Consider the following 1,119,313-nt stretch of genomic DNA (forward strand, 5'->3'; position numbering starts at 1 on the left):
GATGTCTTGTTTGCATGTTCTTTTCTTTCATCAGCCGATGTGACAGCCTACTTGGCGTGCACAGGTAGGATGAGGGGTTGCTAAGGGCTGTCATTTCTCTGACGGGTTTATTTAAACTAGTAATTTAAAGGGAAAATTATTTTCTGTTTTCTGATCAAGTCTTTGATTAGTACAACATCTAAAACAAACCAGCACTCAGTCATGTGTGCCACACAAAGGCAAGCTTTATTACTGCAAAGACAAAGAAAGGAGAGGGTCAATAATTCCAAAAAATAATGTTCGGAAACAAAACTGTGTACAACACAAACATAAGTCACCTCAAATGATGAATCAAAATAAATAAGACCAAGCTAGTTTACATCAAGCACATCTTTGTCAATCCACGACATGAACAAATATTAATATCATGACATTCTTTAACATGTCTTACAAAGATTACAAAACAGGATCTGTACAACTGAGGAACTACAGTACATGCTTGAAGTTTAATTGTACGCTATGATGTGCAAAGGCAGTGTAATGACTCAATGTCAGAGTGATTTATCTATGTTGAATCATCTGGGCTGCTCCGGTTACCCAGAGCCTTTTATAAAACACGTTTGCAAGTAAATCAGCAGCTACAATGTCTTGTCCCATGACATGTTTACGCACTGTCCATCAACCCCCCCGCCCCCCCCCCAAAAAAAACTGCAGTTACAAGACAATGCAAAGGAAATGGGGTTGCGGTCACAGTTGTGGAGTCTGTAAACAGCCACTGGAGCAAAGAAATCACACCGGCAGCCCACTTCCATCATTGCTGATTTGACATGACAAGAAAAATATTGATTTGTGTACAGAAACAAGATAAAATGACAAACTAGGAACAGTTGGAATTTAAAAATGGCAAAAATATATTTTATTAATCAGGGCCAGCCTGTTCCATTTTGTTCCAAAAGATGCATTTTCGTGACCTCACAGATAAACCCCTAAAGCTGTTCAATTTATTAAAAAGGTCCCGCCTGAATCCCTTCCAAGTCCATCTGTCTTTAATGCATTCACCCCCCATACGTTTATGAACAAAACACAAATGGTACTCCAGTAGTTGGTTTTATCTCCCATCCGATTGAATTTGACCCAAAGATGTTATTTAATTGCTCTATCAAAAGCTCAACAGAATCACAATATTGGCTTTTTTTGCAGCAGCGGTGATGTATTTCCACATATATACTGTACGTATGTCCACAAAGCAGTAGCACGGATTAATAGCAGGCTTTTTATTTTTACTTATTGCCACTTCACATACTTTGAATTATGAGAACCATAATTATTGCTTTGTGGTGTAAAGCAGACTTCAAATTCAGCACTCTGCACAAAAAACCATGAAGCTTAAAGTATTTTCCCGGTCGAACGTTTATATATTGGACTGTCAACAAATATTTCAGTAAGTACCGCTGCGAAGGAGGTCAATACATGAGCATCGATATAGAGATGTAAAAATTGAGGTTCTACTTTAGAATGCTACGTTAGATGTCACACGGATGCATGACAAACTAAACAAATCTGCTGGTCTGATCACACTTCAGGCGATTTGATGATAGCAAATATCAACATAGTGCTACACTATTATCATTTTCGAGAATAAAATAACATTAATCATGCCAAATTCGATCCGATCGAATCCTTGCAGAACTACACCGCTGCACAGATTCGTGGTTGCCTACACTACAGCAGCAGGAGTCGTGGAGACACATCATCACCGTAATGGTCCTCACAACCCGCCAAACGCTAGATAGTTAATGCTTCTAAAAATAGAAGCTTGTATATTTCAGTATTTCACTAGAGGGAACGATGGAAATTGACTTTGGTAGCATTATAAAGAGTCTTTTTCACAAATATTTTTGTCCCTTGTTTTAGACTATCCCACCACTCATTTTCAGATAAAGGTAGTGGCCCACAACAGCAGTCAGCTCCCAAAAACAAAAAATGACATATTACTTCCTGCACAGCAGCCAATGAAACCTAGCATGACAATGCTAAATACGAGTCAGTGTTCAATGCATCCTTCCTTCTCAACACGACCTGGGCCGCATGCACTGCTCCACAACACCTGGAGCGATTCCCTCATCTATAGTCTCTAGTGCATACTGTATTTAAAACATTTCATTTTGAATCTCACGTTAGAGAGGTCATATTTATACACTTTACGTTTACATTGTACGAAACGTTATTGGAACCTTTTTTAAACATTTGTTTTCTATTTACTAAGTTGAATCATTCCGAGCTTCAACTGGCACAATAACACTGGTGCAACAGCAAGGAGTGAAAAGATGACAGCTGATGATCGAACCTCATTTGAGAAAGCAGGATACTGAAAAAACAGGTATGCACTGTTGAAGAACTCAGGACAAGGAGGACAGCAGAGTGTCCACTTGTTCTGATTGGTGTTTCTTTGGGGGGTGAGGAAGGATCCCACACTTCGATCATGTGGCAATCGGAACCCACCCCCCTTCCCCAGACCAAAGCGCAGGGAATGGTGTAGCTTTTTGGGGGAGCCGAAATCTCCACTCACATTACGGAGCAACTCTTAGCTTTCTCCTTCTTGAAGGTGGAGGAGAGGAGCTCGGACTTGCTGGGTAGGTGGAGCAGGCGTTTGGACAGCCGGCGGGTGGGGCTGGGTTTGGCCAGCGGTTGGAGTTTGTTGATGCAGGCCAGCGCTGCTGTACGAAACACGCTGTGGATGCTTTTCTCAGAAGTGAAGGCTGAACATTCAAGATAAGCCTCTGCGCCCAATTGTTTGGCCATGGCAGAGCCCTACGATCGGAGAAGATGCAAAAACATTTTGAGTGCCTAAAATAGCTAATTAAAGTGCCGTAGGCATCGGTTGACATGAACAGAAAGTCGGTACCTGCTCATGAGTGATGGGTGTTTGTTTCTGATTGGACAGCTCCATCAGTGTGCAGACATCTGTGCGAAGGTCTGTCTTACAGCCGATGAGGAGTATACGAGTACTGGGGCAGAAATCAAGGATCTCAGTCCTCCACTGCAAACAGTCAATAGGTTCCATCGTAAAATAGAAATCATGTTAAAGCTGTAATAAAATTGCATTTTCCTGCAAAATCGTACCTGACATGATTTCAACTTACAAATCAATACAATAATCTTACCATTGTGAATCTTACCATTGTGAATCAGGGTGAAGTATGCGATGTTTCGATCAATGATTTTTTATTTGATGTACTTGCTCAATAATGGATTCATTTGTAACCAGATAAAAACATGAATTGCAGCAGTACACTATATGCAGAGCACGTTAAAGTGATAGTTCACCCAAAAATGAAAATTCTGTCATCATTTCTTGTCATTTCAAACCTGAATGACTTTCTTTCTTCCGCAGAACACAAAAGAAGATATTTCAAAGAAAGTTGTTAGCCAAACAGCACTAGCCCCCATTCACTTCTATTGTATGGACACAAAACCAATGCAAGTGAATGGGGGCCAGTTAACAACAATCTTCAAAATATCTTCCTTTGTGTTCTGCGGAAGAAATAAAGTCATACAGGTTTGAAATGACAAGAGGGTGAGTAAATGAATGAACTATCACTTTAAATCTGTAATGTAGATGAACTAAATTCAATTTAAGGATTAGGGTTGTGATTTGATTTTTAATGGTAATCTATCGTATTACCTTCTTAAGTCCACTGTCAAAGATATCTGGACGGCTGATGTCAAAACAGAGAAGCACTGCATCAGAGTCACTGTAGCACAGGGGCCTTACATTATCATAGTATGGAGATCCTGAAACAAGAGAGGAAAGTATTAATGATGGGGTTCATGTGCAATATAACCAGTTGACTGTGAACATAATCTCCTACTAATCAGAATCAGAATCAGAAAGAGCTTTATTGCCAAGTATGTTTGCACATACAAGGAATTTGTTTTGGTGACAGGAGCATCCAATACACAGAAACAGCAACAACAGTACACAGAGACCATAACACAATAGAATACAGTACACAATGATTTAAATAAGGGCCTATGGGTATAAAAAATTAAGAAATACAATACAGATAAAGATATAGAGAGTGTAAAGCTATGTATGTATGTAAATATGTACAAGTAAAAAATAAGAATAGACTATTGTAGTACAAGGTATGTGCTATATACAGCAGAATGAATGAAATATAATTTACAGAAAAAGTTGTATAAAAATCTGACATCACTATGGCATATTTGTTTGTAGGGCAATAACTGTTATTTTCTCATGCTCAAAAGTACTCAAGTATTTTCACTTTAGTCTCTTTAGGTCAGAGTTCCAGAATGTACAGTATACATCAGCACACTGTAAAAAATGACACTGCTATTTACTTAAAAAATTAAGGTAACAGTATTACACAAAATATTTTTAAGTACTTTAAAGCATATTTTTAACGCAATATTCCACGAATAAATCAAGTAAAATTACCTAAAATATTTAAGCACGTCACATGATAAACTTTAAAAAATCAAGAAGAAATACTAATTTGAGCATTGGAGATAACTTCTTGATCTTTTTTAACTTCAGGTTAACATTTATTATTGTTTATAACATATATGATGTACAAGTAAGCTGAGAGTTGACTCAGTACTGACATTAGCAGCATTACTGTTCACTGTGTGAAAAAACAAACAGCTTGAGCTCTCCCACAACCTAAGCACAAGCACCACTCTTCTGAAAGATGGTAACCACAAAACTCAGAAATACAAACAGAATATCTTAAAGACAACTGAACAATAAACACTATCAAGTCTTTCATTTTATTCTAAAGCACATAAAATAGCACTTTTCCACAAAAATGACTCTCCTAATGCTGTCGCAAGCAGAGCATGCTGGGAACTCTAAATTCACTGCTCAGTTATGGAAATTAACTTAAATAATTCATGTAGTTCCACTACAAAATAATTAAATAAAGATCCTTTATACAATTTTAAGTGGGTTGAACATGATAAAATTAAGTTGAATTCACTCAATTATTTGTGCATTTAGAATTCCAAGATATTTTTATAATTTTAACTTAAATTTTGGTTAAAAAAAACAAGAACACAATTGTATTAAGTCAAGTTTACTAAATTAATTTCATGAAATCTACTACCACACAGAATCATTTTTTACAGTGCAGTCAAAGACGAGAGGTAGACTTTCCCCGTTCCACACTTCATTTCAAGTCCGATCACCTCATATCCTCACATCCTGTTAAAACCTTCTTCCTCTCACTGCTCACCCTATTGGCATTTTAAAGGAGAAGAAAACGACAATTGAGCTCTAAATCCTCATTGATCTCTCCATCTCATGCTCTCCTTGCATTTATTCGGTAGATTATGCAACTGGAGAGATAGGGCTGGGGTAGGCAGTTCTTCCCATCTCGCTTAGAATGCTTAAGTAAGCCGCCCACCCCCCGTGCTCCCTCTACACGTATGCAATACCTCTATTCCCCCTGTTTCCACAGCAACAGCCTTGGAGTACACCATCTGCAAAGCGCCGTCCTCCTACCCTGCTATAAAGGCGTCCCTTAACTGCCTATCAATCATTTGATACAGAGAAGTACCCACCCACTTGGTTCCATAGAGCTGGGGTGCTGTAAACAGCCTTATATGCCCAAGTGAAGCCAAGTCTGGATGAATTCTGCCTCTTTCTAATGAGAACTTCACATGTAAAAGATTTCACTTAAAGCTAAAGGGGTGTTTGCATGAGTCAGTGAATCAATGCCCTATCTTAACCGGGCATTCTCAGTTGCAAAATGAATTGCTGTTGACTATTTTTATCAATTTGGCAGATTATTTTATGCAAAGCATCTCATTCAGGGTACATGTTTTATGTATTCCTATGACTGTGCCATTGGTTACAGAGTTACACAAAGTCACAAAACACAGTTAGGCCAGTGATGGGCTTGTGTTTAAAAAATAAACAAACAATATATTGACCTCCATGGTCAATATATTGTCTTTTGCCTCTTCAGTGCTTTATGCTTAATAGTGTAATGACTTAAAGGGACAGTTCACCCAAAAATTTAAATTCTGTCATCATTTACTCACCATCAGAACAACGTGAGGGTGAGTAAAGGATGACAGAATTGTAATTTTTGGGTGAACTGTCCCTTTAAATACAGTTTAAACACTGTTTTTATGTGCTTGCTAAATATTTGATTTTGAAAAAGTTACGAATTGCAGTTTAAAAAAACATTTGAAATTGTTAATGAATTGACAACACTAGTACTAGTAAACACTAACACTCTCTGTTTTCCTACACTTTTGTTTTTTGTTATTCAAAATAAAATATAAGAAAAATTTTGACTGGTAAGATTATTTTATTTTTTTATTGCAAAAGATATTGCAAATACATGTCAATAATTGGTGAAAATATTATAATATGATTTTTTTTACATTTTGTTGATTTAATGGCAAATAAAACTCAGGTTAAAAGGACAACAGGGCAGGAATCGCTCTGAAAGCCACACTGCATACCTGCACCCTGACACACAGATTATTTCCTCTATCTCCTCTCTCTCCTACCAGAATGGGAAGTCACGGACACACCGGCTTGGGCGTGAGGCTGCATTCAACTGCTACTGATCTAAATGCAGCAATCGATGAAGATGTACACCAGGGGGACTGAGAAGCAATTTCAATTATACTTGACAAATGACACATCCCAGCCTCCAGAGAAAAAGACAGCAAGGCTAATACTGAGGTCTCACCTCTAAAGACCAAACCTACCAAAGAAAACACAGTGTACTGATTATGTTATTGTATAGGCACACAGTGAAGGAGGGGTGATGACTATAGTTTTGCCAGTTGGCAGTTCTTTGCATGAATTTGATAACATCCACTGTCTTTTTGAGCCATTTTTACACTGCAAATGTAGCAAAGAACTTTAAAACAGTAATATTTTAAATATAAAAAATTATAATACAGAAATATAAAATGCACTAGGGCTGCAACAACTAATCGATAAAATCGATAATAATCGATAATGAAATTCGTTGTCAACGAATTTCATTATCGATTAGTTGGTCTGTGACGTCACTTGCGAGCTGCGCAGTTACAAATCAAGCGCGTCTTCTTCCCTTTTAACCTTTTAGATGTGTCCCTCCGTGCAGCATGAGCTGCGCAGTTTTAAATGCAGACGTGGTTCTCCGTGGATGCGTCTCTTCGTGCAGCGCGAGATGCGCAGTTTGAAAGTCACACGTGTCTCTCCGTGGATGCGTCTCTCCGTGCGGCACAAGTTGCGCAGTTTGAAAGTCAGACGTGTCTCTCGGTGCATGCGTCTCTCCTTGCAGCGCGAGGAGTACTTTTTACTGTACTTCACTACATTTGAATGACAAATATCTCACTTTTCATGGCACAAAAAAATGATTTCCTTGGCCGACCCTCCCCTCGCTCCCACGTTTGGGAGAGACTATTGTCAGTTGCTTCTAATATGACACACCTGAATCAACTCACCAGGTGTGTTAATTATGGAGACATTCACAACATTTTGGAAGAAGGCTAATGAGTTCAGTTGTGTATACTTTTCCCATATCTGATTTACTTATTATAAGCAAAAGACGTAATTACATTTTATCCGATTAATCGAGAAAAAAAATCGTCCAACTAATCAATTATCAAAATAATCGTTAGTTGCAGCCCTAAAATGCACAAAAAGAAATGTTACTGTTAAATATGAAATATTATCAAAATAGGAAATACTGTATATGCTCTGTCATGGCAATAAACAAAGTTTTTCCAAAGAAATAAAAATTCTGTAATAATTTATTCACCCTCATGTCATTGAAAATCTGTATATGACTGTAAAACACTAAAGACAATGTTTTGAGAAATGTCCCAGTTATTTTTTGTACATACAAGTCAATGGGGGCCTGTGTTGTTTGGTTACCAACATTCTTCAAAATATCTTCTTTTGTGTTCTGCAGATGTGTTCTCAATGACATGAGGGTGAGTAAATGATAAAAGAATATTTGGGTGATCTATCCCTTTAAGGGTGCTCTGCTGCTTCATATACCCTTACACAGAACCTACGCAGCATCAGTACTGCTTTGGTAGGGTCTGAGAGCAGGCATAATATAGTCTAGCTTTTAGTCTTTACACAGAATTCCAAGTCTTGAGTTAACAGACGGAAGAGTTGAGATGCATGAAATCAAAGGTGGAAAAAGAGCAGTGGACCGCTGCCACAAACACACTAAATGTTTTTTGTGTGTAGATGCCATGCCTGAAGCAAACCAGCTAGGTTGAAAAGTGGGCCAGCGTGTGCATGTGATTGATACGAGATGGTCTTTCTGTTGGGCACAGAGAGAGTCTTCTGAAAAGAACAGATGGAGGTGGAGTGGGCTGCTTTTGTGTGTCATACAGACAAAAGCCATGGTTCATTGCAGCGCATTCCATCTGCTGAAGCCCTTCAGCAAATTCATGAAGAAACCTATGGGTGTTCACCATCGAATCCAAAATATGGAACATAATGTTTTATCTGTCATGGAAGTGAGCCGATGATGTATAACTTGCATGTATGCATGTTACCAGTCACACTGGGTGCCTTAGGAGAGCAGCTAATATTTATTGCATTTGCAACATAATGCAAATCTTATCCTGCGTAAAGTTTTCAAAATGACAAATGTTTAAAAAATGCAGTCAAACTGACTGTCCCGTTTCAAGTGATCACGTACATGATAAAAAAAAAAGTTAAACCAAAAAGTACTGAAAAGATGCTAGAAAGGTGAAAATGTTTCTGCTCCACTAAAACGGTGGTTTCACATCACTACACATTCGAAGACAGTTGAGATGACTTAGGGCGGTTTCACATTAGCACTTTTGGTGCGCACCCGGGGTCGATTAATGTTGGTTCGGTTCGTTTGGATGATGTGAATGCTGTCTTCCAAACCCGGGTGCGCACCCGCAAACTGTACCCGAGTCCACTTAAAAAGGGAGGTCTGGGGTGCGGTTCATGTGAACTCCAGTACGGTTCGCTACTGATATGAATGCAATTGTACTAAATCGCAGGAAATGAACCTTAATGTGTGCTTGTGTGTGTGTTTCACTCACTTTTCGTGAGCTGAGCGTGACTGATGCGCTCCAAGCAGAGAGCTGTATATGTGATTTCTGTTCGCCTTCAGCATTCTTAAGAGCATTTGCAGTACATTCATAAGACAGACGAAAGTGCTGTTATGTACTGAAACTCTGAAAACAAAACTAGCGGTTCAAAAACATGAATGTATAAAAGTGAAGTGAGCAATGTTATGCATTTTGCATATTTTGTTCGGACCAGGCAATCGAACTAAATGTGAAACCAACCTTAGTGACAAAGGGCATTTTCCAAACGGCATTTATGCGCCCTTGAAGGGCCCTTCGCGAAGGGGACGCCATTTGTAGGGGCGTTCCAAACGAAAGTGAACACCAGAATCGCTTCGCGAAGGGCCCTGAGTTCCGTTTGTGATCCCGTGATCTTGGATTATGAGTTCTCGCGACGCATCTTGAAGCAAATATGGTACAGGATTTTGACGGTACCTGCAAATGTAAGTAGTACAATAATTTAGTTTGTATTTGTTTTACACTATTTTTGTCAGTGATAAATATGATTTAAGATGGTTAAAATATAGTATAAAGATAATTTAGTGTATAGGAAAGTTAAAAATAGCTACTTGTTTATAGGTTTCCTTTATGAATACCAAGTGGAGTGAACAAACAAGATGAAATAAGACATAATTACACAATATTTAACGAGAAGTATTAAAAATGTTGTTTTTTTTCAGAGTGCACGTGTGGCGTTGTCAAGGTAACATTTGGCCAGTCATTCCCTTTGTGAAGGGAGTTCCAAACACATACACGGGAGACAGTAGGCATTACTACACCCTTCGAAGAGTTCACTTCAAGGGCTCAGCCCTTCAAAGGGAGTAGGGCATAGGGATGCTCACTTCCGTTTGTAAAATGCCCATAGTCTGAATGTGACAGTGATAACTGGTCCTGTCAATAAAAAAATCTGCAATCTGCGTTGGGAAAAAGATCCTTAATGATCATTTAAGTGTGAATAACACAGTATCATTCAGAAAATTAGATGGTATCATCAAGTTTAGCACAGATGCAAAAAGCTGACTTGGTTAAATATCAACACCACATTCTCCTCAAATCGGTGGGAATTGCTCCACACTGCCAGGCTCGTGTAGATGCGAGCGGGGGGCTGAGAGAGGTCAACGTTCACAAAGGAGCCAGAAGAAAGTGAAAGCCCCTGTTCTTCATCCCATTAGAGATTATGGGAACAAAACCTGGAGAATTCTCCATGGCACCCCCACCCCCATTCCACTACAATCCCATAGATGCAGAGATTCCTTCCCCCTTTCATTGAGAGGCTGGCCATGACCCCTCAGGGAATACCCCCTTAAAAGGGCCCAAAGTAGAGCTGCAGTGGCATTTCCTCATTGTCGCTTGTCATCAACTGCCAATGGTCACCAGAGAGCTCATTAATCTATTGGCTGTTTTAATGTGCTAATGGAGCATTATTTCACGCGCATCACCTCACGCTCATCCCATACTGATGCAGCGGAATTTATATTTGCAGAAATGCACATCCATCAGCATAATAGCAAATGCAGCCTCATCCAAGCTAATAGCTCAATGCACATTAAACATAGCCTCCATATTAGGAATACAGCGGCCATCTTCTAAGAGCCCACGGCAGTTCCTGATGAAGTGAGAGGATTGATTTTCACCTGTAAATTCTGAGCTCTAAAGAAAGCAGTTCAGAAGCCCAATGATATGTTCATTTCAGTCAATGGGAAGAAACGAAGACTAATAAGAAGTCTATTTCAAACATGGAGCAGAGCAGAGCTACAGGGCAAAAGTAATAGGAATAAATGGAAAATTCTACAACCCACCACAGCTTTGTTTATTTTTACATTCATGCATTTGACAGGCACTTTTATCCAGCTCATTCTGTTCCCTGTGATCGAACCCATGACCTTTCTGTTGCTATCACAATAAGCTACAGGAAAACTGTTTAAATGATTTAAAACTGATGAAGTTGTCACAGTCAAAAAAAAAATATTTTAAAAGGTTCCATACTAAAGTAAAAGTCAATTATTTTTAATTAAATTAAAGTGATGGTCCACCCCAAAATGAGAATTCTGTCATTTATTCAACCTTATCTGATCCACATTTTTTGGGACTTTTTCTTCTGTGGAACACAAAAGAAGAGTATCCAAAATTAAAAATTAACGATAATTTTAAGGAAACGCAGAATTCAAATTCAACTTTTAATCTTTTAAGTCATGAATTTGGCTTTGATCATATAGAAATAACTCAACATGTACTGACAAGAATTTGAAAATTTTCCCCAAATTTTTAAATTGTAACAAAATATTAAAGGGATAGTAAAAATCTGTCATCATTTACTCACCCTTAGATTGTTCCAATTTCTTTGTTCTGCTGAACACAAAGGAGGATATTTGGAAGAATGTCGGTAACCAAACAGGTCTCATCCCCTATTGACTCTCATAGTATTACTATGGCAGTAAATGGGGATGAGATCTGTTCGGTTTCTGACATTCTTCCAAATATCTTCCTTTGTGCTTACCAGAACAAAGAAATGTATACAGGTTTGGAACAATCTAAGGGTGAGTTAATGATGACGGAATGTTCATTTCTGGGTTTACTACCCCATTTAATACTGTATCACAAGGTAACAATTCAATATAATATTGTGTTACATTTACATTTACAAATAACATTTAATTGTGCCTAAACTATAGACAAACCCAAATAAATGTATATCAAAAGCATTTGGCTTTACTAAATATTTGACTTGTTCAAATACCGACAAATTTTAAAGCAAGCAACCAGTAGGACATGAATACGGTTGAGTTTCCACAGTACCAGCAATGATTAACGGCTTAAACTGGATGAAACTGTGCATCACCCTCTCGTTCCCATACGAACCCTCACTCATCCCCTTAAACTGCACTCTGCCTCTTAGCTGGCTTGTCTCCAAGCAGAGTAATCAGATCAAAGAGCGCAAACATAGGGCTATGGCATCTTAACGATACATATTTCATTCAGCGTTTTAATATCTATAAAGAATCCCAGCCTTATTGCCTCTCCCCCACAACGTCTGTCGATCACACTTCTACAACAGACAAATAGATGATTCAGCGAGTCGCACGTTACTGGGTGCTAATTATGATCCTGACGTTGAACTGCATTTAGCACACATCCAAAAACAGATGATCATGTCTCTCATTTACTGGAGAAGCTGATGTGAGACGAGCAGACAGACACAGCATGTTGTAATCAGGTCAATAGCTACAACAGGAAACCGTGGGGAGATGTGAACTGCCTCATTGACCATGCAGTCTCATTAGAATTTACTGACTTCATAAGGAAACTAATTGAAAGACATGCATACTTCTTGAAAATCGAACTCTTGACTTTGCCATTGATTGCAAGTATCTTTCTTTAGCAGCCGAGATACAATGAAGTTATAACTTTGTGATGCTAATACAGCCTGGGTGTCTACTTGAATACAAATCTCTAATCGTATACTCCACATTAATGCAAATAGTATAATATTGAAAACAGCCACTTTTTAATTGCAATACATGAAGACTAGGGGAACAACACTCAGCATTCTCTTCACATCACACTAGCTCACTTCAAAGGGCATTTTAGTACACCAGTCCAGCACAGACTAACGTATTTTAATGTCATTTTTATATGCCGTACAGTACAGTACTTACAGTATTTAGATTTCATGTCAAGACTCACACTATTTAGGAGTCTGCTTGCATAACAAATAAATGATACTTGTGCTAAAAAAAATGTAGCCATTTGCTCTTGAATCATTTTAATCTTACCTGACGTGTCCCATAAACTCAGTTCAACGCGCTGATCGTCTAGCTCGAGACAGGCCGTGTAGTTCTCAAACACTGTGGGCACATACGTCTGTGGATGCAACATGTAAACAGTGATCAACATGTATGATGCTGCACGAAAGATGCTTACATATAACATTTTAAAATTCACATGGAAAAACAAATAATAATACTAACAAATTGCATTCACGGTTGCTTCACTAAATAATTACATAAAATGATTAAACGCGTATAACATCTGATTCTGATAACATAATGAATAACATAATTTGTTAGACATATCCCGTTACCCAGCAATGTAAGAATAAACCAAAAAGTATAACTATTGGGATAATAAAGATTTGGATGTGAAGAAACTGTCGTTAAAATTAATTCCTGGCAAATAACCTCGAAAGCACGCCTTTTGCATAAAACTGTTAAATTACGGTGGAAATCACTAACGTTACAAATCGTATTAACTCAAATGCATAGGCTATTTCTATCAATTAAAGGCTGAAATCGTCTACTGACCTCTGGATAACAATCCTTTGCCAGAACCTGTAACATCGCAGTTTTCCCGCATTGAACATCCCCAACCAGCACCAGTTTACATCTGACAACCAGTGGCTGTGCATTTCTTCGTTCTTTCATGATTTTCGATATATACTAACTAACCGAAACACACAAAAAAACGTAAAGACAAAATAAAACACGAAGATGCGCGAATGCAATGTCTACCTAACTACGCAACACTCCACAATCCGCCAACAGTGGATGTGACTGAACTGTAGACTGCGGAGTTATATTTGCCTCACAGCAGCCAATCAGCGTGCAAAAAGCTCGTGACGTCTCACATCCCACTCTCTATCCTGAAGCGTATTTCCCCGACGTCTCAACCTTTTGGGAAACTTTTGATTCATCCTGATCTAATGAAAAATGCCTTAAAATTCCAGTGGAATGATAATATTTCTCACAAAAGGGATCATTTTCCCACAAAGGGGTCATTTTCCGATGACGCAAGACTTTTTGAATAAAATTAATAATATAGCCTATGAAAACAGCTTTTTATAATATTATACTCATGTTTGTATTACCTCTCAAGCGTATGTTTATATCTAGAGGTCTACCTCGTGCAGACTAAGTTATGTTGCTTTCCAGCTATTACATATTTTGGTATCTTGTCTTCACAGTAATTATGTAAATTGTTTTAGTCATTAATATAGGCTAGCCACAGACAAGAGGACAATATTTCATTTCTATCCCTTGTCTTAACAACTTTACTTTAAGCTTTAACGATCCTTCAGTAGCAATTAACTTCACATAGAAATACTTTATTTATCAAGATAATAACAACCCCAGGTGTATCCGCATGTTTAACTTTTTTATTTTCCACACAGTCTAATATTTTACTGGAAAGTTTTCCGCATGACCTCTCATAAAAATCCCCTTGACTCAAACTGTATAACATTCGTTGTTTACACGATTTGCTGACGTGATTATTACTCTTTGATCCCTGTCTGTGTTTGTTTTGGACACACTGAAGTTTCGTTATTGATGGTTGCGAGGACACAAGTTTATTGGCCTGATGGGGCAGTCCAGCATATCTTCCCAGAGGGAGTCTCAGAAGGCTACAGTGGTCTGTAAGATCAGATACACACAGACTCTGACACCTTCAAGGTTGTCTTTGTATGTTAACCACCTCTAAGAATACAGGCTGGGAAAAATAGACCTTAAGTAAACATTTCCCACCTTCCTGCCCCACTTACAAATTCAATTATTCCTCATACAGAAGTTCTCAAGCACATTCATTTTGCCGAGCATATCTGAAGCAGGATTTATCGCAGTCATAATGGATTGCTTGTTTATATGTTCTCATGAGACACATCGATCTTAACCAGCAAATATCCCTTAGAATACAATCTGTATGGTTGAATCCTCTGTCTGGGAAGATATTTTTATCATGCTGTACGAAGCAGTTAGTGATGTTATGGATGAGGAGTCTTGTATCTGCTGCAAGGGTGGAGACCCCATGAAGTATGTATGAGAGAAGAATTCCCTTGCTGTAAGAGCAGGGCATAAAGCGCAGGGAAGCAGGTGGAGCTGAATAAACAACATCTCCAAGTGCCACCTCACAATCTGCTGCAGGAGACGGAGGAAGGAGGTGACAGGAGGTTCAGAGTACTATTCAACCTCTAAGGTTCATGGTCACAACAATATTTTACGTGTAAAACCGTGATAGATTTCATCAGTGTTTTCCTATAAATACCAATATTTATTATTACCAATATTTAAATTTTTTATGTCTATATAGATCTCATTATATACATACTGTATAGTAGTAAGTCATTTAGCATTTAATAAAATGTTTTGTAAACACTGGTCAAAATGACATGTGATATAAATTGCATTACAAGTGCATTCTTATCAGGGAGGTCTATCACATGCGTATTTATGGCTGGCTTTTTTTAAGGTTTCCTGCATATTCGGAAAAACTCTTTGTCTTCAAAGTAATCAATTCAATTATGTTCATTTAGCATCATTAGCCACAGACATGAGGACAATAGGGCTATTAACACATTCCTGTCCATCCTCCTAATGGCAATATCCTTTAATGATGTGTGAATTCCCTAATTTGCTTCTGAAAGGACCTCTAGGACATCTTGTTTGTCTCCATTTTGGCGTGTTTGGTTTACACGCGTATGTTAATTGCTGTTGCAAGTTCATTGAAAGTATCATAATAACCGATCATTACTTATTTGCAAGCCAACAAACTCTATGCTGTCTGTATACGAGTTTTATGTTCATTCTGTTGTTCTATACGTAGGATGTTCGTCATTTGGTATGTTCTTTTAAATTAATAGTTATTTGTTTGTACACGTAGGCCTACATGAGCTGTTAAAGAAGAAAACGAGCTTGTAATTTCTCTGCTTTGTGCTGTTTCATATGTGCTGATGTTCAGTGAGAGATAAACCCTCGCGTGTGACAGATGGCTGTGTCATTCGGAGATAAAAATAAAGCATTTTAGCGTCAGCCTCTCAGGAAGGAAATGGAGCATGGAGAAATGAAGAGAAGTAGCATATGGAAACAGCAAAGCCCATTTGTTCTGGGGCACGTGTGGATCTGATAAACAGCACGATGGGGTCAAGAGAATTTGTGAAAATGCTCTCTCGAATTTTACAGTTTGCTCACCAACCCATTTCTACATGCACGTCTCTCTCTCATTACTGAAATCCCCCTTTGAGCTGTGTTACAGGGTCGTTACGGTCTGATGACAGGGGATGTCGCACTATCGGGCGTATCGGGCCACACCGGTAATCATCTCCTGCTAAAACACCAGCAGAGAGAGAAAAGAGAGGTAGAGACTCCGACAACACCCCCTGACCTACAACCGCCCACTTGCACCAGACAGAAACACAGCAGGCAGCTAATTAGCAAGTGCTAATGAGATCCTGTGCCAGGGTGACCCGCACTCAGTAGTGTAGGGGAAGTGTGGAAGTATGCTTCACGGTGCTTGTAAACACAATTACAAACAGTCTTGATGCTTTGGAACTCAAAACGGCAACAACAGATGTTGTAACATGCATTCTGTGTGCTGAAGTAATGAGCATTTGTAGAAAATGATCTATCATATATTATATTTATGTACAGTTTCAAGCACAAATCCGGGTGTTTGCTTTAGTCTGACCCTTGTTTTTTTCATGTGGCATTTTGAGGAGAAACAAATTACAGTATGGTGATTTTACGGTATGGTGAAGTTCTACAGGACTGTTTGATTTCTTTTCTCTTGTTCACACATGACAGCAATATTTGAACTATGGTTTATACAAATATTACCCGGTGACACACATATTTAAGCAGTATTTTACCCCTTTTATACTGTTCCGGTTTTTGTTGCACAGTCAATGTTTGTGTTAGTAGGTTTTTAAATCAATACAGCCACATGTGTAATGTAAAATACTTAACAGATGTTTACTTTATCCCAATAACAAGCAACATAATAACAATACATTTGACTTGAGGCTTTCTTACACACGCAATGTGCTAAATATTAAACATATCATAGGCCTGTATGGTTAATATTTATCATTTGTCATTATATATATTTATCATCTGTTAAATCACATTTTTGAAAAGAGGTGCTATTCGTAAAAACATTACTAAAAAGAAAAGTCTGTAATAAGGGTGAAATACAATTTACATCATCCTTTTTTGAACACCACACAAGGGTTAGATGCCTTTGCTCTCCATTTGCCCAACAAGTGCTCATGCACTGCCACCTAGTGGACATTTGATACACTGTAAAAAATGTTTCGACAACATAAAAACTATATTACCTGGCTATTTGATAATTTTGAGTTAATTCAACTTAAAAATGTTAGTCATCAAAATTTTAAGGCAGCCAGGTAACTTATTTTTTAAAGTTGAAAGAAAAAAAATATATAGAAATTGTGATAACTTACATTAGATTGTTATCCTGCGAAGACACCTCATACCCAGAAGTTACGTGTGGATTTAGTAACATTTACATTATTTAGTAATGATTTAGCATTCTTAAAACATTACGGCCCGGTTTCATAGCCTTAGCCTAAGCCAAGACTATGCCTTAGTTCATTTTGGCTATTTAAGTCGCTTTTATTAAAATGCCTTAGAAAAAAAACATTACTGATGTGCATCTTGAAACAAAACAATGGCATATGTCAGCTCAAAATTCATTTTAGTCTGGGACTAGTCTTAAGCCTTGTCTCTGAAACTGGGGCTACAAGTATTTATTAACATTAAAAGATCGTCGTTCTAGACATTATTTCTGGTTAGAGGTGGGAAATGTCCGAGGTGTCTTAAACGCAGCATTAGCACACTCTTTGTGACTGTTCTTCAAATGTTATTATTGAATTAAACATGAATGATTTAGGAAATTACACAGAGAGAAGCAGAAAACATGTTTTTTTATTTTATTTTATTTGTTTCTCAGAAGCACAAAATATTCTGTTCAGCATCAGGTAGTACTTTTCAATTTTGTCTTTTATCAGAAATTAGTGCTGGGTCAGTGTTGTCACATTAGTACAATGTTACAAATAACTGTATTGGAAGATGGTTTACACACTTACAGTGCATTTATTGCATCGTAAATCAAACCAAACGATAAAATAGTGCAATCATATTGATTTCCCTTTATTCTGTGATAGACCTTTGTTATTGTCTTCCTCTTTCCTCCATTGTTGCATACATAACAGTAAACTGTGGTGCAGAACAACATAAATATCTAATAAAATAAACAGCAAATCAGCAATTAAAATATACTTTGAAGACCCAAAGACATTGTTCTTGACTGTACAAATCACCTGGAAGAATATCAAGCATATTTCTCATTGGGAAGAGCTTGTTTTGGTGGTCACTGTTATTGTGCTTTAAAGCTTGCATGTTGCTTTTCAAACCATATAACTTGATTTAAAAATGTGCCTTATGTAAACCAAACAGCAAAAAAGATTAAGCATGGTCCCAAATAAAAGGTTTTGTTCAATATAAGCAAATAATATTACATATGTACACATTTAATCAGCAAAACGTATTATTTGTTTGTGCTATTCTAGGCAAATGACTTTTAGTGTGCAAGATATTCAAGCAGTTTTTTGATGGGTTATATGCATCTTTGTCTGGCCATTGTATCGCTTTTATTAAGTATACAGTGCAGTGGTTTTCTACAAATGGCTGTAAAGTTTGTCATGCATAGTTATGATTTGCAATGTACAATGAGACTGCATGTGCATGTATGCCAAGAGTAAAATAAGTCATCTTTAAGATAAGAGATTGTCTTGCAAATAAGTCATTCTGTATAATGTGTGATAACTTGTTGCGGTGTTGTTTTACGGAAGCAAGAACCCAGCAGCAGACGTGTCATCAAAATCATCACTTATCATGCAAATAAGCTTCGATGCGGGAAAGATAAAAAACGATCCAATTTGTGAACGAATCATTGTCTGGATGATTTTTTCACGACATCACAACTTCCTTCAAGAAATCTCCTGAATGCACCAAAAACAGGAGATCAAATCTACTGTACAGCTTTAGAAGACTTTTAGCGCACTAGTTGAAAGGACAGCTTGACAACCTTTCTGATACTTTAATGGTTCTTTTTCTTCCTTGCATGTTTGAAAGATCCAGTACCAATTCTCTTGCATGGGAAAGAAAGACCACTACAATCTCTATTTAAATTGTAATTTTGTGTTTTCCAGAAGTTAAATGGAAAATTAAGTTAAATGAATGAAAGTAAATTACAACAGAATTTTTGTAAACTCTTGTAAAAGGGTTTTAAACATGACCACTAGAGGTCACTCAAAACAATTAGTATAAAGACTGTAATATTGTCCAATGAAGCTGATCAGTGCAACAGTGGGAAAACATTCATACTACTTTTACTCATCTTATTGAAATTATGAAGTTGGTGTGGTTGGAAATATTGATGAATGACTAGTTGACAAACGGTTTCACCAACAACTTCCAATATAAACAATGATAAAACTGGTATGCAATTGGCATTATGGTTGTTACATTAATCTTATGAGGTAATTCTCTAAAAGAGTTTTCACGCTAAAATTAAAAGTATTTTTGTTATTCTTATTATTTACTTATATTTATTTTACTTTTCATTTTTGGGTGAACTGTTCCTTTAAGCAAAGTGTATTTGACTATAGTATTCTTTTTCAGAATGAATAACTATTAAAAAAAAACTTTTAGGTGGAGGGTGAGTGAGCTGACTGGCAGTTGTGCGGGTTCATGTTAGTTTCATAGGGCACCTCTCTGTGGGAAAATGGTAAGAGATCTCTGATGTCAGTGCCAAAGAGACACCAGGGATAAAAACAGGAGATTGGCAGAACCTGCCGGACAGACGGCACCACCGAGGGGCTCCAGAACACCCGTTTATCTCGCTATGGGTTTCAGTGTGCAATACTACATATCATCTCTCCATGGTCTACCATAAATAACTCATTGACTAATCGGCTCAAGGAAGCCCTGCACATTGAGGATGCTTTCAGGTTAATCTGACCCCATTCATACGCAGTTTAAAGGGGGTGCATTCTTGCGTTCAAAAACAAGAGTCTTACGATACGCTTTTATAGGAACCTGACATGGTGAAAAAATGCAACAAAGCATGGTGCTTTCTTATTGTGTGTGGTTAGCACCGCTGCTTAGAAGGGGATACATTTTAAGATGGTTTTTCCATGAAAACTGTCTAACAGCTAAAGCACAACACGGCATCGCATCATAACCCATCTTTACTTCAGATCAGTCGAGCGTGTGTATCTGAGAAATTTTATTTGTGTGTTTGTGTCGGCTGAAGGCCTGCAGCAGAGTGGTCCTGAGAAGTTCAGGACGACACGTGTGTTAGTGCAGGGAAAGGGGACGTGACCTCACAGTGAGGCTGGTATTGGTCCAATTCCTCGCAAGCCCTCATCTTAATAACCATCCGTCCACTCCTCTTCTTTCTAATCGGTGGGCAGCTGCTTTGATCCCACATATCATTCTGGGGCAGTGAGTGGCTGGCCTTAGAGGAATATTCTGGGGGTCTTTCTGGAATGTTTTGTTTTACTCAGACCACTCTGTAAGAATCATGACGTGGAGGAAGAGATCATCATGGGTTAGGTGCCCTGTGGTGACAAGCTTAGTTTATTTTGTAAAAACATTTTTGACTGCAGAATGTCACGATTGACCAATCAGAATCAAGTATTTCGAAGCAGTATTTTATATTTTATTTAATACTCACCGTTATTCGTGGTAGTGCTCATTCAATTAGTTCCTGCGTCTCTGAGAACTAGAAGAAGATGAAGCGTTTAAGAAATCGTCATTGCAGATGTGATATGCTCACATTTATAAACTCACCTGTTGGCTAGAGTTGGCTGAGGGCGGGGTTACCACATTTTGCTCCACCACAGGGTTCATAGGGGCGGAACCTGGAAGGTGAGTGGCCCGCCAGTATATTTCCAAATATTCAGCTAAGTGTTCACAAGCGTCTTCTAACTGATTCTCATCAAGTATGACATCAAACATTTCCTAAAGACAGAAGTGGTGAGGACAAACAGTAATGATGCAGAAACTGCAGGATCAGCACTTTAGTTAAATGTGTGTACATTAATAAGAGCTATGTATGTTTACAGTCTGCAGGACTCACTGGTGGGCACTGCACTAGTTTATCTCCTGCCATCATTTGTACGTTGAGATGTTTGCTTTGAGATTTCCCTCTGGATTTAATGAGTCTTTGAAGGACCTGGTGTGGAGTGAGTGACAGTGAGAAATGAGAAGCACTTGTGGAAATTTTGCTTGAAAGACATTGATTTAGTGACCTATAAATCTATACCACAGTTACATGTTGTTTCAGGTATGTAAAACGTTTTTCAGAGCAATCACCATAAATATTTTAGTGTTACTTTCACTTTGGGCAATTTTAGACCTATATATATAAACGTTAAGAAAATCAGAGACTTTAAAGATCCCCAAAACACACACTTCTTATTACTCAATACTTTATTTAATTTGTATACTAACAATGTTCAACATGCATCTCATGAGAATTCATTTTTTTATAATAAAAATATTGAAATGTTCACTCATTGTTTAGACTGTCAGTGTCATAGTATTAAAAATGTATTAATTATAATTATATTTTTTTTTAGATAATTTTTGATGGACTTTCATTTTTAAGATTTAAACTCTTAATTTTAGGGCAAGTTTATTAAAGTTTCCTAAAACTAAAACCATTAAAACATTCCTGTTCAATTAAATCAAAGAAAAATTTGGCAAAAATATTATCTAAAAAACTTAAACTAAACAAAAATATTTTTTTTAGAAACGTTGCCTTCACAGTAAACTAAAGTTTAAGTTGAGGCACCAAAATTATCAATTGAAAATTAATAGAAACTAAATTAAACTTTAACTAAAATAAAAATAAGTTTGCTTGTAAAGCAATGCAATAAACTAAAAAAATTATAATAAAATGACAAATGGACAAAAACAAAATGGCTAAAATTAAACTAAAATTAATATGAAAAGTAAAAATATAAAAATAAAAGCTAATTTAAAATATCAATATTTAAAAACAAAACTTTAATAGTTCTGTATTAGACAAGGGTGAAAAATATACTCTCTCCTTAGTTTTTTAATAGTTTTAATAAAAATCGTCATAAACACACACAACAAAAACCATTTGTGGTGTTTTTTAATGATTTATTGACTGTATAAAAAATGCTGTACCTTTGGAGAAGACACTTTCACATAGACTATAATGGGAGCTAGTGAGGTCTTGAGAAGTTGTGCAGGGTGGTTAATTGTATCTGCATCCAGGACCACCAGCTGCAGGCTTTTAGCCAGCTCAAATATCCTCTCAATCTCACTCTGCACCTCCGCTGAGAAAATAATAAAATAACGAACATATATTTTATTACTCTTTATAATAATGCTCTGTGTAGCCTAACTCCAGTATAATGTCACTCACCCAGACTGGATCGCGTGTTAGACCTTTCCATAATAGCTTTCTTATTCAATACAGATCGCTTGGCCAGAGACAGATCTGCAGTTACCCGTGTGATAGAGATCCTGCCAGGAGACCACAAACCAACAAAACCAACAGTAGTACTTGGTACAAAAAAAGTTAGAATTTACTCCAAAAGCTTTTGCACTCACCTCCCATCAAACCTGTGCTTCAGGAAGTCAAACAACGCTTTCTGCATCATATCGGTTACCTGCACAACAGGACATTGTAAGGAAACATATGGTCTAAAATGTTACATGTGAAATTAACCAGGAGAATTTAGGTCATGAGGTATTAATAGTGTTAACGTTCAACCAGTCATTTTGTTGTCCAGGGAATGGAGGAGAAAATAAAGGAGTCCTCTGCCAGAGATTTGAAAGAGGAGTTGTATATAATGTGGTTTGGGTGGTGTGGTTTTATTTAGACACAGGAGTGAAAAATGAATGACTCCAGAAATAGATGCTGTAGAATGTACCCAGTGTTAAAGAACTGACTAGTGAACGTATCCAAAGCTCTGTGCCACAGCTATACTTAAATATTTCAGGTTCATGAATCCACTGACATGCCAAATTACAAGAAAAGCATCTTACAATGTCTGGGAATTCACATACACGGTCCAAAATTAACATTTTGCCACCTATGCCAATATAGTTCATGTGAATTTTTTCAAAATATGTGCAGCCTAATGGAATTCTGGAGAAAAAAGCCATCCTTGATACAGTAAATTGTCTAGAGGTACAGTTTTAAAGGTACAAAACTTCACATTCACCAGACTTTTCTTGTGAAATTATTACTGACAGATAGATGATTTCATTTGATTCTTAATTCGCTTGAGTCACACGAATAAGCTTCAGACTGTCATTCTTCAGTTTGATCTATTCCAGGAATTTTAAGCACAAAGTCAATTTAGCGCTTTGTGAATCTTCCTTTTTGACCCTGCATACGCGTAGTTACATCATAAAACTGTCTTGTTTCTATAAATATAACAAAAATCTAATTTAGTAGAGTTACCTCATAGCCTTTCAGTGAGGGACCAACCAGAACAACAGGTCTCATAGATGGAACAACATCATAGGGTGGAACATGTTCTGTCTGCAATACACCCACACACACACACACACAAACACAGGTCTTACATGTTCTGAATCTTAACTATCTGAAGAGACACAGAGGCTGGACACAAACTAAACAGGTCGTATCAGTTTTTGGAAAGTGAGAAGCACCCTAAACCACTAACCTGCTTTTGCTTCTGTTTGGCTTTTTGAAAACAAGAGAAAAATGTTTAAGAAAAACCTATCGAGGCCGTTAGCATGTTGAATGAGTAAATTATTTTATATTAATAATGGAATAAATCTTGCTAAAAGATGAAAGCAGATAAAATTCATTGAGACCTCAAACAAAGCTTGGAGAAATTACAGATCTGCATATGATCACCAAGCACTTAAAGGGATAATTCACCCCAAAATGAAAACTCTTTCATCATCTACTTACCCTCATGTCAGTCCTAACCTGTATGACTTTCTTTTTTCTACAGAACACAAAAGAAGATTTTTTGAAGAATGTTGGTAACTAAACTAAGCTTTCGTGTAGCTCAGTGGTTAGAGCAAGGCGCTAGCAACGCCAATGTCATAGGTTCGATCCCAGGGATTGCACATACTCGAATACAAACGTAAAGTATCATGCAATGTAAGTCGCTTTGGATAAAAGTGTCTGCCAAATGCGTAAATGTAAACAACATTAGCCCCCATTGTATGGACACAAAACACATATCTTCTTTTCTGTTCTACAGAAAAATGAGTCTTATACGGGTATATGACATATTTTGAATGACATGAGGGTGAATAAAGGATGACAGAATTTTCATTTTTTAGCGAACTATTACTAAGAATATTTATGATTACAGCTGCAATAATGTCATTACAGTATTGTGTCTGTCGTTCAAATATTGTAACAGAATTTAAATACCTCTCACCTGCAGAAGGAGGTGTAGATCTCCAGCTCCCAGATGATGCATTGCCTCCTGCTTTTCTGTTAATAACATAAACACATGAGAAAACATTGAAATAGACATGTAAATGAATTACTAAATGCTTTCTTTTTATTAAAGAAAGAATCTATTTTCTTATAAATAGCAATTATCATCCCAAATTACAATAATTGGATATAGAAGCACATACAGAACTCATCAATGCTGATTTATAGAATATTTTAAAATGACCATAATGATGAGATGTAATTGTTGGTCCAACCTCTGAGCTGCTTTCTGTTCCTGTTTGATGCGCATGGCCTCCAGTTTAACAGGACTGGGAATGAAAGCAATATCTGCTCCCTCCTTTACCAGCCTCCCAATCCACCAGTCATTATTGTACTTCTGGAGGATGGAAAACAATGTGCTCAATACACTAACCAATACAGATTTAGTTTAAATTCTGTCATCATTCACTCAAACCTAATTCCAGTTTCTAAACCAGCATGACTTTCAGTTTGGATGTCAAAATTTTGTGAATAGCATTTTTTAAATGTTTTTTGTAATTGTGTAAATTTGTTTATAACACCCTCAAAAGAAAGTCAATGTGTAGAGGAACAGCTAGGGTGTTCCTTAAAAATTCCCTTATCTCACCTCTTTTATATGTAGAAAATCTTTGGTTTCAAAGTTGATGGCGGCACCCTGAACCGGACAGTCCTCATCCAGAGCCCCACAGTAGTTGACATTGGTTCTCACTGCAAATGCCACAGGTTTGGTCTGCAAATATAAATAAATAAAAAACTCTCTGAGCAAACAGAAACGAAAGAGATGAAGTAATGAAAATCTGTATGAGTAAGTGCACCTTGGCTCTCTCGAGCTGGAGCAGGACCTGGCGCTCGGCTTCACGCCGAGACGCCTCCTTGTCCTCCTCCAGGGACAGGTCGGAATCAGATGGCCTGCTCGTGTAGGAATCAGCTGAACTCTGCAAAACGGACAAGAGTAGAATGTGACTACAACAAAGAGACAGGCTGTCACATAGAGCAAAGAGAGAGAGAGAAGGGAGAACCTGACCTTACTTTACCTAACAAAGTAAATAGAGGTTTTAAAGGTCCAGTGTGTGATTTTTTGGAGGATCTCTTGACAGAAATGCTATTTAATAAACATAACTATATTTTCAGAGGTATATAAAGACCTTACATAATGAAACGTTATGTTTTTATTACCTTAGCTATTTCTATCTACATACACCGCGGGTCCCCTTACATGGAGTTTGCCATGTTGTTTCTACAGTAGCCCTAAACGGACAAACTGCTCTCCTTCGGTAAAGAAGCGAAAACGTGCTGACATCTTAGCTGTGTGTGTCAGCCTCTGTAGTGCTTTGAACAGCATGGGGAGTGAGCCGTTGGTTGCAATTCACAACCTCACCACTGGATGCCGCCAAATGCATACACTGGACCTTTAAATATAAACATTTAATAAACACATAAATCAAAATAATGTCATCAATACATTTATTATTTTACTGTTGCACACAAACAGGCAATACAAATTATTCAGTAGAGGAAAACTTGAACTGTAATTTAAAGTCACATGATAGCGGGTGCGGAAAAGTCTATTACATATTCAACTGCTCTTTTCTCTCCCCTCCAAACCTAAAACAGTGAGGATATAATTTAAATATCAAAGCCAGCCACAGGCTGAGAGGGCATCTGCAGCTCCCACCATCCAAAGAAACAAAGCATAATTAAGCAGACAGTCTAATATAAGATTCATACAGTGTATGTGCGATTAAAATATACCTCCATTTAAATGAACATGTAATGAAAAAACAACCTGGGTAGGGGAGGGAGGATGATCACACAGGTATCCTCAACAAATCATTGGCTGATCGATGTCATGGTCATCTCTAAATTGTTTGGAATTATTTTAAAAAAATACATGAAAAGAAAGATATGTTTAACATTATCATAGTAATATTGTTACCTGAATGCTACTGAGATGGGAAGATATTTCTAAAGAATACAATGTCCACAGTGTGGAAACACACAACAGAATACAAATGTAGCCACATAACTTCTTATGCATCTTTTTTAGTTATGAAGATCCTTTCATGATTGTACGTCTAATAATAAACGTCAAGCACAATGTTAAAGTGGTTTGCTGTTCTGATTTAAAGGGATAGTTCACCCCAAAATGATGGGTCATTTCAAACCTGTATGACTTTCTTTCTTTTGCAGAACAAAAAAGAAGATATTCTGAAGAACGTTGGTAACCAAACAACACTGACCCCATTGACATCCATTTTATGGACACAAAACCCCGAGACATTTCTCAAAATTTGCTTTTGTGTTCCACAGAAGAAACAGTCATATACCGGTTTAAATGACATGAGAGTAAATAAATTATGACAGAATTTTTATTTTTGGGTGAACTATCCCTTTAACCTGGTCTTCCAGCTTGCCCAAGATGGTGTGAAGCTGGTCATCGTTTTCCAAAACCCCTCTAAAACCACCAATGTGCCTCAGAGCGCATTAAACTAAACTGCTGCGTCTCTGACAACACACATTTTGAATTCAATACACATACATTTTACATTAACTGAGTCTATTTTAGATGACCTGACAGACTAGGCAATTTTTTCGCTCAGTACCTGGATCGATAAGAGTAATGTAATCCTTGAAAAGACACAGTGCATGGCAACCTCATCCGCTAAGAGTGTTTCCACAACACCTCTTCTGATATTCCACTTACAACACACATTCTAACCATCAGCCTTTCCAAGAAACAACCGTGAACCTTATGTAAGACAAATAATGCATCAGAACCCCAACAGTCAGGAATATCAAAGTTTACTGCAAAATAGACAAGATGTAACTAATGTATGTCAAAGCATCCTGTCTTATTTTAGCAAACCTAAACATATATATTCAGTAATTACTTTACTAGTGTAAGAAAGACATTGTATGTTACGGTTTTTTAAAAGGAAGACCGAATACAGTTAAATGGGATGAATGTATAGGGAAGCAATACATTCATCATTTCTGTCCAGTTGTCTAACTGAAATTAAAGATCGGCTTTCAGCTAATTTCTTGAAATTAAATGGCGACAAAACAGAGGCCCTACTCGTTGGTACTAGATCTGTTTTGTCTAATCTAATATTTTTTTCCTGCACATTGACAATACTGCAATCCATCCTTCCTCACAGGTTAAAAGCTTGGGTGTTATCATGGATAGCACACTATCCTTTGAAACTCAAATTAATAATATCACACGGACTGCATATTTCCATCTACGTAATATTAACCGACTAGCCACCTCACGTATAGACTATTGTAATGCCCTTCTCACTGGTGTTCCCTCCAAATTTCTATATAAGCTCCAGTTGGTTCAGAATTCTGCAGCTGCAGATCTTTCTATTACACATTCTGTGCACATTTCTCCAGTTCTCCAGCAATTGCACTGGCTTCCAGTAAAATATCGAGTCGATTTTAAGATTCTGTTACTTACAAGGCACTCCATCGTGCACCCCAATATCTTACTGAACTTCTTCACGTTTACACCCTTTCACATGCTCTCAGATCTTGTGGTACCTCGGATTCGACTCCTATGGTTGCCCCCCGCCTATGGAACTCCATTCCCTTAGATATTCGAAACAGCGATGCTTGCAGACTTTTAAAGCACGTCTTAAGACGTAGGCTATCTTTTTACTCAGGCTTTTTTATAATATGCTCTACTGAGTCTTTACTCCATTTTATGTATGCTGAGTGTTTGTTGTGTTTTTTGTCTTGTGCACTGAATTGTACTTTTATTTTATTCTTTGCCTGTTTGTGAGGTGACCTTGGGCGTTTTGAAAGGCGCCATTAAATAAAATGCATTATTATTATAATTACTTGTTGTGCAGCATGCGCAGTAACAGCACACAGCCAACAGGGGTCGAAAAAACACAATGAACCTCCAGTTGTTCACAGGGCTTGTTAGATAACAGCCATTCACTATCCTAAACCTCAGAGTTTCAACTGCATCATGTTTTGATATTGTCAGAATGTATTTCACTCGTCTCTTATGTGTCTGCTGCAGTGTGAACAGCATGGAGTTGGAGGTTGGTTGCAGAGAACCTGACTGTGATGAGGCCAGAGCAGAGAGAGGTGGGTGGATCTCTCCAACAGGCAACTTTGCACCATTCAAAACCACATGTATAGACATGAGATAAAGAAATAAAGGAATGAAATGGTGCAGGTTTTTGAGAAAACTCTTCTCAATTCTTTTTCTGGATGTCACATCAGTTAAAGGGATAGTCCACGCAAAAATGAAAATTCTGTTATGAATAACTCAGCCTCAAGTTTTTGTTCTAATGAACACAAAGAAAGATATAAGGAAGAATGTTTGCAACTGACATTTCTGAGGCACCATTGACTACCATAGTAGAAAAAACTTAAATGGTAGTCAAAGGTGCCCCCGAACTGTTTGTTTTCCTACATTCTTCAAAATATATTCTTCTGTGTTCAACAGAACAAAAAAAATAGAATAATTTTTTCTACTATGGTAGTCAATGGTGCCCAGAAATCTCAGTTGCTAACATTCTTCCAAATATCTTTGTGTTTAACCAAAAATAAATGTATACAGTTTTGGAACAACTTGAGGCTGGGTGAGTAATTCATAACAGAATTTTTCTTCAAACACATATCAAAACTATTTAAAAGCCATATTCAATAAAAACAAAACAACCGAAGCCATTACAGACAGTTGAATGTTTTACTGATTACATTTACATTTACATTTAGTCATTTAGCAGATGCTTTTATCCAAAGCGGGAAAACAATAGAAGCAATTTGTACAACAAAAGAACAACAATGCATAGGTGCAGTAAAACTGGACTCAGTTAGCCTACCACAGTATACAAAGCTAGGAATTCATTTTTTTTATAGAAAAATGAGATTATAATGAGAACTGTATTGGTTTTAATGGAAACTAATGATATATGTATGTGGGTCTCTGCTGGTAATGTCTTGGTGGGATCTGGTAGATGGGAAACAATAGAACACCATTAAATCCTAATGAAATAAAGCTCAAAACACAGTACATAAAGGAATTTTGTACTGGTTTTAATGATAAACAACTGTTGGTTCATTATGGTATTTGTAAAGGAAATCATCAGAATTTCTATTTTTATTCTACAATTAATCACCTGCAACGCTGATACTGTGAAGTCTAGGTCCTGGAGCAAAACCAGTCGAGAGACACTGGTCTTGGTCAACATATCCAGTCTCAAAAAAGGAATTAGGCAATATTCACCAGATGCACAAACTAAAAACAAGCTTTCAAAGTCATACCCCTGGCTGTCACTCTGTATTTTAACACAGGAACAGGTGTGATATGCACGTCAAGACATTTAAACAACTGTAGCATATATTCATCACATTAATAAATTCAACAAATTAATAATTTGCCAAAAAGCAAAATTAAAGGAGCAGAACTGACGAAAGAGCATCAATTAAACAATCATTGCAGTTGAATGCATCTGCATGCTTGTCTAAAAGCCAGTCTTGCATCTCGACCGAGAATCATTTATTCATAAAAAGGCTTATAGGAGGTTATTAATAGACTATGGGGCAGGCGGAATGCATGCAAAATTCATTCACTCCACCAAAGCAGCAGCAGCAGCAGCACTGATTGATTACAGAATCACATGGAGGAAAAATGTAATACGGCCAGAGTGAGAGAGAGAAAGTTACAGAGATGAAGTGCACGAGAGAGAGAGCGAGGAAGGAAAGAACGAAGGCGAAGCATCCCTACCTTGCAGCTGAGCAGCGCTGCGCTTGAATCGGACGCGGACATGCCTATAGAGACCGCTCATATCCCCGCGCATCACTCTGCGAGACGCGAGGTGCTCCCCATGATCAACAGTAACGGGAAGCCTCCGCGGATGATAGCCAACTTACTGCACTCAACGCCTATACAAAATTGATGCCTTGACTGCAGCAGCTGAGTTCAGCTCGCTGAGAGCAAACACCCCCCACCCCATCCACGCGCTGCCGCTGCTGCTTTTCTTCCGCCTGCACTCACATTCAATCAGGCTCCATTTTCTCCACGCGCTGGAGATGCTGTTGCACCAGTGCAGCGGGGGAGGAGATGTTTAGTTGTTTACCTCTCACACGAGACACTGACATCTGATTCTCCTGCAGCAGGAAACACTGAGGGGGTACACAAGTGGGATGCCAACGAAACGCATCGTGTTGTGATGCCCGGTAATGCAGTGATATTATGTAAAGAAAGCTAAAAGTAAGGTATGGTAGTCCACATGTATAAAACTAGTGAACATGTCTCTTTTCGGTATTTTTATTTGGTGCAAATTTATGTTAGCTCATAAATCAGCATAACAGTTTAAAAGACAATATTTCACACAGGTTTGCAACACTTTGCTGCATGGCAGAATATGTGTGCTACACAGGTTGTGCAGAATTTCTTACTAAGCGTTTTTGTCTTGTTTTCTATCTACAAGACACATTTATTTGGCAAGGAATGTGACAAAGATATTTAGTCTTGTTTTATGAAAGAAAGTATAAGAATGCGAAGTTTGTTTAAAACAAGCAAAATAATCTGACAATGGGGTAAGAAAAATAAAGTTGAATGTTATTTGTATGAGTTTATATTTCAGATTTATATACTGTACATATTTAAGTGATAGTTCACCCAAAAAGGAAGATTCTGTCATCATTTACTCACCCTCTTGTCATTTCAAATGTTTTGTCCTTGATGACTTTCTTTCTTCCGCAGAACCTTTCTGTTTCACTAAAATGTTCTTTGCAGTAGAATAAAGTTCTTTAGATCATAAAAAAGTAGAAACAAATGGCTCTAACCGCTCTAACCTTAAAGTGAATGGTTCTTTGGGGAACTAAAAATGGTCTTTTCGATGACATCGATGTGAAGATCCATTTGTAGCACCTTTTTAAAAGGGACAGTGCACCCAAAAAGAAATTCTGTCATCATTTACCTTCGAGTTGTTCCAAATATGTATACATTTCTTTGTTCTGATGAACACAGGGAAAGACATTTTGAAGAATGCTAACACTCATTGACTACCATATATAATAGTAAAAAAATGTTTTTGTTCTGTTCAACACAAAAGAAGATATTTTGAAGAATGTAGGACAGCAAACAGTTCTGGGGCACTTTTGACTACCATTGTCATTTTTCCTATAGTCAAAGGGGTCCAAGATCTGTTTGGTTACAAGCAGTCCTCCAAATATCTTTCTCTATGTTCCACCGAACAAAGACATTTATACAGGTTTGGAACAACTAGAGAGAGATTTTCATTTTTGGGTGAACTATCCCTTTAAAAGTATGGATGCTTGTCTTTGCTTTTGAGGCAAAATATACTCTTTAAAGTGTTTAAATACTAAATACTTAAATACTATACTTTAAATGCAAAATACTTCTCTCTGCACTGTTTAAACAGTTTACAAGTTAAAGATCATGTAACACACGCAGTTTCTGCCAATCTCATATCAATCTTGAGTCATACAGTAGTATTGCATACGTCGTATCTTCAACTTTAATTTGATCACATTTATAAAAGAGAGATACAGCTGTACGATTATTTTCAGAAAAAGATGGGGGCAGGCAGGGGGACGGAACTAGAGCACGAGTACATAATAACATTGCATCATCGCATTAATCCCTTCGTGCTTTTTAAATTATGCACATACAAAAAGCCTTGCCGTGCTTTTCCGGGAGAACTGCTCAATAAAAGGAATAGGATCCCTGTTACGAAACAGGGATCCAGACTTATAAAAAACTTTCCGAAACAAGTTGGAGTGCTGGGGGAGTGTATCAAGCACAGAAATACTATGTCATATGTCCAACTCGTTTTTTAACAAGTTGACCATGTTAAGCATGAGAATGCATGAAATAGCATGTTACCCGATCTTTAATATCATAGTTCTGTCCATTTTATCCATTTGTGCCCCCCCATGCATCATTTCATGCCCACCATGTTTTGGTGACAACACCAGCAGAAGACTCTAAAAGCTAATGTAATGTTAAATCAGGACTAGATACTGAAAGCTCTCTTGTGCATGAATTAACAATGCAAACAAACACATCTGCCTGATGAGAAACAGCTGGGAAACCAATTGCATTAATGCACCGGTGCCCCGGTGCCCCATAATGTGGAACAGGGAATTAAATGCACTATATTTTCTCAAGTCTATACAATATTAAGAAAAACATACCCCTGCGTCATAACATTATATGCAAATAAATCTGTCTAACTTATTCTTATTTCCAGCAAATATCAATATTATTGATATGATTAGTAATCTCATTACATATGCAAAATCTATAACATTGTGACCAAAATTCTGGACACAAACTTTTTGAGTGTTAATCTTGTTAACCTCTTTTATCTTCTGAGGCTTGATCTCACTGAGATGAAATCTGTGTAGACGGGTGGATGCCTTCACAGCGATGCTGTCCTGACTATAGCATGGTGCAGAACGCTCCACAAATACAAGGTGAGCTGGCTTCCATATACAGCACCAATAGGGCAGCACCAAGACTTATTCAGTGGCACATGATTATTAGTCCTTTCTCTTGTACAGTACAATCAGGTTGTATTAAATCAGCATGCATGCCCCAGGCAGTGTGGAGCTCTCTTATACTGGAAGCATGCGTTCTTCGTTCAACTTTGCCCACATTAGAATAAAATCAGCTCTGCGGTGGCTTTTAGAGCCGCGTGTCCTGAGGCCATGTTACCGCTGTGCTTTCTTTCATATGTATACCCACAAGCGGGCGAACTTTGAAAACAAACACAAGGGCACATTCACACACATACAACTCTAATGGAGAACGCAGTAGTTGTGTGTCATTTTTTAAGGATCACAGATTATATTATCTCCAGTGAATATTTCTAGGGGTGGGCTCATTTTTGAAAGGCCTTTTCTGTATAGGCACATGCTTTAAAGTCTTGGGTGTACAGAAAACCTATTAAACGTTACCAACATGCCTATGAAAAAGATTATAGTAATTTATAGATACCGAGGATATAGAGACGACTTTCCTAGGTGACAACTAGCCCCGCTTTTCCCACTGTTCCTTAAATGTACTCTAAATGACATTTCAAGTTTTTTGAGAACAGGTTGTGAGGAGAAAAGAGAGCTTCTGGTGTAGAATATCTTAGGGGTGAGTGAAAGGACACGAAGTCACTACATCTCAGTATAAACGATAAAGACCGGTACAGTACATGCTTTTTTTTCACTCGTGATCTAAATTTAGCTTTTCTTCCACTCTACTTGCTTTTCATTTGCTGGGTGCATAACAGGATGCCTGGAAACCGCATGAGAAACCACAGACTAGTGAGGTAGAAGGCACAATGCAAATTTCCTCCACCAAAATCAAAGGGGACTGATGGATCTCTTTGTATCTGACTGGAAATTAAACTCAGAAAACACTCAATAATAGGTTTTAAATGCTGTATGTTTAGGTTCGATTTAGTTTTTTTAATTGAGCCATTACATGTCCAGTTCAGTATCGGTTTCAATGTGGTTGACATGATATCGATATTCTTTCATATATGGCTGACCATTTCAGATGTTTTGCTGAGCTATGGAAAACCAATCCCCAGAGAAGTCTTAAATTCTGTAACTTCTCATTTCTTTTCCAGATGAGCACAGGGTAAATCAATATCTGATATCTCATCCCATCCGGTTGCAAACATCCTGTTCTTATCGTCTCCTGTTCTCTAGCAAAGTTTAGTCTAACTGCTTTTGTCAAAATAGCAATTCACTCTTAATTATGCAATGAATTCTGCATTCCCAGGCATCTTGTTTCACCAAGGACACCGATTCCAATCAAATACGATGGATATGATAAAAATAGAACTGACATCTTACGTTACAACCGCAAGCAGTGAAAGTGGAATATGAACACCAGAATGACGTCGAGTCAGACAGCTCGACAGCAGCATGAGAATTATATTATGTACAGTAGATGTGCACTTTGCCCACACAACGCGCGGTCTAACAGTGGCATTATGGGATTGATGTCTCCTGATCAAATGAGTGACCAAATATATATCAGATTCAGGACAGAAAGCAAGGCTAGAAAGATAAGAAAAGGCAACTTGATCTACATTATTTTATACAAAGTGACTTTCAAATAAAATAAAAAAATAGCAGAAGTGATTCATTTTAGTGGAAGAAAACTAAACTCCCAAAGGTTGCTCTTTAGCTCTTTATGTTTAATTTAAATGTCAACTTTGGGTAAATTTGGTGAGAACTGTTTGAGTTCATGCTAAAATCTTCAATAATGTTGACTTTTGGAGACTACAAATCTAAGATTAGTTTATGACACTATTGAGATCCATTTGTGAGATTTCTTGGTCTTTCTTTCAGAAGAAACCTATTATATAACACTATAAAGTGCTTTAGGTTATGTCCTGACATTTCATAAACTTTTACTTTCCCATTATGCAGAAAACAAACATCATTGAGGGATATACTTAAAGAACACAAATATTAAATGTCAACACATCTAGAAACTTTGCTATTTCATCAAATGTAATCAAGGCATTGTGTCACGGTCCTACCTTCTTGTTTATGAATTTCTAGTCATGTGGCAGGATCGGGACAGAGCCCTTTGGTTATGTGTGGAGAGAAACATACAGTATTATTGTCCTTTTGACAATATGCGTTCTCTCCAGTGTCTCGTCATTGCCCTGCCCCTCTCGTTTCCTGTATTGTTTCCCGGCCGTGTCTGATTACCCTCACCTGCCCTGTGTCGTTATCCTTCGTTTGTCTCTCCTATTTAATGCCCTCTTGTTTCTTTGTCCCGTGCTGGTGTATTGTATATGGTCCTTGTACTGTGGTTCATGGTTAGGTTTATATGCGTCGTGTTTTTGTTCCCCGATTTCCTGCCTTGTCTTGCTCTGTGTGTCCCGTTCTTTAAGTGTGTGTTTTATTATCTTAGTTCTTGTTTTTGCCCCCTCGTGGGAAGTTTTTGGTTTGCATTTTGTTACAATTAGTCCTGTCTGTGTTTTCCCCCATCGTGGGTGTTTTGTTTTGTTTGGTTTTAATTAAAGTCTTGTTTAACCCCTTCACCACTGTCTGCCTGCATTTGGGTTCTTCTCTTCTTGACAGTCGTGACACATTGTGCACTGATGTTCCAGTGCGCGCACACACACAAACAAACAAACACAAAGCACTCCCCTCCTCACGGGACAGGCTTTTAGTGCTCTTGTCTCATGCAGTATTTAATTGACCTCATACAGGAAGCCCAGTGGTTCCAAATGCACCCCTTCCCCCAGCTCAAAAGAAACACCATGAACGCCTGCAAGAATGCCAACAGCTCCACAGGCATTAATCATGGGCCAAAAAAGAGAAATCTATACATATTTCATCAAAACTGCATGATAACGGTTTTGCTTCATTTCAAATAAAACAAAGTTGGAACCACAGCAGGGTCAACATAAGTGCCTCAATAAGTAACAGAACAACTCAATCCTATAAAGAATGTCAATTTTGAACATCAATCAAGTAAGATTATGTTCTGCTTTTATACATTTCATAGTCAATTGTTTTTTTTTTAGATATGGACTGTTAACCTTAGTAAAATTCATAACTTGAATATGGTGAAATATTGACTAAACATTCTGTCACTTGAAATTCTTCCATTCTGAAAAAGTCTAGAGAAGCAACTGTACTTACTCAGTTGATGTTGTGGAGAAAGTGCACAATCTCACAGCTAGCTGGTCATGGTGTGCTTCATCTCAGGGCAGAAGTGAAGTGTTCTGTAGACTCAGACTTGAGTTCCCTCTCCTATTCCCTCCCTCCCCCTGCACATTAGACAGAATCTCATATTCCCACTGTCTTATTTCTTTCCCAGCTCCCTCCTCTCTCTCCCTTGCGCACTCTCTCTCTCTCCCTTGCGTACTCTCTCTCTCTCTCCCGCTCTCTTTCTCACAGAGACTCACTCACTCCTTTATGCCTCTGTGTCTTTTCAGTTTTCTCACTTGTCTTAAAGCATCACAATGTGACTACAATACCTTTACGATGCTGATATATATCAAAAGGAGATTCATGACAGTTTTTGCTGAAATCTGGCCCCTATATTGGGGTTAAGTGCACTTTGACTGAATAAATTCACCATAAACTTATTTGTGTTACCGACTTAACAATAGTAATTGTCACAAAGCATAATGCATCTCATTTTAACCTGCTGCAATGGAACCTTGAACGTCTATAAGAACAGGAACCTAATGGGCTTCAGAAAAAAGATCAATTGAAGAAAAATGTCAAAGAATTGTTTCTATATGAAGAGAAAACCGAGTTCGAATCCCGACTCGTGGTCCTTTCCTGATCCTGCCCCCGCCTCTCTCCCACATCGCTTCCTGTCCTCTCTCCCAATGTACTATGTAAAGGGAAAAAAAACTGCAAAAAATATGCTTATTTTGCCTTTAAAGCTTCGGAAGGTCAATCCACTTTGAATTAACAACTAAGTGTTTCAGTATATTCCAATAAATTTACAGGTGAAAAGTTTGTTTTAGTGACAGTTCTGTGCTTTGGGAGAGAATGTTGAGTGCCCAGTTGTCTCTTTTTTCTGTTTTCATGTCAGATATGTGGACATCTCCCATGTGTGATTTATTCTGGAGAGACAGGGCTGTCTTACATAAAAGTTCAGTTTGAAAAAAAAAACCTGATCAGCCAACTGCTTGAAAGCATTTCAACTACACAAATACTGTACCCTCACCTTTAAAGTAAAACAACACACATATAATACACACACCTACAGTACACAACATGCATTTAGACAACGTGGTGTTATACTATACTTTAGAGTGAAACAAAATGGAATTCAATATTTTATTTACAATAGGCCTTTGGAAGACATTTAGTGAAGACCTGAAAAAAATGTTGAAAATGTTTTCGTTTTCCTTTACATGCTTTCATTATTACCCCGAGTGACTCGATATACAAACATCAAAGTAGGAAAACTGGTTTCCCCTGAGAGAGTCGCTTACAAATCAAGGTTCAGTTAAAACGCTGTGTGAGTTAAAGAAATACGTAAGCTAAAGTAAACATTGTGAATGTATCATACCAGGAAAATCATAATAATTATCAATAAAAAATTTTTTTTCTAAAATATTAGGATTGAACAGCCTGTTTTAGACAAACACTGATGCATGCATCATACTAGTAGATAAAATGTATAAAGCTATCATAGAAGTATAGCTGATAGCAGATGGTTGATATCATATAACTTTTAATTTTCGCTGTCCAGTAAGATCTGAGATCCATAATATATGAGGACATGTTGCTCAGAACAGTCAGGCATGCCAAGCAGAGGAAGGGACCCATCTATTTGAGTTCCATATGAGTGGTGCATGTGAATAAAACATGAATAGAGGCTTAAAATCCACAATGTTATCAGAGCAGAGATGGAAAAAGAGAGAGGGGGAAAGAAAGACTAAATTTCGGGCAGGATGTTGGCAGCTCTATGAGCTCATTCAGTCCTTGTGTCTGTCAGTTTGTCTCTTGGACTTGCTCACCGAGTTGAGCGGCACACCATGCATTATGTATGACACCTATATTCTCTTTTTAAATTTGGATTTTAAAACTTTATATGAGGGCTGTAAAATGTTCTTTATTTTCTTCTATCTTAATGAGGAATCATTAAGAACATAAAAAATACAATGATGTCATTGGGGGCCAATGTTGTTTGGTCACCAGTTATCTTCATTTTTTTTCGTTCTGAACTACATGCAGAACTATGCAGGTTTGTAATGACATGAAAGTGAATAAATATATGCGATGAGGTTAATTTAGAGTTTGACTAATACTTGAACAAGTATTAAACAATTGGTAGAGTGAGGTAGAAAACTTGGATGGATGGATAGAACTTTCAAGATAAAGGCTACACACGTGTAAAATTAAACCACAACATGCCTTTTGTGTCAATTTAATTGATATAAATCAAATAGTTAATTTCAGTTATTGTTTTGGTACTGGTATTTAAAGAAAACCCACCATGCAGCTTTACAGCATTTATCACATATATGAGACAGACATGCTGCTTCCGCCTGTGATGCCCAAAATGCTGTCAAGGTAGACTGATCACTCGGTTTGGAGACACAGTCATGGTAATGCATCGCTGGCATAGTGAAAGTACTCTCTTTCCGATTAGATGCCTGGGTAAACTGCATTTTTAATGTTACAGGTTTGAATCAGTGTATAGTCCTTATCATTGACAGCATACACAATAAACGGATGAAAGGAACGATTGGATTACCCTATTTCTAATAAATAATGCAGTAGCAATCTTAGAGCTGTATATCCATCATTCATGTTAATGTTGTCCTGCATTTATTTGTAAAACCAAGAGAAACAATATGTTTACATCAAAATGTGTGTCTATATGTTTTAGATTGACATATTTTAGTGAAAGTGCTTATTTTTTCCCTACCACTCTACTTATTTTAGCTTTCAGGTCTTATATATGGTTTGATTTGTTACAGTTGATATAAAAAGACAAATATTACATGTTTGTTCATTAAGTAACATGGTGCCAAGTACTTTAAACAAGAATGAAAGAAGCATTTCAAACCGCTGCAATGTTGTACATGTCATGCAAACTACCCCAAACAAAGCAAGGGATTAGTCTCTTCTTTCCATATTATTTTTGAGGTCGGGACAGAAAGAATCAGTGTCGCATAGCTGCTCTCATTTTTCACCGATGTGGCACTTTGGTAGAAAACAGGACTTGCAGTGCTGTCTGTTTTAGATTGAACTATTGACTTCTGAAGCAGGTTGTATCAATGTCAAAAAGACAAAAGACTTGTAAGCTGACACACACACACACACACACACACACACACACACACACACACACACACACACACACACACACACAGTTTTCAGTGTGTGTGTCACTATAAATAAATAATCAATTAATTATTTATGAAACTCGTGTATGAAATCATATAGTGTGTTTTTTGTTACACGACAAGGTGAAATGTAGTCATTGGTGCCCTCTGGTGAACAAACTATGCATGTGTTATTAATATCATAGTTTGAATAAATAACACATCTGTAATTAATTTGCCTATTATTGTGGGTTTTTTTCTGCACTATGGAACTTGTGAGGATTCATGAATTAATTATTCAAAGTTGTATTATAGATTACGGTGAAAGCTGTACCCATTGTCTCACTATGTATTACAATGAATTGAAGTGAATAAAGGATTGCCCAACCTCAAGATGACAACAGTACTTGTTTTTCCAGAGCAAACACTAGATGGCAGTAGCAGGCAACAAAATATTTTATGAAACTTATCTTAAAAGTCTTGTTTTTATTAATGTTACTTAATAATGTTATATAAATTATAAAGTAGAAATGAATTTTTATTTACTTACTGTAAACAATTTGCAATCATAGAGTAGCTTTGGAAAATTGTCTCCTCAGAAAATCATTTACATATTATAGATACTTTAAACGCTTTTTCCTACAATAAAGTGCTTACCACCAAAATCAATAACAGTAAAAGTATTACATAATATTATTGGATGTAAAGTGAGAGTGCCAATTTGCCACATAGTTTTTATCATCTAAACCAGATTGCAAACGCACGCACACACACACGCACGCACGCACGCACGCACACACACACACACACACACACACACACACTTATAAATAAATTACCTTTACTCATCCTACTTTTACTAACAAGAGGAAGCTATTGAACTTTGAGTTATAGTTGGACTTGACTGTGTTCTTCAAGTTTACTAGCACATAAAGTTTATTTCGTTTTAATTGTTTGTTACATCCACATTCTCATTATATAACCACCTGTGCCATATCTCCTTGCCCCACCTTTGCCTGACTCTTCCCTCAAAATAAGGGTTGCCTTCTCCAACCTTTTATCTGACCTGACTGAAGATTCTGCACTTTGGTCTGAGGAGCTTTCATTTCCTGTCTTAAACTCTGAACAACCCCAAGCAAAGAAAGAAATTAAGGGTCCGAGTCACAACTGCACTTCTCTTTCAACAGGCTCCACCCATTGCAAACCAATATCCTTGCTGGCTTCAAAACAGTCTTGTTCAAAGCTTTGAGTTTTTGTGCCTCTTTCATCCCTGCAATCCCAACATAGGCTACTGCTAGATGCCATTTAATTTGTCTGGTTTCATCTCTCCTCAAGACAATTTGTGCGGTTATTAAAGTCAATGTTTGTCTCTCACCAGTGAGTCCAGCTTTCCAAAAATGTCATAGCCTACTGTGAAGACCTCTGTCACCATCATGTTTTAAAATGGATATTAATGTTCCTTATGGAAAAATAATGAACCCAATTGGATCTAGGTGACCAAAATTCCAGACTGTCCTGACTTCTTTCTAACAATTTATATCTTTGAATTGCTTCCTCTTGTAGTAAAAAATAGAATGGTGGTTTATTTAAGTGTGTGTGTGTGTGTGCGTGTGTGTGCGTGCGTGTGTGTGTGTGTGTGTGTGCGTGCGTGCGTGTGTGTGTGTGTGCGTGCGTGCGTGCGTGCGTGCGTGCGTGTATGTGTGTGTGTGTGCGTGCGTGCGTGCGTGTGTGTGTGTGTGTGTGTGTGTGTGTGTGTGTGCGTGCGTGCGTGTGTGTGATCTCTTTATGGAAATTTGAATACTGTACAGAATGATTGTAGATGCTGATTCGGGCATATAGAGGTGTTGGTTAGATGACAAACTATGTGCCAAGTTGGCACACTATCTTCAGTGTCAGATTTTATGTTGGCCAATAATATTATGCAATATTACTGCTATTGATTTTGGTGGTAAGAACTTTACAATTACAGGAAGCAGTGTGTAAAGTTTAAAGAAATTAAATACATTTAAAGTGTCACAGTGTGGAATAACTGTGTATACATACAAACCATCGAATGGATTTTAATACTGCATTGTTGTACTGTTTTCATTTTATACATTTTAATTTACAAGTTTATCCATTGTTTAAAGGGATAGTGCACCCATAAATGAAAATTCTGTCATCATTTACTTACCCTCTTGTCATTTTAAACCTGTATGACTTTCTTCTACAGAACACAAAAGAAGATTTTTTGAAGAATGTTGGTAACCGAACAACGGCGGTGGGCCTACTTTGACTTCTATTGTACAGACACAAAACCAAGTCAATGGGTACAGCCATTGTTCGGTTACAAACATTCTTCAGAATATCTCCTGTGCTCTGTGTTTCGGTTTACTACAATGCTTTGAATTCAATTTTATAGTTTAGTTCTATCCTAAGTTTGCTTTATGATATCAAGGTCATGCAGTCGGTCCAATTCATTAGGCTATTTCATCCGGTAATACATTATTTTGAGAGCTTGTCTTAAATATACACTATTATAGTATTGTAAAACAAAAGTGGGATTTGATCAGAGAATTCAATAGGCTATACTGTACATACCCAGAACTGTAACGACAGAGGTAAAATAGACTAAAAGAGACCAAACTTCACTCAAAGGTTATGTGTTCTGTACGCAGAACAAATAAAGCTTTATTTGCATAGTGGGGGCACCAACCAGTCACACACACACATTGTTTTTATCAACTCGGAATCCTCAAGCAAGCAGAAAAGCAAAACAGGAGGAAAAACGTTGTCCAGATCCACTTCAAAAGTAAGTTCAGTCTGTTTGTAATGTACTGTCGTGTAATTGTTCTGACGAAAACCACGTGCACGCAGCACAGATCTAATAAAAGCCACTAGAGACAATGCGTGAAACATTTTCATATTCTCTGCGTGCTGTGTATTATGTGCCGCTCCAACACGCACACACGCGCACGCACGCTCCTGCACCTCTAGGGGGATCCCGACTTCAGTGAATAGTAGCAGCGCGTGAAGGGAGCATGTAGACGAACGTGACTGTTTCGCCCAGCGTGCGCGAGAATGTAACCATCGCCCAGTAGGACAACATACACTTTCACTCCGCGGATTTGTCATTGAAGCACATTGCGCTGCGGATTCATGGGGGTTTTGGTGAGTGCTGGTTGCCCTACGGATGTGCTTTTGCGTACTCTGTGTGCCTGTTTCGCAGTGTGTTAGCATCAGCATAGGAGCCTCAGTCAGTCAACATGTTATAGTCGCACGCGTCGTTTAAAAACACGCCGCCGCCGATGAGGGCGAATTGACCGTAGATTAACGTAAATGCATGAAAATGGGATTTGTAGCTGCGGTTAACAGGACGAACGTCTTTACGATTTGATGTGGTGAGCTGACATCCAGCAAGCAAAATAAAGCACTAGAAACCAGCCACATTCTTCACATTTTAGAGTGATGGTATTTACTTGTTTACCGTTTAGGACAGCATTAAGATGTCTTCAAACACACCATTGCACTAGATGGGTCTTCTAATGTAAATGAAATGAAAACAGTTTTTTCATGAGGCACAAAGTAGTACGTAAAGCGCCTTTTTTCTTTACCACTGTGAATTTATGGAGTTATTTCATGCATTTTGTGTCCCGTGTGAAGTGTCAAACTAAGGCTCTTTGGAGTTATGACCACCTGTCGTGAGGTATTGCGTCTGATTTTATTGCTTTATTGCTGTAAAGTTAAAGGTTTCAGGTTGTCATCCCTTCTCTTATATTTTCTCACCTCAGAACTGAACCAATATCTGAATCTTGCTGGCAAGTTAAATTAGAAGGAAGTGTGGGATCCACAGAGGAAAAATCAACTCAACTTTCCTGTAACTTTATTTAGATTGCTGTGTTTGATTTTGATCAGTAATCCTGTGCATGTGTTCTTGCTTTTGGTTCATGCAGTTGGTGTTGTAGGGTTGGAAAAAATAACAGGAATGTATTGCTGTCACAAACCCCTCTTTCTTCCCAAAAGGCACCATTTGCCCTTCTAAAGATCACAGGGGTGCTGAGATAGTGACGAAGTTAAACATCTTACAGCTTATTTCATTCAAAGGCAGTTCAAAAAATTGCTTGAAGTTAAATGTCCCTCCACAAGACCAAAAGTAGTGACTCATCCGAGCGTGGTTAGGAAGCATGGACAATTGAATCTGAATTACAGAGCGAGCGTTGTGATGGGACACAGGCAGTAAGCCCTTTGTTGTCACACAGCAAGCTTAAAACAGGTCTGTGTTTACATTCAGGGAAAATCTTCTCCTCTTAAAATGCACTCTTTTTGTGGTTTGCTCTTTGAACGTCAAAGTCTTGTCATTTTCACAGTTGGCTTAACCTGCGTCTTTTCAAACATTTGTACTGTTCTCTGGTGCATACGCGCATGGATTTACCACGAGATCCAACGTTATTATTTTAATGTATATGTATATACCTTCGGAAATCAAAAGTAAAAACATAAGCCTACTTTTTTAAATAAGCAAAGGGATAGTTCCCCCTTGACTTGTATATCTTCGGCAGAATGCAAAAGAAGATATTTTGAAGAATGTCGGTAACTGACCAACGAAAGAAAATATCTTCGTTTGTGTTGTGCAGAAAAATGAAAGTCATACAGGACAAGAGGATGAGTAAATAAATGATGAAAGAATTTTCATTTTTGTGTGAAGTATTCCATAAACTGTATATTGTGCATCCCTAGGAATTAGACGAAAGTCACAAAACTAGCAGAATACCAGGAAACACGTATGTTGATCAAATGTATATCTGGATTGCGCTGACCGAAGTCACTTCGGGTAGAAGCATCTGCCAAGTGCGTAAATTAATTATACTTCTTAATGTCAACAGCAGACAAGTTCAGCAATAGCAATTAGTTAAAGTTATTTGTGACATGGTGTCTGATTTCGTCGAGTCATGTGTTTATTTCATGCTCAAACAAGCTCTGTTTTTGTTGAACCAACAGACTCCGCTGGCTGAGAGATGCAGAGATCTCGGCAGTGCACGAGGAGTTTCTATTAACCCTGTGCTTTTGTGTGGCTGTCCCGGAACTCAGAGACAAACCCTTTATGTGTTCAAAAAAACACCGGTAATACACTAGAGTAAATGCAGTGCCTTGTAAATCAGAGCAGTGCCACACAAAGAGGAAGCCACACAGGTAAGCTGACCTCACTGAACCGCTCGACAACCATCACTCTGTAAATACTAGTAGTGAACAGTTTAGACACACCTGACTGAATGTTGTTTCTTAGGATGGCAGCCCCTATACCTCTGTTTGTCATTTTATAGTTTTGATAATTTTACTGTTATTTTTTATATTACTAATTGACTATATTATTAATTTATTTATTTCAGTTGATTTATTAATTATTCATTTATTATATTATTGTTTATAAATGTATTATATTATGTATTACTAATTTAGGATATTATTAATTTATTTCAATTGATTCAATAATTATTACATTACATATTATTTATTTACATTTATTATAATATGTATTAATTTATAATATAAATATAATTAATATGACTAATTTAGTATGTTATTAATTTATTTAAACTGATTTATTAATTATTTATTAATGGATTACAATGTCGTTTATGAATGTATTATTATTTATTTACTATTAATTATTTTTAAAAAAGATCAAACTTTTGACTGATAATTTAAAAAAGTTGTTTGGTGTATGTATATGCATGTATAATATATAATGTACTACTTTTGCACTTTTCATTTTCTTTCAGAATGTCTTGGGTCAACGGCTTTAAAGCTACAAGAGTGGACAACCACAAGACAGCATGGGGTGAGCGTAATGGCAGGAAGTCAAGGCGTAAGAGGGACTCGTCCCTCTGCAACCCGCGCTACATGAGCTGCCTTCGGGATCCTGAGGCCATGGACTCCCCATCACAACACTACTCCCGTGCAGCGGGGGGCGCCAGCAGCAGCAACTTCAGCACACGCTGCGTCTGGCAGGAAGACCACTATGGCAGGAAGGGTGATGTAGGCCTGAGAGCCGTCGACCTAGCTTTTGAAGATGCTGAGATGGGGCAAACAAAAGATGGGGGGGTCCAAGATGATTGTGGGGAAGAGAGGAAGGGTCCAGAGAGGTGTTTTTTGGCCTGCTTGTTGCGGTTGGCTCGTGTTTTTAAGTCCAAGAAGTTCAAGTCGGCCAAACTTGAACGATTGTATCAGCGATACTTCTTCAGGCTCAACCAGAGCTCTCTCACAATGCTGATGGGAATGCTGGTTGTGGTTTGTGGAGTCATGCTGGTTTTCCATTGCGTCCAAGGTACACCTGATGTGCCATACACCTCTGTGCTCTCTGTAGCCATGGGCCTCTTCTTAGCGTTGACGGTGGTGTGTAACAGAAATGGCTTCCATCAGGACTACATGTGGATTGTGAGTTATCTGGTGATGGTGGTGTTAATGGTGGTGCAGGTGTTTGGCGTGTGGATGGTGGCTCCCCGGAGCGCCTCTGAAGGGATCTGGTGGACGATGTTCTTCATCTACATCATCTACACGCTGCTGCCGGTGAGAATGAGAGCAGCAGTGATTACAGGGGTCGTGCTCTCCACCATTCATATTATTATGGCATGGAAACTGAACCTCAACGACGACTTTCTCTGGAAACAGGTATGTGCGTGTTCATTCCAGACATTGTTGTAACTATGTTAATGTACATGAAAATGTTCCTACACATTTATCGTATCAGTTGTATGTGGCTACAAATAAAGGCACAACATCTAATCTCTCACATATTTAAATTTTGTAACTTGCATTCGTAAAGTCGCTCACACCAAGAGCAACAACTATAAAGAAAACTATAATATGAAGTTTTAAAATGGGTTAAATAGCTAAAAACAAGGAATAGTGGACTACAACAATAATGATACAGGGAAACAATATTTTTGGGATCACTTTCAGATTGATTGTTTTCCTAGCTGATGAATTCTAAAACATAAACAGCCCTTTAAAATCTATCTAAATTTTAAGTGCTTGCACATTAAAAACTGCATGCTTAGAATAAATGGTAAAAAACAATAGGTTACTTTCGTAACCCCGGTTCTCTGAAACATCGAGTGGAGAGATCCACCTATGGGAAGGGCATCCGTACCTGACCTCTGCAGAAGCATCCAATTGCACCAAGTCTGGCTAGACAGACAGAAGCGCGCAGCCAATGCCAGGTAAGGCCCCACCCCCTTACCTGAGAGCATATAAGGTCTGCCTGCGCTGCTATTCTCCAGTAAGTATATTCGCTTCTCGTGCAGCAAGCGGGACAAAGCTGGTGGATCTCTCCACTCGATGTTTCAGAGAACCGGGGTTACGAAAGTAACCTATTGTTCTCTTTCATCAACTTGTGTTCGAGATCCACCTATGGGAGAGAAATGGGCAGCTCCCCGATTGCGCAATACACTCACAGTGAGGTTCTGAAAGCCAGAAAAAGGACAGTCACCCCCAAGGGCGGTGCTTGACATGTCCCATAATCATGCACCTGGCAACCCTGATGCACACACATAGCTGCTGTGCACATGCAGGACAGGCAACATGTATGAGGCACATAAATAACACCCAGGCAGGAATGTAAATGCATGCTTGGTGACATGAATGTACATGGCCCGCCGGCCCGTTCAACCTTTGTTACCATTACAATGTGTAAACAGAAGGTAAAGGAATATAACACAGAGGGGCTATGAAGACCCCACTCCTAAAACAGAATGTGCTACCAGGTTTTGGTGACATCCAATCGGTAGTGACGCACAAATGTATGGGGAGAAGCCCAGCTGGCAGCAGAGCAGATGTCCTGCAGTTATACTCCCCTGAACAAAGCCCAAGAGGCAGCTAAGCCCCTCGTGGAATGAGCTCTGATGATTCCTGGGGGCTGCACTCCCCTTGATTCATATGCCAAGGCTATGGCGCTCACAAGCCAATGTGAGAGGCGCTGCTTAGATATGGGACTCCCCTTGTGAGGGGGCACCCATTAAATAAAGAGCTGGTCGCTCTTCCTGAAAACACTGGTCCTGGTCATATATGTCTGTAACGCATGAACAGGACACAGAGCATTCAGCCTCTGATCTTCCGCAGAGGAAAAAGGCGGATGGTGAAAAGCGGACAGCTCCAACACCTCCGAAGTGAACGCAGGGAAGCACTTAGGCATAAAAGCCGGGTTAGGCTTAAGAAAAATCTTATCTCCACTCAGAGAGAATTTAGTGCACGAAGGATGTACTGAGAGTGCATGTAGCTCACTGACACATTTGGCTGATGCCAAGGCCAAATGCAAAGCCGTCTTGAAGGACAACAGCTTCAAGGAAATACCTCCCAGGGGCTCAAAAAGATACTGAGACAAGGCTTCCAGCACCATGGAGAGGTCCTATTCAGGGACGGTTCTCCTGATGACTGGCAAGGAGCGACGAGCACCCTTCATAAATCTGCACATTAAAGGATGCTGCCCAACTGTTGAGCCCTCAAAGCCCACATGACAGGCAGAAATAGCCGCCAGGTAGACCTTAATTGTGGAAAAAGACCTGCCTTTATCCATAAGGTCCTGTAAGAAACACAAAATATCAGGAACTGAGCACTGATATGATTTGAGACTGTGCCCATCACACCACCCCTCAAACACTTGCCACTTACAACAATATAAGGACCGCGTAGAAATAGCCCTGGCATTTTGTATAGTAGCAACCATACGCGGGTGAAGCCCAAGCACGTTTAAGTTTGTCCTCTCACGGGCCAGGCCCAGAGAGCCACCCTGTCCGGGTGTGGGTGATAAATCTCCCCGTTCGCCTGAAACAATAGGTCTGTGCGGAGGGCTAGGCGCCACGGCTGGGCATATAACAGAGGGATTATCTCTGCCAGCCATGGTGCTTTGGGCCACCTGGGAGCTATTAGAAGGAGAGACAGGCCCTTCTCTCTCACTCTGGCCAGCGTGGGAATTATCAGGCACAGAGGAGGAAAAACATACACCTTGGGCCATTGGTGGGCCAGTGCGTCCACCCCGAGGGGCGTGTCCAAGTCCTTTAGCAAGAAGAACATAGGACAATGGGAATTTTCGCGCAAGGTGAATAGATCTACGGTTGCCTGTCCGAATCTCCTCCATATCATGCCCACTATCTGAGGGTGGAGGCGTTCAGGATGCCTGGAACATGAGTCGGGCGTAACAACAGGAAAAACCACCCGCTCCACACCAAAAGCTTGTGAGCTAGAGTGTGAAGTTTCTGTAAGCGTAAACCGCCCTGGCGATTGATATATGCCACCGCTGTGATATTGTCGCAGCGTACGAGCACATGATGTCCTTGCAGGCGAGGCAGAAAATAATTCAGAGCTTTCATATGGTCGGGAGCTCTAAATAATTTATGTGTGCTGAATGTAGTCTGATCGGCCACAAACCGTTCACTATTCTGCCCACCTGGGTCGCACCCCAGCCTGTTAAGGACACATCTGTCATTACGACTTTCCGCATCACTACCGTTCCCAAACGAGTTCCCTGTGCGTAAAAGTCTGCGTCCCTCCAGTGGCGAAGAGCCGCCGTGCAAGTGCGCGGCACTGTTACAGAGCTGAAATGTAGTGACAAAACTAGGAGCGACATATGTGGATTTAAAAAGAGGTTTTCTCTCTGCAGAAAGATGTACTCTCCCTGAAACAGATTTATTACATTTGTTATTTTATTGTGTTTAGGAACACCGGGGCCGAAGCCTTTATTAGTTGGGTGAGGGGAACAATGTGTGTGCTGTGGGGTGACACTGCTTGTGCACATATCCTCACGACCGACCCCTTGAACGTGGCAGGAGAAAACACAGCGTCCACTGAACGCACGGGCTGGGCAACCTCTGAAGGGGGGTGGCCGACCCCTCCATGAGGAAACCTCCATCTTTTGGACAGGGGCTCTGGGACAGAAAGAGAGTCCGATGAGCTTGTGGCTCGCGAACGAGGACTCTGTGCCCCCAACGCTTGCGTTTCGTGTCGGTAGGGGTTGGGTTGGGGGGTTGGCGGGAGACGTTCTTCCCCAGGGTTTAGCAGAGGGTGGGTTACTCTGCCGTGGAGGGGGTTTGTTGTAAGGTCTCTCCTTCCTATGATGCTGGTTTCACCCCGTGAGGGGGGTTAGGCAAGCGCGCAGTGGGCAACTGACGCGGAGCTACTTTCCTGGGGAGGCACATACTTGAAAGCCTCGTCCTCTTTCTTTTTGTCGTCACACCGTTGCTGCATCAAAGCCAAGGTGGAACCGAAAAGTGCCTGGCCAGGCTTGACTGGAGCGCCCGCGATGCGCCTCTTCTCGCTGTCAGGGAGTCCCGACAGGTTCAGTCAAAGAACATGCTCCCCCACCACAGAAAACGCCATGGAGTGCCCGCAAGTTTGGACAGCCTGCCGAGCATTGCGGAGGACGAGGTCGTTGACCATAAGGACCTCCTTCCACAAGGTTGGCGAGGGGGATCCTTTGTCCAGCTGCTGCCCCAAGTCTTCCAAAATTTCCGCCTCGTCCCTGCTTTCCGCTTACGAAACGTTAAGGACTTATAAGCGGCCTGATGAACGGAGACAGAAAAACGGTCCATTTTGCCAGGCAAGACCGGCTTCGGGGGGGGCCAGCAGCGAATGTCAACTGGAGAATAGCAGCGCAGGCAGACCTTATATGCTCTCAGGTAAGGGGGTGGGGCCTTACCTTGCATTGGCGGCGCGCTTCTGTCTGTCTAGCCAGACTTGGTGCAATTGGATGCTTCTGCCGAGGTCAGGTACAGATGCCCTTCCCATAGGTGGATCTTGAACACGAGATGATGAAAGAGAACGTTATTATTGTCCATCGATGTGGGCGCTAATACAGTTTTTTAAAAACAGTAGTTGTATAGTTTTCATTCTTGGTGTGAACGAACTTTAACTCACTTTTGTAGGTCCCTTTGGATAAAATCCTCATCTCCTTTTTGTCCTCATCTTTGTTTTGCTATAGGGCAATTCCAGCGTTATCATGGCATTTCCAGTCAAAACTTGAAATATAAATTCTCAGAAAATGTATTTTAACCAATATATTAAATCATCTGTTTATATTTTACTAAACCTCTGATGATAGAGTCCGGACATAAAAAAATATTAGTGAATGCTTGAGTTTTCTATTTTAAAAAAGGGAAAAAATGAATTTGTTTTGGAAAAAAGGACGCACGTTTTTGAGAGACAATATACTTGTAAGATTGTTGTAAATTAAAATGTGCAAACCAGAAGCTATAATAACCAAGAAATGGAGAAGAGATGGCTTTTTAGAAAAAATAAATAGTTACTATATTTACATTATTTTGTGATTATTTATGAGGAATGTGGACTGTTATGGATGTGACAATTCCGTTATGGATGTGACAATTTATTTACCTGACTATGGTAAACTATGGTTTAAAACACAAAACTTCATTTGGGTATTTAAACCACCAAATATTAACATCTGACCTATCAGTATGGTGAAAACCTTTGGAAAAAAGATCTCAAGGCTGATGTTTGCAATTTCCCAATACTGTTAAGGTAACATGCAAATTGTATACAGTGCTTTTAAAGCGGCCGTGCAACGTTTCATGCATTCTGAGTTATTTACGATGTTAAACGTGTTGTCATCTCATGCTTGACATGGTCAACTTGTCAAAAAATGAGTTGGACGTATGGCATAGTATTTCTGTGCTCGATACACTCCCCCAGTGTTCGTACAGGTTTCGGAAAGTTTTTTTCGAACATGAAAATCTGTTTCGTAACAACTTTTCTTAGTCACTTATTGGACAATTCTCCTGGAAAAGCACATGGCATGCCCATGCTTCAACCATGGACAGCGGGAGAAGGAGCATGCGAGAGTGAGAGCACTACGTTCGCGATGTTCAGCTGTATTTGTTTGTTCACTGCATTTGGGTGATGAATGTTATATAAACGGTGGATATGACGCTTGATTTGGAGATCGTTTGAATCTGATAGATGGAACGGCGGTCCCAGCGATAAAAGATGACAGACATGAACGGCATGCGGTAAGTGAAACTGATGTCCCTCCCACACGCGTCGTATGTTTTCGGAAATAATCGTACATCTGTCTTTTATAAATGTGATCAAACTAAAGACTCTACAGATATTTGAAGGGTGTGATACTATTCTGTATGTACTCAAGATTAACATGATATATGCAGAAACTGTCTGAGATACGGCCGCTTTAAATTCTATGCAGAAGCTGAAACACATTGTCTCCAATGCAATATCTCCCCTGCCTGTCAGCCTCATGCTCAATGTGGTCTAGTCCTGACATTGTCCAGGTTAATGCTGGTTCAGTGCGCTGTTGTGTGTTTGCTTCTTAGGCGGCCGGGCTTTCGGCTCTGTACTTGGCACTCGACACGATAGTAATGGATTGGGATAATGGCTACTGATTGACTCGGGCTATACCCTGGAGCATGTTCTCGTCATAGACATTCGGGATAGGTTCCAGTCCTGTGGACAATCAATGCAGGACAAAAGTCCATTGGTTGTGTTGGTGGCTGATTAGCGCTGTTTAGAAATGCTCTCAGGTATGCTGTCCATGTTTGCTTCATGAGCCTTTTATTCTAGACCGTATCAAGAGATGGTCTCAGGTCGAGAAACTCTGAAGAAAGTCTGAGGTCATGAACTGGTTCGCTGATGAAGAGTGACTCAACAGTTGGAAAACAAAAACTAAACAGTATCCTACAGACACAGAGCGCTCAAATGGGTGGGCTGTATGACCACAGTATTATTTCATGGTTATGTTATAAATGATAACTTGTATGTTTTATAGCCATTTAATAACGTTTGGTCATGTGATTTAGCAGAATCTCTATCAGTTGATATTTCTGCTGTCTCACACCACAACGTAGTGTTCAGCCTTACTGTAATATTATAAATGCATGTGTGCTGTCAGTGTGAGCCCAAACCAGACAGTGTACAGATACATCCGTATTTGTTTGTGTGCCACAGAGAACAGCATTTTTTCACCAACATGTGGCCAAACTGCTTAATCTGATAAATGCGGCTGTACCTCAGGAACCTAATCTACTGCTGGCTCTTTCTCTTTAAAGAGATACTTCACCCAAAAATGAAAATTCTGTCATCATTTACTCACGTTCGAGTTGTTCCAAATCTGTATAAATTTCTTTGTTCTGATAAAGATATTAGGAAGAATGCTTATAACCAGACAGATTTTACCCCCCATTGAGTTCCATAGTAGGAAAAATGACTTTTTTTGTTCTGTTGAACACAATACATTTTGAAGAATGTAGGACAGCAAACAGTTCCTGGGTACTTTTGACTACCATTGTATTTTTTCCTACTATGGTAGTCAATGGGGGGCAAAATCTGTCTGGTTATAAGCATTCTTCCAAATATCTTTCTCTGTGTTCATCAGAGCAAAGAAATTTATACAGATTTGGAACAACTCATTTTTGGGTGAAGTATCCCTTTAACTCTCTTTCACTCCCCCACCATCCCTTCTCTCTCACCCCCTGCTCTTCATCTCACTGTGCTGCTTGAGTGTTCCTCTGAAATGGCCAGCAGTGCAGGGCAGGTCAGTGGGCGATCAGCAGGGGCACAATAGCTCTCTTTGTGAAGATACACACTGATGGGATGGTGCTGGGTGGAATGTGGTGACAGGAATGACCGGGGAACGACAGTATGAAATAGCACCCGAGTGACACGCAGGGCTGAAAAATGACTTTTCTGTTGCTCTCTCTCTCTCTTGTAGTCACGACAGGGTCCACAAGATAATCTGTAGTATTAAACTGGTGTGATTCCCCCTGTATGGGTGAAAAGCTGTCAAAGCGCTGTTCTTTTTAAACTAAGGCTAAGGAAGGGAGGGCGTTTATTGATTTTGCTCTGTAGACTTAGTAGTTGACATAAAATACTTGAAATATTGTTAACCAATAACCATATAGCTATGTAGCCATTGTTTTGGCAAGTCCCACAAATTTTTTTCTTCACTGAACACATTAAAGGACAGTCTGTTTACTGTCCCATGATGCAGGTTTTTATAATGTTGTTGGAAGGGTGACACACATTGCTTTCACTTGCAGTTTCTGACCGCAGGCGATGACAGCACCTGTTCTGTAGTGTTTTATCCAGCATTGTCCCATGGGGTTAAACTAGTCTTACAAAGACACCAGCAAATTAGATACAGTACATAAGTATAACACCTTTTCTGTGTTATTTTTAGCTCGAGACCTGGTTCCACAGTTGTGTATGGTAGCTAAATTAGCCAATGAACTGCCGAATACACTGTTAGTGAATATGAAAGTGAGACTTTATTGATCCTGAAATGGATTAAAGGTCCAATGTGTAATTTTTTGTAGGATCTGTTGAGAGAAATGCAGAATAATATACATATATCTTCAGAGATGTATAAAGACCTTACATAATGAAGTGTTATGTTTTTATTAACTTAGAATGTGCTAATTCTATTTACATACACTGCGGGTCCCCTTGGAATTGGCCATGTTGTTTCCAGCCACGGCTTGTCTGTATGGGTAGGTGGGGCAGTGCCCCTCCAAAATATTTGTCTACTGAAATATAGAACTGTATATAAACTGAATCAAGCAAGATTGTTAACTCAAAAATGTGTTCTGAATTATTCAACAAATATTTTCGAGGTTTCTTTGTCATTTTAAGTCGTAAAATGAGACAAATATATGCAGAAATTTAGCGCTTAGCAATGTAATGAACTTTAAGCATGGCAGAGAAACCCTCAGCCTTTCGCAAGCTCAACAGCGCTCCATGGGTTTCCAATGTAAATCTGTGGCGAGAAATGGCAGTGCAGCCTGGTCTGATAGACAGTTATATGGGCAGAATGGAGTTTGCCCCTCTGCTTTTTACGTTACGTGAATGTAGTTCCAGACAAAGCTATATCAATCCACGTTAGTAAAGGGTATGTCAATCTGCACAAGTGCAGGAGTTCAGCAAATTAATCAGATCAACACGGCGAGTGATGCAAATCTTCTTGAAGGTAATAATAAATCAAGTTTCTCCCTTAAGATAATTAACCATCGTTCTATTATAGTAAAAGTGAATTAACCCTGTTTTTGGCAGACTGATTGCCATTAATACACAGTTTAACTACACATAGCCTATCATGTTTAAGATATGCTTTCTATTGCACAATGCAGTAATCTTAAATTTGCTAACATGAAGCAGCTTCCAAATACTTGTATAAATAAATCGCCATCACATTAGTGAGAGTATATACAATCAACGTGATTGTAGAGCCTGCCAATCAACATTCGAGCAGTTAACTTTATATATCCTACGATATGATCCAGAATCTGCCCCACCTAAATGTATAGCCAGGAGCCGCTACTGGTTGTTTCTACAGTAGCCCTAAACGGACAAACTGCTCTACAGAGCGCATTTCGAAAATACGTTATCTCCCTCGGGAAAGAAGCGCAAACGTGACTACATCTTATTCTGGGTTCACACCAAACATGAACAATCGCGTTCCACGCTCTTTATTATACTGCGTTGACACCAAACGCGAACAATCGTCTTAAACACTTTATTATGCTAGGTTCACACCAAGCGCGAACAATTGCGTTCCACGCTCTTTATTACTTGCGGGAAAAGTTTGTTATCTGACAGATATTTTCAACCTTTGCGGAAGACTGGATTGACGCGCGTTCGCGAGTTTGCGTCTATGCGCGTCTTTGCATTGACTTTGTATGTAATTTACTGGCGCAAAACGCTTAATTCGCGTTTGGTGTGAACCCAGTGTTACTCGCGGGAAAAGTTCGTTATTTTCGCGTGAGTGGCGCGATATGACAAATATTTTCAACCTTCACGGAAGACGAGATTGACGCGTGTTCGAGTCAATCGCGCCAACCGTTTCGCATCGCCTGCCACGACTTTGTTTCTATACGCGTCTTTGCATTGACTTTGTATGTAATTTACTTGCGCAAATCGCTTAATTCGCTTTTGGTGTGAACCCAGAGTAATGCTCGTGATGACATGTGATCTCACAGGTGTTGTTCTGGTCTATAGGGATGTAGTTAGGGAGTGGATAAAAGATTCAAAGAAATATCAGTCTAGTAGTATATTTGTTACCATATAAAGATATATATATATATATATATATGTTTTTGCTTATAAATGAAGAATTAAGAAACAGTGTGGGAAAACAAACATTGATTTTCTAGATTGTTATTGTATTTTACTTTTCGCAAATCTTTTGACTGGTTCAAAACTCCTTTCAAGCACTTAGATAAATGTCAACCAGTACAGCTCTTTTAGCTATAATACTGAAGGCAGAGCTAACAAACATGCATTTAAAAATGGTAACACAAAGAGCTGTTTTGCTTGCTGTGCGATCAGAATTTACTTCGCCCAGAGCAATGTGACCACCACGCCTGACTGATCAGCTCAGAAGGTGACATAAATTAGGATTAATGATAAGCGGAATATTGCACTCAACGCAAGTGCTCTGATAAAGGTAATAATAGCACGGCTAATAATAACTTTTCAAGCAAAGATCACTTTAAGGCCTCTAATTGCAGACTCTGTGTGGTTTGCTAATGAATGGAGCTTTTTCCTTCAAAGCAAATACAAGATGTTGTGCTGTGCTGTGATATAGTAGGATTCTGTTAATGGTAACAAGCAGTAAATATGGTGGCACAAGAGATGTGGAGGTTTTCACTTACCGTCCCCTAGTTTATTTCTACAGTGTTCTTCATTTTTTGGAAAGGGAGAGCTAAACACATTGGCAAGAGAACATTATGTGCAGTCATAAAATTTCACCGATGGTACTGTTCTGTAGTTCACCCAAGCAGTTAATTTAAACTTTGTTATTCTCAACAGCAATAGCTCATTAGGTTTTCCATGTCAAACCTGATATGGTCCTTAAATAGAAGATTGTGTAAATTTTGTTAAGTTTCTTATAGGACTGCACGTTAAATCGAAAATAAACCACACACGATTTGTCGGTTGTCTGCGTGGTTTCTGTGTGCACCTTATCAATAAAGTAAGGTTAAATACTGCTGCATCTGAAAGCCAGAGGGCGCTCTCGTGCACAAACTCCAAATATGCCCCGCCGAAGAAGTACCATAACACACTGGTGGTGCGTTCCAAATGGGATATATCGCCCTCCGAAGGGCACTTCGGAGTGAAAAACAATCATGGCCACCATATTGAAGGGTCATTCCAAACCAAAATGCTCATAACTGGCCCCTTTAAAGGGCCCTTCAGACACTATGAGCTCCCATGATTCTTTGCGCAGATTCTTTGCGTGGTAAGGGCGCCTCCTTATGGGCAGGGGATGATGACACAGAAGGGCACTTAAAGAAACAGTTGTTTGGTCCCCTACACCCTTCAACCCTTCGAAGCTCTCACTCCGGAGGGTAAACCTTTCGAGGGGCTTAGGGCATAGGGATGAGCCCTTTGGAATGGAACACAGGGGTAGTTCTTGGAAATGCTTCTGGGCATCTTTGTATCACTGTTCTTTAAGCCTCCAAGGTATTTTCATGACAATAAAGTATATTTATATTGATGATGTTTGATGGGTGTTGCTTTTTACAAATCCACATTATAAGCAACTCAAACTCACAATGCTTTCAGATCGAGCAGCATTTCCTACCGATCACAGAGCCGTGCCTTACGGACAAACTGTGAATATAACATAATCGCAGACTTTGGGATATCATAATCGATCTAGACAGGCCTGTTTATGCGATATTTAATGTTAATCGCGGTTTATCGTGCAGCCCTAGTTTCTTACAAAAATGTTATCGCCTTCAGAAGAATTACAGTGAGTTCTTATAAGTATCAATGTTTCTTCAAAAATAAAAACAAATGAGACAGTTGTTAAAATACAAGAGTACGGTGCTGTAAAATGCATGTAGATTGTTTAGGTAGGATAATCTAGATAAAACGTGTAGAAGTTCATATTGAAATCTGTAATAATATTGACTTTGGATTGCAGACTTGGCAAATCCGAGATCTTTTTGTGATCTTTTTCACAGCAGAAATATCTGAGACTCAAGAGTTATGCAAGTTACAATTTGCTCTTCATTTAATCTTATTGATGTCTACAAGGAATAATTGAGATATTAAGGAGATCTCATCTATGATTTTTCTCTATTATGGGTTGTTGTGTCAGCTGCTTTTATGCTGTTTTTGCTTCACGTTTTTGACTTTTTTAAGCATTTCCAAATTATTTAAAGTGCCTGGAAAAGAACTACATTCTTTATATTATTTTTGTTGTCCTACACAGAGAAAGTCACACAGGTTTAAAACAACATGGGGGTAAGGTGAAATAATGATGTAATTTTCTTTGACTGAACTTTTCTTAACTCTTTGTAGTTGTTGTTCTTGTATGTTATCAGGTTCATTTTCACACTATTTCAAGATATGCAGATCTAATCATCTCTGCTTATTCAACTATTGATGTATCTTTGTATTGTTTTCTTACTGTTCTCTTGTTCATCTGAAACTATTGATCTCCACTGTTCGCCATCTCTGCCTTGTACCTTTGTACCTCCGGGTGTATTTTCTCACTCTGAGCTCAGTGTGTTTTTCTTTGATGTTCTGTGATATGTCAGGCCATCTTTTTTTGGATTCAGGCCATGTGGTGACCTGTGTGTTTTGCTGTGCATTGTACTCTTAAATGTCCACGTGGATTTACGAGCAGCATGGCATTGCATCCGATTCATTTTCTTTCATTTGAAGCTCAAATTCTGTGACCGTGGAGAGCTCACCGACCAAGCATGAGAACTTGTAATTCCCAAACTGGGATGACATCACACTTGTGTCATTTCTGTTTTGAATTATTTGTTTTCATGCAACGTGATGTTTGCTGTTCAGCTTGATTTATGTTGAGCGGTACTGGGTGTCATTTTGCCCTTTTCGTCATAATGATAAGAAATTCCTGACCGTGTGCTTTAAAATCTCTCAGGAACATGTCGGTTCCCTGTGAGAACTTTCTCTTATGTCAGTTTTTCTGTGTTTATGTAAACAATACATTATGTCCAGACCAGTGAGGAGGAGGCGGTCACGTGCATCTCTGTGCTTTACTGACCTTGTGTGCTTGTGACAGACAGGCTCTGCGTAGTCCTGGAGCACATTAGGACAGTGCCCAGAATAGAAATGAGAGGAACACGTTTATTTTATGGAAGTGGTAGAACGTTACTGATTCATCCATGCTTATCTCTTAAATGGACAGTTCATACACTAGTAAAAATTCTGACATTATTTACTCACCCTCATGTCATTCCAAACATGCATGCTGGTATTTTTTCCATGGAGCGCAAGCGTAAACTGTGAATATTTGGTACTCAGCTTTTAGTACTAAGATTTTTTAGTGACCAAGCAACACCATAAATGTCATTCATATGAATCACATGGTGTGCCAAGTCTTCTAAAAGCCATAACTTTGTAAAAAAACGACGAAATTTTAAATGTCTTTAAAGGAATAGTTCACCCCCAAAAAAATCCTAATTCAAAACTTGTTTGACTGACTTTCTTCTGTGCACAAAAGAATTGAAGTCAATGGGGGAATGTTGTTTGGTACCAATGTTCTTCAGAATATATGTTATGTTCTGCAGAAGAAAATCATAGAGGTTTTGAATGACGTGAGAAAATGATGAAATAATTTTAATTTGGGAGGTGAACTATCCCACTTCCATTGAATTATCCTCACTTCCATTGAAGCACACATATGGTGAGTTTGCTGTTTCAAATATGGGGTGTGAATGAAAATAACAATGGGTCTCGCATTTGTAGTAACTGAACGCAACTTTCCTATTCGAATTCTGGATGTGTGCCACAAACTTCAGTGGAAAAATGATTTAATGGTATTGCCCTTAAGTTATATGGACTTCTTTTATGATAATTTCAGATGGATTTTACGGAGCTAGAAAGCCTTTTATCACTATGAACTATTGTATGACTAGAGAAAAATACGGCAATAACAATGACAGATTTTTATTTTTAAGCTATTCTTTTAAATGTAACAAAACAAAAAACAACTTGAGTCCAGTCTCACGCACCGAAGTTTACTGGGTCAATGCTAATTTGTCATTTTGTTTGGATCCATAATGTTTTCCACTGGTTTTATGTTTGTAATCATTTGTATCCAGCTCTCATGTGACCTGTGCCCGAAGGTATCAAGCCTATTGTACTGTTGCTGAATGTGTCTAATTCACAGCTGTTTGTTTTGATAGTACCACAGATGGGATGCTCATTGTGCTATTAAAGGGAAATTCATCTTTCGCTCTGCTGTGGGCGTATTTTTGAACTTTAGAATCAGATGACTGACTCGCCGGCCTGTTTGTAAATGAGTTTTTTCTTCAGGCTGTCGTGGTAACTTATCAGGGGCTGGGGGTTCAAACTGTTATGAATGATAACGAAATAAACCTTCCCTTTGTAGAAAACAGGAAGATAGAGGGAGATGAAAACAGGGCTTCATGTTTCTGCCTAATTTGTGGAGCAAACCTCATAACTTTCATTTGCCCTACATCAAATGCTTTTTCAAATTTTTACGAGTGGACTTTCAGTCCTTATAAACGAAAATGTATTTGCCATAAATCATAGCTTAAAGTGCATGGTAGTGAGCAAGTTTCTAATGCTCGCTTCTGACTTTGGTCAGTGGGACGAGATCTCAGTTGATATATGACCAGTTCAAATATTTTTACAGGTTTTGTTTTACCAGAAATCATCTTTGTAAGGCAGACCGCAGACCACCCTTAAAACCTGAAAAGTTTCGGTCATGCCGAGGACAAACCAGCTTTCAACATTGCATTCAAATTAAATGTTGCGATTAAATGCTGACTATAGCCCTCAAAGGACCTTTAACTAAATCCTGTCATCTATGTGAATATGTGTATGTATAACGTTACGTTTCTGGGCTGAGCTCCAGTGCGAGTGGGGCTTCGTCCCGCTTATGTAACTGGCCTGTGAAATCAGAGCTTTTATTCAACAGTGACTTCCCAGAAACCAATTGTTTTCCCTACTTATCTATTCATTTTAAAGATCTGTCTCTGCTTTTTCATCTTTACACATTCTTTAGCATTCTTCCTGCTCTAATGTTTTCTCAGTGCAATGACTCCTGAGATCAGACAGAAGATAAAGGATTCTTTATATTGGTACAGTACAGCTGCGGTGTATGGGTCTTGTTTTGGATTTTGACCCTCTTGCCATGAAACCTTTATTAGTTCATTTGGACATTTGGATGTGGGTTCCCATTAAATAAACTGAATTTTGATACAGTTGGGTGTGTTTAGCTGTGTGAGTCGAATAATTCAAAACTAGTTCCATTTATTTTAGCCATTTTGGTTCAGTTAATGGAACGTGCATTGGTGTGAAACAGCTGATGAAATGCTTGACTGATATTTTCGGCAGCCACTAAACCTCATGCAAAACAGCCATCTACTGACCCACGTGAATGGTGACATTTCACTTGAAACGTTGCAGAGGAATTTTGAGCGCTTATATAGCAAGAAGCTGGACAAGTGCTGGCAATCAGTGTTTCTATCTCCCAGCCGTTACCCTGTTGAGGGTCATAAAAGCTTGAGGGCTTTCAGAGTGCCGTTGCTCTGAGCAATACAAGAAAACATGTCCTTCCCTTAGGGTGCTCTGTGTTATCATGCCAGGACTGAGATGCTGTTTGGGTGAGGCTTCTAGGAAACAAAAAAATGGTGTAATCTGCAAATCATTGTTTTGCAGATTACGTTCATCACAAACATGGTTGATGAACAGGGCCTTTTCTGGGAAATTTGCATCATAATTTAAAAATATTAATGCTAAATTATGTCTTTTTATCCGTTGTCTGGCTTTTGTCCAGGTCTGCTGGGCCCTTTGTGTTTGATGCCATTTCTCTCAAAGATCACTTTGTAGCTTCACTGCTCAGCTGAGACCAATTTTGGTTTGGCCTAAATCATGACTGAGTTTATTGCCAAAAAGACCAGAGTCCAACTTTTCCTTTTTTCCTTTTCTTTTTCATTTTCGGTTTCATTTAATTTTCTTTTCTTTTTCATTTCCTTTTGTTTCTTAGTTTCTTTCTTTCCTTCCTTCCTTCCTTCCTTCCTTGTCCATTTCCTTTTACTTTCTCTCCTTTCCTCTTCTCTTCTTTTCTTTTCTTTATTGCACATTTTATTCTTTTGAACAAAGTGAACTGAGAGCAAATCCAACCTGTGTCGATACGTTCTGTTTCGTTCTCTTTGTGTTCTTGTGCTTTAGTTTCCTTCTGCTCTACTTCATTGGTTCCCTCATTAGTTTCATTAGTCACTGATTATTGTCACCTGTTTGTCATTATATCACCTTGTTTATCCTCTGTGTATAGAGGGTATGCACGTGTAGTCACTTTCCCACGTGAGCACACGGGCGCGCCTGCTTGAGTGGTAAAACACTGGGCAAAATGAATGGTTACAATATCAGGAAACGCAATTCCACGCAACATTTGAGTGTCTAAGAACACCTGATTCCTTTGTAAGTCATAAGGTAAGGATCACCGTCGAGTCCAGCTGCTTGTAGCTTCAGCAAATAATTGCGTGTTTTAGTCCCGGTTTTTGTTCCTCCTATTGAATGCAGCCATTTTGACTTAGTTTTACCACTCAAGGGAGCGTGTCCCAGGAAAGTGACGTCAATGCATACCCTCTATATACACCCTTTTATTCTTTCCCTTGTCGGTTCTCGCTTCAATGTATGTACTTTTGCTTCTTCATTGTTTCTTGAGTAAAGTTGATTTAAACTTCTGCATCATGTGTCTTGGTAAAACATATGCAAACTGTCATCCTGATGTATTGACCTTCAAGCTGCCAAGACTGCAACAAATCATTTTAAATTTATCGAATTTAAAAGTTTATCAACATTACAGCATACCATAGTCATGAAACATGCAATTTATTTAAGAAAAAAAATGTCTTCATTGTTCATAAATAGCGAGACCCGCTCTTACCTTTTTTGACTACAACTAAAAAACACTCAGTAAGACTTTACCGCCTTATAAGACAATGTTTAGACTCCTGGTAAGGAAGAGTCCCTGTTAAAGAGGAATGTAAAAGTATTTCTCTGAACAAAATCTCACACTCTACACACACCAGTCGTGCGCCGTAATGTGTCATGACGTCTGATAAATTGTGGAAAAATTCTGTACTTGTGTGTACTGTATACAAATTCTGGCATACAGAAAAGTTTTCACTTGGGAGGAAGAAATGTGATTTATGCACGCTCAAATAATAAAGGGTTAGTCTGGTTTGGCTCGATTCAAACGGGAGGATTCAGTCAAGTTTGTCCGTAATATATGAGGAATGGCAGATGGATTATTGGAAGGAGTGAAATAAGCAGCTGGTCAAAAGTGATTGGCAGGGTTATGTGAATGTCCTTCTGCAAAACTGCACGTGAAACTCCGGTAAATACAATCAACAGGCTTTCAAGCAAATAAGTTAAACACAGTGGTGCTCGGTTTAGTTCATTCTCATACAGGGATTAAATACAACAGCAGTGTCTTTATACTGTGACATTTCCAAACAGACGGTCGTCTGACACTGGCAGGCGTGCACACACACACATGCTCGAAGAGCGATCTGACAGTCTCATTTAATCAGTCTTAGTTCAGCGGTAAAAGCATGTGACATTCCCTCGGTCCATTGTGCCAGCTCAAATGTCAACTGCTTTTTAAAATTTCACTGATATGATCTACTCTCATTCAGTACGGGAGGGGGTGACACATGCACTGTATAACGTATAAAGTGTGCTTCGAATGCACTTTAAGTCACCTTGGGTGAAAGTATCTGCCAAATCCCTAAATGTAATGTAAATGTAACAATGTCAACAGGCGAAATGTTTAGTGCATCCACTAAAAACAAGCATAAAAAATATTCTGGGACTTTAAGAATCAATATCAAATGATAATGAAAGATTTTGATTAATAAGAAATTACAGTTGTTTGGATCATGTGGACTTGGCAGCTGGGCACTTTTACTGCTGTTGCAAAGTTTATTTAGCCACAGATTAAGAATTAAAAGATGTTTTCAGATCGTCACTTTCTCCGTATTAATCACCTTGGTGGCCTAAACTTCATGCTTAAGTAAGATCCTTTGAATAGAAATGTTTTTGGGGGATTTGGAAAGGTTCTGCAAGTTACTTTGCGTAAATAACCCAAATCAATAATGTCATGTGTAAATGGATGCTTGGTGGGTCTGGCTTTTATTCCTGGACTCTGAAGATGTTTGGGAATTCACTCCAGGGGCTCTTGAAAAAGGGAGTGGAGCTATTTTTCTGAAGCTATGCCGTCATATTTTTGTTCCTCTTCATCAGAGATGAAAACCCTTGTTGCAGCGAATTGGACCACAACAAAGTTCTCATATCCAAATTCATCCACCCAGAAATGTTGTTTTCAGCATCAACAGAATAATTTAGACAACTACAGTTCAAATAGCAAACTTTATATACATACTGTATATATAAGAGCTGCTATTTGTAAATGATTGTAATGTGAAATGTCGTAATAAAAGCACATTTATTGTGCCTTTGGACCCCTGTGTAAATTCATCTGTCTTTCTGGTGTTTATGTCTGCCTGTATACCGTCATCATGTTATCCGCTGTGCGTGTTAAAACAACTCTAAAAAATTATTTATAGCAAGATGGCACAACTCTCTAAAGTTCTTTCAAACACACAGGTTTGGCCGCATACCATCTAAACCTGAGATACTTTCACTGACGTACAGAGAAAGGCCTTAACACACAGAGCTGATTGCTGGATGTTTTTTATTACTGGATTATGTTAACTCAACACATTTGACTGTGCTTTTTAAAGGTCCAGTGTGCCATTTTTTGGAGGATCTATTGACAGAAATGCAACATAATATACATTACATGTGTATAAAGTAGTGTTGTCCCGATACCAAACTTCGGTACCAGTCGGTACTAAATGTTACGATACTAGCATTTCCCGCTATCATTTTGAGCGCTGTTGAACAGATTATGAAAGACCTCTGATTGGCCATTGTGTTTCCAAGCTCATCAGATATGTCTTTGAATGGCTCCTTACCGAGCGCTTGCACAACCAAACCCGGAAGCGCGTGAAATGATCATTGCATCGCACTCTCTACCGAGCCCTTACACAGATACACGCGGAAGCGTTTGAAAGTCTATCAAAGTCAAAATCAAACGCTTCCGTGTGTATCTGTGTAAGCGCTCGGTAGAGAGTGCGATGCAATGATCATTTGATCAAAATGATATATCCTTCTTGAACACGTTTGAGTTTTACTAAGATAGTAAGAGCCCAATTTTTCTGTGGAAAGAATAATCATTGTTGGCTGGCAGACCATGTCATTTTTAAGTCAGACATGAGGGCATAAGTGGGCACCATTGCATTCATTGCCTTTTTGTCTCTCTCTCTGTGCAGATATGTGCCAATACAGTGATTTTCCTGTGCACCAACATCATCGGCATCTGCACACATTACCCGGCTGAGGTGTCTCAGAGACAAGCCTTCAAAGAGACTAGAGGATACATCCAAGCCAGAATACACCTTCAGAGAGAAAACCAGCAGCAGGTCAGCAAGTCCTCGAGTGCACAAACACACCCACCCACCCGTTGTTTGTTCATCTCTCATCACACTTCATAAACTCAGGCCATACATTTCATTTTTATGCATTATGTTATGAAGTCATGTTGTGTGCTTTCTTCTCCTGCCTGCTTTGTTTTAAACTTGTTTTTCCTGTTTTCCAATAACTGTGTTTTAACATTGAAAAAAATTGAGCACTTTACTTTAAAATGTACTTTTTGTCACAGGTCACAATAACTAAAAATAGACTTTTCCTCCTTCATGTCCTCCTTAAAATCTCGTGCGGGATAAAAAGTCTCCATGTTACTTGTCAGCGACGCACATGTGTACTTAAACACATGATTAATAGTGTCATCACATAAACCCCATCCAGGAGCGCCTGCTGCTCTCTGTGCTGCCAAGGCACGTTGCCATGGAGATGAAGGCAGACATCAACGTCAAGAAAGAGGATATGATGTTTCACAAGATCTACATCCAGAAGCACGACAACGTCAGGTACGCAAATGCCAAGACCGCCACATGGTGTCATGCTGTCACATTTGCCAGTTTTGTCATCACACCTCCTGAATGTAATACGACAGTGTTAGAACAGTGCTGTTTCTGTGTGATTAAAACAGACGGCATGTCTGTGTAAAGCAGAGACATATTACACACTCATGCAGCTTAAGGTTATTGTTCCCAAGACTTTGGCCATGTTGAATGCTTAAACACAGATTAGGTTGTTTGCTGTCCTTGAGTCATGACTTTACTCAATTTTTTTTGTTTCTGTCTTGCCGGATTGAGGGTCAAGTTGCTTGTTATAATATTCCTGAAAAAGAAAATGATTTCAATGCAAGTAAAACGCAAATAAAATCAAATGATTTCAAGCAAACTTGGATTTGGATGTGTAAAAATGGTAAATGTCACACTGGCGCCCCAAATTCTGTGAAATTTGCCATTTTCGGGTGTTTATGAAAGAAACTGTGCCATCTGTTGTCACATGGCAATTTGTCCAGACCGTGTGTGTCCATTGTGTCATGTCTTAAATTGTAGTTGATGACCATGTCTCCTGCTTGTAGCGGCAAGGACTTTAAGAAGACTGCCAGGTCATGGTTTTTCTAATTGAAGAATAGACTGAAGTATCAAGAGTGACCGACCTCTATTTGGAATGTGAACTGAATCGATGTTTTTCACGGTTAGCCCATCAAACCAACGGCAGTGACCCAGACAAGGGCCTTCAGTGATTATTGATCTCATTTTCTTCTGTCTGTCTTTTGTCGTCTTCTATCTGTCCTCTCAACAGTATCCTGTTCGCGGACATTGAGGGCTTCACCAGTTTGGCGTCACAATGCACAGCCCAGGAGTTGGTGATGACCCTTAATGAGCTTTTCGCACGCTTTGATAAATTAGCTTGGGTAAGTAGACAGTATGGTCATATTGATCATGTGATCTCAACATGTAGATCTCCATAAGGCGACCGCTCCCACTACCACATAGCAAAGCCATATCAACCAACCAAAAGACCCCAGAAACCACATAGAAATCCATAGCAACCAACCAAAACACCCCAAAACCCACATTGCAGTGCCTTAGCAACCAAGCAAAACATGCCATAAACCACATAGCAACCACCTATACACAATACACAATAGAAACCACATACAGTAGCAATGCCCTAGCAACCACCCAAACACCCTAAAAGCCACATAGTAGTGCCCTAGCAACCACCCAAAAGGCCCAGAAAACACTAAGCAGTTCCATAGCACCTAAAACACCATAGAAACCAAATAGCAATACCCTAGCAACCACCCAAAACACCTCCAGAGCCACATAGCAGTGCCCTAGCAACCACCCAGAAAACACTTCAGTTCCATAGCAAACACATATAGCAATACCCTAGCATCACATGGAATATCCTAACAACCTCTCAGAACTTCACAGCCAAACACAAAGCCCTGGCAACCAACCAAAACATCATAGCATCATCCTCAACTTTTGCACTGCAAAGTAACTCACACTTCCTTGAAGAAATGTTAAAATATCATTTTGAGTCCCCTACTGTTAGGGTTTTTTCCAAAGCTCTGCAGAAATGACTGTTAATATGCTTGCGGTATGTTATGTCTGTATTCTCAGGAAAACCACTGTCTGCGGATCAAGATCCTGGGGGATTGTTATTACTGTGTGTCTGGACTTCCGGAACCGAGGGCAGATCACGCTCACTGCTGTGTGGAGATGGGGGTGGACATGATTGAGGCCATCTCGTATGTTTTTCTATACCTCATTTCCCACCACATACTGTGTGTCATTTGCTCCTCAATGCGTTTTTAAATTAATGTGCATGCATGATTGCAGATTGGTGCGAGAGGTGACGGGAGTGAACGTGAACATGCGTGTGGGCATACACAGCGGCCGCGTGCACTGCGGGGTGCTCGGCCTGCGCAAATGGCAGTTTGATGTCTGGTCCAACGATGTCACGCTGGCCAACCAAATGGAAGCTGGAGGCAAAGCAGGGTAAGCTAGACCAGCACCCATGTGAAGTTTGCATAAACATGTTGTGTTAATCTGTTTTCAATTTAAATTTGGCATTAAACAAATAATGTGGGTTTGATACAACACAAGAAATGCGATTGTTAATTCTGGTAAGAGCTGAGCAGTGCAGTGTTGGCTTGCTCACCGGGAGACTGCATTTATTTATTTATTATTTATTTATTAGATATTATTTATTATAATGATCTTGCTTGGTCTATAAACACCATGCACTGTGTTTTACCTTTCTGTGTTTTTCTCATTTGCTCCTGTAAAGCTGCTTTGGAACAATGCACATTGTGAAAAGCGCTATATAAATAAAATTGAATTGACTTGATATATACGCTGAGTGTATATGTCTGCACTAAAAGTGAAAATGTAAATGCTTACAGGCGAATCCATATCACCAAAGCCACGCTACAGTATTTAAATGGGGACTATGAGGTGGAACCAGGTTTTGGAGGGGACAGAAATGCTTACCTGAAGGACAACAACATTGAGACGTTTTTTGTGCTGGGTTGCAGTCAGAAAAGGGTGAGCACTTGTATTCTCCATGATAAAAATAATTTCTCTTTAGGGATCAATAAAACTATATATATATTTGTATGTGCTGAAAAAAGTTTAATTTCCCGTTTGTGTGTGCCAATAATCTCCTGCAGAAAGAAGAAAAAGCCATGATGGCTAAAATGCAGCGCACTAGGGCCAACTCTTCAGAAGGGCTGATGCCACGGTGGGTTCCTGACAGATCTTTCTCCAGGACTAAAGATTCCAAAGTCTTCAGACAGATGGTAAGATCTCTGTCCACTTATGCTCCAACTTTCACAACTCATGTTCTCTGATCTCCTCTGCACTTCTTTATGACAACTCATAATCGAGAGCTGGCCGCTGCCTATGTGTGAATTACTTTTTCTGCTCTCCAGTCGAGGACTTTGCTGCTTTCCATCTGCATCGAAATACAATTAAATTGTGACAAAAAACTGTTGTCTAAAGTATTAGTGGAGGGGAAAGAAATACACAAAGAAGTATATAATGTATATAATGATGTAGCTTATTTTTTCAGTAAAAATGTAGAGTTTGAATGTTTGGATGTAATAAAGGGATGGGTCACAAACTCGTTCTTACAACTAATAAGCTTAAAGATTTTTTATTTTTTTCATCTTTAATTATTATTAATAATTTTTAGTATGTACAAAGTAATTGATTTTATAAATTGTAGTAAACAGCAAAAATGCATTTCCCTCATTCTTGTAGCTCAGCTGCAAGGATTGTGGGTTCGATTCCCAGGGAAAATACACGAAAAAAAAGCATAAAGCATACAGCTTGAATGCACTGCAAGTCCCTTCGATAAAAGTGTCAAATGCATATATGTAAATAAGTATTTTATAAAGATGTCTTCATTAAACCAAGATTAAATTACTTGAGAAGCATTAGAGAAAACATCTTACATTTGGATTGTTTTTCATACCCAATTAGGAAATAGTTGTTCTTGCTTTAAACATATAGGTACTACTATTCAAAAGTTTACGATCACATGACTGAAATTTATTTTGTGGTGTTAAAAATCATTTGATCGGAAGGCATTTGCTTATATATTTGAAATTATTTTGTAGACAAAATATAATTGTGAAAACATAACTTCTTTCATCAGAAAACTAAAACTACATTTTTCAAAATATCTTCTTTTGTGTTCTGCGGAAGAAAGAAAGTCATACAGGTTTGAAATGACAAAAGGCTGAGTAAATGATGACAGGATTTTCATTTTGAAGGTGAACTACTCCTTTAAGAAACCGGCTGATGAAATACCAATTCTGCACATTCAAGGCAAATGGTAGCTACTTTGAAGACTCTGAAGAAAACAAAAACAAATGTTATATTTTAGTCACAACATAATTCTCATCATCACATAATTGTTTTGATGAGGTTTCTTATTTTTCTACAGACTAGAAAATTAATAAGGAATGAATAAGTGATCCTAAACGTTTGAACGGTAGTGTAAATCTAACTAACCAGTGAGGTTTAAAACAAGAAAAAAGACAGAAATAGTGAAGATGAAAGTAATTTGTTGCAGTCTAACAGCCTATCTCTGGTGCCCATCTCTCTCTCACTCTGGGTGTAATTTGAAGTCTGTGAGTGTGAATTCAAGTTGCAGTGACTCTGTGGGGTTGGCGCTTTGGAGTCGTCTAAAATAAGACTCAGAGCGTGTTATTCCTATTCTGCCCACTGTAACTAATCTACCTGTCTGTTTTCAGGGCATAGATGAAGCCTCCAGCAAAGATAAGTGAGTTCTGGTTTTATTAGAACACAAATTCATACTCTCAGGCTCTGCAGGGATTTATGGGGAGCATTTCACTGGCTGTTTTCGTTTGTGATGTTTGCTCAGGGGGAAAAGGCGACATCAAATAAATATTCTAGATCAGATTTCAAACGTAATCACCCCCAATCCTTTTCAAATGAATACTTGTTTAAGAACATTCAATTTTGTGAATGTTCATATCACAATATAGCTTGTAAACAGAATAGACATTTTTGCTGTCATTATTGACTTTGTTTAATGTAAATTGTGATGTTTCTTCCCTTCATTTGGATATTCTCCTCCCAGCCGCTGTGCCCAAGAGGCTCTGAATCCAGAAGATGAGGTCGATGAGTTTTTAGGTCGTGCCATTGATGCCCGCAGCATTGACCAGCTACGAAAAGACCACGTGAAGAAATTCCTGCTTACATTCCAAACACCTGTCCTGGAGAAAAAGGTCCATAAACAGTTTTAATACCGTCCATCGCATGGCATGTTTACACTTGAATTCTGAGAAACATTTTGAAACAGCTAACAACAATGCCAATTTTCTTGCTTTCAGTACTCGAAAAAAGTGGATGATCGCTTTGGTGGCTATGTGGCCTGTACCCTTGTCGTATTCTGCTTCATTGCTTTTATTCAGCTTATCATCTTCCCACAGTGAGTTTCGATGTATTATACACCATTTTTTTATTAAAAGCAATGTGATCTGTGTATGCAGTGTGTTTTAAAAATGTTGTGGTTTGGTTTTGCAGTACTCCATTAATGCTGGGCATGTTCATCAGCATCTTTATTATCCTCGCCAATGTGCTCTTCATATGTGCCATTTATTCCTGCGTTAAGGTCAGTCTTTGTGTCACTTAATCCTTCCTGTTTCTTTAATGTGATATGTCCGTTTCAAAGTATTGATATTACCATGTGCAATAAATAACTCAACAAATGTAGGTTATCCATACTATCATTGGTGAAGGTGAAGTATGTCAGTTCTGCGCTGAATTTTCAAGCATTTTATGGAAGTCATCATATAGTATGTTTTTTAGATTTTTTTTCTGATTTATGCCTTTCTTCTAACTTTGTGTCTTATTTCAGCTTTTCCCAGCTGCCTTGCAGACAGTATCAAAGAGGATTGTACAATCCCGCATAAACAGCACGCTAGTCGGAGTCTTCACCATTCTGCTTCTCTTCATCTCTGCTTTTGTTAATATGGTAGGCATCCAGAGTGAATTCATTCTAAAGGATATTATACTGAGAATATTAAACAGATGTTGATGATTTTGTCCCGCAAATTTTCATATTTGTCAGTAGAGTTCTGCAGTATTAAGCTTTGGGTAGGGCAACTTCAAATGCAGTTTCTTCTGTTTTATTCTAATTAAACATCGGTGGATGACATGGCAACAGACCTCGGAATGGAAATGACAAAGAACCAAGAGATCAGCACAGCAGAAGTTGGAACAACAGGACAGAAACTACGGATATGCATTTGCGGCTGGACAAAGGTAACATCAGAGAAAGGTCTTAAAATCCATCAGGGCAGGAAGAAGCGCCTGAGAGAGCTTAGTGAGTGGCCTCTCATTGACCAATACTTCACAAGAGGTAGGGCAAATCAGTCGGGTGAAGCCCAGTGGCGGGACAAGCACCACAGCCCACAGGGTATCAGAACCCCAGACGAAGCCCAACCAGGCATAAACTTACCAGCAATCAGCAACCCGGAGACTACCCAGCCGCAGCAAGCAGTAGAAAGGAAAATGGATGGAAGAAGACCTCAGATACTTTGGCCTCAATCCTGCAACAAAGAATGGGCAACCATTGACTCGGATCTCGTCCAGCTTTTAGCAGGCCAAAAAGGAGATGTCGAAAGAAAACTGGAGAAGATGGGGGGATCATCTACACCTATGGGGTAAAGAGATTTGGAGTGAAAAGCAAGAACCTAAGGTCACAGAAGGAGATGACGGGCCGACCTAAGTCCAGGAGACAAAAAGAAATCGACAGACTTGTCAGAGAAAGGAGGAGCCTGAGGAAACAGTGGAAGAAGGCCACAGAAGAGGAAAGGAAGGGCCTAGAGGCACTACAAGGCGATATTAAAAGTCGCCTGGCCTCGTTGCGAAGAGCAGAGAGCTTGAGAAAGCAACATAAGAAGAAGGAGCGAACCAGGACCGCTTTCTACAAAGATCCTTACAAGTTCGTCAGTAGCATCTTTAGCAAGGAGAAAACTGGGACCCTTAAAGTACATATAACAGATATTGAGGAACACCTATGGAAAATGTATTCCGACAATCAGAGGCATGAGCCAATCTCCATTCCAGAGGACATTCACCAAATTCAGCTACCAGAACACCAGATGGACACAAGGCCCCCTAAATGGAGCGAAGTTGATTGTGCAGTAAAACGGGCAAGATCAGCTTCAGCTCCTGGACCCAACGGTATACCATACAGGCTCTACAAGAAAGCCTCTGGGGTGTTGAGGTACCTTTGGAGATTAATGTCTGTGGCATGGAAAAGCAGGTGATACCAAGGGTCTGGAGAAGGGCAGGAGGCATACTGATCCCCAAGGAGAAAAACTCCTCAACTATTGACCAGTTTCGCCAAATTAGCCTGTTGAATGTGGAAGGTAAGATTTTCTTCAGCGTTGTGGCCAATAGACTCTCAGGATTTCTCAAGAGAAACAACTTCATTGACACTTCAGTGCAGAAGGCAGGCATAGGGGGTTTCTCTGGATGTTTGAAATATGCTAACATCATCTGGCACCAGTTGCAAATGGCAAAAAAGGAGAAGACCTGCATGTGGTTTTTCTAGATCTTGCCCAATGCCTTTGGATCAGTGCCACATGAGCTGCTGTGGACAGCCTTTTACTTCTACCACGCTCCAGATCAGTTAACAAAGCTGATTAAGGCATATTTTCAGGATCTCCAATTTTGTATTACCACACAGGATAGTACCACCGTGTGGCAACAGCTGGAGGTTGGCATAATGGCAGGTTGCACAATTTCACCACTGGCTTTCACAATGGCAATGGAAATAATAATCCGGGCATCGCGTTGGGTGGTTGGAGGAGAGCGTTTGAAAAATGGGTAGTGCCTACCTCCAATCAGGACATACATGGATGACATGACAACCATCACAACAACCAAAGCATGTACAAAGCGGCTGCTGGATAAGCTCCAGGAGAACATTAGTTGGGCACAAATGGAGGTCAAACCAAGCAAATCCCGCAGCATTTCTATTGTCAAGGGCAGGCTTACCAATGACAGGTTCTGTATAAAGGGTGAGCCCATACCAACGGTCACGGAAAAGCCCATCAAAAGCCTTGGACGGTGGTACACCAAACAGGTGGAACAACTCAGACAAGAGACAGCCAGTGGACTCAAGAAAATCAATAATACAGCTCTTCCTGGGAAGCTGAAACTCTGGTGCTTCCAGTTTGGCTTGTTGCCACGCCTGATGTGGCCAATTTCAATGTATGAGCTCATGGAGTCTCACGCCTATAACCTGGAGAGATTGGTGAGTACACAAGTGAGAAAATGGCTTGGGCTACCAAGATGCCTTAGCAACATAGGGCTGTACGGGAATGGAGCTCTCTCTCTTCCCATTTCAAGTCTTGTGGAGGAATATAAATGCACCAAAACAAGATTAGAGATGACGCTCAAAGAATCCTGTGATCCCTGTGTAAGAGATGCTGCTCCAACAGTAGCGACAGGAAGGAAATGGAACCCAACAACAGTGGTAGGAGATGCAAAGGCAGCCCTCAGACATAAGGACATCGTGGGACAAGTGCAACATGGCAGAGGGGGACTTGGTTTGGCATCAACCACACCCACGTGGCGAAAAGCGACACCAAAGGAACAGCGTCACCTGGTAGTGGAGGAGATTCGGCATCAAGAGGAAGCAAGTAGATGCGCCAGAGTGGTCTCTCAAGCCCAGCAAGGCCATTGGATGAGGTGGGAAGGCATTGAACGGTGCAAAATCACTTGGAGTGAGCTGTGGAGTATGGAAACAAACAGGCTAAGTTTTATCATAAGAGCTACATATGATGTGCTGCCCTTACCAAAAAATCTGCATGTTTGGTGTGGACAGGATCCAGCCTGCCACCTATGTGCAGCTCCAGCAAACCTCAAACATATTCTTGTGGGTTGTAAGAAGAGCTTGACACAGGGGAGATACACATGGCGCCACAATCAAGTACTAAAGTGCTTGGCTGCAGCAGTAGAGACCAAGAGAGTGGCAGCAAATGCTATCCCCCAAACCACCAAGGCTAACTCGCTAAAAAGGCAACCCTTTATTCGGGAGGGGCAGAAACCTCGGGCCATGCCCTTAACCTCAGATTCAGGTCTGCTGAGTATAGCCAGGGATTGGGAAATGTGAGATGATTTAAACCACAGACTTACTTTCCCCTTGGAAATTGCAGCGACCAACCTGCGGCCGGACATGGTTCTGTGGTCCAGCTCCAGTAGGACAGTCCTCATAGTTGAGTTGACTGTACCTTGGGGAAAGGCCATTAACGAAGCATTTGAAAGAAAGAATCTCCGGTATGCCAACTTGGCAGCGGAGGCTGAAGATCGGGGATGGACAGCGAAAGTGTTCCCGGTGGAAGTGGGCTGCAGGGGCTTTGTTTCCAATTCCACTACAAGGCTGCTTAAGAAGTGGGGATCAGAGGACAGGCCCAACGGATGGCAGTCAATGAACTTGCCACTGTCGCTGAGAGAAGCAGCCACTGGCTGTGGTTGAAACGGAAGGATGCAATATGGGCTGCTAAGTGACCACTTAATAAAATGGTGTTGTGTGTTGTATTGTTATGCCATACGGGACCGGGGACACTGAGCTTGCATTAACGGAGCCAGTGGGGCTATAACAGCCTTAGCCAACGGGTTGGCGCGTATGGTTGCGTTTAAATATTTTGGTAATATATTTTAATGTTATGCCATACGGGACCGGGGTCACTGAGCTTGCATTAACGGAGCCAGTGGGGCTATAACAGCCTTAGCCAACGGGTTTGCGTATATGGTTGCGTTGATTTTGGTAATGTGTTGTAATGGTATGCCATACGGGACCGGGGGCACTGAGCGCGCAAATGGTTTGGGTAGTGGAGGCCTAATGGCTAGAGAGTCGGACTCGTGAGCAGAAGGTTGCCGGTTCGATTCTCAGGGCCGGCGGGTAACGACTGTGGTGCCTTTGAGCTGCAGTGATAGCTGCCCACTGCTTCTGCCAGATGACCTTGTAACAATGCGACACACACCCAGGTCTGATCAACCTGCGGTGGGCCTTCCTTGGCTGAGGGTGTCTTGTGATAAAGGGCCGAAACACCCAATGAGGCTGAGGTGCACAACTGACGATGTGTCGCATTGATGGGAACCATACAAAGGGCATTATCAGCAGCACCTCACCAAAAGGCATCTCTCACTCAGGATAATGTGATGAAATTGGGACACTCAACTCATGAGATGGCAAGGAAAGGTAAGTATGCTATGTATTTCTATAATCATTTATCCCCCAAACACAGAGGATGCCTACCCGACGAACCAGTAAAACCTCAGACCTCCTTTCCTCTATTCATATTCTTGACTGCTTCCCCCTGCATAAGGCGTGGGAAATGTCCTATTGGGCAATTCAACTGTGCTGAAATAGTGGGATTATAACAACTAGTCCTATTAAGCGAAAACATCCAGTTGCCATAAAATAGGAAAACTTTACAATAATAAAGATAACTCTGGCAGGGAAAGGGTTAAATACAACATATAATGTATGTTTCTTCAAATATGCTTTGTATATCTAAAAATTCTGCATTTCAGTTTTCCTGTAGCCGAGTGAAAGTGATAGATTGTGTTGCCGGACCACCGAATGTTTCTGCTTTAGTCACGGTGTGTCAGATGTATAATGGGACTGGAACAGCAGAGGACCCTCTAACACTGTGTTCATCATGTCCTTTACCTGAGGTCAGTGTGTTTGATCATCTGGATGCTTTGCGTACACTTTGCATGTCTTCTCCCTAGTGTATTCAATTGCTGCTTAATGTATTTTTTCCCAGTGTGGCTGAATAAAAATATTGTTTGTTTTCCCACAACTTTGTTTACTTTGAACCTTTTAGGTTTTGCTTCGGTTTGCTATTATGAGTGTTGCCGAGGTACATTATTATGGGTCAATAGACATTTCAGAGCGTTGCGATATTTTACCTTGCGGTACTGTTTCCTTTCAGTATCAGTATCTAGACTTTAACCATATGGAATTTATCACTCTTTGCCACAACAAAATTTTCTGTCTGTTATATGTTTTTCTTATTTCTATATCATTTGAAGTTTTTATCTATATCAGGTTTTTGTGCTAAAATGTTTTCTGTAAAGCTGCTTTGCAATGCACATTGTGAAAAGTGCTAAATAGTCTTTATAGAATTGAAATGCAGAAGGTTTTGACTGCTGCTGTTGTCTGTGCTCTCAGTATTTCATGTACAGTGTGCTGCTGATTCTGCTGTGCTGCTCAGTGTTCCTGCACATCAGCAGTATAGGCAAGCTGGTCCTCACGGTCTTCATCCAGATCGGCTTCCTGCTGCTTGTGGAGTGGCCTATGGTTACTCTGTTGGACAATGCTGACCTTCTGGTCACCGCCAAGTCACTGTAAGTTTTACATGAATTGAAAGAAGTTTTTTAAATGTAGTGGCTCCCAAGATATTACACTGACGTCTAAACGACATAACGTGTGATGCACATTGCAGATTATCCTGATCCAAAATCACCAGTTTAGAAAGAAATTGGGTACTCAATGTTAAGTTACACTTGCTGTTTAATTAGTTAATGTTAAATGAAATAGATTCTTCAAGAATAATAGGCAGGAGTGAAAACTTTTTTGAAGGCCATTGCTATGCATTTCATTGAATTTATGTGGGATGAGATTTTATGTATATTAAGCCAGTAATGTTGGTTACTAATGTGAGTACAGTAGGAGTGTCACAATGTACCAGTATCGACAATAGTGGTGATATTAATAACCACGATTGTTATGTTAATGCTGCATAGTGCACACATGAGAATACTGTAAAAAACTTTTTTTTTAAAGCCGTAATGGTTATAAACTCTCTGCAAACCTATACTTGTACGATTCATCATCCAAAAAAATAAACTGATAGCATTATTTTTTTTATAATATTTCAAGAGATATCGCAATAATATAATTATCATGAATTCTTCGGACCGTGATAATCATGTAAAAATAATATCTTATAATTGTGATAATTGTGAAAATCTGATATGGTTACATACCTAAATGTAAATGTTTTTTGTGCAGGTCTTTTAATGGAACAGAGAATTGGTGAGTACATGACATTCTTCATTATTACATCATAAATCATCATAAGAATTATAGAGTATAAAAACTTTAAAATACAAGGCCTTATAAATACATGGTTAAAATGTGAGCTTTATTCAACTTTATTCAATCTGTTTATATTATTTGTCATGCTTTGTAATGTAAGTTTTCTTTCACATTAATCTTTGTGTTACTGTTGTTTCCCCTACATAGCCATGAACCAGTGACTAAGGTTTATCTGAAGGTGACGATTCCAGTCATCCTCACTGTTTTTGTATTGGCTCTCTACCTGCACGCACAGCAGGTGGAGTCCACAGCACGCCTCGACTTCCTGTGGAAGCTACAGGTGTGTTTCCACTGGCCTATCTTTGGACTGTTCATGTACTAAACATTTTCTGTAAAAATGACTTCGATCCTAGGACATATGGTGAATTATGGGATTTTTAATTTGGCCTAAAGAATTGATTCTGTTACAGAACAGCAATATGCATCAGATGATGTATGAGGTCGAGAACCACAATGGCACTTTTATATGATCTCCGTGTGTCCTTATAGGCAACAGAAGAGAAAGAGGAGATGGAGGAGCTACAGGCTTACAACCGTCGTCTTCTTCACAACATCCTGCCCAAAGACGTGGCTGCCCACTTCCTTGCAATAGAGCGGAGAAACGATGAGCTTTACTATCAGTCGTGTGAATGTGTGGCTGTCATGTTTGCGTCCATCAGTAACTTCTCTGAGTTCTACACTGAACTGGAGGCCAACAATGAGGGCGTTGAATGCCTGCGACTCCTCAACGAGATCATCGCTGACTTTGATGAGGTGAGAAAGTCATGAGGGTGAGAGTGGGAGGACTTAATGTATGTTACTTATACCTGGAACCAAGATGCAGTTGTATGGTTTTTAAATTTCAGGAACTGTATGCTTAATTGTTTTTCTTTACATTTTCTTGGTCGATTTGACAGTTTTACTATAAGACAAAATTGGGTGGATGTGTGATGTCAACATTTCTGCCACCACAAGGTGGAAGCACCCTGATGTACTGTGTAAAATAACTTTTTCTAAGCCACTAATATGACTTTTATGTTGGTTATTTACATATATTGGTAACACTTTACAATTAGGTGCTATTTGTTAATAGTAGTTAATGCATGTGCTAACATTAGCTAACAATGAACAATTTCGTTTTTCAGTATTTGTTAATCCCTGTTAATGTTAGTTCATGTCAATATAGTTTTTCATGTTAATTCATGGTGCATTAACTAAAGTTAACAGTGACAACATTTGATTTTATTTATGTATTAGTAAATGCTGAAATTAACATGAACTAACATTAATAAATGCTGTATTAGTATTGTTAGTTGATTTCAGCTAATGCATTAACTAATTGTTAACAAATAGCACCTTATTGTAAAGTGTTACCCATATTTTTATGAAAAATACTAACTATGACTTTCCCCCCAATTAACTCTTAATTTGTTGCTTATTAATAGTTAGTAAGGTAGTTATTAGGTTTAGGTATTTGGTAGGATTAGGGATGTAGAGTATGGTCATGCAGAATATGTAATATAAGTAGTAATAAACAGCCAATATGCCAATAATAGGCATGCTAATAACAACTAGTTAATAGTGAGAATTGCCCCCTATACTGAAGTGTTACCTTTATTTCTTTATGTATAAAAATGGAATACATTTTTTTATCCAAATTCTAATATATAATGTAAAGATTTTTTTTTAAATATTTTTTAGATATCTTATCCAAACATACATTTGTGTTTTTTTTGTATTGTCTAATTTTCTTTTGTGTTTTTTTTTTAACGCCTTGTATTTTATGTATACACATAAACATACACTTTTTATACTGTTCCCTCAATTTTCTTTTCACAGATAATATCTGAGGAAAAATATAAGCAATTGGAGAAGATCAAAACTATCGGCAGTACGTACATGGCGGCATCTGGACTGAACGACTCAACGTATGACAAAGAAGGCCGCACCCACATTTTAGCTTTGGCCGACTACACCATGAGGCTACGAGAACAGATGAAGTACATCAACGAACATTCGTTCAACAACTTTCAGATGAAGATTGGTAAGTATGTGTATATACCATGGAAACAACTGAAGATTCCATATATCTTTAAATTGAGCAAGCAGAAGGTGCAAAAAAAATGTTTTAAGACTGAAGCCACTACTCAGTATAGGCTTACACTGACAGATGTGTTTTCTCCACAGGTTTGAACATTGGGCCTGTGGTTGCTGGTGTGATCGGGGCCAGAAAGCCTCAGTATGACATATGGGGAAACACAGTGAATGTGGCCAGTCGCATGGACAGCACAGGTGTTCCTGATCGAATCCAGGTGACCACAACAGAAAAAAACACTTTGCATGCATTTTGCTTTTATTGTGGTTAGGGAATATTAAGTTAGTTAGGCCCATAGTCTATTAGTTTACTTCAAATTGAGTGAAATCAGATTTTTATTTTATGTAGTACTGTGCAACACATTGATCATCAAAATGATCATGGACTAATACTGTTTGAATTTATAAAGATGGTGCCATCTAGCGTCATGTGACTGCAATTGCAGTTCACCAACAGCTGGCCTTTGTGACTGCCTAGCTTTACAGGGCTCTAGACTAACTTTTTGCACTGGTTGCACTGGTGCGCCTAACTTTTTTTCTTAGGTGCACCAGCACAAAAGTTAGGTGCACCCAAATTTTCGACCGCATCGCATTTAACACCGCAGTTTTACCAGTTCACTTTTTTTTAAATCGCTGTCCATATAGGCAAAATTGACTTGTAAATGATTAACTAACAATCTGGTCAACATAAAGTTCTTTATTTGAAGCACAATTCTACAAGAAAGGTAACTTACTGAAAAAGTGTTGGTGCTTAAAGTGCTTCACTGAACTGAAACTTAAAACATCTCAAGATAAATGGACCAGGGCTTGACATAACCTGGGAGGTTGATGGCTCCGTGTCAGAGCATTGCTTATGATTTTCGGACGGATCAGGCCTTAACTTAACATTATTCACGAAAAAGTTGTCAATCGTTCTTTTCATCATCTCTCATCATCCGCGCTACATACACTCTGTTTAACTGACGGGCCTGTAGGCTCCTCCCCTCTCTGTCTGACTGCAGCACAGCATTTTCACACGTACACACCAGAGGTTGCGCTAGACTTTTTTATTGTCCGTCATTTTGACTGACAGGCTCGTAAAAAATCCGTCATAATCTATTATTACCCGTCACTATGGTGCAAAGTGGCGTTAGGTGGTAATTAGTATGTTTGTGACGTCATCACGCTGTACTTGCGTCGGAACTTGTTGTATTTTAATACAACTGAATGCCCAATAAAGCCGTTGTTGTTTATATTCATCTATATATTTAATGTTTTAATGTTTATGTTCATATGTGATTCGATCTGGGAAGACCCAACACATGGTGCAAATTTATATATTACAGTTTTTGATACCATATTCAAGCCCTTTCCAAATCAGTTTTTATTTTGCTCATACCTTGTGTATGTAACAAAAGTTATGGCTGAGGTCGGCTGAAGCGCTAGGATTTTCAGGAACGGAATTTGGAGGAAAACGGGTTTAAAGTTAAGTGATGAAAATAAAAGCACAACAGTCCAGTATCACAAGTAAAAGTCACTTTACAGTGGTAAAAGACTTACTCTAATAACAATTTAGTAAAAAACATTTCCTAGTGTTGAAGTCTATAAAAATACTATACAAAACCGTTTGAATAAAACGAAAGTAAGGAAAATGGTGCGGGCACACTTAAAGAACGAGAGCTCTGACATTATCACTACACGAGGAAACTAGCAAACATTACGGATAACAACTAATAAGCAGTGAAGCAAGTTTTACCTTGTTTATCATGTGCATAGTGTCTGGACTCATGATCATCCCTTGTATGTTTTGCGATCGGATAACTCCCGGTGCTGCAGACGGGGAGCTCTGTCATCTCACGAAAACATTGTATAAAAAACTTTGCATGCCGTAGTTTACACAGCACTGGCGGGAAATGTGCATTGATATTCCTTCATTCTTCATGTTATGGGGTTTACTTTGATAGGTGTCCCAGCGCGACATCCGACGGGTTTTCCCAGATCGCATCACATATGTCTAGTCGGTAACAATGACAGGTGAAAACACGCACGTCCCTTCGCGAGCATATCACGCTCTAATGAAGGGAAACGGGGAATTACAAATTGCCCTCATTGTAATCCGTCAAAATGACGGACGGATGGACGGCCTTCAGATTTTTCCGTCACTGGTAAAAAAATCTGTCAATGACAGAGAATTTTCGTTTAACGCGACCTCTGGTACACACACGTACAGGAAAATCTGGACCTCGGCCAAGCAGAGGGGGGTCCGCCCTTCACTATCTCTGATTGGTTTAGACCACGATATGGGCCTAATGTGTGTCTGTTGTTGAATCACAGGAAGACTTTCAGAGTTGCGGAGACTTTTTCTCCCTCGAACGGCTGGTCGCACCATTGAGAAATAAGGTTGCGATTGAGAACTCTAGAGAACTCACCATTGAGAACTCTAGAGCCCCTGCTTTAAGCTGTTTAGTTTACTTAAAAGCGCGTATATTTTTATTTTTAAATGCTTTCTTCCCATTGAAAGGCTACAGACGTTTTACCTACAGACATTACTTAACACATTAGTTCCATCCTGGGAAGTTTGATTCATTCCTTTGTATTCTTACAGGTGACCACTGACTTGTACCATGTACTAGAGGGTAAGGGCTACCAGCTGGAATGCCGTGGACTGGTGAAAGTAAAGGGGAAAGGAGATATGACCACTTACTTCCTCAACAGTGGACCTGTCTGCAGTTAACACTGACCAAATGTCTCTCAATGCACTGATATGCAGGAAGGACAAAAGACTTTGAATGGCTTTTGAACTTGATCTTGAACAGATCCAAATATAACCACTCACAAGCTCTTATGTCTGAGCATCAGTGGGCATGTGTAAAATACACGCATATTGGGAATAATAAGGTACACTCTACCTGAACCATTTGATGAAGAACTGTTGCCTGGGAGACAACACTGAGGAAACCTTTATTTTGTAGTAAAGACTTCTTCCATACCAAAATTTGAATTTTATTTATTGTCAGGTTTTTAAAGCATGTAAATAAAAAAAGACATGAATGTGATTATATATGCAAGCAACAAGAAGAAACTGACCAAAGAAAAGTGTTTGATGTAGGAACACAGACACACCTGCTAATCTGTTTGAAATGTCTGTAAACAGCTGTTATAAAATAGTTTTTGTTTTGTTCTTCTCTACCACAAGGCCATATTCTACTACAAACACTAAAGCAAAAAACTCTGTTGTCAATAAAGGCCAGTGGTTTGCTTAACTTCCAGTGGCTTTTATTTGCATTTGATATGGGTTATGATTGATCAGTATGTTTTTCCCTTCTAGTATTTTTGTACGAATGAGTGAACTTAAATGAAGGAGATGGTATTAGATGTTTATTTTGTCGTGTGCGTGTGAATGTCCAAGTAAACACAGCGTGTTATTTCTAAAGGGCATAACAGCTCACTGAGATTTATAAAATGTATTTAAACTAGCCTTTTTTATCAAGTGCTATTTTAGAGTCGATTCTTTTCAGTTTTCTCTTACCAGAAGTCATTTCACTTTTCATTTGAGTTCATTAATGTATTTCACAAATTGTACATTTTTATTATTCCTCGGGCAAAAAATATGAGACCTCTACGTGGCTGTAAAATTCCAGTGTAGTCAGCTATTCTTAGGACCCTTGTTAATATGTGTTACTGTGCTGACAGAGTCCCATAGGGCTTAGTGGCTGCTGACAAAATGTGGCTAGACTTCATTGCTATATATCTGACAGTGTTCAACATAAGTCCATTTCAGCATTTCATCACGAGCGTTCTGAGTCATGCCAGTGCAACTGTCAAGATTTTTTAAGTTATGCAATTACTGGTTAAAAGCAAAGGTTAGCACTGTGTATTTTTGTTTTAAAGTTTACCATTCCATACTTTAGATCAGTGGTTCTCAAACTTTTTCGTTGTAAGGCCCCCTTTGTGTTAAGTGCATCGCTTTGCGGCCCCCCATATAAAGACGTATAATCTTAAACTTGGATTTTTTATTTAACCAAAAACATTCAGTTATACAATGCTGGAACCTCAATTCTTTTGGTTGGTGGTGTCATTTTTCTGATGTTTGATTGCATAAAATCTATGATAAATTTCTATATTTCATAAAATGCCACAAAATCTGCGGCCCCCAGTTTGAGAACCACTGCTTTAGATCCAACTTTGAGTTTATTTATAAGAAATATTTTATGTCCCCTTCCCTATTTGAATGTATTTTTATGTTTAACAGTCTTATCTTCTCATAAATACAAAAGCACATGATTTTTAGTTAATGTTTGTGGTACACCGACCACTTAAGACTGTTTCCATTGAAAAGTTGTCAAATCAATAAATGGGGTGTTTTATTAAAAAATCTTTCATCTCCATATCTTATGCATCAGCACAATTGTTCTGATTTTTGTCATTAAAGGGGTCATATGAGACGGCTAAAACAAATATTGTTGTTTGTTTTAGATGTAATTCAATGTGTTTACACGATTTAAGGTTAAAAACGCTGTATTTTCCACATACCGTGCATGTTTGTATCTCCTCTTTACCCCACCTCTCTGAACCGCTCTGAAAAGCCAGGTGTGCTATGATTGGCCAGTTAACCAGTGCGTAGTGATTGGTCAAATACTGCAAGCATGTGACGGAAATGTAACGCCTCTTACCGTATTTGGAACATCAGGTTCCAAATCAATTGTACTGACAGGTACGCCCACCTTACTTGCATATCGTCGCTGTCGGGCGGAAACCTCCTATGTCCAAATTTGGACAATTTCATATTTTTTCACAAAACGATGCTATTGGTCAGTCCCCATGTGGGTCTGTTATTTTTACAAATTATTAACCAATCTAAAGTGTTGAAAATAGCTTGAGAGCAAATCTCTTAACTCCATTGGACACTTCAACTGTCTGAGAAGTCTCTTAACTCCACCTCTTCTTCACTCCGCGGGAGCTTCTCGGCATTACGTCTCCTGATTGAAAGTTTTTTTAGACAATAACGAGTAAAAATAGATAGGTTAGATACATTTGATTAGGTCTGTTTTGTTAAAAATCGATAGCTGTAATGCTTCGGTGCAGAAGGAAGTCCGTGAGCCACAGAAGGTAAGTTTGCGAGCAGATTCGGCTAATTTCCGCCTATTAGACATCCTAGTCAGCTCATCGTTTTTTGTATTATATCACTTATAGTTCTTAAACCTTTAAAATAGAGTTTAGGAAGATGTATGTAACCACAGTCGTTAGCTTTGGTTAACAATTGAAGCCTTTTCTCTTGTCAAGAGGCTCAACGCTACCGCCGACTTTATTTGCGTGCAGATTAATTTCCGCCTATATTAGACAGCCTGTTTAACGTTTTATTTTGGTATTGCATCACTCATAGCTCTAACGTTTAAAATAGAGTTTAGGAAGATGTATGTAACCACAATCATTAGCTTTCATTAGCTCTTAAAGCCTCGTCTCTTGTCAAAAGGCTCAACGCGACCGCAGACTTTGATGAACACTGCTGGCAGCAGCGACGTCTGTGTCCGTACCATTCTTATCAATGACAGCGTAATCTCGTATCTCCCTGCTCCCAAGTTATAAACCTTGTATCTCCGATTAAACATGGTTTTGGGGAAATGTTGTGTTAATGTTGGTACACAACAGTATATGATAGCAATATAAGGTATAATACCAACTTTAGCGATACAATGTTTAATAACTCAAAAAATATGCAGTTTTTTTACTTCCTGAAAAATAATGGTTTTGGAGATACGAGGATTCCGCCCGACAGCGACGATATACAATTGGGCGGTCTTAGTCAAATCATACCACGAACTGAAGTTGATTTGTGGGGGTGTGGTTACACGAGGCATTTCAGGCAGGTCTGGGTGAGCATTTGCTTTTGGATAGAATGTATGTTTTGTTCCGACACTTCAATTTTTGCAATTTTACGTGTCATGCATGGGCAACTTATAACACACCAAAGACACACAAAAACAGTATTCGCGCCATATGACCCCTTTAAAAGACCCCTGATTAGATGCTTCCTACTACTTGTATGAGGTAGGTGGTACAACACTTAGGACAATTATAATTCTGCATAATAAAGTTTTGTGAAAACAGTCCATAAACATGTAAAAATTTTTTTCACGTGGCAAACTAAAGTTTGCACTTCATAACCTTTTCCACGTCTACTGACTGTAACAGGTCTGGCTATCAGGTAGACAGACCGGCCATTGTAGGCTGCGTGACCCTTAGTGATTGTTGTGTTAATGAGTCTCTTCTCTTTGTTCAGGCCCAGCGTGGTGTCTTTTCTTCAAGTATCCAGAGTCTGGTCTCATCGTGTCAGTCGATAGTTTGCAATCACGATTCTGTCCTACAGAAAGTAGCTACCCCATTTCCTCTTAGCTTTCCTTTCTCAAATGTCTGAATAAATCTGTATTCGGTTACACGAGCGCGACACGAGCGGCATTGAATTTAATTGCATCCCTGTTAATAATTCATATACGTTGAGGTATAGCTTGTTAACTTACTGTATCCTGTCCTTAAGGATTTAATTAAGTAATCAACGGCATCTACATTAACAAAAACATAAAAGCACAAACCACAATGAAACGTGTCTAAATGCTTGAAATGAACTTTGAATGGAAAGAGAATAAAACATGTAATTTTGGTGAAAATCTAGCGTCCCCAATGTCAAGTGACGACGTGAGCATACTGCACAAAAACACGCGTCAGGCTTTAGGACCCAGCGGACTCTCAATCACTTGAACGCAAGGCACCTGTTGCGTTCAAAGGAAAGCCGGGAGGCCAGCGAGACTGGTCGCGTGAAACCATCGCGCGCTTGGTTAATTCAATATCTCTGAAAACTCGAAGTTAAAGAGTAACGGCATTCATCTTGATACAGCTGAAACAAAACGAGGAAACGTCAATATTTATATTTTCCAACTCCTGGAAGCAGATTGACTGAGTTTGTTACAGGTAAACTTTGAAGATTTTATTAAATGAGTGTTTCATTTAACTTATTTTTAATGGTTTGCCTATTTCGCGCATCACGTCCGCGAGATCAAGCTCTTGATGATTTCCTCTCCTTGACTTGAGTATGGTTATTGTTAATGTCAGATGCTGCCCAACAACTAACGTTAGTTATTAATCTCTTTATTTTGAAAAAGAAACACACAGAGTACATCGCTTCTAAAAATGTACATTTGTAAATTACTATAAACCCGTGGTCTGCGCTCCACACACTTCTCTTTTGTATCCATTCATGTAAGTTTCGTTTGGTTGTCACGTATTTCTTTAAGGAAGTGCTTGACACAAATCATCGATTGACGAAAGCGCGTCTTACTCTTCCGTAAAAAACAACGTCATCGAGTAAATGTGGCACGATGCGTAACGTTAGCTTATTCACAACAATGGAATGACAATTCAAGCATGTCAGTGTAGAACCAGTTTGGGTTTGAGTGACTGGAAGTCTGGACATCTACGCACGAGAGCAGAAGTTGTCTTGTCTCTGTTGGCCATCGCACGTCTTGGGATGTGTGATTTAGTTGTTTTTAATAGACCGGTGCTATGGGTACTGCGGAAGTCAATGCTGTTGAAGCATCAGAGTCTGAGTCATTTAAAAACAATTGTCATATAGTTTCCATAGTCATCAGGTTTCCATAGACTAATAAAGTGTGACGTTAAAAATAAAGAGCTTGTAATACTTTGTGCTTGTTAAATGCACCTGTACTCTTTCGAAGATGAAAATGAATCTCATGCACCTTTTCCGAGTAGTGTGTGAGAAACTTATTTATTCAAAAATCACAAATGCACTTTGTCCAGTAATGACCGAAATGCATGTTTTTTATTTGATTTTATAATTTACAATGCGTTCTAGATCAGATGTGACGTGTCACAGTTGTCAAGTGTGCTAATGCAAAACGTGTCACTTCACAGTTAAACATAGTGGTAGTGTGCTTTGAGCCACCTGTGCCACGTGGAGGAAGGTGCTGGTTGTCAGGTGAGGTTTGTTTGCTCTGTTGTTATGCTGAGTGTCCACAGACTTTCGCTGCTAATTAGTAGAAGGGCACGTCATGCCCTGTTGAGAATTGTGCAAACATTTTATAGATGTGTTTTTTGAACTGCTATTGTTTTAATGTTTGCTCTTTTAAACTTGACAGGTGTTCGGTCAAAATGCGTCTGATGAGGCGACGTATCTCCCCTCTAAAGCTTGCTGTGTTGGGCGGCACGCTTTTCCTGGTGGTTCTCGTGGTTCTCCAGAGGGACGTTGGCAACGCTTCGCTTCAGGACCCCTGGCTGCGAGATCTCTCCGACAAAAAGGAGAAAGTCTTCGAGATGGTCCGTGGGGCGGTCAATAACTTCGCATTCCAGATCGGAGCGCCGCAACCCCCGCCGGTGGAAATGCAGCACACCCCTGACAAAAACTGTCCACCGGGCTTCTACACTCAGGCAGACCTCAGACCCTGGATAGAGAGACCACCCCAGGAGTCTACGGCGCCCGGTGCTGATGGCGCTGCCTTTCAGAAGGACAGTATGACTCCGGAGGAGGAGAAGGAGAAGCAGGAGGGGATGACCAGGCACTGCTTTAACCAATTTGCTAGTGACCGGATCTCCTTGCACCGCAGTCTCGGTGATGACACCCGTCCCCCCGAGTAAGAATGGGCACATTGTTTGGCATCATAAGGAGATACAATTGAAACAATTCATTCGGGCAATCCAGCATTGTAATGCTTCACTCATAGGTTAAAATGTTACAGGTAGCACCTGTGACGTGCTTTATAATGTTTGCTTGACAGGTAATTACCGTTGACATGGAAATTTTAAGGTGTGGACTGTTTGTTTGATATAAATGTTGGGACTGAGGCCATATAAATGCTGCCCAAACATTGATTGTAGATTACAGCCTTGATGTTGTGTGGTTTAAGCAAGACCTACTAATCGCACCTTCACCTGTTGCATTGGAGTTGCTTTAAAAACTAGGCGGAGACGTTACGTTTCCAGTTATCTTCACAATTGTTGTAAAACGGCCACCAGCAATTCATTTGACTCGGGGCTGTTCAACGATTAATCGCTTCCAGAATAAAAGTTTGTGTTTACATATATGTCTGTACACTGTGCATATTCATTTTATAAACGTGTACATGTACACATGTATATATTTAGGAAATATTTGCATGTGTGTGTATATATATATATATATTTATTCATTTTTCAATTTTTCTTAAATATATACATGTATGTATATGTTTATAAATACAAAATTAATATGCACAGACATATATTATTATAAACACAAACTTTTATTCTGGATACGATTAATCGCGTTTAATCGTTGAACAGCCCTAATTTGACTAAATGATGTCCGAGTAATATTGTAACGCAACTTAAAAGTACTACATGTACTAAAATTGTGTTTTCCTTTTTGCTTGCGATAATGGGTTTTGTTTTTCCAGCACATTTCTGAAGCTCAAGGTTGCTGGCTGTATAATTTCCAGGCCATTTCTTTTATTTGTCCTGCATTGTTTACAGGTGCATAGAGCAAAAGTTTCGCCGGTGTCCTTCTCTCCCCACCACCAGCGTGATCATTGTGTTTCACAATGAGGCGTGGTCGACACTTCTGCGAACCGTGTACAGCGTGCTGCACACCACGCCGGCAGCCTTCCTCAAAGAAATCATTCTGGTGGATGATGCCAGCATAGCAGGTGGGCACGGCTTTATCAGCTGCTCCTGTAAAAATGAACTACAGTGCCGTTTGAAGTGACCTGTATCCTCAGCGTATGTTATTAATAGATTTATCTCTTCAGCATAGTGTGGCGTCACAGACACATGCTCTATTTTTGGATATTTGTGGAAAACACCACAGCTCTGATAAATGTGATCGATTCATTTTAAGTTGTTAGTCAAACAAAATTTGAACTCTCAACCTTTCGGCCTCAAGACAATGTGTTTGGGTGTGGCCTGATGCCGAGACATCTAAAATCTCATGTGGAGCTGTAATGTCACTTATCAGATGAGCGATACTTTAAGTGAACGTAAAAATGTGAGGTATTGATGAGAGTTTTCTAAAGAAACATTAAATGACGTTCTAGATGTTCCATTTTAAGTGCTAATAATAATAATGCAGTGTGACTTGTGATAAGATAAAGGAAACGGGTCGGTACTCTCTCACCACAGGAAATGTTTTATTGCTGCCACGTGCTCTGAGGGTCTGTTTATTTTTAGATGCACAAATATGTCACGTTGAGGGGTTGTCAGTAAGTTATGCTCGAGTTGAGGCAGCTTTTTGACCATGACTGCTGTGTGTCTACAGTATAAACAAATTTTCCCTTGTGGGATGTTCATATTTACATTTTTTCCATACAATACAAAACTACGATCATCTTGCATGAAAGAGATTCTCTTTCCACCATCCCTCTACTGACATTTATCCTCTGCATTTTTGCAGACCACCTACACGGTAAACTGGACGAGTATGTGAAGGCACTGAAGATCGTGAAGGTTGTGCGTCAGCCGGAGAGGAAAGGTCTCATCACAGCAAGGCTCCTTGGGGCGAGCAAAGCTCAGGGAGAAACCCTCACCTTCCTGGATGCGCATTGTACGTATTCATCACACAAAAATTCATTGAATTGTCTGGCAAGATGTTCCGGTTCCTGTTTGCGCATGATCATCAACGGCTGCCAGTCTTATGTTTTTGATGGGATGGGTGAATGGGTGATTTTTCAGGAACCTGCTCTTCAGGTGCTGCTCCCATGTCATTTGCAAAGCTATGCAGTGACAATAGGGCTAGTGTGTGATGCTTATCTCGCGCACTTTGAGCCTTTGTTGGCAACGTTGAGCAATATGGGAGCTCAGTAACGTGACACCTGGCGTAAAATAGTTGCAATATTTTTGAAGGATCGAAATATGTGATGTGTCATCCTGGCTTATTTGACATTTACAAATGTTTTCGTTCCTTTTTGTCATTGAAGGTGAATGCTTCCATGGTTGGCTTGAACCGCTTCTGGCTCGTATCGTGGAGGAACCGACTGCGGTGGTGAGCCCCGAGATCACAACCATTGATTTAAACACCTTCCAGTTTCACAAACCCCTGTCGAACGCCCGTGCCCACAACAGAGGAAACTTTGACTGGAGTCTCACTTTTGGGTGGGAGGCAATTCCAGACTACGAGAATGCTAAACGCAAGGATGAGACCTATCCAGTAAAGTGAGTTCGTGTTTATTTTAGACGGCATTATTTGGTTTGTTTTAACAAGGGAAACACTGGGGTTGTGTACTTTTTGTGAAGGTTTATTTAAACATGAGAGGTAATTTAGGTGGCTTTCACACTTGAAGTTTAGTTCGGAACGGGGCACGGTTCCCATGAAAAATCGCTAATGTGAAAGCTGTCAAGCGAACACGGGTCCCTGATAGCACACATACATCTGGTTTACGTCTATTTGACGTCTGCATTTACATCTGCAAGACATCTACAATACATCGTTTGCTCATCTGCAATACGTCTCAGAGATGTCTGCTGTCAGACATCATATAGACATCTAGGAGATGTCTGTAAGATGTTTATGATTTAGAAAGAAAGAGCTGTTGTACATCCAAAGATGTTTAGCAGATGTTTTTACGCAGCAGATCTCCAGATCTTTAGCAGACGTATTACAGACGTTCAGACGTCTCCGAGACGTATTGCAGATGAGCAAACTATGTATTTAAGATGTCTTGCAGATGTAAATGCAGACGTCAAATAGACGTAAACCAGATGGATTGTGCTATCTGCGGTGCGCACCTGTCTACCGAACCCGAGACTACCTGAAGGAGGTGGTCGGAGTTCAGTTGCTCTCAAACTGTGGTGCGGTTCGCATGAATATGAAAGCAACACGGACCCGGGTGCGCACTTGATGAGGAAGTATAGTGACCTGCACATGCGTTTAAGCCGATTACGATGTATTTCCTTCAGTAAAACACAGGTAAGAGATGATCGTGTTGATGATTTACCTCAACACTGCCTGCATCGTATTTCTGCGTTGCAAGTGGAACCAGAGCAGCAGGTCAATGGTAATCCACTGTTTCCTTAAAAGCCGTCTGCATGCAACGCGCATACAGTAAACCCATATGTAATTTACTCTGCTGCGCATAATAGCACCAAATTAATAAAAACGCAATATATTGATCCGTGTTCTGTTTTCTGTCATGCGCTGTGCACATTTAAGACGAACGCAAACGCACCAGGGTTCGACAGAATCAAGTTGAGTGTGAAACCAAACCAACGCTGCAGGGGGCGCCGGGAACAATCGCACTCAAGTTCGTCACCGCAGCAATGAGCCCAATCTGAAAACGGCCTTATAGTCAGCCTAATAAATCCCAACAGGGACTGTCTTTCTTTCTGAAGGGGTTTATTTTATTTTGACTAGGTGTGATTAGTTTTGCTTATTTAGCCGGTTCCTTCTAAACAGAAATGTATAGTTTATGTAATTATAATTTTTATTGGCCAAAAGTGACGCACAGGGGGCCTATTTTTACAGTATTTGCTTTTAATGCACCCTCAGCTTAGATTAAACTATCAAAATATTAGTATGGTACGAAATGGATGAAGCACAACACTTTTAAGATGTTTATTGGACAAATTCATTTGACAAAAAGCCAGAATACAGTGCATCAGGGAATTTGTGTTTGGTTAAAATATGCAAAACATGCATAGAAAACAAAGCTCCCAGAATAGAAAGCAAACTTTTATGACGGTATCATTTATTAATATAGCGTTTTGCCTGTAATTTTTGCAGAGCCTCCTTAAATTCTGAGCTTCAGTTTACACTGCAACTACGCAACATGCATACAAAGTATTTAATACATGTTAATAATATATTTGAAAACAAAGCGAAGATGTCATTTTTTCAAAGCTGGCCAGTATTTTTTTTTTTTAAGAATTTGTAAATGTTGGAATTGTTGCATCACACAACAAAAACATGATTGGGATTGTTGCATCACACAACAAAAACATGATTGGGATTGTTGCATCACACAACAAAAACATGATTGGGATTGTTGCATCACACAACAAAAACATGATTGGGATTGTTGCATCACACAACAAAAACATGATTGGAATGTGTAGTCGAAGCCAGGTGTCAATCTGTTTTTTTATGAAGGTGATTACTTAGCTGTTCATTTGATACTCAACACAACAAGCCTTTGTTTCTGTGGTCGCTGTGACCATGTATTCAGTTACATCTGAGGTTACATCTCTTCCGGACTAATTAAAGTTGTGAATTCTATTGTGTGGTTTACTGTTTAAAACGCCTGTGCGATCATAAAATTACTGTTTTTAAAATGCAAAATGGCATTTTCATCTTGAATAGAGGGTATGCATTGATGTCACTTTCCCACGTGAACACGCCGGGACACGCCCCCCTTGAGCGCCAGGACACGTTCCCCTGAGTGGTGTCAGAGCAGAAACAAAGAAACAGGGACTAAAATACGCAATTATTTGCTGAAATTACAAGCAGCTGAACTTGACGGTGATCCTTACGACTTCCCTATGACTTACAAAGGAATCAAGTGTTCCTGGACACTGAAATGTTGCACGGAATTGCGTTTCCTGATATTGTAAGCAGTCATTTTGCTGAATGTTTTGGCTCATGTGGTAAAGTGACGACACGTCCATACCCTCTATTACTCATCTTGTGTTTCTGCTCTTCTTTTTAGAACACCAACTTTTGCTGGTGGCTTGTTTGCAATATCTAAGGCTTACTTTGAGAAAATCGGGACTTACGATGACAAAATGGAGATCTGGGGTGGTGAAAATGTTGAGATGTCCTTTAGGGTTAGTTCTACTTCTCCAAATTTGATTACTGTACTAAAACTATATTGATATCAACTGTTAATGTAAGGCATTCTGATACAAGTGTGAAGTTGTGTGTTTTATGATCTCAGGTGTGGCAGTGTGGTGGGCAGTTGGAGATAATCCCCTGCTCTGTTGTGGGTCACGTCTTCCGTACCAAGAGTCCTCACACCTTCCCCAAGGGTACAGAGGTCATAACTCGGAATCAGGTGCGTCTGGCTGAGGTGTGGATGGACGAGTACAAGCTGATTTACTATCGACGCAGCCAACACGCTGCTAAAATGGCCGAAGACGTAAGAACTGCTTTATTTTTCTTAAGATTAAATATTAGCTTGTATTTGTGGCTAGGCTAGGCAGGTGTGCAAATGCATTAACAATGACAATGCTTCCTGTGTATAGAAAGCCTACGGTGATATATCTGACCGTCTGAAACTCCGAGAAACCTTACAATGCAAGAACTTTTCTTGGTACCTCACCAATGTCTATCCAGAGGCGTTTGTCCCTGATCTTACCCCTGTCAAGTTTGGAGCAGTAAGTCCATGTTTTTAATGAATTATATATTTTCACCCAGTTGAGTGTCAAACGTTCATTTTAATTTGTGTTTATTGTTGTGTAGCTGAAGAACTCTGGATCACAGCAATGTCTGGATGTCGGAGAAAGTAACCATGGTGGAAAGCCCGTGATTATGTACACATGTCACAACATGGGTGGTAATCAGGTATAGAAACAGCATTGTGTGACTTACATGGTGAGTGTGTGGGTTTTTTTAGTTACTGATGTTGATGTGTTTCTTTTCAGTACTTTGAATATACATCACACAATGAGTTGAGACACAACATAGGAAAGCAGCTCTGCTTGCATGCATCTCATTACCCAGAGCAAGTGAAGATTGAACTCTGTACATTAAAGGGAAAAGGCAGTAGTCTGGTTCCTGAACAAGAGTGGGAGTTTACAGAAGTAAGTGTATTTACTCTTAGAACACTGTACTGACAGATTAATGTGTGAATAATTTTTTGCTTTTTCCTTCCCCTTCGTTTTCCTTTATACCTCCCCCTACTGGCTGATATTATATATTACATTATGCACAGTGCAGACAAAATAGTGAAAGGGTGGACGTTATTGTCATTGCAGTCTGGTCAGGTGCAGACATCAGTCACTTCACCTGTCACAGTTCTTTCAAATGTTGACAACATGCAAACTGAAAAAAGAGCTCTACTCTATATTGACTCTTTTGAATACTGCTGGCAGGTCTCCATAGTTTACCCAAAAATGAAAATTCTGTGATTTATTTACCTTCACGTAGTTCAAAAACTGTGTATGACTCTTTCTTTTGTGGACCATAACAGAAGATATTTTGAGAAATGTGTCCGTGGTTTTGTGACCATACAGTGGGGGTTCAATGTTGTTTGGTTACCAGCATTCTTCACAAAAAAATAGTGTTGTGCAGAAGAAAGTCATACAGGTTTGGAATAACATAAGGGAGAGTAAATGATGAAAGAATTAAAATTTTGGGGTGAACTATCCCTTTACAAGACCACCTGAATTGCTCCTTGAATTTGATAGTTCACATTCACCATATTCTGATATCATCTGTTTTACATTCTATTATTTGTTGTTTTCCTATTCATTTCAGGATAAACTATTAAAGAATCCCGCATCTGGAACGTGCCTCCACTTTAAGGGCAATCAGCTAGTAATGAGCCCTTGCAATTCAATAATCCTTCACCAGCACTGGGCTTTCAGTTGACCTCACACTCCAAACAAGGAGCAAGGACGTTCACTCCCATAAGACCCACGCGGGAGGGCCAGCAGCCACGGCTCAGGCTGAAATAAGTCTGAATATTGCAAGCCTGAGTGCATTCACTGGAAGTGTATTGGATAGATCATATCCATAAGCTACCAAAAGACATTGTGATGGTACTGGGGTCAGGATGCAAGTGCAGGTCATGCATATTAAACTCACTGGAGCGCTGAAGAGTGAACAATCTGACAGAAAGAAGTTTACTGAAGATATGTTTTATTGACTGTTTTTGTTTACTGCCGCTTTTTTAAATGGTGTAGGTTTTATTTATTTTATAAAGAAGTAATTCAATATTTTTGCAACATTGTTAGTGTTGAGGCCAGTTTGAAGGGCCATTTCTGCCAATGATGTGGTGGTTTTGTATGAAGGAAAATAATTTGCACATGCAGCAGGGGAGTGAGGGTTGTGTTTCAGATGTTGTGAATTGCAAAAGAGCAGGACTAGTTTTTTGGTCCTTTTTAGTTTCTTTGAGCTTGAACCATCAGTATGTTTAATATAACACCTGGTGACTTCCATCATGTCTTTAATGTGCTGTGGGAGAGGGCTTAAATTCTTAGAAACAGTAATAATAATTCTTGTCATTTTGTACCGTTTGTGGAAACTGGCTACCACGTCGTCTACACTTTATAAGGTATAGGGGAATGGCTATCATTTATTTTTTACCGGTAGGCTGCAGACGACCTTATGCTTTTGTTTACAAAGATTGTAAAATAAACAGAGTATAGAAGACGGTTCCTGGAATTAGTGTGGGCGAATGTGACGAAGCGTGAGAAGCAGTGTTGTTGAACCAGCATGTTTTAAACAAATTTGTGTGAGCAAATACCAGCTCAGGTGTCCAAATATTGCTTTTGCAGGGTAATATAAAGTTGCAAAAGCTACAGTAAGACCCTCGTGCCATACAAGCCAATGGAAGCTACCAAAATCTGATTGTCAGTCAGTAGCCTATTAATTATATGGACGGTTTCATCGGACGCACCTGTATTTGTTTATTAATATAACAATTCATTTTATATTTATTGTATTAAATGTAATTAAAACTACTCGACAGTTAATCCTTTATGGAGGTCCACTGGAAGTTTAATTGAGCCCCATAACTTTCGTTGCCGCTAAAACCGTCTATAAAATATATATTAATATAGTCAGTCATAAAAACTGCATGCATAATATTTATACTAGAATGATAGAAATTATGTTTAGGCAGGATCTTTAGTCTTGCTTACTGTATGAAACGAGTGTTTATTTATGGTGTGAGACAGCAGGTGCAGAGTCAGTATCCAGTGCTAACAGTGTGATTCGAGAGGAAGTTGTTTAGTTTTACTGTAAATTCTTAATAACCATCAACTTCCTCTTTTTAACGCAGTCTCTATATTCTCATACAGAATGAGATTGCTGGTTCATATCACATTTCCAGAAATAAAAGCGCATGAGTGATTCTATTATAATTTATCATCGTACTTGATGTAACTCGACATGCTTCAGTTGAACTTACTGGAATTGTTACATTATACAAGTGTGGTTGGTTATTTGTTGCGTCATTTTAAAGCAACAACGAGCCGTTTTTTTCGACCTTAAAATAATCTCTCTAAAATTATTTTAGTGGTAGGACAACTCTTAACTGGACGAATTTTACTGCCGCTGCGAGAAGGGGGAGTCTGCAGACCTGGAGCAGGCAGTTTTGCGCCCCAAGCAGTTTTGCGCCCCAGGCAGTTTTACGCCCCAAGCAGTTTTGCGCCCCAGGCAGTTTTACGTCCCAAGCAGTTTTACACCCTGTTTTTACTTATTTGTCCAGTAGGGGGCACTGTACATTAAGAACCACCAGAACAGACCTAAGAACAGATAACTTCATCGTCCATCACGAGTTATGGTAAATAAACGTTTTCAGGCAATCGTCCAACATGTATAGTTTTAAATGATTCATTGATATGATCGATATGAATTCATTTCAACATCTAAAAAGATATGTACGGTATGTGTAATTTATACTCAAAGACAATAAAATGTATACTTATTGACCAGGTCATGTTCTGTCTGGATCAACCTTAGCTAACCACGTGTATGCTTACTCGATATCTCTTACTCGTTTTCATAATTATTTTATTTTTAATTTTCTTTTGTTGTCTGTCTCTAGCCTATGTGATGGCCTTTTCTGGTAACATATTCTTCTGCCCTTACGAAAATTGACCATGGTTTTACTACAGTTAAAACCAAAAAACCATGGTTACTGTAGTAAAACAATTGTTATCACAAAATAACCATGGTTTTGAAAACCATGTTTTTGTAAAAACCATAGTAAAGTAATCAATGCACCAAAAAACCATGGTTACTACACTTGTACCACAAAAAAAACATGGTTTATTTTCGTAAGGGTGACCCTGTTTACTTGCATTAATACATAACATTACTACAGTAGGCTTATATGTAAACCATTTCAATTTAGCTGCACACATACTTAAGTTATTTATTATTTTAAGTCGTTACAACTTCCTACAAAATGGAGAGCCCCATATTCAGAACTAACAATTAATCACAGGTGAGAACATCACAGTCAACATAATAATTAGCCAGCAATCAATTTTCTTAAATGTGTATTAAGAAAACAAAAGATCAATAATCGAGCACCAACAACCACAAACATGTTCAAACTCAAATTGAAAACTTTATTCCCATATGGAATAAAAGAAATGATCATATTATGTAATGTACATATAAAATACATTTTTGTTAAAATAGCTTAATGATCCTGATTAAAATGTATGTGCACCTAATGTGGGTTTTATCATGTTTGTGATTGTTAGTGCCAATTAATCGTGTATCTTGTTTTCTTAATAGCAATTGTTGGCTGGCTAATGAGGCCTATTATGTTGTGATGTTATTGATCTCATCTGTAATAATACTTGGAAATAATAAAAATGTGTTCAAGAATGCATTTTACATATTTACTGCACTTTTAACCAATAGCTTGTCTAATAAATACATAAATGACTTACAGAGACATATGTGGCAATGTTTTAATGATGTCATCCATTTTCTTTGCACAGTCCATCATCAGTGGCCAAAAGAAATCAAAGTGGCTTGACATATTTTGCAATCCTTCTGCCAAGACCATGCTTGTGCCTGTGTACGTTGACAATCAGGACCAAACTGATGACCTATTTTCACCTCACTTCATTTCTGGACAGGACACCCACACAGACTCACGGTGACATGATCAAGTTTATTATGGATGTCCTTTTTCCAGAGGTGGGTCCTGTGTTAGCTGTGCTCCTCAGATTTATTTTGTAATTGCTTGGTTTGATTGGTTAATGTAGAAAGGACACTCAGTTTTGTTGTACAAAAGCCATCCTATAATGATCATCAATCCTGTTTTTGATAATGGTCTTAATAAATAATGTTGTTCACAAGAAACTTGTCACTTTTTTCTTAGAAGATAAAAGACCTTAGAAATTTCTTAAAGCGGTGAATTATGTTTTTCTTCATGAAATAGTATGCAAGACACTGTTCTAAATGCAGGGCAGATATTTAATTGATGTTTCATATGATTGCACTTAATGTCTTATGGGCTAAATATGGTTAATATTTGAATGTAACTTTGCCTATACATTCACAACAAACACTCAAGTCTTCTGTATATTTGTATATTACTAGGCCACAGTAGATTATATATTATTGTTGTACTGTACATCTGATCCAACTGTATTATTATTAATTTTTCAATTCACAAAAACACTAAATTGCAGTTGCAATTGCAAATCAATTGTCTCCTGTAAGCTATGTATTAAGACCGTTAGTAGATATCTACAAATATTTAAACCTGTTCTGCATATCGTTAGTTAAGCCATGGTTTCTGTAGTAAGATCAGCAATACAACAACAACAACAACAAAAACATGGTTACTACACTTTTACCATAAAGTAAGTTTAGTTTATTTATTTACTTTTAATCTTACACATACATAATTACATTTTTGTTTAACAGTTTGATTCGGTTACAAATATTTTATTTTGTGGTTCAACTCCCCCTACTGGACAAATAAGGAACAACAGGGGCGTAAAACTGCCTGCTCCAGGTCTGCAGACTCCCCATATAGGCCGCTGCTACCCAAGCAGCCCTTTATCGGCTGAAATCACACTTGTAACTTTGGTACGCGGGTAGGTTCACAAGCCCCCCATCACCTGCTTTGCGGCATACGTCACGTTTTACTCATAGCCTGGGAGAAGTAAGCCAACATCTAACAAGAAGACGAAACGATCCAGTTCAACGCAAGTCTCCAAACCATCACCATGGCAGAGCCAGCAAAAAAAAAACAGAGGAAAAGAGAGCGAGTGATCGGACACGAGCCCGAACACGAATCAATATCTGACGGACTTCCAGTCGGTGAGGCGAGCTGCAAGAGGCAACGGGTTGCAAAACGGATGGAGACCTAACATTAGCCTTCCTGCTACTGGATTTGAAAGTCTTATGTCATTTGTTTTCTTACTGTCCTGTACTTTTGAGCTTATTCGTCATTAGGCTGTGCTCAGGTTGTTTATTGGCGCACTAAGGTTACTGGTTCACAATTTATTACCGCAAGGTAGATAATGTAATGTTGCCGGGTCTCAATAGCTTACGTGGCATGATCGTGCCTCTTCATGAATTTAGTATTATGCTTGTAAACGATGACTACCAAACCACAATAAATGTTTTATGGTCAAAAGTTGCTGATTACTTAGTTCATGCACGTAGACTAATGTTATTGGTATCTATAGTTACTATGCTAGGCACTATACCCATAGCGATTTATTACACAAAGCACAACACCGGGTCGCGAGTGTGTTTCCGAAAAAATAACTACAGAAAATGATTTGCATTTGTTACTAAACACATTCACGTTCATGCGTTGTGTTGTGTTTTGGTTGACTGAATGTGTTATGTAGCTAACGTTAGCTGCTATGGAGCTAGCACGCTATGCCCTAACGGCTAACAACCAGCTGCTGTCTCAGAATCTAGTTTGAGCTATTAGTATAGCCCAGTAATACCCCGCAGGAGCCAATAGTGCTTTAGTACATGCACAGTTCATGAAGTGACATGATGTAACAGCAGTTTCTCCTTAGTCAACAAATTCATGTGTATTGCGCTGCCCACGTGGAAGCTTATACAGCGACAGTATTTACGACATTGATAACAGACAATTGCGCTTATCAACCACATGGGGGAACCATACACAAAAACGGCTCGTTGTTGCTTTAATATCTTATAAGTACAAGAGAAATATTCGTATCTTAAATTTCACTTAATTGTTTTTTTAAAGCAACTATTTACAAGTCTAAACGTGCCCATTTTATTCATTTCAATTTAGCCATTGGAAAACCTGGATTTTTTGTTTGTGAGTGATTGTGATTTTATTGTAGTAAAAGTGTAGTGTCCATTACTATTTGTATAATAAGTTGAACTACAAATAGCCTACTGCGGTAAACTTTTATAGACACAATGATTCATTTTCACAAGAGACAAATGCTGGAAGGCGAATTAGCTTTCATCTCATAAAACATCTCAAATCTAACTTGTGCAATATTCTGCTGTTGTAATGGGTTTTTTCTTCACAAAAAGAACAAAGCTTTTTAATGCCTTTACAGTTCTATGTTTATCTTATCTATGCATGTATCTAGGTGAAAGATTAACATTCTTCAGTGTTCTTCAGCATAATCTCTTGCATAACAAGTGTGGATGTTGGATCTTTCACCATGCTTAATGCTCTCCTGCACTCTTTACTTCATGAGGTACAATATTTGCCAAGTAAACTTAATGTTACCACTGATATCACAATTGTACAGTAGGATAAGTTCCTAAAACTAAAACCAAAAAAGGCTGATGCAGAAAAAACTCAAGTGTTACATGCAGTATTTTAAAAAATAGTTCACCTTCAAAATGAAAATTCAGTCATCATTTACTTACGCTGTTGTCATTTTAAACGGGTGTTATTTTCTTTCTTCTGCAAAACACATAAGAAGATATTTAGAAAAATGTTGGTAATGTTGTGGAAACTTTTCTGAGAGATGAGACTAAGATTTGTCTTTAAAAATATTTTATTATGTTTCACTCTTATCCACAGCTCCAAGGCCATGCACATCTTCCCTTAATAAAGCAAGACATTATTCATTCTACAAGACTTTTTGTTCTTTGACCTCTACCAAAACCTCATATACTGTAGGCCTCTGTTCTGCTACATTGAAAGAGATAAATCAAAACTCTGTACCAGGCACTGACAATCTTACACGTGTGTTAGTTGAAGTAAATGCATACATATTCTTACATTAGTTTGCAAAAAGCATAAAAATTTCCTACAGTAACTAAAAAACGTTGGTCCCCATTGACTTGCATGGACGCAAAACCAACACAAGTCTTTGGGGACCAACGGTTTTCTGTTACCGGCATTTTTCAAAATATCTTCTCTTGTGTTCTACAATACAGAACAAACAGGTTTGAAATGACAAGAGGGTGTGTAAGTAATGACAACAATTTTATTTTGAAGGTGAACTATCCCTTTAAGTGTGCAATATGAACTGTGCTGTGTTTAAAATGCCTGTCTCAGAAGTGATTTTGCTATCTCTCTCTTTTATCATATATCGTGACGTACGTCACATCCGTGGACAAGTGGGTATAGGTTAGATTGCGGTGCATTGATGTTTCTGAAGACATTTTAACTCAGAACACAAGAATTAATTGGTTATATGGGTGCAGCCAGATGAGCCACTGTGTGCCAAAAAGATGACCAAGAAGTGTGGAATGTTCTTTGGTTCTTGACCTACCCCTTCAGATATATGATATAACCTGTTATATTGAACCGTCTTATCGGATTCTTCAGTAATAGGAACCAGGTTGAGTCATATTCTTTATACAGTACTTGTTTGTGTAATTTAAGTCAAGATGTGATGCTAATAATTAACGAGTTTGCAGATTTAAACCCTGTCACAGGGTTATTATGAATAACATGCGGTTCTTCTTTACTCTAGCAACCTCTCTTTCTTTTATTATAACCAGAACCCTGAGAAAACTTAGTTTGGATGACAGTGTTTATGGAAGCATATTGGTTCATTAAACATATATAATCAATCGGGGAATGCATTTTCATTTTGCAATTTAAAGAGCATTAAAAATATCCATTTAAATAACATTAAAACTAGTGTAGGAACTGACAAATGTAATTGATATAATTGAATTTTTATTTTCATTTTGCACTTAATGTTGCACATATGTTATTTAAAATGCATATTTAAATACACAGTTGCATTGTCATTTTACATACTGCATTGCCATTTTGCGTATTGCATTTCAAATTGAAAATAGCTACCAATATGCTTTCATAGTCTTTACCATAGCCAATAGTGTTTCGAAAGACAAAAATGTTTATTGGGTTCTACTCCTATAGGAGTAGCTATATATACTCTATATTTATGACACTTTTCTAATACATTCTATACACTCAACCAACACATGTTTGTAATTACCCCTTCAAATAATGAGTTTTAAACCCACAGAAACCCTGTATGTTCACATTCCTGTCGATGACTACATCTTTATGAACGGCAATGGAATGAGTCTCCTCCCTTTAAGTTATCCCATACGGCCTACGTCAATCACTCTGTCCGATACAGTCATTACCATGCAAAGCACTAGCCGGAGAATGCAGTACCTCCACTGAACCTCGGCAAACCAGTGGTCGTACCTTTTACGCTCAAACAATTACTTGAACAGAATCTTGTTAAACCTCAGCAAGAGAAACAGATTAAAATATTGCACACAGTACACACACATTTTTTGCTCTGCAAAAAACATTGAAATTAACAATTCCTTGTTACGACTAGGGTTGGGTATCGTTTTTTATTTGAGCGATTCCGATACCGCTTATCGATTCTCTGTTCCGATTCCAATGTGTTTTTTTTGGGGAGAGAACCTTTTATTCTTGCCACATTTAGGCTATAACCAGTAGGCTGTAACTGTTAACTGTGACAATTCGTCAAATAATGAAATAAATAACACTTCCATTAAGGAATAATCAGAAGCAATTACAAAACAAAACTATTTAAGGTTAACACAAAAATACAACATAAAATATATAACATGCAGTTGCTAGATCGTACATTATCTAAACAATTATTTGTGAATAAAATACTGAATAAATTCATTTTAAAAAAGTGATTGAATTAATTATTCAAATTAATATAATTTAAAATAAACTAGAATATGTTGTCCTGTAGCTTCCCGAATGTATTTAATTGTGATCACTATTTAAAAAAATAAAGTAACTTAAAAAACGTCTTTTCATCTCTAACTGTTATCTGTATTTTGTACCTGAGTGTGAGACGCTGCTAATATTAGCTGCAAGCTTATCTGGTGCGTTGGAGCAGAAGACTCGAGGCTGGGAGCCTTAAACACGGTGCATTCCTTCAGATTAATTCCGTGTTTCATCAAATAAGAGGTACTTCCTCCCTTGCACGAAATATCTTTACCACATGTATTGCATTTGCAATGCTATCGTCTTTTTTCACAAAGTTTAACCAAACTTTTTAACGTTTGATGCGTTCAGTCATAGTGCGGGTAGTTAGAACTGCGCATGTGCGTAATGAGATAAGGTCCTTGTCGCAGGTCATGGCAGACAGATACAGCTGTAAAATGCTCACTGCCGTTCGCGAGTGACTGAAAAATTCAAGAATCGATAAACAGAACCGAAATACGCGCATCCTATCGAATCCCCGGTTCTTTGAAATTTGGAATCGGTTCTAAAATTGAAACGGTTGTCGATACCCAACCCTAATTACCACAGAGCTGAAACTACATTTGAATCAGGCGATCCATCACCTTCATGTTAATTTTAGGAACTGAAATATTACCCTGGCAAATGTGAAATAAGCGTGCGTGACATTTTTGCTCCTCTTTTAAATGCCGCACACATTAACATGCACAACCTCTCACCCATCACACGTTTACGTTACATATACATTAACATTTGTTCTCTCTTATAAATTAATACTTGTGTACTGTAAAGAGGTCATCCGTTGTATTAAACACGTCTCTCTTTGTACAGTAGCTCTCCGTACAGAGCTGCATGCCATTTTCAAGCTCCTGTTGAATCTTCAATGCCCCTGGCAAAGAGACGCACTAGCTGGCCATGAACTCTGTTGAATAAAGTAGGCCTGTTAATGATGTACATTTAGAAACATTCAAATGAGCAGATGCAAAGTTCTGGGTTTGAAATGTTTTCAAACTCCTACTTAATGTTAATAACTATGACTGCTTCATCGGAGCAGGATGTTAAGTACATACAATTATGTCAGTGAGATTTCCCTTAGATAAAGAGTGTTGGTAAAAGATTACCTTGAATGGAAATTCTCTTGAAAGATCTTAATCTATAGCAATTCACCAGTACAATGAATAACATTAGTTTGAATACTTCCTTAAAGAGGATTACTGCAAGCATGGGGTTTTAATTTTGGGTTTCCTGTGTGTTTCCCAAAAGGTAAAACTACAAGCTAAATAAAGGGATAAAGGATCCAGATCCTTTTTGTCTTTGGCAGATTTAAGTTTTACACAAACGTGAAGCAAGTTTACTGCTTTGTCACTGTTGCTCTATGCACAAAAATTGATCGATTGATCAAGGTCAAATAAATCTAATTTACATGAGGAGGATGACACATCCATTTAGTAAATAAATCGAGCCGATACCACAGAACTACTTAACCATCTGGATTCAGTCAGATTTGTGAGTCTGTCACTGCGTATGAGGTAGACATTTTAGTTTATGTCATTATTTTATGGAATACAAAAAAGCCTACATTGCAAAGACAAAAATGTGGACAAATGTTAAATGCATTTTTAGCATTTACTCTGGGTAGTGCTGTAACTTTTCAACACACACACCAAAATTAATACTGTGCAAAGAGTCTCAATCTATGCGGGTAATCTAATGCCCCCTTTACATTACAAGCGACATGATCCCATTAATTTCAATGAAGAGCTGGCGACTTCCGGCGACACGAGCAGTAGCAACCGTTGGCGACTGGATGGGGCATGTCTAGCGACGTGACAATGTTGAGAAATGTTTAACTTTATGCAAATGAGGAGTGAATGTACCTGCATAAGATTTCGGTATGAGGTAGAATTTCTCCATCACAGTTCCACACAGATACTGAAGGAGGTTTAGTGCAGCATGGCCCGCACACAAAGTTTCTCTTTTTCCTTCTAGGGCTTTTCACAGTTTCTCTCTCCTGTCCCGCGAGACACTGCTGCGAGGTACTTTTGCTTTGCGAGTTTGCAATATCACCGGTGTGCAGTTTGTCAGGATCTTCCAATACCCTCTCAAATGAACTCTCTATCTCTGTCTCTTCCTCATATTCCTCCTCTTCCTCTTCTCCGGGTTGCAGAAAAAACCGAACCGCCCTGACACGATGTACTTCAACGAAGGGCAGGTCGAACTAAAACGATCGATTCAACAGTCAGTCGTGAATTCAGTACCAAAAATACAAAGAACATCACAGGAATGCCTCGTGGCTTTACCTGATCTTGTGTGGTTGTGTGTCTGTGAAGGTATGTGAGGAAGCCCAGGGGGTTCGTTTCACGCACTAGGATGAGATCCACCGTCCCGTCTGCCAGGTGAGCGGAGGGCGAGAGACCTGTCGGGCTCCGGGGGCACGAGCTTGACATACAGGTGAGAGAGACACACTTGAACTTGCCTTCAATAGTCACCCACTCACCTGAGATAGAGACAAGGTAAAGATTAAAGAGATTCGAGAAGCATAGAAACTAACAAATTGTACCAGTTTTGTAACTAAAAGTCTGACTTTATAGTGCTTGTTATTTGAGTCTGTTTCTCACCCAACGTTATAGTATAGTATTAGAGACCCTTGTTAAAAATAAATTGTTACACAGTCAGAAAGAAAACCAAATTGTGACTGATGTTCCCAAAATTTGTTCTCATCATTAGCTTTTCTAATAATAGACTAAAATCTAACCTTCTGTATTATCTCCAAACAAATGTTGCATTGTCATTTAATCTCTTATTAAAAAAACAAGCTTATAATTGCTTTGGAGACCAAGTGAAGCATCCGCTCTGGAACTAACTTTTACTTTTCAACAGTCACGTGCATCGCAAAGCATATGAACCCTGTAGGGAAACACGGCACAGTGATCTTGGTAACAGGGTCTCTGATGAGATGACACAGATGGGCGCTGTGGATGAGACTGATTGGCTTACCTTCTAACCCACTGCTGTACTGGCTGAGATTAGTGCTGTAGAGAGAACTGGAGCTGTCAGAGTGTGGAAACAGCCTCTCTTTGCTCTCTGAACACACTCTGCACCTGTACACACACACACACACACACACACACACACACAAGCATGCATTTAACCAAACCACCTGTGGTACAGCATTATGATGAGGTAACTGCTAAGAACATGTTATTCCCAGAAGATATGATCATCAGAACATTATGAACCCGATGTTATTATACACTGTGCCACTTGTGTATTCATATCAACCAATACATTTCTCAATTTGGACAAAGAAACATACCAAAAATGCTAGGTTATTTGCAACAAAAAAGGTCACACCTAACCGGTGGGTTAAATGAACGCTGAATTTTATTATATTTGATCCAACAAATGGTTCATTTATAACCCAGAGGTTGGGTTATTCCCTTTTTGACCCAAAGTTGAAAATAATAATAATAATAATAATACACTACCATTCAAAAGTTTAAGGTCACTTAATTCTTTCACATTTTAGAATAGTAGTAAACTATAAAATGACAAACGTAACTATAGGAATTATGTTAAAAATAAATCAAAACTTGTTATATTTTAGCTCATTTAATGTAGTAACCATTTACCTAGAATTTGTAGACATTTCTTGGCATTTCATTAGACTACGTCTTGAGGTTGGCTGTATTTGAAGGGACAGTTCACCCAAAAATGAAAATTCTGTCTTCATTTACTCACCCTCAAGTTTTTCGAAATCTGCATAAAATTCTTTGTTCTGATGAACACAGAGAAAGATGTTTGGAAGAATGCTTGTAATAAAACAGTTCTTGGCCACAATTGACTACCGTCGTAGGGAAAAATGCTTTATAAATTTCTCGGTTCTGTTGAACAAAAAAGAAGATATTTTGAAGAATGTAGAAAAGCAAACAGTTCTGGGGCACTTTTGTCTACCATTGTAATTTTTCCTACTATGGTAGTCAATGGTGGCCAAGAACTGTTTGGTTACAAGCATTCTTCCAAATATCTTTCTCTGTGTTCATCAGAACAAAGACATTTATACAGATTTGGAACAGCTCGAGGGTGAGTAAATGATGACGGAATTTTTATTTTTGGGTGAATTGTCCCTTTAAAAAGTTCCCATCTATGGTGGGCTCTTATTGGCTACCTTTTCTTCGATATTCAATCCAATTAATCAATTTCAAAAAAAGTTTTCTAGAGCAAAATTTTAGTTTTGTGATAATATAAACTGACATGTTTGAACAATAATATTGTTGTCTACAAAACCAATTTCAGACATTTAACCATAAGTCTTTAAATGACATGGATTGTAAGATCAAGAGAAACCTAAACTGACCCTAAACATTTGAACAGAAGTATACATAAACTTTTGGATCTGCTATGATGGCCAAATTAAAAGGTTTTTTTTTTTTAAATAAAAGTACATAAAAAATATTAATTGAACATCATGATTTCAGGTAAAGAGATGAAGGCCGGTCTTTACCCCGCGAGGCAGCGAGTGTTGTCCCGTGGGCTGGAGACATGTGAATCAGCAGGGAGATATTGCACTAGTCCCGGATAGTTCCTGTTGCACAGGAATACCATACAACCTACAGACAAATAGCCATTGAAATAAGAGGCATATTCCAATTCCAGTACTAAAATAAATAAAAAATATATACAGATAAAATGTACAGTACTGCCGTCTTCACTGTTCCAAATAAATTAGGGTACATAAGCCGCAGAATACCTGAGTAATCATATCTGAGAGGACCCATCCAGCGGTGCCTCTCACTCTCTGCTAAAACATCTCCATAGAAACCATAGCCCACCATAGAGACCGAATACTTCACAAGTGTTGACTTATGATGGACAGAACACACATCCAACGGCTGAGAATCTCCTAATGAGTAAAAAATAAAATCTATTAAAATGAGTGAAAAATAAATTATATTCACTGGACTAGGCACATGGTAAGGACGAATCCCACCTTGTGTCTTGTGTACCCATGAAGAAGACGAACTTACCAATGATGATGTGCAGGGCTGATGTAACAGGGTCATTTACACCCACTGTAGCGAAACACACACAATCCGTCGAGCCTGTAAAGAAAAGTAAACACAGAAAAATAAACCAGCACTCCTCTCACTATCTCTCCACGCATCTGAATGACACACCAAGCCTATAAACAGACCACAGACGCCGCCTTATTCTCTGCAAGTGTCAGTCACATTATTATACAAACATTCACCTGCTGGAATGATGCCAATGTGAAGGTCACATGGCTGCAACATGACAGTGGGGTTGTGTTCTGAAACTCCCGCCTCCTGCTGGGTTCGTCCAATCACACCGTGCATTAGCTCGCTAAACATGCCATCTCCACCCACACAAATCACACTGCAGGAAAAAAGCCGATCAAGATGTTGCGCATTTTTACGAGCACCTGTTTGGTATTTACAAAACACTTGGGGAAAAAACAAGGGACAGATGTTGTTTGATACAATTTCTGACATTGAAACTATTGTTGAGGCACATTCATGATTGTTTTCTTATGAGGAATGACTGTTGAAGGATAACTTACCCTTCAAACCCGGTTAAATCTTTCTTTAAGATGTAGTCTCGGGCCTGATTTGCTCGTTCAGTCACTAGAAACAAAAAGAAAAAAACTTTCGTTTTTTTATCCAAACCGATATATTTTTGTAAACGGGTCATGTGGAGAGTTCACAAATGGTTTTACATAGCTTTATATCAAAAATATGTTTGAAAAAAAGGGTTGGAGATGCTTGACTGAAAGGTTTCTAATGATCTTAAAAATATTTTTTGCTTAAATGTCGAAAATTACTTTTCTACACAAAAATATAATTGTGCCAACATATCAATTATTTGATAAAAAAACATATATATATATATATATATATATTTGAAATGAACGGCCAAATAAGGAAAAAAGCAGCCATAAGAACCATGACTACAAATAGAAAGAATACAAGAAATAGAAACAGAAAAATACAAATAATAAAGAAGAAATAGAAAGATACAAATAGACTGGAAACTCCTCCATTACTTACAGTAAAAGCTTCCCAGGTTGAGAGTTTAAGAGCTAAATAATAAAATGCCAAGAGAACGATTTTGCATATTCAAGTCGAAGGGTGGCAAGTTACTTTAAAGATGCTAAATAAAACCGATTTTTTCCCACACTTTATTATTATTCTAAAAGGTAAAAAAATCTAAATAAAGCATAAATCTGTGTTTCCAAAATTTGGACTGGTACTGTACCTTGTCATATACTTTCTGCTTAATGTAGCCCTCTTCCCCAGTCCTGATAAACATCTCTCAATGTCACTTGAGAACTGTGCTACCCGACATGCCCAGCGTATCAGAGACCAAGCAGAAGGACACTCGATAACCGCTCGCTTATTGAACGGTACAGATAGCGTCTCTGTAACTTACCTACAACGTGACAACTGATGCCAGCCAGCTCAAACAGAGGAGACACTAGCGAGTGGTAGATCTGTTTTCCCCTCTTCTTTCCTCCGAAAGGATTAATGAACACCAGCAGCCTGTGTGGACGCGAGGGGCCTGATAGGGTTGATGTTAATGAGTCATTAGAGAATAATGAGGCTGTATTTATGAATATTTGTAGCTGTACGTACTGTGTGTTTTGAGCGCGGTTCTGAGTTGAGTGATCCACTGATCCCGTACATCCCGGCTAGGGCAGCAAAACTGGGTCCTGCCCAGGCTCCACAACGTGCCCCGAGTGTTACCTCTGCGGTTGCGCTTCACATAAAATACTTATGTGATTAGAAAAGGACAAAAATAGGGGTTAGTCTAACTTGGTTCCATTTGATCCCCGTGAAAGAAAGTTCTCACTTTCAGTAACTTACAAGTAAAATCAAGGTCACTATCCTCTAATTTCTTCCGGGGTTGGATCTCTTCCCGACCTTCTTTCACCCCGATCACTTCTGACACGGGCACTGAAACTGTAACAGACGACAAGTGACGTGACTGACATTAAAGCATACAGATCATCGCATGCTTCCCCACACAAGCAAACTAAAAGTATAACAAAAATTTTAGACTAAATAACATAAGGGGCTACGCTAAACTAAAACATATGGAAATGTTAAAAAACCCATGAAGTGTTGTTTGTGTCCTAAATTGGTACTTTATTTTCCTGGAGGGTGAGATTAATTGTAAAACGTTATAACGTTTGTTGTTTTGTCTTTTGTGATGTAACCATTTCTTATTTTTTGAGAAACATTGCAGCTTCCTCCTCAGGCCTTTTATGTGTCTGTGTTTATTGTCAGGCCTGGATGGTGCTGTTTAACTAGTTTTCGGGTAATTAGAAAGCTGCCAAGGATAAATTGTGTTCCTGTTGCTCAAATAATATGGATAGCCATTGCCATTCCAAGATCTGATTTTATCCCCTTTAAATGGCTATGAATAAAACTGTAGCAAAGTAATAAATGTCAATTGCCTGTATAGAAGTGCTTTCAAACATTTTTATTCATTTCTATATTATGCTAAAACAATGTAGTTCTAAACATGTTTGCACATGACCGATCAAATTAAAAGTGTCACTTTTTTCTATGTGTAGCCTATTGTTCATTGAACAAGTATAGCCACATCATTGAATTATTAAATCCTGGTTACTCATCTGTCACATTACAATGGGTGCGAATGAGTTACGTATTAACTTTTGCTGTACATACAAATGTGTCATATTTAGTCCAGTCCTTCACTAGGACCATTATATAATAGGTCAGTGATATTATCACACACCCAATTGGCACACCAATTGGCTAAATTGGGACTCTTTTGACGATCATCCCATCCCGAACTCACCCTGTTTGACCTCTTCAAAACCTTTTAGTTTTATACACACAAAAATATGTAAAATTTGGTTATCCGCCAAGCTCAAACATGGCATTTGATTTTAATACAGAACAGTTAGGATGCGTCCTAAAACTAGAAGTGAGGTGTCTACTTAGAAAGCAGCACGCGACAGTTCGTACCTGTTTTCTTCTCGCGGTTCCTCTTGTCGATCTCAGTCCAGCTGAAGTACCATTCGCTGAGGGAAGCCTTAAAGCGCTTGTTGCCGACCCACAGACTCGACTCGACTCTCACTGAATCGATCTCCATCTCTTTTCCGATCATTCACATTTATTCACTTCTGTCGAAACTCGCATCCACAGGTGGCATTTTTATCCCAAATCGAAGCTGACCGTGTTGGTAAACGCGTCTAACATGTGAAGGGAGCAAATGTAACCATTATAAAATATAGTTTAATAAATAACTGCGTTGTATGTGATTCTATAAAATAAATAAATTAAAACTCATTCTGTCTGAGTTTTCTTGTGCTGCCACTATCTATAGCATGTTAACTTTTGACTAAAGACACTTTCTTTCACCTCGAGGCTGCGCAGTGCGCACGCAGCGCACCTGTACTGCAGATTAGCATATGGCGTTTCATTGGATAATCTAATTATGAATATGCGGGATTATGCAAATAAGGAAACAGCATTTCACTGTAACTGCGCATGTGATTCCATGTAAATCATTTAAAGGTTTTGTTTCGTAAATGTAATACTTAAAACGTAATCTGCATATAAATCAAAACGTAGCTGCTGGAAATACTGCATACTGTACATATTGTTTATTTGGCCTTAGATCATATCTTTCTGAATCGTTTTGTTTTTACTGGAAACATGCAATTGATGTGGAATAACAAGAAAACATGACGGTTGAAGTGCATGAAGTAATGTCCTGTGTTTCCCAGTGCAGAATGATCATACAAAACCAACATACAAAAACACAAATTCTTAAAAACAGTAGTCAGTCCTGCTTGACTGCGTTGAACACAACTCATCTCTGCTCTGTTTTTGTTTGGCTCTCCTTTTTTATATAGCTCTGGAAACTTGACTTTCCTGATAAGTTGCTTAACCTGACTGACTGGAAAGCAATAGGGTTCCCTCAAGATCGCGCTTCTAAATTTAATTGTTCGAATAACATAGTGTTGTTTTTAGCCAGTGCATCATCATCATTTTTCTACTTAACATGCACACACAACTGTCATATTTAAAGCAGAAGTGGATGAACGATTAACACATTTGTGAAAGCATGAACTGATATATGATTAAATGTTTCCATATGAAAATAGCACAGTTTATTTACTCATTTTAGACTATACATGTAACCTCTATAAATTATACAAGCTGAATTTGAATGTTGGATATCTTTAGGAATGTAATATTTAATCTTCTGTAGAGGTTATGGGTATCTATGTTTCCTTTACTTTCTAGCACTTTTAGAATTGTAAATGAAATACATGTGACCTAAACCCCAATTTTATGATTAATTATACTTCTTAATTTCCAGTTTTTTCAGTGTTTATGTTCTGAAGCAGTAAATTCTGTAAACTGTTTTAGAACAGTGTCAGTTACTCTAACTCTCCAGCAGGTGGAGACAATGACTTAAAAACGGATGCGGCATGTGCTGCAACACTTTAAGCAGAAGCAAATCAACTTTTCACCATATTTAATAAGATGTTTATCAACATTTATTGGTATGTTGGCGCTTGATTAGTATTCAAATAATTTTTTAAGCATTAATGTTTTGTTATGATATTAAACACAGACTAGGCGACGTATATGTGTTCCTTTCAGGTTTGATTTTATTTTCTTATCAAAAAGTTTAGTAACTTGAAACAGTTACAAATAAGTACAAAAAAATTAGATTTGGTTAAATAATATCATTTTAATGTCAAATCTGACATCATCCAGTTTGTGTCAGATCATCGCTAATATCCACACATCCAGTGATGATCTCATTGGCTTTCTCTAAAATCATTCTCTTCAGTCTTGTTTTGGAGTTGTGAGAAGAGATCCAGCTGGACAGATGAAATCCAAATTAAAAGCAGCTGCGGTAGTAACTCTTTACTGGACAGAGGCATACTTTGTCCCCAAAGGATGTGGCTGGGCATGTAAACAAATCCTGTGCAGATGTCCTGTGGTATTGAATGAAGGTAATTCCGAAATGCCAAACTATTCTGAATGACATCTGAAATTAAGGGGTAATCAGTAATGTTTCTAAGGTTATATAACCTGAAACATGTATTCACACAAGCTTCAGATTTTACTTTATATGCCAGAACGCCACATTATATCATATGCTGTGTGACATGTCTAAATGCTTTATGCACCTGTTTTAGATGACATGAGTTTTAAACAATGTTAATAATGTTATTTAAGGAATAATTGACGACGGGCCGTTCAATTATTCGAAAGTTAATGCACACCCCAAGTTGGTAATGCGGCCACGACGCTAAGCGGATTGGCCGTTACACTTCGCGTGTGCATTAACTTTCGAATAATTGAACGGAACGTCATTTATTCCGCTTATACCAAGGTTACCACACCACAGAACATTGTTCAGATGTTTAATTTCAATGTTTGTCATGTTATCGTCTTTAAAATGCTGTTGATGGTAGGACTACTTTCTTGCGCATCTCGAGCGAACGGACTCGGAAGCTTGAGCCACGTTGTGTGCGTGTGTGCGTGTGTGTGTGAGAGAGAGAGATCGCGCGCACACCTGCGTGTTTGCGGTAATGTGACAGAAAAGCCAGTGATAATAAATTATTTATTCCTCGTATTGTTTCTATCTTCAGCAGTAAAATAAAATAAAATCACGCAAACTTTTGAAAGAGTAGGTCTATCAAAGTATATTTGTTATCAGTTATAGCAGCATGAAGAGGAAAACAAACCATCAGTGTTTATTAATGGATTTTGTCTTTCTATTTATTTATTTTATTTATTCGATTTCAGTATATGTTTTGAAATGCTTTGTTTATTGAAACGAAACTGCACACGTTTCCATTAACAGTAAAGTTTGACATTATAAACCTCAGATCAAGAGCAGGGTGCTGTGTGAGGTGATGTCCTGTAGGCTACACTAACTTTTCTGTTGTTTAAACTTTGCGAAGTGATATGGAACTGTAATGTGGTCAGCAGACCTGGAACACCTTCATAGGTGTGCATTTAACTGAAAGTTAATGCATACCCATAGAACGTTTTTCAACCAATCAGATTGAAGCATTCAACAGCCCAATAAGTAAGCATTAGCATTCAAGGGAGTTTGGGGCATGACCGGCTGACCTTATCTAATATTAGCTCTGCCAGAAATGTGAAAACATCTCAACTTTACAAATGTAATGTAACTGCAAGCTCACTGTATTAAAAGAGAGTTCTTTGTGGGCCAAGCCAAAATACTGCATAACCAGCTATAATCATCACTTAAATCTTCTGAAGGGTTTTTAAGAGGTTCCTGAATTTGCGCGTCATTAGATGGTTCAACAGTCACAATGAGGTATTTTATAACGGCTTAGAACTCCGCTCAGCCAATCAGAATCAAGGACCAGAACTGACCGTTTTATAAAGTGCATTTTATAACAGCTACGGCGTTTTAGGCACTCCGCTTCGCGTCGTGTCACAACGCCCTTAGCTGTTATAAAATGCACTGTAACCCACTGTTTCTTGGGGCTTATTGCTTTAATATTTCATTATACTGAAATTTCTGTGCTGAAAAGCTAAACAGGCTTCATAATCCAATGTGAACTGGATTATCTAAAATAGCCTAATGCATGCACAGTGCACACACATACTATTTTAATAATAATAATCCGAATATATTCAATTAAATACAACCTGGACATTTTTATCCAAAGGGTAAAAAATAAATAAAAATGTTGCACTGCCACAAACATGTTGCATGCCTTGCATTTACACACTGTGTCCACTATCAAACATGGACGTGGGGTGCAATTTGTTCATAAATTATCTCTCTCTGAAATTGAAATGAATACACAATACATCATACAAAGATGTTTAGTGGATATAGATATGTTTAAAAAAACGTATTATTAGCACATGCAGTAGGCATTAAGTATTTATTTAAATAAGCATGTTCTAAGTGCATTTAGAACTGTAAAAACAAATACAAAAAGCAAAAAATGTTACTTTTGTGTATTTTAATATAAACGTTTTATTTATTTAGTTGGTTATTTATTTATTTTACATGCGTACGTTTAGCCGTAAGATTTCACGAGCACCCGGAACTCCAGTCCGTGTTTTACCGCAAACAGTGATGGGCTGCGTCTCAAACCTAGCGAGCTACCTACCTATATCGCATTTTAGGCATCATATTTCTGGAAATAATAGGCACACGAGGCACATCCCGCGTCACTTGAGTAATTTTACCCACAATGTTGTCTTGGTAGGCAGTTAAACTAGGTTTGATTTGAGAACGCAACCATTGGCTACGGTTTAACATCATCGCACTTCAAGTGATCCGCTAGGGTAGCGCACCCTTAACTTTCTGCTGCCCATCTGAAAGTGGGACCAAGAGAACAAGCGGATATTTACAACTCAACCATCAGTTGCCTCTCATTTTTATGCGGATTTCTTTTTTGTTAAATGAGGTCCCACGAATCGCGGGACGTAGAAACGACGACGGCCTTGCTGTAGACGAAAGACTTCAAACTTTTCGAAATAAACTGCTCAGTGGCTTCAAGTGACGGACTTTGCTTCAAGTGACGGACTTTGCTTTTCTTCCTCTCCCAGGAGCGTGCTTTAATCGTGCTGGGTTGGCAGAAAATGGGGACTCGGATAAGTGCCCTTAAACTCTATGTTTTTATAGTCTCTTTGGCACTAGCGTCGCATCTATTTAAAGTAAGTAAACTGATTTATCCGCTTTTTTAAAGATTACATTCCGCACTGCATTCACTGTAACAGAGAGGGCATGTTTCATGCAGGTTACTGTATCAATGAAACGATACGCTGAAAATTACTTTATCAAAAGTTTTTATCCACGGTACTCGTTTTTCTGCGTGGGTGCATGTAGGAAAAGTGCAGTTATACAATGTAAAGGATTTCTTTATGTCACTTTAATCTGTTAAACACAGATTCGACTCAAGTGTTGCATGTGTGTTCATGTCTTGGTCTAATTTTATCCATAGAAACGAGCTATTCATAGTTGTTCACAGTGGTGTCTTAAATGTCTGGATACTTGATTTGGTTGTGTACTTTGCTTATGGTAGATGATTTGTGTGTGTGTGAAAAGACAACTTTTATGGTAGATTTTGCTTTTAAACACTATAGGATTACTGTACATATGTTAACAGCCTATACGTGCTATCAAGAAAATCAGCATGCTATTTGAACAACCATGCACTCATTCATTACCTCACATTAAGTAATTGCAGTTTGCATGGCATTTTATTGTTAACACAAAAGGAAATAATTGATTTGGATTTAGGATGGTATGATGTGAAAAACACATACTTGCATCTCATTTTTCTTGCTAGTGATTGAATTCAATCTGTGTTACTGTATCATTTCCATTCTGCTGGTATAGTCATTTGGACTGTACTGCTCACGGGGGTGTAGTAGAGAAACTTGAGAAATTCACTGGGATTGATCTGTGGGAAAAGTGTGACACATTTTTAACATCACAAAGTAGAAATTTTCAAACTATGCTGCACCATTTTCCATAGAGTTGAATGATTCAGACAGTTAGATAATGTTGATCATGTCAAGCATGATTTAAATGTTTGTTTTTCAGGCAGACACACAGGCTACGATCATTTACCCCGTGCTTGTTTATACCTATTTTAGTGTTGGCTGAAACGAGAGATGCCTTTGACGTTTATCTTCTCGCCAATCCCCTGGGTCACATGATAATGGAAAATCTCGTCTTGTATAACCTCAAATTCTTTAAATCCGTTTGGCCAACCATGCGTTCCTTCTGCATACCGTGTATAATCCCTTTCTTGTCTAGCTGTCTTCAAACACCAGTGAAAATGAGCCGCTCTAAACTTACCCCTCAGTGGCGGGGGATAAACACAATGGCTTTCGTAATTCGAGATGGTCTTTGTCTCAGGGACCGCTGTGTCAATTGCACTATAATTGAATTAAATGGAGGCAGTGGCATGTGTTTTCTTCCATTACAAGCTTTCCCAAGATATACCAAAGAGGACGTTCGATTCAGCCGATGAGAAGGGTCCTGTTGCCACTAGCTTCCTGCTGGGCCTGTTGGAATTTCAGGGTCATGAGTATCAATCAGCACTGACAAAACCCCAATAAAAGCAGTTTATTGCCTTTTAGTTTACTGACACAATCAAGTGCTCCCTCCCTGCTGTTAACTATCAATGGCCTGGTAATTGAGAGAAGATTCTTTGCCGTCTATTGACGCATGTAATTTTTGGGTTAAACTGGCCACTTGTGAGGTCGTTGAGGTTTTATTTCCATTTCGGTCACAAGTGGGTTTGTGGCCAGTGTTTGTCTTTTTTCCCCCTTTTATCAGTTTGTCTTAATGTGAGACTTAAGATTGTAGGGACGGGTTTAGAGCTGCAGTACACATGTAACAAAGTGTAGTTTTTTTATTTAATACATTACCTACCCCCCAAACTTTTAGTTTACTGTACACTGCAGTAACATACAGATCTAAATCATTTTACTGTGTGTAACTTTACAGGGATAGTTCACCCAAAAATGAAAATTCTGTCATCATGTACTCAACCTCTTGTCATTTTAAACCTGTATGACTTTCTTTCTTCTGCTAAACACAAAAAAATATATTTTGAAGAATGTTGGTAACAAAACTATGGCGGTACCCATTCACTTCAATTGTATGGACACAAAACCAATGCAAGTCAATGAGTACCTCTGTTGTTAGATTACCAACATTCTTCAAAATATCTTCTTTTGAGTTCTGCAGAAGAAAGAAAGTCAGGTTTGAAATGACAAGAGGGTGAGTAGACCCTATAAACTGGTTAAATACATTTTACAGTGGACCCATTACCTTTAAAGGTAGAAATGTTATTTTCAGCTCTGTTTTAAGAGATTGCTTGTCCCATGACTCCCATCCAATGTTACAACATGCTTTTTTTATTTTAAGATGTCTCTCCCAATACGGCATCGCAAGTAAACACTGACTGACATCATCTGCAAAGTACTATTAGAATTTTGAAACCGGTCTGGATTCCTGTTGATATATTCGGGGTCCTGCACCAGACAGACTTTAGTTGCGAACATACTGTATATCTGTTTTGTCTTTCACCGTCTTGGCCTCTGTTGTATGCTCACATTTACTGTATTGTATGTGATATCTAGATATAGTCCAAACATCCTGGTCATTTTAACACCTGTGGTCTTCCCAGAAAGCACTGGGGAATCTAGTGCACAGCGCTTGGATAACAGGGCCGGTGTTCAATGAGATTTTGAGGACAGGAGATTATTAATGGTCTCAGCGTGTGCTTGCCTTTAATATATCTTGTTTTGCAAGCTGCTTGTCAGCCTAATATGGGTTGCTACATGCAGCAAATTCTTGTGGATTGGGTATATAAAGTCCTTTGTAATGGCATTCATGACAGTTTGTAAATAGGTTTATTTTCATTTTTAGTTTGTTCCTTCCTTCTCGTTGATGATGGCGAAGCTTGTTTACAGACATTATTGACCCATATGGAGAACAGCCTCTGCTCTCTGCTGTTGTTTGTTCTGTTGTGAAGTGTGAGGTTTGGATTTCTCAGCCTTGGAGATCTGATTGGTTTTCTCTTCATTTAGAAAACCATCTTTATAGTTTTATGCGTGTTTCAGCTGAAGTTGACTTTTTTTCTACAAGCATGTTGTTTTTGATTCTGGATTTTCCAAATGGATTTTCTCCCACTTCTGTGATCTTTCTCGCACATTAATTTCTTCCCACCGTTAGGCATCGTTTGCAGGTGACTGCGGTACATCACTGTGGGAATTTTCATCTTTCATTTGCCAGCTGTTCGTGATGGAGTGGTGGTTGGGTGGGGGGTATACACCAAACACAGCTGCACCTCAGCTGGTATTGTAACCCATACGAGTGCTGATATGAGTCAAAATTGATGTAACGTAACCCCAGTCGGTCTTGTCAGGATGCCCACTTCAAGATCAATTATGTCTCACTTTCCCTTGTTCGCTTGTGTCTCCAATAGTTAGAATAGTGTGTCAGACCTCTGAAAGATTTTATAGATGTCTGTCTCCGGAAACGTTTGACCTTTTGTATGGGACCGTCCTGAATTTCTAGTTTTATTGCCTGGAAGCAGGGGTCCTTCATTCGTACTCTTGCAGACCCTCTGTTCTTTTGAATTTTGCTTCAACCCGAAACCCTGACTCACAAGGCAAGTCAAGTTTTAGATTATCTGTTTTATTACAGATGGTGGTGTTCTCAGCAGGACGGTGGGTCTCCAAGAGCAGCACTTCGAGCTTGGAGCGTGACTCCTATTATACATAAAATATAGGGCTGTTCAACGATTAATCGCGATTAATCACTTCCAGATGAAAAGTTTGTTTACAAAATATAAATGTCTGTGCACTGTGCACTTTATAAACACTTATACCACGGGGCTGTTGAATGCTTCATTCTGATTGGCTGACGAACGTTCGACGGGTGTGCATTATTTTTCAGTTAAACGCACACCTATGAAGTAGTTCCAGATTTGTCGACCGAATTACAGTTCCATATCACTGCGCCCAGTTTAACTTAAATGTAGCCTACTGTCCACCAGTGAATACGTATCTAACAACAGACAAAGTGACAGGCAAATTCCATTGTCTGAGAAGAAATAACTATTATTTATGGACAGCATGAACATTTGAACAACAATGGCGAGAGCACTGTACAGGACTGTTCAGACGAAAAACTAAAGCATGTATCAAAGGTAACGGCAAACTACATGACACAATCATCGGGTTAAAGAAAAAACACGAAGCACAAACATAACAAAAACAACATGTTAAATTCGTCTGTGGAATGGGTAAACGGGACTTAAAACACACAGCAGGAAGCTTTCTATGCCACTGCGAGAACCGCCGCTGGCGCAGAAACCTCCGTGTCACATTTTTTCTCTTAATACTTTTCTTATACGACAGGGGTGTTAAATACGACGAAAACAAATCAAATATAGATATTTGTCTTTTCACTCTCAGTGAAGCAAACGCGTATGCATGTGTACTGTCTGTCTTCCTCTCGCTCTCGGAAAACTGCATATGCAGCTCAAGCAACGCCTTCAGATGAGATGCGTAAGAAATTAGTTCTACCAGCAAGAGCATTCCGGGACAAATACCATACAAATGTCTTGACATAAAACATCGTAACAACGTCTTGTGGTATCGGAACAACGTCTTGTGGTGTTGTGACCGTGGTATAAGCGGAATAATTGGCTCCGGTCCTTTCAATTATCGAAAGTTAATGCACACCCGAGGTGTAACGGCCACTCCGCTTCGCGTCTTGGCCGCATTACCACCTCGGGGTGTGCATTAACTTTCGATAATTGAACGGCCCGTCGTCAATTATTCCTTACATAACACATATATGCATGTATTTAAGAAAAATATAAAAATGAATAAATGTTTGTATAAAATTTCAATTCTATATAATAAATATTAATATATAGATGCAAATATTTCCTAAATATATACATGTATGTGTGCGTGTATGTGTTTATAAATACAAAATGAATATATGCACATTGCAGTATATATTCTGGATGCGATTAATCACGATTAATCGTTGAACAGCCCTAATAAAATATCAATATTTGATTGAAACTAGTATAAAAAGATATGTTCTTGCAACATTACTGTCGAGTTATGTTTTATTTCTTCATTTTAAAAGGTGGTGACAGTACACCTATTGTCTTGTCTGTAGTAAGTACTATTAATAATGACTTGGAAAGAAATCCTTTCAATCCCACGCTCTTCGTCTGGATTTACAGCTCATCATTCTTACAAATTATATCAGCATTTCCATATCACTCAATACGTTTTGTCATAATTTGGCTTGTGTCGGTGCTTGCTGGATATTTATGGTAAGATGGTGTGAAGGTTGGCTTGTGAAAACAGCATGTGAATGGATCTCTGCAGAGACTCTTCTTTCATTAATCTATGACATGCCTCAGCTTGCCACAGTCCTTTTCCATGTCTCCTGCAACCCCATTGAGCGCAAGGCTGTTATTATACTGCTCGAGATCATGCAGAATTTAGATGCCCTTAGGTCACACTAAAAGAAAAATAAGAAGAGAAGAGGGGCTACATTTCCTTTTACTCTTATGTCATTTTGTACCCTTACCTTGTTTCAATTGACAAATAAAGCTGGTGATTTATCTTTGTGGCGTATTATGATTGGCAAGCACCAGACATAACAAAGAATTGCTTTGCTGTGTTTAACCAAAACAAAAGAGTAAAGGTGCGTCTAAGTGACTGTTAACACAAGCGATTGACCTAGTGTATGGTGGTGAGTCAGTCCAGTGCTGGCAATAATCTTTCTTTTGAAGCGGGTGCCAGGGTTTGTCACGGTTTGCTGTGCTTTGGTTGGCCTCTCTGCCTGCTTGGTTCAACAAGGAGAGGCCACGGATGAAACTATTTGAGCCACCCAGGAGACTGATGTACATTAGCATGTCAACGACTCCTTGGCTGGAGGTGGGCTGTTTTGGAACTTTGCCGTTAGCAGGCAGCCTCTCTCTTTGTCATTTACTGTAGATGTGAGAGTCAAGATGTGAGGTAACTCTACTGGGTTATGGGTGAGGGCGTGGTTAGAGAAAGATTAGATCCCACCTGGCGCTCACCTGACCAAATACTTGCCATTAATGCGTCATTGTGTGGAGTAGCGTTCATGTTGTCAAATTGGCAGACGCGATAGACGTTTGGATGAAATCCAGTGTGGAGGGTTTAGTGTCCCAGTTTCCCTCTGTTTGTGATAAGAGAGGAAATCTGTTCTGTTCTAGCAGAGGATGTCTTTATGGTAAAAGTAGTGGTGTGTTGATTTATGCTCAAATTGCTGATTCATCATCCTGCTGGGTCAAATAAATAAACTGGGGTGGGAGGGTGGATAAAGGGGTTCGTGTTTGCTTTTAAAAAAATATTTTTTACTTTTTAATTAAAATTGTTATACTAATAAAAATGTGTTTAATTACAAAAGTGCAAACTAGAAGCTATTGTGGTCCATGTTTGGATTTCTTTGAAACTGTAGGCCTAGTTCTGTTTTTTTCTCATATTCCCATAAAAGAGGACTGTTCTGACCTTCTTGTACCACTTTTGTCGATGGCGGTTCAACCTAAACAAAAATAAATAAAACATTCCATAGAATAAACTAATGCTTTACTAAGAGAGGGTCATGTGACCTATAAGGAAGGCTGAAGAGATTGCATTTGCAGCCACACGCTCGGATGAAAATCGAGGATGCTTGCTACCAAAATATGAGAACAAACATGTTGAAACTGGAAATGAAAAAATTACTGTGGAGCCACCTGCGCTTGATAGAGCTAAAACCACATCCCACAATCTAAAACTTCAGATCTCTCGTTATTATTTCCATGACCAAACATTTTAGTGCTTGGCTGCAGTGTTTTCCATGTAGGAATTTTGCAGCTGAGAGTTTCAAGCCCTGCTCTCATGCCAAAGCCCTCCAGTGGAAAAACACAATTTCATTTTGAATCCTGTTATTGGAGACCACTGTGCTTTCAGGTATAATTGGTGCGGATTCCACTGGCCTTTATCTGCTTGTTACTTGAATCCATTTCAGGTTTTTGACATGTACCTTCTATAACCATGGACTTGATATTTAGTTTTGCTATTTATACATGCCCCTTCCTATATCACTTACAACATCATAAACTCAGTTGTGTGACTGACCTGTGTTTTTTGACTTGGTCACATATGTGATGAATTCTGGCATGAACAGTAGGAAAGAAACCCGAGCTATTGTCTGATAAAGAAGGAATGTGAATCCTGTAAGCACTTTGCCAGACTATTATCACCACAATGAGTTAATTTGGCCTCAGTTGTGACCAGTAAATGCTACTTTAGACACAATTTACTTGTGTACTTAATCCTTCATATTGTCATAACTCATCATGTTATTAGTCATAGCTTATCTTATGCATTTTAAACTACAGTTCATGGTTTTATAGATAGTATTAGACAAAAGCTAACACTAACAGGTCTAGAGGAAACTGAATCATCACTTACGTTGATCAAAACTTGTCTTGGGCATGAGTTAGGTTCAGAGCAGTAGTGTATGCTCAGAGCCATTCTTGCTTTGAAAACGAATTTTTGTGGTGTTCAGACTAAACTTGGCTTGTGTAATTTTGTCTCCACCCACACTTGATTTCATGGCCTAAACTACAACTTCACCCTTTTAGTGACTGTCTTAGCCATGACTCTCTGAAAGTATTTTAAAAGGAAGAGTCTTAGTTTAAATAAGATGACCCAAATTGGTAACTTTTTTCCTCTTACAAAGGAGTAGTTTACTATCAAAATGAAAATTCTGTCATCATTTACACGCCATCTTGTCATTTCAAACCTGTACGATTTTCTTTCTTATGCAGAACACAAAAGAAGATATTTTGAAAAATGTTGGTAACAGAACAGCTCAGGCCCCCATTCACTTCAATTGTATGGACACAAAACCTACAACTTTGAGCCAGCAAAAGCAATTATCCTCTAAAGCTGGTAATTAAACAGCCCTTCCAGAGGTAATTTATGATAAACTGGAAGTCCTGCTGCTGCAGACTTCTTAGCCACCGGAAGGGGGCTGTAAAACTCGAGGCCCTGGCATTACTGCGGGACCTCTATTGTGATCTTGACATGGGGACAAAGAGTGGTGTCAGGGGCACACCGTTGTTGAGATCTGGCACAGAGGCGAGACTCGGTGAGTCAGATTCCATGGCGTGGGTACAAGACCTGCCTAAAAGGCACAAGTTTAGCAGTACTTTGTTCTTTTGTGTGGATAACCTGCAGCGTGGAGACTAGGCACAGAAGAATGGGCACAGTCTTAATATCTAACCATTGAGGTTTTTTTGACATTTTTTTATAATTTTTTGGAAGGAGGGTGAAAGAAGGGAAAATGGAAATGCCAGAATGGGGGACCTAAAGTCAACACAATATGAAATTGAATGCACGTTATTTTGAGGGTAGAATTTGTCTTTTGTAAGCCTTTATTAGGGCTGCAAGACTGAATGATTTTTTTACTTGAAGTGATGTAAACCTAAGTTTTAGGTGTATTATGCAGATAGCGGAGAGACAGTAATGCCTTTTCCCCCAGAAAAATGAATGATAATGAAAGGGGTCAAATGACAGGGCTAAAACAAATATTATGGTTTGTTTTAGATGTAATGCAATGTGTATACACGATTTAAGGTTTAAAAACGCTGTATTTTCCACATAACCGTGCATGTTTGTATCTCCTCTTTGCCCCGTCTCTCTGAAACGCACAGATTTCTTACAAAGCTCATCGCTCTGAAATTGCAAGCGTGTGACGGAAATGTAACGCCTCTTACCATATTCGGCACATCATGTTATCATGTGGTGATAAAATGCCATCGGTACTTTACTTATCAATTTGAGCCCGAATCTGATCCGGAAAATGAAGATGATCAAGCCGATACATCAACTTTGCCAGCGCGACTTGAGCAGGATGTAAAAGATTGGTAAGGTTTTTAAAAAATATATGTTAAATAGTTAAAAACTATAGCTAACAGTTTTACCTTTTATATACAATGTTATAAAGATTTGCCGTTAGTGATCAACTAGTGTTACTCCATGTCTCGTCGCGACTCATCAAAGACAATAAACCCCATTATAAACACGACATGTGTTGCCTCTAGTTGGAACATAATTACTGATTATTAGGACTTATGTTGTCTTTTTTTTATGTTGCGCGCGTACGCGTCTGCATTTGCAGATCACAAACACACGACAAACTCAACTCACGTTAGTCTGTAACAAAGTCTTTTACAATGAAAATATACGTACAGGCTGCGAATCTGAAGCGCCAGACTGTCCTTGCAAAGTTGTAATGGTTGGAATTGGCCCACTTTTTAACAAAAGCTTTTGTGCACAGCCGGCCTTGATCTCTCCCAGGTTCAATCATCTGTGAAATGCGCTGCACACACTTGAATATTTGAATTGTACTGTTCTGGAACAGTATTGTAAATAAAATGTAACTATTCGTTTTTAGTTGTCTCATCTTTTGGAAGGGCAAACAAAGAGGCTTTCTTTTCGCAACGAAACACGCAGCGTCTCCATGACGTGGCTGCGGCGGCGACGATACAATGAGATTTACAAGTATGCCCACCTTACTTCCGTGTAGACTTGGGCGGTCTTAGTCAAGTCATACCACGAAATGACGTACATTCGTGGGGGTGTGGTTACACGAGGCGTTTCAGGCAGGTCTGGGTGAGCATTCGCTTTTAGATAGAATGCATCTTTTGTTTCCGACACTTTCATTTTTGCAATTTTGCGTGTCTAATAAATGCATGGGCAACTTATAACATACCAAAGACACAGAAAAACACGTATTCATGCCATTTGACCCCTTTAAACTAAATTAGGCATTATCGTATCACATCACATACATTGCATTATTTAGAAATATTGTGCAGGTATTACTATTAGCTATTATCAAAATGCAAGAAAGTTGAAATCAAGTCCTGTTCTGTTTTTGCATGTACCGTTTTACTCCGCAATACAAATTATGGGAGCAAACTTTAAATCATTTTTATTTGTATATAATCTTAAATATGCCCACCCTCAATTTTTTGGAATAAATCATTAATCTGCATGAATCGTGCCACAGTGTACTTCAGGAGCATTCCTGCACTTCTGAATATGAATGTCCACTTTATGGGACCCTTACAGTAGTGCTGTAAATGAATGATTATTAGCCAGTCCGCTGGTGAGAGTTTCTGTGCTGGACACATCAATGTGTTGCTTACTCCGATTCTTGTCTGTCTGTCATTAGCCTGTGGGAAATGAACTGCTTGACATCTGCTTCTAATGAATGAGCAGGTACCCGGCCCCTCGCTTTCCTTTATTGTTAGATAATACTCCTGGCACACAGATGTTGAGTTGGAGATGGCTGTTGCTGTGCTTATACACACCTTATGTTTCAGAGAAGTCTGGTGTATCAACAGTAGCTATTTATTTGGCAGCTTCTGGGTCGTGTGTTCAATCTGTTTCCTGTTATACCTATAGAGATGCAGTTCTGCCTGCTAGCTCAACATCCAATTAATATGTTGCTGGTAATAACCTTATAAGTCTTTTCCTAGCTGTCTGTTTATTTAACACAACCTACTGGTTTTGTACTTTATTGTTTCCAGCTTCATTATTAAGTGGTTGTTTATGTTGGACGACTTAGGAAGGAAGGCAGAAGTTATGTTTAATTTTAGTCTGCTAGTTTTATCGGGCCGTTCATTGCATGAGATCAAACAGGCGTGGTACAGTCTAGGGGAATTCCTTCCTCATTCAGGCGGCATGGACAATGGAGCTGTTATCCTGAGGATACACTGTACTGTCACTCCTGTTAGCTCTTAAATGTGACCTTTTTTTTCAACGATTTCAGGCGGTGATATGGTTTATTGTTAAATGTTTTAAGCGATAACGGCAGTTAATTTGACATGTTAAACTTAAGAAGCCTCTTGTTCTTAAGAATCTCAGTCAGCAAATTTGCTCTCCAAAAGGATCCTTGAATCTTCTCAGTCAGCCATTAAGCAAATGCCGTAAACCAAATAAACATTCATTTAGGCGTTATTGCCAATTTTTTTATATTAGTGGAAAAAAGAACATCATTGAGGTCCTCATGGAACTGGCCAGTTAAACGAAGACATTTCCATTTATCCAAAATGATTCGGTCTGTTTTGATTCTTAAAATAAAACGTCCCCCATAGCAGCAAATGGACTCCAAAGTGAGTGAGTCCCAATTCCCAAATATATGTCAAAAAATTACTGTTAAAATTAACATTGTCCTTTTAAATGCAAACACATAAATGATTGATACAATGTATAAACATCCCACACAATATTAGCTAGTTTTATTTGGACAGCTAGTGTGACTGGGCCAGAGTTTATCTACAGCACAACAGCTTTTTCCAGCTTTCCACTGACAATCAAAACTCCCTCCAACACACATCTATTGTCTTTATAGCTGCTTTGGAATAGTCTGTGGTGTCTAACTCAAATAAAATGTATTTGTTGAAGTGACATGCTTTTATGAGTCCAGGGTTCAAAGGAGTCTTAAAGTATGTTTATTTTGCAAGTCATAATTTTACACGGCACTCATAACACAGCTGTTAGCTGCTGTTAAATACATTCTGAAGTGGTAAACACATGGTGTGATCCTCCATAATAGACAATTTTTGGACACTTGTGGGAAAGCGGTCTTTAAATGGACCATGAGAATATGACATCACAAGGACACAAGAAGGTCAATTGGTGGATTTGCCTTGTAATTTTTTCAAAGATTTTTTTGATGTTTATAGTCTTTTGTTTGGTGTTTTTTTATTGGCTGTTAAGGTTATATATTTGCTGGGTTGTATTTTTTTAGAGTGCTGCTACCCTGTCCGCTTTTTTATAGAGACTAACATATCTGAAATATTGATAAATATTTTCAGCACACTTACCTTCAGGGACAACGTAATGGGATGTTTTTGGCATGTCATTCCATAAATAAATCACTTACTGCACCTTTAAATACCATTTAGTCTTTTACAATGTCTCAGGATTCTCTTCCCAGAAGCTCACAGTTGCTACGCTCATTTAAAGACCTTCTCTGAACTCATTATGTAGACATGAGAGACATATAATCCTTGTCTTATTTACTGTTGTTGGTTCTTTTTTTGCTGTCTAAATTGCATGTTGGCCAGATAATTATAGCGAAGACTGTTTTTCTCATATAGGCATTATGCAAACATTTCGATTCAAGTTTCACCTTCATTAATGTTCACAAATGTTGTGTTGATGTAACGGTAGATGCCTCTTTAGTTTCGTCTCGTACTTGGTTGAAACATTTCTGACCTCAGGGATTCTTCAGAGTTCTCTTCTTTCTGACCCAGTGAAGATAATCCTGTAGATTCTGACTGGCCTGCCTCTTGATCATTTGTCTGTTACAGAGCCCGTCTGGTCACCCCTCGGAGAAAAAAAAACAAGACCCGCAAATCCGTGGCCACAGTTTTGTAATTCGTTCCCTCAGTTTACAAAACCGTGCTCTCGGATTAATAAACTGTACCCACGAGTTTACAATCCGTGCTCTCGGTTTTGTAAACCGTCCCCTCAGTTTTTGAAATCTGTACCCACGAATTCATAATCTGTGCCCACGCTTTCGCAATCCGTGTGCACGGTTTTGCAAACTGTAGCCTACTCGTGGAATTGAAGCCTCTGTCTGTCAACAGAACAAGCTCCTTCCTACAGGAACATTAACCAATATTGTATACTGTTTTATATATAAATTGTCCTAATGTGTTTACACACGAGCGCGTGGCGCATATAAAGCATGCGTTCATTGACGCGTTTCACTGGCATAAAGTTGGTTTGACGTTAAACTTTCGTGAATTTAGGGACCATCTCTAAAGTACACATTAAAATACATTTTTCCAACTTCAAAAGCATTTAAAGGGAATGATTTATATCCACAATACTAACTGTACAGTGTTCATGTGTGTGTCAGCTATTATGCACAACTTTTAGATTATTGAGTATTAAAATAAACCATCAAATCATATGTACATATTCCTATACTTATTGCTATTGAGCTTTAAATAATGGTATATTTGTGTATGAGACCATTATACACATAGGAATGTTTGCATGTGATTTGACGGTTTATTTTAATACATATCAATAATCTAAGAGGTGTGCATTCTATCTCACACACACATGAACACTTTACAGTTAGTCAGGGAAGTCATTCCCTTTAAATGCTATTCAGATTTAAAATTTGTATATATGTATGAGCCCGTACAGCAGTGAAACACATAAGAATATTTGCATTTGATTTAACAGTTTATTATAATAAATATAAATAATCTAAAAGGTGTGCATTATATCTGACACACACATGAACACTGTACAGTTAGTCTTGTGGGTTTAAGTCATTCCCTTTAAATGCCATTGAAGTTGGAAAAAGGTATTTTAATGTGTACTTTAGAGATGGTCCCTAAATTCACGAAGGTTTAATGTCATTCCAACTTTATGCCAGTGAAACGCGGCAATGAACGCATGCTTTATATGCGCCACGCACTCGTGTGTAAACACATTAGGACAATTTATATATAAAACAATATACAATATTGGTTAATGTTCCTGTAGGTAGGAGCTTGTTCTGTTGACAGACAGAGGCTTCAATTCCGCGAGTAGGCTACAGTTTGCAAAACCGTGCTCACGGATTGCGAAAGCTTGGGCACAGATTATGAATTCGTGGGTACAGATTTCAAAATCTGAGGGGACGGTTTACAAAACCGAGAGCACGGATTGTAAACTCGTGGGTACAGTTTATTAATCCGAGAGCACGGTTTTGTAAACTGAGGGAACGAATTACGAAACTGTGGCCACGGATTTGCGGGTCTTGTTTTTTTTTCTCCGAAGGGTGACTAGACGGGCTCCGTAGTCGGTGGTTGACAAGGGGAGACGAAACCCAAGGGTTTAAAAGCAGAATATGGAGTTGGAGTGAGCCAATCAGAGTACAGACAGATTTGTTCGAGTTGTTCCAAATCTGTATAAATGTAATTGTTCTGATGAACACAGAGAAAGATATTTGGAAGAATGTAACCAAACCAATCTTGCCCCCCATTGACTCCCAATGTAGGAAAAAATTACTTCATTTTTTTTTTGTTCTGTTGAACCTAAAAGAAGACATTTTGAAGAATTTAGGACAGCAAACAGTTCTGGGGCACTTTTGACTAATTTTTCCTACTATGGTAGTCAATGGGGGGCAAAATCTGTCTGGTTATAAGCATTCCTCCAAATATATTTCTCTGTGTTCATCAGAACAAATACATTTATACAGATTTGGAACAGCTCGATGGTGAGTAAATGATGACAGAATTTTAAATTTTTGGGTGAAGTATCCCTTTAAGGAACCTACTTTAAAGATCCAGTGTATGAATCTAGCGGTGAGGTTGTGAATTACAACCAACGGCTCACTCCACCCCTCCCTTTCAAAGCACTACGGTGGCTGACAAAGAACTAATATGTCGTCACGTTTACGCTTCTTTTCCGAAGTAGATAACGTTTTTACGAAACGAGCTCTGTAGAGCAGTTTGTCTGTTCAGGGCTACCGTAGAATCAACATGGCGAATAACATGTAAGGGGGAAATGGCTCATTCTAAGGAAAAAAAGAAAGCTTCATTATGTAAGGTACATACACCTCTGAAGACATAGTTATGTATATTTTATTGCATTTCTGTCAATAGATCCTCCAAAAAAAGTACACACGGCACCTTTAAGTATAAAATCTCTAGCAAACATTGAAAGGTTTAGAGTAAAATGTTCCAGTAAGTAAAACAGCTCATAATCAACGTGAGTATAACCAGCAGGTTAGGTAAGCGGATATTATAAGACATGTATAAATGCTCTACACCCTGTTCTGTGGAGCAGTGATTTAGAGCAGCTGAAACACTGACCTGCTTGTAAATGACACATAATCTCTGGTGGTCTTCAAAATGCTGAGCCACGAACACCTTCACCACAGAAACGCCTGTAAAGCTAGTCTTATTTGTTAACTGGCACGTGGCCACAAATAACCTACAGTGCAGGGCAGATCTGTAAATGTACAGTACTGAGCAACGATGTCTGTCAGGAAGTGAGGAAACGAAGGGTCTGAGCACAAGGTCTCACAAAAGAGGCTTTGACTACAGATGCAGTCATGAGTCCCACCTGAACAGCAAGCCTTCACTCATATAACGAAATATCTTTTGTGTTTTATTCTGTTGCGCCTGTTTCGTCTTTCCTTTCAAAGCTCGCGTTAAAACTATGCTCCAGCGGCACGCACTTCTGTGGTAATGCGAGTAGATCGCTAGAAGCGCAATGTGGCATCTTTCACGTGTCGATCAAGTGCTTTACAACTTTCAACAGCGGTCAAAGTTCAGAAATATATGAAAATATGCATATTTACTTGCAGCGCACACTCAACTCATCGGCGAGATACACACAAGTGATGCTCGCGCTGATGCTGAAGTTACAGTCTGAATATGTATATGGTTCATGTTAAAAGCAATGTTTTCAATTAAGACAATAAAACATAATAATACTTTATTATAAAATAAAAACAGTATCCGTTTGCACATATGATATTTACATGACATATGCATTTTTATTAATCAATTATTTGTTTTATGCATTGATGCAGAAATTGTTCGCATCAACATCGTGATGCATCGTAAAAATGATTATATTCAACTGCCCTAGTATAAAATATCACACAGAGAGCCACATGAACAAAATTGATGACTACATCATTTTATTGACTAGTTTTCTGTCTCTTTTAATATGTAACATTGAACAGTGATGTTGTCTTGCCTTTGCTAGTAAGGTCTCCTGAGGTATTTTGTCCCCTGCTTTATTGTAACAAAACATGAATGCAGAATGGTTGGTTTGCATGTAAAACATACATTGTGACCGCTAAGAAAAGGAGTGCTTGTCAGTAAAGATGAGAACAGGGTAAAAGGTATTTCACTTTGGAATTTACGCTCAGAAAGAATGTTGCCCTGTGGCTATTGTTATCTTCAGTGTCTAAAGTAAACTTTCACAGTTTCACTGAAATTTCCGGGTTAGAGGGCATGGTGACAAAATGCATGTAAGGAAATGTGAGGTTTAAAAATAATAAAATAAATATTAAACTTTTAAATTGAATTAATACCAACCTAACACCAGCAATATTGTACAGATGTTATTAATATTTTCCAACCGTCTTGAGCATCATTTCGGTGGCACGGGGAACTCTCACAATTTAATCACGTAGTAACAGATGACTTTCAAGTTGTGTTTATAGCATAAACATATTAACAGGCTAAAGAGGGATATTTGGGTATTTTTATCACCCAGAGATATTTCACCTCTATCCACCGACTTACACATTCTTCTGCCTGAGTGCAAACAGGGTCAGCTCAGCTGTGGTCTGGGTGTTACCTGCTGGAGCGTGTTTCATTCATACTCGATCAAGCCACCTCACCAGGGTTTATATTCCAAGTGGGGGCCTAAGCAGGTCTTTGAAGCTTGCAAGTAGCTTGCTGTGAGATCCAGAAAAATTCCCCTTTGATCAAATGATGAACTTCCTCTGTGATTCTTTTGAACATCCTTTTAAAACACAGCGCAAGTCATACGAGAGACATTAGACCACATCTAGGGTACATTTGATCAGGCTTGTTGTAATTACAGCTCATTTCTTTATCTCAGGGCGGTGTATTTCAAAGTTCACACCCTGTGATGGTATCAGCTCAACACACACTTTTAAGAAGTGCTTTTGTGTTTTAAAAATAGCTCATTCGAAAAGGAACAAAACTGGGTCAATATAACAGTCAATTCAGACAAATCTTTTTCACGTAAAGACAGTTTACAGGGCAGGAAACAAATTTCATTTTCTTTTTGTATTTCATTACATTACGTTACAGTTATGCATATGTCCAATGCTTTCATCTGAAGTGACTTAAAGTGCATTAAAGATACATTAAAGATATATTCTATTTCAGCTTAAGAAACAACTGAGCATCTGTGATTATAGAGCATTAACAGTATTTAAGATAGCATTATTATAAGATGACAGCAGGTACACTTGCTTCCTTCAAATATTTGTAGAAAATGTGTTGGATCAGAAGAAAAGCAGCAGCAAGTCTCATACTGTTTATTAATTCACCATAGACCCCGTTGTAATAAGCTTATACACAGAGTCTTGTAGCAGGTGTCTAGATTACATTCTCTATAGTACATTTGATCTTATGACATGCCCGAGCTGTTGTCATAGTTGACCATTTCAATCCCTCACAAATCCGAGTTAATTATGACTAGCTGTCTTGAATAGAACATGACTCATGACCTTGAGAAGAAACTGTAAGCAGTTATCCAACCTATCTTCCTCCACTGGCACGGTATCCTGGGAATTTTTCGAAAAATGTGTTATTTTCAGTCTCTAAGCAAAAACTTTAATTCCCATCATTTTCCCCATTGTGTTCACACAAAAATATCTTATTCGTTCAAGGAATCTTTAAAGTAAATGTACAAAGTGATTACATTGCCTGTCGGCATCCTTTAAACGACTACATGCTGCATTTAATAAAGAGGCATTTAATAAAGATTTTATTAAATTGGCTTTGACCCGACACGTCATATCACAGTGGGTCTAAAGCCAAGACAACAGGTGGTGCCAGATTAGCTCCAACCGTGATGAGAGCAGAGGAAGTTGAGTTCACTGCTGGAGTTGTGGGAAACCAGAGCTTTGGTAGAGTAAACAAATATCTGACACAACTTCTTTCGTATTACCATAGTTGCTTAACATGGTTTTATTGTTCATACCTGAAGTATGAATGTAATTTTGTTGTTTACTTTATTGTTTAGTGTTTAAAATGCACTCAGTTACAACATGGTGTTACAATGTGTTTGAGGTGGGACTATCTGTTTATACAGCCAATGGCTGATAAGGGGCATGTTCAGGACACTTTATTTGAATCTTGTGCTTTGTTGGGATTGTTCATGTCTGCCTCTCTTTTGACTCTCATCTCAATCTTCTTCACACCAGTGGACGTGCCAAAAAAGCAGGTTCATCCAGTGGTGTGAAGAACATTATTCTGTTTGATTACATCTATCCTTTGCCAGTTTTCTTGTGGTGTCACTCTTCAGTGTTCACGCACTTGAGGTCAAGGTTCTTTTAGAAAGCGAAGACTGTCACCCAGGCAAGAAAAGGAATTTTTTAAAAATGACAGCTAGCTGCGGATCAGAGGCCCGACCTGTTATAAATAAACAGCCCTTCCCTGCACGCTGCCACCGCTCTCAGCGGCTTTCTGCTCAGCTGTCGTCTGGGGGATCTAGAGCTGCTCCAGGTCTCCAAAGTGCAGGTTACCATAAAGCTCCTGTTACCGGAAACACTGCTGTATTTTTAGGATCTTAAATTGCTCTGCCATGTTTTTGTTTATTTGGAGTCAGTGGTGAAGAGGCCATGGAAGTTAGATCCCTAACTTTTCTCCCAAACTTGTTTTATTCTAACGTTTAAGCATTTCTAAGTAAAGGACTTTGAATACGTTTTTGTGCTATATGCAGTTGTCATACCTCTACTAAAAAGAGCAATCTAGACAAAACCGTACTGTCTAACTACAGACCAATATCAAATCTTCCTTTTATAGGCAAGATCAGTGAAAAGGTTGTCTTCAATCAGCTGACCAAATTCTTAAACTCAAATGGCTACCTGGAATATTATCAGTCTGGTTTCTGTCAGCATCACAGCACAGAGACAGTGCTCATAAAGATAATAAATGATATTCGATTGAATTCTGATTCTGGCAAAATATCAGTTCTGGTATTACTAGATCTCAGTGCTGCCTTTAACACGGTAGATCACACCATACTCCTACATAGGCTGGAAAACTGGGTAGGGCTTTCTGGGTTGGTACGTAAATGGTTCGGGTCATACCTTAAAGGTAGAGGTTACTATGTGAACATAGGCAACCATAAATCTGACTGGACACCCATGACTTATGGTGTTCCACAGGGCTCAATTCTTGCTCCGCTCCTCTTCAATTTGTATATGCTCCCACTTGGCCACATAATGAAAAAGTACCAAATTGCCTACCACATCTATGCATATGACACTCTGATCTTCCTAGCCCTCTCATCCAATGACCACAGGCCTATTGACTCTCTTTGCCAGTGCATTGATGAAATTAACAGCTGGATGTGTCAAAACTTCCTTCATTTAAATAAAGACAAAACTGAAGTCATTGTATTTGGTAACAAGGATGAAACTAACAAGGTAAACACATACCTTGATTTAAGAGGTCTTAAGACACAAAGTAAGGTAAAAAATCTTGGTGTCATTTTAGAGTCTGACCTTAGTTTCAGCAGTCACGTCACAGCAATAAGCAAATCAGCGTACTACCATCTCAGAAACATAGCCAGAATCAGATGTTCTGTCTTAAACCAAGATTTAGAGAAACTGGTTCATGCTTTCATCACCAGCAGGGTGGATTAGTGTAATGGAGTCCTTACAGGTCTTCCCAAAACACCACCAGACAGCTGCAGCTCATACAGAACGCTGCTGCCAAGATTATGACCTGAACCAAAAAATCTGAGCATATCACTCCAATCCTCAGGTCCTTACACTGGTTACCAGTTACTTTTAGAATCAACTTCAAAGTATTATTAATTGTCTATAAATCACTCCATGGTCTAGGACCTAAATACATTTCAGATATGCTTATTGAATATAAACCAAACAGACTTCTCAGATCATTAGGACTTCTCAAGTCAGTTAGGGTTCACTCCAAACAAGGCGAGTCAGCTTTTAGCCATTTCGCCACCCGTAGCTGGAATCTGCTTCCAGAAGACATCAGATGTTCACCAACAGTAGCTACTGTTAAATCCAGATTAAAAACACACTTGTTTAGCTGTGCATTTACAACCTGAGCATTGTGCTGGTTTACATCAACTGCACTTCTATTTCTAATTTCTTTTTCTTCTGTTCTTATTCTTTTTATATATACACTCACATTTTTAATCAATTTTATTGCTGTTTTGTTGTTTCTTTAAAATGTGCATTTTAAAGATACGTCCTATTTCTCTTTGTCAATCATTTTATGTAAAGCGCTTTGAATTGCCCTTGTGTCTGAAATGTGCTATATAAATAAACTTGCCTTGCCTATATAGTATATAGATATAGAAAATTCTACCGATCAAAATATCTCCTTATTTAGGTTTTTTTTAAGAACAAAGACGATAGTATTGTTTATTTGCATGTGCGGTCTGTGTTGTTTTAGCACCTGACTAGCCTTTTAAATTAAATACTTATGGTACAAAGCTATTTAAGCACAGAAAGCGCTTAGTTTATGGGATAATTTCATCATAAATCTATCATCATTTATTCATCCTTACATATGTCGTTCAAAACCTGTATTTGACTCTTTCTTCTGTGAAACACAAAAGACAATATTTTGAGATATGTCTTTGTGGTTTTGTCCATACAATGCAAGTCAATGGGGGCCAAATGTTGTTTGGCTACCAACATTCTTCAGAATTTCTTCTTTTGGGTTCTGCTGAAGAAAGTCAGTCAAAAAGGTTGTAAATGACATAAGGGTGAGTATATGAAGAAATAATATTCATTATGGGAGACTATCCCTTTAAGAAACATTTTGTGAATAGTACATAGCCTGTTTTGTAGGTTACTGAACTAACCTGTAACTATACCTAAAGTGGTTTTTACTGAACCCTTGTGAAATACAGACTACTCTAAGGGTTTTCAGACCTGACCCATGTTTTATGACCGCTGGCCGTATTCTATGTCGTATAACTGTAAAGGTCCATAAGCACACTTAACTTCACCTGTCAAAACTGCATACCAGACTGAATCAGTGGAGCGACTGTAACTCCTCAGGATCATTTTGAATGTGTAAATTGGTGTGTGGTGACAGTGGGGTCTGAAGCAATATTGAAACCACGGGGCTTCATACATATACAGTAGGTGGTCTGGAAGAGTAGAGATTCTCTCGCTCCCCTACCGGGGTGATAATTGAGGGGAGAGTTCTCCTTTAGGTGCCATCTGGACCCTCACAAGTGGAGAAAGCTGCTACTGCTGAAATGCACTCACACATTTGGCCCACCCATACACGCAGACTATTAAGATGGTCTCAGTCCATTTGATTAAAACCGGAGTTTAGTGGACACAATCAGACCGTCTCTGATAAGTCGGATCATTCATATTTAATAGACTGTGCCCACGCCTTTTGGTCATATAACGTCATGTTGTCATGAGTCATGCTGTCAAGCCCAGGCACCTTCTCTGATGTTGCCATTATTAGTTTTGGATACAGTCTGTCTTCTGGTTTTAGACCTAGTTTGAAGTGTGGTGCCATATCCAGGCTCCCGTTTCACGACTGGAGCACCTGACGCTGTCTGACCCGTGTGTCGCCATGCCAGAACGCATCAGCTTGGCGCCTAAAATACAGCACTTGTCATTTTGTAAAAATAGGCACAATTATGTGTCAGAAAACGTATGACTGGGCAACTCCCAAAAACTCCTTTTTCCGTCATTCAAAGATTCAGACTTTCCGTAATAGTGAATGAAATGTTGTTTTATCGGGTTCATCTTGCATGGCACTTTCCAGGGTGGTTTGCTTGGGAAATTAGGTACAGATGCACCTTGACAACATTCACAAACTCCCTCTTGAATTACTTTTCCCATAACCCTGTTTGACTTAGAAGGTTTGTATCACTAACTGAGTCAGACCGTGCTAACAGAAGTGATGAGGAAACCTCACTTAAATTGGTGACCACAAAAACCTTTACCCACAGGATTCTAGCGTTATGAGTCAGACCGCCAGATGGTGACTGCAGTAGTGTGTATTTTTTAATGCTACACTTCTTTCCTACTGTAAATGTTAGGATGAACCCTGTAGCACACGTGTCCACTTGCAGGGAGTTAGTCTTGAGAACTTGAGTTAACTGTTTGTCAACTGACTCTCTGTGGAAGCTAGGACTTGCGGTAAAGGTCGGGACAAGTTGGGAATTACCGAAATGATGCAAAAGCGACAGTTAGCAGCAAGTAGCCAAGGCTTATGAGGTTACGAAAATGTCATTGCGTGCTCATTCTGACAGCCTAGCACTGAGAAACAAGCCCGCTGTGTGTGAAGATTGGCAAGAGGTTGAGCTGGCTGACTGCTCCGGTGGAAGTGGAACAGGAGAGCACTTCTCAGGAAGGGCTGTTCATTCCACAAGCGTGGAGAAAGTGGAAGAGAGGAATAGGAGAGAAAGCAGAAATGTCTAAACAGTGGCATAACATCCCGCTCACAGCTTAGATTTCAGCTCGGGAAACAGCTGTGATGGACACATTTTGAAAGCACGTATGTCCAATCTTGCCAGTACAAATCTGAATGCCTGTGGGAGCCCTTACTCGTTCCCAAATGCATGCCACGGCTCCACTGTATGTGGGAACGCATAAATGACCTGGGGGGAGAGTTCTTGTTGCCAGAAGTATGCTGTAGGCCTTTGTCCACCCCCTTCCGACCCATGTAGAAGACCGTAACAACTTGTTGAGGAATGTGCTCATCCAGTGAGCTCATTAAGTGCGTGTGTTGTTGAGAGAGGCTGGTGTTCAATATGTCAAACCTGTAGTGGTTTGTTAAACTGAAGGATCTTTCGACACATTATTTGTCCAAAAAAGCGGCTCAAACTGAAGTTTAGTGTTAGAAGTGTCATCTTATCAGGATACGGCATCCTGGTGTGAGGGGTTAAAATCCCTGTTCTTTCAGCACCTGTATGTTTATTGTTTTAACTTACAGTACACGTACACACACAAAAGTTGCTTTATCCCTTGGTTGTCAGGTTGTTGGGTTTAGGTTTCTGTGGCCAGCTATGTGTAATACATATGGAAAAGGTGAACACAGCAACTTTCTCTCTATTCACGCTTGTTCTGTTTCAAAACCTATATTTAGTTAGGGATGCACCGAAATGACAATTCTTGGCCGAAGCCGAATCAAAATGAAACGCTTGGCCGAACACCGAACATGGCTTTTCGTATTTCTTCTATTTATTTAGCCAATTTTTTCACTATTGCATAAACTGAATGGTGAAAATGCTTTTTATATTTTGTCTTGCTTTTCAATATAATTCAATATAACTTCAAATAAAATTGAGCAAAACAAGTAGGCTAAATTAAAACAAAAAAAATGAGCCCTCTCACTTCTTGAATAAACTTCTTGAACTGACTGCTGAAAGAATGTACTGTACTCTGTACAACAAAACACTTAATTAAAAAGTGTGATTCAACATTATAAGCTAACAAGATGAATAAACGAAAACTGTTGGATTATTATTGGCTACATTGCAAAATGATTTAAAGAAAAAAAACATCCATGCAAGCAATTCTGACTGACAGCCATTTCAGTTCACGTCTCTCCTCCAAATTCGTGGCCGGGATGCACAGAACATACTTTGACAAGTTGTTAAGTACAAGGAATTGTGTGCACGCTACCACTCAAATTGTCAAATTGATTAATCGTGACTAATTCCGAAATAAATGTATATACAGTATGTGTGTATATATGTGTTTGTGTGTATATTTACAGTATATGTATAAATAAATACACTAACATACATGTGTATATTAAAGATATATGAGAAATATATATTTATATTTATACATAATGTAAATTGTATTTAAATATAAATGTAAATAGCCTATTGTATATTTATATATAAATATTTGGTATATCTATAGAATGTATGTGTATGCATAAATATATTATATAATTTGTATTATACAAGCACAAACATTTATTTTGGAATACTTACTCCACAAAATCATTTTTTCACTAAGCCTGTCACAGTGCATTCTGGGATTGCCTTATCTGTGAAAGCAACATGCAGTGCTGCCTTAGAATTGAGCTAAAACAAGGTATCTCAGATGGCAGCTTAAAAATGAGCCTATGCTTCCTTTACAGGCCGCTAGCTATGGAGCACCTGTCAACTCTTTTTAATTCACCTATGGCTTTCAGCTCTCCTCAAGGGTGTGACAAGCGCCCTATATCACAGAAGAAAGTGCATCACGTGATAGTCAAAGGCTAATGGAAGCCCTTTTGACCACATTTACAGTTTGTTTCTTTTATATGAAGGTCAGGATGTTTGCCCTTCAGTGTTTCGGTGACTGGCTGTGCTTTGGAGTTCAGGGTATAAAGTGCATATCTCAAGCTATCACCCACTTAGCGCTCTACCGTTTACATTCCATCTGTGTGTTTATAAAACCCATCGTCCACATTAACTGGAGCATTACGTAATACAGTGCGGCCAGTCCAGGTTTTTTATGCGCTGGTATTTATTGCCATATTGAAACATTTTATACCGTTTTACAATCGGTGCATTTCAGGACTTGTTTCCTGTTTGTCAAATTCTTGATTTAACACTGAGGTTGTGGGTTTACAATGAGGCAGACACAAACAAATTAGATTTCAGGACAACAAACTGATTCATAGAAATGAATTGAACCTATTGGCTTTACACCTTTTTTGATCTTGAGGTGTGAATTTAAAAATGCTGTTACGAGGATTATGAATTTTGGAAAACTTTACATCACATTTATTATTCATTTGGCACACGCTTTTATCCAAAGCAACTTTCAGTGCATTCAAGATATACATGTATGTGTACTCTCGGGGTCGAACCCACTACCTTTGCACTGCCCTCAAAATGCTCAAAACAGCACTTTAAAAGGGAAATATTAAAAAGATTGATTGCAAATTGATGCCGTAGTTTGGAGTCATGACATTACTCTAATTTCCGTTTCACAGCTGCACTCCAATATGTAGGAAACACAAACACTAAAATCCTTTTCTCACGCTGCACTCGCAAGATCTTGGATATTGGCCGTGGGTTTGAACGGAGGTTGGAAATGCCACAGAGGGGTGTGTGTGGGAGCAGCAGTGCACATCTGTCCTTTCTAGACATCATTATAGCTCTTCGGAGGCTGAGTGTGAGTCACTCATTAGCCGAGGAAACTTACAGAGATCGTCTCATTCCTCTTTTATCTGCTTTCCGTGCTCATCAATTGTCTATGGCCACTGTAACAGCGATTTCTCATCTTGTAAACAACAGCTGGGCAAACCGTAGAGCGGTCTTGAGGTTTTCCAGCAGGTCACTTGCAGAACTGTGATGTTGCTCTTTGTCTGAACTTCTTTGCAGTTTTTGCAGAACAAACAGTTGGAGAGTATGACTGAAAAGTAAACAGTGGATTCTTTTGACAGTGTAACGTTGTGTTTGTCTGTGCTATCGTTTCTACAAAGGTGGAGAATGACCTGAGAGTTTGAGCACGTTGAGTTATGCATTACATAAAGATCCAGTTGTCCTACCCAGTGACGGATATAGATATTTCACTTTTGTCACTTTTCCTTTTTCATCCACCTCTGTCTCATCTGGTGAAAGTAAAAAAGTGACACATGCACTTTCGCTGAGTCTTCTCAGTGAAAGATGGTACATTTATGGATGACAATAATGACAGAGTATGTGTTCTGGGAGGACTCGAGGGACCGGGGGAAGTAGCCGACGGTCGGACCAAAGGTTCGCTGAGCAGCTCCGCCTGAAAGAATTTTGCCAGTCAGCGCTTTCCTTTTGAAAAATTCCCTGGATTGTTGTTTTAGAGTGTTATGTCAGGGGAGAAAGGATTTGGGAGGGAGATCAAGTTATTTATATGAGAGCGCCAGTTAAATAGGGGCAGCGGCCATGATGGAGATGTAGGGAAATGGGAACTGGCGGACTATGAAGATAGAAAATGCCAACTGTGGCATCTTGCCAAACACAAAGAGAAAAAGGGATAAAAAGGGATGATTTTTGAGAAAAAGGGATAATTTTATGAAAAGACTAAGGCTCTTTGTTTGATTACCACAAAATAGCAAGGTTACGTAATTTAAAATTATGTATTTGAATTGATAACACAAGAAAAAGTGTCTTCCTGGATCAAATTCATGACCTTAAAAACAATGCAATGCTCTTCCAAATGATCTACCAATATTTATGGTAATAATGAAAAACTTTCTCAGTTAAAAATGATGAAAAGTTTTGTAGATTAAAAAAGGTGTTATTAGTAACTTCACTCGTCCAATTATTGGGAAATACTTGACTAGTGGCATAAATTCTGCAAAACAAAGTTTGTGTCCCTCTCCATCTGTGCTAAAACATCTGGAATTCAGATGCATTTATTTGTACCCGACCATGCTTAAGTTTATAGTACGAGGACTAATATTTACATTACCTAAGCAACTCCTGTAGTTTAAACCATGCTCTATCAAAGACTGAAGTCAAGGCTGTGATTTCATTACCCCTCAGGGATGTGACATATTCTTGCCATGATAAAGTATTTCCTGACTACCAGACATATGTTAAACAATAGGTTAGACTGTTACCTGAGGCATGAGGGAAAAGGGTGTTTCGTCACAGATTTTTGTACATCTAACATTCTTGTGTTAGAAATTTACCATGCTAAACTAGTAAAACTACCAACACCCCACATACAAACACATACTCGCCGATTGTTCAGGAATTCTGACCAGGGGTTGTTTTTTGTGAACTCTATGATTCTTCAGATATTTCTGTGCAAACACAGCACAAAGGCATGATATTTATCTCTCCTTCCTTCATTGGAGCCTGAGGCGTTTCTCTTTTGTTTCTGCCCTCCCTTTTGTTTGGAGATGCTGATTACAATCCCATAAATTGTGGTTTGATGTGTTTTGATTGCAGGTGGCTCACAGCTCCAAAGTGTGGGATGAAGTGCCCTTTCCAGAGGATTTAGAGGAGGAAGACAAGCGGCCGGGAGGGTACGTGGATGATGAAGAGTACTACGAAGCCTCGGGAGGTGAGCCTGTCTGAACTCTGCATGCTGAGTTTCCTTAAGATTTCATAAGATTGAGATAAGAGGTGACGATAAACAAACAAACATTCTTCTTCAGATATAAACAGTGGGGATGAGGATGGAAGCACTCCAGAACCAATCACAGTGGATTCGGGGATAACAAGTGAGAGAATAGTCTCTGTCTATCTATTTTATTGAGAGGAAGTATTACTTGATAGTGGCAAAGACTGTAGATATTGACAAGATGATGCAGTTCTGCAGATTTTGCTTTAAAACAGGGAATAGTTTAATCATCTGCAGTTCTGCATATCTGGAGCATGCGCATCACAGCACCAAAATAGTACTTCTGTTTTTAATTTGGTTCCATATGTTTTGCATAGTTTTATAGTATGCCACACTGTATACAGTTGGATTCAAAAGTCTTAGAATGCTAGTCAGAAAGAGAATCTCAAAACATGTCCACACCCAAAATGTAGCACCTTTTCTAACAGTAAGCTGAGTCCCCTTGATCTGTGTGTTTATCTTTTCCCATGTTTCATGGTCTCTTGCAGTATCTCACTCTGTTTAACATGAGTTAGCCACGCCCACTTTGAGGAAAAACAACACAAAAGACAAATCTGTTGACATTTTTATCCGTCTCAGAAGTATACATATACCTTCAAACTTCCCTGCCCTGTCCTAGCTATATCACACATATTTTGGTGTAATTCTGAAAATCCCCTAGCATTGAGACTGCTGCAAATTTCTATCTTTGGAAATATTCTTCGGAATGACTTTTGCTTCTCAGCCTGCCCTTTTGGAGTCCGTCATTGTATTGCATGACATCATGTTGGAATGATTGTTTTGGTAAGAGCTCGGCGGTCTGACACCTGAGCTGGATTCTCAAAATAGCACCGCATGGACACCTCCACACAAATATGTTGAGCCCTAATTTAGAAAGAGACGGTTCTGCTGTGGCTTCACGGTTTTCAAAAGATGGAGTGCCAGAAGAAGACAATTCCAACTGTTAGAGCTCAACTGCTATACCAGATGGAAGGTGTGTGTATCTTTGGTAATGTGAATCACCTCAGTGAAACTTCTGTGGTATAGTATTATGCACTCCTGATAACCCATGTGACTACCTCCTGGTTTTAATTTCTCAAAACAATTACATAGTTTGATGATGTTTGAGCCCAAGTTAAGCTTTAGTTATCCCACTGAGCTGGAAAAGGAGCACATGGGACATCAGATGACCCAGTGGTTATCTTTGAGGTTCAGCATGCCACATGCGGATAGTTTGAAGTCAGAATGTCTCTATTTATACAAGCAGTTTGCCAACAGTGGAATTGGCAGACTCATAAGTCAGGCATTTAAGGGCTGAAGCCTATTGTATACAGTATATAACAGTATATACATTTTTTGTCACCTTTTCATATATTAGTACCTCTTAATGCAAATATAGTATATTTTCCGGTATATTTACTTTCAATATATTAAATCATTTTATATATGTATGAATATTTATATGAATATTTATATGACACCTCATATATTGAAAAATATAAGCACTCGATTGCAATAAATGAGTAAATGTGCAAAAATGTGTCCTACATGTGTCCTAACTTAAAAAAAACCTAACAATGAAGATAAATGTCTCTTGTGCTATTTTATATTATACATGTAAGTAATATAAAATGTATATATTATTAACCGTTTGTTTTCTACATTTTTGGTACAGTTTATCTATCAACTTCCCAAATGTATTATTTAATATATTGCCTTTTATTTCTAGTAGTATATTGCCATGTGTTTTTATTTCGTAAGGGACGGCAGAGACTGACAAGTAGTAACGAGAAAGAGAAGAGGGGCATAAGATTGGGAAAGGACCTCAAGCTGGGTCTCAAACACGGGTCACCCAAAACTTCTGCCCCAAATCTCAGATCAGCTTCTTATCACCAAAATATCAAGCTGATAATTGTGCTTAGCTGTTTCCCTCAGTCTGTGCTTTTGATGATTTATGGGTCTGGAGAGGTTTACATTATGAGTCAGAGGCTCAGTCAGTGGTAATCCCCCCCATCTAAGGGGGGAAGTTTGTGCGCTAAAGCCATTTATAGATCCATGCCTGATGGCATGTGGGAAAGAACGTTAGTTTCCTGCAGTGAAGTATTTGTGGATGTCCAACCTGTGCTTCGTCTTTTCCAGAGAACTGTGTGAACACCTTTCCTTCCCTGTCAATGATGAGAGTAATGACCAAACACCCATTAGACTCCACATCCTGTTTTTGTGATGCTTTTCCTTGTTCTATACATTTACATATGGGGTGTATGTACTTGTAATAGTTAGATATGCTACCCTAAAGAGATCTTTACTCTGAATTATTACTGGAAAATGATTGTTTATTATGGTTTCTTACAAAAAAGTTTTCATTAACTCATTTGTGATAAACATCTGTGTTGGTTAGACAGTGGTTGTTGGTTTAAACCATAGAAATCGAGATTTATAAACTGGAACGTTTTTGAGGTCTTATCTTTGGAAGTCTAACCCAATGGTTGTCCTAAGCATCTGTCCCTTTATAAATTATACTGCAAGTTTCAATAAGATAAACATTTTATAAATGATCAGTAACTAGAACGACAAAATTGAACATAGAATCATCTCGGCAGAGCATTTCCCAAGCAGCCTGGAGTAATAATACCCAGCATTCTTTCCTTATCAGTCCCAAATCCCCTCAGAATATAAGAAGATTCTTTCATCTCAGCTGTGCTGTGTGTACTCCTGGCCTGTTTGTTTATTTTTAGCCCGATTAAGGCAGATAAAGTAGGAGAAGCTCCTTTGATTCAAAAGCCATTAGAAGATTCACAAGCCCTCACAGAGACCCTGAGCACAGGGTCGCACAGCCACTTCAAACTGCAAAAACAAAGGTTACCACAGCGTACACGCACGCATACTTTCAGTCGGTGGGAGATCAGTTTGGCCATGAGAATTATCTCAACACCTCCACATGGCATTCGTGTTTGCCCAAAGCATCAGTTTGTCTAGTCATTTACCCACGAATTTTATTAGAAGTGTTCAGCCAAGATGATGTCATAATTCTCAAATGCATCCTGCTCAATCTAATCCTGGCTGTTTCTCAATATGCGTTCTTCAGCGATCTTGTGTCCTCGTGTTCTCGCTTTACGTCATCATTAACAGTCAAAGTCTGATTCCAATACCCAAGAACACAAGAACAGAGAACGCATGAAAGTACCCGGATGTGTGCTTGATATCAAGGATGCATCGAATGCAGCCTTGCGCTTGAACCCCCAGAAGTCACTGCGGCGCGTCCATCCAAGTTCGTTCTTCCGATGCTGCCTCGCAAGACCGCTCTCCACGACAACACAAGTCCGTTTTTTGTGTTCTTGGAATTGAGGAATGGCCCCTAAAATTTCATTTTGCTCAACTGCCAGAGCATGGTCACTTGGCTCCTTTTGGGATACATATGATAAAGAAATGTTAAGTTTTACAAGCCTTTGAGCTCAGCAGAAGAGGCCACCCAGCTTGTTTTGTGTTGATGTAACCAAGTGATGTTGATGTAACGTTGTGTCAGGGCTGCGAAGGTGATCGTTGTACAGCCCGATTGGGAGACATGGAGGGGCAGCTGCGGTTATTTTTGTTTCAGTGCTGTTGTTGTCCAGCATTCTTAGTGACCGTATATATTCTGTAAGAAAGAGAGAGCAAAGAATTGAAGACATGTAGAGAATGTTATACGATCAGTGATGCTTAACCGCCCTGACCCCTTTCATTTATACGAACCAGTGTTTAGACTTCTGGTATTGTTTACAAAGTTGTCAATTTTTCTGTTGCGTTAATGATTTGTAGACCTATGCCGTTTAAAATAATATGAAAAAAATAAATGGTTAACATTTAGTTTAAGTTTAATAAAAACATTTACTGTGGAAATGTATTTTAGGTTTCAGCCTCAGATATTGACACTCTTTGTTATGGAGGTTACATAAGCGTTGCCTTGGAAAATCTTTCTCCATCCACCTCCGTTGGAAACTGTGCTTCTATTCTCTCACTGGACTCACAAATGTCCTTACAATATGAAACTTCAACATATTGGAAAGTCATATAGATTTAACAGACTGTTTGACGTAAACAGATTTAATGGCTATTACCAACACATCTGTAAAGATGCAAAGGTTCAACATGGTTGACACACAGTAATTCAAGTGATTTGAATGATCTCATTTGACTTCTGATGGAAACATCACTGTTTCATCACAGCTTAGCATTTTTATTATACTTATTATAGTCATTAAAGTGTGCTTAATGGAAGTAACAATACAAATTTCTGGTTTTAAAAAGCAACTCTGTTTTGGTTCAAGTGGCTAAACTAAATAAATAATATCCATTGTTCAAGTGATCAAAAGAGGTTAGTGAGTGAGCGAGACAGAGGGAGAGTGTGTTGGCTCTCATTTTATCTTTAAAGGAATAAAGAGCACCCACTTTGTATCTGTGATAGCACAGTGAGGGCTTTGTAGTGGGATATTGTCAGTAGCGATTCAATACATTAAAGGATCATTTCCACAATGTCACTGCTTTCAACTCTGCACTTTGATTCTGATGCGGGCCGGCTTTGAATCTGTGGATAGCTCATTAACAGCACTTAGTGTGGGCCGGCGTGAACAGCAATACATAATCATTGCAATTAGAAAAACTATCTCTCAAACAGCTCTTCATGGGCTCTGTCCATCTACAATCACTTCATTCATGCAAGGTTTTGTCTCCTGGGTGAATGTCATGTGGGTGGCGTGAACATAATATAAACATTGAAAATATTGCTGTTGTCTTAAAGGGGTCATATGGCACGAACACATGTTTTTCTGTGTCTTTTGTGTGTTATAAGTTGCCCATGCATGTATTAGACACGTAAAATTGCAAAAATTAAAGTGTCGGAACAAGAGATGCATTCTATCTAAAAGCGAATGCTCACCCAGACCTGCCTGAAACGCCTCGTGTAACCACACCCCCACAAATCCACGTCTGTTCGTGGTATGAGTTGACTAAGACCGCCCAAATGTATACGCAAGTAAGGTGGGCGTACCTGTCAGTACAATTGCTTTGGAACCTGATGTTCCAAATATGGTAAGACGCGTTACATTTCCATCACACGCTTGCAGTATTCGACCAATCACTACTCACTGGTTAACTGGCAAATCATAGCGCGCCTCGCTTTTCAGAGCGGGGCAAAGAGGAGATACAAACATGCACGGTATGTGGAAAATACAGCGTTTTTGAACCTTAAATCGTGTATACACATTGCATTACATCTAAAACAAACGAAAATATTCGTTTTAGCCTTGTCATATGACCCCTTTAAGTCTTCTGAAGGGCATTTAATCAGACTAGTTTCACAATCCTTTTTTGTCTCTCAACTTGCAAAATAATATGAAACATTGAAATTACAATTTTGTCTTTTTTAACGTAAAGGGAACGTTCACCCGAATGTTATTTCATTATTTATTTGCCCTCGTGTCATTTCAAACCTGTATGACTTTCTTTCATCTGCTTAACACAAAATATATTTTAATGAACGTTGATAACCAAACACCATTACCCTCATTAACTTCCCTGGTATGGACACAAAAACACTGAGACATTTCTCAGAAAAAATCATATACAAGTTTTGAATGAAATGAAAATGTATAAAATGATTTTTTGAGTAACAAATTTCACTTTTGTTGTTCAGAATATGGAAGGCTGAATCTAACGTAGTCATGGAGACTTGCATTGCAGCATCACGTATTGCAGCACTATGTAATTAATTCCCTATTGAGAACAAGAACTGTTAACCAAAATACATGCGTCAAGACCAATTTTCCTCTTTTCTTCCAATTTGCGGGAGGAAACAGGAAGTGCCCCTCCCACGAGTTTCTCTTTAGAGGAAAGAAGGGTTAAATGTGACTTTATAAGATCACCAGGACCGTGCTGTCATTTTAAACACCGCCTGGAGTTCTTCAGTGATTCTTGTCTTATAAGACAGATGTTGATCAAATGCAGCTCCTCAGGCTCAATGGTTCACTGTCAGTGCCAGAGGAATGTGCCTCTTTATGCTCACAAATCAGGATCTGTCATTCGAAATAGAAAACATGCATTAGTTAGACTGTGACTCTTCAAGCTGTGGATTTCTTTCTCAAAAAAATTACAGATAGCTGTTCATATGTAAGCTTTTTAGTTTGCACCTATTCTTTCTGTAATACAAAAAATCTATTAGATATACTTTACATTGCCTCTGTTTTTCTGTTGTTCCCACAATGTCCTTGACATATGTGTTGCTCAACTCTTCTCTTTTTCCTTTGTGTTTTTAAAACAATTATTTTCCTGTATGCCTTGACCTTTTGACCTCAATTCCCAGTTTCCCCCGCCTCTCTTGTGCTATAGCGCCCCGTGTGGGTTCTGAGCATCTGGAGTGCAGTCATGTTTTCTTCTGAAATACTGTTATGAATGCCGCATTTTTAATCTTCTGTAAAATTTGTAAAGTATGCTTAAACAAGGATATATTGTTTGGTTTTTCATTATGTATCATTTCTTACCCCCCCCAAAACACAATTCTGTCATCATTTATTCACCATTAGGTTGTTCATATCCTGAATGACTCTGTTTGAAGAACACAAAAGATGATATGCTTATGTCTCTGTGGTTTTGTGTCCATATAATAGAATGGGGGCCAATTTTATTTGGGCAATTCCAGCGTTATGGACGTGATATTTTGCGTTATGGACGTGACATAAAAATGCTCAGAGAATGTATTTGTTACGAATATATTGAACCATCTTGTTTATATTTTACAAAACCCTTGTTGAAAAATGTCAGTCTATGGAAAAAAAAATATTTCAAAAAAGGCAAATAAACATGCGTTATGGATGTGACAAAAAAGGACACAGTTTTTGGGAGATGACCAATTTTTAGGATTGCTACCATACTCACGGCTGCGAGTGTGAAATCCTGTTCAGTATCAAAACAACAACAAACGGTCCTGCCAGTTGGCTTCATGACACTATGGAATGAGTTTTTGTCTCTTTAATACACATTTGACATTTGGATCATTAGCGTCTGGCAGTAGACTGTTGTAGAAATCAGTGAATCTCTGTCCAAATGCATTCCACAGAGGCACAGAACAAGACGAGAAGACTACTTGAAGTGTTTGGTTCAGCGTGAAGGCTTCTTGGGAGGAGGAGGGTAGTGAAGGTCGAGTTGAAAGAATCTGGCTTGAAAGGCCGAGAGTGAACGTAAATGGCTCAATCAGCTCTTTGTCTCCTGCATAGGCCCTGTGTGTTCCGACCGGCGTTCGGCTCACAAAGCCGCCATAGTTCTGCTGTTCCCCTTTTAATAGCTAAAGGAGTTTATAAATTACGAATCTGAAATGCTATTTTTTCCTTCTATTATTGGTCTGTCTCTTCCCTTGTTCGAACTTGGTTTCAGTGCCCTTGGTGGTGTTTGATGGGGGATTTCCTAAACAAAAAGACTGAGTTGGCCATTGCTCTGTTGCGGAGTGAGAATGTGGCTTTCTGAAATGTAGTCTTATTAGTAAAAGCCAACGAGGGAGTGGTGGGCCGCTGCTCTCTTTACTTTGAGGTGATTCCAGATTTCTTTGCCTCTGTCTGTATTTTCTGTAATGTTACCATTGCCAGACTGTTACACTGTGGACAAAGGCACTCTGTCAAAACCTTTTGACATTCATACCGGTTTCATCTTTTTCAGACCAAAGTTTACTTTCAGCGGTAATGAGAGCTCTCGTTCGAAGCAGGGCTCCAGTCTGTGACTAAATGGTCGCATTTTATGACCAGTTTTCAAGACAGCGCGAGCATTTTTACAAGTACTTGCGCATGTGCGACCTGCAAATTTGGAATTTCTTCTAGTTGTTATTTCAGTGATTTCACTGATGTTTCCCGCTGCTGCGGACGCACAATCCAGGTCGTCATTGACAAGTTTACACACACACAACGTGAATGCATTACTACGAGTCACTGTTTGCTGTTACGCATTTCTTGAGCCAGAGGATGAACGATTTGGTGTATGAGACGTTTAAAACAAAACTTACTGCGGAGGAAACGTCATTTTTCTGTGGATTTCTTGAGACAGCGCTGGATCTTTTCAAATCCGTTCACAGCAAGAAAGAACTACAGGCGAATGCTCTTGTTAAGTTTTATTTTACGTTATATTTACATGTGTTGTGTGAACATGAGGAATAGTATCCTTAATACACAATAATATCATCGTAAGAACATAACATGAGGCCTTTCATTTTGCACTGTAAACAATTAAATATATACTTTTTGACAAGCACAGTTTCTTTTGGTTCAAATGAATTCAGATTACAGTCTCTCTATTTAGCACCAATCAATAACAAGGCTTCTCAGTAGGCTCTGCCTCTTTTTAAATAAGCAGAACCAAATCTCCTGTCATCAAGTAACTTATTTGTCGGTATCAGTGATACAGTTATTTTGGAGAAAAATGTGAATAATTGCATTGCTGGGTGATTTAAGGTGTGCCCCTAAATTTTTGGCTTGCACTCCTAAAATTTTCAGTCATGGGCTACAGTACTCCTAGTTAAAATAAGTTAGTCTGGAGCCCAGCGAAGGGTTCGAAGGTGCCATTAAAGTGGTGGGCAATGTGTATCAATGTATTGTTTAATTAGAGGAGGTTGAGCCGAGTTGTGTATTGGGCCCACTTTCTTTCTCAAATCCTGTCTGCACAAAGATGCTTATTTCCAATAAACTGTGCATGCATAGCAGATACATTTGACGGGACTTTGACAGAAAGTGTCCAGGGGATGAGAAAAACAATATCACACGTTTATCTCAGTGATGTTTTGTCAATTTGAATACTTCTTAAAAAGAGAGTAGAAGGTCAATAGAGTTTGTTCAGGATGTTTGTGTATAAGTGTGTATTTGCTCTGTGACCTATGGAGTGGGCAGTCCATTTGACAGCCTCATATTAAATGAATCTGCAGCCAAACTATGGCAAGTGGCAACTAACTGCAAAAAAGAGCACAAATATTGACTTCCTTTCCCGACTCAGTTTGACGAAGTGAAATTGAGTAAACCCACCCAGGCGAGCTGCTGGCAGGGCAGTAAAATGATTGCTTTATCAGGTGGTTGCTTATTAGACTGAGGGCGTAAGACAGCAGCTTTAGCAAAAGATTTGCTAAACCTTTCCTGAATTTGTTTTGTAATACATTACTAAGTAATGAATGATGACAGATTTATTATTTTACCTCTGTACGGTATACTCTGACCAAGCTCTTTAATATACATTTGCAATGCCTCCACCCAACAGTTAAGTTTATGAACATGTTTGATTTTGTGGTGATTATCTATACCTGTATACATCTGTGGATTAGTCATTTTCTTATTCTGCTGTAAATGTCATCCATCTAAAATAAAAAAGTGTATATATTTGTGTATATTTTAAGCGTCTAAATGTTAAATGTCTCAGAAAAAATGTTGCTGTTATACTGTATAGTGTTGATTGGCCTTGAGTAAATTCCCATTAAAATTCATGGATCCTGCTATTCCTTGCCTTGTTTTCTAGTCTACTATCGGGCACTGGTGAACTTCACAAACTCCTTCCGATATGGACCTGAACTAGATGACATCTTTTCTCCTGCTTTCCTGGAGATTTCATCTGCAGTTGTTGATACGGTATGTACATTTGATCTGGTTTGAGTTCAGGTGTATAGTTAGAATGTGATGCGCAGACACTCATTTGCTTTGGTGTTTATTTTGTCCACAGCTTGAGTCCGACTACAACACAATTCCAGGAATCCAGACGGTCAATGTGGTGCTCATTAAGTAAAGACTTTTTTCAATTTCAAAACCCCAAAATAAAGGAAATAATGTTAATGGATATTTCATTTACTTTATGTATTAAATACATAAACCATTTGCATTACCCCCACACACACTTTTGCACAACAGTTGTTTGCAGTGTGAGCAAGTGCATAAACTTGCTTTGTACCATGCTTTGCTGAGCAACTAATTAATATTCATCAGCCAGCTAGTCCATTTCATGATAGACCACCCTGACACACACACATTCAATAGTGAAACCTTTTTCACGTCATTTATTTTTCCCACCAGACTCCTCATGATCAAATGACTCTTGGTTATGAACTGCTTCTCGATATGTTGCAGGAATATTGGCAAAGATGTGTTTGTGGAGCTGGACGTTGGCTCAGATAACAACTTTAATGAAACTCAAATCAGAGGTGTTCTGTACTCTGTGGTTAAGGATGGCACCATTGCCTCATATGACACCTCAGTAGTGGGATTTCAGTTCAGACGACTTGGAGAAGGTATGTCAGTCACAGCTATTTGTGCTTTTGAGAGTTTCTTGGTGATATTGTCAGACATTTGTCACAATTATTGTTGTGTTTTAGCCCCATGTTACACTTGCATTTCTGTTTGGAAATGGTCCTAGACCATTCAAGTCATTCATTAGAACAAAGTATACATAATATATGTGTCTGGTCCATAGCTGATAATCTCTCTCCCCCAGAGCCCATCGATGTGCCAGGTTTGTTCTCAGTCAGATCTGCTGCATGAAGACTGTAGTGCCATTAGAATTCAGCCCAGTCTTGTTTATTCATGAATATCGCAAAGAGTTCTCAGCATATGTACAGTAGCGGTTCGATAAATTGTGAAACTTTCATGCATGTTTGCACATGTAAGGATGTTTTGCATGGCACGTCATTGATTGAAGTGATGCTGATTTCCAAAATGCTTGACTCAAATACTATGATCTGATTCTTTTGTTGGAAATCCAGTATGAATGAATATCGTTATGAATATACAGATAGGCTACATGTGTACTTTTACCTTTTAAACTAAATCTTTGAGAGACGATACAACATTTTGCATAAAGTTAGCTTCTTTAACTTAAATTATCTTGAGATCAAACAGTAATGTCGGTCCTTGTTAAAGATACCTTCTAAACCTTCTAAACAGCTCATCCCACCCTATTGCACGAGAATAAAAGGCAAAAGTGAATATAAAAAGCAGATTTATTTGCATTCAGGTCCAGCATGGCATTGATTTATTTGATATGTTTCACGAAGACATTGTGTTATTTCCTGGTTTACCAAATTGCAATAATTACAGTGGGTCATAGTGTTTTATACATCAATCTCTACCATTCAGTAAAGCCAAGAGAGTGTTTGCCTGATGAGTTCACCTGCCAGGATGGGGGTTGTGTCCGCCTGGAATATGTGTGTGACAACCGGCCCGACTGCAACGATTTGAGTGATGAAGTGAACTGTTGTGAGTGACATTGCATCTTTAATTGTGTGACTTTGCATCGTTGCTTTTTTGGATCTAATTGCATTTTGCAGTTTACGTAAACTACTATATCCACCAATGTTAAGTGCTGATAATATTTGTTTTAAAAGTTGCTGGTCCTAGACCTCCTACTCCTCCCACACCTCCGAGAACCAGACCCCCACCTGGACCGGGACCCTGCCGTGCGGATCAGGCCACCTGCCAGAACGGACAGTGTATCTCACGGGATTATGTCTGTGATGGCGAACAGGACTGCAATGATGGCAGCGATGAGTTAAGATGTGGTAGGACATACAGCAGCGTGCTTGTAACAAATCTTGTATGATTTGTATGTTAATAACTGAACATATTATAGTGTTTATAATAACTGTGGGATGTCTGTACTCTGTGTTTATAGTATGACATTACTTGTAATTTCACAGGAACTCCTTCTCCATGTGAGCCCAATGAGTTTAAGTGCCAGAACGGCCGCTGTGCTCTGAAACTGTGGCGGTGTGATGGAGATAATGACTGTCAGGACAACTCAGATGAGAGTGACTGCCGTAAGTTGGACCTAAGCTTCGGTCCTCAGGTTTTAAATCATATTAGTGTAAATTCCAAGGGGCAATCTTCCGGTCTCTCTCGTGAAACCAACACGGAAGTGACTAAAACTGCAATTCATCGACTGGCCGCTAGAGGCTGGCTCCAAAACAGAGCAGAATCTCATTGAGCCCCATGTTAAAATGGCCAACTTTACAGAACAAAAAAACATGTTTACAGCCTGGTACACAAATTATTTTGGTCTATATAGGTAATTTTACCCTTCATGCAATGTGAGGAGGGTGATTTTTTTTATATAACTCACCCGTTTAACTTATATTAAGCCTTAAAATTCTGCAAAATAGTTGCGTGGCCACTTGAGTGACAAGTGGTTTCAGCCAACTGGGCGCCTCAGCAACAACAACGTCCCGCCTCTTTGCCCATTTGCAATTATCAGGGAGTCACGCGCAATGCCAAGATGGCGACGACCGGCTCCGCCTACTTTAGGCTTTATTTTTTTATTCTTCACAAACCTACGGGTGACGTCACGACACTACGTCCACAGTCTATGGTTAATTCATATTTTGTATCAGTAATAAAGATAAAGTGTATTTTATGATTTTTTTGTATTTAACTTTTTTCATGTATTAAGTTAAAAGAGAGATACAGCTGTACGATTATTTCCGGAAAAAGATGAGCTGCTGGAGGCGGGCAGGGTGGCGGAACTACAGCACGAGCACACAACGCATCATCGCTTATCCCTTCGTGTTGTTTACATTATGCACGTACGCTCCGATTGCCAACAAAACACAGACATATGACTCAGTTTGATTTACCGCGTGTGGTTCATGTCCTGCATCTTTTAGCGCTGGGACCGCGCCATTTATCCATTTCAAACGATCTCCAAATCCAGCGTTATAGCCACCGTTTATATAACATTCATTACCAAACAAACAGCTAAACTTCCGTCAGCCGAATAAAGCGGCATTGATGATTGCTCTTTCTCATGCTGGCTGGTTGACGCGTGGTGTGGTCTTTCTCTCACACTAGCGCATGGGCGTGGTCTTTCGCTCGGTGGATGATGCGTGGGCCTGCTTTTTTTGTGAGACTGGCCAATAAAAGGAATAGGATCCCTATTACTCGTTTTTTAACAAGTTGACGATATTAAGCATGAGAAGCCAGCACGTTTAACAGTTTAAAGAAGTCAGAATGCATGAAATAGCATGTTAGCCCATTTTTTAAAATCACCTGTGATCATGATCTATAAACAGTCTTTTTCTTAATACTTCAGCCACTAAAGGTCCAGGGGACAGATGCGCTCCGGAGCAGTTTGCGTGTCTTTCTGACCGCACCTGCATTCCTGCCAGCTACCAGTGTGATGAAGAACCCGACTGTCCCGACCGCTCTGATGAATACGGTTGTGGTAAGACATTACAGTTCTGAAAATTTGTCATTCTCACGAAGAAGTCAACTGTATAATCATGGTCTGCAAATAAAAATGTCTATATTTTTTCTGTCTTCGTCTGTATGTGTTAGTGTTCATACATTAAAGGTCCAGCGTGTAATTTTTTAGAGGAACTTTTGACAGGAATGCAATATAATATACATAAATATGTGTTCAGAGGTGTACAAAGACCTTACATAATAATGAAGCGTTATGTTTTTATTACCTTAGAATGAGCTATTTCTATCTACATACACCACGGGTCCCCTTTCATGAAATTCCCCATGGTGTTTCTACAGTAGCCCTAAGCGGACAAACTGCTCTACAGAGAGCGTTTCGTAAATATCTCCTTATGCAAAGAAGTGAAAACGTGACGACATCTTTGTCGTGTCAGCCACGGTAGTGCTTTGAAAGGAAAGGGGTGGAGTGAGTCGCTAGTTGCAATTTGCAACCTCACCACTAGATGCCGCTAAGTTTCATACACTGGACCTTTAAACAGCTTGAACTGTCACTGGTGATGAAAATGTTGATTATATAATTCGCTCTCATTATATATAAGCACCTCCAACTGTGACCGTCCCACCGGAAGAGTCCATTACAGTGTCGCGGGGTGACACCGTGACCTTTACTTGCACTGCCATTGGCGTGCCCACCCCTATCATCACGTGGCGACTTAATTGGGGACACCTACCAGTCAATAACAGGTAGATTACTGCAGGGCTCAGTCTTAATAGTTAACTATTAAGCAGCACAGATTAAGAAGTACAAGCATGCAAGATTCTAATTGTTAATCTTTTATTTAAAGAGTAACAATGACCAGCGAGAATGGCCGCGGAACGCTCACCATCCGTGATGTGAAGGAAGGAGACCAGGGAGCGTACACCTGTGAGGCCATCAATGCGAAAGGCCTGGTGTTTGCCATTCCCGATGGAATTCTCAGTCTCTCTCAGAGACCAAATCCAGGTGCAGTGTCTCAGTCTATATGGTGCACTATTAACACGTTCGTCAAATCTTATACACTGTAGGCATTTGATATAAAATATCTCATCCTGTGACCAAAGCTTAAAGTTAATTATAAAACAAATTTAACACTTGGTTGTCCAAAGCCTCTAGATATTTATATTGTGTCCTTGCTTGCCTATTGTGTGACTAATGCTACTTTCCAAAAATTTGAACATACTGTAGATCCCTGTCATCCCTTCATTTGCATGACACAGATTGCATGTGGTGGGGCGTCTCATTGTTGATGGTGGTGGTCTTTCCGTCCTGTCTTTTGTGTTGTTGTCGTCCAGTTGTGTCATCCTCTCTGTACGTGTTAGCAGGTAATTGCCGCGACGGGCACTTTAGTTTGGGTGATCACTGCATGCCCTGCTTCTGTTTTGGCATCACAAAGAACTGTCAGAGCACCGGACGCTACCGCAGTCAGATCCCGCTGCGCTTCAGTGAGGAGGAAGACTTCAAAGGTACTCGCGCTATTAACACGTCTGCTATACATAACATGATAGTTAAGAAATATACTGTACATATATAACTGTTTTTCTTTGTTTTTCCACAGGAGTCAATGTGACATTTCCCAGTCGTCCTGGCACTCCACCACCACTCTCATCCACTCAGATGCTGATCAATCCTGAAACCGAGGAGTTTCAGCTTGTGGATCTGTCTCGCCGTTTTCTCGATCAAGACTCTTATTGGTCTCTACCGCGCCAGTTCTTGGGCAACAAGGTTTTTCTTCCTTTCTGAAGAACAAATTTACACAACATAAATTTGATGTTATGGCCTTTTTTATACGTTAAGGTTTAGCAAGCACATGTGCGATATGGTTTGTTTTTTGGTGTTAAGATTGAGTTTGTGTTTCGCAGGTGGATTCATACGGAGGTTATCTGAAATATAAGGTGAGTTACTCTCTTCAGCGGGGAGGATCAGAACCAAAGGAGAAGCCTGATGTTGTGCTGAGTGGCAATGGACATAGATTCATTTACCTAAGAGGAGACCCCACTTATCCTGATATCATCAACCATAGAGAGATCAAGTTTACAGAGGTGAGTCTACAAAGACACCATCCTCTGAAAATGATAGGCTAAATTCTTCTGCTCACTGATATTTTCAGTTAATTTTAGTTATAATGGTCAAGCTACACTGTATAACCTCATTAGCTGACTTAGTTTATAAAAAATGCGTATAGTTAAAAAAATGAAAAGTAAATTAACTTATTTGAATTAGTCTGTAATCTTTAAACATTTTAAATAGTTGAATATTAAGGGTTTTTTTTAAGTTTTAATATTAAGTTAAGCCTTAAATATTAATGTGTTGATTGGAATTTGGAAATATATTTATATACTTACATTTAATATTTACATTATTTATTAGGGCTGTCAAACGATTTATCGTGATTAATCCCATCCAGAATAAACATTTGTGTTAACTAGGGCTGTCGAGGTTAATGCGTTAATTTATGCGATACATTTTTTTTTAGATTAACGCGTTAAAATATTTAACGCAATTAACACAGCGTTTGTTTATTTTGTCATCCTTTGTCTAGTGTTACATTATATAATCACGCTCTCATTCATGTAAAGGCCTTTATACCATTTAAGTGCACCGTTGCCTTGACGTGTTCAGTGTAGATAGATGCTGCAAAAAGCACCGCGACAGTGGTCCCGTGTGGTGTATACAGTCACGGCCTAAAGGCTGCGTCACTGAATGTCTGGCAGACAGCGCACCAGTATTATGTTCTCTTTCGTGCTTGAATGAACAAAACCACACAAGATTATTCCAGAAAGCCCGTTTTGTCTAGTATTTTCCTAAGCACAGATTTCTTTCAACGTGCTAATTAAAATCCTAATTGAATGCAAAGAATTGTGAAAATGGGAAAGGACATCAGATCTGCGTAGATAGACAGTTCTTAAAGGGGCCGCATTCTTAAACCTGCTGCTGAGACTCCTTTCACTAATGTTAATCAAAGAACATAAGAAAAGAAGAAATCAATGTGTTTTGTAGCTTTAATTCTGTATTTAATTTAGAATTTAGCATTAAAGACTGTAAAGTGTTTGAGAACTTAATTCAACTTCTGTATATTTCCTACCAGTTAGACATGATTGCTCTCAATAATACTGTACTTCAATGTTGAACGGCTATAATTATTGTTAAAATAAAGAAAAAATTATCAATTTAATAGAGACATCAGTTGCAGTACTAATATCAGAAAGTTGGCTTTCATTCATAAAATGATGTTGTTAAAGAAATCTTTTGTTTCTACATTAATTTGGAGATTAAATGTTAAATTATTAGAATGTAACAGTATATGTTATGTGTGATTAATCATGAATAGAGAAAGTGTATAAACGACGCCATTTCAAACAACTATTTCAGTGGCGTAATGTGTAACATGGCACAGGAGACGCAGGTTCAAATCCAACTCTTGCTGAATACGCTCTTTTACCGTTTTCTATCACATTGCAGAGAATAAAGGCATTTGTTTTCAATAAAATTGATTTAAGACTTTAAAATTCATTTTTATTCATAAAGTTTAGGTTTAGGGTAAGTTTAGGGGTGTAGGACTTTAATATCTTAACAAGTTGCCATCATTTTAATAATCTTTATAAATATAATGATTTACACTGTTATTATTGCATAATAATAATGCCTTGGGTGGCCTATTTGTACTCTGTGTAAATAGACAGTCCATAAATGAAAATGTTTTATCAAAAATAAATATAATACATTTTCTTAATGTGTCTATTCACTAACATCCATTGAAAACATTAATAACGTTACTGTTTTGTTTTAACAACGTTACTCATACTATGCATACATGTATATATTTAAGAAAAATATAAAATGAATAAACTTTAATATATATAATTTAAATTATTGGTAAATATAAATAAATGCATTTAAATATTTTCTAAATATATATACATGTATGTGTATAAAATACACAGTACACAGACATATATTTTGTAAACACAAACTTTTATTTTGGATGCGATTAATCGAAATGAATCATTTGAGAGCCCAATTATTTATATTATACATAGGCCAGTATCGTATTATTTAAAATATGTATAAAAATAAAATATATTTAACTATATTTCATATTTTGTATGAATTATTTAAATTAAAATAATTGTTAGATATATTAATCATATAATGTTCACATTTTCCGAACATTTTATATAAACAGCACTCCATGCAGTGTTGCCAACTGTTTTTAATATATTTATTTTGTCAGCAGTTACTTTAATTCTAAATGTTAGTTTTTCATATTAAGGTTTTATTTGTTTGGTTAATGTGAATTGATTCACTTTTTTCTCTCAGGAAAACTGGCATCACACCTCAGGAGGGGCTGTGACTCGTGATGACCTCATGATGCTTCTGGCCAATCTGGAGAGCATCCAGATTCGCACCATTTATGACAATCGCATGGCCAGCATCGGATTGAGTGACATCAGTATGGACACCACCACCAAAGAGTACTCTCTGCAGGGGAACCCCAGAGACGTGGAAGAGTGCAGGTTATTACTCCTTTAAATTAACAGAGAGGATCATGGGAGTTTCTGATTTCCTTTAAAATTAACGTTAAGAGCTGTGTTCATGTGGTTAAAAAGTGAGAGTATTTGATGTGAGAGTATTTAAAGGTGAAAGTATTTAATGTGTGTAAAATCTCCTGGTTGTTTGTCCCACACAGATGTCCACCTGGGTATTCGGGACTGTCATGTGAGACCTGCTCCCCTGCTTTCGAGCGTGTACCTGGACCCTACCTGGGCACCTGTGCCGGCTGTAACTGCAATGGTCATGCCAGTGCCTGTGACCCTGCTAGTGGACACTGCCTGGTACGTAAATCGATAAAAACAATTACAGAACTATCCCAGTGCCTCAGCTGGTAGATTACTGTGTGCCAGTCTAAATTTGAAATGTCATACAACAGAGGTGTCAGCACAACACAGAAGGGCCTCAGTGTAACAAATGCAAGCTTGGCTACTTTGGTGACCCAAGTCGAGGACGGTACGATGACTGCAAACCCTGTCCTTGTCCGTACACGGAGACATCTCGTCGGTAAGAGACTAACCAGACACTTAGGCAGGTGTTTATTAAAAGTGTCTTATTGAAATCAAAACCCCCGAGAGGGTTATAAATATTTTTCAGTAAACACTCAACACTCTTATTTATAAAAAATTAAGAAACCATTCCAAATGTTTATGTAATTAGCATTTCTTGATGTATTGTGGTCATTTCAGTCCAGTGTCTGTTGAATTTCAACAAAATCAAACCTCAGGAGTGACATTAAGTCATTCAACAGCAATGTGAAAGACTAACAGCATGACAAGACTTATGAAAACTGTGATAAAAATCCAGTTCATCACATAAAAAAATAACTTTGAACTTTTTCTAAATATATGCACAAATATTACCGTTGTATTGCTTAAAAGTGAACTGTTTCTCTGGTTTCCTTTTCTGCAAATAAAAGGAAACAATATTTTTATTAGTGATTTGGTAGAAATATTGTTTGTAGTTCACAGAATGAAACAAAAGAAATCATTTAACCTGAACGCACACCTATCAATTGATGAAACTGAAAATGGTCTTTGTATTGGTCTCTTAATTGTTTCCACAGCTGAGTATATATAGTATATGCTTATTAATATTGATACACAGTTACACAACATTTCCCTTACAAATTTATTTTGAAAAATATAATTTCATTTAAATAAGTTATTCAAACACTGGCCTCTGGAATTAGTGGGGTCACCCTCATATGTTCACCTGTGAATGAACTTTTCCTTGCTTTGTGAACAAGTCAACTCCCCAAGACAAATATTAGTAAAATATTAAACTGGTCTTTTGATGTGTTAAGGTTTTCAGATACTTGCTTCCTGGACCATGACAAACAGGCAACATGTGACGCATGCAGAACTGGTTACACTGGGCGACGTTGTGAGAAGTGAGAATTGAACTCTTTAAAATATATGCAGTTCTTTTCTCATTGCATGTATTGTGCAAAAAAATATGTCACTCTATATAATTTCTTTTAATAGATGTGCCCCAGGATACGTTGGAAACCCACTTAAGCCCAACGGCAAATGCATCCCTGATTCTAGTCGTGAGCCTTTCTCTTCATTTTATATCCAAAATTATTTTTAAGCTATTATCATGATTTATATGTTTGGCTGTAAGTTCCTTATTCAGTTGGAATTTCTAGCCCATTTTAAGGTCAAGGAAATATTTAGTTAGTGAACACTGTATCCTGAAATCCCAGTTGTTTGTGAGATGGATGTTCAAAGCATTCCAGGTGTGACTGTGAGCCATGTGGTGTTTCTGTACCCCTGTTTAGCCATTTCCAAGTGCGATAACAGAGGAACTATCAATCCCATCAGCAGACCATGTTATTGCAAGGTATTCGATTTCAGTGCCGTTTTCTATGGGGAAGCGTTCCGCATCACCCGTGTTATTATTAACATAAGTGTTATTATTTATCTGCTGCAGGCCAATGTGGTCGGTGCTCTGTGTGACGAGTGCAAGAGCGGTGCCTATCATCTGTCAGCGGATAATCCTGACGGCTGCTTGCAGTGTTTCTGTATGGGAGTGACCAAACTGTGTGCCAGTTCTTCCTGGAGCAGAGATCAGGTAACACCATCCCACATCCTCGAATTCATTAAACCAAAGTGTGTGATGTCACAAACTGAGGCATGCGCCAGTGAACTGCATCAAATTATTGTAAAAATAAACTGCTGTTGATGATATAGATGTTCATCTCTCTGAATGTTTTACTCTTTGTTTATACACGTGTTTTATCTCTGTTGCTTGTCTTGAAGGTACGAGGTGGTGTCAATGGACAACTCTTCACTCTTTCGAATGCTGCCAACACCAGGACCATCTCTGAGGGCATTATTCAGAGAGCCAGCACGGAGATCGTCTACAGATCCTTCTCCAGTATTCCCAATGATATCTACTACTGGGTCCTGCCTGAGAACTTCGGAGGGGACAAGGTAAGAACATCACATGCGATGATTAGTAATAAAAACCGTGATGATCTTCTCTGTTAGCCACATGTTTCAAAAACATGTGTTTCTGTGTTAAGGTTACAGCATATGGAGGAGAGCTGCAGTACCAGCTGCGTTTTGAGCTGCAGCCACGCTCGCTGGTCATTGAGGGACAGTCAGATGTGGTTCTTCAAGGCAGCGGCATTTTTCTGGAGTATTACTCTCAGATCAAACCACTTCCTAGAGTCCCTACCACCATGACTGTGTCTTTCAGAGAGGTATTTCGCCTTGTGTATTTTTAACCTTCCCTTTTTGGGAGCGATACAGAGCATAACTTTAGTATAAATGTCAGATACAAGTTACCGATTTCTTTTTGAAGATGTAGTTAAAGGGATAGTTCACCCAAAAATGAAACTTTACTCATCATTTACTCATCGTCCCGTCAATCCAAATCTGTATAACTTTCTTCTGCAGATCACGAAAGCAGGTGTTTTAAAGAATGTTGGTGTGTTATTCTGCTGGACTCATTGCCTTTATTCCCACAGTCTGCGTGGAGACGGTCTGATGGCCTGCCTTGTACTCGAGAGCACCTGCTGATGGCCCTGGCTGATATCAGTGTGTTCATGATCAGAGCCACTTATGGAGACAACATGGCTGAGAGCAGGTACTCATGATTCCTTTTCATATTCCTTTAACTTTCACCTATTAAAGATCCATCTAGTGGTGAGGTTGCGAATTGCAACCAACGGCTCACTCCACCCCTCCCTTTCGAAGCACTATGGTGGCTGACACGGGGCTAAGATGTCATCATGTGTTCGCTTCTTTGCCGAAGGAGATAATGTGTTTTCGAAACGCGCTCCGTAGTGCAGTTTGTCCGTTTAGGTCTACTGTAGAAACAACATGGCGAATTCCATGCAAGGGGACCCGTGATGTTTGTAATTAGAAATAGCTCATTCTAAGGTAATAAAAATGTAACACGTCATTATCTAGGTCTTTATACACCTTTAAAGACATAGTTATGTGTATTATATTGCATTTCTATCAATAGATCCTGCAAAAATTACACACTGGACCTTTAAATCCTTTATAATAACCCTCCGAGTGACATCACACATTGATTTTTGTAAACAGCAAGGTCATTTTTGTTTGGTTTCTTATCTCTCTCGTTTAGTATCTCCAATATTCAGATGGACATTGCAGTGCCTCATTCAACAGGAAGTGAGACAGCGCTGGAAGTGGAGGAGTGCGCCTGTCCTCAGGGCTACACAGGACCTTCCTGCCAGGTAAAATACATTATAGCTTAGTTTAAACTGTACTTTACTGTACTGTAGTATATGTATTACGTTGTATATATCATATTAATAGTTGAAGTTCTGAACTATTACCCATTGTTCTTGGCCACATTTTTCGCCCCAGGATTCCCCATCTTTACTTTGAGTTTGTTTTAAAGCCAAAGGTTTCCGTATAAGGTTTAGTATACACACCTATGAACCCAGTCACCTCTGACTCACCCATTGTTTGCAGGACTGTGAGGTCGGCTACACCCGAACACCTGGGCTTTATCTTGGCACCTGTCAGAAGTGTGACTGCAATGGACATGCCAGCGGCTGTGACTTAGAGACTGGAGAATGTCTTGTGAGTAACTCCTTTCCATTACAGTTGCTTTGCCTCCTGTGTGATGGAAGTTTTCAAACGTTCTTACTTTTTGAAATGCGCAGCAGTGTTTGTATGCAGCCCGTTTGTTTTGTCGTAGCTGTTCCTGGAGGATTTGTTTTGGACATCTGGAGTGCTTCATTTTGTCTATGTGTTTTAGAATTGCCTACATAACACTGATGGGCGTCATTGTGAAAATTGCTGTCCTGGGTTTTATGGAAATCCCAAGAGCAGTGATGCACAGGCATGTAGACCCTGTCCTTGTCTGGGACAAGCTGATAATCAGTGAGTTTGTCTTCTTTGCTATCTATATTGAATACTTTTTTGTGTTTCAGAGGAAAACTCTTGAACACTTGATATGATTAAAGAAAGCATGCTTGGGGGAACTATGCCTTTCAGGCAATAATCCATTAATCCAAGTTTATACTGTCATTCCGCAGAAGAACTTGTTTCGTGGATACGGATGGACAGCCCACATGTGAATGTCCCACTGTGTACACTGGCAGACGCTGTGAGAGGTAAGTGTGTATCCTCGGTTAGGGTCTATCAAAGAGGGTATACCTACTGTTTGGTAGATATGCGGGGCTTGCCAAACCGGTGACGTAGGTGATCGGCAACTGCTTTTCTGCTGCCAGAAAGCATGTGTCTGTTGCATTGCATTATTTCTTCAACTGTTTGTGATTGGATGGTCTTTGTCTGGCGGTATGGGTGACGCACGTCTTCAATCAGTCCCGCCCATACCATTTTGAGAAATGTCTGTCCAAAGTGTCTCTCTTGCGGTCATTTTTTTAGTGGAAGCTGTGGTGCTTGTTACATTCATATGTGGTACTTTAAAAAGCTGTGTGACATGTAAAATGAACGTTTTACCTCTGTTGATCTACTCTGTGAGTGAGGTTTTGAAGGCTGAGAAGGATTATTGAAGTTTTTAATATTGCATATTGTAAACTTGAATTGCTTTAGTGCTTCTTTGGTACGTTTGAGCAACTTTCTTTTTCTTTGCTGTTTAAACATTTGCGGGTGTCTAGGATTGTTTATGTCTGCCATACTGAGGCATAAACAAGTTGGTGAATGACATAGATTTGCTCAGCGCACAAAGGCTTTTGGGTGTCCGGGTAAACAACAACAATAGTGAAGTATTTTCTTAATGAAATAGTACCAACAAATCATGTTTCACAATGGCTCTCAGTTTCACGGGCTGCGGAGACTTCTTCCTCGAAGATGCTTTCCTCCCTCCTACATGTGATGATGTTTTCTACCCTAACCCTGAAAAAGTGCTGAATGTAACTGACCAAGATGCTAAGGAAAACCATGAAAGCAAAGAATATGGCTTAATGGCAACCACACATTCAAGAACTACAAGATCTTTGTCGACCACCACACACGGCATGAGCCATCACATGAGTCCTGAGGCACAACAGCGTAGCTTTCAACTGCTCTTGAGGACAAACCTGAATCTATTTAACCAGCGCTTGAGTATGCTTGAGAGCAACACGCTGGATATGAAGGAGAGCCTTGAGAGCATGAAGCAACAGCACAGAACCTTCATTTCTCAGATGAAGACGAGAGTTTTATCTCCAGCTGACAGGACAGACAGAGTCAATGAGTTGGCCAAGAAATACACAAACATTGAAACAAGATTCAGTAAGCTGGAGCATAAACTTGAGATATTAATCGACGGCTTTACTGCACTGGCTCAGGAGATTGACAAAGTAAAGCGTGAACGGCGCATTTCACTACCACAGCAACATCATAAAAAAGCTTCTGGGATTGCACCCACCATGATTCCAGCCTTGACTACATCTCGGGAGAAAAACACGTCCTCCGGCAGACCTCAGCGGAGGACGGTAAGCCCCAAAACTTTTCCTGCACCTCATACTAACTCCACATTGAAAGAAGATTCCCAAAGCATCCGAAATTCAAGCAAGCAAGCAAAGTCCTCAAGTAAAAGAATCCAACCAAACCAAGAGATCAAATTGAGACGTAAAGACATTGTGGCGACTTCAAAGACAGATAATAAACAACATAACAAATCTCTCAAGAGAGCAACGATTACTAAAAACAACCATTCCATGACCTCTGACTCCTGGAATGAAAGTTTTACAACATCAAACGGTTCAAATGAAACACATCACAGTCAACAGAAAGGAAGAAAGGCATCAGCTAGAGTTCCTCTTGTGTTACAAAATAACAAAGAAATGGAAGCATCTGAAAAACAGCAGGATAGTGATGCAAAAGAACATAGTATGTCTACAGAAGCGCAGAAATCTGGAATAGCGGCAAAGAAACATCAGAGGCTACATTCAGTCACAAGGATGCAAGCGAATAAAACATCAGAAACTAAATTTCAGATTTCTCCTCCAGCTCATGCAAAGATTCCTCAAATGAAGGCATCAGTGGAATCTTCCAAACCACAAGTTCATATTCCTATAAAGAACTCATACAAGCCTAAAGGACTAGTTACAATGCCTTCCAAACACAACGCAAGTATATTGGTAACCAGGATGCCCTCTCTTAGTGTTCGAACAAAGAGGATAAACCCAAACAAGACTAGAGCCTCTGGAACCAACCTGTCAGACCTTCCTTCTCATGAAGATGGAGGAACCGCTAGAGAACCCAACCAACCCGAGAAAGAGTTTGCCTACACAACTGCTTCTAGTAAACCTGCTAACAACACTAACGTACAGTCTCCTAAACCTAAAGGAAAAATAACCACTCGACGAAAATCAGCTCAGAGAAAGAGCTTTAAATCCTTTAACATTTTAGACATCTTCATGCAAAACAACAAGGGACAAAAAAGGCCCAGAATAAAACAAGATGGATACCTTCATATTGTTGTTGGAAGGCTTGCCATTCCTGTCAAAATCCTTCCTGACTATTAGATATTATATGGATTGTAGTAGCAGTTTACGTTACATTACATTAGGCATGTTTTTCCTTTTTAAACCCCCACAGGAACGACTTAACTTTATTAAATATCACTGTCCTTGGATGGTTGGCCATTCCCGTCAAAATCACTTTGGATAACTTGATATTATATGGATTATAGTACCAGTTTACATTACATTGGACCTGTTTTGTTCCTCTGAAGCCACAGGAGAATGGTGCAAAACATATTAACTGTTGTTGTTTCGTGCAAGTAAAGATGCTTTTTTGTGCAATGTTTTTTGAATACAATACATAATGTGCTGAAATAGTATTACATGTTCTCTTTTACCTTTTGGTAGAAATGGTTATGTACACAGCAGATTCATTGATTCTATTAATTCCCATGCTTTTTTTTAGTTTGTGTGGAAAATAATAATGAGGTTGTGTCATTTTATGAATTTTGATCAAAATAATTTTGTTAACTAATAACATTTGCATTAGATATGCACTGATAAATCGGTCAATAATCGGCATCGGTCGATTAGAGCAATTTTTACACTATTGGCTATCGGCCAATAGTTTAAAAACAGCCAATGATCAGGGCCGATATCAAAAGTGGACAGAAAAATGCAATGAATTTGTGCTCAGTATAAAGAAAATGTTAAGAAACATTACAAGTTTAATGTTCAAAATTAATAGTCATTAAAAGAATTAATAACATTCAGAAAGTTATAAATAAATATTAATTTAATCTTCAGAATCGGAATCGGCAGGTATCACTCTGAATAATCGGTATTGGTGGAGAAATTTAGGATCAGGGCATCTCTAATTTACATATTCATTCTGCCATTGTTCAAGAAACAAATAGTCAGCAAACAGGTGTTTGTGCATTTAAAAATTACACACAGAATGTGTTTTTACTTTAATTTTTTATGTTAAATTTTGCTTTATTGTTTTTTGCTCACTTTTAATATTTTATATATGAAACATTGTGTCATAGATATCTGTAGGGTTTACAAGTGATGGTGCTAAAATGTCAACTTTATTTGTGCGTTAATCTTCATTTATCTCTGTTATCTGCTCCTATTGGCTTGTTAAGTTGGATTTTTTTGTTCTTTTTCTTACTCTAAATTGTGCTGTGAGTTGACCGGATAAAGTACTTAAAAAACAAAGAGTAAAGGTTACTTTTATATTGATATTCTGTCATAGCCATTCATAAGATTTAGTTTGAACTACTGTACCTTGACGCCTCCGCTTATCAGGTAAGACTTTCAACAAGTTCCTCAGCTTCCACAAGCTTGGAGATAAGGTGGTTTCACTAATTTGGGTATTATGAGGAAACATTTGGGTTGTGTTTGTTTTTTGTCTTTGTTCAATAAAAGTTCAGCAAGCAAGCTTTCTAAGAGAGGTAGACTCATCATCTTTTTGGACTGCTTGTGCATCTGTTGTCTGAGTTTAGTAAGACAATGCTATACAATTTTTTATTGTACCCTGCCAAAGTTTATACTTTATATTGAGAGCTTTTGGTATGGATGTAAAACCAAGTTTCTATAGGTAAAAAGTAATATTTGCCTCTCTAAAGAATGGTTAGACACTTTATAGATGCATTACTCATATTCTCAAGGAGCTATTGCTCACAGACAAGCTGTAATGTTTATGGCAGGCCCCGTCACGATGCCTAGTATCTGTTATTTTTTTAAAAGCCCAACATTTTGAAATTCTAAGGTGTCTGTTTTTTTAGATGTGCTACCGGATATATTGGCAATCCTCAGCTTGGACAAAGATGTACTCTGAGCAACAATAACGGGGGTGAGATTGACAACATAACCAACCAAAATAATATTCTTAAAATGAACTGAAGTTTAAATAAAAGAACAGATTACCCCACATTCCTCACCATGTTACCAATATTTTATACCTTTAATGTTTATTAAACTGAATGTTTGTAGATTGCTACCGCTGCGACCAAAGTGGTAGTGAGGGATGTAGTTCAACAGGAGTCTGTCGTTGCAAGGTAAGCGAAAACGTTTTAAAGGGAAAGTTCACCCCAGAAAAGGATTCACATATTTTTTTTGATTCGTGGTTTGTTATATTTATGGTATAATGTCTTTTTTTTTATTCTCAGATGAATGTTGAAGGGTCAACCTGTTCCATCTGCAAACAAGGGACGTTCCACCTCAGTCCTTCCAACAAAGATGGCTGTCTGTCCTGCTTCTGTATGGGCGTCACGCAGCAGTGTTCCAGCTCCAATCACTATAGAGACTTGGTCGGTTTTAGCCCTGCTCAGATTTGAATATTTTCTCTAGTCATGTTTTGTGTAAGCGTATGTTAATATTCTTTTTTGCCTCTAGGTATCCACCACGTTCACACCAGGAAGCTATCAAGGCTTCGCTCTTGTGAATCGCCAGCGCACGAACCGCATTGACAGTGGCTTCTCTGTCGAGCTTTCCACAGAGGGAACACAGCTGTCTTACACAAACTTCAACTACCTTGGACAGGAGCCTCACTACTGGCAGTTACCCAACCACTATCAGGGAGATAAGGTGGAGTTTGGCAGAGTTAAATACTTTATCTCTATAAAACCATGTGTCTGTTTGTCTACATGCTATCGTGAAGTATATCTTCCTCTCTGCTCTCAGTACTTTGCTACTCTGCTCTTTCTGCAAGTAAACCCTGCTGGGACTTTGCTCTCAGAATGTACTTGAAGTAGTCAGAACAGCTTCTCTGCAGTTTAGATATGCAATATATCTATGCCTATCTAGTTGAATCAAAATCTCCAATAAGTGTGAACTACAGTAAGTTAATATAATTGTTAGTATTAGTATTTTAGTAGTTTTACTCAAATTTCTTGACATTTTGGATGTAATGCAGTTAGGTGTTACTGAATATACTCCATTGCTTTTTTTAGAAAGCTCACTCTGCTCGGATTAGACGGGCACAGAAGGTAATGCACGGGACTGCGCGTGCCATTTCTGCTGTGAACAATCGAGCGCTTGTGTTTATGGAGACGTCTCTGTCCCGTGTATTCATTTTTAAGGAAATGGCATGAAGATGGATTGTGTTGTGTCTTTTTAGAATGTTTAGGAACATTTTTTTCATGTTTTTGTTATGTTTTTAGTTTTTGTGTAGTTTGTGTTGCGGTGCGTTGCATTTTTTGCGCACGTTTTCAACTTGGAATGCATAATGGGAATTCTCTACGAAAGAATTGTGCCTGCTGATATTGTTATGACTTTATGATAGTAACCTGCTATACGTAGTAATGCAACATTAAATTGTCATTATTTGCCATTCACGCAGATTTGACCAGATTGGAGGAATAGACTAGGGTTACGTTTTGGTCTTAAATGTAGTCATAAAAAGAGAGAGAACCAGTTCAGCTCGATGTAGTTCAGTTGTTTACAGTTTGTTTTATATCAAGATTACAAAGACTTTGCTTTATTCACAAAATTAGAGCGAGTCTTCGTGGGTAGCGGAGCAGCAAAAAAAGGACTCCGCCATTTGGCAGTTAATGAGCAATATGAGTAAAGATGCCCCAAGATCCAAAAGAGCCATTAAGGTATTACTGTAGTTTTTCTTTGAATGTTAGTTCTCACCAATGGTTTAGTAAGTCACCCTAACAATATGATACGCTTCCATTTGACATAACTAATAGATACAGTTTCCATAGAAACAAACTATACTTACTATATAGAATTCATCTCAAAGCATAACATGTCTTTCATTCTCACATTTGAATAACCTGACTGCAGAAGACATTGAGCGGCTTAAATCAGAATGATGTTTCCATCACTGGTTTATGGTACAGTAGTTAGTGCTGGTAAAGCTGAGCGTTACCATGTTGAGAATAAAACACGTCGATCAAAAAATCACCAGCATCACATGAGTGGCATCCAAAAACTTTGAAAATAGCTGAAATGGCAGCAGATCTAAGGTCAACAGACATCCTTGACACGTTCAACAGATAAATGTCTCCGTGCATTTAAACTTCATATGTTTCCTGTTTAATGGTAACACACAGCATGTAAAATCCCTTTTGAGCCGAGTGAACACCTTGTGATGAGAGCATACGCTGTATCCCGACATTTCCTGAGCTCTTCCCAGCATGCATTCATTCATTTACTTGCTGCATGTCCCATTCTTTCCTTCCATGTCTTACCAGCCCTCTTTCTTTTTCGGTCTCCGAGTCATTTTACTTCCTTTCCATCCATTGTCTCGTTCTCACTAGCACCCCGCCGATGAAGCACGCAAACTTGATGATGAAATCTGGGCCATCATCTCAAATGTCTCCAACGGCCGATCTCCTTTTTTTCCCTCTTTATCCTCTCAAACACCCGGTGCCCAGAGCGCTCGGTCTGGGTCCAGCGTGCATGCCACTTCCTTCCATTCTGGTTTAACTTCCTCTTTAACAGACTCTGGGTCCCAGTCAGCTGACACAGACCAATCCTATCAGCCTGACTCATCTGAGGTACTGTATGCTCTCATGGGTGGTCCAACCTTAGCTTAACATTAGGTGGACACTAATTGACTGATAAACTCAGGTTACACAAGCAATGCTTTCTTGTATTCACGTTGAGCTCAGCTGTTTGATTTTGGTGTGGATGTTGGTCTTCTTGACAGGTGGAAAATGGAAAAAACACAGTTGGTACACTTAGAGGTCCACGACCTGGCCCTTCTAACAAGGTAGTGACTGCAGTCCACTTGAATCATGGGAATGTGAAAGCCATTTCTGAGAAAACCAAGCTGAAGTTTAACAGAGTCATAGTCGAGGTCACGTTGAACATTTATCTCGTGGTTTAATGTTCGACTATGTGAGTAAATACTATAGATTTACATTGTCTGGTTATCAGTATGAGACTGGAAAAGTATGCAAAGCCTTTTCAAGCATAAGTGACACAGGACAGCCACAATTGGTTCACTTTAGGTGTAGTTTAGATTAAACTTATATGTTTAGATGTTATAGATGGCGTATGATATAAATAGTGAACATGAATCCATTGACATTTCAGTATTTAGTCAGTGACTGACATGAACAAATTGAATTTCTCTGTTTCGTGCTTTGCGCACTACTTTGCTTATCTTCTACTTTTCTGTCTTTTATTCATTCTGTTTCCTTCTGCCTGTGCTCCAGTATGTTTTGGTCTACAATGGTTTCAGCTTGCATCAAGATGACGTGCTCTTCTGGAAGCTCCCAGAGCAGTTCAAAGAGGATAAGGTAAACACATGGATTGGTTCAGACCCGCCCATCGAGGCTGTCTGTTCCGCATTAGTCATGAGTCATTGCTCATGCTAAAAGTGAGATGGATGGCCAAGCCGAAACATGGCTCTTTCGTCTACACTAACATGATGTGTTTATCTGTAATCACAGTGCCAAGAGCGTTAATTACAGTGAATTCCTGATGGGGGAAGTGGTACTGTGGAATTATGGGTAGGGGTTGACATCTGAGCTGTTCATTATGTTTAATCATAATTGCATCTTCTTGATTCTTTTTAAGGTTGGTGCATATGGTGGAAAGCTGAAGTATACAATCTCCTATGTGCCAGGACCCCGAGGTTCTCCAATAGAGGATGCAGATGTTCAGATTATTGTAAGCATAACATTAGACCTAAACTAAGGTTTCGCACTATAAAAGAAAGATCTGGAGCACTTTTATAATTCTCTGATTCAATAGGGTAATGACATCACGCTGGTGGCACGGCAACCGTGGAGAAGAAGTCTGGGTGCCCGAGAGTCCAAACATTTTGAGATTATTTTCAGAGAGGTTAGAGCCTATTTTTGTTGAATTCAGAATGATGTCTTGCATAAATGATGTATTATAAAATGTCTTAATGTTTTCTGCTCTGTAGGAACACTGGCAGCGTCCAGATGGCATGCCTGCTACCAGAGAACACCTGATGATGGTGCTGGCCGACCTGGATGACATCTTGATCCGGGCTTCTTATCACACAGAGATGCGCTCATCCAGCATCTCTGGGGTTCGCATGGATATTGCCGTGCCAAATTACACAGGCCTTGCGCAGGCTTTGGAGGTGGAGCAGTGCCAGTGTCCTCCGGGTTACCGCGGTCTGTCGTGCCAGGTGCGGTCAGTTGCCTGCTTTTATGATGCGGTGTTGATGAATGTGTCTCACTTAAAGATATGTTGCTTTGGTCTTGCGTGTTCTTTAGGACTGTGCAGCCGGATACACTCGCACAGGAGGGGGCTTGTATCTGGGCCACTGCGAGCCGTGCGAATGTAATGGCCACTCTGACTCCTGTCAGCCGGAAAGTGGTATCTGCACGGTATGAGGATCTCTCATCATGCAGTCTGTTTTACTTCATATGGTGCACCACTGGATATTATTTTTTTGGGTTGTTTTTGATTATAGAACTGCCAACATAACACCAAAGGTGAGCTTTGTGAACAGTGTGCTGATGGCTTCTTTGGAGACCCCACTGCTGGAACCCCAGAAGACTGCCAACCCTGTGCCTGCCCTGGCACGGACCCTGACAATCAGTTAGTCTTGATACACACACATACACACTTTGGGTTTCCATTAAGGATGTAACAATATCAAAATCTCACTGTACGATAATACCTTGGTATAATATGATATTTATATATGATATTTATTACAATATTTAAATGACTAATGATGACTTGGAAACCTGCCATAAGCATCCACTTTTCTTTATCCTCTAATCATAACCGTTGCTTAGAGGTATGAGTTATAATAAAATAAAATCATTGCACCAGATGGACCTTGCCAAAGGTAACATCATCTATTATTTTTTCTAACATTCTCTATGTTAGGCCCGGACGACCTATCGTTTCATACAGTCATGTGACCACGATAATATTTGGACAATTTTACTATTGCGATAACACGATATCGATAATATTGTTGCATCCCTGGTTTCCATGTTTTATGGAGACTTTCCATAGACATAACAATATTTTTATACTGTACAAACTGTATGTTCTAAACCCTACCCGTAAAGCTAAACCTCCATATGAACCTTTCAGTATTATTACATTTTAAAATAAACATCATTTAGTGCGATTTATTAGCTGTTTTCCTCATGGGGGCCAAAAGATTGTCCCCGCAAGGTCAAAATATTACTGGTGAGACTATCTTTGTCAAATCACCTACAATTGCCAGATTGCAAATATATCTTTGGGGGGGAAAGGAATCTTCAAATAAAAAAATTGCTGCTAATTTCTTTATAGGTCTTCACTTACAAGAGGGCTGCTGTATGCACCTTAATGATGCTTGTTAATAAAGTGATGTTTATGTTCAGGTTCTCCCGCACCTGTGAGAGTCTTGGTAACGGCGGCTATCAGTGTACTGCCTGTCAGCCTGGTTACACTGGCCAGTACTGTGAACGGTACGCTTGCACTTCCTGAAAATCATAAATTAGATTTGATTATATTCTGTTGGGACCACAATTGTTTATGTGCCTGTTCTCTTTTCGAAGCTGTGCGCCTGGTTATGTCGGAAATCCACAAGCAAGAGTCCCATGCCGCAGTGGTAACTATTCATTCTAGGGCTGTTAAACGATTAATCGCATCCAGAATAAAAGTTTGTGTGAACATAATGTATGTCTGTGTACTGTGCATATTTATTTTGTATTTATAAACACACACGTAAACATACATGTATATATTTAGAAAATATATGAATGTTATATTTATATACAATTTAAAGGATATATAAACATTTATTGATTGTTATTTTTTTTCTTAAATATATACACATACTGTATTTACACATATGTTTTTATAAATACAAAATGTATATGCACAATGCACAACATAGATTGTGTAAACACAGACTTTTATTCTGGATCGCGATTAATCGAATTCATTCTTTATTTTTTAAGTAACCATGCAATCAAACTTTGTGGCTTTTAGTCCATGTGTATTAGCTGAACTTGGCAAACTGTGGACACGACATGTGTGATTACATCAATTCTATTGGACCGATTGTAATACAGTGTGTATTGGCTCGACTGTGTGTCATCAGCGGCTGCGTCTCTGGTGGTAAAGGTTTACCCTGAAAGGGTGCAGGTGGCTCAGGGAAACCCAGTGACTCTCAGGTGTCAAGTATCTGGATATCCACCACACCATTTCTACTGGTCGCTTGAGGATGGCCGTCCCATCTCCAGCACAGCAGAGAAACGCAGACAAGGTACTTCCCAGTCTCTCTAAAGCCCTATTCGCACGGGATTAGTATTATCTGGGGACCTCGTGTGATTTGGAAATTACCCCCCCACATCTGTATTTCATGTGGCGCATTCGCATTGGATAAGTGAAGCCTGTGATTTTACTCAAATTTACTGAATTATTTCCCGGATGTGATGGCAAGGCTTTGCGTATAGTTTGTATAGCCTATAGTTGTATGGTGTTTAATGATATATGACCGTACCTGTAAGCATTTGAGACCCGTGATGCCAGGACCACCATGATCGCGGGTCTCAAATGTTACAAGAGTTTCCATGATAAATAAACAAACGGGAGACTCCCGGCCAAAACGACAGTGTTGGCAGGTATGAATATGACCCAGCACCCGAAATAATATCAAAACACTTCAAAACAGCCTCCATTATTCGCAAACGGTGGATAAACCTTGAACAATGATATATGAGCCCGCCAAAACACAGAGATGCCGATTCGCACGGGGCTAATATTATCACAGGACCTCGGTGTTCGTCAAAATATGGTAGGTCATTTGTTTGGGAATTTTTGCTTTACAAATTACAGACATGGCCGATTTGCACGGGATTAAGATCACAGACAACCTCTGCAATTATTACAAATAACTAGAGGTCCCCAGGTAATACTAATCCCGTGCGAATAGGGCTTAAAACAACAGGTTGATCCCCTTGAGAACAAAAGTGAGGTGTAATGACTGTTCAGGTTTGCCTGTTGCAACGTGTTGTAGCCAATGAATGGGTTTTTGTAATGGCACATATGACAATGCGCGTTTTAATGATGGGAAACCTTTCCATCTAACCCCACAGGAGAGGAACTGCATTTCCCCAGCGTGCACCCTGGTGATGCTGGTGTTTACATCTGCACCTGCCGAGACCAGCACAGCACCAACAGGAGCAAAGCCGAGATCGTTGTTACAAGTAAGATCAGATTAAAACGCCTCTATTCATGTTGCATTTCTTGATCTTTATGCATCATTTCCCCACGTTACCCTTCAGCTTTGCCATCCAAGCCAATCGAGGTCTTTATCGAGGAACCGAAAACACAGAGCGTGACCGTGGGAGCCACAGTAAGCTTCATCTGCACAGCCAAAAGCAAGGTATAAACACGGCTGTCTGCTCACAGACATGATCTTATCCTCTCTGTTCTCCGTGTGGATATCAATATTAACCTTCAAGTGTAAATGGCTGTGAGTGGAAATATTCATGAGCGCGTTCTTCTCTCACAGCTGCCAGCGTACACCCTGGTTTGGACCCGCAGAGGCAACGGAAAGCTGCCTAACCGTGCCATGGATTTCAATGGAATCCTGACCATTCAGAATGTGCAGCCTGAGGACGCAGGCATCTATGTCTGCACAGGCTCCAATATGTTAGGCATGGACGAGGGCTCTGCCCTCCTGTATGTCCCAGGTTTGTGATTGGCTCCAGATACCTCTCAGCCCCACTGTCAGCCTTTAGTTTTTCAACCTGTCGCATACTGCACGACCTTTGCTTTCATGTTTCTTTTTTTTTTTTTTCTTGTCCGTTGTGGTATTTGTGCAAAATTCCTCTTATAGACGTTAGCATGGCTAACTCTTTCTTGTGTTAAATTTTTTGCGTTAATCACAAAAATTGTGCTTGCTAAGTTTCCTGCTTTGGGTTTTTCCTCTTACTCAAACAAACCTCAACATCTTCTCGCATTGCCGGTGTAAAACCTTTACACAAATGATACAGCTTGTGAATGGTCAATAAGAAAAGTGAAACTTAGATTTGTGAAATTTTAGTTTAATGTGCTCCAAGATTTTTTGGATCAAGTCTAATCCAGCACCTGAAATTTTTTTCCTCATAAAGAAAAACTATGATTAGATCTTTTTTTCATGCTCAAAGAGTGTTGTTAGCTGAAACCTAGAGCGATAATACAACTTTCAATCATTTTTGCATTAAAGGAAAATTGTTCTTCAGTGCTGATGGGTTAATAAATAAGACTCGCTGTGATGTTTAGTTTGTTATGTGACTCGCATATCAAAACTGTGGAGCTGTTGTTTACAAAGCAGACTTCTATAATGAAAACTAAGTGCGGTTATATTTAAAGGAATAGTTCACCCAAAAATGAAAATTCTGTTGTCATCACTTTTTTTCAACGGAACACAAAGATATTCTAAAGAAAGTTGGTAACCGAACAGGTCCGGCACCTATTCACTTCTATTGTTATGGACACAAAATCAATGCAAGTGAATGGGTGCCGTTTACCAACATTCTTCAAAATATCTTTTGTGTTCTGCAGAAAAAAGTCAAACAGGTTTGAAATGACAAGAGGATTACTAAATTATGACAAAAATTTCATTTTTGGGTGAACTATCCCTTTAAACGTTTGATATGTATGAACGTTTTCCTCAGAAGGTTATTTTACACCCACAATATTGCAAAATGCTGTAGCACTTACTAGATTCAGTCACCGTCTGTGTAAATAATTCCAAACAATTTTAAGATAAATTGTTTAATTTATGATGATTTATACAGACATATTCCTGTTTTGTTGAATATCATCTGATCAGTTTACTAACCTCCAGTCTCGTATGTTGTCTCAGTCATTGGTAGTAGTGAGTAAAGTTAGCTGGGTGTTATTATGGTGGCGGTTCTGTGGCTTTACTGTCGGTCTCTGGTGGCGTTATTTGTGTCTTGGTTCCGGGGCTTGTAGACTGTCATTCCTCTCCTGTGAGGTGGTCTTACGGGGATAGCGGTTGATGAGGTAGAGGGGTGTCATAAATACTGTGATTCGTCAGCCAAAAGGACTGCAGGCTCATCTCTTTCCTGACCCCAATATATGATTTTCACCTGTTTTATAATGGATTTTTTTAAATGGTGCTATCAACAGAGGAGTTTTTTCACTAATGTAAAATTGTTATTTTATCTAAAAGTATGAAACTGTAGGTGGTGTGAGATGTTATATAAAATATATGACATGTTTCAGCATTTCATTTGCAACCAGTGCATAACAAAGGCTTAAAATGCCTCAGTTACAGTATATTTAGTATAGATTTTCACATTTTTTGTATGGGTTTATTCCTGGATAGGCTTGTTAGAAATACATATTGTTTGTATTTGAAACATTTCAAAGACTGCATGATGTTGACAGTGATATGGAAGTAAGTTATGAGCAATAACTACATATTTATTTTGACAGTCTTTACAATTGCTGTAAAAGAATCTTTGGTTTACTTGTAGAACTACAAAGAGAATGATTTGTCTAAAATACATTGTACGGTTCACTTTAAGGCTGCATGTGTATGATCTAACAAACATTGGTTTCATATTTTTGTGTTTATGAAATTATTTTGTTCCTATCCAAACTAGGTTTTACTCTAGTTGTTCGATACGGTGCTTGTTTCTTTATAATCAAGTTTGTAGGTGTATTCAGTTATTTCATGAATTGAACCAATATTTAATTTTGTAAATGTTTGGTGCTGTATCTTAAGAAAGATTTTTTTATGTAATGATTTCGTTGTGTTTTATTCACCTAAACTGTGAACTGTATGTACAAATTATTCCTCAAATGATGAACGTATTAAAATGAGTAATAGTTCATCATTATTGCTCTATGGAATTATAACTGAATCTGAAATGTACCATTGAATGGAGTAAAATCTGGAGACTTAACAATCACAAGCTGTATTCAAAGAAAATGCAATATGTATGTTTATGCCAAAGTAAAGCTTTTACATGTGTGTTTTGATACTAACCTGCATGCCTGGATTCATCTGCGTGTGCTGTTCTTCCACACTTTTTAGTTTTATAAAGACTGGCTCACTCACAATGTTTTTAAATGTGCATTGATGTGTTTTTTTAATCCTCAATGTGGGAAGCTGTTGCTTGGCAGCAAAGCATCAGTTTATCCATCATTGACTATAATCTTACATGACGAGAAATGCAAATCTATGTCCTGGTGAATAATTGTAAGACTTGTTCGAGAAGTTACAATAGTGGCACAAATAAGCTTTATATTCTCTTAAGCTGTATATTTGAGTCATAAGTCCAGTAGTAGCAGGTAAACGGTTTTATAGCTTAATAAATAACTTCGTAAATAATTTAAAAGTCATTTAAGTACTTTCCTGTAATTTAATATGAATTTAGATTTAGATTTAGATTTTAGATTTATGAATGACATCATCCTCAGGCATTCTGAGAGACATTTTTAAAGCTGCCTGTTAAAACCCAAATTATCTCTTTAGTAACACTATATAAGCTTGTTGAAGCACGATTTAGTCTCGGTCCATAAATAATTTAGTCTCCACCTATGAAAGTAATCCAAAGTGCAGCATATTTTGGCAGAAGCACATACACATTAAAGGGATAGTTCACCCAAAAATGAAAATCTTCCATCGTTTACTTACCCTCTTGTCGTTTCAAACCTATATGGCTTTCTTTCTTCTGCGGAACACAAAAGAGGACATTTTAAAGAATGTTGGTAACCGAAAAACAGCGGTACCCATTGACTTCTATTGTACAGACACAAAACCAATGCAGGTCAACTGGTACCGCTGTTGTTTGGTTACCAACATTCTTCAAAATATCTTCTGTTGTGTTCTGCAGAAGAAAGGCATGCAGGTTTGAAATGACAAAAAGGTGACAGAGTAAATGATGACAGAATTTTCATTTGTGGGTGAACTATCCCTTTAAATGTTGTTGCACACCCGTTCTGGAGCTCCGAAGTCACGCTGACATATTTGAGGTCACCTGCTTTCAAAGAACCTTCTGGAGACTCATTTGACAGTATCTGCCTGTCCATCATCCACAGAGGCATCTCAGTCACAGATGTTTTACACAGCCTATGAGATGTTTGAAGGACATAGAAAGCGTAAGTCCGCATGGCTCTCTCTCTCTCAAGCATGCAACCATCATGCCCTGCATGCTTTTACCATCTCAAGTAATGCCCAGGTACCAAACTACAAGCACGATCACCTCAAGGGTACTATCACAAAAATGATGTTAAATCAACATTTGATTTTTTTAAACCATTCACATGTATCGAGATGTACAAATGAGCATTACTTGATCTGTTTGAGCTTTCATGGCCTATGGGTTCAAACACATAAGCCGCATGTTTGCACGTGTGGGGATTTCTCTTTGTTGCGTTTTGCAATGTATTTTGTATGATTTTTATTTTAGATTTTTGAAATATTACGATTTTTGGGGGGATTCAGACCAGTTCACTCAATCAGATTGTTAAAGAAATTGCTCTTTGTATATTGTCCTTTAAGACAATGTAGTTGTATTATACTTAGTCAGACGTAATGCCCAACAGACAGAAATCCCTTTATCAACTCAGCATTTTGCTTTTGATATAAAAGATTATGCAGAAGTACTGTATATCAGATTAAAAAAAAAACAACCACTGTACTTCAAACATCATACTATACTGTATATTGGTCATCAGTCATAAGTTTAATACCACATTACTGAGCTTAGCTTTCTCAACGTTTTGTGACATTGCATATCCAATGTAAGAACTATTTTATAAACTCTATTTGAATGTAGTTAAGAATTTAAACGATTGAAGAAAGAAAGAAATTCCACATGACACAGTGGCATCTCGTATACCAGGGCAGCTAACCGAAGACTCTTGAGTCATTAAGACACAAATCCAGCTTGCACAGGCCTGTAGCCGCCCTAGTTGCTGAAAGAAAGCTTTCTTCTGCTCCGTTGCTCTGGAATCCCTGCAAATAGAGGGCTCTATTTCCAGTCCAAGTTGGCACAGAGCTCAGTGAGGGCCTCACCCCGTCTGCCATTTCTCATCTGTGTCTTCTCTGCTCGGGCTGGCTGCCAACGGACATGACTTGAGTCATCGACAGCTTTGGCAGCCAGACACATGCTGTACACTGTCATGCCATTCACTTCATGAACATTCTCATCAACTGAACTTACAGCTATTTTTTTAGAATTAAGCTATTCTTTCCTTAGTAAGTTTGAGTTCATAAGACTGTAAATACCACAGACATACTGTGGAGAACACTTGAGAGAAGTCCGTGAATGAGAGATTCAATTCATTCAATCTGTTCTTGGCCTCTTTTGTGATCAAGAGAGGATGGGGACTATTCTGCTGCGAATAGGTCCTATTTGTGATAAGTGGCATTCCAGTTTGAAGTGCTCTTTTTTCTGGGATTAATGAGTTTTTACGTCACTGTAGCTGCTGAGGGGGTCCAGCCGGTGGCTTCGATCAATCCACCTGTGCTGACGGTTCATCAGGGTCAGCGGGCGGAGTTCCGCTGCACAGGAACTGGCAACCCCACCCCTGCTGTTGAATGGACAGGTGAGGCTGTAGACTTTACCTTGCAAATGTACCCTTGACAACGTAAATGTTTATTTTTATTTGTGGTTACCATGCCATGTCCTGGAACACTTTTTGTTGTTGTTTTTTATGCAACATTATAGAATATTATTAGAACACTTGATTCACCCCAAAATTAAAATCCATGCAAATAAAAAAATAGCCCTTTACTCGCCCTCTTGTCATTTCAAACCTGTATGCCTTTTTTTCTTCTGCAGAACACAAAATAATATACTTTGAAGAATGTTGGTAAACAAAAACCGTTGCTCCCCATTGACTTGACACTAATGGTTTTTGTTTACCTACATTCTTCAAAATATCTTCTTTTGTGTTCTGCAGAGGAAAGAAAGTCAAACTCAAAAATCGAACCTTTTCCAATCCTTAAAATCTGAATGTTATTATGACCAACAAGGATCTTGGACTGTGGTAAGATTGTGTTGCAAGGTCACATCTGACCAATCAGAATCAAATATTCTCGAGAATTTTGTTGATGAAGATGCGTTAAAGAGTATTCAAGCTGTTCCAACTATTCCATCAAATAACTTTTTAAATGATGTTTTATAATACACGATTTTCCCAGGAGGTCCAGGAAAGCGTATCAGCCCCAGAGCCGTCATTCGCAATGGACTTCTGACCATCCCATCTGTGGAGCGCTCTGATGAAGGAGAGTACATCTGCAAGGCTCTGAACACACATGGCGAACATACAGCTCGAGGAGTTCTTCATGTTCAAAGTACATGCCCGATCCAGAATTATTTCTTGATTAACAGTTACACGTTCCAGAAGCAGTGAGTGAGAGGTGTCTGCTTTAACTGCGTTTGATGTTTCAGGTACAAATCAAGCTAATGGTCTTCCACACGTGCAAGTGAGCCCCCCGAGTGTGGAAATTCATGAGGGGGAGACTTTAAGGTTGTACTGCAGGGCCGTTGGAATCCCCACACCTGGCCTCAAATGGAAGAAGAGAGGTGGTTCACTACCACCACAGGTGAGAAACTCAGTTCTATTGCTTTTTTATTTATCCTGTCACATTCAACACAATTACATTCTCAGTGGAGATTCATAATTATTTTACACTTTACACTCTTAAAGAAAGGTGCTACAAATACAGCGACGCCACAGAACACATTTTAGTTCCTCTAAGAACCATTTCTTTATTCATTTTATAGTCTAAAGCAGGGGTCTTCAACCGGGGGTCCGTGGTGGAACTGTAAGGGGTCCGCTAATTACTGTTTACTCACAGGCAACTTTTTGTTAAAAATTTAAAGCATGGGTACAGAAATATTACAACCAATGTTCTTTTTAAGCTACGCACGTGCGCGGCCGCGCGGATTAATTGAAGCTCCCGCGTATTGCAATTTTATCCTGTGTGCGTGCAGACAAAAACATCCATTCAGGCAGCGGAAGCAAGCAATGGAAGAAACGTTACATCTGCATCATAAAAACCGGTAGGGTTAGAATCGGTGCATTCTCTGTCTCCCTTCCGATAAAAGTACACATGAAAGGAGTTGCGTGCAAGTAAAGTGCATTCTCATACAGTATGTTTCTGTTCAAATTTGTTAAAGCTGTAAAGCGCTAATTTGACAGCCAAATAGGGGTAGGGGCAGTTGTGGCTTAATGGTTAGAGAGTCGGACTCATGACCAGAAGGTTGCCGGTTCGATTCCCAGGGCCGGCGGCTAACAACTGAGATGCCCTTGAGCAAGGCACCTTACCCCTACTTGCTCCCCGGGCGCTGCAGTGATAGCTGCCCACTGCTCCCGGTGTACGTGTGTTCACTACTCTCTGGATGGGTTAAATGCAGAGGTCACATTTCGTTGCCTTGTACTTGTACATGTGCAATGACAATAAATTGAATCTAAATCTAAATCTAATCTAAAAATGACACCACACCGCTTCTGCATTGTAAACTCTGACAGAACTATCATACGCGTTTAATATCAATGAAACGCGCACCGTGTAGTACTGATGGTGCACGTTAAGTTGCCCTGAAAATAACGCAGACTCGTTGCATCATGTTGCTCTCCAGTCCTTAGTCTGATATGATGCTCTGCAGAAAAAAACTCGTGTTCATTTTCGTGTAACAGCCGCGACAATGCTGATCCACGAGAAAGACAATGGAGCTCAGAATAATAAAATAGCGGTGTGTTCTACAACACACAGAGAAGCGGAAAAAAAAGAATGACACTTAATATAACGGCCTGATTTTACAACAGAATGCATAAAATCTGCACTAATTTCTTTCGCATCCAGAGACAAGCCCTACCTCCACTACAATAGCCTTTGTGGCATTAACCAGGGTCAGTCATCTCATTGAAGCCTTAATAAAAACTAAAGTTCAAATAAATGTGTAATTGTCCATCTCACAGTAAAATGAAAATGTTTGATGCTGCAAATCCCTTAAAATAATCAAGCAATCTATATTAAAAACAAAAATAATACACAGAAAAGTATTTAGCCTATGTGCAGCAATAATATAATAGTGCTAATGTAATGTCTTAACATAATATTGCTGTGACAATAGGGTTGTTTCTATTTAAATAGCTCCGTTTACACATTTAGTATACCTGTAAGGGGGTCCCTGCTCCATGCATCTCTCATCTAAGGCGCCCTTGCCCCGAAAAACCTTGAAGACCCCTGGTCTAAAGAACCTTTTACCACAACCAAGAATCTTTTTGTGAAACTAAAAGGTTCTTCAGCTGTTAAACGTTCTTTATGAAACCATTCAGACATAAATGGTTCTTCTATGGCATCATAAAGCACTTAAATCTCACTTAAATCTCACTTAAATCGCCATCTCAAGTATACATCTTTAAATCTTATTCGTATCAATTTGTTACAGTTGACCATACACACGATCTGCTATTTCACCCCAGTGATGGTTGAGTTAGGAGGCAGATGTTCATGTTTGCTTACGTTTTTGTACAATTCATCCAAATTCATACAAAATTGACCTCGGAAACTAGTTATGTTTCCTGTGAGAATAGGGTGACATTGCAAAAATGATGTTTGTTTTCTTAATCTTCTATTTCATCTTGTTTTTAGTACACTTAAACCAAGACATACTACCTGAAAACAAACTTTAATGCGTTATGCAAATGTGAACCACTTTTTAAGAGTGCTCAGTATTTTGCTAAAAAATTACCTAACAATGATTAAGAAAATTAATCAGGATTTTTTGCAGTGTACTGAAAGTGTTTTAAGAGTTATGCCACTTATATTTTTGCGTTGTTTTGAAACACTCATCTTGTCCCTCTTTTGAGTGATTTTTCTGTTTCATCCTGTGTCTTAATGTTTGTTCAGGCAATTTCCTCACATGGTTTCCATCAGTTTAAAAGCAACAGTCTCGATGTGTTACAGAGACGTATTGCGGAGCTACAGGTCTGTCCATTTGTCCGATGTCTGTCACGCGTCCCATCCCACCTGTCTTGCTTCACTCACCCTCGCCAAAATCAATGTGAACTAAGTGCATGCATTCATTTACTCGTTCATGTCACATCCATTAGATGATCAAACTCGATGATCATTAGATTATCAAATGTACAGTAATATTAGGTTTACAGTAGTTTACGTGATTTTAAATAAAATGACAGTGGATATATACGTTGCAAAGTTTGAAGAGTGACAGCCGCATTAAAATACTGAGGAAAATATAACAACAACTCTGTCTGTACAGCACGATTTTGAGCATTTTAGGAGGTGACCACTGCTCATAGTGTACATGTTTTTGCACCGTTGGATTTGGGTTATTTGAGATATGAGAAATGGGCGACCTGTCCCATGCCACTTTCGATCTCTTGCATACCGCGTGTCTTTGTGGCCTGGTTCGCATCTCTGCATTTTGTCAGCTTTTCCCAGGGTGTGCTCTGGCCATGCAGAAAAACTGTGTGATCTAGATAACGGTCGGCTTTGAAAATTTGTGAATGGTTGCAGACACTCATTCAACTAGGCACAGCTCTACTGCAGCCACGCTTCGCTAGATCCGAGTTAAGCGGCTTTGCCTCTGGATAAAAACATTTGTGTTGCTAACACAATTCCAATTGAGCTACATGTACATCATCATTATGGTCCTTATAAAAGGTGTAAAGCAAAGTTAGGTTTTAAAGGGTTAAATTGCATTTCAGGATGTCTCTTGATTTAGGGCTTATATGTATGTAGTGTAGTCGCTGTAGCTGTTTTAACCGTCCACTGTCATTGTCATTATTATGTGAATTAATCACCTTCACCAATGCAATTAATAAACTACAGGTAATTACTGCTAATATAGACCTGTAGCACCATAACTGTAACACCATCAATAACAATCAACTATGGGGCATCAAAGTCAGCCTCATAACAGAGATACCATAAAGGGAAGTGTGTAATTTATATCACTGTGTAGTTTTTGTGATTGGTCAGATGAACAGATAGTCATTATTAAAAAGCAAGCAGAAATTACACGCTTCACCTTGAATAAGTAACTAAAATGCTAAACAATAATTTTTAACACTTCTTTCACAGGTATTAAATCAATGTATATAAACTGTATTAGTTTAGTACACTGTAAGGTAAGTAATAGGTACTGTACACTGTACGCCCTAATGTTGTTTGTACTGCAAAGCAAGTAATCAAACAATGACTAAAATATTGAAAAAAATCTTAATTCATGTTACTTATAAAATCTATAAAAATGTGCAATGAAAACAAATTAGCAGTTCATAATACAATGAGGATTACCTAGACCACTTTGGAAGGATGTAAACAATGCTGGTCCAGAAGATCTTCCGGTTTTAGTTTTTACCATTACAAAAATGTTCAAACCTAATGCAACCTACAGAACATGTATAACCGAATCCAAATATTAAATTAAGATTGAACTAAAAATGATTTAAAACTACTAATAATAAAATAAAAAGATGAAACCGGAAGTGCTTTTGGACTATTGTTTAAATTTTGCTAAGTGGCCTGTAGGTCCTTGCATCTGAATGTTTTGATGATCTATGTTTGGTCAAAGAATGAGAACTAATGGGGCATTTATATCGTTGTTTATGTAAGGGCATAGATGCTTTTAACTCATTTTAGCATTCTTAATGTTGTTTTCAGTAAAAAGACTAAGGTCACAGTTCAGGTGATTTGTGTTTGCTTTGGTAAACATGGACCCTCAATACATTCTATTTCTTTCCACAGTACTGAAGCATTTTCAAGTGTAACTCTGTGGAGAACAAATTCGGTCATGAATTCCTTTAATACTTAATATGCTTAATATCTTTAAGTTCATAGTTTACTCAGTCAACTAAGTACAGTCAACTTTCTAGGGTTTTCAGTGTATAAAACATGTCCCTGTTGTTTATTTTGGTATGTATGTTAACTGTTTCTATGGTTTTAACTGTTTTAAACCATCTGTGTGTATATTCTCCTCAGGCCCTCGAGGAGCGCACTGATACTGGCACTCTGCTCATACCAAATATTAGATCCTCTGATGCGGGCACATATCTCTGTGTTGGAACCAATACTGTTGGATCCTCAGAGGCTTACATTGAGGTCTTTGTCAAAAGAGGTGAGTCATTATCCCCGGAGAACATCAAAAGCAATATACTGTAGAAGAAAAATCCTGAAGTTTATCTTATAGGGTCGTATAGGGTTGTGTAGTTCGCAGGATTCTTTGGATTATCATATATTATAAGAAATCTTGACTAGAGAACATTTATGATCTTTATACATTTTCATCGTGTTTTTTTCTCTCACCATGAACAGGTGAAATCATTCCCTCTGGAGTCACCATCCAGCCCTCCATTGCCTCCGTAGCAGAGGGAGAGACTCTAGATCTCAACTGCATTGTCCCTGGAACATCTCCAGCCTCTGTAAAATGGAGTCGGGCAGGTGGACTGCTGTCATCCAATCATCAGGTATTATCTCTATTTACAAGAGCCTCTAAAATCCTTCCTTATGTGAACCATATGTTTTTGCATGTGTATTTGACTGAAGGTGTTCGGGACTCGGTTGCGTATTCTGCAAGCCTCTTCAGATGATTCTGGAGAATATATCTGCCATGTAGAGAACGGCCCATCATCTTATCAGGCATCTGTATCTGTGTCTGTGACGTCCAGCGCCTCACGTAAGTTTTGTTAAACTATTTAAAAGGGTCAAATTGTTGGTTTAATTTAGTGCAGATCATTAAGCAAACAGTGTAGCCTGTAGGCCGATGTCGTTTCTTAATGTTGTATATGATAGTATGATTTCATATTGAAAGTTGTTTCATTCCATTTATACAAGACGACTTTGTTTCCAGGTTTAAGGCCATTGCACATTGAGTCTGAAATTTGCGAAATTTCCGCACGTTCAGAAATAAATACGACCTCACGTTGTGTCAATCACATTTACACACTGCCTCCGATATTTTTGTTCGTCATTCGGAAAAAAATCAGATTTTTCCGTCAGAAAAATTCAAATACGAAAAAACGCCTACGGAAATGACTTGCTGTATGTGCAAGGACCTTTACTGATAAAACTGAAGTCAACCAATCAGAGTTTTCAGTATTTTTGTGTTGTACAGTATCAGTCACCGAGTGTAGTTTGCTCATTGTGTGTTGTGGTGTGATTTTGGACTAGGTCTTCAAAGCCCCATTATCTCCATCGAGCCACACACTGCCGCAGTAAAGCAGGGCGACTCAGCCAGCTTCAGATGCAGGGTACACAGCGGGGAACCACCAGTGCGCCTTGAGTGGAAACCCACCAACAACCAGCCTCTGCCAGGTACAGCACAGTACACACCTGATTGTTACTTTGAAGTGTCTTTATGGAGTGAGATTCAATTGTGTGATGCCTAAATATAAATGTTTTGCCTCTGTTTTACCTTTTTTTGTGTTGTAGATAATGTGAAGACAAGCCCTGATAATTCAGTAATAACTTTTTCCAATGCACAAGCAAAGAACCAGGGCACCTATCGCTGCGTGGCCAGTAACCTGTTTGGAATTACTCACAGCATTGTGTCACTCATCGTGAAAGGTAAAGAAAGATATTTGGAAGAATTGGCAACTGACAGTTCTGAGGCACTGTTTTTGTTCTCATGAACAAAAAAGAGGATATTTTGAAGATTTTAGGAAAGCAAACACTTCTGGGGCACCTTTGGCTACCAGTAGTCAATGATGTCAGTTGAAATGTCAGTTGCTAACATTCTTCCAAATATCTTTATACAGATTTATAATTTATACAGGTTTGGAACAACTTGGCGGGGGGGAGTAATTTGTGACAGAAAAAAGTGAACGTCTCAGAGATGGGAACGTTAGTTCTGAGAAAAGCATAATTTGTTTGGAGATGCCATTTGGCTTGATATTTTGTTATCTATGTTTTGAAATTGAACTTACAGTGAGTGTCCAAACACTTGACTGTAAACAACAGACAATAATGTTTATTTTTATGTATTTATTGTTTTATCAAAGAATCTCCCAAGGCTGTAGTGACACCTACAGGGCCAGTGCGAGTCAGAGTCGGTGATCCCATCAATCTTGAGTGCCAGGCCGCTGGAGAGCCTAGACCTTCTGTCAGATGGCACAGACTGGACAATAATCGCAGAACAATCTTGAGTAGCCCTGTGCCTGCTGATTCCAACGCTGTTATGCAGGTAATAAACACTTGTCATAAATTTGAGCTTTTACATGACCCCCATTTACAGTACACTACAGTGTATAAAACTAAGTTGCATTTTAAGCCTGGCACCTTCTATCTATCCACCAAGGGGTCCTTCTCTTGGAAAAGTTCAAAGACACATTGCAGTACAAATGTCATCTGTATGTACTTCAAACAGACTGTGTGTATTTAGATTTTAGTTGCACGCCCAGAAGACACTGGCACATATGTGTGCACAGCACAGAACAACCGGGGCACAACAGAGACTCGAATAGATGTGCTTGTAGAAGGAGGAGCTCAGATACCCACCGTTCCCCGAGCCAGTGTGCGTGAGCCTATGATCTTTGTGGTGGAGGGATCGACCGCCACACTTCACTGTGATGCTCACGGTAAGTGCAACTTAAGATGTTATGACGGTTGACGGTTGATGCACGATAGATATGACACAAGCCAATATTTGTGTTACTGATACAACAATAATGCATCTCTTACCTAAAGGATTCCCTAAGCCCACCATCACATGGTCTAAAGAACGGTCTTCTCTGCCTTGGAGACACAAGATAGTTGACAACAGCCTGATCTTACCTAATGTGGGCCGCCAGGATTCCGGTCAATATGTCTGCAATGCCACTAATCACATGGGCATCAGTGAAGTCACCGTCATGCTGGAAGTAGACAGTAAGCTTAACTTATTTTACTTTATTTGATTTCATTTTTGAAATTATTTTTTTTTGTGTTGTGTTGTGGTGTTTTGTTTGTTTTTTTCCGTGCAATGACAGTCTATTTTGTGACAATAGTGTAGAGTTGGACTATAGTGTAGAACAGGGGTGTTCTCAACCTTTTTGACTCCAAGCCCCCACATTGTATTCAACAATATTCAAAGGCCCCCCCCAACAAAAACTCAAAATTCCTACCCAATTAAATATTTTAGAGCTTGACATTAACTGGAAAAACATTTATTCATCAGAAAAATGGCCAAATAATAAGAAATATCTTGTTTTTTAGTTTTTGTAAATGTATTTCAATACTTATTTTGTCTAATTTAAAAATATAAGTCATCTTGAGGCCCCCTTGAATGTCAGCTGGGGCCCCGTTGTGGGCCACGGTCCCCCTGTTGAGAACCACTGGTGTAGAAGTCACTTTGTATGATGCTTTATGGTGCTTTGACCCTTTTTGGAGCATCCCCATCAACTTTCATTGTATCTTCAAAACCTCTCCTTTTGTGTTCCTTAGTATGTGATAGCAATTTAAAAACTGCATAAATTTTCCTTTTTGTGTGAACTGTTCCTTTTAGCATATTTTCCTTCTTTGTAAACATCAGCCAACTGTAATTATGCGACATCCTCTAACTGACATTTCTCCGGTCCGAGCAGCTCCACCCTATGCCACTTCCTTGCCCGACGACGTGTCCGTGCGAGTGGGTGAAGTAATCCGACTGCAGTGCATGGCCCATGGCACCCCACCCCTGCGCTTTGAGTGGAGTAAGGTCAATGGCAGCTTGCCTTCTACCGCACAGGTTCAAGGTGGAGACCTCCAGATCAACCTGGCCACAGAAAACGATGCAGGGTCGTATAAATGTGTCTCCAGCAACAATGTTGGCAGGAGTGAGGCATTTGCCAAAGTCTCTGTCCGATGTGAGTATTGTGTGTCTCTGTGATTCTGTCGGTCTCACAAATGAAGTCATTTAGCTTGACCTTTGACCTGTGTGCGCAGCACCCCTTTCGGTGAAGGTGTCCCCTCAGGTGGAAGTGAAGGCTCCGGGGAGCGCTGTGGAGTTTACATGTGCTGCTAAAGGAGGCCATCAGATTGAGATTGAGTGGCTGAGGGAGGGCGGAATTCTCCCACCAAATCATCACATTTATAATGGAGTCCTCAGGTGAGTGACATCATCTGAAGTGGGGTGTTAAATGCCCCCCCCAAATAAATATTAAATTGAATACTACTTAAAACAGGTCTTAATTATATATAATGAACTTATATAATAACTTTCTATATATAAAAAATGGTACATGGTGCCCCTGGTGGAATTTAATAACAAATTGCGTAAGAAAAAAGAACACTTCAATTTATTTCATGTGATTTTATCAGATTTTCTTTTCATTCTTCATGATCTTTATTCAAACATGAGCAGAATCGAGAACCTCGAGCAAAGCAATGAGGGAATATACACCTGCAGAGCCAGCAGTCTGTTCGGACAGGCCCAGGACAGTGCCAAACTCAGCATTCAAGGTCCCTAAACATATCCAGGATCCAATTAGATTCATAGTCTTTGGTTATTAATCTGTAAAATAAGTTCTTCAGTTCTGACCTTATGCTCTCCCTCTTCACAGCTCTCCCAAAAGTGATGATCAATGTGCGCACATCGGTGCAGACGGTGATGGTGGGGAACTCGGTGGAGTTTGAATGCCATGCTGTCGGTGACCCTGAGCCCTCGGTGAGGTGGAGTAAGGTGGGAGGCTCTCTTCCCGATCATGTGGTGGTGAAGGGGCACATTCTGAGGATTGAGCAAGTGACTGAGGCAGACGCAGGACAGTACCGATGTACAGCAACCAATAATGTGGGATCGGTGCAATCCCAGGTGGCCCTCAATATCCAATGTGAGGACATAGTTTAGTATTATACCCAAATTTATAATGTTTTTTTTTTGGAGTTTGGTATGCTGATGTTCAGTACGAAAACTCTGATTCATCATAACGAGGAGATCTGTGTATTTTGTAGCCCTGCCCCAGATTGCTGCACAGCCCGAGACAAAAGAAGTGACAGTTGGCTCGGATGCCATCTTTCCCTGCATAGCATCTGGATATCCTGTCCCAACCATCACATGGTCAAAGGTCAATATTTTGGAAAATTTAGGCTGAAAAGGCTAAACTATACTAAAACCATATCTTTCTTCAAAACTTACAAAATAAGATCCTGTTCAGAGGGATAAATACAGTTTTGTTTATGCACATTTAAAGAAAATAAAAGTAAGAAAAATAATAGATTAGGGCTCTTTAATATCTCAATTATGTTTCCTTAACATCCATGGCTGTGAAGCTAGAAACGTAATTTAAGTTCATTCAAAAGTTTTTTTAAGAGACTGGTGACACGAACAGAAAATCCTGTGCGGCAAATTGGTTACATTACGATTGTGTAAGAGTAGCAAGTTACGGAGAGCGATGAAACGCATCGGAAAACTTCCGACGCATCACAGAGGATGTGTAACAGGTGCGTAGAGAGACTAGCGCGCATTGAACGCAAAATGCAGGCAAGTTAAAAAAAGCGCTTGTCCTGAAAGTTTAACAGCACCGTGAGAACCCAATCGCACAATGTACATCTGAGGAATGGATTATGTACCCAGAGAGAGAAAGTGGATATGGAGGGTAAATCGGATGCACATCAGTGATTAAAGAGTACATAACTAGGGATTTTGGAGTGTCCAACAACAAGTTTATTTACATAGAAGGTGTAAAAACACAATTATTTCGTAATAATAGGCAGTTATTCTTACCTTACTTCTTGACTGACTTTCAGATGATGCGTTCCGCGATTCATCTGATGTGATTGGTCAGATGGTCTAGTCTGCTGTGATTGGTCTACCGCGAATGAGGCTCACGAGCTACAGTGTTTGGGGGAGAAGAGTGAAGTTTTCGTGGGCAGTCCTAGCAAAACGTAGGCGGGGACTATATGTAGTGACGTAATCCGCGGCGGTTCGCGAATCGGACTAGGGACGACTCATTTGCGTGATTCAGAGTCGACTCCCTTTTTTCCAAGCCAATAACTTTATTCATTCACCTTCGGATTTACAACTTGGCAGACAGCTTACTTTCAAACACGGCAACATTACACGCTGCATGAAATGTGATTTTCATGATCTCATGTTATGTACTCTTTAATCAACCCGAGACGCTGCTGGTTATCAACCTAATCAGATTTTATTATGAATTTGAGATTAACTATTGTTACTGAAATGGCAGACTACTGTTACAACTTCAATTAAGCTTCGATCATCTGTTGGAAAGATGCTCTAATCAAATGTGAAATTGAATGGAAATGAACATGCTGCAAACCAGTGAAAATTGTAACAAGTTTATTGAAGACTCAAAGTAAAGCATTCTGAGTTGATCCTTGTGTCCGTGGTTGACTAAACTCTTTATGAGTGAGAGGCAAGATTGATGTGTGGAATCCAGAATTAACTCGACAATGGCATTAAATGAAAATTCTATGCAAACTTTTGCTTAAACCTTCTCCTAAAAAGATCTAGAAATCTCACAAAAATTTCAGTAGAGATCTCGACAATGTGGGCTCAGAATTGCCAAGTCTTCAATGAAAATTCCAAAGAGGTTTTAATATGAACTAAAAACTAAATTCATCAAGTCTGCCTAAATTTTACCTATACAACTATTTTACAGCTTCATACTTTTCATGTATTTTAAAAATACTCTCATTTTAGGAGAAACATCTGAAACTAAATTGATACTTTGATAAAACACAACTGAGAACACCATCAAATCTACTGAGCTTTTAAAACGCAACATCTAAGCAAAAAACGTCCTTTGGCCATACAGACTTTATTCTATATATTATTCAGTACATAAATCTCTTTCAGGAAGAGAACGAGTTGCCGCCCAAGTGCCGACAGGATGGACATGTACTGACAGTTCCTGCGGTCACACACTCAGACGCTGGGACGTACGTGTGCACAGCTGCCAATAAGCAGGGCAAAGTCGAGGCCTTCACCAGACTCAATGTTCATGGTGAGTTTTCAAAGACATGTTACGCAATATTACGTCTTTCATCTGTCAGTTGTATCTGTAATCACATAGTTTCTCTGCTGTAGATCTGTAGTTACAGGACTGCTTGTCTGTAATTGTGATGGCAGCTCCATTTTTATCTGTGTCATTGTATAATGGCTTTGGTTTTTAAAAACATATTCTATATATTACAGTTCTGCTTAAACTTAACCGCTGTAGCTGCACTCCTGGTTACTGTAAGTGCTGCTTAGCAAACTGGAGTCATCCTAAAACAGTTTGAGTTCAAGTGTTGCTCAATAGGGCACAACAGGGCATAGAATCTTTTCACGGATGTTATGGGTAGCCCCTATCTGGATTGAAACCTTTGTGCTGCTTTTCTTAGTCCTTAACTATTATTCCATCTTCTACAGTTGCACAAGATATGATCATAGTTTTCTTGAGCTCTGCATTATTATTTCTCCTTCTGAAAGCAGATTGTCATTTCTGTGAGGGATGTTGCACAGCTGTATCTCTACCCCTACCTGTGTAAATGTGTTTTTATGGTTTTACAGAGAGAGTGATGCCCTATTTTACCCAGGAGCCTCTTTCTTACCTCACACTGCCCACCATCAAAAACTCCTACAATGCATTTAGCATCAAAATTACCTTCAGGCCGGACAATGTTGACGGTAGGATACTCAGAATCTCAGTATGCATGCACACTTGCATAATTGAAAGGTTGTGGTATGTCTGTTAAAGAAAGAGTTCAACCAATATGACACGTGCCATTCCAAACCTGTATGACTTTGAGGAGAATGTTCAAGCTGCCTTTTTCCCCAATACAATTCAAGTCATTTATGGTCACCCTTCATTTTTGTTATACTGGAAAAAAAGAGCAGCTTGGATATTATGCAGGATAGCATCATTTATAGCCTATTTTGTGGTATGTGCAAATAAATTCATATATGTTTGGAATGATAAAGATCAGTAAAAGACTCACCATTTTTTGGTTCCTGTTCCTTTAAATATAATGACCACTATTACATCTGGTGTATAAGACCAATTTTTAAAATCAATTTGTAATCTACGTTTAGATTCATTGAAATGTTTGTTTCCTGTGTGTAAACTCTTCTCTCCTTTTGTTCTTCACCCTTGTTCATCTCTCTTTGGTATGAAGGGCTCATTTTATATGCCGGTGAGTCTGGTTGCTTGACTTAGAATGTGGGTGCACCTGCTTCAGGATTTAATAATCTTGTGGCATGAGGCGCCCACTCTTCCTCACAAAAGCTGTTACTCGATCAGAAAGTGGCACTTATGAACATATGCAGGCATGACCGTATAATGTTCGTTAAGGCTTTTCTGCTTGCCATTGGGTTTGTAGCATGATATATGAATATTATCATGAACCCACTGATGCGTTTACACATTGTGCTGCTCTATAAAATGGTTTCCAGTATGTGTTTGTCAGTATACGTTTTAAGATTTGTAATAATTACGTCTAGAACTATATTCTGCAGAGAAAGTCAAATTATATTTGATCTTTTTGCTAAATGATGTTCATACACAGGCAGATCTGGGAAGTAACGGATTACATGTAATCTGGATTACGTAATCAGATTCCAAAAATCAAGTACTTGTAATTAGAGTAAACTACATTTTAAAATACTCGTAATTAGACTACAGTTTCTTTTTATGGATTACATGATTACATATTATTCACAGAAGGGCAGTAATTTGTTTACAGTTCAGTGATTTTCCCTACTTTTTTTCATTTTTTATAATAAACATACCTACCACTTATATATGTTTGTGATTCTTCAAGCTTTTTCCGGCAGGGAGGGGAGGGGTTTGGAATCGCACAGAGACGCAAAATGGAGCGGCATTTAGCATTTGATGGCTGGATGTATAGACACTAGGGGTGTGACACTTATAAGACACTTATCCCAAGAGATGAGACGAGACACAAGATTGGGTTCACGAGAACAAGACAAGATTTTTACACCTTTTTTTTTTTTTAGTAATCCTCAATGATGAAATATATGAAAAAATGGTCTTTTATTCAACTGAAAATCACAAAATGCAAAATAGGTGCATTTTGTGAATTTGCTTAAATGAATGTAATTTTACGTCTATTTTTATTCATTATAATATGATTTGAAAGTGGCAGGGCATCTTCAATACTAATTTCACCATCAAACTCCATCATGGTGATATCACGAGACCTTGACAAGAAATCTTGTCACATTTTAATATTGCGAGATATTGTGGCACGAGATCTTGTCACACCCCTAATTGTCACCCTTTCATTTTTAAGGAAACTCATGGGAAAACTATTCAGTGTTACTAGTAAACACTAACAACAAGTTATATGAGTGTTAGTATTTTTTCCGTACTGTACTTTAAAAAGATGTTGAGGCTCTTGTCGGTGATAAAGAATGGAATATTTTTCCTCGATGTATCAGTCAAAATAGTACAAAATTATCCTGCTTCAATATATGTAACATCAAATAAGATTGAGGTCAAAAGTAATCTAAACGTAATCCAAAAGTAGTCCGATTACATTACCAAAGATTTGTAATCTAAGAGATTACGTTACTAACTACAATTTTTCTCATGTAATCTGTAATCAGTAACTGATTACTATTCATAAGTGATCTACCCAGCTCTGTACATAAGTCATGGTATGTCTTTAAGCTTTTGCTAAATGAATCAGATGCAAATAAGACTTTTAAATAAACTTTCAGATAGCTTGTAAGTAACTCATTTTGAATGACGGTTTGTGACTAATAACCCAGAAGCATGGTCAGTACCAGTGGTTCTTAACTGGTTTTGCTTCGGAACCAATATTTTACAAGATGTATTAGGAGTCGAACCCAATCCGCAATGCCCTACCAGCTGACCTACAATCCACTGGGGCTGTGACCCACCAATTGAGAACCACTGGTTTGTTCTGCCCCAACATTTCATACTCGATATACCCATGTGATGGAGGCAGGGCAGAGTCATGGCATGTGCCCAAGCATGTGGCTTGTGTTGGCATCGATTTGGCAATATGAGATGCTAAATGTGGTCGTACTTGCCAGCAGCTTCATTCCCAGCATGCTACTTTACCTCAAGCTTACAAAGACAGAAAACGCTGAGGCTTTATCATTGTGTGCATTGAGATGCTCTGTGGTTCAAACCTTTTCATTTTTATGTGCAGGTATGATCATATATAATGGACAGAAGAAGACCTCTGGCGCAGATTTTATATCTTTTGGGCTGGTGGGTGGCCGTCCTGAGTTCAGGTGTGTTTTAATATTTATTGACTATAAATCTTAAGAATAACAGACTGTTAGCATGGTGCTAAAGTTTCTGAAACCTGATGAAAACCTTTTCTCTCCTGTGGCATTCTAAATGTTTCTTTACATTGCATAGGTTTGATGTTGGTTCAGGGATGGCTACCATTCGATACCCCACTGCTATTAAACTGGGTGAGTTCCACACAGTTGAACTCTATAGGAACCTGACACACGGCTCTCTTGTTGTGGATGGAGAAGCTCCTGTTAATGGAACCTCACAGGTACATTTTACCCAGTGCTGTTTTGTTACGATCTCATATTACTAATTGTAAGAAAAATTTCAATAAAGCTCATGTGAAACACATGCTGTGTCCATGCAGGGAAAATTCAAGGGCTTGGATCTGAATGAGGAGTTGTTTGTGGGTGGTTATCCAAATTACACTATGCTCGCCAAAACCGCAGGCCTTAAGACGGGATTTGTCGGTAAGAATCGTCTTATATTTTTATTCCATGTGTATTTTGAGCAGTAAGGAAAGAATCAGGTTCATCATTGTTTTCTTTACTAATGTTTGGTTTTGATGACTCAAGGTTGTATGAAGCAGCTGACAATTCAAGGCGATGAAGTCATTTTCAAGGATCTCGACAAAAGTTCCACTGGAGTTTCAAACTGTCCCACATGCAAGGACAGTCCCTGTCAGGTTAACCCCCTACGAATCAAATTATTCCTTAAATCAAAAGAAATTTCAGACGAATGGTACTAGACCCTTTTCTGTGGTTTGAAAATAGAAAGTGAAAAGAAAGTGTGTTTTATGTATTACAAATAAATGCTTTTTAAATTTATATTTCTTGCAATGCACAGTCTACAATGCAATTTTATTTCTTTTTAAAATATGAATGAAGTGTCGAAAGATTGTTGATGTTGGTTTTAGCATGGTGCCGTTTGTGAAGATTCAGTAGCCAGTCTCTACAAATGCAAATGTCAGAGAGGATACACGGGCAGCAACTGTCAGCATCACTCCTCCCTGCACTGCCACACAGGTTAGTATGCATACTTAAACCATGTTTCATTGACCGACTTCACACACGTTATTCATATTTCTTCCCTTAAACACAACAGAGGCGTGTGGACCAGATGCCACCTGCATTAACCGGCCTAATGGTTCGGGCTACGACTGCCGCTGTCACCTGGGGAAGTCTGGAGACAAATGCATGGCTGGTAAAGCTCAATATATGATGATCAACTGAGAAGTCCTCTACAAGGTTTGTTTGTGTACTTATTGTCATCTTTATCTCTATCCCAGGTACTCTGGTAACGACACCATTGTTTGATGGAGAAGACTCTTATATTGCCTATCCTCCTCTCACTAATATTCATAATGACCTCCGCATTGAGATGGTGTTTAAGCCTTTGGATCCAGATGGTTTGATGTTCTTCTCTGGTGGCAAGAAGATGAAAGTGGAGGACTTTGTGGCGGTGTCCATGGTGAATGGACACGTTGAGTTCCGTTATGAGCTTGGAACAGGTGAGAGGTGATCAGATGAATCTTGATACAGAAAGGGTTAAATTAATGTTATCTCTTGGTTGACACAATTTTAAAGAATGGTACATTTGTAAGACATCTAATAGGTCTCACAACAAAAACAAGGGATTTGTGTTGCAAATGCTTTAAGAAGTCACCAAACTGACCATGTCATATATTGTCCCAGGATCTCCTACAGTAGCTGTGCAGGCTGAACACCCGGTTCCTCTCCATGTTTTCAGGTCAGGCTATTTTGCGCAGTCAAGAGCCCTTGTCTCTGCGTCAATGGCATCGTGTGGTGGCGGAGAGGCTCGATAAGGATGGATCCTTAAAGGTTGACAATGCCCGGGAGATCACACGATCCTCTCCTGGAAAAGCCCAAGGTCTTAACATTCACACACCCATGTATCTGGGAGGAGTGCCCAGCATGGACATCTTGCCCAAACCTGCAAATGTTAGCATGCTGTTTGCTGGATGCATAGGCGAGGTTAGTCTTTCAAGACAATCTAATGAAATTATTTTGATGTACTTGACTTAGTGTACTTTTTCAACCTAAGGTCAATTCGAGATCAGCTTATCCCCCTCACCCTGTTCTCTTTATAGGTCTTCATAAATGGAAAGAAGATGGATCTTTCATACAGCTTTATTGTGAGCAGAGCCATCAGTCAGTGTAAAGTTGACAGCCCGTGTGACCACAGGCCTTGTATGCATGGAGGCACTTGTATGGCCAGTTTTGAGTATGAGTATCAGTGTCTCTGTCCAGAGGGATATGAGGGTGAGTCATTATTTAAGGTTTATGATCAGCATGCAATAAGTACATTGCAGAGAGACATTCCAGAGAGCATTTTCTTCAGACTAAATGAATTAGTAGATCTCAGCCCTTTTAACTCCAGGGCCCTCACAACAATATATGATGACATTTGAGGCATTTGTAGATTTTCTATCTTATGGAACAGTATCTGACAGTGACATTGTCAGCCATCAGGATGTGTTCCCCCTATTATGATGAACTGATTTTGAGACTAAATATGTATGAAAATTCCAACCAAAAGAGGCTCAGTGACCTAGTGCTTAGCATTGTTAGCTTGTGCTTGACATGACATTGGTTGGAGTTCTGCCCAATACGTTTTTTCTCTTATTAAACATAAGGGAACCTTATCCGACAGTAACATTATTCGTTTTCAGGATACGTTGCCCCTGCTATGATGGAAAGCAGGCTAAAAATCACAGAACCTTCTTGTTGGGGGGTAAATGGTCAACAGTGTAAACTTGAGACACATGTGAATTTTGTGTCTTAGGGAACACATGGGGAACAGTATCTGACAGTGACATTCTCAGCCATCAGGATGCGTTCCCCCTGCTATCATCGACACATTTTGGGAGAGAAGCCAATAAATATAAATGTGCTGACGATGGAAGGACAGTGGCATGTTTAGCACTACCTGCTTGTGGTTGTCAGGTCTCTAGTTTGACTCCTGACATTTTTTTTATCTCTTAATAAACACAGGGGGAACCTTTTTTAACAATTCTGACAATTGTCAGTTCCCTCTTTTATGAAGGACAAATTTAGAGATTATAAACGTTTATAGACGTGACCTAAATTTTGGATTAACTGGAAACATTTGCAGCTTCAGGAAAGCAGATGTTTTTTATTTTTCTATTTCTCGTTGTTGTTGTATTTCAGGTGAGAGATGTGAAACAGTAAAGGATGCCTGTCGGGTGTCGTCTCAGTGTCAGAACGGTGGCAGCTGTGTTAATAATCACTGCGTGTGTCCTGCTGGCTACACAGGCCGATACTGTGAAAAAGGTTGGTGCACAACAGCTAGATGTTTGTTATTTCTCTGTATGCTTTAGGCCTTTTTCACACCGCATGCATAAGCAGCTGTCAGGAGTCGGTCATTGAGAATTTTTACAAATCTGATGGTCTAGAATTTATAAGGTTACATTAACAAAGAAATGGTAAATAATCTACACCGAACAGAATCCAAATTTACTGCCTAAACCGTCTGGATTTGGTCAGATTTAATAATCAGAAAGTCTTATATTAAAGTACTTGCATTTACATTTAAAGATTAAAGGTACTTTTAAACAGTTGAAAAGTTTGCTCCAGTATTTCAATTCTCCGTGATCTTATGCTGCTTATGTGTGGGGTGTGAACCTTTTTGTTTAACACTTTTTACTTGTGAAGAACATTTTTTATTTCTATTCCTCAATGACATTTTATTTAATTATCAGCTACTTTTATCCAAAGTGACATCATCATTTATGACATTCAGATAAGCTCTACCATATAAAGCGTATTCTTGAGACATACAGCTCCTTGTTTTTTAGACACAGTTTTCCCTATTTGTCATTTTATAATCCTTGTCTCTCTCAGTGGAAATAAAGGCAATTCCTCATAGCTCTATTACATTAAAACTGAACCCCAGCTGTAAGTGATTCACCGTACAGCGCCAGAGGGAAATTATTCTCCATAACTTGTCATGGCAACATCAGTCAAACTGCCTAACGTCATCCAGCAGTGGCGTATCGGCCATGTGTGAATGTATCTCACCCCTGAACTCTCATGGCTATATCCCACAAACACAGGGCAGGAGTCCAGCTTCTCCGAGCAGCTAAGGAATTTGGAGGGTAGTGGGGGAAATGGTACAGTATGACTACAGTCTGCCTGTCACGCTCGTCACTAACCAGGGGAAAGTGTCCTCCTCAGGGCCCTCAGCCCGTCTAACACCACCGATAAACAACAACAAACCGTTGCAATGGAGAAATGAAGGAAAATGTGAAATGAAGCACTCTATTTTGGGAGTCTTGTTACATGGCGATAAAAGAACTGCTCATTTAAAGGGACAGTTCACCCCAAAATTTAAATGATGTCATTGTTGACTCACCCCTTTGTCATTTCAAATCTGTATGACTTTCTTTCTTCTGCAGAAAACAAAAGAAGATATTTTGAAGAAAGTTGGTAACTGAACAGCGCCAGAACCCATTCACATCTGTTGTATGGACACAAAACCAATGCAAGTGAATGGGGGCCCGTTAACAACGTTCTTCAAAATATCTTCTTTTGTGTTCTGGGTAAGAAAGAAAGTCAAACAGGTCTGAAATGAAATGAGTGTGAGTAAATGATTACAGAATTAATTTTTTTGGGTGAACTATCACTTTAATAGCACCATCAGAGGCAAAGTCAAGCAAATGTTTGAGTATTTTTATTCATGCATGGTATTTTTGTCTGGTGAAGTTTATGGGATTTTGGAACTTATTTTCAGAGAATATATTTTCAATTGGGTTTATTTGTTGTTTAGTGCATAAAAGAACATTTTGTTAGATTAAGAAGAATATGTTTGCCAGTGTGATGAGAAAAATATTTTTGTTGGCTTATCAAGTCAATGCATCTTTTTTAGATTTTTGATGTACTTATTTATTGTTTACAAAACGAAAGCATCTTTTTTGCACTGTCTGTGAATAAAGATTTAATGTAGAAATATCTTATAGGTAGGCTACTTGACATTGTCTCTGGAAGTGTTTGTATATGATAAGTAAAACCAGCGCCTTGTAAATGTCTTCCTGAAATAATGTGTTTCCTAAATCGATGTTCTCATCTGCACTCTGTGTGTCCTCTGTGAAGTCTATAAATGTGAAATAAAGGGGATTCTAAATTAAAAAGGGGAATTCTATGTCTTAAATAAAAGGTGATAGTTGTGACAGATACATAGAATTCCTCTATTCAGCATCTCCTGAGGTGTTATGTCTGGTCGGTCACTCCACCTCTCACTACAGTCTATCTTTGTTTCTCATTTAAACTCTCTCTCTCTATTGTGCAAACAACAACAAACATCTTTTCCACTTCCACTCTCGTCTCCAACGTAAAAGCCTATAAAATGTCCTCACACTCTGAACAAACAGATGTTATTAGTTACTAACCAGTGAATGTTTGCACTTGAGGTGGCCAAACAGGTGAGTTTGAGGCGGGAAACAATGAATAAAGAAAGCATGAGGTACATATGGGTGAGCACCGAACTGCCTGAAGGTTCTGCAGTTATCACACGGACCAAAGTGAATGGTTTTTTGTGGAATGTGTAATGTTGTTTCCAACTGTGAATGTCACTTCAACATGAATGTTTCTTCTGTGTATTTGCATTAATTTGCATTTATTGTAATATACTATTGTAATATATCTCTTATATACTGGATGTAATTGTATATAAGTCTTATATGTAATCTTGTTAGAGTTTTAAAGCTTAATAATTTCAAAATTTGCCAGTAAACAAATAGTATTTTAACAAATGAGAGTTGAATTGTGTTCTTTGATTGTGGTGTCTTTGTCCTGTAGTTTGCTGAAGCTCCACAGGGTGTCAATACAATACTCACAACAGTCACTTTTGGTTCTTTTGCAGATTCTCCCATCCAACATTCCGCATATTTTCATGATAATGGGTATCTTGCCCTTCCAAAACCCATGTTTCCACGAAGGTGAGACCACTGTCTAATATTAGAAATAGTTTTAAAAATCTGTGTTCAATGTTTCTTTGGCTTGAACGGAACTGGCTTTAATATTCATTTAAACTAATGTGTCTTATTCAAGTTATTCCACAAAAGTATATTTATTTGTTAAATTCTTCAGAGATGCATTTTCAATGAATGTCTATGGGGAAAGGCGTTATTATATATAATATATAATTATAATAAATCACAAGTATAGCACCACAAGAAAAACGTGTTAACATGAGACTAGTGTACTAAAACTTTTTCTTTTTGGGGTGAACTGTCCCTTTAAGGATATCTTTCTGTTTTGTTTAAGTGACCCTGATTCTCCAGAAACCATTGAGTTCGAGATCAACACGGTCTCTAGGGACGGCCTCATCCTGTGGCAGGGAGTGGTATGCTGCACAATTGCACCTCTTACTGGATCTCATGAAACACATACACTCACATTACAATTGGTAACTTATATGCCAGATGTAATATAATACAGTAATAATACAGTTTCATTTCCTGAAAATGAATGAAGTGCTTGGAATATGCTGTTGTGACTACACTGCATGTTTTTAATGGCTGCACTGCATGTTTGCCTGGCTAACTCACCTTCATCCTTCTCAGGAGACCGCAGGCGCTTTAAGCGTCTATAAGAATCATGCTAGTAGAAAGGTATCCACTCCACACAAGTCAGACACACGTATGACTGCATTACAGTTTTATGGATGAAGCATTGTATTAGAATAAATGAGCACGCTGTAATGCAATACAACCTTTGAGCAAGTGTTTTAACCTTTCAGCACTTTGATTACAAATTTATAATAAATCTTTGATGGATCCCAGTGTATTTTATTTTATACTGAAACTGGGTGATTCATTGGCTGCCATGTATTTTACTTTAGTTTAGTACATAACATAACATGCTCAGAATCATGTTCTTGAGATTTCACTTTATCTTTTAGTATTTGCATGTGTCACCTGCTTTTCCATCTGGGTGACTGCAACAGTTTAGCACATTTAAGTTAATTATTAATTCAGACCTTTCGAGTTTCTTACACTGTGAAGGAAGATGAAAGTGTTTTTATCAATGCTTTTTTTCACACAATACTAATAAAATGACTATTTTACTATTTAAAAATAGTAAAGTTCGAGGGAGGGCAGGATTTTTGTCTGATTGAATAACACAGGCTATTTTTTATTTATGTATACATTGTGTGACCCACATTTGGCCTGCAGTTAACATTTGTGTTCCATCCCAATGACGCATATGAGAGACTGACTTCATTTTTCCATTGAAAACACTTTCAGGAACTAGGAGACCAAGGAAAGGGCAAAGACTTTATAAGTCTTGGTTTACAAAACGGACGTGTTGTGTTTAGGTGGGTAAGCACTTCCACTACTGTGAATTTGCCTTCTAACTTAACTACAGTAACCTAAATATTATAAATAGGTGTTTGATTCTGGTAAAAATGGTTAGTCATACACGATTTTAGGATTATTTTTAGTTGTTTGGTTTAGGAGACTGTTGCCAGGTCATTCTTCAGACGGTTTCAGCGGCAACAACATACTCAAACGTTATGGAGCTAAACTTAACTTTTGGTAGACCTTTGCAAAGAATCAATAACTGTTGATTAGTTTCAATTTAATACAATTAATATACAATCAAATATTGAAATGATATATAAAATAAATTGTTACACTACTAGCCAGACCGATAACCAAACACAACACCGGAAGTTAACTTCGGGTCAGGTGTGTGCATCCGATGAAACTGTCTATAATTGCAGGTATAGCTAAATTTGCCATTTGAAAATATTTAAAAAAGTTTAAATGAAATGTGAAGATTTATTTTTCAAATACAAACAGGCCCTTACATAAAACCCTTAAATACTTAACATTTTTATTCTGTTAGCCAGTCTCAAGGTTTTTTTACCATTACCTATAATATTTTTAACTTTACTGGGTAACATAGTGGAGAGTAACTTAGTTGACATTATTTAAACAGTTAAAAAACTTCATGGCCTAGAACTGCTGAGCACATGGTATGTTAGAAATACATTTTCATAAACATAACATAACTTCTTTTAAAAGTTTGCAACCATAATATTAGTGTAACATTGTTGACTTTCAGTAAATTCACTCTTGACACAGGTTAGCTATTTTAACCAATATTTTGGAAAAGACAGAGGACATACCTTCTAGTCTTTTATCTATGTGCTTCTATGACATCACATTATACCAATTATGTGATATAGGGTCAAAACATTTCTTTTGAGGTTTTTTGCTAGTGAGATAACGTTTTTTTTTGGACACACAGAAAATAAGGTATATCACAATAAAAAGTATTTTTGAAGAACACACCCAAATTTCTTTATTATTTAATCAAAATGAAGGTGAAAGTATTTAATAAATTTATATTCAAGGTTGTTTTTATGCTTAAATAAAAAGTAGAATGAGTGAATTTACAAAACCAGGCAGCTGTAAACCAGATATTTATGTGATATAAACCCTTGTGAGGGTGTGATTTTCTTGGAAAAATAAGCATTAATGCTTTACATTGATGCTAATATATAAAAATATGTCCCATGGACATGAGATACAACGACCAGCCAAAACATAACATGGTCTTTTTTCCCACCTAAAGTTATCAGCTGGGCAGCGGAGAAGCTCGAATTGAGTCCAGAGTGCCTGTCAATGATGGACATTGGCACAAGATCTCTGCTGTCAGGTAAGACCCCTGAACTCTTCCAATCAACATTAAAAACATAGTAGAGACGTCACACACATGATGAAATCTTTATTTCTGTATGCCATGTGATGTTCATGATGAAGCCTTGTATTTGGTTTGTATGATAAACAGAACAAATAAACATGGCTACATCCAGATCGATGGAGGATTTTTCCAGCGTGGGCAATCACAAGGCAATAGCGTCATGGTCAACACTAAAGGCATTATATACCTGGGTGTGTGTCATATTGTATTTTTTCCTTTACTGATCAAAGAACTACGGTCCAATTTGATCCGACATGAGAATGTTTGTTCTTGACCTGTAGGTGGCGCTCCAGACATGAAGTCATTGACTGGTGGGAAGTTCTCGTCAGGCATCACCGGCTGCGTGAGGAACCTCTCGCTGACAAACGCAGGACCAGGAGAACAGCCAGCGCGACCCATCGACCTGCAGGTCCACGCGGAGGAGGGCATTAACGTGGAGCGCTGCTCAACATAGACGCACTATACTAAAACACTATAGAAGAGACTGCAGGAAATAATCCCTCATTCACACACACACTGGGAAAGATCTCAGATGCTTACAGGACTGTTTTTTACTCACACTTAAAGAGACACACACTCATACTTGTTCTCGGTGCTTCACCGCAACCAAAAAGCTACAGAAAAGGATTCTTCGCTCTGTGCCGCATCACACCAAAAAAACAAGAAATAATTAACGATATTATTAACAAGTCTTCACGTTTTCAGTGTTCTATGCTCAATGAAGGACTGTTTAACACAGATGCTCCAGTACGGTGTACAAACTTCGAACAGCAGCTTTTTAGCCACGAGTATGTCGAGAAAAACAAAACATGATGAGCCTTCTTCGATGGGTCAAATCCTATGGAATTAGCAATGTTTTTACAGCACTGAATTTTTATTTATGAGCATATTAATCTATATATATTATATTTGTGGGGGGATGCAAACTAACAATAACCTGCTCATCTGTTTCCTAGAGATTTTAGGCTCTAATATTGAGTGTCTGAGGCTTTAGCGCCCTGATCTGTGTTAATACTTGAAGACTCTGCGGCCTTCTTTTTTTTTTTGGAGGGCCAGTGGGGGCGAGCATGCTAGGGGTCTCTATGAGGTCACAGCACAGAAGACATTAAGACGCATCTCAGGTGAAGTTATTTGGGAGATCACATCTAAATATACATGGCGTAGACTGTGTGTATTTGAAAGTACACAACTAACATGCTTAACATTGTTGTGTCTGGTAAATGTGGCTAGTAAACAAACAAACAAACCGATGGTGCTATGTTCAGACATGACTAACTACAAGCACATGATCACATTTTCCATATTCTGTTATTTTCTATGGATTTATTGTTTGTTTTAAGTAACAAAAGTCTTGTACGACAATAAAGTGCTGTTTACCGATTGCCAACCCTAAAATCAAAGTCTTGAGATTTTTGTAGTAAGTTTTGATAAGTTTTCGAAATATCGAAATGTTGAAGAATGATAACAAGTTGAATTCATGAAAAGAAGAACAGAAGAAGTTCTTACAATTTTCTTTATCCCAAATGTTACTTTACATTAGTGTTACTTGTGAATGTTGTTTGTACAGTCTTTGTTTTTTTTCTTGTGTAATTCTATTAACATCCACACCGACTGATCTACTTTGCATGAATTTCTATGATTTTTTTGTCATCGCATTCAAATTTGAGTCTTACTTATGCCATTTTAAGATGGGAAGAAAATTGTGTGCTTCTATGTTTTGTTCCATAGTGTGTCTGCTGTGTGTGTATGATGATGCATGTACAATAATCTTGCAGATCCTCAGAAGGGTTAACAGAGAACTGCCTTCTCTACGGCTTCATGTTCAGATTTATTGGGTCAAGCAGGCACTCCAGAATATTTAGCGGCTCGCATTATGAGCAAAACTGAAGTGAAACTGAGACCAGACGGGAGACACGATAGAATGTCTACATTTAAATGAAGGGTGGGGATCACACTCTTCCATTATTGTGTATTAGTCAATAGCCTCTTTTACTCTTGCTGTGACTTGAAGCTCATATGAGCATGCTCGCCCACATAGGCCAGAACGGGGTCAAAGTTTGCTTTGGTTCCTATGCGCCTTTTCACCTTGTTTGTTAATTTTCTTTCAAAAGAAACATTACTGCTTAAATTAAAGTTGCTTTTATTTGAGTTTCTTTTTGATGCTGTCTTGTCACTGATTTGCAGCCTAAATAGCTTTACAGCACACCACACAGCTGATTTGTTTCGTGTGATATGCACACTGCACCTCCTTTTTTCGTTTATCAATTTTGTTCTTCAAGACTGCAAAGATATCCAGTTGTTCTTAAATTAGGATATGTGTAAACCTCCCCAGATCTTACATGAATTCGTAAAGTTGGCGCTGGTCAGACTGGAACGAATCTTTAAAAAGGGGCTGATCAGTAAAAGATTCTAATGTAAATCATCGATTTCCCCTGATTTATTTATCTGTTGTCTTTTATTGTTATAACAAGGTTAGGATGTTGCGTGAGGACCTCATAAAATAGGCCTAATAGGTTTTTTTTATTACAATATTCGGTAAGACCTTCTTGCCGGGGCAGGAAGGACATTTATGTAAACATGAAGCTGTTAAACATCTTTTACAGGAATAAAAACGCCCGTAAAAACAATTTACACCCTGAGGTCAAGCATGACTGGAACCCGTTTATGAATCAGAAATTTGTTGTAGATCCTTAATTTGATTATTATTTTTACAGGCGTTTTTATTCCTGTAAAAGATCTTTAACAGTTTCATGTTTACATAAATGTCCTTGATGCACCGACAAGAAGGCCTACGTATAAACCAAACAAAACAATAATTCAACGAAGCAGTATACTGTTATTACGGAATATTGTTATTAAGGAATGTATGAACATTTATATTATGTAATATTATTTTTTAACCAAATGATAAGTGTTTATCACTAACATAGGCTGAGGGTAATGACACAGTATGAGAGAGACAGACAGGGAGAGTGATTAGGATTCTGTTCATAAATTTAAGAAATGACAGTCTAGATTTAGCCATTAACTGCAATAATCCAGTAAGATACATGTATTATACATAATACATTTATTTTATATAGCGTGTGACAAGCGGAGCAACGACACGTACACGAGGGTGTTATTTGTATAACCCCGGAGGGTAGGTTTATTGATAGTCCCCGGTAGTGATTGGAAGTTCGAGTCATTTTTCGGATTTTGAATCTCGTTCAGCAAAATTAACGAATCTTTTTTTGAGTCATTTCGTTCATCTGAGCAGAGTTAAATTAATGTTGCATGTTAATAGCCAAATTACCCCATAACGTTTATTTATGCTAGTTTTGATCAGATATATAATAAGAAATAACTTATATTGTAGTTAGGGACAAGTTATGAGAAACAGTTATTTAATTATTTCCTGACAGCATTTCTGTAAAGTTATGTATTTATAATTCATTAACAATTTTGGGTCACTCAGGTATGCAATAAGGTTTACAGGTTGTTGTTTTTTACTAAAACGTCTCATGCAGTTTGCAAAGTATATAATAATAGGCTATTGAAATTATTTAAATGTGCAATTATTTAATAAGAGATCACTTGTGTAATATAGGCCTATGCATTAGACATAAACACTGACTTTACTAGTGTTGCTTATGTTTATATTTTGCCAGCACAGTTCTTAAGTAAAATAGTTAGTTATTAAGATAAATTAAAAACACATGCAGAAATCCACAAGAAACATTTATGAATATACTGACAGAAAAAAGAACAGAACGGTACGTTTTAGAGAAGATGTTTATTGCACATATCTTTTGATCATTTTATATTTCTTCCTATAATACAACATATAACACGTACATCATGCATTTGACTGATGATCCGGGAAGTGGTCACGTAACGTTAAAGACTCGGACTCGAAGACTCCGGTACAGGCTGCAGGTTTGCCTGCGGAGCTACCATTTGACAAAAGAACAAAAGGGCTCGGACCCTATGACTCTAGAGACGAACTAATCTTTCTCTTTCCGGTATAAGGACTCGGACCCGATGACTCGAGAGACGAACTGTGGCTACCCGATCCGTCCCGGAAACACGATTTGTTCCGCGCATGCGCGAAACTGACGTCACTTCCTGTCTGAAATAAATCGCAACACTTCACGGCAGTTTCGGGTATGTAGGCTATACACTGACTGCTGTTGTTTTACACTCGGAGTTTAATATATATCTTTTTTATACATTTTGTATTACATTTATTAATAAATGTATTTATTATATCTGTACAAGTTTCTTTTTTTATTTGTTTCTTACAATGCTTTGAGATATTTCCTGGCTTGTTAAATTGTTGCTGAATTATAATGCATGTTTGTTTTAAGGTGGTCATAAAAATAACTACCCGATCCATTTCGGTTAAAATTTGGTTAATATGTGGCACAAATTAACTTCATTGAATTAAATAAATGGTCAAATTAAACTGAATTGTTTAAATTTGCTAGACACAATTTGGAAAATACAGATGTTCATTCAGATGTGTTTTCTTTCTATTCATTTTCTAAAGATAGGTTCTACATAACTGTTCTAGATATTTAACTGCATTTAAGAAACACACAGAATACAGTTATATATACAGTATATTCTTTCAATTTATTTATACATTTGTTCCATTCCTCACTCACTCACTCACGCGCACACTCTCACTCACACAAAACACTCTCTCTCGCACGCACACTCACTCACTCACACACGCACACTCTCTCTCTCGCACGCACACTCACTCACTCACACACGCGCACACACACACTCACACACTACATTTCTCTTTGTAGAACATAGCATTGACCTTTAGGCCTTGGTCATCAACACGGTACGACAAAAATGTTTCCATGTCTTCTTGGTAATTAAATATAAACAAAAAGGCATCATTCGCCTCAGAGAATTGACCCCCTAAGAGGTTCTTGATGGCATTTTGTTGATCACCCCTGTGCATCTGCAAAAAGGCAGGCTCTGTCACCTCCCCACGGAATAAGTGTCTGTGATTCTGTACCCAGTACCACGCTGTATTTAGGTCTTGGACAATGGTTGGCTGCTGCACCTATTGAAGTAAATGAAGTTTATGCTTCATTCTAATTGGTTGACTAATTAAATGGCCTATAGTCATTTATTCCTTACATAGTAAAATGGCACAACAGTTATACTATTTATTCAGCAATCATGCAAATGCTTCATGTATAACCACTACTGTATAATCATTAACCTTATCAATGTCCTTGTCATCCACAACTCTTCTGCTGGGTGACAGTTTGGTGGTGGTGAATTTCGACAACCTAAACACAGGCTCAACGATCCCCTGAAGGAGTTGGGATGCTTCTTCGGTCCAGTATGCAAACCTCTGTCCATGCCTTTGAAAATATATGTAAATGTATATGAACTCTATGTAATAGCTTTAGCTAACTTAATACAGCCAAGATACTGAAATTATATCTGTAGAATTTTTAACATATCGTTATTGGCATCAGCCATTAAAAAAAACATTGACCACTAATAAATATAACTTGTCAATCAAAAAGGTATACAAAAACCAGAGATGGCAAAAGTTCTTAGCTATAGATACTTGTACAGAAAAAAACAGGAACAATTAGAAAAGTAAAGTACCACCTCTGTAGTATATTACCCATTCTTTCACATTATGGATTAATGTAGACCAGTAGTAACCAGCAACAACCCTGTTTTGAGTGCCTCTGATGCCACAGTGATTGCCAGTTCCAGGGTTATCATGGCACTCCGCAAGAACAGACCTCTTCTCTTCCTCGGACAGGACAACTAGCCGCATGTACTGTTTAATTGGGCCGGTGTAGAAGAGTCTGTCGCCTGTTTGAAGAAGAAAAAAAGCATGAAAAAGTTGCAGTTAAAAGAAATATCATATTATCTGCCTCCAAACTCCATAAAGGTCAATAAAAACATCACATAAATTTAACCAATTTTATATATAAATTGATTTTATAATTATAAATGTAATTATTGCAATGGAAACTGTATTGGTTGTAATGGAAACTATAATGGTCTCTGTGGGTCTTTACTGTGTGTTGGGATCTGCTGGTGTAATGTCATCTTGCAGATGGTAACCAATAACACAATTCAATCCTACAGGAATAATGCCCAAATCACACTACAAAGAAAGAAATTTGTAATGGTTTTAATGGTAAAAGCTAATGGTTCATAGTAGTATTTTAATGTAAACCATTAGCATCTCTGTGAAGGTTTCTATCGTTTTCTTATTCTATACGGGAATTTAACAAGTACAGTTAATGTAGCTCGATATTTTAAACATAACTTTGTAAATTAAGCACATGACCCAGGTTGTAACAGATTGTCAGTTCTCCTTTTAATTATAAAATAGCTTAACGCAATTTAATTACCTTTGATGATAAAATTCGAAGACGCTCGGTTCACCTTCCGACGCTCTGTAGGACAGTCAGGAATTTCTCCGTTTAAGAGAAATTTTTGAAGTCTTTCATAAAATGCAAAGGAATCCATACCGCTGTCACACACATTGAAAGGGGTTTGGCTGAAACACGTAACCGAGCTGGTCCCAGGTCGAGAAGACTGTCGTAAAACGTCGGCGATAACAGAAAGTGACGTCAGTTTTGCGCATGCGCGGAACAATCATTTATCTTTCCGGTGGCTCTGATTTCCTCCGTCTCCATGGCGACGCTGATTGCGCAAGAGGTGACTCGTCACAAGCGCCATTAAAAGTTGCTTTCTCGAAGCACTTCACAGCAGATATCACATTAGGTAAAACAACACGTAGTAAATCTAATTATATGAATTAGCTATCAGTAACACATAGCTAGCTATGTGTTATTTATTTGATCAAATATTGAGTGTAGCCTATTGTCTTTTGGTCTTTTTTTAGGTCCTGGCAAACTGCCTTCTCACAGATTTGAATAATTTGTAAACTGGTAAAGTTGTCGATCTGGTGCTAGTGATAAGGAAGAATGAACTTATTTGGGGATTTCTCGTAATCACTTCATTATAAGATCAACACTGATTGATGTGCAATTATGCAAGCATGCGCAAAAAAAAGCGTTTTGAATTTCTGTCCAATGCTCCAGTGGTTCAAACTTCATTTTATGAAGCAACAAGAACACTTTTTGTGTGCATTTATGGGTAATTCATGACAGAATGTTCATTATTTTGCGGATTATCCCGTTAAGCACTTAAATATAAGTGTGATTTGTCGTTTTTAAGGGCTTGGCCAAACATACCTCCTCATTACAGATTTTAATTACTTGTAAACTGGTATAGTTGCTTTGGTGCCTATAAGGAAGAAGGAACTTGATTTAGAATTTTTTTGTAGTCATTTCATTATACACTGCGTTCCAAATTATTATGCAAATGATATCTTTCTCTGGTTTTCCTAATTTGTCGATGCAAATGACAGTCAGTATAATTTTCAAGTAATCAACAGTTAGGGTACATTTGGAATTTTATTGAACAAACCTCCCACTGACAACAGTATTTATTTAAAAAATGAAAAACTCAAAATGCACTGTTCCAAATTATTATGCACAACAGAGTTTGAAAACATTTCATAGGTTGTAAAAAACTGAAAATGGTCATTTGTTGAATTTGCAGCATTAGGAGGTCATATTTACTGAAATCAAAAGCTATTTAAATCAAAAACATCCTAACAGGGCAAGTTACATGTTAACATAGGACCCCTTCTTTGATATCACCTTCACAATTCTTGCATCCATTGAACTTGTGAGTTTTTGGATAGTTTCTGATTGAATTTCTTTGCAGGATGTCAGAATAGCCTCCCAGAGCTGCTGTTTTGATGCTAACTGCCTCCCACCATCATAGATCTTTCGCTTGAGGATGCTCCAAAGGTTCTCAATAGGGTTGAGGTCAGGGGAGGATGGTGGCCACACCATGAGTTTCTCTCCTTTTATGCCCATAGCAGCCAATGACACAGAGGTATTCTTTGCAGCATGAGATGGTGCATTGTCATGCATGAAGATGATTTTGCTACGGAAGGCATGGTTCTTCTTTTTGTACCATGGAAGAAAGTGCTCAGTCAGAAACTCTACATACCTTGCAGAGTTCATTTTCACACCTTCAGGGACCCTAAAGGGGCCCACCAGCTGTCTCCCCATGATTCCAGCCCAAAACATGACTCCGCCACCTCCTTGCTGACGTCGCAGCCTTGTTGGGACATGGTGGCCATCCACCAACCATCCACTACTCCATCCATCTGGACCATCCAGGGTTGCACGGCACTCATCAGTAAACAAGACTGTTTGAAAATTAGTCTTCATGTATGTGTGGGCCCACTGCAACCGTTTCTGCTTGTGAGCATTGGTTAGGGGTGGCCGAATAGTAGGTTTATGCACAACTGCAAGCATCTGGAGGATCCTACACCTTGAGGTTTTCGGGACTCCCGAGGCACCAGCAGCTTCAAATACCTGTTTGCTGCTTTGCAATGGCATTTTTGCAGCTGCTCTCTTAATCCGATGAATTTGTCTGGAAGAAACCTTCCTCATTCTGCCTTTATCTGCACGAACCCTTCTGTGCTCTGAATCAGCCACAAATCTCTTCACAGTACGATGATCTCGCTTAAGTTTTCGTGAAATATCTAATGTTTTCATACCTTGTCCAAGACATTGCACTATTTGACGCTTTTCGGCAGCAGACAGATCCTTTTTCTTTCCCATATTGCTTGAAACCTGTGGCCTGCTTAATAATGTGGAACGTCCTTCTTAAGTAGTTTTCCTTTAATTGGGCTCACCTGGCAAACTACTTATCACAGGTGTCTGAGATTGATTTCAGTGATCCAAAGAGCACTGAGACACAATACCATCCATAAGTTTAATTGAACAATATAAAATTAAATGTTTACGACACTTAAATCCAATTTGCATAATAATTTGGAACGCAGTGTAACTCTAGAGACGAACTAATCTTTCTCTTTCCGGTATAAGGACTCGGACCCGATGACTCGAGAGACGAACTGTGGCTACCCGATCCGTCCCGGAAACACGATTTGTTCCGCGCATGCGCGAAACTGACGTCACTTCCTGTCTGAAATAAATCGCAACACTTCACGGCAGTTTCGGGTATGTAGGCTATACACTGACTGCTGTTGTTTTACACTCGGAGTTTAATATATATCTTTTTTATACATTTTGTATTACATTTATTAATAAATGTATTTATTATATCTGTACAAGTTTCTTTTTTTATTTGTTTCTTACAATGCTTTGAGATATTTCCTGGCTTGTTAAATTGTTGCTGAATTATAATGCATGTTTGTTTTAAGGTGGTCATAAAAATAACTACCCGATCCATTTCGGTTAAAATTTGGTTAATATGTGGCACAAATTAACTTCATTGAATTAAATAAATGGTCAAATTAAACTGAATTGTTTAAATTTGCTAGACACAATTTGGAAAATACAGATGTTCATTCAGATGTGTTTTCTTTCTATTCATTTTCTAAAGATAGGTTCTACATAACTGTTCTAGATATTTAACTGCATTTAAGAAACACACAGAATACAGTTATATATACAGTATATTCTTTCAATTTATTTATACATTTGTTCCATTCCTCACTCACTCACTCACGCGCACACTCTCACTCACACAAAACACTCTCTCTCGCACGCACACTCACTCACTCACACACGCACACTCTCTCTCTCGCACGCACACTCACTCACTCACACACGCGCACACACACACTCACACACTACATTTCTCTTTGTAGAACATAGCATTGACCTTTAGGCCTTGGTCATCAACACGGTACGACAAAAATGTTTCCATGTCTTCTTGGTAATTAAATATAAACAAAAAGGCATCATTCGCCTCAGAGAATTGACCCCCTAAGAGGTTCTTGATGGCATTTTGTTGATCACCCCTGTGCATCTGCAAAAAGGCAGGCTCTGTCACCTCCCCACGGAATAAGTGTCTGTGATTCTGTACCCAGTACCACGCTGTATTTAGGTCTTGGACAATGGTTGGCTGCTGCACCTATTGAAGTAAATGAAGTTTATGCTTCATTCTAATTGGTTGACTAATTAAATGGCCTATAGTCATTTATTCCTTACATAGTAAAATGGCACAACAGTTATACTATTTATTCAGCAATCATGCAAATGCTTCATGTATAACCACTACTGTATAATCATTAACCTTATCAATGTCCTTGTCATCCACAACTCTTCTGCTGGGTGACAGTTTGGTGGTGGTGAATTTCGACACCCTAAACACAGGCTCAACGATCCCCTGAAGGAGTTGGGATGCTTCTTCGGTCCAGTATGCAAACCTCTGTCCATGCCTTTGAAAATATATGTAAATGTATATGAACTCTATGTAATAGCTTTAGCTAACTTAATACAGCCAAGATACTGAAATTATATCTGTAGAATTTTTAACATATCGTTATTGGCATCAGCCATTAAAAAAAACATTGACAACTAATAAATATAACTTGTCAATCAAAAAGGTATACAAAAACCAGAGATGGCAAAAGTTCTTAGCAATAGATACTTGTACAGAAAAAAACAGGAAAAATTAGAAAAGTAAAGTACCACCTCTGTAGTATATTACCCATTCTTTCACATCATGGATTAATGTAGACCAGTAGTAACCAGCAACAACCCTGTTTTGAGTGCCTCTGATGCCACAGTGATTGCCAGTTCCAGGGTTATCATAGCACTCCGCAAAAACAGACCTCTTCTCTTCCTCGGACAGGACAACTAGCCGCATGTACTGTTTAATTGGGCCGGTGTAGAAGAGTCTGTCACCTGTTTGAAGAAGAAAAAAAGCATGAAAAAGTTGCAGTTAAAAGAAATATCATATTATCTGATATCTGACTAAAATTAAACTCCATAAAGGTCAATAAAAACATCACATAAATTTAACCAATTTTATATATAAATTGATTTTATAATTATAAATGTAATGATTGCAATGGAAATTGTATTGGTTGTAATGGAAACTATAATGGTCTCTGTGGGTCTTTACTGTGTGTTGGGATCTGCTGGTGTAATGTCATCTTGCAGATGGTAACTAATAACACAATTCAATCCTACAGGAATAATGCCCAAATCACACTACAAAGAAAGAAATTTGTAATGGTTTTAATGGTAAAAGCTAATGGTTCATAGTAGTATTTTAATGTAAACCATAAGCATCTCTGTGAAGGTTTCTATCGTTTTCTTATTCTATACGGGAATTTAACAAGTACAGTTAATGTAGCTCGATATTTTAAACATAACTTTGTAAATTAAGCACATGACCCAGGTTGTAACAGATTGTCAGTTCTCCTTTTAATTATAAAATCGCTTAACGCAACTTAATTACCTTTGATGATAAAATTCGAAGACGCCCGGTTCACCTTCCGACGCTCTGTAGGACAGTCAGGAATTTCTCCTTTTAAGAGAAATTTTTGAAGTCTTTCATAAAATGCAAAGAAATCCATACCGCTGTCACACACATTGAAAGGGGTTTGGCTGCACGACGTAACTGAGCTGGTCCCAGGTCGAGAAGACTGTCGTAAAACGTCGGAGATAACAGGAAGAGACATCAGTTTCGCGCATGCGCGGAACAATCATTTATTTTCCGGTGGCTCTGATTTCCTCCGTCTCCATGGCGACGCTGATTGCGCAAGAGGTGACTCGTCACAAGCGCATTAAAGTTGCTTTCTCGAAGCACTTCACAGCAGAAAGAAAAGAGTGAGACACATAGATGTCAGTAACACTGTCATGTGTTTAGATCCACCTACAGATTTGCATTGACAGAAGTGATTCTTATTAAAATGATGTTTCGATTTACCTTTACGTCTAATATGACAGTAGAATCGGTGATTGAAAAGAACGTGTTGACAATTCTTGATCATACTAAGGATCCAAAAATTAAAGTTTACTGAAGACCAGAGAAATAACTTCATTCCAAACAGACTAGATGTTTACCACACCAAACACGCAACAAAGCACTTTTGTGTACGCTGTCCAGGCGATGTATGATCCGTGTGGAAAGAAACTGATTATTGTGATTGATAAAGCTCATCGTAAGATCTTCGTTCTTCTTTTGCTTACAAAAAAAGACACTTAATCAAATTGTATGTTTTCGGAAACTGATATAACTATGTTCAAAATACAAGTCAGATTTTAGAGTCCTCAATGAACGCCAATTTTGTTAATACACTGCGTTCCAAATTATTATGCAAATGATATCTTTCTCTGGTTTTCCTAATTTGTCGATGCAAATGACAGTCAGTATAATTTTCAAGTAATCAACAGTTAGGGTACATTTGGAATTTTATTGAACAAACCTCCCACTGACAACAGTATTTATTTAAAAAATGAAAAACTCAAAATGCACTGTTCCAAATTATTATGCACAACAGAGTTTGAAAACATTTCATAGGTTGTAAAAAACTGAAAATGGTCATTTGTTGAATTTGCAGCATTAGGAGGTCATATTTACTGAAATCAAAAGCTATTTCAATCAAAAACATCCTAACAGGGCAAGTTACATGTTAACATAGGACCCCTTCTTTGATATCACCTTCACAATTCTTGCATCCATTGAACTTGTGAGTTTTTGGATAGTTTCTGATTGAATTTCTTTGCAGGATGTCAGAATAGCCTCCCAGAGCTGCTGTTTTGATGCTAACTGCCTCCCACCATCATAGATCTTTCGCTTGAGGATGCTCCAAAGGTTCTCAATAGGGTTGAGGTCAGGGGAGGATGGTGGCCACACCATGAGTTTCTCTCCTTTTATGCCCATAGCAGCCAATGACACAGAGGTATTCTTTGCAGCATGAGATGGTGCATTGTCATGCATGAAGATGATTTTGCTACGGAAGGCATGGTTCTTCTTTTTGTACCATGGAAGAAAGTGCTCAGTCAGAAACTCTACATACCTTGCAGAGTTCATTTTCACACCTTCAGGGACCCTAAAGGGGCCCACCAGCTGTCTCCCCATGATTCCAGCCCAAAACATGACTCCGCCACCTCCTTGCTGACGTCGCAGCCTTGTTGGGACATGGTGGCCATCCACCAACCATCCACTACTCCATCCATCTGGACCATCCAGGGTTGCACGGCACTCATCAGTAAACAAGACTGTTTGAAAATTAGTCTTCATGTATGTGTGGGCCCACTGCAACCGTTTCTGCTTGTGAGCATTGGTTAGGGGTGGCCGAATAGTAGGTTTATGCACAACTGCAAGCATCTGGAGGATCCTACACCTTGAGGTTTTCGGGACTCCCGAGGCACCAGCAGCTTCAAATACCTGTTTGCTGCTTTGCAATGGCATTTTTGCAGCTGCTCTCTTAATCCGATGAATTTGTCTGGAAGAAACCTTCCTCATTCTGCCTTTATCTGCACGAACCCTTCTGTGCTCTGAATCAGCCACAAATCTCTTCACAGTACGATGATCTCGCTTAAGTTTTCGTGAAATATCTAATGTTTTCATACCTTGTCCAAGACATTGCACTATTTGACGCTTTTCGGCAGCAGACAGATCCTTTTTCTTTCCCATATTGCTTGAAACCTGTGGCCTGCTTAATAATGTGGAACGTCCTTCTTAAGTAGTTTTCCTTTAATTGGGCTCACCTGGCAAACTACTTATCACAGGTGTCTGAGATTGATTTCAGTGATCCAAAGAGCACTGAGACACAATACCATCCATAAGTTTAATTGAACAATATAAAATTAAATGTTTACGACACTTAAATCCAATTTGCATAATAATTTGGAACGCAGTGTAAATAAGATCTGCACTTGGGTTTAGCAGCTCACCTTGCTTGTTACTTGCATAACATAGAGGTAAGTTAATTAAAGCTTTTTGCCTGAATAGATTTCAACCAAGATAAACATTAACGTTTGAAAAACTATGATATAACAAACTATATGCATTTTTATTAATGCATGTTTTATTTTTAAAGGTGGAGTAAAATGTCTGCATTACTACTCTCATTGAATTAAGTTGCAAAAATAATTACTCAAAAAGGTTTACTGTCATATTTCTTATTTTTAGCAGCTTAACACGGTTAAAAAGAGCAAAATGATCATCAAAGTATTTGCAGCCTGTGTGGTGCTTGTAAGTGGTCTTCTGGGTGTCACCTGTTTAAGTAAGTCTGAAATGTTAGTTTATATTAATGTAGAGCAACTCTTTGCTGATATATGCTTCGTATCATCCTCTGCATAATATTCCAGAATGTACCACCCATTGGTTTGATCGTNTTGACGGAAATGCAATATAATATACAAAACTATTTCTTCAGAGGTGTATAAAGACCTTACGTAATGAACCATTATGTTTGTAATACCTTAGAATAAGCTATTTATATCTACATACAGAGCGGGCCTACACGCATTGAATTAGACACCATGTTTTGTACAGCAGCTCTAAACGGACAAACAACTCTACAACGCGCGTTTCCTCTTCCTCTCCCCTGCGGTATAGTGGTGAAACGGATCGTGGGATGATCCGTGATCCGTACGGATCGTGCTCTCCGGTGCGGAACGCATGTGACCAGCAGATTAACTGAAAGTTTATTCATCATTGAGTAAAAGAGTAATACGCGCTCTCGCTCTCTCTCTCTCGCAACGTTATTTGGACGAGTACAATATTAAAGCGGTTCCAGATAATCAATGACGCTCAAAACTGCTCCGTCACACAGCTAATATTACAACAACAACATATCTTGGTATGTTAGTATGTTACTCACATACTGATCCGAATCAAAGCATCCTCCTTGGGGGTGATTTTTAGACTTTCTCTCCAACGTCTCTCTGCTGGAAAGTATATATGCTAAAAGCCATGGGTCCTAACGCTTAAAAGTCTTTATAATATTATCGCAGGTCCTAGCTCCTGCCTGACGTGTATCCTTCTTTTTAAACTTAAAATCCACAAAGCTTTTATTTTATGATGACCCCAGTGGGAAAGGAGACTATGAGAATTTGTCTGATCTTCTCAAAGAGTATCCTGGGTTAATATGTCCTAATCCAACTGGAATTGAGGTTCAGACCGTCTCCGGCCAACCAGCCTCCCAAACTGGAGACATCTTCCAAGTGTAAGTAAAACAATTGCAATACAAGATTTTACAGGGCACAAGCTACGGTAACATTTCAAGTAAGTCCATGAACTTGAACATTTTATTTTATTTGGAAATGGTTTATTTACTTGAATTGTATTTGTTTATATGAAGAAATGATGCCACTGGTGGGTTTGCATGTGTAAATGCAGACCAAAATGGAAAGCAGTGTGCTGACTATAGAGTGCGCTTCACTTGCCCAGAGATGTTTTGCTCAGGTAAGTGATATATGAATAATACAAACAGGAAAAAAAGATGTTTACAATATCAATCAGTTGTTGATGAGTAGAATTGTTTTAGAAATTAAGATATGTACCCAAAGTATGTCAGTATTAATTTCACAACTGAACGTTGCCATGCTTAATTTTTTTATGTTTTAATAACATGATTTCTTAATATATTATAATGGTATGTTAGATATATACTGTATGTCAAGTTTACACATCTGGTCATCCTTTACATCAGTTTGCAGGACATCTTGGTTGGATCGAGATGACCCCTCAGGCAGAGGAGACGATGAGACACTGTCGGATATTCATGTGACATATCCAGGGAAAGTTTGCTCTCAGCCCATTGCTATTGAGGTTACAACCATTAGTGGGACCCCAGCACTGCAGACCGGAAACATTTTTCATGTGTATGGTTACCAATTTTTTTATTTTATTGGTTCAAATTAATAACGATATAGATGCATTAAGTATGATTGATATGATGTCAAACAGACATAATGTACTACAAAAAACCCACTATATTTACTTACAAAACAAGGAAGATTCTAGATCTTTAATAACCTTTCTTTAACACATGATTTTAAATTATTTGTGTAAATGTTGTTAACAGACATTTGCTGTTTTTCTGCAGGTACGATCCGTTACAAGGCTTTGCCTGTGTGAATGAGCAACAGACAGGCAGTTCCTGTCAGGACTACATGGTCCGCTTCACATGTCCTCAGATATTTTGCAAGTAATGGGCTTCCATCCCCTACATAATAAATGGAAAAAGTTCAGATTTTTTCCATTTATTTTTTCTGCATGATTATTCTTTTCATACTATAATCTGTTTTGTGAAACAACAACAAAAAAAGATGAGGCATTAGTCGGAGTCTGAAATATAAGGAAGTATATCTAGACAATGGATGTACAGTAATGCAGCAACTTGTTATCTGTTAGTTACCCTCAGTTTATAGAAACTGTTAAACTGACCAATCAAATCTCGTTTCTTGCCTAGTAAGAGTGGAGGTATGATCATGACATGATCAAAATCATACAGTGTTATTTTTGCCCATGCATCTATCCTATATAAACTGTTTTGATCTTTTGTCTGGTTGGGATGTTTTGTCTGAGTTTTTCCTGTTTTGAGAACATCTCAAACATATTTGAGTTAATAAAGCATTTTGAAAGGCATTGACTGGTCTAGTTCTTGCTGCCACTGAGGTTATTAGGGCTCTATTATTAGGACGGATTTGGTTGGACCACCTAAAGTTATTGGGGAAACCTGGACATCCAACATCAGGGATGTCCGGTAGCTTGTTGGGAATATTTAGACCGCTGTATAGTAATCTTTAAATCAAGAAACATACATTTAAATGACAACATTTATATTTTCAGTTTTATGTATATAGTATGATCTGAAAGTAATCGAAAAGTATAGCTAAACATTTTTTGTAGCTTTATTAAATTTTACAATACCAGGCAATAGGATTTATACAGGGTGAGAGGGGACCAGAAATCAGGAAAGAACCAGAAGCCAGGACTCAAACTCAAGTCGCCTGACCTAAAGCACTATTCCACAATAAGTAACAGTGTACTGCTAGGATTTTTAACTGCTAGGATTTTTAACATGTTCTATTTACTAACAAAATGTGTCTTACTTTCATAAACTAATAAGCACAAGAGTTAAGCAGTTGTTCAAAAACAATATTTAAACACTGAAGAATCACTCAGGATAATATGCAAGCAATGCATTTTTGAATATAATAGTGTTTATCCCATCATTGTGCAGACTTGTACAGTCGTGGCCAAAAGTTTTGAGAAGGTAAAAATTAATATTTGTGTCAAAGTCTACTACTTCAGTGATTTTTATGTTTTTGTCAGATGTTACTATGGTATACCGAAGTATAATTACAAGCATTTCATAAGTGTCAAAGGCTTTTATTTACAATTACATTCAGTATACGCAAATACTCAATATTTGCAGTGTTGACCCTTTTTCCAAGACCTCTGCAATTCGCCCGGGCATGCCGTCAATCAACTTCTGGGCCACATCCTCACTGATGGCAGCCTATTCTTGCATAATCAATGCTTGGAGTTTGCCAGAATTTGGAGGTTTTTGTTTTGCTTGAGGATTGACCACAAGTTCTTAATGGAATTAAGGTCTGGGGAGTTTCCATAGACCCAAAATGTTGATGTTTTGGTCCCCGAGCCACTTAGTTATTACTTTTGCCTTATGGCAAGGTGCTCCATTATGCTGGAATAGGCATTGTTCATCACCAAACTCTTCTTGGATGGTTGGGAGAAGTTGCTCTCTGAGGATGTTTTTGTACCATTCTTTGTTTATGGCTGTGTTCTTAGGCAAATTGTGAGTGAGCCCACTCCCTTGGCTGAGAAGCAACCCCACACATGAATGGTCTCAGGATGCTCTACTGTTGGCATGACACGGGACTGATTGTAGCGCTCACCTTTTCTTCTCCCGACAATCTTTTTTTCCGGATGCCCCAAAAAATCGGAATGGGGATTCATCAGAGAAAATGACTTTACCCCAGTCCTCAGCAGTCCAATCCCTGTACCTTTTGCAGAATATCAGTCTGTCCTTGATGTTTTTCCTAGAGAGAAGTGGCTTCTTTGCTGCCCTTCTTGACACCAGGCCATCCTCTTGGCCTCACCGTGCGTGCAGATGCACTCACACCTGCCTGCTGCCATGAGCAAGCTCTGCACTGCTGGTGCCCGATCTCGCTGAATCAACTGTAGAAGACCATCCTGGCGCTTGCTGGACTTTTTTGGGCGCCCTGAAGCCTTCATCACAACAATTGAACCTCTCTCCTTGAAGTTTCTGATGATCCAATAAATGGTTGATGTATGTGCAATCTTACTAGCAGCAATAGCCTTACCTGTGAATCCCTTTTTGTGCAAAGCAATGGCTGCACTTGTTTCCTTGCAGGTAACCATGGTTAACAGAGGAAGAACAATGATTTCCAGCACCACCCTCCTTTTAAAGCTTCCAGTCTGTTATTCTAATTCAATCAGAGTGATCTCCAGCCTTGTCCTCGTCAACACTCTCACCTGTGTTAACCAGAGAATCACTGACATGTCAGCTGGTCTTTTTGTGGCAGGGTTGAAATGGAATGTACATGTTTTTTGGACCAAGTTCATTTTCATGGCAAAGCGGTACTTCACAATAAAATTCAATTCATCTGATCACTCTTAATAACATTCTGGAGTATATGCAATTCACCATCATAAAAACTGAGGCAGCAGACTTTGTGAAAATTAATATTTGTGTCATTCTCAAAACTTTGGGCCACGACTGTACAATCAAAGTATTACTATGATACCTACAAATATCAAATCATACAATGTCTCTAATCTAATTCATTTATGGCCTACGAACATTTTAAAGAAAAATGAGCCTTAATAGAATTATGTTCCTGTTTTTTACAAAAAAAATGAGTTAAAATAACATAAAAATCTTGGGAATAAAACCTCTAATTTTGGTTGTTAAGATCTTAATTATTTTGATTGAGTAATTTTAATTGAAAAAACAATTAAGTAAATCCAACTCAATTTTATTATGTTAAACCCATTTAAATTGGTCAAATTAAGTTTACTTGTTTATTTCGTGTTGAGACTACATAAATCATTTTTGTAGATATAACTACCTTGGCATTTGATCGGTCGTTCCCAGCATGCTTTGCATCTGACTGCATAAGGTGATTCATTTTCAAGATTAACTGTCATTTTGTAACGCTTTGAGATCGGACAGATGAGGAGACCACCGAGTTCCAGTAAAGAGGTTTTTAATCCAGAATAGCGAAAACGCCACCAGAGTTAGAAAACAAAAACAAGGCAAAAATCCAGGAATCAACAGGCAAACAACAGATACTCATATACCAAGAATTCAGGCTAGCAAAACGAGAACAACAACTGAAACACAATAATCGACAAAGTGATGGTAAAATAAAGGAGTATATACTGTATAGTCCTTGGGGAATAGGGTGCAGGTGACGGTGTAATCAGAACTCAGGTGATTGTGATCGGGGAATCTGTGCTCTGATGATGGGGCGTGGTCACACATTTTAAGTATTTTTCAGTAAAAAGAAAGACTTATTTGTGTTTTGTGTTGATTTATCTTTGAGAGTTTGGGTATTATTTTGAAGTTTGGGTTTTTTAAGTTGTTACTGTTGTTCAGAAGAGAGGTGCTTGTGCCTATTGGTTGAGGGAGGCATGACACACTTATTGTGCAGTAACTGTGCTAATGCCAGTACAGAGACCCCCAATCTCTTCTTACTTGACCATCTATGTTGTAAAAAAATAGTATAATTCAATATGAAAGTAAGTGATCCGTGAGGTTTGAGTTAGACATGATTTTGTTCAGTGTGATTTTTGTGTTTACTTTAAATAACATTTACTTGATATTTTAACAAAAACTAAATGTATTTAATAAGTAGAATTTACTTTATTGTGGTTACTAAGTTGTTCTTGAATTATAGCAGCAAATTTTACTTAAAAAATGTTCTTGCAAATTGTTACAAGGATATGATTGAGTAAATTCTACAAGTATTTTTTTTCAGTGTACAATGAGTGAGCATAACATGCGAGAAGTGGGCTAGATGGGTGGAGTGTACATTTACTGGCAGCAGAGTTGAGAAAGTGGGTCAAACCTACAATATAAGCACCCCATGAGGCTTTAAAACGCTTGTGTCTGTCGTACATCCACACACAGGTGACATTGCAGGTATGTTGTTCAAGCATCTAGAAGATGCTACCACTGTTCTTATTTTCTTATGGAGTCTTAGTTTTTTTTTGTCTCTCTATAATCCCAGACTTGATGAGGAATACCTTTTCTAATACTTACATTAAATACTCAGTTCATTTCTAGTGACTCAACAGCATTGAGAAGACTGAATAATGATCACCAAGGTATGTCACTGCTTTCGCATCTTTTTCATACACATTTTATTTGACTATTTATTCATTTTATATTTACATACTATTTTATTTTATTTTATTTACTGTTTAAGGAATATTCTGCAATGGCATTCAGTGTGATCAATAAAATAAACATTTTTATACGTTCTGTTCAAGATATTTGCAAGCTGGTTCTTTCTTGCTTCAAGTAAGTTTGAAAAGAAGTTTAAAATATGTATAAAATATGTTTTATGTGACTTCAAACTTCCCAAAAAAAATTACTGTCTCTATCTGTTATTACTGTACACACAGGTGCCTTTATACCAGTGTCCACTGAGAGTAAGTGTGATATTTGTTCCATCAAAAAAGAATTAATGTATGCTTTGTCATTAAGTAATCTTAAAATTAATAATAATTTGCATAATGGTGAAACACAATAATATTTTTTATTGTATTTTAATCATCAGAATGTACGACCCGGTGGTTCGACCGTGATAATCCAGGTGGAATGGGAGACTATGAGCTTTTGTCTGACCTGCTCATTTCATACCCCGGGTTTATATGTCCTAATCCAATCGGCATTGAGGCTCAGACCGTTTCTGGCGCTTCAGTATCAAACGTATTTCAAGTGTAAGTGCAGTAAATGTATTGTTAGCCTAATGTTATTATATAGTCATTTTGTGTGAGTCAAGAACAGAAGTCTTGATGTGGATTGTACATACTTTTGTATTCTCAATTTATTGTTTGTCTTTTGAAGATATTCCGCCACCCAGGGGTTTGCTTGTGTAAATGCAGCACAAGCTGGAGGGGTTTGTGCTGACTATAAAGTGCGCTTTATCTGCCCAGAAGCGTTTTGCTCAAGTGAGTGACAATTGCACAGACTTTTATTTGCGACAGTCACATAGATAACTTTGACCTCCTTGTGTAATGTGTTAAACCTTCTTACCATTTTGCATGCAACAATTTATCAAACTAGACAATTATCAACAAAACCATAAAAAAGGCTGTTTTGTACAATATAAATAAACGTGTCTTAAAGTGAGATTACGAAGTTGGTCGTACTCTGCATCAGGTTGTAGGACACCCTGGATAGATCGAGATAACCCTGGAGGCGTTGGAGACTTCGAGACCCTCAATCATATTCAGATGGAATACCCGCTACTGGTCTGCCCTCAACCCATTGCAATTGAGGTCACAACCCTTAGTGGGACCCAAGTACAGCAGACTGCAAGCATTTTTGAAGTGTATGTTTAACCATATTATGAAAATGATATCAGTTATTATTAATAATGATAAGCACATAACACAATGTCAAATACTGTGATTATCCCACAAATATGCATTGCTTTGAACATTATTGAAATTTCTTTATCTTCAGAAGTTTTATAAAGGCCATTTCATACATTTGTGTTTTGTTTCTGCAGATTTGACCCACTACAGGGCTTTGCCTGTGTTAACGGGAATCTGTCATGTCTGGACTACAGGGTCCGTTTTACATGTCCACGGAATTTTTGCCTCCCAAGTTAGTATCTTCAAATATAATTCATTAGGTCCATTTTGGTCTGTTTGTGTTTTACATTTTTATTTATCTGAATATTTATCAGAGTGTATAACTCAGTGGTTTGATCGTGATGACCCCAGTGGGAAAGGAGACTACGAGTACTTGTCTGATCTTCTCAATGAGTATCCTGGGTTAATATGTCCTAATCCAATCGGAATAGAGGTTCAGACCATCTCTGGCCAACCAGCCTTCCAAACAGGAAATATTTTTCAAGCGTGAGTGTAAAAAAGTTTAACAAGGCATATGCTCCTGGTGACTATTAAAAAGTATCTTGAATGAAGGCTTATTTTTAATTGTTGTTTTTCATCAGTTTCATTGTGTTGAAAAGTCATTGTGTGTGTGTCTTCTGAAGGTATAACCCTACCTCTGGGTTTGCTTGTGTAAATGCAGCACAAGCTGGAGGGGTTTGTGCTGACTATAAAGTGCGCTTTATCTGCCCAGAAGCGTTTTGCTCAAGTGAGTGACAATTGCACAGACTTTTATTTGCGACAGTCACATAGATAACTTTGACCTCCTTGTGTAATGTGTTAAACCTTCTTACCATTTTGCATGCAACAATTTATCAAACTAGACAATTATCAACAAAACCATAAAAAAGGCTGTTTTGTACAATATAAATAAACGTGTCTTAAAGTGAGATTACGAAGTTGGTCGTACTCTGCATCAGGTTGTAGGACACCCTGGATAGATCGAGATAACCCTGGAGGCGTTGGAGACTTCGAGACCCTCAATCATATTCAGATGGAATACCCGCTACTGGTCTGCCCTCAACCCATTGCAATTGAGGTCACAACCCTTAGTGGGACCCAAGTACAGCAGACTGCAAGCATTTTTGAAGTGTATGTTTAACCATATTATGAAAATGATATCAGTTATTATTAATAATGATAAGCACATAACACAATGTCAAATACTGTGATTATCCCACAAATATGCATTGCTTTGAACATTATTGAAATTTCTTTATCTTCAGAAGTTTTATAAAGGCCATTTCATACATTTGTGTTTTGTTTCTGCAGATTTGACCCACTACAGGGCTTTGCCTGTGTTAACGGGAATCTGTCATGTCTGGACTACAGGGTCCGTTTTACATGTCCACAGAATTTTTGCCTCCCAAGTTAGTATCTTCAAATATAATTCATTAGGTCCATTTTGGTCTGTTTGTGTTTTACATTTTTATTTATCTGAATATTTATCAGAGTGTATAACTCAGTGGTTTGATCGTGATGACCCCAGTGGGGAAGGAGACTACGAGTACTTGTCTGATCTTCTCAATGAGTATCCTGGGTTAATATGTCCTAATCCAATCGGAATAGAGGTTCAGAACATCTCTGGCCAACCAGCCTTCCAAACAGGAAATATTTTTCAAGCGTGAGTGTAAAAAAGTTTAACAAGGCATATGCTCCTGGTGACTATTAAAAAGTATCTTGAATGAAGGCTTATTTTTAATTGTTATTTTTCATCAGTTTCATTGTGTTCAAAAGTCATTGTGTGTGTGTGTGTGTGTGTGTCTTCTGAAGGTATAACCCTACCTCTGGGTTTGCTTGTGTAAATGCAAACCAAGGAGGAGGGCAGTGTGCCGATTATAGGGTGCGCTTTCTCTGCCCAGATACGTTTTGCTCAAGTAGGTGACATGATCATTGCACGTTTATTTGGACATGTATCTCAGTAATACCATAATATGCTTTAAGCTAGCGTCTCTAAAGATATCGCTAAATTCTTTCACAAAACATAATTGTGACATTGAGCTAATATTTCATCTTATGTGAGAAAACTGACTCTGCATTAGCTTGTAGGAAACCCTGGATAGATCGAGATAACCCTGGAGGTGTTGGAGACTATGAGACCCTGGCACACATTCTGGTGGAAACCCCACAACTGGCCTGTCCTCAGCCCATTGCAATTGAGGTTGCAACCATTATCGGGACCCCGACACTGCCAACTGAAAACAATTTTGAAATGTATGGTTACCATATTTTATTGGAAAATAAATAGCAATACAAGTCTTCTCTTAATACGATGTCATGCAGACATGATGCATTCATACCCCAAAATGCACAATATGCCTAGAACAATAATGTTATGCAAAAGAATAAGGACAATTTTGTAAATTAACAAGAACCTGCTCTTATTCTCCAGATATGACCCATTACAAGGCTTTGGCTGCAGGAACACACAGCAGACTGGAGGCGACTGTCAGGACTACAAGGTCCGTTTCACATGTCCAGTGAGTTTCTGCTAGAGCATCAAGTCCTCGAGTCACAAGCATCTCAAATATTTTGCCACATTGAAAAAAAATGATTGAAACCTCTTGTTTTTTATTACTATGACTAAATGTTTTTAAATAAACATTTATTTGCAATGCAATGCGTTTCCTAGACTCAGATCATGTTGTGGTACAAGTTGTGTTGTAAAATGGAAATGGAAAAAAAACATTACTTATCACATACCCGTAGTTCTTCAGAGACCTGTTTCAACTCATTCAGCTCATTAGGAGAGAATGGGTGTCAGATAAGAACATACAAAACTCACATTTTTTTAATATATTAATATAGCACATTTTACAATGTACAATGTCTCAAAGCAACTTTACAAGAAAATATTAAAAAACACACACACACAAATAAGGCAGCGGCTATTTGCACTGAGTGTAGTAGGAGCATTTCTTAGCGATATGCTATATACACTAACCGAAAATAGCTGTATTTTCTTTGGAAAAGTAGTTAGATGCTATTGGTGGCAGATAATGTTACTATTTACACCTCAGTATTGTTGTGCATTAAACTTTATGCAATAATAACAGCACGTTAATCATTATATTGATAATAAAATATTAAAATGGTGGCAACTTATTGAGATATTATTACACGGCTCATTGGAATGCTTGATTCTGATTGGCCAATCGCGACATTTGCAGGTTTGTTATTCCCAGATAAAAACCTCTCAAAACTAAGAACACACGGTAACTCTGATGTAGCAAATCATTTTGACAGGCTTTTTTGACAATTTAATATTTTAATAACATACTGTATATGACATTATATTTACAAACGATTAAACCAAATTGCTTGTTCGCGATGTTTGAACATGGTTTACCTTAAAACCGAAAGTAAACGGCTTTTCCTTGAGGAAGGTCAGCATTCGGTTAAAATGAGCTAATAAAATATTTCCAGTTATGTCCAGTTTTTTCTCATATGGCAAGTAGCCGTGTAATAAGCGGGATAATGTACAAGCAGCCGGCTGTTATCGCAAAATAAGCCCCTTCAGTGTGATACAAGAAAATGCCTTTATGATCTGTGTGTGATAGAAAAAGGTAAAAGAACGTTTTCAGAGAGAGGTGGATTAGAACCCGCGGTTCTAATCCCCTCCAGTGCCAAAGCAATACAGACCTTTCACTTTATGCCACTGGAATCGCTGCGTGACATAGCGTCGTTCTTACACTTTCTCTAATCCAACCACTTATTGGTGGGCGGAGCTAGTGCAAATAAAGTTTGGGAATCTACATCATTGTGCATTGCATTCTGGGCAGTTGCCGCCATGTTTGGGTACACGCTCAGCAGCGTACAATGACAGTAAATAAAATTTTTACTTTAAAAACGAGTTAAAGTTTAAAAAACGAGTTTAAAAAAGAGTTAAAAACGACTGTATTTCCATTAAAAACTTTAAGACCTGCTTGCACTTGCTTAGGGCTAAATGGACTAATATTTGAATCCCTTGTTCATTCAAAGGTGCGCTCCCTTATGGACAAGGAGTGATTGCAAAGAGCTGTATCACAAAATAAATTTCTAAACATATTTTGCACATTTCTCATGGTGTGAGCACGTTTTCAAGCGGATCAGAAATGAATAATCTGTAATAATAAATACAAATACACATTTTACCAAGTTATTTATTTCCATTAAGTTGCACTTCCACGGTAAGTGGAAAATTGCGCTTCTTTTCAGATCTCTGATCCTATGGTCATGAGAGCAGATATGGCATTTCATAACACAGCAAGCGTTCTACATTCTAGACATTTTTAACTGTATAATATTAATTTAAACATCTAACGTTACCTCCACTATTTCCAATCTCTACTGCATTAGTCTCGCGTAGCCAGGTGGCACTTATCTCGCCGCTTTTTTTTGGCCAAGGCCCGCCCAAGTGGCCCTATGACTGACAGGTAAAGTAACCAATCACGTTTCGTTTGGTGTTGCGTCATGTTTAGAGGCATGAAAATGTCCCCACTGTAACCAAGTACACCAGGGGCACGTTCAAGCTCAAACCGGTGCGCAATGTTTTGCTACGGTTTCCGGGTTGAACGACAGTTTCCTAGAAACGATTGTTTCCTAGATATTTTTTCCTAGATGTTGTTTCCTGTATACAGTTTCCTAGAAACGATTTGCAACAGGGTTTGAAATACGTTTTCTCTTGTTTGGTGGGTGTGTCAAGAATGTCGGCCCAATCAGCAGCAACATGTATATAACCCACGCGGTATTAAAGAGACAGCTCGCACAATGGGTCCAAGCATAGTTGCCAAGTCCGCTTATAATACGCGACCTTGGGCTTCTTTTTCTGTCAAGTCGCGTTAAAAAATCACTTGTCGCGGGTTGCGGGTTTTGGGGCATATTTAAAAAAATATGGTTGCTTGTTCTGAACCTGACAAGCAACTTTGTTTCTTTACATCTATGGTCGCTGTTTTGTTCAATCCATTAACACTGTGTGCTCGAAGGTAGGCTTTTTGTACTACATGCGGCAGAGCATAACATCACAGCACCGCGAGAGCTATTTGAAAGCATACAGAGAGACGTCTACTGTCGATCACTCTCGCGGTACTATGATGTCACGCGCCGATTGGTCTGCGCGGCGCCGCAGGAGGTCACACAACATGTCTAAGCACGTAACACAACGTACAGAAGCCAAGAATGTTACAGTGGTCTCTTCACGTAATCATCGTCGCTCTTTGTGTAATCGGAGGTAAATATACTAAACAGATGAAATATTCACTTAAAGATAAAAGCATTTTATAACCGGGCTACATCATTAAACATGTTAAAAGTGTAGATCTGCGCGTTTGGCTACACAGCGTTATTCAAGCCTAAGCACGTGTGAATAGCGTAATTTGTCCTCAAACACACCGCCTCCTTTCCCCTACCAACTAAACTAAATGTATTACATCTGTCACGATTAGGATGAAATGTGAAAATGAACGAAACGGTCAGATCTGATCACGGTGCAGCAAAGGGGTAGGGAGGGATGACCCTATTTATTAGGCTATAAGGTAAACATCAAACATTTTTATTGTATTAAATAAATGTATTGATCATTGCAGAATATAATTTAAAAAGTATACATCAAATGCATATAGTTCAGTTGAAGATAGACAGCTTCTAAACTGGGACGCGGCAAAACGCAACGCGAGGTCCAGTCTGGTGTAAACGGTCATGGGCTGAAGGCTGCGTCGGTGAGTCTCTGTCAGACAGCGCATCCGTGTTAAGTTCTCTTTCGTGCTTGAATGGATAAAACCATACAAGATTATGTCAGAAAGCCCGCTTTGTCTAGAATTTTCTTAAGCACAGACTTCAAAGTGTAAAATAAAATCTTAAATGAATGCAAAGAGTTGTGAAAATGGGAGTGCGGTGACGGTCAGATCTGCGTACTGAGACAGCTCTTAAAGGGGCCACGTTCTTAAACGTGCTGCTGTGACTCCTGTCACCGACGTTAATCAAAGAACAAAATAAAATTAGAAATCAATGTGATTTTGTAGCTTTAATGAGAATTCTTCTGCATTTAATTGATAATTTAGCATTAAAGACTGTAAAGTGTTTGAGAACTTCCTTCAATTTCTGTATATTTCATGATAGCTCTCAAATATATTGTTGAATGGCTATAATTAATGTTAAAATAATCAATTTAATAGAGACATCAGTTACAGTACTAATATCAAAATGTTTTCTTTCATTCATAAAATGACGCTGTTAAAGAAATATGTTGTTTCTACATCAATTTGAAGATTAAATGTGAAAGTATATTTTAAAATATTATTGTTATGTGTGATTAATCGTGATTAATCACAGAAAATGTGTGATTAATCTGATTAATTTTTTTAATCGATTGACAACACTAATGAAAACATAAAGTTAGTATTACCAAAGGGTTTAATTATACTAACAGCACAGATATTAACAATTGGTAGTTCAAATATCCACGTGAGGTCTCTCCTCGAGATTTGAAAGCATTTGTTTTAATTTTAGTGCATGATTTTTCCAGTCAGATAAGTGCCAATTTCAGGATCGTCACATAAGGGTACATATTCCTTGTAAATGGACAACTGAAAATTAAATTATTTTATGTTCCATGAAGAGGCTTTCCTTCTCCATTTGTTATCTATTATTGCTCCTGGTTTGTGCGTTTTATTTAAAATCCTACAAAGTATGTCTCCCAAAAATCGTGTCCTTTTTTGTTACATCCATAACCATATATACATATATTATATACAACAGTGAATCCATACTAATACCTGGTAACATGGTGTCAAACACTTTGAGTTTGATGATTGTGTTTGGAAAACGTTTCATTCACATGTAAGAGGAATTCACTTACCATTTTTTACATCGTCACATTTTTGTCAATTATGAACTATAAATCACCATGTCAATGAATAGGTTATTGTTTATTTACAATTTATCTGCATGTTATTTATGTATATGTTTTTAGGTTACACATGTAAATAAAATAATATGTAAATAAAAGTTGAGTGTTTTTAGCAAGAGTGTCAAGTCTTCAGGTGTTATTAAATTATGAATTTCCTAGATATTCAATTCAATTTTATTTATATAGCGCTTTTCACAATGTGCATTGTTCCAAAGCAGCTTTACAGGAGAAAATAAGAAAAACTGAAAAACACAAAAAATGTAAAGCACAGCACAGTGCATGGTGTTTATAGAACAAGCAAGATTATTCTAGTAAATAATATCTAATAAATGCAGGCGCCCGGTGGTTTATTTAGAATATTATACATTAAATGAATGCTTTGCTGAAAAGATGTGTCTTTAATCTGGATTTAAATTGGGAGAGTGTGTCTGACCCTCGAATAGTATCGGGAAGGCTATTCCAGAGTTTAGGTGCTACGAATGAGAAAGCTCTACCCCCTTTGGTGGATTTAGTTATTCTAGGTGTTATCAAAAGTCTGGCGTTTTGAGATCTAAAGAGCGTGATGGGTTGTAGTGTGGTAGAAGCGCTGTTATGTAGTTAGGGGCTAAACCGTTAAAGGCTTTATAAGTAATTCAAAGAACTTTAAACTCAATATGATGCTTAAAAGGGTCATTTTACGCGGCTAAAACGAATATTATTGTTTGCTTTAGATGTATTACAATGTGTATACACGATTTAAGGTTAAAAACGCTGTATTTTCCACATACCGTGCATGTTTGTATCTCCTCTTAGCCCCGCCTCTCTGAAACGCGAGGATATTTTACAAAGCTCATCGCTCTGAAAAGCGAGGTGTGCTATGATTGGCCAGTTCACTACTGCGTAGTGATTGGTGGAATACTGCAATTGTGAGACGGAAATGTAACGCCTCTTACCATATTCGGAAAATCAGGTTTCAAAGCTAATGACAGGTGGTAAAATGGTATCGATACTTGCCAGCGCGACTCGAGCAGGATGTTAAGAATTGTTAAGTTTTTATTAAAAAACTACTTTAAATAGTTTAAAACTATAGCTAACTGTTTTACCTTTTATATACGACGTTATAAAGATGTGCCGTTAGTGATCAACCAGTGTTACGCCATGTCTCGTCGCGACTCAACAAAGACAATAAACCCCATTATAAACACGACATGTGTTGCCTCTAGTTGGGACATTATTACTGATTATTAGGACTTATGTTGTCTTTTTCACGTTGCGCGCGTGTCTTTATTTGCATATCACAAACACACGACAAACTCAACTCGCGTTAGTCCGTAACAAAGTCTTTTAAATGAAAATATACTTACAGGCTGTGAATCTGAAGCGTCAGACTGTCCTCGCGGAGTTTTAACCGATGGAATTGCCCCACTTTTTAACAGAAGTTGCCGTGCATGGCCGCTCTTGATCGCTCCCAGATTAGTGAAGCAAGCAAATGCTCTGCACAAACTAGCACTTTTTCATTGTACTTCTCTGGAACAGTGTTGAAAATAAAATGTAACCATTCGTTTTTTGTTGACTCATCTTTTGGCAGAGAAAACAAAGAGGCTTTCTTTTGGCAACGGAACACACAGCGTCTCCACGACATGGCTGCTCCGGCGGCGGTACAATGAGATTTACAAGACTGCCCACATTACTTGCGTGTAGATTTGGGCGGTTTTAGTCAAATCACTCCACGAGCTGACGTCAAGTCGTGGGGGTGTGGTTACACGAGGCGTTTCAGGCAGGTCTGGGTGAGCATTCGCTTCTAGATAAAATACATCTTTTGTTCCGACACTTAAATTTTTGCAATTTCATGTGTCTAATACATGCATGGGCAACTTATAACACACAAAAGACAAAGAAAAACACGTACTTCCGGCGAATGACTCCTTTAATGGGTAGCCAGTGAAGGGATGATAACATTGGAGTTATGTGATATTGGGGGTATTTTCTGGACCTGGTTAGAACTCTGGCACCTGCATTCTGAACTAACTGTAGTTTGTTTATTGATGATGCAGGACAACCACTAAGTAGTGCATTACAGTAGTCAAGTCTTGAGGTCACAAATGCATGAATAAGCTTCTCTGCGTCAGCAACACATAAAATATTTTGTAATTTGGCAACATTTTTTAGGTGGAAGAAGGCTGTTTTTGTGACATTTGAGATGTGATTTTTAAATGACAGGTTGCTGTCTAATATAACGCAGAGGTCTTTAACTGTATTTGTTGGAGTAACAGTGCAGCCTTCAATTTGCAGGTTATAATCCGAAATATTCTGCTCACGTGTCTTTGGTCCTATAAGTAATATTTCTGTTTTATTAAAATTTAAAAGAAGGAAATTACAAGTCATCCAATGTTTTATATCTTCGATGCACTAGCTGGAAGGAATCATCTGGTCTTGATGAGATATACAGTATAGCTGAGTATCATCTGCATAACAGTGGAAGCTAATTCCATGTTTTCTAATAATGATTCCAAGGGGCAGCATGTATATGGAGAATGTTTCTCTGTTCAAAGAGGAACAGCGGAAATGAATTTAAAAGTCACATTTTCTTCTTCTTATCTTCTTGTTTTATGGCAAGTGGCATCCAACGTTAAGTTGCATTACCGCCACCAACTGTGTGGATCAGAATATCAACGTTGTTACTTTGCCACTAACCAATGAAAAGGCCTGTGGGTGGAGCAACACAGGTAGCCCCTTCCTAGGGGTAGCCACGCCTCTATCTGCAGACAGGCCCTGCGTTCCAATTCGCTTAGACTATGCCTAATAGTAGGTACTGCTTTTTTGTTGGAATAGTAGGTACTTTTGAGTGCATGGCAAAAGAGATTGCACAAACTGGGTCATACTAACAGGAAGCGGAAGTGGCCGTTGTTGCCTAGACCAGGGGTTCCCAAACTTTTCCGCCCGCGGCCCCCAAAATAACAGTGCCAGTGACTCGAGACCCCCACTATCCTCAGAGGTGGTTAAAGTATGCAAACGTTCTGCGCAAATGTGCACATGCACCTATTCAACCCAAACGCGCATAATGACAACACAAAAGAGCACAGTCTAACTAGGGTGACTGACCACCACCCAACAAACCAAATGTGGGACAGGTAATCCGCTTGTGTGGGACAATATGGGACACCATTGAAAGGTAGCGCGAAACTGTGATATAATAACGGAATGAAAACATTTTTATATCAATTTTATCATTTAAAAATAATTTGTTATTTAATCCATTCCAACTTCAACATAATTAAGGCGTAGATCAAATGTTATATAACATAAAAAATGTAATGGCGATTTCAATTTAAGGTTCACTGTCTAAATTTTGAGCACAGAACAGACGTGGAGTTACTATTTTGTAAACTTTGAAGATCTTCTCAAAAAGAGAATACTAAAGGAATAAAGAACAAACAAATAATGAAAAAGAGTTTCTCTTTTAAAATGTATAATTTTTAATTATGCATTTAATGATTTTCAAATAATTTTATTTTAATACGCTAACCATAGGCTAAACACAGTTTCAAAGCCACACAGTTTACGATGTTTTAGTGAGTTTTTATTCAGCAAGTTGACATGGGAGGATCGCCACCCGATCTACTGACAGACGTCGCAGCCTCTTGATGACTGAAATCACTGCCTGCTTCTCATACATTGAGTAGAAGTCAGGCTTTAAAAATAGTTTGATTGAGTGTGGTGTGCACTGGAGTGGGTTGCTGCTTTTGACACAGCGCTAAATAGTTAAATAAACAATGGCGCAAACAAGCGTCTCATGTGCGTTTCGGGTTAAAGAACGTGTTTCTTAACGTGACAACTAAAAACAACAGATTGATGAAAATGCAGGAGATTTTCTCAATATGCGACGTGCGAGACAAGGGGTGAAAATGCTGTGCGGTGTAATGCAAAGCGGGACGGGTGGTCAGCCTAATTCTAACATAATATTATTTTATAGTCATTTACTCATTACTTATTGTTATGATACATAAAATATGAACTATTACTACAGATGGTCGAATTTCATCAAACTGATTAGAGTGCTGGATGTGCCTCTTTTCGTAGGCTACCTGAGGACAATGGCCCCTCGCTTCTCCGCCCTCCTCCTCTGGCCTCCCTGCTTTGTCTTTGCTCTATATTAATCAACGTTTCATTTCGACAAATAAGAATATCCTAAATTTAAGCCTGAAAAATAATCTACGTGCACACGAGACTGTTTAACGTGGCGCTGTTAAAAAGGACTCCCTGCGCCTAACCTAATTTTTTTTAAACGAGCTTTTTATTCATGCACAAAATACTTCACATCTAAAAAAATGACGATTGTAAATACAATAAAAGCATGCAGGACATACTTGTTTTAAATTATAATAAATATTGCGTTGCAACTCAATCCTGCTTCTACTCCACTTTTTTTTTATTGCTCAAAAACATGCTAAGAGTCTACATCAATAATCACAAAAAGTACAATTGTAATTATCAGTGGAAGAAAAAATAAAAATAAAGAGAAAAATATTAATGATTAAAAAAAATAACTATGCGTTTGCTAATATTGTTAATGTAATCACAGGCTTCATATCAAGGGGGAGGAGGACATTCCTAAACTGATGGCTTTTTATTTGCCTGGTTTTATTTTTAACTTAACTAATATTTTTATATTTTGTTACACTTATTGATTACATGCGCTATTCCAAAAAAAAAAGATTTCTGGAAATCATCTTGCGACCCCGCCTTCGTGGCCTTGCGACCCCCCACTTTGGGAACCCCTTTTGTGGCCATAACTGTCACACACATCAAAATACAGTTCTTTCCATTAGGTATTCCGTATGTAATGTTTACTGTATACTTACATTTGTTAATTTAGTGATGCATCCGTTATATAATTTATTGACGCAGTGGAGCACAAACTCCGCCTATTCGCGGTGAGTTGTGGATTATATCAACCGTTAGATATGCATCATTCTGCACTTCGAATTTCTACCGGAAGTAGTAGACCATCCGGGAATCTTTGGAATACTATTTTCAACATACTACGATTTGGGACATGCTAATTCTACTTTCGAATACTATTAGGACGGATAGTAGGCTGATTGGAACGCAGGGTGAGTAGAGGCTTCTCGCAGTAACAGTGTACATTCACGAACGTGTCAAAAGTTAACAGCAACAAAATTATTATAAGTTTATGCCGCGAACCTCGCATCATTTTAAGAATTAAGCGTTTAGTCGATCGTGATGAATTTTTATAGCAACCGTTGTAAACATGACAGTTTATTTCTTAGATCAGACGGCTTCGTGTTGTTACCAGGCGGTACCGTTAAAGAACGTGACCACACGTCTCCCGGAAATCCTGTGAAATTTAAATGACGACTTCGAACGTGCTAAAGTGTTTCCAGAAAAGTGTGCCTATGCATCAGACGTTTAGCCAACGGTCCGTGGGCGTGGCGTGCACGTCTGAGGCCGAGACTACTACTGCAGTGTCGGTGTCCCCAAGTCACAGGATGCATTAAGCTGCTGACGTCACGTTCCTGCCAACAAGTCGGGTTATTTGTAAATAGACACGCCGGAAAAGGCAATAATACATACATATGAAAAAGAATGCATTGCATTATTGCACATTTTACTGACTCTGCTGTCCTGGTCAACGAAGCCATAAACGGGTTTGCAGCAAATAACAGTTTTGCTATTTAGACTTTTTGCACTCTCATATGCAAAAACTCTGCTCTGCAAAAACAGACGCAATTTTTCAAGGACAGAGGTTGCACAATAGGCATTACGACGTACGGACGGTTGACTTTCTCAGTTTCTGTCCACATCATGAGATGCGCTGGAGTGAACCAGAGCCGTTGAAAAACAGAGTCACGACACTCTATCTCTCCGCCTTGTGGTCATGTGGTTCACGGAGCGCACGATAGTTACAAACAAATCCGTGCTGTCAACATATTTGAATGGATTTTAGCGGGACAGACAACAGCAACTGTATCTGCATAAATGTTGTTAAATATATTAGCACATTGTGTACACTGAATACTACGTTGACTACATTTATAGCAGCATTTTGTCTGGGGAGTAATATGAATATATAGATCTATGAATATAGGACATGTCCGCCAACTCGTTAAAATGTTTAAACATGCAGTTATTTCACCAGCTTTACAGCAAATGCGTTTGACATTGAAATGAATGGGCTTCAGTGCAGTGTTTGGAACTATTGGTCACTCCTTGACACGAGTTACTTCCGCATTCCATTCTTCAAACGGACGTCTATGCGAGTGTCGTAACTCTGTTTTTCAACGGCTCTGGAAAGAACTAGAACTATGTTGGCGTCATTTCCGATGGAATATTACAGCGAACCCTGCTATGCACAAAGAGTATAGAATACCAAGAGGCGAAACTCAATTGAACGTTCCGTTTGCAACACTCGCGCCCAGCAGCAGCCCTGTGCTTCCGCAATTTTGGGGTGAAAATGACTCGGCAGTCCAATAGGTATTTGCTGCAGCTTTGGCAATGTCAGCTGCTTTGTTTAAAAAAAATTACAATTAAGATGAAATTCAACCTGAATGATGACAACACATAATAAAGCACTAGACTAGTAGGCCTAGTCATCAATTCCTTTTAACAGTTTATTTGACAGACTTTGTGTCCAGAAGCCATGTCAGTTTCGGTTGAAATTCGGTTAAGTCAAGTATTAGCATGATAAACCCTGAATTAATACCAACATATGAAATTAAATTAAGGACATATGCATCCGAAAAATTGGGAATTTTGGACAATAAATAATTATACTAAGAATATAATTCTACATATAAATAACAGGAACATAACAGCTTGACTGTTGAACTGTTTTGGCAGTATTATATCAATGTCCCCTAAGAAACTGTAAATAAAACATCTTTAATGTAAAAAACAGCCACTGTATAGACAAAATTATTTAATTGTTCAATTACGACAGACAGCAAAATCATGTTAGGATCATTATCATCATCCTGTTTGTAGTGTTCCAAGGGATTAAACGTACAATTTATATTTAAGACCTTGTGTAGTTCCACAACGGATGACATAAATCATAAGACGGCACAACATTTACTGTAGGTGTCATAACATTTACTGATGACTTAATTTGAGACAGGGGAGTTCAATAATTTCATTAAGTATGACAGATAAGAATTAAGTGATATGAGGTCATCTAAATTCATAAAAACGTTAGCGTTTCTCAGGAGGTACGCGTTACACACAAAAATAAATCATCATTTAAATGAATTCAATAAATAAATTTAATAAGTTCATTCTAAAGTAGTGTCATATTCATACAAATCATTATGGTTTCTATGGCTAGGACCTGCAGTTCTCAAAAGGAATTAAGTTTGCTACTAGAGGAAAAAAACAAGTTAGCAGGTGCATAAGATAGGCATACAAAACACACTACTTTTACACTTTTGTAATAATTACATGCCAGGGTCTTTGGGAAAACGATGAAATGCAAGACTTGTACTGTCTCATTGATAGTTTTTGCAGTAAATTGCCGAACATTGCTTTCTTTTATTCCACTTTGACATCTCTTTCGGTTGCATTCCGTCTGTATCTGTGTTGTCCAATTAGCATTTTCACCCCAAGATGGCGGCGGCGCTACCGAAGCGCCACCTAGTGGCTTCTTTTGAAATAGCACCAGAATTTCGCCTCTTGGTCTTCTATACACTTTGCTATGCCTTTAAAAAGAGCCGCGCTGAAAATGGTCAACGCATTGTGTTTGACAGACAGTGGCGTTGTGTAGGATATAGTGTCATTCTTCTATTAAAGGTTATTGTTTTGGCAAATGTTTAAAATATTGTGTCGGTGAAGTTAACTCCATCAAAAGGTGTGTCCACGTTAATTTTGAGTCGAAGAGCTTGTTGTTTAAAAGGAGGTAAGTTTCTTAACATAAGTAGAATCGTGGTTTAGATATGCTTTTGAAATAATCGTTTTATAATTGAATAAATGTAAATATAATTAACTGTTACTTCTTACAAACATAAATGCATACTAATATGGTTGTATGCGCATGTGCTCGGTTAAAGAGCTTTATATTTTAACTGCTTAAGAAAAACTATTAGACATCTTGTGCGATATAATGAAGAGAAAGTCTTTTTCATTTAAATCCTTATTCGATACAGTGTGCCTATAATAACGCGAGTAAAGCATTCAAACGCGTATTGTTCATGCATAAAGGTAAGTGCGTAGGGAAATGAGAACCTTTCAAGCCAATTCCTATTTTTGCTTGTGGGTCTTAACGCGAAGGTTATTTGCAGAGACGACTGGATTTGCTGCTTATATGCTTTTTTCACTGTAGAATAAATGCTTAAGAAAGTAGTCATACGACTACTTTTGAATTGTGGGTTATCTTAACGCATACATTATGCGTGGCTACTATAGGTTGTACATCACTCGTGAGACTTTGAATATCGTCAGAACGAAATGCGTTGAGAATAACAGGTGCGTCTCTCTGTGGTTTACGTAACAAACGTGTCGTCCTCAGTTGTGGATAGAAGGGATACAGCTACGGCCGGTGTTCTGCCAATTTATGCTACCCTCGTGTTGTGATTGGGTTGGGGGAGGGGTTATTTAGGTGTAAGGGTTGGTTTGGGGGGTTTAGTGGGTTGTGGGGAGGTGAGGGCCAGTCCTGTTTTGTAGCGATGGGAAGTTCGAGTCATTTTTGCGATTCGGATGTTTGAATCTCGTTCAGCAAAATGAACGAATCTTTTTTTGAGTCATTTCGTTCATTTCGTTCATCTGAGCAGAGTTAAATTAATGTTGCATGTTAATAGCCAAATTGCCCCATAACGTTTATTTATGCTAGTTTTGATCACATATATAATAAGAAATAGCTTATATTGTAGTTAGGGACAAGTTATGAGAAACAGTTATTTAATTATTTCCTGACAGCATTTCTGTAAAGTTATGTATTTATAATTCATTAACAATTTTGGGTCACTCAGGTATGCAATAAGGTTTACAGGTTGTTGTTTTTTACTAAAAAGTCTCATGCAGTTTGCAAAGTATATAATAATAGGCTATTGAAATCATTTAAATGTGCAATTATTTAATAAGAGATCACTTGTGTAATATATGCATCAGACATAAACACTGACTTTACTAGAGTTGCTTATGTTTATATTTTGCCAGCACAGTTCTTATGCAAAATAGTTAGTTATTAAGATAAATTAAAAACACATGCAGAAATCCACAAAAAACATTTATGAATATACTGACGGAAAAAAGAACAGAACGGTACGTTTTAGAGAAGATGTTTATTGCACATATCTTTTGATCATTTTATATTTCTTTCTATAATACAACATATAACACGTACATCATGCATTTGACTGATGATCCGGGAAGTGGTCACGTAACGTTAAAGACTCGGACTCGAAGACTCCGGTACAGGCTGCAGGTTTGCCTGCGGAGCTACCATTTGACAAAAGAACAAAAGGGCTCGGACCCGATGACTCGAGAGACGAACTAATCATTTCTCTTTCCGGTATAAGGACTCGGACCCGATGACTCGAGAGACGAACTAATCGTTTCTCTTTCCGGTATAAGGACTCGGACCCGATGACTCGAGAGACGAACTTCATTACTGTTTCTGGTACAATGTTGCACATGCGCGGTCAACACAAAATGAACGAATCACTCACTGAGACACTCGTTACTCCCGAGTCATTTTAAAGATTCGTTCAAAAAGAACGAATCGTTCATGAACGACCCATCACTAGTTGGGGGGGTTAGTCAGGGTTGGGGGAGGTGAGGGGTTAGTCCTGTTTTGTATGGAGGTAGCAAAATTTGACGAGGTAGCAAAATTTGACAGGGTAGCATAAATTGGCAGAACACCGGAAGTGATGCAAAATCTCGCCATAAAATTACAATAAATTACATTAGCTAACGCCTACACCTACCCAACCCTAAACCTAACCTTACAATAAAAAATAGTAATTAACTGTTGTCAGCGTGACAAAAATGATGCGGTATTGAAGTGCGCGTGCCCAGTTGAGGTAGCTGTTTCCCTTCTAGCCACAACGTCCGTGGTCCTGAGGCAGTAGTCAACGTGCACTTTAGTGGGTGTGTTCACGAATTATTAGCTGTGCTTTAAATGTGATTGTTTAAAATCGTGACAAGTCGCTATAATATTATTACGGAGTGTCTATTTAACTTACACTGAGTACAAATAGCCTGCCTTGTTGGCAGAGACTATTTGCACCAATTCCGCCCACCAGAATGTGGTTGGAATAGAGAAAGTCCAAGAACGACGCTATTTCAAACAGTGAGTCCAGTGGTGTTAGGTTTAAAATCTGTACAGTTTTGGCACTGGCGATTGGGGTTCTAATCCACCTCTAATCCTGAAAACGCTCTTTTACCTTTTTCTCTCACATTACAGATCATAAAGGCCTTTTGTTTTCAATAAAATTGATTTAAGATTTAAAGTTCATTTTTATTCATTAGGTTTAGGGTAAGGTTAGGGGTGTAGGGCTTTAATATCTCAATAAGTTGCCATCATTTTAATAATTTTATAAATATAATGATTTACACTTATTTACACTAGGCCTATATTATTATTGCATAATGTTTAATGCACAGCAATACTGAGATGCAAATAGTAACGTTATCTGCCACTATTTATAAGTACCAGTAGCATCTACAGTAACTACTATTTCTACAAAGAAAGTAAGCCTACAGGTATTTTCGGTCAGTGTAAATAGCACATCGCTATAAGAAATGCTGCTATTTTCACTTAGTGTAAACAGAACCTATTTAAACTAAGCGCAAATAGCCACTGCCATATTATGTAAGGAATAATTGACGACTGGCCGTTCAATTATCGAAAGTCGTGGCCGTTACACCTCGGGTGTGCATTAACTTTCGATAATTGAAAGGATTGGAGTCAATTATTCTGCTTATACCACGGTCACAACACCACAAGATGTTGTTCCGATACCACAAGACGTTGTTACGATGTTTTATCTCAAGACATTTGTATGGTATTTGTCCCGGAATGCACTTGCTGGTAGGACTAATTTCTTACGCATCTCATCTGAAGGCGTTGCTTGAGCCTGCATCATGCATATGCAGTTTTCCGAGAGCGAGAGGAACACAGACAGTGCACATGCACACGCGTTTGCTTCACTGAGAGTGAAAAGACAAGTATCTGTATTTAATTTGTTTTCGTCGTATTTAACACCCCTGTCGTATAAGAAAAGTATTAAGAGAAAAAAGTGACACGGAGGTTTCTGCGCCAGCGGCGGTTCTCGCAGTGGCATAGAAAGCTTCATGCTGTGTGTTTTAAGTCCCGTTTACCCATTCCACAGACGAATTTAAGATGTCGTTTTTGTTATTTTTGTGCTTCGTGTTTTATCTTTAACCCGTTGATTGTGTCATGTAGTTTGCCGTTACCTTTGATATATGCTTTAGTTTTTCGTCGGAACAGTCCTGTACAGTGCTCTCGCCATTGTTGTTTAAATGTTCATGCTGTCCATAAACATTAATAGTTATTTCTTCTCAGAAAATGGAATTTGCCTGTCACTTTGTCTGTTGTTAGATACGTATTCACTGGTGGACAGTAGGCTACATTTAAGTTAAACTGGGCTCAGTGATATGGAACTGTAATTCGGTCGACAAATCTGGAACTACTTCATAGGTGTGTGTTTAACTGAAAAATAATGCACACCCGGCGAACGTTCGTCAGCCTGTCAGAATGAAGCATTCAACAGCCCCGTGGTATAATAAAGCAATAAGCCCCAAGAAGCAGTGGGTTACAGTGCATTTTATAACAGCTAAGGGCGTTGTGGCACGACGCGAAGCGGAGTAAATAAAAATAAAATAAATAAAATGATATTTAGGCTATGTGGTGCGGTCAGCCGTTATATATTGAGGTATTTTATAACGGCTTAGAACTCCGCTCAGCCAATCAGAATCAAGGACCAGAACTGACCGTTTATAATATGTAATAATCATAATAAATGACTTATACAGACATACAGTAACAGAGTACACTATTAGAATGTGTCACGGTCCTACCTTCTTGTTTATGAATTTCTAGTCATGTGGCAGGATCGGGACAGAGCCCTTAGGTTTTATGTGGACAGAATCATATTATTGTCTATCTTAACATAATATGCGTTCTCTCCAGTGTCTTGTCATTGGCCCCGCCCCGCCCCTCTCATCTCATGTATTGCTTTCCTGCCATGTCTAATGTTCCCCACCTGCCCTCGTTAATTATGCTTCGTTTGTTTACCCTTTAAGTAGCCCTCATGTTTCATTGTCTTGTTGCTCGTGGATACGTATGTTCCTTGTACTTGTGATGTTGTGTTGTATTTCAAACCTGTCCAAATCGATGTTCCTTTTTCCCACCGTGAGTCATTGTTGGTCTTGTTTATGTCAGTTTAAGTCAAGTGTTTTATAGTCTAGTTAATAGTCCTTGGTTCTTGTGTTTTCCTGTTATCATTTATTCCCATTGTCTTTGTCAGTGTTTTTCCCCATCGAGGGAGTTTTGTTTTGTTATTTGTTTATTAATAAAACACCCCTGTTAACCCCTTACCTGCCGTTGCCTGCACGTGGGTTCTTCCACGTATATCGTGACAGAATGTGATATTACTCATTACAACTAAAAAAGATAGATCCTTCAACAATGATTTTATTTTAGTAAAGTTATGGTAACCATGTTTTTGTCTGACTGAGTATAACAATAGTATTTAATTTTTCTGATGGCCCATTGTAAATCTTTTTTTTTGCATTGGTTTAGTTGCTGTGCTGTTTTGCTTGAAGACATTCGGAAACCAGCATGATCTTCCTAACTCCAACATCTGGTATGTAGATTAAAAATCGAACTACTATTAAAGAGCCATATTCTGCTGTTTCTTCTCATACTTTAGTTGGTTTTCATGTTTCAGTAAGAAGTGTGCAAATTGTCGTCTTGTGGTTAGTTATGAAGCAATGTGTGTTTGTCATCAGACTGCAATTTTTGTGAAGTTGTTAAAAGGGTTTTGACTTTCTGAATTGTAGTTGTTTATAGTAAACTGTATAGTTGCCCAGTGGCTGTCTTGCACTGTAGATGTTAAGAAACCATTAACCACTTCACTGTATAAATGGTGCTATATAGCACTAAAAGTGGTTCTTGGCTCGTAATCATAGGAGAACCACTTTAAGTGCTGTATTCAACCATATCTTGGTGCTTTAGTGGTTCTTCAGAGGTTCTTTGGGATGACTGAGGTGCTAAACCGCTGAAGAACCATACACCGCTTCCGTATAAAGAACCTGTTAAGCCCCTGGATGGTTCTTCAGCGGATCTATATAGCACCTCAGTCATCCCAAAGAACCGCTAAAGAACCACTGAAGCACCAAGATATGGTTCTATATACGAGCCAAGTACCACTTTAAGTGCTATATAGCACCATTTTATTAATATATGTTCCATACAGAAGTTGCTTTGGCTAGCATCTGTAATTCCAATGTACGTTATTAAACCATGTTCCAGAAACACATTTTCATTCTGGGATTCTGTCATGTGAAATGGAGGAACCAGACAAAAATACTATTGTCATAGACAGTTTTTTACAATCACCATATATCATACAATACAGAAAACTATCTGTCGATACTTGAACACTCCCACAGAAAAGTACAGTAGCCTAGGTGTTTTCAAAGTTCACCTGACTTCAGTCACTTAGTTCTGTTACGCTTTTGAACTCTAATACTAAAGTCCATTAACAGGTAGTTTGTTATGTTCATATGTTCACATCCAAAAAGTCTTCACACCTACCTCAACAGAAATATATTTAAAACTGCAAAAAAAGTTTTGTGTACCAAAGTTTGTTTTTTTGGACTACTTTAGTTCTCTTAGTCCGGTGCTGATGTATTTTGTGTGAGGCATTTTATCTTGTGTGTCTGTTATATACACATAATGCACCATCCTGACTTCTACCACCAAATCCACTGTATATAGTGATTACTTTACTTTTAAAACAAACTTACCTTCCATTGCAGTGCATTTCCTTGCTTTTATTTGAAATACTTTAGTAATAGTACTTGCTGGAAATAGAAATACATATCTCACATGCTTTGATAACCTGACAATCTTTATAAAAAACTATTTAATTACACAATGGAGAGGTCTAACTGCCTCTGAATTAAAGTAAAAACAAACCTATGGTAAATTCTGTGTGTTGGCATGTGCTGTGTCTCATTGACTGTTTTCTTTCAGATGAAGAATCGCTTGAAATCGACTGGCTTTGGAGTCACATCAAGTTCAGGGTACAAAACGCAATAGTAGGAACCCCAACTTTGACAACTTTCTTGATGACTTTGTAAATGCTCGGCAATATTTGAAGTAATGTAGCAGTGAGCTTAATATACTTAAATGACAATTCACGAGTTCGCCAATGCAGATAATAATGCAGGTTAAAAGGTATGCGTATATGGCGTGCTGTCCAGGGAGAGGGCTGCGAGCCTGGCAGTTTCTTACAAACTCTGAGTACTCTCCCCCTGTCCGGTGAGAGGGCTCCGAGCCCGGTGTTAGCCCGAACCCAGAGAGCTCCCCCCATTGTCCTGCGGGAGAAAACGGGCTCGTGGTAAGGAGCCGGGGTGGTGGAGGGATGCTTGAAGACTGTAGAGAGAATGCAGGTAAGACAGCTTTGTCTATTTGTAGTAGTTCTCTCTTGAGCTGAAAGGGCGGATGCTGTGATTGCTGATAGCAAACCATCCGGGTGGGTTATCTGCTCGTGCTCCTCCCTAACTTTAATTAAACATCACACATTGTGCATGTCTTCTTGCATAAACGTACGCTTATTTCACAATGCACAATGAAATCTGGACGTACAAGAACAAACGCTGGGTCTGTCATGCACACAAATATCAAAGTGTCCTTTGTAAATCCGATTTTGCAACATCTGCAAGCATGGAATTTACGCCTTTGCCCTAATACAGCCGACTGAGTTTATTGCATAATGAATATAACATAAATTACACTTTGTGAACGTCATTAGAGAGATGCTCACTGATTTACTCCATTACAAAGACGTCTTTGTCTGACTTCATTGAAAATCTCTGCAGCGTTTCAGAAGCAACAGTCTCAAGCACTTGAATTTTAACAAGACCTCCTAGCTTTGTGTTTTGATAACATTTAATGTAAATTGTCTCTCTCTTTGGAATGAGACGAACAAGATAGTCCTATTTCTATACTACTGAAGAAATTTAGCTCTAGAGTTTCAGTTTAGTTAGAGTTTAGCTCTGTTTGTTGTCTCATGTGCCAAGGAGCAGAGGGCAAATATCCAGCTCTCTGCATTCACTTGTTGGAACTTTTATCAGAGTGTCATTTGGCAACATGCTGATTCCTGTCTCATTGCTATTGCATCCAATTTAGATACAGTAAGTATGCTAATAAATGTCAGCCATGCTTATGTGCGCAAATAAGAGTGTGCATCCTGAAGATCCGATTTGATAAACAAATCGGAATTGTCTGTAGTGTGAACATGTTTTCCTGGTGACCCGGTTGTCAGTTTAGAGATCTACTGTAATAGTTGTAGATCAATGTGACGTGTGCTTTGTGAATGAAAAACTGCGCTTAACCTAAAACCTCTGTCTGTGATCTGTTTTGAAAACCATGTTGGTATTTTCTAATGAATTGAGGGCTTACAAACAGGGACAGAGTCCCTGTAGATTATTTCTGATAAAAAGCAAAAAGAAGTAAATTACAAACTAGCAAGTTAAAATGTCTAGCAAGTGTGATTTTGGGTTACTAGTATAAGAACCAGGGACTGATCGTCCATCTGGAGCACCGGGAGTTTTCTCGGTGGGACGGCGCTCATGTTGGCAGCCTCAGGAAGGCGATTGCGAACAGACCGGGGGGACAGGAACACAATCGTAAATGGACAGAGGGGTACGCCCCTAAAACGCGATCACCAAAAGACCAGACGCAGGGGAACCGAAGCGCTATTGCGAACGGTCGGCTGCTCTTGGCGAAAAAGTCCTGGGCCACTTTTTAGTCCTAGTCCGCCCTGAGAAGAACCTTTACTTGGCTAAACTTAAATGTGACAAACTTACATGTCCCATTCAACAAACACCGAAAGTTAACTTTGGACCAGGCGTGTGCGTCCGATGAAGACGTCTTCAAATCAAAGAGTAGTTATTTGCTATTATATTGAATTGTTTTGATCATAGAAATTTAATGGTGAGTATTGTATCCTTTTGGTAAGAGCAAATTATGTTCCTAAGCATTCTAAAAAGCTTTGAAATTGCGTTTTGAATATCATACCGTCTAGTTAAAAGGTTTTTTTTATCACCCATTAAAATATTTATTGAAGGTATTTTTACTGTAAATGTTTTACTTTTGCTATTAATTGAATGGTTTATATACTACAGAAAAATGTTTTGTCTGTGGTGAGTGGGGTTTATGGAAAAGTTATATTTATAAAACATAATATAATTAAACCTTACAATTGTAAAATTATTGCAAACTTATCTGATGTCGGCATAGTTTTTGTTTGTTTTAGTTCATTTTTAGGGGAGCTCGTACTTTTGGTGAGGTTACATTGTGTATTTTATGACTTTATAGTTTCTCATGCTATTATGCCGGTGTTATATTTTTGTGATGGGGCAAGCCCATTTGAGGTTATTCAAATGAAAACATTACCAAATAAATGTTTTAGAGAGGATAAGTAAATCATTACAAAAATGGCATATTTACAACATGTACTTTAGCATGTTAAATGAGACTCTGTAAATAAAGTGTAACTGGTTGCTATATTTTCTAATCCAGCTGGTTATCATTTTCTGAATAAAAGTTATGTCATATTTCTTTAATATACTGTCACAAAGCCAAAACTCTCCAGGCAGTGTACTGACACAATAGAAGCTGCTGATGTGTAACTGCTGATGTTTCTTCTTGGTCTCAGCCTTTTTCCAGGATGCTAACAAACTGCTCCTGAACGAAAAACCTAACTGGGTGCATCTAAAGGAGTTTGCCCGTAGAAATGCTGCTAATGCTCTCTCTGTTGCCAACCTGGTCATGGGAATGGCCTCAATTCTCTGCAGTCTCAACGGGTAGGCATTTATGCATCTGACTGTTGTTTTTTCATAACCTCATTTGAAAAACGTATAACTGTCTGTATATGACCGAATGTAATATAAATAATGTGTAGAAAAAGCAAAAAAAGTGTAAGATTTTTTCAGCTTACATGTGGTTTTGTACTTTATGGTCTCACCAATGTTGTTATCTGCAGGCATCATCATGCTGCATGCTGGCTGGTCCTGATCGGTTACCTACTGGATTTGGCAGATGGAGCTGTTGCTAGGCAACTTAACGCCTGTTCTGCACTGGGTGAGTAGGACTGGGTGTCCTCAAGATTAAGTGGAACTAAATGGGGACAGAAGTGAGTCTTGACCACAGTTTAAAAAAACAGAAAATGCTTTCACATTTGTCCTAAGTTTTTTGTTTTTTGATTGTTAAGCATCATCAAAAAAAGTGTTTTTCAGATATACTTAAAGGTCCAGTCAATGAAATCTAGTGGCAAGGTTGCGAATAGAAACCAACCGCTCTCTCCACCCCTCCCCCTCCCTTTCGAAACACTACGGCAGACAGAAAATGGCGAATTAAATGCAAGGGGACCCGCGGTGTACGTAGATAGAAATAGCTCATACTTTGGCAATTAAAACATAACGCTTCATTGTGTAAGCTCTTTATACACCTCTGAAGACAGTTATGTATATTATATTGCATTTCTTTCAGTAGATCATCCCAAAAATGACACACTGGACCTTTAAGCTGTATTCTTACTGCTATGTTAAAACTGTGCTTAAAGGGATAATTCACTCAGAAATGAAAATTATTTTATCATTTAGTCACACTCGTGTCGTTCCAAAGCTTTATGACTTTTTTTCTGCGCAACACAAAAGAAGATATTTTGAAGAATGTTGTTAACCAAACAACATTGTGGTTTTGTGTCCATTCAAGGGAAGTCAATGGAGGCCAGAGACATTTCTCAAAATATCTTTGTAGCGAGGAAGGCGGGACGAGAGCTGTGGGGCAGGAAGGCGGGGCCGGTGGCGTGAGTGATAATGAGTATCAGCTGTACGCGCCCCGGTCCCGCAGGTTCCCGCCTCCTTCCTTCCCGTTTTATTGAGCTTTGTTACAATCTTCTTTTCTATTTTGCAGTCACATACCGAGTTTAAATGACATGAGGGTGAATAAATGCTTCCAGGCCCTGTTGTGTCAACTGAACAGTCATTTTGTGATGAAGTGGCCTAATGCAGGGGATTATGCACTGATTGTCTGTTTGATCCGGATGCTTTGGACCCCCTGCATATCTGACATTCTTATCATTTTTCACCATGCTGTTGACATTCCAGGCCACTTGTTATAACCCACAGTCAAACGGCCACAATCTGATGAAAACATGCCCCCCCACCTCACTGGGGATAATCTAACGTGTTTGTTTATTGTGTATCACAGGTGCAAATTTGGATGATTTCGCTGATTTTACAACATTTGGTATTGCGACATCATTACTTTTAAGGACACCCAATCTGCTGGATAATATTCTGTGCATGTTTTACGCACTGTCGGTCTTTGTTCGTCTCTGCTTCTTTTCTAGTGGTGAGGAACTATAATTTACAATGCATGCATATCACACAAAAATCAGAACCACTGTAGTTGCATAATTGTATCACTTGCATACTCTTGAAAGTTCATCAGAATTATTTTAATAAAATAAATAAATTGTCACATACCATCATTTTAAATATATACAATATTGAATAGTTTGGCAGAATTTATCTAAAGGTTTTTTCTGTTTTTTGCAGGAATTCCCTTCATGTACCGTGGCCTACCATGCATCTACTCATCTGCCATTCTAGCTTGTGTTTCTCTACTAACTGGAGGAAATATGGTGGTGCTGAGAATCATAGCGGTGGCTATGATTCCTTTCATGGTGAGCCAGACGTTTTACCCACATGACCGAGTACTTGAGTCTCAGGCCTGGAAGAAGGTGGTCTACATTGGAGGTAAAGATACTCAAGAGAATTGTTTAATTGTGAGGCAGGATTCAAGATTTGTAAGGCAACAAAATGAGTTTACATTTATGCATTTATGCATTTGACAGATTTGTTTATTTAAAGTAGGACCAATTTTACAATATTTGAAAAGTTGCGACAGCATGCAGTATCTGGTTGTGTCAGTTCTTACTATGTTTAGGAATCTTTGGCCAGGGCAAAAAGATATCTTTGGGTGCCTAAAACCAGATATTTATTAGCATGGTTTCTGATTTATAATCAGATATTTAATCGCATGAATTACCTTAGATTTTTGGTGGCAAAACAAATAAATGAAGTCAAATTTGTTCTCTTTCACTATAGGAATTGCCATGGTGTTTTGCTTCTCATTCCCTCCAGCATGTGTTTACTACTTGTTATGGTCCGTTTCCTACATACTGTTTCCAACAGCCCTGTGGAGCTCCAAAGTGTAACATGGCCAGAGAAGCCGCTTCCTAAAGCCTCCTTACAGCTGAGGAAGGACTGTGCTGCTTTTTTTGGAACCCACAGTGCTTCGTGCAAAGGAAAATCAAACCGACTGAGAAACATATTTTTATTTCAATCATTTTAGCTGTGGGGTTGTATACCTCATGCCCTGACAAACTTTTAGTGAGAGTTATGGACGCCTTCATTAGCTGCTGTTGTTTTTTCAATAAGGAAAATAAATGGGAAATGACTTCCGCCGTACACATATTGACATCTGTTTGAATAATCAGAATGTTATTTTTCTCTCATGAAACGGAGGTTGCAGGGTGCTATGTATGTTGTCTGTACTAAATCAAAACCGAGGCGGCATGAAGCAGGACACATATTCAAGATTCAACATTTGCTGTGGAATTTATATTTGTAGAACTGCTGCTTTTTGGTTGTTGTTCAAGTAGATCAGAACAAGTTTTAGGTTTTTTCATTGTGTATATTTAAGATTTTTATTTTGTGTACTGGATTACTGATAAAAAGGAAAGGAATAACATTTAGGTAGAGAATGATCAGTGTGAGAGTATCCACAAGTCAAAGCTAAAATATAACCAAACCATCTGCTTTCTTCTAATCACGTTGCATTTAAATGAACTGTGATAATTAGAATTTTCAAAAATAATACGAAAGATTTACTGAAAATGGATTTGTATCCTTCTGACTTGCATGTGAAACACTACATGTGTGAATCATACATATGATTAAGGCAGCGGTTAACATCATTTTTGTTTTTTTGGTGCCTGGTTAATGTGTGCTTGAAAATACTGTATGTCCTGTATTGTATTTAGTAGGCAATCATGAATCAATGTCAAGAACTTGGCAGTTTGTGTAATTTGACAAACAAATTTAGCATCCCAAAGTATTCTTCTGGGTTATTTTTGGCCTCTTTTGATAGATCTAACTGTGACTAGGCCAAAAAATTTAGATCCCACAGATCCAAGATTTAGATCCAGTTCATTAGTTTGTACACTATGCATGGTGTATGATGTCTCTTCACCAGGACAATTACTTTGTTACTCAAAGGTAGTCAACTCTATTGTGAATTAAACATAACACAGAGACAGAGATGGAGGGGGACAACGTTAGACAGGAGAATCAACTGAAAATGATTTGTTGAGAAATTTTAGTTGCCTTTTGATTCAACCCTTTACGGTTTACATGTTCACTGGGAATATGGAGCCTAGCAATTTAAAATTAAGGCATTGTTTTGTTTTCATGTGCACCATATGTGGTTAATTTTTATTAAAATGTAGTGGTATTCAGTCTTGTCTCTTGTTTTATTTTATTTTTTTAATTTCCCAGTATAGCCCTTTATGAAATGTGGGCAATTCGAATTTTGATGCAGTACAACGAAAACAAAATATGAAGTGTATCTAATTATAAGATCAACAGCAATTTAAGTTGAATTTTGATCATTAATTTCACTTTGACATGTCCTTACTCAGTCAGTGTTACATATATCAAGATATTTAGGCTACACATAATGTTCTTACATTATGTGCTGAATTTATGTAAATCACAAAAAAATACTAGCTTGGTTTTTACAGACAGCGTCAGATTGAGAATGTTGAGAGATATTGTTCTCCCTGTCTTCAACAATTAAGCTCAAACGCGTCTCAGATTCGTACTTCTGAGTTGTTTTCCTACAACAGGTAAGTGTGATATTCAGCCTGCCATCCCCGCCTATGTCATTGCATAACCTTCTCAGCTGTCGGGATGCTCTTTCCCAGGGGCGTCGCACCCGTGGGGGGAGACCCACACTTTTCCCGGTGAGAGGGTTCAACACCCGCACTTTTTCTGCAGTTTTTCCGCAGTTTTGCACAAACGCCTTACAGCAGTCGCTCCTCCGTTTCTCTGGTCTGCGCTCGCTGCGGCTGCCTCCTCTCCCCTCCCTCTCGAACATGACACCGGCTTTGAGTGTGACCGGCTGATGATTGGCTGTTCTGCCTTAAGTCCCGCCTCTCTTGGTGTGTTAGATTTATCGGTCAGCTCGTGCTGAGGAGGCGGGAACTTATGGTTATTTACATCTCCCTTTTCCAGGTACTTCGAATGAGCGTTTATGCTTTCGAGGTTTTTAAATAAGCTTGATATGTGTTTGGGAAGGTGTTCTGTTTATGTTTTGTTGACATGTCGAGTGTTTTCTGTATTATATTTCGTTTTTAGACTAATGCTAATTGCTAATTGGGATATTGTTCAGCAGCTAGCTAAATTCGGTTATGTATGTGGCATGCAATGTGTAAAGTAACTGTGATGAAGAAGGCAGGGAATTTAAGAGGAGGAGGGACAAATTGTCATTGTTCTGAAGCATTGTATTTACGGGTTTATTGCCAGTGCAATTGATTTTGATATTTTGAGCTTTGTTTGTTGATTAGCTGAATACTTTTGTGGATACTTACCTGTTGTGTTTGATTGTACCTGTTGAGGAGAAAAAAGTGAGAAATGATGTCATTGTTTTCATACCTGTTGAAGAACTATGAAAGAAAAGTGTATATTATTTTAATGTTTAAAAACAGTAAATTGTTACATTATTTATACCACCAGAGAAAAAGCTTTGTGTGGGCGTTTTTTATATCTCCCCTTTTCAAGGCGCAAGTAAGCAAAATTTAGCAGTCTCAGTCACAGTCCTGTCAGACCCATGTCACTATCAAGCTTACCACCGAGTGTGTTTTTATACTTTTCTAGTATCACTCATTTAAATGGGAAGCTTTTTATATCTTGTATGTTATACCTTTTGTACCCTTCTGTCATTGTATTCATCGTTTTTATTGTTAACAAACAAACCACGTCCATCCCCCGCACTTTTGAAAAGCTTGCTACGCCCATGTTTCCATGCTATTTATAATAAAGGTGTATTTTAAACAAAGAATAAAAAACTCTGTTGATGAATTAATCTACAACTTCTTTTGAACTTTTTATTTCGCTCACTTTTAGGGAAAATAGTCAAATTATGTATTTTTTTAAGTATGCCTATTGATTGTGTCATGGCATATGTAACAGTTGTAGCTACCTTTACACTTAGTAGTAGTCATCGACTTCGGGTACTAAACAATTAGAGCAAAGCTAAAATACATTTGGGAAAATAATAATGAAGAATTCCTTAACTTTGTCATAAACGTTCACCACTAGAGACTGCTGTGTTGCATTACTGATCATTACCTTCCTTAATAGTTTCAAGGAAAGTGGCGACATCTAGCGGTGTTGTGAAAAATTAGAAAAAATATTTGTGATTTTGTTGCTTCAATTTAAAAAAACCTGGTAACTTATATTTTTTAAGTTGAACCAACAAAAACAACAACTATTTTTTTACAGTGTGGAATGTCAGTGAAGATTATTTCATTATTTACTCACCCTCATGTCATTCACAACCTGTAATATTTTCTTTCTTCTGCAGAACACAAAAGAAGATATTTTGAAGAATGTTAATAACCAAACAACATTGACCCTCATTGACTTATGAACACAAAATCACTGAGACATTTCTCAAAATATCGTCTTTTGTGTTCTACAGAAAAAGCTACATACAAGTTTTAAATGACATGAGGGACAGAATTTTTGGATTAAATATCTTCATGAAAGCATTTTCATGCACTGTTGGTCTTTGAATGTCACACTCATGACAGGCCTGCTTTTCTCTTGTATTCACATATGTCTATTGGCTGTTCAGAGCAAAGAGCTTTTGTGTCTGTGAGGTGGATGTAGGAGTCCAGAAGTCTCATAATGCCAGAGTACACAGGCCGGTCCTTGAAGTTCCACATGCAGCAATACTTAATGAGGTCATATCTGCAAGAAATTATCATATTATATTTGTTACTTTGGTATGCTGGAAATTAAGTGCTGACAAAAAAGACAGAATGCTTACAACGGAGCTCCACAGTTGTCTGGTCTTTTTATTCTGTAATGAGCTAAATTGTGGGGAAGAACTTCAGACGGTTCCAGATCAGGATAGGGAGGAGAACCTTTCAAAAAAAGTCACGTGATAAAATATAACCACTGAATGCACTGCTTCAATAAGTCTTTGATAACTAACACTTGTTTAATGTCACAAATACAGTATTACCCTGTGAAGAACATGTTTAATAAACAATTTAATAATATTACCAAGGGTTGTCAACTCATAAAGCAGGATTCCAAATGACCACCTGAAATAATAACATTAATATATCACAAACATTTTCAGCACTTTTTTCAAATATTTTTTCATAGTAAACATTTAACATTTTGGCAGATTTACACATCACTCCTGTCTGTTACGGGAAGCCTCATTATCCGCTCCGGGGATTGCCATTTTACTGGCACGTTAGCTTGCAGTTCCTTATCTGCCGTCTTTGTCTGTCGGCTCTTAAAAGCCAAGTTCAAACCAGAGACTTTAACAGAAAACCCTGAGCCAATTAACATATTCCTGGCTGCGACATCCCCATGAAGAATCCTGTGATAGGAGTGCAGATAGTCCTAAGAGAAAGAAAACAATCTGTAAATTCTGTATGATTCAAGCGTAACAAAGAGTTCTTTCAGTTACTTTATACAGTATATATAATATGTCCACAAGGTAAATTTACTCACCAGACCTGCTGCTACCTGTTTAGCTACCGTATAAACAGATCTCTCTGAAAAAGCCTGCAAGTTATCAGGTCTGCCCTGTATAGTAGAGTCAGATTTAGAGGTAAATCAGTGATCATGAGGCATGTGCAAACTCTCTAAATATTCTTACCTCTCGCAGACTCCAGAGGAAATGCAAAAGGTTTCCTGGAATGCTCGCCTCCAAAATGAGATACATGGGCGTCCGTTGTGTCTGGCAGTATAACATTTTCACTATGTTCTCATGTTTACTTATAGCAGCATGGAATAGGACCATATCCACAAACTCCTTAGCATCGTGTTGATTTGTTCTGTCTGAAACGTGAATACAACATAGGCAGTCATTCAGTGTGACCATTAGCCACAATTCTTATGTTCTCAATTGAAAATGCTTTTCGCTTTTACTATGAAAGAAAGCCAAAACCCACATAAAGCCCACACAATTAATAAATTGTATCACTATAGTATTATATAGTACAGTATATTTTACTATAGTAGTATCTGTATTATTGACTAAATTGTTTGAAAAAAGTAAATTGATAAATTTAGTCAATTCTATAGTATACTTTAATATTCACTTTAGATTTGAAATAAAAAAAACAATAGTATATAGGAATTTTAGTACAGTTTATAATTGTAAATACTATAGTACACTACAATATTACAGCATGGGAGCGGGCATAGAAAACAATGAAAAAGTAAATTGAAGTCATTGTTTAATTAAATCCTTAGTGGAAACATTTTAGAATGATTTATTTGTTTATGCTTTTCAGAGACCAAACAGTGGAATGTCGTTTGTCTAAAAAACGTTGTTGTCTAGAGCTTTCTCTGTACCTTTTAGAGTTTTAATCACTACAGCAGTGGATTGGTTTTCTTGTTTTAGCTGACCCTTGCAGATTGGTCCATAGCGGCCCATTTGAAAGACCTCGACCCCCTCCAGGACGCACTGAGCAGGAATCTCCCATGGACCCAGTGAATCCTGAACAGGCCACGGAGTCCCAGATTCTGTGTTCAAGGTTACAGGTTCCCCTTGTGAGAGATTATACAGCAGACTTTTTAACAACAAAGGCAATAAGAACTTCACAAACAGTTGTGTTTAAGAGAATAAAAAACTTGACTATTTTAAATGCAGGTTTCTTAAAATATTGATGACGGTAGATTTTTCCTCATACCATTTTCATTTGTAGGGTCTGAGCTGGTCTGAGATGATAATCTTTTGCTAACAAAGCTCCATATTATTTGAGACACAACTATCAGTGTGCTCAGAGCCAGCAAGCTTGGAATAATGATGAGTGCAAACGGACCTGATCCTTCCTCATCTGTCCGTTCATGCGAACACAAAATAAAGACAACACGCCGACTATATCATTTCATGTTCTGACAAATGTGAAAATGTATTTGAAGCATGTTACGCTCAATTGCTTTGTCTTGAGAGCATCCAATTTAGATTAAAAATGTTTAAACGCTATACTTTTTACTTTAGCACTGAGAGGAAAGCAGACTTATACGTACAACAAAATGGGTCAGAGGAGCTGTTGCATTGAACCTGCACAGCCATGTGTCACTTTACCATTTCCCACAACTGACAAAAGACAATAGCTTAATCAGACGAATAAAAAGTGCAAATGCATCATGTGATTTTGCATATTAGAGCATTATGGCCCATAATGTCTTAAACTTTGTTGTGCTAACATACTACATCATAAAAAAATTAGATAACATTTACATTGATTTTGTGAGCCTTGTTTTTCTCCCTAGTTGTCTATAAAAGCTACTTTTAAACTTTGCATTGTAAAACACACTATACAATTAAATATGCATTTATCTAATCAACTCAGCCTTGTATATTCTGTGAGAAGGCACCAGCAAGTACAGAGCATCCTTACCTTTCTTGCCTTGCTAGGATCAAGGTGGCAAAATTAATCCTTTAAAGACCTCTCTGGCTGCTTTTGGGAGACCACACCATCTTATGCTCCACTTCTATGTTAAAGCTTAGCTGGATTTGTTTTGACTTTCAGAGCAATGACCGTGATGGTGACTGCACACCTCGGTTAATGATCGACTTAAACACTGTACACAATTCTTTAAACTGTTGCCATGAGCTTTGTGTTTGAAATGTTTTAACTATTGAGAGTAGGTGCTGGTTTAAGTGTGTGTGGTGGGTATGTTCATATTGCATAAATGAATAGGCCCATTGTTAAACATTTCACGTATATAAATTGTCATGTTATATACGCTTCTCTTTTTAGCCAATGAATCACACTTAAAATATGAGTTGAGACAGAGAGAGAATTTGTAACCACTGTGGCACTTAAAGCAAAACTTCAAACGCGCTAAATTGTTTACAATATGTAAAAATAACACAGATAATCGTGGATTTTAATATTACACTGATTGTCAATACCGGTATATTGTGATTCTTAGTAACAGGTGATGTAAATAGGTACAGTACAAGGAGGCACAGATGTCTGAATATTTGTTGTGTGCGCAAGTTTAGACTACAACAGCAGGTGGCACTATCATACTACATCAAGCCATTTTTAAATCCGGAAATGTATGTTGTTTAATTTTGTTGCGCTTGATCATACTTTAAAAAGCTCAACTTTATGCACTTCAGAGAATGTGCTACATCACTAAATCGCATAAACTGATATTGTAAAACACTACACTTATGCAAATGTTAATGTTCTGCAAACATTTGCGTAACAGGTGGTGTAAATAAAAAGGTACATGAGCTGTTTGACACGTGAATTACACACCTGTGTTTTTGACAAGATTAATAAACAAGTTTGTTTTCATTAACACAGGCTGCTACCATAATCTTCAGTTATAGTTTTACGAAAGTGTTCGTAGGCCATTATTATTTATTTATTCATGTCTTTACTTATTGTTAATGAAGTCAAACCGTTTATTCGAGAGCTGAGAAGTATGGTAGAGCGACATTACGTCGGGCATGGTGAGAAAGTACGAACTCCCGCCCCATCGCTCTCATTGGCTGTCCTGCATTCGTTCACTCTATGCATCGGCGTCAACGTGCGCCACCGATAGTCAATGCCCTCGTTTGGTAGCGAGGTGGTGAATGCTAAAACGACTGCAAAGTTGTAAAGCTGTGCGTAATATCATCACTGAAGGGACATCGGGCACTGACAGCTCTGCGTAGACAACAAGAGGACATTTCCCAGAGAACTCAAAGGTCGCTGGATAGTGGACCGTCATATAGTTAGTCGGGTATTCCCGAACCAGGTATAATGTTTTTCCTCGTTTCCCGTGAACGCGCCGGTTGCTGATGTCATTAAAACAGGTGCGCAAACCCAAGTTAACAATAGGGTCGCCCTAGAACTACATACGGATGTCATTTGTGTCTGATGCATTTCATTCATCACCGGTATTACGCAGCGATTTAAGATTGTGTTATTTTTACATGGCGGGATAGAGTAGGCTGTCCTGCCTCGGATGGTAGCGTATTTCCTCGTTTTTCTTTCCTAGAAAGCGTTTGTTTGGAACATTTGACGCCCGACATCTGTCGCTACTCCTTGGTGAGCAGCAGCATAGTTAGGATTTTAAGGCAACGAGGATTGTTTGGTCGTGTCCTTCTACATTCGCGTGAGCTGAATTTATGCGATATCACGAGCGATGTCACCTCTGAAGTTTTGAATACGTTTTACCTATTCGACCAAGAGATGGGAATCGGACCGATCTGCATTACTGCGCTCTAAACGGGAAAATTTAAGGAAATAACTTGTTTTGTTTAAAACACTCAAGGATTAACCATGTCCAAGACCCTGAAAAAGAAGAAACATTGGTCCGGTAAAGTCCAGGAATGTGCTGTATCGTGGGGTAACGCCGGGGAGCTCAGCGCCGTGCTGGAGATATGCGGCGGAGCCGAACACGGAGAGTTCCCGCACCTGGGACAGGTGTTGTCGGACGCGGTCGTGTGCCATGTCGGCAGGTTGCCTTGTCCGGGAGACGTGCTGCTAGAGGTGAACGGCACGCCTGTCAGCGGATTGACGAACAGAGACACCCTCGCCGTCATCCGCCACTTTCGCGAGCCCCTCCGTCTGAAGTCTGTAAAGCCAGGTTAGTTTGTGTTGATGTTTTTATAGTGGTCTCGAAAGGCTGCTTTTGATAAGCCTCAGCCTTATACAACTTTACGTTTTGTTTTGCTTAAAGTTAGAATCTGTCTTTGATTAAATGAAACTCTCAAGTGGATTTAAGTGAATCCATTTATCATAGTTACCACAAAGAAGAGGAAATTGAGCCTATCCATCATGGGGAGGTTTTGGTACCACTAGTGAGGGGAGATAAATGCTTTCTGTTCGTGGATTACCACAGTCATTTTATGAATTCTCTCTTTTATAGTTGCATTTAATCTGTTAAAATGTATTTTCTGCACAAGATAAGTCTGTAGGGGTGTAAATCCCGTGTTGTTGGAGACATGTAGACGATTTACAAAAGGCACGAGACCTGAGCTTTCAGGACAGGTGTAGGGATCAGGTGTGGCAATACCTACGAATAAACAGTTAAGAGTGAGAATGAGCACTATCTTGTTCTGAGGGTGTAACCTCTCTGGTTCCCTTGTAGAAGAGAAGAAGAGCAACAACAACATCAACAATAGAAACCTTCACAGAAATTCTAATGGTTTTAATGTTTATGTCTTTAACAGAAGCTATAATGGTCTCTACTGGTAATGAGATTTCATGTGGCGAATGGGAAACAATAGAACAATTAATTCTTACTGGAAAAACACAAAACAAACAAATTTTATAATCTTTTTTTGGTTAAACATCTTATGGGTTTCTTGGTATTCTGGTGTCACTACCTATAGCTCATCCCAGTCCAGAGCATCATGATGCTATAGGTATCTAAGCAATTCAGCTAGAAATTTTGTAAACTCTTTAAACATTTAGTGCCATCTGTAATCCTCTTTGCCTGCAGCGCAGATGTCGTCTGACTTCTTGGCCCCCCTTTCTGCCCACTGTCCACCTCATTTAACATGTTAGCCTGCCTGAAGCATCACCGATTGGCTTCTTTATGCCATTGCAATGCTGTTTTTAATATGTTTGTAATTGACGTGTGTAGTTGTTACGAGTGCTGTTTACATCTGTCGAGAGTGGATTATAATTATTAATATGAAAATGAAGCAGTTCTCTCATTTCATAATGGCTGTGAATTGGCATTAGTCCATGAGTTAGTATTGGATGTCTCCGGCTGATTATTTTGAGGTAGTATGAGTTTGTTAAATCTGCCAAAGCCTGCCGCTTTGAACAGAATCCAAGTCTAATTGATTCAATTATTGTGTTGGGTGCCGTCTGGCTCCTGACTCGAGAAGAGTGGACACCTGAAATCGTGTCTTCTCTGAAAGTCCTAATGCAAACAAAATCCCAGTCGAGTGATAAAAAAAACTTCAAACATGGTTTTGGTGAACTTGCCCTGTCTGGTGGTATTGTTGTTCAGACAAACAGGTGGTCCTGCCCCAAACTCATGCCTTTGGTTGAGCCAAGGTTGCTATGTCAGGAATACATTGTGTCACAGTGTTTGCTTCTTCAAATGGCTTGACTGTAGTTATCAGTATTTTTTCTTATAGTTGAACCACGAGTAGGAAAATTTATCAGCATGATCAGGCTGTAATTTTCTATCTCTTTTTTTATAACAACGTTTTCTATCAACTTTTTAAAATAAAAGTCTGGTTTCCAGAAAGTCTTTGCTTCTGATGCCGATGTGTGTGTATGCACACGTGTGTGTGTGTGCGTGGGTGGGTATTTTCTTACAGTCCCTCAGTTTATGTTTAATTCATACCATCTCTCAATCATTGATGAGTCCACTACGCTTCATTGAAGAGGCCTCTGGGGATCATGTGTTACCAGGAGACTGCTTAAGCTTAAATTTGAGCCCTTAGTAACACTGCCACAGTGCTCCACACAACTGATATGAAGCCTAAGAATCTGTATTCAAAGGGTTTCTTCATGGCTCCCATCTGAGTCTAGTGGTCAGACAGCTGCAAACACGTCAGTGGATGTGTTCCTGGCATCTTCTCTGTGAGAAATCAGAAAGCAAAGGAGCATAGTTTTAAGTTACAGTCAAGTGGTGCTTAAGACGGTTAGAAAACAACAGATGGAAGTAGTAGAAGGAAACCGAGCATTACCAGGAGACGGATGGCTTAATTCCTGAGCCGTATGCCTCTCGGTCTTTTATTTTGCATTGTTTGGCTGTAAGAAACACCTTCAAAGTTCATAAAATAAAATTTGTTCTATTGTGGGTGGGGGAAATTTTGCAAACTATGCAAATGAAAACTAAGAATTGTAAAAGCCTTTTAAACATGTTTTTTGAGAACTTGCCCTGTCTGGTATTGTTCAAACAAACAGGTGGTCCTGCCCCAAACTCTAGCTAAGGTTGCTATATGTGACCCTGGATCACAAAACCAGTTTTAAGTAGCACGGGAACATTTTTAGTAAAAGACAAAAATACATTGTGTGGGTCAAAATTATTGATTTTTCTTTTATGCCAAAAATCATTAGGATATTAAGGAAAGATCATGTTCCATGAAGATATTTTGTAAATTTCCTACCTTAAATATATAAAAACTTTATTTTTGTGAGTGGATGGTCTGCCACAGTGCCCCTGATTAACAACTTCAAAGGCAATTTTCTCAATATTTTGATTTTTTTGCACTCTCAGATTCCAGAGTTTTAAACGGTTGTATCTCAGCCAGATATTGTTGTATTCTAACAACTCATACATCAATAGGAAGCTTATTCATTCAGCTTTCAGATTACAAAATCTCAATTTCGAAAAATTGACCCATAAGACTGGTTTTGTTGTCCAGGGTCACATATTAGGAATTCATTGTGTCATGTGTACACCTGCATATTTAATGTGTATGTTCAACGTCTAATGTATATCTTGTGTATCTTGTGTATATCTTGTGTATACTTAGGGCTGTCACAATTATTAAATAATCGTCGCAATTATTTGACATAATGGCAATAATTTCAGATAACCGCAATGATTGTAAATCCTTAGAAAACAAGGGTGATCTGCACTCAACGTTACGTTCCAATGAAATTTCTTCATCATTTGAGTTGTATCAGATTTGTACTTTTTGTATTTATGAGTTTTTTTTTTAAGTGATTCCAGATTTGCTGCACTACACAGCAAGATGACATCATCCTCATTACTGTTTTTTTCTGTTAAGAAAGTCTTTTCTGTTAAGGTCACTCTATAGGGAATGTTACTAGTTATTTACAGGATTTTCACATTTCTTAATGTATCAATATTTTATTCATTAAATAAATGAATTGTAATGAATCGTTATAATTGTGATCGTATATATATTATAATCGTATATAACACGTGGTGATATGACAATAAAAGTGAGTTGAGTTAAGTTGTTTATGCTTTTTCAAAGGGTGTGGCTTTAGCTTCTTAAATATTTTTTCTTGTAGTTGGACCATTAATAGGAGAATTGATCAAAAATAAAAAAAATGTTTGAATTCAATTTATCCTTAACGTAAGTGTATAATGATTTTGTTAGACGATGTGGCAATTCGTGGAAGTGACTGACATGCAATTTTAATGAGTCTTGTTAAATTACTATTTTATACTTGTTTTAATGTCCGACAACACAAACAGAAAATATGTCAATGAGAATGGCTTTATGGTGTACTTAGTTGCATTAAAATACAGTATGTGACAGTTCAGAGGCTATAGGCAAAAGTGACAACACTCTTGATCACAAATTCAACGTGATGACATCACAAATATGCTAATTAGCATTCTGAATTGAATCATGACCCTAAGAATCGATTCTGAACCGACCGGTGAGAGACCAGACGACTCCCACCCTTATTTTCTATCATTCCCCACAAATGCAAGATTAAGATCAGTTAAACTTCACAGCCACTGTTTACTGCAAACAGATGCATTTTGTTTACTCCTTGAGTGCTAAACATGACTTTATAGGGGAAATTACAGTTAGCTTTTCCAATTATTAGGAAGCACTTGACACACGCTCAGGGTCTCCATTTATGGACCCTTTGGTCTAAATTAAGCTTTATTTTTGCAACTACTTTCATCTTCCTGTGTGTGAATCTAATGCATTTGTTGCACATGCTCAGGGTCATGGTAGGTAAGAGAAGTGTTGTTTTAAATGTATAAAAGCATAGTTTGTGGTTTGTATGTGGCAGTTTTATGATTACTAACCGAAATGCAATTTGATATGCCCAGGCCAAGATAAAATCTGCAGACGTTATTGTGTTTTTGGTGCTGATTTGATGGGGAGAGCGATGGATTTTAGCATGGTGCAGTGTCCTAAATGGAGTTCAACACTTCTTTTAGTCTCTGAAAGCGTCATTCTAGCTAAAATATTTAGGAATCAAAGTTTTCTGCAACCTTTTCCATTGCAGTTATGAAAGGAACATGTTCCTTTGTTATTACTGCTGTAGACTTTATAGGTTTTTAAAAGAGCCAAGAGTAGTTTTCTGTGCTGATGAGAGAAAATTTACGCTGTACTGTGAGCTCTCCCTATCAGCTCCTCTTCTGCCCAGTGGACTTGCTGTTCATAGTCATCACTTCTTTTCCAGTGTCATCTGTCTCGTGGTGTGAAGCTTCTTGGCCTCCTACATATTCTCTTGGACCTGTCATCTCCTCCTCCGTTTTCCTGCTCTTCACCCCCACACCTTCTCTGTCAGCTGTGGTGCTCACACATATTTTGTGTATTAATGGTTGGCAACGAGATCTATGAAAACTGTAAACACAAAAAAATCTGTGCTTAAAGTGATAGTTCAGCCAAAATTTTTATTCTTTCATTATTTACTCATCCTCGTGTCATTTCAAACTTGTATGACTTTCATTTTCTGCAGAACACAAAAGAAGATATTTTGAATATCGCTGATAACCAAACAACATTGGGCCCCATTGACTTCCATTGCATGAACACAAAACCACTGAGATATTTTTCAAAATGTCTTTTTTGTGTTCCACAGAAAAAAATGTAGTTTACCATTTGAATCTAAAGTAGTATCAACTACGCAGTACGCAACCATAATTAAGCTTTTATAGTGCTTTTTGTTTTGTCTTTGTAGCCTGACCACCTGCGGTCATCATTCACTTTCATTGTTTGGAAAAGTATTGAAAACTTGAAAAACTGTTCTTTCACATTTTGAGGGTGAGCAAACGATGACAGAATTTAAAGGCGCAGTTCTTGAAAATCAGCGGCCACTAGCTTTGTATTATAGTTTTGCAACGAATCTCTGAGTCATTTGCCCACCCCTCCCTTTCGAATTACGACGGTGGCCGCAGATGTCGTCTACTGAGACAGCGGATAGTAGTGATACAAGCAGGTAAGGCAATATATTAACGTAATTAATCATTTAACATGTATTCTATTGCGAAAGTTACTGTTACAATTCTATAATTGGATATATTTCTTGCGTGCTATCTAGTACACGCTGAGAGTAGTGAAGTAACTAAAGTTAGCTAATCGTAAATAGCAACGCTGTTCAAAGCGTTTGATCTGACAGTCACATAGGCAGTTAGGTGTAAGTTAGTAGACGTTTGTCTCCCCCTTTGTAAAGTCAGGAACAACCGGAGTACATACCGCAGGGACGGAAAAACATTATTATTCGGAGGTTATGGCCATTTGTATAAAATGCTAACGTTACCGTTTCAACAAAACAGGTGTTTGGTAAACATTGAAAATGTGGAAACATAGAAAATGTTGAATTATCTTACCAGTCTAGCAGAAAACAGGCAACTTCGGCGTCGCCTTGAAAACATTTGTCTTTCAACAGTGCCTTCCATCTGGTAATAGATACACCGATGTTTATCCTGGATTTCTGCCGCCGTTTGTCTCTAATTCGTCTGGCAGCATCACGTTTGTGCTTCTTTGACGACGGAGATTCACGCTCTGTCGGCTCTTGTGCACAATACGCATGGTCCTCCATTTTATCAAAACTTCTAAGACAGAACAATCAATTGCTTCAGCTAGACGACGACTACTCCTCCTCCTCTCCGTACTACGACTTACTACTTTGTGCTTCTTCAACTCAGTGATGACGCAAGCTGCGTCTAAAAACACACACGAAGACCAACATATACGAAACGCGCTCTGTAGAGCCGTTTGTCCGTTAGAGCTTACTGTACAAAACATGGCTGCGCAACATAACAAATTCCATGTAGATAGGCCCGCTCCCTATGTAGATACAACTGGTTTATTCTAAGGTAATAAAAACATAACTTTTCATTACGTAAGGTTTTTATACACATCTAAAGACAGTTTTGTATGTTATATTGCATTTCTGTTAATAGATCATACAAAACATCCCGCACTGTACCTTTAAACCTTTGTGTGAACTACATCTTTAAACTGTAAAATGTCCTGTACAGTCATCAGCTTTTCAATTCTGCTATGAATATCATAACCGTGGCTTTGCATTAGAATCAAGCAACACTGATGTCACACATCCTGACCAGATGAACGATTGTGGTCCTACATCTGTGAAATTACACCTGAAGGCATTGTCTGAGTGCGGCCTTGATTAACCGCAACGGTGCAATTTCCACACATTGTGTTATTGTGCGGAGGAAGAGTGAGAGAGGGTATCATTATACTGAGTCACAGACTGACTTACATTAGTCCTTCTGTCATGATGCTGTGTGGCATGATCAAGCACCAAATGTTTTGATGGTTGTTATGTCATGTCGTTGGATTGTCATTGTGTCAAAACTTTTCTTGTGTTGATCATATTCTCTCTTTTTTTAGCAGTTACATGACCACTTTTATTTGTTAGAACACACTTTAATAAACAGTAAAACTCTATTGTTGAATTCAGTTGTGTGGCTTATTGTTAATATAAGACGGTGAGTTTACAGCTTTGCTTCCCATGTCACTCTTGTTTGAGTTACTTTGGGTGAAGTCCTGCTGGTTGGTATATGGAGTACACAGGGTTTGTATCAGAGAACGTGGTCTGTTAAAGTGCGCACGGTTTAAAATAAGTCTGTCACAACCAGCTGCTGTGGCCATTTAACTTAGACATTGTTTCTCACATATACCTATAAAATCATAGCACAGCTGTTTTAACAGTCTGTTGAAGTCTGTGTTTCTCACTGTGGGCTTTAATGCTGATTGTTTAGTCACCAAAAAATATTTACATACACCCTTACATTCATATTCTTAAAGTTACATAAAGCATACTAGTCAAATAGGTTTTTCTTTTTTTGTGGTTAAAAACCTGCTGTGGGTGTTGCATGGATCTGAGTCTGACTATCGCAGAAAGTATCTTTTTGCTTTTTATTGTAAGGGGTTAGATTAATTTATAGTGTATTGTTCACACGTTTAAACCTACTTCAGTCTCTTTTTGTGAGTAATACTCGTTTTATGTAGAGTTTTCACAATTTCAGGACAAGCTTTCCAGTTTTGTGCTGATCTTTTAAGGGCTAAGAAGTTTAATGGTATTTGTCATAAAACAGTGCATTACAAAGGCAACCATCAACTGCGGTAGCTACTTTCATTCTGTCAACCTGTAGATGGACCAGGCTGCCAAGTAATTGGCTGTGACATTTATGGGCAGTAACATAATTTGTAAAATTAGCATTTTACCTGAACACGCTTTCTAAATTCAGCCTGCACTTACTGAATCTGTCATTTCTTCTGTTTCATTCCATTCGGCGTAAATGACAACGCTTTCCTTTTGCACTTCTTGTGTGGAATAATTCTAGAATCTAGTCACACGCACCCAGCCGCCCATCCATGGGGGATGTGCGCGCCAATATCCAAGATAGGAGCATCTGCTCGGAATATTAAAGCATATCTCCAACCTCTCCCGGCAGAAACCGTCTCGCGCTCTCCTCTTATCAGGCTTCCTGTCAGGTGAGCTGAAGTAGGCAGAAGACTTCTGTTGTTGCACTTGTCTCTGCTTGTGATGTGGTGGAACATTCCACCATTCCGGCACTGTTTGTCTGTCAGAGTCTTAATGACGAGTGATGACATGGAAATGGGAAAACGCCTGCGGGAATGAATCACAGCCACTGTTTATCTTTTCGTTGCATTGACATGGTTAAGATCACAGGGTTATTGGAAATGGCATTGAGTGATTTCTAGGGATTGGTCATGATGGTTGACTATTTGTCCAACAATCAAATGGCCACATTTAAAAACGAACATACGGTGTGGTCTCTTTTGTAATGCTCTGTTCACTTATATAGATATATAGATTGTGTTACCTGTGAATTGAACCCGCCACCTTGGTGTTACGAGCACAACTTTGAGCAACCATGCTAATTGAGTTACTCTTTCTGTGTTTTCATGGGTCTTTATTATGCCCATGCTGGCATGTAGCGCACACCACCAAGGAATGAAAAGTGATGGCCTTTTGAAATCTTAATGCCCACAAATAACTTGCCCTTCTCTTGAGCGGTCCGTGTGTGCGTAAACATGCTTTTGCATGAAAATGAGAAATTAGGACAGGAATATGGATCGTTCCTCTCTAGTGACCTTTCGAGATGAAAAGTAATTACACTGATAGGATTTGTGTGGTCCTGAGGGTTGTGTAGACTGTGGCTATTTGTATGCTCACTTTGAGCATTCCGATGTCCACAGATGTTTCCTGCCGCTTGGTGTACCGTTTGCACAGGTGCTTTATTTGACTTTTTTATAGAAGGCTTTCTTGCCATGTCTCTGGCTTATTTCAAATGATTGTGTTAGGTTCACAGCTGATATCATCTCTCACCTGCATAAACATCCCCCCCTTTCACCCCCCGTGTTTGTTGGTCTGCAGTGGAGGAGAAGCATGGGAATCTAAATATATGTTATCACCGCTAATCTCAACACGTCTTAAACTGCTGCTGCGCTCGATTTAAAACTGCAACGTTAAGGTAGACGATGTCTGTATCTGGTGGGGGATAAAGAAGGTATTTTAAATACATCTCCCTATATAGTGTCACTAGAGCATCTGCTTATGAGGTCTACACTTGGAACAAATTCTAGAGGTTATTCTGATGACTACATCATAGCTTTTTTCCAGAGCCCCAACGGCACAGCATCCTTTATGTGTGTTACTGTTGAGGGAGAGCTGCTGCAAACAGTTGTTATTATTATTTGTTGTTGTTGTTATTAGTATTAACACATAATAATAATAATTATATAAATAAAGTAATACAAATGATGATGATTATTATTATTATTATTATTATTAGACATTTTCATTTTACATCTTGTATGGAAGTGCAGCTGTGATCTGAAAATTTTCAGTTAAAAAATGACTTATTGAGCAGATACGTAAATAAGTGTCAATAACTGTCTCCTTATCGCGACGCCCAGTGAAAAGCTTATAATAATGATTTATATCTTGAGCTGAGAAATGTCAGTTTAGCGTCATTTGACTTTCACGCGCATAAAGAAGTACGTAAAGTAACCTGCAATTTTACGTATCAAACAGTAATGGCCATATCGAGGAAAAAGTTACAAATCACAACTTGAAATGTCACATCTCAGACTGCATTACAGCGGTAGCGGTTTTTGAGTTATCAGTACTCAATCTAAATCTGAAATGGATGTCCCAGGGACAATCTCTAGATGATGCTAACTGGTATGTTTTTTCTAGCCTTGCCAACATAGAATAAACGCTCCACTTTTATCTTATTCCGGCAGCTCATCTCTTTCGCTCAACGCCCTGCCCGCATGAGATTAGTGCACCACGTCCTCATCAGAATGCACGGACGGCTTGATCTCTGCACAGGCTATTCGGATAGCTGAGATGGTTTGGTCTGTTAACAGCTTATTGATCTGGCTAGCCTTGTCCTCAGGCGTCAGCCTTCAAACCCTGGCTTTGAAGTCCAACTAAGGGTCGGGTGAAAAACGACCAGGGCCTATTGTATTCCATACTGAATGTTCTTAAAGATGAGTGCAAATGGCTTTTTCACATGAAGCTACAGAGAACATGTGTTAGCGGCCCACTTCAATGTCATTTATTAGCATTAATATCATCAAAGTAAATGGCTCGCTTCTAAACTGAGAATGCTCACTGCAGCCTTTGATGTTGTGAACAATCGCTGAAAGTTCAATGAGATTGTGTCTTTCTTTTCAGCGTTTCTTTTGTAGCCTTGTGGATGTGTTTGCACTAAGATAATGAACTCTTTACTTTGTCTTTTTTGGTCTTTACTTGATGACCTGTTGAGTCATGAATCACTGCTTAGTTTGTTAGTTTTGTGTTGAAAGGCGGTGTTATGTAGAATCTCGTCATGTTCCCATGGGCTGTCCAGACATCTTGTGGAACACATTGTGCTGTATCTCTCAAGACTCATTCTCTATTGATATTGTGATAGTATTCAAGAGAGTTTCCAGTTGGGCAGAAACTATAGTTCAAAAGATCTAATTTTTCACGTCCACAGACGAAAGAGTCATAATATACAAGTTTTGAGTGACATGATGATGAGGGTGAATAAATGATGCCAGAATTTTTATTTTGCGGTCAAATATCCCTTTAAATCTGGCATGACATAAATAATGGATTCTTTCAATTTTGTGTATATTTTTAATAGTCCCAATAATGTAGTGGTTATGTTATCTTATTTTATTTGACTGTCAAATCCTTATAATAACATCAACAGAAATCTGAGCTTAAATTGTGCATCCTCAGACCAGCTTGCCAACATTTCAAACAAAAGATCTCGCGGTGCACTAAAATAAGCTTTCATTGATGTAGTGTCATTCTGTCTGGGTTTAAATCGCAGGTTTTTGTGGCCTTTCCTCGCTCGGCGTGCCTCTGCTCTTGACAAGGCCCCGTTCACCTCCCTGGGCCCCCGTCCTCTTTAAAACAGATAGGAGAATCTCTTGACTGAGACTGCTTTAAATGCTTGAATAGCACGGGTCCAGATTTTCCTGTCTTTCAGGTCTCTGATCAGAATAGGCTTTCTGGTTTGACATCTCTGGTATGCGGTACGCAATAATAAAAAATGTTCAGTTCTTAAATCAAGGCCTCAGATGCATGTATGTTTCTCTGGTATTAAAGACTCACTGAAGTGCCTCGAAATGTGCATCTTTGTTCAGTGCATTGATGTACATTTTTCTGAATCATAAAATGATGGTGGGTCATACTGTAATTGAGTGGCTACTACACTTTTAAATTAGCCATTAGTGGCGACCGATGGTTGATTCTCTGGATTTTAGAGAGCTTTTGATTGGTCAGAAAATTTGATGAGAAGCCGAAGTGCCGAATGATGTCATAAAAATTGTTGATCTTTTTTGATTATTAAAAAAATTGTTGATGTTGAAGTGAGAGAGTGTAAGTTTTGTATGCATTGCCTCTTCTAAATGTGAATTTTGGCAAATTTGGATCACACGACTACTTCACACTAGTTTATATCCTTAAGTATAACATAAAAACTAAAAACCAAAAACTTCTGATTTGATTGTGGCTTTTGTAGGAATTTGCAGCATCTTGCAGGAATTTGTACAAATACTGTATATAAGAAGCTGCCTCATAAAATAGTTACAAGGTGAATCGTACAAAAATGTATGATGTGTTAGAAATAAATGTTTAAGAAAAAAACACAAAAGTTGAACACAAAAAAGGTGAACTCAAAAGTAGATATTTTGAAGAATGTAGGAAAGCAAACAGTTGCGGGGCACTTTTGACTACCATTGTAATATTTCCTACTATGGTATAATGGTGGCCAAGAACTGTTTGGTTACAAACATTCTTCCAAATATCTTTCTCTGTGTTCATCAGAACAAAGAAATTGATACAGATTTGGAACAACTCGAGGGTGAGTAAATGATGACAGAATTTTTGGGTGAACTGTCCCTTTACATGTGGTTATGTCTTTACAATATCCATGAGTGGTTTAGATGTGTATCCAGTGTGTTTTCATCTAAAGAGTACATTGTAATGTTTCAAATGTGTTGTTGTTGTGGAGATTACAAGCAGTGGTCAAGAATTGACAGAGTGGCTCCTGTTGTGAAAAGCATTATTTATAGGAATGCACATAGTGAAGTCTGTATGACATAAACCAATGACAGCACAACGAGTGACACTACGAATATTAAATGGTTCAAATTAAGAATGACTTGTGCATTGAGAGACCTTCAGATTTATTCTGTGTAACACACTGATGTCAGCATCTATCTGCATATAACTAATGTTTGTGTGAATGGAGAATTCAAAATAACAAAGGAATGTAAAGAATGTCTGTGTATACACTGTTCCGGGGGGGGGGGGATGAGCTCACAATGGTGTATTGTTAACAGGTGCTTGCGCTGGATGTGTCATACAGCACTGCATTCCTCCGTGTGGATTCAGACCCTGTTATGAAGCTACTACTTGTTCATTGTTTCCATTGTAAGTTGCAAGCAGACTTGCTTTGGTTTAGTCAGGTTAACTCGAGGCTGAAAATTCCCTTTTAGCTTGCCGTAGTGACGTGGGGGTGTTTCAAAACATTAACAGAATGTGGTCAAACTGCAAGTGCGGTTACATCACGCAGGAATGTTGACCTTTCGCAGGAGGGGACGTGAATTTGTGCTCGCTCCCTTTGTTTATAGTCACGATACAAAGGAGCCGTTTGTTAACTAAAACATTCTTGCTTTGACCTCACAGCCGTAGCTGAATTCTAAAAACATGCGCAAACCCGCACGGGAGGGTAAAAAAAGCATTTCGTCTTTCTTCGATGGAAATGTTTTCGATTAGCTGTTTTAAGCACCGGCTCATGAGCTGCCATCGCTCCCTGGCTGCAAACATTAAGGGAAAATGGCCAACGTCAAGAAGACTGCAAATGAGCTCCTTGGGGGAGGGTCACGAAATTAGGCCTCTCACCGAATGAACACTTTTTTTAATTCGAGCGCTATAGATTTGCGAGCACCTCCTAGATGATGGATAAAGTTGAGATAGTTGTTGACATCCACCCCCTCCTCAAGAACTACAACCCGCCTGACCCAGATCCAAGGGTGTAATGAGAGGGGTTTTGGACATCTGGCACTTTGGAGGAATGCTGGGTACTGCTTGAATATTGACGAATTCAGTTATGTCCATTAGGAATGATCTGAAAAGAACTGTGTTTGTAAAATAAATTGTGGCTTTAGTCATAGTACTGTCTAATGCTTATGTGCTTGTTCATTTGAAGTGTTTAAATGTAGAGTCTTTTTGTGTAAAAAAAAAGTTTCTTGAAATTTTACATGACTACTTTTCAGTCTCGTTTCCCTTCTGTGAACACAAATCTTCTGAATGAATCATGATATTGAATAAGCGGTAGGGTTGTGTGAATCCAGGCTCTGTGTGGTCGGATCGGTGTGAATGGCCCACTGTGAATCTGACTCCAGCTGCCTCTTTTTTTTCCTCTAGCAGATGCACGGCAGCTTGGGTCTCGCTGGGAGAGAGTTTTTGGGCAGCTGGAGCAGACCTTGGCCGGCTCTGTTCCTTTCCTTTAACGTAAGACCAAACTGCCAATTTAGAAACGACTGTGGCTGACAGCACCAGACTCCTCTTTGGGAAAAGGGTGGTCGATAAGACATTATGGACAAATTTAGCAGTGGCTACTTTGATACGCAGCCGAGAACGGATTTATTTTGCTTATGATCATATTTTTATTTTATTTTGATAATTTTTCCATTCATTTATTTTATTTTATAATTTTTATTTATTTAATTTGATCATATATTTATTTGTCTAACTTTATCATTTTTTATTAAATGCATATTTATTTATTTTTAAGTATAGCTATAGAAAAAGGGAAGATAACAACGATATAAACCTGTTGCCGTGAGCTCCTCATGCCGTTTGCATCCCCACAACTCTCCAGCATACATAATGAGAAATGTGCTTATGATTTAGTACGCAACAAAGCGTGCTGCTTGTCTGCTGGCTAATTATACTCAAGGTTTTATCCTAACAACATCGCAACAACAAAGCAATCACTGTCGTCAATGGAAACTCCTTTTACCAAATTTATGAAGTGCCACCGCTATCATGTAGACCTGCTGGCTTGCTTACCGCTTTTGCCTCATTACACTTAACACTGTTTGGATTAGCTTGAAAAGACTGGAGACGCACCTTAACCCACAGTACCTGCGGCCCTCTTTCTCCGTATCGGTGTGTCGGGCCCTCCGTTTGTTTATCCAGATTTATGGAGGCGTTTTATCGCCGGTTCCACAGCCAGCTCTGTGATATGCAAATACAGTATATGCCCAGCTTTAGTGTCTCAACTCACCGCTGTTAGCAGAGGTTTATATTCAGAATTGGTGATTGATCGCGGGATGTAAACATTGCTCGTGCTTATTTTAAACGCGACTGTTTGTTTTGTTCAGAGACTTTTTTTCACGACAGTCATTTGGAGTTATAGTTTGGTTTACCACACTTTTTAAGAATGTGTAATTCATTTATAGTTGCTGTTTTATCCTTTTCCCCTCTGTCGTCTTGGCTCTTGATCCCAGTAAATGAGTCCAGGGCGGGCCAGCCCAGGGGTCAAGGCCCTGACCTTACCCCTTTACATGGTTCTCACTGTCACCAGTCCACGGTGATCATCTCAAGCGCTCTGGTCAGTTGTATTATTGGGAAGCTCCTCCATCCATTCATCAACCTGCGGCTTGTGATGTGAAGCGGCAGGGCACATAGCATCACCAGCTCCTGCTTTTCCTCTCCCTCTTTACGCTTTCTCTCTTTTGTCTTCCCTTTGTTCTTCCTCTCTTTCTCACTTATCTTCTCTGACCTCATCTCTCACCCATCATTTATTTCTTTGTCTTCTTTTTAGCTCTCTTGCGCTCACTCTCTCTCTCTCTCTCTCTTTAATTTCACTATTGTTTATTGTCGTGTGATGTGGGAAAGACAGGAAGCTGAATAAATTGGGCTTTTGTTTCAGGAGTTGAAGGGGGCTGTTAATATGGAGGATGATTGTATGGTGATGGAGAGAGGGAGATTGTCACACAGGAGACAGTCTCCCTCCCATTAATGATTTTGAATACTGAAATTAAAGGAATAGTTCACATTCAAAATGAAAAATGTGTTTATCATTTACTCACTCTGTTGTTATTTTAAACCTGTGTGATTTTCCTTTCTTCTGCAGAACACAAAAGACGATATTTAGAAAAATGTTGGTAACCAAAATCTGTTTTTGACTTCAAAACCGCATTGACTTCTATTGTATGGACACAAAACCAATGCAAGTCAATGGGGACCAACAGTTTTCTGTTACCGACATTCTTCAAAATATCTTCTTTTGTTTTCCGCAGGAGAAAGAATACAGTCACAAAAATCACAAAAAAATGACTTGCTGGGTTGACCCAGACAGGGTCACTTTTTCCCATAAAAGTGGAAATATTTGGGTGACTTAATGTCAAATTCTGTGTTCAGCATAAAAGCTATATTAAAGCATGTTCGGCATGACCTACCAGTAGAAATAAAATGACTGGGTATAATACATTTGTATCAGAGGCAGCCCGGCTGCTTTTTATTCTGTGGAAATGAAGTGTCACATGAGAGCGACCTTAAACGTTGTCGTTTTGTAACAGTGCGTGTCTTGTTTTCAGTGGTTGCACGCAAGAATGATCAACATACTTTTTGAAGATATTTTGAAGTATGTTGGTAACCGAACAACGGCGGTACCAGGTCACTTGCATTGGTTTCGTGTCTATACAATAAAAGTGAATGGGTACCGCCGTTGTTTAGTCACAAACATTCTTCAGAACATCTTAATTTGTGTTTAGCGGGAGAAAGTCAGGTTCAGGTTTGAAATGACAAGAGGGTGAGAAAATGATACAGGAATTTAAATTTTAATTATCCCTTTAAAGCCGAATTATGTGTAGTGTATTTTGATGTTACAGAAGGGTGAATGTGTGAAGGTTTTGGGGTCGTTTTTGGTTCATAGCCGTGTTGTCTACAATGATCCTTCCTGTTTCGACTGATGGATGAGAAATGGCAGAGGCTGAAAACTAGCTGCTCCAGTTTGTGGGTTTCGGGGAGTAACTGTAAAGTATTGTGTTTCTGCACAAAGCCTGTATTACCAGATCGCTCCATGATCTCTAACAAAGCAACATCATTCCTTTTACACTTGATAGAAAGGGAGATAATTGTGTTTGCAGACTTTGCACAGAGTTGCTTTACCCATTTTAAAGGAATTAAATACATTCCTTATCTTTTTGAGGAAAATGACTACGCAAACTAACCAATTACTGCAACCTGTTACATTCCATTATAGTTTCATGTTAAACCACAGTTTAACCTCTGCAAATCCTTTCAATCAGCGGCTATGTTGCTTGCACTCCGGGCGACTGTTTTCTGTGTAGGAAATAGGCGGTTTAATTACAATTTTAATACGGTAAATATTGCCAGTTGTATTTACAACTTCAATCAGTGTAAATACATAATTTTTTTAATATCCCAGTTGGTTACAGATGGAATGAGTGCAGACGTTTCACAGTTTGGAGTAAAACGTAGACCATTTCACAAGAACCACATTATCAATATAGTTTGACACATCTGTAGAGCTCATAGTCTGTGTATATGGGTGTTTGAGCCATATGTGACTTCGTTCAAAGAGATGTGAACAGGTGAAGAGCTTTGAAGAGAAGCCAATTAGCATCCTTTGTGATCTTCTCTTGTATAATTGTGTTACTTACTCACTTTTGAAACCACCCTGACTAGAGGCAGCTGCCCAACAAATCCTGCATGGACCCTGGACTTCCTTTGAAGACCATTAATGCTGTAAAGCAGCTAACCTTGTAACGTCAGTTGACTCTGCAAATTGTGACTTCTGGCTATTGGTTTAATAGACCAGTTCACATACTCGCAGATCAAGGCTCTGTGTTGTCACTGGAATGTTTAAAAGTCTTTTTGGTTAATTACTACCTGAAGTATTTGATGTTTTAATTATTAACTAGTGGTCACAGCATGAATATATTTAGCCACAGCTTTAGTTGTGTATCTGTAGTCCTCACAGAGTTCATTTATGACAATTACTTGTGTTCGCTGTTTGAATCGGATCAATTCTCCCTCTTCGTTTATTATGCCTGTTGCATTTCATTTATAGTTAATGCATCTCGCCATGCCAAGCAGCCGCATGGTTTTTAGCCCACAATGACTCATTTTACTACCTACCCGCTGCTGCAGTTTGGGCTTGTGAAAAATGACTTGTGAATGGCCGCCGCCGTTTATTGCGCTGTTGTTTCGTCCGCAGGGAACACAATGAAGTGAGCTATCTCTTTGTCAACGATGTGCAGTGGACAAAGCACTCACCGACAGCTGCCATGGCTATATTTACCTTTTCTAAAAGACAATGTGTAGATGTTTACAACATGTGCCATATGCCATTTACATGCAGATTGTGGTTTTGGAGTATGGCATTCGTGGGGGCATGTGTGGGGTGTTTCTTGTGCCTTAGATTTAGTTTGCTAGTTATTCATTATAGGAACGGAGACGTGTTTTGGTTCCACATGTGACAGTGCTTGGTATATAGTCACAATTTTCCAGAAGAGTCAGTGTTGTGATGTTTAACTTTGACGTAATGAAGCTAAATTGGATTTTGATGGAGCTGTTTGACTCTTTTTAGTCAGTGTAATTGATGGTACAAACATTGAAAATGACTTTCATTTCAAGTCTTTACTCATCATCACTAAAGGTCTGTGTAGTATGGAGTAAACAAATGGGTGGCCGTTAGATAGTAAATAGATGCTTTATGTGAATGGATTACACTTAAAGCTTCTGAGATTTATTTTGTTTTCAAAAAACACAATTTTGTACTATAAAATGGCCATCATTGAGCTGGTTTTGTCTAGTTGTAGCATGAACTGACTTTGTGCCAAACAGAAGTAATTGCAAACCAAAGCCGCCTTGTAAAATCCAACAGGTGTGCTGCAGACAGAGGTATTGATGAATGGTTGGAATGCACTTGTGTTTATTTCTGTAAAAAACATTAAGGCTTCCTTACATTCCTGCCAAGTTTTTTTTTTTTTTGTGGATACCCCATTATTTATAAGCCATGCTAATCCAGTCGATGTTTGAACGTGGTTCTCCATCGCTTTGGGTTCCCCACGGCCGTCTTTAGAGACCTCTTCCGGAGCCGGTTTTCAATGTGTTGGACATGGTTGTTTGTCTGGGCAGGCCTTACCTAAATCTCATTCTTCCAGTCTGTCCTTCAATTGGGCATGTGTTTACAGATAAGACAAGATCCTATTATGCTGCTCGGGGCTTCCAAAAGTGCAGTCACAGTTTAGTCAGAAGTGTTAAATTGGCAAACAGAGCGATAGGTATGACGACTGTCTGAAATTGTGGGTGGCTCCTGTGGCGTTCAACAATATTTGTAAAATACTCAACTCTTTTGTGTGGATTAGAAATGGTATGTCAAAAATCAGTTTGCAGGCAATATATATTATAGCATTGTGAATATCTCTCATATATTGATTTATTAGTGTATTTAAATTATTAAATGTATTTGGTAAGTTTTGCATTATTATTATTTGTAAAAAATAACTAATGTGTGTACTATGTAAATTTACTGTATATTTATATGTATATATTAATACCCAAACATGCATGTATATAATTAAGGTACGTGTTTAGTATTTATATTAGAGATGCACAGATATATATCGGCCAATAATCGGTATTGGTCAATAAAAGCAATTTTCACATTATCGGCTATTCGATAGTTTAAAAACAGAAGATGATCAGGGCCGATATATCCTGTCAATCAAAAGAGGACAGGAAAATGCAATGAATTTGTGCTCTGTAAATAGAAAATATTAAGAAATCATTAGTTTGATGTTCAATATTAACAGTCATTATTTGAATTAATAACATTCGGAATGTTAAGAAATATGAATTTAATCTTCAGAATCGTAACGGCATTGGCAGATATCACTCTGAATAATCGCTATCGATGGACAAATTTAGATTTGGTGCATCTCTAATAAATATTAAAATATATTTAAATATACATTTATATAGATGTAAATCTTTTTTATATATACACACGTATGTGTGCATTTATTTATACATATAAGTATACACAACACACACATATATTACATTAACACAAACATTTATTTTGGAATCGATTAATGACGATTAATCGATTTGACTGCACTCATTTATTTCTGTCCCAGGCCTAGAATAGATGCATATAAAGGTGATGCGTTGCACCTGCAGCTCTATTGATTCCTGGCCTCATTCATTCCTGTGTTTATGCCGGTCTGCAGTTCGGTGGCCTGCTCTCGGTCAATACTGCAATAAAGTTTTAACTCTTGACTCCCAAGTGGTGCACTTGTGTTGAAGGACATGCCCTTATGGTAATTATAGCCCATTGGTTACCTGCTGGTCTGGTTAAAGTGTTCTGAGAGAGAGAAAGAGACGCCCCGCCAGGCAGAACACAGCACTTGATGTTGTTGTGTTTGTGTTATTGCTGACAAAAGATTGTGGAATTTTGATTGAGGGTTTGAATATGGGTCAAGGGGCACTTAGGCAATCATTCTGTGATTAAGTAGCGTGAGATAGCATGTGTGTAAGAGCCTCCTGTATGTTTCATGGCGCTGTTTGGTTTACCTGGGGGTTAATGATTGATGAGGCAGATTTTAATTGGCTAGCAGGTCAGGATGATCAATACTTGTTTGGTTGTTAGATATCACTAAATCCTTCACTAAAAAGACAAGTGCATTCATCAAAACAATAGATGTTTTGTGCGTATTTGTGTCGTTTTATTCTCATCTAACAGGAAAGCGGGGCAGTGAGCTGGGAATGCTGCTGCAATTAGCACGAGGCATCATGCCCCCCTTTGTTGAGCTCCAGTTGGGTTTGTTTACCTTCAAGCATCACAGCTTTGGATTGTTCCGCACACATAGGACGTAAGACTAACACGGCGGACCTCACTAGATGCGCAGCTAATATCGCACACTTGTTTTGTACATTGTGCACTTTTTATTTTTTGTACAAGGTCGTCGTAATAGAGCGCTAGATTTGACTGTAATCGCACGGCTTCGGGTCACGCGCCAACCGGTCACCTGGAAAATCTGCAGGTTTATCCTGAAAAGAAGACCTGAAGCCATTAGTGCGCTGATTTGGAAAATTGTATGCAAATAGATTTACAGGAGCACTCTAGCATATTGTGCCGGACCAATGAACCATCATGTCATTTTTCTAATGGGCAAAAATGGCGACCTGTTTAATTTAGTGAAATTGAGGTGTGTAGAGTACCAAATTGTCCTCTGGATATAGTGGCCATTAGCGATCAATATCACGGTTTCATTTATGATGGGATTCATTATGGGAAAATAAAGGGGTCTTTAGAAAGCTAGTACTTGGAGAGAAGGTACAAGCTCATTATTGATTTTAGTGGATGGCTTTGTGTTAGTCCTTATGTGAGCCGTGGCTGTTCTTATGTTTGCTCCAATTTCATGTTCCCAGAGCTGTTCCCAGAAAGCCAATTTAGGGTTGCAGTTCATTATTATTGTATGTGCATCACCAATGGTATTTATCTATGTGTGAGGACTACACCTGCTCACGTTTTGCCTTTCTCTGTGTGACTACACTGGCAGAGAACCTACATGTGCTGTTGCCCTGACCTCGGGGGACAATTCAGTACCCCTGTACTTCTATAGGGTACATACATAATAATCATTGGTGAGATATTGATTGTGTTCTTAATTGGCTTCTTTCCAAGCTGCAGGTCTGGGCACAAACTGTCAAGGGAAGGAAACAAGTCGATAAATGAATCTTTCAGGTTTGCAGCTAGTAAGCAGTAACCAATAAGCAATTTAGAAACTAAAGATAACCTCCACCTGCTCATACTTCACACTTGCTTAACCTTTAAGATTCTTTCATTTAATTAGGTTTGGTGCTGGGTAACCACTGGAGCTGCTACAGCCTTAAAAAATGTAAGCCTGAGCTGGTTTGCTGGTCTTAGCTGGGTTGAGCTAGTCTCCTGTTTTGTCAGCTATGCACTGTAATAATATTCATAATTTTAATAGAAACAATGTAAAAATGTTACAATAAAAAGTAAAAACATGTAATTGGTTAACTGTCAAATAACATTCATAAACGGTGTACAGTGAAAACATTACATTTCATATTTTGCGTAATAAATGTAAAATATACTGTAGGCTACAGTTTAAAATGTATACATTAGTATATTTTAGTGTGTTTTTTTTTTTAAATAATATGCAGCAAGATTGTACATTTACTTTTGCCGTAAATATACATTTTTTTAAGGTAAACATTTTTAGTCAGCCTAAAATTACGAAAGTGGACAAGCCTTTTTGATGGCTGATGACTATTAAACATGGATGTGATGAATATGGAGTAATGATGATTTGGTTTAAAGGTAGGCTTGATGGATTGAGAGATCGAGATCCATTTTAGACAAAGGCTAACAAAAAAACTAAAAGGTGAAAGCAGAGAAACAACAGGTGCAGGTTGCCACAGCAACAGCATCACTTAAAGGCATCTGTGGCTTTAGCGGGTGTCTGACTGCACGGTCGCAGCAGGATTTGACTGTTTTACAACTGGTCCAGCTGGGCCTGGCCTAACGTTATCCTTATCTCAGAGGAGAAGCAGCAGCCAGCAATGCAGTCAAACCTACTGCTCACTCAGCAGATCTCAAACACTTCATGTGGAGAAACGCTCGGGTCTTGCTCCCAGTCCACTGAAGCAGCCAATATCTGTGTTCTTAATCCCCCAGCGCACCATCCGTTGTCCCCTGCTGAGTATTGAGGCCACCTCCGTGGAGAAATGTGCTGGTCTCACCTCAATGGCTGGTTGATTGGCCTTAGATCTCCCACCTGACGTTTCTATCATTAGGTCTATTGATCTTGGATGAGTGCCGACTAGTCTCAGGTGGATAGACAACCTAGGCATTTATTTCTATACTAGTAGCAGCTCCGTAGACGTAATTGCATCTTTCTCAAATGTAGCTTATTGTAGAGGGAAATGCCAAATATCCCATAATAAGGTAATTGGGTGGTAGAAACAGGCAGAACTGAATTTAATAGTCCTGGCTTCTATAATCTTTGCTAACAGCCTAATAAATGTATACTAATGGCTTTTAAGCACTTGCACATAATAGGAGATGCATTACACAATTTTTACGCTTTTTAAAAATATTTTCTGTATCTAATCTAAATCTAAGGTTTCTCCCCCCGTTTGCTCTTTAGACACAATGCATATGTTCTGATCTGTTTGGATAAGAAGCTTTGGAGTCTTGGGCTAATTGGCTCAGATGAATGGAAGCAGGACACACGCCAATATGCTACTTTGTTAAAGGGAGTTTTGCCTTGTTGCCACATTAAAGGATTAACAATGAGTGGCTGACGTTTATTTTTTGTGTCCCTGTGCCCTCTGATAATTAAAAGCATCATGAACTATTAAAAATGAGTATTGTTCAGGCAAAAAGTCATACTTTACTCTTTCCTGTTTTATTTTATATATACTGTTAGATGCAGAAAAGCGTAAACTTCTTGCTCCGTCGCCTCAAACCTTCAGCACCATGGTGAAGTTTTCAGTTTTCCGTTTCTCTTTCTGTCGCTTGGCATCGGGCTGACGCTAACATAATTACTATACCAACGGTTGTAGATGCATGGGACGCAGATCCGAAAATGACAAGTCAATTGTGAAGATTGATTCGTTCACACTGCACACAAATCCAGTTTGGTTGTCAAATTCGCAGTGCATTAGGAAAAATGTATTTTGCTTTGTCAGCCACTCTGTTGTGTTTGGCGTAATTCATAGATGGTCTGATTTAGGCCCGAGATGGACAATGCAGGCTTGCACAATGCACATTGATGAAAACATTTGGCATGTTAGCTGTGCATCGATTTTCCCCGGGAGTTTTTTAATAAAAATCTAAAATATGGGAGCAAAGCCAATTTTCAACTGGATTACATTAATCCTACTGGACACGTTTTTAGGTCAGGCAAAATCTGAAAGCTCCAATCTGGCAGGGACGTTTGGTTCAGGGAGTTCTCAGTATGCACAGGTTTCATCCGGTCAGATCATTTTAAAATATTTTTAAGACCACAGGGTTTTGTAATCAACCACCAGCAGGTAAGATTTGTGGGTTGAATAACTTTCCCGCTGTCACCACCTGTTTATAGAGATCATAATCATGATGTGTTTTTGGCTCATCATCACAGGAAAGATTCGCTTAAGGAGCTTACTCGTATCTAACTCCATGGCCTTCAGTAATGGTAATACCGAAATTATTGCATGTTGTAACCAAATGCTTAGACTAATTAGGGTGAACTGTCTCTTTAAATTAAGCTTGGCATTAGCGTTTATACTATAAATTAAATGAATATCTGTATTTTTTGCATATTCTTTCAAGGTAAATTTAGGTCAACAATCATATTCTTCAAAAATGCTGGGATGAGAAATACCCGAACTTTTTTTTTCATATCCTTTACAGATCAATGATGTAATCTTCACTCCCAACAGCTTCTACCACCCTATTCGCCCTGCATTAAAAATGCCATTGTGGCCTATTATGTGTCAGGTTGAGGCTCACAATTGCTTCCCTTGACGGCACGTGCAAACCGGATTATATATTAAGGCTGTGAATTGACCTGTCATTGCTTAAGTCAGTCATTAGGTTATTGATTGATGACACTTCTAACAGAACCTGATTAGCTGTTCATTGTCAATGTTATAATTGAGCCCACCTCTGCCACCCTCAAACAAGCGCTACCAAGGTAACAGACTGTCTGTCTTTGTGGTGATGAAATGTGATAGGAACTTTACTGGGTTAAATTACATGTTTGTGAGATGCGGTATTGAGCCTGTTGGATTAGAGAGAACATGATGGTTCACTTTTTCCCACAATTGATTTAGTTATTTAGCTGTTTTTTAATGACTCCTACAAATATGTGTGGTCTGGTCCTTTAAGCGTAAAAAACTTAAAGGGACAGGTCACTTAATAATAAAAATTCTGTCTTCATTTACTCACCCTCCAAATCTGTATATATTTCGTTGTTCTGATGAACGCAGAGAAAGATATTTTTTGTCACCATTGACTACTATAGTGGGAAAAATGACAGTCAAAAGTGCCCCAGAACTGTTCACTTTCCTACATTCTTCAAAGTGTCTTCTTTCGTGTTCAACAGAACAAAGAAATGTATAAAGCAATTTTTCCTACTATGTTGGTCAATAGTGGACAAGAACCATTTGGTTACAAGCATTCTTCCAAGCAATTGATACAGATTTGAAACAACTTGTGGGTGAGTAAATGATGACAGAATTTTCATTTTTGGGCGAATTTTTGTTTTTTGTCAGAGCGTCCGTCTCAGTGACGGGCCCCTGCAGACCCAATCAGGCCGTCCCATACACCAGCAGAAGAAGAGGTTGGGAAAGGTAATGGTACTGTTGCCCTGACCTCCCACTTCCCTATCTCTTCCCTCCTGTTTGTAACTCATCACTGTCCCCAGGCATTCATCTTTCTCTAAGTTCAACTGCCAACCTCTGAATTGTATTCTCCAGCCGTTTCTGGGAGCTCAAACTCGTTCAACACCTCTGCCTTTCATCGCTGGTGGAAAAGATAAAGGTCCTCGTTGTTTTTTTCCTGATTTGTTCTGCAGGATGACTTTGTTTATAAGGAGCACTAGTGTAAATGTCAGCGGATGAGTTAATTGTCTCATTATCCAGCTCATTTCTATATGACCCTCATTAATTTAAGTGCTGATGAGATTGTTCTGACTTAAATGTGTGGGCTTATGTTGATGATGGAGTGAGAGCATGTTTCTGGTGTAATTTTGCGATTGGCTGGACTGTGTTTCTAGTGGTTACTGCATCGTTTAGAAAAACGCTTGGTAATGAATACTTGAGAGACCGCTGGCTTGGTAATATGGGACAGAGGTGGAAGCTTGGAGAAATTTGTTACAAAGCTGTGCCAAATACCATTGTGCTTAGTTTCTTGTTGAACATAAAACATGCGACTAACTTGCCAGAAGACAGAATCTTTTTATGTGCAGTTTTTGTTTTTTCTTATTGATCTTTGTTGAGGAACGTAGTCGCATCATATTCCATGTTTTTTCATTGGCCTGATGACATGAAGCTCAATGCCATTGTTTTCCTTAGGGGGTAGCTGGGAGTGCCTCCTGTTGTTGAGGAACCTTTCCTTCCGGGTTTTGTTTGCTTTCTGAGGAAATCTGCTGAAGAATATGCCCGTCTCTGGAGTCATTCACTGCTTCAGTTTCTTTTTTGGTCTATAGAGTCCCTGAGTTCTTGTGTTTTCTTTGTGTTGATGCACGGTGTGAATGAAATTTAGTAAACCAGTTTGCTTTTATCTTCACTTTGGAAATCTCTCATGTTGAAATATTAATAAGTCAGTGTATTTCAAGTGCTTTATTATACAGTTCAGCGTGGGAGCCAAATGTGTTCAAGTTGATAGTGCATCAAAGAGATTTCAGAAAACCAAGCTTCAGATCTTTTTTAGTTTGCATAGTTGAAGCAGGCAAAAAGCTTACATCAAGAAAATTTGTGGAATCAAATGCATTACTTATTATTATTTATTTATTTTTATTTATTTTGAAGTGCGGCAACTTAAAGGGAATGTTCACCCAACAATGACGATTCTTTCATTTACCCATCCTCTTGTCATTTTTAACCTGTATGACTTTCTTACTTCTGCAGAATGCAAAAGGATATTTTTTGAAAGATGTTGGTAACCATTGACTTCTCCTGTACGGACCCAAAACTAATGAAAGCTCAATGGGTACCATTTGTTACCACCATTTTCAAAAATCTTCTTTTGTGTTCTTCAGAAGAAAGTCATACTGGTTTAAAATGACAAGAGGATGAAATTATGACAATCACTTTAATGAGTCTCTATCTTTCTTAAGAGGTTTCTGTGAATTACCAACTGTGCAAGCTCAGGAGATTCATCATCATCACTGCTTTAAAAAATCTAGTAGTTTTATATCTTTAAGCTATTTGTGGTATCATTAATACCTCAGTTAATTCTTATATTTATAATTTAGGAATTTCTGTGTCTTTAAAAATATTTGGTGTTGCCAAGTATTTGTAAAACATGCCTTGTTTTTTTTATTACATAACTGTCTCTGTGGCTTTTATGTTTGCTCTGACATTAAAAGCAAACCAAAAAAATATACAAATGTCTTTTTAAAACCCTGTCGACCTGAGCAATCAGTGTTTTCAGGTGAGGTTACGAATTTCAACCAAAGGCTCACTCCACCCTTCCCCAAACGCGCTCTATATAACGCTTCATTATGTAAGGTCTTTATACACCTCTGAAGACATTGTTATGTATATTATATTTTTGTCATATTCATTTCTGTCAAAAGATCCTCCTTAATCTACCACACTGCACCTTTAAATGATTGGTAGCCTATATTGTGCCATATATTTCACAGCTTTGTGTGGGACATCATCTATAAGCTGTCCTTTTATGTAAAAGAACGGTGTGTAGTTTCTTTTGCATTCCAGGAAAATAACTGCATAGAAATGGGAATGTGCAATAGTGAGTGGATAAAATACAGAAGATTTATGGTGAACTGTTCTTACTTTCATAACGGATAAATATTTCCCATCAACATGCACAAAATATTACCATCTATACCATAATGCAGGTTGTCCCTCTGGATTTGGCTTCTGTGACGTCACTTCCTCTCCCACAGCTATAATTAATGACACGCGATGCTTTCCTGTCACTCATCTCTTATTGAAGGTCATTCCTTGCTTTGCTTTTAAGTGTATTGTGAATTTCCCATGCCCTGCAATTTCTCCCCCCCCTTCAGGTGACAGAAATGTGTGGAAGCTATCCAGCATTATAGCCTCACCAGTTCCTTATGATGCACTTTGCACCCACATTCTTGCTGAATATACAAAGCACACTTTTTTTTCCTTAACCTTGATGTCCACAGAGCCCATTCGCTTTTGCACATCAACCGTCTACTGCGGTCTTTGTTCCACTCATCTCCATTTAACACACAGGCGGCTTGCTTAGGATTAGCTCCATAAACCTGCCATGGCTTCTGTCTCTCATGATGTTGAATGGTTTACAACAGAGGACAAATGGTGACTCTTACATAAATGCAGTGACTTGCGTCATACGGGTAGTTTGCACGTGCGGATCCGTACCGCATTGTAAGCATCAGGGCAAAATGTCTGACATCTGCAGAAATCACAGAAATGCACTATGTGCGTCTGAAATGCACATCTGAGTGATTTACTTTATTGATCAATGGTGGGAAAGCTACTTTAATTTTTGTTCTAATAGTACAAGCTACTCGTAATTTAAAAGTGAAATATTTAAGTGTAATTTCTCATGTTCTCTTCCATGTTTTGCAGCATTTTTGCGCATTCCGTTGCATTTGTAACCTTGAATGGCTGCGTGGGAAACGTGTCTGTGAACAAACCTACTTTCACAGCGTTTTTTTGTAGAGTCAGAGTCATGCACATGCAGCTGTTCAGAATGACGTGGTACTTTGACCTGCATCATTATTGCGATCCAGAACACAGGGCTCTGCTCAGCGGGTTCTTCCTGTCTGAGAGCCAGATGTGGGGGGTTAATGTGACTTAATGGCCAGCGCGAGAAGCGTGATTAGAACACACCGTTTGAATCAGTCACACTGATGAATTATGGCGCGGAGGAGAAAGAGAATTGCCTGGGTTTACCTTTGACTTCAAGGCGTCAACCCTGCCTCTGCCTTCTGACCCCTTAAGGGAATCCATCCAGAAATAAAAATTCCGTCATTTATGCACCCTCATGTTGTTTAAAACCTGTATATGACTCAAATGGAACACAATAGAAGATATTTGGAGAAATGTTTCTGTGGTTTTGTGTCCATACAGTGGAAGTCAATGGGAGCCTATATTGTTTGATTACCAACGTTCTTCAAAATATCTTCTTTTGTGTTCTGTAGTAGAAAGAAAGTCATACAGGATTGGAATGACATGAGGGCAAGAAAATCCTTTAAAGGTATACTTTCCCAAAAATGAACATTTTCACCTACTCACGCATGTATTGTCCTAAACTTGTGATCCTGAGCTTGTTTCAAGTTTGGATTAAAGTTGTCAGGGTTTTTAATAAATGTACTGTAACAAAGAACATGCAGGGCTGGGAAAGATAGCGCTTAGTTCAGGGTAATTGGATGGCAAGGCGACTGGATGAAGCAGCCGTGTGACATTTCCTTTTCAATCTCCTTTCAATTTGTTTGTTAATTTACAACAAAGCTAACAGCAAAACACAAACTATGAATGAATGAGATTGAACCTTCTTACGTTAAGCACTGTTAAGCATAACATTTCTACTCGCAGTTTACAGTGATGACCAAATGACCTTCGCTTACACCTTGACTAATCCTGCACCCATAGCTAGCGAGGATTCTTTTATTATATCCGGATTATTCATGCTCCAAATTACTCCGCATTGATTGAAGCGTTTTTTGTATGTTAATCTCACTGAAGACTGTTCAGGTGGTCTACCAGATTGTTTGAGCCTCGTTTATATTGTACGGTTAGAGCGGCGGTTGTAAGCCTTTTCATTTTTTTATGAAAAAAAAAGTTTATATTGGTTGTTTAGTACATGCGACTGCCATTTTTGCGCTTTGTAGTCCCAGTTAAATTCAAAATTACAATTACAATTTGTTCACGAATATTCCAGCATTTATTGTAAACGGCTCTTTTTTGTGCCCTCATAATCTTCAATTAAAATCTGAAAACTCACTTCCACCCTCTAGTGACTGTCCATCTTAAATGACGCATGTTAGATGCTTGGGCGGAGCATCTGTTAACTCCTCCCCTTCAACTGTCAGTCTGCTGCCAGTTCCATTTCAAAATGCAACGGCTGTTTTATACATCCAATCAATTCACAATGAAAAATGCAAGCCACAGCCACTATTTTTCTCATTCAAAATTCCGTTTCACTAGTAAATGCGTAAAAATATTTTGTTCCCTTCTCTTCTAAATTTTCTTGTGTTTTACTCATTTGTTTAGCTCACAATTGAAGGTGTTTTTGTCTTCCTTTTCTAACAATAGCATTCATTTTTTCTCATTAGATTTTTCAACATGGATTTATGTTTAGTTTAGATTATAGTATAAATGATTTTTTTGTTGACGGTCCTTTTAAATTGAACGCTGCAGTGCGAGAGATTTACTGTAAATCCACCCATGTCTTAACTACACAACACAAAGGAAGTCTTGTCATGGGCCTCCTTTTGTTTGCCCGGTGCTTTTGTAACACCCTGTACCTGGAATTTGAGTTATGTTCAGCCAGAGGCTAAAGGAGAGGAAGCCGTCTGGCCCTTGTTTACACATGCGCTTGTGTTTATTCTGCCATTTGTTTGCAGAAACATGCAGAACACATTCTATTATTACACTTTTTTTGGACAATGTACTAGAAGTGACCTTGATCTTTCCTCCATATCTGCTCCTCCTCCTCCTCACCCTGATCTTTAATGTTGTATTTTCCCCCGGGATGGGAATTATTCATTCTGTCACCAGGTTTGAGACACTAGTAGACTGTAATGTTCTCTATGATTAATCGGAGCGAACAGTGATGGAATTGAAAGAATGTGCGACTGATTCAACGCGTGAAATACTCCGACGGTTAATGGAAAATTGCCACAGCACAGCAATTACAAAGATGCAATGCAGAAAGATTGTGGCGTGATTTACCCAGCACCAGAGAAGAAAGACAATGAGAATATCTGCCTCTGAGAGGGAGTTTGTTATTTAAGTATGTGAAAGTGGAATGTGGAGGTTTGTTTCATTTGAATACGGTCCATCTGGAGCGCATCAAGGGTGTGTGAGCAGGCAAAGCAAATTTCCCACAAGCGCCAAGTAATGAGGCTTTTTGTGTGACACGGAGCGGGCTTTAGATATTTAGTTCAGCTGTGCGGGTCATTTTAATCTAACTCCGTTAAGGAATGTTGGATTGTAAGGCTGCTATCTCAAATGTTTTATTCAGGCAAGAAACTTGAATGCACTCCTGTACAAGTTTAAGATGAATATTAAAACAAATGGTTCACGTGAAAGTTAAAACTCAACCTCATGTATAACTTTCAGTCTTATAACGCAAGGAGAATTGGATGCCACTCTTTTCTATGTAATTCAAGAATGTCTTCTACTCACTCTCGTGTCATTCCAAACCTGTATGAATTTCTTTTGCAAAACAAAAAGATATTTTGTCCCCATAGACTTCCACTGAATAGACAAAATCGCTGAGACATTTCTCAAAATATCTTCTTTTGTGTTCCACAGAAGAAAGAGTAACATACAGGTTTTGAGTGACATGAGGTTGAAATAACAGAATTTTATTTTTGGGTGAACCTATGCCTTTAAAGAATAATAAAAGTCATCTATATGACTGCATTACATTCAAAGTCGTCTTAAATGTCATTTGCTAGATTTTTTTAATAAACAAACAGAAAATTGAGACTGGATGCATACACGATAGAACATTATACAGGATTAGAATCACAGTAGGGTGAGTTAAACACAAAATGTTTATTTTGGGGGGAATCATTCTTTAGTTAAAGGTCCAGTGTATGAAATTTAGAGGCATCTAGCGGTGAGGTTACCAATTGCAACCAACGGTTCACTCTGCCCCTCCCCTTTCGAAGAACTAAGGTGGCTGACACCGAGCTAAGATGTCTTTCAATTTTCGCTTCTTTGCCGAAGGAGATAACGTATTTAAGAAACGTGCTCTGTAGCAGAGCATGTGAGCGGAGCTGAGCGGTGAGAATTTCCGCTCCCCGCTCACGTGGGTGTTCGCTCCAGTCGCACCAGACCGCTCACCTACAATTTCATCCCGCTCCGGTAAAATCGCTCCACGCTCGCTCAAATTTAAAATTCCTCTGCATGCCTAACACCTGCCGTTTTCAACCGAAGCCTTACCCCTCGTTAACACCGCACGCATCTGCGGCACGTTACGGCTCTGACGTGGCTACCGGAACTGATCATTCTAGTCTATGCTTGTGTTTAAACCAGACATCTCTCCTTCACAACGAACGATTTTTGAAGTGTAGGCTGACAGTTTTGTTAATTGTTGAAGGCACAGGTGAATTCTGGGTGGCTTTGTGCATGCCCTAGACTTGTGGTGTGAGCAGTATCGGAGCGGAATCAGAGCGAGACAAAGCGATCGCTCCGGCCTTTGGATAAAAACCCGCTCCGCGCTCCGACTATATTTCGCATGCTCCGCTCACATGCTCTGCTCTGTAGTCTGTAGAGCAGTTTGTCTGTTAAGGGCTACCGTAGAAACAACATGGCGCATTCCATGTAAGGGGACCCGTGGCGTATGTAGGTAAAAATAGCTCATTCTAATGTAATAAAAACATTATGTAAGGTCTTTATACACCTCTGAAGACATAGTTATGTAAATTACATTGCATTTCTGTCAATAGATCCTCCAAAAATTACTTATTGGACCTTTAAACATGGTTTTAAACATAATATGGTGTTACGTTGCATTAATAATATCGCTTAATAATTTTCTTACCTCGTTTTAGTTAATAACTCAATGAAAATTAATCAGTCATGTTCTGTGCTGTCAAGTTTCAGGCTCTACACCCATCATCTCAGGAAACAGCAATCCCTTTAAAGTTATCGCTCTGAGGATGTTCCTCATTCACAGCTATTAGATCTGCCTGGATTTCATTACTACGTGAGGCCACGTCGCAGAGGCGTAATTGACCCGCACTCTCTCGGGTTACATAAGTCTCACCATGTCTCAACGCTGCTTTTGCCGCATGGCTTATATCTCTGCAGGTTTCAGTCCTTCTTTACAGGTATCTTTTTTTCCATTAAAGGGCTTTCAAAGCAGACCTATCGCTGCAGACGCAAGTTAATTAAGTGTATCGTTTCTCTGGCAGGCCTCTGGAGTTCTGCTGGCCCGAGCCTTGATTTATGTCCAGCCTTGTGGACTGGCTTTATACACTGCAGCATGGCTCAGCCTCTACAGCTCTGTTCTTAATGTCCCGCCTGGAGATCTGACGTAGTGACAGAAACTGACGAGATGTAAAGTGTCCAGTATTGCTGTGTTTTAACATTTAAAATGCAGTTTTCACAAGAGGCTTGTTAGCACAGTTCCGCAGAGCTGAAATTGTNGTAGGCTGACAGTTTTGTTAATTGTTGAAGGCACAGGTGAATTCTGGGTGGCTTTGTGCATGCCCTAGACTTGTGGTGTGAGCAGTATCGGAGCGGAATCAGAGCGAGACAAAGCGATCGCTCCAGCCTTTGGATAAAAACCCGCTCCGCGCTCCGACTATATTTCGCACGCTCCGCTCACATGCTCTGCTCTGTAGTCTGTAGAGCAGTTTGTCTGTTAAGGGCTACCGTAGAAACAACATGGCGCATTCCATGTAAGGGGACCCGCGGCGTATGTAGGTAAAAATAGCTCATTCTAATGTAATAAAAACAGGTCTTTATACACCTCTGAAGACATAGTTATGTAAATTACATTGCATTTCTGTCAATAGATCCTCCAAAAAATTACTTATTGGACCTTTAAACATGGTTTTAAACATAATATGGTGTTACGTTGCATTAATAATATCGCTTAATAATTTTCTTACCTCGTTTTAGTTAATAACTCAATGAAAATTAATCAGTCATGTTCTGTGCTGTCAAGTTTCAGGCTCTACACCCATCATCTCAGGAAACAGCAATCCCTTTAAAGTTATCGCTCTGAGGATGTTCCTCATTCACAGCTATTAGATCTGCCTGGATTTCATTACTACGTGAGGCCACGTCGCAGAGGCGTAATTGACCCGCACTCTCTCGGGTTACATAAGTCTCACCATGTCTCAACGCTGCTTTTGCCGCATGGCTTATATCTCTGCAGGTTTCAGTCCTTCTTTACAGGTATCTTTTTTTCCATTAAAGGGCTTTCAAAGCAGACCTATCGCTGCAGACGCAAGTTAATTAAGTGTATCGTTTCTCTGGCAGGCCTCTGGAGTTCTGCTGGCCCGAGCCTTGATTTATGCCCAGCCTTGTGGACTGGCTTTATACACTGCAGCATGGCTCAGCCTCTACAGCTCTGTTCTTAATGTCCCGCCTGGAGATCTGACGTAGTGACAGAAACTGACGAGATGTAAAGTGTCCAGTATTGCTGTGTTTTAACATTTAAAATGCAGTTTTCACAAGAGGCTTGTTAGCACAGTTCCGCAGAGCTGAAATTGTTGTATCGTTGTTTGAGTGTGCGAAGAAAACAAATGCAGCTGAAAGTGCATTTATGCTCACTGCAAACTTGTGCAGTGTAAATGCAGATTTTTGTTTATATATGTTGCTTCAGATTTAGGTAGATGCATTTGTTTTGTGCATATTCGTCTCTTTTGTAACGAGAAATGTATTTTACATTTTTAAATGTTTTAGGTTTTTAATTACTTTAAGGCGTGGAAAGTCTATAGACGGTTTCATTGAACGCACACGCCTGGCCTGAAGTTTACTTCCGGTCTGTGTTTGTTTATCAGTGGCTAGTGGCTAGTAATATAACTATTAATATTTTAATCAGTTTATTTTAATATTCATTAATATTCATATTTTATCGTATAATTTTTATTGTATAATGTTTTAAATAAACAGTTTGTTGAATGAGTCGTGTAACTTTGTCGCATTTATGTTTAGCTAAGTAACGGTTCTTCTACTGCTTACCCAAAATAATACTGGCTAGACATACTTTTAACTTGCTAGCTAATGTAATTTACTTATTTCTTTTTCTTGTTTTCAGAAATAATCTGCAGGGACTTCTTTGCGGAAGTGTATCGGAAGTTATGTTTGGGCCACAAGCGTGAATGTGCAGTAACATTTGTTTACGTTGTTGCTTTGAAACCGTCTATATCATCTCTAGCTAATGTAAAGATCAATTATACTTTCATGGAAGAGCAATGGTTTTAAATCTGTTAATTCTACAGATTGGTACTTGAAATAGGTGCAGGAATTATGGTTGAACAATATATAAAAATTTTCAAAATACTGCAAAAATGCATATATGCGTATCGCAGTGGTCAGATTTGTTTTATGTAGGCCTACTGCAACAGTGAAATCTTAGCTGTTGTCTTTTAGAAGTTGTGGTTGTATGTGTTTTGTTTTGTTTTTAAGTATATTGATTTGACAAATTTATCTCAGAAACTTACTGCACCTTAAAAGCATTATCATACCCCCCATTGCGTTATTTAGCAAGTTATTATTACATTTTTCTTCAATATTGTGTAAGCCTAGCAGGAATCAGTGGTTATTTTCATAGTTGAATAAGATTTTCATGAAAAGAAAGTTAAATATTTTCTCAAATGAACAATGTCTTCAAAAAATCACTCTCACGTACCTTCTCTGGATCCGTTCCACATTTGTGGAATGATCTGCCCGCTCCTACAAGATCAGCAGATTCTGTAGCCATCTTTAAGAATTGGCTGAAAACACATCTCTTCCGTCAGCATCTGACTGATCAGTTCTGACTTCTATCTCTTTTCTACTCTTTCTACCCTTAAAAAAAAACTTAGCTTTGTATACTGTGCTAGGTTACTGTATATGAGACCAGTTTTTACTGCACTTATGCTTTTTGTTGTCCTTATGTTGTTCCAATTGCTTCCATTGTTTACCTCATTTGTAAGTCGCTTTGGATAAAAGCGTAAATGTAAATGGTAGTTTTAACTGTTTTAGTTGTTGGCCAGTTAGATCCTTGGGGTCTTGATGCAGCCCTTTACCTCCCCAGTTTCCTCTCACTCATTAGACAGCTTGTTGGTGTTGAACAGCCCACTCTGAGATCCTTGTAAACATGCCCCCAGATGCCCTGCCACACAAAGGGCATCAGCTCCGCATTGTGCTTCCTGCTGTGGGATCTTTTATTCCCTCCTGTGTGACATCATGACCTGAAAGCAGAGGTCAGAGAATCACATCCCCCCTGAGTGAAGTCTTGTTAAATCACATTGTATTTCCCATCATCATCATCGGGAATGCAGGCTCTCAGAAATCCAGAATGTTTTAGAGGAAGTGGTTGCAGTGCTGGGAACTCAAAACATAACTTCAAAGTGGAACCAGAGATGCAATTTAGAGCAGGTCATTAAAATGATGGGATTGTGTGGATCAGACGTTTATGAGAAAGTGAATGAGCGAGTGACCTTATGAGGTATCATTTTGGATCAATTTCTGTTTTTTAAAACTGAGCTAATGAAGTTTGGCAGTGCGTGAAGGCGACGGCTCGTGGTTCGGTAAACCATGCAGTGTTTCCCCTAGGTTTACGGCTTGGGGGGGGGGTGGTCTCTATATTTTTTTGCGGCGGAACGCGGAGGTCCGGACTAGGGCTCCACGATCATTTACCGCGATACCAATAAATCCTATTGGAATCAAACTGGCTGCGATATGCAATGTGTCGATATTTTTTAATGCGTAGCTTGTCCGTAAAGCACGGCTCTGGGATCAGTAGGAAATGCTGCGCGATCTAAAAGCAGTACGAGTTTGAGTCGCTTATAATGTGCATTTGAAAAAGCAACACCCGTCAAACATGATCATTATAAATATACTTTATTATCATAAAATACCTGATGAGGCTTTCCTAGATTCTAGATCGTGTTATGGTCTTCTTCTGCAGTGCGTATTTGGAGTTTCCGCACGAGAGCGCCCTCTGGCTTTCGGTTGCAGCAGCATTTTCCCGTACTTCACTCAAAAGCTGTGCGTAAATCACGTGATATTTATCGTTGGTTTATCGCGACAGCCCTCCGGACAATGCTTTTTTAAATAAATAATATTTAATCAATCAATCTAATGTTTTATCAGTCCATTTATTTTATATTCTGATAGCCACAGTAAGGCCTGGTAACTGATCAAATGTGTTGTAGGCTCTGGTGCTGAAGCGAAGTCCTAGTAGTCTATTTGAATATTTAAAAATCTATTGACAACAAATGTAACAACTGAAATGAATTTATCATGAGAAGTACTTACAAAGTTACTAACAAGTAGCCTTTCCATGCCATTCATACTACTGGTTCTAAGTAATCTTTCTGATTAAAACATGATTCATTATGAAATGCTCTTAACATGCTGATTTTTACTCCTTTTAATATCATTAATGCTAAATGTAGATACAAGACGTTATGGTTTATAATCTGTCACAAACAGTAAACTGACTGACAGCTAAAAACATTTTTGTTTACTTAAGCGTTACAGTAAAAGTGTCCATTTATTTACCTGCTGTTGGTGTCTGCAGGTCTTTATATGCGACGCGTCTTTGGCGGGAGAAGCAGCGCTCACGGAGCGGAAAGGGTTCAAATGAAGCTAAATAAAGATCGGCAAAATAATCAACATAACTTTCCCTGAGTGCGCGTGTTGTGTGCAGCTCAGTTATGTAAACATGCTGCTCAATTTAGACTACAGAATAGTCTAATGTTTTTAATGGTTTATTATGTCTCGCGGTCCGGATGGAACGAAGGATAAGCTGGGTGAAAACCTGTCATCCGGTGGTAACTGGACTGTTGCATGTCAGGGGCAGGGCATGCGTCTTACCTCTGTACAGTGGTTGACACGACAATGATGACATATTTTCCCACACGCGCTCTCTGTCCGCTGTTGGGAGTGTGCTTACCTGTAGATGTGCGCGCACGTGTCTTTGTGTGCAAGAACTTGGGGGCGGAACTCGTTACGGAGAGCAGAGGGGAACTGTAAAGGTGCGACCATGTAGAAACAGAAATGATATGCCTATGCCGCCATGTAAATAAGATAAATAACATAATGCTATTTAGCTTGTTTAATACGAGAACAAGGTATAGACATGTTATAAAGGAAAGGTAACCTTAAATGACTTCTCTTGTGATCTGGCGCTATATAAAAATTCAACTAACTTGACCTTCAAGGGGGCGGGAGGGGCGGGGCGCCCTCCTAAAGCTGGTAGGGGAAACACTGCCATGTCCATTAGATAATTTCATGTTCTATAAAATGCCCGCTGTGGATTTATATCTGAAATATACCTTCATGCTTCCAAGGCAAACCAAGTTGTTAGCCCTCAGTAAACAATTTACATTTAGCTTATTCGAAAATATGACTGAAATAGATGGATATTGTATGGATATTATGCAAGTAAAAGTTTTCATTTGATTCTGAAGTCTTGCACAAGGCATTCTTGGTGTTGCGTTTTTTCCAGTGTAAGCGGATCAGTCAGCATAGTAAAAAGGCTTACTTAAAATCTCTGTTTACGCTATCCCAGCGGTTTGTTATTAACAGTCCGCAGAGGCCAGAGTCGGATCTGAAACTGAGCTGCAAGGTCTCACATGGAGAAAGCCGGGCTTCCACACTAGCAGGGCCCTCGCAGCACACAGTTCACGGCCCCAGAGGCACGCTACTGTTCTATTGTTTGTGTTATTTTTTAGCTAGGCCTCAAAGAGCTGAACTTTGGGAGCTGGTTAGTGCTCATCAGAGCACGAGGAACATAAAAGATAGACCCGGTCCTCTACGCTTATGAGGACACTCACACTATTTTGACATTTAAAGGGGCCATGTCCACAATTTTTTAAAAACTTTTTATAATATAGTTATTGTAGTTTTGTTTTCAGTTTTATTGTAGTTTTGCTTATATTTTAAATTAACTTTTATTTTTATATTATTAGGTGTTTTATTATCAATTTTTGTTGTAATTTTTAGCATTTAACAAAAAAATATCGTTGCTGTCCTTCTTGTATCTCCATATTTCGTGATTTTTATTTTTTGTCATAAATCATTGTTATTAGTCACACTTTATGTTTGCAAATATCTAACCAATAAAAAGTATTAAAAAGTGCCTGTCAACTTTTACAGCACGGTATTTAATCATTTTTCCATTTCCTGAAAAACATCTTATTTCGACCTCTGGGGATTCAGAAGAACAGCAGAAATATGCTTTTGACATGCATTTATTTATTTGTAATATGTTAATTATACATTTTTATTTATTTACTTTTTTAATACATTTTTGTTACTATAAATGTTTTGATTTCTGTTTTAATTTGACTTCCATTCATACGCATGCAAATGCGACAGACTGGAAACGCAAACCTGTCTGAACATATATTCCGCATTTCGCTGCGTAGCATTGTTCAAGTTTGGTAAACTCTGAAGCTCAAATAGAAGATCAAAACATCACAACGTGACCTCTCTGTACAAAAAGTGTAAAAAATGGAGGAATCGCGCCCATTTTTGCAGCACCGTCCGAACGAATTTCGCAATCTCAAAGTTTAGTGTGACCATGGCATAATACACAATCTGACTCACAGTATGTGCTATGATACGATGCAGATATTTTGAGTGATTGGTTTTAAATGAAGAAACCGTTCACTATTAATACTTTGGGCAGTCAATAAAAGTTTAGCAATGCTCACATACGGTACACATTCTTAAAACTTTGTAGCAGTCAATGGTTCATTGTATACAGGCATCACTTAAATGTGAGGTATATCCCGAGTAGTGCTTTTGTTGTACTGAACCATTTCCATAGACTGTACCCGCTCCACCCTGTGTGTGCAGGATAGTGTTTCAACCTATTCAGCCCCGGTTTGAAAAAGTCAACCTATTTCCATACGCTTGCTTTATTTCGGCCGAGAGAGACACAGAGACAGGCTGATCTTTTATTTGTATGCGGGTGCTCCGGTCCTCTGATTACTTTTCCCCAGGCGTCGATGGAGTTATATGAAATTTGTCTCGGCAGGTGAGCGACTAGAGACAAACATTCAATAAGGCTTTGTCACTCACATTGTGAGTCCCGGTGGAACGAGAGCATCTATGGCCACATGAGAAATCGAGGAATACAAAGACTATGCAAAAAAGCTTTCTTTAAGAATGAAAGGCATTGTTCTGGCACCCTGTGACACAGATAATGTAGAGGCCTGGATGCTTATTTGATTACATATAAACAACAGAGCACTTTTCAGGGTATATGAGGCTTTTCAAACAAAACTGTATTTCGCTACCCTGCTGCTTTTGTCATCTTGCGTTCTTTGAGGAGACCAATTCAGTTAGCATGTAAACACAATAAGTGGGACGGGAATAGTGTGATGAGGGACACAGTGGATAGGAGTAGCACATATGATAACTTTATTTCAGCGTATGGTTATGATCACCTGCAGGGGTGGAAGGGGTGGCCATCTTGGCTCAGAATGAAAATGGGATGCACTGGGAGAATGGCTATTGAGGACCACTGAGAGAGTGACTTCTTCTGTTTTGTAATGTCACATCAAACAATAACATTTCAACATCCACAGTTAACTTCTCGCAGCTAGTGGCCACACACGTTTCCATTTCGCCGACCTGCGCTGGCTGTGGCGAAGATGTTGTAATGTCTTAAATAATTTAGTGCAGCCTGTAGCTGAATTGACACAAATGAGTTCCAGAATTTGAAGCCGAAGATGCCCAGCTTCTCCCAGAATGACTTGTTAGATAATTAGCTAAAGTAATTAATGACTGTACGTATGGATGATGCTCCTGCGGGGTGGAGGGGGGATTAACGGTTCTTAAATTCCCAGCCCAACTGTCCTACTATTGCACAGGACAAACTGAGCGTGGGTGGATACATATATTTCACAATTGTAATTAATGGTCGTATTTAAATGGATATTTCACCCCAAAATAAAATTTTGTCATTTATTCACCCTTACGTGGTTCAAAACCTGTACATGACTCTTTCTTCTGAGTGACACAAAAGAAGATATTTTGAGAAATGTCTCAGTGGTTTTGAGTCCATACAATGGAAGCCAATGAGGGTCAATGTTGTTACTAACATTCAAAATATCTTTTGTGTTCTGCAGAAGAAAGAAAGTCCTATAGGTTTGGAATGACATGATGGCGAATAAACGTCGCATTTATAGACCTGCACCAAACTGAGGCTGAATGTTGGTGTTTTCAGAATGTGGCTCAATGTTTTGCTCTTTTGGAAATTCATCTCTGTTTAGCTCAGAAAACTTTTCCGCCCCATGAAATTTTCTTTTGAATGAAAATTTTTTTTGAGCTGTACCTGAACGCATTTGAAATTCACACAGCTATTCATGTGAAGCTTTAGGCACAAGATCTGCTCTGTCTTCTAGCTCAAGCTACAACAGTGAGAGACGTTTTCATGTGATTATGACGTTTCAGGATTTCACAGTAACGTGTGTAGTTTTCTTTCTTTGCTCTTATGGCGTTCACTCTATGAGACAGATGATGTGTGTTTAATGGCCATCGTCCATCATGGTCTAGTTAATATCACACTCACCTAACAAGCTAATGTTGCTTGGAGAGCTCTGGTCATTTTTGTCTCCTAGGCATCACAGCAGATACAAGTGAATTGTTACACATGACAAAAAATACAGATAACATTAGATCTTATCAGTCATGATGTATTGATAATCTTTCTCCTGACATCCGTGTTTTGAACTGTGTGTAATCGATGTCACGCATGGTCGACTGTTAAAGGTTTGAATCTCTGTGTATTCTGACTCTTTCAGATTTTTTTCTATTAAATGACAAATAAAAGTCAGTAACACTGAAGCATTTTCATCAATTTCAGTTTAATATGAAGAGTCACCTATGAAAAAGCGATTCATGGGTCGATTTTCCTAACACTGTGACTCTGTGGCATTATTAAAACATTGCATAAGACATTTGTTTTACATTTGCTTTCCCATCAGGAAAAGTCACAGTGGATTTCAAGCTATTGAAAACGGCAATGTGATGCAATTAGGAAGCAAATTGATTCAGACTGTGCATTAGCATAGTCTCCTTAAAGGGATATTTCACTACCAAATCAAAATTTCCAAATCTTTTACTCACCCTCAAGATATCCTAACTGAATATGGTTTTCTTTTGGAAGAATAATTCAATCAAGAGTTATAATACCACGTATCATTTTGCTTCCAAGTGTTAGAATGGGAGTGAACGGGTGTTGATTTTTTGAAGCTCCAAAAAGTGCATCCATCGATCAAAGAACTGCTCGACGCGGCGCCGTGGTCTTAACAAAGGTCTTCTGAAGCGAATCGATGTGTTTGTTTAAGAGAATATCCATATTTACAGTGCTATTAACGTTGATGTCTAGCTTCCGTTATCTCTCAAATGCGCGTGAACCAGAGGCTTGTTCTTCCGGAAAATGACGGTGACGAAATCTCACGCCAGACTAGAGGCTAACCTATTGGCTGAAAACGAAAATCCAGCGTTTGTCACAGGAAAGCAGTGCTGTGCCGTCAATATTGGATCTGATAGGAATGGCGCAACAATCTTATGTGAGTAAAACATATTTGTTCTATGTGTCACTATTGCTTTGTTAGAGATCGCTTGATATGCCCTGATAGTATTACCTGGGGACCTCTAGTCATTTGTAATAATTGTAATCGGCATCTCTGTGATTTGGCTGGCTCATATTTCATTTTTCAAGGTTTTATCCACTGTTTGCAAATAATGGAGGCTGTTTTGAAGTGTTTTGATATTATTTCTGGTGCTGGGTCATTTTGGCTGGGAGTCTACCGTTTGTTTATTTATCATGAAAACTATAACATTTGAGACCCGCGATCGCGGTGATCTTCTGTCCGGTTCGCGGGTCTTAAATGCTGACATCTACGGTCATATATCACTAAACACCATACAACTATAGGCTATACAAACTATACGCAAAGCCTTGCCATCACATCCGGGAAATAAGTCCGTAAATTTGAGTAAAATCAAGTTACGTAACGTTACATGTCTAACCAAATTCACAGAAGGCTCCAACTAAGTCAACTACGCAAGCTGCTATCCAATCATAGCGGTGGGCGTTTACGTCCGAGTCTTCTATGCGGCCCGCCCTTAAAAACCGAGCGTTTCTCCAGCCGGCCTCAAAACCAGGGTAATAAATAGCCTATTACTTATTGATTTTGATGTTTTCGAATGTAAAAACCAATGCGAACGTCATAAGTAGACATCAGACAATAGTATAAAACAATAAAAACGGCCAGTTCAGTGCACCTTTAAACAAACGCATCGATTCGCTTCAGAAGACCTTTGTTAAGACCACGGCGCCGCGTCTAGCAGTTCTTTGATCGTTGGATGCACTTTTTGGAGCTTCAAAAAATCAACACCCGTTCACTCCCATTCTACCGCTTGGAAGCAAAATGATACGTGGTATTATAACTCTGACTGGATTATTCTTCCAAAAGAAAACCATATTCAGTTAGGATACCATGAGGGTGAGTAAAACATGGGGAAATTTTGATTTGGTAGTGAAATATCCCTTTAACCCAAATACAGCACTAGTTAAAAATAATAGTTGTCGAATTAAGTCTACAGTTTCTCCTCTGCCAATAGCCAAGCTCTTGTGGGAAATAAATGACGTTCATACTTGATGTATCACGTTTCAAGTGGAACAGCGATTGTAAACGCTAATGAGGGTTTGTGGATGTCTGTTTTCACTTGTCGAGCAGTTGAGTCACTGTTTGTTTAATTAATCATCCTATTTCATCTTTTGCCGAATCAGCTAAACTCATATAAACAAGTGCAGATAGATTCAATATTTTATAATAGTTTACAGAGCATGAGGCGTAACCGCACTACAAAAACAAGAGATCAAACCGCAGTGCTTATGTATTTGGTTTCATTGAAGTTAGTATCGCTTCTTTTTTTGATATTAGTCAAGGATTCTTTTTGATGTTTGACAGTTCTTTGGTCTTAACTTACGGCATGATCTGATTCTTGCTCCCTAATAGCACATTTCTCCATCTTTGCAGATGGTTGACATTAGTTCATCGTGATTTGGGGTAGTGATTTAATCCCCGTAGTTCATTTGTGCACTCTCATGTCAGTAAAAACCTGTGTATGACCTTTTCTATGGAACATGAAGATATTTTGAGGAATGTTTTGTGTTCATACAATGGATGTCAATGGGGGTCAGTGTTGTTTGGTTATCAATGTTCAAAATATCTTCTTTTGTGTTCTGCAGAAGAAAGAAAGTCATACAGGTTTGAAATGACAAGAGGGTGAGTATATCATCACAGAATTATCATTTTTGGGTGAACTATCACTTTAAGACACAATACAGCATCTCTAATAGGGTATGTTTCACATTTAATGATGCAGTTGGCATGCTCTACTCATTTCTACTAGTTTTTGATGACATTCTGTCAATCACTAACCAAGTCCCTTCTTATGTATTGACAGCTTTGATAGACGTTTTGAGAGAAGCTTCAGATTGACTCGGGTAATGATGGTACAAGAGGTTCTTGAAGAGCGTCTGAGACAAGTCCAGGTCCATCCTGGCACGTCTCGCAAACATAGTGGACGCCCACTATCCCTGGCTCTGCTTTCGTCTAACAGGGCTTTATCGATGAAGAGGACAGCACTGCGTGATTGACAGAGAAAGACGTTGCAATGGCAGGCTCATTGAGGAATCTGAATAAACAGCGAGGCAGCTGTTTGCTACGTCTAAAGAGACACTTTCCAAAGTGGATGCTCGGCCCACCAGGACTTGAAATCACAGATGTGTGATTTGCAATAGTTAATCCAAATAAATAGACTGACAATGTGCTTGGTTAGTGTCCTTCTTGTCTTTTGTAGAAACAAAGCAGCAGATCTTTTGTGTTTAATCTTCCTGTTACAGATTATCTATCCTCCTGATGCCACACAAGCCAGTCGGCCTCCCAAAACACATGTTAATATGTGCGGCGGTAGGGTGTAATTTCTCAGTGTTCAGGAGTGGTAATGAGTTGTTCAGGTCGTGTTATCTGTCCTTGCTCTGTGATTGCAGCTGCTGGCCGTCGAGCAGAAGGCCTTCCATCTCCCTCCAGAGTAATTAGTGCTTGCTAAATGTTGCACGGCTGCCTGAATTACCACCTTATACAGCTGGTAAAAGTCATTTCAGTTGTGCTTATTTTTCTACCTTTGCAATGAACATTTAAGTGTAATAATGAAATTTTATTATTGCTTTTTTTATCTGAGCTTATCGTTTTAAGCTAATGGCAGTTAAAATTAGAGATGCATAATGTATTTAAACTGCCGGTGGGTACTGAACAAGAGCACCAGACGTTTCTAAAGCACATGACCTATAATTTTATGTTGTGTAATATAAATCTTCAACTGTGGAAAGAAGAGCGTTTTAATCAGCATTTTTTAGATGTATTGTAGCCATTCCAGTCCAGTGTCTGTTGAATTTCAACAAAATCAAACCTCAGGAGTGACAGAGTCATCCAACAGCAATGCGAAATACTGACAGCATGACAAGACACATGACAACATGTGATAAAAATCTAGTTTATCACATAAAAATAGTTTTTTACTTTTCCTAAATACATGTAAAAATATTACTGTTGTATTGCTTAAATGTGAATGTGAACTTGTTTTCTTTGCAGTATTTGAGGTCTGAAAAAATACAGAGCATCTTTTCTGTTATATTGACCTGTTTCTCCAGTTTTCATTTTCTGCAAATAAATGCAAATAGAACAACAATTATTAGAAATTTGGGAGAAATATTGTTAGTAGTTTACAGAGTAAACAAAAATGATCATTATACCTAAACACATACCTATAAATAGTACATTTTAAAATCAGAAAAGCTGATTGAATTTTTTCCGCGACTGTGTATCTCAAACCTGTATGACCTAGATATTTTGAAGATATTTTGAAGAATGTTGGTAACCAGACAACACAATGGACATAACTGTGACATTTCTCTAAATATCGTAATTTGAAGAGTCTTATATAGGTTTTAAATGCCATTAGGGTGAATAGACAGAATTGTTATTTTTAGGTGACCTGTCACTTTAAGATTTTTCTAATGATTCTTTTTATGAGAATCTCTCATGCACCTCAACTGAGAGCTAGCAAAACCAAAAATGTGTGTTCATTCCCAGGAATAGAGATACTGACAAAACATAACCTAAAGGCAATGTAAGTCGCTCTAGATAAATGTGTCCATTAAATGCGTAAAATATTTCTGACTGTGTGTTCAGACGGAAAAAAAAGTGCAGCACCGGCAGCATTTGAACCGCAAAGGTCACTTTGAATGGCATATAAACTCACTCCATTCCATAATGTGAGTTTTATATGCTTTGCATGAAGGACCTTTGTTTCCTCTATGGGACTCGACTCAATTTCTGCACCGCCATCATTGACTGTTTCAAGTGTGCTGCCAGAATAGACAAATAGTGATATCTAAACTGAATTACATTCTTGCTGTGTCTCATGTTTACGCCCTGAGGAGGCTGAGACGGCGATAAGGAAATAAGTGACCTCAATGTTATTCTGCTGTTAATGAATGGGCCGTGTATACATCTTAGAGCTACAAAACCATTTTCTCCTATGGTTTTGCAATTTGTTGCAGCACTAGACATGTTTGGACAGGCTGTGTTGTGGTTGTTGATGGCATGAGTTTTTTTTTTTTGGAGAAAACATCAGATGAGTCTTTGTACCGTATATGTATTCATAATATATGTCTGTTTACTATGCTCATTCATTTTAAATTTATAAACACTTACCCCTAAACATACATTTTACATAATGTAAGGTCAATGTCTTTTTTCGGTATTAGAACCATGCCTTGTGACATTTCCGTTTCTTTGTGTATACAGTCCTTTTTTATAGTGTTAACAATGACACAAAGTCCTAGGCCGATAACTAAACAGTAAGGATGCTGAGCTGGAAAAAGTTGCTTGTAATCTGCTCTCAAAGCCAGACAATTTTGGTAAATATGAGCCTTTGATCTGTCTCGGGTGCTTATTTAGAAAACCTAATTCAAAGAACCTCAGAATTGTGCTTGCTTCAATAGTTTTCTCTTGTCTTTTTTGTGTTCTTCCCCGAATATGCCAGTATGAATTGCTGAATATCTTACAAACAAACAGATTAATGCCATTTAAATGAATTGAATGTAGTACAATTTTAATGGAGGATCTTAGTATTTTATGACTAAGGATCTAATGGTGGCTTTTTTCCTTTCTCTTTCATGCACACATGCGGATCTCCGATGCCCATCATTGCAGGTAATTGGATTTGGTTTATTCACAATGTCTGCATCAGGCACTCTTTCCTTACGTATGCTGTATGTAAATAGCTATACGACCAAGAACTGAAGCTATTTATCTTGTGAATTGGAAAATGGCTAATGTAACGGCGTCTGAATGACAGATTTTACTCCTTGCGAGAGCTATTGACTAACTGTGAGGGAATAATTGAAGTCTCGAGTCTTTGGTCATAAAGAATTGAACACACACGGTTTATAGTCGCAGACAGCCTTAGATTTACAAGTAGCAGCCTTTTAAAATTCTTTTTACTCTTATTGAATCTTACGATTTGTCAGAATACAACTACAACTCTAATGGTTAGTTTGACTCTCGAGAAACAGCAGTCTGTGTTTGGGCGTAATTTCTTCAGTGAGAAACTGAATTTTTCTACAGTTCATTACTCTCTCTAATATCATAAGTGTTTGTTTCTGTTTTGTTGACATCTATATGCATGCAAAAAATGTACCTAAATGCCATTTTTAAGTGAGAGTTTGCCCAAGATTGACTTTTTTACTAATCAATCATATACTGTAGATGATGAAAAAGATTTTTTTGGGGTAATGTACATGTCGATATCTCCTGTGGACGTTATTTCCATCTGTCATCCACATTCCTAAGAAACAGTTCACGTCACCCTCTTTAGTCTTTTTTTACCCACGTCTCTAGTGAGGAACATCGGTTTGTGAATTCTGCTCTCCAGAGCCTGTAGAAGCGCTGGTGTCAGACAAACCTACACATAAGCTCAGAGATCCTCTACGGTCCGAGCTCCCCGTGACACAATCTCCCCTGAGATCAGGTCTGCAGCCAGCCATCTCAGACAGACACAGTGCAGGAGAGGAGCAGGGGGAGATGAAGGTTTCCTCAGCATCTATAGAGCGTCTCCATATGCCTGTTGTGCACACATAGTCTCGAATCATTTACATTATGTTCCTTTTACAAGGTTATTACTAAAGTGAGGGAATCGGATCTTCACGTTTGTTGTTGGTGTATCTTTTACTGACCTGATATGCATGATAGAAAACCCCGACGTGAGATGCCTGAAAATAAGTTAGAAGGCTCGTTTTCAGACTTTAAAGGTTGAACTTTCTTTTGATCTTTAAGCTTGTATAGATCACACTCTTAAGAATGAAGGCGTTTAAAAGGTTCTTCACAGCTATGCCATGGAAGAAACCGTTTTGGTTCCACAATGAACCATTCAGTCAAAGGTTCTTTAAAGAACCATCTCTTTCTTACCTTTTTATAATCTGAAGAATGTTTTTTCTCCACAAAGAGCCTTTTATGAAACTGAAATCCCTTTTGTCTAATGGTTCTGTGAAGAACCTTTCTATGGCATCGAGAAGCACACTAGTAAACACCGGTCCAGCAGCACTTCTGGTTTTATTTGTTTTATTGTATTTTTTATTTTACATATATAATAAAATCTAAGAGATATTTGTTTAACATTTTGATTTGGTTATAAATGTTCTGTTGGTTGCATTTTGTTCAAGTGTTCTTGCAAAGCGGAAGTTCTTCAGGACCAGAGTTGGGCCAGTGTTGTTTACATCTTCCAAGCTGGTCTATATACTACACTCTTTAAAAAAAGGTGCTTCAAAAGGTTCTTCGATGCCATTGAAGAACCTTTTGGTTCCATAAATACCCTTTAACATCAGAATCTTTCTGTTTCACAAAAGTTTCTTTTGTGGTGAAAAAAGGTTCTTTAAATGATTAAAAAGTAAGAAAGAGATAGTTCTTTAGTAAGAGAGTAAGAACCAGCTGATTCAGTTTGTTAGTTGTCATTATAAGCTTTCAAAACGAAACGTTTTGTGAGTCATTTCGGGCAATTCATTAAAAACGACTCATTTTGTTCATTCGGATGAACTTCGCTTGCTCTTTGTTTGTGATCACGTAGCACAGCAAAAAGTCATGTTGTGACATTTATTGATGTCGTATTATTTTGTCAAACTTTGACATCTCTCTCTCTCAACTCAATGCAGACATCAAACATACAGATCGGCGAGGACTCGGCTGTAGATTCAGTAGCAGAAAGAAAGTTGTGCCGTTGATGTTGGCCTACGCTCCTTTATTAAACAGCCTCTATAGAGGCAGCAGTCACAGACAAACTTCAGCAGTCTCCCTCACACACATCGGATTGATTTTCCTCACCCCTTTGATTGCTTTTCTACCTCTTCATCTGTTCTTAACTCTTATCGTTCCACCAGAATCCTTATGGGAGCTGAATTTATCCAGTGAAAACAATAGTGAAGGAGGCATTCACATGCTAATCTGACTCTGTTGGAGTCTTTTCTCTTTGACAGGTTTGGAGTGTATCATTTCTCAATTATACAGACGTACAACTCTTTTAGCTGAAGACCTTCCACAGTTTTCCCTGATTTCTTCTGTTGTGGGGCCAGACATGTCACGTAACAACAGGATACATGTTCATTAGCACGAACCGAATGTAATCATAATTTTTATGTTTTATAATTCATATTAAAACAAAGCTGGTTTTTAAAGCCTGTGAGATGTTGAAGCATTAGTCTCTCTAGACTGAATAGCATTGTGTACACTAGACTTCAGGTTTATAAAGACCCTGAGGATTTGAAAGATTACGTTTCCGCCACTATTTTTTTTAATATTTATTCCTTTGTTGAAGGTTAATCTAGCGCAGAAAATCCCTGCCAGGACCCACGCTCGACTACAAAGTGTTTCAATTGCAAATGCAATTACTGTTTCTTTGCAGAAACTATAAGAAAGTGTTATTGTTCACTTCAGCGTTCCCATTCAGGGCAGCAGATGATTACACCTGAAGTATCAAAGCAAGGTGAATACGGTCTGCGCCAATCGATTTATTATTTTCCTTGCAAACAGTAAGAAATTTAACAATCTGGAGACATAAAGACTATCTTAAAGGAATTGAGCCCTTGTATCACCCACAGGAACTGAACTGCTAATGCAGAAGCTCCTATACTTAAATAAGTATCCCACCTCAACAGGATAGTTTAACAGCTTGAGTAACAAGTTTCTTTAAGAATTAAAGAAGAAGCTGATGATGCATATAAACTAATATTGGCTCTCGGGTACTGCTAAAGTCGCTGGGAATGGTCAGTACGGCCTACAGAATAGCTCAAAGGCTACTATCATTAAAGGAATAGTTCAATCCAATATCAAATGAGTATTTTGTTAAGTGTTTATTCATTCACATGTCGAACCCATATGCTGTTATTATTTCTGTGCAACACAAAGGCAAATCATTATGCAGCCAACGGGTCCTATAACAACAGTGACCAAGTTTTAAAAATGCACAAACCATGAAAGTGTTAATTTAATGTGTACAGTTAATATAAATATATAAAAAATATTAATAAAGGTCTGTTTTTGGAATCATTTTTTGATGATTTGATCAGGATATGTATTACAAATAGTGACCAGGAATTAAGAAAAACAGTAACCTTGACTTAAAATAAAAAATAACAGCATACAGTTCAACATATGGAATGACACCAGGGGAGTAAACCGTTACAGAATTTTCATTGAATTCAGTTAATGGTGGCCAAGAACTGTTTGGCTAAAAGCATTCTTCCAAATATCTTTCTCTGTGTTCATCAGAACAAAAACAATTATACAGGTTTGGAGCAACTTGAGTGTGAGTAAATGATGACAGAATATTTGGGTGAACTGTCCCTTTAAGTGACTGAGAACCTGTTTGCTTTGGTTAGAGAACGCAAAGCCTTTGTTTTGCTTTCTATAGCGGTTGAAATATTACAAGAATGCACCATGCAGTGTCCTGAGCTTGTTTCACCACAGCTGGTTTAGTTTGCAATGTCATGCGTCCTACCTTTATCTCTCCCTTACAGTAATGATGTCACATGAGAGTTTGTTATATGTAGGTTCATGCAAGCTTTGAACATTTATTAATAGCAGTAAATGTAGGTAAAATTCAGGGTTATTATCAACATCAAGAGCTGCTGATTGTTTAGTCATTTCCCTCGGATCTGCACAGAGGATACGAAAGCATTTAGTTTGCTCGTGCCGTGTGAACACACTGCAGAGCAAAAAAGCACACAGAAAATTTGGCTTTCAAATATAGAGCTGGCAGGCTGATATTTGCTACAAGACCCAGAATCTAGTTTGGCAATCGCTTTGAAAGCTTTGCTCCTACGGGTCATAATATAATACTTTTTAAAAACTACGGTATATTTCAGAACTCAAAACTTGAGCGGGTCAGCGATGAATATATTACAAATGTTATTTGTACACCTACTGTATGCATTGTTGTTCTTTTGTTGCACAAATTGCTTCTATTGTTTTCCCCACTTTGTAAGTCACTTTGGATAAAAGCGTCTGCTAATTGACTAAATGTCAATGTATCAAAAAACGGATATAAAGTAAATTAAAACAATTTATTATATCACTGTGACCTTCTGAAACCTTCTCTGAAATCTCCATATTTTGTGATTTGTATTCATCATTATTAATCACCCTTTATGTTTGTTACTTGCAAATATCTAACCAATAAAAAGTTCTTGTCAACACAGTAGTTAATGATTCAAAGAGTACAGTTTTGCAATTTGCTGTTTTTCAGGAAATGGAAAAAAATCTGAGGTTTTAGAAGGAAAGCGACGATATTATAACTCTTATTTTATATGACATGACCCCTTGTAACCACTGTTGTCCAAGCCTTTAACCAAACTTTGAATTATCATAGAGTAACACATGGGTAGGGTTGGCTAAAAATGTGCAAATTCCTCTTGATGTGCCTCCTGTTGCCACTCTCCCACTGCGCCTATTAGGAATATTGGCTGTAAGTGTTTGTCTTCCTGATCTAAATAGCTCTCAAGGTCTTCCATCCACCCTGTCTATGCGCTCGCCTGCCTGTTCGTCTCCATGGTGATTAATCTGGATGAGAGAGGGGGAGCTCTCGCTTACCTCTGTGATTTTGGCAGAAAGGTTCAAGATGGGCCTGGAGGGTGCCTGTGGCCCTGCTGATTTGTAGTTTTCTCCTTGTCCTCTTGTCTGGGCCCTGAGACGAGCGGCCTGATAGACGAGACAGTGATAAACTGCATGTGCTTTGCAGCCAGAACAGGTAAAACTAAACTTCAAAGGGGCTTTTGGATGTATTAAAGGCAAATTCAATAGAAAGGCATTTGTTTTAGGCCGGTACGAGATACAAGCAACATTTGCGAAACACTATTTCAGCTTTTCTCCATCCAGGTAGATAGGAGCCGTACTTGAAATATCTGCCTGAGGGTTGTCTTAGCAGGGCTGACCTGCTTTTGAGAGGATCTGGAACTAGCTTTGCCAGATTTATGCTGGACATTATTCACAAATCACATTCATTCTGCCGAAGCATCACTCACGACTGACATTTCAAGTGCAAAATGGCACGAAACGAAAGTAGTAGCGCAAGAACGTGGGCTAATTTCAAGGGCATTAGGAGACCACTGCAGGTCAAGACACATTAGCTCAGATCTGTGAATGTGTGAGACTTCACAGGTCTTTTAAAAACCTGTGATCATATCTGATCGTTTCATTCTCTCTGATGTTAGGAACAGAAGTAATGGTGTTGCTGGGGATAGTCATGTCTGCAGCTTATGGGAATTGGTCTTCACATTCTCCTCGTACTATATATTCCACCTGTTTTGTTATTACTGAGACTTATCTCTTATTAGATTTTTGTCTGGCCAGCATTTTCATCTTGGATGGATTGGAAAACCACAGGGAAATAATCGTAAATTATTTAGCACCCGTTAATGGGACAGTTCACCCAAAAGTGAAAATTCTGTGATGATTTACTCACCCTCTTGTTATTTCAAACCTGTATGACTTTCTTTCTTCAGCAGGACACAAAAGAAGATATTTTGAAGAATGTGGTAACCGAACAATGGCGCGGTACCCATTCACTTGCCTTGGTTTTGTGTATACAACAAATATTTCATATATTAGAATATACAGCCGTGTAAAAAATGAAGAGACCATTCCAAATGTTTATTAAATCAGCATTTCTACATGTATTGTGGTCATTCCAGTCCAGCGTCTGTTGAATTTGCAACAAAATCAAACCTCAGAGTGACATAAAGTCATCCAACAGCAATAATACAAATGACAAATAATTGATGATAAAAATCAAGATTATCACATGAAAAAAAATTGTACTTATGTACAAATATTACTATTATATTGCTTAAAAGTGAAGCTGAATATTAAATGAAAATGGTCTGAAAAAATACAGAGCGTCTTTTCTGTTATTTTGACCTGTTTCTCCTGTTTTCATTTTCTGCAAATAAAATGCAAATAGAAACAATATTTTTATTTGAAATCTGAGAAATATTGTTGGTAATTCACAGAATGATTCAAAAATTATGATTTTCCCGAAACGCATACCTATAAATAGTAAATTCAGTGAAACTGAAAATAATTTTGAAATGGTCTCTTGATTTTTCCTGTGGCTGTATATATTTTATATACAGTGTATTGTGTCTTACAAAAGAACTGCTCACTATACTTTATTTAAAAAGCCTAGTAGCATATGTAGAATGTTCTAAACATCTCTAAATGAATACACAGTCAAACCACAGCTTACGATCCGCAGATGGCTTTATGCACCCTCATAACTCTCAAATTGGAAACACCACCTGTATGTTGCCAAAGCACATTGTTTCCCGGCACTTACAACGATTCTCAGCACCTGTGACTGCAGCTAACAGCCGGTCGCAATAATATTTTGAATGCTGTTTCGCACATGCTGATTCTTGCTGCCGCATTTCATCCCCATGCCGTGTTTCAGCTTGATAATATTTAAGAGCTGGAAGGCAACATCAAACCCGCATGAGCTTGAAGTTTGGTGGCATGATTTACTGCATCAGCAGTAATTTCTGCTCCGCTCCGGTCTCTGTGATGCTCATTAATGCCTTTGAGGGCGTTGACCTCTTTCTCAGACTGCTGCCTGTTGTCTTATATGGGAAGCGAGAGAGAGAAAGACCTTGCTGTTGTGGCCTCTATAAATTCTCAGCAAACAGTGTATGGTGGGGTGGCTGAAAAAGTGAGATATAGTGGGTATTCTTCTGAGGACATCTGTTCATGCCACTATAAATCTGAGACATTGGAGGGCATCCAGAAGGTCCGGCAAGGCCTTTCAGGGCGAGGTTATCTTCTTCTGCCAGAGATAATATAGAACTTAGTTCTATAGTTTAGTATGGAGCTGCTCTTTGCAAGATTACATTTTCACCTTTAAACCCCACAACAAAATTCAGCTCTGGACTGATTTGTTGAGCGAGGTTGTGTGGCATTCTCAATTGGATTGAGAATGCTTTTCACATTTCTGTTTAGTTGTTTTTGAATCGAGGTGGCACATAGGATGCAGAATTGAAATTCATTATTATTATTATGTAAATTTCAGTTTACAGTACTGAACATATAAATAAATCTTGTTTGAGGAAACAAAATAAATAGCAGGAAATACATTAGGGCATAATTAGTCCTGTTATTTTTTTGTCATAAAACTAATATAAAACTGGAATTGCAATTTAGCATCCTGTAGTGTTTGGCCAGTTCAGTTCACTTCATCATGAGTTAAAATTGATCTTATTAATTCATTTTTATTTATTAATTTGTATTTATTTTGGTGTAATTTTTTGTATTTATTTATTTTTGTATTTGTTTATTTAGATTCGCTTAATAGGACTAGTTGTTATAATCCCACTATTTCAGCACAGCTGAATTGCCCAATAGGACATTTCCCACGCCTTATGCAGGGGGAAGCAGTCAAGAATATGAATAGAGGAAAGGAGGTCTGAGGTTTTACTGGTTCGTCGGGTAGGCATCCTCTGTGTTTGGGGGATAAATGATTATAGAAATACATAGCATACTTACCTTTCCTAGCCATTATCAGAGAGACATCTCATGAGTTGAGTGTCCCGATTTCATCACATTATCCTGAGTGAGAGATGCCTTTTGGTGAGGTGCTGCTGAATGCCCTTTGTATGGTTCCCATCAATGCGACACATCATCAGTTGTGCACCTATATATTTATTTACATTCTTTTGTTTATTTTTTATTTATGGTTGTTTGTTTGTTTATTTATTTATGGTTATTTTGTTTATTTTTGTTTTTATTTTTGCCCAGCCCTTTTGTTTAAAGCCAATGTCTTCTTTATTTCTCATTCATTTTCTGTCTCTCTTTATGTCTCTCGCTTTCATGTGAATTGGAAACATCTAGAGCAAATAAAATACAGTAGTAGAGTTCAGTTGTTTTTTGCACCAGACATTTGCCGACAAACATAAACATATACAATGGAAATGTAATGGAAAGTTTTGACTGTATAGAAATACTTTACATTTACATTTAGTCAGTTAGCAGACGCTTTTATCCAAAGCGACTTACAGAGAGTTCAGGGAGCAATAAGCGATATGTCATACAGGAGCAATAATACAATAGGTGCTAATACAAAGTTACTAGTTTCAGCAAAAGCTAGACCAATACCCGTTGAGAGAAAGGCCTGTTTTTTTGTCATTTGTCTGTCAAGTATTCACAGAAGAGATGGGTTTTAAGTCGTTTTTTGAATGTTGTGAGAGATGTGGTTGACCGGACTGAGTTAGGAGGAATGTTCCACCAGGAACACACCTCACCAAAAGGAAGGAGTTGTGAAGCAGAATGAGCGGGAAAGCGATTTACTGCCCCTATGGGAAGGCAATATAAGACACTGGTTTGCTGAACGCAGGGTTCTTGATGGGGTGTAGGAGGGTGTGAAAGTAAGCCGGTGCAGATCCAGTGATAGTCCTGTAGGCAAGCATTAGTGACTTGAATCTGATATGGGCTTCAACCGGTAGCCAGTGGAGAGAGATGAAAAGGGGCGTCACATGAGCCCCTTTGGGCTGTCGGAAGACGAGGCGGGCTGCTGCGTTCTGAACCAGCTGGAGTGGTTTGATAGCCTTTGCAGGAAGACCAGCAAGGAGAGCATTGCAGTAGTCCAACCTTGAGATTACCAGGGCCTGGACAAGGAGTTGTGCCGCATGCTCAGTGAGATAGGAACTAACCTTTCTAATGTTGAATAAGGCATTTGAATGCATTCTTCACCCTGTACCCTAAATACCGTCCCCTTGGTTACAAAATTCAGAGGAGAAGGATGGAGGCACGTGAGGGAAAAATGTCTGTTACTTTCTCCATCTCTTTCCCTGTCTTCCATCTTAGACCTTTCCCACAGTTAATCCTGTTTGGTAATATTTTCAAGGAGAGAGGATTATGTTGTAGTGAGCTATGAATTTCGGCACAGTTCACTCACAGTTAATTAAATTCATCATTGTCTCCTAAAGGCTTGCATTTTTCTCCCTGGGACATCTTCTTAAATAAAATCCAGGGTGCTGTAATTTAAGCCTAATGGGTTCTCCTCACCTGGGAGCTTTTATTGTCCCATTCAGAATTTTACTGATGAAACGTGATTTGTTTCAGAGGCTCTCTCGGATTGTGTTATCTTAACTAAAGTATAAAGAAAACATAACCTGCATTCTGTATAGAGACTGATACACAGCCTGCTGTTTCCTCAGCTAGACAACCTAATAAAACACGTGCGTCTTTGTTTTTGAGTGAGTAGTGATCTTATTTTTGGCTCACGGATCCATAGTGGACTCGAGTGGACTCCGTGTTCTCTTTGCAGACAGGCAATCCGTGAGAATCGATAAACCAGAACTATTAGAACGCAGGTGCATAGAAACATCCCCGCATTTATATGGGCGGGGGACCCTGTGTCATGAGAGCTCTGATATCACGGTGTAATAGGAAGATGAAAGTATGGTGTCATTTTTAGTCTCATTGGTTAAATTGCACCCATGCAGCTTCTGTGATTGAAGTTGTTCCTGGCGTTTGTGTGGTGCTTATTTCCTCCAATCATGAACCTTATATGTGTTTGTGTCAGACCGTGTTAGAGAGTGTCAGAGAATAATTGGAACATACGGATAATGGAACATCTCAAAGCAATATCTGTGACTGAGTACATGTGGCATGAAAACGGATCTTTATCAAATACTTCTTGTGATTTGCTTTTAAAATGTTTTAAAATTGGCTTTGCGAAATAATCCGTGTTTTAAGAACGTTGAACAGCATGTGGAGAAAACCAAGAAGAATCTTGCAAATCGGTCTATGTGGATGTGAGCTAAATGAAATGTTCCCCCCCAGTGGGTATAAAGATTACCTCATTAATATTCATGAGGCAAGCTGATAAGGTTTATAATGTGTTCCCCTACACACAGTTTCTATACCCCTGCTATATTCAATGCTACAAATGTGGAATCTGTAATTAGAAACAGTTTTATGGAAATAATATAACAGTTATTTTTTCTCTTTTCTGGGTGGGAAAAGATGACTTGAAAATTGAATATGTTTATTGGCTGAGAAAGGTGTCAGAGAGAGACTTGCACCTTTTTAGAAATGTACACTCCAGGCCTGGTAATGATTTGATGTTTGCCACTGATCGATCCGACTATTTACTAGCTCACCTTTCATTTTCCAGAGGTCTGATTCGATTCAGTCTTTTCCAGTATTATTAACATACAGTTCTGATCACCTGCTTTTGTCAATATGTGACTTTGCCCTGCATTCATTAGTTTGCAGAATAATGCCATGTGTTAAGAGTGAAATAGGATATAGCAAGAGATATGTTTGTATAGATTCGATTATATTAACATTTAACTGGAATTCATTGGATTATGACACGTGGGCTTTACATACCAAAATGCATCCACATTGTTGGCAGAGTTTGGGAAAAAGAGAGTTTGGTGATGTCAGCCAAAAGAGAACATTTGTTTTAGATGTGGTCTGTTTATTATATTTTGATGAAAGATTGTGAAAGCAAACTTCTTTGGAACTGTATCCACTGATGAAAGTCAGTGATGAAAATATTTTTTCATCATTTTTCTCACCCTCATGTCATTGCAAACCTGCATGACTTTCTTTCTCTCTTCTGCAGAACACAAAAGGTAATCAAACAACACTGGCCCCCATTGACTTCCATTGTATGGACATTGAACCACTGAGACATTTCTCGAAGTATCTTCTTTTGTGTTCCACAGGTGAAAGAGTCATATACAGGGTTTGAACGACATGGAGGAATAAATGATTTTTTTAGGTGAACTATCCCTTTAAGGATTTCCCTAGCTATAAGGTTTCACAATTTTGATTTCACGGGATCTTTTACATTTACAGAAGCACAGAGGATAGTTTTTTCTCTAGTATTGGCCTGGAGACAGGATTCTTGTCTGAACTCTTTCATTTACTCTGGTGTTAGGGAACCACCCCCCAACGGCCTCTGAACTTCTGTGCTTCCCAGGAGCACAAGACTGATGTGAGCTGGACATCGAGCGCCATTGCTTAGTCGCCCTGATCGCTTCACAGCAGCCAACTGGTGCGTTTCTCTTGTGTGCAGTTACGGTGCCAGAGAGGTGATGGATGGCTTTAATGAATCTGAGTAGCCCCTCAGAGAACTGCCTCATCCCAGCCGAGGTGAAGAGGGAGATTTGCGACTGCGAGATTCAGTCAGTCTGACAGTGGAAAACATTCCTCTTCCTCATCGAGTCGTGCTGGAGAGCAATGTGGCACGTTGCCACAAAGAAAAGACACTGTGTGGTTTTGCGATAAATACTGTGGTTGTGTGTACTCGGTGAGCTCAAATATAAGCACGGATACGCTCAGATGCACGTGAGCATAATGCAACTTTTATTCACTTGCATTGTAATGTGTGTAGCTGATGCAAGGGCTCGTGAATCCATAGATCTACTTATGCAAATTTGTGTGGTAAAGACTCTCAGAGAGACACTTGAGACTGCCCACAGGCATTCGGAGCGTATTCAGAACAGACGGAGAGAGGAAAGACAGTCTAACCGCACAAGTATTGCATTAAAACAGGCCAAGAGGACAGCTGAGTCATGGATTCACACGCAACAGTTTGTGGCTGGTATGAAACTGGTTCAATTGATTAGGAATATTATTAAAGAATATTTTCTCAAAGATAATATTTTTGAACCTATACAAAGTCTGAGACCTCATTGAAAATCTTTAAACCTACTACAAATAGTGTTTTTGGATAAAAAAAATGTTTATAGGTGAAAATATACATGGGTAGTTAACAAATGAATTTGTCCTATGGTGTGACATGGCAAAAATGTAGATAATAATATATTATTTTCTATTATTTATATTTACTGTATAATATAACATAGCATAAGAGATATTTATCTTCATTGTTTTTTCTAAATTTTTGCTGTCACCACCATAGGACACATGTACGGTATATTTGTCATCTAGCCATGTAAAACATAAAGAAGAACGTGTATAGTATGACATTGAATATTCAACATTATTTCTAATGAAAGTTTAAGGGCCAAATGGGGACGTTCCAAATTTCTTACAAATTCTAAATTCTTTAAAAAAAACACTTAACTTATGCTAATACCATCATTTTTAATGAAAATGTTAATAAAAATAAATTACTAAAATGCCAAGGAGAAATTTCCACTTGTGATCTCACTGTACTATATATATTTTACAATAATCGTTGCATAGAAAAAAACAGTGAATAAATGATTGATATTCCTATCTTCTGACTTCAAGTGTATTTGAGAGCCACCGCTGTCTGTCTTGAGAGAGAGATACCCAGCCTTCTACATCATGAAATGATAATTCTCTCCCCGTTTCATTTTACATTCACATTTTTATGCATTTGGCAGACGCTTTTATCCAAAGCGACTTACATTGCAATGTATTATACATTTGTGTCTGACTATGTGCTATCCCCTGGGATCGAACCCATGACCTTGGCATTGCTAGTGCCATGCTCTAACCAAAAATCAAAATAATCAAGAAGCATGTTAAAAAAGAATTTCCTAACCGCAGCAGGAGCTCTCGTATAAAGACATCTTCAAACAGGGCAAACCCAGCTTTGATTCTCCTTCACCTACTGTATCTATGTCACACAAAACCTTTAAAAGCTCCTGGATGTTCTGCTATCACAGAGCTGATGGGAAAGAAGTTCTGGATGCTGCTGTGCACTACAAAGCTGGAGAGAGGAGGCAGCCTACCGGCTTGAGATCTTTCTGTTCCTCATGTCTCCTTATGTGGTGGTTGTCTCTTTCATCTGTGGCTTTCTGTAACACCAGGGGCAGGGTCATGAATATCAGGAGTGCAGTTATGAGTGTTATGAAACTTGAGGTAGGAGAAAAGTGGTTCAGGATGCTGGATAAGGGAGAAGGTGGAAATAAAATGAAAAAGTGTGTCTGATAGCTTGGTGCTCAGTTGGTGAGTGACTATAAAGGCAGTGCTTTGTGTTTTTTTTAATGTGCTTTCAATGCAAACTGGTTTAAGACAGGGTTCAAATGCACCATATTGTCATGTTTATTGATCTTACCCGAATTCAGCAAACTACAGAAATAACCATTCGGTGCAAAATACTGAAATATAAAGGATTGTGGAATACCATAGGCATTGAAGAATACAATTGGGCTACCTACAAAATCTGACCAGATGAATTTATCTTAGTCAACAGGGTGTTGGGCATTACGATGTGCCTTTTTGTCTTTAGACCTCAATATATTGCTTTGCAAGCAGCATTTTTCAGTTTTGGTAACAGACTGTGACTATTTGAGTCCTCTCTCTCTGTTGTTCACCATTTGGTCAGTGTTTGTTGTGCTGGCACTAGGATGGCATGATCACTGCTGGCTCATCGGCACGCTGGCATTTCACTCTGATACTGTGGCCTGAGGGTGCTGTTGTTTTTAGTGTCTGTGTGGGAATTATGGGCTTTTAGGACACAGACTGGTAGTGAAACACTGGCACCTGTGATGCAGACCTGTTTCATCTCAAGGTTGATGTCTGTGCTGTTGTGGAAAATGTTGAAGCTTTAGTTGCCATCAAAAAGCAAGTCTAATAAATCCTATCGTTTTACAATGTCTGTAGTTGTAGATTTTCTGTGTAATAAAAATACACTATGGATAATACATTTTATAGGAGTGTCCAGTATGTCCAGTAATACAGTAGTCTGGATTCAATTTACTTAACATTTAAGCCCCCCAAAATTCATTAATGAAATGTAATATGTGTACCTGGAATAAATATTTTCTACACATTTTACCAAAAGTTATTTGTTAGACTTACTTCAGTATGCTTTTTTCATTATAAAGTACACCTTTTGGATGCTTTCTGGTGATCAAACTAAGTGGAACATGCCCATTGTTAATGCTGAAATCTGTAACTTTATTGATTTATTTTTGTTAAAGATGACAATTATTTAGCAAGTACATGAAGTTTTAAAAACTGTCTCCATACCTAACCACGATTCACGTAATCTTAAAATAATTTGTTTTACAAAAATTAACCGTGATTTTTATAGTAAAAGTGTAGTAACAGTGTGTTTTTTGGGGGTGTTTTGATTACAATTAGCAAAACCATGGTTTTACTACAGTATCCATGTATTTGTTTTAAGTGTAGTAAAACCATGGTTCATTTCCGTAAGGGTAATTTGTAAGTTGAGCTGTCAGGTCGAATTAAGGATTGTCAGTTGTTTTTAAACACACCTAAAGATGAAGATAAAGTAACCTGCAATTTTATGTTACAAAGATGGAGACAGAGGCAACATCTGCAGAATGCAGCTCTGATATGATAAACTTTGGTTAATGTGCCAAAGTTGGACACGTGTGAACATAAATCCGACTTAAGATATTAACAAAACAAAAAAAACCCACCTTGGGCCGGTTTGGTTTTCTCACGAAAAGGACAGAAACCTCTCTTTTTTATTAAATCTGAAATTCCCAACCAAAATTTTAAGTCTGCTAGTGCACACTTTAGCTCTTATAAGCTAACAAGCAGAGGCAGCAGGACTCAAGCTGCCAAGCGGCTCTTTCTGGCTGTTAATTAGCTCTCCACTGGGCTTCCCGTGAATCTCCGCTGCACCGCTGTCACAACACGGCCTTGTTAGTTCCCGGTGATGGTTTATCTGTGGCATTTATATGGCCTGTCCACTAATTGAAAAAGTTTCTGTGTGTGGATTTTTTACAGTGGTGTTTTCTGTGCTGTAACTGCACATTGTCTGTTTGACCCACAGGTGGGATGCCGACTATGTAGATGTATTCTAATTGACAGTCATGTGAGAGCTGCACTTTATTTGTATTTCTTTTGTTTAATATTGTCAAATATTAGAGGAGCTGTGCCTGAAGGTGTGCTTGGAGGTGCTGTGGAACGTGCAATGTGTTGTAGATAGGGTGCTTTCAGTTTGCTGTTCCCTACATACACCAAATATAGGCACATGGGCGGCACGCTGGTGCATGACGTTCCGGTGAGTTGTTTCAGTCTACAGTCTTTGTTTGCTGTAGGTTCACATGTCTTTGCATGCAGTTGTTGTAGTATGTAGACATCTTGCATGATTGTTTAAGATGCCCGAATATTAAAAATATAGTCAACTAAATTGTGTTTAATGCTGCATTATGTGGTTAAGCTTTCATTTATATGTTCTTTTCCAATCCAAATATTCTGTGCTTTATATAAATGTCTGGTAATAGTGCTGACACTTTCTAAGTGTTTTATTTGTGACTGTTCAAAATCTATTGACAGAAATGCAATATAATATACATAACTATATCTTCAGAGGTGTGTAAAGACCTTACATAATAAAGCGTTATGTTTTTATTACCTTAGAATGAGCTATTTCTACATCTACTGTACATACACCGCGGGTCCCATTGCATGGAATTCGCCAAGTTGTTACTACAGTAGCCCTAAACGGAACTACTCTACAGAGCGCATTTTATAAATATGTTATCTTCTTTAGCAAAGAATTGAAAATGTGACAACATCTTAGTTCTGTGCGTCCACCGTAGTGCTTCGAAAGGGAGGGGGGTTGAAGTGAGCCGTTGGTTGCCATTCGCAACCTCACCACTAGATGCCGCTAAATTTAATAAACTGGACCTAACGTAAATTAACAGCCATCTGTCAACTGTCAATTTTCCAGTTGACAAAATATGTTTGAAAAGTTGTGAATATAATTGTTCACACAAAAAAGTTACAACTTTTCTCAAGAACTTTTGTGAACATGCCAAAAGTAGAGACTTTCAGGTAAAAATGACCAAAAAAACATAATATTCATTTCTATTTCTTTAAGACACTTAACTTGCATCCCTCACAACCTCATTTTCAAACACTTCAAATTGAGTATACCGTCCAACCTGACTGAGGTCTATAGACCATGATCAAACACACTCCCGCTCTGACATTATAGCTTGAGAGATATTACCTTTCCCTAATTTAGCCAAGAGGAGGAGACCAGAGCTTTTGTGAGGCGGATAAAGAGAGTTAGTCAAGGGCTTTTAAAGGGAAAGCAACCCAAAGAAGCAGATGTGTAGTTAAAATCAAGGACATCTCGCCAGATCTTGTACCGGTAACCGTGAGCAAGAGGTTAAATAAAGAAGCAAAGAGCTCGTTTTAGTTCCTCTGAGACTAGTGCTGTCGTATTTTTTGTGTCCACCCATCATTTCCATGGCTGACCTCTTTCACCTTGATCGAAATGGCTGTAATGCCTTGATGATGAGGCACAAAAGGAGCTATTGTGTCCCATGAGTCCCATGGGCAGCCTGGCGGTACAGTAAATGGGACTTGGTGCAGCCTAGCGGGAGACATAGAGGGTGACACCCCAGAGATATGACACAGCCCACTAATGCTACCTGACAGCGTAGCAACAGAGAGCGCCCTGTTCTGTAAACAAAGAGCGAGGAGGACTGTGTGTGGGGGTTTGGGTGTGTATGTGTGTGAGAATATTTGTAAATAATATATAAATGATTTGGCTTGATTCGAAACTCATTGAAAATAAGAACTGCAGTCATTTAAAAATGTTTTCGTGAGTGCTCCTTGGCATACTCCATATATCCAGGGCTCTAGACTGCGACCAAAATGCTGGCAAATGCGACCGGTTTTTAATAACGTGCGAGGTAAAATTTCACAGGGTCGCATTGGTGCGAGTGCGTAAAACGAATTTTTGCCCCGCCAAAGATTTATTTTTACATTTAATGTGATTTACGAGTGGTGAATGACGCGCTTGTGATTAGTGCAGGAAAGAGCGAGCAGAGAGCTCGTGTCTCCAAACTAATGCTGGGGCCACACCAAAAGATTTTTTAAAATCTTATAAGAGTTTTAAACGGTGAGAGACCACAAACATGAGGCGAAAAAATCCAATATTTAATCATTTTGCTCCTATAATGTGTGGTGCGCCGTGATGTGACAAAGAATAGCACACCACACACCAACAGATTTTCAAACAGAGTCCTGACTGTGAACACAGGAAATCTCGCAAATTCTCTCGAGATTTCAGAATAAGTTATTTATTATTTCACTGTAAGCTTTGTTTATTATATATGCGTTCAATATAAACAAATGTATACATATAACCTTTATGTAATTTTAAAAATATTATTCATCGTTGAGAAATTGTTCAAGCAGTGTCGTCTAAAGCATTTAAGGTGGCATAGCACTAGATATAATTTTATTGCAACTCAAATATTGTTGTATTTATGTCTTCACAGTAATTAAAAAAGAATTAATATTAATGAAATGAAATATTAATACAGTTTTGTAAAAAATAGCTGCTGACATTATCACCCGATAGAGTCTCCACTGGACCTATTTTTTCTGTTCCACCTTAAAGCATACGGACACTCGGGCTCCAACCACTACCATCACTTGCACATAGCCTGGTTTTTATTGAAATTATTCGTAATTGCGATGATAGTGTTTGTAATGCTTTTGACAGAAAATTGATAGAATAAAGAAAAGGGTTTGTTGAAGTGATAACTACGGTTGTTATACTTCTGTCAGCTGGCTTTCTAATAGGGTATTGTTTTGTTCCACGTGACAATCAACAGAGTTCTTTTGCGTTTGTACTCGGGGTTTCCCCCACACATCAGGATGGCTCCGATGTTCTTCCGATCAGGTTCATTCACTCTTAACACACATCACACCATATGGAAATCTGATAAAATAATCTTTAGAGCCGGGACTTTACCTAGGACTGTCGGATGACTAGAAATCGGCCCGATTATCTTTTGGTGTGGCCCCAGCATAAAGTGTGTGTTTGACTTCATTCGGTGTTGCGCAGACCGAACAGCATAAAAGCATCGCTGGACAGAGCGCACCATATGCTTTTAAAACGCTCTCACGCAACATTGTCATATTCCGATCATCCTATGCAGCACTTAATGAAGTCGAACACGTTGGTTTCTGAACTGTCTCTCTCCCTCACATTTTAATCAAAAGCAAGGTCGGAAGTCAGAATCAATGTTTCACGTGGCGCATTCGGAGAATATGTTTTACCTGAATTACAGCTGAGTGTTAATGTGCTCAAAAACATGTTGCCTTTTCTTCCTTGACAAGTGTTCCGCACATGCAGCTGACATAAAGGAAAAATCCTATCCAATGAAGTGTTAACTAATATCTTTTGCGAAGTCCTAACAGCGCGTCAGTATCCGCTAATGTCCGATTCGCGACGTGATGACTCATTTGAACCGATTCATTTTGTTGAAACAACTCGTATATCAAACACTGAACTCACGAGACTCACTGTCTGAACCCATCAAGTCTGTCGCTCAAAACACCTCAGAACACTATTAGACTATTTAACAAGAGTGGTTAGTAAGAATTAGTATTTAAAGTTTATTTATGACATTGTGTAGTAAAGTACATAATAATTTAGTTCCGAGTTACTTTTGAGCTAGCTAATTTGATTTAATTTTATGTGGTAAAAACAAAGAAGGCAGTGGCAAAATTACAGCTTTTTGTGAAGAGGGTAATAAATGAGGATTGTGAAGAGTGAAAGGTTATATTTGTGTCAGATCATTTCATAGCCAATATATAACTAAACCAAATACAAAACTAAATCATAACAACTGTGTAAAATAACAAATACAACGTTTCTTTGCATTTATTTTGGATTTATTGGGCTCGCAAGTGTTAAAGCTCAAATAAGAAGTGGTCTATGGCCGACTATTTTAAAAGACAGAGTGACAAATTAACAGAACGATTCATCAACTGAGGTCATTATGCAAGGTCTTTATCAGAATCAGAAGCAGAAAGAGCTGTATGGCCAAGTGTGCTTGCTTGGACACACAAGGAATTCGTCTTAGTGACAGAAGCTTCCAGTGCAAATACAGGTTAAAAAAGTGACCAGGCACAGGTAACAAAACATAAAAAAAATATGTGAGAGGCAATACACATTTCATAAAAAGAACAATATTAGACAAAAGGACAATAGGCAGTATATTGTATGTACAGATGTGCTATATACAAATTATACTGTGTTATATACAAGTTATGCAGGGGAATGTGGATGGCTGAATATTATATAAATTACTATGTAATTACTATAAAAAAGGGTGCGACCAAATTGTAAGTTGGTGCGACGAACTGAGAAAGTGGGAAAAAGTAGTCTAGAGCCCTGAATTAACAGCTAGTTCATAGAAAAATGCGTTTGGCACAAAGAGGAGAGCAGAGTCGGGTTTTTATGAATTGCAAGCATGCAGAATTTTGCTAGGGAACACGGACTACATTCCTGAGTGCTACAACGTTTCGATGAACGATGAAGCAAGGCCATTGTGGCCTGACCTAAATTCTTCCCATTTATTCTGCTTTTACAGCGTCCAAAGAATTACACAATGTAGCTCTTGGACCTTGTCAAGGCTCTTGACTAAAACTTGATTCGAAAACCATTCCTAGCTTCGAGAAAGACACAATGCATAAACAGCCTTTTGTTTCTCATACAAGTTCGCATTTACGATTAAAAACAATATGAACTTTACATTTGCATAACAAGCTTGAAGCTTATACAAGAAATAGCTTTAAGCTGCTGTAGACAATTGTTTTATTTTTCTCCTGAATAGCATTATGACTTCTCATGTGCGACTAGCATAAATATATTTAAAATATATCAATATTAGCGTTGTGTTTATTGAATTGTTGTATGAAAGCAGAGTAGTGCTGTAAGGACTCACTGAAGTGGAATGCGTAGCTCGATGCATTGATGTCATTTAACTGAAACAGGAAGTCAGGGTGGGACATATTGAGTGACTCCTCCCCTTTTCAAATAGCCAGTAGCGTTTGGCTTACCTCACAACCTAGAATCTGATGAAAAGCTAAAGTACAGAATGAGGTCACAAAAACTTTGCGCAAGACTCATTCGTATAAAGACATCCATACGGCTAACATTTATACTTAAGTCCCCGTGAAATGAAAATGGACGATTTGGGCTTAAAGCAGCTAATGATTTCCAGGTGTTGGTGGCCAAAGGCAGTGATATCAGCGTTCAAGGAGTCCGGGGGGCTTCTAGACACTTTTAAGGTCACACAGTATGAGGCACAGAGAGCAGCTAGTGGTTCCAGCTGGACTCAACAGCACTGGTCCAACAAGCTGAACCAAGACTCTCACTATAAATCAGGTTTTACACTATTAGAAATGAGGAGTGTGTGTTGTTGAGTGCAAAATGAAAAGCTGTAATGTCTTACTAAACAGCCATGGAGGTGGAATTAATACCAGAACTCTAAATGAGAATTATGGGCCTCTTGAGCGCATTTAGATTGGAGCAAATTAGCATGCGTTGAGTCGACCAATGGCAAGAGGCTGATCTGCAATCACAGTGGGCCTGTCGTTTCGCTCCCCGTGAGAGAGAGAATCGCTCGGGGAGAGACTTGTTGTGATTACATTGCATTCTAAATTAGCAGGAGATATCACAACATGTTTGTGTTTATTCCGTCTTAAGACACAAATGGCATAGTCACCACCTCGATGCTAAGGGAAGAGAAACCTTATTGGCTCATTTTAAACACACGGTGTCACACAGTTTGTGAAAGGGATCGTTCAACAAAAAAAGAAAATTCGGTCACACTTTATTTGATTTAACACTGGCCCCCATTGACTTCCATTGTATGAACACAACCACTTGACATTTCTCAAAATATCTTCTTTTGTGCTCCACAGATTTGAAAAATAATTCTTTTTATTATAGTATGTTTTTGACAGAACTGCACATGCCGATTCCTATTGCCTGTATTGTATCAACCGCATTTTTAAAGTATGAGGGGTTTCATGTATAATTATAAAGGCGTGCCAGCATGTGTGTGTCGGGAGCCGCGCTCTGATTATACGGGTCTATGAAGCTCGGCAGCTGCAGGGCCAAAACAATGCTTATTGATGCAGCAGGCATGTGACTGGCACCGTTTCAAAGCACATCCTCCCCACCCAGAGGAGGGAGCGTGGCGCAACATCACGAGCTCCGCGATACCAACAGCTGGATACCGGCGCTGCTCGGATAGGTGGTGCCCCTCCCTCCCGTGTGCTAGTCGCCCGGGGGAAACTGCTCCTGCTTTCTCATTTGGGAAGGTTTCTCATCCCCTCCTTTCCTCAGGACGACTTGCGCCGCCTACTCCCTTGCCTGAACTCCGCCTGAACTCCTGGCTCTTCGAAACAGTAGAACCTGCATTGTTTTTTTATGCTCGTCGTGCATTCATACATCTGGATTCTTGTCGAAGGAAGCCAGTAATTATGTTTTTGGGGTGTTAAAACAGCTGGACCTCCAGCCGAGATCTTGTCTGCTGCAACATCACAGGGTTGTCATTTATTTTGTAGGAAGAGCGGGACGGTTTTCCCTAGTTTGGCATGATTTAGTCATATTCACCTCATTTTAAATTGACAGCGTGTTTTGTGTGGCACCCACACGCTGTCTCTAATGAGCACGCTTAAACAGAATCTGAGCTCGCGGAACTTTGCGGGAAGTTTCCGCACAGTTGGAAACGCCCGTCATTCTTAAAATTCCCCTGCTACGAGTGTGTTTGTTTATTTTTTAGCTTATAGAAGTATGCTTTAAAGCACTCATAAAGAGTACTCTCAGCTCTCTTTAACACGTTGTACTATGTTTAAATCTGGTTTTTCCCTCACAACAGAGATTTTCCCTCACAACAGTACTGAACAAATTTGCATATTCCATCCGGGTTTTCTAATGAGCGTAATTGATCCTGGTTACATTCTTAAAGGAAGAGTTCACCCAAAATTAAAAAATCTGCCTTCATTTATTTATTTACCCTCGTGTTGTTCAAAACCTGTATGTGACTCTTTCTTCTGTGGGATACAAAAGAAGATATTTTGAGTTTTGTGTCCATACAATGGAAGTCAATGGGGTCCCAATTGTTTGCTTCCCAATATTCTTCAAAATTATGTTATTTTTGTTTTCTACATAAGAATGAAAGTCATACAGAATTTTCTTTTTGTGTGAACTGTCCCTTTAGAACAGGTTGTGGGTCATTATGATTGATCTCTCATTGCATATTATATTTTTTTATGAGAAACGTCAAGGTCTGTTATCAAGATGAACATTTAAATGACATCTGCCAGACGCTTTCTTCCAATCTTGCAGTGCATTACAAGTATTCATTTTATCAGTGTGTTTCCTGGGATTGAACCCATGACACTTTGGTCTACCAGTTGAGCTGTCACTCAGAAACACATTACAGTACAGAAGTAAAATGTGTTGTGTTGTAGCTTTTTGTGAATAGTTTACCTTTATCTACTATAAGAACTCTTCTCAAAGTACCTAAATTGACCTAAATGACTTTTGTCTTTGCAGGTAAGGTGTTGAACACGGATCTGCGTCACTACCTCAGCCTGCAGTTCCAGAAAGGCTCCTTGGACCACAAGCTTCAGCAAGTGATCAGAGATAACCTCTACCTGCGCACAATTCCCTGTGAGTCTCACACACTCTCTGATGCTGCTACTGTCTCTCCATAACTCCTTACAGGTGTTTGTGCAGGTCATATTGAGAAGATTCCATCATAACACCAGCTGATGCATGTCGGTGACTTGCATTTCGTCCTGCATTTCAATGGGTGCTCGGATGAGTATCGTAAATGCTGATCGTGTTAATGTCAGCACTGTATTTTCCATAGTCACATACAGTAAATACTTCATGCTTCAGCGCCGTTCTGTCTTCATCCGGGCTCACCTGTGAGTTCTAGTGCATTGCATAAAGTAGTTTTTAGTTGTTCTTTATTTCCTGTGGTACATTGAAGGAGATGTTGGATGTTTTGGACTGATTCCCTATTCACTTACATTGTACGGAAAAGGATGCTGTATGCAAATGGTGACTGGCTCTGTAAGTCTTTAACATTCCTTTTATTTAGTGCGGAAAGGATGAAACGGCATAAGGGTAATTTTTTTTACTCTGATGTTTTTAGTCTTCAAACTTGTCTTTATGAGCTGTTAAGATGATATGCTCTTTTCTAGGTACGCATTAAGTATGCAATTCACCCAAAAATGAAAAATCGGTCTTTTCTTTCAACTCACTCTCGTGTTTGTTTTTTCTTCTTCTGTGGGACACAAAAAGCTTTTCACTCTTTTTCATAAAATCAAAAATCACCTTTTTCCTTTAGCCTATATGAAAAAGAGTGTCCAGGATATTCTTCCAAAAATTGTTCAGCTGTGTACAATAATGGAGTATACAGTATTTAGACTGTAGGTCTGACAGTCAGAATCAAAGGAGTAGTTCACTCCAAAATAACATATTTCATTATTTACTCACCCTTGTGTCATTCCAAACCTTTTTTGTGCAGAACACAACAGAAGATATTTTGCAGAACGTTTGTCACCAAGCAGCATTGGCCCCCGTTGACTTCCATTGTATAGACAAAAAACCACTGAAACGTTTCTCAAAATGTCTTCTTTTGTGTTCCACACAATCCACATTTTTTGGGGGGGTTTTGGAAGAACTATTACTTTTAAGGTTGTTAAATCTCAAAGTGTAAATGTAGCCCTGCTAATACCACATAATTATTTTACAATGACTTGCCAGTAATGTTCAGTTAGAAATTGTAGGCTACTTTTTCTCATAAACTCACTGGAACAAAACGGCAACCATCTTTGACTTTTTGGCATCATTGCCAACACACAACTACATAATCACCAAATGTGCTTTTCTTTTGTCACTGAATTTGTGGTTTGGCCTTTAACCAGTGAATTAGTGAAACACATGCCTTCATTACTCAAACATCTTTAATTACAGCTTTTCCTCTTTGTAATCTTTTAATTTTATTCGGTCTGTCCCAGGTGGTTTGGAGAATGTTGGTGTGGTTAGCACAGTTTTTATTAACCAGTCCTGCACCTGGCATGAGATTGGGGATTTTAATGAAGACCAGACTCGGGCAGATGTTTCAGTCTCTCTGTGGATCAGCATTGCATAAGACACAAGCTCAGTGTGTGGGCTGACCTGTAATCTCTCCTGTCATTAACATCAGCTGTCCTTGTGACGGGCCATCCGAACTCATGACTCACTATTCTTCATTCATGCTTTTTCACTTCAGCGTAACCATTCACAATAGGCAGAAAGCTAGATGATGGACAGATCTAATTATATTTACGTAATAGTGCCGGTAGTAGCAGGTTTGTCAGAGCGAACTGTCGGAGTTCATCTTCCAGACTTCAGTCTTGTAAAATAATCGAATTATGTTTTAAATGCGAGTTATTAATCACAATAACGCTGAAGGACAGCGAGGGCCGTCGTGTCTTTTTCTGCAGGCAGTGTTTAGTACGTTGCTGGACTGTAAAGGCAGTGTGACTTTCAAATTTCCCAGAATTCTTAAGTCTCGGATTCTTTTAATGCACAGCTGCAAATCTGTTTAGAATAACAATAAAGATGAAGTTTGTGATTTTTATCGATATAAAAATATTCATCCCTGCTAACAATTTTTGGTTCCCAGAACGTTCCCAGGATGTTAATTTTGGTTCCCAGAATGTTAGTATTTAAGTTTTCTTACAGAGCGGGAAATAGAGCGTTAGTTTTTAATTACAAAAATCAAACCTGAAATGAACGTTCTTGGAACGTTATTTTTTGGTTCCCATAAAAAATAACCAAAAGGAAACTAAAAACTAAAGTTAGGGGAACGTTCTGTGTTTCTGGGATTCTTGTCTAATATGTAGAGACAGCTCCAAAATACTGACACTCTAACATTGGCTTAACTAGTAGTGCGAGTATGATTGTCTTTCATAGATTCATTTTGCAATGCTAGTTGCATGGACAACACATTTCACCTTTAAAGGGATGGTTCACCCATAAAAAAATTCTTTCATCATTTACTCACCCTCTTGTCATTTCAAAACTGTATAACGTTCTTTCTTCCGCAGAACACAAATTAAGATATTTTGAAGAATGTTGTTCACCGGCACCTATTCACTTACATTTGTTTTGTGTCCATACAATAGAAGTGAATAGGTGCCGGTGCTGTTCAGTGACCAACTTTCTTCAAAATATCTTCTTTTGTGTTCTGCAGAAAAAGGAAAGTCATACAGGTTTGAAATGACAAGAGGGTGAGTAAATGATGGCAGAATTTGTATTTTTGGGTGAACTATCCCTTTAATAAAATTCTAGGCCTTTATGAGTTGCTGACTACTCTAGCCGTCCCAGCCTTTGCTTAAATGAACTCTTATGGAACGGAAGCATCACATTTGTCCCTCTGAACACAAGGACAGAAAAGTCATAAAAGCCGCATCGTTGGAAATAAAGGGAAAAGGAGAGCGCCCGGAGTCCAAATTGCCACATAATCCTTGAAGCTCGGCTCCCTCCCTTCCTTCTGCTGCTGGCATTAATATCCGTTATAGCCTGACGGTAACCCCTCTTCACCTCATCCACAGATAAAACAAGGGAAAAAAGTGCTTCAGGTCATTGATCTTAAAGGATTGATCGGTGCACCTGAAAAGATTTACAACTTTGCTTTTAGACATCTCCTAAACATGTAAGAAATCTCAACGCTCACCATCAGTTCAATAAAGTACGAGGATAATTTATTACACCCTAAATGCCAGAAAATAAATACTTTTTTAAGTAAGACTGAGTGCGGGGATGTGCTTCCCCTTATTATAAAAGCTGTAGTTTTTTGTCACCTCACTATGTATGAGTTCACATTACAGTATACACAGTACAGTTTGGTGTCATAATATACAGTTTTAATGCGGAAAATGTCAAAGTACACCTTTAAGCCTATCTTTTAACCTACAATTGTTAATTTTTGCCTTTAAATTCAGAAAATATGATTATTAATATGGTTAATTATTTATTAATATGCTCATATTCAGGATAAGATACCTTTAGTTTATGAAAACACAAATCATTTACAGCAAAATAATACTTGCAATGGGAATGTGCATTAGTAAATTATGTAAACCCCAATAATAAACAAATTATTCATGATGTTCTGCAGCGCTGCGTGTTGAAGTGTGCCAGGCTGTATGCCATTGTAAGGGCTGTTGGTAATGTACTTGGGCAGCTGGCAGTGTTTCATGTGGTTATGTGCAGAACTCTATAGCTAATTGTTTTTTTATCCTCCTCCAGCAGAGAAACTGGCGTCTGTGTTTGTGTTCCACAGGAAGCGGTGTGTGACTGTCAGTCAGGTTTGACTTTATTGATGGAGCCAGCAAAGTGTAAAATGCGTTTATGATTGGGAAAGGAGACTTTCACAAGAGCACTGAATATTTGCTTTGGAGATTTGGGAATCATTCCGGCATTGTTTGGTTGTGTGCCTTCATTGTTTTGCGTTTTAAAGGTGCACACAGTGGACAATAGAGGTTAACCTGGGTCAGTCATGCTGCTTGGTTGTTCAAAGAGAGAGTTTCTGTGTGCACTTCCTCCTGCGAGAGAGAATGAAGAGTATGTTTATATGACAACGATGGAGTAGAACACGGAAAAAGTTTCACGTACATACACGACACCGTTGTCAAAACGATCTGCATTAACACAGATCCGAGAAAACGGATAAAAATGCTGCATTGCGCATGCCAGAGGCCAGTGGATGGTGATGTCACTTTGTAAAGTGCTTTTAATATCCTTTGTCGGCGTGTATGTGTATTTAAAGGTTGGTGTATGTAAATAATGTGTATCCGTTGGTTGTAGTGGTGCAATACATCTACTTTTTGCTGGAGAAACGTTAGTACATATGCTGTGTAGCACAAGACACACAAGACCGCCATTATTGTTTTGGGAATACTCGCACATGCCTTCCAAATGAAATGATCATAAAGTTCCGGCCTCGCAGTTTACACTGAGATGATTTTTTGTAATAAGTTTCAGCAAACACAACCTTTTACTTCCACAAACCTCTATGCTGTCCTCATGAGTTCCACAGTAAAATATTGTCATTGTGAAGTGACACTCATAAAGGTCAAATGCATGCTTACCACAATAAAATGTTATGAATGTAATAGTTCACCCAGAAATGTCATTTACCCCAATATCGTATTCTTTTATGTTCCATATAAAACATGAAAGCAATTTACAGGTTGCTCTTTTTCTCACTGTTACATTGAATGGGAACTGGAGGTTGATGCAAAAACACCATAAAAGATTCATTTCAGTGATTCGTATGCGACTCGTGCACAATGTGACTTCTCATGCCGTTTGCTTAGCATGGTGAATAGCATGTCTTTTTTAGGGTAAAGAGAATTCATTATTCATTCAACTCTTTTTTTTACACGCACTCTGTACGCAGAAGAAGCATTTTCACCTACCATTTTGTGACTCTTTGTCATGTTTGTTTCGGTAGGTACCACAAGGCAACCTCGGGATGGGGAGGTTCCAGGAGTGGACTATAATTTCATCAGCGTGGGGGAGTTTCGTGTGTTGGAGGAGAGCGGGCTGCTGCTGGAGAGTGGAACCTATGATGGTACGGAAAAGTGTGTAGGAATAGAGAGTCAAGGTTCATTTCTGTGGGCATGATGTTATACTGAAAGAACATAGCTTAACTAACTTCATTTTTAGAAGGAAAGCACTTGCGTGCACAGCAGCTAAAGGATTTGTAAAGGAAGTGTTGAAGTTTTATGTCGGCTTTAGGTTTTGGTTTTGCATTATTGAAATGTACGTCAGTTGCAACTGCAATCTGCACAATATACTAAAAAAAGAGAAGATCAATCACAGTTCAGTATGTAAATAAATGCACGAAGGATTATAATGACATTATCACCCGTAGTTAGATTTAGAATGGCATTCTAAATGAAAGTCAGTAGGAGATTTTCAAGCTTTAGCCTTGAATTTTGTATGAGGTTTTGATGAAGCAACCTGAGAAGAACGAGAAAGAGAAGGCGGCGAATGAGAAAGAAAGGATAGAAAGAGATGAAAGAGGAGGAATAACAAAGTACCGCCTTACCAGCACTATAACTAGGTCATCTCAGTTGATGTTAGAACATTGCTTTCTTTTATTCTTAATGTATTGCTCTTTAATTCGATGCATTAGCATAGCAGACGTTCATGTGGGTTACATTACCGTGTAGCCACAGCAATCAGTTACTGATTCACAACATGTTTATATGTTAATGAAGAGAGACAAGCGTGCTGATCGGTGCTATTGGGCGTTTGTTTTTTTTCGCAAACAGCTCCCACTGACTTTCAATAGCAGATGGTGTTCAAATCCCGCGATTTACATCGCTCTCATCCTAGCTGCGAGCTTTTTCGCTGATCAACGCAGTAGTATAAGTGTGCGGTGAAGTGTCAGCCTTTGGGCGCGTGGGAAGGTGGCTGGCTGGTTTGGTTAATGATCCCTGGGTGAGTCACCGGGTGGCCTTGTTTAATGGTTGGTTCAGTTGTAGTTCCCAGGGTAAAATTAAATCTGGTCAATGTAAATGTCACGGGGAATGACTTTTACTGGGCCAAATGTTTCATGTACCATTCCTTGTACATGAAACATTTGGCTTGTTTCTTTGACTCGTAGGGTTTCAGTTCGAAGGATCGCTTTACACTCGTCAGTTCTGGTCAGTTATTTCTTGTCCCCCCGTGAGTAAAGTTTCACAAGAATATGATGCTTGAAACAAGTCATGATTTATAGAGCATGTAAATGTGTTTAGGCTATTGTGCTTGTATACAGGCTTGTTCAGAGAATGTCAAGGTACCTGTTGAGCAAATAAGTGTTATTAAAGGAGTAGTTCACTTCAAAATTTGCCCCCATTTACTTTTCATAGTCATTTTTATTCCTACTATAGAAAGTCAATGGGGGCAAATTTTGAAGTGAACTACTCCTTGTTAGGTGATATTGCGTATTTGGATATCGCGGCTGTCCTTTTGAAACCTTGCAAATATTTAACCAATAAAAAGTATTTATGAGTGCTAGTTAACATCAACAAAAGTGTTTTTTTCCATTTGCTGAAGAACAGCAAATTTGAACATCCGAGATTTTGGAAGGTAAAGAGCAATTATCTTTTTCAAGGTACAGTGACCCCCGAAATGCATGTAGATGAGCTTCATGCATTAGAAAACAACATGCGTATCTGACAAAATAGCATTTATTAAAAAGAACCACACTTTAAAAGCAAAACCTTTTATCAAAATATATAAAAAATAAAATTACAAAACCGTATATATCTTGTTGTCAGTCTTAGTGGAACATGTGATGAACTACACATGTGCGAACCAGGGACTTGTAACCATTTTGCAACTAAAGAACCTTTATACTGTATGTGCCCTATACTGTATGTGCTTTATACTGTATGTTATACTGTTTTTTTTTCAATGAGCGAAACACCTTTGTTTCAGCCTTTCCTGTCCTTACTAAACTCAGTGGGGAAACAACAAGGATGTTTTATACCATCTCTTGGTTTATTTTATGCGTGTGAAGCAGGAAGTTCATCCTCAGTCTTTTTGATCTCTCCCCATCAAGAACCTTGCGTTCAGCAAACCAGCGGCATCTTGTATTGTCTTCTCAAAAGGGCATTAAATCACTTTCCCGCTTCACAACTCCTTCCTGGTGGAACATTCTTCCTCTCAGTCAAAACTACTTAAAACCCATGTGAATACTTCACAGAAAAAAAAAAAACACCAACCCTCTCTCTTTCCCTCAGTAGGGATCAGAGTGTCGGAATACTTAAATTTGGGATATTACGCACTCATACCCCTACATCAGGAAAGCACGGTAAAGTCATTTTTTCAGGCTTTGACTTAATTACACCGGTGCATGCCACGCAGTAGAAAAGAGCGATCAAATCATGACCACAATCATGCCATGTCACAGCCGTCAGGGTCCCCTCTCAAACAGCAGCCACAGCATGATGGATCGCTCACAAACAGCGCAATGCACCATCCTTGATTAATGAGCATAAAAACACGCGCGCGCAGCGGAGGGGACGGTCGTCCGCCGAGATCCGTGATATTTGCTAGCATTAATCTGTGCGTGATGGCTGGCCGCTGTCGGAGGGAGAGGGATGATTTGAAACCACCTTCCTTTCACACTGAATAGCACACAGGAGAAATGAGAGAGACGGGCTGATAGCAGGTAGTTATTTAAAATGTGAGTGTTTCGTGTCAAATAAATAACATCGTGTCGGCTCCGCCGTCCCAGATGAACTGACGTAGGACGACGATTCACCCGTGACGATCAACTAGCACTACAAATACAGACCTGTCACTGAAATTTTCCCTGGATGATGTTTCCTCTCTCTGTACACAACACACACGCAATCTTAAACTTGCATTAAATGTGATTTGACTCATCTCTGACCTTTACCCACTTGGAGCAACTCCTAGTATAATTTAAAAAAAATCATTGCACTAGAAACACAGAACGTGCTGTTCAGACACAGTTACTGTAAGCTGAATATGAGCCTTGCAATTTCTGCTAAAGAGCATCTTATAACATCTTCCTTTGGCCGTAACTGGTTTATGGGATGATTATTAATGTACTTGAGTGAGAGGGGTCAAGTCAGGCCATCTTGGTGTGTGAACCTCTACTGGAGGTGTTAGAAGGAACTTTCATTTGATGGAAAATGGGCAGCAATTGCTCACAATTAAGAATACTATTTACGGTAATACTAATTTGCCCTAACTAACTACAAGTCAGTGAGACTGGTTGTTAAGACACAGTCTTATAGTGACTATATGCTTATGTAACTGGCCCCTGATATCAGACATGATGAAGATGACAAGATGAGTTTTCTGGTACATTATAGACAGAAATAAAGAGAAGGTCTGATTGGCGGAACTGTTTTCATTGCTCAATTCTCATTGTGGTTGGCAGTTGATTCTGTTTCTTATCTTGGGTCACTCTGAGAAGCCTCAAATAATGATTTAACTCCTTAGAGGTTAAAGAAACTTGTGGGAAATTTGCTTATTTAAGTCACTATGGTCCAAAAAATAAACATGGCCTAACATTGGAGCATGACACTGAAAGTTTACACCTTAAAACTTCAGTGATGTCAGCATAGCAGTGAGCAAACCAGTTACTGAATATTACATCATGCTCACCGGTCAATTATTTCCCTAGCAAAACTTTACTCTGGGGGATAACACAAAACACTGTCCAGCTCAGAGTTGTTGCTTGACCATGACCTTGAATTTTGAAGGTAAATGGCAGGGGAGCAACTGCACATTTTCTGAGGGGTATGCGAGATCAGTATTGGCGCCCTCCCATCGGCCACCCCAATATAGAAAACACACACCAAATAAAAAATCCGCAGACAAGTTGTATATTACCTTTGGAGTCATTCTAGTTATATTTTACATAATGTGAAGGTGACAATCAGATTTGCATCTATAACAGAAGCATAAAGGTTTCCTTTTACAGAAAACTTGTCATATAAACGATATGTCATACAGATGCAATAATACAATAGGTGCTAATACAAAGTTACTAGTTTCAACAAAAGCTAGACCAATACCTGTTGATTTTTAGTGTTCTAATTGATGTAAAATAGCAGATTAGGCCTGTGATTTTGTTGCTTGTTAGAAAACATTATAAAATGATTTACACTTTGGGATGACTTCACTATAATGTAGTATATGAATCTGTCAATTTATGAGTAATTTGGTAGGGTATTTATAGAGCTGTGGAAAGTAGAAAATCATTTTTACGATGCATCGGGATGGAGATAATGTGAAAGATTACTGCATCGATCCATAAAAACAAATAATCGATTTTTATAAAAAAAATAATGTTATTAAACATGACACACATGTTAGCAGTTATAATATGTGGCAACATATTTTCTTATTTGAAAATGTTGTTTGCGACGTAAGTTATATAAAATACGTCTTACCATCTGTTATTTCAAAATCAGCGCGAGTGAATCAGCGTTTGCACGTCTCTCACTCTCTCGATGTGTTTAAATAAAGTGCATTATTGTATACTTCTGAACTTGAATCGCAGTTTAAAGCTGTTGAAACACAGTAAAATCGACCTGTGTTAAAAAAGGTCAAATTAACACTCACGGTGTATATATAATCCACACTCTCAAAGTGTGGATATAAACACTGTGAGAGTTAATTTGACCCTTTTTAACACTGGCGATCAAACACTATTTTTTTAACACTATCAACAAATACAGCTGTGAGTGAATTATTAATGCAATAAAAAATTTATTTAAATAAAGCATTTCTGTTAGGAATACATTAAAGGCAAATCCTCATGGTGAGATTTTGCAAAATTTACTAAATAAAATATTTGACCTGAAACAAAATGAATGATTCAACATGTTCTTTATTGTGTCGGCGCTCGGTGGTGTCTTTGTGAGGGTGGTTGGCTAAACATTTTTCAGATGGGAATTGTGCTGTGTTTAAAGCAATAACCTTTTCTTATTTCAAGTCCACTTATTCCATGTCCCTGAATGTCTATAATGTGACGACATTGGAGTAGATTGAGTAGATTGGGAAATCAGTGTATTTGACAGCGTAATGTTAGTACATGTACAGCTCTCCAGATCCCGAAGCTGTCGAGAACAGCAAATGAATCAATAATTCTCGGAGCTCTCGCTGTTCCCGTCCTTCTTTCTCATTCGGTCGGGTAGCCTGTGTTATTGTGAATTGTTGAGAAAGTAGGTCAGCAGCTTCCACTAGAGAACGACATAAAATGGTACATTGGTTTAGATTCACATGTGGTCTGGTGATACCTTTCTTACATCAGGCACATCCAGGGCTCAGGACAATATAACTTATGAGACAGACCTCTCTGCCACATGGCTAGTTAGGGTATGTTCAAATCGCTTGATAGCACCCTGTGAAGACTTACGTACAATGGTAGTGTATTTATTTGTATGTTTGTGTGCAATATGTATAGTGATTTTTTTTCTGTTCTGTGAACTCTTACAGATATTTCCTGCTCCGTGTGTATGGAGCACTGAAAACTACATACAGCAGAGACTGTGAATTAGATCACAGCTTTAATCTCCAGTGAGGGACCGTTTCCAATAAATAAGAGTAAAATAGCAGAGCACTGCGTTGGTCCAGTGGAGCACCGCAGGGTGCCGAGCTGCAGTGTTGACGAATAACAAACAAGACTTATGAGCCTCCCTGAACAGTGTGAGGCCGCAGGATATACTGCAAGTTCAGTGGCATTACAATGCTGTTCTGCACGTTCAGCGACCAGCGAGTCTGAAAGACAAAGTGCTTTAGGAAGATTTTTCAGTGTGACTGAGGTTTGGGTTTGGTTATTTGTACACAACACACTGCATATAACACATCTATAAATCATGTCTGGGAAAAATCAGAATTACCTCAAGCCTTCCTTGGGTGAACAGTCAGAGCAAGTGCTGCGGCACGTTCAGGTGTGTGGCCATGCAGATGATTCGAGTTTGAGTTGTCGTTTTTTAGTTTTTCACACCATCATTTTTGTGTCATTATTAAAACTATCATCATTAATATTACTAGTACTATTATATTGTTACTTATTATTATTATCATCAAAATATAAAGTGTCTAAAGAGCCAAAAAATAAAACTTTAATGTATGTAATTCTTTCACTTCTAACCACACTGTAAAAATATATATATATTATATTTAAAATATTGTAGTATTTTGTGCCTTATTTTTATTGACTTTTTTACAGTGCACATCAGTGTAGAATCACCTGTATAGGTTCACAACATGTAATCCAGAGTTCTTATAGTTTTTTCTAGTTTTATAGCTTTATTAATACTTTGAATTAGCTTTTATTTTATAGTTCTAGTTTTTATGTAAATTTTAGTTTAATTCTTAGCAATTTTGTTGTTTGCGTTTGTCATTTTATTTTTTATATGCTGTACAAGTTGAATTTGTTTTTATTTCAGTTTTAATTCATTTGTTTTTCCAATTTATTGCTGAGGCAACATTTCTAATTTACATTACGTTTTTAAAAATAGTATTTAGTCTGATATTTTATATGATTTCAACCTTGCTATAATCTTTTTTTCTGCAGGAAATTATTATGGCACCCCAAAGCCACCAGCAGAACCCAGTCCAGTGCAGCCAGACCTTGTGGACCAGGTCCTGTTTGATGAGGAGTTTGACACCGAGGTCCAACGCAAGCGCACCACATCTGTCAGTAAAATGGATAGGAAGGACAGCGCAGCTCCGGAGGAAGAGGACGAGGAAGAGAGACCGCCTATAGTAAACGGCCTGACAGGTGAGACGGTGAAACCAGCCATCAAGTACATTAACTCAATAAGTTTTGAACATAATGTATGTAGTTTCAGTATTGTGCAGTATAAATTATCCAGAAGGGAATAAAAAATCAATACTGTATAAATGGGTACAGATGTGACTCAGCACAGCTGAACGATTTGTAACTTTGCAAAGCCACGGTTGGTAAGGGATTTTTTTGCAACAGTCTATAAAACCAGGTTTTCCAATGTGTAATTTTCAAGTTTTATGGTAATACATTTAATGATATGATTGGTGCTATGATTTTCCCTGAATTTTTGCAAGTTGAACAATTGTATAATGCTGGTAAATGACCCGAAGACAGATTTTGTCAATATAGTGTATAACTAGTGCATAAGATTCTATGATGTTCACTGTGGGGAACGTATGAAGAACATCACTGTGGGTTTCATGGATGTGCAGTCAGTTGAAGAGGGCCGAGCACACAGCTTTGTGGTTCTTCAGCTTTCCACACATGCTGTTTTCCTATCTCACTGTTTTCCTATCTGACTCAGGAAGTCAATAATCTTCTGGTGGATTGGGTCAGGACAGGTGGCTAGGAAGGCTTGCCTTAAACAGCTATGGCGTACTAATGTTAAATGAAGGGAGGGAATGTCCACACAGGAGTTTAATATTGGTGACCCAATAAGCAAATGCCTGTGGCTGTAGGTGGAGGTCTGTAATGGGTTTGAGGTCAGCACTAGTCCTTCAGGTCATCATCATAACTTATGAAGGCAGGTATGAAAGCAATCTGGGCTAAATTTGGTAAACTGGGATTGAACTTGGATTTTGACCAAGCAATTGAAGTAAGATAAGGCAAGGCCCTTAAAGGTCCAGTTTGTTCGCTTAGGGCTACTGTAGAAACAACATGGCGAATTCCATGCAAGGGGACCCGTGGAATATGTAGATAGAAATAGCTCATTCTAAGGTAATAAAAACATAACACTTCATTATGTCTTTATACGGCTCTGAAGACAGTTATGTATATTATATTGCTTTTCTGTCAGTAGATCCTCCAAAAAATTACACACTGGACCATTAAAGGGACAGTTCACCCAAAAATGTTCAAACCATGGAACACAAAAGGAGATGTTGGCTTCAGTCACCATACCTTTCATTGTATGAAAAAAGAGAACAGCGTCAACAGTCTTTCTCACCAAAGAAAGTATTTTTTATTTACCTATAATGGGTTTGAAACATCATTAGGGTGAGTAAGTAATGACAAATTTTGAATGAACTGCTTTAAAGTAGACCGCATGCCTTGTCTACCTGAGTTACCGCAGCGATAAACCAGAGGAATAAAACCCATGTTGAATGAATGAGCGTACGCCTGGTATCACTTCAAGTAATGAGCATGTTGAAGAGGGCGTTGTTTACTGTGAGGCATAAAAGTGTTTTTGACACAAAAAAGTGTTTTAGACATCAACCCCTGCACTCTTCTACCTTCTCATTAAAAAGCTTTCTCGGGCTTATTATTTGTCTTTAACAGTCATTTTTTCTGTATTAATGATTGACATTTTGGATAGATTTTGCAACAGATACTCTAGTGTGCACTCCTGCCACCCACATGCTATAAGGCTGGTGAAATTGATATATTAATGTAAATGTAAAGTTTGTCTCCGTGTTTGTTGTCAGCTCTCTGTTGATACACAAAGTCTATGGTTATATAGTTCATATCTGTTTTGAAAAGTGTTTTTAATTTTACAATTGTAAATGTAAAGATTCAAGATGGCGTCATAGCATGTGTTTTGAGAACCTCACAAACAAATTGTACATTATTAACTCTGACTGAAAATGCTCAATAATGCCTGTGAAGCTTCTATTAAAAGTGAATAAAGATTAAACAATTTCAATTTTATAAAAGCCTTTATAGATGTAGATTACATTACAATTCTTCAAAGCATAACCCACATATAATAGTATCCTGTCAGTCTGCCACGTTTGGGTCTGTGGGGAGAGGAGTTTGGTTTGGGTTTCCTGGATCATGCAGCGGGTTGAATTTGCTGATGCACCCTGCAAATGCAGAGAAGGTTTCTCTCATCTCATAAATCTATCAGATACAGAGAGGTGAACATCTTCGGATTATTCATTAGGCAGCAGGGAAAGGCAAACAAGGAATTAGTTAGTGGCATAGATCCTTTTTAGGGGCTTCAAATGGGCTTTTTATCTTAAATGATCTCAAGTTATTCTACTGAATTTTTCCATTACTAGTCTTTTAGAAATGGCTATAGCATAGGCAACGTTGGGCAACAGTGCTCTGTATTTCATCTGGATGCTCTCTGTTCCATTGAATTCACAAAATAAAACACAACCACAGTTGCTGATGTACATTTGTTGACAGACAGAAGCATTTTGATTTATTTTATAATGTTGTCAACTGAGCAAGATTTACACTTGTGACTTCTTTGCACATCAGCTCATGTTCAGGTAAGACTGAAATCTTAGTAGCAGGCCTGTGTGTTATTGTGATTGATCACCATGGGAACTGCTTCAGTATCCCGTAATATGTGGCTTCCTTTATTTTTGGCACTCTTAATGTAACAAGTTTTCTCTAGCTTTACTTTTGTACAGAATTAATGAGTGTATTTTATAGTTTTACGACAAGTCCACAGGCAAAATCTCAAATTGTAACTTTAGTTAAGCCGTCATGAAAACGAAACAAAAAATAAAATAAACCTGTGTCATCATAATTGTAAAGAACTTTGTCTGGTATTTAAGCTTCTAGTTTTTCTCGTATGTCAACTATTACATTCATGCCAACAAAACTCTAATCCTTATGTAACTGAAAGTTCTGGAAAACCAAAATAATCTTCCAGTTTTTCAGGGTCAACAGCGAAAAATCACTTCACCACTACGGCCAAAATAAGTTTCTGGTAGAGCTGAGAGAGGTTTTGTTGGCTGTGTACGTCTCCGTGATTCCATTTGGACCAGATGCATCACAGCTGTTCTCCATTACGATTGTATAGTTTTAAAAACCCTCTGGCACAACCAATTCCCAAGGACGAGAAGCAAATGGCAACAGTATCTACATTTTGCCAAGTGCAAATTTCGCAACCCGTACTTTGCATCGGGTCCACATCCAGAGGCATTTTCAGTTTTGGGCCGTTTTGTGTTTTTACAGAATGAAACTTGCTAACCTAAAAGTCTTGTCGATACAGAAGCAACCTTTTCTGCATCAAATCCAATGAATTGTATTTTGTTGTTATGTTTGTATATATACATGTTCATGGCCAGATAGGATAGATACGGCCTCCAACAACTTTACATGAATGTGCACTCGTATCGCCTCAGGCTATAAAGACTGTGGGAAGCCGACAATTGTAGGACTTGAATACATGTTTTTTCCATAGTCTCTTTTGGAAGCAAACCTTAACCGTTAGCATAGCATACAAGACCACTTTTAACACCACATCACATTGTGTTCGTCTGCCTTTTACGCAATTTTTTTTAGCAAACACACAAGCAAGCAGAGTTCCTTTTTATCTCCTCCGCTGCCCTCTTTTCTGTGTTTTTCATTGATCTCTGCATCTTTCTCCACTCACCCTCTCAAGCACAAAAGGCCTCATACGGTACTTGCTTTCGTGCGCACATTTTAATGCGAGCGCTTGTGTTACCGCTTGTGTCATAAATGATGCCGCCATGGTTACGGCACAGAAACAACAAGTGCTGATTCATCTGGCATGCGTCGCCGACTGGGAATCATTCAGATGAGCGGGCTTCGATCATGAATGTGTCAGCAAAATATTATCAGACTTGTTATTCTGATATGTGCGTTTTCCCCCTACATGCTGCAAATGTGTAACTAGTATATCTACAATGTGACGAACCAAATGTAATAATTTAAAGGGATAGTTCACCCAAAAATGAAAATTCTGTCAACATTTACGCACCCTCAGATTGTCCCAAACGGGTAAAAAATGATTTGCTGCCAAACACAAGGAAAGATATTCGAAAGAATGTCATTAACCAAACCGATCTCATCCCCGATTGACTCCCATAGTATTTATTTTCACTACCATGGCAGTAAATGGGGGATGAGATCGGTTTGGTTACTGACATTCCCTTCAAAATATTTTCCTTTGTGTTCATCAGAACAAAGACATTTATACAGGTTTGGAACAACCTGGTGTTGACTAAATGATGACAGAATTTTCATTTTTGGGTGAACTATCCCTTTAATATTAGGGCTGTGTATTGGCAAGTGCCTCCCGATAGGATACATATCATGATAGATGGTAGGGATGTAACGATTCACCGTGAGCCGGTTGAAAATCGGTTATAATGAGCGACGATTCAAATCGGTTGAGGTGTGAACTGAATCGCAATACATTTTTTGAACAGCAGGGGCCGCTATTTTCACTGCAAATCTAAACGTGGACATGCTGATATTTCTTAAATGCAAAAAAATCCAAGAAAAGCTCAGACAGTATTAGTTTGTTTATATTAAAGAGACTTTTTCTATTATTAATTTGTTATAAAATTGCAGTTTAGTTTTGTTATTTGAAATAAAACATTATTTTATTATACAAAGAAATGTGAAGCATTTAAAGAGTACATTCCTCGAGATCATAAAAAATACATTTCATGAAGTGTTTAATTTTGCCGTGTTTGAATGTAAGCAATCTGCCAAGTTGTAAGTCCGAAGGTGAATAACTAATAACAAAGTTATTAGCTTATAAAAAAGGTAATCGACTCTGAATCACGCGAGCAAGTCATGACCTGTCCGAATCTTTAACCACAATGTATCTACGTCACTAGAAATAATCCCCCCCTAGGACTGACTGCGAAAACTTAACTCTCTCCTCCCCAGACACTGTACTAGCTCGTTCGTGACGTGTGCATCATGTCTAAGAGAAGCTGTGTTCTATGTAGTGAAACTAAGTCAGTCTTATTCTGACGAAGAACTTCTGAGGAAAAAATGGTTACTATTTATTTTTCAAACGACACCAAAGGAGTATAAACCGAACGTTTTACTTTGCGCGCGTCATTTTACCGAAGATTGCTTCATCAATCTTGGCGCCTTTACTGCAGGATACATTAAACGTCTTTCCTTAAAAGATGTTGCAATACCAACTTTATTTGGACCTGTAAGCTCCACCGAATCACAACCTGTAAGTGTGACTCTTTATTTTTGTCTTTACTTAAAATTTAATTTGTGTGACGTTATCTCATGTCTGTGTTTAGCTAACGTTACCGTTATTTTTGGGGTTGTTACTGTTTGTTTACCTAACGTTAGCTATAAACTCGTTGCGCTAATGTAAGTGTTCAACCATATTAACTCTCAAAGTCTTTATTTCAAGAACTGCGTGGTGTACTATAGTTATAATAACATCTGAAGATACGAACACCGTACACTGTATGCCGTGATAACTAACTGTTACAAGAGAAGTGTCTAAAACAGTCCTTTTTCTTACTGGCATCTGTATAAGGATTAAAGAATGATTCGTCAGACTCGGGCTCGAACTGGTAAGGTAAAATCGACGCCATCTCTCTCTATACACTGTTAATATCCAACCACCTGCAAACCGTAATACAGCAGTAATGATAGGCGGTCCATTTGCGACACATGCTGAACGCGTTTGACCAATCACAGCAGACTAGACCATTTGACCAATCACAGCAGACTAGACCATTTGACCAATCACAGCAGACTAGACCATCTGACCAATCACAGCAGACTACACTATCTGACCAATCAGATCAGACTACGCTGGCGGAAAGGTGGAGATTACACAGATGAATCGCGGAACGAATCATTTGAGAGTCAGTCAAGTAGTAAGGTAATAAAAACTGCTTATTATTACGAAATAATAGTATTTTTACATCATGTATGTACATAAACTTGTTGTCGGACACTCCATAAACCAAAATAAGCCCTTAAAAATATTGAGGAATGTACTCTTTAAGAAATAATGCAAGGGAAGTTGTTCATTTCTAATTTGTTTCAACTCATTTTGTAAAAATAAATTGTGAGTAAATCGTGAATAATCGCATCGTGAGATCAGAATCGTGAATCTCATCGCATCATGAACTGAGTGAATCGTTACATCCCTAATAGATGGGTCACGATACAATATATTGCTATGCGTTTTGATACAATATACATTTGTGATATATTGTAATTCTTTAAATAGAAAATGTAAAAAGTAGAGCTAGAAATACAACATACACCACTGTACCGCTGTGCACCACCGGGGGTCAGAGGTTTGGGTTCTCAAACTGTGGATTGCGCCCCTCAAGTGGGTAGCACAGGGGAATAAGGTGGCTCACGCAAGTCACTTGGCTGTTGTGGTGCATTACAGTTAAAACAATGAACATGGGCAGTATAACACCCCTGCTTCATCCGTGCTGTAAATGTGCTGGTGTCACATCCGTGAGAGCACAATAAATGTCATTGTTACTTTTCTTAATAAACTTTTTGTCTAATGCACTGCAGTAGCCAAGTGACTTGTGTCATGACTTGCAAAGCCTACAAACAGCATTATTTTATATAACTCATCACTCCATGACTTATTTTGAAAACCAAAGCACACCCACACATCAGCTCTGAGAGCTCCAAGCGTTCTTATGTTTTTCGCCATGCTCGCTTCCATTTACTTTTGGCCGTATGTATATGACATGATTAAAAAAAATATATCGATAGTAGGAGGTATCACTATCGATACACTATCTAAATATTTTTTATTGCGATAGTTACATGTATCGATATTTTTGCACAGCCCTATTTAATATACATATAGAATTACTGTATGAATGTAATAATTTGTGTCGTTCTGTGTACCGTACTGAAACCCCTGGTTATTTGTTTTTCTGTGTTGAGATGTATAATAAAATAAAATCTATAGCTTAAGTCCAACAAAAGGCTGTATTTCAGTCTGGTTTGGTTAAAATGCACGTGGGTTCTAGAGCAAACACACTATGAAAGAGGTGACTTCCTGAGTGATCCAATTTCTCCCATTCGTCCATTCTCCTCCCCTTTATTTCAGCCCTGCCTCTTTAACATACAGTATGCATGTCACACACACACACGCACACACACAAACACACTCACAAAGACAAACAGAGACACACTTTCGTCTCAGATATCAGCTTCACGGAAGCATTGGTCAGCTTTGGCCCTTCAGCTCGCCTAACATGCAAATCCTGTGGCTCATGTTGTCTGATTCCGTCTCTCACAAGAAAGTTGGAAACCTTGTTCTGCTGGACAGAATTGCTGTATTACTCATGTATGTTCTCTCCACCTCTTTCTCTCTCACTCTGTCCCGCTCACTCGTTTGTTTTCTTTCCACTCACAGAACACAAGGAGGGACCCGAGTGGAGGAGGGCTGTGCCCAGCTACACACAGTCCAGCAGCGGTATGGACTTTCGCACCTGGAACAGCCTGCCACGTGATGAGAGCCAGGAGCCTTTGCCGAAGAGCTGGGAGATGGCCTACACGGAGACGGGGATGGTCTACTTTATTGAGTGAGTGTCTTTCTTGTTTATAGAAAGTACAATCTTTTTGACTGCATTCTGCCAAGTTTCTCATTCGTAGTTATGAATCATACTGAAGTTAACAGGGGTACCACCAATGGTTATTTTTCAAACAGCGAAACAAAGAAATATTCTGGTCCCATATTTTTATTTTGTCCTGTGATTTATTGTAACTGGACCAACAGTTGGAAATCGAAGCGGCTCTTTTCTAGCCCACTGACACTGAGGAAGCTATGCTAGCTCGTGTTTTTCCCAGTGTCCATTACCTGTGTCTGTGGTCACAGCCGAGCATCTCTGCTGTCCGCACAAAAGAAGAGAGAGCCAGCAGATCAATAGTTTATTCTCAGAGCGCCACAAACAATCGGCTAAGTGAAGCCCTCTCAGCAGGCCTTGCTTCCATGAGCGTGTCTGTCTGCATGAGTCTCAGAGGACGACCTGCACCTTGTCATTAATATTTCAGGTTTTCGTTTTAAAGTAGACTCTCCACCCCTCCCGAGAACAGACAACTTGAAGTGGTTTTTGAAAAGGACTCGATAATGTTTTAATGTGATGGGTGGCATTTTCGTCTTAAAAAAAAAAATGCATCTTTCCACTGAGGAGAAACTGACTGTTTGTAAACGGTCACTGAGCAGCATATATATTACAGTAACAAAAATAGGAGACCCTTGAGAAAATTAACCATGGTTTTATTATAGTAACAGTAGTAACTGTGATTTTGTTCTTTAGCAGATGTATTAGGATAGTTTTAGTACAAATATATGCTTAAACTAGATTTTAATATTTGACAATTGATCTTTTACAGTTTGAATCAAAAACCATGTTTTATTGTGTAAGGGGTTTTGTTAAGTAATCCATATCGTCGCTGTTCTTCCGAAACCTCGGATGTCCACATTCGCTGTTTTTCAGGAAATGAAAATGGTACTTTTTAAATACTATGTTGTCAAAGTTGACAAGCGCTTTTTATTGGTTAGATATTTGCAAAAACCAGTGACAAACAAAAAGTAAATTTCTGTATCATGAAATATGGAGATACAAGGTTTCAGAAGGACAGCAGCGATATGAGTTGTGTGATAGGTGTGTGATAGGATATTGAAGGTTTGTGGGATTTAGAAATGCCACATTATTGACTGCAAAATGGACCGCCGTGTCTAATCATTTATTTTTTAATCATGTAAGTGAATTAGAGGCTGTGAATTCATTTTACAATAATTTCACAGTGTTTGTTTTTTTCTTTTGGAGCTTGACAGCTGGTTTCTCAAAACAAATTCTAAGCGTTAGATTTTGATTAATCGGCTCCTTTAGATTGGTTTAATGTAATAAAAGAGCACGCTTACTATGCCTTCCAGGTGTTTGTTTTACTAATGCTTTTCCCCCCTTCTGTGTAGTCACAATTCCAAGACCACGACCTGGCTCGATCCACGACTGGCAAAGAAAGCCAAGCCTCCAGAAAAATGCGAGGAAGGAGGTAAGACAGCCTTCCATTATGAATCAAACATAAAAGTAAACAGGCTGAGGCGCTAGACATTAGCCTCTATCTGTCCCGCCTTCCTAATGGACACATACTTAAAGCCTATCAGTGTGTCATGTCATGATCCACACACCTCTACCATCGCAGGAAAACATTACAGTCATTTCTCTCTTCTGATGTCTTCCAAAAAAGCATGTCAAAATCCAGGCAGACGTCTTTACTTACCTGATGTTTGGCATCTCATAAATTTACTGTCAGAAAATCAAACCCCCTAGAGTTTAGCATTTGTGTGATTTGCATCTGTTTTAGCCGCCTCTGATGTGCCTGACTGCTTCTCTGTAGAGCTTCCATATGGTTGGGAGAAGATTGAAGACCCGCAGTATGGGACTTATTACGTGGAGTGAGTATGCTTATATTATTTATGACCTTGTAAGAATGATGGATGGCAGATTTCTGTCCACAACATCTTGGTTGACTTACTAATGTTTTTTGTTGCTAGTTTACATCTGTCTTTTTGTTTTCTTTGCATAACGAAAAGAAAATGCTGCTATTCATTTCATTTGGTAGTAGTTGTATATCATACAGTAGTTTGTATGTAACTGTCAGAAACGTAAATCAATTTGGTATAAAATTGTAAGGTTCTGAAACGCCAGACCGATCAATATCACCTCTCGATCATCATATTAGCCCGGTTTGCTTATTTTCTGCTTTCAAAGCATCGTGGGATATAAAATTTTATGAAGTTAGCTGGCAAGACAGCCGAGAAGTGTCAGAGCAAAGGAAGCCAATACAACGTTCGATTGTAATGCCATTTCGTGTAAGGTCATCACCGACACTCCACAATGTTTTCGCAAGAAGGTCAATAAACATTGCTTCATGTTGTTGTCAAGTGAATATGGCACGACAACGCCTCATTATGCATTTCTCAAACGATCAAAAGCGCGAACTTTAGCAATCCACTCGCTCTCTGTGGATTGGGTGGATAAATCTCAGCATGAGTCATACACAGCGAAAACGCAAACGGCACCTTTCTTCTGCAGATTCGTATGCTGTATGCCGACTAATTTAGCGAAGTATCCGCGGCTGTTAAAAGCTTTCCTGAGGCTCACACGAGAACAGCAGGTACAACAGATTAAGCAAAACCACATAATACAGACAGAGTTCAGTCCTCACTTTACATTCAGCCCTGGGGGGAGGGAGGGAGGGGCCGACTCTTAGGATAAAACAACATGGTACAGCACAAACCTCTGCAGGAAGCGAAAGTGTGTGAAGCTTGTGTCTTTGGAAATTCTTGCCAAGGTAATATTGATGCATTTTAGCAGCTTATAAACAAGAAAGCAAATGTGGCGTTGTAGAGGAGATTGAATGTGCACAGCATTATAGAGGAGATGTAAAGTGTGGCTTTGTGTGGTACGTTTTATGATTTATTAAGAGATTTGTTAAATATTCTGTATCTTTCTAAAGTGTAGAACATATTTATAAAAGATAAACGAGATCATTTTATACTAAAAAGACAAACTTGCCTTAGATGATATAAAGTCTGTTTTTAGAGAAGATTAAGTCATTTATTTTTCTAATTTTGAGCATAAACTGAACAAAAAACGAGTAAATCTAACAAGGAATTTTTTGAAACCCTTGAATATATGCATGACTAATGGTATTTTAGTATCTCTAAAGGGATAGTTCACCCAAAATGAACATGTTGTCATCATTTACTCACCCTCTACAAACCTGTATGGCTTTCTTTCTTCTGAACATAAAAAATATATATTTTGAGAAATGTTGGTAGATAAATAAAGGCGTTACCCATTCACTTCTATTGTATGTACACAAAACCAATGTCAAAGTCAATGGGTACCGCCATTGTTCAGTCACCAACATTCTTCAAAATATCTTCTTTTGTGTTCTGCAGAAAGAAAAAAAGAAAGTCATACAGGTTTGAAACGACAAGAGTAAATTATGACAAAATTTTCAGTTTTGGGTGAACTATCTCTTTAAGATTAAAGTGTTGAAGGTTCACCGAATGTTGACCATTTTAACGTCACTTTTTCCATCTCAGTATGTTTATGTTTACTGTTCATTCACCAATTTTTTGTGGTGAAGGAAAAAGTGACTGTTTGGTTAGCGAATGTTTTGTAGACCACAAACAGGAAGACGCACGCGCACATCGCTTCACCTTCTGGCTCCGATACGGTTTTGTTTTTCATTCACCCTGACTGTTTGCATAAACAGATAGGCATCGCTAATGTTCCTTCCTCAGTGTGTGTTTGTGTAAGCGAGTGTGTCATTGTATCTGCTGTGTTGAGTTCTTTACACTGACTCTCACTGTTTCCTTCAGCCACATCAATCAGAAGACTCAGTTTGAGAATCCGGTGCAGGAGGCCAAGAAGAAAATCGTCCCGGAGTCTCCATCCAGTCAGCCAACAGCAGCAGCTGCAGAACCAACGCCCTTAAGTAAAAACAGAACCTAACTTTCTTCTTCATTATCCTTTCAAGCTGCCATTTTCTACCAACTTTGTAAACTTTACAGTCTGCTTGAAACCAGCCTAGACTGGTTTAAACAAATTTTTTCAGTTGGGGTGACAGAAAACAAGAGGACAACGAGGCAAGAGGAGATCAGGAAATGATAAGCAGAGTTTAGACCACATTATGGCATTTCTTCTTAAAAAATCTGTTGTACCCCGCGAAGCTTAATGAAATGGGTTGTGGGTACTTGGAATAGGCTGATTCACTCTTTGTTTCCCGTGTGGTAATGGCATAGAAAGATTAAGAGCATGAATGGTAATAACAAAAGTTGATATTAAAAAGGCACAAATATTGACGTTACATTTCTGGTGAATGACAACTTAAAGAGAGAGTTCACCCAAAAATGAATATGATGCAACCATTGACTCTTTTAAATCATTGACCCTCCTAAATCTGTATGACTTTATTCTGCAGAACACAAAAGAACATTATTTGAAGAATGTTGGTTACTGAACCACGGTAGTGCCCCTTCACATGCATTGGTTTTGTGTCCCTACAATAGAAGTGAATGGGTGCCAGCGCTGTTCGGTCACCAAATTTCTTCAAAATATCTTCTTTTGTGTTCTGCGGAAGAAAGAAAGTCATACAGGTTTGAAATGACAAGAGGTTGAGTAAATGATCACAGAATTTTTATTTTTGGGTGAACTGTCACTTTAAGGACTCTTTATTAGACAGTATGTGTAAGACTTGTTAGTCTGCTGCACATATTTCAGTTAGCAAGCAAAAGGGTTTTCATTCCAGCCTAATATATTATTTATTCAATAAACCAAAGGGAATTTGACATCCAGTGATCACTTTGCAGTTTTGTTTTTCTGCAAAGAGTGGCTTTAATATTTTGATAACCACTCTTGTCCTCGACAAAACAAAATGTACGAGTTTCAAGTGGCTGTGTCAATTATGACAGAATTTTCAATTTAAAATAATTGATCTGTGAATGGTACGACTTGATTGTACCCACTAAATTTAGACAAGTGCACTCTGACAAATATAATAATTTAATGGAATAATTTAAACCAGTGTTTGGGTTTGTCCATATTTTCCCCAACAATGGATTGTAATAACCCAGCATTTTGATTTCAGAGTGTGATTTCGTCCACAGAATTTTAAATAAACACCTTTTTTATCAACTAAAACGTAACGATTTTTTATCCAGTATACAGTGTGAAGTGGATTCATGTAGTGAAGCATTTGCATCAGAGGAACATAAGCAACATCTGTGCTTGATATGATCTCGACTAATCCCAGAGGCCCAGAGATTCTTTTCTCACATCCAGCAGTGCTGTCATCTGCCGCGTGCGCGTGTGTGTTTACGTGTGATCGTGTGCTTGTTCAGTTCCACTCACCTGCTCCATGTTTGTACGTTTCCGCTCACGTCGATGGTGTTGTGCTGTTGATTTAACATTGAACATCCTTGATCTGTCTTCTCATGTGACATTTCGAAATTAAGTGTCTTTGCATTTGCTCATATCAGGATTTGAAGCACAAATCCTCTCTTTAATATACGCACCACACGTGTGACGTGAGAATAAGCGTGTGCCAAATCAATGGAAATGATTCTATATTTTGAGTGCACATTGCGTATTGGACTGCAGGCAGCCATAGAGACACAAAGATTAGATGAGCTTAAAGGGGATTCTGTTCTCATCTATTTAAACCACAACAGCAAGCCATTAGAAAGATGGAAAGGCAGTTCTGCCCTGTCATTTGTTTTCTTCCACCCTGCCATCATTTCCAGACTGACCTGAACGATTGCATTGGCCTCCGTCGGTCTGCCATACACATGACTGAGTTCAGATTTAGGTTGTTCAAGGGTAAAGCGGTGAGAAGCAGAACTCGCCTGTTTGTTTTCTGGACTCCCCGTGTCTCCTGTGTCCTCCGAACACTGATTTTGTCCTATTCCCTCTGGAGCGATGGCGGTGGATGTCTGTTCTGTCTCATTAGTTGTAGCACACGCTGCCCCGCTATGCTATGCTATGCTCTGTTAGCTGGCCAGGACAGTTTAATGAGAAAAGGGGCAGGAATGACGGCACTGTTTTGCTTTACAGATTTGATCAGCTCGCTTTAGGCATGGGAGTTTGAGCTGCGCGGAAGAAGCCAAAATCTAATAGAGAGAATAATAATAAGATATTGTAAAACGATGTTATTTTAGCCACAATAATGATGCTAAAAATATATGAATCATGCATTTTGTTCACAGACATTTCATACGACACCTTTATTATATTCCGACATCGGTCTGCTCCAGGAAAGATAATGATGCATGGCATGCATAATAAAGTGAACATAAACATCAAGCCAACCCTCCCACCCCTTTCCACAATTGCTTTATCAATCAATTGTGAAAACAGAGCAACAGGCGGGAGAGAGAGATCTAGTATGCAAGGATGGCTGCATGCCTACCATCATGGCACAACAAACCGTGACGCTCACATGCGCACTGTGCTATACGGTTCAAATATGTGTCACAGTTAATATAATCCACATAATCCCTTTTCCCTGGGCTAGTCCAACTCATCAATGTGGTTATTATGCAAATCCAATTCCCACGACACATGGTGAGATATCCATTCCTGCTCTCCTAATGAGATTGATGTGGTCTCATCTGATGCTGTTGGCACTCTCAAATGAGCCAAAAATAAATCATACCGCTGCGTTATTTGAGTTATAAATGGCTGTAATTAGCCTACGAGATGCCATTTACGGCTGATCCAGAATCAGCGTGTTGTACATCTTCATCTTAAGAAAACAATTACAGCAAAAGTTCAGGACTGATCTAATGCTAACAGAATTATGTTGTTTGGACTCTTAAAAGGTGTGTAAAAATCAGATAACAAAAGGAAATGTACTTAAGAGTAAAGAGACACTGAAAGAGGAATAGTTCAGCCAAAAAATGTATTTTATCTGTAATTTACCCCTCATGTCGTCCCAGGTATAAATTACTTTCTTTTGCTGGACACAATCTGAGTAATTAAAAAAATATCTCTCTTCTTCCTACTTTAAAAAAAAAGTGCATATGTCCATCGTAAACGTAATCCACGTGACTCCAAAGTATTCATATGTGTCTTCTGAAGTGAAACGATACATGTTTTGAGCGTATTTAGCCAAGATAGGTCACGTTAGATTTTGATCATGTATAAATAATAAAACCACATGCGTAATGACGGCACGCCGGCTCCACGAATCTCAACATTGAATCTCATTGGTTCTCACCTGTCTCATTTTTGGGTGAACTATTACTTTAAGTTAGTTTTGTTGTTGTTTGTGTGTGTGTGTGCGTGTGTGTGCTTATATACTCATAGACGATTTCATCAGGCGCATGTGCCTGGCCCGAAGTTAACTTCAGGTCTGTGTTTGGCTATAATATAATTTTTTTTTTAAATGTGTATTCATTTATGTTCATATTTTATTGTATACTAATTGTATCACATTAAATTAAAACTACTCAGCAGTTATAAATTATTTGCGGAGGTCTACCGAAAGTTAAGTTTTGGCCAGAGCCATTAAGAGAGAGAGTCGCGACAATGGAAGTTCAGAATTTTCGGGTGTCACGTGATTCGTGGAGCCTTCAGATAATTCCAGGAAGTTATGTTTTCTCTTTATATGCTTTATTTTTTTTCATTTTTTTATTCATTAAATGACTTGCTGCAGCTGCATGCGTTACTAGTAATTTCCCGGAAACTATTGAGAGGATCCATGAACCGCCATTGCTGTGAAAAAACTGTTCCATCGGAGTCAACGGAGTTGACGCAACTCTCTCTCTCTCTCTCTCAATGGCTCTGGTTTTGGCAACATAATGTTTGTTTATGCTGTTGCCGCTGAAACAGTCTATACTGACAAAATTGTATCTGATGTAACTGTTGAGTGCTGTTGGATTCTAGCCAACCTGTTAAAGGGGTCATATGGCGCGAACACATGTTTTTCTTTGTCTTTGGTGTAAGTTGCCCATGCATGTATTAGACACGTAAAATTGCAAAAATGTAAGTGTCGGAACAAAAGAGGCATTCTATCAAATCCACGTCAGTTCGTGGTATGAGTTGACTAAGACCGCCCAAATGTATACGCAAGTCAGTACTGTCAGTACAATTGCTTTGGAACCTGATGTTCCAAATACACTGCGTTCCAAATTATTATGCAAATTGGATTTAAGTGTCGTAAACATTTAATTTTATATTGTTCAATTAAACTTATGGATGGTATTGTGTCTCAGTGCTCTTTGGATCACTGAAATCAATCTCAGACACCTGTGATAAGTAGTTTGCCAGGTGAGCCCAATTAAAGGAAAACTACTTAAGAAGGACGTTCCACATTATTAAGCAGGCCACAGGTTTCAAGCAATATGGGAAAGAAAAAGGATCTGTCTGCTGCCGAAAAGCGTCAAATAGTGCAATGTCTTGGACAAGGTATGAAAACATTAGATATTTCACGAAAACTTAAGCGAGATCATCGTACTGTGAAGAGATTTGTGGCTGATTCAGAGCACAGAAGGGTTCGTGCAGATAAAGGCAGAATGAGGAAGGTTTCTTCCAGACAAATTCATCGGATTAAGAGAGCAGCTGCAAAAATGCCATTGCAAAGCAGCAAACAGGTATTTGAAGCTGCTGGTGCCTCGGGAGTCCCGAAAACCTCAAGGTGTAGGATCCTCCAGATGCTTGCAGTTGTGCATAAACCTACTATTCGGCCACCCCTAACCAATGCTCACAAGCAGAAACGGTTGCAGTGGGCCCACACATACATGAAGACTAATTTTCAAACAGTCTTGTTTACTGATGAGTGCCGTGCAACCCTGGATGGTCCAGATGGATGGAGTAGTGGATGGTTGGTGGATGGCCACCATGTCCCAACAAGGCTGCGACGTCAGCAAGGAGGTGGCGGAGTCATGTTTTGGGCTGGAATCATGGGGAGACAGCTGGTGGGCCCCTTTAGGGTCCCTGAAGGTGTGAAAATGAACTCTGCAAGGTATGTAGAGTTTCTGACTGAGCACTTTCTTCCATGGTACAAAAAGAAGAACCATGCCTTCCGTAGCAAAATCATCTTCATGCATGACAATGCACCATCTCATGCTGCAAAGAATACCTCTGTGTCATTGGCTGCTATGGGCATAAAAGGAGAGAAACTCATGGTGTGGCCACCATCCTCCCCTGACCTCAACCCTATTGAGAACCTTTGGAGCATCCTCAAGCGAAAGATCTATGATGGTGGGAGGCAGTTAGCATCAAAACAGCAGCTCTGGGAGGCTATTCTGACATCCTGCAAAGAAATTCAATCAGAAACTATCCAAAAACTCACAAGTTCAATGGATGCAAGAATTGTGAAGGTGATATCAAAGAAGGGGTCCTATGTTAACATGTAACTTGCCCTGTTAGGATGTTTTTGATTGAAATAGCTTTTGATTTCAGTAAATATGACCTCCTAATGCTGCAAATTCAACAAATGACCATTTTCAGTTTTTTACAACCTATGAAATGTTTTCAAACTCTGTTGTGCATAATAATTTGGAACAGTGCATTTTGAGTTTTTCATTTTTTAAATAAATACTGTTGTCAGTGGGAGGTTTGTTCAATAAAATTCCAAATGTACCCTAACTGTTGATTACTTGAAAATTATACTGACTGTCATTTGCATCGACAAATTAGGAAAACCAGAGAAAGATATCATTTGCATAATAATTTGGAACGCAGTGTATGGTAATAGGCGTTACATTTCCGTCACACGCTTGCAGTATTCGACCAATCACTACGCACTGGTTAACTGGCCAATCATAGCACACCTCGCTTTTCAGAGCAATGAGCTTTGTTAAAAATCTGCGCGTTTCAGAGAGGCGGGGCAAAGAGGAGATACAAACAAGTACGATATGTGGAAAATACAGCATTTTTTAACCTTAAATCGTGTAAACACATTGCATTACATCTAAAAAAAAAAACCTGATAATATTAGTTTTAGCTGTGTCATGTGACTCATTTAATAAAACAATATGTGTTCTTTATTTCATGGGTATTTTCTACATTTCCACTGTTCACCAGGGTTTTTGTAATATCCAGTAAGTCTACCACAGATTTGCAATATTCCCCTTAGGAAATAGAAAGAGTCATCAGTGAATGGAGCATAATACCAGTGCATTGTTTCAATAATTTTGTTATGTATTTTATTAAAGTTTAAAGAACAGGTGAAAAAACACACATTCAAACCTCCATATTAATTTCCTGTGATGCCAGACATCAGTACAGTGTAATTGCAGATCTCATTTAAAATGTAAAAATGTCAATCCTTCCAACAGGTGCAAAAATATGCATCATAGCCCCAGTGGCGTAACTTTGTTTTGAAAAGTGGTGGGGACAGAGATGACAAAAATAATACTTTAATAAATTGTTCCTGTAATAACTCGTTGAGAATATTTATCATATATAGTGGGCGGTCCGTCCATTGGCTACTCCACTTTTCGACTCCAGCTCTCACAGAAAGTGATTCCCAAACTGTAATTTGGGGAAGGTCACTTGGTTATTGCAGTGCATTACACTCAAAAACTGTTTATTCCTATGACTAAAAATGTCACTTGTTCATTGGTTTACGCGTTTTTGTGCTTGGACACTGGATGTATTAGCAAGTGCCGCGAGTCCAGATAATGCGCGCATTGTAATACTGGCCGCGTTTCTGAAGTTGCAGCTCTCCGCAAATATAACTGACGAGTGTGAACAACGGGAGATGGTGAAAAAGCGGCGCATCCTGCGTTTTCCACGAGTTTTAGATGTTAATGGCCCCTAAACAATACACACCTTCCGCAAGCATTTCTTAATTTCTTCCAAAAAGTGGTGGGGACATGTCCACCCGCAAATTACGTCTATGCATAGCCCACAAATGCATCATCAATGTGGCTAAAATCCAAAATTCATGTTTAGTTCAGGTTTACTTAATAGACGTTCAATGTGAAGGGGTCACCATGGCAACATTATTTCTGCAGTTTGCAAATTTGCATGCTTTCACTAAACCTCACAAATTTGGCTTTAGAAACAAATCGGATGATTATTGGCTCATCAGAGGATGTTTCATCAGATGAAAACACTGTTGCTGAATGCTGCTAGAGCCTTTGAGTTGTATTTCTTGAGCTGTTATTAATTAATAGAGTTCTTAAGCAGAACAATCCTGTTAATATGTTTGTGGTTGTAAATGGCGAGCAGCAATTTAGAAAGCGAGTAATAAATTAACTATAATGATAAATGGTGTTGTATGTGGATATAATTCACTCCGTGTATAATATTCTCTTTCTCACGCTCTTGCTCTGTCTTCCTTTCTCTTTGTTTAATTATTAAAGATGAATGACTAATAGAGTTCAGGCCCCCTCTGAGCCTCTCAAGTCTTTTGAGTGCTTTTTGAGTCTGTCATTTTATCAACTTTTGTCTCATTTAAAATATATATATATACGTAACCTCACTCTTCCTAGATGTTACAGTAGCAAAAGGGAGTCAACCCTAAACGCATGATTTTTAAATGAAACGCATATGGATGTTGTTTTTGATGTCCACATACTTTTGGCCTCAACATTCTTTATTCTCTCTCTTAGATGAATCCGGTTTGAGAGGATTTACACGAGATCCGTCTCAGTTGCAAGGGGCTATTCTGTGCACGACGCTGAAGAAAAGTCCTCTGGGCTTCGGCTTCACCATCATCGGTGGAGATCGGCCGGACGAATTCCTGCAAGTGAAGAACGTCTTGAGAGATGGACCGGCTGCGCAAGATAACAAAATCGCTTCTGGTAATTCCTCTCGGCTCCTATTCATTTAGTTCAGAGGCAGCTTGTGCTTATTTTATGAATATTGATAAGCCATCCTTCAAGCAGGCAGCTCATTAATTGGATCTAAGTACCTCTAACCACATCGACACCCCGGCTCATTCATGTCTGTCCCTGCAATCTTAAATTGTAGACGTGTGGTGCATCGTGGGATACTATTTGGCCAGACTCCATTGCTTGGAGCATTGCCGGGTTGCCAGATCCCCTGTAATTAATCCTGCGAAACGCAGCGTGATTGCATGGATAGTGGTAGAATAAATCAGAATCTGGGGGTGAGCATCAGGGGAACTGGTGGTCCTGCCGCGTCGCATCTTGTGATAATTGCAGAGCTTAGACTAACACTATTACAATGTGAGGTAACAACTGCCTCTGTGCTCGAGCTCCCTGGAGTCTTCAGTCTTGCATAGAATTGGGAAGTCATTTAACCAAGATATATACGTGTTGGAATCTACACATGCTTCAGCCAACTCTGAGGCACACTTAGGAGTAAATTCATCAGCATCTAATTTCCTTATGCAAATTTATACATTTTGTCAACAAGCCATTAAGCCATATATGGTTGGTTATCAGATTTGCCCTCTGTTTGACATTATAACGCTACATTTTCTATAAGTTTATTGAAGGAATTTTAAAAGTAGGCCTATGTACAGTTAACTCGTATGTAAATTTAGTTTATAAAACTCGCTACTAAGTGCTTCGAACTAATTTTCTTTATCTTCACTCTTTTTTTTAGATCTTATGTCACTGACCTTGTAAAAATGAACTGATTATAGTTCTTAAATATGGTGATTGCATTAAAGGTCCAATGTGTCATTTTTTTTGGAGGATCTATTGACAGAAATGCAATAAAATATACATAACTATGTCTTCAGAGGTATATAAAGACCTTACATTATGAAGCGTTATGTTTGTGTTACCTTAGAATGAGCTATTTCTATCTACATACACGGGCCCCCTTACTGGAATTCGCCATGTTGTTTCTACAGTAGCCCTAAATGGACAAACTGCACTACAGATCGTGTTTCGAAATTGTTATCTCCTTTGCAAAGAAGCGAAAATGTGACGACATCTTAGTTCTGTGTCAGACACCGTAGTGCTTCGAAGGGCGGAAGGGTGGAGTGAGCCGTTGGTTGCAATTTGCAACCTCACCACTAGATGTCGCTAAATTATTATTTTAACCTGTATGCTTTCCAAAACAGATTTTTGTGCGTATCTGATTGGAATCGAATCATATTTTGCAAGTGTAAATGGCAAAAAAATCACAATCAGATTTTTGCAAATCCGTTTCAAACTACATTCATATGTGGGTTAAAATTCTGTGCAACTTACATTTCTGGAAATTACTTTTTAGTTTGTCTGCTCGGATAGGATTTTGCATAGCTTTTTATGTAAATACGTCAGAAATTGTTGATGAAACAAGGTTGTTGTCGGTGTGCCGATGAAGTAGTTCAGCTCTGCGGCTACACGTTGTCATATTGTAAGACCATATTGCAAACCCCTCCATGTTGTTTTTGGTGTAGACCAATGTCATTGTCGTGAAAAATCATATTCCAATTGGATAAACCGATCAGATTTTGACTGGCAGTGTGAACGAAGTTGTTGTTGGGTAAATCCAGCCAGTCAGATCCGGGGTTGATGATTTCATGCCATTTTTTAACTTAACAAAAAAAAACATCTGTGGGTGGTCAGTCAGTGTGCTGAAACAGCTGTTTTCTGTTGTTGTTTCTATGCATGACACCTCTGCTGCGCCACTGACAGGATTTACCCAAAATGGCAATATAATGAATAGCAGGAAAACACAGATAGAACTATTCCTTGTTTAAAAGAAAACGGGTTCTGTGTTGGAAAGAAATTAGATGCAGTTCACAGATGGAGCGGTACTGTACCTGCAGCCCTGCTCTGCATTGATCATATTGCTTGCTGAGCTAACAATCCATGCGGCGAGGCAAGCCTGGAAGGATGCCATTGATTGGTTCGGGGTAGAAAAGGATGCAGGAATCCCTTAACGCCCTCAGCATAGATCAATAGACACACTTACCATTAGATAGACTGAACCAACAGGCCGGATCATTGACTTCACCTCAACTAATGGTTATGTGGGCACTGACTCTTTATCACTGCATTTCATACTAATAAACACTTCTCTGTAAGACATAGGAGCCAGGACAACACTCTTGCTTATTGGTGGGATAACAATAAACAGTTTAAAATTATTGATTCAGTGGGTTGAAAACCCGCTGTGAGCTTTCTATTGTCTGAAGGGATATGCTGAGGCACTGTTTATAATGACAGTGACATCTGGAGGGATTTTCTGTTTGTTTGTTTGTTTTTTGCAACTATTGCATTGGCTAGAAATTATTTTCCTAAATTGCATAATTTTGCTATTTAGAAACCGCAACATCCCTAGCATGTTTATGAAAAATGTATATCATTTGTCTTCCTCCCTTGTTCCTTCCTTGTTCCTTCCTCCCTAGGTGACGTCATTGTGGACATAAATGACACATGCGTGCTGGGCAAGACCCACGCAGATGTGGTGCAGATGTTCCAGTCCATTCCCGTGAATCAGTATGTTGACATGGTGCTGTGCCGTGGATACCCGCTGCCAGAGGACACCAACTCCAGCGAAGAGGGCACTGGGGACATGATGCCCGGCGTGCCAGGGATGAACGGTCTGCCCGTGCATTCAGATGGCACCCCGTCCCCCCAGGACCCTCATTACATAAAAACTGATGGAAGACACCCAGCGATGCCCAACGGCCGCAACCCGGAGGCGGGGGAGACCACCCTGCTGCAGCCCGAGCTGGTCAGCGTCCCTCTGGTGAAGGGCCCGAGCGGATTTGGCTTCGCGATTGCGGATTGTCCTCTGGGACAGAAGGTGAAGATGATTCTGGATGCCCAGTGGTGTCGAGGTCTGCTGAAAGGGGACGTGATAAAGGAAATCAACAGGCAGTATGTGCAGACCCTCAGCCACGCGCAAGTAGTGGACATCCTGAAAGATTTGCCAGTGGGCAGCGAGGTCAACCTGCTGGTGCTCAGAGGAGGTGAGTGTGGAAAACGTGACGAAAAACAGGCTTGTGAAACAGTGTAACATCATTGATTTGCATGGTCAGCGAACTTACAGTAATGTATGATACAGTATGTGCTGATTAATATAATGGCTTCTTTGAGGTTAATTACTTTTCTTGTGAAAGCTTTTAGAGCAAAGTTCTATAGCAGAATTGCTTCCTTCTCATTGACACGTTGTCGAGTGTTTATTGATTGCTCAAACTTTTAAATCTCCGGAGCTAATAACCAATTGTGGCTGTAGACTCCCAGATCAGACACTTTCTAAATGACAAATCTTGAAAGATGAACCGAAAATGTCAATACAGAAAAGTAATCATGATAGGGTGAGTGTAGCAAAATAATTTCAATGAGAGGTTTTACTTCATACTCAATACTAGACATGTGTCAGTATTCAATAATAATGTTTATCATATTTTGCTCAATATTATTACATAATAATAATTCTAGATGCATATAAGCATAGATGTTTATATTTCTCAGAAATCACAGTAGCTTACACGGAGTAGGTAGAATATTTGCATGTTCGGTTGTCTATAAATCATTATATAATTAAATGTAAATTTTAACACAATGTAACACATTTTCACAAAGTTGTGTTTAGCTGTAATTCTTACTGTTTCTTTATAAAGTTTAACATGCTGAATACGAAAATCATAAAAAAAAATTACCATCGACGGTAATCACAAAAAACTAAAAAATATTTTCACACATTTCTGTATTATTAGTCATACGCAGAAATTACAAGGTACTGGCATAACAAATGGCATCATCCAAAACTTCAGAGGTGTACATTTGATCGTTTTTGTCTTACATATACGGTCCTCACGAAGTTCCAGATGTAGTCACTCTTCATCGCTTCATCCCACCTTCCCTGGGCTACAGAAATTTCTAGAGTTTTTTTGACAGCGACAATTCGAAAATGTGAAATGTCGTTTTATATTGTAATTAATATTGGAAGCTCAACATGTACTTGAGCTAAACGTACACTAAAACATTGATGCTACATGAAAATAAATATTACCACAATAATTAAACACTATAAAGAACTATAAAAAAGTTTAAACAAAAATTCGTTACACTGTAATTTATTTGTGGATTATTTAAATGCTCTTAAAAGCAATGTTCACCCTAAAATTTTAAATTATTTTATAATTTACACACGCATATGTCATTCCAAACCTGACTTTCTTTCGTCAGCAGAAAACGGAAGAAAATATTTTAAACAATATTGGTGTCCAAACAGCATTGACCCCCATTGACTTCCTTTGTATGAACACAAAACCACTGAGACATTTCTCAAAATATCTTCTTTGTGTTCACAGAAAAATGAAAGTCAGGTTTTGAACGACATTTCTTATGCTAAGACTCTCGCTTGAACTTTAGTTTGTGCTGACCAAACTTATCAATAGTTTATATAAAACCTCTGATCCCATGCTGTTCACCACAAAATAGTAATGAACCTCTAAAGAAACCCCCAACAGTGTTTTAAGTGAACTGGAGGTTATATTAGCATGCACAGCAGTGGGCACACACAGACTGTACACATCGACCTGTATTACGTCTGGTCTGTGGTGTGTCTGGAGCCCAGGTGAAATATCAGCTTAAAGTTTCAGCTGTCACAGCGGCCCCGCCAGACTGTGCTTACAAAGGTCAAACATGTTTGTAAACCACGCATCGTCTCGGACTTGCGCAAACGATGTTATAAATACCTAAAGAAGAGGTAGATGTTCTTCAAAGATGGTGTTGCACAAATAAAGGTAGATTTACGTGTGTTTGGTGGGCTTCATGTTTGTTGAGGGTTTGATAGTTGCACATACAATACGCACACATTACTCCAGTTTTTACCACATATTGTATATCCTATGTCTAAACGCAATGTGGATTATACTGCCACTTAGTGGCCACTGTTGATTATAGTTTTTGTTTCACAGTATTCAAAACAAAAACAAAAAAGGGATTATTGGCTCCGAAAATGAACAAAAACACCACAAAAGTGCTGATTTTTATCTCTTGGAGATTGACAGCTCCTGGTCCTGGTCACTATACAGTATACTGCCATGATATCTTAAAGGCTGGGTAACCGATTTCCGAATTACGCTTTAGACAACCGAGTCGGGCCGAGTACCAAAACAACCTTGTAGCCAATCAGCAGTAAGGTGAACAGTGCACAGGACGGACATTATCTGATCCGAGCGCTGACGAAAGCGAAAGATGGGGGTAGGGGTGTGTTTGTTTTTGTGATTTGAACATCAACAACGGCTAAGAGAAATCGGACACCCCGCCTTTAAGGTTTTAAAGGTTTACACATTTTTACATTTTGGTTTAACTGCTTCATCATTTCCATAAAGAACTCTGGAATTGAAATGACTAATACTTGCAAACCTTTAATATTGCCATTAAAGATTATAAATGTAATATCCAAGTATTTAATTTCCAACTTACTTTGTACATTCTCATCTCTTTATTACCTCACCTCTTTCTATTTCTGTTCTCTCCTGCAGGTCAAACATCTCCCGTGAAGTCTCTGAAACCTGTGAGTTCAGCTAAATGTCTTTTAATTACTCAATCTCTGGGATTAAATTCAGACACGCACATTAGGGAATTGTGATTTAATGAAGCCGCGCGAAACGAAGATGAAACGGGGGAATTATTTATCGGCCTCGCTGGCTTTCCTTCTCGGTTCCTCGCAGTCGTACATTATTCACGAAGCCAGTGCCAAACGCTGTAATGTTGTTTTAAGAGCTTGATGTGGTGAATAACCTCAAGGCAGACATGAGCATCTGAACATCTCTGCTGTCAACAGGCCTTTCGGGAGCTTCTCTCATCACAAGTGTTTCTCGTGTTGATCTTCATACAGGCACTAATGCACAGTCCTCCGTTACATCATATTACATTTAGCTTGACCACACGCATGCTTAAAGACGCGAGTCATTAAGACATGCTTTCATCTTTATTAAATTGCTCTGTGTTACCAAAGGACGTGAGCGCAGGCGGAATAATGAAGATGTTTGCATGATGGGTACACATGAACCGTGAGATGCTTGCCATAGTATGGGCATAGTAGTGGGCATTTGACATTGCTTGAATATATTTCACCTTTTTAATTGCTTTAAATGATGGTCATCTTTTACGATCGTTTTCTCCCCAAAAAATGTTATAATAAAAATATTGATTCCCAATGTGAGAATACGGTACAGTGATGTAAAATATTGATATTTCCCCCCTCGTATTCAGGCTGTGTGTTTCCTTCTTTTTGGTTCAGATAACTTCTGCTATCCCCATAACCCACAAGCAGGACATTCCCTCAATTCAGAAGCCAGACATTCCCCCAACCCACAAGCAGGACATTCCCACCAGCTCCATCAGCACCGAATCTCCCAGTCCGGCCGAGCCCGCCCCACAGTCCCTCCCCTTCCCACCTCATGCCGTCCGCTCCAGCTCACCCAAACTGGACCCGTCTGAGCTCTACCTCAAGTCTAAAGCCCTGCTGGACAGCAAGCGTGAGTTTAGCTCCCACTTGTGCATTTCAGATGTTAGCGTACAAATGAAGAAATTAATATTTCGCTGTGATCTTCAGCTCTCAACACTAAAGACCTGGACGTGTTTATCAAGAGGAACCAGGAGACTGGATTTGGCTTCCGAGTGCTGGGTGGAGAAGGGCCGGATCAGCCGGTGAGTCTTTACGTGCCCTGGAATGCTATTCAAGGTGTCCTTCTGAAACCTTGTATCTCCATATTTCGTGATTTAAATGTTTTGCCATAAATCATTATTATTAGTCACCATCTACGTATGTTTGTCACTGGGTTTTGCAAATATTTAACCAATGAAAAGGTATTTTAAAAAGTGCTCTGACAAGGTATTTAATCATTTAAAAAGTACAGTGTTTTTTCTATTTCCTAAAAAACAGTGAATTGGGACATGCGAGGTTTTGGAAAGACAGTGACAATATACTGTATAAAATTACATGAATAAGTATTTTTGCTAGAAAGAATAATAGGGATAGGCGTAATTTCATGTGCAGCATGCATGGCTGTAAATCACATGACCTGTATTTATGTTTTTAGGTCTACATCGGTGCCATCGTACCTCTGGGTGCTGCGGAGAAAGACGGCCGGCTGAGGGCCGGCGATGAGCTCATCTGTATCGACGGCGTTCCAGTCAAAGGCAAATCTCACAAACAAGTCCTGGAGCTCATGACCAACGCCGCCCGCAACGGGCAGGTGATGCTGACGGTGCGCAGAAAGCTCACGTATCCAGGTTTGTACGGCTGTGGATGTGAATGTGTATTGCTTTACACAAAGTTGTACGTCCTCCGGGGTTTCATTCATATTCATGACTGATGTCTGGATAACGTTTCGCGCCATTAATTCTGAGGGAAAGGGCTAGTTGAGCTATAAAATAAGAACCACAAAATCAAAATTTAATGGCTGGTGGTTTCAAAGCACAAGACTATTTATGTGTTAGCAAAACAGTGATTCAGGAGCACAGAGAAACCACAAAAGAATTGATTTAGGAAGCCATTAGGATGTTTAACTTCATCTTTTAAAGCAAAATTTAACTCTTGTTTTGTTTCAATTGGATTTAGTTTGCTTTCTTTACCAAGTTATTGGCATTTTTTGTGCTCGCTTTGATGGTGGTCCTAAGGGGATCTGATATGTAAACATGTGTTAAACTAAACTAGGAATGTTAATTAAATGCCACAACAACAAAAGAGTTTGGTATATATATCAGCATAAATCTATTCTCATTTGAGTCTTTCACTTTGCCATGTTCCAGCAGAAAGAGACGAAGAAAACATGGCACAACCTCAAGCTCCACACGCTCCTGTGCTGGTGAATGGCTCGCCCAAGCCGCCCCACATCGAGGTGCCCGGCCACGCCCACCCTCAACCCTACGATGTCACCCTGCAGCGCAGAGACAATGAAGGCTTCGGATTCGTCATCCTCACATCTAAAAACAAGCCTCCACTGGGAGGTCAGACGTTCTTTTCAAAGCTTTCCCCCATAGCTTCCTTCATCTGTTTCTCTTCTCTCTCTTCTTTGAGTTCTGCTGCTTTGCCGTCAGCTCCAGACAGTGCACCTTGTTCTGCCTTGTATTTGACGCTAACTGCAGACACGCAATGACGTTTAACATGGTTAGGAATGTGGCTGAGATCTACATTGTGCCTTTCATTCAGTTGCTCAAAGGCGTGTGAAATACTGGACAATGAAAAAACCGAATAATTCCATAAAGGCTAACTTTGCTGTGAAGTATTACAATAATAATCACAGAGCTATTAAAAAACGATATTGTAGAACATCGATGCTTGAGGCTGTTACCATTAGATTTGAATTAGTAAAAAGGATGTGGACGTTTGGAAGAATTATTGTGGAAATGATGGCATAAAAGTAACAATAGAAAAGTCTAGATAACATAATAGATGTGCAAGAACCCGGAGGTCATGGTCAATTCCTGCTTGAAGATTTACTGTGTAATATGCAAAGGGCTTGTTTTGTAATAATGACCTGCTGACCTTACATAACCTGTTTTTTATAAAACAGTTAGTTTTGGTAGTATTCTTTTATTAGTTGTTTTAGTTTGTTGGCTAATAAATGCCAACATTTGTAGTCTTAAACAAGTTTTTGACAGATTTCAAAAATATTTTTGTTTTCTCTTTATTATGACATGTGGTCTAATAAATTTAAGCCCTGTATATTCAAGATGATGTTAATGAAATGTTTATTGATCTCTTTTTCTCTTCAGTTATCCCCCATAAGATCGGTCGCATCATAGACGGCAGTCCTACCGACCGCTGTGGTCGGCTCAAAGTGGGCGACCGCATCTCCGCCGTTAACGGCCAGTCAATTATTGAGCTGTCACACAACGACATCGTGCAGCTTATCAAAGATGCCGGAAACGCCGTCACGCTCACGGTGGTCCCCGAGGAGGGTGAGTTTCTGGGAATTTTCATTATTTTTGTGCACAGTTTAGCTGGTGTAAGGAAGCAGTAAATTGGGTATTTCTTTTTCGCTCTGACAGAAACGCTGTTCAAGCATTTCGCAAGGATTTAAGTTCTGGATGGAGTTAAAAAAAATTGTACGTTGGACGTGTGTCCACCACGCTGATAATCCTATTTATTTTTCAGAACACAGCGGCCCTCCGTCAGGCACCAGTTCGGCGAAGCAGAGCCCAGCCGCTCAGCACAGAGCTGTGGGACAGCAGCCTGTCAGCCGAGATGACAGGTACAAGATCCATCCCAGCAGTTGTAACACACACACACACACACACAAAATGCCGCACTATATTCTCCATAGGTTGGAAAAAAAGAGGTTGAATGTCTCTGGTTTTACCGGTAACACTTAACAATAAGGTTGTGTTTGTAAACATGGGTAAATGCATTAACTAACATCACACCATTCTTTTGAGAGTATTTTTGTCGTAAACTCTCGTCACAGTCACAATTTTTTGCTCTCACTTAAGTCAAACATAAGAATTTAATAAAAGGCAGAACACAAAAGAAGATATTTTGAAGAATGTTGGTAACCAAACAACATTGGCTCCCATTGACTTCCATTGTATGTAAACAAAACCACTAATTTCTCAAAATATCTTCATTTGTGCTCCACAGAAAAAGAGTCCTATACATGATGTTTTGAATGACATGAGCGTGAATACAAGATGGCCGAATTTTTGGTGCACTATTCCTTTAATAGCCTGAATTGCACGTTCTTATGAGCAAAAACGCTCTTCTGTGACGCTTTCGAGTCGGGTTTGTTCCCTAAAGCAGCGTTTAATCATTTGCTGATGTAGGAACGGAATGGAGACAGAGGACAGGAAGGACACGGCAGCCCGAGCCGAGTACAAATCCCCGCCTCAGGGTGAGATGGGACCTGTCATCACCTCAGGGCCGAAGCAGGTGAGATTTACAGGAGACAGGAGTTGTTCGACAAGCAATGATTCGTGTTAAGCTCGCAGTAATAGAGTTCACTGATTATTATGCGACTCTGGCGAGCGGCTGATTTTTATGCAGCACGCGTGCGGCGGAGGTTAAATTCAATTCTAAAAATTTCAGATGGAACATTTGGCACCTTTAGATTCCATACTATGCATTTATGAGTTATTGAAGATGCTTAATGCAGAATAAGCCGAATATAGTGGTAATGACAGAGCTGAGATATGCAAATCAAGTGTCGTTTCTCATTAGCGCGGATAGGTGCGGTAGAATAGTTTGCATTTTCACGCATATTAGAATGTTATGTAACATTTCGGGGGTTTAGGCGAAAGCAAGAAGGTGTTGATGAATTGCATAGTTTAGCGACTGATTTACGTAATGCACACACTTACGTAATGTGAACTGTTGGAAGGATAAAAAACGTATCCAATCTCTGTTTCTCTCTTGGTCAGGGCTGTTTTCCGGTGGAGTTGGAGAGAGGGCAGAGAGGTTTTGGCTTCAGTCTGCGGGGAGGGAAGGAATATAATATGGGTCTCTTTATCCTCAGATTGGCTGAAGACGGTCCTGCTCTGAAAGATGGCAGGATACATGTGAGTTCTCCCACAAACTTATTTGTACTGCTAAGTGTGTCTGAGCCCACTCAAATTCTGAGAGTGCATAAAACATTTAGTTGTTTTTTCTTAAAGTGAAAAATAAATCTCTGTTCATGTCCTCATAGGTGGGAGATCAGATCGTCGAGATCAACGGTGAACCCACGCAGGGCATCACGCACACACGGGCTATTGAGCTGATCCAGGCTGGAGGAAATAAAGTGTTGCTGCTTCTGAGGCCTGGACTGGGCCTGGTGCCTGATCACAGTAAGTGTATATATTACCCGACTGCAGATTCTGCTCTTAACAACAGCATTACAGTCAAAAAAAGAGCTCTCGACCCACTCTTCAAGTTTGTGTAGATGTGCTGAAAACACTCATTTGAATTCTGTCCGCTTCATAAAGCGAGAAAAATCAGTTCCCTGAAGCCTGCAGATTCTCTTTTGAAAGACGAATCAATTTTTTGAGACTAGTTGGATTAAAAAACAGCTGTTTCAAAAGCCATTTGAATTTTTGGTGGCAGCAACATTTTTCTTCACATAAGACACTCCAATAGCCATTGATGCTGCGTTAATACCATTGTTCAGAAATTCGGTTGACGTCACCTCTGCCACAAAGAAATTAAACGTTATTAAAAAACGCTTAGCTTTATAAAAACATTGCCATGCATATTGATCACTAACAACAAAAGTAGATGAAAGAAATTTGGAAATGACGTCGATTTTGGAGCTGCAGTGGCAGCAAAAAAATATAGAGAGAATTTAAAATAGCGTATAGATCACAAATGTATTAATGTCGCAATAGATAACACAATAATAAACCATGGTGGTACTACAAACAAATTAAATAAATCATTTTTCTCAGAAAGTGATGTCATTTTTTAATGGATGAATTACATCAATCAATTTGAACCAAATTTTGAGATGTTTCGAAAAAGGAACCTTGGTTTGATTTTTTACATGAAGCAGAGATATTTTATATACAGCCATGGAGAAATTAAGAGACCATTCCTAATTTTAATTTAATCAGGATTTATAGATGTATTGTGGCCATTTCAGTCCAGTGTCTGTTGAAATTCAACAAAATCAAAACTTAAGGAGTGACAAAGTCACACATGAAAACTGTGATAAAAATCAAGGTCATCACATAAAAATGTTTTTTGAACTTTTCCTAAATACATGCCAAAATATTACTGTTGTACTGCTTAAAAGTGAATATGAATTTGAGGTCTGAAAAAATACAGACTATCTTTCCTGTTATTTTGACCTGTTTCTCCGGTTTTCATTTTCTGGAAATTTTTATTTAAAATTTGGGAGAAATTTTGCTAATAGTTTAGATAAAATGATCATTTCTTTTTAATTTTGCAAACACATAATTATAAATAGTGAATTCAGAAAAACTGAAAATAATTTTTCCACGGCTGTACTGTATGTTTCGGTGTGATCAAGTACTTTTTGTGGTCAGTGAATTTGGGGGGTGTGTGCTAAAACAGATTTTCCTCTTTTGATGCATTGCCTCTCTCAAACGCTGTCACTCATGCTTTCCGTCTGGTCACTGGTCTATGTACCTCTTTCTCTCTCTTCCTCATTCAGGTCTGAACTCTTCCTCCTCCACACTGTGCTTCCACATGAAACCAGAACATCACTAAAGGCTTCTCTGCCTTTCTTGGTGTGTCCCAAATCACTTTGGTAAACTTTGCATTCCTCCTTTACGCTTTTCTGTTTATGTGCAGTTCTACCTTTATTTCTACATGTATTTCTTGTACTAGAACGATGCATCCGGGTAAAGAGAGTTACCTACTGTGGGCGAATGGAACTAAATATGATCTTGTCACAAGACAACAGTACACTTCAGTGATAGTGTCATCTTACACCTAAACTAAAAAACTACCTCAGAGAATTTGAAGCCCATATCAGGAGCTGCTGTCATTGTTTCATTCTTTGGTTTCAATTTCTCTCAATTGCCATTGAGAGAAAATTGAAACTTCACTCTTTGTCCAACTCTCTTTCATAGCTGGTTCAACTGCTGATGTGTGTCACAGTATCAGGAGGACAAAAGCCACCGAAGGTTGAAGACTTTGAAAAGTGTGACAGTTTAATTGAGAACGTCTCTGTTGGGATGCATTTCAGAAGACAGTTTAATTGCGTTCAGCCTGGCTGTTTACAAAATCACATACGCATTGTTTATAGTAAATTGTTTATGATGTTAACTTTCCTCTAAATATGTTTTGTTTCAGATGTTCAGAAGGATATGATGACAGGTCCATCTCCAAACTCTTCGAGATATTCTGCATCCAATGAGCCGTCAGCACCAGCATCTCCGCCATCCTCCACCTCTCGTTCGACTGAAATCAACCCCTATACATCCGAGAACCTCCTCGACCCGGCAGCTGCTTCTCATGGGCTTCAACAACTTAACAGAGACACCAAACACCAAGCTAGAAAGAGTGACTCAAGCATGCCTCGTGACAACAATGACAATTTTGCCACCTCCCAAACGCTGGATAGATCACGCTCGGATGTGAAGGAACGTTCACGCAGTCCGAAAAAGAATGTGGAGAACAAGAATGGTCTACAGAATCTTGATGTTAAAAAGGAAAGAAACCCTTACGGGCACATGGAGAGAGGAGATCGATCCCCTAGCCCGAGGAAAAGGAAAGGGGAAATTGGGATCAGACAGGAAGTGACTCAAAAGGGCGTTAGTGGACAGAAGTCTAGCTCTGGAACGAACAAAGATAGGAGGTACAAGGAAGAAGACCCGCAAAGACAGGACAGAGAAACGGGAGAGACCAAGCCTGACGTTACACGAGGAAGCAGTGATAGATATCAGAGGGACCAGATAGCAGAGCCTCAGAGATCTCAGAGCGGTACCCTCAACCGAAAGGACCAGAGAGAGAGCAGGCCTAAAGGATCGACACAAGAGGCCCTTCGAGAGTCTACAACCAAGAAAGCCCCTATAACCCCAGGACCCTGGAAGGTGCCCAGCTCGGCCAGGGTTCAGCCTCCCGTGCATGGGGTCTAATGCATTCTGGAGATGTTGGCGGTAAAGATGAAAGTTTGAGGAGAATCAGGAATGTGGTGGTTAAAAACAGTTGTTTCTTGTGAATCACTGTGTAACTTTTGATTTTTTTTGTATGATTCCTATCAAATAGTATCTACACTGTTAACATGCATTGTTTAATCAGTGTTCTGAAAAGACTGCTTCCACTAACAAAATAAGAGCCATCGGTTTTGTTTTGTGCCAATCGGACTGCAGCTATGTCTCTCTGTTCCTGTGAATCCCTGTTGGGTTGCTTTGAAATGTCTGGAAAACAATGAAGGATGTTTATTTTCTGAGAAGGTTTAAAATGTGGTGTACAGTCTAGTACTCTGTATTAATTCTCCAACCTTTGTTTTGCCGCATGTCCTTATGATTTTTTATGATACTTCAAGATCCATTCCAGGATTATGTTCACTTTGTGTGTAGGCTTTGCAAGTGTTGCACTGATTCATTTTCTTTTACGATCGACACATATCTATCTTTAAAAGACCAGACACTTGTGGTTAAGTATATTGTTTACTATCTGTGTGTTTATGAAGACGCATATGTAATTTATTGAAATTAATATTACGATATAAACATATACGTGTATATAGATATTGATATTTGTATCCATTCTGAGCCAGGCCACTTATTAGTGTTCCAGCTTGCTGATAATACTTTAGGCTTCCTAACAAGTATAGATATGTATTTTTTTTTAGTGCTGTAGCTTTTACAGTTATTCTCAGTAGACCGTTTAGCAAGGTGTGTACATTTGGGGTGAATTCAAGTGTTGGGTCATATCATTAAAACATTAAGCAAAAGCGGGAGAAAATATATCTTTATATTTTTGCATATGATCCAATCTAACATATTATTTTCCTATTCTCTTAAGCACATTTCACTTTCTGATCAAATATATTGACATTGTTCTATCAATAAGGGGAATTTTTATTTGAAGTGTCTTCTCACATCTGTACCTTACTGATCATCAAGATGTCTTACACCCAAAGGAAATGTAGCTTGGTCTTGTCTATATAACTGTTCCAATTTTGTTATGAAATGTCTCAAACATGGTAGATTTTATTCATGGGGCTCACAAATATTGTCACAGGTTCAAACTCAAGATACAACAGAAATTGTGTCGACTGATCTGGTGTCTGATATCTGTTTTTTCCATGAACAGTATTTTTACCTACATCAAACAGTGAGTATCTTACAGTCATAAATGCAGAACAGACATCAGTCAAACATTACATACGCTATAACAGTCGAGTGAATCGATAGTGACCATAAAAAATGTGAATACTTTCTAAACGGAGTTTGCTTCTCGATCATTAATCTCTGCGGTTTTTGTAGCTCGTTTCTCTTGTGCATCTCATGAGGTTGTATGAATGATATTGTGGCCTTGCATTGCTTTATCTCACACAAAAAGCCTTGTGGTCTCTACATTGTGGTAGTTGTAAATGTTTATAAAACAATGTACAGCACCTGTATAAAAACTTGCCTTTGTGAGGGGGAAAAAGAAATAAAAAATATAAATCGCTCCATTATTTTTTTAAGTAATCGAGAGTATGAAATTATATAGAGAGTGGAAATGAATATGGTCATGACGGTCTGTTCATGCACTGATAAATAAAGATTTACTGATTTAAAAAAACAGTGTTTCCTTTGCTTCTTTTTGGTGCTCATCACATAACCCCAATGTTATCATCCCTTCACTGGCTACCCATTAAGTATCACTGACTTTAACGTTCTTTTAATTACTTATAAAGCCTTAAACGGTTTAGCCCCTACCTACATAACAGAGCTTCTATCACATTACAACCCATCACGCTCTCCGCGTCCTAACCAGACGCGACGCAACGCTGTGACACGCGATAAAAGGTATCTTTTCCATGTTAACCAGAGGTTTTGTCCTAACCAGCCGCGACAGCGCTGCGCGAAGAGCAACGGCCGTTTCTATAGAGGGTATGCATTGACGTCACTTCCCACGTGAACACGCCGGGACACGCTCCCTTGAGTGGTAAAACTAAGTCAAAATGGCTGCATTCAATAGGAGGAATAAAAACCCAGACTAAAACACGCAATTATTTGCTGAAACAAGCAGCTGGACTCGACGGTGATCCTTACCTTATGACTTACAAAGGAATCAGGTGTTCTTAGACACTCAAATGTTGCGCGGAATTGCGTTTCCTGACATTGTAACCATTCATTTTGCCCAGTGTTTTACCACTCAAGTAGGCGCGTTCCGGCGTGTTCACGTGGGTAAGTGACGACACGTGCATACCCTCTATTTTAGAAACGGTTTCTATTTCTGCGACGTCGCGGCTGACAGCTCCGCCCACACAACGGTCTCATTCGATGCAAGTTCTCCACCTCATGAATATTAATCGCCAAACATGGTGAGGACAGGCTATATTCGTTTGATTACATACGTTTAGATTCTAAAATTGTAGCATAGCGTCCGGTGAGGCATCACTGAAGTCATGAGAACAGGACGAATCTCTCTGTGCACTCTTCAGCTGCAGCGTGCGAGGCTGCGTGGACAGTTAAAAACTGTTCTGATTGGCTGTGTTTTGTGATTGATTGTCGCGTCCCGCCCCCTTTTCGCGTTCGGTATGGACAAACAAATTGCTTATCGCAGGAATCTCATCGCGTCGCGTTTGGTTAGGATGCGGTGTAAGATCTCAAAACTCCGGACTTTTGATAACACCTAGAATAACTAAATCCACCAAAGGGGGTAGAGCTTTCTCATACGTAGCACCTAAACTCTGGAATAGCCTTCCCGATACTATTCGAGGGTCAGACACACTCTCCCAATTTAAATCTAGATTAAAGACACATCTTTTCAGCCAAGCATTCACTCAATGCATAATATGCTAAATAAACCACCGGGAGACTGCATTTATTAGATATTATTTACTAGAATAATCTTGCTTGTTCTATAAACACCACGCACTGTGCTGTGTTTTACCTTTTTTGTGTTTTTCTTATTTTCTCCTGTAAAGCGGCTTTGGAACAATGCACATTGTGAATAGTGCTATAGAAATAAAATTGAGTTTAATTTAATTTAATCATGTGTTATGGGGGTCCCCAGGTCTTCACCATGCGATTTTTGTCAGGCCAAACAATGTCATATGAGAGCGAAAAGTAACTTTTCTTTATTTAAATGGCTTACAATAGAATTTGATATAAAGGGTGACTATAAAGACCCACAAAAATAATTATAAAAAAATTAAAATACATTTATCTCAGATAGAAAATCCATGCCAGTTCTAATGCCACAAGTCAGTTAAAAACTGCAATAATTATATAGTGTTAAAAATTAGTAAGGCTAAATGTGTCCAGTTTATTTAAGGAATAAATTCTAGTCTATTTTACCTCTTATGGGGGTCCCTAATGCCTTTAGGGGTCCCGGATCCCCTCAATTCGAGTTGAGCCCTGCTCCTTTTGCCCATTAAACTGTCCTTTATAAAAATAAACCATTATTCCACTACATGACGATAGTTTGCTGTGATATTTGTAGTAAAACCATAGTAACCACAAATGTCACATTCACTATAGTACGTTACCATAAAATCTGTAGTAAACTATAGAAATACAAATTATTAAATCGGCCAAAAACATAGTACACCACACTCTATAATAAAACCATTCTTGATTTTCCCATGGATTTCTATATTTTCAGATTTTCCCTCCATTAAAAAAATGAGTGCGCTGTTTACTTTAAACCACTGACGCGCTTTAAAATGACGGAAGTCAACGAAACCCAGCGTTCTGGAGACACGTTTTAAACGTTTAAAAGCCGTACGTCTGACGCATTCGACAATTAAAACTTAGCACACCGTAAAGCTGTTATATTAACAATGAAACTACGCGACGCTTCCTCCTCAATTTCTAGCTCGTTCTGTTGGTAACCGAGCAGCAGAAATATCCCACCCTACGCCTGAAGCTGGCTCCGGCATTACGTCAGCTACTGGACAAGGTGCGTGCAGTCGCGCACGCATCCCTTGAAGCCCGACGTAAACATCACAACCCACGAACAAAGCGATTGTGCGCATGTGCGCTCTGACCATGAGAACTACAAACGAGTGAGCGCTGATTGGCTACAGTGCGTAAAACTACAGATCCCAGTATACATGCGCAAAAAGTCCCTCTTAAAGCCTTTTAAATTTACGTGCAAAATGGCTGCACAGGTCGATTTGCTGCGCGTCAAAGTAGAGGAGAAGAGCAGGGAGAGCTTTGACAAAGCTATCAAAGACAAGAAAAAGAAGAAAAAGCGGGAATGTTCGCCGTCCGACGACAAGCGAGAGAGATCGGAGAAGGAAGTGAAGAAAATAAAGCTCCATCACCATCAACACAACCACCAACATGCCCAACAACGCGTACATCCACCGCACCAACATCAGAACAGTCAAGCGCGCAACTTAAGCAGCAAAGAGCCAGCACCTGTGCAACATCGCCAAAACCACAATCCCCCCCACCACGGCTCCAAGAAGGAATTGCCCGCCGGCTGGGCTCCGCGGAAAGTGACGCCAGCAGCGCACGTCCCGCAGAAGACATCGGTGGCCGCGGTGCTGCCGCCTTCCCCGCTGTTCACTTTCACGCCGCTCAAAGTAGCGAAGGCCAAGGACCCCAATAACAAACCTAAACGCATCGATAAGGACGCGAAACTCAAACCCAAGAAGGAAAACGCCGAAGCGAACGTGAAAGTGGGGGAATGCAAGAAGAAGAAAGGTAAATTTGACACCGTTTGCACGTAACACAGTTTTTAAATCCTGGCTGAGTTCCAGCTCAAGTCAGCAGAGAAAAGTCTCGTTAGCCTCCGCTGCTAACCCGTGCCCGAGCATGCTAGCGTGAACGCCCCCCATTCACACGAGCACAGTTACATGTACTTACTTGCTGTAAACATTATTCCTTTATTATTAGAGCACTGTGCAATTATGTGTGTTATGACGCGCACAATTATTAGCTGAGAATGTTTAAACTGATAGCATTGTATCTGTAAAAAGAGTAAGACTTTTTTATTAATATATGAACTCTTCTATATTAATATTAGAGAATTTCTCGTAGAAGTGCAATGGTGTTCTTGATGTTTGTAATGTCTACCAAAATGATTGTTGTTATTATAGTAATCTAACACACAAAATACTATATTCTTTGCACTACAGTGTAAATGCTACTTAAATATAGTAATCGTTCAGTTTTGTTTAGTTTTTCTCCACTATAATCTTATACAACCACTGTCTCATAGAGTTGGTGTTAATGCTGCTTTATTTAAAAGAGTACACAAATGACAAAAAGTCTCAACCAATTTATTGTGTTAGCTACATTTTATTGTACATTTAGCAAACGTCCACAGCCTCTCTGAATATTTTCCAGTTTCCATGTAGTTTAAGTCTGTCAGGTGCCGACCAAAATGAAAACATTACTGACAATCTTTTGATCTTTTCAGAACCTCATAGTGAAAATGGCAAAAGCCAGATGCTGGAGAAATACCTCCTTAAGAAAAAGAAGAAGAAGAAGCGTAATCGTGAAGACGAGCGTGGCAAGAAGTTACGCACGCACAGTAAAGAGGTTCAGACGGTGTGTGTGGGACTTACAGGTGATCCTCCAACTTCTGAAGACCCTGTTGGGCTTAAGTACCTCAAAGACGAAAATCAATGTCACCCTGGCTTAGGTGAGTACCACACTCCCAAAGGTGTCAAGAAGCCCTTCCTCACGCATCATGACCACTTCATCCGCAACTCGTGTCTTCAGACCAACTCCTGTTTTAGTAGACTCATACATGAGGAGAAACAGCCCAACGGAGGGGCTTTGGTACTGCACGCTTACGTCGATGAACTGTCTAAACTGGATCCTGGGGACACTGAAAGGTTTGCCCAGGAGTTTCTGGGTCTCGCTTTTGCTGAAAATCCCAAAGGAGCAGCTCGGTATGCTCTCGCTGTGGTGCACGGATCAGCTGCCTATCTGCCTGATTTCTTGGACTACTTTGCTTTCAATTTTCCCAACACGCCGGTCAAAATGGAGATCCTTGGCAAGAAGGACATCGAGACCACCACTATCGCTAACTTCCACTCCCAGGTAGGCTGGTTCTGTGTGTTCTTTATTGAAGTATATGCAGTGTTTTATTGGATGGGATCTTCAGGCGTTGGTTGAGTTGAACTTTAATCCAAGATACATAATGGCCCGGTTTCACAGACGAGGCTTATCTTAACACAGCACTATGCCTTAATTACATATTACATATTTAATTTGCTTTTATTAAAATACCATTGATCAAAACATTACTGGTGTGCATCTTGAGGCAAAACAATGGCAATGACATATTTTAAGATATGTCAGATCAATTTATTTTCAGTTAAGACAGCTCAAACTTTCATATTAGTCTGGGACTCGTCTTAAGCCTTGTCTGTGAAACCGGGCAAATATTTGTAATACTGAGCACATGTTTGCAGAGGATTGGCAACACATTTATCAAATACATTTGCCATTTTGACTGTTTGCCAATTATATTCATTACTCAGGTCAGGTGCTACAGAAAGTTACAGTTCAAAGTACATTACCGGTCTTAAAGAAACAGTTCACCCAAAAAATTAAACTTATAATTTCTTTAGTTGAACACAAAGCAATCGTTTATTATTAAAGTGCTGTCATGTTATCTTATATGGTCTTTTAAATAAAAAGGCTCAAAAAAGCCCATACTCCATTTATTCCACCATTAAAGTGCACTCTAAAAACTGTTGTGTTGTGTTGAACACGTTTTGTGTTCCTTTTAACTGAAGATTTTATTTAACATGAAATTAACAAAAAATGACTGTGTTAAAAAAGGAATGTGCTAAAAAAAACGTGGCCGGTTTCACAGACAAGGCTTCAGGCTAGTCTTGGACTAAAATGAATGTTTGAGCTGTCTTGAGCTAAAAATAACTCCCCCTGACATATCTTAAAATACGATGGTGCAATTGCTTTGTCTCGAGATGCACATCACTAAGTTTTTTATAAATGCGATGTAAATATCCCAATTTAGCTAATAAAAATTCTGTCATCATTTACACACCTTCTTGTCATTTCAAACCTGTATGACTTTTATTGTTCTGCATAACACAAAAGAACATATTTTAAAGATTGTAGTTAACCGGCACCCCTTCACTTGCATTGACTTAGTGTCCATAAAATAGAAGTGAACGGGTGCCGGCACGGTTCGGTTACCAACATTCTTCAAAATATCTTCTTTTGTGTTCTACGGAAGAAAGAAAGTCATACCGGTGTGAAATGACAAGAGGGTGAGTAAATGATGACAGAATTTTCATTTTTAGGGAAACTATCACTTTAAGTCTGTGAAACCTGAACCTGAAACCTATTATTTAACACATCCTTTTTGACTTCATGGGTTAATAAATGTCTTCTGAAACGCTACAACGTGTTTGTGAGAGAAAAGTATTAATATTTTGAGTGCTAAATTTATATATGCCGGCACGTTTGTAACATTAAATCTTATTGGTTCTTTCATGTCTCATGACTAGTTGTCATGTTTCATAATGAGACAATCAAGGTTCAATGATATTTAAATTTTGCACTCAGGTCTGTTCTGCTCAAAATATTAATGGTTTGGTCTCACAAACATAGTTTCCGATGACATTTATTTAACCCATGAATGTAGTAGTTCATGAAGTTGCTTAAATGATGGAATGAATGGTTACAACAAGATAACATGTCTGCAGTGCAGTTTAATATAAAATTCATTGTTTGTGTTCAACTGAGAAAAACCTAAACATCTGGAATTGCATGAGGGTGAGTAAATGTGTACATTTTTGGGTGAACTGTCCCTATTAATGATACATGCCAAATCTGCTTGTGTTATTCAAATCTGAACTGTAAGACTTATCGTTGTAATCTCACAAACTAAACAATTTGACATTATTAAATACATTTTAATCAAAGGCATAAGTTTAGCATACTTTCTAAAGACAATATAATTTTTAAAAAGTTGTTTCAGACATTTTTCAGGCATCTTTCAACACAAAATGTAACCGTAAATCTGTGTATTTATTTACTAAATACTCCCGACTCATATCCTTTCATTTGACTTTAAATGAATGACGGCTTTTGGTCTGCTTATTTACACATTTCAAGTGTATCTAATACACTGTAAAAGGTGTAAGTGAGGATGTTTTAATCTTGCAGGTGAGCCGGACTTACTGCTCTGGCACATACAGAGCGGGTCCCATGAGGCAGATCAGTCTGGTCGGTGCAGTAGACGAGGAGGTGGGCGATTATTTCCCAGAGTTCTTGGACATGCTCGAGGAGTCTCCATTTCTAAAGGTTAGAAAATGTTCTCTCACAGAAGAGTGAGTGTAAAAGGCCATGCACCAACAGCGTTTCACAGTGCAAATGCCGCTGTGTCATGTCATGATTTGCCAAAGGAGTTTCTAACATTTTGGTTTCATGTAAATGATATTAGGATTTGGTTGCATTTCACTTTTTTCTCTAACTTTTTTGGTTTATAGTTCATGTCTGTTAGCTTTAAGGTTCATGCCTATTATCTAAATGGGTGATTCTCATGAAACCACTGAAACATCATGGCAGTAAAGATTTGAATTATAAAACATACAATAATAATAATAACAATAATAAAGATAATTGTCTTCTCTACTTTTGACAAAACATAATTTTGACAAATAATGATATATTTTATTGCATTTTCTGCTGAAATTCTTATAACCGATTTGTCTGAGTGCTTTATATGTTGTTATTTAAACAGAGTACAATTAAAATATTGAGAAAAAAACAGTTGGATGTTCGACTAGATTTTCTTAAATTACAAAAAAATGATTGACAGAATATTCATGTATAATAAAAATAGTGGAAGAAAGAAGTGCCCAGGACTGATATTCTCAATAACGTTTTTTAAAGACTGTTTAAACACACAAAGATATTTACATTAAGTTTGATTTTATGTGAAGAAACGCATCTGCTTGTATGCTTTTAAAGTTAACAAATTACTTTATAATTTTCTAGTTAAAAATGTAATATTCTCTTGTCACGCTGTGTACACGACTTTTCCCCTTCTCATTACCGATACAGGTAGTTTTCCACATTACATTTTTTTTTACATGTTTAATATTCTATTAAAATATAATTCATTAATGTCTTATTTATGATTAATAAAAACTTGCTTAGGCATCATGGCTTCGCTTGTTTTTAGCAAAACATGCTATGAGATTGACAGTTTTAAATGGTATGAGAATTTTTAAGGCCTTTCTTGTAAAAAAAAAATATTTTCATATATTGTGTTAAACTGTCAGTATAAGTTTTTAAATGAATGCCTTTAAACATGTCATGCCTTGTTTTAAATTAATATAACAGAAATTTGTTGATACAAGTGTTATTATGAAAATCATGTTTGACATCTTAAAACCAAGATTGTGTGAGAATCACCCAAATAACTTGTCTTGTTCACAAATAGTTAACCTTTTTGTGTGTGTGTGTGCTTGACTTCATTTTGTTTGTGTGTGCAGATGACTTTGCCATGGGGAACTCTATCCAGTCTAAAGCTTGACTGCAGGTCCCAGAGTGATGACGGTCCCATAATGTGGGTGAGACCTGGAGAGCAAATGGTTCCTACGGCTGACATGCCCAAATCTCCATTCAAAAGGCGAAGGTATGCTCTCATAAAACTGCGCTTTCTCCAGACATTCAGCTATTTTTGTACCAGCTGAGCTCACAAAATGCTCTTCTTTTTGGTTGTAGATCTATGAATGAGATCAAGAACTTGCATTACTTACCGAGAGCCAACGAACCACGTGAGGTTCTGTTCGAGGATCGTACGAGAGCCCATGCTGATCACGTTGGCCAGGGCTTCGACTGGCAGAGTACAGCAGCTGTGGGTGTCCTGAAAGCCGTGCATTTTGGGGAATGGTGAGTAGGTGTAACCATCTGCTCTGCATATGTGCGCAGAAAGCCACGTCTGTGTAACAAAAGATCAAATGACCTTTGATATGGCTCTTTGTTTCTCTAGGAGTGACCAGCCACGAATAACCAAAGATGTGGTCTGTTTTCACGCTGAGGACTTTAATGATGTCGTTCAGAGGCTTCAGCTTGATCTGTATGAACCACCTGTGTCGCAGGTAAGAGTTCTTTTCCTAAAATCTTAATATTAATTGTGAAGTTATAAAGAATATTTTATTAATATGCTGTTAGTTGTTTAGCAATAATGTGTAATTGATCCTAATATCAGGAATTTTCAAGTTGCGCTCAGGCCTGGGAGAGTCAAACTGCAATAGCAGTTTCTATTTTTTTATTTTATACAACACAAAATTCAATTTTCTGGTCAAAGTCTCTGGGGAACCTTTATCTGAGAGTAGGCAGGTTTACTATAGGTCCGCAATCCCATAATGAACTCTCTCTACAGTGTGTTCAGTGGGTGGACGATGCCAAACTCAACCAGTTGCGACGGGAAGGTATCCGCTACGCTCGCTTGCAGCTCTGCGATGACGACATCTACTTCATCCCCCGTAATGTCATACACCAGTTCAAAACTGTCTCGGCCGTGTGCAGCCTCGCGTGGCATATTCGCCTAAAGCAGTACCACACCGAGGAGGCGGAGTCTAAAAAGGATAAGACCACGGACCTGTGCTCTACATCCTGCCCTTCCCCATCTTCCTCCCCCGGTCACCCTGACGCCAAAGTCACCTCGTGTGCTCGGCTACAAACGGACTCCGCTCAAGGTGGGGTTGCCAAAATGGACAAGCTGGTATTCCAGCGTCCCGCAACGCCGCCCAGAGAGTTGCAGCCCGGACCTCCGCAGTCGGCTAAATCCGCCCACTCTCCCCGTTCAGAGGTCGGCGCCGGTCCTGTGCTCCGCCCCCTTTCCCCCCCAACACCAGAGCCAATGCTTCCGCGGGTTCCCGCCGAGCCTGCTCCCGATTCCTCACTCAGCATCAGCAACACCCAGTGCCGGTCCAGATTTCCCTAACTGACTTCCCAATCGTTTCTTGCGATGAGGGATGTGAATTTCTTTTGCCTCACGGACTTGACTGACATTCCACAGTGTAAAAAAGGAATATCTGGACTTTGCCTAAAGTGATGAAGACTGTATATTTTTCTTGTTTAGATTTTGGTGAAGAAATGACCCCGCAAGGTCTTTTTAGGTTTTTCTCAGCCAAAGTATTTAATTTGAGATATATTTTTGCTGATTACTCAGTATTGTTTTATATTTGTTTATATATAATATAAGTGAGATGAATTATCTCTCCAGAGACTTTTCATTTCGTTTCCTGGGCTGTCATGTGTATCACGTTGATCTTCTAATTGGTTTTTACAAAACAGTGCCTGTCACGAGTGCAGCTCGTGGAGAACAGCAATCTTGTTTTAAAGAAAAAAATAGTCTTATTTTTCCCACGGCTTACTCTCACTATGAAGTATTTAAGCTTAGACGAGAGCGTAGATATCATTTACAACGAGAGAGATTTGCTTTTTTACTCACCATCCTCTGTGTTTTTATTATTCCGCTCAGCGTAAAGGAAAACGTCATTATTTTGAATAATTAATAAATAGAAGCGATTATTCATGAGGAACCTGTGCTTTCGATTACCTCACATGTATGCAGGATTTAGGATTTGGCCTCTGCAGGAGGGTTTTTCATTTCATTTGTTTGTTTTAATTATTTATTTTTGTTCAGAATAATCATGATGTGTCTTTTAATATCATTGTCATTAATTCATTCATCATGCTTTCTGTATGTTTTTTTATTTAAACGCCATTGTGCTCTTTCAGATCTGTTCTCCTGTTTTTATTTCGGAAAAGTCAGACATATGTCATTTCAATATGGGTATGTGGTTACGTTAACATAGATTGTAAACATATAACCAAACCTGCGCTCAGGGGCAATATAGTGATGCCTTTTCATTCGATGAAGTCTTCTTGTTTATTGCTTTATTGTGAATTGGCACATGAATTTGTTCATTGTTATATCGAGTTGTTGAACCTTTGCAAAGCTCAACAATAACTCTTACCTGTGCATTAATCTGAGTTTTATAACATGCCCTTAATTTATAACTTATTTAGATTTTACATGGGATCCTTTTAGAGAACAGATATTTTAAACTATACTTTATGGGTAACGCATTGATTTGCTTAAGTTTTTGTCTTTTTTTCGTATGTCTTTGTCATGTCACTTTTTTTAAGTCCCAAATGATTAATCCTTTTCCTCTGGCCAATTTGAACAAAAATTGTTAAACGTTTCTGAAAAACAGTACAAATATGACCTCAATATACATTAACAAGGTATGAATAAATGTTGTCATTAATCATTTTTATCCGTGTACACGAAAGCTGTTTTTCGCCTTAAAAAGCATTTGATATTCTTTATAACAGAAGGAATATGCTTTTGCATAACAATTGTTTCCTATGTATTTGACAGGCATTCTAGGGTGACTATGCCATCCAAGTTAAGGCTAAAATACACTACAAGACTTTTGCCCAGATTTTCAGTCTGGACTTGTTGCAGAAAGTCTGTGCCAGTCTGCAGATTTTATCAGCTAGAGCGTTTCTATGTGAAACTTTCAAAAAGTCTGCAATTGTATGATGTCTAGTTAAAAAAAAATCTGTTCAGATTTTAAAAGTCTTGTAGTGTATTCCAGCCATTAGTCTTGGAAGAGTGCAATTTAGTTTCACCTTTTAAGTGTAGTTGTGTGTCCGTGATTTTGTTGCACATGTTTGTGGTTGTATCATTTTTTTTATAATGGAATGAAGTCTTAAGCAAGCATTTATTGTTCTGAGGGTTAGTTCTGCTTCCGGCGCCAAGTAATGCTAGTGAATGATCTGAATGTAATTTCACACCAGCAAGCCCAATCAGTCTATGAGGATTATGGTTTGAGCAAAATGAAATCAAATGCATCCAGTGTAAATGAGTGCCTTTTTAAAGTCTTGAATTGTCTACTGTTGTGGTAACTGATGCTATACCAGTTCCGAAAAGCATTAATCGTGATGGAATAAGTCTGGCAATAAGTAAAGATCACGGTTTATTGGCCACCGAAGATAAGAACGTAGGAGGAAAAAATTGGCACCAACTGACCTAAAGAGATTTAGCAATTGTGCAATATAGATACTTTTTTTCCCAACTGTTTTTGAATTTGTATTATAATTATAAAACGATCAGGACTACCCCCACCCCCATTTATTGCATTTACAAATAACAGTTTATCTTCACAATCAATGACTGAACTTACAAAACATAGCCAAACCAAATTGATTTTGACTATGTAATTCAGTCATACACATCCATATAACTTAAAGCTACATGTTTGTTCTCTGCTCAGTCATATAACATCAGCTATGCTTTCATAGCTTTCAAGGGGATTTCATGGTATACTAACATGATGATGTTTAGCGTTCTCATTTCTTCTGAATTTTGGCAGCTAGTATCTTTTTGTGTTGATCAGGTTTTTTAATTGTTATTTGTAATATAGGAAAAATCCACTTAGGGATCAAGGCATGCTCTGTGTGACTTTGATTCACCATTTGCTCTGTTTGATATTTGTATTCAAGTTTTTAATTTCATTAATTTTTAAGGACAAATTGATGGTCAATTATGATAGTCAGAGTAATGTTTTGTAAAAGCTAAGTTGCATTTAATAGAACTGTCATGTGGATCTTTTCGATTGTGTATAAATGCAATGGAATGCATAGACCTTTTCTGTATTTTTTTAAATAAACAATTTTATGAGTCTACCCAGGTGAAGCCGTTCTTAAAGGGACGAAATTGAAAATATGTAAATGAGCAAACATCATTAACACTGTCACAGACCATAAACTTGACAACAGTTAGTTATTAAGGCCAACATCATGTGACATAAAATGGCCTGGTTACCTACTTCTGTATTATTTTATATGTTTATTTTTTAATACACTTACTGAGTTGCTACATTATTATTCATGTATACACATTTTAATAGATAAAAAACTGCATGTGCCACACATACATTTACTATATAAGCACATTCTCCTGCACAATACCTTTACAAGAGGTCAGAATGATAAAGTCATTTACATAGGTATAGTCTTTGTAAATGTCCACTTATTGTGTGCTTTCAATTGTTGGGGTACTGTTCCTCAATTTTCAGCTCTCCTTTTTCTGAGACTGAAATACATCTTTGACAGGCAGCCATGTTACTGATAACTGTAATGTGCTGTTTCTTCAACTAGACCCATGTTTCCGGCATTTTCCGCGGCCCCTTCGGCTTTCCAAAACGTAATCCAAAAGCTGTGGTGTAATACAAGATACATTAAACATTAAAAAGTTTTCACAGTGTCATTTTTGAAGGTGTCAACATGAAGTGTGAGAATATAAAATCATGAATTTCCTGGCAGCTTTTAACTGTTAGTAACGGTCCGTGTTAACTTGGAAATCAAAACAGGCAGATAATCGATTTGGGCAATATTTACACTTGCCCAAACAATAATCATTCATCATTTCTTTTAACCAATTGTTTTAGTTAACCAAGTTAGAAGGTTTATCATTTTGGAAATAGCCCGAAACAAAGATAGATTCATTTTTGAATGTCTTCGATGATAAAAGACTTCAATCAAATTTGAGTTACATTTATTAAGTAAAAATGTATTATTTCTTCTTTAAATAATTCAATACTTAAAACTTATGAATACATAGGTTATAAGACGCTTACACAAAAATAATGTGTAAAATATCAAAGATGAAAAATTAGTTTAAAATGCTTACAAAATAGGAATCCAGCTGTGGCACCATAAGGTGGAAGTGTAGACTGACGCGGGGCTGGAGATGGACCTGTGGGCGGAGCTGGGGGTGGGGCTGTGGGCGGGGCCATTTTTGCTGCAAAGGACAATTACATCAGTTGTGTTTGACTTTATTTATGACCAATTGTCATATGACGTCATTGCTCTCAAATCAGTCTTGCAGTACGATGAGGTCATACTCCGATCGGTCTGTGCAGCCCCGCATGGAGTTGAACAAACGTCTTTAAGTATCTTATAACTTTACATAAAGTTTCTTATACTTTTACATAACTAACTTTTTAAAAGCACAGAATACATTTTCCTTTAGTTCAATTCAATAGAATTAGCTACATCAACATAAAATGAATCATATACATACCCTTCTGTCTTCCTTTTAAAAACTTAATGCTCTGTAAGAAAATAGAAATACAAGAGAAGTATTTGTTTAACATTCATGTATTTGACAGTCAGTCTATCCAAACTGACAGTGCATTCGTTATATATTTTTTTATTAGATGTCAACTAAACAGGACACAATATTGTGACGTTTATTATGTCATTGGAGACTTCAGAGTTGAACCTTGGTCCTGGCCTTGCTGACCAGTGAAGTTTTCTCTTCTCCTCTGTCCGACGGGTTATCTGCAGGTCCGGCTGCAGCTTTCTTGCCACTGTGTGCCACCTGGAGCTCCACTGCATTGGGCGCAGGAAACGCTCAATTACAAAGAGGTAATCTTGGTAATGCCGTTTTACGAACCGAGATCAATCAGTGTCAAGAGATCTAAGCTGTCACTCACCTTGCCTTTCAGTTGCCATGGTTACAGGGACTCGTGGAGTCAGTGGAGCCACAGATAAAGGCTCTGTAGAAACAAACACAGCTGTGCACACAGATCTAATAATAGAGCAGCCTGTTTATCTCACAAACACTACGCTGCATTGAAGGTCAAGTTTACTTGCTTAAGGATGTTATGATATTGCTGTTTTTACCAGTCCATGATATATTGTAATGACATGTAGTACATACAGGAGGTACAAGAGAGTACACAATGGAAACATTAGCCTACCTTGGTTTGAACTTTTAGTTCTGACACTCTGTTGGAAAATGATATACATATTAGCTGCCAAAGTTGAAACGACTGTCAGGACTGTCTGATGTATATACCAATGTATATACCATACAATACCAAATTAAAGAAATTTGAATATTACAGTCTGTTCTTTAAAACTACATTAATTTTGAAGTATGTAATCATCCTTTCAAATCATTATAGGGGACATAAAAGTACCTCTAAATTAAAGAATCGTCCGTTTATTTTTGTTCATTTATTTATATAATTTCTCATAATATTAAGGTCCGTGAGAAATAACCTTGCTTCGACTCCAAGAGTAATCCTGTAATAATCTGGGCTGAGAGCTGCCTGACCATTCAGATGATGTCCCCACTCTCAGTCTCTGCTCCTCGGTCTCTTTTGACAGACAGGGGGCGCTATTTACAGGCCCTTTAAAGAAAACGGAAACTTTCTTAACTTTGCCATTTATAAAAAATGAAGACACGCAGCTCTTATGTAAACTGTGAACTGATTGCATATTCCTTGTAATGGATGAGGTCATACTGCACCTTTCTCCGTGGGAAAAATGAAAGATTCTGCCGTTCTTTCAGGAAGTGGAGGAGTTTTTTCGCATTCTTTATAAAAAGAAAAGAGCAGGTGCATATTGAGTTCAATGCAAGGCTAGATTCATTTTTGTTTTTGTTAAAATGCAATCTTACCTTTATCTGAAACTAAGTTAAAAGTAGCAGTGACCTGATCACGTGGTGTCTGGGTGTGAAGCGATGCGGATTCTGAAGTCAAAAAATGAGAAGTGGAGTTTTACTATAAATTATTAAACCAGATGGAAATTGCTGGAATTGCCAACTTCCTCATGTGTGTTCTTTGCAGTTGTAACCTCTGCACGGTCTAGAGTAAAACACTAGCAGGGAGGTTGTACATATGAGTTGCTTTAAAAATAAATAAGTAAACATTAAAAATGAACCACTTAAATTGATTGCAAAGAGAGCTCATTGAAACACTTGAACTGTGAATCTTACCGGATGAATGTGAGTACAGTAGAGGAGGGCTGCGACTTGTGATTGGAACAGGACTGAAAAGAGTAGATGGTGGTGCTGTAAATAAAAAGGTTTCATGAGAACAGTTCTTGGGTAACTAGAATAAGTAACCTGCTGCTCTTATATATTAGACTTACCAGGAAGTGACATTCTAAGTTTTAAGCTCTAAAAAAAGAAAAAGAGGACTGTTACTTTTCATTTTGTTCCCATTGTGCTGTTTCTAAAATGCTTAGTTGCCATGTTTGAGCGGCAACAACCTACGTCGTGTGGCCCAAACTTAATTTACGGTAGACCTCCACAAATAATCTATAGCTGTCGAATGGTTCTAATTTCATTTATTACAATTAACATACAATAAAATATTAATGTAAAAAATATGAATATAAATTAAGTATGAAATAAATTGTTCAATTATAACAAAACTCAAATGCCATGGTTAAACTACGGTGACTGTAGCAAAACTGTGGTTAATTTGTGGTTAATCTGAATTTTTGGTCTTTTTGTAGGTTAATTTCATAAGGGTTAATTCATAAATGCATAATGTTTGCAACAGATTTTTCGTTTGTTCTAGTAATATGCCAAAATTATTAGATAGACATAAATGGAATTGATATTCAAGCTGCCATCCGTTCTGGTTGAATCATATGCATTGTACACGAACATGAAGTAACCTGCAATTCTGCGTTTCTAACAGAGATGGCGATAGAGATAAAGCTTTAAGAAGTCACATGAATATCACCTTGCTCCTAGACCATGTTCGACTGATGTCTGTCTGAAATTCATTTGCTTTTCCGGACCATTCTGAAGATTTCCCAACTCTCAATACAACATCTTGCGGCTTTTCCTGCATCACATTTTGTACCAAATCTGTTTGACGAGACGACAAAATTAAATAAAGAACAAACAACTGAGTTTTGACAATGAATCGTCTAGCAAAGCCATACCCTCATCCATGGCCATTTCAAAGGACTCTGGAGTTCTCTCAGGCAGCGGGGGTACAGGCGAGGGAGGGCTGCCTTTGTGCAAAAAAGAAACAGGAATTTTTACAAGTATACTGCACACATCTGTATCCTTCTGTGATTGTCAGGGCTGTAAAATACTTACCACTTTTGATCAAATCTGAGTCTGAGCTGGTTGGGATATTCAATGTCAACAGATCGCTGGCTTTACTGATATCTTGAAACAGAAGATGGTGTTAGTGTTAGTCATATCTTCTAAAATATTACATGGTTCTCTGAAATACTTGATTCTGACTGGTCAATTGCTCCATTAATGTTTTTATAATGACTGGTAATATGTACAATATGTGCAGCCAACGGGAAAATCTTTCGTCATTTTGGACATTTGAACACACCATTAATTTCTTCCGCCAATATAAACGACTCCAGAGTTCTCTCTGGTAAAGGAGGAGGTGTGTCTTCATCAGATGTTGGTGTACTTGCACCTAAATACATAAAAAATCAGTGTTTGTGTAGCCGATAGAGCATGGCACTGGCGACACTGTGTTCACGTGTTTTATTCACTTTTTCAGTTTCCATACCTTTGTCATTGTAGTCATATTTCGGCAGGTGTTCACGTAGCTCTAAACAAGTGTCCTCAATCCAGATTTCAGGTGTAACATTGGGACTGTCTCCAGTTGGTGGAGATCCAGGATCAAAATAAGGATCTTCAACAGTGACGCAGTGGCTGCCGGGTCTCACAGGGTTGAGGTCTTTTACAACAAGACGTAAATCTTGGTTCTTTACCCCCTCGGCCATTTTAGGACTTGGTTTCAGTTCTTGTACTTGGCTGGCCGGGTAATTTAAACATGCAGCTTCCAAATGAGTTTTAAAACTGGTGGATGGCTCCGTTCCTTGAGATCCACAGGTTGTAACGTCTATTTGAGGAGTTTGTGTTGTGAGCGGCTTTGTCCATTCACTCATTGAATTTGGCATGTGTAAAGGAGTTTGATTGAAGAAAGCACCACCTTGGCAGAATGATGGTGAATGAAACTGTGGCAAACAGTTGATGTTGTGTGTAACATGATTGCAGTCATTCTTTGAAATGTTAATCTCATAACTCCTATCAGAACGGCAAAAACAACAGCAAAAAATGGCTTTTGTTATGAGGCATCATGATCACAAGACACAATAAGACATTAAAGCAATTGTAAACTAAAGTAAGATTGTTGTTGTACATCGTATCGTTTTATGATGCTGTTGTACTTTTTAACTACGTGTAGTTAGGCGCCGCGATTTCTGAAACACTAGAAAATGTAAAAATAAATACGGTGACACCATATGGTATTGTAAACGTAACCAGTTGTGAGTTTGGGCAGGGCTATTTGTTTGTCTGACCAATAGATTATGGAGGAAGTGTTGAACCAAAGGTGCTTCATATTTTGAAGTCACATTCATTCTTCTCACAAGTTAAAAATGACCCAACCCACAAAATCGCGCTTTTTTATTTTTCAGTGAAATCAATGTAAAATGCAATGTGTGTAATATTTTTTTATTTGAACTTTTGCACTATGATGACAGTCTAACCTTTTTTAGAACAATGCAAAACATTTTGTTTCCAATTATGTGATTTAAAATTGTATAAAACAAAAAAACGGATGTATAACAATCATAACACTTCTTTCATATTTTTTTCATATTGAGTACAAATATGACAAATGTGACGTCTGTGCGCGCACGCGTGTGTGTTCACATAATACGTGCCACAAAAGTCACATAGTTTTGTACCATTCCGAAAGGATAAAAAAATGTTTTAAAACGTTACATTTTTTGGTCATGAGTGACTAGCATGAAAAAAGTTGTTCTCTTGCTACCTGTGCTTAGTCTGAATCAATCCTCTGAAGTCTTGTCCAGTCTCTGACTCTGGTTCACTGAAATCTGACAGTTCACTTTCACTAGTTGTGTGAACAGGTGAGGAGGAAGCTGAAACCTGATTGACGTAAAATGTTATTAAATGATTCAATAAACCCAAGAGCAAGAGTGTGACCAATGTTCTGCTTACGGCTTCAATGTGTCATAAATTAGTGGAAAATACCGAGGCTAATTCCATAACCTGTGTAATTAAATATGTGTGTTGAGTAATAATGAAGCCACATCTAACCTCTCTGTTTGATTCATCCATTATGTACAAATATCTATCAAACAGCAGTTTGATGGTTTTGTAAACAAGCTCATATTGCTCCTAGGAGAGAAAGAGAAGTCAAATAAGGGAAACACTGCAAAGAAGTTAATGTCTGCATTTTAACCTGTGAACATAATAATATATTGATAATGGCATGACTAAATGTATACCTTGGTTTGAACCACAGAAGGCCGCTGTGTACGCATGTCTTTTACCAGGTCAAAGATGCTCAAATTCTCTGGAACCATCTAAACAAAAGCAAATAAGATCACCACACTGTCTGTTAAAGAGCACTTTCAGAAGGATGTTTGAGTTTGTACCTGTCTCTTCAGTAGATTCCAGATGTAGTCAATGACACACAATGCACCTGTTCTTCCACAGCCTGCGCTGCAAATCCCCAAAGAGTCCCAAGAAGATAAGACAAAGTTTTATCGCTAAAGTACCTCAGATTACTACAAGGTTTAAAATCAGATAAACAACACTGCACTCTTTCTCTATGTGTCTGCACACTCAAAGGAACAGACAGATCAAAAACAATATCAAAAGGTTGTAATACATTACTTTTTTCTGATAGTTTAAAAAAGCCTAATAACATTTTCTGCAGTACCCGAGCTTGTATGTCCATTTGACCTTCTTAAATCGTAAAGAAAATTTTCTTACGGATGGTCTGAAGCTTGGTTAAGTGCATGGTTGATTGGTTAAGAGATTTCCATATAATTGTATTCTAAACATTATAATCAAATCAAAATCACGGCAAATGGCCGATGCAAAATTTAATAGAGAGTATCAGCATTTGCCCCTTTTTCTTGACTCAAATCTTCTTCATTAGTCATTAAAGTATCTGTAAACACACACAGTGGCTACAGACGCATTAGCTGTCATTTTAATACTACGCTGACAGACGACGAGTATTTAGGTTTGACTGTTGTTTGGTCAACCACCTACGCATTTCCTGTGACAAAATGGTGGTATAGCATGGGGTCTGAGAATAAAGCTGGTTTCTCTTTAACAGAAAGCACTATGGTGAGAAGCTGTTTCAACAGAAAGGACATCCACTTTATTAAAGACCACATTTAAGATCACAATAACAATGTTTGATCTCTGCTTTCATTACAGACATTATTCATATGATATCAGATTAAGGAATTCACCTGCAATGAATGCAGATTGGCACGTCCTCGTGATCTTGGTAAATGCGCATGTCCTGCAGCAGCTGCAGTATTGCGGGGATGGAGTCGGGTACTCCGTGATCCGGCCAGTTCACGTAGTGAAGCTGCTTCATTGAGCGAGACTCCTGAAAAATAACCAGGGTTATACATCTCTGCACTTATTGTATGTATTGGTGAAAGAATCTATTTTTATAAATATCTGCATTTGCTGAATAACAACAAAATGAACTTTTAACCTTGAACTTCCAAGGTTTACTTACTTTTTTACATGTCACTTTAAGCGTCCTTGTGATATATTCTCCCTTATTCTCCTCAGACTCCTAGAAAAGATCAAATGTGTGCATGACTGGGATGCTCAACACATGAGTATATTTTGGATCATTTTAGTCAGTAGATGCACATCTGAACTAGGCCTCCTGTTCAATTTAAACAGTAAAATTGCATAATTTTAATTTAAACATTATGTTAATTCATAAAGACCAACGAATTGCATTATTGTGACATTTTGTTAAAAAACGCTTTTCTGAAAGATTTATTTATTTGGATCATAGTGTTTGTATTTTTTTAGATTGTGAACAGCCAACTAACACCAAGTGAAAGCATAAGGACAGGAAGTGTGGTGTGAGTTGGGGAGGAAGTGTCTCTTACATAGTGTATGGTAAAGGGCTCACATGCAAACACATCTTCCTTTGACTCCGGCCAGTAACGCTCACATTTTTTCTGAAAGAAAAAGGAAATGCAGCATTCATCTTCAACCACTCCCTTTAGATGCATTTGTGCTATAAAAAAAGATATGCAGAAACAACAGTGCAACACAACATTGTAACTAGCAGGCTGTGAAAGCTTGTGAGCTCGAGATAAAAAGACGGTAGAAGAACTTTGTGCTTGATAAATTGCTTCACCCCCTTCATGCAAAAAGGATGTGGTTATTAAAAGAAACGTTTTCTTTTTAGAAACTGTGACTTTCACAATTTTCCTGTAACAAAGTGTTTGCACTAACTTACCCGTCCCATTTCAAACTCTCGGCAAGCCATCACCACCACCTGCAGAGAGAGTTATTATTGAGGCATTACAGATTTGAACTGTTTTGAGGTTTTAAGTAACATGCACGGCTGACCCCATGTGAGATTTCACAAAACAGGAAGTGGAATTTGTGTGAAATGGTCATGCATGTACTAGTAGACAAACGCTCACCTGCACATTGTATTCCCACAGCATTCTCCAGAAGTCAAGCACTGTATTTGGAAGTGGACCCTGTGTGGCAATATATGCCCTCGGGCCCATGACCCCCTTCAAAAAGCAATAGCATAAACATGAATATATTTGAATAAACCATACTTTCACGGAAAAAAAAAAACATTTAAATTGTCATTTCAAAATTATGTTCAGTTTTCTGAATTTATGTGTTTAGGTAAAACGTTTATTTTTGTTTCATTCTGTGAACCACTAACAATATTTCTCCCAAATTTCAAATAACAATATTGTTTCTATTTGCATTTATTTGCAGACAATGAAAACTGGAGAAACAGGTCAAAATAACAGAAAATAACAGAAAATATGCTCTGTATTTTATCTCAAAATACTGCAAAGAAAACAAGTTCATATTCACTTGTAAGCAATACAACAGTAATATTTGTTGTGTATTTAGGGAAAGTTTTTATCACAGTTTTCATGTGTCTTGTCATGCTGTCAGTCTTTCACTGACATTATGTCACTCCTGAGGTTTGTGAGAACCTTAAGAAAGATAAATTATTTAAATGTGTGCAAACCTTTGACTGTTTGTGATTGTTATATAGGATGTTGGCAGGCTTATAATAAAAATAAAAACAGAACTTACCTTAATAAAACTAGCATTGATGTAGTCTGAGTCATGTTTGGATGTTTGTATGGAGAGCTTTACTCTGCTATGATCAACTGTGCATAAAAATAATAATATATATAAAAATATAGCAGTCATCATACACAGACTTGTTACTTTAAATACGTTTTCTTTTGATAAACTATTATTTCACACAGCACACATCATTAAATTGTGTTAATATTGTGTTAGTCCTTCACATTGTAAACCAACTAAATCACAATCGGTTTTGGATTTTGAGATGTCAAAATAGTATAGTACAGTACAGTCAAATGTCATACTCACATGGTACAATGTCTTTGTATCTGTTTTTCTTCACATTATCTTGTTTGTCTGCCGCTATAGTCAGGTAAGTCCTCTCTGCACGATACTTTGTAGACTGCCTCTTTAGTTTCTGTTTTGACCATATTACATAAAATTTTGTTTTACTTTTATATTTATGTATCTTGTTTTCATTCTTGTACTGATGTGATGGTTGCTTAAACCACATAAAGTTGAGAAAAGGTTGTACTGTAAATTGTGGGCTTAAATGTTAATAATTAAGAAATGAAAAATGAACATTCTTTCATCATTTACTCAGAACACAAAATACTCACTTCTGCAGAACACACAAAAGTTATTTTGAAGAACGTTGGTAACCGAACACGGCAGTACCCATTCACTCGCATTGGTTTTGTGTCCATTCAATAAAGGTCAATGGGTACCGCCGTTGTTTGGGTAGCAATGTTCTTCAAAATATCTTCTTTTGTGTTCTGTGGAAGAAAGAAAGTCATCCCGGTTTGAAATGACAAGAGGGTGAGATGACCGAATTTTCATTTTATAGGTGAACTATCCCTTTAATTCTGTTTTTATAAAAACAAAATCTTAACCTTAAAACTTTGTGTTCCAAACCCTTCCATTCAACATCTAGCTAGCAAGCTAAAACTATCAGCATGAATTTCTTTGGCTTGTTGATAAAAATCGCCAAAACGACACATTTGACTAGATTTGCTTGTGCGATGAGCCGTTTCTCTCCTTTGTCTCTGATCTGCATGCACCTTCACCCTAAGACTTTCTAACCACATCTTTCTTCACATTACAAGAAACATTTTTACTATGAGTCCAGCAAACGCAGAGCAAATGTAGCGAGCTGAGTAATTATCATGGGATGTCTGAGCTGAAATACTCGGGGCTGCACATGAGGAACAAGCCATCACTGGGTGTGAAATCCTCATGTTTTAATTAAGAGTTTTTCTATTCTTGCACAGTAAGATTGGACTTTCTAACATTTATCTACACATGTGTCTGGTATCAGCATTCGCTGTGGCCAGGATCGAGAATGGCTAGTTCTGCTCATATTTTTTTGCCCTGCCAAATATACAGTACAGTTTCTCTTCCTGCTCAGAGCTAGTATTAGGACTCCATTAGCAAGTGACTCGAACTACTCTTGGCAGACATTGGTTGTGGTTCACACCGCAGACTTGTGTGCCAGCAGTCCAGTTTGACAGAGACAATAAAGCACATACCTAAATCAATGTACTTTCACTCAGACACGAGTAGAGGAGGGGTCTCAGCCTCAGACCCCCACAGTCAATGCACTGCATGCTGCTTACAAATCGAAGTATACTGTACGCTATATGCACATATTTAAAGTATTAAAAGGGATAGTTCACCCAGAAATAAAAAATCTGTCATCACTGATTCACCCTTGTGTCATTTAAAACCTGTATATGACTCTTTTTTTCCATAGCACACAAAGGAAGATATTTTGAGAAATGTCTCATGCGCTTTGTGCCTGTACAATAGAAGTCAATGGGGTACAATGTTGTTTGGTTACCAACATTCTTAAAAATGTCTTTTATGTTCTGCAGAATAAAGACAGTCACATGTGTTTGGAATGACTAGGGTGCGTAAATGATTAAATAATTTTTATTTTTGAGTGAACTATTCCCCACATTATGTATCACATGATAAATGACCATGCATTATGTTAAAATGCTCTAAATGAAATTGTAAGGTGTATGTAAAAACTATCAAAATCTGTAACTATACTGCATTTTTACGTTTGATGGAATGGATCAGCCAATCACAAGCAACTTCCTTTCTGACACCAGAACTGTTCCCATGGAATGATGGTTGACTTGTAGCACATAAATGTTCTTGTGGAGACGGATCGAAGCAGGATTACATGACTGGTTTTTGGCCTTAGAAGTCACACTTTGTAAAATGTCTCATTAATACTATTGATAGATTAGTATACTAAAAAAAGAATAAGCTTGAAGTGAGGCTTTGTGGAAGAGGAAGTCCACACAAGCCCATTTAAGCCAGTGCAGCAACGCAATGGTCAGACATATTGTGGAGTACAAATTTCGCTCTGTTTGTGTAACATGCTGTGCACATCACATCTTTTACCACAAATTTCCACACTGACAAATTTCCAACCACTACATATGAAGTATAATGGCTTGCAGTTATTTTAACGCAAACGTACAGAGTACATTTTCCACCTCTTCAGTATTTGTCTACTGAAATGAATCACATGCTTTTTTTGTAATGGAACCCTGCAGTGCCTTTTGAAAGAAAAACGAATTAGTCAAGACAAACTTACCAAAAACTCTCCAGCAAAGCCGTCCTCTGCCCCTTCGTCTTCTGCTTCCTTACTGGTGATTTGGGCCAACAAGCCCCTCAGAATCTGAGCCTGGGGGTCCATGGCATGATTTGTGACAAAGAAATGTCTTCTGTCATGTCAGAGTATAGAGGTGATCAGTTGGCTTCTGAAAAGTGCCCATGTTTCAGTTTGTCTCGCTTGTCACTGTGCTCTTGAGTTGAGGAACTGCGATCTGTCGTCACGGAAGCAGTGACAGCAACAGTTGACAGGTTCTGTGGTCAAATGTAAAATATCACTGTGGCCCTCTCCTCCCTCGATCTCTCGCTTTGGTTTCTTTCTCTTTGAGTCTTGTTGTTGCTTGTCATTCTTTCTCTCAATGCGGCCTTGACTCGCCGTATTTCTTGTTTTTTTTCTGTCTCTAGTACTTTGAAGTAGAAGGTCCTGGAGCCCTTATGCCCCACACAGGAAGCTTTTGTGGGTGGGTGTTTGTATGTGACAAAAAATGGCAAGGGAGTCTGTTATTGCTGACGGCTGCCAAGCCAGTTTGATGACATTCACAACATTGAGGAAGAACTAGAATTTAAAGCATGATAAAATGTAGTCAGACCAGAGATGCCCTTATAGGTAGCAGACACTTGCAAGAAATATTTTGGAGCAGTGTTACATATGTCATCATAAACATTTTCCCATATTTATTATAAATAAATAATAACATTTAAGACCTGATAGTTAATTATGTGAGCATTTAAGTTAGAAGACCAATCTGAAACGGTCACCCCTACCAGTGTGTTACGTTGGCGTATGAAAGTCTTTCGCGGGACTCCACCTAGTGGGTAAAAGTAAAAGTGCAGTGTCACATTTTTTTCAAGTTCTGTAGTTTGAAGGTCGATACTTTGAAACAATTCTATTATGTTTATTATTTATTATGTTATTATCTATTATGGCTTCATAAGGATTCGATTAACGCATTTAGAAAAATGATGATAATGTAGAACTTCATAAGCAAACTCCACTCAAAGCTGGAAAACATGCTACATGAGCACGAAGGAAATAAGTTTATTGCATGATTTTTATATTTATTTATAAAGTATTTTCCAATCTCACCTAAAGAATTGTGTGCCTCTGTATTCTTTATTTCTAATTTTGATCATTTACATTTTGGCACGTTACAAGGTAAGCCCTGCAAAACCTGACTATTTTAGTTGAAAGAAGGTAGTACTTCTAGTAAAACAAAAGGTATACTTATGTCATAGGCACGGAACATAAAAAACACGTATGCAAACCACAGTTTGTCCAACGCTGCCCAATATCCTGTATGATTCTTGCTAAGGTAACATATGCTCACAGCAACGCATCAATGCTTGAACATTTATCAAAATATGAAGGTCGTGTTTATACTGTTTTTAGTCCAGGGTAAGTCTCATTTAACGGATTTATTATGTGAAAAGGGTTTCAATGTTCTTATCTGTCTCATTTTAATTCGCATTAGTTAGGACATTTTTGTAAATGATGTACGATGGAAAAAGAGCATTTTAACATAAATTATCAGAGTTCATTTTGTTTCTTTTTTATTTTTGTCTAGTAAGTGTGCAGCTTCAGTGTGATAAAACAATGATTCAAGGCACAATAGGAAGCACGTTCTCTATCATCTGCACCTACAAAACAAACCAGTTCCGATTTAACAAGAAGTACTGGTGTGCTGGAGACTCCCGAAGCTCATGTAAGGTTCTGATGGACACCGATGGATTTTCTCTAAACAGAAAACGTGCTCAGATCATTGATGCAGTTTCTAGAGGTTTGACTGTTCGTGTAAGAGATTTACAGTTGGATGACACTGGAACCTACTGGGTCGGGATTGATAAAATCTATGCTGATATAATGCTCAGGATCCAAGTTATAGTAAGAAACGGTAAGACTTTGTTCTCATTATGTGAAGTGTGAAAGACTAAAGTATAAACTGAAAAGTTTCTCAATTTCGTTTCAGAGGCTGTAATAAATCCAAACGTTTGGCCTCTTAGTTCTGTAGAGATGACATGTTGGGGACAACCTGTTACGTTTCGATGTAGGAGTGAGAGAGGAACAGATGTGCGGTACACTTGGTACAGAGTAGGACATCCTAACAACATTGTCCTGCATCATGCCACTGATATGAATTTCCACTGTTCAAACAGCACTGAAAGTACACAGTTTTTCTGCTCGGCTTCTAATGATTTCAGCCGCCAGAACAGTGAAATGTTTACTGTACAACATCTGCAGCCTGCAAACCAGGGCTGTATGTATCTCATCACATCCAAAAGTAAGTGTAACTTGAACTTGTGAACTCATACATTACATAAATTGGCAGGTGCGACTTGCCATTATTTTCTCTCTTTCCCATTTAGCTGTCAGTAGTTATGACTGTATAAGAAGCACAACATCACCCTCAACAACCACACAAACATCCGAGAATCTCTGGAGCTCTGCCACGGCTTCTGACCCCTCAGAAGGTCAGAATGACACAATGTGTGTTAATCGAACAGAATGTTTTTCATGGTAAGAACAGTTTCATGGTTATGTACTCTTTTGGGGTTAAACACGGTAAAATTAAACATTAACGGTTCATATTAAATACGATAATAGCTGTAAAAATGTCATTTTACGACATGAATCATACTCACGCATAATGCTGTTTTCCCTCTGTGAAAAAATATACATATAAATTTGGTTGTTGTTTTTGTAGGTCTGGATTGCCATTGTGGTATGAATGTCTTCGCTGGCTTCTCTCTTCAGCTATGTTCACTGTCGCATGTGTAGTGCACATTTGGACAAAATCAAGATGCAGGAGGGTTCAGGGCAAACATCACAAAGAGATCTGACTCAGAACCATGGTTCTGTATAGCATGCGTGTACATACTCTCTATTCCCTCAATAGAAACCTTGCCCTGTTTTATATCACATTATTTATGAACTACAAGAAATATGTTTATTTTTGTGTTCATCTACCTTTACATTGTTTTGTAGAAATTCATCCAGTAAATCTCTGTAAAAAATATGTGGTTTAAAATATGTATTTTATGACTATGGGGATCATTTGTAAGTGGCTTTGGATAAAAAGCATCTGGTAAACGTAAAGTGTAACTTTTTTAAGAAGGAGCGAACATTAGTTATTGATTATGGTTATGAAAAAGGTTAAAAATTATTTCCATAACCTTTATTAACATTGGAATTAATTAACTTAACCTAAATTCTTTACAAAAACAGTGCTTAAATATCCTATTCGGCTCCTTTGCTGTTATATCCGGATCTTGACCCAGATCTTGACCCGGATCTTGTGCTCTACAAAATATGGTGAAAACTTCCACAATAGAACTAATCTGCACAAAACATTTGACATACCCTTCCAGACACATAATGATCAAATAGCCTAAGTACACTGACTTACAACCTAAATGTTACTAACAACAATTTACTTTCCAAACAACAATGCTAAAGCACTGGTATGACTTGGCAAGCAAAGCATGCAATTTAGTGGACATAAATTAGGGCCTACTCCTTATGGAAACTTGAAAATTAAAACAATTATATTGCTTTTAGATGTTGCTTTGTGTCATACTATTTTGTTTCTGTTAGAGTCTTCTAAAATAAAAAACATAAAAATTGTCTGCATTTAATGGCTGTCTGCAATCGTAAATATAAGGAATTTCGGTTGCAGTTACAACTGCTGGCCACTGGATGAAGATAAACCCCATGGATTTGAAAAACACTTCTGAATAGCAGGTGAAAGTAAAATGATTCTAGACGCATTGTCAGTCACCCACTTATACTGTAGTCTTCCTTTAAAATAGGTTTAAAACTGTGGATAAAAAGTGATGATCTGTAAATTCCTTTGAGGTATATATAGGCTATCTTTAACTTAACTTATTTTTTAAAGCAATTTAAATGAAAATGATCCAGTATGCTAATCAACACATGCTGTTTTGTTCATTTTCAGTTGAAAATAGATCCGTTTTCTCATCCTTACCTTATGTATGCTAACCCTATATGGCTTACGCTTTCTTGTTTAAAACATTTTTTATTATTTAATTGTTTTATTGTGCATTCCTTCATGGGACGAATTGTTTTATGAAACAATTACTGAACCTAAGGCCGGAATGCACTTGTGTGGTGGCTACTGTAATAATTAACCTTAAAATTGCAAGTTTACAAGAACAGTGCCGGGAGGTTCGAAAGTATGAAAAATCCTGAAGACATGTTTGTATGAATCTAATGTCTTAAATATGATTGCAATATTATTATTGTAATTAATTAATTAGATATAATACAACTGCTTTAACGCCTATATGGGCAGCTTTCCTCCTATGTTTAAACACACACAACACATTAAATTCATAAGCAGTTATCTAGCAATGCCCTTGACATTGATATGACTCATTGCACCAACTAAATGAGAATCGTTTCGTACGGTCTCGAATATTTTTTACTCGGGTGGTAATTATTGTTCAGAGCTGTACATTACACCTCACATAGTATGTGACCCTTTACTTGGACTCAAAAAAACTTGATGGCCCTCGAATAAAAACGTTTGCATCTCTAGGTTGACGAATTCTGTTCTATATTTTAAGTCAAATTGCCTTACACATCCTGCCCTATAAAATTCGGCACAATATAACGGCAAGGCAAAGTTTCCGAAACACCCGCACACTTAATTACTCAACAGAAACAGGACAAACAGGACCAGCCCCTTTTTTCCGGATCACAGAAAGTCATCTACATTTTCAACGCCTACTTAAAAGGAAGACTACAATAAACCAATTTAGTGTATGAGTCACAAAATAATATTCAGTGAAGCAATCAGATTTAAAATGACAAGGAAACTGCGAAAGAAATAAACCAACCCATGAATGATTTTATTGTTCATGTTTGACATCATCCACATAAGTCGGAAGCCCCGCCCCGTGAAAACGACGTGCATTCCAAGTGCAGTGGGTTGTATTGTCGGAAGTGTTATCTCCCCTGAAAATCGCCTTACCCATTCTGACTTAATATTTATACAGCCTTTTATGTTCGTACACTTGTATTGAGAAATCTCTTCCCAAGAGGTAAGACTGTGCGCTTAGCATGTAGCGTAATCGACAATATCTTGTGTATATAGGAAACGAGTGGAGTTAAAATGTAAATGTCAGCTGTGATCTAGTGTGTAACTTATATTAGCTGTTTTATCAGAATTTGGTTTGTTAACCTTAATTTAATTATTCATACCAAATGATTCTTGTGGAAAAGTAAAGAGGAAACGCTGGACTCCACGCCCTGCCTTGCTATTTGCGAGTGCGTAACCACCTTTTAGCTTAACGTTAGTCGCTAGCTAAGCACACACCTTGTCGTATAAGGTAACAGTTAATACAATAAAACTTTGACAGTGCGCTAAATTTATTTGAAAGAGTATGTCGATGTTTATGGTTTTAAATATTGTGAGCTCTAGATCATTTAAAACCCGGGTATGGATTATTGTGCTAATTTAGCCGCTAAAAGGCTAACAGGCTGCTTTGTCATAGCGAGTGTTGACGTTTGGTTATTCTTTGTTACTTTACTTTAAAAGGGCATTTGCTTACACTGTGTTCTTGTTTTATTTACTAACAGCAAAAAAAAACCCATTGGCGTTGTTTGGAGCTGAATATTCACATACGATGGGATATAAGGTGCTCACTGTTGCGCTTTTCCTGTGTCTTATGAAGCGTGTCTATGTCAGAGGTGAGTGTCTGTTTGAATTTGATCTAATTCACATACCATTATGGAGTTATATTGCGGACTATATTAAAAAGGAATTGCAAACTGCATTTGCAAATGCGTTTTCTATTTGTTCGTGTCAAAATTGTGACATAATTCAAACGCAAATGCAAACCGTTTTCATTTGCATTTACGCGAACGTACAATGTCTGCCAAATTTCAAAAGGAAAAGCAAAGTCTATTTGCAAATGAATTACCCGTGTCTTACGAGATACGACCCTGCCAAATTTAAATCGCAATAGCAATTCCCCATATGCCATTTCACTTCCTCTGGTGTCGCGTATTAAGCCTGCCAAAACTCAAATGAAATCGCAAACCCTTTGCATTTGCGTTTCCTCTGACTTGTACAGAAACCTGTCAATCAATGGCGGGGGTGGGCTTATTCAATGGGGCGTGTTTGTATCGGGAAGTGACGTCATTCACCGTCGCAGTGGTGTCAGTCAGTCCATCTCTAAGGTGACACTGGTTGTGGCTAAAAGGGTTTCAGCTACAGCTAAAAGCCAAAATAACATTAATGGAACAAATGAGGATCAGATGCAAAGTTTCATATAGAGAAAATCTTTACAAAGAATCACAATTGCGGTATTTAACAAGTATAATTTAAAGAAGTTCAACGGGCTCGATAAACAGATGAACACAAACAGTGGTCTGGTGATCTCAATGAGCTACCAATAAAAGTCATATTGAAGCCGTGTGGATTCATCATAATTACATTAATTTCTCAGGTTGGTGCATCAGCTGATGGGCTCATTTACTGCACATGTTGTTGAAAAGGCTGTTCGGAAATTAAATTTTAAATACAGCAACAACTCCATCCAGTAATTTGTAGATGACAGCTACTTCTGTGTCCAGCAAACTCACTAAAACACTGGAGCACAAGTTTGTCTTTGTCTCACTATGTTATGATACACAAATAAAGAGATGTAGAATTCACGTACTTTTGTAATTTATTATTAACTTGTTATACTGTATGCATAATGAACAACAATGATATGCAGGATGCTGTTTATTCATACAAAGTGAACATGTTTTGTTATGGTTTACAACACGTATTAATCATGATGCAAAATACGGTCACAGTGTTGTCAATAAATGTCATGTCCTCGCTTTGACTTCGGAGTACTGTGAAAACGAATATCATAAACAAACATGTGTAGAGGAATGTTGCAGAAGGTGATGATTATCCATCCTGCACCGAAGTTTCACATGCTACGTGATGCCGCTCTGAGCCCAGAGTTCCAGCGCGAGTTATTTCCAAACAAAAAACCTGAAAACTGCACTGTTGTAACTTCACTCCTCATGTGTTTAGCTGTATCACATGTATGTATCTACTTAAGTTCCAGTCGACGGTGAAGGATGTCACTTCCCGATACAAACACGCCCCATTGAATAAGCCCACCCCGCCATTGATTGACAGGTTTCTGTACAAGTCGGAGGAAACGCAAATGCAAAGGGATTTGCGATTTCATTTGAGTTTTGGCAGGCTTAATACGCGACACCAGAGGAAGTGAAATGGCATATGGGGAATTGCTATTGCGATTTAAATTTGGCAGGGTCGTATCTCGTAAGACACGGGTAATTCATTTGCAAATAGACTTTGCTTTTCCTTTTGAAATTTGGCAGACATTGTACGTTCGTGTAAATGCAAATGCAAACGGTTTGCAATTGCGTTTGAATTATGTCACAATTTTGACACGAACAAATAGAAAACGCATTTGCAAATGCAGTTTGCAATTCCTTTTTAATATAGTCCGCAGTATAACTCCATATACCATGACATTTTTGGACTTTGTGCGTACACTGCTGAATAAGATTAAGACACATCATGATCCTATTCAGGGTCACAGTTGCCCTTAATCTTAAAACATGTCATGAACACGCATGACTTCTAGTCAGGCATTTTAGCTGCTTTAAGACCTTCACCAGCAGGTGTTTTTGACCCCAATCCCCTCATGTTAATAAAAATCGTTCTGTATTAGTAATGTATTTAACTCTATAAAAGGAAGTGTTATGTTATCTTTTTAGTCTTTAAAGCAGTCGTGTTGTGTCCTCTGCGCTCACCTTAACAGTGCTTATTTGGTTTTTGCATGTTTACACAAAACAGTTTCCTTTGTTTTAGTCTTGTTAACCCAGTTTACAATATTTGGTTTTCAGTACCATTAAATTAAACTTGTTAATGGAAATGTGAATGTGAACATTTCCAATTGTGCTGAACAACTGCTGCCATGTGAAATCCGTGATATAGCTATATTCTTTCTAAAATCACTATTTCTTTTCTATGCATGCCTCAGCATTTTGAAAAAAAGACTTAGTCGCTTTACATGAGGATAATTTCAAATTAAGTTCTATCCTATACTAGTAAATAAAGATATTAAGGATTGGTTGCAGAGCTGGAGCTAAACTTTGAACTGTGGTCCTCTAGGTTTCTAACCACCTTCTCTATCATTTGTTTTCATAGCACAATGTTCAAAACCTCATTTTGAAGGGAATGTGGTCTTATCAGACAAAGACATCTCAACAAATGATTTCCCGGATGGATCCCAAGTAACGTTTATGTGTATACGTGGATACGTACCAGTTGTCACAGGAACTTCTAAATTGGTTACCTGTAATGGAAACAAATGGACAGAACTTGCTCTCAGCTGCACAAGTAAATACATATTTATCACTGCTCTGTTTCTTTTTTATGTTTTCTTTAGTTTGTTCGTAAGGGTTATGCAAACAAATCTAGATCACTGGTTAATAACTTTTATCCATTGTAGGAAAATCTTGTGGAAGTCTTCCAGAGTTCCCTAATGGGAGATATATAATACCTAACGGTATTTTGTTTGGTGACTCGGTTACAGGAGTTTGTGACAAAGGGTAAGTGAAACATGAGGTGCAGTGTGTTTTAATATAAAACCATATAGAATTTAGATTGTGTGCTGTGTAATATTTGATAGTCAAAGGGTCATTTTTTCAGATATATGAGTATGAGTTTTGGGACAAATCAAAGAACGTGTCGAGCTGAAGGCTGGGATGGTAGAGCTCCTGAGTGTGAAGGTTTGCTATTTCAGACATTTGAATGTGATTTAATAATGAAGAGCACAAAACTGTTTATTCTATCTATAATCATATCGTTCTTTTTCTTTCTCTTTAGCGGTGACATGTCCGTCACCTCGCGTAATAGACAATGGGCGGTTTGATGGGCAGGAAGATACAGATAGACAATATGAATATGAAGATGGGGTGTCCTACAGATGTAACTCTGGGTTTTACCTGATTGGAAGTGCAGTATTAAGATGTTCTGATGATGGAGCTTTTCAGCCAGAGCCACCAAAATGTATTGGTAAGTTATTGTTGAATGCTTACAAGCAGTCGGACAGAGCACACCAGATTGAATGGAACAGAGATCACTAGACTTGTTTTTCTGTTTGGGGTATATGCCACAATAATGTAACTTCTTAAATGTATGAATGTGAGAATAGTTCATATGAATTACAGCTTTGATGTGGTGAAAAATGTTTCTTTGATTTTTTTTTTGTCTAGTTGTATCATGTCTAGCGCCGAACGTCCCAAATGGGTATCGAGCGGGTGGAAAAGCACCTCCATACACTCTGAATAACTTTATAGATTACAAGTGTTCAAATGGCTATGACATGATTGGAGAATATTCTATTCGGTGTACAGCAAATGGATGGAGTCCTGAACCACCGCGGTGCATTGGTAAGACTACAATATGGACAGTGGACAACCACACACACACTCCTCTTTCTAATATTGCCCTTTGGGAGTAAAAGAATCGATCGTCTAAACATGAAAACTGTTTCTTAAAGAAACAGTTCACCCAAAAATAAGAAATTCTGTCTTTATTTAATCCATAGTATGAAAAATGTTTGTTCTGTTGAACACAAAAGAAGATATTTTGAAGAATGAAGGAAAGCAAACGGGGCACATTGACTACCATTGTAATTTTTCTTACTATGGTAGTCAATGGTGACCAAGAACTGTTTGGTTACAAGCAATCTTTCTCTGTGTTCAACCAAAGAACGAAATTTATACAGATTTAGAAAAACTCGAGCATGAGTAAATGATGACAACATTTTTATTTTTGGGTAAGCTCTCCCTTTAATGCTCTGTTCACACCAAACGCGAACGACCACGCTCGTTATTACTCGTGGGAAAATTTAGTTATTTTCGCGTGAGTGCCTCGATCTGACAAATATTTTCAACCTTCGCGGAAGACAAGATTGACGTGCCGCCTGATTCGCACCGCCTGCCGTCTATACGCGTCTTTGCATTGACTTTGTATGTAATTTACTCGTGCAAAACGCTTAATTCGCGTTTGGTGTGAACCCAGTGTAAGTCTTGTATCAGACCATTGTATATATATATTTGTTTTTATTTCCACAATGTAGGGTACTGTGAACCACCTGTGTTTGAAGGGCATGTCACCATATCCAAAGCATCTGACTTAAATCAGAAATACCATGAAGGAACCAGTGTAACATTTGAATGTAAATCTGGATATAAACCAGTCGATTCCGAAGCTTCTAATACAGCTATATGTGAAGGCAAGAGGTGGACTGCTCTGAAACTGACATGCAAAGGTAACTACTGCTCTTACATACGTTTCTTATTGTTTCAATGCTTTTTTTTGTGGAACACAAAAGTAGATGTCTGGATTCATATAAAAAAAATCATGTGTTTGTCATAATGCTGAGGTGAGTAAATTATAAAATGTTCATGGTTGGATAAAGTTTTTACTTTGCAAAAAAATACTTCACTACATTATAAATCATATTTCATACTTTTACTACACTACATTTCATAAATGTATGTTTTGTACATTTAATACAGAATTTAAGTACATTAAAAATCTAGTACATTCCAACTTTTAAAAATAAAAATACTAAAGTACAAGCTCAAATCTACTACTTTTACCTCTGATCTCTGAAGTATTTAAAGGTAAAAAACTAGATTTATTCATTAAATGTAGTGAAGGAAAAAATATTATATGCTTGCTTAATGTAGTGAAGTACATTTTTCCAAAGTAAAAACACTATTATGAAGTACAATTATTTAAAAATGTACTTGAGAGTAAAAATGCGTCATGGTAACATCTTCAGGCTAAGCAACATTAAGATCTGGTAAGAGAGAGCTACAAACACTTTTTGAGACCCAGTTTACACCTGCTATTAGGATGCGTTTAAAGGAGACATCAGATGAAAACCCCACTTTTTCTGTGTTTAAGTTTCTGTTCTATAATCGGGTCCCTGGTGCATCTAGCAACCCAGAAAACATGAAAAATAAGAACCCAGTAAGTTTGTTTTGGTGTGCCTTTACCTGCAAGCATGTGAGAAATCGAGCCGTTCAGATTTCGCTCCGATTGTGACGTCCAAAGCTGATTTTATTATAATGTTACCGCCCCTTAATCTACACAGTTCTCCTACCGCGCTCCGCCATTGTTGTTTTCACAAGCGACAGCGGTGTGCGTGACGCCATGGCTAAAGTTCAGGGACAACATGCAATGTAGTCGCAGCACAGAGTCCAAACCTAGGAAGAGACTGGAGTGGATTTATTTTATTTTTAGTGTAAATCCATCAGAAACCATAAGTAAAAACCTGCTTGTTTGCGCGAATCACTTCAAACCGGAGTGCTTTTTCAACCTGGGACAGTATAAGCAGGATTATCTTCAAAGTTGTTCCTCAAGAGGGATCGAGACTGACTGAATGAGACAAATGTAAGTAATATTTATCAACAGTCTGAATTGATGTAAATGTACTGTACATATAGGAGGATAACGTTAGCATATGATAGCGAAGGGAGCTAAGTCAATCACGAGCTAAATAGAACATTCAAGGCCAGTGTTAAACTTACTGTATATAAGTGCAGATGGACACTTGGAGTTTAGCTGTATGAATGTTAATACATTATGTGCGTTAATATGTTTAACTGCGGCAAGCTGTTTGTTTTGCTAATGAACAGGGGCGAACACTGGGGTTAGTTTCTTTTTAAACGTCTCAAATCATTCGTGCTTAGGCTGAAAAATCTGTCACAGCAAACTAGCTCTGCAGTGGATTCCGTGGATTTTAGGTAAGCATACATCCACAACGTAAGCGCATTAGGATGCGCTGTTTGCTGTGACTGATTTTTTTGTCTCCAGACGAATGATTTGAGACGTTTAAGACGAAACTAACCGCAGAGGAATTCAGGAAATATCATTTAGCTAAACCATTGCCATGGCAGTACTAACCCGTGTGTTGTGTTGACACGCCGGACAGAAGGGGGTTGGGGTTCGCTGTAACTCATTATCAGTTAAAGAGACATGCACCAAAACGGGTTGCTGTGAGCATAGCTGTTTTTGACGAGGCAAGAAGGGTTTTGTTTGCACAGCCTTGGAGTGTTTTTAAGCAAAATATGTTCCAGACATTTCATGAAGACCCTAATAAATCCTACCAACTTGTTGAAAGTGCTCATCTGATGAGACCTTTAAGGTGTCCTGCATTAAGACATCAATCGATCATTTTGACATACAGGAGGTCTGTAGTGGTTTATGCCGGAGGGGCATCTTGTTAGTGCTTAGAAAAAAATGTTCTTCTGTTAATAGTTCTTCTTTTATCTTGTTGTTTACGTTTCTGTTGGCTGGCTTACGTCACTACAGAGATACTCCCAGTGCAAATGCAATAATTCAAGATGGGAGTTATTTGCGCATCACAACTGGGATATATTGTACCTGACCGCAACCCATATATTTTAACGCTCTATTTGCTGATGTGTTATGTATGGCTTAGGGTGTAACTAGGGCTGTCACGATTATTAAATAATCGTCTCATCGCGATTGTTTGACCTCATCGCGATGATTTCAGATCATCGCAATTATCGCACATCTCTATAGAAGACACTAGGGGGAGCTGTAGTGCATCTGCATATTTTAGTGTATGTATTGTTACTAAAGCATGGTAATACTTGTAAAATGTACCACCACAACACAATCACTTAAAAAAAACTAAAACATATACAAATTACCTGCAGTACAATTTAATATTATTTAAGCAAATCTCAGTGTGAAAACCAGTCTACCAAAACTTCATTAACACACAAGTAAAATTTTACTGTAGTCTTGCAAGTGAGAAAAAATTTGAAATCAAATTTTAATGGTGGCTTCAATTCACACCTGATCAATTTACTTCATTTACAAGTGTTTGGTGGTTGTATTATTGACAGTAAAAGCCTAAACCTTAAATATATGATGACCCAATTTTTTCCGATGTATTTCCAAGAAAAAAACATAGTCTTGTATTCAGAACAATATGGTCGTTTCAATCGCTGAATCAAAAATGAATGAGAATTAAATGTCAAAGCCCTAAAACAGACAATTAATCGTCATAATCGCTAAAGCCCTAAAACAGACAATTAATCGCCATAATCGCAATGATTTATTAGACAATTAATCGTCAATCAAATTTCATAATCGTGACAGCCCTAGGTGTAACCAGAGGGTCTAATCTAGGGTAAAAATAATATTTAAGTCTTGTACTTTGAGGATTGATCATTTGACAATTAACATGCATTAAACGTTTTTGAGGAATAAATGCCCAAAGCTTTCACCTTTGTTATTGGTGGTCCAGCTATGAAATTGCAGAAGGTAAATCAATATTAAATCCGTGAGAGACTTATTTCAACTGACCAATCATATTGACCATCAACTTTTATGGCAAGTTCTGCCCACTACGGGGAATGGTATAGACAAAAACTAGCTTGCTTCGTCCAAAAGGACCCGAGGATGGATTTTTTCCATATAATTTAATCATTGAAAGGTAAGTTGTTTAGGATCTAATAGGCCGCTGTGCCACTATTTTCTTGGTGTGTGTTAATGTTAACCTTTGAGAAGATTCACTTGTCAATGTGTAATTTACAAACGCTGCAATCATTTTGCATGTTTGCTGCATAATCATTTTCCCAAATAAACCATAATAAAGTTTATTTTGGTCTGTTACATACATTTGATGGGCTCGCTGTTCTCTGCCTGCTGAAGTGTCTGTTTTGCTATGAGTGCTGTCATGATATATCACCCTAAAGAAAGAGTTCACCAAAACTAAAAACGTATTTACCCTCATGTTGTTCAAACCTGTATATGACTTTTCTGTGGAACACAAAAAAAGATATAAAAAAATGGCTCAGTGGTTTTGTGGCCATAGTAGAAGTAAGTGTTGTTTGGTTACCAACAAATATCTTTGAAAAAGGAAAGCAATACAGGTTTGGAATGACATGAGGCTGAGTAAACGATGAAAGAATTAGCTGGGTTTTATTTTGATGAAGACTTGCTCTTTCTGTGCAGTTTTCTTGTTGCGTTTCTAGGTCTGGACTTGCCTCTTCCTTGTTTTAGAGATGGAATGGTCAAAGGTAACATTTGGGCTATGAAAGAGCATGTGGTAAGCTATAGGCTGGTATTACTTTTTTCCTGATATGGCAAGGAGTAATAGGGCCAAGGATTTAAAGTTATGGTTCGCTACTGGGTGCAACATGCACTATTTGGATTTATTTATTTGTTGTATGTTGGAGTTTGGATTGATTTCCGTCCATTGTGTTTATTCACTGAACGCAGAGAACAGTCACATTGTTACTCCAAAAGTATTTTGTATTCCTGATAATTGAAGTATTCTAGAGTGTGCTCATTGTGTTGTATCATTGATATTTCAGTGGTGTATTTTTACTGTTGGATCTGTATGATAACAGGCTCCTGCACTGTTTTGTGGTTGTAGATCTGATTTAGGATCAGTCTTAAAGGTCTAATGTGTCATTTTTTTGGAGGATCTATTGACAGAAATGAAATATAATATACTTAATTAGGTCTTCAGAGGTGTATAAAGACCTTAATGAAGCGTTGTTTTTATTACCTTAGAATGAGCTATTTCTATCCACATACACATCGGGTCCCCTTACATGGTATACGCCATGTTGTTTCTACAGTAGCCCTAAACGGACAAACTGCTCGAAAACATGACAACATCTTTGTCCTGTGAGAGCCTCCGTAGTGCTTCAAAAGGGAGGGGTGGAGTGGACTGAGCCGTTGGTTGCAATTTGCAACCTCACCACTAGATGCTGATAAATTACATACACTGGACCTTTAAAAGACAAGCAATTTAACTGAATGTTTATTTCAGAAGGTTATTTCGTCTGCCAAATGCGTAAATGTAATAGGCTAAAAGCGTTACTAACATCTCAAGTTACCGTACACATTACCATAAACTTTCATAATTGTGCAAATTGTACTGCTCTCTCTTACTTTCATCTCAGTGTTTTTTTTTCTAACTCTTTACAGTCGTGACTAATGAGGAACACTATAATTTTGTCAATATATGTGTCAATACTACACCTATCTGAGTTTTTACCTTTCCTACCTACTAATATGATACTGGATTATCTACATCATGTATTTTATTTCATTCATCAATTTCTCGAAGAATCTCAGAGTTAGCTTCTGAATTGCTTTAGCACCTAGGACACAAAATTCTTGGATTTAAATTTTTTTCTCTTAAGGCCATTGCACATTGAGTCCAAAATTTGCGTCCGAAATTTCCGCACGTTAAAAAATAAATACGACCCCACATTGTGTCAATCACATTTACACACTGCCTCCGATATTTTCGTCCGTCATAAAAAATTCGGACTGGGTTCGATTTTCTGCGTTTTCCGCATCCGTAGCAAGCATTTTGAGAGGCGTTTTGACAATTCAGAGACACCGTACAAACGAGCGCCAAATATGAAAAAACGCATACGAAAATTTCGGACTGTATGTGCGAAGACCTTTAGTGTTGCTGTATGCAAGATAATGTCAGTAAAAGATCGGTTCATCTAAACATTGAAAGCATTGTAAAGGATTCAGCCAATCATCAAAGGTTTACCACAAATTGAAAAATGATAAGTAATAATAAAAGAGCAAACTAGAATAGTACTGAATTTGTTACTGGAAATTTGTATCAAAACCATTTTTGTGTTTACCTCCATAAAGGAGAATATTGTGAGCCGCCTGCGTTTGGAGGGCCTTTCACCATATCCAAGCCATTTGATTCAATGACTAAATTCCTTGACGGATCCAGCGTAACATTTGAATGTAAATCTGGTTATGAACCAGTTGATTCAGAAGCTTCTAAGTTAGTTACCTGTGTGGACACCAAATGGACAGATCTCCAGCTCACATGCAAAGGTAACCGCTGCCCTTACATGCAGGAAAACAGACAACTTACTGATGCCCATTTTAAAGTTGGTGATGTTGGGTACTAATTGGCATATTTGTGACGTCATTGCGTCAGACATGTGTTTACTCTATGAATTGTTACATAGTTACAGTTAGGGCTGCATGATTATGGGTAAAATGATAATTGCGATGATTTTGCTCAAATTTTTAAATCACGATTGATAAACACGGTTATTTTGTCAGTTCAGAACTTGGTTTTTAATTTCACTTCAGCATGTTTATTAGGCCTATACTTTATAGCCAATGAGTATGTTATAATCTGCTGCCATTGAACTTCTTCAACACCGTATGTCAAAGCATGCAATCAATCTAAACACTCCACCACAAAAAATATCATTTTTTGATGTTCAGAATGAAAACTTACTACTCAATTTTTTATTTCTTGTTTTTTTATAAATCATTACTATTGGTCACCTATAATTTTTGTCTGTGGGTTTTGCAAAAATTTATTAAAATAGTACAAATGCAAAGTGGCAGTTTAAAAGATACAAGCTTTGCAAGGAGTCTGACCTTATCGGGAGTTTTGTGCTTGCTTTTAAAACATTATTATCACAACGATTATGCTCGGTTAATTGTGGGAAGCATAAATCGATTAAATAACGATTAATCGTGATTAGTTCAGCCCTAGTTACAGTACTGTTTTTAACTTTAAGTTTGTCAAAGTCTCCTTTAGCTCCATTCTTGTTTTCTTCTCAAACCTTTATTTAAACCTCCCTGTATTGTCCAATATTGATCTGTACTTGTAAATAAAATCAGTTCACCCAAAAATAGAGGGAAAAACTGCTTTATGAATTTCTTTGTTTCGTTTTTGAAGACTGTAGTTAAGCGAACAGTTCTGGGGATTTTTTAACTACCATTGTCATTTTTGGTAGTCAATAGTGGCCAAGAACTGTTTGGTTACAAGCATTCTTCCAAATGTCTTACTCTGTGATCATCAGAACAAATACATTTATACAGATTTTGGAGCAACCCGAGGGTAAGTAAACAATGACAGAAGTTTCATTTTTGGGTGAACTGTCCCTTTAAGAAATAGCATGAGACCAATAAAAAAAACCGTTAATATGATAATGCTGCTATAATAATGCTTTGGCCTGATTGATTCTTCATAATCCAAACATTTTTGTGAGCTAAAGTTGCTCTATACAGGCTCCATTTTTAGATTACTGTATTGTTTGTGTTTATCTCCACAATATAGGGTATTGTGGACCACCTGTGTTTGAAGGGCATGTCATAGCCAAACAATTAAACTCAATAAATAAATTCCTTGATGGATCCCATCTAGAATTTGAATGTAAATCTGGTTATAAACCAGTTGATTCAAAAGCTTCCAAGTTAGTTACATGTAAGGACACCAAATGGACTGATCTACAGCTCACATGCACAGGTAACTACGGCCGTTACTTGTGCTTCTAGTTGTTCTGAACCTTTGTGGGTTTATGTAGAAAAAAAGCATGTGCTCGCACTAGGGGTGTAATGGTTCAAATTACTCACGGTTCGGTCTGTGTCACGGTTTTAGGGTCACGGTTTCGGTTCGGTTCGATTTGTGCTATGTTCAGGGAAAAGGGACTACTAACTACTAACAAATAATCAAGCTACAAGTAACAGCACCAATAAAACAACAGAGCAAAGCAGAAAATTAAATAAGATACTGTATATATACCTTTTAAGGTAGAAATGGATTAAAGTAATCAAATAAAACATAACATTGCATATGTACAAATTAAATAAAGATGAAAGTTACAGAAGCTATTGAGTCACAAGCAGTGAGTGATTTCCTTGACTTTTAACAGACAGCAGGAATATGCTGCTGTCGCTTTAAGAGGAATGAAACCGATCCAGTACACTGATACTGTACACATGCGTTGTTTTTCGTCCGTTTCGTCCGTTCACTTAAGACAAAGCCTACTATGTTTGTTAAGATACTCGAAAAGAGGGGCATGTTGACCCACTTTGTGTGTGAATTTGTCCGTTTAAGCGCTTCAAAGACAACTCAATATTTGCGCCATGTCTGAGACTTATGCGTGCTTCGCATCTTCTCACAGCACGCAAGCGAGTTTTCTTCTGCATCATCTTGCACTTAAATGTTTAAATTGGCAAGGCTTGAATGAGTGTACTTTAAACAGCAACATGTGCTGTTCAGGTCTCACCTGCACTCGCGCTCACAACACCCGGGTGATGAAAGCATAAATGACTGGTCATATTACAGCATACAATCCTATTGAAATTTGTCTACATTATTTGATTTGTTGTAGGTATTAAATGTGTACAGTATCTATCGACAAACATACATTAGCTGAACTTTGTCAGTCTGTTTTATGCATTATAATTTTTAACGAACCATATTATAAATGCGTCGTCAGATTTAAGTTGAGTCGCGGTCCGTGTGGACCGTGTGCCGAACCGTGCAGTTCAATTATTTACCGAGAACCGTTACACTCCTAGCTCGCACCAGAAGAAGCTGTTAGATACCTTATTTGGAGTTAGTTGTGTAAAGCATGAAATAGTCAGCTATGTCACCTTTAACTTTTTTCCTGTGAATTTAATGTTCTGTCTGCTGATGTCATAATTGTGGCAATATTTGGACATATTTAGTGTTGTCTGTCGAACTGACAGTTTAGATTGACAATCACAGTATTGCTTCTGAGAGTGTCTATCGTGTCTAAATTGTATTTGGGACTATCCTAATTTTTCTGTGTTGTCTTGTTGGTATTACAGTCATGCATCTGTAATGTTCCAAATGTGTTGCATTTATTTCCTATGCAAAGGTTTCAGCCAATCATACTGTAACTGTTGTCATTCATTTTAAAGTTAAGCATCACTTAATCTGAGTGTTCAGATAGCAGCTGAAACATGATCCAAAATTACTAGTATAAATGGTTTTGTGCATTATGGGTCTTATAATGATCAAATAATAAAAGTAGCATGATGTTTTTTCTCAGTGCCTTTTGCACTGTTGGTCTGCAAATAATCAGAATCATTGTCAAGGAGCTTTGTCATTTGAAATTTGCCATTTGAAACACCTAAACCTGACCTAAATTGTGACCTAAAGTCAGAAAGTGTGTCCGTAATGTTTCAAAAAGATTTTTTGCGCTCTCTTACTTGATTTCAATGTTGTTAAACTTATCTATGTTATCTACTTAACCTGTCATGGAAATTAGAAGATAAAGAAAGTGAAAGTGACGTGACGTGTGGCGTAAGGTTTAGTACACTCACACTGTAAGGTTTAATTATTTTCTTTTTTTTCAGACAGTGATTCTAACTCTACTCCCTCATGTAAGTCTCATTGCTCTGTTATGAAGTTTAAACTTGCATTGTTAGAATAATGAGTTCAGTTCATATTCATTCAAGAATTAACAGAATTGCCCTAGTTAATTATAAGGTGATTTTTTTTGTTTTGTTTGTGTCCCAATTTGAATTTCATCATTTTGTAGTACTGCACTGTTCATTGAAGAGCTGATTTGATCACATGTAGTTCCTGTTCTGTATAAAATATGTGTGAACGGAGCGCTTTATTTTTAGGATGCTAGCATGACAAGACCATGTCTGTACCTCTATTGTTAGAAGATAGCTCAATTGATGTCATTTGTTCTTTTTCTGGTTTTCAGCTGGACTATCGCCTGGTGCGATATTCGGGAGTAAGTATTGCATTCAGTTCATTAGTTTGAAAGTATGATTTCCCTATCGTATTTTTATCTTTTTACGATTGTTTTTTATTAGCAATATAAGATATGTCAATTTCTTCTGTTTAACAGTTGTGTCGCTTTTTGTGGCTGTGGTTGTGATTCCGGCTGTGATTGTATTTTTCATCAAGAAGAACAAGTAAGTTCAATTTAACATTTTATCTCCGTTGGACTGCATACATGCTTGTCAGATTTGTTGGCTGTTTTGTTTTTTGTGTTTTTAGTTAACACCCAACTTTGACACTTTTGAACTTTGTCTTAGGGTGTACTCTCTCTAGGCAATCTGAACTGTGCCCGAGCACGTTTGACCCCCAAAGCCCGGTTCATTTGACTAGTGTGATCGCTCCGTATCGCGCCCGGCATGGTTCGTTTAGCGGTCCCTGGCTCACTTGGAAGAGGTGGGCCAGAACACGGTGCGGTTGGGCTCGGGCGTGGTACACATGTAGTGTGAGCGCAAATCGCGCCGGAGCGCAGAACTGAAAGCATGACGTAAATTATGCGACTGTTTAAATTCCTGCCTGAGATTCAGCTGTCACCGTAAAAAACTGATAAACAGCGCACTTACACGTGCAGGCGTGTGTCATCGCAGCCAAAACTACTCCAGGTTTGTCAAACATAATCCAACGTGTGTAACGATGGGCTTTACCATAGTAAAGGACGAGAGGGTGATTTAAAAGCATAATGAGCCGTTTACTCTCGTATAGCAATGACATCGTTAAAGCAGATTGTTCTGTGCAGCGCACGCATGAAGTTAAACACCTCTAATAAGCCATAAACTGAACATTGCGATGGATTCCGTTGTGCTGAGAGGGATCACTTTGTTTACGTTTGCTTCGAATCAGTCGCACTGTAATGATGAAAGCGTGCCCGGGTGTGGATGGGAAAGAGCAATGTGAGCACAGGCCAGCGGGGGAGTGGCGAGGGGGGACAATCGCGCTCGGGCACAGTTGAGAGCAACCGGGCTAAATGAGAGTACACCCTAACACTGTGTCTTAACCAGACATGACTTTCAGTGACAAGCATAAAGCCATCTCCTCCATGTTAATCAGTTTCTGTCCTATTCAACCACATTAGCAGCAAGTTAGGGGAAGAGATCAACTGTGCAGTGTATTGATAATAAGATGATATGCAGATTTTGAGAAGTAGTACATGTCCTGAACGGCTGTGATTTTCTCTCAGCACTTTCAAAGCAAATTGCTTGTCATTGAAGTATCATCTGGTCATCTGTTGACATTAAGGGTTGTAAAAGGTTTGGGTAAAATTACCAGAAATTTTCCATGGGAAATGTAGGTTTCTTTTTTATATTCACGTGGTCTTGTTTAAATGGACTTTTCTATTACGCTTCGGTGTGAGCTGTTTATTTTTTAACACCCAAAAATTATGTCTTCATTTACTCACCCTCGAGTTGTTCCCAATCTGTATACGTTTCTTTGTTCTGATGAACACAAAAGAAGATATTTTGAAGAATGTAGGAAAGCAAACAGTTCTGGGGCACTTTTGACTACCTTTGTAATTTTTCATCCTGTGGTAGTCAATGGTGGCCAAGATCTGTTTGGTTACAAGCATTCTTCCAAATATATTTCTCTGTGTTCATCAGAACAAAGACATTTGCACAGATTTGGAACAACTCGAGGCGAGTAAATGAAGACAGAATTTTCTTTTTTGGTTGAACTGTTCCTTTAATTCAGAGAAACCATTTGGGTTTTCCTAAACAATGTACAGTTTAAGTTGGCAGAAAATAAATATACAGGGGTTGGACTAGATAATGTAAACACCGATAAAATATGTGATGTCTCTTTTTGTATCAAGGTGTTGGACATTATTACCGCAACGATAACACAATTATATTCAACCCTCAACCGTGGGTCTTTATTTTATTTTGTCTAACCCCTGTATATGGATACATTTATTGTCCTTGACCATTTAGGATTGAAAAAAGAGACTTGAGCATTTTAAAGTTAATAATTATTGTATTCAATGAAAAACAGATCAAGCTTCAGGAGAGGACAAGGCCAAAATACAAACAAAAAAGCGCACTGACTAAAATCTGGATTTTGATAATCATGGAAGTTTCCATGAGAATGTCTTTTGGAAATTATTTTTTTTGCAACACTATATGTTAATAGACTGTATTGGAATCTGTGGGCTGCTTTGTTTTGGCGGTGAAGGCTTTTCTGTGTTTGACTATGGGGCTAAGGTTTAGTGAGTGGATGGTGGGCTGAGGTTTAGCATACCCGGCTATTTTGCACATTTTGACCACCAGACTTTTGGGTTGCAGCTCAAAACACAAGTATTCACAAAAGGTGGCAACTAGAAATGAAGACCGAGATTTACCACTTGAATGGTAAGAAAATGGGAAACTATGTAACTTTCTTCCTAAATTGTTATTTAGAGGACAAGAAGTTATATAGTCATTAATAGACTGATCACATGTGTTCATGGTGACACTGCCCTTTTCCTTGATGCATATATGCCGTTTCACATGTAAAGGGCTTTTTGCGTAGATATTTTAAAAACACAGAAGCAAAAACCGCTGGTTTTTTGAATGTTGTAAAAATACTTGATTTGCCTTGAAATACTGTATGCTTTATCTGTATTTGTCCATCTACAGCCTTGACACATCTCATTGTGATTAACAATAACTTAATGTGTCATCTACTTTTTAATTTGGTATTACCGGAACTACTGGAAACACATGGGTATTATGCATGTGACATTGTTCCTCGAAATATTTAACTTGATTTCTCATTTCCCCTGAGCACATGAATCAAATGCATTATTGTGTGTCACTTTAAAATCACACACCTTATTGTATTCCTTTTTTACAGATCTGATAAAAATCCTTCACGAAGTCCTTGAGGAGAAAATCTTAACCACTATGTGAAGATGCCTCAAAATGTATCGTTCACACAAGCACGTTTCAGGATTCCTTTTTAACACAATCTTCTCTAGAATAATCAGACAATGTTGTGTGGAGTATCCTAGGTTGTTTTTACTTCATTTTTCAAAGTTAATGTGTTCTGCATTCTCTTTTTCCTGGAACAGATCTCCACACAATTTTGGGTAACTTTACTTTTATTAAGTGTTATAAAACATACAAATCTAATTTCCTGTATAACTAGGCAATGATTTTGTGATTACATTTCTTTCCGGAAACCAAGTCAAAATGCTTCTTACTGCTACTCAGTTTAAAGCAATTGAAATTTTAAGCATTCTAGTTTGTCAACCCCTAGATCATATAAACACAACTAAATACTGTACATAGGAGATTCATTTGGAGAAAATAATGGAAGGAGTGCGTGGATTAATGCAGATTGTGATTTGCTGTGCAAATTTGGTTAACTCTATAAATGTATTGAAAGTGCCTTTTCAGTTGAGTAGAATAGAACACAAGGTTTCCATTTTGCTGTGTTTTTAGCACTAAACATTATCCAGATGCTACTGTACATAGTAAGGCCACAATACAGTTAGCTGTTCTTAGATCTATTAGAGAGAGGATGGAGGATTTTTCTTCTTCTCTTTAATGTCAGTCTGTCTATTTATGTTATTTAAAGTTGTTGAATGAACATACTCAAGGCCAAAATAAGACTATTTTTTCCCCTGTACAGTTATATGATTGGTTTTCGAATTTTTGTAAAAGGCTTTGCCTGCAGCATTGTAAAAATTAAAAAATTGTGAATGAAAAAGTGCATCTTTAAAGTGATCAGTTGTAGGGCTGTAAATTCTGGAATTATTAATATTCATAAAAATAAATCAACATCATTTTTTCCATATAGCTAAGGCATGTTCTCTTTCACATGGATAAATGTGTTTTGCTATACCAAAGGCAGAATAATATAATTGGGCTTGGGGAACAAGCTGTTCCTTTATATTAGCAGCATAACTGTTTGTTTCATAATCACTGTGGACCCAAGAAGCAACTAGAGCCACATCTGCACTTCAACGTATTGATTGTAAGACTAAATAAAGATACGCTTTCCAAATAAAGATATGCTTTCCATTGTATTTTTACTTTATGTTTCTTGTATAGACTGCTCAGACCAATGTCAGTTGCATATTTTAGAAAGCATATTTTCATTGTTTATAATGAAATTGCTCAATGTAATTCTAAAACTTTTTTGCAAATTTGATGGTCAATTTCGAGGTCATGCAGCATTTTACTTCAGAACTGTTCAGGCAAATCACACAATGCTGCACTAAATCATATTCTCTGTTTATTTTGACATTCTTAAATTTTATCTGTGAAAAACGGAAAAAATGACCAAGCTTATTGGTTTTGTAATTAAGTTTTGTATTAAACAGATTGTGTTAGTTGTCCATAGAATATATTTTATGCCTGTGTAAATTGTCTTTATAAACAACAATACTGGACAAATCTCTCTGCACGTTGAAAACATTAGCTTATTGATTTTGTAGAAAATCAATAATCAAAAATGGTACAATTTCTTGATTTCCAAAATACAGAATTTTTTTTTTCAAAAACTCCCACCTTTTTAAGATAATGAAACCCCACCCATCTGTCTAGTACATTTGGTATTTACATATTGGCAAATCTCACATTTACAAATAAACACACAATGCAAACACAGTGTGAGAAGTAAACCATACAATTTAAAAGACAAATGAGATAAATAATAGTACGAAAAATTACAGAGTTGAAGTTGATCATGGAAGCCAAAATGTAATTTCATTTAACATTAGCTTGACAGAGCCACTTGCGTACACTGCACTTATATTTAAACTAATGTATCTGAAACCTTTTGAAACTGGACCATGCACATGAAAAACAAGTGAAAAGTATTCTCTTACCACTTCCTACAAGCAAACAAAATAAACATATACGTTTAAAACATTCAAATACCTAGATCCTGAATTAACATACAAATCAATAAATGGCAGTTTTTCCTGATTTTCACTCATTTAAAGGCACTGATATAGCTGGGCCTTTTGGATCATCAAAGCGGTCCATGGTGCGAACTTGCATAATCATGTGCAGGCCGTAAGTGAGGATCAGGACCATGAGGAGAGTGGTAAGGAGGCCCATCCAAATCCCTGGAGTGAAGAAACCCGCACAATCACTGGCATATGAAAAATTTCCACCCGTAACATTGAAGCCTTGGATCTGTTGAAAACAAATGACATATATGTTATTCATTCTACTGATGTGTAAATGAAGAAGGGATCAGAAGTGGACAATAAAACCAGTTGTTTACAGCAAGAAATGATTGACCCAACAGAAGCTATGTAATGTACAAGATGTGTCATGTTCATCTCTGTTAAACTACTCGTTAATGTGCAACAATGTTTCAAGAGTACAAATACTTTGGCACTTTTAAATATTTTGTCTGATTAAAGGGCTTTTTTTAGGCTGTGATCGAGACATAAGGAATACTAGGTCTATAATCATAATGCTTCCCACAGTACAGAGATAAATGATTAACATTGAAACCTTGTTAAGTATTAACTAATGCCACTGGTTTGACAGAGAGGGTGGCATGCGTGTCGGAAAACAATAGTCCCTAGGAGAGCAAAAATGACATTTCGTTTTAAAATAAAAGCCATGTAATTCCGTTATGTTGACAAGAAAATGCCGTCATTGATATGCAACTTAAACCAGCCTTGTTTGAACAAGTCACACAGCAGTACCTGAAAATCTGTGAAGGACAGCCTCCACTGGGCAGCACTTTCAGTAGGCACCAGCAGGGGGCTCTGTATGCTGCTCACACTCTGGCAATGGAAAGAATACTCCGCAGGGGAATAGATACCACCACTACCATTAAAGACTGATGTCTTCCCATCATACTCTATCACCACCTGCTCCATGACGCTCCAGTTACGAGCCGACACCGGAAAGAGGCTGTTGCGCATGGAGAAGCTGGAGGTTTGGGAAAGAATTAAAGATCAAGTTAAAATTCCTGTGTGTATATTCAGTGTCATTGGATTTAACCTTGCGTTTATCACTCAAATTTGACAGATTATGTGTTGAATACTCACATAAGCCGAAGGGGTTTTAACTTAAAAACATTTTGGTAATTTAGGACGAGTCTGAAAAATAAAGGCAATGAATTAAGAATAATGCATTGAATTAAACAGAAATGTACTTTCTATTCTTCTATTCCAAGTATGAAAGTCACACAAATCTGGTGAGTAAAAGACACATTTTTTTTTCTCTTCTGACCTTGAAAGAGTTTGGTTGCAAGTTGAACCATTCAAGGTGGCAGAACCATTAAAGGTCGCTGGGCCCAGATCAACCCATGTCTCCTTAAAACTAACATTGAGGTTTTCAGCCCATAGCAGAATACACGGGTGTCCCTCTGTGTTTCTAAATGTAACCGGAGGTTTCACAGATGCCTGTGGTGGAGCCTGAAGTAATGAACGTCCCATGGCACTTTCTGCCATCATTGGAGTCTCCTGAGTGATCTACAGAAAATAAATCACAAAGGTCTAAGCTGGACGTTTATACAGTTCAAATAAATGTAAACTGCTTTGTGAATTGAAGAAGAACAGCGCGTGAGAAGAGAAACTGTGAAGAACGTGTTAGGGTTATGTTGACTTGCAATGGAAGGCTTCAGGCTGGTGTATACGGCTGTATAAGGCACACCGTGAGATTTAAACTTGCCAAGAACCTCTCCGATGATTTTATCTAAAAAGGACAGAAATTTCGTAAACTGTAATTTTTATAAACACTTAAAATTTAGATTAAAAAGAACTCAAATAAGCAAAACATTATCAGTGGATTAGGATCATTTGCAAAACTGAACAAGACAGAAATGCAACAACTCACCATTTTTAAGGAGCATTTCCTTCGTCTCAGTACTGACATTTGAAACAAAACCAAAACAAAGGAATGTTAACTTCCTGTGATTGCTATCCGAGAATAATACTAATAGGATAACACTTTGCAAAAGCATTTAGAGCTGGGACTGTTTTATAGTGTGTTTACCCGGTAGTGTAGGGGAGGTGGACAGCCAGCAGTGAAGGCTGGGTAGCATTTAGCTGAAATTCTTCCAGAGTGCTCGGACTGATGTGGACTGCTGGGATGCCCAGCTCTTGCTGGAAGAGTTCCAGTACTGAATCTGATGCTGACCAGACAATAGAAGGCAACACCAGGGGATTGGACGATGCCTGAAGTGCTGCCTATTTAAGAGAACCGATGACTCGTGTTTAACTTTGACAAGTGGTTTAATGCCTCAGAGAGCTCTTGAAAATATCAAGAGTCCAGACTCACCTCTATGTTGGAAAAGGCACTATCTTGCTTGTTCCCAAACACGCCGCCGTAAACAGTAAAGTCATCTATGCTAAGCTGTATAGTCAGGACAGGATACAAAAACATTTAATTGTAAAACAGCATAATTGTTTTTACAATTACTGTACAGTATAAAATCTAGACATTTATTAGTACAGTATGTGTGTTCCTGGGCTCATACACATGACATACACACATAGCTATAATAACAACGTTCTACCAACGGAACTACAGTAACATTATTTTTTTTACATTTTTGACTGGATGGTTAATATACACACCAACGTCAGAAATGGAACCCATGGAATTTTTTTGCTTTTTGTAGCATTTTTTTAAATACAAAGGCCATCATATTAGCATCGTCACTCTATTTAATCAATTATAGTATACAATCAATAGTCAATAATTAATACATAAAACTGTGGATCACAGTGTGCACTCCCATAACGTTTGATTGATGATTTAATGCATCCAGAATAAAAGTTTGTGTTTAAATCATATATGTCAGTGTACTAATATACTAACAGTGTGTAATAATTTTCTATTTATAAAAACATACAAATACATGCATATATTTAAGAAAAATATACAAATTAATAAAAATTAAAATTATTGGTCAATATAAATAAATACACGTAAATATTTCCTAAATATGTATACATGTATGTGTGTGTGTTTATAAATACAAAATTAATATGCACAATACTCAGGCATATATTATGTAAACACAAACTTTATCTTGGATGTGATTAATAGCGATTAACGTTAATCTTTTGACAGCTTTTTTAGCATATGTGACCCTGGATCACAAAACCAGTTTTAAGTAGCACGAAAATTTTTAGTAAAAGACAAAAATACATTGTGTGGGTCAAAATTATTGATTTTTCTTTTATGCCAAAAATCATTAGGATATTAAGGAAAGATCATGTTCCATTAAGATATTTCGTAAATTTCCTACCTTAAATATATAACTTTATTTTTGTGAGTGGATGGTCTGCCACAGTGCCCCTGATTAACAACTTCAAAGGCGATTTTCTCAATATTTTGATTTCTTTGCGCTCTCAGATTCCAGAGTTTTAAACGGTTGTATCTCAGCCAGCCTATTCTAACAACTCATATATCTATAGAAAGTTATTTATTCAGCTTTCAGATTATGTAAAAATCTCAATTTCGAAAAATTGACCCATAAGACTGGTTTTGTTGTCCAGGGTCACGTATCACAATTGTACAAGGGTAATGAAACACTGGTTTGTCCCAGGGAAAGATTGATGGGGAAGTAAAATCGTTGCTCAGTGTCACACTATACTGACAAATCCAGCAGCTAGAGGAAAATTTCATTGAAGGGGAAGCTGCTGTACTAACACCCTAATGGTTCCACGTTGTACGATTATTGCAAATGCCTTCAGAGCATCATTAGTTCTTACCTTATCCTGTAGAAAGAGTAAAACATTATGTGGAGCAGTATTTAAGGCAGATTTTAAATAAGACACTAGATGTCCATCGCACACTACATGACCGGCTGGGTGTTGGGTTAGATGTGGCAAGCTGTACCTGTAATGACAAAGTTGGTCATTCAATAAAATAATTTAAACACACACATACACATATAGTAGTCAATGATCATGTTGTCTTGATGTCAATTTAGCTGCCTAAACACATCGGACAACAACGAACGTCTGCTTGTTTAATCTCTGGAGTGTATAGACGCTACACATGTAAAATGACATAAACTACATCATCAAAAGACAATCACATCACATACCCGTCACTGGTCCACATGAGCAGTGGCACTTGAGCATAACAGCTATAAAATGAAAATATAAATAATAAAACTGAAGCGAAGGCCATTGTTGAAAAGCTACTACGCCGCGTTTCAACGTCAACTTCCGTCATTCGGTTTTAAAGAGTCACGTGAATAGCAGAGCGGCGAGGGTCATGTGATCACGTGGTTTTGATCATGTGATTCTCTGCTGACTCTGTTCGTGAAGCTCCTCCGAGTCCGAGCTGCACAAGTAGCATCACAGCAGTGTTTAACGTCATGCGAATGAACCACATTTGAGTTGAATTCACTTTTCGTTTTTTAAATGAGGAAAATGATAATCCGATAGCTTTCCAGCGTTACAATAAAGACTCCCAATATCTAAGGCTAATCATAATCAATTCTTGTGAGGTGAGATCTATGAAAAACTCGTAACATCGTTCGTCTGCTTATTCGTAATAAACTCTTCCTTATCCCTTATCTGAAGTATATCAAATTAAAAAATAATATGCCTTTTTGTAAGAACAATATTGCCCCCTACCACATGTAGCCTAGTAATAATTTGCGCTCCATATTTATTTCCATACAGAGTTAAAATGTAAGCATCTGGAGTGCAAAAGCCCACTTTTATAGACCGGAATGGCGCCCCTGTCATGTGATTGTGGTTCATTCAAGGTGATTACATCATATCTTACTTTAAAAAATAGAAATATTAGAAAAATAGAAATCATTTGTGATGACAAAACCCAGTGAATAACCCTCATATTTATAATCATTGCGTTAATGCGCATATGATTTAGAGGCGTTTAGACAATGTTGTTGGCGGAGGAATATCGGTCACTGTGGCTGTGACTGCGCCTGGTGCCATTTAGCTCTGGGTTGGGAAACGAAAGTCCCACCAAGCGCACCCAATTGTGATAAATAACACTACATGGGTTGCAAATGATCACTTCTGTTTTTGACTAACTGTACTTAAGTCTGGTTTATAATGCTTAGCAGCTGACATTCATCTACGGTTTACATCAACATTCACTTCTGTTTCGGGAGGTGGACTATATTGTTTCGCGAATGCATCAACGCCGCTGGAGCTGGTGCTACTACGGCGGTCAGGGCCATCTTTGGTTGTTCTCGCCGGGTGGACCACAGTCAGTGATCAATTGTGATAGTTATCGAATTAAACCAGCGATAGGTGTTTGCAAGCGGTTCGTTTATTTCAATTAAGACAACAACCTGTTTAGATATTCTGCATAAATATTAAGCCGCACCAACACCGTTTTGAAGATTTTTTGCAACGGAAATTTGACTGAAGACGGGAGATCCACTGTAATACAACATGGATGAGGAATATGATGTTATCGTATTGGGAACCGGACTTACAGTGAGTAAAGTCTCGTTACATGATTATGTGCATAACCCGATACATCACCCGGGGCTACTGAAAGAGATAAAGATCACGCAGATGGATGCTCGGATGCGTATTGTGTCCTTATAGATCCGACTTCACGAATAGATGCGTTAAATGAACCCGAGGGCCTATTGCTGACGCATCCTCTGGACCACAGCACTGTAGCCGATGTGTGTGTGCAGTGGCGAGACAGCATTCGCGCAAATTCCCTCCGCGTTTTAGCACAATTCATCCCAAATTCGTCTTCTGGGATCTTCACCTGAATTTTCAAAGCGTTTGAGGGCGCATCATTGAAATGGCATGAAAGCTGGTATTAAAAAATAATGACTGATTCTCTTGTTCAGTGACTCTAAGGAGTGGCATCAGGTATCCCGCTCGCTCGTGCGTCGCTACAGCGAAATTTCACAGTTTATTGTAACGTAGATATTCTATAACGGGTGTGCCTTGTTTAGTGAGTGTCGGTGCTTTATTGCTTCGGTCCTTATTGTAATATTCACAGCGTCGGCTCTAACAAACGTAAAGACTTGACGTTGGATAAAAACATGAAAAGAAATAATGTTTCTTATACAATAATTAAAAGAATAAACAAGCGAAACGGTTGCTTTAAGAATGAATTTCCTTCATGGAGGAGAGTGCAGCTGATCTGGGCTGTGGCTCGTAATGTGGGATGGGTGGGGTGACTCGCATCCCAGTGTTCAACGCGGAAGTCAACAGCTGAATAGAAACGGACAAAAATACACAGACTTGTTTCAATTAAACGCTGTTTATATACACAGGAATGCATTCTTTCTGGGATCATGTCCGTGAATGGGAAGAAAGTCTTGCATATGGACAGGAATCCATATTACGGAGGTGAAAGTTCCTCCATCACACCCTTGGAGGAGGTGAGGGTGCTTCACAGTCATTCTCACAACGCTACAAAAGCACACACATTTGATCTTTTCATTATAAATGTTTTGTCCACGAATGACAGTTTTTGTTTTTATGGATGCTTTCACATTTTACATGTGTTTTTTGCAGCTCTATAAGAGATTTGGGATTTCAGACAGCCCCCCAGAGTCAATGGGCCGGGGAAGAGACTGGAATGTTGATCTTATCCCTAAATTCCTGATGGCCAATGGTATAACTAATAATACGTTTATTGTCCGTAATTGTTGTCCTTATTACAAATATTTTACACATGGATGACTAAATTGTTTAATATTATTTATAAAACCATGTACACTTACATTAAACGAAGAATCCACTTTATCTCAAAAATGAAATATTTGAATTTGATTCTGAATCAATATATCATTATATGGCATCTATATTACCCAGTGCATTGTACATAAAAATACTGAATGCACATTTAAGTAACAGTTGTTAGTGCGATAAAATGTTTTATTGAATAAACTGTCCTCCTATTAAGGAAACATGCAAAGAGAGTTGTAATTGTGTATAGCATCTCAAAATCGTTTTTATCTTCTTTAAGGTCAGTTAGTTAAGATGCTTCTATACACTGAAGTGACCAGATATCTCGACTTTAAAGTGGTTGAGGGAAGCTTTGTGTACAAAGGGGGGAAAATCTACAAAGTGCCCTCAACTGAGACGGAGGCTCTTGCTTCAAGTAAGTTCAGCTGTTATATTTTAGAAGGTGTTATTTTAAACTAAATCAAGAAATGTATCATTAACAAAATGATCATATTGTTTGTTTTGTTTAGACCTAATGGGAATGTTCGAGAAAAGACGTTTCCGGAAGTTCCTAGTTTTTGTGGCCAACTTTGATGAGAATGACCCCAAGACGTTAGAAGGTGTTGATCCCAAACTCACAACAATGGGAGAAGTGTACAAGAAGTTTGATTTAGGACAGGATGTCATAGACTTCACAGGACATGCCTTGGCCCTCTACAGGACAGACGAGTAAGTGTCACTAATGTTATATAACCTCCTTGGGTGGATTCACTGAACTGTAGCACCACTTTTGCATACAGAATCGGTGCAAAAACCTGCAGTCACCCACAATGCAATTCATCGGTTTTGGCATAGTGCTGTAACTGGGCACAACATTCCTTTTTTTCAGTTACCTTGAGCAGCCGTGTCTGGAGACCATCAATCGGATCAAACTCTACAGTGAATCTCTGGCACGCTATGGGAAGAGCCCTTACCTGTACCCACTGTACGGATTAGGAGAGCTGCCCCAGGGATTTGCTAGGTCAGTCATTCAGTGTTAATATTTGTTCATACCACAGAGTCATTCTGAAGGAATTACGTTTTGAGTGTAATTGTAAGGTTTTCTTCCTTGTAAACTTAAACAGGTTAAGTGCAATTTACGGTGGAACCTATATGTTAAACAAACCAGTGGATGAGATAGTTATTGAGGATGGCCACGTGGTGGGCGTGAAATCTGAAGGAGAGGTGAATATTGAGACAAGCATTGTGTATATTTATTTATTACAAAAATACTTGTTTTACAAAGTAATAATCTGTGTTTTTTTAGTTTCCAGATCTGGAAACATTTGCGTTCTCTTGGCCTCTACTGATTTGACCTGTTCATTGTCTTTTGTAGATTGCACGCTGCAAACAGCTCATCTGTGACCCCAGCTACATCCCGGACCGTGTGCAGAAAGTAGGCCAGGTGATAAGAGTCATCTGCGTCCTTAGTCATCCCATAAAAAATACTAATGATGCCAACTCCTGCCAGATCATCATCCCTCAGAATCAAGTGAACCGCAAATCAGGTTAGCAACAGACACTTCCCTTTAAATAGTTTTTATAGTGAATAGAATAGCGCAGTAGAATCAGGAATGTTGCAGTTGGCTGTCAAACTTTATATGACCATAAATGCAAGTGTTGGCATACAATCGTTCCTGTGTTATTGCTGAAGTGATCATGGCTTTTTGATTGACAACAAAACATAATATGTGTACCTTAAATGCATTAAGTTGCTCTAGATAAAAGTGTCTGCCAAACGAATAAATTAAAGATGTAAATCAGTGTGTAGTCTGTATGTGTAATATCACTCGGAGTCACCAGTAGAGGGTGCCGTCTACCTCATGTACTGTAGATAAAAAAAATTGCTGAGGTGCATGGTGCAGTTTTAAATACACATAAATTGAATGTATATTTTTGTTGTTTTAACATAGATATCTACGTGTGCATGATCTCCTACGCTCATAATGTGGCGGCTCAGGGGAAATATATTGCCATTGCAAGCACCACTGTGGAAACCTCGGATCCTGAAGCTGAAATCGAACCTGCTCTGGAACTTCTTGAACCCATTGACCAAAAGTCAGTTTACCTAAAACCTGCTTTTTCTGTTAAAATGAAGCACTTGTATAGCATGCTGGACTTTAGGATCTAATCCTGATGTTTTGAAACAGTCCTTTGGACTTCGTATGATTTGTGAATGTTACATATACATTAATAGGAATTATAGAGCTGTAGAAGTAGACACATTTGGTGGCTTATGCTTAGATGTTTGAAATTAATTTGGTATACAGATGTTCCTTAAAACTAACATTTTACAACAACAAAAACTAATTGGGATAATAAAGGAATAGTCCTTCAGTATGGTTTAACATGTATTCCAGGTAGCACCTCTTTGTTGGTTGAGAGATGTAGTGTGCGAAATTCAGTTGTGGACAAGATTTGGTTAAAATATATTAAATTTAGATTTGTTTCAATGTATATATCATGGCTATGTTTCTGTTTAGGCTATTTCTGAGTTTATGAATTTATTTTACACATTTTACAACAATAGTAATGACAATAAGGAATAATATATGTCAATTTATTATTATAACCTTGTGATTTTTGCAGGTTTGTGGCCATCAGTGATATGTATGATCCCACAGATGATGGTACAGACAGTCAGGTGAGCTTCACTATCATTCAGTCATTTCTTCTGGACATCAGTCAGTCATGTTCAAAAAGTCTGGAAACAACCCGTATTGATGTTACTTTCACAGGTATTTGCATCACGGTCTTACGATGCCACCACTCACTTCGAGACGACCTGTAACGACATCAAAGACATCTACAAGCGCATGACAGGAAGTGACTTCGACTTTGAGAACATGAAGCGTAAACAGAATGACGTCTTTGGGGAGGATGAACAGTGAGAGGCACTGATCTCTAGGAGCAGAAGGGGAGATAGGTCAGGCTGAATTTGATTTACATGGGCCGGTTTTGGAGAACACAAGAGATATAACAATGTTGTGAATCTTTTTCAACTGTCTTTATCTCCCAGAATGCTCTTTGTCTTGAAGCCCCGACCCCGTGTCTCGGTTCAGATTCACACAGTTCAGCACACAGACACAAATGCTCTATTGCTCACATTCCATAATTCACCTCTCTGCACTACAAAGTGGGCGACATGCTAGTTTAGATTCGCAATTTGCATTGTTTTGCCCAAATATCCTGTTGAAGTGAAACGTGTCTTTTTGTTCTGAATATTGCCCTTGACTGAAGCCCACACATGTGAAAAACTGTGACTATTGAAGGAAAGACAAAATGCCTCTCATCAACTTTAGTGAAACATACCCAAACTCAGACTGTTAGTCACATACAGAAACAGCTTCATACTACAACAGTTTTCCTGTATTTAGGAAAGTCACATAAAGTCATTAAACACTTATAATTAAACACTACAATATGACACCTGGATGTAATATGAACATAGACAGACTTCGACTTCAAGTAAAAAAAATCAGCTTTCGATGTGTCTAGCATTTGACACAATGTTCTGAAAGGAATCGACAGTCCCTTTGGTGTGTATCATTTCAGTAGATCTAACTATCACTCACTGCTCTTTCATTTTATTTAATTCTTTTTTTTTTGTGAATTTTTTTGGACAACTAAATTGAATGAGGTGTATAATATGCAGTATAGAAGTGAATTGTAAGCCATTAACTTGTAACTAACATTTGGTCTTTGTACTAACTTAAAAATCACACACTTTACAAAAGTGTAAAATCACACACTTCTTATTGATCTTGTTCTACATTCCTCTTTCTTCTGTAATCATGGACGTTCATAGTTTTGAATGATGACAGAAATGGACAACTGTTATTTAATGGAAAGTTTGTTCAAATTTGAAATGATACGATCTTGAGAGCAAGTATGAGTCTTGAATTTAAGAGCGTTGAAGGAATTGTGGAAGGAATTTTCAGACCCCTGATGGCAAAATGAGAATTTATTGAGTATCATAATTGCTATTCTGGCTTTTGTACACTAGGCTAGTCCTAGTCTTAACACCTGAGAACACAGACAGATATTACGCTAATATTTATTTGTTATTAACACTACATCTCTCTTTGTGAACTTCTCATGGTACAACGCAATCCAACTACATCATTATCAATGACTGACACTTTTACACGCTGTTAGAAACCACAACACAAACTTTGAAGTACTGACCCAAGATTAGTCATGTTCACCATCATTGATATCTGTGTATAAAATGTCTTAATCATGCTTATTTCTATTTTCTATTGCCACAAATAGAAGTTGACAGTAGTCTGCTGGACCAGCTGATCATTGCTGTACTGCTTTCAGTATAGAATATACAAGCACTGCTTTTGTCATGTGTTGTTTTCCATATTTGCCTTGTTAAGAAAAAGCCTCCAAACAAAATCTTTGTTTGAAATGGAAAACAAGGAGTGAGTGAAAGTTTCATTACATTCTTGAAATTTATCGGGCCAAAGTCACTTATGGCCTTATTGATTCACATAGAATCCTATTTAAATCATACATTTTCTTCCGTAGTGCACAAAATTAGCGATAACTGGAATCCAATAGAATTAAGCATTGCTATGTTTGGACATTATCGTTTGCACCTCTCCAGCATATTCTCTCATATGTTTGGATTAACTGTTTTACTGTTCTTTTGTACTGTATTTATTTTTGTTTCGTCTTTCATTTTCATTGTTGAAACGATAACTAAACATTTAAAAAAATTGACACAAGCTCGATGACTTTAAGTTGTGAATTTCATCTCGTGTTTGAGCAGTCTTGTGTAACAAAAATAAATATGAATAAAATGAAACAAAATTTCTTTGGTTTAAAATTATTTTTGGACATGTAAAATGTTTTATTTCTAACCAAAGTTGAGCATCTGATTTTAATGACTAATTTACAGTAGTTTAGTATCAGTCTATATCTTTACACAGTGATCTTCTGTTATATGATTTTAAATATATTCAATTGTATTTTTGACATTTAAAATGGAAGCATATATACATATATTTATGCAAACTAAATAGAAGCTTAGAAAATCTTTGCTTAATGTTTTAAATAATTTTAATCACAGTGAGAATACTATTTTTTGAAATATTAATACCATTTCATTGTCCTTTATGCATCTCCTCTAACTCTGTAGATACAGAAACATGAGCTACAATTGAGGGATTATTTATTGGTAATCCACAACGTAGCTCTGATAGGAACTGCCCAAAAGTCTCTCTGCATCTACCTTTGATACGACCCAACAATGAACAGAGTGTCGTTTTTTGGATGAATCCTTCAGGTTTTTGTCCTGTAGGGTGACAGGAAAATGCTCATCTCCTTTCTTTAACAATCCCATGGCCAGTGAGCCTTTCTTATTTGTTTGGGCATGATGAAAACCAGCCTGGTCTGTGACCTTTATCACCTCTATATGGTTTTGTAGAAACTGGCCTAGAAGGGAGAAAATGTTAAGATCCTATTAGGTTAAGGCAATTAGACCATCACAATATGTTATCGTTAAATAAAACATAATCATGAAACATAAAAATGATTCCAAAACCAAATGAATTAAGACCAAAAATAATTAAATAAAGTATTATTTATATAAATAATATAACAAAATATTATAAATCAATAAAAAACATTTAAATTATATGCTGACAAAAAATGGCACTAGTAACCAACAACCAGAATAAAAATTCAGCAAAATAATCAAAATTGAAAGTCCAAATTTAAAATGCAAATTAAAACCACAAAATCCCTTACTATTTCAATAAGAAAATGTTGCCTACCCAGCAGCCCTTGACTTCGCTGAGAAAGCCCCATGCCTTCAGTAATATAGAAGCCCAGGTGCTCCACCTGAAAGTATTTGGGGTGGTTATAGCGATGGAATAGAACGAGGAACTGCACCTCCGTCCCAAGAGCAATCCAACAGCTGTGGCGTTCATTCACTGTGATTCTCAAGCCTTGTTTTTCTAAAGATCCATGCTGATTGGTGGGCAGCATCTCGAGTCCCTTCCCTTTGATCTCTACTTCCACTAAGTCCACTGTTAATGTGACCATGAAGCCACTATTGGCAGCGGTTATGGTAATCCTGTCAAAGAATGTTCGAGTACGATTCTCCATCCCTTCCTTAGGAGGAGCCAGCATCAGATGCCCATCCACAATAATACCTTGGTATAAAAACAGGTCAGAACAACAGTATCTAAACATTATTACAGTCATACATTGCAAGATATAGATTTATACCATTGTCTGGGTCCTCCAGGAGGCGTAGCACATCATCAGCCCTTCCATCAATGGTAAAACACAAGTTCTGGTGCATTTTTGGGAGCCGAACAACAAAGTGAGGGTCTCCATCCACTTTAAGTGACACGTGATAATTAGTTTACATCAGAAATTTCTATGCGACTTAACACTATTCATTTCATGTTTTAAACTGCATCACAATTACAATGTGATAATTTTGTTTACTGTGACCTGCTTTTAACAAGAAATTTTGGCGACAAGGAAAAAAGGAAAAAGTACAATTTAATTTAATTTAATTTAGTGTAGTGTCATACCTGATGAAGAAAATAATCTGGCTGAGTTTAAACTGAGTGAGTTGTCTAGGTCTGTTAAAAGTAGATTGTTTATGTGTTAATATAACAGAAAAAATATTACAAAAATGTATTTTGATTTTTAAATGATAATGTAGTGTAATAATTATTATTAATAATATTAATAATAATACAACAATAATAATAATTATATATAAATAATCATTAATAACATTAACATATATAATACATTTATTATTTTTATATTGTTCTTATTCATATTATTATATTAAGAATAAATGCTAATAAATGTTGTTCTCACCAACTTCCTCAGCATCTGAATCTTTAAAAAATGAACCAAAATAACCATAACTCAAATTACACTGTAAAAGTCTTACATTTTAAAGTGCAATCAACTTGGTTTTACAAGTAATTTCAACTTACTATTTTAAATTTAAAGTGGCGAGTTGCAGTAACATAAAAAAGTAAATTAATATGGCTTAATTTATTTCAATTAAGTGAAGTAATGTAAAAACGATTTACATTTTCAAATTGTATGTTAAAATAACTTGCACAGCCAACTTGATTGTACTTAAAAATTTAAGGGAGCAAAAAATATTTAAAGTGTAGTTAGTAGATGCACAGATTCAAGTGTTTTCAACTTACATGAATCATAATGGATGTTGTAGTCATAATCGTAGTCTTGTGCTGCACTGTAATCTACAAAGCAATATCACAATGAGGCGCCTTTGGCCATATTTACAGAATAGGAGTACTGCAGTGATGACATATTTTTGTATGCAAACCCTGGAAGCGAGTTAGCATTTTAGCCCTTCTGGTTCCATCGCTCCAAAGTCTATGAATTCTTTTTAAAAGGGTTTTGGTAAATTGCCTTAAATAAGATCTGTGGTTAACAAAACGTCCAAATATTTTCACGTTTTATTTTATGACATAAAACCCACCAGTTATAACCTGCTCATGATTTTTAAAGTTTTAAAGTTATTGTGTCTTAAAAATGGCTGTTGCTAACAAGTTGCTAAGCAATAGTCGGCAGCCATATCACCCTGTAGCCCAAGACTGGTTGCCCACTGGAGCTAAGCAGGGTTGAGCCTGGTCAGTACCTGGATGGGAGGCCTCCTGGGAAAATGGTTCTGGTGCAATATGGCTGCCGTCGCATCATGCATGTGGATGCCGCACATTGGTGGTGGTTAAGGTGATTCCCCCTACCATGTAAAGCGCTTTGAGTACCCAGAAAAGCACTATATAAATGTAATTAATTATTATTCATTATAAGCAACTACATCCTTTGGCAGGAACGTTACTTACCAGGGAACACATTTTTAATAAAGTTTGAAAGAGTTGTAGGAGGCTTGGGGATGGTGACGTTGATATCGTGCAACCTTAAGTGTAGTCTGTTTATAGCCTCATGTTAGCGTTTTACTTTTGCCGATTGTATTTCGGCTTCAAAAGTAACAAATGTGGTGTTCATTTGTAAAGATTATCTTGATAGACAAAGCATGTAAACATCATAAATCTTTGTTAATAACAGATCTTATTTTTTGCGATCTTTCAATAGCCTATGGGAAAAATGCATGGGCTTTGTCCTCGAGGGAACCAGTGCGGCGTCAACTTCAGGGTTGGCCTACAAAAATACGTCATCTCTGAGGAACTCTATTTAGTGCAAAACTACCATAGATAAACCTACCATAGATGACCTACCTTTAACAAGATCAATATCTGCATGAGAGCAGGAAGACAGAAAAAAACAAATTTATATTTCCGACACTCTAGCCTGATACTTTAAAATACAAGATTAACTGGACTGTCATACCTTTCTGTTGAATATGGATGGTAGAAGAGGCGTCTGTCACACAAAACAACATTATATCATATCAATTATAGTCATTCATTTAGCTGATGCTTATATCACAAGCGACTTGTACTGTATATCAAACCTTCACATCAAGCAAACTTGTGTGAGAGAGAAGCAAACTTGTGCTTCACAGAAGAAACTCACCCAATACACGAGAGGCTTCCCACAATTTAGGTGCATCTGTCATTCCTTGCATAGGCATAAAACTTGGAGCCAGCAGTGTGGCCACTTCCAGCTCAACATCTGAATCTGCATCTGTCGTGGATGCTGTTTTGGTGTGTGGTGTCTGTGGGTTTTGCTGAAGTCCTGAGGTAGTCGAGTTCTCAATTTCAGTTAATGATGACTCCTTCACAAACGGTGTGGTTTTACCTAAGGTGGCTTGTGTTGTGGTTTTGACCGGTTGAGAGGAAGGAGTGGTCTTCACTGTGCTAGGTGGAGTCTTGGAACTCTTCAGGGTGTTTCTAACTACACCTGAGGTTGCTGGGGTTTTGATGGTGCTGGGAGGAGAGGAGGACTGTTTGCAGGAAGGTGTGGTAGGAGTGGTGTTAATAGGCACTGTAGTGGTCTTCTTCAATGATAAAAGATGGGAGAGAGAGGTATTGGGTGGTCGTCCAGTGGTATGAAGCCCTGAGGGTGGTGGATGTACTCGTACAGATTTCGAGTCGGTGGGTTTGCTTGGTTTGGTAGTTGAGGAAGAGTTCGATTTTTTGGGAGATGTCTGATTTGTCACGTTTGCCGAACCTGATACGATACCATCTGCGGTCTTGCCAGTTGTGGTCGTCATGGCAGAACTAGTTGGTTCTGGTTCATCGATATCCGGTTTTACCACCACCAAAGAAGTGACGGGTGTAACAAAATTGTACTTTAGAGACAAATTGGTGGCTTTATCCACAAGAAGACGCTGTATGAGCAAATCGGTGGTGTTCATTTTAGCCACCAGCAATTCCTTAATAGTGAAGTATGCCCAGAGTCGATGCACGAAGCTGGGAATACCATCCAGCGCCTGCGGACAGCCTAGATATGTTGTTGTAGTATTTACGACTGCTTGGGTCAACGGAAGCTCGTTCTCCACTTTCACCTTTTGCTTTGAGTCGCTCGCTGTCAGCGTAACCTTCAGATCTCGTACGCCCGGCTTAAGTCGTCCTGTAACCACCAGTTCGGAGCCTTGGAAGTAGTTGGGGAAGAGAGTACGAGTGACATCATAAGCCTGATCATGTAGATAGGACAGCTGGATATCTGACAGGAGAGGACTGGCAACTTCATCGTAGAATCCTTTCAACTGGATGGCTGCGTCTTCATCCTCATATACCTAATTAATGACAATCATGCGTTTTGCAAACATGTATCTGAAGTGGCTTACAGTAACATAATTTAAAGGGATAGTTTACCCAAAAATGACATTCTCAGTCATCATTTACTTACCCTCTTGTCAAACCTGTATGACTTTCTTTCTTCTGCAGAACACAACAGAAGATATTTTGAAGAATGTTGGTAAACCGTTGGTCCCCATTGACTTGCATTAGTTTTGTGTTCATATAATAGAAGTCAATGGAGACCAACGGTTTTTGGTTTCCAACATTCTTCAAAATATCTTCTTTTGTGTTCTACAGAAGAAAGAAAGTCATACAGGTTTAAAATGTCAAGAGGGAGAGTAAATGATGACATCATTTTTTGCTTTTGGGTGAACACATTTATTCATTTTTGTAAATATTGTCATGATTTTCTTGTATTTTTAGTACTAGTGAAGTTCCAGTTTCCACTTACCATCCGAGCCATACCACGATTCTCCATGGCCAGCCTCCTCAAAAGAGGAAAATCAGCATCGTCTCCAAAAGCCAGGCCAAACAATGAAGCTAAACCCAAAGCGTTCTGTGCATTTTGCAGAATCACATCTGGTTCCGTCACTCCAATAGTAGCTTCTCCATCAGTCAGAAAGATGATCATGGGAACACGGTGATCAGTGGGTGACGATGAGGGTGAGGTAGGATTCAGTAGTCGGGCCGCAGACAGCAGAGCTGCGTTGATGTTCGTCCCTGATGTGGTGTGAGAAGAAATAATGTAGTTTTTAGTCTTCACTCTGTTGAAAAGACTAGATTTGCGGCTCATGAGCATAAGTTTGTTTAGATGCTGGTGTGCTGGAATTTGAAGTTGCTTCGCAAAAGAACACCTGCCAGCATAAATCAGTTTGGACCAACATGGAAATATGAGGTAAAGAGGAACCACCTACAGCCGTCTGCGATTATGCTCCTGACAAATTCCTTGGCTTCTCGCACATTCTGCCGCGTGGCCCTGACGGTGCGTCCTTTCTTCCAGGTGTGGACCTTATCTGAGAATGTGATGAGATTGAAGTAATCACCCTCACGCAGGTCGCTCAGTATGGTCATCATAGCTGCCTTAGTCTGCAGTAAAATATAACGAAGAAATACATAATTCAGTGATGTTTTAACAGTTCAAGTCATAGGATTTGTAGTAGTTGTCAACCATAGAACATTGGCCCCCATTGACTTCCATTCTATGGACACAATACCACTAAGACATTACTCAAAATACCTTATTTTGTGTTCCACAGAAAAAAGATTCAACATGAGGGTGAATAAATGATGATGGAATTTTCGATTTTTGCCTGAACTGTCCCTTTAAGTCGGTTGAGATGCTACCTGTTTGATTTTTGTGCCGATCATAGAGCCACTGATGTCATTGACAAAGATGACGTCTTTAGGAACCACTGGAAGACCTCGGGGTGCGAAGTAATGAACAAAGTAGCCATCATCCACCTGGAGTGAAGAACCGTGATAACATTACAAATCTAGATGGCCACCCACCCTCATTCTCTTAGCACCAATGAGGTGAATAAGTGTGAAGACCTGGATGTCACCCATGGGGTCTTTGAGTTCCACGTCGTATTGAATGATAAAGTCTGCGTGGAGACCTCTGGGAGAGAAGTTTCTCTGTTGCTGCATGTTGGGATTGTAGCGCACATGTGCACAGTAGGGATTCTGCTGGACCTGAGTTGAAGGGGGAGGTTCTGCATCTGCTAGAAGATCAGTGAATCAACATATCAACAATACTTGCATTCACATTGAAGAAACAAACATAGCCTACGTTGCATATCAAAGCAATGAGTTTGGTTAGATCTTTGGAGGTTTCTTTCAGGGTACCTTGAACATTGTTGGTGAGCAGTCGGCTAGTCCGCAGTGGCAGAGCTCTGACAAAGCTGATGCTCGTCCTCTCCGCTATGCTGACATCCAGAGAGAGGTTCTGCACAGGCTGCCCAGGCCGCAGACCCAGAGTGAGCTCATAGCGTCCTAGTCGACGTGACAACAGCTCCTCGTAAGACAGCGAGAAGGACACACGAGCCCCGGGTGGCACATTGACTGCAACACGAAACTTCTCGATCTCCCGTTCCCTTCAAAATACCGATAACGATACAAATAACGATATTATTATATTATATTACAGCGATATCTATTCATCATTTAGAATCATCTATTCTAAATGATAATATTAATTGAATTCATCCTTAATTTTCTTTACTTTATGTTTTCTCTTTTTTGTACTATGAATCACACTCAAAATATGGGTATAGAGAGGAAGGGTATACTCAATATACTCAACCGGAAGTTGCGATCTTTTTTATTTCCGTATTTTGACGCATTTCCGAGTGAAATGGAATTTCTAATAAGAAAAATAGTGGGCGTGCTTTAGTCTTTCTCTGCGATTTGATTGGATGTATAAAAACAGCCTTTGGATTTTGAAATGGAACTGGCAGCAGACTGACAGTCGAAGGGGAGGATTTAATGGATGCTCCGCCCAAGCCGTCTAACATTTAAGATGGATCGTCATTACAGGAAGGAAGTGCATTTTCAGATTTTAACTAAAGATTATGAGGGCACACAAATTTTAAAAAGAAAAGGACCCACATTGATAAACTATTTACAATAAACACTGCAATATTTCATGAAAAAATAGGCATTGTCATTTTTAATTTTACTGGGACTTTAAGGCTAAATTTTAAACAGGTGCTGAATCATTTATGATATCATTATATGTGTAGAGTTAACACAAAATCAATAATCATTGTTTTTAATATCATGGTTATTGTCAATGCCAGTATACTGTGACTGGTATACTGACTACTGTGTGTGCATCATAATGAAATATTATGTAAACCAAGCAACATCTGTTAAAAAAGGTAAGATCCATCCAGAGGTAAAATGTATGGTATCAGCAGTTTTATCAACTTTTTCTTATGTTTGTACTTAAATATTAGACACAAAAAGACTATTTTTAACACACAGTAAGAATATAGACCTAAAAATTAGGGGCGGAGCCAGACAAGAGCCAGACAATTTTCATAGGGGTGGCCAGACTGAGACCATAGCTCACACAGGGGTAGCACAGAAACTGATATAATCTTTTTTTTCCCTATGTGGCAAGTCACTGTGGATCTAGTAGTGTTTCTTAGTCACTCACTCATTTACTTAAACAGGCAGTGATTGCCATGTAGAAGTACATCATGAAGATCCACATAAGCTTTTTAATGTATTACTAAACTGATTAAAAAAAAAAGATCTTAAACAGTGTGGCATTGCAGAAGGTGGTGTCTTTTTAATTGGTGATAAAGCTCACACCATAATGACAATTTACACGACATAAGAATATACCAGAATGCACTTTTATCAAACAAACATTACAATATCACAGAAAAACCAAAATATAGTAACCTTAACATTATGGGCAAGCATTTCAAAAATATTCCTTTGCAATACTTTGCATATTATCATTTGGCTGCCAACTGCCAACAAAACATTTTAATTCCCTTTCAAGGATATGACACAGACAGACCATCACCATTAAGCTAAATCAGCACTGAAAGTTGACTTTACTTTTAATGGTCTTCTACAACGCTCTTTTAAATGACACTGACACAGTGAAACTGTTTATAGCTTGCGACTTTCATACTGCTAAGTTAACAGCCTAAATTAACTTAGCAAACTTTACCATGTCTGTTTCAACTTCAGCACGCCAGCCATAATATACATAAATTAAGACAAGAAACATTTCAAACATAGTGAATAAACTTAATTCTTCTTGTTAACTTACCTGTGACCTCTTCTCTCGCGGCGGGATACAGACAGGCCTTCTACTGCACGCGCAAAGTCCGTTGGAGCACACGCGAACAACAACAACACTACTTCTTCTTCTGTAATTGTGTTGGTGGCAGTGTTGCCAACTCTTTTCAATGGAAAGTAGCTAAAGCCTGGCCGAAAAGTCGCTAAATGTCGCTAGATGACGTCACGCGCACATCAGTGACGTCATCACGTAGTATCTGACAGCTAAGTGCTTCAGGTCTGCTTCATATCTCTACTCTCTGAGCGGTTGTATACAGTATTATATTAAAATAATACACCCAAATGCACAATAAATAGGTTATTAATGACTTATTTTTCTGTTTCTGTTGCCAGACAACAAAAACGCATGTAATAGTGAGTGAACTCAAGCAATTAAAACGACACACCAGCAGTCACTTTCGTTGAACAGCTAAAATCCGTCTGTGTTCTTGTTTATGTGTCCATACAGTCATCGCGTTTTAAATCATAAATGCTCAAACAAGGTCAATAAGTGATTAGTTCTTGGAAACGCTGTTTGAACATGCCTCTCTCATTCACGCCTCAGTGCGGTCTGAACTGAATGTGCTGCTTCTCCTGCCGCGCACTGAACAGAGTAGACACAGAGAGGCGGTGCTGCGCTGGGAAGGCAAAAGCTCGCTCTCGCGGCGCAATAGACGTGAAGCAGAATGTTTCGCTAAACCGCCAAACGCTCATTCAGAAAGTAGCTAGATTTGTCGTTAGTCGCTTTTTGAAAAATAAGTCGCTAACGGGGTCTGAAAAGTCGCTAAATCTAGCGACAACGTCGCCAAGTTGGCAACACTGGATGGTTGATATTCAAGTTGAGTGTATTACTGCCACCTTCAGTTTGGGTGGAGAAGTACTTGTTTGAGGTGCGCTGTTGAAATGCGTCCATATGGGAACAACTGTACAAAAATGGTTCCGCAAAAAAGTTGCCGGCAAAGCTGTGGTGGGGGACGGGGGGGGGTGGCCAAAGATTAATTTATGGTGGCCTTGGCCACCATTGGCAACCCCCTGGCTCCGCCCCTGTGCACAGTACACCGAAATATATTATGTAAACACAAACGTTTATTCTGGGTGCGATTATTAATCGTTTGACAGGCCTAATAAAAATGAATGTGGGTTGCATATCTCAGGTGATTTAGTTTTAAAATAATTCGGAAATGTTTGAGTTATAAATGAAATAAATTTGCAATCTCTGATGTCTGAGCAAGTGTGAGCACTGTCTGAGAAAATGAAAAATCTCTTCTGAAGCTCTAAAAGAGACACATGTGGTATTACGTTGGGCGAGTTTGTGGATTTTAACATGTATTTATTTATCAAATGTATTCTTGTTGGAAGGTAAATGAAATGTGGTCTGTTCCAGTTTCTAGTGGAAGTCTGCTGACTGTAATACTGCCAAAGAAACAAAATCCAGTCCCACTGGAGAAGGTATTAAATAGATTTTGGACTCACTTAGTGGCAACAAGTGCTGCTGTTTTCCCCTGCTTCTTAGCTGCGTCATACATCTTCCTGGCAGCATTTCTCATCTTCACCTCAGACACATAGACTTTACCATTTGACATGCTGGTGGAGGTCATTGGAAATAAAAAAGAAGCACACGTTCAAGTTCATACCGACAGTCTTGGCACTTTTTTTGTATAGTGATGTCTGACAACATATACAGTTAAGAATGTTCTTCTCACAGGTTGGTTGACACATCCAATTCAAACACACACAAACAGGTAACGACATTGATGAAGAGGTGAGCAGAGGAGGTCATTTCCCTCAGCAAACACAGTAACTGGGAAACTCTGGCATTCACAGCAATTCCTCTGGCCTCGTCTCTCACACAGAAGCATAAACACTTAAGAGTTCACCAACACTGGGCTATGCATACACTCTCCGTTTGTATTTCTCTATATGAGGGTCAGGGAAAGAAAATGCTAAAATAAGGTCTGCCCCTTTAAGCAAATATATTTAAATAAAAATCAACAAGAACTAATCAAAATAAACCAGCAAGTTTGAAAAAGACCTTGTTTGTAAAAGAGCGAGTAAATGGACAGTTTAAGGCACAGCGGAAAATGAGGCGCCGGCACGTATGTGTGGCGATGAGACGTCTGGGACAGCTGTGCATGTGACAGTGAACACACAGAGCTCTCAGTAATGTTACAGGATTTTTTTAAAGCAGCATTGAATGCACTGCAAACCATTTTTGATAAAAGTGTCGAGCAAATGTGTATCCTGCCTGAGTTCACATTGAAACTTTGCTTTGTGAATGGGTATATGCGTGCATTCTACATATATGTACATGTGTTTATGCACATGTACAAGTGTGAGTGTGTGTACTTTGGCTAGGTTCCTTGGTAAACTGTGCCGGGTAAAAGCAAGAGTGAACAGAGCCAGTTCCCCTAATTCTCTATTAGTTTTTCTTGCTTGACAAAGCCTGCTATTCATCTGCCCTGAATGTTCTTTTCTTTTGACTTACATCTGTTTCCAAATCCAGGCCCCGTGTGCTTTATCAAGCTGTTATGGAGACTTATTTGTTGGAATTTGTTTATTTATAGCACTTGTTTTTGGAAAAGCGGTTAACAGAAGTCTTACTCTTATGAAAATATGTGATTTACTCACTGGTCTCTCACAGAGGTTTCCCAGATGAACATTTTATGAACGTAAACGTCAAAATATGTTAACTTCATGAAGAGTAATTTTGGTTAATTATTTCTGTATATCTGATTTCAGCATCGAAACTATTTTCCCCTTTTGATCACAGAGCATTTCTTTCCACATGAATGAATCATTAGTACAATTGCAACCCTGCTGTGTTTATTCATGATAAAACTACAAACTTCAGCCAAATGATATGTCTTTGATTGTAATTTAACTAATTGTCAAGGGCATGTTTTTTCCTAATCTGTTTTTCAAACATATTTTAGAGGCTAAACCTTGGAAGTTATGCAAAATGCGAGAAAGAAAAGTGGTGTAACTCACATGGTAAAGTTGGAGATAAATGCGGATGGAGTCAAATCCACCTCAAAGGCAGCTTCTTTAGTAATGTGGTGTTGGTTCCACACTGTGCTCTCCACTGTGGTTAAAGCATAGCGAGATACTACAGAACACCGCACATGGTAATCGGTCACCTTTAGCTAGGGGCATAACAAACACCAACATGGCAATAATACATTACTGTAATATACAATGTGAAATAATACATAGAGTACTGAAGACTGGGATTAGTATTCACATTTTTCACCCAATTAAAAAAAACTTGCAGTCGTGGCTAAAATTGTAAATATTTCAATTACTGCCTAAGAAAAAAGATTAGTTAGTTAGTTAAAGAAACCTGCCTTTAAAAAGAAGGTGACAAGTTATTTAGCAAAACTAATTTAAACTATTATTTTAATATGATAATCAAAATAATAATTTGATATGAAATAACAATTCACAAAAATAAACAAGCACGCACGCGCACACACACACAAAATTAGCTAAACACCTTATAATTAATAAAGCCCTTGTGACAACTTTGTGTGACTATTAGCCCCAGTCAATAGCATTAAAAACTTATTTGAGTGCATGATCATGTTAAATAACTTTAACGGTCCTGATTCTGTAATTACTTTATGATCTTTTAAGGTTGAATAAAACTTATTTGACGAAGAAAAAATAACTTCAAAGGCTATAATTAGCATTCTACTGTTGATTTATTAACACTTTTGAACTTATGTCAAAGCTCGGTATACAGTACATTTAAATCTGTTTACTTGAACTTGATTCAGACCACATTGGTCTGGCTAGAGAAAAGCCAGTCTACCCGAGATAGTACTCTCTTGACGGCAGTGCATGCAACAGAATAGCATTGCACAAAGCTACATTTTAACGAAAGGATAAAGTAACAACAATGCAGAGACGTATTTAGAAGATCAACAAACCTCTGAATAACGTCAGAGATTTTATCCAGGGCCTTAACCTGTTTAACTCTGGGCCATTTTTTAGGATTTCCTCCTGAATTTGGCATACCCAATTTTAAATGCACACCATATCCACATACAGTGGTGTAAATACAAAATTTTGGTGTCATATTCCAGGAAACCCCTCCAAATTTCATAAAACAAGTGATGTGTTGTCATTTCTGTGAAAAAGACTCAAAAATAAAGGCGCGTTTTGATTTTGCTTTCTAAATTCTGATTTTGAAAGTGTATTACTCTGAGCCTGAGGGGCCCAGGAACCTGCAGACAATTGTTCTCGATTCCAACAAATAGAGGAAAATGATATTTTTTCTCTATCATGTGGAATTCAATTATTATTCAAAAGCAACTCAAGTGTCCTTTTTTCGTAATTTCCGCCTGAATTTGGTATACCCAATTTTAAACAGACCCCATAACCACATACAGTGGTATAAATGGAATATTTTTGTGTAATTTCACAGTAAACCTCTCAAAATTGCATGTAACAAGCGAAACTTGGTGTTGAGTTTGCTCGTGGTGAACGCATGCTACTTTTGTTTTGGCCCACCTCCCCTGTTGCGCATTGCCATATCTCAGTCTCTGATTCACCTACTTGAACAAATGAGGGGTCTACATAGAGGTCAGAGTCTGAGCTTCCGTTTAATATGTATCTCATGTGGATAGACAGAGCATCAGATATTTTACTTAAATTTTAACTATCCAAGCTTTATGTCACGTTGCTGACGCAGCACGTTGATTGGAGACATTGGAAGCGGATTTTTAATTTTTAAAACCACGAAAACAGGTAATAATGGACTTATTTTGTAGAAAACAACCTAACGAAAAAGATCATGTAGCATTTGTGGCTAAGTGTAATGGTGGGATGCAGTTATTAGCTTAGATATTCGATGGATGTGTTGTTTGTTTACAAATATCAATTTCATATCAATCATAATTAATTCGACTTGCATTCGATCTGTGGTAAAATATCAATAAAGCCAACTGGAGATCTATATTCTGTAGAATAAGAGCTTTCATTTGATATATAACTTGAACATGTTGGACATATTGGAGCATTCATGACCATAAACATACATGATTTTAAAGGGGCTATGACATGGGGATATGATGAATTTTAGCCAAAAATAAGTTATTTTATGTACAATAAATGCCAAAATGTTGCTCTTTTCCAGAAACTACTCTAAGCTTTCAAATGATACCACATAGTGTTACAGAAATACATGTAAACATTAAGGGAATACTTTTATGATGTAATTATGGACCCGCCGACGGGTCCTCTGAAAGTAAAATGATTATTTGGTCTTCTGCTTTTATTGCTGCTATAACGCAAACAAACATTTTTGTGCTTTACTGAAACAAACCCATTCTTAAGATATCAAAAATGACAAACTGTGTTTACTTGCATTTGTCCATTGACCATCATAGGTTGATTTAAGTCTAGAACATTGTTTTAGTGCTTTCTGAAACTTCAGATTAAAACAGCAGTAATTAAATGCAGCAGTGGTAGAATTTTATATAAAGTTTTATATAAAGCAAAATTTATTTTTATTGTTATACTTACTGTTGGTTTTGCGTTTGAGGCTTGACGTCTAAGTCTCTGAAAAATACAAAAGAACAGTGTTTTTGATATCTTTTGACCTGTCTTACACTTGATGCACGCAAATTAAAATATTTTTAGGAACAATATGAAAGAAAGTCCAACTAAACATTATAACGAAAAAACAGTGTTTTTTCTTTATTAGTGCCACAGGTATTCATATTTATTCATATAAACTTAGTAAATTTATTTACTATTCAATTACCAATGACAAAATTGCTTTTGAGTGCCAAAGAGCTATATGAAGAGATATTTTCATACCTACTCAGTTCATTCACAGATGCCAGTGGTTTGGTCTTGATCATACATTAAAGTACACTGAATCAAAGCCATTCATAAAACGGGTGGAAATGTAATAAATGCGAGTACTGTACACAGGGAGCAAATAATTTTACACGCAATATATTGCTGGGTCAATACATTACCACATCTCCTGCTGTAAATGCAAATAAATAGCTAAACATGGCACAGTAACTGAGCGACAGTAGTATATATAATTGCTTTCACAGATTGTCCCGTTTCATTACATTTTGCACCACAACTAAACAGTTGTTAAAAATCATTACAGAAAGTGTCCATTTAGACATATGCTGGACATGTTATTAAGGGTCTCTCAATGAGCTTCAAGAATAAAACAGTAATAGCCATTTTCTCATTTAACCTAATTTATAAAACGAATACAAAAGGGATTGCAGATATCTAGTTTGCCTTTCATAATTTGCATCCTACGGAAATTTCTTATTAAACTCAACGTAAATCTAACAACTTATTTTATAACACTGCTGTTGTTTTATAACGACGTTTCATTGAGTTTTTCTTCGTTCTTATCATTCGTGCGTTTTTACGCGTAGTTATGCCATAACGCGAAAATCGGTCCCTCAACATACACTTTATTCCACATTAATTTCTCCAGATAAAAACAAACACAAACAGACCACAATTTAACACCACAGCACAGTTACAACTTGACAATATCAATAATGATGCTGTTATCAAAAAACGACATACCTGGAAAGGGACTGTCCGGGCGCATCCAAAGGAACCAATGGTCAATGCGATCAAAACAACTGCATGAACACTTAAATCCATTTTGCTGGTATCAAACACTGCATTCAGTTTAGACTTCGAAAGTCAAATCCACTGTTTTACCCCTAAGACGAGTGCGTAAAGTCTTCTACTGACCACAGAGTTGTTTATAAATGGAGTAGTAATGCCCCCTCCCTTCCAAAAAGATCCTAACATTGATACGGAAGGCCAAATAATGCCATCGAGACGGATGAAAACACTTAGTTGTAACCACACAGTGACTTTTAGGTTTTTTGTTGGTTTCTAAAGTTCAAGGTTTGCTCTTTTCACGCGTACGTGGTGGGAATTCCGCAGTCTCGCCACGGTTTTGGGGGCCAAAAGGACCACAAAATATTAACCCCTGAATGGCTACAATTCTGAAGGAGATTTTTGAGAACCAGCCAGTTGCTCACCAGCATATCATTATATTGTTGTGCATCAAATATGAAGACAAGGAGCCCAAAATCAATGCTGAAAAATGATTTTATCGGATATTTTGGGTGTGTGGGGACGTTTATTTACAAATCTTACTTGGGCTGAAGACTCTAATACTTTAATATATAGCAAATAATCAGTTATAATGAGCAATGCCTTGAGATGATTAGTGTTATTTTTGCATTTTATGTCTAATATGTTTTTATTTGTTTGGTTGCTGTCCATGGTACTAGTGAGTAACTAGTAAGCTCCTCTATACCATTCTGAATAATCTAAAATATCTCTGTCTCCTTGTTAACAACTTACTTAAATACATATTTATTTATTTATTTAATAATAAATAAAATATATTATACATATTATTAGTATTCTTTAAAATAATACTTTTTGGTTGCAACAGGTACTTTAAAAATAGCAGAACACAAGAAAAATGTCTTAAGTGAGGTTCAAAGATATGCTTTTTTACAATATGCAAATGTATATTTAAACTCCAATGCTTTTAATACTAGAAATTTAAGCAAAAACCGGATAACCTTTTGTACAAAGTGATCAAAGTCAACGTCACATAGGCTTACATTTGATTAATGGCCTAGAAATAAGTTAAGAATCTTAAATGTTTTTTTATTTCTTTTATTATTTCAATTATTTAAAATCCTAAAAAACACAATGTTTATAATGTTGACGAATTTGGATGGAACATTCTTAAATCTTTTTAAATTGCCCACCAACTGTTGACACATAATCTGATATATTTCTTTGATTTGGCAAAAAAAAACGTTTCTGCGTTGAATGGCTTCACTGTCACAGTTCTTCCATTCAGGTCAGAGATGTTCAGGGACAGTCCGGAGTGCTTCTTCTGGCTTTCTTGTGATATTCACATCCTAGAATCCAAACATTAAACCCAGTACATTTACATTTTTTACATTTATGCATTTGGCAGACGCTTTTATCCAAAGCGACTTACATTGCATTATACTATACATTTGTTTCTAATTATGTGCAATCCCTGCGATCGAACCCCTGACGTTGGCATTGTTAGCGCCATGATCTAACCACTGAGCCACAGGAAAGCTAGCATTAGACATCTAACACCCAATTAGATATATTTGAGTGCTTTCCTGTGGCTCAGTGGTTAGTGCATGGCGTTAGCAATGCCAAGGTCAGGGGTTCTATCCCAGGGGATTGCACATAGTCAGAAACAAATGTATAATACAATGCAGTGTAATTCGCTTTGGATAAAAGCGTCTGCCAAATGCATAAATGTAAATATATAGGGCTTTTTAAAATGTTGCATTCTTGCAAAGCAGCTTTACACTTAATACAAAGCTGTACATATACAGCCGTATAAACAAAAGTAAAAAACAGGAAATTAAATCTATAGAATGCATGGGATTATTGCAAGTATTTTAAAAAGATTTACACTGGTGATACTAACTGAAACAACTGGATTGTTACTCATCAAAATTAAATGAAAACAAAAATCACACTTTCAGGAGGTTTATGACTTACGGAAGGTTTATCTCTGTGTGTATTCACTGCTTTGACGTTTAAATAGAACGACTCCACTTTGCATCCTAAGACATAAATATGATGTACAAAGATGAGTATGTACTCCTCAACATCAACAATATATCAAACGATATAAGGTAATGCTCATCCTATTAACTCTATTTTTACTTGTTTCCTCTCAAAAAACATTTTTTAATAAGAAAAATACATAGTTACAGTGCAGTGTAGCTGTAGACTCACCATACGCTAATGGAATGAGTTTGAGAACAGTATGCAGAGGACACTTCAGATAAGGAAGATCATCTGTGAGGAGATCAGACATATCACTGTAAAGACAATAAACTGAGGAATTGAGTGTGTTTTACAGTCAGTAAGTGTTTCAAACCTGCGCTTTTGTCCAGAAAGTAGGCCAGAAGACAACGCATGACTGCCTGGTGGCAGATGACCAGAACATTCTCCTGTCTCTCAAGCTCCATTATGACGGGCTCCAGGCGGTGCACCAGGTCTTCATAAGACTGCAAAACACACAATTTTGCAAATAATCAACACTGATCAATATGACTTTCAGGGGAGTTGGGACAACATGTGATGTGGACTCACTTCACCCTTTGGATATCTGTAGCGGTATTTCTCCTGGTCTCTCATTGCAAACTCCTCTGGATAATTTGCTTGAATCTCCTCATAGGTCATCTCCTCACATACACCCTTAAATGGTCCAAGAAAAACAATTCAGCTATGATAACCAGCATTTTATTGCATGTAACAAACACACGACACATGAAAAGCTTACAGCATCAATTTCATTGAGGGCCTTCCACTGCTCGTAAGGGACGCCTAGCGCCTCTGCTGTCTGTATGGTTCTTTTCATGTGGCTGGTCCACACCTTCAGGTCCTTGATGGCCTGACCCCTGATGAACTCTGACAAGGCTCCAGCGTACTAAAAGATAAAATGGGGGTCATTTAGTCTCAAAAAATATCTGCTCAAAAATCCAGCGAAATCACACAAAATCACATCACATAATGCAAAATTTGATGATCTTGTTTTACAATAAAAATCTAAAATAATTCAGGAACTTCCTTTTTAAGAATCATTCAGTATAACACAAATATAGATACACTTTTACTCTTGAGCTGTACAGATCCAGCTGTATATGCTATATGCTTCCAGGAGTATATGCTTTCAAGATCACCTTTTGGCCCTGAGAAGAGAGCTCTGAATCTCCACCAATTTTTCCGAGCAGGTTGAGCTCACTCTCCCCGTGCCGGCTCAGATAGATTGATCGAGGAGTGACGTGGATGTTCATGAGATAATACACTATACGACTCTGAATGTGGTCCTGAACCCGGTTCACTAGGTACCTTGACCCCACATTAAAGATCTTGATGTAGGAGATGTGTCTGTTAAACATGGATGACAAAGTAAAGAAGAGGAAACAGATAAGTGCATGTAATAAAACATAAAGGTTTTGCTGTAATGTTGTATGCAATTGAGTGTACTTGTCTTTTTCCTCGTCCAGGGACACATAAGACATTTTGTAACAGTCGATACGCTTCAGAAAGTCCACCAGCGCTTCCTCTTTGTCATAATTTTCATAATCTGGGCTGCTCAACTTTACTTGCTGTTAAAACCCAACAAAAGGACAATTTGATTAATTTGTTCTCAACAATAAAAACAAAACCGTGACCGGACAGTTGCGTAGTCTTACCGTTATATTTGCCTGAATGATTTCTGGGTCATCACAGATGGATTCAATTAAAAACACCTGGACAAGACATTTAAAGGTGGTTAACTGGAAAAAATGGTAAATGCGTTTTTCTTTGGAACGCCAAAGATTACGGCCTGAAAACCTGACAGGTGAAACAGTAAAATATCGCCAACATGAAACCAGAAATAAAATGAAAGAGATGGAGTAATGAATGCATTTAGACACACATTAAAGCTCTGTTAAAATGAGCAAAACTCTGCACCTGCCTTGTAGCCCTTCTCCTTGGCAAAACTGATGATGACTCCTCTTCTCTCTCTTGTAGTGTTGGTGGCATCAAATACCTTTAAAGAAACCAAGCAACTTTAAAGTGCAATACCAATCCAAAATGTACTGGGTGGGTGTTAAGTTGCTTTATTATTATTTACATGAAATATATAAAATAATGCATATTTTTCTTGACTCACTGCTACTTGTCCCTGGTGCTTAGTGAAGTAATTAGCAACGTCCTTGAGAGCATTTGAGGCGCATGCCCTGAACACATGACACACATACACAACAATGCATAATGTACATACACAAATGCAGTTTTTCTCTATATATTAGGTGATAAAGGACATAATCAATTAACACATTAAAACTTCTAAATGTCAAGCAATGTCATTGTGAATGTGAACTTTAAGTCTTGCCTGCGGATTTTCATGGCCTCTTCATTGTCTGGACAGAAAAATTCATAGTTTCTGTATGTCTGAACGGCCTCTCTTCGATACTGACCCACATTAAAGACTAAATAAAAACATGCATCATATGAAACAAACATACACTGCAAACAAGACTGCTAAAAAACATTTTTCAGTTCTCACCCAGCAATTCGAACACTGCAATTACCTTGAGTTGGGACACCAATCCAGTTGAGGTACCGGGTTAACTTTTTAGAGATGTAGGTCTTTCCCCTGGCTGGCAGTCCAACCATCACAATCACTGTAGGGCAGTTTGTAAACTGGGGTCTTGAGGCTGTGGATCAGATGACGTTTAATATCATTTCTGAGTACGAGTTGATCATTTCAGAGTTGGAGATTTGCTTTACTAAAAACATGTGAATATAAAATATTAAAGCATTCAATCTGAGAGACCCCTTCATCTAGGAGAAATAAGAAAAGAACGATGAGCGGAGCACTGCCATCTTTGCCAAAGGAACATACAAGAACAGGTGAGCTGTACAAATGATTCAGATGGCAAATATAGCCATAAAAACTACCAACATTATTTTTTTCAGCATTTCCTTTTCATTTCTTCAATGCCACAAATGAGGGCAGGGCACAATAATCCCAAGAACACAAACTGCATTCTGCTGCAACTCCCAGAGGCGACATTACGAAACACAGATGAAGAATGGAGAGGGTTTAAGTTCACAAAGCCAGGTTGATCATCTACAAGACATTACCGCTTTCCTTACACACAAACAACTGCAGAGAAGATAAACAAAGGGGTAAATCAAAAGAGAGAAAGAAGATAAGGAAATGGCAGGTGATCACAGACGTCCCTTCACTCACACCCTCTTCTTTGGCTTGGGGAAGTCTTCATCCACGGCACCCAGATCTTGAGCAGGGGTGTCTGTGTCAGCTCCTGCTCTGAGGACATTGTCGTTGAACTCTGTGTGTTAGAAACTCATAAGGTTCACATAAGGTGTCTTCGACCTCATGCGGCGCTTTGCAGACCGATCGGTGAGATTAGCCGGTTCAGTCGAGGGAGGAGTTGAAAAAGGAGCCGTCAAATCGGACACCTGCTGCTTGCCGTAGTGACGTTCGCGCTGTGTTTTATTGATGGGAATTATGATTCATTTGAGTGATTCGTTCTTTTTCAGTTCGTTCCCCAAAATGATTCGTTCACTGATTCGTTCAGTGACCATTTCTATAATACGCCAGCAGGTGGCGAAAAAGTGTTGTGTTATGTCAACGAACGTATTAATGGACGTGTAAACTGATTACAGGCTTTATTAAAATGTGTGTCTCTGATCTACTCATTAAATAAATAAAATAAGTCTGAATAAGTGGTTCAGATGACCAACGCACAAGGTTTTTCTGCATAATTAAAAAGTTAATTGTTTGGTCATTTACACATTCATAAATCTGGGATTATGTTAAACGTGATGTTTATGTATTTTAAATAAACAAGCGTGCAAAGTAGCCTACCTGTAACTGCGCTTTATGTATCCGCTTTCTCCTGATTGCTGAACTAAATGACCGACCTACAGTGTACACTCTCGTTCAATTCGTTCACGAACGAGATCTCTCTCGTTCAGACTCAACAGCGACTTGGTCAGTGTGGGCCTATTCGTTCAGTGGAAGATCTAACCAATTACATGTCCCTTCACACCCGGAGCTGGAATGCTATTTGCTGACGTGACCAATATTATCCGACTGCAATATCGCAGGCTGCACTCTCAGGACCGCACTTCTGGGGCCGCATTTCTAGGACCCTACTTGGGTTTTACAGCGCCACCTACCGAATCAGAGTTAGGAGAGAACGAAAACGCACGGGATTAGTATTATCTGGGGACCTCGTGTGATTTATAAATGACCTCCCCACATCTGTATTTCATGTGACAATGTTACAAGCGTTTCCATGATAAATAAATAAACGTGAGACTCCCGGCCAAAACAACAGTTTTGCCAATATATGGAAATGACCCAGCAATCAAATTAATATCAAAACACTTCAAAACAGCCTCCATTATTCGCAAACGGTGGATAAAACCTTGAAAAATGATTGGTGAGCCCGCCAAATCACAGAGATGCCGATTCGCACGGGACTAATATTATCACAGGACCTCGGTGTTCGTCAAAATATGGTAGGTCATTTGTGGGGGAATTTTTACTTTACAAATTACAGACATGGCAGATTCGCACGGGATTAAGATCACAGACAATCTCTGCAATTATTACAAATGACCAGAGGTCCCCAGGTAATACTAATCCCGTGCGAATAGGGTTTAAGGCAGTATATCCACCCAATTCTAATTACTTAGTTTTTAAAACATTACACCCAAATACTATTTCATGCAATTAAACCTTATTAGCTAACAGCTAAATGTTGAGTAATTACTGTGACTAACTAGCATAATATAATACGTAAAAAAGTAAAAATAAACAAGAAATCATTGTATAGCCTTTTCAGTCATTAGATCAACCACATTTCAAGTCCAGAGTGAAGACACAATGATGACTCTGGGCGCAGATTTAAGATTGTGTTTATTTAAAATCACAACTGAACAGTTGAACACACACACAAACACACACACAAAAACAAAATATATATATAAATAAATAGACTTAAATTAGGCCGAAGCCTAGTACTTGACCAATTTGTTTATTAATCTTTTGTCATACTACTGCTTGCACTGAGCTGTGTCCTTGAATAGACTACACAGTACATTACAAAATCTAGCACATGGTATTTTAACAGTCAATTATTATGATGTCAAATGTAACAATCAATATTATAGAAACAGTGTCAAAATGAAGAGACATGCATCGTGGGATTAACAAGTTGGCTTTGAGCACGAGACAATTAAAACATTAAGATTAATTTAAATTACTTAAATGGAAAAACAATGAGTAATTAACAAGGTTTCACAACGAAGAGTGCTACAGTTTATTGTGCTGGCTAGGTCTATAATTAACAATCATCCCATAGTCACAAAATCAACATAAACTCAGTAGGGTTAAATCTAAACTTGCCAGTCGTGCTACAGTTTCGCTAAACGAATATACTTACAACTCGTTTTACAGCATTAGAAGCTTATATTGTGGCTAAATATTGCATTCAAGACTATTTAGCAATTCACTTCGGCTACATTAACTTTCCAATGAAATGTTAAATGTTTTTAATGTTGAACTAATAAAAAATAATTCAAATTTGACACACACTCTGATCATCGTCCATTCTGGAAATGCACTCGACTCGACACTTCCGTTGTCGCAGGGTCCTAGAAATGCGGTCCTGAGAGTGCAGCCTCCGATATTGCAGTCAGATACTACTCAACGTGACGCGAATGAGAGCTAACCAATACTTTTTTGTTTTACAGTTTTTAGAGAAGAGCATGACATGAATTAAACGTAATGAAGTCGTTTTTCTTTGAAAGAACAATAAATGATACAAAATGCACACAAAACACCTGTGCTTGCAGTACAATAACTGAGTAAACAGGGCTTGACATTTTCCATGCAATAAAAATGACAATGTTAATTTGTCTTTGTTACATTTAACCAGCTTGCATTATTTTATTATTTTCGTAAGGATCTTTACATTGTGTCCGTTTCTGTACTTGTTGAACAAGAGACCTCATCTTTCGTTCATGAGTGAGAAGTAACAGCTCGTTCATGTCGTTCACGGACGAGAATCAGCGGGTCCTTTGACTCCTTTGACTCATTTCGTTCGTGTACCAACGAAATCTCTCTCGTTCATACTCAAACACACAGGCTCGTCCGTTCAGTGAAGGGCGTATTCGTTCAGCACATTCAACCAATCATATGCTCTGTCAAAGCTCGAACGCCATTGGCTCGTGCTTTAGACACTCTTTTAAGCCAAGACGCTTTGTGCTCGAGGGTATGGAAGCCCGTTCCGCCAGGGTTGGGAATTATTATGACTTAGTATCTCAAAATAATGAGAAACTAAGACGCAATTTCGACTTAGTAACTCATAATAATGACTTAGTAACTCATAATAATGACTTAGTAACTCATAATAATGACTTAGTATCTCATAATAATGACTTAGTATCTCATAATAATGACTTAGTATCTCATAATATTGACTTAGTAACTCATAATAATGACTTAGTAACTCATAATAATGACTTAGTATCTCATAATAATGACTTAGTATCTCTTAATAATGATTTAGTATCTCATAATAATGACTTAGTATCTCATAATAATGAGAAACTAAATCGAAATTTTGACTTACTAAATCATTATTATAAGAAACTTTCTCATATGACTTTCTCGTAATATTGGTTTAATCTGCACATGCACATGTCTGCTATGCCGCTATGTGCTTTTGATCGTATGTCCTTGTTTTATGTGCAGTCTGCTTGATCAGCATTGTGGTAATTCATGGATTTTAGACACATAGAGCATTATTTCAGACATGGCCTTGCAAATCGTGAAATTCTTACTCTACTGGAGAATGTTCATGGTGTTAAAATTAGCCATGGAACTCTTGAGCGACTTTTGAGCAACACTAACTATTAACTACAACTTTTGCCTCAATAAACTCCTAATTACTGCTTATGATGTAGTTTTCATACTTCGAATGAAGTGGATGAGATAGTGGATTTGTCCGATAAACAAACATTTAAATTAAAAAGTAGCAACCATAAACACTTCATATTGTATATGTTATGTGCTGCTCAACACTGTGTGCCTAAAAATCATGGTAAACATTGGCATATATTGTTAAATTACCAACTGAGTTGAATCAGTATTCGTTTAATTTTTATTTTATTAAAAGACACAAAATAGCATATTATGATTATACGAACAGAGTTTTATCTGTTTTAAAAACAAGAATGCTATACAAAAAATGCTATACAACACTGTTATCTTCATATGAAAGAGACCAATGTCCATACGTGTGTATATCATGATAAGGTCTTCAAAGCGGTTCACAAAGATGTTTTTGCAAGCTTTTCAGGATGTGGCACAACAAGATTAACAAATTTGCAGAGACAATGATCATGTCTTCTGTTTGTGCTGGACGGACAGATTCTGCTACAAAACAGAAATAGTACTCATAATAAGTGAAAATGAACAGGCTTACTGAAAACAGCAAAAAAAAACTATTTCACACTGTGGACATTGCAATGCATTATCATTATAATCTGGGACATAACATAAACAGGATGTTAATCTGTGGAAGACAGACACATGTATAGATGCTGTTCAGATAGTCTAGCCACAAATTGTACATAGTTTGTTAAGAAATGTATTGTACAGATGCGGAAAAAATTGAGAGACCATTCCAAAATTATTTTCAGTTTTTCTGAATTTACTATGAATTATCATTTTTGTTTCATTCTGTGAACGACTGACAATATTTCTTAAATAGTTTTTATTTTATTATTATTTTTTGTTGTTGCAGAAAATGAAAACTGGAGAAACAGGTCAAAATAACAGAAAAGATGCTCTGGGTATTTTCATACCTCAAATATTGCAAAGAAAACTAATTCTTATTCACCTTTACAACAGTGATATTTGTACATGTGTTTAGAAAAAGATTAAAAAATGAATATGTGTGAAACACCAGGTTAAGTTGTCACCAGGTCTAAGTAAGGTTTGAAATTAGATACATGTACTGTTTATGGTACTCCGGGAACTTGGTTGAGAAATACTGTACTTTTTAAAATATCTTCCCATGGAAATGATGTGGCTAAGTCTTGTGAAACAAGAGATCAGTGTTGAGCAAGCTTCTATGAAGCCAGTGGTGGCCGGGGGGTGGGACTCTATTTGGGTACTGTATATTATCTAGAATTTCATATACATAAGCATAGTTGTTGGAGGCTATTACTGTATGTTACGTGGCTAAATGATGGAAATCCTTTACATTTACAATTGATAGGCCTAAAGCATAAATCCATTCAAATAGGCTCAAATTATAACCATTCGGCGGGGGAGACAAACAGAAGCAGACAATGAGAATGAAAAGGGAAATAACTATACATGATAAGGCAGTAGGTAACTTTTAAAAAACATTACCCATACAAATAACTTGTTTGACATTTGCCTTCAAACATCAGGATGTTTCTATAAACACAGTGTGGTAGCCAGATTCTCACTGTCTCCCGTGTGACTGTTTACATGTATTGTGTTTGGCTTTAGCCAGGCTGTCCATCTGTTTTTTTGTCATGTCAATTCTGTCATGTTCAATTTGTTCAAAGCAGCATGACTTTAACCCAGGACAGCTATGCAGGCTAAAAGACAAAAAGATCTGCCAAAATAAAAACAGCTTTATTTATTTACATATTGTGATTTGGTCATACATTTTCTATATGCACAGTGCAGCTTTTTGCCGTTTCGAAATCTTTGCACTCATCTGCTGCCAGCTAGCTTACTATTAAATCTTTCCTGGCAGACTGTTGAGTCATCACAATCTGTACTCACCTGCACTGTCGCAACGGGTTCGCCGGCGGAAGTCCTTTGGTAGTGCGTCCATCATTGAGGAAGACCAGCGAAAAAGTGTAACTGTTATTCCCAGAGTGTTATGGACGCCGTGGTATAGTGCACATGTGTTTCAGATGGTCATTTTAATGTAACTGAACCTGAGAAGCTGGTGTATTTGCCCCCAATCTCCCCCCCCCCCCCTCCGGATGACACACAGACATATGATCTGTGCAGCCTGGCCTTGTCCTTTAATGTCTGCCAGAACATGTGTTCACTAGCTCGACCAGCACTGCTCTCAACAACACTGCAGAGGTTATTGAGTGTTGCTGGCTTTTAACCTTTAGTCTCGCTGTCAGCCAACTGCTGCACCCCATCATTTAGTTTACCGTTTCTCAAATACATAACACTACAGTACGTTAATATTTAAGCAGCTATTATTAAGTGTTGATCTAAAAAAGAATAGTAATAATAAGTCTGTGTGTGTCATATAATCGAATTACTACTGTTGGAATTACGTTATCATTTCAGGACAAACCGTAGCCTAATCAGTAAGACTTCTTTATATGTGGATTGTGTAATTTCTCAGAGACTGATTGTATAATCTGAAGGGAGCAAGTTTAAAATATAGTTTATGAATAAAAAAGAATTAGTATTTTGACACATACATACAGTAGCTACTAATAAAGAACTAAGAATTTTATTCATTTGTCTTGATGTGCCGCTTAAGCGTAAATGAGTTTGTATTTCTATAATATAAACAGTTTAAGTAAATTCAAGTCTTAATTTTGAGTGCTACTTATTTTTAAGTTTCTACATACTGTCATGTCAGTAGCGTTGTTAACCACCACGCAAATGCGTAGGGCCCCGCAAGCTTGGGGTCCCCCTAGTGGCTACAAGCGGTAAAATCATTTGACGCTTGATTTAGACAGTCAGATATACGCAATGAAGCACACGTATCAAAGCGGTGCTCAAAAACAAAAGAAGCAAAAGAAAACAAATCTACTAATTTTACGAATATAGCAAAACATTGCTATGAAAAGAAGCATAAAAAGAAGAATCTTGCACCTTTTACTTTCTTATACTGTAGCTAAAAGCATTCTGTATTATTCTGAATAAAACAAAGGACACTTTTTCATCCCAAAACCAAGAAGGTTTATTCTTATAACAAACTGTAGAGAATTTTGTGCTGTTATGTGGTTCAACGTAAAATAAATCCAGTTTATATTTGTATGTATATTTGTCTCATTAATTCCATGTACTCAATACTGCTGTGCAATTCAAACAAATATGTTAGGCAATGTGTGGGGGGCCTCAGGTCTTGACTTTGCTTAGGGCCCCCAAAATGGTAAACACGCCCCTGCATACTGTGGTATGCCAAACCGTTTTAATGCTAGAACATGCGCTGTCAAACGATTAATCGCGATTAATCGCATCCAGAATAAAAGTTTGTGTTTCCATAATACATTGTATGTCTGTGTACTGTGCATATTCATTTTGAATTTATAAATACAAACACGTACACACACATGTATACATATTTAGGAAATATTTTGATGTATTTATTTATATTTACAAATAGTTGAAAGTATATATAAACGTTTTTTATTTTTTATATTTTTAAATATAGGCATGTCTGTGTATGTGTTAATAAATACAAAATTAATATACACAGTACACAGACATATACTATGTAAACACTTTTATTCTGGATGTGATTAATCGCGATTAATCGTTTGACAGGCCTATTTGAACCATGTACAGAGTGAAAGCTTACAGCCTTGCTTGCAGAAGGGTGTGATAGGTGTTATAAAGCCTCACCATTGAACCAGAAAATAAAATAATAAATAATTGAAAATGAAGTTGAGAATCGGCAATGTAGCTCACTTGTCGCTTACACGTCAGAGTCACATAGAAGACTTGATAGAAAATGTGACCCTGCCTGTGAAATCCAGGCTAAAGTCTGAAAATGTAATTATGAGAAAATTAGCATCAAAGTTTGATGTCAACCATTCATTTTACAATGATTTCATTTTTTTGACAGATAGATAGATTTTTGCAGACTGTTCTTTATATTATGTACGGTGATTTTATGTAGAAAACATACTCTGGCTGGGCTTTCACAGAAACTTACAAGAAACATAAAAAAAATCTTTTGTGTGTTTTTAATTTTACCCTTACAAAGATTAATGAAAAAAATGAAGAAAAAAAAATACTACACATAGAAACGGTTACAATAGTTAATCCATGATAGCCACAAATTAAAAATGGTTTTCCTACAGTAGCCATACAGTAGTTACAAAAAACTATGGGTACATTTTTACTAGAAAAAACATGGTTAAGTTTATGGTACATTCCATTTGTTTTTAAAGGCAAGAATTCTTTTCATTATATTTTTTTATCCTTCGTAGACTTTTAGTTTATTTTAGTTTGTGACATTTGGATGAGTATTTATTCCCACGTTTACTTTTTATTTCTTAGGAAAGAAGAGTAGATGTCTTTTCATTTTACACTAAATTAGACTGTGCCCCTGTGTTCCGGTTCCAATATTGTCACAGCTTGAGATACACCTATGCTTTTCTCAGAATACACATACACTTACAAACACATTTCCTGTCACAGGATGCACATAGCCAAACAGTGAAGGCATCTAAAACAGTGAATCACAAGTACAACCAAAATAAATGCAACTGGAATCTGTTTCAATCAGTTTCATTCACTGATCGTAGACAGGATAAGCAGACATGCCTTATGACAGAAAGAATCCATTAATCAGATGGTGATGCTCTCATCTTCCTCAATTATGTTCCTGTATTCCTTCGGTTTGCCGGGCTCCGTTTATGCCGCACGAAACACTTCATAAGCAGTTCATCACTGTTAAAGAGGTAAACCAGTGGGTTTATGGCACTGTTCATGCATGCCAGTCCATTTCCAATCTGGTTGGCAATGTAAATACTGGAATACCATTTGTGACATTTGCCCGATAACTTGTAGATTCGAGTTACCAGGTTGAAGTTTCTGAAAATATGATAAGGAATGAAACAAATAGAGAACAGCAGTGTCAAGACCACGACCAGTCTGAGACATCTTAGCTTCAAAATGACATCCATTTCTTTCTTTGTCATCAGAGTAAAAGCCACATGTCCATAGCAGCACAGCATTATTAACAAAGGAATCCCAAATCCAAAAACCGTCCTTCCGATGCTGTACTTCAGGTAATCTTTAATATAGGTGTCTGAAGTTGTGTCAAAGCAGCTTGTGTTGCTGTTGCTGGTTTTCTCAAAGAACAAATCAGGCAAACATTGACAAAAGACCAAAAACCAAACAAGCAAAGCAATCATCACTGAATGTCTCACTGTAATTCTTCCATTGACTCTTAAAGTGTGAACAATGCCCAGATATCTGTAAACACTGATGCACGTGAGGAAACCAATACTACCGTAAAGGTTCATACAGAAACAGAACCTCACGATCTTGCAGAAAACATCTCCAAATATCCATTGACTGTTCAATGCATAGTAAAACACCAGGAAAGGCAAAGTGAAAATGTATAAAAGGTCAGCCAGACACACGTTGAGGACAAAGATATTTACGTTACCCATTTTTTGCCAGTTCTGATACACAGATTTCAGCCCAAAAGAGTTGCCAAGAAGTCCAAGTGTGAAAACAGCAACGTACACTGTGGGTAAGAATTTGTGTGTAAAATCAAAATGAACCTTTCCGCAGGTAGAATAGTTTGACTCCATTGTTATCACCAGAAAACAACTGAATGCGACACGTGTTTTGAGTGGAAGTCAGATATTCTCACATGTAAAAATCTTACAGGAAGTGTGCATGGTGACTAATGTATTACTTGAGAAGGTAAAACAGAAGTTAGATGTCAAATAAAGCTGGGAACTAGCCTTTAAAGATTATAGGTAATTTTTTCATGGAAAATTTAAACACGACTCTTACAGTATCATATCTGTTTGATCTTTATCCTCTTTTTTTATAATGGCACAACAACCCCTCCTGTATGCTTAAAGCAAATTCTTGCCTGCCCTTCCTTCAAAAAACAAGTGAGGGCAGTCTAACACTTTAGTTTATGAGCATCCTCAAGTCTATTGCTCATGCTATTGTTCAAGTAGATTGTAGAATAATAAAAAACAATTCTAACAATAATGTGATAATGATGTTGTGACTAAAGAAAACTAAAACAAATCAAAGCTGTTATATTTTACTGTCTTCAAAGTAGCTATGCTTTGAATTTGCAGTTATCATTTTATGAGCCAGTTTCTTCAGGTCTCACCCTGAGATGTTTTTTAAACAATATTGAAGTGGTTCCCATCTTTTCCTCATTTAGTCCAAATCATCAATTTCAAAAACTTATTTATTAATAAAAATTTTGTTTTATTAATTTTGAGAAGTTATGTTTTCATAATTATATTTTTGTCTACAAAAATCACTTCAAATATATAAGATCAAATATCATTAGATCAGCTGATTTTTCACAGAAAATGATTGATATCACAAAAAAACATTTCAGTCAAATGATCCTAAACTTTCGAATACTGTACATAACACATAATTGTACAGCTGCAAGTAAAGAACACATACAGAAAGATTAAGGAAAACATACAAAGCAATAAAATCTTTATTATTTAAAAGGGGTTGACGTGGGTTTATGGTTGTTTATTTACAGTCTGACCAGATTTACATTTTTGACTTGTGATGTGGTAAATTCTGTGATGCAACCTGAACCAAATTCCCAAACAAATTTGTAGCATTTTAGATTCCTTAATCCAAAGTATTAAAAAATACATCTCATACTAAAATAAAAGTATCTACAAATATGTACAATAAATATTTGCATTACATTGGTAAACACCAAGACTAGTGCGGGTCCAAATACAAGCGTAATACAGATAAATGTGCCAACAGGCTAAATGTCACATCACACATAACCAATTCCTCGCTAGTCAAATTTGTTTAAGACCATGGAGTTTTGCTTTTAATGCACCCTTAAATGCACCTTGATGTTATGTAAAATTGCTTTATGTTACTTCATATTGAGCAAAAATATATATTTCTCAAATGATATCTTTCAATAAGTTAAGACATGTAAGCCCAGCACATCTACTATCTCCTAGACCCAAAGACACAGGGCTCATATGTGGGAAATGTCTAACCCCAGAAAGATGTTCCTCTATATGTTCCTATAGCTGAAGAAGGGCAGTTGTAATGGCACCTGCAGGAGTTGATGGTCATGACAGCTTGATTGAACATTCTGCCCCCAGGGCAGCGGAAAGTGACCGTCATGGTGCCAGTGTGGTGCGGAGTGCAACAACGGTTGTCTGTACACAGGCCGCAATAATGGGGCCTGTAAAACCGTGTACTGTAACAGCCCTGATGGAAAAGCAGCAGAGGTCTCGCTGACCGGTAACTGGGCTGACATTTCCGTCTTGACCCCTGAAACACAGAATATGTAGTTGATTTGGCTCTCAACTGGCTGGGTAAGCAACTAAACTAAAAATTCCTGTTGCCTGACTACAAATAAAATTGCTAAATTTAAAAATGTTATTTGTTGCATGGTGCTATAGCCAAAAATTCACAAGACATATGTGGTCAGCTCAAACTGTTTATCCTTGTTGAATATGAAACTGTATTGTACTCTGGGTTGTATTTAGTCCATGTAAAAGAAAAAGTATATTCTGCTTTCTTAAATATGCATGATTATATGGTTAATTCTTGCATTTTACTATTTGCATTATTCATTATTAAGATCTGATTTTTGGATCATGACCCATCAGTCAAGAGCTGGATTAAAGGAAGTTTTGAATGCAAACACCTCCCATCACACAGTATAGGACAGTGGAGACTCACCTGTGGGGTTCTGTGGAGAACAGACGGACAGGGTCGGATCGTACACAAGCGTATCTGCATCTCAAGGCGGCAGGCTGGGTTTTGATTGGACACCCGTGTTGATATCCCAGGCCCACAGGTTTGTGAACAAGCACTCCATTCTGAACTACGGTCTACACAGTTTGAGCTCGGCCTGGTTTGAAATGCACCAAAGTTTGCAGGCACCGACTGTTCTGTTCTGGAAGCTGTTGCTAAACCAAAAACAATTAAATTATTAAACGTTTAAATATGAATTCTGATCTCAATAAACCTTGTATTTTGAATTAAATTATGATCAGCTCTTGTTATAATTCGATAATCTCTAAGAATGAATACCTCCCGCCCTCAGAGATAAAAATCAGCTATTGTTGGCAACGCTGCCCTGTAAACTTCTTAAGTGTGCAGAGCACACAAAGAACAAAATGTACCATTCTAGTGGATGTAACTTGGGGGACATTGCCTTTGAAATCTTTTTTGCTGGCGTTTCACGCTATGTCTGGCTTTTTGGAGTTTATTGTTGCGTTACACAGACATGAGTCTATAGTTATGAATCATGGAAAGTTGGCCTCTGGAGCCAGCTTGTATTTGTGCTTTTGGGCTCCATCTTGGCAAGACACATTCAATTAAATAGTCAAAATCCCACAGTGAAAACCTCAGACTGGAATGTAATTTGACTTCTCAGATTGCGATTGGAATAAGAAACATTCAAAACATTTAGGCAAAATCCCAAAAGATGGAAGGCAGTTTGTAGAAAGCCTTATCCCATAAACAGTAGGACACATGCTAATTTGACATAAAAAATTACATTTTTAAAACTTTGAGTTTTTCACTGATAAAATGTAATTACATGAAAAAGAATATAAAATGAATAGCCTATGAGTCATGTAGTTGGAATTTGAACAAACACAAAGCAACTAAAACAAACCTATGAGAGCATCCTCAAGCACAGTGTTGTCCATATTTTCACACACCCACTCTTTACAGCATTTTCCGGGTGGCTGAACCCTCCGTGGGTGAGGGCAGTCTGGGGTGGGCAGAAGAACGTCCTCTCGGCACTGGGGCACGCAGGCCACCCCTCCACCTGAACAGCGACATTGGAGGGCACAAGACGGCTGAAATACTTGCCCCTCCTGATAAAAGACTCCATTGTGCTCACATCCCAGTTCCTTTTGACCTAAAAACAAATGATCGTACGATCTGAATGTTGTCATAAAATACTGATGTGGTAGATAAGCTTTATTTACACTGCTTCTGGATAAAGTACGTAAAAACCACATCACGTGGTCAGTCATCACATGAACATCTGAACTAAACAACACTATTCCGTATATTGTAATAGAAAATAATAGAAAAACTGTTTTGGCACTCACTGACACACTCTCCTGGGTCATCGGGGAAGCTGGCGCTGTAGTCACATTGCAGACCCCTCTGAATGTCACACAGAAATCGTTCAGTGCAGGCCTCACCCTGCTGCCGGGCACACATACTACAGCACTGACACCCATCCAGAATGAGAGGAACCCTCTCTGGACACACTGGTACAGAGGTACACTGACACGGCCCACCGCACTGCTGGCAGCAAACCTAAGACAAGAGAAGCATCCTTCAGAGAATTACAGTTACACTAGCGATTTAAGGGGATAGTTCACCCCCCCAAAAATCTGTTATCATTTATTCATTCTCATTCTCTTCTTCTGTAGAAAACCAAAGAAGATATTTTGAGAAATGTCTTAGTGGTTTTGTGTCCATGCAATGGAATAGGGGGCAGTGCTGTTTGGTTACCAACATTCTTCAAAATATCATCCGTTGTGTTCTTCAGTTGAAAGAAAGTCATACAGGTTTGAAATGACATGAGGGTGAGTAAATGATAAAACAATTTCATTTTTATTAGGTATTCTGTAAATCTTCTGATCAATCAACTGTATTCAATGCTTATATTTGTATGGTGTATGTCATGGTTCTGCCCCATCTTGTCTTGCTTTTCTTGATCTTGTGGCAGAGCCATGGTAGAACCTCTTGTTTAATGTGGTGAGAAGCATTTTGGCCCACTTGGCCTTCCACATTTTCTCTCCAGGTCTCCTCATTGTTCCTGCCCTCTTGTTTCCTCGTTATTAGTTCATGCCCCGCACCTGTCCCCTCTTGATTTGGTCCCTTATTTATGCCCCTTTGTTCTCTGTCCTGTGCTGGTTCATTGTGTTATCTGTCATTCGGTGAGTTTGTGTCTTTAGTTAGTTAGTTAGTTAGTTAGTTAGTTAGTTAGTTAGTTAGTTAGTCAGTCAGTCTAGTCTAGTCTAGTCTAGTCTAGTCTAGTCTAGTCCAGTCCAGTCCAGTTATTTGTATTTAATGTCAATGTTTATCTCAGTCTAGTCTAGTCTAGTCTAGTCTAGTCTGTGTTCCTGTGTATCTGTCATGTTTATATCTTTGTTCTTGTTTTACCCCTTTGTGGGTTTTTGTTTTGTTAATTATTTATTAAAGTCTTGTTAACCCCTTACCCGCTGTCTGCACTTGGGTCCTCTGTCCGTGTCACACCTCCACATTCATGACAGTGTAACTCTATTAAAATGAGACAGTTCACCCAAAAATGAAACCTCTGTCATCATTTACTCACCCTCTTGTCATTTCAAACCTGAATGACTTTCTTTCTTCCACAGAACACAAAAAAGGTATTTTGAAGAAAGTTGGTAACCGAACGGCACCGACACCCATTCCCTTCTCTTGTATGGACATAAAACCAATGCAAGTCAATGGTGCTGGTTAACAACATTTTTCAAACGTCAAGAGGTTGAGTAAAGGATTACAGAATTTTTAATTTTGGGTGACCTATCACATTAATAGCATTGATTGTTTGTATATATTGCTTTGGATACTTTTGATGCACACATGAAGAGGAGAAACATCTGATGTGAATCACATAGACTACAGTACTGTATGTATTTCCAGGCTCTGGAAGCATTAAAAACATGCTTTCAATTATAAAACAGTGTTACAGCCAACCAGCAGGTTTAAAACTATGAGAATCTTCCATTTGTAACATTCACTCCTTTTTTAACATCAATGCCCCATTACACAGTTTACACAGAAAAAAAACCATCCACTGAGTGAATTTCCAAACAAAACAACCACAAATCTGACAAATGTTCTATCTCCAGCAAAACATGTACATGAAGAGAGCAAATCTTACCCGTAAGCCCAGGTAGAGTAACATTGCCCATGCAATGAGTTTGTTTCTGTCTCTCTCTAGATTCCCCATCATGCTCTGCAATGTATGTTTCACCACAATGAGATTTTCGACTTGTGTTACCGTTTGCTCACTGCCTGGCTCTGTGCACATGCACTTTTATAAAGTCGCCCCTCTGATGTCATAGCCTGTCTGTAAACAGTGGCTGGAGCAGCATCAGAAATGTTTCAAATTCCACATATCCTTTACCCATTTCTACAACCAGGAATATTTTTTCCTCTGCTTGTCTGCTCTGGCTTGCAATGTGAAACAATAAACATACTCATTTGGAAGAGAAAACACACAAGACTTGTTTTGGATTCCATCAGAAGCTGAAGATATTAATTTGAAATTAATTTGCACATTGAAAGTATTTTAATGGTTATTGTTTATTGAATCACTAGAACAAATATTTTTGAATTAGAAACTATATGGATCTATATAAATGGATATATGGGTCTATATCAAAAGTAATGGACGGCTTTAAAAAAGGTTTTAAGTTTTGAATACTGTATACTTCTATTACATGAGGTGCTCAGATGGGAAAAAAACTTAAATGCAGGATGACCCTGTGTGAAAGAATGTATAAAAATAGAACTTACCTTTTTAAATCTTGTGTTGTAAATTCAGCTGGAGCACATATGGGCTGCCAAATATAGATGTGACTGTTAGTCCAAAACCCGTCCTGTATTTATTTTCACAAATCTTTGGAATGCACAATACTGTAAAGGTCCGTTTTAGGGATGAGGCAGCAACATTCTGTCATGTTGTTGAAAGACAACATCAGTCTTTCTTATTCAGTGTGTTTTCTGCTGTGACACATGAAGACTGCCAGTCAAAGTAATCAAAATATTATTAACCTATAAACGTTTTTATAACAACATTCATAAAAGTCCAGAAGAAACATGTTACGGACAAGGTCAGGAATGTGTAAATGTTCTGGGAAGATGATTCACAAAAATATTTTTAAATGTTTAGAAATTAACTGAGCAAGACAAGCAGATGTAGAAGAAAAGCTTTCTCTTTCACTTCTCAAGTCCAGACAGCTGCGTTTACACGTACAGTTGGAAAGCTTGTAGATTTCCAATACTGTCTCATGGAAAAGTTGTCACTTACATGAGTTTAGCTTTTATTGCCTGCCTGTTGACTTTAGTTTACAGGAATACAGGATACAAACTGGCGGATTCTGATTCGAATGGATGTTACAGAATAATTCAGCTGTGGGCAGGAGTGCTTTCATTTAACACCTGCTTTGGTACAGAATTAAAATCCCAGTGAAACCCTGAAAACTAAATGACAGCAATTTTATATTTAATGTAATTAAATGTAATTATTTTCATTATAGAAATAAGTTTTGATAAGTAAATCTTTCTACAAAGACTTGCAGTGCAACTGTTTATTTTGCTGATCCTTGTTGTGCTAAAATGACTGGATCTTCAGTTTCAGACATACAGTATGCAATTTTCACTCTTCCCATTACATGACAAACTGGAGCAATCCCCGATAATACGGTTTATCTGGTTTAACCAGATAAACTGAACTTTAAACATTTTTAGGGTTTGCCAGATACTACTTTATAGACTTCATGTTAGAAAAACCTGTGATGTGCCTTTGAGGTTTGAAGAATTTGGCCACATCTGCAGTATCGGTGCATGCATCATAGTTTCTTTAATAAGTTGGAAAACTAGAAACAGATTTTTTACTTTGTATTACTTCTACTTCTAAATACAACATATCTTACATTCAAAATTATGCAAACACATGATGTTCAACGACCAACATATAACAAATGCAAAATATAAGAAACAAAGACGTGGCTTTGGCTAAGTGTAACTTGAGATATCTTTGGCATGCAAATGTATTTTGCATTACAGATTTTCAGTGAATAATCATTTACATTTATATCTGTTTCTCACACAAAGCTTCAGAAGATCTCTCTAAATAGCTGTCTGGGTTATGATGCTTTCACTGTGCTTTGTCATCCTGTGAAGCTTATACATATTGTAGCAAGAGGCTAAGATATTCTGATAAACTTCTCTTTTGTCCTTCCATAGAAAATAGAATGTCAAGGGTTTAGACCTACACGAGGGTGAGAAAATCATGAAAGAATTGTAATTTTTGGGTGAGCTATCCATTTGAAGAGAGACATTTTTTAAAATATTTTGTTAGTTGACATCATAAGACATGCTTTGTTCACTATCAAAAGCACCCTGTGTACAGAAAAACAGTACAGCTTTCTGGTTGATTTCAGTTTCCATTCATTTGAACAACTTCTTTCTCACACATTAACCACAGATGTGACCCAGATGTGTTGCAAAATTTAGACAAATCACCTTCTAAACAGCAGATCCTGTTCTGTGATGGCTGTTCCAAATACAGGGGTCTTAAAAGTAAAGGCCTTTGTTTTTGATAAGACCAAGCTCCTAAGAAGGTGTCATGAAGTGACATTTCCTCTGCCAACCACAGGAAAACTGTCAGACAACACACACACACTTATTGTACAGTAACAGTGAACTATACCTGTATATATACTGTATTGAATCTTTGAACTCTTTTAATGTAAATATTCAGAGTCACTGCCATTTAAAACAAAATGCTCCATTAAATAAACTTATATTTAACAAAATTGCACTGCGATAATAAATAAATATATTATACAGTATCTTTGCCTAGTTTTCCAGAACGAATATCAAAAAAATCTTAATTCAAGGTACATTAACTTGAATAAAATGTACTCCTGTTTCCTAAAAAACAATTATTAAAATTAAGCGAGTTGCGTCAAACAATAAAAAATATCTACCAATGGGGTAAAAAGTTAACTTGAATTAAACTTAATAAAGACACAGAACGTATTTATGTTTCTTCCCCACTGGCAGATTTGTTCCACACTGTTTTATGCATTAACTTAATTGTGATTTTCTTCAGAAAACATTACTTTTTAGGTCATTTTGCTTCTAAAGTCATTTTTTTAGTGGACTGCACTGGGAAACGAGACAAAAATACTAAAATCTGTTTTTTTTGCACTGTACTGGACATTCACAGAGTGTGGGTGGATTACATTTTTCAATAGCTGGCCATAAACCGATACAGTATTAATGACTACCACATTTTTATAACATCTTATAAAAATGCGTTCCTGTGGGAACATGGATGTTGATTTATCAAAATCATAAGACACACACTCCAAAGTAATCTATAAAAAATGATTGAGGTCTATATCTTTGAGTTCAGTTAAGACTGTGAAATCTTAAACGATGTTTAGAGAAATGGTTATAAAGAAACCCGAAATCAAAGATTTAAAAAGCCACTTCCTAGTTCCTAACATGCTGTTTAGCTGGAAAGGAGAAAATCTCCACAACCGCCAACCCACTGAAAGCCACTTGCACAAAAAGTAAGAGCCATATAACAGAATGCTGATGCAAGACATCTCAAATGAAGAATCAGTTAAATGAGGCACTGAACATTATCGTGATCAAACAAAAATATGTACAATTTTGATTTGGTTACAATAAAAGTATTTTGATTACACCCAGGATTGAGTCACAAGGTTAAATACAGTTGATGTCACAGAGACATGAATAACAAATGAAATTCTTAAGCCGTTAGATGGGGGGTGTTGTGCAGAAAGCCACAAATGACAGAAAACAGATTTAAATAAATTGCCTCTGTATAAAAGAATGTTTTGACATCTGCCCTCAAGCTTTACATCTCTATCCATGTCTTAATAGCACAGAGAGTAATGAGGGATTTATAGAAATCATGGGGCGACCACAATCCCAAACAGTTCCAGCAGACTGATGTATGACACATTTAATGGGATGTTTTTGCTGGTTGTGAAACAGAGAAAGGCCCATGTGGCTTCCTGCAGTGAGTTGCTGGATTACCAAGTTAAACAAGCATTGATGTTTGGGAACTTAAATGGTAACTGTTTTAGCCATGCAGTCATTGTAACGCTGCATTCTTTCCATGCATCACATTTTGCATGTTATAGTTGTAAAATGTATTCCAATACATTGGTATTATTAATGACCTTTTCTGTAGATCCACTACCAGTAGATCACTATATTGGCAGCTCAAGGGTCATATTTGATCCCCAGAGAACACTTATTTATAACTATATAAGTCGCCTCTTCATACAAATTTAAAACGTTACATGCAAATATGAAGTAAAATCCCAGTAATTTAAGGTGTGTACAAATGCTGTGGACCTGTACTTATGCTGCGTTCAAGACACCTGGGAAGTAGGATATTTCCCACCACAAACGCGGAAGTAACGTCTAGATTTACTAACATTAAACGTATTTAGAAACATTAAAACATAATGTTACCAATGACTTGGTAGCATTAAAACATTACAACAAGGCCTATCTATTAACATTAAAAGAGCCCCGTTACGCTAGCAACGCCAAGGTCATGGGTTCGAGCCCAGGGCTTGCGCGTACATTAATACGAATGTATAGTATAATGCAATGTAAATCGCTTTGGATAAAAGCGTCTGCCAAATGCATAAATGTAAATGTAATCTAGTGGCCAATGTACATTAGAAGTTTACGCCGCACTGCTCCTTTGAGAAAAATAAACAGCAATAACAACAATCTATATTCGTGACCCCGAACAAAAATCTAAATCACATCTCACTTTTTTTTATTTCAGAATAAACACAGTAGCATCCGCACGAGGGCGCCAACGTTTCAAACGTGGCAGGCGTTTACTTGTTTGAACTACCATTATCTTAGTTTTACGGACTCTCGACAGGTCTTCTGTGCCTTTAAATTCAGGAATAACTTAAGAAATCTCGGTAGGTTAAACAAACTTTAAAGCATAATTTACAACAAAGCGAACATGAGCCTATAGTTTAGTCCGTACCAAACAAAAGCCCAACCGGAGCAGATCAAAGTCTTAATCATACTCAGACTAGTCATTTTTCACGAAATCGTCTTGTTTCGTTAACAAAACATTTGGAAACCTTTCCGTAAACCTGTCTACGCTGCCATCCAGCGACGCGACGCGACCAAAGTGGAACGCTTCCGACATTGAGTGTATGAAGTAACTATTTAGCAGTTTTGTAGTGTCGCGTCGCGTCGCCATCAGTGTTACAGTGTTTCTTAAGAGATTTTAATAGGATTATGGTCGTAAATCTCTTCGCACGGCTTGGATGAGGTCTGTCCGTCAGTTTCGTGTCAGTGGATATTGTTGTCACTGTCTTGCTGTCTATCGTGTTCAGGCGTGTTTACTGTAGAGGCGGAGCTGGAGCGCGAACAGTGCTCATATTATCTGTTCATAACGCGTGGACGGAGTATATAACAGAAAGCGAATGGGGAAGCACAAGTTCACTGTTTGAGCTGACAGGTGCGTGTTTTTCAAGTTCTGTCACGATACATAGACGCTTCGATTCAAGACAATGGCTGAACATTGCGAAAACAATGGAAAACCTGTATTTGATAAGCCTAAGGTTAGTAGTACTTTACTGGTGTTGGTATCACATGTTAAATGGGGTTAAATGTGAACAAATGAAGGACCACATTAAAATCCTAAGTTAGATGTGCACTGATGTGTTAGTTAATAAATTATTATTATTATGGAGGGAGGGTGTAGTGTAAAGCTTTCTGGTCTTATTTACATATCATTTTAATATTTTATAATGGTTTTGAGTCATCTCATTTGAATGATGTATCGAATGCATTGCAGTGTATATGTTTAGTTGCAGAAAGCTCAACACAGTCATTTCAAGGAACATGTTCATTTATGATGGGCACATAATGCAATGGCCAAATTCACCGAGAGTAGAAAATGAGCGCTCCAGGAAAGCCTTCATGCTGTAGTGAGGTCCATACAGAATGTAGAAACTGCCCTTTGAGTTATTGCACTGACTCAGCAAGCAGAAGTCATTCTGGACAACTGATACTGAAGCGTGCTGATAAGCAGATAATATGTGGAAGTGTCTGTGAAAGTGTGTGTTTTTGTGGTATTGTTCTTGCAAGACAGTGTGCGTCAGTGCTATATGAAATGTTGACAGTGACATCACTGAGAGTCACTCGCAAGTTTCATTCGTTTTCTTCTGCGTGTGCTTTATCTTAAATCCAGTTTCACAACATTCAATTTTGTTTCTTTCATTGTGACTGTGATGTAGGGTTGGGAATTGAAAATCAATTCCAATTCTGGAATCATAATCGAAGGTTCGAAATCGGATACTTGATACAAAATGAAAATGTCAATTCCTCTTCAAGTTCCTGTGTGCACATTTTCAGAAACGTGCATGTGTTAACTTGTGATCTGCTTTATCTCAATAAAATCCCTTCACCAAAATTCACCATATTTCTACTTTAGTAAACCTAACTATGGTATTTGTAGTAAAGCATAGTAACCACATATTTACAATAGTTTTATTATAGTAACTACAGCTTAACTTTTTTTGTTGTAAGCCCCCCCCCCCCCAAATATAGACATAACATCTTAAATTTGGGATTTTAATAATAACTAAAGACATGTTCAATTCCTGCTAGCAATGCTGGAACATCAGTTCATTGGGTTAGTGGTATTATTTTTCTGATGTTTGATTGCATAATATTTATGGTACATTTCTATGTCATAAAATGCCACAAATCTATGGCCCCCCTGGACCCACCTTGGGGCCCCCAGTTTTAGAACCACAGGTTTAACCATGATGTTTGTAGATAGCTATGGTTATACAAATTGGAATAAATCTGATAAAACATGGTTGCTTTGTGGTAACACGATGCTCAAAAAAAGATATATTTTTCTACAACTTTGCAATCGAAACTGGGATTCAATATATCACAATCGATAAGCAGAATTAGAATTGGAACTGTTAAAATTCAAATGAAAGCCAACCCTACTGTGATCTAACTATCCAAAATGTGAAATTCTTGGAGTCCAATGTAATGAAACATTTAAAACAAAGAGAAGTTGTGATGTCAAATTACGAATAATCTTTTTCTAGGTCAATCAAATTGACGTCAACTGAACGTCAACGACTTTGTATTGAAGCTCAAACGTCTTCACCCAAAATGCTCTCTGCAGTAATAATGTGGACCATCAGGTTTTGCACAAATACGTGTCCATGAGTCCATATAAACACAAGGGTATGCTGTCATTAAACAATAAACAGACAAACCAAATACTAATACATTTGTAAATTTATGTACATGTGATGAAGCGTTTGTAATTGGTCTTAAATTTCTGGACTTTACTGTATTACAAAAATGACACTTTAAAACTGAATTTAGGTTGAAATATCAGTTTCATATTTACACCTTAGTCAGCAAATTAGTACAAGGGTGTGCCCTACTAAACACAGCACTGTTTACTCTTGAGATAGCTCATTATAAATGCAGATACTTTTATTTTTTATGTTCAAGAGAATGTTCTCTCTTAGTGAACTAGAAAGCAAGATATCGCATATTGAGAACACTCCTATGACTAGAAAAACTAATTTTTTGTGCTAAACTAGGTGCAACCTGTGTATCAGTATTAGTGTTTTGTGTGGTACTAAAATTCATGTACAGCTTGAGGGTGAGTAAATGAAGACTGAAGAATTTTCATTTTTGGGTCAACCGTACCTTTAAGAGAGTCTCTTGAGCTCTTTGATGATGTGAACCGTGGTGAGGCTTTCAATCTTTTCAATATTTAAACAAGATGGCGGACATGCGTCTTCAACAACTCTCCTTTTTCTCCTTCAGTGACATTTTAAGGACTGTGGTACATTAGTTGTTTCTAATGCACATATGGACAACATGAAGAGTCTTCTTAAGGAATATGTTTGACAGTGTGGTTGTGGGCAAGACAAAGAATTTTTCCACTAAGCATTTTCTTTTGGTAGCAGATGCTGACAAGGCTCATGAAATGACAGACAAAAACCGCTGCGGTAAAACATGTGAGATTTCACAAACTCATGATCTCAAAGGAAAGCATTGTTCGTCGTTTTTTATAAATGCAGTCTTCGTTATACTCTAAAGAAACGGAATACTGTAACACTAGAAATGATGAAATGAAGTTAGCTCACATTAAAACTCTTCAAAAATGAAAATAATATACATTGGATTATTGGATCATTCTTTACACTGTACAATAAACGGACTATCATTTAACTTGCTGATAATCTTACTTTTCCAGGGAGTTAAGCCAGTGAGTTGAACTTGAGAACCGGATCAATGTGAAGAATGTAGAGAGTATTTTATGGTCCTTTTATGGAACTTTGGCACTTACTTTTTATGGGACTTTTCTATTGCCTATTCCTGTTTAGAACGTGCCAAGCGTCGTCACTATAAATGATGCGAGGAAATAATGACACAATTTTTACGTTTAGGTGAACTGTCCCTTTAATGCGCTCCGTTTGTTTGGCTGTAATGCAAGCAAACTGAAATAAATTTAAAGAAAAAAAACTAATTGTTTTATGAATTAAATGTAATGCGCAATAACCAGGAAGGCAGGGAGTGTTCATGTCACGTGCTTGAGGAAAAGATTGCTTCACTTCGGTCCCTTTGGGTCGCTCACAGCTCTGTTAACCTGATCCCACGAGTAACCGAGAGCTTAAACCCAATGAAGTGAAAACAGGAGAGGTGACATCATCCTTGTTTACTCCAGTCAAAGGCATCTTGTCAATGCTTTAATAGTAATACAGAAAATGGATCACCTTGATCTTATTCAGGAGTTTTTTATATGAAATACACTCATTTTGCACTACAAATCAATGCTGTTTTTGTCTGTAATTTTAAAGGAGCAGGTTACCCCAAAATTATTTTTTATTTCCAAATCTGTATAAAAAAATTTGTTCTGATGAACACAGAGAAAGATATTTGGAATAATGCTTGTAACCAAACAGTTCTTGGGCACCATTGACTACCATAGTAGGAAAAAATGCTTTGTTCTGTTGAACACAAAAGAAGATATTTTGAAGAATGTAGGAAAGCAAACAGTCCTGGGGCACTTTTGTCTACCACTGTAATTTTTCCTTACGGGTTCCTCTTTCCAGCTTGTTTTGGTGATGAATGTTGTTCGTTTCACATCTGCTGGATTTCATTCGGTCATCTGTCTGCATAATTCATCATTACAACTGGACACATTGAAGACATTACATTGCCTTCTCCCACAGCCCTTCCTGTCCTTTCAGAGGAACTCATTTTACCCAGCCGTGCATTTCACATTCTAGATTCACTCCAAGAGGAGTATTTCACAACTGTGCGTGAAGGAGACTCCTCTCGCCATGACAGCCTGAAAGCTGAGCTCTAAATGTTTGATGAATGTGCCTTTGCTCCAAGGAATAAACATGTGTCTGTGTTCTAATGGCTGTAATACTTCACTGTGACATTTGTCAGCTGGTACAGTCCTTCGGTTGATTTTCGGTTTTATTTCTGTTGTTGCCATTGATATACTGAATACGTTTCTTTTTTGCAGGTTGAGCTACATGTGCATCTTGATGGTGCGATTCGAATAGAGACCATTTTAGATGTGGCAAAGTAAGTGACAGATTCCCACATACAGGAAATTATTTTTATTGCTTTTGTGAAATAACATCTTCCTAATTCCCAAAATCCTCTTTCAAAAATAAATATCATGTAAATGAATCATTATTTAGTCATGTTTTTCTGGAATAGACTTTAAGAGTCTTTACATACTATAGAGCATTTTAATACAACGGTGACCATGGATACATGTTGTTTTATTCAATTTTGTGGTCTTTTCTTTGATGTTTCACAATGATCTTAATCTCTTAAGTGTAGTGTATGCTGTAACCAGTGTCCTCTTCTCTATCTGCGTCTCAGGAGGCGAGGAATCACTTTACCTGTCTGCGATGAAATGAGAAATCTGTGCACAGTGGCTGAGCCGTCCTCACTCACAGAATTCCTTGGCAAGTTCAATCACTACATGCATGTCATTGCGTAAGTAGTTGAGCCGTGATCAAATCTGCTGGCTATATAAAATGTGTTGTATTGCTGTTTAAAGACCTTACATCGTTTTGACCTCCAATGTTACAGACGCCTGTGATGCACCCTAAAGAACAGAATAACCTTTCCAACGTTCGGCGTATATCTTTACATGCAGCTCATGCGCTAGCACACATTGCACCTTCCCCTTGTATCGCCATGTCAACTAAAATATAACGTCCCCCAACTCTGCATGGGCTCTTTCTGTTGTTTGGCCCGTATGGACAGATTCCACTAAAAGAGTTTCTAAGGGTCCAATAATGTGGCATTTTCTACATGTGTCCACACGGCTTCAACCTTTGTTGACATGCTTAATATTGAATGAACCTCTCGTCCCTTGAAGCTTAAAAGGCTTTTTTACCATAACAGCATGGGGAACTCACTGGACTCTATTGTGTAATGCATCAATGCATGTCATGTGGCGCAAACTGGAAACATGCTTTGTTGCTGCCCATAAATGGCTCTTTTATTTATCACTTTTAAGAATAACGTTTACTCGTGGACGGAATTACTTGTTTAACAGGAGCTGTGTAAAATTGCATAAGTGTTAGGGAGTTGTTCAGATGACCTCAGGCGCTATGATCTCCTGCCAGGTGAGGGTGGTTTTGGACCAAGCTCTTCAGATGTTTTATAAGCATCCAAATAAAAGAAACACTTGGTTCAAAAAGTAAATTCAGTCGTTCTGTCCAAGGACATTTGTAACATGAAGACCATTAAAGCATTGTGCTTTAGACTTAAATGTGATGGGGTTCATTGACACGAATGGGATCCATGTGACGCATTGAGACAATACAGCGTGTACAAACATGCGTTTCTCATTCTGTTGTCCACCTTGTTACTTTTTAACACTAATTTACATCATAAGCTCGTTTTGGGTCTGAAAAGATCAAGTTAGCTGTAATATTTCATGACTCTATCGGTTTGAGAAAGGTGAAAAAGTGACAAACCACCCAATTAACTATAGCAGCCATGTTTTTTTGTAGTTAATCACCACAATAACTACAGTTTAACCATGGCGTTTGTAGTAAAACTATGACAGTACAAATCCTCCAAAAAACATTTTAACAAGAAAGTTTCTCAATCCAAAACATTGGAATCCAACCAAAGTGACTACTTGAAACTGTCTGTAGAGTCTGTAAAGTCATACAGTTGTTTGTCATACAGTCGTCTGTCCAACTGCATTCCACTTTGTATGGAGTACACACCCAAGACTTTCACTCACCACACGTGGTGATGTGACAATAAAAGTGAGTTGAGTTGAAACTGTACTAAAACAATACACCAAAATGCTATCTTGCACTTTTTAAAATTATATTAAAGTATATTGATGTATGTGCTTTTAAATGTCTTTAACCCTTACACTGTGTCTGCACCAGATGCGACGTGACATGCGACATTAAAAAAAACGTCACTAGACCATTTTGAAAGACGTAAACACTGGTTTAGAAGCACCTCCTGTTTTAGTTTTTCCCCCCGTTTTTTATTTCACTTTTATAGTCAAGTCTTAAAGATGTTTGTTTAACGTTTCGATTCAGTTCTAAATGTTTTGTTGTTGTATTGTGTTCTAATGTTTGTGTAATGTTAAAAATCGAAAACAGGTTACGTCTTGCAAAATAGAATCAGTTGTAGCTCATCGCCTACCGCCGTTGTGGCTGGTGTGGACATAAACTTGAAATAACATGAAAAGAGACCTTTTCTCATTTGTTTTGGTGTAGACACGTCGTGAAGATGTTAATTTCAGTTAAATATATTTATTTATCATTTATTTATTTAAATGCAAAGTGACTTGCAAATGAGAAAACAAGCAAAACAGACATTTCATTCTGTGGCACAAACAAATACATTTACACAATTCTCCAGAAAACTACAGTAAGTATCATTTTGAAGTAAATGTGAGTAAAAAAAAGTAACAAGTGAGATACACATGTGAAAACACACTTGTTTTAATTAAAAGAGTGCATACATTCCATTGAGAATGTATATAAAAAGTTAGTCAGGTGTTTCTGTTCAGGTAGTGGACGGGTGGTCACTGTGTCTTATCTGTCCCGTGTTCTATCTATCCACAGAGGTGATAGAAAAGCCATCAAAAGAATAGCTTATGAGTTTGTGGAGACAAAGGCCAAAGAGGGAGTGATCTACGTTGAAGCGAGATACAGCCCTCATTTCTTGGCCAACAGCGGTGTGGATCCTATACCGTGGAACCAAGAACAGTGAGTGTACCCTTGGACAATGTTTTCATAATACAATAATATTGATGTCCACATGTATTTCACAATAACAATGACATGTTCTTGGCTTTGTTCTTCTGATTCCTGCCTCTCCTCTCATCTTCCTCCCAGAGGAGACATAACTCCAGATGAGGTGGTGCATCTGGTGAACCAGGGGTTTAGCGAGGGGGAGAAGGCCTTCAAAACCAAAGCCAGGTCCATTCTGTGCTGCATGCGTCATGAACCACGTAATGCACTCTCACATCTCCCTCACCCCACCCCAACAGAGTGTGCTGTCTGTTTTTAGAAGCCACGCCTTACTGTCATCCACGAGGTTAAAACCCATTCATCTACAGATGCTCTCCAGGAAGAGTCTCTCTGCTGGTGCACAATGGTGTTTTATCATTATGCCAACAGAACATGCCACCTGCAGATTGGCTCTAATAAAGATTTGATGTCTGAGTTTACTTTCATTGAGAAGTTATTAAAACAGGATTTATTCTAATGCAGGTTGGTCTATGGACGTGGTCGAGCTGTGTAAGAAGTATCGTAAAGATGGAGTTGTGGCAATAGACCTAGCAGGAGATGAATCCATGAAATGCGAGTCGTACCCAGGTCACAAGAAGGCTTTTGAGGTAAAAGTCAACATATTTCAACTTCACATTGCAAGCTCAGAAAAGATATTTGGGCAATTCTTGAAATATAAAGTCTAAAACCACCAAATATTAACATCTGACCTATCAGTGGGGCGAAAACCTTTGGTAAAAACGTGATACTTTCATCTTAAGGTTGACATTCGCATTGAATTGGCCATTTTTAAAAATAAAAAGCTAAACAGTTGGGTATAAAGACCACTGTAAACCTATTAAATGTTTAACCTCGGACACTCAATGGCTGGCTCTTATTTAAGATAACCTCAGTGAAAGTACAACTCGTCTTTATTATGCTATAAAATTGAATTTGAAAGAGCATACGTGATAATAGTGCTTCTTATCCACATCATTAGTTTTGCCAAGGTCTTTTTTTCTGATGTCATTTTAACATTCCTTACAAACATATTCATACTGGAGCTTTTTTCAGATGCCTCACACATACAGTTTTTTTAGTGTTATGATGACAGTCACGTTAAAACTGTTTGATTATTGGATAAGTTTCAAACTGATTTAAGTGCATTTTGTGATTCAGACATGTTTAAGCTTTTGTTTAGATAACATACAAACAGAAACATCTGCTTGTTGCATTAGTGTGGTTAGAGCCAAACATTCAGGAAACAAAACGCATGCCTTATCATCCCGCGATCTAAACTGAAGTTAGCAAACACTGTTTTTGAAAGCCATAAGGTAAGGTGAATAGGTTTGCACATGGTTCCATGTTTTGACTAGAAATGCTGTTATGGTTGCATTTGGAAAGTGAAGTCTTTCCTTTGGGGCTGGTTGTTTGTAAAAAGAGATGTTACTGCTCGTGTCTTAGCTGTGGCTTTACTGAGTGTTGTTGTTGACAGGAAGCAGTCAAAAGCTATGTGCACAGAACAGTACACGCAGGAGAAGTGGGCGCTCCATCTGTAGTCAAAGAGGTGTGTGACTTCTCTTTTGGTCAACATTACTAAATGATTAAGCAAGAACATTATTAATATCAATGTACTAGTATTGTAAGCGTACTATTTAAAAACTACTTGGGAATAAGTTGCCCCAATTTTTTGTTTATAAAGGTATACGTTTAAGTATACTAACATTAGTAAACTTTGACTACATAACTATGTTTTTCATTTGTACTGCAACTGTACTAAACTAATAGTTCAGTGCTTGAAGTAACACATTTTTAGTTTGTGAAAGTATACTTTGTAGTATACCCTCTATAGACTGCAAATATACTTGTACATTTTCTTTAAGTGAACTTAAAGGGATAGTTCACCCAAAAATGAACATTCTGACAACATTTACTCACCCTCAGGTTGTTTCAAATCTGTATAAATGTCTTTGTTCTGATGAACACAGAGAAAGATATTTGAAAGAATGTTAGCCATTTTCAGTTCTGTGACATCATACAAAATATGGTATATTTCTTTCTTCTGTTGAAAACAAAATGAGATATTTTGAAGAAACACCAGTTCTGGGGCACCTTTGACCATTTTATTTTTCCTACTATGGTAGTCAATAATGTTCCAGAACTGAAAATTGCTCACATTCTTCCAAATATCTTTCCCTGTGTTCATCAGAACAAAGTAATTTATACAGGTATGAAATTTCATGAGGGTGAGTGAATGATAACAGAATGTTCATTTTTGGGTGGACTATCCCTTTAAGTGAAGTTTACTATTTCTATAAACAATGTATTTAATAGGCTTCTCAGTCAAAAACGCAAACACAACTACAAACCAAATATACTAAGAATATAAGTAAACTTGAACTTTAAAATAGATCTTGATCAAAGATTGAGTACAGACCAAATATACTTTGACTTTTTTCTTCAGTATATGCAAGTCAAGTAATGTGTAAATAAGTGTAATTTTAAGTGCTTTTCTGAAAAGTACATAAAAAGTAGACTAAAAGCAAACTTTATTTTTAAGGGGAAAATAAAGAAGTATAGTAACAGCAACTTTTTGTGAGGGATCTGCTACTCATATAAACATGATGTTCCACATTCTGATATACTGTATCTGCTATAGATGTTTATACTTCATGACCAACCTTGGATTTATTCTGTCATGAAATTGAGCTTATCAAATACATTTTCTACTCAAGTACTTTTATATATTCACAACATTTCAGTAAACACCACATTTTGTGAAAACACGGTGTGTTTTTCAAAATGTCATGCCACAAAAAGTTGCTCTCAAGACATAAAAAGATGTGCCAACTTGCACCACAATGTAAAATCCCTTGCAGGCTGTGGACGTTCTAAAAGCAGAACGCATTGGACATGGATACAACACACTTAAAGATGAAGCTCTATACAGAAAACTGCTTCAAGACAACATGCATTTTGAGGTACGCTCCCACACACAGTTCCAGGAATCATATATATGTAAAGAGATATACATGTAATCTCATGTCATTAGCCTGATAAAAATGCCTTTATCACACATGAAATTTGACTGTGTATGAACAAGAACAGAGTCCATTGCAACATGTACAAAGTGCAAACATAATAATTACCCAATATTAGTGATAAGTCATGATAATATACACTGTATATAACAACTTCAAACCTTGTATATGACATACATTTTTACTTGTGTAACTGAAAAATGCAAAGCACAGTTGATTGTTTATTTAAAAATATCCCAATGCTCTCTTCCTTTGTGTACCACAGTGTATAATAATCACAGATTGATTATTAATTTATATCTCTCTTATCAAAGTCTCTGTTAATAAAGTGCTTCATAAGATGAATTGGGTGTGTCAGGATACCCAGGAGCCAGATTTAGAAACACTGGAGAGAGCATCTACAAAAATGTAAACTCATACTGCCCTCTAGTGGACAGTATTCAAACACCTATGTTTATAAGCATGTCACTGGACATTCTCTCAGTGTACTAATATTTATATTTAGCATCCATAATATTTATGAGATGTTTAAAGGAAATTAATAGTATACACAATGTTACCATAATACTGATGTGTGTGTGTTTTGTCTCACTTTAGATGTGTCCTGTCTCCAGTAAGCTGACAGGAGCTTGTGGCCCTGATTTTACGAAACACCCTCTCATCAGGTAAAAATGTTAACACTGCATCTGTTCACTGGTTACATCACATTATTGTGATTGTCACATGTAACTCTGAATTGATTAAACTTGATTATGGTTAGGTATACATAATAATAATAATACTGTGTATGTTAAATAATAATATTAATATGTATACTAAATAAATGCATTTTAAATATATACTTTATTATATACTATAGTATATTAAATATAATAAATAATATACTATACTGTATATATAATAAATAATAATACAATGAATAAAAAGCTAAATTAATACAATTTATAAAAAGCATTAATAATAAAATGTTTCATGGGTTTATCAGTTTTCGTCTTTCATGTATATATATATATGTATATGTGTTTTCTTTTTAGATTTAAACAGGACAAAGCCAACTACTCCCTGAACACAGATGACCCTCTGATCTTCAACTCCACCCTAAACTCAGACTACCAGGTGGCACAGAAATACATGGATTTTACTGAAGAGGAATTCAAGAGAGTGGTAAGGCACAAACACAATCCATAAATAAAGAGAATTTTTATTTTATGTAATGCTACATGCTTTAAAATAGTGCGAGATCAAAGCCCCTTAGGGATATATAATTTTAGTACTCAAACAAAAAGCATCTCATTTGTGTCTTAGATAAATGTTTACACCAGTAGCTTTTTTTTGTCTAATGGAGTTCAAGGTGTCCACATAATAAAAGGACTTGTGAATGCATTGAATGAAACTGTCCGCTTCCCCTCCCACAGAATATAAATGCAGCGAAGTCTAGCTTCCTTCCCGCAAAGGAGAAAGAGGAGCTTCTTTATCAGCTCTATGAGGCTTATGGCATGCTGAACGACACCAGCTTTTGAGCCTGCCACCGCTTTATACAGAGACGCAGGCTGCAGAGCCTTTTAAGATGTTTGCCTTTACATGAATGTGAAAGTGGGCCCGGAGTCCTTGAAGCGTGACTCAAATATCTGGAGAACTCTATGAAATATTTTGTAAACGACACAAAATTCATGGCAACTTTGACATTTAGAAGTACACGTGCGGCCTGTCCACATAAAAGTTGCATTTGTCACATTAATATTACATTTTAGCATGCTGTTTTTTTTTTCAACAAATGCTGTCGTCTTGGAGCTTGAAGGACATTTTTTCTCATTGCATTTTAATGTCCATCATCTAAATATATTGTATTTGATTGCATATGATCCAATGCATATAATATATAACCTACTATACTTCATGTTCTCAACAGTATATAGGCCATTCTACAGAATTGGTGCAAAGTCAGAGTTGGAAACATCTTGAAAATTTTGTTTTCTTCAGAAAATTGTAATTAATGCAAATTGTATAATATCAAAGGTACACATTTCTAGTAATTGTGCAGTTAATTTTCATATTGTAATTTCAGAAAATTTTGGAATAGTCTTCCTCTCCCCAAATTTTGTCACTACCAAAACACAATAATATATAATTTACTAAGAAGGATTATAGTTACATAGTAAGATTTTGTTTAAATCTAAAAAAAAGTTTTTAATTTTAACAATACTTGAAGTGTAATGTTTTCAGTTCTTCAGAATTTTGAATCCAATCTTTCTTTGTAAAAGGTGATTTCAAAGTTCAAAGTTTATATATACATTGAACCAAACACTATTATAACATCTTAGTTGATCATTTAATATACTTTATTTTTGACAAAATATCCCATGTTTCGGTCGTGACACACACATTTTCAGTAGTGGTGGTGATCACGATATTTAATTTGCACAGCTGAATCACTTTCAAGATTTTATGTCAATACAAATAACTAACTATGTTGTACATACGCAGCCACCACATATAGCAGACACACATCTGACAGTAAATATCTAATATAAAACCTACATCTCACATACTATATCACTACTAAAACACTAATGATTTGCGTAACTGTACAGAGTTCTGTTTATTTCCCCAAATAAAGGATTAAGTGTTCCTTTTTATCACTTCCGAAACAATTTTTGTTTTGGAAGTGACCATTTTTTGATACTTTTGAGCCTAGCTCAAAGATGCTAATCAGCACATTAGCAAGCACAGTTCTGAACACTGGAATACTGGCCAAAAAGTTTGTTTAAATGCAGAAAAAAGATGTTTGATAGTGACGTTCCTTAAAGTTGCACACAGATTTTCAAACTTTTGAACACATTTACTTCAAAATGATAAGACCGATCTACTCACCATGTAGCTATTAGAGAGAGAGAGAGACAGTAATGATTCTTGATAAAAAAATGTAGGGGAAATCAGTCTCAGCCAATGGACTAAAAAAAAACGTACACCGTTTCGGTAGTGACATGAAAATCCGGGACACATTTTTTACATAGTTTAATCATTTAAAAATAAAATATAGAATAAAAGATTTGAATACTTGAATGCTTTTTAAATGTTTTTTTTTTATGTGGGACAACAGTTTGCACGAATACTGTAGAACGGCCCATATATGCACAGAAACAACAGAAGAGCTTTATAATGTGATGAAGTTAAGCAAAAACATTTGCACCAAGTTGTACAAAATTATTCAGGACTGTGTATGAAAGGTGCTATATGAATACATTAAATGGTATATTACATAGTATATTAAATATATTAGACATGTCCTTATGTGTTTGACCCACGTCATGAATCCAAAACATTAAACCTGATAGTGTTTTATTTGGTGCTTGTGTGATATACAGTATGCATTTATGTACATTATATAAACTATAGGGTAACACTATAATAACCACTTTGTTGCCCTACCTTTGTTCTAACACCAGAGGGCATTTACAATAGACTTAACTCAGGAATTGCGTTTCATCGATCTAAAGGTTTAGATTAAGATTGCAAGTTAATAATCAGACTAGTGAAGAAAAATGGTCATGGTTGCAATGCATAAGGAACTGAGCTTTGTAACTTACTATATAGCCAACTATCAATACAAATGATTTTGCTTCTGAAATGAGTGTTGTGTGATTCTTCTGGAAGGTTATAAAGTTAACTAAAACAAGTAAAAGAAACTGTACTTAAATGAAGATGATCTTGACCTTACTGGAATGAAGTTGACTGTCTCGTATGATTCTTTTCCTAAATTTGAGAAAAGGGAAATGCAATGCAAATTCCTTTGAAGTCACACCCTGAGCAGAATCTGTGAATAGTATTCCATAAGAAAGTCAACAGCCAGTTTCACATCTAGAATTGGAAAAATCCCAATAAATTACATTGATTGTATGAGTGTCATCCAAAAAATGTGTACATTCTATGATCCTAATGTAAAAATAAACGTTGGGAACCATCTGTGGTTCCTCAGATGCCACACTGACCGAACTCCCTGGAGAACCTCCGATACTTTAAAAAGACTACATATTCTATATATACAGTATATGCACTCATTGAGCATCAATATACATTTCAAATCCCTTGAAGCCTTTTTTCTTTACCACAGAGTTACTGTAAGAGCCGCTCATTGGAGATGTTTAGGAACTGTACAGTAGTTTCTCAGGTTACTGAAAGCATATCTAGAGTTTCATGAGTGGGTTCAGCTTTTGTGCTATCCAAGGAACACCAAACATTGCCACAATCTTTTTATTTTTAGTCTACAACCATTAACGACTCTGAAAGCATGATGTCATTTCTGTTTATTTTGAGGTACTTACATTTATAATCACAATATAAATGCCATGTGTTCCAACGAACTGTGTTTCAGAGTTTGACAAAAACCACAACAGTGCCACGAGCAGAAAGCAATAACTCAGATACTACATAAATATTGTTAAGTGTTACGTATTACAGTATATAATGAAGTATAGAAACAAAAATCTTCTGACCTCAGGAAATATTTTAGAATTCCTTTCTATAACAGACCTGCTTCAACTGTAGTGGTCATTGTTAAAAAAAAAAAACTCAAGTCAAATTGAGCCATCAGCTCACAAACTTCAACAAAAGGCTATATTTGGTACTCTTGATATAGTGTACTGTAGCTCAGAGGATTTGTCTTAACAGTAACTCGCATCCAAACTGAACAGTTCAAGGTAAAGTTTAAGATGGAAAATTATCGAAACTCCTGTGCTTCTGTTCGACCTCAGATAGAAAAACAATATTCCCTCATCAGCGCTTAATGCAGTACTAGCAGGATCCATCCCGTGTGGTGGTGTTTGCAAAGGCAGTGTCGTCGCCCGTCTCTTATGCACTCAACAGCACGCAAAGGGTGGACCTCCACCTTAAAGGCAGTCTATGAGAGGAGCTCTTCAATGCTGCCCGATGAGCAAAGATAAGGAGAGTTTGCGATAAGGACAGGTGAGAACTCCCTGGCTTTTCTCTCCTCTAGGTCATTCTTCATGTTTACGACGGACCCTCTTTGCCCTGATTGTCCTGGCTGCCAGATGCCTCTGCTTCAGGGGCTGGTGGTCCGGAAGCATCTCCCTCTAGAAGACATACATGACAAACTTGACTTAGAATGCATATACTGTAACAGATGGAGCTGTCACTTCATTTGAAACCAGCCTGAATTTCTATAAATGCTATAACTGTCTATATTCAGAAGTGAATTATGTTTACTCTCAAGTCCTGTCTATTTTGTTAGTGTTTTTACTTTGGAAAAATGTAAGATCACTGCATTATAGAGCATATATCATACTCCACTACATTTTAGGGCTGTCAAAACGATGTTTACATAATATATGTCTGTGTACTTTGCATATTAATTTTGTATTTATAAACATACACACATATTCAGGAAATATTTACATGCATCATTTAAATTATATATAAACATTTTATCATTTTTATATTTTCCTTAAATATATGCATGTATGTTTATGTGTTTATAAATACAAAATGAATATGCACAGTACACCGGCATATATTATGTAATCACAAACTTTTATTCTGGATGCGATTAATCGTTTGACAGCCCTACGCATTTCATGAATACATGTTGTTTATCTTTAATATTTAAGTACAGTACAAAATCAAGTACGTTGTTATTTTTACTTGATTCAAAGAAAGTACTAGATTTGAAATGTAATTTAATGTAAAACCTCATTAAATGTATATCATTTATTTATGAATGTAGTGATGTAAGTACAGAAGACACTTGAAAATGTACTTGGGTTGTGCAGAAATACTTCACTACTGTTCAGCTCTGTCAATATTTATAATAAATCTGTGACACATTGTCTTTTGCATTTTACACTACTGACCAATATTGACCAAATATACCATTTGTGAGAAAATCACATTAACATGATGCTATACCTGTTACCATGTGACCAAAATAATTCCTTTACAAAGTTTTCAGTTCTTTTTTAGAAACAGAATTCAATCACAATGAATGAAGCACATATAAGCTCGCATCAAGGCATATAAAAGCATATGGATTGTTTCCTTTTGTCTGAAATATCCAATATTTCTGCAGTATATTCTTGACAGAGTCAAGCGCGATAAATAGTGCCAAGAATGTGAACTGAGGAAAATGGGTCAAATAGAGACAGATGTGGCTCTTATTTCAGTTAGCAGGAATGGGAAAGTTCCCATACGAATAGGAAACGGTCAAGGAAGCGGTTATTGTTGAGAGGCCAGATAATACATCTTTGTCAGATCTGACAGCCTCTATTCTACCTCACCAGACCTTCGTGTGGACACTGTGTCCTTACAGAGCAGGTCCTGGATAACAAAATAAGGGCAAGTGTAATGGAAAGACTTTGGCTCAGTTTGTGTGAAGGAATTTTTTGTGAACAATCTCTGTGATATGCCATATGTATTGTATTCTTATCTTATTCACCTTATGGCAGTCAAGAGACATTGTCAGTTCTTTCATCTAGGGCTGAAACGATTCCTCGAGTAATTCGAATACAAAAAATTAGGGCTGCACTTTAATTTATCGCGATACCACTAAATCCTATTGAAATCAAGCTGGCTGCGATATGCAATGTGTCGATTTTTTTCGTGCGTAGCTTGTCCGTGAAGCACGGCTCTGGGATCAGTAGTTTAAGTCGCTTATAATGTGCATTTGAAAAAGCAACACCCGTCAAACATGATCATGATAAATATACTTTATTATCATGAAAATACCTGATGAGGCTTGAGGAACAGTGATAAAAATATGTCCATAAGCATTTCCTAGATTCTAGACCGTGTTATGGTCTTCTTCTGCAGTGCGTATTTGGAGTTTCCGCAAGAGAGCGCCCTCTGGCTTTCGGATGAAGCAGCATTTTCCCGTACTTCACTCAAAAGCTGTGCATAAATCACGTCATATTTATCGTCGGTTTATTGTGACAGCCCTACAAAAAATCATCGAGGCCATTTTTGTTGCCTCGAAGCCTCGTTTATCCCATTTAACTACAGTACACACGGAGCACTGCGTTTCCCCACGGACCGTTATTACTGACGCACAGCCCGCTAAACTCTATTCATGTTACAACGCTTCAAGTCTCCCGCATTCACCGTGAGACACACGCATTTTAGTCCGTTCACGCGTATGTCTCATGCTGATAAATAAGTGATAGCGTATTGAAATGGTGAACTGCTATTTTACTGTTTTAGTCTATTTTGCGAGTGAAACTTGTTTTCCGGCTGCATTGAGTCCATCAAACTAGATTCGGACTTGTGTAAATAACATGATTCAGCATCCATGTCATCTGTCTGTTCTGCGTGTCTGAGTGAATGAACTGCACAGTTTAACGTGCTACACGCGTGATGCTCATGAATTTGTCTGCATCTGCGCTTTATGAGGACATGAACTTCATCTCCAGAGTTGCTCGGAGTCTGAGAGTTTATTTCAGAACATTTTACTGAGTGAAGCTAACGCACTAAAAAATAAGCGTCTTCCGACGACCTGCCAAAATAAAACTCCGGATAACTCGGTATTTTTATGTGGACAAATATATTACTATTTAATAGTAAAAAAGAAACTAAAACTAATTTAGATAAACTAAATGCATCATGCATAAGCTGAAGTTAGTTGTTTACATTTGTAATTATTCTTTCTATTTTTATTAATGTTTCATATTTATACATTTGTATTAGGCCTATATTGCATTTTGAATGTAATATGGCAATGGAATGTACTAAATGGGCTTAGTTTTCACAGATATTAATGTATGCAATTTCAGCAATAAATATGTTAATTTTTCTAAAAAGGAAACAAATTAGTTGTTCATTTTAAGAGACCTGTCTTATTTTCTCTTGTATATTTACTAGTATTGCTCTTTAATAAAGAAAAAGTACTTATTATCCAAATACCCGATTAATCGATGGGAAAAATCAGTACAATACTAGATTACTAAAATAATCGATAGCTGCAGCCCACATACTGTAAGAATCACTGGCTGTACCAGTGCTTTCAAAACATCAAAAGAATAGTGAAACACAGCCATAAAACTTTAAAAATATTTGCTTCTATCACAGCTTAATATACAGATATATATACACAGTATATACACCTTAGCTTGCGCTATTAAAGGAATAGTTCACCCAAAAATGAAAATCCTGTCATCATTTACTCACCCTCAAGTTGTTTCAAACCTGTGAAAATTTTGTTGTTCTGTTGAACACAAAGATATTGAAGAAAGATAGAATATCAAAGAAAGATATTTGGAAAAATGTTTGTAACCGTTCTGGGGCACTATTGACTTTCATAGTAGGATAAAACTACTACTATGGAAGTCAACAGTGCCCCAGAACTGTTTGGTTTCCCACATTCTTCAAATTATAATCTTTGATTATCAACAGAACAAAGAAATGTATACATTTTTGGAACAACTTGAAGGTGTGTAAATGATGACATAATCTTTATTTTTGGGTGAACTATCCCTTTAAAACATTACTCAGACAGCAACAGTAGCTCAATGACCTGAGATTACTTGAAAACAATAACACAAAAACTCAGCTTTAAATTTCTATATACACTGTATAAAAACAAAAGTAGATAGCACAACAGGGGCTAAAATGATCCACTAAAAAGTTGACCTACCTGCAGCTTTCAGGTCCATCTGAGCCATGTCTTTGGTTAGATCCCCTGCCCCCACGGCCACAGCATCTCCTTTAATATCCGGCACTGCGTTCCTGCGACCCGTCCTATCACAGTTTATAAACTCCGAGTATGACGCCTCAACGTCCATCATCTCCTCACGATATGCCTTCTCATTACACCTGGAGAGAAGAAAAAACAAAGACAGAAATGTGAAATATTTACTAGTAGTCTGATTTAAGGAATGCATTGTAAAAAGTTTACAATTTCTTTATTAATCTATATAATGAGCTCTGCTAAGGAAAATCCTAACGCACTGAACACAAGCTTGAGAATCTCACAGCTCAGTAATACCCATGACAGAACGCACAGTTTGATGAATTGGAGTAATTATTACTTCAGGGTTTCTATTTCCACGCTTAAGTTAATAGATTCAGCCGCTGAACTCATTTCGTGGCCTAATTATAAATGAGAGCCAAAAGCACTCATCCAATCCACGCCGCGTTCGGGATTCGTTTCACGCTTGTTTACACTCATGGTTTCTTTCGAGTACCCGCGAAACCTCGCAAATGGAGTCGTATTGGCACACAAACAATAGCTAAAACCCCAAGCGATCGATTAGACACTTTTTGGAGCTCTTTGGAGCACTCGCTCTATAAACACAGCTCATCAAACTGCTTTCAAGAAGGCTCGACAGGGGCTGATGTTACGCTGAGAGAGTAATCCTGCAAAAGACTGCATCGAAAATACATTAGCTACTCATACACGCTGTATCTCCTTTTTTTGTCGACATTTACAGGAATTAAAGGAAAAGTTCACCCAAAAATTAAAATTCTGTCTTCATTTACTCACCCTCAAGTTGTTCCAAATCTGTAAAAATTTTTTGTTCAACACAGAGAAAGATATTTGAAAGAATGCTTGTAACCAAACAGTTCTTGGCCACCACTGACTAAGAAGTGCCCCAGAACAGTTTGCTTTCTTATATTCTTCAAAATATCTTCTTTTGTGTTTAACAGAACAAAGAAATATATAAAGTAATTTTTCCTACTATGGTAGTCAATGGGCACAGCGGGTCCCTCTGTAGAAATGTTACATCGTATAGAGGGGGCAACAGAAGCAAAGGGGTATCCCAGAGGAATGTGAGAGGTCGAGGGAAAAACGCCACACATAAATAAATGTGATGTTATGTGTTTGTAACAGCAAAGGGCTGGTGAGACAGCAACAGGCAGAGAAAATTACAGAGTATAAATCATAGTGCAAGATGTTCTTATTCTTCTGCGTCCATCCCTCCCCTTTCTTCTCCTTCTTTTTATAGACCTCCACTACTTTCAATGTTGAACCAATCAAGGCTGTGCGAACAATCTGAAAAGTGGGAGGGACGTTTGACATGAAAAGTTATGATCGTGTCCCAAAATGTGGGGAGGCGAATGTAGGAATTTCTAGTTTCTGTCCCCGGAGGGGAAAAAAAATAATATTAAGAGTTTGAAAGTACTCCTCCGCCTATCTTAAATTCTCATTGGTCAACAAATGCCTCTTTAAAATAACCTTCAGGAAAAGTTACTTGTGATCGGAATTCATAAATCGTAGCGATGCATTTTCAGCCATATTGATTTCGGATGATAAATGGTCATTTTTAATGTTTAAGTATCGGCCCGATACATGATCTTTGAAAAAATGAAATATTACCTTGTTTTCTGCAGACAATGTTTTGACATAATAGCAGTTGTCCACTTTTTGCCTTTCAGGCTTCTTTAATATTTAGATACTGTATAGCGGTCAATATATCGGTTATCGTTTTTCAGTGTTAAAGAATGATCAGTTACAATAATTGATAGCAACTAATCCGTGACAAGTTACTAAACTGAATAGTAGCCCTAATAAACTCAGCAAGGCTCAATGAAGCTGACTATGTGCTTGCTACATTATCTAGGGTCATATTCAAGAGGCTCTGCAGTCTGTTCTGCACCTGTTTGCTATCACATCACAACATGTGCACATTCAACGCTTGCTGGTGTCTGTTTTGTCAGGCTGAGTCATTAAACAGAACATCTGCCAACACCAGCACACCCGTTACCCGATACACCCAACCTCACAGTCAACCAGGACCTGGCCAATTTCACATTTATACAAACTCCGTTGGTGTCCGTTACCCAGCTGTCAACCTGTTTCCACAGTCTCTGATATGGATTCTCACATTCCCTACAGTAGGTGATACACACAGAGAGAGGTTTTTTGTATTGAAATGACCCGGGTTGGCACCAGTCAGGGTGAGGTCACAGTAGCTGATGGAGTATTTGGAGCTGCGGAGACAAAGTCTCTCCAGACAAGGAACAACTCAAGACAGGGTGACATGAAGTTCAGACCTCTATGAACCTCTTTTAGGAGACCTTCCAAAAAACACAAGCCGTGCAGTATTGAAATATACACACAGTGTTCCAAATACATTTACATGGATTCAATTTTAGGTGAAAATTGTGACTTTGACCGCCCTCTACAAAATAGTAGATGCATATATTCAAATTTATTTGTTATACATGTTGTCAATTTTTTTAAATAATGCATACATATTATATATATGATTTTCCAACCTAAATCATTTCAAGCTTCCTGATAATAACAAGTGGCAGACATGTTGTCCTTCAGCTTGGGAACCCTCAAGTTAAAATATCTATAAATAGTGAGTTTATCTGAGAGGAGGGGACGGGGTTGTTGTGCCTGGCTCAGATGTACAGTGTTCAGTTACTTCCCATTTACTCTTCCAAATTACATTACAATGAAGTTACACTATGGCTCGTATCACTAACCCGATGCAGTTTCCTTGTCGTGTGGCCCATTTAACTGAAACAATCCCTTAATTTGCTGATGGTGTCACACGGGGGAAGAAATCGGGAGTCATCTGCAGCATCAGAGGGCAATTGAGGCATGGGTGCACAAACCTCAAAAGACCCTGCTGTGTACCACAAAGACAACAGCACAGCTTACCTGTAGTCCTCATCAAGGACGAGGATCTCACAAAAACAACAACTTGAGCGATGACGCATTTATCATTTGCATGAGTTTGTTTCGCCCGCACTCCTAAACAAATCACAAACTGAGGTTTAGGATTTATTTACATATAAAAAAACAAAACGAAGGCTGTGGGGAGTCTCTTTCGCTCTGGATACTGGATAAATGTGGCAGCATCTAAACAGTCTGCACAGTCTACTGGGTACATGTGCTCATTGCTCATCTCCATTGTCTGTCTTAAAGGTACAGTGTATGAAAATTAGCATCTAGCGGTGATGTTGCGAAATGGAAACAATGGCTCACTCCACCGCTCACCCCTCCCTTTCGGAGCACTACGGTGGCTGACACAGAACTAAGATCGTCATGTTTTTGCTTCTTTGCTGAGGAAGATAACGTATTTATGAAACGCGCTCTGTAGAGCAGTTTGTCCATTTAGGGCTACTGTAGAAACAGCATGGCGAATTGTAAGGGGACCCGCAGTGTATGTAGATATAAACAGCTCATTCTAAGGTAATAAAAACATAACGCTTCATTTTGTAAGGTCTTTATACACCTCTGAACACATTGTTATGTACATGAAGAGTTTGGTTCCAAAACTCCGTTTTAAAAAAACCTCAAAAATCATTTTTTTTAATTGTGCATTCCAATTAATATCAATCAAACTGTTGGGTTGGTTTGTTTTGATTTAAGCCATAATAACTCAAAAAATACAGCTGACTAACACAATAAAAACTTTATAACATAATAAAAAACATGCTTTTTGAAAAAACAATTAACGGAATGATCTCATTTTGGAACCAAACTCATCATATATTGCATTTCTGTCAATAGATCCTCCAAAAATGAAACATTGGACCTTTCATTTTCAATGTTTTTGTTGTGATGAAAGGTCATGTTGGACTATTAAACAGCAGAAATCCGTGGCTTTTTCCACATAAGAGCTGGTCCCTTTCTAAAGCCAAAGTGCAAGCTGAAAAGAAAAGACAAAACAACTCTGGAGGTAATATCATTACACCAGTCTGAAAGATGACCACAGTCTATATGGACAAATATGTCCTTCTTCACTTCGCCTGTAGCTTTCAAGTGTAGAAACCATCAGAAACACACAATTAGCAAGTCTCAGGCACTCTCATCCATCAACAAAACTGGCAAGTCGACCACGGGGAGTGTCAATGTATGCAATAATACTTAAATACTTTTTGCTCATAATTGCTTCACTTCCTCCATCAGTCCTGGCTTGAAAGCGCATGCCTTTCTGTCTTCAGAAATGCACGAGACCACTCTAAGCACATTGTCCAGTCAATAAAGAGCTTCTTCTGTACAGAGTGGAATAAGATGGGACCCTTGAGACCAAAAACTTCTTATGCTTTAGTAGAAAGGCCCTGAAACACACAAGCGTGAGACTGAAAGTCCACTTAAGATCCATTTTAATACAGGGACCCTCAATCATGCAGCCAGCTCCTAGAGACCCCTTAACCATAATTTTGCAGCCAGATGCTTTTAGACTCATGGACTCAAGTAATACAGTTTATCGGTATGTGTGTTCTCTGGGAATCAAACGTATAGGGTACCAATATCTCCTGTTTTCATCCGCACTAAACTAATTTCATTAAACCAGTTGTAACACAAGAACAGTCAATAAAGCCGTCCATGAGTCTCACTCAGCATGGAAAATCTTTGTTCTTGGCGTCACTATGATGCTGTTATCACATAACGACACATGCAGCTGTGGGCACCTATTATAACAGTCAGTGTGAATCAATGCACCTGCAACGCAGACAGGTTTCATTTGTAGTCCTCTATCCCTGCGGTTTTTGTCGACTGGTGAATGAGGATATTCTGTGTAACGGGAGCTCTTAGAGATGATGAACAAAGGCCAGAATGCCCAGTGGAGGATTTGAGTCGACTGCTACAATTCTGCTGGGAGTGTTTATGCCACTGAGCGTAATGAAAACATTATCCAGTGTTGAGGGAGGGTACAGTAGGCGATACCCAAACATGAGGTGCTTTTTGAGAGGGAATCTGTTGACTAAAGCAGACCTGAGTTTAACAAATACAACTACAGCTAAATATGGTCATCGGGTTCTTTAATAAGCAAAAGTGATGATATTTTTAAATGGTGCTGAACATTTTGGAGATTAATGTTATACAGGGTGTTATATGATAAACTCAAAGAACATTACAACTATAGTTAAGACAGCACTTGTGACAACTTACCCCTATACACCTACACATACAAAATACTGTAATGTATAAATGTATAACAACGCTTGTTTAATTTAGATTTTGCATGAAGAAATAAAAGAATAAAGGAATATATCAATGAATAAACAAATAAACTCAACCCTGCTGTAAATTTTTTAAACCTAATAGAGAAACCTTTATAGCCGTTCTAATGGTTTCCATTAAAATACCATTATCATTATCTTTTATCTTTATAAAACCATTACAACATTCCTTTTTGTATTGTGTTTTGGGCATTGTTCCAAAAGGATTAATCTGCCAGATAACACCCCACCAATAGAATCCATCACATACCAGTAGATACAATTATAGTTTCTATTAAAACCAATACAATTACCATTAGCATAAACCATTAAACCCATTACATTTTCTTTTGTCTTTTGGGTGGGTTGTATAGTTTTTTTCAGCAGGGAGTCCTCTTGATAGCGAATGTGGCACAAGACATACACTCTCAATGAGAGCTAAAAAAACAACCAAACAAAAACAGTGCTGGTCACGTGTTTGTGTACTGTGAGTCGGTCTGGAAAAACCACAACAGCTCAAACGCCCATATGGTGACAAGCATATGCATGGAAAATGACAACTCCCTTTTCAGATTTCCATTAAGAAGGAATGTACACTCAGCCAACATTAAAAATCTCAGCCCTTTTTAAAAGGAACAGAAGAAGAATAAGGAGTCCTCTGATATGTTTTAAGCTCCAGGTCTGGGCTCAGAACAGAGTTTATATAACAACTCCCAAGGAATGAAGCTTAAAATGTCCCACATTCTGTCTTAATCAGGCAAGAGATTCTGGACACTAAGGATCTGCATTTTATCAAGCTGAACGGATTCCAGCTCATCTGAAGAAACATACTCAGCTGCTCTTCAGATAAGTGCACCGGCCTCGGCTCACGCTATTTACTGAGCTGCAGCTCGAATGAATGAAAACATACACTTGCTCACTTGACGTCAGTGGATACTCTTCTGAGAAGGATAAAAACAACCAGCGTTTACACAAGCGGGTGCATTTCCATGGTCGGGCAAGGAAATTGTTTTCCAAGACATAAATAAAAAAATCTGTTTGCTGCTATTCTTTCTCCTCCTTAAAGGGTCTGGCTTTGTGCGTATTTTTCTGAAGGAGCATCAAACGAGAATTTCCACACATGTGATGTGTTTTAGGATCGGTCACCTTCTCCTGCTGTCAGAGTATTTCGTGCTATCATGACTTTTTAAATGTCAGCCTCATGGTCCCCAAGCACTTGGGCTCGGCTCTCACAGCCTCTTATCAGCATACTGTAACATTTCACAGCACATGTTCACAGACTCCGGAAAAGGTTACGAGCCCCCCCGCAGGTGAACTTTGCTGGTACGTTAGACTTCTACCGGCCAGAAAACTGAAGAAAAGATGTATAGAAGATAGGGATGCAACAATACAGCTCACCCATGGTTCAATACAAACCTCGGTTTTTCGCCCACGGTTTTCGGTTCGGTTCTGATGGCACATTAAAGTGTTTTTTCATTGTTTTATGCCTTTGTGACAGGAACAGTAAAAACTTAAGAAGAAAAATACGATTTTACTGAAATTCTCTTTATTTTACTTGACTTATTTTATTATCTTTAAGCAAAAATCAACTTGTTCAAATTCTTGGTGTATTGAATAACTATAAAGATTTACACTGGCAGCTCACAGCAGTTTTTGGTTTACTGTTCATCAACATGCCTGTAAAATAAGCTTCTTGAAGAGGTTTTGCGCTTCAGAGTATTTAAATAGATGTAATGCAAAACTAGCAATTGCTGTAGTCGAAGTAAACGTGCGCTCAATGGGAAAGGCCAAAGATAATATATTAACAAGGTGCGCCATTGTTATTTCAATAAATTGGAAGAAATGCAATGCTAAATAGCTGCTTGGAGGCGCTCTTGAGATGACGTAAATAGCTGTCCGAAAGGCCGCCGAGTGGCATGACTTTCGTTAAATGGACAACTCATGTTTCAGGCAGTCTCGCGTCACCGCCCGACCACCACTCGCTAGGGCTGTCACGATTATTAAATAATCGTCTCATCGCGATTGTTTGACCTCATCGCGATGGTTTCAGATCATCGCAATTATTGCACATCTCTATAGAAGACACTAGGGGGAGCTGTAGTGTATATGCATATTGCATATTTTAGTGTATATATTGTTACTAAAGCATGGTAATACTTGTAAAATGTACCACCACAACACAATCACTTAAAAAAAAACTAAAACATCTACAAATTACCTGCAGTACAATTTAATATTATTTAAGCTAATCTCAGTGTGAAAACCAGTCTACCAAAATCTCATTAACATAGAAGTAAACTTTTATTGTAGTCTTGCAAGTGAGAAAAAAACAGACTAGAAGCTTTTCTATGACTGATAGTATTTTAATGGTGGCTTCAATTCACTCCTGATCAATTTACTTCATTTACAAGTATTTGGCGGTTGTATTATTGACAGGTAAAAGCCTAAACCTTAAATATATGATGACCCAATTTTTTCTGATGTATTTCCAAGAAAAAAACATAGTCTTATATTCAGAATAATATGGTCGTTTCAAAGCTGAATAAAAATGTATGAGAATTAAATGTCAAAGCTCAAAAACAGACAATTGATCGTCATAATCGCCAAAGCCTTAAAACAAACCATTAATCGTCATAATCGCAATGATTTATTAGACAATTAATCATCAGTCAAATTTCATAATCGTGACAGCCCTGCCACTCGCTATTAGATATTACTCGTGGGGATGCGTTTATCTATCTCAGCATACAGACAAACTCAGACAGAGCCAGTTCACGGTGTAATTTCAAAAATTTAAACGCAAAACCGGAAAACCCCAATTCACTTACACGTATTGAACCGTGGAGGTCGTACCGAACGGTTCAATATTATATTGAGTATTGTGGCATCCCTAATAGAAGATATAATTTTGGTACAAGCTTAAACATTTTTTTTTTTTATTGATTTGGTCTTGTGCCTCCAGTAAAGCTAACATTGCCTGTTATTTTAAATCCACATATAAATACAAATATTCCATAAGAAATGTTTCCTTTTTACATTCTGTTTATCTCCATCACAGCAGTATTAGCCTCAATATACAAACAACCAGAAACCCAGGCAGCTGGCATAGATCAGATGTCCAAAATCCATCCCTTTAATGCCAGCACTGACAGTTTGCATGACAAACAAAACAGCTCTGAAATGTGTAATGATTACAGGCATATTGGAAATAGAGCTGGCAGAGAAGAGGCTGCCAAGCCTACAGTGTTTGGAAGAGTCTGTGGTGCTACACACGTGACGCATCACGCATCCAATCCTTCATCTTCCAGACCCCAGCGGGACCACCGCCACTCCAACTGCGAGGACTCTGCAGAGGATCAAGATAAGCACTGCAAATCAAACGCAAAACTTTTGTGGTTGGCCGATAGACCATTTCGACGACGCTTTTCCACATTGAGACTCTTTTACCCACCTGGGCACCGTCTGAAGAGCCGCCACTTTACAACTGCAAGCTTTTTAAAGCCACTAAGAAGCAATTAAGTGATGTTTGGAAGTGATGCTGAAATTGAGATTAAAGGTCTGGTGCCGCACGGCTTTCTGTTCACCTGAATATTAGCTGTTATTTGATGAAACAAAGTGTTAGCATTTTAAAAGGCTGCGTGAGATGAAGGTGCTCGGCCGTTGCCTCTACTAATGCAGGAACTGATGGGCTTCATTTCCCTGTGTGGCCCATCAGCCCTTTTGATATCAGAGCAAATATTAAATAATAATGAGGACGCTGCAGGGAGACCGAGTCAAATGTTAGGGCAGTTCGGGACCGTTGAACTTTAGAGCCGCCACGCAACGACACAAATCCTTCTTTAATAATTGCACAGCATCCGCATCCAACACAGTGCCAACATTATTTGCTTAGCACGGGTGGTGCTAAGCATGTGGATGTGGATGTGTTTGCTTCATTATTTGAATAACAAAAACCTCAACAGCAGAATCAGACTTCATTGAATAAAAAGCTCACAATGTCTTTCAGACGTGCCTGTTTAAACTGAAGGACAATGTGGTGAAGAGAAATGGATTTTGATTTTCAGGAAATGGAAAAAGAATGTAGTTTTTAAAGGTATGAAATTTAGCGGCATCTACGGTGAGGTTGCGAATTGCAACCAACGGCTCACTCCACATCGTCCCCTCCCTTTCGGGGCACTACGGTGGCTGACACAGAACTAAGATGTCGTCATGTTTTCTTTTTTTTTGCCAAAGGAGATCACATATTTACGAAACGCGCTCTGTAGAGCAGTTTGTCTGTTTAGGGCTTTAGGAATTCCATGTAAGGGGACTCACGGTGTATATAGATAAATATAGTTCATTCTAAGGTAATAAAAACATAACGCTTCATTATGTAAGGTCTTTATACACCTCTGAAGATATAGTTATGTATATTATATTGCTTTTCTGTCAATAGATCCTCCGAAAAATTACAGATTGGACCTTTTTAATACTTTTTATTTGTTAGATGTTTGAAAAACCCAGTGACAAACATAACACTATTGTCAAGGCAGCATTTAAACTCAGACTTTCTTGCATACTAAATAAAAACAAAAATTGCTTGACAAATACATTTCACAACCTCATGCAGAACTACTACGGTTTCAGAAAGTGTTTTATCTTATTTCTCCCAAGACATCAAGCCAAGAGACTGTCACCTCATATACAATTAATACACAGCTATAATAAGCAAGCACACCCATTCTCAAGCGCCTGACAATGACTGTGATACCGACGAGCTAAAAAAAGAAGGTATCCATTATCCTTAATGAAAGCACACAAGAGTTTCACTTTAAAACGCTCTCAGCGCAGAAAAGGTCTCAATTAGGCAATCTTTTCCCTGTCTGCTAAAGTTTCCTTCTGGGCCACTTTGGAGGAAGTAAAACTATGTGCCAATGAAAGATGACGATGTTTCTACTGTCAAAATTAAAAATGAGTTACAACACGCAAGCGCACAGGAGGCAGTTTGCGGTCAACAGTCACAGTTAATCCGCCTGTGAATCATCAGTTCTGAAAAATGAGCAGAGAGGAAAAAAAAGATATTGTTTGCTAATTGAGAGGGTTCAAATCACTGCTTGAACCAACAGAATAGAATTCTGTTATTAGACATAATTACCACTTAGTGTTTCAATACGGCTAGTGATCCATCTAATCATTAAAAGAGAGAAAAGCAGAGAGAGGGTGTGCGCTAAAATGGATTTAAATCAGACTTTGGGTTTTCCCATGAATCAGACATATGACAGCAAAGACTAAAGGCAAGATTCAGCACTGAGTCATGAACAGGTGGTGGGTTCAGATTAAAACAGTGGGAGTTTGTTTTATCGCAACATATTTTATTTTCAAACCTAAACTGAGATATGCTGAGATATATTGCATACAAACAGTCAAAAGTTCACTACTGAAAATAATTGTGTTGTTTGGAAAATGATGGTTTTGAGCACAAATTATAGTCAAACCAAATGCCACGTTGAAATACACTCGCCAGCATCTCCACCCTGCTATTACAAGCTGCACAAAACATGATGCTTAAGATAAACAAAACTAGCAAAAGTGAACGAAACTATTGCTTTATTTACTTTCTCGTGTTATTCCAAATACATACGCCGTTATTTATTCACCTGGAACAAAATCATTATGCAGCTTTTGCCATACAACAGTTCATAGCTATTATGTTTGCATAAAAATGGAAAAATTTAAAGAGTACATAGTTGTAAATCTGAAGGTGAATGAATAACAAAGTTATTGGCTTGGAAAAAAGTGAGTCGACTCTGAATCACGCAAACAAGTCGTCCCTAGTCCGATTCGCGAACCGCCGCGTATTTACGTTATTACATATAGTCCCTGCCTACGTTTTGCTAGGACTGCCCGCGAAAACTTCACTCTTCTCCCGCAAACACTGTAACTCGTGAGCCTCATTCGCGGTAGACCAATCACAGCAGACCAGACCATCTGACCAATCATTTGAGAGTCAGTCAAGAAGTAAGGTAAGAATAACTGCCTATTATTATGAAATAATAGTGTTTTTACACCTTCTATGTACATAAACCTGTTGTTGGACACTCCATAAACCAAAGTAGGACCTTTCTCTTTAAGGTCCAGTGTGTAATTTTTTGGAGGATCTACTGACAGAAAAGCAATATAATATACATAACTATGTCTTCAGAGGTGTATAAAGACCTGACATAATGAAGCGTTATGTTTTTATTACCATAAAATGAGCTATTTCTATCTACGTACAGTACACTGCCGGTCCCCTTACATGGAATTCACCATGTTGTTTCTACAGTGGCCCTAAATGGACAAACTGCTCTACAGCGCATGTTTCGTATACGTTATCTCCTTAGGCAAAGAAGCGAAAACGTGACAACATCTTAACATAAATTTCAGTCTGAACTTAACACAGCTATTGTATGTCTCTGAAAGATTTGATAGCTCATTAGATGTTCAGATTACTTTAATGGCGTTTTGTCATTTTTAGGAGCTTGACAGCCATATGTATGGGTGTTCTACTCAAAACAACAGCAGATGGGTTAGGCACATCATGAGGGAGAGCAAATAATGACAGAATTTTCATTGTTGGGTGAACTTCTCTTTTAAAGGGCAGGATATTGTCTCTTTGACAGGACCTTGTTACACACACCTAGTTCTGCTGTTGAAATGAACACGGCCTTAACAGGAAGCAGGTGGGGTGTGTGTCCTTTTATGTCATTTATGTCCTCCTGCAACCACAGTCTGACAGCCAGACAGACAAAACCACACTGCACAATACAGTACATCTGGTATGCAGACAGACAAAAAGTGAGATTAGGAACAGAATATAGACATATTAACTGTTGCAGTAAGAAGTACAATGCATTTCAACATCTATGCAGAAATGGTAAATCCAAGATTTATATTTTTCACAACTAAATTACGCGGGATATCCCAAATTAAAGAGTACCACAATATCTGCTGAACCCAGAACAGATTTTAAACTGATAACTGCTCATGACACATAACCACACACATTACCACAACAACACAAACCTATAATAAATGAATCCAGAACAGATCTTCTCAATTACCTACAGCTATTGCAATATTAAACATGCAGGCCCAACCAAAATGTTTGGAGAAAAACTAATAAAAGTAATCTAAACATGGGTCGTGTCAACATTTTTGCTGTTTTGTGCTAATGCACAATATACTATGATAGTTTAATGAGTACGAGTAATACGTAGGCGAGATCTATGGTATAAGCCACCCAGTGCCCAAAGCTTTCAAACCCAAACACCAATTAAACAGAAACGTCCTGGACAAGCAAACCAAGCTGAACAGCTGTAAAGCCTTAAACACCACCTGTCACTGTACCACTACATCTGCTGCCCCATCCTTAACCCCTTCTAACTTCCAACTATCAATACTTCAAGGCAAGCTAACTACCAGTATCCAAACTTACAGTCACGGCACAGAGCTTCAATTACTCACCAAACGCTAATAACACGGTGCTACAGAGCTCTCCGAGAACCTGAAAAAAAGCCGTTTTATTTTAGTCCCAGCGAGAAGCAGAAAGCAGCTTCCTCTGATCCTGTTTGCGAGCGAGCCTCATTCTCTCCCCGTCTCTCTTTCTCCTTCCCGTCTCGCTCACTCCCTCCGCAGCGAGTGGATCCCACACAGCTGCAGCACGCCTCTCTCCCACAGACCAGGGAGGATGTGGGCGTAAAGTGATTTGATTTGCTCTGAGTTGTGAAGAGAGGAAAACAAGCCAAACATATCCTGGGAGAAGCTTTTAAACCTTGAATGACAATCTGAATGAATCTTGCCAGCAGCTTTAGACAAGACAGATAACTGCAGAGCCACACTGACCATGTCTATATGCACATGAAAATTGGAATGTAGTCAGTACCAGTTTTATAGGTCATGCCTGCTAATTTGAATGGACCACAAGTGTCGTAAAATCAAAGCTTATGTATAAATAAGGTGTCTAAAACACTGCATATGAAAATATAAGAACAGCTCACAACATATAGTCAGTGGCTAATGTGTTAACCACACTAAAAGTCGGCAAACTGTCAAACCAGATTCCTTGATTATATACCAAATAGTATAAATGTAATTTTATTGACACTATTAAGCTGTAAATGTCATGTGCAATAGCATTAATGACCTCATCAGCTCTCTCAGCAGGTTATAATGGAGCTTAAAATTGCAGTCTAGCAATAATGATAAAATACGAACAGTCTTCTTGATTAGGCAATGAAGACAATTTGTGCAATTTGATCAAGGTAATTGTAAACACCAAAATATCTGGGGATGACAAACAGGATTTCACCAAGGTTTAAATACTTTCTCAGTTTATTATGAGATGACTAGAAGTAAACCATTGGTGGTTTGACTCTCATACTGACTATGTGGCACTATCACAACATTAGGATTTACGAGATATTTAGTGTTAATCGCGATTTATGGTGCAGCCCTAATTTATATTCATGACTAATGGCAGGACTATTTAGTAGCCCATTCACCAGAGTAAGAAAATATTTTTAATAGAGAAAAACAAATCCAAACAAAAGCCCTCGATGAACACTGTGTGCCGATAATGAGGTGAAATCAGGCTTGGGCAAGATTCTCACCATGTCATGCAAATGAACTTTTCACTTTAAGCAAAGAGCCTGAGAGCACTTTACCAATCAGAGTGCCGCCAACAGAGCCCAGATACTGTTACTGCCGCATGACAATGAGAAATGACAATGGTCACGACACAGCTCTGAGTAGCACTACATACCATTTCATCAACCCACTTTAGAGATGAAGCTCAGCGCATCATGATGGCAAGAAAAACATATTTTAAGTCCAAAACAGACAAAAGAAAGGACAACTGAACTCATGACACACCGGGGACGACTACAGTAAAAACTGACAGCTGAAACAAACACACATCATGACCTTCACTACAACACAGATGAATACAACAATCCCTTATGGCATCAAATATTAACACTGTATTCAGAACATGCCTCAGAGGCATAATAGTCTAGATCTACTTACACAGCTCACATGACTATGAAAAGTTAAAAGGGCTACCACAATGCACTGATTGTTTAGGATAGTTTTGCTTCAGATTGTTCATTGTTGACGTGAGACTCATCCAAATCAAATCCATGTTGTCTTTGAGCTCAAGGGTTCCTCCTACTCCTGCTTTGCCAAAAGATCCCATGAATGTACTTGCACTTCCCACAGCCCCATTAGAGAGGCCCAAGTGCCCCTTTAACGTTGTTCCAGAAATGTACGTCCATCCATTTTCTTCACCACTTAAGTTACTCTTTACAGCAGGCTCGATGCTTTACAAATGACAGGCAGACCATGTAACACCATGAAAGCATACATATAACCAATACAGATATGTTTAACACTTATTTTATAACTATTTTAGAGAAGGGTTTGTGAAAAGCGTTCCTAATGTTTGGAGACGTTCTCCCATAATTTCTTTAGCCAATAAGAATTTTAGAAAGAATAGTGCTGATTTCGCTTACGATTACTGTAAGTTACATACATTAACAAACGTGTGCGTTTTTATGAAAACAAAAACACTGTGAAATGCTACCAGGAAACAATAACCAAGTAAAGATAGGCTAAACAACCCACTTTGTTTCTAGAAAATATCCACAATTACAATAATGTAATAGCAGAAAATGGCTTTGCCTTGATCCGCAAACATTGGAAGATTTTTCAACATTATGTCCCACGTTGCGCTGTAATCTTTAATTTCAGTAAAACCGAACTACAAAAATCACTACACAACTAACATTTAACCAGTATATTTTTCCTCATTTTAGCATAATCTTTGAAACACGTCATTGTCCTCTTTTCCATCGTCTGTTTAGTCACTACCAGAGCCCCATGGTCACTACTAAAACTATGTCGGCTAGTCAACCATCATCGCAGCAGCAGCGATGGCACACCGTAATGAGTACTACTAACCTTGATCGTCTTCACTTTCTTCCACTTGTTACAACGCCATCCACTTTTTGTTGGGATTTCCATTCATTCCCGATCGCTCTTCCCGCTTACCTCGAATTCTCAATATATCAGTTCCGACAAAAACATAAACGGGTGAGATCCCAGTCAAATCCAACGAGACTCTGACAGCCTATTGAACACAATGCAAAGAGGGATAGGGCTTCAAACAGCTGTTTCCAAAATGGAGTTATCCCGCAGCCAATCACACTCCGCCTGCTCTTACCAATAAGAGCACTTCGCATGCATGCTAAAATAGTGCATATGGATAAAACATTAGCAACATGATGGGGAGTGGGAGTACGTGACTAAATTTACCATGGTAACCACAGTTTCCGCCAAAACACCACACTACAGTACTACAATAAAACTGTGGTAACCCGTCCGTCGCTGCGCATCAAAACAGAAAAAAAAGACAAATATCATATATTAACGTACTGTGTTTCACGATTGTAACAATAATGGCAGTATTGTGAGAATACTGTGACAAACAGCCAGTGAATGTTACTCCAAAACAAGACTGTAACTATATACATTCACCAGATATAGGAGGAAGTGTCTATCAAGTGCTGTTTGTCTCCATCTTCTGGAAAAATCCATACCATACAGCACAGCCAACAAAATCCATCTCTGAAAATAATCGTGTTTATTGAGTTAACAACTACTACAATCAGACAAAATAAAGTGTTTGCAATAATACATGACTACAATACTGAAACTAAACGTAAGGCTTTAAAATCAGGTATAAAATGTGCTCAGCAGGACCGATAAAACGATATCCCAGTCTTTGAAACACCACACAATTATCTATTCAACACTTGTACAATATTAAATGTGGTTCTATGAAGTATTTTGGCAAACAACAACATGGAAACACACACTGAGAACTTTACATTGGCCACTCCTTTAAGATGTTATGTGGCTATGACATAACTCAGAATACATACTTAAAATATATACATTTAGCTAATCCACATCATCTCAAAACATTCTATAAGCACAACTTTCTGACTAGCCTCAACTTAAAAAACACAGCTGTCTCCAATAATAAATTCAGTAATGCAGTTTTTGTTAACAGTGTAAGGCATATAACAGCTTTAGAGCTGTGCTATCCACAAATAAAAAAGAAACAATCATAAATATCGTTTTTTTGTAGACCAATCTATAGCATAGAATAACAATATAGTTGTATAACTATATTACACCATATGTGAGTTATATAATGCATTTATATTTAAGTATGCACATTGTTATTGCTTTGGATTTCAGTGACATGACCCACTATCTCCAATGTCCAATCTACAGAAAAATGTAGATTTTATTCGTGTTTGACACAAAATGCAAATTAAAGCACATTTCAAAAAATTATAAATTGATGATATTTAACACAAAGTAAATACAAGAAAATAAATACTGATCACTAAATATTAAAATCCCAGGATTTCCCTCTGAAAAGAAAGATTAGGAGTGATCTGAAAAATGCTCCAGAATCAAGTTTTTAAAATACAGATGACCAGATACGGATACCTCGTTGCTTGACAGAACTGTGCAAACAGTGTATGTATCTTGACCTTCAAAAGAACCAGGGACAAGGTCACCAGAGGTCAGTAACAATAGTAAAGCTGAGAACGTAGATGTCTGAAAGAATCCTCTCCATGAGCTCCTGCTTGCTCTCCCTCAAACAGCATGGAGTCTGGAAGAATTACTCCCTCCAGAGGATCAGGCTGACAAAACTCCACCACAAACTCTTCCTCAGCCTCCAGCAGCGTTCTGGACCAGGCTGACATGTCAAGTCTACCAGACACTCCTCCATACTCTTCAGGCAACACAGATGGAGGGATGACCCGATGGAGAGAAGCCAAGTCTGAGCCATGTAAAACAAACTGTGGGGAATCGACAGGCCAAAATGACATCCACCTAGTCATTCTATTATGCTACAGTTTCATCACATAGTTCATATTTTAAACACATTCAGGCCATGCATTATTTTGTTTAAACAAATACATATAATTCAATAATTGTATTCTATAAATAAATAATTATTTTAAGGTGCAATGGTATATGTTCATTATGAAGTAAATCTGTTTATTTGTGTACATCTACATGAAAAACTCTAAAGAATAAAAAAATGGAGACAAATTATTAAAATGTATTTTATGCTAAAGTTACTCACCCTCTCCGCCATTTTCTCTTTAAGAAAGGGCTTGATTATCGCAAAAATACCCTTGAAGATACGTGGCTCATTTATAATGTTTACTGCTTTTATTCTTATTGGGAATCCATCCTGAAACACAAAAGCAGCCATTCAGTGTTTCAGCCAGAATCAATAACTTTATTATAACTGATTGCTGTACTTTAATGATTTAGTAATGTCTTACCTGAAGAATGCTAACAACTTTCTTTGCTAGGAGAGGACCTGGATTAGAGGCTTGAGAGAGACCAACCCCTGCATAATCCACCAGGATAACAATTCCATTCACTTGGGTTTCCTCGGGCTGAATCAGCTTCTCTAAAGTCAAATAAATGGCCCGAATGTTGTCGACAAATGGATAGTCATTAGGCCTCCATTTACCTACAAAAAAAAAGATAAATACTGCATGAGCAGACAATGAAAGGTGTTGCTTAGATAAGCAACATTCCAATTGATGGTGTGGAATATTAGTTCTGGTGCTTTATTGTGACACAAATTTTTTATCTATTCTTCTTTTTACATAATTATTATTATTATGATTTCATACTCATATTAAGCTTTCACATGAACAGCACACGTCTAATGATAGTCTGGTGAAGTCTATAAAAAGACATCTTCAACGGTTCAACCATTACCTGGACGTAAACACAGTATGTACCGTCCGTGTGGATCTGGTCTGGGCAGGACAGTGAGAAAGCCCAGGTCCAGCACATGCTTCACTGCGGAGGGCTTCAGATCCTGAAACACCTCAGGCCAGGCTTTCCTGCTGGCATGATAATTCAGAAGAAGCTGAAGGGCTCGGTCATAATCAAACTTTCTGGCCCTGAGGAAGCGCAGGAGAAATGCATCATCCAAGCGCGTTCTCAGATTAGGGTGGTCTTTTAGTATCATATCTCTTAATGCCTGGACATCCCGGGGCCTCCATTCTGGCTTCTCCTGGAGCTGCTCACGTGCCTTGGCCACCAGCTCAGGAGTCAGGGTGCAGGTGTAGATGGGAGGAGGAGCGACTGGGAAACCCTCACCTGTCACTTCTTCCCTTGTAGGGCCCACATCAATGAGACAATTTTGGTCTTCCATGTACTGTTTTGATTTGATTTGACTGTTTGTGGATCAGTGTATTACAGGTCTGAGTATGTGGCAAAACTGAAAAGATGATGACAGAGTGAGTCATACTGATTACAGAATATGAAAAATAATGCAAACATTACAGGCATACCAAGATCTTTCACAAGGAACAGCAATGTCCAATCACTAACTGTTAACACAAGCACAAAAATATATATATATTTAATAACTGGTGTTAAACAAATACAATATTATGACCCTATTTGGGCTCTAATGTGTTGGTCATGTTGTTTGAAAAAGCCTTATAATGCAGTTTATGAAAAATCTAAAAATACCGAATGCAGACACTGGTTTTTATGGTGTGCGATTTGGTTTAAACTGAAACACTTCATGTAAAACCGAACATAAATCAAGCAGTGAACGTAACAACCTACCTGCCCAAGAAATCCGCAATCAGTTCCGTGTACAGGGAAAAGCCGTCCTCCCATTGGCTACTCTACACCACGTGATGTATGATGTCAGACGCTGAGTTCGCTAACCTACAAGCCAGCAGATGACATTTGGGCTGCGAAATGAAAGCCAGTTACAATTTACAAGTTGTCACACTTTACCCGCCAGGTGGCATAATTGCAACACTGTAAGTAATTCGTATACACATGTGTATGCGTTGGGTTCGGTTTTTGTAGCTTATAGATAATTATTTCGTGTGCGTCATTCAGTCGCATTGAGTGAACAGGTCTTCGAGAAAGGTGCGAGCCCACAAACGTCTGTAAATGGAATTATATTTTATAATGTTACTTGACACATGTTTACTGAATTGTAGATGTGATAACATGAGGGTACACCGAGTAATTGACAAATATCATTCACTGACAAAGATTTCTTATGAGAATCTATCAGCATGTGTACCAGCCTCGTGAATTGTTTTATTGGCCGTTATCAGTGCTGCTTAGCAGCGCACACACATGCAGCGCAGAAAATCCTTGACCATGCTCTGCCACGTGTTACTCTTCTTTTATCATCTTGTTTTGAAGCTGATTTTACTGCTGAAGACGATTACGTTCCTGAAGTGCTGCTCTAAAAAATATGTTTTGTAATATAGCATGATATGACATTTGATATTAATACATAAGTGCGTTCACATGACAAGTGGTATTAGGATTGCTCACCCTGTTGAAAAAACCAGCACATGCTGGTTTGGTATGTTTTGATGCTGGTTTGTGCTGTTTAAGATGGTCGTAGCTGGTCATGTGCTGGTTTAAGCTGGTCATGTGGTGGTTTAAGCTGGTCTTTAGCTGGTCCATAGCTGGTTTAAACTGGTCAAACCAGCATCAAAACATAGCTACCTAACCCAGCATATGCAGTTTTTTTCAACAGGGAGACCACTGATAGGTATTAAATACTGTTCTAATGTTCTAGTATTTATTTTATTTCAACAGCTGCTTAAACTAGTTTGAGTCTACTAAAAAACTGAACCACAGAAATATGAGTATGCAAAAACAGCAGACGTTGTTTTGTAAAAATATAACCATAACATTTAATATCAGTTTGTAGTACAAATGACCATTCTTCCTGAAGGTGGGAAGTGTATATAGATCTTAAATGATAAATGGATGTTTTAAACTAGAACTGAATACAGTGTGACATTATACCATAAAATACACATCACTCACTTGTCACAGTAAAGGGGTGAGCACCAAAATGTTTTTTTTACTTCACTAATATTTTAAACCATCAGCATGACATCATGGGCTCATCTTAAAAACGAATCATAAAAAACGAAATAATCATTATATTTACAATTTAGGTATGGCACGTACAGAAAAAAATATGATATGCACATACTCAAGTTTTAACATAAACAAAACAATTTTGGTAAATAACATTTCCAAGGCACAAAGTGTTTTCTATCAGGCCACGCCAAAAGTTGTATAAGAGTCAGTCATTTGTCGCAAGTTATTAAAATACTGTACAATAGAACAAACAGCTGATCATGCTTAGAAAAGACGTCTGCTGTAACATTTATGGTACTCACTTCCAGGCAAATCACAGCTAAAGAGTTTAGCAAATGTGGTTTGGTTCTTATTCATATCTAAATTTTTTGTAACTGAAGTCTTTCGTTTGGTCTACCGATAATTTGTAAATTTTATAGACCTTGATTGACTACGACGCTAATTAGATCCCTGAATTTTTTCACTAAAAACCTTTAATTTAACAGATATAACAGTATTACTCTGACCAAATGTCTGACACAACATACTTAATAGAACCTAATAGAAGTACCATACAAGTTAAAAACTCTCTCTCTTAGTTCTTTAAATCTTGAATCTGTGTGTCCCGTGTACTCAGATGGCCTCTTGTTTAGTGATGGTCAGTTGAGGAATTGAGCTTGGCTGTTTGGGCACCATGGCTATAACCCCTGGAGCCATTTTGTAGTGATCAGAACCTGAGACCGTGGGGGGAGAAGGGATTGGCGTTTCCGGAGTGGCTGTACAGAATGAGAAGATACATTAGATCAGTGGAACCTTATATAGGCTACAGTATGTACATAATTGTATGGTAACATTGAAAGAAAGAAACCATTGGTTGACGCAAAATAAGCACCCTTATGACATTTCTGAAGGCATTAGGGTAGGAAAGAATTACAGTAACCTTCTTTGACAAAGTAAGCCTGATTAGTTTTTACGATTCTGCTAAGAATTTCTCCAACAAGCCTGTTTTTGAATAGGTACCTGAATTCTCACGTCCATGAGTAACATTATAAACTTTAAGTCCAATACAGCTAGAATATACAGATACTTACACATCTGTCCATTGTGTATGGGAGTGGCCATGTTGGTGACTATGACATTGTTACTGAGGTGCTCTTGGACCAGATGTGGATGTAGAGAATGGTGGGCATGAGGGGCTTCATTTGCAGAGCCTGATAAGAAGAGAGTTTTGAGCCAATTTTTCATGAACACGAAATTGTAATGTTCGGAGCTGTCAGAGTCATTTTTGTAATTACCTCCTAGAAGCATCTCTTGTAGCAGGTTGTCTATCTTTGCCATTCCAAACAGTTTAACAAACTGGATTTGCTCAATCATTTGCCAGGTGATACTCTGTAGTGTTGGCAAAAGAAGAAGCAGCTCGCCAAACCGCCCCCTTGAGTCGTATTGGCGGTCATTGATGTAGTCCTCCAAACTAACTTGAACTTGGTATCGCATGCGTTTTATCTTACTTGGATCACTTAAACCTTTGGCATCTAAAGTAGAGTAGAAAAAGATTACCATGTTAGATCTGTTCGAAAACTGACAAAACATAAATTGGTTCAATTTTGTATTTTGTTCCGAAAGTTGCTTTTGTGCTTTTTTTTCCGAATGATTTATCTACCTGGATCAAAAAAGACAATAGCCTTCAAGCAGGCATATTCATTGTCGTCGATCTGAAGATCCTGGAAGGGAAGAACTAACTCATCCAGGATCCTTATAGCCACCCGGCTCACCTCCAGCTCTGGCCAGTTTCGAGGAATTATATGATCATTACCTGTGATGAGCAACAAGAAAAAAGTGAGGTAAAATCTAGAGTCAGGCAGAATGTCAAACAATTCTGATTTCCTGAAGTCTGTTACACTTTTGCTATATTGCTCTATTACTTACCTAATAGTAAAATATCTTTGTACAACATGGAACGTTTGGCCGCTCCTAGTAAGAGATGTTCTCCAGCATGAGCACGCAGTAAAGCCACCTGAGATAAGTGAGAAGAAGTCATATAGAAATTATAATAACAGTTTGTTGTACCATTATTAAAGTGAAGGTTCACCCAAAAATGAAATTCTGTCATCATTTACTCATCCTCTTGTCATTTCATACCTTTATGGTTTTCTTTCTAACTCAGAACACAAAAGAAGATGTTCTGAAGAATGTTGGTAACCGAACAGCACTGGCCCCCATTCACTTCTATTGTATGGACACAAAACTAATGCAAGTGAATGGGGGCCAGTTAACAACATTCTTCAAAATATCTTCTTTTGTGTTCTGCGGAAGAAAGTCATACAGGTTTGAAATGACAAGAGGTTGAGTAAATGATGACAGAATGATTATTTTTGGGAGAACTATCCTTTTAAAAGACCTTTAAAAGACTGTCTGAGGGCTAAATCAGACAGGTTTTAGTGAATGCCTGTGGGTTTTTTACATGCATGTTTGTGTGAGAAGAAACGGTGTGAAGCGCTCTCACCCTCGACTAAAGCACATGAATCAGTTACCATGCCTCAGTGCTCAGGATGTTAATGATTCTGAATGTATCAAGAAGAGATGCAACTTTCAAACTAGCTCATCATATTCTAACCAGAGCCATCAAAATACATTAACCACCCAAACCGAGGATCTCTGCGCAGTTTTTCCGTCTACAAAAAAATCCGAAAAAAATTGACAACAATATCCAAGTGATAGTTAACGCTTTACAATAATGTTCAACTCATTAGCATTCATGCATTAGGTGTCATGATCTTTCAATGAACCACTGGTTAATGTTAATTTATATGTTGTTCATTGTTAATTAAAGTTATATAATCAAGATTAATAAATGCTGTTAAAATATTTTCATGGTTATTTGATGTTTCTACAAAGCAAATGTTGGGAACTGAACATTATTGTAACGTGTAAAAATTCCCATTCGCTCGAAAAAATTTAAATCAAAATTTTGGAGCTGCTTTATGATTGTGAGGTTCTCATCCTACCTGATCATCCAGCGGGAGGTCACAGAATGCAGGAATGTATTTGGCCCATTCCACCAACACCAGCAGTTGTTGTTTCATAGACTCGCACACATCCGTTATTGTGGCTACCTTCTTCGTTCTGATGTCACCATTCATTATAGGTCCCGGTGATGAGAGCTACACCACAACATAACAGCAGAATGTTGTTATACACATTTTATACAAACTTGTTCAGTATATATTGGAATAAATAAATGTCTGTGCCTCTAATTACAGTAATCGGAATTGCAAAAATGATGACTGTTTGCAAATGTGGTTCATATTTTTTACTTTAAATGCTTTTCAACTTTAACTAAAGTTTTTGATAACCTTTATTAAGTGTATTCTTCACACTTCGTAAAATACAAACCTGTCTAGAAAGGACATCAGCCTGAATGAGTGCATTTATGGAGGGTAAACTGCTGTCTTCATAGCTGGATCTTCTGGTGCTAATCCTGTCTCTTTCATTCTGCACAGCTGAGGACAACAAGCAGCAAAGTTTAATTCATTAACAACACAAATGGAATTTTATTTTCACAGGTGAGCATGTTATAATGTTAAAACGTTTTCTTGTTATCAGTATTGGTAAATGCGACCAAGTTCAGAAAACCAATCGAGACACTTTGTGAGGTGGGGGAGGGGGTTCCTCAAGGTTGAGCTTTTTATCAGTGTGCGGTTATGATGGCTCTAAACTGTTTGTTCAGCATAAACCAGACATAGTCCTCTGTGCGTTGTTGAGTGAACATTAACAAAATGTCTCTCGCTCACTCTCTCCTCGCTGTTGCAACATCATTCGCACCACCAGTGTCTTTCCTCATCTTCGAACCTTTTAAACAGGCAAGATTTAATCTCCGGCTTTATTTATCTGCTCTCTAGAGCTCGACTGGTAAAACCACTAGCAACACCAAGGTCATGGGTTTGATTCCCGGAGTACACATGTACTGATAAGATGTACTCGAAGTCGCTTTAGACTAAAAGATCCATTATTGAGATAACAGCAAGCAGGTTTAGGTACCTTCTTTCTTCATCCCAGCTCGAAAACATTTCTTCAGTCTACAGTACCGACACTGATTTCTTTTGTCTTTGTCCACTATGCACTGTCTGTTGAACCTGTAACACAGGAATAAAATATCAAATATTTTATATATAAGATGCTTATTCTTATATGTCAATGAAATTTGTTTGCAAAATGCTGGGATTCATATCTTATTTAGGATTGTTTGGCATAGTTTCTGACCTGCAGGAGTACATGTGGTTTTTGCGTACGCTGCGTCTGAAGAAACCTTTGCAGCCGTCACAACTAGAGGCACCATAGTGTTTTCCTGTGGCACGGTCCCCACAGATGGCACATAGGGTGCCCGCACCTAAGTGGTTGGCAGCATTCAAGTTGGCACCGTCAGCTGGTGAGGAGTCTGAAAATACAGTAAAAAAAATGTTTTTTGATAAACAACATGTGAATATTGCATTCTTAGCATTTGGATTGCAGACTGAATCAGATACACTCCTGATTCTCTGACCAATCAGAGTTGAAGTAAATAGGGGAAAGGTTATGGAGGGCAAAATACTTTCAAAAAGACATTTTTACACCTAAATCAATTGCCAGTAGGTAATCATGATAAAAATGTGCTGGATAAGTAATCCACAAGTGATTATGACTAAATCTGTACAAAAGCTAAAACAAGAGCATGTTAGACTGTAGAAACTCTCATTAGTGCTGATGACCCAGTAAACACATTCCACAAAAAAATCCATTGAGCTCGTGCTGGATATAAAGTTCATTTTGAAGAAAATAGGGTTATATAGGAAATAATTAGATTTTAGATTACAGAAATGTATTTTTTTATTTTAGGACAGGGGAGCATTTAAAGGTAATTACATTAACTCCTGAGCAATGACTCGGCTGATCAAAGGCAAAACGTGATAAATGGGCTCTTTAGTGATTATGTGATGATTGTCTAAAGAAAAAGCATGTGTGATGAAAATCATTTCACACATCATTTACTTGACAAGGGTATTTATATATATATATATATAATTTATATATGTTGAATTAACACCCATTCAACTTAAATTAACATGTAACTGGCTTTTATATTTGCCTCAGTGAAAAAGATATACATACAGTAAATGTAAGTTAACCTCAAGTGTCAGTGAAATTTCCCCAATTATGTATAACTTTACCATACGTATTAGATTACAGGTTGATACCGGTTAGATATCAATTTGTTGCATAGAACCTGGACATGGGAGACTTAGCTGCGAAACATTTCCACGACGCTTTCTCAGCAAAATAATCATTCACACCGGTGTCAAACCTCTTGTTGAAATACTATCCAAACAAGTCATTTATCCAAAGCCAACTGTATGAGAACAAGTCACAGATGGTCTGACACTTTCTTTCTTCTTCTTGTAGACCATATCAGCAAGACTGAGCATGCTCTTCTTATCATCTACTAAAAATTGCATTTAGTATCAGCTTTTACACCCAGTATCAGCAGCTCAGCCCAAAAGCGTACGAACCAGCTAGTCGTCCTCCCGCAATGCAGCCCTAGAGGGATGACACTTCCACTAATTATAAACCATCAGTCCTGTTAAACATATGCCACCCACGCTTGACCGTAGTTTTAGTAGCCTATATAAGTCACCAAAGGTCTCAAAGTTCACCACAGGGTCTGGGTGGATGACTCACCTGTGCTCATTGCAAGCACCTGCATGTTCTCAAACTCCAGAGTGGTGTAGGCTGGGTCCAAGGCCTCGCTGTAATCTGCCATGTCCATGTCTACTAGTGGTTTAGACAGACGCATTCTCAGCTACCTGATGCTGGGGGAAAGACTTGTCTTCTCTACACAGTTTGGACACCCCCTCATAGGCCAAGTCCCGCCTCTACGAGGGGTAGAAACCTTTGAGTGACAGGGGCCATGTCCTCAAGGGCAAAAGATGAGGCTTGTTGTGATTGACAGGCCGGGGCCTCCTCCCAGGGCACGGCCCCACTCTGGAACGGGGTGGCCCTTATGTTAATCATTAAAGTGCTAAATCAGAGTTGTTTTTTAAAGATGGTGACATAGAGGTTTTTTATGGTCTTATTTTGTCAGTAAATTGTTTCCTTGCTTTCCATATCATCCATATCAGCACACGGGCTCAGGAGAACCGACACAGGTCTGGGATTTGATATGTTCCAAATATGCCCGCCATTTTGCAATGTGCAAATTAGCACTAGCGCAATAAACAACAGCAATAGCACAGTCAAAATCGTGGCTTTAATGTAAAAGAGTTCATTGTTCTGTTCAACATTCTGGACGTGATAAACAACTCGCATTGCTTGAATGTTGTTCTCTAAATCGAACACATACAACATTTAGATACAGTATGATGTGGTGACACCTGTAATTGTTGTCGCCACACATTGACAGACTTGGATGTATTGAAAGAGATTTGGTTGTGATTTTACAAACATTCAAATGTGGTGCAAAGCTTCATCAACAATGAGATTAAGACATAGTCGGTCAACTCTGAAGCGCTGAATTTGTAGAGTGATCAATGTTGTCCTAACTCTTAACGGAGAGGATAAAACTATTTGTTACTCAAACAGGAAAATGTGATGGTACAGTTACGCAAATACCAACTTCAAGTACATCAATGTAAGAGCCAAGGCAAATAGAGGCGAGTGTGCATATTTGAAGAGTAGAAGGCAACCAATAGGTCAGTGTTCTACAGTTCAGACTGCCCTCAAGCTTCTGAAACCAGGATTGTGAACGTCATATCCATTTGCCAACCTATAGCCACTGAAAAAATTAAGAGACCATTTCTAAATAATTTCAGTTTTTCTAAATTTACTATGTGTATGGTAAAATGATCATTTTTGTTTCATTCTGTGAACTGCTAACAATATTTCTACCAGATTTCAAATAAACATATTGTTTATATTTGCATTTATTTGGAGAAAATGAAAACTGGAGAAACAGGTTAAAATAACAGAAAAGATGCTCTGTATTTTTTTCAGACCTCAAATCAATACTGCAAAGAAAACAAGTTCATATTCACTTTAAAGCAACAGTAATATTTGTACATGTATTTGGGAAAAGTTCAAAAATATTTTTTATGTGATAACCTTAATTGTCTCACAGTTTTCATGTGTCTAGTCATGCTGTCAGTCTTTCACATTGCTGTTGCATGACTTTATGTCACTCCTGAGGTTTGATTTTGACGACTGGAATGGCCACAAATTCAATACATCTAGAAATACTGTTTAAATGAAAATGTAATGGTCATTTCATTTTTTTGGCGGCTGTATCTAACATTCTGAGTCAGTAAACAACGTAACTATTACCCAGTGTTCTGTACATTTCAAAGCCTACGCAAATAAATCAATCAATCATGTTTGATATCCTTTATTTACTGTAGTTGAGTCACAGTAGTATTGTCATGTTTAATCAAATTACGGTATTGGGTGAAATTTAATGAGGATTGTGTGTTTATGTTGAGCTTGCTAAAACATTGTTCTTTATCTGTAATTGCACATCTCAAATCACTGTCTCTGTGGATTAAATATGCTGAGCTAGTTTAAATAGGCTGGAAAACACCTAAAGTAAATAGATCCTTGATTTCAGTATATTTCAAGGACATTTGTCATTGGCATTTAAGGAACATTTGAGAAAGAAAATTACATTCACAAGAAGAAACATGTCACTATATATGAAATACTAGAACTGCACAGGTTGTGTTGCCTCTGAGTTTCTCTATGAAACATCATATTTATTTACATAATTATCTTCATGTGTGTCAAATGAAGTCAAATGATGACATTTCTTGCAAAAATCTGACCTGACAGCTCAATTTATAAATGGTTATTATAACCATAACATTGCAAATCAGGGTGAGGTAAGGAGACAGTTCTGAACAATGATCTTTTATGTTCAACACATTTTTGTTCATTTTTTAACCAAAAAAGTTACGGATTGCAGTTTTAATTGAAACTTTTCAAACACTAGTTAGCAAAATGTGTATAGACTGTTTAAATGAGAAATACGCATAAAAAAATCGTATTTATAGGTTATTAAAATTTGTGCTCACCTCACCAGAAATTAACCTTAGTAATGACATTCCGTGTACAGGAATGACTCACAGTGCACAAATCTTATCTGTTTCACCATTAAATTCCTTATCGCAGAGCACATCTCCATGTTTCAACTGAAGAATGACCTCTATAAAGTCTAATTGGCAAGGTTATGGCCCTTACTCGCATGCACTGAAATGAGCAGAAGCTGATAACTACATTAGATCATTACCTCACACGGAGTCTCTTGGTGAGCAAATGTATTGAAAAGATTTGAATCTGTAAAGTCTTGCTGATGTGGAATGAGAAGCAGGTGGGTTCGGCTGTGTATTGATTAACTTATGTTCATGTCACTCTTTTTAATTAATGTGACAGGCTATTTGGTATTAATATCAATAAAGTTGAATCACACCTGTAATGATCCCCCCCCATCCTATTCTCTCTCTTCTTTATTGCTTTTTAGTGATAAACTCTACCAACCGGCTCGCTACATAAAACCTTTCCCTGTAAAAGAAAATGGACATGATCTGATCAGTCTGTACCTCCAACCAACAAGATAATCACTGATGGCCCAAGACAGATGTTTACATGCAGCACGGTCCAAGCGTACTTTGAGTCTCATCATAGATGACGATACGACAGCACATGCTCGTCTTCCGCCTGTGATACGAGGCAGCAATGTCAAGTCCTGCACTATAATCACTCACCCATGCAGCCCGGGGCTAAAAGTCAGAGGGTTGCTCACAACTGATGTAACTCCTCTGCCTATTTTCCCCTTTGAAACTTCAAACTCCAGTTTGTGAACAAAGTCCTGCCTATCTCCACAATAAGGATCTCCGACCACTGACCAAACTCCATTTGTAACCGCTGCCTATTTGTACTTTCTCTCCAATCACTCTTTTTCATTTCACCTGTCTGACCAAATGGGACTAACAAGTAGGACTAGAAAAGTGTGTGCAATGCGTAGCTGGTGGATTTGACTGCCTATGTGGAATAACACACTGTCGGAGTACTTGGGAACGGATGTCTTAAATGTGGAATATGTATTTTGTTATTTTACATTGTTTTGATGAAACTTGATGGGAGGTGGATGGCAGCAGCATGCATGCCAAATTCGAGGCCAGTAAAAAAGCCTCTGTGGATTGACTGGGGTAGATGGCACAGATATGTGAGTATGGGGACATAGTTGAGCACACCAGATGGTCAACAGATCGGTCGGGGACCATATAGCTCGTGTCGTGCTTGCGTTTTTTGGGCAAGAATATTTGTGTTTACACAATGGACATCGTTTTGAGTATGTCATTTGCATTTTTGTTTTAAATTGTGGTTTGGATTTTTTTAGTGTCAGGCTAATGTGTTGTTATACTTGTGTACTGTATACTTGTATTACTGATTGGCATGGAAGCTCCTCCCCCAGGCTGTGGTGCTTTTTGATGGCCTGTTAAATTCGAAACAAAGTTCAGATGTAATTTATTCCAGATAATTTAAACAGAATAGATTTTTGTGACAAATTTGATTCTCTTCTGTAGATTTAATATTTCCGGGTGATCTAGTAAAGACACCCTTTTGTGTCAGAGGATAATCATAAAACTTATCTGAGAATAAAAGTCTTTAAAGCATTGCAAACCATTTGATAGTCCAAATGTTATCAGCTCCACGAACAGAGAATCATCTCATGTGACATGGCAAACAATGTGTTCAAGCATTGTTAAGTTTTAAATACATAATCTAGGTGCAAAACAGGTGGAGTAACAAGCAATGTTCATGATGTTGTCAGTGATTCTCCAGAAACAAACTGTAGTTTAAACCAAAACCTTACAAGCACTGAGATGGTTTACAATGCTTTAAAACGACTGGAATTCATATTTTTCTTGGTGTTGAGAAGTTTATTTTCTATGTTCAGTTAACTGTATGTTTTTAAGTATTTGCATTTTAAGTCCCAATACAAAATCAGACACAGTAACAAATATATGTCTAGCTGGTATTTCTTAAAAAAATATATACTAAATAACTCGAAGCAAAGACATTTTCTCAAGGAGCGCCTTCTTCGTAACGATTAACTGAGACAGTTATCTGCGAACTTCTCATAGTCCTCACCCATCAGGGTATTTGTAGTCTGGGTAATCATAAACCACTATGGCCCTAATATTGCACGCAGCCTCCATAAAGCATTCCAGTTTAAGACTCAAAATCATTAGGTAATAACACATTTGGCAAAAAAGCACGTTTTACATTTGTCAACCTTTGCTGTGACTTGCTGCTTATCTCTGTCTATGCTTTCATCAGAAACACGATAATGCCATTGAAAGGATTTTTCCCTGACAGACTGCTTGTTTGTCAAATGATCACAGCTTTGCATTAAATGATAAAATAATATCTGACAACATACAGTGTGCTACCGAAATGATCAAGCTTCTTTGTTTCTTTTATTCTGTTTCAAAAGCTCTCTGCAAGTAAACAATTGCATCAATAAACATTTGGAGCAATGCTCTTTGTAAATCAATCACATCTGTGATAAGACTCTTTCAATGATTAACTGTGTTTTTGCTGAGAATCAGTTTTCCTGTTGACCCAATCACATTTGCAGTCTCAGTGATGCTGCGTGGACAGTTATCACTCACTTGTTATCATCAATCAATCACCTTTTCATCATAGCGTACAACACATTGGAACAGTTTGCCCAAACAAGTTTAACATTACCCCAGTTTATCAAAGCTAAAGAGACCAACATGGCTTATAAATTGGTCTATCGGTTAATTGTTACTGGGGCTTAGTGTTCTTTTACTTATTTGTGCTGTGTGGAACAGTATACGTGGAAATTACACAATGGTATAATGAATATACTGTAATGCTTTTTGCAGCGTGATCACGGTTTAACCACTTGAAATGTATTATATAAGGGTAGTTCACCCAAAAATGAATACATGCATGTACATGCTATAATACAGCCGTGGAAAAAAATGAAGAGATCATTCCAAATTTTCATTTAATCAGCATTTCTAGATGTATTGTTGCCATTTCACTTCAGTGTCTGGTGAATTTCAACAAAATCAAACCTCAGGAGTGACGTAGTCCTCACTTTTTTTACTTTTCCTAATAGATGTAGAAACATTACTGTTGTATTGTTTAAAAGTGAATATGAACTTGTTTTCTTTCCAGTATTTGAGATGTGAAAAAACACGGAGCATCTTTTATTTTGACCTGTTTTCTGCAAACAAATGCAAATAGAAACAATATTTTGTAGAAATATTGTTTGTAGTTCACAGAATGAAACAAAATGTATAATTTTACCTAAACACACCTATAAATAGTAAATTCTGAAAAAAGCGAAAATAATTTTGAAATGGTCTCTTCATTTTTTTTCCACGGCTGTATATAGACTCAAATGAAGCTTACAATTTGAAACAAATGTTTACTGATAAAATATAACTACACAACTAAGATATTGAAGGAAACAAATCTGAAACTGATGTTTAAAAAGCTCCTGTTACTAAGCAGCTCCCCCATGTGGGGAAATCACTGTCCTACATCAAGCCCTGCTTCTTTAGCCCCAGGCACAAAAAGCCACACAACCTCCACTAACATTCAGTATTTACCATCAAGGAAATGTATGATTGTTGTAAACCTAAATAATTGACTTGCACTGTGTGACCGCAACGATTTAGTGCTAAACAAGAGTCACAACCAATCTTGTCAAAATAACATTTTGTTTAAGTTGCATATATTTTATTTGTTCGTTGTTCAGGTAGCATACCACCTAAATTCCAATATCTGCTCAAATTGTGCATGTGTTGTTTAATAACTCCCTTCACACATTGCAATGAAGTTACAGCTTTTTGTGAGTACCACAGTAGCAGAGCTCACTCTGTTCAGGGAGTAAACAAACTGCACATGTCTGCCCTAAAAATCTACAGTGTTCAGCTCTCCCTACTCTAAAAGTGCCAGTTTTTGTGGTCTTCACACTCCTGTACCTGGTGTGGTGTTGAAGTGCCCTGTGCCATGTTCTTCATACATCCTGCATTAGCTTGTTGTCCTGTGAGTCGGCAAGGACCCCTGCTCCTCAACCTCCTCCACAGAATGAGCTGTCCATTCAGTCCCCTGTGTGAGCGTCAGATGGTGTGTGTAGGCTACTGTTCTCACTGCAGCGCACACGTCGACCCTCGGCTCGCTTAATCCCTTAATGCCCGTCACAATGAGATTTGATTGTGGGCTCAAATACGCCTAATGGTGTCAAGTGTACAGAGCATAAATCTCACACACTTTCACTTCTCAAAGCCCCTGGACTTCCTGGTACACAAATGCACAAATATGCTCTAATGGCGATGAGTATGTCATCATTCTTAATTGAATAATGGTCCATGGTTATGAGGAGAGAGACAGAGCTACAACACATAAACGTGTTTACCTGTCCATCTAGTCCTGATAGAAGTCATGGTGCATGAATTTGATTTCCCATAAATATTTCTTTTCGCTGCATGTTCTTCTATGTGCGTCTTGATCTCAAGTGCAAATCAAAGTACAACCAGAAAAGAGTCTCTGTGGAAGTTTTGGCAACATACCATTCACTTTAGGTGGTTTGTTACTTTAACTGCTTCTGAACTAACAGCTGAAGCTGATGGACCTGCATCACACTCATTCACCATCTGAGGGCAAACAGAGTTCCTCGCTCGAGAGGCGTCCGAGAGCGTTTATTGTGTTTACTTTTCGAGGGTGATCTTACCAAATTGTGTGACTGTTTGTGCGGGGTTTTTTTTAACAGCACATTTATTTCTGTTGTCTGCTCTATTGTAAGGTTTTGCTTCCTCCATGGTTATTGTGAGGAAGAAGCCCTTAATATTTGACATCATTAGCTGTAAAATGGAGCAGCACGCAGATAAATACTAAGAGCTTACATCATACTGTAGTTAGACAATGACTCAATAAATATTAATTTGTGCTGATCATCTGAGTCATTGGTAACAGATTTGTTTAGGTACTATATTAGACATTGAATGCGAAAAATGTATTTGCTGTAATGAAGATGCATCGAATGCCATAATACTTTTATTACAGTATTTTCTTTTTCATGAAATAAATGCACCCATCAGAAATTGACACATGCAGAAAATCTTTTTGTGGGCCTATTTTCCTTAAATCAACACCTTGTTTGGGTTAGTTCATTCCAGTTCATTATTAATAATAACAACGCTCGCTTTGTTCCAGCACAACACTTAATCCAGCAACAGATCCCTGCAAGAAAAGAGGAACTGCAGCCATTCTCTCTACATTATTCATCTTCTTCTGCAAACAGGCCGTGTTTACCAGTCATCATGGATTTGCCACACCTCCCAAATTACAGTCGCGCACTAAAAGCTCTTGCGAATGGCGATACTAGCTAACACGCTGGATAAAATCTCAAAATGCAAAGACACGTTCCACCAAGACCATCTACCTCATGCACCCACAGTGTCCTCCATGTTTTTTTTTCTGAAAGCCGCTATCGAAAGAATGGAAGAGATGGTTTACTTACCATACGGTAGATCCATATGGGTGCTAACTTGAGCGTTCACATTGACCATCGTCTTTTATGCTCCCCACAAGTGTGTTTTGAAATGTTTATGAAAGTTGAAGAAAACGCACATTAGTTTTGCACAGCCCTCTGTGTTTCTGGTAAAGGTGTTGTTGGCGCAAGGTAAGGCCGGTGCTCCCTGTTATCTTATTGATTTTCCTAATCTTGGCAAATGTGGGTGGAGAGGTTAAACAGTAACCAAGCTTGTATAGAGACCAATCCATATGACAGCCGTAGCTATGGCAACAGGATGATAGAAACTCAAATAGGCAGTTTGTTAGAATTTCTCTCCGTTTCTCTGAGTCTGCATCTTTTCTCAACACTTGTCGCATTCGGAAATGAATCATTATGGGTGAGAATAGTATTGTTTAGTTATGGAAATAGCAGACATGGAAAAGGTGTGTTAAATGTCTTTTTGAAATGCTGATTTGTCAGATGTCTCTTGAGGAATACGTCAACATTGCTTATTTTGAATTTACTCTAAAACTCATCCGGAGCTTGGACTAGAACCTTTAGAAAGTCTAGAAAGTTTTTACATCAACAACTTAGTTTCTTAACCATAAGACCACCCACTTACTTTTCTATACAAATGGATACATCTTATTATTTACATTAATTCATTTAACAGACACTTTTATCCAAAGCTACTGTCAAATGACAGTGCATAGTAATAATGCAGTAAAAAAATACAGCGGATAGAGTGCATTAGGTCAGCAACTCTTCTCACGAATATAAAGTGATGCTTTCAGGTGGAAGTGTAGCATTACACTTTCACTTTCAAGTAGCTTCATGGGAAAATTGGTGTTTTGAAACTTTAGATTCCCCATTTGTGAAACAGCGATATCATGAAGATAGAGACACTTTCATGCCAGAGCGTCCTTTCTTATGCTGAAATATACTAAGACTTAGGTTAATACCACAATAATGTAAATAAATGTAAACTCTAAATGATCAGTAAAAAATCACTATTCAATAAACAGCCGCAGAAAAAAAAGATATGTTCCGTGTTGGGTGATTTATAGGTTTAAATAGCTTTTAAAACAAGGTTTACAGCAGAACTGTCTTTCTCAAACTGACATTAACGAGGTGATAAAAACCACACACAGCATGATCGCTGTGTCCTGAAGAGTGTATTTGACCTGTTTGACATGTCTTCAATACACCGTGGCAAACACAGTGGTCACATTTAAGTGCTTTGAGAGAATATGTAAATAAAAGGTCTGTTTTTATAAGGACAAATGTGTTGACAAGGTCACCATGCTTTCTGTATAACATGAGTGCAATACACATTTCAGAGAAGATAGTAGCTTGGAAACCACTGAACGCAATACAAGACCCATTCTGAAGGAAATGTATTATTTGTATACAAAATAGTGCTTTACTCGCAATGTGATGCAAGTACAAACAGTGCAAACCATCCAAAATCTTAGAAAAAAAGGGGTAAAAATGAAGGTATAAAACATGTTGAAGGAGTAAATGGGTGATGCGTGAATATTAACTGATTATTACAGTTTGTGATGCATCAATAAACCAGCATTGCACATTTTCCTGCACTATATGCTCTACAATCTTTAAAAGACTGCATAATATTATATTATTATTAAACAGTATGATGATGCATTATGAAAAATATGCTTTAGTGGTTTCCTATTAAATAAAAATTTAAAAGCTCCATGAAATATGTTCAATCTGCTCTTTTAATAACAATAAAAATGTGTTTCTTGTACTGTGTTTGCATTTTAGAAGTGTCTGAAACCATTCATTCTTGATCTGGAGTCACATTGGTTTTTATTGCATGAGCCTCCATAGCTAGAAGGACAGGCAGAACATGGTTTTCCTGTCTTATGGAGCCTCTCTTTTGTTTTAAAAACAAAAACGTAAAATGATAAACATTATTTTTGACTGTTGTTAAATTTTTCTCACTTTATAGAATAGTTGCAAACCAGTAGGGTGGCCTGTTTCCATGTGCTCCCGAACACGTACATGTTTGAACACGTGCTGATAACACAGCCAATCTTACAGCTGGTGGCCCACACCATCTGAAACACAGGGTCATATTACTATCCCAAATACCTCTTGAGTTGTCAACATTATGAAAACATCATATACTTGTTTAGTATTTTAGACATGCCTGGGTGTAGTGTGAACAGACAGAGCCAGTGCATCTACTGGGGTAGGAGAAAGAGTGTCTGTCATCATACCATGGGCCTCATTTATCAACAGTGCGTACGCACAGATATGTGCGTAGTGAGTGCGTAAGAACAGATTCACGCAAAGTGTGGGATTTACCAACTTGTACTTATACACAGAATTGTGTGTAAATATAAGCACACCTCTGAGCATGCTTACGCAGAGAATCTAGTGGTAGAATGGTGATACTACAAAAAGAAATTGCCACTGTGTGTTTCATGAGATCGTTTTTGCAAATACTCGATTAGTAATTTCATAGTTCGAGGTACACATTTGCGTGTGAAACGCTGTAAAAGACAAATGGGAAATCATTTGAAATGTAGTTAGTGTCATGGCTGATCTCGCTTTGCTGGATGATTTGGCAAACCTTCTTTTATTGAAAGCACAATGTAAAGACACATTTAACAGAACAATATGAAAAAATGAATAAAAGAAAAAAAACATTCAATCTAATTGAAAAAGATTAAAAAGAGGTTTGCACATTAATAATTTTTTATAAAATTATATCAATATATTTTTTTAACATCTTATTGCTTTTCTGTTACTACATCGCTTTACCAAATCATAATAAGATTTAACCAATCACACCAAAAATAACTGCAAATATTGTTTTTTTTCTGAAGTTTAATTTAGGCTGTGTAAAATAAATCTCCCATAAATAATTGTAAAATTAACAATAAAACCCAAATTGAGCAAACCATGCATTGTGCAAAGAATGCGTTTTAAAAAGGACTTGATGCATCAAGTCGAACAAGCCAAAAGACCGCGGTGATCTATTTAATGACAGCACAGAATACATTCACGTGACTTATAAAGGGAGGTGTTGTCACCATATATGGTAAATTGGAGGCGTTTCCGAATGCTAATGACCGTGAGCATGGTACTTGCGCACATGTGGGATTTATCAACAATGATTGCTTACTTATGTGCGTATGTGCGTGCGCACGTTTGATAAATACGGATTTTTTTGTATTTACACAACACAATTTGTTAGAATATGTCTTTATATACACAAAAAAGTGTTTGTTTATTTGGGAAAATTACTAGAAATATTAAATAAAAAAGGAAACTCCTATAAAAACACTAGGCTATAGGCTAATATACCATATATTCCATATTGGATGCAGGTGGGAACACCTGAATGCGCACGCGGTTGTGATAATCCAGTAAAACCCTCATGTCTCTGTTGGCGATGTATCGTTTCCGCCGAGCTCGAGTTGGCTGATGTCGGTTCTGTTCCTCAAGCTCATCATCATCGTCTCAATAAAAACCTCCCTGAGATGAAGCAGATCCGTTGAGCTGGATACCGCCACAACTGCTGTCGTGCATGACACTGTCCACAAGCTGGCAGCAAATAACAGCTGAGCGAGTCACTAGCCAGAGTCATCATTTTGCCGGCTGGCTCCAGGAGCTTTATCTGTGAAAGAAGAATCCAGTGTTAACTATTTTTTACTGTTCCAGCCAGTGAAATAAAACTAAACCATGGAAACAGAACGGCCAGTTACAAGTGTAGCTTGATCATGACATTAATGCACATAACAGATATCAAGGGGGATGATGTGAGGTAATAGCCGTGTGTGTGTACTGGTTTAGCTATATTTGTGAGGGCCAAATGTCCTCAGTACCACAGTGAAATACGTGTGAACCCACTTGTGAGGACATTTTACTGTGTGTGTGTGTGTGTGTGTGTGTGTGTGTGTGTGTGTGTGTGTGTTCATGTTTGTATATCCCGGTGGGGACCTAAACATGAATGCACACCAACTGAATGCACACAAACATGAATGCACAACATGAATGCACACAAACATGAATGCACAACATGAATGCACACAAACATGAATGCACACCCGTGTCACTGTGGGGACCAAAATTGAGGTCCCCATGGGCACAAAAGCTTATAAATTGTACAGAACGATAATTTTTGAAAATCTAAAAATGCAAAAAGTTTTCTACGATCTTTAGGTTTAGGGGTAGGGTTAGGAGATAAAATATACAGTTTGTACAGTATACAACTCATTACGCCTATGGACTGTCCCCACGGAGATAATAAAACATACATGTTCAGGAAACTTTAAAGAAGATTTTGCTTTTTAAGCACATACTCAGTATGGATGCTCCAAATACTCACAAAATATTGAGACTGATGCTTTTTTCCATTCAAATATCTGTTTAAATATCTCTTTATTTTTGTGATATATCTTTTCATTTTACAGTCTTGTGACAGTATTTCATTTTTTAAATAGTGACAGGCTTTTCAATGACTACATAATAGCATACAGTACATGCACAGTCATATTGTAATGAAATTAAATGTGTTTCTTTCAGGCTTCAGATCCTCAAAGAAACTCCTGAAGTTAGGAGTCATCCTCAAACTGCGCCGGTCAACAGGGTCAAGGTTCATATTAAGGCCTGTTTGGATGACTTTCTATTGACCTTTTATATTGACAAGAAAACAGCAACTTGATCTCTTAAGACACAAATGACATCACTTCTCAACATACACAACATAACAGCCCTGACCGTTTTGTCGTTGTACACAAATTGCTCACATTCAAGTCATGCCGTAGGCACATTTGTAAACATTATGCTGAGGTCAAATGTTGACAACTTCATGTGTTGATATGACAAATGCAGGTCTCCAAGCTACAGCACAATGAGCCCTTGTGGAGTGTAACATTTATAAATAGCATCAGGCATGTGCCTGTTAATTCTGTCACATACTTAATACTGCTGTCATCACAGATCAAAGGAGGTGATGAATGTTAAGCAGAAATATATCAAACACATCTTTCAGTTCAGTCTGGTCATGTATAACCAACTAAAGTTTAATTTAGTGGCAGAATGGTTGCCATGGCTACACCCCGTTCCTGTTTCTTATCTGCTCGGTGTTAGGAAGGGTCCCAGTGCATTGTGGGATGGAGAGAAAGAAAAAAGCTTATGGTACCAGCTGTGCCATCATCTCCTCCACAGCAATGCGGGTTTTCTATGAAACATCATTTAACATAAATCTCCACGGCTGTTCAGAACTCCATTTCTCATGTCAGCAGTCCAAACTTTGTACTGGTGGCCAGAAAACAAACTTGCTAAGTGATGTAGCTGTTTGTGGTGATGGATGGTTTCAAGGAGAACAGAGACAATGAGTCTGTTCTGACCACCGCTTACAAGAATTTAATAGCGGTTCACATTTCTTATTTCTTACTGATGTAGCATTTACAGCACAATAACTGGGATTGAGTATTTAACAACCTGATGGAATTCTACTTGCTTGCAGCTGTATTTGTGTTGTTTTTAATTCAACTAGATTTACCGATCATATCAGAAGAAAATGTAAAACCTGTTGTGAAAAAATTTAACTGTGGTTTGTTTTATATCTCATAAATTAATATCTGAATTAAAATAAAGAAATTGTTCCTTTTTTTACATTTTAATCAATTGATTTATTTCCCAACATGGTAGACCCAAAACGCTCTGAGAAAGTGCAATAATTCATTGAGTCTGTGTGAAGTGCGGTCACACTTGGGTGGAACGACTTTAAACAGACTAGAAACAATCCAACTTCCCCTTACCCTAACGTCTATGACATCATCTAGTCTAGATGCTTACAAAAGTGGTTTTTTTGGATGGCATGCCATCTCAATGTTTTTTAAACACTTATACATTTTATTTCACATAAATTTTTAGGCATTGGCCATTGAACAATATTAATGATCATGGTGCGCAAGTTTTGACTGCACGATCAAGGAAACTCAAATCATATGTCACAGCCAAAATCACAAAGAAAATATTACAGTTTGTGCTAAACGTAATTTTGAGCACTCATCAGCATTGAATTACTGTACATGTTTGGCCTTATGCATCTGGCACATTCTAAAATGTAAACCAAATGTTTTGCTTCATTGATAAATCCTGATGTTGACTATCCAGTATGATGTTTTATGCAGCAATGACAACACCATCTAAAGAATCTAGTGCAGATTTCCAAAGAATTGGGAATGAAGGAGTGGAAAGTCATTCAGCTAACCTATGTCAATAACTTATGATACACCACCAGTAGTAAACATCCTGTCAGATCGGCTTTGTCTGGCACAATATGTTGAAGGAGAAACTCTACTTTTGAACAAATACACTTTTGCAAATAGAGTGCAACAAGGGCAATAATTCTGTGTAACTTGAAGTTGACAATTTTTTTTTAAATAAACTCAATCATCTTTATTTTGACTTATCTTAAATTGCACATTGAACATAAAGGTCTGGGATTATTCTTAAATAAACTGGATTTATCAATAGGTTTTCATCCTAGCCAGGGGAATAATTGTAACCTTTTGTTAAATGGTAGAAAGATAGATTTGAGCTCAAGTAAATACAAATGTATTACTTTGGACTATAGCTTTAAAACCTTGTTTAAAAGGATTTAGGCAAAGATCAAAGCTGACTGGTGAATCTGTTCCCACATAAAATAAAAATCATATTTAGCCTTTCAGTTGTCAAAACTATATAGTACCATCAATTGGAGAGCAAAAGCCAACATTTATTACCACAGTGTAGAAAGTTGACAATAAATAACCCACACAAAAAATAACAATACTTGCAAAGAGTGAAGACTCGTGTTGTAATTACTGTGCCATATTTGTTCACATTTTGACATCCCAGTTACCAACATTTGTGTTTGTCGTTTGTAATCTACTATGGCGAAGCTTTTGCTCTTGCTTATTGGTGAGGAAATACTGGCGTCTAATAGTAACCTCCCTATGGTGGAAGTCTATCTTAAATATGAAATACTTTTCGTGACGTTTCTTAATAGCCATCCAATGATGATGGCTTCTCTCATGAATATTAATTAATATTCCTTCGCCATAGTATGATAATACACGAGACTGATTTCTGTTTCCGCATTCATTCACAGAGCTCACAGGGCAACATGGCTGCTGTAGGCAGCTTAGCGAACAACTTGATTGAGCTGTGGAAATGTCCTTACACGCGTACTTATTTACCTCATCTATTCCTTTTTATTTCCGTTTTAGGATCACTTTTAAAGCATTTGGAGCTTGTGTCGCAGAGCTACTTCAGTAACAGCAGAAACGTTTTAAATGTGTAAGTATCGGTGTATGTGGTCGCTATTTTCTAGACAAAACTTGCTAAAACACTGACATAGAAAAAAAACAAAAGATTTTAATAGAACTGTGTCCGAAAAGACAAATTGTTTAACTTACTTAACATTTTAAAGTGCTTTCCTCGCTAAATGATAAACGACATGACATGTCATTGACGACTTTAAATGACATTGGTGTTTAGCTCAAGCGTATTTTTTTGTCTTTGACTTCACCCTTTTCCTTTCAGATATTTTGTAAAGGTTTCTTGGGGATGGACCCTTGTTTTACTCCTGCCATTCGTTTATATCTCCAACTCTTGCAAGAGAAGCCGGGCGTTTGTGCTGAAGCGGCTGACGTCACTTCTGGTGGCCACCCTCATCTGGTACACCTGCACCGAGACCTTCTTCTACATTGAAGATGTTACAGGTGCATGCTACGAGTCAAATACCATGCAGGTCATACTTGGTGACATAACTACAAAGGCAGCATGCAAGAAGGCCGGATTCATATGGGATGGCTTTGACATATCCGGACACTCTTTCATTCTGTCTTACTCTGCTCTCGCCATTGTGGAAGAAATGGTGGCCATGTTACAAATACCAAATTCTCACAGAAACGCTTTTCTTGATTGCCTTTATATAGCACTTAATGTGATCGTGGCTATCTGGTTATGGATGTTCGCATGTACGTCCGTATATTTCCATCATTTCATTGACAAGTTTCTGGGGACCTCAGTTGGAGTATTGGGGTGGTATGTGACCTATGTTGTTTGGTACCCGAAGTGTTCTTTACCAGGTCTCCCTCCACAGCCAAATGAGCAAAAACAACATGCTTAGTGTGAGAACTGAGTTACATATCTAAACCATGCCTTAATTTATACTAACCCAGTTATACCCCAAACGTCACACATCTGCATTGTTTGTGCTTTCTGTCGGGCTGAAAGTAACCATGGGTCTGCCTGTGTGAGGTCGTAGGCAGCTGGTGTTCCTAAAATGACAATCTAACATGAGAGAGGTCACAGATCCTTGTTGTCTTCAAAAGTTCAGTGGATCTACACACACATTTTTCCTGAACATTAGTTTGTTAACTTGTATAATCAAACCTGCAATCATCAGCTTAGCTGCCTTGACATTTTATGGCTGAGAATGTTTCTTTTGGCACAAATATGTATTTATAATTTATTTTATTAATTTTTAACAAAAACATGTCCTTATCGGACACATTTTTTGTAATAATAATTCATGTGTTCAACAATTTTGTTCCATATTTCGCCATATGCCACACTCTTGTATTACGTTTTATCAAGAAAATTCTTTGTGATTTTATGTTTTATCAATCTAGCCAAACTGTTCAATCATAATGTAGGTGCCATTCGTAAAGGGATAGTTTTCTGTCATCATTTATTCACCCTCATATCAATTAAAACCTGACTCTGTATATGACAAAAGAAGGTATTTTAAGAAATTTCCATACAATGGGGGCCAATGTTGGTTGGTTACCAAAGTTCTTCCAAATATCTTCTTTTGTGTTTAGCAGGAGCTACTGTATGGAACGACACAAGTTAGTGAGTGAATGTTTGTGTGGGGATGGGTGAGTAAATGATGAAAGAATTTTAGCATAAAGTAAATTTAAATTAGTATAAATAGTAAATAATGTCTGTATGTTGTTATTGTCACTTTAGTAGTAAAAGGCTTGATTATTTTAGATCTTTAGATTTTGGAAGATGTTCTCATGAGACAATACTGTATGGGACCTGAAAAAAACTGGATTATTTGAGAACAATGTAACTTTTACTTGCATGCTAGATTCTGGGTGTATAGCTGCTTATTAGTATTTCTTACAGGTTTGATGTTCTTTGTAAAACTGGAGAGTGGGAACATGCTGCTTATGGAGGGAACATCCATTATTCATTTGTAATTTTGGTCTCTATTATTCGATAACACTATTCTTGCAACATTGTAACAGAGAATGGTTCCAAGGGAAGCAAAAGTCAAGAGAGTTACAATCGTTTTGTTGTTATGTTCCTCATATTAACAAAATGTCATGACAGAATACAGTTTGTAGCTCTTGAATAAACTGTTTGATCTTTACTCTGTTTAATGTTGTTGGTTTTATTTTGAGTGTAACAGAATGTAAACTAAATGTATAATTTGCCCTTATTACTCTTGCACGTGGGACAGAAATATTCTGGATCTCTCTAGACAAATCTTGCAGCACTAATTCACAGTGTAACACACATAGGGGGAAAGGCTGCCCCCTCCTCTGCCAGCTCGATTGGTACGTTCCATGCCTCAGTCAATGGTGCTTTAATACCTAGATCTTGCTAGAATGTGCCTTTTACAGTGAGGGAGGGGGGGTTGACTTCATAGACCTGCTACGCTGGAGGATTGCTTCATTACAGTCGTGGAGGGGGTTTTATTCTTAAAAGAACTGCGCAGCATCACCATTATTATCTGCGTGCAGCATCCAAGACAGGTGCAGAAAGTAAAGACTGTAACGTAAAGACACACCTTGACTAACTGAGAAGAATTAAACAGGGTAGATTTAAAACTGTCACAATGACGCAGGGAAAGGTAAGAAGCATTTTATTCTTTACAGTGTTTTAAGATTTTACAGTTATTGGTGTATTTATCTTTAATTGGGAACGTTAACCAAAACCAAGGTTTTTCTTTTTCTGTAAATTGACAGAGATACAGTGGTAGTTTGTCTGCACTGTTCTAGTTTTATCCATCCCCATAAGGGACAGGTTACAAAATGAAAAAATCCAGTGGGACTGCAAAAAGCTCTTGTCATGTTTTGAATTTGTGCCTAATGCATTTAAGCTAATTTACGTATCTTTGAGTCAATTTTATAGTGCAATATATATTTTAATAATCTGTGTTTGGTAGAATTTTAATGTGTTCATGAGTGAGCTGCAAAGGTTGACTCAAAAAATGATTTACTTACATAGTGTGGTTGGTTTATACAACATTTTTACTTCCCTGTGTACAAAATACACCTGTTTTTATATTATTGTTAAATTAATGTGATTTCAATTATATATCAAGAAATGAGATCTTTTAATTGTTAACAAGATTTGTTCTCAGCTGCTAAAGTTAAGTGGATCAGGATATGTTAAGGAGGAAAGCCTCTTTTAAGGTGGCTTGTAGTATTTACCTTCAGTCGACTCTCCCCGTTACAGTGACTCAGTCATCCATAAGTAATGAGCAGATAAATTACTCAGACTCTCCATTCTCCATTGGGTGCCACTATGATTCACCAACGGATGCCCAGTGCAGTCATTGTTGTGTTATTGTATGACTCATAATAAATGTGTGAAATTTAGTTCTATTGTGGCCTTTCACTTAGAAAGCAGGTTATACATATTAATAGACTTTATCAGTTAAATGGGAAGGTTAAGAATGAATGTGATAGACTGGCTCATAGTGGGCAGAAAGAATCAAACAGTTGATTATGAGTATATGATACAATGCTAATGTTTATTTACTGTATCTTTAAATGTTTTATTAGCGATCAAATGAAGTTTATTTGTGTACAGGTTTCAGTAACAAGTAAGTCAAACAATGGCTCAGACGTTCATCCCCAGTCCCCAGCTCCTCCATCGTATAATGAGGCTGTTGCTGGTAATTTCATTTCATTTTTTCTTAAACACCCATGAATGCAAATACAATTTGATCACAAGTCTACGCACAACGAGGACAGTAATTTAGTGTAACTCCTCATCTATCATATTCTGACATTAAACTTAAGCATTACATGCAAATGTTTACAGCTTGTGAGATGCACAGTGCTACATTAAGAGTGTATTAATGGCTGTGAGAAACATGATGTGTAATATTTGTCTATGGAAGGTGAAATCCCTTGTTATAGTGGATCATATTCTGGTGATGGAGAGATGCTCACAGAATTCAGCTGGGATGACCAAAATATCAGGAGGATATTTATCCGCAAGGTGTACACCATCCTGATGGTCCAGCTTTCTGTCACACTTGCTTTTGTGGCGCTTTTTGTTTTCTGGTGAGTGTTTATTGGCCTTCCTATATAGAAGCTAAAAAAAATGTATTTATTCACAATATTTGTTTGAATTACAGTTCTGTCTTGTCTGTCTTGCAGTGAACCAGTGAAATTTTACATTCAGACCAACCCAGGCTGGTACTGGGCATCATAGTAAGTTTAATTCATTATTTTGGGTTCAATCTGAGAAATTTGCTTTGACTCTAAACAGTGTGGTATAATTTTATGTATGCCGTACTATTTAAAGGTGTCCGTTTTTAGCATGTTTTTGCACTGTAACAATGACTGTCTATTTTTCTCTCAATAGTGCAGTGTTTTTTGTCACATATCTCACGCTGTCCTGCTGCCGTGGCCCTCGGTGAGTTAATATCCTAATCTAAAATCTACAAAACTGTTTTCATACAGATTCATTGTATATCAATAATTTGAAAAATATATATACAATTTATGTAATTGTATAATTAATTTGATGAAACATAGGCTACTATACTTGTTCAAACAGTGACATTAAATCAAAATGTATTAAAACAACATTTTCCTATATCATCAACAAAACTGAGAACAGGTTTTCATTTAAAACCATCATTTCTATCCTTATCAAACCAACAGGAGGCAGTTTCCATGGAACCTGATTCTGCTCATAATCTTTGTAAGTAAACTAAAAATTATTTTGTTCACTTAGATTAATCTATTGAATATCAAGTAGGCATAGAACATATAATGCTGCTATATAATACTCTTCTCATTGTAAATGGGAAAGAGAACAATTACATCCGTTGTCATGATTATGAATCACGATTATTATCAAACTATTTTTACATAAAAGAAAGTATTTTTCTATTAATACCTGTTTCAATACATCTCTCCTGTTTCAGACTCTGTCACTTTCATATATGACAGGGATGTTGTCCAGGTAAAGTTCTGTCACACACAAGTGTATCACTGTTTGTCTGACTGTATCCATTTTGTATGCACAATTACAGCAAACTTTAAGTATGGCCTTGCTAAGTTTTTTTTCTTCTTATGCAACTATTTGTGTATACATACACTGTAAAAAAGCTGTAATTTTACTGTTTTTTGAAATACGGTAAAAAAAGGCAAATTACAGAAAAAGGAAAACATATAATTTTATGTGAAAAAACTGTTATTTTACATTATTTTACTAGTGCCCCAGCTGGCGGAAAATTACTGTTTTTTACAGAATTTTTTTACAGTGTAATTTTCAGTTTATTTACTTACGCATATACAGTAACAATACACAGTGAATAATAATATCAAATATTTTGCTTGTACCAAAACTGACCTTTAATTTTTAATGTCTAATCTCTTATACTGTGTATTTATTAGCTACTACAACACTAAATCTGTCATCATCTGCCTGGGTATTACTGCCTTGGTGTGTCTCAGCATTACTATTTTTAGCTTCCAAACCAAGGTTAGTATTTATAAACACATTTTTCATAATTGCAACAATTTATTTTTTGATATGTATAATTTAGATGCTAAATCACACACATGTTTTTTTTTACAGTTTGACATTACTTCCTGCCAAGGCGTTCTGTTAGTTTTCTGTGCAACTTTGTGCATTTGTGGACTTGTCCTGGCCTTCGTATTGCCCTTTGGATATGTAAGTTTTGTAGTTGTCATGGATCTTTTACATTTACGCATTTATATACATTTATCCAAATGTTGATTTTCAAACGTATTAAAAAGGGTTATTTGATATGAGAATATACTTTTTTTTTATGTACTTTTTTCTCCAACAGGTTCCATGGTTGCAGGTTGTGTATGCTGCTTTGGGAGCTATACTGTTCTGCATGGTACAGTATATCTCCTCTGTTAATATAAATACATCTTGTAAAGCTGTGTGTGCACAGTGTCATCTTTGAATGTCTGTTAATATCTGTATTGCGCAAGTGCTCTTTTTAAAGTAAAATTAGATCAGACTAGATTAGATTTTAGATTAGATGAATCATTAATTGTCATCTCTCTTCATCATTTGCTGTTTAGTTCCTGGCATTTGACACACAGATGTTGATGGGAAGCAAGCGGTATACCATAAGTCCAGAGGAGTACATCTTTGCCACCCTAAGCTTATACCTAGACATTGTTTACATCTTTTCCTTCTTTCTCCAGTTATTTGGAACTCCTGAACGAGCGTAAAATTGATTAAAGTTCTTGCAGATCTCTTGATGTGCACAAGCCCATGAATTTCAATAGATTTTTTTTTGTCTGAGCAATCCTGTTTTCTCCAGCATGATATGGATTTACAGTGCACACTGTTGTGTTTCAAGCTAACCCCAGCTTCTCTTCAGCTGCAATGTGGCACACTTTCATCCTGTAGCATTAGGGAGGTCTCCAATTGCAATAATGCACATATGTACTGTACAAACGTGCATTGGTTGAATTTTGACAACATTGTGTAGTTGTAAAAATCTGTGTTATTAAATGCACTGTCAACATCTCAGTGTAGGCTCAGAAAACACAAGCACTTCAGTACTGCTGAAGGATCTCAGTGGCAATAAAAGTGTATTAAGCTTTTGCTTGAAAGTGAATATTTTTGCTAGATATGTCCATGTGCAATAATGTGCACAAAAAGCATTACGTTAAAGCTGCTTTAAACTTTTTAAACTTTCAACTGTTTTCCTGTTTGTCCCTTCAAAAGTTTCGTAATTGATGTAACTGCATGAGGACATTGAAAGAAATCATGAAAACTGATGGAGATATTGTGCTTAATATTTTCATATCACAGTCTTTAGTTTTTTTTATGATTGGCTGACATGCTAAAAAAATGCAGAAAAGGCAAAGTTGCATTTACATTATCTACGTTTTTGTGTATTACATTTTTTTAATTTCACTTAAAATCGTTTTCACTGACATTTTAAAGTCACTATTTATTTTGTTGATATGTTTCTATCAAATCCAAAAACTTTTTTCTATGTATTATCATAGCTCAAATTTATATTTTTGAAGGTTTATATTTTTGAAGAATATGGGGCTGTGAATAATGTAGGAAGTGAACACAACTGCACAAAGTTTACTTCAAGAAATATGTTTGAAATGCAGTGCTAAATTTAAGATTGAAATATGGGTTACTGCAGTAAAAACTGTGTTGTCTATCCCGTAGTTTTGATTGGTAAATATGAAATAAAATAATGTGTTTGAAAAATCAATGTGACCGTATTTTCTCTTGAACAAGAATAAATAATTCCATTAACGTTTTCTGTGGATTTGTTTTTGCTTGTTATTAGAGCTTTAAATAATTAAATATTTTGTACTAGGTCAATACGAGCACCCTGTTTGCTGTGTAACGTTAGTAAGCTTGCTTTCACATAACAAGAATGTACGTATATACTTCGCCTGACCACAAGGAGACATAACAAGCCTATAACATGCTGAGAGATCACTGAAACTGAATGGTTTTGTATTCATTTGCGTTCACAGCTAAACAGAGATGTTGTGGGCACTTGAAAAGAGTCCAAAGCTGAAAAGATTTAGCGCACCACTTGCATCACCATTCAACCATTCCGCTTTCGAAACACTGCGCACGTATGACGCGTTTCCGCTCCGCTCATCCAACGAGAGAGCCTGATTTTAGCATGTGCTCTTCAGCCATGTTCTCCTTTTAAATAAGGAAGAAGCGGGAGGCAATAATGCAACTTTGTGTACTCAATATCTCATTCACATTATCGCTTACGACTTCCAAAGAATTATTAGTCGGTTAAGAAAAAATAACCAGAAGAGATACTAACGCACGCGAGTAGCTCGCTGGACCCTTCTTAACCCCAGATGTAAACATTGGCGGGCTAGTGTATCGAGCGTTAGCAGCAGCTTAACGTTAGCTGGTTAAGCTAAATATCAGCATTGTGGACTTACCTGGTCTGGTTTAGTCTCTTTTGAGTCTGTTAGGTGAAGGGTCCGGCTAAGTTAACTTTACTTAACAAAGCTGGTTAGCGGTGGCGCGCGAATGAAGGGCAGGGGAGCGCGCGTTTGGGACTGCGCTGACAGCCCCGAGGACAAATCTAGATAGTGTCGAGGTTTCAAGTCGTTCATTATGTTTAATAAGTTCTACGAATGGATCGGAACCGGAATCGCCAGTCTGCGAAACGGAGGTCCAGCGGGTGCCGTTAACTCAGTGAGAGTGGATCAGGACGGGACATTACTGAGAAAAAGACCCTTTGAGTGGTAAGAAAATAGATAAATGTAGGATGAAGGGTTGTTTGTATTGTTTAGACTCAAAATAAAAGTTTTGGGCGTTTGTTTTCGGGTCATAAGCAGGAATGTTTTGGTTCGGTCATTAAAGCGCGAACTGTTGTTCTGGTGACGTCAGAAAACCTTGCGAGTTTACAGCACCTGAGGAACACTAAACTTTATAACGTTGTTCTCTCTTTTTATTCTAGAGGTATAGTAAATGTATTTAATTGTTCGGTCTTTGTGATAACCAACATGTATGATTCTTAGATTTATTAAACTCAAGATTGTTTTTTTATTGTTAAATATTGTTTCTAAATAGTTTAGATGATGGAGATGCAGTTGATCAGGAGGAGGAGAGGGTGGTCAAGAAATTCAAAATGGGTAAGTCACACTAATACATAAGACAGGCCGGCTTAAAAGTAACTGTAAACTTATAAATATAAATGTCTTGTAGAAGAATTTATGACTACAGTGAAAAATGCAGCCGAAGGAGTAAAGACCCAAGGTTCGAGTGTTGCGGATTGGGTGCGAAACAACGTCCGACCCACCCTGACGAACATGATTCCCTCTTCACCGGGTCCTTCTCAAATAGGAATCCCATCAGTACCATCAACCAGTGCTGCTGCATCAGCATCTTTGTGGGCGGAAAACAAGGTACCTGTTTGCTCATGAAGTTGTGGGTTAATGTCACTGTTGCTCATTTGGTGGTGGGCAGCGCAAAAGTTCATGGATTCAATCTCAGGCAAATGCATACAGATAAGAGAAATGTAGTGTAAATGTCAATTCTGCAGGTTGGGAATGACATCACAGCTGTGAAAATACACATTACAAGATGCATTGCAATTCATTTTTATCTTATATGTAAGTGTACCTCAGTTTTATCTAGGGCTGCACGACAATTTATCGCGATACCACTAAATCCTATTGAAATCAAGCTGGCTGCGATATGCAATGTGTCGATTTTTTTATGCGTAGCTTGTCCGTGAAGCACGGCTCTGGGATCAGTAGGAAATGCTGCTCGATCTAAAAGCAGTGCGAGTTTGAGTCGCTTATAATGTGCATTTGAAAAAGCAACACCCGTCAAACATGATCATTATAAATATACTTTATTATCATAAAAATACCTGTTGAGGCTTGAGGAACAGTGATAAAAAACATGTCCATAAGCATTTCCTAGATTCTAGACCGTGTTATGGTCTTCTTCTGCAGTGCGTATTTGGAGTTTCCGCACGAGAGCGCCCTCTGGCTTTCGGATGCAGCAGCATTTTCCCGTACTTCACTCAAAAGCTGTGCATAAATCACGTGATATTTATCGTCGGTTTGTCGTGACAGCCCTAGTTTTGTCTTTGTTTTGCAGTTTGGAGAGAGGAAACACAATAGACTTGAGGACACATTTGTGGCTCCATCTAGTGCAGTTGAATGGAGGACCATCACAAAATCTGGTAAGAATGAATACAAATTCACCGTGTCAGCATTTTCTTTCTCCAAGTTTGCACACATCAATATTGCTGAGATTTTTATTTTGCAGACTCTTTAAGAACTGAGGAGTCTGTGACCATATTAAAAGTTGGCAGAACACATGTTTGTAAGGACCATCTACCCCACGAGACACACAAAGCCAATGGACACTCTTTTAATTTACCATCTGTCTCCACGGCAAAACCATCTCTCTCTCCCCGTCTGGGCAGGTCCCTGTACCACCGGCCACACAGGTTTACAGAGTTTATGATCATTTAAATATATTGCCTATGCTGTCTTAAATCAGTGAAAAACTGTATTTTTTGTATGTAACTGTCCAGATGAGATGCAAAGTTATGAAACATACTTTGTGTCGTTGTAGCTTACTGTCGTCCTCTGAAGCAAGTACAGGAAAGGCCAACTACACCAGCCTGTTTGAGAAGACCTTTCCCATCCGAGTGGTCCAGAGTCCTTCACACGGCAGCTCGAATCGACATTTCAGGGCCAGAACCCGCTGTACGGCACAGGAGGTCAGGCACTCGCAGTACTTAGAGCTGCTTTGTAAACTAAATAAAACATGCAAAGTGACATTTACATACTTTTCCGTAATGTTATTTTTTAAATCTTTGATTTGTATAGTCTGTGCGTGCAGAAGAGAAGGAAGTTTACAGGCAGCTCCTATCCATGGTGTCCGGTGGCCAGTCGTCCTTTCTTCGTGATGGAAGTTCTCACTCCAGCATTCGATCACATCGAGATTTGTGAGTATCTGATTTAAAACAACTTATTTTAATGTTGAATTTTCAAGAATATATTTTTAAATTTTGGTATTATAAATAAACAGTTTAAGTGCTATGTTTGGTTGCCATTGGATATTACAAACATAAAGATGCACAAGCAATAAAGATTGTAAAACCCGTAAAGTAAACTTTTTAAGATGCTTCTCCGGGTTTATGATTGAACTTCTGGTTTTGTTTCAGCTCCAGCTTCCTGACATCCAGTCATCGTCTTCTTCGGTGTTCCTCTCCAGAAGGCTCTGGGGCTGGTACGTCCTCATACGGGTTATCCAGTCTACCCCCTAGCCCCCAGCCCGAGTCTAGTCAGGCTTCCAGTGCACTCCCTAGTCCTGGTGCCAGCTCTAGCATTCCAGAGCCTCATCCTTGGGCCCGTGACCCAGAGCCCACCACCAAAGGCCAAGGGACCCTTTTCTCAGCTCCATCACCAGCTGCACTTCAGGATACTTCTTCTCAGGACACACAGTCGTCGGGTGAGTATTCAGGTCCTATTTTATTGACTTTTTTTCTCGGTGTATGTAAGGTAATTCGGACTCTTGAGGTTGTGTTTCAGTGTTTGGTTATCTGTATCACTTGCTTTAGCTCATGATGGAGATTCAGTCATTTTTGTCAAGGAGCAGCAGGGAAAGAAGTCAGAGACCTCAAGGTAAGAGGAAAGATTTGAATGTCGCTTATATCGCTTATCTTTTCTTCGGGTTAATTTATCTAAGCTTGTTTTATCTGTTTTTAGTGTGCCATGTTTCCAGGCTGAACTTTGGATCAAGGAACTGTGAGTATTTTAGTTTTTGACTTGTATGTAACTTGGTCTTTGTGCTATTTGGCAACCATCACTTTTATTTTGGGTTCATATTTGTTCACTACAATAAAAAACGAAAGTGATTTGAACCTATTTCCCCAAAATTCATCTTTTTTGGCCTCTCAATAATGACAGATACTCTAAAGAATAGTTTTCTTGTGTTTGCTGTGTTTTCAGGACTAGCCTTTATGACTCACGTGCACGGGAGCGACGGAGGTTAATTGGAGAACAGGAAGCTCTGGCCTCTAAGCTCCAGCTTCAGGTTAGTCAACTTCTCCTTGTTCTTCTCTTTACACCTGTGGTTACTATGACCATCCCACTTAAACTCTTGCCATGTGATTTGTTAGCGCCTCTCTGGAGAGGGTCGAGTAGCCCCAGCGAGCGTGGAGCTGAAGGTTCGAGTCCCTCTGGAGAAAGAGGTTCCTGTTGCTACTGTTATCGAAGTTTCTAAGCCTATTAAGGAAGAGCAAGAATTCCCAGAGCTAACAGATGTAAGGGCTTATAAACATACCCGTTTACACTGAAATGACCTTTATCAACTCAAAAGCTTCAGATGTTATAATGACGATGGTTGAATATACCGTTTACATATTACACGGCTCTCTGGAATGCTGATCATATAATAACCATATTTAAGACTATGAATGAATTGACTGTTATGTCACCTTTTATTAAGTCACATTAGAGTTTAGTGGTTGAAGGATGTGTTTGACACCTTGTCATGTTCACAGGATATGGAGAGGGAGGTGAGCATAGCTTGGAGAGGCGGCAGTCAAGATGAGGTGCTCAGCGAGGGGTTTCGCCAAACCATCACCAGAAAGGACCTGCTGACGCTCAGCAGCCTCAACTGGCTCAATGATGAGGTCAGAACTTCACTATATTAGCTAGGATGATGTACAGCAGGGTGATGCATGTAAATGTTCATGTTAGTCTGAATTAGGCACGTTAAAAATATTCACATTCAAATGTTAATCGCATAGATTTTTTTGGTGTTGAATAGGTCAGACTGACTGATAATTTGATATATCTCTGACTCTGAACACACTTTTCTATTTCAGGTTATTAATTTCTACATGAACCTGCTGGTGGAACGCAGTAAGCAACCTAACTTACCCTCTGCTTACACCTTCAACACTTTCTTCTTTCCCAAACTGCGGAGCTCTGGTTACTCTGCTGTCCGCCGCTGGACCAAGAAAGTGGACATCTTTTCTGTCGACATCATTCTGGTGCCTATCCACCTCGGGGTACACTGGTGCTTATCCGTAAGTAACCAGCTGTATAGTTGATCATCTCTTTTTGGAAATCAGGATTGTTTGTTTAAAACGATTCTTCTTGGTTTAGTTGAGACTTTTGTTTTGTTGTGTTTTGATAGGTGATCGATTTCCGCAAGAAGACTATTACTTACTTTGATTCCATGGGAGGAAACAACGACGAGGCCTGCAGGATTTTAGCGTGAGTGCTGCCTGAGGATTAAATGATGAAACTATTCTGCAAAAAGTGTCTTTTAGAAATAACTCCCTTAATAAACCCTTGAGAAATAAATGTAATTTATTATGCATGTCCAGACTTGTAACTTTGTGGTTTTTTACAGCAAATATCTAAAACAAGAAAGTGTAGACAAGAGAGGAAAGGACATGGATACTTCAGAATGGACTCTAAGGAGTAAAAGACGCAACGTGAGTTTCCTGCTTTTGTTATACCAGCATCATTTAGAGCCTCTTGTTTTAAATTAGACAAAAAGCTCTGACATCATCTTTATTGGTAATCCTCAGGAGATTCCTCACCAAATGAATGGAAGTGACTGCGGCATGTTCACATGCAAGTATGCCGAGTACATCACCAAAGACAGGCCAATCACATTTACACAGGTGAGCAGGGGGACCGCCCATTTCCCCAGAGCCGTAAATTAATGTTGGTAATAGTTGTGTATAGAAGAACCAATCATTTTATTTTTTCAGAAACACATGCCCTATTTCAGAAGACGAATGGTTTGGGAGATCCTTAACCGGAAACTCTTGTGATTGGACACAGCTGTTTGTACAGGACATCATTCTGTATCTTTGTATTGATACCCCTGTGCACATCAGGAATCAGATTCCCTCAGCTTTAGCTGATGGGTCACTCTTTGCATATGTTCAGGACACCAGTCGATTTTAATGCTGTCCAATTGAAACATGGGAGATCGTCATGCACCTGTAGGACACTGATGTCTCAGGCTATAAAGTTCAGGGCAGTGGTTTCATGCCCCTTTATAGAGCCATATAACTTGACATATTGTTGCTTAGCAAGCAAACAAGATTTGGCCGTGGAAGGATGTTGTTTTTTACTTTTAGCATTTTCTGCTGCCTTTCATCTGCGGTAGCTTTCATTTATAAGGCCTGTCCTGAGATGACTTCAAATGATTTAGCCTTGCATCACTCGTTTGGGCTTTTTGACAGGTAGTTCCCTTCATCTCGAATCATCTGAAGTCATAAATGTTACAGTGATATTATGGAGATGGATTTTGAGATTCATCTTTCTCTACGTTCTAATAGAGGAGCGTTGCTGTCATATTTACACTCTAGTCCAAGTAAAATAACCAAAACTGACAATCAATGACCAGCTCAGTGCTTTCAAAACAGGAAACGGTGTTTGGTTGTTATGTTTGTGCATTTTATTGCCTGTATGTTGTATACAGAAAGTTTTTCATTTGATCAATTGCCAAGAACCAGTTGGTAGTCCTCAAAATGTATGTTTTGTTGCGTTTGCTGTTGAACTGCAGTGCTTTTGACTTCAGTATGGTTTGAGATAGAGTTCTTTCTGCAGAGCTGGTGATGTTTATTTTTATCAGTATTTAATGACTCTTACCTAAAGAGTCTTTTGGAATTTTGGTCATTTCAGAGACAGGCCGCATTTGCCTTCCTTTGCAAAATTCTCACAAGCCCAACAGTGTCATCTTGTGTTTTTTTCTGGTCTTTCTTGATGTTACTCTGTTCTTCTTTTATGTAAGAAAGTGAACTATTTTTGGCAATTTGCAGTTGTTTCTAGATTTTTGGCCAGGATGTTGACAGTTGTTGTATATACAGTGACTATACGGTAAATCTGAAGACATATTTAATACTCCTTTTGTACCTTTTATTATCTGGTTTTGTACGTGGAGCAGATCTTTCCGGAAATAAATTCCTAAGGTTATGTGTGTTAGAAATGACAAATGAAAATTTCAAAGTTTGTTTCGTAAATCTTTTTGGAAGCTTGACATCTCTTGATAAAACATGAGCAAAAATGTATGAAATGAACTACCAAACCTTGTTTTCTTTTTAAGAAGCAAATGCGTCATCATTATTATATTTTTATGGTGGTGATATGGTTACGTTGACTAATGACTATATATCGGATATCTATTTGCAAGATGTTTTAAAGTGACAACTAGTGATTTCACCTGTTCACATGACAGAGTAAGTAAGATATTTTCTTAACATGTTTTATATTTATAGTATATAATTATTATATTTATATACTTGAACAAATATCCCGTTCACAAAATTTTAAGGTACATTCTGCCATCTTGGATGTGTATGTGACGCATGACCATTCCAGTTTAAAATCTTGTACCTCAGCACAAGAAAACAGAGGAGTGTTTCACAAAAAATGAAGAACTCTTGGTTTTCATTATATTGCAGTTTTATATCTCGGGGGACAAAGCCCAACAAACACAATCCTCATTTTTAAAGTTCACCAAGGCAAGTAAATTAATTTACAGGTCAACAACGTTGGTGGAGCACTCCTTATAATGAATAAAAGAAAATACATAACGTATGTATGAAGAGGCAAGAGAGAACCATTGGCATGAAAACAAGGTCATACAAAAGTTTATCATCCAAATCTCTTGGAAATGTTCTTTAAAAAAAAAATCTTCAAATACAAAAATAAATCTCAACATTTAAACAGAGAATGATCTAACAAGATAAAGCAGCATTTTGGAAGGAAAAGGTATTTTTTCTGAGGGAATATGAGGTCATAGTTATAGAAATTAGAATTGTCTTGCTTGAAATAACGAGGGCATTACGCTCTTGGACACAGCACGGTTTCTGTAGATCTATCAAAACAATGACTTTGCTGCTGGTTTAAAAGCAGGTTCCTCAAAATTTCCTTAAAATCGATATTCAAGAAAATTCAGCAAGATCTTTGCAAAAACATTGTTTTTATGTACAAAATTCCTCCTGCAGCGAACAGTTCAAAAGCAAATTTTAAAGAACTTTACAAAAAGTTTTGAAATCAAATTAAAATGACACGTGGTGCTGTAACATTGTTTCATTCTGGCTTTGCAGAATGTTTTAGAAAATAAAGTTGCAGAAAAATAAAATATCTCAAAGTGTGTGTGTTTGTTTCTGTGTTAAAAAAGCTTATTTGCTTTTTGCGACATTTTATAGTCAGCTTTCTCCATCCAAGTCTTTCGCTCTTACTAAAAAAGGTTTAGCTTCATTATCGGTTGAAAGAAATCACAACATCTGCCTTTCTTCACTAGAAAGACACGGGCTTCTTGATTCTTTTTCACAATGTCCATTCCTTTCAACATCAAGAGAGATGGTTTAAAATCCAATGTCCTCCATCACTTCTAAGAACATAAGAAGGTAATACATTTTCTATGTTTATATCAGTTTAATTATAGGGGAGTTAAACATTTAGAGGATTGTTTTTCTCTCTTTCCATTAGAGACTAAAACATTTCCAAATCAACGTGACTTAACTCACCTTCTCATCACTTGCCATGCTGGTAGGAGTATGTTGTGTGGTCTGTGGGTGTCTCTATGGCAACCTGCTGCTGTTGGATGCCATTTTCCTGCATGTGGCACGAGGTCAGCATTACCGACAATGAATAAAGCGAGCTTTAAAACACTTCAAATAATTCAGCATGCAAATGTTTTACACTGTACCTCTGCTGTAATGCTTGAAGGAGGCACTTGGGCATATTGTGGTATGTAGGTCCCTTGCATAGTTGTGTTTGTGGGCATATACTGAGGAAAGACAAACACATTTACAAATTGAAGTTAAATGCCTATAATCACAGATACTTCACATGGATGTTTTAAGTACAACAAACAAAAACAGAGGGTTCTCCGTTGTAATGGCACTCACGTTGTTATTTACCCACGAGCGTTTGCTTAATTACACTGTAGTGCAAAGTCGTTTTTTATAAAACAGCTTTATGAATATAATTATGCCTTGATATTTTCCATTTGTATTGATATTTTCAATGAATTCTCTGCAGGCATGTGTGGGGGTACATACTGTGCCTGTGCTGCCCAGGGTTAGATGGCTGAGCTGCTGTGTAAGAGGCCCGATTATGGCAGTGGGTTGGATGGTCATATTGTGATCCAGTGTGGGCGTCAGGACGGGACCCTGTGCACACAGGCAGAGAGATAGGAGGGAGAGTCAGAACGTCACACATGCTTTAGAGGTGAGGACAAACAGTGAGTATACTTACTGTCGGCTGCATGAGGTAAGACTGGTGATGTATCCAGGACGGATTGTGTACCTGAAAAACAGAGATTTTTTTGGTAAAAACAGAAGATTTAGACCCACTACCTACCACCCAGTTGAAAAAACCAGCATATGCTGGTTAGGTAGGTTTTGAAGCATGGTAGCTGGTTTGTGCTGGTCAAAACCTAGCTAACCAGCATATGCTGGTTTTTTCAACAGGGTGACAGCAAAAAATCAATAATACATCGAATATTCTTTGAATATAGTGATTATTAGATTTTTTCAAGTTTTTATTTGTGTATGATGTGTCTGACATTTACTTTACAGCTGCGTCTCAATTTCGAAGGCTGCCTCCTCCGGAGATCGCATTTGTCGACAGCATACGTCATCGAGGTTGTCTCATTTCAGTTCAAAACATTATCAAATTGACATTTATTTATCTTAAGACGTAATCATTGTAGTTTCATTCTTACCTTGAAATGTAACGATTGCTTTTCTAAAATAAAACCTGAAATAATAACCCTCGATAACGTATGCGGTCGACAATCCGACCTCCACAGGACGCAGCCTTCGAGTTGAGACGCAGCTTATCACTCACCAGCCAAATGGCTACTTTTACAAAATAAAAATCTATAAAATAATCAAACAATCTGTATTTGATTTTATTAATATTAAAATTAAAGTCATCCTGTATCTCCTTTCATCATTTTAGGCAAGTCTTCGCTATACCTTTAAAGTCCCAGTGAATAAAAAATTACAATGCCTATTTTTTTTCAAGAAATATTGCAGCGTTTATTGTAAATAGTTTATCAATGTGGGTCATTCTCTTTTTAAAAGTCGTGAGCCCTCATAAACTTCAGTTTAAATCTGAAACTGCACTTCCGTCCTGTAATGACTATCCATGTTAAATGACATATGTTAGTCTTGGGAGGAGCATTCGTTAATCCCTCCCTTTCAACTGTCAGTCTGCTGCCATTTCAAAATGCAACGGCTGTTTTTATACATCCAATCAAATCGCAGCGAAAGACGAAAGCCACGCCCACTATTTGTCTCATTCAAAATTCCATTTCACTCGGAAATGCATCAAAATACGGAAGTAAAAACGATCTCAACTTCCGGTTCACGGGGACTTTAATGCAAATGGACAATGTGCCGTTATTTGTGCGTAATGACGGCTATCTTCAAGTAGGTCAAATATGAGCACATGCTGCACAATTAGGCTTCACGATTTGTGCTGAATCTGCGAGGTTTGGCTTACATTAACTTTCCCTGCAAAGCAAGTGAGCACTATATAAGGAAGTATTCCGTCAAGTGCGGTATACACATTAAAGCATCTCAGTAATATGGGGCCCACCAAAAGAAGTCATACCTGGTATGTGGATACAGGTGAGTGCATGTATGGAGAGATTGAGGTCTGAGCAATAATTCTGTTTGGAGCAATGCTGTAGGAAGGAGAGTAAAACCTGCAGGGGGCGACAGAGACACATTTTAACAGTCTGAGCTTTCACCATTCTGTCATTGGTAGTGTGATGAAGCACTGCATATCTGAAGTGAAGCAATATTTCCATTGTTGAGTGATAAACTCTGAACACACCCATTTTGTAAAGAGGGGGTAGGGTCGTATGTTAGCGTCATCCCACCCTGTATTTGCGTGAGAAAGAGAGAGACAGTTAATACTTAAACTAGAAAATAGCGAGTCGATACTTGTCGAGACTAGAAAATTATTTAAAGGTATAGTTAACCCCAAAATGAATTCTTACCCACGTATCACTTGTAAATCCTTTTTTAATATACAATACAAAAAGATAACTTCTAAAGAATGATTACATTTTACTGTTGTACTCTTTAAGACTTTAACAGTCTTGATTTGCAAAAAACATGAGGGTGATTAAATAAGAATATAATTTTCCTTTTTTGGGCGAACTGATTTTTTTGTTTGTTTTATGTGACAATGATTTAAAGCAGCTCTCTCACAGTGTCGCCCTCTCTTGGCCACTGCCGCCCATTCGAGTGATATTTCCCCTGATTCAGCCGCTTCTTCTGTCCTCCATCCGCAAATTTACACAGCAAGGGTTCTATAGGCACTAAAGGCAAACATATCATTTCAGTCTCCGGCTTTCATAATCGATCAGTCATAATCATGCAGTCAACATAATCCCCCATACAAAAATTAAACCATTCAGGCTGCCACACAAAAGTGTTACCTGCTACTCCTGGAGGAGTCTTGATGTATTTGCCATTAAAATGTTGAATGATGGCCTCACATTTCTCAGTCGATTCCATCCTGACAGAGTAATTGCAAAATTAATCAAACATTAACGATGATCATGTCAGATGATATGCATGAGTCTCCAGCAGGGTCAGAAATTAACCAGGGCCTACAACAAAAACGTTCCAACAAAAACGCCCCAGATATTTTAAGAGTGGGTGCAAATATACTAGTATTATTAGTTATTTAACTAATCATTTGGTGAGGTTTACCTGGCGAATCCCACTCCACGGCTGGTGCCGTTTGCGTCGCGTAAGATTCGTGTAGAGATCACCTGACTGAAGGGTTTGAGCATGCTCTCTAACTCCTGCTCATCCATAGACAGAGGCAGATTGGAGATGTACAGGTTGGTGGGGTCCTGTTCCTGTTGCTGCAGGTCATGAGCAAGAGACAGAGTGATGTAATAAGCAGAAGAAAAGTTGAAGAAAGTTTTTTTTTGACATGGCAGACATACACTTAGCACGCAAAATTTTACTTCACCTACTTAAATTTTTTTCCATATTTTAGAATGATCAAAACAATAGATTACCACAAATGTAACTTTGGGAATATGACTACAAGGGATGCCTTCAACACTGTCTAAATGCTGGGATTCACATCACGATTTATATTGGCTGGTTTTTCCCAGTTATTATGAAGTCATTTAATTTTAGAAACATTTCTATTAAATTAAGCAATTCTTTTGTAATTATATAACCCCCTACCGTAACACAATCATAAATAGACAGAAGGGAAACCAGAGTGGGGGCCGCCAATTTTTTACGGGTTTAAAAAAGGTTTGAGAACCACTTGTATAACATGTTTGTGCACTTATATTTTTGTCTACAAAATAATTTTACAAATTTAAGAATATGCCTTCAGATTAAAAGGTTTGTGAAATCTAAAACAAACATTTTACACAAGTGACTAAATGTTTAAACGCTATACATATATTTCGTATATTTAATATAAAACATATTGCATTTGTAGGTACAAAGGAAAGATTGTGAAAGAGTTCAGACGTTTACAGACTAACTGCTGATCCAGCAGCCACGTGTATTGATGTGGTTAGTTTGTGCAGGTGATAAAACTGGTTCTGCTTTTGTTCCGTTTTGGTGCACAAGTAAAAAATTAGGTTTGTCCTTAAACAGTAGTCAGCTGTTCTAAACATTTTGCTTTGGCCAAAAATCTGTTTTTTAATGTAAAATGCGTCCAAGTGACTTTTAAAGGCCTGTGCTGAGTCAATTACCATATAAAGATCTAATTAGCATCGTTTGAAGCTGAAAGTATGACAGCAAATATGCAAACAGCACACGCTGGCATCTCTTCTAACCTAAATTAACAGCTACATCAAACTGCACAAACTGCCGCAATAAGCACGAGCAGAAGGTTGCAGTTCCGTATCTGAAAACCCCTTAATCATATTATACAGCTCCAATTAATTTTTTCGTTTTCACTGAAGCATGAGTGGTGTTACCTGCATAAACAAATCAGACGGGTCTTAAAGATAGCTGCAAGATAGCAAACCTCCAATTCACCCTGCTGCTATTTTGCATATTCATTGCTTTGGTGTGCAGATGAGATTAAAATATGAGCCCTAAATGCATTAGCAGTTCATCGCTGCATCATGAATAATAAATGTCTAATTGCAGTGACCTGCGATGAAGGTGATCTTTGCACTGATCTAATCGCGTCTCGAGAAGGGTGGGTGAATCTTACTAAACCTGTACAGACATGTCCGAGTTATCATATTTTCTTCGTACAATGAACTACGTTTGACATATAGAAAATGAAGCTTATTTTAGGACCATTAAGATTGCGACATTATTTTAAAGACACCTTAGCATAAATGCTACTGCCCGGCATTCTCATTACTGTAATACAAAAAAGTAATTTCGTTTTCATTCTCATATAATGTACAAAATTAATAAATTGCTTAAATGGTATTTATTTGTGTTACATAATATACATGTAATACTTTATCTACGATAAAGAGGTTTATTGTATTGCTTTGGATAAAATGTAAAAAAATGTAATGTAAAGAATAAATGTAAATTGTTCATAAAATATGAAGACAAAATATTATAATAGATACTATAATGAGACCCCATGGAAAATTACCTATATAAGAATATATATATATATACAATATAAAACAATTTTTCTGAATTTACTATTTATAGGTAAGTGTTTAGGTAAATTTATCATTTTTGTTTTATTCTGTGAAATACTAACAATATTTCTCCCAAATTTCAAATAAAACTTTTGTTTCTATTTGCAGTTATTTGCAAAAAAAGAAAACAGAAAGGATGCTCTGTATTTTTTCAGACCTGAAATACTGCAAAGAAAACAAGTTCATATTCACCTTTAAGAAATACGAGAGTAGTACAATTGTACAAAATTATTTTTTCATGTGATAAGCTCGGAATGGCAACAATACATCTGGAAATGATTGAAAGAAATTTGGAATGGTCTTTTAATTTTTTCTGCGGCGGTATATATAGTATATACAGTATATATATACACATTTTTAAGGCAGTCGCCACACAAACAGATTTATTAGACTCTTAAATAGGTCAGGTCACTAAAAGATTCCAAAAGAGCTGTAATGAAGACCTGCGGCTGGTGATGTGAAGCAAAAAAGCTAAAGGTGGCCCTTTCACGCTGATGCGAATCTCAAATACTCTACAAACTTCAAGAGAAACCATGAAAAGGTGAAACATGTGTGATAAAGGCACGTCGCTACAAGAGCAGGTCTGAGTGATAGAGCAGAGCCCTGCGAGCGGTCGGCCAGGGTACGAGCAGTGCTGGCCTGCAGGGCTGTGGTACACTACGGAGGGCATGAGGCTCTGCCAGCCGAGCTGCTCAGACAGTGACTCAGCCACGAGTGAGAGAGAGAACACACAATCTCTTTGAGAAGCAGGAGAACCAAGCAGGAGCAGAAACAAGACAAATACTGTACTCCTCAGGCAATTCGTTTGAACCGCTCTCAATGGTAGAATGACTCGATGCATGAGCCAAATGGGGACACCAGCTCCGTTTTCATGGCTCGACGCCCACAGACGGGCCAAGCGTTAGGTAAAATAATCACGCCGTCCTACACCTCGGTGATTGGCGGCAATTATTTTCAACATGAATTGCTTTCCCTTGTAGATAAGCTGTGAATGTTGTGTGTGGGCTGGGAACACTTTACTTGATTCGTTGAGGATAAAAACAATTTGTCCAAAACATTAATGACGATGCCTGTCTGTGCTAAACTCTGCCATGGTGCATGGGTGTTCTGAGTGTTGCTATGAGGTTGCTAAAATGTTTTTGGTGGTTTCTATGGTGTTTAGGGTTTGGGGGACCCTATATGCCTGTCCTTAAAGGGACAGTTCACCCAAAAATAAAAATGTCATCATTTACTCACCCTCGAGTTGTTCCAAATCTGTATAAATGTCTTTGTTCTGATGAACACAGAGAAAGATATTTGGAAGAATGCTTATAACCAGACAGTTCTTGGCCACCATTGACTACCATAGTAGGAAACATTACAGTGGTAGTTAAAAGTGCTCCAGAACTGTTTGCTTTCCTACAATCTTTAACATTTCTTGTTTTGTGTTCAACGGAACAAAGATATTTACAAAGCAAATTTTCCTACTACGGTAGTCAATGGTGGTCAAGAACTGTTTGGTTACAAGCAAATCCAAATCTCTTTCTTGTTGTATATCAGAACGAAGACATTTATACAGATTTGGAACAACTTGAGGGTGAGTAAATAAAGACAGAATTTTCATTTTTGGGTGAAATGTTCCTTTAATGTTAATGTTTCTAGAATCAATAAAGAAAAGAATTGGGGGTTTGTTCAAATTCCATAACCTGGTATGCTTTAGCAAGCACCATTAACTATAAAGAACTGGAATGCCTTTGAAGCTCAAGGGTACGGCAGAGGTGCTGCTTTGTCTAAACTGTTTTAAATATGTACTGTTTTTATAAGCAGTTCAAGAACAGGATATTTACTTCCACCGCCTCTTACCTTTGCCATCTGAGCCTGAATTCCACTGGCCTTTAACGCCGTCACTGCTTTCTGTGCAGAGGCTGGGCTGTCGAAATCCACAAAGCCATAGCCTGAACACATACACACACGGGATCAGTGATCACTGCTTAGAGTTTATTCGTTTATCCAATAGCGTTGCCTATCACTCCTTTGCACCTTAGCTCCCACTGGTAATCTCTGTCCCACATGAGAAAATAGCTACAAGGCCAAGTTTAACCACACACATGAATGCAGTGGCATTGGTCCACTCGACAGATGCAGGGTTATGCAATAACAATCACATTTCTGTTACATCAGCACACATTTGTTAGAGATAAAAAAAGAGGAAGTTTATTTGAAGAGCACTCAAATGTGAAAGATAAAAAGCTATATTAATAATATTACATCTTACCTTTACACTTGTTGATGGTCTTGTCGAGGATGGCCTTGGTGGACACTATTTTCCCAAAGCTTTGCAGCATAAAAAAGACACAAAACATTCCGTTTAGATGGCTAAACCTATTATTTAGTGTATAACATTGTAATTACCGTTTATTACCCATGGGTGTGTTTATTACCATGTAATAAACACACCCAAAGACACTATCTGGTGGGTGGCTGATATTTTATAAGGTCAAACACGATTTGGAGGAGCCAAAGTAATCTAAGCAGGGGCACACAAACCCGTAAACGCAGGGTACCCGCACCACTCACAAAACATCCCAGGAATCATTTGCATGAAATCTTGACGCGGTGGAGAAACTGTGATCAAATGGTAACATTCATTGAATAATGGATGCCGTACAGCAATCGTATCGTTTTGCATATCTTAAGAGGCATTGCAGCAGCACGGCACAGGTATACAGTGGTAGATTTGTGTACATGTTTATGGATTAGAGGAGGCTTGCAGCAGTCTGGGGGACGGGGAGGGCCATAGGGGTTCTTTCCAGGCATGTGCTTGCAGTGTAACCTGAGAGTTCTCCTTGTATGCTCTGTGTGGCTCTGGCTGGGACCCACAACAATCGACTAACAATGCCCTCTGCTGCACTCCGCCTCATCTGGGTCCTACTGCCCGTGCATAGCATCCCACACGGACAAAAATCACTGAACCAAAGTCAACGAAAACTGTAGTTTAGATGCACTGCTAAAGTGTCAGGAACGTTTTTCAGTTTCTTGTGTAAAAAACAGAATTATAATGATTATAATGAATGAATCTGATTTGAAAAAATGCAGGTGTCTAAAGGTGCGAGACAGGAAAATGTGTAAACAGTTTTTGCTGCAAAATCATAATATAGTGTTTAAATGACTGGTTTGGATTTAACAGGTTGACCAAAGTTACTCTAACAATTGGTCTGTACATGTCTCTTATTTCACAAACTGGCATTGCTTGATAAGTTTTTCTAAGAAGTCCACCGCTTGGAAATCCTGCCTGCTTCTGCCCCAGTGCAGCTCAGGGGTGGAGGGACAGCTAGTCATGTGTGAGAGCCAAAAGTCACGGTCAAGCAAGCGCTAGGAGCTGGGCTGCAAGTGTAAGTGTGCGGATGTAGCTTGACCCTTTTGCAGGAATAAATCAGTACTCGTATTGACCTGTGGTGGGGGGATTGACAGCTTTTACTTTTTTATTGTTCATGCAAATATAAGTTTATACTCATTATAGTTCATGCATAATATAGTTTATAGTTTTTATAAATATGTAAGGGATAATGTACAGGCAGCCGGTTGTTATCGCAGAAATAAGCCTCGACAGTGTGATCACTGTCGAAGCGGAGGGTCTTGTATCACACTGAAGGGGCTTATTTTGCGATAACAGCCGGCTGCTTGTACATTATCCCGCTTATTACACGGCTACTTGCCACATGAGAAAAAACTGGATATGAAATGTGAATTTGAAATATTTTATTAGCCCATTTTAACCGAATGCAGACCTTCCGCAAGGAAAAGCCGTTTACTTTCGGTTTTAAGGTAAGAAACGACGTTCAAATGCCACGAACAGGCAATTTGGTTTAATCATTTGTAAATATAATGTCACATATGTTATTAAAAGACATATTTATATTTAACGGTAAAAATGATTTGCTGCATCACGGTTACCGTGTGTTATTAGTTTTGGGAGATTGTTATCTGGGAATAAAGAACCTGCAAATGTCGCGACTGGCCAATCAGAATCAAGCATTCCAACGAGCCGTGTAATAAATATACTTAACATACATATACATTTTGTATTATTTATACTAAATGTAAGCTATATATTTGTATATCACAGAATATCTTATTTAATAGCATTTATAACCATAAACATATGTACAGATTATAAAAATTAAGATTTTTTTTATTTGTGACCCTGGACCACAAAACCAGTCATAAGTAGCATGGGTATATTTGTAGCAATAGCCAACAATACATTGTATGGGTCAAAATGATAGATTTTTCTTCTATGCCAAAAATCTTTAGGATATGAAGTAAAGATCATGTTCAATGAAGATATTTTGTAAATTTCCTATCGTAAATATTTCAAATCATGATTTGTATGAGTGGATGCAGCAAAATCGTGAACAAAAATGGCCAGAAACACACCTACAAACTTCGCTCGCTGCTGCCCGCTCTTTGGGAATTACCCACTCAAGTCTGGTATCTACGTAAAGCTTAGAATTTCAGCTTTCGGGTTCTTCTACTCTTCACAACGTCATTACAGCGGTAAGCCAAAAGAGTGTTAAAACAAACCTGTTTCCTCTTAGCAACAGCCTGCTACAGCGCCTCTGATGGACATCTTTAAAAGCGATATTCGCAATATTTTGATTTTTCTGATCAGATTCCAGATTTTCAAATAGTTGTACCTCTGCCAAATATTGTCCTTTCATAACAAATCATACGTCAACGGAAAGCTTATTTACTCAATTGACCCTTATGACTGGTTTTGTGGTCCAGGGTCACCTTTAGTTATGTCCAGATAAAGATGCAATAAAAAAACAAATTATGAACTAAGGGTGTTTAAGCTTTAAACACAATCCTTTTTTACCATTTTGTTGAATATTTGTAAATACATATTTTGCTATAAGAGCTTCATTAGGACAATACTAAATAAAACAGAGTGTGCACAGTATAGTATGTAGACTTTGTCACAGAATGTTTTATGAAGAACAAGCATACTTTTCTGAACCTCCTATATATTACCTAGAAATTTCACATTTCCCAGCAAAAAAATGCATGGATTAATAAAATGCATATCAGTTGCACTGCAACATCAGATTGGATATAAGCCCCAACCACATCAATAAATGTGAAAAATAAAACTATTATGCTGTGCTTTCTATAAATGTAACAGTAATTCTTTGCTAAGCCTTCTTTACTAAGAAACACCTGACATATATTTGCCTCTTCTCTCTCTCAAACTCCCCAAAATCATCTGTTCCTCTTTCTTTCACACTGCTCCTACACACACACACACACCAGTAAGTTCACGTCTGCTCTCTCTCCCAGCTGTTACCCTTGTTTGTCTTTCTCTGTCCCCCTGGGCTCAGAGTTTCCTGTAGGGCTGGGCAGCCTCATCTCAGGCGTTTCTTCCAGAATGCTCAGAATGAGAGGGCCTCTTCAGCACTGCTTCTCAAATCTCTGCACATTCTTTTCACAACAGCTTAAATATATGACCGGTTTGTCTTAAAATTAGACATAAACCTTTACGATGGTAAAAAAGCAAAAATTACGTTTTCATTGGACATCACATTACACATCAAATACACATGCAGAGTTTGCAACTATTTCTTTGAAGTGAAGTGAAAGTGACCTATTAGTCAGATATGGTGACCCATACCCGAAATGTGACCTCTACATTTAACCCATCCAGAGAGTAGTGAACACACGCACAGCAAGTCACAGCACCCGGAGCAGTGGGCAGCTATCGGGGAGCAAGTAGGGGTAAGGTGCCTTGCTCAAGGGCACCTCAGTCGTTACCCACCGGACCTGGGAATCGAACCGGCAACCTTCTGGTCACGAGTCCAACTCGTTTCCAAAGGAAAAAAAGGATACAACCTGACTATAATTTGTTACAGCAAAAAATAGAATAATAATTTAAATGGGTTATTAAAGAAAGGTTTTTTTTTAAAATGATGTACAATGTATTATGTCAGGTTATATACAGAACGTTTTTGTAATATAATTAAGAAGGCATTTTAATGTTAACTTTGCATTTCGCAACCTCTTATTGTTAGAACCAAAAACAGCAATGAAGCCTTTCTTACTTTTATCAACCCTAACAGGAAGTAAGGTGCGGGAGGGGGGTCACGCATAACTGCAGAACCACTGCGGTCGGTCAACAGAAAAGAGCTCCGTTTAAAACCCAAACCTCTGTTGACTTCGCCACAAGTTTGTGACGCTAAGTACCACATTCCACCAAAGTGTCGTCTAACATGAAAGCAAAGAATGCACAGGTCTAATGGTGTCAGAATAATACTATTTGAAAAGACGAATCCGCTATCCACACAAATTTCAAGATGGAGTTTGACCCAAGATTCACACCAAACTTTCATAAATATGTACAAATATTTCATGAATAAAAATGTATGATTTGCACCACATACAGTATACTAAGTCAAGATGCAAAATAAGCTTTTTTAAAAGCATTTCCAGCATAATTTGCATTCATGTCAACATGACCTGCCAGCAGAACATTTTCAACCTCTCTGTGAAGGGTCAAATCAGGACGCTCAAAATCGTGTGCTCCTCCTGCTTCTCAAAACTCTCTCTGCACGCTGACACTACATGCATAAGTCCTACACAGCAGGTAAAACACAGCATGTCAAATGAGTAGGCTGTCTGAACGCTCAGTACTGAATAAAACCAGAAACAGAACACAAAGCAGATCTTTATTTGTTCGCCATTTCATCTGAATAAACAATTGAGATAAAGAGATATGATTTATGATTGTTCATTCCTTCGGAATTAAATAGATATTGTCAAAATGGTGGATATGTCTAGGGAACTGTCAAAAATTAGGTTCTTTATCATTTAGTACATGCTTTGGCAAAAAAGGGAAAAGTTTGCATTAAAGGCGGGGTAACCGATTTCTGAATTACGCTTTAGACAACTGAGTCGAGCCGAGTACCAAAACAACCTTGTAGCCAATCAGCAGTAAGGTGAACAGTACACAGTACGGACATTAGCCAAGCGCTGACGAAAGCAAAAGATGGGGGTAGGGGTGTGTTTGTTTTGGTGATTTGAACATCAACAACGGCTAAGAGAAATCGGACACCCCGCCTTTAAGTGGAGGGATTGGAAAAGGACACTTACGGTTGACACAGTTTGACTAAGTCCTGGTCTGTAGTTCCTGGATGAAGACCGCGTATATAAAGGTTGGTTTTGCTAAGCTGATCCCCACCACCGCTGCTTCCATTACTGCTGGTGGTGGTGTTAGGACTGGGCGGCGCCATCTGCTGGGTGGAGGAGGCATACGCCTGCTGTTAAAACAGAGATAAGACACAATAAATCATGGTTTGAAAGATTAAACATCACAAGGCTTTGTTCATTGTCTTAAAAGGAAATGGCGGTGTTTGAATTTCCTCTTGGCTTTTAGGAACGAGTTAATGGTCAAATAGCTACTTAGTGATAGTGTTGGTTAACACCCACTTTTTCCATCAATTCCATCCCCAACCAAGAGCAAAGACGGACTACTTGTCACATTAATGCTAAATTTACAATACTTGGTATTTAATGCTAAATTTACATCACATGACAGCAGTTGAAGTTATAGCTGCACTCAGTGACTTTGATTGGAGGTTGCGGGGTGGGTGTTTGTGGGGAGTGGGGGGGGGCTGTTGGTTGTGGTTTGGGGGGTTTCATTTGTTGGGGCTGTGTGGGTCTGGTTTGGTCTTGTTTTGTGGTCGATGTCGGAATGTCGATGAGGAATAAAGTTACATTATGCCATTACTATTTTTCCCTGGTTGTTCCTCTGTTGTCTGGTGTCGATCGCGGAATGGGACCGGGTTGGACCTGCACGGTTTCAGCGGGTGGGGCTTCCTGGGCTGGTGGGCTCTCCCTGTTCTTCGTGGACGTTTGCTCGGTGGCTTTTGGTCGGGGTCACTGAGTGCATGCTATGACACGTCAGAGGAGATCTGGCCCTCCCGGCTGAGCCTGGTTTCTCCCGAGGTTTTTTTTTCTCCATTTATTCACCATTGGAGTTTGGGTTCCTCGCCACAGCAGGGCAGTGTTGGCTTGCTCACCGGGAGACTGCATTTATTTCTTTATTAGATATTATTTATTAGAATGATCTTGCTTGGTCTATAAACACCATGCACTGCGCTGTGTTTTACATTTCTGTGTTTTCCTGTTTTTCTTATTTGCTCCTGTAAAGCTGCTTTGGAACAATGCACATTGTGAAAAGCGCTATATAAAAAAATTGAATTGAATTTTTACGTTTTAAGTCCATACGGATCAGTTTTTCGTCCTTGAATATCCTGTTTGATGCTTTTTATCCAAAGTACGGTCAAGTTGAACACAAAAGAAGATATTTTCAAAAATTTAGGAAAGCAAACAGTTCTGGGGCACTTTTGACTACCATTTTCATTTTTCCTACTATGGTCGTCAATGGTAGCCAAGAACTGTTTGGTTACAAGCATTCTTCTAAATTTATTTTTCTGTGTTCATCAGAACAAAGAAATGTATACAGATATGGAACAACTCGGGGGTAAGCAAATGATGACAGAATTTTCATTTTTGGGTGAACTGCTCCTTTAACAAAATGTTCTACTAGCTAAACACATAAAAGCACTGTAACTACAGCGCTGATTCTGAAATACATATCACAGATGTAAAGTAGATCGTGAACGTCGATTCGCATTGACTTTGTACAATATGGGTTAGAAGAGGCACACAGATTTTGTCTCCAAATGTTGTTATTCCCAAAGCCTGGGGCTTTTCTCCTCTTGAGAGGTTCTGTTAGCTTTCTAATTAACTGCTCATCAGCCAGAGGGTCAGGCAAGGATGAAGTATTTCATTAGTCAAGCCTGTGAAATCAAATCTCAGAGAGGGAACAATGGGCCAGTTTAATACATGCCACAGGTTCATTGGTTTGGCTGAGATGCTTGGAAAGGAGAGAGAAGGGCACATCCAAAAGCGTTATGTCAGATATAGGAGTCCTCTCCTCCTGAGCCGGTTGAACTGGGCCGTCTAATTGAGATCTGAGCTTGTTAGCATTGAGAGCTAATCCCTCTCATGTGCTGGGTGCAGTCAGAAAGCACCATCTCATTACAGCTCAGCTAACTCTGCCTCTGCATGGGAAAACAGATGACTGAACCACTGCCCCCCCACTAAGCCCATCTGCCCTGCAACCCTGTTCAAGGTTGAGCGGTGCTGCACACCTACAACCAACACCACACAAAACACTGTATGAGAAAAATAAAGGATGACATCAATAAAATTGATAATGATGGATGTGTTGTGCAATTTAAAATAAAAATCCTCTCATCATTTACTCAGCCTCGATTTGTTCCAAATCTGTAAAAATGTCTTTGTTTTGATGAACACAGAGAGATATTTGGAAGAATGCTTGTAACCAATCCTTGGAAAAGCAAGATTCCAAGCGGAAAAGTCAGTAAGGCTTATTTTAACCGCATAGGAGCACATATTTCACTCCTGACCCTTATGAAATGTATACGAACGCCTTTCCATTCAAGCACGCTTTAACTCGTGTTCACGCGAGGCATGTGACATATTACACGGATGCATTCCTGCAAATCCACAACCATGCTGACAGCGATTCATGCATCACAGCCATCCTCACGTGTTCCATCCGATGCGGCTACTCTCACTTTACTTCAGGTCGGGCTCAATGTACCTGAATGCAGAACAAATCCTTGTCAACAACTAATCAATATCTGCAGACCTGCCCTTGAACATCTCGGGTGCTCCATAATGAAATCAGACAGTCTTCCTCTATTTGCACTTGAGAACAGCACTGCAGTGGAGCCCGCTATAGGCTCCCGCTTCATTTCCATAGATATGAGCAGCGTGGTAATGAGAGCATGGTTTGCATCTCTCACGATTACTCCGATGCAGTGACACCAGGGCAGACTCCAGGGAAGGCTATGAGCTCGAGCTCACAGAAATAGAGGTCACAGGAGGCAGTAAGCAGCTCTGAAGGGTTAGCAGGGGATCTGGATCTATAGGGATGGTACCAGGTGTGACTGTCTGGAAATAAATGTTTTGTCTGTCACTCCTAGCTGCATACGGTATAATATTCGGATTTATTTGGGTTTTGCGGTGGAATATGAATATTTTACCTATTGATATGCACTGCACTGCAGTATGTTGCAGAAAACTGAAAAATTAAATTTTTTCGTTTTTGTGTTCTGAAGAAGTAAAGTTTGAAATGACAAGTGCATGAGTAAATGATGACAGAATCTTCATTTTGATTATGTTTTTAAGCAAAAAAATTTGTGTAAACACATTTTTTATGTATTTAAGCACACCTTTGTAAAGCACATTTTATTCTTAATTAATTTGCAGTCCATTGTTTTTCATTTTTGAATCAGCGTATGCTAAATCCCTAAAAGTAATGTAATTGTAAAACAGTAAATCTAAAAAAAACTTAAAGCATATTATGTCACTACTAAAGTTTAATTGAAGCAAAAATATTTTTTTCTTGAGAGACATGCACAGACACTTGGGCCCTATTTTAACGATCTAAGCACATGGTCTGAAGCGCAAGTGAATTTAGGGCGTGTCCGAATCCACTTTTGCTAGTTTAAGGACGGGAAAAGGGTCGGTGCGCCAGGCGCATGGTCTAAAAGGGTTGTCCCTATTCTCTTAATGAGTCATGGGTGTGTTTTGGGCGAAACGTGCAGTAAACCAATCAGAGTCTCATCTCCCATTCCATTTAAGAGCCAGTTGCGCTCGCGCCATGGCGGATTTGATATTTACAGGGCGGAATTTGCAAGAGCAAAGACTGGACGCTTCTCCAGAAAGGAAATGCATTTGCTCGAGCAAGAGGTTAAAGCACGTGAGCAGACCATCTACAGGACAAGCCGGATTTTTATCTTTATGTCCACAATAATCTTTTACATTGTAATCTATTTATTTGTATTATTTGACATTATTGTGTGCTGCTGCGCGTAGCGCGCATATTACTATACTAATGCACTCATTGGGTTTTGAATAGAAGGGATACAGCTATCTCCACTGGGTATGCGCACTTCAATACCGCATAATTTTTGTCACGCTGAAAACAGTTGATTAATATTTTTTAAATTATTGTAAGGTTAGGTTTAGGGTTGGGGTAGGTGTAGGAATTAGCTAATGTAATTTGTTGGAATTATATGGCGAGATTTTGCATCACTTCCGGCCGTAGCTGTATCCCTTCTAGCAACAACCCGCTCGTTGCCATTAACTTCTTTTCCGTATCGTGACGTATATCCGAGTGAAATGGCTTCTGAAATTAGAAAATATGTAGGGCGGGCTTTATTTTTCCCTTCCCTTTTTGATTGGTTTGTTGTAAGTTGGGCCTGGAGGGGCACTGGACAGTGAGTATAGTCCTACCTCTTTTTTGTTGCTGATGTCATGTGGTGAAGAGTTGTTGTTGAGAGGGGGAGAGGAGCTTAATGTTTTTGATTAAAGATTACAACAAGTGCAAATGAATTTTGAAAAAATAATGGTGTGCACGGATAAATCATTTATAATAATCACTGCAACACTGTAAAACACTTCAAGTTTTCCTGTGTAATTTTATGGTGACTTTTAAATAACTAAAAAAATATTGTGGCATTGACTTTAGACTAGGTTTCGGTTGGTCAATGCCGCAGTCTATTTTCAGACAGGGGCGCACAAATGCATTTGCTATTTAAACAACGTGGCGCAGGACGTGAAAATTAAAACTGCATCAGGCTGAAACTATAGCAAAAAACACTTGCGTAGCACCTGGCACCGCATTGCACCGAGTGTATGATAGGGCCCTTCGTTTCTTAATAGCAAGCATATGGTAATAATTCATATGAAATATACAGTGTTACCCAAACATGGTTCATTGGATGAAAAGTAAAGGAGGCAGGGAACCGCATATAAAATATCACTCACTTTCAAGAGTCCCCAACCCTTTTCCAAGTTACAATCACAAATCAGAATTATATTTTGTCAGGCATATACTCTCTTTGTCTGCATTTGAGAAACACTTTGGCTTATAAAAAAATGTCAGAATATAAATCTGTAGTAGAAATAAATGTAAAAAATGACTTTGCATAGCCGGTAAACCAGGATCCATTTAAAATGTTTGAGATGGGAATTCCAGGAATTCCAGGTCATTTATGTGAGCAATCTGCATGCCAAGATTGTGGGAAGGAGGGGAAGGCTGCTTAGTTTTCAAAACTGTGGCTTTCAGAAGTGTTCAACTGACCTATCTCCTGAAGGATAATTCTGAAAACATATTTTAAAAGCAAAGCCATATCAAAATCTGCCTAAAACTTTATAATGTTTTTTGTCTGCTGTTAAAATTGTGTAAAACTGTGTATGATTACAATAGTGTATTCTGTGACTATATTGCGTAACATTATCAATAGACAGATTTTGTTTGACACATATTTTATAGGCTGTCAACTACAAGTGTGTGACAAAGGACAAAGAATCTTTAGAACATTTTAATGAGCAACCAAATATTCATCCTGTGTAAAACTACTTGCAACGTTTTGCCGCCCCACCGAGTGTTATTCTGCGCCGGATTTTATTCCGCCAGAGCTGACAGCAGTTGGGTGAGTCAGTGCAGCAGTGCCTAGCAGACGCGCAGGGCTTAGAAAGCCTATCTAAGTTTGGGGCACTTAAGGAAGAAATTACAGACCAGTGGCTGAATACTCTCACAACCCAAAACATTCTAGAAAATGTCCCTTGATAACTTATATACAGACTGTGGAAATGTTTAAATGGACGCTTCTGCAGAGCCTATTCAACCCAGAGCAAAAGTTACAAAATGATCAGATGATCAGAACCATTATTCTGTGGAACACAAATGAAGATATTTTGAAAAATGTCACTGTGGTTTTGTGTCCAAAGTCAACGAGGGCCAATGTTCTTTGGTTACCAACGTTCTTCAAAATATATGTTTTGTGTTCTGCAGAAGAAAGTCATTGGTTTGAAATGACATGAGGATGAGTAAATGATAAAATAATTTTCATTTTGGGTGAACTATCTAGTAACACCATAAATCACTGTATGTATGTATTGTATCTACATTCCACAGCAGTCTTTCAGCAGATACAGTCTTGGTTTAAGTGATGACAAACATGTCTTCCTCTGCCACCAAGTTTGTGGGGCCCTGTCTGATGACTGGGTACAGACGGCCAAATCCACTCAAACACGAAGCCCACCTGCCCAGCTCAGCTTTCTAGCCTACTACCTACGCTTTCTACCCCAGCGTTCAGCAACCATGTCCCCGCTGTGAGAGTTATTGAGATAGGATGCACCATGGGCCTGGACACCTGCCTGCTCAGCGGCTGGCACTTCTGCTGTTAGTCAGTTCAACATTTTCTGGAGCAATGCTCGGTCTGCATCTTTACTCAACCTATTCTTTATTTGTTTGTTTTTATAGGATAAACATGAAACAATTCTGTCATGAGAGATTTTAAAAATGTAACATTTAAAAATAAATGAAAATGCGAGACAGATCTGAAAAGCATGGCCATTTGTAAAGCAAGCAAATTGCACATATGATAAAAGATGCAGATATGCAGAAATGATCATTACAGTCACAACAAGATTAAAGCTCAATGCAGCCAAAAAGAAAGTAAAAGATTGCAAAACTATACACTAAACAACAAAAGACTCCTAACAATAGTTATTGTGACTCAGTTATTGGTCTAATATTACATGTTATAACAATATAATATTATACCTCCCTCGCCCCATGTTCACTATTCCAAAAATGTGTTTTAAACTAGAGAATACCTCTGTGAATTCTAGAATGCCTTACAACAATAATCTTTCCCTGCCATCATCTTTCAAGACTTTACATTGTTGCACAATGAGGTCTAACAATAAAGTTAAACACATTCCACACGGTGGAACTCAAAAGTTCTCTCATTTCTTCAAATAATGCAATGTAAATCATTGGCCACAAACTTAACTCACAACAGAGTTAGATTTGACAACTGCTGGTATATAAGCGCTGTTCTTGCATTCTGTTACATGCAAGGTTGTGAAGCTCAGATGAATTAACACAACGAGAGACAAGATGGACCAGGTCAGAGTGTACACTTATAAAACTGATGATGACTAGAGAGTGTATCATATCCTAATGTGATGTTTAGGGTACATTGCTATATCTATCCTCTTACACCAGTTAAACAATAGTTCACAAAATGATCTTTACAATTGCTTCTTTCTCTTTCCACCGTCTTTATTGCAACATCAGTTATACTCTATGATGACCTTGTCAGGACATTGAAGATGGCATGCTTTGTATAAATCTGCAAGCACGTACACCCGATTCAAGAATCTTCCCCTTCAATCTTAAATCTGTATAGAAGACCTTAAGTGCACAATATACGTCAAACGTCTTTAATAATATGTCAAAATCATTTTTATTGTGATTTTTATGCCATGTCTCATGCATAAGTCAAAACATGAAATGCACTGAATATATGCCTATATTGTGAAAAGTCTGAAATAAAGGTTATTGTGTAGTTTACAAACAATAAACGTTTTTGATAAATGCAAAACATGCACTGAAAAAAAACAACAAGGCAATGCTGCACACGCACCACAGCACAGATCTTGTATCCCGAAGAGAATCGACTCTCTTCATCCGCAAAGTCAATTCGAAACCTTAATGTTTCCCGTCGTAGTAGTAAGATATTTAGGGGTGGGGCCAATGACTCGACGTAAAACTTGGTTAAAGTCATTTTCTTTTCCCCTCATGCCATCTTTAACGAATCCCAATTAATACTCTATTCTGATTACACCGACATCGTGACCCTATAAATCGCAAGTGTCCGCGATCCTTTCGGCTCGCAAGTTCAGTAGGCTACAGTCCGTGACTTCTCACCCAGCCGACAGTGTAGTAGATAAATCAGCACTAAGATGCCGACTTTTTAAATACGCGCTCACTTCAGTACGTCGGTACATTTTCCGGCACGATCGCGTAACGCTACAGTTCAATCTTTCCCAGGTTCCACTTTCAAGGACACTGCAGCTCGCACTCGTGCAATTACACAGACAACAGAGATAAGCGAGATCAACGAGCCTTTTCTACAGCTGACGTCTCCGCGTATGTTCATCGCCTTACCTTTTTACTGCTTTTGCTGGTATAACTGTTATACGGGTTGATTCCTGTCCTTGGCGGCACGGAGAGCAGCATTTTTTACAACAGCGGCAGCGCTGTGTCCGGAGCGCCCAGTACAGCCAAAACAGTCAGCTGACGTCAGCCGGGAGCCTGGGGAAGAGATTGAGTCGCTCTTATAGCCACACACACACCACTGCTGTTCATTAGCACGCATAAAGCAAACAGCAGTAGACATTCTGTGTTAAAATGATATAAAAGTGGCAAAGATAACATTTTAATATATAACGAGGTGTTTAATGCTCTTTTTGATTTCAACTTTATGGCGAATTCCCTCCCTGTTTTATAACGGGATCTCTGCACCTTTTTCTAGATGCACATGACTATGAATACACATTAAGACATAAAACTGGGTAACTTAGTTAAGGTGTAGAGCAAAGGTTATGGGTTCGATTCCGCAACACGATGAAAAACACAACGCATAGCTTGAACGCACGAGCATTTCAAGAACACTTGAACTACATACTTTAACAGCATTAATTACTCTTTGTTAATGTTAGTTAATACAAATACAATTGTTCATTTTTCATGCATTTTTGTTCATATGTGCATTGACTAATGTTAACAGATGTTTGTTTATTTTAAATATGTATTAGTATGTTGACATTAACATTGCTAAGTACTAAGATTGATAAGTGCTTTAGAAGTATTGTTCATTGTTAGCTCATGTTAGTTCTGCATGGCAGAATTAAGGCCGTAAAGAAGACGGAGCGATTTGACCAATCAGATAAAAGGGGCGTTTCCACATGTGCGAATAAAATATCGAAGCCATAAACCGATTTGTAAAAAAATAGAAATTGCAGCCTGATTTTTTTTGCAACCACTATTTTACGAGGTGACTAATTCGTATGAATTCGTGAAAACGAACGATTAGGCTATAAGAAAACCCAATACTGAAACCCCTCCCCTAAACCTAACGTCACTGGTGCAAAAGCATAGTTGAACGATCGTTAAAATGAACGATCGTACGAATTCTTACGAATTAACCATATTGTAAAATAGTTAAGAATTCCTGTGACACTGTTGGAAATGAAACCAAAATCTATTTTTACGTTTGTTAAACTAAACGATACAACAAAAAACAAGTACACGGACCCTTATTGTAAAGTGTTCCCAAAATTGTGATAAAACAATATAAAATTGCATTATGTTTATGACTCTCTGTGAAAGCATTAGAAAGTGAAAGCGGTGAGCAGTCTACACCACATCTTGTGTTGAGTAGGCAAAGTATCACCCATCAAACCCCAAAAACACTTTGAATCATGAGTCAGCTCACAGTAGAGGCGAGTCATTGACCACTAACTCATCTCCTCCAAATCACAGCAACAGCCAAAGAGTCGACATGTTTATCTAAAGTCAGATGAGTGGCTAATGTGGGTGGGTGGCTGGTTTAAAATTCAGACGTCTTTGCTTGGCCACTGAAGATGTGTTGATGCAGATGAAATCTTTCACCTCCAGTCTTGTTCCGTCTACGCTTCTCTGGCGTTTTGCATGTTTATGTTTAGATAAGGGCTAAACATACAACATTCCTAAGGTGTTGATCAAGCTAAGAGACAGATTTATGCTTTATGTACCGTATGTTTAAACGTTCAGTCGTGTTGGATTTTGCTAAGAATTCCTAGAATGTATCGAGACTGGGAGTAAGTGTGAATGTATAAATCGATCCATACTCAGAATTGATCTGCGAGTCGAGATTTACTAGGGGGATTTTTCAGTCTAGTACAGCAGTTTGCTGGATATATCAACGTTTCAGATGAGGTAATATAGAAAGAATCGAAAGAGAACAGCGTGAGTATCTCAGCCTGTTAGCTTTTCAGGACAAATCAAGGTTGCTGAGCTTTTGATTTACATATGTACACAAAAAAAGAAACAGTTTGGCCTCCACAGTGCAAATAGCCTACATCAGAAAGATACTTTCAAACATTTTTAAAAAGAGGTGCAATGTGCTTGATCATACAATATATTAAAATCTCATCAAAAATGATGATGGAAATAAATTGTGGTGATATAATATTTTTTTACAGTTTTATTGGCTTCGAAGCATTTTTAACATCCCTAGAGCAAATCAATAAAAAATCCTCTTCAGATACTAAAACACTGCTGTATCTATCTAGCTGGCATGAGATTGAAGATGAGGTTTTGGTGGGGGTGGGGAGTGTCTTTGGTGTTTGTGCATACCTTGAATTCTTCAGGTGTTGTCAACATGGCCCTTGCGGTAATTATGTCCCATTGAAGCCGGGTTCACTTCCTTACCTGCTATTTAGTTTTCATTTGAAGGAAATACCCTTGTGAACATCATTGAACAGACAGTATTGTTGCCTCTAGGTCATGTACAGTATGTTCGGTAAGTATTGTAGGCCAACCATTTTTTAGGATTTCCTTTTCTTAAATAGCCTATGAGATAAACAGGACAGCACGCCTTATCCGAATATTTGCAATATCCTTTCAGTGTCACCAAATGCAAACACGGGCTGAGCTCGGTGACATCTGCACTGCAGAGCCGAGAGATTCACAAGCTTGATTTATGCAACTATCCATCTTCCTCAAGGCTGAGGGCCAGAGGAGTAATATTGGCCTATAGCAGACATCCCACAGTCCAAACTGTGATGTAATTTACCCAATGTTCACACGTGTACACAAACACAAACGCACACTGGAGAAAAGCCCCTAATTGCCACCGATTCATAGCATATTTGAGTAATGCTCACAAGTAACAGAAAGCTTTCAGAACTATTATCACATTGTGTTCCTTGTATGTAATGTACATATAGCGAACCTAGATGTACACGCAAAATGCCAAATTATGTGGGTGTGGTTAAATTCACTAAATCATTATGTGGATCTTTTGTAATTCTGTCTCTTGTACTCTTGGCTGTCTGCAGCAGGTTGGTTGAGTCTGGGAAAACACACTATTCCACTCCTTCCATCCCCCCAATTGTACCCGGCTTATATGGATAGTGAAGGCGGGGGATTGTGTGCAGATGTGCTTGGAGAGTGGCCAGGCGCTTTGCCCTGAGAGAACATGTGGTCTGGGACTGTTTACGCTGGCACTGTCTCAAATCAACCCCCACACAACATGTAAGGCCTCACAGGACACCACACACACAGCTCTCTTTTCTCCACCGCCGTTCAAGAACGTTTCTGCTTACTGATCAACATCAGGGTTTGTGTGGGATAGTCAACCCCCCCCCCCTAAAATAAATTTCACCCTTTTACCCTCGAGTTGGTCCAAACCTGTATGGTTTTCTTTCTTCAGTATAAGTTTAGCAGGATGTCTTTCTTTAATAATAGTGGATGGGGAGCAGGAACTGTTAAAGGGATAGTTCAGACAAAAAATAAAATTCTTTCATCGTTTACTTATCCTCATGTCATTCCAAACCTGTATGACTTTCTTTCTTTTGCAGACCATATTTCTAGGACTCCTAGTGACTTCCACTGTATGAACACAAAACCACTGAGACATTTCTCAAAATATCTTCTTTTGTGTTCCACAGAAGAAAGAGTCACATACAGGTTTTGAGCAACATGACATGAACTAGCTATCCCTTTAAAGTCCAAATTTTTATTGCTGAACTTTTGGCTGACGTTTATTTTCCAAATAATGATTTTCTTTTCTTTACAGTATTCTTCAGTAAGCGTCTTCAGACTGGCATCATTTTTCACAGAAACAATGTGGCTCAAGGAATCGAGATGAATCTAAATGGCTCACATGCAACTGAAAAAAGCTTCACCCAAATTGGCGGCACGATCTTGTGCTGGGTGCGTTTCACAGACTGAATGCACAGACTGTCACAGATGCCTGAGGGAGAGGAGGTCATTAAGCATGCATGGTTGTCATGCTGTGTCAGACGAATAGCTTGTTTAGATGGATTTATACCCCGATGTACAATGAGCTTTATCTCCACCCCCAAGCCTTTCTCTCAGTGAAGCATGGAGAATAAGGGCAGATACATGTTGGTGCACGTGAATGGCCCGACATCTCTGCTTCGCTACTCACAGATGCTCCGTGCACATAACTGAAATGCTGCTCTTCATCCACAACATCTGCAGGCTGCACATCTTCCTTAAAAACGGCAGTGCTCCAATACCACATCACACAGTGACTGCGTCCCTTGTTTTGAGGTCTTTGTGGGCTGCAGATGTCTTTTAGCAGTGTCAGTTTTTTCTATTGACAAGCATTTAAAACGATTTTGTAATAGGAATAAGAACTGAAAATGTTTGAGATTTAAAACTGATTTATTTAAAAAATTGTGCCTTTAATGCCACCAAATTAAATAAAAGGAAATTACGAAAAGAGTGATTTTAGATAGAATGGATTACGCACGTTTGGTAACACTGTGACTCATATATTATGTGATATCATTTGAGCATTAGATCATTGAAATGGACTTCACCCAAACTGTAAAATGACTTGCGCTGACCCACTGTGACCCGGTTGTGAAGCACATCTGTAGACAATCTAGAAATACATAACAATGACAAAATAACTGTGTAGATCTGTGACAAAGTCTAAGCTGTACTTCATGCATCATTCTCGGCTGGGATTCAATGTAAAGTTCACGTTCCCAGGCTTTACTGTAAAGCAAGTGACAGCTGGGTGCATATGGAATATCCCAGTCATTTTTTGGGTGGGTTCTGTAAACCTTTCAACAACTGTGTGTGGTCTCAATGAGATTTAGAACGTGTACTCTGCAGAAACAGTAAAAACGCTGGTGTGTACTGCCACCCACTGGACAATAAAAATAAGAAAAAACCCACAAATCCATCACAATAATTCCATGCATTTATATTTATTTTCTCTGAACCTATTTCTATTTTTAAAACGTTGTTTACGTGCATTAAATTATTTAGCAATTTTGTCTCCAGAACATAAAGACACGTGAACTTGATGTCACAAAAGGGGCATCAAATTAAACCTGATCTGAAATAATTTCACAAATGCAATATTAACTATTACATTTCAATTTGATTATTTTATCTATTCAGGTTTTATTAATTCCCGATTAATATGATTCAGATCGTAGCAATTACTTATGCAATGAAATTTATTCACCGCTAGATGGCCCCTAGTCATTTGTGTAAAGAAAAAGGACAAAAGACGGATAATGAACAAAGAGATAACCACGCAACCTCTCTCTTAAATAAATGTCGGTATTGTGCTTTATTGCCATTGTTTGTAATTCTAGATTTGTATTGTATTGCCCAAGTATTTGGTGCTTAGTAGTGCACAGTGCAAAAAGTAGGCCAGAATTGTCCATTTTGCTGTCTTAATGATTTCTGCATGTGGCCGTTCATAACCAGATTGCATCTTAATTATTTTATAATTCTACACATACTACTGAGTCTGTTGTTGCTGTAGTAATAATAATAATAATAATAATAATAATAAAGATAAATGTTTTTTTTTACTTTTTTATAACAATATATTTTGCTATTATTATAACAGTAACTTTATTTTTCTTCAGCTCCTTTTATTATTAAAATTCCGAAACTATGCCGCCAAAAGCTGTCAATGAAAATGCATTACTGTGATCCATGATGAGAGAGCCAAGATGGCTGCCCGGTGGTCCGGTTTCCACCGAATAAAGGAGAAAACCAATTGGCAACTGTAAGCTGAGGCGCGCATGCGCAAGAGACCCGTGCCGCGTATCAGTTTTTTTTTGCCAAGGGTAAATACAAAGAAGTATAAAGTTTGGTAATTATACATTTCAAGCAAGAGTACAGATACAATACATTAGAAAATAAATTACAAGTAAATAAGTCGAAAAAACAACAATAACCGTGCCGCGTATCAGTTTTTTGACTCCCTGTCGAGGTGGATGACGTCATGTAACAAGCCACAGTCGAGTCTCCGCTTTCCCCCCTCACTCAAATTGTAGCCACCAGCATCAGAAGTGGTGGGGCACAGAAGGGAGAAGCCTTTTTTTATTTTTTCGGACTGTAAACAATTGCACCAAGGACCGCCAACTGACGATCTTGCATTTGTAATTACCCCGATTTGCCTAAAAGAATGATTTGATAAAAAAAGAGGACCGCTTTGATTTTAAGGCATTTTTTTAAAGACTTTACACACCTCTGTTTGCATGCTGTTATTCAGTAAGCAATATACATGACCGTGCATTCGCACAACACCTCGCCTCTTTAGGCTGGAAAAGCCCTTTTATATTTTTTTTAGCATAACGTTAACATTCTGCCTTCTTCATATATTGTCTGCTCAGCTACATTTGTTAGCGTGTCGGAGGGCGCAAAAAACAACAGGCACGGCGGACAATTGCGAGGTTTGGATGAGGCGTTTGAATCCAGCCTTACCAGCGCAGCCTTTACGTGAACAATTGCGATATTTTCATAGGCAATGCCATCTTGCAATGCAAACATGGTGGCTTTTGGATTGCTCTATCTTGGATTTTTCCTTACAGTGGAGGTTGTAGATCTTACACCAGCCATCGAACGTAAGTAACCGCGATAACGTGCTATTTTGTCAATAACGTATGCATGCATTTAGGACACAGACAGGCTGCAAAGTTTTCGGAGATGGCCTGGTAATAATGGCCAGACTACGTCGCGATGAAATATATATTTGTAGGTTGCTGCTTTCGACACATTTCGCATAGAATACATTTTGTAAGGATGAATATGAACGTATTTGTGCAGTTGTGTTATCACCTGTGCTGTGATTGCTACATCTGGCTGATCGTATCCTTGATGCTATCCTCATGCAGGCTACTGTTAATTTATTATGCAACGTTCGGCTTGGTACAAAGGCTGGCACTATCAGTATTTGGGTACAGGTCGCCCACAAGTGCTGTTTTAAGCGCGCTTGTACCTCACGGCTACAGATTAGAGATGTGGGAGTCGAGCTATTTCGTAATAGCGTAAAAGGCCAGAGATGTTCGCGGGAGCCGTTTTTAAATTTTAAACGACTGTTAACTTTAATTCTCTGCTTCACGTCACAATGGAATGGAATTGTTCCAGTATTGCGTTGAAACGGCCTGCTCGAGGCAAAGCCGCGCTCGCCACAACTCGATTTGCATGCAGGGGACATGCTCGATATTCCCGCATTCTTAGCGGTCTATTCAAGTGCGTGAACGGGCACATCCTCGGTAGTGCTTCGCGAGCACCTTATGATGCTGTAGTCGATCCTTTTCATATTTTGTTTGTACGTAAACATCATTATCGAATCGTTCTTATTTTCAGAATGCTTGTTATATGAACAATATATAAATTGTTTCAGAATGAACGTTATATATCAGATCTGCATGTGCTCAGTTCTTTATAGGGCCAAATACCTTTGACGTCTGTGACAGGAAATGTCTACATAGTCATCAAGATAACAGTGGGAGCAATACATTTAGTGTGAATAGAAGTGATTGGAATCGGTAACATACACTTATTCGTAATTGTAAGACACATTCGTTCATAAAAGGCCCACAAAAAAGATTTTAAGTCTTTTTTTAGCTAAAGAAATGCTGCCAACTGGAAGCCTTATGCTTTTATGTGACATCTACATAATTTATGCAACCATACTTTTTTAGTAGGGCCCAGAAAGCTGGCCTGCAAATGGCCCACATTTTGTGCACATCAGAATGTTACTCTTATGCCAGTTTGAATAGCGGGAAGTCTAAACGTTTTGGAGAATTTCATTATTTAGCCATTCATTTGGTAGTGCACATCAAGTGTCAAACTTCCGTCTTTATGTGCTCTTATTACTTAAAGTGAACATAAACACATTTTTTACTTTAAATGCCTTTTGAAGATTTTAAGAGTTAAGAAGTTTGATTCCTGAATTGTTTGACATGCGTGTGGCACTAATGTACCGATCCAGCATCATTTATATCATCTCTCTGATTTTGACTGTCTGTCGCGGTTGAGTCACCTCTGCAGAGCTCTGATAATAGGTTTAGTTGGGACCACAAGAAATGGGACAAGTGAACCTCAGCGGACTTCTGATGAACTTTTACTGTTATCTTGTCTAGACAGGATTCAGTGCCTGATGGATGTGGGTATTTTTTATTGTCCTGCAAGGTAAAGATAACTGTCGTAACTAGGGAACGCACGATAAATTATCGGCCATATCAGTATCGGCTAGAGATGCACCGATTGCAATTTTCTTTGCCGATTCCGGTTTCCGATTTTATTATAAGTGAAACCTGCCGATTCCGATTTTTGCCGATTCCGATTTTCTATCCACACACTATAATTGACAGTATACTGTATATAAAATCATATTAACTTTTCTTCAATGCACATTATTTTTATTTTCATTACATAAATTATTGAACATTACAATTTCCCCAAATGCAGTTCTCCAAGCTGCATTAAATTACAGAATCTTCTCTTTCCCAAACAACTCTTAAATTGACTAACTCTGTGACTGAAAAGAAGTACAAATAATAAAACATAACTAAACATGTCACTTAATTTACCTTTTTCATTTTTGTACTCATCTCACAAAAGTCTAAGATAACAATAAAGTACTTCAACTTTATTCTTGTCTGTTTCTGTTTATGAAACTAACATTGCTTTATTTAATTTTTTCTGAAATGTAAAATAAATTGTCTTTATCTTGGGTCTGTAGTATTAAAAGAAGTGGGTTGATTTTTGCTGCAACTTCAATAAAAAAAGTCTTATGAGTGAATTCTACTCTAAAGATGTATATGTATTTGCAGTTTTTTGTGTTAGTAAAGAACTCAATCAGATATATATCACATTTGGTTGATTTATTCATTTTTTTATATTTTTAAAAACAAGTAGAAGTCGTGTTGAATGTCATTTTACCTAGGTGAAATGACCACAGTTTTAACGTAAGACAAGCAATCATGTTGAATGGAATACGCCCTTTTCACAATGACGTCACTTAACTTCCGCCTTTTTGCAAAGCAGTGTATCATAACATCCGTCTAGCAACAAACAAGAAGGAGAAGAAGAAGAACTTCCGTTTTGCCGTCGCGCTGGAATTTAACAACAGTGAGAAAAAAAACTGACAGAACACGTATTGAAGTACTTATCCTAGCACCTTCGCTAACAGAAAAAGAAAACAAAACACTTACCTTCATAATCAAACAGGTACTGTTCAACGAAGAATTTGTATCCTTTCTCTAGCTTTGATCTTGTCCTTAGCGAAAATTTGTCTGCAAGACGTTGTACATCATCTAGACGTATTTGTGGCAGATGTGCAAGCCACTTGGTAAACTCCAGTCTGAGGCAGTGTTAATTTTGACAGCAAATTTTGATTTAGTTTTAGTCATAGTCTTTTGACGAAAATGCAATTTAGTTTTAGTCACATTTTAGTCAACCCCATCATTTTAGTTTTAGTCTAGTTTTAGTCGACGAAATATGAAAAACATTTTAGTCGAATAAATATACATTATATTTAGTCTACTAAAATCTAAATGGTTTAAATCATTTACTTGGTGTAATTAAATGTTCCATACAAAGATTCAACTGTTTTGACATAATTTACTTCACCTTAGAATGAAATTAAACCAGGTCATTACCTTTATTTTTCAGAAAATTCCAGTAACTAGATATGCATTGTTGGAACGCAGAGTATTAGACCATGAATGACATGTTCCAGTTCGTTCAATCCCATTTGACTCAATTGACTCGTTAAGTAGGGCGTATTCATTCAGTTCATTCAACCAATGAAACGCTCTGACAGGGCTCACACTCAAAGGCTATTGGCTCATGGCATGCCTATTTGAAGAAAGAGCTGCACTGTCTTTGCTTGAGACAGCAATGAATGAGAATAGCTTTCAAAAAGACATATTATATAAATTGTATTACATTTCTTTAGTCATGCAAACATGTTACATACTTGGTTGGAATGTACAGTTTGACTCACTTCATCACTTCTATAATCAGTAGAGGACAGCGCTGGTTTCTTTTGGCTGACTCTATGTTGCATTTCACGTTATGCAGCAGCTCGTGTTAAGTTAACATTGGCATATAAAACCTTTGAGCTTGCCTTCGTAATGTGTTTCGGGGTGACTCGCCTGCAGTCGCGCTTCAAGTTTGCGGCGTTTTACCGGCGATCGTGAAGAAAATAAGACGCTTTGTAACCCGCATGGAGACACAGAATACATGTGTGTGCTTCCCCTTCTCCCAGAGACTTCTCTCTGCCGTTTATATGAGATAAGCAGCACATGCGCGCAAACTGATGTCCGCCAGGTGGGACAAGAATATTTTCGTCTCGTTTTTATTAGTTGACGAAAATGTCAGTATATTTTTATTACAGTTTTCGTTATAATGCATTCATTTTTATTTAGTTATCGTCTCGTTTTCGTCAGTGAAAACATGTCGTTAACGAATACTTTTCGTCATAGTTTTCGTTAACGAAATTAACACTGGTCTGAGGCGCTAGCGGAAGTAACTTCTTCTTGAGTTTTACTGGCGGTTGGCAAATCAGCTTATAGGTGCATTACCGCCACCTTATGAACTGGAGTGCTAGCGGAAGTAATGATACACTGCTTCGCGGCAGAACGGAAGATGCGTGACGTCATGTGAAAAGGGCGTATTTACGTTTTTTTTACACAGAGTGAACGACTTCAACATGAGTTTAGCATGTGTCAGAGTTTAGCATGAAGCTAATAGCATCACTGTTAGCATACATACCCCATGTAGACGGAGCAGCGAGAGATGAACTACAGTCTGTACAATACATGATGCGTGTGTACGCGCGTGCAGTCATCAGATATGAGAGATGCGCGTCAGTCAGCAGAGACTCGCGGTCCGGTTGACACACATGCGAGTATAAACGAGCCGTGAAAGACAGGCTGTGCGCGCGCACGTTTACATGTTTACTTGCGGCTTTGAGTGTACTGACGGCTGTGACGTTCTTGCCCGCATTACGGGCAACAGAAGATCAGCTTGGAATCGGCGAGACGTGAGACTGGCCAGCGGGTCACCGGTCGGGCCGATCATACGAAAAACCGGCCGATTCTGTTCTCTGGCCGGTCAATCGGTGCACCTCTAGTATCGGCCGATACGATAACATTAAAAATGACCATTTACCGGCCGTTACCGATATGGCTGATAATTTATTGTGCGTCCCTAGTATAAAAAAATTTAAGCCGATATATTATAGCGGATAAATTATTAATAATTTCCTCTGGTTGAACCACTTCAGCTGCACGCTGCTCACAGTTAAAATCCAGTACAGTACTGTCTTTCTGTCATGATCATTCACTTACTGCTTTAAGCAAAACATTGTTCATGTAGTAAGTACTGTAGATATTTATGAATGTGTAAATAATAGGAACAAATGCAAATTTTTTGAAGCCGAATGCTTTCTGTCTTGAATGAGACCTGTTAGACTTGTGGCTATTGAGAACACCTTTCTGGGTTGCTCTGGAAGAACATCTTTAATTTGTTTATTAAATAAATATTATACCAGAAAAGTTAAAGAATCTCTAATTAGTGTAAAGTAGGCTTGGTACATGATTTTCAGGGGGGAAAAATACTTTTCAGTCTCAGAAAATTTTATATTACTATTTAGATGGTGTTTATCGGCCAATATATCGGTTATCAGCTTCCAATTTTCAAGAATTATCGGTTATCGTTATCGGCCAAAATTTACATATCGGTGCATCCCTAGTCGTAACAAATACATACCTGTGAACTGGAATATTCTGTCAGTTTATTGGTATGAAAATAACTTTTATTAACTTTTTTATGGCAATTCAAAGTTGCAGTTGACTTTGCCTACTTTCCATAAATGTGGAAGTGGTCTGGGTGATGGAGGTGGGCCAGTTCATGTGTTGTCTTGTTCCTCCCACCTCCTCCAGCCACTCTGAAACATCTGGAAAGAGAAGATCCATTAGCTTAGAAAGCATACGTAACATTAGGGGAGGCGTTAGAATACAGGCCATTATCATTAATCACATTTCAGTGTGATGCGCGTGATCGCTCTTCGGTGTTTCTAATGTCGGTGGTCAGTGATCACACGCAAAATGACTCGCGCATGCAGTGGCGTAACTGTCAATTGGGGAAGGTCACTTGACTGTTGCGGTGCATTACACTTAAAAACAGTTTATTCATATAACATAAAATGTCACTTGTTCGTTGGTATACGCGTTTTTGTGCTTTGACACTGGATGCGCAAGCAAGCGCCGCGAGCGCGGATGATGCACGCATTTCATACTGTCCACGTATCTGGAGTCGCGGCTCTCTGTCTTCAGCGAATATAACTTACGAGTGTGAGCAACGGGAGATGGTGAGAAAGTGGCACATCCTGCGTTTTCCAGGAGTTTTAGATGTTAATGGCCCCTAAACAATACACACCTTCCGCAAGCATTTCTTCCAAAAAGTGGTGGGGACATGTCCCACCCGGCAATTACGCCTATGTGCGCATGTATTTTAATGTTGGGCTTGTCTGAAAGACAACATCAGTCTCTATACAAAGTAGTAATTGTGAATGATCCGCGGGTCTGTCAGTGATGGTAAACTGCACAGTTTTCAGTACTATCTCATGCTGAAGATGACGTCCCTGCTGACATCCTATTTATGTTTTCAATTAGCCTAATATGATAGCCAATTCCATACTACATTGTCAGACCTTTAGCTATTTTGTGAAACAGATAATTATTACCAAGACATTATTAGACGGGTAAAAGTAAATAGATAAATGATTTAAAATGAATGATTGACGACGACGTTGTTGTTGTTATTATTAGGGCCTATTTATAACATTTCCATCTATATACTGTATTTACTTAATAAAAGTAAACCAAATAAATGCATCATGAATAATAAATCTTTATACAGTAAACGCCTAAATAATTAGGGTTTTAACCTCGTTTTAATGTCAAGCTGTCATGTGTGAATTAAAGTCCTTGGACTGGTGTTTTTCACCTCATTTTGGCACAATGAAAGTGGCAACTCTACATGTTACAGAGTTTGCTTAGTTGCATCTGAAAAGTGGAACAAAGAATTTCAGGTAATTCAAATAGACCCACAATTATAGGCTAAATAAAAGGCCTCAAGCTGGAGGTTCAATCTGGGCTGTTTTATATTCAACTTTTTGAGTGGTAGATCTTGCCTTTCAACAATTCTGAGGTCGGGGATCATGGGCTCATAAAGGTTGGTGACCACTGCTCCAGAGGTTCCAACAATCCTCTAATAGTCTGAAATAAGTGCACGAATCCTCCCACATTCATGCATTAATACATCTGCTCATACATTTGGTGTTCATTCAGCCGTATGTTTCTCCCACACCATCTCTGTCCCATCTGAGGAACGGAAAGGGCTGCATTATAAACGTCCGGGTAACATTCTCATTGGGGCTTGAATTTCTTTTGTTGTCACTGTGGATTATTGTTAATCAGTGTTTTCTTGCACGTCGAAGAGCTCATGAATGACAGGGTCTGTTACATAACCTTGAATGAAAACGGCTTGCGCGCCAGATATTTAAATGTGACCACTTGAGGAAGTTGACGTTTTGAAAGCGCCTCTGACATGCTGTCAATTACCACAGGAAATACTTTGCACTTTTGCTTTAATTTAGGGATGCACCGAATCTAAAATTCTTGGCCGAAGCCGAACATGATGTGAAACACTTGGCCGAAGGCCGAATAATACCGAACACCGAATATGGTTTTTGCATTTCTTCTATTTATTAAGCTATTTTTTCACTATTGCACAAACTGAATAGTCAAAATTTGCTTTTAAAAATTTGTCTTGCTTTTCAATAAAATACAATACAACTTAATATAAAATTGAGCAAAACAAAATACATTAAAACAAAAAATTTAATAGCCTATATTAATTAGGCCTATAACTGACTTGTAAAATAATGTAATGTAAGTTACTCTGTACCCCTACAACAAAACAGTTCATTAAAAAGTGTCATTCCACATTAGGCCTATAAACTAAAAATACGAATAAACTAAAACTGTTGGATTATTATAGGCTACGTGGCAAAATGATTTTAAGAAAAATAAACATCCAACAAGCTATTCTGACTGATGCTGAATGACAAACTCCGCCCACAAAAGCTGACTGTTCTCTGGTGCACTCGTGGCCGGGATGCACAGAACATACTTTGACAAGTTGTTTAGTACAGGGAACTGTGTGCGCGTGTACCCGGTCCTACTCGCCCCGCTCTGCGCGGGCCTCGAACCGGCGTCGGTCCGGATGGGAGACGGGCGCTCTAACGAGGAGGCTACAGACCGCAGTCTCTAGCGTCTGTCGCTAGAGCGTCTCTGTTGGTCGGGGAGTGAGGTTTACACACTGCACAGCTCTTCACTAGCTGGCTTCCGTTACACGCGCGACCACTGTAAAGACGCTTTCATTCGGAAATTTACTTCCGTGTGGCAAGTCCCGTGCTGTGTCTTTCTCTGACACCTTAAAATGCTCCACACACACACTGCCAAAATGTTTGCGGCATTAATAAAGCGCACGTCTCTCTCTCTCTCTCTCTCTCTCTCTCTCTCTCTGCGCTGGTTGCTAGTTGATCGTTTCTCGAGTCATGTTCGATAAAATTTATTTGGCCATTTCACATATTCGGCCGAATACCGAACATGCGTTTTTTGCTATTTTCGGCCGAATATATTCGGTGGCCGAACATTCGGTGCATCCCTACTTTAATTTGTAAAAACAGATGAAAATTGTTTCTACCGTAATGTGCTTACAATGGAAGTCTATGGGGCAAGGCAATGGTTCAAAATAAATGTTATAATACATAAAGTAAAGTCACGACGAAACCAAATAACAATCAGCAATGTCTTGACTCGTAGCCTTGCATTGTACAGTAGTTTTCTTTGTGTGGTTTTTTGTTTGTTTACTGAGCAATAGGTAAAAAATGTTTTTATGTCGTGTCCACAGCATGTCTCTAAACTGTCTGTAGAGCTTAACTTGTATTGAACCCAGAGCATTCCTTTAAGATTAATCACAGCTTTGAAAGGAAATCTGATTTTATGCAGTTTATTTTTATCGGTGTACAAAAATTGTCTCTTGAAAAAAGAAAAGCACAATGTAATGGCATTGAATTGCGCAGCTGGAGTCTCACCACCCAGAGCCCGCAGAGGCTCTAATCTTTCTCTTTTAACCTTCCCTCTCCCTGGGAAACACGCTAGATTTATCTGCCACTGAGGACTAGACCCGGATTTGCACAACCGACTAGACTGCGTTTTTCTGCTTTGGTGGTTTATGTGTGTATAGTTGAGGATGAAAGGATATTGTTGACAGTGGTGGGCTGAGTTTGCTGTAATAGATGTTTACTGTTTGCAGCATTAGTGTTTACTCTATTCAGCTGCTTGAATCAGAAGGACGTGACTGCATGTAGCAAAATCCAGGAAGGTGGGAGCTCAGCTGTTAACATGTTAGTGACAGGAAACAAAAGTGGGTGGTTAGCAAATGCTTCTGTCAACTCTTAAAGGAGACATCAGATGAAAACCCCACTTTTTCTGTGTTTAAGTGCTGTAATCGGGTCCCCGGTGCATCTAGCAACCCAGAAAACGTGAAAAATAAGAACCCATTAAGTTTGTTTTGGTGTGCCTTTCCCTGCAAGCATTGTGAGAAATCGAGCCGTTCAGATTTCGCTCCGATTGTGACGTCCAAAGCGGGTTTTATTATAATGTTACTGCTAGAGATGCACCGATTGCAATTTTCTTTGCCGATTCCAATTTCCGATTTTATTACAAGTGAAACCTGCCAATTCCAATTTTTGCCGATTCCGATTTTCTATCCACAAACTATAATTGACAGTATACTGTATATAAAACCATATTAACTTTTCTTCAATACACATTTTTTTATTTTCATTGAATAAATGATTGAACATTACAATTTCCCCAAATTTCCCTAAATGCAGTTCTCCAAGCTGCATTAAATTACAGAATCTTCTCTTTCCCAAACAACTCTTAAATTGAATAACTCTGTGACTGAAAAGAAGTACAAATAATAAAATATAACTAAACATGTCACTTAATTTACCTTTTTCATTTTTGTACTCATCTCACAAAAGTCTAAGATAACAATAAAATATTTCAACTTTATTCTCGTCTGTTTCCGTTTATGAAACTAACATTGCTTTATTTCATTTTTTCTGGAATGTAAAATAAATTGTCTTTATCTTGTGTCTGTAGGATTAAAAGAAGTGGGTTGATTTTTGCTGCAATTTCAATAAAAAAGTTAAAAAATCTTATGAGTGAATTCTACTCTAAAGACGTATATGTATTTGCAGTTTTTTGTGTTAGTAAAGAACTCAATCAGATATACATCACATATATTGGTTGATTTATTCATTTTTTTATATTTTGGATTGTTAAAAACAAGTAGAAGTCATGTTGAATGTCATTTTACCTAGGTGAAATGACCACAGTTTTAACGTAAGACAAGGAATCAGGTTGAATGGAATTTACGTTTGTTTTACACCGAGTGAACGACTTCAACATGAGTTTAGCATGTGTCAGAGTTTAGCATGATGCTAATAGCATCACTGTTGGCATACATACCCCATGGAGACGGAGCAGCGAGAGATGAACTACAGTGCACCTTTTTGTCTGTAAAGTACATGATGCGTGTGCAGTCAGCGGATATGAGAGATGCGCGTCAGTCAGCAGAGACTCGCGGTCCGGTGGACCCACATGCGAGTATAAACGAGCCGTGAAAGACGGGCTGTGCGCGCGCACGTTTACATGTTTACTTGCGGCTTTGAGTGTACTGACGGCTGTGACGTTCTTGCCCGCATCACGGGAAACAGAAGATCGGCTTGGAATCGGCGAGACGTGAGACTGACCGGCCGGTCACCGGTCGGGCCGATCATATGAAAAACCGTCCGATTCCGATCTCTTGCCGGTCAATCGGTGCACCTCTAGTTACTGCCCCTTAATCTACACAGTTCCACCCACCGCGCTCCGCCATTGTTGTTTTCACAAGCGACAGCGGTGTACGTGACGCCATGGCTAAAGTTCAGGGACAACATGCAATGTAGTCCAAACCTAGCAAGAGACAGGAGTGGATTTACTTTATTTTTGGTGGAAATCCATCAGAAACCATAACATTTGCTGTGACTGATTTTTTGTCTCTGGATGAATGATTTGAGACGTTTAAGACGAAACTAACCGCAGAGGAATTAAGGAAATATCATTTAGCTAAACCATTGCCACTACACGTGTGTTGTGTTGACACACCGGACAGAAGGGGGGTGGGGTTCGCTGTAACTCATTATCAGTTAAAGAGACATGCACCGAAACGGGTTGCTGTGAGCATACTTGTTTTTGACGAGGCAAGAAGGGTTTTGTATACACAGCCATTGAGTGTTTTTAAGCAAAATATGTTCCAGACATTTCATGAAGACCCTAATAAATCATACCAACTTGTTGAAAGTGCTCGTCTGAGGAGACCTTTAAGGTACTTTTTAGTTTGATGTTTTAAGTTTTGTCTACAGTGGCCCGAGATGTTTATGAGGATCTGATGGCTTTTAAAGGTTGTGTGCTAATTGATCCCATCTTTCTTTTTTGCGTGAGGAGCAAACAAGGCAGCTTAAATATTGAGACCAATTGACATGTTACCTCAACATCCCACACTGCCATGCTAGAACTCTTCCGCATATACTTGCTCATTCTTCTCGCAAGTAATTGTATTTTGAGGTCTTGGGTGGTTATAGAGCTAAGGCATCACTTTTTGTTACTGTGCTGAATTTGTTCACCTATAAATGATAATATTGTATCCCAGTTTGCATGTTTTCCAGTTTTATTATATTACAATAGCAGCCACAACATCCAGTCTCATGGAAATTCATAACTATTTTGCGAATTTGATTGAATTTGTATGTTTTATTACGGTTTGCTTTCACATCAGTGACATTAGGTTTAGGGGAGGGGCTTCCATATTGCTTTATTTCTAATAAGCGTACGTTTTTGTATGATTCACATTTTACGAATTCATAAGTATTAGCCACCTCGTACAATAGTCACGAATTCCTGTGAGAACATCCTACAAAATATTTTTTGTGTTCTGTGGACAAAAATTGCCTTTTTTTATACAGGTTTCATCAATGTAAAGTTTGGGTGCTTTTTCATTTTTTGGTGTACTGTTCCTTTAAGAGACCATTCTCCTGTTTTTCTTTCAAATCTTCAGAAGGCACTAACTTATGGAAGCTTTTCTGTTTTCAACACAGTGTTTGTGGGGTCACAGCTTCTCACAAATCCAGCATCTGTCTGAGAAGAATGTTAAAGAATAAGTTAAGGAGATAAATAACGGTTTACTAGAAACTTACACATGAAGGTCATGAAAATGACCACGCCCTCAATTGTTCTTTTGCGGTTGACTTGTAATCAGCCACCATGTTGTTTATTAGAAATGACCAGTATTAGAAAAAAACAGGTGTTCTCAGGTCATCATAACTCACCTTTAATAGTTTCATTGGTTTAGTTTAAACCTGGTAACATGTCTGGGCGACTTCTCTGTGCTGGAGGACAATCCACATAAATCCTGTTTATTGCTTTATGTGCAGTGCCAGATTTAAAACATACAAATAAGGCTAGAAACCCTTTGTTATATCTTTGTGAATACATGGAACAGGCATAACCGACACTTTGGCAGGATCATTAAGATTTAACGGACAGGAAGAGTTCTGCATTTTGAAGTTAAAAAGAACCGGTTTATCCATGCACAATGTGGAGTTTATTTGTAAATGCAGTTGAGGTGGTCGGCAATGTTTGGTTTTCCAATTATATTTATTTCCCCATGAGCAAGAAACCAAAAAATCCCAATAAAGTTAGAATACAAAAGTCCATAATGTGGACTTTTGAATAAATTGACTAGTTCTTTGTGAATTATTTTTGGATGTGTTTAGCTAACACAATTAATTCCTGGTAGGAATCAATCAGGGTAGGTCAAAATTGGGGAAAAGTATAGACGTCGATTTTGATGTTCCCTCAAGCTGATACGCTTAAAGACCAAGCAGTTACAAAGTTGACAGATCTTGCTCTTCCAGTTTTAAACGTCTTACAGAACAATAAATCCAATGTGCACTTTGGAAGAGAAGATTCCACCTATCTTATTTGCTCACTGATAACACATTGACATTATATAACTGTATATTTGGAAAGTGTGTACCTTCTTTAGAACCTGAAAGCTGTAAAATCCTTGGGTTTTTATATAGGCACAGATGTATATAGAGGTCTATTTAAGACTAGAAGTGAAGTCATTTGGATTGAGTACTGGTATAGATAATAAAGTAGATTTAGCTAGAGATATGAACCCTCTCCATGAGACAGAAACGGATATCCAGTGCGCAAAATCCAGCTTCACCTTTGCAAACATGGATACAAAGTTAGCTTTGTATATTTGCTTAAATTAAGTCCCGCAAAATTATCATCATGAAATGCAACAGTGTGCTACTGTGGAACAGAAAAGAGGTCCTGTTGAGAATCCGGCCAAAACCATTAGAGCCTGTTATTTAGTTAAATTAACTTTATTTGGTGCCTCATTCAAATCAAGCAACAGTAAACGCCATTCATCCTGTAATCTTCCCAAACCAGCTTCCTTCCAAATTGATCTTGATTTCATCTCTGCCGTCAGTTTTTTAACACCCATGTTGTCTAGGGTGACCATATGAGCCATTTCTAACGGACGCGTCCTTGCCAGGATTCAGATGCGTCTTCCGGGAGTCGCATATGTCATCGAGGTTTATTATTTCAGGTTTTATTTTATAAAGGCAGCCGTTATATTTCAAGGTAAGAATGACTACAATGAACTACAATGATTATACGTCTTAAGCAATGTTAAATGTTAATTTTATGATTCTTTTTTACTGAAATGTGAGAACCTCGATGACGTATGCGGTCAACAAATGCGACTCCCAGAAGACGCACCCAAATCCTGGCAAGGACGCGTCCGGGAGAAATGGCTCATAGGGTCACCCTAATGTTGTCTGTGTGCTTGGACATTTTAGTGAGGGTGCAAGCAGGAATGTTTGGTGTTTTTTATGTGCACACTTGGTCATGTTGAGATTGACTTTTAAGTATTGATTTTAAAACTTAAGGCTGCAATTCAGAGTCTGTGTAAACAATTCATCACAATCCATTGATAAGAGAAAAGACTTTATAATGATTATAACTGATAGTATTAGCATTAGCAAATAACGTTAATGCTGCGTACAAATTTGCCTATAGACTGTTTCATCCCTCAGTTAACTTCCGGTTTGTGTTTGGCTAATGTCTAATAATATAAGTATTTATGTTTAATTTAATTTGTTAATATTAATTTATATGATTATTTTACTGTATATTAATTGTATTGAATAAACAATTTGTTGAATTTTGTTGTATGTTAATTTTATTAAATAAACAATTTGTTGATTGGGTCCTGTAGTTTTGACGCATTTATAGAAACCGTATGGTACATTGACATCTGGCGGTTGAGCTTGGTATCTAAATTCAAAATATTGGAGAGACAAGTTTAACTAAGTAATGGTTCTTCTCGGTTTCTTTTGATTGTTATCAGAAATAATCTAAAGGCGCTCTACTGTTTGTGAATGTGTACCGGAAGTTAAGATGGGCTCACAAAAGTGTGCATGCGCAGTAACGTTTGTTTATGTTGTTAAGATGAAACCGTCTATACTATGCACTAAAAGTATACTGTTTTTGTCATGGAAAAGTATATGCATTTTAGTTTGTAGCAAAACAATATGCATGCACTGGGACATACTAACAGGAAACGGAAGCGGCCGTTGTTGCCTATACAACATTGTGGCCATTAACTGTCACACACATCAAAATACAGCTCTTCTTTCCTTTTAAGTATTTATTAATTTATTGTTTAGTATGTAATGTTAACTCTATTAATTTATGTTTAGCTTCCTCTGTCACCTGCAGTTCTGTGAGGCAGGCGGACATTCCTAAAGGGAGGAAAGCAGTGCGAGTTGATGAGAAACAGCTCTGCCTCCGATGTCTTTCCATGATTTTTCTTTCTCTCTATGCTTGAGTCAATACAATCGACAACTTATAATTACAAACAGGACCTTCAGGAATTTTCCTGAGAATGCAACTGCTTGCATAACGGAATTCCTTCATAAGGAATAAGCACAGTGTTTCATGAATCTTCAGGCATTGTAAAGCCAAGTAGAACCATGTACTTGTCATTTCAGTTTGACTTTGTTTCAAAAATCGATAGTGGCTTCCAGAGACCCACTAAACCCAAGGACCTGGCTTTACAAGCCCATGTCCTTACAGAGGACGAGTCTACAGATGAAATCAATTAAAAGGTGCTGGAATGTGTGGCCGAGGCCTGGAGATGATTTAGAGGGGCGGTACGCCAAGTGGGGGGAAGCTGAGACTTGAGGGCCGGAAAGTGGGTCACGCTCTGCACAGCTGGCCTCCCTGCCGCCATGACATGTGAAGGTAGTGTGGCAGCGGCTTGTCCGAATGGGATCCTCAGATGAGATACGTCTTTGGATAAATGAAGAGCGTACCCAAAAATGACATGTCACTAATGCTTTTTAACTCTGATTTTCTTTTTTAAAGTTGAGAGAAGTGTAATCTTTTGTTAAAGAGTACATTCCTCGAGATCATAAAAAATACATTTCATGAAGTGTTTAATTTTGCCGTGTTTGAATGTAAGCAATCTGCCAAGTTGTAAATCCGAAGGTGAACGAATAACAAAGTTATTAGCTTATAAAAAAGGTAATCGACTCTGAATCACGCGAACAAGCCATGACCTGTCCGAATCTTTAACCACAATGTACCTACGTCACTAGAAAAATCCCCGCCTACTGACTGCGAAAACTTAACTCTCTCCTCCCCAAACACTGTACTAGCTCGTTCGTGACGTGTGCATCATGTCTAAGAGAAGCTGTGTTCTATGTAGTGAAACTAAGTCAGTCTTATTCTGACGAAGAACTTCTGAGGAAAAAATGGTTACTATTTATTTTTCAAACGACACCAAAGGAGTATAAACCGAACGTTTTACTTTGCGCGCGTCATTTTACCGAAGATTGCTTCATCAATCTTGGCGCCTTTACTGCAGGATACATTAAACGTCTTTCCTTAAAAGATGTTGCAATACCAACTTTATTTGGACCTGTAAGCTCCACCGAATCACAACCTGTAAGTGTGACTCTTTATTTTTGTCTTTACTTAAAATTAAATTTGTGTGACGTTATCTCATGTCTGTGTTTAGCTAACGTTACCGTTATTTTTGGGGTTGTTACTGTTTGTTTACCTAACGTTAGCTATAAACTCGTTGCGCTAATGTAAGTGTTCAACCATATTAACTCGCAAAGTCTTTATTTCAAGAACTGCGTGGTGTACTATAGTTATAATAACATCTGAAGATACGAACACCGTACACTGTATGCCGTGATAACTAACTGTTACAAGAGAAGTGTCTAAAACAGTCCTTTTTCTTACTGGCATCTGTATAAGGATTAAAGAATGATTCGTCAGACTCGGGCTCGAACTGGTAAGGTAAAATCGACGCCATCTCTCTCTATACACTGTTAATATCCAACCACCTGCAAACCGTAATACAGCAGTAATGATAGGCGGTCCATTTGCGACACATGCTGAACGCGTTTGACCAATCACAGCAGACTAGACCATTTGACCAATCACAGCAGACTAGACCATCTGACCAATCACAGCAGACTACACTATCTGACCAATCAGATCAGACTACGCTGGCGGAAAGGCGGAGATTACACAGATGAATCGCGGAACGAATCATTTGAGAGTCAGTCAAGAAGTAAGGTAATAAAAACTGCTTATTATTACGAAATAATAGTATTTTTACATCATGTATGTACATAAACTTGTTGTCGGACACTCCATAAACCAAAATAAGCCCTTAAAAATATTGAGGAATGTACTCTTTAAAGAAACAAAAAGGCTTAAACTACACACGACTCATCATTATTTGATTATGACATCGATTTGTAATTAAACAGCACTTTTGATGGATTATACCATTAATGGCTTAGTCATTGTTATATAAATCATGGCAGAGACCTCCGGCATTAGCAAGAGGTGTCCACAGAATCATAAATAAAAGTAAATAAAGAATTAGTCAGTCCGTACTTTCATTTGAGTGCACAGGGCTCCTGAGTTTCTGCACAACGGATATTTTCCAATTTGCTTGTCTGATGCTTTACAGCTGATGTGTAAAGGGGCTCCGACATTCCAGGTATTCCGTAAATAAACCAAAGACCTGCCGCGGTTTCGATTTAGCCAAGTACAACTTAACAATTGCAATTTTAAAATCCTCAAATCTTGGCTTCAAGTCCTGGGACCAAAGTAACTCTTTTTGTTCTATGAGCAAGGAATATGATTACAATTTAGGTTTTCAAAATTTCAATATTTTCGATTTCGATTACAGCTTTAAAGGGATAGTTAAACTTAAAATAGAAAATTCCTTCATTTACTCACCCTTATTTCATTCCGAACCTGTATGACTTTCTTTTGTGCAGAACACAAAAGATCCGGACATGTATAAAAGCTCATCATGCCTGTATTATGAAACCACGCGTCACACAGAAATCCAGACTCCAGGGCCTGCACTGATAAATTCTCCATGCCGAGCATCCGCAATATATAACATCCATTAGCACTTTTAGTCTCCAAACGTAACAAATCTGAAAATATGAATATATTCCCCATTGGTTACATCGTCGGACTTGTAAAGGAATCATGTGTCATCATTGTTTTAAACAAATATGCATGCAGCGCATCGCATCGCGTTGTTCATCCGGTAAAACTGTGATCCTTCTTTAGTAAAATGAGCTCACATACACATGATTCATATTTGACAAGCACGCGGTAGTTTTATTTCACCGGTTAATCGTGTCTACCAGTATATCGCCCACCCCTAGAACCTTGATAATCAAACAACATTGTCTTCAAACAGTTGAAGGCAATATGGACCAAAGGCACTGAGACGGAATGAAATATTTTTAGATGGACTTGGACTATCCCCACACACATGGGAATGTGCTGCTATTTGGTAAAGGATGGCAGTTTTTCCATTTTAATTTACACAGGTTTTCACTCTATGTTGCATACACTGACATTTGAGTTCATTTGACTATTACTATATGCAGGAACACAGTTTTGGGACATGGTCTCCTTCATCTGATACAGTTCATCTCTGACAAATACAGCATGCGATTCATCCTGCATTCAGCCTAGAGGGTATATGGATATGCTCAGAGAAAAGTAATGTGTAAATGATTGGTTTTGAGCCTCATTTCGTTGTAATTTTATCTCATTAGACACTGGCCTCTTTCTGCTCAATACACCACAGAGATTTGTCCCAGAAAATGAACATCGCAGGACATGTTTGTAAACTGGTTAAATGGACAGAATAGAAGATGCAAAACACTTTTTAAGAAGAATACATTGCAATTTTAAAAGATTTGGGACAGTCATTTCCTCACCCTCATGTCTTTCTGTACCTACACTCTTAAAAAAAGTGCTTCAAAAGGTTCTTCGATGCCATAGAGAACCATAAAGGTTCCATAAAGAACCTTTAACAACTGAAGAACCTTTCTGTTTCACAAAAGGTTCTTCAGATTATTAAAAGTAAGAAAGAGATGGTTCTTTAAAGAACCTTTGTTCTCCTAGTCCCCATGACAGTTCTATTGTGTTAATTCAGATACTTTTCTAAACTCGTCTTTTGATGATTTACAGAGTCTAGTTTGCTCTCAATCTCTGTGTAGAAACAGCATTTGTTATAACAACTTGCTGCTGCTGTAGTGTGCAGGCCTGGCCAGTGTACCTTTTTGGGATGCTTCTGATGTTTGCAGTTGGGTGCCGTCCCGGAGGGACAAATAAAAGCCTTCTTCATTCCCCACCATGCACCCAGATGCTCTGCAATGATTAACAGTCCCCTTGGATTTGCACCTTCAAAAACTTGTCAGTAGTTTGGCTTGGCCTTTGGAAAAAGCAGGGGTCTGAATTAACAATCCGGATCTCTGTCTGAAATATTTCAGTGAGCTTTGAAAGAAGGTGAGCTCTGTGGGAAAAGTGTCCAAAGCTCTCGGTTCCCCTAACGACCCCACAACCTCCAATTAGAGTCAGGGGCTGTCATCGCGGTCACCTGGCGTCACTGTGTGAACGTTTGTTAAATTTAGACGTGCTGTGTTTTTTGTGTTTGGTTTCGGGAAGTAGCCTGAGTGCTCTGAATGACCTAGTTATTGGCACTTGGAAAAGCCAATCGCTGTGTTTATAGCGTCATAGAATCAATCTGGTTGGCTGTCATGTAGTGGATCACATTTAAGGGACAGTTGACCCAAAAATATAAATTCTGTCCGTCATCATTTACTCACCCTCGAGTTGTTCCAAGTATTAAGATATTTGAAAGAATGCTTGTAACCAAACAGTTCTTGGCCACCATTGACTACAATCGTAGGAAAGTAGTCAAAAGTGCCCCAGAACTGTTTGCTTTCCTACATTCTTCAAAATATCTTCTTTTGTGTTCAACAGAACGAAGAAATGTATAAAGCATTTTCCCTACTATGGTAGGAATACACATACACAGTAGATGCTTTCTTTTATTTTTAAAATTTTAATTTAATTTCCCGTTTTAGGAACATTATATCCAAGCTTCAATGAACTACATACAGAAACACCACCCACTGTTTCACTTTACCGTGAATTACGCCATATAACAGAACTCGGAGACGGGTTGAGAAGTGTCTTTTGCAGAACAGAAGCAGTCGTCTGGCTTTCTCAGCACTTTTGAAAACGTACAGAGACGTGATTGCGCTAAACACATCCCCCTTCTCTCTTTCGATTGCAGTCACATCCTCTCCCCCTCACAGCTTTCCTCCGCCTCTCTTTCCGAAACACCTCTGCGCCTGCCAAGTGTGCAGGGAGGTAAGTGTTGGAGAGGGACGGGGGAGTCCTGCCGAGAATCACAATCAGATAGTTAACGCTGTCCTCATCAATGCGCTGCTCCTTGAAATACAGTGTACCACCACCACGGTCATTGTAGTCATTGTAGTGTTTGGGACACACTTGGCAGAAACACTGACTGGCTGAAATAAAGGAGTCAGTCTGTGAAAGGAACACCATTTGTGTTCTAAACACAAAAATCTGCTAGAAAGGGTTTGGCAAATAAATAAATAAATGAAAAATGAAGTTTTGTTTTAGCCTAGCTCAATGCTTTAGCAGTCCTTAAGTACTTGAGTTTTCTAACATTTTGCCAAAAAAAACAAACGTTTGGATTTGCAGTTTCATTTGTGTATTGTCTTTAGAGAAGGCCTGTGGTCAGCTGTTGGGCCGCACCCATGGAAGTATTGACATGGGAACTGCAGTGTTTTACAGGGGTACAGTGGTCGGAGGGACAGACAGACTGAGAATAGTTTAATTACATCTGCGGTGCATCTCTGACTTCTGGCCGAGTGGGCCGGTGTCAGCAGAGGGCCAGCGCCGGATCGCCCGCAGTCCTGAGGCGGTTCTGTGGTTTACCTCAACAATCTCATCAGACTGACTGAGCAAAAATACTCCCCTGGATGCCGGATTCCCTGGGGTTAGACAGAACTGACGCATGCTCGGCCTACCAGTAATAAAAAGAGAGCAAACATCTCTCAGGTTATAAAAGGCAAAAGAAAACCACTGTTTGTGGGCAGGACGTCAAAAAAATGTGCATTGAAGCACCTATGGTGAATTAAGTGGGTTAATGTTACAGCTTTTCGATGAGGCTTCTTGTAACATAAAGCCTGGTTGTGAACTTCGGGTGACCCAGATGTACTTCTGTGTTAAAACCAAGTATCTTTGGCATGAGGAATGGGAGGCTCAGCAAAGCCTGCGACCGCATGCGTTGGGTTTCTCTTCCCAAAACTTAGTTCAGTTCAGTCTCATTGAGGTATTGCTATGTTTCCTGAGTGGTGTATCCGAAAATTACACTTGCTGAACCATTTGCTGGTCGACCACTGTGGGTTTTTCAATGGCTGATGCCGATCTAGATTTTTAGTGTTTGGAATATCCGTCTTTTGCTTTAGACAAATCGTATCCACAACAGCTTAAATGGGTAGTTATCCCAAAAATGGAAACTCTTTAGTTATTTATTCTACCTCCGAAATGACTTTCATTTTTCTGCACAACACAAAAGAAGATATTTTAAAGAACATTTGTAACCAAACAACTTACCAGTGAACTATCCCTTTTAAAAAAACATGTTTTTCCATCTTTTACCCAAAATTGACTAAACAATAAATAAAAAAAGTTTCGCAGTTGTGAACATCATTATGGCACAATTGTGTGAATTGTTGTGATCAGAAAGGCTTGACTTTCTGATATACATCCTCACACTCTCTTTCTCTCTTTCAGTTCCGAAGACATGCAGTCCAAAACAGTTTGTCTGTAAAGACCAGGTAACCTGCATCTCCAAAGGCTGGCGATGTGATGGAGAGAAAGACTGTCCCGACGGCTCTGATGAGGCTGCAGATATCTGTGAGTGTGCCTGTCCCACACTTTTTCAGCATGACATCATGACAGGAAAAATTATTATGATTGGCTTATCTCGGCAGAGCTGTAATACACCAGTTGTGGCTTGTCATAAGAAACTCAGAAGTCAGTTGGAGATAAAATTTTTTGGTATAACGGTTGTTTCCTGTTGACACACAGACGTGCAGAGGGGTTTTTGAGTGCTGGTACTTATAGAGCTGCTGAATTTTTATATTTATGGGGTGTGAAAAAGAAACAAAATAAGAAATCAATGTTCGAAATTGTCCCAAATTTGCAATTTTAAGCTTGTAATAATGATTTAGAATTTGAGCTTTCGGGTACGATTTTGCAGAAAATGTCAGGTGTCATTAGACCCACATAGGGATGTAACGATAACTGGTTTTGTGATAAACCATGATAAAAACGCCAGATTTTAGTTATCATTAAACCATACCAACTTATCGTTACTAACGGTAAATACTGTCCAGCGTCAGCCAACAGTACAGTATAACAGAGGCGCATTATGAAATGCGGGTTTCGTTCATTTATGTCAGGAGTGCAAAATAAACAAGCAAAATAATGTTATTGATATGAGATACATATTCATCCTTGTCTGCTCCCGTTTATTTGCGATCACAGGGCTTTAAGTCCAAAATGTGCATTTTGGAGGAAATATAGATATACTGAAACACATGAAATACTTCATATTTCTTTAGACAGACTGATGATTTTGAAGCTCCTTTCAACTCTTATCTGTTTCTTTGGCATTCGCTGTTATGACTGGAGCTGTCTCCTGGGTCCTAAAGCACATCCGATTACTCACGACAGTGTAATAGACACACTTTTATTAAAGTATTAAAGTCATCTTTAATTTAATTTGATTACTAAAATTTAATTGAACTTTTAGAGTCCGAAAAAACAGACTTAAAGGAGACAATAAAATGGATTTTGTATAGGCTACATATTTTAAGCCCAGACACAGACCAGCCAAAACAAACAAATGCTCATCGCGTCACTTCTGGCAGCCCCTAAAACGATCCAGTCAGGGTCGCCGCATCAGCAAATGCAGAAATATTAATGATCATAACGCAAGGAAAATAGAACACATATGACTGTTTTAGCTACATTAAATATTGGACATGAACAGTTTGATTAATAGCCTAAATTCTTTAGTCTTTAAAATGTATTACGTAGTAGGCCCTACGCAAAGTTTTTGGATCGCGTTCTAGGCCATTCTTAGTTTTAGACTAGTCGACTACACAGTTACAAAACTTTCGTTTAAACTACTGTCAAATTAGTCATAGCGCACAACCCTCATGACAACACAAAGTGCTCTTAGCAAGTCACATCAATATAAAACTTGGTATCAATACTTTTTGGATATTTCCAGCACATTGCAACAAAATCACGATAATACTGATAACAGTGATAATTTTGTTGTCTATAACCGTGATGTGAAATTTTCATACCATTACATCTCTAGACCCACGTAAAGATAACTACGTAAAGTAACCTGTAATTTTATGTTTCAAACAGAGATGGCGATCTAGAGGCAAAAGTTACAGATTGCCGCTTTATAATTTATTAATTGCTTTATAGTTTATTCTGTCAGAAGATAGAACAGTACAGATGACTGAAATAGAAGCTTGTATATGTAATTATGTGTTATGTAGGGTAGCGTATGGGGCTCAAGCGCAGACACATACCCGCTGGGTGCCTCTCCAGAGCGATGGCACTAATTAAAAAGGCTCTGTTTAGTCTGACTCGTGGTATGCCATCCCATCTGACCAGGTGATCTGTGCGTGTGAGCTCATCTCAAATACACAAAAACAGAAACCTGGCTCCTGTCATTTAAGAGTGACCTAAATGTTTACAGCACACAGACCTTCCGAAGCGCTTCACTTCACATCTGTCACATTAGCCAGACACTCTGACAGCGGGCGGCCATGATGGTTTCACCATCAGTTTGTTTGGTGGTTTACTGTCCAGCAGGAGAACAGACAGAGGTAGGTAAGCGTTTACACACAACCTTCTGTGTTGTAACTGAGGACGGCTACTCGTCCTCACAGGCTAATAAGCAAAAGATTACGCAAGCAGATTCAGGAAAGTCCATGTAAACACGGTCCATGCCTGTGTTTACTGGATTCATTCAGACCCCTCATTGTTATGCTAATTTCACAGCGAAAAATATATTATATATTAATATAATATCTTCCTCTTTATTCACTTTGTTTCTCTTTGGTACCAGTACATTGTCATTATACAGTCATTGATGCTATGGAAATTGTATGCTGTACTCATGATTGATGTATATTAGAGATGCACCGATCGCCAATAATCGGTATCGGTCGATGTGTTCTGCAGAAGAAATTAAGTCCTTACAGGTTCGAAATAACAAGAGGGTGAGTAAACGATGACAGAATTTTCATTTTTGGGTGACTTTACAGGAAGAAAGACAAAACTCAACAATGCTAGTATTAGTATTAAAATAAAATTTTAATTTTAAAATTTGAGCTTTCAAAACAAACGGCCCTTAACATACAGTAGACATCTTGCATCACTTGAGCTAGTAGTTCCTGGGTCTTTAAGAACTGACAGCACATAAACGTCAAAGTATTTTCCACCCGCAAACAAACTTTCTGCTGTGATCTCCCATGTGCCATTTGAGAAGTGCCACTAATATAATTTCAGTGCTGCTAATGCAGTTTGGCTGAACAGACAAAGAGGCCTTTTCATTAAACGTAAGCTCTGACCTTCTGATTTATCTTGATCTGTTTCTGCCAATTACACACATTACACACTCAATCCTCTTTGTTACAGCCATTTCCAGCGCTTCAAATCCGAGAGAAAATCATTACCAGCTGTCAGCATATCAAATGAGAATGTATATGTAAATTCAGAGTTAGTGTCATGTCTCATCCTGATCTTAACCAACATTGTTTTATGGTTAAAGTCTTTTGAGAGTCAGTAGGTGTTGTTTGCCAGATGTCCCAGCATGCAACACCATATATCGTAAAAGTTTTGATGTGGCTTTTCGTAGGTGTGTCGTATGGTCATAAGGTGTGTTGTGTGTTCGAAAGTTTCTTGTTTTCAACTTCATCTTTCTAGTCAGGTTAATTACTAACTAACAGACCCAGCTCCAACCAATAGTGTGGTGCCGGAACACTATAAATCTCTCTCTGGCTGTCTCTCTCTCTCTCTCTCTCTCTCTCTTTCGTTCTGTCTCACTTTCTCTCTGGGAGAGATTTCAACAAGCCTGGCAGCTCCGTTCGCCCAATATAGGACTTGTTTATGACTTTAAGTAGGTCAGTATATCATTAGAAAAGCACAGAGATAAGAGAGGAGTGAAATCCGGAATTCTTTCCTGGATTTTATCGCCATTTTAAATGCACTGGATCTTAGAAAAATCTTTAGTTCAAAGCACTACAAATATTTTGCTTCTCATAATGTTACCATATCTAGCATAATGTTTTTGTTGTTAACACCAAGAGTTGATGTATTTCGGTAAATCCACATGTTGGGGGTAAAACAAAGAGACTTGCTAAATATTCATAACAGATGTGTGAGGAGAATACACTTTGCTATTGATCAATTGATGCTTTTTTGTTCTACCAAAATAACCTAAATTTATTAAATGTCAACTTTTTCTTTGGCTTTTTAATGAACGAAGGTTTCCGATGAAAAAAGTAAAAAAAACATAGCACAAATGGTGTGATATTGAAGATAATGTGATATTTGAATTAGGCATTGGTTAATTTTAAAAGATAAAAAATAGTCATTTAAAATATAATATTAATTTTAAAATCTTATACCTGTTTTGAATGAATATACACTAAACATTAAGAATATTTGTTATGCGGTTGTGGACAATATATTGAGATAATGTCAAATATGTAGACCCATGCTGATTCCAATAATGTTTTTGTTATTTGTAAATATGTAGAATTGATTCTTTAGGAAAGTTTATGCGTATTATGCTGAGCTTCTGTAAGAAGTGTGAGTCACGGTGCTTTTTCATTGTCTTGTATCTTAATTATACGGCGGTTCCCAGGTGTCTTACCCAAGCTGCAATTATCTTCCAGAGGTAAAGACAGATTCTCACAGTTTGGCTGTGTCAGGACATCACGCTGCATGCTTGTGAAGCTCATCTGAGTCATCTTTCCCAGGCTGAATCAAAAACACAATTCTCTGATTCTCTTTGTGTCATTTTAAAATTGTCATCTCTACCATCTCTCATTTGCTGTTTCTCTTTCTTTTTATTTTCATTCTTCTTGACTTTTGTTTTGTATTTAGGCTCTGTCCCAAAATCCAGCCAGCTTCCTACATACACAGCATATTTGAGCAACACACAGTTTCTCTTTTTTACGTCCTATATTGTGGTATTGTAAAACACAAATGATGTTGTGATGGTTTGAATTAGCTGCGCCTGGTTTGCTATTTATTTTTAACAGCATTCAACAAGAATGTTTTTTCATTCTGTAGAATATCAGAGAATGCTTTGATGGCCAGCATGGTTGTGGTTGGGAGCAGCAAACAGCACCAGATGTGTTCAGAAAAGCTACGCAAAGAGAAAAAAACTTTCATCTATGTGGGTCACTTTAGGGCTACAGAAAGATTTTTTAAAGAGACGCTTACTGCGCCAAATGTTTTTGTGAATCAGCAGTCTTGTTCCAGAAAGCTCTGGGGAAAGGAGAGCAATCGGTGTGGGCTCACATGTATCTGAGTGTGTATGTAAATGCCGTCTTTTCACATTCTGATGCTGTTACAGAGTCTTTGATTGAATGGTCCAGGAGGAGTGATTAGTCAGTGTAATTTGCACTTGTGTAGAGCTTCTACCACCCACGGCCTCCCCCGAGAACACTGATGTCTGTCTGCATCATTACAGCCATTGGTTAAACTGGGAAAAGGTTGTCAAACATGCGACCTGCAGATGCTGGTTTGGTCTCCCTGGTGATTTTTGTCCTTGATTACTAGAGGTCAACTGATAATTTTGCCGAAACGGTGTAAAAAATCTTGATGACTAAAGGAATAGTTCACTTAAAACTGTATTTTTTGTAGTGGATTTACCCTCATGCAATCCCAGACCTTCTGCAGTTTTTTTTATAGTTTTGCCTCGAAACACATTTATTCATGAGTGGTTTGGATTACTTTAATGATGCTGTTTTTGATGTATGTGCTTTTTACAGTTTAATTTTGGGACCTATGTATGTATAGAAAATAAATGTGTTTATTTATAATATATAAAATATATACAACCGCAGAAAAGTTAAGAGACCACTGCTAATTTTCACTTCAAATCAGCATTTCTAGATGTTTTGTGGCCATTCCAGTCCCGTGTCTGTTGAATTTCAACAAAATCAAACATCAGGAGAGACAAACTCATCCAACTGCAAATGTGAAAGACTGACAGCATGACAAGACACATGAAAACTGATAAAAATCGAGCCGATCACCTTTTTACTTTTTTTTTACATACAAATTAGGGATGCACCGATATGTACATTTTGGCCGATATCGATAACCGGCAATTTGTTAACATTGGAAGCCTTTAACCTCTATATTGGCCAATACAAAGTATTAAAATATTAATATAACATTTTCTGAGACTAAAACAAAAGGCAAAAAGTGCACAACTGCTTTTCTTTTAAAATATTGACTGCAGAAAACAAGGTAACCATTACTTCTCTTTTTTTATCCTGAAAATCATGTACCAAGTCTATTTTACATTAGTTAAAGATTCTTTAACTTTTAAACTTCTCTGGTATCATTTTTATTTAATAAACAAATTATAGATGTTCTTCTAGAGCTACCCAGAAAAGTGTTCTCAATAGCCACTAGTCTAACAGGTCAAACAAAATGCTTTTGTTTCTATAATTTACACATTCATGAGCAGAAAGTGAATGATCACGACAGAAAGATAGTACTGGACTGGATGGTGAGCAGTGTTCACCTGAAGTGGTTCAACCTAGAGGTCTTCTCGGGTCCAAAGATCTTTACCCGACCCAAATCACTTTACCTGAACCCGACGTGCATAAATTATATTTTTTAAAATAAAGACCCGACCCCGAGACAGACCCAATAAAGTTAGACCCGAGTCCGACCCGACCCAGCGTAAATGTTTTTCGAACCGGACTGGACCCGACTGTAAACGTCTTCGACGTATGTGTGTCTGCAGCCCTGCACACCAGCCTGACCATCAAATCCCAGTGGCCTGGTAACCAGTTCGGCTCGCTGCTTCGTTTATTTTACGCATTAGCCTATATTTTGTGTTATTGTGATTTCACAATTCGTCTTTCAGTTGTAACCAGTGGATATGAAAAACTAAATAGGTCAATTAAAACGAAATTGATAGGGCAATAAATCGTTGCTCCTCTTGTTGCAATTGGCAACTCTGGCAAATTGCTCAACAGAAAACTCAGGATAAAGACGCAAAACAGTATAAAGATGCAGTTTAATCCAGTTTTCTTGATTGACAGGTCTGGCTCAACGTAAATTAGCCTTACCATCCAGCTACGCGATGTCGCCAGAGGGGAGTTGGTTATTTTAATTTACCCGAGATCCGAAGACACTAATATTATACCTGACCCGTGTCCGAGGCACCTGTGAATATTTTAGATCCGAACCTTGTGTTTTTGGTTCTAAGTGAACCCGTGAAAACCTCTAGTTCAACAACTTTCTTTGCAGTATTTGAGGGCTTATTTTTATTTTTGCCAGTTTTTTCGGTTTTCAATATCTGCAAATAAAAAAAAATATATATTTTTTTTAATTTGAAATTTGGGAGAAATATTGTTAGTAGTTCACAGAATGAAACAAAAATGATCATTTTACCTAAACAAAATAGCACATTTTAAAATCAGATAAACAGTCGCTGAAATTATCTCTTATTTTTATGCCATGTGGGATGACATGAGGGTGAGTAAATTGTGAATTTTCATTTTTGTCAAAACTATTCTTTAATGATCGTGATACTTTGTTAATGTCTGATGTTTAATACGGTAAGTCACCGTAGAATAGAAATAAGCTTTATTATCTTAACCTTTGTGTAGAAATCATTTCAAGTAATAGATAATTCCACCAAAAAATGAGAATTCTTTTATCATTTACTTACCTTTGTGCCATTTCAAAACTGTATGACTTTCATTCTTCTGCAGAACATTGTTGCAGAAGATGTTGCTAACCGAACAACACCGACCCCCATTGGCTTTCATTGTATGGACACAAAACTACTAGACATTTCTCAAAATATCTTCTTTTGTGATCCACAGAAGAAAAGAGTCATATACAGGTTTTAAACGGCATGACAGTGAATAAACAGTAGCATGAACATTGACAGCACACCTTAGGATAAACGTAGGAAAAATTCATAAATGATGAAGAGATCATATGTTCAGGAGTGTAACAGAATTTGTGAATGAATACACATTTTATGAATGAATTATTAGAGGTTAGGTCTGTAGAAGAACGACCTTGGTAGCCGAAGAGTTTAATGAGTATTCTGGGCGGCAGAGACAGAGATCAGATGTGCGTTTCATCTGACCCCATTCATCTGTTAAAATGCCCTTCCGCTGTTATTGGGAACGGCGAACAGAAGGTTCGTAAAGGCACGCCGGGTTAATGATGCGTCATCGCTGACCCTGAATGAGCTGATCAAAGACAGCCTGAAATTAAGTGTCAGAAAACAGACTCCACCGTGGCGGAGAAGAACCAGGAAGGTCAAGGTCAGTTCGTTTAAAGACCAATTTGTATCGTTCTGCCCCTAAGCTTCCTGTTTAGAACGAGAAATAAATTATTCATGATTCTTAAAATATAACATGCACATGTCTTGAACATTGTTGCGTTTATTTTTCGTGACATGCATGGTTGCGATATGCACCGGGAAAGAGTCTCAAAGATATTTGCACTGAAAGCGGTGCAATATAAGGGGTTTGCGAATATGCAAAGTGTTCATTGAAGCTTGAAGCAGCGTGAATGAAAGTGAAGCAGTGACAGGGTGCTTTAGTGGGGGGAGGAAATGGTGCGTCTTTCACACACATACAATTAACAAAAGCACAACAGGGAAGCCAAATAGGAGGTCATTATGTAACTGAGGGTAAGGTTAGGATAAGCCGAGTTTAGACACGCATACAGACTGCTCGCATGGTGTTTAGACTCCCTGCTGCTCTGCTCAAGTGTTTAAATAGAGCTCATCTTGACAACATGAGCCCAGGTTACCTCAAAGTCACAATACTCCGCTAAGAATGCAGAGTCAGTTTTTGTTATTCAGTCAAAAATCATTAAATTCATTCAGTATCACATTCACAGTTGCTAATGCTAATAGGGAATTTTGGTAGATTGTGCTTAGTGATTCAGTTCAGTGTCATTCAAATCGACTCAGTTGAGTTTGATTTGATTCATTTGCATTCACTTCGATTCTTCATTTAATAAATTTTCAGTCATTTAAGATTTTGAAGTTCTAAGTAACTTGTTAGACGTCCAGTGAGCAGTTTCATGGCCTGAATGAAACCTAAATCTGGTGACGGAGCTGCAAATAGTCTTAATCCAGATTCCTTCTCATTGTTGGTTGAATAAGGGGATTGCATTACCTATTATGGAGGAAACTGAGTAGTCATGATTTCTGGCTTTGTGGTGTGTTTACTTACATTCACATCCTGTTTCTCCTTTTATCCCGCTCTCCCTTCAGCTCTTGTTTTGGTTCTTGCACAGAGGGAGCAGCCAGGTTATTTGAGTAAACCTCATTGGGTCACATTTTATCTCCAAGATCAAGAAAAATGGCATGTGTTCCATATTCGATATCTTAACATCATACATGAAATACAGCCGCGAAAAAAAAAGAAAGAAATCATTTCAAAATTTTATTTCAAATGATCATTTCTAGATGTATTGTGGCCATTCCAGTCCAGTGTCTGTTGAATTTCAACAAAATCAAATCTCATGAGTGATATAAAGTCATTCAACGGCAATATAAAAGACTGACAGTATGACAAGACACATGAAAACTGATGATCACGTTAAAATAATTTTTATTTTATGGTAAATTGTTGAATTTTATGATGATGTTTTTAGTGCATGTGCTTCAGAGTGTCTATGGCACTGCAGGAAGGAAGCAGTCGTCGCCTGTATGAGTGAACTCCTGTTAGCAAACGACCAACGACTTCCAGTTCACTCACAGATCACAGAGCTCTGCCCCCAATCCATTCTTTCAGAACATCCGGCTGCCTCGATTATTTCCTTTCTTCACAAAACACCATTTTGTGTGCCAGCATTGCTCCTTTTACTTTTGTTTTCCTTTTGTCCCCAGTACGTTAACATTTTGTTAGCATTTAGCTGGTACTAGATTAATACAATATATAAAGTAATGTATGGACAGTGAGTGCTTTTCTTTTTTTATTGTCAAGAAAGTGAGTGCTTTTCTTTTTTCTGTGTTTGACTATCGTTAAAGTCATAATAGTCACCAGCAGCTATATTTTCTTCCATATTTCAAAACTACATACATTATTAAAATGTGCTATGCCATGGCAGACACAGATAAATCCAGAACGGTCCATCTAAAGCTCCTGAGGACCTACGACACTCTTTCACTGCTTTAACAGCATGTGATAGATGGAAAATGTCATGTGATATGAATCAGAACTCTTATAAATATGAGACTCTTGGAAAAAGAGGAAGGTACATGCCGTTCCTCCTTAAATTTAGCAGAACAGCTGAAATTAAACAGAGCCCAGGTTGGGCACATGGGGGCTGTTCTGGGTGCAGCAGAAACTCCATTTATTCTGATGTTGGTTTGGTGTTGCTGGAACAGATTAGTGCAGTAATAGAGACCATCAGCTGTCATTGTGCTGAATAAAATCGCTGTACAGTGGACTCTAAACTTGCTTCAAATGGCAAAATGACTAAATGCAAATAGTTTTTGCAATTCAACAAAATGTAAGTTGGATGAGTGAAGTGTGTTTTGAGGGTTATCGCTAACATTTCTGCTCCGTTTGTTTCCATTTATCCTAGTTCTGCATCATTTTCTAAACTAAACAGAGCACGCACGTGACATTGTTGAAAATAGAATTTGAAGATCATAATGTGACCCTTGGTATGAAATGAAAACTCTTGGGGCCTCCCACATAAATATTTTTCCAGCCGAATGTCAACGAACCAAATAAACACGCTGGATCCTCCACTTCCGTCCCTGAAGATAGGCGCACACATGCTGTCGAGAGACCTAATGGACCTTCAGAAGAATCTACCCGCTAAACCTACAATGCAACGCAAAGCCAAACTCTTTTTCACCTATATTGGAGTTGAATTCACCCCCAGCACCTTCCATCCCCCCTTTCTTGTGTTTTTTTTAAATGGGTCAGCAGATGTTATGAGTAGAGGTGGAGGGGAAGAGAGAAAGAGGAGGAGGAAGAAAGAAAAGTATCCAAGACAAACAGTTTGCTTTGCAGTGCGGGCCGTACTGAGAGAGAACGGCCGGGCCAATGGCGATGCTCGGCACAGTTGACATTCTCCTTTTGTTTTTTTCTGGATGGGGAGAGAACAAGTTACAGTCTTAACAAAAGACAAATTTTTAAGGGATTCATTTTGTTAACTTGTGCTGTAATATTTTAGTCATGAAGAAACAGTGGCACAGAATTTACACAATTCCTTTAATAAAGTATTGAATCAAACACATCTTTTAAAGATTCATGTGTGGAATCGATCACTTGCTAAACCTGTCAACGTTCAGTATGAAACCAATGACCTGTTAAACTAGCTGTGAAGGATTTGAGTGGAAATTAGTTTCTTTATGTCATTGAAATGTGTTAACTTGTGTTTGTTTGTTGTGTCTTTCTTCGCAGGCCATCACACCCAAGTGTCGCAGTGCCCTCCCAATGAGTTTGAGTGTCGAGGAACAGATGTGTGTATTCACCTGAGTAAGCTGTGTGACGGCGTCCCAGACTGCACAGATGGGCGTGATGAAGGACCGCACTGTCGAGGTGACACATCTGCAGACACCCATTAGCAAATTAGCTATTTCTTCTTTTAAAAGTTTTCGGTTTGTGTTTTTGCACAATTTTCACAGGTGGTAACAAGTTGAACGCTCGTGTCAGTGTTTGTATTAGTAACTTGGATAATATCAGTGTCACTTATCAGAATTCTATCTTGTTGGTGTACAAAGTCTAGAGATACTCTGGCTTCTCGAGTTGACTCGAGTATCTTTTAAAGTAATGATCCACTTAGCAAGTACCTTGATGAATTGAATTGAATGTCATTTTCAAGTAAAAGAGGTGTTTGTGATGTTGAAATAAATCTCAGTAGTGTTTAGTCCAGGTCTGGATACATAAATACATCATTCTCCCCTGCTGGAATGTTAGAATGACAAACCAGGGTTGACACCGAATGATAAATAATGTGCTTTTCTGACCTGACCCCCATCCTGCGCTTTGAGCTTAGACACACAAGCTGGATCAAATGGGCGACCCTTTGAACCTGGAGGTAAACACTTGCACACTCTTCCACACGAACCACTCGCATTCAGATACACAAAGGTGCACGCAAACATACGCACGCACGCCTTTCCCGTTGAATGTTTGCTTAATACTGGTTTCACAGAAATGTTTGCAGTTTCACAAGCATTCCGTTGTTTGCCCCGAACAGATCCAGAGTTTGTGCAAGAGACGTTTTCAAAACATGCTTTGTCAGTGTGTATTTCTTAGTAATTATCACAGAGTTGTTGACAGGGGGAGTGAGGGATGCCTGACTGCTATGCTAACAATGTAGCGATGTACGGAGTGCAGAACAGGATTAAGAAATCCAGTGATGGAACGTTAACAAATCTACTGTCGTATCAGCCACGGTCATGTTAGTCTGGGTCATTTTACCCGGGGGAACTGTAAATTCAACCCTTTCGCTGAACGGAGAACAGTTTCAATGCTGGTTTGAATGTGTTTCTCCTCCTGCTAGCAGTGTTGGGGGTAACGCGTTACAAGTAACATGCGTTACGTAATCAGAGTACTTTTTTAAGTAACGAGTAATGTAACGCAGTTACTTTATACATTTACATATCACTACTCGAGTTACTTTGTTTTTCAAGTAACTTGAGTTACTTTTCAGTCTAATCATTGATTTATACGAACATTTTTTACACTGCAGAAGTGAAATTCTGAATTAAAAGTAGTGTAGACATGATCGCTCATGCTTGCGCAGAAACAGTCGCTAGTCAGACATAGGCAGTGTTGCCATGTCTGCAGGTCTGCAGTGTTCCGGCTTCGTTTTTGTTACGCAAATCTGGCAACCCTTGACACAGCGATGGGAGGCCAGAGCTCAGATGTGGAGCTATAGTGTGGCCGCACTTGCCACCATGGACAAAATGCCGGCAAAGCCCGGTCATGCTCAATAGATAACTTTCAGATCGTGAAATTAGCGCGAGTCGCAACAGCAATCAATGGTCTCATGCCTCGTGAATGTAAACATAAGCTGTGTTCGACTGTTTGTGGCGCTGCACGCACAGACAGATCTGAAGATTTAAATGGGCATGGTCATTGTTAGAAGAAGGGTTGAGGAGGGGGCAGAGCACGGGAGAAAAAGAGGAAACAACTGTCATCTGTTAGTCTCCTCACCAAATACCAGCATATATACAACATATGTTATGTCATTTTCCCCCCCAAATAATATTATATTATATTAGTAATATATTATACATTAGCTTAATCATAATTTTGTATAACACTATAGAGTTGTTTTGGCTCAACGAAGTGCTCAGCATTGCAAAGAGGATCTGTCATATCGCTTATATATTACTTTTTTAAATAAATAAAAAACCCACCCATATTTGCCTGCCAAAAATCCTCCTTTTCCCACACAGTGTTATACGACTGGAAACGACTCTGCCATCCCAAAAGCTCACCGGCGCCATCTTGTGCAACTAGCCGCGCTAGTATATAATAAATATGGAGAGCGACACCGAAGTTAGCAGTGTCAACAGTATGCAGAGCTCTGATGAGGTGGAGGACTACTGGTCAGAAAATATTTGAAATGTGTTTTTTAAAGAAAATAAAGGTGTGTTATAGACTATATAGGATTGTTAAATGCATTACAGTGTTAAACACTAAAGAACAGCAAAGTCTGGAAAAGCATGAGCATCAGTTAGGTGAGAAAAAGTAACGCAAAAGTAACGCAAAAAGTACTTTCGGTTACTTTCCACAAAAAGTACCCAAGTACCGTATTTAGTTACTTTTTTATAGAGTAACTCAATATTGTAACTAGTTACTTTTAAAAGTAACTTTCCCCAACACTGCCTGCTTGACTTAATTGGCTCCCTACTGGCTGGAGTAAATGGTTTAGTAATGTAGTTGGAAATGGCTCCACGTCTGGACGTCTTCTCCCGCTATAAGACACAGACTCGAATCTGTCAGTCGTCCCAGACGTAACTGTTTATGAGTAGGAGTTTAGAGGAAACACAAGATTTACAGTGATTGTTTCTTATTTTATATCATTGTTGAACGATGCAGTTCAGTAAAGGACAGGTACCTAGATACAAAAACAGTGTGGTTTTGTTCATAGCTTTTGAGGGAATTTTACACAAGCATGTCAATGTTGGCACCTATCTAATTTGTCCAGATGATATGTGACACATTTTCTCATTTTGCTATCCTAAAGCTCTCATTGTACAACCTTTTTTCAACGTTGTACATTTATTTTACATTTTTTACTTTACAGTGTTATTTCACAACAGATTTGAAGGGACAGTCTTTATTTTAAGAGATAGACATTTCCCAATTTACCTGTGTTTTTATTTTACTGACAGTCATCAGAGATAAGACATGGGAGTGTTTTACGCCTTTTAGGGGAATGCCGAGCATTGCGTACTGCCAAATTACCTTTGTTTTTGTGTGTGCGTACCTGCACACTTAAGATTCTGTACAATAAGTAATTTATGAAGTGTAAGGTTTAGTTTGCAAGTTTCTGCTGAAAGTGTCTGACTAATTAAATTACTTACATTTCTCAGTAGCACAACAGTAGATTTTATTTATTAAAAATGGTGAAATCCTGTAACAATCTGTATTATTAAAGGAAATCTCATTCGAAATCAGTTATCGAATCTGTTTGTTTGCTTGTTTTATTAAATTTTGAGTAATCACTCAAAAGTCTATTCAGATGCCCTAGCACACTTGTTTTTTATTTTATAAAAGGGTTAGTTCCAGTGCTTGTTTCTGATTGGTCGACAGCGGTGACTGCTTCACCTAACAATTCTGTGTATCCCGCACCCTTAGCAGGGTAAACTAAACATTCTGTTGCTGTTTACAGTCAATCAGGGACTTTTTTTTCCAGCGGAAGGAAGGCTTTAAGTGATTTTACAGTTGCATTGATACATATTTTTCGGATTTAATATTTGTATTGTGTGGAAACCATTTTATAAAACCAATAAGGTACTCGAGGCTACTGCTTTATTGTGAATAATTCACAGTTTTGTGTCATGCCTAACAACGCTCTTCAGCTGTGATTTATTCACAATAAAGCGCATCCTCTTGTTCCTTTATACATGAAGTATAAATTTGTTAAAGTCCCAGTGAAATTAAAAATTACTATTCTTATTTTTTCATGAAATATTGAAGCATTTATAGTAAATATCTCTTTTAAATTCATGTACCCTCAAAATCTTCGGTTAAAATTTTAAAATGCACTTCCGCCCTGTAATGACTATCCATCTTAAATTACGTAAATTAGACAGCTTGGGCAGAGCATCCGTTAACTCCTCCCCTTCAACGGTCAGTCTGCTGCCAGTTCCATTTCAAAATGCAGCGGCTGTTTTTATACATTCAATCAAATCGCAGAAAAAGACGAAAGCCACGCCCACTAATTCTTCCTTTGAAATTCCCTTTTTACTCGGAAATGCATCAAAATACGGTGGTAAAAACGGTCGCAATTTCCAGTTCACGGGGACTTTAAAGTTCTTGAATATAGACCTATTACAAAACCACCATCACGCGTTCTTACAGTCATTTGTATATATTAGTGAACACTGTTAGCAGCATTTTATTCAAGAGTTAATATTTGCTTGTGTAATGTCACTTTACAATCAGTGTACTTTACTTAAAATCCAATTTTCCACCTCAGATAAAGATAGATAGATAGATAGATAGATAGATAGATAGATAGATAGATAGATAGATAGATAGATAGATAGATAGATAATAGTGTTTCTACTTAATGTAACATTGCATTAACTAACTTTCGATAGTTTTTTATTTTTAGTTTGTAGTTTAACTTACAGGTTTTTGTCAAGCAGAACTGCTTTAAATGGAGAGTGTAGTTAACCAAAATACAACACGCTTTCCCAACACACTCTGCTAGCAATTTGACAACAGTAGGCCGTGATGTCTTTATGTAACACCTCTTTTAGCTTTATTCTGTGGCTGTGTCTCTTCGCACAGGAAATTGTGCACACATGCAGGCTGATACGCAGCACTTACACGCCCTTTAAAACAGAACTTTGCACTGTTATTGGCAAAGCCATCGCACCTTTCAGCTTTATCGGAGCTGAGATCTCTGTTCTGGCAGCAGCCTATCATTCTGGGCAATTGCTTATCCATTTGTTTCTATTCAGCTGTAATTGCGTAATATTGAAACACAACAGTGTGGGTGATCGGAGTATCGATGGAATCACAGTGTACTTTTAATGTCGCAATTTATGTCAAATGGAAGATTTTACATTTGGTTTCTGGTATTTAAGTTCTTGTTAGGTTTAGGGGTCAATGAACTTTGCTTTGGTCTCTGTGTGGTACGTGAAAAAGCATCAGTAAAAAACAAACATTGCCTTCTGAACATTTTGCTTGCATATTTCCCAGTTTTTGCTGAACACCCCCCCTACCAAACAAAAACTAAAGTTCATTGACTCCTGACCTGACAAGACATCTCTCGCAGTCTTAAATTTTTCCCATCGTTACCGTACACGTGTACACACACTTACACGCATGAGCATGCAGAGACCTGTCTCCAGACAGTGATATTTTAGCCATGTAAAATATGACAGACAAACATGCTGCTTAGAAATAATTTAAGAAGATGCCATTTTTGTGCATGCTTTGCATCAGATCCTCTGCCATAAGAATTAAAGTTCCCTTTTTTTATTTGTCTGCAGTAATGCCTAAACCAAATGGATCAAATGTTTTGGGGCATATGATGGAAGGAATAAAGAGACAGCTGTCAAGTTGGACATTTTGTGCTGAACCTAGGCAGATTTTTGCTTTCTCGCTGATGTAGATGTGTGATAAAAATTCCTGTATTTGATCAGTATGATGACATAATGACGTGTGACGTGTATTCCATGCAAGATCACGCTTGCATGGAAACACTTTTTTTCCCATGCAATACACGTCATTGTTGTCGTCAGGACAACAAAAGAGGTGTCAATAAATCAATACTTTTCGTTAGTTCCTGGTCCAGTCATCACTTATCAACTTGTCAAGTGCCAAAGCGAGAATATTGAAACTTTCATCCATTTCCTGTTCTGCTTGTGAGGCATGCTGGGTCATTGGGAACTGACTGACCCTGGACTTGTTGTTAATAGCTGTGTTTTAACAGGTTGTGCGGTTTGTATACAATGTGGCTAAAGACCGACTTGAGGTCTGACTGCCAGTATTTTCATACCTGCTCCCTTGGAATTGGGATTCTGTGGTGTGCTATTAATTCATGCAGCTTTCTTTTACTTATTGCATTCTCTCTTTCTCTCATCATTTTTCTCAGCACTTCATTGTTAATTATAAAGGCAAAATAGGAGGACTATGTAGCAGTTTAATAATGCCCATAAGGTAAAGCTTGTCTGTGGGAATTTAAAGGAATAGTTCACCCAAACATGAAAATTTTGTCATGAATTACTCACCCTCTAGTTGTTCCAAACCTGTATACATTTCTTTGTTTGGTTGAAGACAAAGAAAGATATTTGTAAGAATGTTAGCAGCCGACCGTTCTGAGGCACCATTGACTACCATAGTATGAAAAATGACAATGTTAGTCAAAAGTGCCCCAGAACTGTCTGCTTTCTGAAATTCCCCAAAATATCTTCTTTTGTTTTTAACAGATCAAAAAAACAACGACAGCAATTTAAAATATCTTTTTATGTGTTAAACCGAAAAAAATGATACAGGTTTGGAACAACTAGAGGGTGAGTAAATGATGACAGAATGTTTATTTTTGGGTGAACTGTCCTTTTAAGAATGCAGTTGAGTGTTGGAGGTCCTTTCTTATATTCCACAGTTCAAGTTAAGCTTTGAGATCTTAAATTACCGTGAAAAGAGTTTTGACTATTTGTACTTCAGTTTGTAAAATAAACAAACTAAGGTGTTGGTAGAAATGCACTTATACGATGCAATTTTTTGCTCGTTTTTACAAACCCCTGTTGTTATGATAGTTATGATAGAATTGAACTTGTATTTAACCCAGAAGATTTCTTTTCATAGTGAGTCATGATTCGGCCCACACAGATTCAATGCACTAAAAACTGCAGAAAGTTTCTCAGATATTGGAATGCACACACAAGCTTCGACATATTGTATGTTCAGAAATATTTTGGTTCATTTAAAAATCTTTCAAGCTGTCTCTATTGCTGATCTAGCTGTCTCCAAGCTGATCAATTGAATACGTTTTACCATACCAAAATCCATTCTAAAAAATTCACCCATAATCAATTCAGAAAGTCTGAAGATTCCGTCCATACTGACTGAATTGCAACTAGCCAATCAAAATGCATGTTGTCTGTCACATGCTCTTGTTTGGATATTTTAAAGTGGGTTGTGGGTGTGAGGTCAGTGTATGAGTTTGGCCTTACACAGACTGGAGAAGGATGAGGGAATTGATTCGATACAAGCCGCAGTGTTTTCCCTGCACATCTTCCCCTCGCTACACATTCCACAAAAGCACCATTGTACCACACAGCCGCAGTCTTTTATTTTGTGCGATGAGGACTTTTACTGTCCCTCTGTGTATATTTGTGAGTTGTGTGCTAGAGTCACTCCTTCAAAGTTGCAGTGCATTGTAGGATAATTGGTCCTGAATATTGAAACTATTCCCATTGCTGGTGTTACATGTCAGTTATTCGCATGTTGAACTTTCCATACGTCTCACAAATGTCTCCTCTGATCACATGTAATTGGATTTAGCAATTACATGTGATTTCTTAAGATAGGGTGTATTTGATGATTATATGCGTCGGTTTCATTTAGTGTGGATGTTATTCCATTCTTTTAAAAAAAATGTTGTAATAAACAATTATAGTACTATGTTATCTAGAATTAAAGCATTTTAAATGCCCACTGTAACATTATTGTGCAAATTAATTATCACTGGAAATGATATTATTGAGTTTTTAGATATCATCAATCTTAATCCCTAGTTCATTTCAGGTTGCATGGAAGCTTCTTTAAAGAATTTTGCCGTTGTGATTTACTTCCTTAAAGTGTTCCCACATCAAACAATGTGACTGTTTTGATTGTTTTGGTTGTGGCTTTGAGATAGAGGAGACCAGTTTGTGTTTTGTATCCGATGGGCACGCTTGTTTTCTGTCTGAGCGAGTTCACACAGCAGTTGGTGGACAGTGATACAGTATTTGGCAGTACAGTTACACCCACAGTATGAAAGAAAATTCACTCATCCGTGTCCACTCCATGCTTTTAATCATACAGCGGCGGAGTCCCCTTTTGTGCTTCCATATTTTGTCAAGATATCGCCTCAATGCTCTTATAAACATTAAATACTTTGCTTGTTTTTACAATATATTTTATCAGTTGTGGGTAATAGAAAAGATATGTAAAAACATGACTTCCTGAGTATATCTAGATGTTTCCTGTTTTTTTACTGCATTTCTTGCCTTAAACATTTTCAATTTTGCTACAATATTTTTTTTGTTAAAAATGGGGATAAAATTACTGTTTAAATCTGCAATCCGTAACCTTTTTGGTTAAAAATTAAAGAGTTGATGAAGGTCATGTGACCGAAACGTCGTAAATAAAGATATATTTTTGATATTTTTGCAAGGATTGATAATGTGCAGAATTTATTTATTTATTAAAAAGAAACCAAAACATTTTATTACAAAAACTATGATACATTTTATTTATTTTGTTCAGTCCTAGTTAGAAGTACTCTGATCTGTTTGATATTTTCATTTCGTCTTAATCTGAGTATAATCCCATTGTTTCCTCTTTTCTTCTCTATAGAGTTTGATCATAACTGCACCATTATGGGCTGTCAGTACAACTGCTCGATCACATTGTCAGGTCCCAAGTGCTACTGCAGAAACGGTTATGAAGTTGGAGAGGATGGGAAGATGTGTAAAGGTGAGTTTGAACCCGTACCCGTATTGAAAGTGACCTCCGTCATCAATGTTTTATAATGTAAGCATGGAAAGACTTGCCATGAGGTGACATGAGTCAAATGTTTGCTTTTCTTTAGATTTTAATGAGTGCGCTGTATACGGGACGTGCAGTCAAACGTGCCACAACAGCGAAGGCTCCTACACCTGCAGCTGTGTGGAGGGCTACCTGCCTCAGCCAGACAACCGCTCCTGCAAGGCCAAGAACGGTGAGGACCAAACACACACACTTTCAGCCGTTCCCTTCATCTGCATTCACAAAACAGAATTGGTAATGACAAGACCCCATCTGTGTTAAGACCCTGTAGATCGACATCCGTACCTCCTGATAGCCAACTCCCAGAACATCCAAGCCACCTCGCTGAGCGGAGCCAACCCCATCTCCATCAACACCAAGCAGACCACCGCCATGGACTTCATCTACGCCCAGGAGACCGTGTGCTGGATTCACATGGGTGACTCACCTGCTACCACCCAACTCAAGTGTGCCAAGTTCCCCAACGCCAAGAGCTTCACGGAGGAGAGGACCATCAACATCTCTCTCAGCCTGCATCGTGAGTAGCGTGTTCTTGAGGATGTGTTGTTTTTGCCGTACGGGTGTCTGGTCCAGATTAGGTTGGTTTTGATTATTATGTAATCGAATACCAAAATGAAAGGAGAAAAACAGACAATTAAATTGTTTATTGCTATTATTTGTTAGACATTTAATCATCAGCCCTAGGCTGGATGATCCAATTCTCTTAACATGTACCGAACACATTCATTGGGTGTTCCAGTATAAACTAATCTCACGAGCACTCCTTGTTTGTCACCGGCCATAATTACATGTTTTTGCTGCTAAGGTTGACTTGGATTTTCCCATGATGTGTTTTACACTCAGTTCCCATCTGCAGAAACAGGGAAAGGTGTTAACTGCTCTGTCAGTATTCATTACTTTTCATTCAGCTCAGTCTATGATTAAGCTTAACGTTTGTCCAGAAATCTTATAATTAGCGTCTGACAACATGCGCTTTGTCGTGGCGTGTCGACAGTGACATGTTTGTTCTAGATTTCGCAACACAACGTTATTTTGGATGCACGACTGTTTACTGACCAAACATTTGCACCAATTAATTTGTACCTTTCATAGTTACTTTTGTATTCCATTTATACATTTTGCAAACAATTAACAATATGTTTAAGGTATATCAGATGAGTGTTATCTTGAGTGTTCTCTAACCGTTGTTAGGGCCTTGTTCTACCAGTTGAGCTACGCCTGAGACTTTTACAAGTGTTGGGTGAACTTAAACAAGAACAACAAGAACTTATAATATTAAGTATTACATCACTGTCACATTGTTGCCCTGTAGGGTTTTTCTCCATTATTAGTTCTGTGACTGATGTTGTTCTTGGCTGTGTTCAGGCAAAATCGAACACGTACATGTCTTAAAATATGGGCGAAACAGTTCCCCTTACATTTTCCTTGTTGTAAAGACCTTTCCCGTAGATTTCACACACCAGCGTGCTTGAATGAACCACAAATGCGTCATGCACACAAGTGTTGGGAAAAAGAGGCCAGCGATGACCCATGATTCTCCACACAACTTCCTTGTGAAAGAACTGCATGCTGACATGGCATTTACTCACAGCGGCCTCATTTTGCAGCTTGAGGTGTTGTCGCAATCGTACCGTAGCCATGTGTACATTTATTCAAATTTATTAGAAGGCTCATTGGAATGCTTGATTCCGATTGGATAGTCGCGGCATTTGCAGGTTCGTTATTCCCAGATAACAACCTCTCAAAACTAATAACACACTGTAACCCAGATGCAGCAAATCATTTTGACAGGATTTGTTTCAAATTTACATTTGAATAAATGAAGTAGGAAATGAATCAAGTAGAACTTTTGCACTTTTTAATAGTATTTTTACTATTTAGAAGCATTGACATTGATTTTTACATTGTCATTTCAATAATTGTAGTATCTTTGAATTTTTTTTAATTATTTTTACTTATATAGAAAATATAGCATGGCAAAAAGTAACTTTCTTCTTTTGTGCATTTCTTAATTACTGGCAGTTATGGTGAACCCTTTCTAAATATGTGATCATATGATACATGTATGATAAATACTGTATATGACACTTTGACAGATCAAAGGGATATTCCACCTAAACATTAAAATTCTGTCATGAATTACTCACCCTTAAAGTGGTCCAAACCTGTATATATTTATTTGGTCGGTTGAACACAAAGAAATTTGAAAGAATGTTTGCAACTGATAGTTCTGGGGCACCATGGACTACCATAGTAGGAAAAATGATTGTATAATTTTTATGTTCTCAAAAGGAAGAATTGAGGAAAGCAAACTGGAGTTCTGGAGCACCTTAGACTACCATGTGTTTCTACTATGGTAGTCAATGGTACCACCCAGAACTGTCAGTTCCTAACATTCTTCCAAATATCTTTCTTTGTGTTAAACCGAACAAAGAAATTTATACAGGTTTGGAACAACGTTAGGGTGAGTAATTCATGACAGAATTTTCATTTTTGGGTGCAGTATCTCTTAAGGGGGGTCAATATTCAATGAAAATAGATTTCTATTGCGTTTTTCACAGTTTTGTTGCAGCTTTACAGAAAATACATTTTGGGACACATAGTTGAGACACACAGATAAAAACTGTATAGAAATTATATAGAACATTATAAAACTGAAAAAATACGAAATATGTGGAATGCATAGCATATACAGTATACCCAGTGACACATCTTACCCCACTCTCCCCTACATGCTTTTCTCTTTCTTTCTTATTCCATCAAAGGTATACTCTTTACTTACTGAACCTAATGATTCACTTTAGTCTTAAGAACTATGTTGATGTGTATGTAGTTAAGTGGACATACGCTGCGAGGGATCCTCAAAAGCAGCTCAGACTAAATATGGACTGCTGTCTGATGAGGACATGGAATAATGGCTATAGAATACAGCGGCCTGAGATATCCTTCATCTTTCAAAGACAACAACACCATCTCTCTGTCTCTGTGAATGGGAGGATAAGCCAGTCACCTACACTCTAAGGAAGCAGTTTTGCTGGAAGGGTGCACAGGGTGGGACGACTAGTTAGCACACAGTGGTTTATTGTTACTGGAAATAATCAGGGCCTGTTTACATCCTCGGGCTTCTGTAGAGGTAGCTCACATTGTTGTTAGTGCTGCTTTCTAAGGCTAACATGACTGTTATTGACGTATAATACTTCAGTTTAGTGATATGAACAAAACTTTTTTTCAGAGTAAAGGGTTTATAGAGTGTCTGAGTTCTGTGTTATGTCTGGCCCCCTGATTTCAGAACCATCAACAGGCTAGACAGGCGAGAGGAAACTGTGACTCACGATCTCTTTCTGTAGCATTTCTGTCTTTGTCTTGCAGAAGTGAGCAGGTGATGAGCTATAGCTGGAGCGTCAGATGGGAGTGATTCAGAGACCTCGTGTACACGTCCTTTCTCGGAATAGTTGTGTAATATTTAGGCCCTATTGTGATTTGAGGCCTGATCGGGTTCGTTTGAGTAATCCAGCAGACTAGGATTTGGCTCTCGCAGACTTCAGCTGTCTACCAGAGCACACTGGAATGCACCCCAATGAATCCTTAATGACTCCAGATCCTGCCCTATTGTTTTAGTTGAGGGGTAAATGTTTAGCTGGTTAGTGTGGATCAGTTAGCCCCTGCTGGTAGACACTGAAATTACAACATCTAACACTGTCTGCAACGCAGACTCCAGGGTACTCACATGGAGTTTACAGAGTGGTTTTGTGTACACGTTTTTTTATTTTTAAATGCCCACGAGCAACTGTGGCAAATTTTAAAGGTAGGGAATATTAACAAAAATAACTTCTGAGTTTCTGTCCTGACTGAGTTATATTTCATGTTGAAACTTAAAGAGTAAGTAGCATATGATTTTTAAGGTCCTACTTTGTTTTATGGAGTGTCCAACAACAAGTTTATGTACATACAAGGTGTAAAAACACTATTATGTCTTAATATTAGGCAGTTATTTTTACCTTACTTCTTGTCTGACTCTCAAATGATTCGTTCCGCGATTCATCCGTCTAGTCCCCTCCTATCCGCTAGCCTAGTGTCATGTGATTGGTCAGATGGTGTAGTCTGTTGTGATCGGTCAAACGCGTTCATCATGTGTCTTGGACTAGTTGACACGGCATACAGTGTACGGTGTTCGTATCTTCAGATGTTATTACAATACAGATAGTACTCGACTCAGTTTTTTAAATAAATACTTTGAGAGTTAATAGATTGAACAATTAAATTAGCCGAATTAATAGCAAGATAAACAAACTGTAATACCCCAGAAATAACGGTACATGCTAATGATAGCGTTATATGCATTAGCTAAACACAGACATAAGGTTCACAAATATTTCTTGAAGTTAAGACAAAAATAAATAGTCACACTTACAGGTTGTGATTTGGTGGCGCTAACAGTTCCAAATAAGGTTGGTATTGCCCCCTCTTTCAAGGATAGTCGTTTCACATATCCTGCAGTGAACGCACCAAGATTATTGAAGCAATCTTCGGTGAAATGACGCGCGCACAGTAAAACCCTGGGGTTATACTCCCTTGGTATCGTTTGAAAAATGAATTGTAACCATTGTTCCCTCAGAAGTTCTTCCTTTGGTAGTTGAAATAAGACGGACTTAGTTTCACAACGTAGAACACAGGTTCTAGACATGATACACACGCATCACGAACGAGCGACAGTGTTTTGGGGGAGGAGACTAGTGAAGTTTTCGCGGCAGTCCCAGCAAAACGTAGGCGGGGACTATGTCTAGTGACATAGATATGCGGCGGTTAGAGACTCGGACTAGCTCATGTCTTGTTTGCATGATTCAGACTCGACTCCCATTTTTACAAGCCAATAACTTTGTTATTTATTCACCTTCGGACTTACAACTTGGCAGACAGCTTACTTTCAAACACGGCAACATAACTCACTGCATGAAATGTAATTTTCATGATCTCATGCTACATACTCTTTAAGGCTGGATATACCAAAATCAACACCCCTCCACACACTCATACCTGAAAAACTAACTAAATAAGAATGTGCTATGCATTAACTTGCTAACTCGTGTAAAATACATTAAACTTGCTAAATAATCTAAACTTTGATATATGACACGATAATATTTTGAGTAGGGCTGTCAATCAATTAATCGTGATTAATCGAATCCAGAATAAAAGTTTGTTTACATAATATGTCTGTGCACTGTGCATATTCATTTTGTATTTATAAACACATTCACATAATGCATATATTAAAAAAAATAAGATAAACATTTATAAATGTTTATATATAATTTAAATTATTGGTAAATATAAATAAATAAATAAATAAATAAATATATATATGTGTGTGGTTTTGTGTTTATAAATACAAAACTAATATGCACAGCAAGGTTATTTAAGTTTACTAAAATTAAAACTTTGAAAACATTCATGTTCGTTGAAATCAAATCAAATATTGACCTAAAAATTATTGGAAAAACTTTATTCAAGGAAAAATGGAAATGTTGCCTCAAAAATTAACTGAAGTCATTTTAAAGCAGTAAAATTATAATAATAAACAAAAACTAAAATAAAAATGTATTAATCCTATATAGCAACATTAAAAATAAACCAAAAAATTATAAGATGACAAAAGCATATACCAAAATTGCTAAAACTTTATTTTGATTTTTTGTGTTAATTTAAGTTAAAGAAATAAAAGCTAATTTAAAATATGAATAAAATTATATTAAACTAAAATCAAAACTATAATAACTCTGATGCACAGTACATAGACATATATTATGTAATCACAAACTTTTTTCTGGATGCAATTAATCACTGTTAATCGTTTAACAGCCCTAGTTTTAAGTTTGTAAAATCTAAGAAATTCTATAAAAATCTATTTAAAAATGTTCTTTCTGAGGGCCTGTCCACACCGGGACAATAATCGCGCGCGTTTATCGTCGACGTTTAACGCGTCGTGACTAAACAAAGGGCGCCAATGTGAGTGTGCACACCGACGCGGAAAACGGCAGGCGTAAAAGCGTCACTCTTTTTAACGCCTCGGGCTCGTTTTTTTGGTTTGACGCGCCTCGTTAAAAACTAGCCTTCCAATGAGATTGGCGCTTTTGTTCACGTGCCTGGAGCTGCTGAAGTTACAGTAAAACAAGACTTGATGGGGCTCAAGCACAAAACGGTCTTGCCGAGCACACATTGATGAAGAGGACGCAAGATGAATTCTTCTTCTGTGTGACAAGCGAGTGTCAAAGCATAAAGTTGCGCAGCGCCGCCTTGTGTACCGGGGTGTTTCTGGTTTTCATTATGCGCCATCTATGTCAAGGGAGTGAATGAGGCCTGGAAAGCTAGTGAGAGACAATTGTACAAATATTCCATCATGCGTTAGCACGCATGTGAGCCGTTCTTAAAACTGCAGGTCAGCTATTACACTAGCAATGGCATTACGGATCTGAATCAATGAAGTGGTGTGACATCCTAAAACATGACTAAGATCACATGACTGACCGATTTTCATCAGCCACATTGGCCACTTCTCGCTCAGCCAGCACTCACACTACTACAGAGCTTTCCTGAAGTGTCTTCTGGCCTGGTTTTCAGGCTTTATGTTTATGGGGGAGAGCGGTCACAGGGGCACATCTGGACTGCTCATCTACCCAGCATGCAACAGTAATAAATCACTCCTCTCCTAAAACAAGGGCACACGAGTCGACTACAGCCCTGCCAGTATAGAACAGTAAGAAATAAACACAGTTTGATTATGCCCTCATTAAAAAGATTCATCTATCTACCCCAATGCCCATTCACACGCTCTAAACCGGCCACACAGACTCATAAAGATGCATGGTCTCTCTCACACACACACGCACGCACGCACGCATGCACGCACGCACGCACACACACACACACACACCAAAGAGCAAAGGCAAGGTTTGATTTATAGGTCCAGTTAGAGGGAAATCAGAACTTTGATAACATGTAATTATCTCAGGCCTGATGGCACAGGCCCTCTGGACACAGTCATGGAGTGAGGATACTATGATTTATGGCCTCTTTGAGGAAGTTTTGCGGCTGGTTTTGTGAAAGGCCTGGAAGCTACATAATTGGTGATGGCCTGCTGTCTTTGAGGACATTTTTAGATTATCAAAGGACACTTAAAAGCATTCTGACAGTTTATGACTGTTTAAAGACCCCATGAAATCAAAATGAGAGTTTTGTGGGTTTTAATCTGCTCGTGTTAGCTTTGCCATCTACATGCAAGTGTTCATCAAATCGTTGAGGAAAATGTAATTTTATTAGATACATGTATTTAGAATTTGCAGGTTTTCTCCTGCAAATGGAAAAATGGATGAAAAGTAATGAAATGACTCTACAAAGTTGTTGCACTATACACATTTATATCGAACTAAATACTCCTCTCTAGGAAATACAACTGACATATGTGTGTGTGTGGTCCTGCTAAACCTGTATGTTGTGGAAACATTTGATCGTAAACCTAGTAATTTTTGGTCCCCATGAAATGAACAGTTTGTTATAATAAATAAAAAAATTCAATGGAAAAATTGAAAGTTCTTTGATGGTTAGGTATAGTGGACAGAATATACTATTTGTACAGTATAAAAGTCATGTCTGTGAAAAGTAAATGGAAACGTAATGTGTGTGTACCCATTTAACTCTATTTTGAGGATAAATTTGTACCAAAACGTGGGTCAAATCTGAGAAGAAAAAAAAACTTCCTTTGGGGGCGAGTAAACTTGTATGTTTGTGTGTGTGTTTGTATATCGTCGCTGTCTGACTGAAACCATGTATCTCCATAAATCGTGAATTTTTTTGTCATACATCATTATTTGTAGTCAACCATTATGTTTGTCACTGGGTTTTGCAGATATCTAACAAATAAAAAATATTAAAAAGTGCTTGTTAGCTTGGATAACTGTTTAATTATTGCAAAAATATATTTTTATTTCATGTCGCAGTTTTGGAGATGCAAGCTTTCAGTCCCACAGCTACAATATGTTTGTAGGTTTATTTGCACATGTCTTCGCTGTCCTTTCAAAATCTCTGATGTCCAAATGTACTTTTTTCTGGAAATGGAAAAACACGGTACTTTTTAAATGATTAAATACTGTGTTGTCAAAGTTGACAAGCACTTTTTAAATCTTTTTATTGGTTTTGATTTATAACAAAAAATCCTAGAGATACAAGGTTTCAGAAGGACATCAGCGATAGTTTTTTTGTCTGTTGTTTCTTGTTCTTTTATTTTATTTGTTTATTTATTCATGTTATCTAGTTATGCTGTGCATTATTGTTGCACTTTATGTATATGAAACCAACCCAACAGCTGCCATTTTCCGGATATTTAATGCATCAATGTTTATTCCAAACATCTGAGTTTAACTGTAAGTGTTGGTAAGAGTTCATTCATAAGAATCCCAACAAAGCGTCCCAGGCCACGAATACACACAACGCTTTGTTCTCTTTACCCTTCCCAAATCTCTCATGTTTCTGCCACCCTACAGTCTGTCACTGATATAGTTAAACCTCAGTTTACTGGTAGCTGTAACCTTGTCCCATATACCACATTTACACCGGATAACTCTGTAGTCACATTCCTCTATTTGTGTCCACTCACGGTAATTTAGATCGATTTGCAATGAAATCTGAGCTTTACTTTCTCTTTCTGCAGAAAGATCTGAATTGCTTCTTTGCCCAATTTTGTTTGAAATCACTTGTAGTGTTTCGCCTGCTACCTTTTGCTCGTACAGAGCCGTCGTTTTTTTTCTTCGGCTCTGATTGGTTACAGATGTTTCTTTCAAGCATTGTTTCCCAGTTGTTCTCTTCCAGAGAAAACGGGAGAAAGATGTGTAACCCGGTTGGATTTAGCAGCCCTCCACATGACAGAAATGTCAATACATTTTAGCTTGATAAAATGTTCTGGGCAATAACATATCTTCTACAATTTTGCACAACATGTACTGCCTGTGTTTATTTTGCAGGCACTGAGCACTGTCTGGAGGCGGGGGGGATAGTGGGGAGGTAGTTTTGCATTTCCCGGCAGCGCCTGTTTACTAGAGCCGAGTGGATTTTGTAGAAGCGTGTGAGAACAGTGTGTGTCTGATTTACAGAGGCTCGCTGTACCGGGTTGCACAACAAGGATGTGTCACTGTGTCTGAATATCATTAGCGGATGGCTGCTGAACCCCCCCCCAATACTGAAGGAAGTTTTGGTGGCAGCTGTTGCAACACTAGGCATCATGGGAGGTGCTGGGGTCCGGCTCTCACAGCTGGGGCGCTCTGCACTGCACTTATAGAAAGAGTCTTATTGTCCGAGAAGAGAAAGTTAGTGTTCGGTAAATAACCATTTCAAACTATTTCCCAGAATCGAGGATATCTGGATAGCCAAGTCCAACCTCCCGATGTGTGCGGGGAAAGTTGAAGTAATGGAGAACGGCTGTCTGTGTCTTTTGGCTGTGTCAGGTTTTTGAATTTGAGTCGAAGGTTGGGGAGGTTTAGGTAGAGTGGAATAACCCAAGGCTACCCATAAAAAACACTCACACACTTTACCCCAAAGGGTCTCACCTAGTGTGAGATTTTCCTTACAGTGCTGTGTATAGAGTGTCATGGAAAACCTGGGTGTGTCAAGATATTCCAGGCCTGGAGAAGTCTACATTGGATTTTTTTTTATTTTTTATTTAGTTTCAGAAATATTTAATTTTTTGTACTCTCTATAAAATGATTTTGAATTTTTTTTCTGAAATGATATGAAATGGATTCAGTGGATTCACGGAAATTCTGGTTTTTGGAGTTCCTACTATCATTTTTCATTGCAGTGAAAAAAAAACGGAGTGAATAATAATCTTGTGACGATGAGTCATGAGTTTGGCAGATACACACATTCAAACGCAGAGACATGCATGAGCACTCAATAAGGTTTTCAAAGGAAACCAAAACCGGTGCCGATTTATAAAGTTCATATTTTCTCATTTTTGTACACCTAGTGTGCTTTGAATCCATTTAAATGCGTGATCCATATTTATATATTTGAACGGAAGAATAGAAACATCCAAACACAAAGATATTGTTGCAATAGACGTCTCAATCCAGCACAACAGGTTTTTATGTATAATTTTAATGAAATATAATTTATCTGTCCTCACTAAAAGCAAAAATGAGAAGGAATCTATTTAAAATATAGATAGTTCAGCCAAAAATGTATGTTCTTGTCGTTTCAAACCTGTATGACTTTGTTCTGCAGAACACAAAGGAAGATATTTGAAGAAATGTGAACACATTTACTTCTGTTGTATGGACACAAAACCAATGCAAGTCAATGGGTGCACCAACATTCTTCAAAATATCTTCTTTTGTGTTCTGCAGAGGAAAGTTATACAGGTTTAAAATGACAAGAGCACTTTAACCATAGCTCTTCTGGTAGCTTTCTTTTACGCTTTCTTTTTTTTTAGCCAAAGTTTCATGTTCCAGCCTGGTGCAGCATCTTTCTGCTGAGTCAGACAGAAGCTGCAGTTAAGACTACGACTAAAAATTAAGCAAAAACTAAATCACTCTCTCCCTCTTGACCCAACCCCCCCACTCTCTTTGTCTTGTCTGTCTTTCCTCTCTGCCCTTCACACACTCAGATGTGGAGCAGATGGCCATCGACTGGCTGACAGGAAACTTCTACTTCGTGGATGATGTGGACGACCGTATATTTGTGTGCAGTAAAGATGGCTCCACCTGTGTCATCCTGCTCGACCTGGAACTTTATAACCCAAAAGGAATCGCACTGGACCCTGCAATGGGGTGAGATGTCATACACCCCCATTCAAGCCCCTCTCTCCTAAAACCCTTCTGTAGACTGTGAGGTGGATCATTGCTTAACAGTATAAATCTTGCCACCTTTAGATCTTTGCAACCGGGTGGGCTTTTGTATTTGTTGACACTGCACTTTTGATTTTGCAACATCAGTTCCTGTAGGTTTTATTCAATTTGTCTATCATGACATAATTAGCATTCTCACTTCCCTAACCGCAATTCTACATTACAAAATAACTGTAGCTATTAAAAAATATGATTGTATAAGTATGTGATTACTTAATAATGCCATATTATAATGCAACATGTCTGATACGAATATTTGTAGTTCATGTCATTTTTTTACATAAAAGACCATTTAATGGACTTTTTTCTGGCAAAATACTTTCAGAAAAATGTCAATGGCATTATTGTACTGAAATAGTATAGACAGTTATTCATAATAATGCATCTGTTACAGGAATTAATTTTATTTTTAATTGTTCTGAAAAATACAAAATAACCAAATAGATTCAGGCAAAATTTAGAATATATAATAGAAATGACATTTTTACTGTGACACTGGTGTGTAATTTTTTTCTATACAGTTTTGGTGTAATAATTCTGTATTTTATTTTCTTCTCTTTGTCCAGGAAAATGTTCTTCACAGACTACGGCCAGATCCCGAAGGTGGAACGCTGTGACATGGATGGGCAGAACCGCACAAAGCTTGTCGACAGTAAAATTGTTTTCCCTCATGGCATCACGCTGGATCTGGTCAGCAGGCTGGTTTATTGGGCTGACGCTTATCTAGATTACATCGAGGTGGTGGATTACGAGGGCAAGAACAGGCAGACCATCATTCAAGGGTTACTGGTAGGAGTGAAGTCTCTCTCTTTCTCGCTCTCTCTCTCTTTCTCGCTCTCTCTCTCTTTCTCCCTCCCTCTCTCGCTCTCTCTCTTTCTCGCTCTCTCTCTTTCTCGCTCTCTCTCTCTTTCTCCCTCTCTCGCTCTCGCTCTCCCTCTGCCTCTCTCCCTCTCTCGCCCTCTCTCTCTTTCTCCCTCTCTCACTCTCCCTCTGCCTCTCTCCCTCTCTCGCCCTCTGCCTCTCTCCCTCTCTCTCTCTCTCTCTCTCTTTCTCCCTCTCTCGCTCTCTCTCTTTCTCTCTCTCTCTCCCTCTGCCTCTCTCCCTCTCTCGCCCTCTCTCTCTTTCTCCCTCTCTCATCTTGCTTTTCTGCCTCCTGCCTCTCTCCCTCTCTCGCCCTCTCTCTCTTTCTCCCTCTCTCACTCTCCCTCTCCTCCTCTCTCCTCTCTCTCGCCTCTGCCTCTCTCCCTCTCTCCTCTCTCTCTCTCTTTCCTCCTCTCTCGCTCTCTCTCTCTCTCTCTCTCCCTCTTCTGCTCTCTCCCTCTCTCTCTCTCCTCTCTCTCTCTCCCCTCTCACTCTCGCCGCTCTTCTCTCCTCTCCTCTTCTCCCCCTCTCTCGTCTCGTCTCGCCTCTTCTCCTCTCTCGTCTCCCTCTCTCTCTCTCCCCCTCTCTCGCTCTCTCCCTCTTTCTCTCTCTTTCTCCCTCTCTCGCTCTCCCTCTCTCTCTCTCTCCCTCTCTTGCCCTCTCTCTCTTTCTCCCTCTCTCTCTCTCCCCCCTCTCGCTCTCTCCCTCTTTCTCCCTCTCTCTCTCTCTTTCTCCCTCTCTCGCTCTCTCTCTGTCTCTCTTTCTCGCTCTCTCTCTCTCTCTCTTTCTCTCTCTTTCTCTCGTTGTCACTCATTGACGTCATCATGCTCAATTGTGGAACAGAGAACATGACAGGATTGACAAAAATAAAAGATTAGCATTAGCTCATAGCCTTTTTCTCAGCAATGCACGATAACATTGTGCAACATCCTTTTGAGTCACTTTTTTGAGATCATATGGAAACATTTTATGTCTCTTTTTTTTCTAAATTTAAGACTAGAGTTTCGTTTCCACTTTAGAGTTAGAAATAAATCTCTCTCAACCTTCAGTTCAGTTCGTTTCACATAATTCCCATATTCTAATATGTGGAAAAATATTAACAAGTCAGTAAGTGACCCTAAACGTCTGGATAGTAGTGTATATGGGTAATGTATATAATGTGAATGCACAATACACAGACAACCCATGCTATTACACTGCCAAAACTGTTTGATATTTTGAGGAATGTTGGTAACCGAACAATGCCAGTACCCATTCTCTTCTATGGTATAGACACAAAACCAATGCAAGTCAATGGATATTGCCGTTATTCAAAATATCTTCTTTTGTTTGCTGCAGAAGGATGTAAGTCATACAGGTTTGAAATGACAAGAGGATGAGTAAATCTGTATTGTCTCTCTTTTATTGCAGATAGAGCATCTCTATGGTCTTACAGTGTTTGAGAATTATCTGTACGCCACCAACTCTGACAATGCCAACATGCAGCCCAAGACCAGCGTGATCAGAGTCAACCGTTTCAACAGCTCTGACTTCCAAGTGGTGACGCGTGTAGACAAGGGCGGGGCTCTTCACGTGTACCACCAGAGACGCCAGCCTGCAGGTATGCCGCCCTGTACAATAGCATTTTGCTCTTTTGTTTACAATTTTGTTCTAGATGACTGCTATTCCTGCCAAGGCAAGAGAAATCTAAATGTATCCCCATTGTAGGACTCATTCGCTACTGGTTCCTTTTTCCTCACAGTTCGCAGTCACGCCTGTGCTCTGGATCAATTCGGGAAACCTGGCGGCTGCTCTGAAATCTGCCTGCTAAGTAACAGTCACAAGAGCCGATCCTGTCGCTGCCGGTCCGGCTTCAGTCTGGGCAGTGATGGAAAGTCTTGCAAGAGTAAGTGAAATCCTGCATGAGCTAATTCAGTGTTATGCAACCGGCTTCCCCATTATAGACATTCTCTTGTGTTTACTATTAGTGAATCAAATAAATTGCTATACGCTTGTGTATTTTCACAACAGAGCCCGAGCATGAGCTCTTTCTGGTCTACGGTAAGGGTCGACCGGGCGTCATCCGCGGCATGGACATGCATGCCAGGGTGTATGATGAGCACATCATTCCCATTGAAAACTTGAACAACCCAAGAGCACTGGACTTTCACGCTGAGACCGAATTTATCTATTTCGCTGATGCCACCAGTTACATCATCGGCCGGCAGAAGATCGATGGTACTGAGAGGGACATCATAGTGAAGGACGGTAAGTGCAGAACAATTACCAAATGATCCTATAGCTGAGATTTGGTAAAGTTCTTTAATATCTGTTCCCAATTCAGTGTTGGCTACATATTGAACCCATTTGTGTCTGTATTCAACAGGTATTCACACAGTAGAAGGTATTGCTGTGGATTGGATGGGACAGAACTTGTATTGGACTGATGATGGACCCAAAAAGACCATCAGTGTAGCCAAACTAGAAAAAGCCTCTCAAACCCGCAAGACCCTTATTGAAGGCGATATGACGCATCCCAGAGCCATAGTAGTGGACCCTGTTCATGGGTAAGTCATTATCATCGCTGAAGAGTTGGTTCACCCATCATTTTGATTTTGTGTAGGTAGCACAGATGTGCATGAACAATTGTTTAAATTGTACAGAATGATGTACTGGAGTGACTGGGAGGAGGAGCCTAAGGAGCCCAATCGCGGCAGTATAAAGAAGGCCTGGATGGATGGATCAAACGCCGGAGTCCTGTACACTTCTAAAACTGTGCTCTGGCCCAACGGACTGAGTCTGGATATCCACCAGGGCGCCCTGTACTGGGTAGATGCGTACTATGACCGGATCGACATGGTGCTTCTCAACAGCACCAACAAAACACAGTCCACGGTAAGGAACAGAATGGGCTTAACATTTGTTGTAGTGTTGAGATGCGCGGGCATTGCAAATGCAAAGAACTTGATTTTAGTGTTTAGTGAGCTTATACATACAAAAATGCAATCTGTAGTATTTGATAATATAGTACAGACAAAAAATGATCTCAAAATCAACAACAATCATTCTTTTCTGTTTGTTTAGTTGGTTTATCAGGGACAGGAGCTGAACCATCCCTTTGGCCTCTGCCACTATAAGAACTTCCTCTTCTGGAATGAATACCGTGGTGGTGGTATCTACAAGCTGGACCAGATCACCAAGAAAGTCACACTGCTACGCAATGAACGACCACCAATCTATGAGATTCGCACCTATGACGCACAACAACAGCAAAGTACTGAACCCTCTGAGAATTTCTGTAAAATGTCAGTGCTGTTTACACAGCATGACACGCAAGCGCTTTAATGTGATTGTTTTGTTTTGTATGTTTACTTGTCCTGACAGTTATATATAGAATTTAAGTGGTGATTAAGTAATGAGATCAAAGACCGAGGGATTTTATTGTGTGTTTTATGGGGCTCTGCTAAGGATGTTTCTGTTTTGTGTAGTTACGGGCTCCAATGTGTGCCGCGCCAATAACGGTGGCTGCAGCAGTCTGTGTTTGCTTACGCCCACCGGGCGATCCTGCGCCTGCGCAGACGACCAGATACTAGATGCTGACAACAAGACCTGCAAAGGTAATATTGTTTTATTATATTATATTTTTACTATTTATTATTTATTTTATTTTTGGTATTTTTCATTTCAATTTTGCATTATTTTATTTAGAAAATTCTCTTAACACTCCTGAAGTTTACTATGACATTGGTTTGTCAAACTAAGAGATTTGAGGTTTAATAATACAGTGTTTTTTTTCTGTCTCCAGCGAACCCTTCCTACGTGCCGCCGCCTCAGTGCCAGCCTGGAGAATTTGCCTGTAAGAATAATCGCTGTATTCAGGAGCGCTGGAAGTGCGATGGGGACAACGATTGTCTGGATAACAGCGACGAGGCTCCTGAGTTGTGCCGTAAGTCTTGACCTTTAATCTCTCATTTCAGAAACAGAAGTCTGAAGACCGGTGAAACTGCAGTATTTTAAAGTAGCTGGTAGATTTCGTCTCCAGGGATTGTAAGTGCAAGCTTGTGACCGTGAAATAAAATGATATCATTTGTTTTGTTGCAGACCAGCACACCTGTCCTGCGGACCGCTTTAAGTGCCAGAATAACCGCTGTATCCCCCTGCGCTGGCTCTGTGATGGAGACAATGACTGCGGCAAGGATGAAGATGAGTCTAACAGCACCTGCTCGGGTATTGAGAGATCTGATGAATACTGTGCAATTTAATATTCAATTTCATATACAGTACAGTTAATAAATGTTGCTTTAATGCTGCTGTTTATTTGTTGTTCTCTGTAAATTAAAATGTTAAAACAGTTTTTTACTGAATGTTTGATTTATCTAAATCTAAAATATTGTTGACAAAACAATTGTATTTCGTTGTCTCTTGCCAGCACGCACATGTCCTCCCAATCAGTACCCATGTGCCAGTGGCCGCTGTATCCCAGTCTCCTGGACATGTGACCTGGATGATGACTGTGGTGACCGCTCTGATGAACCAGCATCTTGTGGTATTTACATATGTGGCCTTGCCTTTTTCCATTCTTTAAATATAGATTAAAGAAATAGTTGACCCAAGAATGGAAATTCTTATGTCATTCAAAAGATATTTTAAAGAACGTTGGAAGTCAAACAACATTGGACCCCTTTGACTTCCACGGAATAGACACAAAACCATTGATACATTTCTCAAAATATCTTCTTTTGGAATGACATGGGGGAAGATTTTCAGTATGGCCATTTTTTTCTTACCTGTCCTTCCAACTTCTGTCTCCAGCATATCCCACCTGCTTCCCCCTCACTCAGTTCACCTGTGCCAACGGGCGCTGCATCAATGTAAACTGGCGTTGTGACAATGGTAAGTTTCAAAATCCGTAGATTTTATTCATTGCATTGCTTTATTACTGCACTGCCGTCCAAACGCCTCCGCTATGTCTGTGCGTCCTTAGATAATGACTGTGGGGACAACAGCGACGAGGCCGGCTGCAGTCACTCGTGCTCCAGCGTGCAGTTTAAATGCAACAGCGGTCGCTGCATTCCCGAGTACTGGACCTGCGATGGAGACAACGACTGTGGAGATTACAGCGATGAGACTCACGCTAATTGCACCAATCAGGGTGAGTTTAATATCAAGATTTTTTTTCGGATAGAAAGAAGTGAGTCTAAGACGGAGATTTGTTTTGACGTAACGGTTGCAGGTTCTAGTTTGAGATCAGAAAAACGGTTCACTATCAAGTCGATTGCCAAACCAACCACACAGAAACTGATTTCTTTCAGGACTTCACGTATGAGCAAACTTTCACACTTGAATGTTGCAAGCTTTCAGATTTTGGTCAAAACCGCAGCAAGTGACTGCTTATTAACAGTGACAAATAGCGATTTCGCAAACCGTCCTGTCATCCTCTCTTTTTTTGAGGCTTGCGGTGAAGTATGTTAACCACAAACGCTTGAAGAATGTCTGAGAGCATAACAGGCAGCGAGAGTCCCTGTGGAGGTCTGTGTTAATGACTGTTCTGAGATCTGCTGTCTGGAGGGATTACACAAGTACAGATGTTCCGGCATGCTTGACGCACAGGCCACAGGAGTATCCGCACACGCGTGCATTTTTGCCTTTATCACATCACATGTCATGTCCATGTGGTTTCTTTCTCACGGTTAATTGGCCGGCGGTTGGCCAGGCCGGGTGAAACAGGAAGAGAGGGTTACGTTATGTTTGTTTTGGTCTGGGCTCTGTCCTTTGCCTCTCTAATCCCTATGGCATGCTGCTGCTTAATAGACTCAAAAAATCAATGCTGCAGAAACAAGCCAGAGGCCTAATGAGAGTGCTGGGCCTTATGGGAGACTGACAGACTGTTTGGGTGAGTGGAGGGATGTAACTGTAAGACGGGGCAGAGAAATGTTACATTGTGTCATTGAGTAAGGGTTTGTAACACTTCAGATTAGTGTTGCTAGAACTATTATATATGTTTTTCACAAATGTTTTGTTTTACAGTACATTTTTTTAGTTGAGCTAGCTTTTTTACTATACATTTTTTTGTTTGCTTAATAATTTCAAGAACAACTTGAAGCGGTGTTTATACTTTTAATGACAAATGTTGCCATGAAAGCCACACGCAAGTGTTTGAATTTAAATACAGCTACAATTCGTAACTTTTGCCTCAGTACCGCCATCTCTGTTTGGAACATAAGATTGCAGGTTTCTTATCTTATTTGCGTTAAAGCCAAATCTTCTGTAAAGTCGTAGGTAACAACACAAATGATAAAACATTACCGCTTACCGTTGTGAATTGGGGTAAATAAGGAAAAAAGGGACAGTTCACCCCAAAAATAGATGAAAAAAATATTTTGAGAAATGTTTTGTGGCCATACAATGGAAGTCAATGGGGGCCAACGTTATTTAGTTACCAACGTTCTTCAAATGATCTTCCTTCGTGTGTACTCTGAAGAAAGAAAATCATACAGGTTTTGAATGAATGAGGGTGAATAAATAATGAAAGAATTTTCATTTTTGGGTGAACTATCCCTTTTCCTTGAGAATCTAAGAATTACACTGGTATTAATATTGACCGCTGAAATTTTAGAACCATGACAACTTTAGTTTGGAGTGTTGTGTGTGTGTGAGTGAACTCGTAAAGGTCTGATGTCATCAGGGTCAGACCATCCAGGAAGATTCCCGAGCTGAGACACACTTCTCTCTGTTCACGGGCAGAGTCTGGTTTTCTCCAGTACTTCTTTGCCAGTCTCTGCCAGACCATAACCTTTGCCATGCGGGACTTTGAGCCTTTATGTTTGATTCCTAATGATGGCCGTCACAGTGCCAGCCCTGGGCTGGCGTTCATGAGAAAGTTTGCTTTGTATGGAAATCCAATGTGGTTGTGCCTCACAATAGTCTCAGTCTCCATCTCTGGGAACTGATTCTTGACGTCAGAAGGCCCTGCTCTCATTATCGTAAAATAATAGGATCCGAGTCAGGGCTTTTGTATGTGTGGCTTCTATGCTCTGTAATAAGTCTTTTTTTTCCTTTTTGGGTAGCCACGCGGCCTCCCGGCGGCTGCCATACGGATGAGTTCCAGTGCGGAGTGGACAGCATGTGTATTCCCATGCGTTGGCGCTGCGACGGAGACTCCGACTGCATGGACCTCAGCGACGAGAAGAACTGCGAAGGCGTCACTCATATGTGCGACCCAGCCGTCAAGTTCGCCTGCAAGGACTCGGGTCAGTACTGCTCACATTTATTATTATATCAACACAGAAAAGACTGATCATTTCTTTCTCTTGATGTTGTAACTGATTTTGACATCTGAATTAATCAAGTTTGCTGAGGTGTCTTGTCACATGATGTTATGCATGATGAGACGCCCCCCAGGATACAGGAAGTCAAAATGTCTCAGTCACAACATATTAGTTGATGTCACAACACATCAAGACACAGGGTCTGTTTTTGGCATTGCATATGTATCTTACGTTTCTCGGTGTTGTTTTAGCTCGCTGTATCAGTAAGGCCTGGGTGTGCGACGGGGACAGCGATTGTGAAGATAATTCTGATGAGGAGAACTGCGAAGCGCTCGTGTGCAAGCTGTCCCATCACGTCTGTGCCAGCAACGACTCCATCTGTCTACCTGCGGAGAAACTGTGTGACGGCAAGGACGACTGTCCCGATGGATCCGACGAGAAACTCTGCAGTAATTCACGTGCACAAACAGAAATATGCTCAAGAGATAGTTCACCCAAAAATGAGGAAAAAAAACCTGTCATTTACTATTCACCTTAATGTTGTTCAAAACTTGTATATGACTATCTTCTGGAAAACAAAAGTCGATATTTTGAGAAATGTCTCGTGGTTTTGTGAAGTCAATGGGGTCCAATGTTGTTTGCTTACCCGTGTTCTTCAGGATAGCTTTTATGTTGTGCAGAAGAAAGTAAGTCATACAGGTTTGGAATGACATGAGGATGAGTCAATAGGTTGTGAGTAAATAATGACAGAATTTGCAGTTTTGGGTGAACTGTCCCTTTAAATCATTCACATTTCACACAGATACTCAGCATGTGTTGCTCATTGGCATATGATACATATCAGATTTGAATAAAAAATGAATAACCAACTCTGTTTTCTAGACCTTTGCTCGGTTGATAATGGAGGCTGCAGCCACAACTGCACCATCGCTCCTGGTGAGGGCGTACTGTGTTCCTGCCCGGCTGGCATGGAGCTGGGTACCGACAACAAGACCTGCCAGATTCAGAGCTTCTGCGCCAAGCATCTGAAGTGCAGCCAGCGCTGCATGCAGGATAAAGCGACTGTCAAATGTGCATGCTACGAGGGCTGGGCGCTGGGGCCGGACGGCGAGAGCTGCAAAAGCACTGGTGAGGAACTGGGAGAATATACGTAGCAATGTTACCTGGGGTGTATTCGTATGTGATATGTATATATATGAGGACAACGCCCTCGAAAGCAAAACGATGATGGTGTCGTTTGGAAGTGGAGTTAGTTGTGTGGATTCCTGATTTGCAGTGTTCATGTTCTTTAGATCCATTCAAGCCTTTCATCATCTTCTCAAACCGACACGAGATCCGACGAATTGACTTATACAAGGGAGAGTTCAGCGTGCTCGTGCCGGGTCTGAGGAACACCATCGCTCTGGATTTCCATCTCAACCATAGCGCCCTCTACTGGACTGACGTGGTAGAGGACAAGATCTACAGAGGAAAGCTGTCTGAAAACGGAGGTGAATAATTTCCTAAAATGCTCCTAAAGGGCTTTACAGACAGTAAAATCACGTTTTATCCTGATGTGGATATTATGTAAAATGCATTGAGTTAACGTGGTAATAATATGACATGCACAGATAATACTGGTAAACAATGTTGGTAAAAAATGATTGGTAAATGTTTGTGTGATAAACAGTATATTTGTAACATTTGTTGTGGTGCGGTATAATTGTTCTGTAGATTTCAAGTGACAAGTTAATAATGATTTTCTCTGGTAATCGATCCCATGCTATGCATTTTGTCAATGAACTTTAAATGTAAACCCAAAATATTCCTCTAGCAAATGCCAGACAGAGTTTGTTTTTCATTTGCATTGTATATTGTTCTTTGTGTTGTGTTTATTAAGTCAGTAATGGTTTTGGAAATTGGCGACTTCAACAACACTTGTTTTTTGTTTGAATGAGTTCCGAGACTTTGATGTCCCCGCAGTGTTTTTCCACATTGTTTTGATTTTCTTCAGCATACCAACTTGGACCAAAAACATCACAAACATGTTCGGTCCACAAAGCCACAGCATGACTACATTTCTACACGGCGTGTGTGTCTGTTTGAGTGCGATTTGAAGGAATTTGAAAGCCTCTGTCTTTATTCATTTGTCTCACTGCTAGCTTGCGTGACTACGGGGAAAGTAAAAGTAAACAACATAAGCACCACGTTACACACACTTTATATCTTCCTCTCATTCCCATTTTTTTTTCGAAACGCACAATAGAGTAAAAAGTATCAGATCCTTGGGTAAAAATATGAGCAGTAAGGCTGCCAACACTGAAACAAAGTCTCAAAATGTTTTCAGATGGATTGGAGAAGCCATGCTGTCTCTGGCCCTTTAATGTCTGCTTCCTTGTGAAGAGCTGAAGTGGTGGCCATGAGTTAGGAATCCTTTTCACTCCTGCACATGTTTAAAGCTCAAAGCCAAGGGTTATTTATTGCAGCATTAGCTTAGCATTGGCTGAGACTGGAATCAATATCCAGTGGGGTCTGAAAGTCTAGAACCACTTATTTTATTAGCTTTTTAAGGTTGCATCTCAAATGTACTTATTTAAATAATGACTTATAAAAGTGCAGAATGCTGACAAATTAATATTGGCTTTAATCCTGTATTTTTTTTTTAAGAAAAAATGAACAATAAATAACTGTTCATTTACAGGTTTAAATGAGATTTTGTGTCTGGATTTTCAGTGTTGACATTTGGATCGTACTGTACTGTATGTTATGTAACTCCTTTCCTATATGAATGAGTCCCAATAAATCCCTCTCTTCTCCTATTTCAGCTCTCACCAGTTTTGAGGTGGTGATTCAGTATGGTTTGGCCACTCCCGAGGGGCTGGCTGTGGACTGGATCGCAGGAAACATCTACTGGGTGGAAAGTAACCTGGATCAGATAGAAGTAGCCAAGCTGGATGGAACCATGCGTACCACACTGCTTGCTGGAGAGGTGGAGCATCCACGTGCCATTGCTCTTGACCCAAGAGATGGGTAAAACACCCATGTGTCTTTATTTTTCAGTCATGTGAGGAGTGCATATGATGTTGACCATAACAAACATGCCTCTTTTTCCCAGCATTCTGTTCTGGACAGACTGGGATGCCAGCTTGCCCAGGATTGAGGCAGCCTCCATGAGCGGGGAGGGCCGTCGCACCATTCACAAAGAGACGGGGAACGGAGGATGGCCCAACGGTCTCACCGTAGACTATCTGGAACGCCGAATCCTGTGGATTGATGCAAGGTATACACACACATGCACCAGTCAAATAGAAGCAAATCACAGAAACCAGATTAAGAACTGTCAATTTTGTTTGGTTGCCAGTAAAAATTTGTGTACGGTGATGCAGATCTTTTTGATCTTCTCCAAATGTTAATGTTCAGATCTGATGCCATCTACTCTGCTGCTTACGATGGTTCCGGCCTAATCGAGGTGCTCCGGGGTCACGAATACTTATCGCATCCATTCGCTGTCACTATGTATGGAGGGGAGGTCTACTGGACAGACTGGAGAACCAACACTTTGGCCAAAGCCAACAAATGGACGGGACACAATGTCACAGTGGTGCAGAGAACAAACACACAGCCTTTTGATCTTCAAGTGTTCCATCCATCTAGACAACCTCAGGGTGGGAAGACTTGATGTTTAAATGGACACAGGTTAATGAGAGTCTTGGTTTGTATTGCATAATAAGCTGTAAATATTTCTTCCTTTCTTTGCAGCTCCAAACCCGTGTGCGGCTAATGACGGGAAGGGGCCGTGTTCTCACCTGTGCCTCATCAACTACAACCAGACCTTCTCGTGTGCCTGCCCACACCTCATGAAGCTCAAGGAAGACAAGCACACCTGCTACGGTAGGCATCGCCCACTCTCAGCCTTCTTGTCCAATCGGATGCTTTACTAGCTCACCACTATTCTCATCCTCTAATATTTTAAAGTAAAAATCCATTGGAAGCTATTTTTTTAGTTTTACGCTTATTTTAATTTATTCGATTAACAATTAAATAAATGTGTCATCATTTTACTCACTCACTTTTATTTCACTTTGTAGTCTTCAATATTCAAATATCGACGTGTTTAATAATTATTGAAAAAAATACTACACAGTATTTGACACCATATCTATGTAGTCTGATATTGTACAGAAAATGAAAAATGGAGAAACAGGTCAAAATAACAGAAAATACGCTCTGTATTTTCAAAGAAAACAAGTTCATATTCACTTTTCTGGCAATACAGTAATAACAGTCATATTTGTACATGTATTTAGGAACAGTTTTTTTTATTATCAGTTTATCACAGTTTTCATGTGTCTTGTCATGCTGTCAGTCTTTCACATATAATAAATGTATATAAAAATCATTTATAAGGAAGTCTGGAAGTGAAATCCAAAGGTGTTTGGAATTGTTTTATATTGTTGTATAATTCAAGTCATTGTCAGGAAGCCTTAACATGCTATTGCTATTTACTTGTATTTATAACAATGCTAATGTTAATATTGTCTCTATTGTTTCTGTTTTTCTTCTCCAGAGTTCCGTCAGTTTTTGCTCTATGCTCGTCAGATTGAAATCAGAGGAGTTGACATTGATAACCCCTATTACAACTACATCATCTCTTTCACTGTTCCCGACATCGACAACGTGACGGTGGTGGATTATGATGCTCTTGAGCACCGTATCTACTGGTCAGATGTTCGTACACAGACCATCAAACGAGCCTTCATCAATGGGACCGGAGTAGAGACTGTTTTGTTTGCTGGTGAGATGGCCAAAATCTTTATTGATTGATTTTTGAGTATACATTGTTTTTGAAAATAACCAAAATATTACTTCCGATTCTTTCCTAGACCTTCCAAATGCTCAGGGTCTGGCTGTAGACTGGGTCTCCAGAAATCTCTTCTGGACCAGCTATGATGCCAATAAGAAGCAGATCAATGTTGCACGACTGGATGGATCCTTCAAAAATGCAGTAATCCACGGACTGGATAAGCCTCACTCTTTGGTTCTACATCCTATTCTGGGGTTCGTTGAACACACACTCACAAATTCCAATTTGGACTTGTTTGCTTGTCCTATAGGTCACATTAGAGATTAGCATATGCTGCCGGTGTGATTCTGCCATTAACAATGATAATAAAATCCTCTCATGAGTCATCAGATAATGTAGCTTCTCTTCCACCTTTTTGAAAATGGAGCTGTGCTTATTGTAGGCAAAATGTTAACTGCTCCCTCGTTTGCTTTGAATAAAATCTATTCAGTAAATGTAAATCAATATAGTGGCTTTTGAATGAATAGTCAGCATAAAAACGAAATTCTAACATCATTTACGTACCTTTATATTGCTTTAAAATGTATGCCTTTATTTCCTTGGAGGACCTAATGAGACAATCTGAAGACATTTGCATTGATTTCGGAGCTTAATGGCATGATCATGGGAAATAAAGACAATCACTTTCTTCAGAATTTCCCCTTTTGTTCTTGAGAAGAAAGTAGTAACGGTTTTGGAACAACAATGAGTGAATGAAGACAAATATGCACTTTGCATTCTGATATGTTCACCACAATTCCTCGTACCCTCACTTCACAATCTGTCGCTACGCGGTTGATGTGAACCAAATGATCTCGGTTGTAGTCTCATTCTGCTTGTTTCTAGACGCGTCGGTTTCTAATAAAACCAGTGCACATGGGCATGCCGACAATATACGTGACTCGACCTGTTTCTTTCCTCTGTGGTATTGTTTGATAAATTACTGTTTACTTCTCTTTCACTGGCAGTAGATGACAGAGTTCGTTCACCTACAAGTAAAGTTCACTTGATTGAAAACCTTCCTGGCATTTACTTGTAAACAAACACAAATAGTGTTATTTTTTTCCCATCTTTAATCTCAAATACCAAAACCCCAACAAGCCATTAAGGACACTGTTCTCTTTGTAAATCATTTACAGATTCATATCTAGTTTATGCCAAGACTTGTTCTCACTGAAGATTTATATTCTATATTGCGTAGCCTCTGCTGCTCTTGAGCTTTAAAGTGTTGTTTGTTTACAGAAAGCTGTACTGGATCGATGGAGACAACATCAGCATGGCCAACATGGACGGCACCAACCGCACATTACTTTATTCCAATCAGAAAGGCCCAGTGGGTGAGCGACCTGTCTGAATGCTTGATGTATACCTTTCATTCTTCCACGACAAGGCTGCAGGATGTGATCTTTTGCTTCGTTTACTTCTTCCTGTGGCAGGTCTGTCCATAGATTTTGATACGGAGCAGCTGTACTGGATCAACTCTGTAAACAGCACTATTAATCGCTGTAAGATGGACGGCTCTGGCCTGGAGGTCATCGAGGGTGTAAAGCTCACCAAAGCTACAGCACTTGCCATCATGGGTGAGGAAGCATCGATGTCATATGTGCAGATTTCAGAATCAATAATTTGGTTGGTTCTCAACATTTTTGGTGTTACTAGGCAACTTGGTTGACATTCTGGATGTTTTATGTGCAGGTGAAAAACTGTGGTGGGCAGATCAGGGCACGGATCAGATCGGCACATGTGACAAGAGCGACGGAAGGAATTGCAAGGTCCTTCGAAATAACACCTCACCCATGATGCATATGAAGATCTACAATGAGACGGTGCATCGACTAGGTGTGTGTTTGTTTGCAATCTTCATTTTAGATTTAGATTGATTCTTACAGTGTTTGTGAGGCAACTTTAGATCTGCTAGGTCAATGTTTTTGGTCTGTTAACATTTAGCATTTTGGAAATTTAAGATTAGAGTTGTTCAGCGATCAGCTTAAATGTTAGGAATTGCATTGCGATTGATCTATTTACATACTGAATTGTGATTGGTCTATATTGTTGTAAATAGTTAGCCATCCTTATAAACTGTTACTTTGTTACTTTCTGGGATATTTGATTTTATTTGGGAAACGATCTGATATAACTTAACCAATAATTTTAAAGCCCTGTTTTTCTCTTCTGGGGTTATTTTGCTGTAATAACAGGCTTAATTTTCCCCAAAAAAGTTTAACAATGTACTTTTATTTGTTTTTTATTTTTTGCTATTTATTTTTGTTTTGCTGTTTTGCGGGTAATGTATTGTATTAATGTAATGCAATCTAGACTTGCAATTTAATAATACGCAATATAATATAGATACTGTATGAGACATTGACGTGTTTAATGTAGGGCTGCACGATATTGAAGAAAAATGTGTTATGCGATACCTCATAACTAGATAATAGGATAATGTTGTAAGTTCATAAAACCTATTTAAATTATATACAAATATTTTTTTAAAAACTACAAAATTACAAAAGTAATATACATGTTTTACATTTTTACTTTTTTTTAAAGTCCCAGTGAAATGAAAAATTACAATGCCTATTTTTTTATGAAATATTGCAGCGTTTATTGTAAATTGTTTATCAATGTGGGTCATTTTCTTTTTAAAATTTGTGTGCCCTCATAATCTTCAGTTAAGATCTAAAAAAACATTCGTTAACTCCCCTAGAACTGTCAGTCTTCCGCCAGTTCCATTTCAAAATGCAACGGCTGTTTTTCTACATCCAATCAAATCGCAGAGAAAAACAAAAGCCACGCCCACTGTTTTAATCATTCAAAATTCCATTTCATTCAGGAATGCGTCAAATACATAAGTAAAAACGATCGCAACTTCCGGTTCATGGGGACTTTAATGTTGCGAACATTAACGTCCCAGTTTCTCTGCATTCTGCATCAGCCTAAAACTTTAAATATACATACATTTTTTAAGTATTACAATCATTCAATGATTGCAAATCATTGCAAGATGCATATTGTGATATGCGTATTTGCAACATTTAAATAATTTCGATATATTGTGTAGCCCTAGTTAAATTCTTTAGTTTAAAGCTGTTGTGGTTGTGATATTTAGGTACAAACCTCTGCAGTAAGAACAATGGCGACTGCTCTCAGCTCTGCCTGCCAACTTCGCCAACTACAAGAGCTTGTATGTGCACGGCGGGATACAGCCTAAAGAGTGGACAACAGTCCTGTGAAGGTAAGATCTCGCAAATACAAATACATTCTCAAGGCATAACACTTGCGATCATATGACTACAGATTGATCATTGTGTCTGTTGCACATTTATATGAAGGCATGGGTTCCTTTTTGCTCTACTCCGTGCACGAGGGCATTCGTGGCATCCCCCTGGACCCATCCGATAAGTCTGATGCCCTTGTACCAGTGTCAGGCACCACTCTAGCTGTGGGCATTGACTTCCATGCTGGTGAGTTGCATTGCAGACAATCATCTGTTATAGGCTACTGCTCATATGTTTTCAATAAGATATCCATAACGAAATATTTATTTTTAAAAAGTGATCAAATTAATGTCTAACTTCTGCCCCGTAGAGAACGACACCATCTACTGGGTTGATATGGGCCTGAGCACCATTAGCCGAGCCAAGAGAGACCAGACGTGGAGAGAGGATATAGTGACCAATGGAATCGGACGTGTGGAGGGCATCACCGTCGACTGGATCGCAGGTGCGCAAACAAGCACCATAAAAGTATACTGCACAACTCTGTTGTAGTCATATCACATTTATTGCAATGGTGTTGTGTTTTGTGTAAATAGGAAACATCTACTGGACTGATCAGGGCTTTGATGTGATTGAGGTGGCCAGACTCAATGGCTCCTTCCGCTATGTGGTCGTCTCTCAGGGTCTGGACAAACCACGTGCCATCTCTGTCCATCCAGAGCGAGGGTGAGCAAATGCGCCTCAGACCTCTGTTCTTTCTACTGCGTGTGAAATGAGATATTGCATGACGTCTCGCACAGCCACATTCTTGGCTAAATATATTTGTGCGTGTACACAGGTATCTGTTCTGGACGGAGTGGGGTCAGTATCCGCGTATCGAAAGGTCTCGTCTGGACGGTACGGAGAGAATAGTTCTCGTCAATGTTAGTATCAGTTGGCCCAATGGAATCTCCATCGACTACCAGGTTTGTACATACGTTTTTTTACTTCGTAAGATGCATTAGCAAAACATCCAATCAGGCATGTGGCAAGTACAAAATCAATTCAATAACTCTGTCTGATGTGCAGGAGGGCCTGCTGTATTGGTGCGACGCTCGCATGGACAAAATCGAGCGGATTAATCTGGAGACCGGAGAAAACCGTGAGCTGGTGCTGCCAAACAATAACATGGACATGTTTGCTGTGTCTGTGTTTGAAGAATACATCTACTGGAGCGACAGGTGCACATGCAATATTCCTTTCCTATCTTTTTTTATCACCCCATGTTTTTCGTTTATGTTTTTTTATTTAATTTTTTATTCTAGAGCTCTAGCTTTGTTTTCTGGATATAGGAGATGGCGGTAATGAGCGGTTTGTTCTTTGTTTCTGACAGGACTCATGCCAACGGCTCCATCAAGAGAGGAAACAAGGACAATGCCACGGATATGGTTTATCTTAGAACAGGCATCGGCGTTCAGCTCAAAGATATTAAAGTCTTCAATCGTGCCAGGCAGCAAGGTTTGCACTTTATTAAACAAACATCACTTTATAGAGATGATAAATGTAGAGATGAGCTCAGTAATGCATCACATATTACGTATGTGTGGCTTACAACCAGGCCCAGATGGAATTCATCAACATTTTATGCATTGCATTTACATTCATACATTTGGCACACGATTTTATCTAGAACCGCTCACTTTGCATTCAAGCTAAATGTTTTTTTAGGGCTGTCAAATGACGAATCGCGATTAATCGCATCCAAAATAAATGTTTGTGTTTATATAATATATGTATGTACACTGTGGATAATAATTTAGTTTTTATAAACATACACATACATGTAAATATATTTACGAAATATTTACATGTATTTAATTATATTTACCAATAATTTAAATTATATATAAATGTTTTTAAATTTTATATATGCAAAATATATGCATGTATGTGTATGTGTTTATAATACAAAATTAATATGCACAGTACACAGACATACATTATGTAAACACAAACTTTTATTCTGCTTCCGATTAATCGCAATTAATCGTTTGACACCCCAAGTTTTTTTATCTGTATGAATGTTCCATTGGATAATTGATATCACACTTTGTTTTGTAGGTACCAACGTCTGTAAAGTCAACAACGGTGGATGTGAACAGCTGTGTTTGTACCGCGGTAACGGCAACCGTACTTGCGCCTGTGCTCATGGCATGCTGGCGGAAGACGGACGCAGTTGCAGAGACTACGATGGCTACCTCCTGTACTCTGAGCGGACGATACTGAAGAGCATTCACCTGTCGGATGAAACCAACCTCAATGCCCCCATCAAACCATTTGAAGATCCAGAGCACATGAAGAATGTGATCGCTCTTACATTTGACTACAGAGGCGGCGGGGGGAAGGGAGCCAACCGCATCTTCCACAGCGACATCCACTTCGGTAACATCCAGCAGATCAGTGACGATGGAACCGACCGCAAGACCGTAGTAGAGAGTAAGTGTGCAGTAAAATGGAGATTCTTAAAGGGATAGTTCACCCAAAAATGAAAATTCTGTCATCATTTACTCACCCCCTTGTCATTTCAAACCTAGATAACTAACTTTCTTCTGCAGAACACAAAAAAAAGATATTTTGAAGAATGTTGGTTCCCGAACAATGGCGGTACCCATTCACTTCTATTGTACGAACACGAAAACCAATGCAAGTCAATGGGAACCCCCGTTGTTCGGTTACCAGCACTCTTCAAAATATCTTCTTTTGTGTTCTGCAGAAAGAAAGAAAGTCATACAGGTTTGAAATGACAAGAGGGTGAGTAAATGATGACATCATTTTCATTTTTGGGTGAACAATACTGACCCTTTAGTTATGGCAGAACAAATCAATGTGATTCAAACCACATTTTATCTCAGTACATCATTAGTCCCATTGATTTAGTTTTTTATAGCATAAATATATTTGAAGCCTCTGATGGTCTCTCCAGTACTTCATTTATTGGCATGGTTAGGGAAAAGTGTCCCGCTCCACCGGGTTGAAGGGCTGAACTATCGCTCTTCCTGGCACACACTTACAGCCTCCACAGCGCATTCGTCCCAGTACCAACAGCTTTTGCCGGAACTTGTGAGACATAAAAGCATAAAGCACCGGATTGGCTATGACAGAGGAGCTGGCCAACAAGCGGGCAATGATGGCGAAGTCCACCCGTATGTTTTGCACACCACAAGCCAGCAAGAACATGAGGATGTAGGATGGCAGCCAGCAGATGGTAAAAACCAACACCAACAGAGCCGACGTCTGGGTGACCTGCCGTTGGTAGCGTTCCAGCTGTGGCGCAGCACCTCGCATCCGCGTCCTCCGTAGGAATCTGTAGAGTTTGCCGTACATGATGACGATTATAATAAGGGGCAGAGCAAAGCCAAACAGGAACAAAATGGTGCAGTAGACCACCTGACTGAGATTCGATAGAAAGGCAAAGCAGTAGATTGGAGCGGATCTCACGGTGCGGAATGCAAACTGAGGTGCAGCCAGGGCGATTGCCGGGACCCACATAAGGATCGCAGAAAAGCGTAGCCAGCGCTGCATTCTTAAACGAAATGTCCAGGTGGGGTGCACCACAATGAGGTAGCGAGTCACAGCTAATGCAGCTAGTGTCAACACGCTCGCCGAGCTGCAGGCCACGCCCAGGAAACTGATGGCTTTGCACAGCAACCTGCTGAAGGGCCAGTAGCCGAGTGCTATAGCAGCGGTGTGGAAGGGCAGGCAGATGAGGAGCAGGAGATCAGAGGCGCTCAAAGCCAAAAGTAACATATCTGTCCCTTGAAAAGACTGCAGTCCGTTTTTTCTCCTGTATCCGGTCAGGATATAGATGACCAGAGAGTGGCCCACCAACCCGATCACCATGACTATTGCGTCCAAAGTAGGAACCAAAACCCGATGTAATTGCCATGGCAGATTATCTCGATGGCTGCTATTCATTTTGTCTAATCCTCTAAATGTACTGTACATTGATCATTTGACAGTGGTGGTCATGGAGAACAGCGCAGTGGAACACATTTATGCTGGAGCTCGATGGTCGCCGTGTGTTTCAGGCTAATAATTAGCTTTTCTGAAAGTGTATTACTTCCTCCCGTGGTGAGGCAACATTGGAGCGTTTGCACAGGGATTATTGCATTCTCTGGAGAGCTGGGCGATTGTCTTTAGTGTTGTGAGATGCATCTCGCTGAAAAAAGTTAAAAGCTGTATTAGCCTTTCTGTCTTTATGACATGTAAGTGTATTTATAATGAGGTCATGCTAATTCAGTGGGGGGGGGGGGGGTCATGGTGTTAGTCAGACCAGAGAGTCACAGTTTAAAAATACATCAGGGTTCAAAAGTCTGTCCATGTTTAACATTTTGTATTAAAAGTCCAATCTAAACCTTTATTCACTAATCGGAAGTGGTGAGATATTGTACAAAAATGCTCACGAAATGCTCTTTTGAACGGTGCAAGTATTTATGTGGAACATATTGGATTCAAAGTCTAATTTAGGCCACATCCACACGAAGCCAGAGATTTCCCTATCCGATCATTTTTTTCCTTTTCATAGCGTCATCTCAAGAAATATCTGCGTACACACGAAACCGCTAAACCGACTCATAACGATGTAGTATAAACGCCATATCAGTATGTGGCGCTGTAATTCTGCCACAGAGATACACTAAAAACGGAGAAGAAGACTAGGAGCATGCGTGTGGCCGAAATGCCGATACAAAATCTTAACGTATACAGCTAAACGCGTGTCAGTGTGGATGGCCTCTTAAACCTTTTTTTAAGAGATGCACCGATACTGATTCCAATTATTCAGAGTGATATCTGCCGATACCGATTCTGAAGATGAAATTTATATTTCTTAACTTTCTGAATGTTATTAATTCATTTAATGAACATCAAACTAGTGATGTTTCTTAGCGTTTTTCAATATGCAGAGCACAAATTCATTGCATTTCCTGTCCTATTTTGATTGACAGGATATATCTGCCCTGATCATCGGCTGTTTTTAAACTATCTAAACTAACTTTTATCGACCGATACTGATTATTGGCCGATATATCGGTGCATCTCTACTTGTTTGCTAATCAAATCTGTGGAAATTTGTAATATCATGCATCTTGGTGCAAAAAAAGTTATCTCACAGAATACTGGAAATGTAGCAGTTCGAGTGCATTAAAGTAACAGGATGGATCTTAAAATATGTTTTGTGTTCCACAGAAAAAGTCATACAGGTTTTGATTTCTGGAAGAACTAATACTTTTAAGTTAAGCTGAAATAAAAACATTCTAAGACAAATACAAAATAGAGAATTCAGACTCGGACTTTTGGACCCAAGCAAATAGTAGCTATTACTTTGCGTTTTAAAGCAATTAATAAATTGTGAAATTATGAAAGCTTACCATACAGATGTGCTAAATCCTTGCCCATACACACTTGCTTGTATTGATCGGGTGAAGCCAGGAAACCCTTAAAAAATGATTTTCATCAGTCTACAAACAGTGATTCTTAAAGCTAAGTGCTCATTGCAACTTTCCTCTTACAATCTTATCAAAATATTCTTCCTATGCCATCCATTTCTTCCGCTTGGCTGTTCCAGGACTTTGGTCAAAGAAAGATCTCTTACTATAAGGTTCAAAAGGCTCACATCTCTCCTCAGCATATTCTCATAGACCGTTTCTGTTGTAGAGAGAGATGAAAGTAGTGGGTGGGACTCAAGTGTTTCCCAAGATATTGATCGGCAGGTTAGCCATACGCCTAATGACCTTCATGGTATCTGATGACGTCTCATAAAATGGCATCTATTAGGTTGAAATACTGTTTGTATTGGGGCGGACAGAGACTGTTACATAAGTGGCCTAAAGACTGATGTGATGCACTGGATCATTATTGTTTTTTTACCAAAAGTAAACAGCATGGTTGAGTAATCTCTCTGTTTTATGAGGTGTAATTGCTATCGTAAAGCAGTCATCGGTGGGAAGCTGATGATGCTGAACCCTCGGTGGAGAGAATTATACTGAGTCCTTATCTGATGCACTAAATGAAGCTCAATGATCTCGCATTAGCCTTGTGTGTAAGGTTTTTCCAGCAGTTTTCTTTTATCCTTTGAAAGAGCTATAAAGAGGCTCACCGGGAAAGGGTCTTGTATGCGCAGTCACTCATCCTTAAAATGACCATATGACACAAAGCTTCTTAACACCTGCAGACATCACGGGATTAAACCATTTACTGACAACCACTAAAACATTTTAAAAAAGATGTTTTGCCGCTTGACTGTCTTTGCAAAGTGTTAACCATAGAATACTGTCATATATACTTGACATATATAGTAATCTCTATGTGCACAGTATCTTGCTTTAAAATGCACAATTTATTCCTGAATCTTACAGTTGTACTTTCTGTTATCACTTCTTAAAAATACTATATACTATAGTTTTGTCTGGTATCAATGTAGACAGCACTATGCAAATAAATGTGAATTGAAATGAATTTGATCAAGTTTCATTCCATTCCCGAATCGAATGCCATTTGATAAGGCAGTTACTGTTGAAGACTTGATTTGTTTTTTGCCACGTTTTTGTTTTCAAGCTGTTCAGTTAAAGACATTTTTACAGTTGTTTTCTACTCTTTATAGATGTAGGATCAGTAGAAGGTTTGGCTTATCACCGAGGTTGGGACACACTTTACTGGACGAGCTACACCACCTCCACCATCACACGTCACTCTGTGGACCAGAGCCGCTCTGGAGCTTTTGACAGAGATACGGTGGTCACTATGTCTGGAGATGATCACCCCAGAGCCTTCGTTCTCGATGAGTGTCTAGAGTATGAATGTTCTATCAATTATATATTCACACCATGTTCTAACGTTTTTACCAAAAATATTATCCTCCCAAAATGATTTTTTTACACAATCTCTAACTTGTGTTCTCCCGTTTTTTCCTTCAGTCTGATGTTCTGGACTAACTGGAATGAACAGTCTCCCAGTATCATGCGGGCGTCTCTTTCTGGAGCCAATGTTCTCGTGATTATCGGCAGTAACATCCGCACTCCCAATGGTCTGGCTATAGACCACCGTGCCGAGAAACTGTACTTCTCCGATGCCACGCTAGACAAGATTGAGCGCTGCGAGTATGACGGCAGTCTTCGCTTTGTGAGTTCCTCCATACTTGCCTCTGTTTTTGTGATTTTCATTGGGAAAGTGAGAGTGCTCTGTATCGTTATAGCTGTTGTTATTTTAGTTTTACACAATATTAGCAATATACAGTATATATTTAATGCACTGCTGCTTTTAATGAAAGTGCCTTTCAAATGAAGTAATTTCACCTTTGTGTGTCCTCAGGTGGTTCTGAAGAACGAACCGGTTCATCCTTTCGGTTTGTCCGTGTATGGTGAATATATTTTCTGGACGGACTGGGTGCGTAGAGCTGTGCTCAGAGCAGATAAATACGGCAGAGACATGAAAGTCCTTCGTGCTGACATTCCACAACAGCCAATGGGCATCATCGCTGTGGCCAAAGACACCAATAGCTGTGAGTTTTGCACTTATGTTCATCCATTATGAGATGTGACGAAAGCAAAATTTGATTTGGGTATAAAATACTAGGGTTAAGCAAAATACGTTTTTTTATGCATATATCAAAGGTTTTATTTATAATTGACTATAGACGGTTTCAGCGGCAACAACATAAAACAAACGTTATGTGGCCCAAACTTCACTTCCGGTAGACCTCTGCGAAGAATCAATAACTGTTGAGTAGTTTTAATTTAATATATATTAAATTAAATATAATATAATAATATAATTAATATACAACAAAATATTATTCATATTAATATTAATTAAATATAAAATAAAATGCATAACCAAACACAGACCCGATGTTAACTTCGGGCCAGGCACGTGTGCCGGATGAAACCGTCTATAGTTGGTCATCTTTTACCTTACATTTTATGTCGGCATCAAATGAATATTTCAAAAAATGTAAATGATCTTTAGTATAAAATATTAAAAACTATTGCGCAGTTACAGGAAATTAACAAATTATGGGTATACATTTGTGTGTTTGTAGGTGAATTTTCAGCATGTCTCACCAATAACGGAGGCTGTCAAGATCTGTGTCTGCTCACCTCAGAGGGACGAGTCAACTGCAGCTGCCGCGGAGATCGCAAGCTACTGGGAGACAACACCTGTGTCGGTGAGAAAGACAGACTTGCTCTTTATTCATTTCCTCAAAACACGGCAGTATTACAGTTTAATCTGAGTATGTTTCTCTCTCGCAGCGGAAAACACCACCTGTAACAGCGTCGATGAATTTGAGTGTGGAAACGGCGACTGTATCGACTACAGCCTGACCTGCGACAGTCTCGCACACTGCAAAGACAAGTCTGATGAGAAGCAGTCTTACTGCTGTAAGACAGTCACTGAATCTCAAATATTGATCATTTTATAAATTGTAGTAATGTTTTGAAAGAAGAATTTGAGTTTGAAGAATTGATCATGTGTATTTTGTTTGCAAATTCAGCTAACCGTATGTGCAAGAAGGGCTACCGGCGCTGCATCAACGGCCGCTGTATCAAACACAGCTCCTGGTGCGACGGCACAGATGACTGCGGCGACGGTTCCGACGAGCTGCCCTGCAACAGTAAGTGATGCAGGGATGCTTGTGTCTATAAATCTGAACTGTTCAACCACACTGGTTAGTCCTCACTGGTTGTTTAATGTTTGTCTCAGTGACTCTGTGCGGTGCTGCCGAGTTTCAATGCAAAGATGGATCCTGCATTACGAACTCCAGTCGCTGCAACCAGGTTGTGGAGTGTGAGGATGCCAGCGATGAGATGAACTGCAGTAAGTAGTTAATGAGCTGGGAACCAAAGAATCTCACAAGAAGCCTATGTTACAAACCTGTATGTCTCATCTAGGCCCCACCGACTGCTCTAGTTACTACCTGCTCGGAGTGAAAGGCATGACCTTCGAGAGGTGCGAGTTCACTACGCTCTGCTACGCTCCATCCTGGCGCTGTGACGGCTCCAATGACTGTGGTGATTTCTCAGATGAAAGAAACTGCCCAGGTCAGACAAACACATTCATGCATATTTTACACATCAACTTGCACATATGCATTTCCTCAATGTCGGTTCAAATATAATATGAGTGAATGTTATTTTTCTCTCTCTCACAGAGAAGAGGAAGCTGAAATGTCCAGTGAACTTCTTCGCGTGTCCGAGCGGGCGCTGTATTCCCATGAGCTGGACGTGTGATAAAGAGAACGACTGTGAGAACGGAGCAGATGAGAAACATTGCGGTTCGTGAAGACTAGAGCTCATTTTAAACCGTCTCCTGATTTTGCATCTCTTGACTCTACTATATGACTTTTATGGTTTTTGATGTTACAATAATATTTTGGTCACGTTATTTTTTTACAGACAAGTTCTGTGCACCAAATCAGTTTGAATGTGCGAACCATCGCTGTATCTCTAAATCGTGGATGTGTGATGGCACTGATGACTGTGGCGATGGGACAGATGAAGACAGCAGATGCAGTGAGTTTCATTATTTGATTGACAACCCTAAAACTATTCTTGTTCCAAACAGTTGTTTTTGTCGTTGAAAGGGGAAATAATGAAATTGAATTCTGTGTAATTCATCCAGAGGCTAGAAAATGCAGTCCGGAGGCGTTCCAGTGTCCCGGCACCAACATTTGTATTTCCCAGCGCTGGAAGTGTGACGGGGACAAAGACTGTCCTGACGGGGCGGATGAGGGCATTAAGGCTGGCTGTGGTGAGTTGGGAGCAAGATCTCACATATCAGTTGTTTATTGTCCCATAAAAGCAACTTGATATCGAGGGTTTAGGTTCCAGACTTCATGCATGCTTATTTATTTGATCTAGGGGCGTCTCAATATCCATAATAATAAAAACTATGATTGTAGATATTATGTTAATTCTACATACTGTATATGATAATAAATACAATTATTTAATATGGTAAAATAATTCAGCACCTGTTAAAAAAGTAATTTGCCTTAAAGTCGGCATGAAACGGAAGTAGGGATTGTTTTTTCTTTCGTATCGTGACATATATGCGAGTGAAACAACTTCTGAAATGAGAAAAAAATGTAGGGTGGGACTTGATTTCGTTCATCGAGTACTGATTGGATCGTTTAAAGTTTGGTTTTGTCAACAAAATGGAGTCAGATTTGTAATCCAGTTTGCAATCTGTCAGTCATTGCAGCCCCGCCCTCGTGCCATTCCTCATGACCAGAAGTGAAGAGATGTCGTTTCGAGGGGAGGGAGGAGGTTAACGTTTTTGATTAAAGATTACACATGCAAATTATTTTTAAAAAATAATGACGCGCACGGATAAATAATTTATAATGAATACTGCAACACTGTGTAAATCAATTTGAATGGACATTTTTAATTTCATGCCGACTTTAAGGCTGACAATGGTGACAAACTCTCTCTCTGCACTCATATTTTGATTCTTTGGCCAAAGTGAAAACACAAAATAAACGACATAAAAAATGGATTTGACTGACAGCATTATTATTTTTATTTTTAAAAACATTTATTTTACTTATTGCAATATCGCTATTGTGATTTCTTTTAGAGAAAGTCTGGTATCCTGACAGCCCAATTTTGATCTTTTTTCCAGTATTGAACAAAACCTGTGACAGCTCTGAGTTCCAGTGTCAGAATTATCAGTGTATTCCCAAGCACTTCCGCTGCGATCACGATGTTGACTGTCGCGATGGCTCGGATGAGTCGCCAGAGTGTGGTAAGCATTGTTTAATCTGTTATTAGTCTTTTTTCATTGGTTACCCGGACTAATATTTCAAATGTTATTTTCGTTTGGAAACTGTCCTTGCTTTAATAGAATATCCCACTTGCGGGCCGCATGATTTCCGCTGTGCTAATGGTCAGTGCCTGAAGCAGAAGAGCTGGGAATGTGATGGAGAGTTTGACTGTAGAGATCAATCAGACGAAGCCCCCAAGAACCCTCACTGCTCAGACTCAGGTGAGCAAAAAAAGCACTTAAAGGAATAGTTCATCCAAAAATGAAAAATCTGTCATCGTTTACTCGTTACTTACATTACTTGTTTCAAACCTGTATACATTTCTTTGTTCCGATGAACACAGAGGAAGATATTTGGAAGAATGTTTGCAATTTTCAGTTCTGGGACATCATCCGCTACCATAGTAGGAAAAAAAATGTTATGTTTTTGTTCTGTTGAACACATAATGAGATATTTTGAAGAATTTAGGTAAACAAGTGTTCTGGGGCATCTTTGCCTACCATTTAATTCTTCCCACTATGGTGGTCAATGATGTCCCAGAACTGAAAATTACAAACATTCTTCCAAATATCTTTCTTTGTGTTCATCGGAACAAAGTAATTCATACAGGTATGAAATTACATGAGGGAGAGAAAATGAATTTTCATTTTTGGATGAACTATCCTTTTAAGGATGAAATGAAGTTTCGCTAATGCTATGCTAATGACTCGTTGGAATTATGGCAATTACTAGATAACTCACAGATTCTACACTGATCTTTTTGTCTTCAGATTGATCTATTTTCACGACTTGTTTTCTTTGTGTCCACAGATAGGCGCTGTAATGACACTGCTTTCCTGTGTTCGAACGGCAAGTGTTTGAACGAGACACTGCTGTGTGACGGCAACAATGACTGCGGGGACGGCTCTGATGAGCACAACTGCTTCGTTAATGAATGTCTTAACAGCAAACAGAGCGGCTGCTCGCAGCTTTGTGAGGACCTCAAGATTGGCTTTAAGGTAGATTCATATACCTTACACATAATACATACATGAATTACAGTATATAAATGGGTGGAGATGTGACGTGCCTCTCGCTCCCGCAGTGCCGCTGTCATCCAGGTTTCCGCTTGAAGCATGATGGGAAGACGTGTGTGGATGTGAACGAATGCACCACCACGTACCCCTGTGCCCAGCGTTGTATCAACACGCACGGTAGCTTCCATTGTCTCTGTGTCGAGGGCTTTGTGCCACGCCCCGATGATCCCACCAGCTGCAAATCTACTTCTGGTGAGTCTATCCACTTGTGCTTTATTACAGGCTGTCCAAAGTCGGTCCTGGAGGGCCGGTGTCCTGCACAGTTTAGCTAAACTTGGCTCAACTTACCTGTCTGGAAGTTTCTAGTCTGCCGAGTGAGACCTTGATTAACTGGTTAAGGTCTGTTTGAATAGGGTTAGAGCTAAACTCTGCAGGACACCGGCCCTCCAAGACCGACTTTGGAGACCCTTGTCTTGTTAGTTTAGCAAACAGATTTTATAGTAGAGCACTGTGATGGCAATGAAAAGGTTGTTGGTAAGAATCCTAGGGAACAAACATAGTATAAAATGTATGTCAAAATGCTTAAATGTAGATTGAGATGTTAAGCCTGTGGCATACTTCGTTTTGCCGAACGCACAGCTTTGCAAAGTATACTGCTTTTGACTCATATGCGTACACACAGGTTTTGGCGCATGCGCATTACGACTAATGCTGGGCAGTATGACTAAAAATTTATATAACAGTGTTTTCCAGCTTTATACCGGTTTCCCGGTACATGGCGGTATTTTTTAACCACATTTTCTACTGATTGAGAGAGGAAATGGTGCTGTTGATTGACTTAAAATGCCCTTTCATACCGTCATGGTGACAGTATCCCTATAATAACTGCAAAGTTTAGACTTCTTTAACAACTGAATAGCATGCGAAGGTAACTTGCATACATAATATTTAAGCAAATAAATAGAGAACAGGGCTCGAAATTAACTTTTTTCCTTGGAAGCACTGGAGCTCCCAACTTCAAGAGTTAGGAGAGCATCCACCCAAAAATTAATAGTTGAATAGTTGAAAACAAAATAGTAACAATTGTACCATTAAAACATGCATGTGATGTCTGTTGTGTTTTACATAGTCACAATGGCTTCATGATTTCCTGAAATCATATTTTTTTAATCATAAAACAAAGGCTTAAATTACATATGTGAGAGGAAAGCGACTGCATCACGCTGTCAATCCTCCTTCCTCTACTGACCCTTATTTCTCATCATAGCATATATAGAAACAGTTCAAACTAAAAACACATCATATTATATGCTTATATTGAGCAGATATAAGGGGGAACACGATCGTTTTTTGAAAATGTTTGTTCATGAGTATATTTAATATAACGTAATGCGAACTTGCAATTGCTACACTTGTGCTGCTGTTCAGCCGCGAGGTGCGCGGTCCCATTGCGACGGGAAAGATATATGTAATGTTACCATTCATGCGCGAGATGCACGCAAACATCCAAACGCCTCCGTTTAGCACATGTTTATATAGCAAAATTATGATAATGTAGTGCCGCGGCATAGAAAGACGCATTCTGTGTGAATGGTCACAGTGCAACAGTGAAAAGGGAGGGACCCCACTGAAACAGTTTCGCTCTGCGCCGAGTTCCTCACGTTGTTTAAGCGACATACACCGATAATGCGGTATATTAAAAATTCATATCATAACAAAAACACACTTGTATTCGGTATGAACCGGTATATCGCCCAGCACTAATTACAACATATTGCAATATCTCTCCGGGCCTACAGGAGTCAGGTTTTCTTTTACTACCTTGAAAAGGGAAACGCGCAAAAAGGGAACTATACTTTGGGTTTTAGGCTAAATGTTATGTCACCTGCCATTTGAACGGCAAAGCAAGTGTTAAAAATATTTTGGTGAACAGTTCACCTTTGACCTAAATAATTGTTTGGGAATTGATGGTGCATATATACTTGTACTAACAGTGTTTGTTAAATTACAGAAGAGGAGCCTGTACTCATCTTCGCTAACCGATACTACCTGCGAAAACTTAACTTGGACGGGTCAAACTACACAATGATTAAACAGGTGAGATGGATCTCTGTCTTTAAGATCCCATGACATTGAAAGTTAATCCATGAACATCTAACTGTAACTGTAATATCACATGATAATTGTATATGTGTGTATAACAGGGGCTCAATAACGCAGTGGCTCTAGACTATCATTACGCAGAGCAGATGATTTACTGGACGGATGTTACCACACAGGGCAGCATGATCCGCCGTATGAACATCAACGGCAGTAACATTCAGGTCTGTATTGTAAAGAATGAACATTTCCTGCAACACTGTCCTTTTTCTGATTGGCTGGTTTCATTGGCTGTTGGACAGGTGCTTCACAGAACCTCTCTGAGTAACCCTGACGGTGTGGCTGTGGATTGGGTCGGGGGAAACCTGTACTGGTGCGACAAGGGCAGGGACACGATCGAGGTGTCTAAGCTAAACGGAGCTTATAGAAGCGTGCTGGTCAACAGCGGCCTACGGGAGCCAAGAGCTGTGGCTGTGGATGTGAGGAATGGGTGAGTCCTAGCAAATGTTTAGTGTCTAGTGTCTTTTGTATAGTGTATTTGTTAAGTTTGTGGGTGTGTGAGTTATAACCTCATCTCACGTTGGTGGTTTTATATCTTCAGGTATCTATACTGGTCAGATTGGGGTGATGTGCCGCATATCGGCCGTATTGGCATGGACGGCACCAACCGCGAAATCATCATTCAGGATAAGATCACGTGGCCCAACGGCTTGACGTTAGACTTCATAAACGACCGCATCTACTGGGCAGACGCTCGTGAGGACTACATCGCTTTCGCCAGCCTTGACGGCTCCAACAGACACATTGGTGAGTGCACACACATATACCACACATTTATTTCATTTGATGTGATTTTTTTTTAAGTGGGGCTTGTGATCCCATCCCTATAGTCCTAAATCAGGACATCCCTCACATCTTTGCCATGACCCTGTTTGAGGAGTACATCTACTGGACTGACTGGGAGACCAAGTCCATCAACAGAGCTCACAAAACCCTGGGCACCAACAAGACCACGCTGATCAGCACCCTGCACAGACCCATGGACATACACATCTACCATTCGTCCAGACAATCTGAGGGTGAGAAGATATGAATGTACTGTAACATGGACATGTTCTTTTATGAATGTGTGTTTACGCATGTGTCTAAGAGTTCTGATGTGTTTGCAATCGCAGTGACGGATCACCCGTGTCAGGTGGATAACGGTGGCTGCAGTAACCTGTGTCTGCTCTCACCCGGAGGAGGCTACAAGTGTGCCTGTCCTACAAACTTCTACCTGGCCGCTGATGGAAAACAATGCCTGTCCAACTGTACGGCCAGCCAGGTGTGTGAGAGAGTTTGTTCATGGATGGTGTAGTCTGGTAGAGAAAGATTAGATAAATGATCTGGGATTGTTCTAGAGAGATTTTGTGAGGTTTATCTGAACTCTTTATCTCTTTCTCTGACTGTAGTTTGTCTGTAAGAATGATAAGTGCATTCCCTTCTGGTGGAAGTGTGACACTGAGGATGACTGTGGAGATCGCTCGGATGAGCCTACTGATTGTCGTATGTATCGTGACTTTTAAAGACATTCACCATGAACACTTTCTGATGTAGATTTTGACCTCTCATTCTGTGTTCTTGGGTTTTAGCGGAGTTTAAATGCAGACCTGGCCAGTTCCAATGCGGCACGGGTCTCTGTACCAACCCGGCTTACATCTGTGATGGAGACAACGATTGCCAGGACAATTCTGATGAAGCCAACTGTGGTATGATATCCAATCAAATATCTTTCTCACAAGTTTACATATTTTACAGTTTATTATACCGTTTATAACTGTATCTTACCTATAAAGTAATGATTACCATTACCATGTTAAATTTGACTGGCGATTAATTGTGTAATAAATAATTGTGATTATGCCGAATAATTGTCTGGAAAATAATTGCAATTATGTTGATTTACTTGTCCGAAAAATAATTGCGATTAATTGCCTGATGAATAATTGCGGTTATGGCGATTACTGAAGCGAGCATAACTAAACGTAACTAAAACTCAGATATGAGAATGGTGTCATCTGTCTCAAAATTAACACACAAACATTCAAAGCTGATATGACTCAAATGATGTAGAAATATCATCTGAATGTAAAAGTAAGTGCAGTAAGAGCAAGGATGGTTGATGTAAATGTGCTGGAGATAATTGAGATCAGATTATTATTTAATAGCTGTGACAGCTGTAATATTATTCAAATAATTAAATTATGTTGGTTATTTCACTGTTTCCTAATCTGAAAATTTTCTAACCTTTCTCCATAGACATCCATGTTTGTCTGCCCAGTCAGTTTAAGTGTTCTCATCCCAGTCGCTGTATTCCTGGAATCTTGCGCTGTAACGGTCAGAACAACTGCGGCCAGGGAGAAGATGAGAAGGACTGTCGTGAGTACTTGTTCTTGGCTTTCTGCAACACACTCCTGTTTGTGAATTCCCTCAACTGTTTTCTTAAAACCTGCGATCTGATTGGCTGTTGTGTTTGTTGTAGCTGAGGTGACCTGCGCTCCCAACCAGTTCCAGTGTGCCATCACTAAACGCTGCATACCGCGTGTGTGGGTCTGCGATAGAGACTACGATTGCGTAGATGGTTCAGACGAACCGGCCAATTGCAGTAAGAACCATCTTTTTGGAACTGTTTCGACATATTTTTAGGCTAGGTCACTGAAACGCTTGTTTCTACAGCCCAGATGAAGTGTGGCGTGGACGAGTTTCGCTGTAAGGACTCGGGACGCTGCATCCCGTCTCGTTGGATGTGTGATGGAGAGGACGATTGCGGCGATGCATCGGATGAGCCCAAAGAGGAGTGTGGTACGACCGCTCGCCCTGTTCTTTCCATTCCAGATGTTGACTTCTCATCAAAGCATGCTCAGATGATTAACTTTCTCTTCTGTGCTAGATGAGAGAACATGCGAGCCATATCAATTCCGCTGTAAGAACAACCGCTGCGTGCCCGGCCGCTGGCAGTGTGACTATGATAATGACTGTGGGGATAATTCAGACGAGGAGAAGTGTGGTACGTACCTGCACCAATGGATGCGCTGAATCCGGTGATTTATTCTGACGTGTGATCATGTGTCTGTGCAAGGCATTGTGGGTATTTGTAGTGTCCTATGTCATGGCTCACTCGCATTGCTCACTGCCGCATCTCACTTCATCTTGTCTTTATTCTTCATTTCACACTGACACATTGGCCTGGCTCAGAGGTAGGTGTCTCCTCCCTCCAAACCACCTATCCCAGCCCTCCCTCTCCTGTCTTTTCATCTTCCTCACCTTATGTTTGAGTTCGCAACAGAAGTGGCCGATTGGAGCTTCTGCCCCCTAGTGGTGAAATGGTGGAGCTACATATTAAAGGCTGTAGTTAGAATTGCAGATCGTGGATAAAAACCGATTTGGTCTTTGTGTGTTTAAGTTGGAAGTTTCGTCTCCAGAGTGTATTCGACTCTCTGGGATATCCTCGAAATGTCATACATATATTTTTTACGCTCAGATTTAAAATGCTTCTTTGGCTAGAAATCTCTTTGTCTATTCATCATAAATTACTAAAAAAATCATGACAATTTATTTGCCAATGGTTGTGAGGATCCTACATGAACAATCCATGGTCTCTGTGTTTGTGTTTGTGTATGTGAATTTAAAAAGCGACTCCCTTGTCTTCAGATTTAACCCTTTGTTTCCTCCTGTGATGTTACCTTTTGTCATTATAGTCTATTATATGTGCTGGTTTGGTATGCATTTTTCTTTTTAAATGATCATTTTGTCGATCTTTTGCTCTCAGTGCCCCGTCAGTGTTCAGAAAGTGAGTTCGCCTGCACAAATGGACGTTGTATTGCTGGAAGGTGGAAGTGTGATGGAGATCACGACTGCTCAGACGGATCTGATGAGGTACTGCAAATGGTCATAGCATCTGTAAATGTGGACTATTTTTCATTTTTAAGCCGTTTCTTATATGGAATAAAGCAAGGATTAGTATATGATCACAATCGTATGATAAACTGTGTGTGTGTTTTAGCATGGCTGTGAACTGAAGTGTGATGAGGATCAGTTCCAGTGTAAGAACGGTCATTGCATCTCTCTGCGCTGGCGCTGTGATGCTGATGCTGACTGCATCGATGGCAGCGATGAGGAAGGTTGCGACATTTCCGGTAAGTGTGCATGTCGGCATGTGTTTGCCTCTAGATGTCTTTCTGAAATATTGTTGCGTGACAGTTATGGAGCAGAAATGATTGCACCTAGTTCTTTCCTAAAGTGCTTAATAAGAGATTTCACATCTCTGTTCTTCAGTGGTGCGACACTGCCCCCATGATGAGTACCAGTGTAATAACACATTGTGTAAGCCTCTGTCCTGGAAGTGTGATGGAGAGGACGACTGCGGAGACAACTCTGATGAGAACCCTGACGAGTGCAGTAAGAACACGCAACCTGTCGTTTTTAGTTGCGCTAAATTGATTTGTAAGGCAACCTGTGATGACAGTTCGTCTGTGGTTTAACCCATTCATATTTCCACCATAGTTTATTGAAAGGAGTTTTATACAGATTCTAGAGCCAGAGCACATGGTTCCTATTCGTTTCTTTCCGTATTTTAGAGAACTTCACATGCCCACCCACGAGAAATTTCCGTTGTCAAAATAACCGCGTGTGTCTCTGGAGTGGCAAGCGCTGTGATGGCGTGGACAACTGCGGTGACAATTCAGATGAGCTCAACTGCGGTGAGTCTTCTGCTCTGACCGGCTACAGTGATTTTGTTTTACACCGATTGTGCTGTTGTTTTCATGACTGTCCTGTGACGTGTTCCTACAGAAGTGCACACGTCCACATGCGATAAAGACCAGTTCCAGTGCAGCAACGGCAAATGCATCAGCTCCAACCTGCGCTGCAACTTCTTCGAAGACTGTGAGGATTACGGCTCAGATGAGATCGGATGCAAGACAGGTGAGTTGGTCTTTTCCTTGCACTTAGTTTATTTTGAGATGTTTCTTGAGCTGACGTCATGTGCGGTTGTGTTTTTAGACACCATGCTGAATGACTGTAAGAGTAATAAATCTCTGTGTGGAGATGGCGATGAAGCTCACTGTGTAGTCAACGGCACAGACACATTTTGCTCCTGTAAACCAGGCTTCCAGAGCGTCAGACACAACATCTGTGAAGGTACAACACACACCATCTGTCATCCTTTAAAGGATACAAATAGACGGCTTCATTTGAATAGTAATTCGCAATGTGAATATTAAACCTTAAAGGGATAGTTCACCCAAAAATGAAAATTCTGTCATCATTTATTTTCCTTTCTTTCTTCCGCAAAACACAAAATAAGATATTTTGAAGAATGTTGGTAACCGAACAGCGCCGGAACCCATTCGCTTCTACTGTGTGGACACAAAACCAGTGCAAGTGAGGGGGTGCCGGTGACCAACATTCTTCAAAATATCTTCTTGTGTGTTATGCGAACGAAAGACATACAAGAGGTTGAGCAAATGATAGAATTTTCCTTTTTGGGAGAACTATCACTTTAACTGGAACTACTTAACTGCTAGCAGTGCCAAGGTCATGCGTTTGATTCCTGGAAAAGGATAACATGCACATCCCGAACGCAATTGTTTTGTATGAATGTATGCATGATATAAACTGTAATCTGTTCTTGTTTCAGATAAGAATGAATGCAAACAGTTTGGCATATGTTCTCATATGTGCAACAACACCAAGGGCTCTTACAAGTGCAGCTGCCACAAGTACTTCAGCAGGATCAACAACACATGCAAAGCTGACAGTGCGTGCTGTTTTTCACTCTTTAAATCGCATTTCTCAAGCTGAACTGATTTAAGATCAGATATGCCTCTTATGTAAGGTCTTAAATAAGGAACTTTCTATTTTTCTATCATCTCCAGGTTTGAACATCAACAAGCAGGTGCTCTACATCGCAGACGACAATGAGATCCGCAGTCTCACTGGAATGCCGAACTGGTTTTACGAGCAGACCTTCCAGGGCGACGCCAACGTACGCATCGACACTATGGATCTGCACGTCAAGACCAATCGCATTTTCTGGACCAACTGGCACACCTCCAACATCTCCTGCTACCAGCTGCCGTCTCCATCTTCATCATCAGGTCCCTCTTCAAACTCACACCGTAACAAGAGGCAAAGCGAGGGGACCGTCACCAACCTTGATGTGAGTCCCTTTTTCCAAATAAGCTTTAAACGTTTTTGGATTCCCAGTCAGAATTTTCCATGTGGCCTCTGTAGATTCCAGGATTAAAGATGCCGCGTGGCATCGCCGTGGACTGGGTGGCCGGTAACCTCTACTGGACCGATTCGGGTCGTGATGTCATCGAGGTTGCTCAGATTTCAGGCCAGCACAGGAAGACGCTGATCTCTGGCATGATCGATGAGCCTTACGCTATAGTAGTGGATCCACAGTGAGGGTAGGAAACGTTTGTGTGATCTAATGTGTGTTTCTGACTGTGTTCCTGCTATCTATTGGCTGTTTTTGTTTTTTTATTATTGTTTATATTGAATGGATTCAAACTATCCTTTTGCTTTAAAACTGTGGCATTTGTTTGGTTTGGGAATGTAAAGAACTCTCTAGAATATAGTATCTTGTGTATCACAACTTTCAATATGCATTTCGCAATTTTCCATGACTGTTGTAGCTATTCAAAGGACTTACAAAACTACAAAAAGTTTTTTTTACAAACTTACTAAATGAAAACTGTCATCATTTACTCACCCTGTTGTCATTTCAAAACTGTATGACTTTCTTTCTTCTGCAAAACACAGATGATATTTTGAAAAATGATGGTAACCAAAAACCGTTGGGACCCCATTGACCTCTATTGTATGGACACAAAACCAATGCAAGTCAATGGGGACCAATGGTTTTCTGTTAACAACATTTTTCAAAATATCTTCTTTTGTGTTTTGCAGTGTTTTGTCCTCTTGAAATGATAAGAGGGCAGGGGTTATCTGTAAACAATAACAGAATTCTCATATTAATGGTGAACTATTCCTTTAAGATTCGTTTTTGACTTGATATTTTACTTACTACTTGTTTGTTTCAGAACTATGTACTGGACAGACTGGGGAAATCACCCAAAGATTGAGACCGCATCCATGGACGGGACTCTCAGACAAACTCTGGTCCATGAGAACATCCAATGGCCTACAGGTTTGATCAATGATACGCCACATAAAATGCGTATGATGCTTGTTACATCATTGTAATGAGATGAGATTGGAAGGTAAACGTATGTGTCTGTTGTGAGACAGGTCTTGCGGTGGACTACTTCAATGAACGTCTGTATTGGGCAGACGTCAAGCTCTCCATCATCGGCAGTGTGCGTCTGGATGGCTCTGATCCCGTTGTGGCTGTATCCAACATCAAAAACAGTTCAGTGATATGTTTTTACTGAAGGCCATACACGAATGACGCAATATTTGACTGAAAATCATTTAGCTCTAGAAAAACAACCTGCCTTGTTTCAGGGCATGTTCTCATCTCTGCTTCTTATTTTTTTGCTTGCAGACCTTCTCCACCCGTTCAGCATTGATATATTTGAGGATTACATTTACGGAGTCACCTACACCAAAAACATGGTTTTCCGTGTTAACAAGTTTGGCAGAGGTCCCGCTGAGAACCTGACAACGGGAATGAACCATGCTACTGATATAGTTCTCTACCATCGCTACAAACAGCCTGAGAGTGAGTGTGTTCGGGTCTGGATAGGATACGTTTTTCAAGGTGAATATAAGAGACTTTAAATCTGTATGTTTTTATTGCAGTGACTAACCCATGTGACAGGAAGAAGTGTGAATGGTTGTGTCTGCTCAGTCCAAGCGGGCCGGTCTGCACTTGCCCTAATAACCACATCTCTGACAACGGCACTTGTGTGGAGGTGCCCCCAGCCACCCAGTCCCCCTTCAGTAAGACCCCCGAACTGCTTCTACAAAAATATCAAATTCAAACTAATGACACACTGTATATTACACTGAAAGTAAAAAAAATGTGTTTTCCTGTAGCTCCTTCCTGCAACATACAGTGTCAGAATGGCGGCACCTGTGATCTGAACTCATGGAACCAGGCCAAGTGTCGCTGCCCTACCAGTTACAGCGGAGAACGCTGTGAGATCAACAGATGCAGATATTACTGTCTGAACGGAGGCACCTGCTCGCCATCTCATCGCACAGGTACACACAGATACACACAAATATGTGGCCAAAAGTGATGTCCGGAGGGCATATTTGAGTAAGAAATTGCTTGTGATTTCATAGGTTTTCATTTTTGGTCTGCAGATTTATGTCTTCAACTACCATATAAAAGTATAATGTCGTCTCTCTTCAGGTGCTCCTACCTGTCGCTGTCAGCCTGGCTTCACTGGGTCCAGATGTGACCTGCACACCTGTCAGAACTACTGCCAGAACGGAGGCAACTGCACAGTCAACCAGGGCAACCAGCCCACCTGCCGCTGCCCAGAAGGCTTCCTGGGTGACCAGTGCCAGTACAGTGAGTTTCAGTCCTCAGGATAAAACCAGCATCCAGAGTGGAAGCCGCAATAATTCCCACATGATTTGAATATAGTAAGATCGTGTCTCTGTGTTTGGCAGGTGAATGTAAAGACTTCTGTAAGAACGGAGGCGTTTGCATGCAGATGAACAGCGGCACTCAATTTTGCCGCTGTCCCGAGGCGTTCTTCGGCTCACAGTGTGAGCTGAACATGTGTGAATACTGCGGCGAGGGGAAATGCGAACAGCAGCGCAATGGAGGAATTACGTGCCAGTGGGTACCAGCATGCTCAGCGGTCTTTGAGATGAATGTGGGTTTGAAATGTGGGTTTTGTGCCGTTTGTAATGTTGTGTATCTATTTCTTTTTGAATGGTAGATGTGCTGATAACAGACAGCAGCCGTCTTGCTTCACCTGTGAGAACTTCTGCATCGAGGGCCAGTGCTCTGTAGACCCCCATACTTTACTGCCACAGTGCAAGTAAGAAAGAAACTTAAGACATTCATGGCAGTTTAAACTTGAACTTCTAGTTCTAGTTTTGATATAAAACTATTATGATATCATGGTCCAGTTACCAACAATCAAAAATGCAGTTTGGATTTCATGCATGCGTTAAAATTTGTGTTTTATTTTTTATAGGTGTCATTCAGGCTGGGAAGGTTTCCGTTGTCGTGTCAGCGTCTCCCCGTCTCAGAACCCGAACTCTGGAAGTAAGTTTATCTATCTTATGGCTGGCATACACTACAAGACTTTTAAAATCTTTTTAAAACTAGACATCATACACTTGCAGACTTTTTGAAAGTTTCAGATAGAAACGCACTAACTGATCAAATCTGCAGACTGGCACAGACTTTCTGCAACAAGTCCAAAGTCTGTGCAAAATCTGAGCAAAAGTCTTGTAGTGTAGTTTAGCCTTTACTCTCTCTCTCATTTTGTGTCTTATCCCTTATTTCTGAAATAATTCACGTCTCTCTGTGTGTAGGTACTCCGTCTGTGGTCATCCCAGTGATGTTGCTGCTCTTACTGGCTCTGTTAGTTGTCGCCGCCATCTTGTGGTACAAGAAGAGAATGAGCGGGTCAGTACATCTCGGCATGAAGAGCAACTCGGACTTCTCACATATTCTAGCCAGACTTTTTTCTGCATTGATCAGACCTTTTCCTCGTCATTTTCTTCATTTGTCTTCAGAGCAGCAGGGGTCTTGATATATTTATATAATACATTTGAATATCCAAATACAATGCAACATTTAGCTGAAAAGCTGAAAAACATTTTGGCTTACACTTTGGTTGAAGTTGAAAGGAATTGGGATTCTAAAATTGTGATTGAAAACCGTATTACTGACTTTCTTCCGTGACACGCCAAAGAAGTTTAGCAAAATGTCTCTCTCCTCCATACAAGTGGAAGAGACCCCCTGCAGTACCATTTAGATCCCCTAGGGGACTCAGACCCCTGACTTCACACCCATGTATTATTTCTCTCTGTCTCTCTGAGTGTTAAACTGCATCTTTCTGTCTCTCAGGTCTGTGAGGCAGGGCAAGCCCGGCTCCAGATGTTCGCGGTAACTGTCTCTTTAACAGCAGGGTTCCATTCTAGTCCATCATCTCCATCATTCTCTTCTTTCTTTCTCTCTCCTGCCTGATCCTGTGCTGTTGCTGTCGTGATTTTTACCGGTTTCAACACAGGGATCTATTAACCGACACGTAAAATAGATCAGCCGGTTGGTGCAAGACGCAGCACCGCCTCACGTTCTGTCCCCCTCCCTTCTCCACGCGCCATCCCGTAGACGTGTGCCGTCTCTGTCCGTTTGTCCGTGAGAGCAGTGTCGCTGTGCTTTGAAGTGTTTGGCACCCCATTGGCCCCCCTGGACCATGTCTTGTGGATATCCAGCTTTCTCAAAGACCCCGCAGAGTCGCTCACTCTGGCTGGCAGTCTCCGCTCGAAAGCAAATGGATGGTTCCTCAAAGCATCATGGCTCCTTGTTTTGTGTGTGTTTCTATGGCAGGAGAGACCCTGGTGGATGTGTCTGTGTGTTTTTGTGACTTGCAGTGCCATGGCTCAGCCTGCAGAGGTGTGTCGCGGAGACTCGACTGAAGATTGAACTTCTCACTCCAGTTTGTTTGTGTCCACAGTGCTAAAGGATTCCAGCACCAGAGGATGACCAACGGTGCCATGAACGTTGAGATCGGAAACCCGGCTTATAAGATTTATGAAGGAGAACCCGATGATGACGCAGGGGAGCTGTTGGACTCTGAATTCACTCTAGATCCTGATAAGGTACGCGTGTTTTTAAGCAACGTTATAAATGTGACCAATGTAGGATGACAGTCATGACCCACGTGCGTTCTCTCCCACAGCCCACAAACTTCACCAACCCCGTGTACGCCACACTATACATGGGCGCCCATAACAGCCGTAACTCTCTGGCCAGCACAGATGAGAAGAAAGAGCTGCTGTCAGCTACAGGCGACGACGACATGAGCGACCCGCTGGCTTAGAGCGGCCAGACGCAGCAGACCCTTATGCCTTTACATGTCAGAGGAAGAGCCACACGAGAGAAGGAGCATTGTACAAAATGTAAAAAAGAAAAGAAAAGTGAAGGACAACTTTTGTATGTGATTGCAGTATTATATTTTATTCTTCCGGTCAACAACGAAAAGCATTTTCTACACGTATATATTCTTTCTTTTCACCTAATTTCTCACGCCTCCCCCGATTTAGCCTCTACCTCTGTGCTCAACCGGTTGCCAACAACAATTTGGGAAATTTTCCGTTTTTTGGGTTTGTTTTATTTCAAGTTTATTTTTGTATGAATTCTGTAGAGAACAATGATGTTTCTTTTGGGAATGCGAAATTGCCAAGTGTTTGTTGTAATAATAAGGGAGGGGGATGCAGACTGTGTGTAATGTCATACGGCTGAGGAATAATATGCCTCGGTGTGTGTGTGTGTGTGTGTGTGAGAGAGCGAGCGAGTGTGTGCGTACATATGCGAGTTACAAGAAAATGGCTTTTATTTCTATACTGTTATCTCAGAGAACAACGCTTTCAATGATTGTCTTACGCCTTGCTCAGATTGATTTGATATATATTTACATATATAATTAACAAAGTGTCTTGACGAATATACCCAGGAATACAAGCAGACACCTGTACGAATAGCAGTATATACCTGTCTTTGTTTTAGCTTTTGTTTTGTTTTTAATGGATGAAAAGACGCAAAAAGCGATAAATGAACGAGTTGGATGATTTGAGAACATTCCAGAACTGTTTCCAGGGTGTGTATCCGTGGCCTTGGTGTGTAGGTAAGCAATCACATGTCGGCGAGCGGTACGAGGAGAGAGAAACGTTTGACACGGAGCAGGCCTCATATGACTCGCTGTCTTCCAGGAGGCCTGAAACTATCACGATCGCCAAGCTTTGCATCCGCTCTGGTGTGGCTTCGAGAGAACTGTTCCATACCACTTCAGTGGAAGCCGTACGTCACTTTTAGTTCATAGTTTCATGTCTTATGGACTTTTGATGCTAAATGTAAATGCATTCCTGTGAGGTTCACGTGGATCCAGTAATAACTCACTGCCTTGCTGCTATGATTTCCATTCTCATCTGCCTGACCTGTAGAGAGATTCAGCTGACCTTCCACTGCTTCTAATGGAGGTAACCTGCCATAGACTGTCGTGCCATAGGCTAATGCATGGATCCAACAACACAAGAAGCGATACGTGTTAACAGTATTCATCCCAGCATCTGGATTTAACATTACGTGTCTGCTTTGTTTACGATCAAATGTAATTTTTAGTACTTTTTTTACCATCACTGATGACTAGTTTCACACAACCTTCAACCGTCTCTGTAGTTTTGTTGGTTCGTTTTGTTTTTATTCTTTTTTTATATGCAAAATAATTAAACTGCTTTTTATAGTAGAAATGCTTTGTGACTCAGCTTTTCTTTTGGAGAGACTGGGATGATTCTTTCATTTTCAGCCTAAGTGAATCACTGAAAATTGCATAACAAAACAATGTATACAGACAAAAGAAGTCATTTCTGGGGTGGTGCTCAGTTTAAAGTTAGATATACACTGATACAAAATTTCTCCACCTATACCGATTGGCAATTATTCAGAGTGATATCTGCCGATACTGATAGTTTGTTGGTTATATTAACTCGCATTTCATATATTATGTTAAATTAATGTTTCTTAACTTTCTGAATGTTATTGAAGTTATGTTACGTTATTGATCAGCCGAAAGTGATTATGGGCAAATATATCAGTGCATCTGTCATTAAAATCTAAGCTTAGTTTGTTATCCCAGCAGTCATAAGTCATGGGGTAATATACAGAATCGCACAGTAAATAAATTACTATATACTGTATGAATATTTATTTTTTCTTCAAAAAAATGGCATTAAGTCTAAATTAAGTCTCAAATATTTTATTTTATTTGTTTTCAAATCTGCTTATAACAGAATATCAAGTAAACTGCTGCATTCATTGGTCCATATCAACCAAACTTCCACACTTTGGTACATTCATATTTATTTGTGCTTTTCCTCCCAAATGGCTAGATTTGTTATATTCTGTAATTCAAAAAGTTACAAAAATGATAAGAAATGTTATTGTTAGTGTTGCCTTTGTTTTTCTCTCTTGAGTTTCTGTGCAGTTTACAGTTCTGTACTATAATGTTCTGCCCTCTAGTCTGTACTGACTTTCACTTAAGGCTAAAGTCACTGTGTCTGGACAATGCTTAATGATAGTGCAAAGAGAACAATTTTTTGATTAGGAACAAACAACATAATGTATACATTATCAAAATATATAGAATAGATTTTGGTTTCAACCGAACAGAAGTGATATGGGGGTTGTCCTTCATTAGTTTACTGGGCAGCTGGTTTAGGGTGAACTAGAGTACGAATTATCCCCAAGAGATTGAACAATTTGATATTTTTAAAGGGAGTAAAATATACGTGTATATATATAAATTAGTGTGTGTGCAGCATGGAAGTCAAATGAGCACACTTTTCTCTAAGGACATTGAACAAGCACTATGTACAGGATTTTGGTACGTGCAAGTCAAATTTACAATTACAATCCATTTAAAGACCCCATGTAATCACTTTAGAAGCATTTGATGTATTTTCAAATTAAAACAGAAAGTTTAGGTGACATCAAAGTGTTCCTTCTATTTTTGATGGTGAACAATGAATTGCTACTTTTAAAGGCGGGGTGTCCGATTTCTCTTAGCCGTTATTGATGTTCAAATCACCAAAACAAACACACCCCTACCCCGATCTTTCGCTTTCGTCAGCGCTCGGATCAGCTAATGTCCGTCCTGTGCACTGTTCACCTTACTGCTGATTGGCTACAAGGTTGTTTTGGTACTCGGCCCGACTCAGTTGTCTAAAGCGTAATTCGGAAATCGGTTACCCCGCCTTTAACTAAATCAGATAAAGGGGAGGACGCTGTCATTCTTAAGAGCATCTGATTGGACAATTACATAAAATGTCGGGCGAGTCATTTTTAGTTGTTTTCCTGGAAGATAAATACTTCAATGCATATAGTTGCTATATAAGTTAATTCCGTCTCATCTCAGGAGTACTCTACATTAGCGTATAGACATCAATGACAAAACTCTAGTTATGATGTCATGAGGCCTTTAAAGTCTGGATGAGGACAGAGGAACTATCAACACAAGGCACATGGTCAGTCAAACCGAGCGCTCATTCAGGCCCTTTCATTAAAGCTGCAATGCACATTATATATACATTAAGTATCAAAATGTTACAACAAAATGATTAACAAAAAAAGTATAAACTTAGATACATCAATATAGGCTATAAGAAATAATACTGACTCAACAGAAAGGCACATCTTTGTAACCATAGTACTGATCTAGGTTAACATACTGGAGACAGACTAACCTGCTGCAGGTAAAATAGGATTAACAAATATTTTGATTTCATAGTTTATAAAGAACTGTACAAACAGGGTCAGGAGAGGACGTCCGCTCTACCCCACTGTCAGAAAGTCATGCTTAGATTGCACAATATAAGGAAATCCATGTTAATGGGCGTGAGATCCCGTTGGCAGGCTCTTCATGGTCCGCGAGGGCTGCCGGTGTCTTTTCTTTGCAACACGACACATTGAACACAGGGAACCACTTTTTCCTGTGCGAACACGCATGTTTACACTGACGCTCCTCAGGATTTGCGTTCACGAGAACAGGGTGGCAGCCGTTTAACGTCTGTGCTTTTATGGCTTTGTTGAGAGCCTCCAGTGCAGAATCCAAAAAGGATTTCCATAAATAAATAACAACTTCCCCACCCCTACAAATGAAAGACATTGGATTGGTCCTGCACTTCCCTCAGTCACTGTGAATTGCAGGAAGATGCCATTCAGAAGAAAGCGGGAGAGGGTAGCAGTGGGTGGGTGAGTGAGTGAGGGGTCTTTAGGGTCGCTTCCACCCATTCCGGATCACCGCGTCAGCTCGCAGGAAGGGCTGGCTTCGGAGATCTGTGAGTGGGGAAGGGAGAGAGTTAGATCAGGGAGCGCTCGGGTTAACGGGGTCATTCTCAGATTTTGAGTTTACTGCAAATAATCGCACGGTGTGATTGGTTACAAGAGGTGTGAGAATCAGTGATGTTTGATAGACAGGTGATAACATTGGTTCTCACGTCTTATGACCGATCACAGCTTGGATTTATTTATCCTTTAACCCTCTGGTACTTTCTTTTGATCCCAAAATTTGACTATTTCAATAGTATTTTATATACTGTATCAGGTTGGTATGAAACTCTTGTGGATGTCTTTTGTGGGGCTGGCTATGTAAAAATATCATGGACGTGATTTGAAAAGGCTAAATGGTCTCAAAAAATGTCACACGTGTGGTTCTCGGCCAAAAATGTGTGCTTTAGAAAATGAATAGGAAAATGATAAAAGTGTAAGTTTTATTAAGTAAAATTTACTTTAAAAAACGGTGTGCAAAACTTGCGCAAATGAACCCAAAAATTTAAGTAAATTCTAGTAGTTGTTTTTACAGTGTAATTGACTTTCACTTAATATCGGGATGGTATGAAGCTTGGTGACATTTATGGAACTTGCTATGTGATAATGGACGTGATTTGAAAAGTCTAAATGGACTAATAAAAGTCATTTTACTTATGACCGCAATTTGAAATGAATGGGAATCTGAAAAATACTGTATTACAATAATATTAAATTGAAAAAGTATACTGGAAAAAATGGATTATAAATTTTGCATAAATATTACATGAAACTATTAAATTCTTTACAAATGTGAAATATTACAGAAAAAATATTTAACCAAATATATTACAACGATTTTACTGAAAAAAACTAAAGAGCATCAGAGGGTTACGTATATAATATGCAGTTAATATCAATTTGACTATATGATTTTAGTTTAATTTTCAGGTAATATTGAGTAAATGACACCCTTCAATGACCCTTCATTTATAACTCACACTGTACAATCTTACCAGAGACACACAACAAAACAAATACTAAGAATAAAAATGCATTAAACACTTGAATATTAAACACTTGAAATTAAACTACAGAATCCTTGAGGATGTTTAGACATGTGACATATGACAGATACGTACAATGTTCAGCAAGGTCTTGAAAATCTTTGAAACAACTTATTACCAGACATAAATATACTAGTATGACAGTTCTCAAATACCACTGTATAAGCACTATTGGTAGATCTTGCTGAACACAACACAGATGTGCATGCTTGTGATGATAATAGCATGATAATATAGCAGATATCACAAACATGAGAGCCAAACAGTGCAATGCAAAGACAAAGTAGACATACAGAAAGCATAACATGCAGCAGAGATCGAGAGATTTTAATCCTTTCCAAAAGACCTAAATAGTGAAGAACGCTAAAAAAATAATGTATACTTTTGCAAAAAAATTAGCTGGTACTACTGTATATGTTGCCTTGTGCTATAAAGAAATGTTTTAACAGGTAAATGGAAATGCTTTGACTCTAAAAATGCTGGGTTGTTTTGACCCATGGTTGGGTCAAATATGGTCACTTTCTAAATTTATTTAAACCAGTTTGTCCTTTTTTGACCCACCATGGGTTAAAAATAACCCATCATTTTTAAAGTGCATATTTATCAAAGCATTTGCAAAGCAATATTATCACTTAACGTTAATAGAATGCAACACTGTACATTTGGCCACATACGCTTCAGCATTGTAGCGCCGTATATAATGAAGCACTGCTAAAGCAACTGAATTGATGGTAAAAAGGCCAACAGGAGCGAAGCGAGGTAAAGCTCCATAATGCCTTTCTTACCCTCCAAATATATTGTGCTCAAATATACTCAGATTAACCCCTTGTTCTGCTGGAAAGGTGAAAGAGTTATGGGAGAAAAGATGAGAGTTAGCAGATGACAAACCAAGTGTAATAACAAGAACTGTTACACAGGCCAAATGTCTCTGGACAATATGACAGATGAAAATAAAAGGACTATATTGTAAGAATACCTAGCGTTTAACAAAAATCAAACATTTAGTACCAAAAATCTATGTAAAAATCAGCAGTATAGTATAGAACTCATTTATGAAATCATTTATTAAAGATCTCGGACGTTTAATGTATTTTATTTCATTTGTCATATTCCCCTAAGAAACATTTGGCCAGTCCCATTTTCCAAGGTGTCAGACCAGTGAACAACAACAGCTTGTGCTTTTCCCACAATTCCATTGTGCTTCGGTTAGTAGAGGATTCTGGGTAACCAGAGTGATAGAGGTTCATGCGAGTGTTGTATGCATGCACGTTGGGACAGGTAAGAGAACGGGACAACCTGCGGCATTAGGGTTTTTGGGGGGTTTGGGGGCTAGCAGATGGACTCATCGAAGAGGTTGGTATCGCAGAAGAAGCGAGAGCCCCGTTTGGCCGTGCGGGCAGTGAAGGGCACACTCTTCAGCACTGGGGGAGGAGGGAAGGAGGTCAGAGAGAAAACGTTATCTGAGGTTAAAGAGGAGCAAACGTTCCTGTGGCAACTTGCTTTGGTCCGACCTCTACCTGTAGATTTTCACAATTCTAGCAATCATTTAAGCTAATGTTCAACTGATAGTTCACCCAATAATAATTTATTTACCCTCTTGTCATTTCAAACCTGTATGACTTTTTTATATTTTGAAGAAAGTTGGTAACTGAACAGCTTTGGCACCTATTGACTTGCATTCAGAGTTACTATAGTTGTGATTTTAGTTTTATTCATATTTTAAATTAGCTTTTATTTTTAGATCTTTAGTTTTTATGTAAATTTAGTTAAAGTTTTAGCAATTTTGGTATATGCTTTTGTCATTATATAATTTATAATTATATATTTTTTGAGGCAACATTTTAAAATTTCCTTTAGTTAAGTTTTTCCAATATTTTTTAGGTCTATATTGTATTTGATATAAATGAACAGAGACGTTTTCAAAGTTTTAATTTTAGTAAACTAAAAAAACCTTGCTTGCATTGCCGTCGCTGCTCGGTTAACAACTTTCGGTTAACAGTAAATGATGAGAAAATTGTCATTTTTTGGGGGGGTGAATTATCACTTTAAGTTCACATAATGAACTTAATGCATAGAAAAATATGATAATATGATTAAAGTTACCTTATTATAATCAAATTTTTTTGCTTCACCTCAGATGGAAGTGATTGGAGTTTAAACAACTTTTTTAATGTGGGCATAAGAAACTTAAAACAGATATTAAGAAAAATATACTAAATGCAAATGTTATGTACAGTGGGGCCACAAGTGAAAATGTTTCTATTGTACATTTTTCTGCATAACAGTGTTAAATATTTTTCTTAATATTACAATTCTGTATTTTTGTGCAGATGGTAAGTTGCTTATTTTATTACAGACTTTAAAATATTGCAGAATGTAAAATCTAATAGCTCTTTTATTTTATACTAAACTAAATAAGATTTTTTATTTCAGATTTTCAGCATAGCCTCAGGTCCCACTGTACGTGTTAATGTTAAGTATGCTGACACTCCTTAAAACTCATTAATATAGATTAAATCCCGATTTCTTTGTGACTGGGGTGGCAGGAGAGGACATACGGTATCAGTCTTCTGAAAACTAAAACATTCTTCAAAAAAGTGCAAAAATCCCTGAGATGATTCAAATGACAAAACACCAGGTCAGTTTTAACTGATGTGCATTTGAAAGGTGTGATGACTGAGCTGCAGGGGTCGTTGTATAACGTAACAGAGGGTACATTGCTGGTGTGGAGAGCTGTGGACCACCACAGTAATTCTGGAGCGTTGACTGCCCGGCCCACCTGTGATGATGTCTTCAATGGTGCCGTCTTTTCCCTCATACACAGGCCGGTGGTCTTTGGCTTGTCTTCGTCTGAGCTCTGCGATCAGTTCCTGCTGCCCTTGCCTCTTCTTCTGAGCCTGGACCTGCAGAGGAGATACATATCAGGAGAAAAAAATTGCACTAGTTATCAAAGAGATTCAAAACATTTTTTTGAGTAAAGCATCAGGTATGTCTCTAATGTCTTGGACTCAGATTGTGTTGTTTGTTCAGGTCACCTTAGGGTCATGCTGTTTGGCTTCCTGCGCTAGTAGTTTCTCTCTCATGGCCGCTTCCTGCTTCTTCCTCTGTTCATTTTCATCCACAGCCTCCTGTAGAGAAAACAACACAAAGATCCATCAAAAAGATGAGCGTCATCCAGGCCTTCACGCTACGCCACACGCAAAATATGACCTCCTATCTACATCTGAATATAGACACATGCACACGCAGGAGATCTTGGACCTTTTGCGGTTCCTCGTGCGCACTCATAAATCCACCGGCAGAACAATGTGAGGAAGAGGCGTGTGTATGTGTGTGCGTCCGGGATAGAGGCGGTACAGGCAAAGCTCAGTCTAAACACAGCAGCTGCCCTTAAATCTCAGCCCAGCTGCCCCTTCCTGTTATTCGCCCCGGGCTAAGGTTCGCTGCTCCTCCACCCCTGAACTGTGACGCTGATACACTGACCGGGAAGACTTCAAAAAAGGCCTGACAACAAGGCATCTCATACAAAGTCTGTTTTACTACCACTGAACGCTAGTCGGGTGGCTTCTCGCTTTTCATTATGGTGGATTTTCAACAGCATTTAAACATACAAAGTGTCTTAATATGAAGAAGTAAATGACATGCAGTAGTGAATTTGTGAGCCATCACATACCTTGTAAGCTTTGATGAACCTGACAAACACTGGAAATAACACGGAGGGCGGCGTTGTCTTTGGACTCTCTCCAAAATAAAGCACCACATTGTTGAAGGCCTCCTGGAAGTAGATTCAATGAGATTCAAATAATGGAATTCTTTTGTAGATGCCTGAAAATCTTTTTTAAGTATGTTAAGCCACCTCGGCAGTCTTGGCATCTTTCTGCAGTTTGTCCAGCTGGGTATCGCTGGTCTGCAGGAAGCCTTTGAGAATGGGATGATCGTGTTGACTGCTCTCCCTCCTGACCAGCTCCATGCCCTTACCGAGCTCCTTAACATCCAACAAAACGTTCTCCAGAGACACTGTAAAGATACATTAATTCAGTAATGATTGACCTATCACAGTATATACAGTATAGGCAGGAGATGCTAATGGAGCAGACCTGCCGCGGCTTTATCCACAAAGTGCAGCTCATTGTAGAAAGTGGCCAGTTCTGGATATTTCTCTTTTACAACCAGAGCAATGTAGTGCAGTAATGTCATCTTCCGGTCTGTAGATTTTGTATCTAGCAGCTGAAAGAGAACAACAGGGATGAGAAGAGCTGTTGTTATATCACAATATATCACAATAACACTGAGGTTATGTCTCACCAGATCCAAACTCTGCAGTTTGAAGCCATACACAGAGCCTCTCTTACTACTGTTCATGTAGTTTCCCAAAGCAAGAATGATCTGTGTGGAGAAGAAAAGCGATGAGCATAACATTTGTGACCGTGTCTGTTAAAAAAACAGCTTAAGTCATTTTGTTGGTACATTCAATTCTATGATGTAAATAACATTCTGTGAAAATATATTTACTGTAGGGCTGTTAAACGATTAATTGTGATTAATCACATCCAAAATAAAAGTCTGTGTTTACATAATATATGTCTGCATATTGATTTTCTATTTATAAACACATACATGTATATGTTTAAGAAAAATATAAAAATCAATCAGTGTTTATAAATATTTTCAGTTGTATATTCATATAAATAAATACATGTAAATATTTTCTAAACTTATATATATATATATGTATATGTGTTTATAAATACAAATGAATATGCACAGTACACAGTATACACAAGTAGACACAAACTTTTATTCTGGATGCGATTAATCATTTAACAGCCCTAATTGACTGACTAAGCCCATGTCAAAAATTGAAATCAGTTTTTAGGAAGCCCAACTTTTGGTACTCTATTGCAAAAAAATAAGACGTAATCAGAGTTATTGCAGTTTTGAATTTGGTTTCATTAGTTTTAATTGATATTTTAAATTAGCTTTTATTTTTAGGTTTTTATGTTAATTTTAGTTAAATATTTAGCAACTTTGTTATATGGTTTTGTTATTTAATTATTTATTTTTTATGTTGCCATGTAAGATACATTAATTTTAAGTATAGTTTTGTTCATTATTATGATTTTAGTGCTTTTAACTTATTTACGTTTATTTCTGAGGCAACATTTCAATTTTTTGTTAGTTTATTTTTTCCAATAATGTTTAGGGTGACATTTTATTTGATTTCAATAAACAAAAACACTTTCAAAGTTTTAATTTTAGTAAACTAAAATAACCCTGGTTGTAATGTCAATTAAATAATTTCATTTCAGCATTTAAAATAATTCATTTCAGTATTATAAATGAACATTTGTGTACTGTATTTCAAAATCTTTCATATTATATTATTTGCAGCGATGCATTACCTATTTTAATCAACAACTTTGATGCTCAAAATCTCAATTAGACTTTGAGACTTTAGCCTGGATTTCACAGACAGGGTGAAATTTCGGAAAATGTTGAGCATTTATACTAGTGATACACTGAAAACTTGAGAAATGCTCGACACTTACTTCAAGGATCTTCTTTAATTTTGGAGAGGACTTCACGGAAGCTGATGCCGCAATGATGGCGTTGAGTTGCTATGGTTTCGAAAAGATTTGTCACACCATGGTCACATGATCTTGCCAAACACAACATCGACATCTTTTTGTCAGATGAACATCATTCTGAGCTAAACCCTAAAACCCAACCCAAAACTACACCTGTATAATCATATAATACACCTACTGTAAATAATGGAAACGCTGTTCAAGCCCCTCTCTTACACCCATAATATGATTGATTCATATATATAATTCACAGTGAATGGTCATTCTTCAGTGAAAATCCATAAAAACTGCAAATTTCCCAATATGTGATTGCTCACCGGTGTCAGCATGTTGACATTATCGCTGAAGTTTCCCACAAATGTGATGATGCTCATTCTCTGAGTGAGACGTTCAATCTTGCTGAAGAGCAGCATGAAGCGGTCCTCCTCAGCCAGCTGATCTAGAGGTCTTCTCTCCCGCTCATACTGACGCATGAGTTTGCTCTCGGCCTCAGTGGGTAGAAACCGCATGAGACATTCCACAAAATCCACCGGCAGAGCCTTCAAATCAAACCTGCAATCACAAACATGGTCATATCAAGACATATCATGTTCACAATGTTAAAACCAAATAAATTCCAAACCATTATAAAGAGTGTAAGTACGTACGTTTGAATGGATTTGCAGATTTCCTCCGTGGTCTTGTTTGCCTTGCGTAGAGTGATGGCCAGGTTCTTCGAGCGGTTGGAATCCAGCAGCTGTACTTTGTTCATGACCTTCTGAGACACTTTGCTCTTTGAAGTCAACACATCCACCACGGGACCTTGAGCTTTCGTCTTGAACAGCTCCTCAAACTTCTCTAGATCCAGCTCCTACACGGCATCAGAACAAGAGCGTCATGAAATGAGCATTCATCAACTGAAAAATGACACTGCGCATTTCACGCTCACGCACCTCAAGCACGCGCTCATCATCGATCTCGTTTAAGACGGTGCCGTTGATCTGGTTGGGTTTCAGCGCAGTCCAGTTGAAGACAGGAAGGCGGAATTTGGTTTTTATGGCTTTTTTAATGCGAATGGCTAAAGGACCAAAAGTACATTGGGATTAAATGATCAACCTTTACAAATTCATTATAGATAGAAAAATGTATGCATGTGTACACAATGATTTTGGTTGTCTACTTATCAAAGACAAATGAATGCAATAATTATACAGTTGTTGTTTAATATTTTTTTTAAACTATGCTTTACCTGATAAGCCTAAGCTAATGATAACTGATGGTGATGATCCAGACAGAGGTAGAGGTGGCGGTGGAGGAGGAGGAATATGAATAAACTCCACTGTGGAAGAAAAGACACATTTGCATCATTTTCATTAACACATTCACTCACTATTATTCTATAAGGGTTTAGATGAACATTGAGTGTGAGTCCAGCTGTTTCCTCAACAGAACTGCACTTTAGCTAAAGGAAACAGCCTGAGCTTTTCCTCTTCCTGCTAAGGCTGTGATGACATACATTTAAGAGCTGTAACACAAGTTTTTTTTCTGTGTTAATCATATTCTACAAAGACTGTATTTTGTCTTGAATCTAAAACTTTAAAGAAATGACACAGCCATTTCCAGTGACAGGATGTGATTTGGCACCATTCCACACATTTTACAGTAGAAAAAGCAGGTTAAATTGGGCTGAAAATAACATCTCAGCACTCAAAGATATACACCCGCAGAAAAGAGGCCATTCCAGTTTTGTCTTGAACTGTTCCTAAAATACATGTATAAACATTAGCAATGTGTTGTTTAAAAATTAACATGAACGTGTTTTCTTTGCAGCATTCAAGATCTGCAAACATTGCTTTTTTACAGTCTATCAAGTTACATTTTTCTGCTAATAAAAAACAGTATTTATGTTTGGAGTTTTGGATAAATGTTGTAGAATGAAACAAATATGATAATTCCACCTAAACACATACCTATAAATAGTAAATTCAGAAAAACTGAAAATTATTTTTGAGGAGTCTCTTAATGTTTTCTGTGGCTGTATACAATGTTGTATTTGTTTTGGGGGTGTTTATGTAATAGCTAATTAGATTTCTTCATCATTCGCTTCTCAAGTCAGTTAAAACCTGGGACACAAAACACTACAAAGAAGCCAGAAGTTTCAAACTCCAACCCTAAACACACACACACATCTAAATCAGACTGCTTAATCTGTCATTTTGTTGTCAACTTCATATTTTTCCTTATCTCAGTACCTTCTGAGGGGAGGGGCGGGGCAGGTGGAGGTGGTGGCGGAGGCGGGGGAGGAGGCGGAGCAGCAGCTTCTACATCAGCAAAAGAATTGATGCCTAGTCCTCCGATCCTAGTCACGCCTGCAGAAAATGAGCCCAGGTCTCCCAGAGGAGCTCCAGGCACAGACCCACCAGCCACTCCACCACCACCCAGAGGCTCAATGGCAATGTCTCCATCAGGCTGTTTGCGCAGACGGATGGTACCCTGCTGCTCCAACTCCAGCAAACGCTTCTCAATGTTGTTGTGCCTCTGGAAAGCAGCATCTTTCTCCTGGATCATCCGTCTCAGCGTGTGCACCTGTGTGTTGGCCGAATCATTCGTCTCCTGAAGAACCAGCACGGAGAGGCACATGATAATGTGAGACCAGTCAATGTTTGGGAGGTAATATAACACCTGTTTTTTCTCACATCGCACAAAACAGTTTTGTAATCAGTATTTTTGACCTGTTTTTCAGTAAAAAAACGAAATAATCTTTAATTATTAATAAATATATGAATTGTTTTTAAAATTATTATGACATAGATATTATTATTTTTTTATTTTTTATTTGGAAAGACAAACTGTCTAAGATATTAAGACTTCTTTTCAGAGACTTCACCCTAAAATATTTTAATACACTTTTTTTTATAAATTATAAGCATAAACTATTTTTATTCTTAATAAAAACCGTAACATTTTGCCAATGTTTTGCCAAATCACTGTTAAGTACATTTCTTTAGTTTAGACAAAGACACAAAAACCTTAAAAATAATAATAATTACAGTGCTTCTGTTGCTTAATTCATTTAGTCACTTAATTCAATTAATTTACATAATTTTACATAAATCCAATACATAAATACAGTTAGCATGTCTAGCTCAAGCTTATACTGTGTTTAGGTACAAACAAAGTAATCAGTGGTCATACCTTTAAAGTAGTTAACTCCTTGTCTTTGTGTAATAGTTGTTTCTCAAGGTCTGCTACCTTCATCATGGTCTCATTTTCAACATCTAGAAGCTTCTCTGTCACCTAAAACAAAAGGAGAGCAGAAGAAAACGCAACACAATCGGATGAGTGAAAACCGAATGCATCAGCACTGATCCTATAAACACGATCCTCTCTCTCTGTCTCTCTCTTCCTTTCCGATCAATACAGAGAACATTTCCAGCAGCATGACACAGCATCACTTTCACTTTTGAAGCTGCAGAGATTACACACACAGTAGAAAATTTGGGGAATTCTGTTGTCCTCCCCCAGCGTGTGCTTGAAGTGTTTGCTGTGTCACTTGTTTTTTTCAAGACTTTTTCAGCCCACAGTCAGGCCCACTATGGAGTCAAGATTACCAATACAATCTCAGTAATTGTTTTCAAGCTGACTTAAAACTTTTTTAAGAACTGATATCATAAATTTAGCCCTCACTGATAAACACTGACAAGCCAAAGTCTGTTTCACAAAAGCGTTTTAAACTTTTAGTTAGGAAGTCTAAATAGCATGTTAAATTACAATATATAAGATATGAAAAGTCAATTATTAATCTGTGTATCTGGCTGTATGTTGGGGGTAAATATAAGACACTAACCCCCGTTTACCCTCTGAACTCTAAATGAACTCTGAAAGTAGCCATTAAGATATTTAAAGGTAAAGTGATCATTTATTTAATTGAACAAAAATAAACCAGTTTATTGAAATTAATAAAACAAGTAAACTGTGTAACCTACCTATACCAAACTATTCTTTTTACCTTTATACTATATAATAAAATAGGCACAAGTGTTGATATTCTGAAGTCAATGGAAATTGTTCTGGTTTGTGCAATATAAACATATAGCAGTAATGTGCTCTTACATGTGACAAATGTTCCTCCAGCTCTTCCACCTTCTCCAGTGCCACATTCTTTGTTTCAGCGTCCTCTAGCAGTCCTCCAACATCAAACACATTGTCCAGGTATGCCTGAATTTGCACCGATAGCTTATCACTCTCTGTGTGCTTAGATTTCTGTGAGGAAACACAAAGATCTCTAAACTTTTCATGTAGTTTAAGAAAACCTCTTTGATTATTTCAAATGACACAAAGATATACTAGATAACTGTTTAATGTTTATGTACAACATTACAATGAACTTGACTGTTTAAATCTGGCTTGTGGATTTTTTTGGTGAACTTTGACTGGTACCTCTAGGAAGTCATCGAGGCCCAGCTTCGTGAACTCAAACTGCAGATGTACACGGAAGTTCATGTCCTCCACCGAATGGACCACTATGTTGATGAACTGCATACAGGCAACCTAAAACACAGACATGTTTATTTACGCATGCAGATTTTCTCACACACACAGGTTTGGAATACTGAAGTGCTTTTTTGGACCTACCATGAAGTCGATGTTTCCATCTTCACTACGAAAGTACTCCATCAGCTTCTCAAACCGATGTTTCTCCTTACACACCTGTTGTGAACACAAATGTATTAAGTTCCTATGAGTGTGAACAGATTAAGATATAAATTAAGCTGTGCTTGAAGATCTTGGATCACAGTCCATTACTAAAGAAATGTATTATATAGGATCTACAGTAGGCTACTATAGACTTTAAGGGAAGAGGAGATCCAGTTAAAGGGATAGTTCTCCCAAAAATGCAAAATCTGTCATCGTTTACTCAACCTCGTTGTCATTTCAGACCTGTATGACTTTATTTCTTTCGCAGAACACAAAAGAAGATATTTTGAAGAAAGTTGGTAACCGAACAGCGCTGGCACTCATTCACTTGTATTGTATGAACACAAAACATATGTAAGTGAATGGGTGTTAGTTAACAACATTCTTCAAAATATCTTCTTTTGTGTTCTGCGGAAGAAATAAACAGGTTTGAAATGACTAGAGGGTGAGTAAATGATGAACTATCACTGTATCCATTATACTTTACCAGGGTAAGATAAAAGGCAAGACGGAACATAAAACCTGCCGTTTCGTAAACATGGCTTTTGTAAAATGATTAACTACATCAGCTGGCATCGGCTTGTTTGTGTATATAGTGCTGTGCTGAAATAATGGTGGATTGTTAAATTCATGCCTCTAAATTCAATGGCAGGTTAACCACAGACTCTTTGAAGACTAGTTTTGCAGGAACGTAGCCATTACATTTCTCTCTGGAAAGCAGCGGGTCGCATATTGTTGTGATGGTTGTGTTGATTAGCTCTTATAGTTTCTTAGGGCTGAGACAGGCAGTTACGGGCTAATTGGCCCGTTTCCGGTATTTAAATGACTGGGCAAACAGAACTCAAGGTTGAGCAAACGGGTCGAGTCTGCGGGCAATTCAGTCCCCCAAAACACTGATCCTTATCAGAGAATTGATGATACAACTGGCTTAACATGTGGTGTTTTCCCACAAAATGCACACTGGATAGGAAGGGGGAAATTATTCTGGTATTAGATATGGCTGGTTACAGCTCTGTATGTGAAAGAATAAGCAAAAACGAGTGACCACACACATCTTACCCTTGAAACAAAACAACTGTAATACAGTGTTTTAAAGGGATAGTTCACCCAAAAATAAATGTTCTGTCTTCATTTACTCACTTCTGAGTTGTTCCAAGTCTGTATACATTTATTTGTTCTGATGAACACAGAGAAAGATATTTGTATGAATGCTTATAACCAAACAGGTCTTGGATGCCATTGACTATCATCGGAGGAAAAATTTCACTACCTTTTTTATTTTTCCTCCTATGGTAGTCAATGGTGGTCAAGAACTGTTTGGTTTCAAGCATTCGTTCAAATATCTTTCTCTGTGTTCAACCAAACAAAGAAATTTGGAAGAGATTTGGAACAACTAGAGAGTGCGTAATTCATGACAGAATTTTTATTTTTGAGTGAACTATCCCTTTAAGGGTATGACGGTATTGATATTCCTCACACATTTTTATGGGGTTTGATTTAAACCTCTTACTGTCAGTATTAAAATATAAGTTTTGTGAAAAAACAGCTTAAAAAAGGTTCTGTGTCCATACAATGGAAGTCAATGGAGTCCAATGTTGTTCGGTTATGAACTCTCGAAATGTCATCTTTTGTGTTCTTCAGAAGAAATAAAGTCATACAGGTTTGTAATGACATGTGTAAATGATCAATAAATCTTCATTTTTGGGCTGAATTGTACCGTCATTATTTGGTAAATATATGGTCTGAATTTGAAAATATACCATTGGCATTGAAAGCATGAGTCATGGGCTTTGCATTCAGAGGGTGCAAGATCACATATAGTTGCATTTAATACACCATCAATGTTTTTTGTAGTACACAAGAAGGTGTAAATGTCCCAGCTTCTACCTCTTTGAAGTTATCAAACGCCGAAAGGATGATTTCATGGCCTCCTCGCACCAAACACACAGCAGCCAGCAGTTCCAGGACCAGCGCCTTTGTTCTGAAAGCACAACAATAGCCTCTGTGAGCATTCAGGCAAAATACTCAACAGAGCGAGATTCCCACAGTAACAAGTGTAACGTTACCAACGTGATAGATCATTACCCACCCACACCTGCTTAGATCTGTCCTTCAGGGAGAACAGTAGCTTTGTGTCCATTGTTATACAATTTTCAAAATCAGAAACATGATAGGAGGGGTTTATCACCGCCATTCATCTTTAGCTTCTCAGAGGGGTCATTTCTGATGTTGAGTAGAAGTAAATGCAGGTGGGGTATTTTTTATACTGTACATGTTTATAGGCCATGTTGATATTGAATAAAAGTTTATCAAGATTTTTATCAAGTCATTGAGCTAAGTGATGTTAGCAAAGTCAAGGGGTTCAATCCTTCAGCCTGCAGTCATGTGTCATTAATCCTCTCAGAGGGTTTCATTCATTCCATACAAAACTCTAATCGCCAACTTCATAGCACAACTGAGACAAAAGACTTTTGAAGGCATTGGTTCAGATAGTAACACTACCTGTGTGATGATGAAATCACAGACTTTTTGGAAGATTGTTAAATAGATTCTTACCTAGGGTTCTTGTTGTTTAAACTCAGGGCAATCTCATTGACAGCATGTGCGTGAGACATGACAAGATTGAAGCCGTACTAAGGTAAGAAAAAAATGAAAATCATGTTAATTCGGACATAAATGTTTTACATGTTTTACTGTTTGTAGTTTAAAGGTCCAGTGTATGAAATTTAGCAACATCTACTGGTGAGGTTGCGAATTGTAACCAACGGCTCACTCTACCCCTTCCCCCTCCCTTTCTAAGCACTACGGAGGTTACCACAGAACTAAGATGTCATCACAATTTCGTTTCTTTTCTGAAGGAGATAAAGTATTTACGGAATGCGCTCTGTACAGCAGTGTGTCCGTTTAAATCTTCTGTAGAAACAACATGGCGAATTTCATATAAGGGGACCCGTGATGTACTCAGATAGAAATAGCTCATTCCAAGGTAATAAAAACATAACGCTTCATTATGTAAGGTCTTTATTCACCTATGAAGACAGTTATGTATTTTATATTGCATTTCTGTCTATAGATCCTCTAAAAAAATCACACACTGGACCTTTAAATGAAAATCTTCTCATGTAAGATTCTTTTTTAATACCACTAGAGGGAGAAAACCCTGTTTTTTAACACTTTGCGTCTACCAATTGCTTCTTATTCAGTTCTTTTAACCAATCAGATAATTGCATCCTGTACCTGATAATTCATGATTGCCCTAAGACACATAATGCACACGTGCACATCATCCTTTTGACTGACTAATCTGGAGTTCTTGACGGTTTTGCTGTTGGATACTGAGCCATACCTGTTATAGAAATAAAACATAAGTTCACTTTAATTGGATATAACACACACACACACACACAAACACGTCACATGAGAAGATAGTTTCATAACTTGTGTGTGCCGTCTAACGTTACACTCAGGAAGTGTGGCTTTGTGAAATGATGCATGTGACTCTATAGTTTCTATTACTCTATGTAAAGCACTACAAGTTTCAGTCATAGTGTTAACACACATACTGATAACTAATTATCATAGGACACTTTCAACAAATAGTGTGCTATTGGTGTTGAAAAAAATGAGCTTTTTTAGAAGCCTTATTGTGTAGTCTATTAGTAGAAACTAACAGTTCATAAAACTGCACATCAGCCTCAGAACTGGCAAATGCAAGATATCAACGTTTCAAAGCAAGGCAGTGCACAGCAGCAAGCACAAGCAGGCCATACACACAGTACATACCGGAGGACGGATTGCCGCGCAGTGCGCACCAGCGTATTGCAGCCGTTCTGGTGCAGATCCTCGATGGACCTGCTCCAGGACTTAGTTTTGTCCAGCAAACAGTCATCGGCAATCTCCAGCGCCTCAAAATCCAACCTGAGCCGCGCACACAGGGAACCGCACATAAGGAGAGCGAGGGGATAAGGGTGGGGAGGGTTAGCAACAAAGCTCAGTAATGGGGTCCAGGGTTATGCAGACAGCAGCACAGGACCATCCGAGTATATTATAGCATGGCATATCAAAGCTCAAAATGCTGTTTTTGTGTGAGTGACCCTCTTGTAATGGTGGATCCCCACACAGAGATTTTGTCCCTGATTGAGAATTTTAGCAGTAGCCCTAAACATTCAGCGAGTTCATAAATATAACATTAGAACCCTTATCTTCATCAGAAGCTGTAGATAAGGGTGCTTGTTACAAAGGTATCTTTTAAATGCCATGAGGCATGGACCGGCGGATGGGAGTGTTTTGATCTTGTGAGAATGTCTGTGGTTGGTTGTTTGGAGGGCGTGTCACTCACATGACAGCACACTGGGCGAAGGAGAGATACTCCACCAGAATGTCCAGCCCTCTGTTGTCATCATTGAGGAATTCACGAACCCACCTGTCACATTAAAGAGAAAGATGTTAAACATCCTACTGAAATCAAACAAGGGTTTTTTAAATGCTCAAGAACAACTATTTCACAACAAAACAGTCATTGATTGTCCAGGTTACAGTATTAAAAATCAAGCATATGTAAACTTTTAAACTAGGTTCCTGTTGTAAATTAAGTTAGTATTTTGTGTAGCCGACTATAAACTGTATGTTCACCATGAATAGTTAGCTTGTTTAAGGTGCTACTAAATAAACAAACATAAGAAAAAAATCTTAAATGATTAAAGTCCTCGTGAAATTAAAAATGACAATGCCTATTTTTTCATGAAATATATTGCAGCGTTTATTGTAAATAGTTTAACAGTGTGGGTCATTCTCTTTTTAAAATTCGTGTGCCCTCATAATCTTTAGTTAAAATCTGAAAATGCACTTCCTTCCTGTAATGACTCTCCATCTTAAATGACCTATTTTAGACGGCTTGGGCGGAGCATCCTTTAACTCCTCCCCTTCAACTGTCAGTGTGCTGCCAGTTCCATTTCAAAATGCGATGGCTGTTTTTATACATTCAGTCAAATCGCAGAAAAGACGAAAGCCACGCCCACTATTTTTCTCATTAGAAATTTCATTTCACTCGGAAATGCGTCAAAATATGGAAGTAAAAACGATCGCAACTTCCAGTTCACGGGGACTTTAACATCTTCCAGATTCTGCATGGCCACAACTGTATACACTGCAAAAGTACATTTCTTACTAAGCATTTTTGTCTTGTTTTCTAGTACAAATATATATAAAAGTTCTTAAATCAAGATATTTCCTTGACAAGAAAAGTGACCTAAGATATTTAGTTTTGTTTTATAAAAGAAAATGAAGTTAACGAAGTTCAAATTAAAATTAAGAGAATTTTAAATTAAGAATTAAGTTTGTTTAAAACAAGCAAAAAAAATCTGCCAGTGGGGTAAGAAAAATAAAGTTGAATTGGGTACTAAAGAAAAAATAAAAAATAAATTAATGCTTATTTTTCTTACCCCATTGGCAGATTTTTGCTCGTTTTAAACATAAATATGAATTAATCTTTCTCTCATAAAGCAAAAACTAAATATATCTTACATCACATTATGTGTCAAGTAAATGTCTTAATTTAAGAAAATTGAGATATTTGTAATAAAATACAAGATAAAAATGTTTGGAAAGAAATTCATTTTTGCAGTGTACAGTACATCTTAAGACTGCCATTCCATTTTTTCTATTAAAAATGTTGTAAACATATTTTTCATATTTTGTTTCACACTTTTATATTCACAATAACACAAGTGTAAAATATCTTGAATGTCGCTTCATGCTGATTTTACACAGACATTTTCTTCCTTAAGGCTGATCTGGCAGCACAGCGATGGAAAGTCCAGAAAATAGTCTAGCTTCAAATTTCCTTTATTTAGCTTCAGATTACTTAGAACACTAAGCGAAAGGAATTCCCACCATCCAGAGAAAAGGAACGTGGAGGGCAAAAGCCTGAGAGAGAACCCCGGAGAGGAGGTTAAACATCTGACACAAGCAATGTTTAGACTGCTTTTCTAACACAAACATCCACTTATATATACATGCATTCCTCTTTTTTCTGCCTGTCTCTCACTTTCTTTCTCATTTAACCCCTAAATAGCTTACTGTAATGATTACTTACAGTGTTTGTCTTTATTTATTTACCATGATGACGTTTCAAACCAGTAGACTTTCTTTTCTCTGTGAAAGTCAAAAGGGATGTTTTTGAAGAACTGCACTAATTGCATTTTTCGTGAAATACATGAAAGGATTGAATTTGAATAGGACAGTTATTTTAGTTGCATGAAGATGCATTACAGATGCACACAACCACCAAAGTGTAAAATTTTAGTTTTTAGCACAGGAGTTGATTGACAGGTCTATTATCAATGTGGCCAAAGATGCATCAGGAAAGAAGCTACCGACCTCCCAAAACAGCACACAAAAGACAGCCTGAGTTACAGAAAACTGACTTTTCAGACTGTAAAGGTGGTAGGGACTCGCTCCATCATCAGCTTCCTGTCTAGCACCTCCCCCTCCCTGCTCCCCTTTACACTCTTTTCCTGTCCTGCCAGATGCTATTTCAGATTGTCTTGGCAAAGCAGGGAGAAGCACATCGGAAAGAGGCCAGGGATCAGGCACATGCAATAAACAGTCTTCTGTTCCATTTCATCCAGCCCCAAAAATCTCTGTGAAAATAGCCTTCCTATTCTTTTACTTCAGTTGCTGATGAGAAACACATTACTGTAAACTCTTAAAGCAGGAGAGGATGCTAGTGGTTATTTGTGGCTCACAAAGAAGACAAAGGAAGTCATTTATAATCATCGTTGTTTTCTCAGATTTTGTTAAGATTGTACATTTGTGTGTGCATTTTAAAGAGCTGATTCAGGTGACTGGATCACAATGGTGAAGCTGTATAGTTACAATTAAAGGCACAGTATGTAAATTTCGCCACTGGATGTTGGAAAACAATGACAAAGGCGTAGCTTGATGGCGCTGTGGATAATGGGAGTTGTAGTCTCCACGTCTACAGCCAATGGAAATCAATCGGACTTGTGTCTTGCACTTTCTCCATCATTGGAGTTTGGGTTCCTCGCCACAGCAGTGCAGTGTTGGCTTGCTCACCGGGAGACTGCATTTATTTATTTATTAGATATTATTTATTATAATGATCTTGCTTGGTCTATAAACACCATGCACTGTGCTGTGTTTTACCTTTCTGTGTTTTTCTTATTTGCTCCTGTAAAGCTGCTTTGGAACAATGCACATTGTGAAAAGCGCTATATAAATAAAATTGAATTGAATTGAAAAGCGGAAACTGAGGAAAATGTGAACATGACGCTATCAACAGGTGTCCTTCTTCATGCAATGAACTAGTTAAAGGTCCAATGTATGACATTTAGCTGCATCTAACGGTTAGGTTGCAAGTCGCAACCAACGGCTCACTCCACCCCTCCCCCTCTCTTTGGAAGCACTACGGAGGCTGACATATGACAAAGATTCGCTTCATATACGAAGTATACGAAGAACAAAATACGAAGAGTTTGGTTTGAAAATGAGATAACTCTTTTTTTTATTGTGCATTCCAATTAATATCAATCAAACTGCAGTTGGTTTGTTTTGATTTAAGCCATAATAACTCAAAAAATAAAGCTAACTAATACAATAATTCCATTTTGGAACCAAACTCTTCATGTATAGCACTGTGCTAGGGTTTTTTGGATATTTATACATATTTTGCCTTTACTCTAATGCATCCTCCACAACTGACAGTATTAAGAACCGACTCACAAGATCAGGAACTGCAAATTGTATTCAGCATTTTTTTGGCGCTATATATTTTGCATAAATGGTTAACAGCACAGATAGTATCTCCAAATAAACGACGCTATCAGCCACGCTATTCATTCTAAGTGAATTACTCATATTGTTTTTTGCATGCGTATGTGTTGTGTGTGCCCAAAAGAAAAGCATAAAAAGGTTTCCAGTTGACAGTGTTTCATTGTACATTTCAGTGTATTGCAGTCTCAGTGTTTGTGCATCTTTGTGTGTTTGTAAGGTGTTTTCACAAACTACAATGTCGGACGCTCCAGGCTTCCTGGTTCTCCAGCATACACAACCGAGTTTCCTGCTGGCTAGAGCTGTTAGGGGTGTGTGTGTGAGGTACAAGATGAATAAAAACCATCTGGGCTCTACAGACTGATCTTTAAGCACAGGGAGGCTGGTGGAACAGCAGGGATCTGCGCACAGGCAAACACTACATCTAGCTTTCTACAACAGGAAGAACAAAGAAAGAGTGATTCTTTACAGGTGAAGGCCAAACAATACCACAGCTTCCAGTCTATACAACTAGCAGTGCTATTGTTCTCTAACACTGTACATGGGTGCCTCATAACCTCACCGCCCTGGTTACTGGAGGATCATGGGAGATTTGCTTTGGGGGTGTTTGAAGAGATCAGTAGATGGTGAGATGTGAAGGAGGGATTAAAGGAGCGAAGAGAGGAATTACTCACCCAATGTGATTGGTTCTCAGGGATATTTCCAGCTCCCGCAGGACTTTGGTGGATTCTTGAACCCTCCTGCGGAATTTCTGCACAGAGGAAAAAGCTGATGATTATTAGTATGTTTGGAGAAAATAGTTCAGTAAATTATCATAATAATAAACAAACATTGACTAGGGCTGGGTTAAATCCGGTTCTGCGAAAACTATTTGTGGTTAATATTTTACTTCTCTACAGGGGTCAACACTAATGCACCTGCACAGGAAAACAGTAACAAATCCTGTATGTATGTGAGGTCATATATCATTTTTAAAACTATTTTATTGTTGTTTTTTTGTTTACTAGTTATTCATTTCCTGCAAAATTCTCTTTGTCCTTAGAAATAAAAGAATTTTATTAAAAATATTTTCACATTTTGCTCATGTGTTTGAAACGAAATTATTTTATTTTAAATGTTTAGGAAATGTTGATATGACCCCTGCAATCATGCAGACGAATAATTATATAGGTTATACATTGTGGAGGATCTTAGCTGACATTTATCACAAAGACATGATACTGACCTTGCGTGTGACTTTTGGGTCTAAATATCCACGTAGTTTCTGGATGTATGTATGGGGAGGATTCTTCACCTGGAAACGCTCCTAACACAGAAATGAAAGAGACATTTATCTACAGCCAAAAAAAACATGGTTATGTTGTTTGTTACCACAAACGGTTCACTCAAAAATAAAAATTGGTCATCATTCACTCACTCTCATGTAATTGTAGCCCTATACCAGTGACTTTTAAAGTTTGCTTTCCATTATCATGAACAGGGACTAAAGCTTTCAAGCTTTAAACAAATGTAAAAGCACCATGGTTCATATGACTTGTGCATTATATTCCAAGCCGTTCACCAGGGTCTGATAAAAAATATTCACTGAAAAGCTTGACATTCACCCTGGCTCTCTCCTTGACATGTTCATTGGGGGAGTAACTACTCTCATGAGTCAGTCAGAAGACTTGGAATAAATCATGAATTATACACTGAACACTTTTTATGATATTTGTTATAGACGGTTTTATCGGACGCACATGCCTGGCCCGAAGTTAACTTCCGGTCTGTGTTTGTTTATCGGTCTGGCTAATGGCTATTAATATAACTATTTATATTTAATTTATTTATATTAATGTTCCTTTATATTAATATTTCCTTGTATAATAATTGTATTAAATAAACAATTTGTTGAATTTTATTGTATGTTAATGTTATTAAATAAAAATTTGTTGAATGGGTGTAGTGTACCGGAAGTTAAGTTTGGGCCACAAAAGCGTGCATGCGCAGTAATATTTGTTTATGTTGTTGCTTTGAAACCATTTTGCATCTTTTTAGCAGAATGGAATCTTTAGTCCATGTTCAATTTGAATGACCAGTACAATCTTAATTTAATCTAACTTTGTGTTTTTGGAACAGCGTTTTTTACATTACAGAAACAGGGTGACATAACAAAAGTAGAATTGTGAGGATTGTACCTGGTCACAGATTAGGTCCCATTTCTTCTCATTATCGTACTGCCGTAGGAGACGTGCTTTGTCTGGGGGCAGGTTCATAGAGTTCTGAAAACAGAGAGAGTCTGTGCATTAGAACAAACAGGAAGTCACGTATTCCTCTGCGTAACCATAGCAACAACCTTGGAGAGGTGTCGCTGTGTTCATTTTCTTGGGGTCACAGCGGTTTCTTGTCTGACACGAAAAACCTTGGCCTGCAGCCTATGACCTCACTTCCTGTGCTGACTTGCATCCTGTTCGAGGTTATATTCTTCTTAAGGGCCTGAGACATCAATCCTTTTTAAAAACTCACAAACTCAGTTTCACTCAGGAATCATCTCAGGTCATGTTTACCCTTGAAATATATCAGCAAGTAATTTGTCTGGGTTGGCAGATCTGTTCAGATGTGGCCTGTAAGCTGCCAACTCCTGTAAACACCCCTTATAAAAAAGAAATGTAAGCATCCTATTAGTATACTTGTTTTAAACTAATAAAAATAAGAAAGTATACTTTCAATCTGTTTTTCAGTACTTCTCAGAAATATACTTCATAGTTCATAACTTTCCATAGTAGGAATAAAAAATACTATGGTCAAGTCAATGGGGACCATTTTTGGGTGAACTATTCCTTTACATCACACTTCAAAATATTTTAATTTTCTCATCATTTATTCACCTTCATATCATTCAAAACCTGTATGTGACTGTTTCTTCTGTGAACACAAACACTGAAAAAAGGGTTTCATTCAACCAATTAAAAATTTTTAGGGTAAGGATTCACATCTATATTTTATAACTTTTAACGAGAACATCATAACTTTTTTCAGTGAAAGATATTTTGCAAAATGTCTCAGTGGTTTCTTGTTCATACAATGGAAGTCAATGAGGCCAATGGCTCACTCCACCCCTCCCTTTCCAAGCACTACGGTGGCTGACACAGAACTAAGATGGCGTCACGTTTTCGCTTCTTTGTCGAAGGAAATAACTTATTTACGAAATGCGCTCTGTAGAGCAGTTTGTCCGTTTATGTATATTATATTGCATTTCTGTCAATAGATCCTCCAAAAAATTACACATTGGACCTTTAAGGGAAATACTGTTTTTAACCGGAGACTCTACGGTTAGATTAAGGGGGCAAGTCTGATAGTCACAGCATGTAACCACTTGGTAGCCTTTCCTTTGAAGGTGTTTGTTCTGTAGATGCCATTGATGCTCATATCAACACCCAGCTCGAGCATCTGTCTACCCATATCTCCACACTGAACTGACTCATTCACTGAAAAAAACCCAACAACTGTACAGAGGATGAAGACTTCACAGACTGCCAAAGCAACATTACTAAGTAAAATTACATGACCGCTTTATTATAAACAGAGCATTTTTCCAGTGGTATCGAGTTGATTTGTGGAAAGCCAATGCTGTGGGTACTGTATATGTTTGAGAAAGAATGCGTTTTATGCAGTTTCCACTGCAAAGTGAGTGCCTCTTTCCACAAGACCATATGAATCATATTTGAAGACACATCTGGTGTATGCAGTATGTATGGCGACGTTTGGATGAAGTTAAGTCATGCATCAGGTGTCTTCTCCTCCAATAGCTCATCTTCCGGCACTTTTAACACAACAGCAGACAGAATCAGCCGATGAGCCAAATCAACAGTGTAGAAAATTTGTTTCATTCCACTGGCAGACATTCAGATTATGACGACAACGGTTCGTGATGTCCGAAACAAAATTTAAGTAGTAATGACAACGTATTAAAAAGACTCTAGAGAATGTTGTTTGGCTCTGTCTGTTAGGATCTCCTCCCCAGTTTTGTTTTGTTTCGTTTTTTTTAGTTGTGGCCGACGTTGTGCAGTCCAGATGTCCAGAGTTACAAATGGAATGCGTCCTGTTTATAACTGTAATGAATATGGCTATAAATTATCCTACTTAATCTTTTCTATCCCATTGTTTTCCTCTAAGTTCCATTTCCTTTTAAAGTGTTTGTGTAATGTACACAGCAAACACTCCAAATGTTGGTTTTCAATTTGAAGTTCTGAAGCTTAGTGGATTATCTCACTTTCTCTTTTACCAACACAAATGTCAAAGACGGAGTAGGCACCTCCTACACTTGCTAGCATTTAGCATTTTTATAAATGACGTAAACGACAGCCCTTTGTGATGAGCTCACAGCTTCCCAACATTTCATACAATAAACCTCATCCAAGTGTCTATTGTTCTTGAGGAAGAGCCTACGAAAATGCCACTGCGCATGCCAAGTTAATAGGAAAGAATCCAGTCTCTGAATGATACCAACTTTATGGTATTATACATTATGGAAGAGCCAATGACACACAAAAAGCCTGAAGGGAAGAAATTTCATAAATTAGATTTTAGTAATATCTCAACTGTTTGTCCAGCAATGAGAATGAACAGAAAGCAAATAGACTGAAGTCAAATAATATCACATGTCTAGCTCTCTTTGTATTATCTATCCCAACAAGAGCCTTTTTGTTTTCATTTTTATAGTTTATATTAAAGTAGAAACATCTCAGCTGACATTCTGAATAGGAAACTTCTAATCTAAATAGTCGGAGGTTGGATCTGACCATATGTCTGTTGCCTGAGACCGCCTGGTGACCATTTGTTGGTCTGATATGTAATTAGGGCACAGTGAGGTTCCAGACTTCTTTTCTCATCATTCAAGATCACTGATAACAGGGGCTCCGAAGAACTGAGAGGGGTCTTATCTGATCTACACCAACTCAAAAAAAAGGTTCCTTTGTTTTCTGGTTCAGAAATGTAGTTATAGGAACACAAGGACATCAAATCAAACGTGTATTGTGTAAGATTCACTTTTCTAATTCAGTTCCACAGTATTTACCCCGGGGGATTTCGTAGGGCCCAAGCGAGCTTCCTGCACAGATATTATTAGCTCAACCCCTCGGGTGGAGAATAACACCCTAATAAAAATTAAATGAAACTTGCATAGTGAACAAATGACATGTATTATACAGAAACAATTGCAAACTCATCAGATTAAAGAAAAGTTAATGAAGATTTAGATGTTTGTACAGCTGAAAAAGAAGAACTGAGTTGTCTTTTCCAGGCCACATTCTGAATATAGCAGTCTTGAATTCAGTCCTAACCACTGAGATGGCACAAAATGCACGTAAAAGGCCTTTGGCACACAATAATCTGCTCAAGCTGCCAATTTTACAAAGAATACAAAATTAAGACCAAAAAAACAAAGACATTGACGGTATACCCACAAAGCTATGCTTCTACAGTCAAAATTTGGCTAACTGGCAACCCCTAATCTAATTTTGCTAATCTCATTTGACTTTTCCTGCAAAGGTCCAGTCTTGTTTCCCTGCCACGCTGAGAGTTTAAAAAGAGACCTACATCTGAGATCTGAGACAGACATACTGTTATTTTTAAGAGCAGGAGCAAATTCTGAGAATGTTCAGAAATAAAACATAAAATCAACTCCCTACAGCTCTTCACTTCCAAAATAGAGCGAGTCTACCCACTCCAGAGACAAAAAGAGCTTCTGTTTGATCCAGTATAGTTTGTGAAAGGGTGTCTGTGCGGACAAAACAAAGAACCATTCCCTTTTTCTGGCATGTCGAGTTGTTTTCCAAAAGATTATGTTGAACAATAGACTATGCTCAGATCAGTGACTTCAGCTACTCACAAATTGAAGAATTCACACTCCTGTATTTTAGTTTTTTGGTACTGTATTTTACTATGTATTTTATGTATTGTAAGTGTACGACACAAAAATATGGCCAGATAAATATAAAGAAGAAAAGTGTGGAAGAGGAAAGGCACATGTTAATAACTCATAATATAATAAAACCAGTAAGTGAAGGGAACAGGACTTCTGGCCGATGAGCGACAAAGACAGAGCGAGAAATAAGCAAAGAAAGACGAGGGTACAGAGGACAGTAGCTTGACTTCTTGTTGGGTATCAGATTGCAGAGAATGAGGAGAAAAGCTCCGGAGACAGAAGAAAAAGGGAAAACAAATCCCAGTCACACAGCCCCGCTCACAAAAACACAACATGTGATGGAAAGCACAGATCTGAACAGTTTGTGTAGCCAGACCTTTGACTCCAGCAAAAGATCTGATGACCTTTGCAACTTAAATCATGCACCAAGACCCTGCAACTTAGAAAAGAAGAGTTTTACTGACACATAAAACATTAAAAAAATATGTTTTAATGGGCGCTATTAATCAAAGAGCTATTATAATTATTAAAGGGACAGTTCACCCAAAAATAAAAATTCTGCCATCCGTTACTCACCCTCGAGTTGTTCCAAGTCTGTATAAAGTTCTTTATTCTGATGACCACAAAGAAAGATATTTAGATGAATGCTTGTAAGCAAACAGTTCTTGGCCACCATTGACTATGTTAGGTGAAATTACAATGGTCAGAAGGGCCGCAGAACTGTTTGCTTTCCTACATTCTTCAAAATATCGTCTTTTGTGTTCAACAGAGCAAAGAAATCTATAAAGCTATTTTTCCTCCTATGGTAGTCAATGGTGGCCAAGAACTGTTTGGTTACAAACATTCTTCCAAATATCTTTTTCTGTGTTCACCACAACAAAGAAATCTATACAGATTTGTAACAACTTGAGGGTGAGTAAATAAAGACAGAATTTTCATTTTTGGGTGAACTGTCCCTTTAGGAAAGTAAAATGCAAAATAGTTTTCTCCAAAAGTCTCTGCTTTCTCATATTGCTGTGTCAAATATTAGTCTTCGTCAGGGGTACAGTACACTTTTACAGCCTTGTTTGGCTGGCCCTCTGTCCATTCTGAGAGGCCAGTGGGAGTTCACTTAAGATAAAGTTGCATATATAAATAATCAATGCAAATCCATTTTTCGCCCATGCACAGCTCATGGATGTCTGTTCCCATGCTTGCATCCAACATAAACTCTTCATAAGCCTAGCCTACCCCACCCCACAACCCTAAAAAGCTAATAGTGCTTTACAAACTCAGCTAAATGACACTTTGGCTACTTAGTAACCAGTAAGAATGCCGTCTCTGACTTCATCAGGGCTGTTTTAACAGCACTGTAGTACAGGCTGGGTGGGGGGTTGGTTAGGGGTGTACGTGGGATCTCATATGCGTTCAATGGATCTAGCATGTGTCGAAGTTGACCAGACCAGAGCAGACCGCCAGACACACACTGTCTCTCCATCCGACTGTCTCCCGTGTACAGCTACTGAGTTTCACCTAATGGCTCCCTACAGGCACTGAATGTCAACGCAGGGCTTGAGGAGCCTGGAGTTTAGAAGAGTTTGAATGGGTACAATATCTATTACTGAACACATATTAGCACTAAGGTCTGCCAAAGCCTGATGCTTTAACATTTTCCTCTTACTTTTCCAAATATTTTTGACGTTTTAGCAAATGTTTCTGTACAGTAAGAGCGACTTTCCAATCATTTTGTCCGTTTTACTGCTTTAAAAACAAGAAATGGAAAAATAGGACAAAAATACTTTCAACATATGTTTCATTTTTTGCACTTTCATAGAGAACTTAGTTTGACCTCAGACTTGCTATATTTGATCTTTATACTCTGGAATATCTTGTGCACATCCAAACCAAACAGCAAACTCTATTACACGAGACCCCAGTTTTTTCTCTATGTGCCAAATTCGAGACAAATCTGAACAAATGATAGATGACTCCTCATTTTTAATGACTGGATTCTTACTCAGCAACATTACCACGAGGAATGACATCACCATCATGTGTAAATCAGATTACAGTAATGAGCGAATGATGGAAAACACCCGATCACAAAATCTTGGCAATAAATGTTAACATTCCTCATTTCTCGAAGCACATAGAACTGAAAGTAAAAGGTGGAACCTCAGCTGTCAGAAGCATCACGTGGCCCGGGGACTTCCAGTGCTTTCGGTTAAAAGCAACAGTTTACTCTTGGTAGATCGAAAGGGGAGCTCTTTAGGAGGCAGGGCTTTTCTCAGAACTCCTGCAACTGAGCAAAACACAACGGAGTGTGAGAAAATACTGTTCTCCATTCACAACACTGACACCCAATCTCTCAATCTGAACCGGTAACTTGAACCAGACAATCACAACAAAGCAAATCCACGCAACACAAATACCTCATCCACAGAAAGAGAGCAACCTCCCCCACCAGATGTTTATACAAGAAATACAAACAATCCCCATTCCAAGCCATTCAGTAATCAAGTGATAAAGACAAAATCAAGTTTTATTCATTTTAAAAATGATGTTATAAAACATTTTATTAGTATTTTTATGATTATTAATACAGAAAAACCCATTTACTGTTCAGTTTCCATTGCCTCTGTTCACACACCCCTGACCTCACCACTGTTATTAACTGTGAAAGAGATTGAAATGACTCTGAAAGTAAAACAAGCTGTGCCAGTTCTTTAAACATGTCCGAGAACACTGAAAACAAGACACGTTACTCAGAGGGTAAACACAGACCTTGTAAAGTCTCATAACATGATGCTGATGTGACCATTAACACCTTGATGGTCTACATCAGCGATGTGCCTCACACAGGCTCGGGCACCATAAAGACAGCCTGCGGTTTGAGCAACACGTTACAAAATCGTAAGGCAGGCCATAAAGAAACACATTCCCAGGGTTTTTCCTGCACAGAGAAATTGGAGGCGGCCGCCTCCGTCAAATGTCGTGCCGCCTCAGGCTCTCGCCAAAATTATGTTGTGAGTCTTCACAAGAAATGCTGCGTGCATTTAACAGACTGTAAGACATTTGTAACTGCAGTTGTGACATTAAGCCGCAGTGGAGGCGCTGTTTCGTAGACTAATTCCGAAAAGAAATCTGATAGACAATCATGAGATGTGTGATAGATCAGCTGGTATTCAAATCACTACTGAGGAAAAAAGACCTATCTATGAATGCGATGCAGCTACTTAGAAATCTTTCCTGTAAGGAGGAATTATGTCAGGAATGTCGGCTACTCAAAGTCAAGATAAGGTTCCAGATGTGCATCTGATCTACACATATTAATAAGTTGCTCTGAAATGGTGACCAAATGTTTGACTTTTAACCATGTGAATGTGTCAGATCGGGAGTCATAAAGTCAGAACTGAGCTTATGCTGAGGCACATATGGTGAATCTCAGGCTCAGGAGGATACTTGAAAAGAGGATGTCCTGTTTGTTTCTTCGGGTGGCCACACAGGAGATGGGTGGGGGGGTGCTGGCCTGGGTTATAGCGGATATCCACAGAGGAATCCAAGTACAGGAGAAAGCTTCATTTGGCATAGATAGAATAGAAGAAGTATTCTTGTATGCACAAACGAATATAAATAAACTTATTTTAGAGAAAACTTGTAAATAAGCAAGCAATGAACTGAATGTATTTTTAAACGACAGTATTTTTGGTCAAAATACTTTGGAGACAATGTGTAGCAGGACCATGCCTTTGTCACAGTGGTGCAGTGAGTAAATTCTCCCTGAAATAATAAAAACGCCAGCTTCCAGAACAGAACGAGTCAGCACCCACTCAGTCCTGGCCAACCTTAAAATATACTAAATGACGGAAATACGTTTTCTGAATATGACCTTAAAAAAAGAGGATCTTCTACAGTCATGAATGTCACGATCTTGAGCCAACATTTATTTGCGCTAATCAGTGTTTATCGTGAAGAGGTTAAAACTCCATCAGCTTTGCAGCAGTTCCTGCGAACTGCAGAGTTAAATAGGCCAGCACAAAGGACTCGGGGGGGGGAGAGGCCCTCGCTTTAAAACAACACACACTGACAGAGCTTCTATTGTACTGAAGAGGAAACCACTGCTCTGAGTGGACCCTCAACACAGCTGCACGAGAACAACACACACACACACACACACACACACACGCACACACGCGCGCGCGCGCGCACACACACGCACGCACGCACGCACACACACACACACACACACCTATTCAAATGTAAAGGGTAACAGCTAATAAACAGCTAATAAACAATATAAAAAAAATAAAATGGTTTTAAACTGATAAAAAAATAAAAAAGTTTTAAACTGATACAACTGATACAGAAAAAGTATTGCTTTACTACATGGGAAATTCATGGGCTTAATCAACGTTAAGGAGATAACCTCACCTGAGGCCATATTCACAAAAAATTAAGACAATTTTTAAGGTAAATTATAAGAAGTTTGAAAGAAAGTGCAATTCTTAAAATCTGTTGCATAATTTTTTTTAATCACATATTCTCTAAACTCTTATTTTTTAACCCAAGAGTAACAAGATAAAGAACAAATATATATTTTACATTTGAATTAAAAATAAAAATGACAGAATAATTTTTTTTTAAACTGTTTTGTGAATCTGTCCCCTGATCTTTTTGCTCTAGAATAAGCCGTTGACTTGAAAAAATGTGCATAATTTGCACTAAAATAACAAATGAATGCTCTCATCTTTGTTCATTTTAATTTTAATAAATTTTATTGAAATATTCCTGACAAACAGTTGTGTAGATTTCATTTTTGCATGAGCCGGTAAATAAATGGTCACTAAGTGAACTCACTTTAAGGGCCTCACACAATAACACGTCACACTTAAACAATGCCTGCGTGTGAGAGTCTGAGGTTTGTTGGTAGGACAAGGATGCCCACAGAGGACAGACTGAGTCAGTATTGTGACGAGGCCATTGGAAAGACAGATGTTCACTCCTACAGCACAACAAACAAACAACAGCTGATTCCTCCCCACCTGCAGGCTCTTTTGAACTGCTCTGACCGGCTCAGACCAGACACACAGAGTCAAAGGCCAATCTAATAAGAATGATTTAAGTTTAATGTCCCATATACAAGGCCCACAGCTTGACTCCATTATTTCCACTTGAGTGACACATATCAATCGGACGTGACGGACAGCACCGTGTCAGGGGTCAGACTGACGGACGATGAGGCTGGCAGGGTCACTGTGTCACCTTAAAACTTAAAGCACTTCAAATGTTACACACACATTTTGTACTACATCACAAAATGCAGTAGCAAGGTTTTCAGAATAGCACAAAATCAAATCTCTCTGACTGTAATCGCAGAGAAAAAATAAGCACAGTGGTCTTTGAAATGGCACTTTAGTATAGCATTCTGTTAGAAGTGTTGGTAAAGTCATTACAACGGCACACAGTGGCAGACAGCCAGTTCAAAGGGAATTTTCCCTCTCTAAAGTTCTCCCGTGGCTTTAACCGAGAGCAGACCACAGGAATCCGATGCTGCGCAGTCGCGCGGGGGCACTTTGTAAGAAGATATCGTGCACGCACATTTACTTCTGCTCCATCACTGTACCTCTAAAAAAATTACACCTCCTGTCTCTTTAACAAAAACACAGAACCATATGGAGAAGTTTAGCAGGGAAGCCAGATCCCAACTTCAGTTTCAGACACAGAGTGAAGCGTAAAAGATTCCATTACCATAGAAATTCCATATGGATTCAGTGTTCCACCTACATTGTTTAACACTCCTCTTATCAGAGCAGAATGTCCCTGAACATAAAAAACAGAGGATAGATCTGAGAAAGTTATGTATATTTATCCATAGTGTTGCTCTTTTTATGTTTTTTATCAAATGTACAATTTCATACAGTATATGAACTTGAACCAACTGACAACATTAAGTTACACAAAAGTGAAAATGTATTTTTTTAAGTCAAGTACAAATTACAAGCAGAAATACTTTCATCATTTACTCACCCTGTCATTGCAAACCTGTATGACTTTCTTTCTTCTGCAGAACACAAAAGAAGATATTTTGAAGAACGTTGGTAACCAAACTGACCCCCATTGAGTTCCGTTGTATGGACACAAAACCACCGAGACATTTCTCAAAATAGCTTCTTTTCTGGTACACAGAAGAAAGAGTCGGGTTTTGAAATCATGATAAAAGTTTTATTTTGGGGAGAACTCCTCCTTTATCACACCTGCTGCATTTACCACTTTTCACTGCATGAAAACATGCAAAAAAGAAATCGTTCAACAAACCCAGTAGCCAATTTACTAAAAATTCAGTACACATCACTGGAGAAACTGGCCACAGTCGGCTCCACAATGCAATTTCCTTTCACAAACGAGGGAAAAAAGTCAGGCAGCTGTTTCCAGCCGCAGAGAACAGAGTTTGGATCGGCCAGACAAAGGCAAAAGAGCAAAATCGAGGTATACAGCACATGCTGGCGTTTCATTAAAAGTGCACACAAAGTCGCCTGATGTAACCCAGGGGTCTCATCTGGTGATCCATCTCCACACACAATCCACCCTCCTGTGCTAAGCTCCTGTTAAAGCCATTACCGCATGGATATTACTGCTCTGGCATGGCCTTCACCTATGACATCATTTTACGCTACCATTATCCGTCTGAGCAAGCATCTGAGGGAGGAGAGATGGTACGAGCAGACACAACCACACACAGAGCGAAGTGTGCAGCACAGACGGTGCACGGAGGAACTGAAGGGCGGAAGTGATGCAGCGATGGTTACATCACTGATTGAAGCATGCTGACGTTGTTTAATTTATATATAGACATTTCGCTGCTGTCTTTCTGAAACCTCCATAGTTCATGATTTTATAGTTTGCCATAAATCATTATTATTAGTCACCCTTTATGTTTGTCACTGGGTTTCACAAATATCTAAGCAATAAAAAGTGCATGACAACCAGTGTTGGGTGTAACTAGTTACTAAGTAATTAGTTACTGTAATTTAATTACTTTTCCCTTGAAAAAGTAAAGTAAGGGATTACTCAAATTTTTACTGTAATTTAATTACAGTTACTCTGATGTAATTAAACTAAATACTTTGTGTAATATATATGTGTGCAATAGTGGAACTGACATCAAAATTCAAAATCTAACTTTAAAATCCGTGCTTCAATGTATAATTCTCACATTTGTAATACTTTGGTCAGTTAATAATACTACTTTATGTAGTTTTATATTATTTATTTGAATTAATTAAAAGAGCTGTTTCATGTCTATCCTTGAACCACTTAACTAATCAAGGTTGATATAGGATATAGAAAGTAATTAGTAATAAGTAACTAAATACTTTTTGTAGAGAGTCATTTGTACAGTAATCTAATTACACTATTGAATATGTAATTAGTAACTAGTAATTAATTACTTTTTCAGAGTGACTTACCCAACACTGATGACAACACAGTATTTAATTTAAAAAGTATAGTGTTTTTCCTTTAAAAAGGACATTTTGACATCCAAGGTTTTGGAAGGACAGCGACCTATTAGGAACGTTATTGAGGCATAAGTAAACATACGTTTAGATGCTGGAAGGATATGGGCTTTAAAATAACCAGTAGAGATATATAATGGTTGAAAAAAAGTACATGCACATAGAAATGGCTGATTCTCAATCACTTCTCTCTTACAATGGCCAGACGTCTTGGCAATATTTTTGTCCTCCGCTACATTTTACATCTGTAATTCACAAATGTACACAACTGCTGGGAAAAACTGATTATATTCAGACAGTATCAAACACTCTCAACCTGTGTGACTACTAAACAGGTTAATAGTGTGAATCCTTTTCCAGAATGATGTCAGACACACTTTGATGTTCTTTTATCAAAATGAGACAGAGGCCAGCACATGCACACTGTCCGATAACAGCTTCACGGCACGAATGTTACTCATAATGTTATTCTTTCCCACAAATTTAAAACAGTGGGAGAAAGTCTGGCTCAACTTAAATGAGACAAGGCTCTAAAACTGACCTCGGTGCCACCCTGGGATGGTCATTCTTTCCATCCACTGTCCACTATGGGACGAATAAGGACACTAAAGTGTATCTCTGAACAATAGTGAATTATATGTAAACTGCTTGTGCAATATTTAAAAGAATCAAAGTATCTATATAATTCTACAAGGCAAGCACTGATCAACAGCTGGTTAACATCAAAGAGCAAAATAAAAGTATTCAAATGTTGATTTAGTTACTAGGCTACATAAATAACAACACGCCTGATTGTGTCATATTGATACTGACAGATGTAACTGCGTATTTAACTCAAATGTCAACTCATAGCTAACTGTAACTGTTTCTAACAAACGCGAGGCGCTGGAGAGCGAGACAGAGAATGAGGGGGCGGATCTTTCACCATCTCTCGCTCGTAGGAGTTTTGGGGGAATTCAGAAAATGTTGTTCTGTATGAAATTCATTTCATTACCCCTTACAAAATAAACCCTTTGCCTATATGTCACTGCGCCCGACAAAACATTTGGCACGCGACGTATTTTTGGTGTAGACGTATTTCACGCTCACGTGGAATCTCACATCATTTGTCGTGAAGTTCCAGAGACAAAAGGACCGGAGCAGAAGCGTGCGAAGAACAAAATGGGGGTGGGAGGACTGGCCCAGCTTAACATTTGAAAAAGTCATAAAGCAAAGCCGCTGATTTTGACACCACGCACTTCTGACATACGGACTATATCAGACAGGCGTCAACATCTGTCAGGCTGTCACGTCATTTAGCTCATCTGTGAGATGCGATATTATATGTTAAATACTGTAAAGTTTGGGATGTCAGGGAGTATCTTTAGAAAAACAATAAAAACTTATTTTTTCCATTAAGAAGAACAACTTAACAATGTTTATGTTGTTGTTGTTTTTTACATAAAAGAAAGCTATTTAAAACATATATTTTGTTAAAAACAAAGTGAACAAAAAAACGTGCTCATATAGTTTAAAAAAAACACTTTATATTGTACTTTTATACATACAGTTATTGTATAGTTACTCACCAAAACTATGGCAAACCTTTCTTCAAGTTCCGTTGAGTCGGGCATGGGAACTTTCAGAGGCATTATATGATGCTTCAGCTCAGATTGCCCGTCCACACTCTCAATATTCCCCATATTTAAAGTTTATGATGCTGTCCAGATGCAGAATTGAGATGCTCTGTGTAATGTATGCGCTTTCGGCGCCCAGTGCCCTTTATAAATCCAATGTATATCCAATACGTGCGATCACATTCCAATATTGTTGTGTTTTGTTAAAAAGTCAAACAAAAAGCATTACGTGATCCGTTTCAGATCTGAATCCGAATAGATCTGAATCTCATAGAAAAATTTGATTTATAAAAGTAGATAAATCACGCAACTAGACAGAAATGCCACAAAGTATCAATTTGTTTTACTCCTGAAAAGTATTGTATTGCAGATGTCCGAACAATCCATGTCAAGCAGCCAGTCCTCTTTTTAATTGTTGTAACTCCGTTGAGTTTCTGCTCTTTGTAAGGAGTTTCTGATTGTTTATCCTCTCCGGTCAATTATTTTGCTCCATCCAGAGTACTCATCTGTTAACTGAGTGCGTTCACAGTGAAAGCTATCCACAAGCGATTAAGCCCTCCCATCCTGCACAACTACCGACTGCAAATCGCTGGAGTAAAGATGAATAGCTTTTATTTGTCCCCTGTCGCCACCTGCTGGCCGAACTCTTAAATTGCAGCATTAATTAATTCCAGCAGTTCCCAGTTTGAAGCCTGTGGTATTCTAATGACTTCATTCATAACAAGTAGGCACAGTCTGCTATTCCTTATATTCCAGACAATGAATATTACAGCTGTTTATATTTGTGTGTGTGTGTGTGTGTGTGTGCGTGTGCGTGTGTGTGTTATTTAAAGTCCCAGTGAAATAAAAAATGACAATGCCTATTTTTTCATGAAATATTGCAGCGTTTATTGTAAATAGTTTATCAATGTAGGACATTCTTTTTTTTTAAATTAGTGTGCCCTCAAAATCTGTAGTTAAAATCTGAAAATGCACTTCCTTCCTGTAATGACGTTCATTTTAATTGACGTATATTTGACGGTTTGGGCGGAGCTTTTAAAGACTTTAAGTAAAGAAATGCAATTATTTGCACGGCTAATTCACTTATTCTTCAGAGGGAGTGCTGCGTTCCAGACACCTCGGATTTAGAATATTTCAAACCACAACCCGGAAATAATTTAATGTTAATACTTTTAATGTTTTAACACCACTAAATCATTCAAATTAATGTTTATGTAAAAACCAGACTTTAATTCCGGGTTCGAGGTGGAAAATATCTTCATCGTCATTATGCCCACCCCCAAAAACATACCAAAATAATATTTCTTTCTTTCTTTCTCAACTGTCTCATCTTTCTTTCGCATCTTTCTTTCTTGATCTATAATAAAGAACTAGAAAGAACTGAATTGCTCGTCATGACGTCACAATATTGAAGTGACTGCGCTGCTACATTGGTGTGAACTTGTGAACTTATCTGATTTCAGTCAAAAAATAGTATCTAACGATTCGCCATCTTCATATTTGAGCTCTCCCTGTCTTTTAAATGTAAACACACTATAATCAGATAAATGGTTGTTTATTTAAAGTGCCGAATGTGCCTGATTATTAAAGAGTAATTGAGTTACACTTATCTCAGTTACAGTAGCGCAGAGCCTGCAAACTTCAGAGGGGTAAGGATCCCCCAAAACATACTAAAAGCTGCAGGGCTCCCAGTTTGTTTTGGTTGTAAAAAAATAGAATATAGGTTGTAAGGGTTTCACGTGAATTACGTGCACACCACATGAAAACCTACTTTAGTATAAGTATACTACAACTACAAAATATTACAAATGAATATTAGTATACTATAGTAATTCTCCTAAACTAGTATAATTACTAAATTACATTCTAATTTATTTACAGTTTCCTATAGTAAATACTACAGTATACTTCAGTTTGGGAAGGCTTTAGTTAAGACCAGACTCAACATCAAACAATACAACAAAGCAGTATGAAAAGTGCAAATGGCATATTTATTACAACTGCAATACAAGCTCTGAGTGATGGTGCAGAACCACTACATTTCATTGTCTCTGTATCCTTATCTTGTGTCTACTCATTCTTTCCTACAAGAACACATCTCAAGTATTTTTGTAGCATTTTTGAGTGGACTGAATATTCATGCTGCTATGCTGGTTCAAACATACATTATAAAAGACTTCTTTTATCTTTGGGAAACATGTAAAATGTACACAGTGATTGAAAAAATGTTGACATGTGCAAGACGAACTGTCCACTTCCACGTAAGAAAAACACTAGATTGAAGTGCTCTGATAAACTAAAGACTCTAAATAAGACTGAAAAATGTACCCTTTGATTTAGGTTTCTTTATAGACTTCCTTAAAAAAAAAGCACAGAATACTGATGTTGTGGACTTGGACTAAACAAGTATAGAATTCATTCTTGTTGAAATGTTTAGAACAAAACACAATAAATGCTGAGCTGGACCGAAGCACCAACTTTCCATCGTCACATTTTCAATGACCCATAAAGTTCCAACTGTAACAACCTGATCCTGCAGGATCACAAAGCATAACCTAAAAGCATAAAAGTTAAATACATAAAAAAACAAGGTGCTTTTAAGTGCTAACATCATTTGATTATAATGGGAATCCAGCAAGGCACAGCGATTCCACGATGCAATCCAGGCACAAAGGTCACTCTGTTTTTGGAACACTATAACCCCTGCTAGCGTCAGGGTAAGTAAACATCTGAAAAGCTTAGAGAACTTTCTCTTCAAATGATTGTTAACACATCTTTAAGTCAACATGGGAAGTCCCATTCAGTTGATCTCATTTGACAAGTCATACCTGAAATTATACAAATAAAAAATGAACATAAACAAACATTTCTCTGTAATCCGATCAAGTAATCTCTCGCAGTCAATAAAACAGAAAACAAAAATTGCACATACCACTGTGTCAATCCTGCTTTGAGATCTAGTTGATTCAGGTCTATTTGAAGCTGAAACACAAAGAAAGAAACTACGTTTAGACACACAACATACATTTGTGAACCAAACTCATTTTTGTCAGATACATACCTTGCCAATAAGCTCTTTTTCACGACTCATAAAGGAAACACTGTTTTTGACAGAGAGTTCGATGCATCTCTGTTTAGCCTCATCAAGTGACATGTCAAAATCAAATCTGTAAGAAAGGTCGAAAGATGGTGAACATTCAGTTCTCACTGTCCTCAAGACGTGATTTTATGAATTGTATTCCCATTAACCTCTCATTGATCTCCGGGTTGAGATTTCTCTTCTTAACACTGGTCTTCTTTTTGGTGGTCCGGTTTTTATCAGGAAGAAGAATAAACGAGATGTAAGTATCTGGAGGATCCTTGGAGAAGGAAGGCAAGTTCCTTTACGAAAAAAAAACAGAGAATGTTATAAAGCCCATAAAGAGGCTCTATTATTTGTAAGGGACCAAGTATTGGACATTTAATATTATATTACTTTTTACTTTTGATTTGTACTATATACTGCCACCTAGTGGAGCGATGCAGCATTTCACAAATGCCAAACTTTACTTTTACATTTATGCATTTGGCAGACGCTTTTATCCAAATCGACTTATATTGCATTGTACTACACATTTTGTTTCTGACTATGTGCAATGCCATGCTCTAACCACTGAGCCACAGGAAAGTTTTACCATTATTACAGATGCATTGTAGACATACACTGTACTTTGTTTTTATAAACATGAATGACACTTACCTGCAGGCATGGACGTTGATCACCAATCTGTTCACGTCAGATGAATAAGCGACGGAGAGCTTCACCTGGGATTTCCCACTCACAGCAGCATCTTCACTTCTACACACGCACATTCATGCCCACACCCACATCAACACATATATCTGTCAGCTACTGTCTAACTTCATGTTAACATACTGACGCAAGGGAAATACAGATGTTTCTGTATCTCACCCTTGGACAGGCACATTTCTGTGTCGGAGTTCACGATTGGTTTCAGCAGCCGCCTCTCCGCTGGGTATGATGTCAGTCACTTCTTCCGCATTGGTTGCGCTGTCACTACACTGTGCCAGCTTGCTGTCTAAGAGCTGTTCAAAGGCGGAGAGTTAAATTAGTTGGAGAAGAATACAGTGTTCTGTTTAAATATGTGAAATTTATATATGAGAAAAATATAATAGTATACCAAGTCTGCGACCACTAGAGAAAGTGCTTTTTGCTTAACACGTCTCTAATATATAATTATATTTATTCTATGACATGAGCATATCAGAGTGATGATTTTTTGATTTCTGTATGTGATCCATGTGTGGGATGAATGTCTGACCTTAAGTTCAGCTCGTAGCAGAATCTCACTTTCAGGCATGGCTCCATCCAGAGTGAACCAGTGATCCAACACTAGATCCTTCTCATCCAACAGCTCCCTGACGGGAAGCACGAGAGCCCCCAGAGGCTGACCCCAGCTGTGAGAGAGCTGCACACACACGTACAAATAATATAAAAACTCGCAAAAAACACAACAGAGCACATTTGACAATGTAGAATATTTGTATTAACTGTGCCACTTAAACCAAATTTCAATTCAGCATTATTGTAAAATACAGCTTCTCACTTTGACCACGAGTGTGTCTTCTTTTGGATTATGAATCAGGAAGTGAAAAGCCTCATCCCATTGCGGACAAGTCGAGCGATTGGCAATCTTGTGAAAGAGATATAAATAAAAAAAGTGAGTCTTCAGCAATAAATCACAATCTTGTAGCATACTGTATATATCTCAGGATTCAGGAGTCTTACTTTAGTGCGGTAGGATACGTTTTTGATTGACAGTTCAGCTCCTGCTTTCTGCTCTTTTCCGCTCTTCTTTAACTGTGGACAACATGAGTACAGTTCACTGAGACAAAGCTGCCTCTACTCTCAGTCTATTCACATTTGCTGCCATTTATTCTGTCGCCAGTTTGTTCAAATAGTGAACGAAAATCAAATTAACTCACGGGAAGACCGTGTGCTCTCTCAATGTACACAAACAGAAGCGCGACAGACGGAACAATTTTATTCTGGTAGGACTGCAGAGAGTTGTAGTGCATGATCTGGATACAAAGCACACAGTCATATCAATGTCATCATAAAGTAAATGAGTTGAGGATGCCAGATATAAATTGTTACCTGCTCAAGTCTAGTGGGATCTGACACCTTAGGCACCCATTCCATCACCAGATGAAGCCGTCCAGACTTCACATCATTCAGATTATACCACTGCATAGGGAATCAAAGGCATACCCCGAAAAACAGCAAGAATGTTTAAAATCTTATTAAAAAAGAAAGAAGAATAAACATGCACAGGACATTGACAGACCCACCTGATCTGTAAACTGAGCACTGATGAGGTCTTTAAGGCTCATTTTGACTCTACAACAAGATAATAAATCATTATAGGAACAACACCAACATTTTGAAGCAATATGGATTACACATTAGCAAAAACATTGGCTACTAAAATAAATGTTTAGCATTTGTCTATTTTACCTGCCCAGAAAATCATCCTGATCAATGTCTTTATCATACAGGTCAAACTCCACCTCTTGGCCTGGGAGCTGTGTCAGGATCACCTACAATGAATTATAAATACAGCAGAGATATAAAATATGACGTTAAATAAACATCTAATAGATTTCAAGCTAAATCAATCAGTGCGTTTACCTCATAAAGTTCGTTCCAGACGGGGTTGAGGTTTTCTTTGATGACCTGACTCTTAAAGGCCATTCCTCCCACTCGGATCTTCACATACGGGTCACTCTTTCCCTTCATCATTCCACCCATTAAATTGTCCTTCGCGATGAGATTCTCAGCTTCTACCAGGTGTATTCGCAGCACACCCTACATTGTTTATGTAATACAGTATGTACGATTATTGAAGCAGCAAAATTGAATTAAAGGATGTTATAGGATCTTTAAAAGCTCACCTCAGATGCAAAGCCGCTGTCTGGACTGGTTTGATCTGGACGATTCAAAGTGGGGGACACTTTTGTTCCAGGAGACACCTCGGATTCAATATCCCCTTCTCCCGGCAATGGAGACACAGGTGAGGTGGGGATAGCTTCTTCATTCAACCACAACACCTATAACAGCATAAAAGAGCACAAACATCTAAACTCATTGAAGAACTTTAAAAACCATCCCAGAAGGTCATTCAAGTTTTAATTTAGTCTTTTGGATTATGGTGCTTTAATGTAGAGTTTTTATTAAGAATCCTAGTTGACCCTCAGCAAAACTGTAACGTAGATCCGGCTGGCCGGTCCGGAGCTGTCCAACTGAAACCACTGATCCATGCTGAGCTCAGGGCTGGAGAGCAGACGGGAAAACGGGATGGTCAGATTGCCCAGCGTCACGGTCCTGTCGTCATCTTTCACCTGGAAGCGAAGATAAACATAGCCACAAAGAAACTATTTGCAGGTGGTGTGTACAATTTGAAGGGTTTAATTGATATTTAATGAAATGATAAGATCAAAGTATACCTGGATGTTGATGTCTTGTTTGCGTTGGTCCTTTATAAAAAATGTGAAGGCCTCCTCCCACACTGGATTATTGGTTCCATAGGCCGTCTGGATGAATAATTCCACACACAGGATAAAGGTGAAATGTGAAAACGTGGAATGGAGAGACTGTAAGGAGTATGAATATTTCATTAACTTTACACATGATGTGTGACAAGTCTGATGACATCATACCCTGCTTTCTTTGGTTGCTTCCTGAACAGAAATCTGCACCACGGGGCTGGGGTCCTTATTACCTTTTTTGAACTGTATACAAGCACATCATATTTACGGTAAATTATAAAGTTTCATTCAAATAAAGGAGATAAAAAAGGGCAGGTCTGGCTCAGGATCTATCTTACAGGTAGATCTTGGGCTCGGTCCAGATAAACAGTCAAAATGGCAGCAGAGGGAGGATCTGCTGTCTTACCGGTTACTGTGATTTTTTGATTCCTTTGCAGCACCTATGTAATAAAAAAGGTTTACTGTGCATATCGATGAAGGTTATTATTACAAACATGAGTGTTTATAGTCTAGCAAGTGAGACCTCAGTCAGGCGGTCTGCAGAGGGCAGTAGAGAGAGCCATTCAAGCTTGAGGTGAACCTGACCGGATGTTGCGTCCTTCAGAGTGTACCACTAAAACCACATTGAAAAGTGCAGTATGAAATAAAACCTCTCTACAGATTACAGACAGCCATTACTACATTGACTGAAAAATAACGCTAAGGTTCATTTAAATAAGAACGTAAACACTGTAAATAAAGTATTGAGGAGAGCAGGATTTATATTAAATATAAATAGTTTTTATGAAAATATTATGGAGCTGTATATAATATCAAAATATAAAGGAAAGTACCTCATCCAGAACTACTGCTTTCTTAACAATACCTAAATCCAACTTCATTCTGAAACAGATCCAAAAAACGACAGAAAATAAGACGCTGCACACCCCAAAACTACTCAATTTGATCTCACTCGCTATTATTTTCATTCTTCCATGAAACAAAAAACAATATGTTACGCACAATGTCTCAGCACCTCTGCTTTGAAATTGCTGTATACATCACAATATTTACTGCAACTAAAACAGCGAGGACATAACATATTTTGTTTATGATGAAAGTTATTTTGAAACTCCAAATATTTTACACAATAACAAATAAATGTCAAATGTTTTCATATATTCATGTAATAATATCAAATTCAATATTCAGTTCACACATGTCAATATCCCATACTAATACCTTCCGAGAAAGTCATCTTGATCAGGGTCTTTATCAAACACCTCCAGCTCCAACTCCTGACCAGGTACTTCATGAACAATGACCTAACAAACCCACATGCAGACAAAATATGTGATAAGTGACATTGGCTAACTTGAATTTGACATGTAGTAATAATGTTGCACAATCATTTTAATATCCGGAACTTGCAAAGCGCTATTAAGATTTGTAACTCATCTTGAACTTTTGATCAGTTTATCAGCACTCATCTGATCTCAGCACATGATAGTCACATCGAGCACTATCATACTTTGTTTTTGTCGCCAAGGGTTACAAGAATTTGAGCAGAGTAAACATCGACGTGGTATGAGTACTTCTAAAACCCACAGCTTCCCTTTCCTCAGAAATGTGACACACTTTTTTCAGCTATCAGAGCAAACACAAAAACCACAGAGATCACATGCTACCCATGCACATCTCTCTCTCTTTCTCTCTTTCTGACCTCATACATCTCTCTCCACTGAGGATTTAGGTTGTTGTCCACGTGGTGAGAGGTAAAGGTCTGCGTGCCCACCCGAAGCACTGCATACGGGTCAGACTTTCCAGATATAACGCCTTTCACGTAATTATCCTTGGAAGCCAGGTTTTCTGCCTCCAACAGATGGATACGCACTATACCCTGCGGGAACAAAAACCAAATAAGAATGTGCGAAAGGTGTGCATTCATTAGCATATGTAAATAAAGGAATATTTCACCCAAAAGGAATTTACTTCATAATCTCATGTTGTTCTTTTTCGGTAAAATACACCTTTAACGCTCTTGAAAGAGGTTACAAGAGGAAATGATCTTGCATTTATATCACACAATCATGCAAGATGACACAAGGGAGTATTAAAGTATGCTTGATGGATATCTAATGCTTTAGACATTGTTAAATACTCCATTAAAGCACAGTGAAGTGTTACCCGTGGAAGAGGGGAACGAAGCTGTGCTACGTGCAGGTTGGCCACCAAAGGCACAGTGAGACGATTGGGAAGAACCAGGAAAGAGGCGATTGCATCCATTATCATTGTGTCCGACATGGCACTGAAAATGAATGCAAGGGGATGTGGTTCGTACAGAGAAAATGGGACAACACAGAAGCACAAACAAAATACATCTAAATGACAGCATGACGGCCTCTATTTAATGTAACTACAGTGAGCTAAGATGTAAGAAATATGAATCTGATGACACAAGGAAACGGATTTCTGACTGCATGTTTCCCCGTTCCAAGCTCGGCAGATTTGGAATAATCAGGCCGGTGCTACACTGATTATCAATGAACGAGGCAAATGAGGATAGATAATAACTACAGAGTAATAAAAGAGTTATGGTTGATTCAAATAACCAATGCGAGGCAGATCTACTCACTTCAGACCGGGTATGTCTAATAAATTGGTCAGGCCGGTCCAGTTGATGTCAAGTTTCTGCAGAGAACATAGTTAGAAGAGCAAAGTAGTCAAAATGTGGTGAGAAAAAGAGGAAACTGGTTCAGAGTTCAGATCTGATAAGGTTGCAAGATGTTGACTAACAGGTCTGCGAATGAAGAACATGGTGACAGCTCCAACGAGAGGAATATCTCCAATTAGAGGTTCCAGGATCACCCTCAACTTTCCATGGAGCTAGAATAAGAGAGATACTGGTTTCAACGTCCCATTGCATTCTTTCTTATTATTACGCATTTGTTTGATGCTTTCAAACAATGTGACCCACAGCGCAAAAAACACATTGCTCTCTAGATCATGCTTTACCAACTAAACTACAGCAAGATCTTACCTGAATGCCCTTCACCCCGGCTTTACAGAAGTACCTCTTCACCTCAACATTAATCTCTACATCTCCTGCATAACTGTATAGAATAGAGAATAGAGTGTCTGACATATTTTGAAAGTTTATAATATGGCTTTAATAACAATAGTGTTACCTGATATAAAGATCAAGTATTACTTGACGCTTATCATGCTCAGTGTAGGCCTTTACCCCAGCTACCTTCATGGCCTGTTAAAATAATGTTTGTTTCGATTTGTCAGCATAGAAATGAAACATCTTGGAGCTGAAATGTATTGAATATATCTCAGGTGAAACATATACTGTATAAATGTCTTTAATAAAAAACAGATTTGTGTACCCTGTCTCCCAAGTCAACTTTGGTGAAACTAAGAGTTTGTAGATGAGCGCTGGCAGATCGGATTGAAGGAGCAATGGTCTCCACCAGCAGCTTCTCCAGATACTGTCCAATAAACGGCCAGGCCTGCTGTAATATCTGTGAAAATTGAAACTCATTTCAGAAAGAAATTCTTGATTTCAAGCATAAATTTGTGAAATCGGATTTTCTCAAAATAAACAAAGCAGCAAAACAACCTCTGTGGTCACCTAAGGCCAAAAAGAGCCGAACATATGCTGGGACAAACGCTTCATTTGTCAGTCAAACCACAGATGAAACCACAAACACTGAAACCATTTACAACAGTTCTTTTGAATGCAATGGCGCTATAGAAACCTACATAGTTCACTAAAGAATTAAAGTCAGTTTACTGAAATTATTATTTATTTGCTATATTCATCAGGTAAAGCCCCAAAATTGCTTCGGTAAAGCTATAAAAAGTTCAGCAGGTTTACTGCCACACTCTCAGAGAGTTTGCATATGTCAACAACTGTGAAGTGTGACTTTTAAGGATGGTGTAAGTGATTGGGTAGTCAGCTTCAGTAACACATACCACAATTCACCATCACCACACATCCCTGCCCCCATTCTGGCCTTATAAAGTCAGTTCTATGCTAGTTTTAACTACTGAGTAACTATTAAACTATTGAAAAGCCAGTATTTAATCCTTGCACTTTAAATGGAGAAGGTTCACAATGAGCCGTTATCAAAGTAATGTGCAAAAAGACCATGTGACCGCAAGTTTGGAGCCTGAAGACCTTTGCGAGCCAAGTCTAGTGTCCTGATAAACTCCCAGTCTTGTTTGACATTCCTCTCAAGAGTCAGTCTCTGAACAACCATTTTGTCCTACAGTGTATGTTACAAGATTCATAATAGCAGGTATTACAATGATTATTGTAGCCTGTGGGTACTTAAAGCCAAAGTGGATCCATTATGGCAATGGCAGCAGAAACGATGCCAAGCTGTTTGACTATTTATCTTCAGCCACTGGATTGAAAACACACACAAACAGCCCTCAGGGACACAGACCAGAAACAATGAGAACAGAGGCTGCAGTCACGTGTGCGTTAGTGTATTTAAACACAAATAATACCTTGTTCATCCACTCAACCTTTTCCACGTCTGGGAAGTTCACCTGTAGAAAAAAAAAAGATTTGACTTCTAATGTAAACACACATAACAGATCAGGGTTACATATGCTGTATGAAGGAGAGCTCTTATTTTGTACACTATGCAAATAACGTGAAGGACGTGAAAAGGGTTTCAGGGAAGAGCTCAGCTGTGCGTTCACAGAAAGATTCTTAGCTATTTTTGGACATGTTTTTGAAATGTATTTGCCAAAAAGCATTTAAATGTTTATAAAATGTATGTCGCCATAGAACATCACAGAAATAGACCCAAAACTCATCTTTAGCGAGAGTGATTAAAGTCCTGTTTATAAACAAACATCCTGTGTTAAAGGAAAACTTGGTGAAAGGTCAATTCCAATTTCAGTATGAAAAAATACAACAACAAAAGAAATGTTAGCCAAGGATTTTAACCAGGAAATATTATAGGTACTCTATACATAATTCACATACAACTGATGTTAACTATTTTCTAACGCATTATATTCAAAACCTGTATTTGGATATTCTACTAATGTATCTGGAGAGAAAATAAAACTATCGGAACAACATGGAAGTAAATATATTATGTCAAAATAACACGGTGGTTGAACTGTTCCCTGAATTTAATAAGTCATGTGTATGTATAAACAAAGTGAACACTGACCATCAGAACATGAGTCATCAGCAGTCAACTAAATACTGAAGTTTAAACTCCTAATTAGTAGCAGCGTGTGGGTACGTTTATACAAAACACATCAATGTCAGGATATGCAAGCTACTGAGATAAAAGTGGAAAAACTGCTTGTTTGAATAGTCTTCCAACAATGTTTGTCATTCTGCTCTGACCAAATTATCGCTGTAAATGGTCCATTTTGTCATTTCGATGCCAATGACTCAGTCCTCAGAGACTTGATGTCCAAATATAGCAAGGGCTGGACAGACTTTGGAATGTAAAGTTGTTAATGAAGGATGGCATTGGAAAGAACAGAAGACAAATAAGAATTCTGCCAAAAGGTGCACGAGAAAGAGACAAAGAATGTGATTTGCAGGCCATCTCTCTCATTAAAAGCTGTTAATTTATTTTGTTTTAGAAGACAAAAAATGAAGTATTCTCTGTTAATGTGTTCTGGAACAGCCTAATAATGAAAGAATTCCTTTACAATTAAAGGTATATCTCAATACAACTAGCAGTATGCAGTTTATTAAACTACTGAAATATCTGTGATTAAATAAGTGACAATAACTCAGATTTAAGAATGAACGCATTGTTTTAAGACCGCTAAAATGTTATATTGAAAGAGTCGGAGATCATCAGTTCTTCAAAAACATCTCACACACCAGAAAGAAATATCGAAAAACAAACATGAAAGCTGTCAATGCAACGAGAAGATTTCAATATCGTACGTTAGGATAGCAAAACTGGAAAAGAAGATTCTTAACGAGATTCTGCATCTTTCCATTTGCGTACAGATGCAAATATTGTGTTGCGGGCTGCAAATTGTTGACAACCCGAATCATTTCTTGAAGTCTTACCCATGCAGGTATCTCCCGTTTACTTCTAAACACCCGTGTGGTTGTGACATCCTGCTCATTCTCCAAAAAATACACCGCTCTCTGCAATCGCGCTTTCTTTCCATCGCGGCTGTGCTTCCATCCCGTGTAAACTACAAGACAGAGCAAAACTAAACTGAGACTGAATCCGAAATATCCAGCCAAGTAGACCGCCAGTGAGGCACAGAGACATTTCCCGAAAGACCACAGAACGGACACGGCGTGTTTTCCAGGAGAATCGAGAGGCTGCGCGTCTTCAGCCAGGGCCGAGTCCGCAACCTCCGAAGCTGCACCAGTACCCGGCCCTGCATCCTCTGATGGCAACGGCTCTTTCGCCATCAAATCGTTTTCTAAGATGTTCCGCGCTGTGTATCACACTCACAACCTCATACTATCTCTAAATGCTGCTCGTAAACGGCGGTGTGCTGTTTTTTATACATAGAAAACGTTTCATTCGTTCACTATCTGCTGACGTGCGCTCTGTTGCAGACAGTGGAAGTTGTGGATTTCTAGTTTGCTCAAAAGAGGGCGTGTCAAAAGCCAATAACCCTCTATTCAAAACCACATACAGAGAATGTTGTGATGTGGTGCTCGGCATTTACTGTTGTTATATGCGCAGTACAAGAGACCTTAAAGGGCGGGGAAAATTTCAGTAACATCTGGCAGAAAACAGCTTTTGCGTATTTAACATGGTTTACTACAGATTAAAAAGAGGTGTTTTTTTTACATGCATCCACTAAACAATAGTGCAGAATGGCTCGTTTACGTGTAAAGTACAGAAACATTCTAAGCCCGCAGCCTGTTGACATAAGTTGAGTTTTACCTGTGCTCAGAACGTTGCATCTCAGTTAGGGTTGTGTTGCCATGTAACGTACCTATTGCTGGAATACACTTCAATAGAGGAATAGTTCGTAACCTTCATCATTTAATAACCCTCGTGTCAATATAAACCTGCATGACTTTCTTCTAACACAACATCGGCCCCATTGGCTTCCACTGAATGGACACAAAACCACCGAGACATTTCTCAAAATATCATTGTTCCACAGAAGCCATGCACGAGTTGCACCAAATGTGAAAATACTTTAACCATTTATTCATCCTCACGTCATACACACCTGTATGACTTTCCTCTGCAGAACAAAAGATATTTTGAAGAATGTTGGCAACCAAACAATGTTTGTGTTCTGCAGTCATACAAGTTTGAAATAACATGACGAAAAAAGTTAATTTTGGGTAAACTATCCCTTTAAACAAGATTACCAGTCCTGTTGATAAAGCAGGACAGTACCAGTTTACATGCATTTTGCACACTTCTAGCCAAATCAAGGGTATATTTTCGGTATGCCAACAAACTCGTTGCCAACGCACCAGTCCAACTACACAGGAACACAGCAAGTCAGTAATGGCAAACTATAGCCCACTAAAATATAACAAACTTCTAATCACATTCATAGCTGGGCACGTTACACTGGGAAAAGCCCTTGGTTTAATATTAAGCACGCATGTACAACGGAATTAAACCGCTGCAAAAGATTAGGAACCAAACTAACATTTTCTATGAACTTGCAAAAGGATGACATTGGGCAACATTTTGTTAAACCAAAATTTATTGAAGACATTAACAAAAACAAGCTGAGCAGACAAGTCTGAGGAATGTCCAAAAACAGTTCACAGGATCATCAAGACCAGGATGCTTCTGCAGAACCAAGTGATGGAAACCAAAGTCTCTGTTGAGAAGATGGCTGGGCTCACAGGTGGTAGATGAGTGGATCTTTAGATGGGCTTCCAGAAGACTCTTGCTTAGGAGATTGAAGTGGAAGAGCACTCAGCTTCAGCAAAAGGGGTCCCGTTTACTTTGACCTCTGCCTCATCTTTCTCCTTTTACGCTTCAGCCTAAAAGTGAACACTCCGGTTTAGACTTCATTCTGCTGCATTAGACAAATGAGACCTGAAGACCACACTATGACAAGCTTACCTGCGCATGCGCTTCTTTCGCCACTGAAAACAGAATACAGTCATTAATTTTGGTAAATGATTCAAGTTATGCACAAGCATTATTAAAATCTATTTAGCGCAGCTTGCAGAACTACACATGCGCACATTTCAACGAGCGCTCCCGCCATGCACTCACTATACAGCATGGCCGTTCAGACGGAAAACACCTCGTTTATTCTCCCAAATAAGCAAATCCTATATTTTAATTTAAAACGGCTTAATGCACTTTTTTAGTTATGACAAAGTCGTACTGATTCCTTGCTCGAGTTTGCCGCAACATAAATGTGCATCAAATATGCTCCGTGAAGTAGGCCCAATTATTCATTAGAGTAATTTGTTAAATATTAGCAGTATACCAATTACTACGTCATAAACTATTAAAAACGAAACTACCGTTTAAAACACGCATGTTAAATTGCAAAAAAATACAAACATAGTTTAGACTAGCCACCAGAGGGTTAGCAACATTAGCCAGATAATGACGAACAACAAATAACCACAAACACAACATTTCTACTTACCTTCGCTCTCATGATGAGAAGATGGTTCTGTAAAGAAACAAGGAACGTTAAAGATTTAGATGGATGGTGTGTAGATGCGTTTGATTGCTATGGATTGTATTCAATGGCTACACAAGCACAGCAGACACAAATTCCTCACCTCGTCAAGCGATAGCAACGACTCCAAGAGAACGTCATGTAGGAGACGGGCTGTTTTATACTGCTCGATTACGTCATTTTTCAGCGACAGTAAACTTGCTACAGCTGTCAATTTAGCCTCGTGTTAATCCATTGGACATGATTTTTCACTCTTTAATCATTATTTACCAGCGTTTATATATGAATCACAGGTGTCGTACTTATTTCGTACTCATATTTATTAGTAATTATCTTGTAAGTCTTTTAGTTACTGCAATGTTTGGAGTTTTAATAACAATTTAATTCGCAGACTGACAAATCTTTAAATTGATATATTTGATTTGGTTACTTTTAAACTAAAGGGTAAAAACTAATCAAGTACACTGTAAACTAAGAGCTTTGCAAACTATTACAAATTAGTATAAAACTAATTTAAACTAGTATAAAAAAGTGGTTATATGAGCGAATAAAAGATGTAATATTACTGCAAAACTAATAAATGTTTCAGCCTCGGAAATATGAGGTCCTGTAAAGTCTTTCCTGTGGCTCAGTGGTTGGAGCATGAATCCCAGTGGATTGCACACAGTCAGAAACAAATGTATAGTACAATGCAATGCAAGTCGCTTTGGATAAAAGCGTCTGCCAAATGTTTAATCTGACAGCATTTTGATTCAGTTTCCACACATTAGAAAAAACACAAACCAGACTTCCATAATTTGGATTGTTCAATTTATTAGGTGTACTCTTACAAAATGGCAGGACAATTTGGTCAGTTAGTTTAGTCAGACAATTATTTCAGGATTCAAACCAGTAAGATGAAGGAAAATCTACAGCAAGAGACTCTGGAAAAGCTTTTGTAATTTGGGAAATATTACAAACATGAATGCCAAATGTTATCTGACAGAAACGGAAAGCTTACCAAATTGAATAACAGCACTTTCGTTGCAGTTATTTTGCTATATTCGAGCTGTAGTGAGGCATATACAAACTATAATAATTACTCCCAATTGACAAAAACTCATTACAAAAAGGCAATCTTGAACAGACCTAAAACAGGGACCCTATCTGAAATGACATAATCACACTTTGTAGCAGTGCTGTTTAATATGTGTCATTGTTACACTTTTATTGTTCATGATGGCTTTTACAGGGACAGTGAAACTCTTCAGAGGGTCAAAAGATCCCCAGTGTTGCCTTCTGTAAACAATTAGTCAGTATCTACCTGCTCATTTTATCCTCCCGATCATGAGTAGCAACTACTCCAAAGAGAAGCAACCAAACAAGAGTTTGGAAACTAAGTAAACTGTACAAACCCTGCAGCAGTCTTATATAGCTAATGAGGAGGTATTCAAATAGACAGAAGGCTTGGCCAGAAGGCCTCTCATTGGGGCAGGTCATAATTAGCTTTAATGTTTTTTTTCTTTGGGCTGTGCAGAGGCTATGTCAGTCATCTTGGTTGGCAGTGGGAGTCTATGCAGCAGCTTGGCTCTCAGCCTCCACTGGCTGTCCTGTAGCGCTCTCTGCATTTTTTGATGCCTGGGAACAAACAAAATTCATTAGATTTATAAAATCTAGATGCTAAATCTAGCTTAAATTTGGACAAAATCTAGTTACTTTGACTTGGCTAGCAGAATACCACCTTAACCAAAACCTTGACCTCTCATGATAAAAACTCATTTACAGGAGGCAATACTTAGAAGTGTGTTGTTTAAACCTTTTATTGTATTTAAGTTGAACAGACCTTCTTTTTCTTCTTCTTCTGTGCCTTGCGGCTGGCTGAGCTTTGCAACAAGGCCTGCAGAAAACAGAAGACTACATTTACCAACAGGCTAAATACTACATTGCACTAAAGAATCATACTGTTTAACCTTTTTACACCTATTCCCTTAATCACAATTGTTCCTTACCTTGAGCTCTGGATCTTGTACTTCTTGCTCAGACTTGTAAAGCTCTGGATCATAATGTCCACTGGTGATACGTAGAGGACCGTTGGCCATCAGCATCACCGTAAACTTGAACTGTGCTACAAATTCACCTTGAAGGAGAACAAACGTGAGTAAACAGACCATTACAGATCAAGATCTTCCATGACCCTGACAATGGCACCAAACTACCTGGTGATGACAGGATTTTTTATTTATTTAGGTGCTTGCTTGCATGGTTTTAACCTTTTCATCGTCATACTTAGTTGATCATTTCCCATATAAAATAATGAAATTTTATTACTGTAATACTTATGTCTCACCTTCCTTCTCATGCAGGACACTGAAGGGTTGAAGCAGCTCATGCTTGGCACACTCAACTACGCCTAGCCGAGCTTTAGCCTCATCCTCAAAAGCCCTGAAAGAGAGAAAATGTCAGACAAAATAAAATGTGATGAAGGACAAAGTTAAATATTTTTGGTTCAACACCCAGGGAGTGTACAGTACTTACTGATAAAACATCTACTTGAATGCATTGTGAAAACTTTGGATAAAAGTATCTGCCACATGCATAATGCATGTAAATATAAAAGTGACCTAATATATTGTAATAAAGGATTAACTTAATATTTTATACATAAGGTAAATATGTTAGTCTAAACTAAATTGCTAAACATAATCCATTAGTGGTGAGAAAACCATTAACAGGCCATCTACAATTCAATACCTTAGAGTGAATGGCATGGTATCAAATCGACGCTCCACCTCACTAAAGAACATCCTGGAAGTCTTCATCTTCAAGCCATACTGCTTGCTAGGGTCTCGCTTGTAAACGGTGGTTCTCTGGCCAGAGTCTCTAGCCTGCAGAAACAGTGATGTGATCAGTATTACTTGTGTTAATGGAGACACTTCAGGAACACTGACATTAAATACATGTAAAAAATATCAAATTTTCACCTTTCCCTCTCCAGTGCTAATGAGCACGTCCACAGCATACACCTCATGCACTTCAAATTCTGCCTTCTCATGGTCCTTCCTGAAAGCAAGACAAGGACAAAGAGCATCTGGAATTAAGGAACACCAAATCATTTTTATAGACCAAGATCTGACGTTTCATGTCCTCACTTTTGCTGATCACTGGGGTTCTGAATAATGGTCTTCTCTCCATCAATGACATGCTGCTTCAGTTGATGAGACAACATGCCTGTTTACAGAAACAATCAGGGCTTTAATACCTATAATTCAAATATAGTTAGCAGTTAGTTTTTAGTCAACTCACCCTCTATGGCTGTGCATTTAAATGACTGGGCAATCTTATTCCAGGCTTCTGTGACCTGAGTGTTCTGAGAGACCAAGAGAGAGACTTAAACAACAATAACTGATCTATTATGGTTTTCATAAAGATTCATTTAAACAGTGATGTGTCTCTGTGAATGACCAGTGAAACAAATTTAATAGACCATTCATTTGCAGACTTCCATAATGCATCCATAGAAACATGCCAAAAGATAACTGAGATTCTCAAGACTTAAGAAAATTCAGTACTATAAGAAAAAAAACTGTCTGGAATGCCTTTTGCCTTCTACAAAACAGGTGTTACATAATAGTAATTTAGGGTCAAAAATTTGGATTAAAAGCAAACAAATTCCTGACGAGCCCAATTAAGCTTTCCTAAATTGATGTCTCTCTTAAAAACATACAATTTATATTCAGGATACAAGATAAATATCCATAAGACCCAAGCACTTGTATACAATTTTAGGCCCAATTCAAGCATGAGGCGACAATATAATTTTAAGTGGAATCGTTAAAATATTTAGGCATAACTTTAACAAAAGACATCAAAACTTTATGAAAACAATTATAGACCTATCTGCAAAGAGGTTAAATCTGACACTACTACATGAAATTGGCTTCCACTAGATTTGAGTAGTCGCATAGAAATAATTAAAATGAATGTGTTACCACGGTTACTTTATCTTTTCCAATCCTTGCCTCTAGACATACCACAAAAACAATTTAATGAATAGGATGCGATGATCTTAAGGTTTGTCTGGAATGGCCGAAGACCAAGAATAAGGTTTAAGACACTGCAGTTGGCAAAAGAGAAAGGGGGGCAGGCCTACCTTGTTTTCAGGATTATTTCTATGCTGCACAACTGAAACCCTTGATATGTTGGTGTATACCAAGCTATGAGTCCAGATGGAAAACTCTGGAAATTACACAGATGGCCACTCCTCAGAAATCATGACTTGGAAATAGAAATCTAGCTGAGAGGAATTATGGGAAATTGAACGTCTGGACAGTATTTTCAGTCAAGCTATGGTTTAGGGTCCTGAGGAAACTACAATTAGAAAATCAGACAGGGCCACTGAAGTGGATAGCATACGACCCAGATTTTGCAGGATGCAAGATTGAAATATTGGGCGCAGAGGGGAATCACTTCGTATTGCTCGATCACCTCTAATGGAAATTAACTGAGTTATCAGGCATTGTCAGAGACATTTGTAAAAGCAAGATTTTTATAGATACCTACAAGTTAGGGACTATTTCAACAAAAAAGTAAAAAGTAAAGAAATATATGCTGATAACCTGATCACAGCATTTACTAACGCATATACAAATGGGGTAAATAAGAAGTTAATATCGAAATTATATGGATATATACAAATTAGTAAAAAGCATACCTCAAATTATGTAAAACAAAAGTGGGAGAAAGAATCTGATTCACAAATAACGGAGGAAGACTGGACAGATATTTGTGCTACACAGGCAAGCACACCAAATTCTAGATCTTGGCGAGAGTTTGGATGGAAGAATGTAATACGATTTTTTATAACTCCCAGGTTAACAGCAATACGAACAGGTGAACAGAGTCTGGGCCTATGCTGGAGACAATGTGGAACACAAATGGCTAACCATTTTCATATTGTCTGGGCATGTTCAAGAATACAAACTTATTGGCATGAATTAGCAGTAGAAATTAATTTGGATTTTTAATTTCTCACTCTGTACCTTGGAAAAATACCTGAAACTATTTCGGATAGTGATAAATATTTGTTAAAATACTTTTAGCAAGCAGCCGGAAAGCCATAACCCGTAAATGGTTCCAGAGAGACCCTCCAACAAGGGATCAATGGAGGGAAATTGTAAATGATATATTTGGTATGGATAGGCTTACATTTATGGTGAGACATAAATTGGACAAATGCATTGAATATTGGGTTAAGTGGATTATGTACACAAGCCATTGAGGATTAAAGTGATAATGTACTGGAAAATGTGTATGGAAAATGTACTGTTTTGACTTTGTGGTGCCCATGGTGACCTTCTGTTCTTTGTTTTCAATAAAAAAAGCGAACAAATTAAATTTTCTGCCATTATTCATGACAGATAACATAAAGATATGAGTCACTGTAACTAACCTGATTTCCAGGCTTAACCAGCCGAAGAGCAGCTTCTGCACACAAGTGGGCTGCTTTAATCACATCCGCCTTGCGTCCTGTCACAGGAGCATCCTAAAAAGTAAGCAAATGAATGCTTTATAAACATCACACTAACAGACCGAAGGACGAGTTCTGTGGCACCCAATAAAGAGTGCAATACCTTGGTCGCACCAATCACAAAGCTGTGAGCGATGTTGGAGATGAAGCCATCCACGTGCACTCCAATGTCGCTGTGTATACAAGTAAATAACAGTATAAGCAAACGTTGAAAACAACCTTAAGAAAATATATACATACAACAGCACAGAAAACAAACTCACATTTTAACCAATTCACCATCTTTAAGCGTGTAGTCGGGATCACTTTTCAGAGGTGAGAAGTGGCACACACAGTTGTTCACAGATACACAAGTGGGAAAGGCGATACCTGTTGGAAAAGTTCACCACATTTAAAAACTTCATATTCAAGATTTTAAAGAATATTTTCTGGTTGATAGACACATGTTCACCTTTCTTGATCTCTTTTTCCTTTTTGAACACCTTGCCCGTCTCAGCAGTGATGAAAGCATCTCCTTGCTCGCAGAGGCTGAGCACAGACACGCCAGGCTTGGCTGCTTCAATGACAGTCTTCAAAGCCTCTGTTTGAAAAAAGTTTGATCAAATTGAAACATTATATTCTTCCCCAACACATCTTGGAGCTCTTTCTAAACCGGAATCCTGCACCGTTATCTAGTCTAAAGGAGATCAATACACATTTAATCAGTAAGCATTTCTAGGAATAGTGGCAAAGAAATTGACTGGCCCGCAGACTGACGGTGGCAGCAGCTTGCTCAGCATTACTATTAAACTTAAAACTAGACACCAACATAACATATTTGGCCCTGTTTAAAAGAAGTTTATACATTATGAACAACAACGTGAGGACAATATGAAATGGCGATGATATGTCACCTATGATCAATTACGAACTTCAAAACTTGAGCACGTTCAGCGCCAAAAGTCGCTGCATTACAACTAACGTTAACGTTACCGCTAGCTGGCTAATATGCTAACATAAAAACACTTAACATTGCACTTTAGGTTACACAATGTCGGTTCTCATTGCAAATTATTGTGATGGCAGTCCAAATCAACAAAAAACAGGAAAAGACTGGCATTAGTTCCTATCTCACTACAGTTCCTGACACTAGACAGACACATGGCCGAGCAGCGAGCTGCACCGTCGCTCGGTCAAATTCAACCCTTAATCCCGCATAAAGCTAAGTAACAGAACCATTCTTACGATTTGCTATGTCAGCCCCCATCTTGTACTTGGTAACCACCAAGTCATCAGCAACGGTCTGCTCCTGCTGGTCGTCGTCTCCTGACATGGTTGTAAATAGTGAAATTCAAGGGGAACTCGTAACTTTTTTCCCTCGCTTCGCTCGTGGGATGATGGGGCACGCTTCACATCTCACATCCTGCGTCACCAGCACCAGCCAGCGAGCATCCGTAGAAACGTTCAAGATGGCCGATTGCTGTGACGCATTTCAAAATAAAAGTAACAGTAAGCGCACTTGAAAGGCAGACGTACATTGGTTTACAAATGGCTCTGAAACTTGTTAAAATAATAAAAGAATTAGATTTATTGGAAGAGAATGTATAGACCCCTACTTAATTCTTATTTTTTATTGTATATGTTTTTTTCTTTCAGAATATTTGTAATTTATTGGTTCTTGGTATGTTTTTTTCTTTCTTTCTTCATGTGCCTTGCTGAATCATTATTTATGTACATTTATCTATGCCATTATAGATGTATATTATGTTCAATATTTTCGATAAAAAGCAAAACAAAAAAAACATTGGTTTACAAATTAAAGGGATACTCCACCAAAAAATGAAAATTCTGTCATCATTTACTCGCACTCAAGTTGTTCCAAACCTGTAAAAAATGTATTTGTTCTGATGAACACAGAAAGATATTTGGAAAAATGTTAGCAACAGACATTTCTGGGAAATCATTGACTAACGTTACCATAGTATGAAAAATCATTGTATCCTTTTTTTGTTCTGTTGGACACAAAAGAAGATATTTTGAAGAATTTATGAAAGCAAACAGTTCTAAGGCACCTTTGACTATCATTTTAATTTTTGGTAGTGAATGACGATGTCCCAGAAATGTAAGTTGCAAACATTTTTCCAAATATTTTTCTTTGTGTTCAACAGAACAAAGAAATGTATACAGGTTTGGAACAACTTTGGGGGGGATTCATGACAGAATTTCTATTTTTGTGTGAACTTTTCCTTAAGTGACCTCTAAAGCACGCAGAAGATAATTACACGCCTGTTTTTATTAACACTTACAAAGGTAAATTTGTAGAAGATTGTCCAATTTATTATAGTTTCAAATCTGCCAAGACCTTTGTAATTTCACTGGGTTGGTGGGATAAAGTATTGGATGTGCTTGGTATTTGTTAAAAATGTGAAATGCTTGTGTAAAGATTTTGTAGTCAATTTTATTTTACAAAATGTTTTAGTATAACATAGTCTATTCCCCTTTGTGCATATGAGTACAGGTCTAAAATTATTGCATATTTCAGCACAAAAACAACATAACGTATTAAAAAGATGACAAACAATACATTGCATGATTTTTTTTATTGATTAAAAAATCAAAATACAATAAAATAGTAAGCTTAGTCATTATCTTGCAAAAAACAGACATATAAAACCTTAAAAGTTGGACTTTGAGGACGTACAAGTGGAGGTAGGCTGATCTTCAACAGGATAAACCATTTCATACTGCAATGACACAGCATTTCACTTAATTTGCAACAAACAAAAACATATAACTATATACTGTGTACATATGTCCTGAGAATCATGCTGGTTATGCCTTATGGATAAGTCTTTATTGTTTCCATTGTTCATCCATCACCTTGTTTTCATTTTTCAATAGAACTCTTTACTTCAGTTTTTACGTGCATACAGCATCCTGCTTGTGGAAAAGTCTGCTGTGCCAGTAGTCCGGGTTATCAAAAGAAGTGCTTTGCTCCTCTATGCCATTATACACTTTCATGCAGGACCTGAGACTGTTTTTTTGAGACTCTTCACCCACTACTGGCCTTCCTTTAACTGGAAGGTTCTGATACTCTGGCTGATCTGCTTCACAGCAAGGTTTCCCAGAAGCGTCCATGTCCACGTACTCACCATGCCGTGTATTGCTGTGAGAATCTTCCCTGGCCTTCCGTCTCCCGCTCTGTGTTGTTGTCAACCTAGGCAGCTCACTTATATTTTGGTAAACTCCTTCTCTGCTAACCGTCACATCTGTACTGCTGGTCCTCCCGTTTGAGGTTCCTACACTTTCCCCCGTGGTGTTCTGGTGGTGTTCTGGTAGAGTTTCTGTGCGTATGTCCATGTATTCATACTCTACTGCCGTTTCTTGGGGCTGCCTGTCCTCCGAAAGGTTTTCCTCCACAGCACTGCTCTGGGAGGGAAGTCTCTCAGAACGGTTCCCTTCATTACATGTTGCTGTTTCGACTGGACTGTCCCCGCAAGCTCCAGACAACAGGCTGTCTTCTTCAGGGGGATTAATGCCGTTATCCGACTGCTTGGTTTGTGTTGGGTCTGAGTCTGTTTTCTGCTGTAAAATGCATGTATTTGCTGGTTTGGTAGGGGAGGATTGTTTGTTCAGTAATGCAGAACTTTCAGTGGTGTCTGTGGGTGAAGGAGAGACCCCAAGGGGCTGTTTATGCATTAGCTCGTACTCTTGTGTGGTGTCTGGTTTTGGTATGGAGAGGGCAGACTTGGAGCCTCTGGATAACCTACTATGATGAACAGCGCTTTTGGAACCTAAGCAAGATGGCAGAGAAAATATATGACATAAAATGGCATGCATTGGAGTCCTTATGACAACTCTATTTGTAGGGAACAAACAAAGATGTAATGCCTTGTACCATATTTCTGTCTTATTACACTTGATTTATTTTGTACCTCTGTCTTGGTTGCGGGTGTCTGTGGGCAGCACGTAACCATTATAGTCCTCGTCTACACCCTCTAGGCCTGGAGAAAATGGATCCGAGGCCACAGACACACTGGTAGACATGTAGGCGCTGTCCATACGGCTGCGACCCCTGCGCAGGCTGCCTGTTTGAGAAGCGAGTTCAGTCATTTCAATGTCTCCCATTGTCCCCCTGCCCTCCGAGCACTCGGACTCTGTCCTCGCCGATCCAGTTCTCCGCCTCTGGGCTCGAATCTGTGTGTGAAACGCATCAATTCACATGATGTCACTTAATGTGATCTAATGCATATTTAAACTGTGATATAACCAGAGCACATTTGACTTTACTGCCTAAAGTCGTGTCTAACTTGCAGAATGTAGCACAATGATACGGATGCTGACCTGTCTTGGGTCGCCCCCGGGGCCAGGGGTCATGGGGAGGTAGCCCACTGGTGTTATATGGTCTGAGGTTCCCTGAAGAGAGAGGGAATGACCATGTTGGGTTATATTATCAGCATTGCATTTTTCAGAGTACTTGACAGTTTTTTATAATGATGCATGTTTATGTAGTGTTGTTGTTGCTATAGTCAGATGATAATGACAAACATAAACATGAGTATTGCAAACATCTCACCTTGTAAGAGGCCATACGGAGGCGAGAATGACTCCTGGCGGGTGACTGGAGGAGAGGAGGTGTGTCCAACCCATCCCCTAATACCTCATCATCTTCATCCTGCAAGTGTGTGTCTAAATGTGGCCCTTTAACATCACGTTGGTGGCTTTCATCTGCTCCATTACAATCCTGAGGAAGCTACAGAGAGAAACCAAAATCAACCATGAAAACAATCGTAACACTACTCAGGTGTCACTTTTTGAGCATCTTTAAAGGGACAGTACACCCCCCCAAAAAATTCTGTCATCATTTATTCACCCTCGAGTTGTTTCAAATCTGTATGAACACAGAAAGATATAGAAGTAAAAATTACGATGGTAGTCAAAAGAGGTCCAAGTTTGCTTCCCTACATTCTTCAAAATATCTTCTTTTGTGTTAAACAGAACAAAGAAATTTATAAAGCAATTTTTCCCTACTGTGGTAGTAATGCTGGCCAAGAACTGTTTGATTACAAGCATTCTTCCAAATATCTCTCTCTGTGTACATCACAACAAAGAAATTGATATAAATTTGGACCAACTTGAGGGTGAGTAAATGAAGACAGAATTGTCATTTTTGGGGGAACTTTTCTTTAACTTGATTTCTTACTTTTACCACAAGGTACCGTGGTGGATCCCTTGCCATTCTTGTGAATTCATTAGCCAGCTCTTTAAACGTAGGCCTTACGTTCTCATCAATCATCCAGCCTGGCGATAGAAAGAATTAAAATAAAGATGAAGAAAAAAAGAAAAGTGTTGTAACAGTTTGTGTATTATATCATTAAATGTTAATCTACTATTTTCTTACATTTGACCATGACCATGTAGACATCTATAGTGCAGATGTGTGGTTGAGCCAATCGTTCTCCCTTTTCAAGTAGACCTGGCACATCATGGGGTTGCATGGATGCATATGGTTCAGCTCCGCATGACATCATCTCCCATACAGTCACTCCTGGAATAAGAAAGTTCCTCTTGAATAACTCAGGGTTCAGAAATAGATGGATTCATACATTAGGAAGAAAGAGATAAATAGTCCTGGGACTCACCAAAGCTCCACACATCACTTTGATGAGTGTATCTCCTGAAAAGGATGCTCTCCAATGCCATCCATTTTATTGGCATCTGAAAAAATAGACCATTTAAATTGAACATCAGCAAATGCAATTTCTGAATGCTTTTTAATCCTTTGATGCATGAATGTTTGTCAACTTCAGTCAGGATCTTTTGTGTTTTTATTGCTCTTAATTCATTTACACATATTTGTCAATGAGATTTCAGCTGTATACTGAAGTGGGCACTGTGTCTTTTTTTAGTTTGAAGAGATACTGTTGCTGTCCACTTTAGTGGCTTCTATGCATGAAAGGGTTAATACTGACTTCTCAAAAAATGATCACCTGCCCAATATTTCAGTTTATAAATATCAATATATAAAAGAAGCATTCAGCATATAAATATCTTATTTCAGTCTAACTTAAAATTTAAGTCTGTGATGTGTAAATGACCTTGTGTTCACTGTACACATATTTCTTGTCATCTGGATAAAGCAGGTCTGCAACCCCGAAGTCTGAGATCTGCACTATGTAGTCACTCTTGAGAAGGACGTTGCGTGCAGCAAGGTTCCTATGGACTATGCAGTGCTCCTCGAGATAGTACATGCCCTAAAGATAAAAAATCATGGGCCAGTAAGTTTTTTGTTAACACTGACAAAGCCACAAACGTTTTATTAGTATCTCCAGCGATCTCACCTTAGAGATCTGCACACACCAGTTGAGCAGACGCTGGGGGTCCAGGCTGTCTTTATGTTGTTGAAGGTGTTGCCGTAAGGATCCTTGAGAGCTGAGTTGAGTGACCAACTGGAGACTTGTGCCTGGACAGATACCAAGCAGACGCACTATATAGGGGTGATCCAGGCTTCCCATTCCAAGCATGTGCTAGAGACAGAAGAAAAGTAAGAATCTGATGAAAAAATTACAAATTTTGAACATCTGTGATAAATAAATGCATGTATAAAATGTACGTGCAAGCTGGTGTCTTACATCAGTAATCTCTGTGAAGGTCTGCCGGCCACTGCGGTCTTGGATGGTCTTGATTGCCACTGGGATTTTTACAGAGTCTCCTTCAGGCATCCAAAAACCCTGAGGAGAGATAAAATAGGTTAAATCACATACCAAGTGCGGATTGCCCTGCCCAAAGGTAAACTCCAATGTGAGGGGTGTTCCAACCTTATTGACGGTGCCAAACACTCCATACCCCAGAAGTTTGCCCTTTCGCAGCTCTTGTGCTTTTAAAATTCGAGCGTGAACTTTTGTCCCCTTCTCTCCTGGATCCAGTGGCTCCATACTCTGTTTAAAAAGAGGAGAAAATGTGCATCAGATGATGTAAAAGGTGCATTGGCCCATTAAAAATATTTGGGCAACGCCCCCTGAATTTCATTGCATTAGATAATAAAATATCAAACCAGGTGATGTCTGCAAACCAATGACGTTTCTTAGACATTTTTGCAGATACTTTTTAACCAGTTGATCTTTCATAAAAATAAGTCTAGGTTTGATATTTTATCACCAAACTCGATGACATTCATACACATACCTTTTGGGGCCACTGTTTATATGCTACTCTCCATATTTAATATTTCAATATAACATGAGTCTGTATCATTTTTACAAATGGCTTAAAAAGGTCATTGTATAGGCTCTGCTATCTGCATTTAATGTACAGACAAATCATTGCACATACAAATGTGTGAGAACTTTAAAGGGGTGTCTTTGGTGTGTTATAAGTTGCCCATGCATGTATTAGACACGTAAAATTGCAAAAATTAAAGTGTCGGAACAAAAGATGCATTCTATCTAAAAGCGAATGCTCACCCAGACCTGCCTGAAACGCCTTGTGTAACCACACCCCCACAAATCCACGTCAGTTCGTGGTATGAGTTGACTAAGACCGCCCAAATGTATACGCAAGTAAGGTGGGCGTACCTGTCAGTACAATTGCTTTGGAACCTGATGTTCCAAATATGGTAAGAGGCGTTACATTTCCGTCACACGCTTGCAGTATTCGACCAATCACTACGCACTGGTTAACTGGCCAATCATAGCACACCTCGCTTTTCAGAGCGATGAGCTTTGTAAAAAATCTGTGCGTCTCAGAGAGGCGGGGCAAAGAGGAGATACAAACATGCACGGTATGTGGAAAATACAGCATTGTTGAACCTTAAATCGTATACACATCGCATTACACCTAAAACAAACGATAATATTCGTTTTAGCCATGTCATGACTCCTTTAAGTGACATACCTCACCACTCTGCAGGTACCTCCTCAGGGCTCTTTTACGGCGGATTGCCAGGCCTCTGTGATACAGCATACCTAGCACAAACAGTGCCAGGAGCACAATGATACCAGCGAACACAGCTACAGCTATACCTGCAATGTGGGAGCTGAGAGAAAGATACCTGGTAAAGGGAAACTCATAAAAAAACTTGAAGTTTCACATTAAAACCAGTAGAGGGTGATACAAACCTGTTAACTTGTCTGTCTGGATCTATACAGTCTCTTAGTGTTGGGCCTGTGCATCTGAAAAGAGTACAAGTACTACTGTCAATACTGTGTAATGATCATGGGCAAAACAGACCTATCAAATTTAACAGTTTCAGCAACTTATTATCAATGGTATTGGATATAAAGTAAACAAGAAAGTAAAATTTTACAAATGTACATTTCTGGTCTTCGCTATGAATGATTCATTGATGCATGTTATTTCAAAATATTTTTTTTTTTCATCTTCTTTATTCATCTTCTTTAACTTATTCTTTCCCTGGAATGACCTTGATGTGTGAGCTTTTGGATAAAGTTAACAAAGGGCTGAACACTGTAGCTGTTTAGGCACGGTTTTAATAAACAGGTCTGACTCCATTTCAGTATACAACAACATCTATTTAATGTCTAAGGGATAAAACTTCACTTTATGCGTTTTCTTACGCGTTTCATCTTTGTAAGGGTATCACCTCTCTAGTACATTCATTTTAAATTTTACTTAATACTTTTTCAGTACTTAGTAGGTTTTTCAGTACAAATATCTAAACATTCTTAAATCAAGATACATTTACCTAAATGAAAAATGTCTTATTTTTAAAAAATAAATATATAAATAAATGTGAGTTTATGCCCTTTATGTTTATGTTTCTTAACCCACATTGAAATAATTTTCTTATTTTAAGCATTAACTCACTTTATTTGGATACTTTGTTTGGAAGACTAAATATCATATATCATTTTGCTTCTCAAATAAACATATCTTGATTATGAATGTTTAGATATTTCAAATAGAATTTCAAAAATTCATTTGATCCAGTGTAACATTATGGAAATAACTTTGACTTTAACTTTAGCGCACATCAGTGTTTGTTTGAGCTTACCCTCCTGTACAGTTAACGTGACAGAGTTCACAATGACCCGCTGTATTCGGGTACTTAAATATGGTCTGACCCTTCTCCCCATTCACCCCATTGGGACAGCTGGAGACACAATGTGGACCATCCATCAGATGTGAACACACCACACACTGATCAGCACCCTGATGCAGAAATAAAACACAATAAGTTACATATAAATGGAATGAATAGTATAGTTCTGTCAGCCGCTGAGCACCTGCACTATGACACACAGTTCAGATGAATTTCCTTCTTTAATTAAGAGTTTATAATATTGAAGTATTGCACAATAAACATTTACAGCAAATAGCCTGCAAAGCCTGTCTGGCAGGTTACCGTAATCTCCAAACACAGACATTACACGGTACCTGTAGGTTTGATGTTTAATCGTGAAAATATTCTTGTTTACGTCATTAATAAACCCTTGAGCACTATCATACACTGTGCTGTGAGGTAGATGTCAAACAGGCACTGGTAAAAAAGACTTGGAAACCTTAAAGTTGAACTGCCATGTAAGCAGGGAAAAATTGTTAAGACAAGTGTGACGAATCTGAGCTGTGCTAGTTTCAAGAGGACACCCAGAACTCATTATTTTATCTGCAAAAGGGACACAACCCACATGATCGTTCAAGTGTTTCAAGAGTCACATGCCTAAAATGGTTTGAGACGTTGACAGATGCCAAAGATGCCATTCAGCTATGTTGAGAAAGACAGGAAACAACTAAAAACTGAAGAATATGGTGTTGCGTACTTCTCCATGGCAGGTTTGTTGCCCATTTTGAGGTAGACACTCAGGGTGACAAGCAAGACACTCTCCACTAGGTGCTGTGAACTCCCGCGGCTCACTGTGGACACACATATTTTGTGAGCCACATTGATACGATAGAAGACGTATGAAGATGAATGAAACAGCATAAAGACTGCATCCGGACTGACCCAGTGTACAAGTTGCAGTGCGCCACACAGGTGCCATGTCGACTGTGATTCCTGCACGACAAACACTGCTCCGGTCCCTGGCCCCAGCATCCTGCGTCCGAACACAACGGGTCACATATGTGGCCCTCTGCTTCTGTTTACAAAACACAGACATAGCAAATGTTTGTTTGTGTGCAAGTTAACGACGGATGACAATATAATAAAACGCACATGCGAAATAAACAACACGTAATCCACGGTCAGGGGGAACAGGATGTCTCACCACATTGGTCTTGCGGTTTGTTGTCCTTGATGTCGTTGTTAATACGTCTGCGCAGCCGGCGGCTACCGGTGAAGATCTGGATCCAATCGACGGTGTGGTGATAGCATAAGTTTATGTTGTTACTGATGTAAACACTGCCGTCGCTGACCTCACGAAGAGAACGTAATCCAAGAGATGTGAGGGAGGGAATCTTCATCACCAATAAAGAGAAGGGTCTAATGGAGTGAGACAAAGAATAAAATGAATAAAAAGAATAAACATACACAGCCAAAGTGAATTCTTTTGAGAAGTTGTCTGTCACCATCCCAGAGACCGGCAGCGCCAGACGATAGCAAACCAAAGCAGATGAACTAATTATGAGCCCCATCAAGAGTCAGTTCAAGTATCTGCTCAAACATGCTTTATTATCTTGACAGTAACATTTCACAACTTATACAGCTGTCATTATTTGGCACCCGCAGTAGGAAAAAAACAATGTGAATGTGTCTGAGGAAAAAGTTGACGATACATAGACACCAGCTTTTAGACAGTTAGTAAAGCAGCGGTTTGTGGGTTGCAGGGTGTACATACCTTTTAGTGCTGGGGACAAACATAAGCAGGTAACATACAAAAACACAGGGGACAAAAAACAATGGTGAGACGCATGCACAGACTGTTAAACTGCAGGAATACAAAGCAATAAACACTTAGTGGAGAGAAATGCATATTGGATTAAATAAACATATGGGATGTGATTGGGATATGACAAAAAATGTGAGCAAATGCATACTTAAAGGGCCAGTTCACAAAAAAATGCTTGTAACCAAACAGTTCTTGGTCACCATCGACTACCATAGTAGAAAAAATGACAACGGTAGTCAAAAGTGCCCCAGAACTGTTTGCTTTCCTACATTCTTCAAAATATCTTCTTTTGTTTTTAACAGAATCAAGAAATGTATAAAGCAATTTTTTCTACAATGGTAGTCAATGGTGGCCAAGAACTATTTGGTTACAAGCATTCTTCCAAATATCTTTCTCTGTGTTCAGGAAAACAAAACAATCTATACTGATTTGGAACAATATGAGGGTGAGTAAATGAAGACAGAATTTTCATATTTGGGTAAACTGTTCCTTGAAAACACAAACTCACACCTCAACACATTAGTCTTACTTGTGCAAAGATCTTCCCTGAATAGTAGTGAGACTGGAGAAAACGGACAGATCATTGAGCCCATCAGGCCAAGACTGAATATTCAAAATACCTACAATTCACAAACACAAAACAATACTAAATAACTAAAAAACTATTATGAACAGAAAAATCAGTCTAAGCCAATATCATACCGGTAATTTCTTTGACGGTGTTAAACACTTTGAGTTTCTCGGGCTCCAAGGGTGGTATGTTATGATAGCTGTCTCTGCAGAATAGAGCAGAGCTGAAATTAGCATAAGCAATCATAGTAATGGGCTCCCTGTCGTTCCTCATATGTCCAATCCGCTCTCTGTTTATTTCTCAATAAATAACCTGTGATATGTTATGGAAGATAGTCAAAGAATGGGAGCTGAGTGTGTGAATCACATGTTAAGGCCTCATTAAAACCTGAGCTGACATTACCGGGGAAAGGTCAGGAATATAAAACATATCAAGATCTGAGACAACCTATAACAGACTGCTTCCACAGGTGCTATAAAAGTGTGCATGTATATAATACAGCAGCCTAAAAGGGTAAGAAAACACACACGCACACTTATCTATCTAAATGAAGACATTTATAGAACTCTATTGTTGTAATATACAGCTAGTAATTAATACTACAATATATATATATACAGTATATATATACTGTATATGTGACCCTGGACGACAAAAAGGGTCTTAAGGGTCAATTTTTAGAAATTGAGATTTTTACATCATCTGAAAGCTGAAGAAATAAGCTTTCTATTGATATATGGTTTGTTAGGATAGGACACTATCTGGCGGAACAACAACTATTTACAATGCTGGAATCTGAGGGTGCAAAAAAATCAAAATACTGAGAAAATCGCCTTTGAAGTTGTTAATCTGAGGCACTGTAGCAGGCCATCCACTCACAAAAATAAAGTTTTTATACATATACAGTAGGAAATTTATAAAATATCTTCATGGAACATGATCTTTACTTAATATCCTAATGGTTTTTGGCAAAAAGAAAAATCGTTAAATTTTACCCATACCATGTATTTTTGCCGATTACTAAAAATGTTCCCGTGCTACTTAAGACTGGTTTTGTTGTCCAGGGTCACATATACAGTATGTATATACTGTATACTGTATATACTATAACGTAACCCTAACAAAAAGCTTTTAAAAATGATTTGATGAAATTTGTTTTTTTAACAAATGAGGACATCCCCAGCCCCAAAGGGAAGTTTTGCTTGGATTTGTCAGGTTTTGCTCACTTTTGGGTTTTGGACAAAATATAGTTAGTGGGTACACAAACACAATAAGAAAAACAGCCTTTATGACAGTGTTTATTATGCAAGTCTTACCCTTTGATACCCAATATCAGAAAATGTAAACTGCCTTGGATCTTGGTACAGTTGATAAAGCTGTCTATGTTACTGGAGTCCACAGTCTGTCTGTGACTGGCTCCAGTGCCGTCACATACTATAAAGAGAGAGAAAGAAAGAAAGAAAGAAAGAAAGAAAGAAAGAAAGAAAGAAAGAAAGAAAGAAAGAAAGAAAGAAAGAGAGAGAGAATATAGAGCAATATGTATTATCAGTAACACTCTGTGCCATACAGAGCACAATACAGTATGTGTTATATTCTGCAACAGAAGACAATAGGCTCATCTGGTGTGAAAAAATTCTCAAAAGGATATTATGATAAATTGTGTCCTTACACTACTATCGAAAAGGTTTGAAACACGTGACTGAAATGTTTCTCGTGATCTCGAAAAGCTTTTAATCCGGAGGTATATGTTTAAAGATCCAATGTGTTGTTTTTTGGAGGATCTATTGACAGAAATGTAATATAGCCTACTTTACATAACTGTCTTCAGAGCTTTTTCTTTTCAAAAGCAAAAACGTGACGACATCTTAGTTCTGTGTCAGCCTCCGTAGTGCTTCAAAAGGGAGGGGGAGTATGTTGTTGGTTGTAATTTGCAACCTCACCGCTAGATGCCGCTAAATTTCATACACTGGACCTTTAAATGTTAAATGTTTGAAATATTTTTTGTTGACAAAAATATAATTGTACAATACAGTAATTTCATCCATTATAAAACTTTTATTTTATTTAAACTTTTAAAGTTTTATTAAAAATCTTTTTTAAATGAATGACTAAATAATGAAGTAAAAACAGCCTATAAAAGCCCATAATAGATGCGGATGTGGAAATTTCTTCAATATTGTTCAAAAAGCTTCAACACCTCAAGAAGCTGAGTGATAAAATGCCAAGAGTACGATTTAGCAAATTCAACGCACAGGGTGGCTACTTTAAACACACTAAAATATAACAATTTGATTTCTTTTGGATGCTTTTTTCACAACATAATTTCTATAGTTGTGTTATTTCATAGTTTTAATGAATTTACTATTATTTTAAAATGTGGAAAAATACAAATATAGAATGAGCAAGTGTTTCAAAACTTTTGAACGGTACTGTATGTGTAAATCATGATAGACACTTTACCTTTGGGGCACAGGCCAATGCAAGGTTCACACTGTTTAATGTCATTTTTCTCTTTTTCTGTTTTCCCAGGAGGGCAACTGCTCACACATGCGCTGCCATCCACAACAAAGTGTGCTAGAAAAAGAGAAAGAGATTACTCAAGAATACATTAATAGCATCATATTCAAGTAAGTCTATGAAAAGCCCCTGACATAACTCATTTTGGAAACTCACTAAAGCATTGTTTAAACACATAGCGAGTGTGTTAACTCAAAGCCACAAAGTATAACAGACTGCTGTGGTGTGGCAAGGGTTAAACCTGTGTCACGTTTACAATGTTGTTAATTGTCCTCCATGGATACGCCAGTGCAGTTTCATTCATTTTCAATGAGCCATATCCTTCAAATGCCTCATTGAACTCATTCACGGTACGATTACAATCATTTACTAGCTTTGCTCAACCCGGGTTCGAACCAGCTTTGTGTTAGTTACATCACCAGGCGACTACTCCAAAATAAAACGATCACTTATTTTCTGGCTCATGCATAACTAAAGGGCTCCTTTTCTGATTCTTTGCCATAAGATGAGCAAAGTGAGTTATAACTCACCAGGACATTTGGGAACGCAGATTGAACCAAACTGGTACATGGCTTCAGAATTGGGCTCCAGCTGAAAGGTCTGTCTGTTGTATACCAGAGGCCAAGGGCAGTGAGGGACACAGGCACCTGAGTGATTGACATGCCGACAAGCCTGTATCAAAGAAAAACGTGTTTAAAAAGTGTTTTGCTCTCTGATAATAGATGTGGAGGATCTTGTGCGGTGACGGCATAAATGCAATAGTGCCAACACTCACAAAGCAGTCAGTGTCCCTTGGCCCAACGCAGCCTCCAGCACACTCTGTATGGCAGCACTCATTGGGTTCGGTACCAAAACAGTGGCCGTGGCACTGAGGCGCACACACTGTTTTTGTCACTGTAACATACACAAACAAACTTCAGCATTAGCTTTGAGACGCATTCTGTTTGCATGATTTGCTATGTATGATTTTACGAAAACTCATAACAACATATGCATGTCAGTTACTTACATTTCTGGCATTGATCTTTGCTTGGACCCCAGCAGTATCCTCCACATGTAGGATCACAGCGTGCTGTATACATTCATTTTTATTGCATAAGTTAAAGTAAATTAAGAATGTGATTCATGTCAAAATACAATTTAATTACATAATGACACAAACCTTTATCTCCATTGTTTTGGATCTCAATGCGAGCATCACTGTCTCGGACAATGTCCTGCCATTTGATCGAGAGACTCAGGTTCTTGTTCTGGACGATCTGCACTCCACCTTCCAAGATTTCTGGGATTTCAATAAACACAAATCTGATTTATTTTCCTATGGAGAATGTAGAAAAAGGCAATCTGATCTTGGACGCAAAACACACTGTGAAATCCCTTGCAAAGATGTTAAACAAACAAAAACGCTGACAAGAGTGTATTAAGCATGGAGGTTTACAAGAAAATCTCACTTCCCATAAAGAGAAAAGTAAACAGTGGTTAGAAGCGATTCTTCTGGGAATGCTGGCATACTGATAAAAATTAGCGTGGACATATGCGTTGTCTTAAGTGCGCCTCTGCTGATGTACCAGACAAGTCTGAACAAGCCTAACGGTATAAAATATGCATTATGATTGATGTGATGTACAAAACACAGAGACGCTTCTGCTGGTAGTTCTTTTGAGTTTCTCTGTGTAAAGCATTCTGCCCCAATGAGTGTCATGGGTGTGTATGCAGATGTGGCAGATTCTTCTCCTACACATTTCTGCAATCTCCGATTGTCAAATATACCGCGTGACAGCGCATGTACTAATCTTCCACATCTATTTGTTTTAAAAGTACAGTTTAACAAGACAAGTCTTAAAGGAACTTCCTTAAAGCATTCCTTTTATGTTAGACAAGACTGCCGTTGTGCACTTGGATATAAACATGTCACTTATTTTTAGGCCTTTGCTCCTTTTCCTTTACTTTTATTTCTATACAGTTTCGTCTTACCTGTAAGGTTGGTGAGACCCAGACTTTCCAGGCCATGGTGGCCCTCAAAGTTATGAAATACAGAAAGGGCCCATTCTTTTTCATACAGACTGCTCCCGCGAATCACCCTGAGCTGGTTTAAAGGAAGCCGGCTGAACTGGTTCATAGCAATGAGGATGTAGCCTGTGACCTCTCTGATACTCTTGAAGAGATAAAGCAAAGCATGATTATGTCACATCTCATGATTTGATCGGGCTGTATTGTATATGCAAAATGATTCTCTTACCCCAAGAAAGGAGAAGTCGAGGTTATCCTCCATCTGTGTGATCTCAAGGTTGCCAATAACAATCTCACATCCGGTGTAGCGCTCCTTTAGGTTGTTGTAGTGTTGTGCAGGGGTGCCTGTGGAGCTCAGTGCATTCTTGGTGCCTGTGCAAACTGGTGGGAATAGAGAACAATGGTAACAGAAACCGATGCATTTAAATGATCGTTTTAACTACTATTTACAGGCATGGTTCCCCCAAAATGAAAATCCTGTCATCGTTTACACATCCTCATGCCATTGCACATCACTTTATTTCTTCTGCAGAACACAGAAGAAGATACTTTGAAGAACGTTGGTAAACAAACAACACTGGCCCCTATTGACTTCCATTGCACGGACACAAAACCACATTTCTCAAAATATCTTCTTTTGTGTTCCACAAAAAAAGAGTCATATACAAGTTTGAATAACATGAGAGTTAATGAAGATTTTTTTTGAGTAAATTATTTATCACAAGCACCATCCAAACACATTCAATTGTATATAACCGAGAATATTCCATATATCGGTTGTGCATTACAGCAAAACAGAACTTTGCATTTTTTTCTCTCAAATTTCAAAAGAACAGTCACGGAAGCCAAATATAGTCCTATTGAAGTGTCAGCATCCACACAAGGCACCCACTCATAGCTCGCATAAAGACTTCATGCAGTGGCCATAATACAGGGTCATTAACATAATGAGGGCAAGGTCAGAGGTCACCGAGATGCCACAGAGTAACTACAAGAAAACTGAAAGTCCACAACTAAATTTACAAAGGGGAGAGCATGAGAGCTTCAGACAGAGATGGAATTCAGGGTCACTGGCCTGAGGTGCAAATCATCATTACATCCGCTGAACTCATTGCTAAAGTGACACGACACAAACAAGACTCTCTCCTTTTTTGCGCTCTCTTTCTCATTCCTCCTCTCTCTTTATATCTCTCGCCCCCTTCCTGTGCCTCCCTTCAGCACCACCTATAAAACACACCGAGATTTCCCTGACTGTACTGTAAGTCATAACTCTTGTGTGTACCGCAGTGCGTCTGCAGACTGGCAGGATGGTTCTCCTTAAGCACGTGTGTACTGTGTGTTCTCAAAGCTCTGCTAATACTGGCTATGTGTCTGGTTAACTACTCCTTAAATTATATTGACAGCCTCAGTGTTAAAAGCAATTTTGAAAAATGTGAAAATTTGTATACCCGTTAAAGCACATAAAACATATTTCTTCTTTCAAAGGACAGCCTTTCTGCATTCATTTTTAGATGCGGGGAGCAGTGGCAAGAGAATCGAGCGTGCAATTCTATTGATGTGGGCATTTTTTTGTCATAGGGGTTATATGGTATAGTTCAGAGACTGGCAGAGTCTAATGTTCAGCTGCATATCTGGAGCCTAAGGCTCTATCTGGCTATACGATCTAGAGGGGCATTATTAATGAACAAAGCACAGTATTGTCACTTAGCTATAAATGTGCGGCTCTGTTAATGTGTAGCTGTGATTGACAGTGACTCTGTGTGTGTGTGTGTGTGTGTGTGTGTGTGTGTGTGTGTGTGTGTGTGTGTGTGTGTCCAGAGCTGAGATCATGCAACCAGACAATAGGATGAGTGTGAGCGTAGTACTCCATAAAAGGGGAGGGGGCAGTTTCGGGAGGCAGGAAGACATAGGGATATAATCTATAGATGGTTTTTCAACGGACACATGCGCCTGGTCCTACCTTCTGCTCTGTGTTTGTTGATCGGTCAGGCTAGTGGCTAATAATATAACTATTTATATTTTATAAAAAATGTATAAATATTATTTTAGATGAATACAGTATTCTATTGTATAATAATAAACAATTTGTAAAATTTTATTGTATATTAATCTTATTTAATAAATAATGTCTCGTGTTACTTTGTCGCATTTAAGTTTAGCCAAGTAACGGTGACCCAAAAAAATACTGGACATACTTTTAACTTGCTAGCTAATGTAATTGACTTGTTTTGACAAGTCAAGCTTGTTATCAGAAATAATCTACAGGGACACTATTCTTTGCGGATGTGTACCGAAGGTGAGTTTGGGCCACAAAAGCGTGCATGCGCAGTAACATTTGTTTATGTTGTTGCTTTGAAACACATCTATAAGTGAAATACATCTACTGCTGTCAATGCATGAATACTTTTACTACATTAATGCATGAAATGTGTAAAGTGTTCTGCTTAGAGAAATTGCAAATCTCGTATATCTAAATTCCCTGTTTTTCAGGAAATGGAAAAAAACACTGTACTGTTTAAATGATTAAACACTGTGTAGTTGACGAGCACTTTTTAATACTTTTAATTGGTTAGATATTAACAAAACATAAAGCGTCACTGATAATAATGATTGGTGGCCTGACTTTTTTTTAAATCATGAAATATGGAGATATGAGGTTTCATAAAGACAGCAGCGATATGCACTTCATGCACGTTAATTGGGTAAAAAGTGCATGCCATATCAATGCCCACTGTAAACATCTTTAAAAGATGTGATATCTATAAATGTGGCCTTTTTTATTTCTTGTTTCTAAGATATAGGTTACATATTGGCTCATGTGCTTTGAATGTTATCTGTCCAAGAGTCTTACCACATTAATGAATGGAATTTCAGTGACATAGACTGCTGAATGAAATTTGAGAAACACCCTGGTACAAAGGGCTATGCAGACATGTAAAAGTGTACACACCCACATGACTTGTTCATATTTGCAGTCACATAGGTTATTGTCTGGATAGCATGCACGAATTCACACAAACACACACGTATATCCATAATGCCTGGACACCAATAATTTATGGATTCATTCATTTCTGTTCACTGACACACGTAATCTTGAGTCAACAGCACCACAGACATGCAGCGAGAAGTGGCCTTTAAGGAACCTATATTAGGGTGAATCCAGCAATGCACAATGATTACGGTTGAAAGAGGTTTAACAGCTTGGAATCAAGGCGGAGACTGGCCAGGTTTGACAGATAGAAGAGTGAGACAACAAGAAGTGAAAGAATCCATGTCATTAAATAAAGAGCCACAGTGAGACAGTAAACGAAAAAACGGCAGACTTCCAAAACATACACCCACACCTATTCACGTGAACTTCTGCAAGTACTGACTGCTCCAACTACAAGCCATCAATGGAAAGCTGTCATTGGAAAGCACACATAGTTTTGATCTCTTTGCTTAGATATCTGCTCAATGAAGTGCTGCATTCCATATTCTGCCATATTAGTCTATATGCACAAGCTCACAGGTTACTGTTTTATGTTTCGCCATCAGGAGATCTTTTTATTAGGTCATTGCTGATGTCAACCATTTAAACCTTCCTCCATCTTGGCCTCATTGACAGGTAAAGGTGATTAACAATATTAACTTCCATCCAATCGAACCACATGTGCGCTCGAAAGAGGTGAACTTTGGAGCCGTGACTGGGAAGGAGTGATGGAAGAGTGCTTTACGATATGGCAATATAGCCTCTCACCTTATGCTTTTATAGCTCAGATACAGATTAGGGACGTAGCATGACTGGTGGCAGTACAGGTGATTGGGGTGGGTCTTCTTGTTCATAAGACCTGCATTGCTTAGAGTTCATTAGAAAATAAGTAATTGTGGGGAAACTGTTGTGGGAAAGAGCTAGTTGTATCCTAAAGCTGTTTAAGGGAAAGCTGGGTTAATAATTTAAAGAATGTTGATGCGTTAACTCAACATGAAACTATTTAAGTGAAACGATTAGACTGCATAACAAAAGACAGGTGAGTTGGCCCACCTGTTATCTGATGAGATTTTCAAACAACTATTCATACAGAACACCTCACGTCATCCCCATCCTATTTCTTAGTGCCAGTCAAATGTTATAAACACAATGATGATCTGATCTAGGGTCAGTGCCAGTTATAACCTACAGGTATGTGTAGAAACCAGGTTCAATGTAAGCCCTAATGTTGTTACTTAATCAAGTAGTCATGACTAAACATTACTTCAAATTATGGGTATTGGACGTATTTAATTAAAGATCCCTGCTGAAAAAAACACCAGAAACATCACAGAATTGTATCCATTAAAATACCAGTATGAACCATTAGCTTTTCCCAATAAAACCATTACAAAGTTACTTTTTGTAGTGCGTTTTGGGTATTCCAATAGGATTTCCTTTTATTCTACTGGTTCCCATCCGCCAGATAACATCCCACCAAAAGAATCCATCACATACCAGTAGACACCATTGTAGTTCCCATTATAACCATTACCAATACAAATAGCTTTAATAAATTCAAGTGAAATTAACTTATCAGTTCAAAATGCATTGAGGAATACCCATAAGTCCTTGCACCTGAATATTTTGATTATTTATGTTTGGTCAAAGTATAAGAACTACATCAAGTTAAGTGAATATACTTTTTTCAATAAATTGAGGGAAGGCATTAACTAAGTCAACAGAGTAAGTCATCTTATTAGGGTTTATGTGTATGTGACATAGGTATTGACATTATGCAAAACATTTTTACTATACAACATAGTACATATTTATAAGTGACTAGAAGTGATACAAACTAAATGACATAAACGATGAAAAAATTTAAGTTAAATGGTATAGGTCTATATGGATATGTCACGATAAAAGACTGATGCCTATTATTTGCCAGCCAATCTGTTTTTACGCAACCCATTAAACCTTTTTTACAGATGGAATGGGACCAAACCTAGAGGGGACTGAGGGGCAAAACACATGACTAGAAAATACAACAGTTAATTTTTAAACAAGCATAATTTTCAGGAACTATTACACGTGGCAACCGCATTTTTAACCCAAGCAAGTCAAATCATTGGAAACCAGTACGTTTTACACTGTAAAAGATATAAATACCATGTGACATAAAACAACTTAAACACTCTAATAGTACCTTCTTGTGTTTGTAAAGTGGCCGGCTGGAGTACACACAGAAACATGAGCGCGCCGAGCACGAGCACCTGCTGTCTCATCTTGACTCGGATCGTCTGGAGCTCCCACGAGCGCACATGGGCATACCAAAAAACCGGATAAAAACTGCTCCGGTGGTTTTTTGATAAAAGATGAAGAGTGTACAGGTAAAACTCCGATTGTCCTAAAATATCTGCAAAATATCCATGAAATTCCTCTGCTTGTTTCTTTCTCTCCCTGCCGCCGGTCCCCGTCATTCAATCCAGTTTGTATGTGATCTAAACGTTCCGTACCTCTTCCATCGGATTTTCCCACTTCTGATAACAAAGTATTTACGGGGTTTAAATGAGATTAGGAGACAACTAAAAAGGAAAAGAAGTTGAAAGTATGACGCACGCGCATCACCACTCCCTCAGTGTACACTTATAATGTTCAGTTTTGGACTGGCCCGAATCACTGCATGCACGCGCTTCTCCACCCAACCGCCTGTGACTCACTTATATTTACATGCAGTAATCAGCATTCTTTAAGCACGTAGCCAATAGTTCTGGTAATTATTTAAGGGTAATAATTCTGCAGGTATCACTCAGACAAACTCATGTCTGCTCCGTCAGAAACAGTTTTATGAGAGGGTCGTCATTTGCAGGGGGTCTTGCATGGGTTTCTTGTTCACAGTGAAGAGAATTATTGTGCTCTTGTGTTAGTCCCCCCATTGATGCAATTAGACCGAGCTGTCACAAAAGGCACATTGTCGAAGGGTTTGGTGACTTGTGATCCCGCAGCAGAACTTGTCTGATCTCAACAGACTGTCCACTGTACAGTGGTAAACACGCTCGCGTCTGAACCGAACAAACGCGTTAACGCGCATTAAACGAGTTTCCAGATCAGCACTACTGACTCTTATGGCACGCTACATGGCGTATGCTTACAATTCTTCGTTATCTGACCAAGATAGTTCAAAAGGTCTTTTGAATGTGATGGAAATGGCATTTTCCTGTATTTGTCAGAATTCTGTAGCCCAGAAGAGGGTTGCGTCAGCAGCGTCATGGGTTCGAATCCCAGAGAACACACTGTTAAAGGGATGGTTCTCCCAAAAAAGGAAAATTATGTTTTTTTATCTCTTCCTCCCCCTCTTGTCACTTCAAACCTGTTTGACTGTATGATATTTTGAAGAATGTTGGTTACCGAACAGCAATGGTAATGGTCAGCAATTGTTAAAAGTCATACAGGTTTGAAAAGGCAAGGCGGTGATGAGTTTTTTTCTATTTTTGGTGAACTATCATTTTAAAGGATGTGTCTTGAATTGTAAATCGCTTCTTAATAAAGAGTTTACCTGGCCAACTTTTGATCCTATCTGAAATTATAACCGGGCGTGTGCTTAACTGCTGCATTAATTGTCATCATCATCATTTAAAGATAGACAGAAAACATGCTTACGTTTACACATTATATTAATTCACGTTTTTTAAAGAGAAATAATTATTTTCACAATGTCACGTGTTTGTGAATGTGCGAGGACTACAATGTACAAATGTGAGACCTCTACTGGTGTCACGGAATATTACAAGTTCAGAAATTTCACAGAAAATGAATTTACACATTGATGTTGAACATTTGATGTTTATTTTTGATTAGTTACAAAACATAAATAAAACCAACAGCTGAATTAGTTACAATTTACAGTAGCTAAATCACCAGCAATACGTTTAATCTCCTAAAGATTATTTTCCACTTGAATAACCTTTTATTATTGGTGCTCAGTCAAGTAATTCTAGGGTCCCCCTGGTTTTACTTTAATCATAAAACTGCAGGATGATTTGGCTTACAATAAAAAAAAGAATTTAAATCTGAATTTAGCATCTTGTGGTACTCTCAGGCTGTGTTACAATGTTACAGGCCAAGGGAACACAAGACAGTGGTTAGGACGTGTGTCTTATCTGACAACCACAGCTTTCTCAACACTGAACAGCACACAGTTGTACATTTTTAAAACCCCTTTGCAAAATACAAAAATAATGCTTTCTTTTAAATTACATTTTGGTAACACTTCAGCAGAGGGTTATCTTGACATTTTCCATTTATACAGATCAAATGGATAATGTTTAAATTAAGATACAACAGCCTTGCTACTCACAACTGTACCAATGTTTTTGGGTTTGTTTTTAAAAACAGGACAATACTGGAAACTGAATGATCACAACACTCTGTAGGCAGCAGCCATGTTTTTTAACATCTAAAAGCATTAGCACAATTAAAACAAATGTTCCCCCCACAACTCATTCTCTATTCCCAATGCCCTTCAATACATTCCTTTATGTTTATCTGCCAATGTTGAAAAATCCAAAGCATTTGTTATCCAAACTATAGGGTGACTCATTGAATTGAATCCCCCCCAACAGAGCGCATGGTCAAGTTTTCATCATGGGTATAACATGTTTTTGAATGTCTAACTAGTTGTTAAAAGCGTGTCTGTTGCTTTGCGGTGTACTGTACATTTTACATGTGTGCCTTTCAGGTTTCTGCTTATTTTCCAAGGCTGGGCACTGATATTTTGTTCCAGCGGAATGACATACATGAGCTTTATACTCTGGAAACATATCAGAAAGGCAACCTACTTCTGGATGTTCTCCCAATGTTCGATTTGCTTGGCAGTTCATAAAATCTTGTATTTGATGAAAAGTACCCCTTTTTGCCAGTGTTCTGCTGATGGGTCATGTTCACAAAAAGAAAACTCACAGTTCACAGATCACAGTTTGGCGTGCACAGAAGCACGTTCATACAGGGCTGTGCAAAATACAGACGAACAAGCTGCGTTCACTTCACTTGAGCTTTCGGAACAGCTGTATGCTCTTTCACTCTTCACCATGGGATTAATGTTACTATTGTAAACCTTAAAAGTATGAACTTCTGCTAAAACAGAGAGGAAAATACTGCACTCATATTAGCTATGTTCGTTTGAAATCAAATGAAGAGCCAAAGAGTTTGTTTTCTCAGAATCAGAACACAGGGTTTTAAAATGACTGGCTATTTATGTTATTCTATAAAATATTCACTAACCTAAAACGTTACTGCTATCTGTCATTGTAAAATATAATACATGAGGAGCATGCCTTATCCGTGCACAACACTGCACAACAGTGTTTTCACCGTTTCTCTAGCTATGATGATGGTTGCAAGGTTATGGTTTACCATGCTCTGCACTGAAACATGCTGCTGTCACTTCAACCGTGTTTGATCTCACTGCCTGCTGAATCTGTTGTGCTCGATCTTCTCGAGATGGCGCTTTGCTGTCTGGTTGTCGCTTCTGTGCGTATATATAAAAAATATTTCTTTTAAGCTTTACCGATCACAACAACACAGAAAAGATGAAAGAGTTTAAATATCTAATTGCACTTTAAAATTCAAATAGTCCTTTCATTTTTTCTAGCATTGATAAATAAAAACTAAGACGATCATATTGCATGTCGGAAACGTTTGCTTCCAACATGTCGCTATATAGGGAGAGTTCAGCTCCAACTGCTGGAAGTTGGATTATGAAACTTGTGACATTGCGGAAACACACGGAGGATATGTATCGAATAAATGCAACACAAACACACGCGCACACAAATACACACACTACATAATTTATACACCCCACACACACCAACACTCAACGCTTGCTACTTAATCCTTCCTGTACAAGATACTGTACATAATCCCTCCGACAAGCTGTCAATGTGAAGTCCTCCAATTCATGCCCTTCTCTCCAAAACAGCACGTGTGCCTCCAACTCACTGCGGTCCTAAAGAGGTGGTGGATTGGGGTGAAGTTTGGCACTGGAAGGCAGAGCAGCGGTGCAGGAGCATGTGGAGGAGGAGCATGAGCAGAAGGTTGCCGTGGCGACGGTGTCTTGATTGACAGCTGTGGAGGCAGAGGCAGCTGTGATGCTGGTGGCAGGGGGGAGCAGAGGCCCCGCTGTGGTTATCAGAGAGGGGGAGGTGCTATGGGGAGGCAGCTGGGTTTGGGATCCTGACAGGAGCGGGACCTGTTGCAGGTGAGGCTGGCTGTATTGCAGGGGCTGATGGTGCAGGACAGTCTGCAGATGTGCATTCTGCTGGGGTAGGGGAGTGACGGGAAATTGAGTCGGAGGCAGCTGTGTTTGTCCTCCAATGATGCTATACGGGGTCGTGGCTATTGTAGACAAGGTGACTGAAACAGGAGCAGTTGGAGGGTTCAAAGGAGGTGCCGAAAACCAACCAGATGCAGCAGATGTCTGCAAGACAGAAACATATTGCATCTACATATTACAAACAATGATTAATATGTGTGGGCCCAAAAGTCTAAGACAACAGCAAATACTCTATAAAAGATATTACATCAGATTAAAATATTTAGGATTCTATATAGCTACAGCCCTTTAATATATGAAAAGCAGCAATTCCTTATGTATTATTCAATATATAATTCTGTAATATATATTTAAGTATATGAAGAGTTTAGTTCCAAAACGAGATAACTCAGTTTTTAAAAAAATTCAAAAATCATGTTTTTTATTATGTTATCATGTGTTTTATTGTGTTAGTTAGCTGTATTTTTTTTTTTGAGTTATTATGGCTTAAATCAAAACAAACCAACTGCAGTTTGATTGATATTAATTGGAATACACAATAAAAAAACATGATTTTTGATTTTTTTTTAAACCGAGTTATCTCATTTTGGAACCAAACTCTTCATATATTACATACCATTTTTATTTGCTTGTCTATAATCTGAAAACCTTTTTGTGATCAATTAGATAAATGCTAAAAAAATCCCACTGCTTTAAAAAAATATTTAACCCATATAGACAAGTCTGCATTTGCATGTTTGAGTCACTGCTTTTATTGCATGAATGCGCTACCTCAGCAGGTTGGCCCCACCCTCCTAACTCTTGCACTTGTTGAATCTGTTTGATTTGATTTAGCGAGGGCTTGGGTTGAACAGGGAAAACAGTTTCTTTTGACCACTCATCGACAAGTTTGTGCAGATCATCTGTGAATGTGCTTGTTCTGTTGGCAGAACCCTGGGCTGAGGGACTCTGGTCTGAAATAAAAATGATATAAGCGTTATAAAAGACGCCACTCTTCAGATCAATTTCGACTGGCGGGTAACTAACCTCTTTTAGTGGTCAGTGAAGCGTTCTTCTCTGGCTTGCAGTATGAGTGGAGTCTGCTATGCTCCCCACCTGAATAACTGCTAGACTGCTGAAGACTCCCTTGAGTGGTTGCATTTTAAAAAAGATGGGAAAACAGACAGGTAGACAGTTATTACGCTGACAACCGTATGTGTTAATTAATGAAACACCAAAATGAAAATCCAAGCATCATTTACAGAAAATAAATCATGCGAGTTGCCACATGAAGGCATATCAACAACAAAATTTTCTTTTTTTGCGTGGATTCAAGACATTCTGTCAGAGAGTGGTACCTTGATGTGTGATTCCGTTGTTGTCCATGTGTGAGTGGGGTCGGGGCCGGAGCTTGACTTTGGTGGGTCTGGGTCTGCGTGGGGAGATGGCGAGGGATGCGTTGGAGAGAGGGGGGGTCCGGGGCAGGGACAGTGACTGTCTGTGGTCTTTCAGAGTGTGAAGCTGTCTGTACAACTCCTGCAGTTCTTTGTTCTGCTGTGCCTGCAGGGACACCACTTCTTTGATGTGCCTAAAACAGACAAAGAGATAAACAACCATTAAAAATGAAAATGTATAGACAATATCTTTATTCTCACTGCACCCTTAAAAAAAAAATACAAAGTGGTACTGTAAAAGTTGAATCCCCAACATTTGCCCTGTTCTCTCACTTTTCTCTTAGCTTATGCAACTCTCTCCTTAAATCTTCATCCTCCACCTCACTCTCATCACTGCTGCCCAGGGGGGAGTGAGCGTGACTCCTGGGTGGGTGGCTGAGCGCGGTGGTTCTCCTCTCCTCTTTAACACCGTCCTTTGCTTTCTGTTTCCTCCTCTCTCGTTCTAGGTCAGGTGACACGGGGGAGCTGTCTGTCAAATGTTCCTCTCTCTTTTCGGCCTGGGTGATCGAGAAACGCCCCACCTTTCTCTGCGTGACCCCTTGGCTCGGTACAGCTTCCTGTAGTGGTGGGGGCTCTGTGGGCTGGGACACTGGAACCACCTATGAGTCAAGCAGAAGGGAGTTAGTCGAGTTTTCATTGTGTTACATACAGTACATGTACATTACATTTAAATGTCTTTACGTTTGTTTGACATTAACATTGTTTTTTTGTTTACACATATTTCCATTTGGGAGACTTCTGCAACATCGTGTTTTTAATGAGAGAGGAAAAATGGTCAACTATGAACAATTGCTAAATAAAAGAACTGATTAATGGTTTAAAGATCCCACAACGCAATCACAAAACAGAAGATTAATATAACAAATGTTCGTCCTGTCAGGCTGTATAACTGAATAATGGCACCTGGAAACGTCCCGTATGTGAGAAGGGCTGGACATCTGTTGATGCATCCGTGTCTTGCCTCATCCCCTGACAGCTGGAGTCACCATCTTATGAGAAAGAAAAACAGAGAAAGACACAAAGACGAGGGAACACAATGACAAACATAAAATGAAAAAGAAACAAAGTAAGAAACGAAAGACAAAAACAAATACATATCAGGTATAAAAACAAAGCAGTAGACCAGCACACAGACACACAAATAAGCACACAGACACAAAAAACCACACCACAGACACAAAAAGATTACATTAATAAGCATGGCACACCCTTATGATATGAGATCTTTAACTAACAAGCATCCATGCATGTTCACAGGGGATGAGATTAGAGTCAGCATGGTGAATTACACCATCGTTGGCATTCAGTGGACATGAATACAGATACGATTATCATCTCAAATACCATGCTGAGTGGATGCAGAGTGTGATGGGGAATGAGTGTTGGGAGGCGTGGTAGGGAAAAAAGCCATTTTATGGAAGTGATTTCTGCAATTTTTAAAACATTGCAGCCATAAACAAACACAAGATGAAATTTGCCCCATCCATCCACATTCACACAATTGCATTCATCTGTCAGACTGTAATATCACTGTCTGACCAACTGTGATACCCGTCAGCATGTGTGATGTCTCCAAAAAATCTACATATACTGTATGTTTAGAGTGTGAATCATTCCAGTCATTATTTACTTTTTGTGACACACGACCAATAATGCACACATATGAAGCTGACCATGTATGGCAGGATGTATATAGCCATAATAAAAATAAAAAACAATAACTGTATTGTTAAGTATAATATATTTGGCTAGATTCTTAAATACACTGATATATTTTATAGCTCTGGAAAAAATTAAGAGATAACTCCAAATTTGCCTTTATGCACTTCTACATGTATTTCAGCCAATTACATTCAATTCCAACAATAGCAAACCTGCTTTCAAATACATAAAATACTAAATATTAACTTTCAACTAACTTTCATTTTCTTCAAATAAATGCAATATATATATATATATATATATATATATATATATACAGTATATATATAATTGTATAGGTACAGAAAACGTACATACTGTATAAGAAAATTCAGAAAAACTCAAAATAATCTTGGGATGGTTTTTTAATTTTTTTCAGAGCTGTATATATTTGGCTATGATATGTTTAGGCTATGTTGGAAATAGCATACTACCATATTTGAGATAATATTTAATTTGTTGAATTTAGCATATAATTTAAGTAGGTTTTACTTTTTAAGCAGGCAATATACAGCGTATGTGGTACAGTATGCGTTATGCAGTGGGCAAGTATCCCATTTCAACATAGCCTCAGACATGCAGCAAATACAAAAACAGAACATTTCAAAAATCTACCCAGGTAGGAAAGAACAGGCTATTATTTAAAATCTGATAGACATAAAACTGTGGCCAGAAGAGAAATGAATTGCTAACAATTGGAAAATGTTGATTTTTTGGTGCTAATAGAATTACTTGCTAAGACTTTTATCCATATCTACAGTGTAAATGGTGAATAGAATTCTAATTTAACCTGGACCACATGAATTTCTTGCACCTGCTTTTTCTAATTATGGACACAACTTAATTAAAGTGGGTTTAATTGAGAATATTGGCGATGGGATCTTGTTTCATATATCTGTATTTCCTAAACTAACAAATAGCTAACAGGTGCAAACTCAGGTGCAGTGTGTCTGGTCTGTGTAGTTTGTGAGCCAGCACTCTATTCTGTGTTTGCAGGTGGTCTGGCTATACGAATCTGGATGCAGGAAGGTGAGGGCACTGTAATATTGCACTGCATACGGTAGGACTGCAGACTCCAGGTAAGGTGCACAAGGCTCATCCTTCTTCCCAGATAGTCCTCCCTTTCTACACTTCTCTGTTCTTACCCCTGGGTAACCCATGCAGACAAAACAAAAAAGGAGACTACAACATAAAGGTTAATAAACAGCAATTTTGCACGTACAAAAAATTAAACAAGCAAAATGTTTTGCTAGTTTATGTAATGATATCAATCAGTACAGACTATGCACATCAACAACCATGTCAACATGAAAAAACTATTAGTATTAATAGAATTAATTCTAGCACTCTTATTAATTCTTATTAATTCTAACAGTGTTTTTAAAAATCCCTATCTAGCAAGGTCAGGTATATTATTTTGGCTACATTACTTTTAAGCTAAACACTTGTTTTAGGTCAGTGCCCAACCACCCACACCCCTCAATCGCTCTCTCTCGCGTGCTCTTTCCTACGGTCACTACCTTGCTGGACTCTGGGCTTCTTGAACAAGCTGGTGGAGTGGCGTAGTTTGCACGCCCAGCTTTTGAATTTGCGAGTCCAGGATTTCTTGCTAACAGGATTTCTGATACTAGGACATGTCAGGTTTAGGCCAAAATATCCACCTCCTTCATTGTGCTGCAGCTGCTCTCCAGGCCACAAGGGGGCAGGCTGCTCAGAGGAAGAAGGTAACAGAACATCTCCAGGGGTGCAGCTTTCAGATAGCGAGGGGGCGGCCTGGACAACACACACAAACAAGGCAACAAATGTGAGAAATACACAGAAAAATATTAATTTATAATTGCTGTTACATTACATTAGAAAAAATCATACAGCCGCAATATGCACACCCCACTTACGCTTACTGAGGGTTCACTGGGCACAGATGGCGATCCGGGCTCCTGTAGTGGGGTGAGGAGAGAGCAGGGAAGGGATGTAGAGGAGAAGGATGAAGCAGGCTGACGTTGCACAGCACCAGAGGAGACTGGAGCAGGCGGACCCATCTCCTCCTCACTTGCACACTCCTTTTCCCTCTCTGGAGAGGTGGAGGAAGAGCGAGGGGTGGTGGAGGAGGTGGAGTGTGGAGAGGTGTCAGAGGAGATGGCAGGAGGAGGGGAGATTGCATTGGGGGGCAGCGAGTGGGGCTCTGAAGACTCATCACCTCCCACTAGGGTGGAGGCTACAGCCGATGCAGAGGCGGAGTTAGGGGCGGGGCCGGCAGTACAGCCACCTCCAAGTGTTGCTCCGCTGCCGCTGTGCTCTTGATACAGCAAAGTCCTTAGCTTCTCATCCAACGTCTTTATACGGTTGTCCACAAACTCGATTTTAGGGGGGCCTTCACTGTCTGACTCGGCTACTGAGGAGGGCTGGGCTGGAGACGGTGTGAATGTGTGGGAGTGGGTCGGGAGAGCTGTATCGGAGAGAGGGAGGGGTGGGAGAGATGCGTCTGAAGAGGGCTGAGCAGAGTGACTGGCGCGGTCTTCAACGTTGGCCTCACCCATGGACAACCCCAACTCAGAGTGCTGGCAAGATGTTTGCTCTTGCACGGCTTGTGGCACTGAGGTTTGTGTTATAGGTTGGGAGTCTATCATATCATGTGCAACCTGCACCACATGTGTTTGCTCAGTAGGGAGCTGCTGCGGGATCGCAGGATGACACTGTGCTCGATGCTGTAGGGGATCCTGAGTTTGTAAACCATGCTGTGGGTGTATGGTCAGCATTGTTGGGGCCTGCATTGTCTCTTGAGACACGTATTGTTCTACAGGGACTACCTGTTGTGGTATCACTGCTTGCTGTTGCATCTGGTCAGCAATGTTTTGCTGCAAGAACGCTGTCTGTTGCATTGGCGGTTGTTGAGATTCAACTGGTACCTGTTGGTGTGGGACCTGTTGCAGCTCAGACTGCTGAACATGGTGTAGTTGTGGCTGCTGGGCTGTTGGAAGACCTCCTTGTTGCAGAACAGTCTCCATTGGCATTGCCTGCGATATTATTTTTGACTCTGTGTGACCTGGCTGATGCAGCTGAGGCATAATCGGCTGTGGCTGAGCCTTCATCTGTTCGGTTGCGCCCGTTGTTGACTGTATTGCCTGGGTGTCTTTGAGTTGGTGTGGTGCCAGGGTTTGTTTAAGTATCTCTGGCTTCTGAGAGGCAGCCATTTGGGTTTGAGCTCCCAACTGCTGCAATGCATCAGCATGACCCGCCAGTGATGTTGGAGGTGTCCCATAGGCAGAAACGCTAGTGAGAGGCTGTTCACCCTTAGAAATGCTATGACCTTTTTCTGCCGTATCTCCTTGATCTGTGACTGCTGGAGGAAAAGGAGAGGCAGGAATGCTTGAGGGTGTGGCAGGAACTGAGCCTGCAGACAAGGGAGCAGAGGAAACTTTTTCTACTGTTGATAATGCAGGAGATGCTATGTCTTTTTGTGTGGCGATGGCTGAAACCGACATGGATGCTGGGGCAGATACAGTAGATACTGGAGGAGATGCAGACAGAGAAGAACTTGGGGAAGATGCTATCCCGGCAAAAGACTCTGAGCGCTGAGGGCTCTCATGGTCTGATGAAGCGGAAGACAATGAGAAGACAATGAGCCTTATTTATCAGATATTGAAACGTCTAAATTCATCTAATTTCAGTTTGAACACAAGATGGAAAATATTACAGTCTTGTACTGATTTGTATTGAAATACCGTTCTCAGTTTCTGTGGATTTAGGAACTCTGCTTTCTCCAGTTGGAGGGGGAGTGGAGGCCCCCTGGTTTGAGTGTGAGTCGCGATGGCGAATTGTTTGGTTAATAAAGAACCGCCACCGACCCACTGGTGAAGACTGAGGAGCTGAATCTACTATGACAAATAGACAGTGACACAGGAAATGTATGATTACAAGAAAGAGTATATTAACTTAAACATCAATTTTATTATTTTATTTGTAAATAAACCAGATTGACTAACCCGTTGCACTGGAAGGAGTGCTCCCATGGAGCTGCTCCACTGACCCAGTCTAAAATAGACAAAGACATTCCATTGAAAACAACAAAAACAATACTACACTTTTAAACCATTTTTGAAATCATATGTTCAGCTTAACTTGTGAGTTTGTGAGGTTGAGAATGACAGACCTGAGTGCTTAGAATTCCTTGAGCTTTTTTAACAATAGCCTTCAGATCCTCAACAAATTTCTCTTTTTCAGGCTCAAGGACAAAGTCCTCCTCCACCTAGCAATGCACACGTCAAACACAAAAGCCACAATTAGCCAGCAAATATGTCACTTTTCATGTTTCAACTTTGAAAGCAAATGTATGAATCTTTAGCTGTTGAATATCTCACCATGTAATCCGCAATGTCCTCAGGAGCATCTCCCTCAATGTCAAACTTGAACGTGACCATCTTGTTGCTATGAGTCTCCAGCTGACACTCCACCATGTTGTCCCCGGTGTTTGAGACCTACAATATAAATCATTTGTTTCATTATGAATCATTAAATTAACAGTGACAGTGACTTGCAGGACACGTAGTTTGCGATAGGCATACCTGCAGCATACTGAGCTGAAAATGACTTTTTTCAGTCTTCTGACAGGACAATCTTCTCTGGGATTTTGCCTTTTCTGCTTTTCCACTAGCCCACACCAACTGTGAATCATCTCCATTGGCAGGAACAGAGCTGGATAGATGAAATATAAAAAATCGGTCAAGGTTTTGTTCGTGCACACGTACACAAACATCTGTAAAGAAAACAGTAGAAACACTTTAAACCTACCCTGATGAAGAGCTTCTGTTGGCAGCTTGATTTGCACTCTCCTGTTAATCCAAGGAACAAGACAAACAAACAAACAAACGAGATCCAGCACATACCAACAGAAAAACAAACAAACAAAAAAAACCCATCAGTTATATAATGACTGCAAATAAATAAGCAAATAATACAGTTAGTTCCAAAACTAAAATAAAAACATTACTACAAAACATCCAAAAACGAAACAAAAATCAAAACAACTCTTTGTGAAATGGTGTCAAATTTATGTTTTGTAAGTTTGTTTAATGGAGGTGTTTGGCAGTTTGGAAGTTTAGTGGGTCTCACACCTCACATGTTAATTAAGTCAGAAATCTCTGTATGCCCTTTACCTTCATTAAAGTGGAAAAATTGTGGGATTGTTTGATGTAAATCAGATTAATGTGCTTTTGTACCTGAGCAATGCCCAGCAATGCAGCATCACTGTCTGCCAGGGAGGTGGTAGGCAACACAGAGCCATTATAGTCATGGGACTGTGAAGCATTGACAGCTGGAGGGGAAGCAACTGGCCTGGTCAGGGTTAGCTGTGCCTCTGCAGGAACTGAAAGTTCTGACACCGGGACAGTCGGCTGTACAGTTGAGAGAGTGGCGGAGGGTTGTAGGGAAGAATGAGATGGACTTTGGGGGATCTGTGGAGGTTTATAAGCAGTCTGCTCAAAACTAGCCTCTGCGTGGGTCTGCGTGTTGGTAAGAGCTTGTGTTTGGACATGAAACTGTGCATTTGAGAGTGCTTGTGGCTGCATGCTAGTCTGTGTGTAGGCTTGAACATGTGGGGGGTTTGGATTTTGTTGGCTTTGGGGGGGAGTGGCTGGACCTGATACTACCTGACTGTAAAGAGGTACTGCCCTGCCTTGTGTCTGGGGTATCGGACTTTGTGTAATATGTAGAACATGTTGAAGAACAGTTTGAGGTTGACAGGGCTGTTGATGGAGATCTTGGGGTAGTACAGCGGCTGGTGGCAGAAGCTGTGGAACAGGTTGGGTCTGATGCTGGTGCACATGATGGGCTTGAGACTGTTGGGGGGCTTGAGGCTGCAAGAATGTCTGCACAGAAGCTACATTCACTGGCTGTTGCAGAGCTGGTATGATTGGCTGCGGTTGAGCTTGGGGTTGCATTTGCTTCGCCTGTTGCAAATAACACTGTGTTGAAGTGGCCATTGGATCTATGGCAGTTGCAAGGGACACCGGAGATAGCACTGTTTGCCGATATTGCGGAGGCTGTTTCACAGTTTGGGTGAGGTCTATCTGAACTGACTGAATGGTTTGCGGAGTTACAGCTGCTTGTAAATTTGGTGTGGGCAGAAGCGTAGAGGTGGCCTGTACTTGGGACTGCAATGGAGGATGCACAAGAGATGCAGGTCCGGGTGGCACTAACGGAACCTGACACTGGAGTGAAGCTCCGACTTGAGTTTGGACCATCTGAGCTTGTGCTGGAAGGCTTTGCCCCTGGGAAACCATTGGTGGTTGAGTTGGGACAAAAGAGGGAATGTGTTGCACCTGGGTTGGAGATGTGATCTGTTGGGATGGTTGTGGAACTTGCAACTGGCTTGCTTGGAAGTGTCCTCCTATTGACTGTGGTACAGAATGGGACTGCAACAAGATTTGTCCTTCCATTTGCACAGATGGTTGAGCTGATATCTGGGGTGGCATCTGCTGATGTACAAGTATTGGAGCTGGAACTTGACTAGGTACCTGTGTGTTAACCATCTGCGGTGGAGCTTGAATCATGGTTGGAATTTGTAACTCTACCAGAGGTCTATGTGACGGCTGAGGGACGACTGCTTGCTGCTGCTGAATTAGGACCTGTTGCTGTTCTGCGAGTTGTTGGGAAAGACTTGAATGAGATTGAGGTTGTGGGGATATTATTGGCTGGGGTTGTGGTATTTGAGTAATTTGCTGGATTGTTTCTGGTTGTTTCAGTATGTTTGGTTGCTGCCCACTTTGATCTACCAGAGCAATGTGCTGGTCTAAATGTTGTTGCTGCTGCAATAAAACTTGTTTCTCAGCTTGTTGTCGCTGTAATTCAATGTTGTGTTGTTGCATTAAAACTTGCTGCTGCATTTGTGACTCTCTCTGTTGTTGCTGCTCAGTCTGTTGAAAAATTTCTGTTGGCTTCTGGGGTTGAGGCTGTAACGTCTGCGGCTGCTGGTGCAGCTGTAAAAGTACTGTCTGCTCTAATTGTTTTGGCTGTTGAAGCGATTGCTGTTGCTGCTGTAAAATAGTTTGTTGCCGTTTCAACAAAGCCTGTTGTTGCTGCTCTAACTGTTGCTTATGTAAAAAGGCTTGTTGCTGCTTTAACTGGAGTTGTTGTTGTTGTAGCAAGGCTTGCTGCTCTAACTGTTGTTGCTGTAAAAGAGCCTGCTGTTGTTCGTGTTGTTGCTGCTGCAAGATTGCCTGCTGTTGCTCCAGCTGCTGAAATAAAACCTGTTGCTGTTGTCTTTGTTGTTCCACCTGTTGTTGCAAAATGTTTTGTTTCGGCTGTTCTATCGGCTGTTGTTGTAGCGCTTGCTGCTGTTGCTCCATCTGCTGCTGCACTGCCATGCTTTGCTGCAGAATAATTTGTTGTTGCTCAACTTGCTGCTGACGTTGTTGTTCCATTTGATTCTGCAAGATGGCCTTTTGTTGTTGATCCAATTGTTGCCTAATCAGAAGTTGCTGCTGTTGTTCTGCCAACTGTAGCGGCTGCTGAATTGTTTGAAGTACCGGTGGCTGTTGTACCATGGTCTTGACAATATTCTGCTCTTGCGATTCAGCCATTTGTTGCAAGTAAACTTGCTGCGCCTGCTGTTGCTGATATTGTTCCACTGAGGGCTGTTGTACTAAAGTTTGCTGAACTTGCTGCTGTATCACTTCTTGTTGGGGTTTTTCTGCAGGATGTTGTATGTACACCTGCTGCTGTGGGTTGGGCAATGTTGGTTGTTGCTGCTGTGGCAATGGAATATATGACTGCTGGGATGAAATGGACCGTGACTGCTGTTCCTGAAAAATCACCTGCGGTTGTTCTACATGCTGCTGTAACAAAACAGTCGTTGGCTGACCCTGATCTATCTGCTGTGGTAACAGTACTGCTTGGTGGGGTTGCACTATATTTGCTTGCTGTTGTAGTGTTGGATGCTGGATGTTCAGTTGTAGCGTTTCGGGCAAATCTGACATGGCCTGTTGTTGTGGCTGAACAATGGTTTGTTGGGGCAAAATGTCAGTGGGTTGAACTGAAGCAATACTAGACTGGGTCTGCGTAAGGGGCATAATGTTGCCTGCTGATGCTATGGGCTCTCCAGCAGGGACAGAGGCAGTGAGGACAGCCATAGGGGCCTGGGGAGTAACTGAGGGGATGTATGACTGTGACTGCAAAGGGGAACTGTGCGGAGTGGAGGCATCACCAAGCCGAGGATGTAACATCTGTGAGGGTGTAACATCTGCTGAGTAGGGTGGGAGGGGCTGGTGGTAAAAACATATTTGGAAATTATTTGGAAAGGTTGGACAGAACAAAGTGTGGAGTAGGGTGAGGGAGGGATAGAAGGAGAGAGAGAGAAAGAGTAAGCATTAGTGCGGTTCATTAATCATCCAATAGAAACCGGACATTTTGGTAAGCAAAGTATCCAAGACAAGATTCTGTGGGTACATTCATTAGGTTATTGCTACACTGTGTACTATAATAAAAGCTTTCTTTTCTTTTTGATTCAATGGTAGACTAGAAAATTCCACGGACAAATGTCTGTTCAAAGCAATACAGAAGTTGGCAGGACTAGGATAATAAGGACATTTATACTTGGAGTTTTGTAAGCCATTGTTACTTTTGGACATTGTTTGTATTTAACTGGTGAATTATAAAGAAAACCATTAGCATGTTAGCAACAAATTAGCTTGTGGTTAAACTTATGAATCAAGTAATATCACAGTGAAATTCAACAAAAATTATGCTTTCTGGACCCAGTATTAAGCAAGCAGTATTCCAGGTCAGCAAACATCATGTAACTCGGCACATGACCTACATCAAAGTTACAGACTGCATAGAGCGCTATCCAAGAGGAAATTTGATTCAGTATTTAGCAGCCATGTCTATTCTGTATATTGAAAAGCTGAAAGGAATTACTGGAACTTACACTTTCATAAAATGCAATACACATGAGACGTTAAATACCCTAGATGTGACTCAACATATTGATAGTGTAAATTAAGTCCCCCTGAATTGATTTGTTTTAAATACGCAAAAGTGTGTCCAGTGTATTGAGAGAATATATTGAGAGAATAAGAACATCAAAGGAATAGGAGAAGCTGTACACAAGGGAGACAATCACCTGAGAATATTGTTGAGGCACACTTAAAGGGACCTGTGATGCCATAGTGACTGGCTGAATGAAAGTCTGCGCCACAGGAATGTTAGGTCCACCACCACCACTTTGGCCAATGGAAAGGCCAGACATCCCACCATTCTGGCCAATAGGCACATTCTGAACCCCTCCGCTCTGACCCATAGGGAGCAGTTGGGGATGAGACACAACCCCTGCACCTTCCACTCCCTAAATAAAAGAAACCAAAAAGCAATTAAGCAGTTGTACTTCTTATCAAAAGCTTTGAGTAAGAGTGGTGGTAGATACAGAAGAGTGATGACTAGAGCCGTATGTTGATGAACATGCCTTGAATGATTTCGTTATAAAGAAGCAGTACTTACAGAGGTGCCTGTGGGGTAGCTGGTTTGAACTTGAACACAAGCGTTCCCTGACTCAGGGAGAGAAAAGGCTTGGCTTTGTCCACTTGAGAAAGGATCTCTACCAACGGCAGAAAGGCTCTCACCTTCTGAGTATGGAAAAGTGGAAAGTCAAACCACATTCATTAGATGCAAACAGATTTGAGTAATTTTACCTGTACCAAAACACAGCAATAAAGTGATAAATCTATGGAGGCATCATGCAGCTCATTAGGTTTTGGAGCAGAGTAGTCATCTCTGATTCTACATGAAATATACTGTATTGTGCACCTTTGAGGCCAAATGCATTGCCTTGCTGCTGGACATGCTGGTCCACTTCTGGCAGGTCCTCTGGCTCCCCCAGACCCCCAGCTGCTGCCGAAACTCCAGGACCCAGTGAGGAGGGGCAGGTGGGATGGACAGAGGAAAAAGAGGAGCTGAGTACTGAGGAGTCACGACGCTCAACCAGACTTTGCTGCTGCTGAAGGAGCTGCTGTTGGCGCCTTTCACGGGACTTCTTAATCAGCGTCACCCTGTCTCTGATGGACTTCCCGACCACCTTGGCATCACTTTCATGGAAAAAGCCAGACTTCACCTATAAAACAAGAGATACAATTGGGGATACAATTGGGGATAAATTAAAAAGAGTAAAAAACCGAATGACAGAAAAAAACATAAGGGAAAACAGGAAAGGTACATAGATAGATGAAATTAGCTAGTTTCCATTTTATCCTTGTCCTCACCATCTCCAGCGCAACCTCTTCGGCACTGTCATTCTCCAGGTCATAGCTGAACTCAATGGCTTCATTGTCTTTGTGCTTGCCTTTGAGTTTCTTTGGCTCCTCAACCCAGATCCGCAGGGCCAGGCAGTCTTTGCATCCCGTGTCTTCTTCTGCAAGTTCAACACGCACCCCGGTGTCCTCCGCAAAGAAGACGTGATTTAGAAGGTCTTTAACTGAGAGTCTGAAGGTGAGAGGAGAGAACTTAGACTACTTCCTAATCTTCTCTACTTACAGAAGACCTTCCGCCGGCCATATGCTTACCGCTCTAATCTGTTTTGGCGAATGCAGCCCTCAATGATCTCTTTTACCTCCGGGTCATTTACTTTATCAAAACTGGCCGGCTTGATACCCTGCATTAAGAGAAAATGTGGTGCATTATAGTAGTAATACTCCACATGAGATAAAATACCTATGTACACAAAGCATCTGGATGTGACACGCATTTCAAACTGAAGCTTTAGGTTCAGTGGTTAGAACATTCAGTGGTTAGAACCGTGGTTAGAACATGGCACTAGCAATGCCAAGGTCATGGGTTCGATCCCAGGGGATTGCACATAGTCAGAAACAAATGTATAATACAATGCAATGTAAGTCGCTTTGGATAAAAGCGTCTGCCAAATGCATAAATGAAATGAAATGAATAGCAACTGCATTTAAAAAGTAATGTTTTGCGTATGTATAAAGGCTTACACTGGTGACTTTGCGGTAGATCTGTGCAGCATTTTGGCATTCTGAGTATGGATACTCTGATGTAGCCATCTCTAGCATACACATGCCAAAGGCATAGACATCCACCGATTCATCATAATGCTCCTCATACATCTCAGGGGCCATAAACTCTGGAGTCCCTGAGGAATAAAAACACCATTCGGATGACATCTTGCTCTCTGTCTGCAACTTATATCATCATTCTCTACCGCAAAGGCTGTGAAGTTCTGACATTTTACTTTTCTCCTTGACAACAGCCTTGTTGCTATGCACAAAAAAATTACGAACACTCAATTTTTAAAATGATAATCAAGTTTAAAAACTATAATGGGAATCTTTATATGTCACACAGCTTTTTCTAAACTATCACGAAGTGAATGCAATATGTGCAAAAGCCCACATCATTTTTCAAACCAGAAAGCATTGAAGAAGGGAAGCCATTATAAATACTGTACAGTCAAATGTGCATCCTGGTATAACAAATATTCAAATAAAACATTTCAATCGTTCAACAGATCTATGCAGCACCCTGGTGTTTTTAGCATTGTTCACAAAACTTCAGAAAGCAGCTTGGGTACACTGTTTAATGATCATGCCAGCAATTCACCAAATGAAGATCAAATGAGGATGATGAGCATAACATCATAATCTAGTCAAGTGTACATTCAACATTTTAAAGAGCTGAATCAGGTATCTGGATTACAGTAGTGGAGTGATGTGGTACAGTTCCAGTAAAGTGTGCCAGATCACAGCATTTGACATTTTTGCGTTTATGTGAAAACATGAAGAGTGACAAAGGGTAATGGGAAAAGGGAACAAAGCACCTTAATTCCCACTTTGTCATAAATGGTGTAATTCTGTTTTTATTTTATGTTTGTACTAATGTAAATATCCATGCCTGTGCATTTCTCTGAGCAAATATTAAAACAAAAGAAATCAATATCAGGCATTGATGTTTTTATGCATGGGCATGCTGCTGTCAATAATGTTAAACTGCAAGCAGAGCTCTTTACTAAGCTCCAATGCTGCAAACGCAATACGAGTTAAGAGAGCATAAGAGACAAAAGAACAAAGCCTTCCACGGATTCAAGGACTCTCACTTGACACTCATACAACAATCATAGTCACTAGTGTGGCAGATCTGCCCTCTATTCAAGTGTCTAAACAAATGGTCATACATGATCTGCCACACACGCTAGAAAAATCTCTAAAGCCAACTAAAAAGAACAGAATGAAACGCACAAACCTATGACACTCTTGGCAAATGATGTGCGCATTAGGGTGGCAAGGCCCAGGTCACCAATCTTTACAGACCCAGTGGGGCCAGTGATAAAGATGTTGTCACACTTGAGGTCACGGTGCACAATAGGTGGTGTGCGGGTGTGCAAGAACTGTAGACCCTTCAGGATTTGCCGGCACCAGCTGCGTAAAACCTTGGGTTTCATTACTTTAAAGCGCTTAAGATACCTGTACAAAAAGAAAACATGTCACAGTATTAGAAATTAGCTATTACTTTAAACTAATGCATTATGCCTTCCACAGTGTATAGAGTATATTTTAAAGGAATAATGACTATAACGTTTTCAGAACATCACGTTCAATTAGATACTCACGTTTTGAGCGTTCCTGAGGTCATAAGCTCAGTCACCAGAACGATGCACTTCTTTCCTCTAAGTACTGATTCCCAGGAGTCATAGAAACGCACAATGTTGGGGTGCTGTAGACCTTTTAGCATTTCTGCCTCCTCCTTAAACCGCTGCTGCTCTGCCTTGGTCAGCTTTCGATCCTAACATGTGAACACACGTACCAAAAAAATATTTAAATGTTTATAAAATGCACATCAAACCGAATAATGCCAGTGAAAAGCTTGGATTCTTTTTTGCAACGTTCCATTGTAAAATTTGGCACATCATATGACAGTAAACATCTTAGAGAAAATGATTGTTGTTTGAAAGCATTTGTTGCTCCACTGCCACTAATGACCTGATGGTTAAAGCAATGATGACTGCACACAAACACATTGGCTTTTATTTCAAATCCTCTCAATGACTCAAACGTATAATTATTTCCACATCCAAGAGTGCTCTCGACTGTCCTATTAATCATGTTAATGACCAAGTCATAAATACGACTAACTACTCTGTGACTTGATATAAATGTGATTTAAATTATAACCGCAAAGTTCTCATATATTATATTGTATTGCCTTATTAATTATGAATCTCGGCATACTACGATAGCTCAGAACATTTTCAGCCACCTACTGCGGAGGGAAAATGTGTTCCCCTTTAAAAAATGTGCTGCGAGAGAGGAATGTTTTGTATCCATTCAGTTTTTACTGCAAGAATGTAACCCTCTCAAATGCGAATCTGCCATCTTTGGTTGTTTCAATTGTGGCAGGTGGGGTGGAGGCAAAAATATTTAGAGGTGTATACCGATGGCTGAGCGCAGCAAAATGTTTGGTTTAGTATGTGCACATGCAGATAAGGACAACCCTCCCCTCACACCACAATGCTGTCACTCACTACCAACCAGGCACCACCAGGTGGCGCTGGCAAAGAAGAGATGTGTGACAGGGAGGCAGGCAACACCCAGCATTATCCTAAAAATCACATTTCAGCCACAGCGGCCACCTTGACCAGATTGCCACATTGTGGCGGATGCTGATTAAATCCATTCCTTGGCAGAAGTTGGCACATAGTGGGGAAAATGCCACAGTGCCAACAGCATTACAACCTCACTCCAGTGGCAAACATCACACGTACACACTAGACGATTAGGCACGCTGAAATGCTTGCCCGAAGCAAAAGATTGTTTTACTATACAACATAGATAAGATTTACTTAAATACAATTTACTGCATCACGCTACTAATAAAATACATTTATTAAGTTTTGTCTAATATAATGCATAATAATGCAAATCTAAATGCAAATATCCACAGACTCAAAACAGACATTACAACCACAAAAAGGCTTGTGAACTTTAATCTGCGAAATAAGCGAACATCTGAATTTATAGACTGCACGAAAATTGTTCAACAAAAAATCTACATTTGTTTCTACAAATTCTACAAAGCAAGTCTTGAAATTCCTTGACCTTTCTGACTTCTCAAGGCTGTTCCATTTACTGGACCTACCTACATGGATGAATTAAAGACATTTATGTCACGAAGATAACAACAGACTTATTGCCTTATTTTTTATTTTCACTCCAAGCCACAATAGAAAAACAGCTGAATTAAAGCAAGAAACTACAGGTTTCACAGCCTCACAAAATCACCACACAAGATTTATAGACATATTTTTTTTAATTTCTGTAAACAACTTTGCAATGGCCTGCTGTCTATGGATCAACAAACAGGGCCAATTCCTGGAGGCAATTTCAGAGTGTACAATCTGATCTTTCCATGTAATGAGGTTTCTCTTGTTGAACATCCATCTATTAATCATGTCTATCCATTCTCCACTCTTTCCTAATCCATCAATGAACTAGATGTTACTTTGAGGAAGTCTTCTGTGGTAGCTGAGGTTTCATGTCCTATCTTCCTACTTCGTAAAATCGTCTGTTACAGCTCATTAGTATCCTAGTCTTTCTCAGCTTCTCTTTATACACTTACTGTTCAAACAATACATAATACAGCTCCTTTAGAAGTGTGCTTAATAACACATACTAGGGATGTAACGATTCACTCAGCTCACGATGCGATGCGATTCACGATTCTGATCTCACGATGCGATTTATTCACAATTTACTCACGATTTATTTTAAAAAAATGAGTTGAAACAAATTAGAAATGAACAACTTCCCTTGCATTATTTCTTAAATGCTTTACGTTTCTTTGCATAATAAAATAATGTTTTATTTCAAATAACAAAAGTAAACTGCGATTTTATAACAAATTAATAATAGAAAAAGTCTCTTTAATATAAACAAACTAATACTGTCTGTGCTTTTCTTGGATTTTTTTGCATTTAAGAAATATCAGCATCCACGTTTAGGTTTGCAGTGAAAATAGCGGCCCCTGCTGTTCAAAGAATGTATTCCGATTCAGTTCAAGCCTCAACCGAATTGAATCGTCACTCATTATAACCGATTTTCAACCGGCTCACGGTGAATTGTTACATCCCTAACACATACACAATTTTATGTCACTGAAAACACGACCTCCATTCCTTGAACTTTGACCGATAATTTCCACCACCAACACAAGGTTTCTCTTTGTTGACAGATGCTTCCTGCTTGGCAATGCATTTACAATTCATGCTGAGCTCTGTGTTTTGCAGCTAAATGCTAACATGAATGTGTGTGTGTGAAAGCACTTCTCCGCATCCACACACAGCCCTGCTGGTGAACTCAGTGCTGATGTCTGAGACAGTGTCTCGTATCCATGGTTGCGCTAACCCTTTGACCTCTTCATAACAGTTTCTTGTCCTGTTATTGTGGCTTGTCAAGTGACCAGCTACCTGCGTCAGCAAAAGCTTGTAGGATTCAGATAATCATTAGTGATGTCATGTGAAGCTACATGGGCAGATTCTCTTTAGCTGTTTTATCAGGGTGACGTTTTCCTTTTTAGAAATGTCAGATTTCTGGGTTACATGCTCAGACTTTTGACCACTGTCTGCACTAAATAAAAAGACCTAAAAACCATGAAGTGACCAAAAATTGTAATTCCATTGAAAAGAGGTTTAGTTTACAATTTCTGCAGAAATGTAATTCATTCAAATAATTCCTTATTTGTAGCTTTACTAATCTTGAAAACAACAAAGCTTAAGGGGATGGTTCACCCAAAAATAAAAACTCTTTCGTCATTGACTCACCCTCAGATTGTTTCAAACCTGTATACATTTTCTTTGTTATGCTAAACACAAAGGAGGATATTTGGAAGAATGTCAGTAACCAAACAGATCTCATTCCCCACTGACTCCCATAGTATTTATTTTCCTTACTATGGCAGTAAATGGGGATGAGATCTGTTTGGTTACTAACATTCTTCCAAATATCATCCTTTGTGTTTAGCAGAACAAAGAAATTTATACAGGATTGGAACAACCTGAGGGTGAGTAAATGATGACAGAAATTTCATTTTTGGGTTAACTATCCCTTTAAGTTTTTAAGCTTGCAAACAATATTTCCTGTCTACATTGGTAAAAACGTAATTTGAATGTGCATTTGTTTGGCTGTCAGTTAAGGTTATGGTAACAGTCATAAAAAGTGTAAAGCCGAGGACAGCCTGACCCACAAAAAGAAACACTTCATGACCTGTCACCTGTTCGAAGGTCTAGTTATCAGTTAGGTGGTCTATGCATGAATTCTTGCTGAACTCCAGCTTGGCTTTTGAGTGCTAATGAAACTCAAGAAGCGCATTAGTCCGCATTGTCGTGAGCTTTTAAATAGAGTATATCTGTCATTCTTCATCCTTTTAAACATCTAACTAAATTCTCTAGTCCCCATGGACGTGTAAAGCAATCATGCCTTCAACCTTTTTATTATGTAACATGTATGTCTGTATGCATGTCTGGGTTTAACAGCAATGAAGAAGAAGGGGGGAAGAGGGATGGTCAGCTCATATTACTATAACAGACACTGTAATACAGCAGTATATAGTGAAAGCATCATAATACCCACTGCTTCAGTGCACAGTGAAGACACATGTCTATCATCCTGCGCTTGTGTATATATACAGTATGCATTGGTGTGCATGTGTAGGTGTGGTCTGTTACTGTTATAGACAGCAAACCAGCATTTTAGCAACTGGTTGCTTGGATTACATTACAGTATTCTATAAGAGCTCGGACTAACAGTCATAACAACAAGCGATGGTAAGATTCCCCATGTCCACACTGTCTGTGCATACTGAATGCAAAAATACTGACAACGTGACAGTCACAGCCAATCAGGACATATGTAAATACTGTTATGCGGAACTAAGATTACACCATAGGTTGTGGGTACCAGGGCAAACCAGTAGCATGACAAACTACTCAAAATTCCCTCGCTACACAGGAATAAGTCATATAGCTAGAACAGAAATAAACTGTACTCATGTTTCATAAAAATACATTTACAGACTGATGCTTTATGATTCATTATAAACTACTTTTATTACCTTTTATTAAAGGTGCTGTGTGTAATATTTAGGAGGATCTATTGACAGAAATGCAATATAATATAAATAACCATGTCTTCTAGAGGTCATACCTATTGTTAATCGGCAAAAATCCCCTCTGATAGTTTTTCCTGGTTGCGTTTGATCCAGACGCAGCAGGGAAAGCTTTAAGCGCCGGGAATGCTTGACTTTCCGCGTCCTTCTTGCACAAAAAAACGTGTCCGAACAGCTTCTTGAGCATACTCAATCGCGGATAGACAAGTTCGACACATGCGCAGTACGTCACCGAGTGCCAAGCAGACAGACAAAAGACTCTTGCCGGGTTTCCATCACCCTTGTTTTATGCACATTTTGAAGTTTTGCATCAGAAACGAGTGATGAAAATGCCAAAATTTGAAATAAAAACCGTTAATTCGCAAAAAAGGTTTTTACGTTTTACCTTCAGCGCAATGTGGGCAGCACAAACATACTGTACGTACGAATGCACAGTACTCGCTCGCTACTGTTTCAGCTTTCGCAGTTGAAACACAGACACACTAACTGGCCAGGATTTGAGACGTCGCCAAGCCATACTGAATACAACAATTCAATTCAATTCAATTTTATTTATATAGCGCTTTTCACAATGTGCATTGTTCCAAAGCAGCTTTACAGGAGCAAATAAGAAAAACACAGAAAGGTAAAACACAGCACAGTGCATGGTGTTTATAGACCAAGCAAGATCATTATAATAAATAATATCTAATAAATAAATGAATAAATAAATAAATAAATGCAGTCTTTGAGGTCATCGTCACAGTCTTTGAACAACATCGTTTGAGGTATAAGTAAAATCTAACTAATGTTTCAGTATTCACTGCAGTTTCCACCAGTACAAACATGATTTTATCAGTGTATGACTGAGCAAACAGATATCATTACCTCATGGCGTTAGCATCATTATGTTCAGCTTTCATATTATTTCCAGCTAAAATAGCAGTCTGCATATAGTGACCTTTGACAAACACCATTTCTGACGTTTAAAATGAGCAGCGCGTCTACACAACTGAGCTGAAGTCGAGTCCAGCTGAAGTCGAGTCCGACTGAAGCCTGTCGCAGGGCTCTAGACTAACTTTTTGCACTGGTTGCACTGGTGCGCCTAACTTTTTTTCTTAGGTGCACCAGCACAAATGTTAGGTGCACCCAAAAAACCGCATTTAACCCTGCAGTTTTACCAGTTCACTTTTTTTAAAATCGCTGTCCATATAGGCAAAATTGACTTGTAAATGATTAACTAACAATCTGGTCAACATAAAGTTCTTTATTTGAAGCACAATTCTACAAGAAAGGTAACTTACTGAAAAAGTGTTGGTGCTTAAAGTGCTTCACTGAACTGAAACTTAAAACATCTCAAGATAAATGGACCAGGGCTTGACATAACCTGGGAGGTTGATGGCTCCGTGTCAGAGCATTGCTTATGATTTTCGGACGGATCAGGCCTTAACTTAACATTATTCACGAAAAAGTTGTAAATCGTTCTTTTCATCTTCTCTCATCATCCGCGCTACATACACTCTGTTTAACTGATGGGCCTATAGGCTCCTCACCTCTCTGTCTGACTGCAGCACACGCATTTCACACGAACACACCAGAGGTTGCGCTAGACTTTTTTATTGTCCGTCATTTTGACTGACAGGCTCGTAAAAAATCCGTCATAATCTATTATTACCCGTCACTATGGTGCAAAGTGGCGTTAGGTGGTAATTAGTATGTTTGTGACATCATCACGCTGTACTTGCGTCGGAACTTGTTGTATTTTAATACAACTGAATGCCCAATAAAGCCGTTGTTGTTTATATTCATCTATATATTTAATGTTTTAATGTTTATGTTCATATGTGATTCGATCTGGGAAAACCCAACACATGGTGCAAATTTATATATTACAGTTTTTGATACCATATTCAAGCCCTTTCCAAATCAGTTTTTATTTTGCTCATACCTTGTGTATGTAACAAAAGTTATGGCTGAGGTCGGCTGAAGCGCTAGGATTTTCAGGAACGGAATTTGGAGGAAAACGGGTTTAAAGTTAAGTGATGAAAATAAAAGCACAACAGTCCAGTATCACAAGTAAAAGTCACTTTACAGTGGTAAAAGACTTACTCTAATAACAATTTAGTAAAAAACATTTCCTAGTGTTGAAGTCTATAAAAATACTATACAAAACCGTTTGAATAAAACGAAAGTAAGGAAAATGGTGCGGGCACACTTAAAGAACGAGAGCACTGCCATTATCACTACACGAGGAAACTAACAAACATTACGGATAACAACTAATAAGCAGTGAAGCAAGTTTTACCTTGTTTATCATGTGCATAGTGTCTGGACTCATGATCATCCCTTGTATGTTTTGCGATCGGATAACTCCCGGTGCTGCAGACGGGGAGCTCTGTCATCTCACGAAAACATTGTATAAAAAACTTTGCATGTAGTTTACACAGGACTGGCGGGAAATGTGCATTGATATTCCTTCATTCTTCATGTTATGTGGTTTACTTTGATAGGTGAACTCTCTTTCCAGCGTCCCAGCGCGACATCCGACGGGTTTTCCCAGATCGCATCACATATGTCTAGTCGGTAACAATGACAGGTGAAAACACGCATGTCCCTTCGCGAGCATATCACGCTCTAATGAAGGGAAACGGGGAGTTACAAATTTCCCTCATTGTAATCCGTCAAAATGACGGACGGACCGACAGCCTTCAGATTTTTCCGTCACTGGTAAAAGAAATCTGTCAATGACAAAGAATTTTCGGTTAACTCGCGCGACCTCTGGTACACACACGTACAGGAATATCTGGACCACGGCCAATCAGAGGGGGTCCGCCCTTCACTATCTCTGATTGGTTTAGACCACGATATGGGCCTAATGTGTATCTGTTGTTGAATCACAGGAAGACTTTCAGAGTCACGGAGACTTTTTTTCTCCCTGGAACGGCTGGTCACACCGGTGCGACCTCAGATTTTTTTTAGTCGCACCATTGAGAAATAAGGTCGCACTCTAGAGCCCTGTGTCGTGTTTTTTGTACCTCCGCATTAAACAGGCTGTTGCAGCGTTTAAAATAGTTCAGTTTTGTTTTTAATGGCAAATTATTCAAATTTCGTTTCTTTATTAAGTTAATTTAAAAAAATGTTTGGAGTATTTTTTTGTTTGTGGCTCAGCCAGGTGCAGAACACATAGTCTGGTTGCTAACTGTGCCGCAGTGCTGATTTGAATAAGTTTTGTTTTTAATGGCAAATTATTCATATTTCGTTTCATTTCGTTATTAAGTTATTTTTGAAAAATGTTTTTTTTTGTGGCTCAGGTGCAGAATGCAGTTTGATTGCCATGATTTATGATTTGAATGACACTGTTTAAACTGTTAAAATAGTTATTAATTAATAAATAGTTAAAAAGTATTAAAATACTTTAGTTTTGTTTTAATGGTAAATTATATTTCATTTAGTTTCTTTATTAGGTTACTTTAGAAAAATGTTTTGAGTATTTTTGTTTTGTTGCTCAGGCATAGAACCCAGTTTGATTGACAACCGTGCCGATTTTAATGTTCTGAATGCATGATGGGCATGAGTCTGCTTAAATTACTCCTTTAGCTTCAGCTGTCCCCGTACGAAAAAATATATATACGGGTGCGCGCCAACGATTACATGTTGCCCTGTGTCACCGTGTCCCAAACTTGTCAATATATTTGGTTTGTCGGACATGAAGCAGTGCTGCTCAGACCGAGCATCTGTCATTAATTGCTCTCGTGTTACTTTGATATAAACTGATAGGTCTGCGCAACACATGCAATAAATGACAAACTTAACATTACTCTGTTGTGCTGAGAGAGTGTACGCTTTTCTTAAGGGTTAACTCTAAACAGTCGCCGCATCATAATAATGTATGGATGCTCTGATCCGGATACTAAAGTGATACTGCCATGCGGGGGAGTGGGACAATGGCACTGTGAAAAAGGCCCGATGCCCGGCCCGCGTTTTAATATATGGTAATAAATAAATTAGTTCAACTGTTAAAACTTTTTTGTTAAATTTTTTGATGACTCATGCTCTGCATGTTTTGACTGTTCGTGAACTCCCATTTTACCATGTGTTGTGCCCTATTATCCCCATTCATATATGGAGCCAATGATTAAATTACTACTATTGTATTCTTATAGATTGAGTCACTTAATTTTGCTCTTAAAATGCACCAGATTGCAGCATTTAACTTTAAAATATGCAAATTTTCTTACGGGGGAGCATGCCCCCGGACCCCTCTAGAGGAAAATATGTTTAGCCCCCATAGTCTCACAAAATTCTGTGGGAAACACGGAGTTTCCGTATAAAGAACCTGTTAAGCCTGAAGCACCAAAATATGGTTCTATACAGCACTAAAAGTGGTTCCCTTATGATTACGAGCCAAGAACCACTTATAGTGCTATATAGTGTATGTCAGTTAATGTGTATGTAAGTGTATGTGTAAGTGTATGTGTAAGTGTATGTCAGTTAATGCGGGATGAAATCTGTTTGGTTACTGACATTCTTCCAAATATCTTCCTTTGTGTTTAGCACAACAAAGAAATTTATACAGGTTTGGAAACACCTGAGGGTGAGTGTGATGACAGAGTTTTCATTTTTGGGTGAACTATCCCTTTAAATGTCTGAGCAAAGTCGTCAAAGTATTTCTGTAATTGCCTCTCAGAACTGTCACGACTGCTCGTGACATCTGTAATTATTCTATATGAAAATTATTACATGCCACAGTATGTCACTCTGCGTTTCTCACAGCAAGTGCAAACCCGGCCACAACTGACGGGGTGAAAGTTCTGAGTTCTGAACTAAATGAGTTACAGTATTCGTATAAAAGCTTCTAATAACTCATAGCAAAACACAGTGAACTTATCTTAAAATGTGCAACCCTGTTTACATACAGTAATAAAGAACGTTTGCAATCTAACAGAATTGAAACTTGTTTTTGTCAGGTTTTCTACAGTCTATAGTCTGTTGTGGCAGGGGATCAGCTGGGCCAGATTTTAGGATGCTTATATTCAGTTGTGTTTCTGTGCGAGTTGTGCTGTCTGTGCAAGCTTTTTGTTCGAGCCTGACAGGCACCCACTGTAATTAACTCCCTGGATCACCCTGTATACTCAATCACATGGACAGAGAGAACACCCTCCCAACACTGTACACCCCGCACACACGTATCACAAACACACATAACACTGTTGTTCACATGACAGTATAGAGCTGCAGACAATAAATCTGATTCGTACATTACGCCAACAGATACACATGCAATGTATTCAACTCTGTTCTATATGTCAGGGGTCAGGAAATATATACCTGCATTTGGGAGCTTCATAAAGGAAGCAGGAGGAACTGACATTTCTGTAAATAAAACTTCTTGGACATCTACATCTATACATGCAAAGGGTAATATTAGTATTATTATATATAAATAACTTCCCATAGTGCCTTTTGCACTGATGATATAACATACTTTGAAGCTTTTAAGGGTAGTGAGTCAATAAACACACTGGCCAGACAGAACCATCTTCAACAAAGAATCAGGAGGCTGATGCATAATATCTGTCAGGTCATCTCTGCTTGGCTTATTTACTTGCAAAAACTGCCATATTCACATTATACAGGGTTATGCTCCTGCTGCTTTAATTGCTAGTCCATTTATAGGGAATAAATAACCACCAAATTAACAACACAACATGCCTTTTAACCATCACTGTTTCACTTAGTGCCACTCGTGATCAATTTGGCGTGTGTGAGGTAGCAAACTGCACTATTAATTTTGAAACAATTTTATTTTTCGAAATTCATTCCATCTGCACACTAGTTTTCCTTCAATATACAGAATAAAATGCAGAACTGTACAGTGCGACATACATGTCATGCTACGAAAAATGGGTCTGTGCTATGAAAAAATGTAATAGTGTAGCACGCGTGCGATACAGTTTGGCAGGTGCATTAGATAGAGCCGCTTGTTTGTGTGAAGTGTGTTTGTCGTTGTGCTTGTTCGTGTGTTAGGTTAACTAATGGCACACCACGTTTTTTTATTTAGTTTTTGCAATTAAAACTTGTTTTCCGGCTGCATCAAGTCCATTGATCTAGAGCCCTATGATCTGCGTGATGTGGGAAAACATGGAAGGAATCACGAAAGCGGAATTCTACTATTTCAATATGTTCTCAGCTTGTTCTGAGTGTCTATGAGTGAATTAGTTGGACAGTGTAACATGTTACAAGCGTGACACTCGGGGATTTGTCTATATCTTACTATGCGAGGACATGAACACATGAACTTCATCTACACAGTTGTTCGGAGTTTATTTTACAAGCATTTCACTGTTTGAGTGAAGCTACTGTCAAACACATCGAAGCTCAAGCGGCTTTGCGACGCCCGCCAAAATAAAAGTCTTAATTTGAACCAGATTATAAAATTATTAATTTGTAGTAAATTTATAAACTGTAGTAAACACTATAGTGTACTTTAATATTTACTATAGTAAGGTTCAAATATACTATAATACACAAGAATTTAACTGCAGTTTACTAGTAAATACTATAGTATACAGTATTTTTATGGACAAATGTATTTACTATTTATAGTAAAGCATTGAAATATATAGAACTCAGAAAAATTAAAAAGGAAAAAAAAATAATTTGGTAAAAACTAAAAAATATATGGCCCTAATTTATCAATTTGTATAACGTTAATGTCCTTTTTCAGTTACCTGTCTATATATGTGATGACCTGCACCTGTGTTTTTTTTAAAGATGATAAGAGACGTATACTTGTGCTACAACTATTGGGCCTGTTCTACAAAACTTTAAACCTCTGTAGCACCGGTGCGATGTGCAAAAAAAGTTAACGTACAGCCCTGAAATGATTGTAGGAAACAAGAATCTGATGCACAATCACTTAACAAAAGTGAAAGCAATCCCGGCCTCACACCTCAGCTGACGTGAATGGGTAATTCAATAGAAGACAAACCCCTGCCGCAGGCATTCCACAAAGAACTCCCATGTGATTTAGTCATTCAACCTTTAAGGACATCTAGGAAATAATACAAAAGATTTAAATCTAGTATCACACAGGTAGCATAACAAGGACTGAGGCATCTACATAATGTGCTTCCTAAATTGGCATAATAAAACATGTTTTTTACAAGGATGCCAAGGGAGAAGAACATTTCAAAACAAAACGACCGAGCTGATGCTACAGGAAACACGAGCCAACTGCGAGAGGGAATCTTTACACATCACTTGTCTCGTGTTTCTATAATCACTTACGTCTCGGTGAGAACTCAAGTCTTGTATAGTTTAAGCACCATCCACTGAAACCATGAGTGTGAAAGGAACAGGATGTTTTGATTGTAATGTCATAACCAATAACAGCTAACTTCAGTTTAAATGCCAATTAGAATTATTTTTTAATCTAAAACCTTTACATGAGACACAGCTTGTATCCCTAGTTTTATGCCAAGACAGACAAATAAGCTGTGCGATTCGTCAACTAAATTTACTGCATCAATGCCTATGTTTATTTGAACTCATTGTTACCTCATACAGTACATCAAATAATGATGATTTTATTAATCAGCCATTTCAGTCATTATCTCTGAAGCTTTTGAAAAATGAGTGAAATCTGCAATCACTTGCAAGGCCAACAGTATTTCAAAGCCTTTGGGCTAATAGCTCCTTGTTCGTGCATTAAACCAGCGAACTTGTGACCCTCTGAGTGTTTAAGTGTATGTGTGGTTGGCATTAACCACTCAGCTCCTCTGTGTGATTGATGCCATGTTAATCCTCTGTTTGGCTCATCATTCACCCACTGCCTCTCTCACGCCATCATCCCTTTCAATTGTATACTGACAATGTATGCTACTACTCACACATACTGCATTCTCATTCACAGTACTCATTACATCAAAACATATACCACAGCACTAAAATCTCAGCTTGTCTTCATAGAGAAGTTAATAACGGCACTGTGTCAAACATCTCACATCAGGAATCTGCCTAAGCAGACAGATACACAGTTTGTTTTGTATCACGTTATGTTCAAAGCAGCAGCCTTGACTGCTGGATTCAATGAGACTTGAGAAAACGTAAGAGTTCAGCAATCATCATTCATCAGTTTTTTTTGAAGCAAAACGAAGACAATTTTAAGTGAACAGTAAAAATAAACATGCTTACTGCACATCTTACAATCAATGTTATAAAAGACCCTAACCCTCCTCTTCCTATCTCACAGGTGCTGTCTAGTAGGGGTGTGAGGACACGCACGAGATCCGACCAGTGTTGCCAGATTGGGTGGGTTCCCTCCCAATTGGGCTTCTTTTGAACAGGTTAGACCGGAGAAAATTGCATTGGGTGGGTGGACAAAATTTGGGCTGCTTATGAAATTAAAAACCCGCTCAAGCAGCTTGCCTTTTCTTTGCTTTTGATTAGTCAAGTTATTTCAAAACTTTCGAAAATAATGTGTAGTGCAGTCATAAACACATTATTCCTTAACACAGCCCTTATTGGTTCAGTTTAACCAATCGGGTCTGGGATAGGGAGACCTCACCTGTCAATCAATCTACAGTTGACATCATGTGATGGCTCGTGAGTGACGGGGTTTTGGCGTGATAAAGGACCAGATTTTGTATATTGAAGTGATCGCAATGCCAAAGTGGCCCAAATATATGTTGCACGGTAGGGAGAGTAACTCAAATCTCACATTACACATGTGGTGACAGACGACTCGAAGACTTTGTAAATATAACTATAACTGAATTCACAGCAGTTGAATGATTTAATAAAATCCAAACTGAATATGGGATTCTACTAACGTTACTTCTGTTCATCATACTCGTCCTTGACAGCTGCTGGACTTGCTAAATTTTGCATTATATGTTCTGCAATATATACTTCATGAAAGTCATACTGTTCTGTCAGATGTTAAGGCAACTCTCAAAGATAAGCGCATTATTGTTGCTGCTGTTCTTTTTTTTTGTTCTGTTGTATGTATCAATGAATTGCACATTTTGGGCTGCCGTGGGGTGTGAATGAAGTTCATGAACGAGTGGAAAATGCCTACTCAGCTTTCTCGAATTCGATTAATTATAGTGGGCACTTTTTGCACAAAATGTGTTGTTTGAGGGTTAAAGTCATTGGTTAATGTCTTGATTGTCGCTTTGAAATGGTTTCTGGACATATTAGTCCTATTTTCTAACACTCTTTAATGCTATTCAGTGTTTCCCCTAGGTTTACGGCTTTCGGGGGGATGCGGTCTCTATATTTTTTTGGCGGCGGAGGTCCGGACAATACTTTTTTTAATAAATAATGTTAAATCAATCAATCTAATGTTTTATCAGGCCATTTACTTTATATTCTGATAGCCACAGTCTGTATGAAACATAGAAGGTCTGGTAACTGAGAAAATGTGTTGTAGGCTCTGGTGCTGAAGCGAAGTCCCAGTGGTCTATTTTAATATTTAAAAAAACTACTGACAACAAAATGTAACAACTGAAATAAATATATCATGAGCAGGAGTACTTACAAAGTTACTAACAGCCTTTCCATGCCATTCATACTAGAACTGATTCTAAATATTCTTTCCAATTAAAACATGATTCACAATGAAATGCTCTTAACATGCTGATTATTTATGCTATTAATATCATAAATGCTATATGTTGATACAAGACGTTATGTTCTATAATCTGTCACAAACCTATATAGCAAACAGTAAACTGACTGACAGCTAAAAATACTTTATTACTGCTGCATTTTCATTTACTTAAGCGTTACAGAAAAAGTGTCCATTTATTTACCTGCTCTTGGTGTCTGCAGGAGACTGCATTTATTTATTTATTAGATATTACTTATTATAATGATCTTGCTTGGTCTATAAACACCATGCACTGCGCTGTGTTTTACCTTTCTGTGTTTTTCTTATTTGCTCCTGTAAAACTGCTTTGGAACAATGCACATTGTGAAAAGCGCTATATAAATAAAATTGAATTGAAAGTCTTTATATACGACGTGTCTTTGGCGGGAGAAGCAGCGCTCACGGAGCGGAAAGGGTTAAAATGAAGTGCGTTTGGCGCTAAATAAAGATATTAGCCGCAGGGGTGTCCAATGTCGGTCCTGGAGGGCCACTGTGCTGCAGAGTTTAACTCCAACTTGGCTCAACACACCTGTTTGGAAGTTTCTAGTCTGCTTTGTGAGACCTTGATTAGCTGTTCAGGTGTGTTTGATTAGGGTTAAAGCTAAACTTTGCAGGACACCGGCCCTCCAGGACTGACTTTGGACACCCATGTATTAGAGGATATAGCGGCAAAATATAATCAACATAAATGTCCCTGAGTGCGCGTGATGTGTACATCTCAGCTATGTACACGCGCCGCTCAATTTAAACCACAGAACTAGTCTGATTTTTTAATTGTTCATTGTGTCCTTTGCGGTCCGGATGGAACGAAGGATAAACTGGGTGAAAACCTGTCATCCGGTTGTAACTGGGCTGTTGCTTGTCAGGGGCAGGGCATGGGTATTTTCACCACCCTGGGAGCGTTTAAAAACACAATTTCTTTATCTGCTTTTCAGGTGGTTGACGTGACATATTTTCCCACACGCGCTCTCTGTCCGCTGGTGAAAGTGTGCTTACCTGTGTATGTGCGCGCACGTGTCTGTGTGTGTGTGTGTGTGTGTGTGTGTGTGTGTGTGCGTGCTTCGGGTCGGAACTCGATACAGAGAGCAGAGGAGAATTGTAATAACATGCCGCCATGTAAACAAGATAAATAACATAATGCCATTTAGTTTGTTTAGTACGAGAACAAGGTAAAGACATGTTATATAGGAAAGGTAACCTTAAATGACTTCCCTTGTGATCTAACGCTACATAATAAATTTAATTAACTTGACCTTCAAGGGGACGGGATGTGCCGTTGGAGGGGCAGGGTGCCCCCCTAAGGTAATGGTAGGGGAAACTATTAGGAATACTATTAGGAAACTAAAAGCTATTTGATCCGTTTCACCTGTTTTCCTGGTTTAATTATATTTTTTCATCTTGTCATAGTTCGTTTTAAGGAGATAAAATTTTCATTATCATCTTTGATTGACATTGCAATATATTTCTATTACATTATTTTGGCAGTTAAAATTTAGGCTGGTTTTTGTTGGAGTGGGCAGGTTTTATTGAGCCTTTGGGCTGGAAATTGTCCACCCAATCTGGCAACACTGGATCCGACTGGTCTCGCGAGAACTCAATATCCTCACGCAATTGGCATGATGGGGTGTTGGGCTTGAAATTGCGAGCATTTTAATCGCATATGCTCCCTAAATTTAACCTGTGTGACCTCAAAATAAATCGGGAGCATTTGTGTGAGTGCACATTTTGTTGTGGTGTGACCCGTTTTCATTACTGTGCGAGCAAGCTGATAACTGCATAATGTATGTGCGTACTGTGAGCTACAGAGACCGGCCCGGCCATTCGACAACGTGATTTTCCATCCCGCAGCGCTACTTTCCAGCGTTAGCCGGACGGGTTTCAACGTTCGCGCGTGTCTGCATCGCCTCGTGCATAATAAGCACAAGTGTTTACGGCGGTTCGCGCTGCCTTGTTACCACGCGTGCAGCATAGAAATTGCAAGTTCACATTACGTTATTTTAACATTCACAGGCAAACTCTTCAAAAACAGATACTCTGTCTCTTACTTATGTGCAATGTAAGCATAAAACATGATGTGTTTATGTAGTTGTAACTGTTTCTCCGAAGTCTATGAGAGTTTAGTCAGTGGAGGAAGGAGCATTTAGCATTTAGAGAAAACAGCCACAGCTCTTTACTAAAAGCTACTCCTATTAAGAAAACAAAGCATATTTTTTGTGCAATTACTGCCTGTCAGTTGAGTTTGTGACAAAACATTTTGCAGTATTTACATATTGTTTATAACTGCATAATATAATTCATTAAAATAGAAGTTTGAAGTTGATTTTATAATGACACATTTTTTTGCATTTTGTGTTTTAATGTGAATAAAAGACTATTTTCCCCTATATATTTCATCATTGAGGATTTCTTTAAAAAAGGTTCTCTTGAACCCAGTCTCGTGTCTCGTCGGATAAGCGTCTCCTCACACCCCTACTGTCTAGCACTTGTGAAAAGTGGAAACTTGTGACATCACTACTTGCATTATGTTGCCTCATTTTTTCTGTTTAAATAAAAGCGTCTGCTAAATGTAAAATGTAAACATAGTTCTCTTTGTGGTCTCATTGTAGTTCTCATGGTGTTGCAGTAGCTTTAACTGGTAGAGCATTGTGCACAAAAGGATGTGGGTTAGATTCCCTGGTAACAGACATACTGATTATAAGAATGAACCTTGAATAAACTATAAGTGGCTTTGGATAAATGTTTGTTGTGTAAATAACAAATAAAACAGACATTTTCTATATTAATCACAAATATTTGAATGACAATTACATTTTAATTGCCCTTATTTTTCTGACATTCATCACAAAAATTTCTAAAAAGTAACAGCTCAAACAGCATGTAAACATGAAGTGCGAGTGTGCGTGTGTGTAATTACTGTAGCTCCAAACACATGACTTCAAGCTTTCAACACAAAGCAACCAAACAAACCACACATGATACAGAGAGAGAACCGAGAACAAGCATTACATTGCTCATTCAGTTGCTACTTTGCTATTTTACATTGTTCCTCTTATCCTTTCCGAGCACCGTAGATCTATGCCTCTCTATTAACATAATTACTGCCATTTATAGGGATTTACATATCTCTAGAACATTTTCATCTATTCAACATCCTTATACTGTTTTTACAACATCTAAAGCTGAATTACGGCCAAATCATCCCATTAGCCCACTGTTTATGCGCATAGTAGCGGAATCACCTTAAAAGTACATTTAAGTGGTGTTATTGTAAGCCAGCTGCCGGAAACTGGCGCCACATTGCCATTTTGAAAAAGAAACGCAGACTATCTATTCACGACAGACAAAGCGGAGAGGAGGTAGGCCTGTAACCTAACAGCAGTATAAACAGTGCAACAGAACAATGTATCCCTACTGGGATACGGATAAGTGGACTACATGCAGGTTTCAGGTATTAAAATTCAGAGTGATTCAATTGCAGCTACGCAACATTAGTAAAGAACAGTTACAATCGACTGAATTGACACAGATTCTGTCATGAAAATAAGCAGCTGATTCTTTAGTGAGAAGAGACTGAAAAATAATGACAGCCTATTTCCCTTTAGGAATTTAAATAAGGTTGAACCATGCAAATGTTCATTCTTTGAATAAATGTACTTTGATCATACCTGTAATTTACATGTCGCTTTAAACTTTTAATCAATAATCTGCTTCAGTAAGCCTCTTACGAAGCTGGCATTAACCTACACAAATGGACTTTTATTTTGTACAAAGCGCCATTTAATGGTGAAATGCGACAGGGTTTCTTATCAGCTGGGTATTTTGCATGCCCCGAGGGACTTTGCTTTACGGATTAAAAAGACACGTGGCATGAAAACATTTCTTATGGCATGCTGGCAAAGCTACTGCACGTTACAGAGTCTGCTCTGATAGACGGCCAATGCAGCCCCGCAACAAGCGTCTACTTATGTGCAGTCCTCTGTTGAAAATGGCATTGCCTACATGCCAAGGAAAAAATCGGTCTGTGCAAGAATAAATTTCCCAGTGTAGCACGCATGCGAGATAGAGCTGCTTTATCGTTGTGCTTGTTGGTATGTGAGGTTAACTGATTGCGCACTGCTATACAGGTGCTGGTCATATAATTAGAATATCATCAAAAAGTTGATTTATTTCACTAATTCCATTCAAAAAGTGAAACTTGTATATTATATTCATTCATTACACACAGACTGATACATTTCAAATGTTTATTTCTTTTAATTTTGATGATTATAACTGACAACTAATGAAAACCCCAAATTCAGTATCTCAGAAAATTAGAATATTACTTAAGACCAATACAAAGAAAGGATTTTTAGAAATCTTGGCCAACTGAAAAGTATGAACATGAAAAGTATGAGCATGTACAGCACTCAATACTTAGTTGGGGCTCCTTTTGCCTGAATTACTGCAGCAATGCGGCGTGGCATGGAGTGGATCAGTCTGTGGCACTGCTCAGGTGTTATGAGAGCCCAGGTTGCTCTGATAGTGGCCTTCAGCTCTTCTGCATTGTTGGGTCTGGCATATCGCATCTTCCCTCTTCACAATACCCCATAGATTTTCTATGGGGTTAAGGTCAGGCGAGTTTGCTGGCCAATTAAGAACAGGGATACCATGGTCCTTAAACCAGGTACTGGTAGCTTTGGCACTGTGTGCAGGTGCCAAGTCCTGTTGGAAAATGAAATCTGCATCTCCATAAAGTTGGTCAGCAGCAGGAAGCATGAAGTGCTCTAAAACTTCCTGGTATAGGGCTGCGTTGACCTTGGACCTCAGAAAACACAGTGGAAAAATTCCAAATTGTCTCAAAAACTGGTCGCAAAATGTTACCATTTAGTTTCAGTCTGGAGCCCTGTACTACAGTATTTTTATGTGGACAAATATCTTACTATTGTAGTAAAAAAAATTAGAAACATAGAACACAGGAAAATTGAAAAGGAAAAAGGAATTTGGGAAAAACAAAAATTGTGGCCCTAATTTATTTATTTGTATGAAACATTAATGTCCTTTGTCAGTTCCCTGCCTATTTATGTAATGACCTGCACTTCAAAGATGACTACAGACGTTTTATACTTGTGCTACAACTGTTTGGCCTGTGCTACAAAACTTTAAACCTCTGTAGCACCAGTGCTATGTGCAAAAAAAGTTAACGTACAGCCCTGCATTGTACAACAGTCGGGTCCCTGACGCAAAACTCCATCATTCAATGGCGTATTTTGCGAGCTTTCCAGAAAAATGCGTTCTGCAGTGGGCAACAATAGGTTCAGCATAGTGGAAGACAAAAAAATTCCACATCAAAACAAGAGAGCCTTGTTGTTTGTCCAGTTCATTGCACCGTGAGTAGGCCCGACCCCTCTCCCACGGTTACTCTCTGTGTAATCTATGGAGCTATTGAGCTTTGACTTTTTCTACTGTTCATGCTGCAGTCAACTGTAACAGTTTCAGGAAAAACACTAGAGGCTACGATTTCACCAACAAGCTTGGAAAACACCCGAGCAACAGCATCCTAACTCATACCAGCTTAGGCAGAAAAACATGATACTAAACTAAAATTCCTGTTCAAGAAAAGCAGCTAATGCTAATCACTGCCTCCTTAAGAGATTAAAAGAAATTTCAAAACCTTTGCAACTCGGGTGAATGAAGAAGGTTTACTTAGCTTGTGGGTAAACATGGCTCACCTGAAGTTCACACCAGGCGACCTCCACCCAAGTTTCTGTATCCAAGCCTTTGTAAACGGTTTTAAATGCTCCTCTTCCAAGTTCAATGTCAAATTTAAGAAAACGACCACCAGGTGAAGTGGCTACGGCCTTCATCTCCGCCTCTTCCTCCAGTTCTCGATCTCTCTCTTTCCCCTTCAGAGCGGTCGCAGAAAGACCATTCTTATTAGAGTCCTGTGTGCCGTAAGTGCCATCCTCACCTAAGGCGGCAGAGGCACTGGCGGGTAGCTGCTGGGCTCCGCTGCTGAAAACAGAGTCAGAGGCACAAAACTCGAGGTGAGGAGCGCTGTGAGGGGCGCCGGAGGTTTCCTCCACCTCGTCGTCCTCTTCACATATCTCCACACTCTTTCGGAAAAAGCGCTTGTTCTCCCGTCTCCGGCAGGGCTCGTGGAGTGCTAGGGAGGTGGGCATGAAGAAGGTCAGAGGTCTAACCGGCGCCTCAGTTTCTTTACTGTCCTCCACTCCTCCTCCAGCTCCTCCTGCTCTCCTTTCCTGCGTCAGGGAGGAGGCGAAGTTAGATGGAGTTCCGTGCATTCCCTCTCCCTCACGGGTAGCCCTGTCGCCCTGGTTATTCTCCTCCTCCCTATCTCCATCAGGTTTCTCTCCAGAGGACTCCTCCGTGGCAGTGGGTTCTCCTGGGTCTGTCGCCATAGCGATTGACCTTTCCCACTCCTCCTTCTCCTCCCCCTCCTGTGTTCTGGCTCTCTGTCAGTCTCCGTCTCTCTCTCTCTGTGATCAGCCTCTTACGCTTTTAATAAAGTTCCTTAGCTGTTCTCTGTTCTTCTCTTTTATGTACCCTTGAGATCACAGATGTATCAGAGGGTGCTTGTTTTCCCGGTGTATCCTTACGGTTTAATTTGGTTCTTATTATTGTATTTTCCTTATCTCCATTTGCAACAGTTTCATCTGGCCCGTTCAGAAGTCACACAACCACAGGCAATTTGATCTCTTGTAATGAATGGTGAGTGGTTTTCAGGTGTAACCTATAGAAGAAAACACAGGACATTGTTATTTCGTAATTGGCTCAAGTAAAAGCATTTCTAAATATTTCTTTGACAATAAACATTATTCTTATTTTGTCGATATTAAAGGCGAAGTTTTTGATTTACGGCGGCCACTAGCGTTGTATTACAGATTTGCAACGAATCGCTCAGTCCAAACACGACAGTGACCACCACACAGTACAAAAAGGGATGAGATCATGCGGGCATTAGAAAGACTGTAGAAAGAGCGATGTCTTATTTATTACATAAAATAAGAGGTCTGTGGATTTTAAGTATATAAATAAGCATAAAAGTCAGGCAGGAGCTAGGACCTGCGTTAATATTATAAAGACTTTCCAGCAGAGACGCGTTAGGACCCGCGGTACTATGGCTTTTAGCAGAGATACTCATATATAACTATGGAGATACTTTCCAGCAGAGAGACGTTGGAGAGAAAGATCGTCTAAAACTCACCCCCGATGATGCTTTGATTCGGATCAGTATGTGAGTAACATTGGTTTTTCTGTTTGTTAGGACCAAGATATGTTGTTGTTTTTGTTCTAATATTAGCTGTGTGACAGAGCAGTTTTGAGCGTCATTGTTTATCTGGAACTGCTTTAATATTGTTCTCGTCCAGATACTGGAGAGAGAGAGCGAGAGGGTGCTAAAACTGTAGAGAGAGCGCGTTTTACTCTCTTACTCAATGATGAATAAACTTACATTTAATCCGCGGGTCACATGTGTTTCGAACCGTAGAGTACGATCCGATCATCCGCGATCCGTTTCACCACTATACCGCAGCGGAGAGGGAGAGGAAACGCGCGTTGTAGAGTTGTTTGTCCGTTTAGGGCTGCTGTACAAAACATGGCGGCGAATTCAATGTATGTAGGGCCGCTCTGTATGTAGATATAAACATCTTATTCTAAGGTATTACAAACATAACGGTTCATTACGTAAGGTCTTTATACACCTCTGAAGAAATAGTTTTGTATATTATATTGCATTTCTGTCAATAGATCCTCCTAAAAACCCAGTATTGTTCCTTTAAGATAAAGTTATAAAACTAAACTCGCATAGGAAAAAACTTATTTTCACACGAGCACACACAAACATGATGTCTCATAAATTGAAATCCCCTAGTTGACTGTCAAAAAAACAGAAAGGAAGATAAAAGAAAAATTATTTTATCCCTGTGTTGAAATAAATAACTATGGACATATATCAGTAATGGAAGGTATAGGCCTAGCACTAGAATCTGAGCATCTACAACACAATAAAGAGTCTCTTTTTGTGTACAGCTCGAATGTGTAACTCCTGTAAAAAAACTGTGTCTGCTCACAAACTGTCACCAAAATCCACTCACAGGTGAGTATGGCCAAGGACAGCTAGAATAAACATGTAAATTAATAAAACTATTAAGGCACTTAGTGATCTACATTGTGAACAAGATTGAAATTGCCTAATTCTGTAATTAAGAAATCTAAAAGCATGACTGATTTTAGAATAACTCGTGCTACATGGTGCATAAGAAATCTGAAAAAGTTAAGTTCAACTTCAATCTATGGGACGTAACATTCGACTCTAATTAATAATAAATGGCGGCATAAAGGCCCTTTAGGATTAAATAATTCAGAGGCAAAGGGGATGCGCAACGAGTGACCAATATAGATTATCGTTAAGGGATCATATGCACTAAAATGGAATATTAATTGTAGTCAGCAGTATTGCCCCCTAGATGTGAAGCATTACAGCTTCTCATGTTTACAGTTAGTGGGCTATCATTGCTCATGCAGTACATTTATCTAAATGAGTGTTTGCCTTTTGTATTTAAATACAGCAACACCTGCCACTGGCTCTAATATGATTCAATGTTCACTTTGAATCATACAACCCACTCCTATCCCAATCTCCCTCTCTTTTTCTCTGGTTACATGATTATCCTCAGTTCTCTTGTCATTTCCATCTGTCCTTATCAGTTAGGTAAGTTTCCTACAGTATACTAAACACATGCTAATAACACGCTCGCTAACTGCTTCAGGGATGAAAAAATAAGTCGCTCAGTCGCACAAAACAAATCACTGAGAAAACAAGGGTGAAAGTGAAACAGCACCTATTATTAGTTAAGTCCTGCACATCAATTTATGCTCTACAATTTGCTGAATATTTATGAATTGGGCTACAAAAAAATGATTAGTGCTGTACAAATTTATAGCTGCCCTTTGAGTTCACTTCTGTATTTACAAGAAACATTACTGAAATGTCTTTTTTTTGCTTTTAAGATTATACATGATTTCTATAGAAAAATATTTTGAAACTCAGGTTTAGCTGGGAATTCATGCTTATCGAACATCCATCTGTAGATGAGATACTACTAAAATGCAAGTTGATAGCCAGAATAGATTTTGTCTGCCTCTTTCTCTCACAAAGGGTTGGCAGGGCAGTGAGTGCACTTCTTACACATTAGACTAGTTAAAAAAAAGCTTACATTGGAAGCTGCCACTATAGCCATGCTTCACCTTACATGGACAATTTCTCCTTTCTTCCACTGATTTCCCCATAAATTACATGTCGCATAACAAGTGTAAGGCTTTTAAACCTGACGTGTGATGCTTATGATTCACTTGACTGACATAAGCCAGAGGAAGCAGCATCATTCTAAAGTGATTAAATAGCAATAAAATGTAAAATAATAGTGAGTTGACTGTTTGGGTGTAAGAGGACATAGGAAAAAAAACCATGGGAGGTGGAAGTTATGCTTTAAACAAGCTTATTTGCCTCTGTCCTCAGGGCAAGGAGTTCCAGTGAAAACAACATACTGGGCAGAGTATTTACAGAACGCCAAGCTCATACAGCAAGCACATCACTCAAACTCATTTCTGACAGTCAATTCAGCTCAAGACATGATCATATTCTATAACTGCAATGAAATGGAAACAAATCTGCTGATTTGACAAAAGTGTTGTTGTGAATAGAGGCTTTTCGGAGAGCGCTGTTGTATTTGTCAGTCACTCATGTTCTGTTTATTTAGTTTTGCAAAGACAAAAGCTCCAAATAAGGTGCACTAGAAGCGCCATATATAGTACACAAGGAATAGGTGTATTAATACAGTTTAACACAGGTGGATGCACAAATAAACTTGATTTAAATACCAAATTGTTAATATAGAAATAAAAGATTAATAGCAAAAACAAAATTGTATATACATAATTATTAAATGAAGTAAATTCAATTATAGATGGTTTAATTGGACACACATGCCTGGCCTGAAGTTAACTTCTGGTCTGTGTTTGGTTATGATATAAACTATATAAAGACATATTTTATATTTAATTTATATTAATGTTAATTGTTTGTTATACATTTTTTTGTATATTAATTGTATTAAATATCATTAAAACTGCCAACAGTTATTGATTATTTGCAGAGGTCTACTGGAAGTGAAGTGTGGGCCACATAATGTTTGTTTATGTTGTTACTGATGGAACCGTCAATGTAAAAATGATAATAAAATCATATATTATAATGGCTTTTATGCTGTATTGCATCTTTACACAGATCTTCCTGCAGAGCAACCTTGAAATGATAGTTCACCCAAAAACGAAAATTATTTCCTCATTTACAATCATGTCATTCCAAACCTTTATCACTTTTATTCTTCTGCAGAACACAAATGAAGGTATTTTTAAAAATGATGACAATCAAACAACACTAGCCCCCATTGATTTCCATTGTATTGACGCAAAACCTTTGAGACATTTCTCAAAATATCTTCTTTTGTGTTCAAGAGTCATATACAAAAAGTGATGACAGAATTTTTATTTTTGGGTGAACTATCCCTTTACGCACATGTATGTAGATGCTTTCATAGGCTCAGCCTACAGGTACAACGTTTTGAGTATATGACAAGCCCAGTCACCTCACCAATGTGAGTTTTAGTCAGGTATATCAACTTCATTTTTCTCCATTCTCATCTGTCAATGGAGCATGTTGAACTGATCATGACATACGCTGTTCAACCTCTCCCAGATGTATCGCTAATTTGAATATCCGTGCTCCCGATTTAATCCTCTTTGACATGCGCAGTGGAAAAAATGTATATCCGCAAACAGTCACATAAATATGCAAGTTCTTCGTCTCCAGATTATATTGGGCAAGACATATTTTAAGCATCTAATACACTTGGATTTATTATGGTCAAGCTCTTCTTCAATGACAGTACAGCTAATCATTGAACTGTGTTGTTACTACGTTCTCTCTCTCACACTCACTATCACAATGTACCCACAGAGCTATAAAACTGTGCCTCTCCTTTTTTCATTGCTCTCTTCATTGGCACAACACACATTAATCCCCTGGAACTGAGCAGGCTCTACCGATTTACTGAGGCAGACAAAGAGGTAGCCAAAACACGTAGCATGTCTGTATGTTTTGGGAGGGGGCAGATAGAAGGGTTGGGGGGAGGAGGGTGATGAAGTTAGATGAAAAGTCTGTATAAAGAGGGGGGACGGGAAAGGATTGCGGGTAGAGAGAGAGGACATCAAGGTTTTAGACAGCAGAGGGGGGCTGTGCTGAAATGGGTGGGAAAAATTTGTGTGAAAGAGAAGAAGAGAGGGAGATGGGGGGGGGGTCTCACACACAAACAAAGTTGCTGAGATTTTTCCGTGATAAAATGTGTGCTGGTGTGAGTGACAGCAGTGACAATAGCCGAAATTCCACCTCGATGAAAACAACTCAACTTTGGGTGAGAGAGTGAAAGGCCAGTCAAGTAAATGTGAGTTTGATGAGATGAGGCAAAGCAATAAATAAAAAATGGTGTAAGTGACAGATAACATTATAATTAAGTAGATGGAACATACTTTGTTGACAAAGACCAGATGTAGCTATTTAACACGTTTTCAAGACTTGTGTGGCAAGTTTTAAATGGCAGTTACTTTTAAGTGTCAGCGTGTAATAATTTTACGAACCATTTTTTTGTATAAGGTGAACAACAAAAAAGCATTTTGGACCCTTAGAGATGTGGCGTCTGTCTAAGATTACCAGAAGTATCTACATGATTAACAGCTTAGTTTGCAACTAAATTTGGTGCGGGGTTGTCCCATGGTGAAGAGGTCAGTTTGGTGACTGCAGATTACGCTTGGCTCGGACCTGGAGCTAAAACAATCATGTGGAGGAAAAAAGGTCTGTGTGTGGTTAAAGTTCGGTCATGTTTTTCTGAACAGAAGGCAAACAGCATCAAAACATTCAACATAAATATTTCAGATTATGGTTATGTGCACTTGCTGCAGGCACTGATGTAAGTGGCCCGGATAATTTGCTGTCATAATTGATTGGTTTTTGACCAATCACATTTACACTCATTTCTCAACCACAGTCAACTGCACGCCTATTTCTAGGAAATAGAGATTGTGGGTAATGCTTAAAAATAATTCTTGCTCAAGCCAACTCAATGAGAACTTGTTCATGTGTCCCAAAACACTATAAAAAAGACCAAATTGATACATCCTACTAACCAAGCACCAATTCAGTGCATCCTAATGTTACTAAATAGCATGCTTAACTAAAATCTAAAAATTTATGCTTTGTAATAAAGTACAACGAAATGACATCTGAAGTCATAAAGTTTGTTCTCCTCCCATTAAGAGAACAAAGAACAAACACGTTTGTCCAATCCAGGTCAAGCATGTGAAAGTGAGTGTCACTGTGGTCACTGAGGATAGGGTACACACTGAACCAGAAAAAAGAAACTACATTCCTTACGTTCAATAAAGTTTTTCTGCGGTCTGATATAATCTAGGTAACATAATTTGCCTCACGCGTTTACACTATCACTGTCTGTTCCTTGTTAGAGACATGAATCACATTCTCGATACGAAACTATTATTTTATAATAGCTTAAAGCATGTGCTTTTTTGTTTAACCCGTCATACGACATCTGCTTCTGTTTAGACAAAAAAGGTGATGCGAAAGCAACAAGACTATGGAGGACTAAACCTGCAAAAATTATAAATAAATGAATGTATAAATAAATAAATATTTAAACGAATAAATGTAATAATATGAAAATAAATACAGGAATGAATGGTTTGATAAAACAAAATAATTCGTTTTAGCTATTATTGATCTTAGCTTTAACTTTTCTTTTCATTTTTTAAATTAATTTATTATTTTTTGTGTCCATTTTTAATTATTTTTAATTATTATTATTTTTTATTTTTAGATTATTTTATTTATCATTTCCTTTTATTTTTACATTTATTTATTTATACGTTTATTTATTTTTATATTTATTTATTATCGCATGTATTTATTTCCACTTTTATTTATTTATTCTTGTATTTATTCTTACTTTTCTGTGTCTTGTATGATAATTAGATGGGTTGGTCTTGCCTACTATTGGTTCAGCGTAGATTGAAGCGTTTGATCGATTACTCTTGACTTGTTTTGGACTAACGTCACGTCACTCACTGATCGTTTGCTTCGTGTATAACGTTAAGTAACTATGGCGGGCGCACAATTAGCTAGAGAGTTACAGCATTTAGCCAATGAAGTCGATAACCATGCATCAAATGACTATGTGTCATTCAGATTAGATGCATTTATTGATGATTTATTACAGATTGACGGCGAGATAAATGACAAAGTTCTCCCTCGGTTGTTAGCCTCTTTGCAGCACATTCAAAGTCTGTGCGAGTCAGAGGGTGCTATGGTGGCGTTACAGTTCAACTGGTGAAAATCATAAAGCACAAAATGTAATAAGGTTTAACTACACAGATGAGCTTGTAAACCGAAGTCGCAAGCTAACGCTTTGTCAAAGTGATAGTTATAAGCAGCCTTTCGGTTAGAAAAAGCGTAAAGATTTAATGTAACATGATGTAACATAATGTAAATGAATTGAGACATAGTGAACTTAAGTCACAAGTTAACACGGTAGTAATGAGCATCGTTCTTTCACTACAGGGGCCATCAAATGGAAACCATTCCTTCTAAAAAGACGTGGTTACTAAACGGTACTCGTAAACTACATTCCATAAGAGATAAATAACACAGAGGTCACAAGTTAAAACGGGCATATTCCCTTGATTCATCCAGCTGCATATTGTTGTGTGACATCTTGATATTATTGCAAAGATCCGCAGCAGCTAGCATTGCGAAATAGCTTAGTGTGATTGTTACCGTAGTGACACGCTGCCTCACTTTATTGTATGGGTACGAATCCCGTGTCAAATCGCTTTATTTATTTTTTCACCTCGCTTCAGCCGTTACGGGCGATCATACCAATAATTTGCAATCTTAACAAGAATGTCAAAATCATGTAACAAGAAAGTCTGTGTTTATTAGACATCTTAATATCAAGTCGTCTTGTGCTTTCAGAATCGACGAATCTGCTGAGGTCGTTCATGCACCTCTTTGGCAGAGGACCTGTAACCGGAACTTGGTCACCACCTTAGCACCCCCTGACTCGCACAGATTTTGAAGAACTTTGTCATTTATCTCGCCGTCAATCTGTAATAAATCCTCAATAAATGCATCTAATCTGAATGACACATAGTCATTTGATGCATGGTTATCGACTTCATTGGCTAAATGCTGTAACTCTCTAGCTAATTGTGCGCACGCCATAAACGTTATACACGAAGCAAACGATCAGTGAGTGACGTGACGTTAGTCCAAAACAAGTCAAGAGTAATCGATCAAACGCTTCAATCTACGCTGAACCAATAGTAGGCAAGACCAACCCATCTAATTATCATACAAGACACAGAAAAGTAAGAATAAATACAAGAATAAATAAATAAAAGTGGAAATAAATACATGCGATAATAAATAAATATAAAAATAAATAAACGTATAAATAAATAAATGTAAAAATAAAAGGAAATGATAAATAAAATAATCTAAAAATAAATAATAATAATAATTAAAAATAATTAAAAATGGACACAAAAAATAATAAATCAATTTAAAAAATGAAAAGAAAAGTTAAAGCTAAGATCAATAATAGCTAAAACGAATTATTTTGTTTTATCAAACCATTCATTCCTGTATTTATTTTCATATTATTACATTTATTCGTTTATATATTTATTTATTTATACATTCATTTATTTATAATTTTTGCAGGTTTAGTCCTCCATACAAGACTACTACCATACTGCATCCAAAAGAGAGATCAGCAGTGGTCAATGGCTTGAGCTGAATGGCACATAGCAAAAAACAACAAGGCAGGCGTAAATACACAAACGTGCGCACGTATGTTATAACTTCAAAATTGAAGGCCCGATAGTGGATAGATTTACCCCTTACGATAACCAAATCTGCTCAGCGCCCTGTATCACATAATGTGGAGAGATAAGAGACAAAACGTCTATATGCAGTACCTTTCCTGAGGTTCAGTTAAAACAGAACGTTAAAAAGGACGTTATCAACAGCATATACACCTGTTCGCAGACAGAAGTAAAAAGCAGACTACGTTACACAATAAGAGAAACATCTTCCTTTAACCGTTCAAACAGTCATTTTGCACGCCCAGTCCATTGAAATATCAATTTCAGCACCACCGTGTTGTGTTAGCGGCTAAGCTATGTTTGGTGTTCCTGTGTTTTAAAGACACAACACAGCAACTAGAGACGTATTTTTATTTTGTACATGGTGTACATTCATTTTAAGCCCTGTGTATATCCGAGGCTATGACTGTTTATCTAAAATGTCAGTGATACTCACCGGCGTGCTGCATCCTCTCGTCGTCGTTATTTCAACTAAAGCAGCTGACCGGGATGTGTTTAACGTTAGTCAATTTATCTGCTACAAAGTCAACAGTTCGTAGGCATCTCGTTGGACATAAACGTTTTTAGTCGCGTAATTTTGCTGGTAGTTTCTCACACGATCATTTGATTCGCTTGTTGGAGCGGCGTCGTTAAATCCTGCAAATCCTCCTGAACACATCATCTGTTAAAAAAAAACATATCGCTTTTCTTTTCTGAGAGATTTTTTTGCACACCTTTCCTTCCGGTGAATGTAACGATAACGTATTCACATAATATAGCGCGAAAGCTATTGAGTAATTTTACAAAATGTACAGAGCAACGTCCGTCGTTGCAGCATTCGTAATAGAATCGAGCACAATCGTTTCTCCTTTTTCGGTTAACTATAGAGACGCGCGCTCGTACCGCGTGCTCCAACTATGCGCGCGGCCGCCTTTTCCCGACCACGCGGGGTCGCGCATCGTCCTAGTGAGCATCTGGGGAAACAATAAGATTTGGGTTTTGACATTCTGGTGTGATTAATTTTTATTTTAAACTATCCCGTTTGCATATTTTGTTCTGCAGATGTCTCAGCGTTAACGTTAAACTAGCAAAAACAGAGTTCCCTACTATACCTTTACTAATTTTCATAAATATAGATCAATTATCTCAGACAATTTATGTAAGCTTTGATAGTGCTGCCTTTTCGCCTGTTTATAATAAAAACATTTTTACAAGTTATTTAATCACGAAAGATATAGCATAGTAAATGTAATTGCTTTAATATATTTTCAAAAAAGATTGTTTGACAAGCTTAAGGCAATATTTTCATCTTGTAGTTTAAAAAACTATGACATTTTTAGTTTAAATATATTATATATACACGATCTTACGATTTTTTAGTGCATACTTTATATTTCATTGTAAGTTTGCTGCCCCCTAGTGTATAGAAACAGGTAGTGCCGCTGTCCATGGTGCTTGTTTGTGCAAAGCATGTCCCATCACTTCCTTCTGGAAATATCGATTGCACGCAAAATGACCACATTGTTTATTGCAGTCACACGCGCACACGCACACAACAAAACAGCCTAAAATTCACCTTGATGCGTCAAAGATTTTAATTTTCTTAAATTTATCATCAGTACACCATTACATTCCAGAGTAAAACGTAATGGGTTTAATGACATGACAGCATAGCTTAAAACATTGATAACAACAATCAGTCACATTCTCCAATGTAGTCATCTGTCTCTAGAAGTAAATTAATTTTAATTTGATCCTGCTACACCAAGAAACATCAACAGGCTGGATGGATATAAAGAGTGTTGTGAAACGTGTGCACTCTAATTCTACTCTAGCAACCCACCAAGAAGGATCAAACTGATCCAACAAAACCCAACAATCATATTTTAATGTTTGTTGGTGCATTAGCCTTTAAAAACAGCTGGGTATAGCTTTAATATAGTATTGCCATGACACATTTTAAATTGTATAAATATAACAAACTTTTTAAATATTGTTTAAAATATGTAATGTGACAATATTTTTTCATCAAAACAAAATTTATAATTCAATAAAGCAGATAACTTCTTTCAGTTTTATTCGTGTTTCTGTTTCTTCCCTTGCCCTTACAAAAAGAATGCTTCAGCAATGCTGCAACCAGCTATATATAAACCTTAAGTAAAAAATATCCACCCTGACCCTTTTCATCAACAAAACATTTAGGTAGCCGAGTAATTTATGAGCTTTCACTTAAAACAAAATCAATTTTGTAAGTAGAGTTCTTTGTTCCTTGTGATTGAGGTATTACAGTTCAAAGTCGCAGCAGGAACTTAAGTTTCCAAAGGAGCACGCAAGGGAACACATCCATCCATCTCCAGAGATTCAGGCCAGCCCTCATATTTATTACTGCTTTTACTGTTCTTCATTCGCTGAGAGAAAGTGGAAGAGAAAGGATCTTTCAGAGCCAAAAGCCAAAATCAGAAACTTCAGCATTACTGTATACAGAATACAACACATTTGTTTTAAAAGGCTTTATATGCAAAAGCACATAATTCACACATTATTCCTAGGTCTGGACTACGAACCCGAGCTTGCACAATACAAAAATGATGCCTATTTCTTTGACTAAATCCCACCTGTTCAAACGGGCTCTTATTTTCGATTCCTTTAGCTCCGACAAACACCCAGCTGTCCCTGAAACTTAGTTCCTTTGCTGCTGTGCTCCCCAACTCCTCAAACAGCCGACGGGCTTCATCATTCAGCCTGTAAATAAGAATACATTACTCTGTTTCAGTTGAGCAAAACTGGAAGACAACCTCATTTTTTTGTAAATGCAAGTCAATTTTCAACAAAAGCTACAACCAACAAATAACAGTTCTATAATATAGTATATTTGTTCAGCACATATATAAAACATTAGTGTTCATAGCTTCTTAAGAAACATTTCACCAAAGCAAAGTGAAGGGACCGGTGCCGTGGCTTCACCTTACTTCAAATATAAATACTTTTATGTAGTTTTTGACATTTCTTAATCAATTATTATTCAGCATGATTTTATTTTAAATTGATGATTTAAGCATGATTAACATCAACCTCTTCTGATACAGAAAGTAGAGAATAATTCATGGTTTAAGTCTCCAATGAATGCTTAGGCTCTCTCTTCCTGCAGGTCAGTGTGACTGTGAAAAGGGACTTCTTATCATCATGTTCAGAAAACATCTTCTGTTAGCACAGACTCTACCCTTGAGGAGTTTGTGTATGTGTGATTGTATTGTTTCAGGAAAGTGAGAAAGGGTGGAAAAACACGGACGGACGTAACGTCATGTTTTAATTCGTATTATAGTACATGCCTGTCATCTTTGATAATCTATAGGACTATACTTTATGTCCTGTCTCATGACTCCAGAAGTGTTTGAGAGCTTTCTGTTCTTGTTTATCTATTGATAACCAATCATGTGAGCTTTATTTACCTAAGTAATGACAGAGTTGGTTGACTCTGTTAGCTTAAATACTACTGCATTTTGGATGTAAGGCAGGTCGGCCTGTGCAACTCCTTGAGAGTGCTGAAGCTGACTTCTGCTGGCAAAACTACAAACTATTTTTCTTCAGTAAATTTTCTTCTATTAATTACATTCTTGACTTCTTGTCTTCATTCATTCATAACTGGTCTACGGGTCTTTTACTGTAAATCCCCTACAAAAGCATACACTAAAACATTTACAAAATCAACCCTATAGCATGTTTAAAACTGGTACATAACATTGAGAGAGCCGTGCTTTTACACATGGTGCCACTCGACATTTTACTGCCTCAGTCAGTGTGTATTAGTGTGTTCCCTAGAAATCAAACCCATAATCCTTGCATTGCTATTGCCATGCTCTACCAACTAAGCTACATGTGACTGTTACAAGGCCATTAAGTAATCTGGGTTTTAATGAGAAATACAGAAAACAGTAGACTCTTACTTGCTGGCTGGGTCATCAAATGAGGCAATGAATACTAGCGTTCCTTCATGGAGTGGCCGAAGATACTTCATAAGATCTGAAACCTCTGGACAGGGTGAAGGATCATACCCATTGATAAGAAAACAGTGAACTAATCAAACAACACATGACTTTATATATCATCTTACCTCCTGCCCACATATCAAATGATCTTATTTCCAAAACTTCTCCAGTAACCCCTGAGAAACAGCAATTGAATTAAAATGTGGTGTTAGCTAATTAAAACGATTTAAAATTAGTACACACACATTAGTACAACAACATTAAAGAATTTGATATATTTACCATTTACTAAAGCAATATTGAGACCTCTGCCAACATTGTTTTTGGCACTGCTGAGAAGACTGTAAGATCAAATGAGAATAAGCATCACAAAATTGCATTTCTGGACACAACTATTGTATCTACTATAGAACTACACAGGAAGTTAAGAATATTCTTGGTTAAATACAATTCAAGCTCTATCAATAGCATCCATACAATTGCTACCACATAGATGTTGACTATTAGTAACATTAAAATAAATGTTACCACATTTTTTGTTATTTACAGCTAACCCTGTATTTAACATGGAATATTCCTTTAAGACTTGTTTTTAAAGAATACAAAGGGGCACCAGAAAATGGATGAACTACAGAACATAGGCAATGAAAAAAGAGGGACCAGTGCCTACTTGTATCACATTCCCTAATAACACTGATTCTGGCAGACAGTGATGGCCAAGGAAAGAATAACATGATGAATATTAGTGAAAGGAAATAATGATGAGAGTTTACATGCAAAGCTTGGTTTAAAGAGAGAGACAGTAACACAGCAAAAATGAAAAGGTCAAGAAACTTGCACTTTATCATCCACACAGATTTTGGGGCCGATGACATTGGCAGCCCCTGAGGTCAATCTGAATGCGAGATGTTTGGGGGGACATGCCGCAGACAGACCACACTTGTACTTGCGTAGTCTTGGTTCTGCAGGACAGCACTACATTGCATCAAATAAAATAAACAACAAACAGCTCACAAAAACACTTCTGATGGATTAACTGAAGTGTGATATCTGATGTGCTTCAATGCGAACTAATCTTACCTGAAGTAGGCTCTTCTTGTCTACCTATAAAAGATAAAACATTATCATTAATAATTTGTGGCAACTTGTTATAATTCTCATCAGGGTTTGATTAGGGTAACAAGCGCTGCAATATCCTTACCATTAATGAGACCCCGTATTAAGGAGTTACCATCCCCTCCGAGCATAGAATTGGCTAGAAGCCAAGTGAAGCCCAAAAGCAGAACCAAACCAACTGCACGCAGGGCCACTGAGAAAGACACAAGAAAGAAACAGCGTTTGGGTGCCAGTGTGAAATGGAACATCATTTAAGACCATAAAAAACATGCATGAAAATGCACAGACCTGCAAGCCTCATGGTACCTATATATCAAAATCTGGACACTCCGGTTAATATTCTGTTTGGGGTAAATGAGAACATTGATTGAGCACATTTTATAACATGATTTAATCAAATAAGCATAAGTAAGTAATAAGTAATAAGCAAGTAACATCTAAGAACACCAAATAGGCAATTCCAGGTTTTCACCACACTGAAAGCTCAGATATTTGGTGGTTTAGATGAAAATTAACATAATAACTATTTTATATACTATGGAGAGTCATCCCTTCCCCATGTATTGAGAATGCTTCTGGTTTGTGGATTTTAATTCACAGAAATCGTCAAGTATGTTATTCCTCAGAAAATGTATTCTTTTTTGTCACATCCATAACCCATGTATATTGCCCTCATCTTAAATAGAAAGCGAGTGTAGACTGTTAGTTTACTGATGTCGGGACATATTTTAACAGGGGTTTAGGAAAATAAACATATGGTTTAATATATTGGTAATAAATACGTTCTCTGAGAGTTTATATTTCAGAATTTGACAGCAAATATCACATCCATGATGCTGGAATGGAATTGCCCATATATTATACAAAAATCTACCAGCACTCAGTCAACCTAGGCACATTTAACATTTCATTTTAAACATATTAGACCTGTTATTGTCAAGCAGGGAGAAAACCCCCATGGAGTTGACGCCTAGACAACACAAGCTTCATAATACAAGATGTGTCACTTAGTCCAAAAACAACTAACTCAGACACTGTGATTTTAGTTTATGAAACAGATACGTTTACCTTTTGAACTGATTGACGGCTTGAACCTGTACAGCAGGTTTGTAGTGATGACAAAAAGCTTCTCTCTCTCTCTCTCTCTCTCTCTCTCTCTCTCTCTCTCTCTGGGGATTGCAACTGCCACGACCAATATACAAGCGCCTATTAACGCCACGACCAGTAACGCTGCACGTACGTCTTAAAACATCACGTAAACGGAGTTAGTCGAAATACATGTTAGAAACTAAATCGAGAAATCGTGCACACCATTCCATGGTATCCTAGTATGTTGTCCTCTACCCTCGAAGTGTACGTCAGTTGATGCCCCAGCCCGGTTCACACTCTTCCGGGTTGGCTGAGTATTGTGAACACGTGGTTCGTGTGACCGATGAATGCAAAGCACGTGTTTTTTTTTTTTTTTTTAGCTCGAATGCAAATTAAATTGGATCCTTGCAAATGGGGGTTGTCTTATTGAAATAAATGTTATTGAATAATTTCGGTTTGAGGCAATAAACGGAATCAGAGCATTTACGACATGTATGATCTTGAAATTTGTCAATGGTAATCAAACGGAGAAATTTGATATGACTGAAGTGACACACAGTAACATTACTTAATTTGACTTTATAATTTACATACAGTCTTACATCAATTGTGAAGTCTCTTTAAGCGATGTTAATCATAAATCTTATTTTACTCATTACTAATCTTATTTTACTCATAAATCTTAATTTACGCCACACTTAAAAAAAATAAAAATAAACGCAGAACAGAACCCAGGGCTATTAAATGTTAATTCTCTTTCTTGTTGGAGAACTACACATTTATTTGTTAAAAAAAAGAAAACAACCCGGAACCTTTCCTCTACGGTTCCTGTTTAACCCGAAACATAAAAGCGCTTGTACTCTTGAGTCTCTGCATGATGGCCACTCTTACTAAAGCTTTAAAACCAATCTTTGGAGGGCGATTGGGAAATACAGCCAAGGCAAGTCGTTAATTTAAAATAACCGTATGGTCAGAAGTACATATTATTATTCTTAATCTTCTGTGTGACGAATGAGCATGCCGTGACTTGTGACACTTTTAAAGGCAAGGTCAAAATAAGCTCGCGATCGCTTGTATACAACAAATTACTTTGCACGGGAAAAGACAAGGTTGGATTTGTTCGATCGAACTGACATTTCGTCAATTGTTGCATTGATTGTTTATGTTGCAAAACCTAATGAGATGCCTACAGCTTCTCTGTTATATTCTCCCCTTTAAGACAGATGTTGTTAAAACAGGCGACTCACTGGGATAATGTCAGGGATGCTGTCAAACAAGTTGTGTCAAGTTGTTTAACCTGTTTCTCTTTGTAGGTCTTTGGTACAGCAATCAACAGCCAAAGAGAGAAAGCTACGTCCACAGTGGGTTACTGTCTTTACGATAAAGGCATTCTTCACAATATGTCTTGCATTTACAATGTTTTGTTTAATTTACTGGGCATCCACTTATATTATAGTTGTGCTTATTCACTTATATTTGATATGTTTTAATTAAGTTTTTATGATTTAACATGTTAAAATAATTTGCTTAAGAATTCCATTCTTATGACTTGTTAAAAAGTGTACTGTCTTCTAGACATGTAATTTATTTTAATTAAAATCTCTGTTGTTCCCAATTCTCTATCACTAACTGCAAAAAAAATGTTTGTTTTTTTGCCCCTGCCCGCATGTAAAGGGACAAATAATAGTAAGTAAACGCACATTTAAAGCATTCTACCAAATGCTCCAGTTATTTTCTGTGTCTAGTTAGTCTAGTTACACACATATGTAATAAAGTCAATAAAATGTTTAATATGTTTGTATGTAGCCGCCTCCTGCCAAGTATGGAGGTCGACACACTGTAACATTGATTCCTGGAGATGGGATAGGACCAGAGCTGCTCAACCATGTGCGGGAACTCTTCAGGTTTGTTACATTAGTACTTTTCTCAAATATAAACAATTTCTGATAACCGTTTATGGCAAACCTGACAAAAATTTGGTCTCTGAGGTTTTCCCGTTGCAGGTCAATATGGCAAAGCTTTTTTCAGATTTTAGTAAAATGAAGTGATAGTTATTTACCTGTGTCGCCTTTATTACTACGTTTTGTTTTTGTATGGCAGTATTGTGAGAAAAACTATTAGGTTACCTAGCTAAACAAATATTTTCTTTTGACTCTACAGGTTCAGCTGTGTTCCTGTGGACTTTGAGGTTGTCCATGTAAATTCTGCATCAACCAGTGAGGATGACATCAACAATGCCATTACAGCCATTCGACGCAATGGAGTTGCTCTTAAGGGTCTGTATTAACATGCATCTACCACTTAACAATGTTATATTTACTGTATCTGTCTGTTATAAGCAGCACTGAAATCTTATTTGCAGGTAACATTGAGACCGCTCACAACATGCCCCCTAACCACAAGTCAAGGAACAACCTTCTCCGGTAGGCCTGAGACACAGAAAGACAATGAATCTATTTATAACCATACAACTTTGCTAAATTAAAGAAGGTTGTTGGGCTGCTCTGTTCAAACTTGATGGGTGATGGCCTCAGAATTGCCGTTTTGCTTGTGACTGTGTCTAGACTGGTTGACCCTCAGTTCATTCTCAACACAGCTGTCACTCTCTTTTAGCACGAGTCTGGATCTGTATGCCAATGTGATGCACTGCCAGTCACTTCCTGGAGTCCAGACACGCCACAAGAACATTGACATCACCATCATCAGAGAGAACACGGAGGGCGAGTACAGCAGCCTGGAGCATGAGGTCAGAAGTTCATCCCGCACATTCAACAGACACTTCTGTTTCTTTCACAGGGTGAAAACCATACATGATAAAGAACTGCTTATTAATTGTGTGTACTGGTTGCTAAACAAAAAAGTATTATTATAAAAATAGCACTATTGATCAACAATACTATTAAAACACAATTTGAAAATAATTAATAATTTGTTGGGTTTCTAATGTGACTACTATTGTTTTTTCATTTAGTCTTTTTACAGTATCAGTGGTTCCGACTCAATTTGGAACCCAAACATGACACTTAAGACCTATAAAACTTTCCCTCTCTTCTGTCTGGACTCTGGACGGATAAAGCCATATTCCTCATGTGTTTCAGAGTGTATCTGGAGTTGTGGAATGTCTGAAAATCATCACCCGGAACAACTCCCTCCGTATCGCTGATTACGCCTTCAAACTGGCCCGTGAGAATGGTCGCCGCAAGGTCACGGCTGTCCACAAAGCTAACATCATGTTAGTCTGCTGTGTCATCTGTACCGCTACCTCACAGTTGTGTTAATGTATGCATGATTTGTTCTCGCTTCCTTCTCTTAACAGGAAGCTTGCGGATGGGCTGTTCTTGCAGTGCTGTAAGGAGGTGGCCTCTGGATACCCCGACATTCAGTTTGATAGCATGATTGTTGATAACACCACCATGCAGGTGGAGTATTGATTCCTAAAAAAATCCAGTCATGTTCATGTCAAATCAAATCAAATCAAATCCCTTTATTGTCACTCAACCATATTAGTATAGTAGTGCAACAGTAGGTGAAAAACTTGGGTGCAGTTCCGACCAACATGGCAGTATGACAGATATGAGACAGAATTGTAGATTACAAGGAACAAAAAATGACAATACTTTACAATAGTTATTTTCCTGTACACATTTACACAGTAAATTTCTGTATTTAACTATAGTATAACGAATGACACTCAATTTACAGTGTTTTATTATAATTTACAATGTTAATTGATGTTGATATTAGATGACAAGAATTACTGAATGATTGAAGCATTGTTGTGCTGTGTTTTGCTTATTATAACCAAAATGGAAAGCAAACAAATTCACTGTATTTGCTTGTTTCAGCTTGTTTCCAAGCCCCAACAGTTTGATGTCATGTTGATGCCTAACCTCTATGGAAATGTGGTTAGCAATGTGTGTGCCGGCCTGGTGGGCGGACCCGGTCTGGTGCCTGGTGCCAACTACGGGCGAGACTATGCTGTGTTTGAAACGGTTGGTCTGAAGCATGTGTCAACGGTTGTGGCTATCAGAGTTTTTGTTTATATTGCGCACACATCTGATTTGGTTTTCAAAGCGGATTTTTTTCACCTGACTGTCTAACTCTTATTTCACAAGAAGTGAAATCTGATCCATTTTTCAAGACTGTCTGAAAATATTAAGCGTATGTGCATATCACACTTATTCGAAAGGAAGGAAATACAATCGCTGCATTGTATTTGAGTTGACATTTAAATGGCTAAGAATGAAATGTGTCCAGGCCACCAGGAACACAGGAAAGAGCATTGCCAACAGGAACATCGCCAACCCCACTGCCATGCTGCTTGCCAGCTGTCTCATGCTAGATCACCTTAAGTAAGTTGTGAATATGAGCTCACAGTTTTTTTAAGTATCAGCTCTTATGATGATTTAATTGTGGTGCATTTGGCTTTCTGCTTCTTTCTGCCATTTACCAGAATTGTATATATCAGCCAAATATTTAAGAGTGTAACTGGACTAAAGGCTTAAGTGGTGCTTAGCTTAGTGATCTGTTGATGTTCTGTTCTTCCTCAGACTTCATGCCTACGCCAACATGATTCGAGGTGCAATCCTCACCACCATGAATGAGACCGGGGTCAGTCACATACTTCTCTATATGTTTTGGGAGTGGTCTCCTGACACACCTTGTATGGCAGGTTTTATAACAAACAGCTAGCTTTATTTATAGAGGCAATGTCAGGTGTGACTACCTGCCTGTCAGGTTGAAAAGATGACAGTTGAATTTGGACAATGACTTGTATGCATAAGCATGATTGTCCTTAGATACTAAATAAGAATGAAATCTGTTCATACTTGTTATAGATGTTATTGAGGTTAAATGTTATGCTCTCAACTGTATAACCTTAATCACATCATTTTTTTTTAAAAGCGGGGCACCCCCCTTGGCCGTCATAAAGGGATCAATGACCAGCTTTGATTTTCAATTTGATATTCAATGTTTTTCATGGGCCGGTTTGTCGCATGTCTAACCGTGGCTTCAGTGTTCAAAATTGCTTTTCCCTGTTGCAGTTACACACTCCTGACATTGGGGGGCAGGGCACAACCTTAGAAGTGGTTCAGTCCATCATGAGGATCATCCAGAGCAGCGGCCCTCTCACTACTGAGATCTGAGTCCGTCACTCCACCATTGCTGGGTACTGAACAAGTCTTTTGTGGTCAGTCAGCAAAACTGTTGCTCATGGTTAGAAATAAAGCATAACAGCAAAGCAGCATTTATTTCTGATATAACCAATAGACATTAGAGCTGTTTTATCATTCATGATCTTTTTAGAAGTTTCTTTGGGATATGTCACATCTCCCTAGCTGCAAGTGACTTGTTGTCCTCTGCTTTTCCTACAGATGGGATTTAGCATCACATAAACATCAGTCCAAAGCATTTGAAATGCAGCGTACTTCAGCTGTGTGCTTGTGATCATCTTGTAGGAACTGGTTTTAGATATTATAATGGTTGTACTGGTTTTATGCATATACAGTGTTTAAGGGTCTTAAATTGGGTTCTGCTGCTCAGTTGCATTCCACACTTTATCCATTTTTACAATGTTATCTTCAAAATCAGTATATTACTTTGGGTTACTTACTGACCCTGAGTATTACAGATTCTTCAATTGTGCTTTTTTTTTTTTGCAATATATTTGAGTTATTTTACGCTTCTAACTAGGTGTCACTGCCTCACAAAGTTGGACTTGCAATCCTTTAAATGACTTAATATTCCCATAGGTAACCTCTTATATATAATACTTTACTCCTATTTAACTTAAAAGGTGCTGGGTTGTTTCAGCCCATGGTTGGGTCCGATATAGATGTTTTAGAGGTCAAATCAGTTGGCTATGTCCTTATTTTACAGCTTATAATTGTATTATTTGTGGTCTACTTTTGCATAAACCTGTATAAATGTTTTCCTTTACTGTCTTGATTTGCTGTTCTAAACTCTATTATTGGTTTTCGTCATATATATACATTTTTGTTTGTATTACTGGAATCTTTCTGCACATTTTAAACAAGTTTGTGTACTTTTCATACAGATTCTTTGAATGGAATAATGATGATAATTGTAAATGAATGTAAAGAGTTAAAACATGGTTGCCCGGACCACCTCACGCAACTCTTTAATGGCTCAAAAATAAACCACAAATAGAAAGAACAAATGGATGTTTTGCTTATTACACTGTCAACTTTAATAAACCAAGTATCTCACAGACGCTGTAACATTTCACTCGGATATAAACACACAGACGAGCCATGTGGAATATTTATTTTGAGATGAAATCATTCCATATTTTCAGAATATCCTCCTTTGATTTAGCATTCAAATGGCTCTTGAGAAATATCCCTAGGTAATGCACTGAAGGTGCCTTGAATAAAGGCCATTTTAACTGCCCGCAAAATGCTGTCATGCTGTTAAATCCCAGTCCTGCCGGCCCCTCATGCACCGTGTCTAATGAATCTGAAATTGCTAATTCAAATCTGCACATGTTCCAAATGTCTTTAAAGAGAAATGAAGGGATGTATTCAAATTGTGTGGGAGTGGGATTTACCAACAAACGTAAAAAAAAAACGTAGAAAGGATGCACTCTTGAGTTTGGTCACAGAATGTTCTTATACTGAACTTAAAATGGTTGATTAATATTTCTAGGCACTAGGAGACAACACTACTCAATAAAATCAGTTTAAAATGATTCTCATCAACGAACCATGTGTTCTTATCCAAATTGTTAACAAAATTACTGGTATGGGGTTTTGAACGTTTCTAGCTGGATCTTGGAAAAAATAGCATCTGTTCTGACTGGAAATACTCTGGGACAGAATCAAACATCCTTAAGCATTATATAAAGAATTGGGGATACAATTTCCAACGACATTAGTAAGAGTTCAATACCTAGAAGTAATTTCCCACTGCCCTTGAAATCACTTACAAAATACAGGAGGAAAATATGTGGAATGTTATTTATAGATTATGTAACTGAAATAACAGATGTGCCAAGGACTATTATTTTGTGGCAAAATATTCTGTATGTGCATCCAAAAAAAGTAAAAAGCTTGTGAAAGCAATGGAGGAATATTATGAATCAGAGCATGTACAGTAGATTAATGAAGGCCGTTCAGAAAGTTTTGGGAATCATCCACATGCACACTAGGAGTTGAACATTTTAGACAAAATTTTCAAGAGTTACATCTGTGTGTTTGGGGGTGTCTGTTGTGTATATTAAGCTATTTAGTTTGACCTATTCCTCCATTTAAAGGTCCAATGTATGAAATTTAACTGCATCTAGTGGTGAGGTTGCGAATTGCAACCAACGGCTCACTCCCCCATCCCCCCCTTTCTCTTTTGAAGCACTGTGGTGGCTGACACGGGACTAAGATGTCACAATTTCACTTCTCTACTGAATGAGTATATATGAAACGCGCTCATTTGTCCGTTTAGGGCTACTGTAGAAACAACATGATGAATTCCATGTAAGGGCACCCATGGTGTATAGAAATAGCTCAGGTAATAAAAACATAACACTTCATTATGTAAGGTCTTTGTACACATTTGAAGACATAGTTATGAATATTATATTGCATTTCTGTCAATAGGTCCTCCAAAATTTCCAAAAGGATATCTTTCAATTCACCATTCACCTGGAGAGATTGTAAGATTGCAGTCCTTAGCAGACCAGCATCACTTGTTTTGTTTTGAGTTGGTATGTTGTGATAGTGTTCTTGGAAAACATTGGTTACATACATTTGAATCCTTTTTTTCATGGTGGTGTCATAGATGGCGTGTTCTTGGAGTGTTCTTAGATATACATTTACCAATATGAAATGTGCATTGTTTGCGCAAAGAGGTTTTTTAGTTTTAAAACAAGATAAAAACACATTTTACATATCAATTCCCACCTAGATAATTCCAAAGAGTTCATGAACTTTCCTCCCTAATTTTTTGTACTGAAAGTTTATATTCTGGACAAGCCAGTATGACTCAGAATATTGGCAGGCAATTAATATCAAGGGAGCCGTTTGGGAACAAGTTAGAGGTCTGATATCTTCTGCACTTTAAAAAAATGTCTGTTCCGTGCATTCCTTGTTTCTAAAGTTGTGTCCTGGATATACTGTAAATTCTCTGTAAAACTGTATCATTGTTGTTTCATTTTTTTCAAATCCATATTTAGATATCACCTCCCTACATTTTTGCCTTTTCTTCTTACACTTCCAATGTCTCATTTCAGGAGTCATATTAAACGAGCATTAGTTTAGCAATCTTCAGCCAAAGACCTTTGTCAGATCGTTTTGGAAATGTCTGTAATATGGTCCCATGTCCCTAAACTCAGAATGTTTCTCTTCATCCTAATTTCTGATCTAATTATGCATAATTTTTCATTGGTATTCAATGTAAACCAATACACAGTATGTTAAATCTAGTCTCAGTAGTCTTGTGGCGGATAGTGATTTTTGGGGGATTCTATGTGTTGAAACTGAACCCATATGTGGTGGGTCAACTTCAAAGCACCAGCGCTACTTTAGACACAGTTTACCGGATCTGCACCTCCTTACCTACCCACACTTCTGCAAATCTACATTACTTCCAGAAATCTACAGGTACCAACGCAAAGACACACAAAATCCCTTTCCTGAACGCTCACGTATGTAACCTGATGATGGAATGATCTTTGCAAACTCCATCGGAACAGTTGAGCCTCTTTCTTCCTTCAAAACACACCGAAGACACAGCTGTTAGTCTTAAAAAAAACATACCACCTCTCATATCATCATATCACTTCTCTGTGCACTTTCTGTTTTCTCACAGTGTCTCACTTACAGTTTTGGAACATTGTATTGCATTGCTTGGTATTGTTACTGTACCCTTGGTTCTCATTTGTAAGTCGCTTTTGAGGTAAAGTTAAACAAATGTTCCCTGCAGAAATCTCCATGAATTCTTTTAATGCTTTCATGATTTCTTCAACAAAACTATCAAAATAACTTCACTGCCAATGATAAACCTTAAAGGTTATGCTTCTATAGTTACCGCCCAAGGAATGACCCTAAGTTAACTGGCCCACACACCCTGTGGGTGAGAGAAAATTTACCCCACCTGTGCAGTAGGCATATAGTCGTGTATTGTCAGACAGGTGTCTGTGAGTTTGTGATCATTAGAAATGCCTTACCAAGCAGAGCCAATTTTCAGACTCAGGACAATGACTTACATTGGTTGCTATAGAAATATGAGAAGACTAAATAAAATACACATGCCTGAGCATGATCTACATATAATGGTTGGCAAGGAATAAGAGAGGGAGAAACAGTTCTCTAGAAAGAGAGGATGGATCAACTTACCAACTGCCTCATGGCTGTTTGCTGACTGTTTGTAATTCTCTGTGAGAGAGCTTTACATCAGCATCAGCTTCTGTCATATAATTCATGGTTTACTTTTGCTGTCATATTACAACTCTCCCAATTTCCCCTGAGTGCTGGAATCATGCCATCAATTCTGTAAATGCATGACCTCCCTGACGTTTATATAGAGCAGGTTTTAGAGAGCACAACACATTAAAAAGGGGAATTCATCACGTTAGACGTCAAAGAATGGCCACATTCTTCATCCTATAGGCCTTACAACCTCCCTTACTTTCTGTCTCTATGTGCCAAAGGCTTGTCTATGAATAAGAGACATGGGAAGCACAGTAAGAAAGAAGCTACAACTGAAGAGAACAAAAACATCACAGTTTATTGGGTAAATCGATTTCTTTATCCGTTCTACTCAGATGGCTGTTATAAAAAGCTTTTGATAAAACTGTTTTTAACTTACCAAAAAATGTATGTTTAAGGTACTCCAAAAAAAAAAAAAAAAAAACCCATCTAGCGTCACTGCCACTCACCAAGCCATGGTCATAATCAGTTGTACTATTGTAATAGACGATTTCAAAGCAACAACATAAACGTTACTGCACATGCACACTTTTGTGGCTTTAACTTCTGGTACACATCAGCAAAGAATAGAGTTCCAGTAGATTATTTCTGATAACAAGCAAAAGAAATAAGAAGTACATTAGCTAGCAAGTAAAATTATGTCTAGCCAGTATTATTTTGGCTTACAAGTAGAAGAACTGCCACTTGGCAATACTTAAAAGCGTCAAAGTTACACAACCCATTCAACCAATTGTTTAATAAATAATTATTTTAAAAATGTTTAAAAAAATTAACATACAATAAAATTCAAGAAATTGTTTATTTAATACAATTATTATGCAAGAGAATATAATATAATATACAATATAACATATATTATTTAAATGAATATTAATATAAATTAGATAAAATGTAAATAGTTATATCATTACCCACTAGCCAGACCGATCAACAAACACAAAGTTAAATTCTGGCCAGGCACATGCGTCCGTTGTAACCGTTCATACCTTGCACTTAAAATTTTGACCAACGTTTTTATAGTTAGTTTACTTCAAAACTTCTTTATAATGATTTTGCTCATACCTTACCTTATACCTAATCCATTTTCCATTGTAAAGGTATTTACCTATTTTAGGTTGTTAATAAAACACTATGTTCCGTTGCATTGCTGAAGTGTTTTTAACAAGCCAATACCATGTGGCTAACCTCCTTCAATAATTAATGGCGCTAGACCAGTGCACAAGTATTTTCCATGTTCCTTAATGGTGCTGAAAGTGGTTCTGTTTTAAGACAACTCAGTTTTTCCTTTAGAAATCCCTCATGAGTTGCATGCAAGTCATTGAACATTTACATGCTTACAACATCTTTCCTGACACAGAATGTTTGGATTATCACATTCTGTTTGGCATCTTAAATCTTATGTTTTGTTTAGGCCCTTTATTTGACATATTGCAACTTGATTGTTGCCATGAGGAATAAGGGGTGACGGAAATCAAATTCATCAACAGTTTATTAGCTGGCATATTCCTATGACTTTTTGAACATGCAAGGCAAACTCTTGTTTTGTGTTTTGATGTCACATGTTTTTTTTAACTAGCAGACATGTTAATGAAACTGCCGTCAATGCTAGCTTTGTGATAATGTGAAACCCAGGTTGCTTTCAAAGATAATGTGATGTGAAGTTTCTTAATCTCAGTAATATGAGCTAAGCGGGTTTGTGGGGTCTGGCTTTTCTTACTACTCCATTATTAAAGTACATTTAATACACTCAGACGTCGGTTTCATTAAACTTTTAATACCCACACAAGTTTATACTCCTAAAATATTACTGGTGCTTCTTGAGAAAACTCTGCATTAAAATGTACTGACACTTCTTGAAGTCTGCTGGGACTATTAAAGTTAAATGATCCCCTTGACTGATCTTTGCTTGTGTATGGACTTGTTGCACGTATTCTTCCGCGTTCTCCTCGATGCAGCTCAGTCATTTCCGATGTACTGAATTTCGACTCCCCGTGAGATTTTGACTCCCCTACTTCTGATTGGTTCATTCACTTAGGATGCTGCTTTGTGATTGGTCCCTATCTCTAAAGCCCGTCCCCACACCTAATCCTAACCCCAATCTTCAAAACAGGGGAGTCATAATCTCACGGGGAGTCAGATTTTGATACGACACCGGCAACAGTGTTCAGCATATCTACATGCGGAGATCATTTTTAGGGCGGTCACTTAATTAAGAACAATAAATCCTGTTTGTGATGTTAACATGCTTTAATGTGGGATTTTATGACAGATTTTAAAATAGCAGAAGTTCACCTCATATATTTTATAAACGTACACTCATCTCCTGAATAATAAAGCCGCCATTGTATGCACTCTGCAGCAGTCCATCCCTTTCCTAAATCTCATTAATAGATTATATTTCATACATTTGAAAGACAATAAAATGACACCATAAAGGTTCTATGTGGAAATTAATTAGATGTTCATTCACATTGCAAAATATTTAAAAATAGTATTATAACTACTATAGTAAATAGGCTAGTATTTTGAAATAGTAATGTGCAGATAGAGCAGATCTATTGCCAAAATAAATACATTAACTGCGCAAAATGTTGTGGCATTTATCCTTAAACGTTATAAATACACTTTTTTACATAGGCCTTAAGTTATTGACAGAAATTGCATTTACATTGACAGATTTACATTTGTCAATAAAAATGACATAAAGTGATCCAAACATTTAATAAAAACGTGTTGCGTGTGTTCGTCCGGTCCGTGCTCTCTCACGCATTAAACACTGCAGTATTTGAAGTCTGTAGTTGTTAAATCCAAACAGTGCTGCTATGATTCCCTGTAAAAAAAGTCTCCTTCAGCCTTCTGTGATTTGCGTTCGGTGGTTAAATGTCTGCAACGGAGCTGTGTGTGAGGAGAAAAAGTGAAACGCCATCGTCCACCAGCCATTGCTTTCTCAGATCTTTTGAAGATTATACCTTTGTTTATAATATTTCTTCTTATGTCCAGTGGCGGAGCCAGACAATTTTCATAGGGGTGGCCAGACTGAGACCATAGCTCACACAGGGGTAGCACAGAAACTGATATCATCTTTTTTTCCCCTATGTGGCAAGTCACTGTGGATCTAGTAGTGTTTCTTAGTCACTCACTCATTTACTTAAACAGGCAGTGATTGCCATGTAGAAGTACATCATGAAGATCCACATAAGCTTTTTAATGTATTACTAAACTGATTTAAAAAAAGATCTGAAACAGTGTGGCATTGCAGAAGGTGGTGTCTTTTTAATTGGTGATAAAGCTCACACCATAATGACAATTTACACGACATAAGAATATACCAGAATGCACTTTTATCAAACAAACATTACAATATCACAGAACACACCCAAACTTACATAAGTTAACAGCCTAAATGAACTTAGCAAACTTTACCATGTCTGTTTCAACTTCAGCACGCCAGCCATAATATACATACATTAAGACAAGAAACATTTCAAACATAGTGAATAAACTTAATTCTTCTTGTTAACTTACCTGTGACCTCTTCTCTCGCGGTGGGAAACAGCGTTGAAATTCAAGTTGAGTGTATTATTACCGCCACCTTCAGTTTGGGTGGAGAAGTACTTGTTTGAGGTGTGCTGTTGAAATGCGTCCATATGGGAACAACTGTGTACAGAAATGGTTCCTCAAAAAAGTTGCCGGCAAAGCGGTGGTGGGGGCCGGGGGGTGGCCAAAGATTAATTTATGGTGGCCTTGGCCACCCCCTGGCTCCGCCCCTGCTTATGTCACTGATAATGTATGCGGGTAATAATCGAATTTTTAAACGTTTCAAGTTGGAAGTACGTCACAAGTCTACGTGCAAGTAGTGCGTTGTGATGTAACAAATCAGCAGTGATACGTGATAGACATCTAAAATTTTTAAGAATTCCCATCTTTTGGTTTAAATTCACGTTTCATTTAATGTTTACAACAGCTTCCATACCACTCACCATAAACTAACAATACTAATATTTATGTAGGTTTATATTAACCTTGGATGTTATTATTATTCTTTTAATAAAACTAAATCACATCTTAGGTTTTTACACTGCTTCAAGAAGAATAAAACTATATTAAGCATATTCTGTGTAGGTTTTATTTGTTACCAGCTGTTGTTTGGTATGTATTGGTAAGTCAATTTCTTTTTCGGGCCATTAGCCATCAAACCCTTGGTAAATAACACAGGCGTAAGTAAGGTCGCAGGGGTGGATATTTGCTATACCTTTAATGCAGTCGAGCTGAGTGCACACTAACACATGCTCACTTACAGTCCATTTAGTTTTTGGACGTGACCAAAAGTGGTGATTTCCAAACGGGCAAGTTGTTTACTTTGTAATTAGCCCTTCCAATTCCACCTGTTTGACCCATTTGTGTCGATTAGATCGGTTGCAAACATGATGGACATTATCTCATTAAAAGCGTAATCAGCCAATCACACCCAATCTCCACTCACGTGACTTTTCCCCTTTTTCTGCAATTTAGGAGCTCAGTGAGAACGCAATTTTACTTGATGTATTATTTCTCTTGCTTTATTTATTTCACATCCAAATGTTTTGGAGGAGCCACTGTCTCCTTTGCCTCCTCAACATTTTTTTCAGGAAAACAGGTGTCAGTTTTTGCAGTAATTGCCCTAAATTGGTAAAAACTATGTGGAGAAGAGTAACCACTGGCCCTTGATGTGGTGGCATCCTTTGAATAAAAAGCTTTTAATTACATATACTATTCCTCACATACTCCCCAACAATAATCTTTCATATAAATATTACTATGAAATATTAATATTTTAGAAAATATGTATTATCCTGTCATCAATAAAACAAAGTCAGGAACATACATACACAAGCTTCTACGAACATTATAGTGCGCGACAGGCATGCAAATCACAAGTGCATCTTTACTATATCTCTTTTCACCATCTACCTCCAACTCCAACAGAGCTTCCTTTCAAACCACCACTGTTTTTCCACCTTCTCTCACAAATAAATACCATCATCCTCATCATTGCCATAATGACAGAATTACGTCAACACGTCGACTTCCAAATTAGTGTCAATGAATACACACACAAAAAATGGGTTTGTTCAGATCATTAGTATGAGAAGCAGAGTAGCCAATATACATTTTAAAAGACAGTTAATAGAGAACTTCTCAATGATTTCATTTCCTTAGCTGTCTAATTGCCCAGACTGGTAAAATTACAGTCTGGAAAATGTATCCTTTCATTTGAGAGCTTTATTTTGTTGTTTTCTCTTGGGTTTGCATGTATGCTGAGATGCAGTCATATGTCAGGTTTTCTACACATTCATCTGCCATTCTCAATGTCTTTTGTTGCTTTTCTCAGACTGACTATTAAAAGGATGCTGAGCAAGAATGAAAAAGCTTTAGTTCAAAGCAAGCTTTAAATCACATGAAGCTGGACTGCCGTCCTTCATCTTTGTTCCTTTTCCGCCTGCCCCCACTAAGTTAATGACTGCAATCAGGACAGCCCTCCGCTGAGCAGTATAGTATCCACATAGGAGAGACCCGGGCTTGTACTTTGTACTTCCGTTAATATTTCTATGGGGAGGTTTAATTTTGAAGTACATTTCTGTATGAGGACATTAGATTTGAAAAAAAAAATACAATGCCAGACAAAACATTTTTAATGTCATTGAATTTTTGATTCATAACTTAATAAAATATAGCCCTTGTGACAACAAGCCCCGGTCGCCCATACATGTATGCCTCTGTACACCTCCTTACACACATACAGTATTTATAAACAGTTACACAAACAGGTATAGGTACCTACACACCCCGGACATGAGCTCTGGGTAATTAGGCTATGACTCATAAGCAAATAGAGGTCTTTTGTGTAGTAAAGTCACTTTCAGTAATGAGGGTCTCATTCATTCATTCATAAAGAGGTTCAATATATACAGCTCAAATCTCATAACAAATGCTTGTGTGTTTCTGTATGTGCAGTGTAATAGTCTGGATTTACACATAGCATTTCTAGAATTTCAAAGAATAATGGCTGAAACAATCTGTTCCACACTGAGATATCATACTTGGAATATAAGACTTATACAGTATGAGACTATTTTTTGTGTTTTTATAGAGCTTGACAGACATGGTTCTTGGTTCTTGGAAAATGTCTAATTTTGTGTTTCACAGAAAAGAATGACAGCATATGGGTTGAGACAACATGGCATGGGTGAGTAAATAATGACAGATTAATCATTTCGAACTATTCCTTTAACCTTGGATTGGCATGTAGTTCCTTAAAATTGAGCATTTCTTTTTCTTCTTAGTGTTTATGCATCCTACAAAAACTATCAAACCATTAGGTTTGTCTTTAATAGACAAAGTAGGTTTTGTGGGAAAACACCAAGGGTCCAGTGTAAAAAAGGTAAAAAATGCTACTTTGGGAACCAAAGATATATAAAAGAAACAAATCCACAAGATGAAAACATGATCCAAAAACAAGATCCACAATGAGAATAAAATATTTGTAAGAAGCTTGTAACATAAACATTGCTTTTTCAAATACAAAAGCAGTTAATAGTCTAAACTTGTTTGATGCTGGGTGCTTTTCATTTCATCAATGAAATCCCAGGAGAATATCATTTAAATGAAACAGTATCCCGTGTCTTTTCCTCAGATGAGACCTCACTGCTTGTCAGTTCTGTTTCGCCTTCTTGCATATATCTTGTAAAGTCTCCGCAGACTCCAAACAAAAACCTCAAACACAAATTTCATAGACTAATATTATCTTTGATGACCTTTAGTTTTAATAATGTTTTGGTGATGTACAGTAGATCATTGTGTCTCGCTTACAACAGTATAGATTCTGTCTTAAGCTGACTGTAGTTCTTTCTGGCAGAAAGCTGTTAAAATGCTGGCGTTGTAATGAATTGAGTATGTTTTGGGTCTTTCAGCACTTCTGTTGAAAAACAGTTTTCTGATGACATACGGATACATGCACTGCCAAATATACTTTCTCACATGGAAACAGCTGTCACTTTTACTCCTGGCCAAAGAGGAAGGACTTGAAATCTTTATAGAAACACATATGAGGTCTCTGAGATGTGGAACAGCTGCCACTGTGAGGTTCTGGAAGTGATCCTTACGATAAATCTCCTGATGATTTATATTTGCATGATTTGAACGGTCTCTGGCCACTTTGGGAATGTAATCTGTTGTCATTCTTAATAAGTTATTTTCAGCTTGAAGCCAAATTCTACTGTTAAAATACAAAATAGTTTATTTCTAAACTTTATGTCTTCGCTGATGGTGCCCTATCGTTAAACGTTTATGATAGTTTTGAAAGATCATTCAGAAGAGCTTGGCTTCCAGCATCTTAAAGAGAGCATGATGTTGATGTATCACGGATTTGATTCTCAGGCAATTATTAATGAAGTAATAAATTATTGTGAATTGAAATTTATTTAACAGAATTTGTAAAACTGTACAAAAGAACAAGTATCCCTACACTTTAAAAAACTGTTGAGGATAAAAACACAATAAAGCCTAAGGCTTATTTCCATTGCGGTCCTCTGTGTTAAAAAGAATAAAAGCTAAAGGCTATACGTACAGAAGTGACTAAACAAACATACCTCCTAATCACACATTTAAACTACATAATAGAAACAAATATACAATATAAACACAAAATCCAACAATGACAACCTAACTAGCATCTACTAACAACCATTTTTTCAATATCCTTTTAAAATTCCTCAATTCTGTTATACTCTTTATAGATGTCGGCAACTTATTCCATGCTATTGCACTAGTATATAAAACATATTTTTCCCCACCAAGCTTCTGGACAAATGTTAAAATCCCTACTCCTAGTGTCATAAAAATGTTGATTTCTCACCATATGAAAGTAATTCACGCTTGGAACAACATTTTTAAGAATTTTATCATACACAACTTTAAAAAAAGCACTCTTTTTCCCACAGGCAACCAACCAGCTCCTTAAAACATTCACTATGCAAATGTAAACGAGGATGCAGTTTTAAAATTATTCTAATTCATTTGTTTTGTGCTGTTTGTCATTTTTCCTTCATACTCTGGGAACAGCTATACCAAAAACCTGTTGCATAATCAAAATGAATGCAATTTACTGTAAGCTGCATTGGGTTTAAAGCAAATGCATGTACATAATGTAAAGCATGTCTTTATGGATTGATATGAAACAAAATGCTATGAATTATTTGACGTTTTACAACTGGTAGAGATAAAAACACATGTGTATTGTGTGACGGTCAATCAGACAACTTTGTTCCACCGACTAAAACAATTGCCAGAAGTGGAGTCACACCCAGTGCAGGTTAATTTGAATGCTAAAGCAAATATTGGCACTGATCTCCCACTTTGAAAGCCACTTCATAACAAAAAGCTTACCGATTCTTTCTATACTTTATCACAGTGGGAATGGATGTATACAGTTGGAACATTCTCCATCTTTTTCTAGCTCCTCCCCCATTTTATAACACTGAGACCTGAGAAATGGGAAAAGGGATCTGGAGAGACAGAGAGAGCAAGGGAGAGAGGGTGAGTAAGTGTAAGAAATATGTTTAAGCAAGGCTCAAGTTCAGCTCTGTTAGCATGGTTCTTATGTAATATGGGAAATTAACGCTCCGACACACAGACTCTCAGGAATGGTTGGACATTTCTTGGAATAAATGGCATGCTTCTGCTGGACCGCGCGGTTCTGCAAGAAGTAAAGCTCTTGGATGAAAACTACAGCCTCACGCACTCGCATACTGTAGGGTGATGAAATGACTCAATGCTATTCATCAGCACTAGTTGTTTTGTCAACTGATCAACAAAGTAGAATTACAGTTGTGGAGAACTGAACGAAGGTCCTCAGAATACGCTGGGATTATTGCACCTGATTTACAAAAAAACATTAGAGTAAGTATTTTTATTCTATACTTTTTTATTAATATACACGACGACAAAAAAGGTTTTATTCAATATTTTTGCATTGTTTTCTAGTAAAGATTTAAAATAAATGTATTAGATATAACTGGTTTCCAGAGTATAGTTATTTTAGCAGAACGGTTTTTTTTTGTCTTCTTTTACGCATTGTAAGGTAAGATAGTTTTAGTAAACTACACATTTTTTTAAAAAGGTGCAAAAAAATATTTAAAAATACAGTTCAATATCAATGGTGTAATTTGGTGTAAAGTGTAATTTCAAATGTGCCAAAAGAAGTGCATTAGTAAACATCTTGTGGAAAGAGTGTGTAAGAATATTGTGTGAATGATTGTGTCCGAACTTTAGTAAAAAGAATTCCACGAATATATATATATATATATATTTGGTTTATTTTAGGCAAACACAACAAAGGGGAACTGCTTTTACAGTGAGAGTCATGCACTGACAGAGGTGAGAAGAATAAAGATTGATCATTATACTCACATGTGAATGAATATGTGCAATTAAACTTGATTAAGTCATTACCCATCTAACAAAAACAATAATATACAGTGCTCAGGCTTTCAAAACAAAGCACAACTAAAATGTTTGGCGTTTAGCGATGTACTGTATTCAATCTTTGAAACACATCTGTATTCTGTACTGTATACAAGCAGTTTACAAAGCAGAGTACCTTCTCTGTATCATCAGTTATATTTAGCTCAGGTCAACATTTGTGCAGCACCATATTAGTGGATCGTCCACAAAGGGACGGCTTCAAAGACGGCAGAAAATGACAAAGCAAGGGTAAACTGAACAGCTCATGCATCAGATGCTTCAGGGGATGACCTTAAAGACCCATGTGACAGGGACAAATGTGTTATTTATGACCAGACCTGAAAGCCGTGCAGCAAAAGACATAAAAAAACTTCATCAACAGCTTAGGAGTTTCACAATCACAGAATCTGCTGAATGAGAATGTAAATTGTAGATCATCAATATTATTTTAGGTAATGTTTTTTGGGTTGTATTTTTGGGTTGTCCATGTCACAAATATTTTTTTTGCATTTTTTTTTACACTTTATCATATTATGCAAAACACAGCCTTGGAAAAAAATTAAGAGACCACTCCAAATTTATTTTCAGTTTTTCTGTATTTAATATTTATACTGTAGGTACGAGTTTAACTAAAATGATCATTTTTCTTTCATTCTGTGAACTAGTGACAACATTTTCCAAATTCCAAATGAAAATATTGTTTTTTATTTGCAGAAAACTGAAACAGGACAAACCGGTCAAAATAACAAATGTTTGCAGATCTGCAAAGAACAGAAGTTTATTTACATGTTCAAACATTACAATATGAATTTATTTTCTTGTATTTTAGCTTTCAATTCAAATATGAATATATGATGAAATAAGCCTGATTTTTGCAAAACCTTCATTTGTCTATGCAGTCGCCTAGTCTTCTACATTTCAGTCATTTGGTGACTTTGGTTCCTGTTCCTAAATTTAATAGTCACAAAACATGCAGAAATGCAAAGGCAAAACTGAAGAGGTCTCTTAATTTATTCCACAGCTCTATGTTTAAATATCTTTAAAATAAAAAATCGAGTGTAGTACTGCTTTTTATGTAGTACTGTGTGCTAAATTGTTTATGTAAAACATTTACATAAAAATAATCCACATGACCAAATAATAACTAACTTTACACAATTGACTACACAAGTAAACAGTAGCTTGTCCATTTTTCTTTTAAAAAAACTTCAAGTACTTCACTGTATTTGGTTTTCTTGCATCTTCTGCACTTTGCATTTGTGCTACTCTCAGCAGTGGCTATATGATTTTGGGATCCAGCTTTCCACACTTTAGGGCAATTTAGAGACTCCTACGCAACTATTACAAAAGATGCTCAAGAAGGCACTAGACTGTATCAAAGTGATGTAAACGTTTGAACAGAATGATGTGTTCATTGGTTTATTTTCCCCTCTGGGAAATATGTCAAAATCTTATTTTTTTAGTTAATGAAGGGCAACACAACATAATTGACTGTACTGTACATACTTCATCGTCCTGTACCGCACGTCCTCCTCTCCTGTGTTTATTTTACTAAGTCAAAGTCTCAGGCTACTTCTCTTTCTCACACTGCCAGTCTCATTTGTGCAACTGATATTTTTGTTTGTATTATGTATTTGCAGGGTCAAGAAAATAAACCACATTATATTGAGATCAAAGAGCAGTTAATAAGAGAGGATAGAAGCAATAGAAACAGGATGATGGAATGATCAAAGAAAAAGAGAGGGAGAACATGAAGACGGTTGAGAGGAATGGGGAGCGAACATAACTAAATTGTGGGATTGTGGGAGTCAAGCCTCGTTGGGGAAATATGGAAAAGAAAACAAAAAAAGGAAAGATTTGTATCAGAAATAGAAAGAAAAAGAACTAAACATATGTTAAACATACAGTATTGTCTCATTCATTATTCTCCATATATGTTAATAATATTAAATACATTTTTCTAATAGAAATATATTTCAGTGTGTGATTTTCAAGATGTTTTTCCTACACTAAACAGTTTTAGTATTTTCTTTAGGCAATAGACAGAACCAATTGAGAACCACTGATTTACAAACTGTGCTACTCGTGCTCACCCATTTGATTCTCTGTGCAGGTATGGAGACCATTTCAGGAGAGGCAGGTTGGGATGGATCAGTCCATGCAACTGCTGGATGGACCAACTTCACCTTCTATTCATTGTCAGAGCATCCTGGACTCAACAGCACTTTCAGAGGTGGATCGTACTTCTGGTTGCTATCTCAAAACAGCTCCATCAACCCAACTCATTCCCCTGCTCTCCCCAGAGTGCGGGACGTTGCTCTAGCTCGAGCAGAGATTGCAGTTCTGGGTTTCGTTTTCGCTCTCACGACACTAGGAAACAGCTTTGTACTGTGGGTTCTGCTGAGGAGACGTAAATACAATGCACCCATGCACCTTTTTATGGTCAATCTGTGTCTTGCAGACCTCGTGGTGGCATTTTTTCAGGTAAGCTTAAAGTTTGCCGTTTAATCATTCATGCTAAATGTAATCTTTATCAACAAATGCATACTGTGATGTTCTGCAGGTGCTCCCTCAGCTTTTATGGGATATCACAGAGAGATTTCAGGGTCCTGATGTGCTGTGTCGCTCAGTGAAATATCTGCAGATTGTGGGAATGTTTGCATCCTCTTTTATGATTGTTGCGATGACAGTGGACCGCCATAATGCCATCTGCTGCCCCCTGCAGGCTTACAGAGGAGGGGCTGTTTCGTGCTGGAACACACCTATTCTGGTGGCTTGGGGGATGGCCTTTGTTCTCAGTGTGCCACAGGTATTGTGGTTGTTCGTACCATCTAAATTCTACTAAATATAGTGCACACATCATATGATCTTCTTTTTGTATTTAATAATAAACTAAGATGTTGACTGTAAATTTGATGTAAACTAGAGGTACTTCGTCTTATTTAATCGACCCTGTGTTGCTTGTCAGCTATTTATCTTCTCAAGGTCAGAGGTCGCGCCAGGTGTGTTTGAATGCTGGGGGCATTTCGCTGAGTCCTGGGGTGTGAAGGCTTATGTCACCTGGATGACTGTAGCTGTGTTTGTGCTTCCTACCTTCATTATCACCATCTGCCAGGTACTGCTAGTTTCTGTTCATTCCATCTGTGATGCTTCAAGCTATTTTCATTCTCTCATGTCATTCAGTTGGCTTAGATATCAGTGAACACATTCCGCCTATTAGTCACGTCGATTAATTGTATCTTTAATATTTTATTCTCGGGTTGTGTTTTTGTGTATCATTACTGCGTTTATTTCGATTTTTTTCAGAAAAACAAAAAGATCAAACTTTAGGTTTTATATAATGATAACTGCTTTTTAACTATAGTACCACATGTAAAGGGATATGATAGTTGCAATGGCAAGCAGCCAAGGTTGGCCATAGGTTCTCTTCTTGTTTTCAAAATGTAAAAAAGCTATCTTAAATCATCCTGTTTACAACCACAGAAACCTCTTCGTTATTTCAAACAGCTGCCTGGGACTCAGTGGCATCCACGAGTTAGACCGATCCCTCCACGCAGTAACTGCACCACTGCATCATCATTTCTTAACTTTAATACTCCCTATATGAATTCCTTCTTTGTCTTTCTATCAAGAGCCATCTTGATATGTTCCACACTGCAAAAAAGATGTGATTAATGAGTCATGTCAAAATATATTTTCACATTACTTTAACTCATCAAGGATAAATCAAATAAAACGTATCAAAGCAATTGCAACTTGACTTGTAAAAGACAGTTTAAAGCACTTTTTACTTTATATTATTTCAACCAGATGGTTTTCTCTTTGCGTTCTTTTTTTTGTTGCTTACATGACCTATAGACTACTGTGCATCTGTTCATTTCGGCTACTGTGAGGTTTAGATCATAACACAAAACAAAAATATTAATGTCTGTCCTCTTTTGAGATCTGCACACCGTCAATGTAAGAAATTGAATGTGTGCAGACCAGGCTGAGAAATGCACTGGTGGGTAGCAGTATTTCCAACGGAGTGACATTATTTGGAAGATCCTCTGTCATGCATCATATTGCTAATATTCAGCATTGTTAAGATTATGACCTCTGACCTGACTGAAGCGTTTCTATTTTAGGAGCAAAATTCTCTAATGTGCAGATGTTTCTTTCCAACAGCTAATGCGGTTCCCAGGAAGTCAGTCAGAGGACACTGACTGAACATAAACCAAATCTAATCAATGTTTTTGGTAATTAAATACCGCTACCATGAATCAATAAACAAATTCTAATGTATGTATGTGATTTTTGTGCTAGGTACGGATATTCAAAGAAATCCATGACAACATCTACCTGAAATCAGAGCGTGTGGTTTCTGCTGATATGAAGAAGAACATGGTTCTCTTTCACCTTCCCATCCTCAAGAAGCAGACCAGCACGGTCAGAACGCATGTCAGCAATGGTGGAGAAACAAGAGATGATCTTCATAAAGCGAACAACAACAAGGGCTCCTCTCATTCTAACGCATACAGCTCTAAGGATTCACCAGAGCCACACTGCTGTGAAAAATCTTGCAAGGACAGCTACAGGTCCAGTGATGTGACTTCACAGGCTCACAGTTATAGTTCCAATCACAGCAGGGTTCCATCATCTGAACATCACTGTGATTGCTGTCAGACCTCGCATGATCACTCTGTTCTCCAGAGGAACTCTTACAACAACACCACAGAGGATTTTAATAATTCTTCCAAGTCCTCTTTACCACCTTGCCGCCTCCCTCCTCCTCCTTCAGGCGTGTCTAAAGCCATGTCAAAAACAGTGAGGATGACTCTGGTCATTGTGCTGGTCTATACCATGTGCTGGTCCCCCTTCTTTATTGTACAGCTCTGGGCAGCCTGGGACCCCAACCCACCCTCCCAAGGTGAGAAATTAGCAGTTCTTTACACACACACTTATATGTATATAAAATACAATAATGTCCCTTATCTTGTCAATAATGATGATCCAGAAAATGTTGAGTCTATCAACGTGAGGTCAAGTTGGTATTTCCTACTACAGTAAAGGTCTTGCAAATACCTTCCAGCTCTCCCTCAGTCTCCTCTACATGTATATTAAAGCCCATGTCTTAAGCCTAATAAATAACCCAGCTCCCATGCTGCTCTTCCATCACTATCCAGATGTTTGAATCTCATCACCACAGGCTCCTCACAGCTGCGAATGTACACACATACAGTACCATGTGTGTGCCTACTCCACATCCTTCTCATTAGTTTCAGCTGTTTACTTGAATAGAGTAGAATAGAGAAATACAGGGCCTGAAACTTGTATTTTTCAACAAATGAATCAGATGAGGCGCTTATCCTTCAAAAAATGTCAACTTCAAACAAAAGCTCTAAAATAGTAATTGTTTTATTTGTAATCAATTTAAGGATTTCATATTCAAATAGGCCTTTTGTAATGTTTTATTTATAATACAAAATTATTTTAGTATGTTTTATTATGTTATTATATTTATTATTTCATAGATGATACTTTGTATCTTATTTTATTTTATTATTTAATCATTTTTTTAATTAAAATAATATATATAATAATAGATTAAATAATAACATAAGATAAAAAGTATCATCTATGAAATAATAAATATAATGAGAAATGTTTTATATGCAATATATATTTGCATATACAGTGTGTGTATATATAATATATATAAATATTGCAATTAAAACATTTTTCATAATTACCCACTTCCCAAATATTTTACACTAAATAAAAATTTAAATATATTTTGCATTTAAAACATTTCACAGCTTTAAGGAATGTTAATTTTTTTATGGCAGAAAACAATAAAACTAAACATTGATTTTTGTTTATAATTTAAATAACTTTCTCTCTCCCTCATTCTCAGGCGTGGCATTCACAATCCTCATGTTACTTGCTAGTCTGAACTCCTGCACTAACCCGTGGATCTACACAGCCTTCTCCAGCAGCGTGTCTCGTGAACTTCTAGCACTGCTGCGCTGTCGGCCAAAGCCCCGCAGGAGCTCTCTCCACGACCACTCTAGTGACATCCACACCTCCACAACCAAGGACAACCAGTTCTGACCCCTACACAAATAACCAAGCCCTGCGCCTCCTGAAACGCAATTGGAGATTTATAGCTGCAGGTGAATCTGCCCCACGCTGTGAGATATAAAAGATTTAATGACATCTGCTAGACGTGGAGGATTCACATGATCTATTCAGAGCTGCATAAGAAACATATATACATGTGAGAATAATGACAAGGCAGGACCAAAGTATCACATGACAATGAATTCATGAGAATTTTATGCAAAATAGGCCACCGACTAGCTGGACCATTGAATACATGACCGTTCCTTGTTTCAATAACCAGGAAAAAGAAGAGCTTTTGAAGATGAATGAAATGATTTATTTGCAATGCGTTTTATCAATTCTCCATTATTGTGGATGGGAGATGAAAACAGAAGTCTTAACTCTGGAGGAGGGACGGATCAAGGCTTTAACCCCAGAGCCGGTTGATTCATTCAGTTCTTCTGTCATAAGTCTTCTTTGGATTCAGCGCTTTCATGGCAAGGACTGCGGAAGAGTTATGTGATGTACGCGTGGAAACTGTGTCCTGGGGACAGTTCTGAACGCAGGCCAAAATAAATGAATAATCAAAACAAGAAGCGTCGTAAAAATGATGGAAATGATAAAAATCAGATGAGCACAAGAGAATATAAAGATGCTTGTTTCAAAAATCCAAGACTTAAAAGTCAATGTAATAGTTTCCATATTGGACTAAACAAAGCACAAGTCCACAAACCCAACACAAGTTGTTATACAGTGACTGATTTGTATTTTTAATATGACAGTTATTGAATAATAAGGAAGCTGTGGGAAAATAATGATCTTTTATCTACTGAATCACCAGCAATTCGCAAAAAAATCTGCACCAAGTGTTATTTATAGAGCACTTACAAATCACATTCATAGATGTTGTAAAGATAGCATAATGGGAAGTCATAAAAATATAGGAAGATGGCAAAAAGGAAATGAACTAAAATAATATCAGGTTATGTAGAGTTCATTGAATGCCAGTGATACAGTAAGTAAACAGCTCTTCTCTTCTGACAGTACAGTATGTAGAAGGGTCACACTTTAAAATGCTATAAAACGTCAGACATAATGTGAGTAAAATATATAGATATTGATGTAGAGATTTTGTTACTTTGTAAATAGTTCTTGTAAAATTTTGTATCTTTGAAGGTTCAATTGAAATGAAGCTATATAATTGTTCTCACATCAAAGGTACAGTTGTTACATTTTCAAAAGATTCACAAAATAGTACAATACAAAAACAATACAAAATAGTAAGTTATGAAAACACTAAATCCATATTAAAGGGATAGTTAGCCCAAAAATGAAAATCTTTCGTAATGTATCTACCCTTATGTCAATCCAAACCTACTTGATTTTCTTTCTTCTGCAGAACACAAAAGATTATGTTGAAGAACATTGGTAATCAAACAACATTGGCCACCATTGACTTCCTTAGTATGGATACAAAACTACTAAAATATCTCTCAAAATATCTTCATATTGAACAACGTGAGGGTGAATTATTCCTTTAACATTAAGTAGGCTACACATTCAAATTGACTTACAAATGGTTTAAAGGATCAGAATCATACTGTATACTTTATACTGTATATTATATATTTATTATGGTAACATGCATGTTACAGTACAGTAGTATTGTATTATTGTCAATTATTTTTTTTGTACAGCAATCACCTCATGTACATGTGTCCCAATAAAGGCATTTCCTTGTTGAGCTGCTTCATTTCACACTACAGAGAACTATAGCCATTGACTCTGCTGCATCGTTTTATTGGCCTATAAGTAAGTTTTTAACCTTTTTAGCATCTGACATATTAGCATCTCAAGGCCCTAGTGTCACAGTAGAGGCAGAAGAACCCAAATGCAGACAGCTAAGGTGCAACACAAAAACTTTATTATTTATTAAACCAAAAACCCACAATGGGGCAAAACTAAACAAAACAGGAACTCAAAACAAACATTTCCCATGAGGGGCCAAAATAAACAAAGGCCAAAAATAACACAAATGGTAAGTCCACAAACACAGCAGGGTAAGGCAAAGCAAGGCAAGACGTGAACAAGATAACTATCAGGACGGGAACAAGATAACTAGCAGCACAGGAACTAACACGAAGTAGTTAGTAAAAGGGCTTTAAGTAGGGAACAATAACGAGGGAAGTTAACAATGGGCTGTTGAGGGGAATCAAACACTAATGGGAAGCCAGGGGCAGACTGGGAAGTAAAAACGGCCCTGGAGTTTTCAGCCCACATCGGCCCTCCACCCTCTCTTTCGACGGGGGGGGGGGTTTGTTGTGGTTGGATGTGTTGTATGTAACGTGTCCGTCTCGCTGATGCCTTCGCATTGTGTGCATTCGCGTTAATAACGTCCGTCTGTCCAGCCCAAGCGTCCATTCCGGTCCCATACATTAGCGGCCCACCAGGAAAAGTTCCGATACTCCAGATGGACGATCCGCCCCTGGTCATGGCCGTAGGCCATCGGTGGTACGGCCGTTCTGGATTTTGACAGAATGTCCTACTGGTCAGTCCGCCCCTGTGGGAAGCTAACGGGAAGATTAGACGGGGCAGGTGAGGGGAATGAAACACTAATGGGACAATGCCGGGGAAACAAGGGGGCGGGGCCAAGGCACGCAACAGGAGGACACGTGGCGCAAGTCACAACAAAGGCCATGTGTCTCCAGACATAACACCACAAGCACAAAAGACATGGTACTGTCACGACCCTGTCCACAGAACTAGAAAACTACTGACAGGAAGGACAGGATCATGATATACTGTACATGTGATTTTTATTACATACAATTGCAATTGTGTCTTTAACTTGGATGATAGCAGTCTCTTAAAAAGCTAGTTAAATTCATCAAACCAATCGCCCTAATCACAGAGAAAAAAGACTGCCTGCACCCACAGCGGTATTAAAATAGTTCCCATTTATTTAGAAAGAGTACGTAACAAAAGATTATGAGGGAAATATGGTTACAATATAAGTGTAGAGGCTGTTGTTAGAGAACCAGCTGATTCTTATTAAGAAATGTCAAGCAGTGATAAACTATGAATTTTATAAATATACTGTTCTGAAGCTTCAAACTGTAAATTTTTACCAAAAAATAAAGTACTCTAAAATTAAATATGACACAATTTTGCATAGCCTGTGTGTTTTGAATTGTAAGGATGTGATTGCTGCCCATGTGAACAACCAGTCCCAGACTCCCAGACAAATCTCCTAATTTACTCACCCTCATGCCATCCCAGATATATGACCTCCTTTCTTCAGTTGAACACATGCAGATACTAATATTTTATATGATAAAATTCGCTGTCAAACTTCGCAGGTTCTTTGCACGTTCATATTGCTGGTTCACAATTTGTTGTTCTCGAACATAAAAACGTTTCTTGAAAAAGCCAAGTCGTGGCCTAATACGGGGCAGTTGTGGCCTAGTGGTTAGTGAGTTGGACTTGTGACCAGAAGGTTGCCGGTTCGATTCCCAGGGCTGGCGGTTAACGACTGTGGTGCCCTTGAGCAAGGCACCTTACCCCTACTTACGGGGAGCTGTCAGTGACAGCTGCCCACTGCTCCGGGTGTACGTGTGTTCACGACTTGCTGTGTGTGTGTTCACTACTCTCTGGATGGGTTAAAAGCAGAGGTTACCTTTTGGGTATGGGTCACCATATCTGACTAATAGGTCTATTTCACTTTTCACTAAAATAGGACTGCAACTTGTTAAATTTTGTTATTTTTTATTGGAAATTTCTTTAAATTTTTTAAAAAAATTTAAAGTTTAAAGTTTTTTTTAACTTCAAACGACTGTAAAAAGGGTTAATGTTAGGTGAAGGTGTTTCTGTATAGGCTAGAGCATTCCAAGAAGTTTTACAAAGTGCAATGTTATGCATTTAAACATTAGATTAAATATGCATTAATGTTTATATATTTTAACATATGCATTATATTAGATTAAAAAATCTACAAAAAAGTATTTTTATTTGACAAGTAATGTATTTCAGTATGTGTAGCTTTAATTCAACTTGTGTAATATTTTGGGTTCAGTTGTTGAATGTGCATATTCAGTAGGAAAATTACTTTTAAATGTTTTCCAAAAAGCAAATTTGACAAGGTTAAGATACAAAGGGGCCTGTCACTTTGGTGAAAGTACAATGTTGTATCAGCATTTTGGTTTCTCTTGGCTTTCCTAATATGTCTTTAAAATGATAGTTCACCCAAAAAGGAAAATTCTGTCATCATTAACTCACCGTCTTGTCATTTCAAATCTTGACTTTCTTCCGCAGAACACAAAAGAAGATATTTTGAAGAATGTTGGTAACGGGCACTGCCGGCGCTGTTCATTTACCAACTTTTTTCAAAATATCTTCTTTTGTGTTCAGAAGAAAGAAATTCATACAGGTTTAAAATGAGGGCGAGTAAATTAATTTTCCTTTTTGGGTGAACTGTTCCTTTAAGGTACAAACTTTGTTAAATTCGGTCCAATTAAAAGGTGCTGCCACCGTGACAATAGTTTGTATCTTCTTCCTAAACAGTTTTTGGAAAATGGTTACAAAACGTTTGACAGTTGTAAATCCTTGTCTAGGCGAATGGTGAGCAAACAGAGGAGGTTGAGTGGCATTTTTATTCTTCCCAAGAGTGGTTAAATATGAAACTAGAGTCTATGAGCAAATGAATTCAGAGGACACAAATCAGAGTTACCAAGAAGATTTTAAAGAAGTATTTAAAGTAAAAAGAAAATTAATTTAGTAATTTAATCTAATTTCCAACCATAAAGATCAAGAACATTGTAGCCTATATACATTTAATTTTGTGTTGCTTTTGATGATCTGGTCACCTGAGATATATATATATATATTTCTATAGATATAATTCTAAATGTCATTTTAATGTACTCAATAAAACAATCTATTCTTGGAAGAATTTTTAAACTGATTTAACCTGATTTAATTTAGTTCAGCATTAAAATTTGATATGAAAACGGAAAAGATACAACAACAAACAAGTAAAGAAACAAAATGCTTGCATGATAGAGGGACAGAACATTATGTTTTCACTTGAAAAAAACAACAAAAATATTCTTATATGAAATGGATGGCCATCTCATGGTGCAGTAAATACAGGCTCATACATCATGCACGTGGTATCCGTATGTTTCTCTGAAACCTGGATTATATCTTGAATCCTGTTAAATCGGTTTCCTCTTAGAACAGGAAATGAATGAAGACCTCTGTTAGTGTGAACTGCAAGTGATCAGGCGGTGAACTTATACACAGTTTAGATGGCAAAATATATACATTCCTTTGTTTGTAGTAAAAACCTAAAAGCCAGGGCTTTGTGAGATACAGATTTTGTTCTCTTTGTTCTCTGAAACAGAATCTTTATTCTTCAAATAAAGACGATCTTCTCAATTGGTTTTGCTGGGCACAGTGGTTTATAGTTGTTAATAGTGGTGTTTTAGGAAGAATACAGAAGGTTTCTGCCAATGGAACTTGATACTGGAGGGTATATTGTGCCCAAGGCCATTCACTAATTCATTTCCATTGCTTTTATTGAATCAAGGGTTTTTCTGTACAGAAATGGACATGCAATGAGTAAACCTGTTCACGAAGAAGTAGGATCAGATATAACGTTGGACTTAACTAATTTAACTAAGTTCACAAATAAAATCAGATGATAGCATAAAGTGACATCAAAGAGTTTCCTAACAGTTTATGTAAGCCATGTCTTATGACCTGTCCTCTATAAATTATGGACTTGGAATGGATGCTTTGATAGCGACTACCTGGTGTGTGCTTGCCCAAAAGCTGTGCAAATAAATTTTGGACATGCAGGTCCAAAATATATTTGGAAAGAAAGACTACGAAATTTCATTAGCATTCCAGCACAGTCTCAAGACAGAGTTTGTCATAAACAGAAGATGAAACAGCAGGAAATGTTTAACAGGAAATAACTAAATTTTAGAGACTGGAAACCTGAATGAAGACTGTAATTGTTACAGGCATCGAGTTCCTTTAAATATGGAAGGCAGGTATACCACATGGAGTTATACAAAAAGCTGGTTTGCATTGGGATTGCTATATAAACACTGAGAGTGAGAGAGCTGAGAGAATAATAAACAACAATATTTACAGAAAGCTGCAGCAAAAGTCAGTCTCCCGGAAAAAGAAATTGAACACAATTAAAGCAGTCGGGTTCAAAATATTTTCAGTTTTTACCACGCACTTGTACCCCCAATATTTATATAAGATTCCTTTGCAAGAATAATCTGCTTGTTTGTTTTACAGTATTACACAAGCTTTGAGCATTACTCTCTAATACAGATGAAATTACTAACACATAAAGTTTCAGTTTAACTTATAGGCCACCCTGGCCATGTTACCGGCACAATGTTGGATACTGATCATTTAAAAAACACCTTTTCCAAAGACAAACATAACATTTTCTTTATCAGGCGCTCTTGTAGTTCTAATTGCAAATTGGAAAGTGTTTTAGTTTTATATAGCCCGTGTTTCCTAAAGTTTTAAAATACTGAAAAGCTGTCAGTTCAAGAAAACTACTGAAGAAGTACTGAAAACTGCTCCAATTTTTATTCCTTGTAGCCTGATTTTTATAATTATACTATACAAAGTATTCTATACCTAGTCATTTAACAAGTACAAGTAATTTTACTTGTAAAAGCGTCATTTATTGTTCTTTCATTCTAATGATTTTTACAATCAATGCCATCATCAGGATACACGAGTATTTCCACACTTAAATTGCTATTTCAGAGATAGTGTGTGCATGCTGCATGTGTTCTTATGAATCAAAATATGGAAAATTATCATGATTGGCTGTCGTGGCAGTTTATGGTAGATGACCAATAACTGTCACTTTGACAGGAGGCAGTTGTTTAAAAAAATTCAAGGAGTCACTTGTGAGGACACTGCCCTCATGTGTTTAATAGACAACACTACAATCTGCTTTTTTTAATATGGCTAAATATGTTAAATATTTACATAACAAACAAACAAACAAACAGGCAGACCAAATTCCGACTAATTCCACAAAATAGAATACAATTCTCAGGAAGTCCATGCTTCTTGTAGAAGCTTTCTATTTGTTCAAGGTTTTTTTTCAGTCCATTGGATCAGCAAATAACCATTCTTATCCCAGTCCACTAGTGATAAGGAAGAGGTGATGCACATTTGTTTCAGTCCTAAGAAGATTGTCGGGAAATGAGCTCTTGGAATACTGTGTGCATCATCTGGCACACATCCTGCAAGTAAGGAAGGTCGAAATATGATTGATTAAGCAATTTCAAATAATTAGGCAAACAAAAACTTATCAGGGATATAACCAGGATTTGAAATTAACACCGGGTAAAACCAAATTAGTAGGTTGAAACAGTGTTGTGTCAAAGCTCTTGGGGGGGTCCCCTAACCAGCTCTTAAAAATTTGCTATCGATCTTACCGTTATTTTTATATTTTACATTGTACGTTTTTTATTCACAAAAACAAATTTCTTAAGATTTAGCCTGTTTGATGTCTGTCTTGCTGAGATTTCGCTTTTTGTAAAATCTCTTAAATTTATTGATAACAATAAGATTTTTTTCTCCAAATTTATTATAATTTTTTTCTTACTAATTCAGAATTTCCTTTCCTTTTATTTTCCTTTATTTATTTTCTTGTCCTTTGATTCTTGTTCTGTATATTACTGCAATGGAGTGCTGTTCCTTTTTTTGGAATATTAATACAAAAAATCCTTGGAACAGTGAATGAGGACGCGTCAAAGTCAATAGTGGCAGTCTGTACAGTGCTGCCAAACCAGCTAGTCAGAAGCATATGAGCGTTGTAAACATGATTCATCTCTTGTTAATGTAGATCAAGTATATGTAAATAATCCACATGAACCAATGCAGAATAAGAAAAACAAATGTAATTCCCATGGGCGAAAGCAGAAGGATAGCCTCCTCGTCAAAGTCGGAGCTCATGTTTGTATAACGGCCCGCAAAATAATCTCTGGGGAATGCGAAAGTTTTCTGAAGGAAGAAAAATATTCTTGCGGAAACGCAAAAGTGTTGCAAAGGAACGCGATGTTCTTGGGGAGAGCAAAAGATTTAAAATATTTTCGCTCCCTTTCCTATTTTTCCACCACCCGTATGTCCCATTAGTTGCTTAGTAACGCATCGCATCTGTTTTGACAATGTGAGATAACATCGTTCATAAAGACAGACTTCCATATCAAAATGATAGTAACTGTTGAGTTTAAGAAAAACGCTTTCAATATAAGAGGATCCGCACACGCCATTGTCTCAGTGCGACATCTCGGTACATGTCTTCATCGAACACTGTGTGGCGCGCTTGAGCATACATGGATTTTTCAGATAAAAATGTCATTTTAATTTGCGTTTTATGAAATTTGAACAAATAACGGACAACAGTGTTTTTTTTTAGCGTGATAATTTGACAAAAATAATTTAGTCTAGTAGTCTAGTTTTAATGGAAAACCAGGGGACCCCAAATTCATTATTTTATACCTTATGAGGGGACCGCCCCAGCCCCCCCTCAATACGCCCTTTTCACGATGACGTCACTTAACTTCCGCCTTTTTGCAAAGCAGTGTATCATAACATCCGTCTTGCAACAAACAAGAAGAAGAAGAAGAATAACTTCCGTTTTGCCGTCGCGCTGGAATTTAACAACAGTGAGGAAAAAAACTGACAGAACACGTATTCAAGTACTTATCCAAAAGAAAACAAAACACTTACCTTCATAATCAAACAGGTACTGTTCTACGAAGAATTTGTATCCTTTCTCTAGCTTTGATCTTGTCGTTAGCGAAAATTTGTCTGCAAGACGTTGTACATCATCTAGACATATTTGTGGCAGATGTGCAAGCCACTTGGTAAACTCCATTCTGATGCGCTAGCGGAAGTTACTTCTTCTTCTTGAGTTTTACTGGCGGTTGGAAAATCAGCTTATAGGTGCATTACCGCCACCTTATGAACTGGAGTGCTAGCGGAAGTAATGATACACTGCTTCGCGGCAGAACGGAAGATGCGTGACGTCATGTGAAAAGGGCGTATTCGAACCCTGGGTTGACTATGCAGATGGTATTTAAAGGCACAGTTCATCCAAAAATCTGTCTTTATTTACTCACCATCAAGTTGTCCCAAAGCTGTATACTTTTTTGTTTTGATGAACACAGAGAAAGAAGTTTGGAAGAATGCTTGTAACCAAACAGTTCTTGGTCACCATTGACTACAATAGTAGGAAAAATAGTTTTATAAATGTCTTTGTTTTGTTGAACACAAAATAAGATATTTTAAAGAATGTAGGAAAGCAAACATTTCTGGGGCACTTTGGACTACCATTGTCATTTTTCCTACTATGGTAGTCAATGGTGGCCAAGCATTCTTCAAAATATCTTCTTAGGTGTTTATCAGAACAAATAAATGTATACAGGTTTGGAAAAACTCGAGGGTAAGTAAATGAAGACAGAATTTATACTTTTAGGTGAACTGTCCCTTTAAGTCTGACAATATCAGTGTAGCTAAAAAACATATCTAGGGGGAAGTTCACATCCCTTCTAAAAAACAATTAAAACCTGCCTAAGTTGGTTGGGTGGTCTTAGCTGGTTTAAGATCTAAGTAGCTGGTTTGAACTGGTTCTTTCTGCTTGGCAAAGCTGGTAAAACTCCTTCAAAATCACGCTGCTAAACCAGCTAAAACCATGCTGAGAGACCAGCCAATCAGCTTTAAGCTGTTTTTTTCCAGTAGGAATGTAACACCATGTCTGCACCAGACACCACGTTCTAATGGGGTTTGTTTTTATGGGGTCCAGTGTGGACAAAATGTTTCATTATAATGGGTTCTAATGCCTAAAATATTAATATTAACCCCTGGTTGTAAATGTAAATGAGGAACTTCCAGACCTTATCCACTTCTATTGAGTTCACCTCTCCAGCACCTCCCCCTACTGTGGAACGCCTCATTTGAGGGCTGTCAGAATGACACAGAAACAAACATTTGTTACTTTAGAAAAAGCACTGATTTCAAAAAACTGATTTTATAAATCATTCACCGGAGTACATTTTTTTTCAACGCTTTCATGAATAGCAAGCAAACTCTATATTACACACTCTAAAGTTTTCCGTAGAGCTCCTGGAGAACTTCCTGGCCTGGTGTATTGTCCTGTGGGAATTTGTAACGAAACCTTTGCAGAAGTGACATTGCTGGCAGTGGCACCAACCCCAGATTTGTCATTAGAAACCTTGAGCCTAGAATATGAATAGATACAAAACTATATGATAAGTGAATCTAGCTACTCATTCATCGTAATGGTGACGTAAGAATGGAGTTTTTCTTTTAGGCAAGGTTCACACCGAGTATTGATCATACATGGTAAACATTTTATAATACTAACCCACATGTGGTTAGAGAGCTCATGACTGTGAGGGTCTTACCGTGTGCTTTGCTCCACTCTCAGTTGTTGTTCTTCCTTCTGCTGTCTATCACAGCTGGATTTCACAGAATCTTTCTCTTTTTGGTCCTGTCCTCCACCCACGCTGATGACACATCAAGGCATGTTAGGACTCTGAATTCTGTTTTCACTTATTTAAATTTTTTTAAATAAAAAACTCCTTATCGATCCAAGGAGTCAACAGTTCAAAACCTACCTTGGCACACTAATATATTTATTTGGAATTAGACCCTTTGTCCCATTCACTTCCCCTCTCCACCAATCGGAAGAGGCTTGGGTGTGCAGAATGAGGCGGTCCCCTTGTTTAAAAGACAGCTCGGATGAGGAACGGCCTTTGTAGTCAAACAAGGCCACTCCCAGCAGCTCTGTACATCACAAACAGGGACGATACAGACCATAATGAATGTTTTAAGTTAATTTAATCTAAATGCTCAATCAAACTCACCATCTTTTGTCTCTTTTATTTGAGATGTGTCTGGTTCTCCATCTCCTTCCTCTGCTACCGTCTCACTGAGGACAAAAGAACATGCAAAACTCCTACCCAGTGTTCACATGGGTGTGTGTGAACTTTACGTGAATTAATAATTCTTACCAATCGTCTTCTTCCATTGTCATGCACTTTTCATACACTGGCCCTGCTAATTCATTCTGGCTGGGGAAGATGCTCTCAGGCTGGGCGATGATGCTTTTGACCAGGGCGTTGATACGCTGAAGTTCAGCTGCGTCTCCGCTGTCCGGCCCCCTTACGAGGCTGGGGCCAAAGCAAACCGCCAGGTTATAGGGCTGCATCATGTTCTCATCGCTGTACTGGGAAACACTATATACACACACCAAGCAGGCACATACATTAACATGTGGGGATTTTTTAAAAGTCAGAAACTGATGATGTGATACTCACTGGTGAAGAAACGAAAACAGATATCTCATGACAATGATGAGCGGAGACGGATATGTGGAGATGATGCACTTCAGCTGTGATGCTTTCTTTGTTTCGTCATCTATTTCTGAATAGGAGAAGAAGTTGAAGCCCCCATTAAAATCGAAAATTTAATAAATGTGGCTTTTAGTCCAATTCTTTTAGATGTACGGCCATATACAGGCTCGACCAAAAGGGATGTCCGACTTTGGACACTTGATGTCTTTGCGTTTTATTCAAATGTATTAAAAACTATGTATTCATGCTGCATAGTTGTACATGGGGTATACAATGAAGCTTAGCTGTGAGAAGAATTTAGGGAGGCTTGGCAAAAAATTACAACACATTCAAAGTTTACAAAGACATAGTTCAGGAGAATGGTTACAAAATATTACTACAAAGAGATGATCAACAAATATTAAGAATCGATAAAATTGTAGTCAATGTTTGCTTTTTCTGCATGCATTTTTAACACAATCTCACGGCAAAACCGTAACTATTTTACGATGTGGCTTATTGTGGCCAATTCATGTGAATTCGTGTGATCTCATTCGTACATGATTTAGTATGATTTGCTTTCACGTCAGTAACGTAAGGGGCGGGCTTAGCGGTGGGGCTTCAGAATTGCTTTTTTCTAATCATTTTGGTTTTGTATGATTCACAACGTACAAATTAATACGAATAAGCCACCTCGAATTCCTGTGAGTTAATTCATCTCGAGATCACAGTTACCTGTGAGATAAGGTTGTTATTTTTTGTATATTCGATTAAAACCCATATTTCTAGCCATATCATATTTTGATAGTTTATTAGAACCCGAGGGGGCACTAAAAAAGCAAATATTGCACAAAGATGCCCCGCCAGAAATCATTTTTGGCCACTTCTATGTAAGAACAGCCCCAAAAGTTGCTAAAATTCACTTTTATGAATCAAAATAGGGCAAAATATTGATTCTAATACAGAGTCCAATAAAACAGTTTTTCTAATACCAACTTGCAATAGCATTTAGCAAATCATGATTTGGCCAGATTGTGATGTAAAAACCTACTGACTAACTAAAGGCTCTTCAATATGTACCAAACCCAGCTTCCTGTTTCATTAAAAAACATATCAACGCAGGAAATGCGTTCGACCAAGCATGCAAAACACACACACATTACTCTAGTAAAATCGTCTTACGGCCACATTCCATCAGCTGCTCGTAACTGTCCTCAGGAAAGAGGGCTTTTTCTAGTCCTCTAAAATAAAGTTTCAGCACGCCGGCCACAGAGTCTATATCACACCTTCCTTCAGCGAGGGAATCTTCACCTATAATAGATGAATCAAACAATTCACAGACTGTTACTAATGCTAAAAGTGAGGGAGGAGAATATGGTCACTGTCACAGAGTACATGGAAATACCTTTCTCAAATGCCTCCTTCAGCTGATTCACCACCATCTGAGAGCCAGGAACTCTAAATAACCCCTCATGATGCAAACCTTACCGTAGAAGAAAGGGCGACTGGGTTAGAATGTCAGTGAATGACGCAAAAAGAATGCACGGATGACTCGGTTTAGTGTTTGACCTACCATTGAGGTTAATAAATCGAATGCAACTCTCCACTACCGCAGGAATGGGCTGTCCTGATGCCTGATAGGGAGGAAGTGAGTGAGTCAGATGCCTTGAACTTTTTTAATCAGTGAATCAGAACACGTCTTGAATCAGTTTACTTGGATGTATGACACCAGATCCCCATTGAAGAGCTTTTGTCCGATCTGGGCACTGAGTTGACTCTTTCTATGTCGCACAGATCTTCTGGAATATCTTCTAAAAAATCATAGAAATGTTCAAATACAATCTTGCTATATTAAAGCAATAGGCCCTAAGAAGCAGTGTGTTACAGTGCATTTATAACAGCTAAGGGCATTGTGGCACGACGCGAAGCAGAGTTATTCCATAAAACAGTTATTACACATGCGTAGCAAGGTTTCATAAAATAAAGTAAATAAGTTATATTTAGGCTATGTAATGAGGTCAGCCGTTACAAATCGGGGTATTTTATAACAGCTTAGAACTCGGCTCAGCCAATCAGAATCAAGGACCAGAACTGACCGTTTTATAATCTGTTACAATGCACCAAACGTGTGGGCAAAATAGATATACATATAGTAAACCATCACCTTTGTTTACTTACCTGGACTGATTTACATCAAGACTTTCAGCTGATTAGAAAAAAAACAAGAGAGGTAAATGATTCACATTTTCACATCAAACAGCTTTAGCATTATATTAACTTATTGAACTTATTTCACCTCTCTGAATGGCAACTTTAAGCAGGTCATGTTTGGCCTCCAGCTTTGATATTAAAGAGCTGTTACATAGGTGCTCCTTGACTTTCTGCAATATAAAGAAAATAATGTTTAAAAAAAAAAAACGTATTATGAGTATTCTTATGGTCATAATAGTAACATTGTTTTCATAATTACCACAAAGTATAAACTCTCTGTGTCCGGAAGGCTGACTCTACGTTTAATTTGATGGGTTTTATAAGCCGAGATGTCACTGCTCCCCTCATGTGATGGGCTGTTGGGGAGGTCAGGGGAGGATCCGAAGGTCTCCTCAATAATTCCACAGAGTATGGACGACTGAGCTGACTGGAGTAGTTTGCCAGACTGTAGTGGATTTTGTTTAGATGTTTCAAAAAAAGATTTATTAGAAGCCAATCAAATATCATAAATGTATTCAGTTTTTTGATAGTATATCTGCGCATTTGTGTGTACCTCTTCAACCTCCATAGTCACAGAAGATAGTCTGGACTGTAGCTGCTGAAAACGAGTCGCCAACTCACTCATCACCTCCCTTGTGGCGGACACCTCACAAACCTGAAACACAACAGATGTTCAATAATCTTAAGAGTAAAGATTTTTTACTGCAAAAGCAATCCACTAGTAATTTTTGGTTCATTTTACTGACATTTCCATCAATAAGGGAATAAAAAAAATTAATAGGGAAAAATCAATAGGGAAAATTTCTTTCTTTCTTTCTTTCTTTCTTTCTTTCTTTCTTTCTTTCTTTCTTTCTTTCTTTCTTTCTTTCTTTCTTTCTTTCTTTCTTTCTTGTGGAGACATGTCTTAACTCTAGCATTTAAGAAATATCTTCGTTTTATGGCATTTAATAAATAGAAAATACATAAGTTGTATGTATAAACATATACGTATAATACATGAATAAATACACTTCTAAATAGGATATTTTAATCTCTTTTAAATCTCCTCAATGGAAAGTTAAAAATAATTAGGGCTGCCAAATGATTAATCGTGATTAATCGCATTGAGAATAAAAGTTTGTGTTTACATAATATTTGTCCGTGTATTGAGCATATTCATTTTGTATTTATAAACACATACACATGCATATATTTAGGAAAAATATAAAAATTAATAACATCATTTCAGTTATTGGTAGATATAAATAAATACATCTAAATATTCCCTAAATATACTGTATGTACATGTATGTGTATGTTTTTGTGTTTATGTACGTTTAAATACAAAATTACTAAGCACACAGTGCACAGACATAAATTATGTAAACAAACTTTTATTCTGGATGTGATTAATCGCCGCGATTAATCGTTTGACAGCCCTAATAATAACAATAAATCACTATTGAGAAATATATTAGAATTCAATGCTGAAAAATATAACCTGGTCTCCATCATAAGGCTGATACTGAAAGCGGAGGGGCAGGCAAAAGGCCGAGGTGTTGGCCTGCATGAGCGTGTTTCTGTCCTGGTTCTGGTCAAGTTCTGAGACAGTTGTGTTCAGCTGCAGCAAACCCGAGCTCACGTTCTGCTGCATCCCTTGTCGACTGCTAAGGTAAAACTGTAACACCTTTGATATGGACTGATGGTAACCCAGATCACAGCACTGAGTGAGCATGCAAGGAGAGAGGTCAAGTTAGTTTGGAAACCTATTGTATATGCCGTCTCTTTGGGGGCATAGGGACTCACATCTATAAGTGTGGAGAGATCATGAAGGTAGTATTTGTTCATGCACGCGTTAGCTGCAGACAGGTTGAGGAGGTAGTCGTTGCGTGCTTTTGTGCACTTCAGCTGAATTTCTTCAACTTTACATTGCCTCTGTGCACACAAAATAGAATAAACGTTACCGCAGAAGTTGCTGGAACAACTGAAACATACAGTTGCTCTTACAAACACAAGAGGTAACCACAATAGTCAGACGTGTAAATCTAGGAAGTGACAGTCATATGCAGAGCACCCTTGCTGCAGTTTACAATGCACAGGAGGAAAATGCTGTCCATGTGCATGACAAAAGAAAAAAACAATGTTGTTGTTTTTTGTGATCACAAGAATTAAATGTAATATAATCATTCAATATCAAAAGGTATTTAAAAGGAAGATATACTGTACCTTCTCTATTAGTCTTTCCATCTTTTTAGAAGCACTTTGCTTCTGTTTCTCCTCCAGCCTGGTGGCTTCCTTCAGTTTGCCCTCTGCTGACAGGAATTCTGTGTAGTACTGGTAATACGTCTTCAAGGCCTGATTTTCAACAAACGTAAGCCTCATTTAACTATAAATACTATCAAACAGTTGTGGGTTGCAGAAGGGAACGTACCGTCTGAAGTTCAGCGGTAACCTTCAAAAGTCCATCATGTAGCTGGGTGCAAATGTCCCTGCTCTGGGAAAATGAAAGTTTTTATTTGAAAAAAGACAGAGATGTCTGAGCTATTATAATGCGCTCTAGTGAACTTTAGTGTGTGGCAGGTGGGTTTACCAAATGTGTTTGTAAATATTTATGTCTATGAGCTGTCTGCAAGCAAACAGTGCAAAGAAAGCCGCAAGACAGGTGAATGTGGGCAAGTGTGCACCATTAAGTGTTACATTACTGTGTGAAAATGATCGGTATACAGTTATCTGTATAGAGTATCTGCAGATGTGGGTGTACTGGTTTGAACTTTGTATGGAAACAAACCTGCCTTGCAATGGGAAACCATTACATTGTGAGGACAACAAATTGTCCTTGAATTTTAAATGATTTAATAAACATTCTTTTGGCAATTAAAACATTTTTTAAAGAAACAAGAAATTCCAAAAAGGTTTAGGTGTATATTTAGGGAAATGTAAATTTAAAACTAGCATAAAAACAATGAAATAAATGGAAAGTCCTGGTAAATACAGAAGAGGAACAGAGAGAACGAGAGAGAGAGATAGAGAGATGTGTACTCGTTTGGCCAGGCGTTGGGCATGCTCAATGCAGTGTGAAAGCTGCTGAGGAAGAGTGTTGCTGTAGTTGTCACTCAGTATGCTGTGCTCTTTGCTTTCCTGACGTGTTTGTGTCAATAACACCTGCCAGCAGTTAACCACTGACTGATGGCTCGGCTCCTTCCTGAGAGGGCCAGAGGACAACAAAGAGAGTTAGCAGCTTAAAAGTTCCATGGAAGCAATAGATACATCATAGAATATGTTTATAACATTGTAAATGGCCAGCCTTGTTTCTTCAATAAATGTCAAATGGTTTTGTAAATTATATTCATATGCATAAATGTAGCCAGGTAGCAAGTGTCCTTATTTTCTGGGGCCAAAGTACATACCTACTGTATATACAAAATTCATAGATTAAACAGACAGTTCAAAAATGTTGTCAATATTTATTCAGCCTCATGTCATGCAAACCTGTGTATGACTTTCTTCTGCAGAACACAAACGAAGATATTTTGAGAAATGTAGTTTTGTGTTCATACAATGGGGCCCCAGTGTTGTTTGGTTACCAACATTCTTCAGGATATATATACAGTATATCTATTTTTTTGTTTTGAAAGAAAGTCATGCAGGTTTAGAAAGACATGATGGTGAGTAAATAAACTATAGTTTTAACCCTTGTGTGGTTTTCAGGTAAGTGGATATGTTATTAATAATAATAATTAATAATAATTCGTTACATTTATATAGCGCTTTTCTGGACACTCAAAGCGCTTTTACATGGAAGGGGAATCTCCTCAACCACAAACTTTAGTATTAAAGTTTACTAAAACAAATGTTGCCATAAATTGTGTTTTTAACCTCTTAAACATGTTTTTAACAATGGTTTTCCTTTTTAGAAACTTTTATTTACAAAAAAGCACAATGTTTCATGAATGTCATTTGAAAGATTTAAAGGGGTCATATGGCGCGAACACATGTTTTTCTGTGCCTTTGGTGTGTTATAAGACACGTAAAATTGCAAAAATGAAAGTGTCGGAACAAAAGATGCATTCTATTTAAAAGCGAATGCTCACCCAGACCTGCCTGAAACGCCTCGTGTAACCACACCCCCACACATCTACGTCAGTTCGTGGTATGATTTGACTAAGACCGCCCAAATGTATACGCTAGTAAGGTGGGCGCACCTGTCAGTACAATTGCTTTGGAACCTGATGTTCCAAATATGGTAAGAGGTGTTACATTTCCGTCACACGCTTGCAGTATTCGACCAATCACTACGCACTGGTTAACTGGCCAATCACAGCACACCTCGCTTTTCAGAGCAATGAGCTTTGTTAAAAATCCACGCGTTTCAGAGAGGCGGGGCAAAGACGAGATACAAACATGCACGGTATGTGGAAAATACAGCGTTTTTGAACCTTAAATCGTGTATACACATTGCAAAACAAACAATAATGCTGTGTCATATGACCCCTTTAAATAACAAATATTAACCATATACTGTATCATGTTATTTGTAAATGGAATAAAGTAAACATTTTTTCCATAATTTTTAGGGTTGTATTGATTTAGAAAACAAATAATGCGGTGGGTCCACTAGACCTGTGAACAGTGGCTGAGTAACAAAAACATGAACACAAGGGTTAAACCAAGACGATATAAATATCAAGATTAGTCTTTTAATGGTGCTTTATCTCAGTGTATCCTCACTTTCTTGTTCTGGAGGAGAATCTCTCAGACAGTTTGTCAAGTGAGCGTGCATACTCCCCCTCGATCTCTCCTCGTCTGCGCAGATAATCTGTCAGGTCTAGAAACATCTGACTCTTTTGCTCCACCTGACTGTCAAATATCCTCAGTTGCTCGGCTAGCTGCAATCGCACCTCTAATGTAAAGAAAGAGAGCGATTACGAGTGATTTAACCACAAATAATTATAAATGAATGGCTCATTATGAGATAAACATTGATTATGTGTTAATTCAGGCTATCAGACTGCTGATAAAAGACGTGCTGATGCTGTAAAACAGCAGTAGAAACTTAACTGCCACAGAAACCTATCAGCTGATTTCATCTCCCTGCTTGGAGTTTAATTTAGGTTCCACTTTTTCTTTCCTCCAAAATGTATTCTTTGTTAAGATGTGGTTACCTTTGATCTGCGTGTCATAGTCTGCAGTCCCCACTCTGTCCCTCCACAGTTTGACATGGGAAGACATTGTAACTCCAACAAGAAGAAATTCTCCTTCAAACAGATGCCATTTACAATGAATGATAATATATACTTTAAAAAAGCTTCAACTTAATCTTTTATGGCAACTGTTAATTCTAGACAATTCTAACCCGTAGAACTGCGAAATATGAACTTTTGAGCTCTAAGTTCAAGCACAAACCATCCAGTTAGAAATAAGGCTTGCCTAACTGATGTACATGTACTGTACAATACATTACAATATAACACCAGACATACTGAGACAAGAATCTTATATATATATATATATATATATATATATATTATACAGTACAGAAGAGTATTTCCGAAATATAAATCACACTAAAACTAATTTATTCTGATAAAAAGTAATTAAAAATGAATAATTATACATCTTCATTTTCTGCATTGCATTCATTCTGTCTGTGCAATGTAATATTTCCTGCCCACTGTGTCATTATACAGTATGACAGCGGTCACCAGACTAATGTCAAAGAACATTTACAGTGTGCTATTTAAAGTTTCAGTGAACACGTTTCTGCTCTGGGATTTCAGAAAAAGGAAGATAGCAAACTTCCTGTGCGCAAATCAGACACCAGCAATACATTCTCACCATGAATCATTTAACTGGCCACTCCCCCTTTGAGTCCCACTCCTTTTTTCACTCTTTACACACACTTCCCCATTTAGCGCCAATGAAAGTAGCATTCACCAGCTGCTGTTTATTATAAATATATTTGAATCCAGAACAATATGAATTTTAATCAGAACAATAATTAAGTTTTATGTGCATTTTACTCAGCCAACGCATTTAAATTTAGGACTATATGCAAACTGTCTGGCTCAGGTGTCTTAACATTCTTCTGTCAAATATATTTTTTACTGCATAAAGTTCGTTTATGAAAAGATATAGCTGTTCTGTATACACATATCTAAAATGCATCTTTTATTTTTCAAATTATATATGCTTATTACTCAAACCATATTACATTTTGTTGAATATGAAAGGGCACTAAAATCGTACAATGTTTTTGCAAGTATAACCATTAGGACTTACCTCACTAATCCGTCCTGATGTTCACATTGAACTTGATATATCCTCTTAAAACTTGTCTTTATTATAATCGTTTAAGCCAAAACCCAATCTTTCTGTCCCCACAGCAACACACAGAAGATGCTTCCCCTTTCACTCACCAAGTGTGTGCTGACAGAACTGAATGCTGAGTTAAACTTCACCTTAATGGCCCCTCCTCCCCCGGTCTTCTCGCTACGACTGTTCTTCACTGTGCATCACAACTTTCCAACAGCTTCAATCTGGGGTAGCGCTTCAATAAAAATGTTACATTCATCGCTGCCTGTTTAGATATATGAAGGAACTGACATCAACATCTACTGTAAGCGGTTTATGCAATCTGTCACAATGCAAGTGCTGCTTCTACAAAAGATCTTCACACAGACCAACAAAGGCTGTGACCAGTGACCCCTGTGTGGTCAGTAAAAGAAACATTACATTAAAGCTGTCTTATACAGACTGCCTTTAAAAGTAAAAAATTATACAGGAAATAATTATGTACACCCATACAGTCATACAAAAATGAGTGCTATGTTTTAGAAACAAACTAAAAAATGACCCTACTGAATAAAACTTAAAATTATCGATTGCAAATGAATTAAATAACATTGTTCTGTTATGATAAACATTAAAAAACTTCATTATTTTTATTGAAAATGGTAACCAAATGTATATCACATAGTGACTATTTTAATTAAATAAAACAGTAATAAAAACAGTAGGCCTTCTGTATGCAATCTGGAATTTTCTGAGAAGATGGTGCGACAGTTAACTACTGTTTCTAATGGCACAGATTAACCACAAGTGTATTAAAAACAGTGGTGTAAAGTATTGGAGTAAATGTAATTAGTTACTGTACTTAAGTATCTTTTTGGCTACTTTGTAGTTGTACTGAGTATTAAAGATATTAGCAACTTTTACTCTCTACTTGACTACATGTTTGAACAAGTATATGTACTCTTTACTCCACTATATTTGTAATGACTAATGCAATTACACATTACATTTTGCATGGCACCTATCTTTTTTTTTGCAGCAGTTTATTTTTGCTACAGAAGAATTAATATTGCCATTTAAAGGGCATTGAAGGTACTTCTTGTGAATTTTGCCCTTACTTCTTTATGTGAATACGAGTGCATTATCAGGTAGTTGACAATCGCTGGCTTTGACTTTTTAATTTTACCTAACATTATTTTATTTATCCGTTTAGACCTTTTTGAAGAATGTTGGCTTACTTATGAGCACTTGATCTTAAATGAGACTTGGGTGTTTGTAATAGATGTAGGTTATGGTGTCGACCATGATTTGTTGCAATTTTGAAGTGTTCAGTCTTATTATGATTTAAGAAAATAAATGCGATTGCTCTCCTCACGAATCGACTGTTTCTAGTTTTTCACTGACAAGTCTCTTAAGTGTTGAGGACTAGAGCTGCTTTGAGCCTACATTCAGTACGAGTAAAATACTCAAGTACTGTTAAAATCAGATACTCGAAGACTTTTACTGAAGTCGTTTTGGAATTGGTGACTTGTAACTTGTAATGGAGTAATTTTCACTGCAAGGTATCTGTACTTAAGTATGGTTTTCAGGTACTCTTTACACCTCTGATTAAAAATCGATTGTACTTTCTTGCGGAGTGTTGAAAACATACGCCTACTAGTGCACACTACAGAATGTTGCAGAAACAACCATTTATAATATTAGCAATAAGATTACCAAGTCAGGATCTGTCTATTTGCACTGTCCGGTATACAGGTATATGTAAGAACTTCTGATCGCAAAAACAAACACCCCCGCAAAATGTAATGATGACATGATTTAGTTTATGCATATTTCTGCAGAAAAATTATGGCAGTGTTTTGGTGACATCATACAGACACAGTTCAGATCTTCAAGTGATCATGATCATGGCGTCTGAAAGTAGAGAAGCTTTCTGAGGAAGTTGAAAGATCCAGGCATTTGTTTATACAAGCCCTTGGCAGATATTTGGGAGACGGCATCATTTACCTGTACAAAACAATTTTTACATTCTTTTATTTTATTGCAAATAAAATAATGTATTTGCACTGAAACACTTAATTTATCGATTCATATCTTGCCTGAATTGGCATAATTACGAGACAACAACTCAGAGATTTTGTTGTGCAATTATTTTTCTTTAAAGCGTTACGAAACCTCCCCTTTCAGCTACATTTGACCTCACTGTCGTTTTAAAAAAATGCTATTAAAATGGTCGTGAACGCTGTGAGAAGAAGAGCTGTTAAAAACCGGCGAAGGTTCCAGCATGGGAGACGGGCGCTCCAATCACAAGGCGCTGTCATGAATAATTAGGAGAAAGGTCTTCTCATTGGTCAAGAAAACACAGTACTATAGTACATCGCCACGTCACATCTTTTGACGTTGGCTAGATGAGGATTTTAAACCCAGAAGGCAAAAATAGCACTTAGGTTTCGTGGCGCTTTAAGGACATCATGTTTTTTAGTTAGAGTCTCAAAGCTTTTGATGCAGTATAGGAAGGCTCACCATCATCAGTATGGTCACCAGATCATCAGTGTCTGCATTCTGCTCAAGCACACGATCGAGATTCTCTACATACCAGGACCCAGCCTCTGTGTCCCTCCATGAGACATAGCCTGCAAATGCATTAACATGTAGCTATTGTACTATTGTACTGAAAATAGCAGTAGCCCTCAAAAATGTTTAAACTGTGCATATTAAAATTCATCCAGCCGATATGTTTTGGACAAAACAAACCTGGAAAGGTTGAGTAGGACACCAGCATGTCACTGGGGGTGGGCAAAGTTGCCCGAGCATCGAGTTCATCAGGTGTGCTGAGAGAATCACTGCTGGAGGACATGGGAATAGCATCTGTCTGGTCATCTGCCCCACCCATTGAGGGCTGCACCTCATCTTGAGACACTTCAAAACCAATGTCCTTTTCACCTGGATGTGTAAAAATTTTTTAACAACAAAATAGTCAGGCATGTTGAATTGTGATTGTTGTTGAGATGTGTAAGAAGCTATGTTTGATGTCAATGGACGTCAAATGTGGAACAATATGTTCTGTTGCCATGTTTCAAAGTATTAATGAAATTTGATAGCAACAGCAAAAGGGGAAGATTTTCCAGAAAATGGACCTTACTGAGGAAGCAAATTTCAGTATGTTCCTTACAGGAAGCTATCATTTTTAGGCTTGATGACTGGAATATGGCACCTGAATTAAATAGACTACTTTTATAGAGTTTATTTGTTCTTTTTAGATCTTGGCCATAAAATTTTAAAGGAAATGAATGAAAAGTGCATTGATAGAAAGTTCAGTTTTCTACAAATTATTCCTTTAACTCAGAGTATTAAAGTGTACTAAAGTATTAAAAATGCCTACCTCCTCCACAGGCCTGGATGAAGAAAAGTTTGGGCTTGCCCTGTAGAGAGGGACAGTTCTGGCCATTGAGGTAGTTTGCGATTATCTGAACTGGGACGGCTCCTCCATCCACACCATGGACTGCTCCAGGAAAACGATTGTGGTTTGCCTAAACATTCAAGAAAATTATGAACAGCATAAGAGCAAAGCATGAGATTTTCGTAACGGAAACAATGTGTAAAATAAATATAATAGTATGAGACAGCAACACAAAAAGAGGAAGCAAATAAAATTGGCCATGTTTCAAAACGCAAGGATGTTCTTAACAGTCTTAATGAATATAAAGCAATCAAATCAAATATCACCCTTTTAAAAATATATAGTGCTAGATTTACCTCAGTGCCGTGAGAAAGAATGATCACCACACAGCAGTCGTATAGGGAATGATCCTCCTTCGCTAAAGTGGACATATCACGTCTGATGTACTGTAGACAGGAGGAGACAAATGTTTATTTCTGTATTTATAAAATTAATTAAAATGCAATATTGATGTCAAAGTCATTTCTCATGCATTTGTGTTTACAGTAAGAATGCTTAAAGAGGAAATAGTGGGCTTACTTTGCATTTCAAGTTCCTTTTCACAACAACCTTAAAGTTGAGAGCTTTAAATCTTCTCTCCATCTTGTCACAATCAATGTTGGACCCGTTCCGGTCTTTCAGACAAGAGCCCGGGTCAAACTCCACATTGTTGATAATCAAACAGATGCCACATGGATTAGCATCCATCTTGTAAGTCTGCATAAACAGAGACAGGATGGACGGTAGAACAGAAAGGACTAACAATGGTGCAATGGTGCAAACTCTGTGCAAACACTCCGGTTGCGGGTTTTAACAAGACCTGAAAACTGGGGCAAAGGAAATCATAAACAGCTACCTACGTACATGTCGGTCCACTAGAACATGGTCAAGATTTTTTTTCCCAACATACAGTACAGTATTGGTGTTTTCACTTACATTACAAAAATGTAAGTTTACTCATGAAGCCACATTTAGATCCCCATATCTCTAGGACTGAACCATATCGGGCCTTAAAATGTAGTTCTCAAAAGAAATGTTTGTCAAGCACAAGAATCTAAAAGGACATTAAGGTAGGGTATGTATAACTTTTTTTTAATTACAGGCATGCACATTTGGTAAAAAAGTACCACAAAAAGTGCTTTTTCCTCATTTTTGAACTGTCACTATTGGCATAAAACTGCATAAAATTTGGCTCAAGTCAACAGATTTTACAAATAGATATACAAATTTCTGCGTAAAAATTAAATAATGATGCTGGCATTAGTGGATTAGTCAGCATCTGTGGCATTTAATATTCTGGCCTTCATCACCACTGATGTTGGTCTTGCTTTTGTAAAAATATTTAAAAAATCTACAATTTAAGCCGGGGATCTTTGATTGAGGTTACATGGAATGACCCACCTGTATACTATCACGTCTTTTTCTGGTCGGTTTCTGGTTCTCTTTTGTTTCAGAAGGTGTGGAAAGAAAACAAATATTTTGAGGTCGTCCATGCTTAGTTAACCAACACTTCAATTTCATCTTTAGCAGACAAGATATTTTCAAGTACAATTAAAAAATCAAAAACATAATGGTAAATTGGTAACTAACGAGGACTACTAGGCTTAGGCACAGGCAGGGTTCCAGGTCTCAGTGGTACTACCGTTGGAGGAATTAGAACAGGTCTGTCTGGATTTTCAGTGTATTCCGGCCTCTCTGTGAAGAATGTTACAATCAGACAAGACTATGAAAGATCATGAATGTAAAAGTATGGGTAAATAATGAGTATGGTGTTTGGGTTTTATATTACTGTGAACAATATTTGTGCTTCCTGTTGCTATATTCTGTGTTTTTTATTTAAAAGCACACTTACGGACTGGCAGAGGAATCAATGATGGCTGTACAGGCATGGGACGAGGCGGATGAGCACCATCTCCATTTTCCAGGAGCCCCGCGTGGTCATGATAGCCAGTCTCACGCAGACACTCCAAGAAAGATCGGAAAGCCCTACTTCCTCTAGTCTCCAAGTCTGTCAACAGTGCCCTGGCGCGATCACGTCTGGTTTCCTTGACCTGTTAAAGGATGTGTCTCATATGGTCAATGTTCTGACCTTACAGGAGGAAACTAAATCATTCATCTTTAAACCCCAAAACACACAGTAGTTTGTACGTAGTTTTTTTTTGTAAGTAAAGAATAAGTGATGCTACTCTCTTGAATGCGTTCTTATCACTAGCGTTCAGTTTTGTGTAATATCAATCAAACACAGGCACAAACAGCCAACCTCAAAATCTTGTTCCTCTTTTCTCATGAGAAACAAGGCAGTCATCCTTACCTGTATTTCATCGATCATGTCTTGGGTGAATACCCCCTTTGACAGAAGCCCATCGCAGATATCTGCCGTATCTAACGTCGTGACTAGACTACTCCTGTGCCGCCGAAGAATCTCTCTGTGCCTTTGGTCCATTCCCACATTAAACTATTCCGTCAGAAGAAACAGCAAACAACAGAAATTCACAATACAAATCTGAAAGTAGCTTCTGTCAATCGACACGAACCTCTTGGCGTTCGACTTCATGCCTCGCTGCGCAGACCGATCGCGCTCTGACATCACAAAAGCGCGAGAGCGATGTGAGAGAGTTGAAGGCTCCGCTTTTTGAAACGTTCTCGCGGTATTTCATTGTCATCGCCGAAAGGTCTGCGCAGGGGGGTACGCCTTCCTCCTTATTGACATCACGTGAGCGATGAGGTCACTCGCTCATGCCCAGACATGCGTTTACAAAGATTGCACTGAAAACGGATTAAACGGAACCCCTCTGATACTGTGTGTTGAACCAGCAGAGGATATGTTAACGCACAGTTGTTTATACCGATAGATGATTCAAAACAAAAGAGAAAATAGTTCTAAAGTATTATGTGTATAAAATACTCTAAATAATCGTCTTACACGTCAGTACTGCCACCTGCTGGAAGCTGCGGTTATTATCTTGTTTTACGCAATTTTGTGTTTCAATTAAATGCTTGAATACTGGGAAACTTTTATGACTTTGTAAAACGTATTTCTTTAAAGTCCTGGAAAATATTGCAAATGATCTGATATTTCTAAGCTGAATATGGGGAACTTTGGTTATTGATAACGCCTGCATCTGATTAGAGGCACTGGATGTGTTGACAAAAAGATTTTCTAATTAAGCAAACTTACAATTGCAACAGAAATGATCATTCAGTTATTTTGATAATAGATAATTAACCTGATTAAAGAAATACAACAATAACTGGTTATAGCATTACAAACCAAATGAGGATGTGAATAAATCCATACAAGTACATACCGGTTAAAACACCTGTTGAGGTAAATAGATTACAGTAAACCACATCAACTTATTTCCTCAATATTTAGTTTTAAAACCTTAAGGAAGCCATTTACGGTTGATGCGCATGAAGGGGACAAAAATGTCAAAAACGAATCCCACCTTTAATATTTTACATTTTGCATTATCCTGGTTTGGTAATGTGACTTGGGAAAACAGAAGGACTGTAACAATACAGTAAATCAAGACATTAGGCAGAGTTATGTTTAAACAGGAACCATTCAAGAAACCAATAACAGATGCCCTCATACACTCCCCATAGAATACGTTCCAGAAGCCAAATTACATGTGTTGATTTGTACATACACAGAAAATTTTTACCTCTGTATTTAGCGTATAAAACAACACAAGAATATAAATGGCATTCACAGAAAGTAGAGTCTATATGGATCTTAACAATTTTACTTTATAAAACAACGTCTTAACAGTCCTTTGTGAATGTGAATTTTTCCTGCTCCCATAACTTCAAAACTGTAGTCTGAGGTGACGTAAGGTAATTCAGCTTCAGCTCCATACTGAAAGAGAAGGAAAAAAGTTTTAACACGATTACAGTAGCTAGTTACATCATAAATAAAGACCACAAAGTTCATTCATACCTGCATGGTAAGCTGCTCTATAGGTAGTGTGATCTGTCCCACCAGAAGACAGTTCACATGCTTCAGTACAGAGGGAGACACGGGTGTAACCAGGAAGTACAGACCTCGTGCCATGTCCACCCCTCTAATAACACCTTAAAAACAACAACAACAAAGTCAACTTACAACTCGCATTTAAATCTTTTTCCCAATGAATTTCCATGACCCTTCCCAAATCACGTTGGTTCCCACCTAGGCCCACACACTGACAGATGGGAGTTTGGGAGAGCACAACAGGACCTCCAGTGCCTGCAACCTTTTCACTAAGACAGCACAATCCAACAAGACTGGCATTGACTGTATAGAGAATGTGATTGGGTGAAACCTCACAGTGCACCACCCCTATAGCCACTGAAGAGTGTGGGACCTGCAGGAACGGAGCACACATTCACATCAAACAGAAGTGTTCAGAAAAATACAAAATGAAATCGCACACAAAAATCTACTTTGCTGGTGGGACATGGGCAAGACCTGTGGTTGTGGTTACCTGGTAAGGTATGAAACAGTGAAGCGGGCGCATGGGGCCCGGCTCAGGGGACTGCATTTTACTGAAGTAGGCGAGCAGAGACAGGTCTCGCAACTCATTGCTGCGCTGAAATCGCCTGTGAAGAATGCAGAATGAGAGAGACTTTTAATAAGGGTGCACTTCGATTTTCTTTTCAGTTTTACATACTGTTGAAAATAATACACTGAAAACTCTAGACAGATTTACATTATATCAGATGTACAACAACAACAATTATTGATCGCAGGTACTTCAATTTTCAGATTCAATTCAATTTTATTTATATAGTGCTTTTCACAATGTGCATTGTTCCAAAGCAGCTTTACAGGAGAAAATAAGAAAAACACAAAATCATTCTAGTAAATAATATCTAATAAATGCAGTCTCCCTGTGGTTTATTTAGCATATTATGCATTAAGTGAATGCTTGGCTGAAAAGATGTGTCTTTAATCTAGATTTAAATTGGGAGAGTGTGTCTGACCCTCGAATAGTATCGGGAAGGCTATTCCAGAGTTTACGCGCTACGTATGAGAAAGCTCTACCCCCTTTGGTGGATTTAGTTATTCTAGGTGTTATCAAACGTCCGGAGTTTTGAGATCTAAAGAGCATGATGGGTTGAAGTGTGGTAGAAGCTCTGTTATGTAGGTAGGGGCTAAACCGTTAAGGCTTTATAAGTAATTAAAAGAACGTTAAAGTCAATACGATGCTTAATGGGTAACCAGTGAAGGGATGATACCATTGGGGTTATGTGATCGTATTTTCTGGACCTGGTTAGAACTCTGGCGGCTGCATTCTGAACTAACTGTAGTTTGTTTATTGATGATGCAGGACAACCACTAAGTAGTGCATTACTGTAGTCAAGTCTTGAGGTCACAAATGCATGAATAAGCTTCTCTGAGTCAGCAACACATAGAATATTTCGTAATTTGGCAACATTTCTAAGGTGGAAGAAGGCTGTTTTTGTGACATTTGAGATGTGATTTCCAAATGACAGGTTGCTGTCTAATATAACGCCTAGGTCTTTAACTGTATTTGTTGGAGTAACAGTGCAGCCTTCAATTTGCAGGTTATAATCCGAAATATTCTGCTCACCTGTCTTTGGTCCGATAAGTAATATTTTTGTTTTATTAGAATTTAAAAGAAGGAAATGACTAGTCATCCAATGTTTTATATCTTCGATGCACTAAGATCAAAAGGTGCAGCCGGCAAGCTTACATTTCTCCAGATTTCCCTGCGCCTTCGAATTCCGAAATGATGTTGAGAAACACATAAGATCGAACAGCGAGGTGACTTGCTGGAGCTTCGGTCAGGGTGGATGGTGTTGGAGGGTGCGTCTGCCAGCCGTGGGTGGTTTTGAGGAAGTCTGGGGTAAAAAGTTGACACTGTGGCATGTCTTTGCAAGTCAGCTGAACGACATGCGTAACGGATAAAAGGCGAATAAGGTCAATCAGAATTTTAAGGCCATGCCCTGTGAGAGAAAGAAAGACAGACTTCATGAATTAAACTTGACAAATTTAAAAAATGACAATAAATTTGATTTCCCATCTCCTCAATTTAATTCCTACTATAATCCCATGTCTTGCATTTCTTTTCATGACTGACCCTTGATCCAGCCCATAGTGTTAATAACGACAGGACTTTCTCCGCTGCAGTGACGCCACAGAGATTTGAGGGACTCCAGGTAGCGATCTATGTCAGTCTGACATTCTGCCTGACCGTAGTACACCATGTGATCTGGATCCCGCAAGTGTGTGAATGGAGGCCCTAAAGAAACCCATAATCGCAAACATGTCAACTGGGAGTAATATGTACAATGAACATTCTTAAATTTCAGAAGCACAAAGTTTTGCTTGTTGAACAGAATCCGAATTTGTGGTATTAATGTGAAAGCACGTTCTTTATGTGACAAAATAGAGATGAAGTATGACAAATACCCAGCAGTGGTTCTGTAACGGTGTTTAAGGAGAGGCATCCAGCAGGGGTAAACTCAGTCTGGCCCAAGTCACATTCCAGATACTCAACACTGGCAGTTCTGCACATACACAATCACACATAATAGAAAAAGAGAGAGAAATATTTACACAAAATCAATATACATGAGAACATTTTCTAAGGAACTTATGGGCTGCTATCAGCCCAACATCATAGCATAAAATGGTTTACTATTCTCAATTCATCCTCTTATTACTAAACTGATCAAATAAACCAGATGCACTCACTGGTTTAGAAGGCTGTTAATGAGATGCCGATTGAAGGTGGACTTGCCACAGTTTTTCGCCCCACACACAAGAATTATGGGACAGCGGTCAAATTCTCCTATGCAGAAAATAGAGCACGGACAACAATAGTTCACAAATTTTAGATAATAATCCTTATATTAACATTGATTGACATCAGACTTTTCAAAAATACTTTAAATAGAGGAACTATTAACATGCAGTACCTGCCCAGGCACTGAGCAAACGGTCTAGAGCCTCATTATAGGTATGTGACATCACGAGACCTTGTGCACAAGGTTGACGTAGTGCTTTTACACCCACCACGGACAGAGCAGGGTTATGGATGGCAGCCTGAGACCTCAGTTCCAACTGCAAGACATAAAATACCACCATAAATCCATAAATTATTTGTGTACCACATAATTCCAGTTTTGTAAGTGTAGTCCTGCCTTAAAATCACTGTTGATGTCGCAGACCACTAAAACTAAACTAGTATATTTAAAGCACCGGAGCCACAGTGTTCAGAATTTCCAAAGTATCCAATCGAAGTATGGATTGCCTATAGTTGTCTTTACAAATTTAGCTAGTAGTTTTCGTCTCTTCAATAAATGTAAAATGTCCCACACTCACCAAGTTTATGCCAAAGATCTCTTTGAGTTCAGTGAAGCTGGTGAGTAAGCGCGTGAGGGGCGTGTCCAGAGGTTCTAAAAGCATCACACAGGAGTTCGAGTCCACCTCATTGATAAGCCTTTTACATGGCTCTGGACATCAAAGTGCACAAATAAAACACAATCAAACATAAGAAACTGACAAAAAGGAACTTAATGAATGCAGCTATAATCCAATTACAAAATCTTTCATTTTATACTTTCTAAAGGTTAAATTTTCATTTAACTTCAGTATCCTTAGCTTAAGAACTCCTTTTATAGTGTGTTCTGACTCTTTAGAAGAGATAGACAGCATACCAATCCATTTTTTTATAAAAAAGTCATGCTTCAGTTAATGACTCCTTTTACATAACACAGAAGAAAACACATGGTTTTCAATTGCACAAGGGTGAGCAACATTTATAACAATTTAGGTGAACTATCCTTTTAATGGGTCATATGAGAACATTTGGGAGGTCTAGCTCATATAATAATACCTAAGGAGAGGTATTTGCGAACAATGGCTTTCGCTTCCAGTCGTCCCTCTTTCTTGTTCTTGTTGGATGAGGAGTTGTTTCCCAAGGCTGTGATGGTGAGCGGGCAGTGTGAAGGTGGAGAAAAAAGCTGGTAAGGTTGTTGGCCCTCTTCTATGGTGAAGCCCAGCACCTCTACACTACCATAAAGGCAAGTGAGCAAGCACTTCCCACGGAAACACAGGGTCTGTGCAGACATCAGACATTAAAATCAGGCAAACTTGCTTAAACTAACATGAACAGCCTTTAACAATGTCTTCACTGCACTCAAGTTTTCATTTATTAAACGTGTTTTTCTGTGTCTTTGGTGTGTTATAAGTTGCCCATGCATGTATTAGACACGTAAAATTGCAAAAACTAAAGTGTCGGAACAAAAGATGCATTCTATCTAAAAGCGAATGCTCACCCAGACCTGCCTGAAACGCCTCGTGTAACCACACCCCCACAAATCCACGTCTGTTCGTGGTATGATTTGACTAAGACCGCCCAAATGTATACGCTAGTAAGGTGGGCGCACCTGTCAGTACAATTACTTTGGAACCTGATGTTTCAAATATGGTAAGAGGCGTTACATTTCCATCACACGCTTGCAGTATTCGACCAATCACTACGCACTGGTTAACTGGCCAATCATAGCACACCTTGCTTTTCAGAGCAATGAGCTTTGTAACAAATTTGCGCGTTTCAGAGAGATGCAAACTTCCACAGTATGTGGAAAATACAGCGTTTTTAACCTTAAATCGTGTATAAAGATCACATTACATCTAAAACAAACGATAATATTCGTTTTAGCCGTGTCATATAACCCCTTTAAAATCTACATTTAAAAAAAATACCTGGTCTTGTTGCATGACCAAAACAGCCCGGTTCTGAGTATGGTCAAGCTGGGCATGGTACTGAAGTCCATCTTTGTCCACTTGATCTGTATCCGGTGAAGTTAAACTTTCTGTGCCATTCTGAAGAACACTGTTAGCATATGCATTCCATTCCTGAGAGTCCTCTGAATTGCTGCTACCTTCAAGTTCTGTGTCTCCGTTTGTATGCACACGAGTAAAACATCCAGAAGCGGCCTTGTCCTTTACCTCCTCAGAAAAACTGTTTTCTGGGTTCACAGTCACTGGCTTTGCATAGGACTTCTTTAACCGTTTTAATCGAGGCTTCTCCTTTTCGGTTAAGTGTTGTTCTAGCTTAGCAGGCCCAGGACATGCATTTAGAAGACTTATTTTCTTTAGCTTACATTTTTTATGCCTGTTAGTCAGTCTATGGTGTGTGCTGGTGTTTTGCTGCTTATGTTTAGCATGAGATGAAAACTTATTTACTTTCATTGTCATCCAATGAACAAGAATGAAACAACATAAACCCAGAGCACCTGTAAATAAAGAGTAAAAATGTCAGTATCTGCACACATCAATAAAAGTCGATAAAAGCCTGCACAAAAGAAATGCTTTTACTGCTTCTAGACATTTATAATTTCTTTAAATATTTTTTCTACTGTGAGAAATTAAAAAACATTTATTTAGTGGGGGGAACTATAAGTAGACCCAAGTTCTAGGTTAAATACTGAAAATGTGTCTCTGGTTACTATACGGGGGGTTACTTTCTAGTAGCTGGGTGTAATTAGTTGATAAAAGCTCATTACAGCTTTTTTACACAAATAACTTAACTGAAATATACTTTAATTTAAGAAATGAAGGACTTTTTGTTTTCGTAACTCAATCCATACCGTTAGCTTACCCGTTTGAAATGAGACGCCGCAACACGTGTTATAAACGCTCCTATGCAAATAGATGTCAATCTGCGCAGAAACGTGAAACACGTTTATGAAAATATACTGTAAATATGGCTGCTTGCTGTATTTCTAAAAGATTGGCAGTAACTCCATGTGAGCACTAAAATAACACTGCACGATGCTGCTGTAGTTCCACTCCACTAGACAAGATAAAGCTGCTCCTGCTCATATTCCCTTTTGGGTCTTATTTACGACCGCATCAGCAGTGTTTGATTTATGCAAGAATGCGATTGAAAGCATATACATTAGAGATGGAGGCGAAAAACATGTTAAGGATACGACTTGCACGCTAACAAGCAATTTCGAACAGCGCTCACAGTTAAGAGACGTGCCATGTGATGGACAAAAAAGGTTCCCGGAGTTCGAATATAGTTTTATTTTATACCGTCTGGTAGATAGAACATATATACTGATACTACAACAACTATAAAAATACAATTACATTTAAACACTTAAACGTCTTGTCCAGCACGATTACGGATATAAACTATTCGATACCTTCCAAATTCACAAAATAATTCCAACGCAATGAGTTGCTTGGCCAACTAGAACGTCACTTCCCGTTTATGTTACAACATGGCTCCTTGTTGTTTAGCTTAATTTAAGGATTCTATGGAACAACATATACTACTTGGTGATTGAAATAAATAACATATATATGTAAAGCTTCAGTATTTGCTTTTAGGGAAAACAATGGTCTAATTTTACGAGAAATGTAAGTAAAACTCACCTGATTGTGCCGCTAGTAGTTTAGGGAGCGTCATTAAAATGCGGACATCGTAGTTAACGTTTAGGTAACAATCGCTTCCATGAGTCAATAACATTGTACAGAAAAACGTATATGAGCTTAAATATACGAAAATGTGCAGAAATATTCATTTAAAATAATGAACTACGCTAAAATAAGCAGGATATTGCAATATTCACTCATGTCTTTTCCTAAATGGCAGTATCACTATATATTTTTGAGAACTAAAATAATTTAATACTTACAATACTAACATTTACCAACATTTATTCCTTATCTGCAATGATTGTTTTGACTAGATTGTCTCCTTGTCTAGATGGAGAATCAAACTCAAGGGATCTCTCATGCTCAGCGGGTGCTGTCCTTGCTCAACCAACAGCGGTGCTTTGGCCAGTTTTGTGATGCCATGCTGAGCACAGGGAGTGGGCAGGTGCACCTGGCACATCGCAATGTTCTTGCCTGCTTCAGTAACCTGTTCCAAGATCCCAGTTCAGACACGCCATGTTTACAGTTCAGCCTCCCATTGGAATGCCCTGATGATGGGCTGGAGCTACTGATTGATTTTTTTTACACTGGGGAACTCCACTTGGATGGTAGTAATATAGAGAAAGTTCAAAATGCGGCTAGTGGACTGTCAGTGCCAGACTCTCTGATGCCATTTCAGAGTTTGAAAGAACCACTACAACTTTCTGTGTTCAGTGAAGATGTGAAAGTCAGTCAACTTTTTCCACTGCCATCTGCAGACTCTGAGCATGATCAAACAATAAAAGAGAAGACTAGATCTTGGCATATAGTGAAAGAAACACCAGATGAATGCAGTTTAGCTGTAGAGGTCACAGCTCGTGATGAAGATCCCCCTGCCTCAACGTCCAGTACTACCGCACGTTCTGGAAGGCGAGTGAAAGGGCCCAGTCGACTAACAGGGGAGAGCCTCATGTGTGCTGTCACAAGACAAGGACCAGAAAGGACACGAACGTCATCTATAGAGAATACAGAGGAAGATCACCTCAAACCTTCTGACTCGACTGAGAATGAGACTGAGGTACTCTGTACTCAGTTTTTCAAGTTTCATTTCATGTGCTAAATGCCAGTGAAGTCATTTTATGCAAGATCAATTTAATTTGTAATAATGTGTCGATGCATACTTCTAACAATGAAAATTATTTCAATACAAGCAGGTGGATGGGTCTGCTGAGAATCAAAATGATGATGATCATGATGATTATGATCATAATGTCAATGAAGATGAAAATGAGGATGACAATGACAGAGACGACGGTATGGATGTTCTCAATGAGGGTACTGATGAGGAGTATGTGCCTCATGACTCACCTAGCCCAACCCCAAAGACTCCACGGAGAAAGCGGAAACGAAAAAATACCAATAAAGAGAATGGAGAAGACGCATCAAAAGCCTCCAAGAAAGGCTCTGTCGAATGTCCTACATGCCACAAAACATTCCTTAGCAAGTACTACTTAAAAGTACACAACAGGTGTGTTTCTTTGTTTGGTAGAGTAATAATGGACCAGATTTTTAAATGTTCTATATGTCTTTAGACAGTGCATTAAAAATGCATAAAACATTGATGTTACACTTGTTATTGTATTCAAGGCAACCTTGTGTTCCCTGAGAATCAAACCTTGGCTTGATCAACTGACCATTTCCTAACTGTGCATCTTGTTTTCTGCCCTTTTTGGTTTTACAGGAGACATACAGGTGAAAAGCCCTTTAAATGTGCTAAATGCGGAAAGTGCTATTACAGAAAGGAAAACTTGCTAGAACACGAAGCAAGGAACTGTCTTAAGAGAACAGAGGTGGTGAGTTTTCAAGGGACCGTTTATAAATTACACTATGGGTGGTTTCTCGCACTGGGCTTATGACCAGGTGTGGTTCTAGGGTGATATCCGGTATCCGGGGCTTAGCCCAGAGACCACTTTTTCGGTTTAAATTCAAAGCACTCAGGAGCTTGAGCTGTCGTAACGTCTGCCGTTGCTTAGCAATCATGAGCTGCGCTCGGCGTGAAGATTAGAAGGTTCCGGCAAAGAACAAATAGTCATTCGGGCTTTACTGAAAACATTCGGGGCTTTAGCCCCCATAGCCCACCCCTAGCTCCGCCCCTGCTTATGACTAGTCCTAGACTAAAATAAGTCTTAGAGCTGTCTAAATTAAAAACAGCTGGCACTGACATATCTTAAGTTAAAATACATCAGTGTCATTGTTTTATTTCAAAATGCGCAAACGTTATGTTTTTTTTGTAAGGCATGTTTGTAAAAACTATTTCCTGGTTTAATCTAATCCCTGTCCGGGAAACTGCCCCTAGGAGTCTAAAATTCAGAGTCTCATCTGTCCAAAAATGTATTTGTAGGCATTTGTTTGTCTAGTACTAAATACTAGATGCAAGGAACTTTACATCAAAGACATTTTTAAAAATATGAGAAAAATAAAATGTCTTGAAACTTTTCACTAGTGATGTCCTTGCAAAGGAAATAACCTTAATATATGATGTGTGGTGAAACACTTTTAAATTATGAATTGATGGTACAACTTATTATTAGACGTTTTGTTTGTGCCAGGTGTTTTCATGTTCCAAATGTACCATGACCTTTACGAAGCGACAAGAGCTTCGCCTCCACACAGTCACACACACCGGAGAGATGCCCAATAAGGTACGTCTTCCATTGTGGAAGTAAGATGCGACCTTTTGTCAACTACACTTTCCATCACTGGCCTGGCTGTCGCTACAAATTGTTCTGATTTTGCCCCAATATTAGTGCACGTCATGCTCTGAGCAGTTTATGCAGAAGAAAGACCTCAGAAGCCACATGATTAAAGTTCACGGAGCTCCTAAGCCACATGCCGTAAGTGACTCGTGGTTTTAAGGCCAACTTGGTCTTGGACTGAGTGGGGAAATCATATTATTACAATATCCTAGAAAGTGTATAATAATAAATATCTTGCATTAATGTATTATCTGTCGTGTCTCGTCTAGTGTTCATTGTGTACCAAGTGTTTTCTGTCCCGCACCGAGTTGCGTCTGCATGAGGCAGCCAAACATCGCGGTGAGAAACTGTTTGTGTGTGAGGAGTGCGGCCACAGGGCCTCCAGCCGCAACGGCCTGCAAATGCATATCAAAGCCATTCACAGGTAAACATTTGAATGACATCACTAGTTATAACCCTTAGATGCAAATAACTAAAACATGATTCATTTACAGTTTATTTTGTACTTGTGGGGTGAACAGAGAATACATGATGTAAACGAAACAGAATAGATGTTGATGTTTGATTCATTTTGTGTGAACTTAGACTCATGTTGAGCAGTGCTTGACAATGTGTGTTTGTTCCGTTTTCTTTTCAGAAATGAGCGCCCCTTTGTGTGTGAGTTTTGCAATCATGCTTTTACTCAGAAAGCCAATCTCAACATGCACCTTCGGACACACACCGGAGAGAAGCCTTTCCAGTGCCACCTCTGTGGAAAGACATTTCGCACACAAGGTCACTTGGGGACTTTCCTAACAATCAGTGTTTATTTTTTTAACCATATAAAATGTTTTTTTTTAAGCTGAATTTATGCAATACATAATGGCTGTTTTATTTTTTTACCTATTATTAAAACCAAACGATTGATATTTGTGTAAGCAGCCAGTCTGGACAAGCACAACCGCACACACACCGGAGAGCGGCCGTTTAGCTGTGAGTTCTGTGAGCAGCGCTTTACTGAGAAAGGCCCTCTGGTACGCCACATAGCCAGCAAACACCAAGAAGGCCGGCCACATTACTGCAACATATGCAACAAAACATTTAAAGGTGAGTGACGTGAACAAAAACTAAAAACTTTGGTAATTTATTTTCTATAAAAAATAGTTTAACCAAAATTTTTTATCATTAATGTTTCTTTCTATTATTGAACACAAGAAGATATTTTGAGAAATGTCTCAGGGGTTTTGTGTCACACGGTGAAAGTCCATGGGATCTAATGTTGTTTGTTTACCGAGGTTCTTCAAAATATCTTCTTTTGTGTTCTGCATAAGAATAAAGTCATACACATTTGAAATGACATGAGGGTGAGTAAATGACAGAATTTTCATTTTTGGGTGAACTATCCCTTAAAAGTCTTGCAATATAACGTAACCTAAAATGAATATCCCATTATGTCCCATCAGCCATTGAGCAGCTTCGTGTGCATGTCAGACGCCACAAAGGCGTGAGGAAATATGAGTGCAGGGAATGTGGTTACAAGTTCACCAGACAGGTAAATAATACATTCCTAGTGTGATCCATGTTTGTCCTCACGTCTTGGGTCTTAGTATTTTTGTTGTACTATTATTCTTCCTCATACAGGCACATCTGCGCCGACACTCCCAGATCCACACCCGCGTGGAGAACTACAACCCCAGACAGAGACGGCTGCGCAACTTGGTGGTGGAGGATGAGAAGGCGGCTGCTTCTTCAAGTCCTTCCAGCCAAGCAGATGGTCAGGTTGAGCCAGGGGATCTAGTTAACCTTGTGACCCAGACAGAAGCTGTTGTGGTGGAGCAGGTGGTCTTAGCCTCTGCTGGAGGAACCGAAGGAGAACAGGCCTCTTATTCAATGACTGATGAGACAGTGAATGGTGAGCAGACTGGATTTAGTGCCACGACTGATGGTGGAGTTGAGCAAGGCGGGTTCACTGTGGCAGATGTGATGGAACAGACACTGTTGGTTACCGATGCATGTCCCATCCTTCAATCAAGTGTGGTTGTTGAGTTGTCAAGCACTGGGACTGATGGGAAGGTCTAACTGGAGGACACTTATTGACTCAGGAACATATGGATGTGTTTATGTTGGAGTATGAAGATTTGAGTTTAAGAAAGTCACGTTATTCAAAATAGCTTTCTCATTACTTGCAAAACAGTAAGAAATGGTTGTGATATTTATTTTCATTAAAGAAGGTAAAGATATCTTTATTAAATATGCTAAGCCCTGTGTGAGGGCTTGAGTTGAACCAAACCCTTATTGCAAATGTGAAGACACAGTAAAAGTGCTGCCGGCCATTTATTTGTTAATCACACGTACAAACTTTATTACACAAATCAAAATGCCAAGTCAATGTTGTACAAATGATTTGGCAACAAAACAAACGAAACACTGTAAGAAAAATAAAATAAATGTTAAGTACCGCTTTAAAGTGTTAATCCGTTTCATAGGTACTGATATTAAAGCAATAAGCCCCAAGAAGCAGTGGGTTACAGTGCATTTTATAACAGCTAAGGGCGTTGTGGCACGACGCGAAGCGGAGTGCCTAAAACCCCGTAACCCACTGCTTCGCGGGGCTTATTGCTTTTATAAAACGGTTATTCCATATGCTTAGCAAGGTTTCATAAAATAAAGTAAATAAAATGATATTTAGGCTATGTGGTGCGGTCAGCCGTTATATATTGAGGTATTTTATAACGGCTTAGAACTCCGCTCAGCCAATCAGAATCAAGGACCAGAACTGACCGTTTTATAATATAAAATACACATGTTTACTCAAGAATAAAGATACTGAATTACTATTTCCAGTTATTAGTACAGCATCCTAATAAAATTTTTTTTTACAGAAAATAGCTTCAACTATTCTTTATGTTATCTTCATTATTTCAAACAGCTTAATAAACACAAGCTGTTCCTTATAAACGGTATCATACCGTCCCTTCAATAAACAAAGACTAGAGTAATAAACTTCATTTACTATCAAAACAAAAGAGCATAAGAGAGGGTATGACACAAAATCACAAAAAAATATGACCACTTCATGCATTCTAAATTATCGGACAAATAAACAATGTAGTATACACACTGTATCATATTATGATGGAGCCCAGTTGTTCATTTCTCAATGTTTGTCTGTCAACCATCATGCAGTTTTTGGACAGTTTGTGATTCTCCAAAATGTTCATTTAATTACAGAATCTTGTCTGTTTATATAAACATGAATCTGTTTTTCACATTAACCTTTTGGAATGCTTAGGCATGATATTTGTCGATATGAGCAAATTGAATTTACTTTGCTATTATTGTCAGGGATGTGTACTTAACATATTTTAACTCGAAGAACACAAATGTCCATGCTAAATAATATGGTCAAATAATAAAGAAATTATACGAGTGGAACTCCCCATACACTTTCCAAGATATGGATTGCTTAAAATTAGCCAAATACAGGCACTATTTCACTTCATTTAAGTCTCTGTTCAAGGTAAACACAGCCAGCATTAGAGTTGCGTGCAACATTTAAAGCTGTAGTAACATTAGATTACTTGGTAAAGTAATGCAAACATTGATTGTCTATTCACCACTTCCATTTTCTGCCCACTTGAGGTGAATATAAATATCATAGTCATAAAGTGCGAAAAACACCTAGTCGCGATGTCACGTCATAGCCCTCTGCAAACGTCCGAGAAACCTTTATTGCCACATTCTGAAAAGCTTTCAGTGGACTGGATTGATGTCTTGGTTGAGGTTCTGATTGACATTGTTGTTTTGGTTGTGAAGTGCCTGGGTGCGGTGGTGTCTGTGGAGGTGGATGGCATTGGCTTCGGGCATGTCAATAGGTTCGAAGGTACTTGGGACAAGGGGCATGAACTGACGAAATATGCTAACACTTCCGTGCCAGAAAGTAGGCTGGGGGAGGTGGCCGGCGGGGGTCCAAGATCGAGAACTGGGGTCGTAGACTTCGACCACATCGGAGAGCTCAAACGTGTTGTCATAGCCACCGGACACGTAGAGTCGACCACCGAGAGCTGCAACGCTGCCTCCGACATGAACCTGTGGAGATGATGTACACATTTAAAGCCAAATAAAGTCTTTACACATAATGTACAAAATATGTAATTGAGAATTAGAAGGAAATTTGACATACTTGTGTCATGGGATTAATCTTGTCCCATTCATTTTTATGTGGGTTGTAGATGTCAACCTCAGTGGAATCATCCCTGAAACATAATCGTAAGAAACAAAAAAAATCACTTATTTTTCTTTGTAACTTGGTTTAATGTGTTTTATCAGTGTGTGAAGTAAACTGTCATACAATGTTTTCCTTTATAACTAAAAAGCATTTCCAATCTTTCTCACCTTATGAAGTAGATCAAGCCGTTTAAAGTCACAGTTTTGGGAGCAAAGGACCACGGAGGCAACTCTCCACTATTGACCAGTGACCATCGGTTGCTCTCAGCATCATAGCACTGAATGGCCATTGTGTCGTCTCCGGTTAATGAGCCGATGGCGTAAAGCCGCCCTCTGCACGCCGTGGTAGAACAGTTATCCATAGGGTGCAGCATGGGTGGAAGAGCCTCCCAGCAGTCTAGAGTGTGGTCATAGCGTTCTGTGCTGTCTGTGGCAACCACATACAGCTGACCCTTCAGGACACAAGAGCTATGGTATTCCCGGGCTTTCAACATGGGGGAGACCTCTGTCCACTCATTCACGCTGGAGTTGTATCGCCAAACACAATCATAGAGACGTGATCCATCTGAGCCACCTGGTGCAAAACAAAGCAAGTTTACAGAAGAAATGGTCAAATGAGTAAAATCAGTCTATATATGGCAGTTTTGGTGTCTCCGCTTATTTCAGTTTATTGCCAAGGCAGCAGGGATAGTTCACCTAAAAATGAAAATTCATCATTTACACACCCTCATGTCATTCCAAACCTGTATGACTTTCTTTCTTCTGCATAACCACAAAAGAAAATATTTGGAAGAGCATTGGTCACCAGACAACACTGGAACCCATTGACTTCCATTAAATTGATATTTCTCAAATTATCTTATTTTGTGTTCCACAAAATAGGGTCATATACAAGCTTTGAACAACAAGAGGGTGAATAAATGATGGCAGAAATTAACAAAAATGTTTCAATAGTTTTAGTAAACCTATTAGTAATAACCTTGCACCTGAATGCCTGACCACTGTTGATCTGGCAGAACACTGTGTCCCATCACCATGCGCAAATAGACAGTGGTTTATTTATACATTGGCTAGCATGTCGTAAGCAGTCCTTTGGAAAGCTGCACTCGGGAGTTAGTGCTTTCTTGTATTACCTTCGTATGAATGTCAAGTCACTGTACAAACCTGTTACGTAAATGTCATTGCCCAGGGCCGCTATGCTGTAGCCACCTCCAAGATGGTCTGGGAATTCTGCTAAGTATCTCCATTGTCCAGTCTGAGGGTTGTAACAGTCCACAGTAACAAGCTCGTCACAGTCCTGATCACATCCTCCCACCACCACCAAAATTTCCGCCAGGCCAGTTGAGGGACGTGGGCGAGTTCGATGGCTGGGTCTATCATGGCGGTCATATTCGTACGACTGAAAGCTACGCGCTTCGCTGACCAACCTCAAGCAGGCCGGTGACAGGTAGACCAGCGGATCGCTCTCCACGTGGGCCAGAAGGTAGAAACGTCGCACAAACGGGAGTCGCACCTGCTGCAGCAGCTCGGGCCAGTAATGCAAGCGGTGCTTCAGGTCGGCTTTGACCCAGCGCACGGCGATCTGGTACCCAGTTTCTTCCTTATCCACGCAGAGTCCGTCGTCTGATACGAACTCCAACAGTCGCTTCCACGACAACCTTTCAAAGTCCATGCTCTTCGCCAGCTCCACGATGTTCTTCAGGACGAAACGGCGAGCGCTTGTAGCAAGCTCACGGCAGGCATAAGCTTCCGCAAAGTCCTGGATCTCCAAGCAGTTGGAAACATCGAGTCTCTGCTCCAGGAAAGCGCAGCACGCCTCTTTAACAGATGGGAACTGAAACAGATCCGCCGTCTTGAGAAGAAGGTCCACATTGTCGTGAGTGACGGTGACGCGGCCTGTGTAACAAAAGTCCACCAGGAGCCCCAACAGTTCAGCCGACACCTCGTGCAGTACCACACGGTCCATGACGCTTTCTCGTAACGTTCCTGCAAACATAGCGCGAAAGTAGGTGCTGGCGGCGGCCAGCACGGTTCTATGGCAGTGGAACTCTTTTCCTTCAGCGCACAATGTGATGTCGAAGAACTTACGCTCAGCGCGGAGCTCGTGGATACCGTGAAGCAAGTTGACAGCATGGGCCGTGTCAAAGAAAGGCAGCATAGAGGGCTGCGTTTGTAAAACAGGCTTCTCCATAGCAGCTCCTTTAAGTTTAGTGTATTTCTTTTGACGTTCTTCCACTCAGAAAACTGGGTTCATCTTTGAATAGAAAACAGGTATATTTATTAGTATTAGTATTAGTTTGACAAACACTTTTAATTTGACTTTCAAATACACAAATCTAATACTTTTCACATAGGCCTAGTAGTTTTTAGCCTACCTGTCTTCCGTTTTCAAAAGTGTTTAAAATGATGAAAAGACAGCACGTTAGAAGGACGACGTAGCTTCTAGAACGAAATATCATACGGTTATGACGAATGTGAGCAACGGTTAGTCTCTTAAGAGTGCGCGTGGCTGAGTCTGCTCTAAAAATACACCAGCAGTGTCCATTTTCACAGGCTGGGGGTGGGCATCATACAGACAGATCACAGAAACGTCCCTTTCCCCACAGTATATTTAAAGTTCAGTTTATTCAAAGGTGAAATGTGGTTTAATAATTTTAAGTTTTTAACTACATCAAAACAGAATTTAACAGTATACATGGATGAGATTTTGTTTTTCCATGTTTGTATTATCACCTAGACACTAAAGAAAGAAATGGTTTTATTGGTTGATAGTATTATTGGTGCGCCTACATAGACTAGAGTTTGTTTAAAATAAAACTGTATTTTTATCTGTTTAGTATCAGGTATCAAAACAGGCTGTCAAACAAAGTCCTTGAAGGCACCAACATCTACAGTCTGGTGACATTCAGTTCATAGATCCACCTATGCAGCAGGCAACTGAAAGTTTTATGAAGGTTGGCTCATCAAAAAGAATAAAAGAGAGGAGAGAGCGAGACAGAGAGATAGAGAGAGGGGCCCCAAAGGGTTACAGACCTGTTCTGAACAGCGAATCTCTGCAGTTTTCAGACCTACATTATGCATAGCAGAAGGGCTGAGGGCTAATGCATTCCCTTGTGCATGTAATAGATTCTCAAGAGATTCTGATTTAACTATACTGTACATCACTTTGCCTTGTATCTGTTTGCAGAAGGAATTAGCAAAAATGTAACTGACAGCCATTTTGAAAAGAAGTTAGATTTCACACTGTAACAACTTTACCATCTATCCAAGCTAAACAGCAGTTACGTGATGAATAATAAACATTTCATCCTCCAGCTTTTAAATAGGTCATGGTTTATGAAGCAACCCTTTCGTTCCTCTCATACCTGCTGGGTATTAGGCAACTTGAATGCCAACCTGCTTACTGGTAGTCTGTTTACCAGTCTGCCCCAGAATAGAAAGACTGACAGTGACCAGCAATAGTCTGTAACATGTGAGTGAAGAAGAGAATATGATCTCCTGACTTCCTGTCAAGTCATGTCAATAAGGTGTCATGATCTACAGTTAGGAGACGTGAATACAGACAGGAAACCCCACTATATGATGTAGCATTTGTTGACATATCTATTAGAGTGTTTTTAAAATAAAAACCTTTGTTATAATATACTGGTTGGCTAGACATTTGACAGTGGCAAAAAGATTTTTGAAGATTCATTTGGCTAAGAGCCACTTACTAAAGGCCCATTCACACCAAGAACGATAACTATATCGACATCCATAACAGATGATATATTTGTTTATTTTAAACTAGCACAGTTCATTTTAAAGGGCATTTGTATTTAAGTGTTTTTATTGGCTTTCAGTGTTTTATCATTTATGAGCTGGAAAATTGCTCTGAAAGTGATCTCACCAACATTGTTGCTCTATATAGAGGATAAGTACAGTTGTGATGTGGATTCTGTTCTTTTTTAAAATTTAGAACGATTTTCAAACTTTGTAGTTGTCTTTATATTATTGTTTTTGGTGTGAATAAGCCTTTAGACGGAACAATTTAAAGGTGCAGAGTCTTTTTAGCCTCATCTAGACGAGAGGTTTCGAATTTCAACCAACGGGTCACTCCACCACTCCCTCTTGAAGCACTATGGTGGTTGACACAGAACTAAGATGTCGTCACGTTTTCTCTTCTTTGCTGAATGAGATAACCTATTACGAAACGTGCTCTGTAGAGCAGTTTGTCCATTTAGGGCTACTGTAGAAACAACATGGCGGATTTCATGGAAGGGGACCCGTGGTGTATGTAGATAGAAATAGCTCATTCTAAGGTAATAAAAACATAACGCTTCATTAAGGTCTTTATACACCTCTGAAGACTGAAGATAGTTATGTACTGTATATTATATTGCATTTCTGTCAGTAGATCCTCCAAAAACTTACACATTGGACCTTTAAATGAGTACACTCATTTAACGCCATATTTGTCCTGTTTCTTGATCATTTAATGTACTTTGGATAAATCATATTAAAATATCAGAACTTTGAAATGGTGTTCTAACTGGACATGGGCGAATTAAAAGACACAACCGCTCATTTTACAAGTACTTTGCTGTAGTTCCCTAACCTATCATGATGAAAGTTTACATTTTAAACATTCTTGTTGTCTTTGTGAAACTTCAAAATAGCATGAATCGTTGTAATAAATATGAAAACACAGAAGAGTGCTTAACAAACCCTTCAATGTTTTTCCAAACCCACCAGTGGCTTACAGAATAATGTTGCACCTGGCTGAAAAATGCCCATCATTACACAGCTGCCACTACTCTCTGCATTCCAACAGCTTAAGGCCCAGTGGAGCTGAGCTGGTTTGGCCTCTGCATTCATGATCTGCTTCACCCTAATAAGGCAGTTAAATTAGTCCTTGCTCACATTTCTTATGTGCACCTTCCCCAGACTTTAAAGCCTAGGGTTAGCCTATTATTATATGTGGTAAAACCCTTGTTACATTGCAGATGTATTAAACAACCAGCTTCCAAAATTACAAATGAGCTATATAGCCTAATTTGATACTTCTTAAAATGTACAGGTTTAAATAGGAAAACTTTTTAATCACTCATATGTTAAACTTAGATTCTTGACTCTACAGGTTTTCTGAACAACTTAGATAGCAAACCAAATCCACAGCACTATATAAAATCTAAAAATATGACATATAAAACGACATGCAAAGCAATAATAATCACATTTAAAACGTTGGATGTAAGAGTTAAGGATATTTCATTTTCCAGCTTTTTATTTGGCCTCCAACGACCAGAATACCTTCAACAATCTATTTTAGGACTCGACCTGATGTCATCCACTGCAACTCGTAGCCTATTGCAGACAATATATCAACGTAGTTTGACGCATCACATAAAAACGGAAACATTTTCTATACAGAAAATATCATAAGGCCTTTTAGCAAAATCCCGCGTCATGATCACTATAGAAACAGGCGTGAAATCGGTTTCCGACACAATAAGCGTCTGCCGCCGTCTGCTTCGGCTGAGAAAAACAACACCAGAACCGTCACGCGTTTACCTTCACTCACACACTGTTTCTCTCGTTTTGTACTTACCGAATCCAACAGTTGAGGAATTCAGCTTCTCCGTGCCTCGAATACTTTGAGAGATTTGGATATTTTTCCGTGTTTTAATGTAACTTTGGATGAACGTCCGTTTTTTTCCTCTTAGCTCATGTTAGCACCATGATTCCGCATCGTCAGAGACCCTCATTGGATACTACAGTAGAAACACTGTGACGTGGTCTCAAGTTTGACGCTCTAACTGTTAAACTTCAGCAAACTTCTCTAAAACAAATGCTAAATCAGTTACTTGAAAATGACTTAAAATTAAATCATTTCGGTAGTATGTTATTATCATATCAGTAAATATATTCCTGCAGGAAATGAAGGGAAGTTATGTTTGTACTCGACCGCTATTAAAAATTGTAACATAGGGCTATCTTTATATAAATAAATATAGAAAGATAAGTAAAGCGAATATTATATATATTATAACATATTATGTGTATGTATAATGCAACAGTATACGACAGGGGCTTTTGATTCATGTCAAATTGCACACATTAATGCTTTTTTAAATACGTGAGATCAAGGTCGATTTTTAAGCATAGTATAACTCCACCCTGAGCACTATTAACTGGAATACAAAATATGAAAACTAACACAAAGACTTCACATTTTCTTTGGAAAACAGGTTAACAAAATATAGATCAGTTAACAGATAAATAAAATATAAAATGTGAAACATATTATTAGTTATGCTTGATATAACTACAGTATGAGATTATAAAATATAAAAAGTAAAGAATCTACTGTAATCCTGGAGTAAATCAGGGTTACAAATGATTGTTTTTAATGTTAACATGGGGGTAATCACTATTCAATAGCCTAGTTATTTGGTTATCCTAAGATATCCAAGGTTGTATTGCATATTTTTTTCATTTGGGGCCTATTGCTCATTCACATCGGTTTTGCAGTGATCATGCTTCTGAACTTTCCTTTGCCTGTGTGTGTATTATTAGATTTATTGGCAAAGAAATTGCTGACACTTCTAGTGAGAGAAAAGACTTTGGCTTATGATGCTGTTTTCATTGATTATCCATGGCTCTGAGCGCTACATAACGTTTCTAATTGAAGTTGTGATCGCCTTTCAGGAGAAAAGTAGAAAAACTGGACCGTAACTTTGATATATTCAGCCGTGTGAAGATATTTTGCTTTTATGTTACTTTAAGTCTTGCAACTCTGTAATTGGTGTAGCTCTTAAAACGGTCAATGTAGCCTAACATCTCTGCCAAAACGGCTGTAGGCTATATGTTACTCACTAGATGGAGCTATAACACATTTTGTATTACATTCAATGCAGACATTTCTCATTTATAGAAATGCGGGCTTTTCTTTAACTTTTATTATTAAACGTGAGAGTTATTTCATTTCCGTAGTTCATACAATTGTATTTTGTGTACTTTAAACCGCTAAACATGCATTTCATATCTGGTCTCTGCGTATGTGCATATGAATACGTGTCTGCTTTAATCTGATTGGATAATCCGATGAGGACTCGAAGAGCATGACTGTTTGCACTATGCGAACTGTAAATCCAGCGACCATTATCTTCTCATTTTCGCCACACATCTTGGTAATGTGAACTTGCATTTACAGCCATGCTGTGACCATTAATCATAAGAATGAATGAAAACGTCAACATAGCTTTGATATTAGTCATTTTTATAGTCGGATGATGGAGACAAAACTGGTTATAGGCACTGAAGCATAGTGGTACGAGGATCAACGCCAAATCCGTGCGTTATTTGTTTTATTATCATTCTGCTGAGCAGAGCGATGAGGAAAAAACTCCACTGTCAGACACTGAGAGTATAAATTATTAATACAACTGATAAATCAGAGTGTGGATAGAAATGCCAATAAACACTTCCGTGGATAGCGAGAGAGAGAGAGCATAGGTTATGCTTTGCACAGTCCAAAGACAGGGATGCACATAAATGGTGCACAGGTGCGCATGCGCGACCCAAATTAAAAATGCGCTCGGTAAATAAGTTTAGAACGCTCATTTGCGTACTGACATGGTTGAAACCTTTTGATGCACAATCACTGTTTTAGACCGACTAAATGTAGGATAAGATTTCCATTTGTACCGAATGCTGCCAAATCTACGGATATCTCGTTTGTTCCCGGTGATAAACGGGACCTGGGTGTAAATGATGAAAAACGGAGTATTGGTAGCTCCGCCTTTGTTGGTTCTGCTTTCGTTATAGAGAAGCACGCGCAGTCTCTGTGAATGTCTGGAACTGCACTGCGCTGCACGTCTACCAAAACACCGCTTCTCTTAAACTTTCTAAAAGGACAAGCTGTTTAAACTTGACACTTGCACGCAGCTTGTGCTTCTCTATGCTATACTCGACCCTAGCTCCGCAGTCCGCACCGCAAGTCTCCATGTGCGTTCGCAAGTGCACTTCCCAGTAACCTGCCAAAAACCAAAAAGGTTGTCGTTTTAGGTTTCAAAATTGGTGTTGAAAATTAATATTTACTAATGTAAAAAGAAAACAAGAAGACATACATTATCATTGTATTTTAAGTGTACTTTAAAGTAATATAAATATAGTATTATCCACTTTATTATTTTGTTTATTGTTCATTAAAAAGTAACGACTTTTTTACTTTTATTTTTAATAGGTAAATATAATTTGTCACACTATGTGCAATGTGAGCACCAAACCGAATCTCCAGGTGCTCTTGAGAACCAGATAGAAAAACTTATGTGCACCCCTGGGCAATTATAATTGTGCATTCAGAGTAGGATGTCTTCTGTGTGCCAAAAATAACAATTAGTTCCAGGAATTTGTAAGTAGAAATGATTGGCCAGTTGCTGTTATTTGTAACAATGTTCATATCACACTTGTATAGGTATGAGTTCCTCTTCAATGCATTCATTCTTGCCTGACAATAAAATCAGGCTTGAGGTTAATTTGGCTTTGTATAGCACAGAGCCATTGAGAGAGAAAGTCACGACAACGGAAGTTCGCATTTTTTGCGTGTCACGTGATTCATGGAGCCTTCAGATAGTTCTAGGAAGTTATGTTTGCTTATAAATAAATGCTTATTTTCTTTAATTTTTTATCCATTAAATGACTTACGTTTTTAACTGGGTTAAAAGTTTGTCACAATCAGCCTGTTTTTCTGCAGCTCAATGCGTTACTAGTAACTTCCGGGAACTATTGAGAGACTCCACGAACCGCCATTGCTGTGAAAAAACTGTTCCATTGGAGTCAACGGAGTTGACGTAACTCTCTCTCTCTCAGTCGCTCTGGTATGTAATGCATTGCCAGCATTTTTCTTGGATCTGGCGACTGGTGACCAAGGTTGGTCACTCCATTTCAAAGTAGATGTGCCAGCTTTAGGACATGGCTGTCAGATAAAAGAATGTCCAGTTGCTTTTATCCTCAGTTGACAGCAAAATTCGAAGCTGAATGTCAAAATGGCATTTTCCGGCTGATGTTTCAGTTTTGTTTAAACTCTAATTTAAAAGGGTTTGTACCAAGAGCAACAGGTCAGCCATCCTTCTTGCTCCTTCCTTCCTTTGACAGGAATCATAAATTGCACCCTTCGAAACTCGGATACACCATTATCTTTTGTGACATATCAATCATATCCCAAAACATACGATTTATCTTTTTTTAAAATGTAGTTTTTCTGACTGTTTTTGAGCTGTTTGTTTTTTAAAGCTTTGATTTTAGTGTTTCTTCCTCTTAAATAGAGGTTGGAATACATTTTATGACAGGTATTGACAGGACAGAATTTTCTTTTTGGTATTGAGGGAATTTGTCATTACATTATATGAAAAGGTTTTTGTTTGTTTGGCCACTATAATTACATATAGTTTTGATGATGTTTTCAATTGCCTCTTTTTGAAAAACAGCAGCTCAAAGAAACAGTTCGCGGGCCTGATTTCTGAGCAGAATTTAAAACAGCTTTAGTCTGTAACAAACTCCTGACATGCGTTTTCTCCTCAAACAATTGTGTCACATTTATTCAGCTGATCTGAAGGATGTGCAGACAGCATTATGGGATCAGAGTGCATCGCTCGGGTCAATTAGGCAGAAATTTAGCTCCCATCAGAGCAGCAGGAGGAAAGTAATGAGGCAGGAGACCTGTTGGACTCATTTTATGCTGCTTGAAATGGGCCACAGATATTGTCTAGTGTCTGAGATGAATACAAACCTATAATTCAACCTATAATTCGTTTTTACCATTAGGCCATATTGTTAAGCTTCTTTAGCTTATTTGGTGTTGTTGTGTGAATGTTTAAAATCCACATGAATTGTCAGTGTTGGGCAGATACAGGCTTCAAGATACATGACATGAAATGATAACAGAAATCTAGTGTAATGCATCAATATATAATTATGGTTCTGCTAATTCAGTGGCAAACCAAATCAACACATAGTTGAATCTCATTCTTCTGATGTGCGTCTGCTCTACTTCAGCTGATGTATGAGATCTCTTCTGCTCTGTGCATTAGCTCCTCTGTAGTGATGGCAGGATAAAATATAAACATCATTTGCAAGGCTCTACTGACCCTTATCTATTCAATCTGTGCTTTTTCAAATGAATTTCCCTAGCATGTCCCGTCATTTGTGAAATAGCAAGGAAATAATTTATCTTGTGTGTTTGGTCACATTAGCACTGCAAGCTTTTCCCTTCCTTTGGACAAAAGAAGACGGATGGAATGGGTATTTATTGCACAAATCATTTGGTCCCCAATGCATTAGGTCGCATTAGGCAAAAGTTGTTTACTCTTGTTCTGTGGTCACATTTATCAGAATCTTTTACACACTGGGGAGAGAGAACAATGACTTGCACAGCGCGGCCAGCTCTCGGCAGACATTCGTCCATCCGTTTTCCCTTTGTCCAACATTAATCATCCTGTCTGCAGTCGAAGAAAAGGACAGCACAGCCTTACTCATTACTAAGTGACTCACAAGCACAACGGCTGTAATGTTGTAAAGTTCACTTCGTAAAACTCAGAATTCACTTTCAACTAAATCTTGTTTTGAGCAAATTAGGCCTAAAAGCAAATGTGTTAAAAAACAAACAGTGTATTGCCCAATGTCTAGATTTAGAGAATCATAAGACGGCATCAATTGTGACCTGCAAAACGACATATAAAAAGATCAAAACACAGAATTTGTGAGAAAGAATTTGAGTAGAAGCTACTGTACTACTCCACTGAATTAGATTGAAGACTGCACTATTAGACACATCCTAATTTTATCAAATGAAAAAGTTTTTTCTTATTTTGCAGACAAAGCTGAGCATCAGTTTCCAAAGATCTCTATTTTACAGAGTGAATACATTCACTTAGGGATGAACTTCTCAACAACTAAATGTATACCGAACACCTGATAGGATCCTAAAAGTTGAGATTGCAGGTTGAGGTGTATCATAGCTGAACATAGAGTGACCTAATGCTCACTTGACTGTCCCCAGCTGCCGACATGCTTATTCTGGTTGGATTGCCGGAAAATAACAAGACATTACACCCCAGGAGACTTTGAGAACCGTATGTCCCTCACAATCTGAAGAACAGCTTTGGCTCACCCTCTGGAGGACCCTTCAATTAGCTGCACCATCACAGGCCAACTGAGCAGCTCTGTCATTAAAATGGAGCCTCAGTGGGCAGAGAATGAAGTCAAATGATCATTATCAAGAATAAACTGCCGGTGCTGAGGCTTTACGTGGACACAATTACTTTGAAGAGGCTTCTGAGTTGAGAACAATTCCAGATAAAAGATTCTGGCTGGGTTAACAGCTTGAAATAGTGGTTTCATAGCTGAATTTCCTTATTCCCTGTTAGAGTCTTGAATTCAAATATGAATCAATAAGGCCTATGTCTTGTTCTTCTTACAGCATGTGCTTTTCAGCAAGTTGCTAATTGATTGGATCGATGTAAAGAATCTGTTTTTCTTTTTCTGATTATTACAGTGATATTTGTGACCCGTCTGTGAAACCCAGGCTAAAGTTGCATGATAGTTAGGAGATAAGTCATAGCCATAAAAATCATGATTTTAAAATACAGTAGGCCTACTTAAATTCGTATTTATAATGTGAAGAATATTAAAATTAATTACATTTTACATTTTTTTTGCACAAACATACCAGAGCTTCCTAGCCTATAGTGATCAAGTCAATTGAATTGAATTAAATGAAAAAAGAATTAGTCAATAACATTATTATATCATTTTAAACATCATGTAGGATGATTTTATGAAGAAAACAGTAAATCACAAAAATTACTATAGCTGGGTATTTATAGACTGGGTCACATTTTGATTTAAGACATTCAATTACAACTCAGATCTTTGATACTGTAGTAATCTCTTTCTGTGTCACTGTAACAAAAAGTCAGGCGAGGCAGTGGATCCACAGTTAAGATTTATTAAGACAAAACAAAACAAAAGTGAAACAAAGGAATCCAAAATATGTGACCAGGAACAAGGGGCAACATGCAATAACGACTGACAACCAACAACTGAAACACAAGGCCACAAATACACTGCGAAAACGAGATAACAAGAAACACCAACGATTAACTCAAAACAAATGAATTAAAGAACTACACAGGAAACAGGAAAGCAAACAACCAAAACTACAAACTAAAAGTCCGAAAGACAGGGGAACACAGACTGAATCGTGACAGTCACACTCATGACACGGTTTTTTTCTCACCCACAAAACTTCACACTTCATTTGAACTCTCGGTTTTCGGAATTTTTCGGAATTCTTCTCTCGGTTTTCATTATCCTGCCACTCACCCTTAAATCACCTCTGCCTGCAGCCCTTTAGAACACAACAGGAGGAAAGAGGACAAAAGCAGCTAAGCACAAAGTCAGTTGCACGCCATCAATTCTAATTTTTACAAACATACTGTTGCTCTTAGCCATGGCAAACGCTAAACTATTTATACTTAAGTCATAAACAGATAAATTACGACTGTCAATGTAAGGTAATAATTTAGTGGAGATAATCATTTGAAGACTAATATAAAAACGTGACAGTGTTAGAGAATGCATAATGCACTGTATGTTAACACATTTTCAAATTAATTAGAAAATATTCATTAAAATGTGATTTTTATGATTTATCTGATTATTATTGATCTAAATTATTATTATCACTATATTATGCAATTCAACTGAAATGTCTTCATTAATTGTCAGTCCTAGCATAAATGGTGTAAAATAATTTTTTAAAGGTGGTTTTGGAAAGCTGAATCCCGTGACTGAATTTAATTGGCACAGGTGAGTTCAGTTTTATGCATGACCTCTTCTTTACTCTGACATTTCTCACTATTTTTGCTCTTTCTCTGTTCTTAGCTGCTGGGAAACTGCATCTGGGGTTATCTTACTGCTTCTGTTTCTATTTTTGTATGTGATGGCAGTTAGTTGTGTGTTGTGCCGTGTGACCTTTAGATAGATGTCATCAGAATATTTTGAGGGTTTAGTCGAGAGTTCTGTAAATTGCAGCATCTACGGTTGAAGATTGTTTGTGTTTCTTAACGCTTGTTGAATCTTACAGCCAGTGTTATTGGAAAATTCCATTGATCCATCTCGTGGCTCTGCATCACAGCCAACATCACATCATTCCACCTGGTTGATTTCAAACATTGAGCGAGCGCTATTAGACACGGCACAGCTGGAGAAATAGCTGCAATCTCGGAGCTGAAAAATGGTTTTATTTAGTAAACTGGTCTGAGACCAGCTGCGCAGGCTCTCTTGCGATCATTATGTGTGGTATTTCAGAAAAGGACATCTGGTCCTAGGTCAAATTAAAGTTCCAGAGCACACTTAGTCACAAAGAACTTTGCACTTTGTGTCTACAGTCTGTACTTTTACCTCTGTTGTCATGTTGACTGACCGTACAGCACCCATCATTTCCTTGTACATCTTGGGCTTTCAGTTAACAGAGTGAAGTGGTGCAATTACGGTCATGGGCCAAATTGGGACGGTGACACGGAAAAGTTTAGTCTGAGTTTAAGAAGTGGCTGTAAGTGTTTTCAACGAACATGTCTCTCAAAACCAAAAGTCACTCAACTTATATATTCAATGCTTCACAAATTTATTAGACCACCTGTCATAATAAAGAGAAAACACAAATATTTTAGGAATCTGACAAATTTGTATTGTCATTTATTAGGCAAATAACAAACTGAAACAACTAAATAGTATTTATTCATGTTTTACACCCAAATTTGAGCATTCGGATACAACTTCAATACTGTTAGTTTAGGGCATCTGTGGCACAAACCTTACATTGGGTGGTGGTCTAATAAATCTGTAAAGCATTGAATACACTAATATCGACGTATCGTCTCTGTCCTTCCTAAACCTTTGATGTCGAAATTCGCTATTTTTCAGGAAATTAAAAAACATTGTACTTTTTAAATGATTAAATATTTTGTTGTGGAAGTTGTTGTTGAAGCACTTTTCAATACTATTTATTGGTTAGATATTTGCAAAAACCAGTGACAAACATAAAGGGTGACTAATAGTAATGATTTATTTCAAAAACTAAATATCTTTAGTAAGACTAATACATACCTATGGTTGTGTGGAAAAAGTCCATGTTAAAATAAATGGGCAAGGTTAATTCATTCCCAATCCCTAAATTCAGGTTTATAAGTCAATGTTACGAAGCCCAAGTCTCCAAACTGTGCTAGTCTAAAATATAAACACATATGACAATGACACAGACTTGAATTAATCAACATCCCAACTCGGCTTGCAGGGGATGTTGTTCTGTGTTTGAATCATATTGGTGTAGAAGTTTGACAGGCCCTCTAAAATGTATCTCACTCATCACCTCAGGTGGAAAAATTGTGCGCCAGGGACATTAATAACAAAGTCAATACGAAGGGAGAGACAGAGGCTCTTGGTTGATTTTTGCCTGACGTGTTTATGATAACAAGTCAGGCCACCCACATTGAAACTACGGGTGAAGGCAGCTTGAGTCCTTGACAATAGCCCACAGAAAACAATGCGATCAACATTCTTGCATTTAAATCAAGCCTGAGATATTCACTGTGTTGTTTCATCGTTACAAAAGACTTACTGCACCCTCTGACTGATGTGTCTCCTCATGTAATATTTTTAGAGTATGTATTATTTTTAAATAAAAAAATCTAGAAATTATTGTGGGGACTAGACTTATGGGACACTAAAAAAATCACCTCTATTTACCCCAATAGCTGATTAAAATATTCATATTGTAAATTAAAAGAAAGCTTGTAACACAATTCAAAGGCAGCTGCTCTAAAAAAGGACACAACAGGTGACCACCGTTTGTTCTTCATGTCACCTTCTGTCTTTGAGGTATACTATTCATTTCAATCCGTCCTTCCTTGAGCAGGGCGTCATTTGCATTTCACCCCTCTCTTTGATCTTCTGTCGGATTATATCAAAGTTGGCCGTGAATTTATGATCTTCTTTTTCCATTTCGTACTTATCAACAAGGTTGATTGTGTTCAAGCCGTTTCATTTCAGACTGAAATTAAGGGACTGTGCGGGGGAAAGATAACCAGACGCAGGCATTGCTCACCATAAGATGTCCAATTTTGCCAAATATAATTGTAAAATTGACTTTGATGTACTCTTGCTCCACTTGCTATTAATTGAATAATTACACATGACTGCCTTACTGGTGTCGTCCAGGCAATACTGGTAACCAGTAACACTGTTAAATGCTGTTGATTTGACTGTTGTACCTTTTTGAATCCCCCTGAAGTTCCACATTAAATCATTCACTTAAGTATAATGTTTAATTAACATAAAGCTTCATTTAATTCTCCTCTTAACCTCAGCTGGAAGTAACTCTCTATATCTGAAATATGTTCTGTTCCCCAAGAGGTGCCTATTAAGGGAGATTAATTGCTATGGAGGCACATGGAAACATTTGATTAAATATGCGAGAATAGGGTGTGATCCGATGTAACCTCGAAGAAATGTCCCTTTACACGGGGAGTGCATTGTTGTTAATGTGATGCTTTAACAAATGTGGAAAATGATTTGATGCCCCTGCCCTTACGTGCTTCGCTTTCTCTTGAGGTTTATAAAGCTGATGGTGAAATGCACTGTTTTTCAAGAATGAAAGTCATTACGGTTTTGGATTTGGTGCATTTCCTGTGGGGTTACATTAAATTTGTTGGCTGTCAGCGTTGTTTTTTATGCATGCATGCGTTTTACCAGGTCTCACAGACATACAGCCATGTCTACACAACAGAGAGAGAAGATTTTCTCCATTTTAGTAAAACACGCTCTGTGTTTATAAATACACACTTCACTTCCATCTGTGCCATTAGACAGGTTCTTGCTAATTAGCATGATTTGAATCAGCAGCATCTTATGGCATGTGACAGCCAGACAGAGACTGAAGTTGTGCACCTGCAGGTATGGCCTTGTCATTTCACATCATGAAGACTCATCACTGATGTCGGAAGAACTCAAAAATTAACTTTAGCTCTCAATTAACTTGAAATTAACTTTGGGATAAAAAAAACTGGGTTTACTTTTGGCACAGAAAGTTGGGACAATTGTTTGACAAAATTTTATTTTAAGATAAAAACAATTAAAAATAAATAAAATTATTAGTACATTATTTATATATTATTAATAATAAACAATACATGCTTAATACATCAATATGTAAGCAATTATTGAAATAAAACAATTATTAATAATAAACAATTATTAAAATAAAAGTTATTATATACAAATTCTATTTTTTATTGTTTTTCGTTAGTTCACTCAAATATGAAATTCTGTCATTATTTTTTAACCCTCGGAATTCTTTTCAGAATCCAACAACATTCCACATTCCTCCTTATGACAAACATTGCTCAGCTATGATTCATAAAGCAGTGTCTCGTTTTCTGAAAAAATATAGCTGAAACTGTAAACAAGGACAGTCTTAAAATGAAGCAATAGTGAGGTTACGGTTCTGTTTTCTAAACCAGGTACTAGCAGCTTTCAGATACACTTCAAACGTATCCCATTTAGTTCAGAGATACAAACAAAGTCTGTAAGCTCAAGTTTCATTTGTAAAGAGTCATGTAATACATTACCTATACATCCTATATATATATTATGCACCGATACCCTTTTTTGATAACCGAGTACCGATATTTTTTTCTGGTACTCGCCGAAACCGATGCTTTTACCGATCCCTTTTCACAACACAGTGAGACTAATAAAAATAGAATAGCTTCATAATTACAAACAACTCCACCTTAAACACATTATGAAAAGTATAAATAATTGTTTGTGCTTGTCACAAACTTTCAAAGCAAATTTCACAACAAATTTCAGTCAGTTCTGTCAGTTATGTCACATGAGGTATCGGTCTTTGGTATCAGTGAATTTTTATGAGTACAAGTACGAGTACATGAGCTATACTGTATATCGGGCCCGATACCGATTCTGGTATCGGTATTGTGCATCCCTAATATATATATATATATATCGCTGATGTCCTTCTGAAACCATCTCCATATATTGTGATTTTTATTTTAAAATTGTCACGGGGTTTTGCAAATATATAACCAATAAAAAGTATTAAAAGTACTTGTCAACTTTGACAACACAGTATTTAATCATTTTAAAAGTATGAGTTTTTCAATTTCCTGAAAAACAGTGAATATCCGATGTTTCGAAAGGACATTGACACTATTTGGATATTTGTTGCTTCATGTGATCATATTATTGCAAATTTATAGAAATTTAATAGCGAACAATGGCATATCAATATCACAACATCACACTTCATCAAAATTACATTGTTGATTGTAATCAATCCTGTTCAGGTACTGTAAGCTCATGCTGTTTCTGATTAAACCACATCTCTTCATTAAACTCATATAGGCTTATAAGCCTGTAATGCCAATGTAGTGCACTTCTGTGTAGGCTGTAGGCAAGATTACATCAATAGTGTGATTTGTGTAGCTGGGGGAAATTAGTGAACTTGAAGTAGCATGAATAACCAAAGTGTCACCTCTGTCATTTCTCGGTGGCAGTTTCTAATGCTTGTCACATCTCACTTTTCACAATCAAATCAGAGCAGTCAGATGAAATAACGATCTAATGATGCAGAAATAAAAAAGTTGGCACTTGTTTGACCCGAGTATTCAGTGAAAAACACTTTGAACGCTGAACATTTCAGTGCACTCATCCTGACTGAATTTGTTTAATAATGCCCTGGCCTTGTTATAAAATATTAAGCACTGACTTATTGGTTTCCACTGGTCATTCAGGATATGATATATCTGCAGACTCATAAAAAGGGTGTTTTATCCTATAGCACTTTGTAACCACTGCATGGCGTTTATTTATTAACTTCTTTCTAAAATGGAAAAACCCTGAAAAACAGGTAGCCCTTGACCCTTCAGGGTAAAACGTTTGGGAAACACTGCCTTAGAATAAATTCTCATATATTGAACGAGGAGATTATCAGGGGAGTCTGGGTAAATTTAAGCAATAAGTGAAGATGTCATTTAGCAAGCTATTATTTCTTCTGTGCCACATCTTTCATTTCATTCAATGAAACCGGCTCTTTTGAGCTGTGCTGTATTTAATGAACTGTACAAAGCCAATATCATTTTGTCTTTGACAAAACTGATTAACTTTCACTGTATTAGTAAGAATACCTCATAGACTCCTCATAGAAGATTTTATTTTCTATTAAAAAGACCAGTAGATATTACTAGATTAAAGCAAAACATGATAGGACAGATTTATCAGACTTTTAACTATTTCCAGTATGTTTTACTATTTGTACATTTTGAAATATCAGATGATTTCAGCGGCAACAGCATCAAGAAACGTCATATGGCCCATTCTCAACTGCTGGTAGACTGGTAGAATAACTTCAGTATTATTAATTTAATGTAATACAGTTAATATACAATAAAATATTGTATATTACACGCACGCACACACACACACACACACACACACACACACACACACACACACACCTAGTTAATCTGGATCTGTTAATCACTATTTTGTGAGAAAAACATTTTTATATCTCTTTATATATTTATTATTCATAACCAGTTCCTTCATTATGTCCTGAAGTTTTTGAAAAATACAGTGTATGTTTTCTTGTGCAAAGCGATTGCACAGACATTTAAATTCTGTACAGTCTGTACAATTAAATTCAATAATATTTATTCATTAAAATTGCCAAAATGAATATTTAATGCGTTGACTATAAAAAAGAATGGCAAACGTATATTAATGGGCATTTATTTATCTTTATACACAAATCTAAACCTAGTAAATCAGGGCCATACAGTATTTTCTTTAATTTTCTTAAATAAATCAGGGTGATGAATGTTGTTTAGACACATTCCTTAGAGAACATATCGTACTTATCTAAGCACACACTACTCCCTATTCTCACACAACTCCAAGCGGGGTTCTGATCTCCAAGGACAGCTTCACCGAGGGACAGATCGACTTGAGAAAAACAAACCAAATGTTCACAATAAAAGGCTTTCCATTTCTGGGGACAGGGTGAAGATCAAGAGCATTTAAACGGGTAGATTCCAGACACTATAATCACAGTCTCCATCCTTTGCCACTGGACACATTTGTTGCATTACATTTGTGGAACTCAAGATTCAATGTGATGCAATAATGCCATCTCTGGAATACCTGGGGGCGTAAGTGAATCATTAAGCACAGACACACACATTTGTATGCATGCATTATACACACACACACACATGAAACCACAAATAAAAACGTTGACTTCTGTTATACGCACGCATGCACGCATAAGCAGATATTCATGCACATTCTTGCACAGAGATTCAAAAGCAAAACAGAATCAGCAGAGGAGAGAGATCCTTGCATTCATGTGGATGCTTTAGTTGTGCTGCGAGAGGGGGGGTATTTGGCTCCTGCTGGAGGAGCCAGTCACACTGAGGATGCGTCAGAGAGCATGTCTGCTGTAGGAAAGGGGCATGATATGTTCTGTCAGAAGGCAGTGTCCCTCATAGTTGACCTCTGCACTCAGGACAGCCCACGGCTAGACCACGACACCTGCGAGGAGTATCTCTTTCACATCTCCAATCAAGAGTACAACCACAAAGAATCGGGTAATTAAGTTTCTTAATGATTTATTTACTGTACAATTTCTTTACTTTTAATTGTTTTGTAGGTGTTGTGATGTGCTCACTTTTGTTTTCTTCTGAATGAGTCTCTCGTTTCAATGGGAAATGCTTATGCTTTTGGCATAGAAACAATCAAAACGACAGTTTTTGGTCAGCACAGTGCCAATGCCTTGCAGGGTAGTATCAAGTTAAAATTATCTGTTCCCAGGATAGCATAACTCACAGTTTGACTGCGTTCCTGTGTGGGCTGTGGCGAAAAATAATTATTATCTTCCAGCAATGCCAGCTAAAAATTCTTATCTAGCAGACATTACTGCTCGATAGGAAAATCACTTTGGCAATAGTTGTTTGGAGTCTCAAGAGATTTGTGCACGTATATAGCCTCAGAAGCCTTATGCTAATATTTCTATTGGAAAGCCGTTATAATATTATCAGATATAGACATGAAATTTGTATTTGAAGTCATTTCTGTGTGACAGCCACATATTGGACATGTCTAGCTGCAGGCTTCCCTCTGATCTGAAAGAACGTAAATAAATTTGCCACGCACAGAGACAAGAAATAGATCAATTTAACATTTTTTGACAAATGGGAGCATGAACGTCACTTTTTTGTTGCAATTTACCAAAATGTATTGGTACATTGGAGTAATTGCGCTTTTGGACAAGGATATTTAAACAGTAAATGCATAAACACTACATTAAAAAAAAAACATATTAGTGTTTAACAAAGGGATAGTTCACCCAAAAATGAAAATTCTGTCATCATTTACTCACCCTCTTGTCATTTTAAACCTGCAGGGTGCTTTCTTCCACAGAACACAAAAGATATTTTAAAGAAAGTTGGTAACCGAATAGTAAAGGCACCCCTTTACTTCTATTGTATGGTCACAAAACCAATGCAAGTGAATGGATGCCAGTTACCAACATTTTTCAAAATATCTTCTTTTGTGTTCTGCGGAAGAAAGAAAGTCATGGAGGTTTGAAATGACAAGAGGGCGAATAAATGATGACAGAATTGTAACTATCCCTTTCACATTTGCCCTGAGATCATTTTGTGGAGGCGTAGTCATTATGTAAACAATTATGTCAGATTTTCACTACACGGTTATCGTGGCCAAATAAATTCATGCTAACAATATTATTGCGATAATTGCGATAAAAAATAGTATTCATTTTATTAGTCAGATTCATCTTTAATTCTTTTTGAATTCTTCGTTTTCTCTTTTTTTGTGGCTCTTGGGGCAAAATTGTAACTCGGTACTGAATTATTTTCATTTTATTATCATATGTGTAGAATTAACACAATATGATTCATCGTGTTTTTTATATCACGGTTAGTGTCAATACCGGTATATTGTGACCCCTAATAAGGACTTATACGTATTATTTTGAATGTTCAATCAATTTGTTTGCAGTCATATGAGTACTTTTGGCCAATTGTGTGCTTGTCAGTCTGTGAAGTCAATGTGTTGACAGACCTCTGCTTAGAAGGAATGTAGACAAAATCCTGTGTCACTTTGCATTAACCTCACCGGGCGAATCGAAGACACTCCAGCGACCCATTGGCATCTATACCTAAGCTGTGTGGGCACAAAATGCCATGGCATGTTATCAGGCAGTCACAAAGAATCACCAGTGCCACAACAGTGACCCTTTTCTTATTGTTGGAAGAATTTAAAGTGCAACGTCGGGTACAGATCAACAGATGAAAATGTCAAACAGTTAGAAGCGGGAGTTTACTTCCCTGGAATGATTTGCTTGGAAACGTTAATGCTGTGATTATGTGATTTGGTATGAGGTGAAAATGACAAAATTTTGTTTTGCACTATTTTGGTGCTCTTTTTCTGTGTTTCCCTCCCAGTCTGCAAAATCATTGTGATTCTGTAAACAAACCAATTTTCAGTGTCTTCAAATGTCAGATGCCCAGTCTTATGCTGAGGCGCATTCTGCCTGTGCCGCGTCTGTGATTGCTAATTTTTGGCAAACTCTGGTAGAGGCAAAATTAAAACACTCCGAATCACAGCAATGATGGGAATGAAAGCAATAATGTGTTTCTCTGTTTTACATCTGTAAGCTCGTCTGTTGTGAGGTTACCGAAGGGGGTTTCCACACATCTCTCGGTTAGTTTTGAAACATTACAGTGTTAAAGCTTTCATGGGTCTGTGTGTCAGAGAACAGCTGCTGTTCAGTGATGGTAGGACACTGTGTAGCTGTGGATGATGGATGAAATGCCCAGCGCAATCCCATTAACAGTCAACAGATGTCTAAAGATGAGACGCTCACAGTGGAGAAAAATCACATTCACCTCCATGAGGCTGAAGTGCTGTGTGTAACAGAACAGAGAGACACCTTTGCAATTGTCCTTGTCTGCGAACCAAATCCATTGAAATGATGGATGCCAAAGCACAGGTGATGTGTCAGATTTGCACATCGGCTCTAATTACATTTCATTTTCAGGGTCCCATCACGGGTTTATTAAGCTGGGCTCCCTACAGTAAACATTACGAGCAGATGATTTTTCATTAGACGCTGCGTTGAGAACATTTAGCTTTGCATGCAGGTAAAAAGGAGCAAGTCACGCAAAACAAGTCTCTTTGTTGTGCTATAGAGTTTTCATCTACATGCTATTATTTTTTCAATATTTTTCATGTGTCTTCTCGTGCACATTTTACCCAAACACATTTTACCCAAAATGGGCCGGCAGCCATCTTGCTCCGAGAAGATAATACACTTTTGCTGGATTTCACACAGGCAAATGGCAAGACAAGTCCAACAGTAGTGGCTAATTTACATGATTATTATGTGTCTTTGTGATAGGAGGGTAATTGTTGGTGTAGTGGAGGTGGAGTGTGTGTTTTAGGACCCATGCTTGAGGGTACTGGGCTCTGACAAGAGGGAGAGTGGGAGTGAAACCAGTCTGTCTGGTATAAGTATATGCTACACCTGATGGGAACATCAACAGACATGTATGCTTCAGTGGAATGCAAAAGTAGATATGTTGAGAAATGTCTCTGTGGTTTTGTGTCTATACAATGGAAGTCAATGGGGGCCGGTGTTGTTTGTTTGCAAGACTCCTTAAAATATCTTATTTTTTTGCAGAGGAAAGAAAACATACAGGTTTATAATTACATGAGCCTAGTTTAGAGTTTATGTAAATACTTTTTTATGGTTATAAAAATGTACAGTATTTACAGTTGCACTTACTTGCACATCTGTAAATACTGTAACTTTCCCATTTCCTTATACATTACTAACATTTTCAACTTTTTTCTATTTCTAAGCCTATTAAAGCAATAGGCCCCAAGAAGCCATGCCTCACAACGCCCCAGATGTTATAAAATCACTGTAAACCAAGGTTTCACAAGGCTTATTGCTTTTACAAAACAGTTATTCCATATACTGTACGTAGCAAGTTAGGTTTCATTAAATAAAAATATAATATAATGTAATGATATTTATTAACAATATTTTTCAATACTATAAGATACAATATTATATAGAAACAAATAAGTGGTTGCCAAGCAACCCAGATGCAGAAACAATGAAAATTTTACAGCGGTTTAGAACACGGCACAACCGTGAATCAAAGAATCGAGGACCAGAGCATAATATGAATATGCACAAACGCAATGTTTTATACTATTATACTATTGCATACTATTACATTTAGAAATTTGTGAGGCCAATATGTGTTTTTACGTAGAGCCTTTTATGTAGGCATTTAGTAAAGAACCCTGCTGGGTTCTAGAACCATAAAAAACATTCTATGATCTTTCAAGATACTTGAATAAATATATAATTTATTTAATGCATTTAAATGCATTTAGGTCATCAGCATAATTTACAGGTATAATGTCGTTAATGATTTTAGTTTTGTATAACTATTGTGCCTATGACTCATTTTAAATGATCTTACATGATATGCCGTGTAATATGTTCATTGCCAGTGTCATGAAAATGAGGATGCATGTTTGGCAGCAAACTCTTCATCTCGTTCCGTGTCACGCTGTGTTAACAGACAGCCTGGGTGCTACATGCACCAGACGCATCTGCTCCAACGACAACTAAGCTTACTGACATTATCTTCACTGTTTCCTGGAATCCAATGAATTGAGGAAGCTGGAAGCTAAAGCTTTGTTTTTCCTCAAAAGAACCCCTGCAGATATGGCCACCACAGTGGGAGGGTTGTCACTATGAGCATGTGAACAAGCAAAACTGTAACAACACGGTACATTAAAGCACAACAGGCTAATAAGGACGAGTAAATGATAATACATGAAACATCTTGCATTGGAAAGAAATGAAGATATCTTTGTAACTGTGCTTTAAATCTATCACTTGAAAGTGTGCTTTTATTCTTTCTCTCAATTCAGTTAAGTTGCCTACAGGTGCAGACATTATCTTTTACTAGCTGAGACAACCAGACAGTAATTGAAAATGTATGAGAAGATCAAAGAGTGTGTGAGTAGACCTTTAGCAAGGGCGTGTCTTTTTGATTTGATTCATTTAAAACCATTTATTTTTTATTTTTTATTTTAGAGTTGCATTTAAATTACATTTAGCGATACGATTTGTAAGTTTAGATTGTATTGCACCTAAAAGCAGAGTTTTCACCTTTTTTACCCTGTGTGTTGTAATTTTATGCTCTGTGGCTTTCTTAATACATCCATGTCCATCCTTACACAAACATAAATATTTGTATATTTCGGGTCACTCCAACATGCAAACCTAAAACAGTCTACAGAATAATTCATTATCTTTCAGATGACTGTCTTTCCCTTCAAAGAAAACCCAGTGGTGCGTGTAATTACGAGCAAGATAAGGCGTGTATGTTTTCATGCAATGACAGAGACATGCTCCTCATCGGCTGCTCCAAAGCAGTAATCCATGTGGGTAAAAAACAACACGCTTGTTCAGTAACAGCACAATGTCTAAAGCCCAGTCTGCTCATACACGTAGTAAACGCTTCAGTTTATTGAACATCAAAACATTTGCTTTGCGCAGACATGCAAGAGACGGCGGTCCTTAAGAGAACTGTTATCTCTCCATATATGTACAAGCACTCACACAATTGTGCATTGAATTCAGTTTTGAGTGCACTTCTAACCAAAACCAGAGACCCCCTTTGTGTAGATTGCATTCATGATGGAGTCATGGGTTGAGCATGTAATGTAATAAGGAAATGTTTGATGTACAATGGAAAATAATGGAATGATTCACTGCCCATTAAAATAGGTAGGCTACTGGAGGGGAGAACAAGTGGTTTGGACTATGAGACTCCTGCTGCATGTTAAACAGTGGGGAGGAGTGGCAGGAGTGAGGAGAACATTTTGGTCTGACTGTCTGATGTGAATGTCTAAAATGAATGTTCATTGTATAACAAGGTCTTTTGCCCTGTCTGTAACCTAAGATAGTTTGGGAACATCGATTTATTTCCAAATATGGCCTGAAGCAGCTCTGATACAGGACACAGACGTCATGATAAATATGTGCTGACTAGCTACTAAGTCCAAAACTGAAGTAAAAATTTGTTAAAATCAAACAGATTACAATTTATTAAAAAATATTGAACCTTTTTAGCGTTACCTGTAATGACGTAGGGGTAATTTAATATGCAAACAATGAAAGCAGCGATGTTTAACTTGGCTCTTTATCGCCACCTGCGTTTGAAACATAAAATTGCAGGCTGCTACGTACCTGTCACTACGTGTGTTTAAAGTCAGTTGACGCGAATCGGAAATTTCCCGCAAAACTACCGACAGCTAAACTTATAAATCATTTTTATAAACTTACTGTTGCGAATCAGAGGTAAGGTAAGGAGACATACTGATTTCTTACTTGCTTTATAACTGATGTTGGTTATTTTTAACGAAAAAGGTTACGAATTGCAGTTTTAAAATGATGTCTCGTCTCGCAGCTAACGATATTACCACAAAGCACGACACAACCTTTTGTTTACCTTTGTTCAAAGATCATCGTTATTTTAGTGTGGATTGTATTTTCTTATAACGTTACCTTGCATAGATCATTGTTGGCCTTTGCTGTACAGGTGATTTTTTTTAGTTGACAAGCATATATTGCTATTCCCAAATATATGGTTAGTTGCACTTATTTGCTTTTTGTATTGTTTTAGTGTTGATAACTCCTCACAGACCCACCACTAGCCTTGAGCTGCAATTCCAGAGTTTGTTACAGATTGAACTTTCTAATTCAAGTGAATTAAGCTTAATTTTTCATTAGATTGTGCTGACATTAGCCTACCAGAGTTGTAAATAACATACAATACACCATTTGACTGGCATGTGCCAGTCTTTGTCCTGAGAGGCTGTTGTACTGAGTGACAGAACAGATGAAAATCTCATGTAGATTAGTTGAAAATATTGTGGGTTTCTGCTGACTATTGCAGAATTTAAGGGAACAAAACACTGCAAAAAAAGGGTCTTGAACCATTGCGAAAACGAAAAGGGAGTCAATAACATGCCGGTGATGTCTTAACTTACCAAAAATAGAGACGCTGTGAAAGAGAAAGTAAGATTAGCAACACTTCAGTGCCATTTGGAATCAGCAGGATTTCATTCAATAGCTGGGATTTAATGCATTATGCATTGTCCACAGTGACATTATTCAACCAGCTGCATTTCAATTCCTATCCTGCTTTTCTAAAACGCTGTCTCTCACTTTTTCTCTTCATTGGTACAAAGCAGAGCACCTCACTTGATCGGAGAAAAATAGAAATGGAGGTCTGTGAAATGATTATGTACTATCCCATTAGCTACACTATACAGAGAGATTTGCTTGTTTATCTGCTGTGAAATTACCCCAACTGACAGTGAAACTCATTGGCACATAAATGCAGTCAAGAACAAACATTTCTGAAGCGCAGTGAAACAAATTCCCTGAGACATCAAAGATTTGAGGCGTCATATCATTGAGGTTGTCATATATGAATCACAACCCTCATATTTTTTCACACAAGTCTCTTTAACCTTCCTTCCTTTCAAGCACGAGTGCCGGACCGGCTCCGCATTGTTAGGGGATTGGTGGATTTCAGAGGGGTCTTAAAGCTCTTCTAAAGCATCTGAGAATAACGAAGAGGATTTTTTCGGTTTAGATGTGCGTTTCCACATGCTGAGTGCTAAAAGGATGAAGCTTCAAACCTGAGCCCTTGTTCCTTTGAACTTGCCCAGAGTCCCTTAGCAGTCTTCAGGTGCTGTCAGATCTGTGTCACACCGCTGTCAAAGATGACCAGAGGTGTAGATGTATGGCTCATTAGAATGATGAATGACGTGTCCGCTGATGACAGATCCCGGAGCTACTGTAGCCAGCATGGCTTGTGCATGTTCAGACCATGACTTCCTCCTGTTTCCCCTAGAGGGCCTTTAACAAACACAACCTCTCATGCAGGAAGTTTATTGTGTCAAGAAATGAAAAATTTTGTTTGTTCTTTATTGACATTTAAAATCCCTCTCATTTGTCTTGGGAATACAAAGGCATCTGTCTGACATTATTAAAATAAATGAGGCTTTGTTGTGGAAAGAAAGCTTGTCCACACTGGCAGGTTTTGCGCATGTGTATAGCTACATAACAAACATAGAAAGATTTGATTATAAAGAATTACGACTGTCCAGGAAACTTGCACTCTTGTGATTCCACCTTATCTAGAATGTATGATCAGTTTCACGGTTCCCTTTCTAAGTCTCGTATCTGAATCAAATTACATAAAAGGAGAACTGCTTTTGTCATCTATAGGAATTCAGCTATGTGATGTAAATACAGGTATATAACAAAGTGACAACCTTTATTTGTCAAGTAGGGATGCACCGATATGTACATTTTGACCGATAACTGATAACATTAGAAGCCGATAACCAATATATTGGCCGATATAGTATCAAAAAAATTATTATAAAATTTTCTGAGCCTGAAACAAAAGGCAAAAAGTGGACAACTGCTTTTATTTTAAAACATTAACTGCAGAAAGCAAGGTAAAGTTTAGTTCTTTTTTCGATAACGTTCAAAATGGCCGACACCGATATGGCCGATAATATATCATGCACCACTATTGTCAAGTATTTGATTTAGTACAGTATGTGTGTTTGTGCATGTGCCTGTGTGCGAGCGTGCGTGTTTGTTTGAATAGATATGCTGTTTCAGAGATTTAGTTTCTTTACATATAAATTGTTAAAATATGGAAGAACATAATGGTATTCTCAAGAACTCTTCTAGAGGAAAATTGTATTGCTCAGATGTTGCACAAGAGATTGAAGTTCTCAATTATGCTAAGTATCAGTTTGTTGTTTTCTCTGTAAAATTTCTAAGGAGGAATACAAAAGCAAACAAATGAGACAGTGTAGCATAGAGCTAAAATAAATGTGCACAGCACAGCTTAGATAAAACAAATAAAAAAATAGAAATATTTGAGTTTATATTAAAATGTCTGACTTTTGAATAAACACTTTGGTGTTCTGGTAAACCTGAGCACAGCTGGAGATGTTGAGAACCAATTTAAAACTCTAGAGGAGACACCTATGAGCTTCTTAAAATCTCTCAGGGATAAACAAAAGCACAGAAACGGGAGATTTAAGCAAGTCTCAATTTGTTGTTTGTTTTAGTGCACCGTCTCCGAACTAAATTAAGCCACAAATTAAGGGAAATCAATTTGTTGTTGCCTATAAAATGCAATTGAACACAAACGTGCTGCTGAAATCACTCCGGGGCTCATGTGTAGTGTTGCATATATTATTTGGATCAAAATGGTTGTTGTTCATCAGAGCTGTAATGGTTCCAGTTTAAGAAACATCAGGTATTGCCACTGGCAGAGAAGATAACGGCAGGAGGAAAACGGTCCCAGCGTTTGACTGCTTTCACCATTCAGTGCTCTGCTGAATGCAGCTGATAGCATGATGGAGATCTAAACAGAGGAAGCAGGAGGGACCCGCTATCTCTCCAGCTTGGGTGAAGGCAGCACTGCAGTATGCGTTTGAACCCGCAGCAGAGGCTATAGGGCAATACACCCAGAGACATCAAATCACATGTCTTCGCTTCTTCTGTCTGTAACCGGTCGGTCGGAACCGCAGGCTTATTTGTCTCCTTTTTAATCCATTGGCAAATTCTCTAAATAAAGAGAATACGCCTTTGGTGCTTCATCCATTGATTAAACATGTTTGATATTCATGAAGTAACCTGCATTAACATGCATGCGTCAAACTTATGCAGCTCCGCTCATTTGTTATTCCAGTTAGTCTGGCATAAGATCACAGCTGTTTCTCAGTTGTATCTCTCCTGTATAACTGCCCATGTGGCGGAGAGGTCCATGCCCTGTGTGTTGTGTATTGCGCTGTGAGGTTTGACACCACAGGGAAAATGAGAGCGTGCAGTGTTTGTAAGTGTGTGTAGATCTCAATGAGGTATCTGCCCCAGCCTTGTGCTGTATATTGCTCACTGGCTTGCTCTCACTGCCATAGAAACGGGATTCTTAAGCGCTGTGGAGGCGCATTCTGCCTGGGCGCTGCCGCGTGTTTGCATCGCAGGGATCAAGGAGAGAGTGAGAAGATTTAAAGTGTAAGAGAGAGACAAGTGCTGGTGAGTATTTAAGTGTTACACAATTTTTTGGAGGAGTTTAGTGAATGTCATTTCTTTGAATAGCGTGTGTACTGGGAAATATTTTGAATGGATTTGTGCATCAATGGGTTGATGGAGAAACAGGTTGCATGCGCATGTTGTGACAAAGAGAATTAGTGTTATAGCTGTGAAGAAAAAGGCAAGCACGTGCTCGGGATTTTTGCAACTATACCTGAACTATATGCAAATTTGCTCAAATTTTGTGCCTGTTTGTGTGCGCGCCGATGTGCACGTGTGTGCAGCGTGTGTCCACTACATCAAAGGAGGGATGCGGTCGCTCCAGCGACAGCTCTCATGATCTCTTTATTGCTTTTGTTTTATCTCTCCATCCGTCTCCATGGCTGAGCACTTTGAAAACAGATGACCGCTGAGTGGCACTGGATTATAGGTTAATGTTTTTTATCCCCTGCCCTTTCAAAAAGGCTTTGTGAATATTTTATCAAAGCGGTTTTTGTGCCCCTCTTGTTTGTTTCTTCTTTTCTTGTTGTTTTGTTTTCGTTTAGGACTTTTACAGTGCAGTACGGAACAGTATGTATGTGCTGATCTTGTATTCTGGCATGTGAATTGCGCTCAGAGCCACACAGTGACTTTGACAAGTCTCACTTTGTTTGTTTGTTTTGTGTGTTAAGTGAGCAATCATGACTGCGGGGTGTGTAAGGTCTCATCCCTGCCACACCAGTGATACTATCTTACCTGCTGCGTAATCCTTGCGAGGTAACTTGGCGTCACATTGAGTTGAAGATCAGCTCGTGCGGTAGGTGTCGGCTTCGATAAAGCTCACATTTTCAAAGCGCCATCAGCTGGGGCAGTCTCAATATCTCGCCCTGCTGGAGACACACGTAAATATGTCACTCCATCTGTGGAGCACAGCGTTGGCTCTCGCCGGTACTGTCACACCCTCGTTCCATAGAGAGAAAGAGTCTTGCCACAGCAGTGTAGCAGTGCAGTCAAAGTGAGCAAACTTTGGCTCTATCGCCTGCCGAATATACAGCACTATCATAAATCAATGGTGTTGCATTATGCATGGAGCAGAAAGTGTTTTAGGTACTGATACTGGTACAGTGCGGAGCTGCACATCACGGCTGCTGCATGTTTGTAGTGACACTTACCCACTTACATGAGGTCCATTTGATCTGCAGTGGGCGCAGATGCTTAGCGGTCAGAGAGGAGAGATCATGTGATTAACGCAGTCATCATTGACATGATGGGGGTTGATCGGTCTGGTTAGAGTCTTTTTTTCTTGGTATCTTTTTTCTTGCTTTCTATTCTTGTCTTATTGACACTCTTTCTCTTAGGGCTTTTTCCACCATATTCTGAATAATTTTTGAAATAAATCTCTTTCATAGTAAAACATGAAATTGTTATCATCTTTCTTTTTTAAATTCTATTTTTTTCTTCAGATGCAGAGAAAATATGCAGAGAAAAAAATTTTTTTACGCAATGACACAAAGACTTTCTTAAGTTTGCTTGGTATTTATATATATATATATATATATATATATATTTACTGTATATAAAATATTATATTTTATTTTATTATACTATACTAGGAATTTGTGACATAATCATGAAATCTATTCATTTTCTATCTAAAAATCATGTCAACATATTCGAGCTTCGTTTTACCCCCAAACGCAGAACGAAAGCGCAATTCGCCTGGCCCTTAACTGTACTTTCCCTCAACAACATTAAACATACACTGAAGGTGCTGAGAGGCAGGTTCCCCTTTGGCTCTGGCCCTGCAAGATGCTTTAGGGCTCACATTAATATGTCACCAGTGAACAAAACTGTTAAAAGTTCCCTACAACAGCTGGCTGAGTGAACCTAGTGAGACATGTTTGTACTGTAGCTTATAAAATGTGTACTGGCAGGTGGCAAATGTGAGTGGTGAGGTGAAAGACGTGCTTTGAGTGTATCTGCTCTCCCTGGAGAACTGTTAGAGGTGCAGTCAGTCTTACGAGCGTAAAACACCTCAAGACATAAGAACAAGTCTTCATTCTTGAGTGGACAATTATTGAAAATGGCATCATTCAGTCTAGTAAAACTCGATAAGAGATTCATACTAATTTGAACCGTTTTCTTTAGTGCTTCTGTGAAATTAGTAGAATGCTGTGGACTGGAATAGATTACTTATGATTACACAAGGGCACAAACATGTTGGTACACATGTTGGTCATTACGAGTCATTGCTTTCTATAAACTTTTATTGTTTGAATACAATGGTTAATATTTTCTAACACCTAAAGCTCACATAAACATTCAAGCTCACTTAAAACTAGGGCTGTGTATTGGCAAGTGCCTCCCGATACGATACATATCACGATAGATGGGTCACGATACAATATATTGCTATGTATTTCGATACGATACACATTTGCGATATATTGCAATACTTTAAATAGAAAATGTAAAAAGTAGAGCTAGAAATACAACATGCTGTGCACCACCTGGGGTTTTCTGTAAGGATCAGTGTAAAAACATCCCTTACCTCTGCAGAGTGGCCATGATGTGCGATGCATGGACCTTTAGATCAGAGGTTTGGGTTCTCAAACTGTGGGTTGCGCCCCTCAAGTGGGTATCAGAGGGGAATAAGGTGGCTCACGCAAGTCACTTGGCTGTTGTGGTGCATTACAGTTAAAACAATGAACATGGGCAGTATAACACCCCTGCTTCATCCGTCCTTTAAATGCGCTGGTGTCACATCCGTGAAAGCACAATAAATGTCATTGTTCATTTTTGGAATAAGCTTCTTGTCTAATGCACTGCAGTAGGGTTGCACGGTGTACAGGTGCTACGGTAGCATCGCGATGCTAAAGCTTCCAAATACCCGCGATGCCTCGCTATTTTTGAAACGGTAGTATCGTAGTACCGTAGTTAATGTTGCATATGTGCATTAATATTTATTTGAACACTTACATCTGCCTTTTTGCGGTGTTTATCTCCTAAATGAATGTGTGTTTTGAATGTCTCGGGCGAGTTAATGATTCAAATTGGCGATTTGAACGAGTTGGTTAAATGATTCACTAACTCAGTGGAAAATTGACGCCACCTACTAGCCGTTTTAGTTCTGCATTTAAAGTAAGCCTAATATTTCCTTTTATAAAGACTGCTGTATCAATTAAATTTGTCCAACATTTGAATTAGTTCCTACGTGAAAAATGATCTAGTGTACTTTAGTATTTACTACAGTAAACTACTAAAACTCATAGATACTAGTGTTTTTGAGTCTTATTATAGTAAATATTTAAGTATACTACAGTATTTATAGTATTTACAAATGACTAAATGTAAATGTATTTGCTACAATTTATCCAATTACTACAGTTAATACAACAACATATTCTAGTGCAAAGTATAATACAGTTTACTATAGTAAATAGAAAATGTTTAATCTAAATCTGTGCTTTTGTATAGATTTGATTTATATGGCACAGCATCGTGATACTACTTGGTATCGAGATACTTCAGCTAGTATAGTATCGTAAGACATGTTTATGGTACCGTGACAACCCTACACTGCAGTAGCCAAGTGACTAGGTGGGTCATGACTTGCGAAGCTTACAAACAGCATTATTTTATATAACTCATGCCTTATTTTTAAAACCAAAGCACACTCACACATCAGCTCTGAGAGTTCGAAGCATTCTTATAATTTTCGATATGCTCGCTTCCACTTACTTACTTTTGACCGTATGTATATAACATGATTTAAAAAAATTATCGATAGTAGAGGTATCACTATCGTGCGGAGCCCGTCTGGTCACCCGTCGGAGAAAAAAAACAAGACCCGCAAATCCGTGGCCACAGTTTTGTAATTCGTTCAGATAGAATGCACACCTTTTAGATTATTTATATTTATTATAATAAACCGTTAAATCAAATGCAAATATTCCTATGTGTTTCACTGCTGTATGGGTTCATACATAAATATACAAATTTTAAATCTGAATAGCATTTAAAGGGAATGAATTCCCTGACTAAGTGTAAAGTGTTCATGTGTGTGTCAGATAGAATGCACAAACGTCAAAATCACATGCAAACATTCCTATGTGTATAATGGTCTCATGCACAAATATACCATTATTTAAAGCTCAATATACGTATAGGAATACGTGCATATGATTTGATGGTTTATTTTAATACTCAATAATCTAAAAGTTGTGCATAATAGCTGATACACACATGAACACTGTACAGTTAGTTTTGTGGCTATAAAACATTCCCTTTAAATGCTTTTTAAATTGGAAAAAGGTATTTTAATGTGTATGTAACTTTAGAGATGGTCCCTAAATTCACGAATATCGAAAGTTTAATGTCAAACCAACTTTATACCAGTGAAACGCGGCAATGAACGCATGCTTTATATGCGCCATGCGCTCGTGTGTAAACACATTAAGACAATTTATAATATAATCTAAAATAAAACAGTATACAATATTCGTTAATGTTCCTGTAGGAGCTTGTTCTGTTGACAGACAGAGGCTTCAATTCCGCGAGTAGGCTACAGTTTGCAAAACTGTGCGAACGGATTGCGAAAGCGGGGGCACAGATTATGAATTTGTGGGTGCAGATTTCAAAAACTGAGGGGACGGTTTACAAAACCGAGAGCACGGATTGTAAACTCGTGGGTACAGTCTATTAATCCGAGAGCACGGTTTTGTAAACTGTGGGAACAGTTTTAGAATCTGTGAGTACGGATTTTTAAACTGAGGGAACGAATTACAAAACTGTGGCCACGGATTTGCGGGTCTTGTTTTTTTTCTCCGAGGGGTGACCAGACGGGCTCCGTACTATCGATACACTATCGGGAAAAAAAATATTGCGATAGTTACATGTATTGATATTTTTGCACAGCCTTACTTAAAACTCCCTCTCCGTTTTTCAATGTGTGGTAAGTTTAGTTATATTTTCTACCCTACTGCTTGCTATCCAAAAATATTACAGTGATAAAACCGCATAGCGTTGTAAAAGCTTCACCAGTTACCGCAACCTGAATGTGCTATATATATATAGCAATTTTATATGTATATACGTATAAAATGTATATGTATGTGAGTATACTTGTCACAGTTATCTTCAGTTCGGTTTTGTCTTCTGTGTTCATTATTAGTTAATTAGTCCCTCACCTGATTCTGTTTTACCTGATTATTTAAGCCTGCAGCTGTTCCTTAGTTCTCTGTCTGCTTTTGTTCCTTGGTTCTCGCTCTTGTGGATTATTATTAAATACCTTTTTGTGTTTTATGCAGCCATCCTGTGACAATAATATGCCAGTCAATAATTTTTCCCATGCAGTATTAATATCTCATGATATATTAATGGGTAATTCTCTTAATGGGTAAAACCACAATATTTCAGATCGTCTGAGGCTCATAACTCTTTTCCCATGTGATGAACATCATGTAGCCAATAAGCACATATCCACATATGTGCCCGGCAGATCAATATCAGCAGATCAGTCATTAGATGGTCAAGGAAAAGTAAAGCACAAAGCATTGAAGAAATCAATGCTCGTGACCTACTTGGACCTACTCTTAACGTGAACATGATTTATTTTCCTTGTCTGCTTGTGGTGAATATGTGCAAAACAGACTGCACTCCCTCTTTTTGTCAGGCCTAATGCGGTACGATGTTATGCTGAACAGCCCGTGACTCCCACTGTCATGGTGCTGTCAAGCCCAGGATCAGTGAAGTGATGCGTCTCGCTTGGGCTGACAAGGTGTTTATTTCATGTCACAGGCCAAAGGCCAGAGGGAATCAAGACCCCAAATCACCACCAAATATGCTGTGTCAGCGATTTGAAAAGGCATTATTGTAAATTTTATACGTGCAGAGGTTCAAATTGGCAGTGACTGGCCATCTGACCTTCAGATGAGCACTGATCTGCAGAAGGCCTGAGGTTTGTTGGACGTGACTAATGCACTTAGACATTTTTGACAGGAAGGGTTGTGAAAAGCACAGATATTACATTATGTATTGTAGAATATCATACACAACAACTGGCTTTCTATTACGTGAACAACTAGAGCTTCTTATTCATCAGCTGTTGTAAAATTGTACATACATTAAACTGTGATTTTACAGGTTAGAAATGAGCCATTCAATTAACAGTGAAACCCGTTGAAATGAAAGCAGCCATAAACAAGCGAAGGATATATGTGCCAAATTCCACAAAACTTTTATCACCTTTTCCATGTCATAAACCTGCACATGCTCGTAGACTGTTTCCAATCACAGCGTGGCATCTGACAGAATGCGCCTCAATATTCCCTCCATCTTATGAAATGTTTCTGCACTCAATGAAATCTCTATAAATCAGGTATACATCCCTCCTGATAGAACCAATTAAAGTCCACAGTATGTGTAATAGGAAGATATGTGTGATGGGGTCAGTAATTAAGGAGATTGTAAATGCTGCAGTGGATGGTGGGGGACAGACAGCAGCTCTTTTATTGCCATCTCATATATTTAATTGGCACACCTGAATCTGTTCAGTTAAAAATAAGTATAACAAACCCAGATTTGAGTTTAACTTCTTTCCATGTGTCACATACATGTGATAATACCATTTTGGACAGAAGACAATAATTGATTGTTGAGTCTATATCACCACCAAAATGTCACTCTGAAACCATATAAGCAATCTTCAAATGTCACTCTGCTGCAAAATTAACTGTTTTGGTCATCAAACCCAACATGAAGCAATTCATTTATTTATATATAGGCTTAATATTATTATTATATACAGTATACATAATTGTATTACAGAATAGCCAAGCAGCAGTTTTCATTCAATAATTTACAAATAACAAAACACTGTAAAAGTCAATCCAAAAATAGTAATTTTGCCATCATTTACTTTCCCTTGTGTCTTTTAAACCCTGGATGGATTTATTTTGTTTTTTAAGGCAAAACACAGATTTTTTTAGGTTTTCTGGTTACAATGGGACTAGATGGTGTCCCTCTACTTAAGCTTCAAAAGAACACAAAATAATAATAAATATAATATATAATTTATTATAAAATAATAATAAAACTTGTTTTATTCGTATATTTGCATATTTAAAGTTGGTTCCGAAGAGCAAAGTAAACCATCTGAGGTTTGAATTAGACAAAATAATGTCAAAATTAAAAGTCTTTTACTTTTTTTAAGTATAAGCAGTTGTATAACTTCTGAAGACTTAATTATGCTTTTTTGTTGAGTTAAAGTAATACATTTTTCTTTTTTGTTTTTATATTATTACTTAGAAGTACGCTGGAATGAGTTTATGGCCTTTTTTACACAAGGTTGTGCGACATATACTGTATTTCATAGGGTAACTGCATTCATAACTATTCAAATAATCTGTGCATGATTTGCTGTCTATTAAAACACATGCGAGAGCGGAGTCTCTGTCGAGTCCAAGTTGGTCGCGAAGCTCTCTCCATTTAGAAAACGCCACGCCGATATTAATCCTTGTTTTATTTCTTCGTTTGTCCGTAAGCCTGCTTGCCTCATTTGGCCTATGTTTACACATTTTTGGGTTTCCTATACTTGCCAAAGAGTAATCGTGATCCATAATAACAGAACAACAGATGCTGCATCCCAGATGCTGTATAACCACTTCCGCATTTGCGTATTGCCGTAGTTTCTACAACTGGAAACTGAGGGTAGTGCGGAGCACCGGATATTAAGTCACTGATATGCGACAAATACAAGGGAGACAAGGGACAGGCCATTATTTTAAATAGGAATTTCTCTGGATTTGCACATCCTTGGGAACATTTGGGATAATGTAAGTACACAACTGCATGAAATATATCACACTGTGCAAGTGATTTTTGGATATTTCATAACAAAATTCTTCCATATTTTAAGTAATATGTCACCTGAGCATCATTTTATCAATGTTATCAATGAGACTGCTCTGCATATGGCCAATAAATCAATGCATAAAATTGAATGTTGATGTTTTATAAAACTTTGATTTCTTCCCTATTCCAGCTTGTCTGTTTTTCAAATTAGTGTGTTTTGTGCTCATATAAAAGCTCAAGTGGGTGTTTTATAATATAAGTTCTAAAAATAAAATGATTTTTATTTTTCATATCAACCAGGAATAAATTTTCATCATAATTAATTTTCTGCTTGCTTTAAATGTAAATGTATGCAGAGACCTGGAATAAAGATGTAGCATAAACCGCAGTGTAACCCATTAGCTTTATATTTGAGGATTAAAGTGTAGATTTTTTACGTTCCCTGGCTTACTCTGCAACAGTTTTATTTTATTCTCAGTGAGGGAATAATGTGCAATAGCAAGTGTTGATATTAGGATAAATGAGTGTAGCATTCTCAGCAGAACGCCTGCTTTACTGCCTTTGGTAGTATGCCAGAAACAAACACAACAGCTCATAGCAGACACAGGAGACAGAAAGAGCATCTCTAGAGATTAAAGATCACTTTGGTTTGTTTTGTAGTAAGATATCTTAACTTGATTTAAAACAACATCAAACCAGGAACAAAAGCTTTATCAGAATTACATTAAAATGCATTAATAGTTATTAGTAGTTTAATTTCCGGTCTCATAACCGTTTTGGATTTCTAAATGATGTCTTTGGCTAAACAGCTTTTTTTAGGTGTTCTATTTAATGCCTGATTAGAAATCCTAAAATATGTTTTAGCATAGACAAATATTTGAATTCAAAGACCCAGTTTCATCCGGTACTGAGATATGTTGAGGTCAGACAAGACACATCAACTTTGTTGCATTGTTTCAAAGCAGCTTTACATGAAACAATACATGACAATATCTGCCTGTATCTGTCAGATCATTTTAATTTAATCCTGTTACGCATCATGAACTGTTCTGGTTCCCCAGGTGGGGGGACGTGTATTTCTGTGCTCCCGCAGAACAGTCTCATTCCGCCAACCTTAAATATTGCTTTGTTTAAATATTTGACGACAGTGGTCCTGACAGAACGAATGTTTAGTGAAGCACCTATATAAAGGTGTTAAGACTACTTATATGAACAAACTACTTTTTAGGATTCTAATCATGCACCGTGACCAAACCCAATACCTGATCATGCTATTTGATTTTGTTATGATGCAAAATAACCTCTAGTTTAACTCATCAAAGGAGACCCTGCCGTTTCACACTTGCGTTGCTTCTGGAATGAGCAGTCATGGTGTGTTTGTAATAACAGAAAGTGCATGTGAAGGAGCATAGCTTCAGCGTTTCTGCAGAGAGGTCTATGTGGTAGATTCAAATGGATAAACACTTCAGACAATCACGCTGTGTCAAATCCAGACCGGGAGCAGGAAGGAGCCTAAATTGAATAGTGTGTGTTTGTGCATAGTCTGCTGCTAAAATAGTGAGCCAGGCGTCCAGGTAGGGGTCAAACAGATTACATGGGTTTGCCGTAGGGCTATAGAAGATATCTGGACACTGTGTTTCACTTTATATCATACTGTATGGTTCACATGACCGATAGGATGGGTTACTAAATTAATGATTTTTATTTTTTAACTATTTCTTAAAAAGTATGAATTATTTCTCACTTTAAAAAACTGTCACTGAGATATTCTGTGAATAACAAAACACAACACACACACACAAATTATACAGAATATAATTGCATTCTATATTTTGCATGGTGATAGCTTGATTGACAAGCTCTATATCATTAGGAATTTGTATACATCTGGGTGTCTTTTTTGCTCATGAATTTGAAACAATGCTTGTTTTGGCTTCAGTGCAAAAAGCAATTTGCTTGCTGTTCTCGTTGTTAGGTGTTTTACCAAAGACATTGCAAGAAGTCAATGCCTGTTCTGAATTGAAAAAGCAGCACAGTGAGCACACCATGGGCACTGTTAGTATTATCGCAGTTTTGCTTTGGCTGAAGCAGACATTTGACATTCAAATGACTTATCAAGTTGTGGTAACACTTTTATGTGCACACAGCAGGCACTGGGGAGAAATTGCAATCATCATGACTAAAAGCCGACAGCCCAAAAAAACTGTTTAGCATGTAGCTATGTTTTGTCATTTTTGGTCATTTTTTAGTCCAAGAAAAGATGTGACCTTATTTAACCTATTATTACTTTGGTGACTTTTTAAAGGTGATTATTTTGGTCTTGAGTGGACTAATCTCAATGCCAGTGATTAGTGATCGCTCTAGTTATAAGTAATTATCATTAGAACCGAGAGGAACATGAGGCACACATTCATATTTTGTACTATTTCTGTTCACAAAAATTTTTTGCTTAAAGGGATAGTTCACCCCCAAATTAATATTCTTTAATCATCTATTCACCCTCATGTCATTCCAAACCTGTATGACTTTCTTTGGCAAAGCACAAAAGAAGATATTTTGAAAAGCGTTGGGAACCAAACAGTCCTGGATCCTATTGACTTCCATTGTATGGATGCAAAACCGCTGGGACATTTCTCAAAATATAATATTTTGTGTTCAGCAGAAGAAAGAAAGTCATACAGGTTTTGAATGACTTGAGGGTGAATAAATGCTGACAGAATTTTCATTTTTTGGGAGAGCTATCCCTTTAAATATTATAAAAAAGGATGTCTACATGTATGTTTTATAATGCACAGTGCTTGAAGGAAACATATTTTATTGAAGGACAAATCTTTGATTCTGGGATTTCTTTATTCAGGGATGTGAAAACCCAGCTAAAGTGCTTTTTTTGTTACTTAGTGTTTTCTACATACAATCATCATAATGTAAAGAACATTCTGTGAAAATACAACAGTTTCCTTTTTTATATTGACTGAGTAAGACCATGTCAAAGATTGAAATCATAGTGAAATTAATGTAACTTTACAGCTTGTTATCTCAGAATAACATTTTGAGACTTCAGCCTGATTTTCACAGACGTTGTGTGTTTAGAATTGAATGATTCTGACTGCATGTGCAGTATGTCTATTTGCCTTCTCTTTACATACGTTTTCATAGACATCTAGCAGTTTCTTTTTTATTTATATTATCATCAGTACCTTTAAAGAATCCGTGTCTATGGTATTCTGAGACTTGAAATGTTTTGATTATATTTTAAATAGGCTCTCAGTTTTCCCCTAACACCCTTGGGTTTACATCAAAGTCTCACAGTAGCGTACAAACCTAGCAGGATGTTCCTCAGAACAATTTCGCCCGGAAAAAAATCATTTCTATCTTCTGGGAATTCAGGAAAATAGTAAGATGTCACGCCTAAGAACACATAAGTCCATATGTGCATCTGACGTTATTACAGTGAATATATGCCTGAAGCTCTATAAGAGGCTGTTTATCTCTCTAAGTCCTAGCACATGAATTCTGTATTGGTCCCAGTGGTCTTCAGTTTGAGAACCCTGGCTTTGTTTGCTGTTGCTTCAGCGTTCTGAGAATCAGGGAATTAGGGGATTGGAGATTGCAGTGAAGGAGCTATGAAATACAGAAATCTAAAAATGGCCCGGATGTGGCATGGAGATTTATTCACAGAGCCAATATGTTTCCCCGTGCAGAAACGAGAAGAAAATCTCCTCTTTAAAGCCCAGGGCTTCATGCTGCATTATGCGCTGTGGTTTACACAAGAAACCAGGAGAAATGACCCTGAGACCACAGTCACGTCCTCTTCTTTTAACTTTGATTCTGGATGATACAGCAGTATACATTTACGTTGTATTGTATTTTTAATCAGTGGCGGTTCTACATTGAATTACACCCTGGGCGAGACCCCCTTCGAGCGCCCCCCCAAAAAACCCCCACAAAATTCTGCAACAGTTATATTTTATTATAACAACATAAGTGAAAATTATATTTCTCAATTTCACAAATCCTTCATTAGAACATTTGAAAAACACACTTAAGACAATCCAGTTATTTAACTATTGCAATTACAACAGGAAACACACTTTTTAAGGTGCACAATCTCCACGTCCAACATTGCCAAAAGACAATGAACACAATTTTGCACAAAATATGATCATATAAGTTATCAGAACTTAAATAAATATACACTATATACATAAATATGCCAAAAATAAACACAAACTTAAGAGTTATACCACTAGCCCTTCATTCATGACATTGATACCGTAATAATCATACAGAGAGAACACAGTTGCATACCTTTATCTTTTGCTCGTTTCTCCTCTTCTTCTTTTTTTTCTAAATTGGGCACCTGATGGCTTTGACCTTTTCCTGTTCATCTCTGTGTTTATTTGGCACTCGACAATCAACAGATTTCCCATCCCCCCAACACAACCAGAAGTCAAGACTAAACCAATGGAGTGTTTTCACGACGCGTCATCAATCCGGAAGTCGGCCATGTTGGAGGCATTGAAAGTAAGCACTGCTATTGAACCTAATGGAAATCGCAGATTTTGCTGGAGAACAAAATGATTCTTCTTTAGAAATAACTGTGAAAATAAAGCTCTTTAATGCAAGTCGATCACACCCCAGAATCGCTATAGCCATGTGCTGTAACATCACGTGCAGTATAATTAATTATTTTCTACTCTGAACTTCACTCACGAGTCAGCAGTATTGATTGATGACGCGTCGTGAAAACACTCTAATGGTGACCACATAATCGTTTTGTACTACCTATTTTTATTAGCCATTTCACACAGCTTCTGTGCACGGCACCTTCTCAGCAAGCAGGGGCGCCAATTGGCCAATTCCCCACACAGTGAAATGATAGATAATAGAAAACCGCTTCGCTTCTGCTCATGCCGCCCCCCATGTATCATGAAAAAATGCCGCCCCGGGCGACTGCCTGGTTCGCCCGTGCCGAAAACCGCTACTGTTTTTAATGCATTGTGGCCCAATGTTTGGCTTAGCTCATACACGCAATTTAAAATTGGCTCCATTTTTCTTATATACTCGTAAAATTGTGCTGTTGCTGAAAGTCACAGAGTGCTCTTTATAGAGCTGTCACATTGATTTATTTAAGCCCGTATAATTGATCTCGACCTGAGAAACACAGCAAGGTTTAGTTCTCTCAGCGGCTGGATCTTCTGAGGTTATATTTGCATACATCCTCAGGAGATAGAACCAATCAAGGTCTCAGTCCTGCAGTGCATTTCTGAGCCAATGATACTTGCTGAATTCATCCAATATGGTCTTTGAAGTTAGCTCCACATTTCCTTTTCAAATTTCTCACCATGATTTTTGCCATACATCCGCAATCAATGTTCTTTAGCGTTCACATGGGAACGGAGATTTCATTCAAAGGCATGATATGACAACACCTCTGCGCTCTCCCTAATGGTGGCCACTCATTGTGAAGCCAGTTCTTATCAACGTGCCTCCAATTGTCCTGAAAATATCAGCCACCACAGATATGTGTGGGTGAGGGATGGAGAGAATAATTGAGGGCCGCTGAGTTAGCACACAGTGTTACTGTATTTCTTTGTGATCACACTTTGTATGTGGGAAAATTAGGTAATGTTACTATAGTAAATGTAATGAATTAATAGACTGGAATGGATATTTTACTTTTTAGATTACATTTTGCATTTGACAAACAAAGTGACTTGCAGTGCATTCAATCTATACATTTGTATAGTGTGCGTGCGTGCGTGTGTGTGTGTGCTCCTTGGGATCAAACCGTGACCAATAATGCTGAACATCTGAGCCATATCAAGACAAGCAATCCTTACTTGGCTTCACGTGACCCTTCTGTAATGGTTGTTTATGGCTTCACATTTTATGTCCGCGCTCTTAATGTCCTTTGTGCGCACAACAAAGCTCTTTGTTTTTGCCGGGGATTAGATGATGAGAGCTGACAGGGCACATGTTGCGTCTTATGGCTTGGTTTCTATGGCAACCAGGTTACATTCGAAGACGTTTGAAGGGAAAACCCTCGGGCTCCTGTTTGCGCCGTGACTCAGTTTCAAAACAAGTCTTAATTGAATTTGTAGGCCTCCTGATATTAATCGTACGCTCCAGCCACGGCCCAACCCTGTTGAACCCTGTGCCTGAGGAGGGGAGGGGAAATTAACAGCTCCCATCCTCCTTTCATGTGCTATCTCATAGGACAGAATGTTCTCCTGTCTGCTCCTGCAGCACTTGGCTGGAAATTTCACAAAGCGCCAAGAGACGCTATAAGTTGGAATGCAGGTGTGAAATGAATGTATTATGCATGAAATGCTGGAGCCGTCTTTATTTATTTGATCATTATTTTAGGTTTTTGGGATGATGGCCATTTAAAGGGATAGTTTACCAAAAAATGAACATTGTGTCGGGTGACCCCGAATAGTTGAAGATTCAATGCTTCGATAGGAGGAGCCTGATTCGACTAACAATCTCACAGTCGAATCTTCTCAGAGGTGTTATGCAATGGGGATCATGCCATTTTGGTTGTATGGGCAGTGGCGTAGCAGAAGGGCACGCACTGCGGCGCTAAAAATATTATTGATGATGAAAAGAAATGGGACATTTTTAGGTTTGGGTACCGAAATCCCCGGCACATATAAGCGCGAGGTCTGGCTATGACCCAGCGCAGGATCGCGTCTCTCCGCGTCTTCTGTGCTGGGAGACCGGTAAAGACAAGCAGCACGTTCCGCACGCACCCGCAGATGACTCGCAAATGAATGTGTACACTGTTTCCAAACATTTGTCACTTACTGAATGTTTGGGCATATAAATATGAATTAACACTTTGTCTGAAAATGCACATAGTTCGGTACTTAGGCAGAACTTTGCACTGCATGATACTTAAAAAAATAATGAAGTAACATAACCAAAATCACAGGATATAGCAAGCACGGCGCAGACTTTCAGAACTTGTCATTCTCTGCACTGAAAGCAAACGTGCGCGTCAGGAGGATGGAGAAAACATTCTTCAAAATATCTTATTTTGTGTTCTGCAAAAGAAAGTCATACGTGTTTGAAATAAGTAAATGATGACAGAATTGTTTTTTTAGGGGTGAAGTATTGCTTTAAATGTCACGCTGTTGGTAGTAGGTAGCAAATGGCAAAATAAATACCAGCACATTATTATATGCATATTATCTAATCAGCCATAAATATTTCAATTACCAGAATACTATGTGGAAACTTGCTCTCTTTCATCTAAACTTATATAAATAGCCTTAAACTAAAAGACCGATTTCTGCCCTGAGAAGTTCCTGTTGATTGACTGATTGCATTTGTGAACCATTATGTGCACGGCTCATTAACTGAGTATTATAACTGGCGCTGTGCCGAATATCATGCTGGTTTGCAACCAGGTCTACGGGGAGTCACAGTGTCACACAGTTTGGATTAATTACCCATATATCACTGGGTGGAAGACAACCCCTGTGTTCACGCTGCTTCACTGCTGCACGTCTTATTGCTCCTGACTTTATGCTGCTCGTAGACAAATCATAATACGTGTCCAGTAAGCTCACTGTACATACAGTATCATAAACATTCACATTGGATATGTTTGGAGTAAAATTTGGCGCTGTATATGCGACACATTTTCTGACGTGTAATAATAAATACAATTAAATTGATTAATCCCTCCTCCTTATCAGCTTGACATTATCAGCACTGTCCAGCTGTGAGTGTTAACCGATCTTAATATGGATCAAACGTCAACACACACAGACACATTTGTTGCTGGATCATTTCAGATGATAAAACACAAGCTATGGCAGGGCGAAATTTCATACTCATCCAGGATAAACCCTGAGCCTTTCAAACGGACACTTCAGAGAAAGCAGTTTACAGAATTTGGAGCCCTTGACAGCTTATTCACGTAAAAAATGGACGTTCAGCAAAAAAACAGCTTTTGGTATAGAAAACTATTAAAAACTTTAGAAAAGCACATACTTTATTGATGGTACTGATACTCATTTCTGGAGGTAGTATAGACGGTTTCGAAGCAACAACATAAACAAATGTTACTGCACACTTTTGTGGCCCAAATTTAAAGGGATAGTTCACCCAAAAATTTAAATTCTGAATCATTTACTCACCCTCGAGTTGTTTCAAATCTATATACATTTCTTTGTTCTGATGAACACAGAGAAAGATATTTGGAAGAATGTTAGCAATTTTCAGTTCTGAGTGATTGACAACCATAGTAGGACAGAACAACAGAACAAAAAAATGATACACACATTTTTTTACTATGGTAGTGAATGTCATCCCAGAACTGAAAATTGCTAATATTCTTCCAAATATCTCTCTTTGTGTTCAACAGAACATCAGAAAAAATGTATACAGGTTTGGAACAACTTGGGGGTGAGTAAACGATGACAGAATTTTCATTTTTGGGTGAACTGTCCCTTTAACTTCCGGTGCACATCCGCAAAGCTTCCATAGGAGTACCATTTTTGGTTACACAAAGAACCATTCAGTCAAATGTTCTTTAAAGAACCATCTCTTTCTTACCTTTTTATAATCTGAAGAACCTTTTTTCACCAAAAATAACCTTTTTTGAAACAGAAAGGTTCTTTGGATGTTAAAGGTTCTTTATAGAACCATTTAGACCAAAAAGGTTCTTCCTCTTATTTTTAAGAGTGTACCAGCAGAAGAACTGTTACTTGGTTAAACTTAAATGCGACAAAGTTACACGACCCATTCAACAAATTGTTTCATTAATAAAATGAACATATAGTAAAATTCAACAAATTGTTTTATTTAATACAATTTTATACAATAAAATATTAATTTATGATAATATACATTGATTAAAATATAAATAGTTAGCTACTAGCCAGACCGATAAACAAACACAGACCGGAAGTTAACATCTAATGTTTAAAAAAAACGTCTATACTGAACTTTCTACATGTGGCTGTATCATAAACCACACTGACGTTTAAAACACCAGACATGTTTGAAATGCCATGACTAGATTTAAACAGCTCCAGCAATGAATCCATCCATGATTTAATTTGTTCTTCCTTGTGGAATTAAACCTTTGAGTATCATCTTTACATTATGTTGTTTGTTTAAAACCGTCAATTAATAAGAAATGCTTTGATGAATGAGAGCTGTATGAAGACTAAAAGTCCCAAAAGACTCTAAATTACATCTGGCCCCAACTGTCAGTAGAGATTTATATTCCGTTTGAGCAAGGACACATTCTGCACTTCTGTGGGCAGTCTAGGGAGATCATAGCATGCATTATTTCCAATAAATCAGACCAGTCAAAGCCATGGGTGGAGAGAATTCATACTATGATTTGAAGAAAACACATAATCTGTATTTTTTAAATGTGCAAAAAACAACTGTGGTAAAACAATAAAAAAAAGATTGTTTAACAGTATTGCATCATAATCTACAAAAACTATATAAAGCTTCTCTCTCTCTCCCCTCCATTCTTATTTGAAATTAATGTTTACACGGTACTTGTCAGCAGTCCTGGAGCTTCTTCAATCCATTTGTTCAACCGCAAGCAAATTCTGTGTAATCGTGAAGCAATGAGATTGAGCTTCCCTTCCGCTTACACGCACGAGAGTCATTCATGGGTGGAATGCTTCTCAGTGAGAGCCCTTGATACGGCTGCAGCGTCTTCCGCTAGCATTGTTCTCTTGGAAATAGATTATAGCCCTGTGGTGACACCATATCCGCGATAACTTTAATTACATTTCGTCATTTCTGCGCTGTGTGATTGTGTGTGCATGATGTCAGTTCATTTTATGGTTTAGCAAATGCAGGGACACAAACAGTCTGTGATTTACACAGGGTTGCTGTAAGTAAACTGAAAAGTTTTATGGCTACCTGTGCGTTCACACCGCCGCCGCCGAGAGCGTAAAAAATCACTCTGGCCGCCCTGCCAACAATGCTGTAGAAAGATTTGTGGACGCTCTGGCGCTCTGACGTAGACCAAAGTTTACAGGGCTGCGTTCTCTGGAATCCTCTCAAGCGGTGGACTTCTTCGTTCCGATTGGTTGCCGCCGAACCGCGTCATAGCTCATTACCATAAAGTTGACCTGATTTCAACTCTCCTCAACGCCCTCAATGGCCAAGATGCGCCGCGCCGCTGCACGCCGCTGGCTCACATTGAAAATGAATGACTTCCGTCCACTTTGACGCTCTCGACGGCGGCGGTGTGAACGCACTGTAAGTGAGAGTGGAGAGACTGGGGCTAGTTGTCACACAACTCTTCTCACAGTTGGCTGTTTATGTAATATAAGCATACCTAAAAATCTCTGCTGTATTTTTTTCACTCTTAATACCCAGAAAGAATATTTTGACCCCTGGTTGGTTGAATGTATGACAGTGTGGTTGTATTGCGTTGAATTCGATTAGCTAACAGCTAGCAATAACAATAACAATATCATATTTATATTTTGGTTTAGGTTGGATGAATCATTTTTGGGTGAACTGTCCCTTTAACAACACTGGTCCATAACACTTCCTGTTTAAGATATTCATTTAATATTTAAATTCAGATGTAAATATTCTGTTGGTTGTATTTTGTTCTCACATTTGTGTATTAAAAAACATTAAGTGCTTCTGAACGGACTGGATCATGTACATTTACATCTTTCAAAATAATGTAAAAAATAAGGTCTTTACTCATTTGACTCTGCTTGGACCTAATGCACTTTTCCTTCTGTCTTTATCTATGTTGTGGCCATCTGTTTGTCCATTTTGTGCATCCCATTACTTCCGTTCCACTTTAGACATCACTACAGGCCTTCCCATCGGTGTGATAATAGCGTGTGGTTTGGCGCTGCTTTTGCTTTCCACATTTGTCTCCTGGAAGCTCTGTTGGGTTCCTTGGAGGAAAAAATCAAGTTCTGCGGCCCTCGCCACTGACGACTGCCCCTCGTTTCAGCTACCGTCTCTTCTGCCGAGTCCTCAGCTGTCCAAGGTCGCTATGGCGACTGAGAAGGAAAAATATCCTTTGGCATCAATGGGCTTCCTGGAGGCAGCCGTTAAAATAAGCCAAACATCTCCTGACATCCCCGCTGAGGTGCAGCTCTCTATGAGGGAGCACTTTCTGCGCCGTACGCAGCGCATGCAGAGACAAACCACCGAGCCGGCATCATCCACAAGGTAACAGATCTAAAAAGTATCTTGGAACGCACCGCAGATATATGCAGTCAACCAGGTTGTTTTTATAAATATTTGAGTAGGTTTCTAATGCTTGAGGGACAGGTTGTGCCTGCAGTCATATTCAGTGGGGGCAAAAGTTTGACCAAATGAAAATAGTTTCTTTGTGTTGCATTCGTTTGAGATTGCATGGACCTCTTTAAGTTTGTAATCCTCATTGTCTGTAATGTTCCAGATCAATTTTTGTGCTTCAGTAAAATTTTTTACTTTTGGACCCCACTGTATACATTTTTGCATTTCATTCCTATCAGTCTCATGCAGAAGTATACTGTACACTTGAAAGCAATGCAGACCAAGCCAAACATATCTGAATGAATCCATACATATAGTCCTAACTCATTTAAAGTCAGATCACCTTTCCTGCAGAATTGTATATGTGCAAGGTAAATGTGTAAAACTGTGATTTTCCATTAAAAAATGTGTGGGCTTTTTTAATCTCTGAAGATATCATTAATCATATGCAACTCATCCATTCCCAAGTCTCTCAGTAACATTTCAGAGCAGCAAGAGAAACATTTACATGTTGAAAATTAGAATAGGATATTGCTGATGGGGCATGATATTTAGGGGGTAGTGAATTCTTTCATCTTGGGCTACTTTGTTCTTTTATACCTTTAATTATTTATGTGTCACTTCAGGGTGCGTGTTTAATGTTTAACTGTTCCATAGTCCCTGGTGTCAGGATAGTTGGGGAGGAAGAACCCAAATGCAGGCAACAGCGGTGATGAAGGGGTTAACAAGAAATACTTTAATAAATAATAGAACAAAACAAAAACCCATGAGGGGGTAACGAAGACCAGACTAATATATATATATAAACTGAAATCAAAAACTCTCCACGAGGGGAACACAAGACAACAGGACAAAGATAAACTAAAACTAAAACTAACACGACACGACGTCTCACAAACAGGCAAGGTAATCCAAGGTAGAGGACATCAAACGCAGCACATGCATACACAACGTAATACACGAGCAACAAGACAATGAAACAAGAGGACTATTTAAGGGGAAGACAAACAAAGGATAACGACACAGGGCAGGTGAGGGTAATCAGACACGGCCGGGAAACAATACAGGAAATGAGAGGGGTGGGGCCAATGACGAGACACTGGAGAGAACGCATATTATTGTCAAAAGGACAATAATATGTTTCTCTCCACACATAACAAAAAGGCTTTGTCATGACTCTGCCACAGGACCAAGAAAAACATGACTAAGTGAGGCAGAGCCATGACACCCTGGATTGAACTGAAGTGTCGCTCGTGCATACTTGATTAATTGGAGATATTTCCAGGGCACTTAATTATGGCACAGTACTTGTACGCTTGAAATTAAGTATTTGTCATGTCATGTTTGTCTATTAAGGAGTACTGTCTAATTTAGTTTCAGTATTTTGCTGCTCTTGAAGCCCTTTTCACAGATTTCAGGTTATTAACAGCTCAGCTGGAAAAGGTGAAAGCGTGGTTCCCTTTCTGTCGGTCTCACGACGTTGTGTCGAACTGACAGAATGGGGTTTGATCTTGAGAACCTATCATCTCTGATTGTACTTTTAAAAGGCCAATGAAGTTTGCGAATGGCATGGCATGCCAGTCTCCACCCCGTACATACGGGTATAAAAGGAAGATGATGTGCCCATTCAGTCACTTTTTGTTCTTCAGAACCTGCAGCTAAGCTGAAATGCTGAGCGCATTATCTCCTGATTATGTACTGGATTCTACGATGTAGAGCAGTGGATTCGTCCTGGTGTGTACGATTTCCCCTGGGCGTTTCGATGGCGAGCCGAAGGTGTCTATTAGAGCAAATTTCCTAAAAGAGCAAATTTCTCACGGCTTTCTGCACTTGTCGCCAGGCATGTCTCGCCGCTGTAATCTTGGATGTGACCGCCTCGTCCTCGAGTCTGACAGGCACGATACCTGCATCACATGTTTGGGTCACCAGCATGCTGAAGTATCATTCGTGGATACGGCATGTCCGCACTGCGAGACATGTCTATCAAGGTTTTGCGGTCACGGTTGGCTGTGTTCTTTTTGGACACAGTCAACATCGTCTGCTTTCCGTTCCGCGGCGGCTTCCAAGCCGTCTGCAGCAGCGATGGTGATATGGGGGTTCCCATGGACGTTAACCCGTCGCAATGCCGCGGACCGTCCAGGCGCTGTTACGTCACCTAACCTGTCTCCGATGGGCGGCAGTTGACCGTCTCATAGCGGATCCACGCATCAGTGTGCAGAGGATGAGATTTCTGTCACAGCATCGGATGGCGACTTTCTGGCTTCAGACGCTGATGTCTCCCTGGAGCTCCCGGCTTCGGTCGGTCGAGCCCAGGACGAGTCTGACGCGGAGATGTCAGCCATGCTTGCCCGAGCCTCGGTGCACTGCACTGCCTTTCCTGAAGCGCTCACGGCTGGATTCTTGGTACCTGGATATGGCCTGGTGCCCACTCTGTCTCTAAAAGAGCTTCCTTTCTCCCTGGGTGTTCCAGCATGCAGCAGCCTCAACTCGACGATGAATCCTCCCTGACCGCGCTCTGTACCCTCTTGGGACCTTGATGTGGTCCTTGTGGGCCTAGGAATGGCCACCGTTTGAACCCCTAGGAGAAGCCGCTTTACCTCACCTCACGATGAAGACGGTTCTCCTAGTGGCGCTCGCTTCCATCAAGAGGGTAGGGGATCTGCATGCACTCTCTGTGTCCAACGAGTGCCTTGAGTTCGGGCCGGGCAACTCCCACGCGCTGCTGAGACTCCGGCCTGGCTACATGCCCAAAGTTCCCACCACTCCCTTCAGGGACCAGGTGGTGAACTTGCAGGCGCTCCCCTCCGGGGAGGCGCAACCTTCCATGTTGTGTCCAGTACGCGCCCTGCGCCTCTACTCGGACCGCACGCAGAGCTTCAGAAGCTCTGAGCAGCTCTTTGTCTGTTTTGGAGGACAGCAGAATGGGAGAGCTGTCTCCAAACAGAGATTGGCGCACTGGATCGTGGACGCCATCCCCTTGGCAGTGAGGGCTTCCTCCACCCAGGGTGTAGCCTCCTCATGGGCATTGGCTCAGGGCGCCTCTCTGGCAGACATCTGCAGAGCTGCGGGTTGGGCCCAATACTTTCGCGAGGTTCTACAACCTTCGTGTAGAGCCGGTGTCTGCCCGCATCTTACACACCAGGTAAGACCGACGGCCGGCTGGGCGTACGCCTGCGAAGCGCCTTCCCCCCTTCATCAGGTGAGTCAGTGCGCTTTTCCAACTTCCCTACTTCCTCCACTGGATGAAGCATAAGCATTCCATTCATCACTAAGCACTTCGAGCTTACGAGCCGGGCGGAGCAGCTCGTATTCCAGGCCCAGTATAGGTCAGTTTCCCTCACGAGGCGAACCCTTATACTTGAGCTAGTGCTCCACACGTAGTGACTCCCCTCCTTGGGTAGTCCTGTCTGACGTTTCCTCACTCTTGGTTCCACTGTCGGTGAACCTGTGACCTCCCCTCGGTGGACTCCACTGCTTCTGTGCACCCCTGTTGGGACCCCGCACTACTACTGCCATGAGATCTCCCCACTGGTGAGACCATGTAGGTATTCCACATTTATTCTCCCTACAGCAGATGTGGTCTCCATAGCGTTCTCCCCTCAGGCGAGGGGGTAGCGCTTCCCAGTGTTCCTTACGGTGTCGGGTGGCAAAGGCCACCGCCTGTACGGCCGTTAGTAAGAGCCTCTCGTCGTGATTCACGTATTGATGTCTTACTACACCACTGGAAGGTTACGATTTGTGGTTGCGTTCACTTGTGACTCGCCCAGGCCGGTCAGTGTCGCTCCGCTAGAACTTGTGACGCAGCGCAGCGCAGTGGCGTTTCGTATAGGAACCCCATTCTGTCGGTTCGACACAATGTCGAGAGACCGACAGAAAGGGAACGTCTTGGTTACGTACAGTATGTAACCTCAGTTCCCTGATGGAGGGAATGAGACGTTGTGTCTTTCTTGCCACAACACTTCGCCGTCCGCTGCAGCGACTGGGAATACCTCTCAGGTTCCTCAGCCCAAAGGTGAATGAATGGGCACGCCATCTTCCTTTTATACCCGTATGTACGGGGCGGAGACTGGCATGCCATGCCATTCGCCAACTTCATTGGCCTTTTAAAAGTGCAATCAGAGATGATAGGTTCTCAAGATCAAACCCCATTCTGTTGGTACGACCCAATGTCTCGTTCCCTCCATCAGGGAACTGAGGTTACATACGTAACCAAGATGTTTTATTAATATTAAGTAAAATGTGGTTGAATTAATTGCAACACTATACACTGTAGTACTAAGGCTACCTTTGAGGGTGACTGTTACATAAGACTATAATCAGACAAGCATTTATGTTTCTTTATGGATGGCAGTGGAGGTGGACTTCCTGGTGCTTGAGCTCCAAATGTTTTTTTTATAAAAAATCCCCAAAGGTACTGTATTTCTTTCTTCTTTTGATTTAAAAGGATAGTTCGCCAAAAAATGATAATTCTGTCATCATTTACTCACCCTCTTGTCATTTTAAACCTGTATAACTTTCATTTTTCTGCAGAACACAAAAGAAGATCATTTGAAGAATGTTGGTAACCAAACAACGCCGGGACCCATTCACTTCTATTGTACAGACACAAAACCAATGCAAGTGAATGGGTACCACTGTTGTTTGGGTACCAACCAGTGTTGGGTGTAACTAGTTACTAAGTAATTAGTTACTGTAATTTAATTACTTTTCCCTTTAAAAAGTAAAGTAAGGGATTACTCTTTATTTTTTCTGTAATTTAATTACAGTTACATCTTATGTAATTAAACTAAATACTTTGTGTAATATGTGTGTGCAGAAGAGGAATTGACATCAAAATTCAAAGTCTAACTTTAAAATCTGTGCTTTAATGTATAATTCTCACATTTGTAATTAATAAGAATACTTCATGTAGTTTTATATTATTTATTTGAATGAATTAAAAGAGCCGTTTCATGTCTATCCTTGAATCACTTAACTCATCAAGGTTGATGTAGGATATAGAAAGTAATTAGTAATTAAATACTTTTTGAAGAGAGTAACTTGTACAGTAATCTAATTACATTATCGAATATGTAATTAGTAACTAGTAATTAATTACTTTTTCAGAGTAACTTACCCAACACTGGTACCAACATTCTTCGAAATATCTTGATTTGTGTTCTGCAGAACAAAGAAAGTCATACAAGTTTAAAATTAGTAAAGGGTAAGTAAATTGGGTGAACAATACCTTTAAAGGTTCTTGTGATTTTTGTCACTAATGATGACCATTAAGAGGTTTACATTTTTTAAAGTCTATTAAGTCTGACACATACCTTATTCTGGTTTATTGTGCATAAACAGTCATTTCAATTATAGTGGAAAAAATAAAGAACATGAGCCTACACCTCTTTTATTGAGCAGGTTGTCCGCGGGGTCTTAAAAAGTATTAAAAGTTAAGAGAAAATTAAGGCCCTTAAAAAGTATTAAAAAGTCTTAAATGCCATTTTCCAAGGTATTACATTTTGTATCATCTTGTCATATTTGTCCAAAGTGGTCATATGTGAAAGTTTGCCTGAATTTAATCATTGCGTAGGCGAATAGTGGGAGGTCCATTAACACCCGGTTGTTAAACAACATCGTAGACTAATGGGGAAATGCAAGTTTTTGTACAAATGGTTGGAGGATAAGGAGTTGGAACCATGGCTGAGGGCTGTCTCTGGTAATAACCGTGAAGTGTACTGCTCTGTGTCGGAAGCGATTAGCGTAGCCTCGTTTAACTTTCTAATAAACCTTGCATTGGGTTAGTCACTCAATTCTCTGGGGCTTCGTTCCCACCCTTCTGAATTATGTTGCATTAATAAGGAGTTATCACAAACTAAGACTGTTTAGTTGTGCTATCTTACAGTCAGTATATAGTAAATGTAAGTTAAAGTGTCGCCAATGTACGATTAAAACATGAAGTGGTGATGAGGTCTTAAAAACTGTGGAAAGAGTCTTAAAAAAGGTCTAAAAAAGTATAAATTTAGCTCCATGTTTTCTGTATATACCCCGATTGAGACATGAGGCCCTGAATCTTGCAAACTTTGGGAAGTTCCTTCCTTTTTCCTCATAAGCACACATTTTAACAGCCTGCAAACCTATGAACTTATAAGTGTACATGAGTTTCCTAAAAGGCAGATTTTTTTAAAGTGGCATTTCAAACATTTTTTTTTTATTAATTAAAAAAGACAGCTAACATGTTTTAAAATAAATTAAGAAATACTGAAATATCAAAAAATATATACTAAATATCCACTCAATGTCCTCTGAACCTATAAATTTAGACCTCATACCATGCTCTGTGCTCTAATCCAACTTTCTCCAAACTCTCTGTCTCTTTTTTTCTCCGTTCTACCTGATTTACTCCAGGCACAGTTCCTTTAAACGTCACCTCCCCCGTCAGATGCAGGTAAGCAGTCTGGACCTGGGCGACGACTACTATGTGGACGAGCAGCCGACCAGCATCGGCCGCATCAATCCCGAACTCTACAAGCAGATGGGCACCAAAAAGGAAGACACCAGCAACGGTGAAAGTGGCAAAAACTGCGGCAAGATCAATTTTTCTCTCCGGTACGACTACGAGAACGAGATGTTGCTTGTTAACATACTCAAGGCCTTCGATCTACCAGTCAAGGATCTTTGTGGCAGCTCCGACCCCTACGTGAAGATCTACCTGCTGCCTGACAGGAAGCAGAAATTCCAGACGCGAGTCCATCGTAAAACGCTCAACCCCACGTTCGACGAGTCCTTCCAGTTTCCTGTGCCCTACGACGAGCTGCCTGCCAGGAAGCTCCATCTGAGCGTTTTTGACTTTGACCGATTCTCACGGCACGATATGATCGGGGAGGTCATACTGGACAATCTGTTTGAAGTGTCTGATCTCTCGAGGGAGACCTCCATCTGGAAAGACATTCAGTATGCTACCTCTGTAAGAATACCCTGGTGTTTTCTCTTTGTTTAATGTGTTGTGATAGTACACTTCATACTGTCTGTGGATTCTTATATGGAAAATGTATAAAATCACCCCCTTCTTGCTTTAAAGAGATCATGCAAAAAATGAAAATCCTATCATTTATTCACCCCAATGTCATTCCAAACCTGTATGATCTTTTTCTTCTGCAGAACACAAAATGAGATATTTTGAAGAATGTTGGTACCCAAACAACATTGGTCCCCATTGACTTCCATTGTATGGACACAGAACCACTGGGACATTTCTCAAAAGATCTTCTTATGTGTTCCACAGAGTAAAGAGTCATATACAGGTGTTAAACAACATGAGGGTGAATAAATGATGACAACATTTTTATTTTAAAACAAACTTTAAGGGTGATAAACATTGTGCGTTCCCGACACATAATTTAAGCTTGCCTGGTAAGAAAACAGAGATTTTAATGAAACCCCAGTAGGTGCTCTTGATATTGCACTGGTCAGATACTTTGTGTTTGGTGCTGATAAGAAAATCCATTGAACTTTATTCTAAACAACAATGCCATTAGCTTTATCAGTGCTTGCTGAGCTACATGAATTGCTTGTTGAGTTATCAGTCTGTTTAAGTGCAGTCACAATATAATGTTATACACCTGCCAAACAGTAAGGAAGCCAAATGAATGAGCGCTCTGGGATTTAGCCTCATTAACGCAGAGATGAGTTGATAATTCACACATGAGCTTGACTGACACAGGTTGTATTATGGTGGAAGAGTGATTGCTTTCTTCCGTAATGGGCACTAATAAGCGCTGGTGCCAATCAAAGGATGCTTCAAGGCCGCAATATTGAACGCTGTGCTTTACCTCCAAAATAGGTCTTGAGGTCATCTGAGGTTAGCCGACAATGGCGTTTTTTGCTGGGTCTAAAGCTATTTTCAAAGGACCAATTCAATAAACCTGTGCTTACTGCTCTTAGGGCTGGAAGCCGGCTGCACATTTGAACTTTTATTGCACTTGGCAGGCAATTTCAATCTGAAACTTAAGCTGCGACTTCTCAGAACTGATCGTGTTAGATTGATGCCAGCAGCCACCAAACATGTTACAGAAAACACTGTCAGACATAAAAGCACATTTGAACTCATTTAGTCACTAAATCAGACAAATTTGGTCAATATGGGCTTTTCAGAGAATAAAAAAATGCTTTCACATTGGACATTCTGTTTAAGTCGTGACGTATGGAGTACCCTTTCTGCGTCCAAGCCTCCACTCATTTCAATTTGATTATGGAGATGAAGGTTAGGGTTGTGGTTTTTCAATAATTTTACAGCACACCATGAGTGCATATTAGATTTATCTGTTGTTTGCCTATGGACCCGGAAGCAGTGGTGCGTAACAATTAAAGGGACAGTTCGCCCAAAAATAATATTCTGTCATCATTTACTCACCTTCGAGTTGTTCCAAATCTGTATAAATTCCTTTGTTCTGATGAACATAGAGAAAGATATTTGGAAGAATGCTTGTAACCAAACAGTTCTTGGCCACCATTGACGACCATAGTAAAAAAATGACAATGGTAGTCAAAAGTGCCCCAGAATTGTTTGCTTTCCTACATTCTTCAAAATATCTTCTTTTGTGTTCAGCAGAACAAAGAAATTTAGAAAGATCTGGAACAATTTGAGGGTGGGTAAATAAAAACATTTTTGCGTGAACTGTTCCTTTAACAAGCAAATTTTTTTATATCTAATCCCATGGTCCCAAGTTGACAAGAAATCCTAATTGCCTCACTGTAATTTTATAACCAATTATTATTTTTAGGGCTGTCAATAGATTCAAATTTTTTATTGTGATTAATCGCACCCTTTTCGTGTGATTAATCGCACACGTATAGTGAAATTAAACATACACTATTTATTTTGTTTAACATGTTTATTTTAGTGCTGTCAATCAATTTTAAAAAATAACTAATTAATCCAACACAGCATTTATGTTTTTAAATATACTTTTACATTCTAATAATTTCACATTTTATCTCCAAATGAATGTAGAAACAACACATTTATTTAACAACATCATTTTATGAATGAAAGCCGACATTCTAAGATTGTTGGCTTTGCAACTGATGTCTTTTTTTAAATATATTATTTTTTTCTACTAATCGAACCCATTATAATAAGTGTGCCTATCTAACAGGTAGGAAATATACAGAAAATGAATAAAGTTCTCAAACACTTTACAGTCTTTACTGCTTAATACATGAAATAAATAAGAATCCTCATTAAAACAACAAAATCATATTGATTTCATTTCTTTTGTTCTTTGGTTAACATTAGTGACAGGAGTCACAGCAGCGTGTTTAAGAACGTGACCGCTTTAAGAGCTGCCGCTCAAAGCGGGTCTAATATGCTTCCTATTTTCACTATTCTTTGCATTCATTTAAAACCTTATTTAACTCGTTGAAGACTGTGCTTGCGAAAATACGAGACAAAATGTGCTTGCTGTCATAATCTTGTGTGTTCAATAACACAGTAGTTGAGCCACCATAAAGTTCACTCCTGAAGTTTTTACAAATACTTTTGTGTGACATGTTTACAGCCGTTTTACTGCCAAGTCTGGTATTGTGCCCATCCATCAATCCACTTCAAAGACTCTTGGCTGTGTAATACTGAAGCGCAACCTGCAAATAATCACCTTAGAGAGACATTAAGCCACAAGTAGTGGAGTTGAGGGATATGTCCATCAGACGGAGGCTTACTGAGCTTGGGATTTGTATTTACACCACAACTAATACTGTTGATGATGAACTCCAGCACCATAAAAACTTTTCCTGAAAGAGGGCAAAGTTTGGACGCTAATGAATTACTTTCATCTTTTGATAATGTTGCTGCTGTGTGCTGCAGCTTTCAGTTTTAGGTCTTTTTAAAGTAAACATTAAAGTCGTTTAGGTTTGGATAGCGTGCTGGGTTTAAAATGAAGGCGGTAAGTGCATAAAGTAACCTGCAATTTTATGTATTAAAAAAAGATGGCGATATAGAGGCAAAAGTTACGGCTTTCAGCTTTAAAATTTACAGACTTGGATTAGCTGTGAGAAAATGATGGACCCCGTGCAACATCTTAACCCTGACGGAAAGGCTGAAATGTTTAGCAGAGCTGACGTTTAATTAACGGGTTGCTGTAGTGCTGTCCAGGGGAAGAGCACGACTTAGAGAATCCTAACAGCTAATTGGTCACCGTTGCTATTTATGTCCGAACAGCACTCCCTGAGACCTCCATATTGAGTCATAGGCTTATTAAGCCCAGCCTTCACAGTACAAATGCCAACCCACATCCTCAAATAATGAATAACTGTTCTCAATACTAACTAGGCTTTAGCATATCTGTGAAATGACAGCAAACTGACAGACACCCTATTGACGTAAGATATATTTTTTCATCCATTGTGCAGACACAAAGATAAAAGATTACTAATATTCTATTGACACTTATGTTGCAGTGAAGGAAGCCAGTGTGAGTTGGTATGAATCATGCATTCAAGGTCTGTGATTCATGCTTGACTTGTTTGAAAAACAGTTCTATCATTTATGCAGTCAGGGTCTTGTTAGTGAAAATGCAAGGATTTTTTCTTGGCCTTAAAAGTATATTAAATGCCTCAAAAGTCTGAATAAGTTAAGATGAGTTTCAGAATGTCCATTGGTATATCCTCTGTTTGTTTTAATGACAACAGGCATTTCACTGTTGGGACGTTAGGTCACAGACCACAGGCATCAGTAGAAATCTGAATCCAGAGCTCAACTCTGCTTAGCTTCAATGGGAGCCAGAGGGCAATATGCTAATGATAATCTAGAATTTGTATAGAATCTTAAATGTCTCGCTTATCTTTTCACAACATTTCTTTGTTTTTGCTACATTTTCCAGGTTAGACTTATACATTTTAAATATGAATTTAACTACTACCCCTCGAAAGTTTAGGATTGCTTGACTGAAATGTATTTTGTCTTAGAAAATCTTTTGATCTAAAGCCATTTGCTTACTGTATATATTTGAAAATATTGATGTGCACAAAAATACATAACCACTTATTTAATTAGAAAACCAACATTTTATTTACTAAACAAGTTTGTAAAATGGATGATTTGGACTTGAAAATGTGGACAATGCAGCCACTAAAAGCCCAGCATTGATGGGAACTACTTATATTGTTTCAAAAGCATCTCAGGGTGAGACTTGAAAATGCCAGGTTCGCAAATTCATGGCAAATGGTACTGTAGCTACCTTGAAGACACTAAAATCTAACATAGTTTTGTTTTAGATTTCTTTAGTCACAACATAATGTGTGTGTGTGTGTGTGTGTGTGTGTGTGTGTGTGTGTGTGTGTGTGTGTGTGTGTGTGTGTGTGTGTGTGTGTGTGTGTGTGTGTGTGTNGTGTGTGTGTGTGTGTGTGTGTGTGTGTGTGTGTGTGTGTGTGTGTGTGTGTGTGTGTGTGTGTGTGTGTGTGTGTGTGTGTGTGTGCATGCGTGTATCTTACAGGAAAGTGTAGATCTTGGAGAGATCATGTTCTCGCTCTGCTATCTGCCCACGGCAGGCAGACTAACACTCACGGTCATCAAGTGCAGGAACCTCAAGGCAATGGACATTACAGGATACTCAGGTAGATTTTCCGTCACTCATTTTACTTTCCTAAAGCATCTGAATATAGCCCTGAGCGTGGAAATATTGGGGCAATGGTCTCCGGTGAAATTTATAGTTCACTCACAGGGAATGAAAAGATGCTTCTGCAAAAAAGGTAGTTAATAACGTGATTTAACGTGAACAGCATCGCTGAAAGTTTTAGGCAAGAAAGACTTGTGATGTGATGCAAGAGACAATTTTAAGCTCCAATAACAAAATACTGTCATGGTTTCTCCTTAATAATATTTCATACACCAGACATTTTTACTTTTGTCCGGTCTGTAAACGTTTTTCATTTGCGGTGAAATTGAATTCGCATGCGCTGGTTAATATCTATTAAGAATTGCCTCAAGCAAATTTGGTGTCAGAACAAGTACTTCTCATCTGATTTGTTCCACCCGAACTGGAAGTGGTTTATGGCTTAGTAATGTACAGGCATAATAGATCAGACAAATTGTGCAATGATGGGAAAGGATGGAAATCAGTATGTAGCCCTGGATCGACTCTCAAGTCATTTTATTAAAACACTGAATCTCACCCGCCTTCTATTCACACTGGATCAATGAAGATATCCAGCATTAATTTAATACATTTTGAAGCTATTGTTAGAGGATTACTCAATTTATATTTAATATTTGTGAAGACTAAAATAAGAATGAAAAATATTGAAAAACATTTAGTCTGCAAATTAGAAATAATTTATATACCTGAACTGATACCAGTGTTTTGTCTAAACAGATCCCTATGTGAAAGTGTCCCTCATTTGTGATGGGAGGCGTCTGAAAAAGAAGAAGACTACCACAAAGAAAAACACCCTGAACCCCACATATAATGAGGCCATTATCTTTGACATCCCTCCTGAGAGTATGGACCAAGTCAGCTTACACATTTCCGTCATGGACTATGATCTGTATGTTATACAACTTCCTTTGCTTTATGTATCGTTTTGTAAAATATAACACAGCATGCAAGAGATCACATATCATAATGTATTTGTGCATCAACCTCAATGCATTCAACATAATTTGTGCAGTTTTCCATAAATCAAAGACATGCGCCACAGTATAAAATGCATCGTATTAAAAAGAACACATCCTTTAGTGTTCCTCTAAAGAAAGAAAATAATATGGGTTTGGTGACCGAGGATGAGTATAAATGTTAACTTTAAGGTGAAGTGTGCTTTTAAATAGCTAGAGGAAAAGGTCAGGTGTCAGAACATTCACTCCTCACCTCTCTACAGGTGGGTCACTGGGAGAAGGGCAATGTGCGTGTATTATACTCAGCAGTCCCAAGCAGTGAATCAGTTTGTGGTATGGAGAACAAACACAGCTTTGGATGACATGCCAGGAGCTGGTGTTTCACAATTCTCTTTTGTGGGTTCATACAAAGGACTCATCTAAAGTTCAGTGTCAGAGACATAAATGTATCTTGATGTTTTCCCTATGGCGCTTTAGCTATTTCGTCTCTCTGAATTATAAACATGCAAATATATGTATGCACACATCAGGAATGTCACACAATATGAAGCATCAACACACTGAAAAGAAATGATTCGGCCATGTAGTCCTTCATCAAAGCCCATTAACGAAAGAAATACTGTGTATGAACCAAGGTTATTATAGTTTACTAAAACTTTTAAAAGATTTCTATTAACTTAAATCAAATAAAGCATTGATTTAAATATTTGACTGACCTCAGAAATAGACTTAAATAAGTTGAGGCACTATAATTATTAATTGAAAATAAATAAAAAATAAATAAAACTATTTTTATTTATTTAGTAAAATATTAAAATATTAATTTAGTAAAATAAATATGTAAATAATCAACATGACAAAAGAACAACAAAATACCTTAAATGCAACAAAAATGTAAAATATAAAAGCCAAAAATATATAAATACTCGACATATTAATTAAAGGGATATTTCATCCAAAAATCCGTCATCATTTACTCACCCTCAGGATGTTTCAAACCTGTATAAATGTCTTTGTTCCAATGAACACAGAGAAAGATATTTGGAAGAATGTTAGCAATTTTCAGTTCTTGGAGATCATCCACTAACATAGTGAAAAATATTGCATTTTTTTGTTCTGCTGAACACATAATGAGATATTTTGTAGAATTTAGGATAATATTATATTGCATATCACGTTATGCAGCAGCTCACGTTAGCGGATAAATTAACATTGGCATATAAAAACGTTTTTTGCATCGCAAAATATCGTAATACGAAGTATCGTTACACCCCTAGTAGTCAATGATGTTCCGGAACTGAAAATAACTAACTTTCTTCCAAATACTGTTCATCGAATCAAAGTAATTTATACAAGTATGAAATTAAATAAGCGTGAGTAAATTACATTTTTGGATGAACTATCCCTTTAAACTACAATGAAATGGAAAACAACATTATCATAAACCGCGTGAATGCTATGCCAAAAGCATATTCATTTCATAAATTGTGAGATTACTTAAGATTGTCATTGTGAATTGGTAATTTTGTTCTTTCTATTTTTGTTGTTCAGGGTGGGCCATAATGAGATTATTGGTGTGTGCCGTTTGGGGTGTGGTGCTGAAGGGTTGGGTAGGGACCACTGGAACGAGATGCTGGCATACCCTCGTAAACCCATTGCACACTGGCACCCCCTGCTGGAGTCCAAGAAATCTGAAAAAGAGGTAAGTTACCTTGCAGGAAATGCTAACACAAATGTGAATATGAACAGTGCAAATATTGAGCAGAAATAGGGGCATATATAATAACGTTCTGAATCGGACTTTTTTCAAATGCAAATTGCATTGCATCTATTTCTGACCAGTCGCCAATCTCGCTTTGTAAACATCCTTCTAGTCACTTCCTCAGTTCTGTGTATCATGAATAATGCAAGAATGTGTCAGAGCATTCTGAGAATATTATGAGCATTCTGACCTGACCTGTTAATAATAAAAGAGTTAATAAGGGTTAATAATAAAAAACAAACGATTCTGAACTCCTCTGGGCTGATTTTTTGTAGCGTGCCTCTTGCGCTGGAAATGATTATGGGAAATGTTTCTATACGACGTTCTGTGTTCATGTGTCCTATCTTACAGTGGAAAACCAGAACGGCCAGTTTTGACAGTCAGGGGTCTTGCCCCTCCCCCAAACCTCCTGCCAGCCCTTGATCAGAGCCAGATGTAAAAACCCACGGGCTATGTAAACCCATCTTCGCTCTCTCGCCGATGTCTATGTGTCTGTACAAGGAAAAGAGAGGGAGAGAGAGAAAGAAAACTCTGCTATCCACGTTTCCCTTTGGGTTGCTATAGATGCTTCCCGAACACTGATCTAAGATCAGTCCCTGCTGTCTTTGCCCGATGTTCCTCATGTTCAAAATGTTCCAGTCCACATGATCTTCAGTCAGCTGTTGGGGGTGTTGCGCAATCTTCTATACCTAGAATACTCTACAAAGCAAACTTTGTGTTCCTAGAATAGCTCGGTATAGTCAGCAGAAGTGTTTCTTCCCATTTGAATTTTCCTTCAGACTGAAGCGTTTGAAATGTGACTGTGGTGTTCTGTAATCTGTCTGCGTGCTGTAGAAGTTTCCGCACAACGCTGCAGGTCTTAGATTTTGAAAGGAGGACTAACCATCTTGAGGAACGAAGGGCTTGACGAAGAAAGTGATGCGAAAGAAAGTAAAGGATTTGTTATGTGCTATTTGAACCTTTTTATCCTTCATTGTATGAATAAAAATGTGTGTGAAGGTACAAATATCCTGAAGAATATTAAAAAATTGAACTTTATAGATGTTGTATAATGTTAAATGTGTAAAAAGAGATTTTCCTCAGAGCACAACAATCTTTTCCTATTCATACTTAGCAAAACAAAGACGGTTTACATGTAAAGACGTTCATACTGTAGCTGCACACATGTAGCCAAATACAGTAAATATATTTGATTACATAAATGTTCATGTGTGAAACCACGAGTGCAAAACTGGGCATTTCATGGAGGAGTTAAAAGTAAAACAGCCATAAATATCATAAGAGGTGAAGAAAGGGAATCTGAGTAGCATTGCATTCAATAGATTCTATTCTTCTTTAAAGCCTCCTGCCGTTCCATTTCCATCTTATGTTGACAGCTTATCGAGTTGACACATTTTGACATGTAATTTTATTGTGAGTTAAATTGGACTGTCAAAAGGTCCACATTTTGGCACATTGCACTGGAAAATGTCTAGTGTAAGCAATGCTTAAATGTATTTTCGGCACTATATGACAAGAGCAGGGTTCACGTTACATCAAAAAAGTATAAGATATTTAAACATAAATTTATCTAGAATAACTCTTTAATTTGTTTTGCACCAATTTCATGGTATAGGGATAATTAAAGAGGTGTAAATGAAAGTGCAGTACGTACAGTCTGTATCCAGCATAAAGAAAATGTCTTAAATAATTGATCATTTTCAGGAAAAAAACAATGATGTCATCTTGCTCAAGCATTACTTTTATATTGTTTAGGGCTGGATAATGCATAGTGGTGCAGGCAAAAAGTCATTATTGCTACTATTTAGATTTAGTAAACGACTAACAAATTTACATTGCGTTGTAATGAAGAATATTTGTAATTATTTACAGTGTGGTTTGGAGCTCATCTGATTCACTGAATTCTGGTTCTTTTGTTTAACACAGTTATTCATCATCAACTTCAAGGACATAGAACTCTTAGTTTAAACCTACTGAATACGTTTGAAACATATGACATCTTAATGCACACAAATGGCATTTAATGAGAGCTTCCCCTCAAAATCCTGGACATCTTTACATTGTTTCATATACAAAAGTGAGCTAAAGAATTGCATACAAACAGACAATTCAAATGCACATAACTGTCACTAAATCATGAGAGATGAGCCCTGTAAGAGTGAATCTTCTATGCAGGACATCTATTGTCAAATATTGTGAGGCTGCAGTCCGGCTGCTCAAAGATGGTGGGTTCTAGAACAATGACTTTTCACTAATATCCAGCTAGTGGTGTTAAAATATCTTTAAAGATATATGACACGTCAGGCTAGTTTAAGATAATGTCCTCCATATCATAAGGTTGAGTTTGAAACATTTCTATACAGTAAAACAGATTTAATATTTTAACAGAATCTTTGAAAATACCGGTGAACTTGTTGAGGAAATGGTTGTGACAAAGTACAACTTTTTTGGTCTTACCTGTTTTTACAATATGAATATGTTGTAATACTCAGATAATATAGAGTGTGTTTGCGTACGTGAATGTAAATTAAGGTTTAGATAATATACAAACTGGTTATTTACTTCATCACTAACTCTTGTGTGCTGTGTTTTAACAACCTGTTTCTGCTCTCTTGTGAATCTAATAACTTTCTAATTTTGTATTGATCATTTGTACTTGTAAAATAACTTGTAATGTTTGAAGAGGTTCTTGTATTTAAAAAATGCCAAAATAAATAGTTGGTTCAGTCATTTCAAGCATAGAGTTGCTTTTGTGAACTCCCATGAGAAAACAATGTGTTACACTGATCAATATTATCTCATCTTTTTTAATCAAATGTGCAACTGAAGCAATATATCTGTGTACCAATAAAGGTAAAGGCTTTTGTAGCCTGAATTTTAAAGCCCTTTCAGAGCTACAAAAGCACACTTTCTATTCCTCAGGAGGTGGCATAGTTGCCCATAGCTTCTTCTTCAGGGCTAATTTATAAATAATCTGGTACCCATCATCCCACGCATAAAGCTGCCGCTCCTCCGGATTGTATTTGAGGCTGGAATGAGCCCCGTACCGTCTGGGGAAATAAACAAGAGGGGCCTCGCCGCTGCTTACCATATCGTTCACATCAAAGACGCACTGCACGCGCGAGCGGCTCGGTGGCTTAGTGTTATAAACCACGTAGACTGTGCCGCAGACAATAAAAGCCGCTTCGGCGTTGTTTCTCGGGCAAGCTGTGTCCCACATCTGCTCTATATCTAGAGAGTCTGAGTCCATTTTAGCTACGTTAATGGTATCCCCGGAAGGATACAAGGCCCAAAGGCCATCCTCATCTGCTATCAGGTCCACCAGGGTCTCTGGATTAAGGCCGTACACAGGGCTGTTGTTCTCCGTTGGAAAAACTGTGCTGTCTGCAATTGAGCCGTTCTTAAGATCATATTTAATAACTTGGATCTCCGAGCTCTCGCTGATGTAGTAGAGGAAGCCATTGAACACTGTGTGTCCAGTCCCGTTCCAGGCAGAAGGAAGGGTGATCTGTTTGCCGTTAGATATGCCTGATGATGCCGAAAGCTCTCGAACCGAGCTGAACTCATACAGCGTGTTGTCAGACGTGCTGTTGAAGACGTAGACTTTTGCTGATCTGGCATCTTTGGTCCATACACCTTTGGGACTCCCGAGCCTCTTGAGAATCTTCATTGCTCGAATACTGGACATGATGTTAACGCACACTGTCAATGAAAACAGACATTGTTATTAATTCCAAGTGGGTTAAAACCTTGATCCTGGAATTAAGAAATAAAAGAACTCGTATGCAAAAAAAGGTATAAAAACAGTTTTCAGTGAGATGCTCTTCGTTTTTTGTTAGAAACAATATATTGAAACATCTTTAGGGTTTTTTAAGAACCATATAGTTACATGAGCATCACAAAGATGTGTGTTTCTTTGTATATGTTGTCATATATGTAAGCCTATAATGTAACCTGCATTCTTACGGTAAATAGTGTGTTCTGGTCTTGTATTGTAGTGTTTATTAGACTTTATCAGATTTTTCTTCTATAATGTTACCATCACTGTAATTTAATGAAAACAGATCAACATTAGTTGTGTCGGATTCATAGCAAGATTTAACACATCTGTTTTTGTTCCAGCATATCGTTGCTGTCCTTCTGAAACCTTTTATCTCCATATTTCATGATTTTCTTTTTTGCCATAAATCATTATTATTAGTGCCCCTTTAGTATGTTTGTGACTGGGTTTCGCAAATATCTAAACAATAAAAAGTTATAAAGATGTATTGTCAACAATATAGTATTTAATCATTTAAAAAGTACAGTGTTATTTATTTTCCATTTTCAAAAAACAGCTTATTTTTACATCCTAGATTTCGGAAGGAAAATGAGGATAGATATGTGATAAAAATAAAAAAGAAACTGTTTTATACAACCCAATGATAACTCTGTCAGTACTACAAAAAAGCTGTCATTCAGGCTACACACACAATACCAGCAAGCACAATTTAAAATAGGAAAATAGTTCTTAAGAACATAGGCTACCAACATCTTAAATCAAAGCACATACTCTCCATTCATCATCACTGTCCTGAGTTGCAACAATTTGCACCCCCTTTCCCATTTTCTTTTTCCAGTATTGTCATTTTCCAGCATAAACTCCAAACGCCTTCTCCCTTACGAAATAAAAATATGTGGGTCTATACTGGAAAATATAATGCTATATATTAAATAATACATATTTCCACATATTGGAACCAATTACATTTTTCAACATATCAACAGCAGCAATTCCTGTATAACTGAATATATTGTAATAGACAATAACAATGTATTATTAAATATATTTATAAATGAATTAATAATTGAAAATTATATATAGAATAATATCTTTTCTTTGCCTATCAGCATAGGGCTGGTGTTATTCCCTCCACCCCAACTTATTCGCCCCACTCACCCGACATCTCAAAGAACTCTTCCTTCTTCCTCTCTCTGACAACCACATCCTGTTCCACCATTTTGTCTGCAGCTTTAACACAAGGCCTGGGGGGATTCTTGGTTTCAATGTAGTCCATCTCTCTTTCCACTCGATCGACCCGTGCTACCGCACCCTCCATGTCCAAACGCAGTTTATTGTCCTCCTTGGCCAACTTTTCCAACAGGTCTGCCGCTTGCTGTCTGAATTCCTTCAGGTCGGAGTTGTAGCGGCTGTTTTGTTCATGCCACTGTGCAATACGTTCCTGGAAGAATAACAAACTGACTAATGAGACATGCACAGCACGACTTTATTTAGATTTTACCAGATAATTATTTCCAATGTTAAAGTCATTGCAGTGGTAAATAGTTTTCTGTGCTTATTGAAGGGTTTGGCAGCAATGGTCCAGAAGCATACGTTGAGTAATTTGGAAAGGGTTTGTTATCCTCTGATGGCCCATTTATTATTTGAAAATAAGAGGGAAATTATTATCTAAGTACGAATGAGAAATCATTTTGTCCAAATGTGAAGAATCTTCCAATTTTGAAATGCACTGGTTCTTTTATGGAGAATCAAAATGTGTTTTCCATTTTATTTCACTATGTAAAGGATCATTTACAGTCACCCAGTCAAAACCACCAAAAAGCAAGCTGTACGTTTTTTCCCATCCATCTCTTTGTGTCTCTCACCAGCTTCTTAAGCAATGTTTTCATTCATCTCTCTTTCTGGGAACTCTTAAGCTTCTTGCCATCTATAAAAAAGGCATAAAGCTCATAAAACGGTCCTGGTTTTACTAGTAGGTAACTGTTTGGAGGGATAATCGGTATTTTAGTGGGCCATGTAATGTATTAAAATAATAACTTTTTTAATTTCATGTAAATTAATTACAGTTATTTTGGAATATAATAATAGTATTACAGTACATAACATTTAAAAAAGAAGTAGTACTAGGTAGTAACTGACACATATTAAGACTGATTCCGTTTAATAGCTTGTGTTTATTCATGTCATCAAACTTGTCTTTGTATAATATGGAGGCTTACTGAATAAATGTCATTAATTTTATGAGGTGTCTCCTTAATCATGATAATTATTTTGGTAACTCAATGTTCCAATTTCTGAGCTTCACTGAGAACACAACTGCTGAGCTAAACAATACTGTCATCGTGTACAAACATCACAGGGATGTTTATCTGCTTGAGGCAGTACACAGAAAAGACTTCGTAATAGAATCGTATCTTCAAAGATGATGTCAGTCAGCACTGCTTTAGATAAACAGTCACATTTTTAGATCGTTCGTACAAGCCATGCATCGATGGATATTTAGTTTCAGAAACACAGATTTGATCCCTGATGTTGTGGCCGATGTGTGAGAAATGTTGCTCTAAGGGGGTCAACTTCAGCTTCAGTCATTTTGTGTGTCTGTAAATTCTAAGTTAAAAGAAAATAAACCTTTTGAGATACTTCCAACAACTAATTGTTTAATAAAAGTAATGACTTCTCTTTACTGTCATGTTAGCATTGTTTGTCTAAGAAATGTTTAAGCATCTTAAGTGTTCCTCCAATGAAAATCACCAAATATTAAAATGTCAACTGAAACTGTGTACAATCTGTTGCGGGAAAAGTCCCATAAAATGGCTGAAAACTGACATGATTGCAGACACCCAAACAGCAGAATGTGGCCAGACAAACCAAATGATTCTTACCTCTATAGCAAGCATCCTACTTTCCAGGTAGTTCATAAGGCTGTGGTAGTACTGGGCTCTGACCTGAGTCAAAATGGTGAAGAAAATGAAGAATACGGTGGCTTTCATGGTGGGTCTGGATGAGAAACACTTTCAGGTACTCCACAAATCAAAAGTACATTGAGAACTCTGAGAGGCTGATGTGCAGCAGCTGGATATGGAGATTTCTTGTCCTGTAATAAGCGTGTGTTCTCAGAAGCAGAAGGGACCAGTAACAGGGACTTCCAGGGTTTCAAATTCGCTGGTTGGAATGTTTTTACTAACACTGAGGGAGGAGCCATGTGGACTCTGTCTGTCCTTGAAAGAGACTGAAATACTGTACCTTAAATATGAAGTCACTGTTGTACCATAAGTAACATTACACCATATTATTTACAATTCTGTCTGACAATGTTTTCCCTTTAACTTTCCATTCCGTTAAAAAAGCTGGATTTGAAGTCAACAGATGCTACGGTAGTTGTTCAAGTAGTAAAATGTAACATCTTACCTTCATTTAGTATAACAATATTACCTCAATTCCTTCACTTTATTCTGTGTATACATCAATGTACTAGGCTATGCAGACTAAATGATTGAAGAACCTGACCTCTTGTTTGGACAGACAGATCTTTATCAAGTATCCTCGCAGTCTTAGCTCAATACCAAATACCCTGCCATCAGAATCCATCACTGAGTAAGAACCGTAAGCACAGAAAGTAGCCAAATCTAAATATGGATTGTACTGATATTTTTCTAATATGTGATATTTCATTTTTGTCCTTTGCAACGCCAAGGACATTCGGGCAATCGATGTGAGCGAGCACTTTGGCCCGTTGCTACGATACCTCTCCGCCATTGGATGGGCAAGATGGCACTATAAACCACAAGGCTCTCACTAAATCCTTGGTTTTTCGAGTCAGAGGACATCCTGCGGGCGTGTTTTTGCCACGTTCAAGGACCATATGTAGTCTACATGGTTAGGTTTAGGGTGTGGGTTAGGGTACGGGTATCGTAAGAATTTATGCTGCATTCCAGACAACTCGAATTTTGGGTATAGAGGGTATGCACGTGTCGTCACTTTCCCACGTGAACACGCCGGAACGCGCCTGCTTGAGTATCAGGAAACGCAATTCCGCGCAACATTTGAGTGTCTAAGAACACCTGATTCCTTTGTAAGTCATAAGGTAGTCGTAAGGATCACCGTAGAGTCAAGTTGCTTGTAGTTTCAGCAAATAATTGCGTGTTTTACTCCCGGTTTTTGTTCCTTTGTTCCAATGCATAACCTCTATTGCCGACCTTAATCCCAGAAGTAACGGAACGGCAAACGAAGTCGGTTATCCGACAAAAAAAGTCGATTGACCTCGACTTCAGGGAGACGCGTCATTTGACGTCACGGACAAGATGGCGACTAGCCCTTCGCAACCTTACGTTACAGGCCTAGCCTGTTAACAAACTTTTAACTATTTCTACAACACGTAATATGTATGAACGTTAATATATCAAGAAACATTTGAATAGCTACTATAGCTGTGTCTCGTTTTGGAAGGCTGCGTCCTCCGGAGGTCAAGCCTGCTACGTCATCGAGGCTGCCGCGTTCCATAAAAGCAGGTAGGACACTCCATCTGCACCCTTTTAATGCGACCTACTTTCTCGAGAATTCGGAGGACACATGAGGTTTGTCCTTCATTGCTAGAGATAACCCACAAAACTGCGTTTTATTGCAAATCACGAAAACGTACGTTTTTTACTATTCAAATAAACAATTTTTCAAGCCGTGAAAAAAACGCTGTTTCGCTATCATTGCTTTTGACAGATCGCGTCATTGTAGGCCTACTTAGAAGTGACAAGCGAAATTCACTGATCGTGTTTTAAGGGGCTCTAAGTGGTGGGTTCAAACCCTTCTGGGTGTCGTTTTAATAATTTGCCGCATAAACGAAACACAAAATCACTAAAACTCTCATATAACTTCTAAGACGAGTAAATACTCGTAATTTCAAATTTGTTGATTTTCTACATGCCTCAGGTGTGCAGCTGGAGTAGTCATGGCAACACTACCAGCTGCTTGCAGACTCAGGGCCATAACCGTTGACGCTGAGCCCATTGGGAAAATGAACCAAGCTTATTACCAAATGCAATACCATAGTTTCATTACAATTTTATTTTAATTGACATAAATTTTCGTAAGGGAGGGCCGGTGTTGTATCAAAATCTTGCTCCCCGTGAGATTACGACTCTCCTGTTTTCCCCTACGAAGGTTAGGGTTAGGATTAGGTGTGGGGCGGGATTTAGAGATAAAGACCAATTACAAAGCAGCATCCTAAGTGAATGAACCAATCAGAAGTAGGGGAGTCGTAATCTCACGGGAGTCGAATTTCGGTACAATACCGGCGGGTAATGACTGAGGTGCCCTTGAGCAAGGCACCTTACCCCCACTTGCTCCCCGGGCGCTGCAGTGATAGCTGCCCACTGCTCCGGGTGTACGTGTGTTCACTACTCACTGGATGGGTTAAATGCAGAGGTCACATTTCGGGTATGGGTCACCATATCTGACTAATAGGTCACTTCCACTTTTTTTCACTTCACTTTAAACTATGATTATTATGGTGAGATCGTAGTAAACATGTGGTTACTGTCGTTTTAATATTAGAAAACCTATGGTTACCATGGTAATGTTAGCAAGGGGATGTCTGAAAGATTTTAGGGAACTGACCCCGGTGTTTAAATACATCACAATGATCATTTTAAAGAAACTTATTTTTATAAAGCATATTTTCCGTTTTACAAATGGACTATGATGGAGAAAGTACTAAATCGATTCTCAAAGAATGTGGCGCTTTTCATATATCTCCACTAGATGTCAGTGTAAGCAAGCTGCAAAAATTCATGCTTTCCTGACTTCAATTCAACTGTTCCATCTGTACACAAGACACCATTACGATTTGAGCTTTTAGCGTCTGATGTACACTGCTGGCCTTATTATTAACTCTTATACAAAACTGTCATTCATTTTAATTTTCAATAATTTGATAAAATCCATAAAAGCTTTACTAGTTGCCCCAGATTTTTTGTTTATTGTTAATAGCTATTGTAGATCAAGTCAATGGCATTGACATTATGGTGCCTCCAGAGAGGCAGTTCTCCGGTAGCACTCCTCCACCTCCTAAAACCCAACGTACATACATAAGAAAAGAAGGATTTTTATTGGGCCAAAATAATGATTGAGTAGGTCAGAAAGCATGACCACCTAGTGCCAGGTCATATAAAAGAACAGACTGTGCAAAAGCACTATAAATCCCTCTGCTTCTAGTAAATAGCTGTAATACACCCGAGGCGCCAAATCACTTGACCTGTGTTAGCCTCGGCGTTTGGGAGCTTTCTGCTTGACTGAATGTTCCGGACCCACCCCCCTCTCGTCCCATTCTCTTGCTGTCAGTCCAGGTAATAGTCAAGGCATAATTAGCAGCACAGTCATCTGACACTTATTTTGTCTGACTCCAACCGCGGGCCCGCTTTGTACATTTAATCAGGCCGTGGGCCTTCTGGACCTCAATGCGACGTTTCTTTGCTCTCCACAGACATTATTTTGTGCAACAGTGTCCTTGAAAACCACAATTTACGGTTTACTTTCTGTAGGCGGGGAAAATATATTGTAGCTGGGTTGTTGCTGGAACAGACTGTTGTGCAATTATGTATGCACGCAGGAAACCGAGGAGCTTGATGTAGCATGTTTGCGAATGATGCCGCCTTGGTAGGTCATGATGTTAATTAGTTCACGTGGGAACATTTATGTAAACTGAAGTGAATAAAGCGACGCTTATGTAACGTACGAGTAAAATCGGCCGCGTCTCTTTTACCGAATCCATTTTGGAAATGTCATCACGCCCCTAATTTGTACACGAGACTACGCGTGTTAGGTCAACGTTGCAGACATCAGGCAGGCAGAAGACAGTTGGCACAGCTTTTAAAGTTCTAACAGGGCGGCATTCATTTCGCAGAACCCATAATACAGGACTCCTGCCCGTTGGAAATAAAGACACAGTATCTAGACATGTCCACAGAGAGCTAAATCCAAAAGTTCCCAGGTGCCTGGTGATCTGTACCCCCCACGCAGCTACGTCAGTGCCCAGACTACGCCACCTCGCTCTCCTCGCCTACAACCAAAAACAAACTCTCTCATCAAAGACAAACCTGTTCCTTCGTACCTCACACATGTTCTCCGACGTACTTCGGCTGTGGAGAGCGAGTGGGCTGGAGCAAGTTAAGCACAGCAACTCTTTTTAGGCCCTGCTGCATCTGGGAGCCACTTGTTGGTTCATATGGGCCGCTGGTCAATGGCCAGCCGTCATGGCCAGCTTAGACTGAGTTGGGGCGTCCAGGCTTTTGGCCAGACCAAGACCTTGATGTCATATTGCCAATGCTCCACTTGTTCTCGCTATGAAAAGCTTTGGGGGGAGGGGGACTGATTGCATACTATTATATCACCGAGCACTAATTACATGAGCCACAAAAGAACTCGACAGCCAAACATGTTGTCTCACGCTTTTCAAACAGCCGAGGTCTCGGCTCTAGCGCTGTAATATGACTAATATATGTGGAATGCATCAGAGTTTGTTCAGTGAATCCTCTGTGTTTGCTAGATAATGCAATTAACAGCTTGATTGTTTTTCAGAACAGAGATAATGATGGTTGCGTATCTGGTAATCATGATTCCAGAAGGGATAGTGAGGATTTAGAGATTAGATTCAGTGTTTGTAATAGAAGCTATAACGCTTGCTCTTGCAAAATTTGCCACCGTGTTGCTAGCGTGTTGGTGGTATGTGCCAGGGCCACCTACAGTACTCTAATCTGTCTTGTGTGGTTGCTAAGGTGCTCTGTGGGTTTTGCTAGGGTTCTCTGGATTATTTACAAAAAGCCACTTTGAATCATGATATTATTTTATTGTTTTATGACATCAGACCATCTCGCAACACACACAGAGGTGACAGACTCTCCATAGACGTTAGAGACTTTCCAAAGACTTTTTATACTGCACCCCACACCACTCTTAATCCTAACCATCACAGAAAACCTTTACTGTACAGTTGACATCAAAACATTATTTAGTATGTTTAATAATCAATTCAGGTGGTTGGGACTTTAACTGTCATTGTGAGGACATTTGGTTTAGAAGCCTGTACACACACACATATGTTTGTTTTTTATACATAGTGGGGACTACATACTGTATACATTACACACAAATTTCAGTCCTCTATAACTTTTCTAGCAATTTGTTTATTTGGCTCAATTAATGTTCTGTTCAATTTTAAAAATTCCTGTTGAAAACAAATGATACATTTATAGAACCTCACCTGAGCCAAATGAAAAAATCTGATGCCACAAATCACAGGTCAGATTTTTTTGGAGAGTAATGATTTTCATACTGTACAAACTATATATTCTATTCCATAATCTTCACCCTACCCCTGAACCAAACCCCCGCACAAACCTTTCTGCGTTTTCAAAGAAACATTATTTATTTTATAATCAGTTTACATCATGGGGACTGCTTCTCGCACACACAGACTCAGAGAGAGAGAGAGAGAGAGAGAGAGAGAGAGAGAGAGAGAGAGTATTTACTGTACTAACTGTTTACACATTTTTTTCTGCATTATAAAATCTGTCAAGATTAGAGATCACTATAGCCTGTTTCAATGAACCTTAAAGCTACAGTTTGTAAAAACCGCCGCTAGAGGGCGCACGATCAAAACAACAATGGCGTAGCTTGATGACAATGCTGAAGATGCGTGGAATGATGGGATCTGTTGTCATCAACTCCACCGCTGATGGCCATCATTCAGACGGGAATGAGAAATCATGTTAGCGGATGAGGTAAAGTAATAAAGTTTTATAAATGTTGCATATAATTGTGGTCCATAAATAAGTGACTGCTCGAAACAAGCTAGTGGCTTGCTATAGACGCTAGACACTACTTCGCATTTGTCCACGATACTGTTGTCATGCGGTTTCTACGTCAGTAAAGGTGGTAACAAAGGGTAACGCGGATATGACGCCATTGACATACGACTGCACAGCCCCGTGTCACTGTTTAGAATGGCGATTTTCTCACGATTTACAAGTAGTTGGAAACATTTGAGATATTGTAAGTACTCAGCTGAACAAAATATATAACACTGGCCTAGTTGTTTTTGGATATTTTACTGCAAATTTGTTACAAACTGTACCTTTAAGAGGCCTATTTTACCAATTTACATGTGTAGGAATAGCTAAATTTGAGGGTCAACCAAACTGTTGAAAATGCATGAAAGAAAAGAGACTGTTCATTTTGTTTCATAACAGAAAAGGGTGGTGTGAAAGAATATTTACACAGCAAACCCATAATGATATTGTTGAACCTAACCACAGGATGGGGGAGAAAGAGAGAGATTTTGGGAAGGAGGGTGGTATGTAAACGAGCGAGAGATGCTGCCACACAGTCAGACTGTCTGGCTACAGCAGGATCCCCAGCACTCAGCATCACATGATTCCTGAGGTCAGAGGTTATCCCTGCTGATGAATATCAGGCTGAGGCCAGTCGCACTCACTAAAGAAAGGGAGTTGTTTTCACTCCCAGAGTCTGGAAAGTTTATTTCAGGAATTTATTCTGCCAGCATGAGATTGTAAACCTGTCCCACATTGGGAAAATTATATCTGCAAATTTTCTTTTTTTCCCCTTGAACGCTATTATAGAAGCTAGAGTATCTGCAGACCTTTTCTCTTTTCTATAAAAGCATTGATGTACAATCAAGAGTGGTAGGCTTGAAAGATTGAAAGTGAAACATTTCTGCTGTGGTCTTCATTCTTATGGGATCCACTTTAATAGGAATACCTTGAAATGCAAACATTGCTAATAGTATTATAACATGCACTTCATATAACACCTTGACGTGGACTGTAGGGAAAGCCCTCCGATTATTGCGGCCACGTGGAGGGGCTGGCCACATTATGAGCTGCAAAGCTGGTACAAATGAGGAGCTAAGCCAAAGCATTATATCATCTGCAAACCACAATATATTCTCATCTAACCGTGATCTTTGAAAACAATCCACTCCAGTATGTTCAGGAAATTAATCGGCGTGAACTCAGCATGGAGGAGAAATGCGGCTGTGGTATGTGAATCAGAAATGTGCAAATTTTCGCCTTGACAGTTATGTGACCTAATATATTTCATTTGTAGTTGAGTGTATATTTATTACGTTTCACGACCTTCTTTTAACCTTCCATACACACGCACAAACTGACCTTAAAGCTACTGTTTATAGTGAGGAAGATTATATTAATAAAATTAACTTTACCCCAAAGAATAAAACTTAAATAAATGATTTATGGGAACCTTGTAAATAGTAAAAAAAACCACTGTAAATGGAACATAGTAGCTGGTTTCTAGCTGGTCTATTGACAAACCAGCAATCAGATGCTAATACCAAATTAAGGTTTTCAGGTTGATTTTAACAACATGGTTGCAATGGCTGTCTAAGAAGACCAAATAGAAACCAGCCATGTTTAAAAAAAGTATCTAATGGATTCTTCAGCATTGGCAGCAATATGGGCATCTCTTCCCGTCATTCCTGCCATTAGGGCTACCCTCATCACAGAGGCTTTGAAAGAAAGCAAAAAAAAAGACTCAGCAGACACCTCATCTGTAACGGCACTGATATTTTTGACATTTATTAACACTGTAACAAAGAACGAATTGAGTGACGGCACGACGGCTGGCTGAGGGAAAAGTAGGGAGGGTTGTGTGTATGGGGCATGCACAAAGCCGTGTCAAACCACACCACATACCATCACCAACAGGAGAATGAGAAATCCATTTGAATTGTTGACATTGAACTTTATCAACCAGACAAGACAATATTTCAGATTTTTCTCTTTCTGGCTAAATTCATCTCACTCCTGTGCTACTCTTCGGAGAAGCCTGGAACACATAATTGTGGACTGGTGGGAAGTTCAAAGGAAAAATGTATTTCATGTCTATACATTGTCATTTCTGGTTAGGAATCAATGCCTTTCAAAGGCAGACTGTTATAAAAAAAATATTGCCTCAGAATAAATATGGTGAGGAATGTGGACAGAATGAAGGTGTAATGTTATGAAGAGATATGACACATGTCACTTTAATGACATTACAACATTTGCATGTTTTCCTCTTCAGGCATGTGTGTACTCGTAACATTGAAATGCACAGAGTCTGTATATTTTAGCTGAGCTGCGCTTTATTTTATAGAAATTTGCTCATCACCACAACCCCATGACATTTTAATCGCATTAATAAACACTTTACGTCAGATGCTTTGGAGCAATTTAAAAGTAGATTTATTCTTCAGAGAATGTCTACTGTAGGGTTTATGTTCTAATCTGTTGGAATGAGTTATGTCAATATCATAATGACAAAGCCACTTTGCAACTGGGTAATTCAAATTAGGGATGGGGGGTCGACTCCAAAAGAGTCGAATCCTCAACTCTTAAAGCGGTACTTCACCCCTGAATCAAAATTTCCCCATGTTTTACTCACCCTCAAGGCATCCTAACTGAATATGGTTTTCTTCTTGAAGAATAATGCAGTCGGAGTTATAATACCACGTATCATTTTACTTCCAAGCGGTAGAATGGGAGTGAATGGGTGTTGACTTTTTGAAGCTCCAAAAAGTGCATCCATCGATCAAAGAACTGCTCGACACTGCTCCGTGGTCTTAACAAAGGTCTTCTGAAGCGAATCGATGCATTTGTTTATGAGAAATATCCATATTGACAGCACTATTAACATTGATGTTTAGCTTCCGTCGTCTCTCGAATGCGCGTGAACCAGAGGCTTGTTTTTCCGGCAGATAATGCAGGCATGCTGCATTTTTCATTTTCTTCCAATAGGATAGCGTCTACTCTGGCGGGAGATTACATCACCGTCATTTGCCGGAAAAACAAGCCTCTGGTTGACGCGCATTCGAGAGATGACCGAACGTTACTTGTAAATGCTGTGGGTTCGTTCCAATTTACTTTTTAAACGACGACTGTATGACTGTAAAACTGTGTAGCATTACGCTACCAAATCAATTAACAAAGTCCAATATCAGTCGCGGGCTAACGTAGCATTACATTCCACGTTTCTTGCAAGCTAATTAATTACGATGACATAAAATAAAATTAATTCATTACCTCGTCCGTGAACATGATGGGCGATCGCCATACGCCTCTGGATGGTGAAAACGACATGTCCCATAATTCCACTCTCCTACATAACGTCATTTATCTTCGCCTTTTGTTGTTGTTTCGAAAGTGCGCCATCTAGCGGTCCAAATATTCCATATTGTGGCTTTAAGAAAATGAATATACAACAAAATTCAACAAATCGTTTATTTAATACAATTATTATACGGTAAAATAATAATACAAATTAATATTAACATAAATTAAATAACATGTAAACAGTTATATTATTAGACACACTAGCCAAACACAAAACCAGAAGTTAACTGGGGGTGAGGCGCGCGTGCGTCCGACGAAATGGTCTATACTACAATAACACCAAAATCGTTCAGAATGTGTCTTAGAAAGAAACAGCTTACAGTATATAGGTGCATGTTTGATCTATCCCAGACAGGCTTTCATAATATGATCCTTTTCATCAGAATGCTGGTTTCATCGATTTGTTTACTCCAACATCCAGACAAGTTCACCATTGCATTTTCCCGTCAGTCTGTGAGGGGCACCACAGCCCTTCCACTTGTCCTATCACTCAGAGCTGAGATAATAGGGCCAGATTTTGTCTGATTAGTGCTATTAGTTCTATCCCTGTCTCCTCATCAGAGATGCTTGACATGTTTCTCATAACGGCCCAGCACAGTGGCGCTGGGCAGTGAGGCTGACTGATGCCTGGACATGGGTTTGAATAAGGTTTAATGTGCAAAGTCTTTTGCATGGGAAAAACCGTATATTAGATGCATGACAAATGCAAGAGTATCATTGTGCAGAAGCGGAACATGCAGAACCATGAGAAGGGCCACGTTCCAAAAGCCACATTGTGTCTGGATGCCTGACTCAAATCTGTACATGCAATTGTCTCTAATTGTGACATTGATTTGGGCAGATCTGCATTCTTCAACCTCTTACGGTTTTCCAGCAAGGGTCTCGGAGTCTGGGGAACCATCAACATGATACCAATCTAACCCAATGGCTCCAGTTCGGGCCTCCCACGGTCTCCGAGGGGCAACCTGTCCAACCTTAAAGTACCAAAATACCCCCTTCCCCCTCCGTTTCTGTGGACAGAAGGGCATTAACGTGAGCAGTGTGTCAATGACAGATGCATGTCAGAGCCGAAGCAATTATGAAGACGTTCTCAAAGACAGCCTGTGTCATCACGTCTCCCAGTCGCCATGCTGAAGTGAACATGCCCGTTCTGTGTTTGTGGGGTAATTAACCTAATGATGCAGCTATTTGATTCATAATGCATCTTCACAAGTCTTTCCTCAGGGTGTTGCCTTGCTGTTTTGGGAGTCTGATAGATTATCAAAAAGAAAGCTGAAATTGCTTGTGGTTGTTTATTAACTACATCATCTATTAGATTTATAGAACTATATTAACCATCATTTGGAAACAGTCCTAATTTCAATATTTATAAAAAGATAAATAAATTCACACTCTCTCAATCACACACAGAGACAAGAGCATCATATTCGTTCCTGGCAATGTCTTCTGTTTCTTACCAGAGTCTTCTTGTCTGAGCAATAGCTCCCGCTCACAATTTATAGGAAAGTCAGTCGTTGCTCACTGTCTGTGTACTTTGCTCATTCCAGGCTTTACAGTGCTGCACATTTAAACGTAAGCTTGGAGAGACGCGTCAGGTTTATTTATAATCCAGAACACCACACATACAAGTGGGGTAAAAAAAGAGCGTAGGATTAAAGAGAAGACAAAGCAATGTTTCCAGGTGGAGACATGGAGACAGGCGGTGAATTCAGAATAGGCAACAAAACACGGTGCGTTACAGTTATTTTACCACAAATGATCTATGATAATTGTGTCACAAGTGCCTTCTTGCTTGTATAAAACATAAAACAGGAATAACAATAATATGAAAATACATCTAAATAGGCATATTTATTAATAATAATGATTTATTATTAAATTTAATAGTATCAGTAAATTGCACGATAATAATAAAGTGCAGTCATACAGTAGGTGTTTATCAGCATTTCACCTCAGATATGAAAGTGGCTCGTCTAATCAAATTCAGAGCTATATGTATAGATAATAAAAATAATGAAAAACATCAACTTAAAGGAATAGCTCGCCCAAAAAATAAAAATTCTGTCATCATTTACTCACCCTCTTGTCATTTCAAACCCATATAACTTTCTTCTGCCGAACACAAAAGAAGATATTTTGAAAAATGTTGTTAACTGGACCCCTTTCACTTGCATTGGTTTTGTGTCCATACAATAGAAGTGAATGGGGTCCAGTGCTGTTCGGTTACTTTCTTCAAAATATCTTCTTTTGTGTTCTGCAGAAGAAAAAAGTCATAAAGGTTTGAAATGACAATAGGATGAGTAAATGGTGATAGAATTTTCATTTTTGGGTGAACTATCCCTTTAATTTAGAGTAGAATTGCGTGTGCAATACTAAAACAAATAACTAAAAACAAAAACCTAAAATAAAAAGCAAGTTTGTGGTTTTACGGTATGTTTAGTTTCAACCTCATCCACAGACAGAAAGAGACAGGAGTGAGCTGCTGCTATGGCAACGGTTTTGTTTGGTGGTGACTGGTATCAGTGGGGCTGGGGCTGTTTAGAGTAACTCGGGTTGCCATGAAAAAATTCTAAGCATGCACAAAACATAATATACAGGGACTCAGCGTCGCCCAGGGAGAGAGTCTCTCTGTCTGCTCTGCTCTCTACAGGTGGCCTTGTTTGGAAATGCTGACAAATAGGAAATTTGGAGGCATAGTTGAGAACCTCAGCTCATTCCAAAAGCAAAGTCCACTGCGATGGTCTTGTGTAATGTCCAGGTTTCTTTATTTTCTTTCTTTTAGAAAGATGGTTTGGTCATGGGGTCACGTCTTATCACGTCTGATAAAACAGTATGGTAGGACAGACTGGGGCTAGTTGTCACATGCGGAAACTAAACATTTGTGATATTCGCTAGAATGGTTTGATATTTTTGCCTTACATTTTCAATCTTTGCCGTTTAGCGGTCCAGTGTATGAAATTTAGCGGCATCTAGTGGTGAGGTTGCGAATTGCAACCAATGGCTCACTCCACTCCTTCCCCCTCCCTTTCGAAGCACTACGGTGGCTGAAACAGAACTAAGATGTCATCACGTTTTCGCTTCTTGAAACGCGCTCTGTAGAGCAGTTTGTCAGTTACTGTAGAAACAACATGGCAAATTTCATGTGGGGACCCACGGTGTATGTAGATAGAAATAGCTCATTCTCAGGTAATAAAACCATAACACTTCATTATGTAAGGTCTTTATACACGTCTGAAGACATAGTTATGTATATTATTTTACATTTCTGTTAATTGATCCCCCCCAAAAATTACACATTGGTACTTTTTAAATTGGGATTTTTTTACAACAAAAAATATCTATTATCAGGCAAAAAATATATTTGGGAAATTAATCGACCAATCACAACAGCGTTTCCATGCCTCTCCGTTAGCTTGTGTAAACGGATAGATTTCTCCCAGCCAATCGATGGAGATCAGTCTACATCACAAATAGTGACACCATGGCATCTTACCAATCAGGAGTTGCCGGGGGCATTTCAAGCTTCAGCATAATTCCGGAATTTGTGAAACACGGATCTGCGCTCCTACATTCTCCCGCAAATACGTAAATAGCATTGAAACGAACAATGATAAGTTAATGAAACTCACATATTATATGGTTGAATAGTTGTGTTTAAAGATGGGGTAACATGCTATTTCATGCATTCTGACTTCTTTACACTGTTAAACGTGCAGGCTTCTCATGCTTAACATGGTCAACTTGTTAAAAAACGAGTTGGACGTATGACGTATTATTTCTGTGCTCGATACACTCCCCCAGCACTCCAACTTGTTTCGAAAAGGTTTTTTTACAAGTCTGGATCCCTGTTTCGTAACAGGGATCCTATTCCTTTTATTGGCCATTCTCCCGGAAAAGCACGCCCATGCATCATCCACCAAGCGAAAGACCATGCCCACTCGCTAGCGTTAGAGAAAGAGCACGCCCAGCAATGCCGCTTCACTCAGCTGACGGAAGTTTAGCTGTGTTTGTTTGCTCACTGCATTTCGTTATGAATGTCATATAAACGGTGGATATAACACTGGATTTGGAGATCGTTTGAAACGGATAGATGGCACGGCCCCAGCGCTAAAAGATGTCGGACATGAACTGCACGCGGTAAGTCAAACTAGGTCATATGTCTGTGTTTTGTTGGCAATCGGCGCGTACGTGCATAATGTAAACAACACGAAGGGATAATGCGATGACGTGTTGTGTGCTCCTGCTATAGTTCCGTCCCCCCTGCTTTCCTCCAGCAGCTCATCTTTTTCCGGAAATAATCGTACAGCTGTATCTCTCTTTTATAAATTTGATCAATATAAATACTCTTGTGTGCAATAAGTATAGGTACTCAAGATTAATATGGGATTTGCAGAAACTGCGTGTGTTATCCCATCTTTAATGTTGAGATAGATGTTGTTTGCATAGGATTTCTAGAAATTAGTGAAATTGTTGCATGAAAAATGGTGTGATCATATTTTTCAGGTAAGTGACAAAATGTCCATTTTTAGACATACACCCGATACATCTAGTAAGCCATACATTTACTAATAATGAATTGTAACGTAGGGCAATATATTTTATTAGTGCATTGAATGTTGCCACAGGTTTGTATAACATTTTACAGTGATCCAGTAGGAAACTTAAACTTATAAACGGCATATATTTGTGTGTTTTTTTACCGTGAGCCTTATTACTTCTAAAATAAGTGGCACCAGCAGTAGTACTGCTATTTTTCACTTCTTATTATATATTTACAATTTATATGTCAATATTCTTTGTTTTCAGTAGATCTGCACTTCACTGTTACTGTTTTGAGTGTGTTTTTGTGTTCCTAAATAAAAGAAAAAGATGTTCCTAAATGAAATAAAAAATGTTCCTAAATAAATGTAAAATAAACAAATATTATATGAAGTTATATATGCTTTATGCATTTATTTAGATTTTATATATGTCTTATATTTTAAATATATATAGTTGTGGGATAAAATGACCATAGACCGGTGAGAAACCATACTGTATGCTAACTTGATTGACCTTGATTTTCAACATTAAAAATATTTTTTTCCTTTTAAGTCACAAAAGTTCAAAAGTCTTGTAATAACCTCCTATAACACTCCAGGGTTGATATTCTATACAGAATTTATTTCAATGAGTTCCCTATAAAGGGTTAAAGTAAAAAGTGCAACTAACTTTACAAAATATTGTTGAAAACACGTCACATATAGTGTAGCAATAAACATTTACACCACACAGTACACTTTACACTGTACAACAATGGAGACATTGATTTATGAAAAGCAAGCCAGTTACTGTATGGTTCACTTACTACAATTTATTTTAACAGTTAATCCCTTCTGAGTCCAAGCTGTTACCTTTCTACCTGTCCAGTTGTTGGGGATGAGGAATCCATTAATTAAAACTCTGTTAAACCCATAGGCTACAGACATATGCTCCGATTGTTTATACAGCGCTTAGCGAACAAGGAAACTTCCACATTCACAATGGCACCATTCATAAACGTTCACTCTCCTCTCTGAAAAAAAAGAGAAGTTGCTCTTAGCATTTGGGCAAGAGGTAATTGGGATCACTCAGCTTGTCTGATGCTGATAATGGGGCAATGGGAAATTCCTGTCAGAGAGTTTGTGGTGCAAGGCGGTTTCGCAACCACCTTGGCAGCCTTTGAATGCTCCGCACTAGGACAGCGTATGGGTTGAAGCATGCTTGCATAGCTGTCATTAAACATATTTAAAACAAACAACATAATGGCAAAAAAGACAAAGATCTTTGCATTGTGCTAAATTCTTATCTTTGAGGTAATGTTACATAGAAAGTTAAAGGGACAGTTCACTCAAAAATGAAAATTCTGTCATCATTTGCTCACCCTCATGTCATTATCATTACCAAATCTGTATGGATATCTTTCTTCTCAAGACAACACAAAAGAAGATATTTTGAAGAACGTATGTAACCAAACAACATTGGCCCGCCCTATTGACTTATATGGACACAAAATCACAAAGACATTTCTTAAAATATCTTCTTTTGCCTTTCACAGAAGTAGGGTCACACGGGAGAGTAAACGATGACAGAAATTTTATTTTTGGGTGAATTAATTAATAGCAATGAATAGCTAGTGATCAATAGCAAGCTTTTAGAGACATAATGGGCAATACAATAGGCTACTTATCAATTATAGGCATAAAAGTTATTTTGTATATGACATAACAGTTATGGGTTTTAGGCATCAATTGAGTTACATTTAATCAATGTTTGGTCCTTAGTTAAAATAAATAAATACAGCTTTGCCAAAAATAACATTATCAAATTAGCCTAAAAAGAATGACTTGAATAACAGACAAATGCTGGTCATTGTAGCTTATTTCATGGGCAATTCCTAAATGTGCCAAAACTTTTACATATTTTGAGCTGCGTTCCCGCTGCAAATATTGCTGTTTAACCTTTCAGTTCATTTTTAAAGATCACAAAAAAGTTGTCCAACGAATTAATACGTTTATTTAGTCTATTTATTAAGAAGTGCAACTGCAATAGTGTCCTTAACCACACGTTTCAGTGCTCCAATTAATGTTATTCTAAGAAAATGGCCATGCAGCCTTTGAGCCAAGACTTTTTTATGCCAGGCAAAGCAAAGTTCGTTTTCGAAACCACATGTTCATAACCGCAGAATACATCTACAACACAATTATGAAGCCGTCTATGTTTTCAAACATTTCAACAAACAACATCTTGTCTAGAACATGGCTTTCACACAGAAAACTCCCTTGTTTAAGAATGAAAATGAAATACGTTTTTGTTTTGGGGTTTTTAAGGATATATGTGTGTGGGCTCTGAATTTACATGCACATAACACCGTCTTGTAAAAATATACCAAACAAACACCTCTCTGGATTTTTCACACTTTTCCAAACATCTATTAAACTGTTTCAGTTTAGATGGAAAATTTGATATATCAGATTGTTTTAATAATTTTAATTCAGTTAATACTTTTTTAATCCTTTTAGCCACTCTCCAAAAAAAGAATGAATGTAAGATTTCAATATAGTATATTTCTCAATCAATAGGGTTAAGTTTAGGTGTGCCAGGGCTACTGTGTGTACATGCTGACAATACTAACAGCTGAAAGAGATTACCTGCAGATGCTGTGTAACTAGCACTCACGTTTCAATTATTATCCCTAAGTGCGAAGCGAAAAGTGCTGCAAAATTGTCACAAGTGTTTGGGGTCTTTTATGTGTACATTTTCCACATAATAAGGGCTTAATTTAGTCAAGCTGTTGTAAAACTGTTACAGACGGTTGAAAAAAAATCGATAGAACCATTGTCACAGATTCTCTTTTATATGTTGTTTTATCCTTTGGCAGGGCAAAATTGAAAATCTATTTCTCATCAATAAACAAGTTACTAAAACATGTTTTTGAGTCAGTATTTGTTATATTAAATCAACATAAGCAGAGCGGGAGAAAACTTCAACTGCAGTCTCACAATGACAGCAGTCCTGCTGTATTACAAACTTGATCATCGTGAAATCTAATTTACGTTACGGAACGGCACTCAAACCGCAGCTACAAACTGCTCGGCTGTCTGGTTTCAGTCAGATTTATTCAGACAGCCGGTACGCTGTAACCTATCAATATGAGTGCTGAAATAAATATGTGCTCCCACGCACGGCGTGAAACCGGCTTTACAGCGGATGGTTTTACTACACAAACTCTGGTGTGGTCTCAAAATGAAAGCTGGCCTTGATTGTCGTAAGAGATGTGATAACCGTAGTATATAAGCAAATAATAAGCAAAACTTGCCCAACACAATGCATACAACAAAATGGCAGAAGGGTACTGTGTCACTAAATCACACAGATTTGCTAAACCAGCAACTTTTTGGTAACACTTTACAATAAGGTTGTATTTATTAACATCAGTAAATACAGTAACATAAGCATTGTAAATGATTTGATTAACCCTCCTATTATCCTATGGGTCAATTTGACCCCATTCAATGTTTAACGTCTGTAAATACATGATTGACATAAATTGTTTTGCTTCAGATTTAATGACTTTTACTTATTTAATGGGAACAACTCAGTAAACACACAATTAATATGATGTTATTTTTTCAATGTCTTCTACACATTTTGTAGCATCAGTGTTCCTTGGGGTCAATTTGACCCCAGGCTCTTTTAGCTGTATAAAACATAATAAATTTCAACTAATTTCACACTAATTTGTTTTGTGTGATATTGAGGTCACTATAACATGCTATTATTTTATAATATTCCCTATAATTGTATATTTTAAGTAAAATATTCAACAAAGATATAAATTACCTGACACAAACCTTTTAGTAAAATATCACATTCTGGAGGTTTAAATTGCTAGATGTTATCAGATTTTAGGGTAACAGGAGGGTTAAATTACACTAAAATGATTGAATTTCAGAAAATTTCACCAGTGTGCCCGAGTGGCATGCCACCATCAGTCTGTCCGACATGCCTCGGTATTTGAGCTATCCTGGATTATTAACAATGCAAATGATGCAAAAAAGCTTTTTCCACACTACTGCAAGGAATATTCTTCATGTGCTACAGCATGCAGAATGTATGAAGAAAGCATTGGAATTACTCACCTGCTTCATTAAGCAGAGAATTAAAAATGTTAGCAAATATTCAAACCTCATAAAAGTCAACCGCAAGTATGCCCAGGTGAATAGATATACTTTATATTTATTGAATATAGTTTAATTTCCATTACACCACATTACAAGATACTGTAAAGCAAATACGTTCAAACGGTTTCGCTTCTTTTATATTACTTGTATTGAGATCTATTGAAAGCCTAGAAGCCAATAAAAAAAATAAATCTATTTTAATTGGCAGATACATTTAAACATAAATAATCTGTATATATGTCATATTGTACATATGCTGATACATTTGCATCCTAATTTCTGTATTCACTAAAGATAAAGATGAGAACATGTTTGAAAATAGATGGAAAAATAAGAGAAAAGTGAATGTAAAAACTAGATGACATATTTAGCATTGAGGCACACAAGACGAGAACTCAGCAGGACTCTAACATGTCTAATCGATCATGACTGTAGCTTTCCAAGCATACACTCACACATTCTTGGATCAACACTATTGTCTGGGATTTTTACCCACTGGACATAAAAATATACTGATCATCAGCGCTGTTTTTTTTTGCTTCTTTTGCTTGTTTCCTTCTTTTGGCCAAGCGTAATGGAAAATCTTTCATCAATAATCCAGCTCGAACACATGCTTTTTGGATCTGCATAGTAAATAAAACTTTGTCTAGCTTATGATATTTAAATGATATTAACAATACACAATAAAGTCATTTACGACAGAAGGTGTGCATTTTGTGTTACACCTCCAAAAGATGTGAGACTATCAGCCCATAGATAAACCCATTTCTTTTGTATTGTATTTACTCTAAAATACCTCTCACCATGTATAAAACAATAGAAACACTATAGGAGGATGGTGCTGACATCATGCACCAATATATAGGTAGAAAAATCTCTTTGTATACATTTATGACAGAATACGATCTGGTGAATGCCATTCAAAACGAACACAGGGAGCAGGAGGAATTTTACTGTAAGGAATGCAGTCAAGGCAGATAAGAGTCCACTGTCCTCAAGTCTTTTAGTATTGCATCCAACAGTCTTTGTCTCTAGCATTGTGGGGTTCGATGTGTCCTTTGCTCATCCATAAAGTTTGAACAGACAACCGCTTTCACGGTGAAGTCAAATGATGTCTTACGATGCTGCGTGACGGTCCAAAGGGCAGCTATGCAGTCTGTTGTATTTGATCCACCAGATATAGCCGAGGCTATACCCCCAACAACATGCCCATGAAATCAGAGCCATTCTGTATTGTGATCGATGCTCCAGCTGCATTGTCCACAAATATGGAGGTGTACTGGCCAGCCTAGAAAAGAACACATCACATTACGATTACGAAATACAGCACGGCTCTGAGCTCTGGCGTTCACTTCAAAGACGTACGGTTCGATTTTTATTTGAACTAAGCATTTAAAAACACAGTTTGGTAAATTGATTTTAGAGTTCAGTGCCAGAAATAGGTGCCAGAAATAGCATATAAAAGAGCAGAGGAGCAAAAGATTAGATTTTAATAAGAATATAAAACTCTAACTCCAGTTATTCAACTCAATGAAGTAAGTTGGACTGTGTGGGTCAGGTTCCCCAAAGCTTACCTGAAGTTCCAGCAGTCCATGGACATACACTGTAAATATCTTGCTGTTACTCTCAAGACCAACAATCACTTCCAATGATCTGCACAAAGGTATAAAGAATATGAAGAATATTAAAGAATGGGAAAATGATTTGAAGGCAGAAACTGTGTTTGTATGACAGTCCATATATTTTGTTACTTAGATCAATGTGCGCAACGTGTGTTAATGTGTTACTTTATTACATGCTTCTGTTCTTTTAAAATAAATATAAATGATGTTGTACCCAGTTACACTCATTTTGTCCAGTGATAAATCTGAAGAATTACCTGTCAAGAGCTTTGTAGCTAAAACCGACAGGGACCCTATATGTCAAAGGTTGGCCAGTTAAGGTTACCAAGGTGACAGGGACCAGACGGAAGGTGAGAGGACATTTTTTAAAGGCCTGCTTTACTTTAACACAGGAAATGCCTTGCTGGTTCCACGCAAGCTAGAACAGACAAGATGCTTTATAGTGCTAAGATGCCGGACTAACAACCAACATAAACTGGAAGAGTTTGTCCAGAATTTCAACCTCTCTCTCTCCCCCACCTCCTGTACCGCTAATAGTATTTTTCTTTTAAGCAAAATCATTTTTGTTCGATTTGTGAAAGAGGATTTTTATGACATGCACTCGCACGCCTAAGCCGCTAAAATAAAAACCACATGCTCGGAATTTATAAAGAAGCTCAAGAAAAATACTCATTTTCATCTGAAGTAATGTACTCATTTAGGTCTGAGTCATGAATTTATATTGGAGTCATGAATTTATGTGGATGTGGTCTGTGGACACGGAGTCAAAAATCGTGCATTTGTCTCTAATATATAGGTGCTGCATGGGGGTAAATTATACATAATGTAATCATAATAACTTTTCAGGCAAAAGATGTTGGTGTCAGCTCTTCTTCTGGATAGTTTTGCTGACTGAATTGACACTGTCTGGCAGGAAGACCTGAATTCACCAACATTGACAAGCCGTTTTTTGTGGCCGGCCTTTCACGCTGTAAGACCTTAAAGTGATAGTTCACCCAAAAATGAAAATTCTGTCATCATTTACTCACCCTCATGTCATTTCAATCCTGTATGACTTTCTTTCTTCCGGAGAACACAAAAGAAGATATTTTGAGGAAAGTTGGTATCCGAACAGCACTGGACCCCATTCACTTCTGTTGTACGGACACAAAACCAATGCAAGTGGGTGGGGTCCAGTTAACAACATTCTTCAAAATATCTTCTTTTGTGTTCTGCGGAAGAAACAAAGTCATACAGGTTTGGAGGGTGAGTAAATGATGACAGAATTTTTATTTGTGGGTGAACTATCCCTTTAAGTTGTAAGAGTTTGTTTTCAAATCATGATTTTTTGTCATGATTTTATCTTGAATTTACACCATTCATTGTCAACTGCATGGAAAACAGTGACCAGTACATTTCTCAAAATGTCTTTATTTTATGTTTCACAGAAGTAACGAAATTTGTGATGAATTTATGAAAGGACTTTAACTTTCTGCAAACTGGAAGGAAACTTACGTATATCTGTGGCAGAGTGATTCAATGCAGATCAAAACTCTCACATTGTCTCTGGCTCTCAGCTGGTTCTTACTTTTCTTCACTTCAGTGTGATCTGCAAAAAAGAACACGATAATGCATATGTTTTATCGAATCTGAGTGTAAACCGACATCTTAAATAAATGCAGGCAGATATTAACATGTTTAAAAAACACATTTTCCCTTTTGTCACACGGAAATAAAGGCTGTTGTATGAAGAGTCAAGTCTGTTGAAGTCTTGTGTTTGACAAAGTTTTGTATCTGGGGCATATGATGCCGGTCCTGTTTGACCTCCGGCCGCATCTAAATATTGGTCTCTTCTATAAGTCTGTAGAGGATTTGTGAATTTGTTTGGGGATGTTGATTTTATTCTGCCACAGTCTACTGCAGAGAGCCAACTCCTTTTCCCGGAGCTGCATGGTGGCGCCACAGCTAAGAAGAGTTTTGTGTTTAGAGTCCCTGAGGCTTGTTTGAGCGCAACTCCACATCAGTATTCCCACTATGGAGAGGATGAAGTCAACACGATTACTCCCACCCCAAAAGCATCGACCAACAACTTGGCTGTGCACTTTTTTTTATTGTTAATTGCAAGACATTGTGCGAGACACCCCCAGTCTCTGAAAAATGCATAACGGTTGGAATGTAAGTTACAGGGGAATGCAATCCATGTGTTGAGATCGTGCCAAGTCTGAAACACACGGTGCCATCTACTGATGTTTGCGTAATGCATGTGTTTTACGGGTTTGTTTTTATAGCAGAGAAATCTTCAGTAGGTAAGAAATCAGTAATGCTGTTGTTGTCGTTTTATTAGAATGTAGGAAAGCAAACATTTCTGAGGTACTTTTGACTGTCATTGTAAGTTTTCATACTAGTCAATGGTGGCCAAGAACTGTTTGGTTGCAAGCATTCTTCCAAATATATTCATCAGAACTTCACCTGGCTTCACCTTACTTCAAATATAAATACTTTTGTGCAGTTTTGACAAATATTAATCAATTATTATTCAGCATCATCTTATTTTAAATTGATGATTTAAGCATGATTAAGACTAACTTCTTTTGATTATGATATAACCTACAGAAAGTAGAGAATAATTCATGGTTTAAGTCTCCAATGAATGCTTAGGCTCTCTCTTCCTGCAGGTCAGTGTGACTGTGAAAAGGGACTTCTTATCATCATGTTCAGAAAACATCTTCTGTTAGCACAGACTCTACCCTTGAGGAGTTTGTGTATGCGTGATTGTATTGTTTCAGGAAAGTGAGAAAGGGTGGAAAAACACGAGACGGACGTAACGTCATGTTTTAATTTGTATTATAGTACATGCCTGTCATCTTTGATAATCTATAGGACTGTATGTCCTGTCTCATGACTCCAGAAGTGTTTGAGAGCTTTCTGTTCTTGTATAAGTGAGTATCTATTGATAACCAATCATGTGAGCTTGATTTACCTAAGTAATGATGTAGTTCAGTGGTTCTCAACCAGGGGGGCGCAGAGGTGCTGCAGGTGGGGCGTGACGGTTCCCCGAAACACTCACTTTTGGAACCCGATCGTGAATGCACGGAGGTACGCGATTGCAAATTGACCGAGGGCAATGTTCCGTCTGAAGCTGCGCGCGTGAGACTCATTGTAGGTCCTGGGCAGTGCAATTTTAGGCTGCGCACAGAAGCTTAATATCTACAAAGAAGGCAATCGTCCACTCAGGAAGCAGCAGCAATTACCTCTACATCATCTTAAGAAACAGGTAGATCATATAAGTATGTTTGTCTTTCAGACTGTAATTTCAGAATAAGCGCAAGTCTCTCTCTCTCCCGATGATTCAGAGTGTGCGTGAAGGGAGTGGCGTGTAAATAAAGTGCCTTTTCATATATTTTTGAACTTGGACGGCTGTTTAAAGCTGTTGACAGTTATTAAAGATGTAAAACGCTATTTTCGACAGGGACACCACACCGCGTCTGTATTATAAACTGCGAATAAACTCTCGCTCGTGTTAAAATCACGAAACGCGCACCGTTCTCGTGATCTGGCAGATTAATCCTTTTGGAATAATGCCCAAAACACTATATTTTTGTAATGGTTTTAATGCAAAAAGCTAATGGTTCACAATGGTATTTTAATGGAAACCATTCATTTCTGTGATGGTTTCTTTTGTTTTTATCAGCAGGGTTGTTACATTTATATTCTGATCTCTTGAGCTCAATCTGTCATATACAGGTATTTTCTGCTTCTTTATATATAGTTTATATATCTAACATATTTTACACATTATCTTATCTATCCTCAATGTACAGTATGGGGTGGGGGGGCGCCAGTTCTTAAAATGGGTTTACAGGGGGGCGCGACCGTGAAAAGGTTGAGAACCACTGACGTAGTTAGTTGACTTTTTGGATGTAAGGCAGGTCGGCCTGTGGAACTCCTTGAGAGTGCTGAAGCTGACTTCTGCTGGAAAAACTACAAACTATTTTTCCTCAGTAATTTTTCTTCGATTGATTGCATTCCTGACTCTTTGTCTTCATTCATCATAACTGGTCTACAGGTCTTTACTGTAATTCCCCTACAATAAAGATTTGGAACAACTCAAGGGTGAGTAAATAATGAAATTAATTTTTATTTTTGGGTGAACTTTTTAAATAAAGTCTTCTTCCCAGATGTCTGTCCTTAAAAAAATCTTGTGTCATACCTCCAAAGTTTTAGAAGAGATCTTTACATACAAACTGTGCTCGGATTTGTCAAAACACCAAAGTCTAAAATTTGTCAAAAGCCAGAGATTTCAATATGTTCTTCCAAATTTCAATTATCTGATCTAAGCTGTCAACATTTATTTTTTACACTTACTGTACAGTATGTCAACAAATGTCTCATTTTTCTTTTTATTTCGCCTATCTCAGTCAAAGATACTTAAATATAACCTTTTTGAGAATTCCATTAAAACTGCTGAACTATTAAAGAGCCAAAACTTTATATGTAAAATAATCCTATTATTATTCCTATGTTATTATTCTTCAAACCACTAATGATAATATCCACAGAACTTTTCTCTTACACAAAAGTAAAAAATAAAAGATTCTGATTATGAGAGGTAAATGTTTGTTGAAGTGAAACTTTTCTTTCCTTACCAATATGAACATTGGCAGAGAACTGATAAATTCCAGTTACGGGGGCTGTAAACCGGCCAGTGGACTGATCCATCCCCGTTCCTCTGAGGAAGGCACCTTTGGCAGGAGGCTAAAGGTATGAGACAGGTGAGAATTATAGAGGGCTTACAAGAAACATTGCACATCAAATAACCAGTTCCTATACTTGAGAATATGAAGCAGAAGCTATAAGTCAAACATTAACAGCAGTCACTCCTTATAAAAATAGTTCAAGATGTATGTGGGGCATAAAGATATCATACACAAACACATAAACTGCTGACTACCATTCCAAGCATTAAAGACAAATTTGTCTTCAGCTGAATTTTTGCCCTTCACGCTCTAATAAACTCACTTACAAATCGAAGGATCCCGCATACAGCATTCCAAAATGAACCAGTTTTAGGGCTCAGTTTGGGAGCACATAACCATTAAATGGCTAGAAATATGTCGATATCTGCCAAGAATCCTCCGATTCTGTTTTTGATCATAACTGCAGCCATGTAGCCATGCCAGACCACATTATTCTGCATTACGCCTCCAGAACCCACCAAAAGTTCCAGACTCAGACGCTTTTATAATGAGTGCTCCGATTAGTGTGCTAAACACCCTTTCACTTATGCCAGTTCTGTGCTGTCAGCTTAAAACACATACAATAAATGCCTTTCTCATACATTTCAGAATAAGAGGAGTTTGATTTCTTTTGACAATGTCTAAATTGGATGAACTCGTGTTGATGTGCAAAACTGTTATGTGACAGATTTGAAGGGATCTATATGATCCTCAATTCGTTATTATGGAAAAGCGATATTCAGACATCTTTGGATGATTTATGATACTTCCTGGGCATAAATGTGAAAAGGTTTTTTTTTATACTGAAATGGTGGTCTTATAAAATCTACTGTTGTCTACATCAAATCAATAGCTATTTTTTCCATGACTTACTCCCCAAAAACATGATTTTCAGTGTCCGTCAGTTGTTGACATAAACTAGCTTAATCAGAATACCACAGGCCGTGGCTCTTCCCTGAAACAGCGTTCTGTTTCAAATAGTGTCTATTTTTATCCACACAACTCACTAGTTCAGAACCTCAGACAGAGTACCTTTTGTGCATTGCATTGGATGTCATTTTTAGGAGGACCTGGCTGAGTAAATTATTGGCCAATCCAGCATCTCATTTCTAGGTTCATAAAACAAGAACCAATCAGGAGGTTACCATCACAGATGGCTCTCAATTCAGTTGTGAAGCACACTCAGGTTGGAGGCTTTTGGAAATGGCCTAGTATTCTGTAAAACTGTCACTATAGACACAACAACGCAGTTCGAAGCTAAATGGAGCCAAGACAAAACAAAACCATTTCAAATCATTTGATGGAATTTCAAGAGCTTAACCTGCTTATCACGTGCACTTTTGTTGTATCTTTTAGTATGTTTCTAAATCACTGGAAATCATTCATATTGACATTAATTCAAATCTGCTACTCTCAGATTTTATATGCGCCTTTTCCTTCTTTTTTGTTGGCCCATCAACATTATTGTGCTCAAGTCAACATAAGGCATTCATTTAAGAATACTAACAATAAAAAGTGAAAAGCAGGAAAGAGAAAAATAGAAGGTATATTCTTTCTTAAACAATTCACTTAATGCCAATATGTGTCACTTATAGGCGATCACATTTAGGCGCACTTGTTCTGTCTTGTAAGTAGCTCATAATGTGTGTTATGTTAGTACGCTTAAAGGAACAGCTCACCCAAAAATGCTCTTGGCCACCATTGAATTCCGTACTAGGAAAAAATGCTCTATACATTTCTTTGTTCGGTTGAACACATAAGAAGATATTTTGAAGAATGTACAAAAGCAAACAGTTCTGGGGCACTTTTGACTACCACTGTAATTTTTTCTACTGTGATAGTCAATGGTGGCCAAGAACAGTTTGGTTACAAGCATTCTTCCAAATATCTTTCTCTGTGTTCATCAGAACAAAGATATTTATACAGATTTGAAACAACTCGAGGGTCAGTAAATGATGACAGAATTTTAAGGGTGAACTGTCCCTTTAAGTTTTAGATGTATGTATATGATAGAGACCAAATGCATCTTAATGAGAGACCGCAGAAACACACACTTTGTTGATTTATAACCCTCTGTCACCTCTCAAAATATGACTTATCATACGAGTGTTTGATGAAGTAAATGTTTCCGCTAACAGCACAATGTGATTCTATGATTTACCTACCGTCTGAAAGTTCTGCAGCTCTGCCAAAGTTTTCTTGTCCACAACTACAGGGCCTTTGAGTTTGCAGTGAAACGCTTCTTCAATTCTCCTGTAGGAGGTCAAGCTCTCTAGGTTAAGGAGAGATGTGGGCAGCTGACTGGGTTCGTTGGGTCTGTCCACTGCAGCTCGCCTCTCTGTGGCCTCTGTTCAAGCAAACATCATGTGTATCTCAAAATGTCCAACTAATCTTCATGATAGCAAGATGACGAACAGAAAACGCCGTAGGAAAATGTAGATGCACATTGGGGGCCCTCACCTTTGATCATTTCTTTGAACTCTCGCAGGAGGACCTCTTGAGTGACCTCTGCCCCGGGAGATCCTGGAGGTCCCTGAGGCCCTGGTGGACCTGGAGGGCCTGGGGGACCAGGCTGATAGTCAAAATAAATAAAACTGTTATATATACTAACATCAAATCAACCTCATGAAGACGTACAGTAAAGTTCTCTCAATGCTCAAATGGTATTTCACTTTATATGATAACATGTCACCACTTGAAATCTTTAGGAATGTATTATGCAAAGCATGATGAATTCCATGCTAGGGATAAATTATGCATTAACAGATTTACATTCGCAGGTTTTTTTTACATTAAGTGCAGTGCGTCCGTAATTGTGCTTTTTAGTTTTTATTGCCACCTAAAGCCGTAGCCTTCAGCATTAGCTGTTGAATTGTCACAAAATATAGCCAGAAGAATTGTACTGTTCATTCTCATGCTCTTATGTGCTTCTGTCAATTCTGTCTTTGACATTTGATAATATGTGATTGTAAAGATTTTCCGCACCAGTGGTCGTTTTCGCTTTCTGCATTTTCCGGGAAAGTTGCCCACGGGTCTCTTCACAAAATCCATCCATGATCCAAGAGGATCCACTCTCTGGTTCTCACTGACCTGAAGAATCAAACCAAAAGTGATCAACCTCTTGTTGTTTTTTGGAACGGCATATAGCTTTTAGTATGTTGATGATTCCGGATATATGACAAATTATATCGCTTGTTTAACACATGTCAGAGAGTAGGCCATAAAAAAGGTATGTTAATACCAGTGATATACTGTACAGCCAAATTCCAAATTTTCATGTATTCAGCATTTCTAGATGTATTGTGGCCAGTCCAGTGTCTGTTGAATTTCAACAAAATTAAATTTTAGGAGTGACATCAAGTCATCCAACAGCAATGTGAAAGACTGACAGCATGACAAGACATGAAAACTGTGATAAAAAGGTTATCACATTTTTTAAAAAAAAGAACTTTTCCTAAATACATGTACAGGTAGTACTGTTGTTTTGCTTAAACGTATTTGAGGTCTGAAAAAATACAGAGCATCTTTTCTCCAGTTTTCATTTTCTGCAAATAAATGCAAATAGATTTTTTTTATTTGAAATTTAGGAGAAATATTGTTAGTAGGTAACAGAATGAAACAAAAATGATCATTTTACCTAAACACATATAAATAGTAAATTCAGAAAACTTCAGAAAATAATTTTGAAATGTTTTTTTCCGCGGCTATATATTTGATGAGTCATTAAAAGCAGTACCAATGTCATGATATCAAATATTTAGGCTAAGATCATTCAGTCGGCGATGTATTGTAGCCATAACCAATGAGTCATAATTTCTGCTTACAAACCCTCATAGGAAACTTTTGCCTAAAGATGCTATTAAATGGTGCCAGACATAGCAGGTTGCACTCTGTACCCGTTTATTTCTTATTCTCTCTTTCTCAGCACGGCAAGGAATGGATCTTTGTGTGGCGTGCGGCACTACCTCGTGCCAAACACACTCAGTCAAATTTGCTCTTAAGTACTTTACCCTTTGCTTAATTACTCCTGTTCAGTAGTTCTCTCAGGTGCTATACGTCAGTTTTGCCCTGCAGTAGAGTCTGTGCAAAATAAACAGCCTTTCTAAATTGATCTAGTTTAAACAAGTTTCCATGAGCGAGACATTACTGTTAAACTGAAAATGAGAGGCCCGAGACATGGCGCGTTACACTGTGAGTTGCTTTATGCAACTGGATAAAAACATACAGTGGAAAAATTGCTGGCTGCTTCAATACGCTTCGAGTTCATTTCTCTGAGGTAGCAGGCTAACCCAGAAAGAGGTTATCTAATGTGCAATATTTAATATAACTCGCTCTGTTTGGCAGTAGTTTGAACTCTCTAAATTCAAGCTTGGAGTGATTTCAACAATCAGCAGTCGAGCAAATGACATCTTCCCTTTTTTAGCGAAACATTGTAGAACGTTATCTATTTTTCCAATAGCAGTATATATTGAAGTAATCGACTGAGAATGTTCAGACTAGTTGAAAACAACACACTGTGTACATTAGCATCGCACCAAACAAAACATGACATATAATTGCTACTTCTTGAACAACCAACCACAAACAGCGCTGGGCTTTATGAAATCCACTAACCACAAATATGAATTCAATCTCTATGAGCCCTTCCCTAAACTTCAAGTGACTGCGGTTGAGATAGAAACAGAGATAGAGAGATAAGTTGCGGAGGTGTGCTGTCGAAAATGGAATTTGTTTAGGTTTGGCACCGAGACCTGGATCGCTTATCTGTTAAACTAACATGCTACATCTCCTCACAAAAAGACGCGTCCCGTGTTAAGCTACAACAAAGTATCGCCTTGTTTTTCTGACATATACTGGAAAGAAGAGCTCATATTTTTGGTTGCGTGTAAAAAAAATCGTTCTATGTTTCTTGTGACAGGAGACAAAACAAACAACTCAACTAGCACACAAGCCCCTTGCGTGTTGGCTGTCTCGGTGTTATTGTTTTGAATTAGAAGCCCGGAGACAGCTAAAAGACGGAGAGATTTGTGAAGATACTGTTACAGCAGAAGTCAAACCCTCAGATCTTCACCAAACGCTGGGAAAACACAAGCGACTTGTTTCTCTTCCATTGTCTTATATGGAATGCTTTATAAATACAGACTGTATGTCAAAGCAGCGTGGAATGGGTTAGCGCTGCCAAAAAATAGCCACAGGATTCTTATGTTAGTGAAAAGAAGAAATGCTCAGTTCATGATGTCCTCATAATGTTGTTGTTACAACATAAATCTATCAATAAACTCCAAGGCAATGAAATGCCGCATTCTGAGCATCTACAACCAGTTTCCACAGGATTTGCAAAGTGGACAAGACAACACCTTTACTGATCCACTTAAGAACATTTGAAGAATCAGCATTAACACCGTGAACGATCGGCGTCAGATCAGATGAGCGGGGAGGATCCATAATTCTGTCAAGGCAAGGATTAACTTGCCTGAAGTCACTGCTGGGAAATGATGTAGAAGTTTATGGAAACGCATCAATACTCTATGCTATCATATTGTATCATGTTCTCTCATGTTCTCCTTCACAAAAGGAAAAAACAATATCTAAATGCTGCACACAGATTATTGCTCTACCGGACAACACAGATTTAAACTATACAACCAGTGATCGTATTCTTCAACGCATGCTGATAAAAACAATACTCTAAAACAATCTTCGGAAACGAGAGAAGATTTTATTTAAGCTTAAGACTCATGTGGAATGTGTGGTGGTTAGGTCAGCGCGATAACGTTTCCAATATTTCAGTGCACTATGTACACAGGCGATTCAGTTGACAGCACTACCATGGCTTGTATGAAGAGCCCTGCGCTGAAGTTATTCAGATCATGACAGATCATGGCAAGCTGTTATTATCTCAGCATACCACTGGGGTGGATTTTTCTCTCACGAGTTTGTTTTGGGGCTGTTAAAACAGCAGACCGTTGTGGAGCAAAGCTGCCAAATGCTCCATTAGAGAGTTTAAAAAAAGAAAAAGGTTTTGAGCTTTGGTGAGACAACAGGAAAGCTGAGAAAAATAGACGTCTTGAAGACATTATAATAGGCTGAGTAAGTAAACACAAAGCCCCTCAGTCATGTTCATATTAAATGGTTGAACATGATATGGGAAGTGTGTACACCATGTCGCTTTGAGAGATTTTTCTAGACTTTTATAAGCCGAAAGTTTATCAAAGAATTAAATGTTGAAAGTCAGAAATGACTATTTTATTACATATTAAAATTTGCTTGAATTTTAAAAATTCCTTTTTTTTATTATTTAGATTTGGGCCATGTATTTATAACTTGTGTTCTAATAATTCCTTTATTGAAGATACAACATTTCTACAAAACTCTTTAGAGCTCACTATTTGTTTAACATCTAGGAAATATGTTTATTTTAAGAGAGAAACGTCAGAGACATTTTTAATGGCAGCGCTCCACAGCAAATATAAACGCAGCCATAAAAATCTACCTTGAGGCCACAATCAACAATTATGCGGCAGTGATTGTGAAGAAACTTGTAGCCGCACTGAGCTTTACATCATTTTAATACAGAAATATGAATACATCAAATGATTACAACCTTTTTACCTCACATTGCCTTATGTATGCAATCTGGACTTTAAAGTGTTTTTACTTTTAACAAAAGATGACATATTTATTGAACCTAAATTACACATTTATCTGATTTCTAGCACATTAATATACAGACATAAAGTGATAGAAAAGAAGATATTTTGAAGAATGTTGATAACCGGCACCCATTCACTAGCAATTGGTTTTGTGTAGAAGTGAATTAGTAACAGTGCGGTTCGGTTACCAACATTGTTCAAAATATCTTCTTTTGTGTTGTGCGGAAGAAAGAAAGTCATACAGGTTTGAAATGGTGAATAAATGATGACAGAATTTTCATTTTTGGGTGAACTAACTATAAGCTTTTGTACTGTAAGTTGTCATGCAGAAACACAAAATACAACAAACCCGTGTTTCCATCAAGACTAAAACTTGCTGCAAAGATGGAATTCCCATTAATACAGCTTGTTCATACTTGTTGACATGGCACATACACCCGCCTGCTATACTACCACCTCAAAAATATGACATTTTGCTGAGTAAAGCATGTTCCTCTGTCAACATTTCTCGTTGGTCCTGGAAAAACAATCTTGTCGTGTCCCTCACCCAACCTAATCTTTATATTAGCTGTCAGGTATGTTGTTTCAAGACCAACAAAGATGTTGAAAAATCAAACTGTAACTGAGGGCATTCCCAAAATGATTGTTGTTTCTAGATGGGTGTATCATCACTGTCTGTGCACTCATCCATGCATGGCTCAATGATATTTTCCATCCCACGCCTCCGGGGAAGGATCTCCCCGCCGTATCGCAGCTCGGGACTTGCATGCATCCTTCATATCACGCACCCTGCACCCACCATCTCTAGATTCACCCATCATTTCACATCTATAGCTGTACTGACAAACAAGAGCCTGACGGATAAGACGTGAAGTACACCAAACGTGCACACCACATACAGATACTCCCTTTCATTACGCCTCCGTCCTGATGAGAACAAAGTGTGGTGATGGTAGGTCCCGAAACACAGCTTAATGGGTCAGTCAACAGCTTTATGGGTTTGATTATATGAACCTGTGCAAGCCACACCTTAGATTCTTACCTGCAATTACGGTTTCTGTTGGTACCAAGTCATTACGATTTTGGAACTCGACACAGAGATACAAAAGAGAAATAATTCTTTGGCTGAATATCAAGCAACACAGCTTCAAAGGGCATCATTTAACAGGTAACAGACCCAGCAGCACTGTAAATTTCATTACTGGGCCTCATTACTCTGTAATTCCTTCCCTGTGGACGAGGCCTGATATCTAATACACTCCAAATGGACGACAGATACTGTTTTTCTTTCGCGTGTACGTCAAATATTTGTTTGGCAGTTACCGTAAAGTTCCTTTCATCACATTCTTACGTGAGCAGCCAAACAGGCAGTTAAACGCTGTGTTATTACTCATGGGGGAAAGTTGGAAATTTTCCCATTAAGCCCACAGGTCATTAAATAGTGACATCAAAGACGTCTGAATCTAATTTACTCAGATCTAACCAAAGCACAATAACACGTTCGTGTCGGAATCCACTTGCAACTTTACTGAACTACCGATTGGGTGTTGTTCTAATAACTCTCTCTCTCTCTCTCTCTGTTTTATGGCATTGTGGCAGTATAAACATTGTTTAGATATTTACGTGAACGTGAAGTGCGCATTCCTGGCTAGTGAAGACATGTGAAAAGAGAGGGAGCCACGGGACTTATTACGAGATCTGCTGGAGAATTATCCAGCCTTCCTCTCACATAAAAAGTCAAAGAGTTAAAGAGCGTCTGATTGCAGCATCACACCTGCTTTGTGCACAAATTATACCGTTAAGCTAGTTTGCGACAAGCTAGTTGCTCATTTCCCCATTATCTGTGGTAGGTCAAATGGACAGCTAGGAAAAGCTTCAGGTACACACCTACATCAATGGGCCGTAATGTTGCGCACGCCTTGAAGATAAATAACTGTGGTTTTGAGCTTCTGAGAAAAATTCAGTGGAGCATAATTGTAAGATTAGACCCCATGTAAATGTTATTTAAATGCTTAGTGTAACAAGCATCTAATAATTTGGAAGAGAATTACACAACATCTGTTCACGGAAACTGTGTGAAAGATTATTGTTAATTTAATGCAAAGTCTAAAAGTTAGATTGTTTAAAGATTAAAATAGTTTTATGATTCGAGTAGGGCACAATAGTGTTATCATTCCTCTGAACGAAATAAATGTTCAGACATTAAAGGGATAGTTTATCCAAAAATTGAACATTCTGTCATCATTTATTCACCCTCTTGTCGTTATATGACTTTATTATGCAGAACACAAAAGATATTTTAAAGAATGTCGGAAACCAACCAACGGTGGTTCCCATGGACTTGCATGGGTTTTGTGTCTATACAATAGAAGTGAATGGGTACCACCATTGTTCGGTTATCTATATTCTTTAAAATATCTTCTTTCATACAGCTTTGAAATAAAAAGAGGGTGAGTAAATGATGACAGAATATTTTTATCTGGGGATAAAAGAGGGAGAAGAGCAAGCCTTGAAGGACAGATGTTGACTCAAGGTCACCAAGTAAAAACTTGACTTGACTGAATTAAAAAAGTATTTTTAGGCAAACCCCATATAAAAACAACTTTTATTTTTTCTTTCTGAATATCCTTGTGATTTCTTCATGTGGGGCAAACACTGCTTTTCCATAGCCTGGTTTGGCGTCACTGGTTTAGCTTTGATGGGATTCCCAGCAAGGCTTCATAGCGTGTATTAGTAGGACAATAAATAACAGCACATGGATCCAATAAATCTCACCTATACCTCTAAAGATGATCTCCATCTGAACATCACCTTAACCCTGTAGTGGCAGTGACACAACCTGGCACAACTTTGGGTTTTAGTGTGATTATGCCATTATTCTCAGATTGTACTGGACAAGATGAAAAGATTTTAAGCAAGGGGAGAGAGAGTGACTAATCCTTCTCGAGGTGTCCGCTTTCAAGACCCTTTCTATGAGGCATTGTGAGGGGCTTACGCGGCCTGCTGCCCCAGTTTTTACAGGGGGCCGCACCGCCCCTATCGGATGTCCCAGACACAGCGGAGTCAGCCTGGTCTGTGAATGACAGAATCAATGGGCTGGGAAAGAGCGCTGCCAAGGTTCTTTAAATATCTCTCCACCTAACTTTCTCATGGCATTCTGCCTATGCTGGGCCACAAAGAGAGGAAGATGAGGAAGAAGATGTGATGAAGACACTTGGGGTGTGATGATGAGGGAGAAGAACAAGAAAATGCAAAAAGGTCTGGGGATAAAAGAGGGAGAAGAACAAGCCTTGAGAGACAGAGGTTGACTCAAGGTCACCAGTTATAACATGTTTTCCAGGCTTCCAGTTTTTTATACTTTCTAAAAGGGATGGTTCACCCAAAAATAAAATTCTGTTATGATTTACTCACCTTATTGTCATTTCAAACATGTATGACTTTCTTTCTTCTGCATAACACAAAAGAAGATATTTTGAAGAATGTTGGTAACCAAACAACGACGGTACCCATTCACTTGCATTGGTTTTGTATCCATACAATAGAAATGAATGGGTACTGCCGTTGTTTGGTTACCGACATTCTTCAAAATATCTTCTTTTGTGTTCGGCAGAAGAAAGTCATACAGGTCAAAACTCTAACATTTATCTGAATCAGGCAATAACTCTTGTCAACAAGACCACTGAAGCACACGAGTTATGGAAAGCGTGTGGTTGGCATAGGGGTAGGGTGGGGTGTTTGAGAATGCCAACTGTGTGGGTGGGCTAAAACTTGAGTTAATTTTACAATGAAAATCCCAATATCTAAACAATACAAACCCATAAACAAATAAAGGTTTGAAATAGCAAAATGTCGACAATGCTGGAGCCAGAATATGTCAACATACTAATGTATGATAATTTAGACACAGAAAGAGTTTATGCTCATTGAAATTAATGGTTATTCTTAGAATTGTAAATATTTGTGTGTTTCTCCATTCTGTACTGTAACGTAAAACTATTGACACCACAACTTCTCAAATAATACAAAAATAGCCCCGTCTTCACATTCTGATAGCGAGTCTGGCGGTATAGGTGGTCATCCACTTCACAGTTTACAGTCTCATCTTGAGCAAGATTGTGTTAAGATCTGTTAAGATCAGCCAAAACGTAATCACTTTACACCTGTAACATGCATCTCAGAAGTGTCTCATTTGACCGTTTGTTACATGATCAAAATCTATAAATCAGATCTCCTGAAACAGATTACCGGATGTTACCGGTTGTGAAGAAGTCTTACTACACTCCACAGTGTCAGAAGCCCTAATTCTCTAGAAATGCACATGTTTGAGTCTGTGCCAAACTAATCAGAAATGTCCCAGAGGAAAGCAAAATCAAACAAGAGATCTTTCTCCTAGACCAGTGTTTCCCAACCGCTGTGCCGGTGTTGTCCGGTGTGCCGTGGAAAATGGCCAATTTTTAATAATAATAAATAAAATATAGATGTACAGCAATGTTTTACAATTAAAAGTAAACCAACTGTGACCTCATCGCGTATTTGACCACGTATACGTGATCTCATCCAGGAGACTGTACGTATACGTGACCTCGTAGCCCGCGATTTTCCCATGTGCGAATTCCACACATAATTACGACCACGCTACTAAAACCAACGGGAAAACATGGATAAATTCTTGAAAAGAAAATCTAACGACCCTGAATCGGAACCTGGGCCCTCTAGCAGTGGAGACACAGGAAAGAAAGCAAAAACGGTGAGCTCAAGACAATACAGCGACAGTTATCTGTCATATGGATTCACTTTCACCGGGGATTGCTCGGCAGCACTACCCTTATGCTTAGTCTGTGGAGAAAAACTATCTAACCATGCAATGGTTCCTAGCCAGCTTAAACGTCATTTACAAACAAAACATCCATCACTTATTAAAAAAGAAACTATTTTGTGCGTTTGAGAGATCAAACGGAGAAACAGGCTTCTTTGATGAGAAAGAGTACCACAGTGTCTGAAAAAGCTCTCGAAGCTAGCTACCTGGTTGCTGGTTTATTGGCAAAATCGAAAAAGCCACATACGGTGGCGGAGTCATTAATTATGCCTGCATGCAAAGCAATTGTGAAAACAATGTTGGGTCCAAATGCTGCCAAAGAAATTGCAAAAGTGCCCGTTTCAAACAATTCAATCGCCAGACGCATTGACGATATGTCCGCTGACATTGAGAGTGTTGTACTGGAAAAAATAAATTTGTACTGGAAAAAATAAATTCATCAATTTGCACTCCAAATTGATGAATCAACAGACATAAGTGGGAATGCTCAGCTATTAGCGAACGTGCGCTTTGTGGATGGTGAAATCATCAGAGAGAATTCTTATTTTTGCAAAGAGTTGCCATCAAAAACAACAGGAGAGGAAATATTTCGGGTGACATCCGATTACATTGAACAAGGAGGACTAAAATGGGAAAACTGCGTGAGTGTGTGTACCGACGGAGCAGCATCCATGACTGGGAATACCAAGGGATTCGTCAGTAGAGTCAAAGAAAAAAATCCGAACGTAACGGTCACGCACTGTTTTTTGCATCGCGAGGCACTTGTTGCCAAGACGTTACCAAAGGAGCTGTCGAATGTGTTGGATGGTGCAGTGCGTATTGTCAACTTTATAAAAACAAGGCCTTTGAAAAGCCGACTATTTTCTATCTTATGTGAGGAGATGGGGGCAGACCATAAGACTTTATTGCTTCATACGGAGGTCCGATGGCTGTCCCGTTGTAAACTTTTGTCGCGTGTGTACGAACTGAGGGAAGAACTGAAAACCTTCTTAACAGCGGAAAAATCGGAGTACGCATTGCTGTTGGCAGATGAGGAATGGTGTGCACGGTTGGCATACATGGCGGACATTTTTGCACACCTGAATGAACTGAACACGCGAATGCAAGGGAGAAATGAAAATGTACTAACTAGCACAGACAAACTGCATGGATTCAGATCAAAGCTTGCCCTCTGGCGACAACATGTGGAAAAAGGCTCTCTTGAGATGTTTCCCCTTGCCCAAACTGGACATTCAGACAACTTTGCGGCATTGTGTGAGGTAATATGTAAGCATCTATCAACTCTCGAAGAAAAATTCTCTTTTTATTTCCCCTTAACATCACCTGAAGCCTTTGACTGGGTTCGAGACCCATTTAGCTCATCTGCAATGGATAACGCAAATGGACTGTCGCTGCAGCAACAAGAGCAGCTCACTGAAATGAGACAGGACCGTGGTTTGAAAATTATATTCAGTGACCTACCTTTGGACAGTTTCTGGTTGACTGCTGCCAAAGAGTACCCAGTCATTGCAGACAGTACAATCTCAGTGTTGTTATCTTTTTCCACAACCTACTTATGTGAGCTCAGCTTTTCCAGTTTGACTTATATAAAGAACAAAAATAGAGAAAGATTGAGAGCAGTTGACCAAGAGCTCCGTGTGTCGTTGTCATCAATTCCAGCGAGGATATCATCTTTGTGTTCATCAAAACAAGCTCAAGTTTCACATTGACATCATATGTACTACGTTTATTATAATATGCTGTCTTAACAAGCAATTTAAAGCAATGCAGTTTTGTGCCATTTTGTTATATTTTAGTGATTAATGTGATGCTGGTGTGCCGTGAAATTTTTGGCAGATTAATACTGTGCCGCGGCAGAAAAAAGGTTGGGAAACACTGTCCTAGACAGAAATTAGATCGAGTGAACATCAAAATGAGACATAAGGTTAAGTCTGCTTCTCACATGTTTCTCCTGAGAAAAAAAAATCATCCTTGTCATGTTTATCTCCACTGAAATTTAGATGAGATCTCCATAACATCTCACACTGTGCTCAGACTTCTCCCCTTAGCTAGAGACTCTAACATTCTCACATTTATCTCCTCTAAAGTTTCATGAGAGATCTCCATAACATCTCACACTGTGCTCAGACTTCTCCCCTTAGCTAGAGACTCTAACATTCTCACAATTATCTCCTTAAAGTTTCTTAAGATATCTCCGTAATATTTCACACTGTGCTCAGAGTTTTCTCCTTAGCTAGAAACTCTAACATTCTCAGATGTATCACCTCTAAAGTTTCTAAAGAGAGTATGTATTAAAATCAAATTAGTTGGGGATTGAGTCATAAGCCATTTAATGTGCCATTCCAAACATACCGGTTGGCCAATCAGCAAAGAAAGCTCCATGGTTACTGTAGCGAGGAAGGCAGGGCGAGAGCCGTGGGGCGGGTAAGGCGGGGCCGGCGGCATAAGTGGCAACGAGTGTCAGCTGTGCGACCGCCGGTCCCCGCATGCCTCACGGGGGAGCTCGGGAGCATAAGAGGACGAGCGACCGGACCATCGAGAGAGAGGACCCGGCCCCGGAGGTTAAGTGGAGTTTGTTTATGTTCGTGTGGCCGGCAGTCGACCGTGAGGTGGCTGCCGGCCTTTTATTTGCTGGATTATTGTTTATTTATTTTGATTAAAGTTTATTGTTTAAATGATGCCGGTTCCCGCCTTCCTTCCTTCCCTACATTGAACTTTATTACAGTTACTTATCATGTTTTTCTTCCTGATAACAGCATATGGTACAGTACATACTATTTCTAACAATAAATAATGTGCCATATGCACTTAAATTGTACAGCTTTCATTGTATCAACAAATAAAGAATAGCATTGACCTTATTTCTGCATATTTTCACTATTAATATAGGCTTATTTATTGGTGCACACTTTGTAAAGCTATTGAACTCTCATAAACTTTAAGAGGAGACAGATGTGAGGATGTTAGTTTCTAGCTAAAGAGAATAATCTGAGCACAGTGTGAGATGCTACTGAGATCTCTTATGAAAATTTTAGAGGAGATAAATGTGAGAATGTTAGAGTCTCTAGCTAAGGAGAAAAGTCTGAGCACAGTGTGAGATAGTATGGAGATCTCTTATTAAACCTTAGAGGAGATAAATGTGAGAGTGTTTGACTCAGGAAAGCAAGTCTCTATTTGATGTTAATGTAACCTCATTTGTGTCTTGCAAAAACCTTTGAGATGTTGAAGGTAGATTCTGTCATTCCTCCACACTATTTCAATCAAGCACAATACATGCATTGACATATTTTAGTGATCATGTCATAGTTTAGTATTTAAATGATAGTTTCTATATTTACAATATTACTAAAAATTATCAATTTAACACAATTATCCTAAAATTTAATTTAAGATATCTGGGGCTGGTTTCAAAAACTTCTTAGACTTCTAAGACTACTTAGTCTTAAAAGTTAGTCATATTTTTTTTAAGCCTGGTATAGACTGATTGCTCTTTGGTTACCCTAGTGAAAAATAAATATACTAAAATGTATCTGAAATACATTTATTTCATGCCAAGTATACTGCAAATCCATTTACATCTTATGTACTTAATGAAAATACACTGCGATTGAATTTGGGGTATACTAAATTGGTTTACTTAAAGTCTGCTAAATTGGAACAACTCATTTTGTACTTAATATACTTTAATTATGCAGAAATAGTGCTGAAGTCTAACGAAAGATACATTTAAGTGTATTTGATTGTGCTAAAGTGGAACTCTTGCAAGTATGCTTCAGGTACAGTACACTTTAAATACTGTATCTTGCATTGAAAGAAAATCCTTATCAAAGGTGACATTAGAACCCATTTTTATTTAAACACAGGCTTAATATGAAGAAATGTGCATTGTGTATAAATAGTACTCCAAATAAAGTTTCTTTATATTTTTTTCCTCAGTAAGTCATGTCAGTAAATATGTTAATACATTTAAACTATACTTAGTATGAAATAAATGCATTTTAAATGTATTGTTGTTTTACTTGTTCTTAAACTATTCAACTAATTATATGCAGCTGGACCCAGAAGACAAAGCTGATACATAAATGAGACATGTAAGAGAATAATCAGCCCTTAGTATCCTGAACTAAGATAAATCCCTGTCATAAACATAGCCTGGTGGGCAGCACATCAACATCGAAGCACAGCAGCACCTCAGGCAGCACGAGTTCGAATCCCAGCTAAAGGTACTTTCATCTTCCCTTCCTGTCTCTCATCCTACAGTCATGTCCAATGAATGTGAAAAACAACATCATCATAAAAACCGCAACAATAAAAAGTTCTCCAGTTTTTATTCTTTTCATGACTTTCTCATGTCTCGCTTGTGTCTACTTTTATTTATCCTTCCTAAGGAGTTTTAGGAGAAACATCTGAGACACTGTTGATACTACAATGAGCGATAAATAAGAATCTCAACTAAGTCTCAGATATTTCTCATGTCTCAGTTGTGTCTACTCTTATTTCTCCTAATGGATTTTAGGAGAAACACGGGAAGACAAAGCTGATACCTAAATTAGACAATAAAGAGATTGCCCAAGCTTCTCTCACCACAATCTCAGTTTTCACTCTCTTACATCTCTCATTTGCATCTATTTTTGTTTCTCCTTTTAGGAGATTTAAGGGGAAATATCTGATAAACTGCTGACACTTCATCAAGAAACATAGGAGAATCACAACTATGTCTCCTGAGCTTATAAAAAGCAACTAATGAGCAACATTTTTTGCAGCATCTCCATCACGGGCTTTGAATGTGCTCTGCATAATCTTGTTCAAATAGCCAAAGTTTGCGAAGCAGCCGCAGTCTTTCAGCTAGGGCACATATACAAAATATGATGAGACGAGCGTTAATGCCAAATGCAATCTGTCTTTCTCTCTGATGTGACATGCTCTGTGTGTTATTACAGTGTGGTTTTGACACTTTGCAAAAAGGATCTGTTGCTGGAAAGCATTAGTGCACCTTTTTCCCTGTGTGGCAGGCCAAATTATAAATAAAATTAAACGTCAGCTTTATTATTGAAATGTGTTTTAATATGAAGTATATTCAATATTGTTAATGAAATATTATTAATTATGATTTTTTTCTTTTCTATATTAGCTGTTTTCATATAAAAACATAGTCAGTGTGTTTTATTTTTTCAATAGTGAAGTGTTAACAAAATGAGGAATAACCAAAATGCTAATAAAAAAAACAGGATAAACTGCTCCCAGAGAGAACATCAGATAACACAATAACTGAACACCTGATGTGACATCACTTTAAAAAACTCAAAAGCGTATGTTTATACTCACAGATAAAGATAACAGAGCATTGCAACTATATTTTTAGGATTTTTAAAGAGAACATACCCTCATGCTGTCCTCCTGCTCCTCACTGTTTGAGACGGTGCTGTTGAATGCTTCAGTGTACTGTGGATTGGTGTCCTTCGGCCTCTTACGTGCCTTCCTGCCCTCAGCCCACCCTAGAAGGATGCAGTGACTCCAGAGCACTGCCGTCACCACAGCTAGCAGCCAGAACCGCATCTTCAGCCCACCAGCCTGGAGAATGTTGTCGAATCAGAAATCTCTGCTTGTCTTTCTCTCTTCTGCAAGTTCTTGGTCAGAAACACAGAGCAATGGCAAATGTCCACTTGGCTTTAAATCATACGCTTGACCTCCCAAAAGAAAATAATGTAGGCAAACATGCAACCAACCAACGTGAATTAAGCTGGCTGTTAAGCTTGGTCTTGATCTTGTCAAAAGACCGAAGCTCCTTTGGCAGAAACAAAGTGAAGCTTACTCAACTATGAAATGTGTCAAGCGGAGCGGCCCTGGGAAATGACAGGTCGTCGCTGAGCTGACAGCAAATAAACCCATTAGTGAGATTTTTCACGCTTCCTGCCCTGCGGGGGGTACCAGGGGGCAACCGAAGAAGGTCCAGGCAGATGAAGTGAAGGTGGGGAGGGGAGCGTGGATGGAGATTACTAGATTCCCTCTCTCTGGATCTTCGCCACTGTGTCGTGGAGCCTCTGTGGTGTTGCAGTCAGTGATGCATCCAAGTTGATTCTCTGGTAAGCAATGCTGAGCTCTTGCCCCATCAGTCTTCACATGTGGTTTTCTCTTGACGCTGAGGTGGAAAAAAATGTCCCGAGGGAATTGGAAGTTGGAACTACTCCAGTATTCGTAGCCTTTGGCCCTCTTTTGCCGTTTTTTTTCCTCGCAGGGAAAATTGGTCCCCCGCGGCCGACTGAGAAACTTCAAAGCCGTGAAGCACTTGACGAGACAATCGCGCGCTTTCTCTGACAGCTTCAAATGTGCCCACTTGCGTACAAAGTCCCCGGCCCTAATTCATCAGCCTGGTCCAGCAGAGTGAAAAAAACACATGTAGACTCACATCTAATTGCATGATCTTTGTGGTAGGTCTTGCTCCCTCTGCTTTCGCTTGTGTTCTAACTCTGTCCAGATCTTATGCTGCTGCTGCTTCTGCACTCTCTCTCTCTCTGCTTACACGAGGACTCACAGCAGAGTTTATCACTGCCTCTCTCTCTCTCTCTCTTTCTGATTCCCCTGCTTCTCTTTTCCTCATCAGAAGAACTGGCAAACCCAGTGGGCTCAGCCCTGTTTTATCTCACTAATGAAATACTCAAGTCTTGAGAAAGCAAGGGGGAGCTTTTTGGCAGGCAGACTCAAGGGAATGTGTGTTCATGTGTGTAGGTGTAAAAGTGTGTGTGTGAACTGTCCTACTTTGGAATAGCTATGTGACATTTAGTATCAAAGAATTCAAACAACTCACAAAGAAATGCTTTGAGGCATCATAACTGATCTCTGTCCAGCTCCAAAGACACAAAAGTTTTACAGGGCGATGAAAATGTATGCACATTAAATGTATACACCTTCAAGGGATACTTCACCCAAAAATCATTTACTCACCTTCGAGTTGTTCCAAATCTGTATAAATTTCTTTGTTCTGATGAACACAGAGAAAGATATTTGTAAGAATGCTTATAACCAAACAGTTCTTGCCCCCCATTTAACTCCCATAGTAGGAAAAATTATTTTACTTTTTTTTGTTCTGTTGAACACAAAAGAAGATATTTTGAAGGGTGTAGGACAGCAAACAGTTCTGGGGCACTTTTGACTACCATTGTCATTTTTTCCTACTATGGTAGTCAATGGTGGCCAAGAACTGTTTGGTTATAAGCATTCTTCCAAATATCTTTCTCTGTGTTCATCAGAACAAAGACATTTATACAGACTTGAAACAACTCGAATGTAAATAATTGATGATGAAATGAATTTTTAATAATTATAATGGATCGCTTACCTAAAATATGCCCATCTACATGTACATTAATTACTGCAAAACATGACAAAGAAGGAGAAGAAATGCTGGTGTTAGTCCTGGATGTAATGTTAATGTTGGTATTTCTTCAATATTACCACAATCTGCCATCTATGTTATCTGTCCATTCGTACATGTGTTATTCAACAGTATTCACATAAAACAAATAATTCTATTAACTCATAATCATATGACTGAAAAAATATATAAATGTATTCATTGACATTTTTGTAACTGCGAGTGTACATCTCTCTGCAACAACTGGAGCTATATCATACGCCACTTGGCGCTCTTTCGCCCTCTGGTGGCTGAAAATTAAACAGCTGAAATGCATCACAGTTTTTTAAAGTTAAACGTTTTGTTTAAATCTAAATCTTTTTTTTTAGATAGCATACATTTCTATACAATGTAATGTCTAAACTTCTAAGTTACTAAGTATCTGTAACCAACACACTGGGCAAATATAGCAGTGCAAAGGTACAAAAAAACAAGATGTAAAGTTAACAAGGCGATATTGGGTAAAGTGGGACACTTTGTCAATGCAATTAATGGATGTCCCACTTTACCTCCACTCTCCCTACGCATTGACCTCAGCAGCAGGCCACACACCTGCCATCCTTGTGCCTAAACCAACAGCAACAAAAGACTAATGATCTAGTTATAGACCGACGGTTTGACATTAAGAATAAACGAAGGACGTTTTAAAGAAAACGTATTCTTCCTATACAGTTAGTTTTTAGTACAGTAGATGGCGATACGCGCTTAATAGGTCCATTTTACCTCGTGCCACTGACGCTAGAAACGAAGAAAAACGCCATACTGACTGACGACGTAGCAATGTTTCTGTCCTGAAGGCTCGCCCTATGTCAGACTGTAGTCATCGGTATCTCTTTCTTGTGTTGTGTGTTACCAAATCCCATAGAGAAAGAAATAAAGAAAGAAAGGAGGTAATAAACTGCTCCAATAGCTCGCGATTAGTCTGGAGTGACGACGTGTACAGGAACTACGCGATGAGCTGCACATAGACCGTCATTACAATACAGCTGGGCATAAACCTCTCGTTCACACATCTGACATCTTATTTCTGCTGGGGATCGTTTACGCTGTCCGGTTCGTGGTTTACACTTTAGTATTTACCCACAAAGCGATGTTTTTTTCTGGGTGTTGTCAATGTTGCCATGATCCGTGTTCAATGTCAACTGATATAACGCTGCTAGTATACTTACCGGTTCACTAAATAACTAACCAGCTATAAAACAATGAAACTACTTATTTTGTCAGTAATGCACGACCCGTTGTCATAATTCTTTGTATTTTTGTTGACTCAATTCACCTCCACGAAAGTGTAGTAAAAGTGTGTTTTTGATCACCATGTGTATTACCTTAGTTTTATTCAAATAATCATGGTGAATCTGTTGTTGCTATATTAGGACGATTGTAAATTTGTGGTTACAGTGGTTTTACTACAAACACATTTTCATAAGAGGATACCAAACGGTATTTTCTTACTGAGTACATTTAAGTCTGCTTGTGTTTTGATTGAATGTATTCTTTTTTTAATAGTATTTATCTGTGACCTCGAAGCTGTGCAATGACGTCCAACCGTAGATCTTGGACCGGCTGCCTGTCCGCCACATCTTTGGCAGTATTTTTGATGCTGACTTTGAATGCTCACGCCAGACCAGCGAATATGTCATCATTAAAAGACAAACATCCAAGCAGCAAAGAGGAGAACGAGATCCTTCCACCCGATCATCTGAACGGTGTGAAGATGGAAATGGACGGGCACTTGAATAAAGACTTTCATCAGGAGGTGTTTCTGGGGAAGGAGATGGAGGAATTTGAGGAAGACTCGGAACCGAGAAGGAACAGGAAGAAACTTATTGAGATCTTCACCAAGTAAGTCTGTAGCTGTTGAAACAATGAAGGTTTTGGCAAAATATGCTTATGTGTCAGTGTGTTATGGCAAAAGTTTTTGTTTACACTCGATCAACAGCATTCACGTTTTGCGTTATCAACATATTGAACAAAATCAAACTAGTCATTAAACATTTAATTATGTTAAAGGTGTGATGTTACCTTCGAGGAAAAACCATTAAGTTCTCTTGCTTTCATTCATTGTTGAATCACTGTCTCTAGGGTGGATATTAATAAAGACAGGAGTGTCAGTGCTAAAGAAATGCAGCGCTGGATCATGGAGAAGACCGAGGAACATTTTCAGGAGGCTGTTAGGGAGAACAAGCTCAGTTTCCGTGCCGTGGATCCAGATGGAGACGGTGAGTTATGAGCAAAATTTCCCTGTGTCATACTCATTTCCCTTGCAATTTCCCTGTGTCATATTTGTGTGGTAAAAAATCTGTCCCGATCTGCTTGTACTGTGCTCTATCAGGACATGTAACTTGGGATGAATACCGTGTGAAGTTTTTGGCCAGCAAGGGATTCAATGAGAAAGAAGTAGCTGAGAAGATCAAGAACAATGAAGAACTAAAAGTGGATGAAGAGAGTGAGCTTGGATATTGCATGTCTATTTGTTTGGTTTATTTTGCTCTTACTAAATTCATTTCTTATAATGAATATGTATTGAACGATGCCTCACCACAGCCCAGGAGGTTCTGGAGAGCTTAAAGGACCGCTGGTTTCAGGCAGATAACCCTCCAGCTGATCAGCTGTTGAATGAAGAGGAGTTCCTCTCTTTCCTGCACCCAGAGCACAGCCGAGGCATGCTCAGATATATGGTCAAGGAGATTGTCAGAGATCTTGGCAAGTATAGAAATCAGGGATCTAGGATGCAATTCTAAGATCATTGAGAACGTAGCTATAAAACGGCAAACCATGTTTGTCTTTCATTAAAAGTCATACTACTTCTTGATAATGGAACCATGTGTTTCGAATGATTAAACAGACCAAGATGGAGATGGGAAGTTGACTCTTGCTGAGTTCATCTCCCTCCCCATGGGAACTGTGGAGAATCAGCAAGCTCAGGACATCGATGATGACTGGGTTCGTGAAAGGAAGAAGGAGTTTGAAGAAGTCATTGATGCTAACCACGATTCGATTGTAACCATGGAAGAGTTGGAGGTTGGTCCTTTCTCCTTAGTGTTGTGAAGCAGAATGTTTTTACAGACATAGACAGCTTCCTTCAGCTTGCAATGTTTTTAGTTAATTTAGTATTTCGGTCTTAAATGAATTAAATAGACATAAATTGCTTCAATAGGCTCATTCCAATGCATTATGGAATTGCATTCTTGCTGTTTTGTTATAGAGCATTGATGTCTTATCTGTCTCTGATTTTCTCTTTGTCCCACAGGAATACATGGACCCCATGAATGAGTACAATGCCCTGAATGAGGCCAAGCAGATGATTGCTGTGGCAGATGAGAATCAAAACCATAACCTGGAATTAGAAGAGATCCTTAAATACAGCGAGTACTTCACTGGCAGCAAACTTATGGACTATGCCCGCAACGTACACGAGGAGTTCTAAGACCGAATCCTCTCTTTAAAATAGTTATATTTATGTATATATCTCTAAAGGCTACGCTAAGGCTTGTACAAAGTGTCTAAAGAATAATGTTAGTCTTTGCTTGTTAACAAGTGCATTTGGGCGTGTTTGTAACTTTACAAACCTGAAAGCCAGAAACATGACACATTATTCTGCCTTCATATTGTCATAGCTGCTCTTATGAGGTGTCGTTTCCAAATTCTACATGAGCCTGCCCTTATTAGTTTTAGACACGTTCATGTTCATGAATTCATGAAGTTTTGTGTTATAATTAAAAGAAATGTATGTATATGTGGTCAGAGTGTTTTCCACATGGAAAATTAATTAATGTAAATATTATAGTTATTTGGAGTGCCATAATATATAAATGTATTGACTTTTCTGGTGGGCTGTGACAGCTTTCTGACCGGAGAAATTATTTAATGAAACAACTCCAGTCGGACCACTGTCAGTATATTAGAGCGACTTATTCACTGATGCTTTTTCTTCACATAAGGTAATTCAAAGTGAAGATAAAAAGAATGAAACATTAAGACGAATGCATTAAATGGCCACTGCATCATTTGGGACTGTAATGTACCCATTTTAAGTCAATATGAAAATCGAAGGACAGTTTTATGTAATTTGTTGGCTTGAGAAAAAATATATAATAAAATACATTTGTCTCAAAAGAATTAGACTACTATGTTCTACTAACTGTGCATTTGAGCTCTAACCACATTTTATTCACAGCTTTTACCATTTCATTTTTAATCAGGATTTATATTTTTCTTGCTTTGGTAATAGCTTTAGATTTTCCTGATTAGTGTTTTTTTGGATTCCTTTGCTTTGTGAATGACTCCTGATGTTTCAGAATTAATATCGTTGTCGTATATTTTTCAAATTCATCCTGTGAAAATTCAAATGACTTGTGACCTATTTTTTTCTTTTTGTAAGTTTATGTTTGTTTCTAAATGCTAGATAGTTTTAAAAAGCATTGTGTTGCTGTTTGTTCACTTATACTTTTCAAAACTGTTAATTTGTATTAAACTATCCTATTAATTCAATCGTAAAATGAATCATAAAATTTGTTTAAAGCATGCATTACATTTCAATATGCTGTAAAGACTGGTAACTAAATCTTTCATAACATTGTTTAAACTACGTTCTGGTGATCAAATGGAAATTAATAAACAACATTAAAGCATATGCCTCCCAGAAAAACCACTGTAATGCTTGGAGCTATCCAAATAACTAGATATGATGGAGAAAAGCAAAGTCGGGCTTTGTTGGTATCTCATTCAGTGTTTCTAACTTGACAGGAAAATTAGGTTGAGTACTTTTATATAGTTTGAAACGCTGAGGCATACTATTTTTAAATTGATTTCACGTTTACTAAACTATCTTTGTAAATTTTCCGTTGCAGAAGTTCTCACTATAACCACAAGGTGGCAGTCGAGTGTCAAAATTCATGAAGACAGCATAAACATGCCCTGAAACTGCCGTGATGAATATTGTTGCATGTGTTTATTACGCAACTCACACAACATCTTGTTTACCTTGGGTTTGCCCATCATCTGTAAACGAGATATTCGCAAACTATTTTTCATGCACGTGTGTCTATGCACATCCATTTCTATAAAATCAAAAGAGAGTCGAGTCTGGTTTGTGTGCAATAAATAAAACCGTCCCAAACGATGCAGTTCTAGCAGAGACGTACAGTAGGGTGTGGCATTGTGCAGAAAGCAGACAGACGGGTTTCAAGTACAGTGGTGGTAGAGAGAGGCTGTCATTTTTTCAGTGGTAGAGACTGTTATGTAAGGAGGGAGAGTCCTCCCACCTCCCCTCTCTGTTTTTGTTTTTCTCAATGAGCCAGGCTCTCCCTCATGCAGGCCCCTGCGCCTGTCCACAAGGCCCCTTTCCTGGAAACAGAGCCTGGCAGGGGCCACTCAGGGGCAGGTTTCGGGGGAGAGAAAGTAATCGGGGGAGGGGGTCTCCTTCCCCTTCCTGCAAATCACATGGCTGCAGACTTGAGTCTGAGCTATACAGAAACTTCAGATTTGGTCAATCTGAGCAAGGCTCTCGTTAAGCATATGCGTTACGATCGGGTCACCGGGTGCATGGACTGGACGTCAAAGAGGGTGGAGAGGTTTCTATGCAGGATTAATCTTATATCATGTTTACTGATTATGAATATGTGCGTTATGTTTGAATTTTGAAGATTTTGAGGTGTACGAACACTTTAAGTGCATATTGTAAAAAAATACTGTTATTTATTACAGGTTTTTCACATATAATGTCCAAAAACTTGTTAAAAAATACGATCAAACCCAAATTTACAAAAAACACATGTAATTTTACAGGGAATTTTTTACGGCATATTTCTGGTGCCCCAGCTGCCGGAATTTTTTGGGGGGGTTTTCCGGGATTTTTTTTTACAGGCGATACATATGTTTGGGCATATATTTATGTGTATTATTTATTTATTTATTTATTGTTCGTACTGCAAAATAATGAGAAAAATGCTTCCACATGGAAATATAATTTTTTAAATTATTTTAACATGTATTGTAATATATTATATTATATTTTAACTGAGCCCACCAGCCCTCCAGTATGTTAAAAGTTGAAGTTGTCTTGTTTGCTTGTCTTGAAACATACACCAGAGATGTTTAAGTGCTTAGGAGATTCAGGTTCAGATTTCACTCTGCCCTTGTTCGAGGCAGCAATCCAAAATTGTAGCCTTATAAAAACACAACAATTAGGTTGACCTTTAGGGTGAGAAGCTACGGTTACAGTTTGAGTTTAATGGACTATTCCGGGTCAGGTACCACTACTCCATGATAAAACCTTAATGGTTTGCAAAAGCGATACATAGCAGGTTGATCTATCTAATAATTACCATTAGTTTGTGAACAGTCTCGATAGATGATGCTGATGATAACTTGTACGTTTTATTACATACGTAGATGACGGTAATCAATTTTCAGCCCCAACTTCTTTTCTGTAATCCAATATGAAATCATTGTCACACGAGTCAAATCAAGATAGAGTTTCATTAATTATCTCTTTTTATCTCTCAGCTGACCTCTGTGCAATGCTTAGTCTGCAGGACAAACAAGGGGCACTGTCTACACCAAGAAAGAGACGGTGAAATTTCTGTAACACGTATAAAAACGTTTAATTATGGTGATCATACTGGTGTAAAATTATTATGTTTACAAAGACCTTGAACTTGGTATGGCTTAGATATTACTATGCATTATACTCCAGTGCTCTTTTTGTTATTCTATGCTTTTTGTTGCATGGAGTTGCAAAATAACTTTCAAAAGCAGAACATGTTTTGGAACTCATGCTTACACTTATTTTAGTCACATATCTGACATCTGCACAACTTCCACATTTCTAAAACTAGGAATGTAAACAGCGGTACCATTCTTGTTTATGTCTTAGTTTTGTGGTACTGAATTGGTCCCATTCTGCACCTCTTTATCACTTGGAAAACAGCAAAGATAACATTATTATTTGAAAACATGCCTACATTGGATTGCACAATAAAGATGCCTCCACTTATTAAATTATTGGAATTTATTAACTTTGGTACATGCAAAAGCACGTTTGAAATAATTAGTCACATCACTTAATTAACACCTAAATGGGTTGTGCTAGACCTTATACATAGCAATTTAGGTTGGTCAAGAGTGGAGATGAGCAGAGCAACCTTAGGTTTTCCTTAAGCAGTTTTACAATAATCATTTCATAGATAGGCCTATTGTGACATATTTTTGTGATCACAAATTAGTTGTTATACACATGGTAACACTGAGTAAAGAGCATTAAGGTTTAAATTGATTCAAAGTTTAATGATCTCACAGCTTTACGGAGACATAGTGACGCAAGACATGTAGGCCATCATGCATGTTTAAAACGACATAAAGATTTTCATTACACGCAATAATTAGGCCTATAATTCAGCACTCAATTATAAACTACTTTAATTTATTATTTGATCGATAGCCTCATTGCGCTTGTTTGTTAAATACAATTATTTGTTTATCACACTTGATTCAAATATTTTAAGAGAAATGGTCATTTTTCGCACATAATCTCGTTCAATCGTGCACTTATATTTAATAAGAATTTAATTTAAAAAATGACAACTATGCAATCTACAATGTTATTGAGCAGGATAAGGATGCGAATTAATTGCGAAACATTTAAAAATAGAATGAGAAGGGCGTTTCAAATATGACCAGTTTAATCGCATTGCTCGTGTCCTTTGCCATTTTCTCATTATTGACTAAACATTCCGTCACTGTGATATAGATTTTACATGACTACTGCGTCTGACTACCGATTCGTGACAAAACCAGCACTGGAATACGTTCAGTGTGGAGCGAGCAGTGTACAGAAGAATGCTTCAGCAACTCCCACTTCCTGGAGATCCAATCCGAAACGAACAGCTGTTTCAAGGCGCCCCTCCGAATCCGTCCAAAGCAAAACAATACACGGAAAACACAAAAATCGTCAATTGTCACACATTTTCGATTGTTATCTGTGCATGTTATAAATTTGAGCGAAATGACAGTGTCTTTTTAAAAAATACGATTTTGGAAATAGCCCATCTACAGGGTTGTTTATCTGTAGTAAGGGGAACTTGAAACCGTCTCTTGCCCCATGTCCTCGGTTGTTTTTCTTCTTTCGCCTGGATTCTCCATGTTGTTGCAGAAAAAGTGAGGGCTTTACCTAGACTAGAGGGGGCTATGGATAAATATACATGCGATAGAGTAAACTGAGACTCGAATCCTACAGAATAGCAGATAAGAGAAAACAAAACAAAGTGGCATGCCCCTCCCATGTGGAAGAGAATAGAAGGCGGGAATAAATAAATAAATAACAAAATAATTCGTCGCCGTCGGTTTGAGATATTTTTTGCGCGAACGGAAATTATTCATTTCAGGCATCGCTAGCTATTAATGCCACTAAATGCGGGCCGACTGTTTGTCGCTGGAAAAGGTTGGTTGGACGTTAAGGGCTGTGCGTTTGTTAGATGGAAAGTTCTATCATCACTCAAGTGCAGAGAGAGGACTCTGTGTCGTCTTCGAAAACAGGTAGGCAGTAGATTGTCACATGTTATATGGTCGTGTTCAGCGCTGTCAATAGGAGCTGACCTCTTTGTAGTCATATTCTCTTTTTGGAATCAACGAGTCACAGTGTTCGTTTGAAAGATAAAGAGTCAAACATCTTCGGTGCTCGAGCGTTGACAGTTGTTATTCGTGATATTGGGCTGATGTCACAGTCGCGAGCGGAATTCGTTAAGTTCCAACGGTTAGAACTTAACGAATTCCGCTCGCGACTGTGACATGTCAATCAACTCAAGATAACATAAAATATATATCGTATTTTTGTACGTGGTTTGGTAGGGCGTAATTCAATAACAACTTTATTGTATTATTTACATGCCTTTATGATGCAGTCAGGCAAATAACGTTACCGTCTATGTAATATAAACTGTTAAGGTTGTTTGTATTTTTCTTTCTGACGTAACTTGACATGTTTTGTTGTATTGTTTCCCGCCCCGCTGTTATACACTCAAACGTATATAAATAAACAATTCATTATTTGTTTTTTCCCTTTCACACAATAGGCATGGTTCTGATGGGTTTGACATTTTTGTCGCCAATCCAAGTAACGTAAATGAGCGTTGAAACAAACTCGAGTTTCCTCTTTTGTGATGTTAAACATACTGCGGTTCATGGCTTGGTTAATGGATACGAGGGACATTTTGTCCTAACATGCTATTTACGCTTTAAAATATTTTTTACCTATTTAATCGACTTACCAACGATCGTGTATCTTGCACCCTACCTTACCGAAGTGACGCGAAAATATCGAGTATAAATGTGGAAAACATCGGCCTAATGGAGAACGCAAGGTGCCGCGGTGGAATGCACAAACACACCCCTCAGCACACGCCCTCCATCTGCCGTGCGACGAACAGCCACAGACGCTAAGATTACGAAAATTCAAACCTTAACGGTTGAAGAAGGCCGTATTTCACACGTTTCAACAAAGAAGATATTTAAGAATACAAACAGCTGGATAAAATACTTGACTGATACCATTTTGTCCCCTAGTTACTAACGAGTGGACAATCGTGTTTTGACGTGCGCGCAGTGTTTATCCCGTTTCTAGTAAATAGACGATATGACCGCAGCTTCGCTAATTATAGATCAGACGCAAATAGGTTGAATATAAAACTCGCAGGTTATGCTTACAGATGTTTACCACCTCTGTTAGCGAAATATAAGCAGCCTTAATGTTCGGAAATACCAAGGCAAGCATGAAAGAATTTCTTGAACAGTAACACAATAACAACTCTAAAAACAGCCATGACTGCAAATGGCGCTCAGAGCGTGAGCAAATACAGTGCAAATGTGAATAACGTTACATGCCCAAGGCAAAGTGTGTTTGCAATGTTCATGCAAAATATTACTGTGTAAAGTATTGTGAAGTAAATGACGCAATATTTGCTTTGTTTTGTCACAATGTAAAAGAAGCAAGTACCAACGTTTCTCTTATTTATTTTTATGTCATTTGTTTTGCAATTAACTATAGATTAATTTGATGTAAATCAAAACGAAGTTATTAAAATGCACTACACGAAGAAAGGAAATGAGGCTTAGTTTAAAATGTGCAAGATCCATGTGGCGTTTGTAAATGCACTGGCAATTTATAGCTTCCATATGAACTGATAAACATGTTATGCTGGTTGTTTATTTAACGCCAGATAAAGACATTTGGGACAATATTACTGATGCCACCCCAGTGTTTTCTGTTATATAGATACATGTAACAAGGTAGAGTAAAACAACTCCAAGAATGAACACTGTTTTAAAAAAAGCAAAGGCTGGTATGTATTTATAAGCTACTCTGTCCAATGGTGTAATTACAAATATCAAGCATGGCCTTTTACTGTTTTCTTAGCAGATTCCTTGGACTCCAGTTACACAGATCTCTTGAAACTCAAATCCATGTTTGTCATTTATTTCACTTTGTGTATCTTTATTTCAAGGAAACGTCACTCAGATTATTCACAAGGAGAACGAAATTAGTGCTGCAAAAGCGGCAGATTTAGCTGTTTTCTTTTATACGTCTGGTGTCCTGGGAAATTGATTAAAAAAGGACTTACGCTCTTTCATTTGATCAGGTCTCGGCAGCCGTGCAGTGAAAGAACTCTTAAAAGTCCCTGCAAAACACTCGCCCCTCTTTTCATTTTATTCAGATGCTCTGCAATATTGTTTCATCTTCATGTGTGAAATGAATTCATGGATACATTTTCCTTCTACTCCCTTTCCTGAGTGTCTTTGTTAAGCGGAGTGTTATCAGTGAGTGTACAGAAGGGCAAACACCGCACAGAGTAAATGATGACGAAGGAGGCCATTTTCTCTCATCCTCTCTCCGCTGTACATGCTGTTAGTATGTTACATAAGATGATCCCTATGGCTACATAAGTCCCCATAGGGAAAGAGAGAGAGAAAGCGTGCATTGATTGGAAATGAGGATCAGCCGGCTCTTTCATGCCCATCATGCCTTTAGCTGAGAATGGGAAAAAAACATTACTAGTACTAAAGTTACATCATTGTAGAAATCAAATAATCATTTGCGTGGCATACTTTGGTACAACAGCATGTCTGGACAAAATCATGTTTCAGTTGCATGTAGATATTTGCATTCAGGAGTATGCGAAGCCACCAAATATGCAGGGAGCCGTAAGCCCATTGTACTGGATTGCGAAGCTCGCTACAGATGCCATGTTACGAAACATTACTCTTATTTCTGTGCCTAGGAGTCGTGTATGTGGCATTACACTTGGAGAGCTTGTTTCTGACAGACTCCTTTGATGAAATGGCAGGAGTTGTGTGTGTATGTTTTGCTCTGAAGGTACAGCTGAAATGTGTGGGCTTTCCCGCCCTCTGATATTATATAACATATACCAGCGGAGGCCAGCAGTCTCATTTAAAACAGATTTTCTGTTTTTGTGCAACGTGTGCCATCACTGGAGAAGGGTGGCTGAGCATTTGGTCATTTTGATGTTTATAGCCACTCTGTGTTTACGGACTAAAACATACCAGTGCCCTGAATTATTTGAAAGATCTGTCAAACCTTTGTGGTGTGTTTGATGCAAATGTAACCAGCTGATTGGATTCGTTTTTATTTACTTGCATTGTGTTCTCACCTGTTGGAGAGTTAAACGTTTATAGAAAATATGAAAATGTACTTATTGTTTAATATCAGACTGTAGTATTTAGTGATAGATTTAATTGTTTATATTCATACTTTTTTTCCAGGTATATGTAATGCATTTATCAAAAGGCAAATTATAAAATTGAAACCTGTTTTATTGTTTTGGCCCACTAACAGATCGGGTGAATAAAAGCTCGCCTCAGAAACCTGGAAGTCGAAATATCTTCAAAAAGCTCATCTGTTGCCTTCGAGCACAAGATGCCCAGCTGCCAGCTTCACCTACCCATGATGCCTTGCTAGCACCTGAGGACAATGGAACCGTTGCCAAAGTATTATAGTAACCTTAAATCGTAACTGTAATAAGAAATATATATATATATATATATACATACACATAGTGATAAACAAGATGCCACCAAAAGAGGATACATAAAAAAATATTTTGGTTCATTATGACAAATAAACTCTTTTGTGTGTTATTGCTTCATTGGAAAATATTAGATTTTTGATTATTACTTTTAACTAAGTTTAATTGATGTCCTATAAAGTGTTGAGAGGAGAGGCTTGGCCTCCCTTTTGCCAGTTGTACTTGTTAACCTACTGCATTGAAATTAACTACACAGAAATTTTTAAACAAAATAAGTGTCTTAATGTCATTCTTAATCATAAATAAGCCTTTTAATGTTGTTTGGCTCAGAGTTACAAGCTTACATTATTAGGACAAAACAAGGAGCTGTATCTGAAAACTGATCTCATCTTTAGATACCAGGAGAGTGTCTTCTACCAGCATTGACCTCTCAGGACCAGGGTAAGATCTGTGTGGTCATAGATCTGGATGAAACACTGGTGCATAGCTCCTTTAAGGTACGCCCGGATCTTTCATCATTAAACATAGGAAGATATCTTGTAATGCGACACTTTGGATAAAACCAAATACATTAATGTTAATGAACATGAAGTTTTACAACAGCTTTTTGTCACCCCATCGATGTTTTTAAAACATCCACGTTGTATTTTTGTAGCCAATAAGCAATGCTGATTTCATCGTGCCTGTGGAGATCGAGGGGACCACACACCAGGTGAGGTGTGATAAATGCTTGTATACGTGAGAAAGACTGGTAATCCCCTGCCAGTAGCCTGGTGTTTATTGACATGAACTGTGCACAGAGGACATATGCCTGAGGAAAGAGTGGAGATATTGTTTCATATTCAAAAATGAATGTTTGGCTCCCTCTGCTGGATTGCTGTGAGAATGCTTCGGCAGTGCCAAATGATTGTGATGGACCAGAATATTGATGTTTTGATCTATTTAACAAAGAGAGAATTTTGAAGACAACCACAAATGTTTTCACAGAGAATCCTGCATTTGGCCTTTCCCTGGTTCAAGTAATCCAGGATAGGTTAGTTCCCACTAGTACGGCCTATTCTTGATTACTTGTTTCAGGAGAAGGCTACCAGCTGCACCGCAGAACATTGATAAAACGTTACTGTGTGTTTTTTACATTCCTAAATCTAAGAATTACATTTTGTAGTGAAAAATGAGGGAAACATACAAACTCTAAACTGTGTTGTAGGTGTATGTGTTGAAGCGGCCATATGTGGATGAGTTTCTTCAGAGGATGGGAGAATTGTTTGAATGTGTTCTGTTCACTGCCAGCCTGGCTAAGGTATTAAACCATTTTTCAAATTCCGACTTTTTAATCTTTTTACCTTTAAGTTAGAGCTTTAGGAAATTTTAGAGATGCCTCCCAATGACTAATCTGCCATGTACTATTATACCCCTATAGAGGGTATGCATTGATGTCACTGTCCCATGTGAACATGTCGGGAGACGCACTGGGACACGCTCCTCTGGGTGGCTAAACACCCAGCAAAATGGCTGAGGAGAATAGGAGAAACAAAGAAACCGGGACTAAAATACGCAATTATTTGCTGAAATTACAAGCAGCTGGACTCGACCGTGATCCTTATGACTTTGTAAGCAGTCATTTTGCTGAGTGTTTTGCCACCCATGGGGGCATGCTCACGTGGTGTTCAAGTGGTAAAGTGACGACACGTCCATACCCTCTATAGCAAATAGCTTATTTTAGCATTCAGATTCAGTCTAAGCTTTTAGAAGTTTTCCTAATTCCATCCCTCCTCCCCCATCCTCCTTGCATTCATCCCTATGGTAGTATGCAGACCCAGTGACTGACCTGCTGGATCGGTGTGGCGTGTTCCAGTCACGGCTCTTCCGAGAATCTTGCGTGTTCTATCAAGGCTGCTATGTTAAAGACCTGAGTCGACTCGGCCGTGAGCTCCACAAAACCTTGATCCTGGACAACTCCCCTGCCTCATACATATTCCACCCTGAGAATGCTGTGGGTTTCATTTTCCTGCTGTTGTTTAGACCAGTGATTCTTAATCCTAGTTTTGTCTTATTCATTTAACACGCTTGATGCAAATCCTTAAGTCATTAGGAGAGGTCCATGAATTGGTCTTTATGGTAACACGGAAATTTGCAGTGTTGTGGATGCCCAGGACCGGGATTAAGAACCACTTTTTTTCATTGAATGCTTTGTAGTTACTTCTTACAGAATTTGCAGTTTTAAGAATAAATATATGGGGTTCAAAATTCTGAAACAACAAGTGAAGCTATGTGTTTCTATTTTGCAATTCTGATTTAAAATATTTTAATGACAAATTATATTATCAGCATAAAAATGTAAGTAAAATATTCAATGAAAAGTATATTTTTAATCATTTTTGTTTCAAAATTGTGTTAGTTATATGGTTTGAAATAGATTTTTAATTCCACTGGTGCTTCTTATAGACGGTTTCAAAGCAACAACATAAACAAACGTTACTGCGCATGCGCGCGTTCGTGGACTGCCCTCAACTTCCAGTATACATTCTCAAATAATAGAGTGCCTATTGATTATTTCTGATAGCAAGCAAAAGAAACCGAGAACAACCGTTACTTGGCAAAGCTTGCCTCTCCAACATTTTTAATTTAGACTGCGATATCAAGCTCAGTTGCTAGATGTCAATGTACCATACGGTTTCTTTATATGCGACAAAACTACAGGACCCATTCAACAAATTGTTTATTTAATAAAATTAACATACAACAAAATTCAACAAATCGTTTATTTAATACAATTATTATACAATATAATACAATAATAATATAAATTAATATTAACATAAATTGCATCAAATATAAATAGTTATATAAATATTATATATTCTTAGAAACTAGCCAGACCAATAAACAAACACAGACCGGAAGTTAACTGCAGTCCAGTCGCACGCGTCCGGTGAAACGTTCTATACTCAATACACTAATATTAATACAAAAACCCAATAGATCGAATCATCACAGATACATTCTTTTGCTATTAAACTGGTAAATTGGAGGTGTTTTAATAACTTCTGTGTTTTTAACAGGTTCCTGTGCTGTCCTGGTTCGATGATACAGAGGACACAGAGCTGCTTCACCTCATCCCAGTATTCGAAGAGTTAAGCCAAGCCGATGATGTCTACAGCAGACTAGAACAACTCAGGGGTCTCTAATCCCTACACTGTCAGAACAGGGCAAACCTCCAGGTTGTGTTGCACTGACTGCCAATCACATACAAGCAGCTCATATGACAGTAGACTCCCCCCTCTGACCTAAAAACACAAAAGCTTATAATCTACTGAAAATTGTGCTGTTCTGTTACTTGGTTCAAGTGACTTAACTGTTCGAGATGATAAATATTTTTATCGGAGACCGACTCTGTCATCGAGTCTTTTGCAATAATAATTTACAATTTTTTTATTACTTTTTACTTTTCTAGTTTGATTATTTTTTCTTTGACATCTTTGGGAGATTAAACCAGATGCTGATGAACATTATAAAATTCAGGTCAATCTATGCAAGTTCTACTTGAACAGATCACTATTACACACTGTTTGTTTTAATCTTTATCATTGATTTATCATCATACTTAAAATATTTTCAGGCAGTCTAGTGTTCCTAATGTATTCCAGACTCATAATGCCAGAAGAATTGTAAAATGGCATGAATGGGATACATATTTTTATTATCCAACATGCTATGCAAATGTTTTTTATAACAAATGTGACACCAACTCATACACATGTCTTGTTACTTTAAAGGCCTTTAAACACAATTCAATTTCACTAAGGTGCTTTAACATGACATTTAACGAAACACCTGTTTTTTTCTCTGTTTTGTGTGAATTACAAGCACACACTGTTAAGTTACTTTGATATTTACTGTATTCGTCTTAAAGTGTCCTTATATCTGCTTCAAGTGTACTTGAGTTTTGTTATGATGCTTGAGAGACAGAATTAACACCACACATATTGAACCAAAGAAATGCATGTTGTTTAGTTTATCGTACTCATTGAGGGTTTACATCATGCTGTATTTTGTCCAGACAACTACTTGTGCTGTCATCTATGTGTATATTTGGTTGAAACTTGAATTCTTCGTATGAAACGCTGTTGGCACAGACCAGCTGCTCCACCACCTTTTGTTTTTAAATATGATCAGTTGTTTTTACTGTAGCATAAGTATTAAAATGGCAATTTTATATTCACAGCAAAATGTTCAAAGGGTGGTGTCTTACCTGTGTAAGGTTTGTGTTATGTGATGTTCGACTTTTGTACTGCCGACAATACACTTGTTTTCCTGTGCAACATAAAATAGTTGAAATTCTTTCTTTATGGTCTCATTGAAGGATCACAGAACATTGTTCTTAGTTAACTTGAACAAAAAAGCTTTACAGAATGCATACATACAAAATTCAAAAATAAGGGAAATGTTCCTTATAGACGAGAAAAAAACTACATAAAATTCTAATTGTTTCCAGAATATAAATGTTCAATTCTGTCTGATAACTTGTAAAAATGATGGCACACAAAGATTTTAACTGAACCAGCGTCATCTTCATATTAGCTTGTAAATCCTTCTTTTACCACTAGGGACACTCAAACGCAACTAAACTACAGCAAGAAAAATATGCAATAAATAAACAAAGAAAAAATATACTTAAAATGGATTTATTGACTTGCATGTGTGATGGCGATTGCTTAGAAAGGAGATTATGAAAACACATTTATGGCTTTTGCAGGACAGAGTGAAAACAAAAATCAGCACCTTATATAAACATTTTACAGATATATTAACAACTTCATCATAAATTCTTTTGTAAACATACCAAACTAATATAAAATATTCCTGACAATTACAACAAAGTAAATAACAAAATGTTATAATGGCAAGCAAATCAGGGATCTAAGAGAATAACACAAACTACTTAAAATTATACAGGATTTTGTGACAAAACACAGTGTCATGCGTATATGATTAAAAAGGACTTTTTAAAAAATGTAAATTTTACATAGGCCAAAAAGGACTGTGTAACAATGTATGTCTGTTCAGGAATGTTTCCAATTAGTCTTTTCTTATGGTTGATTTATTGAGGAAAAATGGCAGCAAAATATTTTAAGTGAACAAAATATGGGGTTATGGAAAAACACGACTATCACAACAATAGTCCTGTGCGTAGTCCAAGTAATTGACAAAATGAAACTTCATTTCTAACAGCTATAGAGAGCTGTGTAAGGCAGAGTCAGCATTATTACATTAACAAGATACGTAAATGAACTGCAAACCTTGTTTTTAAAATGTGCTGAGAATGGGTGCTCATTTTGTTGCCTATTCAGCCATGGCCAAACCTGAACATCCTGGGACAATCCTGGGAAGGTTTTGTTAAACATAAGTGATTGTAAGCAGCGGGATCCAACAATACACAGTTTTGATTTAGGTCATGAGCTCATGGGTCACAATTTTAAATCAATGTTTAAAAAAATAGTAATAATTTGGGGAACAAACTAACCCATAGACACAAAGAAACACAAAAACCCAGGCACGATACATATTTCAACAGAGTAACCAATAAAATGTGGTCTTGTCTTACCACACAATTCAAAGAAAATAAATAAATAAAAATGTAAATAACAATTTACTGCGGAACACTGTAGCTCTGTCTTACATGGATAGCATTTGTGTTGCTGCTACACGTTTTTTTCTCACATACAACACAATGAAGCAAACAAAAGCCTAAAATGCAAGTTTTAAACAAATTTGTTTTTTTCTTATTTTCATGAAATATGCATATTAAATTAATAAAAAAATCACATATATTAACATTCACTTTCCAATAACTTTACACAAATGTTACCAAAGGATGTGCACGGATGTTGCATGAGAATACCAGAACATTCTGCGAGTTAGAAACTGGAAGACTGTTGCGATGAACTGAGACCTTGGTCTTCGAAGCTAATTTAATAATAATGTCATGAGTTGAACGTCACTACCTTGCTACCACTTGAAATAGAGAACACAAATGAGGTGACAGATTTGGTAAAATGGTTCAAAAATGAGATCACTACGAACACACCGTAAAAGTCCTTCCCTCCATTAGGATATCGCAGATAGAAACATGGGTATTAAGTGTAGGGGTAACATGTGCGCTTGCTCGGTCCAAAAAAAGTATCCACCTTTTAAAAATGTCTGATGTGTGAGAAGCATCTCAAAAATCAGGTTTACAAAAACGGTTGGTACCTGGTTATCGTTCAGTCAGTTTTAGCCTTGACTACCACAGGAGGAGAGGCTGTCGTAGAGAGAGTCACTCAGTGACTCGGGGGTCTCGAGGACTTGGGGATGGCTTGGAGACAGACCGTCATCCGGTCTCTCTCTCACCAACTCTAGACCCGTGTCCCTCACCATCTCTGGATTAGCAGGAATACGACTTTTGCCTCTACGTGCCTGGACGGGTTGAGGAAGACTTCTCGGGTCACCTTCTCGGTTGCTTATGGGGTCACTAGTCTTGTTGCGCTGCACACAAAACGGCCCAGAAAAAGCACAGTGAGTTTTGATTTAAGCTGTACTGAAATCTTACAGCACCATACTGTGATGCTGTATAGCAACATACATTGAATGACTACATAACAACAGTAATCCGTTTGCACTGAAAAATCTTAGTAAAATGTAAATAATGCTGAACTTTATTGCATTTATAGCTGATCTATAAACAGTGAGGTAGAAGTTGTTAATTGTTTTACTACACTTGTGGTACTGACATGTACTGTAGGTTTAACAAGTGATCCTCACCCTCTTAAAAGAGCTTTTATGACTGACTGGCTCCACACCGTCTCCAACACCAAGATAAACCTCAGATGGCTCTGCCGATGCTTGGAGGTTAGGAAACGTCCAGTTTTTAGTAGGGCTTAATTTCATAGGCGCTCCACAGATATCAGTGCCTGGAAAAGAAAACCGAAGTGAGGAGAAACACCACCTTCATATATCTGTCATGTTTTATGCAAAGATTTTACATCATTCTATATTAAAACTGAAAAACCCAACTGTTTGGAAGTGTACTCTGATTTCGAAAATGCGTTTAATTCTGCTAGTTTTTGGCAATGCACATTAAATAAACATCACAATTAAACTTTAACAATATCAGATTTTCACTACCCAGCTATCGTGGCCCAAATAATTTCACGATAATGTGTTCTTTCTTCATTAAAAAAAAATAATGTTATCAGACAAATTAATCTTTAAATTTGTGTGTTTTGTGTTTTCTCTCTCTTTTTGGCCAACTGAATCACAATTTTACCATGAATCACCATTATATTGTTACACCCCTAATCGCAATGAAATGAAATGAAGTAAAAACCTGAAGAACTGCTTTTCTAAATCAAGATTATGGTGCCAGCAGATTTGGTCAAAATTACTGTCAATATCAGATGTAAAATATTTTTTAGTAGCACACTGCATTCCCATGGGAACAGGGGAAAAAATGTAATAGGACAACAATTTGTAACCTTTTATCTAGTACATTTTTTCAGAGATCTACACTCCAAATACAACCTGATGTTGTGAACAAGCAGTGTAATAGTCTACAAGCTCTCTCTAAATTCCTGAAGAATAAAAAAGTAATTGTCCACCATGGCATATTCACTTTTGGATTTAACACGGTCACTTACAATCCTACTCTATTTACAACGTTTATTAAAAAAAAGCATTCCAATACAAAGCTGAATTCATACCATCATGAACAATGCTTGCAATCTGGCTGGTTGGAATCTTGTTTTCCAGCGTGCTGGTGTGATGGTCTATATCCTGACTCCCCATATAATCCTCTTCTAAAGAGGACAGCTCTCTCTCCAAAGTCCATGCCTTGTGGGAAATTTTCATCCCTGAGCCATGTTTTCCCTGGAGATGAGAAGGGTCACTCTCCCCGTGGCACTTTCCTTTGGGAATGCTTTTGCAACCAGCATTCGCACTGTAGTCGGGAAGCGGGAATGTGCCGATGCCACTGTCAAGAGTGTGTGTGGAGATTCCAGAACCTGTAAGAAAAGGATTGGAAAATAAGACAAATGTGGCCTTACAATGCTTTTACTGATGTCATGTGAGATCTCGTATGCCTCATTAGCAAATAATTTATCCATTTGATTCTACTGTATCAAATTAAGATTTAATGGCTAAGGGCATTCTTTAACCAGCACTTAAAATCTACATTTAGGAGATGGCAAATATGGCTTTTGTATATTTCATTTTCTCCGGGAATTTAACTGATGGCTTTGGTACTCCTTGCATTTTGTTATACAAGTTATGGCTAAAACACACTACAAGACTTTTGCTAAGATTTTGCCCAGATTTTCAGTCTGGACTTGTTGCAGAACGTCTGTGCCTGTCAGTTAGTGTGTTTCTATCAGAAACTTTCAAAAAGTCTGCAAGTGTGTGATTTTAGTCTAGTTTTTAAAAAATCTGTTCAGATTTTAAAAGTCTAGTAGTGTATGCCAGCCATTAAGCTACAAAAAAACAATAAATGAGCTGGAGAAACCCAACCCCTGGAGAAACCTAACTCTAATTTATACCTGGATGGTTATGCAAGTTTCCTGTAATAAATTATTACCATGGAACTTCATCCAGAGGGAAACATCATGCACATCACACCCTATTCAACATATTCAAATACATCTACCAAGCAGCTGTTGTCAAGGATGAATCACTTTGACGCACCTAGACAATTCATCATCAAAGACTGTAAAACCAGGTTAAAACCTGTTTATTGTGGCTACATGTTAACCACTCATAATTCCTGCCCCTGGAAACAATGAATGCCACACATTGTAATCATGCATTACCTGCAAAGTGTTCATGATGAATGTTCTCAGCCAGGTTGTCATCTGATGTAACATCTTTCCTCAATAAAGTAGAAACCTGTACATTTTTAAACTAAAATTAAAATAGTTTCTCATCTTCACTAATTAAAAACTAATTTGTAAATTTCAATTGGTGATAATTACAACAACGTATGATTTTACCTTTTCCATGTCATCACTGCTTCGTGTCTGACTGCCTATGCCAGAACTCTGGTGACTGAATACAGGTCTGGATTTACAGTCAAATGAGAGGCGTCTATGTGCCATGCTGATGGCTCCTGTGTCCTTCCCATCAACCCTAAAAAGAAAATGCAAAATTTTTTTTTCTTTCACACAACATAATTTCACATGAAACTAAAAATGTCAGTCTGTTTCTAACACATGTCAAAGCAGCTGACTCACAAGCCATATTCAAATTAAGTATTTGAATGCAAGTACACGTTCACACATTGAGTTGTTTTAAATTACCACAGATACTCTTATTGGTATATATATATACAAACCCGATTCCAAAAAAGTTGGGACACTGTACAAATTGTGAATAAAAAAGGAATGCAATAATTTACGAATCTCATAAACTTATATTTTATTCACAATAGAATATAGATAACATATCAAATGTTGAAAGTGAGACATTTTGAAATGTCATGCCAAATATTGGCTCATTTTGGATTTCATGAGAGCTACACATTCCAAAAAAGTTGGGACAGGTAGCAATAAGAGGCCGGAAAAGTTAAATGTACATATAAGGAACAGCTGGAGGACCAATTTGCAACTTATTAGATCAATTGGCAACATGATTGGGTATAAAAAGAGCCTCTCAGAGTGGCAGTGTCTCTCAGAAGTCAAGATGGGCAGAGGATCACCAATTCCCCCAATGCTGCGGCGAAAAATAGTGGAGCAATATCAGAAAGGAGTTTCTCAGAGAAAAATTGCAAAGAGTTTGAAGTTATCATCATCTACAGTGCATAATATCATCCAAAGATTCAGAGAATCTGGAACAATCTCTGTGCGTAAGGGTCAAGGCCGGAAAACCATACTGGATGCCCGTGATCTTCGGGCCCTTAGACGGCACTGCATCACATACAGGAATGCTACTGTAATGGAAATCACAACATGGGCTCAGGAATACTTCCAGAAAACATTGACGGTGAACACAATCCACCGTGCCATTCGCCGTTGCCGGCTAAAACTCTATAGGTCAAAAAATAAGCCATATCTAAACATGATCCAGAAGCGCAGGCGTTTTCTCTGGGCCAAGGCTCATTTAAAATGGACTGTGGCAAAGTGGAAAACTGTTCTGTGGTCAGACGAATCAAAATTTGAAGTTCTTTTTGGAAAACTGGGATGCCATGTCATCCGGACTAAAGAGGACAAGGACAACCCAAGTTGTTATCAGCCCTCAGTTCAGAAGCCTGCATCTCTGATGTTATGGGGTTGCATGAGTGCGTGTGGCATGGGCAGCTTACACATCTGGAAAGGCACCATCAATGCTGAAAGGTATATCCAAGTTCTAGAACAACATATGCTCCCATCCAGACGTCGTCTCTTTCAGGGAAGACCTTGCATTTTCCAACATGACAATGCCAGACCACATACTGCATCAATACAACATCATGGCTGCGTAGAAGAAGGATCCGGGTACTGAAATGGCCAGCCTGCAGTCCAGATCTTTCACCCATAGAAAACATTTGGCGCATCATAAAGAGGAAGATGCGACAAAGAAGACCTAAGACAGTCGAGCAACTAGAAGCCTATATTAGACAAGAATGGGACAACATTCAGAACTGAAAACGCCCTTGTTACTGAGATTACATCTGTTATTGACACCAGGTCTCAGCGAACGGCAGGTTCTGGAATGCACCTATCTATGACAGGTTGAACACCGCCTCCACAGAAAGAATATCAACAACTACTTCTCTAGCCCCGCCCACTTGTTCGCGCATGACAATTCTGTAGTAACACAAGTGGCACGGAACCAGATAGAGCGAGCAAGCAATAAACAAACATGCCGTTAAAGATAGCTAAATATTGTGCAATCCCTGGTTGTGGAAGAATACAGTCACTGCATAACCTTCCTTCGGATTCCGATATTAGTAATGTGTGGTTAAAGTTTATTTTTAAAGATGTTCCAGCTCATGTGGGAAAAACATGGAGCGTTTGTTCGATTCATTTCTCCGAGGATTCCTTCGTGAACAAGACACTGGATTTGTAGAAAGACTAAAATTAAAAAGCAGTGCTGTGCCGTCAATATTGGATCCGATAGGAATGGCGCAGCAATATTATGTGAGTAAAACATTTTTTAACTATGCGTCACTATTGCTTTGTTAGCGATCGCTTGATATGCCCTGAGCACTATTCGCACGAGATTAGTATTACCTGGGGACCTCTAGTCATTTGTATTAGGTTGAGGTATGAGGTTGTCTGTGATCTTAAGCCCGTGCGAATCGGCATCTCTGTGATTTGGCGGGCTCATATATCATTTTTCAAGGTTTTACCCACCGTTTGCGAATAATGGAGGCTGTTTTGAAGTGTTTTGGTATTATTTCGAGTGCTGGGTCATATCCATAAGTTACCGGGAGTCTCCTGTTTGTTTATTCATCATGGAAACTCTCGAAACATTTGAGACCGGCGATCGCGGTGATCTTTTGTCCGGTTCGCGATCACGGGTCTCAAATGCTGACAGGTACGGTCATATATCATTATACGCAATACAACTATAGGCTATACAAACTATACACAAAGCCTTGCCATCACATCTGGGAAATAAGTCAGTAAATTTGAGTAAAATCATCCCGTGCGAATGCGTCACATGAAATACTGATGTGCGGAGGTAATTTATAAATCATACGAGGTCCCCAGATAATGCTAATCTCGTGCGAATGGTGCTAATGTGTAACCTAACGTTACGTCTCTAACCAAATTCACAGAAGGCTCCAACTAAGATTACTACGCAAACTGCTATCCAATCATAGCAGTGGGCGTTTACTTCCAAGTCTTCAATGCGGCACGCCCATTAAAACCGAGCGTTTATAGAGCTGGCCTCAAAACCCTGGTAGAAAATAGCCTATTACTTATTGATTTTGATGTTTTTGAATGTAAAAACCACGCGAACATCAAAAGTAGACCTCATACAACAGTATAAACAACAAACAAGCCCAGTTCATGAGACCTTTAAAGTATACCACAGTTTATCAATTTAATATAGCTAATACTACAGATTACTTTAGAATACTACAGTTTTTTTATTTAATATCATAGTGCGTCTTTCACAATAACTATATTTTAATTAAATATTTGGTAACACTTTACAATAAGGTGCTATTTCTTAACAGTAGTAAATGCATTAGCTAACATTAGCTTAGAACAATTTAGTTTTTCAGCATTTATTAATCCTTGTTGGTTAATGTCAATTCAATTGTTCATGTTAGCTCATGGTGCATTAACTAATGTTTCCTGTAGCTCAGTGGTAAGAGCATGGCGCTAACAACAACAAGGTTGTGGGTTCGATCCCAGGGAATTGCACATACATAGAAACAAATGTATAGGATAATCCAATGTTAATTGCTTTGGATAAAAGCGTCTGCCAAATGCATAAATGTAACAGACACAACGTTTCATTTTAAAAATGTTTTATGAAATGCTGAAATTAACATGAACTGAGATTAATAAATGCTGTAGAATAATTGATCATTGTTAGATCATGTTAGCTAATGCATTAACTAATTGTTAACAAATAGCACCTTGTTGTAAAGTGTTACCAAATATTTTACACTTTTGATTTAGCCTAAATAACCCCCCCGCAATACCACTATGGACCACCGGGGGCCTTGGGACAAAGTTTTGAAAGAACTGCTCTATAGACCTATGCTGCTTTGTACTAACCGGTTCAGCAGTTGTTGCATGAAGTTGTCAGATGGCACTCCCCTATACATCACAGACAGCTGTCCTTGTGCCTGGTCCATCACCACCTCACAGGAATGTCCTTTTCCTTGTCGGTCCAAAGCCACTCCATTGACATAAGCCCTTTCTTCTTCAAGAGCCTTATGTAAGCCCTCGGCTTTCTCAATTAGCATAGAAATATTCAAGCTCTCACCGTCGGTTTTCCTAGCTGCTCCTTTGGAATCCTTGCCCACCGAAGATATATTGAGTTTCCATTCTCTCTTGTCATCTTTCACTTTCGATCCTTCTGGTTTTCGGCTAAGAGCTGGCAGCTTGCTTTTTCTCAGACCAAACCAGTTGGCAATGCCGTTGGAAGCCTTTTGCTTGACTTCAGCCATTTGCCCTTTATCTTGTTCTTGCAATTTTAACATATTTTCCTCGATGCCCTTCATGACCTTCTGCTCAATAGAAGATTGAGGACTGGGGGCAGAGTGTCTCTTCTCTTCGGCTACTTCTACCGGCCTTGGAGGTGGAGGAGGAAGACTCTCTCCGTAGGTAGAATTCTTCTTCTTATTGGCCCTGAGATGGCTTCTATCTTCAGATTTGGACATGTACCTCTGAAACTCTTGGGTAGGTTTCCCATCTCGGTTCATAGATGGTGGTACAGTTTTCGTTGGTGACTTAAGTGGTATTTTATTGGGGCTGCCACTGTGGGGACCGGTGATGTTTTTTCCATTATATGAAAGGCTATGTGGTGTTGTACTTTTAACATAGCTGCGCAAGGCTTGTGCAGCCTCTAAGTTGGAAGATGGTGGATGCATCTTCGATTTTGGACTTTCTTGCTTGGCTAAGAATGATCTTGAAGTATCAATTTCAAGTTTAGATACTAATGAGCTGGAGGGAAGAGATCTGACTGCTTGCTCACCATGCTGAAAGGACCCTTGTTGTTTCGAGATAGCACCATCAAGATGACTTGAATGATATGACTTTTCATCAGTGGGTTCGGTATTTTTCATAAGTCTATATTCTCCTGATTTACAATCAGAATTTTTGTCAGCAGTTTTGATTTTATCTTGGCTACGTGTTGCCATACCTGCAGTGGACTGAAATTCTTTCCTTTCTGCAAGCTGAGAACAAGCTGTTGATTCCTCCGGGTTCCTTAACTTGCCAAGCGCAGCCAACCTTTCTTTAAACGAATGACTTGATTCACCTGAATGTCTACCAATCCCTGATTTTTTAGGAACAGGTGGTGGATCGTTCCTTTTAAAAGGTGATTCTGTGCTGGGTGGATCATTATCCATTTCATTTTTCTCTTGGCTTCTGGACCGCATACTGATCCCAGTCTGAGCTTTCTGGGATGTTGACTGACTAGGCAGACTCCGGTGATTAACTTGCTTATGCCACACGGGGCTCTCCGAGCTGTCCTCTTGATCTGAAGAATTACATTCTGGTGAGGTCTCTTTCTGCTCAAGACTTGTTGGCCGCTCTATTGCAAACGTTGACTGCTTCCCTTTTACCGCTTCACTACTAGAACTGGTATTGCAAAGAGATGAACTCACTTCTCCCAGTAACTGGGACACATCGGTAGCACATGTTTTGGAGAGATCGGAGACGTTTTCATAATGGGATATTTTCAGAGGGGTCTTCTGAACGTGAGAACTTTGAGTAGGTTTGGCTACACGACTTGTTTTAGGTATACCAGAGCTAAGATCCTTTGCCAGTGGTGTGGGAACATCTTCAGGCTGGGGTGGAGATGTTGGTGCAGATTGAGACTCTGATTTAGAAGCAGGCAGCTGTCTTTGCCTTTCCGTTGTGGTGGCCTTTCGTGTGGCTACAGGCGACTGGTGTACCTCATAATTGTTGCTTCGGCAAGGAATCTTTGAGCTACGCGTCAATTGAGGACTGAGACGAGGTGGATTAGTTACTGTAGTACGTTCTCCAAGAGTGGGTATCTTAAGAAACTTGAGCAGTTTGGAGGGTGAGGCCTTGACCTCTCTAAGGCAGGAAACTTGACTTGGGCTGCCTGTAAGTTTTGATCTGCTGGACTGAGGATCGGACGGGGTGCTGTCTTTCACAGGAACAGTGATGTCATCGAGTACTTTTGAGGCTGTGTGATTTTCACTAGGGGAAAACAGCAGACCTTTGTGCACCGGTTCATTGCTTTCCATCTCACAGTGTGCATTCTGTAAATTGTCTTTGAGTCCAAGAGTAGGCAGCTTTGAGGCGGCCATGCTGGCTCGACAGAGACAGTCCGTGTCTTCTTTCACTGCAAACTCTTCACTACCACTGACCTTCTCAAGTCTCTGAGGTGCTACAATGTTTAAGTGCTTCAGATCAGAGTCCAGCAGGTTGACATCAATTGAGCCATCATCATAAATCGTGTCATTGCAGGTGCTACCACTAGACCTGTTTGACTGGGACTCGAGCAGAAGGTCAGATAACCTATTCTTGTCTCTTGTTTCTACCAGAAAAAGATCAGAAACTGCTCTAGTCGGATCTCTTTCTGAAATTGACAATCTTAAGTAAGGATCTAGGGCTTCTAAAGGGTGGGGATCACTGGATGGACCTTGCTCTGCTGAAAGAACAGACACATCAGCAGACGTCCTATTTACAAACAGTTCATTTGTACCCGTGGCAGGCTTCACGAGGTCCTGCAATTCCGAATTCTCCTGAAAATCAGACCGAGCTAAATTTAGGTTGTCAATAGTAACAGGGGATGAAGTGCAACAATTGTGGCTACCCTTCGCTAAGCTGACAGAATCTTTATTGGACAGCATCAGACATGTGCTACAGCTACCACACTTGACATTGCTGTGATCTCCTCCATTCAAATGTGGATGTGTGCAAACATCTGGACAGGAATGGGAACAATGTGCTTTGGGTGCATTGCACCTGGATGAATTGTCTCTGCAGGCTAATACAGCCTCCTTAGAGGCAAGAGCCTGGCTGTAGTCACAGATTGACGGAATGCCAGAGGAGCGATGGTACCGAAGAGGATCAGTTTCTTCAAGCTTGCGGAGGACTTCTAATATGTGTGCTTTCTTTTTTAAGAATGGAGACATGGCCTCCATGGAGGTGGACGAACCCTGGGTGTCAGGTATGCAGTTTTGTGCAAATTCACTGGTTCCCTGAAAAGCAGAATTGAGTAAAATTACTTGTGCTTATTTTACACATAATAGATGTAACAAAGTTTGGTGATGTGTATGGATTCCACCTTGGCCTGTGGATTTCTCTGAGTCTCTATTAGTTTGTTAGATTCACTGTGCTGCAGCTCGCCGATGTGTTCCAAACAGGGCCCCGGCTGCTTTGATAAAACACAATAAGGATAACTTTAAACTTCTTATATGAATTAATTAATAGATTATGTGTAACAGTGTACACCAGGGGTATTTTTTCTCGCTTTAAATCCTTTAAGTCACATAAAAACAACAGCCCAAGAAAGTAAAACAGGAAAATGTTAATTGACCAATTTTCTTTAGTTTGCAAACAAAACTAATAGGATGTCCCAGTGGGGTTTGAAGAATGTTTTGTGAAAAACACTGCATTTAAACAACATCATAAATAGCACAGGGGATTGTTTCATCATATGATCATGTGTAAGTATTTAAATCGCTTACCTGCTGGTGTACACATGATTGACTGTGTAATTTCTCCTGAAGGAGTTCACACAGTGTTCTGTTCTGCCTCTCCAAGTCAAACACTCGCATTTTCAGCTTAATGCATTCCTCTCGCAAATCCTAAGACAAGAATTTGTGTTTATACATTTGAAAACATTACAAAGTTATAGTCCTGAAATGCATTTGCCAGGTAGGTAACACTATATAAAACATGCTGTTCAAGTTATGTGAATTCTTTGTATGCCAAACTAAATACGCAAGGACCTGTTATTTAGTTTTCTTTCTTTAAGGTCTGTTTACACTAAGGACAATAATGATAGCTATAACTATAACGTTTTTTAAATTACACTAAATTTAAGAGAACAGTGGAGCCCACACCACAACTATAACCCAAACTATATCATTCTTCTTTATCGTTACTTTCAGTCTCAGAGCATTTTTTCCAGCTGATGAACAATAAAACATTGACAGTCAATTAAAATCCATTTAAATTTAATGGGCTCGCACATTTAAAATGTGAAACTGCATAGCACAAACTTAAAATAAAGAATATTACTGTCCGTTGGTGTGAAAACAAATATAGTTATTGTTCTTGGTGTAAAAGAGCTTTTTAAATAAGAACAGGATGCTCTATGACAAATAATCGGCTGCATAAAATATACAGTTTTACCTTTTGATTGAGCAAAGCTTGGACAACATGGTTGGCCACCTACAAACAAAGAAGAATGTAATCATTAAAATTTGAGAACATGTGTCTGAAACATCTTAAACAGAATTACAAAACGTCTTGGCTCCCTGCGTTATACAAAATCACTCCAAATCTTAAAGGGACAGTTCACCCAAAAATGAAAATTCTATCATCATTTACTCACCCTCGAGTTGTTCCAAAAATATTTGGAAGAATGCTTGTAACAAAACAATTCTTGGCCACCACTGATTACCAAAGTAGAAAAAATTACAAGGGTAGTCAAAAGTACCCCAGAACTGTTTGCTTTCTTACGTTCTTCAAAATATCTTCTTTTTTGTTTATCAAAACAATGATATTTAAGGGTGAGTAAATGAAGACAGAATTTTAATTTTTTCGGGTGAACCCTTCCTTTAATGGCAAAACAACTGCATGGAACAATATATAATGTCACTCAGGACTCACCTCGTCCAAGCATCGCTCATATGCTTCTCTCTGACTCTCATTTGCCAGGGAAAGAGCAGAGTTCTCAGCCTATACAAAAAAGGACAGTTTCAAACATTAAGTCGTGACTTAATCAAGGGAAGCAAATCTATTCTTGGTGAAAGCATACGATTCACTTACCTGAAGTTCCTTTACTCTCTCTAGGAGCTCACTGCTACTCTCTTCCTCCAGATAGGACTCAAGATCACCCTCCTCAGACTCAAAGTCCTCGTCCACTCTATTTTGGGCCTCTTCCGACATTGTCTGTACCTGACGAGAAAAAAAGGTTCAGTTTCTGTACCTTAATTCGTAGAGATGCTAACAATACCATCATGAGTTCGATTCCAAAGAATGGCAGAAAGTGGAAAGTATTCAGCCGGTACACACAGTTTTAAACCCCTATTCTGTGTGTGTACTGTACACACTTGACTGAGCAAGCTGTAAGCCAGCTTTCCAAACTATTTTGTATACCTAAAACACTGAATAAACAGACTAATGGTATGCTTTTGAATCTAAAGGTAAAATAGGTATTATAATCGAGACATCTTCACATGAATAGCATCATCAGAGAGGATTAGACAGAAGAGGTTTGAAGACACTGGAGGATTCCTGCCATCATTCGGCCTCCTCATGACCTACTGATTTACTGACCGGGTCACAGAATTGGTTCCTTGTGACCTGCATTTAAACTTAGGAGGAGAAAGGAATGTATTGAGGCACATGATCGAGTGCTGTGGTTCCCCACCAATATATTATGTACATATTTACATGTCACACTTTTGACACGGCAACTCTGGGTTGACATGTAAAGAGACCAATCACATTGTATTATATAGTTGTATTATAACTTGTAGCTGATAAAAAAAATCCAAGCCTGAAAATAACCTCACAATTTAAAAATGTTCCTTTCATCCGCCCATTCCCACCACTGCACTATACCGTAAATATGACCTTCAATGAGACGCCGGATGTACTTGACGAATGGACTATCATTGCCAAATTGAATCTAAAAATCAATACGCATGTTCATGCGACTCATTTATAATTGATCCTCTAAGCATTCTGTGTGCTCACTTATGTGCCAAGCCTATGTATAGACGCCTGACTCTTTGCGAGTGAATAGTTTAAATGGAAACTCCATATCTGGAAGTAAATGAATATAAAGCCTATTGGGGCCCCGAGGGCTGACAGGGTGTGGAGGGTCAGAGAACACAGCTCTGTTATAACAGTGAAGTACAGCACTACCGCAAGCTCGAGGCCACACTATACAACTACAAGCTCTTCTAGAGCGCTGCGGTGCCAGGAGGCTCCTTTCACATGACAAACTCTTTTCACAGAGACACAAGGCAGAATCCACTAACAGATGAAGATATATGACAACGGAGCACATTTAGCTGTATTTTTCATTTGGAGACACTCTACATTTTAAACATTTTAGAAATAAAGAAAATGTGTACATGTGTAATTCATCTTCATTAAAGGGATAGTTCACCCCCAAAAAAAACATTCTGTCACGAATTACTCACTCTCTAGTTGTTCCAAACCTGTATACATTTCTTTGCTTGGTTGAACACAGAGAAAGATATTTGGACGAATGCTTGCAACCAAACAGTTCTTGGACCCTACTGGCTACCATAGTAGCAGTGTTTTTTTTTTTCGTTAATGAAAATAATGAAGAAAAATATTCGTCAACTACTATTTTCCCAGGACAAAAACGAGATGATGACGAGACGAAAAGTAAGGCCATTAAACGACAACTAAGACTATATCAGCACGCAATATCGTTGATGAATAGAGACCAAAATGTAGTTATAAAATAAAAACTTACCCAAAAACTCTTTTTAGTATTTGTCAAACAAAAATAGGACATGCATGACTAAATTAGATAAAAACTAAAAAGTATATTTATTGTGGGACTAAAACTAAGACTAAAATAAAACAATAGCTGACTAAATTAACACTACATAGTAGTCAGTAATTTTTCCTACAATAGTAGTCAATGGGGTCCAAGAACTGTTTGGTTATAAGCATTCTTCCAAATATCTTTCTCTGTGTTCACCAGAACAAAGACATTTATAAAGATTTATACTCGAAGGTAGGTAAATGATGATAGAATTTTTATTTTTGGGTGAACTATCCCTTTAAATCTGTAAGTCCATCATCCCCACATATCTGAAGTTATAAGATGGTGCCTATTGCCTAAAATATTTGACTATAACATTTTACTACATTTACTACTATTGTACTAAATTTGAAAACAAACCTAAACTTTCTTAGTTTTATTTTGTACCAAATACTGATTCATAACTTCTATTTCTTAATACATTCCGTTTTAAAGAATATTTTAAGCATGCATTTTAAAAACTATGTCTGTGTGTTATGTCTCTCAATAAAAATATCCGAGAGCTATCTTCTATGATGTAATACATTTTAAAGTTCCAGATACTTAGTTTCATTTTAATAGCTCGCAAAACACCCGTAAAGTAGAGAAGCCAAAAACTCACCAAGATATATTGTACAAATCCAAAGCCTTAGGCACAAAACATAAATGACATTTTATAGTCTGAAGAGCAAGTTTATACGATAGCCTTCTTTAGCGTGAACATAGCTAGAGGAGAAGAAATAACCGGTATTCCAGGTCGGTTCTCTGGTTTCGTTTTTGAAACAAAAAAAAGAAATGTAAAAAAAATGTTAAAAAATTAAAACTTCTTTTTTAATTCAGAGTGCCGTGCTCAATTTCTCATTTATGTCTGTCTAAACTCACACACGCGATACGGATATTAAGGAATACGCCCTTTAAGGAAGTCAAATCTACATACCGCTGTAATTATGGGTAAGTGATGAAAGGATGGCAATACGTTTCACAGCATTTGTAATACTTCTGGATTAGCTAGAACCGTTTCATGACTTTAATCCACTTTACCCTGTGTCTGTTTTCTGACTGCTGGCGGCTAGGGTTGGTTCACCCTCAACCTCAAGAGATGTGAGGCCTCGATCATATTTTCTTCCCATCTATGAATCACTTGCACACGATGAAAAATTAACGGGCGAGTAAGCTGATTCTGGTGAAATACAGCCTCAAAAGTGTATTTTTAGCTCTAAAATGGCAATGATTTAAACCGTCGGTCTTCATAACAAAACTCCTCATCACAGCTACTGTATTTTTGGCTCTTTCTCAGAAAACATTTGACATTCCTCAAAAGTGACAGCAATATATGTTTGATGAAATAACAGAGCGCCTCCCGCCATAATAAACAAAGCACTTTTTGTCAGTCCTGAGAAAGAAATTCATTCTCCCGGACCAGCGCAGTATAAATACGTCCAACCTAACACAAGCCCTCAACCTACACAACAGGTCTAGACCAATTCATTTCATCTCCACAAATGCTAAACAGACATTTTCAGTTTCCGTCCTGAACAACCACACCTGGTCTAACCACACAACTGGTTGGCACTCCTCAAAAAAGGTGTGTTAGCATGACCGCAGTCATTCTCTCTATGGTGCCTTCAAGACCAGGTATGAAAACCGCTGAGTACAACTAAGTACAACTTCTATTAGACACATCACCAACGTCAACTGTTCTTTATATGACACCTAGGTATTCAATTTATGACTAACATTTTGCTGCCATCCTCATTTTACTCTCAAATTTCGCTTCGGTCCTGATGGCCAATAGCATCACCTACGCGCTGAAGAACTCTGTTCTCACATCCTAAATGGAACAAGACTAATCCCCTGTGCTCTTGTGACCTAAACAGATTAGCATCCGTTTGCATCTGGCCCTAAATTTAATGCTTGCGCTCTATACAGACCCATTGTGAAGCCATGCTGTTTATTGCTGGACACGTGTGACAATCCACCCAGATTTGTAATGGGATCCTATGTGGATTAAATGGATCATTAAATATTAATTGGGGCAAACAATTGCGTTGCATTAACGCAAGGCTCTAACTTTCACTCAGCAGATCACCAATATGTAAAAAGGATAGTAGTTTCAGTTTTTTATTTTGTTGAACAACCTCACAATGATTTTTTATAATACAGTTAAAAAGAGTTTATTTTTATGTTTTGGTGTCAATGGTTCCTTAAACGTCCTGATGGGGTAGACATTTGAAAAGATATATAAAGGGCTGAAGCAAATATCGCTGTTGTCCTTCTTAAACCTTGTAGCTATTATGTGGCTTTATATTTGTCACTGGGTTTTGCAAATATCTAACCAATAAAAAGTGCTTGTCAACTTCGACAATACAGTATTAAATCATTTAAAAAGCACAGTGTTTTTCTATTTCTTGAATCTGGACAGCGACGATATGCAAAAGTAGTAGGGACCAAACTTGAACGGTTAGAAATCAATCCCTAAAAAATACTTCGTGAAAACCCCTGTTTTAAATATCGGGGTAGACGTGCCCCACTTAATATCTAGGGTGACTATATTTCTGCTCTATATACTATCCTGTTGTGGAGCCGATTTTGGCGACACGCAAAACAGAGGCAAACAAGCACCCATGCCAACAGGAATCTTGGCTGCGTTCTGCTACAATGCCAGGCCCTTAATCTCGGGATTTGCTGTACAGCAATAAAGCACTGTGGCATACCCTAAATAGGGCCCCAAACTCATTTGTCTGTAAAGCAGTACATTTATTGAAACTAAGCTTCTGAGAGACTACTGTTAGTGTTCGTCTTTGAAGCACAGTGGAAGTATTCCCCCGTACTTCTGAGTCAGCGGCTTGGTATGATGCCCAAAGGAGAAGTCTACCAAATGTGACTAAGACTTGAAATCAAAGTTCTGCTCTGCAGACGCCAGTCTCACAAAGCATGGTAGAGTCAGACACCAGAGGCCACTGTCTACTTCACGAGACGTATCAAACACAGGAGGGACATTCTTATCTGAAAACGTGGAGAGAAAAGACTGAGCTTTTCATACCGAAAGTTGGTAAAATTATTTAAGGGGAATGCAGACAAAGATGGTTCAATCAGGGAGTTTGATGATGTAGTTTCAGACTTCAAAGTACACAGGCTGACATTTTTTTTTACCATAACACACACAAAAGGAACAAAGACTTTCACTGCCTCTATGCACAAATGCATTACAGAAAAGCATCGGAACGGATGGCTGAAAGATGAAGAAAACCTTTTGCGGTAAATTGACGAATTTCAAACAAACCCATTCAACTCAATGGACAATTCAGTGCAAGCCAGTTCTTGATACACACAGTTGCATTGTGTGATTGTTTTACTCAATTTTGTTCAATTCTAATCTGCATGTACTTTCCATATAGTGTATACTGGTCTTTTATCTTGGTTTGCAAAAATTAAGGTGTCTTTCACAACCTTCAGTGGTTTAAGTAACCGATAGGGCATTAATGAATGAATGGCCGACACGGATATGATGCTCATGTTTCCTTTTTTTGAGGGGGGACCTCATACAGTGAAGAATCATATCTTACAAAATGCAAATACGGATTAAAAAGAATGTAGATAAAAAGGGAATTGGATTTTGGGGGAGGTCCTGAATGGCTTGGAGGGGTGGAATAAAGCCAGTGTGAAGGCAATCAAACAGAAGTAGGGCTCTCTGGGATCCCAAAATGTGCTGTCAGCTCCGCCTCCATCCCCCACACTCGAGGAGTTATTAAGCACCAGCCAATCCCCATCCTCAGAGACCGTCTCTGATTATTCACACCCTGCACAATGGGCACAGAGCCCACAGACACCTTCATAACCCAATTATTGATCTTTACACATGATTTACGAGCAGTTCAAATGATCAATCATGCTCGGAGAGAATGGAAACTCTTCATAAACGCAAATAATGAATGAGTTACAATAAACAAAAGCAGACGCGCCTACGCTTAACAGAAAAGCAAACAAACATCCAGACCGTTCCGCTAAGTCCCTAAGGACATTATTTTTTCCCTTTGATGTAAATTATTCTGGGGATAAGATTCTCTGAAGTAAGCGAGGCGGCATCTATTCCGTAATGTGGCATTAAATATCAAAAATCTTCAATAATGTAGGTTTATATGTTTCTAGAGCTTATGCGGCTCCGTTTCAATATTTCATTCGCTTTAAAGATTATTTTATCCGGCGCATCAGTTACACTGACAGCAGGGCCCTAAATTTTACTCTCTAGTCCTCCATTTTGCTCCAAACATGAAAGGTAAGCTGTCTCTCTGTAGCTTTTAGCAAAGTTGCCGTGCTGCAGCCATCTGCAGACTCATGCATTATTGTTGTCTTTACACAGCAGCGCACCTATGTGGGTTATGTCTAGATGCAATATATTATCTCCGTTTTCACGGCCTTGAGCTACCAAACACTTTGAAAAAGACTAAGCGAGCAAAAGCTATTGCTTGCTCAAGGACTATTCTGACCAATTAACTTTAACTCATAGCCAACTGTAGGAAATAAGGTTAAACCCTCACACCCAAACAATGAATCCTTCATGCATCACACAGAAGGATGAAAGCGGTCTCTCGTGTCTGATCCGGTTTAAACAGATGCGTGTTTATTAATATTTGAACACACAACAGATTCTCTAACCTACATTGTAATGAAATCTAGGACTGTTACGTTCCATTTTGAAGAATGAGGAAAACTTGTATTGGTTATTTAGAGTGTTGTACATAGGTATATTGCAAATGAATGGCATGATGACCTACCTGCAATAAAAGTCCCAGAACAACACATTTATACTATGCAGAATATTATCCTAGCTTTGATAAAAACGCTACAGATGGCATGACTGCTGCACAACTGTTCGGCAAGGGATAAATACATACATTACAAAACCAAGCCAAATCTGATATCCTTTCCATCGGATCATGAAACATATCGCAGACAAACTGCCTGCTAAATCAAATGACTAAAAATAGTGAGAAACATTCAGGCAAGATGGAGCCCCCATAGAAAAACAGTATTGCAAATAGCTTTGCATAAAATTACCTTTAATTCCAGTCAGAGCATCCCAGACGTTTTAATGCGACCCATGCAAACGTGAGGCACAGGAGCAGAATCCAAAAGTGCCACAAATAAACCTGTGAATTGTCAGCGATCTTCCGTCCTCCGCGAGCACAGAGGGCTCTCCCTATTCAAGAAACTAAATCGACTGTCCTTAAGCAAGTGTAAGGAAACTGTCTATAGCATCTGCAGTGGCCTCCATGTCCTCCCATTGTTCAAGGGAGTGTGAGGCAGGCATCCTACCCAAATAGACCCAGCCTACTACAACAGCTGTGGGCCAGCCCCCTACCTCTCCTCTGAGTGTCTCTCCCTCCTCCAACGGCTGCAGCTAAACATTAACCCTACAACTGCTGGCCAGGCCATAAAACCGAGAGGGTTATATTTCAAGGAGGACAACGCCGCACCCCAAACAATGATGAGGAAAGAGACCCATATCCCAATGAGCGCCAGGGTAAAATGGAGTTACCGAGGCAACTCGGCCCCCATCAAGAAACAGGAGCTTCTTTTCTAAGAGGATTGGACTACTTTATCAGACGTGCAGTGATTGGATTGCGACTACAGATATTGCGGAGGTCAATAGAGCTGAATGACCACAAACTGACCTGGAAAACACTGATGAATGTGTGCAACAAACTATAGATAGCACAAATACATGCATAATGAGACTTGTGTGACTAAGTAGGGTTGGATACATTCATAACTTTGCAATTTTGACTCTCCAGTCCAATAGTTCATTACACCAACACTATCTATTCCTAATGCCGGCACAACAACAAATTCTTGCAAGCACTAAAACCTTATCTAAATATATTTGCTATGTTATGGCTACAAGGTCTACAAGGCCATGGCTTGTCCCTGAATGTGAATGAACCTTAGATCATGTCCCTGCCAGATGCTTATTCATATGTGCATGCCTGTAGGTAGAATTCCACCTCTGCTATGTTGAGTCTTCACATGAGATGACTAAATTGGATGAAATGACCCAAATGCAAGGGGGTCACATGTTGTCTTGGAGTCAACAGTCAAGGGGCAGGACAAAAGGCCATTGTGATGCCTTAAACTCCACTTTCACCTCTCTAAACACCAAGACGGATAGACTTACGGCATTACGAACAATGATCCGGAACCACAATAGGGTACTTTGTGACACGTCGGTCTTAAATGTCAGGTATTTAGAGACAAGTTTTCTTATTGGGGGTTGTCGTGTTAGCGGTGTGTTGCCAAATCACCACTCGGCGATGACATGCAAACTGGAGCACACTTGAAAGCGTCTGTAAGCCTCAGGTGCCAAGTGACATTAACATGCTCGTAACAATTCCACCGCACTACATCTCCTTAAACACAGCTGGACATTTGACCCAATTAGAATATCTCAAAGGACGTACTTCAGGCAATTACATTTGAAGATTTATCATGATGGAGCAACATTGTGAATGTGAATTTGATTTTGGCATGTTGCATAACTATAATGACGTTGTAATGAGATTGAGCAGACTATGGACACTTGGAGTCGTGCGTGAGATGATGATGAAATACTCAAGAGAGAGATTTTCTGGGTAGATGAATTATATGATGGTGCTCTTCTCATCCACTCCTCAGAAGCTGAACATACAGACATACACATATATGTCTATACACGCAGTATTTGTTTATGTCTGGCACTACATATGGGACAAGACATTTGCCAGTGCTTGTTCCACTTCCATTTGGCAGCAGTTGGTCAATGACAAAGCGTTTGGGTGAATCAGGATTAAGAGAATAAATCAGGCTCATGGCAAAAAAGCCCCATTGAGAGTGAGACAGCTTAATGGGCGGTAATGTGCTGAACTCCATGTGAGGTGGAGGGGCTGATCCACCTTTTAGAAATGTGACACTAGTCTGGGTTGGAGGGGAGAGAGGGGGAAATATATCATGGTGCTAAACTTGCCGGTCTTTGCATCGTGAAGAGCGTATCTTCAGTTAAAACAATCACGTAGTGGTAAATAACAAATTTATCACTCGCATCTTTTTCTCATAAAGCGCTTGACTAGCAGTATTTAGTCAACTGGAGGGTAAACAAGTCAATTCAAGAGTCTGTGTGAACACTAAACTCTAGTTTCCAAATATACAGTGCAAGTATGAACAGTAAAAACACGCAGAGTAAAAATAAACTGCTTGACAAAGCAAATTTGACTTGGAGGTCAAAAACACAAAAGTCAATGCCATGTCTACCGCACAAGGACATCTGGTAAAGCCAAGGTGGAATAATCTTGTAGCTATGGTTACCACCTTGACTAAAATGTCACACCGGCTACTGTATTGGCTTAAAAAGTAAAACATAAAATCTGATTAAATTCCTTTAAACAAAGCTACATATTTAACAAACCTGGAAAAAATGTCCTCTCACTGTAAAATAAACAGCTCTGCATAATAAAACAGTGGGCTATACGCTTGGTTTAAAGGCTGGCATGTGCGTTGTGCTGGCTGGGCTGGTGTCCCCGTGCCGGTACTGCAGTAAAGCGCAGTGAAGCCTGGCCTTCAGCAGACTGCAAAGCCAGTGAACATGGACACAGCCACTAAACATCTGGACACCAGGCGTCGTGGCTTAAAGCAAATGCCCTCCGGCACCTTCCAACTGGGCCGACGCAGCCATTTCGGCTCCCTACCTTCAATCTTTTGTACCGCTCAATGTGACCACAGTCCAGTTAAAATGCAAAAATCCATATTTAAGCCGCATTAAAGCGTTAAGCGTGCAAGCCGCAAACTAGCACTTCATTTCCGTACTTAGATTAATCCTCTGCTTAAGACAGTGCTGTAAACACACATGAGTTCTGCCACCTAAAAAATATAGCCTAAATAAAAAATGATAACAGACTGCCGAAAGAGCAGACCGCTAGTGCGAGTGTTTTAAAAGAAGTGACCCTCTAGCATGGCAGCTTGCATATTTAACATAAACATAACATACATCAGCTTTGGTAAGCCTCTCGGGGGAATAGTTTGGCGTAATTAACGGGGTAAAGGTCACTAGATCCTAAACCACTGATGCTTTCATTTGGAGAGAAAAAAGAAGGAAAATGAAGGCAGAAGGCCATTTTTCCCCCACTTTCAAACAGGGTGGTGGCTTGGCTTTTCAAAGGGGTCTATGACTGTAGCCTCTTTGTGCCAGAGAAAAGGACCCCTGCCATATCAAATGTATGGCGCTTTACAAATGCCCCACTCTAAACCGTTCACCATGAGGTTTGTTTGACTCTTACAGCTGCCCAACCAAATCACAGACATTTATCCCCTCTCTACCCAAACAGGATGTGCCATTGACCTGGTTTGCTTGAACTGATTAAGGCCACATTCCAAAGCATATTTCCGCTGACTAAAAGTATGAATTGAATGTTTGTTGCAGATGAAGACTGGCACACTGTGAGAAATCAAAGCAAATGTTTGCTTCAGTTTTTTTTGCGAGTGTGAACGTGAAGCAAAACGAATCCAAATATTTTGCAGCGGTGCACTTCTTTCGCTGATAGGTTCTGTGAGCGCCACTGTTTCATGTGAAAGATACTGTTACTGTTGGAGAACTACAGGAAGTTAATTGGAATGTAAGCTTGAAAACTTCACTGTAATAATATGTACAGCTGTGGAAAAATTAAGAGACCACTTGAAAATTATTTAGAGTTTTTCTGAATTTACTATTTATAGGTATGTGTTTAAGTAAAATGGGATTTTTTGTTTCATTCTGTGAAATAATGCCAAATTCCAGAAAATACAAATATTGAAACAAAATCATCAAAATAACAAAAAAAAGATGCAATGCTTTCAGATCTTGAAAACTGTAAAAAAATAATGTTTAAATAACACAATACTAATGTTTTTATGTGCATTTTAGTAACAGTTCAAAAATAAAAATGTGATAGAATAACTTTGATAACCACTTTTCAACCACAACTTTCATGCTTTTTATCATTGTGCTTCACATTGCTTTTGGATTACTTTGTCATTTCTAAGGTTTTTGTCTGTTGGAATTCAACAGACACTATATCGGAATGGCCACAATACATGTAGAAATGCAAATTTAAAGGCAACACTAAAGTGCTCTCTTATTTTCTTCAGTGGCTGACTGTACATAGTTGACAAATAAACCGCACATGTGTCCTGGTGGACATGGCAAAATCTTTGGAAAAAAATAACAATTAAGATAAATCTATCTTATGCTATTTTACATTATAAATATACTGCAAGTAATATAAAATAATATATTATTAACAGTTTGTTTTCAAAATTTTTGCTGTCACACCATAGGACACATGCATAGTTCATTTGTCAACTACCCACATAAAGTGTGCAAAATACAGCCTACATCGTCATATATGTGCAATGGATGCACAAAAAAGCCTTTAATGTCTTTGTATGTACGTCGAACCCCAAAATCGAAACAAAGGCTGCAAGAGGGGGAAATGCAAGAGTAATTGCCACCGTCCAAATATCTGCAGTGTTTGTGAAAACAGTAGTAATGTCTTGGGGAGATGACAGCCCACTCCCCCGCTGTGTACGCGGCATATCTTTCCAGCATCCCCGAGTAATTGATGAGTTTTCTACATGCTTATATGATCCCCCAATCCATAACCATGGTAATTGTTTGCCGGAGAGCGGAGGGCAACGCGCCAACAGGGAAAACTGGTAACAGACATGGCCGACCTAACACAGCATGGGGAAAATGAGAGCCTGTGTGTCTGGAGGGAGTTTAACATGCTTTGTGCCAACACTGACCCATCAGGATACCTTCCAGCCTTTTATGTTGACAAGCAAGATGCTGGTGGAAGGACAGCTTCCATTTTCTCACCCCAATGCAAGACTACTTCTCCAGGGTAAAACTATGACTCTTTGAGAACAGACCCAAACATGCGCTGCAAAGTCCAATTTCATGCCTCATACCTAATTTTCCAGAGAGCAATGTTTAGATCACCAAAACTGAAAACAACAGTCAGACAACAAATTTAAATTTAAAAGGGGAAGGGGTCACTTCTTCTTTCGAAGGTGGTTCCTCAAATCTGGGCCGTGCAAAGCTGCAGAATAACAATCAGGAGACGTAAACCGTTCAACAACATACATTAAAGCCGCCAGATAAATCTGAAAGACAGCTTTGTTATGGAAGCTTTTGTGATAGCAGCTGATCAGAGTCTCTGCCCTGTTTTAGGATCAGGTGGCCAGCACAATCTCCCCCAACCATTCTGGGCTCCAATCCATAAAATAACATCATGAGCCACAACCTGGAAAAACAACGAACGGCACTGTTCACAACACAGAGTAACAACTCCAGGCCATGTGGGAGTTGTAATGTGTTGAAATGGATTTCAACGCTGACTGATAGTATCCTTTTCTAAATACATATGCATGGGAACAATAGCAATTGTGTGACTGATATGGCACAGTAATTGTATACGGGCGTTTCACTGGTACTAACGGGAGCCACACGGCTTTAACCTGAGTCAGTGGATTTTTGCAGAACTTGAATTATATGGAGTCATACATTTACACACAACTTATGATGAAAAGTTTACCGTTGGTTAAAGAAAAGCACTGATGTACCAAACACTGAATATTGGCTGCATTCTGATTCCAAAGCTAACATAATACATGTTACAAAATAACTAATAGAAACGTTATAAATAACTATTCAAATAACTTTTCAGCAGAATCAGGGCAAAAGAACACTTGCACGGCTGCACGCATAAGTGCTTCGTTGGAAGAAATGTGCCCATAATTGCATAGACGTCCAACAAGAAAATCTGCCTCACTCAAAAGTGCCTAAAGCATGTGTGTGTGTTCTCTGCAAGGATACACCCACACTGGCATGTGCAGAATCTGTCTAAAAAAATATTGGAAAAACACACACTGTTTAGATACAGCAACTCAAACAGATAATCTGCAGCTACACAAACATTTGTTATCTGTGAAAATATACATGACAGAACTCACAAAGCACAACCCAGCACAAACATTTTGAATTCCCCTTAAGTGTTTTGGAGTCATTAATAGTGTGTGATCTTGCCTATGTCATCTGACTCCCATTAAAGACAATGTATGTCTCCCGGGCATGCAAAAAGATCAAAAGCTATGCGAAGATAATGTTGTGATCGCAAAATTACCAAACAACTGACTATCAGTAAACAGGGAGCAAGGCCCCCTGCTGCCTGTAATGTCCTTTGTGGCCATTTGGTTTACTGAGCAATTTGCAGTTTATCTCGCTTTCGATTGCTGTCAGCTATTTTGGGCGCATTATTTATTTAATGCGCTGTGCAATGGGTTGTTTGGGCACTCTGTGAGAAGAAACATCTCCACTGCATCGTGTCTCGGAATATGGAGGGGGGGGGGTTGTAGGTTGTAAAATATCCTGAACATGGTTCTGAACACGGGACTTGCAAATGTTAAAAACATCTGTAATATATTAAAGGGGAGGGGCTGAGTGCATGCTTTTACCCTCAATTACTCTTGAATTAGTTGCTGTTTTAGGGTCTCATGCAGAATGAACTCCGCCAAAATGAGAGAATTTACAATGCAGCCTGCGTTTACATCACATACACAAGTAAACACGAAAGTTGTGGGAGTGCGTATTATAAACAGTCACACGTTTGATATGCTTCACAAAGAGGGGGAGCTTTACCTTTAACTAGCGTTACATGAAACGCTATACATAGTGGTCCGCGGAAAGCGACGCAAAGGCTTGAAACAAGATCGGATTATTGTTATATTTTATACATTACCCTAAAAACCACAAACTCCCTATATAAACAAAAAACTAAAACGAGTTTGAATGCAGTTAAAAGGTTATTTAAAGCTTCATGCATCTTGTTTCTGAGCAAAGCAGGATCACGACAAGCATCCTCAGTCTACAACCCCACCGGTGTCCCAGATAGCCGGATGGCTAATGCTCCACATTTCCTTTCCCCATCTCATATCCCACACATCAACATTTAACAACAAAACAAAATCACTCTCTGGATGCACATTACGCTACATTTAGCAAAATCGCCATCGTTTCAACACTTTCGACAAATGGCTTGGGGGGGAAAGGAATCTTTACCTCGCGCGATCCTTGCGTTTCTTCGGAAGGTGTGAAAATATCGACGATAAATATCGCTACGAAATACCTTTAACTGTACTATTAAACTGGCAGCGTGTGGACATGTTTATCTGTTTTCCCAGCCGCTGATCGGAGGTTTTATCGTCGTCTCTTCCCATCCGTCTCTCTTCCCGTGTTTAGGTTAAAGCACTCGGCAGGAAAAGTGATGTCATGGCTTGAAATTGTGTTGCCCGCCCCACTTTTAGTAAAAGGGCCTATCTTTATGTGCTCCACGTAGCATTTTCAAAAGAGTGTATTTTATTGCTTGCCCTTACACGGTTTGTTTATAAATAGCCTTTATATTTGCTCAACCACTTTATTTTGCTCGAATGTAGTGTGCAACAAACAAACGCGCTGTTCATCGCTCGCGCATCTGCAGTGATAACATTATGCGACTCAGCGTTATGTTAGTCTTGGGCTAAATTCACTGTCTTTATTTAGAAAATAAACATATATTTATTGGTTATATAGTACTCGTTATTTCGCTTACATATAGTTTAGTTAGTCACGAGTAACAAAAAAAAGTTCAATAGCTTTGTCCCAGAGGAGCTTTCACGTGTGCATTATTGTAAATAACTGGAGCATGACGCTGTGTAAAGATTTATTTCAGTCAACAAATCCCAGTACATGTGATTAAAAGCAGATATCTACTGTTTAAACAAAGAAAGTGGTTAGAATTTTCCGTGGTTTGATGAAAATCTAGATATCTGACTGAACCACATTACTCCTTGTAAATTCTATGACCTATGAATGTGCATGTAATTGTTCTACATGCCCTTTTAGCTTCACAAAAAGCACAAACATTCTCAGTCTACTATTTAAAGACAAGGCTGGATTCAAGTTTACGTCTGCAATGAAAGCAGGCTTCCATGAAGAATTGCTTTTAAACAAAGTTATTTAAATTGTTTGAAATATCAACACTACGACAGCTGAGAAAATCAGGTCACATGGTGCTCAAGATAAGGCATCTGTTGTTTTCGTGTCAAAAGTCTCTTGAAGAATTCTGTGTGGTAACCACTTGTCCAACTGCTTTGAGATTTTCAGATTCAACCTGTAACAAGAAAACAAGCCCGGTGCTTAAGTGCTCACTTGCCTCTTTCACAGGACAGATTTCACCAATAACCTTTAAGTTATTACCAACAAGTGACAGTAATAACTACCTGATCTTCCACAGACACCTCATCTCTTTCTGAAAGCTCTGCGTCTTGGGCTTCAAGACCCTGCTCTTCCCCTGTCAGGATATCCATGGGAGCCTCTGCAATTTCTCTGATGGTTTGGTCTTCTAAAGCGAGGGCTGTATCAAACAGCAGGGGAGATGGAGGACACTGCAAACCCTCATCTTCAACATCAAGATCCTACACATCATTGATTGTGATGATAAAAAAAGATAAAAGATGAAACCATGAAGCCGCCAAATGACAATTGTGCTTCCGTAGTATACTGCAGACAATCGCACATCAGTTTTATTCAGAGGTACTGTCATAATCATTTAAGATCTCCATTCACACATCTCAATGGATGGCACATTTCTTCAAACTAAAGACCCATTTTAAATTCAATAAGGGACTCAATCCTCAAATAAAATACTCTTAGGTTTAATATATCATCAACATGTTTATAAATGAAGTAGCATGAAAAATTCCCATCTCATATCAAATTCCATCATTCTGTTATCAGGAGCCAAAGTAACAGCACAAAAAAATCAGCAATATATGCAAATTAGCTTGTATAGAGACGGTGTTTTTTGTAAACAAACATGACATAAAGAACAGGAAAATAGAGGAGCAGCAAGAATGAGACATTTCTAAAAAATGAGATTTTACTATGGACACAAAGAAAATGTGAAGCACGCAAAATTAATCATTTTTTTCCATTTATGTGAAGCTACAAGCAAGGGTATTATTTACACAGTAGGAGACATGTTTAAGCAGCTATGTTTACGGGCATACAAGTACTTGATTATTTCTTCTGCAATCTCTGCAAGATGTTCTAATGAACAAATTAAGTGTCGTAATTACACTGAAAATATGAAACTAGTTTGAAGGGATGTGCCAAAACAGAAAACCAACTGCAACTAGTAATTTTTTAATGAGGAAAAAGATCAACACAAATCATACATCACTGAATTCCAATGGCAGATTTTCTGTGGGCTGGAGCTCTGCGGCACTAAGGTACATATCTGTGGGTGCAGCTGCTAGTTCCTCCGGGGCAATAGACTCCTGTTCAGGTTGGTACATGGGTGGAGGCAAAATCAGGTGCAAAGAACAACGAGGCTCCTCCGACTGTCCCATGTGTACAGGACGATCACATGGGACATCCTTCAGACCAGGGCACATCTTAAATAAAACTTGGCTACTGTCTTGATAAATGTCTATTGTGAAAGGTTAAGGCTGAATGTGTAATGCATGTTTTTAGAACAATATTGGCATAGTTGGAACATATAACTTGTACTTGTTTTAAAATAAATCATATTCCAAAGGAATTGGTGAATTAAAAATGTTCCTTCTACTGAATCTGCTTAACCCTTTAGATAGAGTTGGGTAAGGCAACAGACCAATGAAAGATTTGATATTAGCCACTGCTTGAAACGAACAGCTACAGCAAACTGTTGGCCTTCATTCAGGGCTTCAAAAGCTGGTATATAAATATTCGCCCTTTATATAAAGATTTATGGATTTGAAGAACTGCACTTCTTACAAAATATTTAACAGACCTAAATTTAAAGAGGTACAGATACGGCAGTAACAAACAAGGATACGAGAGACACAATGTTGTGTCATCGGCAGGCACTGATTTGAACAGCGAGTCCCTTCCACAAATGAAATGCATCTTTGGCCGGAGCGCAGCGCCTGTACATAAAGAGCACAAAAAATATTTAAACAACAGACCATGACAGAAACGGACTTCACTGATTTCATTTTCATTCGACACTATGGGAAAGTCAATCAGATATAGATGTCCGATTTAGGTGGCCACCCACCTAAATCAACAACAACTTGTAGTTTAGCTTCTGCGAGATCTTGTAATAATCTGCTCTTGTATTCAGCTTTGGAAACGCCTGCTAACTACTGTACAGGGACACGATAACCACGTACTTGGCTTAAAAGAAACAAACCTTTCAAAAGATGTAAAAAGCTTTTATACCTGTGGTGCACCACCCTCTGTAATTGCTTGTCTGCGCTCTCTCAGCTGGCGATGCAGCAAGGCCTCCACGCCATAGCGATGACGATAACGACGCAAAGCCTTTAATTTTTTAAGGTTTTCACGCTCCTTTGTGGACAGTCCCTCTGGGCCTGTTAGCAGGCTGTTCCCTGCATCACAAACAGTGATCAGTTACGCACTGCACATCACTGAACATTTTTAATGAATTAAACAACTGCCTTACCAATGGTCTCGTGCTCGATTTTGCGACCATGCAGGTAGCGTCGCTTCTTTTCCTTCAATAAGTGTTGCAGACGTTTAAACTGGTCTATGTAGAGGGACTGGAGTCTGATTAGCTTTTCACGTGTTATGAGTGCCACCTCCTCTGCGGTGTACACGCCAGCATGCCTACAGGAAGTAAACGTCCATCAATTGGCATCTCAGGTGACATTCTTTCATTAAGACTTCAGTATATTTTAATAGTAAAATGTCTCACTTCAAAGGGTCTTCATGGTCACTGTCTAGACTTTCAGCCTCACTGTCAGGGTCTCCTCTCCAAGTCGGATCCAAAACAACTGGATCCTGCTCCTCTTCACTCCAGCTGTCATCATCTACACAGAGAAACAAATACATATAAAATTACCATAAAAGAAATACACATAGCACAGTTATGGTCAAAGTGATCATGAGGCCAATATCGTGTCTGGTAAAAAAATAACTAGACAGCAAGTAAAAGTTCACCTAGTATGCGACTAGCTTCACTACGCCCCTCTGCACCAGAATCTGGCCGACTGTAGCCACTGAGCTGAGACAACAGAACTTCAGGGGAAGGTCCCGAGGACACCTTACGCATCTGAGCTTGCTGAACCAACGCATTTCTACGTGCGTGCTCAGCACAAAACGTAACCCTAAGAAAAGAAAAAGCAGCACAATTGGTCAAACATTTTCCCTAGTAGATGGACTGTTTATTACATAAGAAAATAAACATACTCACCCATCTTTTTTGTCTGGTTTTAGGGCTGCATTGGGGCAGCGCTTGCCATTTTTATTGGACACATAACTGCACTGCTTGTACGGGGCATTCTTATCCTCAAGTATGTGCTTGATGCAGAACTCAAAGCCCTCCAGTCGAGGATGTGAACAGGGTCTCTGGGTGTAGGAGCAGGTTTGAGGCTCCTGGGTTCGAACAGCCTGGGTCACCCTTCCCCTGCTGGACGGCAACACGTGGATCCGAATCCTGTTCATCGCTGATGCGACGTGAGAAAATAAGAATAACGACTCATGTGGATCCATCATTTCACCAAGGCATTTTGGATACCATACAGAGCATGTTATGCATGAATAGAGTGCACTTCCATGGCATGACTAAACGTGTGGACGGTGTGGGAGGAAAACCTCCTAAAGCCGTAAACAATTCGTTTATTTTGCTAACGTTATATCTAAACGATTCACAAGAGTTTTTATTTATGGCAACTGAAATTAACATAACAAGATATAGATTGACGATATAACGTTATTAGCATACAAAATTCGCTCATGTTCCTATAAAACGTGCTAACGATAACAGAACAATGTCTCCACGTTTTCAAAGCAATAACAGATATATAACTGGTATAACAATAAGATTATCGTTTTAATTTTATTGTAAATGCGCTAAATTCATACGTCAATGCTGCCGTTCCGCCATCTTTGAATTGGGAGAGCTAAGTTAACATTACATGCTCCTTATTTGAACAATTACTAAAATCGATTTAAAAACAGTTTTATTTATATGCCTGGCCTATTCTGTCTATGAAAAATCGCTACTTTGTTATCTGAGATTTCCACAAACTCACCAATGAGAAGATTCTTATTAACGTTAGCGATAGCTTCCTAGAGACCCTCCCAACGTCAGTATCAACAATGAACTGTTGGCGAGCGTCATCCATTTTAGCACCCTCCCACATTTTCGCTCATTGGTTCACAATCATTTAAGAAACGATTTGATTGGAGGAAAATAGTTATTTGGTGAGTAACTCTGTTCATGATTGGTTATTCGCTTACACGAGCATAACAAAATAAAAGCCCTACATTCTACGTCTTCTTATGGTTAAGATTTCATGTAAATGGCAATAACGAAAAGGTAAATGATCTGTCATTAATTTAATACAAATGTTAAGTGCTGGACATTTTTGTTTATAAACACGTAGTTATGAAACTACTGAAAAGAAAGAGTTTTTACATTTTACATAGTGCTGTCATGCCTTGTACATCCTTCTCAATTTTATGTCCCATGTGCACAGGGCGATCACATGGAACATCCTTAAGACCTGGGCACATCTTGAATAAATCTTGGCTACGATCTTGATAAATGTCTATTGTGAAAGGTTAAGGCATAATATGTTTTGCATGTTATAAGAACAATATTGGTATAGTTGAGAACACAGTTATAGAATGTTTATTTCAAAAGAAATCCAAACTTCTAGGGAGTGCTGAGTTTTAAGTGTCCCTTATACTAAATCTGCTTAACCCATGAAATATTTCTGGGCAAGGCAACAGACCAATGGAAGACTTTGATATTAGCCACTGTTTGAAACCAACAGCTACACAGCAAGCTGTAGGCCTTGATTCAGGGCTTCAAGAGCTGGTAACATTATATAGATACTTCACCAATTACATTTCACTATGTGACAAGGAAATGTTAGTAATATGAATTTGAAGAAATAAACAGTAAACAGAAAAGGATACGAGAAGACACAATGTTGCATCTCTGTCCTATGAATAATGCCTGTATAGAAAAAGCACTAAAAAAATATGAACAAGTAAACTGCTCTGTTCTGACGGAATTAATTTCACTAACGTCGTCTAACAGTATGGGAAACCCGTTTATCAAATTAAGAGGTAATTTTAACGCTTGAACCCAGTAGCTGCTGCAAGTTGCTGGCACGTGGTCCAGCTCCTTCGATATCTTGCAATCGCATACTGATTATTTAAACAACTAACGTTACTAAGCTTACAAAAACGGATTCATTATATGCATGTCCCATTCCGTCTATCATAATTATGCACATTGTTATCTGTAATTTCCACAAGCAAAACTTACCGACGAACATCGATTTTTAGCTCCCGCCCACATTCATGCCTATTGGCTCGCGATCCTTTAAGAAACGATTTGATTGGAGGATGAGAGTCTGTCATAGATATAAAAACTAGATGCATTAAGCATGTTTCTATGGGACGCTATTCGTAGGTCGTCCGCCATATTGGAACTGTGCGAGCCGGTCTGTGTTGCCAAGTCTCTGGATTTCCAGTGGAATTGGGTTACTTTGTAACTGTTGCTCCGGTTTGTTTTATCCACAGATTAGGAGTGAAATGATTTTGTTATATAGCAGTCAATTTTAAAATGATTTTATTTATCAATGTTAAGTTCTGTTATTTGGACTAGGGACGTTAGGTTCGTGACGAAGGATTTTTTTCAGAGATCTGGCAACCCTGCCAAGCCGGTCCTTAACACTCAAGCTGACTGTATGATTATGAAAATATATTTGTTGTTGTGGAAACTCAAACATTATATTTCCTACACTAACAAATGACAACAACGGAAGGGTATCCAATTTTTTGGGACTGAAAATGCACAGGCATGGCTGCGCGGTGTTGTGGCATTCTAGCAAACTGTGAGTGACGTCAATGGACCATTCCAAGATGGCGGACGCGTCTACGTGCTTAGAGAGCTTGAATGCGGCATCTAGTTTTGATATCTATGGTCTTGGTTTGAGCAAATCTTTTTTTATTGGCTCGATTTTTAAACGTCACACGTACAGTATATGCATACTAGTGCAACAAAATAAAAGCTGCCGTATTTGTTCAAATTTTGTTCATATATTTTATGACAATACATTGTGTATGGCAATGACATCAAATGGCAATATCAACTTATCTTATTTTTGTATTTTTATTGATAAAAGTTTGACAATAATTTACTATAAATATGTTTTTGTGTATTTGTTATTAGCAAAATAAATAAATCAAATAAAAGCTGCAGTATTTATATTGATATTTTTAGATATTTTATGTAAATGTCATAAGAGTTGTAGATTGAATACAAAATTTAATGTGCTGGAAGTTTTTGTGCATCCATCCATATTCAATTTTATGAAAGAGATTTATCTTTTCCATAGAGCTGCCATGCCTTGTACATTCTTCTCAGTTTCCTCAGATTTGGCTTGGGAAGATGCTGTGGGCAAATCAAAAGTAAACAATAAACATACAATGTTAAGGGTTTAATATATGGTACAATATAGTCTTTAATAAAATATCTTCTAGGGTGACATTATCTGGATATTGCATAGGGCTACCACTTATGATTATGTCTAATTAGTATAGTAGTGTTATTCAAACCTTTTTACAACAGACCAAAAAGTCTTGATACAAATAGCACAGTTTTGTGTTAAAGGGATATATATATATATATATATATATATATATATATATATACGGGGTAATGACATGAAGGTAAATAAATTATGACAGAATTTCATTTTTGGATGAACTATCCCTTTAGTTAAATGTACCTCTTGACCTTCTATGTGGTGAAGATCTGCGATTGGGATGATGGAAGGTCTTCCATGGGCACACTGGAAGGGAAGCTGACAAGAGGACAGCGAGCTCACCAGACTACAGCACTCCTCTTTACTCAAAATGTGATTGAACTTAATTGCTCCTGTTAATTTAGAATATTGTGAAAATGATATGATAGCTAAATCACACATTACCATCAAAATGTACACAAATGTTTAGATACATTGTGCTGTTTTTTGTGTAAAAATAAACATTTGTATTTTCCCCCCTATACTACTATATACTGTAACAGTTTATAAATCTCCACACGAAAAATGTCCTGATCCCACGCCCCCTCATTTACCCCATACACTTAACTTCTCTGTTAAATAAAGACAAAAGGTTCCCCCCAAAATAATATTTAAAAACACTATGGTGGAATGATACACTAACCATGACAAGCTTGTTGTGCAAGTACATTATGAACTGTTAAAGGTAGCATTCCTCTCACTCTTCCTGTTAAGCGTAGAAGCTGTAACGTGAATCAAAAGAACAAGACCCATCAGAAACAAATCACCTATCTTCAATAAAGCAATAACAAGAACATTGGTTAACAGTAACTGCCCTGACTCACGTCAATTTGTTCCCTCAGGTACTCCTGCAAAATTACATATAAAGTTTAACAAAAGGTAAAAGTTATGTTTCTAAACTACATTAAATCATTCCTGAACATCAAACAGGAAGTGATCCTAACCTCTGCAATGGTTTTAATAACAGACCGCCTTCCTCGGCGGAGCTCTGTGCTCTCTTTCTCTATGAAACATGTGGGAAGTCTCTCCAAAAACACATTCAGTGACTCACTCTTCTGGAAGCTCACATCTAAAGCAAGATCACTTAGAAAGGCTTGACAAGACCTTCAAGAACAAGAGATATTTATAGAACCATTTATTTAGTGCAGAACTCCGTGTTAAAGAGATGATGATGACGATGGTGGTGAAGTCAAGAATGTTGATTCGAGACAGCAGCTGTGCTGACCTCAGAAGTCTCATTTCCTCTTCCGTCACACTGATCTCCAAGGGTGGAGTTACACTTGAGGAACATAGCCTCTTTTTTCCAGGTGTGTCTGGATCATCCTCATAGGAGTCTAGATCAAACAAGAAGAAGGTTTTTTTGCATTTTAGCCTAGTAACACTCTTTTATGGAGTTTATTCATTCTTTCACATGTATAGTCTTTACATGTCCTACTAAATCATTAATGGACAAAAGTACCGTAACTTCACTGACCTGCGACCAACCCCTCCAGTCGAACTCTTTCATGAGCAGCATGTTGATCAACCAACACAAGAAGATTTCCTGCAGTGAAAAGAAAGGAACATGCTTAGAACAATGTCACACAATGTAATGTAATGAGCCAAGGTTAACATGTTACCTTCATTTTTACTGCTTTTGGACGTCTCTTGATCTGTTGCATTTATCAAACAAGCAAGAAACTTCTTGTCCACTTGATTGATGACCTGAGGTAAAAACAAAGAGATGAATTTCCGCAGAGAATAAGGGCCTGGTGTCGCAGACAGGGCTTGGATTAAGCCTTAAATAAGGACATTATAAAGGTGCCAAAGGAAAAAAACATTAATAGTGTGCAAAATAATGGCACTGATATATAATACATACATATGTAAATTCAAGTTGTTTTCAGTTAAGACAGCTCAAGCATGCATTTTAGTCTAGGACTAGGCGTATTCCCTGTCTGTAAAACAGGCCAGGGAGTTTTGTGACATTGTTATCATAAGAGTCTAGAATTATCAAATCCACAATGCACAAAAAGAATATAGAGGTAATACTTGCTCTCATTGTATGGATCATATTCTTGGTAAACCGGTAGGAGAAAAGAATGTTGTGGATTTTCACAGCAAGGCCCTCTGCTTGACCACTGGTTACATCCAAAGCAACCTTTTCAGAATTCAAAAATAGTTAAGATATGTTCTTTAAAATGAAACTGAAGAAATTTAAGATATGACTACCGTTCAAAATGTTTAGCATCACTCATTAGTTGTTGTTTTTTTTAGTGCAAATCATGCATTTCAAAATATTTTTTTAATAAAATTGTAGTTTTCTGATGGGAAATTATGTTGACAGTGAAATTTTGGGCTGCGAAAAACCATTTTAAACATTTAAACATGTTCTGATTAATATGTTTTAAGATCATGAGAAACGTTTTAGTCAAGTGACCCTAAGGGGCGGTTTCCCGGACAGGGATTAGTTTAAGACAGGACTAGGCCTTAGTTAAATTAGGATATTTAAGTCGTTTTTAAATATACACTTTACAAAAAACATTAGTGGTGTGAATGTTGAGACAAAACAATTGCACTAATATATTTTAAGAAATGTCAGTGTAAGTTATGTAACATTTAAGTTAGTCTGGGACTAGGTTTCAACCCTGTCCTGGAAACCTCCCCTAAATGTTTGAAGAACAGTAAAAGAAAAGCTAATGTAACCTCTGGGGGTCGTATGAACACTGGGTTTGTCCATTCTGAAAACAGAGTTGAAAGTGAATTTGGACCTTGGACATCCTCTTAAAAAGGAAAAAAGAAAGTCGATTAGTAAAAGTGCACAGCAAAGCTTTGCCCCCATCTTGATTTCAGTCTAGAGCTGTACCTTTGCTGTCTATCAGTAAGCAAAAAGGTCTCTCTGCTCTAGGCTTGGGCAGAAAGGGAAGTACAATATTTGTTTGAAATGGGTAACACCTGTATTCAAATCCTATGAGCAGAAAATCATAGATTATGTTCAAAACATACGGTTTAAAATAGTCTAAATTTTACATTAGTTATCCAAACAGTGCTCACTGAATTCTTCCTACCTGTTTTTGAAATAACACTGACCACCATGTTAGTAACATCTGTGGTACATGGCACTTGAGTGTCCACCAGAGGAGAGTTGTATTTGCTGAGTCCTGTGACTTGGTTGATGTAAACCAGCTTACCTAACGAATTGTCATAATGGGCCAGCCAGTTGCTGGAAACTGGGATTACTTCATCACTTTCATTTATAGTCTGGCCTTCATCTCTTACATTGTGGGACAGTGGATCACACTGAGAGGTAATGCCAGCTTCCTCACCAAAGTTCACACCTCCTCCAGAGGTAGTCATACTTGAGGTGTAGAGGTGTGAGTCCTCTACAGCATGAGGTATTTTGGAGCTTTGTTCAGTAAGAACAATGAATGGAATATCTTTAGGAGAATTATTGACAGCTGAATCAACCGTTCCAGAAGATTCAAACAAAACATCTCCAGGAGAATCAAGTGTTTTTGGGTGTAATTGTTGACGCTGCGGTATTTTGAAGGCTACTTTGCTCTGTTTCAAATGTGAACATTTGGCAGCCAATGATATTTTGTCTCCCCTGTTCCACGGTGAAGATTTAGCAGAACATTTAGAATGTGCAGACACAGAACCTGCAATGTCCCCTGTACTGTCTATGTTGTTCTCATCATTTTCACAATCAGTTCTAATCAGACCATCTACATCTACAGAAGAACCTTCAGAGAAGTCATTTGCTTTTTGTGAAGAGTCTGGATGCAAGCCACCGCTTTCGTCCATAGTTGGTGTTTTTTTCTCTGCATCCTTCCCAAACAACTTTCTGAACTTGTCAAGAGATCCGGCTTCAAAAGACAGAGTTAATTTACGCGGCGCCGCAGTTTTGACCATCTTTGTGCTGGGACCATAAAAATTGTGCGAATCCGGCTCACCTCTTTCACTGTCATTTAATAGCAATTTTCTCTTTGGTGGAAAAAGTTTGTTAGGAGCACTGAAGTGTTTCAAACTATCTCCCGAGGATTTTTCATTCAGTATTGAAATCTTGCAACTTTTGCTTTCTGTCAGTTTGTTGTTGTTAATATCTGTTGAGTAATTTTTTGCACAGATTACATTCGCATCATGTTTGTCATATATGTCATCTTTTTTGCGATTGTTATTCATTTCTGAGACAATGGGTATGGTCCGTGCAGGCAGAGTGACATTCTGAACCGCCTTCTCTGTCTCTGATTCTTCACTTGAGTAACTTTCTGTGTTTCTTGAAACCACAATTTGAACGCCACCAGAGACTTCCATACCGTCTGCATTATCCTTGTTCTCAGTCAGTGCTTCAAATCCTTCAAGCGTTTCTTCAACGTTGAGGTTTCGTACTTCCGCAGGGGTTTTCACCCTCCTCACTGGACTACTTGTTGGACCATCAGCGTCGTCCATCACCTCTGTTTCCAAGTTTTCCTTAATAATGAATGATTTAACCCCTTCCTCAACACAGGTAAGAACATTATCCCAGTCTTTAAACTCAATAAGGGACTTGGCTGGTTCCAGGCATATGTCATATTCAGCGTAGTTACATTTGACGTTTAACACATAGACTCCATATAGATCAGCAGTGCTCCTTTGTTTAGGGCTTGCTGTTGAGGGCGGTGAAGTCAGGCTGTTGTTTTGTTTGGCTCCGCTGCTTACTCTCTTCAGGAGGCGGTTGAGTAGTTTATGAATGCGTGTCTTCAAAAGAAGCCTCCCGTTTACAAATAAGAATTGCAAACTGTTGTTGTAGTGACCTTCACGACCAACGTGACCAGTCAGTTCAAACTGCTCATGTACGTAACTGACCTCTCCAAGCTTCTGAGCTCGACTCAAGCCATGAATCTGAACAAACCTGTAATAAGTATTACGTGTTTTGGAAAGCTGTACTACCATGTGGGAGGAGTTTTCATTTTTGAATGTGAATGACACTGATGGATGCATTAAGGCTATGGCCTCCAATCTCTGACGGATACGTTCAGTTTCCAAAACAGCATCTAGTCTTTTTCTTCTGACTGGCATGTTGTAGAAGAGGTTGTAGACTGATACGGTTGTCCCTGAGGATGGACGGACAGCCTGCGCTTCAACAACATCTGATTCTTTTCCTTCATTAAACGTTTTAACGTAGGTTTTCACAGTTTGTTTAGTTCTAGAGTTTATGTCAACCGTCTCAGAAAGAGAGATAATACTAGAAAGAGCCTCTCCCCTGAACCCATAAAAGCGGAGGTTATCCAGATCTTCCAGTGTACTGCATTTGCTCGAGTTGTATCTGATTCCCACTTTCTCCATATCCTCCCGACACATTCCTGAGCCGTTGTCGATCACCTGCACCCTGCAGGCCCCTATGTCCATTTTGATAGCAACGCATGTTGCTCCAGAGTCAATGCTGTTCAATATGAGCTCTTCCACACACTGCTGCAATGAGAAGATTGTTACGCCGGAGCGCAGTTGTGCTCGAACATCTGTGGGTAAACTCCTGATCATTCTGGAAAGAAACATTAAAATAATTAGGTGCATGGCGATAAAATACCCCTAAACATGAATGAACACGTTAATTATTACATTTTAATTAAATGGTGTCATTAATTTTACACATAAATGACATAAAATGCATTTATAGCCTATTTTTTTGGTGAGTTTTGTCAGATGTCAGCTTTGTGTAAGTTAACGTACAGATAAAAAATAACCTGTTTACAATTTTTAAGCAACCATCTGTAAATGGACACAAATATGGAAATAATTTAAATATCAGCAACGTTACGTCGTTTACCTTGCAATACAAATGGGTGTTTCAGTAAACTCTACTAATATGTAATATAAATAACATTTGTACAGCACGTTTTTCTATTATTCGTTTAAAAAACAGTTCAGTTCCCGCAGCAACAGAGCTTTAGCGGAAATGACGTCGACCAATGAGCAGTGTGAAGCAAACGACTTAAATGTAAAGAAAGATGCTCGTAAACAAAAGACTCCACAAGTCAACACGTTCTCACTCCCGACTCGTCACGTATTTACGCTCGGTCAGCGCCCTTCGGCGTCACTTTTGAACGCGCAGGGTACCCCTTTGGCGTCGTTTTTCGACGTGAAGGGCACGCGAATTTTACCGTTATTATGAAAATGTATATTAGATATAATTTGCAATGATGATGTTTCGGGGTTTAATTTAAGTTTAATGGCCAGGATAATTGCGTTTACATGACGCTATTCAGACAGTTTCACAGTTTGAGCAAGTAATGTAACAGTTTATTTATCGTAATATAAAACACATAATACAAGCAGTCACAATGTCGTTCAAAAATACAGATATTCCAAGGGTACCAACGCGAAACGATCGATTTGTATGAGGAACAGATGCGAAAGCGATCACCGTCCGCCGTAAATCTCAAATCCAGTGAAGAACGACGTTCAAAATTTGCCGCCAGAGGAAGTTACGTCAGCTTCGATGCCATTGGCTCTCCCGTGTCTCGTGACCGATCGCGTCATTTCGTTGGCTTTGAACGTGAAACGGTATTGGCTCCCGCGACCGACTGCATCTAGCTGTTCCGGTTTATCTTTTGAATGGGAGCGACTTCATGTATTCACGGACACGCACGGCATCTTCATGTAAAGTTATCGTACGGCTTTGGTGCAAAAAGGTCTTCGAAACGAGTTGTTTGTTATATTTTGTAATGCTTTTGGTCAGTTTGTGCAATAAATACCTGTGACTGTACTTTTATTCGCGTGTTGTGTTTTATATGGCTGAGAAGTGGTTAGGGTTAGGTTTAGGGTGAGGTTGGGGTTAGGTGCTACAAAATATTAAAACCATAAATAATTATGAAATGCTAAGAATTGCACGCATCTCGGTCTGGAGCATTTAGAAAACAGCAACGCAGTTCCATGTTCGTCGAAAAACGACGCCAAAGGGGTACCCTGCGCTTTCAAAAGTGACGCCGAGGGGCGCTGACCGAGCGTAAATATGTGACGAGTCGGGAGTGAGAACGGGTAACGTTAAGTATTTACTTTAGGTGAAGTCTTTTCCCAACAAATACTTCCAAATTCAGTCTTTTTGAGTAACGTTATATAGTTTTTCGATAAACAAACAAAAAAACATTTTAGATAAAAAAATAAACTAATGTGAGTCGTGGCACTTTATGGCTATTATTAGGCTATGCAAAAATTGTACGTATTCTGTTCTGTCGAATTGTCCTACCCTGTCAGATTTTCCTACCGCAGGGCAAAATTTAGTATAATCTAAACCACATCGACAAAATAACCAGGTATGATTTTATAATGCAAAATACCCTGTCAGATAGTCCTACCAATTTAAAATAAAGACATGAAATAAATTTACAGTGTAAATACCCTGTCAGATTATCCTACCAACGCAAAAGAAACATGTAGGATTAATTTACAGTGCAATACCCTATCAAACTGTACTACCAGTATTAAATAAATATGTAGAATGATTTAACAACGAAAATCAGATTCCCGTAGCCAGTATAAAATAAACAGGTAGGATGATTTTATAGCGCAAAAAAATGACGTAACATTGATGTGCGCATGCCTGGTAGGATAATCTGACGGGTAGGATGAAATTTCAGGACAATATCAACGATCACAAAATTAAAAATACAACCAATTAAGAAATCACTTAGTATATTTAGAGAGACACATAAATTGGGCATATGAATTTTGTGTAAAACATTCATATTGAAATCTGTTTATAAATTATGGTTGTATGTACAGTCATTTTTGAATGTTTCACCACTAAGTCACATTTTAGAAGGTAAAAATACATATAATTGTACTTGATTGGTAATATGTAAACAAACTATCTTCCTGAGTATATTTGAAGCGACATAAAAGTGCAGCGCTGTCAAACAACTTAAAAGCAGGTACTCTTTTACCTATTTATTTATACTAGTCTAATAAATCTGGTACAAATACTATATTCTTAATTAGGTTATACTTTTTAATATTCAGCATTCATTTAACATGAAACAGTACAGTCACACTTTGGTGAGTAAAGTTTTACTGTTAAATTATTTTAAATTTAACAGAGATTGTGGGAAAAAAGCTATGACAATGCCCTTATTGCACATGGCCAATAAATCTTGTAAAATCTCATAAATCATACTCTTAGATCAAGTTTATTTTATTATATTTACTAAAGGAAAGACAAAAACCCAAAGCAACATAAAACATTATTAAACATGATAAATTGGAGCATTCTTAGATTTTCAGGGAAGCTAATTTCCTTATTCATTTCAGTACTTGTGTCAGGTTTTTTTAAGATTGGGCGAGAGGGGGAGTGAGAGAGTTTAATGGTGGTCAGCAGTAAATCTTTACTGTGGCTGCTCTCCAGGGTGCTGAAATGCGTTGCTGTTTAATGTGGAGGGCATCATGACATGTTCCCGGTGACCTTCACAGATAAAGATGGGTCGTCGGAATATGACCTTTAATGTGTTATTGCATAATAGTAATAGGATTGAATTAAAACATCTTCAAAATATATCGAGTTTCCTAAGCATGCTGTAGAACAGAGGAATTTGGTTACGTTTTATACATGAAAAATTGGCCAAAGCGCTGTCTGCTCCACGCGCTGGAAAGAAACTGAAGTGCATCAAACTGAGTTCTTGTGCCAGTGTCGGTAACAGACTGGGAGAACAATATGGATTTCAAGCTTGAATCCCTGCCAATTAAGCCGGTGCTTTGTATCTTCTGTTAAGGTCTTATGCACGTGTTAGTTAAAGCACAGCATCAGGGAACCCGAAGTGGGATAGAGATGCTGAAAAATCGTACGGTCTAAACGAAATGGCGCAATATGAACTGCAGAGCGCGCGAGTGGGCGTGAGGGTGGATCGCGAAAAACTGGTGCTTTAGGGGGTGCCTGTCCTATATAATGCATTTCATTTATTGAAAAAGATCAGCCGGGAAAAGTGAATAAGTCAGACTCTTCTACCACTCCCAACCCCCCCCCCCCCCTCTCTCTCTCTCTCTCTCTCTATCTCTCTCCTTCTCTTTCGCTCATACTCACGCACGACCACAGGAACGCTCCTGCCGTGGACGACATCGAAAGGTATAAAGCTGTGATGGCAGATGCTGCATAAAGCCAAATGGATTTAAAGAAGGAAGGGTCTGGTCTTCTGGTGGCTCAGAAAAACCTACCGTACGAACAAAAATCATACAGAGCTCGGATCGCGGGAGATATGTAAATTTCTACAAATAATCCTTGACGACGAAATGAATCACACGTGAACGAAACGGGAAGACGGCAACCACAAGACAGATATATCAGATAACTATAGCTGTCCCTTGCCTTGATCATTTTCGCCACACATTTCAACGGAGCGCAAAGAAGGAGAGAGACCATAGCATCAGTAATCAGACTAGGACACTCTCAGCACCCTCCCACGACGATACCGAAGCACACGGCTGAGGCGGATTCAACTGCAGCATTGGGGGAACGAATCACTGGATGTGGTTGAAGGCTGTGTTGCATGCGTTTGTAGGCATACATTTGGACTCACTCGAGCCATATGCACCTTAAGAACATTTTCCAATCTGCCGAGTTTCGGACTGAGAGGCAGGTGTAGTGGCGAGGGCGCATCCATGAGCGTCTTCTCCCGGGACGGCATGTTTTTAGTTTAAGCGGATTTGTTGAAAAGACTGGGGAAAGAGGAAAGGCGAGTTCGGAAGTTTTGATGCATATGATCACAACCACCATGATTTTTATGATCCTCGGTGCTTCAGTTGTAATGGTAAGATCATTAGACCGTATGCACACCTTCATTTGGGTTTCAAATGTGTATTTCTGCCATTTTTGTAAGTGAAATCGGGGGTTTTAGATACAGAACTGGAGTGAAGTCCACTTAAAAATCTCAGCAGCATTACCGTACTTGTTTCTATTAGGCTACTGGCTGATGTGGAAATGTATCAATGTGTATTTCCCCCTGCAGTGGTCACAGTACCAGGTCATGTAGCGGTTGCTGTGTTCCAATACTGCTTGTCATGTCCCGGTTGACTCGAATGGTTCTTTGCAGGCGATAGCGTGTTTAATGGACATGAACGCACTCCTGGACCGCTTTCACAACTACATCTTACCACATTTACGAGGGGAGGACCGCGTCTGTCATTGCAACTGTGGAAGGTAAAAAACAAAGGTTAATAATTAATAGCCAATCTTATTACGGGAGGGAAAAACGGTGCCGTTTCGCGCATTGACATGTTCACCACCTCATGCTAAAAGGTTTTAGGCCTGAACCATTTTTGGCTGTCTGTTCAGTTTCATCTCATTTATTTATTCGGAGATCGTCATGTTATATGGCCTTTACTTATTCGTGGGGGTTGTGTCATTATTTGGGCGTAATTCGAAAGGTTATCACACCGATGTTGGTTTGCGTCGGTGTTGCCTGTATGAAAATTATCCTTGATTTTCCTGCTCGTATTTTTTCTTTCTGCGTATCAAGGTGTGCTTTTTCTTCAGCCACAGACAGAGATGTTGTTCTTTTGCATCTTAGTGTTGATACAATTATAGAACATTTAAAAAAGGAAAATGTACAGAGGTTCTGCGTTGAGTGAAAACATGGCAAATGCAGCTTTGTGATTTTGTGTTTAGTGTAGTAAAAAGAGGCTGTTAAGTACATAAAGATTAGCTGGCCCTTTATTTGTTCACTTGTAGATAGCATATGTACAGTATATCTTAGATAGGCCTTCAAGAATATACATCACAGGTTTCATTTTTTAGTTGTCTATTATTAAAAATGACCAAATTATCACTTATGCCGTTGTTTTTGTTTATGCATAAGACTGCTACATCAGTTGAAGTTGTTCTTGTAAATGGGATGCTAAATTAAAGCTGTTCACAGATGTAAGAGATGAATTTTTTAGCAATATTGTTAAATGTTGATGCATGGTAACTTAAAATGTGCTTCATGAAGTAACATCTAAATTAAGTAGTTTAAACTTAAAAGTATAAAATAACGGGACCAGACTAGGCAAATTGAATGTTAGATCAGGTAGAAATAGTATTCTGTGTCAAACATCAGGATCAAGATCATTTTAAATGGGTCATTGAATAGTGGTTAGTGAAAATCAGTGTCCTGGTATTTGCAGAAATGGACCATGAAAAGTCTCATGTGACATTTTTACATGAAACTTGTATATGATATAAACATTGTTAATCATTGTCCTTGTTAATTTAAGTTCTAAATTATGTACTTCCTTTGATGTCTTTGTTTCCGTAAGATGTGTTAAACAATATATTTTATCCAACAAACTTTTTTACTTTTCTCTGCAAGATGTAAATATACCTTACTTTTGTTTTCTAATGTTTAGACTAGAAATTTCATTTTTCTTGTCCTGCATTTTAAATAGCAAATGCTTTTCACTAGTTTCTGTTCTTTGATGTTTATAATTAGTCAATTATCTGACTCTTGGGGATATATCGTAGGATTGCATCTACGTTTCTTTGCATGTCAGCAGGGCTAAATAACTATAAAATTGCATATATTTATTTAGCTTAGAACAGTTTTTACACACAGTAAAATCGCCAGTGTTAAAAAAGGTCAAATTAACACTCATGGTGTATATAAAATCCACACTCTCAAATGTGTGGATTATATAAACACTGTGAGAGTTAATTTGACCCTTTTTAACACTGGCAATTTTGAATTCATTTTTACGTTGTAAAACCAAGTATATATTTAAAGTCCTTTCCTATCTAAGCCAGAGATAATGATGCCGAATTATTCCATATTTAACATGAAACTGTAAAATTACAAAGCAACGACTTTAAAAATAGCATTATTTGTAACAGTGGCAAGCCATATGTTTAATACATTTATTCCAAGAAAACAAATGAAAACAAACGTAACTTTGGTTTCAGACCCATGCAGTCAGTACCAGTACAGATGTCCTTTAGTTATTAAAGCACTTTTATATGACTGCCTTTATGGTTTGTGTAAATGACATAATGTGTTGTACTTGTGTATTTCCCCATCTGTTGTTCTCCTTTCTTACATTAACATTATTTAATATTTAATATTAGTATTTTCTCTATTCTGAAAATCCTTTCTCCTCTCTGTTACAGGCATCATGTTCACTACGTAATTCCATATGACGGAGACCATTCGCTGGTGGACTCTTCTGAGAATTACTTTGTGAGTGACAGTGTGACCAAACAAGAGATGGACCTCATGCTGGGGTTGTTGCTGGGGTTCTGTATCAGCTGGCTGTTGTTGTGGCTGGATGGAGCTTTGCACTGTGCCGTGAGGGCCTGGAGAGCCAGTCGCTACTATGGTGAGTGGGAAGAACATTGTAACCATGAGTACAGGGAGAGCATATATTTTGAGAGATGTAAGGACCAAAGATTGTGCTTTTAAGAACAACCTATCAATTGAAACTCTGATATGACTGAATATTAATACATTTCATCTGAATCCTCACAGTGACATCAAATCACATTTTCCTCCCTAAAGTGACAATTTATTTAATGTTATGAGCAGAAATGTTTACACTGATGCTATTATATTTGTTGGCATTATGAATTGTTTGTGTTGATGAATTTGAGGTTGAGAGAGATTTAGGTTTTTTTTGCTCAATAATTTTTGTTATACTAACACACTTCAACATAATTTCAACATAACTTTGCTTCAAAGGGTTCTTAGCGATGTCTTAGTAGAATATTTTTTGGTTTACTAACCAAAAACTCGCATTTACTCAAAAATTCTTATAAGAACCATTTCTTTCTTACTTTTTATAATCTAAAGAACCTTTTTCCAAAGAACATTTTGTTTTACATTATGTTAAAAGTTCTTTGTGAAACCATTTAGTCAAAAATGGTTACATCGTGAAGTACCTTTTTTGAAAGTGTAACTTCAAATCACTGTATCTAAAAAATAAAATAATTGATTTTAAACTCTTTACTGTCAAAAACAAGAAGCTTAAATGTTAGCATCCATGTTCTAACAATATCACCACAGCTTGTGCTGTTAATGTGTGACGCATTAGCCATGCCCTAAACTGAAAAGTTACTAAAATTAAGAAAATAGCTAATTTTAGTAGTTGTTCGCTAATATAAATGAACAATTTACAGTTGGTGTTTTATAGGTATATTATTAGTGATTTGTATTAGATTCAATAAGATTAAATCCTGAGGATCCATCTTTAAATGTCTCCCACTGTATTGATTTTGTTAATAAACATTCTTCCAAACACCAAAAATTCAGTTTTCTGTTCCCAAACATTTACACAGCTTAATTTTTAAATGTTCATCAGCTGTCAGCACTCCCCTTCTGCCCTGTTATTATCACCCTCAGTAATGAATGCATTAAGATGAAGACGGTGGCTGTAGAAATTAACAGCAGGCATTCACTGAATGTAACTGAATCACAGGCATCACAGCAGTTGTTTATAACAGTTGCCGTGGACTTTCGGGGTAGAAATGTACATATGTTGTGATAAAAGATGAAGGTGCTTCTTTACTTGGATGGGTGGTTTATGTGCATGTTGCTGGTTAAAGGAATAGACGCGGAACATAAAAAACGTAACACAATATTATTATACAAACAAAAGACATTTAAACAGACATTAAAGGGATAGTTCACCCAAAAATGAATTCTGTCACTCTTGTCAATTTAAAAATGTGTTACTTTCTTTTTTCCGCAGAACACAAAAGAATATATTTAGACAATGCTGGTACCCAAACAATGGCGATACCCATTGACTTTGTCTATTGTATGGACACAAAACCAATGCAAGTCAATGGGTACTGCCGTTGTTTGATTACCAACATTCTTCAAAAGATTTTCTTTTTTGTTCTGCGGAAAAAAGAAAGTAACACATTTTTAAATTGACAAGAGTGACAGAATTCATTTTTGGGTGAACTATCCCTTTAATGTCTGTTTAAATGTCTTTTGTTTGTATAATAATATTGTGTTACGTTTTTTATGTTCCGAAATGACAAGAGTAAATGTATGTCAGTACATAATGACAAAATTTTCATTTTTGGGTGAACTATCCCTTTAATGTATTGTAAATCTAGATCCAAGAGAAAATGCTATTTCCATAGGGTTTTACCTACTGAAAAATGTTGGGAATACCTCTCTAGTGCAGAGTACCACAACTGTGAAATCATGATGTTGATGGCAGGTCAGCCTCATTTAGCCCCACCAAGATAGTGAGTGAAGGTGAGACTGATGGAGAGGAAAGGTGGGAGAGAGATGCAGTCTTGCCCCCACCCCCACTAGCACACGCACTCACTCTTGCACCCTTGCACTGTGCTATAAATAGACAAAGAGCAGCTGGAAAGGGAGGCAAGTTGGCGAGACATATAAGCGTGCAGTCACAGACACACAATAAATGTATATGGTTGAGATTTTTGTGCTCTGTTTTTCTCATTACAGAATTCAATCTCATATACCTCAGTTTACAGAAGCCACCAAAACTGCTGTGTTCTGTACATCTGAGTCAGTGTTTAATTAATAATAAAAATAGCAAATTAATGTTATTAGATAAGAGTAAACAATTATATAAATATTCCAATTCTGTATGGCTTTCTATTTGTTTACACAGAACTCTGTCTCTTTAACCCTCCCGCTTTAATATGCAGATCTTCATTGGATTCTTCTTCTCTTACATCTTCTTTTCATTTAGATAAGGCTCTAAAAAAGCCCTTATTCACTGTCTTCCTCTGTATACCCTTCACGATAGTCCTAGTAGATGGCATACTCATAGAATGCTATAAATAACCCCATCCCTATTGCGTCTCTTTCACACACACACTGACACGATTCCAACAGGGCTAGTTGTGAGGCGCTGAGCCGTCTGAGGATCTCTCTTGCAAGGTCTGGCTATATCTCAACCCCGGTCCTGAACCACATACTGTTTCCATTAACACACTGGGCACACATGCTGGTTTATTATATTATGTTGTACATTTCTTCCTTTTTCTAACCATCTTAGTTAGGTTTTTAATAGGATAATTGACCCAAAATAAAATTTCTTTCATTATTCATGTCATTTCAAACCTGTATGACTTTCTTTCGTCTACAAAACACAAAATAAGATATTTTAAAGAAAGTTGGTTACCAAACAACATTGGCCCCCATTGACTTTCATTGTATGAACACAAAACCGCTGAAACACAAATATCTTATTTTGTGTCCCAGTGAAAAAAGCAACATATAAAGGCTTTGAGGAAGAATAAATGATGACAGAATTTGTATTTAATTTATTTGATTTTTTCCCTTTAAGAATGTAAGGAACTCCAAAAGGATCAGTAGTCCTATTGAATTACACTGACAAAGCTCATAACCTAATGCTTTTTTCTACTTAACGCTCACAGATACCCCATCCTGGTCGTGGTTACCACAGTTCTGCAACCTTCGGGACCTCCGTAGACGTGCACAGCTTCGGCAGCTGGAGGATTCCAGTGGAAACATGGTGCACATTAAGCAGAAGCTTTATCATAACGGTCACCCCAGTCCCCGTCACCTCTGACTCCTTTACAGCGGTTTTCCCAAAACTGCTCCATTACCAGCTGCTGCCTCAGAGACCCACTTTAATCGTTCCAGTCTGAACCATCTTTTAGACCTTCTGAAAGCACTCAATACAATCAAGTATTTGCCGAAACTAAAATTCAAGAACAAAGAAGATTATCGTTGCCATTGTCCTGATTTGTGTTCACGTCCGTCACGTCCGAGATAGAAAAGTGGGTCGAATGATTTTGAACATTTTTTTTCTGTACAGACATGTTATTTTTCATTGCTGAATTAGGCATGCACTTTTAGAATGGGGGAGATGCAAGAATTCGTTTTGTGAGACGTTGGGAGTCAATTCATTTTTATCTTGCTTTCCCCTACTTTTTTATTTTTTAGCTTTTTCATCAAGATATGGTTTTCTTGGGGTGGGGTGATAAGTATGGCTTGGGGTGGGAGGGTTGGAGGTCATGGTTTTGTGATGGTGGTTGATGGTGTAGTTAGAGATTCTTGCTAATGTAAATAGTGACACATATTGTTTTATGGGATTGAAGTGAAAACACAAGTAGGAGGTTCTTAGAAAAAGAGTAATGAGCTGTATAAAAAAGAGAGAAAAAGTATTGATACGTCATGAGGAATTTTGAATGCAGATGTGATATGTGAACTTTTTGGATGGTTGAAGAGCTTACTTTAAAAAACGATCGATTAGCTTTGTTACTACGTGAAATAAATGAATGTAATAATTTTATCTGTAAATAAAGGAGAGTGCAGGAAGATTGAAATGAATGGTCAGGGCACTTTTTGCTGTTTTGAACGTCATCCATCAAATGTAAGAGAACTGCTTGCACTCTCTTTGTCTTCCCTACACTGTGTCCAATAGCCCATCCAGGTTTGCTTTTAAACTATTCCATACTCAAACAAGAATAACCAGCCTGCCAGCACAGAGAGCCCTGACCCAATTTTCTCTTCCTCTTTATGTCCAGACATTGCTGTTGTGAAGATAAAATGTCTGTTTTATTAAAAGTGCCATTGAAGCACAACAGTGACCCCTAGTTTTGGAATGTGTCATTTCTCAGCGGCTGAATGTGTTGCATTGGATAAACCAATTACTCATAAGTTTACTCATTTACGTTTCCTATAGTTTTCTTTTGACAGTAACATTAGTAATGTTCATGGTTAATAACTAGCTAGTTTGAAGTCTTTACTGATTTTGAACTTAAGGTGAAAGATTACGAGATGCACAATGCTGTACAGCTTTTGTAAATAACAAATGTATAGTCAATTTAAGAGAAAAACGAAAAACATCTGTCCTGTAGTTTCCAGACATGGTGTAAAGGGATAGTTCACCCTAAAATGAAAATTCTGTCATCATTTACTCACCCTCGAGTTGTTCCAAATCTTTATAAATGTCTTTGTTGCCAAGATCTGTTTGGTTACAAGCATTCTTCCAAATATCTTTCTCTGTGTTCATCAGAACAAAGAAATTTATGCAGATTTGGAAAAACGTGAGGGTGAGTAAATGAAGACAGAACTTTTATTTTGGATGAACTGTTCCTTTAAATGATTTATAAGAAAGAACCAACAATAAATATCACATTTGAAATAATAAGTATAACTGAATTTGCATTTATAAGTGCAACTGCATTTTCCTTCAGAAATGTCAACTTTATATTTCAACACTAAGTAATTTGCTTTGACTTAAAATTATTTATCTGGATAAATAGGCCTTTGCTCCTTTACAGGGGTTAAATCAAATAATTGAATTGTTTGACCTGAATGCGGATGAACTCTTTTTGATATCCTGCATTCCTTAAAACTCCCCGCATGGATTCATGAGGTCAAACGGATTTGTTAAAAGCTCTTCTGGCAGAAATAGGGCTCACTTGACAGATAAATGTAGACCACTCAACTTGAGGCCTGAATAAGATTGCTTGTTTTGATCCAGGCGTCACTGCAGACCTCTAGGTGGAATTGAGACAAGGCCAATAAACATCATCCAAGTTACCTTGAAGGAACGTTTAATGCTTCTTCACCCGTAAGCGTTGATCGAGACCAAGCAAGGAAAATAATGCAATAAACAGATATTAAATACATCTTCAGAACTACAATGTAGGTCAGTTTTCACTGTTATAGCAATGATGAGGTGGCTGGGTTAAAAATGGACCGCTTTGCACTGTGTTAATTTCATAATGATCTTGAGGTGTTTTTAAACATGTTCTTTCCTTCCAAGCAAATTAATAAAATACATGTTTTTGCATTTGTAAATATCCATTTTGCTTTGGGAAAGTCTGCAACAAATAAAAGTTAACCTGAACAACATCACACATTTTTTTATCTGACTAGGTTTTTTTTATTGTAGGCTACATAAGATAAATTATTGTAGAATATAATGAGCCTTAATAATAAGGTCTGTATATGTTGCTTTTTATGATTTTACAAAGATTCTGCTGTCTTAAATGATATAGGTAAGTGTTACTGAAAAGATTGCAACACAACACACATCCAATAGCCTATAATGGGACTTGAGCTCATAACCTAAAAAATATAAATTTGTATGCTTTACCAACGGAGTTGGTTTTGTTCAAAGCTTGCATGTTTAAATACTGAAGAGTATGTATCTATTCCAAAGCCATTAAAATTGCAAAATATATATTAGTAAAAAGATAACAGATAATTAAATTGAATTGGGATAGTTTAGAATGATCAATAATTACCTTATACAGGTTTATGACATATGTGAAGGCCAAAGTAGATTTTATTTTTTAGGGAACACAAATGTACATTACATACAAATGTAATGTAAATGTATGTATATAAATGCAATTATGCAGAAAAAAAACGCCTGTGGTATTCTATCAATATGTAAATATGAAATGTAAATGTTTAATCTGACCTTCTATATTATGTATGACCTCCAAAACTACTGAATCAATTTGAAAAATGTTGTGTTGTTGCATTGTAGCCTAATGGTGTAAAGGCATTTTAGGTACCGCCCACATTGTCCTGTCATTGCTTTCAATCGACAGAAGACAAATGCATTGATTCAAGCCAGAGGCATTCATAGGCGTGGCAGCTGTGTAACATATTATTTAAAACTATTCAAGGTTCTAAAGACATTAAAGTCCTACATAACAGAACTGAAAAATGTCGGTCGTGTGCACATCTCTCAGTCGCTGCTGTAAGAGGTTGGCGGTGAGTTGGTTATAGACGGTTTCAAAGTGACAACATAAACAAACGTTACTGCGCATGCGCATGACCCCCAGACCCCCCCCAGTTAACTTCCGGTACACTTTCACAAACAATAGAGTGCCTGTAAATAATTTCTGATAACAAGCAAAAGAAACCGATAAGAACGGTTGGATGGCTAAACTTGTCTCTCCAATGTTTTGAACATAGACTGCGATACCAAGCTCAACCGCTAGATATCAATGTACCATACGGTTTCTTTAAATGCGTCAAAACTACAGGACCCATTCAACAAATTGTTTATTTAATTAAATTAACATACAACAATATTCATCAAATCGTTTATTGATTACAATTATTATACAGTAAATTAATAATATAAATTAATATTAACATGCATTAAATAAAATATATATAGTTATATTATTAGACACTAACCAAGCACAGACCGGAAGTTAACTGGGGGTCATGCGCGCGCGCGTCCGATGAAACGGTCTACGTATACGCCTTCTGATCTGTTAACGTCTGAAAACAGAGCGCGCGCATGATGTGAAGATTTGCGGCTCTTTATTTTACAAGAAGTCACCTATATAACTTTAACACAGATGCAATCTCTGGGAAATGTAGGTGTTATTTATTACTAATATAGAAGCAGTTGTAAAATACGCCTATTAGAATAGCCCAGAAAATACTCGTTTTTGTCATAACTTGTCTGTATAGGGAACTTCTTTATTAGGCCGTGTTCAGACCTGACTTCTTTTTTTAAGCTGCTAGCGTCTGTTTTACATTATATACTCTTATGGAGTAAACCCTGTTTTCAAAAAACGTCCTGAGCGCTTTTTTAAACGCCAGCGCCGGCGTCTTTTTCTGCAGCTCAGAGCGTCTTTTGAGATAGATTTCCTTTCTGTTTCTCTGGGCTGCCTTCGTGCACAGACGCTGCCTCCGAAGTAGTGGTGGCGGCGAGATGAAGCCCAATGAAGCATTGAACCTTTTCAGCCAAATGGTTCACAAAAGGGTTCATTTCTCGAGGCTTCATTTGCTCACAATACCATCTGGTGGCCAAAGAGTGTAAAACAAGCAGATACATTACAGATGCGCCTGATGTGGTCTGTGATATACTTTATTTTGCGCCAGTTAAGGCTTAGTAATTATAAAGTTAAGGCTTTATAATTGACTCAGTAATTAAAACACGAGACAGGAGAGCGCGTATGCAACCTGACTATTTTACTATATAGCCTACCACAAAATTGTAGGCTATACAAGATATTTGTTCTCAAAATACACTGCTGCTGGAGATGCCGCAATTTCAAAACCATAAACTAATGTCTGTATTAAGTGAATAACAGTTTATAACCTATTTCCATGTAGTAGCATTTCAAAGTAATATGTATTCACTGCATTTTTTATTAAGGCGTGTGATTTATTCATTTCTTCGGTCCTGAAAAATAACAAATATTGAATCATTAAGTTGTATCATTACAGTAAACACGAGACACGAGCCCACGCACGCACGCACGCAGCGATATAGGCTAGCCTAGCACCAGAAACTGTAACAAAGTTGTTAAAATATTACATCGAATTATGTAATTGATCGGCAGCAGTTGGTTAGTGTGTTAATTAATCTCCCTAAACATACTGTTCTTGACAGCATGTAGAAATATGTGGTTTTGTGGCATTTGTGTGATTTTGTTCAATCATATTTAATCAAACAAAATAGAGTCCTATTTTGAAACACTGAGTTACATGGATTCTCATGACGTCCTCCAGGCGGCGGTACAAAGTGAGTGATTTCCCCAAGTACCCCAACAGGCCATAAAGGAAGAAGGGCTATGGCGTCACATTCAGAGAAAAATAGTTGAACAAAAAACTGTATTCTACTAAAAAATGTCCCCAGGCTAGTAAGTATGCGCTTTGGGATTCTTGTTCTAGTTCAAAGATGGATTCGCCGGGTAAGTGTATGTCGCCTGCGAATGCCTTACTGAATGAAATGTCAATGCAGCTGAACATAACTTGACTGCATTCTTTGACATGCATTGTGATTATTGGTTAGAGTTTGATTGATAAAGCGAATACTACTCCTGTTTGTTAAAGTCTGGTGATATTTGAACAGCTATTCAGAAGTTTAACTAAATCAGTGTTGTGTTGTCAAACCATTTCACTTCATAAATTGCGGGTAAAAAAGTAAAACAGACTAGGATTGATTTAGTCGGCTGATGAACGTGACCATTGGGAAGTTAAAACGAAGACAATTCTTTCATTTTCTTTATCCAACAAAACGGAATGTGATATGTGTAACGTTAAGTACCTTCACAAAACTCCATGCGTTGCTTTCAGTATGTTGGCACTGTTCAACTTCTCCAAGCAGTAACACACGATTAATGATCTTGATATATGAAAGAATCCGCCTAAAATTGACAACTCTTGCTGGGGTAGCTCAAAGATTTCGGCTTCACATCTTTAGAACGTCTCTCGCGGCACTTTGATGTCATACACTGACCGACTGCGCAGCGCCGCGGGCACGATTCACAGAAGAATGTGGGAGTGGCTATCTGTATTGGCTGGTTTACCTGTTCAGAATCAGGACAGGAGCGTTTCCTACTCGCTTCTATTAGTCGCTAGCCGGAGAATTTGATCAACTGTTAAGCCCCTGTGGATATTTTATCCACCGAAAAACAACAACAATGTCATAAATAATTCGTAGTGTATTTTATTGGAAGCTTCAGCACGAACAAAAGCAAAGGGAACGGGGGTAAGTTTTCTTTCCTGTAAAATACACCTGTAGCTCCTCAGCGCAATGCAGTAGGTATAAAATATACAGTTGACTGAAGAAGAAAAAGATATACCTGGTGTTATGTTGACACATAGGTTGGTGATTTGACTTTGAGCTTCTCAACGTGTAAAGAAGGACGTCATGTCTGGCACATTTTCTTCTGGACCTCTTGCTTGTTTTCTACTTCATTTAAGTTCTTTGTAGTGGCCGAACCTGTATTTCAAGATCAAGCTCAGTATGTTAAGCCTGTGAAGAAGATCATATGTCCCCGGTTTCACAGACGAGGTTTAAGGCTAATCCTAGACTAAAATGAATGTTTGAGCAGTCTTAACTGAAAATAACTCGCCTAAAACATCTTAAAGTATGTCAGCGCCATTGTTTTGTCTCAAGTTGCACACCAGTAATGTTTTTTACTAGGGCATGTTTATAAAAGTAGTTTAAATATCCTAATTTCACAAAGGGTTAGTCCGGGCTTAAACTAATCCCTGTCTGTGAAACCGGGGTGTTGTAAAGATGTTGTGTTTTTGCAGCTGTGTTAAACTGATGCTATTAGTATAATTAAAGGGGAAAATAATGTCTGTGCTGCCCAAATGTTTACGTTTTCAGAATGGTTTGTTTTGAGCAACTTTTCAGCCCATATTCTCTAAAAAAATCCAGACAAAAATGCATATTAAAATTAAGATTTTTAGCTGCTAAAACATTGCTTTTCTGTTGAAGACAATAATTCATTAATATAAAATGTTTATCCTTCTTATACAGTTTGATTGATATTAATTGGAATGCACAATAAAAAACATAAACGGTTCCAAAATGAGAACTTTCAAAAATCATGTTTTTTTATTGTGCATTTCAATTAATATAAATCAAACTGCAGTTGGTTTGATTTAAGCCAATAACTAAAAAAAAGACCGCTAACTAACAATAAAACACAATAAAAACATAACATAATAAAAAACATGATTTTAGAACATTTTAAAAACGGGGTTATCCTGTTATTTTTTGGTCAAAGGATGAAGCAAACATTTGTTATATGAAAATCAGCACAATCTTTTTTGCGTGTAGAAGCATCACAATGCAAGCACATGATCTGGAAAAAGAGGAAAAAGTGTGATTCTCTCAGTTCATAAACCGCTGTGACTAGTCTAGCGGATAAACAAAACCATAGTGGCAGATCTTTAAGCTTGACATTTTAAAGCTCTAGTAGATTATATAATAACATGTTTAAAAATAGTTTTGTTGTGGTATTAGAGGTTCATAAAACATTATAGAGATAATGTACACTATTCAGATTATTACAGTAGCTGGTTTAGTTTGTCTTTCTGTTCTGCTTATTTAGAAGGACAGACGCTGACTTTAATACAATGGTCAAATAGAACTGTTGACTTTGCAAATATAAAGACACTGGGATGTGTTCCACATGGTGTCCATGATGATTTGACAGGGTGTGACTCAGTGGTGCACAACGTGGCACTGTTCTCAAATGTAGCAAGATTTCTCTGTAAGCTTCACAGTAAATGGGAAGTAAGATTCTGCTATATTTAAGTACATGCCTCTGTTTTAGCATAATAGATTGAGCCCAGTTCATGCTTGATTTTGTACTAGTATGTACAGAAAGGGAGTGTACGCAACAGAGGGTCTGCGTTGTGTTGTATGTGCCTTTTACAAACTTTTCATAAGGACTGATGACTGATCTTGTGTTTTAGGGAGCTGGGGTCAGGGGGCGGTTGGGCTAACCTCCCCAGAGACTGAACCCATCATAAAAGATCCAACGCCCAAGGAACTCGCCGCTGTCTCACATATGGTATTATTTCTATTGCAGCACATTTAAATGGTCAAATAATGTCCTATGCAATGTTTTTGTTGTAATCTGTTTCTCAGGATGTTCAGGGGTACAGATGGGTGTGCTGGAAAGTGTGGCTGTGTCGAATCGGGGCGGTATGCTCCTTAGGCCTGCTGCTAGTGCTATTAAAATGGCGCCCTCGGCTCGGCATTCTGGCCCGGTGCACCCTCTGTCCCATTCCAATGGCGGATGTTTTACTACTAAAGGTATTCTCTCAATATGCAGTCCTTATATTTTAAATATGGATTGGTATAATATTAACAAAAGAAGATAGATATTCTACTAATATAAATCACATAGTCAAGTTTTTTGCTGTTATAAAGAATGACATTTTGTTTGATTATCACAGGACAGATGTGGCCAGCAGTTTGTTATAGATGTGCATACAGAAGAGATTGGGGAAGGCGGGTAAGACCCACAAAGCATTAACTGTTTACACTTCTCCTTTTTATTTGCATGTTCTATGAGTTTCCATCAAATGGAAGCCATCTGCTTGTGTTTATTGTTTGCATTTGAAGATAATATGGCCGACTATTTTATCTTTGTGATCATGGGATAATATTTGTTGAATGTTTTGTAATAAATAAACTATATTAAGATTTACTATTATTGTTATGTTGTAGTTTGGAGTATGCAGTAGGAGAGGCAGATGAAAATGAATGTAGAGACACTGTGCAGCTACACAAAGAAAAGGTAACATTAGGCCAGTCAAAACAGGGATTTCCACATTTTTGCACCACCCGCTGTATAATATCTTCTTTCCCCTCCATTCAGAAAACACTGCTTAGATATTATGTGTTTGAAGGCATGCGTTACATATGGATGTCCAAAAAAGGAGCTTACTGCAAAGCTAGGTACTGTTTGTGTTTGTTTTCTGTACTCTTTGTTTATAATGTTTGCTGAAAATGGTAGTAACGTCTCATCTCTCCTCAGTATTCTCAATGAGGGTTGGACCTGTGCTGACCTGCATGGCCGACAGCAAGGATTAAGTCGTGCAGACCAAAGTGCAAGGTCTGTAACCTTTAAATAACCATATGATAATGTAACTTGATACCTTACACAAATACAAGCTTTCATTGCCTTACGCTGTTTGTTTTTATCAGAAAGCAGATCTTTGGGGCCAATATTATTGATGTTCCTGTGAAGTCTTATTTGCAACTTCTCATTGAAGAGGTAGGAAAATATATATATACTATATGAAGAGTTTGGTTCCAAAATGAGATAACTCTGTTTTTTTTCTATCTATCTATCTATCTATCTATCTATCTATCTATCTATCTATCTATCTATCTATCTATCTATCTATCTATCTATCTATCTATCTATCTATCTATCTATCTATCTATCTATCTATCTATCTATCTATCTATCTATCTATCTATCTATCTATCTATTCCAAGTTTTAAGAAACAGTTAACATTCTGTCATCAATTACTCACCCTCGAGTTGTTACAAACATATATACATTTCTTTGTTCTGTTGAACACAAAATATCTTTTTTAAGAATGTATGAAAGCAAACAGTTCTGGGGCACTATTAACTAGCATTGTATTTTTTTCTGCTTTGGTAGTCAATGGTGACCCAGAACTGTTTTATGTTTCGTGTTCATCAGAACAAAGTAATTTCTACAGGTTTGGAACAACTCGGGTGAGTAAATGATGACAGAATTTTCATTTTTGGGTGAACTATCCACTTAAGGTCATTGTGTAATAAATAAATAAGGATCTACCCTGAAGATTACTTCATCAAATATATGTACTAATACAGTTTACTTTGTATGTCCAGGTGCTCAATCCCTTCTACGTTTTTCAAGTGTTTAGCATCGTTCTGTGGATATCAGACCACTACTACTATTATGCTGCTTGCATATTCATCATATCCTTCATTTCTATCGCTGTGTCACTTTATGAGATTCGTAAGGTACAGTATGTGTTGTGTTTCTTTTCATCTTATACGTGCTGCTTTTAATTCATATAGTAAAATGTTTGATGTTTTCTCAGCAAAGCACTTCTCTCCGCCGCATGGCACGCTTAGTGGTGAACGTTACTGTGCGCAGAGAAACTGGAGGTGAGATTTATGATCTATAGAATAGCCAGCAAACTGATATCACTGGTGTTTATCACAATGTGTGTTGGTTGTGAGTACAGAGGAGGAGCATGTGAGTTCAGAAGAGCTGGTACCAGGGGACTGTGTTGTGATTCCAGCCGAGGGGCTTCTTCTGCCCTGTGATGCCGGCCTGCTGGCTGGGGAGTGCATGGTGAATGAAAGCATGCTCACTGGTGAGAGAAATCAAACAGACTGTGTTGTGTAATTGTTTAGGGGGAAAGCGGGGCACATTTTAAGCCAATAATTTACAAACTAACAATTCATCAACTTACACATTTTTTTTTTCACTTTTTTTTACCCACCTTGTTGTAAAATAAACTGACAAGCAAAAGTCATGTTTGTGATGCTCCATGGCTGTAAGCATTGTCATAGTTTTGACAGCTGTCACTGCTGTAACTTCTGAAATTGTCTCGCTTACAGGTGAGAGTATACCTGTAATGAAGACACCATTATCCGTGTCTGAGGAGACATACAACGCAGAGTTGCAGCGCAGACATACTTTGTTTTGCGGCACACAGGTCATCCAGGCTAAAGGAGGCGGCCCTGACGGGAAAGGGGCCATAGCTGTTGTAACATGCACAGGTGACTTAAAAAGAAAAAAAACATGTTTTTATTACATTACATACAGTTGAAGTCTGAGACCGCTAGTGGGCTGTTTTGCCATGCAACTTTTTAGTATTATTATTTTTTTAAATAAAACTGCAGTATATGAATAAAATAACAGTTTGTGTTAAAAGTTGAATTGCCTGCATGCACAGACAAATTAGAAATGAATAAATATTATAGTAGTTTTTGATCTAGGCTACAAGAAGATATAAAATGACTCATTTTATGTGTTTTGTGTTGTTTTCACATTAAACCAGTTTGTTTTCTGTTCCTCAGGGTTTTTCACAGCCAAAGGAGACCTTATTAGCTCTGTCCTCTACCCTCAACCGTTAGACTTCCGCTTCTATAGCGACGCTATGAAGTTTATACTGTTCTTGGCGGTTTTGGGTAAGTTAGTTTATCTTGATAACTAAACTGTGACTTCTGTTATGTGGTGTCAGTAGACAGTATTGAATAAATGTGTTTGTTTTACAGCACTGGCTGGCACTATATATAGCCTTGTGATACTTTCAAAGAGCAATGTAAGTATTTTTAAGTTAATATTTGAACCACAAAGCACATATACCAATAGCAAAATGTATAATACCAATAAAACACAACCTATGTAAAATTGTCAATTAAGTCGGTTGCACTTATTTTACAGTACGTGTACCCTATAGTGTACTTACAGTGTACTTAACTAAGAAAGTATTGGGTAGTATAAGGTAACTACATGGTATAAGTTTAGGTTCAGGGTTAGTACCTAGTTATTACCCAGTTATTATATTTACTGTAGTAAGTACACCGTACTATGTATGTACATGAGAAACAGGACTGTAAAATAAAGTGCTACCATTAAATCTATGCTCATTTGTCAAAAAATTGTGTTTCTTGTTTCCAATTCTGTAACATTCGTGTTTCTTTTTTTTTGTTATCAGACTACCTGGCAAGAACTTCTCATAAGGTCTCTGGACATTGTGACAATAATTGTTCCACCTGCCCTTCCTGCTGCTATAACTACAGCCACCATTTATGCCCAGAAACGGCTGAAGGGTCGTGGGGTGTTCTGCATCAGCCCTCCTCGCATTAACATCTGTGGCAAGATATCACTGTTCTGTTTTGACAAGGTGAGAGATCAAGGTTGCAAGAGATCCTTTATTAGAAGGATCTTTGCTGTTATCTGAAAATACGTTTCTACTGAGGTCACACCTTGTGTATGTCACACCTTGTAAATATGCTTTGTGGGATAGCCAAATGATGGTATATATTAAACGGGGTAGTTCCTTATTTCATCTAGTCAAAGGCCGGGTTTCAGTCTGTTTAAATAAACGTTGTTTTATTGCTCTGAAAAGAGGTTCTGTTTGTTTAAAGATCAGTGCCAAGACTACATGCCCATTCCCACTAAGATTGATAACTATAATAGTAACTATACAATAACTATATTAGCGTCCACTCCACACCAAATGACATGTTTATTCTGAGTTTAAATGTGTGAGCCCTTTAAATTTTGAATGTATTTTAATTTGCAGGAAATAAATCACTCAAAGACGTGATCCCAACAATGTTGTTCCGCTGTATCCTTATAGTTGTGGTGTGGACTGCCCTACTCTCTTCAATTTCGAACAATTTTAAAACTTCAGCTTTATATTTACTTATCCTTATCATCCTCCGTGTGAATAAAACTTCTGTACATCACTCGCTATTTTAATAAGCGCATGTGTACACAGTATCTAGTTTACACGGCTGTGTTAAGATTATTAACCATGATGACTAATAAGATCTCTGACGCTTAAACTCTGCTCCTGTCAATACTAAACATCAAGATCCTGTTGGATGGCCCGTACGTCAAACTGTGAATTCTTGTTTTCAGACTGGTACTCTTACGGAGGAAGGGCTGGATGTGTGGGGTGTGATGGAAGTTAGTGGTACAGGATTTGCTGAGCTGGTTCCTGACCCTCACCGTCTTCCTCCTGGACTGATGCTCTCTGCAATTGCCTCCTGTCATTCTTTGGCTTTGCTGGGGGGTCAACCGCTTGGAGACCCACTGGAGCTCAAAATGATCGAGTCCACCGGCTGGGTAAAGTCCTACTGACTTGATGATCTTACAGACCACATGCAGTCAAAAATCGAGGGGTCTAAATTTTTAATTGAATGTAAATAATAGGAACTGACAGAGCCTGCAAATGAGATGGGACTTGACTCTGAATTTGGGCGACAGAGAATACAAGCAGTGATGAGGCCTCCTGCATCTGAAGGAACAGTAAGTGTCACAGCTATAACCCAGCAATTTAAGGATTATCTTCAGAAATGTAGCTGTTCATTCTTGTTTTTCAGTCTGTCCATCAGCCAGTGGCGATAGTTCGGCGATATCCTTTCTCATCTACTCTCCAAAGGATGAGTGTAGTGACTGTTGGCCCTGGTGGAGATTCTCCTACCGCATTTCTTAAAGGAGCACCTGAGATGGTGGCCAGCTTCTGCCTTAGAGGAAGTGGTACGGACCTGATTCCCTATTTCTTGCGAAGTAGAAACGGTGTATATGGAGCTGTATTTTATTTTGATCTTATTTATTATTTTTATTTTCTTTTTATTCCAGAAGTAATTTACAAGAAACTGTATGAACACATACAGAGAAACCACCAAAATACATAATATAAAAAAGCCATAGAAAGATTTTGAATGAAGTTCCATGATGGCAAACTTTTTTTTGTTGGTTTGCCTTTTATCGACAAAACATGATTCAAACCTTACCAAAAAGTGTTTTGCTCCTGTCTTTGTAACAGTGCCTACTCAGTTTTCACACACCTTACGGGAGTATGCAAGCCAGGGCTTTAGGGTCTTAGGACTCGCCTACAAGCACCTTGCTAAGGATACTGACGCAAGCACTGTTGAAAGGTCAGCTGTTTTATTTTCTGTACATAGAACTTGAATTCAGCAATCGCAGTAGTTTAGCATAGCATCATTTTATTACAAAGGTTTACAATGTACAGTAAACAAAACATTAATTAATATAACTGAATTAGGCAAAACAAAAACAAATGATTGGAATTTAATTTAATTAGAAATGCTACGTCAGGGCCATAGTAACAGTTTGTAACTCATGGTAACCATAGCGTAGCAGCTTTGACATCAGATTTTGATCAGTGTTTGCTTGCAGGGTGGAGTTGGAGAAAGACATGAGCTTCCTGGGTCTGCTAATAATGAAGAACCAAGTGAAGCCAGAGAGCGCAGAAGTCATTCACATTCTTAAACTGGCAAACCTTCGGCCTGTAATGGTTACAGGTATGCCTCAAAAAATAAAAACCTTAACACTTGTATTTTATCCACACCAACACTGTTATACTGTATGTTTTATCAGAATGATTCGTTTTGTGATTCAAGTTTAGTTTCATGTTTTGGTTGGCTTTTATATTAGTGTCAAGTGATGCGTTTGTGTTGAAGTAAAAGTGATTGGTCATCTTGTTTTTTTCTGCTCTGTCAGGTGACAATATTCTCACAGCGGTAAATGTAGCACATGCATGTGGAATGGTGCTGTCACATGAGAGGGTTATTTTTGTTCACGCATCGCCCCCTACTGCAAACTCGATGGCCTTACTACAGTTTCATCAAGGAGATGGTGTGGTAGCCAGCGTTAATACTCAAGAGTCTATGGATGCTCTTTCACAGGTTTAAATATTATCACAGATTTTTTTTATTAGTTCGCAATTTTTGAACCGAAACTAAGATTTCCTCTTTCTGTTCACTAAGGGCCTCTATCAGAATGATGCCGGCTATCACTTGGCTATAAATGGAATATCCTTTGCTGCACTTTGTGATCATTTCCCTGAATATGTACCCAAGGTGACTCTCTAGATTAGATTTTGTGAATATTGATCGATTTCAATTTTAGATGCTCTGTCGTTTTGGTGGATCCCCAGCAGGGTTCAATGATTGTCTGTGTCACAGGTCCTGATGAGAGGGACAGTGTACGCCCGCATGACTCCAGATCAGAAAACCCAGCTGGTCAAAGCACTGCAGAAACTCAAGTGAGTACAGAGCTTTAAATAAAGACCTGAAGTGTAATTACATGAGTATAAAAAAGTACACTTTAAATTACCATATATATATGGTAAACTTGCTGATAGTTGTTACTATCAATACAGTATACATTGAATCCATTATAAAAGATTTTTCTCTTACCTCCTGTACAGTTACAGGGTGGGTATGTGTGGGGATGGAGCCAATGACTGTGGCGCTTTGAGGGCTGCAGATGTCGGTGTGTCATTATCTGAGGCCGAGGCGTCTGTGGCTTCTCCTTTCACATCCAAGTCTGACAACATTAGCTGTGTGCCTCTACTCATTAAGTAAATAACACTACTTTTTTACAGTTCCTATGGATGATTTGTCTGGTACACTGCTTCACTTTTGTCTTGTTGACTGCCTTAAAGGAACAGTTCACCCAAAAATGAAAATTCTGTCATCATTTACTCACCCTGAAGTTGTTCCAAATCTGTATACATTTCTTTGTTCTGATGAACGCAGAGAAAGATATTTGAAAGAATGCTTGTAACCATTAACCATAAACAGTTCTTGGCCACCATTGACTACCATAGTAGGAAAAATGTGCTGTGTAAATGTCTTTGTTCTGTTGAACACAAAAGAAGATACTTTGAAGAATGTATGAACGCAAACAGTCCTGGGGCACTTTTGACTACCATTATCATTTTTCCTACTATGATAGGTATAATAATTTGATTATACTGTATATATTATATTGTATAATATAATTTTTCTATGATGGTATGAAACCCCTAAATGCCTAATTTGTTTGATATCAAATCACTTTTTAAACAGGGAAGGCAGATGTTCACTCGTGACCTCATTCAGTCTTTTCAAGTACATGGCCTTGTACAGTATAATCCAGTTTGCATCTGTGCTTATTCTCTACACTGTGAGTATCAACTGTATCGCTATATTCATTATTTAAACGATACAACGAAGTGAACTGTGAAGTATTAACAATAGCATTTATGTTTTTTGTAGGAGAAAACAAACTTGGGTGATTTGCAGTTCCTCTTCATTGATTTGGTCCTGGTGACAGTTTTGGCTATAGTGATGGGAAGAGGAGGACCCAGCGATGAGCTCCATGCCCAGCGACCAGCCGCCAGTCTTATCTCTCTGCCAGTTGTGGCTAGTCTACTGTTGCACACTGTGCTGATAATCCTAGCGCAGGTGTCTGCCCTCCTTATCACTGTGTCACAAGACTGGTAAGTTTAAATAAGACTTGGTTTATGAAAAACAAACGATTTTTAGCCCCAAACTGTGCATTTGTATTTTTGACTTTTCTTTCAGGTATGTGCCTTTAAACGCCACTGTTACAGGGGCTGCAAACTTGCCTAACATGGAGGATACAAGTGTATTTGCCTTATCAGGTTTTCAGTATATCATCATGGCTATTGTGATAACTAAAGGATATCCTTACAAAAAACCACTGTTTTACAATGGTGAGATTGTAAACATTGACCTGTTTGTTTCTTTTTTGCTACATATGCATGTGTTAAGTGTTCATCACAAGTTAATTCATGTTTTTCTCCTCTTAGTTTTGTTCCTCATCACACTGCTGATCTTCTTTGCGATGATGCTCTGGCTAGTGCTTTACCGTTATACCATCATCCATAAAATTCTGAAGCTCTACAACATTACCGATATGAATTATAAACTGCTACTGGTGGCTTTAGTTGCACTTAATTTCTTCATTTGTTACTTGCTCGAGGTAAAAACAAAGACATGTATATCTGTATTACATGCCACTGAATAAGGAATTGATGTCAAGGCTTGATACTTATTTAGACTTGGACTTCTATTCACAGCTTCTCATTGACCGAGGTGCTCTGAACTGCCTTCGCAGTCTACGAGGGAAGCGCGAGTCCAAAAAACAGTTCAAACGTCTGGACGTACTGCTAGCGGAAACACGCTCATGGCCGCCTCTGAACCAGACCCTGGTCCCACCACAGAGTACCATCATTGGTGTTAGCTAACACCTGCCTCCCAATTTAACATTCCGACTCTTCTACTACACATATCCAAGGTTGCCAAAATCTGATACCTCTCACCTCTCAAAGTGCAGTGATGCGTGTGTACCAGATGCCATCCTTGTCTGCCTGTTATATATGGCACCGACTTTCTTTTCATACAGCAACTGGCGTAAACTTTTAATGATTGTGTTTCTAATGCAAAATATTAAAGGAATTAAATGTTTAAGCATTTTGAAAAGGTGCGTGGATTTAATTGTGTCAGAGAATAACCCCCTGAGGTAAATAAAGAGAGGTTCAGGTGAGATGAGGACTCTTAAATAAATGTTTGCCATGCTATTTTATTAAGGTTGATCCAAGGAGAAAAGAGGGATAGCTGATCTGTAAAGAATTACAATTCTGGGGTGATTTATTCACTGCCATGCCATTTCAAACCCATATCATTATTTTGAAGAGTTGACAACCTAATATTTTTCATATAATAGATGACCAGTGGCTATCAACATTAGGGCTGTGTATTGGCAAGTGCCTCCCGATACGATACATATCACGATACAATATATTGCTATGTATTTCGATACGATACACATTTGCAATATATTGCAATCCTTTAAATAGAAAATGTAAAAAGTAGAGCTAGAAATACAACATGCTGTGCACCACCTGGGGTTTTCTGTAAGGATAAGTGTAAAAACATCCCTTACCTCTGCAGAGTGGCCATGATGTGCGATGCATGGACCTTTAGATCAGAGGTTTGGGTTCTCAAACTGGGCGCCGCTCTAGTGGGTATCAGAGGGGAATAAGGTGGCTCACGCAAGTCACTTGGCTGTTGTGGTGCATTACAGTTAAAACAATGAACATGGGCAGTATAATACCCCTGGTTCATCCGTGCTGTAAATGTGCTGGTGTCACATCCGTGAAAGCACAATAAATGTCATTGTTACTTTTCTTAATAAACTTTTTGTCTAATGCGCTGCAGTAGCCAAGTGACTTGTGTCATGACTTGCATGCGAAGCCTACAAACAGCATTATTTTATATAACTCATGACTTATTTAGAAAACCAAAGCACACTCACACATCAGCTCTGAGAGCTCGAAGCGTTCTTATATTTTTCGCCATGCTCGCTTCCACTTTCTTTAGGCCGCATGTATATGACATGATAAAAAAAAGATCGATAGTAGAGGTATTACTATCAATACACTATTGAAAAAAAAATTGCGATAGTTACATGTATCAGTATTTTTGCACAGCCCTAATCAACATTGAAAGTTCAGTTGGGTTTGGCCTTTTAACCTAAGGGTTGATAAATCTTTTGAATAAATTCAAATCATTTGGTTAAAAAGTGTTTTCTTGCACATTCATGTGGTCTAACGTCTCCATTGTTTATTTTTCAGATTTTCATTTTAAATGTTTTTAATTATTAGTTTTATATTTATTGCACCTGGTATCAACCGCCCTCAGTTAACCAAATCTTGAAATTTAAACCCATTCTTACTCTATAAATCAAGTGTTATTGTATACATTAAAAATGTAAAGGAAGATCTCAGATGTACTGTGAATAAAAATCTCTGTGGAGAAAAAATTCACGTTTGCTTTTAATCAAACCTTAGCGTAAAAGGTAATATTCAGAGACATTATTTAAAAAGTCTTTATTAAATGGCCATTTTTAAAAGTATTTACAGGCAGATTGCTGTTCTCAGGAATTCAGACAAACCTGTCTATTCCGTTTTGTTACAGCACAATAAGTGAACAATGACATATCAGATTAAAGGGTTTCCATAAACCGCAGGGTCGTTTCAAAGACATCTTTCATGGACAGCACAGGAAAGAAAGGTTAAGGACAGAATAAAAAAAAAAAATGGTGCTGTAGTCAAGAAAAGTATGGCTCTTCCTGTATGGACATTGTATTGCATGAGCCAAAGCAACTAGGTCAACTGACTTAACACTCAAAGTTGCCTTGATAGGCCACTGGTGCTATGCACACTCTTTTCTTAAATTTCGATAAACGTTAAATAATCTCTTATAGAATAATCTGTCAGCCAGTCTCGGAGATGTTTTTTAAAACCATCTTGAAGCCGTTACTTCATGAAAGCTTAACATTGCACCGTCAAACATTTAAAAACCTATATCCACTGATACGCAACTTCATTCCTCAAAACAACCTGAGTTCCTACATAAGTAAAAAAAAGTGAAAAGAAAGAAAATGGTCAACAGCAGATCTGATGAGAAAGTGAGGCGAGGGGGGCCAGCAAAATCAAAATCATCTCCCCTCGCCTCACCCCCTTTGGTTCTCCCCAGTGCGACAAATATCTACAGAAGTCACTTTTCTGTTAGATTTGAATTAAAATACACAGCTCTAAAAATGACTACTTTCTCAAATCATCCGAAAGGCATAGAAACTGCTTAATCTGCTGCACTCGTTTAATTCTACTTGTTTGTTTTTATTCTTTTTACTTGATGTAGAAATCAGGACAGTCAGAGGAAAACCCACGAGTAAAACAACTTATGAAAAAATATATAACCGTAAACAATAAAGAACAAACTTAAAGTCAGCTTGAGTTTCCATCATGACCTTGCTGTTCCTTACCTATTTAAAAACGTATGGCAAATAGCAGACCAAGCCAGTAAGAACCAAAATTAAAACGAAGACAAACACAATCGATACAAAAGTAGAACAGTGTTGAAGGGAGATTCGTGATAATTCTACAATTATTGCTGAAAGAAGCTGGTGCCTCATGTCATGTATACCTCCAGCTCTGCCTTTCCGCCACTATTTTCTGCTTCAAATGTCTTTTCAAAGGGGTATGCGCGTCTTGCCGGGCTGGCTGCCGTCGACAGCGAAGTATAGCGAGTAAGTGACAATCGTTCGTTTTTCACTTTTCTTTGAAGGGGCAGGGGCTGGACATCACAGTGAGCTGTGTTCGGAAGCGAGGTCCTCATCACAGTGTAAAACTGGGAATGAAACATTCCCCATCCGCTCCTCTGTCTCACGTTTCTGTCTTCCGTTACGTTCCACACGCCGGCATACGCGCCGTGCTTGATCTGAGAGTTTTAATTTAGAAACATCCTGCATCCTAAATATTGATAAAAATTAGTAGAATTTTAACCGTATTCTGGGAGACAGACTCGATCGCTTTGCTTCCTCCTAGGAAACACTGTTATTCCTATCTGCGCTGATGAAAGCCTTGTGTGCCATCTGGACCTGCTGGTTGCCGAACCACGTGGTTTACTGATCTGTTCTCTTCTGAAAGTGTATGGCTGCTTCCGCGGGGGGATCTGGTCGAGGACAAATCACAGTTAACCTTTTTGACAGCCTTTTAGACTTAAAATACAAGTTTTGACAGCAAAATTATCGACCAAGAATCCATAAAAAAATCTATTCGCCTAATATTTGTCAGTATTTTACCGGTCTGAATTGGGCCTCTCCTGGGGTGTTTCATCAGGCGTAGCGCTGCCAAGAATTCTCTTCCTGGCTTCTGCGTATTCCGCCTCCCGCTGAGCTAAGGATTTTACTTGCGGGGAGGGTCGGGTCTGCGTCACGGACGATCCCAAGGATCCATTACTGGAGGGTCGCTTCAAAATACGAATCTGAGGTGGGGGTGCGGCGGGGAGTGAGTCATCCTGGATGACAATTGCTGTTTTCACCGGGGATCGACTTGAACCGCTACTTGCAAGTCTGAAGGAAACATTAGATTTTAAGTGAAATGCACATTAAGCAGAACATGGGCTCAAGAAACTGTGTAGGACGCATACCTCTCTTTCTGACTGATACGAAGCTTTTCCTCTAGTCTTCTCTCCATTTCCTAAGTCAACACAAAAGAACATTAGAATTTTACATAATTTAGGATGAAGCAATCTTACAAATCATTATGAGTGAAGTGCTTTAAGGAGGGGCCTGTGCTGCAGCAGCAGCAAGTTTTCAATTTCAAGTTATTTATAAATCCTTAGTGCTGTGGCTAAATTAATGGCAGGGCCAAATTACAGTGTGGTGCTTGAGTAACCAGACAATATGAGGGCTTGTCTAAGCAGAGACTTGTGGTAAAACAAAATAAATTGAGGGAAAGATGTTAACAGTGGCAGGGTTGTAGTTGGCACTGACAAGTTCAGATTGACTGTGGTCGTGACAAACCATAAATGAGAGCACATTGCTATATCAAATTATTCATACTTTTTTTTAAAAAGTGCATGCATATTACAGAAAAGAAAAACCTAAGCGAATATTTTTTTTTACTTACGGTCAAGTTAAGGTTAGTAAGAAAAATTCCATGAGGTAGAAATGAAACCCAGGCAGCTTCAGGCATTAATAAAGCGTTTTTAGGATTAAGCATCAATGTCATGTAACAGATAAACAGAGACTTTTAAAAATACGTGGCATTAAATGACACCTGCTTGTTTTGCCAGGTGGCAAAATCATGTCCTCGCTTTTCATTTAACGTTACATACAAAAGCAGCAGCACTACATACACCCGTCCGAAAGAACAAACACATTTGGATCAAATTTCAACATCACTGACTTACAAACACTTTCGCGAAAGTAAAAGACATTGATTCACTAATTCAGTAGTGTTTTGATAGAACATGTTAAAATTTACGAGAAGTGCCTGAATGGGGACACTTCGGCGACTTTAAAAACATATTTCCGCATAAAAATCGTTTATATTACTCTTAACATAAAACTGAAACCTACGTTCATTTCATCACGACATCCAACAGGTCCCATTCCGTCAGGGCAGCCATCTTTGATTTCTTAAGGGATTGCAAAAACAGGTCTTTCCTTTTTAATTCGACCCAAGTTGTCTAAGCTAACTAGCACTAGTTAGCGAGCAATCTCAATTCATTATTCCGCTTGCCTAGTGGACAAACAGTTTTACGTGACGCTCCAACGCGTCGCTTCGGCCACAGCTAATACTTCAAACCGTAATTTTCAACATACTAAAGTAAAACAAGAAATACCCCACATCACCTATCTTGGGAACAGTTTCCCTTTAACTTCGGCCTACTTCCCAACTCTGTACACTCATACACAGGCGTGACTAGCAAGCTAGCAGGAGGCCAGCGTATGAATCGGCCTAAAGCTCCATGTGAAACTATTTACACTTTGAACAGCGTCTGAGCGAGTAAGAAGAAAGTATACGGTGACATATTTACCCCACTATCAGCAGCCTCTTCCCAGCTTTCGGCGACCTCCTCATCGTCCATGTTTCCACTCTTAGCTACTAACTAGGGGGTTCCCTCGATCCACAAGCTAACGCACATTTTCCCTCTACAGCGTAAAAGAGCCGTTTAGTGAGTAAAAGTCTTACACCACACCGCCACCTGCTGTACGGAGGACACAGGGCTTGTGGTTACAACTTTAGAAGCAAATTAATTTATATTTTAAGAGTTAGACATTCATTGGCAAAGATCTTACTGCCTGCTTGTGCAACGCAATTATAGCTAGATTATAGCTTGATTGTAAATTTCAAGTGTCCGATTCCTACTCTTTTTTTTATTCCGATCCGAATTTGAATTTCATTTTTTCTTATCAATTCCTGTGTGCATATTTTCAGAAATGTGCATGTGTTAACTTGTGATCTGATATCTCATCTTATGAAAATTAACCATGTTTGTAAGCATAGTTTAACTCTAATATTTGCAGTAAAGCACATGAACCACAATTGTAGTAACAACAGTTTAACCATGATGTAGCTAAATATGGTAATACAAATATAAATCAGACAAGATTTATTTATCAGGTTGCTATGTGTAGGCCTATACACAAAACGTATTTGTAGCCTATATATTTGCAAACCAGTCAATAAGCAGGCTAAATGATATGTTTTACTTAACTGTGGAATATGGGAATCGATAGGAATCGAAATCGATAAGCAAAATCGGAATCAGAATCGGAATCGATCAAATTCAAACAATACCCAACCCTAATTATGATGAGACACTGGTAACTGATACAATTTGTTTCTTCTGACAGGCATTGCTGAATTTTTTGAACGGCAGTTATCAAAATGTAGGCTACAATAGATCATATTGTAAAGACAACACCATTTTCCGCTATGCGGGAGAACCCCCAACTACTCTGCTATCCAAGACACAATCTATGATCATACGTTCATGAGAAAAGATGATACATTAAAAAAATATATATATTTCGAAGTATGCTTGAGTAGAATACTACCCCTTTTGATTAAAAAAAATCTGTTTTTTATTAGTATTTTTATTTTATAGCTGTGGTTGGTGACTGGAAGAATCATTTCAGTCCACATGAAGATGGTGTTTTGAGGACCAGTAGCCTATTACAAATTCATGGCTGACTGCCCTATTCCGATATGAGTCACAAGAAACTGGATTGTGTTTCTTAGTTCAGGAAACATTACAAGTACCCCTAAATAAAAATGGTATTTATTTATAGTTTATAACTATACAATACTGAAAATGTAAACAAAAAATTACATTAAATATACATTAAAATATTTGAGCTTATTTTTACGTTGAGCAACAAAATATAATATCAGTGTACTACAGACGTGTAGGTGAGAAAATTAATGCTAAACTGTTCAAAGTTCATGCAGTGTAAAGTTCAAGTGCTCATAAAAACTGTAGGTCTTAATTTTACAAAATGTAATCTTTAATTGCAATGAAAATGATCACCAGTAGAGGGCAAAAATCACATGTTAATTTATTTTTTATAACTTTTTACAAATTTACACCCGAATTTGAATGACCAACATTGACTTGTGTAGATGTCTACTTGTGAAAATACATAAATAGATTCAATCTTTGTGCGAGAATAGCCTAAATAAACAGATAGAATATGAAGACATGACCTTTGAGACTGTTACCAATCCTCCACCTCTCATATCAGCTACTGATAAAGGTCTTACATGAATGAATCTCTCAAACAACACAACCGAAAGTAACATAAGGTCAATGGTGTTGGAAATTTAGCTTGGATTTTGTTTGTGTGGTCTGTTTGACTAGTATCTACAGCGTTTCACTTTAACAGGCATGCTGTCCTTCATTTCCTGGTTAGTCCCAAGTATTCCTACTTGGTTAACACCAGGCACTGATCCTTTACATAGTATTTTACAAGGTAAGTAATAAAATAAATGCTTCTGTTAGATAAATCTCAGGAAATAAGTTTAACATTCATTTATATGTTATAATCATTATTATTTTGGTAACACTTTACATTAAGGTTCCCTTTATAAAGCATTCGTAAACGTGTTCATTAATGATTAATAAGTCATTTACAAATGCATTATAAAGCAGTTGTAACTGTGTAAATAAATAGGGATTCTAACAAAATACTTAATAAATGTGAATACTTCCCAGGCACCCACTTTTCTTTAAAGTGCACTTTCATGGGCTGTCAATACTTCTAAATATAAGATTCACATCAGAGATTTATCCTTGTGAGAAAGCATTCTGTTTCTACAATAAATAATAAATAAATGTTTTCTGGTTTTGATTAACTATTGGAAGTAATTGAATCATTAATAATACATCGTAAACAAACAAGTTTACAACAACTTTTGTGCATTTAGTGTTAAAAAGTGATCAAAAGTTTGATGAATTTATTTTGGTAAGCAAGAAAAAACTGCTTTGGATAAGCATCATGATCTGAAGGCATTCTGGAGGGCACCGTAAGACATTCGGAATCGGATCAGGTAAGCAACATGGTTTGAAAAGTGACATAAGATATGAAATATACATAAGAAAAACCAACATACCACCCTGCAGTCTCCCGTCTGACAGCCTATTTTACAAACAACATCAAGATAATAATGAATCTGCTTTTATTTTAATGAATAATACACTTATAACCATTATAACACGTGAGTTAAAAATGGTTCATTTGGCAGGTATTTCGTTAGAATCCCCCTTTTTATTTATGCAGTTATAACTGCTTTATAAGGCATTTGTAAATGACAAATGAACACACTTATAAATGCTTTATGAAGGGAACCTTAATGTAAATTGTTACCATTATTTTTTATTAGTTTGTATGTTTTCATAATAATTATTTGTTTTATTAGTTTAGATGTAATGTTTAAGAAAATGATCAGTTGGTATAGTGATGTGTGTGTGCATTGTGAAATTGTCTCTGACGTCTGTTTGATATTAATGACAGGAATAGTGGGTGCTTGTGGAATTTTGGTTCTTCGTAACCTTTTAAGGGTTTACTTGTTTGTTGATGCTCAAAGGTAAGGACTATTTTGTTACATGTATTAATGTTTATATATTTAAATAATATATATTTTTGCATGTATCACTTAACTGTTATATTAAAGGGATAGTTCACCCAAAAATAAATAATCATCATCATTTACTCACCCTCAAGTTGTTTCTAGCCTGAAATTTTGTTGTTTTGCTGAACACACACACAAAAAAAAGATATTTGGAAGAATGTTTGTAACCAAACAGTTCTGGGGCAATTTTGACTACCAGGGAAAAATCTATATGGCGTTCAATGGTGCCCCAAAATTGTTTACTTTCCCAGCATTCTTTAAAATATCTTATTTTGTGTTATACATAACAAAGAAATGTATACAGGTTTGAAACAACTGAAGGGTAAGTGTTGACAGATTTTTTTTGTAATTTATTCACCCTCATGTTGTTCAAAACCAGCATGACTCCTTCTTCTGTGGAACACAAAAGAAGACATTTTGAGAAATGTCAGAGTGGTTTCATGGCCATGCCATACAAGTCAACGGGGTCCAATGTTGTTTGGTTACAAACATTCTTCTAAATATCTTCTGTGTTCTGAAGAAGAAAGAAAGTAATATAGGTTTGGAATGACATGAGGTTAAGTAAATGCTGAAAGAATCTTCATTTTTGTGTGAACTGTCCCTTTAAGTGTTGCAGATGCTGATACGGACCATAAGAAAACAAACAAACGAAATGGAGGTCTAACAGAGATAATTCAGTTCTGGATCCTTACTGGGGTTCTTTCCATCGTGGGGTCTCGCGTTGCATCTCTGGTGGTTTTAGAGTTCTCTCTCCGTGTCATTTCAGCACGGATCACAGGAGGATCAGTATGAAAAAATGATTGACTACATTATTTTCTTTTAACTAACTTATGCATGACTAACTAACCCACTCTGGGTAAAATATACTTTTCCTCTTGTTTAGGACTCAGTAATTGATCCATTGTTACTGCTGCTCATCCAATGCCAGTTTTCCTTAGGATGTGCGCTCAGCTGCAGCATAAATTTCCTCCATGAGGGGGCACCACAAGCATGGTTAAACCTCATCCTTGCAGTTGGAGTGAGCTGGTTTTTGTCAAGTCAGTGCTGTAAACTATGGCAACATGTACAGAGAATGTATCCAATACACAGCACACAGCGCTATTGTGGACTCTGCATTGGACTCCTAACTACGGGCTCTTCTATATTAACTTGGCTTTGCACTGCCCTGATTTTAACTTTTAGCGTGTCTGGAATTGCTGCCATATCAAACATAAACCAACAATTTCTATCAACTACCGAGGCTCTGAGATTTTGGACACCACTTACAATCTGCTACACTCTACTGGTTGTGTATATGAATGGTAAGACAATTAAATGGTAGGACTAAGAAAGTAGGGTATAACATGATTGAAAGTTTTTTGAAGACATATTTTCATAATCAGAAAAACAACATCTGTTTATGTAATAAGAATACCCTGGCCTATGCCATCATTAGAGTATATAATCCAGTGTTTTTTTTTTCAGAGGATCGACATCAGCCTGGCCAGCAAATTCTTCTGAATACAGTTGTTGTGCGACTGGGTGGACTTTTTGTTTTACTGATTACGGTGGGCAGGTGGTCAGATGTACTCCATGTCCTAATCTGCTTCATTGGTGAAGCTGTGTGCCTGTTACTTTCTCAAGACCTTTTGGAAGAGATATATAAGGTTAGAACTAAAAATGCATATCTTCTAGGTCTTTATTTACACTGAACTAAGTAACCGGTGGAGGGTAGGAGTGAATTCCCTACAGATTACATATAATAATTATTAAAATATTATAAGCATTAAATAAACGTATTTCTTTGCAGCATGTCACCCATGTGCCCAAAAGCTCTTTAAAAAGGCCCGTAAACCAGACTGAACCAAAGAAATGGGAAAAATTCGACTGAGCCTGAATGAAAACACGCTAGGCTTCATTTAGCTTGTGAAACGGAAGACAAGCAGCAAGACTTTCTGTACACAAAATAACATTGTCAAAAATGAACCTTATTTGTAAACAATTCCATCAAGGACTGTGGTTTGTATGAAACAATGTACATTTGTATGAAGCATCATGCATCATTCTTTTAGTGGTGCATAAACAAAAACCCTTTCAAGTGACTTACATCAATACAATAAAGCTAGCTGATATCTATATTTGTGGTGAATTAAATCCCCATACTTCACACATACATATAGCCTAACACTTTTATTTGAATAACACATTTCAAGTCTCTAGAGACGTTTCCTACCAGCTTAGTATAACGTCACGGAATTCCACGGGAAACATAATACAGCAATTGTATAACTTATTTTAATCAAAACGAACTCACACATCATCACAGTTAAAGATAACCATTTTATTTGAACACTAAGATTTACATGCAGCCCACTCACAAAGCTATTATTTTGTTTACATCTCTGTAACAATTTCCTCTCAAGAGTCTATGGGATCAGAGCAAACTTAACTTGAACTCAAAAATAGCTCAGGAAACAAAATGGCCGTAGCGCGTTGTATTCTTTTGTTGTGCTGGGTCCCGTCTATTCTAGGTCATGCTCAAAATGGCGTCATATTTCAAAGAACATTCTGGCGTCAACAGTTGCTTTAACGATTAAACACCCCAAAACATCACAACTGTTTGTGACGTTTAAAATCGCTGATATGTTTAAACTGCACTTATTTTCCATTGCAACAGCACTTTCAATAGTTTAATATGTTGTAAGGCAGTACACGAACGACGCACCTCTCTCTCTCTCTTTTAAACTAACGTTACATATTCCACAATTTCTTGGATTTTTTTACAATTCCGTCGTTTCCTGTCAAATAAATACACATTACGGTTACGTTTTCAAGACAGTAACGTTAAATCAATTCCTTTCCTTAGACGTTAGCCACACCGCCTGTTGTTGTTTGGGAACGGAGAAAGAAGAATATTAGTGTCCAAGTGTCCAGGGGATTCATTTATTGTATAACATGAAACACTGGATAGGTCTGAATTGCGCTTTTGTATTTCCAACGTGTAACAAATCCAATCCCAAAAGTACTGTCAATGGATTTTATTAGCTCTAATCCAGAAATATTAAGGATTTAGGCAGATCCATAAAATCCATACAATTCCAGTGAAGACTCGAAGATTTTGTGGCTTGCCCAAGATAGACCCCGCTCCACCTCGGAGCAAGTTTGAGAATTTTCTGTCCGTCTGTGGGTCTGTAATCGCTCTTTGTCAAACCTCTGTGGGCGTGTTAAGGCGCATGCGAAATCCAGCCATTGCGGTCCCTGTTTTGCCGCATTCTGGCGCATGCGTGCTTTAAACTTTACGCCTCGTGCTCTTTTAGACCAGTAGACAGTCGAACCCTTATTTGAAATAGGAACGTTTAAGTGGTTGGTCACTATCTGTACTGGTTAAACAATATTGATTGCCACAAGCTGGTTACTAATTGGTCAGACTATACAAAGATATTTTGTGGTAAATTATGGAGTTGACTCTTTATTACATAATCTACATTAAAAATTAACATCGGACACGATGCTTTTCTTTTTAATAATCATATGCAAGGTGCAGTTCTTACTTTTTCTGAAGCTAAGATTACGGGCAAAGGCAAAACTAATTATCTCCCAGTACGTACGTTAATAAGAATTGGGAAAGTTATTATCCTGAGAAAATCATTAATTTGACAAAATTATATATAATAATAAACTAAATGCACCAGCAGTTTACCACCAAAAATAAGGCACCTAAGTACATAGCACCTCTTGATGTTTATGTTTTTTTAAATTACAAATGTAAGTCGTGTATCAAGCAGCTGTTATCCAACACAAAATGTTAGTCAAACAAACGAGCAAGACAAGCCATCCTATCCAAGACAGCATACTGCTGTCAACACGTTCACATATCAACCGTGGAGTCATAAATGTAGGTGGAAAGAGATAGTTTGTGGTAAACCACATTGTACACCTCATGTTTAACTTTCATTTGTAACGTGACACCTTTTCTACATATGGTGCTAGAACAAATTAAACTGCATTTAAGCGAAAGCATGGCGTACCTAAATGTCATATTACTCTTACCGCTTGATTTGAACGGAGGGATTACATCTAGGCTAAACATTTGAACAAATTAGAGGTGATTCACATAACAATGCCCTGTCCAGTTTGATGCATGTGGTATTCCAAATGGTCCTCGCATACGTTTCTTCTAATGCGCGATCTCGTCATGAACCGGAGCGCGCTCCTCGACAGCAAGGTTCAGGCTCTCGTAGTCAACACAGCTTTCAAGTGCAAGCGGGTCCTATCGTAGTATCGAGTCAGAGGAACTACTCGTCGTTTTCGAGCTTTGAACATCTCCAGTGTAACACACACACACACATTCAGTCGGAACGGATTTAACTCAATAAAATCTTCTGTATGATCGGGGGACACCAAAACGCAGTATGGTCCGGGAAACCAGACATTTATGGGTGGGGAATTTACCAGAAAATGTACGAGAGGAAAAAATTATCGAGCACTTCAAACGGTGAGTGACAATTTTCAGCAAGAGAACATCCAGCAATGTGCTTGCTTCAGACGAGCTGTGATCAAGTGATTGGGAAAAACAAAAGCGAGCCACCAGTGTGTGGTTAAACACCTTAAATGTGTGCTATAACTTTTACAATAACACTGCATTTGAGTTGGCTGGTTTTGACTTGGCTGATTTTGACGCTGGCTAGTTTGTTAGCTTTCGACAGTCGCAGTTGTCGCTAGGTTGCTAATTAGCACGGAGGGTCGCGCACAAGCGCGTTACTTGTGGCTGCACAATTCTGGCTTTCAGTATGGTTTGCAACCCAGAATGTCTCTATCAGAACTTAATGACAATTGTGAAAGTGTCTAGCAGGTAGCGTCCGTATGTTGCTCGATGGCTAAAAATACTGCGAGCAAGTTGAATGAGCTAAATGGAGTCTGTACTAACTTACTAAAGGCATTACATTGGATCTTTGGTGGGTGTTGTTTTGAACCTTCTCGGCTCAGATGTCATGTATGTCAGGCAGGCTGTGACCGTCAGTGGCTATGCAAGTCAAACAATGGAAGCACTTTCAAGACAGCGTCGTCTTGTTACACGACCATTTTCACGACCATACTGCAAATTATGATTACAGTGTGAACATGTGACGAGCGTTCGTACTACTGAACCCATTTGACGTTTACGTTCTTAGACAGAAGTTTGTGCATGCCATTGAAGTGCATGTATACATGCATTATATCTGCATGGTTGTCTTGCATACATTGGTTTGCACATTTTGGGAACGATGTTTTGAGTTCAAGAATTAAGTTAAAAATCTTCCATGTTTACCTTAGTTGCAAGTGCAGCATTGTCAACAACATATAGAGGGGTACAGGATTTTGTCAGATTTGACATGCACTGCTTTAATTCATTCCGAAGCTATTTCTTTGGGTTTGGTGGGTGGTATAGCTGAAATTATATGCAATAACAGTCTGTTAAAACAAAATGATGTTGTTTTGATCTGGTAATAAGGGCTTCAGTCTGAAAAGCAGCAGAGCGAGATTTATCAGATGTGGTCGCAGTACCGTCTATTACACATTTGATATTAGACTAAGGACATTTTATCTCCGATATATATAAATAAACACAATATTTAAATTTGAACACTAATCTTGAAACGTTGTGCCTATTTAGCCAATATTGCGATTAAAATATCCATGCAACAATTACAGGCTGTAGTTTATGAACGTAACACTAGACCTTAACATGATCAAAGCCTATTACTATGCGAGCAAACAGGAGGCAGGATTTGAAAGCATAGCTTTGCCACCATTATGCACAATTTTAACTATAAACATCTATTTATATAATAGGAGTAATTTATTCATTGAGTTTTGACCGCTCTGTTGTCTCAACGGCAGCCTTTTGTTCAAATGCATGTTTATTTAGCTATAGATTTGCATTATCGGTCGCCTTTGGAGCAAACGCTTTGAAGCTTATTCGTGAATAAGTATTTGCAAATCGTCTGCTGCACGTAGGCTCTATTAGATTGATATGTTTATATATTATATTCATTTCCGTAATAAGATACAAGTTCCAGAATTCGTCGTTAGAAATGCGCGCGAGGGTGATGTGGGTACGGTGAGTGACAAAGCTCAGGTCAGTGCAGCAGAGGTGCTTACGGAAGATGGGGAACGGGAGAATGAATAAGCAGTGTGTGAATAGGTTTGTAAAATGGCGACGGTGAGTGTGAGAACTGGTGTGTCAGGCAGCTTCTCACCTAGAGCAGACAGCGGTGGGGTGAGCTGCACCCATTCAATGCCTATTGTTTATTACTCACTTTCATATTTTCACTGATGCTTACCGGGTGTTGTTTTAACCCTGGAGTAAGGCTGTTTTATTGCATATCTTTTGAATGTCGACAGTTTGAACATTGACAACAGATTAATGCATCCGTAAATTCACACGATTATATAAACCCTGTAAGGCATGATTCGTGAGCTCTATAGAAAAAGAGCCCAAAGGTCACAAACATGCCCTGATGAGGTATGGAGCAAATATTTAAGATATATTGTGAGGTTTCACATCTGTTATCCTTAAATGACTGTAGTTATATTGCTTTGTTACCCTTTGGCTGCCTAAGGTATAATGTACAGGCAGCCGGTTGTTATCGCAGAAATAAGCCCTCCCCGACAGTGTGATGAGGAACCGACAGCATGAAGCGGAGGGTCTTGTAGCACACAGAAGGGGCTTATTTCGCGATAACAGCCGGCTGCTTGTACATTATCCCGCTTAATTGCACGGCTACTTGCCACATGAGGAAAAAAACTGGACATCAAATGTGAATTTGAAATATTTTATTAGCTCATTTTTACTGAATGCAGATCTTCCGCGAGGAAAAGCCGTTTACTTTCGGTTTTAAGGTAAGAAACGACGTTCAGATGTCAGGAACAGGCAATCTGGTTTAATCACTTGTAAATATAATGTCACTCACATATGTTATTCAAAGACATATTTATCATTAATTTGTAAAAAAATCTGTCAAAATGATTTGCTTCATCCGGGTTATCGTGTGCTATTAGTTCTGAGCGGTTGTTATCTGGGAACAACGAACCTGCAAATGTCGCGACTGGCCAATCAGAATCAAGCATTTCAACTAGCCGTGCAATAAATCACGTTATTTGCAATACACCAAAACCATAACATTGAGGTCTGATATATGTTTCCTTGTCATAATTATTGGTTAAACTCAAAATAAGTGGAGGCATTGCTGGTATAGTTTATACTGCTCATGGTGTACTACGTGCTTGTGTGATGATACTAAAGGGAGGATGTTTTTATTTGAATAGCCTATTTACATATTGCACAAATGAGTAAGACATTAGTTTTCCCAAGTTTCGTTTTTTATTTGTATAATCTGCCTGCAGATTCTTAGCAGTATGCATAATTTTATTATAATGTACTCAAAGTATCATGTAATGCATGTGTTGCAACCCAATAACTGACTTAAATGTTTGTTTTGCCTTTTTCTTGATAGATATGGACGTGTGGAGAGTGTCAAGGTCCTGCCAAAACGTGGATCGGAGGGTGGAGTGGCTGCCTTTGTGGATTTTGTGGATATTAAGAGTGCTCAGAAAGCACATAATTCCATCAACAAGATGGGAGACAGGGACCTGCGCACCGATTACAATGAGCCAGGAACTATCCCCAGTGCAGCTCGAGGCCTGGATGATAGCCTGTCCATAGCCACTCGTGGGCGGGATGTTTCAGGGTTCACAAGGGGGGCGGGGGGCCCGGTGTATGGGCCCCCTGTGTCACTTCACAGCAGAGAGGGACGCTTTGAACGCAGACTAGACGGGTAAGTGGACATAGTTTTTATGAAGGCAGGACCATTCGTTTCTTGTAACTCATCTCTCCCTCCCAATTATTTCCGTCATTAATTGGGCTAATTTATTGTTTTGGGGGCGGGGGACATGAGGGAAATTAAGTTAACACATGGGAGTGTAGTGATTTAAGCATCACGCTTTGATGGTTGAGGTCTGTCATCACTTGCCGTGTAAAGCAAGCCAATCGAAGTTTGCAAACCATGGTGCGCAGAAATTCATAATAATTACGTAGAGTTTAGCGCGCCTCTGCGTGAATTGGATATTACTGCGATGAGAATCCAGGGCATGTTTTGGATATCAAAATATACCGGGATTTCTGGAGGCGAGAGAGAATTGGTGGCCGTGACTTTACCTGGGATTGCCTTATTCTGGAGTACCGTCCAAGGTGGATTAATGCCTTACTACATGTGGTTTTGTGCTGTTATTGTAACAACATTGCAGTGTTGATCAATTAAAGCGCATTTATTGGTAATTGGATTATTGAAATGGGTGGTTTAGGAGCAGTTCTTTCCCTTCATGATCTGGAAACCTCTGGATGATATTCTCTGGAATCTTAATCACCCTGGATTAATACTACCCATACAAGGATATTCTATAACTACATTGCAGTTTGGGATTATGCATGGTTTTAGGGTTTTGCTAGTAAATACATGGGGGACTTTGCCATTGATCAACGTGGTAGAATGTGACAGAAACGCAGTGAGCAAATCTCTTTATTTATTCATTACTTGTTTCTAAACCATTTAAGTTCATTTTTGCATTTTTTCTAAACTCGAAACAATAAAAGAATGGATTTAAGAAGTATATCGTCTAATTTGGAAAAGTGGACTGATTTTTGGATCGACAAATTAAAGAATGGAGGTGTTGCTGTGGGGCTGAGCATTTCTCAGCTTGGATGTGAAATATCCCTTTGGATTACAAAGCCCCATAATGGATCTAGGACTGACTATGGATACAGTACAGACAAGAAGATATTTCTCTTTCCGCTTATGGACCATTACTACGGCAATGGATTATTGATCTTTTTTCAAACATCAATCAAGATTCCAATGGGATTTGTAAAACAACAAGACAATTCCCATATTGTCAGAGAAGACTCGGATTATTGCATTTCAGCGGTTAGAACATTGGTACCTTGTTTTGGGATGTCTGGAACTATTATAACTTCTTTTTGACATCCTTGAGAATGTGGTTGTACTATAAAAGCATCAGAGATTTTAAGAGAGAAGAGGGATTAAATAACTCTGTGGCACCCCGAAGAGCAATTTTTAAAATGATCTACAAAGACAATTTGTTTCAGAGGACTATTAAAGTTAAGATGTATGAAGACCTACGTTATGGATTTATTAATTTTTGGAACTCAATCTTCAATTCCATGCTGATTTCTGTTCTATAAAATGATGCTTGGATTGCACTTGAATTGGACATTTTACCCTCCTACCTACCTCCATACACTTTTCCTAGATCCAAACAACACTTTTTTTTGGATGCCTGGATACTTTTTGGCTGAACTATTATGTTGGATCCAGAAACATAAGGATTACTTCCGTTGATTTTTTTTTCTTACCATTTTTACATTCTACATTTTTAACCCCCTTTTTTTGCTCACAAAGTTCTGTCTCCCTAAATTGTATTTGGAATTGTAGGTCGAGTTACCGCTGTCTGAAAAGGTTGGTATGTTCTGCCCTGTGTATATTAGCTGTTCTCTAACCCCTAGTATGATCCCCTGTCTTTTCCATCTCCCACTAACAGATGTAGCTGTTAAAACAGGCTGTTTTTAGTAGCTTGTTGGCATTTGAAATAAATTTACCTCACTTTGCTGTCCTTTTCCTGATACTCACTTTCTTTCACACTCCCTGGCTTTTTGCCTCTCTGCTTTACCTAGGTGATTAATTTGAATAGTGTTTGAGTCTTCAAGAAAAAGGTTAAAAGGACGATTAAAGAATACAGAAAAGCTGACCAATCACATAACAGCTCTATGGATTTGAGAGATGGCAAATGAGCTTGGAGTGTTGTGATGCAATGTGTCACCACTGTTTGTCAGTTCTTGTGAAAGTTACAGGAGTGAAATATGTGTATTTTAAAGGTTCATCACAGTCAAGTTACACAGCTGCATTTCCCTAGACCAAAGCTTTTTTTTCTTATTGAATCTAATAGGAATACCTAGGTCAGATTTGTTGAGATACGCTTACTGTTACTCGCTATTAATGACTAACAAAGACATCTTAAAGTTTTAAAGACTTTTGGTCTTTGATGATCTGAAATGACAGTAATGTCAATTTGTATAAGGCAGTAGCCGGGTTTCCATCCAAAGTTGCGAATTTAGCTTATGCGCAAAATTGGAATATCACATAAAACATTTTCGAATAAGCACCGTTTCCATCCAAATAGTCAACCGTCACTTCCTAATAAACTGCCACTAAATATCAGTAAGAAAAGTAAGAGAAGCCACTGAATATAATGATTTTCATATAGAATAATACTTGCGCAAGCAGATGATTACGAAACACAGTAAATGCGGTGCTTTTGTGGAGGCCTGCTGTTTGGGAAACACAGTTGTGACAGTTCTAAGAGGCAATTACAGAAATACTTGACGACTTTGCTCAGGCATTTAAGAATGACCATCAACATTTCTGATGCTGTGTAACAAGATCAGTACTCTGGGTAGTCAGGTTACGCCGTCTCATAGTGCAATTACGTGACTTTTTGGAGGAATTTATTTGGTAAATGTGTTTCCATTTCCCATTATTCGCATTAACCCTTTTTCACAAAAATGAAAAACCACCTCAAGCGAGCGTAAAAACTTTTTGCGAATTAAGGGTTTTTAATTCGGAATTTGGCGTTTCCATCACTCGTTTCTGATGAGAAACTTCAAAATGCGAATAAAACCAGAGTGATGGAAACCCGCTTAATGAGGTTTTATTAAAGCTGTAATCTGTAACTTTTGCACCTCTGTTGCCATCTGTGTTTAAAAAAAAAATTGCAGGTTGCTTTATGTAGACACTTATCTTCACGTGGGTAAAATTGACATTACCACAAAATTGTACCCCACCGCTCAAAAATCATTATAAGCTTACTGTTATGAACCGTTTTCAACACTGATTTTGTACTTTCTCAACTGATTTTTGCTTATTTTTAACTAAATAAAGTTAAGGATTGCAGCTTATATAAATTAATACATAAGGAACATATAAGCAACTGTAGGTTTAAAAATGAAAACTGGCCATTTTAAATTTGTTAGAATGGTTTTAAAATTCATGTTGAACAGGCTATGTTGAAAGCTATTGTAATATAACCAGTGTGCTTAAATAGCTAATACATTAATGGCAAGTTGCTGTGTTGCTAGGCAACTGTACAGTACAACATACAATGATGCACTTTTCTAACTTTTCTTTTATAACCTGACTAAATATTTTATTAAAATGTATGATTATTAATATTTTAATATTAATAATTTACAGGCTAATAGTAGTGTTTAGCCTCGCAGCATCCTCGAAACCAATATTTTAATGATTCGTAAAAATGGTCGTCTGAATTTTGGTATGGAGATAAAGGTTAGCATAGTGATTTTTTTGTAGTTCACAGCACATTGTTTGTTGTTTGCCTTTGGCATGTGATAGCGTCTGGAACCAGAACCGGTAGCATGTGATGTCAGACTTAACAAGTGGATATTTGCTGAAGTCTGAGTTCTATTGAAGTTTAGTAAATAAACAAATCACTTCTATTTAAAATTACTTTCTATTTAAAATCAAATGACTTCATGTTTAAATATGCAAGGATGTTTGAATATAGTATGTTGCAAACTGATAAGAGTAATTTGTTTCTTTTAAGCAGAACTCACCATTCTTAATGCACAATTATCTCTTCACAGTTTTTAAAGTATGAGTAGTTACCTGACTCAAAATGAATTAGAATGAATGCAGTTACTTTGTAATAGTGAACATAAGACTTTTCAAACTAAACCGATGCTAACATAGAAAATAGGATAGCGTTCCCTTATCCTTGGCAGAATAATTTGCCTCAATAATAATTATTCAACCAGAAAAAATGGAGGGTTATTGCAAGAGATATACCGAGTATATATACTGAATAATGAGGTTTTTGTAACCTGTGGTTTTGAGTCAACTCTTTGAAAACCCCATGATTTTGAAATTAAATTATTATTTTTTATTAAATTTAAATTAAATTTATTTTAAATCAAATCACAAAATGAATAAATTGCAAACATGTCAATTATCATAGAAGTAGGTTGTTTGGACCTAAATCTCAAAATTTTGGGCAATGGCTTTGTAGTTGCAATTTCCCTTAACAAAAACAATAGCTATATGTGTTTAGAAAAATAAATAAAAACTCATTTTTGTTGACTAGGAAATGTTTGTCATTAATCTTCATTAATTTTCTCTACCCTGTGTAACTTGGAGTGTGACTGACCATGGCATGCATGACTTTTGTCATGCATAGTTATTCTTCCCTTTTGTTTTTAATATGGATTTAGTTTGAAAAGCAAAATAAAAACAAATTGCATCAAATGCAAAATAAGCAGATTTACAAATAAAGACTGTACTCGCCTGAATTTTTTTTGACGTGGTATCAATATTTGTATTGAGCAGTACAATAAAAGGAAAAATCTATAATCATGCACTTGCAGTCTGTTTTAATTAAATCACCTCTTCAACGCATGTCACTTGATGCTCACATCTATCCGGGACCCATCTAACGAAAATAACATTTGTTTCATTCCTTCCATTTTCCTTTGCCATCCTCCATTCCTTTCCTTGACATGTAGGGCTGCAGATGGTCGGGAGCGCTCTTACGATCACACTGCCTACGGACACCATGAACGCAGCAGCAACAGCAGTAGTTTTGATCGACAACGCCACTATGAGACAGATTATTACAGAGACTCTAGGGACCGGGCCCTCAGTGGAACTAGTGGGAGTGCCAGTTCTGGCAGTGGTAGCATTGGAGGGAGCTCCTCCGGGGCCAGCGCAGGCGGTGGCGGGGCCGTCGCGGGGAGTAGCGGCACAGGTGGAAACAGCAGCAGTGCTGTAGGAGTCGCAAGTGGAGCATCAATACCGGGAGCAATGGTCTATTATAGTTCACGAAGCCGAAGCCCCAGTCGTTTTGAGACTACAGAGACTCGGTACGAGCCCCGTGCCCGGGAATCTTTCACTCTGGCCAGTGTGGTCCATCGGGATTTATACAGGGAGGAAAGAGGCAGACGGGGAGAAAGGACATACCACCACAGTCGCAGTCGATCGCCACACTCTTCGCAATCACACAGTCTGTCACCGCAGAGGCTGGCGAGTCAGGCCGCAAGGCCGGCACATTCCCGCAGCGCATCAGGATCCCGCAGCTGCTCCTCCAGCTCTGACTCGGTCAGCAGCACCAGCAGCAGCGGAAGTGGCAGGTAAGAATTTTGCATGTCATTAGCATATCTGATGCAATACTTGACCTAACGTTTTAACGATTTTTGTCATTTATTTCTTCTTGGCCAGGATTTTACTTGAGTTTAAAGGCGGGGTGTCCAATTTCTCTTAGCCGTTGTTGATGTTCAAATCACCAAAACAAACACACCCCTACCCCCATCTTTTGCTTTCGTCAGCGCTCGACTCGGCTAATGTCCGTCCTGTGCACTGTGCACCTTACTGCTGATTGGCTACAAGGTTTTGGTACTCGGCCCGACTCAGTTGTCACAGAGTTATTCAATTTAAGAGTTGTTTGGGAAAGAGAAGATTCTGTAATTTAATGCAGCTTGGAGAACTGAATTTAGGGAAATTTGGGGAAATTGTAATGTTCAATCATTTATTCAATGAAAATAAAAAAAATGTGTATTGAAGAAAAGTTAATATGGTTTTATATACAGTATACTGTCAATTATAGTTTGTGGATAGAAAATCGGAATCGGCAAAAATCGGAATCGGCAGGTTTCACTTGTAATAAAATCGGAAATCGGAATCGGCAAAAAAAATTGCAATCGGTGCATCTCTAGTAATAACAGTATAATGTATGTACATTATAACAGTAATGTGAGAAAAATGCTGTATTCATAATGGGTCATGTTTTCAGTTTTAAACATATGCATTCACTCAAAAAACATTGTAAAATGTAAACTCTGGTGCTATCAAAGTTGACCTGACCACTGACCAGGCTGATTGTAGCAACATCATCTTTACATGAGTTTGAGGTAGGTGTCCACCCAAACTGGTCACGTTGGTTGCACAAAATTACACAATTCACCTTTAAACACTGAAGCATGTTGATGCTGAAAATCCCACAAGCTTTGGACTTTCAGATCTTGTTTAACCATTGATAACCCCTGTCGTGGCTACATGTAGTGTGATGCTTCTCAGTTGTTAGTCCTTGATCTTTGGACTCAAGCCACATGCTTACATAATGACATGTGATAGCCTTGTGTTCAGTGGTTTTGGTAATCACCTAGGTGTCTGAAACATTTCGTAACCATGGTTACTGATTACAGATTAAGTAGTCAGCAGCATTAAACATGCCTCTGTGTTGTTAGGTTCCCATCATTACTTGCTCTTTGGACCTTTCCTGAAAATTAGATTTATTTAGATGATGTTGGTTGACTTATTATTTATGTTGATTGCACAGAGTGCCAGAAAATTAAAGTGCCTATAAAACTAATCACCATCTTGTAAGTTTTCAGCATTGATCCACATAGTCAGCTTGGCTTTTGTGACACGGTAGTTAAAGGTCTCATGTGTAATTTTTGGAAGATCTATTGACAGAAATGCAATATAATATACATGACTATTAGGGATGCCACAATACTCAATATACAATATACCATTCGGTACGACCTCCATGGTTCAATACGTGTAAGTGAATTGCGGTTTTGCATTTCAATTATTTCTGTGCGCTCAATTACACTCTGAACTGGCTCTGTCCGTGTTTGTCTGTATCTAATAGCGAGTGGTGGTCGGGCTGCCTGGGGCTGCGAGGCTGCCTGCAACACGAGAAGCAATGTGCTGTTGAGAGACGTGGGCTGGCTTTATTGTTTGCCCATTGTACTAAAGTGATAATGTCTGAATTTGGCAAATCAAGAATGTATTTTTACACTGCATACGAAAGCAGCACACTCGCGTTGCTCTCACCCAGCACATGCAGAAAGAGCGTCCACAGCACCATGCCAAAGTCCGTTTAACGAAAGTCATGCCACTGGGCGGCCTTTCGGACAGCTATTTACGTCATAGCAAGAGCGCCTCCAGGCAGCTATTTAGCATTGCATTTCTTCCAATTTATTGCAATCGCAGTGGCACACCTTGGTAATATATTATCTTTGGCTTTTCCCATTGATCGCTGGTGTTTGCAGTGTATGCGCACAGCACGTTTTCTTCCATTACAGCAATCGCAAGTTTTGCATTACGTTATTTTAAATACTCTGATGCATAAAACCTTATTTTGAAAAAGCTTATTTTACTGGCATGTTGATGAACAGTAAACCAAAAACTGCTGTGAGACAGGAATTTGTACAAGTTGATTTTTGCTTAAAGATAATAAAATAAGTAAAGTTAAATAAAGAGAATTTCAGTAAAATAGTTTTTTTTCTTAACTTTTTACTGTTCCTGTCACATAAGCATAGAACAATGAAAAAACACTTTAATGTGCCAAGCCATCAGAACCGAACCAAACCGAAAACCGAGGTTCGTATTGAACTGTGGGTGAGCTGTATTGTTGCATCCCTAATGACTATGTATTCAGAGGTGTATAAAGACCTTACATAATGAAGCGTTATGTTTTTATTACCTTAGAATGAGCTATTTAAATCTATGTATACACTCACCTAAAGGATTATTAGGAACACCATACTAATACGGTGTTTGACCCCCTTTCGCCTTCAGAACTGCCTTAATTCTACGTGGCATTGATTCAACAAGGTGCTGAAAGCATTCTTTAGAAATGTTGGCCCATATTGATAGGATAGCATCTTGCAGTTGATGGAGATTTGTGGGATGCACATCCAGGGCACGAAGCTCCCGTTCCACCACATCCCAAAGATGTTCTATCGGGTTGAGATCTGGTGACTGTGGGGGCCATTCTAGTACAGTGAACTCATTGTCATGTTCAAGAAACCAATTTGAAATGATTCGAGCTTTGTGACATGGTGCATTATCCTGCTGGAAGTAGCCATTAGAGGATGGGTACATGGTGGTCATAAAGGGATGGACATGGTCAGAAACAATGCTCAGGTAGGCCGTGGCATTTAAACGATGCCCAATTGGCACTAAGGGGCCTAAAGTGTGCCAAGAAAACATCCCCCACACCATTACACCACCACCACCAGCCTGCACAGTGGTAACAAGGCATGATGGATCCATGTTCTCATTCTGTTTACGCCAAATTCTGACTCTACCATTTGAATGTCTCAACAGAAATCGAGACTCATCAGACCAGGCAACATTTTTCCAGTCTTCAACTGTCCAATTTTGGTGAGCTCGTGCAAATTGTAGCCTCTTTTTCCTATTTGTAGTGGAGATGAGTGGTACCCGGTGGGGTCTTCTGCTGTTGTAGCCCATCTGCCTCAAGGTTGTGCGTGTTGTGGCTTCACAAATGCTTTGCTGCATACCTCGGTTGTAACGAGTGGTTATTTCAGTCAAAGTTGCTCTTCTATCAGCTTGAATCAGTCGGCCCATTCTCCTCTGACCTCTAGCATCAACAAGGCATTTTCGCCCACAGGACTGCCGCATACTGGATGTTTTTCCCTTTTCACACCATTCTTTGTAAACCCTAGAAATGGTTGTGCGTGAAAATCCCAGTAACTGAGCAGATTGTGAAATACTCAGACCGGCCCGTCTGGCACCAACAACCATGCCACGCTCAAAATTGCTTAAATCACCTTTCTTTCCCATTCTGACATTCAGTTTGGAGTTCAGGAGATTGTCTTGACCAGGACCACACCCCTAAATGCATTGAAGCAACTGCCATGTGATTGGTTGATTAGATAATTGCATTAATGAGAAATTGAACAGGTGTTCCTAATAATCCTTTAGGTGAGTGTATATAGCACGTATCTACTTGCATGGAATGTTGTTGCCATGTCTGCATTTTGTTTCTACAGCAGCCTAAACTGGACAAACCGTTCTTCAGAACGCGTTTTGTAAATACGTTATCTCATTCGGGAAAGAAGCAAAAATGCCTCCATAGTGCTTCGAAAGGGAGGGTTGAAGTAAGCAGTCGCTTGCAATTGGCAACCTCACTGGTAGATGCCACTGAAAACCACACAAAGGTCCTATAAAGATTGGGTAACACTCTGGTTTCTGCCAATCTCATATTAATCTTGAGTGCCTATACATTGCATACGTTGTATCTTCGAAGAGCATTTAGTTTGATCTATAAATTTGATCTGAATTTATAAAAGAGATACAGCTGTACAATTATTTCTGGAAAAACACGAGCTGCTGGAGGCAGGCAGTGGGACGGAACTACAGCACGAGCACACAACACGTCATCGCATTAATCCCTTCGTGTTTTTTATAATATGCACGTACATGCTGATTGCCAACAAAGAACAAACATATGACTCATTTTGACTTACCGCGTGCAGTTCATGTCCGGCATCTTTTAGCACTGGGACCGCGCCATCTTATCAGTTTCAAACTATCTCCAAATCCAGGGTTACATCCATCACTGAAATGCCGTGAACAAACAGACACACCTAAACTTCACTATCGCAATAGTAATGAGCTGCAGCTGCAGGCCCACAATGCAGCCAATATTAATGCAGTGCAGACAATCTCGATGGTAAGTGGGTCTTGCTCGTCGGTTGGCGCGTGGGCAGGTTCTTTCTATCGCCTTGCCATGCTTTTCTGGGAGAATTGCCCAATAAAATGAATAGGATCCTTGTTACGAAACAGGGATCCAGACTTTTAAAAAACTTTCCGAATCAAGTTGGAGTGCTGGGGGAGTGTATCAAGCACAGAAATACTACGTCAACTTGTTTTTTAACAAGTTGACCATGTTAAGCATGAGAAGCCTGCACTGCACGTTCAACAGTGTAAAGAAGTCAGAATGCATGACATAGCATGTTATCCTGCCTTTAATAACACAAAATAGTAGTTCGCAGAAGGATTAACCTATTTAAAATCAATAGTAGATCTGACTTTGTCAGCGATTACAGTGTTGAGCCTGTCTGAGCTATAGGTCTTCAGGGAGGACCCGGGACCCAAATGTATTACTTCGGGTCTGTTTAACATCGTGTGTAATACCCGAGTCGATCGGAGAACACAGCCGTGATCAGTGTCAGTCAGCACTGTGTGTGCGTGTGTTTAGTAACGTGCATCTCGTAAAATTAGGACGAGAAAAGTGCGAGTCTGGAAAATAGGGGAAAAACACGAGCATCCTCAGCCGTCAGCAGCAAAACTCTGCCGCAGAATTACTGCATGCAGGCTGTGATCATGGTTGCCTTCATGAGTGATGTGGGAAAAGCGCTTATTCCACTTTTTCCTCATGTTTATAATAATATGAATGAACCATCTTGTTATATCTAAAACTTTTGGTCAGACTCTGCTCAGAGATGATAGCAAACAAGTGCTGCTAATGTCCGTGGCCATGTATGGCACTAAATGAGCAATCATTATTGTAGTTCAACTGAGCAAACAGTCAAAGTTTTATTTTACTTGACTCGAAAGAGAAAAACAACGCAAATGTGCAAAGTTGCTGTCATTCGTCACCGTGACAGCAAGCAGACTTTTGAAGCTGGAATAATGAATGGAATTAAACATGTTTGTTCAATTGGCGAGCGAGGAATAACGTGAATGAAATGAAGGAGGATTGCATCACAGTCAGGGAGGCAGAAGGCCAATACAGTAGGTTTTATTTTCGTAACTTGTTTACGGACTGAATTTGCTGTGGAGTATGTGCCGACCAGGTCGAGTTAGGTCCAGCCGGGTTCGGGTCCAGCTTTAAAATAATATTCGGGTCTGTGTCAGGTTCGAGTTGTAAATGCATGATTTTTCTCGGTTCCGCACGGGTCTGAGTCCAACTTTAAAATAATTAGACGAGTCGGGGTCGGACCTCTGTAGCACATTCACGTGTTTCTTCGGGTTCGGGTACACATTTTTGGACCCGTGAAGACCTCTAGTTTTAGCATCTACTGCAGATTATCGCTTACCTGCTGGTGTACACATGATTGACTGTGTAATTTCTCCTGAAGGAGTTCACACAGTGTTCTGTTCTGCCTATTCTTCCTTGAAAAACTCCTTGAGGTTTCATTGAGATGTTGAGGTGTCAGCCTTTTTCTGTCCACCCGTGCATTCGTAGTTTAGCTGAGATCTGGGTCTCTGTTTTTTTTGCGTCGGAGGTCCGGACAATACTTTTTTAAATAAATAATGTTAAATCAATAAATCTAATGTTTTATCAGGCCATTTACTTTATATTCTGATAGCCACAGTCTGTATGAAACATAGAAGGTCTGGTAACTGAGAAAATGTGTTGTAGGCCCTGGTGCTGAAGCGAAGTCCCAGTGGTCTATTTTAATATTTAAAAAAAACTACTGACAACAAAATGTAACAATTGAAATAAATATATCATGATTAGGAGTACTTACAAAGTTACTAACAGCCTTTCCAGCGTTACAGAAAAAGTGTCCATTTATTTACCTGCTCTTGGTGCCTGCAGGTCTTTATATGCGACGTGTCTTTGGCGGGAGAAGCAGCGCTCACGGAGCGGAAATGGTTAAAATGAAGCGCGTTTGGCGCTAAATAAAGATATTAGAGGATATGGCGGCAAAATATAATCAACATAAATGTCCCTGAGTGCGCGTGATGTGTACATCTCAGTTATGTACACGCGCCGCTCAATTTAAACCACAGAAATAGTTGCGGTCCGGATGGAACGAAGGATAAACTGGGTGAAAACCTGTCATCCGGTGGTAACTGGGCTGTTGCTTGTCAGGGGCAGGGCATGCGTATTTTCACCACCCTGGGAGCGTTTAAAAACACAATTTCTTTATCTGCTTTTCAGGTGGTTGATGCGACTTATTTTCCAACACGCGCACGCTGTCCGCTGGTGAAAGTGTGCTTACCTGTGTATGTGTGCGCACGTGTCTGTGTGTGTGTGTGCGGCTGTGCGCGCTTCGGGTCGGAACTCGATACAGAGAGCAGAGGAGAATTGTAAAGGCGCGACCACGTAGAAACAGAAATGACATACCGCCATGTAAACAAGATAAATAACATAATGCTATTTAGTTTGTTTAGTACGAGAACAAGGTATAGACATGTTATATAGGAAAGGTAACCTTAATGACTTCTCTTGTGATCTAACCCTACATAAAAAATGAATTTAACTTGACCTTCAAGGGTGGCGGGAGGTGCAGGATGGGCGGGGCGCCCCCCTAAGGTAACGGTAGGGCAGTGGTTCCCAATCTGGGGAACGCGCACGCCAGGTGACGGAGGGGGTACATGAACAAAATCCTGAAATCTACGGTTTACTTAATTATAACGCACCTGACAATCAAGGCATGTTTTTCTCACGAGCTGAATATAAAGACGTGCTCCCTCTAGTGTACACACAGCAAAAAAGTAGTCACGTAGCGCCATAAAAGGTCAAATTCAAGACATCCAATCAAAAAATATGCGTCCACTCATGCGTAAGCGCACGTCTTGACGTACCGCATGTGACTTCGCACAAAAATGACTGACAGACTTCTGGATAGCTTTGCATGCAGAGTATCCTGCCTTAGCCGATCGCGCTTTGAAAACATTACTGCCCTTCTCCACAACGTATCTTTGCGAGAGTGGGTTTTCAGCACTTGCCCACATAAAGAACAAATATCGACACAGACTCTGCATAGAGAATGATTTGAGACTCAGACTTTCTCCGATACAACCAAACATCACAGAGTTATGCAAGTCATTTCAAGCACATCCATCTCATTAAGCAGTGAGTCATTTATTTATATCTGAGTCATATATCATTTATTGTTTGATAAAAGAAAATTACATGTATTTAAAATGCAAATAAAAAAATGTTTGTCCACAATTGTTACTGTAAGAAAGGGGGTACGCAGAATGATGTTAAGTCCCTGGGGGGGTACGCCATTGTAAAAAGTTTGGGAACCACTGTGGTAGGGGAAACACTGATAATAGTGCTATGAAAAAATCGATCTGTGCTAAGAATAATAAGAATAGGTGCATTAGACAGAGCTGCGCGTTTGTGTGAATTGCGTTTGTCGTGGTTGTGCTTGCATGACATTAGTCAATGGCGCATTGAGTCCATATAAGTAGATGTGGACGTGGAATCCTGTTAGTTAAATGTCTCTTCTGGCTGTTTTGTGTGCTGAGGTGCACAGATTAACATACTACACGAGTGATGGTCAAGGATTTGTCTGCGTCTGCACTGTATGTGGATATAAACACATGAACGTCATCTCCAGAGCTGCTCTGAGAGTTTATTTTGCAAGCATTTTACAGTTTGAAAACAGCTTTCATTAAGCACACACTAAAACTTGAGCGTCTTCCCGATGACCCGTCAAAATAAAAGTCCCGTTAACTTGAACACTTAGACGAAAAAATACTGTAGTATTTGCTAAATTAAATTGTAGTAAACTTATAGTAAATTGACAAACTGTAGTAAACACTGTAGTATACTATAGTAAGGTTCAAAAACACTATAGTATCTAGGAATTTTGCTGCAGTTTACTCTTGTAAATATCACTGTAGTATACCACAGTAATTTATGTGGACAAATATACCTCTATTGTATTGTAAAAAAATAAACAAATTTAGGTAAACTAAAAATTATTTGGCCCTAATTTATCCATCGGTGTGTTACATCAATGTCATTTGTCAGTTAGTGATGAACTGCACTTTCATATTTTTTTAATGATGACAACAAACGGTTTATACTTGCGCTACAACTGTTTGGCCTCTGTAGCACCAGAGGTATGTGCAAAAAAAATTAAGGTACAGCCCTGACACTAACAATAATTACTGCTTGCCTTGTTCTCAATCATGGAGAGTATTAAAAAATGTAGGTGGCCGCAGCGGACACTATGTAAAACGCTTCTAAGCAAACTTGATCAATCAGGATACGAAACAATTATATTGATACTTCAAATGAAATATGTATTTTTTTTCTTCGGACAAGTACTCGGACAAGTGACTGACAAATTTAGTCACAGTTTAATCTGATGCCTGAAAAGCTCAGTAGACCATTGAACCTTTTTTCAGCTGATTTTAGACTCCCTCATTTGCCCTCTGGAAAACTGTAGCGGGGATGTCATGTGACATTTCTCTTGACGTTCTTCCATAAAAGTGACTGATGAGGTACCCAGGCAACTGTTGCCATATGGACAACGGTATCTCCAATCACTGCCAGGGAAACATCTACTCCTTCAGTCATTGGTCTCATGATGGCCTCCCTCACCAGTCTCCTCTTTGCAGTCACCCAGTTTTTGAGGGTGTCCAGCTCTATCTGTATTTACAGTTGTCATGTTCTTATAACCAAGAATATTGTATGTATGTGTTGTGTGTGCTTTAACAGCTCTGGTCAGGAATGGCTCCCATCAAGAATCACTTTATTTGAGCATAAAATGTGACTTTAAATGTCGGCTTGGAACAGAAGTTACAATAGTTTATCTTTCCTATTGTGATGTTGATCTAGGGCTTTGATAGTCTCCTTGACAACCGTGCCATCACGGTGATGAAGTGTAAAAGTGTAATAATAGTAACGATAAGAATTGCAACTCATTGTTTAAAAACTAGTCTTGTCCGATGATGGCTTTAGTTGATATTTAATTAAACATTGTCCGTTTTGTTATTGTGTGTATTGTGTGAGATATAGAAAACATCTGTTTTACTGACACAGGTTTACAGAGCAAATGAACAAATCTAATCTTGCCTGAATAGGAATGTGAATTATTTTCTTCAAAACAGTTGTACGCATTTATTGCTTCAAATACTGTAACTAAAGGTACATTTCTTGATCCACTTGCTGTTGTACTGTTATTAGGTATTATATGAGGCTTTTTGCTGCTTTGAACAGCAACCGTTCCTCAGGGGTGACTATGGTTCACATACCAATGTTTACCAATTTTAAATAATTAGTGTTTTTGTTAATGTTTTTTTAGTTGTTTTATTAGTTAAATTGTTCTAATGTTATTTTTTGAATGTTAATTTCAGAGGACATTTCCTATATGGTGGTATTGTGTGCTTTGAGAAGCAAATACTGTGGGGGAATTTTAAGAAACAACGGCTGGTGTATTTTCACACTGCCCACTTGAACTCCCCCCATCCCCGTGAGATCTAGTTGGAACTGGAAATTTCTAGCCACTGCTGGCTCCTTGCCCACTCCCATAGGCCAGCCCCTATCAGCAGCACTGAGAGTGAGAGCGAGTGAGAAAAGAGGGCAGTGCAAAGATGTAAACAGACAAAAGGAAAGCAGTGTATATGACTGAATCATAGTCGAGAAAGAAGTGTCCACTGTAATGTCATGTCCAAACCGTTCATGTAGTTAGGAATTCACAAATACATGTCAGAATGGTTTTAGAAAAAAGAATAAACTGTTGAAATAAACATACTATTGATTAAACCATAAATAACGTACAATTGAAACGATTTGTCTCTTAGAATCTGAATAAATTTAAAATGTTTTTTTGGCCATTATTTAGGTAATTTGTTCTTGGAAAGAACTAGCCTCCATATAGTATTATTAGTATTTAGCCTGATATCGGCGAGTGTGTTGGATAGCTTGCATGTCTCTTTTGTGACTGAGAAGAATTTGTTTGATAAAATTATTAGAAAGTCCGAAAAAGATTGTATATTCTCACGATTGCTGACAGGCAGTGTTTTGTTTGCCAATAGCGCCTCCTGGGGGTGGGGAAATAAAGTACAGTTGAATTTAATCTGTATGCAGATGTTCATTAATGATTAGAAACATAAATTGCTTGGTTAGCAGTGGAATATTATGTTGTATATAATAAAATTGCAAATATAATTTTATTTCAAATAAGTGAAGTTGTTTACATAGATTGTACGAATATATTATGTTGAATTGTATTATTATTAATCATCATTTATTATTTTTGATGATAATACAGTAGTACTGAAGTATTGCCATCGTATTTATATGGTACTTAAAGATTTTTCAAGTTTTTTGTTTTGTTTTGTTTTGTTTTACTCTGACAGCAGTGATTCGAGCAGCAGCTCCAGTGATCAATCCCCAGCTCGTTCTGTGCAGTCTGCAGCTGTGCCTGCTCCTGCTCAACCCCTACCTTCACTGGACAAAGACGAACCTCGCAAAAGCTTCGGCATCAAAGTGCAAAATCTTCCTGTGCGCTCAACAGGTGAGAACAGTATTTCTGATTTCATTCATCTTGTAAGAACATCCCCTTATGAAAGCATAAATAAATGTCAATTTGGTCTAAACTAATCAAATTATTTTCAGATACAAGTCTGAAGGATGGTCTTTTCCATGAATTTAAGAAGCATGGCAAAGTGACGTCAGTTCAGATACATGGTGCCACTGAGGACCGATATGGATTAGTGTTCTTTCGCCAGAAAGAGGACCAAGAGAAAGCCCTGAGCGCATCTAATGGGAAGCTATTTTTTGGGATGCAAATTGATGTCACTGGTTGGAATGGCCCAGGTTGGTTTCCCTTGTTTTGTACAGAGTCTTTGTTTTTGTTGTGGTTTAAAGGTAACAGTGGACCAATCTTGGTTCTCTAATCTATTGTTCAATAGAAACAGAGAGTGAGAATGAGTTTCGGCCTTTGGATGAACGTATAGACGAGTTTCACCCCAAAGCTACAAGGACATTATTCATTGGAAATTTGGAGAAAACGACAACCTATCATGACCTGCTTAACATATTTCAGCGTTTTGGAGAGATTGTTGTAAGTAGACATTAGAAAATATCTGTGTTTGAAAAGCGTGCATGATTTTGGGAAAAATGCAAAAAATTGTATATTGCTTATTGGTGGATATTTTATCTTTTACTAGGATATTGATATAAAAAAGGTAAATGGCTCCCCCCAGTATGCCTTTCTCCAGTATTGTGACATAGCAAGTGTCTGCAAAGCAATCAAAAAAATGGATGGTGAATACCTTGGCAACAACAGGCTAAAGGTGAGGATAAGATTAAATTAATAAAATAATTTCCTGAAACTAATAGCAGAACTTAATTAAGTTAAATCTTATTAGAAACAATTACTGTAACAGTGCATTGACTGATGACTGTAAAATTGATCATTTTAAAGTTCTGCTAATTACAGTTAGAACTTTTTTATATTGCTTTTGAATGACTTAATGTGATTTTTTTTCTCATCTGCAGCTTGGATTTGGTAAGAGTATGCCTACTACATGTGTATGGTTGGATGGCTTGGCATCAAATATTACCGAACAGTATCTCACAAGACATTTTTGCCGTTATGGACATGTTATAAAGGTACTCATCCTGTCAATAATGTTCAATTTCTGTTTTTGTGTTAAGCTTGGTAACTCGTTATAGCACTTCTTCTATTGCTACCTCTATGACTTAACGCTTCATTGATTCCTCGCCACTTGCTTTGGATAAAAGCGTCTGCTAAATGTAAATGTAAATGCTTATGTTCTATACTTTCATTTAATCACTTTCATGAATAATCTCAATGTGCAATTTTCTAAATTTAAATGTATTTATCAGGTTGTGTTTGACCGACTGAAGGGGATGGCCCTCATCTTATACAATAATGTAGAGTATGCGCAGGCTGCTGTCAAGGAAACAAAAGGTTGGAAAATTGGAGGAAATAAAATAAAGGTCTGTAAAACAATATTAATAGTACAATAGTATCATTGCAATTTTGAATGACAGAACAAGCTGACTATTTTTATTAAATTGTTAAAATTACTTGTTTGTAGGTTGATTTTGCCAACCAGGAGAGCCAGATGGCTTTCTACCGTTCAATGCAGGCATCTGGACAGGATATAAGAGATTTCTATGAAATCATTTCTGAACGACGGTAAGTTCTATGTAAACACATTCATCGTATGGTATCATGGATGTCTTGATCCACTCTTGATCTTGATCCACGTTTCTGTGTTTTGACTTACAGAGATGAGCGCCGGCCGCCATATCATGAGTTCACAGCTGAGCGGGCATACTACGAAAATGTGCGTACCCCAGGCTCGTACACAGAGGACCCACGACGAAAATATTCTGGCAGAGGTCGAGATTTTTATTCGGAATGGGACCCTTACCAGGGTGATTACTATGACCCACGATACCATGATGACCCTCGGGAATACAGGGATTATCGAGACCCCTACGAGCAGGATATTAGGAAATACAGCTATTTGCAAAGGGAGCGTGAAAGAGAGCGGTTTGAAACAGATCATGAACGAGACCATGGTCGTCGAACAATTGAACATAATCAAAGCCCATCCCATCCACGTCGGCCTGCCAGCCCTGCTGCTTCCCTGTCCCTTTCAGAACGTCCACCTAGTGATTCTGAGCATCTTGTTTACAGTCGCTCATCTGAGCGAAGTGGCAGCTGCACCTCACTTTCTCCACCGCGCTTTGAAAAACCAGACAAAATTCGCTTGGAGAGACACAATATGAGTGATAAATCCGAGAAAGACAAATTACTATTTGAGGCAGAGCGTGGAAACGGAGGAGAAAAAGAACGGCGTGCTGGCCGTAAAGAGAAAGGAGACAAGGACAGAACTGAGAAGCAGAAATTAAGGAAATTAAAACTTGCATCTCCCTCTGTTCCGTCGTCGGAGACAGACTTTGAACTTGAAAATAGCCCAGAAACTAGCTTAACTTTGCGAGGTAAAGCCAATAAATCTTTAGTTAAAGAGAGAGACTATTCTGGAAAAGGAAAACTTGATCTGCCACCTTGTGTTGTCCAACTGACGAGAGTAAAAGAGAGAGAAGGAATATTAATTGAGAATGCTCTTGGTGAGAAACAAAAAACAAAGATGAGCGATCCTGTGCGTTCTCCAACCACACCCCCCTTGGTTGATCACAAGACCATGCCTTTCCGCATAGAGACTCAAGCTAAAGATTTCTTTAAGCACGGAAAACCTCTCAAGGAGAAAAGCTTAGCTAGTCAGATAGAGGCTGTTGATAAAGAAAGCAAGGTGAAAAATAAAAAGTACTGTAAAACTGATTCAGGATTTGATACCAGTTCTTCTGTAGATGCTGACCGCTTGGCTGCACGTAAGAGGCGTTTTGAGGAATCATCTGGAAAAGCTGATCATTTAAGAAGGATAAGTCAGGAGGAAGATGAAAGCAAATTAAGAAGAATCATTGATGATCATTTGCCAAAAGACATTGATTATGATAAAAAGTTGATAAGAAAAGAAACTCACAAGAGAGAGCAAAAAGTTAAGCCAGAGAGGATGGTCACTGTTAGTACTAGAAAGGAAGATATGTCAATAGGCATCAGTTTAGATCTTCAGTCTCGTCTTGGGGAACCAACTGAGGAGGCAATCGATCCCTTAGACAGTCTTGATCAAAAGATGGGAACTTTTGGAGCTAATAGTCAACCAAGTTTAGGCCTTGCAGACTCTGATGATGGGAGTGTAGATATGGAATCTTCAAGAGACCAAGAACCACAGCTCTTAACTAACTATGAGTTGCTGTCCACTAGCCTAGAAAGAGATTCAGAAAATACGGAAAGGTTGCTCTCAGATATTGATCACTCACAGAGCTGCAGAAAACAAATGGAGCAAAACCGTCGCATGCAGCAACATCTGGAATGTGATAAGTCTGATAAAACCGAAAGCACACCCAGCACTGATGCAGAGGACTTTGAACGGCGAAATATTGTGCATGAAGTAGGAAAACCACCCCAAGATGTTACTGCTGACTCACCGCCAAGTAAGCGGAAGAAGTTGGGAGCATTTGAGTTTGATGTTGACTCTAAAAGAGAGCGCAGTTACCAGAGGTTTAGACAAACAAATGATGAATATGACAGAAGACTTGCTTCTCTTCCAGGGACACCTTTTGCAGAGGAGGAGAGAACTGCATCACAGTTAGTGGCAGCTGAGGAGCCACATTCGCCAGTGCCAGTGGAGAAGGAATGTCTGGACTTTGTTGTATCTAAATACAATATTGATAACTCGGTGCATCAAGTACCTGCAGAGATTTTAAAAGTTAAAGCATCAATGTCTGATGAGTTTTGTTGGGAAAGGCAGGGCACATTGAGAGGAGGAATGGGCTTCCCCACAAGCATTGTTAAACGTGAAAGTATACGAAAACGTCCTGAACATGAATTGGAACCTGGGGAGGTTCAGACAGACTCTGATGATGATGGTGACAGCAGGCAACTTTTACTGAAGCCAAACTCCTTCAAAAGAGAGCATGAGGAGAGGCTGTCAGATTTAAAGTCCTCTGAAACTCTTGAAAAGAACAAGTTCTATGAATTTGCATTAGATAAGACTATAACACCAGACACCAAAGCATTGCTTGAGCGTGCCAAATCTCTGTCTTCATCTAGAGAAGAAAATTGGTCTTTCCTTGGGCATGATTCAAAATTCAAAAACTTTCGGAATAGCACAGACAAGGAGAAGTCTGAACCCACCCCAAGACCCATTCCTTCTTGGTACTTGAAAAAAAAGAAAATCCGTTCTGATTCTGAGGGAAAGATTGAATGTAAAAAGGAAGATGCCAAACCTGAGGAACAAGAACGACAAGAGCTTTTTGCTTCTCGCTTCCTTCATAGCTCTATCTTTGAGCAGGACTCAAAGCGACTTCAACACCTTGAACGCAAAAAGAATGATCCTGAAGTTAGAGTTGGTAAAGATAATATTACATGTGATCCCCAGGTGGAACAAGCTGGAGCAGGGGGATCAGACCTTTCTCAGGAGCCAAAAGTACTTTTTCATAGTCGGTTTTTAGAGCTTCAACAGCAAAGGGATAAGAACCAACAGCTAATTATTTCAGGACGAGCCAGTGTACCCGATCAGATAGAGGGAGAGAAGATATCGGAGGTAGAGCTTGGGGCATCCAATGTATCAGACATTTCCAAAGAGGTGTCAGTAAGTCCTATTCAATCAAGAACATCGCCTGTGTCTTTCTCCAAAGACACAGAGTCTTCTGTGCAGTTTGATAAGCCACGTATGCCCTCTACATTAATAGACATTGGAAATCCAGCAGAATTTGATGAGAAGTCAGAAGATACTTTATTAGTTTCTTCTCCATTAATAAGCCAAAACGAAGAGAACAAAGCTGATACAGTAAATCCCACACCCCCTGAAATCATGGTAAAACAAGAGGTAACAGGAGAAGAACCTCATGAGAAGCTAGATGAATCAAGTAGAACTTTAACTATGCAACAGGACTTGGACATTAAACCTCCTACTCCCGGTGCATCTTTAAGTAATATTGATCCAGAATGTGATCCCCCACAGGCATGTCCTGTATTGAATCCAAAGCCTAGCCAAACTCAAGAGACTGTGGAGCTTTCAGAAACAAAAATAGAACCTGTTAGTGATTCTCTGCACCTGGTTGCATCCCCACTTGAGATGGAGTTGCCAGTTATTGAGCCGGAGGTTGACCAGGCACCAAGAAAACAACCAAAGAATAAAAAGGCAAAAAATGTCTCCCCAGTCCCAACACCAACAATTGGTAATGAGAAGCCAGCCACACGGAAGAGTGAACGCATAGACAGAGAAAAGCTGAAAAGATCTTCATCACCTAGAGGAGACTCCCTAAAACAAATTATTGAACCAAGAAAATATGCAAAATCTCCTGTTCATGCTACAGATGTGGAACAGAGCCATGAATCAAACATGAACCATGGCAGAACGCGGCAGCGACGGAATGTGCGATCTGTTTATGCAACACCCCATGAAGATGAAGCTCTTCAACAACCTGGAAAAGAGACTACAGAATCTTTTCGGTCTACTCGTAAACGCGTTAGTGATAAGGATGCTGCAACACAACATATGGCAAACACATCTGTTACTTCAAGAAGAGGTCGCCCACCCAAAACTCGTAAAAGAGGTGATGATGTGTCACCCGTTAAAGCAGAACAGACCAAAACTTCTGAGGGTGAAGACACTGAAAATAAAGAATCAACAAATATTGGTGAAGTTTCTAAAACACCAGAGGGATGGCGTTCCCCACGATCTCAAAAGATGCATTCCTCACCTGTAAGAGCAGAACAATGCAGAAAAACATCCAAATTAGACAAAATGTCTGGTAGTCCAGGTTCCATTCTGTCGGATAAAGCAGATGTTGACATGCCTGCTTCCCTAGAGCATCAAGATGAACCCACAGATGAAATTTCATTGCAAGTTGAACAGTTGTCACAAGACACCAAACACACCACTAAAAGAGAAAAAGAACTTGCATATGTTGCTGAGGAAAAATCTAAAGATAATAATACAGAGTTCATTCCTGTAGATACAACACAGACATTAGAAAAGAACGGAAAAGTCAAGACATCAAGATCGACACGGAACACCAAAATTACAGCTGACGTTAAACCAGTCAACTTTGTGGAAGCAGTTAAAGATTCTCTTCACTCAGGTGTCGAGGAAACTGTTGATTTGGAGTCTTCAAACAAGACCAAAGCACCACAGTTAGAAAAAGAGGATCCAAATATCCCAATTTACCACAAAGAGGAAAATGGTCACGATCCTGATAACAAAGAAGCGTCTCTATCAGAAATGGAGCCTCCTGCTGATCCTGTGGCTGCCCTGCTTGCCCGTCAAATGGAACTGGAAAGGGCTGTGGAGAACATTTCCAGACTTACAGATGACCAACATCCAGTACCTTACAAAGTACCACAAACCGAGCCCCCTACCCTAATACCACCTGTTGTAGTACAGCCAGTAGAAGAAACTGAGGTGGAAAAGCCTGCCAATCCAGCAAGTGAAACTGAACTGGCTGCTGCAATTGATTCCATTACTGCTGAGGATATATCAGGGGATGCAGATGGATTTTCTGCTCCAACAACATACACAGCCCTGCTTCCCACACCAGACACATTAGTTTTGCCCGTAGCAAACGAGATTAATGAATCTGAGACAGACTTAACTGTAAAGAATATTATGCCGCCTGAATCAGAAAGTAGTTCAGTTCCACAATCCAAGTCCTCAGAAACAAATACCACTGAAACTTCATTCACACAATCTCCATTATCAGAAGCAACCAAAAAAGGAGCACGAGCCCGGCCAAAAACACCAAAGAAATCTAGAGGTCGAAAGGTTTCTTACAACAGAAAATTAGATGCGGCCCAGGATACACTGCTGGAACCTGAGTCAACTACGGTCAAACTTCCAGAGTCCATCCCAGAAGAGATTCAGACTGCCACCCCTAAGGCTGCAACATCGGCAGCTGCAGCAGCTGTAGTTACTGTGGCTGCTGCATGTAAACATGAGGTAACATCTACAGTGATTTTGGACACACCAAAAGAAGCAGAGCAACCTGCTGTTGACCAGCCTGAACCTCAAGAATCTGCCTTTCATTCTAGGAATAACAGTCCTTCTTATTTAAGAACACAGCATTCATCTCCTGATCCCGATACACCTAGCCTTATGTCACCAACCACCCGCCTGAATTCACCTGCATGCTCTGCAAAGACTCCTCTCACACCACCTGAGTGGAACACCAGAACAGAGGAAAAAGGAATGCCACCTAAAATACATGTTAGTGTGGCTTTGTCTACATCAGGATTGGGGGGACCCCCAACAAATCCTCCCATGCCTCCTGACACAAAAGCGTCTGATATTGACTCTAGCTCCAGTACTCTGCGAAAAATTCTGATGGAGCCAAAGTATGTATCTGCTTCAAACAGCAATGCAGTCCCAACCATGCAGTTCACAACAACATTAACCGATCCACGCATGTCTGATAATGAAAATTCAGTTGAGACTGTGTTGCCTTTGAAGTCCTCTCTACATGATGATAGACCTAGCCCCATAACCCAACTTGTACCCCGTCCAGCACCACCACAGCCACCTCCTTTGCAATGTGAGGCTCAGCAGATCTTAAAGGAAAAACTGGCTATTACGTCTTCTTCTACTTCAGTCATTAGTCGGATCCCAATGCCCTTTGATTTTGAGGACACTCCTCGGATCTCTTTGAGCAACCGTAGCTCTGGAATATCCTTGCCTAAGCAAAAGTACCGTTCATGCTTAAATGAGAATACCAGGTATCATGGACTTAACCTATCTGATGATGGAGGAAATGTTGGACGGCAGACAGCTGAAAGCTCACATTGTAACACAGTGTCAGGTAGTGGTTTGAGGGTAAATACATCAGAGGGTGTGGTTGTATTGAGTTATTCTGGACAAAAGACTGAGGGACCACAGCGTATCATTGCCAAAATTAGTCAAATCCCACCAGCCAGTGCAGTTGATATTGAGTTTCAGCAGTCTGTATCAAAATCTCAGCTGAAACAAGAAGTACCATCTCAACCCTCTACCCCAAAAGGATCACAGACACCTACAGGTTATGGACACACAGGGGTGGTATTAACTAGCCAGGCATACAACGCTCAAGCTGTTATTTCCTCCAATAATCAAGAATGTTCTAGCGCTGAAAAATCTGAACACCCCTACCACACTGGTCAGCAAGGAAGCTCTGTAAAAGCTTTCCAGCAATCCACTGGCAATTCTCAACTTCTGAGGTATAGCCAGTCAATTGCACAGCAGCAGCATATGAAGAAAAATGGAGCAGCTGAGTCTGTTTCATTGAAGACCCTTAATGTTAACCCAGTTTTAAGCCCAATCCACCCCTCGTTATCAGGCAATCATATCTCAAGTCCGGGCGCATCACATGAACGCGTGGTCACACAACACAAGCAGGATTCACACTCTCCAAGGGCATCAGGCCATTCAAGCTTTCCCAAAGTTTGCCCTCCTAGCAGCTCGGTTGTTTTGGGATCAGGTGGCCCTATACCTCAGTATGTCTCAAGTATACACCATCCTGAGCAATCAGTGATAATGTCCCCTCACAGTGTCACCCAGTCTGTGCCCATAGGTAATTTGTCTCAAGGAGATGTCAGAGTCAATAATCCATTATCTGCAATAGGTTATGGTATTCGTTCAGAAGGCCTCTTATCTCCAAGGTCCGGACCTCAGCAACGGTCCACTACTCCCCAGCCTGCAGTGACCAGAGATGCGGTACTGAAGTCGCACGTAAGTTCATCTGCTGGTGGCCAGGTTGGTGAAACAAGCAATGATGATGTGCAGAATCTCCCACAAGGACTTCGCAGAGCTTCTGCACCCCAGATACAGCCAGAAAGTGTGGTAATTCAGCCAGAATACAAAGGTCTGCATCACAGGGCCTTGCGCTTGGATCAGTACAGCAGAGATGTCCGGCTACTTGTGCACCAACATTTGGCTGACCATCAAGGAGTTGTTGAAAGTCGCCAAACTCGAACACCAGAGGCAATGCAGTCTACACACATATCATCTGCTTCTAAATCCTCTCCAGTTGTAAAGAGTGCTCCAGCAATTGTGAGGGATGCACCAAAAGCAATGGAGATAAAGATGTCGCCCTCCCCTCACTCAGAGAGCAGAATAATAGGACACCCACCAGGCTCTGTGATGGTATCCCCTCAAGGGGTACAGTTGATTCATCCTGGAAATGCAAACCCCATGTCTGAATACTACAGAGACATTCGTGGCTTTCACGCTCAATATCAAAGTCATTCAGTAATTGGGATTAACCTGGCGAATCGTGGAATGGCTTCATCTCAGGTGAGGGATTCAACATGCAGTTTCGAAATGATAAATGTTAGCCAAGTGTTTGATCTTGTTTTGTGAAAACACATGATCTGATTTAAGATGTGCAAATTCACAGTTAGTACTTTGCTCTTGATGTTGTATTTATAAATCCATCTCTTTACCAGGTATCACAAGAAGTCGATCACGGTCAGAGACATAAGGTTTCCGCGGTGTCCTCCATTGCATCAGTGGGAGGTTTTGGTGAACCAAAGCATGATAGTTCACACATTAGACTGCCGAGCTCAATGGATTTGTCTCACATCTCAAGAGTCCAAGGAGAGGCTGGGTCCCCCTCTTATACTTCTCCAGTGACTATAACTCCCAAAACGGAATTGCCCATCTCTGTACCAAAAGGACCTATTTCTAACCAGATGGCACCTCTACCCTCAGCTTCCTCACACATGCGATCAGACACAGGACGGTCTGTTGATATGGTGCACTTGTTAACGGTGTGTAATCTTTTTGTTTTGATTTATTTAGTAATTCAATCCAAGTTTTCAGGGTTTAACAGTTTATTTGTCTGTCTTCGAGCAGAAATACCCTATTATTTGGCAAGGTCACCTGGCACTTAAGAATGATTCTGCTGCCGTACAGCTGCACTTTGTGTCTGGTAACAATGTCCTGGCTCAACGCTCACTGCCATCAACAGAAGGTGGTCCCTTTCTTCGCATTGCCCAGAGAATGCGCTTAGAGGCCTCACAACTTGAAGGGGTTGCTAGGCGAATGACTGTAAGAAACTGTCATACTTTTCATTCTTTATTGTAAGCCATATTAAGAATTTCTCAATGAAGGAAGATAAAATGCATTGAAATTTCAGGACTGGCTTTGGAATTTAATAAAAAAAACTTTTTTTCTAGGTGGAAAGTGAGTACTGCCTTCTGTTGGCATTACCTTGTGGATTGGACCAAGAGGATGTCCACAACCAGACCCATGCTCTCAAAACAGGTTTTATCACCTACCTGCAAGCAAAACAAGCTGCTGGAATTATCAATGTTCCCAACCCAGGCTCAAATCAGGCAAGTACTCATTGAATTTAGGTGTTAAACAATAAAAACAGTTTAAGCATAAGCAAACCGTAATATTTGAATGTAGTAAACTTGTATTGTAATATAGTCAACAGGGTGACTCAAAATGGATCAGTTTGGTAAGATCGTTGTTTCCTCTCTCTCTATAGCCAGCCTATGTTGTCCAGATTTTCCCTCCCTGTGACTTTTCCGAGAGCCACTTGTCTCATCTTGCTCCAGACCTTCTCAATAGCATCTCCAGTATCTCTCCCCATCTTATGATTGTTATAGCTTCTGTATAAGAGGAAGTTTGCAGCTTCTCACAAAAACAGTATGCCAACACCAGCCTTTGGAACTTGCCAGTTTTTTTTACTCTGGAGAGCACCTTAATGTTACTCAAGTTTATTCCATTTTGGCCATTTACTCACTTTTTTTTGTTTGTTTTTGTTTGTTCACTAGCTTTTTAATCCATTGTAACATTGATGCTTGCATTTCCACTGTGTATCATCTTGAGTTACATTAGGTTAATGGAGCTACTTAAAACGATCAATTCTCTGATCATTTATTTAAATTTTTTCTTCTTTTGGAGATTTGTATATGGTTTTTAAAATGGTGAATTGGGAATTATTGGTAAATGGGGGTAAGTTTTCTTTTTTAAGTGATATGGTAGTGATTTTTGTCAAACAATCAAGATTTGTCATTGCACAATGTTATGAAAATCAAAAAAATGAAATACAAGTTTGTATAAATTTGGTTATTGAAATTGTATCTTTACATTACTTCATGGACATGCTTCATTCACCAGCCATTTTGTGGTAGAGACTAAAATTGTTATTTGGTCAAAGCAGTTCCTGGAGTTCCTTTGACAAATTTTATAAAAAATAATGTAATATAAAGCAGCTATTGTTCAATCGTAATGTCACTTCTGTGTCATTTCTAGAAATGGCTCTCGATGTAACCCTTGTTCTTTCCCAAAGGGACAAAATATGGGAGTATTGCGATTTGTACAGTTTACACTTGATGCCTCAATAGGGAATTGTATGTATACTTTTTCGCTTTCCTCTTAATACTTTCAAAGTGAAATCGAGCAAAGGCGTGAATGTAAATATGTATATTGAAAGACTTTCAAAGCAGTCAATAGACACTGCAGATAACAAGCATTACAAGATCGACAACCTATTGCCATCAACCATGAAAATGAATTGTCATACCGCTTGAGTATCTTTTTTTAATTAATCCTGTGCCATAATCTTTTTAAATGGATAAACTAAATTAATTGGGATTCATCAATCTTTATTTTGATACTTGACTTTGTATTTGTCACATGATCTGTAAGGCCTGCTTTTTTTATCTGTAATTGCCTTTGTTTTATACTTTTTGTCCCCTATCTCTATTTATATCTTTTTTTTTAATTGTCATGTTAGAAATGTTTGGGTCTTAACTAATGATACTTTCCTTTGGATCCTTAACAATGTATAATTTTCACTGTTTCTCTTTTGTTTTTTAAACATACCTCTCTGAATGTCCAACAAGAACAGTGCAATGCAAGTGATTAAAAACTTTGTAAAAAGAAAACGAAGATAAACTATGTACAAATCTGTCAGGAGACATGATAGAGACTTGATTTTGGTCTCTTTGAGCCAAGCTGTATATAATCATTTTCTTTTTGTGTTGTTTTGTCTCTGTTTTTGTCTTTTATGTCAGGGTCATCGTTTTGCGAGACAAAACAAAAATATGTAAAGAAAACCGATGCAGAAAGTACAACCATGAGTCTTAGTTTTGCAGTTTCTTTGGGTTGACTACAATTTTTCTCATGGTAATTTTGAAGGCACTTACCCTTTTTGATATACACAATTTAAGATATAAGAATACCAAAAGAAAGCTCCAACGAAAACAGCTGGTCTTAAACTTTTGTCCTAGTTTTACGTTATTTCATCATTTTGAGTGCATTTTGCTGTTCCTCTATGAGGACATTTTAAGATGTAAAATAAATTTTGTTGGTTAACACTTCTGCAGATCATTAAATGGTCATTCGCTATCTGTCTGTTGGTGTTTCATTGTTGCTTTTATTTGATTTCCGTTATATTTTTTACAGTTTGTCTTTGGTTGGTAATTTATGATCATGTTGCTTAGTGTTAGAGCAAAATTTAAGTAGATCAATTTTTCATGGTAGTGACTCTAACGACCTCTGGATGGCAGTGTTGTTAAACCGTGAACTTATTTTGTCCGGCTAAACCTCACCAAATGCTAACTGTGACCAAATAGTTACCGGTTCTTTTGAAGACCTTTTTTAAATAAATTGGCCTGTAACTATCGTTATAAAAACACATAACACAATTAGTACACTTTGTATTAACAAATATAACTTATATACGTGTATATGAGGAGAAAACCAGTCAGAGTTCAGCTTCAGACCAAAGAAGTTTGACAGAATTAATGATTTAGAATATTGAAACGCATTACCTGACCCTGTGATCGTACCATTCTCACTATCTTCCCTCAACAGACTGACTGAGATCTGTTTGGTTATAAGCATTATTCCAAATATCTTTCTCTTTGTTCATCAGAAATTATTCACATTTGGAACAACTCGAATGTGAGTAAATGATGACATATTTTTCATTTTTGGGTGAAGTATCACTAAGTATCCCTACCATTGATAGTAAAAGTCTTAACCGCCTAAACAAGTAAATGAAACGAAGAGATGCTTATTTAAATTTTTTATAAATAGGCTTCAAAAAGGTTTTTTCTGATTGTCATGTTTAGGGGTATGGTGAAGGTAAGGTACAATATAAAAAGTCCTTATCTTAAACCCCACAATGTACAAAACAAACCTATATAAAAAAATTTGGGGAGGCAAATTTGCAACCAAAAGTGAGCAAAACCTTTTGGTGGACATCATCATAAAAATATAGTAAATAAAGTTTTTTTTTCAAAATTGTAAAAATGCAAAGTTTTCATTTAGGGTTAGGATTAGAGCGTGGGTTAAGGGTATAGTATAAAAACAGAAGTCTATGGAATGCCCTCATTTAGATATTTAAGCGTGTGTGTGTGTGTGTAAAAGAGACATTTGAAGTTTCTCGTCTTGGTTTAATTTGTCTTATGCCATATGAATAAATTCATAAACCCTCATGATATTCGTGGAATCCCCAGGGGCTGTGTCTTGTGGTAAGGCTGGCATGACACTGAAAACATCTCTCAGTAGATTTGTGAGTGCGGTGAGCTGGAAGATACATCACAGATGATTTTTCTGATGCTCAAATTTGATCCCATCCTAACCACAATGCACGTTATTCAGAAACACTATCTCTCTCCAAAGATGTGGTTTAATATGTCAGGATAAATAATAAAATAAATACATATTTTAAACTGTGCCTCAATGAAAGACCACTTAAATTATAGATCAAGTTTTAGGAGAGATTAGCTAAAACAGACTCGACAAAGAGAAAACGAAGGCCAAGTTACAGACAGGTCATGCCGAAGACATTTCGCTCTCATCTTTCTTTTCATCGCGGTGAGAAGAGGGGTGTGTTCGTGGAAAATAAGAGTTGAAGTGCACAAGATTTACAATGCCATGACAGGCCAAGACCAGGAATGTTAATTGACACCCATTCCCAGTAAAGCAATAATGCGTTTGAAGGAAGTACTGTATGAATCTGGAAGAAAAAAAGGAAAATAGACGGATTTGTTCCTCTTCAGCCGACGGCAAAGGTAATGATGCCGCAGTAGGGAATTTGGTATGTAGTAAAACCACAGTAGGAGGACACAAAGCAAGAACAGGCATGCAAATATCTAATTCATTCAAATAGCTGGGAGTGTTTTGGACTGCTTTATTGGGGCCATATGTAGGCTGCTGAGTCCATGTGATATGATACTTAGTAGGGTTTTAATCTTTAGGAAGATCTTTTTTGCATTTATTCTCAAGCCTCATGAACATTAGAGCCAGTTTTGGAAAATATGAGAACTATTTGCTCATGATGATTATTCATATTAACGTATATGCTTTATTTTTCGTTTTCTATTTTTTTTTGTACTTGATTATGATTTGTGTGTGTATGTATGTGTGTACACAGGTGCAGGAATGTAGGTTTTCCATTGAGTGGTCAAAGCTTCTCTTTATTGCACACGTTTGTGCTATCCTTCATCTTTTTAGTTCTCTGTAATTCTACAGGCACGAACCACACTGACTACTTCCAAAAGACCAAATTAGAAAGAGAAGGAAAATGTTAAGAATGTTGAAAATACTGGGGTTGGCTTTTCTTTTTCTGATAAGTGTCCACTTTCCACCAGTCATTTGGGCGCACTAAACATCTTTGCAATTTGAATTATCTTACAAGTTGCTGAGTTGATACATTCCTTATCAAAAATAGATGTACATATGCAGTGTGCTGACTCCTGTTGTCTTTAAGCTTTTGACATAAGAATTCTCCCGACATGACTTTACAAATTCTGTATGATAAAATTGACTCCCTCAACTGGGAGTTAATGCATGGATTTTTATGGAATGTAATTGTGCAAAAATGACTGGAATGTAATCATTACTGAGCTGATATGTAAGACTGAGTCAGAGAAACTTATTTTTTGAAACCGTTTTTGAAACTTTGATCCAAAGCAACAGCATTCAAACCCATCAAACCATTTGCACAGCCAATGTAATGTTCTATTTTTCAGGTACACTGAATGATTTAGCCTAAATTACTAAAATGGAACTAAAAGGATCATTCATGCAATTTAACACAACAAGCAATAGATATGAGAATATCAAAATGAGAGTGCTACTGAATGTTTGCCTTTTGTCTTGATGGAGTGGATGAGGCAAAGCTATTTTTTTACTGTTCCCCTGTACCCCCTTTCACAGACTTTTAAAGGTCCAGTGTATGCAATTTAGTGGCATCTAGCGGTGAGGTTGCGAATTGCAACCAATGGCTCACTCAACCACTCGCCCCTCGCTTTCGAAGCAATACAACGCAAGGTTATTTTAGTTTACTAAAATTAAAACTTTGAAAACGTTCCTGTTCATTTAAATCAAATCAAATATTGACCTAAAAATTATTGGAAAACTTAATTCAAGGAAAAATTGAAGTGTTGCCTCAAAAATAAACGTTTAAAGCAGTAAAACTATAGTAATAAACAAAAACTAAAATAAAACTAAAATAAAAACTAATTAATCTTATATAGCAACATAACAAATAAACCAATAAATTATAAAATGACAAAAGCACATACCAAAATTGCTAAAACTTTAACTAAAATTAACACAAAAACTAAAAATCTAAAAATAAAATCTAATTTAAAATATTAATAAAACTAAAATCAAAACTATAACGGGTGACACAGGACTAAGATGTCATCACATTTTCGCTTTCCACTGCCGAAGGAGATAACGTGTTTATGAAACACACTCTGTGAGCAGTTTGTCCGTTTAGGGCTACTGTAGAAACAACATGGCGAATTCCATGCAAGGGGACCCGTGTATAGAAATAGCTCATTCTAACGCTTCATTATGTAGGGTCTTTATTCACCTTTGAAGACATATAGTTATGTATATTATATAGCATTAGATCCTCTAAAAAATGACACATTGGACCTTTAAATACATAGACATAAAGCCTAAAAAGCATGCAGGATTGTAAAAAACAACCGCTCTGATTCTTTAATACTCACTTTATACTAGTTGTGGTTCTCATAATCCCCCAAATCATTCACATGTAATTTAAAATCATATTTAAGAGATAAATGACGGCTGAAAAGGTTTTAAAACCATACCCAGCAGATTCTGATCTGAATCCCTAAGTACAATATTCCACTTTCCTCACATCATCAACATCAAATTTAACCCCTGTGTAGCATTTTTGTGTTCAGGTCTGAGGGACTCATTTTCAGTATTTACCGTTTATTTAGGATAAACATTTTATATCATAAATATCATATCCAAATTTTTCTTTTTAGTGCATTTTTTTTTACAAAAAACGAATTGCACCTTTTGTCATAAATGTTATCTAACAGAGGGAAATGACAAAGATGAACCATATACTATAAGCTGTATGTGTTGCTTCTAATTGGAATAATGTAATCATTTATGAATTTTACATGCTTTTTTGGCCCTCCTAAGGTACAAGAGTTAAACGAAACTACTTTTTCCCCATGACTATTGAAGACTATGCCCAAAGCTTCAAAGTCTCAGCACAGTATATCATCACATTGAGTTATAAAAAACAACCAAGAGGTCTAAATATAAGATATGAGAGCCCTCTGACCTTTTAGTTAGGGTGAAATGAAGACGTCTGTATATTTGAATGGGCAATGTTCCATTTTTGTCTCAGCATTCAGTCACGCGAAAAAGGAGACTGCAATGCGTGACTGAGGGTAATGATAAAATTTCTAGATAAAGCCTAATAGATGACGTATATCCATAAACCAAGCTGTTGTGATCCAATTGTCAACAGAATAGTGTGAAGAAAGCCATAGGATTTGATTGTGCTCCTCTTTTCATACCCAACACAATGGCCGGGATATGTTTAGTGCCGGATCGGGTGGCACTGGGGAATGGAAAAGGTCAATCCCACTGTGATAGGATTCACCAGGTGACTGAACCCATGTAAACACGCCACCTCGCCCCTGACATCATCTCCTCCGCTCTGAGGCTGAAATACAATCCCGTACACATGTAAAGACGGGTTTTCCTCATAATTATATCTCACGGAAATAATGGTTCTCTTCAGGTCAGGTTGGGCAGAGCAGATCTGATCTGGGTTCAGGTCTAAAATGTAAGATGAAGGAATCTGAATGGAATTTACTTCTTTTTACCTTATCAACATTAACAGATATAAATCTGTCTACCATAAAAGCTATATAGATGACACACACACAGGCACGCACACACAAACCCTTCTTATGACAAATTTTTCAAATACCACTTACTATTCGGGTACAGCAGACAAGTGTGATCTTGAAAGAATCATATGCAGGACAACAAAGCAACATTTTACATTGCATAAGTCATTTTTGCCTGTTCTAAGTCTCCCACACACACCCTTCCAACACATCTGATTTATTTTGTGGTTAAGGTGGAACTTGTGAGGGACATGTAAGGGCAAGCTGAAGGAACTGCGTGTGAAAAGGAGAGCAAAAGGAATGATTTAGTGGGAGAGAACGATTACCAGACTCAGAATAATAGTGCTACAGAACGACCATTAATAGAGCTGACATGTAATGTACTGTACTGTACTGTTCTTCAGTCATTACTTGTACCAGCATATAACTCATATAAGAAGACTGGAAAAGTTTTGCGATTCACTGTAATGCCCTCTGTTCAGCTTTACACATTTGCAACTTTTTGCACATTAAAGGTCCAATGTGTAATTTTTTGGAGGATCTATTGACACAAATGCAATATAATACATGTCTTCAGAGGTGTATAATGACCTTACATAATGAAGCGTTATGTTTTTATTACCTTAGAATGAGCTATTTCTATTTACATGCACGGCGGGTCCCCTTGGAATTCACCATGTTGTTTCTACAGTAGCCCTAAACCTTCTTTCCTTCGGCAAAGAAGCGAAAGCGTGACATCATCTTAGTTCTGTGTGAGCCATCGTAGTGCTTTGAAAGGGAGTGGTGGAGTGAGCCGTTGGTTGCAATTCGCAACCTCATCGCTAGATGCCACTAAATTTCATACACTGGACCTTTAAAGGGATTCTTCAC

General features: G+C 38.4%; 57 protein-coding genes, 2 long non-coding RNA genes and 2 other non-coding genes across 120 annotated transcripts; 26 read left to right on the forward strand and 35 right to left on the reverse strand.

Moving 5' to 3' along the window:
* Window positions 1–206: 206 nt before the first annotated feature.
* Window positions 207–13,628, reverse strand: rnd1b (Rho family GTPase 1b). Its single transcript, XM_057319924.1, has 5 exons — window positions 13,377–13,628; window positions 12,849–12,936; window positions 3,665–3,774; window positions 2,885–3,019; window positions 207–2,790 (listed from the first exon to the last, which is right to left on the reverse strand). Exons 1-5 carry the CDS (start codon window positions 13,494–13,496, stop codon window positions 2,545–2,547), a joined length of 699 nt encoding a protein of 232 aa, XP_057175907.1. The 5' UTR covers window positions 13,497–13,628; the 3' UTR covers window positions 207–2,544.
* Window positions 13,629–17,786: 4,158 nt separating this feature from the next.
* On the reverse strand, window positions 17,787–30,728 carry cacnb3b (calcium channel, voltage-dependent, beta 3b). Its single transcript, XM_057319923.1, has 14 exons — window positions 30,125–30,728; window positions 25,194–25,313; window positions 24,986–25,108; window positions 24,615–24,736; window positions 24,338–24,393; window positions 23,603–23,622; window positions 23,377–23,457; window positions 22,518–22,576; window positions 22,330–22,430; window positions 22,089–22,240; window positions 21,010–21,105; window positions 20,721–20,891; window positions 20,605–20,652; window positions 17,787–20,440 (listed from the first exon to the last, which is right to left on the reverse strand). Exons 1-13 carry the CDS (start codon window positions 30,164–30,166, stop codon window positions 20,623–20,625), a joined length of 1,173 nt encoding a protein of 390 aa, XP_057175906.1. The 5' UTR covers window positions 30,167–30,728; the 3' UTR covers window positions 17,787–20,440; window positions 20,605–20,622.
* Window positions 30,729–41,912: 11,184 nt separating this feature from the next.
* adcy6b (adenylate cyclase 6b) lies at window positions 41,913–83,338 on the forward strand. Of its 2 annotated transcripts, none has more exons than XM_057319233.1 (23): window positions 41,913–41,979; window positions 44,166–44,357; window positions 44,948–45,836; window positions 64,541–64,690; window positions 65,076–65,197; window positions 65,985–66,096; window positions 66,815–66,942; window positions 67,034–67,192; window positions 67,600–67,741; window positions 67,867–67,995; window positions 69,457–69,485; window positions 69,807–69,954; window positions 70,060–70,157; window positions 70,253–70,340; window positions 70,587–70,703; window positions 75,281–75,424; window positions 75,924–76,099; window positions 76,767–76,790; window positions 77,001–77,133; window positions 77,343–77,606; window positions 78,672–78,876; window positions 79,020–79,144; window positions 81,511–83,338. In XM_057319233.1, the coding sequence occupies exons 3-23, from the start codon at window positions 44,949–44,951 to the stop codon at window positions 81,637–81,639; spliced, it is 3,510 nt and encodes a 1,169-aa protein (XP_057175216.1). In that variant the 5' UTR covers window positions 41,913–41,979; window positions 44,166–44,357; window position 44,948; the 3' UTR covers window positions 81,640–83,338. The 2 variants fall into 2 exon arrangements, with proteins under 2 accessions (XP_057175216.1, XP_057175215.1); XM_057319232.1 differs by lacking the exon at window positions 41,913–41,979 and adding an exon at window positions 42,172–42,338.
* A 2,358-nt stretch (window positions 83,339–85,696) lies between these two features.
* Window positions 85,697–97,775, forward strand: galnt6 (UDP-N-acetyl-alpha-D-galactosamine:polypeptide N-acetylgalactosaminyltransferase 6 (GalNAc-T6)). 3 transcript variants are annotated; one of them, XR_008961649.1, is made up of 12 exons: window positions 85,697–85,871; window positions 87,056–87,547; window positions 88,425–88,597; window positions 89,341–89,490; window positions 89,864–90,098; window positions 92,588–92,705; window positions 92,816–93,016; window positions 93,123–93,254; window positions 93,340–93,441; window positions 93,522–93,680; window positions 94,357–96,388; window positions 97,563–97,775. XR_008961649.1 is itself a non-coding variant. In XM_057319971.1 (12 exons), the coding sequence occupies exons 3-12, from the start codon at window positions 87,069–87,071 to the stop codon at window positions 94,468–94,470; spliced, it is 1,863 nt and encodes a 620-aa protein (XP_057175954.1). In that variant the 5' UTR covers window positions 85,697–85,871; window positions 86,832–86,895; window positions 87,056–87,068; the 3' UTR covers window positions 94,471–96,539. The 3 variants fall into 3 exon arrangements, 2 of the variants coding, with proteins under 2 accessions (XP_057175954.1, XP_057175953.1); XM_057319971.1 differs by lacking the exon at window positions 97,563–97,775 and adding an exon at window positions 86,832–86,895 and having other exon boundaries at window positions 94,357–96,539; XM_057319970.1 differs by lacking the exon at window positions 97,563–97,775 and having other exon boundaries at window positions 94,357–96,539.
* Window positions 97,776–98,495: 720 nt separating this feature from the next.
* Window positions 98,496–111,150, reverse strand: zgc:158263 (ceramide kinase family protein). The gene is made up of 13 exons (XM_057320122.1): window positions 110,770–111,150; window positions 109,639–109,734; window positions 109,408–109,545; window positions 109,205–109,333; window positions 108,336–108,399; window positions 108,006–108,151; window positions 107,782–107,856; window positions 107,505–107,657; window positions 107,259–107,364; window positions 105,752–105,855; window positions 105,055–105,251; window positions 104,632–104,972; window positions 98,496–103,676 (listed from the first exon to the last, which is right to left on the reverse strand). Exons 1-13 carry the CDS (start codon window positions 110,909–110,911, stop codon window positions 103,616–103,618), a joined length of 1,752 nt encoding a protein of 583 aa, XP_057176105.1. The 5' UTR covers window positions 110,912–111,150; the 3' UTR covers window positions 98,496–103,615.
* Window positions 111,151–114,917: 3,767 nt separating this feature from the next.
* Window positions 114,918–207,901, forward strand: hspg2 (heparan sulfate proteoglycan 2). 13 transcript variants are annotated; one of them, XM_057319244.1, is made up of 87 exons: window positions 114,918–115,479; window positions 142,030–142,144; window positions 142,239–142,304; window positions 151,697–151,806; window positions 151,898–151,956; window positions 152,299–152,459; window positions 152,663–152,680; window positions 153,552–153,725; window positions 153,864–153,983; window positions 155,252–155,383; window positions 155,964–156,108; window positions 156,210–156,367; window positions 156,697–156,867; window positions 156,960–157,126; window positions 157,264–157,443; window positions 159,722–159,918; window positions 160,092–160,236; window positions 160,332–160,459; window positions 161,259–161,345; window positions 161,440–161,504; window positions 161,736–161,797; window positions 161,888–162,028; window positions 162,217–162,390; window positions 162,483–162,662; window positions 162,930–163,048; window positions 163,556–163,667; window positions 163,909–164,019; window positions 164,198–164,322; window positions 164,478–164,555; window positions 168,644–168,711; window positions 168,852–168,916; window positions 169,028–169,168; window positions 169,254–169,445; window positions 169,811–169,846; window positions 171,128–171,367; window positions 171,520–171,582; window positions 172,031–172,114; window positions 172,395–172,487; window positions 172,572–172,661; window positions 172,747–172,977; window positions 173,066–173,179; window positions 173,266–173,393; window positions 174,179–174,265; window positions 174,356–174,408; window positions 174,904–175,068; window positions 175,901–176,011; window positions 176,090–176,190; window positions 176,320–176,500; window positions 179,865–179,924; window positions 181,254–181,376; window positions 181,975–182,127; window positions 182,225–182,379; window positions 184,693–184,770; window positions 186,790–186,925; window positions 187,123–187,274; window positions 187,354–187,483; window positions 187,978–188,121; window positions 188,239–188,373; window positions 188,808–188,989; window positions 189,188–189,383; window positions 189,493–189,672; window positions 190,368–190,628; window positions 190,708–190,870; window positions 191,126–191,223; window positions 191,325–191,591; window positions 191,713–191,825; window positions 193,583–193,730; window positions 194,279–194,395; window positions 194,884–194,901; window positions 196,909–196,993; window positions 197,124–197,268; window positions 197,368–197,470; window positions 197,576–197,685; window positions 197,917–198,025; window positions 198,105–198,203; window positions 198,289–198,510; window positions 198,750–198,994; window positions 199,111–199,282; window positions 200,192–200,314; window positions 201,097–201,153; window positions 202,902–202,977; window positions 203,306–203,384; window positions 203,605–203,652; window positions 204,289–204,359; window positions 205,625–205,708; window positions 205,841–205,944; window positions 206,035–207,901. In XM_057319244.1, the coding sequence occupies exons 1-87, from the start codon at window positions 115,405–115,407 to the stop codon at window positions 206,205–206,207; spliced, it is 10,932 nt and encodes a 3,643-aa protein (XP_057175227.1). In that variant the 5' UTR covers window positions 114,918–115,404; the 3' UTR covers window positions 206,208–207,901. The 13 variants fall into 13 exon arrangements, with proteins under 13 accessions (XP_057175227.1, XP_057175218.1, XP_057175228.1 ...); XM_057319235.1 differs by lacking the exon at window positions 152,663–152,680 and adding an exon at window positions 153,304–153,423 and having other exon boundaries at window positions 114,919–115,479; XM_057319245.1 differs by lacking the exon at window positions 152,663–152,680 and adding an exon at window positions 153,304–153,423 and having other exon boundaries at window positions 114,919–115,479; window positions 171,245–171,367.
* A 6,903-nt stretch (window positions 207,902–214,804) lies between these two features.
* Window positions 214,805–222,235, forward strand: LOC130545014 (cell migration-inducing and hyaluronan-binding protein-like). The gene is made up of 7 exons (XM_057319294.1): window positions 214,805–214,842; window positions 219,779–219,872; window positions 219,958–219,982; window positions 220,671–220,817; window positions 220,953–221,056; window positions 221,304–221,475; window positions 221,700–222,235. Exons 2-7 carry the CDS (start codon window positions 219,806–219,808, stop codon window positions 221,803–221,805), a joined length of 621 nt encoding a protein of 206 aa, XP_057175277.1. The 5' UTR covers window positions 214,805–214,842; window positions 219,779–219,805; the 3' UTR covers window positions 221,806–222,235.
* Window positions 222,236–225,741: 3,506 nt separating this feature from the next.
* LOC130544999 (uncharacterized) lies at window positions 225,742–229,883 on the forward strand. 2 transcript variants are annotated; one of them, XM_057319267.1, is made up of 16 exons: window positions 225,742–225,788; window positions 225,922–225,973; window positions 226,139–226,169; window positions 226,274–226,300; window positions 226,429–226,591; window positions 226,719–226,822; window positions 227,034–227,205; window positions 227,386–227,483; window positions 227,566–227,737; window positions 227,875–227,978; window positions 228,190–228,361; window positions 228,542–228,639; window positions 228,722–228,893; window positions 229,043–229,146; window positions 229,312–229,483; window positions 229,662–229,883. In XM_057319267.1, exons 2-16 carry the CDS (start codon window positions 225,962–225,964, stop codon window positions 229,762–229,764), a joined length of 1,704 nt encoding a protein of 567 aa, XP_057175250.1. In that variant the 5' UTR covers window positions 225,742–225,788; window positions 225,922–225,961; the 3' UTR covers window positions 229,765–229,883. The 2 variants fall into 2 exon arrangements, with proteins under 2 accessions (XP_057175250.1, XP_057175251.1); XM_057319268.1 differs by having other exon boundaries at window positions 225,774–225,788; window positions 225,933–225,973.
* Window positions 229,884–241,838: 11,955 nt separating this feature from the next.
* Window positions 241,839–254,930, forward strand: tmem269 (transmembrane protein 269). 2 transcript variants are annotated; one of them, XM_057319292.1, is made up of 8 exons: window positions 241,841–242,046; window positions 246,913–246,976; window positions 248,371–248,435; window positions 251,060–251,207; window positions 251,387–251,484; window positions 252,616–252,759; window positions 252,966–253,166; window positions 253,518–254,930. In XM_057319292.1, the coding sequence occupies exons 4-8, from the start codon at window positions 251,173–251,175 to the stop codon at window positions 253,625–253,627; spliced, it is 588 nt and encodes a 195-aa protein (XP_057175275.1). In that variant the 5' UTR covers window positions 241,841–242,046; window positions 246,913–246,976; window positions 248,371–248,435; window positions 251,060–251,172; the 3' UTR covers window positions 253,628–254,930. The 2 variants fall into 2 exon arrangements, with proteins under 2 accessions (XP_057175274.1, XP_057175275.1); XM_057319291.1 differs by lacking the exon at window positions 248,371–248,435 and having other exon boundaries at window positions 241,839–242,046.
* A 2,348-nt stretch (window positions 254,931–257,278) lies between these two features.
* si:ch73-206d17.1 (tyrosine-protein kinase STYK1) lies at window positions 257,279–259,800 on the reverse strand. Its single transcript, XM_057319767.1, has 9 exons — window positions 259,755–259,800; window positions 259,415–259,561; window positions 259,077–259,271; window positions 258,376–258,557; window positions 258,228–258,302; window positions 257,899–258,116; window positions 257,766–257,806; window positions 257,527–257,623; window positions 257,279–257,447 (listed from the first exon to the last, which is right to left on the reverse strand). Exons 1-9 carry the CDS (start codon window positions 259,798–259,800, stop codon window positions 257,279–257,281), a joined length of 1,170 nt encoding a protein of 389 aa, XP_057175750.1.
* A 1,497-nt stretch (window positions 259,801–261,297) lies between these two features.
* On the forward strand, window positions 261,298–377,092 carry magi3a (membrane associated guanylate kinase, WW and PDZ domain containing 3a). Of its 6 annotated transcripts, none has more exons than XM_057319253.1 (22): window positions 261,298–262,319; window positions 330,722–330,838; window positions 335,682–335,801; window positions 342,288–342,494; window positions 349,807–349,975; window positions 351,370–351,449; window positions 351,762–351,852; window positions 353,791–353,906; window positions 361,534–361,725; window positions 364,236–364,802; window positions 367,329–367,360; window positions 368,090–368,327; window positions 368,405–368,499; window positions 368,892–369,084; window positions 369,604–369,801; window positions 370,570–370,755; window positions 370,952–371,048; window positions 371,617–371,722; window positions 372,211–372,348; window positions 372,477–372,615; window positions 373,941–374,036; window positions 374,585–374,698. In XM_057319253.1, exons 1-21 carry the CDS (start codon window positions 262,013–262,015, stop codon window positions 373,994–373,996), a joined length of 3,444 nt encoding a protein of 1,147 aa, XP_057175236.1. In that variant the 5' UTR covers window positions 261,298–262,012; the 3' UTR covers window positions 373,997–374,036; window positions 374,585–374,698. The 6 variants fall into 6 exon arrangements, with proteins under 6 accessions (XP_057175236.1, XP_057175237.1, XP_057175233.1 ...); XM_057319254.1 differs by having other exon boundaries at window positions 351,795–351,852; window positions 369,607–369,801; XM_057319250.1 differs by lacking the exon at window positions 373,941–374,036 and having other exon boundaries at window positions 369,607–369,801; window positions 374,585–377,092.
* A 2,401-nt stretch (window positions 377,093–379,493) lies between these two features.
* Window positions 379,494–386,344, forward strand: LOC130544997 (lysine-specific demethylase 9). Its single transcript, XM_057319266.1, has 7 exons — window positions 379,494–380,106; window positions 380,825–381,453; window positions 383,554–383,691; window positions 384,888–385,030; window positions 385,120–385,287; window positions 385,388–385,496; window positions 385,781–386,344. The coding sequence occupies exons 1-7, from the start codon at window positions 379,509–379,511 to the stop codon at window positions 386,342–386,344; spliced, it is 2,349 nt and encodes a 782-aa protein (XP_057175249.1). The 5' UTR covers window positions 379,494–379,508.
* Window positions 386,345–389,516: 3,172 nt separating this feature from the next.
* ptpn22 (protein tyrosine phosphatase non-receptor type 22) lies at window positions 389,517–401,420 on the reverse strand. The gene is made up of 28 exons (XM_057319263.1): window positions 400,956–401,420; window positions 398,654–398,762; window positions 398,348–398,424; window positions 397,705–397,800; window positions 397,515–397,553; window positions 397,159–397,230; window positions 396,771–396,830; window positions 396,493–396,635; window positions 395,662–395,728; window positions 395,512–395,589; window positions 395,321–395,401; window positions 395,034–395,149; window positions 393,762–394,282; window positions 393,576–393,665; window positions 393,326–393,397; window positions 393,166–393,237; window positions 392,961–393,088; window positions 392,359–392,386; window positions 392,204–392,278; window positions 391,886–391,957; window positions 391,736–391,801; window positions 391,486–391,616; window positions 391,182–391,209; window positions 390,915–390,977; window positions 390,701–390,810; window positions 390,500–390,530; window positions 390,107–390,217; window positions 389,517–389,632 (listed from the first exon to the last, which is right to left on the reverse strand). The coding sequence occupies exons 1-28, from the start codon at window positions 401,055–401,057 to the stop codon at window positions 389,571–389,573; spliced, it is 2,700 nt and encodes an 899-aa protein (XP_057175246.1). The 5' UTR covers window positions 401,058–401,420; the 3' UTR covers window positions 389,517–389,570.
* Window positions 401,421–402,567: 1,147 nt separating this feature from the next.
* Window positions 402,568–404,116, forward strand: LOC130545018 (uncharacterized). The gene is made up of 3 exons (XR_008961607.1): window positions 402,568–402,864; window positions 402,940–403,487; window positions 403,675–404,116. It is a non-coding gene; the product is annotated as an uncharacterized LOC130545018 (long non-coding RNA).
* A 1,763-nt stretch (window positions 404,117–405,879) lies between these two features.
* Window positions 405,880–424,629, forward strand: rca2.1 (regulator of complement activation group 2 gene 1). Of its 4 annotated transcripts, XM_057319269.1 has the most exons (15): window positions 405,880–406,033; window positions 406,572–406,682; window positions 409,177–409,368; window positions 409,481–409,580; window positions 409,681–409,760; window positions 409,858–410,046; window positions 410,247–410,423; window positions 411,116–411,307; window positions 416,713–416,907; window positions 418,154–418,342; window positions 420,205–420,231; window positions 420,564–420,593; window positions 420,711–420,777; window positions 422,917–422,982; window positions 423,467–424,629. In XM_057319269.1, coding segments are annotated over exons 2-15 (1,569 nt in total). In that variant the 5' UTR covers window positions 405,880–406,033; window positions 406,572–406,618; the 3' UTR covers window positions 423,468–424,629. The 4 variants fall into 4 exon arrangements, with proteins under 4 accessions (XP_057175252.1, XP_057175253.1, XP_057175255.1 ...); XM_057319270.1 differs by lacking the exon at window positions 422,917–422,982 and having other exon boundaries at window positions 423,467–424,628; XM_057319272.1 differs by lacking the exon at window positions 418,154–418,342 and having other exon boundaries at window positions 423,467–424,628.
* Window positions 424,630–424,895: 266 nt separating this feature from the next.
* On the reverse strand, window positions 424,896–429,811 carry atp6ap1b (ATPase H+ transporting accessory protein 1b). The gene is made up of 10 exons (XM_057319274.1): window positions 429,647–429,811; window positions 429,309–429,435; window positions 427,867–427,941; window positions 427,582–427,775; window positions 427,423–427,454; window positions 427,196–427,281; window positions 426,817–427,058; window positions 426,633–426,683; window positions 426,285–426,513; window positions 424,896–425,760 (listed from the first exon to the last, which is right to left on the reverse strand). Exons 1-10 carry the CDS (start codon window positions 429,775–429,777, stop codon window positions 425,551–425,553), a joined length of 1,377 nt encoding a protein of 458 aa, XP_057175257.1. The 5' UTR covers window positions 429,778–429,811; the 3' UTR covers window positions 424,896–425,550.
* An 886-nt stretch (window positions 429,812–430,697) lies between these two features.
* gdi1 (GDP dissociation inhibitor 1) lies at window positions 430,698–437,085 on the forward strand. Its single transcript, XM_057319275.1, has 11 exons — window positions 430,698–431,021; window positions 431,825–431,932; window positions 432,069–432,168; window positions 432,523–432,657; window positions 432,752–432,950; window positions 433,111–433,242; window positions 433,346–433,445; window positions 433,597–433,768; window positions 434,174–434,318; window positions 434,850–434,904; window positions 434,999–437,085. The coding sequence occupies exons 1-11, from the start codon at window positions 430,977–430,979 to the stop codon at window positions 435,149–435,151; spliced, it is 1,344 nt and encodes a 447-aa protein (XP_057175258.1). The 5' UTR covers window positions 430,698–430,976; the 3' UTR covers window positions 435,152–437,085.
* Window positions 437,086–437,116: 31 nt separating this feature from the next.
* Window positions 437,117–452,903, reverse strand: itih6 (inter-alpha-trypsin inhibitor heavy chain family member 6). Of its 2 annotated transcripts, none has more exons than XM_057319256.1 (18): window positions 452,348–452,903; window positions 451,304–451,339; window positions 448,766–448,920; window positions 447,251–447,361; window positions 443,825–444,072; window positions 443,531–443,697; window positions 443,324–443,440; window positions 442,894–443,065; window positions 442,431–442,699; window positions 440,811–441,975; window positions 440,625–440,657; window positions 440,513–440,530; window positions 439,460–439,513; window positions 439,116–439,136; window positions 438,818–438,868; window positions 438,504–438,617; window positions 438,047–438,427; window positions 437,117–437,705 (listed from the first exon to the last, which is right to left on the reverse strand). In XM_057319256.1, exons 1-18 carry the CDS (start codon window positions 452,426–452,428, stop codon window positions 437,443–437,445), a joined length of 3,456 nt encoding a protein of 1,151 aa, XP_057175239.1. In that variant the 5' UTR covers window positions 452,429–452,903; the 3' UTR covers window positions 437,117–437,442. The 2 variants fall into 2 exon arrangements, with proteins under 2 accessions (XP_057175239.1, XP_057175238.1); XM_057319255.1 differs by having other exon boundaries at window positions 443,531–443,700; window positions 452,348–452,902.
* Window positions 452,904–453,448: 545 nt separating this feature from the next.
* pfkfb1 (6-phosphofructo-2-kinase/fructose-2,6-biphosphatase 1) lies at window positions 453,449–457,921 on the reverse strand. The gene is made up of 14 exons (XM_057319298.1): window positions 457,605–457,921; window positions 456,940–457,065; window positions 456,741–456,837; window positions 456,519–456,585; window positions 456,321–456,395; window positions 456,055–456,111; window positions 455,846–455,967; window positions 455,539–455,746; window positions 455,139–455,285; window positions 454,949–455,053; window positions 454,734–454,863; window positions 454,589–454,651; window positions 454,349–454,413; window positions 453,449–453,720 (listed from the first exon to the last, which is right to left on the reverse strand). Exons 1-14 carry the CDS (start codon window positions 457,690–457,692, stop codon window positions 453,661–453,663), a joined length of 1,410 nt encoding a protein of 469 aa, XP_057175281.1. The 5' UTR covers window positions 457,693–457,921; the 3' UTR covers window positions 453,449–453,660.
* Window positions 457,922–464,356: 6,435 nt separating this feature from the next.
* si:dkey-78k11.9 (P2Y purinoceptor 1) lies at window positions 464,357–467,292 on the reverse strand. Its single transcript, XM_057319288.1, has one exon. The coding sequence runs from the start codon at window positions 466,955–466,957 to the stop codon at window positions 466,013–466,015; it is 945 nt and encodes a 314-aa protein (XP_057175271.1). The 5' UTR covers window positions 466,958–467,292; the 3' UTR covers window positions 464,357–466,012.
* A 400-nt stretch (window positions 467,293–467,692) lies between these two features.
* ccn5 (cellular communication network factor 5) lies at window positions 467,693–472,393 on the reverse strand. The gene is made up of 5 exons (XM_057319283.1): window positions 472,273–472,393; window positions 470,462–470,675; window positions 470,017–470,265; window positions 469,074–469,303; window positions 467,693–468,659 (listed from the first exon to the last, which is right to left on the reverse strand). Exons 1-5 carry the CDS (start codon window positions 472,342–472,344, stop codon window positions 468,375–468,377), a joined length of 1,050 nt encoding a protein of 349 aa, XP_057175266.1. The 5' UTR covers window positions 472,345–472,393; the 3' UTR covers window positions 467,693–468,374.
* A 5,139-nt stretch (window positions 472,394–477,532) lies between these two features.
* On the forward strand, window positions 477,533–491,134 carry ada (adenosine deaminase). Of its 2 annotated transcripts, none has more exons than XM_057319281.1 (11): window positions 477,533–477,760; window positions 481,723–481,784; window positions 482,091–482,207; window positions 484,319–484,462; window positions 484,592–484,707; window positions 484,970–485,094; window positions 485,961–486,032; window positions 487,345–487,446; window positions 488,104–488,171; window positions 488,541–488,670; window positions 488,922–491,134. In XM_057319281.1, the coding sequence occupies exons 1-11, from the start codon at window positions 477,710–477,712 to the stop codon at window positions 489,024–489,026; spliced, it is 1,092 nt and encodes a 363-aa protein (XP_057175264.1). In that variant the 5' UTR covers window positions 477,533–477,709; the 3' UTR covers window positions 489,027–491,134. The 2 variants fall into 2 exon arrangements, with proteins under 2 accessions (XP_057175264.1, XP_057175265.1); XM_057319282.1 differs by having other exon boundaries at window positions 477,589–477,657.
* pkig (protein kinase (cAMP-dependent, catalytic) inhibitor gamma) lies at window positions 489,217–511,613 on the reverse strand. Of its 3 annotated transcripts, XM_057319297.1 has the most exons (4): window positions 508,900–509,085; window positions 508,073–508,208; window positions 496,145–496,323; window positions 489,217–492,596 (listed from the first exon to the last, which is right to left on the reverse strand). In XM_057319297.1, exons 3-4 carry the CDS (start codon window positions 496,293–496,295, stop codon window positions 492,514–492,516), a joined length of 234 nt encoding a protein of 77 aa, XP_057175280.1. In that variant the 5' UTR covers window positions 496,296–496,323; window positions 508,073–508,208; window positions 508,900–509,085; the 3' UTR covers window positions 489,217–492,513. The 3 variants fall into 3 exon arrangements, with proteins under 3 accessions (XP_057175280.1, XP_057175278.1, XP_057175279.1); XM_057319295.1 differs by lacking the exons at window positions 508,073–508,208; window positions 508,900–509,085 and adding an exon at window positions 511,393–511,613; XM_057319296.1 differs by lacking the exon at window positions 508,073–508,208.
* Window positions 511,614–512,060: 447 nt separating this feature from the next.
* Window positions 512,061–515,170, reverse strand: ttpal (tocopherol (alpha) transfer protein-like). Of its 3 annotated transcripts, XM_057319286.1 has the most exons (6): window positions 515,119–515,134; window positions 514,836–514,874; window positions 514,255–514,762; window positions 513,807–514,000; window positions 513,602–513,712; window positions 512,061–513,311 (listed from the first exon to the last, which is right to left on the reverse strand). In XM_057319286.1, exons 3-6 carry the CDS (start codon window positions 514,694–514,696, stop codon window positions 513,033–513,035), a joined length of 1,026 nt encoding a protein of 341 aa, XP_057175269.1. In that variant the 5' UTR covers window positions 514,697–514,762; window positions 514,836–514,874; window positions 515,119–515,134; the 3' UTR covers window positions 512,061–513,032. The 3 variants fall into 3 exon arrangements, with proteins under 3 accessions (XP_057175269.1, XP_057175268.1, XP_057175267.1); XM_057319285.1 differs by lacking the exon at window positions 514,836–514,874 and having other exon boundaries at window positions 515,119–515,170; XM_057319284.1 differs by lacking the exon at window positions 515,119–515,134 and having other exon boundaries at window positions 514,836–515,072.
* A 1,073-nt stretch (window positions 515,171–516,243) lies between these two features.
* On the reverse strand, window positions 516,244–530,069 carry hnf4a (hepatocyte nuclear factor 4, alpha). 2 transcript variants are annotated; one of them, XM_057319277.1, is made up of 10 exons: window positions 529,982–530,069; window positions 520,657–520,831; window positions 520,435–520,529; window positions 519,790–519,896; window positions 519,402–519,557; window positions 518,323–518,410; window positions 518,057–518,209; window positions 517,692–517,928; window positions 517,488–517,607; window positions 516,244–517,172 (listed from the first exon to the last, which is right to left on the reverse strand). In XM_057319277.1, exons 1-10 carry the CDS (start codon window positions 530,028–530,030, stop codon window positions 517,030–517,032), a joined length of 1,323 nt encoding a protein of 440 aa, XP_057175260.1. In that variant the 5' UTR covers window positions 530,031–530,069; the 3' UTR covers window positions 516,244–517,029. The 2 variants fall into 2 exon arrangements, with proteins under 2 accessions (XP_057175260.1, XP_057175261.1); XM_057319278.1 differs by lacking the exon at window positions 529,982–530,069 and adding an exon at window positions 528,444–528,629.
* Window positions 530,070–531,759: 1,690 nt separating this feature from the next.
* On the reverse strand, window positions 531,760–533,466 carry r3hdml (R3H domain containing-like). The gene is given in 6 exon segments (XM_057319768.1): window positions 531,760–531,875; window positions 531,924–532,059; window positions 532,152–532,228; window positions 532,354–532,378; window positions 533,315–533,427; window positions 533,430–533,466. Coding segments are annotated over 6 exon segments (504 nt in total).
* Window positions 533,467–537,111: 3,645 nt separating this feature from the next.
* On the forward strand, window positions 537,112–539,385 carry fitm2 (fat storage inducing transmembrane protein 2). The gene is made up of 2 exons (XM_057319290.1): window positions 537,112–537,301; window positions 537,548–539,385. Exons 1-2 carry the CDS (start codon window positions 537,129–537,131, stop codon window positions 538,134–538,136), a joined length of 762 nt encoding a protein of 253 aa, XP_057175273.1. The 5' UTR covers window positions 537,112–537,128; the 3' UTR covers window positions 538,137–539,385.
* A 289-nt stretch (window positions 539,386–539,674) lies between these two features.
* LOC130545011 (protein lifeguard 2-like) lies at window positions 539,675–544,536 on the forward strand. The gene is made up of 11 exons (XM_057319289.1): window positions 539,675–539,873; window positions 540,839–540,923; window positions 541,152–541,317; window positions 541,414–541,467; window positions 541,622–541,672; window positions 541,924–541,963; window positions 542,190–542,227; window positions 542,662–542,749; window positions 542,846–542,941; window positions 543,081–543,134; window positions 543,325–544,536. The coding sequence occupies exons 1-11, from the start codon at window positions 539,859–539,861 to the stop codon at window positions 543,475–543,477; spliced, it is 840 nt and encodes a 279-aa protein (XP_057175272.1). The 5' UTR covers window positions 539,675–539,858; the 3' UTR covers window positions 543,478–544,536.
* A 387-nt stretch (window positions 544,537–544,923) lies between these two features.
* On the forward strand, window positions 544,924–551,821 carry senp1 (SUMO specific peptidase 1). Of its 2 annotated transcripts, none has more exons than XM_057319264.1 (18): window positions 544,924–545,499; window positions 545,828–545,889; window positions 545,963–546,162; window positions 546,866–546,950; window positions 547,037–547,220; window positions 547,349–547,496; window positions 547,606–547,724; window positions 547,944–548,230; window positions 548,340–548,403; window positions 548,488–548,526; window positions 548,731–548,815; window positions 548,901–549,044; window positions 549,285–549,416; window positions 549,612–549,815; window positions 549,926–550,005; window positions 550,145–550,229; window positions 550,326–550,421; window positions 550,512–551,821. In XM_057319264.1, exons 1-18 carry the CDS (start codon window positions 545,369–545,371, stop codon window positions 550,572–550,574), a joined length of 2,208 nt encoding a protein of 735 aa, XP_057175247.1. In that variant the 5' UTR covers window positions 544,924–545,368; the 3' UTR covers window positions 550,575–551,821. The 2 variants fall into 2 exon arrangements, with proteins under 2 accessions (XP_057175247.1, XP_057175248.1); XM_057319265.1 differs by having other exon boundaries at window positions 545,384–545,499; window positions 545,833–545,889.
* A 381-nt stretch (window positions 551,822–552,202) lies between these two features.
* rbms2b (RNA binding motif, single stranded interacting protein 2b) lies at window positions 552,203–573,699 on the reverse strand. Its single transcript, XM_057319279.1, has 14 exons — window positions 573,531–573,699; window positions 565,559–565,725; window positions 560,688–560,746; window positions 560,276–560,367; window positions 556,494–556,651; window positions 556,217–556,296; window positions 555,987–556,096; window positions 555,607–555,653; window positions 555,382–555,475; window positions 554,017–554,067; window positions 553,821–553,931; window positions 553,466–553,546; window positions 553,284–553,371; window positions 552,203–553,147 (listed from the first exon to the last, which is right to left on the reverse strand). Exons 1-13 carry the CDS (start codon window positions 573,600–573,602, stop codon window positions 553,291–553,293), a joined length of 1,203 nt encoding a protein of 400 aa, XP_057175262.1. The 5' UTR covers window positions 573,603–573,699; the 3' UTR covers window positions 552,203–553,147; window positions 553,284–553,290.
* Window positions 573,700–579,453: 5,754 nt separating this feature from the next.
* Window positions 579,454–668,503, forward strand: lrp1ab (low density lipoprotein receptor-related protein 1Ab). The gene is made up of 78 exons (XM_057319234.1): window positions 579,454–580,033; window positions 600,854–600,976; window positions 611,800–611,937; window positions 620,155–620,274; window positions 620,390–620,518; window positions 620,609–620,863; window positions 631,001–631,163; window positions 631,808–632,030; window positions 633,513–633,702; window positions 633,844–633,987; window positions 634,113–634,349; window positions 634,468–634,648; window positions 634,745–634,976; window positions 635,166–635,355; window positions 635,570–635,698; window positions 635,887–636,027; window positions 636,183–636,308; window positions 636,511–636,627; window positions 636,894–636,974; window positions 637,066–637,233; window positions 639,149–639,331; window positions 639,601–639,798; window positions 640,232–640,477; window positions 640,642–640,839; window positions 642,154–642,358; window positions 642,444–642,608; window positions 642,749–642,993; window positions 643,088–643,219; window positions 643,896–644,123; window positions 644,212–644,386; window positions 645,414–645,508; window positions 645,608–645,751; window positions 645,867–646,010; window positions 647,281–647,406; window positions 647,504–647,635; window positions 647,760–647,894; window positions 647,986–648,115; window positions 648,228–648,354; window positions 648,458–648,609; window positions 648,762–648,886; window positions 649,490–649,864; window positions 654,030–654,219; window positions 654,343–654,547; window positions 654,737–654,926; window positions 655,467–655,592; window positions 655,678–655,806; window positions 655,920–656,039; window positions 656,129–656,242; window positions 656,317–656,466; window positions 656,577–656,699; window positions 656,821–656,937; window positions 657,047–657,175; window positions 658,052–658,174; window positions 658,274–658,414; window positions 659,004–659,191; window positions 659,278–659,461; window positions 661,221–661,306; window positions 661,414–661,533; window positions 661,612–661,799; window positions 661,911–662,116; window positions 662,200–662,388; window positions 662,485–662,633; window positions 662,761–662,854; window positions 662,941–663,057; window positions 663,608–663,727; window positions 663,831–663,953; window positions 664,025–664,150; window positions 664,239–664,355; window positions 665,118–665,224; window positions 665,352–665,484; window positions 665,624–665,746; window positions 665,926–666,048; window positions 666,140–666,271; window positions 666,350–666,487; window positions 666,987–667,106; window positions 667,225–667,508; window positions 667,583–667,761; window positions 668,398–668,503. The coding sequence occupies exons 1-77, from the start codon at window positions 579,937–579,939 to the stop codon at window positions 667,757–667,759; spliced, it is 12,045 nt and encodes a 4,014-aa protein (XP_057175217.1). The 5' UTR covers window positions 579,454–579,936; the 3' UTR covers window positions 667,760–667,761; window positions 668,398–668,503.
* On the reverse strand, window positions 650,190–651,648 carry LOC130545008 (delta-type opioid receptor-like). Its single transcript, XM_057319287.1, has one exon. The coding sequence runs from the start codon at window positions 651,371–651,373 to the stop codon at window positions 650,372–650,374; it is 1,002 nt and encodes a 333-aa protein (XP_057175270.1). The 5' UTR covers window positions 651,374–651,648; the 3' UTR covers window positions 650,190–650,371.
* A 3,841-nt stretch (window positions 668,504–672,344) lies between the features above and the next one.
* On the reverse strand, window positions 672,345–710,952 carry fmnl3 (formin-like 3). 5 transcript variants are annotated; one of them, XM_057319260.1, is made up of 27 exons: window positions 710,403–710,952; window positions 697,614–697,697; window positions 696,662–696,742; window positions 696,111–696,187; window positions 691,985–692,068; window positions 691,429–691,563; window positions 690,883–690,991; window positions 690,202–690,278; window positions 689,533–689,626; window positions 687,583–687,657; window positions 687,388–687,498; window positions 687,061–687,210; window positions 686,143–686,244; window positions 685,200–685,560; window positions 684,197–684,286; window positions 683,901–684,025; window positions 683,616–683,818; window positions 683,286–683,520; window positions 682,930–682,998; window positions 681,686–681,766; window positions 681,478–681,607; window positions 681,237–681,397; window positions 681,054–681,155; window positions 680,416–680,508; window positions 680,160–680,283; window positions 678,166–678,211; window positions 672,345–676,343 (listed from the first exon to the last, which is right to left on the reverse strand). In XM_057319260.1, exons 1-27 carry the CDS (start codon window positions 710,514–710,516, stop codon window positions 676,313–676,315), a joined length of 3,144 nt encoding a protein of 1,047 aa, XP_057175243.1. In that variant the 5' UTR covers window positions 710,517–710,952; the 3' UTR covers window positions 672,345–676,312. The 5 variants fall into 5 exon arrangements, with proteins under 5 accessions (XP_057175243.1, XP_057175242.1, XP_057175241.1 ...); XM_057319259.1 differs by having other exon boundaries at window positions 678,166–678,214; XM_057319258.1 differs by lacking the exon at window positions 678,166–678,211 and adding an exon at window positions 678,677–678,801.
* A 1,474-nt stretch (window positions 710,953–712,426) lies between these two features.
* Window positions 712,427–723,578, reverse strand: esyt1a (extended synaptotagmin-like protein 1a). The gene is made up of 31 exons (XM_057319868.1): window positions 723,049–723,578; window positions 721,500–721,541; window positions 720,371–720,505; window positions 720,167–720,240; window positions 720,019–720,091; window positions 719,775–719,864; window positions 719,614–719,669; window positions 719,166–719,286; window positions 718,702–718,878; window positions 718,221–718,303; window positions 717,833–717,881; window positions 717,523–717,612; window positions 717,338–717,439; window positions 717,171–717,242; window positions 716,958–717,044; window positions 716,703–716,852; window positions 716,406–716,561; window positions 716,143–716,319; window positions 715,969–716,051; window positions 715,803–715,851; window positions 715,609–715,698; window positions 715,437–715,532; window positions 715,240–715,311; window positions 715,058–715,144; window positions 714,773–714,919; window positions 714,403–714,536; window positions 714,190–714,288; window positions 713,700–713,831; window positions 713,512–713,617; window positions 713,383–713,432; window positions 712,427–713,278 (listed from the first exon to the last, which is right to left on the reverse strand). The coding sequence occupies exons 1-31, from the start codon at window positions 723,403–723,405 to the stop codon at window positions 713,251–713,253; spliced, it is 3,264 nt and encodes a 1,087-aa protein (XP_057175851.1). The 5' UTR covers window positions 723,406–723,578; the 3' UTR covers window positions 712,427–713,250.
* A 1,080-nt stretch (window positions 723,579–724,658) lies between these two features.
* LOC130545166 (uncharacterized) lies at window positions 724,659–725,769 on the reverse strand. Its single transcript, XR_008961622.1, has 4 exons — window positions 725,725–725,769; window positions 725,586–725,612; window positions 725,045–725,067; window positions 724,659–724,962 (listed from the first exon to the last, which is right to left on the reverse strand). It is a non-coding gene; the product is annotated as an uncharacterized LOC130545166 (long non-coding RNA).
* A 651-nt stretch (window positions 725,770–726,420) lies between these two features.
* Window positions 726,421–732,554, reverse strand: pa2g4b (proliferation-associated 2G4, b). The gene is made up of 13 exons (XM_057320041.1): window positions 732,352–732,554; window positions 731,579–731,707; window positions 731,391–731,496; window positions 731,231–731,300; window positions 731,050–731,142; window positions 728,904–728,967; window positions 728,750–728,828; window positions 728,582–728,660; window positions 728,352–728,485; window positions 727,948–728,042; window positions 727,610–727,737; window positions 727,444–727,497; window positions 726,421–727,238 (listed from the first exon to the last, which is right to left on the reverse strand). Exons 1-13 carry the CDS (start codon window positions 732,437–732,439, stop codon window positions 727,173–727,175), a joined length of 1,185 nt encoding a protein of 394 aa, XP_057176024.1. The 5' UTR covers window positions 732,440–732,554; the 3' UTR covers window positions 726,421–727,172.
* Window positions 732,555–733,687: 1,133 nt separating this feature from the next.
* On the reverse strand, window positions 733,688–752,627 carry erbb3b (erb-b2 receptor tyrosine kinase 3b). Its single transcript, XM_057320238.1, has 28 exons — window positions 752,214–752,627; window positions 747,281–747,432; window positions 747,016–747,196; window positions 746,204–746,323; window positions 746,051–746,113; window positions 745,817–745,935; window positions 745,572–745,713; window positions 744,985–745,098; window positions 743,841–743,958; window positions 742,656–742,729; window positions 742,483–742,573; window positions 741,333–741,547; window positions 741,071–741,203; window positions 740,886–740,979; window positions 740,120–740,277; window positions 739,224–739,277; window positions 739,000–739,141; window positions 737,925–738,044; window positions 737,739–737,837; window positions 737,448–737,633; window positions 737,205–737,360; window positions 736,749–736,824; window positions 736,508–736,654; window positions 736,310–736,407; window positions 735,683–735,859; window positions 735,451–735,522; window positions 735,042–735,303; window positions 733,688–734,900 (listed from the first exon to the last, which is right to left on the reverse strand). Exons 1-28 carry the CDS (start codon window positions 752,485–752,487, stop codon window positions 734,026–734,028), a joined length of 4,512 nt encoding a protein of 1,503 aa, XP_057176221.1. The 5' UTR covers window positions 752,488–752,627; the 3' UTR covers window positions 733,688–734,025.
* Window positions 752,628–753,840: 1,213 nt separating this feature from the next.
* On the reverse strand, window positions 753,841–802,188 carry si:dkey-151g10.3 (serine/threonine-protein kinase WNK3). 5 transcript variants are annotated; one of them, XM_057320235.1, is made up of 25 exons: window positions 801,724–802,188; window positions 791,981–793,002; window positions 772,086–772,258; window positions 771,719–771,939; window positions 770,455–770,612; window positions 770,026–770,114; window positions 769,726–769,945; window positions 769,274–769,577; window positions 768,968–769,089; window positions 768,594–768,815; window positions 764,692–767,733; window positions 764,264–764,304; window positions 764,038–764,167; window positions 763,834–763,950; window positions 763,626–763,721; window positions 763,459–763,507; window positions 763,198–763,350; window positions 761,371–763,064; window positions 760,996–761,248; window positions 758,678–758,763; window positions 758,048–758,373; window positions 757,679–757,908; window positions 757,368–757,466; window positions 757,113–757,294; window positions 753,841–756,485 (listed from the first exon to the last, which is right to left on the reverse strand). In XM_057320235.1, exons 2-25 carry the CDS (start codon window positions 792,668–792,670, stop codon window positions 756,015–756,017), a joined length of 9,168 nt encoding a protein of 3,055 aa, XP_057176218.1. In that variant the 5' UTR covers window positions 792,671–793,002; window positions 801,724–802,188; the 3' UTR covers window positions 753,841–756,014. The 5 variants fall into 5 exon arrangements, with proteins under 5 accessions (XP_057176218.1, XP_057176217.1, XP_057176219.1 ...); XM_057320234.1 differs by having other exon boundaries at window positions 763,198–763,347; window positions 768,968–769,092; XM_057320236.1 differs by having other exon boundaries at window positions 761,377–763,064; window positions 768,968–769,092.
* Window positions 802,189–802,821: 633 nt separating this feature from the next.
* fam3a (FAM3 metabolism regulating signaling molecule A) lies at window positions 802,822–807,756 on the reverse strand. Its single transcript, XM_057319138.1, has 10 exons — window positions 807,437–807,756; window positions 806,657–806,709; window positions 806,454–806,561; window positions 806,333–806,356; window positions 806,091–806,214; window positions 805,535–805,593; window positions 805,378–805,428; window positions 805,211–805,295; window positions 803,882–804,008; window positions 802,822–803,674 (listed from the first exon to the last, which is right to left on the reverse strand). Exons 2-10 carry the CDS (start codon window positions 806,667–806,669, stop codon window positions 803,576–803,578), a joined length of 690 nt encoding a protein of 229 aa, XP_057175121.1. The 5' UTR covers window positions 806,670–806,709; window positions 807,437–807,756; the 3' UTR covers window positions 802,822–803,575.
* A 532-nt stretch (window positions 807,757–808,288) lies between these two features.
* On the forward strand, window positions 808,289–813,693 carry idh3g (isocitrate dehydrogenase (NAD(+)) 3 non-catalytic subunit gamma). Of its 2 annotated transcripts, none has more exons than XM_057319137.1 (14): window positions 808,289–808,397; window positions 808,771–808,818; window positions 809,132–809,143; window positions 809,264–809,361; window positions 809,618–809,733; window positions 809,820–809,880; window positions 810,071–810,203; window positions 810,556–810,689; window positions 810,774–810,876; window positions 811,303–811,449; window positions 811,715–811,809; window positions 812,008–812,068; window positions 812,503–812,648; window positions 812,833–813,693. In XM_057319137.1, the coding sequence occupies exons 1-13, from the start codon at window positions 808,332–808,334 to the stop codon at window positions 812,602–812,604; spliced, it is 1,176 nt and encodes a 391-aa protein (XP_057175120.1). In that variant the 5' UTR covers window positions 808,289–808,331; the 3' UTR covers window positions 812,605–812,648; window positions 812,833–813,693. The 2 variants fall into 2 exon arrangements, with proteins under 2 accessions (XP_057175120.1, XP_057175119.1); XM_057319136.1 differs by having other exon boundaries at window positions 812,503–812,627; window positions 812,833–813,691.
* Window positions 813,694–825,470: 11,777 nt separating this feature from the next.
* On the forward strand, window positions 825,471–834,210 carry avpr2aa (arginine vasopressin receptor 2a, duplicate a). 3 transcript variants are annotated; one of them, XM_057319192.1, is made up of 7 exons: window positions 825,471–825,837; window positions 826,261–826,314; window positions 828,515–828,885; window positions 828,965–829,210; window positions 829,370–829,516; window positions 830,707–831,310; window positions 832,298–834,210. In XM_057319192.1, the coding sequence occupies exons 3-7, from the start codon at window positions 828,517–828,519 to the stop codon at window positions 832,492–832,494; spliced, it is 1,563 nt and encodes a 520-aa protein (XP_057175175.1). In that variant the 5' UTR covers window positions 825,471–825,837; window positions 826,261–826,314; window positions 828,515–828,516; the 3' UTR covers window positions 832,495–834,210. The 3 variants fall into 3 exon arrangements, with proteins under 3 accessions (XP_057175175.1, XP_057175178.1, XP_057175177.1); XM_057319195.1 differs by having other exon boundaries at window positions 829,127–829,210; XM_057319194.1 differs by lacking the exon at window positions 826,261–826,314.
* A 4,881-nt stretch (window positions 834,211–839,091) lies between these two features.
* On the reverse strand, window positions 839,092–852,838 carry arhgap4a (Rho GTPase activating protein 4a). The gene is made up of 24 exons (XM_057319104.1): window positions 852,360–852,838; window positions 851,243–851,335; window positions 850,809–850,980; window positions 849,120–849,282; window positions 848,512–848,574; window positions 848,307–848,435; window positions 847,887–848,015; window positions 847,582–847,803; window positions 846,655–846,756; window positions 846,361–846,546; window positions 846,187–846,271; window positions 846,069–846,096; window positions 845,605–845,701; window positions 845,464–845,524; window positions 845,296–845,373; window positions 845,073–845,201; window positions 843,876–843,981; window positions 843,570–843,794; window positions 843,423–843,487; window positions 843,174–843,342; window positions 842,961–843,062; window positions 842,637–842,774; window positions 842,430–842,496; window positions 839,092–839,771 (listed from the first exon to the last, which is right to left on the reverse strand). Exons 2-24 carry the CDS (start codon window positions 851,307–851,309, stop codon window positions 839,712–839,714), a joined length of 2,643 nt encoding a protein of 880 aa, XP_057175087.1. The 5' UTR covers window positions 851,310–851,335; window positions 852,360–852,838; the 3' UTR covers window positions 839,092–839,711.
* Window positions 852,839–853,849: 1,011 nt separating this feature from the next.
* casp9 (caspase 9, apoptosis-related cysteine peptidase) lies at window positions 853,850–858,391 on the reverse strand. Its single transcript, XM_057319105.1, has 10 exons — window positions 858,122–858,391; window positions 857,663–857,861; window positions 857,401–857,505; window positions 857,212–857,252; window positions 856,351–856,527; window positions 856,128–856,217; window positions 855,754–855,901; window positions 855,126–855,314; window positions 854,895–855,004; window positions 853,850–854,378 (listed from the first exon to the last, which is right to left on the reverse strand). The coding sequence occupies exons 1-10, from the start codon at window positions 858,251–858,253 to the stop codon at window positions 854,277–854,279; spliced, it is 1,293 nt and encodes a 430-aa protein (XP_057175088.1). The 5' UTR covers window positions 858,254–858,391; the 3' UTR covers window positions 853,850–854,276.
* An 818-nt stretch (window positions 858,392–859,209) lies between these two features.
* On the reverse strand, window positions 859,210–865,790 carry nol9 (nucleolar protein 9). The gene is made up of 13 exons (XM_057319087.1): window positions 865,431–865,790; window positions 864,533–865,065; window positions 863,661–863,883; window positions 863,147–863,277; window positions 862,741–862,885; window positions 862,517–862,613; window positions 862,232–862,329; window positions 861,900–862,061; window positions 861,513–861,765; window positions 860,280–860,394; window positions 859,985–860,159; window positions 859,754–859,887; window positions 859,210–859,672 (listed from the first exon to the last, which is right to left on the reverse strand). Exons 2-13 carry the CDS (start codon window positions 865,025–865,027, stop codon window positions 859,559–859,561), a joined length of 2,142 nt encoding a protein of 713 aa, XP_057175070.1. The 5' UTR covers window positions 865,028–865,065; window positions 865,431–865,790; the 3' UTR covers window positions 859,210–859,558.
* Window positions 865,791–866,066: 276 nt separating this feature from the next.
* On the forward strand, window positions 866,067–871,141 carry zbtb48 (zinc finger and BTB domain containing 48). Of its 3 annotated transcripts, none has more exons than XM_057319085.1 (11): window positions 866,067–866,200; window positions 866,550–867,275; window positions 867,412–867,725; window positions 867,939–868,050; window positions 868,789–868,899; window positions 869,005–869,091; window positions 869,223–869,377; window positions 869,591–869,727; window positions 869,875–870,039; window positions 870,396–870,484; window positions 870,574–871,141. In XM_057319085.1, exons 2-11 carry the CDS (start codon window positions 866,550–866,552, stop codon window positions 871,009–871,011), a joined length of 2,334 nt encoding a protein of 777 aa, XP_057175068.1. In that variant the 5' UTR covers window positions 866,067–866,200; the 3' UTR covers window positions 871,012–871,141. The 3 variants fall into 3 exon arrangements, with proteins under 3 accessions (XP_057175068.1, XP_057175067.1, XP_057175069.1); XM_057319084.1 differs by having other exon boundaries at window positions 866,068–866,200; window positions 867,409–867,725; XM_057319086.1 differs by having other exon boundaries at window positions 866,068–866,200; window positions 867,409–867,725; window positions 868,807–868,899.
* A 1,428-nt stretch (window positions 871,142–872,569) lies between these two features.
* On the reverse strand, window positions 872,570–878,890 carry klhl21 (kelch-like family member 21). 2 transcript variants are annotated; one of them, XM_057319089.1, is made up of 5 exons: window positions 878,750–878,890; window positions 874,324–875,413; window positions 873,328–873,733; window positions 873,116–873,188; window positions 872,570–873,021 (listed from the first exon to the last, which is right to left on the reverse strand). In XM_057319089.1, exons 2-5 carry the CDS (start codon window positions 875,348–875,350, stop codon window positions 872,686–872,688), a joined length of 1,842 nt encoding a protein of 613 aa, XP_057175072.1. In that variant the 5' UTR covers window positions 875,351–875,413; window positions 878,750–878,890; the 3' UTR covers window positions 872,570–872,685. The 2 variants fall into 2 exon arrangements, with proteins under 2 accessions (XP_057175072.1, XP_057175073.1); XM_057319090.1 differs by lacking the exon at window positions 878,750–878,890 and adding an exon at window positions 875,535–878,728.
* A 13,816-nt stretch (window positions 878,891–892,706) lies between these two features.
* On the forward strand, window positions 892,707–938,753 carry syt6a (synaptotagmin VIa). The gene is made up of 7 exons (XM_057319172.1): window positions 892,707–892,868; window positions 921,109–921,484; window positions 927,941–928,499; window positions 933,025–933,145; window positions 933,904–934,075; window positions 935,694–935,844; window positions 936,256–938,753. Exons 1-7 carry the CDS (start codon window positions 892,712–892,714, stop codon window positions 936,325–936,327), a joined length of 1,608 nt encoding a protein of 535 aa, XP_057175155.1. The 5' UTR covers window positions 892,707–892,711; the 3' UTR covers window positions 936,328–938,753.
* Window positions 938,754–938,813: 60 nt separating this feature from the next.
* On the reverse strand, window positions 938,814–942,837 carry olfml3a (olfactomedin-like 3a). Its single transcript, XM_057319173.1, has 3 exons — window positions 942,568–942,837; window positions 940,844–941,126; window positions 938,814–939,606 (listed from the first exon to the last, which is right to left on the reverse strand). Exons 1-3 carry the CDS (start codon window positions 942,673–942,675, stop codon window positions 938,816–938,818), a joined length of 1,182 nt encoding a protein of 393 aa, XP_057175156.1. The 5' UTR covers window positions 942,676–942,837; the 3' UTR covers window positions 938,814–938,815.
* An 18,257-nt stretch (window positions 942,838–961,094) lies between these two features.
* On the reverse strand, window positions 961,095–985,325 carry c1qtnf12 (C1q and TNF related 12). The gene is made up of 8 exons (XM_057319201.1): window positions 983,758–985,325; window positions 969,892–969,996; window positions 969,367–969,478; window positions 969,072–969,253; window positions 966,817–966,925; window positions 963,686–963,779; window positions 962,144–962,222; window positions 961,095–961,857 (listed from the first exon to the last, which is right to left on the reverse strand). The coding sequence occupies exons 1-8, from the start codon at window positions 983,929–983,931 to the stop codon at window positions 961,759–961,761; spliced, it is 954 nt and encodes a 317-aa protein (XP_057175184.1). The 5' UTR covers window positions 983,932–985,325; the 3' UTR covers window positions 961,095–961,758.
* Window positions 985,326–986,517: 1,192 nt separating this feature from the next.
* On the forward strand, window positions 986,518–990,409 carry sdf4 (stromal cell derived factor 4). The gene is made up of 7 exons (XM_057319200.1): window positions 986,518–986,839; window positions 987,293–987,628; window positions 987,869–988,005; window positions 988,119–988,232; window positions 988,331–988,489; window positions 988,632–988,807; window positions 989,037–990,409. The coding sequence occupies exons 2-7, from the start codon at window positions 987,321–987,323 to the stop codon at window positions 989,211–989,213; spliced, it is 1,071 nt and encodes a 356-aa protein (XP_057175183.1). The 5' UTR covers window positions 986,518–986,839; window positions 987,293–987,320; the 3' UTR covers window positions 989,214–990,409.
* A 3,489-nt stretch (window positions 990,410–993,898) lies between these two features.
* On the forward strand, window positions 993,899–1,002,165 carry ctdsp2 (CTD (carboxy-terminal domain, RNA polymerase II, polypeptide A) small phosphatase 2). The gene is made up of 7 exons (XM_057363311.1): window positions 993,899–994,321; window positions 997,635–997,786; window positions 998,220–998,321; window positions 998,480–998,536; window positions 999,032–999,124; window positions 999,632–999,817; window positions 1,000,887–1,002,165. The coding sequence occupies exons 1-7, from the start codon at window positions 994,261–994,263 to the stop codon at window positions 1,001,010–1,001,012; spliced, it is 777 nt and encodes a 258-aa protein (XP_057219294.1). The 5' UTR covers window positions 993,899–994,260; the 3' UTR covers window positions 1,001,013–1,002,165.
* Window positions 1,002,166–1,002,493: 328 nt separating this feature from the next.
* nckap5l (NCK-associated protein 5-like) lies at window positions 1,002,494–1,029,572 on the reverse strand. 4 transcript variants are annotated; one of them, XM_057363309.1, is made up of 12 exons: window positions 1,029,356–1,029,572; window positions 1,015,491–1,015,619; window positions 1,015,332–1,015,400; window positions 1,014,852–1,014,890; window positions 1,014,182–1,014,301; window positions 1,013,779–1,013,865; window positions 1,010,568–1,013,692; window positions 1,006,845–1,006,980; window positions 1,006,665–1,006,740; window positions 1,005,564–1,005,863; window positions 1,004,626–1,004,774; window positions 1,002,494–1,004,349 (listed from the first exon to the last, which is right to left on the reverse strand). In XM_057363309.1, exons 2-12 carry the CDS (start codon window positions 1,015,608–1,015,610, stop codon window positions 1,004,098–1,004,100), a joined length of 4,473 nt encoding a protein of 1,490 aa, XP_057219292.1. In that variant the 5' UTR covers window positions 1,015,611–1,015,619; window positions 1,029,356–1,029,572; the 3' UTR covers window positions 1,002,494–1,004,097. The 4 variants fall into 4 exon arrangements, with proteins under 4 accessions (XP_057219292.1, XP_057219289.1, XP_057219290.1 ...); XM_057363306.1 differs by having other exon boundaries at window positions 1,013,779–1,013,868; XM_057363307.1 differs by lacking the exon at window positions 1,029,356–1,029,572 and adding an exon at window positions 1,022,290–1,022,531 and having other exon boundaries at window positions 1,013,779–1,013,868.
* Window positions 1,029,573–1,029,981: 409 nt separating this feature from the next.
* On the reverse strand, window positions 1,029,982–1,035,670 carry kansl2 (KAT8 regulatory NSL complex subunit 2). 4 transcript variants are annotated; one of them, XM_057319160.1, is made up of 11 exons: window positions 1,035,263–1,035,601; window positions 1,034,757–1,034,889; window positions 1,033,530–1,033,782; window positions 1,033,277–1,033,443; window positions 1,033,032–1,033,146; window positions 1,032,780–1,032,943; window positions 1,032,539–1,032,705; window positions 1,032,153–1,032,243; window positions 1,031,512–1,031,765; window positions 1,030,555–1,030,749; window positions 1,029,982–1,030,445 (listed from the first exon to the last, which is right to left on the reverse strand). In XM_057319160.1, the coding sequence occupies exons 3-11, from the start codon at window positions 1,033,778–1,033,780 to the stop codon at window positions 1,030,377–1,030,379; spliced, it is 1,473 nt and encodes a 490-aa protein (XP_057175143.1). In that variant the 5' UTR covers window positions 1,033,781–1,033,782; window positions 1,034,757–1,034,889; window positions 1,035,263–1,035,601; the 3' UTR covers window positions 1,029,982–1,030,376. The 4 variants fall into 4 exon arrangements, with proteins under 4 accessions (XP_057175143.1, XP_057175141.1, XP_057175144.1 ...); XM_057319158.1 differs by lacking the exons at window positions 1,034,757–1,034,889; window positions 1,035,263–1,035,601 and adding an exon at window positions 1,035,618–1,035,670; XM_057319161.1 differs by having other exon boundaries at window positions 1,034,757–1,035,601.
* LOC130545616 (small nucleolar RNA SNORA2/SNORA34 family) lies at window positions 1,031,889–1,032,023 on the reverse strand. Its single transcript, XR_008961674.1, has one exon. It is a non-coding gene; the product is annotated as a small nucleolar RNA SNORA2/SNORA34 family (small nucleolar RNA).
* On the reverse strand, window positions 1,035,016–1,035,153 carry LOC130545617 (small nucleolar RNA SNORA2/SNORA34 family). The gene has a single exon (XR_008961675.1). It is a non-coding gene; the product is annotated as a small nucleolar RNA SNORA2/SNORA34 family (small nucleolar RNA).
* An 804-nt stretch (window positions 1,035,671–1,036,474) lies between the features above and the next one.
* On the reverse strand, window positions 1,036,475–1,046,061 carry mlh3 (mutL homolog 3 (E. coli)). Its single transcript, XM_057320038.1, has 13 exons — window positions 1,045,913–1,046,061; window positions 1,039,929–1,042,381; window positions 1,039,727–1,039,828; window positions 1,039,567–1,039,643; window positions 1,038,917–1,039,021; window positions 1,038,501–1,038,585; window positions 1,038,356–1,038,424; window positions 1,038,107–1,038,215; window positions 1,037,826–1,037,985; window positions 1,037,706–1,037,729; window positions 1,037,525–1,037,603; window positions 1,037,086–1,037,234; window positions 1,036,475–1,036,748 (listed from the first exon to the last, which is right to left on the reverse strand). The coding sequence occupies exons 1-13, from the start codon at window positions 1,046,059–1,046,061 to the stop codon at window positions 1,036,665–1,036,667; spliced, it is 3,645 nt and encodes a 1,214-aa protein (XP_057176021.1). The 3' UTR covers window positions 1,036,475–1,036,664.
* On the forward strand, window positions 1,045,922–1,053,584 carry tmem240a (transmembrane protein 240a). 2 transcript variants are annotated; one of them, XM_057320040.1, is made up of 4 exons: window positions 1,045,922–1,046,636; window positions 1,046,835–1,047,025; window positions 1,048,967–1,049,175; window positions 1,052,222–1,053,584. In XM_057320040.1, exons 2-4 carry the CDS (start codon window positions 1,046,934–1,046,936, stop codon window positions 1,052,374–1,052,376), a joined length of 456 nt encoding a protein of 151 aa, XP_057176023.1. In that variant the 5' UTR covers window positions 1,045,922–1,046,636; window positions 1,046,835–1,046,933; the 3' UTR covers window positions 1,052,377–1,053,584. The 2 variants fall into 2 exon arrangements, with proteins under 2 accessions (XP_057176023.1, XP_057176022.1); XM_057320039.1 differs by having other exon boundaries at window positions 1,045,923–1,046,636; window positions 1,046,919–1,047,025; window positions 1,052,222–1,053,576.
* A 3,758-nt stretch (window positions 1,053,585–1,057,342) lies between these two features.
* On the forward strand, window positions 1,057,343–1,070,421 carry atp13a2 (ATPase cation transporting 13A2). 3 transcript variants are annotated; one of them, XM_057319106.1, is made up of 29 exons: window positions 1,057,343–1,057,489; window positions 1,060,014–1,060,111; window positions 1,060,189–1,060,356; window positions 1,060,500–1,060,558; window positions 1,060,774–1,060,843; window positions 1,060,925–1,061,004; window positions 1,061,084–1,061,161; window positions 1,061,254–1,061,323; window positions 1,061,936–1,062,070; window positions 1,062,151–1,062,217; window positions 1,062,298–1,062,429; window positions 1,062,677–1,062,838; window positions 1,063,139–1,063,249; window positions 1,063,337–1,063,383; window positions 1,063,780–1,063,968; window positions 1,064,712–1,064,918; window positions 1,065,006–1,065,101; window positions 1,065,176–1,065,332; window positions 1,065,622–1,065,733; window positions 1,065,996–1,066,120; window positions 1,066,320–1,066,504; window positions 1,066,586–1,066,678; window positions 1,066,784–1,066,863; window positions 1,067,029–1,067,181; window positions 1,067,672–1,067,768; window positions 1,067,861–1,068,084; window positions 1,068,170–1,068,321; window positions 1,068,418–1,068,590; window positions 1,068,688–1,070,421. In XM_057319106.1, exons 1-29 carry the CDS (start codon window positions 1,057,477–1,057,479, stop codon window positions 1,068,853–1,068,855), a joined length of 3,501 nt encoding a protein of 1,166 aa, XP_057175089.1. In that variant the 5' UTR covers window positions 1,057,343–1,057,476; the 3' UTR covers window positions 1,068,856–1,070,421. The 3 variants fall into 3 exon arrangements, with proteins under 3 accessions (XP_057175089.1, XP_057175091.1, XP_057175090.1); XM_057319108.1 differs by having other exon boundaries at window positions 1,057,415–1,057,438; XM_057319107.1 differs by lacking the exon at window positions 1,057,343–1,057,489 and adding an exon at window positions 1,057,573–1,058,289.
* Window positions 1,070,422–1,070,484: 63 nt separating this feature from the next.
* On the reverse strand, window positions 1,070,485–1,074,131 carry szrd1 (SUZ RNA binding domain containing 1). 2 transcript variants are annotated; one of them, XM_057319109.1, is made up of 4 exons: window positions 1,073,999–1,074,131; window positions 1,072,604–1,072,653; window positions 1,072,257–1,072,526; window positions 1,070,485–1,072,126 (listed from the first exon to the last, which is right to left on the reverse strand). In XM_057319109.1, the coding sequence occupies exons 1-4, from the start codon at window positions 1,074,047–1,074,049 to the stop codon at window positions 1,072,015–1,072,017; spliced, it is 483 nt and encodes a 160-aa protein (XP_057175092.1). In that variant the 5' UTR covers window positions 1,074,050–1,074,131; the 3' UTR covers window positions 1,070,485–1,072,014. The 2 variants fall into 2 exon arrangements, with proteins under 2 accessions (XP_057175092.1, XP_057175094.1); XM_057319111.1 differs by lacking the exon at window positions 1,073,999–1,074,131 and adding an exon at window positions 1,073,538–1,073,987.
* A 1,538-nt stretch (window positions 1,074,132–1,075,669) lies between these two features.
* On the forward strand, window positions 1,075,670–1,080,341 carry tmem82 (transmembrane protein 82). The gene is made up of 6 exons (XM_057319488.1): window positions 1,075,670–1,075,937; window positions 1,076,979–1,077,051; window positions 1,077,705–1,077,882; window positions 1,077,980–1,078,397; window positions 1,078,561–1,078,742; window positions 1,078,886–1,080,341. The coding sequence occupies exons 1-6, from the start codon at window positions 1,075,853–1,075,855 to the stop codon at window positions 1,078,964–1,078,966; spliced, it is 1,017 nt and encodes a 338-aa protein (XP_057175471.1). The 5' UTR covers window positions 1,075,670–1,075,852; the 3' UTR covers window positions 1,078,967–1,080,341.
* An 850-nt stretch (window positions 1,080,342–1,081,191) lies between these two features.
* spen (spen family transcriptional repressor) lies at window positions 1,081,192–1,113,649 on the forward strand. 3 transcript variants are annotated; one of them, XM_057363097.1, is made up of 15 exons: window positions 1,081,192–1,081,570; window positions 1,084,572–1,084,892; window positions 1,089,707–1,090,330; window positions 1,101,072–1,101,226; window positions 1,101,328–1,101,528; window positions 1,101,624–1,101,775; window positions 1,101,882–1,102,007; window positions 1,102,213–1,102,326; window positions 1,102,564–1,102,677; window positions 1,102,779–1,102,879; window positions 1,102,973–1,110,578; window positions 1,110,731–1,111,054; window positions 1,111,140–1,111,334; window positions 1,111,463–1,111,625; window positions 1,111,784–1,113,649. In XM_057363097.1, the coding sequence occupies exons 1-15, from the start codon at window positions 1,081,488–1,081,490 to the stop codon at window positions 1,111,909–1,111,911; spliced, it is 10,407 nt and encodes a 3,468-aa protein (XP_057219080.1). In that variant the 5' UTR covers window positions 1,081,192–1,081,487; the 3' UTR covers window positions 1,111,912–1,113,649. The 3 variants fall into 3 exon arrangements, with proteins under 3 accessions (XP_057219080.1, XP_057219079.1, XP_057219081.1); XM_057363096.1 differs by having other exon boundaries at window positions 1,081,193–1,081,570; window positions 1,101,069–1,101,226; XM_057363098.1 differs by lacking the exons at window positions 1,081,192–1,081,570; window positions 1,084,572–1,084,892 and adding an exon at window positions 1,086,403–1,086,590 and having other exon boundaries at window positions 1,101,069–1,101,226.
* The last annotated feature ends 5,664 nt before the right edge of the window (window positions 1,113,650–1,119,313 follow it).

The sequence above is a fragment of the Triplophysa rosa genome, linkage group LG21 (assembly GCF_024868665.1).
Source record: "Triplophysa rosa linkage group LG21, Trosa_1v2, whole genome shotgun sequence".
Taxonomy (NCBI): domain Eukaryota; kingdom Metazoa; phylum Chordata; class Actinopteri; order Cypriniformes; family Nemacheilidae; genus Triplophysa; species Triplophysa rosa.

Excerpts from the sequence above, each read along its gene's own strand:
- rnd1b (XM_057319924.1), bottom strand. The coding sequence starts at position 13,496 with ATGAAAGAACGAAGAAATGCACAGCCACTGGTTGTCAGATGTAAACTG. Across the intron at positions 12,937-13,376 it reads CAAAGGATTGTTATCCAGAG|ACGTATGTGCCCACAGTGTT; the intron begins GTCAGTAGACGA and ends TTGCATCCACAG. Across the intron at positions 3,020-3,664 it reads TTGACAGTGGACTTAAGAAG|TGGAGGACTGAGATCCTTGA; the intron begins GTAATACGATAG and ends GACTGTTTGCAG.
- cacnb3b (XM_057319923.1), bottom strand. The coding sequence starts at position 30,166 with ATGTCCGCGTCCGATTCAAGCGCAGCGCTGCTCAGCTGCAAG. Across the intron at positions 25,109-25,193 it reads TCCAGCTCGAGAGAGCCAAG|ACCAAACCTGTGGCATTTGC; the intron begins GTGCACTTACTC and ends TTATATTTGCAG. Across the intron at positions 24,737-24,985 it reads ATTTTCTACATATAAAAGAG|AAGTACAATAATGACTGGTG; the intron begins GTGAGATAAGGG and ends TCCATCCTCCAG.
- adcy6b (XM_057319233.1), top strand. The coding sequence starts at position 44,949 with ATGTCTTGGGTCAACGGCTTTAAAGCTACAAGAGTGGACAACCACAAG. Across the intron at positions 66,097-66,814 it reads GCTTTGATAAATTAGCTTGG|GAAAACCACTGTCTGCGGAT; the intron begins GTAAGTAGACAG and ends CTGTATTCTCAG. Across the intron at positions 77,134-77,342 it reads ACTTCCTGTGGAAGCTACAG|GCAACAGAAGAGAAAGAGGA; the intron begins GTGTGTTTCCAC and ends GTGTCCTTATAG.
- galnt6 (XM_057319971.1), top strand. The coding sequence starts at position 87,069 with ATGCGTCTGATGAGGCGACGTATCTCCCCTCTAAAGCTTGCTGTGTTG. Across the intron at positions 90,099-92,587 it reads GATGAGACCTATCCAGTAAA|AACACCAACTTTTGCTGGTG; the intron begins GTGAGTTCGTGT and ends TCTTCTTTTTAG. Across the intron at positions 93,442-93,521 it reads ACAACATGGGTGGTAATCAG|TACTTTGAATATACATCACA; the intron begins GTATAGAAACAG and ends GTTTCTTTTCAG.
- zgc:158263 (XM_057320122.1), bottom strand. The coding sequence starts at position 110,911 with ATGATCGGAAAAGAGATGGAGATCGATTCAGTGAGAGTCGAGTCGAGT. Across the intron at positions 109,735-110,769 it reads GAACCGCGAGAAGAAAACAG|TTTCAGTGCCCGTGTCAGAA; the intron begins GTACGAACTGTC and ends CGTCTGTTACAG. Across the intron at positions 107,365-107,504 it reads TCTCAGATATGATTACTCAG|GTTGTATGGTATTCCTGTGC; the intron begins GTATTCTGCGGC and ends ATTTGTCTGTAG.
- hspg2 (XM_057319235.1), top strand. The coding sequence starts at position 115,405 with ATGGGGACTCGGATAAGTGCCCTTAAACTCTATGTTTTTATAGTCTCT. Across the intron at positions 153,424-153,551 it reads GAGTGATGAAGTGAACTGTT|TTGCTGGTCCTAGACCTCCT; the intron begins GTGAGTGACATT and ends TTGTTTTAAAAG. Across the intron at positions 173,180-173,265 it reads CGGAAAGTGGTATCTGCACG|AACTGCCAACATAACACCAA; the intron begins GTATGAGGATCT and ends TTTTGATTATAG.
- LOC130545014 (XM_057319294.1), top strand. The coding sequence starts at position 219,806 with ATGATCATCAAAGTATTTGCAGCCTGTGTGGTGCTTGTAAGTGGTCTT. Across the intron at positions 219,873-219,957 it reads TCTGGGTGTCACCTGTTTAA|AATGTACCACCCATTGGTTT; the intron begins GTAAGTCTGAAA and ends ATAATATTCCAG. Across the intron at positions 221,476-221,699 it reads ACCGGAAACATTTTTCATGT|GTACGATCCGTTACAAGGCT; the intron begins GTATGGTTACCA and ends GTTTTTCTGCAG.
- LOC130544999 (XM_057319267.1), top strand. Across the intron at positions 228,894-229,042 it reads ACAGGAAATATTTTTCAAGC|GTATAACCCTACCTCTGGGT; the intron begins GTGAGTGTAAAA and ends TGTCTTCTGAAG. Across the intron at positions 229,147-229,311 it reads CCCAGATACGTTTTGCTCAA|CTTGTAGGAAACCCTGGATA; the intron begins GTAGGTGACATG and ends ACTCTGCATTAG.
- tmem269 (XM_057319291.1), top strand. The coding sequence starts at position 246,952 with ATGATCTTCCTAACTCCAACATCTG. Across the intron at positions 246,977-251,059 it reads CTTCCTAACTCCAACATCTG|CCTTTTTCCAGGATGCTAAC; the intron begins GTATGTAGATTA and ends TCTTGGTCTCAG. Across the intron at positions 251,208-251,386 it reads ATTCTCTGCAGTCTCAACGG|GCATCATCATGCTGCATGCT; the intron begins GTAGGCATTTAT and ends TGTTATCTGCAG.
- si:ch73-206d17.1 (XM_057319767.1), bottom strand. The coding sequence starts at position 259,800 with ATGGCTGTGCAGGTTCAATGCAACAGCTCCTCTGACCCATTTTGTT. Across the intron at positions 258,558-259,076 it reads AGTGATTAAAACTCTAAAAG|ACAGAACAAATCAACACGAT; the intron begins GTACAGAGAAAG and ends TTCACGTTTCAG. Across the intron at positions 257,807-257,898 it reads GTAACAGACAGGAGTGATGT|GTGGTCATTTGGAATCCTGC; the intron begins GTAAATCTGCCA and ends TTATTATTTCAG.
- magi3a (XM_057319249.1), top strand. The coding sequence starts at position 262,013 with ATGTCCAAGACCCTGAAAAAGAAGAAACATTGGTCCGGTAAAGTCCAG. Across the intron at positions 353,907-361,533 it reads TGCAGAACCAACGCCCTTAA|ATGAATCCGGTTTGAGAGGA; the intron begins GTAAAAACAGAA and ends TCTCTCTCTTAG. Across the intron at positions 361,726-364,235 it reads AGATAACAAAATCGCTTCTG|GTGACGTCATTGTGGACATA; the intron begins GTAATTCCTCTC and ends CTTCCTCCCTAG.
- LOC130544997 (XM_057319266.1), top strand. The coding sequence starts at position 379,509 with ATGCGCAAAAAGTCCCTCTTAAAGCCTTTTAAATTTACGTGCAAAATG. Across the intron at positions 380,107-380,824 it reads GGAATGCAAGAAGAAGAAAG|AACCTCATAGTGAAAATGGC; the intron begins GTAAATTTGACA and ends TGATCTTTTCAG. Across the intron at positions 383,692-384,887 it reads AGGAGTCTCCATTTCTAAAG|ATGACTTTGCCATGGGGAAC; the intron begins GTTAGAAAATGT and ends TTGTGTGTGCAG.
- ptpn22 (XM_057319263.1), bottom strand. The coding sequence starts at position 401,057 with ATGGACCCCCAGGCTCAGATTCTGAGGGGCTTGTTGGCCCAAATCACC. Across the intron at positions 391,617-391,735 it reads CATTTTTCCCACGGAGAAAG|GGCCTGTAAATAGCGCCCCC; the intron begins GTGCAGTATGAC and ends TTTTCTTTAAAG. Across the intron at positions 390,978-391,181 it reads AACTAAAAGTTCAAACCAAG|AGCCTTTATCTGTGGCTCCA; the intron begins GTAGGCTAATGT and ends TTGTTTCTACAG.
- rca2.1 (XM_057319269.1), top strand. The coding sequence starts at position 406,619 with ATGGGATATAAGGTGCTCACTGTTGCGCTTTTCCTGTGTCTTATGAAG. Across the intron at positions 409,369-409,480 it reads ACTTGCTCTCAGCTGCACAA|GAAAATCTTGTGGAAGTCTT; the intron begins GTAAATACATAT and ends TATCCATTGTAG. Across the intron at positions 420,594-420,710 it reads GCCTGGTGCGATATTCGGGA|TTGTGTCGCTTTTTGTGGCT; the intron begins GTAAGTATTGCA and ends TCTGTTTAACAG.
- atp6ap1b (XM_057319274.1), bottom strand. The coding sequence starts at position 429,777 with ATGACGGAAGTTGACGTTGAAACGCGGCGTAGTAGCTTTTCAACAATG. Across the intron at positions 427,059-427,195 it reads CCAGCCTGAAGCCTTCCATT|ATCACTCAGGAGACTCCAAT; the intron begins GCAAGTCAACAT and ends TATTTTCTGTAG. Across the intron at positions 425,761-426,284 it reads TGTCCTTCACAGATTTTCAG|ATCCAAGGCTTCAATGTTAC; the intron begins GTACTGCTGTGT and ends TGTTTTCAACAG.
- gdi1 (XM_057319275.1), top strand. The coding sequence starts at position 430,977 with ATGGATGAGGAATATGATGTTATCGTATTGGGAACCGGACTTACA. Across the intron at positions 432,169-432,522 it reads TAAATTCCTGATGGCCAATG|GTCAGTTAGTTAAGATGCTT; the intron begins GTATAACTAATA and ends ATCTTCTTTAAG. Across the intron at positions 433,243-433,345 it reads CTGCCCCAGGGATTTGCTAG|GTTAAGTGCAATTTACGGTG; the intron begins GTCAGTCATTCA and ends AAACTTAAACAG.
- itih6 (XM_057319255.1), bottom strand. The coding sequence starts at position 452,428 with ATGGATTTAAGTGTTCATGCAGTTGTTTTGATCGCATTGACCATTGGT. Across the intron at positions 439,137-439,459 it reads CAACATCCATTATGATTCAT|ATTCAGATGCTGAGGAAGTT; the intron begins GTAAGTTGAAAA and ends CATTTTTTAAAG. Across the intron at positions 438,869-439,115 it reads TTCAGATGCTGAGGAAGTTG|ACCTAGACAACTCACTCAGT; the intron begins GTGAGAACAACA and ends TACTTTTAACAG.
- pfkfb1 (XM_057319298.1), bottom strand. The coding sequence starts at position 457,692 with ATGTCCTCAGAGCAGGAGCTGACACAGACACCCCTGCTCAAGATCTGG. Across the intron at positions 456,838-456,939 it reads GATTGGTGTCCCAACTCAAG|TCTTTAATGTGGGTCAGTAT; the intron begins GTAATTGCAGTG and ends GTTTTTATTTAG. Across the intron at positions 454,652-454,733 it reads CTTTCTGGACAAAAGCGCAG|ATGATCTTCCTTATCTGAAG; the intron begins GTTTGAAACACT and ends ATCTCCTCACAG.
- si:dkey-78k11.9 (XM_057319288.1), bottom strand. The coding sequence starts at position 466,957 with ATGGAGTCAAACTATTCTACCTGCGGAAAGGTTCATTTTGATTTTACA.
- ccn5 (XM_057319283.1), bottom strand. The coding sequence starts at position 472,344 with ATGATGGGGAATCTAGAGAGAGACAGAAACAAACTCATTGCATGGGCA. Across the intron at positions 470,676-472,272 it reads TACTCTACCTGGGCTTACGG|GTTTGCTGCCAGCAGTGCGG; the intron begins GTAAGATTTGCT and ends CTCTTGTCTTAG. Across the intron at positions 470,266-470,461 it reads TGACCCAGGAGAGTGTGTCA|GTCAAAAGGAACTGGGATGT; the intron begins GTGAGTGCCAAA and ends ATTTGTTTTTAG.
- ada (XM_057319281.1), top strand. The coding sequence starts at position 477,710 with ATGGCTGAACATTGCGAAAACAATGGAAAACCTGTATTTGATAAGCCT. Across the intron at positions 481,785-482,090 it reads ACCATTTTAGATGTGGCAAA|GAGGCGAGGAATCACTTTAC; the intron begins GTAAGTGACAGA and ends TCTGCGTCTCAG. Across the intron at positions 488,671-488,921 it reads AAGAGGAATTCAAGAGAGTG|AATATAAATGCAGCGAAGTC; the intron begins GTAAGGCACAAA and ends CCCCTCCCACAG.
- pkig (XM_057319295.1), bottom strand. The coding sequence starts at position 496,295 with ATGATGGACGTTGAGGCGTCATACTCGGAGTTTATAAACTGTGATAGG. Across the intron at positions 492,597-496,144 it reads GATGGACCTGAAAGCTGCAG|AGGGAGATGCTTCCGGACCA; the intron begins GTAGGTCAACTT and ends TATGTCTTCTAG.
- ttpal (XM_057319285.1), bottom strand. The coding sequence starts at position 514,696 with ATGGAAGACCAAAATTGTCTCATTGATGTGGGCCCTACAAGGGAAGAA. Across the intron at positions 514,001-514,254 it reads CATACTGTGTTTACGTCCAG|GTAAATGGAGGCCTAATGAC; the intron begins GTAATGGTTGAA and ends TTTTTTTTGTAG. Across the intron at positions 513,312-513,601 it reads AAGAGAAAATGGCGGAGAGG|TTTGTTTTACATGGCTCAGA; the intron begins GTGAGTAACTTT and ends GATTCCCCACAG.
- hnf4a (XM_057319277.1), bottom strand. The coding sequence starts at position 530,030 with ATGGTCAATGTGAACGCTCAAGTTAGCACCCATATGGATCTACCGTAT. Across the intron at positions 517,929-518,056 it reads TATTGTCTTTTTTGATCCAG|ATGCCAAAGGTTTAAGTGAT; the intron begins GTAGATAAATCA and ends ACTCTACTTTAG. Across the intron at positions 517,608-517,691 it reads ACAAGAGATGCTTCTAGGAG|GCTCTGCAAATGAAGCCCCT; the intron begins GTAATTACAAAA and ends TCTTCTTATCAG.
- fitm2 (XM_057319290.1), top strand. The coding sequence starts at position 537,129 with ATGGCTGCTGTAGGCAGCTTAGCGAACAACTTGATTGAGCTGTGGAAA. Across the intron at positions 537,302-537,547 it reads AGCAGAAACGTTTTAAATGT|ATATTTTGTAAAGGTTTCTT; the intron begins GTAAGTATCGGT and ends TTTTCCTTTCAG.
- LOC130545011 (XM_057319289.1), top strand. Across the intron at positions 541,964-542,189 it reads TGATTCTGCTCATAATCTTT|ACTCTGTCACTTTCATATAT; the intron begins GTAAGTAAACTA and ends CTCCTGTTTCAG. Across the intron at positions 542,228-542,661 it reads ATGACAGGGATGTTGTCCAG|CTACTACAACACTAAATCTG; the intron begins GTAAAGTTCTGT and ends TGTATTTATTAG.
- senp1 (XM_057319264.1), top strand. The coding sequence starts at position 545,369 with ATGTTTAATAAGTTCTACGAATGGATCGGAACCGGAATCGCCAGTCTG. Across the intron at positions 546,951-547,036 it reads GAGGACCATCACAAAATCTG|ACTCTTTAAGAACTGAGGAG; the intron begins GTAAGAATGAAT and ends TTTATTTTGCAG. Across the intron at positions 547,221-547,348 it reads CTGTACCACCGGCCACACAG|CTTACTGTCGTCCTCTGAAG; the intron begins GTTTACAGAGTT and ends GTGTCGTTGTAG.
- rbms2b (XM_057319279.1), bottom strand. The coding sequence starts at position 573,602 with ATGCTGCTCTCCGTGCCGCCAAGGACAGGAATCAACCCGTATAACAGT. Across the intron at positions 560,747-565,558 it reads TTAGTCAAACTGTGTCAACC|CTTTGGGAAAATAGTGTCCA; the intron begins GTAAGTGTCCTT and ends TATGCTGCAAAG. Across the intron at positions 556,652-560,275 it reads TTCAGGCTCAGATGGCAAAG|CAACAGGAACAGGACCCCAC; the intron begins GTAAGAGGCGGT and ends CATGACCTGCAG.
- lrp1ab (XM_057319234.1), top strand. The coding sequence starts at position 579,937 with ATGCCATCTTGCAATGCAAACATGGTGGCTTTTGGATTGCTCTATCTT. Across the intron at positions 639,799-640,231 it reads ATCCGACGAGAAACTCTGCA|ACCTTTGCTCGGTTGATAAT; the intron begins GTAATTCACGTG and ends TCTGTTTTCTAG. Across the intron at positions 658,175-658,273 it reads GGATGAGTCGCCAGAGTGTG|AATATCCCACTTGCGGGCCG; the intron begins GTAAGCATTGTT and ends TTGCTTTAATAG.
- LOC130545008 (XM_057319287.1), bottom strand. The coding sequence starts at position 651,373 with ATGTACAGTACATTTAGAGGATTAGACAAAATGAATAGCAGCCATCGA.
- fmnl3 (XM_057319258.1), bottom strand. The coding sequence starts at position 710,516 with ATGGGGAATATTGAGAGTGTGGACGGGCAATCTGAGCTGAAGCATCAT. Across the intron at positions 687,499-687,582 it reads ATGGAAACATCGACTTCATG|GTTGCCTGTATGCAGTTCAT; the intron begins GTAGGTCCAAAA and ends TCTGTGTTTTAG. Across the intron at positions 685,561-686,142 it reads AGGAGTTAACTACTTTAAAG|GAGACGAATGATTCGGCCAA; the intron begins GTATGACCACTG and ends CTGGTTCTTCAG.
- esyt1a (XM_057319868.1), bottom strand. The coding sequence starts at position 723,405 with ATGGCGAAAGAGCCGTTGCCATCAGAGGATGCAGGGCCGGGTACTGGT. Across the intron at positions 717,882-718,220 it reads CAAGATGACTTTCTCGGAAG|AATGAAGTTGGATTTAGGTA; the intron begins GTATTAGTATGG and ends GATCTGTTTCAG. Across the intron at positions 717,613-717,832 it reads AAGCAGTAGTTCTGGATGAG|TGGTACACTCTGAAGGACGC; the intron begins GTACTTTCCTTT and ends ATGTGGTTTTAG.
- pa2g4b (XM_057320041.1), bottom strand. The coding sequence starts at position 732,439 with ATGTCAGGAGACGACGACCAGCAGGAGCAGACCGTTGCTGATGACTTG. Across the intron at positions 731,708-732,351 it reads GGGGGCTGACATAGCAAATC|AGGCTTTGAAGACTGTCATT; the intron begins GTAAGAATGGTT and ends TTTTTCAAACAG. Across the intron at positions 728,968-731,049 it reads TGGTTAAGCCTGGAAATCAG|AACACTCAGGTCACAGAAGC; the intron begins GTTAGTTACAGT and ends TTGGTCTCTCAG.
- erbb3b (XM_057320238.1), bottom strand. The coding sequence starts at position 752,487 with ATGACGGGGACCGGCGGCAGGGAGAGAAAGAAACAAGCAGAGGAATTT. Across the intron at positions 747,433-752,213 it reads CACTTTACAAACACAAGAAG|TTTGCACAGGCACCAAGAAT; the intron begins GTACTATTAGAG and ends TATTCCCACCAG. Across the intron at positions 735,860-736,309 it reads CACGGTACCTTGTGGTAAAA|CTTCCTCAGGATTGTAATGG; the intron begins GTAAGAAATCAA and ends TTCTCTCTGTAG.
- si:dkey-151g10.3 (XM_057320233.1), bottom strand. The coding sequence starts at position 792,670 with ATGGCGACAGACCCAGGAGAACCCACTGCCACGGAGGAGTCCTCTGGA. Across the intron at positions 768,816-768,967 it reads GCTACCCCACAGGCACCTCT|GGAGTGGAAGGTGCAGGGGT; the intron begins GTAAGTACTGCT and ends TCTTTTATTTAG. Across the intron at positions 757,295-757,367 it reads TTCACTGACCACTAAAAGAG|ACCAGAGTCCCTCAGCCCAG; the intron begins GTTAGTTACCCG and ends TTTTTATTTCAG.
- fam3a (XM_057319138.1), bottom strand. Across the intron at positions 806,357-806,453 it reads AATACGGGGTCTCATTAATG|GTAGACAAGAAGAGCCTACT; the intron begins GTAAGGATATTG and ends TATCTTTTATAG. Across the intron at positions 805,296-805,377 it reads ATTTGATATGTGGGCAGGAG|AGGTTTCAGATCTTATGAAG; the intron begins GTAAGATGATAT and ends CACCCTGTCCAG.
- idh3g (XM_057319137.1), top strand. The coding sequence starts at position 808,332 with ATGATGGCCACTCTTACTAAAGCTTTAAAACCAATCTTTGGAGGGCGA. Across the intron at positions 810,204-810,555 it reads ACAGCAGCCTGGAGCATGAG|AGTGTATCTGGAGTTGTGGA; the intron begins GTCAGAAGTTCA and ends CATGTGTTTCAG. Across the intron at positions 812,069-812,502 it reads CCACCATGAATGAGACCGGG|TTACACACTCCTGACATTGG; the intron begins GTCAGTCACATA and ends TCCCTGTTGCAG.
- avpr2aa (XM_057319192.1), top strand. The coding sequence starts at position 828,517 with ATGGAGACCATTTCAGGAGAGGCAGGTTGGGATGGATCAGTCCATGCA. Across the intron at positions 829,211-829,369 it reads TTGTTCTCAGTGTGCCACAG|CTATTTATCTTCTCAAGGTC; the intron begins GTATTGTGGTTG and ends GTTGCTTGTCAG. Across the intron at positions 829,517-830,706 it reads TCATTATCACCATCTGCCAG|GTACGGATATTCAAAGAAAT; the intron begins GTACTGCTAGTT and ends TTTTTGTGCTAG.
- arhgap4a (XM_057319104.1), bottom strand. The coding sequence starts at position 851,309 with ATGTCTTCCCATGTCAAACTGTGGAGGGACAGAGTGGGGACTGCAGAC. Across the intron at positions 846,547-846,654 it reads TGACTATGGAGGTTGAAGAG|TCTGGCAAACTACTCCAGTC; the intron begins GTACACACAAAT and ends AATCCACTACAG. Across the intron at positions 845,702-846,068 it reads CTTGATGTAAATCAGTCCAG|AAGATATTCCAGAAGATCTG; the intron begins GTAAGTAAACAA and ends ATGATTTTTTAG.
- casp9 (XM_057319105.1), bottom strand. The coding sequence starts at position 858,253 with ATGGACCAAAGGCACAGAGAGATTCTTCGGCGGCACAGGAGTAGTCTA. Across the intron at positions 855,315-855,753 it reads CATCCAGGCCTGTGGAGGAG|GTGAAAAGGACATTGGTTTT; the intron begins GTAGGCATTTTT and ends TTACACATCCAG. Across the intron at positions 854,379-854,894 it reads TGGTGACCATACTGATGATG|GTAAATGATGCCGTCTCCCA; the intron begins GTGAGCCTTCCT and ends TGTTTTGTACAG.
- nol9 (XM_057319087.1), bottom strand. The coding sequence starts at position 865,027 with ATGACAATGAAAGTAAATAAGTTTTCATCTCATGCTAAACATAAGCAG. Across the intron at positions 862,330-862,516 it reads ATTAACAGCCTTCTAAACCA|AACTGCCAGTGTTGAGTATC; the intron begins GTGAGTGCATCT and ends GTGTATGTGCAG. Across the intron at positions 861,766-861,899 it reads CACTATGGGCTGGATCAAGG|GGCATGGCCTTAAAATTCTG; the intron begins GTCAGTCATGAA and ends TTTCTCTCACAG.
- zbtb48 (XM_057319084.1), top strand. The coding sequence starts at position 866,550 with ATGGAGAATCAAACTCAAGGGATCTCTCATGCTCAGCGGGTGCTGTCC. Across the intron at positions 867,726-867,938 it reads TACTTAAAAGTACACAACAG|GAGACATACAGGTGAAAAGC; the intron begins GTGTGTTTCTTT and ends TTGGTTTTACAG. Across the intron at positions 869,728-869,874 it reads AAAGACATTTCGCACACAAG|CCAGTCTGGACAAGCACAAC; the intron begins GTCACTTGGGGA and ends TTGTGTAAGCAG.
- klhl21 (XM_057319089.1), bottom strand. The coding sequence starts at position 875,350 with ATGGAGAAGCCTGTTTTACAAACGCAGCCCTCTATGCTGCCTTTCTTT. Across the intron at positions 873,189-873,327 it reads GGCTTGATCTACTTCATAAG|GGATGATTCCACTGAGGTTG; the intron begins GTGAGAAAGATT and ends ATTATGTTTCAG. Across the intron at positions 873,022-873,115 it reads AGATTAATCCCATGACACAA|GTTCATGTCGGAGGCAGCGT; the intron begins GTATGTCAAATT and ends TCATCTCCACAG.
- syt6a (XM_057319172.1), top strand. The coding sequence starts at position 892,712 with ATGTCTGCTGTAGGAAAGGGGCATGATATGTTCTGTCAGAAGGCAGTG. Across the intron at positions 892,869-921,108 it reads GTACAACCACAAAGAATCGG|ACATCACTACAGGCCTTCCC; the intron begins GTAATTAAGTTT and ends GTTCCACTTTAG. Across the intron at positions 921,485-927,940 it reads GAGCCGGCATCATCCACAAG|GCACAGTTCCTTTAAACGTC; the intron begins GTAACAGATCTA and ends GATTTACTCCAG.
- olfml3a (XM_057319173.1), bottom strand. The coding sequence starts at position 942,675 with ATGAAAGCCACCGTATTCTTCATTTTCTTCACCATTTTGACTCAGGTC. Across the intron at positions 941,127-942,567 it reads GTAGGATGCTTGCTATAGAG|GAACGTATTGCACAGTGGCA; the intron begins GTAAGAATCATT and ends TTATTCTTCCAG. Across the intron at positions 939,607-940,843 it reads AGAGTTCTTTGAGATGTCGG|TGTGCGTTAACATCATGTCC; the intron begins GTGAGTGGGGCG and ends TTTCATTGACAG.
- c1qtnf12 (XM_057319201.1), bottom strand. The coding sequence starts at position 983,931 with ATGCGGTTCTGGCTGCTAGCTGTGGTGACGGCAGTGCTCTGGAGTCAC. Across the intron at positions 969,254-969,366 it reads GTTCAAAGAAATGATCAAAG|AGGCCACAGAGAGGCGAGCT; the intron begins GTGAGGGCCCCC and ends TTGCTTGAACAG. Across the intron at positions 966,926-969,071 it reads AGCTGCAGAACTTTCAGACG|CCTCCTGCCAAAGGTGCCTT; the intron begins GTAGGTAAATCA and ends TCATACCTTTAG.
- sdf4 (XM_057319200.1), top strand. The coding sequence starts at position 987,321 with ATGACGTCCAACCGTAGATCTTGGACCGGCTGCCTGTCCGCCACATCT. Across the intron at positions 988,006-988,118 it reads CGTGGATCCAGATGGAGACG|GACATGTAACTTGGGATGAA; the intron begins GTGAGTTATGAG and ends GTGCTCTATCAG. Across the intron at positions 988,233-988,330 it reads ACTAAAAGTGGATGAAGAGA|CCCAGGAGGTTCTGGAGAGC; the intron begins GTGAGCTTGGAT and ends GCCTCACCACAG.
- ctdsp2 (XM_057363311.1), top strand. The coding sequence starts at position 994,261 with ATGGAAAGTTCTATCATCACTCAAGTGCAGAGAGAGGACTCTGTGTCG. Across the intron at positions 998,537-999,031 it reads TCGAGGGGACCACACACCAG|GTGTATGTGTTGAAGCGGCC; the intron begins GTGAGGTGTGAT and ends ACTGTGTTGTAG. Across the intron at positions 999,125-999,631 it reads TCACTGCCAGCCTGGCTAAG|TATGCAGACCCAGTGACTGA; the intron begins GTATTAAACCAT and ends TCCCTATGGTAG.
- nckap5l (XM_057363306.1), bottom strand. The coding sequence starts at position 1,015,610 with ATGTCGGAAGAGGCCCAAAATAGAGTGGACGAGGACTTTGAGTCTGAG. Across the intron at positions 1,014,891-1,015,331 it reads ATGAGCGATGCTTGGACGAG|GTGGCCAACCATGTTGTCCA; the intron begins GTGAGTCCTGAG and ends CTTTGTTTGTAG. Across the intron at positions 1,013,869-1,014,181 it reads AATCATGTGTACACCAGCAG|CAGCCGGGGCCCTGTTTGGA; the intron begins GTAAGCGATTTA and ends GTTTTATCAAAG.
- kansl2 (XM_057319158.1), bottom strand. Across the intron at positions 1,033,147-1,033,276 it reads TGAAGCTAGTCGCATACTAG|ATGATGACAGCTGGAGTGAA; the intron begins GTGAACTTTTAC and ends TTCTCTGTGTAG. Across the intron at positions 1,030,750-1,031,511 it reads TGCCATTGGAATTCAGTGAT|GATCTTGATGTTGAAGATGA; the intron begins GTATGATTTGTG and ends AATGATGTGTAG.
- mlh3 (XM_057320038.1), bottom strand. The coding sequence starts at position 1,046,061 with ATGATTTTTGTTCGTACGGTAGGTTTTTCTGAGCCACCAGAAGACCAG. Across the intron at positions 1,037,986-1,038,106 it reads GAGGAAATGAGACTTCTGAG|GTCTTGTCAAGCCTTTCTAA; the intron begins GTCAGCACAGCT and ends TTGTTCTTGAAG. Across the intron at positions 1,037,604-1,037,705 it reads ACCTGAGGGAACAAATTGAC|CTTCTACGCTTAACAGGAAG; the intron begins GTGAGTCAGGGC and ends TTCACGTTACAG.
- tmem240a (XM_057320039.1), top strand. The coding sequence starts at position 1,046,580 with ATGCATATGATCACAACCACCATGATTTTTATGATCCTCGGTGCTTCA. Across the intron at positions 1,046,637-1,046,918 it reads TCGGTGCTTCAGTTGTAATG|GCGATAGCGTGTTTAATGGA; the intron begins GTAAGATCATTA and ends GGTTCTTTGCAG. Across the intron at positions 1,049,176-1,052,221 it reads GAGAGCCAGTCGCTACTATG|ATACCCCATCCTGGTCGTGG; the intron begins GTGAGTGGGAAG and ends TAACGCTCACAG.
- atp13a2 (XM_057319106.1), top strand. Across the intron at positions 1,062,218-1,062,297 it reads TGTGCGCAGAGAAACTGGAG|AGGAGGAGCATGTGAGTTCA; the intron begins GTGAGATTTATG and ends TTGTGAGTACAG. Across the intron at positions 1,064,919-1,065,005 it reads TGATCGAGTCCACCGGCTGG|GAACTGACAGAGCCTGCAAA; the intron begins GTAAAGTCCTAC and ends TGTAAATAATAG.
- szrd1 (XM_057319109.1), bottom strand. The coding sequence starts at position 1,074,049 with ATGGACGATGAGGAGGTCGCCGAAAGCTGGGAAGAGGCTGCTGATAGT. Across the intron at positions 1,072,654-1,073,998 it reads AAGAGGCTGCTGATAGTGGG|GAAATGGAGAGAAGACTAGA; the intron begins GTAAATATGTCA and ends GTGTTGACTTAG. Across the intron at positions 1,072,527-1,072,603 it reads CGTATCAGTCAGAAAGAGAG|ACTTGCAAGTAGCGGTTCAA; the intron begins GTATGCGTCCTA and ends TGTTTCCTTCAG.
- tmem82 (XM_057319488.1), top strand. The coding sequence starts at position 1,075,853 with ATGCTGTCCTTCATTTCCTGGTTAGTCCCAAGTATTCCTACTTGGTTA. Across the intron at positions 1,075,938-1,076,978 it reads TTTACATAGTATTTTACAAG|GAATAGTGGGTGCTTGTGGA; the intron begins GTAAGTAATAAA and ends TATTAATGACAG. Across the intron at positions 1,077,883-1,077,979 it reads CACGGATCACAGGAGGATCA|GACTCAGTAATTGATCCATT; the intron begins GTATGAAAAAAT and ends CCTCTTGTTTAG.
- spen (XM_057363096.1), top strand. The coding sequence starts at position 1,081,488 with ATGGTCCGGGAAACCAGACATTTATGGGTGGGGAATTTACCAGAAAAT. Across the intron at positions 1,090,331-1,101,068 it reads AGCAGCAGCGGAAGTGGCAG|CAGTGATTCGAGCAGCAGCT; the intron begins GTAAGAATTTTG and ends TTACTCTGACAG. Across the intron at positions 1,101,776-1,101,881 it reads AGCGTTTTGGAGAGATTGTT|GATATTGATATAAAAAAGGT; the intron begins GTAAGTAGACAT and ends ATCTTTTACTAG.